Source organism: Pseudophryne corroboree, chromosome 6 (assembly GCF_028390025.1).
Source record: "Pseudophryne corroboree isolate aPseCor3 chromosome 6, aPseCor3.hap2, whole genome shotgun sequence".
In the NCBI taxonomy this organism is placed as follows: domain Eukaryota; kingdom Metazoa; phylum Chordata; class Amphibia; order Anura; family Myobatrachidae; genus Pseudophryne; species Pseudophryne corroboree.
Window position 1 is genome coordinate 312,258,316 of NC_086449.1, and position 1,048,889 is coordinate 313,307,204.

The following is a 1,048,889-nucleotide window of genomic DNA, read 5'->3' on the forward strand; positions in this document are numbered from 1 at the left end:
TCCATTCAAGAACTTTTCAGTGGGACCTGCTGGACAAGTGGTCCGGGTCCCATCTGCACATGCACCGGAAGATAAGCCTGTCACCCAGGGCCAGGGTTTCTCTCCTGTGGTGGCTCCAAAGTTCTCACCTTCTAGAGGGTCGCAGGTTTGGGATCCAGGATTGGGTTCTGGTGACCACGGACGCGAGTCTCCGAGGTTGGGGAGCAGTCACACAGTGACAAAATTTCCAGGGAAAATGGTCAAGCCAGGAAGCTTGTCTGCACATAAACGTGCTGGAGTTAAGGGCCATCTACAAAGGCCTTCGGCAAGCGGAACATCTTCTTCGCGACCTGCCCGTCCTGATTCAGTCGAACAACATTACAGCCGTGGCGCATGTAAACCGCCAGGGCGGAACAAAGAGCAGAGCGGCGATGGCGGAGGCCAGCAAGATTCTTCGCTGGGCGGAAAAATATGCAAGCGCTTTGTCAGTGGTCTTCATTCCAGGAGTGGACAACTGGGAAGCAGACTTCCTCAGCAGACACGATCTCCATCCAGGAGAGTGGGGTCTTCATCAAGAGGTCTTTGCAGAAGTGACAAGTCGTTGGGGACTTCCTCAAATAGACATGATGGCGTCTCGCCTCAACAAGAAGCTTCAGACATATTGTTCCAGGTCGAGGGACCCTCAAACAATAGCAGTGGACGAACTGGTGACACCGTGGGTGTCTCAGTCGGTCTATGTGTTCCCTCCACTTCCACACATCCCAAAACGTGATAAGGATCATAAGAAGAACAAGGGTTCAGGCGATACTCGTTGTTCCAGATTGGCCACGGAGGGCCTAGTATCCGGATCTTCAGGAATTACTCACAGGAGATCCCTGGTCTCTTCCTCTAACAGAGGACCTGTTACAGCAGGGGCCGTGCGTGTTCCAGGACTTACCGCGGTTGCGTTTGATGGCATGGCGGTTGAATGCCAAATCCTAGCTAGAAAGGGTATTCCTGGGGAAGTCATCCCCACTCTACTTAAAGCTAGAAAGGAGGTAACAGGCGAAGCATTATCACCGTATTTGGAGAAAATATGTGTCTGGGTGCGAATCCAAGAAGGCTCCTACGGAAGAATTTCAACTGGGTCGTTTTCTCCACTTTTTGCAAGCAGGTGTGGATGCGGGCCTGAAGTTAGGCTCCATTAAAGTGCAGGTTTCGGCCTTATCAATTTTCTTTCAAAGGGAATTGGCCTCACTTCCAGAAGTACAGACTTTTGTGAAGGGTATGGTGCACATCCAACCTCCCTTTGTGCCCCCAGTGGCACCGTGGGACCTTAACGTGGTGTTACAGTTCCTTACGTCACATTGGTTTGAAGCTTTACAAAAGGTTGAGTTGAAATTTCTCACTTGGAAAGTAGTCATGCTATTGGCCTTGGCGTCCGCAAGGTAGGTGTCTGAATTGGCGGCTTTGTCTCACAAAAGCCCCTATCTGATTTTCCATGTGGATAGAGCGGAATTGAGAACTTGTCAACAATTTCTGCCTAAGGTGGTTTCGTCGTTTCACATTAACCAACCTATTGTGGTGCCTGTGGCTACTGAAGCCTTGGCGGATTCCAAGTCTCTTGATGTGGTCAGAGCTTTGAAAATGTATGTAGCCAGAACGGCTTGTGTTAGGAAAACAGAGGCGCTGTTTGTCCTGTATGCGGCCAACAAGGTTGGCGCTCCTGCTTCTAAGCAGACTACTGCACGCTTGATCTGTAATACGATTCAGCAGGCTCATTCTACGGCTGGATTACCGTTACCGAAATCGGTGAAAGCCCATTCCACTAGGAAGGTGGGCTCATCTTGGGTGGCTGCCCGAGGTGTCTCGGCATTACAGCTTTGCCGAGCAGCTACTTGGTCGGGTTCAAACACTTTTGCAAAATTCTACAAGTTTGATACCCTGGCTGATGAGGACCTCATGTTTGCTCAATCGGTGCTGCAGAGTCATCCGCACTCTCCCGCCCGGTCTGGAGCTTTGGTATAAACCCCATGGTCCTTTTGGAGTCCCCAGCATCCTCTAGGACGAAGGAGAAAATAGGATTTTAATACCTACAGGTAAATCCTTTTCTCTTTGTCCGTAGAGGAAGCTGGGCGCCCGTCCCAGTGCGTACTCTATCTGCAGTAATTGTAAATAGTTATTGCTTATGTTGCACAAAGGTTGTGTTTTGCTAAAAGTCAGCCTGTTGCTGATCTCTTTGGTTCACGCTGTTAACTGGTTTTAGTTGTATACCATGTTGTACGGTGTGTTGTGGTGTGAGCTGGTATGTATCTCACCGTTAGTTTAACAAAATCCTTTTCCTCGAAATGTCCGTCTCCTCTGGGCACAGTTCCTATAACTGAGGTCTGGAGGAGGGGCATAGAGAGAGGAGCCAGTTCACGCCCATTAAAGTCTTAAAGTGCCCATGTCTCCTGCGGATCCCATCTATACTCCATGGTCCTTTTGGAGTCCCCAGCATCCTCTACGGACTAAGAGAAAAGGATTTACCGGTAGGTATTAAAATCCTATTTTTCCCGGCGCGCACCAAAGGAAAAATAAGAATTTACTTACCGATAATTCTATTTCTCGGAGTCCGTAGTGGATGCTGGGGTTCCTGAAAGGACCATGGGGAATAGCGGCACAAAAAGTAAAGCTTTCCGATCAGGTGGTGTGCACTGGCTCCTCCCCCTATGACCCTCCTCCAAGCCTCAGTTAGGTACTGTGCCCGGACGAGCGTACACAATAAGGGAGGAATTTTGAATCCCGGGTAAGACTCATACCAGCCACACCAATCACACCGTACAACTTGTGATCAAACCCAGTTAACAGTATGATAACAGAGGAGCCTCTGAAAGATGGCTTCCTAAACAATAACCCGAATTAGTTAACAATAACTATGTACAATTTTTGCAGATAATCCGCACTTGGGATGGGCGCCCAGCATCCACTACGGACTCCGAGAAATAGAATTATCGGTAAGTAAATTCTTATTTTCTCTATCGTCCTAGTGGATGCTGGGGTTCCTGAAAGGACCATGGGGATTATACCAAAGCTCCCAAACGGGCGGGAGAGTGCGGATGACTCTGCAGCACCGAATGAGAGAACTCCAGGTCCTCCTTAGCCAGAGTATCAAATTTGTAAAATTTTACAAACGTGTTCTCCCCTGACCACGTAGCTGCTCGGCAAAGTTGTAATGCCGAGACCCCTCGGGCAGCCGCCCAAGATGAGCCCACCTTCCTTGTGGAGTGGGCCTTTACAGATTTAGGCTGTGGCAGGCCTGCCACAGAATGTGCAAGTTGGATTGTGCTACAGATCCAACGAGCAATCGTCTGCTTAGACGCAGGAGCACCCATCTTGTTGGGTGCATACAATATAAACAACGAGTCAGATTTTCTGACTCCAGCTGTCCTTGCAATATATATTTTTAATGCTCTGACAACGTCCAGTAACTTGGAGTCCTCCAAGTCACTTGTAGCCGCAGGCACTACAATAGGCTGGTTCAGATGAAATGCTGACACCACCTTAGGGAGAAAATGCGGACGAGTCCGCAGTTCTGCCCTGTCCGAATGGAAAATCAGATATGGGCTTTTGTAAGATAAAGCTGCCAGTTCTGACACTCTCCTGGCCGAAGCCAGGGCTAGTAACATGGTCACTTTCCATGTGAGATATTTTAAATCCACCTTTTTTAGTGGTTCAAACCAATGAGATTTTAGAAATTCCAAAACCACATTGAGATCCCACGGTGCCACTGGAGGCACCACAGGAGGCTGTATATGCAGCACTCCCTTAACAAAAGTCTGGACTTCAGGAACTGAAGCCAATTCTTTTTGAAAGAAAATCGACAGGGCCGAAATTTGAACCTTAATAGATCCCAATTTGAGACCCATAGACAATCCTGATTGCAGGAAATGTAGGAATCGACCCAGTTGAAATTCCTCCGTTGGAGCACTCCGATCCTCGCACCACGCAACATATCTTCGCCAAATGCGGTGATAGTGTTGCACGGTTACTTCCTTCCTTGCTTTAATCAAAGTAGGAATGACTTCTTCCGGCATGCCTTTTTCCTTTAGGATCCGGCGTTCAACCGCCATGCCGTCAAACGCAGCCGCGGTAAGTCTTGAAACAGACAGGGACCCTGCTGAAGCAAGTCCCTCCTTAGAGGTAGAGGCCACGGATCTTCCGTGATCATCTCTTGAAGTTCCGGGTACCAAGTCCTTCTTGGCCAATCCGGAACCACTAGTATCGTTCTTACGCCTCTTTGCCGTATAATTCTCAATACTTTTGGTATGAGAGGCAGAGGAGGAAAAACATACACCGACTGGTACACCCAAGGCGTTACCAGCGCGTCCACAGCTATTGCCTGCGGATCTCTTGACCTGGCGCAATACCTGTCCAGTTTTTTGTTGAGGCGAGACGCCATCATGTCCACCATTGGTCTTTCCCAACGGGTTACCAGCATGTGGAAGACTTCCGGATGAAGTCCCCACTCTCCCGGGTGAAGGTCGTGTCTGCTGAGGAAGTCTGCTTCCCAGTTGTCCACTCCCGGGATGAACACTGCTGACAGTGCTATCACATGATTCTCTGCCCAGCGAAGAATCCTTGCAGCTTCTGCCATTGCACTCCTGCTTCTTGTGCCGCCCTGTCTGTTTACATGGGCGACTGCCGTGATGTTGTCCGACTGGATCAACACCGGTTTTCCTTGAAGCAGAGGTTCTGCCTGGCTTAGAGCATTGTAGATTGCTCTTAGTTCCAGAATGTTTATGTGAAGAGACGTTTCCAGGCTCGTCCACACTCCCTGGAAGTTTCTTCCTTGTGTGACTGCTCCCCAGCCTCTCAGGCTGGCGTCCGTGGTCACCAGGATCCAATCCTGTATGCCGAATCTGCGGCCCTCCTCTGCAACCACCACAGAAGAGATACCCTTGTCCTTGGAGACAGGGTTATCCGCTGGTGCATCTGAAGATGCGACCCTGACCATTTGTCCAACAGATCCCTCTGGAAAATTCGTGCATGGAATCTGCCGAATGGAATTGCTTCGTAAGAAGCCACCATTTTTCCCAGGACTCTTGTGCATTGATGTACAGACACCTTTCCTGGTTTTAGGAGGTTCCTGACAAGCTCGGATAACTCCTTGGCTTTTTCCTCCGGGAGAAAAACCTTTTTCTGAACCGTGTCCAGAATCATCCCTAGGAACAGCAGACGAGTTGTCGGCATTAACTGGGATTTTGGAATATTCAGAATCCAGCCGTGCTGTTTTAGCACTTCTTGAGACAGTGCTAATCCCCTCTCTAGCTGTTCTCTGGACCTTGCCCTTATTAGGAGATCGTCCAAGTATGGGATAATTAATACGCCTTTTCTTCGAAGAAGAATCATCATCTCGGCCATTACCTTTGTAAAGACCCGAGGTGCCGTGGACAATCCGAACGGCAGCGTCTGAAACTGATAGTGACAGTTTTGTACAACGAACCTGAGGTACCCCTGGTGTGAGGGGTAAATTGGAACGTGGAGGTACGCATCCTTGATGTCCAAGGACACCATAAAGTCCCCTTCTTCCAGGTTCGCTATCACTGCTCTGAGTGACTCCATTTTGAACTTGAACTTCTTTATGTACAGGTTCAAGGACTTCAGATTTAGAATAGGTCTTACCGAGCCGTCCGGCTTCGGTACCACAAATAGAGTGGAATAATACCCCTTTCCCTGTTGTAGAAGAGGTACCTTGACTATCACCTGCTGAGAGTACAGCTTGTGAATGGCTTCCAAAACCATCTCCCTTTCGGAGGGGGACGTTGGTAAAGCAGACTTCAGGAAACGGCGAGGCGGATCTGTCTCTAGTTCCAACCTGTACCCCTGAGATATTATCTGCAGGATCCAGGGATCTACCTGCGAGTGAGCCCACTGCGCGCTGAAATTCTTGAGACGACCGCCCACCGCCCCCGAGTCCGCTTGAGAAGCCCCAGCGTCATGCTGAGGCTTTTGTAGAAGCGGGGGAGGGCTTCTGTTCCTGGGAAGGAGCTGCCTGTTGGTGTCTCTTCCCCCTTCCTCTGCCTCGTGGCAGATATGAATATCCCTTTGCTCTCTTGTTTTTAAAGGAACGAAAGGGCTGCGGTTGAAAAGTCGGTGTCTTTTTCTGTTGGGGAGTAGCTTGAGGTAAAAAGGTGGATTTCCCGGCTGTAGCCGTGGCCACCAAATCTGATAGACCGACTCCAAATAACTCCTCCCCTTTATACGGCAAAACTTCCATATGCCGTTTTGAGTCCGCATCGCCTGACCACTGTCGCGTCCATAAACTTCTTCTGGACGAAATGGACATAGCACTTACCCGTGATGCCAGTGTGCAGATATCCCTCTGTGCATCACGCATATAAAGAAATGCATCCTTTATTTGCTCTAAAGACAGTAAAACATTGTCCCTATCCAGGGTATCAATATTTTCAATCAGGGACTCTGACCAAGCTACTCCAGCACTGCACATCCAGGCTGTCGCTATAGCTGGTCGTAGTATAACACCTGTATGTGTGTATATACTTTTTTGGATATTTTCCATCCTCCTATCTGCTGGATCTTTAAGTGCGGCCGTCTCAGGAGAGGGTAACGCCACTTGTTTAGATAAGCGTGTGAGCGCCTTGTCCGCCCTAGGAGGTGTTTCCCAGCGCGCCCTAACCTCTGACGGGAAAGGGTATAAAGGCCCTCATTCCGAGTTGTTCGCTCGTTCTTTTTCATCGCATCGCAGTGAAAATCCGCTTAGTACGCATGCGCAAAGTTCGCACTGCGACTGCGCCAAGTAACTTTACTATGAAGAAAGTATTTTTACTCACGGCTTTTTCTTCGCTCCGGCGATCGTAATGTGATTGACAGGAAATGGGTGTTACTGGGCGGAAACACGGCGTTTCAGGGGCGTGTGGCTGAAAACGCTACCGTTTCCGGAAAAAACGCAGGAGTGGCCGGGGAAACGGTGGGAGTGCCTGGGCGAACGCTGGATGTGTTTGTGACGTCAACCAGGAACGACAAGCACTGAAATGATCGCACAGGCAGAGTAAGTCTGGAGCTACTCTGAAACTGCTAAGTAGTTAGTAATCGCAATATTGCGAATACATCGGTCGCAATTTTAAGAAGCTAAGATTCACTCCCAGTAGGCGGCGGCTTAGCGTGTGTAACTCTGCTAAATTCGCCTTGCGACCGATCAACTCGGAATGAGGGCCAAAGCTAATAACTTCTTTGAAATTAGCATCTTTTTATCGGGGGCAACCCACGCTTCATCACATACATCATTTAGTTCTTCTGATTCAGGAAAAACTATAGGTAGTTTTTTCACACCCCACATAATACCCTGTTTAGTGGTACCTGTAGTATCAGCTAAATGTAACGCCTCCTTCATTGCCAAAATCATATAACGTGTGGCCCTACTGGAAAATACGGTTGATTCGTCACCGTCGCCACTGGAATCAGTGCCTGTGTCTGGGTCTGTGTCGACCGACTGAGGCAAAGGGCGTTTTACAGCCCCTGACGGTGTTTGAGGCGCCTGGACAGGCACTAACTGATTGTCCGGCCGTCTCATGTCGTCAAACGACTGCTTTAGCGTGTTGACACTATCCCGTAATTCCATAAATAAAGGCATCCATTCTGGTGTCGACCCCCTAGGAGGTGACATCCCCATATTTGGCAATTGCTCCGCCTCCACACCAATATCGTCCTCATACATGTCGACACACACGTACCGACACACAGCAGACACACAGGGAATGCTCTTAACGAAGACAGGACCCCACTAGCCCTTTGGGGAGACAGAGGGAGAGTTTGCCAGCACACACCAAAAGCGCTATATATGACAGGGATAGCCTTATAATAAGTGCTCCCTGTATAGCTGCTTTTATAATATAATTTTTGCCACTATTTTGCCCCCCCTCTCTTGTTTTACCCTGTTTCTGTAGTGCAGTGCAGGGGAGAGACCTGGGAGCCGTCCTGACCAGCGGAGCTGTGTAAGGAAAATGGCGCTGTGTGCTGAGGAGATAGGCCCCGCCCCTTTTTCGGCGGGCTCGTCTCCCGCTCTTTAGTGTATTCTGGCAGGGGTTAAATATCTCCATATAGCCCCCGGAGGCTATATGTGAGGTATTTTTTAGCCAAATAGGTTTTCATTTGCCTCCCAGGGCGCTCCCCTCCCAGCGCCCTGCACCCTCAGTGACTGCCGTGTGAAGTGTGCTGAGAGGAAAATGGCGCACAGCTGCAGTGCTGTGCGCTACCTTTAGAAGACTGAGGAGTCTTCTGCCGCCGATTCTGGACCTCTTCATGTTTCAGCATCTGCAAGGGGGCCGGCGGCGAGGCTCCGGTGACCATCCAGGCTGTACCTGTGATCGTCCCTCTGGAGCTGATGTCCAGTAGCCAAGAAGCCAATCCATCCTGCACGCAGGTGAGTTCACTTCTTCTCCCCTAAGTCCCTCGTTGCAGTGATCCTGTTGCCAGCAGGACTCACTGTAAAATAAAAAACCTAAGCTAAACTTTCTCTAAGCAGCTCTTTAGGAGAGCCACCTAGATTGCACCCTTCTCGGCCGGGCACAAAAATCTAACTGAGGCTTGGAGGAGGGTCATAGGGGGAGGAGCCAGTGCACACCACCTGATCGGAAAGCTTTACTTTTTGTGCCCTGTCTCCTGCGGAGCCGCTATTCCCCATGGTCCTTTCAGGAACCCCAGCATCCACTAGGACGATAGAGAAATGGGAGGGCGCAAATTTATAGTCTGCAGGGGGGCGCTGAACACCCTAGCACCGGCCCTGAGTACTGGCACTGTATGTGCACAGCATCTATTAACAGTGCAGGGAGAGCCTGGGGGCAGCCCAGAATCTTGTAAAGTGCTGGGCATGTCCCTACAGTGATGGAAACAGGGGCGTGCTGCGAGGTCAACAACCCCTTCCTGTAAGGCTACACCCTTTTTGGGCACGCGTGTTGAAGGTGCGCGCAGAGAACAGATTTGCATTGAGATAATGATGAGATAATTGCATTGAGACTATTTTAACCACTTACCTGGCATGGTCGCATCAGATGCGACCATGCCTGCAAGTGCTTTATCTGACCTTGTCGCACAGAATGCGACCAGTCAGATAAACAGTGTTAGCAGCAACAGGGAAGGGAAACTTCCCTCCACTGCTGCTGTCAGAAGGACTGGAAGGTCCTTCTACCTCCCTGCACTCTCACTGCTGATCGGTCAGCACGGCAGGATCCTCCAATTCCAGCGGCTGCAGACAATGGCAGCCGCTGGTAAGTGTAACCAACCCCCCAAATCCACCTACAGCAGCCCCCTGTGTACCTGGCAGCTGTCCAGGGTGTAAAAACTAAAGTTGCAATGTTATCGATGTCCGATGGTCGCGATGTTCCCTGATCGATGTTCCAAAAAAAAATATATTATTTTTTACTAAAATCATTGTGGATAGGGTTAAATTCATATTCTTTACCTAATTCACTCATAAAAAAAACCCTGACAATTTCTGAGCGGTTTTTGGCGAAAAAAACTGTCAGTTAAGTGGTAAAAGGGAAAGACAAGGGGGGTGTCCAATGCATTCTGAGGAAGCCACTGAGAGATTGTGGAGGCGGGGAAATGCGTATTTACCACTTTTACTAAACACCAGGTGGATATTTGACCTACTCCTGAGCAGGGGTGTATCTAGGGGTCCGAGCGCCCCTGGCAAAGTAAAGACTGGAGCCCCCCCCCCCATATTTGAAATAAGCAGGGTGTATAAAAAAGGGTGTGGCCTTGTGGGGAAGGGGTGTGGCCACATAATAGTACTTCCAATCCAATTAAAATTATGCCACACAGTAGCATATTACACCGCACAGTACGCACAGTATGCCACACAGTAGCATATTACACTGTACACTAAAGGGGTTCCATGTTTACACATAAAACCCCTTTTCCCGACTGCCGGGACCCCCCGTGACTACTGTCAGTGAAGGTCCCGCCAGCCAATAAGGGAGCACCACATCATGGTGCTCTCCTGATTGGCTGTGTGCTCCTTGCCTGTCAATCAGGCTCAGCGCAGCGGCTAGAATGGAGGATCGCGGTCCTCCATTATAGCCTATGATGGGAACTTTGCGATCTGCGGATAACCGCGATCTTTGCGTCTGCGGTTAACCGCAACGTTAATTGGGGTCACTCTTGTGGGGTCAGTCTTGGGGTCACTCTTGTGGGTGACCCCAATTAACTTCGCGGTTAACTGCAGACCGCAAAGTTCCCATCATAGGCTATAATGGAGTACCGCAATCCTCCATTCTAGCCGCTGCACTGAGCCTGATTGGCTGTGTGCTCCTTGCTGTCAATCAGGAGAGCACCATGACGTGGTGCTCCCTGCTTGGCTGGCGGGACCTTCACTGACAGTAGTCACGGGGGTCCCGGCAGCCGGGAAAAGGGGTTTCATGTATAAACATGGAACCCCTTTAGTGTGAGAGTTCGGGTTTTTTCGGTTTATTTTTTTAACCCCATGGATGCTACATGGACTGAAGAGGACCGAACTACACCGGATAATAGGTAAGTATTTTGGGCATCTTTTCACAGGTCCACCGTGGATTCTATGGGACAAGAGTACCGAGGGGCTTCGTGGGACAATAGGTAAGTATGTGAGTGTGTATGTATGTAAAATAAAGCTTTACTTTCACGGTGTGTGTGTTGTGTTTTTTGGGGGGTAATTTTTTTTGTAGTAGAACTACAGGTACCAGCGGGCCCGTTCTTTCCCTGCATGCGGGTACTTGTGGTTCTCCAAGTACCAGCTTGTGGGGGAGGTTTGCTGGGATTTGTAGTTCTCCTACAAAAAACAATATTCATTATTTTTACACAAAGGCTATCAGCCTCCCATCCACCTCCCAGACAGCCTCGAGCTTCACCCCTGGCCGTTGGGTTGCTGGAGGGGGGGATCCCTTGATTTAAGGGGTCTCCACTCCTCCGGGGTACCCCGGCCAGGGCTGACTAGTTGGGGAGGTAATGCCACGGCCGCAGGGACCTATATAAAAGTGTCCCCTGGCTGTGGCATTATCTCTCTGGCTAGTGGAGCCCGGTGCTGGTTTAAAAAATATGGGGGACCCCTACGTCTTTTGTCCCCCATATTTTTTGAACCAGGACCAGACGCAGAGCCCGGTGCTGGTTGTATAAATATGGAGGGACCCTACACAATTTTTCCCCTGTATTTTTACAACCAGGACCGGCTCAAAGAGCCCGAGGCTGGTTATGCTTAGGAGGGGGGACCCCACGCAATTTTTTTTTTTCACACTTTCGCACCCCTACCCACAGAAGCATGCACGGATCCTATCAGAATACAGGGGAAAAAAGCAGGTCTATTTTAAAATGCCTTTTTTTTACGAATTTTATGATTTACCGGCAGTGTTTGGCTATTGCCGGCAGTGATTGTGAATACGAATTCTTAGTAAATTACTGAGTTGTATAAAATAACAGGCGTATTTGACTGATGGTGTATTAATTCGTATTTGTGAACTCGGCCGTTAAAACAAATACGAATGCCCTCATCACTGCCGAGATTTGTGTTTAGTAAATTCCCGAGATGACTCTCTGAAAAAAAAAAAAAAACTCGGCAAAAATTGGGGCCTTAGTAACTATACCCCATACAGTACATATGATATACAGTACAGTCACACATGCAGTATGTACAAATAGTTACACACATGCACACATATATAGTCACATACATACAGTAGTTACACACTTATTCACATACATAGTCACACTAATACACACATAAATACAGTAGATACTTATACACACACAAACATACATACACATACATATAGTCACATACATAAATGCAGTCACAGACATACATACAGACTATATACTGTTTACCCCCCTCACTTCACAGACAGGGTACACTCAATGCATGTACTTTAGCGGCTCCTTGTCCTTTTCCCCTCTCCTCCATGCTGCTGGGTTGCCTGGCACTGACTGAGTGCCATGTAGCCCCGCCCCCCTGCCTCCACTCCGTTGACTTCTCGAAGGTCAATGCCGTGCAGTGCAGTCTTGTGCCACGGGTGGTATTCATGTGACCGGCAGTCAGGAGACCGACGGTCACATGACCTCCACCAACATCTCGCCTTCTCATTATCCCAACAGTCAGCATGCTGACCAACAGGGACTATTTCCCATTCGTGGGTGTCCACGACACCCATAGAGCGGGAATAGAACCCGTGGCAACCGCAGGTCAGCCATACCACACCCTTGTGCCACCCCTCCCCTCAATTAATACGGATTGTACCTTGTGACAGTCTGTTATTGCCGGCGCCAGTGTCCAGTGGCACAGCACTGCACTAGTGATCAATCAGACTTAAAATAAACTACAGCTCCCGTAGCTCCCGGCAACAAGGGATGCTGGGAGCTGTAGTTTATGTTGAGTCTGATTACAAGTGAGGTGTGGTGCACTGCCGCCTGACACTGGCACTAACAGACAGTCACAAGAACTACTTGATTTTACCCCCTGGCCGTGGATGGCACTGCCAGGCGGCACCCCCTCCTTACCTTGCGCCCCTGGCGAGTGCCATCCTGGCCAATGGGTAGATACGGCCCTGCTCCTGAGGTTCTGCAGTAAGTTTGGACTTTTGTCCCTCCAGAGATAACTGTGTACTAGGATTATACCAACAGCCGGAAGGTTTTAACTGCTACAACACTGCACGTAGGGGGTTATTCAGAATTGTTAGCAAACAAAAAAGCACACTAATGGGCAAAACCATGTTGCACTGCAGGTGGGGCAGATATAACATGTGCAGAGAGAGTTAGATTTGGGTGGGTTATATTGTTTCTGTGCAGGGTAAATACTGACTGCTTTATATTTACACTGCAATTTAGATTTCAAGTTGAACACACCCCACTTAAATCTAAATTTCTCTGCACATGCTACATCCGCCCCATTTGCAGTGCAACATGATTTTGACCAGTTGTGCGCTTTTTTGGTTTGCTAACAAACCTGAATAAGGACCATACTCCTGTCAAATGGATGTGGTAAATCTATCTTTCATGGGGATGAGGTCAAGATCCCGCCGGACGGAATCCCGGCGGTCGAAATACCGACACCGGGATCCCGACCGGCACAATCCCGACATATTCTCCCTCTGTGGGTGTCCACGACACCCATAGAGGGAAAATAAATGAGTGTGCCGAGAGTAGCGAGGCACCGTGCCCGCAACGTGGTGAGCGCAGCGAGCCTGCAAGGGGCTGCGTTGCGCTCGCTACCCTGTCGGGATTGTGCCGGTCGGGATTCCGGTATCGGTATTTCGACCGCCGGGATCCCGTCCAGTGGGATTTCGTACTGATCCCCTTTCATGTAATCTGCACCAATACCAATAATATGTTTTATTCATGGCCAAGATGGATTTTTAAGCTGCAACTGATGAATTTTATTGTTTTCTATACCAACTGTTTGACTGTGATTAAGGAATGGTTGCTGCTGTAACATCAGCACCAGTCTACTATTTATTGCTGCTACAATATAAATATCAGCTTGCCATTAGTTTCTGCAGATGAATGGATTCACACTTTATAACTGGATGCATTGATGCAAAATCTTGCTGCTATAAACATCAAAATCACTGTAGCTTCCTTGCTGCTACACATATCAGACTGTGATTAAGAAACGTATGCTCCTGTGACATCAAAATCAGCTCAGAGTTTATTGCTGCTATTATATTAGCTTGCCATCTTTATCTGCAGACAGAAAAGATTCTCTTTATTTGATGTGTGGATGTGAATGAGAAAATCTGGCTATTATAAATCATTGTGCTATTGTGGTTGCAATAATATAAATATCAGTCTACTATCTGTTTATTAACAGAGGGGAGCTATACTTTAGACTATGGGGGGTATCCAATTAGAGCTGATCCATTTTTGGCTGATGAAAACAGCAAGATATCACGATTAATGACCTACTGCAGGCATGTCCAAACTGCGGCCCTCCAGCTGTTGCGAAACTACACATCCCAGCATGCCCTGACACAGCTTTAGCATTCTTTGACAGCAAAACTGTGTCAGGGCATGCTGGGCTATGTAGTTTCACAACAGCTGGAGGGCCGCAGTTTGGACATGCCTGACCTACTGTCATTATCGCGGTATCCTATTACAGTCTGTTTTCAGCTGCCGAAAACAGACCCCCGACCCCATGTGGGATACGGTTATTAGGTCGACCACACTAAGGGCGACAGTCATTAGGTCTACCACTATTGGTCGACATGCATTAGGTCAACATGGTCACTAGGTCGACATGGAAAAAGGTCTACATGCATTTTTCACATTTTTTTTTTACTTTTTCATACTTTACGATCCATGTGGACTACGACTGCGAAGTGAGCCATGCGAGGGGACACGGTGCACTAATTGAGGTTCCCCGTCACTTTACGAAGAAAATGACACCAAAAAAAGACCTCATGTCGACCGTGTTCATGTCGACCTAATGACTATGTCAACCTAGTGACCATGTTGACCAATAGTGGTCAGCCTAATGACTGTCGACCTAAGTGTGGTCGTCCTAATGACCCATACCCCCCATGTGTTATCGCGGCTCCGGCAGCCCACTTATCACGGATTGAGTGCCTGAGGCACCCAACGATTAATCAGTGATAAGTGCCAGCATTGGTGGGATGAGTACGCTGCATCTGGGCTAATAGGATGGCCCCCATCAATACAATTACCTGCAGACATTGGCCGTGGGTAATTGGATACCCCCCTATGAATATATAATTGGTGAATTGATTTATATATCTGTACTGGCTGGTGTTTTGTTGTATTTATGTTGTTTTACGATGTGAAAATCTCAAATAAAATACTGATTGACAGTTTTCTTTTGTATTTTAAGGTATCCAATTAACTGCACTAATTTTTCAGTAGATAAACAGGGGCTATTATAGTGATTTTAGCCTGGTGGTCCTTTTCGGGCTATTCAGTTATAGCCCGTTTTTATTGGTAGAAAAATGTCCTGTTTTCGGCCGATAACACATGGAATACGAGATAAGTTCCTGGACTCATGTATTATTGCGCCTATGAGGGCTGGTTATCAGGGATTATGCTTTGTGTGCCTGAGGATATGCCACACTTACAAGTCAGGCACTAAAAGGGGCCGCAAGCTCACACCCTTTGTGGGGAATAGGATTGACCGCTATCACTCACTGTCTGCTAAACGTGAATCGCCAGCGGGTATGAAGGTGGCCATCCACTAGTGCACAATATCGCATGTGAACCTCACATGCGATACCCCAACTCACCCGGCAGCTCCCGCACAGCTGGACAGCAAATTATACATAGTATGCGGTCCTTTTGCATATGTTATATCGTATTCAATCCCAGTCATGGCTGCGGGATCTGACAAATCCTTGTGGCAGCCATGGCAATCTGCGACTCCGATCCAAGGAGCACGGGAACACGCCTCGGATCGGAGTCTGAGGAAAATGACATCTGATGTGACACTTTTCATTGGATATATGAATCTGAAAGCACGGAATCGGATGGAAAGTGGCCATATTGCACTAGTGGATGGGGGCCTGAGAAAAGAAGGGCTTATAAAAGTGTATGCATTACATGCATGATGTGTATAGAAATAAATCTGTCAGTTGTTTTGTTTTGGTATGAAACCACAGTGCTTGCCACACAATACCACTCTTGATACAGATTGAGACCTTAATTTGGTAGCTGTTTCCAAACTGTATCTTTTCCCTGTAAAACTCAAAATCTCAGCTTGCTGAGGAACAAAGCCATAGAAAATGCTTGCCAAAGAGCATCTGGCATCTTTCTCCCTGATCCCCTATTATCCCTCTGCACTGCAGGTCTCACTGCAAGCTGCAACTGGGATGAGCATATAATCATATTAGGGCATAACTGACAAATCCACTAGTGGAATTTCTGCAGTTACCTCCTATAGCACATTTACATAGAATAAGGAGTTACATTGTCAGCCCCAAGTTACTCCTCTGTCACACAAAATGAAGAGTGTAAAATCTCCTTGGCAGGGATTCATGCTGCTGGCAAATCCTAGCAGTGTGTGTGCAAATCCCACTTTGTCCAGACTCATTGTCAGAGCCGTACACTGATGAATAAATGATTATGGAACTCAAGGGTGGCGTTATCCCCTCTCATGTTGCCCGCAGTTTCCAAGTTGCATGAATCCCAGGGCCAATGGGATCAGCATAAACAAGCCAGTGATTGGTTGCCGGTGTTGCCAGGCCCAATCGGTGTGCAGCCCTTGGGTTGGCAGGCTGAGGCTGAGCACCCCGGGCTCCAGGCTCTGCAGCAGAGCCGCTGCTAGGAGTCAGGGATGACTTCTTCTCAGCCCAGGATGTGGCTTCTTGGTGACGTCACTCACAGATGTTTCTCGGGGCCACGCCCCCACGTGGGACTGGAGCGCACCCTCACATTCTAGTGCAATATACTAGCGGCAGGCAGGAGGGAGGGAACACCAGGCACCTCTACTGCTGCTGCTGCCACACTCATCACACCATGTAGGGCACAATACAATAAACACTTTATTACTCTTATTATTTCCCTGTCTCTCCCATAAGAGGATCTGTCAGCAGCTGTCAATGTCAGGAGCCCTCTTCTCTGCCCTGGACGCAGATGGAATTTATTTTTCTATGCAAATTGGGCGTGATCGTCTCTATGGGGCCAGCGAAGCCGGGTGTCAGTTAGTAGAAACTGTGTAACACCGGGGGGCACATCTATGCTCCGTCCATTGGATGCAGAAGGGAATACTGCCCACGCCAGCATCACTGTGCCGCCACTGAGCGCCCGGGAGGAGGAGGAGATGAAGATGTCCGCAGCCGCCTATGTGGACCACTTTGCGGCAGAGTGCCTTGTGTCCATGTCCAGCCGTGCCATCGTCCACAGCGCGGTGCCCCGGAGTGACGCCCCGGCCGTGGCTGCAGCCCCCGCTCCGCTGCTGCTGGCCGAGGACAAGGTTGTGAGCCGGGAGAACGCGTCCCTCTTCGTGGTGGCCCGGATCCTGGCTGACCTCAACCAGCAGGTCCCCGGCACGGCCGCTGCGGCGGAGAGGCAGGGGAGCCCGGCGCCAGCTGGGGACCAGCCCGGGGACAGTGTGGCTGCCGCAGCCGGCAAGCGTGGGGACAGAGCGGCCACACCTCCCCGCCTCCAGCCGGAGCCCAGCCTCAGACAAAGAGCCAGGCGTGGGAAAAGCAGAGCTGACCCCGAGTCACCCCTGAAGAAGCACAAGTGCCCGTACTCCGGCTGCGAGAAGGTGTACGGCAAGTCCTCGCACCTGAAGGCGCACCTCAGGACGCACACAGGTCAGTGGCCGCTCACACCCCGCCACCGCCTCTGGCGGCGCTACTGTCAGGACCGGGCTGCTGGGGTATATGGGGCAGCTCACACCCCACCCACCCTCTGTTGCTGTGCAGGTGCCGGGCTATGCAGCATGGGGGACTGTACACACATGGCGGGGCGATGGGGTCAGGGCGCTGCAGGCTCCCCGGGGAGTGACGGGTGCAACAGCGGAGGGGTAGTAGCAGCCGGGCACTGTGTGTGTGTGTGACGGGTGTCAGGGCGGCCCGGGCAGCGTGTCACTGTGGGCACACACCTCCCTGCGGCGTGGATGATGGGTGGGCGTGCGGCTGCTGCATGCGGCGCTGTGTACATGCGGGCTGGAAGCAGCTGGGTCCCTGTATGTCTGGGACACGTATGTGTGTGTGTACATGGAGCCCCGGCTGCCACCTCCTCTCTCCCGTCCCGGGCCGCTCGCATCACGCTCTGTGCTGGGAAGCAGCGGAAGGTGAGCTGAGGTAACGGCTGGGAGAGGCCAGAGCGAGCGGCGCTGACAGGCGGCTGCGGGACTGGCCGCCACCTCGCATGACCTCTGGAATGGCGCAGATGCTGCTGCTCAGCTGCTGTCAGGACGGCGGCGCTACACCCGGTGCGGCCGGGCACAGTGACAGTGAGAAGGCACGGGCGGGGGAACACGGACACCTTACATAAAATGATATAATAGTAGTATTCCTGTGGGGCTCTTTGTTATAAGGGACACACCCCTCAGTGCGCCACGCCCACCGTGACACGCCCCCTTCCACGCGCTTTCTACACTCTCCCCCTCCCCCCCATTCACACGACCTCGCCCTGTGCAGGGCAGCCCACTCTTCTGGCCAGCAACAGACATCACCAACGGATCCCAGACTGCTCTGTGTCTGAGAGCTGGGCAGCGGGGGTTGGCGGGGACAGTGGGCAGGTAGAAGCCCGGGGAATGTGGCAGATGCCATGACTGTATAACACTTCGCAGACGTCTGATCTGTGGATGCGTCTAACATGTTGTCATAGCTGCGCCGTGCCCACCATATGGGTGGCCCAGTAAAGCTATGAGAGCTTCCCCAACCCTCCTTCATCATGGGGTAATTCCAGTATATTATATGTATAGCTATGTATCAGGTGTATCCACGGGTGGTTTGCATGTGTTACTCATTTCAGCATTAAGGTGTGTAAAGGTGGGTACACTGCAGCAGTGGTGGCGGCCACTTGCTAGCGATGTCTTCTGTTGGTCCTGCATTAAGGCCCACGGAGGATGTTGCTGATGGCGCGTGGGAGCGCACATCACTAGTGTCATAGTGAGTACACACTAGACAGTGTGTCTGATACGATCAGGCAACACATATCATCTAGTGCAGGTATTTGCAACCTGTGTCCTCAAGGCACACTAACAGTGCAGGTTTTAGTGATATCCATGCTTACGCACAGGTTGACTCATACCCCTTTTCCACTAGCTCAAAAAACACGGGTAAATGCACGGGGGCGCGCCTTTACCCATGTTTTTTGCAAGTGGAAAAGGGTAAACCCGTCAAGTGACCCGTGAATCCTACCCGGCTATCTACCTGGGTAGGACACGGGAACGATCCGGGTAGGGTTGTAGTGTAGATGCGACACGGCTCCCGTTTACACTTTATGGAAGGGCGGCGCTGGGAGATCATGTGATCTCCCTGCCGCGTCACTAGAAGCGTCACCAATCCGGCATATGCCGGGTTGTGACTGCTGATGGGAACGGGGCTGAGCACGGGTCGCAGCAGGGGGCAGCTCCCGTGTCAGGCTCCCGGCTGCGACCCGTGCTCGTAGGTGGAAAAAGGGGTATTAATTAGTGCCTCAGTTACTTTCAGTTAACTATCTGTGCTGAAGCCTGGTTATCACTAAAACCTGCACTGTCATACCCCTTTTACTCTGGCAGCATATAACACGAGTTATTGCACATGAACGTGCATAACCCGTGTTGCTGCTAGGTGTAAAAAAAAAGGGCAGAGTTGGAATAATCCGGGTCGAGTGACCCAGTATTCCAACTTGGGTAACACGTGTTCAACCCGGCAAACTGTTCAGTGTAAACGGGAGTCGGATCGCGCGACCCGACTTCCCGTTTGCACTATGTGTGGGCACGGTGGGAGGCGCTTGGAGATCATGTGATTTCCAAGCGCCACCCCTGTCGCGTCCCCGGCAACATCACCAACCCGGCAATATGCCGGCTTCGTAAGTGCAGTGTGAAAGGGGGCTGATGCGGGTCGCAGACGGGTAGCACCCGTGTCAGGCTCCCGGCTGCGACCTGCTATTTGGGTGTAAAAGCGGTATTAGTGTGCCTTGAGGACCGAAGTTGGGAATTCTGGATCTAGTGGGTACCCAGCTTAACATTGATTTGATGGTGGTCACATTCTTAAACAAGAGATTCATATATCAGGGGGAGATGTACTAAACAGTGGAGAAGTGAGCCAGTGGAGAAGTTGCCCAGGGCAACCAATCAGCTGCTCTGTGTAATTTGAAAGTATGCAAATTATGTTACATCAATGCTGATTGGGTGCCATGGACACTTTCTCCACTGGCTCCTCTACTCTTCTCACTGCATCTCCCCATGAGGGGTCCTTTTTCTAATAGGCCCTACACAGTGGCCGACATCACTCAAAGATATGAACGATCTCGTTCATTAATGAACGAGATACCGTTCATATCTTTGAGTGTAGAGGCACCAGCAATGAACAATGCACGGTCCCGCGCTTGTTCATCGCTGGTGCCCCGTCGCTTGTGCATGCAGGCCAATATGGACGATCTCGTCCATATTTGCCTGCACTGCTACGGAGCCGGGTGACGGGGGGAGTGAAGAAACCTCACTCCCCCCGTCACTGCCAACCTGCCGCCGGCTCGGCCGTATCCGCCGTCGGGCAGCTCGGAGGCGGATCGGCCAATGTGTAAGGCCCTAAAGCCTTGGAGAAAATAAAGTGGACAGAGATAAAGTATCAGCCAGTCCTAACTGCCATGTTACAGGGTGTGTTTGAAAAATGACAGGAGCTGGTTGGTTGATAGATTATCTCTCCACTTTGTCACTCTCCAAGTGTTAGCACATAAACCCCATAATATTTATTCCACTTTTTGTTAATCATCAATTAAATAAATTGGGGCTCATTTATCAATGTGTTTTAGCGATTTAAAACTAATTGCTTATGATAAATGGTGCTCCAGCCAATCGGCTACCAACAGTCATTTTTTAAACACATGACAGGAGTTGATTGGCTGGAGCACCATTTATTATATGCAACAAGTTTTAAATAGCTAAAACGAGCCGATAAATGGACCTCACCCCATAGTTAGTGAATGGTCTGTAAGATATCTGGGCACACTGTAAACTGGGGGCAATGCATGAAGAATAAAGTAGAGTGAAAAGTGGAGTTGTGCATTCAATAGGAACAGTTCTAGAATGATAAAATAATTTTTACTTCACTTGCATAAATGTCCCCCACTGTGCCCATAGAAGAGACTCAGGAATAAAGCTACCTCCCCACATGTATAGGGTCTGTATTGGAATAATAAGGTCTGTGTGCCACACCCCTCTGCTTTACAGTAGTATGCAAACTCTGAACCAGTTCTAGTATAAATATGCATTTTCATGAGCCCTTTTACAGACAACCAAACCAAGTGATAATACTTGCTGCTACTTAATACCTGGACAGTCATTGGTCACACAAGCCAGAGTCTGACAAAAACAGCCTTGTGCTTTCCGCTCTGCAGCAGGTGCAGCAATATTGTAGGAACCTTCTGTTTCATTCCCATGAATCCATCTTTGATGTTGACGGTGCACTCTGCAACAGTCTATGCCATGGGTTTTCAACCTGTGGCCCTGCAGCTGGAGGGCCGCAGGTTGAAGTCCCATCCTCTATGCATTATACTATTGGTACATAGTATTGTACAACACACCTTAGAATACAAAACTATCACAGAAAGCAATACGTATTTGTATTTTTTAGTTTTGATGATTTTAATGTTTTAATGAAGCTGGTTGATACGGATTGTACGAAGTGCTCATGTTTTACAGCAATAAACTTCTGAAGGGTCTGTTCTAATAGCTGAGCTGGTCGCTTTCTCATGACGGGTTTACAGCATTGTTATTCAAACATGTGTCCCGAATCTGGGTGCTGTGGAACTACACATCCCTGCATGCCCCGCCACAGTTTTCTTATTAGGTTAAACTGTGGTATGGCATGCTGGTATTTGTAGTTCCACAGCAGTTGGAGGGCCGCATGTTGAATACCCTGCTGTACAGTGTTACTTACAAAAGATTAATTATCTTGCCTGTATTATTAAACAGACTCCCTTTTATGAATTAATGGATTTGGATTTGGTATGGTTTCAGTAGGCTCTAACTGTACTTAATGAACCTTTTTTTTTTTTTAAATGTTTTAAATGTGGCTGTGTCTGACTGAGTGTAACTTGTAGCAGAGTATCTAGAAATCATTTTACTGAAAGAAAAGTGTCCACTCGTGTATCTGCATCGTCACACAGCAGGTGATCTACTTTTTGTTCCTTGGAACAAGGAGACAAGAAGTTATAGGATGCAAATCAAGTGAGGTACTTTGCACCATTGTCAGAGACATTGGGGTTAATTCATATTCAGATCATTTACTCTGACATGCGATAGTCCGCCCAGCATGTCAGGCCCAATCCCCCCACGCACCCTTCCCCTTGCACATGTGCAAAAGCATTGTTGCTTTTGTACCAGGCGAGTAGCTCCCTGCCAGCACAGGGTCGTGTCGGCTGCGTGTGACGCCACGCAACCGCTGCGGCTTGCCACCCCCTCAACGATCTGGACACACCTTCGTTGTCTGGACCGCGCCCCACCAATGACGCTCTAACGCCGTTGGCATGCCCCCTACCGCCCCACAACCGCCTCTGTCTGTCAATCAGGCAGAGGTTATCGCAGCCCAGAAATGCTGTTAGCATCTCACTGGGCTCCCGGGGTGTCTACAAGTTAGCCTTGGTGTGATAGGATTTCATTCTGAATTTGGTAAGTACAGGGACGTAGATCAATGTATCTTTTTATGACAGTCATCATGTAAAATGTGGGATCCGGTCTGAAGATCGACAGTGTCTAGGTCGACAATGTTTAGGTCGACCACTATAGGTCGACAGTCACTAGGTCGACATGGATGGAATGTCGACAGGGTTTCTAGGTCGACATGTGCTAGGTCGACAGGTCTAAAGGTCGACATGAGTTTTTCAATTTTTTTATTTTTATTTTTTGGATTTTTTCATACTTAACGATCCACGTGGACTACGATTGGAACGGTAAAGTGTGCCGAGCGAAGCGAAGGCACCATGCCCGAAGCATGGCGAGCGAACGCGGTGCACTAATTTGGGATCCCGGTCACTTTACGAAGAAAACGACACACCAAAAAAAAATCCTCATGTCGACCTTTACACCTGTCGACCTAGCACATGTCGACCTAGAAACCCTGTCGACCTTGCATCCATGTCGACCTATAGTGGTTGACCTAAACATTGTCGACCTAGATACTGTCGATAAAACGAACCACACCCGTAAAATGTGCCTAGGGAAGTCAGCCTCCATTACCTGAGTATGGAGACCTCACACAGAGTCTGGGCTCACACTTATGTGTAACCACAGTTATGGGAACATTAGTTTGGTCTGTTCTGTTTCTAAAAGCCACTAAAGTTTAAAGCCTGATGCGCAGAAGAAATTTGTAATGTTAAAAAAATAAGGCCATGTTGTTCTGAATATATCTTGGCAATTAACTCCAGTAGTAGCTGCAGGCCCCACTGACAGTGTAATGGTTCAAGTGCCACCACCATTCTCAAATTACTCGTTTCTAATATAGTCAAAACTAACCAGAACAGGACTGCACATTGTTAGTCATATCTACACCATTATGTTCTGTTTGTGAAATTCCAATTCCCAGACTACGCAATAATAAACAGGAGTACAGTACAGTAGGACTATGTAGTTCCAATACATTAATAACAAGGAAAACAAGTCTTTGTAAAAAGATTTATCTTGTAGAATGAAGATGCTTGGGCTATGTGAAGTCAGAGTATTTTCTTCAGAATGACTTCCTACATGAAAAGTGTTTTGTTTTACTAAACCTTGAATTTGGCAAAGAGGAAAGGGTGTTTTGTTTGTTTTTAAGCCAAATAGTATGCAATATAGAAAAAAATGAAGATTACAATGTATTTGGCTACAGGAAAAGTATAGAAACTCTAGGAAGTCAAAAATAAACTTGGATACTGAATATATTTGACATGTGGCTTTTGTTCTGTTTTTAGAATTAAACCATATGTTTTTCTTTTTTCCCAATTGTACACCAGCTGTTTTGGAAAAGTGAAAAAGTCTCCCGAAGCCAAAGAAACTTTTTTTCACGTTCCAAATTTAGATACATTTGTTAAACATAAACTTTGAAAGTAGTGTAGGTTGTTTCTTTCTTTATTTATCTTTTTCAACTTTTTTTTTTTGTCAGCTTGCTGGAATCACATGACTTTCTAGTAAAGAATCTTGTATTGTTAGGATACAATGTAGGTCACTTGAGTGCAGGACTGAATGTAGACATACATCCTGCTCTGCAGACTCAGCAAGTCCCTCTGAGCCTCTATTAGGAGAACAAGCATAACAAGTTCAATGTCCTCCTTATACTAGCTTGAAATGGAAAAGTGAATTCACGCATTTGGTGCTGCAGAACTTAGCAGACAAACATTTGATAGGAGGGCAGCAGTGCAGAAATGTAAAGTAAAGCTGTCTACACATCAGGAGATTATCTTTCCAACCGGCCAACTAGCTGATTGGGAAGAAATACTGGCAATGTGTACGAGCAAACGACAATTGCAGATTGCTGCTAAATGCTGAAAAACGGGTGAAATGGTTATTCAGACAAGTTTGTTACATCAAATAGATTTACCCACCCTTTTTTGTTCTGGGGTTTGGGATCTAACGGCTGATTGGCATTTGTTCCCATACATTTCCAGATTTTCGTTTTGGTTGGAAAGATAATCTTTAGGTTTGTGGCCGGCCTAACCTCATTACACGAAGCCAGATAGATGCCTCTGGTATTGTAAAGGGGGGTACACACGTAGAGATGTGTGCTGAGCGATCTAGCACAAACCGCTCAGCACACATCTCTTCCCCTGCTCAGCACACAGCGTGATATGTGCGGAGGGGGGAGGGGGGGAATTAGTGCAGCTCGCTCACTTCACACAGCGGTGAAGTGAGCAACCGGCGGTAGCAACGCATGGGGCTGCACATCGCTTTCGCTATTGGGCATACACATGGAGAGATCCGTGCTTAATTTCTAAGCAATCTAGTCAGATTGCTTAGAAAAGCACGAAACTCTCCATGTGTACCCCCCTTAAGTGTTACATCAGAAAGCCATAAAATTGTAATTAATATACAGTCGAACCTGGATAAGTGGGGAACCTCTATTACTGGGACTAATTGTGAGGTCCTGTCAGTTTTGCACCTAAATACCTCTGTTAGTGAGACTGTCATACCTCTTTAGCTGAGACGATTTTTTCTCGATTATTAGGAATAATCACCTCTATAACTGATACGATTGCTGTAAGGACCTCCTGAGATTAGTGGAGTTCATTAACCTCTATAAACGACCGCCTTTAGAACCTCTGTAAGCAGGATTAGTACAGGTTTTGACACCCCACTAAAGTACCCTGTATCTGGACTTATAGGGGTATTCCGTTTGAACCTGTATAAGCGAGAACCTCTGTGAGACAAACACTCCTTGAACCTGGATAAGTGAGAAACCAGATAAGTGAGATACTTCTTTAAGTGAAACTAAACGTGCCATCCCTTGAGATCCCACTCAACCAGGTTTGACTGTATTAAATTCAGTAGCTTTTATATATAAAACCTACCTTTTGTTAGTACACTTATGGGCCCTACACATTGGCCGAGCTGCCCGACGGCGGATACGGACGACCCGGCGGCAGGGGGGCAGTGACGGGGGGGAGTGAAGTTTCTTCACTCCCCCCGTCACACGGCTCAGTAGCAGTGCAGGCAAATATGGACGAGATCGTCCATATTGGCCTGCATGTAAAGCCGACGGGGCACCAGCGATGAACGCGTGCGGGGCCACGCATCGTTCATCGCTGGTGCCTCCACACTCAAAGATATGAATGGTATCTCGTTCATTAATGAACGAGATCGTTCATATCTTTGAGTGATGTCGGCCAGTGTGTAGGGCCTATTAGAGAAACACACCTAGTAACAAATCCTTCCATTCTACAAACAAAACAAAAAAATGTAGAATACAAGAGACACTAACATGCCAAGTAGTTTAGTAACGTGACATTTACAGTGACTTTATCTTTATTGTATTTTGTGTAAAGGACTTCATACACGGCACAATTATGTGAGGGAAAACATACACAAAAATGTCACAATTGCATATGTACAGGTAATTCCAAAAGTTAAAAGTGGACAGTTATATTATTATTAGGCCCTGGTTTTTTAGGAGCTAAGAAACTAAAATTAGGTTCTTTCAATCCATGTTTTAGTAGGATTTAAAAATTTCAGTTTAGGAAATGTATACATTGTATGAAAATAAAACAAAATCACACAGCATATGTTTGAAACACTGTGCCTTTGTTACAGATGTATCCTACGTTTGTTCCCGTGATGCGTACGCATTGCTGGAGTACTGTGCTGTGGGAGGCTGTAATCCATTCGCAGCCGTGGCTTTCCTACAGAAGCGAATGGATCACACGTGCATGTATAAGCTCGCTCGCACCTGCTATGCAGCAAGGCTGTAACAGGACACATCTGTATATATGAATTACATCAGGGGCAGAGCCACACCTTTGTGGGCCCCATAGCAGCATTTGAAGGGACCTCCGTCCCAATGCTTCTGGAGAGACACTTCTCTGCTGCAGTTGTTACTTTTATGCCCTAGAATAGTGCGCTAGTTTATTTTCTGAACCATAGCAGAGCCTTATTTAATGTTATGCCCCATAGTAGTGCCCTAGTTTTTTATTAATCATGTTAGTGCTTAAGTTTACCCTATGTCACATTTCAGAGCTGCCAGTACACATTATGCCGCACAGTACCCCCAATTTAAATTCTGATATATATTGCTCCCTGTTCATATTGTGCCTCATTATAGTGCCCCAGTTTATATTATACAATATTAAAATGCCCTCCAGTTAATTTTATACCACCCTACAATGAACAAGTCCAGGGGCATACCTAGATATATTGCACGCACCAAGGAAATAGTTTGAAAGGAACCCTACATACCACCCAATTGCGCAAAATGTATATAACACATGTAACAGTGACAGGGAAGGTGGGCCCCTCTCAGCTCTGGGCCCCATAGCAGCTGCACTGCCTGCACCTATGGTAACGACACCCTTGAATTACATATGAAAACTACTTATTCCACACATTTCCACAGTTAATTTATGTAATTTCAACTTATATAACAGAATTAGATCTTTATAGGTTCTATCAGTCAAAATAGGTCATTTTAGGTACTAACACCCAGATTAGATCATTTTAGGCCCTGTAGAAATTGGTTGCTGGAAGGAGCTAACAGAGTTTGAAAAGGGAATCATCGTAGGTTGCGCAGATATACAGAAAATTGGGTGACCCGGATGGACTGGCCAGCTCAAAGTCCATATCATAACCCCATTGAGAACTTCTGTGACGAATTAGAGCGATGGGTGCATTCTACACAAAATGTGACCTTCTTTAGTGTTACAGTTGGTCAGTGTACTTAAGGTGAAATGGAAAAATATACCACCTGCTGTTGTGCAGGAACTTGTGGACAGTGTGCCAAGAAGGGTGGCTGCAGTAATCACTGCATGTGGTGGACCTACAAAGTACTGACGTCAGTAAAATCTTGTTTATTTGCTGTCCGTGTCCAGTCACCTTTGTCTACATAGTATATGATTAGCTATTTATTTTATTATTTACTATATGTGGTAGTCTTACTGCTAGGCTGATTTTTAAATGGGAAAATGCACTCCTGCCCTTTTATTGGTCCCTGCTGAAACAGCATGCCCGGTGTCGTGCTGCTGTCGCATGAATAGATGTCGTGCGCATGGCTTCTATTCATATTAGAGTGCTTGGGTGAAGCCTAGCACCTCCGTAAGCGCTGGGCACACCCCTGTTAGTGATGATGTCATATGGGCATGCTCCCATTAGTGACGCTGATAGGGCCGCACCCATCCCCAATAGTTATGCAGGTAGGGTCACGCCCCCCTCTCCGGTCGCGTCCCCCCCTCCTTTTGAACGGACACTTCAGCATCCTGCCCGCATCCTAGTGGGAACGCTGTATATGGTAGTGAAAATGTCTACACGAAAAAGGATTTAAATCACTGCCTAGTTGTGCCAGTCGGGTATATTCACTATAACACTATATAGGTGTAATAAATAATATAATCTATATTCAAAAATAGAAAGTAGTGTAAAGAACATTCTAGCGTTAAACTGGGTACACAGTGGCCGATATATTGTGGGCGCATCGGCGGGTATGTGAATGACTTATTTTACAGACATGTCGCGTCAGCCCTGCAGCACAGGCAATGGCTGATATATCTGCAAATATATCGACATTGCTGCAGAGGCCGCCGGTGACTGACATGTAAATGCCTGCCCAGTTGTGATGTCAGGCACAACACATCTGGCCGACGATTAGTGTGTATGCCAATCGTCAGATAGGTTGTCAGATCAGCTGGATGGCCAATTTGTCGTCCTATTGTTTACCCAGTTTGGCTTCTCTAATATTATGTAAAATATGTCAGCCTAGAGAACGCCAACCACACATACGTGTAACAACACTTATTGAATATGCATCTGGTGGTGCAGCAGTCAGTCAGTACTTTCTAGATAAGAAGTGTTCAAAACACAGAGGTTCAAAATCCTCATGTCCAGCTACCAGTGATACATGTGTGACATTAGTATTTTAACCACTTAGCTGGCATGGTCAGATTACATGCGACTGCGCCGCCCCACCGTGTCCCCAGGTATTTAAAAAGGAGATCCTTTCTGCATATGTGCATAATAATAAGATTTTACTCACCGGTAAATCTATTTCTCTGACGTCCTAAGTGGATGCTGGGGACTCCGTCAGGACCATGGGGAATAGCGGCTCCGCAGGAGACAGGGCACAAAAGTAAAAGCTTTAGGATCAGGTGGTGTGCACTGGCTCCTCCCCCTATGACCCTCCTCCAAGCCTCAGTTAGGTTTTTGTGCCCGGCCGAGAAGGGTGCAATCTAGGTGGCTCTCCTAAAGAGCTGCTTAGAGTAAAAGTTTTATTAGGTTTTTTATTTTCAGTGAGTCCTGCTGGCAACAGGCTCACTGCAACGAGGGACTTAGGGGAGAAGAAGTGAACTCACCTGCGTGCAGGATGGATTGGCTTCTTAGGCTACTGGACACTAGCTCCAGAGGGACGATCACAGGTACAGCCTGGATGGGTCACCGGAGCCGCGCCGCCGACCCCCTTGCAGATGCTGAAGAGAGAAGAGGTCCAGAAATCGGCGGCTGAAGACTTCTCAGTCTTCATGAGGTAGCACACAGCACTGCAGCTGTGCGCCATTGCTCTCAGCACACTTCACACCAACGGTCACTGAAGGTGCAGGGCGCTGGGGGGGGGCGCCCTGGGCAGCAATGAAAGTACCTATACTGGCTAAAAATACATCACATATAGCCTCTGGGGCCTATTCTCCTCAGCACACAGCGCCATTTTCCCTCACAGAACTGCTGGTGGGAAGGCTCCCAGGCTCTCCCCTGCACTGCACTACAGAAACAGGGTTAAAACAGAGAGGGGGGGCACTTATTTTGCGATATGATTATATATTAAGATGCTATAAGGGAAAACACTTATATAAAGGTTGTCCCTGTATAATTATAGCGTTTTGGTGTGTGCTGGCAAACTCTCCCTCTGTCTCCCCAAAGGGCTAGTGGGGTCCTGTCCTCTATCAGAGCATTCCCTGTGTGTGTGCTGTGTGTCGGTACGTTGTGTGTCGACATGTATGAGGACGATGTTGGTGAGGAGGCGGAGCAATTGCCTGTAATGGTGATGTCACTCTCTAGGGAGTCGACACCGGAATGGATGGCTTATTTAGGGAATTACGTGATAATGTCAACACGCTGCAAGGTCGGTTGACGACATGAGACGGCCGGCAAACAAATTAGTACCTGTCCAGGCGTCTCAAACACCGTCAGGGGCTTTAAAACGCCCATTTACCTCAGTCGGTCGACACAGACACGGACACTGACTCCAGTGTCGACGGTGAAGAAACAAACGTATTTTCCTTTAGGGCCACACGTTACATGTTAAGGGCAATGAAGGAGGTGTTACATATTTCTGATACTACAAGTACCACAAAAAAGGGTATTATGTGGGGTGTGAAAAAACTACCTGTAGTTTTTCCTGAATCAGATAAATTAAATGAAGTGTGATGATGCGTGGGTTTCCCCCGATAGAAAATTATTGGCGGTATACCTTTTCCCGCCAGAAGTTAGGGCGCGTTGGGAAACACCCCTTAAGGTGGATAAGGCGCTCACACGCTTATCACAAGTGGCGTTACCGTCTCCAGATACGGCCGCCCTCAAGGAGCCAGCTGATAGGAGGCTGGAAAATATCTTAAAAAGTATATACACACATACTGGTGTTATACTGCGACCAGCGATCGCCTCAGCCTGGATGTGCAGCGCTGGGGTGGCTTGGTCGGATTCCCTGACTGAAAATATTGATACCCTTGACAGGGACAGTATTTTATTGACTATAGAGCATTTAAAGGATGCATTTCTATATATGCGAGATGCACAGAGGGATATTTGCACTCTGGCATCAAGAGTAAGTGCGATGTCCATATCTGCCAGAAGATGTTTATGGACACGACAGTGGTCAGGTGATGCAGATTCCAAACGGCACATGGAAGTAGTGCCGTATAAAGGGGAGGAGTTATTTGGGGTCGGTCCATCGGACCTGGTGGCCACGGCAACAGCTGGAAAATCCACCTTTTTTTACCCCAAGTCACATCTCAGCAGAAAAAGACACCGTCTTTTCAGCCTCAGTCCTTTCGTCCCCATAAGGGCAAGCGGGCAAAAGGCCAGTCATATCTGCCCAGGGATAGAGGAAAGGGAAGAAGACTGCAGCAGGCAGCCCATTCCCAGGAACAGAAGCCCTCCACCGCTTCTACCAAGTCCTCAGCATGACGCTGGGGCCGTACAAGCGGACTCAGGTGCGGTGGGGGGTCGTCTCAAGAGTTTCAGCACGCAGTGGGCTCACTCGCAAGTGGACCCCTGGAGCCTACAAGTAGTATCCCAGGGGTACAGATTTGAAATTCGAGATGTCTCCCCCTCGCAGGTTCCTTAAGTCTGCTTTACCAACGTCTCCCTCCGACAGGGAGGCAGTATTGGAAACAATTCACAAGCTGTATTCCCAGCAGGTGATAATCAAAGTACCCTTCCTACAACAAGGAAAGGGGTATTATTCCACACTATATTGTGGTACTGAAGCCAGACGGCTCGGTGAGACCTATTCTAAATCTGAAATATTTGAACACTTACATACAAAGGTTCAAATCAAGATGGAGTCACTCAGAGCAGTGATAGCGAACCAGGAAGAAGGGGACTATATGGTGTCCCTGGACATCAGGGATGCTTACCTCCATGTCCAAATTTGCCCTTCTCACCAAGGGTACCTCAGGTTCGTGGTACAGAACTGTCACTATCAGTTTCAGACGCTGCCGTTTGGATTGTCCACGGCACCCCGGGTCTTTACCAAGGTAATGGCCGAAATGATGATTCTTCTTCAAAGAAAATGGACGATCTCCTGATAAGGGCAAGGTCCAGAGAACAGTTGGAGGTCGGAGTAGCACTATCTCAAGTAGTTCTACGACAGCACGGGTGGATTCTAAATATTCCAAAATCGCAGCTGTTTCCGACGACACGTCTGCTGTTCCTAGGGATGATTCTGGACACAGTCCAGAAAAGGGTGTTTCTCCCGGAGAAGAAAGCCAGGGAGTTATCCGAGCTAGTCAGGAACCTCCTAAAACCAGGAAAAGTGTCAGTGCATCATTGCACAAGGGTCCTGGGAAAAATGGTGGCTTCTTACGAAGCGATTCCATTCGGCAGATTTCACGCAAGAACTTTTCAGTGGGATCTGCTGGAAAAATGGTCCGGATCGCATCTTCAGATGCATCAGCGGATAACCCTGTCTCCAAGGACAAGGGTGTTTCTTCTGCGGTGGCTGCAGAGTGCTCATCTATTAAAGGGCCGCAGATTCGGCATTCAGGACTGGGTCCTGGTGACCACGGATGCCAGCCTGAGAGGCTGGGGAGCAGTCACACAGGGAAAAAAAATTCCGGGGAGTGTGATATAGTCTGGAGACTTCTCTCCACATAAATATACTGGAGCTAAGGGCAATTTACAATGCTCTAAGCTTAGCAAGACCTCTGCTTCAAGGTCAGCCGGTATTGATCCAGTGGGACAACATCACGGCAGTCGCCCACGTAAACAGACAGGGCGGCACAAGAAGCAGGAGGGCAATGGCAGAAACTGCAAGGATTCTTCGCTGGGCGGAAAATCATGTGATAACACTGTCAGCAGTGTTCATTCCGGGAGTGGACAACTGGGAAGCAGACTTCCTCAGCAGGCACGACCTCCACCCGGGAGAGTGGGGACTTCATCGGGAAGTCTTCCACATGATTGTGAACCGTTGGGAAAGACCAAAGGTGGACATGATGGCATCCCGCCTGAACAAAAAACTGGACAGGTATTGCGCCAGGTCAAGAGACCCTCAGGCAATAGCTGTGGACGTTCTGGTAACACCGTGGGTGTACCAGTCGGTGTATGTGTTCCCTCCTCTGCTTCTCATACCCAAGGTACTGAGAATTATAAGACGTAGAGGAGTAAGAACTATACTCGTGGCTCCGGATTGGCCAAGAAGGACTTGGTACCCGGAACTTCAAGAAATGCTCACAGAGGACTCATGGCCGCTGCCGCTAAGAAGGGACTTGCTTCAGCAAGTACCATGTCTGTTCCAAGACTTACGCGGCTGCGTTTGACGGCATGGCGGTGGAACGCTGGATCCTAAGGGAAAAAGGCATTCCGGAAGAGGTCATTCCTACCCTGGTCAAAGCCAGGAAGAAGGTGACCGCACAACATTATCACCACATGTGGCGAAAAATATGTTGCGTGGTGTGAGGCCAGGAAGGCCCCACGAAGAAATTTCAACTCGGTCGATTCCTGCATTTCCTGCAAACAGGAGTGTCTATGGGCCTCAAATTGGGGTCCATTAAGGTTCAAATTTCGGCCCTGTCAATTTTCTTCCAGAAAAAATTGGCTTCAGTTCCTGAAGTCCAGAAGTTTGTCAAGGGAGTACTGCATATACAACCCCCTTTTGTGCCTCCAGTGGCACTGTGGGATCTCAACGTAGTTCTGGGATTCCTCAAATCACATTGGTTTAAACCGCTCAAATCTGTGGATTTGAAATATCTCACATGGAAAGTGACCATGCTGTTGGCCCTGGCCTCGGCCAGGCGAGTGTCAGAATTGGCGGCTTTGTCTCACAAAGCCCATATCTGATTGTCCATTCGGACAGGGCAGAGCTGCGGACTCGTCCCCAGTTTCTCCCTAAGGTGGTGTCAGCGTTTCACCTGCACCAGCTTATTGTGGTACCTGCGGCTACTAGGGACTTGGAGGACTCCAAGTTGCTAGATGTTGTCAGGGCCCTGAAAATATAGGTATCCAGGACGGCTGGAGTCAGGAAAACTGACTTGCTGTTGTCCTGTAGGCACCCAAAAAACTGGGTGCTCTTGCTTCTAAGCAGACGATTGCTAGTTGGATGTGTAGTACAATTCAGCTTGCACATTCTGTGGCAGGCCTGCCACAGCCAAAATATGTAAATGCCCATTCCACAAGGAAGGTGGGCTCATCTTGGGCGGCTGCCCGAGGGGTCTCGGCTTTACAACTTTGCCGAGCTGCTACTTGGTCAGGGGCACACCCTGGCTGAGGAGGACCTGGAGTTCTCTCATTCGGTGCTGCAGAGTCATCCGCACTCTCCCGCCCGTTTGGGAGCTTTGGTATAATCCCCATGGTCCTGACGGAGTCCCCAGCATCCACTTAGGACGTCAGAGAAAATAAGAATTTACTTACCGATAATTCTATTTCTCGTAGTCCGTAGTGGATGCTGGGCGCCCATCCCAAGTGCGGATTGTCTGCAATACTTGTACATAGTTATTGTTACAAAAATCGGGTTATTATTGTTGTGAGCCATCTTTTCAGAGGCTCCGCTGTTATCATGCTGTTAACTGGGTTCAGATCACAGGTTGTACAGTGTGATTGGTGTGGCTGGTATGAGTCTTACCCGGAATTCAAAATCCTTCCTTATTGTGTACGCTCGTCCGGGCACAGTATCCTAACTGAGACTTGGAGGAGGGTCATAGGGGGAGGAGCCAGTGCACACCTCCTGATCCTAAAGCTTTTACTTTTGTGCCCTGTCTCCTGCGGAGCCGCTATTCCCCATGGTCCTGACGGAGTCCCCAGCATCCACTACGGACTACGAGAAATAGAATTATCGGTAAGTAAATTCTTATTTTCTCGTAGTCCGTAGTGGATGCTGGGAACTCCGAAAGGACCATGGGGAATAGCGGGCTCCGAAGGAGGCTGGGCACTCTAGAAAGATTTATGACTACCTGGTGTGCACTGGCTCCTCCCACTATGACCCTCCTCCAAGCCTCAGTTAGGACACTGTGCCCGGACGAGCTGACATAATAAGGAAGGATTTTGAATCCCGGGTAAGACTCGTGATACTATATCCAGTTTGACAGTATGAAAACAACTGAGCCTCTCAACAGATAGCTCAACAAAAACCCTTTAGTTAGCAATAACTATTTACAAGTATTGCAGACAATCCGCACTTGGGATGGGCGCCCAGCATCCACTACGGACTACGAGAAATAGATTTACCGGTGAGTAAAATCTTATTTTCTCTGACGTCCTAGTGGATGCTGGGAACTCCGAAAGGACCATGGGGATTATACCAAAGCTCCCAAACGGGCGGGAGAGTGCGGATGACTCTGCAGCACCGAATGAGAGAACTCAAGGTCCTCCTCAGCCAAGTTATCAAATTTGTAGAATTTTGCAAACGTGTTTGCCCCTGACCAAGTAACAGCTCGGCAAAGCTGTAAAGCCGAGACCCCTCGGGCAGCCGCCCAAGATGAGCCCACCTTCCCTGTGGAATGGGCTTTCACTGATTTAGGATGCGGCAGTCCAGCCGCAGAATGCGCCTGCTGAATCGTGACACAGATCCAGCGAGCGATAGTCTGCTTAGAAGCAGGAGCACCCAGCCTGTTGGGTGCATACAGGATAAATAGCGAGTCAATTTTCTTGACTCTAGCCGTCCTGGAAACATAATTTTTCAAGGCCCTGACTACGTCCAGTAACTTGGAATCCTCCAAGTCCCGAGTAGCCGCAGGCACCACAATAGGATGGTTCAAGTGAAAAACTGATACCACCTTAGGGAGAAACTGGGGACGAGTCCTCAATTCTGCCCTATCCATATGGAAAATCAGATAAGGACTTTTATATGACAAAGCCGCCAATTCTGATACACGCCTGGCCGAAGCCAAGGCCAATAACATGACCACTTTCCGCGTGAGATATTTTAGATCCACGGTTTTTAGTGGTTTAAACCAATGTGATTTTAAGAAACTCAACACCACGTTGAGATCCCAAGGTGCCACTGGAGGCACAACCGGGGGCTGAATATGCAGCACTCCTTTACAATGTCTGAACTTCAGGTACTGAAGCTAATTCTTTCTGGAAGAAAATCGACAGAGCCGAGATCTGTATCTTAATGGAGCCTAATTTTAGGCCCATAGACACTCCTGCTTGTAGGAAATGCAGAAATCGACCTAGTTGAAATTCCTCTGTTGGGGCCTTTTGTGGCCTCACACCAAGCAACATATTTCCGCCATATGCGGTTATAATGTTTTGCAGTTACATCTTTCCTGGCTTGAATCAGCGTAGGAATGACTTCCTCCGGAATGCCCTTTTCCTTTAGGATCCGGCGTTCAACCGCCATGCCATCAAAACGTAGCCGCGGTAAGTCTTGGAACAGACAGGGCCCCTGCTGCAGCAGGTCCTGTCTGAGCGGCAGAGGCCATGGGTCCTCTGATATAATTTCTTGAAGTTCTGGGTACCAGGCTCTTCTTGGCCAATCCGGAACCACGAGTATCGTTCTTACTCCTCGCCTTCTTATTATTCTCAGTACCTTTGGTATGAGAGGCAGAGGGGGGAACACATAAACCGACTGGTACACCCACGGTGTTACCAGAGCGTCCACAGCTATCGCCTGAAGGTCCCTTGACCTGGCGCAATATCTTTTATAGCTTTTTGTTGAGGCGGGACGCCTTCATGTCCACCTGTGGCCTTTCCCAATGGTGTACAATCCTTTGGAAGACTTCTGGATGAAGTCCCCACTCTCTCGGGTGGAAGTCGTGTCTGCTGAGAAGATCTGCTTCCCAGTTGTCCACTCCGGGAATGAACACTGCTGACAGTGCTAACACATGATTTTCCGCCCATCGGAGAATCCTTGTGGCTTCTGCCATCGCCATCCTGCTTCTTGTGCCGCCCTGTTGGTTTACATGGGCGACTGCCGTGATGTTGTCTGATTGGATCAGGACCGGCCGGTTTTGAAGCAGAGGCCTTGCCTGACTCAGGGCATTGTAAATGGCCCTCAGTTCCAGAATATTTATGTAGGGAAGTCACCTGACTTGACCAAAGTCCCTGGAAGCTTCTTCCCTGTGTGACTGCCCCCCAGCCTCAAAGGCTGGCATCCATGGTCACTAGGACCTAGTCCTGTATGTCGAACCTGCGGCCCTCTTGAAGATGGGCACTCTGCAGCCACTACAGTAGAGATACCCTGGTCCTTGGAGACAGGGTTATCAGCCGATGCATCTGAAGATGTGATCCGGACCACTTGTCTAACAGGTCCCCCTGAAGAGTTCTTGCATGGAACCTGCCGAATGGGATTGCTTCGTAGGAAGCTATCATTTTTCCCAGGACTCGCGTGCAATGATGCACCGATAACTGTTTTGGCTTCAGGACGTCTCTGACTAGAGATGACAGCTCCTTGGCTTTCTCCTCCGGGAGAAACACTTATTTCTGGTCTGTGTCCAGAACCATCCCCAGGAACAGTAGACGTGTCGTAGGAAACAGCTGTGTCTTTGGACTGTTTAGAATCCAACCGTGCTGTTGTAGCACTTTCCAAAATAGTGCTACCCCGACTAGCAACTGCTCCTTGGACCTCGCCCTTATAAGGAGATTGTCCAAGTACGGGATCATTAAAACCTCCCCTTTTTCGAAGGAGTATCATCATTCCGGCCATTACCTTGGTAACACCCCCGGTGCCATGTACAGTCCAAACGGCAGAGTCTGGACTTGGTAATGGTAATCCTGTACCACAAATCTGAGGTACTCCTGGCGAGGATAGTAAATGGGGACATGCAGGTAAGCATCCTTGATGTCCCGGGATACCATGTAATCCCCCTCGTCCAGGCTTGCAATAACCGCCCTGAGCGATTCCATCTTGAACTTGAATTTTTTTATGTATGTGTTCAAGGATTTTAAATATAAAAAAAAAAGGTCACACCGAACCATGCGGTTTCGGTACCCCAAACCGTGTGGAATAGTAACCCCGTCCTTGTTGAAGTAGGGGCACCTTAAGTATTACCTGCTGGGAATACAGCTTATTAATTGCCTCTAGCACAGCCTCCCTGCCTGAGGGAGTTGTCGGCAAGGCATATTTGAGGAAACGGCGGGGGGAAGACATCTCGAATTCCAGCTTGTACCCCTGAAATACTACTTGAATGAAACAGGGATCCACCTGTGAGCGAGCCCACTGGTCGCTGAAATTTTTGAGACGGCCCCCCACCGTACCTGGCTACACCTGTGGAGCCCCCGCGTCATGCTGTGGACTCAGAGGAAGCGAGAGAAGAATTATGATTCTGGGAACAGGCTGACTGGTGCAGCTTTTTCCCTCTTCCCTTGTCTCTGTACAGAAAGGAAGCGCCTTTGACCCGCTTGCTTTTCTGAAGCCGAAAGGACTGTACCCGATAATACAGTGCTTTCTTAGTCTGTGAGGAAAACTGAGGTAAAAATATTTCTTCCCAGCTGTTGCTGCGGATACGAGGTCGCAGAGACCATCCCCAAATAATTCCTCACCCTTATAAGGCAGAATCTCTATGCGCCTTTTAAAGTCAGCATCACCTGTCCAGTGACAGGTCTCTAATACCCTCCTGACAGAATGGACATTACATTCATTTTGGATGCCAGCCGGCAAAGTATCCCTCTGTGCATCCCTCATATATAAGACGACGTCTTTAATATGTTCTCATGTTAGCAAACTAGTATGTTTGACAGGGTCACCGACCACGCTGCAGCAGCACGCTCTGCAGGTTTCAGTCTAGTACCTGAGTGTGTAAATACAGACTTCAGGATAGCCTCCTGCTTTTTATCAACAGGTACCTTCAAAGTGGCCGTTCCTAAAACGGCAGTGCCACCTATTTTGACAACCGTGTGAGCGCCTTATCCACCCTAGGGGATATCTCCCAGCGTAACTTATCCTCTGGCGGGAAAAGGTACGCCATCAGTAACTTTTTAGAAATTACCAGTTTCTTATCAGGGGGAACCCACGCTTTTCACACACTTCATTCATTCATCTGATGGGGGAACAAAACACTGCCTGCTTTTTCTCCCCAAACATAAAAACCCATTTTTAGAGGTTAATGTCAGAAATGTGTAACACATTTTTTATTGCCGGGATCAAGTCACGGATGTTCCTAGTGGATTGTGTATATGTCTCAACCTTGTCGACACTGGAGTCAGACTCCGTGTCGACATCTGTGTCTGCCATCTGAATGAGCGGGCGTTTTTGAGCCCCTGATGGCCTTTGAGACGCCTGGGCAGGCGCGGGCTAAGAAGCCGGCTGTTCCACAGCTGTTACGTCATCCACCCTTTTATGTAAGGAGTTGACACTGTCGGTTAATACCTTTTACCTAACCATCCACTCTGGTGTCGGCCCCACAGGGGGCGACATCACATTTATCGGCATCTGCTCCGTCACTATATAAGCCTCCTCCTCAAACATGTAGACACAGCTGTACCGATACACCGCACACACACAGGGAATGCTCTGACTGAGGACAGGACCCCACAAAGCCCTTTGGGGAGACAGAGAGAGAGTATGCCAGCACACACCAGAGCGCTATATAATGTGGGGATTAACACTATAACTGAGTGAATTTTCCCCCATAGCTGCTTGTATATACAATATTGCGCCTAAATTTAGTGCCCCCCCTCTCTTTTTAACCCTTTGAGCCTGAAAACTACAGGGGAGAGCCTGGGGAGCTTTCTTCCAGCTGCACTGTGAAGAGAAAATGGCGCCAGTGTGTCTGAGGGAGATAGCTCCGCCCCTTTTCCGCGGCCTATTCTCCCGCTTTTTTCTGGATTCTGGCAGGGGTATTTACCACATATATAGCCTCTAGGGCTATATATTGTGGTATTTTTGCCAGCCAAGGTGTTTTTATTGCTGCTCAGGGCGCCCCCCCCAAGCGCCCTGCACCCTCAGTGACCGGAGTGTGAAGTGTGTATGAGGAGCAATGGCGCACAGCTGCAGTGCTGTGCGCTACCTTGGTGAAGACTGATGTCTTCTGCCGCCGATTTTCCGGACCTCTTCTTGCTTCTGGCTCTGTAAGGGGGACGGCGGCGCGGCTCCGGGACCGAACACCAAGGACTGGGCCTGCGGTCGATCCCTCTGGAGCTAATGGTGTCCAGTAGCCTAAGAAGCCCAATCCGGCTGCAAGCAGGCGAGTTCGCTTCTTCTCCCCTTAGTCCCTCGCTGCAGTGAGCCTGTTGCCAGCAGGTCTCACTGAAAATAAAAAACCTAAATCTATACTTTCTTTCTAAGGGCTCAGGAGAGCCCCTAGTGTGCATCCAACCTCGGCCGGGCACAAGATCTAACTGAGGCTTGGAGGAGGGTCATAGTGGGAGGAGCCAGTGCACACCTGGTAGTCATAAATCTTTCTAGAGTGCCCAGCCTCCTTCGGAGCCCGCTATTCCCCATGGTCCTTTCGGAGTTCCCAGCATCCACTAGGACGTCAGAGAAATAATGTTTAAATATTTGAAAAAATACTTTTGAACTATGGGGGTAATTCCAAGTTGATCGCAGCAGGAATTTAGTTAGCAATTTGGCAAAACCATGTGCACTGCAGGGGAGGCAGATATAACATGTGCAGAGAGAGTTAGATTTGGGTGGGGTGTGTTCAATCTGCAATCTAATTTGCAGTGTAAAAATAAAGCAGCCAGTATTTACCCTGCACAGAAATAAAATAACCCACCCAAATCTAACTCTCTCTGCACATGTTAAATCTGCCTCCCCTGCAGTGCACATGGTTTTGCCCAATTGCTAACTAAATTCTTGCTGCGATCAACTTGGAATTACCCCCTATATTAATATTATATATATTTTTTAAGCAACTATATGAACGGTTTTGAGTAAAAAAAAATGTCAGTTAAGTGGGTAAAGAACGAAGTACGTGAAATAATATGACTTTTTATTTCTGGTGACCTCTAATGTCCTAGAGCAGCCCAGTATTTGCTAATGTAATATCCAGGCCATAGAGTTATACTTCAGATACAACCGGGGTGTGTATTGCTATACTGCTGTATGGTTGTGTAAATATGTGTGATTGCTTTGTCCCACCTGGCTCAGTTAGAAACGTATGACTGATATATACTGTAGGAGGAAAGATAGGCCCCAGGAATTTTGGCGAGACAAACTGACTAATCTTATTCAAGTTAGTGAACACTTTATGCAGCTATATGTGGACATCATTTTCTCTTAGTAATAAAATCTGGATGGCAAGGTTGAAACTTTATCCTTTTCTAAAGTTTTCAAAGCTGAATAATGAAGGGAATAGCTATATAGGACCCGATTCAGACCTGATCCCTGTGCTGCAAATTACACTATCCTGCGATCATACAGTATAGTCGCCGCCCAGGAGGAGTGAAAATTCACCCCTTGCAAATGTGCGATTGGATGTGTACGCTGTGCAAAAATTCCTCCTAGTCAGCGGACCGTTCCAAAACCGTTTGCATCATACTCCCCTTCAAATGTTTTTCCCAGTCTGTGCGTAGCTCAATACTTACTCCACCAGTGCGAAGAAATCAGGCTGATCGGAGCCAGAGCTGACGTCACACACCCACCCTGAAAACGCTTGGGAACGCCTGAGTTTTTCCTGACACACCCAGGAAACGGCCAGTTACAACCCACAAACGTCCTCTTCCTTACAAACAGCCGTGCAATCAAAATTTTCGCACCATCCTGTTGCTGTTTGGCGATGCAGGCGAAAACACACAGCAGCGATCAGGTCTGAATCGGGCCCGTAGTTTGCACAAAATTTGCAGTCTTTTGCTTACTTAGGAAGGTATTTATCAAAGCATGGAGAGAAATAAAGTGGAGAGTAAATAGCACTAACCAATCCGCTCCTAACTGTCATTTTTCAAAACCCAGCAGGTACAACAATGACAACTAGAATCTGATTGGTTAGTGCTTATCTCTCCACACTTTGATAAATACCCCCTTAGTATGGTTACTATAACTTGTAGTGGTTAATGAGTGTAATAATAAGCAGCAGTAAAATTTACCAACTAAAATCTCTCTAATAAAGTTTGGTCTTGAGCTCTATTGCAAATTCATAACATGCAAAAGTGCTGCAATAGATTTAAGGTGTGGCCCAGTGTGTATGCACAGCGATGATTGCTGACATCGCTGTGCTGAAAAGCGATCAGTGCATACACACTGAGCACTTTTCCCCCCTGCCCAGCGATGTCAGCGGGGGTGAACGGCTTTCCATAGCAGGACGCTGGCGATGAAGCAGGAGCTGAAAGCAGCTCAAAACACCAAAAGTGACCTGCTTTCAGCTCAAAATCGCCCAGTGTGTATGGGCCTTTAGGGTTTTATACCAGATTGACTGACATACCCAAGACCTATTGATGCAGCGATGTAGTCATTTATTGACAGAGTTTATTGGCTAGATGTTGCCTGCTTTTATAACCCTTCACATAAAATCTAGATTGGAGTAATTTTCAAGCTAACGTAATGAGGTGTTTAGTAGATCTATGTAATTCATCGCTGCACAATCTTAGTTTTTTCGAGCATCTTTTTGAGTTGCAATTATTTAGTTTTTATTACTACATTTTAGATTATGAAGTTCAGATTTACATACCTCCGTTCTACACACAAACCTCAAACCTCAGTGAGCAATCTAATCATAGAATAACATTGACTAGAAGTAGCAAAGCACAAAAAATGTTGCAATCTTGGATAAGAGAACAGGAACCCATGTGAGGTTATAATTAGTCTCCTCACCAGAACATACTGTAATCACATTAGACCATTTCAGTTTAAATGATTCAGCATTGGAAGTCCAGATCTCAGTATCTTCAAACCACAATGGGCCATCCTGGTTTAAGCATTGAGAAGAAATATGAGGGTCTTCTGTTGCAAATTTCAGCTATGAGGGTCTTCTGTTGCAAATTTCAGCAGGCCTATCCTTCAACGAGAGAGGCTGCTTTAATTGTTCCATTGCATGATATTCTGAGCTTCCCTGGAAATTCCCTGAGCTAAGGGATCTTATGGTTTCTGAGAATGCGGGTGATAGCTACAAATTCTTGTCTTCTTGCCAAGGTCATTTGTGATCAGTCAGAGTCAGATTGTAAATCTCTATATGCATCAGGAAATCCAGGTTTAACTCTAGTAGCTTTTATTGATTGATGTGTGTGAAAATGTATTGCTGATCCTGCGGTATACAGACACTGGGTGCTGTGCTGCTCTTTGCTGTAGCCTGCATAGTAACAGAACTGACAAGCTTATAGACTCTCTTTCCCACGTTTGCCTCTAATGCACTATGGAGTATAAAGTGCTGTACATGACATCTACTGCTGGGGTTTACTGAAGAGATGGGTGGATGGAACATGTTTAAGTGTAGAATGCCTTTTAGAACATACTAAGATTGTGAAAGCTAAACATTTCCACGGACTGTCCCTATACATTTACCTGTAACACAAATTATAATTAGATTTACACATGTGGAATAGTACAGCCAGAAATTCAGAAATTACAACTTAAACAAGTGATTCTTTACAGTTTACATTAATGAGGGTCTTCTGGATCATTAAGAAATGTATGGCTGGTATAGGATCATAGTGGTGACATAGCTATTATGTGAAGCCACACTGGGTAGTCTATAGTAGTGGTTCTCAACCTCTGTCCTCAAGTACCCCCCAACAGTTCATGTTTTCCAGGTCACCTAGCAGTTGAACAGGTGTATTCATTACTCACTGACACAGTATAAAAGACCCACAGGTGGAGCAAATTATTTCACTTGCAATCCTGTGAGGAGACCTGGAAAACATGAACTGTTGGGGGGGGGGTACATGAGGACCGCGGTTGAGAACCACTGGTCTAAAGGGCCCTACACACTGGGCGATTTGGCCGATTTTGACGACAAACGATATGATCAGTGAAGAAGTTTTTAATAACTACTTTGAGCATCCACACTGGGCGATTTTAATGAACGTTTTGCCATTGCATACAAAGAAATCTTCCATATTGGCTTGCAGTGATAAACAATGATAGACCAATGATGAATGATTGCGAGGACGCGCATCGTTCATCGTTGATGCATACACACTGAAAGATATGTACAATTTCTTGTTCATTTTTGAACGATATCTTTCGAAAATATCTACCAGTGTGTAGGGCCCTTTAGAGAAGTCCGCTAAAAAAACATACAGTACTGCTATATTTGGTTATCATTTATGTTTGTTACTTTGTTGCCACAGAATGACTGTACATTCTTAAGCATAATGAGTGTATCATTAGAAGTTTTGCTGGATATAAAAACTCCTTATCATGGTGGCAAATCCATATGGAGGGAAGTCTGCAGCGGACTCATTTCTTCTATGCACAGTTTTGCTAGTGATATGGGTCAACTGATGACACCAGTTTAATGCCAAGTGTATGAGCTGCCAACTGCACTTCCTGCTTCCCTATTATCTGTTGAGTCTTACTGAAAGCAGACCTCCTCTTAGATTAAATGGAGGATTAGGTTTTACTCTAGCCTGGCACTGTGTCAAATAGTCTGCCAGAAATCTTATACTGGAGATGCAGTCATGTTGATGAATACATCCTTCACGTCACAATGTTTTCAGCAGGTGAAATTCTCAAGAGTTCCCCATCTTCCTCCCTTATGATTTTTTTTATAATTCATGTGTGCAGAGACATAATGCTTTCAGTGCCAGCGTATCGGATTGCTCGTAAATCAAATCATAATAGAAACTCCCTTTCCATTTCAAAGGAAAACCACAGCCAACTCTGGAAATTGCATGCCATTCCAGTGGGAGAGATTCATCAACCTCCATTACGTGTTAATGTGGCTGTAAATCCTATTGACATGAATGACAGTTGCAGGCAAAATGGCAGCATTGAGACTTAATGGAGTATATTCAGCACAATAGTTCTGCCATTTGTTGCTCCCACAAGGCAAGTGGTGATACACAGATGTTATACACAGGTGTCGGTAGTCTAAAATAAAATGGGATAAAAGGACATCAATGAGTTATTATTATTTGTGACCCTATTATAAGTTCTAACAAAGGATATTTTCATTTGTTTTCAACCAGGATGCTGATTGTGTCTGAATCAGCGTTGCAATGTTTGAGTAGTATAATATGATTAAAATTTGTATTTTCCAGTTGCAAGTACACATTCAGTGTGCCAAAACAGAATTACGGCGATCCACGCTTATTGGCATGGAGTCTTTCATTTGGCGGCAGAAGTTTTGGTTACAACTTCCAGTTTTCCTAATTTAGGCCAGACGGTTTCAATGCTGAGGCTATTTACCCAGGCCTGGAACTCATGGAGGGGCCTGGCAAGTACTCGGGCAGGCTGCTGTGCGAGACTGCTTGCTGCACATAGTATTTTCCATAATTATATCCCAGGAAGGGGTGTGGACAAATCGAGAGGTATATTCACATTTTCATGTTTGCAGCGGCCTCGTGTGACGTCACGGGGCCGCCCTGAACCTGCCCCCATTTCCAATGTCACACCCGTGCATCGCTGCCCCACAAACAACTCTGCATGTCAATCAGGAAGAGGCGGTCGCATCAATGCAATCGCATTGTCTTGGCTGCTCATGAGCAGAACAGGATCTACACGTGCGCACTGGCCCCCGGGACGGGAGAATGCGGTAATGCGATGCAACCTGAATAAGCCTCAATATTGCCAAGTGGGTGATCCACAAATGCTAGCAATGCAGATGTCTGGTATGGCAAACAATGCAGTCAGGAGATGACTGCAGTCAGGCTTTATGCGTGGTCATCGTTCAGCCCCTGTAACAGGCTTTAATGACCTCAGCAGTTACCTGCACACCCAACCTTACAATGTTCCTGAAGAACAGTTATCAAAAACAGAAAAGTTGGGGTGTGTGGAGTGTTCATATTTACACCTTACTATTTTGTCACATTGACCTAGTTCTGCATCAGCTTATTGTTATTTTGAATGAAGTGTATATTTCTGTTTTTGCTTTTCCACTATGATAGGCTAAGTAGTTTCCAGTACAGCACAATGGGGGTCATTCTGAGTTCTTTGGTCGTTGCCGATTTTCGCTATGCTGCGATTTGTTGCAAATTGCGCATGCGCAAGGCACGCAGGGCGCATGCGCTTAGTTATTTAACACAAAACTTAGCAGTTTTGCTGTGGATTCTGCGGCGCTTTTCAGTCGCACTGCTGTTCGTTAAATGATTGACAGGAAAGGGGCGTTTCTGGGCGGCAGCTCAGCGTTTTCCCGGCGTTTGCAAAAAACGCAGGTGTGTCAGGGAAAAACGCGGGAGTGTCTGGAGAAACGGGGGAGTGGCTGGCCGAACGCAGGGAGTGTTTGTGATGTCAAACCAGGAACTAAACGGACTGAGCTGATCGCAATCTGTGAGTAGGTCTGGAGCTACTCAGAAACTGCAAAGAATTATTTAGTAGCATTTTTGCTAATTTTTCGTTCGCTATTCTGCTATGCTAAGATACACTCCCAGAGGGCGGCGGCCTAGCGTGTGCAATGCTGCTAAAAGCAGCTAGCGAGCGAACAACTCGGAATGAGGGCTAATGTGCCCACTATTGGCATTCTCCAAAGCATATTATAAGTAAATGTTTTGCTTTACTTCACCAACTACACTGAACATAAGGGGCAAGACTTTGAAATCAAGAGACTTCCTATAAAATGTTCTCATGTATGTTAGTTCCTCTTTCTAGTGTTTGTTAATGTTTGCGTTTTCCATCAGAAACTATGCAATTCATGTTGCACAAGTACTGGCTTTCTGCTGACCGAGTTCTTTCATATCATACAAGACTGCAGAATATTTAACAGAACATTTAATAAGAATTCAGAATAATAAACGGAAGCATAAAATCTAAATCTTTGAAGTTTTTCTTTTATTTTCGGATTATGTATTCCAGTATGAACCACTTGGTGGTAAGAAGAGCATATGTAATATCACATGATACATTCTAAATTCTAAAACATCTGCCCAGCTCTCATTGGGTGGACATGTCTATGGTGCACATTCAAACAGATGGTCAGTACAGCACAATAGATGACTCTTGCCATTAGGAATACAACACATCTGAAAAGATAACCCACGGTAGCCTACCAACCGGCAAGCTGAATCGAATGCTATTCTATTTATAAAAGTAACCAGTGTTCTGTATAAAATTATATGTGTCTTATTTGGAAATATAAAGGATATCTCACATACTATTGTTGATAGAAAATAGTAGATACATTTGATAGTGTACAATCAGGGATGGGGAACCTTTCGACCTCCAGCTGTTGTTGAACTACATATCCCAGCATGCCATGCAACAGTATTAACATGGCCAAATAGCAAAACTGTAGCAGGGTATGCTGATATGTGTAGTTCAACATCTGCTGAAGGACCAAAGGTTCCCCACCTCTGCTGTACATAAAACAATTGCAAATTCAGAATTATTCTCTTCTACTTATCTCCCAAAGCTCTAAAATACCAAAGCGATACACTGAAAATGAACCTGTTAAGTAAAGGGCCCTACACACTTGCCGAGGTGCCCGACGGCCGATACTGCGGCAGGGGTGGTGGTGACGGGGGAAGTGAAGTTTCTTCACTCCCTCCGTCACCCGGCCCCATAGCCCTGCATGCTAATATGGACAAGATTGTCCATATTGGTTTGCATGTTTAAACAAGCCGGCACCAACGATGAATGATCGCGGGGCCACGCATCGTTCATCGTTGGTGCATACCCACTGAAAGATATAAACGATATCTTGTTCATTAATGAACGAGATCATTCATATCTTTCAGTGTAATCGGCCAGTGTGTAGGGCCCATAAGTTAAAAAAAAAAAAAAAAAAAAAAAAAATGTGATGCACTATCTAGTATATTCTAATTGTGATGTTCAACTATTACCACAGTTCTCATTCTAGGTAAAGCCAGCTGCAAGTCAATGACACCCCATCATTATCTTATGTCTGGGGTAGGACATAAATACCAACATTAAACAAAACAAGCTCTATCCTGATCCATCTAACCTACCCATCAGATCTGCCCAACCCTTGTCACTCATCTCCCTTCCCTACATTGCTACACCCACTTCCCATGTATGCCTTTTGGTGCACCATGAAAATTGGAACAGTTTGGTGAAAATAGTTTAATCAGGAACAAATGTGAGATTTCTTGAGAGGGATGACCAACATACAAGTGGCATGGCTATCATGTTAGAGAATGCTAACCTGATTTTAAACCTTTTCTCATGCATTTAAAATACACCGGCAATGCTTTGAGAACTATTGTTATGTACGGGATCGGTATGTAAAGCCAGTGGGCGGGATTCTGGCCATCAGTATACCGACAGCGGGATCCCGACCATCGGTATGCTGGCAGCGTGGCGAGCGCTAGCAAGCCCCTTGCTGTCTCGCTGCACTCGTCACAGGATTTAGTCTCACTCTATGGGTGTCGTAGACACCCATAGAGGGAGGAATTTCTGTGGCATCGGGATTCCGGCGTCGGTATTGCGACGTCCGGGATCCCGACTAGCGGTATGGTGACCGCTTCCTTTATGTACAGCTCCCCCTTCACAAGCAATGTGACGTGGGACACACCAGAGAGTTGCCCAAAACCAGGAGTGCTGCACCAGAATCTGGACACGTGGCATGCAACACTAATCTACCTTTTGCTAAGCATGGGCCTGATGCAGAGTTGTACACTAATGTATTCACAGCTGCGATCCCATACGCAGATACTGTGTAAAATGTCTCAGCCGGCAGGCTTTGTATTGAGCTGCTCTCCGACGGCTTAGCTAATCTCCACAACTAATGCATATGGAATCACAGACGTAGGCAGCGACATGTTCCAAAAATGGATGCAACAAGCCTGCGCCATCCCTGTTACCTCCCCCAAACGGTCCCTTCCTGTCAAACACTTTGTGAATGAATCTTCACTGTGAGCAACTAAGGTAATGGACTTTGACGCAGGCGCAGTCGACCTTTCACATAGGCAACATATGACACGATTAATAAGTATGCAAAGTACTCTTATGCATGATACTTGTAGCAGGATATGTACCAATTGCCGGCGGACGTGATCCCAGCTGTCATGATCCTGACAGCGGGATCCTGTCTGCCAGAATGCCATGGACACCCACAGATGGAGAATAGCCTGTCTCGTCGGTATTCCGGCGGTGGCATTTCACCCCCTGTCGGGATTCCAACTTCAGTATTGTGTCAGTATGGTAACCGCTTCCCCTTGTAGCTTTCTCACCTGGGATTAATCTACAGCAGGGGTTCTCAAACTCGGTCCCCAGGACCCCACACAGTGCATGTTTTGCAGGTAACCCAGCAGGTGCACAGGTGTATTAATTACTCACTGACACATTTTAAAAGGTCCACAGGTGGAGCTAATTATTTCACTTGCGATTCTGTGAGGAGACCTGCAAAACATGCACTGTGTGGGGTCCTGAGGACCGAGTTTGAGAACCTGTGATCTACTGCATATTCAAATATCAAATGTAAGTATAAAGAAAGTGTATTGTGATCCGATATAACCGCAATGGTGTTAGTCATAAGTTAGAAAACGTGCTATATGCTGTTCTTTGTGCAGGGAATGTGAACTTTCTCTGAACAGCTACCACAAACGCTGTGGGGGGAATTCAATTGCCCGCTGTAATTTACTGTCGTTTATTGATCCCTTGGTTCTATACAATTAGCCCCAAAGCGGCGGCCACGGCAACTATTATGTTTTTTTTTTTTTGTTCGGAGCCTCAGCAGGCTCAGAAAAAAAGCTTGGTAATTAGGCTTAGTCGTGAATCCGTCAGCGATAACACATAGGTCTGTGAACTTATAACTGATCCTATGCATTATTGCCCGAAAATAGATATTTTTTTGTGCAAAAACAAAACAGGCGCTAGCCTAAAAAAATCCATGGAAAAATACCATGGGCAATTGAATTCCCCTGTGTGTGTTAATAACCAATAAACCAGATTAAGAAGCAAGGTGACCAGTTTCTTACCTTCCTTCCTACTGTTGGTGTTTCCTATGATAGTCATTGGGAGTCCTGTTACTGTCAAGAATTCAATGTGGATTCAACCGAGAGTGGTGATAACAAGTCCCCAAAAGGGTTTTCCCGGGGTCGGGATGTTTATTAATGTGTTTCTACGGGTTGGGTACGGAATCCCGGCACTTGGGATCCTGGCGGTCAGAATACAGACACCGGGATCCCGACCCCAAGAATGCTGACATGGGGGGCGTGCGCAATGAAGGCGCCACACTGCAGGCGCGGTTTCTCGCTGTTCTCGCCACAGGTTCTATTCCCACTTCATTGGTGTTGTGGACACCTAGGAGTGGGAATAGCTGCGGCCGCGCTACCATCATTCTGGCGATCGGGATCCTGGCGTCTGTATTCTGACCGCTGAGATTCCGACCGCCGGGATCCTGACTACATCCCATTTCTATGCCTCCAATAGTGTTCAGCGGCTTTCTTCTATGTACTAGAAGAAATGCCATATCCCCTCTTCTGTATGGATATTAGGTGTCACCTTGTGGTTAGTGACATGACGTGGCCTGCTTTATTGTGCTGCTTTCATGGTCACTGACTTCTTAGAATTTACAGTACTGGGTAAACATAATAAACAATAGAGACTGTAAATCAGCAGCAGTCTGGTAAATCTATGTTCAGTATAGATCGATGGCTGCCATATATTATATGATATATTAAATAACTTAAATTTGCATCAAGCAAAGTTGCATTTCCAGTTCAGTGGTCCTTGAAGTATATATTCCCATTAAGGGCCCTTAACCACTAGATTTGCATTAAAATGCAGTCAGACACCTTTGTTTGACATGCAGTGGTTAAGCACTTGCTTGTTTTTGACACTGCAAACATCTAGTTTTTGAAAGAAGAGCACTGATATACCCTCTCTAGTGCATATCAGTGCTTGTAACCCAGGAGCTCCTGCTATATTCAGGCAGGCAGACCATTCAAATGCTTGGCTGACTATGGGGGAAATTCAGAGTTGATCGCAACAACAAATTTGTTAACAGTTGGGCAAAACCATGTGTGCTGCAGGTGTGGCAGATATAACATGTGCAGAGAGAGTTAGATTTGGGTGGGTAATTTTGTTTTTGTGCAGAGTAAATACTGGCTGCTTTATTTTTACACTGCAATTCAGATTTCAGTTTGAACACACCTCACCAAAATCTAACTCTCTCTGCGCATGTTATATCTGCCCCCCCTGCACTGCACTTGGTTTTGCCCAACTGCTAACATTTGCTGTTGCGATCAACTCTGAATTAGGCCCTATGTAAGAGCACAAGCGCGTATGCAACTACCCTTAATACTGTTTTTGTATTTTTATGGATTATAATTTTACATAGAACAAGTTGTAAACGGTGTTTGCTTTCCCCAGCAATGACTTGTAATGTAATATGTTTGTTAGGTGGCCTAGGAGTAGATAGGTGACTTGACAAAAAGAGCTGATTTTGGAGTTCCAACAGCAAATGTGTCATGGTTAGGGCTCATATATACAGACATTAATATTTCTCTATCGTCCTAGTGGATGCTGGGGTTCCTGAAAGGACCATGGGGAATAGCGGCTCCGCAGGAGACAGGGCACAAAAGTAAAGCTTTCCGATCACGTGGTGTGCACTGGCTCCTCCCCCTATGACCCTCCTCCAAGCCAGTTAGATTTTTGTGCCCGGCCGAGAAGGGTGCAATCTAGGTGGCTCTCCTAAAGAGCTGCTTAGAAAAGTTTAGCTTAGGTTTTTTATTTTACAGTGAGTCCTGCTGGCAACAGGATCACTGCAACGAGGGACTTAGGGGAGAAGAAGTGAACTCACCTGCGTGCAGGATGGATTGGCTTCTTGGCTACTGGACATCAGCTCCAGAGGGACGATCACAGGTACAGCCTGGATGGTCACCGGAGCCTCGCCGCCGGCCCCCTTGCAGATGCTGAAGTAAGAAGAGGTCCAGAATCGGCGGCAGAAGACTCCTCAGTCTTCTAAAGGTAGCGCACAGCACTGCAGCTGTGCGCCATTTTCCTCTCAGCACACTTCACACGGCAGTCACTGAGGGTGCAGGGCGCTGGGAGGGGGGCGCCCTGGGAGGCAAAATGAATACCTATTTTGGCTAAAAATACCTCACATATAGCCTCCGGAGGCTATATGGAGATATTTAACCCCTGCCAGAATCCGTTAAGAGCGGGAGACGAGGCCGCCGAAAAAGGGGCGGGGCCTATCTCCTCAGCACACAGCGCCATTTTCCCTCACAGAAAGGCTGGAGGGAAGGCTCCCAGGCTCTCCCCTGCACTGCACTACAGAAACAGGGTTAAAACAGAGAGGGGGGGCACTAATTTGGCGTTAGAAATATATAAAAAAGATGCTATAAGGGAAAACACTTATATAAGGTTGTCCCTATATAATTATAGCGTTTTTGGTGTGTGCTGGTAAACTCTCCCTCTGTCTCTCCAAAGGGCTAGTGGGTCCTGTCCTCTATCAGAGCATTCCCTGTGTATGTGCTGTGTGTCGGTACGTGTGTGTCGACATGTATGAGGACGATGTTGGTGAGGAGGCGGAGCAATTGCCTGTAATGGTGATGTCACTCTCTAGGGAGTCGACACCGGAATGGATGGCTTATTTAGGGAATTACGTGATAATGTCAACACGCTGCAAGGTCGGTTGACGACATGAGACGGCCGACAAACAATTAGTACCGGTCCAGACGTCTCAAAAACACCGTCAGGGGTTTTAAAACGCCCGTTTACTTTAGTCGGTCGACACAGACACAGACAGGGACACTGAATCCAGTGTCGACGGTGAATAAACAAACGTATTCCTTATTAGGGCCACACGTTAAAGGCAATGAAGGAGGTGTTTCATATTTCTGATACTACAAGTACCACAAAAGAGGGTATTATGTGGGATGTGAAAAAACTACCGTAGTTTTTCCTGAATCAGATAAATTAAATAAAGTGTGTGATGATGCGTGGGTTCCCCCCGATAGAAAATTATGGGCGGTATACCCTTTCCCGCCAGAAGTTAGGGCGCGTTGGGAAACACCCCTTAGGGTGGATAAGGCGCTCACACGCTTATCAAAACAAGTGGCGGTACCGTCTATAGATAGGGCCGTCCTCAAGGACCAGCTGACAGGAGGCTGGAAAATATCATAAAAAGTATATACACACATACTGGTGTTATACTGCGACCAGCGATCGCCTCAGCCTGGATGTGCAGAGCTGAGGTGGCTTGGTCGGATTCCCTGACTAAAAATATTGATACCCTTGACAGGGACAGTATTTTATTGACTATAGAGCATTTAAAGGATGCATTTCTATATATGCGAGATGCACAGAGGGATATTTGCACTCTGGCATCAAGAGTAAATGCGATGTCCATATCTGCCAGAAGATGTTATGGACACGACAGTGGTCAGGTGATGCAGATTCCAAACGGCACAAAGGTGTATTGCCGTATAAAGGAAGAGGAGTTATTTGGGGTCGGTCCATCGGACCTGGTGGCCACGGCAACTGCTGGAAAATCCGCCGTTTTTACCCTAAGTCACATCTCTGCAGAAAAAGACACCGTCTTTTCAGCCTCAGTCCTTTCGTCCCTATAAGATCATATCTGCCCAGGGATAGAGGAAAGGGAAGAAGACTGCAGCAGGCAGCCCATTCCCAGGAACAGAAGCGTTCCACCGCTTCTGACAAGTTCTCAGCATGGCGCTGAGACCGTACAGGACCCCTGGATCCTACAAGTAGTATCCCAGGGGTACAGATTGGAATGTCGAGACGTTTCCCCTTCGCAGGCTCCTGAAGTCTGCTTTACCAAGGTCTCCCTCCGACAAGGAGGCAGTATGGGAAAAAATTCACAAGCTGTATTCCCAGCAGGTGATAATTAAATTACCCCTCCTACTACAAGAAAAGGGGTATTATTCCACACTATATTGTGGTACTGAAGCCAGAAGGCTAGGTGAGACTTATTCTAAAAAATTTTTTGAACACTTACAAAGGTTCAAATCAAGATGGAGTCACTCAGAGCAGTGATAACGAACCAGGAAGAAGGGGACTATATAGTGTCCCGGGACATCAGGGATGCTTACCTCTATGTCCCAAATTTGCCCTTCTCACTAAGGGTACCTCAGGTTCGTGGTGCAGAACTGTCACTATCAGTTTCAGACGCTGCCGTTTGGATTGTCCACGGCACCCCGGGTCTTTACCAAGGTAATGGCCGAAATGATGATTCTTCTTCGAAGAAAAGGCGTCTTAATTATCCCTTACTTGGACGATCTCCTGATAAGGGCATAGTCCAGGGAACAGTTGGAGGTCGGAGTAGCACTATCTCGGATACTGCTACAACAGCACGGGTGGATTCTAAATATTCCAAAATCGCAGCTGATCCCGACGACACGTCTGCTGTGCCTAGGGATGATTCTGGACACAGTCCAGAAAAAGGTGTTTCTCCCGGAAGAGAAAGCCAGGGAGTTATCCGAGCTAGTCAGGAACCTCCTAAAAACAGTGCATCATTGCACAAGGGTCCTGGTAAAAATGGTGGCTTCCTACGAAGCAATTCCATTCGGCAGATTTCACGCAAGAACTTTTCAGTGGGATCTGCTGGACAAATGGTCCGGATCGCATCTTCAGATGCATCAGCGGATAACCCTATATCCAAGGACAAGGGTGTCTCTCCTGTGGTGGTTATAGAGTGCTCATCTTCTAGAGGGCCGCAGATTCGGCATTCAGGATTGGATGCTGGTGACCACGGAGCCCAGCCCGAGAGGCTGGGGAGCAGTCACACAAGGAAAAAATTTCCAGGGAGTGTGATCAAGTCTGGAGACTTTTCTCCACATAAATATATAAGGGTAAATTTATAATGCTCTAAGCTTAGCAAGACCTCTGCTTCAAGGTCAGCCGGTATTGATCCAGTGGGAAAAACATCACGGCAGTCGCCCACGTAAACAGACAGGGCGACACAAGAAGCAGGGGGGCAATGGCAAAAACTGCAAGGACTTTTCGCTGGGCGGAAAATCATGTGATAGCACTGTCAGCAGTGTTTCATCCCGGGAATGGAAACTGGGAAGCAGACTTCCTCAGCAGGCACGACCTCCACCCGGGAGAGTGGAAACTTCATCGGGAAGTTTTTTCCACATGATTGTAAACCGTTGGGAAATACCAAAGGTGGACATGATGGCGTCCCGTCTGAACAAAAAACGGGACAGGTATTGCGCCAGGTCAAGAGACCCTCAGGCAATAGCTGTGGACGTTCTGGTAACACCGTGGGTGTACCAGTCGGTGTATGTGTTCCCTCCTCTGCTTCTCATACCTAAGGTGCTGAGAATTATAAGACGTAGAGGAGTAAGAACTATACTCATGGCTCCGGATTGGCCAAGAAGGACTTGGTACCCGGAACTTCAAGAGATGCTTACAGAGGTCTTATGGCCTCTGCCGCTAAGAAGGGACTTGCTTCAGCAAGTACCATGTCTGTTCCAAGACTTACCGCAGCTGCGTTTGTCGGCATGGCGGTGGAAAGCCGGATCCTAAGGGAAAAAGGCATTCCGGAAGAGGTCATTCCTACCCTGGTCAAAGCCAGAAAGGAGGTGACCGCACAACATTATCACCACATGTGGCGAAAATATGTTGCGTGGTGTGAGGCCAGGAAGGCCCCACAAAGAAATTTCAACTCGGTCGTTTCCTGCATTTCCTGCAAACAGGAGTGTCTATGGGCCTCAAATTGGGGTCCATTAAGGTTCAAATTTCGGCCCTGTCGATTTTCTTCCAGAAAGAATTGGCTTCAGTTCCTGAAGTCCAGAAGTTTGTCAAGGGAGTATTGCATATACAACCCCCTTTTGTGCCTCCAGTGGCACTGTGGGATCTCAACGTAGTTCTGGGATTCCTCAAATCACATTGGTTTAAAACCAGTCAAATCTGTGGATTTGAAGCATCTCACATGAAAAGTGACCATGCTCTTGGCCCTGGCCTGGACCAGGCGAGTGTCAAATTGGTGTTTTTTTCTCAAAAAAGCCCATATCTGTTTGTCCATTCGGACAGGGCAGAGCTGCGGACTCGTCCCCAGTTCTCTCCCTAAGGTGGTGTCAGTGTTTCACCTGAACCAGCTTATTGTGGTGCCTTGCACCTACTAGGGACTTGGAGGACTCCAAGTTGCTAGATGTTGTCAGGGCCCTGAAAATATGTTCCAGGACGGCTGGAGTCAGGAAAACTGACTTGCTGTTATCCTGTATGCACCCAACAAACTGGGTGCTCTTGCTTCTAAGCAGACTATTGCTAGTTGGATGTGTAATACAATTCAGCTTGCACATTCTGTGGCAGGCCTGCCACAGCCAAAATATGTAAATGCCCATTCCACAAGGAAGGTGGGCTCATCTTGGGCGGCTGCCCGAGGGGTCTCGGCTTTACAACTTTGCCGAGCAGCTACTTGGTCAGGGGCAAACACGTTTGCTAAATTCTACAAATTTGATACCCTGGCTAAGGAGGACCTGGAGTTCTCTCATTCGGTGCTGCAGAGTCATCCGCACTCTCCCGCCCGTTTGGGAGCTTTGGTATAATCCCCATGGTCCTTTCAGGAACCCCAGCATCCACTAGGACGATAGAGAAAATAAGAATTTACTTACCGATAATTCTATTTCTCGGAGTCCGTAGTGGATGCTGGGCGCCCATCCCAAGTGCGGATTATCTGCAATACTTGTACATAGTTACAAAAATCGGGTTATTATTGTTGTGAGCCATCTTTTCAGAGGCTCCGCTGTTATCATACTGTTAACTGGGTTTAGATCACAAGTTGTACGGTGTGATTGGTGTGGCTGGTATGAGTCTTACCCGGGATTCAAAATTCCTCCCTTATTGTGTACGCTCGTCCGGGCACAGTACCTAACTGGCTTGGAGGAGGGTCATAGGGGGAGGAGCCAGTGCACACCACCTGATCGGAAAGCTTTACTTTTGTGCCCTGTCTCCTGCGGAGCCGCTATTCCCCATGGTCCTTTCAGGAACCCCAGCATCCACTACGGACTCCGAGAAATAGAATTATCGGTAAGTAAATTCTTATTTTACACATTCAACTTGTGTTGTGCTTCCACACTGATGGTAAGAGCATGGATCTTTATACATACACAATTTCTCTAACGTCCTAAGTGGATGCTGGGGACTCCGTAAGGACCATGGGGAATAGCGGCTCCGCAGGAGACTGGGCACATCTAAAGAAAGCTTTAGGACTATCTGGTGTGCACTGGCTCCTCCCCCTATGACCCTCCTCCAAGCCTCAGTTAGATCTCTGTGCCCGAACGAGAAGGGTGCACACTAGGGGCTCTCCTGAGCTTCTTAGTGAAAGTTTTAGATTAGGTTTTTTATTTTCAGTGAGACCTGCTGGCAACAGGCTCACTGCATCGAGGGACTAAGGGGAGAAGAAGCGAACTCACCTGCGTGCAGAGTGGATTGGGCTTCTTAGGATACTGGACATTAGCTCCAGAGGGACGATCACAGGCCCAGCTTGGATGGGTCCCAGAGCCGCGCCGCCGGCCCCCTTACAGAGCCAGAAGGCAGAAGAGGTCCGGAAAATCGGCGGCAGAAGACGTCCTGTCTTCAACAAGGTAGCGCACAGCACTGCAGCTGTGCGCCATTGCTCTCAGCACACTTCACACTTCGGTCACTGAGGGTGCAGGGCGCTGGGGGGGGGCGCCCTGAGACGCAATAAAAACACCTTGGATGGCAAAAAATGCATCACATATAGCTCCTGGGCTATATGGATGCATTTAACCCCTGCCAGAATACATAGAAAAACGGGTGATAAGGCCGCCGATAAGGGGGCGGAGCCTATCTCCTCAGCACACTGGCGCCATTTTCCCTCACAGCTCCGTTGGAGGGAAGCTCCCTGGCTCTCCCCTGCAGTCACTACACTACAGAAAGGGTTAAAAAAGAGAGGGGGGCACTAATTAGGCGCAGTATTAACTATACAGCAGCTATAAGGGGAAAAACACTTATATAAGGTTATCCCTGTATATATATAGCGCTCTGGTGTGTGCTGGCAAACTCTCCCTCTGTCTCCCCAAAGGGCTAGTGGGGTCCTGTCCTCTATCAGAGCATTCCCTGTGTGTGTGCTGTATGTCGGTACTTTTGTGTCGACATGTATGAGGAGAAAAATGATGTGGAGACGGAGCAGATTGCCTGTAATAGTGATGTCACCCCCTAGGGGGTCGACACCTGAGTGGATGAACTGTTGGAAGGAATTACGTGACAGTGTCAGCTCTGTATAAAAGACAGTGGTTGACATGAGACAGCCGGCTACTCAGTTGTGCCTGTCCAGACGTCTTATAGGCCGTCAGGGGCTCTAAAGCGCCCGTTACCTCAGATGGCAGATATAGACGCCGACACGGATACTGACTCCAGTGTCGACGGTGAAGAGACGAATGTGACTTCCAGTAGGGCCACACGTTACATGATTGAGGCAATGAAAAATGTTTTACACATTTCTGATAATACGAGTACCACCAAAAAAGGGGTATTATGTTCGGTGAGGAAAAACTACCTGTAGTTTTCCTGAATCTGAGAAATTAAATGAGGTGTGTGATGATGCGTGGGTTTCCCCCGATAACAACTGATAATTTCTAAAATGTTATTGGCATTATATCCTTTCCCGCCAGAGGTTAGGGTGCGTTGGGAAACACCCCCTAGGGTGGATAAAGCGCTCACACGCTTGTAAGGGCTCTACCTTCGCCTGAGATGGCCGCCCTTAAGGATCCTGCTGATAGAAAGCAGGAGGGTATCCTAAAAGGTATTTACACACATACTGGTGTTATACTGCGACCAGCAATCGCCTCAGCCTGGATGTGCAGTGCTGGGTTGGCGTGGTCGGATTCCCTGACTGAAAATATTGATACCCTAGATAGGGACAGTATATTTTTGCCTATAGAGCATTTAAAAGATGCATTTCTATATATGCGTGATGCACAGCGGAATATTTGCCGACTGGCATCAAGTCTAAGCGCGTTGTCCATTTCTACCAGTAGAGGGTTATGGACACGTCAGTGGTCAGGTGATGCGTATTCCAAACGGCATTTGGAAGTATTGCTTTATTAAGGGGAGGAGTTATTTGGGGTCGGTCTTTCAGACCTGGTGGCCACGGCAACAGCTGGGAATTCCACGTTTGTACCCCAGGTCGCCTCTCAACATGAGAAGACGCCGTATTATCAGGCGCGGTCTTTTCGTGGACAAGGTTCCTCATTTCTGCCCCGTGACAGAGGGAGAGGAAAAAAGCTGCAGAAATCAACCAGTTCCCAGGAACAGAAACCCTCTCCCGCCTCTGCCAAGCCCTCAGTATACGCTGGGGCTTTACAAGCAGAATCAGGCACGGTGGGGGGCCCGTCTCAATGAATTTCAGCGCGCAGTGGGCTCACTCGCAAGTAGACCCCTGGATCCTTCAGGTGATATCTCAGGGGTACAAATTAGAATTCGAGACGTCTCCCCCTCGCCGTTTCCTAAAGTCGGCTTTACCGATGTCTCCTTCTGACAGGGAGACAGTTTTGGAAGCCATTCACAAGCTGTATTCCCAGCAGGTGATAATCAAGATACCCCTCCTGCAACAGGGAACGGGGTATTATTCCACACTGTTGTGGTACCGAAGCCGGACGGCTCGGTGAGACCGATTCTAAATCTAAAATCTTTGAACACTTACATACAGAGGTTCAAATTCAAGATTGAGTCACTCAGAGCAGTGATTGCGAACCTGGAAGAAGGGGACTACATGATGTCTCGGGACATCAAGGATGCTTACCTTCATGTCAAAATTTACCCTTCTCACCAAGGGTACCTCAGGTTTATGGTACAGAACTGTCACTATCAGTTCAGACGCTGCCGTATGGATGGTCCACGGCACCCAGGGTCTTTACCAAGGTAATGGCCGAAATGATGATATTCCTTCGAAGGAAGTGAATTTTAGTTATCCCTTACTTGGACAATTCCCTGATAAGGGTAAGATCCAGGGAACAGTTGGAGGTCGGTGTAGCACTATCTCAGGTAGTGTTGCGGCAGCACGATTGGATTCTCAATATTCCAAAATCGCACCTGGTTCCGACGACGTGTCTTCTGTTCCTAGGGATGATCCTGGACACAGTCCAGAAAAAGGTGTTTCTCCCGGAGGAGAAAGCCAGGGAGTTATCCGAGCTAGTCAGGAACCTCCTAAAACCGAGCCAAGTCTCAGTGCATCAATGCACAAGGGTTCTGGGTAAAATGGTGGCTTCCTACGAAGCAATCCCATTCGACAGATTCCACGCACCAGTGGGACCTGCTGGACAAATGGTCCGGGTCGCATCTTCAGATGCATCAGCGGATAACCCTGTCACCAAGGACAAGGGTGTCCCTCCTGTGGTGGTTGCAGAGTGCTCATCTTCTAGAGGGCCGCAGATTAGGCATTCAGCACTGGGTCCTGGTGACCACGGATGCCAGCCTGCGAGGCTGGGGAGCAGTCACACAGGGAAGGAATATCCAGGGCTTATGGTCAAGCCTGGAGACATCACTTCACATAAATATCCTGAAGCTAAGGGACATTTACAATGCTCTAAGCTTAGCAAGACCTCTGCTTCAAGGTCAGCCGGTGTTGATCCAGTCGGACAACATCACGGCAGTCACCCACGTAAACAGACAGGGTGGCACAAGAAGCAGGAGGGCAATGGCAGAAGCTGCAAGGATTCTTCGCTGGGCGGAAAATCATGTGATAGCACTGTCAGCAGTATTCATTCCGGGAGTGGACAACTGGGAAGCAGACTTCCTCAGCACGACCTCCACCCGGGAGAGTGGGGACTTCACCCAGAAGTCTTCCACATGATTAAAAACTCGACAGGTATTGCGCCAGGTCCAGGGACCCTCAGGCAATAAGCTGTAGACGCTCTGGTAACACTGTGGGTGTACCAGTCAGGGTATGTGTTCCCCTCCTCTGCCTCTCATACCCAAGGTACTGAGATTGATAAGATGGAGAGGAGTAAGCTCTATATTCGTGGTTCCGGATTGGCCAAGAAGAACTTGGTAACCGGAACTTCAAGAGATACTCACGGAAGATCCGTGGCATCTACCTCTAAGAAGGGACCTGCTCCAGCAAGGACCCTGTCTGTTCCAAGACTTACCGCGGCTGCGTTTGACGGCATGGCGGTTGAACGCCGGATCCTGAAGGAAAAAAGGCATTCCGGATGAAGTCATCCCTATCCTGATCAAAGCCAGGAAGGATGTAACCGCAAAAACATTATCACCGCAATTGGCGAAAATATGTTGCGTGGTGCGAGGCCAGTAAGGCCCGACGGAGGAAATTCAACTGGGTCGATTCCTACATTTCCTGCAAACAGGAGTGTCTATGGGCCTGAAATTGGGGTCCATTAAGGTTCAAATTTCGGCCCTGTCAATTTTCTTCCAAAAAAGAACTAGCTTCAGTCCCTGAAGTTCAGACGTTTGTAAAAGGGGTACTGCATATACAGCCTCCTTTTGTGCCTCCAGTGGCACTTTGGGATCTCAATGTAGTTTTGGGTTCCAAAAGTCACATTGGTTTGAACCACTTAAATCTGTGGAGTTAAAATATCTCACATGAAAAGTGGTCATGCTGTTGGCCCTGGCCTGGGCCAGGCGCGTGTCAGAATTGGCGGCTTTATCCTGAAAAAGCCCTTATCTGATTTTCCATTCGGACAGGGCAGAATTGAGGACTCGTCCTCAGTTTCTCCCCAAGGTGGTTTCAGCGTTTCACCTGAACCAACCTATTGGTGGTGCCTGCGGCTACTAGGGACTTGGAGGCCTCCAAGTTGCTAGACGTTGTCAGTGCCCTGAAAATATATGTTTCCAGGACGGCTGGAGTCAGGAAATCTGACTCGCTGTTTATCCTGTATGCACCCAACAAGCTGGGTGCTCCTGCTTCTAAGCAGACTATTGCTCGTTGGATTTGTAGTACAATTCAGCTTGCACATTCTGTGGCAGGCCTGCCACAGCCAAAAATCTGTAAATGCCCACTCCACAAGGAAGGTGGGCTCATCTTGGGCGGCTGCCCGAGGGGTCTCGGCTTTACAACTTTGCCGAGCAGCTACTTGGTCAGGAGCAAATACGTTTGTAAAATTCTACAAAATTGATATCCTGGCTGAGGAGGACCTGGAGTTCTCTCATTTGGTGCTGCAGAGTCATCCGCACTCTCCCGCCCGTTTGGGAGCTTTGGTATAATCCCCATGGTCCTTACGGAGTCCCCAGCATCCACTTAGGACGTTAGAGAAAATAAGAATTTACTTACCGATAATTCTATTTCTCATAGTCCGTAGTGGATGCTGGGCGCCCATCCCAAGTGCGGATTGTCTGCAATACTTGTACATAGTTATTGTTACAAAAATCGGGTTATTATTGTTGTGAGCCATCTTTCAGAGGCTCCTCTGTTATCATGCTGTTAACTGGGTTCAGATCACAGGTTATACGGTGTGATTGGTGTGGCTGGTATGAGTCTTACCCTGGATTCAAAATCCTTCCTTATTGTGTACGCTCGTCCGGGCACAGTATCCTAACTGAGGCTTGGAGGAGGGTCATAGGGGGAGGAGCCAGTGCACACCAGATAGTCCTAAAGCTTTCTTTAGATGTGCCCAGTCTCCTGCGGAGCCGCTATTCCCCATGGTCCTTACGGAGTCCCCAGCATCCACTACGGACTATGAGAAATAGAATTATCGGTAAGTAAATTCTTATTTTCAGTGATGCCTGAAGTGTTTCTAAGCATTAATAACTCTTATATAGTATAACGGTATTCTGTGGTAGTGCTAATTAGATAGATATGGCCTAGTTCAGATATGGTCGCAATTTTGATATTTATGCAGTTGAGCGATTATTGGTGAATTTGTGTTAGCCGCAATACACACGTGTAGCGATTACATTGTGATCAAATGCGACTACACTTGCGGTGGGGATTTATTCGCAAGTGATTGAACGACTTGGACTGTTTTGTGGGAGGTACCGGGGAGTGACAGTGAAAATGTGGGCATGTCATGACCGTTTTCAGGACATGTATCTGCGTACATTGAGAATACCCACTATTAAAAGCAAATACAGAACCTTTTCAATGGACTTATTGGTTACAGCTGAAGGACTAATGCATATGAGAGACCTCCCTGCTAGATATTAACATACAGGTTTAATCTATACACATGGCATCTGCTTCCAAGGATAAACCACAATGGGCTACTTGGCTGCTAGTTCTTTTACATGTAACTGAAAACAGCTGTTTACCCCAATTCTCTTTACATCACCAGGCGTGGCTCACAGTGTAGCCTAAAAACACACACTGCAACACTGAGATGGAAAATGCATGCATATACATCTATTGATGTATGTAGTTAATTGCATTGCTAATTATTGCTATGTATTTGTAATGACTAGTAATACAATACAAAAACCGTGAAGGACTAAAATAAAAATATGCCTTACAGTAGTATGCGGCATGTAAGAAATTGTGAATATTTTTCCAAATGCCAATAATACTGCTTTTCCATCAAAATCCCGGGTTTGACCCAGCTTTATTACCCTGATTTTGCCGGATCTCCCTCTCCAATGTTCCCATTTCCACTGCACTGTATTCCCGGGTTTTTCCCGTGTCTACACCGTTTCAACTGAATCAGCAAAAATCTGGGAAAACACAATAAAACCTGTGTTGTCATAGCAACTCACCTTCTCTCTGTGTGACCAGCACCCTCTCTGTGCTCTGTCACCTGTGCCCAGCACCCAATCTGTAGCCTTTGTGTGCCCAGCTCTTTGCCCAGCTCTCCCAACAGTGACCAGCATGTACACAAGCCTCTCCCAGCATTTCCTTTCCTCCCTGAGCGATGACATCAGCTGTCAGTGCCCAGGAGGGACCAATCAGCGGCTTTTTGTAAATTCCCGGGTCTACAATCCCGGGTTAGAGCTGTTACCCTGCAGTCTACCCGGGAAAGACCCGCTAAAAACCCTGCTTGTTATCCGGGTAATAATCCCAGGTCACTTTACCAGGGATTTCTGACTTGTAGCCGTTTCCACTGAGAGAAATCCCAGGTAAGTGCGTGCTCACGTTAAAAATCACGGGTTTTTTAGGTCGGTGCAAAAGGGGTATTAGTCACAAATAATTTGTACAATTTGGAAGACATGAGGAACTTGGATCCAAAACAGGGACTGTCCTTATGAAGTGTAACACCCGGGGTATTTTCTGGGGCATCATGAAGGGTTGACTTCCCTTATCCCGTTTACAGATATGTTTCCTAAATCTTTAATTTTTGGGGGGTAGATATTTATGAAGAGGCACTATGCATCTCGCATTGATGAAGTCTTTTCTCTTTCACATAACTTTACAATAAGTATCAGTTAAGTCTACAAATTATTCAACATCTTGCTGAGGATTCACCAGGTATTCAGTAATGCACAAATCAACTCGGCCAACTAACTGCACATTAGAGATGGCTACTGAGTGAATGTCTCAACACACTGACTCGAATCTTGTAGATGTTCGAATGATTCCAGTCAGGAAAACCTGAAGTGTCGAGACATGATACTCACTGCAGCAGCCTCTCCCCCACAGTTCAAACACACTCACATACAGCACAGCGCAGCCCACGTCTTCCGGGCTTAGGATCTTGTCTCTCCCCTGAACGACTGCTCTTCTCTCCTGATGAGTCCTGAGTGACTCCTGGTCTCAGGATCCGCCCCCTTGTCTCTCCCACAGGCGACGGCTCTCCTCTCCTGATGAGTCCTGAGTGACTCCTGGCATTAGGATCCGCCCCCTTGTCTCTGCTCCAAGTCTCTGCAATGCGATGCATTGAAGATGAGTCGTGAGCCGAGACACTGTGTTCACTCCACTGAGCTGAATTACGTGACTCAACACACACCAGTGTCTCGGCTCTGTCAGTCTTTCTTCCACCTCTCATCATTTTAGACTATACATATATTCCCCTCACACACTCACTGTGAGTAAAGCACAACCTAAATCACACCTCCCCGTCCCTTTTCAGCCACAGCAATCAATACTGTCTTGCTACAATTAGTGGTGGCAGTTGGCAGGTTACCCATGTATTCTGACATTGGTAGTGAAAATCAACGGCAGGAAACTATCAGTGTTTTGCACCTATTGCTGGCTGTTTTTGCTATGAGGAATGTCAGGCAGTGGGCCAGTCATTGAAGGACGTTCTTAATGGGTCGGCAAGGGCAGGTCTAGGCTCCGTTGCTCGGCACAAAGTGAAAAAAATAACATTGCCTTCTGGCGGTCATTGATGGGAAAACCATCAACCATCAGTAGCAAACAATGGATGGCTGAGGGAATCCCTAGTTACAATCATTGGCTCTTAGCTCAGTTCCATCTACATTGAGTGATATGTAATTGCAATGTTAAAATCTAAGCTTGTTTGGAAAACTGTTTAAATTGTTACAACCCTTTTTTTTTATTGTGATGCACTTCCCAACACTTTATTTTTTTGCATCATACCAGTGTTAGAATATTATGAGAAAGTAAATGAGAATCTTGTATAAACATTAGTATGGGGTATATTCAATTAGAGTTGGAAACAGGGCCGGTTCTTGCCCTTGTGGCGCCCCGGGCAAAAATAGGGGCGTGGCTTCATATGGGGCGTGGTCAGTTACGCCCCCATTTGTGCCCCTGTAGCGCAGCTGGAAGAAAAATAAAAATAAAATAAAAGTATACTTACAATTCCCGCTCCTGATTCCAGACCTCCTCCTCCGCCGGCGCCGCTCTTCTCCAGTCCTCGGATCTATGGGAGAGACGTCATTACGTCTCTCCCATAGCACAGCATAGACACTAGAGGTCAATTATGACCCCTAGTGTCTGTGCCACTATGCTGTGCGGTGCGCGATGACGTCATCGCGCACCCCACAGCACAGGTCCTCTCCATGAAGGGAAACTAGACGCGTAGCGTCTGGTTCCCTTCAAAGCGGGGGACCAGCAGCGGGCACAGCGGGGGGCACAGTGGCGGATCTTGCCATGGTGCGGCGCCCTCTGGATGGCGCCCTCCGGAAGGCGGCGCCCCGGGCAAAAGTACTGCTTGCCCGTGGCAAGATCCGCCACTGATCGGAATCTGCCGTCTTGTCGGAAAGATGGCAGTTTCCGACTGGAATAGGTTGGAAGGGGTTCCGACCTATTCAATCCAGCCTAATTTTTTCAGACGAGTCGGAAGACTGTCGGTATACATGTGGATTGGCGGCTTCAGCGGGGCCAAACCCGACAGGTTTTAGCCCAGTTTCCGACAATGTCAATCCGACACTGTCTGGAACGGGCCAAACCTGTCGGGTTTGACCCGGCATTGAATAGAGTGCTGTCGGGTCCTTTCCGTCGGAAAGGACCCTACAGCTGTCTCAGACCCAATATGCAGTGCAGCCATTTTTTTGTTTTTGTTTTTTTTTTTTTTGTCTAAAGGAAGAAATTGTGACATTTGGAAAACTGAAAATGTTTGGTGGCTATGGGGATACGGTCTTTTTCTTTTGCACCAGAGTTCATAATTTCCCTCAATGATTTTATACTAATTAAATGCTGAGAGCGCAAAAGTTGCACCCAGACCTGACCCTGTAACAGGACTCACTATAAACAAAGGTCCTGATTCAGGAAGCAAATACAAAAAAACAACATTTTGCACCTTGGCAAAACCATATTGCATTGGGGGTGGGGCATATAAAACATTTAGAGAGAGATTTAACGTTAGGAAAGGGTGTGTCCTAGTTTAATCATTTTAATGTAAAAACAAAGCTGTCAAGTATTTGTATGCTACCTGCAAAAGCAGCCTGTATTTTCTCTGCACGCAGAAAAAAATGCATGCATTTACACCCCTTGCATGCCAGCATGGTTTGTTCCATAAGTAAATTGCTCCTGATTTGCTTCTGGCACACAGCCTTTCACCAAACCACACGCCTTATGTATTTGATGTGTGTTGTTCAAATGGCTGTTTGTGAACCTTAGACCCATATCTAGAATTGAACAACGTCCCCATGCCAGTATATTGTATAATTCCATGCCCCATGTTCCCCAAATACACAGTGTTAACTCTATGCATATGGCTGTCCAATGCCAGTATACATTATTGTCCGGGGTACCCATGCCATAAATTTCACTGCCAACCCCTTTTCCTCTAGTATCACTATTGACTCTTTAATACTTAAATTGATATTTGAGATTAAAAGGGTATTTTCTAAACACAGCAGTGCTCATTGCTTGGTGCATTGCAATTCTAATCCGTGAACATTTGCTTTAAAATCATTCATACCCTTCAGACTAGGAATCTAATATGATAATTAGTTTAGTGTTTCCATATAGGAGGAGACAAGGGATTGTGACTATAAAAATGCAGATGAACGGTCTCTTGTTTTACCTGCTTTTCTTTGCTGTAGGCTGACAATATACCAGAGCGATTTTAACAAATGAAAAATGCAGAGCCATAATTCCATTTTATATAGCATATGTTTTGTGTGCAAATGTAATCCATTATATGCTGGTTCAGTTTAGATACGCTATGTTAGCATACCCTCCAACACTGCTGTGCCGAAAACTGGTACAAATTCGGAAAGGGGTGTGGCCATGGGTAAAGGGGGCGTGCCACTTCAATGCTCCCATAGGAATGTGTAGGATTGGGAGACGCCAAAACCCGGTACAAAACCCAATTTTGCCAGTACAGACCATCACTTTCTTCTAGGCATCAATAATGTGCGTTATGCCATCATTCACTAATAGATGCTGCATTATTCCTGCCTGGTGATGAATCTGAGGGGAGTGGGGATTTTTTTACGGTTTGTTTCTTTTCTGATGAAGGGGTTGATGTATCCAGCAATGAAATGAGATGGCAGCCAATCAGCATCTACTTATCGTTTTATAGTATGTATGCTATAAATGCTTCCTCAAATCTGATTGGTTGTTATTGGCAACTTCTTTACAGGTCCACTTCTCCACTCTTTTCATTGCTTGATACATCAACCCCAAAGTTTTTTATTTTTATCCTAATTGCTTAGTCTGGGGTACATAAGGGCCCATTAATATATGCAGTAACATTGGGATGATACCAGATATGGAAATGCCTTACCAGTTTTGGGCACATTTCTTTGCTGATAGCAGCTTCTGATATTTTTTGGTTTTGTGGCAGATATAACCTGTGACTTTCGTATCTTTTATGTCCATCACCCAGTTTTTATGTTAGACCTGAAGTGCAGTTTGGTGGTTGTTTCCCATCAATTATTTTCCATGTGCTGCAGCATTATGGCAAAATCAATGTACTCTGTAAACCACAAACCGCAAATGTGCCTGAGAGACCGTAATATTTGTCACAGAAAATGATTGTTGGTCTTTGTATAAACATTTTCAGATGATCTACGGCTCCTAGAACAGATATGTTGTTAGGACCTGTAATAGTTTGCCCTGGAAACTCATCTACAGTCTGAGCATTTAGCAGTCAGTCCCATGGGCTGGCAGAAATCGAATACATGTGTTCCTTATCACCTCGGTCTTTCCTTACCTGCTAATCACCTTTCTAACTGTGCTTATGCAAGTGGCAGCCAACAGTAAGCCTTTGTCTAAAATTGATTTTGAGTTTGTGTGTCATAACGATTGCTCAGGGCAGGTAAAATAGGATCAGAGAGAAAATCTAGGACAGACAGTAATTACTGGCAGATGACCACTTTTTATAGGAGAAACATTGTTCCCATAACAACTTGCTTATTTCATCTAAACACTGAACAACCAGCTAACATTCTACTTTTGGAAACTGGGATATACCCTGCGCCTCCTCAACCACCCGCTCAGATTGCAGATGCAAACTTTTCTCAGTAGTGGGAAATGCCACAAATGGAACTGTTGGGGACACAGCATCTTGTTATTGATATCAACCAATATGTAATCAGAAACAGTTTTTTACAATTTTATCTGTTTTACTAAGTTATAATAAAATAATGCATGTGACTAGTAGCTAAGGACCTCCACTGGGACCTCAACTGCTATCTTACATGACTGCCACTTCTATTCCCGATACTCTGATGAGCAAGGTAGAACCTGCAAAATGAGTGGTTGTTTCTTGTGGAGGGAAGCAGAAGTTATGCCTCTCATCGCAGGACAGCTGACTGTTCAGGGATGTGAGGTGCATTAGTGGTAAAATCAACAAAACTACAAAATCCTGTATGATACAGTAGAACGAATTCCCTGTCTAGTGGATGCAGACTCACCCCCAACACCCCCCAACACCCTCCTCAATGTTCTGGAAGACACCCGCAAAGCATACATTATGCTCGAGTGATGGTGATAGCACCAATCTGTGTCAGTGGAGCATTTGAAAACAGCCCCGCAATTTCTGGCATTACTTGGCTTCAATCAAAATCAGTAAATAAAATGTCTATTTTGTCTTAACTGATGCATGCTGCATAATACAAAAACATTTTAATACATATATACTGTATATATAAATTGATATATATTTTTGCCCTGTAAGTTTAGAAAAGTCTAGCGCACTCTAGTCTTCTCACTGCTTGTATGGAGGTTATTCGAGGACACGTTTTATGAACCCTTGCAGAATACGTATTTTAAATTTCCCCAGAGTACTTATTTGGAAACAATGAAACCTTCACACACACATGGAGCTCTGGTTTCTTGCAAACATTACATTATCTTTGTTTCTGAATTAACTGTATTTCCACATTACGTTGTGAACTGTAAAAGACCTGTAAAAGAGCTGCTTGCTCATTTATTAAACATTTCTTTGCAATGCTGCTAGTTCTTATGTTGGTGACAGCAGTTACTTGTTACAACAGCAAAGTTGCTACTGTACATAGCAAAACAATATAGCACTTGTGTCAAATGTACATAAACATTGACAGGCACTGCATGACCTAAATGGTTATTGCTTTATTTTGGGTAGTATTCAGTATTGCGGCTGTTGGGATCCCGGTGCTCAGTATACCTGCGCCGGAATCCCGACACCCGGCATACCGACAGCTATCCTTTATTTCATTTGACGTAGTACAGATAATAAGAATTTACTCACCGGTAATTCTATTTCTCGTAGTCCGTAGTGGATGCTGGGAACTCCGTAAGGACCATGGGGAATAGACGGGCTCCGCAGGAGACTGGGCACTCTAAAAGAAAGATTAGGTACTATCTGGTGTGCACTGGCTCCTCCCTCTATGCCCCTCCTCCAGACCTCAGTTAGGGAAACTGTGCCCGGAAGAGCTGACACAACAAGGAAAGGATTTGGAATCCAGGGTAAGACTCATACCAGCCACACCAATCACACTGTACAACTTGTGATAACCATACCCAGTTAACAGTATGAACAACAACTGAGCCTCCTTTTACGGATGGCTCATAACAATAACCCTTTAGTGAAGCAATAACTATATACATGTATTGCAGAGAGTCCGCACTTGGGACGGGCGCCCAGCATCCACTACGGACTACGAGAAATAGAATTACCGGTGAGTAAAATCTTATTTTCTCTGACGTCCTAGTGGATGCTGGGAACTCCGTAAGGACCATGGGGATTATACCAAAGCTCCCAAACGGGCGGGAGAGGGCGGATGACTCTGCAGCACCGAATGAGCAAACTCAAGGTCCTCCTCAGCCAGGGTTTCAAACTTGTAGAATTTAGCAAATGTGTTTGAACCCGACCAAGTAGCAGCTCGGCAAAGCTGTAAAGCCGAGACCCCTCGGGCAGCCGCCCAAGAAGAGCCCACCTTCCTTGTGGAATGGGCTTTTACTGATTTAGGATGCGGCAGTCCAGCCGCAGAATGTGCCAGCTGAATCGTGCAACAGATCCAGCGAGCAATAGTTTGCTTTGAAGCAGGAGCACCCAGCTTGTTGGGTGCATGCAGGATAAATAGCGAGTCAGTTTTCCTGACTCCAGCCGTCCTGGAAACATACATTTTCAAAGCCCGGACTACGTCCAGCAACTAGGAATCCTCCAAGTCCCGAGTGGCCGCAGGCACCACAATAGGTTGGTTCAAATGAAACGCTGATACCACCTTTGGGAGAAATTGGGGACGAGTCCTCAATTCTGCCCTGTCCATATGGAAGATCAGATACGGGCTTTTACATGACAAAGCCGCCAATTCTGACACACGCCTAGCTGAAGCTAAGGCCAACAACATGACCACCTTCCACGTGAGATACTTTAGCTCCACGGTCCTAAGTGGCTCAAACCAGTGTGATTTCAGGAAATCCAACACAACGTTAAGATCCCAAGGTGCCACTGGAGGCACAAAAGGGGGCTGAATATGCAGCACTCCCTTTACAAACGTCTGAACTTCAGGCAGTGAAGCCAGTTCTTTTTGAAAGAAAATAGATAGGGCCGAAATCTGGACCTTTATGGACCCCAATTTTAGGCCCATAGTCACCCCTGACTGTAGGAAGTGGAGAAATCGACCCAGCTGGAATTCCTCTGTTGGGGCCTTCCTGGCCTCACACCAAGCGACATATTTTCGTCATATGCGGTGATAATGCTTTGCTGTCACATCCTTCCTAGCTTTTATCAGCGTAGGAATCACTTAATCTGGAATGCCCTTTTCCGTTAGGATCTGGCGTTCAACCGCCATGCCGTCAAACGCAGCCGCGGTAAGTCTTGGAACAGACAGGGCCCCTGCTGTAACAGGTCCTGTCTGAGAGGCAGAGGCCATGGGTCCTCTGAGATCATTTCTTGTAGTTCTGGGTACCAAGTTCTTCTTGGCCAATCCAGAACGATGAGTATAGTTCTTACTCCTCACTTTCTTACTATCCTCAGTACCTTGGGTATGAGAGGAAGAGGAGGGAACACATGAACCGACTGGTACACCCACGGTGTCACTAGTGCATCCACAGCTATCGCCTGAGGGTCCCTTGACCTGGCGCAATATTTTTTTAGCTTTTTGTTGAGGCGGGACGCCATCATGTCCAACCGTTGCAGTTCCCAGCGATTTACAATCTGTGTGAAGACTTCTTGATGAAGTCCCCACTCTCCCGGGTGGAGGTCGTGCCTGCTGAGGAAGTCTGCTTCCCAGTTGTCCACTCCCGGAATGAACACTGCTGACAGTGCTAGCACGTGATTCTCCGCCCATCGAAGAATACTTGTGGCTTCTGCCATTGCCATCCTGCTTCTCGTGCCGCCCTGGCGGTTTACATAGGCGACCGCCGTGATGTTGTCTGACTGAATCAGTACTGGGTGGTTTTAAAGCAGGGGCTCTGCTTGACTCAGGGCGTTGTAAATGGCCCTTAGTTCCAGTATATTTATGTGAAGTGAAGTCTCCAGACTTGACCACTGTCCTTGGAAGTTTCTTCCCTGAGTGACTGCCCCCCATCCTCGGAGGCTTGCATCCGTGGTCACCAGGACCCAGTCCTGTATGCCGAACCTGCGGCCCTTGAGAAGATGAGCACTCTGCAGCCACCACAGCAGAGACACCCTGGCCCTTGGGGACAGGGTGATCAACCGATGCATCTGAAGATGCGATCCGGACCATTTGTCCAACAGATCCCACTGAAAGATCCTTGCATGGAACCTGCCGAAGGGAATTGCTTCGTAAGAAGCCACCATCTTTCCCAGGACTCGCGTGCAGTGATGCACCGTCACCTGTTTTGGTTTCAGGAGGTCCCTGACCAGAGATGACAATTCCTGGGCCTTCTCCACCGGGAGAAACACCTTCTTCTGTTCTGTGTCCAGAATCATGCCCAGGAAAAGCAGACGCGTCGCAGGAATCAGCTGCGACTTTGGGATATTCAGAATCCAGCCGTGCTGTTGCAACACTTCCTGAGAGAGTGCTACGCTGACCAACAACTGCTCTCTGGAACTCGCCTTTATGAAGAGATCGTCCAAGTACGGGATAATTATAACTCCCTTCTTCCGAAGGAGTATCATCATTTCGGCCATTACCTTGGTAAATATTCTCGGTGCCGTGGAGAGACCGAACGGTAACGTCTGGAATTGGTAATGACAGTCCTGTACCACAAACCTGAGGTATTCCTGGTGAGGTGGGTAAATGGGGACATGCAAGTAAGCATCCTTGATGTCCAGCTACACCATAAAATCCCCCTCTTCCAGGCTTGCAATAACCGCCCTGAGCGATTCCATTTTGAACTTGAACTTCTTTATATAAGTGTTCAAGGATTTTAAATTCAGAATGGGTCTCACCGAACCGTCCGGTTTCAGTACCACAAACATTGTGGAATAGTAACCCCTTCCCTGTTGAAGGAGGGGGACCTTGATTATCACCTGCTGGAGGTACAGCTTGTGAATTGCCGCCAGTACTACCTCCCTTTCCCTGGGAGCAGCTGGCAAGGCTGATTTGAGGTAATGGCGAGGGGGAGTCGCCTCGAACTCCAGCTTGTATCCCTGAGATACAATTTGTACAGCCCAGAGATCCACTTGTGAGCGAACCCACTGGTTGCTGAAGTTTCGGAGACGCGCCCCCACCGCACCTGGCTCCGCCTGTGGAGCCCCAACGTCATGCGGTGGACTTAGTGGAAGCAGGGGAGGATTTTTGTTCCTGGGAACTGGCTGCCTGGTGCAGCTTCTTTCCTCTACCCTTGCCTCTGGCCAGAAAGGATGCTCCTCTGACCCGCTTGCCTTTCTGAGGCCGAAAGGACTGCACTTGATAATACGGTGCTTTCTTAGGCTGTGAGGGAACCTGAGGTAAAAAAGACGACTTCCCAGCAGTTGCTGTGGATACGAGGTCCGAGAGACCGTCCCCAAACAATTCCTCACCCTTATAAGGCAAAACCTCCATGTGTTTTTTAGAATCAGCTTCACCTGTCCACTGCCGAGTCCATAATAATCTCCTGGCAGAAATGGACATTGCATTAATTCTAGATGCCAGCAGGCAAATGTCCCTCTGGGCATCCCGCATATATAAGACGACGTCTTTTATATGTTTGAGGGTTAGCAAAACAGTATCCCTGTCGAGGGAATCAATGTTGTCTGACAGGGTATCAGTCCATGCTGCTGCAGCACTACACATCCAGGCTGAAGCAATAGCAGGTCTCAGTAGAGTACCAGAGTGTGTATACACAGACTTCAGGATAGCTTCCTGCTTTCTATCCGCAGGCTCCTTTAGGGCGGCCGTATCCTGAGACGGCAGTGCCACCCTTTTAGATAAGCGTGTTAGCGCCTTGTCCACCCTAGGGGATGTTTCCCAACGTAACCTATCCGTTGGCGGGAAAGGGTACGCCATCAGTAACCTCTTAGAAATCACTAGTTTCTTATCAGGGGAACTCCACGCTTCTTCACACAATTCATTTAATTCATCAGATGGGGGAAAAGTCACTGGCTGCTTTTTCTACCCAAACATAATACCCCTCTTGGTGGTAACCGGGTTAATGTCAGAAATGTGCAATACATCTTTCATTGCAGTAATCATGCATCGGATGGCTTTTGTAGACTGTACATTTGTCTCATCCTCATCTACACTGGAGTCAGACTCCGTGTCGACATCTGTGTCTACCACCTGAGCTAGCGGGCATTTATGAGCCCCTGACGGCTTCTGAGTCGCCTGGGCAGGCGCGGGCTGAGACCCCGGCTGTCCCAAGGCTGCTGCGTCATCGAACCTTTTATGTAAGGAGTTGACACTGTCGGTTAAGACCTTCCACATATCCATCCAATCAGGTGTCGGCCCCGTCGGGGGCGACACCACACTTATCTGCCCCTGCTCCGCCTCCACGTAACCCTCCTCATCAAACATGTCGACACAGCCGTACCGACACACCACACACACACAGGGAATGCTCAGACTGAGGACAGGACCCCACAAAGTCCTTTGGGGAGACAGAGAGAGAGTATGCCAGCACACACCACAGCGCTATATAACACAGGGATTTACACTATAAAAAGTGATTTACCCAATAGCTGCTTAAATATCTTATTTGCGCCTAAATTTATGTGCCCCCCCTCTCTTTTTTACCCTTCTTGTATCAGGATACTGCAGGGGAGAGCCTGGGGAGCTGCTTCCAGCGGAGCTGTGAAGGGAAAATGGCGCTGGTGTGCTGAGGAAGAAGGCCCCGCCCCCTCAGCGGCGGGCTTCTGTCCCGCGTTTTATGTGACTTAATGGCGGGGGGTTTTACACATATACAGTTTTCAGACTGTATTATGTGTATTTTAAGTGCCAAAAGGTATTATAATTGCTGCCCAGGGCGCCCCCCCCAGCGCCCTGCACCCTACAGTGACCGGAGTGTGTGGTGTGCTGTGGGAGCAATGGCACACAGCTGCGGTGCTGTGCGCTACCTTAACCTTAATGAAGACAGGAGTCTTCTGCCGCCGATTTCATCGCTTCTCTTCTGTCTTCTGGCTCTGCAAGGGGGACGGCGGCGCGGCTCCGGGAACGGACGATCGAGGTCAGGCCCTGTGTTCGAACCCTCTGGAGCTAATGGTGTCCAGTAGCCTAAGAAGCACAAGCTAGCTGCAAGCAGGTAAGTTTGCTTCTCTCCCCTCAGTCCCACGTAGCAGTGAGTCTGTTGCCAGCATATCTCACTGAAAATAAAAAACCTAACAAATACTTTCGATCCTAGCAAGCTCAGGAGAGCCCACTAGGAGCACCCAGCTCTGGCCGGGCACAGATTCTAACTGAGGTCTGGAGGAGGGGCATAGAGGGAGGAGCCAGTGCACACCAGATAGTACCTAATCTTTCTTTTAGAGTGCCCAGTCTCCTGCGGAGCCCGTCTATTCCCCATGGTCCTTACGGAGTTCCCAGCATCCACTAGGACGTCAGAGAAATAGGATTTTTTTATGCACAAAACCCTTATACTGAAAGTTAAAGAAATCTCCAAAAATGTATAATTTCTGCAGTCACAGAGAAGCCCAATTTAATGAGGACATGACTCCCATTTGTCTTTGTTTTCCGGATAAAATGCTAAGCACTATTTATTTTACTATAATTTAAATTCCATGTGAAGAGGTTCCTGTTACTGTTTTACCTCATTTGGGACCTAAAAGGAAGTGTGGGATGTGTTTTATGACTTCAGCAAGTTTCAAGTAACACGTGTGACACAGTTTTTAATTTCAAATTTATTGGAGCCAATGAGTTTGGAGGTTGCTGGGGCAGGTAGAGCCTTCATTGTTTCTTTTTTTTTTTTTTTTTTACTGTACTTTGACAATCCTCTCACACTAAGTAGCTTGGGGGCAGAGCCTATTGACCACGGATATGTGCGACATTATTGAGGGGGCTGCGTGATCTCCTCAGGGCGTGAGACAGGTCTGGAAAGAACTGAGTATGTGACAGAGATCAGGCTAAATGAGCGCAGAACCAAATACATTCCAGTGCAGAGACAGACACTGTATCTTTAGATGGAGGTTTCCAAATGCTTGATTTGGAAACAAAGTAAAACATGCAGCAATAATTATGCAACAGTCACTTTTGTTGCCGTCAAATTGCCTTATATAAATTCCAAGTACTATTGACTCACAAAGCATTGCATATTCTCATAGTGTGTGTAATATTATCTAATAACAAGATAGAAACTAATATTTGCTAAATATTTCTGAGATCTTGTACTGTTTATGGCTCATTTATATTTTATATATGTGTTTTAATACTACTGAGTTTCCTTTAAATTTATTGATTAGATAAAAAATATAATGCAAACAAACTATCCCAACTGTCTACAGGGTCAAAGGCCTATGGTGAAGAAAGGGGCACCCATACTATTAGCACACCTACGGGAAAATTTACTAAGGTGGGAGGTTTTTTTTAGAACTGATGATGTTGCCCATAGAAACCAATCAGATTGTATCTGTTATCTTCTACAGCCAGCTCGATAACTGTTAAGTTGAATCTGATTGGTTTCTAAGGGCAACATCACCAGTTCTAAAAAACTCCCACCTTAGTAAATTTACCCCCTAAAATCTTCATTAACTTTTGGAATTCAATTGCTGGCAACTTGTTCACCCGGCTGAATTTGCAAGACACCCGCTGCACTTTACAGCAGCAGTATCTTGTTTAAAAGTGTTCAGTACCCAATAGGGTAGCGAGCACTTTTGAGTGAAAGGGGTGCAAATTGGCCAGACAAAGTATGTGAATTGGGCAGCCACTGCTGGTGTTAAAAACGCAGCAGCAGCAGCAGCAATTCGCCCCTTTCGCCCACAATTGAATTCCCCTCAAGGGCTTTTACATATTATGCAATATCAAACTAGATGGGCCAAGTGGTTCTAATCTGCCCTCAAATTCTATGTTTCTATGTTAGCTTAGCAGCATCCACCACACAGTGGGACAAATGCAGATTTGCACGCAGTACAGCTAGGGTTACCACCTCATCCCTTTAATTCTGGACACACATTAATTACACAGGTTCTGTGGCTGGCTGACTTCAAGACTCCATTTCACCTGGTTTTAATCAGGTGCAGAACCTGTGTAATTAATATGTGTCCAGAATTAAAGGGATGAGGTGGTAACCCTAAATTCAGCCAGAACTACCCCCGATCCAATTGTAAGCTTTCAGCCAACCTTCTCCTTTCCTGTAGTTAATATTAAAAGATACAGGTCCTACACTCTGTCTGTCACTGATGGAAAATGTTCTAAACAAGAAAGTTCAGTTGAGGACAAGAACATTTATGCACTTTTTTCATTGTAAATTAATAATTACACTGCAAAACTGTACTGCCTAATTACAGACTACTTTCATCTGCTCACCACAAAGAGCCTTACTGGAGATGTTTAAGATAAGGTATTTTATTTTTGCTGACTGTACCACTGGGTCCCATTATAGCAGGGATCTTCCTTGCCTGTGGCCCCAGATAACCTCTTTAATCTGCATTCAACACATGTCTCAGCATTTAATATATTTTCCTTTTATCCTGCACGGCTCAGATACATGCATTTCCATCTGTAATGATCATGTTGGGCTGTTGTGTTCCTAACAGAACCCAGGATCAGCCACTTCTAAAACACAATGCCAACTCCCTGTGCAGGGAGAAACTTAACATTATAAGGTACCCGTCAGATAAGATCTCATAGGTATGATGCTTAATTTGCAGAATAATATATTAGGATGTATTGAAATTTATTTCACAAAAAAAATTCATAATTTTGCATAGGCGGACTACTCCTTTAAATTTAGGTTAATGGAACATAAAAGGGGCAATTATGGCCAAATAAACTCTAAATCGAGCCCAGTATGTTTATGTACATTTATATGCTTCCAAATAGACATAGTATTAACAATATTATCATTATAATATATTGCTACAGCAGCACCATATTCCATAGCGCTTCACAATTGGGAAAATATACAAGGATCTCTGTATCAGTAAATGTGGTACATCCTCAATTTCTGTCAGTGTATATTAACATTTCCTATGTAAGTATTGGTCCTATGTATAAAACTGCTCTAACAGGGACAGTTCTATTGAGAAAACTTTGTCCGTGAGAAGAAACCAGTGTGTTCCAATCAGGAGCAGATTAAGAGTGGAGGGGACCTGTGTGCATGCTTCTTGCAGGCCCCCTCCTCTCTGTCAGAGGCTGCAGTGCTGTAGACTTTGGCTTTGTGCCAGAATCTACTGCGCATGTGCGAATCTGCCGGAAAATAGGCCACGCGTTATTTTCCTGGTGATTTGTGTCACCAGCGCTGTCCCCCGCGAGACTCTGGAGGGGTAAATATAAGTATATGGGTTCAGGGTGTGCGCTGTGGGCTCCCCTAAACTAACGGGCCTGTGTGCACGGCACACCCTGCACCCATTATAGAAACACCAATGATTCCAATAGTCTTTCACATTAACTAAAGACATCACTATTACTATGAAGTAATCTGAAGATGGCAATATTTCCCACAGTCAGACTCTGTAAACTTCCAATTTTCAGAGCTTGATACTTAAGAATGCACGTAGACAGTGGCACACTAGTATGGGGATGAATTGGCATAGGAGGTATTTGCTATATCTCCTGCTTGGCAAATTCTTGTATAGGTGAGAAACAAATCTGACCCAACAGTAATACAATGAGACCAAGAGGTAAGAGGGCACTGCTCACAAGCGCTTCCAGTCACATGGCTGCAGTCTCTTCCAGAGCTTCCCTTTGCCTATAGCAGAGCCTGCGTGACAGATTAGGTTGTTAATCACAGGAGTGCTATGTGGACATTTAGTTCTGTGGAGCTTTGCATCTTATTGTAAGGGAGAACTGACAAAAAAAAATTCAACATTTTTCCTCTGCTAGCACCTTTGAATGTATCTGCCCGTCAGACTCATGCCCGAATACAATGATTCAATGCATTTAGGTTTGTTAACAGCCCCTCACGTAGACATTAAATCACAATGTCCTTTGACATAGCTCCTCAACAAAGCATCCTCTGTGCTCCAATAGAGCACGTGCATCCCAGGATCTGAGAACTTGAAACTAATGTGGGTTTGCTGAATAAATAACACTGCAAATATCATACATTTATTCTGGCCAGAAAAAACATTATCAAGTTCTCCAAGCAAGTAATAATTACCTGACACATTTTAAATCCAAGAAAGCACTTGGGCCATTGTCTTTAACCTTTGCACTATAATTATTTATACTAAATAATTATACTGAGGTGTCATAGAACCATGCTGAGGACTCTCGGCCTATAGGGGGCAATGCTGACACAGTAGTAACTACAAGAGTTGGCATGGGACTGGAGCTGTAGAACATGCTGAGGCAGTAGAATCTGGTGGTAGAAGGATAGGCAAGTTTTGAGAGCACGCTTGAAAGACTGATGGTTGGTGAGAGTCTGTCGAGATGGGGTAGGGAGGCTGCACAGTAGAATCCTGGAAGTGGGAATGAGAAGTGGATACCAGAGGTTAGGAAAGGCATAGGTCAGGGGCACATTGCATAGATAGAGAGCATCTTTTGACATGATGTATGAAGAGAATGCATTGGTGAGGGCTTTGAAGGCCAGGGTGTAAATTTGAATTAAATTCTGGAGGCAATGGCGAGCCAGTAAATGGATTTGTAGAGTGGTGCTGTGGGGCAGCGAGAGTATAAGATAAGTCTTTCTGCAAAATTTAGGATGGATTGTAGAGATAAAACAAATGGGAGGGGTAAAGCCAGATATTAGAATGGAAACTTAATTTGCTTTTATTTACAGTCCACCAACTGTATATAGGTATTTGTGACAGCCAATGTGTCTGTTGTGGGACCAGGAAATATTCATTGTGGTTACTGCACCTACAATTATTAATCACATTTAAAGTAAACGCGTTTGTTTAATGTATAGAGCAGGGATGGACAATTACTTCAAGTGTGATGTTTAAGATAGTGTATTTTATTTTTGCTGACTGCTTAACAAGTTTAATAAGCAGCCGAGGACTATACACAACATTTGCCATCAAACTCAATCCACATGCCCCATATATGCCATCAGACAGGTCCGAATGCCCTTTTTATACCATCACAGCCCCTTTAATGCTATCAGACTTGTCCATATCCAAATGTTATGCCATAAGATTGCTCTGCATGCCCTTTTTATGCTATCTGAATGTTAGTATAAAAACTCCATCCCCAACAGATACACACAGATGGGAACCTGTGCAGAAAGACGGAACCATGGTACCGCAAACATTCTTTCTCCAGCACTCAATGAACAAAGTACCCCCTTGACCTTGACTGTGATCTTTCCATGTTGTGCAGATGAGGTTGTTACATGACTTGTTCACAGCCCAATTCCGACCCCCTGCTGCCAGTGCACTGTCCTGCTTCTTCTGTTTCCATCTCCCTGCCAAACTTCTACTGCTCACAGCGAACTTGCTTCTTCTGCTCCCAGCCAATAGGTCTGGTATCTAATACCGGCGGTTGAGATCCCGGCAGTCAGGAGACCAACGCTTGAATCCTTGCAGCAAGCGCAGTGAGTCCCCTTGCGGGCACACTGCGTTCTCCTCGCTTTGGACACAGTGGCGAGCTTCATTTTCCACACTATTATATTCCTCCTTGGGTGGTGGCATGGACCACCATCCAAGTGGGAAGTAGGGGCTTTGATCAGGATTCTGGCCGGGGTTCTGGCGTCGGTCTCCTGATCGCCGGAATCACAACAGCCGGTAATGTAACTGCATCTCCTGCCAACAGATGTTGCTGACTCATGTGAGTCAAGTTAGTCACAGTAGCGCCGCCCGCCCACGATATTTATGGCTATGGGCATAGAGGTGCACAGTATGCCAGCACTGCAGCGACTGCAGAAATGTTCCACCAGCATAGGTGCCATAGGAGAGGAGGCTGCCAAGGACCAGGCCAAGTGACAGTCACTGTTGCATCTCCTGCCACACCTATTGACAGGCTAATAGCACTGCAGTTGAGTGATTGCTGTAAAGCTGGTACACACTCTGCAATATATCGGCTGATATATCATTCCTTTGTGGATCGGAACAATATATCAGCCACACCCACAGTTGTCAATGTCATCTTCTGGACAGTCCTGCTGCAGGGCCTACAGAAGACATCGCCGCCACCATCTCCCCCGGCATCAGCAAGTGTGTATGCTCTTACTGATGCCAGCTCCCGTTGCATCAGCTGGGTACACACATTGCGTAGTGTGTACCCATCTTCAGACAGAAATTGAGGCCAGGAGAGGTGGGCCGGCAGAGACAGAGCTTCCAAATACAACTGACTAAATGCAGTTCGAGCCTACTTTAACCCCTCATTCTCTGCCGCTTTTTTTCCCCACTGGCACAAGATTTAAACATCAAGTTAAATGCTTTTTTTAATTCTTAGTCAAAAGTTATTGCTTGTTCTCTTATTCTGTATTTGAGACTATTCAGTATGGGACATTGTTTTACTGGAATATGATAGGTCTCTCCTTAATTTATAATTTCAAAAGGGAATAAAAAAAAAAAGAACATATTCTCATCCATTTGCAAAACTCCATTTACTGTAGAAGATACTGCATAGATAAGCAGAGAGTCTTTTGCATAGTTTGCCCTGTTGAGAAAGAACCCACCAGTATATATTTTTGGAGTGTGGGAGGAAACCCATGCAAGTACAGGGAGAATATACAAACTCCACACAGTTAGGGCAGCGGTGTTGTAGCATAGTTAAAGTTCTGACCTTAATCCCATCAAAAATCTTTGTAAAGGCTTCATACTTTTACTTGTCCTTCACTGTTCCCCAACTAAACTGACCCATTTTAAGCAATTTTGCTAGAAGGAAAGGGAGCTATCACTCCCACCAAAGATAATAGATGCGCCGGAATCCCGACAGCCGGAATACCGACACTTATTCTCCCTCGTGGGGGTCCACGACCCCCCTGGAGGGAGAATAAAATGCCACCTTGCCTGCAGCGTGGCGAGTGCAGCAAGCCTGCAAGGGGCTCATTTGCGCTCGCCACACTGTCGGTATGCCTGCGGTTGGGCTCCCGGCGCTGGTATGCTGATCGCCGGGAGCCCGACCGCCGGCATACCATACTACACCCCAAGAAAGTATTGTCCAAGAGGAATGGATACTTAAGTAATGTTTTTAGTACTTTTGTGGTTTACATTTATCTTTCCTTTTGTTGGCAGTTACTAAGAATATTTTTATATTGGTTTATCATTAACAAAGGTGTGACTGTCACTTATGTATTAGAATGTAATACAAATTACTTTGATGTAACACATGCTGAAGTGTTGAGTTATTGAGAAAGACACTGCCACTGAACCCAACTCTTTAAAACAATTGGTGGTTCTCACGTAACACCCTACTCATCACAAGACTGTAAAATGCCATGCATTTACACAGTGAATGGAAAATATTGTGGGGCGCTCATGCACCCACAGAGCTGGCTCCTGTGATTGCTGCGAAATCGCTATAGTAAGTGGCTCAATAAGGGATCTATTTACTAAGCCTTTGATGGAGATAAAGTGGACGGAGATAAAGTACCAGCCAACTAGCTCCTGTCATTTTTCAAACCCAGCTTGTGACTTGGCAGTTAGGAGCTGATTGGCTGGTACTTTATCTCTGTCCAAGGATTTGTAAAAAAGACCTCTAAATCACTATAGTAGTGTGTCCCAGTTGCCATACTGTATTTATGGTTCTTTATCTCAGCATCCACCAGCATTCATCATCAAGAAATGTTCTATTCTAGAATATAAACGAAGATTTAGTCACAGAATTCGTCCATGCACACAGGTCTGTTTTGATTTCTTTAGCAGTTGTTTGGGTTTGTATTTTTTACCTAGAAATACGTGCACTTTTATACACAACCCCTATTGAAAAGACTAGAGGAATATTTGGCATTACTCCCTGCAACAACATTTGCCTTAATGTAAAGACCCCAATATTTCTAGTTCTGTGCCAAAGGAAATAAGCTGTGAAAATCAAAGACCTATCCAGAGGTTTACCTCACATGAACCCGTTATTCCACCCTGTTCCAATATTCTAACGTTTTATTTAAACAGCTGGGCTGTCTGGAAGTTGGCACTTTACACCTGCTAAGCTCAAAGGGTAGATTTTGGGAAGGAAAGCCACAACTTTACCACAGATGTCGGTGTCCAATAGCCAAAATGAACAAATCACAATATATTTTTAACATCTGACATACGCGAAGAAGCACAAGGAAAAAGATAATGAGCTGCATTGTTGCAGACACATATGGACATATGCTGTGAATTAGTTTTATGTGTTCCCCATAGCTACAGCTAGTAGGATTAGTTTATTGGTTAACGTTCATCTATGAACATACAGTATAGCACAGAAATGATTTGTGCCTGAGTCAGTCCCCTGAATTCCAGCATTACTGACTTTCAGAATGATTGCCCCGAATTTAGTGTAATGGAGATCAGATTTATTTTCTACAGAACTGCATGCATTGTCCACTGATAGCTAATGTACATAATGGGTTTTAAAGTGTAGGGGAGACCAGGGGTGGGACTGCTGGAGACAACTGAGTCAGTTGCTGCCGGGCTCCAGCCCTGAAGGGGGCACTTCATCCATTGTCCCCGGCCGTACCATGCCCTTCCTGCTATAATAGACAGGAGCCGCTGAGTGGAGAGCAGCGGAGGCTGAAATTGTGTACAGCCTGTTAAAGCTCGTGCCAGCAGATGACAGCCTTCCAAGGTCACGCCTCCTTCCAACATTTTCACCACACACGTTTTTGCCCAGCTAGTACTGCTGCCAAGGGTGTAGGAGAGGTCAAACACACTTAGGTTGACATGGTTTCTAGGTCAACATGTTCTAGGTCAACATGACAAAAGGTTAGCATGAGTTTTTCCACAATTTTTTTCATTTTTTGAACTTTTTCATACTTTACGATCCACGTGGACTACAATTGGGAACGGTAAACATGGAAGCATGGCGAGTGAAGCGAGCCATGTGAGGAGACACTGTGCACTAATATGGGGTTCTCGGTCACTCTGCAAAGAAAACGACACCATTTGTGTGTTTGTTTTTTAAAACTCATGTCGACCTTTTGTCATGTCGACCTAATGATTGCGTCGACCAATTTCAGGTGTTGACCTAGTTATTGTCGACCTAAATGTGGTCGACCCTCTCATCTACACCCGTAGGAGAGTGGTACATGAAGATAGCACCCGGCGTTCTTCTGGAAAGCAGACACATCCCCTTTCCATGCAGGGAGGAGAGAATAGAGGGGCACAGACAGTGGGGAGTAGGTAAAGAATATAAGGGGCACAGTTATGAGTAGGGATCAAGATCAAATTGAGGAAACATCAGAACCATCAATGTTTGTTTCTGATTAAGGGGGGCGTGCCAAAGGAAATATTCGTTCAGGGCTCACCTTGGCCTAGAAATAGCCATGGCCCCATATGCATACAGCCAGTTTTCTGGGCACTATGCAGGCTGATATAATTCTCACACTATGTGAGCCTTTGTATATCTAAATATAGTATAAATATACTAAAAAATAAAAACAAGGAGAAGTGAGATTCTTTAAAGAATGAAAGGATCATTCATGTTACATTTCATAAATACTGTGCTAGTGAGTAACCGAAACCTAGAAAAAACAAGTCTACCTGCATAAAATAAAGACAAAAGCCTAGCAAGGGCAAGAGTGTGTAGTCTGGACATGCCCTGCTCTCTGCACTAATTGCAAATGTCGTCTTTTTCTAAGGGTAAAGGAGTGAAACATGCCAGGAGCCTTGTTGTGGGTATTCATTTACAGTATACTGGGAAAATATGTGTCAACTTGAAGTTGTGATTGAGGGTTTTTTTTTTGTCATATCTCATTACCGCCCTGGTTTCACTCAAACTGTCATGATTGTGGTTCTTGAATTATCTAAAATAAACTTGAGAAAACAACTTTCATGATGATCTCATAATGATCTGTTTTTATAATTTCTTTTTTCTTTCTACAGATATGATTAATAAGACGTGTCATTCTCAAGTATATAAAACACTGGTGATTGAGCTCTCTGACAACAATAGAACTCCGTAACATTGTATTTTTGCACAATTTGCTCCAAACCATAGCAGCAAATCAGATGTTTGCTTTCATCGTCTGGCTTGCATTACCAAAGAAAAGCTACTTGCTCACTAATTGCTGTGGTTCAGTGCAAATTTGACACCTACATGCAAAGTTAGTTACTGACCCTTTATTTATTTTGAATACGAAACACAGAAACTGAGTATTAAGCCCCGTACACACGAGGGAGATGTGTGCTGAGCGATCTAGCACAGACCGCTCAGCACACATCTCTCCCCCCGCTCAGCACACAGCGCAATGTGTGCTGGGCGAGGGCGCTCACTTCACACAGCAGTGAAGTGAGCAATCTACTAGATTTGGCATACATGCATGCCAATCTAGAGTCAGCTATAGCAACGTGCGGGGCACCACTCTTTAGAGTGCATAGGACCCATTGCTACATCTTTTAAATACTGTGATGGGCATTTATAAATAGTGGTCATGCATCTATTTGGATGTTTGTTTTCATATTGTAAAAAGCCCTAAAAAAAGACACAATAGGCCTGATTCTGAGTCACAAGCAATGCCCATGTTTACGGAGTTGAGCAATTTTGCTACTGTGCGTGTTGAACATCTGTAAAAACTTGTACAGTGCATGTGTTACATTGTGTGTACGAACAGAGACACAGTTGCAACTGAGATGCACGGTGTCACAAATGTATTGGAAATGTGCGGGGAGTTTTTGGGAGGTGGCTATTCACACAGAGAGTGCCGCTGAAGTATTTGTGCACACAGATGTAATTGTAACATCATCGCACAGCTAGGGGCAGGCCACATTGACACAGCTTGTATACACGCAGCTCTGGCCAATAATGTGAATCCCTTCATCAAGGCCCTTACCCTGACCACAAGAGAAGAGGGACCCTGGAGGGTGGACTTCCAGAAATTCAGGAGTCTCCCAGATATTGTGATAGTCTAGTCAGCCGTAGTGTACTACAGCTTATCTAGTAAATAGTATGTGCACTAAACATATGAAATGTATTAAGTCTACAAATAGGGCCCTTTTACCTTTTTATTGTCGTTTTATACCCAGTCTCGTTTTATAACTGTGCCTTTTTCCAATTGTAAACCACTGCTGAGTACGCCAACTCCACATAACCTAAAATAACAGTGCTAATTAGGAAAAATGCAGACCTGACCACTGCAGCTGCAACAGGGATCTTCACTTTGCACTCTGTGGATTCAATGATTTTTCTGGTGTTTGGTTTTTTATAGAGCACTGTGAGTTGTGTCCTAATAGAGATGGAATATACAATAGATAAAATAAAAAATTTTATATAGTGTAATATTACTAACATCATACCTCCTCTTGGCAGGACAGTCCATATTTTTGAGTACTGACCTGCCGTCCCACCTGCAGGCTTCTGGATCCCAAAGTGAAGGGTGAGGTTGAAAGGCCCACTCTCACCCTCTGTTCTGCTTAGCCGAGCGGAGCATGCTGTGTGCGTGGCATCTACTCACAGGAGAGAGGGACTGGGTACAGCCAGCAGCTCATGGAGCACTGGGCATGACCCCACAGTGAGGGCGTGGCTTGCGCGTGTGACATTTCCGGCAAGGTCGTGTCCCCTAGTCTAAAGGCTCTGCCCCTAATTTCAGTTGGGAGAGTCCAAATGTTGGGAAGATAAGTTGCATAGAGTGAAAGTCCTTCTTCCAGAAAAAATTATAGTTGAGAATCCACAAGCCGGATGGTTTACATACCCTTACTTTAAATAAATGAAAGGAAAGCCCATCAAGACATGTAACAGGACAGTTCCATGAGGAATTCTTCTTAAAGCTACATTGCCACCTAATTAGCAGAACTATTAAAATCACCACTTTAAAACAGTTACTGAGAGTGGGCAAATGTAAGGTGCAGGTGAACCAATCAAGAGCCGTAGTCTCTAGGATTGTGGCCTTTGGCCAGTCCTCTTGCGCCCATATCACACTATGCAGCATCTAACAGTCCCAGTTTTTGTCCATGGCTGTCAGGTAAACAGCAGAGCAGCAGTAAAACAAATGGCTGCACAGCGGTAGGATGATTATTACCCATATTACAGTATGTAGAGAATATTTAATATGTTACATCAGTCTCACCTTGGAGTACAACTTTATCTAACATGCGGAGGAAGTAGATGCATTTGTTATATGATTGAGATAATCCTTTGCTTTACAATAAATCAAACTTTATTTCTTCTCTTTACACTTCTAAAATAAAACCATACTTGCTTACTTTTTGACATTCTCTGGAAGATCTCGAAGGGGAAAGTGTGGATGTCATAATGACTTGGTGTGGCAATTTGCATTGTTGCAGGGCCTGATGACACAAATCCCGTCATTAGTGCGCCCCGTCTGCTTCATTAGAAAGAGCCGCTGGATCCAGGTGACAGTGTCTGGAGTTTTTGGGCACTCTGAAATTAACTATTCTCCTGGTTATTCTGTGGGGTAATGTGTCAAAGTTTGGAGAGACATACAGTACCAACCAATCAGCTCCTAGCTGTAATTTTTTGAACGCAGCCTGTAAAATAACAGAAGCTGAGTGGTCGGCCCTTGTATCTCTCTCCAAGGTTTGATACAACTACCCTTGTGTAATTATTACACGCACATCATTGTTTCATTGTTATTATATGTATATGAACAAGGTCCTTCCTCAGTAGCCATCTGATACCTGTACATGTGGCACTCATTAGGAATTCTACAACATGCCCTGCGTTTGCTTTATGTGTAGACGTCTTGTAGTCAGAGAAATGTAATTTCTTCAAGCAGAGAAACTAATTGTTAACGACCTCATTCCTGAAGTAGTCACACAGACAAAATACTGTATAACAACATTTTTTCCACTTCACAGGCGTTTCTTCTGTGTTCACCACCATTTTCAGTGGCTATTGAACTACGTCCATCTGGGAATGATTACTTATACAAATGTACAGTGTATTCTACTATCCTGCTAATCATACTACTGAAGAAACAGGATCACTGGTAGATTACTGCATCAATTTACACCGAACCTTGTATGTCAAGCAACTTTTTTTAATTAAAAGTCCATTTAAATTTAAAGTCCCTGCGCTAAATAACTTATCCTGCTGCCTGCCCTCTGCGTCATGGATGAGCTGTACGGAGGAAAAGCAGCTTCCATACACAATTTACTGTATGCCCAAGCTGCATCTGAATTATGGGGAATAGGGATCATGTGACCCTCTGCTCTCAGGGGACCTTCCTGGTACCCGCTGTCCTCCCTTCTGCAGTGGAGGGTTTGTTTACCACCTTATATATTCTCACACAAACAGGGGTGTATCTAGAGAGGAGGAGGCCTGCATGCAGGCTCCGTCAGGGCTCCTTCCTCTCTAGCCGGCGGCAGCGCTGTTACTCTGGGCTTTAGGGTCCCTAGGGGACCCTAGCGCTGTCCCAGAGTCTAGAGAGCATGCGCAGTCCTCCGGGAAAATGGCGCGGTGGCCATTTTCACAGTGACTTTCCTACTGCGCATGCACGAAACACTGGGAAAATGGTATTGCTCCATTTTCCCAGTGATTTCTGCAGCGCTGCTGCTTCGCCGCGGGACTCAGGAGGATAAGTATAACAAATAATGGGTGCAGGGTGTGCGGTGTGGGCACCGCTGGACCCCGAGGACCCGCGTGCACCGCACCCATTATAAATACGCCAGTGCACACAAACAGTTCAGATGAGTATCTCTACTAGGTGCTGTGAGCCAATGGGGTTGAAGTATCAAGCAGTAAAAAAAAGAGTGAAGTGGAGAAGTTGCTTATTGCAACCAATCAGCATCTACCTACCATTTTATAGAATATGCTTCATAAATACTCCCTCAAAGCGGATTAGTTATTATTGGCAACTTCTCCACTGTTCCACTTCTCCACTCTTATCACTGTTTGATACATCAACCCCAATGTTTTACCAGACACACGTGACTTTACACATGTGACAACATTCTGCCCACTTCTTACTGAAATGGAGGGGGTGTGATGAGTGAGATTGTCTGTCTGTGAATTGCATTATCATAGCCCCCTTTCCTCTGTAGTTTGCTGCATTCAGTGTTGTGAAGGAAAGGCCTAAACTACCCAATCTGACCCTCCCCCCACAGAGCCCACCTGTCTCCCCTCTGGGAAGTTTCCCGGAGTAGGGATAATTCATGCAAGCTTAGAATGTATTAACCAGTGGTTTCAAAATCCATCTTCAGCCATACAGAGGATACATATGAGAAACAATTGTAATGCATGCAATTCATTAACCTAGAATAAGGTCTTTATTGTGCAAACACACTTACCAATATCTGGTCAGTATCCGGTCTATAGATCTGCACTAACAAGGTGTAAGTCAATAGGTCAACCACTAATGGTAGACATCAATTAGGTCGACAGGGTCAAAAGGGTGACTTGTAAAAGGTAGACAGTTCAAAAGGTCAACAGGTTTAAAAGGTTGACATGAAAATGGTCGACACACCTTTGGTCGACACAAGTTTGTTGGGGGGATTTTCATTTTTCAACTTTTTCATACTTTACCATCCACGTAGACTACGACTAAGAATAGTAATCTGTGCTGAGTGCATTGGTAGCGGAGCGAGGCACCTTGCCTGATGTCAGGGGACGCGGTACACTAATGGGGCTTCTTTGTGGCAGGAAAGTGCCTAAAACCTTAAAAAACTAAAAAAAATTGTCTCTACCTTTTTTGTGTCAACCACCTTTTGATCCTGTCGACCTAATGCATGTCGACTATTAGTGGTCGACCAATTGACTGTAGATCTTTTTAGTGTAGATCTAATAATCCACACCCTCTCTGGTCTATAGTTCCATTTGATTATGCCGTGCTTGGCCACTTTTGGCTTCATATTCAAGAGATTCTACAGCAGGTCGTACGCGCAGGCAGATGTACCAATATATTGCCATGTCTGTGAACGTCTATACACACGAACAGATGCATTTAGCGATCTGTAGTTTGTGGCTATGTGAACGACATATCACATAGTATGTACCCAGCATAAGTAAAGAAGGACTTTCAGTTTAGGCCCTCTTAACCATGTCTTCAATTTCTTCAGGCTCCAAAGAGATCCTGGTTTCTATGTGCAAGTACTGTCCGCTTTATTATTATTATTATTACCAGTTATTTATATAGCGCGCACATATTCCGCAGCGTTTTACAGAGAATATTTGGCCATTCACATCGGCCTCTGCCCCAGTGGAGCTTACAATCTATATTCCCTACCACATGTACACGCACACACATTCATACTGGGGATAATTTTTGTTGGGATCCAGTTGACCTACCAGTATATTTTTGGATTGTGGGAGGAAACCGGAGTACCTGGAGGAAACCCACGCAAGTACGGGGATACTATACAAACTCCGCAGAGGTAGAGCCATGGTGGGAATCGAACAAATGACCTCAGTGCTGTGAGGCAGTAATGCTAACCATTACACCATCCGTACTGCTTTACAACCATAACTTGCCTTTTAGCCAGGAAACCCATATTTTTTAAACATAAAATGTTAAATATCTTGTTATGGGATTTTTACAATGAAAAAGAAGTTGCACTACACTAGAATTAAATAGTGTATCACAATGCCACTGGATCAGTGTGACAGGGCTTCCTGGGTCTTGTAGTTTTACAACAGCTTAAGGGTTTTAGGATCGTTGTTTTGGAAAAGCAAACGTATACCTTTCAACTGAACACAAGACAAGGATAGTGCAGTGTGAGAACCAAGAGGGTCTTTTGCCTGCCTGTGAGAGCTTGCAGTCTAGGGGAGTGGTGGGTGTAACCAGGATGTGCATTTTGTAATTACTATTGAACTTTTGGGAAAACATTTGGTAAAGGTGGCTAAGTTCTAACCCACTTGTTTGCTTTACCCACCCCAATACCTAATGGGTCATTGCACTGTAACTGTAACGTACAGGACAATAGTAGAAGTTTAACATATCATTATCATTATATAGCGCAGCATATTCATTACAATTGGAACAACAGTCATAGAACAAAACTGGGTAGTAACAGTCAGACATAGAGGTAGGAAGGCCCTGCTTGCAAGCTTACAATCGAATACATTTTTATTAAAATGTTAAAACGAGGACGTAAACATTTTAGAAATTTTTTTGTCCGTTATACCCAATATAATAACACAAAATGTAGTTGTCACATATACGGGACAAGCCAAATCCACCGCTGTTTTGTGAAGTAAACTTCTAATTGATAATTCCTTTCGACTCCAAATTAAAAGCATCTGTTTTTTTTTTTTTAATCTACTGTATGAGAAAGAGTTGTAATGTAACTTGTCAACTGTTGTCGAAAACATAAAAGGTACACAGCCACAGATGGTTTACACTGTCACGTATGAGGCATGTTTACTCATTTTAATGGAATGGCCCTAATAACAAATATTTACATTTTATCATACATTGTGGTATAACAGTTTTTTTTTGTTTTGTTTTTTTATTTCCTCTCAAGGTAATGTGGGCTGGGATTAAAAAATTGCCTGTGGGCCCTTATGGTGTGTATACACGGGGAGATATTTTCTTAGGATTTTGACTATATAGTCAAAATCGTAAGAAAAGTTAGTGCAGATGGCAAGGTGAAAGTCACCTTGCGATCCCGATTCGATGCCGATGCGCGGGCGGCATCGCAAGCCTAGATAGACTGTGCAGGCAAGTCAATTTTGACTATCTCTATACAAGAGATAGTCAAAATTGACACTTAGCCAAAATCGCACAGTCCGTATCGCAAGCACACTCATTATGTCGCATAGTGAGAATCTCACCTTGTGTATGGGCCTTTAGTTTTTCTGGGCGGCCATGCAGGGCCTATCATACAAAAGATCTTGCTACTTATTAATAATAAGTACCTACTGCATATTAACAGTGTATATATTGTACAACAGATTCTTCTAAACACAATAATAGTGTAGGGATGTTTTCAGAGAAGTTTTAGGCCTGTCATGGAAAAAAATGATCCCTGAACCATGTCTTCCTTATGTACACAGACCAGAGGGGCCACTTAGGGGGAGATTTAGAAACCTGTGATTTTACAAAAGTGTATCTAAACTCCTTTCCAGTGCCTGCATTTACTATGCATTAAAGCCTCATAAAGACATGTATACTTAACTAGATAACAATGTATGTTTTCATATTAAATACACCTCTTCTAGAACTATTTATTAGAAAGGTCATACAAAATTAATATATTAAATATACAGGATGGGCATAGGCTTCATACACACTTATCTGATGGATCTGCTACCTGGCCGATCCGCCGTCCGCTCTATTGATAGGTAAGGTGTATGCACAAATAGTCTTGTGCTTACACACTTGCCCATCCACCTCATGATATATGTGGCAACAGATCCATTTGAATATACTTGCTCAGTTGCTGCTGCGGCTGACCTATCATGTGGCCGGGCGTACACACAGCCTGCAGCACATACAGTGCATCTGGAAAGTATTCACAGCACTTCACTTTTTCCTCATTTTGTTATTTTACAGCCTTATGCCAAAATGGAATTAAAAATTTTCCCTCAAAATTCTACACACAGTACCCCATAATGACAACGTGAAAAGTTTTTTTGTGATTTTGCAAATTTATTAAAAATAAAAAACTAAGAAATCACATGTACATAAGTATTCACAGCCTTTGCCATGAAGCTCAAAATTGAGCTCTGGTGCATCCTGTTTCCACTGATCATCCTTGAGATGTTCCTACAGCCTAATTGGAGTCCACCTGTGGTAAATTGAGTTGATTGGACATGATTTGGAAAGGCACACACCTGTTTATATAAAGTCCCACACTTGACAGTGCATGTCTGAGCACAAACCAAGCATGAAGTCAAAGGAATTGTCTGTAGACCTCAGAGACAGGATTGTCTCGAGGCACAAATCTGGGGAAGGGTACAGAAAAATATCTGCTGCTTTGAAGGTCCCAATGAGCAGAGTGGCCTCCATCATTCGTAAATGGAAGAAGTTCGGAACCACCAGGACTCTACCTAGAGCTGGCCGGCCGTCTAAACTGAACGATCGAGGGAGAAGGTCCCTAGTCAGGGAAGTGACCAAGAACCCAATGGTCTCTTCACCAATCAGGCCTGTATGGTAGAGTGGCCAGACGGAAGCCACTCCTTATTAAAAAGCACATGGCAGCCTGCCTGGAGTTTGCCAAAATGCACCTGAAGGACTCTCAGACCATGAGAAACAATACTCTCTGTGTGTGCTGATGAGACAAAGATTGAACTCATTGGCGTGAATGCAAGGCGTCATGTTTGGAAGAAACCAGGCACCGCTCATCACCGGGCCAATACAATCCCTACAGTGAAGCATGGTGGTGGCAGCATTATGTATGGGGATGTTTTTCAGCGGTAGGAACTGGGAAACTAGTCAGGATAGAGGGGAAGATGAATGCAGCAATGTACAGAGACATCCTGGATGAAAACCTGCTCCAGAGCGCTCTTGACCTCAGACTGGGGCAAAAGTTTATCTTTCAGCAGGACAACGACCCTACGAACACAGCCAAGATATCTAAGGAGTGTCTTCAGGAGAACTCTGTGAATGTACTTGAGTGGCCCAGCCAGAGCCCAGACTTGAATCCGATTGAGATCTGAAAATGGCTGTACACTGACGCTTCCCATCCAACCTGATGGAGCTTGAGAGGTGCTGCAAAGAGGAAACTGCCCAAAGATAGGTGTGCCAAGCATGTGGCATCATATTCAAAAAGACTTGAGGCTGTAATTGTTGCCAAAGGTGCATCAACAAAGTATTGAGCAAAGGCTGTGAATACGCATGTACATCTGATTTTATTTTTTTATTTTTAATAAATTAGCAAAAATCTCCAAACAACATTTTTCACGTTGTCATTATGGGGTATTGGCCCTCATTCCGAGTTGTTCGCTCGCAAGGCGATTTTAGCAGTATTGCACACGCTAAGCCGCCGCCTACTGGGAGTGAATCTTAGCTTCTTAAAATTGCGAACGAAAGATTCGCAATATTGCGATTACACATCTCGTAGCAGTTTCAGAGTAGCTTCAGACTTACTCGGCATCTGCGATCAGTTCAGTGCTTATCGTTCCTGGTTTGACGTCACAAACACACCCAGCGTTCGCCCAGACACTCCTCCGTTTCTCCAGCCACTCCCGCGTTTTTTCCGGAAACGGTAGCGTTTTTTCCCACACGCCCATAAAACGGCCTGTTTCCGCCCAGTAACACCCATTTCCTGTCAATCACACTACGATCGCCTGAGCGAAGAAAAAGCCGTGAGTAAAAATCCAAACTTCATAGCAAATTTACTTGGCGCAGTCGCAGTGCGGACATTGCGCATGCGCACTAAGCGGAAAAACGCTGCGATGCGAAGAAATTTTCCGAGCGAACGACTCGGAATGACCTCCATTGTGTGTAGAATTTTGAGGGGAAAAATGAATTTATTCCAGCTTGCAATAAGGTTGTAACATAACAAAATGTGGAAAAAGTTAAGCACTGCAAATACTTTCTGGATGCACTGTATCTGTATGATGTACTGGCTGTGCTATACATTTCCACAACATTTTATGAGGTTTTGCTGGTTTTCTGAAATGTATTTGTCACTCACTACTCTTCAGCTGGTTACACACTTCAATGACAAAGGGGTTAACTGGTCACCGTGCCAACAGAGTGGGCGATGGCAACTCCAGTTGTCCACCACAACTGGACGGGCATTTAAATTTGCCCGCCCATTTGTGGTGCCAGTAGCCCCTGCAGTCAGTGTCTGGGCGGTCGGCTGGTCACCTGTACGCAGATACAGCAATATATCTTTCAGATATAGATTGTAAGCTTGCGAGCAGGGCCTTCCTACCTCTGTCTGTCTGTTTTTACCCAGTTTTGTTCTATTACTGTTCTAATTGTAAAGCGCAACGGAATATGCTGCGCTATATAAGAAACTGTTAATAAATAAATAAATAATAAATTGGCTTCGGCTGTGCTGCAGGGCTGATCTGTTTTGTCAGTGAACGATGCAGTTCACAAACATATTGGGTGTACACACCCGCCGATCTACTAATATTTTGCTCGTCACTCGACAAACGATATATTACTCAAGTGTGTACCCAGCATTACTTGCTGTCCGCGTGTGGCAACTTATCTCCAATGTGGTGTATAAACCCTATTTATTATTATTTATTACCAGTTATTTATATAGCGCACACATATTCCGCAGCGCTTTACAGAGAATATTTAGCCATTCACATCAGTCCCTGCCCCAGTGAAGTTTACAATCTATATTCCCTACCACATGTATGCGCACACACATTCATGCTAGGGTTAATTTTGTTGGGAGCCAATTAACCTATCAGTATATTTTCTCTAACGTCCTAGTGGATGCTGGGGACTCCGTCAGGACCATGGGGAATAGCGGGCTCCGCAGGAGACAGGGCACATCTAAAAAAGCTTTTAGGTCACATGGTGCGTACTGGCTCCTCCCCCTATGACCCTCCTCCAAGCCTCAGTTAGGTTTTTGTGCCCGTCCGAGAGGGTGCAATCTAGGTGGCTCTCTTAAAGAGCTGTTTAGAAAAGTTTTTTTTTTAGGTTTCAATCTCAGTGATTCCTGCTGGCAACAGGATCACTGCATCGAGGGACTTAGGGGAGAGATTTCCAACTCACCTGCGTGCAGGATGGATTGGAGTCTTAGGCTACTGGACACTTAGCTCCAGAGGGAGTCGGAACACAGGTCAGCCTGGGGTTCGTCCCGGAGCCGCGCCGCCGATCCCCCTTACAGACGCTGAAGAGACGGCAGAACGGAGGTCCGGAAAACAGGCGGCAGAAGACTCCACAGTCTTCATGAAGGTAGCGCACAGCACTGCAGCTGTGCGCCATTGTTGTCACACGGCTCACTGACTCAGTCACGGAGGGTGCAGGGCGCTGCTGGGGGCGCCCTGGGCAGCAATATAATTACCTTTAGTGGCAAAATAAATACATCACATATACCCATTAAGGCTATATGTATGTATTTTGACCCAGGCCAGTTTCTTAAAAACCGGGAGAAAAATCCCGCCGAAAAAGGGGCGGAGCTTATTCTCCTCAGCACTCAGCGCCATTTTCCTGCTCAGCTCCGCTGGTGAGGAAGGCTCCCAGGACTCTCCCCTGCACTGCACTACAGAAACAGGGTAACAAAGAGAAGGGGGGCATAAATTGGCGATATTTATATATTAAGAGCGCATATATAGTAAACAACACCTTCTAGGGTTGTTTATATACATTTATAGCGCTTTTGGTGTGTGCTGGCAAACTCTCCCTCTGTCTCCCCAAAGGGCTAAGGGGTCCTGTCTTCGATTAGAGCATTCCCTGTGTGGCTGCTGTGTGTCGGTACGTGTGTGTCGACATGTATGAGGACGATGTTGGTGTGGAGGCAGAGCAATTGCCGATGATGGTAATGTCACCCCCTAGGGAGTCGACACCGGAATGGATGGCTTTAGTTATGGAATTACGTGATAATGTCAGCACACTACAATAGTCAGTTGACGAAATAAGACGCCCGGCAAACCAGTTAGTACCGGTTCAGGCGTCTCAGACACCGTCAGGGGCTGTAAAACGTCCTTTACCTCAGTCAGTCGACACGGGTACCGACACAGATGAATCTAGTGTCGACGGTGAAGAAACAAACGTATTTTCCAATAGGGCCACACGTTATATGATCACGGCAATGAAGGAGGCGTTGCAGATCTCTGATACTGCTGGTACCTCAAAAAGGGGTATTATGTGGGGGGTGAAAAAACTACCTGTATTTTTCCCAGAATCAGAGGAATTGAATGATGTGTGTGATGAAGCGTGGGTTACCCCCGATAGAAAATTGCTAATTTCAAAGAAGTTATTGGCATTATACCCTTTCCCACCAGAGGTTAGGGCGCGCTGGGAAACACCCCCTAAGGTGGATAAGGCGCTCACACGTTTATCAAAGCAAGTGGCGTTGCCGTCTCCTGATACGGCCGCCCTCAAGGATCCAGCAGATAGGAGGCTGGAAACTACACTGAAGAGTATATACACACATACTGGTGTTATACTGCGACCGGCAATAGCCTCAGCCTGGATGTGCAGTGCTGGGGTAGTGTGGTTGGATTCTCTGACTGAAAATATTGAGACCCTGGATAGGGACAGTATTTTATTGACTCTAGAGCAATTAAAGGATGCTTTTCTTTATATGCGAGATGCTCAGAGGGATGTTTGTACTCTAGCATCAAGAGTAAGCGCGATGTCCATATCTGCCAGAAGAAGTTTATGGACGCGACAGTGGTCAGGTGATGCGGATTCCAAGAGGCATATGGAAGTATTGCCATATAAAGGAGAGGAATTGTTTGGGGTCGGTCTTTCGGACCTGGTGACCACGGCAACTGCCGGCAAATCCACCTTTTTACCTCAGACCCCTTCACAACAGAAAAAGACACCGTCTTTTCAGCCGCAGTCCTTTCGCTCCTATAAAAAGCGACCAAAAGGACAGTCTTATCTGCCGAGAGGCAGAGGAAAGGGTAAGAAAGGGCAGCACGCAGCCCCTGCCCAGGAACAAAAGCCCGCCCCGGCTTCTACAAAGCCATCAGCATGACGCTGGGGCTTTACAAGCGGACTCAGGAACGGTGGGGGGTCGACTCAAGATTTTCAGCAATCAATGGGCTCACTCACAAGTGGACCCGTGGGTCCTGCAGATAATATCTCAGGGTTACATGCTGGAGTTCGAAAGGTTTCCCCCTCGCCGGTTCCTAAAGTCTGCTTTACCAACGTCTCCCTCAGAAAGGACGTCGGTTTTGGAAGCCATTCACAAGCTGTATTCTCAGCAGGTGATAGTCAAGGTACCCCTCCTACAACAGGGAAAGGGGTATTATTCCACTCTATTTGTGGTACCGAAACCGGACGGTTCGGTAAGGCCTATTCTAAATCTGAAATCCTTGAACCTGTACATACAGAAATTCAAGTTCAAGATGGAGTCACTCAGGGCAGTGATAGCCAATCTGGAAGAAGGAGACTTCATGGTGTCCTTGGACATAAAAGATGCTTATCTACATGTCCCGATTTACCCCTCACACCAAGGGTATCTCAGGTTCGTGATACAAGACTGTCATTATCAGTTTCAAACGCTGCCGTTTGGTTTGTCCACGGCCCCTCGGGTCTTTACCAAGGTAATGACCGAAATGATGGTTCTTCTACGAAGAAAAGGCGTATTAATTATCCCTTACTTGGACGATCTCCTGATAAGGGCAAAGTCCAGAGAACAGCTGGAAGTCGGTGTGGCGCTAACACAAGTAGTGCTTCAGCAACACGGGTGGATTCTAAATCTTCCAAAATCTCAATTGACCCCGACAACGCATCTGCTGTTCCTGGGTATGATTCTGGACACGGTTCAGAAAAAGGTATTTCTCCCGGAAGAGAAAGCAAGGGAGTTATCCGAACTTGTCAGGAACCTCCTAAAACCAGGAACTGTGTCAGTACATCAATGCACAAGAGTCCTGGGAAAGATGGTGGCTTCGTACGAAGCGATTCCATTCGGCAGATTCCATGCACGGACATTTCAGTGGGATCTGCTGGACAAATGGTCCGGATCGCATCTGCACATGCATCAGCGGATAACACTGTCACCGAGAACAAGGTTGTCTCTCCTGTGGTGGTTGCAGACTGCCCATCTGTTAGTGGGCCACAGATTCGGCATACAGGACTGGGTCCTGGTGACTACGGATGCCAGCCTACGAGGTTGGGGAGCAGTCACAAAGGGAAGAAACTTCCAGGGCGTGTGGTCAAACCTGGAGACGTCTCTTCACATAAATATACTGGAGCTAAGAGCGATCTACAATGCTCTAAGTCTGGCAAAACCGCTGCTTCAGGGTCAGCCGGTGTTGATCCAGTCCGACAACATCACGGCAGTCGCCCACGTAAACCGACAAGGCGGCACGAGAAGCAGGAGTGCAATGGCAGAAGCTGCAAGGATTCTGCGCTGGGCGGAGAATCATGTCATAGCACTGTCAGCAGTGTTCATCCCGGGAGTGGACAACTGGGAAGCAGATTTCCCCAGCAGACACGACCTTCACCCGGGAGAGTGGGGACTTCATCCAGAAGTTTTCCACATGATTGTGAACCGTTGGGAAAAACCAAAGGTGGACATGATGGCGTCTCGCCTCAACAAAAAATTGGACAGGTATTGCGCCAGGTCAAGAGACCCTCAGGCAATAGCTGTGGACGCTCTGGTAACACCGTGGGTGTACCAGTCAGTGTATGTGTTCCCTCCTCTGCCTCTCATACCAAAGGTACTGAGAATTATACGGAAAAGAGGAGTAAGAACGATACTGGTGGCTCCGGACTGGCCAAGAAGAACTTGGTATCCGGAACTTCAAGAGATGCTCACGGAGGATCCGTGGCCTCTACCTCTAAGAAGGGATCTGCTTCAGCAGGGACCTTGTATGTTCCAAGACTTACCGCGTCTGCGTTTGACGGCATGGCGGTTGAACGCCGGATTCTAAAAGAAAAGGGCATTCCAGAGGAAGTTATTCCTACCTTGATTAAGGCTAGAAAGGAAGTGACTGTACAACATTATCACCGCATTTGGCGAAAATATGTTGCGTGGTGTGAGGCCAAGAAGGCTCCAACGGAAGAATTTCAATTGGGTCGATTCTTACATTTCCTGCAAGCAGGATTGTCTATGGGCCTAAAATTGGGGTCCATTAAAGTTCAAATTTCGGCCTTATCAATTTTCTTCCAGAAGGAATTGGCGTCAGTGCCTGAAGTACAAACTTTTGTCAAAGGTGTACTACATATACAACCCCCAATAGTGCCTCCAGTGGCACCGTGGGATTTGAACGTGGTTCTAAATTTTCTCAAATCTCATTGGTTTGAGCCGTTAAAATCGGTAGAATTAAAATACCTTACATGGAAGGTAACCATGCTGTTGGCCCTGGCTTCTGCCAGGAGAGTTTCAGAGTTGGCAGCTTTGTCATACAAGAGCCCATATCTGATATTCCATTCGGACAGGGCAGAATTGAGGACACGTCCTCAATTTCTCCCTAAGGTGGTTTCGGCATTTCACTTAAACCAGCCTATTGTGGTGCCTGCGGCTACTAGCGACTTGGAGGACTCCAAGTTACTGGACGTTGTCAGAGCATTAAAAATATATATTCAAGGACAGCTGGAGTCAGAAAAACTGACTCGTTGTTTACATTGTATGCACCCAACAAGATGGGTGCTCCTGCGTCTAAACAGACGATTGCACGTTGGATCTGTAGCACAATCCAACTTGCACATTCTGTGGCAGGCGTGCCACAGCCTAAATCTGTAAAGGCCCACTCCACAAGGAAGGTGGGCTCATCTTGGGCGGCTGCCCGAGGGGTCTCGGCATTACAACTTTGCCGAGCAGCTACGTGGTCAGGGGAGAACACGTTTGTAAAATTTTACAAATTTGATACTCTGGCTAAAGAGGACCTGGAGTTTTCTCATTCGGTGCTGCAGAGTCATCCGCACTCTCCCGCCCGTTTGGGAGCTTTGGTATAATCCCCATGGTCCTGACGGAGTCCCCAGCATCCACTAGGACGTTAGAGAAAATAAGAATTTACTTACCGATAATTCTATTTCTCATAGTCCGTAGTGGATGCTGGGCGCCCATCCCAAGTGCGGATTGTCTGCAATGCTTGTACATAGTTATTGTTACAAAATCGGGTTATTACTGTTGTTGTGAGCCATCTTTTCAGAGGCTACTTCGTTTTGTTATCATACTGTTAACTGGGTTCAGATCACAAGTTGTACGGTGTGATTGGTGTGGCTGGTATGAGTCTTACCCGGGATTCAAGATCCTTCCTTATTGTGTACGCTCGTCCGGGCACAGTACCTAACTGAGGCTTGGAGGAGGGTCATAGGGGGAGGAGCCAGTACGCACCATGTGACCTAAAAGCTTTTTTAGATGTGCCCTGTCTCCTGCGGAGCCCGCTATTCCCCATGGTCCTGACGGAGTCCCCAGCATCCACTACGGACTATGAGAAATAGAATTATCGGTAAGTAAATTCTTATTTTTTGGATATTGGGAGGAAACCTAGTACCCAGAGGAAACCCACGCAAGCACAGGGAGAATATACAAACTCCACACAGGTATAGCTATGGTGGGAATTGAACCTTTGACCTCAGTTCTGTGATTCAGTAATGCTAACCATTACACCATCCGTGCTGCTAGAGTAATCGATGAAAAAGTTAAAATGCTTGCCTGAAAACCCCTGTACTTTTAGGTACCGGTAATTGTTTTGTTGATTGCTCTCGCTAATTTCTGTACTGAGCCATTTACAGGATTACCATAGTATCAGGTATGTGGTAGCTTTGATGCCCCAGAGGTTAGATGGGCCCAGTGATCCTGTTCCATGCCTACCAAGGTCCCTACTGTACTCTTCTGGGCTGCAATTGGGTTTTAAGTCCCGGTATTGATACTAGTGATGAGCGCCTGAAATTTTTCGGGTTTTGTGTTTTGGTTTTGGGTTCGGTTCCGCGGCCGTGTTTTGGGTTTGACCGCGTTTTGGCAAAACCTCACCTCACCTTTTTTGTCGGATTCGGGTGTGTTTTGGATTCGGGTGTTTTTTTCAAAAAACCCTAAAAAACAGCTTAAATCATAGAATTTGGGGGTCATTTTGATCCCATATTATTATTAACCTCAAAAACCATAATTTCCACTCATTTTCAGTCTATTCTGAATACCTCACACCTCACAATATTATTTTTAGTCCTAAAATTTGCACCGAGGTCGCTGGATGACTAAGCTAAGCGACCCTAGTGGCCGACACAAACACCTGGCCCATCTAGGAGTGGCACTGCAGTGTCACGCAGGATGTCCCTTCCAAAAAACCCTCCCCAAACAGCACATGACGCAAAGAAAAAAAGAGGCGCAATGAGGTAGCTGTGTGAGTAAGATTAGCGACCCTAGTGGCCGACACAAACACCGGGCCCATCTAGGAGTGGCACTGCAGTGTCACGCAGGATGGCCCTTCCAAAAAACACTCCCCAAACAGCACATGACGCAAAGAAAAAAAGAGGCGCAATGAGGTAGCTGACTGTGTGAGTAAGATAAGCGACCCTAGTGGCCGACACAAACACCGGGCCCATTTAGGAGTGGCACTGCAGTGTCACGCAGGATGTCCCTTCCAAAAAACCCTCCCCAAACAGCACATGACGCAAAGAAAAAAAGAGGCGCAATGAGGTAGCTGTGTGAGTAAGATTAGCGACCGTAGTGGCCGACACAAACACCGGGCCCATTTAGGAGTGGCACTGCAGTGTCACGCAGGATGTCCCTTCCAAAAAACCCTCCCCAAACAGCACATGACGCAAAGAAAAAAAGAGGCGCAATGAGGTAGCTGTGTGAGTAAGATTAGCGACCCTAGTGGCCGACACAAACACCGGGCCCATCTAGGAGTGGCACTGCAGTGTCACGTAGGATGTCCCTTCCAAAAAACCCTCCCCAAACAGCACATGACGCAAAGAAAAAAAGAGGCGCAATGAGGTAGCTGTGTGAGTAAGATTAGCGAACGTAGTGGCCGACACAAACACCGGGCCCATTTAGGAGTGGCACTGCAGTGTCACGCAGGATGTCCCTTCCAAAAAACCCTCCCCAAACAGCACATGACGCAAAGAAAAAAAGAGGCGCAATGAGGTAGCTGTGTGAGTAAGATTAGCGACCCTAGTGGCCGACACAAACACCGGGCCCATCTAGGAGTGGCACTGCAGTGTCACGCAGGATGTCCCTTCCAAAAAACCCTCCCCAAACAGCACATGACGCAAAGAAAAAAAGAGGCGCAATGAGGTAGCTGTGTGAGTAAGATTAGCGACCGTAGTGGCCGACACAAACACCGGGCCCATTTAGGAGTGGCACTGCAGTGTCACGCAGGATGTCCCTTCCAAAAAACCCTCCCCAAACAGCACATGACGCAAAGAAAAAAAGAGGCGCAATGAGGTAGCTGTGTGAGTAAGATTAGCGACCCTAGTGGCCGACACAAACACCGGGCCCATCTAGGAGTGGCACTGCAGTGTCACGTAGGATGTCCCTTCCAAAAAACCCTCCCCAAACAGCACATGACGCAAAGAAAAAAAGAGGCGCAATGAGGTAGTTGTGTGAGTAAGATTAGCGACCGTAGTGGCCGACACAAACACCGGGCCCATTTAGGAGTGGCACTGCAGTGTCACGCAGGATGTCCCTTCCAAAAAACCCTCCCCAAACAGCACATGACGCAAAGAAAAAAAGAGGCGCAATGAGGTAGCTGTGTGAGTAAGATTAGCGACCCTAGTGGCCGACACAAACACCGGGCCCATCTAGGAGTGGCACTGCAGTGTCACGCAGGATGGCCCTTCCAAAAAACCCTCCCCAAACAGCACATGACGCAAAGAAAAAAAGAGGCGCAATGAGGTAGCTGACTGTGTGAGTAAGATAAGCGACCCTAGTGGCCGACACAAACACCGGGCCCATTTAGGAGTGGCACTGCAGTGTCACGCAGGATGTCCCTTCCAAAAAACCCTCCCCAAACAGCACATGACGCAAAGAAAAATAAAAGAAAAAAGAGGTGCAAGATGGAATTGTCCTTGCGCCCTCCCACCCACCCTTATGTTGTATAAACAAAACAGGACATGCACACTTTAACCAACCCATCATTTCAGTGACAGGGTCTGCCACACGACTGTGACTGATATGACGGGTTGGTTTGGACCCCCCCCCAAAAAAGAAGCAATTAATCTCTCCTTGCACAAACTGGCTCTACAGAGGCAAGATGTCCACCTCATCATCATCCTCCGATATATCACCGTGTACATCCCCCTCCTCACAGATTATCAATTCGTCCCCACTGGAATCCACCATCTCAGCTCCCTGTGTACTTTGTGGAGGCAATTGCTGCTGGTCAATGTCTCCGCGGAGGAATTGATTATAATTCATTTTAATGAACATCATCTTCTCCACATTTTCTGGATGTAACCTCGTACGCCGATTGCTGACAAGGTGAGCGGCGGCACTAAACACTCTTTCGGAGTACACACTTGTGGGAGGGCAACTTAGGTAGAATAAAGCCAGTTTGTGCAAGGGCCTCCAAATTGCCTCTTTTTCCTGCCAGTATAAGTATGGACTGTGTGACGTGCCTACTTGGATGCGGTCACTCATATAATCCTCCACCATTCTTTCAATGGTGAGAGAATCATATGCAGTGACAGTAGACGACATGTCCGTAATCGTTGTCAGGTCCTTCAGTCCGGACCAGATGTCAGCATCAGCAGTCGCTCCAGACTGCCCTGCATCACCGCCAGCGGGTGGGCTCGGAATTCTGAGCCTTTTCCTCGCACCCCCAGTTGCGGGAGAATGTGAAGGAGGAGATGTTGACAGGTCGCGTTCCGCTTGACTTGACAATTTTCTCACCAGCAGGTCTTTCAACCCCAGCAGACTTGTGTCTGCCGGAAAGAGAGATCCAAGGTAGGCTTTAAATCTAGGATCGAGCATGGTGGCCAAAATGTAGTGCTCTGATTTCAACAGATTGACCACCCGTGAATCCTTGTTAAGCGAATTAAGGGCTCCATCCACAAGTCCCACATGCCTAGCGGAATCGCTCCGTGTTAGCTCCTCCTTCAATGTCTCCAGCTTCTTCTGCAAAAGCCTGATGAGGGGAATGACCTGACTCAGGCTGGCAGTGTCTGAACTGACTTCACGTGTGGCAAGTTCAAAGGGCAGCAGAACCTTGCACAACGTTGAAATCATTCTCCACTGCGCTTGAGACAGGTGCATTCCACCTCCTATATCGTGCTCAATTGTATAGGCTTGAATGGCCTTTTGCTGCTCCTCCAACCTCTGAAGCATATAGAGGGTTGAATTCCACCTCGTTACCACTTCTTGCTTCAGATGATGGCAGGGCAGGTTCAGTAGTTTTTGGTGGTGCTCCAGTCTTCTGTACGTGGTGCCTGTACGCCGAAAGTGTCCCGCAATTCTTCTGGCCACCGACAGCATCTCTTGCACGCCCCTGTCGTTTTTTAAATAATTCTGCACCACCAAATTCAAGGTATGTGCAAAACATGGGACGTGCTGGAATTTGCCCATATTTAATGCACACACAATATTGCTGGCGTTGTCCGATGCCACAAATCCACAGGAGAGTCCAATTGGGGTAAGCCATTCCGCGATGATCTTCCTCAGTTGCCGTAAGAGGTTTTCAGCTGTGTGCGTATTCTGGAAAGCGGTGATACAAAGCGTAGCCTGCCTAGGAAAGAGTTGGCGTTTGCGAGATGCTGCTACTGGTGCCGCCGCTGCTGTTCTTGCGGCGGGAGTCCATACATCTACCCAGTGGGCTGTCACAGTCATATAGTCCTGACCCTGCCCTGCTCCACTTGTCCACATGTCCGTGGTTAAGTGGACATTGGGTACAGCTGCATTTTTTAGGACACTGGTGACTCTTTTTCTGAGGTCTGTGTACATTTTCGGTATCGCCTGCCTAGAGAAATGGAACCTAGATGGTATTTGGTACCGGGGACACAGTACCTCCAACAAGTCTCTAGTTGGCTCTGCAGTAATGATGGATACCGGAACCACGTTTCTCACCACCCAGGATGCCAAGGCCTCAGTTATCCGCTTTGCAGTAGGATGACTGCTGTGATATTTCATCTTCCTCGCAAAGGACTGTTGGACAGTCAATTGCTTGGTGGAAGTAGTAAAAGTGGTCTTACGACTTCCCCTCTGGGATGACCATCGACTCCCAGCAGCAACAACAGCAGCAGTAGGCGTTACACGCAAGGATGCATCGGAGGAATCCCAGGCAGGAGAGGAATCATCAGAATTGCCAGTGACATGGCCTGCAGGACTATTGGCATTCCTGGGGAAGGAGGAAATTGACACTGAGGGAGTTGGTGGGGTGGTTTGCGTGAGCTTGGTTACAAGAGGAAGGGATTTACTGGTCAGTGGACTGCTTCCGCTGTCACCCAAAGTTTTTGAACTTGTCACTGACTTATTATGAATGCGCTGCAGGTGACGTATAAGGGAGGATGTTCCGAGGTGGTTAACGTCCTTACCCCTACTTATTACAGCTTGACAAAGGGAACACACGGCTTGACACCTGTTGTCCGCATTTCTGTTGAAATACCTCCACACCGAAGAGCTGATTTTTTTGGTATTTTCACCAGGCATGTCAACGGCCATATTCCTCCCACGGACAACAGGTGTCTCCCCGGGTGCCTGACTTAAACAAACCACCTCACCATCAGAATCCTCCTGGTCAATTTCCTCCCCAGCGCCAGCAACACCCATATCCTCCTCATCCTGGTGTACTTCAACACTGACATCTTCAATCTGACTATCAGGAACTGGACTGCGGGTGCTCCTTCCAGCACTTGCAGGGGGCGTGCAAATGGTGGAAGGCGCATGCTCTTCACGTCCAGTGTTGGGAAGGTCAGGCATCGCAACCGACACAATTGGACTCTCCTTGTGGATTTGGGATTTCGAAGAACGCACAGTTTTTTGCGGTGCTACTGCTTTTGCCAGCTTGAGTCTTTTCATTTTTCTAGCGAGAGGCTGAGTGCCTCCATCCTCATGTGAAGCTGAACCACTAGCCATGAACATAGGCCAGGGCCTCAGCCGTTCCTTGCCACTCCGTGTGGTAAATGGCATATTGGCAAGTTGGGCATCGGCCTTGGCAGACGACGTTACTGGCATTTCATCGTCTCGGCCATGACTAGTGGCAGCAGCTTCAGCACGAGGTGGAAGTGGATCTTGATCTTTCCCTAATTTTGGAACCTCAACATTTTTGTTCTCCATATTTTAATAGGCACAACTAAAAGGCACCTCAGGTAAACAATGGAGATGGATGGATACTAGTATACAATTATGGACGGACTGCCGAGTGCCGACACAGAGGTAGCTACAGCCGTGGACTACCGTACTGTACTGTGTCTGCTGCTAATATAGACTGGTTGATAAAGAGATGTAGTAGTACGTATGTATAAAGAAGAAAGAAAAAAAAACCACGGGTAGGTGGTATACAATTATGGACGGACTGCCGAGTGCCGACACAGAGGTAGCTACAGCCGTGAACTACCGTACTGTACTGTGTCTGCTGCTAATATAGACTGGTTGATAAAGAGATGTAGTAGTATGTATGTATAAAGAAGAAAGAAAAAAAAACCACGGGTAGGTGGTATACAATTATGGACGGACTGCCGCGTGCCGACACAGAGGTAGCTACAGCCGTGGACTACCGTACTGTACTGTGTCTGCTGCTAATATAGACTGGTTGATAAAGAGATGTAGTAGTATGTATGTATAAAGAAGAAAGAAAAAAAAAACACGGGTAGGTGGTATACAATTATGGACGGACTGCCGAGTGCTGACACAGAGGTAGCTACAGCCGTGAACTACCGTACTGTACTGTGTCTGCTGCTAATATAGACTGGTTGATAAAGAGATGTAGTAGTATGTATGTATAAAGAAGAAAGAAAAAAAAAACACGGGTAGGTGGTATACAATTATGGACGGACTGCCGAGTGCCGACACAGAGGTAGCTACAGCCGTGGACTACCGTACTGTACTGTGTCTGCTGCTAATATAGACTGGTTGATAAAGAGATGTAGTAGTATGTATGTATAAAGAAGAAAGAAAAAAAAACCACGGGTAGGTGGTATACAATTATGGACGGACTGCCGAGTGCCGACACAGAGGTAGCTACAGCCGTGAACTACCGTACTGTACTGTGTCTGCTGCTAATATAGACTGGTTGATAAAGAGATGTAGTAGTATGTATGTATAAAGAAGAAAGAAAAAAAAACCACGGGTAGGTGGTATACAATTATGGACGGACTGCCGAGTGCCGACACAGAGGTAGCTACAGCCGTGGACTACCGTACTGTACTGTGTCTGCTGCTAATATAGACTGGTTGATAAAGAGATGTAGTAGTATGTATGTATAAAGAAGAAAGAAAAAAAAACCTCGGGTAGGTGGTATACAATTATGGACGGACTGCCGAGTGCCGACACAGAGGTAGCTACAGCCATGAACTACCGTACTGTACTGTGTCTGCTGCTAATATAGACTGGTTGATAAAGAGATGTAGTAGTATGTATGTATAAAGAAGAAAGAAAAAAAAACCACGGGTAGGTGGTATACAATTATGGACGGACTGCCGAGTGCCGACACAGAGGTAGCTACAGCCGTGAACTACCGTACTGTACTGTGTCTGCTGCTAATATAGACTGGTTGATAAAGAGATGTAGTAGTATGTATGTATAAAGAAGAAAGAAAAAAAAACCACGGGTAGGTGGTATACAATTATGGACGGACTGCCGAGTGCCGACACAGAGGTAGCTACAGCCGTGGACTACCGTACTGTACTGTGTCTGCTGCTAATATAGACTGGTTGATAAAGAGATGTAGTAGTATGTATGTATAAAGAAGAAAGAAAAAAAAACCACGGGTAGGTGGTATACAATTATGGACGGACTGCCGAGTGCCGACACAGAGGTAGCTACAGCCGTGAACTACTGTACTGTACTGTGTCTGCTGCTAATATAGACTGGTTGATAAAGAGATGTAGTAGTATGTATGTATAAAGAAGAAAGAAAAAAAAACCACGGGTAGGTGGTATACAATTATGGACGGACTGCCGAGTGCCGACACAGAGGTAGCTACAGCCGTGGACTACCGTACTGTACTGTGTCTGCTGCTAATATAGACTGGTTGATAAAGAGATGTAGTAGTATGTATGTATGTATAAAGAAGAAAGAAAAAAAAACCACGGGTAGGTGGTATACAATTATGGATGGACTGCCGAGTGCCGACACAGAGGTAGCTACAGCCGTGAACTACCGTACTGTGTCTGCTGCGACTGGATGATAAATAATGATATAAAAAATATATATATATCACTACTGCAGCCGGACAGGTATATATTATATAATGACGGACCTGCTGGACACTGTCTGTCAGCAGAATGAGTTTTTTATAGAATAAAAAAAAAAACACCACACAAGTGAAGTCACACGACGAGTGTTTAACTTTTTCAGGCAATCACAATATAGTATACTACTAACTATACTGGTGGTCAGTGTGGTCAGGTCACTGGTCAGTCACACTGGCAGTGGCACTCCTGCAGCAAAAGTGTGCACTGTTTAATTTTAATATAATATGTACTCCTGGCTCCTGCTATAACCTATAACTGGCACTGCAGTGCTCCCCAGTCTCCCCCACAATTATAAGCTGTGTGAGCTGAGCACAGTCAGATATATATACATAGATGATGCAGCACACTGGGCTGAGCAGTGCACACAGATATGGTATGTGACTGAGTCACTGTGTGTATCGTTTTTTTCAGGCAGAGAACGGATATATTAAATAAAACTGCACTGTCTGGTGGTCACTGTGGTCAGTCACTAGTAAACTCTGCACTCTCTACACTTCTACAGTACTCCTAAGCTCCAGTAAATCAGGTCAATCTCTCTCTCTCTCTCTTCTAATCTAAATGGAGAGGACGCCAGCCACGTCCTCTCCCTATCAATCTCAATGCACGTGTGAAAATGGCGGCGACGCGCGGCTCCTTATATAGAATCCGAGTCTCGCGAGAATCCGACAGCGTCATGATGACGTTCGGGCGCGCTCGGGTTAACCGAGCAAGGCGGGAGGATCCGAGTCTGCTCGGACCCGTGAAAAAAACCATGAAGTTCGGGCGGGTTCGGATTCAGAGAAACCGAACCCGCTCATCTCTAATTGATACCAATAGCAAATAACAGAGGTCACGAGCAGTAAGGATGCATTAGTTACCATTTTAGTATTAGAGGAATCTGAAATCATCCTGCTGTGCACAGAAATAGAAGCTCAAAGCTATGCACACTTTTCTAGCATATAAGCAAAATGTACATTACACATTAGTATTCTTAGTCATGTGCCTACAGGTATTAAGAGACTCAGCAAAAAAAGAGCTTAAGGGCCCTGTTGACAGGCCATTGAGTCACTTATGCTAACCACAGTCTAAGCCTGTGAAATCAGACAGCAGCTTTTTCTTTCTCTTGGTTGAAGCATTTAGCTTTTGAGAGGGACTGAGCCCCACCCTTCTCTGTGTAACCTTCCCCCACTTTCTACAATAAATGTCCCAGTCCCATCTGTCTCCCAAAGTAAAAGCAGCACACTTGTATAGGATAGGAGGTAGAGCTATACCAGACATAATGTAAATGTTGATACTATGAACGTTCATCGCTGTGCCATTCTGCTAATTCAGCAAGTTATGTGGGTTTGCTTTTCCAACCTTTCTTTCTTTTATCCTCCAATCTTATGATAAACATATAAGTGCTTAGACCAGTGGTTCCCAAACTTTGGGTCACAGCACCCCGAGGCCAAAAGTTTCTTACTGAGATATTTAGAAAAAAATATTAAGTGAAGTAAATTGTGTTTATATGTCATCCTAGGTTCAGTTATGTGGTGAGGGACAGGATTCACTTGTTTGTCCACATACGTAGTTTATGACTTGAAGCCACAACCACTGGTTTTGTCTGTTACATTGATCATAAATCATTTGAACTGATCTTTGACCAACAACCAAGGGTACCCCTGTAAGTGTCCTGAGGCACACCAGGGTGCTACGGCATACAGTTTGAGAACCACTGGCTTAGACAATGAAAACATAAGGCTTTTGGGGCTGGCGTACTTGATGCTATAATTATTTACTCCACGTGGCTTTACTGAGAATAGTCAGTCTCTGTGCTTGGATAGGGGCATTTAGAGAAATAATATATTTTTCTTACACTTACTGTCACAACTGACAGTGATACTGTTTTTTTCAGCTGATGTTTAACTTGTGTAGTGTCTACTTCACCCTCTTTGGGTCCCCAGACAGATTTCTGGCATCAGAACTGTAATGTGACTATTTTGCAACATATAGAAACATATATGAATAAGATTTGTCATGTCAGGCTTCGGAAACATCCATATACTGGGCTGTCTAAGGGGGGTTTGGTATATTATGTCCACATGTATAATCTCAATGTGGTCATTATGTCAACAGTGAACATGTTGATATTTTCACAGTGTCGACTTTTCATACGTTGATATTCTATCCATGTCGATATTTCCAGGTGTTGTACCATTCTGACATCATGTGAATGTTTACTTTATGATTGCATTCCGCTAAAAGCCATAATGATACAGCAGTATTATAGTGTTCATGAGATTTATGATGTAAGTTAGTTGCAGGCATGTCACTGTGAATAGGTGCTTTATTCTCCAATCTACACTATTGGTAAATATACATTATGGTTTTCCGTTATTATCTCAGGGATCAGGATCATTCAACTGCCACTTCAGGCCTACACTCAACTTGACTTTGGCACTTCGGTTTTTATCCCCGGCAAATACAACTTAGTTGTTGTTGTTTGTATTTGCGGCCTGTAAAGTTTGTAGTTTGGTAATGATGTTTGTGATTCTCATAGTTATTACCAGCAGACATTAATGTCCATATCAGAATACGTCACGTAGGGCCCAAAGGTGAAACTGAGGGTTGCAATGAAGAGCAAGACTGTATTGTAATGGCTGGATCATCCATTACCATTAGGCAACCTGAGCTCCCACTTATGGCCTGGGGTACACTGAGCGTCCCAAATTACTCTCATCCAATGTGTGTGTTATTTTTGGCAAATGTATAGGAGGGTCGCAAAACAGGTTACTTGCCTAGGGCAACATAGGGTCCTAATCAGGCTACACTTATGGAGTAGTGTATACATATGTTACAGGCAACAGTTACATAAAGGAACAGGGACTATCTGAAGCATAATATTTTGTAACGGTTGAAAGTACTGTAGTTATGTTATAGACTAATAATTCCGTCCCTGTACATTGACAGAAAAGTTTGTGTAGTAATATGGTCACCTTGCATTGACAGAACTATTATCAGTGTTGAGATCATAAGCACTAATATTCCTATATGACCCTGACAGCGGCATTTCTTAGTACCTTCACAAAATTTCTGGGGTGCTTCAGGACAAATGAGTGCTTACTCAGCTCTGAATGGCCAAAGCATAATTACCATAGTAGCAAGGGTGCTTGGGCTCCATAGGATCCGCTGCACTAAGGCCCCGTCTACCCAGTGATAGAATGTTTTCCACCCTTGGGTGGTACATTATGCAGTCCCATACATCCTTTGAAATTATATTTAAGAAAACAAAATCACACAAGCAGTGGCATACTCACCAGGGTATTGCTGTGTTCCGCTGCCAGTCTATGTATACCAGGATGATGTTTAGAGTCACCCGACTCTCTGCAGCCACTCCTACACATACAAAGGGCATGGCTTATGTCACAATCAGCCAGCGATGCCGACTGTGGATCCGAGTGCAGAGGGTAAGGTACCACTAAGCATTCTACTGGCACACACAGACTGGCAGCAGATCTCTCAATGCTCTGGTGAGAGAGTCTAATTCTGCTAGCAAGACAAGTTTTTTATCTATATCCTAAAATAGAAGATTTGGTACCACCCTACGAGTAAATCATCCAAAGTGCCACCTATTAGTAAAGTATCACAAAAATAGACAAAAAAAGGTCTGCCCAGTGGCTTCTTTTTTTTTATAGACGAGATTCTAATTTTTATAGGCGAGATTCTAATTTTACATACGCTTTTGTCTAAAACCTGTTTTTTTTATATACTAATTAGTAGACTCACAGTAATACTGAGTGATCACACTGTGCTAAGGATGTGCCAGACGATAAAGCTTTCTGTAATGAAACAAATGTGCGAAGACCATCAATCACTACGCCATGAACAATAAAAAGTGCAGTAAAATACCACATGCCCTACTTGAGAAGCATGATATGTAACAACATAAAACCCACCAGAAGGCAGGCTCAGGCAGCCAGCTGTTCCACTACAGCTTTCAGGGTGCTCTAAGCTGTAGCTATCAGGGTATCTGGAGATCTGCAGTGCAGAGGTGCCAGCCGGCAATCACAAGAACTCTACCGCTGCCAGCCAGCATTACTCAGCAGCCCCAGCAACATTATATTAGTAAATTGTGACGATACAACATTTTCTGTTTGATATGACGATCTTACAGCAATGAAGCCCTTTGGGAGGGAACCGTCCATCTTTGTTTGTGCACTGTGCATGGTCCGGAGCCAAGTGTACACAATACAGACAACGCAGAGCTGTACATAATCAGTCACTGCTCCACTTGCAAGTGTTTAGTTATGCCTGTTTTCAGAAGGATCTTTTGGCGAATATATTCATTTGGTTCCATGCACAAAATGTAACTCTGCATCAGTCTGTAATAACTTAAGAATGCATGACATAGGCCCCCCTTACGTGCCCTCTTTGGCCAGATGCGTCTTGAGTTGTTGTTGGAGTGGCATATGAACTGCATTATATTGCTTACGTCTCAACCTTTCATGTGTAGATTTTATGTCACATAGGGGCACAGTTATATTTAATTTAAAGCAGGTGTCTATTGAAGAGGACTGTAAGACTGTAAAACTGAGCTGTGAGCTGCAGCAAATGATTGGAAATGCAAATGGCTCCCGGTTTCAGGTACTGGCAAAGTTTCTGTGGGAGGAGCACCTGTATTTATTGGACGTGTGTATAGGTGGTATGGTGTCCACAAGTGGGCAGCCTTATTCGTCATACCTGCCATCATTCTCTATTGAACGTAAGAGACAAAATATGTCAAATTTTGGATCCCCCTAAACACTCTTAATTCCAGACAAAACAACACTGCCCTCTGGCTGACCTTTTAGGTGCTGAAATCATTTACACTCCTGGGAGATGTTGGTAGATGTGTGTGAGGTTTATTATGTGCCATGAGTAATGCATATACTGTACTTAATCTCTAGCTGGGACTGAACTGCTCCTAGCACAGGCATTCCTGTTGACCAAATAGATCAGACAAACATCACAACTATACACTGAGGACTACTGGATTATTTTGGCACTCTAGCGCTTGCTGTAGCCCTTCTCCCCTCCACCCCCTTCATCCTCATTTTGCTGGAAAGCACATATAAAACAAAATATAGGTAAGCGATGAGGCAAATGGCCCTGTAGCGTGAACTATTTTTCTGTTGTCTATAGCATACTTGCCTACTGACCTGCAATGTCTGGGAGCCCCCTAAATTCTCAGTGAATTCCCCCAGACTTCCAAGAGAGTATCCCACCCTCCCAGATTCTGCCAATTCCTCCAGCAGTGCATGTTCATGATGACGTGAATGGACCTCCTCTCCGGTATCCCCGGACGGAAGAGGAATGTATGATCTACAGACGTCCTGGAGAAAATGTACATAGGCTGCGATCATAGAAAGTGTCTGTATAAAGGCACTTACACCTGTAAATGCACATTGTAGTGAATTACACAGAAATATTTACATGACTTCTGTCCCTGTTTTTGCTTTATTAATAGCCCATCACCTATAGTGCCATTCCTATAACCATGACGTTGTCCTTGTTGCAGTCAGTGTTTCAGAATGTTTCTCATAAGTTTAGATATTTTTCATTAATTTCATAACCACACGTAATATCCCAGCAGTAGAGACAGGACAAACACATCGGTATCAAAGTACAAGTGTTAACAAACCCTTTAATGCAAATATCGCTTCAGGGGCTAATTCAGACCTGATCGCTGCTGTGCGTTTTTGCAGTGCGCATGTGCATTCCAGAGACGCGATCGGCATCTTAGCCCAGTGATCGCCTTTGCCTGATTGACAGGCAGAGGCGTTCGCTGGGCGGGAGGGGGCAGGCCAGCGGCGTTCGGCCGCCGTTTTGGGGGCGCGGTCCGGGCAACACAGGCATGCCCGAACGCTGCGGGAAGGGTCCGCCACGGCTGTGTAACATCACGCATCAAAAAGCCCTGTGCTGGGCGTTCCCCCGTATGTCAGGGTGGCTGATTGTAGCCGTGCAAAATTTTGCACGGCTTCGATCAGGTTTGAATTAGCAATCAGATTCGAAGCAAATACTGTTGCAATTATTATTACTGTGCAGTACTGTTTGCCTCAATGCAACAACGGCTTTTTATCTTTTCTATTTTTCATTTTCACTACGTGTACCTGTTGCTGTAAATGGATAGCATGTGGGTTTGCTTTTCAATAACATCATATTAGCTATGATTTCTTTAGCAGCCATACATTCACAGAGTTACAGCCCTTTGGACATAACAAGCAATTAGGTTGATAGATGATTGCAGCAACAAATCACACACCCAAATGAGGTACTATTATTTCCTATGCTGCCTAAGGTCTGAGTTGCCAACACTTTATATTTGCTATAGAGTTTCCAGTATCCACAACCAAGTGTCTGGGAATGATATTGCTTTAATGTAACCACGGTGTGATTTACTTATCCAGGAATTAAGTATTTTTTTCTACATATAACATTATTATATCACCTGGATAATGGAATCTCCAGAAACTCATTTTAATGTTTATTTAATGAGCTACTAGAAATCATAGACACAGCTGAAACCCCGGAAACTGACATGATTTGGCAGTCATGGGAATCCTGAATCTGGTCCAAAAATAAAGTTCAAATGAGGCCAATTCCAGTTGTACGAAAAGGAAGTCTTGTTAGTGCTTCCCCTGGCTGTATATTGTTTTTGTTTAAGGCATATTATTCAATATGTTCCTTCTGCATGCACTGTCTTTAGGATCCTGTAGACACTGTGGGCCTGACAGTGGCAATAATCACGCAGATAGTAATTGTTTTAAAGCTGTGCATGTGTCTAAGTAGCCAAAAAGTCACACAGTGCATGCATGATAATAGGGGGAGCTTTTACAGGTCTATGGTAACATTGCATAACCAACTTATACACTTCATTTGATGCTGCATGGTAAAACCTATGATACTTCTTAAGGCTTATGCTGGGTACACACTAAATGATGTGTGTACCCAGAGATTGCACAATACATCACACCATCCATACACATTGCACTATGCAGTGTACAGAGGCGCTATGTACCAGCCGGTGTCATACATTGCATCGTCCCATTTGCTGTGCAGTACCTCCAGGCACGCGTGTTTGGGCATATATACCATACAATCTGCACGTTATAGTCCGCTCAGCATCGGAACATTATATTGTAAGATGGATTGCTTAAGCTGGGTACACACTGGATTGATGAGCACCCAGCCAATATGTCGACTGACAGGTCGACATATCAGAACCTGGGTACACACTGAGCGATGTTAATGAAAGACAGAATGATCACTGATCTGTCCTTCACTAGCATACATTTTGTTGCTAGCGATATCATAGGGTTTGATGTGCGGCACATCAAGCGTGACAAACGTGGGCACACGCATATCTGGCATACAATCTGCCTGATATTCGCCGACTTGAGCGATATGTTGGTCCGATCTGTCGGATCAGAGGACATATTGCTCAGTGTGTACCCAGCGTTAGTTCCTCTTAAGTCTCCCTTCATGTTCTACTTTCTGTTTTATTTTCAGTGCTAACAGTTACGGTTAGTGAGATGGGGAAATCAAAAGAAAACCTTGATAGAAGACTGAAACCACATCCGTTTTTGGAGACAGTAGAGTGTGTCTGTAAACACCACCTATATAGCCACACAAGTGCTTTGTGCATACAGCATCTGGCATGTGTACTCCATACCACAACCTCTGCATCCTTGGCATCTCACCAATGTTTACATGTGTAACTGAAAAGAACCGGATAGGTGTTACCCAGAACTGCACAAAGTGTTTGCTTAGGTGTTATACTTACTAGTTTAATCAATATAATTATTTTTAAAAAAAGAGAAGGAAAATGAACAGTCAGCAGATGAGATGGTTTGCTTAAGGCGTTCTCACATTTACTTGTGGGAAGACTTGAGCGGAAAAGATAAAAATATAAAAAAATTTGTTTTGAAATGGCAAAAATAATTATTTTAAATTCCAAAGAATGCTATTCATTCCGTCATAGTAAGTGATGACATGTAATAAATGGTCTTTTTCATTTAGGGGCTTGCTCAGGGTAAAGTAGACAGTTGTAAGTCTTTAAGACACTATATTATATATTATATCTGACCTTTCCTTTTAATTCCAATATTGTTTCTATTTTCATAATTATCGTATCTGTTCATAAATGTACTTCTTCTCACTTATTGTATATGTTTGCATATATTTTTAATCCCGTATCTCAGACATTCCCAACCTCTGTCCTCAAGGCACACTAACAGTGCGGGTTTTAGTGATATCCGGGCTTCAGCACAGATGGGTAAATCAAAATAACTGAGCTACTAATTAAGTCACCTGTGCTGAAGCCTGGATATCACTAGAACCTGGACTGTTAGTGTGCCTTGAGGACCAAGGATGGGAATGCCTGCCTTATCTTTCAGTCCCATGTACTATACCGCCATTACATAGCATGTGCACCTGATGTTTTTCCTGGCACTAACAAAATGCTTTTAACATGTTTACACAGGTGAAAGACCTTTTGAATGCAGCTGGGAAGAGTGCAACAAGAAATTTGCCAGATCAGATGAACTTGCCAGACACTACCGCACTCATACCGGAGAGAAGAAGTTCTGTTGCCCTATCTGTGAGAAGCGCTTTATGCGTAGTGATCACCTAACCAAGCATGCGCGTCGTCATGCCAACTTCCAACCCAGCATGCTTAAAGGGCGAGGGGGAGTCAGCTCTAGAAACGGATCTGTCAGTGACTGTAGCCGCTCTGATGCATCTAGTCCAGCTATTAGCCCTGCAAGCTCCCCTTAATCTACTTGCACTGGACATTAGCACTTTGCCTCGGCTAATGTGGAAAACTTTGGGAAATGAACCTTTTCTTACCTGCATTTAACTTTTTTTGTAATTTTTTTTTCTGTTTTTTATTTTTAAGTGGTTTGAAGATTGCTTATTTTAAACTAATAGAACAAATACCGGTTACCGATATAAGGATAAAGTTCCATAGCTCCTTTGTACTTCTATTTCCAAACATTCTCAGCTGCCTTTCTCTTGGATTTCCAAAATTCTATTAATCTATTTTGGATCTCCAGAATTATACAGGTTATTCTGTCCTGGATCTTCAGATCTCAGTACTTCTTCCTCAGTTTTCTACCTCCAGATTTCCACAAATCTCCTGTTTTATATACATAAATATATCCATATTGCTATAAATTCATAAGCCCTTACCTTGAGTGTCTCCAGAACAATTAATCTTTCTGTGTAGGATCTGAACTCTATAAAATGTATCTTTTTGTATCGTTAAGATGTCCAAAGCCCACTTCTTGGAACCCAGTCCCACAACTGATATACAGTTAACCTTGTTTGTCTCAAATTCATCAAAAACTAAATATATACTTCCAGAAAGACAAAAATGGTATGTAAAACTATATTCTTCACCTCAGGACTCAAAAAAGACAACAAAAAAAACTACAAAAAAAAAAAACCTTGCACAACAAAAGCATTTGTCCACAGCTTACAGCTCACTTCAATAATGGTGGATCTCACCTCTTCAATATTCCCCTATCTCAGGGATTGTGCATTTGTTATACGAGTACAATGACGTCACACCTTTACTGCAGCCTTATACTGTGTGAGACTCTTACTTTTTTTTTTTTTGCACTCGTTTTGTTTAGTATGTGCACAACTGGGAAGAGCCAGTCCTGGCATGCAGAGTACAATTAGTGTTGTGGTAATCCTGGTTTTGTTGCAAATAACCTTATGATTTATATTTATATATTCTTACCCCTGTCAATATGTACACACATATATATGTCTTGTGTGGATGATTTTGTTCACTTTTGTGGCTTTTTTTTTAAATATCAGTATAATTTATACAGAATTTGATACTCTCATTATGCTGAAGGGCTATACTCAGGGGCGTAACACTAAATCGCCTGGCCCAATAACAGAACTGTGTGTGTAGGGAGGGAAGCGCAATGGTGGTCTCTCGGCTCCAAGGGCCCTGCCCTGCTACTCTCAGCATCCACAGGACTTGGTGCATGCTCACTGAAGCCTAGCTTGAGGTCAGAGGAACTGAAAGCCCAATGCATACCTCCCAATTGCCCCACTTTTCTTAGGGTAGTCCCGATTTGTGGGGCATGTTAGGGCCAGAATTTCAATAAATTTTTTTATAGGGGTTTGGGGCAGAGTTTTGACATACTGGGGCCTATTTCCTCCCAATTTGGCACGTGGAAAGTCTTCCAAATGGGGCTTCACTGAGCACATTCCAGCACCTGTGGATGATCAGAAGAGCAGATCTGGAGCATCTGGGATGAGCTAGAATCGCAAGGCCCCATAGTAGTTCTGCTACTGATGTGCCCAACCCTCTACAATGAGCATTGTGTTAATTTCAGTTTAATATGGATCCAGTGCACTTTCTTTCTTATCAGGTCATAAAAAGAGAGCACCTCTTACCGATTCACTAGTGATAAGTGCCTGAGAAAGTAGCACTACCTGCAGTGAAGCCACAAGGGTTGCCAACTGTCAAGGGGTCTATGTACTAAGCCTCGGAGAGAGATAAAGTACCAACCAGCTCCTGTCATCAAACACTGCCTGTAACATGGTAGCTAGGAGCTGATTGGCTGGTACTTTATCTCTTTCCAAGGCTTAGTACATTGACCCCCAAGTGACATTTAAAAAAACATAAAAGGTCTCTGCACCCTATTGACACTACTAAATATGCCTAACATGCACCAGATCAGTGGTTTTATGTCTGATATCAATATAAACCTCTTGCTTCTAAGCCACAACTTACTTTATTCTCTGAATGCTGTTTTTATACTTAAGTTTTTTAATTACAAACCTAAGGTGTCAGTAAAATTATTAGCATTCAGTAAACTTGTATATATATATGTATGTGTATATATATATATATATATATATTTTTTTTTTTTTTTCCTGGCAACAAATGGTACTTTCCATCACAGCTTACCTTAAAGTTTTAAGGGGCTTATTTGATAAATGTCCTGTAACCAATCAGAATACTGTTGTCATGTTTTCATGTATTTTATAAAATAAATTCTTGTCTGATTACTATTGGTTAGGGCACATTTGTGTACATAGCATCACTTTATTAAATAAGCCTCTTAATGTTTGACAGGATTCAGGTGACTAACTTATTCAATGAAATAGTGTCAACAGTTTATTGTGATGTGTCTGGGAATGTGGTACTTCTTCATTATATGGTGTATGTAGCCACTGATATCGCCGTAATAACTGTCCAGAGGAAGCATTCTGGCACACAATGCACATCAGTCTTTTCACATAACTTCACAGATAATGAAGATGAACAGAAGTTGGACTACATCAGTATCAAATGTTTTTTATGCATAAAACTATTAGCTTCACTACTAATAGGTATTGCACTTTGGGCTTTTGAGTGTGTTTGTTTATTTCTATATATAATTATGTATGTGTATATATAAATCTATACATAAAAGAAACTGTAAACTGTAATACGGTTTTGTAGCAGGATCTATAAAGCCACAGTTTTAATTCTCTGGTTTTCGCTTAACTATAACATTGTACCAAGTTTTAAATCAGTATAAAAACAAACTCTATAGTTGGTGTGAAGTGCTTAGAGCCTTAACGTTTTCCTCTTTCTGTTTTGGAAATATATGTGTGAACTACAGTATGTGTACTAGTGCAGGGGAAGCTTATCAAATACAGCATTGTGGTGCATGATACATGTAAGTGTCCCTTAAAGTCCTGGTACTGTACATGTGTAGTACTACTGAAGGACCACTAAACCTATAAACAGAAGTTTCTCAAATATGAAACAGATCTTATTACATTTGCAGATATTAAGGACGTTAAATGCCACGTTCTGAGGAACAAAAACCATAAAAGAAAAAAAAAGATTTACATCCATATTACAGGGATATATTACGCCATTTGTTTCTTTGTCCTCTACTTTTGATAATATGTTTATATAGAGTAGGTATGTACAGTATCTACCTATTTAATTTAGGAGTGTGCGACTACCCATGCACTATACTGTGAGCAACATTTGTGAATGGAAAATCTGGACAAATTAGGCTGCTAGGTTATACCATATCTAATGTGGGGCTTACATCTACAGCCCTGAATTTCCTATCTGCCGATCCAATCTGATCAGCGGCATTGAAGATTGCTAATCTGTCTGGAAATCTGGGAAATTTAGTATGTTAAAATTCCCAGAGTCGCTGATCTCGACCATTTTCTGGTCGGCATTGTCAAGTCGGGGAAATATAATATGTTGGATTTCTCCGATCGCGTGCAAGCCGTCAGCAGAATGGGGAATTTCGGTAATCATTTGCAGATGTATGGGCCCCATAAGATTCAGAAGACCACATGACTTCTGACCTCCAAGATCAGATTTTTTTTTACATTTAAACTACGACTACTGTTTACTAGCTAGCAGACTGGAAACCAAAATAAAATTCTTCCTGAATTTCTTTACAGTTTTTATCTCAAAACATAGGCACAGGAAGTATGTCAAGCAAAGACACCATTCAATCCCTATGAAGCTAAAGATATATTTGACACGTTCTTGAAATGTTTATATTTTGCAAATGTTAACAGTAGCTGTTTCATATAAAGTCACTTGTATATAACGTTTAGTTTTCCTTTAAAGGTCATTGCTTATTTGACACCTTCAACTGTATTCGTAATTCAACTATTCCTAAAACCTCCATTGGCAATTCAATTTACAGCTCCAAAAGCTCAACGATTTTACAAGCAAAAAAAATAAATATACTACATTTATACATCTATATTTGGAAGCACATTTATTTGTAGTCTTAAATAGAAATAAATATGTAATATAAATGAACACTTCATTTTTGTATATACAGATAGCACACCATTGTTTTGCACACCCACTATGATCATATGCCTTTAACCAGGCACATTGGTCAAATCAGGTGGATGTAGTCAGGTAATACTCCTTGAGAGAAGATAGGACTAATATGGTAAGCTCCAGCACTTTTTGTAATTTACACATTTTAATCTTACCACCAAGGGGTCTATTCATGAAGCAGTGAAAAGAATGGAGTAGTGAGCCTGCGGAGAAGTTGCCCATGGCAACCAATCAGCTGCTCTGTACTATTGTATAGCATGCAAATTATAAATGTTACTTCAATGCTGATTAGTTGCCATGGGCAACTTCTCCACTGGCTCACTTCTCCACACTTTTCACTGCTTTATGAATAGACCCCATAATGCAGTAACACCTCTGTAGGCCTGCAGTTTGCTTCCAAATGAAGTAAAACACTTCTCACCTGTGCTTTACGACTGTACATATGATAAGTTATGTGGACAATTGATTACTTATGTGCTGGTCTGTATGTTAGTGCTGGTCTTTTGTTGACTATATTTTTTAATGTTAACGACACAAAAAAAAAATCTCAACTGGAGGATGCTTATAGCAGAAATATATTCAGCCATGTCAAATAATAGAGAGTCTAATATATATATATTCAAAACTATACGTCTGATTTCATTACCATTCACTCAGTGGTGCAAGTAAGACAGAATGGATTTCTGTAAGTATTTATTTGCAATTGGGCAATATATACCTAGTAGAGTTTATATTTTACAGATCTCTGGAATAATTATTAGTAAATTATTAGCACAAAAAGTAAAGGTGTGAGGTTCATAAAGGTCCAAACATTCATTTCCTATAACTTTCCTCACTGTAACCCACACATTCAAGCATTTGAATTTAACTCCTTAAATTCAAGTATCGAAGTCCAGGGTCTGTGCTCTGTAGTCCACAGAAATGAAGAGGCAACGATTACAGTAAGGGACATACCTGCAATGAGAGTTAAGTAGTAGCTAGTGTATTATTTTACTTAGGTTAGTAATAATTATTGTATTATTTTATTAGAATTAGCCTAATCTTGTTTGAAAGAGAGTACATTGTTTTGAGTTGCTACTTGCTGCATATTAAAATATAGGATGCTAAGATGAAGCATGAGACTGTTGTAAGAACATTTTAAATTGCCAAGGCTCAGTGGAGACAGCAGCCACAGCTTCCAGTTTCTCATTGTACAGTAAAGTGGCCTAACAAGATTAGTCTTGCACTGAAATGTGGTGCAGTGGACAGATCTTGGCAAGGTTTGGGGGCCTCATTTTCCCAATTTTCAAGTTGTCAATATTGCAGGGTATGCATTAAGTTGGCTAGACTATAAGACTGCAGCTAATTATTTCTTGAAGTGACAGTTACATTCTTGAGGTACTGTATAACTTTGTGCCTGTGTGTTTTCACTTGTTTGTAATGTATTGATCACTGCATTTTTATGAACAATGGTTTATCTCCCAAAATGATTGCTTCCACAGTGTACAGCTTTTTCTGCTATGGCTGCTGATGTGCATTTTTCAGCATATGTCAAGAAATATATATATTTGAGAATGTTGCAAAATACATTTTCACAAAGGTGTGTTTACATGGGTGTTATATGTTTGTTGCATGGTCTGTGTTCACATTTGAGCTTCACCAGGCTGTCACTGATGTTGTTCAGTGTGTATATATAATAACAGGAAATTATATAGGAGCGGTGTCACATTACCCGCATACTATCTGCTGTTATGTTCACTATACTCCCCTATTTGGAAGAGTCACACTGGTGATTTTTCCACAGCAATTCTGTCAGTAAAATTCAAAACTAAAATTGTAAATACTTTCCCACTGAGATCCACGAAAAGTTTTTGAAGGATGCCAAACTAGTCATGTGTCTAATGCTTCGATGTTGCTGACAGCGGTTTGGCCAGAGCCGGCGCTACCACTAGACAAACCTAGGCGGTTCCCTAGGTCACAAATGATTTAAACTCTGTGACCTAATGTAATGCGAATGCCTCCTTGGCACCTCCACATGAATCCCCTGTCCATGGACATGTATTAGAAGCAGCAAGCAGCCCTGTATATATGAAGCTGTCAGCTGTCCATGTCTGTGATAGGCTGGGAGTGTGGCCATTGGTTATCATGTCAAAACCAAGTGCCACACTCCCAGCCATTGGCAGAGAGAATGCCGCAGTTACATTCATCCTGCCAAGGTAAAAAGAAGGAGGGGTTGCGCTGCCTCTGCCGAGCAGGGGGGAGGACCTGTCCAAGGAGACCTCATGGCTTGCACCACCCTGGGCATGGCTTATATAGTACTACTGGCTTGGGACACATGGATCTACTGAAATCAGTAGACTGGAATATACCTGCCAGAGCAATCCATATACTGTTCTTAAACAGTATTTACTCTGTGTATGGCAAACCTCAGCATCATGTAATGAGAGTTCAGATTTTCAGCCGTTATCTAGGTGGCAGAAATTCTGTGCACAAGAATCACTATTGAAAATTAACTCTCCAATTTACGACAGCTTAAAAATCACCGGTGTGACAAAGTAATAGCCTCATATGGAATGGAGTGTGAGCAACTTCTGAAGCAATACTTGTATGTCTCATTGAGCCCATGAAGAGAACAATGTGTACATTAAATAACCTGCTACTATAAGAGAATACTTTGCACGTTGGGTGCATCTCTCTATGTTGTAAAAAGTATATAAGGAAAGAACCCAATTCACAACTTTTGTTTGCTTGAAAGATACATTTTCTACAGAGTGGCCACTTATATTCTACAGCAATTTCAGAGAGAGATATTTTACAAAGTAACAATAAGAAACCAATACTTGGGCATTGATATATTGGATTCCATAGAGTTCTATTTGGGCATTCAGGTTCCATTTGTATTTATCTTTTCTCAAACTAGGCATTTTTGTGCAATTTCATTTTTAAGGATCCTTCTTTATTATGCAAATTGTTTTATTTTAAAATAAATGTGTTCTTTTTTTATGCTTACAATGATTTTAAATGTACTTTATTATGTGTCAGCAGTATTTCTCCTGCTAAAGGTTTGGATTTGTTTTGTCTCTTTATAAAGGGAGCTTAGTAGGTCCGTCTAAAGCAATGAACCATGTTAGTCACAAATATATGTAGCTAACTGTATTACATTCCAACAGACAGGGAATATTGCATGCAGGGAAAAGCATAAATGTATACTTGTGTATTATTATTATTATTATTATTATTATTATTATTGTTTTAGTAAGTTACTTCTTTTTTAAAGCATCAACAGTTATTATGATTTAGTAATGCATTAAAGCAGCATGTGTAGCATTTTGTGTGTTTAATCTGGTTGATGTTATTTTCTGGGGGTTGTTTTATAATATTTACATATATATATATATATATATATATATATATATATATATATAAATGCATTTCTCTTTTCTTATTAAGGGTGATTTTAAAAGGCTTGTATTTTTGAATTGTATACGTCTGTAAGTAAAATGTTGTTTGTAATAGGCACAGTGATGTAAAGCACCGACAGGGTAGTTTAAGTGAACTATATAGAGGATCATTTTTAGCAGATTTATATCCATTTGTTCCAACAGATGTGGAGAAGTGAATACATAAATGTAGGGTATGTACATAATTTGACAGTAAGGACAGCTTATATAAAGTAGTTTAAACATGTCTAGACAGCAACTCCTGATTCCCTTGAAAATGATGAACAGCCTAATGTATTATTTTCTAAAACTTGCAACAAAGTGTAATACTTTTCAAAGTACATTTACAATAAATCCTAATAAAACTTTCTTTGTCAACAACAAATGCAAATGTGGCGTAGCTAATATTGTCACTGTAAATGGAGATATATACTCTTATGCAGCGCTGCAGGAGTCTTCTCATGCAAGAGAAAGGATATATTCCCCTATTAACAAAATTCTGTATTGAATTTGTGCCTCACTGTTGCAATAATGCATCTCGCTGAGCTGCGAGTGACAAAAATTACAGATGAAGATCATTTTGGGCCATAGATATTATTCTGGTGTTCTGCTATATCGTTCGGCATCCTTTGTCTCGCAGCAGCCAGAGAAACAGTGTGTAAATAGGTATCCATAAATGAGTTCTTTAAGTGCATGGTAACTTGCACAAACACTTTATACCTTCAAGAGGAAACTTGGAAGGGTCAACATACATAAGGCATGGCTAGGGCAGCTATGTGTCCCAACCCTTAGTATAATCCACTATTGGTGCAGCCATAACCTTTGACACTTCTATAGCCTTTGACACTTCTATTTGCAATATTTAGTTTGAGTGCAATTTTTTTTTCTTCCTTGCAGATTCAATACTGGTGGTAGTGTGGCATAAATACGTTTCCTTGAACTTTTACATTGTGATTAATCAAAATAGAAATAAACATGTATTTGTTAGCCTCTATCTAGCAGTTTGTATGGGTTTCATGCTTATTTCTCCTATATAAAAGTATATCAATTGTTCAAATTTTGAATTCTAACAAATAAATTCAGAAATTTTAAATAAAATGGATGATCATGTTTATGTGCACCAATAACAGATGTTGGGGTATAGTGGTTGTAATTATATTGAATTCAACTTTCCAGTTGTTGTTGTTGTTATTATTATTAGTTACAATCTCTTGTAAAACATAGATTAGAAGTAGCAGAATTGAGTTGGTTGTTAACGAACTGATGTGGGAATGTTATTGAACACAACCCATCAGAGTTGTACCGAGGGTGGTGCAGTTGGTCAATGTAAAAGGCTGAAGGTATGGCAGCACTTGTGCACAGCTTGTGGGGTGCCCGGAGGGGACCCCAGTTCCATGGAGAAGAGGCAGACACATCCGTAGGTCACGCCTGGCACCCAGCCTCTTTCTCCTCCTTTCTTTCTCTCCTTTTGTTTTGTTTTGTTTTGTTTTTTGTTGGGAGGGGGGGTGTCCTGGTACTATTCCCAATCGTAGTCCACGTAGATGGTAAAGTATGAAAAAGTTGAAATTTAAAAAAAAAAGAGTAATAAAACTCACGTCGACCTTTTCATGGCGACCATTGCCATGTCAAGCTTTTGACTATGTCGACCTATTGTGGTCAACCTATTGACTGTCAACCTTAGGTCGACCTAACAACAGGATACCTTAATTTAGCAGAAATTATTCCATTGCTAGAAAATCTACAGATAACTTTACAATTTTGGTACTGCGATTACAGTATATTGTGTAGTTTATATAGTTACACTTATTTACATAAGTCAATATATGTGTACACTCAAACACTTAAATAGCTTTCTAAAAGATTGCATACTTAATGGGGGTACACACGGAGAGATCTGTGCTTAAATTCTAAAGGTCCATACACACTGGGCGTTTTGCCCAGCGTGTATGCACAGCGATGATCGCTGACATCGCTGGGCTGAAAAGTGCTCAGTGCATACATACTGAGCACTTTTCCCCCCTGCCCAGCGATATCAGCGGGGGTGAGCGGCTTTCCATAGCAGGATGCTATGGAAAGCCGCTCACCCCGCTGTTCATCTACTGGTAATACCAGTAGATGAACGGCGGCTGCCAGCGATGAAGCGGGAGTGCGCATCAGCGCTCATCGTTTGAGCATACACACTGAGCGGCTTTGAGCTGAAAGCAGCTCAACACACCAAAAGTGATCTGCTTTCAGCTCAAAATCGCCCAGTGTGTATGGGCCTTAAGCAATCTGACTAGATTGCTTAGAAATTAAGCATGGATCTCTCCGTGTGTATGCCCATAGCGATAGCGATGCGCAGCCCCGCAAGTCGCTATTGCTGACTCTAGATTTGGCATGCATGCATGCCAAATCTAGTCAGGTCGCTCACTGCTGTGTGAAGTGAGCCCCCCACCAGCCCCCCGTCCTCCCCCCTCGCTCACCATACATTGCACTGAGTGCTGAGCAGGGGGGGGGGGGGGAGATGTGTCCTGAGCGGTCTGTGCTAGGTCGCTCAGCACACATCTCCCCCGTGTGTACGGGGCTTTAGAACTTCCCGCTGTAGTTTAACCTAAATAAAATGATTCCCATTTTCCACCTGGGTACCTCTACCTCCTGGCAGCCCACTTTTGTTATTTGTAACATGAATATTTACAAAGCAATACATTTGTAATGAATATAATTGCTATTAAAGTATCTAGGTGCCACTATATATAAAAGCAAAAAATGTGTTATAGACAAGATTAAAAGGATAGATACACAATTCGTTCAATTATTGTTTAATTATCTGACATATTACAATTTATGAAAAATGTTAAATTGACAATATGCTTTTTTTTTGCATGGATTCTATTTGATGCATGGGCTAGAGATCGCTAGGACAATGCTTTCCCTATGGGGGAGCTATACAAAGAGGTAGTAAGTGCCAAATGTGCTATATACAGTGCTATTTGATACTTACATCGACCTTTGGTATGTATTAAAGCAGATAACAGAAAATCACTCTTTTGTGGCTTATTGTTTTTTTCATATAAAGGCTGGATAACTATCAAGTATGTGTACTAACTTGTGGCATCCTCTGGGGTCTGGCTACGCACAAGATCCTGCAATGTTTGTGAGATCTTGCATATATGTGCTGTGTATATGTGCTGTGGGTCTAGCAGGGGTCGTTAGAGGAGTGAGTTTTCTTTCCCCCACTCCTACATTTCAGCATTATTGCTTCCTGCTTGACAAAAGGCAAAGCAAGAAGAGCGATAACGTCATGATAAATGCCCGGATGTGTTTTAATTATCACCTGGATGCTGTGCCCAGCAAATAGAGAATATTTCTCTATCGTCCTAGTGGATGCTGGGGTTCCTGAAAGGACCATGGGGAATAGCGGCTCCGCAGGAGACAGGGCACAAAAAAGTAAAGCTTTAGGATCAGGTGGTGTGCACTGGCTCCTCCCCCTATGACCCTCCTCCAAGCCAGTTAGATTTTTGTGCCCGGCCGAGAAGGGTGCAATTCTAGGTGGCTATCATAAAGAGCTGCTTAGAGAGTTTAGCTTAGGTTTTTTATTTTACAGTGATTCCTGCTGGCAACAGGATCACTGCAACGAGGGACAGAGGGGAGAAGAAGTGAACTCACCTGCGTGCAGGATGGATTGGCTTCTTGGCTACTGGACATGAAGCTCCAGAGGGACGATCACAGGTACAGCCTGGATGGTCACCGGAGCCACGCCGCCGGCCCCCTCACAGATGCTGAAGCAAGAAGAGGTCCAGAATCGGCGGCTGAAGACTCCTGCAGTCTTCTTAAGGTAGCGCACAGCACTGCAGCTGTGCGCCATTTTCCTCTCAGCACACTTCACACGGCAGTCACTGAGGGTGCAGGGCGCTGGGGGGGGGCGCCCTGGGAGGCAAATGAAAACCTTTAAAAAGGCTAAAAATACCTCACATATAGCCCCAGAGGCTATATGGAGATATTTACCCCTGCCTAAATGTACTAAATAGCGGGAGACGAGCCCGCCGGAAAAGGGGCGGGGCCTATCTCCTCAGCACACGGCGCCATTTTCTGTCACAGCTCCGCTGGTCAGGAAGGCTCCCAGGTCTCTCCCCTGCACTGCACTACAGAAACAGGGTATAACAGAGAGGGGGGGCAAAATAAATGGCTATATATATATATATATATTAATATAAAAGCAGCTATAAGGGAGCACTTAATCATAAGGCTATCCCTGTCATATATAGCGCTTTTTGGTGTGTGCTGGCAGACTCTCCCTCTGTCTCCCCAAAGGGCTAGTGGGTCCTGTCTTCGTATAGAGCATTCCCTGTGTGTCTGCTGTGTGTCGGTACGTGTGTGTCGACATGTATGAGGACGATATTGGCGTGGAGGCGGAGCAATTGCCTGTAATGGTGATGTCACTCTCTAGGGAGTCGACACCGGAATGGATGGCTTATTTAGGAAATTACGTGATAATGTCAACACGCTGCAAAGTCGGTTGACGACATGAGACGGCCGACAAACAATTAGTACGGTCCAGACGTCTCAAAAACACCGTCAAGGGTTTTAAAACGCCCGTTTACTTTAGTCGGTCGACACAGACACAGACAGGGACACTGAATCCAGTGTCGACGGTGAATAAACAAACGTATTCCTTATTAGGGCCACACGCTAAAGGCAATGAAGGAGGTGTTACGTATTTCTGATACTACAAGTACCACAAAAGAGGGTATTATGTGGGATGTGAAAAAACTACCATAGTTTTTCCTGAATCAGATAAATCAAATAAAGTGTGTGATGATGCGTGGGTTCCCCCCGATAGAAAATTTTGGGCGGTATACCCTTTCCCGCCAGAAGTTAGGGCGCGTTGGGAAACACCCCTTAAGGTGGATAAGGCGCTCACACGCTTATCAAAACAAGTGGCGGTACCGTCTATAGATAGGGCCGTCCTCAAGGACCAGCTGACACGGCTGGAAAATATAATAAAAAGTATATACACACGTACTGGTGTTATACTGCGGCCAGCGATCGCCTCAGCCTGGATGTGCAGAGCTAGGGTGGCTTGGTCGGATTCCCTGACTAAAAATATTGATACCCTTGACAGGGACAGTATTTTATTGACTATAGAGCATTTCTATATATGCGAGATGCACAGAGGGATATTTGCACTCTGGCATCATGAATAAACGCGATGTCCATAACTGCCAGAAGATGTTATGGACACGACAGTGGTCAGGTGATGCAGATTCCAAACGGCACAGTATGGCCGTATAAAGGAAGAGGACTTGTTTGGGGTCGGTCCATCGGACCTGGTGGTCACGGCAACTGCTGGAAAATCCACCGTTTTTTACCCTAAGTCACATCTCTGCAGAAAAAGACACCGTCTTTTCAGCCTCAGTCATCTCGTCCCTATAAGATCATATCTGCCCAGGGATAGAGGAAAGGGAAGAAGACTGCAGCAGGCAGCCCATTCCCAGGAACAGAAGCGTTCCACCGCGTCTGACAAGTTCTCAGCATGGCGCTGAGACCGTACAGGACCCCTGGATCCTACAAGTAGTATCCCGGGGGTACAGATGGGAATGTCGAGACGTTTCCCCTTCGCAGGCTCCTGAAGTCTGCTTTACCAAGTCTCCCTCCGACAAGGAGGTAGTATGGGAAAAAATTCACAAGCTGTATTCCCAGCAGGTGATAATTAAATTACCCCTCCTACTACAGAAAAGGGGTATTATTCCACACTATATTGTGGTACTGAAGCCAGAAGGCTAGGTGAAACTTATTCTAAAAAATTTTTTTTTGAACACTTACAAAGGTTCAAATTAAGATGAAGTCACTCAGAGCAGTGATAACGAACCAGGAAGAAGGGGACTATATAGTGTCCCGGGACATCAGGGATGCTTACCTCTATGTCCCAAATTTGCCCTTCTCACTAAGGGTACCTCAGGTTCGTGGTGCAGAACTGTCACTATCAGTTTCAGACGCTGCCGTTTGGATTGTCCACGGCACCCCGGGGTCTTTACCAAGGTAATGGCCGAATTGATGATTCTTCTTCGAAGAAAAGGCGTCTTAATTATCCCTTACTTGGACGATCTCCTGATAGGGGCATAGTCCAGGGAACAGTTGGAGGTCGGAGTAGCACTATCTCGGATACTGCTACAATCAGCACGGGTGGATTCTAAATATTCCAAAATCGCAGCTGATCCCGACGACACGTCTGCTGTGCCTAGGGATGATTCTGGACACAGTCCAGAAAAAGGTGTTTCTCCCGGAAGAGAAAGCCAGGGAGTTATCCGAGCAAGTCAGGAACCTCCTAAAAACAGTGCATCATTGCACAAGGGTCCTGGTAAAAATGGTGGCTTCCTACGAAGCAATTCCATTCGGCAGATTTCACGTAAGAACTTTTCAGTGGGATCTGCTGGACAAATGGTCCGGATCGCATCTTCAGATGCATCAGCGGATAACCCAATATCCAAGGACAAGGGTGTCTCTCCTGTGGTGGTTATAGAGTGCTCATCTTCTAGAGGGCCGCAGATTCGGCATTCAGGATTGGATGCTGGTAACCACGGAGCCCAGCCTGAGAGGCTGGGGAGCAGTCACACAAGGGAAAAATTTCCAGGGAGTGTGATCAAGTATGGAGATTTTTCTCCACATAAATATACTGGAGCTAAGGGTAAATTTATAATGCTCTAAGCTTAGCAAGACCTCTGCTTCAAGGTCAGCCGGTATTGATCCAGTGGGAAAAACATCACGGCAGTCGCCCACGTAAACAGACAGGGCGACACAAGAAGCAGGAGGGCAATGGCAGAAACTGCAAGGACTTTTCGCTGGGCGGAAAATCATGTGATAACACTGTCAGCAGTTTTTCATCCCGGGAATGGAAACTGGGAAGCAGACTTCCTCAGCACGACCTCCACCCGGGAGAGTGGAAACTTCATTGAGAAGTTTTTTCCACATGATTGTAAACCGTTGGGAAATACCAAAGGTGGACATGATGGCGTCCCGTCTGAACAAAAAACGGGACAGGTATTGCGCCAGGTCAAGAGACTCTCAGGCAATAGATGTGGACGTTCTGGTAACACCGTGGGTGTACCAGTCGGTGTATGTGTTCCCTCCTCTGCTTCTCATACCTAAGGTGCTGAGAATTATAAGACGTAGAGGAGTAAGAACTATACTCATGGCTCCGGATTGGCCAAGAAGGACTTGGTACCCGGAACTTCAAGAGATGCTTACAGAGGTCTTATGGCCTCTGCCGCTAAGAAGGGACTTGCTTCAGCAAGTACCATGTCTGTTCCAAGACTTACCGCAGCTGCGTTTGTCGGCATGGCGATGGAAAGCCGGATCCTAAGGGAAAAAAGGCATTCCGGAAGAGGTCATTCCTACCCTGGTCAAAGCCAGAAAGGAGGTGACCGCACAACATTATCACCACGTGTGGCGAAAATATGTTGCGTGGTGTGAGGCCAGGAAGGCCCCACAAAGAAATTTCAACTCGGTCGTTTCCTGCATTTCCTGCAAACAGGAGTGTCTATGGGCCTCAAATTGGGGTCCATTAAGGTTCAAATTCGGCCCTGTAAATTTTCTTCCAGAAAGAATTGGCTTCAGTTCCTGAAGTCCAGAAGTTTGTCAAGGGAGTATTGCATATACAAACCCCTTTTTTGTGCCTCCAGTGGCACTGTGGGATCTCAACGTAGTTCTGGGATTCCTCAAATCACATTGGTTTAAAACCAGTCAAATATGTGGATTTGAAGCATCTCACATAAAAAGTGACCATGCTCTTGGCCCTGGCCTGGACCAGGCGAGTGTCAAATTGGTGTTTTTTTCTCAAAAAAGCCCATATCTGTTTGTCCATTCGGACAGGGCAGAGCTGCGGACTCGTCCCCAGTTCTCTCCCTAAGGTGGTGTCAGTGTTTCACCTGAACCAGCTTATTGTGGTGCCTTGCACCTACTAGGGACTTGGAGGACTCCAAGTTGCTAGAAGTTGTCAGGGCCCTGAAAATATGTTCCAGGACAGCGGGAGTCAGAAAATCTGACTCGCTGTTTATACTGTATGCACCCAACAAGTTGGGTGCGCCTGTTTCTAAGCAGTCGATTGCTCGTTGGATTTGTAACACAATTCAACTTGCACATTCTGAGGCAGGCCTGCCACAGTCTAAATCGGTTAAGGCCCATTCCACAAGGAAGGTGGGCTCATCTTGGGCGGATGCCCGAGAGGTCTCGGCATTACAACTCTGCCGAGCAGCTACGTGGTCAGGGGAGAACACGTTTGTAAAATTCTACAAATTTGATATCCTGGCAAAAGAGGACCTGGAGTTCTCTCATTCGGTGCTGCAGAGTCATCCGCACTCTCCCGCCCGTTTGGGAGCTTTGGTATAATCCCCATGGTCCTTTCAGGAACCCCAGCATCCACTAGGACGATAGAGAAAATAAGAATTTACTTACCGATAATTCTATTTCTCGGAGTCCGTAGTGGATGCTGGGCGCCCATCCCAAGTGCGGATTATCTGCAATACTTGTACATAGTTACAAAAATCGGGTTATTATTGTTGTGAGCCATCTTTTCAGAGGCTCCGCTGTTATCATACTGTTAACTGGGTTTAGATCACAAGTTGTACGGTGTGATTGGTGTGGCTGGTATGAGTCTTACCCGGGATTCAAAATTCCTCCCTTATTGTGTACACTCGTCCGGGCACAGTACCTAACTGGCTTGGAGGAGGGTCATAGGGGGAGGAGCCAGTGCACACCACCTGATCCTAAAGCTTTACTTTTTTGTGCCCTGTCTCCTGCGGAGCCGCTATTCCCCATGGTCCTTTCAGGAACCCCAGCATCCACTACGGACTCCGAGAAATAGAATTATCGGTAAGTAAATTCTTATTTTTAACATTTCTCCTGGATGTAACAGTGAGTACCAGTTTCGGAACCACTAACCTACTAGAATGCAGTAGTGCAACTCCTCCCAGTCTCCCCTCCCTATATCAGAGTCCTGTGAACTGTTGTCACCTCCTTTTACAGTCCCAGTAGAAAACCAGACTGTAACTTGTGATTGATTCTCTAACTCTTATCCAGTTTCGGTTGCCGTTTTATATTGAATTGTTTATTGGATTGTCTATTCTGTAGTACAGAATCAGCAAGGGGCTCTGTTAAAGCTTCAAACAGAGTCTGGCGGATTGCTTAGTAGGATGAACTTACTAAACAAAAAATATTGTGATCAGGATAGCAACATTATGTATAAAAATATTTGTTCAACCTCTAAGGCAGGGGTTCTCAAACTCGGTCCTCAGGACCCCACACAGTGCATGTTTTGCAGGTAACCCAGCAAGTGCACAGGTGTATTAATTACTCCCAGACACATTTTAAATGGTCCACAGGTGGAGCTAATTATTTCACTTGCGATTCTGTGAGGAGACCTGCAAAACATGCACAGTGTGGGGTCCTGAGGACCGAGTTTGAGAACCTGTGCTCTAAAGGAAGTTAAGTACTCAAATAAGCATGCATGAAAAATGTATAGTTACAAGGCTATTCTGGTTGTTGTTTTTGCTCATGAAGGATTGATGGCCGCTGCAAATATTGAAATTCATGTCCGCATTTAATGGACTGTATGGTAACCGTGATTATACTGTGGTGGGGTTGACTTCAAACATACTATTTCTCCTATATTTTATGTCAAATATTTTGCTTGCACAAATTGTGTCCAAATAGCACAAAGATGGCACATACCTCTCTCTCTGTCTTATATATATATATATATATATATATATATGTTTATTATAATAATGTACCCCTCAATACCTTTCTTTTATAGTGCCAACCCCTCTTTCCTCAAGATCTGTTCTCTTTATTGAAATCCATTATTTGTCCAACATGTCACTTGAGGTCTCAGTATCACCATTTGTCTTTGATTTTAAATTGCATTGTTTAAAGACACAGTATACTTTAAGTAGCATACTTAATTAAAATGTCTTATTAGCATTTGATGGTGTACTAGAACTTAAGGTATACTTGACAACTCTCTCGTGAATGTCTGGGAGACATCTGGAATAAGTGTGGGCTCCGGAATGCTGGAGAGACTATCACAATCACATATAAGTGGGAGAAGCAGCAAATGGAACCCTCCTGCTCCTCCCACCATGGAATTTTGAAGCAATTTGTGTAACTGAGCTGCAGTAGCAGTCTCACGTGACACAGGTAGCATCAGTAATAGCTAGCTAATTCAAAGAGCTGAGAGAAGGTCTGAAACGTTGGAAACTGTGACTTATGGTCACAGGCAGATCCAGATCATTAAGAATGCATGATATATTTACACAACCTTGAAATGCTTTTTAACATTCAAAATATGGGCTAGGGACATCTGTAGAGATGTCAAAATTATGACCTTTTCACCCTGACAACAAAGTTTTGAAATCAAACCAATAGCTCCAAAATCTTGTGCAATTAACACCTAACGTTGCTCCAAATCTTTGTGGACACATAACAATATTGTGTAATTTTTTTTTATAAAAACAACCTTAAAAAACTCTCCAGATTAATGTAAAATGGGGGTGAAGTACAAAATTGAAATAATTAAATGCTATCCTTGAAGAAATGAGGAAATAAAAAGCTGCGTACTCTTAAAAAACAATAGAAGATTGTACACAGAGCAGTGTATGTTCTGAAGGCCTTGCTGTAACTCGTTCTACCACATGTGACAAATAATGATCAAGTGTTGGCAATGGTAAAGACATGGAACAAGTAATTACCTAGGGCACTGATTACTGGAACAAGATCCATTTATAACAGACATTACTGTACATCTAATCCAGAGGATACACTGGAAAACTTTACATCTTGCAAAAGAAATTGTAATTCCGTCACAGTGTGAAATGTGTTTGTATATACAGTATATATATATATATATATATATATATATATATAATACACACACACATTTTAAGCCATGTACATCATTAACACAGAACTCCTTGTCAGTACTGGTACATTTGACTTAAACTTGAATTTTTACATATATCCTTGAATTTCTGCCATCTGGGTAAATAAGACTTATTTTGCCATTTAAATGTTTTTGTAAACGTAATAAAGTTATCCTAAGTTAGGAGACATTTGTATAGTTAATCTACACTATTTTGCATGTATTACATTTTCATATTTTTTGAACAATATTAAATAAGAATTTACAGGAATTATGCAACATATGATTTTTGTTCATGTAATTTGCCATTTTCATTTTTTGTTTTTCCATTTAATAAAAAACTTTTTTTACGCGGTCTTACAAATAAGCATCAATTGTCTTGAATGTTTATTTTTAACCTTTTGAATGTTGAATTTTACAGTATTTCTGTACTTTATAAAATACCACAATAAGTAGCGGCATAATGACCACTAATAATGATTCAGTTGTTGGTGACTGAAATTTTTGTCCAGCCTACAATGCAGTCACCTGCTTCATCTCATTCGGAGAATCTTCATCAGCCAATATAAAGTCCTGAACTATTCACCCATTCAGCCTTCCCTATAATATGTTCCAATTGCCATAAGTAGCTTTAGGGGTCCTGACACAAATCCCAATCCTCCTAATGCCTTGATAGGGTCTCAATATAAAGCTTCATACTTTAACTCTCCTGAATATTTATTATTATTATTATTATTATTAAACAGTGTAAGGCGCCACATGTGGTCTGTAGTGTTGTACATCTGGCATACAATAAGACAGTGAGACAGTACAATGACACACAATAAAAACAGATAAGAATGCCACAACAACTCTCAACACAGCTACAGCGTTAGGCTTGTGAGCAAGAAAAGTACTGTAAGTAGTGAGAACAGAAGAGGCAAGAGGACCCTGCCCATAAAAGCTTGCAAGCTATAAGGGAAGGGAAAATACAAATTAATGATACAAGGAATGAGTTGAGGGCAGAAAGTGAACGTGGGAGAGTTGGCGGAGGCAAGTGGGTGTGATAAGCTATGAGGTAACCTAATTAAGTTATAAACTTTCTGAACAGCATGTCCACCAGGTCCCTGTTCTTCTGACTGGGAGTCAGTAGAGTTGACTAGATCCTAAGCCTCTTAAAAAGAGGAGGGTACAGCAACATGTAATACCCTGCTAGATGGTGCATGGGAGTGTAGTGAAATGCTACTAGACCTTACCAGGGTTAGATGGTTTCTCACTTTATACAGGTTATTTTGATCCTCAAAGTACAACAGAGAGATAAGGAGGATTTTTTTCTGGTGACCAAGAACTATAGCTAAGGATTCCAAAATAAGCTTTACTTTACTGCAGAAGGCAATTCTTCAAATACATTTAGATCATTTCAAGTACAATAACATCTTCAATAATATGTTCAGACCAGAGGTTCTCAAACACAGTCCTCAAGGCATCCCAACGGTTCCAGGTTTTAGGCATATCCATAGCTCAGCACAGATGGTTAAATCAAATTGACTGAGGTGCTAAGTAAGTCACCTGTGGCCAAACATGGATAAGCTTAAAACCTGGACCATTGGGGTGCCTTGAGGACTGCGTTTGAGAATCTCTGGTTTAGACCCAACCCACAAACATTTACATGGAGTTCACACTTTCAACAAAGTTCCTTTTTTTTTTTTACTGGATCTCTGGAGCTTTTACTGTTTTAGTAGAATGGGTTTGAATGTATCATTCAAAGTGAAATTCCTTTTCCAACAAATTATTAAACATATTGTAGGATTAAACATTTCAGTATTCCTCAAATTAATTCCTATCTTAAGTTTTTGAGCAAGAGAAACAACACTTTGTCACCCCAACCTCCCTTAGTGCTTTTCTTCTGCAGCACCAGGTTCCACAGACAGCGCCTCGTCCACTCCCACTTTGACAACACTCATGGGTGTAGTAATTGGCCACCTCCACTGTCTGTCATGCAGGGGAAAGGAATCTCCATTCACTCCCTCTGTAGCAATCTCCAGGCTTCCACCTCTGCTGCAGGGATACCGCCATCACAAAAGCCAGCTCACCAGTATGTTCTATTTTTTTTTTTTTTTTAGTATGTACCAACCTATTGATTTGGCTACTCCTAAGGTTTATGCTCTCTCTCTGATGGATTTTTTATTTGTTTTTTGCAGCCTAAGGATAGCCTGTTTCCATTGCATTGATAGCTCCTTTTACAACTGGTTATGGGTTTAGAGCAACAGCTTCCAAATGCAAATGCCATACTTGGGGGCAGATTCAATTGCGGGCAAGAAATTTTAAAAAGCTGGGGGTTTTGCTGCAGCTGCAGGGTTTTGGTATTCAATTAGGGGACAGAAAATGAGAAGCAGTGATTTCTATACTTTAAAATTTTCCCCAAATCTTTAATTTTAGGAAAAATCAGTGGGACTTGCTCTGACACCCTGGCAAAAGGGGACTGATAGGGTTAGGCTGCGGGAAGAGTGGGTTGTATTTTAACTCTTGGGATGCCGCTGACGGCATCCTGAACATCGTGATTCTCACTGCCAACTCATGTCATATACATAAGACATTCTGGGTATGGTTATTTTCTCTTACGTCCTAGGGGATATTGGGAATCCATTTAGTACCATAGGGTATAGGCAGGTCCACTAGGAGCCATGGGCACTTTAAGACTTTGATAGTGTGCGCTGGCTCCTCCCTCTATGCCCTTCCTACCAGACTCAGTTTAGAAAATGTGCCCGGAGGAGCCGCTCACGCTTATGGAAGCTCCTGAAGAGTTTTCTGCATTTATTTTATATATTTGTTATTTTCAGGCAGTACTGGATGGCACCAGCCTACCTGCTTCGTGGGACTTAGGGGGGAGAACGGCCCACGCTCTTGAAGGGTTAATGGTCCCGTTCTCCGCTGACAGGACACTAGCTCCTGAGGGAACTATTCGCAAGCCCCACCACGGCGAGCATACATTCCCGCAGCACGCCGCCACCCCTAACAGAGCCAGAAGACAGAAGAGTGGTGAGTACTAATCCGGCGTCCCGGTTAGCGGGTCGCCAGCCATTATGGCGGCACGAGGGTACAGAGACGCACGGCTTCTTCATGGGGCGGCTGGGTCTCCTGACTCAGTACACAGTGCAGACGCACAGCTTCTGAGGGGGCGAATTGAGCCTAAGTACACTATACGTGTACACAGTACCCAGACTGGCTTCACAGACTTAAAAGGGGGCTGACTCCATTTTAAGTACTAAATTACCTCAGCCAGTATAAATAAAAAGCGGGAAGACTGCGTGCCATTGCAGGGGCAGGGCTTCACAATGAACGGATCCAGCAGCTCACAGGCACCATTTTCCCTCTGCAGCGGACTCCAGATTACCTCAGCGGTACCAGGGGGTCATAACAGGGGGGAGCGATCATTAGTGTACTAAGTCCCCAATCTGGGAATTTAGTCTGCGACCCCGGCTAAGCTTGGCATTAGTGGTAAGGGCGATGTGTGCTGGCTCCATACTTTCTCTGTGTCTCCCTGGAAGGGCTCTTTGTGGGATAGAAGCTCTCATAGAGGCTATAAGAGAAGTTCTGCATATCCCTGATAAGGTGACACAGGACAGTGAGGAATCTTATTTTAATATAAAAAATAAATCCTCAGCCACTTTTCCTGTCTCAAAGGAACTAAATACCCTGTTTGAACAACTATGGGTTAATCCTGATAGGAAATTTCAAATCCCTAAAAGGTTGCTATCATCTTTTCCTTTTCCTCCTGAGGATAGGAAAAAATGGGAAAATCCACCGATAGTGGATGCATCAGTATCCAGGCTGTCACGAAAAATTGTATTGCCAGTTCCAGGTGCAGCCCCCCTGAAAGATGCGGTTGATCACACTCAAATCCTTGTATACAGCTGCTGGGGTGGCCCAGAGGCCCACTATAGCATGTGGATGGATTACAAAAGCCATTGCCAAATGGTCTGGTAACCTAATTGAGGAGCTAGATACCTTACATCAAGGGGAGATTATTTTACTCCTGCAGCATATACAGGACTCTGCGAACTTTATGGTGGAAACCATAAAAGAAATAGGCTTGCTTAACACACATACCATTGCTATGGCAGTGTCAGCACGCAGGGGCTTATGGCTACACCAATGGACTGCTGATGCAAACTCCAGGAAAGGAGTGGAAGGCCTACCCTTTCACAGGAGAGGCCTTATTTGGAGATGAAGTAGACAAATGGATCTCCAAAGCTACTGCGGGTAAGTCTACATATCTTCCTTCTGCAGCTCCCCCAGCCAGGAAGGCTTATTCAGGCCCCAATTTGCAGTCCTTTTGGACTGCCAAGTTTAAGGGCAAACCCAAAGGATCTTCTACAGCCAATAAAGGCTCTAGAGGTAAACCACGAAAACCAGCAACTTCCGGTTGACAGGAACAGAGCTCCAGCTCCGCTTCCTCAAAACCTTCAGCATGATGGTGGACCGAGATGCCTGGAGGACTGTCAGGTGGGAGCCCGATTAAAATTCTTCAGTTACGTCTGGACAGGTTCGTGCCAGGATCTCTGGATCATAGATCTTATTTCCCAGCGCTACAGACTGGAGTTCCAGGATCTCCCACCTCACAGATTCTTCAAATCGGGCTTTCCAGTTTCACAAGAGGCAAGTATAACTTTACAGGACGCCATTCACAAACTGGTACAGACTCAGGTCATTGTTCCAGTTCCACCTCATCTGCGAAACAAGGGGGACTATTCCAACTTGTTTGTAGTACCGAAACTGGATGGTTCGGTAAGACCGATACTGAACCTCAAGTCATTGAACCCATACTTAAGAGTGATCAAATTCAAGATGGAGTCTCTGAGAGCGGTGATCTCAGGTCTGGAGGAGGGGGTATTCCTAGTGTCTCTGGACATCAAGGATACGTACCTTCAAATTCCGATCTGGCCGCCTCATCAGGCTTATCTACGGTTTGCACTGCAGGACTGTCACTACCTGGTCCAGGCCCTGCCATTTGGTCTCTCCACGGCACCAAGGGTGTTCACCAAGGTGATGGCAGAGGTGATGTTTCTACTCCGCAAACAGGGAGTGAACATAATTCCGTACCTGGATGATCTTCTGATAAAGGCACCGTCCAGGGAGTGGTTGTTGGACAGCATTTCCCTCTCAACCAGACTACTCCTGGATCACTGGTGGATTCTGAACCTTCCAAAATCTCACCTAGAGCCAACACAGAGGCTTCCTTTCCTTGGAATGATACTGGACACAGAGTCTCAGAAGGTGTTCCTTCCTTTGGAAAAGGCATTGGTAATCCAGTCGATGGTTCGGGCTGTCCTGAAGCCAACCCGGATATCGGTGCATCTGTGAATTCGCTTTCTGGGAAAAATGGTGGCCTCCTACGAGGCGCTTCAGTACGGAAGGTTTCCTGCAAGACCCTTCCAGTTCGATCTGTTGGACAAATGGTCCGGATTGCATCTTCACATGCACCAGAGGATCCATCTGTCGCCAAAAGCCAGGATCTCTCTTCTATGGTGGCTCCAGACTTCTCACCTAATCGAGGGTCGACAGTTCGGGATTCAGAATTGGATTCTGCTAACCACAGACGCAAGCCTCAGAGGTTGGGGAGCAGTCACCAAGGGGGTGCAGTTTTAGGGAAGATGGTCAAGTCAGGAAGCCACCCTTCCAATAAACTTCATGGAACTCAGGGCTGTCTACAACGCCCTTCTGCAGGCCTCATCTCTACTTCGGAATAAGGCCATTCAGGCCCAGTCGGACAATGTGACGGCGGTAACGTACATAAACCGACAGGGCAGAACCAAAAACAGCAGCAATGTCAGAGGTGTGAAGAATTTTCCTCTGGGCGGAAAAACACGCTGTGGCGTTGTCTGCGGTTTTCATTCCGGGAGTAGACAACTGGGAAGCAGACTTCCTCAGCAGACACGACCTGCACCCGGGGGAGTGGGGCCTTCACCCGGAGGTGTTCACGTGCTTGATTCGTCAGTGGGGATATCCACAGATCGACATGATGGCCTCTCGTCTCAACAAGAAGCTCAGGCGGTATTGTTCCAGGTCGAGAGACCCACAGGCAGTGGCAGTAGACGCTCTGACGACTCCATGGGTCTATCAGATGGTGTACGTGTTTCCTCCACTTCCTCTGATCCCGAGAATTCTAGAAAAAATACAAAGGGAAAAGGTTCAAGCAATCCTCTTTGCTCCGGACTGGTACGCGGATCTTCTGGAGATGCTGATCGTAGATCCGTGGCCTCTTCCTCTTCGAGAGGATCTTCTGCAGCAGGGCCCGTTCATTTATCAAGACTTACCACGGCTACGTTTAACAGCATGGAAGTTGAATGGCTAATACTAGCCAGAAGAGGGATTCCTGACAAGATCATCCCGACTATGATCCAAACCAGAAAAGGAGTAACGTCTAAACATTACCATCATATCTGGAAAAAATCTGTCTCTTGGTGTAAGAGCAGACAATATTCTACGGTGGAATTTCATCTGGACGTTTCCTGCTTTTTCTGCAGTCGGGAGTGGATGTGGGCCTGCGCCTAGGCTCCATTAAAGTTCAGATTTCGGCCTTGTCCATTTTCTTTCAGAAACAATTGGCTTCTCTCCCTGAGGTCCAGATGTTCTTGAAAGGTGTTCTGCACATCCAACCTCCCTTTGTGCATCCCACTGCACCTTGGGATCTCAATTTGGTGCTACAGTTCCTCCAATCGGACTGGTTTGAACCGTTACAGGAGATAGATGTAAAGGACCTTACGTGGAAGACCGTCATACTGTTAGCCTTGGCTTCAGCAAAACGTGTTGTCTTACAAGAGCCCCTACCTAATTTTCCATGAGGACAGAGCTGAACTCAGGACTCGTCAGCACTTTCTTCCTAAGGTGGTGTCTGCGTTTCACATAAATGAACCTATTGTGGTTCCGGTTGTTACGGACACCTCTGCTACTTCAAAGTCTTTGGATGTTGTGAGGGCTTTGAAGGTGTATGTAAAGAGAACAGCTCGTCACAGGGAATTGGACTCGCTGTTCGTTCTCTATGATCCCAATAAAATTGGGTGTCCTGCTTCAAAGCAGTCCATTGCACGCTGGATCAGGCTCACTATCCAGCATGCTTATTCCACGGCAGGCTTGCCGGTTCTAAAATCTGTACAGGCCCACTATACTAGGTCGGTGGGTTCTTCTCGGGCGGCTGCCTGGGGTGTCTTGGCTTTACAGCTCTGCCGAGCAGGTTCGAACACATTTGCTAAGTTTTACAAGTTCGACACTTTGGCCTCTGAGGACCTTCAGCTTGGTCAATCAGTTCTGCAGGAACCTCAGCACTCTCCCACCCGGTTTGGGAGCTTTGGTACTTCCCCATGGTACTAAATGGATTCCCAGTATCCCCTAGGACGTAAGAGAAGATAGGATTTTAATTACCTACCGGTAAATCCTTTTCTCGTATTCCGTAGGGGATACTGGGCGCCCGCCCAGCGCTTCGTCCTGCACTGTTACTTGGTTAAGTATTCTGGTCATGTTTTCAAGTTTGGTTAGAATGGCTTTCCTATTGTTCTGTGTGTGCTGGTTCATAATCTCACCACTTTCCTTATCTATCCTTCTCTCAAAGTTTGTCCGTCTCCTCGGGCACAATTTCCTAGACTGAGTCTGGTTGGAGGGGCATAGAGGGAGGAGCCAACGCACACTATCAAATTCTTAAAGTGCCCATGGCTCCTAGTGGACCTGTCTATACCCCATGGTACTAAATGGATTCCCAATATTCCCTACGGACTACGAGAAAAGGATTTACCAGTAGGTAACTAAAATCCTATTTATATAAACTCACCAAATTAAAATGTAAAAATACAATTAGATACAGGCACAATTACTAAATAATAGTACTAATTAGGTTCAATTAAATACAAACATCAGTTGATATTCCTTTTGAAAAAGCAAATTGAAATTTGCTTTTCTGGAGTAGACTGACTGGAAATATAGAAGAAATAATGTGAATAGATTGTATCAGCTAGGATTGCTGAGGGGTAGGAATTGTTCTGTCTGAGGGACTTTATGGGGAGGTTCAGCCAATCTCCTAAAATAGAGTGGCCACACCTTCTTTTTGGTGTAAAATGTTAACAGTACTCCGTATTCATGGGCATGCCCGCATACATTTGGCCAATAGTTCTGGGGTCACTAGATCTCCCGGTGGCCCTGGCAGTAACCACACTAATAACAGAAATAGTATCATAGTACGTGATCAAGACCCACTTAGAATCAGAGGCAGCTATTAATCATCAGTATGTGGTTTGCACCCACAAGTAATATGCCTCCTGACAGGCACATAGCTTATGTGTCTCTGCTGTTCTCTGCGCAGGATGCATTTGTGCAAACATGCAGGGCCGGCCACGTTTATTAGTGGTGTGCTGTCCCTGTCCATGCTACAGCATCCAGGTAAGACACTGCAGTGCACATACAAAAAAGCACAAATTACACCCAACTCTACCCCAGTCACTGAATCAGAACACACTGGACGACATGAAACATGAACAATATCGAATGATTTCAGTTGAACTTCCTGGAGTCCCCGACAAACGATATAGTGCGTACACACTCAGCAATTTTACAAAAGACCAACAATATACAGGAGTTGTCCGATACTGGGTGCATGTGAAAGGATTGGTGGACAGTGGTATTATGGGGGCATATACTGGGTGGAGATAGGCAGCACTGTATACTTACCAAATTCAAAGAATTATTTAGCCAACGATCACCTCCGTACACAGGTTGAAACCTGCTTCTTTATTCAAAAGCCAGAAGACAGAGGATGGGCGTGTCCAAGGAGTAGCTGTGATGACGTCATATTGTACGAAGTTCATCGTTCGTAGCGTACACACTCAGCGATATGCACCTTGTCATTAATCACATTGACCTGCGTGTACAGATGACAGAAGACCTCATTAATGACCCGTCGGAGCGCACATCATTGACGATATAGTCCGTACACACCGGACGATTTTACAAAAATGTTGTTCAGAAATATCATTATCAGCAATATCATTCAAAAAGTCATCCGGTATGTACCCAGCTTAAGAAATACAGACACTATGTTGGCATGGAAATATTTTTATCTGGTATGGGGTCATAAAAATAAAATTAAGAAAATATCATGTATTGAGAGATTATGACATCACAGTTCCCTACATGACATGTAACATAGTGTAGGATATAAATATACATCATTGTTATGGAAAATATGTAGAACACACACTACAAGTAACAAACATTTAATGAAAGAATTGATACTAAGTAACAAATTCTGTAAAAACAAAACAAAAAATTAATACTGTCACAAAAAAATTCTCCAGATGGAAGAAATCAAGAAAATTGATGTATTTATAAATGAATAGGTTACACAAACAACACAAACAGTTCATTGAAATGGTAGCAACATAAGTATTTTTTAAACTCAATAGTAAAAAAACAAAAACAAGTGAACATACAGTAACAGCTACAGTGGGGCTCATTTCTAAACTAGAGAGACATTTGCTCCTGCAGCACATTTCATTTTGCAGAAATAGGGACCTGTAGTTGCTTTTCTGGGATTGCTGGTCCAGCTGGAAATGTATATGGTACAAAGAGCTGTTGTGAATGATTAACTGGATGATTAACTAATCTCTGTAAATTGTAATTAGATGGCGTTAAAGAAACTAGTTAATACAAGTAAATAGATTAAAGATAATTTGACTTCTAGCATGTTAGAGCCACCCACTAATTCATTTAAAATTTTGCATTGTTTTGCTGCGTATCAGAGTCTGAACTATGGACATAGTAACATAGGCCCTCATTCCGAGTTGATCGGTCGCAAGGCGAATTTAGCAGAGTTACACTCGCTAAGCCGCCGCCTACTGGGAGTGTATCTTAGCATCTTAAAATTGCGACCGATGTATTCGCAATATTGCGATCACAAACTACTTAGCAGTTTTAGAGTAGCTCCACACTTACTCTGCCTGTGCGATCAGTTCAGTGCTTGTCGTTCCTGGTTTGACGTCACAAACACACCCAGCGTTCGCCCAACCACTCCCCCGTTTCTCCGGCCACTCCTGCGTTTTTTCCGGAAACGGTAGCGTTTTCAGCCACACGCCCATAAAACGCCATGTTTCCGCCCAGTAACACCCATTTCCTGTCAATCACATTACGATCGCCGGAGCGATGAAAAAGCCGTGAGTAAAAATACTATCTTCATAGCAAAGATACTTGGCGCAGTCGCAGTGCGAATATTGCGCATGCGCACTAAGCGGAATTTCACTGCGATGCGATGAAAAATACCGAGCGAACGACTCGGAATGAGGGCCATAGTAACATAGTATCTGAGGTTGAAAAAAGACAATTGTCCATCGAGTTCAACCTATTTGTGGTCTCCTATGCATGATGATTTGACTAAAGTTTCTGACTGATGCTGCTGTCAGCCGTTACATTTTATCCCTATTTATAGTAACTATAATGCATGACTATGCACCATACCCCTGGATATCCTTATCCATTAGGAATTTATCTAACCCATTCTTAAAGGTGTTGACAGATTCCGCCATTACAACTCCCTCGGGCAGGGAATTCCAAACATGTATTGTCCTTACCGTGAAAAAGCCTTTACGCCGTATTGTGCAGAATCTCCTCTCCTCTAACCTGAGCAAGTGTCCACGAGTCCTCTGTGTTGATCTAACCAAAAACAGGTCCCGCGCAAGCTCTGTGTATTGTCCCCTTATATATTTGTAGATGTTGATCATATCCCCTCTTAGTCTCCGCTTTTCCAATGTAAACATGCCTAGTCTTTCAAGCCTTTCCTTGTATTCCATCGTCTCCATGCCCTTAATTAGTTTGGTCGCCCTCCTCTGTACCTTTTCAAGCTCCAGGATATCCTTTTTGTAGTACGGTGCCCAGAATTGTGCACAGTATTCAAGGTGTGGCCTCACTAGTGATTTATATAACGGGAGTATAATACTCTCGTCCCTAGCATCAATACCCCATTTTATGCATGCTAATATCTTATTAGCCTTCTTTGCTGCAGTCCTACTTTGGGTACTACTGCTTAGCTTGCTATCTATGAGGACACCTAAGTCCTTTTCCAGTACAGAATCCCCTAATTTTACCCCATTTAGTAGGTAGGTGTAATTTATGTTCTTGTTACCACAGTGCATTACCTTACACTTGTCTGTGTTGAAGCGCATTCTCCATTTGGCTGCCCATGCTTCTAATTTAACTAAGTCGTTCTGAAGAGACTCGGCATCCTCCTCTGTATTTATAGCCTTACACAATTTGGTATCATCTGCAAAAATTGACACCATGCTCTCTAGACCTTCTGTTAGGTCGTTAATGAAAATATTGAACAATAGCAGTCCTAATACTGAGCCTTGCGGCACACTACTTAGCACTTCAGTCCAAGTTGAAAAAGATCCCTTAACCACAACGCGCTGCTTCCTATTATCTAACCAGTTTTTGACCCAAGTGCATATTGTGCTTCCTAGCCCTGATTCTTGTAGCTTGTAGATAAGTCTCATGTGTGGTACAGTATCGAACGCTTTGGCAAAGTCTAAAAAGATTACATCCACGTCTTTACCCTGATCTAGGTTTGCGCTTACTGTTTCATAAAAGCCAAGTAAGTTGGTTTGACAGGATCTGTCCTTCATAAACCCATGTTGATTCCTTTTAATGACCTTATTGGTTTCAAGGAACTTCTGAATACTATCTCTTAGAATACCTTCCAATACTTTCCCCACTATAGATGTAAGACTAACTGGTCTATAATTACCTGGTTCAGCTTTACTTCCCTTTTTGAATATAGGCACTACTTCCGCTATACGCCAGTCTTTGGGAACCATACCTGATATAACTGAATCCTTAAAGATCAAAGATAGCGGTTTTGCCAGTTCAGAGTGAAGCTCCATTAGAACCCTTGGATGAATACCATCGGGCCCTGGTGATTTATTAATCTTTAAATGTTTTAATCGGTCACAGACTACTTCCTCGCTTAAATAAGTACTGTCACGATCCGGGTATCTGGACGCCATTTCTTACCTATCAGATGCCTCCTAAGGCTGGCTCAGCGCTCCAGGACTGGATCCCATCTGTTATCCTGATGTGCACATTCCCGCATCCTTTCCTGTCTCTCTGGACGCAGTCACAGTAACGCCTTATACATCTGGCATGGCGTCTCCCGCGGCCTCCGCCGCCGTCCCTGAGCTTCTGCATTCAGAGTGGCGATTACGTCAGCCGCGGCCTCCGCTGTGTCCGCGTGGTCGGATGTGCATCTGTCAGCCTGGCGTCTCCTGTCTCCGGTGGCCGGCGCCGCCATTACTGTTTTCCAGACCACATGGATTACAATCCAAACTTCCCTCCAAGTGTCTGCATGGGCGCAGCCATCTTGGATTCTGTCAGCTGATCATTCCTACCAATCCGTTGTCAGTATTATTAATTTGCATAATTGCCTAGCCAATGCCTTCCTTGCTGCAGGTATAAATAGGTTGTGCCTGAGCAAGGAAGGCGTCAGTGCTTTGGTTGTCAAACCTAGTTCCAGTTTGTCTCTCTTCTGTGAATGTCTTCCAGGTTCCAGCTCCTGTCTCCAGACTTCTGCTATAGAGACCCGCACCAGCATTCCATCTGCGGTGTAGCCTGACTCTCCGATCCATTCTGGACTCACCTGTTTCCAGCTACAACATCACCTGCTTCCAGCTCAGCTTCCAGCAGTGTACAGCTTCTCTTAAAGGGCCGGTGTCCTTTCTGCAGTTTACCACTCTCCACCGGTATTATTATTTCTCCGCTCTCAAATTCTACATTTCATCTACATTGCATCGCTCTCAAGCTTTATTTATTATTTAACTGGTTCCAGCCAGTATCCACTCCGTGCCAACACCTGTCTGGTTCTAACCAGTACCCACAGCAGCATTTTATCTACAGCAGTCCAGCTTTCCCTGGAACACCAGCTGGTACGACCCTGGGCTTTCCTCATTGCTACAGTTGAGCCTGGTAAGGACTTTCCAACTTGCAGATAATAAGAACTGTCTCATACCACCAGAGCTCTGTGGCCCCTGCCACCCTGTAGTACCCAGGAACTGTATTATTATTTCTCTGCTGATTTTTATGTTACTTTTTACTGCTACTGTGATGCATGGAGTTTGTCATAAATAAATATCATTGACTTTTACTCAAGTTGTCGTGGTCACGCCTTCGGGCGGTTTCTCTTCATGTTACTTACATGTCCAGGGGTCTGATACAACCTCCCAGGTTCCGGTACATCTCAGCCCCTACAACTGAGGCTGCCTTCCGTCAGCTCAGGCCCTCAGTTGTGACAGTAAGCACTGACCAAATGAATCCAGCCGGAGACCAGGATCAAGCGGCCAGGCCGATGCAAGAACTGGCAGCCCGACTTGAACATCAGGAGGCTGCACAGGGCCACATCATCCGCTGTCTCCAGGATTTCTCTACTCGGCTGGATGGGATTCAGACAACTCTCCGTGGATCAGGCGCATCTGGGGCGTCAACCACAGTGACTCCAACTATAACCCCACCCACCTTACCCGTTTCTGCTCCACGTCTTCATCTTCCAACGCCAGCAAAATTTGACGGATCTCCAAGATTCTGCAGGGGATTTCTCAACCAGTGTGAGATTCAGTTTGAGCTACAACCTGGCAATTTTCCCAGTGACCGTACAAAAATTGCCTACATCATCTCACTTCTCAGTGGCTCAGCCCTTGACTGGGCATCACCGTTATGGGAGAGGTCCGACACCCTGCTATCTTCTTACACTGCATTCGTGTCAACATTCAGGCGCATCTTCGACGAGCCAGGCCGGGTAACTTCAGCTTCGTCTGAGATTCTCCGTTTACGCCAGGGATCACATACTGTAGGACAATATCTTATACAGTTCCAGATCCTGGCATCTGAACTGGCATGGAACGACGAGGCCCTGTATGCTGCATTCTGGCATGGTTTATCCGAGCGTATTAAAGATGAGTTAGCTACCAGAGACTTACCCTCCAAGTTAGATGAGCTAATCTCACTTTGTACAAAAGTTGACTTACGTTTCAGAGAGAGAGCAACTGAGCGTGGAAGATCATCTGCTCCAAAATCTTCTGCTCCTCCTCCTCGCCAACTGTCACCAACTAAAGATGAACCCATGCAAATTGTCCGTTTCCGTTTAACTCCTGCTGAGCGCCGAAGACGTCTCTCTGAGTCTCTCTGTCTGTATTGTGCAGCCCCGTCTCACACTATTCATGCCTGTCCCAAACGTCCGGGAAACTTCAAATCCTAGCTCGCCAAGGAGAGGGCCGGCTAGGAGTAATGATCTCCTCTCCATCTCCTCAAGATTGTAATCTCCCAGTCTCGCTTCAAGTTGCTCAACGTTATCAGAACGTCATTGCCCTCCTGGATTCCGGAGCAGCTGGGAACTTTATTACCGAAGCCTATGTTAAACGGTGGTCCCTACCCACCGAGAGACTTCCTTCCTCCTTTTCCTTAACTGCCGTGGATGGCAGTAAAATTTTTGATACAGTTATTGCTCTAAGGACTCTACCAGTTCGTCTGAGAGTGGGAGTTCTTCATTCCGAACTTATTTCACTTTTAGTGATTCCAAGAGCCACACATCCTGTGGTCCTGGGCCTTCCATGGCTCCGTCTTCACAATCCTACAATTGATTGGATGACTACGCAAATCCTGGCATGGGGTCCCTCCTGTGCTGAGACATGTTTGTTTAAAGTGTTGCCTGTCTGTTCTTCCTCCCCCAGGTCGTCTGATGTTCCACCTCCTCCATATCAAGATTTCACGGATGTGTTCAGTAAAGCTTCTGCTGATATCCTTCCTCCTGATAGAGAATGGGACTGCCCGATTGATCTCGTTCCAGGGAAGGTTCCACCTCGAGGCCGAACTTATCCGTTGTCTCTGCCCGAGACGCATTCTATGGAGGAATACATTAAAGAGAACCTAGCAAAGGGGTTCATTCGACCTTCTTCTTCTCCAGCCGGCGCAGGCTTCTTTTTTGTAAAAAAGAAAGATAGTGGTCTGCGGCCGTGCATCGACTACAGAGGTTTGAACGACATTACCATCAAGAACCGCTATCCTTTACCCCTGATTACTGAGCTCTTTGACAGAGTTAGCGGAGCTACCATCTTTACAAAGCTGGACTTGAGAGGTGCATACAATCTCATCCGGATCCGTGAGGGTGACGAGTGGAAGACCGCATTTAACACCCGTGACGGACATTATGAGTACCTCGTCATGCCCTTCGGATTGAGCAATGCTCCAGCTGTCTTCCAGCATTTCGTCAATGAGATCTTCAGAGACATTCTATACCGTCATGTCGTGGTCTATCTAGATGATATCCTCATTTTTGCCAACAATTTAGAGGAACATCGTTTTTGGGTAAAGGAGGTTCTGTCCCGTCTCCGTGTCAATCATCTCTATTGCAAATTAGAGAAATGCGTCTTTGAAGTCAAGTCCATTCCGTTTCTAGGGTACATTGTGTCCGGTTCCGGACTAGAGATGGATCCTGAGAAACTACAAGCAATCCAGAATTGGCCGGTACCCTTAACCCTCAAAGGGGTCCAGAGGTTCTTAGGGTTCGCCAATTATTACCGAAAGTTTATACGAGACTTTTCCACCATTGTGGCGCCTATTACTGCTTTCACCAAGAAGGGTGCTAACCCGTCCAAGTGGTCTGAAGAAGCCATGCAAGCTTTTCATCTTTTAAAACAGAGGTTCATCTCTGCGCCTGTCCTGAAACAGCCTGACATCGACTCTCCTTTCATCCTAGAGGTGGATGCCTCCTCCGTTGGAGTAGGAGCGGTGTTATCTCAGAGGGATAAAGATGGCCATTTACATCCTTGCAGTTTCTTCTCACGGAAGTTCTCCCAGGCGGAGCGCAACTATGCCATTGGCGACCAGGAGTTGCTAGCCATCAAGCTCGCTCTAGAGGAGTGGAGATATCTGTTGGAGGGAGCTTCTCGTTCTATCACCATCCTTACAGACCACAAGAACCTTCTATATCTGAAAGGCGCACAATGTCTCAACCCTCGTCAGGCCAGATGGGCACTTTTCTTTTCCAGGTTCGACTTTAAACTCCAGTTCTGTCCGGGCTCTCAGAATCGCAAGGCCGATGCCCTTTCCCGCTCATGGGAGCAAGAAAATGAGTCAGAGTCTTCAGACAAGCATCCTATTATAAGTCCGTTGGCATTCTCCACGGTAGGGATGGACTCTACGCCCCCATCAGGGAAAAGTTTTGTGAAACCGACACTAAGGAAGAAGCTCATGCATTGGGCCCATGCTTCCCGCTTTGCCGGACATACAGGTATCCAAAAAACCCTGGAGTTTATCTCTAGGTCCTATTGGTGGCCAACTCTGAAAAAGGACGTTTTGGAGTTTATTGCATCTTGCCCAAAGTGTGCTCAACATAAAGTATCCCGCCAGTCGCCTGCGGGGCAACTGGTTCCACTATCTGTTCCCCGTCGACCATGGACCCATTTGTCGATGGATTTTATTACAGATTTGCCCATGTGCAACAAGTTTAATACCATCTGGGTGGTAGTTGACCGGTTCACCAAGATGGCACACTTCATTCCTCTCACCGGTCTTCCGTCAGCTTCCAAGTTGGCTCAAGTATTCATACAAGAGATCTTTCGACTCCACGGTCTTCCAGAAGAAATTATCTCAGATCGAGGAGTTCAATTCACAGCCAAATTCTGGCGAAGTTTATGTCAAGCCCTCCAAGTCAAGCTAAAGTTTTCCACGGCTTACCATCCTCAGACCAATGGTCAAACTGAGAGGGTGAATCAGGACTTGGAGTCCTTCCTCTGCATCTATGTGTCCTCCTCTCAAGATGACTGGGTTCAATTACTTCCCTGGGCCGAGTTCTGTCATAACAACCAGTATCATTCTTCATCTTCTTCAACACAATTCTTCACCAACTTTGGATTCCACCCTAAAGTCCCTGAGTTCATACCGCTTCCAGCAACTTCTGTTCCCGCAGTGGATATCACCTTGCATCAGTTTGCCAATATCTGGAAGAGCGTACGATCAGCTCTGCTCAAGGCATCGTTCAGGTACAAGAAGTTTGCGGATAAGAAGCGTCGAGCAGTTCCTGCTCTCAAGGTGGGTGATCGGGTATGGTTATCCACGAAGAATTTGAGGTTAAGAGTTCCCAGTATGAAGTTTGCACCTCGCTACATCGGTCCTTTTAAAATTGATCAAGTCATCAATCCTGTTGCTTACAGACTCCAGTTGCCTCCATTCTTAAAGATACCCAGGACATTCCATGTTTCCCTGTTGAAACCGCTAATCTTGAATCGGTTTCATTCCTCACTTCCTCCAACTCCGAAAGTCCAAACTCAACGAGGCGTTGAGTATGAAGTAGCCAAGATCCTGGACTCACGTCACCGTTACGGTCAACTTCAGTATCTTATTGACTGGAAGGTGATAAAGCTAGATATTTATCTTATATAAAACCCTTTGTGAGGTCTAAGAACACTGTACGCTATTCACGTATGGAGTACCGTAAGGGTACACTCGTTGCGTAGCAATCGCTTAGCCGTAGTCGAGACGCTCAAGCGTCACGTTCGCTCACGGCCAAGAGATCACAGGCAGGCACGCTATTGGCTGCCGTCTAACGTAATGATTCGCTATAGCGTAGCGGACGCTCGGGACCACGAGGAGATCACCAGCGGCGCTGACGCTCACAATGTTGAACCTTTATATCTAAACCATAAACAGTATATTATGCAGTAAAACCTTAGTGTAGAAATAGGGTGTAGATGCAACCTAGTGTAACCTTATTAACTCGAATGCTGTTCGAGCGTCACCGACGCTCTGAGAATACTAAACACTATAAGAAATACACAGATACCTGGGCTTAGGGTCCAACGCCTAATAAATATATATTATGAATGATATACTTGCAAAAGAATTAACACAATACAAGTCATACACTACAATATAACATAGACTACCTAACCAGATAACTACACAGGAAATATAATACAGTACAATTACGTTTTAAGGGAAAATAAGAGAGAAAGAGGAGAAGAGAGAGAGAGAAATGGCCCACAATAACAGTAAGAACAATATGGTTGCGGAGAAACACTTACGCACAAGGGGAAACGATCGCATGCGCCTCTGGACATCCAGCTCCCGATTTTCAGCAATGATAACCGTTGAAGAGTGAGAGCTGGATGTGATCGGCTTGTCTATTTATGCCCCACACACAATACAATTCAATGGTCCCTACAATCTCATTGTTCATTGGACACAGGAATTCCTCCACGCATTATAACAAAAGGTCATAGGTTGATTCATACAGGTGGGCCGTGACTATTTCCAACAGCTCAGGTGGGAGGGAAACTGGGTTTCCCGCCGCATGGATAAGTAAGTGCAAATACAGTAAATGTTCATAAACTTCTTATGTCCATAACTATTCGCACGAGCGATTAATCCGCTTCAAACCAACACCGGAATATTGCTAATTAAATACTCTTCCGATGGGTACTAAACACCACTGTATTACTCCTGTCTGTCCCTTCGTATCAAACAAAGAGGGATTTCTCTGTTCATGAACATTCTACATTAACCAAACTTTCAGAATCTATCAAAGGGACCATGATCTACATAATACATTATATAGTGAAAATATGTAACGATTGAGTCGCACGCTACGATCACATAAACTCTACCGTAAATACGCATACCGTGCGCCTGCGGGTGCCCGCGACTGTGAGTATGCGCACGTACGGGAGAGCGTACGCATGCGCAGCACGGACCTGTGTGAGGTGCAAATATGGTAGTGCGCATAGAGATATTTTTCTGACTTTGACAAAGGGTTATGGCCCTGAGGAACGTTCATGGACCAATGCTTCTGATGTCCATGCTCCTGCCTTGGTCCGGAGATTCCTTTCCAAGTTTCCTCAAAAGCCAAAGAAGTGTCCTGGGGCCACTCCTAAAGGGGGGGGTGCTGTCACGATCCGGGTATCTGGACGCCATTTCTTACCTATCAGATGCCTCCTAAGGCTGGCTCAGCGCTCCAGGACCGGATCCCATCTGTTATCCTGATGTGCACATTCCCGCATCCTCTCCTGTCTCTCTGGACGCAGTCACAGTAATGCCTTATACATCTGGCATGGCGTCTCCCGCGGCCTCCGCCGCCGTCCCTGAGCTTCTGCATTCAGAGTGGCGATTACGTCAGCTGCGGCCTCCGCTGTGTCCGCGTGGTCGAATGTGCATCTGTCAGCCTGGCGTCTCCGGTGGCCGGCGCCGCCATTACTGTTTTCCAGACCACATGGATTACAATCCAAACTTCCCTCCAAGTGTCTGCATGGGCGCAGCCATCTTGGATTCTGTCAGCTGATCATTACTACCAATCCGTTGTCAGTATTATTAATTTGCATAATTGCCTAGCCAATGCCTTCCTTGCTGCAGGTATAAATAGGTTGTGCCTGAGCAAGGAAGGCGTCAGTGCTTTGGTTGTCAAACCTAGTTCCAGTTTGTCTCTCTTCTGTGAATGTCTTCCAGGTTCCAGCTCCTGTCTCCAGACTTCTGCTATAGAGACCCGCACCAGCATTCCATCTGCGGTGTAGCCTGACTCTCCGATCCATTCTGGACTCACCTGTTTCCAGCTACAACATCACCTGCTTCCAGCTCAGCTTCCAGCAGTGTACAGCTTCTCTTAAAGGGCCGGTGTCCTTTCTGCAGTTTACCACTCTCCACCGGTATTATTATTTCTCCGCTCTCAAATTCTACATTTCATCTACATTGCATCGCTCTCAAGCTTTATTTATTATTTAACTGGTTCCAGCCAGTATCCACTCCGTGCCAACACCTGTCTGGTTCTAACCAGTACCCACAGCAGCATTTTATCTACAGCAGTCCAGCTTTCCCTGGAACACCAGCTGGTACGACCCTGGGCTTTCCTCATTGCTACAGTTGAGCCTGGTAAGGACTTTCCAACTTGCAGATAATAAGAACTGTCTCATACCACCAGAGCTCTGTGGCCCCTGCCACCCTGTAGTACCCAGGAACTGTATTATTATTTCTCTGCTGATTTTTATGTTACTTTTTACTGCTACTGTGATGCATGGAGTTTGTCATAAATAAATATCATTGACTTTTACTCAAGTTGTCGTGGTCACGCCTTCGGGCGGTTTCTCTTCATGTTACTTACATGTCCAGGGGTCTGATACAACCTCCCAGGTTCCGGTACATCTCAGCCCCTACAACTGAGGCTGCCTTCCGTCAGCTCAGGCCCTCAGTTGTGACAAGTACCTATCAGTGTGATATTCTCATTATTGAGATTGTGCGTTAGTCCCTGAATTGGGTCCTCACGAGTGAATACTGTTGAAAAAAACTCATTTAGTGTGTCCGCTATGTCATTATCATTTTTGCTTAAGACTCCCAACTTGTCTTTTAAAGGGCCTATACTCTCCTTCTTTAATCTCTTGCTATTAATGTATTTAAAGAATTTTTTGGGAGTCGCTTTGCTTTCCTTTGCTACTAGTTTTTCAGTTTCTACTTTAGCCGCTCTTATTTCCTTTTTGCAAATTTTGTTACATTCCTTATAGTGCTGAAATGACTCTGCTTCCCCGTCAGATTTGTATTTTTTAAATGCTCGCCTTTTCTTGCCCGTAAGTTCCTTAATCTTTTTGTTAAGCCACATCGGTTTATGATTTTTATTCCTTTTTTTGCTACTCATAGGAATACATTTGAGTGTATTTTTAGCTAGCAGGAATTTTAGTACCTCCCATTTCTCTGTAGTATTTTTTCCTAAAAACAAACCTTCCCATTCAATATCCCTGAAAAATACCCTCATCTTTTCAAAATTTGCTTTGCTAAAGTTTAAAGTCCTAGTTGAGCCAGTATAGGGCTGTTTATAGAAACTGATATTGAATGTGACCATATTGTGGTCGCTGTTTCCTATGGGTTCCCCTACTATAATGGGGGAAGAGAGATGCAGATGCACACTCTTAGCACTAAGAACACTGATAAAAATAATTTAAATAAACCCTCACAATTAACATGGAGTATAATTGAAGTTCTTAGCACACATTTGCGCAAATATGCGGGCCCATGTACCGCGGCCAGGTGACTTCATCACATGGGTCCCTAACATCCCTAATATTATCACATTCTATAAATTTATACAGGACTTACCTCTAAATAGGGCCTCATCAATGTGTGATCTGAAATGCAGGAACCCAGCTAATTAAAACACCTGAGGGTGAATGGGAGGAGTGCCAATCCAGAGGAAGGAAGCCTTGCCTTCCAGTGTACAATATATACACAAATATAGTGGAAAAAAAGGGGGGAACCTGGATTGCACATCCTATTACTAAAGATATCAAGAGGTGCTATCATGCTAAGGCTTCTAATACTATGCTGGGGGAAGAGAGATGCAGATGCACACTCTTAGCACTAAGAACACTGATAAAAATAATTTAAATAAACCCTCACAATTAACATGGAGTATAATTGAAGTTCTTAGCACACATTTGCGCAAATATGCGGGCCCATGTACCGCGGCCAGGTGACTTCATCACATGGGTCCCTAACATCCCTAATATTATCACATTCTATAAATTTATACAGGACTTACCTCTAAATAGGGCCTCATCAATGTGTGATCTGAAATGCAGGAACCCAGCTAATTAAAACACCTGAGGGTGAATGGGAGGAGTGCCAATCCAGAGGAAGGAAGCCTCACATACCATATCTGTGCTCAGCCCAGTGTGCTGCATCATCTATGTATAATATCTGACTGTGCTCACACAGCTTAATTGTGGGGGAGACTGGGGAGCAGTTATAGGTTATAGCAGGAGCACATATTAAACAGTGCACACTTTTGCTGCCAGAGTGCCACTGCCAGTGTGACTGACCACTGACCACTGTGACCAGTGACCTGACCACACTGACCACCAGTATAGTATATTGTGATTGAATGTCTGCCTGAAAAAGTACACTCGTCGTGTGACTTGTGTGGTGTTTTTTTATTCTATAAAAATTTAAAAACTCATTCTGCTGACAGACAGTGTCCAGCAGGTCCGTCATTATATAATATATACCTGTCCGGCTGCAGTAGTGATATATATATATTTTTTATATCATTATTTATCATCCAGTCTATATTAGCAGCAGACACAGTACGGTAGTTCACGGCTGTAGCTACCTCTGTGTCGGCACTCGGCAGTCCATCCATAATTGTATACCACCTACCCGTGGTTTTTTTTTCTTTCTTCTTTATACATACTACATCTCATTATCATCCAGTCTATATTAGCAGCAGACACAGTACAGTACGGTAGTCCACGGCTGTAGCTACCTCTGTGTCGGCACTCGGCAGTCCATCCATAATTGTATACCACCTACCCGTGGTTTTTTTTTCTTTCTTCTTTATACATACTACATCTCATTATCATCCAGTCTATATTAGCAGCAGACACAGTACAGTACGGTAGTCCACGGCTGTAGCTACCTCTGTGTCGGCACTCGGCAGTCCATCCATAATTGTATACCACCTACCCGTGGTTTTTTTTTTCTTTCTTCTTTATACATACTACATCTCATTATCATCCAGTCTATATTAGCAGCAGACACAGTACAGTACGGTAGTCCACGGCTGTAGCTACCTCTGTGTCGGCACTCGGCAGTCCATCCATAATTGTATACCACCTACCCGTGTTTTTTTTTCTTCTTTCTTCTTTATACATACTACATCTCATTATCATCCAGTCTATATTAGCAGCAGACACAGTACAGTACGGTAGTCCACGGCTGTAGCTACCTCTGTGTCGGCACTCGGCAGTCCATCCATAATTGTATACCACCTACCCGTGGTTTTTTTTTTTTTCTTCTTTATACATACTACATCTCATTATCATCCAGTCTATATTAGCAGCAGACACAGTACAGTACGGTAGTCCACGGCTGTAGCTACCTCTGTGTCGGCACTCGGCAGTCCATCCATAATTGTATACCACCTACCCGTGGTTTTTTTTTTTCTTTCTTCTTTATACATACTACATCTCATTATCAACCAGTCTATATTAGCAGCAGACACAGTACAGTACAGTAGTCCACGGCTGTAGCTACCTCTGTGTCGGCAGTCCATCCATAATTGTATACCACCTACCCGTGGTTTTTTTTTTCTTTCTTCTTTATACATACTACATCTCATTATCATCCAGTCTATATTAGCAGCAGACACAGTACAGTACGGTAGTCCACGGCTGTAGCTACCTCTGTGTCGGCACTCGGCAGTCCATCCATAATTGTATACCACCTACCCGTGGTTTTTTTTTCTTTCTTCTTTATACATACTACATCTCATTATCAACCAGTCTATATTAGCAGCAGACACAGTACAGTACGGTAGTCCACGGCTGTAGCTACCTCTGTGTCGGCACTCGGCAGTCCATCCATAATTGTATACCACCTACCCGTGGGTTTTTTTTTCTTTCTTCTTTATACATACTACATCTCATTATCATCCAGTCTATATTAGCAGCAGACACAGTACAGTACGGTAGTCCACGGCTGTAGCTACCTCTGTGTCGGCACTCGGCAGTCCATCCATAATTGTATACCACCTACCCGTGGTTTTTTTTTTCTTTCTTCTTTATACATACTACATCTCATTATCATCCAGTCTATATTAGCAGCAGACACAGTACAGTACGGTAGTCCACGGCTGTAGCTATCTCTGTGTCGGCACTCGGCAGTCCATCCATAATTGTATACTAGTATCCATCCATCTCCATTGTTTACCTGAGGTGCCTTTTAGTTGTGCCTATTAAAATATGGAGAACAAAAATGTTGAGGTTCCAAAATTAGGGAAAGATCAAGATCCACTTCCACCTCGTGCTGAAGCTGCTGCCACTAGTCATGGCCGAGACGATGAAATGCCAGCAACGTCGTCTGCCAAGGCCGATGCCCAATGTCATAGTACAGAGCATGTCAAATCCAAAACACCAAATATCAGTAAAAAAAGGACTCCAAAACCTAAAATAAAATTGTCGGAGGACAAGCGTAAACTTGCCAATATGCCATTTACCACACGGAGTGGCAAGGAACGGCTGAGGCCCTGGCCTATGTTCATGGCTAGTGGTTCAGCTTCACATGAGGATGGAAGCACTCAGCCTCTCGCTAGAAAACTGAAAAGACTCAAGCTGGCAAAAGCACCGCAAAGAACTGTGCGTTCTTCGAAATCCCAAATCCACAAGGAGAGTCCAATTGTGTCGGTTGCGATGCCTGACCTTCCCAACACTGGACGTGAAGAGCATGCACCTTCCACCATTTGCACGCCCCCTGCAAGTGCTGGAAGGAGCACCCGCAGTCCAGTTCCTGATAGTCAGATTGAAGATGTCAGTGTTGAAGTACACCAGGATGAGGAGGATATGGGTGTTGCTGGCGCTGGGGAGGAAATTGACCAGGAGGATTCTGATGGTGAGGTGGTTTGTTTAAGTCAGGCACCCGGGGAGACACCTGTTGTCCGTGGGAGGAATATGGCCGTTGACATGCCTGGTGAAAATACCAAAAAAATCAGCTCTTCGGTGTGGAGGTATTTCAACAGAAAAGCGGACAACAGGTGTCAAGCCGTGTGTTGCCTTTGTCAAGCTGTAATAAGTAGGGGTAAGGACGTTAACCACCTCGGAACATCCTCCCTTATACGTCACCTGCAGCGCATTCATAATAAGTCAGTGACAAGTTCAAAAACTTTGGGCGACAGCGGAAGCAGTCCACTGACCAGTAAATCCCTTCCTCTTGTAACCAAGCTCACGCAAACCACCCCACCAACTCCCTCAGTGTCAATTTCCTCCTTCCCCAGGAATGCCAATAGTCCTGCAGGCCATGTCACTGGCAATTCTGACGAGTCCTCTCCTGCCTGGGATTCCTCCGATGCATCCTTGCGTGTAACGCCTACTGCTGCTGGCGCTGCTGTTGTTGCTGCTGGGAGTCGATGGTCATCCCAGAGGGGAAGTCGTAAGCCCACTTGTACTACTTCCAGTAAGCAATTGACTGTTCAACAGTCCTTTGCGAGGAAGATGAAATATCACAGCAGTCATCCTGCTGCAAAGCGGATAACTGAGGCCTTGACAACTATGTTGGTGTTAGACGTGCGTCCGGTATCCGCCGTTAGTTCACAGGGAACTAGACAATTTATTGAGGCAGTGTGCCCCCGTTACCAAATACCATCTAGGTTCCACTTCTCTAGGCAGGCGATACCGAGAATGTACACGGACGTCAGAAAAAGACTCACCAGTGTCCTAAAAAATGCAGTTGTACCCAATGTCCACTTAACCACGGACATGTGGACAAGTGGAGCAGGGCAGGGTCAGGACTATATGACTGTGACAGCCCACTGGGTAGATGTATGGACTCCCGCCGCAAGAACAGCAGCAGCGGCACCAGTAGCAGCATCTCGCAAACGCCAACTCTTTCCTAGGCAGGCTACGCTTTGTATCACCGGTTTCCAGAATACGCACACAGCTGAAAACCTCTTACGGCAACTGAGGAAGATCATCGCGGAATGGCTTACCCCAATTGGACTCTCCTGTGGATTTGTGGCATCGGACAACGCCAGCAATATTGTGTGTGCATTAAATATGGGCAAATTCCAGCACGTCCCATGTTTTGCACATACCTTGAATTTGGTGGTGCAGAATTTTTTAAAAAACGACAGGGGCGTGCAAGAGATGCTGTCGGTGGCCAGAAGAATTGCGGGACACTTTTGGCGTACAGGCACCACGTACAGAAGACTGGAGCACCACCAAAAACTACTGAACCTGCCCTGCCATCATCTGAAGCAAGAAGTGGTAACGAGGTGGAATTCAACCCTCTATATGCTTCAGAGGTTGGAGGAGCAGCAAAAGGCCATTCAAGCCTATACAATTGAGCACGATATAGGAGGTGGAATGCACCTGTCTCAAGCGCAGTGGAGAATGATTTCAACGTTGTGCAAGGTTCTGATGCCCTTTGAACTTGCCACACGTGAAGTCAGTTCAGACACTGCCAGCCTGAGTCAGGTCATTCCCCTCATCAGGCTTTTGCAGAAGAAGCTGGAGACATTGAAGGAGGAGCTAACACAGAGCGATTCCGCTAGGCATGTGGGACTTGTGGATGGAGCCCTTAATTCGCTTAACAAGGATTCACGGGTGGTCAATCTGTTGAAATCAGAGCACTACATTTTGGCCACCGTGCTCGATCCTAGATTTAAAGCCTACCTTGGATCTCTCTTTCCGGCAGACACAAGTCTGCTGGGGTTGAAAGACCTGCTGGTGAGAAAATTGTCGAGTCAAGCGGAACGCGACCTGTCAACATCTCCTCCTTCACATTCTCCCGCAACTGGGGGTGCGAGGAAAAGGCTCAGAATTCCGAGCCCACCCGCTGGCGGTGATGCAGGGCAGTCTGGAGCGACTGCTGATGCTGACATCTGGTCCGGACTGAAGGACCTGACAACGATTACGGATACGGACATGTCGTCTACTGGCACTGCATATGATTCTCTCCCCATTGAAAGAATGGTGGAGGATTATATGAGTGACCGCATCCAAGTAGGCACGTCAGACAGTCCGTACTTATACTGGCAGGAAAAAGAGGCAATTTGGAGGCCCTTGCACAAACTGGCTTTATTCTACCTAAGTTGCCCTCCCACAAGTGTGTACTCCGAAAGAGTGTTTAGTGCCGCCGCTCACCTTGTCAGCAATCGGCGTACGAGGTTACATCCAGAAAATGTGGAGAAGATGATGTTCATTAAAATGAATTATAATCAATTCCTCCGCGGAGACATTGACCAGCAGCAATTGCCTCCACAAAGTACACAGGGAGCTGAGATGGTGGATTCCAGTGGGGACGAATTGATAATCTGTGAGGAGGGGGATGTACACGGTGATATATCGGAGGATGATGATGAGGTGGACATCTTGCCTCTGTAGAGCCAGTTTGTGCAAGAAGAGATTAATTGCTTCTTTTTTGGTGGGGGTCCAAACCAACCCGTCATATCAGTCACAGTCGTGTGGCAGACCCTGTCACTGAAATGATGGGTTGGTTAAAGTGTGCATGTCCTGTTTATACAACATAAGGGTGGGTGGGAGGGCCCAAGGACAATTCCATCTTGCACCTCTTTTTTCTTTAATTTTTCTTTGCGTCATGTGCTGTTTGGGGTGGGTTTTTTGGAAGGGACATCCTGCGTGACACTGCAGTGACACTCCTAGATGGGCCCGGTGTTTGTGTCGGCCACTAGGGTCGCTTATCTTACTCACACAGCTACCTCATTGCGCCTCTTTTTTTCTTTGCGTCATGTGCTGTTTGGGGAGGGTTTTTTGGAAGGGACATCCTGCGTGACACTGCAGTGACACTCCTAGATGGGCCCGGTGTTTGTGTCGGCCACTAGGGTCGCTTATCTTACTCACACAGCTACCTCATTGCGCCTCTTTTTTTCTTTGCGTCATGTGCTGTTTGGGGAGGGTTTTTTGGAAGGGACATCCTGCGTGACACTGCAGTGCCACTCCTAGATGGGCCCGGTGTTTGTGTCGGCCACTAGGGTCGCTTATCTTACTCACACAGCTACCTCATTGCGCCTCTTTTTTTCTTTGCGTCATGTGCTGTTTGGGGAGGGTTTTTTGGAAGGGACATCCTGCGTGACACTGCAGTGCCACTCCTAGATGGGCCCGGTGTTTGTGTCGGCCACTAGGGTCGCTTATCTTACTCACACAGCTACCTCATTGCGCCTCTTTTTTTCTTTGCGTCATGTGCTGTTTGGGGAGGGTTTTTTGGAAGGGACATCCTGCGTGACACTGCAGTGACACTCCTAGATGGGCCCGGTGTTTGTGTCGGCCACTAGGGTCGCTTATCTTACTCACACAGCTACCTCATTGCGCCTCTTTTTTTCTTTGCGTCATGTGCTGTTTGGGGAGGGTTTTTTGGAAGGGACATCCTGCGTGACACTGCAGTGCCACTCCTAGATGGGCCCGGTGTTTGTGTCGGCCACTAGGGTCGCTTATCTTACTCACACAGCTACCTCATTGCGCCTCTTTTTTTCTTTGCGCCATGTGCTGTTTGGGGAGGGTTTTTTGGAAGGGACATCCTGCGTGACACTGCAGTGCCACTCCTAGATGGGCCCGGTGTTTGTGTCGGCCACTAGGGTCGCTTATCTTACTCACACAGCTACCTCATTGCGCCTCTTTTTTTCTTTGCGTCATGTGCTGTTTGGGGAGGGTTTTTTGGAAGGGACATCCTGCGTGACACTGCAGTGCCACTCCTAGATGGGCCAGGTGTTTGTGTCGGCCACTAGGGTCGCTTAGCTTAGTCATCCAGCGACCTCGGTGAAAATTTTAGGACTAAAAATAATATTGTGAGGTGTGAGGTATTCAGAATAGACTGAAAATGAGTGGAAATGATGGTTTTTGAGGTTAATAATACTTTGGGATCAAAATGACCCCCAAATTCTATGATTTAAGCTGTTTTTTAGGTTTTTTGGAAAAAAACACCCGAATCCAAAACGCACCCGAATCCGACAAAAAAAATTCGGTTAGGTTTTGCCAAAACGCGGTCGAACCCAAAACACGGCCGCGGAACCGAACCCAAAACCAAAACACAAAACCCGAAAAATTTCCGGCGCTCATCTCTAGATAGCACCTCTTGATATCTTTAGTAATAGGATGTGCAATCCAGGTTTCCCCCTTTTTTTCCACTATATTTGTGTATATATTGTACACTGGAAGGCAAGGCTTCCTTCCTCTGGATTGGCACTCCTCCCATTCACCCTCAGGTGTTTTAATTAGCTGGGTTCCTGCATTTCAGATCACACATTGATGAGGCCCTATTTAGAGGTAAGTCCTGTATAAATTTATAGAATGTGATAATATTAGGGATGTTAGGGACCCATGTGATGAAGTCACCTGGCCGCGGTACATGGGCCCGCATATTTGCGCAAATGTGTGCTAAGAACTTCAATTATACTCCATGTTAATTGTGAGGGTTTATTTAAATTATTTTTATCAGTGTTCTTAGTGCTAAGAGTGTGCATCTGCATCTCTCTTCCCCCAGCATAGTATTAGAAGCCTTAGCATGATAGCACCTCTTGATATCTTTAGTAATAGGATGTGCAATCCAGGTTCCCCCCTTTTTTTCCACTATATTTGTGTATATATTGTACACTGGAAGGCAAGGCTTCCTTCCTCTGGATTGGCACTCCTCCCATTCACCCTCAGGTGTTTTAATTAGCTGGGTTCCTGCATTTCAGATCACACATTGATGAGGCCCTATTTAGAGGTAAGTCCTGTATAAATTTATAGAATGTGATAATATTAGGGATGTTAGGGACCCATGTGATGAAGTCACCTGGCCGCGGTACATGGGCCCGCATATTTGCGCAAATGTGTGCTAAGAACTTCAATTATACTCCATGTTAATTGTGAGGGTTTATTTAAATTATTTTTATCAGTGTTCTTAGTGCTAAGAGTGTGCATCTGCATCTCTCTTCCCCCAGCATAGTATTAGAAGCCTTAGCATGATAGCACCTCTTGATATCTTTAGTAATAGGATGTGCAATCCAGGTTCCCCCCTTTTTTTCCACTATATTTGTGTATATATTGTACACTGGAAGGCAAGGCTTCCTTCCTCTGGATTGGCACTCCTCCCATTCACCCTCAGGTGTTTTAATTAGCTGGGTTCCTGCATTTCAGATCACACATTGATGAGGCCCTATTTAGAGGTAAGTCCTGTATAAATTTATAGAATGTGATAATATTAGGGATGTTAGGGACCCATGTGATGAAGTCACCTGGCCGCGGTACATGGGCCCGCATATTTGCGCAAATGTGTGCTAAGAACTTCAATTATACTCCATGTTAATTGTGAGGGTTTATTTAAATTATTTTTATCAGTGTTCTTAGTGCTAAGAGTGTGCATCTGCATCTCTCTTCCCCCAGCATAGTATTAGAAGCCTTAGCATGATAGCACCTCTTGATATCTTTAGTAATAGGATGTGCAATCCAGGTTCCCCCCTTTTTTTCCACTATATTTGTGTATATATTGTACACTGGAAGGCAAGGCTTCCTTCCTCTGGATTGGCACTCCTCCCATTCACCCTCAGGTGTTTTAATTAGCTGGGTTCCTGCATTTCAGATCACACATTGATGAGGCCCTATTTAGAGGTAAGTCCTGTATAAATTTATAGAATGTGATAGTATTAGGGATGTTAGGGACCCATGTGATGAAGTCACCTGGCCGCGGTACATGGGCCCGCATATTTGCGCAAATGTGTGCTAAGAACTTCAATTATACTCCATGTTAATTGTGAGGGTTTATTTAAATTATTTTTATCAGTGTTCTTAGTGCTAAGAGTGTGCATCTGCATCTCTCTTCCCCCAGCATAGTATTAGAAGCCTTAGCATGATAGCACCTCTTGATATCTTTAGTAATAGGATGTGCAATCCAGGTTCCCCCCTTTTTTCCCCCTACTATAATACCTGATACCAAATCCCCATTGTTTGTTAATACCAGGTCTAAGATTGCATTGTACCTAGTTGGTTCCTCAATTAGTTGGACTAAGTAGTTATCATTAAGTGTGTTTAAAAACATATTGCCCCTAGCAGTATCACATGAATCGTTTTTCCAGTTTATCTCTGGATAGTTAAAATCTCCCATCACTACTATGTCTCCTACTCCTGCTGCTCTTTCAATTTGCTTTAGTAACAATTCATCATCAGATGCGTTGATACCAGGCGGCCTATAGCATACACCCAATACTAACCTTTTTATTCCTTTTTCCCCGCATGCAATTTCTACCCATAATGTCTCGACAGTGTCTACAGTCCCCTCCTGAATATCTTCCCATATATTAGGTTTTAAAAACGGCTTTACGTAAAGACACACCCCTCCACCCATTTTATTTAGTCTGTCTCTCCTAAACAGTGTATAGCCCTCTAGATTGACTGTCCAATCATGAGATTCATCCCACCAAGTTTCAGTAATGCCTATAATATCATACTGTTTGCTTGCTGCAAGTATTTCTAGTTCACCCTTTTTACCAGTAATGCTTCTGGTGTTTACATACATACAACTAAGATAAGTATTTTCCCTTGCGTTAGGGACATCTTTCACCTTATGTAGCAAGGATGACCTGTAATCGTCATTGGTTAGTGCTTTGGTAAAATCCCTTTTAGTACCCATGTTAGTAACCTTACCGCCTGCTCTCACCCTCCCCCCAACTTCTCCCCCATTTCGTTTACTACCGCCATCCCCACTATTCTCACTGCATGACCCGTAGTTTCTAGCTAAACCCTCCCCCCAGGCTCCTAGTTTAAAATCTCCTCCAACCTTCTAACCATCCTTCCCCCCAGCACCGCTGCCCCCTCCTCAGTCAGGTGCAATCCATCACGACAAAAGAGATGGCGCCTGACTGAGAAGTCCGCCCAGTGTTCCAGGAACACAAACCCCTCTTTCCTGCACCAATCCCTAAGCCACACATTTACCTCCCTAATCTCCCTCTGCCTCCCTGGACTAGCGCGTGGCACGGGTAATAATTCCGAGAATATTACCTTAGATGTCCTTGCCTTCAGTTTCTTTCCTAAGTCCCTATAGTCTTTCTTAAGGACATCCCACCTTCCGCTAACTTTGTCATTGGTGCCAATGTGCACCAAGACCGCCGGGTCTTTGCCAGCCCCTCCCAACAATCTATCTACCCGGTCCGCGATGTGCCGTACCCGAGCACCCGGGAGACAACAGACTGTACGGCGATCACGGTCCCGGTAGCAGATTGCCCTATCTGCCTTCCTGATGATAGAATCCCCTACCACCACCATCTGACTAGGTACCTCTCTATCTTTTATCCCAACCGCGCCAGAGGGACCGCACCTCTGGATGCTAGAGGGAGCAGTCTCCTCCGGCACCGTCATTTCTTCACTATCATCCTCCGATTCCTCGTCCAATCGGGCAAATTTGTTCGGGTTTGATAGTTCGGAGATGTCGTGCCTCCCCCTCTTTTTCTTTCTTCTAACTGTGACCCAACTGGCTACCTGATCATCATCCTCTTCTACCAGTGACCCCTCCCGCAACTCCTCCACCGTTCTGTCTAAACTACGCTCGAGATTGTGATTCCCCCTCAGTCGCGTAACGGTTTGCTCTAGATCAGTTACCTGGGCTTCCAGGGCAACAGTTCGCACACACCTCGTGCAGATGTAATTACACTCGGTAGCTCCAGGTGTGCATACATCTTGCACGACATGCACTGAGTGAGGTCCTCAATCACAGCCCCTCCCATATTGTTTGTAAGGTCTAACTCCCTGTTACTCTCACAGAAAAAGCAGCAAAAATAAAAAGTAGAAGACAAGCAATCTCACTTATACAATAAATTAAGCTGGCTTATACTTATCTATCTTTGTGCAGTTCTTGGTCCTTCACTTTTCTGCAGCCGTAGTACTCTCTCCTGCTGCACCTATACTCTACTTAGCAGTTGCAGTTGTTCCAGTTCACTGCACCTCCTTTTCACTCGGCTTCCAGCTCCTGCTTTTTGCTGTTTAAAACTCACACTTAGAAGTCCAAGCAGCACTTGGAAGAGACAAGTCCACAGAGCAAGCTCCAAGAGTCTAGTCACTGCTTATATAGGCTTAGCCAGCTGCTTTAATCAGCCCCTCCTCCTCCTGATTACTCCTGATTACTGAGTAACATAGGGGGTAATTGAGATCTGATCGCTGGGCTGTGTTTTTTGCTGCCCTGTGATCAGATAGTGGCTGCCTACAGGGGGAGGGTAAAGGTCTGTGTAGGTGTGCATTCCTATGATAGTCACCGCCTACAGGGGGAAAGTATAAGGTCTGTGCAGGTGTGAGTTCCACAGCTGCACAAACTAATTTTGTGCAGTCTCTGCGCAGCCCAGGACTTACTCTTCCAGTGTGATTGAATCCTGCTGATCGGGGCCGGAGCTGATGTCAGACACCCTCCCTCAAAATGCTTGGGAATGCCTGCGTTTTTCCAGACTCTCCCTGTAAATGGTCATTTGCCACCCCCAAAACAGACTCTTCCTGTCAATCACCTTGCGAACGCTCGTGCGAATGGATCCTTCGCAACATCCCGTCGCTGATCAGCAATGTCCATTGTAGCTGTCTGACGCACCTGCGCATTGTGGTGCATACGCATGCCCAGTTTGGACCTGATCGCCCGCTGTGTGAAAACGCACAGCAGCGATCAGATCTGAATTACCCCCATACTAACATAGTTTCTGAGGTTGAAAAAAGACAATTTGTCCATCATGTTCAACCTGTTGGCGCTCTCCTACACGGAACTATTTTTAAGACTATTTTTAACTGTGGTGAGTGTTTAGCCATAAAATAAAATTCTCAATTTTTTTCATTACTATAGTACATGATTTACCCACCATAACCCTGTATATCCTTATCCGTTAGTAATTTATCTAGCACATTTTTAAAAGTAAGGATTGTAAACTCTGCTAAACAGCAGAATTTACAATCCTTTAGCTATTATGCTTGGGGCTGCCCATCGCAGGGTAAGGCCGCCCAGAATGCAGCCCACCCACTGCGATCGCGTGATCGCCGAAACTGTGGACGGCTCCTGCCGGTGCAGCCTGGCTGAAACGACAGGAGGCCCGCCGCTATCTTTTTGATTGGCATGGCTGCGTGTGATATCACGCAGCTGCCCCAATAATGCTGCAGACACCCCCCACCACTTGGAAGCCGCCGTCCCTGCAATGCTCCATCTCTGCCTTGGAAACGGAGTGTTGCCACCCCCTTCCCACCCCGTGACTGCCTCTGCCTGTCATTCAGGCAAAGGCGTTTGCATTTACTGTGGGTCACTGCAGTAAATGCAGGTGCATGCGCAGGACAAGCCCTGTGCATGCACCTGTATCATCATTGTATTTTTTGTGGTTGGATCGCGATTTGCGATCCAACCTGAATGAGGTCCTATGTCTTAGATTATTATCATATAGATGAGGCAAAGGCTTTATGTCTCCCACTAATTAGGGAAAGCCCCTGTAAATATCCACTCTCCACTGCTTGAATTTCATTTAATTATCTCACACTACAAAACAAAATCTAAGCTTTGCATATGTGACCAATGCAATCCTAAATTTAGCAATGAATGCCCAAATTTGCCCATGTCTTCCCATTACAAGTGTTGCACTTCTAGAGGCACACACATGCACTTTTGTATAAAAATAGGTGCATGGAGTAAAAACATAGGGGGTCATTCCGAGTTGATCATAGCTGTGCTAAATTTAGCACAGCTACGATCATTCACACTGACATGCGGGGGGACGCACAGCACAGGGCTAGTCCGCCCCGCATGTCAGTGCGCCCCCCCCCCCCTGCAGAAGTGCAAAAGCATCGCACAGCGGCGATCCTTTGCACTTCAAGAGTAGCTCCCGTCCAGTGCAGCTTTAGCGTGCTGGCCGGGAGCTACTCGTCACTCCCCGTAGTGACGTCACGCAGCCGCCACGGCCTGCCCCCCCAACGGTCCGGCCATGCCTGCGTTGGCCGGACTGCGCCCCCTAAATGGCGGCTTAATGCCGCCGTTCAGCCCCCTCCCTCCCAGCGACTGCCTCAGAGGCGATCGCTAGGCAACGACGGCTGGCATGCATGGGCGCACTGTGGTGCCGGCGCATGCGCAGTTCCGACCCGATCGCTGTGATGCGAGAAACTGCAGTGAGCGATCGGGTTGGAATGACCCCCATAATTTACAGTAACTGCGATCTCCAGTTTTCCACCCATGTAAATGAGCCTGTTGAATCAACAGCCTCAGTGATATTTTATGTACATATGTGAGTGGAGGCTTTTTATATGTGCACATGGAGAGCACATGTAAAAATACACATGCTTAATACATGACAAAATGTTGACCAAGCTGTAACAAATGTCTCTAAATCCTATATAAAAGTGAATCCGTGTTAATAGCTATCTGCTGTAACTATGTAGTGTGAAATGTGTTTTTTCCTTGTCTAAATGGCTGCACAGTATTTCCACAATTCTCTTTTGGCTTTATAGTTCCAACTGGCAGAAAGGTATATTAGATGGTGTTGTTCCAGTGAATGCCTGAAAGCATGCAGGCAGGTTATGCTGGGCGCTGGTGATTTCTGTAGCAGTTTTCCCATTGTTCTACTATTCAATAGGAATCTTTAAATAGACAATTATAAAATGAATGCTCTGCTAACTCTAGATTTGACAGATGCATAGTATATGCCACTTCTGTTCCACATAAATGATCTTCGTATTCCAATACAATATAAAACTGATGTCAGCGAGCTGGTGTTTGCCAGCACTGTAAAGAACTGAAATGCTATAAATACAATTTTTTTCCCTATGTTAGAGGGAAATTATTACTTTATTATAAATTATATGAATTTGGCATTCTGGAAAGGTGCTGTACATTATATTGTTCTTGCCAAGATGTCCATGGCACACTTTCTTAAGACAAGGGTTAACAAAGCAGTAACTATCTCTAATATAAATGAAACCTTACATAGTGAGCATTAAACCAGAGACAAATAATCAAGTTTACAATTAAGACAAATAACTACATTCCCTTTTTCTTTATGATATATTTCTTTATGATATCTAGTCCTAAAAAAAAGATGCACTGTATGATACATAGCATGACATAATTAAAAATGCTAAATCCTAGTAGTGCCTCCACGCAGTAGGCCCCTGGTGTTTGCAGTTGTGCAAATGCCAGGGCAGGGACTACTAAAAATGTACTTTGCCAGGAACCAACATAGAAGAAGAGGAACGGGGAGTTGGTATGATTCAAGGCAGTGAAGATTATAAAGCCACTGAAGAGTAGTTGCCTGTGAGTAGAAGAGAAGGACAGGAGGAGTGTGTCAGTGTCTGGGGTGCTGTATTAATGTTATTGACCTGTCAAATACTTTGGAAGATAAACAAGACTGGATAGTGAAGCATCAGCTGTATAACATCTTACAAGGATAGTAATAGGTGGTTGTGTGATAAAGAAAACCTGCGCTGCATTCACTCATTCACTCAATTACTCAGAACTACAAAATAGATGACCACATAAAATTAACAATTTAGTCCCTATCCAATAAGTACACAATAATAAGGATAACACATATTATATAAAAAATAATAAAAAATAAGATTTTACTTACCAGTAAATCTATTTCTCGTAGTCCGTAGTGGATGCTGGGGACTCCGTAAGGACCATGGGGAATAGACGGGCTCTGCAGGAGACATGGGCACTTTAAGAAAGAATTTAGATTCTGGTGTGCTCTGGCTCCTCCCTCTATGTCCCTCCTCCAGACCTCAGTTAGAGAAACTGTGCCCGGAAGAGCTGACAGTACAAGGAAAGGATTTTGGAATCCAGGGTAAGACTCGTACCAGCCACACCAATCACACCGTATAACTTGTGATAACTTTACCCAGTTAACAGTATGAACAACAACAGAGCATCAGTTCAACCCTGATGCAACTATAACATAACCCTTATTGCAGCAATAACTGTATACAAGTATTGCAGAAGAAGTCCGCACTTGGGACGGGCGCCCAGCATCCACTACGGACTACGAGAAATAGATTTACCGGTAAGTAAAATCTTATTTTCTCTAACGTCCTAGTGGATGCTGGGGACTCCGTAAGGACCATGGGGATTATACCAAAGCTCCCAAATGGGCGGGAGAGTGCGGATGACTCTGCAGCACCGAATGAGCAAACACAAGGTCCTCCTCAGCCAGGGTATCAAACTTGTAGAACTTTGCAAAAGTGTTTGAACCTGACCAAGTAGCCGCTCGGCACAGCTGTAATGCCGAGACCCCTCGGGCAGCCGCCCAAGAAGAGCCCACCTTCCTAGTGGAATGGGCCTTAACTGATTTTGGCAGCAGCAATCCAGCCGCAGAATGAGCCTGCTGAATCGTGTTACAGATCCAGCGAGCAATAGTTTACTTTGAAGCAGGAGCACCAAGCTTGTTGGAAGCATACAGGATAAACAAAGATTCTGTTTTCCTGACCCTAGCCATTCTGGCTACATAAACCTTCAAAGCCCTGACCACATCAAGTAACTCGGAATCCTCCAAGTCAGTAGTAGCCACAGGCACCACAATAGGTTGGTTTATATGAAAGGATGAAACCACTTTTGGCAGAAATTGTGGATTGGTCCGCAATTCTGCTCTATCCGCATGGAAAATCAGATAGGGGCTTTTATGTGACAAAGCCGCTAATTCTGACACACGCCTAGCCGAAGCCAATGCTAGTAGCATGACCAGCTTCCACGTGAGATATTTCAATACCACCGTTTTGAGTGGTTCAAACCAGTGGGATTTCAGGAAACTCAACACCACGTTACGATCCCAAGGTGCCACCGGGGGCACAAAAGGGGGCTGAATACGCAGCACTCCCTTCACAAACGTCTGAACTTCAGGTAGAGAAGCCAGCTCTTTTTGAAAGAAAATGGATAGGGACGAAATCTGGACCTTAATGGAACCCAATTTTAGGCCCAAAGTCACTCCTGACTGTAGGAAGTGTAGGAAACGGCCCAGCTGGAATTCCTCCTTAGGGGCATTCCTGGCCTAACACCAAGCAACATATATTCGCCATATACGGTGATAATTTTGAGCTGTCACGTCCTTCCTAGCCTTTATCAGTGTAGTAATGACCTCATCTGGAATGCCTTTTTCCACTAGGATCCGGCGTTCAACCGCCATCCCGTCAAACGCAGCCGCGGTAAGTCTTGGAACAGACAGGGCCCTTGTTGCAACAAGTCCTGTCTTAGAGGAAGAGGCCATGGGTCCTCTGTGAGTATTTCTTGCAGATCTGGATACCAAGTCCTTCTTGGCCAATCCAGAAAAATGAGTATTGTTCTCACTCCTCTTTTTCTTATGATTCTCAACACCTTGGGTATGAGAGGAAGAGGAGGAAATACATAGACCGATTGGAACACCCACGGTGTCACCAGGGCGTCCACAGCTATCGCCTGAGGGTCTCTTGACCTGGCGCAATACCTCTGTAGTTTCTTGTTGAGGCGGGATGCCATCATGTCCACCTGTGGCAGTTCCCACCGACTTGCAACCTGTGCGAAGACTTCTTGATGAAGTCCCCACTCCCCCGGGTGGAGGTCGTGCCTGCTGAGGAAGTCTGCTTCCCAGTTGTCTACCCCCAGGATGAACACTGCTGACAGTGCGCTTACATGATTCTCCGCCCAGCGAAGAATTCTGGTGGCTTCCGCCATCGCCACCCTGCTCCTTGTGCCGCCTTGTTGGTTTACATGAGCCACAGCGGTGATGTTGTCTGACTAAATCAGAACTGGTTGACCGCGCAGCAGGGTCTCTGCTTGACGTAGGGCGTTGTAAATGGCCCTTAGTTCCAGGATGTTGATGTGAAGGCAAGTCTCCTGACTTGACCACAGACCTTGGAAATTTCTTCCCTGTGTGACTGCTCCCCACCCTCGGAGGCTTGCATCCGTGGTCACCAGGACCCAGTCCTGAATGCCGAATCTGCGGCCCTCGAGAAGGTGAGCACTCTGCAGCCACCACAGGAGAGACACCCTGGCCCTGGGGGATAGGGTGATTAACCGATGCATCTGAAGATGTGATCCGGACCATTTGTCCAGTAAGTCCCATTGAAAGGTCCTCGCATGGAACCTGCCGAAGGGAATGGCCTCGTATGATGCCACCATCTTTCCCAGGACTCGAGTGCAGTGATGCACTGACACCTGTTTTGGTTTTAATAGGTCCCTGACCAGTGTCATGAGTTCCTGAACCTTCTCTATCGGGAGATAAACCCTTTTCTGGCCTGTGTCCAGAATCATGCCCAGGAAAGGCAGACGAGTCGTAGGAACCAACTGCGACTTTGGAATATTCAGAATCCAGTAGTGTTGCCGTAACACTTCCAGAGAACGTGCTACGCTGATCAGCAATTGCTCTCTTGACCTCGCTTTTATGAGGAGATCGTCCAAGTATGGGATAATTGTGACCCCTTGCTTCCGCAGGAGTACCATCATTTCCGCCATTACCTTGGTAAATATTCTCGGAGCCGTGGAGAGACCAAACGGCAACGTCTGAAATTGGTAATGACAATCCTGTACCACAAATCTGAGGTAAGCCTGATGAGGTGGATAAATGGGGACATGAAGGTATGCATCCTTTATGTCCAGTGACACCATAAAATCCCCCCCTTCCAGGCTTGCAATGACTGCTCTCAGCGATTCCATCTTGAACCGGAACCTTTTTAGGTACATGTTCAGGGATTTTAAATTCAATATGGGTCTGACCGAACCGTCTGGTTTCGGTACCACAAACATGGTCGAATAATAACCCTTTTCTTGTTGAAGGAGGGGAACCTTGACCACCACCTGTTGAAGATACAATTTGTGAATTGCAGTTAACACTATTTCCCTCTCTAAGGGGGAAGCTGGCAGAGCCGACTTGAGGTATCGGTGAGGGGGCATCTCTTCGAATTCCAGCTTGTATCCCTGAGACATAATATCTATTGCCCAGGGATCCAACTGTGAGTGAACCCACTTGTGGCTGAAATTTTGGAGACGCGCCCCCACCGGGCCTAGCTCCGCCTGTGGAGCCCCAGCGTCATGCGGTGGATTTAGTGGGAGCTTGGGAGGACTTCTGTTCCTGGGAACTAGCTGTGTTGTGCAGCTTCTTTCCTCTGCCCCTGCCTCTGGCAAGAAAGGACGCACCTCAGACTTTCTTGTTTTTCTGTGATCGAAAGGACTGCATTTGGTAATACGGTGCTTTCTTAGGTTGTGAGGAAACATATGGCAAAAAATTTGACTTCCCAGCCGTAGCTGTGGAGACCAGGTCCGAGAGACCCTCCCCAAACAATTCCTCACCCTTGTAAGGTAAAACCTCCATGTGCCTTTTTGAGTCGGCATCACCTGTCCATTGCCGAGTCCACAGGACCCTTCTGGCAGAAATCGACATAGCATTTATTCTAGAACCTAGTAGGCTAATGTCTCTCTGAGCATCTCTCATATAAAGGACAGCGTCTTTAATATGCCCCAGGGTCATTAATATAGTATCCTTGTCTAAGGTATCAAGTTCCTCAGATAAGGTATCCGTCCATGCTGCTACAGCACTACACACCCAAGCCGACGCGATTGCCGGCCTCAGTATGGTACCTGAATGTGTATAAATGGAATTCAGGGTAACCTCCTGTTTGCGATCCGCAGCATCTTTGAGGGCAGCCGTATCCTGTGACGGCAGGGCTACCTTCTTGGACAAACGTGTCAAAGCTTTGTTCACCCTAGGGGAGGGTTCCCAGCGTAACCTGTCCGTTGGCGGGAAAGGATACGCCATAAGAATCTTTTTGGAAATCTGCAGTTTTTTATCTGGAGATTCCCAAGCCTTTTCACATAACTCATTGAGCTCGTGTGAGGGGGGGAAAGTTACCTGCAGCTTCTTTTCCCCATACATATGAACCCTCCTGTCAGGGACTGGGGTTTCCTCTGTGATGCGCAACACATCCTAAATAGCAATAATCATATAACGGATGGATTTAGCCAATTTTGGCTGTAACTTTGCATCATCATAATCGACACTGGAGTCAGAATCCATGTCGGTATCCGTGTCAATAATTTGGGATAGTGGGCGCTTCTGAGACCCTGTCGGCCTCTGCGACATAGGATCAGGGATGGGTTGGGACCCTGACTGTCCTGAGGTTTCAGCTTTGTCTAACCTTTTATGCAAGGAATTAACATTATCATTTAAAACCTTCCACATATCCATCCATTCAGGTGTCAGTGCCGTCGGCAAAGACACCACATTCATTTGCTCTCGCTCTGCTTCCACATAGCCTTCCTCATCAGACATGTCGACACAAGCGTACCGACACACCACACACACAGGGAATGCCCTTTTTGAAGACAGTTCCCCCACAAGGCCCTTTGGTGAGACAGAGAGAGAGTATGCCAGCACACACCCCAGCGCTATATAACCCAGGAATAACACAGTATCTTAATATTAACCCAGTAGCTGCTGTATATTGTGGGGGGTTTTTGCGCCTAATTATGTGCCCCCCCCCCCCACCCCTCTCCTTTTACCCTTTCTACCGTGATCTGCAGGGGAGATCCTGGGGAGCTTCTTCTCAGCGGAGCTGTGGAGAAAAAATGGCGCTGGTGAGTGCTGAGGGAGAAGCCCCGCCCCCTCGACGGGGTGCTTGCGTCCCGCTAAAATACATATCTTTTTGGCTGGGGCTCATACATATATACAGTGCCCAACTGTATATATGAGTACTTTTGCCAACAGAGGTCCATATGCTGCCCAGGGCGCCCCCCCCCCCCCCCCCCCCCTGCGCCCTGCACCCTTACAGTGACCGGAGTATGTGAGGTGTGTTTGGAGCAATGGCACACAGCTGCAGTGCTGTGCGTTACCTCATGTGAAGAACGGAGTCTTCTGCCGCCGATTTCGAAGTCTTCTTGCTTCTCATACTCACCCGGCTTCTGTCTTCCGGCTCTGCGAGGGGGACGGCGGCGCGGCTCTGGGATCGGACTACGAGGGTGAGATCCTGTGTACGATCCCTCTGGAGCTAATGGTGTCCAGTAGCCTAAGAAGCAGGACCTAGCTTCAGAGAGTAGGGCTGCTTCTCTCCCCTCTGTCCCACGATGCAGGGAGTCTGTTGCCAGCAGAGCTCCCTGAAAATAAAAAACCTAACAAAATACTTTCTTACAGCAAGCTCAGGAGAGCTCACTGAACAGCACCCAGCTTGTCCGGGCACAGATTCAAACTGAGGTCTGGAGGAGGGACATAGAGGGAGGAGCCAGAGCACACCAGAATCTAAATTCTTTCTTAAAGTGCCCATGTCTCCTGCGGAGCCCGTCTATTCCCCATGGTCCTTACGGAGTCCCCAGCATCCACTAGGACGTTAGAGAAATACAATTTACAAGCAGTTCTAAGCAGAAAGAATATATATAAATGAATACTCCCTTAGTAAGAAAAAAAATCCACTCACTGAGACTACTAAAGTTCAGAAACAATTAGCAACAATGGGGGTAATTCCAAGTTGATCGCAGCAGGAATTTTGTTAGCAGTTGGGCAAAAGCAAAACCATGGTGGTCATTCCGAGTTGTTCGCTCTGTAATTTTCTTCGCATTGCAGCGATTTTCCGCTAATTGCGCATGCGCAATGTTCGCACTGCGACTGCGCCAAGTAAATTTGCTATGAAGATTGGTATTTTACTCCCGGCATTACGAGGTATTTTCTTCGTTCTGGAGATCGGAGTGTGATTGACAGGAAGTGGGTGTTTCTGGGCGGAAACTGGCCGTTTTATGGGAGTGTTTGAAAAAACGCTACAGTTTCTGGGAAAAACGCGGGAGTGGCTGGAGAAACGGAGGAGTGTCTGGGCAAACGCTGGGTGTGTTTGTGACGTCAAACCAGGAATGACAAGCACTGAACTGATCGCACTGGAAGAGTAAGTCTCGAGCTACACAGAAACTGCACAGAGAAATCTTTTCGCAATATTGCGAATCTTTCGTTTGCAATTTTGATAAGCTAAGATTCACTCCCAGTAGGCGGCGGCTTAGCGTGTGCAAAGCTGCTAAAAGCAGCTTGCGAGCGAACAACTCGGAATGACCACCCATGTGCACTGCAGGGGAGGCAGATATAACATGTGCAGAGAGAGTTAGATTTGGGTGGGGTGTGTTCACTCTGCAATCTAATTTGCAGTGTAAAAATAAAGCAGCAAGTATTTACCCTGCACAGAAACAAAATAACCCACCCAAATCTAACTCTCTCTGCACATGTTATATCTGCCCCCCTGCAGTGCACATGGGGGGTCATTCCGAGTTGTTCGCTCGTTATTTTTTTGTCGCAACGGAGCGATTAGTCGCTAATGCGCATGCGCAATGTCCGCAGTGCGACTGTGCCAAGTAAATTTGCTATGCAGTTAGGTATTTTACTCACGGCTTTTTCTTCGTTCAGGCGATCGGAGTGTGATTGACAGGAAGTGGGTGTTTCTGGGCGGAAATAGGCCGTTTTATGGGTGTGTGCGAAAAAACGCTACCGTTTCTGGGAAAAACGCGGGAGTGGCTGGTGAAACGGAGGAGTGTCTGGGCGAACGCTGGGTGTGTTTGTGACGTCAAACCAGGAACGACAAGCACTGAACTGATCGCAGATGCCGAGTAAGTCTGGAGCTACTCAGAAACTGCTAAGAGGTGTGTAGTCGCAATTTTGAGAATCTTTCGTTCGCAATTTTAATATGCTAAGATTCACTCCCAGTAGGCGGCGGCTTAGCGTGTGCAAAGCTGCTAAAAGCAGCTTGCGAGCGAACAACTCGGAATGAGGGCCCTGGTTTTGCCCAACTGCTAACAAAATTCCTGCTGCGATCAACTCAGAATTACCCCCAATGTTACATAGAAACATAGAATTTGACGGCAGAATAGAGCCACTTGGCCAATCTAGTCTGCCTTTTTTTTATCCTTAGGTAATCTCAACCCTTTTTGAACCTTAATTCTTTGTAAGGATATTCATATGCCTATTCCAAGCATGTTTAAATTGCTCAACAGTCTTAAGGGGGGTACTCACGGAGCGATATTCTAAGCAATCTGACTAGATTGCTTAGAATATCAGCATGATCGCTCCGTGTGTAGCCCCCTCAGTGATAGCGATGCGCGGCCCCGCACATCGCTATCGCTGCTGCTAGATTGGCCTGCATGCAGGCCAATCTAGCGGGTCGCTCACTTCACCCGCTGGGTGAAATGAGCGGCCCCCCCGTCTCCCCCCGCACGCTCAGCACAGATCGTGCTGTGCTGAGCGGCAGAAGAGATGTGTGCTGAGCGGTTCGCTCAGCACACATCTCTCCTGCATCGGCCCGTGGGTACTGGGCTTTAAGGCCCATATACTCACGGAGAGATTTCTGCAAAAGATGTGTGCTGAGCAATTTAGCACGGGAGATGTCCCTTGAACATCTCGGTGTCTAGATCTCCCATACACACGTGAGATCTGTGCTGAGCAATCTGTGCTAAACAAAAAAAAAGACCTATTTAAATAGTCGGTTGGTATTATAGGGGGGGGGGGGGAGGGTGTGTCTTTTTCTGTTGTGGAGTTGCAGTGGCCATTTTAAAATCAGTGCCTTCATTGCACTGCTTATAGTTGGTTTGCCTTCTACACTGTGCTTTGAGAGTTTGCGGTTTATTTAAAAGTGCTTCTTGCCTTTTCTCATGGATGAGTACCAGCTGAAGATATTGACCTGCCAGGCTGTTGCAGTGATTAATTTGGACAGAGAGAGAAAGATGAGGGAGAGGAGGGAGAGGAGACGTACTCGGTCTTGCTGGACCAAGCAATGGCTTTTGGAAAGGGACTCCATGTCTCATACACCGCTGCTACGTGAGCTTCGGGACAATAATCCTGAGGACTAAAGGAATTACCTGCGCATGAGTGATGACATGTTCCAGGAGCTGCTGCGACTGGTGACGCCTCTCATTGTGAAGCAGGACACAGTTATGCGCAGGGCCATTTCTGCTCAGGAACGGCTGTCGCTACCCTGCGCTCTGCACGAGCACATCATGAAACCCTACCCACAAAGGAACTTATCCAAGAAGAAATGCATTTTCAATTATCAGCTCTCAAGGGCCTGCCGCATAGTTGAAAACGCATTTGGGATCTTGAGTAGTAGACTCTGAATTTTCCACTCTGCTATTGGCCTAAGGGTGGATAAAATAGACTGGGTTGTGTTGGCCTGCTGTGTTCTACACAATTATTTAAGGTGCAAGACTGGCCCAAAATGCCCCCCATCTACTACTCTGGCTAACAACCCTGATGTGGACTCTGCCAGGTTGCCTGTTCAGGCCGACAACTTTGATGTGGACTCTGCCAGGTTGCCTGCTCAGGCCGACAACTCTGATGTGGAAGGCCGACAACTCTGATGTGGACTCTGCTAGGTTGCCTGGACTTGAAAGGCCACAGTCGTGTGGACTGTGGCCTTTCAAGTCCAGGCAACCTAGCAGAGTCCACATCAGAGTTGTCGGCCTGAGCAGGCAACCTGGCAGAGTCCACATCAAAGTTGTCGGCCTGAACAGGCAACCTGGCAGAGTCCACATCAGGGTTGTTATCCACTTTAAAGGCTAGAAAGGTCAGGGACGACTACCTGACCTTTTTTAATGGAGTAGGTGCAGTGGATTGGCAAGACTCCTACATTTAACTGCTTTTATGTTTGATAGACATTACAAATGCTTGATTGGTTTTATATTTTATTGTATTTTTTTTTTTTTTTTTCAAAATAAAAATTTATCTTGTTTTAAACTTCTGTTGTCAGAGTATGTACCTGTGTGTGTTTTGCATGTATATTAAAAAACAACGTAGCCATGAGGAGCTCTGGGGTCAAGTATACCCAGGACACTTCACAACTGCGTTGTTTTTTTATGGGGGATAAGTGAGGACAAATGGGATCCAACAGTGTGGACCAAGTCAGGCATACCTGTATGCATACCTCCCAACTGTCCCGATATTCGCGGGACAGTCCCGTTTTTTTGGGACTGTCCCACCCGCGGGCCGCAGTGTCCCGCGGTGTGGAAGGGGAAGTTGGGAGGCTCCTGTCATCGCTGCTCTGCTTAGCAGAGCAGCGGTGAATAGATGCTGTGCGCATGCGCACAGCGTCTATTCAGTGAAGACAGGAAGAGGGGGCATGCCAGCGGCTCACAGAGCGCTGGTCATGCCCCCTTTAGTGATGAAAAACGGGGGCCTGACTCGCGATCGCGGCAGTGCCGCGAGACCACGCCTCCTTTTGGTTAGGTCACGCCCACTTTTTGGGCACACAGGAGTCCCTCTTTGAGCCCACAGAATGTTGGGAGGTATGCAGTATGTGCCATCACCCCTGTGTTCCGTCCCAGTCACTGTATCACCTCTGTGTCTGAGGGAGGGGCACAAATTTACAGTTTGCAGGAGGGCGCCGGACACCATAGCATGGGCCTGGGAAGCAGTATGATATCCCGGCGGCGGGCATCCCGACAGTCATAATCCCAATGTCGGGATGGCGGCCACTGGAATGCCGGCAGTGGGTCAAGCGCAAAGAAGCCCCTTGTGGCTCGCTTTGCTCGCCACTTTTTTAGTCTCCCTCTATGGGTGTCGTGGACACCCACAGGGGGAGAATATGTCGGGATTGTGGGTGTCGGGAACCCGGCGCAGAGATCTTAACCGCATCCCTCTGTAATGAATGTCCCCTTTAACAGTACCTTGAAGTTAGGATTGTCCTCACTTATCTCCCCTTAAAGAAAAAGTTTTTTTTAAGGGGGATAAGTGAGAACAAATTTGGTCCAACAGCATTCCTATCATAACTCCCCCCCCCCCAAAAAAAAAAAAAAGATAAACCATAAAAAAGACACAACACTTTATTTAAAAAAAAAAATTTACTTACAAAAATATATTAATTTTTAACACTTATGCAACTGGATTCATCGATAAGAATGACCAATATCCCAACATTCAAAAGTCCAGGACAAAAAACTGACACTATGGTAACTATGAACAAGATAACAAAAGAGTCGAGGAAGCATGGAACAATTTGTCCAACGGAAACTAAAGAAACGAATTAAAAAAATTATAATTTAATAATTTAAAAAAGTAGCCTCGTCCTCTGGGGGGAACTGTGTACTCAGCATTGCTGAGTACAGTCCAGTGGACAAAGTGCTGGTGGGAGGAGTGGGCAGAGTGGGTGTTGGTGGGGGTCCCGGCGGAAAAAAAGGGTGCTGTGGCGGAGGATTACCCGGCGGATAATAGTATGGTTGGGGATAAGGATACTGGGACTGTGGGGCATTTCGTGCGCGCCGCACAGGATTTTACATTAGATCCAGGTCATCGGATAGGTCATTTCCCTTGGCCCTTCTTAATGCATCAAATACTATGCGCCTGAGTTCTAAAAACAGTTTCAGGCATTACACGTGTCTGAGATTCTATCGTATTTGAAAATTGCCGAAAGAAGTCCGGTGGCCTATTAAGCATTTCCTCCGCCCGCTGGATAAATTGAACTGTGCTGGTGGATGCAAAATCGGAACTCAATGATGAAGTCTTTCGTCTCCGCCTTGGTGGTGCTGTTGACCGAGATGCTGCTAACTCCTCACCACTGAACTCCAGTTCTGTTGCCTCTGTTGCGGAAGTGTTCATTACCTCTGGGGTAGATTCCTGTAAAAAAAGCAAAGAAAACATTAGTGCGCTGATTAAACAATGATAAAATTGAACATTTTAAAGTGTTTTAATTTACCGGATTAAGGGTCCCCTCTTCCTTTGGCGTCTTAGGAGACTCTTTATCCAGGCTACCCTGTCCATGTACCTTCAACTCTCTCTCCAAAAGGTACTTCATCTGTTCATAACACCATAGCGTCGGCTTGTAAAAATCATCAGTTGCGGCTCCTGAACGTTGAGACTCGATCACTCGTGTGTGTTCCTTCTTGAACACCGTCCGCTATCTTCTTCTTCACCCAAATTAGATCCGCATCACTGTTATGGGCTTTGCTGTACTCCACCAATTGTCTGTAGGCCTGATCCTTCTTCTGTCTGTTTGAAAAATCCTTGCTGCGGACCCTCCACAGACATTCGCTGGCCCGATACACATCAATGAATCCAGTTGTGAACTCTCGGTCCATGTAAGAAGCCATTGCTGTGAGAAAAATAAAACACTAAATAGCAAGCAAGAAAAAACTTTAAATAAAACATGTTGACCCTCACATTAAAAAAAACCATGCCGCTTATACACGCGTTGCACCAGGAAAAATTAGTGTTTGGGACTGGGAAGGGAGTGGGAGGAGGATATGAATGCAATTTTGTTGTCCAAGGCTTCCATTAACTTAATGGAGAAGGTTCTGAATGGGTTAAAAAAAAAAAAAATTAAAAATGCGTGAGGTCCCCCCTCCTATGTATAACCAGCCTCGTTGGTTGTTTAAATACTGGGGAAAAAATTGGACAGGGGTTCCCCGTATTTAGACAACCAGCACCGGGCTCTTAGTCCGGTCCTGGTTCCAAAAATACGGGGGACAAAAGATGTAGGGGTCCCCCGTATTTTTAAAACTAGCACCGGACTCCACTAGCCAGGGACATAATGCCACAGCCGGGGGACATATTTATGTAGGTTCCTGCGGCCGTGGCATTACCCCCCCAACTAGTCACCCCTGGCCGGGGTTCCCTGGAGGAGTGGGGACCCCTTAAATCATGGGGTCCCCCCCTCCAGGCACCCAAGGGCCAGGGGTGAAGCCCGAGGCTGTCCCCAGCACCCCTGGGCGGTGGGTGCCGGGCTGATAGCCATAAGTGTGTAAAAAAAAGAATATTGTTTTTTGTTGTGGAACTACAAGGCCCAGCAAGCCTCCCCCGCTTGCTGGTACTTGGAGAACCTCAAGTACCAGCATGCAGGGAAATAACGGGCCCGCTGGTACCTGTAGTTCTACAACAAAAAAATAGCCAAATAAAAACACAACACACACACCGTGAAAGTAAAAATTTATTAAAAACACACTTACACACTCACACATACTTACCTACATCCTACGCCGATCACGTCCACTTGTCCATGTAGAATCCAATAGGGGTACCTGTAAAAATGAGAGAGAGATTACTTACCTACATCCCACGCCGGTCACGTCCACTTGTCCATGTTGGATTCCTACCCAGCCACTGCACACATGCACCGCAGGAGGAATGAGGGGGTAGCAGTGCCCCGAGTAGTTGGGTCCCCAGTAGCTGTGCCCCCAGTAGTTGTGACCCCTGTAATTGTGCCCCTTGTAGCTGTGTTCCCTGTAGCTTTGCCCCCTGTAGCTGTGCCCCCTAGCTGCCCCTGTAGCTGTGCCCCCTAGCTGTGACCTGAGTAGTTGTGCCCCCAGTCGCTGGGTGCCCTTTAGCTGTGCCCCCAGTCGCTGTGCCCCCAGCAGTTGTGACCCATAGCTGTGCCAGTGGCCCAAACACACACACACATAAAAAAAAAAATACACACACGCTGCCCTCTGTCTCGGCTCCTCTCTACTGTGGCTGCAGCCGGCGGGGAAAGGTATGCGGCTCGCTACTGATATGCGGCTAGCTACTGATTGGACAGCGGATCCAGCACTGGATCCGCTGGGCCAATCACATCTGGGGGACTGACAGGGCGTGCATTCATCGTGCACCGCCCCCCAGCTGTTAATACAGCCCACACAAGTGTACAGATGTCATAAATATTAACTGTGTCACTCCCCACCCCCACCATAATTCTTGCAGCACCCCCAACCCCCCTGCCCCCCCCCCCCCAGGCTGTTAATACAGCCCACACAAGTGTACATATGTCATAAATATTAACGGTGTCACCCCCACCCCCGAGCATAATTCTTGCAGCACCCCCAACCCCCCTGCCCCCCTGGCTGTTAACACAGCCCACACAAGTGTACAGGTGTCATAAATATTAACGGTGTCACCCCTACCCCCACCCCGAGCATAATTCTTGCAGCACCCCCAACCCCCCTGCCCCCCTTCCCCCCCCCGGCTGTTAATACAGCCCACACAAGTGTACAGATGTCATAAATATTAACAGTGTCACCCCCACCTCGAGCATAATTCTTGCAGCACCCCCAACCCCCCCCCCTCCGGCTTTTAATACAGCCCACACAAGTACAAAAATAACATAATTAATATGTGCCACCCCCTCCAGCATAATTCTTGCAGCACCCCCCAACCCCCCTGCCCTCCCCCCCCGCTGTTAATACAGCCCACACAAGTGCAAAAATAACATAATAGCTGTGTCACCACCCCCCCACCAGCATAATTCTTGCAGAAGCAGCCCCCCAACTCCCCCCCCCCCTCCGGCTGTTAATATACAGCACACACAACACTAAATACATAGTTAATACCGGTGTTACCCTAGCCCCCCCCCCCCCCCCCCCCCCCGGCCCGCCGCCCCGCACGGCTGTCAATGCAGCCCATGGACCACCCATCCCGCGTTGGCTACATACCACGGGAATTGTTTGCTGCTGCTCCTGCTGTCGTGCGTGGCGCTATTTGGTGTGGCTGGCTGCTCGTGTGTGGAGAGGGAGGAGGTGGAGGCGGGACCAGGCGGAGGCGGGACCAGGCAGAGGACGGAGAGGCAGAGGACAGATCAGGGGAGTGGTGAGTGACGTACATCGCTGTAGAATATCGCTCCTACTGTACACATGAGCGATGTGCTAAGCGACTGTACTAGATTTTGTCTGCATGCAGGCCAATCTACAATCAGCGATAGCACTGAGAGATGTATGCTTAATTTCTAAGCAATCTAGTCAGATTGCTTAGATTTTATGCATGGATCTCTCCATGTGTACCCCCCTTTAGCCTCTACCACCTCTGATGGGAGGCTATTCCACTTATCCACTACCCTTTCTGTGAAGTAATTTTTCCTTAAATTTCCCCTGAACCTACTGTACCTCCATCCAATTTCACTGTATATCCTTGAGTTCTAATACTTCTCTTCCTTTGAAGAATGTTTCCCTCCTGAACTTTGTTAAAACCCTTGGTATATTTGAAAGTTTCAATGATGTCCCCCCTTTTCCGTCTCTCCTCCAAACTCAGGGCCGTAACTACGTGTGTGCCAACTGGGCTTGGCACACAGCGTAGTTGCCCTGAGGGTGCACGGCCAGCGGCATGTAATGAGTCAAATTGACTCATTACATGCCGCCTCTGCTGTGTGCGCCGTGCGCCGCGCTGTGGAGGGAGAAGACAGCAGCGCCGAGCAGCGGATAAGGAGGGAGGGGGTGCAGGGAGCCGCAGCAGCGCTATTTCATTGGTAGTAAGCGCCGCTGCAGCATCCCCCTCTCCTTCCGTATAGGCTGCCCGGCGCTGCTGTGGATGCTGGGATGCGGTTCCCCCATCCCAGCATCCACAGCAGCGCCGGGCAGCCTATACGGAAGGAGAGGGGGATGCTGCAGCGGCGCTTACTACCAATGACATAGCGCTGCTGCGGCTCCCTGCTCCCCCTCCCTCCTCCTCCTTCTCACCTGCCTGCACCGAGGGAGCTGCACGAGGAGCCTGTCAGCGGGGAGAAGGTAAGTATATCCCTCTCTCTCTTTCTCTCTCTCTCTCTCTCTCTCTGGGGGACACCGTCTGCCATAATGTGTAAAAAGGGGGCCTGGCTGCCGCAATGTGTAAAAAGGGGGACTGGCTGCCGCAATGTGTAAAAAGGGGGACTGGCTGACTGGCTGCCGCAATGTGTGAAAAGGGGGACTGGCTGCCGCAATGTGTAAAAAGGGGGACTGGCTGACTGGCTGCCGCAATGTGTAAAAAGGGGGACTGGCTGACTGGCTGCCGCAATGTGTAAAAAGGGGGACTGGCTGACTGGCTGCCGCAATGTGTAAAAAGGGGGACTGGCTGCCGCAATGTGTAAAAAAGGGGACTGACTGCCGCAATGTGTAAAAAGGGGACTGGCTGCCGCAATGTGTAAAAATGGGGACTGGCTGCCGCAATGTGTAAAAAGGGGGACTGGCTGCCGCAATGTGTAAAAAGGGGGACTGGCTGCCGTAATGTGTAAAAAAGGGGACTGACTGCCGCAATGTGTAAAAAGGGGACTGGCTGCCGCAATGTGTAAAAATGGGGACTGGCTGCCGCAATGTGTAAAAAGGGGGACTGGCTGCCGCAATGTGTAAAAAGGGGGACTGGCTGCCGTAATGTGTAAAAAGGGGGACTGGCTGCCGCAATGTGTAAAAAAGGGGACTGGCTGCCGCAATGTGTAAAAAGGGGACTGGCTGCTGCAATGTGTAAAAATGGGGACTGGCTGCCGCAATGTGTAAAAAGGGGGACTGGCTGCCGCAATGTGTAAAAAGGGGGACTGGCTGCCGTAATGTGTAAAAAGGGGGACTGGCTGACTGGCTGCCGCAATGTGTAAAAAGGGGGACTGGCTGCCGTAATGTGTAAAAAGGGGGACTGGCTGCCGCAATGTGTAAAAAGGGGGACTGGCTGCCGCAATGTGTAAAAAAGGGGACTGACTGCCGCAATGTGTAAAAATGGGGACTGGCTGCCGCAATGTGTAAAAAGGGGGACTGGCTGCCGCAATGTGTAAAAAGGGGGACTGGCTGCCGTAATGTGTAAAAAGGGGGACTGGCTGCCGCAATGTGTAAAAAAGGGGACTGGCTGCCGCAATGTGTAAAAAGGGGACTGGCTGCCGCAATGTGTAAAAATGAGGACTGGCTGCCGCAATGTGTAAAAAGGGGGACTGGCTGCCGCAATGTGTAAAAAGGGGGACTGGCTGCCGTAATGTGTAAAAAGGGGGACTGGCTGCCGCAATGTGTATAAAGGGGGACACCGTCCGCCGTAATGTGTAAAAACGGGGACGCTGTCTGCTATAATGTGTAAAAAGGGGACGCTGTCTGCCGTAATGTTAAAAAAGGGGACGCTGTCTGCTGTAATGTGTAAAAAAGGGGGACTGTCTGCTGTAATGTGTAAAAAGGGGGACGCTGTCTGCTGTAATGTACAAAAGGGGCTCTACCTGGTGTAGTGGCGCTACTGTGCAGCGCAATTTGAATAATGTAGACTCCTGTGCACCGTAGTATGAATTGCTATTATTTTGTGGCCACGCCCCTTCCCCGTGAAGCCACGCCTATAAATTTTTTGCGCGCCTACAGGCGCGCACTGCCCCTATCTTACATGGGGTGGGGGGCGCCACTGTCGTTTCTTGCACACAGCGCTAAAATACCTAGTTACGGCACTGTCCAAACTATACATGTTAAGATCTTTATGCCTTTCCGGGTAAGTTTTGTGATGTAGGCCATGCACCATTTAAGTTGCCCTTCTTTGTACACTCTGTAATGTATTTATATCCTTCTGGAGATATGGGTGGTCATTCCGAGTTGTTCACTCTGTAATTTTCTTCGCATCGCAGCGATTTTCCGCTAACTGCGCATGCGCAATGTTCGCACTGCGACTGCGCCAAGTAAATTTGCTATGCAGTTAGGTATTTTACTGACGGCATTACGAGGTTTTTTCTTTGTTCTGGTGATCGTAATGTGATTGACAGGAAGTGGGTGTTTCTGGGCGGAAACAGGCCGTTTTATGGGAGTGTTTGAAAACCCGCTACCGTTTCTGGGAAAAACGCGGGAGTGGCTGGAGAAACGGAGGAGTGTTTGGACGAATGCTGGGTGTGTTTGTGACGTCAAACCAGGAACGACAAGCACTGAACTGATCGCACTGGAAGAGTAAGTCTCGAGCTACTCAGAAACTGCACAGAGAAGTCTTTTCGCAATATTGCAAACTTTCGTTCGCAATTTTGATAAGCTAAGATTCACTCCCAGTAGGCGGCGGCTTAGCGTGTGCAAAGCTGCTAAAAGCAGCTTGCGAGCGAACAACTCGGAATGAGGGCCATGGTCTCCAGAACTGGACACGGTATTCCAGTGAGGCTGTACCAATTACCTATATACAGTAGTGGCATTATTACTTCTTTTTTCCTGCTACTGATTCCTCTCCCTATGCAACCAAGCATCTGACTTGCCTTTCTCATTGCTTTGTTGCATTGCTTCCCTGCCTTTAAGTCACTTGAAACAGTGACTCCTAAATTCCTTTCCTCCTCAGTAGTTTCCATTATAGTAACCTTGATACTATATTTAGCCTTTGGGTTTTTGAGACCCAAGTGCATGATTTTGCATTTTATAGCATTAAACTGTAGTTGCCAGGCATTCCCAACCGCTGTTCTCAAGGCACACCAACAGTACAGGTTTTAGGCCCTCATTCCGAGTTGATCGTTCGCAAGGCGATTTTAGCAGAGTTGCTCACGCTAAGCCGCCGCCTACTGGGAGTGTATCTTAGCATCTTAAAATTGCGAACGATGTATTCGCAATATTGCGATTACAAACTACTTAGCAGTTTCAGAGTAGCTCCACACTTACTCGGCATCTGCGATCAGTTCAGTGCTTGTCGTTCCTGGTTTGACGTCACAAACACACCCAGCGTTCGCCCAGACACTCCTCCGTTTCCCCGGCCACTCCTGCGTTTTTTCCGGAAACGGTAGCGTTTTTTCCCGCACGCCCATAAAACGGCCTGTTTCCGCCCAGTAACACCCATTTCCTGTCAATCACACTACGATCGCCGGAGCGATGAAAAAGCAGTGAGTAAAAATACTATCTCCATTGTAAAATTACTTGGCGCAGTCGCAGTGCGAATATTGCGCATGCGTACTAAGCGGAATTTCACTGCGATGCGATGAAAAATACAGAGCGAACGACTCGGAATGAGGGCCTTAGTGCAGAAATGGTTAAATCAAAATAACTGAGCTACTAATTAAGTCACCTGTGCTGAAGCCTGGATGTCACTAAAACCTGCACTGTTAGTGTGCTCTGAGGACCGTGGTTGGGAATGCCTGTCTTAGTCACTGACCCCTTACCTGTGTAGATATAAAATTATTGATAAACAGTCACTTGGATTCTCCCTGCATTTTATATCAGTTTCTGGAATGTTCTGCACTCCTCAAAGGTCTCATACTGGTTTGTTGTGGCAGGTGCTCCTACCTTTCCCCAATGCCGGCCCTAAAGGAACACATAACACTTCCACTGGGCTCATTCTCCTCAGTTCCCATGCAGATCAGCTAAATGGCACAACAAGTCCCAGGACCCCATCTCGCATACCACAGCTTCTCTCACGGTATTGAAACACTCTAACGCTCTGGATTTTCTCCACTATAGTAGGGCCAGCTTCCCCATTCCATTCCCTTAGAATCTCCTGGACACCTAGAGATGATCAGACATGGAGCAAATGTACCAAGCCATGGACAGTGATAAAGTGGAAAGAGATAGACCACCAACCAATCAGCTCCTGTTATTTTTCTAACACAACCTATAACATGGCAGCTAGGAGATGATTGTCTGGTATTTTGTCTCTCTCCACTTTATCATTCTCCAATGCTTTGTACATTTTCACCCATGGCATGGTGTCCCTCAAGGGAGTGGTTTTGGCAAGTGCACAGTATGTGTTTTGCGAGCACTATCTGCACTTGATGTGCTGGATCACCACATTGGGTGACATTTTGTTACCTCCTCTCACTCCATACGTGGTGCATGGTGCATTTGTGGTCTTCAATATGCAGTGGATCTGTGACAACATGATAATGACACTGCAGAGAGGATGGCCCCTCTGATCCACCTCTTACATACAAAGACATCGGACATCTGAGCAAGCCTATAGTGGGATTATAATTTATAATGATACAGGTTGAGTATCCCATATCCAAATATTCCGAAATACGGAATATTCCGAAATACAGACTTTTTTGAGTGAGTGAGATAGTGAAACCTTTGTTTTCTGATGGCTCAATGTACACAAACTTTGTTTAATACACAAAGTTATTAAAAATATTGTATTAAATGAACTTCAGGCTGTGTGTATAAGGTGTATATGAAACATAAATGAATTGTGTGAATGTACACACACTTTGTTTAATGCACAAAGTTATAAAAAATATTGTATTATCTGACCTTCAGGCTGTGTGTATAAGGGCCCTCATTCCGAGTTGATCGCTCGCAAGGCGAATTTAGCAGAGTTGCTCACGCTAAGCCTACGCCTACTGGGAGTGTATCTTAGCTTCTTAAAATTGCGACCGATGTATTCGCAATATTGCGATTACAAACTACTTAGCAGTTTCAGAGTAGCTTCAGACTTACTCGGTATCTGCGATCAGTTCAGTGCTTGTCGTTCCTGGTTTGACGTCATAAACACACCCAGCGTTCGCCCAGACACTCCCCCGTTTCTCCGGCCACTCCTGCGTTTTTTTCCGGAAACGGTAGCGTTTTTATCCACACGCCCCTAAAACGCCGTGTTTCCGCCCAGTAACACCCATTTCCTGTCAATCACACTACGATCGCCGGAGCGAAGAAAAAGCCGTGAGTAAAAATACTATCTTCATTGTAAAATTACTTGGCGCAGTCGCATTGCGATTATTGCGCATGCGTACTAAGCGGAATTTCACTGCGATGCGATGAAAATTACCGAGCGAACGACTCGGAATGAGGGCCAAGGTGTATATGTAACATAAATGCATTCTGTGCTTAGACTTGGGTCCCATCGCCATGATATCTCATTATGGTATGCAATTATTCCAAAATACGGAAAAATCCGATATCCAAAATACCTCTGGTCCCAAACATTTTGGATAAGGGAGACTCAACCTGTAATAGTTTTAAAATAAATCATTTAACAAAGGCTAACGCATCTTTGTGATCCTCAGTCCTTCACTCCTAAACACAGACAATTAAACAAAACTATTTATAAATAACATTGCTATGAGACAGATATCTGGCTCTGTCAGATAGTACTGATAGTTTATTGATTGCTGTGAAGATTAGGGACTTACTATAGCCCCTAGACAAAAAACAAATATATAGGCCCAGATTTATCAAGCCTTAGAGAGTGATAAACGGTGTGAAGATAAAGTACCAGCCAATCAGCTCCTAACTACTATATTATTGGCAGAGCCGGCCCCAACCAATATGATGCCCTAGGCAAGATTTTGGCTGGTGCCCCCTAACACCGCCGCTAGTCTGCCTCTGACCCTGCACCTCTTACCCATCACCATCACCCCTCACCCATAGCAGTCCTTATTTTGGTGGTCCTACCTCCTATATTTAAAATAGGAACAGTGCGCACATTCGGCGCACAGCCAAAAAAGGGGCGTGTTTTTGCTGGCAAGGGGCATGGCCACACAATAGTACCCCAATTCAAATTATTCCACACAGTAGTGCAACTTTATTCACATTTTATTATGCGATAGTGTCCCTAATTCACGTTACAACACACAGTATTACCACTTTACCTTATATACGTTACTCCTCACAGTAGTGCCCCTTATTCACATTACATCACACTGAATTGCTCCTTATTCACATTACACCACACCATATTACTCTTTATTCACATCACATTAGACCACACAGTAGTCCATTTTCTATACATTATGCCACACAGTAGAGCACCTTATACACATAATACCACACATTAGTAATGCCCCTTACACATATGACACACATTATTAATGTCCTTATAAAAATAATGCACCTTACACATTATGCCAACCTTTATAAATGCTCTTATACACATAATGTTCCTTACACATATGCCGCACATTATTAATGCCCTTATACACATAATGACTCACATAGTGCCCCTTACACATTTGCTACACATTATTAATGCATTTATACACGACATGCATAATGCCTCTTATGCCAAACACTATTGCACAACTAACCCACTCACACACAGCACTCACACGGCCGCTAACACTGTGACCTCTGCCTCTGCTTGTAAACAGATGTATCCTCATAAATCTTGCCTCAATGTACTATGCAGCAGTAGATGGCTGATGTGAATCAGCTGGCAGCTCTGCTAATGTTTGGCACCATTTTTTTATGAAAATGTGTCATATTTGAATTGCTATGTGACTTCTGTTGAATAAAATGATATGTGGCATGCCTATATACTGTGTGTGACTGTGGCTGTATGCGCATACGAAATACTACACACAGAATATAGGCATGCCGCATATCATTTTAATCAGCAGAAGCTGCTGATGCCCCTAGGCATACCAAATGCCCTAGGCATTTGCCTAGTTTGCCTATGCCTAGGGCCGGCTCTGATTATTGGCTGTGTTTGAAAAATGACAGGAGCTGGTTGGTTGGTACTTTATAACCATGTAATTTATCACTCTCCAAGGCTTGATAAAATTGAGCCATAGTGACAAATAACACAAATCATGTTGTAAATATAGGGGTCTAATCATGTAGCAGTGAAAAGCCCTTAATCAATGATAACAGGGCTCTTCACTGCTTCGTCCCATTCAGAGATAGGTTACTGTAGAGAAAGGTTAGATTTCTCCATCGGTGCCCCTGATTAGGGTAGATATGGCTTCCCCATACACTAGTATGGAGAGAGCGAGTCAGACAAGTACTGAAAGCTCAGTTTTCCATTTTGCTTCTCAAAAACAAATTTGCCATCTCAGAACGGTGCACTGAGCCTCCTGATGGGAGTAAAGCTGCCTACCTGCCTTATATGTCCTCTCCACCCCCTTCTGTTACAGCAGCTAATCGGAGGTATCTGGGGCGGGCAACTCAGCTTGAGTGAAGCAAAGAATTTCTGTCTTTCTGCTTCCACTAAATTAAATGGGACCCGGGTTAGATAAAACTGCCAACTGCACTCCTGCCACCGATTCGCCCCTACAGCTGATCACTACTGACTTCACTTCTTGCCCCCCCCTCCCCTTTCTTTCCCCCCACGACTCACTCTGCCCCCACAGCTGATTTCAGACTGCCAGGGCTGATCTGTCCGCTCTGCTGCTCCACTGACTGTGGCACTGCCAGAGCATGTGCACTGAGAAGGATACTTATTGGACTCCCAATATGTCAGTCTTTGCACTGCTTCTCAAGATTACGTAGTGGCCATTTATCGGAGGAAGTCGCTGGACAGGTATGTTTTAGTTAATGGCTATCAACACCACTAAATATCACATCAATATGATAGGATACATGGTAATTACCGGTATCTACACGAGTAGACCCCATCATAATAAATATAGCTATTAGAAGCTGAGTTGCAAGGTGATCTGCATAGTGAAAGATGAGGACTGTTATCCTACAGTAGTCATTGGGTGCTAGAGTAACTAAGATTAGGGGAAACACTTCTTTCTCAGTGTTTACATCGCTGCTCTTCCCAGTTCTATTAAATACCATCTCTTGTGCTATTCTGACACTTTCCATCACATTCTGTAATCGTAAATAAATATATTTCTGGCAAGCTGTGTGACCTCATCTCTGGCAGACCTAGCGTTTGTTATTTTGGCCGCAGTTAGTACATAATGCCAGAGTAGATTTGGTTTCCTCCGCAAAATCCACTTCTGCATTTACACCTCCTAAAGTATGACCTTAAACAAACCTCACCTTCCAGCACGGAAAATCATTCTCTTCTGCTCGATTTGCAGTGATTTAAAACATTCTTTGTGCACTTATGCTTTGAATGTTACATTATATATTGGTTTCCTTAATCATTACTTTCAATTAATAAAATCACAAGAAAAGTTAGAACTTAAGGACATGAGCCCAAGAAAGACAATATTAGAGTACCTGAGCTCATGGGTCTCAGCAAGGTCTCTGCAGCAATGGTCTCAACCCCTATAGTTTAGTGATCACTGTAGTTTCTAATTGCCAACAGCATTTGATGTTTGTGAAGAAATTGTTGGAGGGGTTGGTACAGTACGGAAGGGATTTTATCATTCTCATAAAGCACATTGCATATTAAGCTTTGGCTAAAATTCTCTTTAGTTATAGGATTTCACAAAATATGATTGTTCCAGCCAATCCAACAGGATCCCATGTGTGCCATGAAATTTGTATACAGACAGCGTACTGGCAGGAGCAAGGATTGCAATGCCAGATTACAGCAGACATTGGGGAACTTGCTGGATCTGATGAAGCTCTGTATCCCAGGTAAGTAATAATGGGGGTCATTCCGAGTTGTTCGCTCGCAAGCTGCTTTTAGCAGATTTACTCACGCTAAGCCGCTGCCTACTGGGAGTGAATCTTAGCACCTTAAAATTGCGAACGACGTATTCGCAATATTGCGATTACACCTCTCTTAGCAGTTTCTGAGTAGCTCCTGACTTAGTCGGCATCTGCGATCAGTTCAGTGCTTGTCGTTCCTGGTTTGACGTCACAAACACACCCAGCGTTCGCCCAGACACTCCTCCGTTTCTCCAGCCACTCCCGCGTTTTTCCCAGAAACGGTAGCGTTTTTCCGCACACACCCATAAAACGGCCAGTTTCCGCCCAGTAACACCCACTTCCTGTCAATCACACTACGATCACCAGAACGATGAAAAAGCCGTGAGTAAAATTCCTAACTGCATAGCAAATTTACTTGGCGCAGTCGCACTGCGGACATTGCGCATGCGCACTAAGCGGAAAATCGCTGCGATGCGAAAAAAATTACCGAGCGAACAACTCGGAATGAGGGCCAATGTGTAACTAATGGAAATGCACCAGAAACTGACAATCCAGTTTTGAGTAGAGTTATCCTTTAAGCTATGGGTCTTCAACTTGTGGCCCTCCAGCTGTTGTGGAACTATACATTCCAGCATTCCCTGCCATAGTTTTGCTATTAAGGCATGCTAAAACTGAGGCAGTGCATGCTGGGATGTGTCGTTCCACAGCAGCTGGAGGGCCGCAGGTTGAACACCCATGCTTTAAGCAATCACACATTGTGAAAGTGTTTCTGTTACTATGGTTTAACTGTTGTGAGAACCAGGGCACTCACCACCCAACAGCTCACACTGCTGTGATGGATTGACCAAACAAATTAGTTGATGGGAGTAATAGCGGAGTTAGGGGAACCCTGCAGCACCAGCACATACGTAATAGCGGAGTTAGGGGAACCCTGCAGCACCAGCACATACAGTAAGTGTCACGGCAGTTTCCCATATTTTATGAAACAAAACTACCAGGATGTTAAGCATGCTAATCATATATTCCATCTCATTAATTGTGTCACATCTGACTGAAACTAAGGAAATAGAGGGGAAAGCTCAATATTTCCATGCAGCTCCGTAACTAGGGGTGTGCGAGCAGAGCTGCTGCACAGAACGCAGGGATCAGTGGGTGCCCCACGGTCCCAGCATCTTGCAAGCAGGTTGTCTGGAATGGCACTCTGCAACCAGGATCTCTGCTGCAGCACCAGACAGAGTGTCTTTCAGATGCTTCAGACAGGCATTCTGCAGTCTCTGCAGCCACCCAGAGTGTCCTGAGGACACCACAGGCAATGCTGCAGTTGCCGGCCCTAGTGGCCCTGCTCCCTTCATGCCATCACCAGTCCCGGCGCCAGTGGCCCCACCTCATTCATGACACTATTTGGAAGGGGGCACGGCTGGCACGTGGCCGCACAGGGTGCAATACAGGTCTGTTATGGCACTATTTTCATGCCGCCACTACTAGTCTAGTAACTGCTTTTAGTATATTGGTAAATACTGTAGCTTCTTGGGTCATGTTCACCTGCAGGTATTTTATCTACTCCCCACACTCCTACTTTCCCTGCTACACCGCACCCAACTCAACTCTGCTCTACTCCCTGAAGTCCTTGCTCACCTCAGACTCACATCAACTTTGCTCTTTCCAGTCCTGCTAACCTTCCATTACTGTATCCCCACTCACTTCTGCTTCCTCTAGTCCCACTCACCCTGCAGCACTGCATTCTACTCACCTATGCTCTACTCAGTGTTGCAAGTAGAAACAATTTCTTAGTGGACGTGTCCATGTGTCACAAAGGGCGTGGCCAATGAAAATATTTCTCATCACTCTGAGAACATTCATTTCCATTCCATATGCACCTTACCTTTATGGTGGTTTCTCACAATGGGGAACCTCTGAAGAAATGTATCCTCCCTGATCAGGCAGCGTCTTCAGTCGGTATTCACTATTCACGTAGGAAATCACATGGTCCGACAGATGCCTGTTTGTGTAGGAATATAACCAAAGTCATTGTCACACAACAGATATTCATCCAGATTCATGTCACCCGTGTCACCTTCTACCCCCTGCTTCTCTCAGCTAGACCATTATCTTCCCTCCGGCGTCTCTCAGAAACACCATTATCTTCGCCCTTGCATCTCCCAACCACACCATCATCTTCTCCTGGCTGTCTCCCAATCACACCATCATTTCTCCCCTGTGTCTCTCAGCCACACCGTCTTTTTCCCCATGCTATTCTCATCCACAACATCATCTTCCTCCAGCATCTCTCAGCCACACTGTCATCTCCCCCCTGCGTCTCTCAGCTTGCACCCTCGCTTCCCTCTGTGTCTCTCGGCTTGAGGCAACCCTCCTTCATTCTGTGTCTCTCAGTCTGTGTCCCCACCCACCTTCATTCTGTGTCTTTCAGCCTGTGTCCCCCCTCCTCATACTTGCCTACTTTTGAAAACTAGTTTCAGGGAGATTCTAGTTTACAGTAGAATGCTGTACGCAGAGTGCGGCGAGCGCCATTGAGGGGAGGGGGGCATACTCTGCCCAAACAGTGTGTCTAGCGCCACCTATGGGTGTATCTATTGCCACTCAGAGGTGTGTCGCAGGTGGAAACTAAAGTACTAAGGGGGACATTTACTAAGCAGTGATAAGAGCGGAGAAGTGAGCCAGTGGAGAAGTGCCCATGGCAACCAATCAGTACTGAAGTAACATCTAGAATTTGCATACTACAAAATTATACAGAGCTGCTGATTGGTTGATGGGGCAACTTCTCCACTGGCTCACTTCTCCGCTCTTATCACTGCTTAGTAAATGTCTCCCTAAGTGTAGTATACTGTCAAATGGGGTTTGTGTATGGATGGCAAAGAATCACTAATTTACAAGATCATTGGCATTGCGCCTGAGTCTGAATTAACCCATGGTTATCTACATGTGAGGGTACGCTGCAGACAATCAGTAATTCTGTAGTTGTTCTAAGGAGCTTCTAGGATCTAGGAGAGACCCACCCTCTGGATTCCTCAATACACAGGACCTGTGTGCTTGACTCTTATGCGTTCCGTAAGTAACAATTTAACAGTGCCATACAGCAATGTTGCAAAAAAGCTAGCGTCCTCTAATTTTTTGCAACATTGCTGCATTCCACTGTTAAACTGTTATATTGTAATTGTATTACCATTTTTGTTTACAGATTGATATTTGCTATCTTACACAGTAAGAGCACTGCCACCAACTTATATGTCACACCACTTAGACACCTCAGAAAACATACACATCCCCAATAAACTCTGACAGTACATTTATTTATGGACTTACAGTACTCTGGCTATAGAAATACTTTCAGAACACATGGAAAAACAAGTGCAGGGGACAGGGTCCATCTCCTTACCCTGTATATGTGACAATGGTTGAGTCAACTAAAATCAGGGAGCAGAGGATGATTAGCAGCATAAGGCAGCAATGCAGGAAATGTACAGGAGTTAGTAACATAGACAAGAGGGTCACTTTCATGGAAGGAGGATACAGTAAGGGCAAAATCTAGAGGACTGTGACTCGGTTATGCCTCTGCAGAGTGGCGGATGACAGAACAGGAACAGGACTTATTGTAGGCTTCTTCTTAGTGAATACGGAGCCTGGAGATAGTAAGGTCCGGGCCACAGTGCTCACCAGGGCATGACTGCTCAGCTCAGCAGCAGGAAGTACAATATAGATCTCAGGATCAATCAGCAGCAGGTTAGCAGCGCAGCGTTCCGCAGCCAGGAACCAGCCCAGGAGAACAATTCCCACAGACACGATTACAGGCTGGGGGCAGGTGATTGAAGCAGTCTCAGTTTGCGTGCACACAGCAGGGGGAGGGCACTGACCAGTTCCGCTGTACCCAGCAAAGCCACCCCAGGTAAGGAGCCAGTGAGCAGCTGATACCAGGACATCATAGTTGTAGGATGAAGGTACCCCTGGCTTCACTCACCAAGTCGGGTGGGATCCATTCTGTAACACCAGTGATAACCAGGTGGTGAGGAGTCCAAAAGTGGAAATTTTGTAAAGCAGGCCAGTACCCACAACGTCAGGGAAGGGCAGGTGATAAGCAGTACTAACCAGTACAGCACTGATGTAGAAGGAGGGGGCCCTTCCTTTCTGGCTCCTGTAAGCTACTTTCTTGCCAGGAGGTAGGTGGGGGAACCAGCGGGCTCAGGGAATGGGTTTGCAGCTGGTGTCGGGGCTTGAGGTTCAATCCTCTAGTCCAGGACCCACCCCATTGCATCGGGACTCACAGATGGGCATTTTGGTGGCAGTCTGGACCCCTACGTTTGACCTGGTTGCAACTGCATTATGATGACTGTATAACAGACCTCTCTATGGTGCATTTGCCAGGATCTATGGATGGGATACAGTCAGGATCCCAGCTGTCGGGATCCCTGCAGTCAGAATCCCAATGCCGGAATCCTGACACCATTCCGAATGCCGACACCGGTGCCAGAATCCAGACAGCTGGGATCCCAGACCACCAGCCACTGGGAACCAGGACATGTAAACAGCAGGGGGGTAGGGGAGGTTAGGTTTAGGCTGCGGGGGGAATGGTTAGGTTTAGGCACACCCCAGGGAGGTTTAGGTTTAGGCTGTAGGGGGATGGTTAGGTTTAGGATGCGGGGGGAGGGTTAAGTTTAGACTGCGGGGGGGGGGGGGGGGGGGTTAGGTTTAGGATGCAAAGAGGGCGGGTTAGAGGTAAGCATACTTACTTTCCCCTGTCGGGATTTAGATCATCGGGATATCGCAGTCGGTATTCTGAGAGCCGGCATCCCGACCGCCAGCAACTCAATCCCAACCCCTATAAGGGAGCTTACATTGAAATACCTGAAACTTATTACAGATCAATACTTTTTCACCTGTAATAAATAAGAATATGTTAGAAAGTCAGCTTTGTCATGTGTCGCAGGGGGTTAAGTGTCTGTCTCTGCTGATTATACACTGCTCAAAAAAATAAAGGGAAGACTTTGTCACTGACCTGGATTGGGAGTGTTGTGAACTCGGGGGCTCCTCCGATGGTCGGGAAGAGGAACCACAGCTGGGTCGGAGCAGAGAAGGCCAGATAAAGGTTTTCCTCATACAGGACTCTGACAATTATGTTTGATGAAAAAATGCTGAAGAACTTTATTTTGGGAAGGGAGCAATACAGCAACACATGGAAGAAAGAGAACTTGTGGGCAATGTCAAAGGCTACTGAAGAATTTGTGAGCGATGTTTAGAGATACATGAATAAAGAACTTGTGAGCGATGGTGAAAGACACTAAAGAATTCGTGAGCAATGTTTAAAGTCACTGGTGAATGAAGAGCTAGTGAGCGATGTTAAAAGACACTGAAGAATTTGTGAGTGATGTTTTAGAGACACTGATGACTGAAGAACTTGTGAGCGATGATAAAGACACTGATGAATGAAGAACTTGTGAGCGATGATAAAAGGCACTGAAGATTTTGTGAGCAATGTTCAAAGATGCTGATGATTGAAGAACTTGTGAGCGATGTTTAAAGACACTGAAGATTTTGTGAGCGATGTTTAAAGACACTGATGATTGAAGAACTTGTTAGCGATGTTTAAAGACACTGATGAATGAAGAACTTGTGAGCGATTATAAAGACACTGATGAAGAACTTGTGAGCGATGATAAAGACACTGATGAATGAAGAACTTGTGAGCGATGATAAAAGGCACTGAAGATTTTGTGAGCAATGTTCAAAGACGCTGATGACTGAAGAACTTGTGAGCGCTGTTTAAAGACACTGGAGACTTGGTGAGCGAGCAGAACGACATGCTGGGAAAGTTGACTGGATGCTGGAAACTCTAGGAGATAGCACAGCGGTCACAGGAGCACTGGAGATCACCTCTGTAAAAGCGACGATACTCAGGCGCCGGGGCTCTGCCCGGCGTCTGGTTTTGAATCTCCCGCCCTAACAGGATTGGTGGAGCGGTCCTGTGACACCACCCGCTCCCCGCCCACGTGACGCCGGGTGCAATGGCGGCGCCCACACTCCGGGGAAACGCCCGGAGGCAGCGCCAGCCAGACACCGGGACCCGATGACCGCTGGAGGCGGGGACCGCCAGACGGACCAGCAGACATGCAGGGGTAAGCGCGGCGGCCGTTGCCTCTGGTGTGTGACACACTTAAACAACACAATGTAACTCCAAGTCAATCACACTTCTGTGAAATCAAACTGTCCACTTAGGAAGCAACACTGATTGACAATCAATTTCACATGCTGTTGTGCAAATGGAATAGACAACAGGTGGAAATTATAGGCAATTAGCAAGACACCCCCAATAAAGGAGTTGTTCTGCAAGTGGTGACCACAGACCACTTCTCAGCTCCTATGCTTTCTGGCTGATGTTTTGGTCACTTTTGGAAGCTGGCGGTGCTTTCACTCTAGTGGTAGCATGAGATGGAGTCTACAACCCACACAAGTGGCTCAGGTAGTGCAGCTCATCCAGGATGGCACATCAATGCGAGCTGTGGCAAGAAGGTTTGCTGTGTCTGTCAGAGTGGTGTCCAGAGCATGGAGGCGCTACCAGGAGACAGGCCAGTACATCAGGAGATGTGGAGGATGCCGTAGGAGGGCAACAACCCAGCAGCAGGAACGCTACCTCCGCCTTTGTGCAAGGAGGAACAGGAGGAGCACTGCCAGAGCCTTGCAAAATGACCTCCAGCAAGCCACAAATGTGCATGTGTCTACTCAAATGATCAGAAACAGACTCCATGCGGGTGGTATGAGGGCCCGACGTCCACAGGTGGGGGTTGTGCTTACACCCCAATACCGTGCAGGACGTTTGGCATTTGCCTGAGAACACCAAGATTGGCAAATTCGCCACTGGCGCCCTGTGCTCTTCACAGATGAAAGCAGGTTCTCACTGAGCACATGTGACAGATGTGACAGAGCCTGGAAACGCCAAGGAGAACGTTCTGCTGCCTGCAACATCCTCCAGCATGACCGGTTTGGCAGTGGGTCAGTAATGGTGAGGGGTGGCATTTTTTTTGGGGGGCCACACAGCCCTCCATGTGCTCGCCAGAGGTAGACTGACTGCCATTAGGTACCGAGATGAGATCCTCTGACCCCTTGTGAGACCATATGCTGGTGCGGTTGGCCCTGGGTTCCTCCTAATGCAAGACAATGCTAGACCTCATGTGGCTGGAGTGTGTCAGCAGTTCCTGCAAGACAAAGGCATTGATGCTATAGACTGGCCCGCCCGTTCCCCAGACCTGAATCCAATTGAGCACATCTGGGACATCATGTCTCGCTCCATCCACCACAGACTGTCCAGGAGTTGGCGGATACTTTAGTCCAGGTCTGGGAGGAGATCCCTCAGGAGACCATCCGCCACCTCATCCAGGGCCGTCTTTTCGTATGGGCTCAATGGGCTCTTGCCCAAGGGCCCCAGGAGTGAAAGGGCCCTAGGTTGATAGCTGAGGGTCTCCTCTTTCCAGGGGTACCAGATTTTTGAAAATCGGCCCTGGGGACCGGAGATATCCGACTTCAAAGCAGTGGTCCCCATCCAAGCCTGTTAATTGTTCTTCCCTGATAGATATCTCGGGTTCTATCTGACTTAGAGTTTTTCTGAGGGTACACTACAAAAGCTGGGACTCTCCCCTTTCAGTGGACACTGGCAGCTTGTCTTTACTATGCCCAAAACCAGAGATATCAGCCTTCAAGTAGCTGGTCCCTGCTCCGCCTCCACACGCCTAATATGCAGTTTTATATTTTTGTTGGTGGATTGCTCTGGCTCCTAAACTCTGATCCCCAAGTCCCCAGTATCTCCTGAAAGGTGGAACTCTCTAGTTTTTTTTATCCCACTAAATCTAAGAAATCTATTCCCAGGAACTGGAGATATCTGCAGTAAAGCAAGCTGCCCTGACCCCCGGAAAATTCTGAATATTAAGCCAACTCCACTATCCACCCCTCCCCTTTGTATTAAACACCCCCTACCACCCTGGAAGTCATGTACCAGGGCACCTTCATGCAGCACAATGTCCCCTTCGACAGTTTAGTGTTCTCCTTCCCACCCCATTTGTGCGTAAAGGAGTAATTAACAGAAATAATTTCTCCAGGTCCTACATGCTGAGCAAAAGATAGAACGCCCCTACCCCCCGCGGAACATCAAAGCTGCCACTGATAGCATCCACACACCTCGACCGCTGATGGGTGGGTAGGGGCCCCAGTGCATTGCTGTGCCCAGGGGCCTACACTGCTGTTAAGTCGGCTCTGACCTCATCAGCATGCCCAGGCGTTGTAGGGAGGTCATACAGGCACGTGGAGGCCACACACACTACTGAGCCTCATTTTGACTTGTTTTAAGGACATTACATCAAAGTTGGATCAGCCTGTAGTGTGTTTTTCCACTTTAATTTTGATTGTGACTCCAAATCCAGACCTCCATGGGTTAATAAATTTGATTTCCATTGATCATTTTTGTGTGATTCTGTTGTCAGCACATTCAACAATGTAAAGAACAAAGTATTTAATAAGAATATTTCATTCATTCAGATCTAGGATGTGTTATTTTAGTGTTCCCTTTATTTTTTTGAGCAGTGTATTTTACACAACTTCTTTCTAGAACTGCAGCTGCAGTAAATCTAAATGACACCCAGCCAGGGTGTGTAAACAATGAACATGAGTACATACACCAGACAAAAGGGTCCGTGTGAGGGAGGTTAAGTAGCTTAGGATAAATCCGTGAGTGAAAGTGGAAAGGAGAGGAGGAGAAGGGGGGCACCGGCAATAACGGGATATCTACAACAAACTGGAATGCAGGTACTACTACTAGGCAGTGCTTAAAGTGGTCCTAGAGAGGTGGTGGAACTCACCCCCCTCCCCATGGTGCCCATGTAATAAAGGTATTGTGCGCACCGTAGGCGCGTGGGGCAAAAAGTGGGGGTGGTCTCAAAGAAGGGGTCGTGGTCACACAATAGTAATAATGCCCACAGTAGTAGCACCCAAGTGGAAATTTTGAAGTGGGGGTATAGAAAAGTGAAGGTTGTAATTATGAGCGCGCTGAAGGCGTGCGTACGCTCCTGAAAAGGGGGTGTGGTCACGCAAAAGGGGGCGTGTCCTTCAGTGTAGTTTACCACACCATATACCTCTTATACACATTATGCACCACAATAGTAGGACCCCTTTCACATTATACCACACAGTATGAGTCGAAATTCACATTATACCACACAGTATGAGTCGAAATTCACATTATACCACATAGTATGAGCCACATTCATATTAGACCACACAGTATGAGCCAAATTCACATTACACCACACGGTATAAGCCGAAATTCACATTATAGCACACGGTATGAGCCAAAATTAACATTATGGCACACGGAATGAGCCGAAATTCACATTATAGCACACAGTATGAGCCATAATTCACATTATAGCACACAGAATGAGCCGAAATTCACATTATACCACACGGTATGAGCCAAAATTCACATTATACCACACGGTATGAGCCAAAATTCACATTATACCACACAGTATGAGCCGAAATTCACATTATAGCACACAGAATGAGCCGAAATTCACATTATAGCACATGGTATGAGCCGAAATTCACATTATAGAGTGACAGAGTGACAGGGAGAGTGACAGCAGGGACATGGAAAATGACAGCAGGGACATGGAAAGTGACGGTAGGAACATGGAGAGTGACAGCAAGGGCATACAGTAGGGCCTTGGGAGAGAGAAAGGCAGCAGGGTAAGATTACCTGTTTAGCAGCGGCAGTGGTCTGCGGTGCGGTGGATGAGTAGGCTGTGGTACACATTATAGCACACGGTGTGAGCCGAAATTCACATTATGGCACACAGAATGAGCCAAAATTCACATTATACCACACAGTATGAGCCACATTCATATTACACCACACAGTATGAGCCGAAATTCACATTATAGCACACGGTATGAGCCGAAATTCACATTATAGCACACGGTATGAGCCGTAATTCACATTATAGCACACAGAATGAGCCAAAATTCACATTATACCCTACAGTATGAGCCGAAATTCACATTATACCACACAGTATGAGCCGAAATTCACATTATACCACACGGTATAAGTCAAAATTCACATTATACCACACAGTATGAGCCGAAATTCACATTATAGCACACAGAATGAGCCGAAATTCACATTATAGCACACGGTATGAGCCGAAATTCACATTATAGAGTGACAGAGTGACAGGGAGAGTGACAGCAGGGACATGGAAAATGACAGCAGGGACATGGAAAGTGACAGCAGGGACATGGAGAGTGACAGCAAGGGCATACAGTAGGGACTAGGGAGAGAGAAAGGCAGCAGGGTAAGATTACCTGTTTAGTAGCGGCAGTGGTCTGCGGTGCAGTGGATGAGTAGGCTGTGGTAGGCATGGAGTGGAGGAGGCTGTGGGCCTCGGAGATAGTGCGGAGGAGGAGGCTGTGGGCATGCAGAGGTCCGAGGGCGGGGCGGCAGAGGAGGCTGAGGGCGGCTGCAGTGGATCTGGAACCAGGCTGGCTTTATTATCCCTGCCGCCGCATCGAGCTCCTGTGACCATGGCGCTAATATTTAAAAACTGCTGCGGACCGGCAGCCAATCAGCAACAGATATGAACTAGTAGCGCCGCGGTCACAGGAGCTCGATGCGGCGGCAGGGATAATAAAGCCGGCCTGGTCCCAGATCCACTGCAGCTGGGAGTCTGGAACCAGGGCTACCAGTGCAGCGGCGATGGTAGGGGCGGAGTGATGGAGGGCGGACGGGGAGCTCAGCTTCTTTGTCGGTCCATACAGTAATGCCCACAGCAGTAGCACCCCTTATACAATGCCCATAGTAGTAGTGCCCCTTATGCAATGCCCACAATAGTAGTGACCCTTATGTCCCAAGGAGTGGTGCCCCTTATGAAGTGCCCGCTTTACAATGCCCTCATTAGCAGTGCACCCCATCAGTAATGCCCTTAATCGTAATGCCCCTGTGTAGTATTGTCCCCAGTAGTAATGCCCCCAGTCGTTTAGCCCCCTGTAATTTAGCCCCAGTAGTCATGCCCCCACTGGTAATGCCCCTGCAGTTATGACCCCAGTTGTTTACTCCCCCCCTTTAGTTTAGCCTCCCAGTGGTAATGCCCCCAGTAGTTTTGCCCTCATGTAGTTTGCCCCGTGTAGTTTAGCCCCCAGTGGTAATGCCCCATGCAGTTGTGCCCCCAGTTGTTTAGCCCCTGTAGTTTAGCCCCCATGTAGTTTGCCCCCGTTAGTAATGCCCTCAGTAGTTTACCCCCTTGTAGTAATGCCCCCCTGTAGTTATACCCCCAGTAGTTAAACTCCTATAGTTATGCCCCCTTGTAGTTTAGCCCCCAGTAGTAATGCTGCCAGTAGTTTAGCCCCCCTGTAGTTTGCCCTCTTGTAGTAATGCCCCCAGTAGTTTGCCCCTTTGTAGCTTGCCCCCTTGTAGTTTGCCCCAGCAGTAAAGCCCCCAGTAGCTTGCCCCTTTGCAGTATGCCCCAGTAGTAAAGCCCCCAGTAGTTTGCCCCTCTGTAGTTTGCCCCCAGTAGTAAAGCCCCCCAGTAGTTTGCCCCTCTGTCGTTTGCCCCCAGTAGTAAAGACCCCCAGTAACTTGCCCCCAGTAGAGGCGCCGCCACTAGTACACATATGGGAGGGGGATGAGAGGCACCACACTCACCAAGCCCCACTCCCGCCGCAGTACTCTCTGAGCGTCTGCTCCTCGGCACTATGGGAGAGACGTCATGACCTCTCTCCCCTATAGCGCGCACTGACAGAGCCAGAAGCAGAAGCTCAGTGGTGAGCTCCTGCCTCCGGCTGCCACTGTAGAGAGGGAGACGGGGGCCCGCTGGTAACACAATCTCAGCGGGCGCCCGGCATCTCCCTGCAGCGCCGGGAGATCAGGTTAGATGAGTCGGGGGAGGCGCAACTGCGTTCCATCTCCAAGTGGAACTGCCAGGTTCCGGCTCACTTTAACCCCTGCTACTAGGGCATTGAGAATGAGAGTCACACTTCTGTCAGCTTGCTGCATGTGGGCTGGCATCTCAGTGCTGTTGCACTGTCCCCGAAGTGCTCCCCCCCACCCCCATCCAGCAGCGCTGAAAACAGGAACTGCTGCAGAGCAAGTCCTGTTTGCTTGTTGGCGGCAGTGTTTGTTATTAATAGCCGCTAACGGTGGCTATAGTGTGAGCGGGGGGTACAGTTTACCGGCGGACAGATTCTTAACGGCACGCTGTAGCCAAGCCACACTTGTAGGGTAGGCTCTACTCCTTATAGTGCCAGATTACTGTGATGGCCATGAAGGACCCCTCTATCAGTAGACCGCGCCAGCCAGCTTCCTTTAGAGCAGTCTTCAGTCCTTAGGCAGCTGTTCTGGTTCTAACCAATCCATCTTCACCTTCATCTTCTTTTTCTTGCTGTCTGTGTCTTGCTAAGGATCCTTTTCAGCATCTGGTTTTACGGTTGGTTCTAAATCCAAGTTGGGTAAGGGACCTTTGACGTCACCAGGGGGTGGAGCCATGTCACCAAGGGGAGGAGCCACAGCTGAACAGGGTACCTGAAATGTACGCTCGCCACCGGGTTACTAAAGGTAGTAGTTGGTGGCGTGGATAGTAGAGGAACTATCCCGCTGGCCTAGCTCCTCCCCCTGGTGATGTGGCTCCTCCCCCTGATGTCATAGGTCCTTTAGGCCACTTGGATCTAGCATCTACCCTGGTGTTACTTGTGAAGCTTTGGGATTTTGTTTCTACAGGAAAGAGGTATGGCAAAATTTAGAGTTTCTCAAAAAGACATGTTTTTAAACTTTTGAAAATGATCTAAAAAATTGTTTATACTGTTGTTAATAAAAAAAAGTTTTATTTTGGGATCATGATGGGATGATCTAATTCAAGAGGTTTCACTTCAACCAACTGTAAAACCAGATGCTGGAAATGAGATCTACTGTATCTAGGCCTGTTCATTACTTTTAATTTATCTCCTTAAACAATCCCTTTGATGTATATTATGTACAATGACACCGTATGTTAATGCTAAAATATTTAAAAGTTTGAGATAATGTTATATCTTTCACATATTTTAAGAACGTTTAATACAGGTCATTACCATTTGGTGCTCTAGATGGATTTGTGCTACTTGATGGTTTGGAACTGGCTGAAGGCTTCATTTGTTTTTAGTATTTCCATTTCAGAATGGGTGTACATTCAGTTGGAGTTAATGGATCCACCTTACACAGAACATCTACCATAGGATTCCATAAAACAACTGGCTTCCTTGGGTATGATAAAAAATGATGATGCAGCTGGATGGAGGATTGTTACTTTCACTTTATTGATGTTTTCATCTTTCTCCAGAATAAATGCGAGCCACCATTTGTTGTTCTAGAAAGCAGTTACATATAGATGTGTTCTCCTACATCTAGCCTCATTACATCACACAGCATGTGATGCATTGTGCGAGTGAGCCGCAGGTCCTGTGCAACTCTGCTAATGGCCCTCATTCCAAGTTGATCGTTTGCTAGCTACTTTTTGCAGCCGTGCAAACACATAGTCGCCGCCCACAGGGGAGTGTATTTTCGCTTTGCAAGTGTGCGATCGCATGTGCAGCCGAGCGGGACGAAAAAGTTTCTTGCAGTTTCTGAGTAGGTCTGAACTTACTCAGCCCTTGCGATCACTTCAGCCTGTCCAGTCCCGGAATTGACGTCAGACGCCCGCCCTGCAAACGCCTGGACACGCCTGCATTTTCCCTACCACTCCCAGAAAACGGTCAGTTGACACCCATAAACGCCCTCTTTCGGTCAATTTCCTTGTGATCATCTGTGCGAATGTATTCGTCACTAGAAGTATTGCCCAGCAACGATGCTGTTTGTACCCGTACGATGTGCGTGCGCATTGCGATGCATACGCATACGCAGTAGTAACCTGATCGCTGCGAAAATCGGCAGTGAGCGATCAACTCGGAATGACCCCCAATGTCGGGTCTCTCTTTTTTTTTTAAATGTGTCTTAGTCGCAAACACAATGATGACTATTCCTATAATCACATTTCCTGTCAGAAGATAGAGGCAGAGTGAGGAGCAATGCTCTGCAGAACAGCAGCAGGTAAGCCAGATCTACATCCTTTCATTCATGTATTCTATGCTATTTAAAATAACGAGTTTTATGGTAAGAACTAACCTTTGTTAAAACTCTTTCTGCGAGGTACACTGGGCTCCACAAGGAATGGACAATGGGGTGTAGAGTAGGATCTTGATCCGAGGCACCAACAGGCTAAAAGCTTTGACCTTCTTCACAGAATGCATAACGCCGCCTCCTATATCACCCCGCCTTCCTGCACAGGATCTCAGTTTTTAGTTAACCAGTCCAATGCAGTAGCAGGAAAAGAGACGACAACGGTTAGTAGCCATAACACCGTATTCTCACGACAGGAGACGTGTCAGCGGCTAATGCCATACCAACCCAAAGAAGCTAAGTGCGTCAGGGTGGGAGCCTAGTGGAGCCCAGTGTACCTCGCAGAAAGAGTTTTAACAAAGGTAAGTTCTTACCATAAAACTCGTTTTCTGCAGCGGGGTACACTGGGCTCCACAAGGAATGGACAATGGGGATGTCCTAAAGCAGTTCCTTATGGGAGGGGACGCACTGTAGCGGGCACAAGAACCTGGCGTCCAAAGGAAGCATCCTGGGAAGCGGCAGTATCGAAGGCATAGAACCTTATGAATGTGTTCACAGAGGACCACGTAGCCGCCTTGCACAATTGTTCAAGGGTCGCACCACGTTAGGCCGCCCAAGAAGGTCCAACAGACCGAGTAGAATGGACCTTAATGTGATCAGGAGCAGAGAGACCAGCCTTCACATAAGCATGTGCAATCACCATTCTAATCCATCTGGCCAGAGTTTGCTTGTGAGCAGGCCAGCCCCGTTTGTGAAACCCAAACACAACAAAAAGAGAATGAGATTTCCTAATAGGAGCAGTTCTCTTCACATAGATACGGAGAGCCCGTACCACATCCAAAGACCGCTCTTTGGGAGACAGATCAGGAGAAACAAGTGCCGGAACTACAATCTCCTGATTAAGGTGGAACGAAGAAACCACCTTAGGTAGATAGCCGGGACGAGTCCTAAGAACCGCCCGGTCACGGTGAAATATCAGACATGGGGAACTACAGGACAAGGCACCCAAACCCGACACTCTTCTAGCTGAAGCAATAGCCAGCAGAAACACCACCTTGAGGGAAAGCCACTTAAGGTCAGCTGAACCAAGAGGTTCAAACGGAGACTCTTGTAACGCCTCCAAAACCACCGACAAGTCCCAAGGAGCCACAGGCGGGACATAGGGAGGTTGGATACGCAACACGCCCTGAGTAAAGGTATGCACATCAGGTGAGGTCGCAATTTTTCTCTGAAACCACACAGACAAGGCAGATATTTGAACCTTGAGGGAGGCCAGACGCAGGCCTAAGTCCAGGCCCTGCTGAAGAAAAGCCAACAACTTGGCTATACTAAACTTGGAAGCATCATAATCGTTAGATGCGCAATAAACAAAGTAAGAATGCCAGACCCTATAGTAAATCCGAGCCGAAGCCGGTTTCCGGGCCCGCAACATAATTTGAATGACCGCCTCAGAAAACCCTTTAGTCCTTAAGACGGAAGCTTCAAGAGCCACGCCGTCAAAGACAGCCGGGCTAGGTCCTGGTAGACACAGGGGCCCTGAATGAGGAGGTCTGGGCATTGTGGAAGTAGAATTGGATGCTCTGACGATAGGCCTTGCAGGTCTGAGAACCAGTGCCGTCTGGGCCATGCTGGAGCTATGAGAAGCAGAATTCCTTTTTCTTGCTTGAACTTCCGAATTACCCTGGGCAGGAGTGACACCGGAGGGAACACATACAGCAGCCGAAACCTCCACGGTACTGCCAGCGCATCCACGAATTCTGCTTGAGGATCCCTTGTCCTTGCTCTGAAGACCAGAACCTTGTGATTGTGTCAAGACGCCATCAGATCTACATCTGGAAGGCCCCACCTTTCCACTAGGAGTTGAAACACTTGTGGATGGAGGCCCCACTCGCCGGCATGCATGTCCTGACGACTGAGAAAGTCCGCTTCCTAATTCAGGACTCCCGGAATGAATATTGCCGATATGGCCGGTAGATGGCGTTCTGCCCACTGTAGAATCCGTGAGACTTCCTTCATTGCTAGTCGGCTTCGAGTGCCGCCTTGATGATTTATGTAAGCCACTGTGGTGGCGTTGTCCGACTGTACTTGAACAGGACGGTTCTGAATTAAATGCTGGGCTAGGTTCAAGGCATTGAAAACCGCCCGCAACTCCAGAATATTGATCGAGAGGAGGGACTCCTCCTTGGTCCACCGCCCCTGAAGGGAGTGTTGCTCCAGCACCACGTTACTTCTTTCCTAGCCTGAAGCAATGTGGGAATGACTTCACCGGCAATACCCTTTCGGGCTAGGATATGGCATTCAACCGCCAAGCCGTCAAACGCAGCCCCGGTAAGTCTTGATACGCGCTCAGTCCTTGCTGTAACAGGTCCTCTTGTAGAGGAAGAGTCCAGGGATCTTCTATGAGTAAGTCTTGAAGATCTGGATACCAAGCACTCCTTGGCTAGACCGGAACAATGCGGATCGCCTGAACCTTTGTTTTTCTTATGTTTATCACCTTCGGAAAGAGTGAAAGTGAAGGGAACACATAGACCGACTGAAACACCCACGGTGTCACGAGAGCGTCCACCGCTATAGCTTGAGTGTCCCTTGACCTGGAACAATATCCCTGAAGTTTCATGTTGAGGCGAGACGCCATCATGTCTAATCGAGGAATTCCCCAAAGACTTGTCACTTCTGTGAAAACTTCTTGATGAAGACCTCACTTCTCCTGGATGGAGATCGTATCTGCTGAGGAAGTCTATTTCTCCGTTGTCTTCACCCGGAACAACGACCTCTAATAGAGCGTTTACATGCCTTTCCGCTCATCGGAATCTTTTGCGGCTTCTACCATTTCCGCTTTGCACCTTGTTCCACCCTAGCGGCTTACTTACGCCACTGCTGTTTAGTCGTCCGACAGAAATAAGACGGGCAGAACACGAAGAAGATGTTCCGTTGTAAATAGCTCTTAATCCAAGAATACTTATTGCAGACAAGCTTCCCGGCTTGATCCTTTCCCCCTGGAAAGACTGCTCCCCAGCCTCGGAGACTTGTATCCATGGACACCAGGATCTAATCCTGGATCCCGAACCTTCGTCCCTCTAGGAGGTGAGAACTGTGAAGCCACCACAGGAGATATATCCTGGTCCTGGAAAATAGGATTATTTTCCGGTGCATGTGCAGGTAAGACCCGGACCACCTGTCCAACTGGTCCCGCAAAAACAACTCTGGCATTTGAACAACTCTGGCATTTGACCTGATCACCGAATGGCCTCGTAGGCCGCAACCATCTTCTGCATCAACGGAACGTATTGACGGGTTTACCCTGTTGCAAATCTGATCCGACTCTGGATCATCAGATCTCTTTCCACAGGAAAAAAACAAACTCTCAACAGATCAGTATCTAATCTTATTCCCAACTCCGACCTCTGCGTCGGAGTGATCAACAGCGATTCTTTGTGTTGAAGAACTGTCAGAGAGAAACAACGAATTGTACCATTTGTTTCTTGACCTTGCCGTAGTCAGGAGAGCGTCCCAGTACAGGATAATAATGGCTCTTACTATAGAAGGAAAACCATCATACTGCTATCACTCCGTAGTCAGGAGAGCGTCCCAGTACAGGATAATAATGGCTCTTACTATAGAAGGAAAACCATCATACTGCTATCACTCCGGTGAAATGGCAATGACAATCCTGCAGCAAAACTAGGTAAGCTTAATGCGGATGACCGCATTTAAACCCTCTTTCTTATTTTACAGGTTGGAGATCCCTGACTTGAGAGATTCCATCTTGTAGTTCATTTTCTTGAGTAGAAATCTTTTTTGGGATTGTTCTGACCGAGCTGTCCTGGTTCAGAAGCACAAAAAAGCTTGAATAACAGCTTTTTTTTTTTCCATTTGTGACAGGGACAGCAGGACAATGTCCTGATCCTGACCCAACTCTTGTATGGCGTCGCATACTACCTCTTCCGAGGAGAATCGGTAAGATCTATTTGAAAACTCAGTGAGGGGAATCATTTGGACAACTCGAGTATGTCCCCCTTTGGACTCTATTCTTAACTCACTGTGTCAAGTCCATTCTAGGACTGACTGAAGAGTATTAGACGAGTTCCCACCGGTGTGGGCTCCAGCAAGATAGGCCCAGTGACCTGCGGTGGATGTGGTAGACACAGGACGATATCAGGTTCTGTGAAGTTGAAAAGGCTGCTTACCTTTTCACCTCCCTCTACCTACAAAGAAGGGGAATAACAATGGTATCCAACCGGTCAAAATGACTGCATCCCACAACAAATGCGTCACCAACCGTTGTGATGGAACATAGCACAAGAAGGTAGATTTACCAGTGGTATCTGCCAAAATCAACTTAACCAAGTCATCCCCAAACCAGATTATCCCTTCATAGGGAAGACACCCCAGTATTTCTCGGAGTCAGTGCATATCTCTTGTAGTCGCACGGCAGCAAGCTTCAATGTACTAGATAAGACCCAAGGAATATCCCATTTCTCCCCAGGGTAATTATATCGGATAACAAGGTAACCGACCATTTCTGAATACAAGCACTCCCCCATGCGTATGTAATGCAAATATTATCAAAGCATATAATTAAAATATCACTTAGCTTCCTGTATACGATCTTTTGAGACAGGGCCCCGTGCAGACCAGGGGTTGACATTCACTTTATTCTATCCACTGCGGGAGAAGAATAAACACTCGGACTCCTTGTAAGGATTCGAGACCATCTTGCCACGGCTGACCTAGAGCTTCATCAACAGAGCGACCAGCACATTAGAAGGAATAACTTTACTTCAGCATTCACAATAAACTGTAATATAAATGTACACATTTAAATACACATATATACACATATATCTATATATACATCTCATATATATATATATATATATATATAAAATCTGTCAGGAACATCAGGGTCCCTAGTGACACTAATGTGTTCTGAATATGTATGAACATGTACTGAATGCCAATGTTGCGGATCTAATCAGGAAACATTATGGCCGACATAGAACATAGTATTCGTGACGACAACAGGGAGTAGTAACTGGGCAAAATAAAATTTTTGTGACCCCGAGGTGTCTGAGGGAAACATATACCTAATTTCACTAGGACACCCCCACAATACTATCACGTCTGTACTCGAGCTACAGCTCAATGCAAACGTACCATACATATATAAACATACAGGTATAGGGTTTTGTTTTGTTTTACATTATTGTACACCCAGTCCTAATAGTTGGTGCCGACAGGGTCACCCACATACGTCTGTGTCTCCCAAGCAGTGTGCACTTTAGAAAAGCTTACACTACTGACCTACTGACACTTAATCTCATGAATCAAGTACCATCTGAAGTCGGCAATGCCGACAGAGGGATTCCCATATCTGTTTGTGGTAGAGCACTCACACATGTCGACACACGTGTACTAAACACCCACCAACATTGTTAAAAAGGGCAGATTTCTGACAGGGAAAACACAGAAACTTTAACCAACTCACTTTACACACGCCCATTATATATACATATATATATATATATATATATATATATTATATATATATATATATATATATATATAGACTAAGCGAATGTCCGGCACTCCAACAATATTTACCAGCTGCTGTGGTGCAGTTCTATGGATTTGCATGTACCAGGAGATTGAAGCTGCACTCACAGACTTATAAACACCAATTAGATCCCCGGCGAAGACAGAGAGTCAGACAACCAGGGTACCATTCCGACGTTTCATGTCCATTTATGACATTTTTTCAAGGATGAACAAATATACAATGAATAAACTTAAATAGACACTCACCCAGACATGTGTGCTCGTTCCCGTCCCGCTCCGTGATGCGGCGCCGTGACGTCACTCTCACGCGACTTGCGATGACGCGCCGGTCCCCGCCCACGGAAGCGTGCGGCTGCAGTGTACCCATCACCATGGAAATATGTGAAACAAAAACATAACAGGACAAATCCTTTAGCTGCAGGCCAATCTGAGGGGCATAATCATAATAAACACAATAACTATATCATTGAGGAAGAAAGTTAACTACTGGTGAACTAATATACACTTGTTAGTAGTTAAATAAAACAGTTAAATGAGCAATGTTCATTAAGCCCCAACGGATGGAGAGTTTGCAGTTTATCAATCCACATAGCCTCTTTTTGAAGTAGCAAGCGTCCCCTATCTCCCCCCCGGCTGTTAAGGGGTACATGGTCAATCATCTTGTATTTCAAACTTGCCAGGTTATGCCTAAAGTTCTTAAAATGCCGAGCCACCGGTTGTTCCTGGTCGGTCCCTTCCAGCGCTTGTCTAATTGACATACGGTGCATGGCCATGCGCTCTTTAAATTGTCTGACAGTTTTGCCAATGTATAAAAGCCCACAAGGGCATTTGATGTAGTAAATGACGAATTTAGATGAGCATGTTAGGGTGTATCTGATCTGGAAAATCTTCCCGGATCTCGGATGTGAGAAAGTGTCCCCAGTGTCCAGGTAATTGCATGTGGTGCAGCCTAAACAACGAAAGTTGCCGGGTTTTCTGGCAAGAAAGTTTCCCGATGGGGTGATTTTTAATTTGGAAACATCGTTGTGCACCACATAATTTTTAATATTCTTACCCCTGCGTTGTCCAATAATGAGACGTTTCTGGAAGAGGGCAGGGAGCTCCTGTTCAGTATTGACTAGAGGCCACAGCCTCTTGGTAGCTGTATTGATTGTTCCACTTGCCGTGGAAAAATCAGTCACCCAAATAATGGATTCCTGTTGATTGGATGAAGTTTTGGTTTCCAGGGCTTTGGCTCTTGGGGTTGACATCACTTTCAACATAGATTTTTTTAGAGAAAGAGGATTGTATCCTCTGGCAATGAATTTGTTCATCATCAGATCCAGTTGTGTCTTAAGGTCCTGATTGTCACTACATATTCTGAGAGCCCTCATGAATTGTGAAAAAGGCAGACCATGTTTTAACGAATGTGGATGGTGGCTTTCTGCTCTCAGTAAGGTGTTACGGTCCGTATTTTTGTGATGAACAGTGGTGTGAAATTGACCATCTTTGATAGAGATGAGGACGTCCAAAAAATTAATGGCATGATTACTGATGTTGTGAGTAAACTTGATGTTAACGTCAGCCAAATTGATACCTTGCATCATGGACAAAAATTGTTCTTTGTTTCCCGTCCAGAGTACAAATATATCATCTATATACCGATGATAGCTGTGAATAAATTGCCCGATGTTAGGGTCAGCAAAAAATAAATCTTGTTCTAAAGAGAACATAAAAGCATTCGCGTAGCTTGGGGCCACGCAAGACCCCATAGCACAGCCCAGTCTTTGTATGAAGTACTTGCCGTCATATTGAAAATAATTTCTTGTCAGTGTTAATTCTAGAAGACTCATGAAAAAATCCAAATCCGGACCTTGGTAGAATGGGTTATTAGTGAGGAGTCTCCTCATTGCGGCCAGCCCCCTGCTGTGTGGAATGCTCGTGTAGAGACTCACTACATCGATGGTAGCCATCCACCAATGTGATTCCACCTTGGAAATATTGAGCATTTTGAGGATGAAGGCCGTCGTATCTTTAAGAAATGTTTTTTCATTCTGGATGACCGGTTGTAAGTAGAAGTCCAAAAATTTGGAGATCCCATAATACAGGGACTCTCGGGCGGAGATGATCGGCCGACCTGGGGGGTTATGAGCGTCCTTGTGGACCTTAGGTATGGTATAAATTAGAGGAATCTTGGGGTATTCGGTTGTAAGTGAATCACTCACTTTTTGTGAAATAATGTTGTTATGGACAGCTGCAGCAAGAAGAGTGTCCAATTCCTTTTTGAAAAGGGGAGTAGGATCCTGGTCCAGGCGACCGTATACATTGAGGTCACTTAGTTGTCCTTCAATTTCAGCTTTATACTGTGTAAGGTCCTGTATGATGATGCCCCCACCCTTGTCAGCGGGGCGTATGACGATGTCCGTATAGGTGCTCAGGTTCTGTAGAGCAATCTGCTCCCCTTTAGTAAGATTACTGCATATGGGGGTTTTCACCTCGGAACTTTTCTCTATCACCTTACTCATTTGAGAAGTAAAACATTTAATAGCTGGATTGTTGGACATAGGATCAAAGGTAGATGTTTTCTTGATAATTGGTTTACCAATGGCTTGCATGTTATTATCCCCAAAGAATTCTTTGAGTCTGAGCTGTCTATTCAGGCAATATAAATCCACTTTATTTTTAAAAGGGTTAGGTCTGTTGGTAGGCACAAAAGACAAGCCTTTTTGAAGTACAGCTAATTCATCAGTGGTAAGTTCTCTAGATGATAGATTGAAGACTACGTTTTCTTCTTGTACTTGCGCTTTCCTTTTTCTTGCCCACTCGCCTCCGCGTCTGGTCCGAGATCTTCTACCGAGCCTGCCTTTGCTCGGGTGGTCACCCCTAAAGGGAGTTTCTTTGCCTGTGTTTTAGTGCGAGTCCCGGAGGTCTCTCCCTCGCTTGTCGACGTGGCTCCTCCACTAGAGTTGTCGGTGTCAAAACGATTAGGTTTCCTGTATCTCTGCGGGTTCCTTCTATTGGTTTGTGGATAATGAGGTTTCTGGTTTACCCATGCATATACGCGATGTTCTTCATAATCTTTCTCCACCGTAAGCCGTTTCTTTTTCTTGAATGCTACCAGATCCATTTTATATTTGGTGATCTGTTCTGTGAGTTGCTCCATCCACTTGTTGTCAGTATCTTGCTTCAACTTGTCCAAATTAGTATTTTCAAACATCTCAATTTTGGATTTAATGATCTTCAATTCTCTCCCGGCCTCTTCAATAACCAGGAGGATGAGATCATAAGAGCATTTGTTCAAGATAGCCGCCCATCGGCGGCAAAAATCAACATTGAAACGGCCTATGGTAGGAATGTTTTTTACTCTGAATCCCCTAGGAATTCTTTTGTCTCTATAATAGTCTGATAGACTCACTCCATGTAGATAATAGTCTATCTCCTTCTGATGCAATTTCAAAAGTTGCTGGTATAATTGCTGTGTGGATTCCAAACCGCCTCCTGCTACCTTCATATTGTCCTTAAACAGGATGGCATCAGCCTCAGGTTCTGAGAAACTCAGAACCGCTTCAGGCGCTAGGGTGGTATTGGAAAAACCTTCCACATTGGACGCTGCAGCTTGGAAAGTCATGCTGTGTGATATTAAAACCTGTTTGATTACTGCATCCCGCAGCAAGCACAGAAATCCTTGTGAATGTCCTCACAAAATCACGGGTGCCTTGACCAGAATCAGCGTTCTGAAATATAGACTAAGCGAATGTCCGGCACTCCAACAATATTTACCAGCTGCTGTGGTGCAGTTCTATGGATTTGCATGTACCAGGAGATTGAAGCTGCACTCACAGACTTATAAACACCAATTAGATCCCCGGCGAAGACAGAGAGTCAGACAACCAGGGTACCATTCCGACGTTTCATGTCCATTTATGACATTTTTTCAAGGATGAACAAATATACAATGAATAAACTTAAATAGACACTCACCCAGACATGTGTGCTCGTTCCCGTCCCGCTCCGTGATGCGGCGCCGTGACGTCACTCTCACGCGACTTGCGATGACGCGCCGGTCCCCGCCCACGGAAGCGTGCGGCTGCAGTGTACCCATCACCATGGAAATATGTGAAACAAAAACATAACAGGACAAATCCACGCTCGTAGATGATAAGGGTTTCACGTCTGGTTAGCGACCGTGACGAGTTGGAGAAGGAATTGGACAAGATGGTCATGAAATTTGCGGAACGAGGGTATGACCACCCAACACTGATTAAACAGAAGCAGGAAGTAATACAGTTACCCAGGGATTCTCTCTTGCATCCCAGTGATCGTCCGAGAAAGGCAGTTATCCCTTTCTTCTCCAGATTTAACACCACCAGTCCGGTCGTACAGAGGGCTTCAAGAGCTTTATGGCCCATCATAGCTTCCGACCAATCACTACCAACTTTTAAAGGGGTAAGACCAATGATGTGCTTTTTAAGGGGCAAGAGCATTAAGGATACGGTAGTCCATTCCGACATCACTGGATTCCAGGATATGAGGCATCAAAAACAGACCCCTGGAATGTTCCTGGGCAGACCACCTGGATGCTATAAGTGCATCAAGTGTACTACCTGTGAAAACATGGTTACAGGTTCCAGTTTCACCAATACCCAGCGAGAGAAGACATATAGGATCAATTTTGTGCTCACTTGCACTATGACCCATATAGTGTATCTCATTAAATGCCCGTGCGGACTCAACTATGTGGGCAAATCAATCAGAACTCTGAGAGAGAGGATGGCCCTCCACCGCTCGGCCATCAAGCAGGCTCTGGCAGGTAAGGAGTCAGAGCAACCGGTGGCAAGGCATTTTGCGGCAGCTCACCATACCATGAATGATCTACGACACATGATCATTGATCATGTCCCTAAACACATTAGAGGAGGGGATAGAGACGGCAACCTTTTGCGCCTGGAGACCAAATGGATTTTTGAGTTGAACACCGTCAGCCCTCATGGACTGAACGAAAAGCTGAGCTGGAACATCTTCAAATAAAATTGTCCCGAACAAGAGACTCTAACACACAGTGCCAAGGCAATATATAGCTGTATGAATTTAGACAGTTTAGAGTTTAGCAAGTTGCTTTTTTATTAACTATTTATCTCCCTTGTCTTGATTGAGGTGATATCTGAGAGTTCCCACACTAGACAGGACTTATTCTAATTATAATCACGATGATGTCTTTAATATTCAACCTTTATATACACAGCCTTAGCCCCCTGCTTTGGTGGTCCTCATACAAAGCACTAGGTATCCCTTATTGCAAGGTCATAGCATGGTGGACAGTCAGATTTCTCCAGATCACCCTCCGCAATGTCATAATATCCTTTTTGCGTTCCTAAAATCTCCCTTTTTTGAGTTTTTATAATTTTTTGTCAATCACGTTTATATGCACGATTCTAGTGCCGGTGTTTCTGCAGATATCACCTTAATGAAGCTTTATGCAATTTTTCCCATTGGAGCACTTTATTTATATTTGTATTTTGGTGTGGGGTTCTGTATTTGTGCTTAATACGACACTATCTGTTTTCTTCTATTCACGCCGCAGCCCGGCCTGCTTACAGCGTCTTGTAACCTTGACAACCACGTACGCACGGAGGCGCACCATCCATGACGTCATCATCCAGAGACAGACGGAGAGACGCGATGCAGGCGGCCGGGCGGGCGTGAACGGGACACCTGGCGGGCTTTCTTCTTCTATATAAGGTATGAATTGTATCACCTATATTCACTGTTCACCTTGACAAAGGGGCGCTTGGACCCCGAAACGTTGGATTAAGTTTTGTGTGTAATACACTTGAAATCTACCACAGACTTGGAGTGCCGCCTGCTTTTGTTACCTCTTATCCAATTCAATCTAGGAGGGCACCCAAGCATTGAATCCGGGAAGAGGAGTGCCGGTCCTTTCTTTTCGCCTATATATATATATATATATATATATATATATATATTCCATAGACAAAAAACCTTACGGTTTCACATGTCCCATTAAGGCTTCTTACACATGATCTGGCATTTCAGAAACCTGTTGTAACTCTTCCACTCAAACTTCAAAAAGCAAGGAAATTCCGAATATTAAGGCTGACGCCTTAATGGACGTGTTCCTTGCGCAATACAGATATGGTATGCCATCACAGCCTGTGGATAAGTGCAGATTCAGCACTCTCACAGAGTGAGATTGCTGTCACTCACACAATGGTGGAGCTGCTCATTCACAGATTTGTGTGCTCATTGGAATACACACATGCAGTCTATGCAACTGAAGGTCTGAGCAGTTTTGTGGTGCTCCCATCCCACACAGTGCCCACAACCATCCCATTCGGTCACCACAACACTCCCACCTTGTTACAACAGCCTTCTCACTCCATACATCCATCTCACTTAGTATACACATTTAGCTCCCTCAAACATCTTGGTTAATTGCTAAAACTATAATACCCCATCTACGGTCTATGCATCTACACTTACTTCCCCTTTACACCCCCATGCTGCTCTGTCTTCCCCAATCCCTACTGCTGTGTTCTCCCATCTGTGCTAGTCTGTACTAACTTATCTGTACCATCTGCCTTTCCCCACCTGTGACTTGTCTGTACCACCGTTTCCTTCTCTCTGTGCTGCTCAGTGTTTCCTCTTCAACGTCACTCTGCCTCCTCCAATACATGGCACACTGTCTTCTCTCCCATCTGCACCAGCTTTCTACCCATCCGTGCCAGTGTTTTCAACCCATCTGCACCATTTCCCCCATCTGCACCGCTTTGTCTCCCTTCCCATACTTGCTGCTTAATCTACCCCCTATCCACACCACTCTTACCCTATTCATATAGCTGTCATCCTGAAGGTAAGTTTCGTGGGTCACTATTGGGGGGTGGGGGTTGCCCTATCCAACCCACCCAAGGATTAGGCCTAGCTGCACCCCCCAAGGGGAGGTAAAAATACTTATCCCCTCCGATGTTGTGACTGTATTCCCCTCATCCATGCTGCTCTGCCTTCCTCATCCACGCCGTTTCTTTCCATCTGTACTGCTCTTACCCCTCCCACATGTGTGCTGCTTTTTCCCCCTCATCCACACGGCACTGTCCACCCATCCACGCAGCTGTCTCCCCACCATCTGTGCAACTGTCTTTCCCCCACCTGTCTTACCGCCCCCCCCATCTGTGGGGGTAATTCAGAGTTGATTGTAGATGTGCCAAATTTAGCATATCTACAATCATTTACTCTAACATGCGATGTGACGCCCAGCACAGGGCTAGTCAGCCCCGCATGTCAGGCCCTTTCCCCACTGGGCTTCCGGGGTACGCACGCACAGTACGGCCATTGCACATTCGCACCCCACAAACTAATTCAGACTGCAATCGCTGCAGTCTGAATTATCCCGTGTTTCTTTGTCACCCCCATCAATGCTGCTTAGTCTTCCCTCTATCCACACACTTTTGTTCCCCCATCCACAATGCTCTGTCTTCTCCCTCCAACCAACAACACTCTTACCTCATCCGAGCAGCTTTGTCTTCCGCTCAGACCTTCAGTTGCATAGACTGCATGTGTGTATTCCAATGAGCACACAAATCTGTGAATGAGCAGCTCCACCATTGTGTGAGTGACAGCAATCTCACTCTGTGAGAGTGCTGAATCTGCACTTACCCACAGGCTGTGATGGCATACCATATCTGTATTGCGCAAGGAACACGTCCATTAAGGCGTCAGCCTTAATAATCGGAATTTCCTTGCTTTTTGAAGTTTGAGTGGAAGAGTTACAACAGGTTTCTGAAATGCCAGATCATGTGTAAGAAGCCTTAATGGGACATGTGAAACCGTAAGGTTTTTTGTCTATGGAATTTCATAGCTTTTTTTTTCAATTTATTTTTTTTAATTCCGAAATGTAAAATTTCACGGTAAGAATACACATTTGATTTTTTTTAATGTTTAACGATAACACACCCCTGGCAACGAGCATTACCCCTGGCCACAAGCATTACAAACCCCTGGCAAAAAGTATGACACCTGTCCCAGAGCATTAAACCCCTGGCAACGAGCAAGACAACCACTGGGCTACCCGATTACTGAGATCAGGGACACACTGGGAGAGAAGCCATTGGTGCAGAGGGACCAGGAGGTTCCTCTAAGGTGGGCGGATGCTGGAAGATTGACTTCCAGCAGCAGTACAGTGTACTGGTTTAAGTGATCTTCTGTGGTTTTCTGAAATTGGACATGTTCATCCATCATATATATACGCCATGACAAGGGCGTAACTAGGGTCTATGGTGCCCAGGGCAAGTTGAAGAATGCCCCCCCCCCCCCACACACACAGCAGAAGCAACAGTCTCCACCTGCCAGCACCCCCCTCCACCCACCCACACATACAGCAACACTGTCTCCCACCCACACACACATACACCAACACTGTCTCCCCTGCCAGCACCCCCCTCCACCCAACCACACATACAGCAACACTGTCTCCCACCCACGCACACATACAGCAACACTGTATTCCCTGCCAGCACCCCCTTCCACCCACCCACACATACAGCAACACTGTCTCCCACCCACGCACACATACAGCAACACTGTCTCCCCTGCCAGCACCCCCCTCCACCCACCCACACATACAGCAACACTGTCTCCCACCCACGCACACATACAGCAACACTGTCTCCCCTGCCAGCACCCCCCTCCACCCACCCACACATACAGCAACACTGTCTCCCACCCACGCACTCATACAACAACACTGTCTCCCCTGCCAGCACCCCCCTCCACCCACCCACACATACAGCAACACTGTCTCCCACCCACGCACACATACAGCAACACTGTCTCCCCTGCCAGCACCCCCCTCCACCCACCCACACATACAGCAACACTGTCTCCCACCCACGCACACATACAGCAACACTGTCTCCCCTGCCAGCACCCCCTCCACCCACCCACACACACATACAGCAACACTGTCTACCACCCACGCACACATACAGCAACAGTCTCCCCTGCCAGCACCCCCCTCCACCCACCCACACATACAGCAACACTGTCTCCCACCCACGCACACATACAGCAACACTGTCTCCCCTGCCAGCACCCCCTCCACCCACCCACACATACATACAGCAACACTGTCTCAAACCCATGCACACATACAGCAACACTGTCTCCCCTGCTAGCACCCCCTTCCACCCACTCACACAACAACACTGTCTCCCACCCACGCACACATACAGCAACACTGTCTCCCCTGCCAGCACCCCCCCTCCACCCACCCACACATACAGCAACACTGTCTCAAACCCACGCACACAAACAGCAACACTGTCTCCCCTGCCAGCACCCCCCTCCACCCACCCACACATACAGCAACACTGTCTCCCCTGCCAGCACCCCCCTCCACCCACCCACACATACAGCAACACTGTCTCCCACCCACCCACGCACACATACACCAACACTGTCTCCCCTGATAGCACCACCCTCCACCCAACCACACATACAGCAACACTGTCTCCCACCCACGCACACATACAGCAACACTGTCTCCCACCCACGCACACATACAGCAACACTGTCTCCCCTGCCAGCACCCCCCTCCACCCACCCACACATACAGCAACACTGTCTCCCACCCACGCACACATACAGCAACACTGTCTCCCCTGCCAGCACCCCCCTCCACCCACCCACACATACAGCAACACTGTCTCCCACCCACGCACACATACAGCAACACTGTCTCCCCTGCCAGCACCCCCCTCCACCCATCCACACATACAGCAACACTGTCTACCACCCACGCACACATACAGCAACAGTCTCAACTGCCAGCACCCCCCTCCACCCACCCACACATACAGCAACACTGTCTCCCACCCACGCACACATACAGCAACACTGTCTCCCCTGCCAGCACCCCCCTCCACCCACCCACACATACATACAGCAACACTGTCTCAAACCCACGCACACATACAGCAACAATGTCTCCCCTGCCAGCACCCCCTTCCACCCACTCACACAACAACACTGTCTCCCACCCACGCACTCATACAGCAACACTGTCTCCCCTGCCAGCACCCCCCTCCACCCACCCACACATACATACAGCAACACTGTCTCAAACCCACGCACACATACAGCAACACTGTCTCCCCTGCCAGCACCCCCTCCACCCACCCACACATACAGCAACACTGTCTCCCCTGCCAGCACCCCCCTCCACCCACCCACACATACAGCAACACTGTCTACCACCCATGCACACATACAGCAACACTGTCTCCCCTGCCAGCACCCCCCTCCACCCACCCACACATACAGCAACACTGTCTCCCACCCACGCACACATACAGCAACACTGTCTCCCCTGCCAGCACCCCCCTCCACCCACCCACACATACAGCAACACTGTCTACCACCCACGCACACATACAGCAACACTGTCTCCCCTGCCAGCACCCCCCTCCACCCACCCACACATACAGCAACACTGTCTCCCCTGCCAGCACCCCCCTCCACCCACCCACACATACAGCAACACTGTCTACCACCCAAGCACACATACAGCAACACTGTCTCCCCTGCCAGCACCCCCCTCCACCCACCCACACATACAGCAACACTGTCTCCCACCCACGCACACATACAGCAACACTGTCTCCCCTGCCAGCACCCCCTCCACCCACCCACACATACAGCAACACTGTCTACCACCCACGCACACATACAGCAACAGTCTCTCCTGCCAGCACCCCCCTCCACCCACCCACACATACAGCAACACTGTCTCCCACCCACGCACACATACAGCAACACTGTCTCCCCTGCCAGCACCCCCTTCCACCCACCCACACATACATACAGCAACACTGTCTCAAACCCACGCACACATACAGCAACACTGTCTCCCCTGCCAGCACCCCCTTCCAGCCACTCACACAACAACACTGTCTCCCACCCACGCACACATACAGCAACACTGTCTCCCCTGCCAGCACCCCCCTCCACCCACCCACACATACATACAGCAACACTGTCTCAAACCCACGCACACATACAGCAACACTGTCTCCCCTGCCAGCACCCCCTTCCACCCACCCACACATACAGCAACACTGTCTCCCACCCACGCACACATACAGCAACACTGTCTCCCCTGCCAGCACCCTCCTATACCCAACCACACATACAGCAACACTGTCTCCCACCCACGCACACATACAGCAATACTGTATTCCCTGCCAGCACCCCCTTCAACTCACCCACACATACAGCAACACTGTCTACCACCCATGCACACATACAGCAACACTGTCTCCCCTGCCAGCACCCCCCTCCACCCACCCACACATACAGCAACACTGTCTCCCACCCACGCACACATACAGCAACACTGTCTCCCCTGCCAGCACCCCCCTCCACCCACCCACACATACAGCAACACTGTCTACCACCCACGCACACATACAGCAACAGTCTGTCCTGCCAGCACCCCCTCCACCCACCCACACATACAGCAACACTGTCTCCCACCCACGCACACATACAGCAACACTGTCTCCCCTGCCAGCACCCCCCTCCACCCACCCACACATACATACAGCAACACTGTCTCAAACCCACGCACACATACAGCAACACTGTCTCCCCTGCCAGCACCCCCTCCACCCACCCACACATACAGCAACACTGTCTCCCCTGCCAGCACCCCCCTCCACCCACCCACACATACAGCAACACTGTCTACCACCCAAGCACACATACAGCAACACTGTCTCCCCTGCCAGCACCCCCCTCCACCCACCCACACATACAGCAACACTGTCTCCCACCCACGCACACATACAGCAACACTGTCTCCCCTGCCAGCACCCCCTCCACCCACCCACACATACAGCAACACTGTCTACCACCCACGCACACATACAGCAACAGTCTCTCCTGCCAGCACCCCCCTCCACCCACCCACACATACAGCAACACTGTCTCCCACCCACGCACACATACAGCAACACTGTCTCCCCTGCCAGCACCCCCTTCCACCCACCCACACATACATACAGCAACACTGTCTCAAACCCACGCACACATACAGCAACACTGTCTCCCCTGCCAGCACCCCCTTCCAGCCACTCACACAACAACACTGTCTCCCACCCACGCACACATACAGCAACACTGTCTCCCCTGCCAGCACCCCCCTCCACCCACCCACACATACATACAGCAACACTGTCTCAAACCCACGCACACATACAGCAACACTGTCTCCCCTGCCAGCACCCCCTTCCACCCACCCACACATACAGCAACACTGTCTCCCACCCACGCACACATACAGCAACACTGTCTCCCCTGCCAGCACCCTCCTATACCCAACCACACATACAGCAACACTGTCTCCCACCCACGCACACATACAGCAATACTGTATTCCCTGCCAGCACCCCCTTCAACTCACCCACACATACAGCAACACTGTCTCCCACCCACGCACACATACAGCAACACTGTCTCCCCTGCCAGCACCCCCCTCCACCCACCCACACATACAGCAACACTGTCTCAAACCCACGCACACATACAGCAACACTGTCTCCCCTTCCAGCACCCGCTTCCACCCACCCACACATACAGCAATACTGTTTCCCCTGCCAGCACCCCCCTCCACCCACCCATACAGCAACACTGTCTCCCATCCACGCACACATACAGCAACACTGTCTTCCCTGCGAGCTCCCCCCACCCACACATACAGCAACACTGTCTCAAACCCACGCACACATACAGCAACACTGTCTCCCCTGCCAGCACCCCCTTCCACCCACACATACAGCAACACTGTCTCCCACCCACGCACACATACAGCAACACTGTCTCTCCTGCCAGCACCCCCTCCACCCACACACACATACAGCAACACTGTCTCAAACCCACGCACACATACAGCAACACTGTTTCCCCTGCCAGCACCCCCTTCCACCCACCCACACATACAGCAACACTGTCTCCCACCCACGCACACATATAGCAACACCGTCTCCCCTGCCAGCACCACCCTCCACCCACCCACACATACAGCAACACTGTCTCCCACCCACGCGCACATACAGCAACACTGTCTTCCCTGCCAGCACCCCCCCTCCACCCACCCACACATACAGCAACACTGTCTTCCACCAACGCACACATACAGCAACACTGTTTTCCCTTGACAGCACCCCCTCCACCCACACATACATACAGCAACACTGTCTCATACCCACGCACACATAGAGCAACACATGTCTCTCCTGCCAGCATCCCCTTCCACCCACCCACACAAACAGCAACACTGTCTCCCACCCACGCACACATACAGCAACACTGTCTCCCCTGCCAGCATCCCCTTCCACCCACCCACACATACAGCAACACTGTCTCCCACCCACGCACACATACAGCAACACTGTCTCCCCTGCCAGCACCCCCCTCCACCCACCCACACATACAGCAACACTGTCTCCCACCCACGCACACATACAGCAACACTGTCTCCCCTGCCAGCACCCCCCTCCACCCACCCACACATACAGCAACACTGTCTCCCACCCACGCACTCATACAACAACACTGTCTCCCCTGCCAGCACCCCCCTCCACCCACACATACAGCAACACTGTCTCCCACCCACGCACACATACAGCAACACTGTCTCCCCTGCCAGCACCCCCCTCCACCCACCCACACATACAGCAACACTGTCTCCCACCCACGCACACATACAGCAACACTGTCTCCCCTGCCAGCACCCCCTCCACCCACCCACACATACAGCAACACTGTCTACCACCCACGCACACATACAGCAACAGTCTCCCCTGCCAGCACCCCCCTCCACCCACCCACACATACAGCAACACTGTCTCCCACCCACGCACACATACAGCAACACTGTCTCCCCTGCCAGCACCCCCTCCACCCACCCACACATACATACAGCAACACTGTCTCAAACCCATGCACACATACAGCAACACTGTCTCCCCTGCTAGCACCCCCTTCCACCCACTCACACAACAACACTGTCTCCCACCCACGCACACATACAGCAACACTGTCTCCCCTGCCAGCACCCCCCCTCCACCCACCCACACATACAGCAACACTGTCTCAAACCCACGCACACAAACAGCAACACTGTCTCCCCTGCCAGCACCCCCCTCCACCCACCCACACATACAGCAACACTGTCTCCCCTGCCAGCACCCCCCTCCACCCACCCACACATACAGCAACACTGTCTCCCACCCACCCACGCACACATACACCAACACTGTCTCCCCTGCCAGCACCACCCTCCACCCAACCACACATACAGCAACACTGTCTCCCACCCACGCACACATACAGCAACACTGTATTCCCTGCCAGCACCCCCTTCCACCCACCCACACATACAGCAACACTGTCTCCCACCCACGCACACATACAGCAACACTGTCTCCCCTGCCAGCACCCCCCTCCACCCACCCACACATACAGCAACACTGTCTCCCACCCACGCACACATACAGCAACACTGTCTCCCCTGCCAGCACCCCCCTCCACCCACCCACACATACAGCAACACTGTCTCCCACCCACGCACACATACAGCAACACTGTCTCCCCTGCCAGCACCCCCCTCCACCCACCCACACATACAGCAACACTGTCTCCCACCCACGCACACATACAGCAACACTGTCTCCCCTGCCAGCACCCCCCTCCACCCACACACACATACAGCAACACTGTCTACCACCCACGCACACATACAGCAACAGTCTCACCTGCCAGCACCCCCCTCCACCCACCCACACATACAGCAACACTGTCTCCCACCCACGCACACATACAGCAACACTGTCTCCCCTGCCAGCACCCCCCTCCACCCACCCACACATACATACAGCAACACTGTCTCAAACCCACGCACACATACAGCAACACTGTCTCCCCTGCCAGCACCCCCTTCCACCCACTCACACAACAACACTGTCTCCCACCCACGCACTCATACAGCAACACTGTCTCCCCTGCCAGCACCCCCCTCCACCCACCCACACATACATACAGCAACACTGTCTCAAACCCACGCACACATACAGCAACACTGTCTCCCCTGCCAGCACCCCCTCCACCCACCCACACATACAGCAACACTGTCTCCCCTGCCAGCACCCCCCTCCACCCACTCACACATACAGCAACACTGTCTACCACCCATGCACACATACAGCAACACTGTCTCCCCTGCCAGCACCCCCCTCCACCCACCCACACATACAGCAACACTGTCTCCCACCCACGCACACATACAGCAACACTGTCTCCCCTGCCAGCACCCCCCTCCACCCACCCACACATACAGCAACACTGTCTACCACCCACGCACACATACAGCAACAGTCTCTCCTGCCAGCACCCCCCTCCACCCACCCACACATACAGCAACACTGTCTCCCACCCACGCACACATACAGCAACACTGTCTCCCCTGCCAGCACCCCCCTCCACCCACCCACACATACATACAGCAACACTGTCTCAAACCCACGCACACATACAGCAACACTGTCTCCCCTGCCAGCACCCCCTCCACCCACCCACACATACAGCAACACTGTCTCCCCTGACAGCACCCCCCTCCACCCACCCACACATACAGCAACACTGTCTACCACCCAAGCACACATACAGCAACACTGTCTCCCCTGCCAGCACCCCCCTCCACCCACCCACACATACAGCAACACTGTCTCCCACCCACGCACACATACAGCAACACTGTCTCCCCTGCCATCAACCCCTCCACCCACCCACACATACAGCAACACTGTCTACCAGCCACGCACACATACAGCAAAGGTCTCTCCTGCCAGCACCCCCCTCCACCCACCCACACATACAGCAACACTGTCTCCCACCCACGCACACATACAGCAACACTGTCTCCCCTGCCAGCACCCCCTTCCACCCACCCACACATACATACAGCAACACTGTCTCAAACCCACGCACACATACAGCAACACTGTCTCCCCTGCCAGCACCCCCTTCCAGCCACTCACACAACAACACTGTCTCCCACCCACGCACACATACAGCAACACTGTCTCCCCTGCCAGCACCCCCCTCCACCCACCCACACATACATACAGCAACACTGTCTCAAACCCACGCACACATACAGCAACACTGTCTCCCCTGCCAGCACCCCCTTCCACCCACCCACACATACAGCAACACTGTCTCCCACCCACGCACACATACAGCAACACTGTCTCCCCTGCCAGCACCCCCTCCACCCAACCACACATACAGCAACACTGTCTCCCACCCACGCACACATACAGCAACACTGTATTCCCTGCCAGCACCCCCTTCAACTCTCCCACACATACAGCAACACTGTCTCCCACCCACGCACACATACAGCAACACTGTCTCCCCTGCCAGCACCCCCCTCCACCCACCCACACATACAGCAACACTGTCTCAAACCCACGCACACATACAGCAACAGTCTCTCCTGCCAGCACCCCCCTCCACCCACCCACACATACAGCAACACTGTCTCCCACCCACGCACACATACAGCAACACTGTCTCCCCTGCCAGCACCCCCCTCCACCCACCCACACATACATACAGCAACACTGTCTCAAACCCACGCACACATACAGCAACACTGTCTCCCCTGCCAGCACCCCCTCCACCCACCCACACATACAGCAACACTGTCTCCCCTGACAGCACCCCCCTCCACCCACCCACACATACAGCAACACTGTCTACCACCCAAGCACACATACAGCAACACTGTCTCCCCTGCCAGCACCCCCCTCCACCCACCCACACATACAGCAACACTGTCTCCCACCCACGCACACATACAGCAACACTGTCTCCCCTGCCATCAACCCCTCCACCCACCCACACATACAGCAACACTGTCTACCAGCCACGCACACATACAGCAAAGGTCTCTCCTGCCAGCACCCCCCTCCACCCACCCACACATACAGCAACACTGTCTCCCACCCACGCACACATACAGCAACACTGTCTCCCCTGCCAGCACCCCCTTCCACCCACCCACACATACATACAGCAACACTGTCTCAAACCCACGCACACATACAGCAACACTGTCTCCCCTGCCAGCACCCCCTTCCAGCCACTCACACAACAACACTGTCTCCCACCCACGCACACATACAGCAACACTGTCTCCCCTGCCAGCACCCCCCTCCACCCACCCACACATACATACAGCAACACTGTCTCAAACCCACGCACACATACAGCAACACTGTCTCCCCTGCCAGCACCCCCTTCCACCCACCCACACATACAGCAACACTGTCTCCCACCCACGCACACATACAGCAACACTGTCTCCCCTGCCAGCACCCCCTCCACCCAACCACACATACAGCAACACTGTCTCCCACCCACGCACACATACAGCAACACTGTATTCCCTGCCAGCACCCCCTTCAACTCTCCCACACATACAGCAACACTGTCTCCCACCCACGCACACATACAGCAACACTGTCTCCCCTGCCAGCACCCCCCTCCACCCACCCACACATACAGCAACACTGTCTCAAACCCACGCACACATACAGCAACACTGTCTCCCCTTCCAGCACCCGCTTCCACCCACCCACACATACAGCAATACTGTTTCCCCTGCCAGCACCCCCCTCCACACACCCATACAGCAACACTGTCTCCCATCCACGCACACATACAGCAACACTGTCTTCCCTGCGAGCTCCCCCCACCCACACATACAGCAACACTGTCTCAAACCCACGCACACATACAGCAACACTGTCTCCCCTGCCAGCACCCCCTTCCACCCACACATACAGCAACACTGTCTCCCACCCACGCACACATACAGCAACACTGTCTCCCCTGCCAGCACCCCCTCCACCCACACATACATACAGCAACACTGTCTCAAACCCACGCACACATACAGCAACACTGTCTCCCCTGCCAGCACCACCTTCCACCCACCCACACATACAGCAACACTGTCTCCCACCCACGCACACATACAGCAACACTGTCTCCCCTGCCAGCACCCCCCTCCACCCACCCACACATACAGCAACACTGTCTCCCACCCACGCACACATACAGCAACACTGTCTCCCCTGCCAGCACCCCCCTCCACCCACCCACACATACAGCAACACTGTCTCCCACCCACGCACACATACAGCAACACTGTCTCCCCTGCCAGCACCCCCCTCCACCCACCCACACATACAGCAACACTGTCTACCACCCACGCACACATACAGCAACAGTCTCACCTGCCAGCACCCCCCTCCACCCACCCACACATACAGCAACACTGTCTCCCACCCACGCACACATACAGCAACACTGTCTCCCCTGCCAGCACCCCCCTCCACCCACCCACACATACATACAGCAACACTGTCTCAAACCCACGCACACATACAGCAACACTGTCTCCCCTGCCAGCACCCCCTTCCACCCACTCACACAACAACACTGTCTCCCACCCACGCACTCATACAGCAACACTGTCTCCCCTGCCAGCACCCCCCTCCACCCACCCACACATACATACAGCAACACTGTCTCAAACCCACGCACACATACAGCAACACTGTCTCCCCTGCCAGCACCCCCTCCACCCACCCACACATACAGCAACACTGTCTCCCCTGCCAGCACCCCCCTCCACCCACCCACACATACAGCAACACTGTCTACCACCCATGCACACATACAGCAACACTGTCTCCCCTGCCAGCACCCCCCTCCACCCACCCACACATACAGCAACACTGTCTCCCACCCACGCACACATACAGCAACACTGTCTCCCCTGCCAGCACCCCCCTCCACCCACCCACACATACAGCAACACTGTCTACCACCCACGCACACATACAGCAACAGTCTCTCCTGCCAGCACCCCCCTCCACCCACCCACACATACAGCAACACTGTCTCCCACCCACGCACACATACAGCAACACTGTCTCCCCTGCCAGCACCCCCCTCCACCCACCCACACATACATACAGCAACACTGTCTCAAACCCACGCACACATACAGCAACACTGTCTCCCCTGCCAGCACCCCCTCCACCCACCCACACATACAGCAACACTGTCTCCCCTGACAGCACCCCCCTCCACCCACCCACACATACAGCAACACTGTCTACCACCCAAGCACACATACAGCAACACTGTCTCCCCTGCCAGCACCCCCCTCCACCCACCCACACATACAGCAACACTGTCTCCCACCCATGCACACATACAGCAACACTGTCTCCCCTGCCAGCACCCCCTCCACCCACCCACACATACAGCAACACTGTCTACCACCCACGCACACATACAGCAACAGTCTCTCCTGCCAGCACCCCCCTCCACCCACCCACACATACAGCAACACTGTCTCCCACCCACGCACACATACAGCAACACTGTCTCCCCTGCCAGCACCCCCTTCCACCCACCCACACATACATACAGCAACACTGTCTCAAACCCACGCACACATACAGCAACACTGTCTCCCCTGCCAGCACCCCCTTCCAGCCACTCACACAACAACACTGTCTCCCACCCACGCACACATACAGCAACACTGTCTCCCCTGCCAGCACCCCCCTCCACCCACCCACACATACATACAGCAACACTGTCTCAAACCCACGCACACATACAGCAACACTGTCTCCCCTGCCAGCACCCCCTTCCACCCACCCACACATACAGCAACACTGTCTCCCACCCACGCACACATACAGCAACACTGTCTCCCCTGCCAGCACCCTCCTCCACCCAACCACACATACAGCAACACTGTCTCCCACCCACGCACACATACAGCAACACTGTATTCCCTGCCAGCACCCCCTTCAACTCACCCACACATACAGCAACACTGTCTCCCACCCACGCACACATACAGCAACACTGTCTCCCCTGCCAGCACCCCCCTCCACCCACCCACACATACAGCAACACTGTCTCAAACCCACGCACACATACAGCAACACTGTCTCCCCTTCCAGCACCCGCTTCCACCCACCCACACATACAGCAATACTGTTTCCCCTGCCAGCACCCCCCTCCACCCACCCATACAGCAACACTGTCTCCCATCCACGCACACATACAGCAACACTGTCTTCCCTGCGAGCTCCCCCCACCCACACATACAGCAACACTGTCTCAAACCCACGCACACATACAGCAACACTGTCTCCCCTGCCAGCACCCCCTTCCACCCACACATATAGCAACACTGTCTCCCACCCACGCACACATACAGCAACACTGTCTCCCCTGCCAGCACCCCCTCCACCCACACACACATACAGCAACACTGTCTCAAACCCACGCACACATACAGCAACACTGTTTCCCCTGCCAGCACCCCCTTCCACCCACCCACACATACAGCAACACTGTCTCCCACCCACGCACACATACAGCAACACCGTCTCCCCTGCCAGCACCCCCCTCCACCCACCCACACATACAGCAACACTGTCTCCCACCCACGCACACATACAGCAACACTGTCTTCCCTGCCAGCACCCCCCCTCCACCCACCCACACATACAGCAACACTGTCTTCCACCAACGCACACATACAGCAACACTGTTTTCCCTTGACAGCACCCCCTCCACCCACACATACATACAGCAACACTGTCTCATACCCACGCACACATAGAGCAACACATGTCTCTCCTGCCAGCATCCCCTTCCACCCACCCACACAAACAGCAACACTGTCTCCCACCCACGCACACATACAGCAACACTGTCTCCCCTGCCAGCATCCCCTTCCACCCACCCACACATACAGCAACACTGTCTCCCACCCACGCACACATACAGCAACACTGTCTCCCCTGCCAGCACCCCCCTCCACCCACCCACACATACAGCAACACTGTCTCCCACCCACGCACACATACAGCAACACTGTCTCCCCTGCCAGCACCCCCCTCCACCCACCCACACATACAGCAACACTGTCTCAAATCCACGCACACATACAGCAACACTGTTTCCCCTGCCAGCACCCCCTTCCACCCACCCACACATACAGCAACACTGTCTCCCACCCACGCACACATACAGCAACACTGTCTCCCCTGCCAGCACCCCCCTCCACCCACCCACACATACAGCAACACTGTCTCCCACCTACGCACACATACAGCAACACTGTCTCCCCTGCCAGCACCCCCTTCCACCCACCCACACATACAGCAACATAGTCTCACTTGCCAGTACCCCCCTCCACCCACCCACACATACAGCAACACTGTCTCCCACCCACGCACACATGCAGCAACACTGTCTCCCCTGCCAGCACCCCCTTCCACCCACCCACACATACAGCAACACTGTCTCCCACCCACGCACACATACAGCAACACTGTCTCCCCTGCCAGCACCCCCCCCTCCACCCACCCACACATACAGCAACACTGTCTCAAACCCACGCACACATACAGCGGGGGGGGGGGGGTGCATGGAGGTTATCTGCTGCTGAGAGCCAGGGAAGCGGACGAGCGGACGGACAGAGAACTGCTACGGAGGGGGAGGCAGCAGAATGCAGGGAGCCCAGGAGGGAGACCAGGGGTTGCACAACAAGGAGTGCTGCGGAGGGGGGAGAAGAGATGGCGGCAGTCATATACTTACTCAGCGCGGCTTCGGCAATCTTCTCCCGCTGAGGCTCAGGTAAGGGGACCCGGCTACTTCCGTGGCGTGGCACCGGCGATCTCCTCCCGCTGATGCTCCAGTAAGGGGACCCGGCTTCCTCCGTGGTGCGGCTCCGGCGATCTCCTCCCGCTGACGCTCTGGTAAGGGGACCCGGCTTCCTCCATGGTGCAGCTCCGACGATCTCCTCCCGCTGACGCTCTGGTAAGGGGACCTGGCTTCCTCCGTGGGGCGGCTCCGGCGATCTCCTCCCACTGATGCTCCAGTATGGGGACCCGGCTTCCTCCGTGGTGCGGCTCCGGCAATCTCCTCCCGCTGACGCTCTGGTAAGGGGACCCGGCTTCCTCGCGGCTCGTAGACGCTCCCTCCTTCTCATCCTCCCGCCGCCTGCAGCTCTCCTCGTCATGCACGAGACTGCTTCCCGCTCTCTCCTCGTGCCCAACTGCCAGTACACAGCGCGTGAGGCTACTAGAGCCTTCTACCATTATGCCACCAATGACAGAGCCAGATGTACAGCGTCATCCATCTACCTACACCCAATTTGCTGAAGCTACTCTTTGTACACCCCCTGCTGGCGGCCACTGCGCAGCCGCAACAAATTGAAAAGCCCTATCTTTATAATGGGGCATATTTTACTTAATTAAAAAAAAACTATAACTTTCTGAAAAACCACAACCCCAAAAGGCACTACACTGGGACAAGATCTATCTAATAAAACAAACCCCAAGTCTTAATTCGTCCTCTATCCTGAGTTATGCCTTCCCAAAAAAATTCTCATTCACTATATGGGAAAACGATGTCAAAAAGCCAACCAGGAAGTCACAGAAAAAACTGACAGTTAAAACTTTAGGTTACTCCCAATTCCTCATTTTTTATTATTTTGCCCTGAAATTTGGCATGCAGCAGCGGGTGACGATTCTACGCGTCCATGCCAAATTTCAGCTCCGTACGTCCAATCACTTTTGAGGTGTAGCCATTCAAACACCATGCCCCCATCTCAGAAGTTCCCTATGGGAGAATTCCGTTTGTTCGATTCAGCCTTAATATAAGGGCACAACCGTGCCCTTATAATATATATAGTGCTTCATGTTGACCTATTATTGCACTAAATAACTGTGCCCCCCGCATTTTACACTGGTAACTGTTTAGCAGTGTTTTGGCGGGCCCAGCATCTCTGTGAGGAGAAAATGGCGCTGTATAGAGTTGTGAGGGCTAAGCCACGCCCCCTTCTCAGCGCGCTTCAGTCCCGATATTTTTGTATATTTTTATACTGGCGGGGGTCATTATACAGTGCCTAGGCACTGTATATTACTTTGCCAGGTCACATCCAAGAGGTATATTGCTGCCCAGGGCGCCCCCCCTGCGCCCTGCACCCATGTAGTGCTGCCTGTGTGTGTGGGAGCAATGGCACGCAGCGCGACCGCTGCGCGGTACCTCAGAGATTATATGTCTTCTGCCGTCACTGAAGTCTTCTTGTTCTTCTAATACTCACCGACTTCTTTCTTCTGGCTTTGTGAGGGGGGTGACGGCGCGGCTACGGGAATGAGCAGCTAGGCGAACCAAGTGATCAGACCCTCTGGAGCTAATGGTGTCCAGTAGCCTAAGAAGCAGAGCCCTTGAACTCAGAAGAAGTAGGTCTGCTTCTCTCCCCTCATTCCCACGATGCAGGGAGCCTGTAGCCAACAGGTCTCCCTGAAAATAATAAAGCTAACAAAGTCTTTTCAAAGAAACTCAGGAGAGCTCCCCTAGTCTGTGTCCAGTCTCTCTGGGCACAGAGTCTAACTGAAGTCTGGAGGAGGGGCATAGAGGGAAGAGCAAGTTCACACCCATTCAAAGTCTTATAGTGTGCCCATGTCTGCTGCGGATCCCGTCTATACCCTATGGTCCTTTTGGAGTCCCCAGCATCCTCTAGGACGTATGAGAAAATATAATGCAACGTCATCCCTATCCATCGTATCCCAATCCTCAAGCAAGGTAGCCGACCACTTCACTATTGCCTTTGCAATCCATCCATTAACAATAGTGGGACGTAATATGGCCCCAGAGGCAGTATACAGTGATTTAAGTGTGTTATCAATCTTTCAATCTGCCGGGTCCTTTAAGGACGTAGATCACGGAACAGGTAAAACCACCTTTTTTAAGAGTCTGGATACAGATGCGTCAACAATCGGCGGGTTTTCCCACTTTTTCCTGTCCTCTTCAGGGAAAGGAAAGGCCACCAGAACCCTCTTAGGGATCTGAAACTTCTTTTCAGGGTTAACCCATGTTTTCTTGTTTTCAGTGAAAAAAAACCTCAATCTGCTCAGGTGTGGTATCATTAACATTTAACACATCCCTGATAGCCTCTATCAAAAATTGCACCCCCCTTGCAAGAGATGCGGACCCCCGCAACACATCCCCATCACCATCTGTAGTGTCAGAATCGGTATCCGTGTCGTCTTGTGTGACATGCACCAGCGCACGTTTGTGGGGGTATATATAGCAGGGTGTCCTGAGGGAGCAGACATGAGCCATACAGCCTTAGAGATCTGCAATACCGGGGTTGCAGATTCATTACTAGCGACCCTGTCAGAATCTGAGAAATTCAAGTTTTGATAGAGGAAAACCACTCTGGTTCCCTTGCTGGTATCTGTGCTAAACCAGTGCTAGCCTGATTACATGGAATGGGATCATCCTGGGAGGATAAATCCTCTGCAGCCTATGACACAGTATCCCTGGACATAGCTAAAGGAGACCACCAAACACTCCACACACACACACACACACACACACACACACACACACACACACACACACACACACACACACACAGGTGGGGGCAGACAGAGTTTCCCCTCCAAGAATGGCAAGAGAGAGATAGAGATTGGAGCCAACCCAACACACAGCGCTTTCTAGCAAAGGGAGACCCAGTGTTAGCGCTGACTTAACTCCGTAATAGGACACACAGTCTAATTACAGCCTCCCCTCCCTTCTACAACCCCCTGGTACCGTGTACTGACAGTTGGAGCTGACAGTTGGAGCTGCTGTGGAGGGACCTGTTCTTCCTCCCAGTGCTGTGCTGGCAGGAAATTGGCGCTGGAACGCTGCTGTGTCCACTCTGAGGAGAAGCTCTGCCTGCTTAATGCGCTGTCTTCCCGCTCTTCAGATGCTTATACTGGCCTGAGGACTTTTGCTGGCTGAGATCCGCAGACCCTGACAGGCTTGCTGACCAGTGTGGGGGGGTAAGCGCTGGCCCAGGGTACCCCTCACAGCGCCGCACTGTGTGCCTCTGGTACCTTCCTGGAGCGCAGTTAATACTGCGCTCCCTCCCCGTTGCCGCCATCTTCAAACTGGCCCCCCACTTCCTAGGGGGGTCGGTAACTCACTCACCACTTCTTCAGCTCTGTAAGTGGTTGGCGTCATGCTGCTGGGGCAAGCGGTTCCCCTATGGCAGAGACCGATCAGACCCCTCTGGAGCTCAGTGTCCAGTCAGTGGAGTCAGTGGCTCAGACCCCGCAGGGCGGATACTGCTCCCCCCTTAGTCCCTCGCTGCAGGCAGGCTGTTGCCAACAGCCTCCTGTAAAAAACCAAACTCTAAATATAACTTTTACTAGAAAAGTTCTGTAGAGCTCCCCTAGCTGTGACTGGCTCCTCCGGGCACATTTTCTAAACTGAGTCTGGTGGGAGGGGCATAGAGGGAGGAGCCAGTCCACACGCTCAAACTCTTAAAGTGCCAATGGCTCCTGGTGGACCCGTCTATACCCCATGGTACTAATGTGGACCCCAGCATCCTCTAGGTTGTAAGAGAAAAGGGCATAGAAGAAAAAGTAGTGATGTGATCGTACATGTTTGTGGCCTCCTCCCACCTGCACTAGATACACTCTGCGACAGTAAACTTTATGGCAGGCAGTTATGGTGGCGTATAGTGCAGAATTCATGTTTATTGGAATGCGGGTGTTTTGAACAGAAATTATGCTAAGCAAGGACAAATACTTACTATTGGTGCTCATCACAGGGGGATTTGCCTGGAGTGCCGCACCCACATCTGTTTCCTGGACAGTCACAGCGTCCGCACTGTTGCCGGGTATACTGTCATCAATCGGGTTGGCGGATGAGTCCAGATCGACGTGGATAGGGTCATCTGCAAATAGTATGGGGGATGATGTTGATCGCCCACATTGGATACTTTCCATGCTGTACTCACTCCCATCAGCAACCACAAAGGGTGAGGGCGTGGCAGAGCTGGAGGATGATAGGCTGATGGGGTCACTGAGCGTAGGGTTGCCAAAAACTGATGCACATTGCTCATAAAACATCCAGTCGCACCTTGCAGCCCCACTTTTGTTCCGGTTGTGGTCATGGATGCGATTAAACTGTTTTTTGAGCCCTTTCTGCTTATTCACCACTTGTTGGCTACGGATGATGCCACATGAGGTCAGGATCTTCGCTATGTTGTGGTATATCTGGGCATCCTTTACAGTGCCTGTGATCTGGCGCTGGATCTCCTCTTCCCCTCTAATGCTTAAAAGCTCCCTCACCTCCTCATTTGTCAGACATTGCAGGGCTGCAGGGGTTAAAAAGCGCTGTGGGGGGTCTGTTGTGCCACAGAGCTGCAAGTACCTGCCTCCACGCTGTGTGATGCCTCTGCTCGAATCTGAAAAATCACAACACCAGGAAGCTGCCCTGCATAGCCAATCAGCATCAGCAGAGGCACCCCGGGAAGGTGGGACATGTCCCTGCACCATTCACACTGGCCAGGATCCCGGGAAGATCCCGGGAACAACCCTGGTACATAGCAGAGTTGAAATGCCGGGGCATGGTTTTCAGGATTTTGTCCCGGGACCCTTTCACACCAGCGCTACACCCAGATTGTTTCCGGGGTCAACCCGGGAAAATAGACTGGTGTGAAAGGGGTATGACTGAACTGAGTTATAGTTTCCTAAAATTAGCCAGAATAAATACTTTTGTTGCAAAAGTTACCTGGAGAAAGTTACAAACTTACAATTGACTGTGAGCTGAACAGTGTCATCTTTTAATACAAAGAAATGTAAACATTTAGCATCAGACTCTGAGTTGGGAAAACTGGATAAGGAGCTATAGGGATTACAACTGTAAGTACTCCAATGTGAGCTATTTACTGGACATAAACTAGTTTATGAGGTCCCCATTAGTAGTATAATTCATACATGATCATTTCTAATTTCCTTTATTAGTTTAAGTTGTCAGATGTTGAAATGTATTCTTCTGCTTTGTAGTCATGCATGCTTTATTCATAGCAGAGACAGAGCTTTTTCAAAGCATTCCAGATAAATAAATTCCTACAATGAAATAGTAAAATTATTGTCTGCATGTAACCTAACCTAAATTGCACTGTATGGTGAGTTGCTGCTGAAACAAAGGCACGCTGGATTTATCAAGCCGTGGAGAGTGATAAATAGCACAGTGATAAATGACCAGCCAATCAGCTCATAGCTGTCATTTTCAAACACAGCCTGTGACATTGAAGTTAGGAGCTGATTGGTTGGTACTTTATCACCGTGCTATTTATCACCCTCCAAGGCTTGATAAATGGGGGCCTTAGTCTCATAGGTTTTCGTGATACTTACCTCAGAGGGTGTTACATTTTGCATCATGAACAGTATACTTACATAATCCAAAATTAAGCTATAACCCATTAGTTAGATAAAGATGTCTGAAGGGGAAGTACACTATAAGCAGGACTCCATTACATACACTTCCTCGCCAATTAAAATGCCATACTATTTTGGCGCACCTTGGCTCCCTACTTATTCTGGAGATATGCATACAGCAGGGGCAACTGAATTCAAAGAATTTAATCAAAAACTTCAGGTTATGTTTAGGCTATACCCACTAAATGAACAGCACAAAGTGGAAATATAAATTGAAGAGCACTGCTTGGCATGAGGCAATTTTTTGCCCGCAGAGTCAAAATAGAACTGCAACAGAAATCTTGTAAAGATTAGCAAAAATCTTCGATTCCCAAATGTTATTGGAGTTGATGTTGCATTTTTATGCGAGAAAAGAGCAACCTAATGAAAGTCTGCAAGAGTTTGCTCTTGGTTTACAGGAAGCTTTGCAAGACATTACGCCAGGGGTGGGGAACCTCTGGCCCACGGGCTGTATAAGGCCCGCAAAACCGTTTGTTCCGGCCGACCCGCTTGTGTGTCAGTGAGACACGCCACCACTCAGTCTAGTGGTGGTGTGTCTCAGCTGTCACGGCAGGGAGGAGAGCGCAGCTATGTCTGGCAGCAGCGGCGGGTAGGATCTCAAACTAGCCGCCAGTTCGTGAGTCAATCAGAGCTCGTGGACCGCCAGCCAATCAGGAGCCACTGTTGCGGGTCCGCGAGCTGTAACTGGCTCACAAACCACCGGATGGTTTGAGGTCCTACATGCTGCCCGACATAACCGCAATCTCCTCCCTGCCCTGACCCCTGACAGCTGAGACACGCTGCTGCCGGACAGAGCAGCAGCAGCAGTGAGCAGCACAGTGGGGTGGGGGGGCATGTGTGGGGGCATTTGTGTATCTGGCACTGTGGGGCATATGTGTATCTGGAACTGCACTGGCATATGTGTATCTGGCACTGCACTGGCATATGTTTATCTGGCACTGCACTATTGGGGCATAGGTGTATCACATCCCATTTTAATTGGCCATACCCACCTTTGGTATGTGCACTCAGTACCTCTAAGGGGCATAACTACTGGGGGCATAACTACTGGTGGGCAGGGTAATTTTTAAGTTGATGATTTTTGTATGGCCCCCGAAGGATTTTATTAATATCCAAATGACCCTTGGTAGAAAAAAGGTTCCCCACCCATGCATTAAGCGGTAAATGTATTACCCTGCGATATGGGAGAGAAGTGGTATCAGTGCATGTTATGGGCACTATACCACTTGTCCCCCATGTATGATGGTTGCGGTGCGGGCACAGTAACAGGGGCGCTATGCACTCCTATCTATATCGGTGATGCTATCTAACCGATAGCAGGCTGATATTCTTGGGCAATGTATCAATTTCATCAGCTGCAGGTGGCAATGCCCATAGACCACAGCAGGGACAGAGCTGTTCCTGCCTGTGGCAGGTGCCGGCTCCAGACTGAGCAGGATATCTCATGTGAGTAGCGAGATCCCACGCATACGCAGAGGAGCCAGCCGGGAGGGAGACACAGCATGTCAGCTCTGAGCTGATGCGCTGTGTGCTAGGGGACATTGGCAGAGGGTGGAGCTTTCGCTCCCCAGCTTAAGCAGACAAGATGTTAATACATCTTGTCGATGTCCCTTCCTGCTTTGCCTTAGTAATGAAGCGAAGCAAGAAGTGTTATAGCAGCTTTCAAACCAGGGGAAAAAATTCAGGAAGATGAAAAACTAGTTAATTTGTCGAGGGGGTCTATGGAGAATAGATGAAAACTCATCTTAAAATGATACAGCTGCAAGATCCATCTAGCAATTTCTTAGATTTTAAGGAAACCGCGGGATGTAGTTACTATCCTGGTAGTCGGGATCCCGCCGGTAAGAATACCAACGCCGAGATCCCAACCGCCGAGAATACCGACAGCTGCGCCAAGACTATTCCCACTGGTGGGTGTCCATGACAACCATAGAGTGGGAATAGAACCTGATAAAGAGTGGGAATAGAATCGAGCCCGCAGCAAGGTGAGTGCAGCAAGCCCACAAGGGGCTTTCTAGTGCTAGCCCCGATGCCAACATTCTGGCGGCCAGGAACCCGGGGTCGGTATTCTCATTACCAATCCAAAACCGCAATCAAGATTTTGGGAACAAGCTATAGACAAGTACAGGCCACCGTATATTTGGATTCAGCGACTCAACACATTCAGTCATTGGACGGCGCAGATTTGTTAGTTGCTCTAAAAGAACAAATTGCAGAACTTATACAGGGCATGACAGATATGTATAAAGAAATTAAGAGCTTGAAAGAAAGACTAAGGAGTGAAAAGAAAGACTGGAGATCCGGAAAAAGGCCTCGTTATGACAAACAATGGGGAATGACAGGAAACTATAGATAAGTTACTAATACATTCGATGAACGGGGTCAGCCAATCTGTAGGCAATGCCAGAAGAGTCAGGGCCGTATTAATAATGGGGCTGATGGAGCTGCAGCTCCAGGCACACCAGCAATATAGACCCAGAGCAAATGCATATACTGCTGTAAACAGGGAAAAAAATGCTACAACAGCCTGTCAGTGACGCTGCAGTCTAGTGGGCACAGCTGGAGATCCACCCCGCCTGCACTTCTATTCACTGCCGGGCGCTGCAGGGCACTGGGAGGATCCAGCGGCACTAGGACCCAAGCATCTCTGCAGTGTAGAGACGAGACTTGAGGGGGTGAGTGGGAAGAGACCAGGGCCGGTGCTACTATTACACTGCGTATGACTATGCGGCTGATATGGTGCCACTGTGAGAAGGATGCCGGGCAGCCTGGACCTCACCCCCAGCCTGCCTGCGGCTCCCGCGGAGTTCCTGTCCCAGCCACATCTCCCTCTAGATGCTGGGCGGCCCGTGACTGTGCAGCGATTGGCGGCCACGAAAGGCATTGCCTCCCATGTTACTAACACTGTATCCCGTGGCTGATCAGATAAACCTGAGCCCCCTATTCCTGCATTACCAGAGTCGCCATCTGTCAGGTAATATACGGAATATATTACATAGCAAGCCCAGAGCTCTGCATTATGCAGTGAATGTGCCTCCTGCAATTCCCCCTCCTCCTTCCTAACCAGACTAATCCCTTCTCCCCCTGTCACCAGGCTAACCCCTCCACACTTTGTTACCCTGCTAATCCCCCTATCACTAGGCTAACCCCTCCTCACCATGTTACCCTGCTAATCCCCCCTGTCACCAGGCTAACCCCTCCTCACCCTGTTACCCTGCTAATCCCCCCCGTCACCAGGCTAACCCCTCCTCATCCTGTCACCAGGCTAACCCCTCCTCACCCTGTTACCCTGCTAATCCCCCCTGTCACCAGGCCGATTCCCTCCTCACCCTGTTACCAGGCTAACCCCTCCTCACCCTGTTACCCTGCTAATCCCCCATCACCAGGCTAACCCCTCCTCACCTTGTTACCCTGCTAATCCTCCCTGTCACCAGGCTAACCACTCCTCACCCTGTTACCCTGCTAATCCCCCTGTCACCAGGCTAACCCCTCCTCACCCTGTTACCCTGCTAATCCCCCATCACCAGGCTAATCCCTCCTCACCCTGTTACCCTGCTAATCCCCCCCTGTCACCAGGCTAACCCCTCCTCACCCTGTTACCCTGCTAATCCCCCCCTGTCACCAGGCTTACCTCTCCTCACCCTATTACTATCCTAATCTCCCCTGTCACTAAACTAACCCCTCCATACCCTGTTACCCTGCTAATCCCCCCTGTCACCAGGCTAACCCCTCCTCACCCTGTTGCCCTACTAATCCCCCCTTTCACCAGGTTATCCCCTCCTCACCCTGTTACCCTGATAATCCCCCCTGTCACCAGGCTAACCCCTACTCACCCTGTTACCCTGCTAATCCCCCCCATTACCAGGCTAACCCCTCCTCACCCTGTTACCCTGCTAATCCCCCCTGTCACCAGGCTAACCCCTCCTCACCCTGTCACCAGGCTAACCCCTCCTCACCCTGTTACCCTGCTAATCCCCCCTGTCACCAGGCTAACCGCTCCTCACCCTGTTACCAAACTAATCCACCCTGCCATGAGGCTAACCCCTCCTCACCCTGTCACCAGGCTAATCCCCCTCATCCCCCTGTCGCCAGGCTAAACCCCCTCACAAAACTAAACCCACTCCTCCCCCTGTTACCAGTCTAAACCCCAACCAGCCAAATCCCCCTCCTCCCCCTGTCACCAGGCTAACCCTCCTCCAGACAAATGACCCCTCCCCCCTGTCACCAGGCTAACCCCTCCTCACCCTGTTACCCTGCTAATCCCCCCTGTCACCAGGCTAACCGCTCCTCACCCTGTTGCCAAACTAATCCACCCTGCCATGAGGCTAACCCCTCCTCACCCTGTCACCAGGCTAATCCCCCTCATCCCCCTGTCACCAGGCTAAACCCCCTAACAAAACTAAACCCACTCCTCCCCCTGTTACCAGTCTAAACCCCAACCAGCCAAATCCCCCTCCTCCCCCTGTCACCAGGCTAACACTCCTCCAGACAAATGACCCCTCACCCCCCTGTCACCAGGCTAAACCCCCATCACCAGGCCGATCCCCTTCCCCCTCACCAGATCACCCAACTGTTCTTCCCCGTCTTCCTTCCATCTTCCATTGTTCTTCCCCATATGTAACCCCTGTTCTTCCTCCCATCTAACCTCTATTCTTCCTCCCATCTAACCCCTTGTTCTCTCACCCATATAACCCCTGTTCTTCCACCTGTCTCCCCTACCTTCTTCATCCCATCTTCCCCTGTTCTTCCACCTATCTCCCTCCCTTTTTCCTGCCATCTTCCCTTCTCCCTCACATCTCCTACTGTTCTCCCACCCCCTCCTGTCTTCCTCCCATCTAACCCCTATTCTCCTCCCTGTCTCTATCCCATCTTCCTCCCATCTAGACCCTGTTCTTCTTCCTGTCTTCCTCCCATCTTCCACTGTTCTAATTCCTTTTTTCCTCCCCTCTTAATAAAATAATTATTCCAGATAATAATATAAGCACTGAGATTTTCCTGTTTCATACACACACACATACAAAACACACAAAAAAAAAATATATATATATATTTATACAGCACTGGTCACACCCACATACCATTAGCCACACCCCCACCATGCTGGTCACACCCCTTGCAGTGGCACACAATAGGCCCTTCATAAATTTCAGCTCCAGGCCTATGAGGACCTTAATCTGGCACTGAGAAGAGTGGTCATGTTGAACATGATTGCAGCCAACAAGAACATTTCTGAAGCCCAGGACCAGCTCTCAGGAAGAAAAGAGAGAATAGATGTACTCTTCAAGAAAGAACAACCTGGAGGTGTGAGTCTCAACTCAGTAGTGCAGAACCAAATAAAAGCTATTGGCATGCCACCTGCAGGCAGTGGTGCAAGTGTGTGGGTACGGGTGGGTACGGCGTACCTATAAGAATTTAGCCGTGGGTACGCCGTACCCACACCGATGGGCCACCGCTCCTCTTCCCTCCCTCCCTCTGCTGCTCCATGCCGCACCCGCCGCTGATGTGAGGGGAGGAGGGCGCAGCCTGCGCCTCTCCTTCCCCTCAGTCTCCGGCGGGTGTCTCAGTTTAATTCAGCGCCGATCCGTGAGCCAATCAGAGCTCGCGGTGCGAGCTCTGATTGGCTCACGGATTGGCGCTGAATTAAACTGAGACACCCGCCGGAGACTGAGGGGAAGGAGAGGCGCAGGCTGCGCTCTCCTCCCCTCACACAGGCAGACGGCAGCGGAAGCGGTGAGCAGGGGAGGAGGGGGGGACACATGTATACCTGACACTGGGGGATATCTGGCACTGGGGGGGCATGTTATACCTGGCACTGGGGGGCATGTATACCTGGCACTGGGGGATATCTGGCACTGGGGGGGGGCATGTATACCTGGCACTGGGGGATATCTGGCACTGGGGAGGCATGTATACCTGGCACTGGGGGATATCTGGCACTGGGGGCATATCTGGCACAGGGGGGGCATATATACCTGGCACTGGGGGATATCTGGCACTGGGGGGGGGCATGTATACCTGGCACTGGGGGATATCTGGCACTGGGAGGCATGTTATTCCTGGCACTGGGGGGGAAGGGCATGTATACCTGGCACTGGGGGATATCTGGCACTGGGGGCATATCTGGCACAGGGGGGCATATATACCTGGCACTGGGGGATATCTGGCACTGGGGGGGGGGCATGTATACCTGGCACTGGGGGATATCTGGCACTGGGAGGCATGTTATTCCTGGCACTGGGGGGGAAGGGCATGTATACCTGGCACTGGGGGATATCTGGCACGGGGGGGGGGGGGCATGTATACCTGGCACTGGGGGATATCTGGCACTGGGGGGGCATGTATACCTGGCACTGGGGGATATCTGGCACTGGGGGCATATCTGGCATGGGGGGGCATATATACCTGGCACTGGGGGATATCTGGCACTGGGGGGGGGGGGGGCATGTATACCTGGCACTGGGGGATATCTGGCACTGGGGGGGGCATGTATACCTGGCACTGGGGGCATATCTGGCACAGAGGGGCATATCTGGCACTGGGGGATATCTGGCACTGGGGGGGGCATGTATACCTGGCACTGGGGGATATCTGGCACTGGGGGGGGGGCATTTATACCTGGCACTGGGGGATATCTGGCACTGGGGGGGGGGGCATGTATACCTGGCACTGGGAGCATATCTGACACTGGGGGGCATGTATACCTGGCACTGGGAGCATATCTGGCACTGGGGGGGACTTGTGTACCTGGCACTGGGGGATATCTGGCACTGGGGGTATATCTGGCACTGGAAAGACATGTGTATCTGGCACTGGGGGCATATCTGGCACTGGGGGCATATCTGGCACTGGGGGGACATGTGTATCTGGCACTGTGACCATATCTGGCACTGCGGAGACATGTATATCTGGCACTGGGGCATATCTGACACTGAGGGCATATCTGGCAATGGGGGCATACTTGTGTATCTGGCACTGTGGGCATATCTGGCACTGGGGGCATACTTGTGTATCTGGCACTGGGGGCATTTCTGTATCTGGCACTGTGGGCATATCTGGCACTGGGGGCATACTTGTGTATCTGGCACTGGGGGCATTTCTGTATCTGGCACTGGGGGGCAATGTATATCTGACACAGTGAGGGCATTTGTGTATCTGGCACTGTGGGGCAATGTGTATCTGACACTGTGAGGCAATGTATATCTGGCACTCTGGAGGCATTTCTGTATCTGGCACTGTGGGGCAATGTGTATCTGGCACTGTGAGGCAATGTATATCTGGCACTCTGGGGACATTTGTGTATCTGGCACTCTGGGGACATTTGTGTATCTGGCACAGTGAGGCAATGTGTATCTGGCACTGTGGGGCAATGAATATCTGTCACTGTTGGGCAATGTATATCTGGCACTGTGGGGCAACGTATATCTGGCACTATTGGGGTCATACGTGTATCTGCCCCTCCCCCCATATGTGTATCACGCCCCCATTTTCATTGGCCACGCCCGATGTGGCATTTGGCCACACCCATTTTTTTGCACGCACACCTTCGGCGCGCGCACACAGTACCCGTAGGACATTTTTTCTACTTGCACCACTGCCTGCAGGGGATGTTATACCAGCCAGTGCAGGGAAAGTTTTGGGCAAAGTTGTATGGTTTCATGTAATACGTGAATATGGGTTTATAAATTGAGATGGCAACAAAAGAGATAACATTATACACTACACTGGCATCCAAATGAACAACCCAAGAAAATATTTTCAAAGTCTGAGAAATAGAGAGATTGTAGAATTCAATGTAGTCATAGGAGAAAAGGGTGCAGAGGCAGTTAATGTTACATTAAATCATATTGCAACCATTATCAGTGCTTTTCACATTGCAGAAGTCCTCCAAGTAACTATCAGCAAGACAGCCTACACAGTGATGGTAGAGAAAAGTCAGAAGAAGTTGGAAGTGCAGCAGGTGAAGAGAGGGTCCTTCATCAACAACAGCCTTACCAAAGGTGTCGCTACCCATCATGCTATCAATGTCACAATATTCAAGTGCAAAGTGCATTAAGAGAAAGCGTCATTGGTCAACAAATAGAGAAACAAAATGGATCAATGCAATAGAGTCTACAGGGAATAGTCCAACTGCAACTTCTTCAGGAACCACAATATCAGAGTGAACCTAGCATGAAAGGCACCCATTCCAGAATAACCAACATTAATCAACTAGATGTGTATGCCACTAATGGAAAGGAAGATACTGAAGGAATTATCAATTCAACTAGGACAGAGAGTGTCAAAGTAAAAAATATTACATACACACAACATACAAACTCCAGAGTGGCCTCTGTTCATCTGCGTTACCAGCGTGTGTGAGCATACATGCAGCGTGCACAGGTTCGCGCGCCCTGCGTATTAACACATGGCGAGAATATACACGGTATCATACGCATTCGCACAGAGAAGCCACAAAGACATATTCAACACATATTCATACAACACATAGATTACACATAGACAAAACATGTTTAGCATCAGACTTGTATTATAATTGTATTTATATAATAGAGTGTAAAACCAGATATATATGTATTATTGGGATGGAACAAGTTAATTATATCATGCTTAGTGTTAAAATGATCAGGATAATGTGTGGATTATTTTGATAGCTATGGGTAAATTGTAGCACATTGCAACGATTAGTTATGACCAAATGTATGAATATAAAGTCATTCTTATGAGAACAAAGAACTTACTGAGAAAGCATGTGTGCAGAATCCCAGTGGTTAACCCCTATAACTACATCTTGAAACTGGACATTGCTTGCATATGAACTGACCAATGACACACAAGGAATGAGAGGCCTCCCTCTCCTGGACCAATGGAAGGAGACCGAAACCAACAGACTGTTAACTCCCACTGTTTGATATAGGCAGTTTCTACGATATAGTTAGTTGCTGTTGGTTGCTGTCATGTTTAAATACAGAAAGGAGGATCACAAATTATATGTGATCTAAGGTGTGGTGATTACCTGCAGGAATAATCACCAATAATGTTTTCAAGTGACTGTATATATATAATTTTGTATTCTTTCAGCCTAGATGTGACAAAATGGCTGACATGCAATGTCCTGCATTTAACCTCCATCAATCCAGGCTAGGGGAGATCTGCAGACCATAAAGTTTGAGATGACATGTGCCTGACATGACCATTGTAAAGGGAGATTACATTTCTACATCAAAAGCAGATATTTGCGAGCTCTGGACATTGAGGGCTGATAAGGCCAATTCGTTTGTTATGTCAACAGAGGGGCTGTAAACAGACCAGGGAAGTGTGTCGAGATGTCCTGATTGGAATGCAGGAATCCTATTTCCTGGCTAATGTCATAAACCTCACTTTCTTTGAAAGAGATTCATACAGTACACCTTTGGGGCTACACCCCTTACCTCCCCCCTTGGCTGTTGCCAAGCACCAAGTATGTAAAACTAGTGTATGTGTAGTGTCCAGCAGGGAAGTAGTTACAAATCCCAAGGGAGGGGGCCGGATGAAGCTGGAGACTATATCTATCTCCCTCATGAAAACAGAAGGTGTGATCTCTTGGGGACTCAACAATATGTTGGAGATGACCTGAGTTACTCTGTGAAATCCCCCACAGTGTAAATACCTAAAATTCGTTTGTGTAAGTAAATTAGGGTTTCTGTATTTTTTATTTCTTTTCATTTATTGAGATTGCTGTATTCTGTATGTGTTTTTAAAATATTCTTAATAATCTTTGTAACCTTTTTGTAACTAAAGCTCTGAAGTATTCTTGAAATTAAAATTCTAATTTTAGTTTTGATTCTGTTGTTCTTATGAACTCAAGGCCTGTGTGGCTCATGTCTACATATTTTTCTAAGTATTGCAGTGTGTGTGTGACAGGTAAAGCTAAAGACACCTGCAACGTCCGTAATACATTGAAAAGTCTTTACTGGTGGCAGCTGAAGGTATTTAAGTAATCCTGTGTGTCAAAAGTAACCCCGCAAGTCGCGTATGGCAATTCTCAAATTGGTGTATTTGTGGAATTGGCTGGCAGGGTCATCACAGTTGCTGAAGGGAAGAGATGTGGAGTCTATCTAGAAAGGAAATGTTCTATGGGACAGGGTGATGTATACTGGCTGCAACTGTTTCTTATGTAACTGTAACAATCTGTAACCTTATCTTATATTTATATATGTTATACTGAATGATATACTGTACATATGTTATTTTGTATGAATAACTTTTAATATCAAATACATATATCTCTCTGAGCATTGGTCCTCAGTATACCATGTGTGTGAGTACTTGCTTTCTCTTAAGGGACATAGTGCTGCGACATTCAGCGCACTATTAGTGTATATGGTAATAAGATGCGCCTTGCGTCTGCAGTATATATATTAACGCTGGTATTTAAATGTTTATTTAAAGAAATGGAAATTCACAAGTGGGTGAAGCCCCCTGAACAGAATTATTTGTATTCTGTTATGCAAAAGTTTGAATATTTTGTTCCTGAGGAACAATATCTAGGTTCCAAAGAGATAGCATTAATTATGCAAAAGGTTTCTAGTAAGAAGGGAAAGAGAGCTATATGTGCTCCGTCTATTCAGCATAGACAATAATGCAGTCTAACTATTTCTGTTGTTTATATAGTAACTGTTCAATGTGTATCGCTAAGGTTTCTTACATGTGACGAAAATTGTAATTTGCTAAATGTATGTAGTTTTTGGTATGTATAATTGTTATATACATAACCTCTCTCACAGCAGCCAAATTGTAGTTGATATTGCCTGAGGACATGCAATATTTCAGTAGGGAAATATGGCGTCACGAACAGTAATGTGTCACCCACTGAGGTACAGTAAGTATCACAAAAACCTATGAGACTAAGGGGGACATGTACTAAACAGCGAGAAAAGTGGAGAAGGGAGCCAGTGGAGAAGTTGCCCATGGCAACCAGTCAGCTGCTCCGTATACTTTTAAAGTATACAAATTAGAAATGTTACATCAATGCTGATTGGTTGCCTTGGGCAACTTCTCTGATGGCTCACTTCTCCACTTTTATCACTGCTTAGTACATGTCCCCATAAGTTTCAACAGCAACTCACAATACAGTGCAATTTAGGTTAGGTTACATGCAGACAATAATTTTACTATTTCATTGAAGGAATTTATCTGGAATGCTTCGATGAAGCTCTGTCTCTGCTATGAATAAAGCATGCATGACTACAAAGCAGAAGAATACATTTCAACATCTGACAACTTAACAAACTAATAAAGGAAATTAGAAATGATCATGCATGAATTATACTACTAATGGGGACCTCATATACTAGTTTATGTCCATTAAATAGCTCACGTTGGAGTACTCAGTTGTAATCCCTATAGCTCAGTGGTTTCCAAACTTTTTTGAATCATGGCGCCCTAGAATATCAGAAATTTTTTTCACGGCACCCCAAGGCCAAAAATTTCTTATTGAGAAATTTAGAAAGAAATATTACATTAAGTAGATTGCGTTTATATGTCATCCTTAGGGTCAGTTGTGTGGTGAGGGACAAGATTTGCTTCTGTTAGTCCACATAGTTTATTACTGGCAGCCACTAACACTGGTTTTGCCTATTATATTGACCATGAATAATTTGAATTGGTCCTGGACCACCAACCCAGGGCACCCCTGCAAATGTCCCGAGGCACCCCAGGGAGCCACGGCACACAGTTTGGGAACCTTTGCTATAGCTCCTTATCCGGTTTTCCCAACTCAGAGTCTGATGCTAAATATGTACATTTTGCTGGTTATAGTGCAAAGGATAATATTTTCATTTCTTTGTATTAAAAGACGACACTGTTTAGCTCACTGTCATTTTTAACTTTGTAACTTCCTCCAGGTAACTTTCGCAACAGAAGTATCTACTTCTGGCTGATCTTATGGTGGGTACACACTATGCAAAATCCTCTATGAGTAATATCACATAGTTTTTCCTCTCCAGGGCTGGGCTGCCGACATAGTGCATACACACTATGCGATATTGCATAGTAACGTCATGCCACGGCCGGCCCGGACATGCAGCATCTAACTATATAGTCAGATTAGCAGGATGTACAGGCAACAGCGGAGGTCGTCAACGACCCCTGGAAGCGCACTTCGGCCACCATCACTGGCAGCATACACACTTGGCGATATAGAAAACAATATCGCTCAGGAGGGTAAAAATAAGAATTTACTTACCGATAATTCTATTTCTCGGAGTCCGTAGTGGATGCTGGGGTTCCTGAAAGGACCATGGGGAATAGCGGCTCCGCAGGAGACAGGGCACAAAAGTAAAGCTTTCCGATCAGGTGGTGTGCACTGGCTCCTCCCCCTATGACCCTTCTCCAAGCCAGTTAGGTACTGTGCCCGGACGAGCGTACACAATAAGGGAGGAATTTTGAATCCCGGGTAAGACTCATACCAGCCACACCAATCACACCGTACAACTTGTGATCTAAACCCAGTTAACAGTATGATAACAGCGGAGCCTCTGAAAAGATGGCTCACAACAATAATAACCCGATTTTTGTAACTATGTACAAGTATTGCAGATAATCCGCACTTGGGATGGGCGCCCAGCATCCACTACGGACTCCGAGAAATAGAATTATCGGTAAGTAAATTCTTATTTTCTCTATCGTCCTAGTGGATGCTGGGGTTCCTGAAAGGACCATGGGGATTATACCAAAGCTCCCAAACGGGCGGGAGAGTGCGGATGACTCTGCAGCACCGAATGAGAGAACTCCAGGTCCTCCTTAGCCAGGGTATCAAATTTGTAGAATTTAGCAAACGTGTTTGCCCCTGACCAAGTAGCTGCTCGGCAAAGTTGTAAAGCCGAGACCCCTCGGGCAGCCGCCCAAGATGAGCCCACCTTCCTTGTGGAATGGGCATTTACATATTTTGGCTGTGGCAGGCCTGCCACAGAATGTGCAAGCTGAATTGTATTACACATCCAACTAGCAATAGTCTGCTTAGAAGCAAGAGCACCCAGTTTATTGGGTGCATACAGGATAACAGCAAGTCAGTTTTCCTGACTCCAGCCGTCCTGGAACATATTTTCAGGGCCCTGACAACATCTAGCAACTTGGAGTCCTCCAAGTCCCTAGTAGGTGCAAGGCACCACAATAAGCTGGTTCAGGGGAAACACTGACACCACCTTAGGGAGAGAACTGGGGACGAGTCCGCAGCTCTGCCCTGTCCGAATGGACAAACAGATATGGGCTTTTTTTGAGAAAAAAACCACCAATTTGACACTCGCCTGGTCCAGGCCAGGGCCAAGAGCATGGTCACTTTTCATGTGAGATGCTTCAAATCCACAGATTTGACTGGTTTTAAACCAATGTGATTTGAGGAATCCCAGAACTACGTTGAGATCCCACAGTGCCACTGGAGGCACAAAAGGGGGTTGTATATGCAATACTCCCTTGACAAACTTCTGGACTTCAGGAACTGAAGCCAATTCTTTCTGGAAGAAAATCGACAGGGCCGAAATTTGAACCTTAATGGACCCCAATTTGAGGCCCATAGACACTCCTGTTTGCAGGAAATGCAGTAAACGACCGAGTTGAAATTTCTTTGTGGGGCCTTCCTGGCCTCACACCACGCAACATATTTTCGCCACATGTGGTGATAATGTTGTGCGGTCACCTCCTTTCTGGCTTTGACCAGGGTAGGAATGACCTCTTCCGGAATGCCTTTTTCCCTTAGGATCCGGCTTTCCACCGCCATGCCGACAAACGCAGCTGCGGTAAGTCTTGGAACAGACATGGTACTTGCTGAAGCAAGTCCCTTCTTAGCGGCAGAGGCCATAAGACCTCTGTAAGCATCTCTTGAAGTTCCGGGTACCAAGTCCTTCTTGGCCAATCCGGAGCCATGAGTATAGTTCTTACTCCTCTACGTCTTATAATTCTCAGCACCTTAGGTATGAGAAGCAGAGGAGGGAACACATACACCGACTGGTACACCCACGGTGTTACCAGAACGTCCACAGCTATTGCCTGAGGGTCTCTTGACCTGGCGCAATACCTGTCCCGTTTTTTGTTCAGACAGGACGCCATCATGTCCACCTTTGGTATTTCCCAACGGTTTACAATCATGTGGAAAAAACTTCCCGATGAAGTTTCCACTCTCCCGGGTGGAGGTCGTGCCTGCTGAGGAAGTCTGCTTCCCAGTTTCCATTCCCGGGATGAAACACTGCTGACAGTGCTATCACATGATTTTCCGCCCAGCGAAAAGTCCTTGCAGTTTTTGCCATTGCCCTCCTGCTTCTTGTGTCGCCCTGTCTGTTTACGTGGGCGACTGCCGTGATGTTTTTCCCACTGGAACAATACCGGCTGACCTTGAAGCAGAGGTCTTGCTAAGCTTAGAGCATTATAAATTTACCCTTAGCTCCAGTATATTTAAGTGGAGAAAAGTCTCCAGACTTGATCACACTCCCTGGAAATTTTTTCCTTGTGTGACTGCTCCCCAGCCTCTCGGGCTGGGCTCCGTGGTCACCAGCATCCAATCCTGAATGCCGAATCTGCGGCCCTCTAGAAGATGAGCACTCTATAACCACCACAGGAGAGACACCCTTGTCCTTGGATATAGGGTTATCCGCTGATGCATCTGAAGATGCGATCCGGACCATTTGTCCAGCAGATCCCACTGAAAAGTTCTTGCGTGAAATCTGCCGAATGGAATTGCTTCGTAGGAAGCCACCATTTTTACCAGGACCCTTGTGCAATGATGCACTGTTTTTAGGAGGTTCCTGACTAGTTCGGATAATTCCCTGGCTTTCTCTTCCGGGAGAAACACCTTTTTCTGGACTGTGTCCAGAATCATCCCTAGGCACAGCAGACGTGTCGTCGGGATCAGCTGCGATTTTGGAATATTTAGAATCCACCCGTGCTGTTGTAGCAGTATCCGAGATAGTGCTACTCCGACCTCCAACTGTTCCCTGGACTATGCCCTTATCAGGAGATCGTCCAAGTAAGGGATAATTAAGACGCCTTTTCTTCGAAGAAGAATCATCATTTCGGCCATTACCTTGGTAAAGACCCGGGGTGCCGTGGACAATCCAAACGGCAGCGTCTGAAACTGATAGTGACAGTTCTGCACCACGAACCTGAGGTACCCTTAGTGAGAAGGGCAAATTTGGGACATAGAGGTAAGCATCCCTGATGTCCCGGGACACTATATAGTCCCCTTCTTCCTGGTTCGTTATCACTGCTCTGAGTGACTCCATCTTGATTTGAACCTTTGTAAGTGTTCAAAAAATTTTTTAGAATAAGTCTCACCTAGCCTTCTGGCTTCAGTACCACAATATAGTGTGGAATAATACCCCTTTCTTGTAGTAGGAGAGGTAATTTAATTATCACCTGCTGGGAATACAGCTTGTGAATTTTTTCCCATACTGCCTCCTTGTCGGAGGGAGACCTTGGTAAAGCAGACTTCAGGAGCCTGCGAAGGGGAAACGTCTCGACATTCCAATCTGTACCCCTGGGATACTACTTGTAGGATCCAGGGGTCCTGTACGGTCTCAGCGCCATGCTGAGAACTTGTCAGAAGCGGTGGAACGCTTCTGTTCCTGGGAATGGGCTGCCTGCTGCAGTCTTCTTCCCTTTCCTCTATCCCTGGGCAGATATGATCTTATAGGGACGAAAGGATTGAGGCTGAAAAGACGGTGTCTTTTTCTGCAGAGATGTGACTTAGGGTAAAAACGGTGGATTTTCCAGCAGTTGCCGTGGCCACCAGGTCCGATGGACCGACCCCAAATAACTCCTCTTCCTTTATACGGCAATACACCTTTGTGCCGTTTGGAATCTGCATCACCTGACCACTGTCGTGTCCATAAACATCTTCTGGCAGATATGGACATCGCACTTACTCTTGATGCCAGAGTGCAAATATCCCTCTGTGCATCTCGCATATATAGAAATGCATCCTTTAAATGCTCTATAGTCAATAAAATACTGTCCCTGTCAAGGGTATCAATATTTTTAGTCAGGGAATCCGACCAAGCCACCCCAGCTCTGCACATCCAGGCTGAGGCGATCGCTGGTCGCAGTATAACACCAGTATGTGTGTATATACTTTTTATGATATTTTCCAGCCTCCCGTCAGCTGGTCCTTGAGGACGGCCCTATCTATAGACGGTACCGCCACTTGTTTTGATAAGCGTGTGAGCGCCTTATCCACCCTAAGGGGTGTTTCCCAACGCGCCCTAACTTCTGGCGGGAAAGGGTATACCGCCCATAATTTTCTATCGGGGGGAACCCACGCATCATCACACACTTTATTTAATTTATCTGATTCAGGAAAAACTATGGTAGTTTTTTCACATCCCACATAATACCCTCTTTTGTGGTACTTGTAGTATCAGAAATATGTAACACCTCCTTCATTGCCTTTAACGTGTGGCCCTAATAAGGAATACGTTTGTTTATTCACCGTCGACACTGGATTCAGTGTCCCTGTCTGTGTCTGTGTCGACCGACTAAAGTAAACGGGCGTTTTAAAACCCCTGACGGTGTTTTTGAGACGTCTGGACCGGTACTAATTGTTTGTCGGCCGTCTCATGTCGTCAACCGACCTTGCAGCGTGTTGACATTATCACGTAATTCCCTAAATAAGCCATCCATTCCGGTGTCGACTCCCTAGAGAGTGACATCACCATTACAGGCAATTGCTCCGCCTCCTCACCAACATCGTCCTCCTACATGTCGACACACACGTACCGACACACAGCACACACACAGGGAATGCTCTGATAGAGGACAGGACCCACTAGCCCTTTGGAGAGACAGAGGGAGAGTTTGCCAGCACACACCAAAAACGCTATAATTTTATATAGGGACAACCTTATATAAGTGTTTCTCCCTAATAGCATCTTTATATAGATATTTATATCGCCAATTAGTGCCCCCCCTCTCTGTTTAAACCCTGTTTCTGTAGTGCAGTGCAGGGGAGAGCCTGGGAGCCTTCTCTCCAGCCTTTCTGTGAGAGAAAATGGCGCTGTGTGCTGAGGAGATAGGCCCCGCCCCTTTTCCGGCGGCCTCGTCTCCCGCTCTTTAGTGAAGTTTGGCAGGGGTTAAATATCTCCATATAGCCTCTGGGGGCTATATGTGAGGTATTTTTAGCCAGTATATAGGTTTACATTTGCCTCCCAGGGCGCCCCCCCCCAGCGCCCTGCACCCTCAGTGACTGCGTGTGAAGTGTGCTGAGAGGAAAATGGCGCACAGCTGCAGTGCTGTGCGCTACCTTTAGAAGACTGCAAGGGTCTTCAGCCGCCGATTCTGGACCTCTTCTTACTTCAGCATCTGCAAGGGGGCCGGCGGCGCGGCTCCGGTGACCATCCAGGCTGTACCTGTGATCGTCCCTCTGGAGCTGATGTCCAGTAGCCAAGAAGCCAATCCATCCTGCACGCAGGTGAGTTCACTTCTTCTCCCCTCTGTCCCTCGTTGCAGTGATCCTGTTGCCAGCAGGACTCACTGTAAAATAAAAAACCTAAGCTAAACTTTCTCTAAGCAGCTCTTTAGGAGAGCCACCTAGAATTGCACCCTTCTCGGCCGGGCACAAAAATCTAACTGGCTTGGAGAAGGGTCATAGGGGGAGGAGCCAGTGCACACCACCTGATCGGAAAGCTTTACTTTTGTGCCCTGTCTCCTGCGGAGCCGCTATTCCCCATGGTCCTTTCAGGAACCCCAGCATCCACTAGGACGATAGAGAAAATGAGCTATATTGTTTACAAAATCACCTAGTGTATACCCACCATTAGGAATCTATAACTCAGTTCAGTCAGATATGGGGGAGAGACTGGACAAATCCTGCTGCTCTGGCACATATAATATACAAGTGACAGGTGGTTCAGATCACTCTCTCTGTGTGTTGTCTGTCACTCTGACTTGTATTCAGCATCTAATCAGAATCACTATTACTGTCCTGAAGGAGTGTCATTTGCTGTGCGATGTTCACAAGGGAGGCAATTAAGTTGCCGGCTGCCGGGATCCCGACACCCGGTGAAATACCACTCGGGTAGTAGTCCACACCACCACCTGAGGGGGAATATATCCCTGTGTTGCGTCCAAAGGTCACCACTGGGCCCGAAGCGTGGCAAGCACAGTGAGCCCATGAGGGGACATGCTGCGCTCACCACTGGTATTCTCGCTATCGGAGTCCCAGCGATGGCCTCCTGACCACCGGTTTCCCGACAGCTGAGATATCGTACTGAATCTGTTCTCAATGTCTCTGCCACTATGGCAATGTTTCTCCTCACTAGCAGTGTAGGACTTTGCACTGTGAGGTTTAGGGTTACTGTACATCTTGTAATCACCTCCTCTGCTCCTCCCACCGCCTGTTGTATTGGTGAACACCACTCACCGGTAACAGAATTTGGTACTCTGTAATCTGCGCAGCGCTCCACTCACACCGGCCACCCCAGTCTAATTTTCAAGATGGCCGTGTTCATCTGCTCCAACTGCTGCTCACTTTCAACTGTCAACTGTCATACTGTACCACCTGACACCGGTTATGCATACCTCCCAACATGACCCTCTCCAGGAGGGACAGAATGCTCTGCTTCTGGACTTCCCTCTTAATATATGATTGCCATCACCTATGCTAAAAACACCTTTCCTATCCATTAACCCATTCAAGACAGGAGTCGTCAATCATAAATTAGGGGAAAAAAGTCCAGAAGTAGAGAATTCTGTCCCTCCTGGTGAGGGTCATGTTGGGAGGTATGGTTATATGGTGTGCACCTGGCCTCCTGAGCAGCTGCAGAGGCTTCTGGGAATTGTGGTCTGTTGTTTAATTGCATACTGTATATATGTGCTGTAGCGTGATGAACAGTGTCAGCATAATATCTCACATATTGGGTTATTACACCTATGTATGCATTAATCTGCATGTGCATCAGGACTTTCAATCCTAAGCGTACTGTAATTGTAAGAATCACATCTCAACAGAGCCGGCCCTAACCGATTTGATGCCCTAGGCAAAATTTTGGCTGGTGCCCCCTAGCACCACCGCTGGTTCTGCCTCTGACCTTGCACCTCTTTCCCAGCACCATCACCCCTCACCTATAGCAGTCCTTATTTTGGTGTTTGTACCCCCTATATTTTAAATAGGAACGGTTCGCACATTTGGCGCACAGCCCAAAAAGGGGTGTGTTTTTGCTGGCAAGGGGCATGGCCACACAATAGTAACCCCAATTCCAATTACACCACACAGTACTTCAACTTTATTCACATTTGATCATGTGATAGTGTCCCTAATTCACATTACATCCCACAGTAGAATCACTTTACCTTATAAACGTTACTCCTCACAGTAGAGCCCTTTATTCACATTACATCACACTGAATTGCTCCTTATTCACATTACACCACACCCTATTGCTCTTTATTCACAGTAGATGACACAGTAGTGCCCTTTCTATAGGCAACGCCACATAGTAGAGCACCTTATACACATAATGCCACACATTAGTAATGCATTTATACACCTTATTCCACACAGTAATGCCCCTTACACATATGAGACACCTTATTAAAGTCCTTATAAACATAATGCGCCTTACACATTATGACAACCTTTATTAATGCCCTTTTACACATAATGTCCCTTACACATATGCCGCACATTATTAATGCCCTTATACAAATAATGACACACATAGTGCCCCCTACACATTTGCTGCACATTATTAATGCCCTTATACACATAATGACACACATAGTGCCCCTTTACACATATGTTGCACATTATTAATGCATTTTTACATGACACACATAATGCTCCTTACACATATTCCGTACACTACTGCACAACCAACCCACTCACATGCACACAGCACTCACACTGCCACTAACACTGTGACCTCTGCCTCTGCTTGGATACAGATGTGTCCTCATAAATCTTGCCTCAAGGTTAACGTCGGGCACATCTTTTTTTTATGAAAATGCATCTTATTTGCATTGCTATGTAGCTAGGATGCACACGCAGCTTCTGCTGATTAAAATGATATGCAGCATGCCTATATACTGTGTGAGACTGTGACTGGATCTGCATATGAAATGCTACACACAGAATATAGGCATGCTGCATATCATTTTAATCAGCAGCAGCTGCTGATGCCCCTAGGCATATCAAATGCCCTAGGCAATTGCCTAGTTTGCCTATGCCTATGGCCGGCTCTGCATCTCAAGTATGAATGTAAAACTGTGTACCTAGCTTTAGAACTTCCCTGCTAACCACCCAGACAGACAGACTACAGTCAGGGGTGGGCCCCATAATTTCTCATTGCAACTGTTTCCCTCCTAGAACTATCACCTGTCCAACTCTGCTGAGCACATAAAGGACCAATCAGTCCTCTCTGACTGCAAAGCTAGTAATGCTCTGCTGTATATACAACTTGCTCAGAGGTGACTGATTAGTCCCCTCTCAACAGGATGTGACTGAGAGGAAGTTCTGGGGGTACTCACACCTTGTCCCCCTATTAATCTGGTTCTGGGATCTGCCTTGGAAGACATACTGTGGCTGATACACATACAGTAGGTTTATGTTAGAAACAAAAGCAATAGAACAAGCTGAACTGAAGTAGCCCCTGCTTCGCTCTTAAGGCCCGTATTCACGGGCCGATGTGGGAGAGATGTGTGCTGAGCACACCGCCTCTGCACACATGTCTCTCCCCCCCCCCGCTCAGCACAGCAGGACCGGACCAAATTCCGGAACGCCGGATGAGACCCGCTCCCTGCAGCGACCCCTGCCGCTGAGGAGCTTTGTAAGCGCGTGTCCGTGCGGGGGGCGTGTACCTAACAGGCAGTCAGCGGGGAGAAGGGGAGCGAGAGCTTGGAGCCGGCTCCCCTCACGAAGCTGCGGCTGCTGCTCCCGTGAGACTGTCAGCCCTGCACACACAGCGGACGGGCGGACGGGTCCGTGCGCTGCTGTGTGCGGGGAGACATAACAGCCTCCTGCCCCGCTGCTGCTGCTGTGCCCGGACAGAGGGAGAGAGGGAGGGGGGAGCAGCACAGGGAGATACATATATACAGGGGAGGCATGTATACAATAAGGCATTATATATAATAAATAATTAATTGCCAATTGAAGGTGTGGGAGGGGGCTACACAGGCACATATATATTTTTTACTTCAATTATAGCTGCACAGGGGTCATCTGGATGAGGCTTCTGCTGTCAGCCCTCCCTGTGCAGCTATGTCTGATCACTGGCCCTTACTCAGAGATGGACACAGCCTCTGCGTTCGCATGCAGCAGCCGCGTCCATAGGGTCTGCGCACGCCTGGCGGCCATAATGCGCGTGGGCGACTCTTCATCATGCGATTGCATCCCAGAAGGATGCGATTACTAGGTGATTGACAGGCGTAGGACTGCAACACAGCATTGGGGGAGAGGACATCGGGAAACGCAGGTGTGTCATGGACGTTTTGGGGGCAAGTCTATGATGTCGCCTACATTTCCTGCATATGGAAACATGGCGGCGGTGCCCCTGTCTACACAGCCAGGCTGCGCAAGCAGAGGTCAACCTCTAATCGATGTGTTCACAATTAAATTGCGAACGCATCGCAGTTTGGCACCACACATGCTGGGCGGTCACCGTCATGTGAGTCTATGGTCGCAGATTTTACTGCGAGTGAAAAATTTCTGCAAACAGCTCTGAATAGCCCCCACAGCAAATAGAGGTGTAATAAGGGTGGGGCGACCGGTGTATGTGCCGGGGGAGTCAGTCGGTGGGCTTGCTTATATGGTCGGAGCTGGGCGCCGGCCACATGGTCCCCTCTGCATGTCCCACATTCCAGCCAGTGGCGGATTGCCGTTGCCCTGGCAGAAATATGCACTGAGATAGCAGCGTTGGTTCCTGGCTTCCGGCAGCGTTGCACATCTGCTGTAATGAAGACGCAATGCTGCCAGACAAAAGAGCCAGGAGAAGGCAGAAGGCTTCAATATTTTGAGAGATCAAGGCAAGTGGTCCGTGGCAGGGGAACAGGGGTTGGCACTGTAACCAAAGAAAACACAGACAGGAGAGGAGGGGATGATTAAAAAACCCAGAAAAATGGGAGCACTTTCCGGTTGCCGGAATAGGGCAAGGACCACCGTAGATTGCCGTTCCGGTTGATAAAATGGGCCGCAGACCACCTTAGATAGCCGTTCCGGGTGCTTGAAGTAGGTGCATAAATGCAGACCGCATTACACAGCCATTCCAGGTGCCGGACCAGGCAGCAGATCACAGTAGATAGCATTCCGTGTGCCGGAACGTGGCGCAGTCCACCTTACATTGCTGTTCCCAGTGCCTGAATGGTGTGCAGAACACCCAGTCAACCTTAGATACCTGTTCCAGGTGCCGGAATGGGGTACAGAACACTCAGACAACCTTAGATAGCTATTCCGGGAGATGGAATGGAACACAGGCCACCTTAGATAGTCGTTACAGCTGCCATAATAGTACACAGACCAGCTTAGATACCTGTTCCTGGTAACGGAACGGGGTGCAGAACACTCAAACAACCTTAGAGAGCCATTCAGTGTGCCGGAATGGTGTACAGAACACCCAAATAACCTTAGATAGCTGTTTCGGGTGCCGGAAAAGGACACGGACCACCTTAGATGTACGTTCCGGGTGCCGAAATGGTGTGCAGAACACCCAAATAACTTTAGATTGCTGTTCCGGATGCCGAAACGGGGTGCAGAACACTTAGACAACCTTAAATAGCTAATCCGGGAGATGGAATGGAATGCAGACCACTTTAGAAAGTCGTTTCGAGTGCCGGAACAGGATGCAGACAATCTTCGATACGGGGAGCAGTCCACCTTAGATAGCCTTTCCGGGTGCCGGAACGGGACGCAGACCAGCTTATACAACCATTCCGGGTGCCGGAACAGGATGCATACCACCATAGATAGCTGTTTCATGTACCGGAATGGTGTGCAGGACACCCAGACATCCTTAGATAGCTGTTCAGGGTGCCAGAATAGGGCGCAGACCACCTTAGATACCTGTTCCGGGTGCCGGAACAGGACTCAAACCATCATAGACAACCGTTCCGGGTGCCGGAACTGGATGCAGACCACCTTAGATTGCTTTTTCAGGTGCCGGAATGGTGTGCAGGACACCCAGACAACCTTAGATAGCTGTTCAGGTTGCCGGAATAGGGCGCAGACCACCTTAGTTACCTGTTACGGTTGCCGGAACAGGGTGCAGACCAGCTTATACAACTGTTCCGGGTGCCGGAACAGGATGCAGACCACATTAGATTGCCGTCATGTGCCGAAATGGTGTGCAGGACACCCAGACAACCTTAGATAGCTGTTCGGGGTGCCGGAATAGGGTGCAGACCACCTTAGATACCTGTTCCGGTTGCCGGAAAAGGGCTCAAACCATCATAAAAAACCGTTCCGGGTGCCGGAACAGGATGCAGACCACATTAGATTTGCCATTTCATGTGCCGAAATGGTGTGCAGGACACCCAGACAACCTTAGATAGCTGTTCAGGGTGCCGGAATAGGGTGCAGACCACCGTAGATACCTGTTCCGGTTGCCGGAAAAGGGCTCAAACCATCATAGAAAACTGTTCCGGGTGCCGGAACAGGATGCAGACCACTTAGATTTGCCATTTCATGTGCCGAAATGGTGTGCAGGACACCCAGACAACCTTAGATAGCTGTTCAGGTTGCCGGAATAGGGTGCAGACCACTGTAGATACCTGTTCCGGGTGCCGGAACAGGGCGCAGACCAGCTTATACAACCGTTCCGGGTGCCGGAACAGGATGCAGACCACATTAGATTGCCGTTTCATGTGCCGAAATGGTGTGCAGGACACCCAGACATCCTTAGATAGCTGTTCAGGGTGCCAGAATAGGGCGCAGACCACCTTAGTTACCTGTTACGGTTGCCGTAACAGGGCTCAAACCATCATAGACAACCGTTCCAGGTGCCGGAACAGGATGCAGACCACCTTAGATTGCTGTTTCAGGTGCCGGAATGGTGTGCAGGACACCCAGACAACCTTAGATAGCTGTTCAGGGTGCCAGAATAGGGGGCAGACCACCATAGATACCTGTTCCGGGTGCCGGAACAGCGCTCAAACCATCATAGACAATCGTTCCGGGTGCCGGAACAGGATGCAGACCACATTAGATTGCCGTTTCATGTGCCGAAATGGTGTGCACGACCCCCAGACAACCTTAGCTAGCTGTTCAGGGTGTCAGAATAGGGCGCAGACCACCTTAAAAACCTGTTCCTGGTGCCGGAACAGGGCTCAAACCATCATAGACAAGCGTTCCGGTTGCCGGAACAGGGCTCAAACCATCATAGGCAAGCGTTCCGGGTGCCGGAACAGGATGCAGACCAGATTAGATAGCTGTTTCATGTGCCGAAATGGTGTGCAGGACACCCAGACAACCTTAGCTAGCTGTTCAGGGTGTCAGAATAGGGCGCAGGCCACCTTAAAAACCTGTTCCGGGTGCCGGAACAGGGCTCAAACCATCATAGACAACCGTTCCAGGTGCCGGAACAGGATGCAGACCACATTAGATTGCTGTTTCAGGTGCCAGAATGGTGTGCAGGACACCCAGACAACCTTAGATAGCTGTTCAGGTTGCCGGAATAGGGCGCAGACCAACTTAGATACCTGTGTCGGGTGCCGGAACAGGGCGCAGACCAGCTTATACAACCGTTCCGGGTGCCGGAACAGGATGCAGACCACATTATGCTGTTTCATGTGCCAAAATGGTGTGCAGGACACCCAGACAACCTTAGATAGCTGTTCAGGGTGCCAGAATAGGGGGCAGACCACCATAGATACCTGTTCCAGGTGCTGGAACAGGGCTCAAACCATCATTGACAAGCGTTCCGGGTGCCGGAACAGGATGCAGATCACATTAGATTGCTGTTTCAGGTGCCAGAATGGTGTGCAGGACACCCAGACAACCTTAGATAGCTGTACAGGTTGCCAGAATAGGGCGCAGACCAACTTAGATACCTGTGTCGGGTGCCGGAACAGGGCGCAGACCAGCTTATACAACCGTTCCGGGTGTCGGAACAGGATGCAGACAACATTAGATTGCTGATTCATGTGCCAAAATGGTGTGCAGGACACCCAGACAACCGGAGATAGCTGTTCAGGGTGCCAGAATAGGGGACAGACCACCATAGATACCTGTTCCGGTTGCCGGAACAGGGCTCAAACCATCATAGGCAAGCATTCCGGGTGCCGGAACAGGATGCAGACCACATTAGATAGCTGTTTCATGTGCCGAAATGGTGTGCAGGACACCCAGACAACCTTAGATAGCTGTTCAGGATGCCAGGATAGGGGGCAGACCACCATAGATACCTGTTCCGGGTGCTGGAACAGGGCTCAAACCATCATAGACAAGCGTTCCGGGTTCCGGAACAGGATGCAGACCACATTAGATTGCTGTTTTATGTGCCGAAATGGTGTGCAGGACACCCAGACAACCTTAGATAGCTGTTCAGGGTGCCAGAATAGGGGGCAGACCCCCATAGATACCTGTTCCAGGTGCCGGAACAGGGCTCAAACCATCATAGACAACCGTTCCGGGTGCCGGAACAGGATGCAGACCACCTTAGATTGCTGTTTCAGGTGCCGGAATGGTGTGCAGGACACCCAGACAACCTTAGATAGCTGTTCAGGGTGCCAGAATAGGGGGCAGACCACCATAGATACCTGTTCCGGGTGCCGGAACAGCGCTCAAACCATCATAGACAATCGTTCCGGGTGCCGGAACAGGATGCAGACCACATTAGATTGCCGTTTCATGTGCCGAAATGGTGTGCAGGACACCCAGACAACCTTAGATAGCTGTTCAGGGTCCCAGAATAGGGGGCATACCACCACAGATACCTGTTCCGGGTGCCGGAACAGCGCTCAAACCATCATAGACAATCGTTCCGGGTGCCAGAACAGGATGCAGACCACATTAGATTGCCGTTTCATGTGCCGAAATGGTGTGCAGGACACCCAGACAACCTTAGATAGCTATTCAGGGTGCCAGAATAGGGCGCAGACCACCTTAAAAACCTGTTTCCGGGTGCCGGAACAGCGCTCAAACCATCCTAGACAATCGTTCCGGGTGCCGGAACAGGATGCAGACCACATTAGATTGCCGTTCCATGTGCCGAAATGGTGTGCAGGACACCCAGACAACCTTAGATAGCTGTTCAGGGTGCCAGAATAGTGGGCAGACCACCATAGATACCTGTTCCGGGTGCCGGAACAGGGCTCAAACCATCATAGACAACCGTTCCGGGTGCCGGAACAGGATGCAGACCACCTTAGATTGCTGTTTCAGGTGCCGGAATGGTGTGCAGGACACCCAGACAACCTTAGATAGCTGTTCAGGGTGCCAGAATAGGGGGCAGACCACCATAGATACCTGTTCCGGGTGCCGGAACAGCGCTCAAACCATCATAGACAATCGTTCCGGGTTGCCGGAACAGGATGCAGACCACATTAGATTGCCGTTTCATGTGCCGAAATGGTGTGCAGGACACCCAGACAACCTTAGATAGCTGTTCAGGTTGCCAGAATAGGGGGCAGACCACCATAGATACCTATTCCGGGTACCGGAACAGCGCTCAAACCATCATAGACAATCGTTCCGGGTGCCGGAACAGGATGCAGACCACATTAGATTGCCGTTTCATGTGCCGAAATGGTGTGCAGGACACCCAGACAACCTTAGATAGCTGTTCAGGGTGCCAGAATAGGGCGCAGACCACCTTAAAAACCTGTTCCGGGTGCCGGAACAGCGCTCAAACCATCATAGACAATCGTTTCGGGTGCCGGAACAGGATGCAGACCACATTAGATTGCCGTTTCATGTGCCGAAATGGTGTGCAGGACACCCAGACAACCTTAGATAGCTGTTCAGGGTGCCAGAATAGGGGGCAGACCACCACAGATACCTGTTCCGGGTGCCATAACAGCGCTCAAACCATCATAGACAATCGTTCCGGGTGCCGGAACAGGATGCAGACCACATTAGATTGCCGTTTCAGGTGCCGGAATGGTGTGCAGGACACCCAGACAACCTTAGATAGCTGTTCAGGGTGCCAGAATAGGGGGCAGACCACCATAGATACCTATTCCGGGTGCCGGAACAGCGCTCAAACCATCATAGACAATCGTTCCGGGTGCCGGAACAGGATGCAGACCACATTAGATTGCCGTTTCATGTGCCGAAATGGTGTGCAGGACACCCAGACAACCTTAGATAGCTGTTCAGGGTCCCAGAATAGGGGGCAGACCACCACAGATACCTGTTCCGGGTGCCGGAACAGCGCTCAAACCATCATAGACAATCGTTCCGGGTGCCGGAACAGGATGCAGACCACATTAGATTGCCGTTTCATGTGCCGAAATGGTGTGTAGGACACCCAGACAACCTTAGATAGCTGTTCAGGGTGCCAGAATAGGGCGCAGATCACCTTAAAAACCTGTTCCGGGTGCCGGAACAGCGCTCAAACCATCATAGACAATCGTTCCGGGTGCCAGAACAGGATGCAGACCACATTAGATTGCCGTTTCATGTGCCGAAATGGTGTGCAGGACACCCAGACAACCTTAGATAGCTGTTCAGGGTGCCAGAATAGGGCGCAGACCACCTTAAAAACCTGTTCCGGGTGCCGGAACAGCGCTCAAACCATCATAGATAATCGTTCCGGGTGCCGGAACAGGATGCAGACCACATTAGATTGCCGTTTCATGTGCCGAAATGGTATGCACGACACCCAGACAACCTTATAGAGCTGTTCAGGGTGCCAGAATACGGCGCAGACCACCTTAGTTACCTGTTCCGGTTGCCGGAACAGGGCTCAAACCATCATAGACAACCGTTCCGGGTGCCGGAACAGGATGCAGACCACCTTAGATTGCTGTTTCAGGTGCCAGAATGGTGTGCAGGACACCCAGACAACCTTAGATATCTGTTCAGGTTGCCGGAATAGGGCGCAGACCACCTTAGTTACCTGTTCCGGTTGCCGGAACAGGGCGCAGACCAGCTTATACAACTGTTCCGGGTGCCGGATCAGGATGCAGACCACATTAGATTGCCGTTTCATGTGCCGAAATGGTGTGCAGGATACCCAGACAACCTTAGATAGCTGTTCGGGGTGCCGGAATAGGGTGCAGACCACCTTAAAAACCTGTTCCGGGTGCCGGAACAGGGCTCAAACCATCATAGACAATCGTTCCAGGTGCCGGAACAGGATGCAGACCACATTAGATTGCCGTTTCATGTGCCGAAATGGTGTGCAGGACACCCAGACAACCTGAAATAGCTGTTCGGGATGCCGGAATAGGGTGCAGACCACCTTAGATACCTGTTCCGGTTGCCGGAAAAGGGCTCAAACCATCATAGAAAACTGTTCCGGGTGGCGGAACAGGATGCAGACCACATTAGTTTTGCCGTTTCATGTGCCGAAATGGTGTGCAGGACACCCAGACAACCTTAGATAGCTGTTCAGGGTGCCAGAATAGGGGGCAGACCACCATAGATACCTGTTCCGGGTGCCAGAACAGGGCGCAGACCAGCTTAAACAACCGTTCCGGGTGCCGGAACAGGATGCAGACCACATTAGATTGCCGTTTCATGTGCCGAAATGGTGTGCAGGACACCCAGACAACCTTAGATAGCTGTTCAGGGTGCCAGAATAGGGGGAAGACCTCCATAGATACCTGTTCCGGGTGCCGGAACAGGGCTCAAACCATCATAGACAACCGTTCCGGGTGCCGGAACAGGATGCAGACCACATTAGATTGCTGTTTCATGTGCCGGAATGGTGTGTAGGACACCCAGGCAACCTTTGAGAGCCGTTCAGGGTTCTGGAATAGGGCGCAGACCACCTTAGACACCTGTTCCGGGTGCCAGAACAGGGCTCATAGATGGAATAGGATGCAAACCACCTTAGATACCCATTTCCGGTTCCTGGAACGGGGCGCAGTCCACCTTAGATAGCAGTTCTGGTTTCCGGAATGGGCTGCAGACCACCTTACATAGTCTTTCTGGGTGCTGGAAGGAGGTGCATAACATCAGGACCGCCTTACACAGCCAGAACGGGTGCTGGAACGGGCTGCAGACCACCTTTGATAGCCACTCTGGGTGCCTGAACAGGCAGCAGACCACCATAGATTGTCGTCCTGGAAGGGGGCGAAGAACACAGTCAGAAGGGGTGTTGGAATGGGCAGGAGATTACTGTAGATAGCCAATCCAGGTGCTGGAATGGGCCGCATACTAACATAGATAGTCATTCCTGGTGACGGAGCAGGGACAGACCACCATAGACAGCCATGCCGGGTGCCGGAACGGGGTGCAGACCACATTAGATAGCCGTGTCGGTTACCGGAACGGGGTGCTGAACACCTAGACCACATTACGCAGCAATTCCGGGTGCCGGAACCGGCAGCAGATCACTCTAGATATCCATTCCTGGTGCCAAAACAGGGTGCAGTCCACCTTGGATAGCCGTACTGGGTACCACAACAGGGTGCAGAACACCCAGACCACATTACGCAGCCATTCCAGGTGCCGTAATGGGCAGCAGATCAACGTAGATAGCCATTCCGTGTGCCGGAATGGGGCGCAGGCCCCCTTAGATGGTCATTCCGGGTGCAGGAAAGAGGTGTTGAAAACCCAGACCACATTACACAGGCATTGTGGGTGATGGACCAGGCAGCAGATCACCGTAGATAGCATTCCGGGTGCCGGAATGGGGCACAGTCCACCTTAGATAGCCGTACCGGGTACCAGAATGGGGTGCAGAACACCCAGACCACATTGAACAGCCATTCCGGGTGCGGGATCAGGCAGCGGATCACCGTAGATAGCCATTCTGGGTGCCGGACCAGGCAGCAGATCACCGTAGATAGCCATTCCGGGTGCCGGACCAGGCAGCAGATCGCCATAGATAGCCATTCCGGGTGCCGGAACGGGGCGCAGTCCACCTTAGATAGTCGTTCCGGGTGCCGGAACAGGGCTCAAACCATCATAGACAACCATTCCGGGTGCCAGAACGCGGTGTAGAATATCCAGACCACATTACACAGCCATTCCGTGTGCCAGAACGGGAAGCAGATCACTGTAGATAGCCATTCCGTGTGTCAGAATAGGGCGCAGGCCACCTTAGATAGCCGTTCCAGGTGCCGGAATGGTCCACAGGCCACCTTACATAGCCGTACCGGGTGCTGGAAGGAGGTGCAAAACACCGAAACCACATTACACAGCCATTCCGGGTGCCGCACCAGGCAGCAGATCACCATAGATAGCCATTCCGGGTACCGGAATAGGGCGCAGGCCACCTTAGATAGCTGTTCTGGGTGCCGTAATAGGATGTAGACCACCTTAGATACCCATTCTGGGTTCCAAAACGGGCAGCAGACCACCTTAGATACCCATTCTGGGTACCATCAGGGCTGTCTTAACAGCAGTGTGGGCCCCTGGGCACAGCAATGCTCTGGGGCCCCCTACCCATCCTCCAGGGAGGGTGCTATCAGCGGCAGCTTTGATGTCCCGTGGGCGGTATGGGGTGTTCTATCTTCTGCTCAGCATATAGGACCTGGAGCAGTAATTTCTGCTAATTACTCCTTTACTGCACAGATGGTGGGAGATGGGGCAGGAGGGAGAACACTAAACTGTAGAAGGGGACATTGGGCTGAATGAAGGGGCCCCAGTACATAACTTTCAGGGTGGCACAGGCTGTTTAATACACAGGGGTGGGGTGGATAGTGGAGTGGGCTTAATATTCATCATTTTCTGGTGAGACAGCAGCTTGCTTGGCTGCAGATATCTCAAGTTCCTGGAAAAAGATTTCTTAGCTTTGAATGGGAAAAAAAATATAGTGTATCACCTGTCAGGAGGTTCTGGAGACTTGGGGATCAGAGTTCAGGAGCCAGAGCAATCCACCAATGAATATATAAAACTGCATATTAGGCGTGTGGAGCTGGAGCAGGGACCAGCTGCTTGAAGGCTGATATCTCTGGTTCTGGGCATAGTAGAGACAAGCTGCCAGTGTCCACCAAAAGTGGAGAGTCCCAGCTTTTGAAATGTACCCTCAGAAAAACTCTACATTATACAGAGTCCGATATATCTGGCTGGGAAGAGCAATTAACAGGCTTGGATGGGGACCACTGCTTTTGAAGTCGGATATCTCTGGTTCCCTATGGCCGATTTTCAAAAATTTGGTACCTCTGGAAAGAGGGGACCCTCAGCTATCAGCCTAGGGCCCTTATACTCCTGGGGCCCTTGGGCAAGAGCCCATTGAGCCCATATGAAAAGACGGCCCTGCACACACGAACCAGGGCTGTCTTAACAGCAGTGTAGGCCCCTGGGCACAGCAGTGCACTGGGGCCCCTATCCATCCTGCAGCAGTAGGGGTGGGGGATTGCTATCAGCTGGTGCTTTGATGTCCCATGGGCGGTAGGGGGTGTTCTATCGGCCCGATTCAGGTCAGAACGCAATATGCGATCCAACAGCAAAAATTACTAAAAAGATTCGGGCGCATGCGCAGGGCACGTCCTGTGCATGCGCTCGCATTTTCTGTGGGTGCCCGCAGAAAATTAGACCGCCTCTGCCTGTCAATCAGGCAGAGGTGTTTGCGGGGCAGGGGGCGGCAACACTCGTTTTCCAAAGCAGAGATGGAGCATTGTGGGGGCGTGGCTTAGAAACGGGAGCGTGCCAGCGTGAACCAGTGGGGCGTGATCGGGGCGGCTGCGTTACAAGAGCCTGCCCTAACCAATATGATGCCCTAGGCAAGATTTTGGCTGGTGCCCCCTAGCACCACCGCTAGTTCCGCCTCTGACCCTGCAACCCTTTCCCAGCACCATCACCCCTTACCCATAGCAGTCCTCATTTTGGTGCTCCTACCCACTATATTTTAAATAGGAACACTTTGCACATTCGGCGCACAGCCCAAAAAGGGGTGTGTTCTTTATGGGAAGGGGCATGACCACCCAATAGTACCCCCAATTCAAATTACGCAACACAGTACTGCAACTTCATTCACATTTTATCATGCGATAGAGGGCCTAATTCAGATCTGTTCGCTCGCTGGCTATTTTTTGCAGCGCTGCGAACAGATAGATGCTGTGTATTTTAGCTTTGCAAGTGTGCGAACGCGTGTGCAGACGCCCTGTACCAAAACAGCTTGTGCAGTTTCTGAGTAGCTCTGACCTTACTCAGCTGCTGCGATCACTTCAGCCTATTCGACACCCACCCTGCAAACGCTTTGACACGCCTGCGTTTTTCCAAACACTCCCAGAAAACAGTCAGTTGACACCCAGAAACGCCTCCTTCCTGTCAGTCTCCTAGCGAATGCCCGTGCAAATGGAATCGACACTAGAACCTGTGCAAAACATCGATGCTGTTTGTACCCGTACAGCACACCTCTGCATTGCTGTGCATACGCATGCGCAGTAGTTACCTGTTCGCAGCGTAGCGAAAATCGCTAGCCAGCGAACAGATCTGAATTAGGCCCATTGTCTCTAATTCACGATACATCACACAGTAGTACCACTTACATTACTCCTCACAGTAGTGCCCCTTATTCACATTACACCACACCATATTGCTCTTTATTCACATTAGACCACACAGTAGTGCCACTTTATATACGTTACTCCTTACAGTAGTGCCCCTTATCCACATTACACCACACTGAATTGCTCCTTATTCTCATTACACCACACCGTATTGCTCTTTATTCACATTAGACCACACAGTAGTGCCCTTTCTACACGTTATGCCACACAATAGAGCACCTTATACACATATTGCCACACATTAGTAATGCCTTTATACACATTATATCACACAGTAATACCCCTTACACATAATGTGCCTAACATGTTATGCCAACCTTTATTAATGCCCTTATACACATAATGTCCCTTACACATTTGCCTCACATTATTAATGCCCTTATACACATAAGTACACACATTGGGGGTAATTCAATTGTTTGAAAAGTCATTTGGGTGTCTGTTTTTTCCTATCTAATAGACAAGAAAAAATAGACAACCAACCCACTTTTCAAACATTTGAATTCCCCCATAATGTCCCTTACACATATGCCACACATTAATGCCTTTATACACATATAATTAAACACATAACATTCCTTACACTTATACCGCACATTTTTAATGCATTTATACACATGACACACACATAATGTCCCTTACACATATGCTGAACACTACTGCACAACCGACCCACCTGCACACAGCACTCACAAGGTTGCTAACACTGTGACCTCTGCCTCTGCTTGGATACAGGTGTGTCCTCCTATATCTTGCCTCAGTACGCGATGCAGCAGGAGATGCCTGGTGTGAGTCAGCTGGCAACTCAAGGCCAGCTCTGCTAACGTCGGGTGCCTTGTTTTGATGAAAATGCATATTATTTGCATTGCTATGTGGCTAGGATGCACAAGCAGCTTCTGCTGATTAAAATGATATGCTGCATGCCTATAGTCTGTGTGCGACTGCGGCTGTATCTGCATATGAAATGCTATGTTACACTGATTTCCAGGAATACACTGTAATGTAGCATATTGTATGCAGATACAGCCGCAGTCACACACAGAATATAGGCATGCCGCGTATCTTTTTAATCAGCAGAAGCTGCTTGTGCCCCTAGGCATAACAAATGTCCTATGCATTTGTCTAGTTTGCCTATACCTAGGGCCGTCTCTGTGCCTTATGTCACACGCAGCCACCACGATCAAAGAGATGGAGGCTGGACCGCTGCAGGTGCAGCCAGGCTGCACCAGCAGGAGTCTTCCTTAATTTTAGTGATCAAGCACAAATTGTGGTGCAATCGCAATTTTTGCTTGATAAAGGGGTGGGGGTGGGGGGTGGAACCTGAACCAGGCCCTATGTTCTGCTCAGCATGCAGGACCTGGAGCAATGATTTCTGCTAATTACTCTTCTACTGCACAGAAGGGGTGGGGGGGAGAACACTAAACTGTAGAAAAGGACATTGTGCTGAATGAAGGGGCCCTGGTACATGACTTCCAGGGTGGTAGGGGGTGTTTAATATGTAGCGGAGGGGTGGATAGTGGAGTGGGCATAATATTCATCATTTTCTGGTGGGAGGGCAGCTTGCTTAACTGCAGATATCTCAAGTTCCTAGAAATAGATTTCTTAGCTTTGAATGGGATAAAAAAAACTAGAGGTTCTCCCCCTTCAGGAGGTGCTGGGGACCTGGGCATCAGAGTTCAGGAGCCAGAGCAATCCACCAATGAATATATACAAATATATTATAATATATATTAGGCGTGTGGAGCTGGAGTCAGCTGTTGGAAGGCTGATATCTCTGGGTCTGGGCATAGTAGAGACAAGCTGCCAGTGTCCACCACATGGGGGGAAAACCACAGCTTTTGGGGTACACCGTCAGAAAAACTCAAAGTCAGACAGAACCCGAGATATCTGGCTGGGAAAAGCAATGAATAAGCTTGGATGGGGACCACAGCTTTGAAGTCGGATCTCTCTGTTTCCCCAGGGCCGATTCTAAAAAATCTGGTACCCCTGGAAAGAGGGGACCATCAGCTATCAGACTAGGGCCCTTATACACCTGGTGCAATGTGTAAAAGGAAAGGGGACTCTTATCTGGTGCAATGTGTAAAAGGGGGCTCTAACTGGCGCAATGTGTAAAAGGAATGGGGGCTCTTCCTGGCGCAGTTTGTAAAAGGGAGCTCTACTTGGTGCAGTGTGTAAGAGGGCTCTACCTGGCATTGTATAAGGGAACTGTACCTGGCATAATGTGTAAAAGGGGCTCTACCTGGTGTAGAGTATATGAAGGCTCTCCCTGGTACAATGTGTATAAGTGGGACGACTGTGTGGCGTAATTTGAATAATGGAGACTACTGTGTGGCATAATATGAATTTGTATTATTTTGAGACCATGCCACTTCCCCCTGAAGCCATGCCCCTATATTTTTCCAGCGCACCTTTGTGGGGGGCACCAATTTTATTTCTGGCACCAAAATGTCTAGTTATAACTCTGGGATCCAGTATGATATGCCAGCGTTCAGAATACCCATGCTGGCATCCCGATTTCTCTTACGTCCTAGAGGATGCTGTCCAATTTAGTTCCATGGGGTATAGATGGGTCCACTAGGAGCCACTGGCACTTTAAGAGTTTAATAGTGTGGGATGGCCCCTCCCTCTATGCCCCTCCTACCAGACTCAGTTTAGAAACTGTGCCTAGAGAAGCCGGTCACAGCTAGGGGAGCTCCTAGGAGATCTCTTAGTTCATGAGACTTAGTTTCTGCTTCGTGGGACTTAAGGGGGGAGTAGGAACCAACCTAATAGAGAGTTAATGGGTCTCTATCTCCGCTGACAGGACACTGAGCTCCTGAAGGTGATGATCGCAAGCCCACGAGGCGACTGCTCACTCCCGCAGCACGGCCGCCACCCCCTAACAAAGCCAGAAGATAGAAGAGTGGTGAGTATGGTGCCGGCATCACGGTTAGCGGGCGGGTATGGTGGCACAAGGGTTGGAACGCAGCTCTGAGGGGCTGTGCTCCGGTATGGCTCAGCAACATCTCTGCATGTAGATGCTGGAGGGGAGTCCCCAGTCGGCAGGTTAACCCTACATAGCAGGTTAACCCTGGTCATAGCATTTACAGGGGCTAATCCCACTGTTAACATATAAAATCCTGAAGCCAGTTTAAATAATAAGTGCGGGAAGCCACGTGCCAGGTCAGGGCGCGGGGCTTCCTCTCAGAGTGGATCCAGCATTCAACAGCGCCATTTTCTCCCTGCAGATTACACAGAACGCTGCCAGGGAGCGCTGCCCTCCACATAACTCCAATGCCTCACGGTACCAGGGTGTTATAGACAAGGGCGGGGGGGGGGAGTGTGATAACAGTACTAACTGCTCTATCAAGGGTAGTTAGTTAGCGCTGGGCTTTTATCATAATAACTGCCTACAGGGGCACGGTGTGGCTGGCTCCTTATACTCTGTGACTCTCTGAAGGTACTCTGGGGGGAAACTGTATCTGACATTTTCCTGTGTGTGTAAGTGTATATATTTCATGTTACCATGTCTAAGGGCTCTGTGTCCTGTGCTGCAGAGTGTTTATCTTCTCCAGAGGAGTCTATTCCATGTATTCAGGACTGCAATATGCTTTCTCAACCGTCTGAATCTGAACCAGCATGGGTGGATTCTTTAAGGGGAATGATATCCCAGATCTCAACGAGGATGTCACATACTGAGAAAGAGACTCAGTTTTTGAGGAAGACTGTGGAGGGGTTGCAATATCCAGCCCCCACTACTTCATCAAAAACCCCACCTACATATCCGCAAAAACGTCCACTTGCCCATATAATGCAAGCTGACACTGATACCGTAATACAGGAGACGGTAATGGGGATATGCAGGGGGGGATGCATCCCTTGCTAAAGGGGTGCAATTAATGATTGAAGCCATTAGGGATGTGTTACACATTACTGAGAAGGTACCTGAGCAGGAAAAGGCGACTTATTTTACTGTAAATAAGGCATCCACGCTTACCTTCCCTGCTTCTAAGGAGTTAAACTCCTTGTTTGAAAAATCATGGTAAAACCCAGAGAAAAAATTCCAAATTCCTAAAAGAATTCTCATTGCCTTTCCTTTCCCTGAAGAGGACAGGAAGAAGTGGGAAAATCCACCTATAGTAGACGCTTCTGTATTTAGATTGTCTAAAAAGGTGGTTTTACCTGTCCCCGGTTCAACCGCCTTAATGGAGCCGGCTGACCGTAAGATTGAGACTATGCTCAAATCACTATACACTGCTACAGGCGTGGCTTTAAGGCACACTATTGCTTGTGCGTTGATTTCTAAAGCTATAGTTGTCAGGTTTCTGATTTTGTCTGTCCCTGGAGGGGGCACTAGTGGGTCAGTGTTGGTATGATGTACAAAATGTGGAGGTTGAATAAAAGTCCTGCGCATATGCGGTGATGTTTATTAAGCACAGAGGTCACAGAGTAATGATATAGCAGTAGATGGTATGTAGCATCGGTAGTAACAGAAATAAAATAATAAACGGTAACTGAATCCAAGGTATTAATGAGAGACTCTCTGGCAACACAGATATATATTGAAATTAACTTGATGGCTGAATGCAGACAGTTTAAAGCAAAACAAAGTCACTGGTAACACAACGTGAAATAACTTGGTAACTGGATGCAAATGGTTTTGTAAACAGAACTCCGGTATTACTTGAACGCACACGGGGTCAATCCGAGTTGATCGTAGCTGTGCTAAGTTTAGTACAGCTACGATCGTTAACTCAGACATGCGGGGGGGACACCCAGCACAGGGCTAGTCCGCCCCGCATGTCAGTGCCGCCCCCCCCCCCCCGCACAAATACAAAAGCATCGCACAGAGGCGATGCCTTTGTATTTGAGGAGTAACTCCCGGCCAGCGCAGCTCCCGCGGCTGGCCGGGAGTTACTTATTACTCCCGCTGGCCGCAGCGGCCCACACCCCCAACGGTCCGGCCACGCCTGCGTTGGACGGACCGCTCCCCCTAAACGGCGGCTAAATACTGCCGTTCAGCCCCCTCCCGCCTAACGACCGCCTCTGTCTCAGAGGCGTTCGCTAGGCAACGATGACTGCCATGCGCTGGCGCACTGCAGCGCTGGCACATGCGCAGTTCCGACCCGATTGCTGCGCTGCGACAAACTGCAGCGAGAAATCGGGTTGGAATGACCCCCACAGTCTCTGTATAACTCAGTTCTTATAACCACACAAGGGCCAGGCAGGAGACAGTCTAAATACAGCAAGCCTGCATAAGTTGGTATTAACGAGGTGCACAGGTAAAGCAAAGAAACAACACCTGAGGAAAGTCTCTTACTGCTGATAAGCTGTGGCAGGCTGTGGCTGGAGTCTGAAGCAAACGGGAGAAATGCTGAGTGATGAATGAAACGAAGAGAAGAATAACAGGAACCACTGAAGACAGGAACACGGGAACCAGGAGGACTTGACACACCAATGTGACTCATTGTCCGAGGCGATGTGACTGAGCCACAGACTAGAACTTATACCCCTTGCTCTGTGGTGATTGGATGCTGACCTCTGAGGGAAAGCACAGCGCTGGTTGGATGCCTGGGTCAGCTGAGTGCAGGTGTCATGGCGGCTCCCATACAGACCGGACGTCGGCACACAGCAAGGCATGCACGGAACTAAACTCAGGGGTACTTAGTGACATAGAAGATGACGCTCACGGTCAGCGCATCCATGCAGCCGTGACTGGGGCCATGACCTCCGGAGGCCTGCACACCAGTGCGCTGGTAAGTAAGACGCTGCTGAACGCCGATTCCTGACAATAGTAAAGTGGTCAGGCACATTACTAGAGGAATTAGATTCTATGGATAGGAGTGACACTGACTTGTTTTTACGTCACATACTGGATTCGGCAGGTTTCATGTTAGAAGCCATGAAGGACATTGGCCTGTTTAATGCAAGGGCTACTTCCATGGCGGTCACGGCACGCAGAGGACTCTGGCTACGCCAATGGACTGCGAATGCGGAATCCAAGAAGAGCGTGGAGAATCTACCCTTCACAGGTCAGGCCCTGTTTGGGGAAGCACTGGATGTGTGGATATCCACGGCAACTGTGGGTAAGTCAACCTTTCTTCCCTCCGCAGCTGCACCGGCTTGGAAAGCCTATCCTATGCCTGCACTGCATATTCCTTTTGGACCACAAAATTAAAAAAATCCAAGGGTCCCCCCACCTTCTTTAGCGGAGGTAGGGGAAAATCCAGAAAACCTGCACCAGCAGGTTCCCAGGAACAGAAACCATTACGGTAGACCTCACAACCTGGGGATCGGTCAGGTGGGAGCTAGACTAAAAGATTTCAGTCATGTCTGGGCGGCATCGTGCCTAGACTCCTGGGTAAAAGATATTGTTACCCAGGGGTAGAGAATGGAATTTCAAGTACTCCCACCTCACAGATTCTTCAAATCAGGCTTACCAGCTTCGCTGACAGAAAGTACAATTCTGCAGGATGCCATTCAAAAATTGGTACACACAAATGTCATTGCTACAGTTCCACCTCACCTATAAACAGGGGTTATTACTCAAACCTGCTTGTGGTACCGAAGCCGGACGGTTTGGTAAGGCCAATATTGAACCTAAAGTCCTTGAACCCATACTTACAAGTGTTCAAGTTCAAGATGGAGTCTCTGAGAGTGGTGGTCTCAGGTCTGGAGGAGGGGGAATTCCTGGTATCCCTGGATATCAAGGATGCGAACCTTCACATTCCGATCTGGCCACCTCACCAGGACTATCTAAGGTTTGCGATACAGGACTGTCACTACCAGTTCCAGGCCCTGCCATTCGTCCTCTCCACAGCACCGAGGGTGTTCACAAAGGTCATTGCAGAGATGATGCTCCTCCTCCTCCGCAAGCAGGGAGTAAACATTATTCCTTACCTGGACGATCTACTGATAAAGGCATCTTCCAGGGAAAGGCTGTTGCAGAGTATTGTTCTCTCAATTCAACTACTCCTGGATGATGGGTGGATCCTAAATCTTCCAAAGTCACATTTAGAACCAACAAGGAGACTACCCTTCCTGGGGATGATCCTCGACACGGAGGTGCAGAGGGTGTTTCTACCAGTAGAGAAAGCGTTGGTGATCCAATCAATGGTCTGGAATGTCTTTAAGCCAGATTGGGTGTCGGTTAATCAGTGCATTCACCTTCTGGGAAAGATGGTAGCCTCCTACGAGGCTCTACAGTATGGAAGATTCAATGCACGGTCCTTCCAGCTGGATCTCCTGGACAAGTAGTTGGGATCGCATCTTCACATGCACCAGCGGATACGCCTATCGCCGAAAGCCAGAATTTCACTCCTCTGGTGGCTCCAAGCTTCTCACCTGCTCGATGGCCGCAGATTCGGGATTCAAAACTGGATCCTTCTAACCACGCATGCAAGTCTCAGAGGTTGGGGTGCAGTCACTCAGGTGGAAAACCTCCAAGGAAGGTGGTCCAGTCAGGAATCTCTCCTTCCAATAAATGTTCTGGAACTGAGGGCCATTTACAATGGCCTTCTACAAGTGGCATATCTTCTGCAAGCTCAAGCCATTCAGGTTCAGTCGGACAATGTCCAGCGGTGTCCTACATAAACAGGCAGAGCGGAACGAAGAGCAGAGCTACAATGTTAGAGATAACGAAAATCCTCATCTGGGCAGAAAGACACGCAGTGGCGTTGTCGGTGATCTTCATTCCAGGAGTGGACAACTGGGAGGCAGACTTCCTCAGCAGACACAATCTCCATCCAGGAGAATGGGGACTCCACCCGGAAGTGTTCGCAGTGGTAACAAGCCAATGGGGCGTACCTCAAGTATACATGATGGCCTCTCGCCTCAACAAGAAGCTTTGGAGGTACTGTTACAGGTCACGAGACCCACAAACAGTGGCGGTGGATGCTCTGGTAACTCTGTGGGTGTTCCAGTCGGTGTATGTGTTCCCTCCACTTCCACTCATCCCAAGGATTCTCAAACTAATAAAAAGAACAAGAGTTCAGATGATCCTCATTGCTCCGGACTGGCTAAGAAGGGCTTGGTACGTGGATCTTCTGGAATTATTACTTGAAGATCCGAGGTGTCTTCCTCTTCACGAGGGCCTTCTTCAACAGGGGCCGTTCGCTTATCAAGACTTACCACGACTATGTTTGACGGCATGGAGGGGTATTCCGAACAAGGTTATTCCTACCCTGATACAGGCTAGGAATGGAGTAACGTCTAAACATTACCATCGACTTTGGAAAAAGTATGTGTTTTGGTGTGAATCCAAGAAGTTTCTTACGGTGGAGTTTCAACTTGGATGGTTTCTCCTCTTCCTGCAAGCAGGTGTGGATATGGGTCTGCATTTGGGATCCATAAAAGTCCAGATTTCGGCCTTATCCATTTTCTTCCAGAAACAACTGGCTTCCCTCCCTGAGGTTCAGACATTCTTGAAAGGGGTTCTGCACATCCAGCGTCCCTTTGTGCCTCCTACGGCACCCTGGGATCTTAACGTGGTGTTGCAGTTCCTGCAATCGGATTGGTTCAAACCTTTAAAGGAGGTTGAGGTCAAGTTTCTCACATGGAAGGTTGTCACACTGTTGGCCTTAGTTTCAGCTAGGCGTGTGTCGGAATTGGGGGCTTTGTCTTGTAAAAGACCCTACTTAATCTTCCATGAATATAGAGCTGAACTCAGGACACGTCAGCAGTTCCTTCCAAAAGTTGTGTCGGCTTTTCATATCAACCGACCTATTGTGGTGCCAGTTGCTACTGGCTCCTCAATTCCATCAAAGTCCTTGGATGTTGTAAGGGCTCTGAAGATCTATGTGAAGAGGACTGCTCATCACAGAAAGTCGGACTCTCTGTTTGTCCTGTATGATCCCAAGAAAATTGGGTGTCCTGCTTCTAAGCAGACGATCTCTCGCTGGATCAGGTTCACTATCCAGCATGCGTATTCTTCGGCAGGATTGCAGTATCCAAAATCCTTTCAGGCACACTCTACTCGTAAGGTGGGTTATCCCTGGGCGGCTGCCCGGGGTGTCTTGGCTTTACAACTTTGCCAAGTGGCTACTTGGTCAGGGTCGAACACGTTTGCTAAGTTCTACAAGTTCGATACTTTGGCCTCTGAGGACCTACAGTTTAGTCAATCTGTTCTGCAGGAGCCTCCGCACTCTCCCTCCCATTCTGTGAGCTTTGGTACATCCCCATGGTACTAATGTGGACCCCAGCATCCTCTAGGACGTAAGAGAAAATAGGATTTTAATCACTTACTGGTAAATCCTTTTCTCGTAGTCCATAGAGGATGCTGGGCGCCCGCCCAGCGCTTCGTTATCCTGCAGTAGCTATTTGTTTCAGTACTATTTTGTTCTTGGTTAAGTACTGTGTTGTTACTTGGTTAAGTAATGTTGTTCAGCTGTTGCTGAGTTTTCAAGCTCCAATATAGACAGTGGGCGCTAGTATACTGACTGTGAGACACCTATAAAAACACTTTAATAGTGATTGCAGCTTCACAATGTGGGGTGCTGAACCTCAAATAAAAATGGATATACAAACAAAAAAACAATAGGAAGTGCTGTCACCAAAAGTATCAAATTTAATAAAAGTTGTTTTTACATTATTCATAATAACTCACACAATATTATAAAACCAACTCTCCTGGGAGTTTTAAACCATTCTACTGACTCAATGCTAAAGATACAATGTTACTTTAGATTTTATACAGTAACTTTTTAGTGTCCACGCTAGGAGGCTCTCTTTGATACACTGTATCAATATTGAATTGATCTTTAGTAAGATCCTCAGATGTTCTTTAGTAATCAGAAAAGTCTCCAAAATATGCAGGCTCCACGCGTGGGCTAATTAAATGAATGAGCTCACTAATGCCCTTGAGTTTTCTCACAATTGTAGGATGCACATTTTTAGATGATTTGTGATCAATTATGCCACAGTGTTCTGTTCAGTTATACCAGTGGTGGCCAACGTGTGGCTCTTGAGCCACATGCGGCTCTTTCTGTATTCAAATGTGGCTCCCAACACTAAAAGTCACATCACCACAAGAGATATGTAAACTGCCGCACTCCAGCCAGACATGCAGCAGCACTACGTAGACTGAGAACTGAGGGAGCCAAATACACATGGGGGAGCTGGCTGGAGTGACACAGGCGGGTGCTGGCTGGAGTGACACAGGAGGGTGCTAGCTGGAGTGACACAGGAGGGAACGGAAGTGCATTATGTGAATCTGGCTTTTCAATATATTTTATGCAGATCTAGCCTTTTCAATTATTTAATGTAGAAGTGGCTTTTTCATTGTATTTTATGTTGGATATGGCTTTTTCAATGTATTTTATACCAGGGGCGTGGCCTAGCAGGCACAAGGTCACACCCCATTTTTGCAAGTGTGCCTTCGGCTCGAAGTCGGCTCTTTGATGTACCTAACAAGATATCTTGGCTCTTTGTCTCTGACTGGTTGGCCACCCCTGAGTTATACAATGAATTAAAGCATGCTACTCTATCACAGCTTGCCTGACTGTGTGGTCCGGAATTTAGGAGACTTTGCTAGGGTGATATTGATACAGTGTATCAAAAAGAGCCTCCTAGCGTGGACACTAAAAAGTTACTGTATATAGGGGGTCATTCCGAGTTGTTCGCTCGCAAGCTGCTTTTAGCAGCTTTGCACACGCTAAGCCGCCGCCTACTGGGAGTGAATCTTAGCATAGTAAAATTGCTAACGAAAGATTCGCAATATTGCGAAAAGACTTTTCTGTGCAGTTTCTGAGTAGCTCGAGACTTACTCTGCCAGTGCGATCAGTTCAGTGCTTGTCGTTCCAGGTTTGACGTCACAAACACACCCAGCATTCGCCCAGACACTCCTCCGTTTCTCCAGCCACTCCCGCGTTTTTCCCAGAAACGGTAGCGTTTTTTCACACACTCCCATAAAACGGCCAGTTTCCGCCCAGTAACACCCACTTCCTGTCAATAACACTCCGATCACCAGAACAAAGAAAAAACCTCGTAATGCCGTGAATAAAATACCTAACTGCATAGCAAATTTACTTGGCGCAGTCACACTGCGGACATTGCGCGTGCGCATTAGCGACTAATCGCTCCGTTGCGAGAAAAAAATAACGAGCGAACAACTCGGAATGACCCCCAAAATCTAAAGTAACATTGTATCTGTAGCATTGAGTCAGCAGAATGGTTTAAAACTCCCAGGAGAGTTAGTTTTATAATATTGTGTGTTATTGTGAATAATGTAAAAACAACTTTTATTAAATTTGATACTTTTGGTGACAGCGCTTCCTATTGTTTTTTTGAGTATTTCAAGTTGGTTAGCTTGGTTTGCCTTGTATGTGTGAGCTGGTGTGAATCTCACCACTATCTGTGTATTTCCTTCTCTCGAAGTTGTCTGTCTCCTCGGGCACAGTTTCTATACTGAGTCTGGTAGGAGGGGCATAGAGGGAGGGGCCAGCCCACACTATTAAACTCTTAAAATGCCAGTGGCTCCCAAAGGACCCATCTATACCCCATGGTACTAAATGGAACCCCAGCATCCTCCAGGACAGGCCTGGCCAACCTGTGGCTCTCCAGCTGTTGTAAAACTACAAGTCCCATCATGCCTTGCCAAAGTTTTGCTATTAGGGAATGCTAAAACTGTGGCAGGGCATGCTGGGATGTTTAGTTTCACAACATCTGGAGAGCCACAGGTTGGCCAGGCCTGCTCTAGGACGTAAGAGAAATAGGCTTAATAACCGTATACAATGTCAAAGTGCAGCAAAGAAGGCAAGTAAGGTGCTAGCGTGCATAAAACGGGGAACTGAGACAAGGAATGAGAGTGTAATCATGCCGCTGTACAAATCATTGGTATGTCCGCACCTGGAATATTGTGTTCAATTTTGGGCACCACATTATAAAAAAGGATATCTGTGAACTCGAAAGGGTTTAAAGGCGAGCTACTAAATTGATTAAAAGGCTAGAGCAGCCGTGGCCAACCTGTGGCTCTTGAGCCGCATGCGGCTCTTTCTTTATTCAAATGTGGCTCCCGACACTCAGTCACCTGACCACAACAGATCCTGGAAACTGGTGCACTCCAACCAGACACACAGCAGCACTACGGCGACTGAAAACTGAGGGAGCCAGATACTGGGCTGTAGTGATACAGGAGGGTGCTGTCTGGAGTGACACATGGAGGAGCGGAAGTGTATTATGTGAATATGGCTTTTTCAATATATTTTATGTGGATCTGGATTTTTTTATTATTTTATGTGGAATTGTCTTTTTCAATGTATTTAATGTTGATTCTGGCTTTAAAATGTATTTTTTGCGGATCTGGCATTTTCATCGTCTTTTATACCAGGGGTGTGTCCTAGCAGGCACAAGGTCACACCCCATTTTTGCACACGCGCCTTCAGCTTGATGTCGGCTCTTTGACGTACCTAACAAGATTTTTTGGCTCTTTGTCTCTGACTGGTTGGCCACCCCTGGGCTAGAGGGACTGGATTACGAGGAAAGGCTCACTAGAATATGTATACACTGGAAAAGAGGCATCTAAGAGGAGACATTATTAATATCTTCAAATATGTAAAGAGACATTACAAAGAGTTATCAGAGGAATTGCTTATTAAAAAACTTTGCATAGGACACGAGGGCACTCTCTGAGGCTAGAGGAGAGAAAATTCCGTACGCAGCGGAGGAAAGGGTTCTTCACTGTTAGGGCAATAAGGATTTGGAATTCCCTGCCAGAGAAGGTGGTAATGGCGGACTCTGTAAATGCAGTTAAAAATGGATTGGATAAATTTCTGACTGAAAAAGATATCCAAGGTTATAGCATTTAAAATATTGACATTGATAATCTGGGAGGAACATGATTTATAGTTGTTAACTAGGCATAAAACATTACTTCAGCAGGGACATTATAATGAACTCGGCTTAATACAGAATACAGGTTGAAGCCGATGGGCATCTTTTCAACCTCATTAACTATGTTACTATGTTACAGTCCCCTTATACATTGCCAGGTAGAGCCCTTCTTACACACTGCACCAAGTAGAGCTCCCTTTTACACACTGCGCCAGGAAGAGCCCCCATTCCTGTTACACATTGCACCAGGTAGAGCCCCCATTTACACATTGCACCAGATAGAGCCCCCTTTCCTTTTACACATTGCACCAGGAGTATAAGGGCGCTAGGCTGATAGCTGAACGTCCCCTCTTTCCAGGGGTACCAGATTTTTAAAATTGGCCCTGGGGAAACGGAGATATCTGACTTCAAAGCAGTGGTCCCTATCCAAGCTTATTAATTGATTCTCCTAGCTAGATATCTCGGGTTCTATCTGACTTTGAGTTTTACTGACGGTGTACCCCAAAAGCTGGGATTCTCCTCTATTGGTTGACTCTGGCAGCTTGTCTCTACTATGCCCAGATCTAGAGATATCAGCCTTCCAGCAGCAGGCTCCAGCTCCACATGCCTAATATATATTATAATATATTTGCATATTTTCGGTGGTGGCTTGCTCTGGCTCCTGAACTCTGATCCCCAGGTCCCCAGCACCTCCTGAAGGGGGGGGGGGGGGGGGGGGGGGGGGATATCTACTTTTTTAATCTCATTCAAAGCTAAGAAATCTATTACCAGGAACTTGAGATATCTGCAGTTAAGCAAGCTGCCCTCCCACCAGAAAATGATGAATATTATGCCCACTCCGTCCTGAATCGGGCCCATAAAACACCCCCTACCACCCACGGGACACCAAAGCTGCCGCTGATAGCACCCCTTATGTAAGAGGATGGGTAGGGGCCCCAGTGCATTGCTGTGCCCAGGGGCCTACACTGCTGTTAAGACAGTCCTGGTTTGTGTGTGTGTGTCTGTGTGTGTTATACTTACTTCAGCCTCCACAGCAGCTGCTTCCACCTTGCTGCCGGTTTGTCAACCGCGCTATGTTCTTCTCCTACTGCGGACATTGGGACTTGGGAGGGGCGGAGCGTAGGTGGTACAGGATGCTACAGTCACTGCAGCGTGCCAATGCATGGCTGCCTGTCACTGTGTGAGCAGTAGCCAGTATAGTACAGCACTGGCGTGGCAGCGATGGAAGCACAGCTGTGGGGGTGCTGGCTATCTAAGGATGTATGGGTGTTTTTGCACCCCGTTCCAACACCCAGAATGATTATCTAAGGTGGTCTGCGTCCAATTCTGGAACTCAGCAAGGCTATCTAAAGATGTCTCTGTGTTCTGCACACCAGCACGGTACCCAGAATGGGTATCCAAGGTGGTCTGCTGCCCGTTTCGGAACCCAGAATGGGTATCTAAGGTGTTCTGCACCCTATTCCGGCACCCTGAACAGCTATCCCTGGTTGTCTGGGTGTTCTGCACACCATTTCGGCACATGAAACAGCAATCTAATGTGGACTGCATCCTGTTCCGGCACCCGGAACGGTTGTCTATGATGGTTTGAGCCCTGTTCCGGCACCCGGAACAGGTATCTATGGTGGTCTGCCCCCTATTGTGGCACCCTGAACAGCTATCTAAGGTTGTCTGGGTGTCCTGCACACCATTCCGGCACATGAAACAGCTGTCTAAGGTGGTATGCATCCTGTTCCGGCACCCGGAATGGTTGTATAAGCTGGTCTGCGTCCCGTTCCGGCACCCGGAAAGGCTATCTAAGGTGGACTGCTCCCCGTTCCGTCACCAGGAATGCTATCTACGGTGATCTGCTGCCTGGTCCGCCACCCGGAATTGCTGTGTGATGTGGTCTGGATGTCCTGCACCCCGTTCCGGTACATGAAATAGCTATCTAATGTGGTCTGCGTCCCATTCCGGCGTCCAGAACGGCTATCTAAGGTGGGCTGCACCACGTTCCGGCACCCAGAATGCAATCCTTGGTGATCTGCTGCCTGGTCCGGCACCCGGAATGGCTGTGTAATGTGGTCTGGATGTCCTGCACCCCGTTCCGGTACACAAAATAGCTATCTAATGTGGTCTGCGTCCCGTTCCGGCACCCGGAATGCTATCCTTGGTGATCTGCTGCCTGGTCCAGCACCCGGAATGGCTGTGTGATGTGGTCTGGATGTCCTGCACCCCGTTCTGGTACATGAATTTGCTATCTAATGTGGTCAACGTCCCGTTCCGGCACCCGGAACGGTTATCTAAGGTGGGCTGCTCCCCATTCCGTCACCAGGAATGCTATCTTTGGTGATCTGCTGCCTTGTCCAGCACCCAGAATGGCTGTGTGATGTGGTCTGTATGTCCTGCACCCTGTTCCGGTACACAAAATAGCTATCTAATGTGGTCTGCATCCCGTTCCGGCGCCCGGAACGGCTATCTAAGGTGGGCTGCGCCCCGTTCCGGCACCCAGAATGCAATCCTTGGTGATCTGCTACCTGGTCCGGCACCCGGAATGGCTGTGTAATGTGGTCTGGATGTCCTGCACCCCGTTCCGGTACACAAAATAGCTATCTAATGTGGTCTGCGTCCCGTTCCGGCACCCGGAACGGCTATGTAAGGTGGACTGCGCCCCATTCCGTCACCAGGAATGCTATCTTTGGTGATCTGCTGCCTTGTACAGCACCCAGAATTGCTGTGTGATGTGGTCTGTATGTCCTGCACCCTGTTCCGGTACACAAAATAGCTATCTAATGTGGTCTGCATCCCGTTCCGGCACCCGGAATGGCTATCTAAGGTGGACTGCGCCCCGTTCCGGCACCCGGAATGGCTGTGTAATGTGGTCTGGATGTCCTGCACCCCGTTCCGGTACACAAAATAGCTATCTAATGTGGTCTGCGTCCCGTTCCGGCACCCATAACGGCTATGTAAGGTGGACTGCTCCCCATTCCGTCACCAGGAATGCTATCTTTGGTGATCTGCTGCCTGGTCCGGCACCCGGAATGGCTGTGTGATGTGGTCTGTATGTCCTGCACCCCGTTCCGGTACACAAAATAGCTATCTAATGTGGTCTGCATCCCATTCCGGCACCCGGAACGGAAAACTATGGTGGCTTGCGTCCTATTCCGGTACCCAGAATGGCTATCTACGGTGATCTGCGCCCTGTTCCGGCACCCGGAATGGCTATCTAATGTGGTCTGCGCCCCGTTCCGGCACCCGGAACGGCCATGCGCTCTGTTCCAGCACCCGGAATGCTATCTACGGTAATCTGCTGCCTGGTCTGACACCCACAATTGCTGTGTAATGTGGTCTGAGTTTTCTGCACCTGCTTCCTGCACCCGGCACAGCTATCTAAGGAGACTTGCGGCCCATTCCAGCACCCGGATCGGATATCTATGGTGGTCTGTGCCCCGTTCTGTCACCCGGAATGGCCATCTAAGGTGATCTCCGCCCTATTCCGGCAACTGGAAAGTCCCACTCCTCTCCTATCTGTAGTTTTTGGTTACAGTGCCAACCCCTGTACCCCTGCCATGGACCCCTCGCTTCTATCTCTCAAAATCTTGCAACCTTCTGCCTTCTCCCGGCTCTTTTGTCAGGCAGCATTGCGTCTTCATTATAGCAGACGCACGACGCTGCCGGGAGCCAGGAACCGGCGCTACTATATATCAGTGCCTATTTCTGCCGGGACAATGGCAATACACCACTGGCTAGTATGTGGGGCATGCGAGGGGACAAAGACAGAATTTTTTCTCCTGCAGCAAAATCTGCAACTATAGACTTACATGCTGGGGGCCGCCCAGCATAGGGCAAGGCCGCCCAGAATGAGTGGCGCCAAACTGCGATGTGTTCACAATTTAATTGTGAACGCATCGATTAGAGGCCGACCCTGCTTGTGCAGCCTAAGCTGGCTGCGTAGACAGGGGCACCGCCGCCATGTTTCCATAAGCAGGAAATGCAGGCGACATCATATACCTGTCCCCAAAACGTCCATGACACGCCTGCGTTTCCCGATGTCCTCTCCCCCAATGCCGCATCGCCGCCCGTCAATCACCTAGCGATCGCATGCTTCTGGGTGAAGGATCGCGCACACGCATTATAGCCGCTGTGTGTGCGCAGACCCTATGGACGCAGCTGCTGCATGCAAACGCAGTGGCTGTGCCCATCTCTGAGTAAAGCCCAGTGATCAGTCATAGCTGCACGGGGGGGGGGTGGCTGACAGCAGAAGCCTCATTCTGTTGACCCCCATACTATAATGTAAAAACAAAAAACCTTCTAAGCGACATGGGGGGGGGGGGGGTGACATGTGCCTGTGTGCCCCCATCCCCCCCTTTCAACGGGCAAGGGGTAATTAATTTTTTAATATGTATAACACTGTATTTTCCCTCCCAGTATGCAGCAAGTGGCTATATATGACTTGTATGTAGAACAGCACATCTGTGTAACCATCTCCCTGTGCTGCTCCCCCCTCCCTCTCTCCCTCTGTCCGGGCACAGCAGCAGCAGCGGGGCAGGAGGCTGTTATGTCTCCCCGCACACAGCAGCGCACGGACCCGTCCGCCCGTCCGCTGTGTGTGTAGGGCTGACAGTCTCACGGGAGCAGCAGCCGCAGCTTCGTGCGGGGAGCCGGCTCCAAGCTCTCGCTCCCCTTCTCCCCGCTGACTGCCTGTTAGGTACACGCCCCCCGCACGGACACGCGCTTACAAAGCTCCTCAGCGGCAGGGGTCGCTGCAGGGAGCAGGTCTCGTCCGGCGTTCCGGAACTTGGTCCGGTCCGGCTTTCACCGAATCCCCGAGATGTGAGCTGAGCGTGCGGTGGGAGACGGGGGGGGGGGGGGGGGGGGGGGGGCGGTGCGCTCATTTCACCCACCGGTTGAAATGAGCAACCTGCTAGATTGGCCTGCATGCAGGCCAGTCTAGCACCAGTGATAGCGATGCGCAGGGCTGCGCATCGCTATCGCTGTGGGGGGTACACACGGAGCGATCGCAGCTTAAAATCTAAGCAATCTAGTCAGATTGCTTAGATTTTAAGCAGTGATCGCTCCGTGAGTACCCCCCTTAAGTTGTTGTTATCTGGCAATTAGGCTCACAGTTGAACAATTGGGAGGGGTACCCCAAAAAATGTATTTAAAAATTGGCAAATCATGGTTCTAAATAAACATACAGCAGTTTTCCTCTATTGCTAAGCCATGTCTACATTTTTCATACTATACGGCAGATATACTAAGCCTTGGGGATAAATTGGAGTGAGATAAAGTATCAACCAGTCCAAATACAGCCTGTACTATAGCAGTTAGGAGCTGATTGGCTAGCCGCTAGTACTTTAACTCTCTGCTCTTTATCTCTCTCCAAGGCTTAGTACATCTCCCCATATATGGCATGAATATTCCTTCAGGACAATGAGAAAAAAAATTGCTTTTTTATTATTATTATTATTATTATTATTATTATTATTATTCAGCCAATCATTAATATATTCATTATTAATTATCAGTCCAAATCATAATCAAGTTTTATTTTCCATCACAAGACACAGGCAATAAGAATAATTATAAATAAAAAAGCTATAACAGCAGCCCTGACTCCACAGTAATGCTGTCGGCTAATCTTTCATTTTCAGGCCAACTTTTCAGGTTTCAGTCTATTGAAAACCAGACAGTGAGAAGTTGTGCAATGATGCTGATAGTGAGGGATCTGCCCACACAGATCATACAGTCGTTGTGCTGCCTGTGGTAACTCTGTATGTATATGTACTGTATGTTTGACTGCTGCTGGTCGGATTATATGTAGTCTGACTTCTGACATCCAGATTTAAAATCTCAGCATGTGCAGACTGGGGCCTCTGTAATAATGAATTTCAAAGTAGGAATTAGTGTAATACAGGTGGAATAGGAATTAGGTAATACCTTTTGTGTGAGACACACTGCATGATCAGTCATCCGTTGCTGTGCACCAATCATGCCAGGTGGGTGTAGCTGGGGTGGCCAATGGTTTGTGCTCTAGGGCATTTGTATCATGTACTGAAACTGAGGAGTGTGCTGCTTGTACCAAACAAAGGTGTTCTATGTGTGTGTCCTGAATGCATTGGGAATTATACCAAATATTCAGCTCCTATTGTAGACCTGCCGCATGGAAAGAACGGAGTAAAAAGGCCAGATGTATTGTCCCTTGTTTAATCATGTAATCCCGCAACAAGGCTGGTCAGAAAGGGAGAGAGCATTATCTGAAGGATTTGTGGGTTAGAGCTCTTCTGACATGGGGCTATATTATATTTAATAATGTATGTAACATACTATGGAGTCTAACAATTTGGAAGCTGCTCAATCATACCTGGAGATAATTATATATCAGGTGCTGGAAGGGGGAGGGGTCACAGACAAACAACAGACAGAGAGGGGGGGTTGATCCGTTTGATGCGATATATAGCTTTGGTAAGTAGCGATTCATGTATACTCACCTCCCCGGCAATGCGATCCAGTATCCTGGGGTCCAGCGGTGCTGTCTTCTCCGGCGGTCCCCTCTGCGATTCATGGAGTCGAGTCAGCCAGTGGGACCCTCTGCACAACATTTGCATATTATTTGTGGGCCTTGAGCTCTGCAATATATTTTTACTGCTGCTGGGAGTGCACAATAGGGAACTACATCAAGAATGTACATTCTTGTACAGTCCCTGCTGCCTCCCATCACCATAGATAATGTACATGTACGGCATACAGTCCATACTGCCTGAGAATAGCTGGACTCCTTGTTTCATCCATGAATTACTGGCAGGGATGAATGAGAGGGGAAGGACACTGCAAACCAGCCAGACATGTTACACATTAATAGAAGAAAGAGCAGGGTAAAAGTACGAGTGCAGCAGCTATCTCTATAATGATCCACTTCTCCTATAAGTACTAAGCAGCATAACCCCAATAGTGCCACACAGACCCGACCCCACCCACCCCCACACACACACACACACACACACACACACACACACCCCCCCTAGGCAACTGCCTAAAGCTGCCTAATGGTAGCACCTGCCCTGCATGCAGCAAACACCACTCCCCCAAGATTATGCAATAGAGAGCAAGCAAGCAGAATTATGGTTACCAACAACTGACTATGGGCCTAATTCAAGGTTGATTGCAAATGCGAAATCTTCCTCTAATGGGCAAACCATGGGCATAATTCAGACCTGATCGCTAGGCTGCTAAAATTGTAGTCCTGTGATCAGATAGACGCCGCCTAAGGGGAGTGTATATTCGCCGTGCAAGTGTGTGATCGCATGTGTACACCGAGCAGCTAAAACTCCCTCAGTCAGCGGACAGCTGCAAATCCGTTCGCACCTCACTCACCAGTGAATGGTTTTTACCAGTGTGTGCAGTCTGTGCGCAGCCCATGACTTACTCCTGCAATGCAATCAGAACAGGCTGATCAGGGCTGGAGCTGACGTCATATACCCTCCCTGAAAATGCTTGGGAACGCCTGTGTTTTCCCTGACACTCCCAGAAAACGGTCATTTTAACACCCACAAACGGCCTCCTCCTATCAATCAGCATACGAATGGCTGTGCTAGTAGAATTTTCGCCCCAGCCTGTAGCTGACCAGCAATGCCTGTTGTTCTTTGGCTATGCGAGTGCGCATTGCGGTACATATGCATGCGCAGTTAATTGCTGATCGCCCGCTGTGTGAAAACGCACAGCAGCGATCAGCTCTGAATTGGGCCTCATTTTCACTGCATGTGGGGTAGGTATAACGTGCAGAGAGCGTTAGATTTGGGTGGGTTATATTGTTTCTGTGCAGGGTAAATACTGGCTGCTTTATTTTTTCACTGCAATTTAGATTTCAGTTTGAACTCACCCCACCCAAATCTAACTCTCTCTGCACATGTTATATCTGCCCCCCCCCCTGCAGTGTACATGGTTTTGCCCATTAGAGGAAGATTTTGCTTTTGCGATCAACCTTGAATTAGGCCCTATGGGCGGGGGTTAAAGTGAGCTGGAACGGGGCAGAACTGCGTTCCGTCAGTTCCACTTGGAGACGGAACGCAGTTCTGCCTTCTCCGACTCACCTAACCCGATGTGTGCCTGGCGCCGCAGGGAGATGCCGGGCGCCCGCTCTGATTGTGTTACCAACGGGCGTCCAGCTCTCTCTCCACAGCGGAAGCCGGCGGCAGGAGCTCACTACCGAGCTCCGGCTTCCGGCTCTGTCAGTGTGCGCTATGGGAGAGACGTCATGATGTCTCTCCCATAGTGACGAGGAAGTACTGCAGCAGTTGGATATGGGAGTGGGGCTTGGTGAGTATGGTGTGTTGTTGTTTTTTTTTTGTTTTTTTTATATGTGTGAGTGCTTTTACTGGGGGCAAGCTACTGGGGGTAAGCTACAAGGGGGCAAGCTACTATGGGCAAGTTACTGGGGGGCAAACTACAAGGGGACTACAAGGGGGCTAACTACTGGGGGCAAACTACAGGGGGGCATTACTACTGGGGGCATAACTACAGGGGCATTACTACTTGGGGGCATTACTACTTGAGGGCATTACTACTGGGGGCAAACTACAATGGGGCAAACTACAAGGGGCTAAACTACTGGGGGCATAACTATGGGGGCTAAACTACTGGGGGCATTACTACTTGGCGGCTAAATTACAAGGGGGGCAAACTACAAGTGGCCATTACTACTGGGGGCATAACTACAGGGGCTAAACTACTAGGGGCCTTACTACTTGGGGGCTAAACTACTGGGGGGCAAACTACAGGGGGGCATTATTACTGGGGGCTAAACTACAAGAGGGCAAACTACAAGGGGGCTAAACTACTGGGGACTAAACTACTAGGGGAAAAACTACAGGGGCTAAACTACTGGTGGCATAACTACAGGGGCTAAACTGCTGGGGGCATTACTACTTTGGGGCTAAACTACTGGGGGAATTACTTATGGGGGCTAACTACTGGGGGCAAACTACATGGGGCTAAACTACAGGGGCTAAACTACTGGGGGCATTACCACTGGGGGCTAAACTACTGGGGGCATAACTACAGGGGCATAACTACTGGGGCTAAATGACTGGGCGCATTACTACAGGCGACATTACTATTGGGGGCAATACTACACAGGGGCATTAACATTGATAAAGCTAAATATTTATCTTATATAATACCCTTTATGAGGTCTAAGAACACTGTACGCTATTTACGTATGGAGTACCGTAAGGGTACGCACGTTGCGTAACAATCGCTTAGCCGTAGTCGAGACGCTCAAGCGTCACGTTCGCTCACGGCCAAGAGATCACAGGCAGGCACGCTATTGGATGCCGACTAACGTAATGATTCGCTATAGCGTAGCGGACGCTCGGGACCACGAGGAGATCACCAGCGGCGCTGACGCTCACAATGTTAAACCTTTATATTTAAACCATAAACAGTGTATTATGCAGTAAGACCTTAGTGTAGTGATAGAGTGTAAATGCAGCACAGTATAACCTTATTAACTTAAAAGCTGTTCGAGCGTCACCGACGCTCTGAGAATACTTAACACTATAAGAAATACACAGATACCGTGCTTAGGGTCCAACGCCTTATATATATATTATGAATGTTATACTTGCAAAAGAATTAATACAATACAAGTCATACACTACAATATAACATAGACTAACTAACCAGATAACTACACGGGAAATACAATACAATACAATTACGTTTTAAGGGAAAATAAGAGAGAAAGAGGAGAAGAGAGAGAGAGAGAGAGAAATGGCTCACAATAACAGTAAGATCAATATGATTGCGGAGAAAACTTACGCACAAGGGGAACGATCGCATGCGCCTCTGGACATCCAGCTCCCGATTATCAGCAATGAGAACCGTTGAAGAGTGAGAGCTGGATGTGATCGGCTTGTCTATTTATGCCCCACACACAATACAATTCAATGGTCCCTACAATCTCATTGTTCATTGGACACAGGAATTCCTCCTCGCATTATAACAAAAGGTCATAGGTTGATTTATACAGGTGGGCTGTGACAATTTCCAACTGCTCAGGTGGGTGGGAAACTAGGTTTCCCGCCGCATGGATAAGTAAGTGCAAATAATAGTAAATGGACATAAACTTCTTATGTCCATAACTATTCGCACGAGCGATTAATTCGCTTCAAACCAACACCGGAATATTGCTAATTAAATACTCTTCCGATGGATACTAAACACCACTGTATTACTCCTGTCTGACCCTTCGTATCAAACAAAGTGGGATTTCTCTGTCCATGAACATGCTACATTAACTAAACTTTCAGATTCTATCAAAGGGACCATAATCTACAAAATACATTATATGGTGAAAATATGTAACGATTGAGTCGCACGCTACGAACACATAAACTCTACCGTAAATGCACATACCGCGCGCCCGCGGGTGCCCGCAGCAGCGAGTATGCGCACGCACGGGAGAGCGCACGCATGCGCAGCGCGGACCTGTATGAGGTGCAAATATGGCAGTGTGCATAGTGATATTTTTCTGACTTTGACAGTCCACCCTTTGGCAGTCAACAATAACTGCCACTTCCTAAAACATTTCAAAACGAGAAAAATATATGTCAGGGGTTAATACATTTCCATGGTTGGGTAAGGGAGGAGAGGAGAAGGTAGGAAAAAGGGTATGACCTAGTGGGATAGTAGAAGAATGTGTGTATGAATCCATGTTTGGGGGTCACATATCATCGTGCCGTACGTGTTTTAAATCAAGCTTCGAGGTATTGCGAAGTATACATTTGAATTCCTTCTTATCCCGTAGTACGGGTCTGTGGATGGGCTGTCAAACTTTACCGAGCTCTTTTCGGCTGTGGTTACAACAAAATGGGGGAGCACATTTTAGTTGATGATACATGAGTGGGGAAATATGTGATTGCTGATATCTGTGCCTGTATTCCCTATCGACTATGTGTGTAATTACCTGAAGGTTGTAGAGATGAAGAAAAGACATAATTACGGTAAATGCAGTGGTATTCTATGTCAGGTTAATGTACATTTGTCGGTTGAGGTCTTGTTCGGTGTCTGTTGATTGCAGTCTTCTTTGTGCTTTTGCCCATAAGGTGCGAGCAAAAACCTTGTCAATGTCCATAGATTTACAAAAGTGTTGGGCTAGCGTAATTTTAAAATTTCTACCGGATCATCAAATTCCTCGTCAAAAGTGGGTCTTTTTACCTTGGAAAAACTAGAAAAACAGGTGAAAGAAACGGACCGTAGAAATCGCATTTTCATCACATCATTGTCTCTACATTTGGGTCATAAATCAAATCCATTGGAATTACAGTTTCCTCACTCCTTAAACTCATCACCCTGGTACTTCGTTTGCACTTCATTAAAGCCTGACCGCATCTAAATATCAAGCCAATGGCTATGACAACACCTAAGATACATAGAAGAAACTTCCCAACATCCATTATGACTCCTTGAGCCCATTCTCCTAAACCAGAGAACCAATTTCGCGGGTTCAACCATGACATCCAACCAGTCAGCTCATTACCTACAGCAGCAAGAGTGAGATTGTGTCTCCTGCAAAATTCCCACTTCAGTTGGAGAATATCGTCCATCTTTTGGTCTATGACCTCGACCGGGTCCTCGGTGCTATTTGTAATATATGTGCAACATTTCACGCCGTACTGCGTTGCCAGTGTGACACAATATCCACCTGTCACTGCTGTGAGGTAATTGAGAACCATTCTATGCTGTACCAGTTCTGTTTTATAAGCTTGAAGTTCTCTTCCAGTATACCTAAACGTGTCATCATACATTTCAGTGATATTATCTAACAAATTTGCGAGCGCAGATATGTATTTATAATTCAACACTCCTCTGGCGGTGCGAGTGAAATCTAACGCGATTAGAAACTGAATCCCGGTGGATTCATGGATCATGTCAGAGGCCGGATGCTCTGTTCTTTCTGTCAGTTGCCTTTTAACTACGTGCTCGTAATGGGTGTGAGTATAAGGAGCTTGGGCACCACGGTGTATGTCTTTCATTTTGTCATGTGATACAGTCATTACTTCAGGCAATACTTTTCCAATATAACACAATCCTTCAGAGTTTGGGGCAAGCCACTTATACGCCTTCCTCCCGCATATGAAATATGCATCATCGGGGAGAACATATGGGACGGAGTAGGACATAACCATATTACACATCTTCCATGTGAAATCTCCTAACCCTAATTCTCCCATCTGTCTAGTACACGTACCAGTTTGTACGATATGTGCACAGTATCCTGGTGATACCTCTCCAACTCTCATGATCCTACTTCCTAGGGTATACCTATATCGGAAATATTTTCCACTACTGGCTATGTGGCGTATAAGCTCTGTATCTGTAGGCATTCTATCTGCTCTATATGAAAAGGTCATGGTTTGGTTGCTCCATGACACTTCCCAACTTCCCGGCTTTCGGGGATTGGTAATGTTAAAACATATTAGAGATCTATCCACATGATATTGGTGGGGCTTCAAACTAGGAGGACTGGAGATATTAAACCTCCTGTCCACCGGTCTCCCACCCTTTAGCTCAAGTACCTCCCCTACCGTTAAAGGAAATGGTACTAGTCCTGATTTGCTATGACCTTGAGGTACTTGAGAGCATACCCAACAATCTGTTTGATTTAACACACACTACCCACTAAGGAGTGATAGTCACTCAATGGATGCCGGTCCATGTGGATATTAAAACTGGATTGGCATTTCTTAATGCACCCATCCTCAACTACGTTGTCACAGAGCCTACAGATACAGTTTTCTTCAGCTAACAATCCTTCACAATTCCTTCTATTGTCAATGCTATCGGATCGTTTTCTGATACTCGCCTTTGTTCGGTGCTTGTGTTGCTATTGGAAATCTACACCTCCGTCTTAGTCATTGGAACCTTTCTGGTGTCAAAACTTCTTTCTCGACCTCACTGGTACTCTCACCGAAACAGACTGCTCTGGTCAACATCAGGGTCAACAGGAAAATCCATATCACAGTCTCTTGTGGCAAGTCCATCTTACAGGAGGAGAAAAGAAGACATTTGTAATGGGGTACAGAAAAACAGTTTGAGGGGGAGAGAAACTTGTTACGATAGTTAAGTTCTCTAGTCTTGTTGTTCTTCTTTTTCTGCTGTCATCTCAAAGGTGCTGTCTCTCAGTCTTCCAAACGAACATTCCGGTGATGCAATATTTCTTCCAAACCAGCGATCTTTCTGTAAGGAGCAAAAATCTTGCATTACCATTTGTCTAGCTGATGTATGACATACCATCTTTAAACCATGAAAACATGAGTGAGAAGAGAGGAAAATAAAAAAACAAAAGAGAGAGAACAATTCATATGCATATATATATTACATAAATCAACAATAACCAGCAATAGGAAAAGAGAAAAAAAAAAATTTCGAACATTTTTTTTTTTAACATTGTCAGATCATCAGGCTGTCATATCTACATGTCCAATGGTTTCCTTGCGCAGTCCCTCCCCACCAGCACCTGCATTACTCCACTGTCTGTATCTGGCCAGGATACATTGATGTGGATAGGTCATGCTGGGGTTTGGTAGACTTCTGCAAAGACCAAGCGGATATGCAATGTTTGAGTCCTTACTAATAATCGTCAGAGATGGGGAGAGAGAGAGAAAAAAAAACATTTTTCACAAATACATTTACAACGTTTCACCTTGTCATTCCTGTGTCTTCAGTGAATGACCTCCCAATTTATTAACCGTTACCTCAGGCTTACCATCAGTCCTAATGATCACCTTTCCTGACTACATATCATGGGTGTGGCCCAAAATTCTTCCTAAAAGATCCCTGATTATAATTGTGTGTGTTATAATTTTGCTCATTTCTTGGTCTAGGGGGTCTGACTTTATGTGGGTTATTACAGTTGCTGGCATAATGCCCTTCTCTTCTACAATGATAACAAATCCTTGGCTTTCTCCATGTGCTAGGGGCCTGGGGTTCCGGTCGACTTGATGCCTCCTCTAGTGCTTGGATGCTCAGTACCATCAACCGCTCTCCCTGTGCTTCCCTGGTTCTTTGGATATTTTGGTCATACTCGATAGCGGACTCTCTTAATGCAGCCACCGAGATACCTCTCCAATGAGGTATAGAGGTTTGTACCCTAATTTTTAGTGTGTCTTTTAAGCTGTCCATTAATACAGACACAGCTACCTCTCTGTGGTGTACGTTAGTTTCAATGTCATCTATACCAGTGTACCTAGCCATATCCTGCAGAGCCCGGTGAAAATACTCTGATGCGGATTCACCTTCTTTTTGTTTTATTGTAAAGATTTTATTCCACTTTACTACTGCAGGAAAATATTCTTTCAACTGTAGATTGATTCTTTTTACATTATCTTGGTTATACTTGTCTGTTAGTGGTACTTCCTCATCTAGCTTACAATCAGCGATAAATTTCAATGAATCAACATCGGGAGGTAAACATGCCCTCAAAACTGTCCTCCAATCTTTGTTATTTGGCTCTGCAGTGTTTCCTAGCACTCTAATGTATTTTTGACAAGCAACTAAGTCTTTCCTGGGATCAGGAAATTCAGACAGAATTGTTCTTAATTCTGTTCGGGAAAAGGGGCAGTACATGGCGATGTTCCTGACAGGAGTGACTCCTGAAGAGTCAGTTTTCCCATTTGGTACTGCAATTACCCTGACAGGATTAAGTCCAGTAACGTCATTCTGAATTGATTCCACGATATGAGGTACATTTGTTTGTGCGTGATGTATAATACCATACGTACCTGTGGACACGACCTCACCTGACCCTCCGTTAGGGGGTTTGATTACAGTCTTTACCGATTTGGTCGCGTCCACCTGGATGTCTTGTGTGATGGCTGCTGGAAAAGGCTCCGACATTGTGCTGGGCTCACTTTCTTGTTGGTGTTCCTGAGGAAAGTTTAACAAGGGGTGCGACTTGCATGGGTTAATAGTTGTACATTTAACACTTTCATTTTTATAAACCTTATTACGTTTGTTACATTCATTCTTAATATAGTTACTAAGTGCACTTTTATCGCACCCCATTGTGCCTTTCTCCGCAACCATAATCCTCTCCATTGCCATGTCTCTCCTCTCAAGATGAAAGTTAGGTATGTAAGTTACATTTCTTTGCATGTCACTTTCCTGTAGCCATATCTGCAAACAATCATCATGTTTAACTCGTTGTTTCCAGGATTTTATGAGACAGATCCTTTGCCTTAAATTATGCAATACCTCTAAGTCAAAACTACCTATCCCGGGAAATGGTGCCTTATCCCCCGCAGTCATTCGTGTCCATTCATCACAAAAGGTCTCAGTGTGGGGACCATACCTCCTCCACATTACTAACCGAGCAGACCCTCGGGGTCTGCAAGCCTCTGCAGTCTGAACCCTGACTGCTGAACGTCCCTGTGTTGTGCACTTGGCTTCCATTGTGGACCTTACACAGAAAAACTTCCTAAAATGCACCAAACACAGTCTACGGTGGGAGTTTTCCAAGCTCTTCCACCAGCTTCTTCTGCTCCGGGTATCTCCGGTCCGCCTTCTAGCAGACACGTGTAACCGTTGCAGGCCCTATCTCTAGAGATTTTCCTGTGACCAGTGAAAATTCCCTTCCTTTTTCTTTACACAAATCACGCTTGCATGTGCTTCCCACAACACGTATGAGGGCAATTTACCTCGTATCACGTTGCGTTATTGGTCACACCTACAACCGTGCGGTCCAATCGTACCACTTATAAACACTTGTTGCCCATAAATGGTAGGATCATTGGAGTCTCCCTACTGTGCTCCAAAACAGCCAGAGCGTAATACAACGAAAACTTTATCACACTCTGTTGCACGTTTTCACTCAGACCGTGCTCATCACGTTCCACCAAAGATCACCCAGATTACTCAGTTCACAAAGCGGGATTCAATACACTCATACCGTTTTCAACCCACTATCATTCTTATAGTTTTCTGATCAGAAAAATCATTTCCCGTAGTCTGATAGCTGTCCCCAGAGGCATTACAGTAAAGTAAGGTATTTAAACTAAGTTTTGGAAAAACTGAAATCAATTTGTGCTATTATCACGTGGCTATGCTATACCGCCCCCACTAAAACAATGCTATTGTGCGATTTGAGTTTCGGTGGGCGTACCCAGACGCTCCGTTGCATAATATACGCTGCGTGCGTCGGCCTTTGGGTTGTGTTCGCGAGTCTCAGCCTTTTGTTAGAGACACGTGTACGCTGGCCACAAAATACAATTAGCACGTTTATTAATGTAGATGATTCTTTTAACTGTAATCATCTACCAAGCCCCACGCAGGTCTTTCTTGTATCTCAGGTAAAGCTGTGTGTGTATTTTACAAATTACCCCTTAGTGTATAACTTTTACACTTTAACTATTTAAATAGCGACAAATCTCTCTTAGCACGTTTATCAATTATACAATGGCAAACAGGAGAGTGATATGAATATACACGAAAAAGGAATGCAGATATATGCGTGTGTATACAAAACAGAAATAAACAGTTTTAAAAGACACTAGTGTGTTGTTCTTACCTCCGGTTCCCGGATTCCTTCAGCACCCTTTACTAAGCGAAGCAGACGCTTATCCCGTCAGCACTGCAAAGAATATGATCTCCCGCCCTTTGCTGATGGATAATGTCTGCTGAAATTACCTAGCAGAGATATGTGAAGGACTGGACGAGCAGCCAATTGATAAAGCTAAATATTTATCTTATATAATACCCTTTATGAGGTCTAAGAACACTGTACGCTATTTACGTATGGAGTACCGTAAGGGTACGCACGTTGCGTAACAATCGCTTAGCCGTAGTCGAGATGCTCAAGCGTCACGTTCGCTCACGGCCAAGAGATCACAGGCAGGCACGCTATTGGATGCCGACTAACGTAATGATTCGCTATAGCGTAGCGGACGCTCGGGACCACGAGGAGATCACCAGCGGCGCTGACGCTCACAATGTTAAACCTTTATATCTAAACCATAAACAGTGTATTATGCAGTAAGACCTTAGTGTAGTGATAGAGTGTAAATACAGCACAGTATAACCTTATTAACGTAAAAGCTGTTCGAGCGTCACCGACGCTCTGAGAATACTTAACACTATAAGAAATACACAGATACCGTGCTTAGGGTCCAACGCCTTATATATATATTATGAATGTTATACTTGCAAAAGAATTAATACAATACAAGTCATACACTACAATATAACATAGACTAACTAACCAGATAACTACACGGGAAATACAATACAATACAATTACGTTTTAAGGGAAAATAAGAGAGAAAGAGGAGAAGAGAGAGAGAGAGAGAAATGGCTCACAATAACAGTAAGATCAATATGATTGCGGAGAAAACTTACGCACAAGGGGAACGATCGCATGCGCCTCTGGACATCCAGCTCCCGATTATCAGCAATGAGAACCGTTGAAGAGTGAGAGCTGGATGTGATCGGCTTGTCTATTTATGCCCCACACACAATACAATTCAATGGTCCCTACAATCTCATTGTTCATTGGACACAGGAATTCCTCCTCGCATTATAACAAAAGGTCATAGGTTGATTCATACAGGTGGGCTGTGACAATTTCCAACTGCTCAGGTGGGTGGGAAACTAGGTTTCCCGCCGCATGGATAAGTAAGTGCAAATAATAGTAAATGGACATAAATTTCTTATGTCCATAACTATTCGCACGAGCGATTAATTCGCTTCAAACCAACACCGGAATATTGCTAATTAAATACTCTTCCGATGGATACTAAACACCACTGTATTACTCCTGTCTGATCCTTCGTATCAAACAAAGTGGGATTTCTCTGTCCATGAACATGCTACATTAACTAAACTTTCAGATTCTATCAAAGGGACCATAATCTACAAAATACATTATATGGTGAAAATATGTAACGATTGAGTCGCACGCTACGAACACATAAACTCTACCGTAAATGCACATACCGCGCGCCCGCGGGTGCCCGCAGCAGCGAGTATGTGCACGCACGGGAGAGCGCACGCATGCGCAGCGCGGACCTGTATGAGGTGCAAATATGGCAGTGTGCATAGTGATATTTTTCTGACTTTGACACCATTAAGGGCATTACTAATGGGGGCACTACTAATGAGGGCATTGTAAAGGGGGCACTTCATAAGGGGCATCACTCCTGGGGACAATTGAGGGAAATCCTACTGGGGGCAATGCATAAGAGGCACCACTACTGTGGGCTCTATATAAGAGGCACTACCACTGTGGGCACTACCAGTACAGAGGACATTGCATAAGGAGCAATGGGGCATCGTATAAGGGGCGATACTACTGTGGGCATTATGTGTATTAGGGGTTCTACTACGGTGTGCATTATTACTACTGTGTGACCACGCCCTTTTTAGACCATGCCCCCTTTTTGGGGTGTGCGTCTACGGCACGCACATTACCTTTATTGCATGGGCGCCGGGGGGAGGATGGGGGTGAGTTCCACCACCTCTCTAGGACCACTTTAACCACTTAACTGACAATTTATTGTGCCAAAAACCGCTGCAAAATTGTCAGGGTTTTTGTATGAGTGAATTAGGTGAAGAACAACGATTTAATCCTATCCCAAATGATTTTAGTTTAATAAAAAAAAGAACACTTTTTTTTTGGTAAAATTATTTTTTTCCAAACATCGAAAAATCGATCGGGAACATCGCGACCATCGGGAACATCGCAACCATTGTGGCTTTCATTTTGAAAGCCGGGACAGCCACCAGGTCTACATGGGGGGGACCTGGGGGGGGCTTGGGGGGGTTCATTTACACTCTCCAGTGGCTGCCATTGTTTGACAGCAGCAGCAGTGGGAAGTCTCTCTTCCCTTCCACCAGGGTTGCCATCAGAAATTGTGGGGCCTGGCACTGACAAAACAGACAGACCCTTCCCTTCCCCCCGAAAAAAAAAAAAAACACTCCACCCATATGTGATGTTATAGACCTATGGACCTGCAGGAATGATTCACAGAGAGCTGATGCACAGGGAATGCTTGTTCTATGAGGTCCTTCCTGGTCATCAGCCCGCAGTAGTTGTGCAGCCTGGTACAGCTCCCCAGTTATTGGCGGTAGGAGCCAGGGGTTTGCCCCCCTCTCTGTAGGGGCCCGGAACTCAATTCCCCACATACCCCCCCCCCCCCCCCTGATGGCTTCCCTGCCTGCCACTGCTAACACTCTCTATCTGACTGGTCGCATCCTGTGCGACCAGGTCAGATAGAGCACTGATGTGACCATGACACTGCCTATGGGCCTAATTCAGCATGGATTGCTATTCTGAGAAATCGCAAATTGATCAATTATTGAACGACTACACATGTATAGTGTTCGCATTGCACACGCATGTGGCGTAATAGCGACAGAAAATGCATACAGATCGTAAATGCAATGTAGCCGCTGTTTGACAGGAAGCCGGCATTTCTGAGCGGAACCCTGCTATTTTCCGGGTGTGTCAGAAAAAACGCAGGAGTGGCCATGAAATTTTTGTGGTGGGTCTCTGGCGTAAGCGCAGGCCACTTCCAGGCCATCTCAGTCTCAAATTAGTGGCTGCCTCAGATCTACTCACATTTGCTCAGATGGCAAAGTTTCTTCGATATTCCGGGAATTGCCTATGCATCTGTGAGTGGATAGCGATCTGCTTTGCATTCGCAAATTTGCATGGAGCATTTTTTCTTTCTGTCAGGGTGGCGCCTTTCTACTCACAGACAACTGCAATTTCTCATCTTAAAGATCAATGCTGAATTAAGCCCTAGTTCCCTAAGGGGGACATATACTAAGCAGTGATAAATGTGGAGAAGTGAGCCAGTGGAGAAATTGCCCATGGCAACCAATCACCATTGACATAACGGGGGTCATTCCGAGTTGTTCGCTCGCAAGCGGATTTTAGCAGATTTGCTCATGCTAAGCCGCCGCCTACTGGGAGTGAATCTTAGCATCTTAAAATTGCGAACGATGTATTCGCAATATTGCGAATAGACACTTCTTAGCAGTTTCTGAGTAGCTCCAGACTTACTCGGCATCTGCGATCATTTCAGTGCTTGTCGTTCCTGGTTTGACGTCACAAACACACCCAGCGTTCGCCCAGACACTCCCCCGTTTCTCTGGCCACTCCTGCGTTTTTTCCGGAAACGGTAGCGTTTTTTCCCACACGCCCATAAAACGGCCTGTTTCCGCCCAGTAACACCCATTTCCTGTCAATCACATTACGATCGCCAGAACGATGAAAAAGCCGTGAGTAAAATTCCTAACTGCATAGCAAATTTACTTGGCGCAGTCGCAGTGCGGACATTGCGCATGCGCATTAAGCGGAAAATCGCTGCGATGCGAAGATTTTTACCGAGCGAACAACTCGGAATGACCCCCAACATTTATAATTTGCATACGGGGGGTCATTCCGAGTTGTTCGCTCGCAAGCGGATTTTAGCAGATTTGCTCATGCTAAGCCGCCGCCTACTGGGAGTGAATCTTAGCATCTTAAAATTGCGAACGATGTATTCGCAATATTGCGAATAGACACTTCTTAGCAGTTTCTGAGTAGCTCCAGACTTACTCGGCATCTGCGATCATTTCAGTGCTTGTCGTTCCTGGTTTGACGTCACAAACACACCCAGCGTTCGCCCAGACACTCCCCCGTTTCTCTGGCCACTCCTGCGTTTTTTCCGGAAACGGTAGCGGTTTTTCCCACACGCCCATAAAACGGCCTGTTTCCGCCCAGTAACACCCATTTCCTGTCAATCACATTACGATCGCCAGAACGATGAAAAAGCCGTGAGTAAAATTCCTAACTGCATAGCAAATTTACTTGGCGCAGTCGCAGTGCGGACATTGCGCATGCGCATTAAGCGGAAAATCGCTGCGATGCGAAGACAACTCGGAATGACCCCCACTATAAAATTATACAGAGCAGCTGATTGGTTGCCATGAGCCACTTCTCCATTGACTCACTTCTCCGCTTTTATCACTGCTTAGTACATGGCCCCCTTAGTTTTCAAGTTAACTGCAAGGGGGGTGTAGTATATTATGCCGGCGCTTGGGATCCCGGCGCCCAGCATACTGGCGCCAGGATCCTGGCCTGTAGGCATGCAGGCAGTGGGGCAAGCGCAAAAGAGCCCCTGGGCCACACTATTTATTCTCCCTCCAGGGGTGTCTTGGACACCCCAAGAGGGAGAATAGTTGTCGGTATGCCGGCTGTCGGGATTCCGGCATCGGTATGGTGAGCGCCAGGATCCCGACAGCCGGCATATCAAATGCCTCCCCTGCAAGAGGTAGGTTTACTAAAGCTTTTAAAACTGACAAGTGGTGGTGTTGCCCATAGCAACCAAACAGACTCTAGCTATCATTACCCAGTGCATTCTAGAAAGTGATAAACAGAATCTTACTGGTTGCTACACCACCAGTTGTATGTTTTAGAAGCTTTAGTACATATACAGTACCCCTTGAAGTTGACTTGAAAACTTTGTAAATTAGAATCTACTTACTACCCAGCTGAGGAATGTAAAAATGGATGAGCTTAACATTGCCATCTTAACGTATAGACACACCGGGCAAATGTAGGGGCAGGCTGGGCCAGGGGGCATCTCATCTGCCCCCTAGGTTGGTGTTTCTGGAAATACTTGGGAGGCAGATAGAGAATGCTGCTTCAGCCACTCTGATTGTGACTTGCACCCAAACAGAGCGGCCAGACAGCATTCTCTACCTTCCTCCCAGACGCAAGCCAGACAGTAAATAGCTGACAGCATGCTGATTGGTGGATGGCTAGAGCTCTCCACCAATCAAAGTGCAGCATTCTCTACCATCCTCCCAGCCTACATCTAGACAGTGAATGGCTGTCAGCATGCTGATTGGTGGATGGCTGGAGCTATCTCCTCTGACTGGGCAACAGTCAACCTGTCATCCACCCCGAACTATGGCCCGCATGGCAGCAACGTTGTCCTTGGTGATGGCGGACACATGTCAGCTGCAGCACTCCTTCTCTTTCAGGGCCTGTCTCCTATTTCAAAATTCTGCAAACCACTCAAACACAGTGGTTCTAGATGGTGCGTCCTCCCTAAAAGCAGCTCGCAGGCAGTCAAATTTCTTCTGCTATCGCAGACCACTCTTGTAGTCGTAGAAGACCATGGTTCTCCACTGTCTCTAGTGGCCTCTGTTGAGCTCCATAATGAGGAAGTGAACATGCTGAACTCATCGAGTGCAGTGCTGCTTACATATATGGTTCTGTGCCTTGACATTTCACAAGCACTTTAGTCAGAGATTACCATTCACAACCAGACAGTCAGATTGTGTCTACCTATGCACTGCAAATCTGGAAACTTATTGCACACTTCTTGTAGCTTTAGTAAATCTACCCCCCAAGGGTTTGTGGAATTTGTATGGAGAGAGAAATGGGTGATTGTATATACAGTAGATGTCATAACATGTCAGTCCTTGAACAAGATACTCATATAAGGAAACAACTAATCAATAGTTACTATTGATTACATGCATGTATACTGTATATTGGGGGTCATTCCAAGTTGATCGTACGGTAGCAGTTTTTTTGCAGCCGTGTGATCAGATAGTCGCCGCCTATGGGGGAGTGTATATTAGCATAGCAAGTGTACGATCGCTTGTGCAGGGGAGCTGTGCAAAAGGTTTTTGTGCAGTTTCTGAGTAGCTCTGAACTTACTGTGCCGCTGCAATCACTTCAGCTTGTCAGGTCCCGGAATTGACATCAGTCACCCGCCCTGCAAATGCCTGGAGTCACCTGCGTTTTCCATGGCACTCCCAGAAAACGGCCGGTTGCCACCCAGAAACGCCTTCTTCCTATCAATCTCCTTGCGATCGGCTGTGTGAATGGATTCTTCATTAAATCCATCGCACAGCAACGATCCGCTTTACACCCATACGACGTGTCTACGCATTGCGGTGCATACGCATGCGCAGCAGTGACCTGATCGCTGCGCTGCGAAAAACAGTAGCGTGCAATCAGGTCGGAATGACCCCCATTTTGCTTATATAGCCATGCACTGCAGTTCAGTGAGCTACAGTGGCTTTGAGGAAGTATGTTGCCTTTATTGAACTGCCACTTCAGTGGCCAATATCTCTTGAGGCATGAATCACTTAAGATATATGATTGTATGTATAGCCACACACTTACAGGAAACTACTGCTGGTTATACGTGCCTCCAGTGTAGCAGGATAAAACACTTGCTTGTTGCTTCTTCTTTCATAATATGTAAACATCATTTTTTAAACAGAGAGATTTTTTTGTCAGTTCTTCGGAGAGGCAGCAGTCACCAGGGCCACCAAGAGCTGAGACAGGTCCGGGTGCTGTGGGGTTGTGACTAAATAGGGGAGGCATGGTCACGACCCCTCTAAAGAATACAAAAAAAAAAATACTATGCAAGGTGCTGTGAGCTATAGAAAAGGGGTGGCTCTGGGAAGGGGGGTGATCAGTGTGTCTCCTAGAGATGAGCGCCTGAAATTTTTCGGGTTTTGTGTTTTGGTTTTGGGTTCGGTTCCGCGGCCGTGTTTTGGGTTCGACCGCGTTTTGGCAAAACCTCACCGAATTTTTTTTGTCGGATTCGGGTGTGTTTTGGATTCGGGTGTTTTTTTAAAAAAACACTAAAAAAACAGCTTAAATCATAGAATTTGGGGGTCATTTTGATCCCATATTATTATTAACCTCAAAAACCATAATTTCCACTCATTTTCAGTCTATTCTGAATACCTCACACCTCACAATATTATTTTTAGTCCTTAAATTTGCACCAAGGTCGCTGGATGACTAAGCTAAGCTACACTAGTGGCCGACACAAACACCTGGCCCATCTAGGAGTGGCACTGCAGTGTCACGCAGGATGTCCCTTCCAAAAAACCCTCCCCAATCAGCACATGACGCAAAGAAAAAAAGAGGCGCAATGAGGTAGCTGACTGTGTGAGTAAGATAAGCGACCCTAGTGGCCGACACAAACACCGGGCCCATTTAGGAGTGGCACTGCAGTGTCACGCAGGATGTCCCTTCCAAAAAACCCTCCCCAATCAGCACATGACGCAAAGAAAAAAAGAGGCGCAATGAGGTAGCTGACTGTGTGAGTAAGATTAGCGACCCTAGTGGCCGACACAAACACCGGGCCCATTTAGGAGTGGCACTGCAGTGTCACGCAGGATGTCCCTTCCAAAAAACCCTCCCCAATCAGCACATGACGCAAAGAAAAAAAGAGGCGCAATGAGGTAGCTGACTGTGTGAGTAAGATTAGCGACCCTAGTGGCCGACACAAACACCGGGCCCATTTAGGAGTGGCACTGCAGTGTCACGCAGGATGTCCCTTCCAAAAAACCCTCCCCAATCAGCACATGACGCAAAGAAAAAAAGAGGCGCAATGAGGTAGCTGACTGTGTGAGTAAGATTAGCGACCCTAGTGGCCGACACAAACACCGGGCCCATTTAGGAGTGGCACTGCAGTGTCACGCAGGATGTCCCTTCCAAAAAACCCTCCCCAATCAGCACATGACGCAAAGAAAAAAAGAGGCGCAATGAGGTAGCTGACTGTGTGAGTAAGATTAGCGACCCTAGTGGCCGACACAAACACCGGGCCCATTTAGGAGTGGCACTGCAGTGTCACGCAGGATGTCCCTTCCAAAAAACCCTCCCCAATCAGCACATGACGCAAAGAAAAAAAGAGGCGCAATGAGGTAGCTGACTGTGTGAGTAAGATTAGCGACCCTAGTGGCCGACACAAACACCGGGCCCATTTAGGAGTGGCACTGCAGTGTCACGCAGGATGTCCCTTCCAAAAAACCCTCCCCAATCAGCACATGACGCAAAGAAAAAAAGAGGCGCAATGAGGTAGCTGACTGTGTGAGTAAGATTAGCGACCCTAGTGGCCGACACAAACACCGGGCCCATTTAGGAGTGGCACTGCAGTGTCACGCAGGATGTCCCTTCCAAAAAACCCTCCCCAATCAGCACATGACGCAAAGAAAAAAAGAGGCGCAATGAGGTAGCTGACTGTGTGAGTAAGATTAGCGACCCTAGTGGCTGACACAAACACCGGGCCCATTTAGGAGTGGCACTGCAGTGTCACGCAGGATGTCCCTTCCAAAAAACCCTCCCCAATCAGCACATGACGCAAAGAAAAAAAGAGGCGCAATGAGGTAGCTGACTGTGTGAGTAAGATTAGCGACCCTAGTGGCCGACACAAACACCGGGCCCATTTAGGAGTGGCACTGCAGTGTCACGCAGGATGTCCCTTCCAAAAAACCCTCCCCAATCAGCACATGACGCAAAGAAAAAAAGAGGCGCAATGAGGTAGCTGACTGTGTGAGTAAGATTAGCGACCCTAGTGGCCGACACAAACACCGGGCCCATTTAGGAGTGGCACTGCAGTGTCACGCAGGATGTCCCTTCCAAAAAACCCTCCCCAATCAGCACATGACGCAAAGAAAAAAAGAGGCGCAATGAGGTAGCTGACTGTGTGAGTAAGATTAGCGACCCTAGTGGCCGACACAAACACCGGGCCCATTTAGGAGTGGCACTGCAGTGTCACGCAGGATGTCCCTTCCAAAAAACCCTCCCCAATCAGCACATGACGCAAAGAAAAAAAGAGGCGCAATGAGGTAGCTGACTGTGTGAGTAAGATTAGCGACCCTAGTGGCCGACACAAACACCGGGCCCATTTAGGAGTGGCACTGCAGTGTCACGCAGGATGTCCCTTCCAAAAAACCCTCCCCAATCAGCACATGACGCAAAGAAAAAAAGAGGCGCAATGAGGTAGCTGACTGTGTGAGTAAGATTAGCGACCCTAGTGGCCGACACAAACACCGGGCCCATTTAGGAGTGGCACTGCAGTGTCACGCAGGATGTCCCTTCCAAAAAACCCTCCCCAATCAGCACATGACGCAAAGAAAAAAAGAGGCGCAATGAGGTAGCTGACTGTGTGAGTAAGATTAGCGACCCTAGTGGCCGACACAAACACCGGGCCCATTTAGGAGTGGCACTGCAGTGTCACGCAGGATGTCCCTTCCAAAAAACCCTCCCCAATCAGCACATGACGCAAAGAAAAAAAGAGGCGCAATGAGGTAGCTGACTGTGTGAGTAAGATTAGCGACCCTAGTGGCCGACACAAACACCGGGCCCATTTAGGAGTGGCACTGCAGTGTCACGCAGGATGTCCCTTCCAAAAAACCCTCCCCAAACAGCACATGACGCAAAGAAAAAGAAAAGAAAAAAGAGGTGCAAGATGGAATTGTCCTTGGGCCCTCCCACCCACCCTTATGTTGTATAAACAAAACAGGACATGCACACTTTAACCAACCCATCATTTCAGTGACAGGGTCTGCCACACGACTGTGACTGATATGACGGGTTGGTTTGGACCCCCCCCAAAAAAGAAGCAATTAATCTCTCCTTGCACAAACTGGCTCTACAGAGGCAAGATGTCCACCTCATCATCACCCTCCGATATATCACCGTGTACATCCCCCTCCTCACAGATTATCAATTCGTCCCCACTGGAATCCACCATCTCAGCTCCCTGTGTACTTTGTGGAGGCAATTGCTGCTGGTCAATGTCTCCGCGGAGGAATTGATTATAATTCATTTTAATGAACATCATCTTCTCCACATTTTCTGGATGTAACCTCGTACGCCGATTGCTGACAAGGTGAGCGGCGGCACTAAACACTCTTTCGGAGTACACACTTGTGGGAGGGCAACTTAGGTAGAATAAAGCCAGTTTGTGCAATGGCCTCCAAATTGCCTCTTTTTCCTGCCAGTATAAGTATGGACTGTGTGACGTGCCTACTTGGATGCGGTCACTCATATAATCCTCCACCATTCTTTCAATGGTGAGAGAATCATATGCAGTGACAGTAGACGACATGTCCGTAATCGTTGTCAGGTCCTTCAGTGCGGACCAGATGTCAGCATCAGCAGTCGCTCCAGACTGCCCTGCATCACCGCCAGCGGGTGGGCTCGGAATTCTGAGCCTTTTCCTCGCACCCCCAGTTGCGGGAGAATGTGAAGGAGGAGATGTTGACAGGTCGCGTTCCGCTTGACTTGACAATTTTCTCACCAGCAGGTCTTTCAACCCCAGCAGACTTGTGTCTGCCGGAAAGAGAGATCCAAGGTAGGCTTTAAATCTAGGATCGAGCACGGTGGCCAAAATGTAGTGCTCTGATTTCAACAGATTGACCACCCGTGAATCCTTGTTAAGCGAATTAAGGGCTCCATCCACAAGTCCCACATGCCTAGCGGAATCGCTCCGTGTTAGCTCCTCCTTCAATGTCTCCAGCTTCTTCTGCAAAAGCCTGATGAGGGGAATGACCTGACTCAGGCTGGCAGTGTCTGAACTGACTTCACGTGTGGCAAGTTCAAAGGGCAGCAGAACCTTGCACAACGTTGAAATCATTCTCCACTGCGCTTGAGACAGGTGCATTCCACCTCCTATATCGTGCTCAATTGTATAGGCTTGAATGGCCTTTTGCTGCTCCTCCAACCTCTGAAGCATATAGAGGGTTGAATTCCACCTCGTTACCACTTCTTGCTTCAGATGATGGCAGGGCAGGTTCAGTAGTTTTTGGTGGTGCTCCAGTCTTCTGTACGTGGTGCCTGTACGCCGAAAGTGTCCCGCAATTTTTCTGGCCACCGACAGCATCTCTTGCACGCCCCTGTCGTTTTTTAAATAATTCTGCACCACCAAATTCAAGGTATGTGCAAAACATGGGACGTGCTGGAATTTGCCCATATTTAATGCACACACAATATTGCTGGCGTTGTCCGATGCCACAAATCCACAGGAGAGTCCAATTGGGGTAAGCCATTCCGCGATGATCTTCCTCAGTTGCCGTAAGAGGTTTTCAGCTGTGTGCGTATTCTGGAAACCGGTGATACAAAGCGTAGCCTGCCTAGGTAAGAGTTGGCGTTTGCGAGATGCTGCTACTGGTGCCGCCGCTGCTGTTCTTGCGGCGGGAGTCCATACATCTACCCAGTGGGCTGTCACAGTCATATAGTCCTGACCCTGCCCTGCTCCACTTGTCCACATGTCCGTGGTTAAGTGGACATTGGGTACAACTGCATTTTTTAGGACACTGGTGAGTCTTTTTCTGACGTCCGTGTACATTCTCGGTATCGCCTGCCTAGAGAAGTGGAACCTAGATGGTATTTGGTAACGGGGGCACACTGCCTCAATAAATTGTCTAGTTCCCTGTGAACTAACGGCGGATACCGGACGCACGTCTAACACCAACATAGTTGTCAAGGCCTCAGTTATCCGCTTTGCAGCAGGATGACTGCTGTGATATTTCATCTTCCTCGCAAAGGACTGTTGAACAGTCAATTGCTTACTGGAAGTAGTACAAGTGGGCTTACGACTTCCCCTCTGGGATGACCATCGACTCCCAGCAGCAACAACAGCAGCGCCAGCAGCAGTAGGCGTTACACGCAAGGATGCATCGGAGGAATCCCAGGCAGGAGAGGACTCGTCAGAATTGCCAGTGACATTGCCTGCAGGACTATTGGCATTCCTGGGGAAGGAGGAAATTGACACTGAGGGAGTTGGTGGGGTGGTTTGCGTGAGCTTGGTTACAAGAGGAAGGGATTTACTGGTCAGTGGACTGCTTCCGGTGTCACCCAAAGTTTTTGAACTTGTCACTGACTTATTATGAATGCGCTGCAGGTGACGTATAAGGGAGGATGTTCCGAGGTGGTTAACGTCCTTACCCCTACTTATTACAGCTTGACAAAGGGAACACACGGCTTGACACCTGTTGTCCGCATTTCTGTTGAAATAGTTCCACACCGAAGAGCTGATTTTTTTGGTATTTTCACCAGGCATGTCAACGGCCATATTCCTCCCACGGACAACAGGTGTCTCCCCGGGTGCCTGACTTAAACAAACCACCTCACCATCAGAATCCTCCTGGTCAATTTCCTCCCCAGCGCCAGCAACACCCATATCCTCCTCATCCTGGTGTACTTCAACACTGACATCTTCAATCTGACTATCAGGAACTGGACTGCGGGTGCTCCTTCCAGCACTTGCAGGGGGCGTGCAAATGGTGGAAGGCGCATGCTCTTCACGTCCAGTGTTGGGAAGGTCAGGCATCGCAACCGACACAATTGGACTCTCCTTGTGGATTTGGGATTTCGAAGAACGCACAGTTCTTTGCGGTGCTACTGCTTTTGCCAGCTTGAGTCTTTTCATTTTTCTAGCGAGAGGCTGAGTGCCTCCATCCTCATGTGAAGCTGAACCACTAGCCATGAACATAGGCCAGGGCCTCAGCCGTTCCTTGCCACTCCGTGTGGTAAATGGCATATTGGCAAGTTTACGCTTCTCCTCCGACAATTTTATTTTAGGTTTTGGAGTCCTTTTTTTACTGATATTTGGTGTTTTGGATTTGACATGCTCTGTACTATGACATTGGGCATCGGCCTTGGCAGACGACGTTGCTGGCATTTCATCGTCTCGGCCATGACTAGTGGCAGCAGCTTCAGCACGAGGTGGAAGTGGATCTTGATCTTTCCCTAATTTTGGAACCTCAACATTTTTGTTCTCCATATTTTAATAGGCACAACTAAAAGGCACCTCAGGTAAACAATGGAGATGGATGGATACTAGTATACAATTATGGACGGACTGCCGAGTGCCGACACAGAGGTAGCTACAGCCGTGAACTACCGTACTGTGTCTGCTGCTAATATAGACTGGTTGATAAAGAGATGTCGTAGTATGTATGCATGAAGAAGAAAGAAAAAAAAACCACGGTTAGGTGGTATACAATTATGGACGGACTGCCGAGTGCCGACACAGAGGTAGCCACAGCCGTGAACTACCGTACTGTACTGTGTCTGCTGCTAATATAGACTGGTTGATAAAGAGATGTCGTAGTATGTATGTATGAAGAAGAAAGAAAAAAAAACCACGGGTAGGTGGTATACAATTATGGACGGACTGCCGAGTGCCGACACAGAGGTAGCCACAGCCGTGAACTACCGTACTGTACTGTGTCTGCTGCTAATATAGACTGGTTGATAAAGAGATGTAGTAGTATGTATGTATAAAGAAGAAAGAAAAAAAAACCACGGGTAGGTGGTATACAATTATGGACGGACTGCCGAGTGCCGACACAGAGGTAGCCACAGCCGTGAACTACCGTACTGTACTGTGTCTGCTGCTAATATAGACTGGTTGATAAAGAGATGTCGTAGTATGTATGTATGAAGAAGAAAGAAAAAAAAACCACGGTTAGGTGGTATACAATTATGGACGGACTGCCGAGTGCCGACACAGAGGTAGCCACAGCCGTGAACTACCGTACTGTACTGTGTCTGCTGCTAATATAGACTGGTTGATAAAGAGATGTCGTAGTATGTATGTATAAAGAAGAAAGAAAAAAAAAACACGGTTAGGTGGTATACAATTATGGACGGACTGCCGAGTGCCGACACAGAGGTAGCCACAGCCGTGAACTACCGTACTGTACTGTGTCTGCTGCTAATATAGACTGGTTGATAAAGAGATGTCGTAGTATGTATGTATGAAGAAGAAAGAAAAAAAAACCACGGTTAGGTGGTATACAATTATGGACGGACTGCCGAGTGCCGACACAGAGGTAGCCACAGCCGTGAACTACCGTACTGTACTGTGTCTGCTGCTAATATAGACTGGTTGATAAAGAGATGTCGTAGTATGTATGTATAAAGAAGAAAGAAAAAAAAACCACGGTTAGGTGGTATACAATTATGGACGGACTGCCGAGTGCCGACACAGAGGTAGCCACAGCCGTGAACTACCGTACTGTACTGTGTCTGCTGCTAATATAGACTGGTTGTTAAAGAGATGTAGTAGTATGTATGTATAAAGAAGAAAGAAAAAAAAACCACGGGTAGGTGGTATACAATTATGGATGGACTGCCGAGTGCCGACACAGAGGTAGCTACAGCCGTGAACTACCGTACTGTGTCTGCTGCGACTGGATGATAAATAATGATATAAAAAATATATATATATCACTACTACAGCCGGACAGGTATATATATTATATAATGACGGACCTGCTGGACACTGTCTGTCAGCAGAATGAGTTTTTTATAGAATAAAAAAAAAAAACACCACACAAGTGAAGTCACACGACGAGTGTTTAACTTTTTCAGGCAATCACAATATAGTATACTACTAACTATACTGGTGGTCAGTGTGGTCAGGTCACTGGTCAGTCACACTGGCAGTGGCACTCCTGCAGCAAAAGTGTGCACTGTTTAATTTTAATATAATATGTACTCCTGGCTCCTGCTATAACCTATAACTGGCACTGCAGTGCTCCCCAGTCTCCCCCACAATTATAAGCTGTGTGAGCTGAGCACAGTCAGATATATAATATATACATAGATGATGCAGCACACTGGGCTGAGCAGTGCACACAGATATGGTATGTGACTGTCTTGTACTCCTGGCTCCTGCTATAACCTATAACTGGCACTGCAGTGCTCCCCAGTCTCCCCCACAATTATAAGCTGTGTGAGCTGAGCACAGTCAGATATATAATATATACATAGATGATGCAGGCATGCAGCACACTGGGCTGAGCAGTGCACACAGATATGGTATGTGACTGAGTCACTGTGTGTACCGTTTTTTTCTGGCAGAGAACGGATATATTAAATAAAACAACTGCACTGCTGGTGGTCACTGTGGTCAGTCACTAAACTCTGCACTCTCTTCTACAGTATCAGCCTCAGGTCAATCTCTCTCTCTCTCTCCTAATCTAAATGGAGAGGACGCCAGCCACGTCCTCTCCCTATCAATCTCAATGCACGTGTGAAAATGGCGGCGACGCGCGGCTCCTTATATAGAATCCGAGTCTCGCGAGAATCCGACAGCGTCATGATGACGTTCGGGCGCGCTCGGGTTAACCGAGCAAGGCGGGAAGATCCGAGTCGCTCGGACCCGTGAAAAAAAACATGAAGTTCGTGCGGGTTCGGATTCAGAGAAACCGAACCCGCTCATCTCTAGTGTCTCCCCCATGTAACACTTCTCCTCTGATCACTATCACTGCCCATTTTAAAGCAGCGTTGCAGCAGACGCACATCGGGCAGCGAGAAAGATGAGACTGCTGCTGCTCAGAGGAAGCAGCATCCCTGGACCTCCACAACCCAGCACACAGCAGCATGTCCCTGAGCAGCAGTAGTCTCCTCTCTCCCGCTGCCCAATATGCTGCTGCTGTACAGCAGACAGAAGTATTGGGTATTGTATATTTAATTGCTGACATTCTACTTTTTCCTCACACCATCAGAAGCTGCAAGGAATAATCAGTGTTAAATGCACCCTCTGGTGCATACCGTCAGCATAACTCCATATCTTCGGGCACTTAAACCAGGAGCCAGGGCTGTAACTAGGTGTGGGCAGACAGTGTGTGGCACACAGAACAATTGCCCTGCGGGCGCAACTGTCTGCATTCACCTGTATACTGTTTGTATGCGCCAGCTGCTGGACCATTACTGCAGGGATCAGAGCTAAGGTCTTTATAGCTGCCTGTGTGCCAGTTCCCCTGAAATGAAGTGCAGGGACTAGAGTGGCAGCTGTGTCAATATGCTCTCTCACTCCCTCTGCACCCCCCCTCTCTCCCTCACCCCCCTACCTGACTCTCTCTCTCCCTCAATCCACCCCTCTCTCTCACAGCCCCCTCTCTTTCGTTCCTCTCTCACTTTCAGCCCTCTCTTCCTCGCCCCATCTCTCCCTCGACCACCTCTCTCTCATCCCTCTTGGCCCTATTTCTTTCCCTCAGCCCTTTCTCTCTCCCTCGTCACTCTCTCTCTCCCTCGTCCCTCTCTCTCGACCTCTCTTTATCTCGTACCCTTCTCCCTCCTTCTCCATCTCTCCCTCCCCTCTCTCTCTCTCTCTTCCTCTCTCCCTCCCCTCTCTCTCTTCCTCCCTCCATCTCCCCCTCTTTCTATCCCCATCCTTCTGTCCTTCCCTCTTTTTCTCTTTCCCTCTCTCTCCGTCTCCTCTCTGACTTCGCTCTCTCTCTCTCTTTCACCCCATCTCCCCTCTCTCTCTCTATCTCTTTCTCCATTTCTCCCTCCCTCTCTCCCCTCTCTCTGCCCCTCCCTCACTCTCTCCTTCTGTCTCCCTGCCTCTTTCCCTCTCCCTCCGTCTGCTCGTCTCTCTCTCTCTCCCTCTGTCCCCTACACTTCTCTTTCTTCCTCTTCACCTCTCTTTCTCCCTCCCTCTGTCTCTCCCTCCCTCCTTATCTCTACTCTACACTGGTACTAATGCTGGCCATACACTTGTGCGATTGCTTTCAACGCGAGATCGGGCCCGATTTCCCTTGAAGCTCACCTTGAGACAAATCTCATCGAAAGTGCATTTTTACTAGATTCGATGCGCATACAATCCTGAGATTTATCTCATGCCCCTTACGACCGGAAATCGGGTGAGGGGAAGAGAAGTGGCTAGGAAGTCATCTCCTGTCTTCACATATCGCACATCGCGATGTGATAAATCAAAAGTGGTAAAAAACAGCATGCGATCACGCCCCGATTCGATAAATATTAAGTGCAGCACATAATATCTTGAGACGCGACATTCGACCAGCGTGCCCGCGCATCGCGTCGAAAGGTACCTTAAATGTGCATACAATGCCCCGATTTCTCTGACAGATGTGGTCGAAATCGCAGGCTAGTACCGATAATCTCACAAGTGTATGGGCACCATAAGACTATTTAGCGCATTGCATATACATAAACTTTAAATAAGCAGCTTTAATTACATATATTTTATAATAGGGCCTTTACTGTGTGGTGTAATTCTGTGGTGGATTGGTACTTTTCTGTGGCCACGTAGGATGCAATTTCCTTGTTTTGAATATGAGGGGGGAGCACCAATTCTCTTTCTGGCACAGGGCACCAAAAGGTCTAGTCACAGCTCTGCCAGGAGCTATGGGTTATAGTACATTAGGTGCAGGCTTACAGCATATGGAAATTTACCAATAATTAAATAGCTATTTTTATTAAACCTGGAGCTGCAGATGCGCGGCATGTCCAGCGGCTAATTGAATCTGCCCCTAAAAGTGCACCGTTAAATCATTATTTTTCTTTTCATGTTAATAAAATGAAAACATCAAAAGAAAATTGTGTAACATTTTCATTTCTTACATGACATTGGGGGTCATTCCGAGTTGATCGCTCGCTGGCAGTTTTTAGCAGCCGTGCAAATGCATAGTCGCCGCCCACAGGCGAGTTTATTTTCGCTTTGCAGGAGTGCGAACGCCGGTGCAGCAGAGCACCTGCAAACACATTTTGTGCAAAACAAGACCTGCCCTGTAGTTACTTATCCTGTGTGATGATTGCTGCGACGAGTGACACTGTGATATATATGATGCATGTTATGAGTAATCATCAGACTTAGGGCCAGATGCGTCATCGCTTGGAGAGTGAGAAAATGGAAAGTGATAAATGACCAGCCAACCAGCTCCTAACTGTCATTTTTCAAACAGGGCCCGTGACATGGAAGTTAGGAGCTGATTGGCTGGTGTTTTTTTCTCTCCATTTTATTACTCTCCATCTCCAAGCGATGATGCATCTAGCCCTTAATCTCTTGCGTGCCTGTATTTCACAGCATCCTGCCAGGAGGGCCGCAGCATACAGGAGGTTGCTGGGTAACGGGACACATTGTGTATACGGCGCCATGGCAATGCCGAGAGAAGCCGTTTGACGTCACCTGAAGTGACGCACTGCATTCACCATCAGGCTGATGCGCGGTCCGCACCCGGCTTTCCAGCGGCGTGATGTCCCCAACCTATTTAGGTGAGTAATTTTGTTATACTGTTTAAGCTGTCTTTTATGGTGGCCTTGAAAACGGTGCATGGCAGCACCGAAACGTTGGCCTATTGTTCTGACATGCTGATTCACACTAAAGACCCCTTTTTTATTGCATTGACGATTGGAGTGCTGCAGTTCTTTCTGTTTGTTTATATATATATATATATATATATATATATATATTAGAGATGAGCTGGTACGATTTTACTCGGATCTCAAAACGGCATCTTATTGGCTCACGGATGTCACGTGGTTTGGATAGCCAATAAGAAAAATCCGGATAAAACCATTAGTTCTGGCGTTAAAGCCGAACCCGCTCATCTCTTTTATATATATATATATATATATATATATATATATATATGACATGCGGGACGGGATAGCCCTGTGCTGGTGTCCCCCCGCATGTCAGTGTGAATGTTTGTAGCTGTGCTAAATTTAGCACAGCTACGATCATCTCGGAATGACCCCCATTTTCTGATATTATGCTGCCTTCTCTCAGCTGTGTGTCCTGTCTTTGATCTATATTATGTGTTATATGCCCTCCCCAATCAGTATGTTCTATAGTGTGCAGTTCACCCTACAGTTCTGTTTATTGTACTGTGGCCTGTATGACCTGTACTGTGCTGCCCCTTGCATATGTATACTTTGTGTGTATTGTGCTCTCTCCCCCTGCTATTTTCATGTTCTATTTTGTCCCTCTTCTCTCCCCCCCAGCCTTCCCCCAAGTTCTCCCCAGTTGTATCCAGTTACTCACTTACCTCTAGTAATGATCTTGTCTGTGCTTTTCCAGTTCTCTGTCTCTGCTCCGTCTCTTCTAGTACTCTTCTCTGTCTTTAGCAGTTGACTTCTTAAGACTGGCACTAGTTGGCACTAGCAGCATTGTGACATTACTGTGACTGTGACGCTGTTATGAGCAGGTACCACAAACGCAAATGGGGATGCCTCTATGCACCTGACTGGACCTGGTACTGCACCCATATGTGGAGGCCTCTCAGCGACTTGCCCAGTGCCTAGAATTCAGCCATGTAGGACAGGGATTATGCCAGAGGAAGTATCCGCTCTCCCTGCTTCCCCTGGCTTTGCCACTGAACTGTTACCAACACCTCTGATCTAGTCTCACCGATTGGACTCCAAGTTACCAACTTCTGATGTTGATTAGCATTTTTTTTTTTAAATCACCAGCCTAAGGGTTCACATTCAAGAAAAGTACTGTAGTTTGAGTGTTCTTAAGGTGCCCATACACTAGCGCGATTTTGCCCGTTTTCAAGACATTGGGCCAAGACATCAGATGAAAAATGGCAAATCTCAGGTCAATCCGATCTGATTTGTGGTCTAGTGCTCATCGGATCAGAGCCTGTGGATCGCAGAGGCTGCAGTATAGATTTGTCGGATCTGCCGACAGCATTGGCTGTGATCTCATACGATACATCATATGCAAAAGGACCGCATACGATGTATCATATGCAATACTGCCACCCGGGAAGCTGCCGGCAATTCAAGGGCAACGTATGCGACTTCTCCCCTCGAAGAAGTCGCACTAGTGTATGGCCACCTTTAGTATAAGCAGACTATGTTTCACCTTTATTGGGACTTAGATGAAGATCAGATAACATTTTGTGACCTGTTTCTGCAGATAATCAAGTAACTACAAAGGGTTCACATACTTTTTAATTTTTACTGTAGTTACTAGTAATTTATCTGGCTGTGACCTGTGCAATGTGTGATTATCAAATATGGCATTGATTGAACAATCAAAACATTTTCCTTCTGCTAGAGAGGTACACAGTTAGAGAACAGCTATGTTACATGATAGTCTAATTTAGGTGCTTAGGTGTCAAGCTTTTTTTCACATAAAATTATGTACAACCTGAAGTTTCTGCGTAATTTTATGATATGTGGCTATGTGCTAATAGAAATCTCTTGAAGAATGCAAATTAGCACTACAGATTGCAGTCCCCATTATTATCAATGGGGACCATGGGGGTCATTCCGACCCGATCGCACGCTGCGCTTCTTCGCAGCCGTGCGATCGGGTCGGAACTATGCATATGTGGCGGTCGCATTGCGCAGGCGTGTCGTTGCCCATAGCAGGCCGTCGCCGGGCAGCAACCCCTCCAACGAAGTAAGCGGCCGCAGCGGTGACCGCATGAAGATTGACAGGAGTAAGGCGGATCCGGGCATCAACTCACCATTTTCGGGGCGTGGAGATCCGAACGCAGGCGTGTCGAGGCATTTGGAGGGCGGATGTCTGACGTCAATTCCGGTACCTGCAACGCTGAAGTGATCGCACAGGGTAAGTAAGTCTTACCCTAGTCTAGTTCTGCACAAAACCTTTTTGGCATAGCAGGGTTGCACATGCGATCGCAGCCTTGCTATGCAAAAATACACTCCCCCATAGGCGGCGTCAAGTTGATTGCACGGGCTGCAAAAAGTGGCAGCGTGCGATCAACTCGGAATGAGGGCCTATGATCTGACCCCTTGGCCATCTTCAGGTGGTGTCAGCTCATTTTAGCCTATACAGGCATGGTAACAGTATGGGGCAGGCCCCGATCACGGAAACTGACACAGTGCGTATGCGCCGTGTCAGATTACCCTTGAGGAATTTTTTGCAAATGTAAAAAACTCTTTCAAAATGCCGGGGAAGTACAGTAACTCGGAGGGACAGTGGTTATTGCTACCACTGTCCCTGCGGGTTTCTCTATGTATATAGCGGGAATATTTTCGTTAAAGATGAAAATATATTTGCTGCAATATAGAGTATTAATAATCGGGGCAGTTCTTCTATTATTAATACAAATGCCCCTTATTCTTGCACTACAGTACATGTCTGTGACTTGAACTATGCAAAATGTAAAATATGTTTGGATGCAACAGGCATCTCTACATAATAAGAAAAACCTGCTTGCCAAACATTGCGCGTTATAAGACTTTGCTGGTGCAGCCCCATAATGTTCAGATATATACTTTTGTCTAAAAGTTATTTCAAACTTCTCATTTTAAAGTTATATCTAAAAACTTTGGAAAACTATTAATTAAATTACCTCTAATGTCTGTAATGTATGTTTATTTATTGTGCCTAGTAAGTACACTCGAATATACGCAAAATCTTTAACATAAAAAAAGCAAACAGGTTTGTGACTGCCTCATCTTTGGCAGCTGTCACGTTTGGATCCTTATTTTGTTTAAATCCCCAATGCCAGACCTGCCCCTGTCATTATAGAGTGTTCCTTTATTTTCAGCGGATTATAACACTTCAAACAGGTTGACCGGAGGGTTTTGGAAGAAGATAAAGGGATTATTGAACAAAACGTAGAGTTTTTGCGTGAATTTTGTATTGCTGTCTCAAGAGATTATAAGACATTTGCAGTAACTAGATAAATTCGATAGAGAAAAATGTAATAATACTAGCTGAATATCCTGCCATTGCCTGGCTGCTTCTTCTTCTTCTTATAAATATTACAATATACTAAATCACCTGTATTAACGATACATATATTTTTTTTATTGTTTTAACTTCTGCTTTTTCCTTTATTTATTAACCCTCCCCACACACACTCACACATACACAATGTCTGATTTAGAGGTGGACGCAATGCCAATAGTTGAGGTGATTTGGAGGGAGATTTCTATGGCAACCTATTAGCTATAAATAGCAGTCAATCAGAGTTACAGTTGGTCTAATTCAACTGACTGGAAAGGTAGATTCCTGTCAGCCCCCTGCATCTGGTGAGGGGAAAGAGGGAGAGCAGCCTGAAGTGAGCTGGCAGATAGAGGCAAAGAGCTGTGACAAGATGCTCTGCAAGGAGAAAGTAAAGGAGCCACTGTTGAATGGAGAGGTTGAGTCATACCATAAAATAAGAGGGATTGACCTGTCTGAACTGGGTGATAGGGTGGACAGAGAAAAAAAATAATTTGGAGCTAAGAGGACAGCATAGAAGTGAGGAAATAGCACTAAGGGGGAGATGTACAAAGCAGTGAAAAGAGTGGAGAAGTTAGCCATTGGAGAAGTTGCCATGGCAACCAATCAGCATTGAAGTATGACTTGTAATTTGTATACTATAAAATTATACGTAGCAGCTGATTGGTTGCCTTGGGCAACTTCTCCACTGGCTCACTGTTCACTGCTTAGTGCATCTCCCCCCTAAAGGTGCATACACATGGTGGCATTTTGACTATCTCCGATTTCCCTTGAATTCCCGCAAAGTGCCAATTTTGACTATACTTGACTATACTTTATACTAGATAATACACTATATAGTCAAGACTGACTTGCCTGCACAGTCTATCTTTCCTTGCAATACCGACCCCGCAGGAGTGCGCACCAGTATCGCATCAGTATGGTTATGACACTTCGCTGCTTGCAAACATTCTATTAGCAGTATACGCTATAGGATGATCGACCACGTTCCCAATAATATCAGGGGTGGCGATCGTGCTACAAAATTATTACAAGCGGAGGCGAGGTGGATAGCGTACTTAGATGTAATTTTTCCTAGGGGCCTTAATGAGCAGTTTTCCTATACTTGTTTTCTATAAGTTCATTTTGCTATAGGTCTGATGAATCTGTATAATGGTTTACACTGATATAACTTGATATAGCTTCCAATGAATTTATACCAATATAGATTTTTGGCTAGAAAGGTTTCATTTATCTTTTTGATTCAATGTAAGGGTTAAATTTAGCTTTTTCTATATTGCTGTTATGTATGTATCAACATTCTAACATCTGATACTCCTCAGCATTTAGTATCGGCTGATTGTTTTTTGATTAAATGATTGCCTCTTCATATTTTTGTACTTTGTAGCAATGCTCTAGCTATGTTCTGCTGCTAGCGTCCTGTTTCCATGGTGACGGGTTTCTGTCTTTCAGTGCGCTGACGGCACTTTCACATCACTTCCGTCTTCTTTACCGGAAGTTCGGGTCCGGACTGTTTTACATCATGCACGTGGGGATTCTATAAAGGTAGGATTGTTTTTAATGTATATTAATAAAGCCTGACGACAGTGGGGTGCCACTGAAACGTTGCTCTGCTACAATTGATTGCTGTGGTTGTGATTATTGAAAGCTGCCGTGAGTGCCACGTTTTTCTCTGCTAGAATTACTTTGTTTTACGGAGGCACCGGCTTTTGCTTTGATTAAGCTTATTGGAGTGCCTTGTCCACCGATTTATATGTATATATATATATATATATATATATATATATATATATATATAGAATGGTTGTATAGCCTGCCGCACACAGTATCGTCCATACTAGGAGTGCTGGGTACATAATATGTTGCAATAGTCCCAAAGAAATAGAAACCAGCACCTCCAAATCACTGCATAATAAAGTCTTTATCAAGATATAAAAATCTTAAAACACCAGAGGCAAGAAACATTGAATAAAGCACACGGGGTGTCAAAAAACTGCATAATATCATATCACCATATCCAAAGTGGTAAATAGTGCAAGCCTCCAGCGACAGACAGGTAGTAGGTCAACAGCTGTTTCGGTGTTCACAAAGGCACCTTCCTCATGGACAGTCAACCTGATGTAAAAGTGTGTCTCTTATACCTGCCAGAAATGAGTAAAACATGCTCACCTGATTGAAAATGAAGCACACCTGTGTCTGTCCAGCATCACCGCCGCGTCTGTCACCGGAAGTGACGCCCGTCAACATCCGGCCGGATCCAGCAGCAGTGCGACACGCTGGAGAACCAGCAACACCGCCGCGTCCGTAACCGGAAGTGACGTTTGTCAACATCCGGCCGGGTCCGGCAGCAGTGTGACGCGGCCAGAGAGCTGATCATGTGACCTAAACACCACCACTCCTCTGAGCTGGCAATGCAGGCTCCATGACTCCGCCCCCATTTTCGGCCATGTCACAGCCCAGACAACATGATGTGTTACCATGACAACAAAAGTACGGTATATAGTAACGGGCAATATTAGATTAAACAGTTAATGCCCCAAATAACTATGTTGCAATTCTCTATATACTGGCAGATATAGTAGACACACCCAAACATAATAAACAAACAAGTGATAATTAAATAGAACCGGAAAACCTGAATAGGACCAAGGTAATTCAATCAGGCTATGGAGAGTCTCTAATAAAACATTCACCCTACAGAAAGCAACCAAACCCCTGACTTTCATTGAGTCCGTTTGGTGCAACTGAATTAAGTCGGGCTATCCAATGGGCTTCACGCTGAAGTAGAATGCGTCCACGGTCACCCCCTCGTCTAAGTGGGGGGACACAATCTATTGGCATACAGTGGAAATCTTTACTAGTATGTCCACTCGTCACAAAATGTTTAGCCACAGGTGGTGTATTTAAATCCAGTGTGACATAGGCTTTTTTTTATGGAAGAACGGTGCATTGAGATTCTCTCTTTCAATGTCCTTATCATTTTCCCAACGTAGAACAGATGGCAAGGGCAGGACATAAGATATACAACATAGCGACTGTTGCAGTCCAGATGATGCTTTATTTTGTATCTCTTGCCATTCTGGTGATCAAAAAAGGAATCTCCTAACGTCAGAAAGCTGCAGTTTGCACACCCATGGCATTTGAAAACACCCAGCTTGGGTTGTAACCAGCATTTGGATCTGATAGGACCAATGTCCGATGGTGCTATGATATCTTTAATGTTCTTACTCCTCTTGTAGCAAAAAAGTGGAACATTCTTGCACAATGTTCCTATGGTTGCATCAGCCTGAATGATGTACCAATGTTTAAGTATGACATCACGAATATGTCTTGAGGCTATAGAATAAGTAGAGGAGAAAATCATTCGTTCAGTTGTAGCATCCTTCTTTCTGGATTCCAAAGCATCCTCCCGTTTAATGTTCATACATATTGCAATGGCGTCATTGATTTCACTTTGTGCATATCCCCTTTGTGCAAAGCGTGTGCCCATTTCTTCAAGTGCCCACGGTAATTCCGCCATATTAGATGTAATACGTACTACTCGTAATAGCTGCGAGAGGGGAAGACCCCGCTTCAAAGGGGTCGGATGAAAGCTATCTGCTGATAGTAATGTATTTTTATCGGTTGCTTTCCTGTAGATTTGTGTAGACAATTCATCCCCTTGTTTTACTATACACACATCAAGATAGTTGATTGAAATCTCACTAAACGATAATGTAAATCTAATCTTAGTGTCCAGACTGTTCAAAGTATCTATGAAGTTGGTGAGGAGCCCCTCACCACCAGTCCACACCATAAAGAGATCGTCAATGTAACGAACGTAAAAGTGTATAAACTGTGAAAAAATGGAATCTGCCATAATATGTTGGATTTCATACAGATGCATATACAAATTAGCATACGCGGGTGCCACATTGGACCCCATCGCGGTCCCTCGCAATTGTAAATAAAATGAATTCTCGAACAAAAAATAATTTTTACACAACACAATCTCCAGTAACAAAATCAAAAATTCAATGTTGGGACCTCTATAGTGTGGACTGGTGGATACCAGACTCCTAACCGCATCAATGCCAGCAGAGTGATCAATGTTGGTATACAAGCTGGTGATATCCAGAGTAACCAACAAACTCCCCGGAGGTAAGGAACCCAGTTCTGAAAGTTTTTTAATAAAGTCGGTGGTGTCTTTTAAGTAATACGTGGTATTCTGTACGACTGGTTGTAACCAAAAATCTATAAACTGCGATAAAGGTTGACAAAGGGATCCACAGGACGAAATTATGGGCCTGCCAGGTGGACTAACAAGCGTTTTGTGTACTTTAGGCAGTACATAGATCAAGGGAACTCTTGGATGGACCTGCGTAAGAAAATGTGCAGTCGATTCATCAATCCAACGGTTCAACAGACCAAGATTGATAACAGTATCAATTTCTTTCTTGTAGGAGTAAGTAGGATCATATGTGAGACATTTGTAACACTCAGTGTCCGAAAGCTGCCTCTTGATCTCCCTTATGTAATCACATCTATTGAGCAATACAATACCACCCCCTTTATCCGAGGGGCGTATAACAAGCTCATTATTGTCTCTAAGGGACATAAGTGCCTCATTTTCATCCTTAGTTAGGTTGGTATAAGAGACCTTCTGATTCTGCATAAAAGGCAAAATGTCCCTTTTGACAAGATTTGAAAAAGTCTCTATAGATGGATTCATACTGGGTGGATCAAAAGTACTTTTGGGCCTAAAGTTCTTTTGATCAGTAATAGATGTAGGATGTTTAACAAAAAAATCTTTCAATCTAAGTGAACGAAAGAAGCGGTACAGTTCAACCTCAAATTCAAACGTGGGTTGTTTGTACGTTTTAACAAAAGACAGACCCTTTGAGAGAACAGACATTTCTGTCTCATTAGGTGTGTAATTAGACAGATTGAAAACCACTACTTCTTTTTGTAGTTTGTCCCTGATTTTTGTTTTGTTTCGCTTCTTGCCTCCCCTCCTACATTGCCTTTTTCTATGTGGTCCTTGTATTTGCTCCTTGTGATGGAGCCTTTCCGAAAAAAAGCAGCCGAAGTGGTTGCTTGTGAGTGATCAGAGTCACTCGCTGAGGTGTGTGTATCAATATCCAAAAAGTTACGTCCTGTGCGATTACCTCTAAATCTTTTACCTGTACGCCAATTTGGTCTAGAATCACCACCAGATAACCAGCTATAGACTCTGGATTCCTTGTAATCCTCCTTAACCCTTTTATATTTATTCTTTTTAAAAGCTAATTAGTCGGCATGAAATAATTCCACAGAACTTTCCAGTCTGGACAACCAATCAACTGACTTATCAGCTTGTAGACTCTCCAAACCTGTTTCCTCACATTTAGCAATCTCCTTATCCAAGGATACCAAATCAGTATTGACCTGCTCTATGACTAAGACCATAAGTTGGAAAGAGCAATCATTCAAAATCTGACACCACTGTTTACAAAACAAAGCATTTGATCTGCCTATAGTGGGCTGATTTTTGATGCGGAAGCCTCTAGGTATAATTTTTTCTTTATAATACTGTGAAAGTGTCAATCCATGTAGGTTCAACTCCACCCTACGTTTCTTCAATTTAAGCAAATCAGAGAAAATTTCAGTGGGGCTGTCCACATCAAATGCAAGTGAATTGGTGTCCTGAAATAATATTTATATATATATATATATTTATATATACTGTAGTAAAGTAGCTGCCGACACTCACAGGTCAAAATGTGAGTAACGGACATTACTGTGCGGTGTAATGTGAGTAAGGGACACTACTGTGTGGTGCAATATGAATTAAGGGTACTATTGTCTGGTCACGCCCCTCCTTTTATGGCGACTTCCGTATTTCAAATATGGGGGGGTGCGCCTGTCCCTACTTTGCCAGGGGTGCTCGGACCCCTAGATATACCCCTGGGTGGGTTATATTGTTTTTGTGCAGGGTAAATACTGGCTGCTTTATTTTTACACTGCAATTTGGATTTCAGTTTGAACACACCCCACCCAAATCTAACTCTCTCTGTACATTATATCCGCTCCCCCTGCAGTGCACATGGTTTTGCCCATTAGCTAACAAATTTGCTGCTGCGATCAGATCTCAATTAGGCCCACAGTGCGATTTGCACTAACTTTCCTTGCGATGTTGACTATATAGTCAAAATCGCAAGGCTAAATCTCACCGTGTGTACACACCTTAAGACACAGGTCTTCAATCTCAGTCTTCAGGACCCCACACAGTTCATGTTTTCCTGGTCACCTGTGTTTTTTTAAAACAATGTGATAGTTGGTGATACACAGTGCACCTGCCGGGTGTCCTCGCTAAGTGGCCACAGTAAACAGTACCAACCTGATATCTGTCTAGGAGGAGACATAAGAGCATTCTAAGGGGGGAATTCAAATGTTATAGCACCCCCAATCTCCCTTCTAAAGTGACAGGAGATCACGGGGTGATATTGAAAAGCCCCAACTTATCGTTCTGATCGTGCCCATTACACTTGGCTTTAGGTGCGCAAAGCACCTAAACCCAACTAAAGTAATGGTCGCAAGCATGAAAAGACCAGACTGCGATCCCAAACGGGTCTCTGTACACCCATTTCAGCTTGCTACCCTTGAGGGCATAAAATGGTGCAAGGGGCATAACTGTATGTGGCATATATATTAGTCTATAGCGGTTTTCAGAGCCAACCCCTGGTGGATTCCCCTCTTAGATAGGGGCCAGAAAAACAAAAGATAGAGGGATAGGATAGAGAGAAGAAGAAAGGGACAGGCTGGACAATAGCGTGAAGGAAAAACAGCAAGACAGAGGATGGGAAAGGAGAGAGAGAGGGGGTATGCAAATAAATGGTGGGAGAGAAATAACTAGGGGAATAAAAAAAAAAAGATATATATGGGGAAGACAGTTTGGGAAGGGAGAGGTGGTTAGAGTAGTATGTGAAGGGACAGTGAAGTGGATAGAGAGACAACAAGAACAATTATAAATGTAACACCTGCTCTCCTGCTTCTTGACTCTTGTAATGAATGATAAGGAAGGATATACTAATTCAGGTGCTTTGTGTCTTGGTGGTGCTTCTACCCAAGTCTTGGTTATCTTGCTATATTATTATTACTTTCAAACATACTCCTCCGCATCCCAGGTAATTGATTGCAGACTGCTAGTAAAACATATCGCTTTGCATGCTGGGAGTTGTGGCCTTTCTGTCATCTGCTAAAGAGTGACTGGAGGTATGCGTGTGCCATACACATTTGGCGTAATGTACGAACGCCAATAAAGTGTACTTTTAGGCTGTGTGCTGCTGTTATGTGTGATATAACAACTAGTGGGGAAAAGGGGCACATTAGAACTAAAAGTACCGTCTGCAATGAACAAATTAGTATGGGGTGAGAACAGGCATTGAAGGGGTCGAATTGCAGTGCAATTTCTGCCAATTACAAGTTGCTGCTTCCTTTGTGGCTTATTAAATTGAGCAGTCAAGTATCTGATACTTGTACAAACAGACAAGCATACTAATAAAATCAAACATGTTTATTATAGAAGAATGTACATTATTATTATTATTATTATTATTATTATTATTATTATTATAATAATTATTATTATATAGAAAACTTTTTCAAATAAACGCCAACAGCTTAATAAATATGCATAGAAAATACTGTACAAGAAACTCTTTTTCATAGAAATATTGATACAGCCTGTATACTGATTGATGAATGTGTGAGTACCAGCTAGATAGCAGCGTTAGTAGATTTTCCAAATACTGTTAGAAGCTGATTAGTGATTTGCAATAAGTAAGAAGAGTGTGGTGAAGAAATACTGATGAATCATTTCTTGTCAAAGAAACTTTCTCAAACTGACACCACACAGGTAATATTTTCCAACTCTTTACGGGACGGCCCCGGTTAAGGGAATAAGAAGGTCCTGTTTGGCTGGGTTTGGGTATGGATGGTGCTATGAATTGCATTTTCATAGTCCTGTCCCTCGCAACATATTGCTATGATTGTGAACTGCTATAGAAATGTTAATCGATTATGGCAGAGCTTACTGAATAATGAAACAGGAATGGTGAAAGTATATATTTTATGAGCACATACATTTATGTTACTTACTCTACTGCATATATTTATGTTATTTACTCTAGTGCATAAAAAGTATATCTTGAATACATACACAAAACAATACACAGTGCGTTTTTTTTAATAAAAAAAAAAAGGTACCTGTACTCATCTACTAATACAAGTTTATGCAAGACTTATTGGGCCTAATTCAGATCTGATCGCAGCAGCAAATTTGTTAGCAAATGGGCAAAAACCATGGGGTAATTCAGACTGGATCGCTGCAGTGGCAGTGATCGCAGTCTGAATTACTATGCGCAGTGCGCGTGCACGATCGCTTGACAGGCAGAGGCAGTCGCGGGGCGGGAGGGGGCATGCTAATGGCATTAAAATGCCATTGGCGGGGTGCGGTTAAAATGCCATTGGCCAATGGCGATGGCATTAAAATGCCATTGGCGGGGTGCGGTCCGGACAAAGGAGGCGTTTCCAGACCGTTAGGGTGGGCCGTGGCTGCGTGACGTCACACGCAGCCGGCGCAACCTGAGACGCGGCAGATAGCTCCCTGCCAGCACGCAGGAGCTGCTCTGGCAGGGATCTACTTGTCAGAAACAAAAGCATCACCACCGTGCAATGCTTTTGTACCTGTGCAGGTGCTAAATTTCCCCCATGGTTTTACCCATTTGCTAACAAATTTGCTGCTGCAATCAAATCTGAATTAGGCCCATTGTAGCTTCCAAACTCTGAAAATGATTTCAGATGCTTTTTGTATTCCTTACCAAAATTATTGCACTGATTTCTTCCTGCTTCCAGAACTACAGCAGTTACAAGTATTAAATATGATGGGTTCTGGTACTGTGTGCAGTTGAGTACTAGAAAAAAGCAATAACCATATATTACACATATCTATGGAAACCACAGGGCAATCTTTCAATGAATACTCCTACACACAGAATGTTTGGATAATTATTGCAGCAGCAGTGCCAAAGCAAATCAAAGTTTATGGTTAAATAGGAATTTAGTAACTTTCAGACCCCCTTAGTTCTTTGCTAGAATGTCAGTGATTGCACTTAATGTGGAGCGCATTGGAACAAGACTACTATGGCGTTTTAGTGTAATGATCACAGCACGTGTGAGTTGTCGTGGCCATCTGACATCAAACTTTGTGTACTGTACCATATATCTCTATAAAGATGAAAACTCTGTTTTACATATCCACAGCTTGTATCAAAAATCTCAGTCACTCAGAGGGGATTAGTGAACTTGGCAGCTTCAGTAACTCCTGCTTCTGCAATGATGATGACTGATATTCAGCTTGCTTCTGTGATCAGGATTACCATCCACTGTACTTTGATATTCAGTTTGAGCTTTTCACAGATATTCAGACCAGAGGTGGATTTAGACCTCATGGGGCCCTAAGCAGGACACCGAATTGGGGCCCCCAATCAATAGCACTATATTTTCGTTTCTGATATATGCCTCTTACATTATTTCTTGTTTTTCCTCCTTATTTTCTATTACAGCACTTTCTTCCTTCACTGATTGATCCACTCACTGACTACATTTTATATCAGCATTTTATAATACCCATTATTACCCTCGTCAGGCAGTGTGATTGTATTGATTATATATCAGTGTCCCACTGATTGTAGCAGGCAGGCCCCCATCGTCTAGCCTATACACACTGTAGTACTTAAAATAGAGTATAACAGCATATTGATATAGCATCAGTCGGGATGCAATCAAATTGCCAGCTGCCGGGATCCCGGGGATCAGGATACCGATGCCGGAATCCTGACAGATGACAATGCTGACACACAGGGGCTATTTCCACTCGTGAGTGTGAGAATAGAACATGTGGCGAGCGTAGCGAGCCACCTAGCTCGCAGCGTGGTAAGCGCAGCGTGCTTGCAAGGGGACTCTTAGCACTTGCCCCGCAGCCGTCATTCTGGCTGGCAGGATGCCATTGTCGGAATCTTGACAGCTGGCATCCCACCCATCAGTAAAAACTATGTATTCCCATAAGTCAGTGCCCCCACTCCCACCCCCGGACCTGATTGCAAAAATACTGTAATAAAGTACACTGGAAGACTTCATGTTTTTCTGTGTGAAAGTTTCGGCTCCTCTCTCTGCGCGTGTGCATGTGACATCATAAACACATGTGTCATGACGGGTCACTCGCACAATACTGCAGGACTGGAGACATAGGAGTGCATTGAATCCAGCACCCACAACAGCTGTCTCATCACTGGCAGCCTGCCAGGAGTATTTAGCCAGCCCAGCGCTCAGACATTTTTGGTGGAGGCTTTAGTCCACTGGAAATGACCTCCATACAGCCTTATCGGCGGGCCCCCTGAGACTCACAGACCCTAAGCAGCCGCCTTGGTTGCCTTGTGGTAAATCCTCCTCTGATTCAGACATACACTGAACACCTGAGGTATTTCTGTTGCAGATTCTCATCTGACAAATACCTTCATTACAAAAGATGCATAGAGCTTTGGGTCTAAAGACCTCTCCAGGATCCTTTGTGTTCCTAGGGAGAGAGAGATGCTCCAGGAACCTTCTGCACTTGGCTTCCTTTTCTTTTAAAGCAATGGTTTGTGGGGTGATTCCTGTTACTGCTTCATTACTCTCTCATCTGCTGCAGGCTGCTGCTGTAGCAGCCATTCCTCTTCCTCCATGAAACCAAAACATAGAGCCCTTCTCCTCTCCAGACGCAAAGTCTAGAATCCTTCCGGATACTGCATGCTACTTTTAATGGCCCTAATGGAGACAAGCAGGAAGGAGGTAGGACATGCAGTGTGTGGGTGGATCCTCTGCACACGAGTACTAACCCCCATTTCTTCCTGCTGCTTCTTACAGTATGTCTGCTTCCCTGCTCCTTTCCCTTTCTACTGGCCAGCGGGTCCCCTAAGACGGTAAAACGAAACCATTCTCTGATTGGCTGAAAGCGTCAGACTCTTAGCCAATGATCGCTTCCCTATACACTGTAATGACAGTTACCCATGTGAGAAATGTCATTTTGCGTAGTCCGTGCGAATAGACTGTTATTTTACCAAGTCCTACTTCAATGACAGAAGAGGACCAAGCACTACCAAGGAGTTGGTAAGTAAATAGCGTGAGTGTGTCTTTTTTATTTTTAATGAAGGATTACAGTGCCAGGCATGCTGGCATTTGTGGTTCTGTAAGTGCAGACACACCTGGGCAGGCTTGCTGGAACCTGTAGTTCCACTTTCAAGAAGAATATTAATTCTATTTTTATACAATTAACACCGCATCCACTATGGGGTGACCGAACAAATTGAAAATGACAGGCATAGAGGGCCACTACCGCTGGAGGATGGGTAGGGGCCCCACTGCATTGCTTTGCCCAGGCAAGACTGTTAAGGCCTACCCTGACTGCCTGTCCCGAACAACCCTTGGGAAAGGACAGGAGCTAAGTAAGTGAAATTTCCTGCCTTCTTTTTGGGAACTAATCCTTGCGGTGAAATTGCCAAGTGGAATGAGGGAGCAGTAAGTTGGCCTTCCATCCTATCCATCAACAGTTGCTTTGCTATTTTTCAGCGCTGTCATACCCTCCAACATTTTACACATAAAAATCAGTACAAATTCGAAAAGGGGCCATGGCCACGCCCCCCTTTTCCTATACTTTCAATAGAAGTTTGGAGAGCCAAAAATCGGTACAGACCGTTAAAAAAAGGTACTGTACCTGCCAAAAAGGTACAGTTGGAGGCAGTGTCGGACTGGGGCATGTAGGGCCCACCGGGAAAATGCAGTGGTAGGGGCCTATGTTTAGGGATGTGGCTAGTCCGCAGAGGGGGTGTGGCCTGCCACATCATTGGTTTGACTAAACATTAGAGAGTGCAACATCTGGGTCCCTTCATAAATATATACCGTAAATTCAGCTGCTGCATGCATGATAATGTACAAGATTAATAACAGATTAATAACAGCAATGAACTGTAGAAAATACACCATATTCCAGTATAATGTAACATGTATCATGCATAATTCAAGTGCACAGTCTGGAACCTGATCCATAGAGCAGGAGGTGGGCCCCCAGGCAACCGGTGGTTTCCCCTGTACCCCTGTGGGCCAGTCCAAGCCTGGTTGGAGCGTATGCGCTGTTGATGGCATTTCATTGATGGAGTTCAAGTTCTTATTACAAGCTTGTGTGTACATACTCTTTGTTAGTGGAATCCTAAACCTGTCCCTAAACCCCTCTAGCAGCAATTGGGCATCATGCAGTTTGGGATACGCCAGTAATATTTCACCGAAGTGAGCCAAAAGAGGCATGCCTCACTGTCAGGGCCGTCTCAACAGCAGTGTAGGCCCCTGGGCACAGCAATGCACTGGGCCCCCTACCCATCCTCCAGAAGTAGGGGTGGGGGGTGCTATCAGTAGCAGCTTTGATGTCCCGCGGGCGGTAGGGGGTGTTCTATCTTCCGCTCAGCGTGTAGGACCTGGAGCACTAATTTCTGCTAATTACTCCTTTACTGCACAGATGGGGCTAAACTGTAGAAGGGGGCATTAGGCTGAATGAAGGGGCCCTGGTACATGACTTCCAGGGTGGTAGGGGGTGTTTAATACGTAGGGGAGGGGTGGATAGTGGAGTGGGCTTAATATTTATCATTTTCCGCTGTTGGAGGGCAGCTTGCTTGACTGCAGATATCTCAAGTTCCTGAAAATATATTTCTTAGCTTTGAATGGGATAAAAAAAACTAGAGAGTCCCACCTTTCAGAAGGTTCTGGGGACTTGTGAATCAGAATTCAGGAGCTAGAGCAACTCACCAACGAAAATCTAAAACTGCATATTAGGCGTGTGGAGCTGAAGCAGGGACCAGCTGCTTGAAGGCTGATATCTCTGGTTCTGGGTATAGTAAAGACAAGCTGCCAGTGTCCACCAAAAGGAGAGAGACACAGCTTTTGGAGTATACCCTCAGAAAAATTCAGAGTCAGACAGAACCCGAGATATTTGGCTGGGAAGAGCAATTAACAGGCTTGGATGGGGACCACTGCTTTCAAGTCAGATATCTCCGGTTCCCCAGGGCCGATTTTCACAAATCTGGTACCCCTGGAGAGAGGGGACCCTCAGCTATCAGCCTAGGGCCCTTATACTCCTGGGGCCCTTGGGCAAGAACATATTGAGCCCATACGAAAAGACGGCCCTGCTCACTGTGCCTTGAGCACTGATGGACACCTTGGATGTGTCATGTGACCAGAGCTCAGCAGCAGCAAGGGGAAGAGAGCAAGACACAGTGATGCAGATAGGAGAATCAATGGGAACTGAAGCTTAGTGTAGTGTGGGGAGAATTACAGTGAGTAGGAAGTGAGTCAGGCTCCTGGCACTCAGACCCACCCCCATGTGTGCATCCCCAGCCATTCACCTCAGTGCACACCACTGGGGGTTTCAGTTAACAATGCTCTGGATAAGGAGCATTGGGGCAGATGTATTAACCTGGATAAGGCATAAGGAAGTGATAAACCAGTGATAAATGCAAGGTGATAAATAGAGATGAGCGGGTTCGGTTTCTCTGAATCCGAACCCGCCAGAACTTCATGTTTTTTTTCACGGGTCCGAGCGACTCGGATCTTCCCGCCTTGCTCGGTTAACCCGAGCGCGCCCGAACGTCATCATGACGCTGTCGGATTCTCGCGAGGCTCGGATTCTATCGCGAGACTCGGATTCTATATAAGGAGCCGCGCGTCGCCGCCATTTTCACACGTGCATTGAGATTGATAGGGAGAGGACGTGGCTGGCGTCCTCTCCGTTTAGACACTTGATTTACTAATTTTGGGGAGCATTAGGAGTACTCAGTAGTGTACAGTGCAGAGTTTTGCTGATAGTGACCAGTGACTGACCACCACTTTTATTTATAATCCGTTCTCTGCCTGAAAAAAGCGATACACAGCACACAGTGACTCAGTCACATACCATATCTGTGTGCACTGCTCAGGCTCAGGCCAGTGTGCTGCATCATCTATTATCTATATATAATATTATATATATCTGTCTGACTGCTCAGCTCACACAGCTTATAATTGTGGGGGAGACTGGGGAGCACTACTGCAGTGCCAGTTATAGGTTATAGCAGGAGCCAGGAGTACATAATATATTATATAGTGAGTGACCACCAGACACACAGTGCAGTTTATTTAATATATCCGTTCTCTGCCTGAAAAAAGCGATACACACAGTGACTCAGTCAGTCACATACCATATCTGTGTGCACTGCTCAGGCTCAGGCCAGTGTGCTGCATCATCTATATATATTATATATCTGTCTGACTGCTCAGCTCACACAGCTTATAATTGTGGGGGAGACTGGGGAGCACTACTGCAGTGCCAGTTATAGGTTATAGCAGGAGCCAGGAGTACATAATATTATATTAAAATTAAACAGTGCACACTTTTGCTGCAGGAGTGCCACTGCCAGTGTGACTAGTGACCAGTGACCTGACCACCAGTATATAATATTAGTAGTATACTATCTCTTTATCAACCAGTCTATATTAGCAGCAGACACAGTACAGTGCGGTAGTTCACGGCTGTGGCTACCTCTGTGTCGGCACTCGGCAGCCCGTCCATAATTGTATATACCACCTAACCGTGGTTTTTTTTTCTTTCTTTATACATACATACTAGTTACGAGTATACTATCTCTTTATCAACCAGTCTATATATTAGCAGCAGACACAGTACAGTGCGGTAGTTCACGGCTGTAGCTACCTCTGTGTCGGCACTCGGCAGCCCGTCCATAATTGTATATACCACCTAACCGTGGTTTTTTTTTCTTTCTTTATACATACATACTAGTTACGAGTATACTATCTCTTTATCAACCAGTCTATATATTAGCAGCAGACACAGTACAGTGCGGTAGTTCACGGCTGTGGCTACCTCTGTGTCGGCACTCGGCAGCCCGTCCATAATTGTATATACCAGTGACCTAACCGTGGTTTTTTTTTCTTTCTTTATACATACATACTAGTTACGAGTATACTATCTCTTTATCAACCAGTCTATATATTAGCAGCAGACACAGTACAGTGCGGTAGTTCACGGCTGTGGCTACCTCTGTGTCGGCACTCGGCAGCCCGTCCATAATTGTATATACCACCTAACCGTGGTTTTTTTTTCTTTCTTTATACATACATACTAGTTACGAGTATACTATCTCTTTATCAACCAGTCTATATATTAGCAGCAGACACAGTACAGTGCGGTAGTTCACGGCTGTGGCTACCTCTGTGTCGGCACTCGGCAGCCCGTCCATAATTGTATATACCACCTAACCGTGGTTTTTTTTTCTTTCTTTATACATACATACTAGTTACGAGTATACTATCTCTTTATCAACCAGTCTATATATTAGCAGCAGACACAGTACAGTGCGGTAGTTCACGGCTGTGGCTACCTCTGTGTCGGCACTCGGCAGCCCGTCCATAATTGTATATACCAGTGACCTAACCGTGGTTTTTTTTTCTTTCTTTATACATACATACTAGTTACGAGTATACTATCTCTTTATCAACCAGTCTATATATTAGCAGCAGACACAGTACAGTGCGGTAGTTCACGGCTGTGGCTACCTCTGTGTCGGCACTCGGCAGCCCGTCCATAATTGTATATACCACCTAACCGTGGTTTTTTTTTCTTTCTTTATACATACATACTAGTTACGAGTATACTATCTCTTTATCAACCAGTCTATATATTAGCAGCAGACACAGTACAGTGCGGTAGTTCACGGCTGTGGCTACCTCTGTGTCGGCACTCGGCTGCCCGTCCATAATTGTATACTAGTATCCAATCCATCCATCTCCATTGTTTACCTGAGGTGCCTTTTAGTTGTGCCTATTAAAATATGGAGAACAAAAATGTTGAGGTTCCAAAATTAGGGAAAGATCAAGATCCACTTCCACCTCGTGCTGAAGCTGCTGCCACTAGTCATGGCCGAGACGATGAAATGCCAGCAACGTCGTCTGCCAAGGCCGATGCCCAATGGCATAGTACAGAGCATGTCAAAACCAAAACACCAAATATCAGTAAAAAAAGGACTCCAAAACCTAAAATAAAATTGTCGGAGGAGAAGCGTAAACTTGCCAATATGCCATTTACCACACGGAGTGGCAAGGAACGGCTGAGGCCCTGGCCTATGTTCATGGCTAGTGGTTCAGCTTCACATGAGGATGGAAGCACTCAGCCTCTCGCTAGAAAACTGAAAAGACTCAAGCTGGCAAAAGCACCGCAAAGAACTGTGCGTTCTTTGAAATCCCAAATCCACAAGGAGAGTCCAATTGTGTCGGTTGCGATGCCTGACCTTCCCAACACTGGACGTGAAGAGCATGCGCCTTCCACCATTTGCACGCCCCCTGCAAGTGCTGGAAGGAGCACCCGCAGTCCAGTTCCTGATAGTCAGATTGAAGATGTCAGTGTTGAAGTACACCAGGATGAGGAGGATATGGGTGTTGCTGGCGCTGGGGAGGAAATTGACCAGGAGGATTCTGATGGTGAGGTGGTTTGTTTAAGTCAGGCACCCGGGGAGACACCTGTTGTCCGTGGGAGGAATATGGCCGTTGACATGCCAGGTGAAAATACCAAAAAAATCAGCTCTTCGGTGTGGAGGTATTTCACCAGAAATGCGGACAACAGGTGTCAAGCCGTGTGTTCCCTTTGTCAAGCTGTAATAAGTAGGGGTAAGGACGTTAACCACCTCGGAACATCCTCCCTTATACGTCACCTGCAGCGCATTCATAATAAGTCAGTGACAAGTTCAAAAACTTTGGGTGACAGCGGAAGCAGTCCACTGACCAGTAAATCCCTTCCTCTTGTAACCAAGCTCACGCAAACCACCCCACCAACTCCCTCAGTGTCAATTTCCTCCTTCCCCAGGAATGCCAATAGTCCTGCAGGCCATGTCACTGGCAATTCTGACGAGTCCTCTCCTGCCTGGGATTCCTCCGATGCATCCTTGCGTGTAACGCCTACTGCTGCTGTTGTTGCCGCTGGGAGTCGATGGTCATCCCAGAGGGGAAGTCGTAAGCCCACTTGTACTACTTCCAGTAAGCAATTGACTGTTCAACAGTCCTTTGCGAGGAAGATGAAATATCACAGCAGTCATCCTACTGCAAAGCGGATAACTGAGTCCTTGACAACTATGTTGGTGTTAGACGTGCGTCCGGTATCCGCCGTTAGTTCACAGGGAACTAGACAATTTATTGAGGCAGTGTGCCCCCGTTACCAAATACCATCTAGGTTCCACTTCTGTAGGCAGGCGATACCGAGAATGTACACGGACGTCAGAAAAAGACTCACCAGTGTCCTAAAAAATGCAGTTGTACCCAATGTCCACTTAACCACGGACATGTGGACAAGTGGAGCAGGGCAGGGTCAGGACTATATGACTGTGACAGCCCACTGGGTAGATGTATGGACTCCCGCCGCAAGAACAGCAGCGGCGGCACCAGTAGCAGCATCTCGCAAACGCCAACTCTTTCCTAGGCAGGCTACGCTTTGTATCACCGCTTTCCAGAATACGCACACAGCTGAAAACCTCTTACGGCAACTGAGGAAGATCATCGCGGTATGGCTTACCCCAATTGGACTCTCCTGTGGATTTGTGGCATCGGACAACGCCAGCAATATTGTGTGTGCATTAAATATGGGCAAATTCCAGCACGTCCCATGTTTTGCACATACCTTGAATTTGGTGGTGCAGAATTTTTTAAAAAACGACAGGGGCGTGCAAGAGATGCTGTCGGTGGCCAGAAAAATTGCGGGACACTTTCGGCGTACAGGCACCACGTACAGAAGACTGGAGCACCACCAAAAACTACTGAACCTGCCCTGCCATCATCTGAAGCAAGAAGTGGTAACGAGGTGGAATTCAACCCTCTATATGCTTCAGAGGTTGGAGGAGCAGCAAAAGGCCATTCAAGCCTATACAATTGAGCACGATATAGGAGATGGAATGCACCTGTCTCAAGCGCAGTGGAGAATGATTTCAACGTTGTGCAAGGTTCTGATGCCCTTTGAACTTGCCACACGTGAAGTCAGTTCAGACACTGCCAGCCTGAGTCAGGTCATTCCCCTCATCAGGCTTTTGCAGAAGAAGCTGGAGGCATTGAAGAAGGAGCTAAAAGGGAGCGATTCCGCTAGGCATGTGGGACTTGTGGATGCAGCCCTTAATTCGCTTAACAAGGATTCACGGGTGGTCAATCTGTTGAAATCAGAGCACTACATTTTGGCCACCGTGCTCGATCCTAGATTTAAAGCCTACCTTGGATCTCTCTTTCCGGCAGACACAGGTCTGCTGGGGTTGAAAGACCTGCTGGTGACAAAATTGTCAAGTCAAGCGGAACGCGACCTGTCAACATCTCCTCCTTCACATTCTCCCGCAACTGGGGGTGCGAGGAAAAGGCTCAGAATTCCGAGCCCACCCGCTGGCGGTGATGCAGGGCAGTCTGGAGCGACTGCTGATGCTGACATCTGGTCCGGACTGAAGGACCTGACAACGATTACGGACATGTCGTCTACTGTCACTGCATATGATTCTCTCAACATTGATAGAATGGTGGAGGATTATATGAGTGACCGCATCCAAGTAGGCACGTCACACAGTCCGTACTTATACTGGCAGGAAAAAGAGGCAATTTGGAGGCCCTTGCACAAACTGGCTTTATTCTACCTAAGTTGCCCTCCCACAAGTGTGTACTCCGAAAGAGTGTTTAGTGCCGCCGCTCACCTTGTCAGCAATCGGCGTACGAGGTTACATCCAGAAAATGTGGAGAAGATGATGTTCATTAAAATGAATTATAATCAATTCCTCCGCGGAGACATTGACCAGCAGCAATTGCCTCCACAAAGTACACAGGGAGCTGAGATGGTGGATTCCAGTGGGGACGAATTGATAATCTGTGAGGAGGGGGATGTACACGGTGATATATCGGAGGGTGAAGATGAGGTGGACATCTTGCCTCTGTAGAGCCAGTTTGTGCAAGGAGAGATTAATTGCTTCTTTTTTGGGGGGGGTCCAAACCAACCCGTCATATCAGTCACAGTCGTGTGGCAGACCCTGTCACTGAAATGATGGGTTGGTTAAAGTGTGCATGTCCTGTTTTGTTTATACAACATAAGGGTGGGTGGGAGGGCCCAAGGACAATTCCATCTTGCACCTCTTTTTTCTTTTCTTTTTCTTTGCATCATGTGCTGATTGGGGAGGGTTTTTTGGAAGGGACATCCTGCGTGACACTGCAGTGCTACTCCTAGATGGGCCCGGTGTTTGTGTCGGCCACTAGGGTCGCTAATCTTACTCACACAGTCAGCTACCTCATTGCGCCTCTTTTTTTCTTTGCGTCATGTGCTGTTTGGGGAGGGTTTTTTGGAAGGGACATCCTGCGTGACACTGCAGTGCCACTCCTAGATGGGCCCGGTGTTTGTGTCGGCCACTAGGGTCGCTAATCTTACTCACACAGTCAGCTACCTCATTGCGCCTCTTTTTTTCTTTGCGTCATGTGCTGTTTGGGGAGGGTTTTTTGGAAGGGACATCCTGCGTGACACTGCAGTGCCACTCCTAGATGTGCCCGGTGTTTGTGTCGGCCACTAGGGTCGCTAATCTTACTCACACAGCTACCTCATTGCGCCTCTTTTTTTCTTTGCGTCATGTGCTGTTTGGGGAGGGTTTTTTGGAAGGGCCATCCTGCGTGACACTGCAGTGCCACTCCTAGATGGGCCCGGTGTTTGTGTCGGCCACTAGGGTCGCTAATCTTACTCACACAGCTACCTCATTGCGCCTCTTTTTTTCTTTGCGTCATGTGCTGTTTGGGGAGGGTTTTTTGGAAGGGACATCCTGCGTGACACTGCAGTGCCACTCCTAGATGGGCCCGGTGTTTGTGTCGGCCACTAGGGTCGCTAATCTTACTCACACAGCTACCTCATTGCGCCTCTTTTTTTCTTTGCGTCATGTGCTGTTTGGGGAGGGTTTTTTGGAAGGGACATCCTGCGTGACACTGCAGTGCCACTCCTAGATGGGCCCGGTGTTTGTGTCGGCCACTAGGGTCGCTTATCTTACTCACACAGCGACCTCTGTGCAAATTTTAGGACTAAAAATAATATTGTGAGGTGTGAGGTATTCAGAATAGACTGAAAATGAGTGTAAATTATGGTTTTTGAGGTTAATAATACTTTGGGATCAAAATGACCCCCAAATTCTATGATTTAAGCTGTTTTTTAGTGTTTTTGGAAAAAAACACCCGAATCCAAAACACACCCGAATCCGACAAAAAAAATTCGGTGAGGTTTTGCCAAAACGCGGTCGAACCCAAAACACGGCCGCGGAACCGAACCCAAAACCAAAACACAAAACCCGAAAAATTTCAGGCGCTCATCTCTAGTGATAAACACACCAGCCAATCAGCTCCCATATGTAAATTAACAGGAGCTGATTGCCTGATGCATTATCACCTTGCACTTAACACTGGTTTATCACTTCCTTATACCTTCTACAGGTTAATACATCTACCCCATTGTTTGGTGTAGTATCAATCGATTGACCAATTGAAATGGTCAGGAATCAAGGAAAGGGGGCATTGATGGCAAAGCTTGAAGTCAGCATTCTGGCTGCTGCCTCTTCACTCAGATAGTTTTAAGCTAAATTTCCAATTTTATGGCTTTGTCTTCATAGATAAATGCTTACAGATTGGCTGCGTTACATCATGCGCTTTTAACCAGACCTGGTACATTATTTGGATGATTGTTTTGCTAGCTGGACGACCAGCACAGTCAGACTGATGCGCCCAGTTGTTATGCAGACTGATGGCCATGCTAGGTGAATTTGGCATCCCTCCTATGAGGGAAAGACAGAGGGCCCTAAGGCAATAATTTCTTACCTTGGCATAGAGATAGATACAGAAAGGATGGCTTGCAGACTGCTAGCTGAAAAGGTTGAGAAGCTAAGCAGGGAGGTCAGAATGTGTGCAATTAAGCCACCCTCGTTCAATTGCATTCCCTGCTGGGCCCGCTTAATTTTGCTTGCAGAGTAAGCCCCATGGGTCAGGTCTTCCAAAGGTGCCTAGGAATGGCCACAGCGGCTGTAATGATAAAACATCACTTCTTCAGGATAGTCAAAGAGATAACGAAGGATTTGCAGGTGTGGGAGAGATTTTGTTTTAAAAATGTAATGGCGTGCGAATATCACCAAGCACACCATTGCAGAACCATGCGTGGCAGCTTTTCATGGCTGCAGCCGGAGTGGTACATTTTGGATCATACTTGCAGGGAGAATGATGCATGGAGGATTGGCCGAAGAGGTAGAAGAACAACGGTTTGACTAAAAACTTTTCAGCATTAGAGTTGCCATCTCCAGTGATTAGATTACTCAGATGTCTAGTAGCCACTTGCCTGCTACACAATGTCACGTATAAGGCTAAGCATGTGCCAGGGGTGCAGAATGTCATGGATGAAACACTTTCACATCAGAAATGGATTTTTTTGTGTGTTTTTTTGTGGGCTGCAGCACCACTAGCACAGTATGCAGGCCTGACTTGTCCATATCATATTTGGCAGATAGTTGAGCCAATCTCCACGATTGTTGAGGTTTCCTCCACGAATGATCTCTATCCAAAGACATGGTCAACCTACAGTATATGGCTGCATGAAAAAAATGAAGGCTTTTCAGGCAGGAGAACTGGAAGGGGATAATGACACTATGCAGCAACTCTTAGCATTTCTGAGAAAGCTAAGAGGGGAAGTCAATATCATCCTGGTAGGGATCTCCTTCTCAAAATTGCAGGGCAAGAGTGACCAAACAAGGGCATTCATGATGCGCATGATAATGAAAGTGTGGGTTAAAGACTTGAGGCTAAAAATCCAGATCCCCAGGAGCTTGTCAAAAAAGAGAGGCTTAAGAAACTAGTGCCATAGTGACAGCGAGGGCAAGGCATTATTCTTTCGAACTGCTTTTCAGAGTCAAGCAATGTGAAAGGTACAGGTTAACTTCACAAGAGCGTGGTGTTGTCAGAAGACATAGGGGGTGATTTAGACCTGATTGCACGCAGGCGTTTTTTTGCATCCCTATGATCAGGTAGTTGCCGCCTACAGGGGGAGGAGGTAGTTGATGTGCAGGGGTGCGAACGCTTGTGCAGAGAGCCTCACAAACAAAAGTTTGTGCAGTCTCTGCACAGCTCAGGACTTACTTAGCCGCTGCGATGATCTGGTCAGGAGCTGACATCAAGAATCATCCCTCCAAACGGCTAGGCATGCCTGCATTTTTCCAAACACTCCCTAGAAACGGTCAGTTGACACCCACAAATGGCCTCTTCCTGTCAATCTTCTTGCGATCACCTGTGCGATCACTTTCTTAGTTAAATCTTCGCTGTCCGGCGATACCCGTCGCCGGCGGCCTACGCGCCTACGCATTGTAGAGCAAATGCATGCACAGTTCAGACCCAATCGCACTGCTGCAAAAAAAGCGAATGACCCCCACAGTGCTGTGCAGGATACACAGATCTAAGATGGGCCAGGTAGGCAAAGGCAGGTGGGTCCAGCTTAAGAAACACTCAGAAACAACGGTTTGACCAGCGGCGACAGTCCAGAGTTTTGTAGGGGTTAGATCAGTAGAGGAGGTTAACTTTCTCATACACTGAGATAAGTCCACCCAAATCAAATATGAGCTTGCTGTCATTTTTAAAAGGTGCATTACGGCCTTAGGCTGGACTATGAGTAAATTTGGAATTCATTCTTTCAGGACAGGAGTGGCAACATCAGTTGCTGGTGAGGGGAGCTTGATAGCGGACATAATAAAGCTAGATGGAGGTTGGGATATAACCACTCTAACCAATTATACCAAACAGAAAATTGTCCCTAGACCTAGAGGGTTGAGACAGAGTATTTCTGGCTTTTCCCTTAGCCACAGAAAATCTTAAAAAGGAATGGGAGTTTGTCTTTGTGGGATAAGTTATACCAGTGCAGCCCAGGTACATGTTAAATCAGTAAGAAATTACTGAACCCACGGTGCACCGCCAACATTTAATAGACAATTGCATTCTATTTTATACGAATATTGGTATTCATTCTTTACTCTATACCTCTCTCCGGTCTGGGAACACACCCACTACAGTAAGAACGTGGTGTTGTCAGAAGACACAGTGTTGTGCCGGATACACAGATATAAGACAGGCCAGGTAGGCAAAGGCAGGTGGGTCCAGTTTAAGAAGCACTCAGAAACAACGGTCTGACCAGCGGCGACAGTCCAGGGTTTTGTAGGGGTTAGATCAGTAGAGAAGGTTAACTTTCTCATACACTGAGATACTGTAAGTCCACCCAAATCAAATATGAGTTTGCTACCATTTTTAAAAGGTACATTACGGCCTTAGGCTGGAAAATGAGTACATCCGGTATTAATTCTTTCAGGACAGGAGTAGCAACATCAGTTGCTAGTGAGGGAGCTTGATAGAGAACATAAAAAAGCTAGGGGGATGGAGGTCGGACTGCTACAAAATATGCCCTCATTCCGAGTTGATCGCACGTAGCAACTTTTTGCTGCTCATGCAATCGACTTGATGCCGCCTATGGGGGAGTGTATTTTAGCATAGCAGGACTGTGATCGCTTGTGCAGCCCTGCTATGCTAAAAAAGTTCCCTGCAAAAGAAGACCAGGGTCAGACCTACTTACCCTGTGTGACGGATCCAGCGACGAAGGTCAAGGGATTGACGTCAGACATTCGCCCTCCAAACGCCTGGATCTGCCTGCGTCGTCTCACCACTTCTTGAAAACGGTCAGTTGACGCCCCGGAACACCTCCCGTCTGTCAGTCTTCATGCGATCACCGCTGCGATCACTTTCTGCACTGGCGGCGTCACTGCCCGGTGACGCAATGATGCGCGTGCGTATTGTGGGTGCCGCACAGCCGCAGTCCCATCCTGTTCGCACCAGAGCGAAGAAACGCTGCGTGCAAATTTGTCGGAATAACCCCCTTAGTTGCCAGTGTAGGCGAGTCATTTTATAAACCCCCCTCCCCTCCCTTCTCCACAGGCAACAGGGGAGTCAATCGAGTGCGGATCATGGGCTACACTTTTATCTATTGATCTGAATCCCACGCGGCCACCAGGCCATATGGGCTACACCTGGGCCTACCACAGGCAAGGTTTATTTCACAAGCAAGGGAAGCTTTGCTTTGAGCCGACAAGGTAACAGGTCAGGCTCAAGGTTTGGGTAAGGTAAAATATCTGAACCTGATCAGCTGCATGCAGGAGGATATAGACTTGATAAAAAGGCGGTGGGGCCACTCTCACATTGTATGGTCAGGAATAATTCCTAGGTTGTATGTGCTAGAGGTGGATCTGGGATCGAGAGAGCCAGGAAGAAAGTAAATGCAGAGACAGGGAAGCTGGTCTCTGCCAGCAGGGGGAGCGTTATTCTGCACAAGGGGGGGGGGTCATTCTGAGTTGTTTGCAGCGCAGCGATCAGGCTAAAAATCTGCATTTCTGCGCATGCGTATGCTCCGCAATGCGCACGCGCGACGTACGGGTACAAAGTCCTTTGTGGTTTTGCACAGGTTCTAGCGACGGTTTCATTCGCACTGGCGGCCGCAAGAAGATTGACAGGAAGGGGGCATTTCTGGGTGGCAACTGACCATTTTCAGGGAGTGTTTGCAAAAACGCAGGCGTGTCTGAAAAAATGCAGGTGTGGCTGGGCATTCGCTGGGCGGGTGTGTGACGTCAAATCCGGACATAAATAGGCTGAAGTGATCGCAAGCGCTGAGTAAGTCTAGAGCTACTCAGAAACTGCACAAACTGTTTTTGCAGAGCTCGGCTGCACATGCGTTCACACTTCTGCTAAGCTAAAATACACTCCCCAGTGGGCGGCGGCATAGCGTTTGCACGTCTGCTAAAACTAGCCAGCGAGCGAACAACTTGGAATGAGGGCCAAGAACATTACGGTACAATGCAATGGGTTACACAGGAGTGACGGAGTGCACCTTTTGGATGTGCATTTAGACAATACCTTTCAGGAGGCCCTGGAGCAAGTTTGTGTTAGAGGTTGCAGGGTGGGTCTTCGGTCCCCATCATACTGAAGAACTGTTTTGTATGACGTCACACACAGCCGCTCCCCCAAAAAATATGGCCACTGAGTGCCTGACAGCGCTCAACTCTAGATCTGATGCTTTCGCAATTAGATTGTGGACGCATCAGGAGGCGGCCCCAAAAATACTGGGCGGACTTGCCCTGCACTGGGCGCAGGCCTCAGCATGTGCAGAGATTAATGCAGATCTGGCGAAGTATGCAGCTATCTGCATTCGTCTCTGAATAACCCCCTAAGAGCTTTGGTTAAGAGCTCGCAATGTCAATGCAGGAATATAGTAATTTTAACCTCTTACCCCTTTTCACATTTTACCCTTTATTCCACCCTAAAAGGACCGATGTGATATATAGTGATAAGTATCAATTCATTTTTAGTGTCGTACATATATAGACCCCTATGTTTTGTAGGTAATTGTGTGGGAAACCTTTGCAAGCCTAAACCAAGTCAATATCTCATTCAGCCTAAGAGATATTGAGAAATCCATGAAAATAAAATTGACCCCTTTTCGCCCCCTTAGGAGTTGAATTTCCAAAAGATACTGCTTAGTGGGTGCTTATGTCATTGAAGGAATATACTCCCCAAATTTTCATGTTTGTGGGTCCAGGGGTTTAGGCTGGGCATTGATAAGTCAGTCAGTCAGGATATTTGTTTTTATATATTAAGATTATTATTCATAGATTTGCGCTCCCCTTGTTAACTTCCCTTTATTTTTGTTGCACTATTGTCATTGGGGTTAAATTGTAATGCACAACACAATGTCCTGGAACTATATGCATTCATGTTAGTAATAATAACTGCAAATAGAATTTTCACCATGACTTTAAGTGAAATGTCTGACTGACAACACTAAGGGGTCTATGTACCTTTGGGAGAGGTAAAGTAGACCGAGATGAAAGGGCCTATTTACAAAGCCTTGGATGGAGATAAAGTGGACGGAGATAAAGTACCAGCTCCTAACTGTCATTTCTCAAACACTGCCTGTAACATGAGACGTAGGAGCTTATAGGCTGGTGGTTTATCTCCATCTACTTTATCTCTCTCCAAGTCTTAGTAAATAGACCCCCATGTACCTACCAACCAACCAGATTCTAACGGTAATTTTTCAAACATAGCCTGTATCATGGCAGGTAAGGGCTGATTGGTTGGTATTTTCTCTCTCTCTCCAAGGCTTAGTACATAGACCCCTAAATCCAATATGCCTGTGTACAAAGGCGTATTTCAGTTGATGACTTATAGTAGATTTATTATGGAACAACATTAGTACCACACAAATACTGAAACCATTAAAGCTTCTCTCCTCCATGTGTAACTTGCTGTCTATTTCTGGTAACAGTTCTCTTATTAGTACCTCTAAATGACATAGTAAATAGACCAGCAGTCACTCATTCAAACCCAGCTCATGTAGCTTCTAATGATCTAGAATTTTCATTGAGGAAATGTTGACTAATCAGTTTAATTGCACTTAGGCTTGAGTATGGATGGATTCCATTAGGCAAGTTGTTTCTATTACTGTTCCTTTCTGCTGGTAATGTTATTTGAGATGTACAGTACGCTCCAGTCTTTTATATGGAACACTCTAATGGATGTGTGAGGTAAACATTGGCTTTAACTCTGTCAGTACCTCAGTATTCTATTACTGTTATGCAATACATTACACACAAGTCTCTCTATTCCAATTAATAAGAACAACTACATATTATTATTATTATTATTATTATTATTATTATTATTATTATTATAGTACATACTGCATAAAGATTGCAAGTTATAGAAATTTCTTATAAGTGTCCTACAAGCCAATGCTTAATAATTTGATCCCAAGCTTGATAAAGAAATGTGCTATGCTATGTATTCTTAACATTGTAACGGGTCTGTTCCTGAATTACTATTTGTGGGATATCTCCCAAAATCGCCTTTTTTGGGGGGAGGGGGGACTGTACACACAAATATTAAGTATTCCCTAAAGTATTATGGAAGAACGCAGGATATATGCTACAGATCCCGTGTGTGTGTGTGTGTGTGTGTGTGTGTGTGTGTGTGTGTGTGTGTGTGTGTGTGTGTGTGTGTGTGTGTGTGTGTGTAAGGGGGGGGGGTTCCTTTTGGGGGGCTGCTTTATTTGCCGAATTTAACAAGCTCTGGAATGCAAAGCTTCCAGAGCTTGGCTCCAGTAGCAAACACCATGTCACCACCATGTCAAGCTGCCATTGGCCATTGTAACCTATACAGGTGCAAACGCAGGATTTCTGGAAGGAGGTTTCCAAATGTTTGATTTTAGAGTGATTGTCGCCAGATGGATGTAATAAGCTGCAGTCTAGTCTGCCTCAAACAAAGTGCATTTTATGTAATAAAGGGGGTCATTCCTTGTTGATCGTAGCTGTGCTAAATTTAGTACAGCTATGATCAGGCACTCAAACATGCGGGGGGACGCCCAGCACAAGGCTAGTCCGCCCAGCATGTCAGTGCCGCCGCCCCCGCAAAAATGCAAAAGCATTGCTCACCCGTGATGCTTTTGCATCTCAGGAGTTACTCCCGGCCAGCGCAGCTCATGCGGCTGGCCGGGAGAACCTCCTCGCTGCCCCGGGTTGCAGCTGCTGCGTGTGACATCACGCAGCTGCTGCGGCCCGCCCCCGCAATGGTCCGGCCACGCCTGCATTGGCCGGACCGCGCCCCCTAAATAGCAGCTTAACGCCGCCGTCCATCCCCCTCCCGCCCAGCGTCCGCCTCTACCTCAGACGCGATCGCTAGGCAACGACGGCTTGCATGCACCGGCACACTGAGGCGCCAGCACATGCGCAGTTCCAACCCTATCGTTGCGCTGCGATAAACTGCAGCGAGCGATCGGGTCGGAATGACCCCCAAAGTACTGTACATCAGACATATGCCTGCCCAATGATCACGGTAAGCCACTTACTAGATTCTCTCTCTGGTGCAGTGATTGGGCAATTGGGCACTCAGATCCACACACACACACACACACACACACACACACACACACACACACACACACACACACACACACACCAGACTTGGTAGGAAAATCTACTGCAACTGGGCATGTGCAGGCACTCCATTCTGCCCTTTATGCTGCATGTAGCCAGAGAGATGGGGGTCTGGAAGAGAGGGGTATGAGGCTGGTGCTGAAGAGACAGAGCGGAATAAGGCTGGAAATGGAGAGGCTGAGAGAGGGATGAGGATCGAGAGAGAGAAAAGGTGATGAGGATGGAGAGCGACAAAGGAGATGTGCCGATGGCTGACTGGCCTGTACCTACTACTGAGGGATGAGGGGGGTCCCAAGCTATGAGTGTACCAGGCTCCAAGGTTTTTGTTGCCGGCCCTTGCAGGGACCCTGCTTGTATTTAAATGATACATGCCAACTGTACTTCATTTCTTATTGCCGTTAATAGTGGCAATAACAAATTATAGTGATCTGGTCAAAAACCCAATAAATGATAAAAGAATCCCTAAGTGATAGTCTTGTGCCATTCTACATACAGATAGCATTTTGTATGGTGTATATTAATCGATTTTGGAATACTATTATTTTGAAATTTCCTAATGTACTTTGGGCCTATTCGGCGGTTTCCGCACTTCTGCGGATGCGTACACGCTGCATCATGCATGCATGAGGACTTAAACTGTGATCGCAGTTTAAGAGCTGGCGACGGTAACAGGGCAGCGTTTTAGAAGAGGTGACGTGGCATTGGGAGGCCAATGGAGCTGCTCTGAGAAAAAAGATGGGTCTGGACCTCCTGCCAGCGCAGCCAGGCTGCATAGGCAGGGGTTGTCAATGCAAGATCTGCTTCCATTTCTGACTAAACCCCTATTTGTACAAAGTGTCTGTGAATGTACAAAAATATAATATCCTTTCTTAAGAAGTCTTGTTTTCCTCTCTGGTCGCTTAAGATGTCCCCCACATGTAGCAACCCCACTTACACAGATTGTCATTACTGTGTTTGTGTGGAGAGTTGTACGGCACGTCACCGTTATCTTTATGTGTCTGGATGGTTAGGCTTTTCCCTGAGCAGAGCTGACCATTTATCTTCTACATGCTAGAAAGTGGCTTGTACATTAGTGTTTTTACAGCATTAAAGATCATCATAACTCATATATAACTGGCCCACGTCTGTCTACAGCATGCCCTTAGGCTCTAGGGATCATCAATCTACATGGAGTAGTATAAAAACAGAGCCACAAATATTGCAATCATAGGGAAAAATGTTCTGGCTTACAGTAGGAGAAACATTTTAGGCTAGAGTGCAAGTCGGGCATTGTTCCATAAAATAAGTATTTAATAATCTCAGTGCAATAATTTACTTTAGACTGAAGTGTCTCATAGGAGGTTAGTAACTATTTTATGTAGTACCCATCTGTCTGGTCCCATGTATTTCCTTTTAATTTCCAGTTATGGGAATCTGTTTTTATCATCAATTCATTCAGCACAGGTGACTACACATGGCATATAAGGTGGGAACACATGAAAAGACAGTTGTGTACTAGGTATGGTCACGGAACTGTTACTTATAGCTAAAAAAAAAACACAGACCTAATATATCCATTGAACACATTGTTATTTGTTCATTCCTGTCTTCAAATATTTCAGAATATTATCTTTTTGGGACATTGACATCTTTCTTCTAATAAATAATTAATTAATTATAACCAGCTAAAATAATATAATATAATTGTAAAGTGCCAACACAATGGGTAGTGCAATACGATAATATATCGCTATCTATCTATCTAGAGATATATATAGATATTCTTGCGACCCGCCCAGGCTTCACACAGGAGCTGACTTGCTTCACTAAAACCATTACTGCTCAGCTCCCTTTTGTCATAGATTAATGTTTCATACACCTAAACCTTCCTTAGCAAATGCTCTATAGAAAAGTGAAAACGCATCAAAATCTGTCCAGTGGCTCTCGATATTAGACCGAACAAACAGACAGATGTCTATGGGGGACTTTATTTTATACTGTGTATATGTAGATATACAGGCAGGGGCATAGCTAGAACTTTGTGGGTCTTATAGCAAAATTTTAAGGGGCCTCCCAATGCTGTAAATTTAGCAGAAAATTTGCTGAAAACACACAGCTCCTTAAACTCAGTATCTACTACATACTGTAATCCCTTTAATCATTATTAAAAGGAAAATTGTTTTTACCTGCCATCTTTAGGTTAAGTTATGTGGCTCTAACCACTGACAGCAGTTTGTAGGATGGATCATCACTCATGCGGTCCTGATATAGCACACCACTCACTGTCCAACATTAATGTTGCCCCCAGCAATAACAGATGTAGCCCCGCCCCCACAGTTACATAGTGGGAATAACCAGAAGTGGGATTGTGGAGCTGTCTGTGATTGGCAAATTGCTGCATTGCGCAACCAGTGCAACAGCTACATAATTTTCTCACTGTTACTACTGTAATGTCCCCTGTGGTGAGCTGGGTGCTGGGGGAAAGTAGACCCTGGAGGTGATGCGGGCACCATAGCAACTGCACTCCCTGCACCCACAGTAGCTACTACGTTTTTATACAGGTAACTGGACTGCCTATAACGCTAATGCAAAAAACAGAACCCCATCTACTGCAGTACCACTCTTGCCCATTGTGTAGCACTAAACAGTCCTACCATTCTTCTCTTACTGACTTGCTCCACTAAGATCATACTGCTCGGCTCCCTTTTGTCATAGATTAATGTTTCATACACCTGAACCTTCCTCAACAAGTGCTCTATAAAATTGTGAAAACGGCATCGAAATCTGTCCAGCAGTACTCAAGATTATCCCGAACAGACAGACAGACACTTACCAGGGACTTTATTGTATTATATATATATATATATATATATATATATATATAGATGAAAGGTATATGCGCTGATCCAACAAATCCAAGTCTGTATCAGAGTTAATTGGATGCTCCTGAAGAAATCGCCTTTGGACACAGCAAATCCTCTGCAGCCTCCTCAAGATGTGAGCCGTACCACAGGCTCAATGGTTTACATGCAGAAAAGACAAATGAGGGGCGCGGAGTCCTGAGGAAGGGGCTGTGTCCCTGAAAGCGCTAGACTCTGGATCTTTAATAAACATTTGTTTGCTTTTTCAAGTCTCATGAGCGCCGATTTATTGCTGGAGCTACATGCAACTGATTTAAATTGTGTACCGGGAGCCATTATGAATCACTGAGCGTGCCAACTGAGGTTGGAGTTATATATATACAGGTTGAGTATCCCATATCCAAATATTCCGAAATAAGGAATATTACAAAATACAGACTTTTTTGAGTGAGAGTGAGATAGCGAAACCTTTGTTTCTCTGACGTCCTAGTGGATGCTGGGAACTCCGTAAGGACCATGGGGAATAGACGGCTCCGCAGGAGACTGGGCACATCTAAAGAAAGAATTAGGACTATCTGGTGTGCACTGGCTCCTCCCCCTATGACCCTCCTCCAAGCCTCAGTTAGATTTCTGTGCCCGGCTGAGCTAGATGCACACTAGGGGCTCTCCTGAGCTCCTAGAAAGAAAGTATAATTTAGGTTTTTTATTTTACAGTGAGACCTGCTGGCAACAGGCTCACTGCACCGAGGGACTAAGGGGAGAAGAAGCGAACCTACCTAAGTGGTGGTAGCTTGGGCTTCTTAGGCTACTGGACACCATTAGCTCCAGAGGGATCGCACACAGGACCCGACCTCGTCGTCCGTTCCCGGAGCCACGCCGCCGTCCCCCTTACAGAGCCAGAAGCAAGAAGGTCCGGAAAATCGGCGGCTGAAGACTTCTGTCTTCTCCAAGGTAGCGCACAGCACTGCAGCTGTGCGCCATTGCTCCTCATGCACACCACACACTGCGGTCACTGATGGGTGCAGGGCGCTGGGGGGTAGGGCGCCCTGAGCAGCAATAAATAACACCTTGGCTGGCAAACTGACACCATATATAGCCCCAGAGGCTATATAGGTGTATATTAACCCCTGCCAGAAATCTTAAAATTGCGGGAGAAAGCCCGCCGAAAAAGGGGCGGAGCCATCTCCCTCAGCACACTGGCGCCATTTTCCCTCACAGCTCCGCTGGAAGGATCGCTCCCTGGCTCTCCCCTGCAGTCCTGCACTACAGAAAGGGTAAAAAAGAGAGGGGGGGGCACAAATTTAGGCGCAGTATAATATATATGCAGCTATAAGGGGAAAACACACTTTATAGGTGATATCCCTGTGGTATATAGCGCTCTGGTGTGTGCTGGCATACTCTCCCTCTGTCTCCCCAAAGGGCTTTGTGGGGTCCTGTCCTCTGTCAGAGCATTCCCTGTGTGTGTGCTGTGTGTCGGTACCGCTGTGTCGACATGTATGATGAGGAAAATGATGTGGAGGCAGAGCAAATGCCTGTAAATGTGTTGTCACCCCCTGAGGGGTCGACACCTGTGTGGATGGACTTATGGAAGGAATTACGTGACAGTGTCAGCTCCTTACATAAAAGGTTTGACGACATAGGACAGCCGGCTACTCAGCTTGTGACTGTTCCAGCGTCTCAAATGTCATCAGGGGCTTTAAAACGCCCGCTACTTCAGATGGCAGACACAGATGTCGACACGGATACCGACTCCAGTGTCGACGACGATGAGACTAATGTACCCTCCAATAGGTCCACCAGTTACATGATTGAGGCAATTAAAAATGTATTACACATTTCTGATAGTACCCCAGGTACCACAAAAAAAAAGGGTATTATGTTCGGTGAGAAAAAGCTCCCAGTAGTTTTTCCTGCATCTGAGGAATTAAATGAGGTGTGTGCGGAAGCCTGGACTTCCCCCGATAAGAAATTGATAATTTCTAAACGGTTATTGGCAGCGTACCCTTTCCCGCCAGAGGATAGGTCACGTTGGGAAACATCCCCTAGGGTAGATAAAGCGCTTACACGTTTATCAAAACAGGTGGCACTACCGTCTCCGGATACGGCCGCCCTAAAGGATCCTGCCGATAGAAAGCAGGAAGCTACCCTAAAAGCTATATATACACACACGGGCATTATATTGCGACCAGCGTTTGCATCAGCATGGATGTGCAGTGCTGCTGCTGCGTGGTCAGATTCCCTGTTGGATAATATTGATACCCTAGATAGGGACAATATTTTGCTGACAGTAGAGCATATAAAAGACGCTGTCTTATACATGCGTGATGCACAGAGGGATATTTGCCGGCTGGCATCAAAAATAAGTGCAATGTCCATTGCCGCCAGAAGGGGGTTATGGACTCGGCAGTGGTCAAGAAAGCACCGTATTATCAAGTACAGTCCTTTCGGCCCCAGAAACACAAGAGGGCTCGAGGCGCGTCCTTTCTGCCGAGAGGCAAAGGTAGAGGGAAAAAGCTGCAGCATACAGCCAGTTCCCAAGAGCAAAAGTCCTCCCCCGCGTCCAGTAAGTCCACAGCATGACGCTGGGGCTTCACAGGCGGACCCGGGTATGGTGGGGGCCCGTCTCAGAAATTTCAGCACACAGTGGGCTCTCTCACAGGTGGATCCCTGGATCCTTCAAGTAGTATCTCAGGGGTACAGGCTGGAATTCGAGACGTTCCCCCCCCCCCCCCCCCCCCCGCCATTTTCTAAAATCTGCCTTACCAGCAACTCCCTCTGCCAGGGAGGCAGTGTTGGTGGCTATCCAAAAACTGTATTCACAGCAAGTGATTGTCAAGGTACCCCTCCTTCAGCAAGGAAAGGGTTACTATTCCACAATGTTTGTGGTACCGAAACCGGACGGTTCGGTGAGACCCATCTTAAATTTAAAAGCCTTGAACACTTATATCAAAAGGTTCAAGTTCAAGATGGAATCGCTCAGGGCGGTTATTGCGAGCCTGGAAGAGGGGGATTACATGGTCTCCCTGGACATCAAGGATGCGTACCTACATGTCCCCATTTACCCCACTCACCAGGAGTACCTCAGATTTGTGGTACAGGACTGTCACTATCAGTTCCAGACGCTGCCGTTTGGGTTATCCACGGCACCGAGGGTCTTTACCAAGGTAATGGCCGAAATGATGATACTCCTTCGCAAGAAGGGAGTTTTAATTATCCCGTACTTGGACGATCTCCTGATAAAGGCGAGGTCCAAAGAACAGTTGGTAGTGGGGGTAGCACTTTCTCGGGAAGTGCTACAACAGCACGGCTGGATTCTCAATATTCCAAAGTCACAGCTGGTCCCGACGACACGTCTTCTGTTCCTGGGAATGATTCTGGACACAGACCAGAAAAAAGTGTTTCTTCCAGTGGAAAAAGCCGAGGAGTTGTCATCTCTAGTCAGAGACCTCCTAAAACCAGGACAGGTGTCGGTACATCAATGCACACGAGTCCTGGGAAAAATGGTGGCTTCGTCCACGCAAGGACTTTCCAGTGGGACCTGTTGGACAAATGGTCCGGGTCCCATCTCCAGATGCAACAGCGGATAACCCTGTCGGCAAGGACCAAGGTGTCGCTGCTGTGGTGACTGCAGAGGGCTCATCTACTAGAGGGCCGCAGATTTGGAATACAGGACTGGGTCCTGGTGACCACGGATGCCAGCCTTCGGGGCTGGGGGGCAGTCACACAGGGAAGAAATTTCCAAGGACTGTGGTCAGATCAGGAGATTTCGCTTCACATAAATATTCTGGAGCTAAGGGTCATCTACAATGCCCTAAGCCAAGCAAGGCCCCTGCTTCAGAACCAGTCGGTACTGATCCAATCAGACAACATCACGGCGGTCGCCCATGTAAACAGACAGGGCGGCACAAGAAGCAGGAGGGCAATGGCAGAAGCCACAAGGATTCTCCGATGGGCGGAAAATCATGTGTTAGCACTGACAGCAGTGTTCATTCCGGGAGTGGACAACTGGGAAGCAGACTTCCTCAGCAGGCACGACCTCCACCCGCGAGAATGGGGACTTCATCCAGAAGTCTTCCAAATGCTGGTAAACCGGTGGGAAAGACCACAGGTGGACATGATGGCGTCCCGCCTCAACAAAAAGCTAAAAAGATATTGCGCCAGGTCAAGGGACCCTCAGGCGATCGCTGTGGACGCTCTAGTAACACCGTGGGTGTACCAGTCGGTTTATGTGTTTCCTCCTCTGCCTCTCATTCCCAAGGTACTGTCATGACTGAGGTTTTGTGAACCCGGTGTTAGTGAAGTCTGTGCGGGCGACTGGAGGATTATATGAATACTACCACTGACCTGGTTTGGGAATGTTGTGGACTCGGGGTTTCTTCCGGTGACTGGGAAGAGGAACCGCGGCAGAGATGGCCGAATCTAGGTTCTTCTCATGCAGGATTAGGTCGGCAGACAGGAAGCACGTGTGGACGCTGGAGGTCTCCTGAAAGACAGAACTGGAAAGGCGCTGATGAATCAGTGAAGAATACCAGGTACAACTGCGCTAAAGTGCACTGGATGCTTGGAGACACTGAGGTGCTAGGAGGCACGGAAGTGCTTGGAGACACTGGGGTGCGTAGAAACACTGGGGTGCGTAGAGACACTGGGGTGCGTAGAGACACTGGGGTGCTTGGAGGCACTGAGGTGCTTGGAGGCACTGAGATGCTGAAGCACGGAGATGCTGGAGGCACGAGGTGCTGAGGCACGAGGTGCTGGAAGCACGGAGGCGCTGAGGCACGGAGGCACGAGGTGCTGAGACACGGAGATGCTGGAAGCACGGAGATGCTGGAGGCACGAGGTGCTGAGGCACGGAGGTGCTGGGAGGTACTGAGGCACGGAGGTACTGAGGCACGGAGGTACTGAGGCACGGAGATACTGAGGCACGGAGATACTTAGGCACGGAGGTGCTGAGGCATGGAGATACTGAGGCACGGAGATACTGAGGCACGGAGTTACTGAGGCGCGGAGGTACTGAGGTGCTGAGGCACGGAGGTACTGAGGCTCAGAGATGCTGAGGCACGGAGATGCTGAGGCACGGAGATACTGAGGCATGGAGATACTGAGGCACGGAGATACTGAGGCACGGAGGTGCTGAGGCACGGAGGTACTGAGGCACGGAGATGCTGAGGCACGGAGATGCTGCAGGGATACGGGAGCTCTGGAGATCACAACTACAACAGCAGTAAAGATGAACCACGGCAGCTGTGGTTTTCAGTTGAGACTATGGAATATAATACTGTGCCTTTAAGATGAACCACTGCAGCTGTGCCTTTACTTTGAGACTCGAGGAAATAGTGATCATCAGTGGCAACACAAAAGTAAACCAAACAGGGTAACAAGGAACAGAGTTTTCACAGGAACCAGAGTATAAAGGTTACCTTTAGGGAGCTCAGCTTGAAGACTCACACATAGCTGTGAGTGTGACACAAGGAACTGGCCCAGTTTCTAACTCAGCCTCCTGATTTATACTTCCTGGTCCTTGGTGATTGGTGAGCAGGATTAGGTGATGCAGAGAGTCTCAGGCTGGCAGAGGATTGAACAACTCTGGGTCAGGTGAACAGTCACTGTCATGTGACTACTCTAGCCAAGGCTGTGATGTAGAATGAGGCCTAGCAGGCCGAGAGAACACTGAAGCCTGAACTTCTGCAAAACATAGGATGCTGGCTTTTAGGCCTAAACTTTAGATTACTGAATTCAGCCTCACACAGGAGATCACCACAGATGGAGCTAATTAACTATTACCTTTCAGGCAGAGAACTCAGGAAAACTCAGAGCTGACAACCTGTTTAAAAAAGACACAGGATCCAGGACAGATGGCAGGGGTAAGTCACCAAATATGAAACCTACAGTCAGGATTGTGACAGTATCCCCCTCTTCAAGGGTGGACTCCGGATACCCATCTTGAATCTTAGAGGAACTTGAGAAATTCATACAGAAGAATTTAGGACCTTCGTTGATGCCTCTTCTTCTTACGGGAATATTTGGTTTTAACCAAGGACAGCGGAATGTCCGAAGGAGATTCTTAGATTATCCCTGGGAGGACAGCACAAACTTCCTTCTGCATTCCCTTTAGAGCATGATTTTTTACCGAGTCAGATTCCAAAGGTTTAGGACCAAATTCTTTAACCACAGCATTACTAAAAGTCTGTAAGTCATGGAACACAGGATCATTACTCTCAAAAAGCATGTTGGCCCACTCCAAAGCTCTTCCGCTGAATGCCAGGAACAGATATCGAGTAACGTTGGAAGGAGTTACTGCACCTAAAGGATCAGACTCCATCCGAGAGAGAAATTGTTCAACCAGAGCGGCATATTGCAATAAATCTCCATCAAAGTAAATAGGTGGAAAACCATCAGACGAAAGCTTAGAGGCTGAAGCTGAAGAAAGCTTTGGCTGGACGAGTAGGACTGGATTGGATCCGAGGATACTTGAATTGGCTGGAGCCAACGAAGACTGACCAGACTGGTCCTGGAGTATCGCTGGACCAGATGGAACTGGGACGGACTGACCAGGCAGGGCCTGGAGTATCGCTGGACCGGCTGGAACCGGGACGGACTGACCAGGCTGGGCCTGGAGTATAGCTGGACTGGCTGGAACCGGGACGGACTGACCAGGTGGAGCCTGGAGTATTGCTGGACCGGCTGGAACCGGGACGGACTGACCAGGCTGGGCCTGGAGTATTGCTGGACCGGCTGGAACCGGGACGGACTGACCAGGCTGGGCCTGGAGTATTGCTGGACCGGCTGGAACCGGGACGGACTGACCAGGTGGAGCCTGGAATATTGCTGGACCGGCTGGAACCGGGACGGGCTGAGCCCTTTCTTCACAGGGCTGAACTAAGGCAGGAGCCCCCTCTTCACGGGGCTGGGCTGAGGCAAGAGCCCCCTCTTCACGGGGCTGGGCTAATGCAAGAGCCCCTTCTTCATGGGGCTGGGTTGAGGCAAGAGCCCCCCTCTTCACGGGGCTGGGCAGCACTCTGTAGACTCTCTGGCTGGGCAGCACTCTGTAGACTCTCTGGCTGGGCAGCACTCTGTAGACTCTCTGCCTGGGCAGCACTCTGTAGACTCTCTGGCTGGGCAGCACTCTGTAGACTCTCTGGCTGGGCAGCACTCTGTAGACTCTCTGGCTGGGCAGCACTCTGTAGACTCTCTGGCTGGGCAGCACTCTGTAGACTCTCTGGCTGGGCAGCACTCTGTAGACTCTCTGGCTGGACAGCGCTCTGTAGTCTCTCTGGCTCGGCAGCGCTCTGTAGTCTCTCTGGCTGGGCAGCGCTCTGTAGTCTCTCTGGCTGGGCAGCGCTCTGTAGTCTCTCTGGCTGGGCAGCGCTCTGTAGTCTCTCTGACTGGGCAGCGCTCTGTAGTCTCTCTGACTGGGCAGCGCTCTGTAGTCTCTCTGGCTGGGCAGCGCTCTGTAGTCTCCCTGGGGCTGGACCCTCTGAACCCCTCACTGGGGCTGGACGCTCTGAACCCCTCACTGGGGTTGAAGACACGGACGCCCCTCCTTGGGCTGAAGACACGGACGCCGCTCCTTGGGCTGAAGACACGGACGCCCCTCCTTGGGCTGTAGACACAGACGCCCCTCCTTGGGCTGAAGACACGGACGCCCCTCCTTGGGCTGAAGACACGGACGCCCCTCCTTGGGCTGAAGACATGGACGCCCCTCCTTGGGCTGAAGACACGGACGCCCCTCCTTGGGCTGAAGACACGGACGCCCCTCCTTGGGCTGTAGGCACGGACGCCCCTCCTTGGGCTAAAAACACGGACGCCCCTCCTTGGGCTAATGACACGGACTCCTCTGTGACTCTAAATGGCTTGAATATTCTTCTCTGGACACCCAACTTGGGATAAGGTCGTTTAATCACCGGACCCCAGTCATATTTTTGAGTCTCTTTCAGAGTAGCCATCTTGATACCCCTGTCAGCAGTAGCAGGATCGGCTACTGTGGATGACTTGTAGACATGAGCACTGTGATACTGAGATTTGTCACCATTCCCTGGCTTACGAAGAATGCAGTCTTTAACAAAATGACCGGAATTTCCACAGTAAAGACAAAGGTGTAGCTCCCTACGCCGCTGACGTTCAGCTTCAGAGAGTTTGGGCCGTGGATAGCTCTGATGAACAACTTTTCCTTGCACAGAGGAAGAGACTCTATTAACTGGTTGGGACAAAACAGGATCAACAACGTTGGCAGTATTCCTGAAGAGATCAGGCATCACAGAAAGAATACTCGACAAAAGTTCTTGTAACTGTAATAACATCTGGTAGAAAATCTGCAGTTGGTCAGGAGTCTTAGTGCAGAAGGTCAGAGAATCTCTGGAGAACTAATTCCGCTGCAGACACTGTGCCAATTGATGCTGAGTCGACTCCAGACCTTCCAAGCGTCCTGCAATATTGCTTAGGAGGTCCTGCGTCAGACAAACACTTTCGGCCGGGTCCATGTGGCCAGTTCCTACTGTCATGACTGAGGTTTTGTGAACCCGGTGTTAGTGAAGTCTGTGCGGGCGACAGGAGGATTATATGAATACTACCACTGACCTGGTTTGGGAATGTTGTGGACTCGGGGTTTCTTCCGGTGACTGGGAAGAGAAACCGCGGCAGAGATGGCCGAATCTAGGTTCTTCTCATGCAGGATTAGGTCGGCAGACAGGAAGCACGTGTGGACGCTGAAGGTCTCCTGAAAGACAGAACTGGAAAGGCGCTGATGAATCAGTGAAGAATACCAGGTACAACTGCGCTAAAGTGCACTGGATGCTTGGAGACACTGAGGTGCTAGGAGGCACTGAAGTGCTTGGAGACACTGGGGTGCGTAGAGACACTGGGGTGCGTAGAGACACTGGGGTGCGTAGAGACACTGGGGTGCGTAGAGACACTGGGGTGCTTGGAGGCACTGAGGTGCTTGGAGGCACTGAGATGCTGAAGCACGGAGACGCTGGAGGCACGGGGGTGCTGAGGCACGAGGTGCTGGAAGCACGGAGGCGCTGAGGCACGGAGGTACTGGAGGCACGAGGTGCTGAGACACGGAGATGCTGGAAGCATGGAGATGCTGGAGGCACGAGGTGCTGAGGCACGGAGGTGCTGGGAGGTACTGAGGCACGGAGGTGCTGAGGCACGGAGGTACTGAGGCACGGAGATACTGAGGCACGGGGGTACTGAGGCACGGAGGTGCTGAGGCACGGAGGCACTGAGGTGCTGAGGCACTGAGGTACTGAGGCACGGAGATGCTGAGGCACGGAGATGCTGAGGCACGGAGATACTGAGGCACGGAGGTACTGAGGCACTGAGATGCTGAGGCACGGAGATGCTGAGGCACGGAGATGCTGCAGGGATACGGGAGCTCTGGAGATCACAACTACAACAGCAGTAAAGATGAACCACGGCAGCTGTGGTTTTCAGTTGAGACTATGGAATATAATACTGTGCCTTTAAGATGAACCACTGCAGCTGTGCCTTTACTTTGAGACTCGAGGAAATAGTGATCATCAGTGGCAACACAAAAGTAAACCAAACAGGGTAACAAGGAACAGAGTTTTCACAGGAACCAGAGTATAAAGGTTACCTTTAGGGAGCTCAGCTTGAAGACTCACACATAGCTGTGAGTGTGACACAAGGAACTGGCCCAGTTTCTAACTCAGCCTCCTGATTTATACTTCCTGGTCCTTGGTGATTGGTGAGCAGGATTAGGTGATGCAGAGAGTCTCAGGCTGGCAGAGGATTGAACAACTCTGGGTCAGGTGAACAGTCACTGTCATGTGACTACTCTAGCCAAGGCTGTGATGTAGAATGAGGCCTAGCAGGCCGAGAGAACACTGAAGCCTGAACTTCTGCAAAACATAGGATGCTGGCTTTTAGGCCTAAACTTCAGATTACTGAATTTAGCCTCACACAGGAGATCACCACAGATGGAGCTAATTAACTATTACCTTTCAGGCAGAGAACTCAGGAAAACTCAGAGCTGACAACCTGTTTAAAAAAGACACAGGATCCGGGACAGATGGCAGGGGTAAGTCACCAAATATGAAACCTACAGTCAGGATTGTGACAGGTACTGAGAATAATACGAAGGCGAGGAGTGAAAACTATACTCGTGGTTCCGGATTGGCCAAGAAGAGCTTGGTACCCGGAACTTCAAGAGATGCTTTCAGAGGACCCTTGGCCTCTGCTGCTCAGACAGGACCTGCTGCAGCAGGGGCCCTGTCTGTTCCAAGACTTACCGCGGCTGCGTTTGACGGCATGGCGGTTGAACACCGGATCCTGAAGGAAAAGGGTATTCCGGAGGAAGTCATTCCTACCCTGATCAAAGCCAGGAAGGATGTCACCGCAAACCATTATCACCGCATTTGGCGAAAATATGTTGCGTGGTGTGAGGCCAGGAAGCCCCCAACGGAGGAATTTCAACTGGGTCGATCCCTGCATTTCCTGCAAACAGGGTGACGTTGGGCCTCAAATTGGGGTCCATTAAGGTCCAGATTTCGGCCCTGTCGATTTTCTTCCAGAAAGAACTGGCTTCCCTGCCTGAAGTTCAGACTTTTGTCAAGGGAGTTCTGCATATTCAGCCTCCTTTTGTGCCCCCAGTGGCACCTTGGGATCTCAATGTGGTTTTGGAGTTCCTGAAATCACATTGGTTTGAACCACTTATGACTGTGGATTTGAAATATCTCACGTGGAAAGTGGTCATGCTGTTGGCCCTGGCTTCAGCCAGGCGTGTGTCAGAATTGGCGGCTTTGTCCTATAAAAGCCCTTATCTGATTTTCCATATGGATAGGGCAGAATTGAGGACTCGTCCTCAATTTCTCCCGAAGGTGGTATCAGCTTTTCACTTGAACCAGCCTATTGTGGTGCCTGCGGCTACTGGGAACTTAGAGGATTCCAAGTTACTGGACGTAGTCAGGGCCCTGAAAATTTATGTTTCCAGGACGGCTGGAGTCAGGAAAACTGACTCGCTGTTTATCCTGTATGCACCCAACAAACTGGGTGCGCCTGCTTCTAAGCAGACTATTGCGCGCTGGATTTGTAGCACTATTCAGCTGGCGCATTCTGCGGTAGGACTACCGCAGCCTAAATCTGTAAAAGCCCATTCCACAAGGAAGGTGGGCTCATCTTGGGCGGCTGCCCGAGGGGTCTTGGCTTTACAACTTTGCCGAGCTGCTACTTGGTCAGGGGCAAACAGGTTTGCAAAATTCTACAAATTTGATACCCTGGCTGAGGAGGACCTGGAGTTCTCTCATTCGGTGTTGCAGAGTCGTCCGCACTCTCCCGCCCGTTTGGGAGCTTTGGTATAATCCCCATGGTCCTTACGGAGTTCCCAGCATCCACTAGGACGTCAGAGAAAATAAGAATTTACTCACCGGTAATTCTATTTCTCGTAGTCCGTAGTGGATGCTGGGCGCCCATCCCAAATGCGGATTGTCTGCAATACTTGTAAATAGTTATTGTTATACAAATCGGGTTATTATTGCGAGCCATCTGTTCAGAGGCTCCTTTTGTTATCATACTGTTAACCGGGGTTTCCTATCACGAGTTATACGGTGTGATTGGTGTGGCTGGTATGAGTCTTACCCGGGATTCAAAATCCTTCCTTATTGTGTCAGCTCTTCCGGGCACAGTGTCCTAACTGAGGCATGGAGGAGGGTCATAGGGGGAGGAGCCAGTGCACACCAGATAGTCCTAATTCTTTCTTTAGATGTGCCCAGTCTCCTGCGGAGCCGTCTATTCCCCATGGTCCTTACGGAGTTCCCAGCATCCACTACGGACTACGAGAAATAGAATTACCGGTGAGTAAATTCTTATTTTTTTGATGGTTTTATGTACACAAACTTTGTTTAATTCACAAAGTTATAAAAAATATTGGCTAAAATGACCTACAGGCTGTGTGTATAAGGTGTATATGTAACATAAATGCATTCTGTGCTTAGATTTAGGTCCCATCACCATGATATCTCATTATGGTATGCAATTATTCCAAAATACGGAAAAATCCGATATCCACAATACCTCTGGTCTCCGAGAACCGAACCTCCCCCCCCCCCCCCGAACACCACGTGGTTTATACGTGTTCGATGCAGACTCAGTTCTTCCCGCCTGACTCTGAAAACCCGAACGAGGCAAAACATCATTATCCCGCTGTCGGATTCTCGCGAGATTCGGATTCCATATAAAGAGTGGCGCGTCACCGCCATTTTCACTCGTGCATTGTAGAGAGAGCGGAGAGGACGTGGCTACGTTCTCTCAATGGAAAGCTTAATATCAGTGCTCAGTATCAGTGCTAACTTATTGCTGCTCAGTAATACTAGTAGTGTGTCTCTCCTGCTCAGTATCAGTTCTAGTATCCTCATCAGTGCTCAGTATCACTGCTCATTGTCTTGTGCTGCATTGTGGTGACCAGTATACTACAGTACAATAGTCCAGTGCCGCATCTTGCTGCCCAGTGTTAGTTCTAGTATCCTCATCAGTGCTCAGTATCACTGCTCATTGTCTTGTGCTGCATTGTGGTGACCAGTATACTACAGTACAATAGTCCAGTGCTGCATCTTGCTGCTCAGTGTCAGTTCTAGTATCCTCATCAGTGCTCAGTATCACTGCTCATTGTCTTGTGCTGCATTGTGTGGTGCTCAGTATACTACAGTACATTACTAATAGTCCAGTGTCTTGTGCTGCATCTTGCTGCTGTAGGGTGCTGTGTTAGTGTCTTGTCACTGTGCATAGGTCATCATCATTCCAGTCACAGTGGTATCTGGGGGGTGACAATTCCAGAGGGCTTTTGTGCTGCTCACTAATACTAGTACAGTGTCTTGTGCTGCATCATGCTGCTCAGTGTCAGTTCTTTGTAGTATCATCAGTGCTCAGTATAATCAGTGCTCAGTATAATCAGTGCACTGTTAGACGTGTACCCGTTTTCCGCCATTAGTGCAGTGGGATTTAGACAATTGATGAAGTTATTGTGTCCCCGGTACCAAATCCCATCTAGATTCCACTTCACTAGGCAGGCGATAGTGAGATTTTGCCAATTAATTCCAGTGATTTATAATTATTAATTACAGTGATCTTGCCAATTAATTACAGTTATTTATAATTATTACAGTGATCTTGCCATTTAATTCCAGTGATTTGGATGTATAATTACAGTGATTTTGCCAATTAATTCCAGTAATTTATAATTATTAACTACAGTGATCTTGCCATTTAATTCCAGTGATTTGGACGTATAATTCCAGTTGGAATTGTTTGTGTCGCTTGGCTTAGTCATACAGCTACCTCATTGCACCTCTTCGACATCTTTGCATGAGGTGCTGTTTGGGGCCTAGTTTTTGAAAAGTGCCATCCTGTGTGACACTGCCATATGAGTCCTGGGGTACTGCCGTATAAGTCCACCAATTGCAGATTTTTTTTTAAAAGTGACTGGAGCGTGCTGGAGATGCTGTCAGTGGACCGAACAATTGCGGCCCACTCTTGACATTCAGCCACTGCGTGACACTACTAGATGGGCCAGGTGGTTGTGTCGCTTAGCTTAGGCCTACAGCAACCTCTGTGCGCCTTTTTTTATTCTTTGCATCATGTGCTGTTTTTTTTATATCTGTCCTCCTGTCTGACACTGCAGTGCCACTCCTAGATGGGCCAGGTGTTTGTGCCGCCCACTTGGGTCGCTTAGCTTAGTCATCCAGCGACCTCGGTGCAAATTTTAGGACTAAAAATAATATTGTGAGGTGTTTAGAATAGACTGGAAATGAGTGGAATTATGGTTATTGAAGTTAATAATAGTATATGATCAAAATTACCCCCAAATTCTATGATTTAAGCTGTTTTTGAGGGTTTTTTGAAAAACAAAAACAAAAAAAAAACACCTGAATCCAAAACGCACCCAAATCCGACAAAAATTCGAAAGGGAGTTTTTGCCAAAACGCATCCGAATCCAAAACACGACCATGGAACCAAATCCAAAACCAAAACACAAAACCCGAAAAATGCCCACTGCACATCTCTAATTAATATATATATATATATATATATATATATAATATCCCAATAAACAAGGCTTGTTTATTCACTTTTGAATACAGTTTTTCATTTTTGCAAAGCCTTGAGTGCCGCTGTCATCTTTATTGGGATATTGCATAATTGTTACCAGGAGGCACCAGGGTCACGTTTTGCCATCAGGAGGAGTGCCGGTCCATACCTGCTATATATATATATATATATATATATTAGTGATGAGCGGGTTTGGATCCTCGGGATCCGAACCCGCCCGAACTTCACCTTTTTTTTCACGGGTCCGAGCGACTCGGATCCTCCCGCCTTGCTCGGTTAACCCGAGCGTGCCCGAACGTCATCATCCCGCTGTCGGATTCTCGCGAGATTCGGATTCTATATAAGGAGCCGCGCGTCGCCGCCATTTTTCACTCGTGCATTGGAAATGATAGTGAGAGGACGTGGCTGGCGTACTCTCACTTTGTTTCAAGGGGCTGCAAATATCTTTATTCTGGGGACCAGCAGTATTATAGGAGTACAGTGCAGAGTTTTGCTGACCGGTGACCACCAGTATTATACGTTCTCTGCCTGAAAAACGCTCCATATCTGTGCTCAGTGTGCTGCATATATCTGTGCTCACACTGCTTTATTGTGGGGACTGGGGACCACCAGTATTATATAGGAGGAGTACAGTGCAGAGTTTTGCTGACCAGTGACTAGTGACCACCAGTATTATACGTTCTCTGCCTGAAAAACGCTCCATATCTGTGCTCAGTGTGCTGCATATATCTGTGCTCACACTGCTTTATTGTGGGGACTGGGGACCACCAGTATATTATATAGGAGGAGTACAGTGCAGAGTTTTGCTGACCATTGACCACCAGTATTATACATTCTCTGCCTGAAAAACGCTCCATATCTGTGCTCAGTGTGCTGCATATATCTGTGCTCACACTGCTTTATTGTGGGGACTGGGGACCACCAGTATATTATATAGGAGGAGTACAGTGCAGAGTTTTGCTGACCACTGGCAGAGGCGTAACTAGCATGGGGCGAGCAGGGCTCGTGCCCTGGGCGCCGTGGCAGACCCAGCAGAGGGGGGCGCCACCGCCACCTGCACGGCCCGCTCCGCTCGCCCCATGCGACATGGTTTCCGCCGGCAATCTCTCCCTGGCTCCCCAGCTCCGGCTGCTGTGCCTGTCACACTGTACAGGCAGCAGCAGCTAGGACGGAGCCTCCCCCTTCTCCCCCCCCCCCAAGCAGTGTCTAATTGTTGAGGCGCGCGTGCGCGACCTCGGAGGTGCGCGCGTACGCGCGTGCGCGACCTCGGAGGTGCGCCCGCGTAGGGCATCGGAGGCGGCAGGTGAGCAGGCAGGCGGCGGCGGCAACAGTAGTAATTTATTGGCAGGGGGGGGGTGGTACAGTGTGTGTGTGGGTTAAGTGTGTGTGTGTGTGTGTGTGTGTGTGTGTGGGACAGTGTGAGTGTAAGTGAATATTGTAGTCCTGTGTGTGGGGTGGGAGGGGGGGAAAGTATGAGAATGTGTGTGTAGTCTGAGTGGGTGTGTGTGGGGTTTGGGGGGTGGCCAGTCTGTGTGTGTGTGTGCGTGTGTGTGTGTGTGTGTGTGTGTGTGTGTGTAATCTGTAGATTACACACACACACAGACTGGCCACCCCCAAACTCCACATACACCCACTCAGACTACACACACATTCTCATACTTTCCCCTCCCCCACCAGAGACGTAACTAGCATGGGGCGAGCAGGGCACGTGCACTGGGCGCTGTGGCAGTCCCAGCAGAGGGGGGCGCCACCGCCACCTGCACGGCCCGCTCCGCTCGCCCCATGCGACATGGTTTCCGCCGGCGGGCTCTCCCTGGCTCCCCAGACCCGGCTGCTGTGACTGCCACACAGGCAGCAGCAGCTAGGACGGAGCCTCCCCCTACTCCCCCCCCCCCTCCCCCCAAGCAGTGTCTAATCGTGGAGGCGCGCGTGCGCGGGTCTGCGGAGGCAACAGGTGAGTAGGCAGGCGGCGGCAGCAGTAGTTTATTGTCGGGAGGGGAGGGGGGGTGGTACAGTGTGTGTGTGGGTTAAGTGTGTGTGTGTGTGGGACAGTGGGAGTGTAAGTGAATATTGTAGTCCTGTGTGTGGGGGGGAGGGAGGCGAAAGTATGAGAATGTGTGTGTAGTCTGAGTGGGTGTGTGTGGGGTTTGGGGGGTGGCCAGTCTGTGTGTGTGTAATCTGTAGATTACACACACACAGACTGGCCACCCACAAACTAACCCTAGTTACTAACCCTAGGATTTCCCAACTGATGGTGTGCTGAGTGACGACGCAGGTTGAGGTGATGGTGTGCTGAGTGAGTGACGACGCAGGGAAGGTGATGGTGTGCTGAGTGACGACGCAGGGGGAGGTGATGGTGTGCTGAGTGACGACGCAGGAGGAGGTGATGGTGTGCTGAGTGACGACGCAGGGGGAGGTGATGGTGTGCTGAGTGACGACGCAGGGGGAGGTGATGGTGTGCTGAGTGACGACGCAGGGGGAGGTGATGGTGTGCTGAGTGACGACGCAGGGGGAAGTGATCGTGTGCTGAGTGACGACGCAGAGGTAGGTTATGGTGTGCTGAGTGACGATGCAGGGGAGGTGATGGTGTGCTGAGTGACGACGCAGGGGGAGGTGATGGTGTGCTGAGTGACGACGCAGAGGTAGGTTATGGTGTGCTGAGTGACGTCGCAGAGGTAGGTTATAGTGTGCTGAGTGACGACGCAGGGGAGGTGATGGTGTGCTGAGTGATGACGCAGGGGGAGGTGATGGTGTGCTGAGTGACGACGCAGGGGGAGGTGATGGTGTGCTGAGTGACGACGCAGAGGTAGGTTATGGTGTGCTGAGTGACGACGCAGGGGAGGTGATGGTGTGCTGAGTGACGACGCAGGGGGAGGTGATGGTGTGCTGAGTGACGACGCAGGGGGAGGTGATGGTGTGCTGAGTGAGAGACGACCAGAGGCGTAACTTACTTATTTTTTAATTAGCAGACAGCAGCAGCACGTAGGAAGTAGGCCCTGGAGGATTCACGCCTGCACCTGTCACCGTAGCGACCAGAGCCGTCCGCGCTGAGTGGAGAAGATGCCGCAGAAGAGGAGTCCAGCCAGACGCAGGACTGGGGAAGGACATCCAACCTTCGGTGGACCGGGACACTGCAGCAAGGGAGGAGACTGACCAGCAATGGGAGCACCGGCAGAAGACCCTGGCTGGCTTAAAGAAGACGGCACGGAACAGCGGGGAGGATGGCGCAGATCGGAATCCTGCAGCAGGAGAGAATATTCCCCTTTGGAGCGCAGCAGACCACACTGAAAAGGGTGCATCCCCGGTGCGGTGCGGTGCTCTGCATCCCGGGTGGCGCCGAAGATGTGGAGTGTCGGAGGTGGCAGAAGCGCCGCAGCTTGGGGTGAGAAACCGCTGCAACCCTTCCACTGCTAAACTCTGCAATTAGTCGATTAAGGGGGTAGGCTCCCCTCACCACAGTGCCCCACAGGCCTTGTTAATTAAGAGGGTTGAATCCCCTCTCTCTATAATGTGAATTTCGGCTCCTACCGTGTGTTATAATATGAAAGGGGCACCAGTACTAGATAGTATAATGGGTCCTACTACACTGAAGGACACGCCCCCTCCTGAGTGGCCACGCCCCCTTTTCCAGGGAGCGCGCGCGCCTTCGGCGCGCGCATAATGCATACCTCCACTTTTTCATATCCCCCTTCAAAAATTAAACTTCGACCACTTTATACACAGTGACACCTATTTGTGTAGGAGATGATGATGTTAAGGTGCATGTGGAATTGAAAAGAATGTTCCCAGTATGACCTGTAACAGCTGGTGTGTCATGTTGGCACATCGCCATTAGCGTGCGCACATACTTTCCTTTTGTATTTTATTTATTATTATTTATTTATTTATTTGGGGGGGGGGGGGGCGCCATTTTTGATCTTGCCCTGGGCTCCAAAACCCCTAGTTACGCCTCTGCTGACCAGTGACCACCAGTATTCTACGTTCTCTGCCTGAAAAACGCTCCATATCTGTGCTCAGTGTGCTGCATACATCTGTGCCCACACTGCTTTATTGTGGGGACTGGGGACCACCAGTATATTATATAGGAGGAGTACAGTGCAGAGTTTTGCTGACCAGTGACCACCAGTATTATACGTTGATCTATTACTGGCATATAATTCCACACATTAAAAAATGGAGAACAAAAATGTGGAGAAGATGATGGTCATCAAAATGAATTATAATCAATTCCTCCGTGGAGACATTCACCAGCAATTGCCTCCAGAAAGTACACAGGGACCTGAGATGGTGGATTCCAGTGGGGACGAATTAATAATCTGTGAGGAGGGGGATGTACACAGTGAAAGGAGTGAGGAATCGGATGATGAGGAGGAGGTGGACATCTTGCCTCTGTAGAGCCAGTTTGTGCAAGGAGAGATTGATTGCTTCTTTTTTGGTGGGGGCCCAAACCAACCAGTCATTTCAGTCACAGTTGTGTGGCAGACCCTGTCGCTGAAATGATGGGTTTGTTAAAGTGTGCATGTCCTGTTTTTACAACATAATGGTGGGTGGGAGGGCCCAAGGACAATTCCATCTTGCACCTTTCATTTTTCTTTGCATCATGTGCTGTTTGGGGACTATTTTTTTGAAGTGCCATCCTGCCTGAAACTGCAGTGCCACTCCTAGATGGGCCAGGTGTTTGTGTCGGCCACTTGGGTCGCTTAGCTTAGTCACACAGCTACCTCATTGCGCCTCTTTTTTTCTTTGCATCATGTGCTGTTTGGGGACTATTTTTTTAAACTGCCATCCTGTCTGACACTGCAGTGCCACTCATAGATGGGCCAGGTGTTTGTGTCGGCCACTTGGGTCGCTTAGCTTAGTCACACGGCTACCTCATTGCGCCTCTTTTTTTCTTTGCATCATGTGCTGTTTGGGGACAATTTTTTTAATCTGCCATCCTGTCTGACACTGCAGTGCCACTCCTAGATGGGCCAGGTGTTTGTGTCGGCCACTTGGGTCGCTTAGCTTAGTCACACAGCTACCTCATTGCACCTCTTTTTTTCTTTGCATCATGTGCTGTTTGGGGACTATTTTTTGAAGTGCCATCCTGTCTGACACTGCAGTGCCACTCCTAGATGGGCCATGTGTTTGTGTCGGCCACTTGGGTCGCTTAGCTTAGTCATCCAGCGACCTTGGTGCAAATTTTAGGGCTAAAAATAATATTGTGAGGTGTGAGGTGTTCAGAATAGACTGGAAATGAGTGAAAATTATGGTTATTGAGGCTAATAATACTGTGGGATCAAAATGACCCCCAAATTCTATGATTTAAGCTGTTTTTGAGGGTTTTTTGTAAAAAACACCCGAATCCGACAAAAAAATTTCAGGGAGGTTTTGCCAAAACGCGTCCGAATCCAAAACACGGCCGCGGAACCGAATCCAAAACCAAAACACAAAACCCGAAAAATGTCCGGTGCACATCACTAATATATATATATATATATATATATATGAGATGAGCGGGTTCGGTTTTACTCGGATTTACATATATATATATATATATATATATATATATATATGCGTGTGTGTGTGTGTGTAATACATAGGTACTGATGCTGAGTAGCATGCATGTCTGAATCCCGTAATCTTCAGCAACCTGATATACAGTATGCTACATTGAGATTGAAATCACTGCTCTGTTGCTTCTAGAAGGTTGAATGAGTGTAACTGGGTTTACAGCTAGGTGGCAAACAAGTATTTGTAAGTAGTCAGAGTTACTGAAGATAGTCCTCTTGTCCTATATGACATAAAACTTGTCAGCAATCCTTTAAAACCACTTAACTGGCATGGTCAGATTTCATGCAACTGCGTCGTCCCACCCTGTCCCCCCGTTTTTGACGAGGAGATCCGTTCTCCAGATGTGCATAATATAATGTTTAAATATTTTAAAAAATACTTTTTCAACTTTATTAAATACAATAAATTAGAAAAAACAATGGCCCTCATTCCGAGTTGTTTGCTCGCTAGCTGCTTTTAGCAGCATTGCACACGCTAGGCCGCCGCCCTCTGGGAGTGTATCTTAGCTTAGCAGAATAGCGAACGAAAGATTAGCAGAGCTGCTACTAAATAATTTGCTGCAGTTTCTGAGTAGCTCCGGACCTACTCCTAGACTGCGATCACCTCAGTCTGTTTAGTTCCTGGTTTGACGTCACAAACACGCCCTGCGTTCGGCCAGCCACTCCTGCGTTTTTACCTGGCACGCCTGCGTTTTTTAGCACACTCCCTGAAAATGGCCAGTTTCCGCCAAGAAACACCCACTTCCTGTCAATCACACTACGATCACTCGAGCGATGAAAAAACGTTGCTCGACCTTGTGTAAATCTACAAAGTTTTGTGTGAAAGTACTATGCGCATTTTTGACGTTTTTTCACTTGATCGCTGCACTGTGAAAATCAGCAGCGAGCGAACAACTCGGAATGACCACCTATGTTGTTAACGCTTTTGAAGTGAAAAATCGTCAGTTAAGTGGTTGAAGAAGTTGTCAAGTTATTCAAAAATAAGATTTTAAACCTACTGGTAAAAACTTTTCTCCTAGTCCGTAGAGGATGCTGGGGACTCCGTAAGGACCATGGGGTATAGACGGGCTCCGCAGGAGACATGGGCACTCTAAAGACTTTAGATGGGTGTGCACTGGCTCCTCCCTCTATGCTCCTCCTCCAGACCTCAGTTAAAGAACTGTGCCCAGAGGAGACGGACAGTACGAGGAAAGGATTTTTGTTAATCTAAGGGCAAGATACATACCTGCCCACACCATCCACACCGCACAACTTGGAACATACGAACCAGTTAACAGTATGAAACAAAACAGCATCAGCAGGAGACTGATCAAAACTGTAATATAACCCTTATGTAAGCAATAAGTATATACAAGTCTTGCAGAATTTAGTCCGCACTGGGACGGGCGCCCAGCATCCTCTACGGACTAGGAGAAAAAGATTTACCGGTAGGTTTAAAATCTTATTTTCTCTTACGTCCTAGAGGATGCTGGGGACTCCGTAAGGACCATGGTATTTATACCAAAGCTCCAGACCGGGCGGGAGAGTGCGGATGACTCTGCAGCACCGATTGAGCAAACATGAGGTCCTCCTCAGCCAAGGTATCAAACTTGTAGAATTTAGCAAAAGTGTTTGAACCCGACCAAGTAGCTGCTCGGCAAAGTTGCAATGCCGAGACACCTCGGGCAGTCGCCCAAGAAGAGCCCACCTTCCTAGTGGAATGGGCCTTTACCGAATTTGGTACCGGCAATCCAGCCGTAGAATGAGCCTGCTGAATCGTGTTACAGATCCAACGGGTAATAGTCTGCTTAGAAGCAGGGGCGCCAACCTTGTTGGCTGCATACAGGACAAGCAGTGCCTCTGTTTTCCTAACCCGAGCCGTCCTGGCTACATAAACTTTTAAGGCCCTGACTACATCAAGAGACTTGGAATCCTCCAAGTCACCCGTAGCCACAGGCACCACAATAGGTTGGTTCATATGAAACGATGAAACCACCTTAGGCAGAAATTGAGGACGAGTCCTCAACTCCGCTCTATCCACATGGAAAATCAGATAGGGGCTTTTGTGAGACAAAGCCGCCAATTCAGACACCCGCCTCGCAGATGCCAAGGATAACAACATGACCACTTTCCAAGTGAGAAATTTCAACTCAACTGATTGAAGAGGTTCAAACCAGTGTGATTTAAGGAACTGTAACACCACGTTAAGGTCCCATTGTGCCACCGGGGGCACAAAAGGAGGCTGGATGTGCAGTACTCCCTTTACAAAAGTCTGGACTTCTGGGAGAGAAGCCAATTCCTTCTGAAAGAATATTGACAGGGCCGAAATCTGTTCCTTAATAGAGCCTAACTTTAGGCCCATATCCACTCCTGTCTGCAGAAAGTGGAGAAAAACGGCCCAGGTGAAAATCTTCCGTAGGAGCATTCTTGGCTTCACACCAAGATACATATTGTCTCCAGATACGGTGATAATGTTTGGCCGTCGCCTCCTTCCTAGCTTTTATCAGAGTAGGGATGACCTCTCCCGGAATACCTTTCCTAGCTAGGATTTGGCGTTCAACCGCCATGCCGTCAAACGTAACCGCGGTAAGTCTTGGAACACGCAGGGCCCCTGCTGCAATAGGTCCTCCCTGGGAGTAGGAGACCACGGATCTTCTGTGAGCATTTCCTGAAGATCTGAATACCAGGCCCTCCGAGGCCAATCCAGGACAATGAGTATTGTCTGGACTCTTTTTCGTCTTATGATTCCCAGTATTTTTGAGATGAGTGGAAGAGGAGGGAAGACATAGACCGACGGAAACATCCATGGTGTCACCAGGGCGTCTACCGCTACTGCCTGAGGGTCCCTTGACCAGGAACAATACCTCCGAAGTTTCTTGTTGAGGCGTGACGCCATCATGTCTATTTGAGGAAGCACCCAACGACTTGTTATCTCTGCAAAACCTTCTTGATGAAGACCCCACCCTCCAGGATGGAGGTCGTGTCTGTTGAGGAAGTCTGCTTCCCAGTTGTCCACTCCCGGAATGAAGACTGCTGACAGCGCGCTTACGTGATTTGCCGCCCAACGAAGAATCCTGGTGGCTTCCGCCATTGCCACTCTGCTCCTTGTCCCACCTTGGCGGTTTACATGAGCCACTGCTGTGACGTCTGACTGAATCAGAACAGGTAGGTCGTGAAGACGAGTTTCCGCTTGTCGTAGGCCGTTGTATATGGCCCTTAATTCCAGCACGTTGACGTGTAGACAAGCCTCCTGGCTCGACCACCGTCCCTGAAAATTTCTTCCTTGTGTGACTGCTCCCCATCCTCGGAGGCTCGCGTCCGTGGTCACCAGAACCCAGTCTTGAAAGCCGAACCTGCGACCCTCTAGAAGGTGAGCACTCTGCAGCCACCACAGGAGAGACACCCTGGCCCTGGGGGACAGGCTTATTTTCTGATGTATTTGTAGATGGGACCCCGACCATTTGTCCAGAAGGTCCCACTGAAAAGTCCTCGCATGGAACCTGCCGAAGGGTATGGCCTCGTTGGCCGCCACCATTTTTCCCAGTACTCGAGTGCATTGATGAACTGACACTCTTTTTGGCTTTAACAGGTCTCTGACCATGCTCTGGAATTCCTGGGCTTTTTCCGTTGGGAGAAAAACCCTCTTCTTTTCCGTATCCAGAATCATGCCTAAAAATGATAGCCGAGTCGTTGGAATCAACTGCGATTTTGGCAGATTTAGGATCCAGCCGTGTTGCTGCAGCACTCTCAGTGAGAGTGACACGCCTTTCAGCAACTGATCTCTCGATCTCGCTTTTATCAGGAGATCGTCCAAGTATGGGATAATTGTGACTCCTTGCCTGCGTAGGAGCACCATCATTTCCGCCATTACCTTGGTGAAAATCCTCGGGGCCGTGGACAGCCCAAACGGCAACGTCTGAAACTGGTAATGACAGTCCTGTACAGCGAATCTCAGGTACGCCTGATGAGGAGGATAAATGGGGACAAGAAGGTATGCATCCTTTATGTCTAGTGACACCATAAAATCCCCCCCTTCCAGGCTGGAGATCACTGGCCGGAGAGATTCCATCTTGAATTTGAACTTTTTTAGATACAGGTTTAGGGATTTTAGATTCAGAATGGGTCTGACCGAGCCATCCGGTTTCGGGACCACAAATAGAGTTGAATAGTACCCCTTCCCCTGTTGCACTAGGGGAACCTTGATAATCACTTGCTGTTGACACAGCTTTTGTATCGCAGCCAAAACTATTTCCCTCTCTGGGGGAGAGGCTGGCAAAGCCGACTTGAAAAATCGGCGAGGAGGCACGTCTTCGAATTCCAGTTTGTAGCCTTGGGATACAATTTCTATCGCCCAAGGATCCACATCTGACAGAACCCAGATCTAGCTGAAGAGTCGAAGACGTGCCCCCACTGGCGCGGACTCCCGCAGTGGAGCCCCAACGTCATGCGGTGGATTTTGTAGAAGCCGGGGAGGACTTCTGTTCCTGGGAACTAGCCGCAGCAGGCATTCTTTTCCCTCTACCCTTACCTCTGGCGAGGAAGGAAGAGCCCCGGCCCCTTCTGGACTTATGCGACCGAAAGGACTGCATCTGATATTGAGGTGTTTCCTTTTGCTGTGGGGGAACATAAGGCAAAAACAAAGATTTACCCGCGGTAGCTGTGGACACCAGGTCCGCGAGGCCCTCCCCAAATAAAACCTCACCCTTGTAAGGCAAAGTTTCCATATGTCTCTTTGAATCGGCATCACCCGTCCATTGGCGGGTCCACAGGGCTCGCCTAGCAGAAATTGCCATGGCATTGGCTCTTGAACCCAACAGCCCAACATCTCTCGCAGCGTCTCTCATATATAACACTGCGTGTTTTATATGACCCAAGGTCAATAAAATGCTATCCTTATCTAGGGTGTCAATGTCAGATGACAAGTTATCTGCCCATGCTGCTATTGCGCTACATACCCATGCCGACGCTACTGCCGGTCTGAGCAAGGCCCCCATATGTCTGGAGACGGTAGCGCCACCTTTTTGGACAAGCGCGTCAAAGCCTTGTCCACCCTGGGCGAGGATTCCCACCGTAACCTGTCCTGTGCGGGGAAAGGATACGCCATAAGAATTCTCTTGGGAATCTGCAGTTTCTTGTCTGGAGTTTCCCAAGCTTTTTCAAATAAAGCGTTCTGCTCATGAGATGGGGGAAAGGTTACCTCAGGTTTCTTCTCCTTAAACATGCATACCCTCGTGTCAGGCACCGAGGGGTCCTCTGTGATATGCAAAACATCTTTTATTGCAATAATCATATAATGAATACTTTTGGCCACCCTTGGGTGTAACCTCGCATCATCGTGGTCGACACTGGAGTCAGAATCCGTGTCGGTATCAGTGTCTGCTACCTGGGACAGGGGACGTTTATGAGACCCAGAAGGGCCTTGTGACACAGTCAAAGCCATGGATTGACTCCCTGCTTTTTCTCTGGACTCTGCTTTGTCCAATCTTTCATGTAATAAAGACACATTTGCATTTAAAACATTCCACATATCCATCCATTCAGGTGTCGACTGTGCCGACGGAGACACCACAATCATCTGCTCTACCTACTCTTTAGACGAGCCTTCCGCTTCAGACATGCCGACACACACGTACCGACACCCCCACACACACTGGGATATATATATATATATATATGGAGACAGTCCCCCAATAAGGCCCTTTGGAGAGACAGAGAAAGAGAATGCCAGCACACACCCAGCGCCACTGGACACTGGAACAAAATCCCAGTCTGTACAGCGCTTTATATATCAATAATGCACTCACTGCGCCAAATAAATGTGCCCCCCCCTCCTTTTTGCCCTCTGTACTTGTGTTCAGCAGGGGAGAGTCCGGGGAGCAGCTTCTCTGCAGCGTGCTGTGGAGAAAATGGTGCTGGTTAGTGCTGGAGGATCAAGCTCCGCCCCCACAACGGCGGGCTTCAGTCCCGCTCAAATTCTTTATACTGGCGGGGGTTTATTTAATATACTGCCTCCGCAGTATATATATGTCAGCCAGTGTCCCTTGAGGTTTATTATTGCTGCCCAGGGCGCCCCCCCTGAGCCCTGCACCCATACAGTGCCGTCAGTGTGTGTGAATGTGGGAGCAATGGCGCGCAGCGGTACCGCTGCGCGGTACCTCAGTGAAGATCTGAAGTCTACTGCCACCTTTGAAGTCTTCGTTCTTCTTATACTCACCCGGCTTCTATCTTCCGGCTCTGTGAGGAGGACGGCAGCGCGGCTCCGGGACGAACAGCGAGGATGAGACCTGCGTTACAACCCTCTGGAGCTAATGGTGTCCAGTAGCCTAAGAAGCAGAGCCTATCATTTAAGTAGGTCTGCTTCTCTCCCCTCAGTCCCATGATGCAGGGAGCCTGTTGCCAGCAGTGCTCCCTCAAAGTAAAAAACCTAACAAAAGTCTTTTTCAGAGAAACTCAGTAGAGCTCCCCAGCAGTGCATCCAGTCTCCTTTGGGCACAGGATCTAACTAATGTCTGGAGGAGGGGCATAGAGGGAGGAGCCAGTGCACACCCATATAAAGTCTTTAGAGTGCCCATGTCTCCTGCGGAGCCCGTCTATACCCCATGGTCCTTACGGAGTCCCCAGCATCCTCTAGGACGTAAAAGAAATCTGTATTAAATGACTACAAATTAAATGCATACCAAAGCTTAACAGTGATAGATTATCTATAGTTATAATACAGTTGTAATAGCTGTATCTGTATAAAGAATTTTTTTTTTTTTTTAAATACTGTATACTCCTTGGGACTGGGTATGAAGAACTATGGTGTAAAAAAATAAATTATATTTTAGAATTTTTGTTTGTCTTATCAATCCAGCATCACGCAAAAATCTACTGGATGAATTTGGATCACGTTTTCACTATTGGATAGCTTAGTGACCTAGAAAGAGACTGAGGTATGTATTTTCTAGTTGTGACATCAGGGAGAGGAGCAATAAAGAAAAAAACAAATGCTTGACACTTGACGCGTGCAGTGTGCAGGGTAAAAATTACTTTATGTATATAAATAGAATTCTTTTGGGACAAGTATACTTGGTATCCAGTCAGATGGTCGACAATGTTAAGGTCGACACTCTTTAGGTCGACCACGGTTGGTCGACATTGACATGGTCGACATGGACAAATGGTCGACATATGAAAATGGTCGACACATAAAATAGTCGACATGAGTTTATTTAAAAAAAACTTTTTTGGAACTTTTTCATACTTTACGATCCACGTTGACTACGAGCGAAGCGAGCCATGCGAGGGGACTCGGTTCACTAACTGGGATTCCCCGTCACTTTACGTAGAAAACGACACCAAAAAAGGTTAAAAAAAAACCCTGCGTCGACCATTTTCACGTGTCGACCTTTTCATGTGTCGACCATTAGTCAATGTTGATTAATAGTCATCGACCTAATGAGTGTCGACCTTAACATTGTTGACCATTCATACCGGAACCAGTATACTTCTAGGGACTGTGGCCCTCATTCCGAGTTGTTCGCTCGCAAGCTGCTTTTAGCAGCTTTGCACACGCTAAGCCGCCGCCTACTGGGAGTGAATCTTAGCATAGTAAAATTGCGAACGAAAGATTAGCAGATTTGCGAATAGACACTTCTTAGCAGTTTCTGAGTAGTTTCAGACTTACTCGGCAACTGCGATCAGTTCAGTCAGTTTCGTTCCTGGTTTGACGTCACAAACACACCCAGCGTTCGCCCAGACACTCCCCCGTATCTCCAGCTACTCCCGCGTTTTTCCCAGAAACGGCAGCGTTTTTTCATACACACCCATAAAACGGCCAGTTTCCGCCCAGAAACACCCACTTCCTGTCAATCACATTACGATCACCAGAACGAAGAAAAAACCTCGTAATGCCGTGAGTAAAATTCCTAACTGCATAGCAAATTTACTTGGCGCAGTCGCAGTGCGAACATTGCGCATGCGCAATTAGCGGAAAATTGCTGCGATGCGAAGAAAATTACCGAGCGAACAACTCGGAATGACCACCTGTGTACGAACTATGGAGACAAAATATTTTTTATTGTAATTTGCACAGGCTCCTCAAGTCGAAAACAACTATGGGCCTAATTCAGTATGGACCGCTATTCAGAGAAATCACAAATCAAGCGATAATCAAATGACTGCGCATGCGTAGCATTCGTATTGCGCACACGAGAGGGGTAATAGTGACAGCAAATGCATACCAATTGTAATCGCAATGTAGCTGCTGTTTGACAGGAAGCCGGCGTTTCTGGGCGGAAACCTGCTGTTTTCTGGGTGTGTCAGAAAAAACGCAGACGTGCACAAGCGTTTTTAACGAGGATGTCTGAAGTCAGTGCAGATCATTTCCAGGCCATCTCAGTCGCAGATTAGTGGCAGCCTAAGACCTACTCACATTTTCCCAGACGGCTAAATTCTTCGATGTTGTATTCTAAATTGTATGCATCTGTGAGTAGCTAGCGATCTGCAATGCATTTGCAATTTTGCACACGGCGTTTTTTCTTCCTCTCGGGGCAGCGTCCTTTCTTTATCTCTCATCTCTCTTGCATCCCTCTCTCTCTCCCCCTCTTTGTCTCATCCTCTTTCTCTCTCTGGTGCACTTTCTTTCCCTGATGCTCTCTATCTCTCTCCCTAACGCTCCTTCTCTCTCTCTGTCTTCCTCCCCTCCCTCTCTACCTCTTTGTCTCTCCCTGACACGTTCTCTCTCCTCTTGATACCCGTCTCTATCTCCCTCCTCCTTCCCGCTGTCTCTACCCTCTCTCCCTAACACCCACAGTTTCTCTCCTCTTTCTCTCATTTCCTTTTTCGCTGACACCCCCTCTCTCACTGACACACTCTCTCTCCGACTCCCTTTCTCTCTCTCTAACATCTTCTTTCTCTGTCTTGCTCTTTTCTTTCTCCCTGAAACCATCTCTTTCTCGTTCTCCCCTCTCTCACCCCTCTCTCTTCCTTGATCCCCCCTTTCTCTCTCTCTCTCACTCCCCACACTGTCTCTCCTGTGCCCCTAAGGGGCAAAGTAGTGACAGCATTGGGGTGCCAGTTTTCTTGGTGGGGGCTCCCACACATTTGTGGACCATATCTACAATATAACAAATACATCACAATATTATTATCCTTTATTTATATGGCACCACAATGGTTCCGCAGTGCCCAATTACAGAGTACATAAACAAATAATCAAAACAGGAAAACAGCAACTTACAGTTGAAGACAATATAGGACAAGTACAGGGTAAATAAACCTAGTTACATCAGCAGAAGACACTGGAATAAGTATCAGGTGGCAGAAGACTGCTGGATTTGGTGCAGCTGAAGATTATTAAAGTACGAAAAAGGATAAGCAGATGAGGGAAGAGGGCCCTACTTGTGAGAGCTTACATTCCAAAGGGGAGGGGTAAACAGACAGGGGTGACACAGACAGGGTACATAGAGAGCATGGAACAGAGGGCTACGATGAGATTTATCTGGGTTTCGTGAAGAAGTGAGTCTTGAGAGCCCGTTTGAAGTTTTGTAGAGAGGTGAAGAGTCTGAGGGGGAGAGGTAGGGAATTCCAAAGAATGGAGCAGCACATGAAAAATCTTGGAGGTTGGAGTGGGAGCAAGTAATCAGTAGGTAGGAGAGAGGGCATGTATTAGCAGAGCGAAGAGGACGGGTGGGAGTGTAAAGGGAGATAGGTCAGATATGTAAATGGGAGAGGAGTGGGTGAGGGCTTTGTGAGTGTGAGAAGTTTGAAATGGATTCTGAAAGGGAAGGGGAGCCAGTGAAGGTCTTGTAAGAGAGGAGAGGTGGACGTAGTGCGTTTGGTGAGGAGAATGAGCCAGGCAGAAGCATTGAAGATAGATTGGAGTGGAGAGAGATATTTTTCAGGAATGCCAGTCAGGAGGAGATTACAGTAGTCCAGTTTGGAGATGACCAGTGAGTGGATAAGGGTCTTAGTAGCATCCTGGGTGAGAAAGGGAATGATCCTGGAAATATTTTTTAGATGAAAACGGCAGGTTTGTGAGAGGTGCTGAATGTGTGGTTTGAAGGAGAGGGAGGAGTCAAGGGTTACTCCAAGACAGCGCACTTGGGGGCTAGAAGATACAGTAGTGCCATCAATAGGTAATGAGATTGTGTGAGGTGAGGTTATGCGGGATGGAGGGAAGATGATCCACTCAGTCTTAGACATGTTAAGTTTAAGAAAGTGCTGGGACATCCAAACAGAGATAGCAGAGAGACAGTTGGAGATACGAATGAGGAGAGCACAGGAGAGGTCCAGAGAGGGAAGATAGATTTGATTGTCATCAGCATAGAGATGATATTGGAAATCAAAAGAACTAATGAGCTTACCTAGTGAGGACGTATAGAGAGAGAAAAGAAGAGGACCAAGGACAGAACCTTGGGGTACACCCACAGTTAGTGGAAGTGAGGGAGAGGTGGAGTCATGAGAGGAGACAGATAATGAACTTTCAGAGAGGTCGGAAAACAGCAAAGAGAGGGCAGTATCACACAGACCAATGGAGTGACAGATTTGCAGTAGGAGAGGGTAGTCCACAGTGTCGAAAGCAGCAATGAGATCAAGAATAAGTAGAGAGTAGTGGCCCTTAGATTTAGCAGCATGGAGGTCATTGCAGACTTTTGTAAGGGCAGTTTCAGTGGAGTGGAGAGGACAGAAGCCAGACTGGAATGGGTCAAGCATTGAGTGTGCGGAAAGAAAGGAAGTAAGGCGGTTGTAGACAATCCACTCAAGGAGTTTGGAGGCAAAAGGGAGAAGAGAGATGTGTCAGTCGTTGGAGAGAGTGTTTGGATCAAGGGTAGGATTTTTAAGAATAGGAGAGATGAGTGCATGCTCTAAGGCCAAGGGGATAGTGCCTGATGAGAGGGATATATTGAGAAGGTGGGAAAGATGAGAACAGGCAGGAGAGAGGTAGCGGAGGTGGGAGGGGATAGGGTCAAGTGGGGAGACAGGAACGAATGAAGGCCATGATTTCCTCACCAGATGCTAGGGAGAAAGATGTCAGAGTTGGTGAGGGGGATGGGGAGGGGTGGTAAGGGATGGGAGGAGACTGGTTGCTGATGGTCTGGTGTGATGTCCTGACGTATGGAGTCAATTTTGTGCATGAAGTAAGTGCAAGAGCAGAGAGAGAGGAGGGGAGACTAGGTTAAGAGGGCAGAGAAGTGAGTTGAGAGTGGCAAAGAGGCGCCAGGGGTTGGAAGACTGGAGGAGATGAGGTTCTTGAAATATGACTGTTTAGCAAGAGAAAGGGCAGCACTGAAGGATGAGAGCATAAGTTTGAAATGGAGGAAGTCTGCCTTAGAGCGTGCTTTCCTCCAGTGTCGCTCAGCAGTACATGAGCATTTTTGCAGATATCTGGTGCATTTGGTGTGCCAGGGTTGAGGTGTTAATTTGCAAGGGTGAATAGTGGTTGGTGGAGCACCAGAGTCAAGAGCAGAAGTAAGTCATGCATTGTATATGGAAGTGGCTTGTTCAGTGCATGAGAGAGAGAGCGAATAGGAGAGAGAAGTGAGTCAAACAGGGAGGCAAGTAATGTGGTGTCAATAGCCTCAATGTTACACTTAGAGATGGTAGCCTTAGGAGGTAGACATGGGGAAGCAGGGAGAGATAGGTTATATAAGATGCCACTACTGTCTTTGTATAATGAGTTCCGCTGCGCAATAACAGACATCCATGAGAGCGAAGCCGTGGGCAAACGCTAGTTATGTGATAACTTTATACTGTATACACACTTGCACAAATGTCAGTATTCTCTTGACGGTCATACAGGAGTCAACAAAAAGCTCAGATTACAGACAATTGCTCCCAACTTCTTCATGTAGAATAATCAGGAGCAGTCTGTTGGTTTCCAGAGCTAATGTGGGTTAGCAGTGATGGGGGATGTATGCACTTTCACATAATTGCTTCCCTTTGATTAACCAATACAAAATGTCTTCATGCGCCTTCAATTCTTTAACCATGAAGTCATAAATGAGAAAGTATAAGGCTTGCTGTTGCTCACACAGAGTATGTCCTCGTGGAATATTAATTCTTGTTTTACTATCAGCCTTCAAATCTTTAAATGCTCCCTGAAAACTCATCTCTTTATGAGAACGTACCCATCACACGAGTCCCAATCTATCTTCTTAGCCACACTTGGTCCTCTTGTTTATTGTGACATTTAACCACCATTACAAGCTCTCTCTTAAGTATCTTCATCCCAACCCATATGGGGCAATTCACTTCAGTATGCTGAACAGCAACATTACAGTTCCTTGCAACACATAGGGGTGCACAGGAAAAATGTATGTATAGTATACCACAGCAGAGAGATCTGCTGTGGTACCCCTTTTTCACTCGCAAAAGCAGCAACCATATGGGTATTACCAAGCTCCGGAATGTGATGCCATCCACAGCTTGACTCCGGTAGCTAATGGCACCTCCAGATGGCTTTAGCCATTGTAACCTATGGGCTATACTTCGTGTAAACTACCATCACTGTCCATTAGCGTGTGCGCAGTCATGAGACCAGACATGCATAGTAGTGCACACAGCTCTCAAAGGTGAGGTGAGGGATTGCATTAGTATTCCCTTCACTTCTTAAGCCAGGAACACACTAAACGATATGTGTACCTGGTGATATCGGCTGCGCATACACATTTGCCGATGTCAGTAGCGACAGTGCTTTTGGGGGGGTAAAGAGCTGGGCCATGCTGCATTCGGCAGCATGGCATTACTTGCAACAGCAAATTAAGCTGCATGTAACGGGCGATGACACAAGTGACCTGCGGGAGCGCGCATCATTGACAATATAGTGGGTACACACGTCATCCAGTGTGTACCCAGCTTAACACACTGCAGGGACAGGCTAATTTCGGAGCCCTTGTACCTGCGGATGATTATCACTATTCAACAGTTATTTTGCATGCATCTATTATTATATATATCAATCTTCATGTAATTTTGTGTGTAGAATTCAAATATATCACCAGAAATCTGATATCATGTAAGGTTTTTGAGATATTTAGAAATTTGCAAATGAAAGTATTTAATCACAACGAGTGCTCGGCAAGACTCCCTTCTGACTGCGCTATATGCTATGTATCCTGCCCAGACTCCTCATTCTCTATGTCATCAAAATGCCTCTCTACATCTTCCCCATTCTTCTCGATGTACTCAACTCAATCTAAATCTGTAAATGTACTTGTTTCTACATAATTTTTCTGAATATACTTGCAACTTAACTGTGGCCCCATCCCCTCTCTGTCAGTAGTGAATACTGAGCAAAAATAATTATTAAAATCATCTGTAATTACAATGGGGGTAATTCAGAGTTGATCGCAGCAGCAAATTTGTTAGCAGTTAGGCAAAACCATGTGCACTGCGGGGGGTGGGGGGACAGATATAACATGTGCAGAGAGAGTTAGATTTGGGTGGGGTGTGTTCAAACTGTAATACCACATTTCCACCTGTAGCACGGGTCGCAGCCGGGAGCCTCACACGGCTGCGACCGTGCTGCAGCTCCCTTTCCCACAGCGGTACCAACCCGGGTTGGTGACGCTGCTGGCAACGCGGCAGGGTCGGCGCTGGGAGATCACATGGTCTCCCAGCGCTGCCCTTCCATACACTGTGAACGGGAGCCGTGTCGCATCGCGCGGCTTCCGTTCACACTGCACAGCTTAACGGGTTGAACACTTGATCCGGGAATTTGCAGGGGGGGCAGTTTCCACTAGGAAAAAACACGGGTAAATGCGCGCTCCCGCGCATTTACCCGTGTTTTTAAAGCTAATGGAAAAGGGGTATAATCTAAATTGCAGTGTAAAAATAAAGCAGCCAGTATTTACCCTGCACAGAAACAAAAATAGGACTTTAATACCTACCGGTAAATCCTTTTCTCTTAGTCCGTAGAGGATGCTGGGGACTCCGTAAGGACCATGGGGTTTAGACGGGATCCGCAGGAGCTTGGGCACACTAAAAAGACTTTGACTGGGTGTGAACTGGCTCCTCCCTCTATGCCCCTCCCCCAGACCTCAGTTATAGCAACTGTGCCCAGGCTGCCTTATCTGGTAAACTTGTGGATGGGATGAAAAATACATGGACCTGATGGTTTTACTGGAACCCTACTCTGAACCTAAGGACTCTGCAATCTCCCCGTTTTGTGTTCTCTTCTAGGGGTGGACTATTCCACCCTGGGTAATCCTACGCAGAGCGCCTAAGATGGCTGCCGCACCTGGTACCTTGTGAGGGTGGAATACACAACCCCTGGAGGTTATTACCCAAAATGCTTACACCAACCCTGCATTATGCTTTCTGTCTTTATTGTCTGTGTGGTTTATCTTTTGATGTAATACTTAAATCTTCTGTATTATGTGCATTGTTTGAGTTCTAGTTGGCGCCGCGGATGGCTGCCTCGGTGCTGCTCTGCCAAGCAGCCTTTGTGTTTAGTCCTACGTGTTAATATGTTGAGTCTATTGTACAGTTGCAATGTGCAGTATCAACTCATACGTGTAATGTGTGTAATGTATGCTATGTTCTTCCCCCTTCGTATGCTATGTATTCCCCCTTCATGTTGCTGCTTGGCGATGCATTGTACCACAAAGAATTCCTAGTGTACGTGAGTACACCTGGCCAATAAAGCTGATTCTGATTCTGAGAGACGGACATTTCGAGGAAAGAATTTATTGTTTAAAACACGGTGTCATACCAGCTCACACCATGAACATACCGCAAAACGTAGCATTCAATAGAATACCAGCCAACGGCATAAAAAATTACACAGCCACATGCTGAAAGAAAATGTAACACAACCTGTGTGTCAACACAACCAAAAATAAGACACCGCATGCCATGACATGCACAACGTCAGCAACAGGCTGACAGAAAAAAAACACCACAAGAGTGTAACCGTAACAAATAACTGCAGACAGTACGCACTGGGACGGGCGCCCAGCATCCTCTACGGACTAAGAGAAAAGGATTTACCGGTATTTTCTCAAACGTACTAGAGGATGCTGGGGACTCCGTAAGGACGGTGGGGTTTATACCAAAGCTCCAGACCGGGCGGGAGAGTGCGTACGACTCTGCAGCACCGATTGAGCAAACAGGAGGTCCCCATCAGCCAGGGTATCAAATTTGTATAGCTAAGCCAAAGTGTTTGAACCCGTCCAAATATCCGCTCGGCAAAGATGAACCAGCGAGACTCCTCGGGCATCCGCCCAAGAAAAGCCCATCTACCTAGTAGAATGGGTCACCACCGACTTCGGTAACGGCAATCCAGCCGTAGAACGAGCATGCCGAATCGTATTACAGATCTAGCGTGTAACAAACTGCAGAGACGCAGGCGCCCCAATCACACTGGGGCCTACCAGACAAACAGAATCTCTGAGTCCCCAATCTGAGCCAACTTGGCGACATAAAAATTCAAATCCCTGACTACATCAAGGGACCTTGAATCAGCCAATGCTTAAGCAACCACAAGCATCAAATAGGCAGGTTTCTGCGAAACACCGAAACCACATTTGGCAGAACTATTATCCGAGATCTCAATTCCACTCTATCCACCTGGAAGATCAAACAGGGGCTCTAGTGAGACCCAGCCGCTACTTCCAACATCCGCCCTGCGGACACCAAAGCCAAAAGCATGACCACTCTCCAAGAGAGAAACTTTAACACAACCTATCATAAAAGGTTCCAAGCCTTTTGACACAAGAAAACGCAACACCACGTCAAGGTCCCACTGTGCCAATGGAGCACAAATGGAGGTTTGATGTGCAGTACTCCTTCCACGAAGGCCCGAGCTTCCGGAAAGATTGCCAATACTTTCCCGAAAGAAAAATTTACAAGGCCAAGGCCGCACTGAAATGGAGCCTAAGTGTAGGCCTGCACCCACACCTGCTTGCAGAGAATGGAGAAGAACGACCCAGTTGAAAACTTCCATAGTAGCCTTCTTGGAGTCACACCAATACACACATTTTCTCCAAACACGGTGGTAAGGCTTCGCCGTTACTCTTTTTCTAGCCCGAAGTAATGTAAAAATGACTTCACTGGGAATATCCTCTCTGGTTAGGATATGGCGTTCAACCGCCACGCCGTCAAACGCAGCCGCGGTAAGTTTTGATACACTCCCAGATCTTGTTGTAACAGTTCCTCACGTAGAGGAAAAAGGCCCGGGAACTTCTATGAGTAAATCTTGAAGAACTGGATATTAAGCCCTCCTCGTTCAGACCGGAACAATGAGAATCACCTGAACCTATGTTCTTCTTACGTTTATCACCTTCCGAAGAGTGAAAACGGAGGGGACACATAGACCGACTGAAAACACCCAAGGTGTCCGGAGAACGTCCCCTGCTATAGCTTGAGTGTCCCCTGACCCGGAACAATATCACAAGATCTCTCGTTGAGGTGAGACGCCAACACGTCCACTTGAAGCACTCCTCAAAGACTTGTCACTTCAGTGAAAACTTCTCGATGACGACTGTATTTCTCCCAGATGGAGATCGCGTCTGCAGAGGAATCTATTTCTCCGTCATTCACATCCGGAACGCAGACTGCTAATAAAGCGTTTACCAGTGTTCCCACCTAGCTGAAACCGTTTTCGGCTTCTGCCATTGTCGCTTTGCTCCTTGTTCCGCCCTAGCGGCTTACTTACACCACTGCTGTCAACTCTGGCATTTCTATAATGGGTGCAGTGTGTGCGGTGCACACGGGCCCCTGAGTCCAGAGGGGGCCCCCACCGCACACACTGCACCCATTTGTAAAATACTTACCCCTCCGAAGTCCAGTGCCGGCATCCTCAGTGCCGCTAGAACACAGTGAAAATGGCACAGCGGCCATTTTCACGGCGTTCTGCGCATGCGCAGTAAAGAGATCTCAGGGAAAATGGCCGCCACACCATTTTCCAGGAGATCTGCGCATGCGCAATAGAGTCTGAGCCCTCTAGGGCTCAGACTCTACGGCGCTCCGGGCAGAGAGGAGGGGGCCCGACGGAGGAGGCTGAACACGGGCCTCCTCCTCTCTTAAAACGCCCCTGGCTGTCAAGTCTGACAGAATTTACACGGGCAGATCACGAAGCATATGTACATTGAAAATAGCTCTTAAGTTAAGAAAGCTTATTGCAGACAAGCTTCCCAGCTTGACCTTTTCCTCTGGAAATACTTCCCTTGCAAGGACTGCTCCCCAGTCACGGAGATCTGCATGCATGGACACCAGGATCTCACTTGAGTCCTATTAGAGAAAGAGCGCTATATAAATAAAAATAAGAATTTACTTACCAATAATTCTATTTCTCGTAGTCCGTAGTGGATGCTGGGAACTCCGTAAGGACCATGGGGAATAGCGGCTCCGCAGGAGACTGGGCACAAAAGTAAAAGCTTTAGGACTACCTGGTGTGCACTGGCTCCTCCCCCTATGACACTCCTCCAAGCCTCAGTTAAGATACTGTGCCCGAACGAGCGTATAATAAGGAAGGATTTTGAATCCCGGGTAAGACTCCTACCAGCCACACCAATCACACCATATAACTTGTGATCTAAACCCAGTTAACAGTATGATAACATGAGGAGCCTCCAGAACAGATGGCTCACTACAACAAAAACCCGAATTTTTGGCAACAATAACTATGTACAAGTATTGCAGACAATCCGCACTTGGGATGGGCGCCCAGCATCCACTACGGACTACGAGAAATAGAATTATCGGTGAGTAAATTCTTATTTTCTCTGACGTCCTAGTGGATGCTGGGAACTCCGTAAGGACCATGGGGATTATACCAAAGCTCCCAAACGGGCGGGAGAGTGCGGATGACTCTGCAGCACCGAATGAGAGAACTCCAGGTCCTCCTCAGCCAGGGTATCAAATTTGTAGAATTTAGCAAACGTGTTTGCCCCTGACCAAGTAGCTGCTCGGCAAAGTTGTAAAGCCGAGACCCCTCGGGCAGCCGCCCAAGATGAGCCCACCTTCCTAGTGGAATGGGCTTTTACAGATTTTGGCTGTGGCAGGCCTGCCACAGAATGTGCAAGCTGAATTGTACTACAAATCCAACGAGCAATAGTCTGCTTAGAAGCAGGAGCACCCAGCTTGTTGGGTGCATACAATATAAACAGCGAGTCAGATTTCCTGACTCCAGCCGTCCTGGAAACATATATTTTCAGGGCCCTGACTACATCCAGTAACTTGGAATCCTCCAAGTCCCCAGTAGCCGCAGGCACCACAATAGGTTGGTTTAGGTGAAACGCTGAAACCACCTTAGGGAGAAATTGAGGGCGAGTCCTCAATTCCGCCCTATCCGAATGAAATATCAGGTAAGGGCTTTTATAGGATAAAGCCGCCAATTCTGATACGCGCCTGGCTGAAGCCAGGGCCAACAGCATTACCACTTTCCATGTGAGATTTTTTAAATCCACTGTGGCAAGTGGTTCGAACCAATGAGATTTTAGGAATCCCAAAACCACATTGAGATCCCAGGGTGCCACTGGAGGCACAAAGGGCGGCTGTATATGCAGTACCCCCTTTACAAAAGTCTGGACTTCAGGAACTGAAGCCAATTCTTTCTGGAAGAAAATCGACAAGGCCGAAATTTGAACCTTAATGGATCCTAATTTTAGGCCCATGGACAGTCCTGTTTGCAGGAAATGCAGGAAACGACCTAGTTGAAATTCCTCTGTCGGGGCCTTCCTGGCCTCGCACCACGCAACATATTTCCTCCAAACACGGTGATAATGTTGTGCATTTACATCCTTCCTGGCTTTGATCAGGGTAGGAATGACTTCATCTGGAATGCCTTTTTCCTTCAGGATCCGGCGTTCAACCGCCATGCCGTCAAACGCAGCCGCGGTAAGTCTTGGAACAGACAGGGTCCTTGCTGAAGCAGGTCCCCTCTTAGAGGTAGAGGCCACGGATCCTCTGTGAGCATCTCTTGAAGTTCCGGGTACCAAGTCCTTCTTGGCCAATCCGGAGCCACGAGTATAGTTCTTACTCCTCTCCGTCTTATAATCCTCAGTACCTTGGGTATGAGAGGCAGAGGAGGGAACACATACACTGACTGGTACACCCACGGTGTTACCAGAGCGTCCACCGCTATTGCCTGAGGGTCCCTCGACCTGGCGCAATACCTGTCTAGTTTTTTGTTGAGGTCGGGACGCCATCATGTCCACCTTTGGTTTTTCCCAACGGTTTACAATCACTTGGAAGACTTCTGGATGAAGTCCCCACTCTCCCGGGTGGAGATCGTGTCTGCTGAGAAAATCTGCTTCCCAGTTGTCCACTCCGGGAATGAACACTGCTGACAGTGCTATCACATGATTTTCCGCCCAGCGAAGAATCCTTGCAGCTTCTGCCATCGCTCTCCTGCTTCTTGTGCCGCCCTGTCTGTTTACGTGGGCGACTGCCGTGATGTTGTCCGACTGGATCAACACCGGCTGACCCTGAAGCAGAGGCCTTGCTTGACTTAGGGCATTGTAAATGGCCCTTAGTTCCAGGATATTTATGTGAAATGACGTTTCCATGCTTGACCACAAGCCCTGGAAATTTCTTCCCTGTGTGACTGCTCCCCAGCCTCTCAGGCTGGCATCCGTGGTCACCAGGACCCAGTCCTGAATGCCGAATCTGCGACCCTCTAGAAGATGAGTACTCTGCAACCACCACAGGAGAGACACCCTTGTCCTCGGAGACAGGGTTATCCGCTGATGCATCTGAAGATGCGATCCGGACCATTTGTCCAGCAGATCCCACTGGAAAGTTCTTGCGTGGAATCTGCCGAATGGAATCGCTTCGTACGAAGCCACCATTTTTACCAGGACCCTTGTGCATTGATGCACTGACACTTGGCCTGGTTTTAGGAGGTTCCGGACTAGCTCGGATAACTCCCTGGCTTTCTCCTCCGGGAGAAACACCCTTTTCTGGACTGTGTCCAGAATCATCCCTAGGAACAGCAGACGTGACGTCGGAATCAGCTGTGATTTTGGAATATTTAGAATCCACCCGTACTGTCGTAGCACTAATTGAGATAGTGCTACTCCGACCTCTAACTGTTCCCTGGACCTTGCCCTTATCAGGAGATCGTCCAAGTAAGGGATAATTAAGACGCCTTTTCTTCGAAGAAGAATCATCATTTCGGCCATTACCTTGGTAAAGACCCGGGGTGCCGTGGACAATCCAAACGGCAGCGTCTGAACCTGATAATGACAGTTCTGTACCACAAACCTGAGGTACCCTTGGTGAGAAGGGCAATTTGGGACATGGAGGTAAGCATCCTTGATGTCCAGAGACACCATATAGTCCCCTTCTTCCAGGTTCGCTATCACTGCTCTGAGTGACTCCATCTTGAATTTGAACCTTTGTATGTAAGTGTTCAAGGATTTCAGATTTAGAATAGGTCTCACCGAGCCGTCCGGCTTCGGAACCACAAACAGCGTGGAATAATACCCCTTTCCCTGTTGTAGGAGGGGTACCTTGATTATCACCTGCTGGGAATACAGCTTGTGAATGGCTTCCAATACCGCCTCCCTGTCGGAGGGAGACGTTGGTAAAGCAGACTTCAGGAACCGGCGAGGGGGAGACGTCTCGAATTCCAATTTGTACCCCTGAGATACTACCTGCAGGATCCAGGGGTCCACTTGCGAGTGAGCCCACTGCGCGCTGAAATTCTTGAGACGGCCCCCCACCGTACCTGAGTCCGCTTTTAAGGCCCCAGCGTCATGCTGAGGACTTGGCAGAAGCGGGGGAGGGCTTCTGTTCCTGGGAAGAGGCTGCCTGCTGCAGTCTTTTTCCCCTTCCTCTGCCCCGGGGCAGAAATGAGTGGCCTTTTGCCCGCTTGCCCTTATGGGGACGAAAGGACTGAGCCTGAAAAGACGGTGTCTTTTTCTGCTGAGAGGTGACCTGGGGTAAAAAGGTGGATTTCCCAGCCGTTGCCGTGGCCACCAGGTCCGATAGACCGACCCCAAATAACTCCTCCCCTTTATACGGCAATACTTCCATATGCCGTTTGGAATCCGCATCACCTGACCACTGTCGCGTCCATAACCCTCTTCTGGCAGAAATGGACAGCGCACTTACTCTTGATGCCAGAGTGCAAATATCCCTCTGTGCATCTCGCATATATAGAAATGCATCCTTTAAATGCTCTATAGTCAATAATATACTGTCCCTGTCCAGGGTATCAATATTTTCAGTCAGGGAATCCGACCAAGCCACCCCAGCACTGCACATCCAGGCTGAGGCGATTGCTGGTCGCAGTATAACACCAGTATGTGTGTATATACTTTTTAGGATATTTTCCATCTTCCTATCAGCTGGCTCCTTGAGGGCGGCCGTATCAGGAGACGGTAACGCCACTTGTTTTGATAAGCGTGTGAGCGCCTTATCTACCCTAGGGGGTGTTTCCCAACGCGCCCTAACCTCTGGCGGGAAAGGGTATAATGCCAATAATTTTTTAGAAATTAGCAGTTTTTTATCGGGGGAAACCCACGCTTCATCACACACCTCATTTAATTCATCTGATTCAGGAAAAACTACGGGTAGTTTTTTCACACCCCACATAATACCCTTTTTTGTGGTACTTGTAGTATCAGAAATGTTCAAAACCTCCTTCATTGCCGTGATCATGTAACGTGTGGCCCTACTGGAAATCACGTTTGTTTCCTCACCGTCGACACTGGAGTCAGTGTCCGTGTCTGGGTCGACCATCTGAGGTAACGGGCGCTTTAGAGCCCCTGACGGTGTTTGAGACGCCTGGACAGGTACTAACTGATTTTCCGGCTGCCTATGTCGTCAACAGTCTTTTGTAAAGTGCTGACGCTATCACGTAATTCCTTCCATAAGACCATCCAGTCAGGTGTCGACTAGGGGGTGACATCACTATTACAGGCAATTGCTCCGCCTCCACACCATTTTCCTCCTCATACATGTCGACACAAACGTACCGACACACAGCACACACACAGGGAATGCTCTGATAGAGGACAGGACCCCACCAGCCCTTTGGGGAGACAGAGGGAGAGTTTGCCAGCACACACCAGAGCGCTATAAATATACAGGGATAACCTTATATAAGTGTATTTCCCTTATATAGCTGCTGTATTGATTAATCTGCCAAATTAGTGCCCCCCCTCTCTTGTTTTACCCTGTTTCTGTAGTGCAGGACTGCAGGGGAGAGTCAGGGAGACGTCCTTCCAGCGGAGCTGTGAGGGAAAATGGCGCTTGTGTGCTGAGGAGATAGGCTCCGCCCCCTTCTCGGCGGCCTTTCTCCCGCTTTTTTAAGGAAAAACTGACAGGGGTTAAATGCATCCATATAGCCCAGGAGCTATATGTGATGTATTTTTCGCCATCTAAGGTGTTTTTATTGCGTCTCAGGGCGCCCCCCCCCAGCGCCCTGCACCCTCAGTGACCGGAGTGTGAAGTGTGCTGAGAGCAATGGCGCACAGCTGCGGTGCTGTGCGCTACCTTATTGAAGACAGGACGTCTTCTGCCGCCGATTTCTCGGACTCTTCTGTCTTCTGGCTCTGTAAGGGGGCCGGCGGCGCGGCTCTGGGACCCATCCATGGCTGGGCCTGTGATCGGTCCCTCTGGAGCTAATGTCCAGTAGCCTAAGAAGCCCAATCCACTCTGCACGCAGGTGAGTTCGCTTCTTCTCCCCTTAGTCCCTCGATGCAGTGAGCCTGTTGCCAGCAGGACTCACTGAAAATAAAAAACCTAACTTAAACTTTTACTCTAAGCAGCTCAGGAGAGCCACCTAGTATGCACCCTTCTCGTTCGGGCACAAAAATCTAACTGAGGCTTGGAGGAGGGTCATAGGGGGAGGAGCCAGTGCACACCAGGTAGTCCTAAAGCTTTTACTTTTGTGCCCAGTCTCCTGCGGAGCCGCTATTCCCCATGGTCCTTACGGAGTTCCCAGCATCCACTAGGACGTCAGAGAAATTATAATTATTATTATCCTGTATTCCGAATCTTCATCCCTCTAGGAGGTGAGAACTGAGCAGACACCACAGAAGCGATATCCTGACCATTAGGATTATATTCCGGCGCATGTGCAGGTGAGACCCGGACCACACTACCAACTGGCCCCGTGAAACCACTCTGGCATTTGAACTGCTCACCGAAAAGGCCTCTTAGGCCGCACCCATCTTCTTCATCAACGGAACATATTGATGGATTGTCACTGCAAATCTGATCCGCCTCCGGATCCTCAGACCTCTGCCCACAGGAACACACAGAGCTTCAACCGTTCCGTATCTACTCTGATACCCACCTCTGACGTCTGCGTCGTTGGGAACAACAGCCTTCCCCTGTGTTGAAGAACAGTCAGAGAGAAAACAACGATTTTCACCACTTGTGTCTTGACCTCGCCTTAATCAGGAGAGTGTCCCAGTACAGAGTAACAATGGCTCTTAAAATTGAAAGAACACCATTCTACTGCCATCACTCCGGTGAAATGGCAAAGACAATCCTGGATATAAACCCAGGTAAACTGAACGCGGAGAAAAACGCATTTAACCCCTTTTCTACCCTTACGTGCTGGAGCTCCCATCGTAAGTAGAAACTTTTTTTTTTTTTAGGAACAGCCGGACAAAGTCCTGAACCTGACGCAACTCTGGTATGGCGTCGCGCACTACCTCCCCTTCCAGAGGGGAATCGGAGGATCTATTCAAAAAATCAGTGAGGGGAATCATCTGTAAACTCCAGCAAGTCCCCTCTTTGATTCCATTATCAACTCGCAGTGCCAAGGCCATTCTCGGACTGAGTGGAGAGTAGTAGACGAGTTCCCACCGAAGTGGGCTCCAGCCAGATAGACCCAGCGACCTGCGGTGGATGTGGTAAAACAGAAAACGACCTCTTGTTCTGCGAACCTAACAAGGCTGCAGACTATTACCTTTTCACCTTCCACAAACTGCACCGACAGGGAAAAAAGAACAGTATCAAACCGGTAAAAATGACTGCATCCCACAACAGAATGCGTCACCAACCGTTGTGAGGGAATCCAACTCACGAAGTTAGACCCACCAGTGGTATCCACCGAGAGTGACTGAACTGAGGCCTCCCCACCCAGCGGTACGCCGTCCCAGGGAAACACTCCAGTATCTCTCAGAGTCCGCCTCAGCATTTCTTGCCATGTTATAGAGAAGACTCAATATAAGAAACCTCCCCACTCTCTTTAGGGTAAGACTATCGGATGCTTTTCCGAATATAAAACACTCCCCCATGTGCATGTAATGCAAATAACGCCAAAGCATAGAAATAAAATATCACTTAGCTTCCTGTGTACGATCCTTTGTGACAGGGCCCCGTGTCGACCAGGAGTTGACTTTCGCCGTATTCTATCCGCAGCGGGAAAAGAATAAACATTCGGACTCCTTGTGAGGATCTGCTCTTCACGGCCGACCTAGAGCTTTATCAACAGAGCGACCAGCACATGAGAAAGAATACTTTTACTTCAGTAGTCATTATAAATCATAATGTAATACACAAATACACACATATCCAAATATATATATATATATATAACATACATATAAGTGGATTGTCCCGAACCGTAGGGTCCCTAGCGACATTATTGTGTTCTGAATGTGTATGACCATGTACTGAAAACCCCAGTTGTGGATCAAACAGGAAACCTTATGGTCGACAGAAAACTTAGAATTCGTCGACAAACCGGGAGTAGTAACCAGGCAATATAACCATCTGGCGAACCCGAGAGTTCCGAGGGGAGTATACCTATATAATCTTTATAACACTCTCCCACACCTACTACCATATCTGTGCTCGAGCTACAGGCCCAAGGAAGCGTACCATACATATACATACAAATATATATAAATACAGGCATAAGGCAGTTACAGCCTGTTAAGTTACTCTCAGTAATAACAGTTGGTGCCGACAGGGTCACCCGCATACGACTGTGTCACCCATACAGTGTTCACTTTAGACAAGCAACCAACTACCGACCTGCTGACACTGCATCAACTGCATCCAGGACCAATAGGCGTCGGCGATGCCGACAGCGATCCCCGTTTGTGACAGAGCACTGATGCCTGTCGACATATGTCGACTAAAAAGCTATAGTGGGTATTCTGACCAGGGAAACACAGGGTATATGCACAACACACTGTATATGAAGCCCATTTAACTAACTTAGTGTTCTACAGTCTATATACACTAAACACTGTGCCCCCCCAAGATTGCTTTCACTGCTATGGTGGGGACATGGAGGAAAATGTCGCTGAAAGTGTTGTGAGGGCTAAGCCCCGCCCCTTCTCGGCGCGCTTCAGCCCGCTAGAAATATATTGTTCTTTATGCCAGCGGGGTCCCTATACAGTGTCTACACACTGTATATTACGTATCCACCTGTAAAAAAGGTATATATTGCTGCCCAGGGTGCCCCCCCTGCGCCCTGCACCCTTTTATCGGCGCGCAGCGCGCTGCTTTATTCTGGCGGGGGTATGGGACACGGTGCCCAGGCACCGAAAATGCTTTTTATGCCAGCGTTTTAAGAAATCAGTAACTTGCTGCCCAGGGCGCTCCCCCCCAGCGCCCTGCACCCTGTAAGTGCCGTTGGTGTGTGGGAGCATGGAGCACAGCGCTACTGCTGCGCTTACCTCCATTACTGAAGTCTTCTGCCATCACTGAAGTCTTCTGTTCTTCACATACTCACCCGGCTTCTTTCTTCTGGCTTCTGTGAGGGGGGTGACGGCGCGGCTCTGGGAACAAGCAGCTAGGCGAACCAAGTGATCGAACCCTCTGGAGCTAATGGTGTCCAGTAGCCAAAGAAGCAGAGCCCTTGAACTAAGAAGTAGGTCTGACTTCTCTCCCCTCAGTCCCACGATGCAGGGAGCCTGTAGCCAGCAGGTCTCCGTGAAAATAAAAAACCTAACAAAGTCTTTTAGAGAAACTCAGTAGAGCTCCCCTAGTATGTGTCCAGTCACTCCTGGGCACAAAGTCTAACTGAGGTCTGGGGGAGGGGCATAGAGGGAGGAGCCAGTTCACACCCAGTCAAAGTCTTTTTAGTGTGCCCAAGCTCCTGCGGATCCCGTCTAAACCCCATGGTCCTTATGGAGTCCCCAGCATCCTCTAGGACGTTTGAGAAATAACCCATCCAAATCTAACTCTCTGCAAATGTTATATCTGCCCCCCCCTCCCGTGCACATGGTTTTTCCCAACTGCTAACAAATTTGCTGCTGCGATCAACTCTGAATTACCCCCATTGTCTCCCTCAACAAGACTACCAGTCTCTGTCTTTAGTCTTATTATTCTGCCTTTTGTTTTTCTCCTTTTTGCTTTTATACCTAAACAAGTTTTGCCCTCTTTACCCAGTGACTGGGCCATTTTCTCCTCAGCTTGTGCTTTTGCAAACCTGATTACCTTCTTCGTCTCCTTCTGTCTAACAAGATACCCCTCTTTGTCTTCATTATTTTGCGTCTGCTTATATTTCCTAAAGTCCATCTACAGTATTTTGCTTTCACAATACTTGCTACTTCTTTCCAGCACTGGCTTCCTTTTCCTTGTGTTTTTCCTAACCCTTTTGATACAAAGGTCTGTTGCCTTTAATATTGAACTTTTTAATATTTCACACCTCTCCTGAACTCCTTCCAAGTTCCTCTACTCTGCCAAAGAATCGCTTACACATTTGCTATCCCTACAAAATCAGCCTTCCTAAAATCACTTTTGTTTTTGTATGGGATGAGTCAGTCTCTGTTTTTATGCTGAACCATACTGCTTGATGATCACTGGATCCCAGTTTTTCACCCACTTTTAAGTCAGATATTCTGTCTCCATTTGTAAGTATTTGTAAGGGTTCACTTTTTCAGTTTTAGATTCAGTTCATTTCTAGACCTCTAGTATGGTCAAGACTCAGACATAACAACTTGCTGAAAACCAATAAAATCAGAATAACTAAAATAATACAGGAGATGCAAAATTAAAAAAAAAAATAGTTTGTTTTTTTCAAGTAATAAATTGAAAATGTTCCGTTAGATTTAATTTTACACAACATATAAAACCAAAAAGTATTTGGCAACAGTTTTTCTTAACATTTATAGAAGTAGGAAGAACCTGAAAATGAAATCTCCAGCAGTTATAGTAATTTAGCAATGATGCGAGTAACAGTGCTTCTTCATACAGCTGCTAGCTGGATACATTTAATTATAAATGGGAACGTAGAGAGCCATGTGGAAAATATATGTGTTCAAGCTTTTACTACAGTATATCAGATTTGGCTGAGTTCCAATGCAATTACATTAGGTAGCAAAACAGAACCTTAGTTGAACTCTTAAGCCCACAAAAGTTTATCTTAAAATGTAAAGAAGTGGCTAGTGTGTGCTGTAAAAGTCCACCAGCTTGGGGCCCGTTCAGTAGACTTCTGTACCCTAAATATACAGAATTATTCATTTCAGTACTTTTAGAATCAGGTATTAGAAAACTTTGCTGAAGTCTTCAGACATTCTAGAACAACAGACACAAATGGAAATGATTTGTTTGTTAATACAGCATTAACATTTTTCTGCATCATTGTGTCACTGCAGAGTGCAGACTCTCGAAAACTTCTGTAAAAACAACTTTTTTTTTCATTACAGGAAAAAAAATTGCAAAGCGTCTATGATTTTTAGTACATATGGCTGTAAGTCTGGTTTCAAAGTGATTTCAATTGCCAAATGCGATCACCCAATTCACTAAACCTTATTTTTAAGGTTAATCCCCATGCATATTACAGACAATGCAGATCCAAGCCACAGAAGTGAGTGATTACTAATCACACTCAGGGCCAGATTTAGGCCCACACGGGCCTGGGACTGAATATTTCAAGACTCTATTATGAGAAGCAGAAGAGCTGTGACCAGCTGTGACACTATCAGAAATATACAAGAATTGTACAGGTGCGAAGCCAACAGCAGCTGGGATGGGGATGGTCAAAACCCCTGTTTATATGTAAAAAAAAAATAAAAATAAACCAGCGCTGGCTGTAAAAAGTATATACAAATTGGACGGTTTGCTTTACCGGATCTTACTTTCAAGTCCACTTATATAGTATTATGTGTAATTCCAAAAATTTAACTAGGACATCTTCCAATCCAATACAGTCACTATAATGCAATATTGTTTACCGGATATGAATAAAAGGTGATCCCTTGTTGTTGCATCAGCTTTAGGAGTAGTCCATTTGTATAGCTGGAGGGATATACCGGAAAAAGTGCTGCAGTGCAATGATGTAGCAGATGTCCAAATGGCTCCTAAGGAAGATAAATGTCTAAAAGAACCAGTGAAACGCATTGAGCTTACTACACTTTCCACCATCCATCCTGATCTCATTCCACTCTTCAATATCCATTTGGACTTTTTGTCATTTATATGGGCACCATTTTGTACATCTGCTCCTCCGGTATAGAGAGGTGGTTATACATGTTTTTAACTAGTGCATGATATATACCCTTTCGTGTTTTATTTATTATGAGTTTTTACAGCCAGCGCTGGTTTATTTATTTTCTCTTTGTGACACTATCAGACCCAATGTTTCTTAAATATGTAAAAGTATAAAAATTGTATAATTTTATGAGGAAAACAAACAATTTTAATACTTATGATTTATGGCCGACTGTGTGGATAGCTGGGAGGCTAGTAACCATCATCCTGCCATGATGATGGGACAATTGTTTTGTTTAGGCCTGGTGCAGTATCTCCATCCAACCCATTGTTATACTTGCCCCCAGATGACACTTAGACCTTATTTACTTATTAAATTCATGTATATGAAATACTGCACTACGTATCCTTACACCAGTCCAGCTGCACCTACAAATGCCTCCTACGGGGAAACATGCAGGATTTCTAGTTGTCTGGTTTAAATGAAAATCTGGTAATATATGGGAGCAAATGACAATCAGACATCTGTGCCCAAACACCAGGAAACAGACAAAAACTGTCGTTTAGATAGATTGTGTAACCAACTGAATGATCGTTTTAGTCTATTTTCTGGTGTTTGGGAGCAAATTGCTGATTGTCATTTGCTCTCATACATTATAAGATTTTCATTCCAAACAGTCAACTAGTTGGATGGTTGGAGGAAAGTTGGTCCTCTCGTGTATGGCTAGCTTATACTGTAGGTATGTCTCCATTTAATATACTGTATTGCATTGCAAGACTACAGTAATGGCCAGACTCTATGCCCCTTCTCACGCCTGCTATTATCAACAATAATCTAATGCATGGAACTCCAAGGATGCACATTTTATTTCTCCCTTTTGTAACAGAAGATGAGGATTCTCCTTGATCCTGGCAAGTATGGGTTTCTTTTTCAACAGATGTTATGTCAGGGTTTCTTACTGAAAATATGTTATACATTATAATAAGTTGTTTTTTTTAAATATATTTGCCTGGTGCACTATCTTCATGCCAAGGCATGCTGGCACACTGGCAGACATTTTATTTTTGCAGCCAGACATGCTGGGATCTGTAGTGCACCACAGACACTAAAACTATTATTGAATATTAACCCCACTCCCACCATCCAAGAGGTGTGGTGATCGTCCTAGTGCTATTGGCTGTATGGCTGGGTATACTTGGGAGTGGGGCATTTATTTTTGCAGGCCCGACTCATGTAGGAGAGGATTGACAGCCTGTTTTTATTTAAAAGCTTAAAATGACCTTTAATAAATGCTATATTTGAGGCTTCAAACTAATCATTAATCCGCTGTGGGTCCTGTCGGTTTCTAAACCTCAGTAAACCCCCTGCTTAGTGAATCTTCTCCGATGTCTCATACTGGAGACAAAATTGATCATGTCACCATTGCAAACAGCAGATGGACACAGTGTTTATGTCACTGGCCTCCTACTGTAAGTCTGGGACATATCACCAATGAAGAACTTACCTTGTTGGCAGAAAAAGGGTTAAAGTAAACACAATTTCACAGTAAGCACTTTAATACCTCTAAAGTATGAATTAAGTGGGAATCAAAGTGATGTAGTAGGAGGGGAGACAATCATGAGACTGCTTGTCGGGATCCCGGCGGTCACAATACCAATGCCGGAATCCCAACAGTTGGTGAAATGCTGCCACAGGAATACCGGCGCCACAGGCTTTTCTCCCCATAGAGCGAGTATATAACCTGCCAGTATACTGGTGACCGGGATCTCGCTGTCGAGCTCATGACAGCCGAGATGCCGGCCGCCGGTAAAACATATGTATTCCATTTCCAGTAGGAGTTTGTTATAGGTGAAAACAAAGTGTACACAGTGTTAAAAAAAAATGTGGTTTTAAACAAGCTACTTGTAAAGGCAAATGTACTAAGCCTTGGGGAGTGATAAAGTGGAGATAGATAAACTACCAACCAATCAGCTCTTAAGTGTCATTTCTCAAACATAGCCTGTAACATGGCAGCTAGGAGCTAATTTGCTGGTACTTTATCTCTTTCTAAGGCTAAGTACATTTCCTTCTTAGTTAACTAAGACAAGGAACAAAATGCCAGCGACATGGTCGCCCGAAGCAAAGGGGATATCTACTGTTTGCCCACTTAGAAATACCATCAGACGACAGGATGTAGAGAAGGCAAAGCAGCATTTATGTATCAGTATATTATTTGCGGGTAAAATTACTAAGCGTTTCTCAGTGTGTTTAACCACAAAAAACCCGAAGAAATTGATGGTTTTTTATATGAGTGAATTAGGTGAAGAACATATATTTAACCTTATCCAAAATGATTTTAGTTAAAACATTTTTTAAAAAGGACACCTTTTTTTTCATAATTTGTTAAAAAAAATCCTCCCCACCACCAAAAATAGGACCATAGGCCAGCACCATCGGAAACATTAAGACTTTCGTTTTAACAGCTGGTACAGCTGCCAGTACACAGGGGGTTAATTTACACTTCCACAGTGGCTGCTATTGTCTGCAGCCGCAGAGTGGGGGGGTTCTGCCGTGCTGACCGATTAGCAATGATCGGCAGTACAGCAAGTACTGGGGGAAGGTACTGTAAGGCAGAGGGACCAGAAGATTCCTCTCGGAACGGTAGCAGAGAGAAGTTTCTCTTACCTGCAGCTGCACACGCTGTCTGACTGGCATTCTGTGCGACCCGGTCAGATAAAACACTTGCTTGTGTGGTCGCATCTAAAGTGACCATGCCAGACTACTGGTTAATAGAAAAACTTAAAACAGAAATACTACTCAATGTAAAACATTCCAGTTTTGCTTTGAATATAATTAATGTTCTAAATAAAGCAAACTTACCCCCCAAGGTCTTCAAGCCTGACGAGATCCAGCACAATACTATCTACAATACTGCTACAGCAGGTTCAGTATGAATACCCGGTGGATGGGATCGCGGCTCCTCATGATCACGACAGCGGGATCCCATCTGCCAGAATGCCGGCAGCTGCGCTCACCATGCTGCGGGCACGGTGGCTCGCTGCACTCGTCATAGGTTATATTCTCCCTCTATGGGTGTCGTGGACACCCACAGAGGGAGAATAGCCTGTCACCAGTATTCCGGCACCGGCATTTCACCGCTGGTCGGGATTCTGGCGTCGGCATTGTGGCCACCGGGATCCCAACTAGCAGTATTTTAACCGCTTCCCGCTACAGCTGCCTTCAGTTCTTAAAGGCCTTGGTAGTTTTGCAGAAGAACCCTTCTAACTAATCATTTTGGCTTAACCTAAGTTTTTGCACTGTAACAAAAAAGGCATAAGACAAATCATTTTAATAGAAACCATTCATATATTTCAACTTTCAATAAACATTTTGAGTGCATAACAATAAATAGCATTCATAACTTACTAGACTGTTTACAAAGCTTCTTCATGTCATGGTTATTCTACCAAAGGCTCTGCAGTTAACCTACTAAAATGACAAACCCTGTATAATAAAGGCGCAAAATATTGCTCTATAGCATATTTTGAAAATAATATAAAAATAAGTTCTATATTACAATTTAAACTTGGCTTGTAAAATTTTAACATAATACAACCTTTAATCTACAAACAGAACACATACAAACAACTGTCTTTATTTTCTCAACAATATACTATTTTATTTTTTACTCTATTGTTAATCATGTGATGTGCAAATTAATTGTAATTGTACATTGTATAAATTGCAAAAAAAGAAAAAATATACAATTCCTTTTTCTTTTGTCAGTCAAAATGATGAAAAGCTTATTATCTTTTATATTAGGTATTTCCATTACAGACTGAAGAGTCCATTTTCTGTTCATATTAGCCGGTATGACATATTTGGCCTACATAAATATTATCTAAAACATGTTAAAAGACTTTTACAACACATTAACAGGTTTTAATGAAATAGCCAGAGCTCACGCTAGCTACAATCATGGTCAGGCCCTTCTCTGTTTAAACAGAGGATGTCAGGAGTGTGTTTCTATTTGTATACACACACACACACACACACACACACGCATATCCCACCCAATAGCTACAGTCAGTGCATACAACCATTTAGTGGGCATAATTCATAGCGTTGCAGCCTATTGATTCACTAGGGACAAATGACATTACTACAGCCCCATACACACTAGACGAGAAAGTGAAAGATCTCGCTCAGAAGGGCCGATCTGAGCGAGATCTTTTACAATCTAGTCCAGTGTGTACACTCAATGTCGTTAACGATGCGCTCCCATGCATCGTTAACGACCCCCTCCCTCGTCTGAACATGTACAGATGAGGGAGGTCCTCGTTAACAACAGCCATGCGCCGTCGTTCCCTCCGCCGCCCCCCCCCCCCCCCACAGTCGCTCCCTTCTCAGCCGTCATCGGCAAGTGTGTATGCACTTGCCGATGCCGGCATCCCACCGCTGCCAATATTGGTATCGGTGGGGATCGCCTAGTGTGTACTGGGCTTTAGGGGTGACACACTTTAGCACTGACACAGGCGCATTTTGTGTTCAGTAAAACATATGCATTTGCTATTAGGCATCAATAACACAGCAAATACGTAATACATCAGAGGCAACTGATGCCTGTGCAATAATTTCCCCCCCATTGGGTGGGGCTAAATTATGTAAACTGCATCCTATTAGCTCAGCCCCCTACATATAGACCTATGATTCTTGGTATCCTATCCTCTATCCTGCCCAATTCACTAGCAAGTCACTGGGATGCAGGCAATCCACCCACTATCCAGGGTGTGTTTCCTGGACCTTCAGGAAGAGTAGGTAAGTATGACTAAAGTTATAACGCCTCTTACCTCCCCAAACTTCTTCTACAGGCACGGACTAGCATAAATGACACAAATCTGCATAGACGCATATACATATACAGTGATATTACGGATGAAACGCTATGAAAACTGGTGTAGTGCTCATTCTGCATCAGGCCCTCATGCCTTGCACTTCAGTGACGTCAGTAGTTTGTGCTGCATTCTCAACAAAATGGCTGCATATACTCGGTTCATAGTTTATAGCTGTCATGTTCAGTACTACAGTACCCCCAAAATGTAATGTACAACAATTAAAAGCACATTCCAGACAATATTACATTCTTTTCATTGATCTTTTCTTCAATGTGATGAGCATTTTATAGAATTAGTGGAGCTACATACTCAGATGACGTCGGTATACGCAGGCCAGCAAATTTGTCACCATTATGTACTGTATTTTTGTACTGTATTATTGCACTGATTATTTTTACCATTAGAAGGACCAGTAGAAAAAAAGGGATTTCAGATTCCGTGCGCACTAGACTGAAGTGCAGCTACACAATACACACGTGTGTGAATCCACTACACACAAAAGACAGATACAAGATACAAACAAAGTGCATTAACAGTAGCGCTCTCCAACCACCAAATGGAAAATTTCAACACCAGGAGTGAAACAAGTAATGAGAAAACTGATTCACCCTGGAAAAGATGGAGGGATTCTTCACCCTCCCTTCGCTTAGGTCTGTGTCAACGGCAGCAATCACTTCTCTCTCTTGATCACAGACCTACTAAGGAAAATCTCCAAAGCCTCAGAAAAAAATCCGTAATGGATCAGGATGTGTTTACTTCTCACCACGCATCCTAAATCACTTTAAAGAGAAAGATACATAGTGTAGCAGTCCTTAAAAACAAAAGTAGTTTAATTCCACAGACCGCACTTACAAGACAATGATTAAAAACAGGCACATAAAATCAACTCCTATGGACATATCACCAAGATGACATCCTTCCTCCTCCGGGAACTCCTGCAACACCAGCTGGACACGGTGTGTGTGGAAGCCAGGTTCCGGATCCACAGCTTCCACCAAAAACAAGGAGGATCCTTCAGAGTAGATGGAGAAAAGTCCACGGGTTGTAAACGGCAAGCGAAGCTCAACGCGTATCGGACATATAGTCCTTCATCAGGAGCATGCATTCGCTTGTTTAAAAACCATACTTATACCCTATACACAGCTGGAGATGATTACCGCTAACCGGCAATTTCCAGTATCTTCATTTCCGTTTTGGTCACCTGACCGGAAACGGAAACTACGTTTGCGGTTCATATGCGTTCCACGCGGCATTTTTCATCGCGGCTGCGTTCCACTCCACATCCTTATGCGGTCCACGGACCTCCGGACTCAGAAACAGTCTCTATGTTGCAATCCTCTAGCAAACAGTCCAAATTGTCCAATAGGTACCACAAGCCCCATTTGGAGCAAGGTCATGAAGGAAAAAAAAGAGAAGATACATTTACCAGAACAATAAAAAATTAAAATATAGTGAATAAAAAAAGTGAATAAAAGAAAGGTGAGTAAATATACAAAGTCACATTGGAGAGAGAGGAATAGTGAAGGCGGAGGGAATTTATTCCAAGAAACATTTTAATTCGAACTCACCGTTTAGACCCCTGGGTACCAGGGTGCCCAAACGGTGAATCCACTACATCTCCGCCCTCGCCAATCTCCTCTCTAGGTCTCTTGTCCTCCATTTTGGTATAACCGTCTGGATGCCACAAAAAGACTTTAGGAAACACTCCTTTGACTCATGAACTTTTTTGAAATGGGCTGAGACAGTGTGGGTTTCTAACCCCTTTCTTATGTTATAGACGTGTTCGGCCCACCTCACCTTCACACATCTCCCTGTCCTTCCAACATAAAATAAACCACATGTACACTCTAGGATGTATACCACATTCTTAGTGTGACATGTGATAAATTCCCTGATAGGAAAAGATTTCCCGTTTACCATGAATTCTGTGATCTTTCTTATTGGTGATTTTACAGTCTTACACTTAAGGCAGGCACCACAACGGTGAAAGCCCTTTGTCCTTATGCTTTGTCTTAAATCGGTTTCTAGACTACTCCTTACTAACTGGTTCTTTAAAGAGGGGGCTCTTCTATACACAAAAGAGGGGCCTTCTGGTAATAGGGAGCCTAAGACCGGATCCTGTTTAAGTATATTCCAATTCTCACGAAAGACCCGTTCTATACCTTTAAACGACTGATTATATTGGCTAATAAAAGCCCACTTATATTTCTCATCTTTGGGACCCAAATTGGTTTTGGTTTTTAACAGGGTCTCTCTCTCTACTTTAGAGATTTTACTTCTGGCTTGAGCTAATGTGTTAGAAGAGTATCCCTTTTTCAAAAATCTACTTGCTACTTCATCAAGCTGTTGTTCACACTCTTGTACATCGGTGCAATTCCTCTTTATCCTCGCAAATTGGCTGAATGGAATACCATCCAGCCAATTTGCATGGTGCTGGCTTGTACGATCTATGAAACTATTTGAATCTGTCAGCTTCCTATATGTCCTGGTGTGGACCCTCCCATCGGAGACATAGATGCCCAGATCCAAAAAAGACACTTCTTTCTTATCACTTGTGAAAACCAATTGAATAGACATGTCATTCAAATTTAAATCTTCGCAAAAAGAATTTAAAGAGTCATCATCCCCTCGCCAGACAAACAACACGTCGTCTATATAGCGCTGCCAGGACACTAGGCCCGCCACCAGTCCATCGCCACGCCAAATCCGATGGTCCTCCCAGTACGCCATGAACAAGTTAGCGTAACTGGGGGCGAACCTAGTGCCCATGGCAGTGCCAACCTGCTGTAAGTAGAAGGTCCCATCAAAATAAAAATAATTATTTAATAAAATAAACTTGATACTATCCAAGATGAAATTTTTAATTTTTCCATTGAGAGAACTCATTTCTAAAAAATAGGAAACTGCTGAAAGTCCTTTCTCAAGGTCTATGATAGTATACAGAGTACACACGTCAGCTGTACACAAAGTGTCCCCCTCTTCCCAATTATATAAACTAATCCTTCTCAAGGTGTCACCTGGATCCTTCAAGTATGCTTTTGTTTTTTGCACCAGAGGTTGTAGATGATAGTCCACCATAGCGGACAGATTACTAGTAAGACTGTTACACCCTGATACGATGGGCCTTCCTGGTGGGTGGAGGGGGTCCTTATGTATCTTAGGGAGGACATACAGTGTAGGGATGGAAGGTGTGGTTATGTTTAGAAACTCAAGGGGTTGAAATTTGCGCCCTCAAATAAACCCAATTCTTTTGATATCTTCCTTGACGTACAAAAATTTGTGCGTAAATTGACTATCAAACGGTTCTTTGAAATAAAAGAGGAAAAAACTAAGGAACCTGTCCAAGAGGAAGTAGTCTCAGAAATTTCCTCGTTTAGACCCCCTTCCACGTTCTATCCAACCCAGGCTAGAGGAAATTGCCTTGAGGGTTTTTTTTTTTTCTTTAATCTGTTTTTATTAAAGCTGTAGATATAACAGTAGTACAACATTTTCAAACAATTGAATCCAAAATAAACAAAAGAAGACATATCTGGTCGTACCGTCTTATTAACTTTGTTTTAAACATAATAGCACAGATAGAAAAGTTGACTGTTCTTCCATCAAAATATATATAAAGGAATACAGACATTATAAAGCATTAATTATGAGAAATGTAGGAAAAGAAAAAGAGAGTAGAAACAGAAAGAAAGTGAGAAATATGAAAAGGAAGAGAATATAAAAGAAGTCAGTTGAGATGAAGTTTTTTGTCTAGAGATTTATACGGGGATGATTAAATTACCATATAGGACCTGTATATCGGAGACTCCATGAAATCAAACCACGGAAACCAGGTAACGGTAAAGTCAGTGGTTCTTCCCATCGAGAAGGATATAAGGTCTTCCATGTCTAAAAAGTATGTAATCTTGTTAAACCATTGTTTGATCGAGGGTGGGGAGGTGGATCTCCAAAGAGTCGGTATCACGGCCCTTGCAGCGTTGCTAAGGTGTCTCAGAAGTGAGCATTTATATGAATGTGCACTTGCTGAAGTAAGATTAAGGAGCCAAAACTCAGGCCCCTCGGGTATCACATCTCCCACTATCAACTCGGAGCATCTAAAAACGTCCTTCCAGAAAGGAATTATAAGAGGGCAGTCCCACCAGATGTGTAAAAAGCTCCCTGGTGCCCCCTTACACCTCCAGCAGAGATTCGAAAGGGTAGGAAACATTTTATTAAGGACACAGGGAGTCCTGTACCATCTATATATAAGCTTATATACCGTTTCCTTCGTCGACAAACATAGAGAGCTTGCCTGAGCATTACGAAATATAGTGTCCCAATTGGCCTGAGAGTTTATCCCTCGCATTTCCCTTTCCCAAGAAGTCATGAAGGCAGGGGGTTGGGAAAACAGGTCCTCCACAATAAGCGCATAAATTTGAGAGATGGTATGTGTAGGGGAACGGGTGGAAACGCATAGTTTTTCGAAATTAGTGAGATCTCTGGTTATGTCAGAAAGACTTTTGGAGGATGCCAGAAAATGATGAACCTGAAGGAACTTCCAAAAATCGACGCTTGATATTTTCCAGAGGGACTGAACATCTGAGAATGAGCGCACTCTACCCGAACTCACCAGCTGACCGACCCTAAAAAGCCCCGCCTCAGCCCAAGAAGCAAATGCCAGGTTGTGGAGTCCGGGACCAAATTCGGGGTTATGAAGAAAAGAAGTCAAGGGGGACCATTTAGAGGAGATGTGTGTCTTTAACCTGAGCTTGTGCCATACTTTAAGCGTGGGGGTGACCGTTGGGTGAGCGGTTTTCGGGAGGGAGGGCAGCCATGGAACTATTTCTATGTAATGTGGGAGACAGCCTTCTTCCAAAAGCACCCATTGTTTACAGTCTTTGGCCCTTGTCCATTCCAAAACTCTATTTAATTGTACAGCATGGTAGTAGCTGGGAATATGAGGGAGTTGTTGTCCCCCTTGATGTCCCCTCCGGAATAGAATGTCATGTTTAAATCTGGGAACTTTACCTCCCCAAACAAACGTGCGAATGAGGTTCTGAACGTCCCTGAACCACAGAGGAGGGATGTATATAGGGAGGGTTTGAAGAAAGAATAGAATCCTGGGGAGAGCGTTCATTTTAACCACGTTAATCCTCCCAAACCAGGATAAACGCAATTTCTTCCATTTCTGGAAGTCTAAACGGAGTGTTTTCAACAAGGGGCCGAAATTTAAGGGAAATATTTTAGATAAATCGTTAGATAGCATTACCCCCAAGTATTTAACTCTGTGTTCGTGCCAAGTAAAAGGGAAAGAGCCCTTCAGACCGGTCAGCACGCCAGGGGAAGTGGTTAGGTTCATTGCTATGGATTTGGAATAATTTATCTTAAAATTAGAAAGGGCTCCGAACCTATCAAATTCTAGCATCAAATTTGGGAGAGAAGTCACCGGGTTTGAAATTAGGGCAAGCAAATCATCAGCATACAAAGCTAATTTGTATTCGCGTCCTCTTACTAATAACCCAGAGATATTTCGGTTGGCCCTAATGCTTCTCGCTAAAGCTTCCATGCATAAGACAAAAAGTAAAGGGGATAGCGGGCATCCCTGTCGCGTGCCATTGGAAATGGTAAAGGGGTCCGATAAGGAGCCATTAATCTTAATTTTAGCAAATGGCGTAGAGTAAAGGGATAAAATTCTATGGAGACAAGCGTTGCCAAGTCCCAGGTGCCTCAGGATGCCGGACATAAAGTCCCAATCCACCCTATCAAACGCTTTTTCAGCATCAGTTGACAATATAATTGAGGGGGATGTGGCCTGGTTGGCATAATAGATCATATTAAGCACTTTAGAGGTATTATCCCTGGCTTCTCGACCCAAGACAAACCCCGCCTGGTCTCCATGAATTAAATCTGGTAGCAGCAATTTAAGGCGATTTGCAATCAGCTTTGCGAAGAGTTTTATATCTAAATTTAGTAGTGAGATCGGCCGGTAACTGGAGCAGAGGCTGGGGTCTTTACCCTCTTTGGGTAAAACAGTGATATGTGCCTCTAGGGATTGTGAAGCGAACTGTGATTTTTCCGACACGGTGTTAAAAGCTCTTGTGAGAATAGGGGTTAATTTCTCCTTAAAGGCCTTATAGTAAGCAATAGTGTACCCGTCGGGGCCCGGACTTTTGCCATTCGGGGAGGATTCGATGACTTTTAAAACCTCCTCAGGAGAGAAGGGTGCGTCTAAACCTTCTGCATCTTCTTTTGACAAAGTAGGGTAATCTATGCTGTTTAAATAATCTGCTATAGCTGTTTGGTGTGAAATCTTGTCTATCCTCCCAGATGGCCCAGAAAGATTGTACAGGGCGGAGTAGTAAGCCTGGAAGGCTTTAGCTATGTGGGGAGTCTCGTGGAGGGGTTTCCCCCGACCATCCTTAATGCAATGAATGAAAGTAATAGCACGTTGTTCACGAAGAGCCCTGGCTAACAATTTCCCCGGTTTATTGCCCCATTGATAATATCTGCTTCGACATTTCCGGTAGGAGAACTTGACTCTATCGGAAAGCAGTCTGTTCAAATCTGCCCTAGCTGTCTCGAGATCTGCATAATGTTGAGGAGTGTGGGACTTCTTATGTAAGAGTTCTAAGGATTTTATTTTAGATAATAGATCCTCTCTGAGCTGTTCTCTCTGCTTTTTGCGTCGAGAGCCTATCTGAATGCAAACCCCACGCAGGACACACTTATGTGCCTCCCACACCGAAAGTTTAGATATATCGTCTAGGTCATTGTCGCCAATATAGGAGTCTATAGCCGCTCCTATTTGAGAGCGACATATCTCATCTTGTAAAAGTGTGTCGTTGAAACGCCATGACCATTGACGCCGTGGACTTGAAGGAAGGCGTATCGTGAGATTAACAGGGGCATGATCAGACCATACAATCTGTCCTATAGAGGTGTCGGAAATTAGGTGTAAGTGTCGGTGGCTTAGAAACAAGTAGTCAATCCTAGAATATGTCTGATGGGGATGGGAAAAGAAAGAGTAGTCTACCTCTGAAGGGTGTGTCAGCCTCCACGTGTCGATCAGCTGGTGGTCAAGCAAAGCGCGTCTCATCCTCCTATATTCCTTCTCTGGTTTATGAGATACCTTTTTAGATGAGTCATGGAGAGGGTCGAGAGTCCAGTTCAGGTCGCCTCCCATCACCACCACTCCCTCCAAAAGAGGCTCGGCGAGTTCCAGAACCGAAGTCAAGAAGGAAGGCTGCTTAATATTGGGAGTATATACAGTCAAAAAGGAAAAACGTTGATTATGGATATCGCACTTTACCAACAACCCCCTGCCCTCCACTAGTCTATGAGAAGTGACATTTTGAACAGGCAAGTGACGAGCAAACAGAATAGCTACACCTAGTGTCTTACCAGAGGGGTTATTAGTCATGAAGACATGGGGATAATAATGACATTTAAGTGATGGTACATGACCAATCTTAAAGTGAGTTTCCTGGATAAAGGCAACGTCCACTTTCTCATCTCTGAGCCATTTGAGAAGTTTGGACCTTTTCTCAGGGATATTTAGGCCCTTAACATTGAGGGAAGTAACATGTAGATCACCGTGACTCATTATAGCCTAAACCTGAACAGATTTATATCAATCATCTCAACCATAGTAGAGGGAGAAGAAGAAAAAAGGGCAGCAAGAGAAGAAAAGAAGAAAGTCCAAATATAATCAAGAATAATAAAAAAGAATGTAGTATGGAAAACCACAGCACAAAGTGCTATAATATCAAACCTAGCCAATCGTAGTGGTAGAAAAAAGGTTGCTGCAATATGGACAGGAGCGGGGTCCTGCCAGCTCCTAGCCCGAAGAGATAGGGGGTGCAGCATATAGGGGGTCCTACAGGGGGCCACCGAAGGCGACCGCCCACGAGTCTAGGAATCTATACAGTACTCAAAAATTTACTAAGGAATGAAGAAAGCATGAGCATCGTTAGCAAAAATGCAGTCTAGACATAATCGAAACGCAAGCTAACTAAAACATAACAATCATTTAGAAGAACCATTGCAGAACCGATTATACATATCAATAGCGCATTGCGGCACAAAGGGGCAAAAAAAAAAAAACCAATCGTGCGGCTGCAATGACAAAAACTTTTATGCCTCAAAAGAATAAGGCAACGCCATCATGGAGGCTCGGAAGATCGTGCGCTCCCGGTCTCAGTTCCCCGCGGCCGCGGGGATCGCACTTGTTGCCACCCGTCTTCTGGAGGGGTCACCTCTGGAATTTCAGGTTGGTGGTGAAAAAAGTCCCAATCAGGTAACAATATTGGCTGCAAACCCAAAGTCAAGAGGAAGGCTGGTAACTCTGAAGGTCTGGAGAGGATAACCGATCTGCCATTGTGGGTGACTTGGAGAGAAAAAGGGAAGCCCCATCTATATTTCACCTCTTGTTTCCGGAGGGAATCGGTAAGAGGCTTTAAGGCACGGCGTTGTTGCAATGTCGACCATGCGAGATCCGGAAATATTTGAATCTTTTCCCCCTGGAAATCGATATCATTCAGTTGACGGGCTTTCCTCATTATCTCCTCCTTTTGGGCATAATAGTGGAGCCTGCAAATCACATCCCGTGGCTTGTCTGATGGTATACCGCGAGGACGGAGGGCTCGATGTGCCCTATCAAACATGATTGTCACATTCGAATCCAGATCTATAAGCTCTCCAAATATTGAGGTAAGGGCAGATGTCAGGTCTGCCTGTTGGACACTCTCAGGGAGGCCTCTGACCCTAATATTGTTCCGCCTCCCGCGGTTATCCATATCTTCGATACGTGACCTGAGAAAGGCAATATCGTTCCTCTGATGGGTAAGCACCTCTTGAAATTTAGTTAGAGTGTCCAAGCCAGATGTCTCGTGGCGTTCCAATATATCTACCCGGGCCGCGACTTGAGATATGTCCTGTTGGAGAGTTGCCACCTCCTGTTTAATAGTAGATCGTAAGCGTGTCTCTAGCGCGGAGAAGTCTTGTTTGGTAGGCAGCGACTTGACGTGAGACAGAATTTCACTAATTTCTGCAGATGAGGAGGAGGTCCATGAGGAATGTGCGTCTTTGGAAACCGACATGTCGCCCTTTGGTATATGAAGAATCGAGGAATCCGCTGTCGCTGGGGTGGAAGTATGGCCCGCGGTTGATGGAGTGAGAAACTGACGCAGGTCCGAAGAATGACGCGTCGCGTATTTTGGAGTTTCGTCTGGCTTGGTTTTGGCCTTTTGTTTCTTCGTACCTCCCACCATGAGATCGGTCTGCAAAAAGGTTGGTGTAGTATTATACTTTCACATATCCCCGGCAATATGACAAAGTGCGGGCCATCGCCATACAGTAGCCCCCCACGTGGCTTCAAGGCGGCATCAGTCGAGCAGACACATCGTCCAGGGAGTGTCTAGGGGTCTTCTCATAGTTGCAGGGGAATCTGCGGTCAGGTTTAGAAATTCACTGTAAGTAATAGGTATAGTATATGTGTCGGTAGGGGTTAGGAATGTCAGTGACGTATGTAGATTATGGATAGCGACAGGAGCTGATCGTCACCGTGCGATATCAGGGCTTAGTCCCGCCGGTTCGTAAATGTCGTTGTGGTAGTTCTGCGGGACGGCTATGACCTAGTCCCAACTTCCCTCTTTGTTGTTGCCTCCTATTAATGCACTGGCGATGCTGGCAGAGGTAAGAGCCTTTGGCTTAATAGGGTTAATGGGGGGTAGCAAAAGCCTTTGGCTTAATAGAGTAAATGGGAGGGGAGCAAATGGTTAACTGCCTCAGTGGCTTGTCTAAGCCTCTATGGTGAAGATCGGGGTCAGCGGTGGTGCAGTGTAGGGGGCAATCTCCTTACCAGCTGCTGGTGGGTCGTCAGTGGTGTCCACGTTCGAACTCTAGGCCCTGCAGCGGTTGATGACTCGGTCCTGCAGTGCTGTGGTGACCGGCTGTGCAGGGATCCCCTCCGCGGCTGACAGGTGAGGGAGAAACCAGCGAGTCCCGGCTGGCGTCAGCGTCCGGCTTATATCTCCACACAGCCTGCCTCTCGAGTCCCCGGGCTACAGCTGCGGCTGGTGATGCGCTGCTGCGGCGGGCTGCTCTGCTGCGTCTGTTCACAGCGGACGGGTCCCGGGCCACTGCTCTCCTCCTCACAGCGCGGCTTCCGGTCTGACTCGGCCGCGGCTCCTCCGCTGCGTGTGGCGGCAGTCAGCAGCAGTCACCTCTTCCCGGCAGCTCTCAGTCTCCTCCCGGGTCACCAGATGTCTCCTCCGGGTCTCCTCTGTCCTGCCTCCCGTACTGCTGTCTCCAAGATGGCCGCCACTCCTGTCCCGTCGTGCGCTTCACGGCTGTTATCTGAGCCTGGGCTTCCTTTCGTCGACCAGCGGGAACCTCCGGTGAGTCCTCCGATGCACCCTTACAAGGGGTGAGATGGTAGCTGGTCCTTCAATCTGTCCGGGCAGGCCGAACTCTCAGCTCGGGTGTAGTGTGGAAATTTAGGCCCCGGCTTCTGGGTGTTGAGTAGGCCGCAATCCGCGGGAGCCAGAAAACCGGCTCCCCGATTCCGCAGCTCGTACTCGCCCCCTGTAGTAGCCTTCTAAATAAAGGATCCAGTAAATTTGGATCAAATAGGATAAGATGCTGCTGTGGTATTCTGCTTTAATTCTCAGATCCCTGAGAGCTCTCTAAGAACGCAGCCTGCTCATACAGCCTCCAAGCCACGCCCCTGCCTTGAGGTTTTTAATAAAGTGGTCTGTGATGGAATTGAAAAAGTTGTTGAGAAAAGTGCCAAAAATAAGAATATAAGGCCTAACTTAACTAAAAAAGAATTTGAGGCAATTCAAAATTTGAAAAATGATAAGGATCTCATTATCAAACCAGCAGACAAGGGTGGGGGGGTGGTCCTGATGAAAAGGGAGGCATACATGCAGGAGATTTATAGACAACTAAATGACGGTAAAACCTACTTGAAACTCAAATCTGATCCTACTAGCAGAATATCAAAAGCATTGTTGGATTTAAGTACTAAGGCATTAGGAGACAATGTTATTACTAAAAAAGAATTTGAATTTCTAAACATAACCACACCTCCCATCCCTACACTGTATGTCCTCCCTAAGATACATAAGGACCCCCTCCACCCACCAGGAAGGCCCATCGTATCAGGGTGTAACAGTCTTACTAGTAATCTGTCCGCTATGGTGGACTATCATCTACAACCTCTGGTGCAAAAAACAAAAGCATACTTGAAGGATACAGGTGACACCTTGAGAAGGATTAGTTTATATAATTGGGAAGAGGGGGACACTTTGTGTACAGCTGACGTGTGTACTCTGTATACTATCATAGACCTTGAGAAAGGACTTTCAGCAGTTTCCTATTTTTTAGAAATGAGTTCTCTCAATGGAAAAATTAAAAATTTCATCTTGGATAGTATCAAGTTTATTTTATTAAATAATTATTTTTATTTTGATGGGACCTTCTACTTACAGCAGGTTGGCACTGCCATGGGCACTAGGTTCGCCCCCAGTTACGCTAACTTGTTCATGGCGTACTGGGAGGACCATCGGATTTGGCGTGGCGATGGACTGGTGGCGGGCCTAGTGTCCTGGCAGCGCTATATAGACGACGTGTTGTTTGTCTGGCGAGGGGATGATGACTCTTTAAATTCTTTTTGCGAAGATTTAAATTTGAATGACATGTCTATTCAATTGGTTTTCACAAGTGATAAGAAAGAAGTGTCTTTTTTGGATCTGGGCATCTATGTCTCCGATGGGAGGGTCCACACCAGGACATATAGGAAGCTGACAGATTCAAATAGTTTCATAGATCGTACAAGCCAGCACCATGCAAATTGGCTGGATGGTATTCCATTCAGCCAATTTGCGAGGATAAAGAGGAATTGCACCGATGTACAAGAGTGTGAACAACAGCTTGATGAAGTAGCAAGTAGATTTTTGAAAAAGGGATACTCTTCTAACGCATTAGCTCAAGCCAGAAGTAAAATCTCTAAAGTAGAGAGAGAGACCCTGTTAAAAACCAAAACCAATTTGGGTCCCAAAGATGAGAAATATAAGTGGGCTTTTATTAGCCAATATAATCAGTCGTTTAAAGGTATAGAACGGGTCTTTCGTGAGAATTGGAATATACTTAAACAGGATCCGGTCTTAGGCTCCCTATTACCAGAAGGCTCCTCTTTTGTGTATAGAAGAGCCCCCTCTTTAAAGAACCAGTTAGTAAGGAGTAGTCTAGAAACCGATTTAAGACAAAGCATAAGGACAAAGGGCTTTCACCGTTGTGGTGCCTGCCTTATGTGTAAGACTGTAAAATCACCAATAAGAAAGATCACAGAATTCATGGTAAACGGGAAATCTTTTCCTATCAGGGAATTTATCACATGTCACACTAAGAATGTGGTATACATCCTAGAGTGTACATGTGGTTTATTTTATGTTGGAAGGACAGGGAGATGTGTGAAGGTGAGGTGGGCCGAACACGTCTATAACATAAGAAAGGGGTTAGAAACCCACACTGTCTCAGCCCATTTCAAAAAAGTTCATGAGTCAAAGGAGTGTTTCCTAAAGTCTTTTTGTGGCATCCAGACGGTTATACCAAAATGGAGGACAAGAGACCTAGAGAGGAGATTGGCGAGGGCGGAGATGCAGTGGATTCACCGTTTGGGCACCCTGGTACCCAGGGGTCTAAACGGTGAGTTCGAATTAAAATGTTTCTTGGAATAAATTCCCTCCGCCTTCACTATTCCTCTCTCTCCAATGTGACTTTGTATATTTACTCACCTTTCTTTTATTCACTTTTTTTATTCACTATATTTTAATTTTTTATTGTTCTGGTAAATGTATCTTCTCTTTTTTTTCCTTCATGACCTTGCTCCAAATGGGGCTTGTGGTACCTATTGGACAATTTGGACTGTTTGCTAGAGGATTGCAACATAGAGACTGTTTCTGAGTCCGGAGGTCCGTGGACCGCATAAGGATGTGGAGTGGAACGCAGCCGCGATGAAAAATGCCGCGTGGAACGCATATGAACCGCAAACGTAGTTTCCGTTTCCGGTCAGGTGACCAAAACGGAAATGAAGATACTGGAAATTGCCGGTTAGCGGTAATCATCTCCAGCTGTGTATAGGGTATAAGTATGGTTTTTAAACAAGCGAATGCATGCTCCTGATGAAGGACTATATGTCCGATACGCGTTGAGCTTCGCTTGCCGTTTACAACCCGTGGACTTTTCTCCATCTACTCTGAAGGATCCTCCTTGTTTTTGGTGGAAGCTGTGGATCCGGAACCTGGCTTCCACACACACCGTGTCCAGCTGGTGTTGCAGGAGTTCCCGGAGGAGGAAGGATGTCATCTTGGTGATATGTCCATATGAGTTGATTTTATGTGCCTGTTTTTAATCATTGTCTTGTAAGTGCGGTCTGTGGAATTAAACTACTTTTGTTTTTAAGGACTGCTACACTATGTATCTTTCTCTTTAAAGTGATTTAGGATGCGTGGTGAGAAGTAAACACATCCTGATCCATTACGGATTTTTTTCTGAGGCTTTGGAGATTTTCCTTAGTAGGTCTGTGATCAAGAGAGAGAAGTGATTGCTGCCGTTGACACAGACCTAAGCGAAGGGAGGGTGAAGAATCCCTCCATCTTTTCCAGGGTGAATCAGTTTTCTCATTACTTGTTTCACTCCTGGTGTTGAAATTTTCCATTTGGTGGTTGGAGAGCGCTACTGTTAATGCACTTTGTTTGTATCTTGCATTAGAAGGACCAGCAATACCCAGAATATCATCCCTACCTCATAAAGGTGGAATACCAACACGTTTCTATTCCCTCACTCTAAAAATTTTACCATGTGTAGTTAGGCTAAAACTCTAAATTAAATTCCAATTGGTAAATAGTGCATTCAACTATCACATTCAATGTTCTTAATATAGCATTAAAAAATGAAAAATGTAACAATAATCCCTCCACACAATACTGTAACTCAGACATCTGGCAGTTCATAAGGGTAAATATTTGCATAGCAACTCTTATTATACAGGAACACGTTAAGGGCCTTACACACTAGGCGATTTGAACGATGAACGATTTTTCAGTAATGATTTTTTGCAAACACACTGAACGATTTGTATGAACGATTTGACATTGCAAACATCAATATCAAATTGGTTTGCAATGATAAACAATGATAGACAAACAATGAATGACTGCAGGGACGCGCATCGTTCATCGTCGGGGCCTCCACAGTGAACGATATGAGCGATATATCATTCATTTTTGAACAATATCTTTCTAAAATGTTGTCCAGTATGTAAGGCCCTTAAGTATACATTAACAGAATTCAGACATTGTTGTGCAATTTAGATCATAACCTTACACAAACGAGCAACCTCCCATCCATACAAACTGCTGCTTCAACATAAGTTGTTAGGTCTTTCTATCGCTCAAGAATGCTGGCCTCACACCAGACGGATTCTGCTGCTCAGTGGCACTTCAGACATCAGTGGGACCCTTTAATGTGGTTGGAAAATGACTGCACACCCAAGTTAAAAGTGGTTATTGGCTAACCAATTACCAATATGTCTGATATTTATCAAATCTTTTTCCATTTACTTATTTTCACACACTTGTACCAGTTGTCTAAAATTGGCATTTATAGTGCAGAGTATGCAACCATTAGCTTAAATGTTGGGTATGGGTACTGATATACCATGGGCCAGCCAATTAAATTAAAATAAACCAAAATATATACGTATAGCAGTACATGTGAGATAAATCCCAAGTTGAATTCTCCATTTTGAAGTAGTAGGGATAGATAGTTAATCATTATAATTCTTACTGATATATCACAGATTTAAAGAGACACCAGTTACAGTATGATTTTGCTAAAACCATAAACACATTCAATGCCAGAGAATAGGAATGTCGGGAATTAATATTAGATCCAGTCTATCCACAAAAAGAGGGAACAGCCAGTGTGCAATGTGAACTCTCTCTGTCCCAGTTGATGAATTATGATGCTCTTAATGACAATGATGAAATAATTTTAGGGTCACCAATTGTAATACTTTGGAAAATTGTCATCATTATAAAATAGTTACATTGTATAATGGTCTTCACTCATCATCAAATTGTGTTGAAATATACTGTAGTTTGAATATTGGGGGTGTCCAATGAAGTTAAGAGAAAATGACATTTATTTTATAACAAAATGTTCTATCTTGAGGGAATATCAGAAGTGAACACAGAGGGGTATATTTACTGAAGTGTGGGTTTTTTAGAAGTGGAGATGTTGCCCATAGTAACCAATCAGATTCTGGGGGGTATGCAATTAGCTCCATTATTTTCGCCTAGGTGAAAAAACTGAGCTTTTCGCTATTTTTAGGGCGAATGGGGATTTCGCCCTATGCAATAGCAAGGCCGGATTTTTGCCTAGCTAAAAACTGCAGCAGGGGGCGGAAAACATGTGGATTGGTGAATCCACAGGTTTTCCATCGAAAAACGTGGGCCATTTTTGACAATTTTGAGGCATTTTTCGCCAATGCTTTTTCACTTAAAAAACAAGGTCAAAAGGCATTGCCGAAAATGCCTTCAAAACGGTCGAAAACGGCCATGGTTGAATATTCAGTGGAGTATAATTGAATACCCCCCTCTTATCTATTATCTTCTAGAAGCAGCTACATGAATGTTTAATTGATTCTGATTGGCTGCGTCCAGAATTGCGTCTGATCATGCGTCCACAGTGAAATTGCGGATGCATCGAAATAAGGTTGACACCTGACAGCGCAGCCTGGCTACACTGTCAGGTGGTCTGCCGCCATTTTTTTAATAGGAGCGGCTGAGTGTGAGGATTTAGGCATCCGTGTGAAATGTATGTAGAGAGTCCTGTGTCAGCTAAGTCCCTGGCTCCTGGTGAATGAAGAGGCTGCATTGCCTGGCCTGGCTATCGCCCCTATTTATCAAGCCTTGGAGAGTGATAAATAGCATGGTGATAAAGATTCAACCAATCAGTTCCTGACTTCCATCTCACAGGCTGTGTTTGAAAAATTTAGCAACAAGGGATTGTGGATCCGCAGTAGCCGAGGGCAATAATTTATATCAATAATTGTATAATTATATAATGACCAATATCCAAACTGTTATGGGCCCTACACACTGATAGATCCGCCACCAAGCTGCCTGGCGGCGGATACGGTCGACGGGCGACCCGGCGGTGGGGGGGCAGTGACGGGGGGAGTGAAGTTTCTTCACTCCCCCCGTCACCCGGCTTCATAGCAGTGCAGGCCAATATGGACGATCTTGTCCATATGGGCCTGTATGCACGGGGCACCAGCGATGAACGAGCGCGAGGCCGAGGCATCGTTCATCGCTGGTGCCTCCACACTGACAGATATGAATGGTATCTTGTTCATTAATGAACAAAATCGTTTATATCTTTCAGTATTATCTGCCAGTGTGTAGGGCCCATTAGCTTCAATAAAGAACAGTATCCGATTGGTGGTGCTCCCAATTATTTTGTAGACAACTACAATTTAAAGTGAGAAAGACAGACAAAAAAAATAAGATTTTAAACCTTCTGGTAAATCTTTTTCTCGTAGTCCGTAGAGGATGCTGGGACTCCGTAAGGACCATGGGGATACACGGGCTCCGCAGGAGACATGGGCACTTTAAGAAAGACTTTGGATCTGGGTGTGCACTGGCTCCTCCCTCTATGCTCCTCCTCCAGACCTCAGTTAGAGAAACTGTGCCCAGAGGAGACGGACAGTACGAGGAAAGGATTTTTGTTAATCTAAGGGCAAGATTCATACCAGCCACACCAATCACACCGTATAACTTGTGATATACTATCTAGTTAACAGTATGAAAAAACAACATATCATCGGTCCAAAACCGACGAAACTATAACATAACCCTTATGAAAGCAATAACTATATACAAGTCTTGCAGAAGTAGTCCGCACTTGGGACGGGCGCCCAGCATCCTCTACGGACTACGAGAAAAAGATTAACCGGTAGGTTTAAAATCTTATTTTCTCTAACGTCCTAGAGGATGCTGGGACTCCGTAAGGACCATGGGTATTATACCAAAGCTCCCAAACGGGCGGGAGAGTGCGGATGACTCTGCAGCACCGATTGAGCAAACAGGAGGTCCTCCTCAGCCAGGGTATCAAACTTATAGAACTTTGCAAAGGTGTTTGACCCCGACCAAGTAGCAGCTCGGCACAGCTGTAGTGCCGACACCCCTCGGGCAGCCGCCCAAGACGAGCCCACCTTCCTAGTGGAATGGGCCTTAACCGATTTTGGTAACGGCAATCCTGCCATAGAATGCGCCTGCTGAATCGTGTTACAGATCCAGCGAGCAATAGTCTGCTTTGAAGCAGGGCCGCCAACCTTGTTGGCTGCATACAGGACAAACAGTGCTTCTGTTTTTCTGATCCTAGCCGTTCTGGCCACGTAAATCTTCAAAGCCCTGACCACATCAAGGGACTCAGAATCCTCCAAGTCACGTTTAGCCACAGGCACGACAATAGGTTGGTTCATATGAAATGGATGAGACCACCTTAGGTAGGAATTGAGGACGGGTCCGCAATTCCGCTCTATTCATATGGAAAACCAGATAGGGGCTTTTATGTGATAAAGCCGCTAATTCCGAAACTCGCCTAGGCGAAGCCAAGGCTAACAACATGACCACCTTCCAAGTGAGATATTTCAACTCCACTATTTTAAGTGGTTCAAACCAATGTGACTTAAGAAAACTTAACACCACGTTAAGGTCCCAAGGAGCCACCGGAGGTACAAAAGGAGGCTGAATATGCAGTACTCCCTTCACAAAAGTCTGTACTTCAGGCAGAGAGGCCAATTCCTTTTGAAAGAAAATGGATAAGGCCGAAATCTGAACTTTAATGGAGCCTAATTTTAGGCCCAAATTCACTCCAGTTTGTAGGAAGTGAAGAAAACGGCCTAGATGGAATTCTTCCGTAGGAGCATTCCTGGCCTCACTCCAAGAAACATATTTTCTCCATATTCGGTGATAATGTTTCGATGTCACGTCCTTCCTAGCCTTTATTAGCGTAGGAATGACCTCATCCGGAATACCTTTTTCCGCTAGGATCCGGCGTTCAACCGCCATGCCGTCAAACGCAGCCGCGGTAAGTCTTGGAACAGACAGGGACCCTGTTGCAACAGGTCCTGTCTTAGAGGAAGAGGCCACGGATCTTCTGTGAGCATTTCCTGCAGATCCGGATACCAGGTCCTTCGTGGCCAATCCGAAACAATGAGTATTGTTCTCACTCCTCTTTTTCTTATTATTCTCAACACCTTGGGTATGAGAGGAAGAAGAGGAAATACATAGACCGACTGGAACACCCACGGTGTCACTAGGGCGTCCACAGCTACCGCCTGGGGGTCTCTTGACCTGACGCAATACATTTGTAGCTTTTTGTTGAGACGGGACGCCATCATGTCTATTTGGGGCAGTCCCCACCGACTTGCAATCTGTGCGAAGACTTCCTGATGAAGTCCCCACTCTCCCGGATGCAGGTCGTGTCTGCTGAGAAAGTCTGCTTCCCAGTTGTTTACTCCTGGAATGAACACTGCTGACAGTGCGCTTATATGTTTCTCCGCCCTGCGAAGAATTCTGGTGGCTTCCGCCATTGCCACTCTGCTCCTTGTGCCGCCTTGGCAGTTTACATGAGCTACTGCGGTGACGTTGTCTGACTGGATCAGAACTGGTCGGTCTCCGCTTGACGTAGGGCGTTGTATATGGCCCTTAGTTCCAGGATGTTGATGTGAAGACAAGTCTCTTGACTTGACCAAAGGCCTTGGAAATTTCTTCCCTGTGTGACCCGGACCATTTGTCCAATAGGTCCCATTGGAAGGTTCTTGCATGGAACCTGCCGAAGGGAATGGCTTCGTATGTCGCCACCATTTTTCCCAGGACTTGAGTGCAATGACTTGGACTTGGCTTCAACAGGTTCTTGACTAGAGTCATGAGTTCCTGCGCTTTTTCTATCGGAAGAAAAACCCTTTTCTGGTCTGTGTCCAGAATCATGCCCAGCTGCGACTTTGGAATATTGAGAATCCAGCCGTGTCGCTGTAACACCTTCAGTGAAAGTGATACACTGCTCAGCAACTTCTCCCGTGATCTCGCTTTTATGAGGAGATCGTCCAAGTACGGGATAATTGTGACACCTTGCTTGCGCAGGAGCACCATCATTTCCGCCATTATCTTGGTGAAAATTCTCGGGGCCGTGGAAAGCCCAAACGGCAACGTCTGAAATTGGTAATGACAATCCTGTACCGCAAATCTCAGGTACGCCTGATGAGGAGGATATATGGGAACATGCAGGTATGCATCCTTTATGTCCAGAGATACCATAAAATCCCCCCCTTCCAGGCTGGCGATGACAGCTCTGAGCGATTCCATCTTGAACTTGAACCGTTTTAAGTAAAGGTTCAGGGATTTTAAATTCAAAATGGGTCTGACCGAACCATCCGGTTTCGGGACAACAAACAGAGTTGAGTAGTATCCCTTCCCTATTTGAAGCAGGGGAACCTCGACCACCATTTGTTGAAGACACAATTTGTGAATCGCATGTAACACTATCTCCCTTTCCAGGGGAGAAGTCGGTAGCGCCGATTTGAAAAACCAGCGAGGAGGCACCTCTTCGAATTCCAGCTTGTATCCCTGGGAAACAATTTCTATTGCCCAGGGATCCACCTGTGAGTGAACCCAGATGTGGCTGAAAAGTCGAAGACGTGCCCCCACTGGAGGGGACTCCCTCAGGGGAGCCCCAGCGTCATGCGGTGGATTTTGCAGAGGCTGGGGAGGACTTCTGTTCCTGGGAACTAGCTGTGTTGTGTAGCTTTTTCCCTCTGCCATTACCACTGGCAAGAAAGGACGATCTTTTGCATTTATTTGAACGAAAGGACTGCATTTGATAATGAGGCGCTTTCTTAGATTGTGAGGGAAGAAAAGGCAAAAAATTCGATTTACCTGCCGTAGCTGTGGAGACGAGGTCCGAGAGGCCCTCTCCAAACAATTCCTCACCCTTGTAAGGCAAAATCTCCATATGCCTCTTTGAGTCGGCATCACCTGTCCACTGTCGGGTCCATAAGACTCGCCTAGCAGAAATAGACATAGCGTTTATCCTGGAACCCAGTAAACTATTGTCTCTTTGAGCATCCCTCATATATAAGACAGCATCTTTTATATGCCCTAGGGTCATTAAAATGGTATCCTTATCAAGGGTCTCAATATCCGCCGATAAGGAATCCGTCCATGCTGCTACAGCACTACAAACCCAGGCCGACGCAATTGCCGGTCTGAGTAACGTACCAGAATGTGTGTAAATGGACTTCAAGGTAACCTCCTGCTTGCGGTCAGCAGGATCCTTGAGGGTAGCCGTATCTTGGGATGGGAGCGCTATCTTTTTTGATAAGCGTGTCAAAGCCTTGCCTACCCTAGGGGAGGATTCCCACCGTATTCTGTCCTTTGGCGGGAAAGGATACGCTATAAGAATCCTTTTGGGAAACTGCAGTTTTTTGTCTGGAGTTTCCCACGCTTTTTCGCATAATTCGTTCAGCTCATGGGAGGAGCGAAAGGTGACCTCAGGTTTCTTTCCCTTATACATGTGTACCCTTGTGTCATGGACAGGGGGTTCCTCTGTGATATGCAAAACATCTTTTATTGCAATAATCATATATCGAATACATTTAGCCACTTTTGGCTGTAATTTTGCATCATCGTAGTCGACACTGGAGTCTGAATCCGTGTCGGTATCTGTGTCAACTATTTGGGATAGCGGGCGCTTCTGAGACCCCGAAGGTCTCGGCGACAGTGGGACAGACATGGGTTGACTCCCTGACTGTACCCTAGCTTCAGCCTTGTCTAATCTTTTGTGCAATAAATTAATATTAGCACTTAAAACATTCCACATATCCATCCAGTCAGGTGCCGGCGCTGCCGACGGAGACCTTACATTCATACACTCCCCCTCCTCCTTAGGTGAGCCTTCAACCTCAGACATGTCGACACACGCGTACCGACACACCACACACATACAGGGAAGCTCTTTTCTGAAGACAGGTTCCCCACCAGGCCCTTTGGAGAGACAGAGAGAGAGTATGCCAGCACACACCCCAGCGCTATATGCCCCAGGAAAAAACACAGAATGTTCACCCAGTAGCGCTTTTTAAGTATGTATATGCGCCAATTATGTGCCCCCCCCCCCCTCTACTTTAAACCCCTCTTTCACCGTGTATCAAGCAGGGGAGAGTCTGGGGAGCTTCCTCTCAGCGGTGCTGTGGAGAAAAATGGCGCTGAGGGAGAAGCCCCGCCCCCTCGGCGGCGGGCTTCTGTCCCGCTCAAAATTCTTAATAACATGGCGGGGGCTCTTTATATACATGTACAGTGCCCAACTGTACATGTATATATGTACATTTGCCACAGGAGAGGTTTATATTGCTGCCCAAGGCGCCCCCCCCCCCTGTGCCCTGCACCCTTACAGTAACCGATGTGTGTGAGGTGAATGGGAGCAATGGCGCACAGCTTCACTGCTGTGCTTTACCTCTATGAAGAGCAAGGTGTCTTCTGCCGCCTTTGAAGTCTTTTCCTCACATACTCACCCGGCTTCTTTCTTCCGGCTCTGCGAGGAGGACGGCGGAGCGGCTCTGGGACGGACGGCGAGGGTGAGACCTGCGTACTGATCCCTCTGGAGCTAATGGTGTCCAGTAGCCCTCGAAACAGAGCCCTGAAACTCAGAGAAGTGGGTCTGTTTCTCTCTCCTCAGTCCCTCGATGCAGGGAGTCTGTTGCCAGCAGGCTCCCTGAAAATAAAAAACCTAACTAAAATACTTTTTTTGACAGGAAACTCAGGAGAGCTCCCTGAAAGCACCCAGTCTCCACTGGGCACAGTATCAAACTGAGGTCTGGAGGAGGGGCATAGAGGGAGGAGCCAGTGCACACCCAGATCCAAAGTCAATCTTAAAGTGCCCATGTCTCCTGCGGAGCCCGTCTATCCCCATGGTCCTTACGGAGTCCCAGCATCCTCTAGGACGTTAGAGAAACTCTTTTTGGGAGCACTCTTTAGTAATAATAAAGTAAGTGAAATTAATGAAAAATTCTGAATGTGCCAATAACATAAAACTTAACCTTTAATTGATTCCCCAATAAAATCTGACATTATTGTCTTAAACAATTATATAAAAACTTATGGTAGTATATATGGGATGTTTGTTTACAAACATCCCATATATACTACCATATGATTCATCTTTAGATCCTGTTACTGTCAACAGAGATTGTCAGTTAAAGATATCACATAGCTACTGTACAAACTACTCAGTGGTCAATCAGATTCCTTTTCATTAATATAAGGATCCACAATACATTCCACAGATTTTCACCTGCAGTTAATTCTGCAACTTGAACCTTATTTGTTAAAAAAGGCAATCACGTTTTTATATAATTGTTCTAAGACAATAAGTTGTCGGAAACTGACGTTTATCCGACAAGTCGGGAATTCCGACTTCAATTGAATAGACCCCTAAAGCTTCAAAGAAGAAAAAGTAGAGGTGATGTCCATACCAACCAATCAGATTGGTGCGATCACTTACATAGTACAAGAAAGACAATGATAGGTGTAGTTTGACTGGTTGCTATGGACAACACAGACACTTTTTCTTTTTAGAAGCTTTAGTAAATCTGTCCATAGAAACTGTTAAATTATTTCAGCAGATCTCTCTTATATTATTTGCACTATGCTAGCTGCTGTCAAAGTGATGCTCTATCAGTATTTCTGGAATACAGAATTATCAACAAAAAATAACATTTTAAATAAAAAGTTATTTGGTATAAATGTAAAATGTCATTCATATTCTGTGTTCTCCCAGCTCCTGCAGTGAATGTTGTACAGCTCTGTCTGCATTTGGCACTAGCTACAACTAGGTGGCAGGAGTCATCATTCTGGACAGCCAGAAATAAATCCTCTACACAAGCAGCACAGAAATTAGGAAAATCTTCATTAAATAAGAATATACATACTCACTGGCATATGGAGAATTTAATAGCTATAAACAGTATTTGATGTTGGCCTAATCTAACAATGTAATAGAGTGAGAGATCTTTAGTAAGATCAGATTTGTGTTTTACAATGTGTTTGGGGAACAACTCACTTCCAGTAGAAAGATTGACCTATGAAGCACAGAATCCAGATCTCATGACCTTCTGCACCAAACCTGCCCAGTACATTTCCTGCCACACAGTAAGGAATGCTGCCTCCCTAAAGCAAATAATTACAGGCTAGCTTTCCCCAAGCCGAAACAGAAGAGCTAGTTTTGGATGCCATTAGGTGATCTCACATAAAGTTGTATTTACCAGCAATTGGTGGATCTGGCATGTTAGTGGGTTACACAATAGGTGTAAATGTCCCAGTAGACAATCTCCAGTCTTATTCTACAGTTCTTTGCTGAGAGTGTACAAAGCCCCTGCCCTTCTCATTAGCATTTAGATCCACCAAGTGCCAGTTTGTACCTATACACTCCTCATACCCACTGGTGGCAAATGCCAATGTATGTACATGGGGCTGACACTGAAGCTATTGTTTCCAAATTAATTATACCCACATGCGCTTATACCTTGCATTTGGTAACACTAACTAAGTATAAGGTCTTAATTACACCCACACTTTAGAGTTTTGGGTGCAGTTTGCAATTAGAAGAGAACATCATTATTCTTCTTGCTTTAAACAAACAAATTATTTTATGGTGAAACTGATGAACCTTGTGCCAGCAACGGTGAACACAGCAAATCAACGTGTGAGCTATTATATCAACAAGAATAGCATACAACACATCCGTTACCCCCACTTCCCCTATAATACACCACCCTTTCATCAGAATCGGAACAGGAATCTAAATACAATTCTGGTCTAGAATGGTTATAGCTTTAGAAGCCAATCTACAATGCAGACATTCTATACTTGTCTAAGACGTTTACCATGTACTGTATAGGACATTTCTGTAAAATGTACATGAAATGAAATGATAGACTCTACAAACGTATACATTTCTTATATAAGGAATCAAAACAAGTATGAAAGCAATAGTGCATTAAACAAATAGATGCTTTGGTTATACAGAACCAAAACTGATATTAAGTCATACTGTTTTAAAAGTGGACCTGTCATTTACACACAGCAAAACCATACGGAACCTATAAACTGGAACTTACGATATCACTGAGGCTTCGGGAACTTTGTGGCGTAGACCCCTGTGATGTCACTAGCTCCTAGTCAATGGATAGTATTTATATTGGTTTGGCTGCTTCTGCAGTGTGTAGGCGACATGTCTGTACTAAATGACCCTTCCTACTTACCTGAGTGATAGAAAAAAACAAAAAACAAATGTAACACAAGAAATCAGGCACCTTAGTAATTAATGAGCATCATACACAACGCAGACTGTGACATGACTAATTGTTTAGCTTAACATATGAATATGACTACAGACAAGAATCTAACAAAGGTTATTTATCCCTTTTCATCCTGGCATTCTAATTAAAGCTTGGCCTGTATAACAGCAAGCAACACTATCACATCTTCCTTGCTCTCTCCAATTTTGGCTATTTTGTTCCATTGCAATTAAAGTGATTTTAGTACTTAATTTTTGCATTTAAAAAACAAACAAAAAAAACAAACAAAAAGATACTTCTAAGCGGTCTGGATCTTTTAAAATGAATTCAGTGCCGGTGCACTTTACTTTCCCGATCACGTCTCTTTAGCTCCTCTTTGTAGCAGTAAGAACAGAAATTTTCAGTCTCAGGACGTCCGTAGAAAGAGCAGTTCTCTTTCTTACACCTGCTCTGGTGCAGCGAATAAATGGGGCAGCCTGTGCTCCTGCCTCTACTGTTTTTGTCATTGTTTAACCATGTCTGAGGAGACTCCTCGTCAGCATATTCTAAGCAGTCTCTAATATCGCCAGAGTTAAACCCATTTGTGTATGTCTGAGATTTATGCTCCGTGGGTTTCTCATACGAGAGGGATTCCACTGTGTTCACTGTGCGTATGCCTGATAACCGAGCAGGGCTATAGCTCTGCGAGGACAATGAACGGTTCTGTTGGGGATACGTTGCGCAAGTTTTTAAGGAGCCAACCACTGGCTTATAAGGATCATCTTGGAAGCTTGATGACTTGGAGTTGACATCGTGTAAATGGATAACACTTTGCCTTTGGACTGGTGGTGTATGGCTATAATGGGCAGATACTGGCATGGAACCACATTTCTTAGCACCGTTGCTGGGTGAGGGATAAGAAGCAGGAGTCGGGCTGGACCGATCCTTCAGTTTTAGAACTAGTTGCGTGGTATGGCTTTGAGGCAAGATTGGTGATGCCCTATCCTGAGGGGAAGTTTCCAACTTCTCTTTCACAAATCCTTCCTGATCCAGCTTTCTACAGGATGACCCGTTTAGGAGAGCTTTCTTTTCAGCTTCCTTTCTCTTCTGTTCCTGCTCAGCATTAAACCGTTCCTGGGCACTGGTTAAGTAAAAACCAATCATCTCCTCATGAAACTGATGACGGTGACTGGTTAAAAGAAGTCCTGCAAAGATGAACTTGCGCTCCCCCTGCATGGCAGCTCTCAAAATATTAAGGCTGAGTTTAACATCTGTGCTATATTTCCAAGGGTCCGTTTTATTATCTAATAACGATCTGTTTGCCAACTTATCAATGGGAGATATACTAGCTTTATCTGTGGGTGATGGGGTTGTTTTCTCTGAAGGCGATGTGCTGGCAGATTGTCCAGACTCCTCTTTGCTACCTTTTCGAGATTTCGACTTCTTCACTTTTTCGGAGGAGTCCCCATTTTTCCCATTGCTTGAATTAGCTCTACTAATTTTGCCATGCACTAGGCCTCCAAGACCTCCCATGTTCTTTTTAAGCTTGATGCCAAGTGTTTTGCTGAGGCTTCCAAGCTTGTTTGCCACAGAGTCAGTTCTATTTTTTTCTTTCTCTTTCCTTTGTTTGTCCTTTTCTTTTTCTTTCCCATTTTTCCCATTGTTGATATTGGAATTACTACAGACAGACTCACGATCTGACTCCACGGAGTCGGCAAGTGACTGTACATCTTCTCCTGCAGAAGCTGTTGGAGATTCGGGTTGGGCCAAAGGAGCCTAAGATGAAAGGTTAAAAAAAAAAAGATATATTACTGAACATACATAAATTGAGTTGCTTGGCCCAAGTACAGAGTGACTGTGCTCAATTTCTACTTCAGTTATATATGTAAATCAGGGGTTCCCAACCGCATTCCTCAAGACACACTAAAAGTCCAGGTTTTTATGAGAGCCATACATGAGCACAGGTGACTTAAGTAGTAGCTCAGTTATTTTGACTTGACCATCTGTGCTCAAGCATGGATAGTAATAAATCCTGAACTGTTGGTGTACCTTGAGGACGGAGGTTGGGAAACACTGATGTAGACGGTCAAATTGGATATATTTGGTAGTTCTTCACTAGAGCAGAGCATCTTAAACACATAGGTCTGTTAGTGTGTGTGACTTTTGCCTTCAACCAAATTTATGAGCATGTCCAAAAATGATCTCACCAACTACAAATGAGTCACTTACTAGCATAATGCTTATTTTGGAATCACAAAAGTGGCAATGTTAGGCCGGTCTGCAGATGCTGCAGTGATATGACTATGGGGGTTATTCAGATATGAACGCAGATCGCTGCATACGCAGCCAGATCTGCATTCATATCCGCACATGCTGGGGGCCGCCCAGCATGTGTGAGGCCGCCCCCCGATTGCGTCTGCAATTAGATTGCAGAGACATCGGATCTAAGGTTGACCCCTGGAAGCGCGTCAGTGGGCATTTTTCCCCGCAGCGGCTGTATTTGATGTCATGCAGCCGCTCCGAAAAACGGTCCCGGGCAACCCCCGTTTTACAGGCTCCACCCTCGCAATGCTGTAACTCCACCCCTGCAACTCCCACGCCTGTCAATCACATTGCAGCCGCATGTTTCAGGGAAGTGGCCGCAACGTGTAAGGTCGGCCATGCGTACAGCGGCCGGTGCACGTGCGCAGACCACCTGGATGTGGCCGCACGGTTGCGCCCAGGTCTGAATGAGAACCCATGTGTGTACCTATTGGGGAGATTCAAGTGCAAGATAGGCAACTAGAGTTAGCTCAAAAGGCCATTGAAAGATTTTCTAAAAATGTTTTTAATTTTTTTATTGAATAGGTTCCATGTGATATCATAAATTAACCCTTTGTGGGCAGCAAAAGACAGAGAAATTAAAAAAGTAACAGTTCAAATGTTTTCCATTTTGATTTCTATTTGGCAGGAAAGTAAATGTTTAACGGATATTTACTCCCAAAATTGAAAGTTCAGTTCTGTGTGGAATATCCTATTTGAAACCTGAACCCAAACTTTACATATCTGGAGGCACATTTACTATCGCTTCTAAACAGATGAGTGGAGGTGTTGCACATAGCAATCAATTAGATTCTATCATTTTCTAGAAATGATAGGTAAACTGTGATTGGTTGCTATGGGTAACACTACTACTTCTCATTTTTATAAGCTTCTGTAATTCTACCCCTTGGTGTCTAACACTCTGACTTTCTGCCAGATTTACAATATTCTGTGTGTGAATGGGCTGCTCCCCATGCTCCTGCTTGCAGTATATAGCTTGCAGACAAGCTTCCTTTCTGAAAGTTGTGGCAAGAGCGAGGAGAGTGCAGCAACAACTGTCTTAGACAGGCAGGTGGCAGTAGTGACCAGGAACAGAGATCAGTGTCTTGTAGCCTGAACGTCACACACAAATACAAAATGGAGCCAGTCAATTTATGGATTACAGTAATGGTCATAATAACACAGGCTATCAAGCCAGTAGGAACAAGTGACTAAATTGAATAACTGGTCTGGCAAATGTTTCAACCCACAAAATGGTACAGTAGCCTACCGTTTTTGTAGGCAAATGGAACACTTTTTAGAAAAATGGGCATATAGCCTTTCTCATTCTTTTCACTGCACTACAACGGGTTCACACACAGAGAGGGGTCATATGTTAAAAGGGTACATCATTATGTGATACTCACTGAATGCTGACACCACAATTCCAAAGAAAATTAAAACAAACTAATTTTTGAAATTACTACTTATATAATAATACTCCAAGTATGTACTAAGAGGAAAGATATTGGCCCTCATTCCGAGTTGATCGCTCGGTAATTTTCTTCGCATCGCAGTGAAATTCCGCTTAGTACGCATGCGCAATATTCGCACTGCGACTGCGCCAAGTAATTTTACAATGAAGATAGTATTTTTACTCACGGCTTTTTCTTCGCTCTGGCGAACGTAGTGTGATTGACAGGAAATGGGTGTTACTGGGCGGAAACACAGCGTTTTCGGGGCGTGTGGATAAAAACGCTACCGTTTCCGGAAAAAACGCAGGAGTGGCCGGAGAAACGGGGGAGTGTCTGGGCGAACGCTGGGTGTGTTTATGACGTCAAACCAGGAACGACAAGCACTGAACTGAACGCAGATGCCGAGTAAGTCTGAAGCTACTCTGAAACTGCTAAGTAGTTTGTAATCGCAATATTGCGAATACATCGGTCGCAATTTTAAGAAGCTAAGATACACTCCCAGTAGGCGTAGGCTTAGCGTGAGCAACTCTGCTAAATTCGCCTTGCGAGCGATCAACTCGGAATGAGGGCCATTGTAAAGTTAAAATTAGCAATTGTGGTTTTAATATAATGCCATTGGGGATTTTATATGACTTGCATTATAGTTCAGTTATTGCAATACTGCCACCAATATGCTAATGAGAAAGTGGAACCTAAGATCAAGGGAACCGCTCCAAAACATCAGTAGAAAACATTTTCAGAAACTTGTGGTAAATTCTTAATACAGGAGCAACCTGATGAGATGAAAAACCAAAGTGTTATCATCATTTCTAAACTCATTTGTTTAACAAATGGTTATACTAAAGGTGATATTTACTAACAAAGAACACCCCAGCAACCGGATACTTGCTTCCATTGAGTAACATGCCCTAGCTACTGACTGATTTAGTTTTGTTATTGCCCATTTGTACTTTTTATTAAATTGCCCCCAATATTTGGAAAAGCACGAAAAACAAAGCAGCCAACATTGAAATAAAACTTCTAGGAAAGCTTTATTGATGAGTATATACTGGCGTATTTTGTCATAATGATAAATACAAAGTGTTTCAAAAAGATAGACCCGATTTGAAATCGCTATATCTCTGCAACCACGAACCGCCCATGACTTGAAAGGGCGGGGCATAGCGTTTCAAATACTTTGTGCAGGGGACAAAGGAAAGAGAGTAGAATTTAGTCATGCAATGTTACAGAACATAGAAGATGACAGCTTCTTAGCGCATTGATTTTTAGTGAGGAAGCAATGTTTCATCTAAGCGGCAAAATTAACAGTCACATTGTGCGCAAATGAACAGTATTCACATGAAACTGTAGAGCATGAGCGTGATTCCCCGAAAGTTAAAGTGTTTTGTGCCATTTCTCAAAGACTCAAAGAAAGGTTTAACATTTTCTTTTTCGAGGGAAACACAGTTATGTGTCAAACCTATCTTGAAATGCTACAGAACTGTCTTCCACTACTTAATGAAGATTCCGCAGACTTCATTTTTCAGCAAGATGGCGCACTGCCACATTGGTACCTGCAATGTTTTCTAAATGACACACTGCCTCAACTTTTAATAGGTTGCACGGGACCCCAAGACTTGGGGCTACACTTTTGGCTCCCAAGATCCCCAGACATTACACCATGCTACTTTTTCTTGTGGAGGTACATCAAAAACCGAGCTTTTGTGCCACCATTAGTGACTAATCTGAATGACCTCAAAAACAAAATCACAACAGCGGTGACTTCAGTGAAGACACTCTGAGAGGTGTTTGTGACGAATTCAACTATCGTCCGTACAGCAGCAGGAGGGCACATAGAACATTTATAAAATGATTAGTAAAATTTCATAACTCATTAAACCGTTTGTAACTTTTTGTATAATTGTAAGATGTTACCATCGTGAAATATATTGCTTTGAAAGTTGAAATTGGGACCATCTTTTTGAAACACCCTGCACATTATAAATCAATAAATTTAGGCGATTATGCTGCCTCAGATGGCAGACTGTAGTGTGCAGCAAGACAGTTGGGAAGAAAAGGAAGGCAAATTTATTTTATATACAGTATTTGCAGGGAGGTCTCCATGCTTTGAAGCCGACATTTTGAGCTCTGAATCTTGGAGCTCCATTATAAAAGATATTTCATAGCTTGTGTGTGTGTGTGTGTGTGTGTGTGTGTGTGTGTGTGTGTGTGTGTGTGTGTGTGTGTGTGTGTGTGTGTGTGTAGAAAATAAAAGCATGTGGATTCTGTTCATATTTTGATAAAAATATTTAGGCTTGCAGCCTGTCGTCAAGGGGCCCAATCCTATGTAAGTCCCTACACTAGCATATGCCCAACACTGCAGCTAAATGCACACACCTCTCAGGTACAAAGACTAACATCTATACAAGGGCTGGCTTGTGAGTCACACCCAACTCGGCCTATTATAGCCTTGATTGGAAGCAGCCATGGTAGCATTAGGCAAAACTGTGAGACACAACAGAAAAGTTTATGCAGTGCAAAGTATGCAATTTGGATCTGTGCATGCCCAGAAAACAGGCCCCACATATACTGATTTGCTGTATTCTGGCACTTGCACACCCATGCAAGTGGACAGGTGAGACTGCATGCCAATCAATTACAGGTCCCTGTGAGATGATGGAATATACACTGATGACGAAGATAGTCGCCACAACTATCTTGCCACCACTGGCTGATTGTGAATTCACAGCAAAAGCTAATACAGGTTGAGTATCCCTTATCCAAAATGCTTGGGACCGGAGGTATTTTGGATATCGGATTTTTCCGTATTTTGGAATAATTGCATACCATAATGAGATGTCATGGTGATGGGACCCAAGTCTAAGCACAGAATGCATTTATGTTACATATACACCTTATACACACAGCCTGAAGGTAATTTTAGCCAATATTTTTTATAACTTTGTGCATTAAACAAAGTGTGTCTACATTCACACAATTCATTTATGTTTCATATACACCTTATACACAGCCTGAAGGTCATTTAATACAATATTTTTAATAACTTTGTGTATTAAACAAGGTTTGTGTACATTGAGCCATCAAAAAACAAAAGTTTCACTATCTCACTCTCACTCCAAAAAGTCCGTATTTCGGAATATTCCGTATTTCGGATATTTGGATATGGGATACTCAACCTGTAGTGCTTTTTTCATTGCTTGTGTACCTATTATATGGTTTTTGTTTTTTCGCTTATTTTATCAAAAATTTTTTATACATGGTTGAGAGAATTCCTCCGAGGTGTTTAATTTATGTTATTCAAATGTAATAGCTATTGTATATTTTCCTATCAAAACAAATGTTTAAAAACAAAAGAGAGTATAAGTTTATCTGATGTATGCATGACATAAACCTGGCACGTAGGCTACTACTGTAGTCTAGCAAACACCTTTTACATCTGCTTATTTGACTGTAATAGCGTTCAAACTCAGAATAAGCCTCACTGGCTGCCGTTTAACCAGTGCAGTGTTACAGCGTGACATTTGCCTTGGCAGCGCTTATTCAAGTAGCACAGAGGAAACTTGTATTGCTTGGTTTAATCAGCAGGGCTTTACCCGTGTCTCAGAGGGTATACGTATCCAGGTTACATTCATGTAGCTGTGCAGAAGGTTCAGCTTTGCCTCCAGGGACAGAATCAAACTGTAAAGGGAATAACAAAGGGACAGCAGGAAACGTTACACACATATACACAAATTATAGCACATTTTTACTTCAAAAGGAAAATATTCATCAAAGTAAAAAATCCTCTAATTACCGATAAGTAGTCCTGTTAGTTGGAAACAAGGTAATATGATTATAAAAACATACTGTACATACATTAGTGACATGCCATTAAACCCCTGCCGCATGGAATTAGTGATTGTGCAATTTAACAAGACATGTCCAGTTGTATCAATTATTTACTATGATGACTTAATACGGTAAATACTGTACTGTTGTTTTCCTGGATGAAAAAAATACTTAGCGGTCATAAATGCCCTACACTGGTAATGGGGAACCTTTGGCATTCCAGCTGTTGTTGAAATACACATCCCAGCATGCCCTATTACAGTTTTGCTATTTGGCCATGCTAAAACTGTAGCAGGGCATGCTGGGATGTGTAGTTTAACAACAGCTGGAGTGCCAAAGGTTCCCCATCACTGCTCCTACACCCTTGTCACATAATTGTCCTCACTCCCTTTAGGGCAGGCATGTCCAAACTGCGGCCCCCAGCTGTTGAAATTACATATCCCAGCATGCCCTGACACAGTTTTGCTGTCAGAGAATGCTAAAGCTGTGTCAGGGCATGCTGGGATGTGTATTTTCTCAACAGCTGGAGGGCCGCAGTTTGGACATGCATGCTTTAGGGTAGAAAGAATCATGGACAACCAGGTGACCTGCATCAACAACTCATTTTTTAGTTAAATTAGCAAGTGATTGGTGCTGGTTATCCTGTAATTAACCATGTGCGTATCTCCTGGATTCAATTCTACATATGAGCAATAGCAGGGGCTTTCTATCTGCTGGACATAGCCAGGAATGTAAATGAAGAAAAATGTTACAGCCTGCAATGGCTCCACCATACTGCCCCTGTGCATACGTATATATACTGCCCCTGTGCACACGTATATATATGTATATACTGCCCCTGTGCACACATATCAGGCACAACAATCAATCAACAGCATATCTTTCATTAGTGATTCTACCAAAGTTTCTGGAAAAGGAAAGTGAATCACAAACATTACTGTACAATTAACTACTAGTGGAAATATATAGATTGCAGTATAATGCTGTGGCAGAACAAATTCAAGACATGTCGAAATTATTGTATAATATCTTTATATAAAAACATATAAACACTGTTCACAAAAATTAAGCACATATAAATAAATATCAATCAATTGTGAACATATCAATTATTTAATTACTGGGACCTTCAGGGGTATATTTACTAAAGTGCGGATTTTTAGAAGTGGACATGTTGCTCATAGCAACCAATCAGATTCTAGCTATTACCTTCCAGAAGGTGCTAGATAAATGATAAGTAGAATCTGATTGGTTGCTATGGGCAACATCTTCAATTACTAAAAAATTTTAATTCATTCATTTATCACTTCCCATGCTATACTTTCCAATTCAGCTATATCTGTCTTAGTGCAAAAACATCTCTATATTGATTTAAATTGCATCCTGGCACTTGTAGTGCACGATCAAAAATGTTTATGCATACACTGCAATTTGTATTTCCTTTTTTAGAAATAAGACAGACATCTAGTAGATATGTATGCCTGAGCTGATATATCAGACCCAGCTATTATGTTCACAGCTAATTGGCAGTTATTTCTATGTGCATAATTATTGTGGCACATTGTATTAATATATATATATATATATATATATATAAAGCAACAAAACAGCCGGCACTCCCCTTGCTGGTGTGTCATCTGCTCCGGTGCCCTCCATAAGATGAAAACATCCAAACATAATGAAGAAAGTCTGGCGGCACTCAGGAGACTTTTCAACCAATGAGAATTTAATAGAGTAAATGTGATGTTACTCTATTAAATTCTCATTGGTTGAAAAGTCTCCTGAGTGCCGCCAGACTTTCTTCATTATATATATATATATATATATATATATATATATATATATATATATATATATATAAAATCTACAGCTAATTATTTTTATGCGTCTTGAAATTGTTCTGCCACATCATTATATGTGCATACACACACACACACACACACACACACACACACACACACACACACACTTGGAATCTGCACTTATACTAATTTTAATATCCAATTTAGTTACAATCACTATCACTTGTGTGAAATGTATTTCTCCTATATTATTATGTTATTAGCGTTTGGTCGCTAATTGTGTTCTTTAAACACGTCACCTTGCCAGCTTGATGTTATCATTATCATCCTTTCCCCACTCCCAGTCCTTCCCAGGATCAACTGCAAAGTGCAAGGGTAAAAGCTTGTGTTCGGAGTCTGTTAATGGGATAACAGCTGTGGAAACGAAACAACAGAAAAGTGATTATTATGCTTTTCAATCCAAATAATATCTATATGTTAAAAAGCAAACATGACATATCGTAATATTTACCAATACAAATATAAAAGATGTTTTATTACAATGGAATGCAAGGTATTTGTAATTGGTTTTAGAACCCATTAAGGATATGAGAAACTTGAACACATTAATTAGCGGTCTTACCCATAAAGATAGATGATAATGCGTATGTTATTGGATGGGACACAGGACTCTATAAATTGTAGAAGTTATTTTGCCATGTACTCAACAACATTGAAATTCTAATTTGCAGAAATAAGCAGAAGAGGTGTAAATAATAAAGTGTAATCAGTCATTTTAGCTAGTTGAGGCAGTAAATTGGAATTCTGCACAATACAATTGAATGAAATCAGGAATCTAACTTATTTGGCTAAATCCTAAATTTTAATTGACCCAGAAGCTTACTGAAAACCCTTAAGGATTTGGCCTAATCCTAAACCTCATACTGAATTCAGCAGCATTAATTAATGGATTGAGACTACATTTTGAAAATCTGTGCTCTTGCTGCAACAATATATTCGTGTCACAAGATGGCAGCAGAGGACAGGTCATCCCTAAGAATTTGTTATTTACGCCAATAACACATCACCACAGGGATCACCATGCTGACGATCACTTTGTGCTTGCTGACTCGAGAGAGAAACAGAGACTCTCTTTGCCATGTCCCAGGTGGACTGATGAATGCTGTAATCTTCCACTGCTCAATTATACACAGACAATATTATGGGCTTCCCCACGCAATACTTTCTTGCCAGATCATAGAGAACTACAAGATAAATTACAACTTTAGCTTCAAAATCATCAACAAAATGTAAGAAACATTAAAGCCATTAAATAAGCAGTAATACAGCCATGTCTTAACTTACATCTGTATAGATTACAGGGGCAGCGCCTAGAATAACATTATATACTGTAGTAGTAGAGAAATCTGCTAATAATCCGGCCCCAGGATGCAGGGCTGTACATACACTACAACTTGCTGAAGTATTGTTTACAATGAAGTTCAACTACTAGCCATCTCTATTCAAGATCAAAAGCAGAAATCTTAAAACCTTTACAAAGAATGTCTAAACACTTCTATCCTTCAAACAACTAAGGGGGTAATTCTGAGTTGATCGCAGCAGCAAGTTTGTTAGCAATTGGACAAAACCATGGGGGTAATTCCAAGTTGATCGCAGCAGGAAATTTTTTAGCAGTTGGGCAAAACCATGTGCACTGCAGGGGAGGCAGATATAACATGTGCAGAGAGAGTTAGATTTGGGTGTGGTGTGTTCAATCTGCAATCTAAATTGCAGTGTAAAAATAAAGCAGCCAGTATTTACCCTGCACAGAAACAAAATAACCCACCCAAATCTAACTGTCTCTGCACATGTTATATCTGCCTCCCCTGCAGTGCACATGGTTTTGCCCAACTGCTAAAAAATTTCCTGCTGCGATCAACTTGGAATTACCCCCCATGTGCACTGCAGGGGGGGCAGATATAACATTTGCAGAGAGAGTTAGATTTGGATTGGTTATTTTATTTCTGTGCAGGGTAAATACTGGCTGCTTTATTTTTTACACTGCAATTTAGATTTCAGTTTGAATACACCCCACCCAAATCTAACTCTCTCTGCACATGTTATATCTGCCACACCTGCAGGGCACATGGTTTTGCCCAATTGCTAACAAATTTGCTGCTGCGATCAACTCAGAATTAGGCCCTAAATCTTTTAGTGTCTTTACACTCCTAAAACATTTATTACCAGATAAGTGCCAATGCCCCAACACAGCAAGCAGAGTTACTTCAGTCTGCTGTCACTTATCTAGTCATTCAGATGTTAAAGAGTGAGACGCCAACTAAGCATGTTGCCTAATTGGGCATGGATTCTGGTGTTTGCCGTTATGGCAAATCAGGAGGATTGATTTGTGTGAGACCAGTGGCAGCTCCTACTTACATTTGGTAGGGGGGCTGCCGCTATCACCCGTGCTCGTAGAGTTAAGGAGACAGCCAGTCCCTGGATCCTGGCACCTGCACAATGGATCTGGCAGGTAGATATGGCTAATGAGTGCATGTCTCAACACAATGACTCAAATCATTTATAAGTTTGAATGATTCGAGTCACTCAAAGTTTGGCGTGCTGAGCCACCAGAAGCTTCTCTTAGTAAGTCACAGTCATTGGGCGGCAACATTTCCGGGTGACACCCCCCTAGGAGGGCTGCTGCTGTGCCTGACTGCCTGTGAGAAAAGTAGTGCAGACTCAGTGGAGACGGATCAGAAGTCTGAGTCATTCCCTACACAAGTCCCGGCAATGCCAGCAGTCTCTGCACTCACTCATGCACTCACTGTATGTGCACAGTCTGCAATACATTCCAAAAGAGCCATGTGCCGAGCAACTCCACTGAACTGAGTCATGTGTCTGTACTCAGTTCAATGTATCTCTTTGCCCATGACTACTGGTAGGTGCTAGGACTGGCGCATGAGCATGTGTCGCGGTGCACCTCCGCATGCGCAAACCCCCACTTCTATGGACTGCACCTACGGCGGCTCATTGAAGCCAGATTGTGCTAAAGGCAGGGAGTGGCTTCCTGCAGGAAGCCAGCTCTCTGCCTATTGAAGCCAGCCTTGGCAGTCCGGGAGGGAGGAAACACCTCCTTATGTGAATGCCTGTAGTGTCTGTGACTGACAGGTAGGACTTCCAATAGGAAGTCACTGCAGGTCATAGTGAAGCCAGTGAAGTCACTGACTACATCTAACTTTACTGACACTAAGGGATCTATTTACTAAGCCTTGGAGAGAGATAAAGTAGACGGAGATAAAGTACCAGCCAATCAGCTCCTAACTGCCATGTCACAGGCTGGGTTTGAAAAATGACAGTTAGGAGCTGATTGGCTGGTGCTGTATCTCCGTCCACTTTATCTCCATCCAAGGCTTAGTAAATAGACCCCTAAGCTTGGTGGCACATTTTATCTTGGGGCATAGGTAAAATCTGTAACTGGATGAGACTGTTAAAGTCTCAGGATCTTATTCAGAATAATATGCAATTTGCTCTTAAGCGTAACTGTAAATGTTCCCTGGGGGTATCAACTCTAAATAGGTAGCAAATAGATAGCAAAAGCGCCACCCTTTGGTGGTGTGGCTTCACTGTGAGTACATAATATGGGCACAAACACAATTCATACACATGCAGTAAATGGCCAAACACTGTAGATGATAAGTGCTCAAGTCGTATGATGCATGTTATAAGAAAACTGAACAAGATGCAAATATAAAATGTACTATTTTTTTTTTTTTTTTTTTTTTAAGTCCACACTAACATCATATCAGCATCGTTTCCTTCCCAGAGTAGGAATCCTGATTAAACCATGAGTGTTTGGTACACCGTACACTGTAACAATAAACCCCGCAACTTGCACCTTCTTCTATCTCAGAATGAGGTAATTGTAAAGATGCCAAATGTGGTAGCAATGGGTGTTCACACGAAAACACACAATTACGTGTATATACAGAGTCGCCATATACACATAAAAGTGTCTAAATGCTTAAAACATAATGATACGCTATTTTAAAGTGAAACCTTGCCTGAGTGAGCTCCGGCGAGGAGAAGTTGGACGGCTCCAGCAGGTGAAATCCAGTGGCACGCCGCCGTAGCTGGGTGCCACACTCCACCTACATACCACGCTTTGGTTGCACAGATTCCGGCAAGGAGAAGCCGGACGACTCCAGCACGGGGGATTTCAGCGGCACGCCGCTGCAGCTGGGTGCCGTACATCTCTGACACGCTGTGTTCGGTCTGCACCAGCCGCAGTGAGGAGAAGACAGACGGCTGCAGTGGGGAAAATCCTATAGCGAGCCGCCCCGGCTAGGGGCCTTTTTTTCACCAGTGAGGACTTGATCCCTTGAGCCGCGGAGAGGTGAGACATAGTTCTCTAATTGACATCATTTCTCTCTGCTGGTAGACACGTTACACCTTATGTGCCAGTGGACGAAAGAAAATATATCTACACGCTAAACTTAAGTATGCATATGTAAAGGTCTACAAATAATGGGTCCACAGTCTGTCTATTAAAATTGGACAAAGGGAGAATATTGCTGCAGCATCCAATATTTTTATTTGAATACAAGCTACTATTCCTAACAGTTCAAACGGTATTTGTAAATACCAGCCCTGTGTGGATAAATAATTCTGAATATATTGGTGCGGGACATTAAGTTCTATCTTAGCCACACAGGTGAAAACAAAAGAAATCCGGAAAGTCAAACTTGATACTAAGTGGCAGCTGTTAATTGATATATTATCATGGACTAATACATTTATTCATGAAATATTTCCCTTTGTAGTATTATTTTAGCAAGTATTTAATTACATTGTTTCAATAGCTATATAGCGATACTATGCATATGCCGATGATACAATAGATATTTTTATAGTTTTAATGTGTAATAAAAATTGTTTAAAACCTTTATGCGCTCTCTTTTATATGCAATTTGTGTTTAGAACCTGGTAATACTTCAGACTACCAAGTGGGAGCTGCATCTAGTTTTTTTACAATTAATTCTTTATAATCTTATGTAAGTTGAAATATTTTTATCTTTACTTGAATATATTATACGTGCGCCCGAATTAATATTAGCACGCAGACGTGGTTAGACTTTTTAATAGGTCTAGCCCTGTGTGTCCGTGTGTTTATATAATTGTAATTACGCTATTTTATTACCATGCTGTTGAGATGATCTTCATAAAGAGTAATTGTGTGCTAATGTATAGAAAACAATATACAGTATAAACAATTAAAGAAAACAGCGTGTGGACTCCCAACCAAAAAACTGTTCCCAGCACTGATCTGTCAGTGGCAAATTTGGGGGAGGGGGGCGAGGACGAATCAGCACTAAGATAGGACAGACTGGGCTGGAGACACAAAATAACAGCTTTCTTCTTCCTAGGAGAAATACGCTCCATGCTGAAAGAAATAGGGCTTCACCCAACACCCCTATGTCGTGGGTGTTCGGGTAATACATTTGTCCGATATTTGCATTCTTTTCCTGGTACTTGTATCAATGAATAACATTATAACAACTGGGCTGTAAGCCTGTAACCACTGCTAACCAATAGAGAGTGGCTTTCCATGTGCTGCCAAATCAGAGGGAAGCCACTTTGTCTTTCTTAGAAGGAAACAGACTGTCCAGCAGTAGTGTCATGGCTCTGCAAGGAGCAAGCGGTCATTGTCTATATTGTCATTTATTAATACAAAGAAATCAAGATGAAAGAAAGAAGAGGATTCCGCTGGATCCCCCTAACCAATAAAGTGCGATGTGGATTTAGTTTTAAGAAAAAAAAAAATCACGGTGTTAATGTGTTTATAGTACAGTATTTTTTGTATATATTTTTTTAAAATCTACAGTTGCACTACATGTACCAACGAACAATAAACATGACAATAAAACCTTCACTTTGGGGTAGGCTTGACCGCTATGTGTGGCCCTAGCCTTAAGCTGCCTTTGTGTTTTCCTTTCGTCACAACCATCCTTTGCTCAAATCTGTAAACCATACTTTTGCAACTCAATTTTTACTGGTCTTTCCCTAACCAAACTATCACATCTACAAATCAGTTTGAGTGGCCAGGGCTTAATGTGCCAATACTTGCCAAATGTTCTTCTACTGGTGCTCTGCATCATACCTCCCAACCTTCATGCATTTGGTGGGACATACCAGTCTTTTATGACCCGGGCATTCAACGTTATTTGCAGGCAAGTGTGAGGTGTTGCATTGTCTCATACCAATGAGGTAGTGTGGTGGTACTGTATATAAAATGGATTTATCTCTAAGAAGGAGAAAACCTCGATCACCTGGTTTTGGCTACTCCTACCAATGGGTCATGCCCCCAGGGTGCTGCAGCCACACCTAAATTCCTAATGTTATGAGGTATGCTATGTTGTTTGATTGTACTTCACAAAACATCTTTAAATTGGATTTATTACCATTTATTTATATAGCACTAGAATATTTAATTGTGCTTTACATATGTGAACAAAAAAAAAAAAAAAAATTAGACTGGAAATGAATAGTCAAAGAGGTAAGACTAGTTTGATAAAGGAGGATAAAGTGCTACATGTTGCAAATTAGTGCAGTCATAAGACACTGGTTATGTTCGGCTATATGATCCAGTCACCCAGAAATTTTGGACAGCGGTCCTTTGGTTGTGTGAGTAGAAAGAGAACATGTGTAAAGTTATGTGTGGACTGTGTAGAGTGGAATTACTGGACCTAGCAGAATACTTTATGGAGGTTATGTGAGTGGTTCTGGAATTTGATAAGCTTGTCTGAGTTTTCAGGGAATGCTAGAAGATTTGGAAGCTTAAAGAAAGTATTGTTGTGCAAGGAAGGGAGTTCCACATAGTGGGTGCAGCCCAAAAAAAAAGTTCTGTAACCATGAATGGGAGCAAGTAATGAGTGTGGATGAGACACGCAGATCTTGCGCAAAGCAGAGGATTAAGCTGGGAGATATTTTGAGATAAGTGAAGAGATGTATGTAGGTGAAGTTTGATTGATAGCCTTACAGTAAGTGTAAGTAGAAGTATTTTAGATTAAGTTCGGTAAAAATAAAACAGCAACCAATGTAAGGACCAACAGAGCAGAGGAGCACAGAACATTTTATGAGCAAGATCAGTCTAGCCACTGCGTTCAAAAAATACTGTAAAAGTCTGTATGGGAAGAGAAGTAAGGAGACTATTACTATCATCAATGTGGGAGATACTGGAATTGAGTGCATGAATTAAAGTTTTTCCAGTGTGAAGTGTGAAATATGGGCATAGTCTGGATATATTTCTTCGATGAATGTAACATGATTTGGGTACAGATTGAATACGGGACCTAGACAGCAAGATTAATGGGTAGGGTTTACTGTTGTGTTGTCAAAAGAAATAGAGTGTATGTAGTCATATTGTCAATATTTACAATGTCGACATTGAGATTGTAATGTCTAATGTTTCTAAGTGTTGACATTTAGACTGTAATGCTGACAACTTTGGTCATAATGTCAACATTGACAAAATGGCGGCATTATGGGGCAGAGTCAATTAGCTGCAGACTCAGCCCTGAACTAGTCAATGAAGTGGTGCATCCCCGTTTGTTCAGTGCCAATGGGTGCAATTGACAAGGATTTTTCCTGAAGAGCTGTGAGGAAACATCTGCTTCAAATGCACTCCCAGAGGCTTAACAGGCAGGGTAACCCATAGATTCTGAGCCCTTAGACCTTTTGCATAATAATTGAATAGCTCTGGACATGGTGCTTTATCCATGTGGTAAGCATTGTAGCTAATTAAAACTGCCCCTACGTATGTCTACATTATGAAAATATCAGCGTTAGGCTGCGGTTAGGGTAAGATAGTATTGTTGATATTCGTACTGTCGACATGCAGAATGTCACCATGTTGAACATGTCAACATTATGTCAGTGTCAACATAGTGAATGTCAACGATAACTGTCGACTTTGAAATCCTAGAGGCATTCAGATCATGTCGGCATGCTTGTGTCAACATAGTGAAAGTCAACATTATGATTGGCGATCTCCTATACCACACTCAAATAGAGATGTCATGCTAATAACTACTACTGACAGTGAGAATATTATTACCTCTGTTTTTTTGTAAATATTAGGTTTGAAGTGGAAAGAGGACATCCAAGATGAAATGCCAAAAATACATTAATTAATCCAGCCAATATGGATTGTTAGAGATTTGGATAGGATAGGTACATTTGGGTATTATCCACATACAGAAGACACTGAAATCCAAAAGAGCCAATAAGATTTCCAAGAGAGGTGATACAGATAGAAAAAAAGCAGGGGACCTATGTCTGAGCCTTGTGGTACTCCACTGATTGAGGAATCGAAGAGGAGGATCCAGAGAAGAGCGATTAAAGTAGGATGAGAAGCACAAAAAGACAGTGTTATGGAGACCTAGGGATTGTAGAGTTTGTATATGAATTGAGTGGTCAACAGTGTCAAATGCAGCAGAGATCCATGAACATTATTAGAAAGTAATGGTATTTAGACTTAGCAGTGATTAAATAATTGATCACCTTATTCACTGCAGTCTCTATGAAGTGTTGGGAAGGAAAGCCAGACTAAACTGGCTTCAATAACTTGTGTGAGGCAAGAAAGTATGTGAGGCAGGAGTAGGCAAGTCTTTCCAAGAGAGGCAAGAGAGATGGAAAAGTAATTTGAGAGAGAATTTAGGTTACAACTGTTCTGTGTTTTTTTCTTCTTTCTCTGGAGTAGGAGTAATAACTGCATCCTTGAATAAAGATGGAAAGATACAAGTAGAGAGAAAGATATTATAGATTTTTGCTAAGGTTGGGATGAGCGCAGGAGACAAAGATCAACTTATTTCTAAGGGTATGGGATCAAGAGAAGTAGTAGAATAGCAAGAGGAGAAGTGTGTATATTCTTCATCTTCTTAATGGGATCAAATGAAGAGAAGGTGCCAGATGGTTCAGGGAAGGAATTGAGCAAGCTGCTGGCTGAGGTAAAGCACACCATTTCATGTCCGATTTTATAAATCTGAAGTAAGAAGCAAGATCTTGTGCACTGATAGCAGCTGGTGGGATTGGGGTGGGAGCTGTGAGAAGAGATTTAAATGTATTAAAAAGGTGTTTGCTGTATTATTTAGACTCCTGAGCAGAGATGAGAGAATAGAAGTATGTTTTTTTGGCAGTATCAAAAACCTTTTTTTAGGAATCAAGATAGTCTTATATGTTAGGAGGTCATTAAGAGCATGATGTTCTAATTTATAAGAAAGTTATTGTACAGGGTAATTCAAAAGCCGCAGTACACCCCTTTGTTTCAAAAACTGTGCAGGGAATGGGAACATTTTATATTCCAGTAAGGTATGGGTGAGGTGGGCTGGGCTATCTTTTAGGGTATGTACCGAAAATGGGCGCCAACTTGAAATCGGCCATCTTGAATCTAAGTCAGTTTTTTCAAATGGAAAGGGGGTCATGCAACATGTCAAACAACACCAGAATTTACTGAAAAGTTTATTGTTGCAAACAGATTTGAAATAGCAGTTATGGTTCAAAAGTTACTACTTCTTTTTTTGCAGGTAATTGAAGATGGCTTTGACAAAAGAGGAGAGACAGACCTCCAATCTCACATAACACTGTCAGGTTGTGTGCAGCGTTGTGGGCTCTTCATGAAGGATGCCAAAACCATTGTTGAGGTTGTCTCGTCAGAAGCACTTTTTGGATGACCACTCTGTGACTTGTCAGCCACAGTTCCAGTTTATCGGAATTTGGAAATTAGGCACCTGACAGTGTTATGTGAAATTGGAGGTCTTTCTGGGTGCGGGTTGTTAAAACCTGCAGCTATGACACGGAAACTTCATTTTGCAGACATCAAAATGACCTCAATTCTCTCCTCTTTTGTTAAAGCCATCTTCAGTTACCTGCAACAAAAGAATTGTTGTAACTTTTGAACCATAACTGCTATTTCAAATCTGTTTGCAGCAATAAACTTTTCAGCAAATTCTGATGTTGTTTTCATGTTACACGACCCCCTTTCCACTTGAAAAAACTGACTTAGATTCAAGATGGCTGATTTCAAGATGGCGCCCATGTTCGGTACATACCATAAAAGATAGCCCTCCTCACCCATACCTTACTGGAGTATTCAGTTTTCCCATTTCCTGCACAGTTTATGAAACAAAAGGGTGTACTGCGACTTTTAAATCACCCTGTAGAAGTCATGTTACTTTGGAATACCATATCTGACATTAAGGCCAATGTGGAGTGCCAAGCGCAGCTGGAGCTATTTCCTCAAGGGCTATTTTTAGGATGCAAACACAGGGATAATATACAAACTACACACAAGTAGGGGGCTATTTAAAATCAAACTGATGATGTCAGCAGCTTAAGGCATCATTGATAAAACACTAACACTCTGTATGTCTGTAGAGTAGAACAGGAGAGGGAAGGAACATGAAAGTACAGCAGCTTAAGGCATCATTGATAAAACACTAACACTCTGTATGTCTGTAGAGTAGAACAGGAGAGGGAAGGAACATGAAAGTATAGGATTAGCACAGTAAAGGCATGTTTGCATAATTGCCATATAATTAGAAGTGAATTAATTGCAGCCTAGGTTGTGAGGAAGATTGGTATGGATGTAATAACTTAGAGGCATGCATAATTTCCAGGCTAAGCAGATGGGGAGGGAGTTGGAGAGTGGACCACATAGCCATAGTAGCCTAAAGTATTGTAGCCACACCTATTCATGGCCATCACCAGCCTGCTGAAATCAGGGGCAATAGGGGTCACATATGGGTAAGCCTATAGCACATGTTGCTCTCTGCCTTCAAAACTAAGGCAATGAAATAATGTAAAAGTTTAATCAGAGGAAAATCCTGATGGTATACATTGAGTATTTTTATCAGTACAACTATACTCAACACATTTTTCTTAAAAAGGTGCATTTTTAAATACTAATTTTCAGGTTGTCCAGCTTAGAGAAAGCATTGATTGCTAGGCACAATGAATTTGTCACTACTGGGAATAAATGTCTATGCTAAGTGTACTGTATATTAATTGTGATTTGGTCATACGCAGGAGAGTAATATGAATCTTAGAAAACCTTAGCAGAAAAAAATCCCAAACATTATGTTATTGGTAACGCAGTAATTCCACTGAACAAGCAATAAAAGACAACACATCGTTGTGTTATGATACCAGCACTCCTGACCGGAGGAGATTTTATGACAAGGACCAGAGCGCTGGAATGGAATGCAGGTAACGGGAGCAGGAAAGACTAGTTGCCCCTGGCGCCCTAACTCTATTGTCTCACCCGTGCTATCGGAAATCCCCTGCGAGACTATGGTTTCTTGAGCCCCTGGCAGCCACGTTTGAAGGGCGGATTATGTCTGCCCAACTCCGGTGCCCCCCGGTCTTAGTGAGAGACAAAGGGAAATCCGAGGCAGGATGATAACAAGAGGACCTCTGACTGACAACAGGCCAGGGGCAACAAGCTAACTAACAAAACCTGAAGTATGTGCGGAAACCCGCCAGGGAAGAGGACAACCAAAATCCACTTGTCCAATACTCCTACCCAGCACCGCTGGATACCAGAGTGGACCTGTGGAAGCGGAACCCTCCGCGAAATGCTCCAAAACACAAATAATAAATAATAAAGCGGACAAGCCGCAACACACGGCAAAGCCGCGACTCACGAACACCACTGGATGTTATACAGTGATTAGTCAGGACTCCAGGAATAAGATGACAACTTCCGAGTTCAGGACTTCCGAATACTGGAATGACCGGATACAGCAAGACTGGAACAGACTCTCAGCAAACAGAGACAGCATGCAGGAAGCTATTACCGGCGTCTGTGAGAAGCCCTGAGAGTGCATATGAACAGGAGTCCTCCAATCAGGTGCTGACAGGGCTAATTACCTACATGCCGTGCAGCTGCCTTGCTGCACGGCCAGGAAACAGGTGTAGGTTCATTAAACCCTGGACCCAGCAACGGGGAACGCGGTCCGTCAGTGGCGTCCCCGTTGCTAGGGTCCGTGCGGCTCAGTGCGCCCGGCGTCCAGCGTTGCCAGGGAGCCGGCGGCTGTCCGCGTACGGCGTCCCTGGTTGCTAGGCGCCAGGCCGCACCGACGAGCGGATCCCGGCGCCTAACAGTACCCCCCCCCCTTGAGGAGGGGTCAAGGAACCCCTAAAGCCAGGCTTCCAAGGAAATTCCCGAAAAAATGCCCTCTTGAGCCTTGGGGCATGAAGATCCTTATCCAGGACCCAGGACCTTTCCTCTGGACCATAACCTCTCCAGTGAACCAGAAAATAAAGCCGGCCCCTGGACAACTTGGAATCGAGAACCTTCTCCACCAGGAACTCCTGTTGTCCCTGTACATCCACTGGAGATCTTCCCTGAGAGATCTTCCGAGGAAATTTATTGGAAGAAATGTATGGCTTCAACAGGGAGCAATGAAACGTATTACCAATCCGAAGAGATTTTGGTAAACGTAACCGGAAAGCAACTGGGTTAACTTTTTTAATGATATGAAATGGTCCAATAAATTTGGGTCCCAACCTAGCTGAAGATTGTCGAAGTCTAATGTTACGAGTCGACAACCATACCCTATCTCCCACCTTAAAATTGCAAGGACGTCGAAGCCGGTCAGAAAAAATTTTCTCTCGAAAGGCCGCTTTTCTGAGAGCAAGGTGCACTTTTTTCCAAATGGCTCTGAGATGGGAGGTTAAGGTTAGCGAGGAAACTGAGGAATGTTGAAAAAAAGAATTAGCTCTGGGGTGAAAACCAAAAACTGAAAAGAATGGAGACACGTTGGTGGAGGAATGACAAGAATTATTGTAAGCAAACTCCGCCAATGGAAGAAACTCGGACCAATCATTCTGGAGTTTGGCTGAGTACAAACGCAAATACTGTTTCAATGATTGGTTAACTCGCTCGGTTTGCCCGTTGGACTGTGGGTGGTAACCAGATGTTAATGACAATCTCATCTTTAATGAAGCACAAAAACACTTCCAGAATTGTGCAATGAATTGTGGACCCCGATCAGAAACAATATCAGTGGGCAACCCATGAAGTCTGAAAACATGGCGGAGAAACAACACTGCCAATCCTTGGGCAGATGGCAGTCGGGGAAGGGCAATGAAATGAGCCATCTTGCTAAAACGATCTACTACCACCCAAATGACTCTGCATTCAGCTGAAAGGGGAAGGTCCACCACAAAATCCATGGAAATATGAGACCATGGCCTGAGAGGGACATTCAAGGGCATAAGTTGCCCGATAGGCAAGGAACGGGGAACCTTATGCTGTGCACAAACCTGACATGAAGAAACAAACTCCTTAACGTCTTTAGAAAGACCAGGCCACCATACTGAGCGGGAGACTAACTCCAATGTCTTAGAGATCCCTGGATGCCCGGAAACTTTGTTATCATGGAACTCAGTCAAAACAGTAGCTCTCAAGAACTCAGGGACGTAAAGACGACCAGCAGGAGTATTTCCAGGAGTTTGGTGTTGAAGCTGTTTTAACTGGGTAAATAAATCTTGTGTGAGGCCTGCCCAAATGACTGAAGATGGAAGTATGGGAGTAACAGGACTGTTATCATGAACCGGAAGAAAACTGCGTGACAGAGCATCTGCCTTGGTATTCTTGGAACCTGGCCTGAAAGTTATAATAAATTTGAAACGAGTAAAGAACAAAGCCCAACGAGCCTGCCGGGCATTCAGCCGCTTAGCTGATTCGATGTATTGCAGATTCTTATGGTCAGTCAATACTGAAATGGTATGTGTTGCTCCCTCCAGCCAATGCCTCCACTCCTCGAAAGCCCATTTTATTGCCAGTAATTCCCGGTTACCAACGTCATAGTTGGATTCAGCGGAGGAGAATTTCCTGGACATAAAGGCACAAGGATGTAGTTCCAGAGACTCTGGATCCTTTTGAGATAGTATAGCCCCTACTCCAACCTCCAAGGCATCAACCTCCACAACGAAGGGCAATCCTGGATTGGGATGTCTGAGGACTGGAGCCGAGACAAAAGCTTGTTTCAAGGCCCGAAAGGACAACTCCGCTTCACGCAACCAGTTGGTAGGATCCGCTCCTTTCTTTGTCAGGGCCACAATGGGAGCTACCAGGTCGGAAAAAGAATGAATGAACCTCCTGTAATAATTCGCAAACCCTTAAAAGCGCTGAATTGCTTTTAAATTGGTGGGTTGCGCCCAACTAAGGATGGCCTGGAGCTTCTTTGGTTCCATGAAAAATCCCCGAGGGGAAATAATGTACCCTAAAAAAGATACCTCCGTGACATGAAACTCGCATTTTTCCAGTTTGGCATATAGATGATTCTCACGTAACTGTTGAAGAACCTGACGCACCTGGGTAACATGTTGTTCAATAGAGTCAGAATAAATCAGGATGTCGTCTAAGTAAACGACCACGAATTTCCCTAGGAAGTCACGGAGCACATCGTTAATGAGGTCCTGGAAAACTGCTGGAGCGTTAGACAAGCCGAACGGCATCACTAGGTACTCGTAGTGACCCGACTGAGTACTGAAGGCTGTCTTCCACTCATCTCCGGACCTGATTCGGATGAGGTTATACGCTCCTCTTAGATCAATTTTGGAAAAAATCACAGCCGAACGCAGCTGATCAAAGAGGACAGAAATCAGCGGCAGAGGATAAGTATTTTTAACTGAGATTTTATTTAGGGCTCTATAGTCAATGCAAGGTCTGAGCGAGCCATCCTTTTTCTCCACAAAGAAGAAGCCTGCACTTAAAGGAGATTTAGATGGCCTAATAAATCCTTTCCCTAGGCTCTCTTTAACATAATCATTCATGGCCGCAGTTTCTGGCCCGGATAAAGCATATAACCTTTCCTTTGGCAATGCGGCACCAGGAATTAGCTCAATGGAGCAATCATAAGGCCGATGGGGAGGCAGAATGTCTGCATTGCCCTTGGAGAACACATCAGCAAACTCCTGGTACTCCACGGGAATGAGTTCAGGAATGGCAGCAGCTATTCTGACTGGAAACGAAATACATTCCTTATCACAGAGGGCACCCCATTGAGAAATCTCCCCTGACCGCCAATCAATGGTGGGATTGTGAAAGGCCAGCCAAGGGTGACCCAGAACCACTGGAATTGCTGGGCAATGGGTAAGGAAGAACTCGATTTTTTCAGAATGAAGAGCTCCTACCGTAAGTAGTACAGGGGGTGTACAGAGGGAAATAACCCCATTGGACAGTGGAGTCCCATCTAAGCCATGCATGGTGACACACCTACCCAAAGATAACTGAGGAATGCCTAAGGCCTTAGCCCAAGTTAAATCCATAAAGTTTCCTGCGGCTCCACTGTCGACAAAAGCCGACACCGAGGAACTGAGGCTGCCAAAGGAAACCTTAGCTGGGACTAAAAGGGAGTTATTCGAGGAGATAAGCTGCAGACCTAGGTGAACCCCCTCACAATTCACCTGGTCAAGGCGTTTCCCGACTTATTCGGACAATTACGAGCAAAATGTCCCTTACCCCCACAGTACAAACAAAGACCAGAGTTTTGCCTTCTGGCTCTCTCTTCAGGAGACAACCGGGAGAGACCCATCTGCATGGGCTCCTCTATGTCCTCAGGGATGGAATATACACATGGAGATGACCTGACCGATGCTCCTTTTTCAGCCTTCCGCTCTCTGAGACGACGATCAATCTTAATAGAAAGCTCCATGAGTTTATCGAGAGTCTCAGGAGCGGGATACTGGAGGAGACTGTCTTTAATAGATTCTGATAAGCCGAGGCGAAACTGACTGCGCAGGGCTGGGTCATTCCAGCCACAGTCGTTCGACCACCGGCGAAACTCCGTACAATAAACCTCTGCAGGATTCCTACCCTGTCTGAGAGCGCGCAATTGACCTTCAGCGGATGCCTCTCTATCAGGGTCATCATATAACAGTCCTAAAGACCCAAAAAAAGCGTCTACTGACAAAAACACCGGATCATCTGCTTTTAAACCAAATGCCCAAGTCTGGGGATCCCCCTGGAGCAAAGAAATAATAATCCCGACCCGCTGAGATTCAGTACCCGAGGAGATCGGTCTTAAACGAAAATAAAGTTTACAGGATTCTTTAAAATTAAAAAACTCTTTTCTATCACCAGAAAAACGGTCAGGCAAATGCATTTTTGGTTCAGGAACTACCCTCGGGGAAGTTCGTAAAAGATCTTCCTGCGACTTCACCCGAAGGGAAAGATCCTGAACCATCTGAGTAAGTTCTTGAATCTGACTGACTAAGAGCTGACCAGGATTTGGTCCTAACCCTGTTGGATTCATGAGGCCGACAATTTCTTACAAAAACTGAATAAGAAAAAATTAAACTCCGTTTAATTTTAAGTTTTGGTAGGGCCGGTAATAATGTTATGATTCCAGCACTCCCGACCGGAGGAGATTTTATGACAAGGACCAGAGCGCTGGAATGGAATGCAGGTAACGGGAGCAGGAAAGACTAGTTGCCCCTGGCGCCCTAACTCTATTGTCTCACCCGTGCTATCGGAAATCCCCTGCGAGACTATGGTTTCTTGAGCCCCTGGCAGCCACGTTTGAAGGGCGGATTATGTCTGCCCAACTCCGGTGCCCCCCGGTCTTAGTGAGAGACAAAGGGAAATCCGAGGCAGGATGATAACAAGAGGACCTCTGACTGACAACAGGCCAGGGGCAACAAGCTAACTAACAAAACCTGAAGTATGTGCGGAAACCCGCCAGGGAAAAGGACAACCAAAATCCACTTGTCCAATACTCCTACCCAGCACCGCTGGATACCAGAGTGGACCTGTGGAAGCGGAACCCTCCGCGAAATGCTCCAAAACACAAATAATAAATAATAAAGCGGACAAGCCGCAACACACGGCAAAGCCGCGACTCACGAACACCACTGGATGTTATACAGTGATTAGTCAGGACTCCAGGAATAAGATGACAACTTCCGAGTTCAGGACTTCCGAATACTGGAATGACCGGATACAGCAAGACTGGAACAGACTCTCAGCAAACAGAGACAGCATGCAGGAAGCTATTACCGGCGTCTGTGAGAAGCCCTGAGAGTGCATATGAACAGGAGTCCTCCAATCAGGTGCTGACAGGGCTAATTACCTACATGCCGTGCAGCTGCCTTGCTGCACGGCCAGGAAACAGGTGTAGGTTCATTAAACCCTGGACCCAGCAACGGGGAACGCGGTCCGTCAGTGGCGTCCCCGTTGCTAGGGTCCGTGCGGCTCAGTGCGCCCGGCGTCCAGCGTTGCCAGGGAGCCGGCGGCTGTCCGCGTACGGCGTCCCTGGTTGCTAGGCGCCAGGCCGCACCGACGAGCGGATCCCGGCGCCTAACAGTACCCCCCCCCCTTGAGGAGGGGTCAAGGAACCCCTAAAGCCAGGCTTCCAAGGAAATTCCCGAAAAAATGCCCTCTTGAGCCTTGGGGCATGAAGAATTAGGCCCATTGTACTAACACTTCCCGCTAAATAGAATATGGGTGCACATATGTCTGTGGGCTGATTAGTTTAAAAGTATTAGCTGGAAGAAAAGTAAATTTTATGAAAATACATAGGTTATAATATTTCTTTCAATAGAAAAAAACAATGCCTGGTAGAGAGAGATTAAAGCAGCTGAAACATCCCACATTTCATTAGGAAAAAATCTGCCATTTCATACACCAACGTTATGAGCTATATAAACAGATTTATGTCAAAGCAGAAAAACAGGATATACATTATATACCATTCCTTCTATTTAGTAATATCATATGCTTTTTATAACTGTGTGCATCACAAAAATAGTAAGTGCAATAAAGTAACAGTCCTTCTGGATCGCTTAAGACATAAATGAACAATTTTAAAGTTGAGTTTAAACATTTGTCTGCTATAAGGCTGGAGAGTCACCATTTATATGTAGCCTAAATGATCAATGGGTAGTGCTACAATGCGGGATCTCGAGCATGTGCAGGCAGGCTCAGGGAGTGAATTACCACATACAATGTGCGAGTTCCTGGCCCTGGGATAACTATGACAGCAAATAGTATGTTAGTTCCTGGTCATGTGATAATTACAGGTACTGTGCTAGTTCCTGGCCCTGGGAGAGTTATAATTACAGGTACTGTGCTAGTTCCTGGCCCTGGTAGAGTTATAATTGCAGGTACTGTGCTAGTTCCTGGCCCTGGTCATGTGATAATTACAGGTACTGTGCTAGTTCCTGGCCCTGGTCATGTGATAATTACAGGTACTGTGCTAGTTCCTGGCCCTGGGAGAGTTATAATTACAGGTACTGTGCTAGTTCCTGGCCCTGGGAAAATGATTATTACAGGTACTGTGCTAGTTCCTGGTCCTGGGAGAGTTATAATTACAGGTACTGTGCTAGTTCCTGGCCCTGGTAGAGTTATAATTACAGGTACTGTGCTAGTTCCTGGCCCTGGGAGAGTTATAATTACAGGTACTGTGCTAGTTCCTGGCCCTGGGAGAGTTATAATTACAGGTACTGTGCTAGTTCCTGGCCCTGGGAGAGTTATTATTACAGGTACTGTGCTAGTTCCTGGCCCTGGGAGATTTATAATTACAGGTACTGTGCTAGTTCCTGGTCCTGGTAGAGTTATAATTACAGGTACTGTGCTAGTTCCTGGCCCTGGGAGAGTTATAATTACAGGTACTGTGCTAGTTCCTGGCCCTGGGAGAGTTATAATTACAGGTACTGTGCTAGTTCCTGGTCCTGGGAGAGTTATAATTACAGGTACTGTGCTAATTCCTGGCCCTGGTAGAGTTATAATTACAGGTACTGTGCTAGTTCCTGGCCCTGGGAGAGTTATAATTACAGGTACTGTGCTAGTTCCTGGCCCTGGGAGAGTTATAATTACAGGTACTGTGCTAGTTCCTGGCCCTGGGAGAGTTATTATTACAGGTCCTGTGCTAGTTCCTGGCCCTGGGAGAGTTATAATTACAGGTACTGTGCTAGTTCCTGGTCCTGGTAGAGTTATAATTACAGGTACTGTGCTAGTTCCTGGCCCTGGTCATGTGATAATTACAGGTACTGTGCTAGTTCCTGGCCCTGGGAGAGTTATAATTACAGGTACTGTGCTAGTTCCTGGCCCTGGGAGAGTTATAATTACAGGTACTGTGCTAGTTCCTGGCCCTGGTAGAGTTATAATTACAGGTACTGCGCCAGTTCCTGACCCTGGGAGAGTTATAATTACGAGTACTGCACTAGTTCCTGGCCCTGGGAGAGTTATAATTACAGGTACTGTGCTAGTTAGTCCCTGGCCCTTGGAGAGTTATAACTATAGGTAGTGTGCTAGTTTCTGGCCCTAGGAAATCGATCACGATTAGCACTCTATTGGCAATCATATTATGACATTGGGTTTGCTAGATTGTCTCTAATTTTTTAGATACATGGATGAGAAACAAGAAAAGCACAATAGACAATGCGAACCCCTCAACTGACAACCAGGGCTAGATTAACGTTTATGGGGCCCCCTTGGCAACAAACTTTTGGGGGCCCCTATCAATATAAGTAATATAATTGTCAAAGTGATATACCTATCTATCTATCTATCTATCTATCTATCTATCTATCTATCTATCTATCTATCTATCTATCTATCTAGTATGCTAGGCACTGTTAATTCCTGTATTTATCAGTGTAAATGTGGCCAAATGTCAGTTTTTGGGCTTTGGCCGCATTTTCCTTATGTACTAAGCCCTGGACGCTGCGACCTTGGGGGGGTCATTCCGACCCATTTGCATGCTACGCTTTGTTGTAGCCGTGCGATCGGGTCAGAACTGCGCATGCGCTGCGGCATCATTGTGCAGGCGCGTCATTGCCCGCAGCGACCCCGCTAATGAAGAAAGCGGTCGCAGCGGCGACCGCAAGATTGACAGGAGGAAGGCTTTCCGGAGCGTCAACTGACCGTTTTCTGGGAGTGGTGCGGCAAACGCAGGCATGTCCAGGCATTTGGAGTGCGGATGTCTGACGTCAATTCCGGGACCATCAACGCTGGATTCAACGCACAGGGTAAGTAACACATACCATGGTCTTGTTCTGCACAAAACTTTTTTTTGCATAGCAGGATTGCACAAGCGATCGCACCCTTGCTATGAAAAAAACACTCCCCCATAGGCAGCGTCTAGTTGATCGCACGGGCTGCAAAAAGTTGCAGCGTGCGATCAACTCGGAATGACCCCCTTGGTGCGGAGGGTAGCACCAGCTTTTGCTGTTATTGCCCAATAGAAGCTTATGGGCTTCTTTCCACATTCTACCAGCACCTCCGTGGGTATGCAATTAGTATCAATACAATGTGTGGCAGGATGTACCGCAAATGGTTAGTACATCCCACCCTGCATGAGGTGAGAGTTCCCAACCTGATACAATTTATGTATTTGTCTTGAGGAAAAATTACAGTGTGGTATCAACCCGCTTCAATTTTGGTGACTGCACCTGTTGAGCAAAACCTGCTAACAGAATATATTGGAGCAGTACATATGTTATTGGATAATGTAAGTAGATAACACATAAACACAATAACAGACAGGGTATGCACAGACAGGGTATGCACAGACAACTCCAATGGGAGTGGGAGAGTGGGGGAATGGAGGTGATCGATATAGGCTTTTTCAACGTGTCACCTTGAAAAAGGCTCCATTGAGTCGAAACGCGTAGGTGAGGACACACGTCCCTGACAGCAGACCCACTCTGACAGCAAACTCGAACGGTGGACTTCTGTTCCTGGGAGATGCCAGAGAATTACATCTGTACAAATGTGACTTGGTGTGCATTATACACCATCCCGAAAAGTACGCTGCTGGGGATCTGTGTAAATTTTATATTGTCCCAAATAAAACTATATTACACTTTTACCCACTTTTGTCTTCCTCCATATGTTGATGACGAATGCATGACAGTCTAAGGAGCAGACAGACACTATTGGGGATATTATAATGTAGAAACAGCAAACGGACAAAGAGACAATTGCAATAATTACTTCTACCTCAAACTTTCTTCAGTATCAGTTAATATCATACTCTCACACCCAGCTGTTATTCAGCACTTTCATCAGCTTCCAAAGTATCCACTGAGAAATCTGGCAATAAAATTGTATAAATAATTCAGAAAATTGTGGTCATGTTTGGGTAAAACAGCCTGTAAAGGCAGCAAAGCATATCTGTGCAGTACGCTGGCACAATGGTTTATTATTTCTGCCTCACAGCACTGAGGTCAATAATTCAATTCCTGAACATGGCCCTATCTGTGTGGCATTTGTACGTTCTCCCTGTGTTTGGGATGGTTTCCACCAGGTGCACCTTCCACATTCTATATACTATTCCACATACTGCTATGTTAACTGGATTCTGTAAAATGAACTCCAGTGTTTCTGTACATGTTCACTTATATGTTAGGGAAATCAGACTGTAAGCTCCAATGGGACAGGGGGGTGATATGAATGACAAATATTCTCTGCATAGCGCTGCGTAAACAACAACAATACTAATAATATCAATAGTAATATCTATAGCTTTCTGGGTTGCATGTTGGGGTAGTCAACATGTGATCCAGCTGCTGTGGAACTACACATCCCAGCATGCCATGCCACAGTTCTAGCATGCCTAATAGCAAAATTGGCAGGGCATGCTGGGATGTGTAGTTCCACATCAGCTGGACGGCCATATGTTGAATACCCCTGCTGTATGGTTTACTAATTTAATAAGCACTGTTATAAAGAGATCTCTCTGGATGTAGCCAAGTACTCTCTAGCTGACACAGAAGAAGGTCGGACTTTTCACCTTGTCCTAGGAGGTGCTAGGAACCATATTTTAGTCTAAACAGAAAATGTAAATTCATATGTACTGTATTTAAGTCATTGTTAGTGGTGTTTCTTGGATGATCAATTTTGTCTTACATTGATCTGTATATGAATTTGAGCAGAACTACTTAAAACCAACAAAGTTACAAATTTGGATGACTAAAGTTGTTCCAATCAATCTATTTTAGGGCCTAACTGAACGACTATGCCAACAACACTACATTATCTTTGTTTACAGTGAATAAGCCATCATTTGGGGCTCTGAGCTGACGGAAACAGGAACAAAGGCATCTGAGAATCTTTTGATGACGGTGGAACACTAAGACATGTGACAGCTGATAACTTATTTACAGGTTCTACAAAATCAAGAAGTTTTCATCAAAGCACTTCAAATGGTGTTCTCTAAAGATAAAAAAAAATGCACTAAACATTATACAGATTTTCATATTATGACATTCATCCTCAAAACTTAAAAGAACCTGACTGCTTTCTATGAATTTATTATTTGCCAAATTTGCTTGCAAATAAACATAAAACCCAAGCATTGCTGCAAGGCACCGGTGTGAAGACGACAACACTTTGAAAGCAAGGTATGAAAGCATTCCTCTCAGAAATGAAGATGGATTTTCACTCACTCCTAATACACAGAAATAGTTCAGAAATGTTATTTTCTAAGATAAAGTGGCATTCTAGAGCTAAAGCAATTTAGAAAATAAGGAATTTAAAATTGTTCAACTTCAAAAAAGAAAACACATCTTATATCATTCCAAGAAAACCATATAACCATACAATGAAATTATAAATGCAGATTGTATGCAATGTTAGATCAATAAAGTCATTTTGCTATAATGATGTCTTAAACATCTTAGTGATATTTGGTGGACCCCTTTCTTTGAAAGTAAAGCATTCATAACCTAGAACCAGAAATAACGACACTGAGACTTGAATTTTGGCAGAAAATTGCTAGCTATTTATTTGTTCCTATCCATTAGGAAACCTGTAATAAAGAAATTAATTTAATATGCCGCTCCAGCTGGCATATGGTGGCGGCCCAAAAGAACGTCTCAATTAATCTGAATTAACTTTAAATAACTAACCCTATAAATTTACTAAAACTTACTATAAACCGGTAATATGTGACAACTCAACCCCCACAGTGACTACCCACCGCTCCTGGGTGCCCTGCCGCTGCCTTCCCGGACGGGTGGTCAAGCGGCCATAAGTCGATGGAGGTGAGTGCACCTAAACCACAACAAACTGTAAAAAACACTACAGTTTTCCCTACAATACAAAACTGCCGTTCTTTTCCGCCAATAAATAGCCAACGAAAACAGCCAACAACTTAAAGCCAAAGCCCACGTGCCACAAATTCTTAATACCAGGGCGGGAGGGTGGGAAAGCAAATCACCAAGAGACTTAAGATGGCCTCTCCTTCCCTATATATAGCAAACCCTCCCCCTAAAGAAGGCTGTACTTTCCTCACAGCTAGGTCCACCCCTCCCCAGATGTTTAACTCTTTCCTCTCCTATGCAGTCAATACTCTCTCCTAAACATCTTAGTGATATTTGGTGGACCCCTTTCTTTGAAAGTAAAGCATTCATAACCTAGAACCAGAAATAACGACACTGAGACTTGAATTTTGGCAGAAAATTGCTAGCTATTTATTTGTCCCTATCCATTAGGAAACCTGTAATAAAGAAATTAATTTAATATGCCGCTCCAGCTGGCATATGGTGGCGGCCCAAAAGAACGGCTCAATTAATCTGAATTAACTTTAAATAACTAACCCTATAAATTTACTAAAACTTACTATAAACCGGTAATAGGTGACAACTCAACCCCCACAGTGACTACCCACCGCTCCTGGGTGCCCTGCCGCTGCCTTCCCGGACGGGTGGTCAAGCGGCCATAAGTCGATGGAGGTGAGTGCACCTAAACCACAACAAACTGTAAAAAACACTACAGTTTTCCCTACAATACAAAACTGCCGTTCTTTTCCGCCAACAGCGAAAGACTCAGCCCCAAAGTCTTTCGCACCGCCACCATAAACCTACCCTAACTCCTGCAAAGCGAAACCTAGATCCTCCAGAAAAAACATCATCCCCTCATTGGATAGATGTACTCCATCGCGCCGGAAAAGGTGGCTGTCTCTGAACCGTATCCTCGGGTGGCGAACCACCCTCCCACCGTGGGACAGCACCCACTTTGCCACCGCTCCGTTCACCTTTTTCCGGGCCTCATCAATCTGGCGACCATCCGCCACACCCCTCCAACACAATCTTGGCACCATCATGGAAAAAACCAACACACAATTGGTCCATGCCGCGGTCACACTTGCCAGATCCTGTATCATGGCCCACCGCAGATCCAAGGATGTCCTCTTCCCCAGGTCGTTGCCACCTAGAAGGACAACCAAAACCCTAGGGACTCCATGCTTGCTGGCCTGACTCACTAACCTACTCCTCAGCTCACCCCACATCATTCCTCGCCAGCCAAGCCATCTGACACCCTGTGTTCCTAGCAATGCCTGAGACCCTTCCGAGGCCACAAACCTGGCCGCCCAGTAAATGTAAGAGTGGCCAACCACCCAAATGGGCAAATAGTCTCCGAACCATCCTGAAGGGAAAAAGAGGGGTAGAATTGATTACTAAGAGGCTTATTAATTGTTTATACTGAAGGATCTGCCAAAAAAGAAAACTTTAGATCTCGCCATTGCAGCAGTCACGGCCTAGCCGACTGCACCATGTTCCGTTGCCAATTTAAAGCGCAATTAAAGACACAAAGGGGAAGGATCAAATAAAACAAACGAAATAAAAAAGGGGGGGGGGGATATAAAATGGGAAACACATGTAATAACTCAGCTGGAGGTGAAACGTAAAGACCTGCTGAGGGACTCTGATTAGACCAAATTAGCCGAATTATAGATTAGAATTCAGTCCGTCAAGTCAGGCAAAAAATCGCAAATAACTCCAGACCCCCGCTGCCGACTCATGCCAGCAACGGCGAGTAGCTAATCCCTGAGTAGGATAAAAAAGGGGGAACACCAACAGACGCACAACACCATAAAATCACAGAACTGGAACAACGTAATACATTGCCATTTAAACAAAGCCCCAAGCGCAAACCGACCTCTCATGTGACGGGGCGAATATATCGTCTGTAACTTGACGACTTCCATCGCCCCACCGCTTGGATTTCAGTTCTGGAGCAACCCGCCGCAGCAGCCGACGTCGCTGCGCCTATGCGAAAGGAATGGGTACCGAAAGCAGTGGGTGGGAGGCCCAAGCCCGCCAAACAACGACTCAGCATCCAACGAAACTGGTATTTCGTGACTGGCAGCCCATCATAATGCAACAGCCAAGACCCCTCCTTAACGGGTCGCACCACCACATATTGCCTTGCCAGCCAACTGGGCAAACGCTCTCCTCTAGCGCTGGAACCATTGTAACCCAGCGCCCTCTCCCCACTTGATCCGTCTTGGAGCGTCGCAACCTGCACAGCAAGGACCTCTCACCCACTACCACGTCCCCGACCAGCATGCGCGAATCTGCTCTCTTGGAAGGCGCTACCAACTCAGAAACTCGAAAGGCCCCGTGGTAAGCCATTGAGAACGCCAAACTAAACAAAAGCGTCTCAAACCTGGACGACGCGACTCGCCCTACCGCCTCGATGACGGCTGGCAACAAAGCCGCATCGATGGGCCGCCTCCTATCCGGTGGCGACGGCGCAACTCGCGCCCACCCTTTCATTGCCTTCCGCAGAACCTCGCTTTTTGTTACGTCAGGGACGCCTCGCAGCTTGCAGAAAAATGAGATGCCTGCCAAATACCGCGATACCACTGCTCGTGACCTACCGGAGACGTAAAGCTGCCACATAAAAGAAAGCATCAGCCGATGCCTACTCTTACCTTGATGCTGACGCCCTTGGACAAACTCCTCCCATTCACTCCAAGCTTGTTCGTAAGCCTTGAGCGTGGCTGGCGCTACTGACCGCAACGCTAGACCCTCCAGTCCGGCCCGATCACCTGCCAAACCTAACCGGGACAATGAAAACCTTGCTCGTTGGCCTCAGGTGCCAACAACCAACACCTCTCCCACTGTCCTCGCGACAAAGCGTCGACAATCCCATTCTCCAAACCGGGCACATGTTGCGCGCGGAACCACAGGTTCCTATGCAAGCATGTCAAAAGCAATTGCCCTAGCACCCGCATAACCACCAACGACTTTGCCCTCTGGTTATTAATCGCATGCACCACGCCCAGATAATCGCATCTAAACAAAATGCTGCGATTAGCCAGCCGATCGCCCCAGACCTCCAACGCCACCATAATGGGAAAAACTCCAGAAGCAAAAGGTCCTTCGTGAAACCCCCGCGATGCCATTCTGCCGGCCACGAGGCCGCGCACCAAGATCCCTCCAGATGGCAACCGAATCCAGAGGCGCCCGCTGCGTCGGTGAACAGCTGCAACCTAGCGCTGTCCGCCATTGGGGCCTGCCATATACACACCCCGTTGAAGTCCTCGAGGAACGAGGCCCATATTGCCAAATCCCTCTTAATCTCTGAGGACAAACGCACGAAATGGTGCGTTCTGGCACACCCCGCCGTCGCCCTTCACAGCTTCCGGCAGTACACACCTAAAAGCGAACTCAAATGAGCCGGAAGGCGCCTGGAGCCTTCTTAGGAACCACCCCCACTGGAGAGATGACCAAGTCATCCCCCGAAGGAACACGCCGCGTTGTTAAACGTGAAACATTTTCCTTTTGTGGTGGCACGCCCCCCTGCGCGGACTGCCACCCCCACTGGAGAGATGACCAAGTCATCCCCCGAAGGAACACGCCGCGTTGTTAAACGTGAAACATTTTCCTTTTGTGGTGGCACGCCCCCCTGCGCGGACTGCCGACCTACCTGACTTGGCCAATCCGCCGTCCGCGCCGAACCACTGGGAGGACGACCCTGCGTGGTGCCCGTCCGCCCCCGGCTTCCGGGGCTCCTCCGCCTGTAGCGAAGCCCGGGTGACCTTGAGCCCAACCTCAACGTCCTTGAACCCGAAGTCCATGACCTGCAAACCTTCCTGTTGTTCCCTGAATTCCTGATCGTACCTGCGCCACTCCGATCCCGAAGACGTGCGCTGCATGTCATGTACGAGATGCAGGTACCTAATTATATTCGTGTGCTCTGCCGGCCTGTCCTCCAGGTAAGATGCCGCGAAGACCCAGAACCCGGCCAGGCAATTATCGAAGGTACGGAATGCCTCAGCCCCGATGCCCTTCTTTGCGCCGCCACCTTATACTCTTTCTTCGCGACCTTCGTCAATACGAACACGTCCACGAAGTCGCCCCTCCAAATCTTCTTGCGGCAGCTATCTCGCAGCCCCCGCAGTACAGCAGTATAGACGAATCGCACGACACCGGGCAAATTGCGAGCTTCTTGGCCCTACGCGCTTCCTCGCTAAGCCGCTTGCGCCTGTTCCGCTGCCCTCTTGGCGAATTTAGTTGCCCGCTTCTTTGCCCTAGTTGTGCTACTGACTTCGGACGCCTGTGACGACATTGAAGATGAGGAAGAGGAAGAACTACGCGAACTAGAGCTCGTGGAGGAACCCGAATACCGACTGCACCACCTTACCTGATGCCGCTGACTGCCCCGACATGGAATCTTCCGGCGCGTCCAAATCGTTGCCTTCCTCCTCGAAATCTGCCATCGCCTCATCCCCGAGCTCCCTTGAAAAAGAGGAAGAAGCGGAGGACCCCTCCAGCACTCGCGGCACATGCCGCGGCCTCAGTGCTGGGGGCGTTGCGGCCGTGAGCTCCCCCGCGTCCTGCCCTGGACCCTGTTGTAATTCTGCGGCGACCGTCCCGAGCTCACGGCAGGTGCGTGCCACCCGCTGCGCCGCCATAGCCCGCAGCCCGCCGGAACGAACAGCCGTTCTAGGGGAGGCAGCTGCGGCTAGCGGCCCTAACACCTTCACCGCTGTGGCCAGGGCCGAGCCAGCGCTCCGGAGGGGTCGTGACTGCCCCAAAACGCGGTCCTGGGTCCTTCGCCGGGGCCCGCGTGCGACCACGCACTCGCCGCCCGACATGCGTGTGCCGGGCATCCGACGCACGCTGCCCTTGCGGGAAAGCGGAGGCACCGCTGTCGACGCCCGCACTGCCCTCGCCTCCGAATTTGTCCCCTCTTCCCGTGTATCGGAACTATCCGATGCCGCAGAGGGGGGGGGTGGGACCGCCGCGAGCTCCTGCGGCGCGTGCAGCAGCCCCGCGGCCACTAATCCATTCCCTGTCCCCCCTCCTCCCCCGCAGGCCGCTAGATTCCGGCCCTGGGGGAGTGATCTGAAAAGACCGGGAACCCCGCGGCGCAGCAGAGCGCGCGCGCACTGCTCCGCTTTCAGTGGACACGGGCTCGCGCACCCGGTGACCTCTTGCTGCCGCACCCCTTCTCCTTGGTATCGCACTGCCCTGCCAGTGATCATAATTGCCCTGTCTCCCCTCTCCCCCCGGCTCCCGCCGGACTCCGGCTGCCTGGGAGATAGCAGGGGAGACAGCAGGGCCGGCGGCGCTGCTGCGCACACACGTGCGTGGCTAGCGGCGCCAGAGGCGAGCGTGGGCGCGCGCGCACCTCGGGCGCGCGCCCCACTGCTCTCTGTCACCACAAGGCCTCTTGTCTGGGCTCCTGCATTAAGAGCTCCATTAGCTTAACCTGGTTGATCACTGCCTCTCCCCCTCCCTCCCCGCTCCACACCGTGTTCCGGCTGCGGGGGAGAGGGCTGAGGAGACAAGGAGGAAAGAGGCGCCGCTGCGCGCACACGTGCGCGAGCGGCGCCGCGCGCGCGTCCCACCGCTTCCGGTCCGTGCTCTCTCAGCCGAAGCGTTTGGGGATGACGCCGTGCGAGGCCTTGCGACAGGCCTCGCTCGGCTGGCCACCGTCCCCCGCCCAGTGCCCTCCCCCCGCCTGGAACCACTAGCCGGCCCCGGCAAGGGGGAAGAGCTGGGCATCGAACTCAGTCTCCGGTCCCTGGATGAGCGCCTGGCGCGGCGCGCTCCCGCGGGCACCCGGCACTGGGGCTTCCCCGGCCATGCCCGGAGGCAAGGGCTGCTGCCCGCCCACCTCCGGGCGGCCTGACTCCCTCTCTGATCCTCCTCGTCGGCCGCTCCCGCCAGTCACATCCGGCCCGGCTTCCGCCAGATCCCTCGAGGAGGCCCTAGGAGACGGGACGCCGTCCCCAGGGCCAGCCAGCTCGCCCCCGGAACCAGCCCCCACCGCCCGATGAGTGGTAACGGGCTGGGGTCCCGGCGGACCGTCGTGGGCGAGTGTCAGCCAGAGCACTGATGTGTGACCTAAATGCAGGGAGCTGACAATAGAGATGGCTACTGACTCTCTGTCTCAACACAGTGACTGGAATCATCAGGAAGTGTGAATGATTCGAGTCACTCACTGTTTCATGAGTCGAGACAGCAGCAGCAGCAGCTTCTCTCAGACAGAGGGAGGAAACTCTGTGTCCTTCAGTCAGTGTGTTCTGCTGTCTTTAGCTGTGATTGGCCAGAGGCTATACCAGGTGACACCCAGTGGGAGGGGGGAGGGAGCAGTCACGACTCACCAGTCAGTGAGTGCTCTGCTGCTGTGCCTGATCCATGTCATGAATCATGATTCATCCTGAGTCTGCCAGTGAGGGTGACAGTTGTACACTGTGTAGACTCAGTGACTCAGTGAATGAATCTGATTCATGCAGCAGGAGGTGGAGCCCCTGTGGTACAGGGCTCTCGGCTCAGTGCCCACTGATCCTGCTCAGTGTGATTGTGGGTGGCAAACTCCCTGGAGGCTAGATAGTGGATAATATAATAAATCCAAGCCCACCTAAAATCATCCAATTAGCAAAGTATGCAAGATAAAAAAAACAAAACGTTTTTATTTGGTTTAGTTACAGAACGAATGATGTGTTTCATGGCTGTTAAGCTTTCTCTCCTCAGCCAAAAGTAATGTCATATTCTATAACTAGTATGCAATAAGTGGTTATTAATAATATATCAACATAACAGTAAATCTATGTTAACATATTATTAACAATCAGGGCATAAGCAGCTGCCTCCCCCAGATACACTGTACAATCACTGCAGCTGAATAACTCCATGAGTCCAGCACTGATCCTCCAGCACTGGCAACTCACTGATTCATGTGCAGTCTCTGCAACACATTCCACTACAGATGAGTCATGACTCATGTGCCGAGACACTGACTCGAGACACTTCACTGAACTGAGTCATGTGTCTCAGCTCAGCTCAGTGAATCACTTTGCCCATGACTAGCTGACAAAACACTGAAATGTATAAATCCGAAAAAGAAAATGGGGGGATTCTGCAAAGCAGCACTCACCCCAAAGCAAATCACCAAGAGACTTAAGATGGCCTCTCCTTCCCTATATATAGCAAACCCTCCCCCTAAAGAAGGCTGTACTTTCCTCACAGCTAGGTCCACCCCTCCCCAGATGTTTAACTCTTTCCTCTCCTATGCAGTCAATACTCTCTCCTTCAAAGTGTGTAGTGTCATATCATATACTGCAGACAGACAGCAAAAGAATATAAAACAATATTAAAAAAAAAAGGTTTTGTTTGTCCATTAGTTTTAAAGAGATTTCTATATAATCAGATAAGGGTGACAACATTTTTGCTGTCAATTACTTATCATTGTTTGCAAGGGTCATGTAGGAAAGTACCATCACGAAACTACTTTATACTAATACAACCATTTTTAAGGTAAATTAAATTGGCTGCCCAAGATCATGGTACACAAAATGTGCAGCTTCTGATGGGGGCTATATGGGCTCCCTGCAAAGTGAGGATTGGGCAAAAGAACTCAATCGAAAATGAGGAACCATGATTTAATTTTCTGTGACGGGATATTTAGAGGAGGTGGCAGAGGGTGACACGGAATTTTAAAGTTAAACACACAAGGTTCAAACTCTTGGTCTGATTATAGGTTGCAAAATACTAAGCATATCCTTACATTTAACGGGAATCAACTTGCATCTTCCAGTAGCACTGTTGCCGGAAAGCGTTGCAAGGTGCATGTTGACTAATGTAGTAAAGTAAAACGATTTGAACATAAGAAAAATAGTCCCCTCACTCACTAGATCAATTTATGACACCAATCAGACTCAGCTAAACAGCATGTAAGAAGGAACACTGAAAGGATTAAATGAATTAAACAGTTGGTCCTAAAGTTAAAGCAGGCTTGACTCTGATGTGATAATTTACTGTTCCCACCATGTAAGTTTTCCAGAAATCCCCAGTCATGCAGGGACGTATTCAGAGCGGCGTGTGCCCCTTAGGTGTACACGGCAGACAACTGGGGACTCTGCTTTTATGATTTTTGTGCATTTCATAATTAACCTTTAGTAAATGAGGCCTAATAACGTCTGAAAGGTTTTCCAAAGAAGCTGTTCTGACACTCAGGTAATAGCGTACTGTGAAGCTAACCTCTGAGAACACATTTATGTTGAAGGATTTTGTTCCATTAAATATGTAAGTCAACACTAACAAGACTCTGATTATTATGTAAATGTAACAGTGCAACTGGAAAGCAACAGTCAGGTTTCAGCCTACACAGAAGAGGTAATCTACCAAAGTGCAGATCATGCAGGGACGCAGAACGTGGCAGACTAACACATAGTTAGTCTGCAATGCTCATATATCCGCGCTTCTGGATGTTGGGACCAGCCCTACAAAAATCAGCCTGTTCTTACTTTTGCACATGTGACTGGAAAAGCACACTATGAAAACCGTGAAACATTCCCTCAATGTCCATCATACAACCATTACTAGCCCTTTAGGACCTGCTCCCTTATTAATTTTAAACTTTAGTTGTCCGCTCAAAAATATTGCTTAGGTCTTAAATTACCTAAGACAATGATGGGACATCCACAACGCCTTTATTATGTGTCACTTTTGGGTGTTGCCATTTCTCTGAACACGTCAACCAATGTAAAACCATTCAGTTTCCCATATAAAAAGGCCTTATTGAGAGTTAGGAGCAAACATAGCTTACAATCACTAAACCAAACCATGTCATGTAAGGGGTGCAACAGGATTGTATTGCATGCAGGGAAACCACTGGCTGCTTTTGCACACAGCATACAACTGCTAGCTTAGGTTTTGCACTAATATTTACAGTTGAGCAATATGCCCTCTCATCTGTCCACATACTTTACATTTGTTATGGCACAATATATAATACCCTTCAACTAGATTTATTCCTATCCATAGTCAGCACTGCACAGCTTCAGCCATCTCCACAAACCCATGCATTTCCCTATATGGATATAAATATATATATGGTTATTGTGTTACAGGACGCACATAGGGATTTGTTCGTATACACCTTTCCTCAAACTGCGCCAAATAGCCCCTTTTGACAAATTCATGGATTTTGCGATTTAGCCGTGCCAAGCATCCAGCTGAGATTTTTTTCTTAGAATATGTTTCATACTTGCTTCACTAATGCAACAAACATCCAATGCAGGGGTGCACTGACATTTTATATAGCTTCTGTGTGCATCGCTAATCTGGGTAAAAAGGGGAAAGACTTATCTGATACAGGTACAAATGACCCATGCCACGCCTTGTGCCATGTACTGTTAGGGTTAATTTCTGACTTCATACAGATTCCTTTACACAAATACTAATTGCATGGTACACTGGCACACTAGATTACACACTGTGTATATGGCTACGATGCAAATAGGAAAAAATGAATGTGACTAACGCATGGCAGGCACTTTTTGATATGGCACACATATTCCCTAGCATTTTCTTGGTAGCCATTTACATTTTGAAATTGGTCTAACCTTTCCAAATGGAAAACTCCACTTGAAAGCCACATGATTCTGTAGCATAATACAAGTATAAAAAACAGTTTGGCATCACTACTGAGGCTTTTGATTTTCAATATACAATGACATAAATAATAAATGGATAAACCTTCCACATTTTAAAAAATAAAATGGGAACAATAATAGCCCTGGCCAGAAAATGCACATTCCTGATCTGCCTAAGGGCCACATACAGTATGTGACCCCTAATCTTCAAAATGGATGCTAATTACCAGTGCCTTTTCCAGAGGCGTAACTAGGGTCGGGTGAGTGGGGCACGTGCCCTGGGCGCCTTGGCAGGCCCAGCAGAGGGGGGGCCGCGTCGCCGGCGGCCAGGGCATCATGCCCCACTCACCCACGTCACGCCGCAATGTGAGGGGAGGAGAGCGCAGCGTCTCTCCCTCCCCTCAATGTCCTCACCGCCGCTGCCGGCACCAGCAGCGCTGCGTGTGTCCGGTCTCCGGCGGCGTTAGCCAATCAGAGCTTGCGGACCAGCTTCTGATTGGCTGCCGGTCCGCGAGCTCTGATTGGCTAGCGAACCGGCGCCACATAGCCGCCGCCGGAGACCTGGAGCTGTGAGGGGCAGGAGAGGCGCTGTGCTCTCCTCCCCTCACTCAGCGCAGCCACGGGAACAGGAAGGAAGCGGTGAGTGGGGGGGCATGTATCTGGCACTGTGGTGCATGTAACTGGCACTGTGGGGCATGTATCTGGCACTGTGGGGCAATGTAACTGGCACTGTGGGGCATGTACCTGGCACTGTGTGGGGCATGTACCTGGCACTGTGTGGGGCATGTAACTGGCACTGTAGGGCATGCATCTGGCACTGTGGGGCAATGTAACTGGCACTGTGGGGCATGTAACTGGCACTGTGGGGTATGTATCTGGCACTGTGGGGCATTGTAACTGGCACTGTGGGGCAATGTAACTGGCACTGTGGGGCATGTATCTGGCACTGTGGGGCATGTAACTGGCACTGTGGGGCATTGTAACTGGCACTGTGGGGCAATGTAACTGGCACTGTGGGGCATTGTAACTGGCACTGTGGGGCGCTGTATCTGTCACTGTGGATCTGACACTGTGGGGCATTGTATCTGGCGCTGTGGGGCATTGTATCTGGCGCTGTGGGGCAATATATATCTGGCACTGTGGGGCGCTGTATCTGTCACTGTGTATCTGGCACTGTGGGGCACTGTGTATCTGGCACTGTGGGGCACTGTGTATCTGGCACTGTGGGGCAATTGTGTATCTGGCACTGTGTAAAAAGGGGACTCTGCATGCGTACTGTGCAAAAATTGAATGAAGGTGTGCTGAGAGACGACACAAGGGGTAGGTGATAGTGTGCTGAGAGGCGACACAGGGGGTAAGGTGATAGTCATGTTGGCACGCCACATTTTCAGTGGCCACACCCCTTCTGGTGCGTGGCCACACCCCTTCTGGTGCATGGCCACGCCCATTTTTCGCCGCACGCACATACTTCTTTTGGTGTGTTTTTTTTTGGGGGGGGGCACTCTTCATCTTGGTGCCCACCGCGGCACTTGCTAGCTCCTATCCTGCTCCCCCTTCCATAGTACTCCGCTCCAGAGTTTCGTGAAATTACGTCACAATGCAACCACGTCATTTCGTAGGCGGGAGGAGAGGGAGCAGGATAGCAGTGCTGGCAGCCTGGCACCAGCGAGTATACACCCCTGGCAACGAGCACCTCTATGTTCTATTACACTGAATTCCCTTCTATGTTTGTTACATCTTCCAATATTTGTTATTCTTACATGACAATGCCTGATGTTATGTTATTATAGGGGGTAATTCAGAGTTGATAGCAGCAGCAAATTTGTTAGAAGTTGGGCAAAACAGTATTATAATGGAGGTGGGTTGTTTTGACTTGTTATGTGGAACCCAAAGAGAAAAATGGTGACTACCACCTGCATTACAGCATCTTTTCCATGTGCACCAATTTTAATAAACATTAATGTTTGTTTTCTAAGGAAATGCAGACACTAGAACACTTTATAATAAATTCCAGGCTATGCTTTCTGTAGTTGAGTGATTATTTGTTTTCCATCCAACCTAGGGGGTCATTCCGAGTTGATCGTAGCTCTGCTAAATTTAGCACAGCTACGATCTTCTTCCCTGACATGCGGGGGGACGCCCAGCACAGGGCTAGCCCGCCCCGCATGTCAGTCCAGCCCCCCCCTCGCAGAAGTGCAGCGGCGATGCCTTTGCACTTCAAGAGTAGCTCCCGGCCAGCGCAGCTTTAGCGTGCTGGCCGTGAGCTACCCATCGCTCCCTGGCCCGCAGCGGCTGCCTGTGACGTCACACAGCCGCTGCGGCCCACCCCCCGTTCGGTCCGGCCACGCCTGAATTGGCCAGACTAAACCCACGAAATTGCGGCTAAACGCCGCCGTTCCGCCCCTTCCCGCCCAGCGATCGCCTCTGCCTGTCAATCAGACAGAGGCGATCGCATCCCTGCTACGGCCTTCGGCCCTCTGGCATGCACCGGAGCCCTATGGCGCCAGTGCATGTGCAGTAGGGACCCGTTCGCTCTGCTGCGTTAAAATGCAGTGAGCGAACGGGTCAGAATGAGCCCCCAAATACAATAACTTATTTGCCAGCAATGATAAGCAGGTCAATTCTCGTTTACAATCGCTTATGAAAAAATGGACACAAATGTATTGAATGCATTATAATTGAAGAAAATAAACCAAAACGGATTACTTTTTAATTGACAATGATATATGGACACAGACAATTCATTATTTTTATTGCCATGCACTTATTTACAAAATTCTGAAATGCATCTTTGCAAAATTGACTGTCAGTAAAGTTTAGAAGAAACACTGACAAACACCAGTAACTATTAAATAGATAAATGAGTCCGGCTCTAGGCAAAACACTGTTGCCTGGTCATTACCGAATCCGCATTGATTTAGGCATTAAATCCGTCCTGCTGCAATGTGGTTTAAAACCACAGATAACTTAAAACCATTTTCACATGTTTCATATATATTAATTAAACTACATAAGTGACATTTAAGAAATATATATAACAAGTTTATAACTAAACTATATACAGTAAGTAGTGACTAGTTATCATTACAGTATTTCTAAGTTGTTTCTAATGAACCAATAAGTCCTAGTTGCGTCTAATGAATATAAATATTTTAATGAATGATTAGGAAATAGCATACCCCACCCATCCATCCCGTATAATACATGGATAATTAATGCCATTTCAGAGTTGCTTCATCCTCATTAAAATATAATCTACTATAGAATTTTGTCTTTATTGGATGCAGAATTTTTGTGACTTTTAAGACGTTTATTGTGACAGTAGCTCCTAATTTTGTATTTGTATACCTATGTATGCATTCAGAAAGACAGCAGTACATGGATAACGCTGAAAGTATATTTTTATTTCTTTATAATGGTCATGTGACTATGCCAGTATGGAGTAATATGTTTCATGTGATCACACAGAGGGCCTGACTCAGTTGGACGCAGAGGAGGGTGCGTCTTCTGCTGCGTGTGCATTTTTGGCTAATAAGGCAACAAGTTCCTTTCCGTGTATAAAGGCGTGCATCCTAATGCGCATGTACTGAGACGCCATTTGTAGTGTCTATAGCTGCTGCATTATCATCTGGTGCATCTTTCCATGCATCTAGTGGGATCATCATCGAAATTTGTATCGGCCTATGCCAGGTGCAGATTCTCTGCCTGAGTATGGCCTCCTATTATAGCCACTGTGCATCTCAGCACGCTGGCCCTCTCAGCGTCATGCCTACAACACCTCCATTGGATGTAACATTAGCGTGCCTCTGCTTTGCCACCTCCGCTATCTCCCAGAAACACCAACTATAATTCTCATACTTTGCGGCCATATCTGGACTGCGTCTTTGTGCGGAGATACAGATGTGTCCTGTTACATCTTTGCTTCATGCGCTACAAGCTACGTTACACATAACGCGTGAGTGCCGTGTGACATGGTAGCGCTGAGTATCTTTTTTTGCCTTTTGTCCTCTTACATCCTTGCTGCAGTCACGCTAAACAGCCCATGAATTGCGCCATGCTGTGGCATGACTTAGTAGCGCCAAACTTTTTTTGAGTCTTTTCCACGAAAATGGATCTTAGATGCAAAGTAGTGTAATAGGCCGCACAAACAGCTTCCGCTGATTAAAATGATATGCAACATGCCTATATTATGTGTGTAACTGTGACTGTATTTGCATACAAAATGCTCTGCAGTGTTTTCCATGAAAGCATAGTGCCGCAATCACACAGAGAATAGAGGTATGCAGCATATCATTTTAATCAGCAGAAGCTGCTTGTGTGTCTTAACACATTACTTTGCGTCTCAGATGCATTTTTGTGGAAAAACACAAAACACGCTCTGCACTACTGAATCCCGCCACAACATGGCGCAACTTCAAGGGCTGTTAAGCGTGACTACAGCAAGGATGTAAGAGGACACATCTGTAATTGGGACACATGCTGTGGGACACATGTGCAGTAGCAAAAACATTGGTCTCTTATGTCTAGATCAACACTGTGCCGACTAATAAACTCAGGGGGTCATTCAGACCTGATCACTGCTGTGTGTTTTCGCACAGCGGGAGTGATCAGGTCCTAACTGCGCATGCACCGCACCGGCACGTCGCATAACAGCAATAGGCATCGGCGCCTAGCGATGCGATGGTGCGAAAAATCCGATCGCAGGGGCATTCGCAAGGAAATTGACAGGAAGAGGCCATTTGTGGGTCGCAACTGACCGTTTTCAGGGAGTGTCCGGAAAAACGCTGGCGGGCTCAGACGTTTCCAGGGAGGGTGTCTGACGTCAGCTCCGGCCCCAATCAGCAGGATTCATTCGCACAGGAAGAGTAAGTCCTGGGCTGCGCAGAGACTGCACAAACTGATTTTTGTGCAGCTCTGCAAAAGAAGCGATCGCACATTTGCAAAGAGTTTTCCCCTCCCCCTGTAGGCGGCAACTATCAGATCGCAACGCAGCCCAGCAATCAGGTCTGAATTAGGCCCTCAGCTGCATTAGCAAAACTAATCAAAAATAAAATCTAGATGTGATAGTCTCTTACTATAATAAAACAAAAGAGAAAATAAATTATATATTGAGGCAGATGTATTAACCTGGAGAAGGCATAAAGAAGTGATAAACCAGTGATAAATGCAAGGTGATAAATGTACCAGCCAACCAGCTCCTAACTGTTAATTTACATATTGGAGCTGATTGGCTGGTGCATTTATCACCTTGCACTTATCACTGGTTTATCACTTCCTTATGCCTTCTCCAGGTTAATACATCTGCCCCATTATTTAGACAGAATACAACTGAAATCAAAGTAGAACATACAGCTTTCATCCTTCTTTATTTCTCATGTTGCTGTTTTCATGAACTTGAGTACCCATAATTTTAAAATAAGGACTATTAAAATGAATTATTAAAGAACAAATGAGGTCATTAGTGCACTCCTGACAGAAGCACCCTCATAAAGCTGATAGTATAGACACATTCATTTAAATGAACAGCATCAAAATTAACAACCTCCCAGTGCAGCTAAGTCCATCTTCAAAACTCGCCAGATTCTTTCAGGAGGGCAGCCATAGTGGAAGGCCCTGTGCTTTCCAGTGGGTAGCTAGTAGGTAAGTGGCTGCTCATGTCTGGCAAGCTTATTAAGATGCCAAGATAAATCAGGAAATGGTAGGAGGAGAGATACACATTGATATTACAGTAGCAGCCATATATATCTGCCACACACATTTTTGCCAATGGATTACTGATCTATAGGAGAACCCATTGGAAGTATGACCTTCAGCTGAACATTAATAAGGGACAAAACTTCTATGTGAGATTGCACCATTATTATTGGCTGATATTATACAAAACATGTCCATGGTGGGCTGACTTGTGCAGCCAAGCTGTGAGGATTGGACAATGCTGTTCATTGCATACATTGCTTTGTTTTCATCTCTGTTCAATCACCATGTAATATGAGATTCAATGACCCTAACTGTGTGAGGTTAGTGTACTCTCCCCGTGCTTGGGTGGGTTTCCTGTGGGTACTCCGGTTTCCTTGCAGTCTAAAAATATACTGGCTCCTGACAAAAAGTAACCCTAGTGTGAGTGAGTGTGTGTGTGTGTGTGTGTGTGTGCGTGCGTGTGTGTACGTGTACATGTGCTAGGGAATATGGGCTGTAAGCTCCACTGCGGAATGGGCAAATATTCTCTAAGTTCGATCTGTAAAGTTCAGAGAAAATTGTGGATCTTGCTGTAGTAAAATACACCTACTAATAAAACACGTTTTTCAAACCAAAAGTGTTAATTAGAAAACTTCATTTTGAGACACCAGTAGAAATTAAACATGATGCAGCTGTGTATAGCAAGGTCTTAATTATTACACAGTATTATAATCACCTTGTAACGCTGTCACCCCACCTTGTTCACGCTGTTGATCTTTTTGCTCCATGGACACCAGTGCTGAGAAATGGGCTTGGTCATAGGCAAGGACCAGGGGTGAGCAGTGACATCTGTTGGGTGGCACTTCCAGAGGTAAGTAAATTCCGCCAAATGGGATAGGTGCAAAAGCTGGAAAACAAACTATGTTGTAAATAAAGAGGGGAAACCATCTTTAAAGGCAATTCTTTTAGCAAACAATGGCCTAAATGTATTAAGCCTTAACTAGAGAAAAAGTGGGGATGGATAAAGAGTGCTAATTGACCAGCCAATCAGCTTCCTAACTGCCATGTCACATGCTGTGTTTGAAAAATAACAGGAGCTGGTTGGCTGCTCATTTATCACCTTTTATCCATCTCCACGTTATATCTTGTTAAGGCTTAATACAATTTGGACAGTGTGTCACATAATACATGTGTATGCTGTAGGAGAAAGTCTACCAACTGTGCCTGACAAGTATTTACATGTGTTTATATTACTGTATGTTCATGCCGGACAAGTCATGGAAGGAAATGCATTTGAATCTCACATTTATTTCAAAAGGGTATTCCATGATTCGAGATACATGCAGAAACCCATTCAAGCCACCAATCCTCAACCAACCCCAGCAACAGGCAGCTTGAACAGCTTTCTATTTTAAGATAGAGACTAGCGGCTAAATTTACTAAGCAGCAGGTTTTGTAAACCGACAATTTACTAAGGCTAAAACTGGCAAGAAAACACACTTTAGAATAGAATACAATAAAACTGAGGTCCAGATGTATCAAGTCTTGGAGAGTGATATAACATGGCAGCTAAGAGCTGATTGGCTGGTACTTTATCACTGTGCAATTTATCAATATCCAAGGCTTATTACATAAACCCCCTTGGTTGAAGCAATCTGAAGTTCCTGGAACCAATTAAACCATTTACTGATTTAAAGAGATTTCTAAGAATGAATCTTTCATAGATTCTCCCTCTTTTATACTTACCACTGAGAAATCAGTGGCTGCAGGGATGTTGTGATTTAGAAGTTGATTTCACTTTATCATTGACTTTATTTTCGATACTTTGAGCCAATGTAATAGCCTGCAACTTGCAGGCATTGGCGAGTTCACGGTGAGTCTGTACAATATTTTAAAGGGGCAATCATTTAAAAGGAAAAAGTTGCTGGTGGAGCCTGACAGTGCACCAGCAAAAAACAGCACCTGCAGCATTAGCATATTCACAGTTCCGCTGCAACCGAAGATGCAGCACAGATCCCTCTAGTGTCCATCTCTGAATCAGGCCATAGACTTTTAGTATACCCCTTCAAGAGAAAGATATAATGCAAAGGGCTGTGTGGCGGTTGCCAGGGAAGCAGTGGTGGGCCACATCTAGCCTTTAAGCAGTAAGGTGGACAGCTCTACCCTACCCTAGTGTACAGAGAGCACTATGCTAGCATACAGAAGGAGCATATCATTATCATCATCGTTTATAAGGCAACACAAAAGTCAGCATTAGACAGTGTGCAACAACTCATGTAAAGAACAAATCCCACACAGAAACAAAACAATGACATATGAGGTCAATGGATAAGGGTCATAACTAGGAGTGTTTGAGTAGTGCAGACTGCCCAGGTGCGAGTCCAAGGGGGCGACACATCGCTTCCCTGTTGGTGCCTGTATTTGTTCCTCAGGGCGCCTTGAACAGTACCCTGCACCATGGAGAGAGAGCGCAGATTCCATGATGTCATTATGTCACATTCAAGGAGGATGGAGGAGTTAGGATTAGTGTAAAGCAAGGCACAGAAGAGACATGAGAGCTTGCAAGAGGATTCACATGCAGCTTTTCAATAAAAGTGGGCCAATCAAAATAATCCGCACTAGTGAAATAGCTGCTCAGTTCATTCAGTTGCAGATTAAAAGTTAAAAGAGCACTTGAAATATTAAAGGGTGTATTTATTAATATATGCAATACTATAACATTGAGGAATATTAAGAACGTGTATTTCAATGTTTGTAGTCTATTTTTGACTTTATTATTAGGGGGCTGGATGGTGCCAGTGACTTGCTCTGCGTTAGCTGTGCGATGCCTAGTGTAAGGACACAGTTTCATAGTTTGTCCCCTGGCGATGTTACTTGGCCACAATCTTCTGCTCCTCTTGGTTCTTCCTCCTGCTCCAGCAGCATCCATCTGTCCGTAATGGCCGATAGTGACTTCACTTTCACTCTGTATGTGTTTCCAGTTTCCCTTCTCCATCGCATTTTTGTCTATGTCATGAGCCACTGCTGTGGCTCATTCCTGTTTGCAATCTGTTTTATGTTATATTTCTGTTTGCATGCCAGGTTTTCTCGTGTACTTGTTTTGCGTACTGTTGCGGGCTGCCCTTGGTGAGTTTGTGTAACTGCAGCTTGTTTCCTATATGTGTGGCCTGTGTAGCCTCACCTTTCAGATTATTAGGCCATTATGTGGTGAGTCTGTGTAACTACAGTCTGTCTCTTGTATGTGGCCTGTGCTGTCTCACCTGTCAGATAATTAGGCTATTACCTTGTGTCTGGCTTCCAGCCATCCTGATTGGGGCGTGTATCCTTTATTACCCAGCCTGCCTTTCATCTGGAGCCGGTGATAGATTCTTGTTCCTATATGTACTAGTGCCTGGTCCCTATCCTATGGTGTGGAATCTTGAACTTGTACAGTTGGTGCAATTGCATTGCTTGGGATTTCCGGTCCAGTTTGAATACTGTGTGTCCTGTCCTGCCAGAGTTCGGAGCACATTACCCTTGTTACCTGAGTTCCTGATTGTACATGTGAGACCTTGCCTGGAAATAGCATCAGACAGCTACGGTTTATCTTGCCTTGTCTTGCTCAATCCAGCCGAGCCTGGAATCCAGGGGTCACCTGAAGCTAAGTGTTCTGGTTGTTTTTAATTTGCTTTACTCTATCAAGATCTTTAGGAACTCATTGCTTAATGATTTATTATTTATTCCATCCTGTGCATTGTTGTACATGTATATACGGTTTAGTTGCTTATAATATCTAAGGGCATTTTTGCCTCACAGTTTATTTGGTTGTTTATTATATCTTACACATTACTGCATTCTCAATCACTCATGTATTCAGTGCCACTGCTTTCAGTACTCTGTGCCTTGTTATTCGTGTAATGTGTTTGTTAAGAACTCTCTCTTCAGTCTGTGTCTTGGTTCCTATGTTGGGATTTCGGCGGACGTGCCGCACATAATCTGTTCATTGTCCTTCCATATTCCTTCTCGTTGGTAGTCTTGCAAGTTTTAGTTAGCTTTCTCCTTACTCACTCGCAATCTCGGTTGGTGCCTTGTTACCTCATAAGACCTGGGGGATCAGAGTCGGGGCGGACCTAATTCGACTATTCAAACGCGGCTGATAAAGGCAGAAGACTAGCTCTGTAGGCACCATCTGACCACTGGGAGGAGTAACGGAGTCAGGGGTAGAGTAGGTGTAGCTGCGATTACTCATTCCCAGTCGCAGATCCACACGTGAGCTCTGGAACTCCCTAGTTTCCACCCAGTCTCCAAAGTTCCAGATACTCGTTCCCTAGGAGTCTAGTGCCACTTTTTCAAAGATATTCTTTGCTCCGTTGGGGCCTTATCTATAGTTCAAAAATTTTATTGTTTCTGTTACTAAAACTGGAAGTACTATTCTGGATGTGTTAAAAAAAAAAGCATCAAGATTGTGCTCCTCAATATAAAAAAAAAGTTAAAAAGTTAAAGTATTGCACATTTGTTTGTGGAAAAGGGGAAACTGGAAACACATACAAACTGTGAGGAAGAACCAAGCACAGCAGAAGATTGTGGCCAATTAACATCGCCAGGGGACAAGGTATTCAACTAGGGTAGGTTAGACTAAGGAACAAATGTGCCCTTACACTAGGCTTTGGCACACTTCACACAGCTACTGCCACACAAGTCACTGGCACTATCTGCCCCCCACACAATAAAGTAAAATATAGACTATAAACAATGAAAAAAAATGCGAAGCATTCGATATCCCGGCTGTCGGGATACTGACAACTATTCTCCCTCTTGAAGTGTCCACAACACCCCTGGAGGGAGAATAAATAGCGTGGCATGCATAGTGCGCCACGGTGCCCACAGTGTGACGAGAGCAGCAAGCATACCGGTCGGGATCCCGACAGCCAAGATATCGTAGTATACCCCCCAAAAATGTTCATATTGTATATTTTGTTAAATACACACACTGAAATATTGCAAGCGCTCAATGAAAGTGGAGCACTGTGCCTGAATGCTTTGACAAGAACAAGACTAATGGAATATTTGCACAACTATTATTTGTGGCAAACAGGGAATTCCAATCAAAGAATGTACATAGAATGTTCCAGTGTATAACCCCAAGCGCCGTCAGTTCAAATATCTGACAATCTGTCATTTTTCAAGGACAAATGTCCACCTCCCTCAGCTCTTACATGACAAACCCGACAATATTTGTATTTTTTTAAGTATGGGTAAGGCGCATGGAAGAAGAGTAAAAGTATTATTTCACTATTGTAGATCAGTTTAATATTAAATCTGAATTACTACATAAAGTAGAGATTGTAGAAAAACTGATTTACTAGTGTTACAAAACATAAGGTTAAGGTGCATGAGAGGCTGAAATAGGACAACCAGCCACAAAGACTACTGTATCCTGGGCCAGATTAACAATGGAGTGGATGGAGCTAAAACTCCAGGCTTACACATAAAAATAGGAGGATGATGATGACCAGCCGCACAGCTTGCCACATGGTCGCCAATAAATCATAAGTATTAAAATTATATTTTTCGTTTTCTCACAAAATGTCCCTTGAACCTTTTCAGCCCCAGGTCCATGTGGCCTTTAATCCAGCCCTGGCTGTATCTAATATACATAGCAATTCATTAAGGACACATTTGTTTGTGATGTTTTTTTAGCAGAATAAAAGAGTCATACAATACTGTTAACATACACATTTTTAGTGTTATGCGTTTAGAAAACAGTCAAAAAGCACATCACCATTTTATAAATAAAAACGGGTATGGATCATGAGATCTGCATAACAAAGGTCTACAGTCATTAGGTCGACCGCTATTTGTCAACATGCATTAGGTTGACAGGGTCAAAGTAGTGATGAGCGGGTTCGGTTCCTCGGAAACTGAACCCCCCCGAACTTCACCCATTTTACACGGGTCCGATGCATACTCGGATTCTCCCATATGGCTCGGTTAACCCGAGCGCGCCCGAACATCATCATCCCGCTGTCGGATTCTCGCGAGATTCGGATTCTATATAAGCAGCCGCGCGTCGCCGCCATTTTCACTCGTGCATTGGAAATGTTAGGGAGAGGACGTGGCTGGCGTCCTCTCCGTTTATTAATAATGGCCCTCATTCCGAGTCGTTCGCTCGGTATTTTTCATCGCATCGCAGTGAAATTCCGCTTAGTACGCATGCGCAATATTCGCACTGCGACTGCGCCAAGTAATTTTACAATGGAGATAGTATTTTTACTCACGGCTTTTTCATCGCTCCGGCGATCGTAATGTGATTGACAGGAAATGGGTGTTACTGGGCGGAAACAGGCCGTTTTATGGGCGTGCGGGAAAAAACGCTACCGTTTCCGGAAAAAACGCAGGAGTGGCCGGGGAAACGGGGGAGTGTCTGGGCGAACGCTGGGTGTGTTTGTGACGTCAAACCAGGAATGACAAGCACTGAACTGATCGCAGATGCCGAGTAAGTCTGAAGCTACTCTGAAACTGCTAAGTAGTTTGTAATCGCAATATTGCGAATACATCGGTCGCAATTTTAAGAAGCTAAGATACACTCCCAGTAGGCGTAGGCTTAGCGTGAGCAACTCTGCTAAAATCGCCTTGCGACCGATCAACTCGGAATGAGGGCCAATATTTGTGCTTATTGCTTAATTGTGGGGACTGGGGAGCAGCTGTATTATATAGGAGGAGTACAGTGCAGAGTTTTGCTGACAGTGACCACCAGTATACGTTGTCTGCCTGAAAAACACTCCATATCTGTGCTCAGTGTGCTGCATATATCTGTGCTCACACTGCTTTATTGTGGGGACTGGGGAACACCAGTATATTATATAGGAGGAGTACAGTGCAGAGTTTTGCTGACCAGTGACCACCAGTATACGTTGTCTGCCTGAAAAACACTCCATATCTGTGCTCAGTGTGCTGCATATATCTGTGCTCACACTGCTTAATTGTGGGGACTGGGGAGCAGCTGTATTATATAGGAGGAGTACAGTGCAGAGTTTTGCTGACAGTGACCACCAGTATACGTTGTCTGCCTGAAAAACACTCCATATCTGTGCTCAGTGTGCTGCATATATCTGTGCTCACACTGCTTAATTGTGGGGACTGGGGAGCAGCTGTATTATATAGGAGGAGTACAGTGCAGAGTTTTGCTGACAGTGACCACCAGTATACGTTGTCTCCCTGAAAAACACTCCATATCTGTGCTCAGTGTGCTGCATATATCTGTGCTCACACTGCTTTATTGTGGGGACTGGGGACCACCAGTATATTATATAGGAGGAGTACAGTGCAGAGTTTTGCTGACAGTGACCACCAGTATATATAGCAGTACGGTACGGAAGGCCACTGCTCTACCTACCTCTGTGTCATCAAGTATACTATCCATCCATACCTGTGGTGCATTTCAGTTGTGCGCAGTATATATAGTAGTAGGCCATTGCTATTGATACTGGCATATAATTCCACACATTAAAAAATGGAGAACAAAAATGTGGAGGTTAAAATAGGGAAAGATCAAGATCCACTTCCACCTCGTGCTGAAGCTGCTGCCACTAGTCATGGCCGAGACGATGAAATGCCATCAACGTCGTCTGCCAAGGCCGATGCCCAATGTCATAGTAGAGAGCATGTAAAATCAAAAAAACAAAAGTTCAGTAAAATGACCCAAAAATCAAAATTGAAAGCATCTGATGAGAAGCGTAAACTTGCCAATATGCTATTTACGGCACGGAGTGGCAAGGAACGGCTGAGGCCCTGGCCTATGTTCATGGCTAGTGGTTCAGATTCACATGAGGATGGAAGCACTCATCCTCTCGCTAGAAAACTGCAGTGCCACTCCTAGATGGGCCAGGTGTTTGTGTCGGCCACTTGGGTCGCTTAGCTTAGTCACACAGCTACCTCATTGCGCCTCTTTTTTTCTTTGCATCATGTGCTGTTTGGGGACTATTTTTTTGAAGTGCCATCCTGTCTGACACTGCAGTGCCACTCCTAGATGGGCCAGGTGTTCGTGTCGGCCACTTGTGTCGCTTAGCTTAGTCACACAGCGACCTTGGTGCGCCTCTTTTTTTCTTTGCATCATGTGCTGTTTGGGGACAATTTTTTTGAAGTGCCATCCTGCCTGACACTGCAGTGCCACTCCTAGATGGGCCAAATGTTTGTGTCGGCCACTTGTGTCGCTTAGCTTAGTCACACAGCGACCTTGGTGCACCTCTTTTTTTCTTTGCATCATGTGCTGTTTGGGGACAATTTTTTTGAAGTGCCATCCTGTCTGACACTGCAGTGCCACTCCTAGATGGGCCAGGTGTTTGTGTCGGCCACTTGTGTCGCATAGCTTAGCCATCCAGCGACCTCGGTGCAAATTTTAGGACTAAAAATAATATTGTGAGGTGTGAGGTGTTCAGAATAGACTGAAAATGAGTGGAAATTATGGTTATTGAGGTTAATAATACTATGGGATCAAAATGACCCCCAAATTCTATGATTTAAGCTGTTTTTGAGGGTTTTTTGTAAAAAAACACCCGAATCCAAAACACACCAGAATCCGATAAAAAATTTTCAGGGAGGTTTTGCCAAAACGCGTCCAAATCCAAAACACGGCCGCGGAACCGAATCCAAAACCAAAAGAACAAAACCAGAAAAATTTCCGGTGCACATCACTAGTCAAAAGGGCAACACATAAAAAGGTCGATGAGAGAAAAGGTTGACACAAAAAGGTTGACACACCATTTTAATGTTTTTTTGGTGTTGTTTTTGTGATCAAAGCACATGAAACCCCAATTAGTGTACTGCGTCCCCTCACTTCACTCGCCATGCTTTGGGCAAGGCAGGTTAAAATTCTCAGTCGTAGTCCACGTGGATGGTAAAGTATGAAAAAGTTGATGATTTAAACTCAAACACTGGAGTTTTTGTCAAACACCTTGACGCGGGTTGGTGATGTGACAGTAGACTGACAATTTTGCTTCGTGGAACACAAAGGACATTATTCCTGTGCTGCTAACAGCTGTACAAATCCCTGATCCCGGGACATGTGTACTACTAACATGCGAGTATAGGTGTATTCTTTTACACCCATTCTTTTTGTTATGCTTTTACTGTCTACTAGTGGTAGAGTTTGCAAATATTTTATATGTGATATATGGATTTTAAGCCTGTTTTGTAACCGCCTGTGATTAAAACCAGTACTTCGCTCTTGTAGAGCCTTTTCTCTCTGCTTTATTACAATACACCATACTGAAGGTGGAACTATATGATGTATTTTTCAGAAGCATACACTTAAGGACTTACGTCCCTTAAGGCCCATACACACTTGCCGATAAAATGATTTCCCCCTCCCTAAGCGACGTCGCTCATTTTATCGGCAAGTGTGTATGCCGCCAGCGACGACCGATGTGCGGCCCAGCGGGTCGGCAACGATCATCACTGTCGGCAGTGCATACATGCTCGATCTGGACTGCCAACCAGGAGCTGCATGCACGACGGAGGCGTGACGTCACTGAGCGATATGAGCGGTCATATCGCTCAGTGTGTTCCGGGAGGGGAAACACTAGACGACGTCGCTCAGAGAGCGACATTGTCTAATTTGTATGGACATTGAGACTATAAGGATATACACTGTTTTTAGGTGGACCATCCAGTGCTAATATCTGAATTGTTGCTTTGCACGCTTGGAACATAGGGGGTCATTCTGAGTTGTTCGCTCGCTAGCTGCTTTTAGCAGCAGTGCAAACGCTAGGCCGCCACCCTCTGGGAGTGTATCTTAGCTTAGCAGAAGTGCGAACGAAAGGATCGCAGCGCTGCTACAAAAAAAAAGATTGTGCAGTTTCAGGGTAGCTCGAGACTTACTCCTAGCTAGTGATCACTTCAGTCTGTTTAGTTCCTGTTTTGACGTCACAAACACGCCCTGCGTTCGGCCAGCCACTCCCCGTTTCCCCAGCCACTCCTGCGTTTTTATCTGGCATGCCTGCGTTTTTACACACACTCCCCGAAAACGGCCAGTTACCACCCAGAAACACCCACTTCCTGTCAATCACTGAACGATCAGCAGTGCGACTGAAAAGCATCGCTAGGGCTTGTGTATAACTACATTGGCTTTTGTGAAAGTACGACGAGCGTGCGACGCATACGCATGCGCAGAACTTCCAATTTTTTGCCTGATCGCTGCACTGCGAACAACGGCAGCTAGCGATCAACTCGGAATGACCCCCATTATCCTCCATTATTATAGAGTATTTTTTTACGAGCTCATACCTTATGCTTATTTAGGGCCTAATTCAGACCTGATCGCAACAGCAAACTTTTTCTCTAAAGGGCAAACCCATGTGCAGTGCAGATGGGACAGATATGACATGTGCAGAGAGAGTTAGATTTGGGTGGGGTGTGTTCAATCTGTAATCTAAATTGCAGTGTAAAAATAAAGAAGCCAGTATTTACCCTGCACAGAAACAAAATAATCCACCCAAAATCTAACTCTCTTTGCACGTTATATCTGCCCCACCTGCAGTGCACATGGTTTTGCCCATTAGAGAAAGACTTTGCTTTTGCCATCCATCCTGAATCAGGCCCTTAGTACTATGGGGGTAATTCCAAGTTGATTGCAGCAGGATTTTTTATAGCAACTGGGCAAAACCATGTGCACTGCAGGGGGGGCAGATGTAACATGTGCAGAAAGAGTTAGATTTGGGTGGGTTATTTTTTTTCTGTGCAGGGTAAATACTGGCTGCTTTATTTTGACACTGCAAATTAGATTGCAGATTGAACACACCACACCCAAATATAACTCTCTCTGCACATGTTATATCTGCCTCCCCTGCAGTGCACATGGTTTTGCCCAGTTGCTATCAAAAATCCTGCTGCGATCAACTTGGAATTACCCCCTATGTTTCTTTTTACCTAATGTGTATTTTGCACTTTGTGATTATACTGTGTTTAATCTGTGTTTTTGGGGTAATTCTCGGGACAACCCTATTTCTCACTATACAGATGCATTTACAGTGAACCTACACTCCATACATTCATTGCAGCATCCAGGGAGTTTCGCTGCAGTCCCATGGACTTTAAACTTCGTAATAATATATGCAACTGAAGCCACAGGAACATTGAGCAGCTTGGAGATGTCTAAGCCGTTACCTTTGACATGCTTGTCTATAATTTTCCTTCTTATCCCCTCAGACAACTCTATAATTTGCCTTTTCTGGTCCATGTTCAGTGTGGTGCACAAGATGATACAAAACAGCAGAGAGATTACTTTCCGCCATTTAAATAGGCTGAATTGCTGATTTCTGTGTTACTAATTTAAGAAATCAATTTGTTTGATATATACAATACGTAATAATATAATCAAATTATTAATATATTTATTATATTTTCTAAGGGGTACAAACAAATCTGTCCAGGCCGTTTTAGCATATTTTCGGAGAATAAGCAACAATTTATCCCTTTTCACAGTTCCTTTATCCAATGACATAGCAAAGCCATGCAGGAATACATGGGACAATAGTTTTTCATTTCATCACTTTCCAGGAGGACTGAGCTGTAAGGGTACCATCAAAAATGTGCCCACACCTGTATACATATATAAAAAAAATTGTATGTATATATAAAAAACAAAACAAAAACTCTTCTACTGCTGCACAGTACAATGCACTATGGGCCTAATTCAGAGTTGCTCGCAGCAGCAAATTTGTTAGCAGTTGGGAAAAACCATGTGCACTGCAGGTGTGGCAGATATCTAACATTTGCAGGAAGAGTTAGATTTGAGTGTGTTATTTTGTTTCTGTGCAGGGTAAATACTGGCTGCTTTATTTTTACACTGCAATTTACATTTCAGTTTGAACTCACTCCATCCAAATCTAAAGGCTGGTATACACGGGAGAGATGTGTGCTGAGCGAACTGCTCAGCACACATCTCTCCCTCCGCTCAGCACAGCGCGTTGTGTGCTGAGCGATATGGGGGAGGACGGGGGACCGCTCATTTCACCCAGCGGGTGAAATGAGCGACGTGCTAGATTGGCCTGCATGCAGGCTCAATGTAGCACCGGCGATAGCGATGCGCGGGGTCGCGCATCGCTATCGCTGTGGGGGGTACACACGAGTGATCTGTGCTTAAAATCTAAGCAATCTAGTCAGATTGCGTAGATTTTAAGCATGGATCTCTCCGTGAGTACCCCCCTTAACTCTCTCTGCACATGTTATATCTGCCCCCCCTGCAGTGCACATGGTTTTGCCCAACTGCTAAAAAATTTGCTGCTGCGATCAACTCTGAATTAGGCCCTATGAGGCCTATGGAATGCTTTCTATGCAAATGTACTAATGTGTTAAATCATGACACACCTCGTAATAGGTTTAGATTTAATTGTCCTTTAGTTATTCATTTGTATTATTTGAGATAGTCATTACAGCAATTATATAAGACTATGTTGGCAACTGAAACATTATGGACAAAATGCTATTTAAAAATTACAGAACTGCTAATGAGTTCAATTAAGGAACAGAATTCATGAGATGTACCTTCTCCCCCTGAGTCACGAAGCATTGTATCAGCAACTACAACAATAGGTCGTCTCAATACGTGAGCCAGGACAAAGACATGGAACTCTTCTAAACTTTCATACACTGGGTCTTCTGCATTGTCCACTCTAGAAAAAAACATAAAGAACCATAGTAACTTTAATTTGGCACACGTACACAACATTTGACAAATTAATCTAAACATTCTGTCTTTTCTGTCAGGTCTAATAACTTTTGACAGCATCAAATAAAAACAAGAGCCAGCCATGGTCTGGGTGCTAAGTCAGAAACATGCATAAACAGTGTGTTTACATAAGGATTTGTGATTAAAACCAGACTGTTTCTCTGTTTGGGTTTATCTGAGAAAAGCCCAGAGTAAAACATACATCACCCATATGAATAGGCTATTCTGTCAAAAGGGATTTTTTTAAAAGGCACACAGGGATGAAAAACTGTCACTGATCAGAATATTCACAACATGGCTACAGGTAATAGTGGTGAAATGGCCATGTAACCTTTGTGCAAGCAAACGTACTGCAGTCCCCTGTATTACAACAGAAAAACAACAATATAATAACGGTTATGCTGGGCATGCACGCTACAATGATCTGCCCGATCCAGTGCTTAAAGCGGTCCTAGAGAGGTGGTGGAACTCATACCTCCCGCCCCCACGTCCCGTCCCGGTGCCCATGCAATAAAGGGATTGCACAGGATTGTACAGGACTGGAAGTGGCCGAGTGCCGTCATCCAGTCTAGCAAGCGATATCGTGCAGTGTGTATGAATGATATCGTTTGCAGGGAGGGAATCTTGCACAATGTCACATCTGATGTGTACCCAGCCTTACTAGTTCCTTGCTCCAAGCGGGTGTGCTACAAAATGTCCACATTTAGAATGTCATCATGGTCTGAATGTCGGCACGTTCAATGTCAATATTACCAGAATTTCCATATATTTTCATGTTATTGTAGCCCTAACCCTACCTTAACGTCCTCTGTCGACATGGTGAATGTCAACATTTTTTCCATGTTGACATTCAGATCATGCCAACAATCTGGTGTTGACATAACAACTGCATGCCCTCCAACCACCTCTATTATCCAGGGGCGGGACCAGCTCGATGTGGCACGGCAGTCACCCCCTCGTTTAATCTTTCTTTTTAATACTATCCAGCAATGGTGACAGCCAGCTCAGGATCAGCAGCTGCTTTGTTGGGAAGAGTCTGGTCACGGGTTGCAGGAGGTCACGGCTTGGGGGTTTAGGGGCATAGAGGATACCTGCTGCTGGGTCCCGGAACAGAGGCTTCCTGAATGGGGCGGAGCCAGAGACTGCTATGTTTATACAGAGCCTGCCAGAGCTCTACATCTGTGCTTTATTAACCTGGCCCCGTCCCCATGGAACAGAGCACTAGCAGCTCTTAAATCTGGCTCTCATAGGCTGCTGCTTGTGAAGGAGGCAGCCAATAATTTAGTGCCTAGGGGCAGCCTGACACTTAAATTTGCCAGTGCCTGACACCTTCCTATTTCAGATGCCATGTCCCAGTACTGTATTCTTTGCTAGGTCATTCATTTTTCTGCAAGATTTCTGGATTTCTGTTCCTGTACAATATTTTACTATGAATGCCTGCATATTTTTTTTACCTGCCAGACACCTGGAGAACTTATGACCATTTTGATTAGGTTATTATCTGTTGTTTACAGGTGTGTCCTCTCTCATCGCTGCTGTAGTCACATTAAACAGCCCTTCTAGTCATGCACAGCCATGAGCATGTTTACTGACTAGCACCTTTTCCTGGAAAGCACTGTAATGTTGCATTTCGTATACAGTTACAGCCGCAAACAGAATTTAGGCATGCCACATATCATTTAACTCAGCAGAGTCTACTTGTGCGTCTTATTTGCATCACTATGTATTTTTGGCAAAAAAGATGCCAGATTTTAGCAGAGTTGCACGGGAACTGCCGGCTCACTCACGCACGGCATCTTGCGGTACATAGTATATTGAGGCTAGGTGTACTGTATGAGGACACACCTGTATGTGCACATTCTGGAGTGCATCTTTCCTGCATTAACAAGTGTTTCAGTACTTCTAAAGTGAACTATGAATTTCTTTACTTTATAAAAAATAACCTATTCTCCCAGATTTTTAACAAACTCACTATTGCATTTTTACTATTCTGAGAATCAGAAATTGCTGTTACCAGCGGATGTATCCTACTAGAACACTTTATTCCTTTCTTCCGTATCAAGGACAGCGTAAGCAAAGTAATTCTCTCATTGGCTGTGCATAGGCCCTTGGCTTAACAGCCAAAGGCAGAAAAAGGCTCTGTAAATCCCTGATATTTACTAACTTTCTAAAAACTGGCGCCAGTTAGAATCTCTCACCCCTCATTCACTGCGTCAGCAAATGAGTGGAAGCAGAATTCACAAAACGCTATAGTAGTACTGTCTATCTAACTACATGGACAGCCTTCCAGAATACGTATGTATTCCAGGCTACTTATCGAATACTAGTGCTATTCTTTCCCAAGCAGTGGAGGAGAACCTGAGTGATTTTTATTACGGTTTATCACTTTATATGTGTATTTTCGTGTGTGTGTCTATATTTCGCCTTAATGTGGCACTGGTTTCCCTATATAATTTTTTTTTGTGATTTACAATACCATTTGTCTCTAAGATACTGCACTTTTAACTTTATACAATTAAAGTTCAGGTTTTAATTAAAAACGTCCCCACCCTACTGATACTAACAAGAATGCCCTGTTCTATAGGAGTCTTAACTATTTCTATATAAGTTGTTCTTTTGTTCTCCCAGATTGACTCCTGAATTTTGGGGAGTTCTCCCAGACTCTAGGGAACCTCCCTGGATTTTGTCCGTTTAACTAGTGAAATGGGTGGGGGCTTGGATTAAATCACGACATCATGGTTCCATACCCTGCTTCATAATACTATCAATGGTCCCTTGCACTAGGCACTGAGGCTTCTCCTTCAGGAGATCCTAAAAGGAGGTAAGCATGTTTAAACAGAACCCATTGCATGGTTCCCATTGAAAATCTTAAATAGCACCTACAGTACCGCCTGCACACAGTGAGTCACAGGAGCAAATCAATTTAAGCAGAAACAAAGCATGGTTCTATGCAAGGGGTGCAAATGCATTTGTTTTATTTTTACATACAAGTACTATACTGACTGTTCTTGTATGTAGTGAACAAATACTTGTCAACATTTTTGTTACATTGAAATTTTAATTAAGCTAGGACACAGTCCAACCCAACTATGGGCCTAATTCAGACCTGACAGCAAAAGCAAACTTTTTCACTAAAGGGCAAAACCATGTGCACTGCAGGTGGGGCAGATATAACATGTGCAGAGAGAAATAAGGGACCTACACACTCGGCGACCCACCGCCGAGCTGGCCGACAGCCGATACGGCCGACGGGCGACCTGGCGGCGGGGGTAGAGTGAAGTTTCTTTACTCCCCCCCGTCACCCGGCTCCATAGCAGTGCATGCTATTATGGACTAGATTGTCCATATTGGCTTGCATGCATAAGCGACTCAGCACCAACGATGAACGAGCGCGAGGCCGCGCATCGTTCATCGTTGGTGCCTACACACTGAACGATATGAACGAGTTCTCGTTCATTAATGAACGAGAACGTTCATATTGTTCAGTGAAATCTTTGTGTAGGGCCCATTAGCGTTGGGTGGGATGTGCTCAAACTGAAATCTAAATTGCAGTGTAAAAATAAAGCAGCCAGTATTTACCCTGCACAGAAACAATAAAACCCAAACCCATGTTATATCTGCCCCACCTGCAGTGCACATGGGGGGTCATTCCGAGTTGTTCGCTCGGTATTTTTTTCTCGCAACGGAGCGATTAGTCGCCAATGCACATGCGCAATGTCCGCAGTGCGACTGCGCCAAGTAAATTTGCTATGCAGTTAGGTTTTTTACTCACGGCATTACGAGGTTTTTTCTTCATTCTGGAGATCGTAATGTGATTGACAGGAAGTGGGTGTTTCTGGGCGGAAACTGGCCGTTTTATGGGAGTGTGTGAAAAAATGCTACCGTTTCTGGGAAAAACGCGGGAGTGGCTGGAGAAACGGAGGAGTGTCTGGGCGAACGCTGGGTGTGTTTGTGACGTCAAACCAGGAACGACAAGCACTGAACTGATCGCACTGGCAGAGTAAGTCTCGAGCTACTCAGAAACTGCACAGAGAAGTATTTTCGCAATATTGCGAATCTTTCGTTCGCAATTTTGATAAGCTAAGATTCACTCCCAGTAGGCGGCGGCTTAGCGTGTGCAAAGCTGCTAAAAGCAGCTTGCGAGCGAACAACTCGGAATGACCCCCATGGTTTTGCCCATTAGGAAAAAAGTTTGCTGCTGCCATCAGGTCTGAATTAGGCCAAATAACTCTCTCTACACATTTTAAATCTGTTACACCTACAGTGTAACATGGTTTTGCCAAAGTGCAAGTATTTTCCTTCTTATTTTCTATATACACCTAACTGAATCAGGCTCTCCGAGGGCTAAATAAAAAAAATCATAAGTAGGCAGCCTATGAATTCACTACAAACCAATAATATCACCACAAAGTGCCTTAGTGATACCAATAGTTCCTCATAAATTTATGCAAATTCTTATATTTATTCAGTTTATAAAATGGCAGCTTTGCAGTATATAGACAACAGGTAAACCAAATTACTCTCATTATTTATATATTTCAGTTTGTGACTGCATTTTAACACACAGGGAAACCCGTGGATTCCAGCATCCATGGTTTACTGCATAGGAAAATTGGCTATTAATAGAACAGCTCTAGCCGTGAAATCCCAAGCTATTCCCCATGAGTAAGTGCGGCTACATTCTTCCAATACGGTAGCCATAGAGCCACATACCATATTTTTGAGTTTGTAGCCCCATAGGGCAGCTTACAGAAATCCACAAGTCCGTGGCAAGAACAAGCAGTGAGTTGTCAATTGTGCTGTGTTTTTTTTTAAGAAGCATAATAGACTGAGCACTAAAGCGCAACTGTAAGTACACTATGTAGACATAAGTGACTGGTCATACCCACCCCACCGCGCAAAGTACGGAGCAATGTAAGAACGGTCAGTAGCATTGACCATTCCAACACCTGCAGCTATCGATTTTTTACAGCTGCAGATGTCGTTGCCTCATTTACAGCTACAGTAGTGGCTGCTGCGACTGCCTGGCTCCAGGGTGCGTAGTAGTGAGATCTCGTGCATGGCCACTGTAGCTTGTCGGGGTTGAGACACTGTGCATCAGCACTAGGGTGATGCGCTGTGGGGGTCTGACAGGCATTGCTAGAGCGGCGAGTTTTCACTCCCCATCTCCAACAGCCAGCCGAGATGTATCAGTGTCAGACTGGGGCATGAAGGGCCCACCGGGGGGATGCAGTGATAGGCGCCCATATTTAGGGGTGTGGCCAGCCTACAAAGGGGGTGTGACCAGCCTCCACAGAAATACACAATAGTCTAGTGCAGTGTGATGCAACATATCTACCATGTATAATACAAGTGCACAGTCTGGAACCTGATCCCTAGAGGAAGGAGTGGGCCCTCAGGCAGTGGGGCCTACCGGTGGTTTCCCTGGTACTCCTGTGGGCCAGTCCGACCCTGGAGATGTTAATACATCTCAGCACTACTGCTTCCTGCTTCGCCTCGGTAAAGAGGAGAAGCAGAAAGAACCATAGTGGCATGATGGTGCTGCTATAGTAATCTGAGAGTACACACTGAGTCAGCTGCAGAGAACGTTTCTGTACAGCCATAGACACAGCAAAATCAACTGAGACTTGGCATTTATCAGAAAAAGATCATTATACAAATCTGTGCCCAGAAGAAACAAGAGGGTTCTGAGATACTGTATGTAACTCCATAAGCAATCTCTGCATGTTGGCTTTTTCATAATACATCTTTATTAATACAATATATATGTTTCCCAAAAGCGCATTGTAGTCTATAATAATGCATAACACTCTAGATAGAGTCTGTTACACGTTTTGTAGTGGTTAATCTAAAGCATTTAAAAATACATTTTGACTCAGATTTAATGAATGCATTCATAATAGCTGCTGCTTAGCTAATTCTTTCAAGCAAGTGCAAATTGATTCTGAAAAAAAGCATACAATCAGACAGCAGATACTGCAAGGCATAGCAAAGGCCAACTAGGGTATTTGATGGTAATCACGCCTTGCTGATTGCAGAGAGTCTGTGGAATATAGTCAGCTACTCATGTTGCTGGATTATATTTAGTGCTGAGCATTTTCCCTGATATCCGTAGCAAAGCTGTACATTTGTATATTTCATAGCTGGAATGCTAAACAATTGGGTCTGGCACATTGCCTGGCCTGAAAAGAGACTCATCAGGGCTTATATAGCTGGCGGTCACTTTCTCTCTCACTCAGTAAAGCCATTGATGATCCACTTCCAGCACACCCATTTCACCTCACAGCTGAGCTAATCAGCAAGCCCGGTACTGCCAGAGAGTAGGCTTCTCCCTGATTACCTTTATGAAGTGAGCTGGAGCAGAGACTGAGGGGTATATTCATGAAGCAGTGAAAAGTGTGGAAAAGTGAGCCTGTGGAGAAGTTGCCCATGGCAATCAATCAGCTCTTCCGTACAATTGTATAGTATGGAAATTATAAATGTTACTTCAATGCTGATTGGTTGCCATTGGCAACTTGTCCAATGGCAAACTTCTCCACACTTTTCACTGCTTCATGAATAGACCCCTGAGTGCCTAACTTAGAGGTGGACGCAAATGTAACCACCACTGCGTTTTTGTACGCAGCAAATGTTCGACAATATGCACAAGCCACAGAAGGCAACTCTTCAAGTTGCTCAGGACGTCCAGTAAAACGACACTACTGGGGCTACTGGCTTTGGCACACCCCTAAACTGAGTCATCAAGCCCAAACACCTGCAGCATGTCAATCATGCAGCATCGTCCAGGGCGCTGTGATCCGGGTCACAGTAACATTGCAGAACATGTGCACTGCGGCCCGGCACGTAAGCAGTACCAAAACCATCAGGCCCAGATAAGAACTCCAAATTCCAAGATAAGAACAGTTCCAGAAAGGAACGTGGTGCCGAAATAATAAATAAATTGTAACTGGTCTCCCAATGCTTGAATTAATTGCTAAATATCAAATTACATCACAGAATTATCCTCATTTTGGGGTAGATGTTATCCCTGTGCTATCTTTATCCCTTACGGGGTATAAGCTCTTGAGAACAAAGAAAAGGAACCCTACTACAGGTTGAGTATCCCATATCCAAATATCCGAAATACGGAATATTCCGAAATACGGACTTTTTTGAGTGAGCGTGAGATAGTGAAACTTTTGTTTTTTGATGGCTCAATGCACACAAACTTTGTTTAATACACACAGTTATTAAAACTATTGTATTAAATGACCTTCAGGCTGTGCGTATAAGGTGTATATGGAACATAAATGAATTGTGTGAATGTAGATACACTTTGTTTAATGCACAACCTTATAAAAAATATTGGCTAAAATTACCTTCAGGCTGCGTGTATAAGGTGTATATGTAACATAAATGCATTCTGTGCTTAGATTTAGGTCCCATCACCATGATATCTCATTATGGTATGCAATTATTCCAAAATACGGAAAAATCCGATATCCAAAATACCTCTGGTCCCAAGCATTTTGGATAAGGGATACTCAACCTGTACTAAAGATCAGTCCAGCACAATGCAACCAATGTGTTTTATCAATACTGTACGTATTTCTTCAGGGATATGTATAGTTTCCAAATGTGTGTCCAGGTTCTCTCTCAGATACTAGGCAGCAATTATGATTCTCAAATGTCTGCTCCTGACACGTGCCCTGGTCTCTTCCCAGGGAGTGAATAAATTTGAATTTGTGACAAGCACAGATAAACCTCTACATGCCAGTGGCGTAACTAGGGGTCCGCAGCCACTGCGAGCGATTGGAGGTGCGCAGGGCGCCCTAGCCGCCGCCACTGATTCTGTTTTGTGAAGGAGGGACACGGAGGGCACAGCGCGCGCCTCTTCTGTGTGTCCCTCCTGGGTCTCTGGCGGCAGCGGCGTGTCTGTTTAATGAAGTGCCCATTCATGAGCCAATCAGAGCTCACGAACGGGCACTTCATTAAACAGACACGCCGCTGCCGCCGGAGACCCAGGAGGGACACACAGGAGAGGCGAGCGCTGTGCCCTCCGTGTCCCTCCTTCACAAAACTCACAGCACAGCAGCGTGGGAGCCCGGAGGAGAGGGATGGGGGGGCATATTTGGCACTGGGGGAGCATATATGGCTCTGGGGGAGCATATTTGGCACTGGGGGGGTATATGTGACCTGGCACTGGGGGGGCATAGTTGGCACTGGGGGTATATGTATTCCTGGCACTGGGAGGGGCATAAACGGCACTGGGGGCATATGTGTACCTGGCACTGTGGGGGAATATCTGGCACTGGGAGCACAGCCCTAGCAACAAGCATTACTCCCTGGTTACAAGCACAACACCCAGCCCATGAAATCCCTGGCAACAAGCATTACCCCCTAGCAACGAGCTTGACACCCAGTGCATGAAACCCCTGGCAACGAATATTACCACCTGGCAACAAGCTTGAAACCCAGCACATGATACCTCTGGCAACAAGCATAACACCTACCGCATGAAACCCCTGGCAACGAGCATGACACACTGAGCATGAAAACCCCTGGCACCATGCATGGAACTAAGAGCATGAAACCCCTGGCAATGAGCAGGTAATTTAAAAGTAATTAGAAGCCTTACTGTAGGACTTATTGTGTAATGGGCATTGCGGTGTGTGGCATAATGTATCACGGACATTGCGGTGTGTGTCATAATGTATCACGGACATTGCGGTGTGTGTCATAATGTGTCACAGGCATTACGGTGTGTGGCATACTATATCACGGGCATTGTGGTATGTGGTATAATGTCTCAGGGGCATTGCAGTGTCTGGCATAATGTATAATGGGCATGGCTGTGTGTGGCATAGGGTATAACGGGCATTGCGGTATGTGTCACAGGCATTACGGTGTGTGGCATACTATATCACAGGCATTGTGGTATGTGGTATAATGTCTCAGGGTCATTGCAATGTGTGGCATAATGTATCACGGACATTGCGGTGTGTGTCATAATCTGTCACAGGCATTGTGGTATGTGCTATAATGTAACAGGGGCATTGCAGTGTGTGGCATAATGTATCACGGACATTGCGGTGTGTGTCATAATGTGTCACAGGCATTGTATGTGCTATAATGTATCAGGGGCATTGCAGTGTTTAGCATAATGTATAACGGGCATTGCGATGCCTGTCATAATGTGTCACAGGCATTACGGTGTGTGGCATAATGTGTCGGTGGCATAATGTCTAAGGGCCATTGCAGTATGTGGCATAATGTATACTGGGCATTACTATACGGAGGAAAGATGACAAATAATGTAAGGGGCATGAATCAGGATTATTTTTTTTCCTGTGGCGGCCAACGACTTGGCGTGCAGGTTGCAAAACTGGGGTATAAGGTAGTCTTTTCCTGCAATGCCACGCCCCTTTATGCAAAGCCATGCCCCTTTTTGCGGGGCGCAGATTCACCACTTTACTAGTGCCAATTATGGGGGCGGGGGGGGGGGGGGGGTGCGCCAGAGAATTTTTGGCTTGGGGGAGAAAAATTTCTAGTTATGCCACTGCTACATGCTGTATGTTTATTGCCACTTACCTATGTAATACAGATTAATCTAGAAAATTACCATTTCAGCAAATGCACAACTGTATCAATGAAACATTCAGTCATATTAGCATATATTTTAAATATACTAATAAAAACTTTCTGCATTTTATCTGTTTTAAAACCATATTTGTATTAGCAAAGAGATTAACAAGGTAAGCTGCATTTGACAGGTTACAGTAAGCAGTGGGCTTGTTGAAATTAGAAGTGGGAAGCACTTAGAACAGTAGAAGACCACCAATCGGCATGATTCATCCAGTGACTCAGCACACGATGCTGCCATTCCAAACCTAGTCTATGCAAAACAGGTATCAAGAAATAAGCAGCCCACTCAGAGTTCAGGTAGGTGTATGTTACACTGTACTTGTCACAATCAAGGAGGGCGAATGAGGCAAGCACTGCAGTTTTAATAAAGATGATTAATAGTCCCCTTGCATGCGACACTGTAAAGTCCACAATTTCTTTTACAATGTCCATTGAAAAAGTCCCAATGAGAACGAAACACTTTTGGCCTCATCACACCCCTCCCAACATCACAGAGGTGGTATAACTATTAATTGTCTAATTGTTTAACCCCTTGAATTACGCTTTTTTTTTCTATTACTTTAATCACTCTTCATGCTGGGAGATGTTATATAAATGGCATCATTAATAAACAGATAGGTAATATAAAATGTATCATAATTAAACACTGCTTTTAATAACAAACACAACACTCCCTAGCCCTATTTATCTGCACTGCACAATGCCACCACCTACTCGCATGCACCTCGAGAAGCTAAACTACAAGGCATCAGGACAGCCATAAGGAACAGACAACACTGGTAATTACTACATTTGTTCCATCACGTACTATATTATTTTCCTGAGATGGTCCCCCCTTTTTTCGGGTTTGAGGTGACAAGCGAGTGGTGGCATGCCAAGATAGGAAACGGGGGGCAAACTATATTGGAACAAGATCCCTATTATGGACAACCACAAATAACTATAGGACCATTCATAACCCGAACCCTCCCTACCAGCAGCCTAACCCTAACCTCCCCCCCCATTGCGTCTAACCCTAACCAACCCCCCGGAGGTGCCTAAACCTAACCCCCCCATCCTCGCTGCCTAAACCTAACCCTCCCACCCCGTAGTCTAACCCTAACCCTCCGTGGGGGGTGCCTAACCCTAAACCCCCTCCCCGCTGCCTAAACCTAAAAACCCCCTCCCGCATCTTACCTGTGCAACACTGCGGTGTGTCCTCGTTCGGGATCCCGGTTGTCGGGATATCAGCGCCGGGATGTTGCTACCTTTCTGGATCCCAGTGTCGGCATTCAGAGTAGTGTTGGGATCATGGCGTCGGTATTCTGACTGCCGGGTTCCCGACAGCCGGGATACTGACTGCTTCCCTACTGTACGACACAGTGACTGTAACCAAATAAGAACAGCCATCCTACAGAACACAAAGTCTCATCGAAACATAACCAGGCCTTTTATATGAACATTTTATTGTTTCTTGAGATATATTTGAATCCAACTTATGTGAAGCATATATGTATATAACATGAGAGAGAGACTTTTATTATGTAATGGAGCAGCAATGAGTACACACACCAATTGTGATTCTTTGTAAAAGCAATTTATTTTAGTCTGCATTTGGAAAACAGGAGTAACCCAAAATTCAGTTATAAATGACATCACCATCAGGAAGGAACATACAAATAAAGATATGAGGTAGGTGCTGAAATACTGCTTAGCTAGAGCAATTGTGTGTGTTTATTTTCATGCATGTAATGCAAGAATAAATACAGCAACTTGCATTGAACTCTGCATTAGCCTCATAGTATCAACAATATATGTATAAATATAACTTTGAAATAATTAGATAATGAGGCGACAATTAAATACCTACAGTATAATAGGGGATGCAGTCACTTTACCTCCAATCATAATCCCGACGGACTATATACCGACACCCATTGACCGATGGTCGAAATCCCGACAAGGTCTAAATACCGACACGGACTAAATACCGACATGTAAAATACCGACAAGGTCTAAATACCGACATGTAAAATGCCGACAGGTCGAAATACCGACACAAGTTTTTCATGATTTTTTTCATTAAAACCGACTTGTTCATACTTTACCGTCCCAGTGGACCTGGAGGGGGAATATAATAGTGTGCCGAGCGCAGCGAGGCACCGTGCCCGAAGCATGGCGAGCGCAGCGAGCCATGCGAGGGGACGCGGTACACTTTATATGGTGTCCATGTTGATTTATGTCGACATACACACAAAAAAACATCAAAAAATGCATGTCGGTATTTCGACCTGTCGGCATTTTACATGTCGGTATTTAGACCTTGTCGGTATTTTACATGTCGGTATTTAGTCCGTGTCGGTATTTAGACCTTGTCGGGATTTCGACCATCGGTCAATGGGTGTCGGTATATAGACCGTCGGGATTATGATTGGCGGGATTTCATACCGATCCCTATAATAGAATACAAATATTCTCCTTCTATCTGACCTTTCCTAACTCCTGTCTCCCCATACTTCAACTACCCTAAATGTCGCTGCTTGACAATTTTTTTTTATCTACCTCCCTTCTCTCCCATGCCCACTTCCCCAAATCAAACGACTCGATCACTTATTAAAGCCCTCACCCTAGCCTATACTGTATCTTCCACATATCTAGCATCATCTTATTTCTCTCCACACTCCCGCCCGCTCACTTCTCTTTGCCAATAAGAGCGGCCTTTGCTGCCAACCGATGACCTCTTCCCTCTTTCTCCTCCAGGACGTCTCTCATGCTGCTCCCCAGCACTGGAACGGACTCCCTCTTCCGATCCAAAACATGAACGGGCTCTCAAAATCCATTTCTTTATCAAAGCTTACCAGCGCTCCTCCTAAAACCACTCTTTTCATCCACATCCTGACTTGCCTCTCTTTGAAATCTCATTTACTGGTCCATTATAGTGTTCTGGGGGAATTCTGTGTTTTCTTTCTAGATTATCCCCTCCCTTGCAAGCACTGTAATAGACTAATAAATTGATCTGAGCAACGTGCCATATTTGTGTACCACTATCTGTGTCACCCATGTCAGACGGTATGTAGTTATGTGACCGGTGGTCAGGAGACCGCAGGTCACAATACAGACCCCTACGTCCCGCCCACCTACATCCATGCCGACTAGCAGTGACTATTTCCACTCGTGGGTGTCCACGACAGAGCCCGCAGCGAGCCCACATGGGGCTTTGTTGTGCTCGCCCCCTCCCCACGACGGCATTCTGTGGCCGGTATCCCAGCGTTGGGATGCTGAGCGCCAGGATCCCGGCCGCTGGTAACACAACCCCAACCCTGTCTAACTGCCACACCCATATAGACTATTAAAATGTAAGTGTCTCCTCCTATTGTGCACCATTCCCCCCCCTTCCTTCTCCACACACACACACACACACACACACACACACACACACACACACACACACACACACACACACACACACACTGTGTTCTGTTTGCAACCAGTGGCTCTAAACCGGTTTTCTGTACCCATCAACTGGAGTACAGGTTACTAGTTCTAGTGACTATATTAGCATAGCTGTGCTGTTGTTTACTGCCATTTATAAGTATAACATTTCTGTTGTGTTATGTTTGCATTGTGTTTTTGTATGAACAAGAGAGAGAGAGAGATGGGCAGATGTACTAAACCTTTGAGATTGATAAAGTGGAGAGAGATAAACTACCAACCAAGCAGCTCCTGCCATTTTTCAAATACAGCCTGTAACATGGCAGTTAGAAGCTGGTTGGTTGGTGCTTCATCTCTCTCCACTTTATCATTCTTCAAGGCTTAGTACATTTGCCCTAGAGATTTACAATTATTGTTTAAAAAGCCTTTTACGTGTATTGGTCAAGTAAATCTCATTGGAGATTTCAATTCAGTGATGGATATCAGACTGGATAGATCTGGCCCGGTCAGTCGTTACCTCACTTTGGATTCCCTGGTCACTTCCAAAGCTTTTCCCTAATAAATGTTGGAATTTAGTAAGTTTGCTATATGGAGGGCCCTTCCTCCCACCACTATACCTTCCACTCCCACATACACAAATCTTATTCTAGAATAGATTATGCGTTTACAGATAAATGGTCCCTACAACAAGCATGCAGGACAGATATCCTTCCCATAACATGGTCCGACCATGCCCCTTTGATAGTTACTAGGGACCTTACTTATTCTATCCCTGTTTCTAGGCCCTGGAGATTTAATAATCTCCTTTTATTTTTGGCAGTAGCGAAACAACTTATCTGAACCTCCATTTCTGATTTTTTGCAACTTAATAATCCTAATGACACTTCCCCAACAACCTTGTGGTGGGCCCTTAAGATGGTTTTCTGTGGGACAGTTATCCATATTTCCTCTAGACTTAAACGTCGGGAAGCTGCAGCGCAAATATATTGAGAAACTAAACTTCTTTCCTTAGAGATCCTGCCAAGTCTATCCTGAAAGTAAGGGAGAACTTGAGGTCTATACTATGCGCAAGGCTAAATCCAATATTGACATATTAAACCAAAGATTTTACAGTATGTAGAAGGGAACAGAGCTTTTTCGGCTCCTGGCTAGAAAGTTAGGAGGGAAAGAGATCAGAGGTTCAGTTAAGGCCTGTTATATTAGCTCTGGAGTTAAGTTTACTAACCCGCTAGACATTTCCAATGCTTTCTCAGACTATTATGCTCCTCTATATAATTTGGCAGATGATGCTAATACACCCCAAACCACTCCTGATTGTTTCTCTGTCTTTCTCTCTTATCTATTCCTGCCCACCCTCACGGACCAGTCCCTAGAATCTCTTACTGCACCCTGGTCGGAAAGTGAAATTCGATCCGTTATTAAGACTCTAAAACGCGACAAGGCACCAACCCCAGAAGGTTTTCTGATAACTTCTATATTTACTTTCGGTCCGATCTTGCTTCGAGTGTTTGAAGCAGAAATGTCCTGAGATTAGTTTCCACCTGAAATGCTTGAAGCCTGGACTATCACAATCTTAAAACCAGGCAAGGACCTGGTGTATCCCTAAAACTATAGACCCATTTCCTTACTGAATTCAGATTTCAAATTGTGTGTCAAATTAATTGTGAACAGGTTGAACCCGATGCCAGCAGGACTGATTAACCCTGATCAGGTGGGAATTATTCCTGGCCATCAGTCCCCAGACAACACCTGTAAACCCATTGGTGTCAAAGAACATTTTAATCAAACAGGTAGTCCGCTCCTGGTGCTGTCACTAGATGCTGAAAAAGCCTTCAAAGGGCTTCACTGGGGTTATATGAAGGCAGTCCTCCTCAATTTGTCTTTGTTGGTTGGTTTCTAGATTCTATCCTTTCACTCTATTCTTCTCCAGGTGCTTGTGTCTTCAGTAATGGCTTTCTGTCTTCAAGGTTTACTATTGGTAATAGTACTAGACAGGGCTGCCCCCTAGTGTTTGCATTGGCAATCGAACCCCTTGCAGAACACGTCCATTCCTCGTCCCTCCTTAGTGGACCTATTGGGATGTGGTCAAGTTAACAATGTTCAGCATCTTGCCAGTCAGAATGCCGCCACCGAAATATTGACACTGCTCAGAATGCGGATGCCGGCATCCCGACATGAATCGAAATGCTGATGACGGAATCCCCAACGCCGGCATCCCGATTGAGTCACCACTGGGAGTCCACAGTGGTAAGCTGCGGAGGGAGGTTCGGTTTAGGCTGCGGAGGGAGGGTTAGGGTAAGGCTACAGGGAGAGGAAATTAGGGTTAGGCTGCGGGGAGAGGCAGGTTGGGGTTGGGCACCCCCGGGGAGGGCTAGGCTGGGGGGGGGGGTTAAGGTCAGGCTGCAAGAAAGAAGGGTTAGGTTTAGGGGGGGTTAGGGATCAGGGCTAGGTTAGCTTTTCAAGAGGTATTGGGATTTTAAGATCCGGGGTGCTGCTGCCGGTATTGTGACAGCCAGCATCCCAAAAGCTGGGATATCATTTGTATTCTGGCCTATTATTAAGGACTCTCATCACCAAATATGTCTATTTGCTGACAACGTCCTAATTTTCATCCCCCATCCAGAGACTCAGCATCTTCGTATTATAAATTAAACACCACTAAAACCGAAGTCCTGCCACTGAATGTTCAATCTAGTTTACTGCTTACCCAAAAGTCGCAATATAAGTATAATAGCCAAGCTTCCTCTCTACACTATTTAGGCATTTGTCTCTCAGCTACAGGGGAGAATCTGTTTGATGTTAATTGTGGTCCATTGTTAAAACACTTGGCTGCCTTTACTAAGTACTGGCTGAATTATGAGGTTTCCTGGATGGGTCGAATGATGACTGTCAAGATGTCCCTTCTTCCCAAGATTCTAAAATCTATTTAGATCTATCCCTAGACTCCTACCCCTCTCCTGGCTCAAAAGATTTAATGCACTTTTCAATAATTATATTTGGCAAGATAAGAACTGATGTCCAAAGCAATAGGGGGCCTAACATTTCCTAATCTGGAATTATACTAGATATCATGCCTAATAAACCAAATCAGCGTTTGGTCAGATCCTTCTAGCTCTAAACCCTGGGTTTCATTACAGCATGGCATGTTAGTTACGTTCCCCCTAATGGACCTTTTATGGATCCCCTCTAAATCCAGAAATTCCTCTGGAGTCCCATTCAGGGCAACATTGGAAATTCTTAAGGCTTGGAATAAACTGTCTGGCCTCATAGAGTTTTGTCTACCTTTGTACAATCTCTTTTTGCTATGCCTTTCCTACCTAATCCCTAATCTGAACTTGTCCTCATGGTGTGCTAAAGGTATGAAGTCCATCCATGATCTATATATACAGTAAATGATGTACTTATGTACTTTACTCAATTGCAATCCTCGTTCTCCCTGCCTTCCACTGACTTTTACAAATACCTACAAATCAGACACGGCTTTTCTTTACTGGTAACCTCTGGTCAACCTGATAAAACTCTGGCTAACCCTGAACTGGGAATGTGATCTGGATATCAGTCTAGATCCTCATTTATTTTTTTCTATATTTAAGATGTCTAAATGTATTTTCCATGTTGAAATGTATATAAAATAATTTTACCGCATCTACCTGACAAATTGCACAAGATCTGGCCATCACAATTCAGATTTTGTTGGCATACAGTAGCTGTGGTCAGATTGGTGGCATTCTTCATGTTTTCTGGAACTGTCCTATTATCCGCCCGTTATAGGGTAAGACTGATTACCTTATTATGAAGGTGATGGGCACCATATCTCCCTGACCCTGCCTATCGCATGCTTACATATATTTCAAGAATCTATCCCATCTCACCATAGATACTTTTTAGCCCATGTTTTTGTAGCCAATAAAGCCACCATCGGTGAGTTCTGGAAACAACCTCCCCGCCCCATTTGGACCTAATCAAATCTAAATGTAACCATAGTTTCCTTATGGAAACCTTGTATTGCCCATGTTCCTTTTCCGCTAATTCAGCTTTAATGAAGTGGCTCAGCTGGCATGATTATATAACTGAGGGCCCTTACCTGTCACCTCTCACATAACGACTCCATGTTTATTGTCTTGTTATTATCCTATTACATTATATGACCATGACAACTGGAATCCCATCTGCCGGTCCCACGTATGTATTCCGACCATGGGGTATATTTACTAAGCTCACGATTTTTTCCAGAGTTTGCTTTTTTTTTTCTAAGTGTCATCTCGGGAATTTACTAAACACAAATCTTGCAGTGTTGAGTCTATTCGTATTGTTTTTCCCGGCAGAGGTCACAAATACGAATAAACAGACCATCTGTCAAAAGCGGCTGTTATTTCATACAACTCAGTAATTTACTAAGAATTTGTATTCTGAATCACTGCCGACAATAGCCAAACACTGCCGGGAAAGCATAGAATTCGTAAATAAAAGCAGTTTTAAAATAGACCTGCTTTTTGGTGGCGTGTTCAGATAGTCATGCACGGATCAGTGAGATCCATGCATGCTTATCTGTGGGAAAGTGTCTGAGTGGCTTAAATATGTCAAAAAAAAAAAAAAAATTGCGTGGGGTCCCCCTCCTAAGCATAACCAGCCTCGGGCTATTTGAGCCAGTCTTGGTTGTTAAAATACAGGGGAAAAATGCACAGGGGTTCCCCCATATTTATACAACCAGCACCGGGCTATGCGTCCAGTCCTGGTTCTAAAAATACGGGGGACAAAAGACGTAGGGGTCCCCTGCATTTTTAAAACCAGCACCGGGCTCCACTAGCCAGAGAGATAATGCCACAGCCGGGGGACACTTTTATATAGGTCCCTGCGGCCGTGGCATTATCACCCCCCAACTAGTCACCCCTGGCTGGGGTTCCCTGGAGGAGTGGGGACCCCTTAAATCAAGAGGTTCCCCCCTCCAGGCACCCAAGGACCAGGGGTGAAGCCCGAGGCTGTGCCCCCCATCCCTGGGCGGTGGATGGGGGACTGATAGCCTTTGTTTGTGTAAAATAAAGAATATAGATTTTTGTCATAGAACTACAAGTCTCAGCAAGCCTCCCCCGCAAGCTGGTACTTGGAGAACCACAAGTACCAGCATGCAGGGAAATAACGAGCCCGCTGGTACCTGTAGTTCTACAACAACAAAAATACCCAAACAAAACAAAACACACACACACACCTTGAAAGTATAGTTTTATTCAAACACACTTACACACTCATACATACTTACCTACATCACATGCCGAGAATCACGTCCACTTGTCCTGAAGAATCCACGGGGTACCTGTAAGGAATACAATTATACTTATGAACCATCCAGTGAAGCTCGGTCCTCTTCGGTCCTGTAGTAATCCAAAAGGTAGAATAATAAAAAAAAAAGAAATCCCGGTCCACGCAACTAAAGGGGTTCCATGTGTACACATGAAACCCCTTTTACCGAATGCTGGGACCCCCTGTGACTGCTGTCACTGGAGATCCCGCCAGCCAATCAGGGAGCGCCACGTCATGGCGCTCTCCTGATTGACAGGCTAGCAGCGCACAGCCAATCAGGAGTAGAGCACCAGCTAAAATGGAGCTTAGCGCCGCTCAATTCTAGCCTATGATGGTAACTTTGCGGTCTGCGTTTAACCGCAAGGTTAATTGGGGTCACTCTTGTGGGTGACCCCAATTAACTTTGCGGTTAGCCGCAGACCCCTACGTCTTTTTCCCCCGTACTTTTGGAACCAGGGCCAGCCCGATGCTGGTTGTCTAAATACGGGGGGGGCCCAGGCAATTTTTCCACGGTATTTAAACAACCAGGGCCGGCTCAAAGAGCCCGAGGCTGGTTATGCTTTTTTTTTTTTACACTTTTAACTGTTTAAAGTCTTTTCATACTGTACACAATGAAGCCCTGCACGTTCTCACTGATCCGGCCGGGCTTCACTGGGTTATGTCCGGCAGTGTTTTACTAATCACTCCCGTAAAACACTGCCCGACAATACGAATAACATCGACATCGGAAAACATCAAAAACGAAAACTTGGCAGTTTAGTAAATTACCGAAAATGATTTAAAAAAGTTGCAGAAAAATACGACCGATAAAATTCGAGTTTAAACTCCCACCAATTCGACAGAAACACTAATCTTAGTAAATAAACCCCCATGTATATGTTTATTTTCTATTTGTATATTATTCAACATATACCTGTACCTACCCAGTACACTTTCCCTTTTTTATTCTGTACCCCCTTTCTTTTTTCTTGAAAAACCCAATAAAAATTATTGATTAAAAATAAACATTTTAGGGCTATGTCTGTATGTATATTTCTGAGGTATGGCTCTAAGTTATGAAGATGCTGGGGAGTTAATATTGGAGTTTAAAGTGAGTTTACAATGGTCACAGTCTGCACAATTGTTTACACTGAAAAAACAAACCATCACTTTACTACCATGCCATGGACAATTACTCTACAACAGTCTGCTCCCAGCTGGTCCACCTGTGCATGCTTGCATTGCGCCTCTTCTAAGCTCTTTAAGGCACCTGTTAATATATATTTTGCACAGAATGATGTACATGATCTACTTCCCCACTATACAGAAGTGCTTCTGTTTGTATTTTTTCCTTACTGTGCTTAAACATTATCCACAAAAATACATTGTGGACCAGATATGTTAAAGTAGTGTACTGTAAGCCATAGAATGTATTATGATTGCGGGGACAAAATTTATGTATTTTGCTCTATAGTAGGGGCGGCCAAACTACAGTTCGTCTGCAAAACTCAGCCCATTACCTCAATCGGAATTCCCCTGGAGACCCGGACACCTCCTGAGGTAGCAAATCTCTTCCTGCCAAGAGTCTTCCAAGTCCACAAGTTCCACTGCACCTGTAGAGGGGGCCGGCCCAGCAGTGACATCGCCAGGCTGGCCCTCACGACAGCTGCACATGATAGTCAGTAAAGACATTAGTACAGTGATGCACACAGACTCGGCAGCTGCGGAAGCAGAACAGGAGAACATTTTCGCAAAAGTAAGTAAAATAAAGGGGGCTCTGGGCTGACATACAAGCTGGAGGGCTTGGGATGACAAACAAGGGGCTTCTGTGAGCTGGCACACAAGGTGGAGGTCTTGGGCTGGCAAACAAGGGGCTGCTCTGAGCTGGCACACAAGGAGGTGCTCAACAAAAAATGCTTATCTAATTTCTGGGAGAAACTAAGTAAAACATTTTCTTGCCCTTTGTTCAAACCTACTGTCTTAATATAGCACTCTGAGAAAGAAGTTGGACACTCCTGATCTATAGAGAAAATGTATGTATTCTTGCTGGTTTTGGGCATGGGCTATTCATTGCAAATGCATAACCTGTATTCCGTATAATGTATATACTGTATATTGAGAAATTAAAATGGCTGTACAAGCCCCAATTTTTAACAATGATGAATAAAATAGGGATGTTTTATATGATTAAAAATGTATTATCACCACACATGTAATTTACTTTTTTCCCATTAGCAGATGCTGCCAATCTGGCAATGAGGCTTAAAGGAAAAATGAAAACAGCCCAGGCATACTAGGATAGCATCTATCAGCAAGAGACAAGTCATGTTATACAATCACTTACTTCTACTTCAACATTTATTTTACATTTAATTAGAAATGTCATTAAAGACTACAGATGTATACAGTTCATAGTTGCCTATTCTGATGGAATACATGGAGACTCCCAAAGCACTCCCGGACACCTGCGAGAGTAAACCAGACTCCTGGAATTGCAAATTCCCCAGAGAAATTGGTATGCCAGGCACCTAATGATACAAAGCATGTTATTGTGTGGAAAGAGGCAGTGCTATGATGATGTGATTCACTGCGCCACACCAACCCCACCTCCAACCTGCCCATACACTCTAGGATTATATGGTGGACAATATTAGGAAGTTAACAAGTATCATGACATCTCTCCCATAGATCCGAGGAGCGGCGCCGGCGGCCGGAGACGGAGGGCAGCAGCGGCTGGGAAGTAGGAGCGGAGATGATGAGTATTTCTTTCTTTTTGTAAGCGGCAATGCTACAGGGGGCACAGTACTGGGGGCACAACTACTGAGGGCACAGCTACACAGCGGGCACAGTACTCGGGGCACAACTACAGGGGGCACAGTACTGGGGGCACAACTACTGAGGGCACAGTACTGGGGGCACAACTACTGAGAGCACAGCTACAGGGGGCACAACTACTGAGGGCACAGCTACAGGGGGCATAACTACTAAGGGCACAGTACTGGGGGCACAGCTACAGAAAGCATAACTGACCACGCCCCTTCCCCATGAAGCCACGCCCCCTGCTTTGCCTGTCGGGGGGGGGGGGGCACCAAAAGGTCTAGAACCGGCCCTGCATACAGTTTGTCACACACACACACACACACACACACACACACACACACACACACACACACACACACCGAAACAACATACTGAAGCTAATTCCAAACTATTAAAGTTATTACTGTTGTTTCAAACTGCTTTATACTGAACATAAAATCGATTTTTTCCCCCCCAAAATGAAGTAATGATTATTAAACAGTGCGATTAATGTGATATTAGTGGCACATTCACATTTCTAGATACTTATATAGTATGTAGGGGTGGTAGGCGGCCGGGCTCCCAGCGGCCAGCGTACCGGTGCCATTGGCATACCGACAGCTGGGCGAGCGCAAATGAGCCCCTTGTGGGCACGGTGGTGCGCCACGCTATCTATTCTCCCTCCAGGGGGTCGTGGATCCCCAAGAGGGAGAAAAGGTGTCGTATGCCGGCTGTAGGGATCCCGACAGCCGGCAAACTGAAGACCACCCAGTATGTAGCACCTGCCTGCTACTACAATGAACAATATAACCCCTGTCACAATTACATATTGTTGTTCCTAAGACCCATCAGCCTCTGCTCTCCAGGACGAAAAGTGCAAGTGAGGCCTGACAAGTTCAGGCCTTTATATAATAAGCTGGTAACGGTCATGGTCAGAAAGTGTTTATTGTTTAGAAATGGGGCAGTCACAATGAGCAAATGGTTTTTGATGGCTGCAAGTGTGTCTGATGTACAGATGCATCCTCATACATCTAGCCTCAATATATCATGCAGCGGGAGATACATGGTGCGAGTGAGTCGCCAGGTCCCGTGCATCTCTGCTAGCGTCAGGGATCTTTTTTTGCCGCAAATGCATCTTAGTCACAACGCGATACCACTAGGATGCACCAGGAGACTGTGCTAAATAATTTTATATACGGCACTTGTATACTGTGTGCAACTGAGTCTGCATACAGAGCATAACGGAACTTGTACTGGGAAAAAGCTGCGGCTGCTACATTGTAGCACTTTGTATGCCGGATCAGAGACACACAGATATACAGGTGTTGCATATCAAATTACTCAGCGCAGTCTCCTGGTGCACCCTAGTCACATTTATTATTATTGCATCGTGGCTAATATGCATTTTTGGCAAAAAATACAAACAAGGTTAGTGGAGTCTCACAGGACCTGGGACGACGATAGCGGTTGTTTTACGTACAACTTTTTTGTACATGGTTTATTACGCATATACATACATCTTAGCATCAGGCCCTATATGTTCATCTGTATTACCTTGAGTGTTTTTTTTGTCTATCATGGTGCACACTACTATACACTTACAGTACATTTTAATAATTTTACCCATTTTGGTAAAGACATTTTTTTTTACATTAATAATAAAGGACTTTTATTGAGGTATGGGAGAGCAAAAAGAACACAAAGGTAGTACTGTAAGTAAGCACTCCTGTATTTTTAAGCAATTTGTTTTTTTTCCTTTTTGTTTTCTTTATCTACAGTACCTATACAGGTTCCCTTGCATTATTCTATATGGTATATGTCACACTGGTACTACATATGCAGAATTAGAATTTATACAGGACTTCTTATCTGAGGAAAACGGTCACATATGGAATTGATCACAATCAGGAATGTTTCATTGTATGATAGTAATGAAGAAATCTGTATTCTAAGTAATTATGCCTGATTTACTGTGATACAATGCGCTTTTATTTGATGAGCAGTCACTGCAGTCATTTTTATTTTATTTACAATTTGCATTGCAGGTTAATTTGCATACAGTCAGGTTTTCCCAGCAAGCAGGCAAATGTCATTCTTAAGTATATGCTCAACTCAGTAGCTGCTAAATGAGTTTTACCTCAACACACATGTGCTTTTAGTGCAGCATTCTCATTAAATACTTCTTATTAACCTATACAGTGACAAGTATAGGAAAAAATATTCTTATCAATTGTCAACTGGATATGGTTATATTTAAGCCTTGAGCTTTCATTTGTCAGGCAATTTATAGGAATGCTTGCAGGCTTATTTAAAATAAAAAGGGCATTTTATTATTTTCATTTTTCTGCTTGAAATATAATTGTTTTTAGAGACAGAAAAAATACTGTAGTACATAAAAATGCGTTAATATTGACTTAAGCAAAATGATGCTAATAGAAGAGATGTGATGTAACCCATAGCAACCAATAAGCTATTTCCCTCTAGCAGTAACACTACTGGATACTTGCACCAGTTTATTAAATAAATAAATAACTCTACCATGCCCATCAAATGCCAGATTGTACACAAATAGTGATAATTAATGGTGCTTTCTGTCTTTCAGACCCCATGTAACACTCATAACAGTAGTGACAAGATTTATCAAGATGGAAGCGACCAAACTAAATTCTGGACATGAGGGCTGATTCTGAGTCTCAAGCTGCAGCAAATGCATTACTGTCTTCTGCTGTAGTTGCGTCTGTGACTTTAAACACTACCCCTGGTGTACAAGCGTGCTACTGAATGTGCAAAGGGCTGGGACGCCCACTTTGTGCAACTGCAATCACAACAATAGGCCTCCAGCTAGGTGCGGAATCTCCGGCAGTGTATGGCCTCCAATGTTCACGATTAAGCGTCTGAGTTCTTAACCACTCCTTAGACATCCCATAACACACCCATCCGATGGAATATCTTTCTGCGTCTGTTTAGCCACTTCCCAGTCATTGCCCAAGAATGTCCAAAACATTCCGGAGTCAGTGCCACAGTCAGAGTCAGTTCTGCAGACACTGCAAAACTTTTTATACATTCAGGGCCTGATTCAGTTGGCTGCCGATTTGGTCGCAGCTGTCCAATATTTTTTTCTACTGCACCTGCAGCAGAGTGCGCATGTGCCGCAATGTTGCTACGTCTCCATTCACAGTGTGGGGGAAGCCGTGGTCTGTCAATCAGTTTGGGGGCAGTGATGGGAAGAGGAAAGTTCATCACTCTGAAATGTTGCCAGCATTTTAAGGGTGTGCCGAAGCCAGTGACTGCATTGTCGGATGCAGCATTCCTGGCCTCTGCAGCTGGACATTCTGAGCAACCTTAGGGTTGGGCAGAGGTCTGCTGACCCAAGCAATTGTTGCGATGGTGATCTAATGCTGCATCTTCAAATGCAGGTAACGAACCTAAGAAGCATCAGAATCAGGCTCATTCTGGTTACACAAGAATAATATACACATTCTGAATAGGGCAGACAACCAATATGAGCATACTCTATGCTAGGGTGTACACATGGTAACACAGTGACTAATAACCAGAAAACTGCTAATGTGTATAATAAGCTGGATAGGATAAGGAGCAGGCTGTGTATATTGACTGCATTGTCTACTGTATACAACACATTTATTTTACTTGACCATACAGTTATAACAAAGAGCTAATTACAGTATAAAAATATTTGAGATGTATCTGAAGAGAGATGGAGAAAGGAAAGTAATACATAGAGGTAATTCAATCCAGCGCACATGGCTGCATACTATCTCTGGAACAATCTGGGAATGAACTTCACCATTATCTATTTTTACCTAGCACCCCATTGCAGTGCTGTGCAGTGGTACACTGAGCAACTGAATTCCAGCTATGGAGTGTAAAGTAGTTCAGGTCATGGGAGAAACAGACAACACAATTGCTACATTGTGCTTCTGTGGGACAGAACGGTTTATATAATGATTAGCATTACTGCCTCACAGCACTGAGGTCTTGGGTTTGAGTCACACCATGTCTATAACTGTGTGGAATTTATATACTCTCTCTGTGCTAGTGTGGTTTATTGACTCTCAGAAAAAATGAACCCTAGTGTGTATATGTGTGTGTATGTGAATAGGTATAACGATTGTAATGCGCCACTGAGGCAGGGATTCTCTAAACAAACAGAGAGATTGCACAGAGAAAAAAAATATCTTCAATGAACCTACTTAAAAGGAGATTATATATTTGGCATATCGTGCAGTCTGTGAGAGAAGCTTCATACATATAACTCGCAGGTAGAGTCTGTTTCCTAGGACACCATACACTCTCCCCACAGGTGATTTTACAGCAAAAGGTTTGAGGGAACTGTAAACTTACCCACCACCAGACCCTCCGTTCTTGCTGAAGTGTGTACGAGGCTCACTGGAGGCCAACTTGAGCAACTCATTCCATTCTCGCTCCCACTCATCCTCTGTATATACCAGTCCAGACTGTAAGGGAAGTCAAATCATGAGAATGCCATTATTTTAAAACAAGTTCTAGTTCTATTTGAAGCATACAGAAAAATACAAATATGCAATTGATAAATTATTAATTATGGCCATGTATCATCAGTTATTGCACTGACAATACAATGCACAGAGAAGAATATATCACACTATAAAAGTAATGAGATGGGAAATCTCCATTTGATGTCAAAACAATCCTCTATGACTCTGTCTCATAAAGAGACACTATTTATAATGGAAGCTGACAGCAAAAGGTAACATGGTTATTGGTAACATAGGTTTATTATTCAATAGCACCACTTTAATTCAGTTTCCACCAGTTTGTTTATATTAAAATTCGTGACCAGGTACCATAAACCTTTATTTTGACCATTCTTTGAATGGGATTTACTTTTATTTTGGTTGTTTAGCAATACTATATTATAGATTTGTCTTTTTAGGTATCATCTCTGCACCGCCTCTCCCTGTTGCAGAGTGAACGGGTCCCGGGTTGCATCGACCCGGGATCCCGTTTATGCTGCCATTGACCCGGTATTCAAAACGTGAATAACACTGCTTTATTCCCGGGTTGAATTGCTGGGTCAGGCGACCCGGGATTTCTGCCATGGCGCTTTCACATTGCACACTGACCCGTGTCGACCCGGCAATATGCCGGGTCGATACCAGGTTATTTATGTGGTGTGAAAGGGGTATTAAGATATAAAACTCAGTTAAAATAACATAGTACAACCTTTCATTTAATGCTTTATTATTTTATTGCAACACTTGCAGTAGGCAAAATGAAAATATGTTGAACTTTCCATATAAGACTGCATCAGACAATAAACAGGTTAGGTATATTTTGTCAATATATATCATGTTAACATTCATAACTGATGTGAATGGCCAAATATTCGCTATATAAATAACTGGTAATAAATAATAATGTTGACCAGGTCAACATTCATCCTGTCGATGACTTCCAGCACTGAGTATGCCTAATCTGAACCCTTCCCTCTAGTCCCTAACCTCCCCTCCCACAGCCCAAGCCTTACCTCCCATCCCAAAGCACAACCCTAGCCTACCTTCCCACAGCAGTACACCTATCCCCCCCCTCCCCACAGCAGTACACCTATCCCCCCCTCCCCACAGCTCAACCCTATCCTCCTCTTCTGTAACCCAACCCTATCCTCACCTCCTGTAGACCAATCCTATCCACTTCTCCTGTAGCCCAACCCTAATCTTCCCTCCCACAGCCCAACTCTATCCTCCCGACCCACAGTCTATCCCTATCCTCTCCTTCCATAGTTCAACTCTAGCCTCCCCTCCCACAGCCCAACCCTATCCTCCCCACTCATAATCCAACCCTATCCTCTCCTTCCATAGTTCAACTCTAGCCTCCACTCCCACAGCCCAACCATTTCCTTCCCTCCCTTATCCCAACCCTAACCTTTCCTCCCACAGCCCATCCCTATCTTCCCCTCCCACAGCCTAGCCCTAACCTCCCCACCCACAGTCCAACTCTATTATCCCCTTCCGCAGCCGAACCCTATCGTCTCCTCCCGTTTGCCTAATCCTATCCTCCCTTCCCATAGCCCAAACCTAATCTCCCCTCCTGTAGCCCAACCCTAGCCTACCCTCCCACAGCCCAATCCCATCCAAACCCCCCCCCCCCCCCCTAACATGCTGTCCATGCAGAATGTCAGCATTTCACATCTCGGTATTCTGCACATGCCGCATGTCAATATTTTAACAATATCAACATCATACCTGACATTTCAAATGTCGTCATTTTGACTACATCCTCAAAAAAACATTGTTACTTACTCTAAATACACAAATATGATGTAAACGTAATACAGTTTTAATTTTATTTTCCTATTGATTGTTTCCCCACCAGCTTTGTGCTTAAACTGTCCTGTAATATTTCTCCTGTGTTCTTCCTTGCTGCACTAATTACTCGTCAGTTTTTATTCAATCTTTCCAATTACTGACTCTGATTATTCTACCCCTTTACATCTAATTTATCTGCCTTTGCTTGCTCCTCCTCTTCACTTCCTCTCCAGTCCCTTTTCTTTTGCCTGGCAGTGCAATTTTATTGGTATAGGACGTTTTATACAGATTCTTATCTGCACATTCTCCCTGTTACACCAGTTTGGCTTCCCACCAGAATGCTACTATTTGGTAGATTGATGAGCCTGAAGGCTGCTGCAGTACAAACACTACTGAATCCAGTGTGCCGTTGTAAATAAAAGACTCTTTCCCTGGACCAGGTAAGTATGACAATAAGGGAAATACAGTATCAATCCGGTATCCTACTACCTTACCCAAAATATGAATTCCGTATTCCATAAAAGTAATACATCAATACTACTGATGTAGCTAGAAAAACATTTTGTAGTACAACTAAAACATCATGATGCACAAAATGATCACTTTGTAATATTAATACAATGAATCCACATTTGAGAATGACTTGTTTCCATGACAGCCTGTCAGAGTCCAACAATGTGTATTTTTGCAAACAGTGGCTTACTTTTGTTCCAGCAATACCCATAGGATTACTACAATCTTTCAATGAACATGCACACATTTGTCTCCAGTATGATTTACGGATAAGCCATCTAAACCTAGGCGGGATAAAGAGAATAATATGCAGGTGGTTTAAACGGGAGATCTCAGTAATCTAGTAAACGCTGCATTCTCTTATGTCCTTTTCCCTATCTGTCCTTATTTTAGGGTATTAATAATAAACATCTATGATAAGAGATACTATGATGCATAGGAGAACCAAAAATGTTTGATATTTTCTGTAAGCAATACTCACTATATGACATAGATGCCAATTTAAATATTATATATTGTTGTGTATCACTGTATCAGTTCCTGAGAACCAGTATATAATAGCATATTGAGTATTTTCTCCATCGTTTATAAATTCAATCCAATAAATAAATAATTGTAACATCTACCACTTAAATATGTAGTGGATTGGCCAGTTACACTGTCAATCGACTACGAGAGTAATTTCTACTCAGTATTCATTTAAAAACCTGTTGCGGCTGGCGAGACCTGCTAGACACAGGAACAGTTTCTTCCCCCAAGCAACTATCTTGGTTAATTCGACAATTGCCTAGCCCATTTCACGTCATACACGTAACATGTACTCAAGTATCCGTCATGCTTCTCTTCCCTATGTTATGTCATGTGTTGTATCTTGTCTGAGAGCTGTGGTCATCGGAAACAAATTCCTGTATTATGTACTGATATAGTTGCCAATAAACCGATTCTGATTCTTCTGATTCTGTTCATTAAATGTGTTTAATAATGTACTGTGAGCAAATAAAGTAAGCCTTAAAACAGTGAGGCATACTTATATTAGAGTGCTTTAATTGATAAAAGCATTATACTTGATATACCTAAATGGGTTGATTAATACCAATAAGCTCACTGATCAATAACATTTATCCCAATACAATATTTTTGGTTATAATAACAACCAGCATATGAACGGTGTAAGAGTACAACATTGGGGAATGAAACAAATGTGTCCATTGATTAAAATATGAGTATGTCTGCTATAGTATAGCAAGTTACAACAGACAGTTACAAGCTGTCTCCAGTGACTGGTGATTTGAAACATTACCAGATTAACCTCTAGAATACTAATGCCCTTATTTATCAACGAGTAATACATTTTGCTGTGAGTGATAAATTGCAACAGCCAATCAGCTCCTAACTTCCATGTCACAGACTGAGTTTGAAAAATGACAGTTAGGAGCTAGTTGGCTGATGCAGTTTATCACTCACAGTGAAATTTATCACTTATTGATAAATAAGGGCATAAATATCTAATTCACAGGAAGAACCCTGAGTGAATTAATTGCACCATACAGATTTCTACCTTTATTTGGAATATAATTACTGGTAATACCCAATATACACATACACCAGATTGGGGAAAGTATTTTATTTTGAAATACTATATAATATACAAAATTTGAAGACGTAAAGGGCATTTACACGTACACAATATCAAGGAGTGATTAGAAATTTATACACCCTTATAATTTTTCTAGTAATAAGTGAAAAGTGAACTGAGCAGACATTTGATTCTTTTATTTATTTTTCACATATTTTCTATCTTCGAGCACATCTTGTTAAACTTAAAATCGGTTTTAACTCTATTTTTCACTACTGTGACTATATCCGGTAAACGGAAATGTTTTTAAAGAAGTATCAATACAAGTGAATTTTTATATACAGTGTGCACCTTACCGATACAACTCCTTTTCCCCTCCCTTTGTTTTTGTGTTCTGGAATATAATTGGTTGTCATAGGTAGCACACCCCATTACAAACAGAAATATACAGTGTATATCATTGGGGAAACCCCTTTTCTAACTACAGGTTTTATAACCAGCACATATCTAAACATTGAGTGTGCAGATTAACCCTTTCTCTTTCAGTTCTCTTTCAGCAAGCAGTGGGCTCTTGCTGGAAGAGGGAAAGCCTGTTCAATGGAGATATGCACATGCATATAGTGGACAAAATAATAAAATACACATGGATAAATGAGGGACACCACTTATATTCATAGCAAAAACTGTCACAAAGGTGTGGCCCATGCACTGATCCAGCATGGTGAGGGTCATGTATAAAAATGCTGTCCTGCCCTAGGTGTCTATGGTTATAGCAAGTATGCTTGCAAAAGGAAGTCTCAGTAGGCCCCAGCAGCATGGCTTCATTTATTCCCACCTACTGTAATATACAAAGTCACCTTCTCTTTAACAGCACATATGCAGCTTGGCTAGCGGTCAGTGGGAAATTAAGCATGGACCACACTAGCTCCAGGCCTCCGGAAACCGCACACATGTCCCGAAGAACCCTGCCGCAAACAGCTCCCCACTGCCACAGCCACGTCAACCACCGGTAAGGTAACCCCCAGGGGACCATGCCGGAGGTAAGACTCCGGATGCTGACAATCCAACTTTTGCTCTGAGCCCCATGAGCTGAGTGACTTTCTATTGGAAGAGAAGTACTGGATCACTCCTGCACAATCCCAGACATTGGTAGACTAAATGTCACAATGTGTCCATCTATACTGTACGTGCCTGCCCAATGTGCCTTTATAATGAAGTTTCCATAATTACTGTATGTCCGCAGCCTGTAAACTGCTTTGCCTATATATTATGAAACACTCTGGCGTGGCCTCAACATATGAGAAGACAAGCATTCCTTATTATGTAAACCAAAAAAGTCAGGTTCACTTAGGTTGTTAAATTCCAAAGGAGAACTACCACAAAACTGAAAGTAAAATAAATGTGCAAAAATATGTGAAATTACTTTTTTTTTTTTACAAAGTTCTTCTCTCTCACCCTCAGGTACGGTTGTGTCTCACTGAATATCAGTGTTTCATATTTCTGAATAGGGAATTTTTGAATTCTGAATTATTCCAATTTGAAAAATTATGTACAGCTTTGTCTAGATTTTATACAGTTATCCAGTAATGGTCACAAATATCATTCATACTTCTTATACTAACATCTCACAAGAGGTCACAGAAAGCAATATATCATTTATATGTACTTGTCCCCATTCATTCTTTTACAATGGCATTGCACTTGATATCCAGGTTGCTTTCTGTCCTTAAACAGAGAACCAGCATTAAATTACATTGCTCTTGAGGGTTCTTACAGAGTGACCTTGGCAGAGCTCTATAAAGGCTCTAGAGCCTGTTGTTATGATCCAACCGGAAAGGTATAGCAAAATATAAATGCTGAGTAATCCACCGGAGCCTAATTATGCGTGTGCCCGTGTGGCACTTATGTAGCAACCAAGTACTCTTAACAAGGTTCAGAAAGATGCCTTAATGTCCCAGGCAGCAGAAGTTAAACAATCAGACCTCAATACCTCCTTGTTCTGCTGCGTTTGCTGCCACCTCCATCGCCTTTTCAGTGCTTCCCTCTCTGCTCCACTTCTCATCATGGTATAAAGTGCTTTCCTAAGGACGAGGTCTCGGTCATGAAATCCCCACATTCCTGTAAGACAAAGCACAAGCAGTGAGCAAAACAATATACTGACAAATACCACTCCATATGTGATATTAATATGACATGTTCCATCCTCTAAGTGTGAACTGTAACGAGTCTCTAATCCCTAGAGAAGTGATAGTCTGCTTTTTAAATATACTGGCAAAGCCCATAAATTGGTTTCCTCACCTATGTGTAGGCTAAGGATACTCTTTACAGAACATACCTTGCTGATGTCATGGATGCTCGGATAACAAATCAACTGCATTGTTGTATAAGTACAGTAAACTGTATCACTGTCAAATGTAAAACAAATGAAACAATGCTACAAAACAAGTAGGAGCATTAATATAAATCACTTCTGTAAAATTTATAAGCACGGAAACATGTTGATTAGAGTAAGGAAAGTTTCCTAAAGGCCCGTACACACTGGTCGATGTATCGGGCGTTCTCTTGAACAGCCGATACATCGCGGGACCGTCGGCCAGTGTGTACGGGCGATACGTCTGTGAACTCCGTCGTTCACAGACATATCGCGTCGGCCGCGCAGCACAGCCGACAGCCAATATATCTAACGATATATTGGCGCGTCGCTGTGTGTGTACGGGGCGGTCGTCTGACCGCCCGTACACATGCTGCGGCGGCCGGCGGTGATTGACAGGTGAACTGGGCGGGCGCTCGCGCCCGCCCGCCCAGTTCATGACGTCAGTCCCCCGACGGATCGGGCTATGTGTGTGCACAGCACACTGCCCGATCCGTACATAGATATATCTGCAGATCAATTGATCTGCAGATATATCTAATAGTGTGTACCCACCTTAACATACCTATGTGTGACAACTACAGTTTAAGATGTTACCTAGACTAAAGAAGAACAAAACACAAGACCTACGTCTCTCATCCACACTCATTATTTGCTCCCATTCACGACTGCAGGACTTTCTTTGGGCTGTACCCACTCTGTGGAATGCCCTACCACGCACAATAAAACTCTGCCCTAGTCTACAAACCTACAAGAGTTCCCTGAAAACTCACCTCTTTGGGCTAGCTTATCACATTCCAGAACCGCTCACTCAACCTTTATAAGCTTTCCTATCTAGTTATATCCCCACTGTACACTCTACACATATCCTCACATATTTTCTCTTTCTTTACTTTCCCATCCTCCTGACCCTTGGCCAACATCACTGTGTAACCTTATCATACAGACCACCAAGAACCTTTGCAATCTGGTGGAAAATTATGCAATAGATTGCACCTATCCTTGTGTATCAATGCCTATTTCCCAAAACATTGTAAGCTTTTGCGAGCAGGGCCTTCCAACCTCTATTACTGTTTGTTATTAAACAGTTTTGTTTTATAATTGTTGTTTCCAATTGTGAAGTGCAACGGAATATGCTGCGCTATATAAGAAACTGTTAATAAATAGTAATAATTAAATAAACCTGCACTACAAAGGAAAGGCGATGCTGTACTGTACTCGGATAAAGGTGGCTGCTTTCTGATGCCTGTTTTATTGTTTCAGTAATTTCATTGTGTTGAAATACATACCATTCATTACATACACGATACATGTATTATGTGCACATGGCACAAACATTTCTGCCCTGGCTTACACTACTATAAAATGCATTACAGTAAGGAACCCAGAAAAGCAGTAAGCGGCTGACATTAACAGTATCTTACCCAAAGAAGCAGCATGTAAGAGGCAGTTCCCATCCCCCGTTGTAGCTAATGGCAGAAGACGTTTGCAACTTGAGCATGTTGTAGACCACCAGTTCAACCTCCCTAGATAACAAAAGAAATATAAAACACTGTAAAATAAAAAAAACAAGTTGATCCAATTACATTTTTGAGGTTCCTCAGTCTGCCAAATACAGATAAGGTGACAAATTCAACAGGCTTTGTAGTGGTATGAAGACATGTGATTATGAATTCAAACTTAATTTCATACTTTATGTCGGATACATCCTTACTCAGTGCTTTTATGTTATAGCACAGGTAACCCTTTTTTTCTCGACTCTAAAAACCGAGGCCTAATGCACATTTGTAAGAATGTCTGTTTTATTAGTGTATAATTTGGATTTCCATGATACACGTGCCTACCAGAAAAGCATATATATATTTCTATATGCAGATTTAGCAGTATTTGAGAATAGCAGGTGTAGACAAACATAGACCGATTACAGTAATGGCATGTTTGCATAATTGTGACTGAGGTATATGTGTACAGATATTATATGCACCTGTCAGGAACTGTACCTGCTGGAGAGACTATACTCATTGCTCAGGGGTGTTTTAAGAGAGGCAGGGTCATTCCACTACTACAAGGAATGTAATAAGATTTGCAAAAAAGTAGTCAGAGCAGCTAAAACAGAAAACAAAAAGCAAATTGCTAAGGAGAGTAAAACAAACCCCAATTTTTTTTTTTAAAGTATATAAAGGGTAAAAGGTTAAAAAAAGAGACTATAGGACCATTAAAAGGAGAGTCGGGAGTATTGATAAATAATGACAAACTAAAACTTCTTTTCTCATGTGCCTTTTCTTTTCTTACTTACACTATCTTATACTCCATACTCCCTTTGATGGCACCTAACCCCGGGTTTTCTATACCTGTCCTATTTTGTCCTGTACTGTAAGTGCGGTTTTCTAGTTTGCTCATTTTATAATGTACTGTGTAATGGGCGCTGGGGATCCCTTGTGGCACCATATAAATAAAGGATAATAATAATAATAATAAAAGCAGAAATATTAATCAAATTTTTTCCATCAATGTTTACTACAGAGGATCAGATGTTGGAAGTAGTGAATAACACAAGTATTGATAATATACAGTTGCTTTGCACTTATTTGAGTTAGGAAGTAGTCGTGAGCTACTAAACAAAATTAAGATGACTAAATCTCCTGGTAAAGATGGACTTCACCCAAGGGTTCTTTTGGAACTTAACTCAGAGCTAGCAAGGTCTTTATATTTGATTTTCTATGAATCTATTAAAAAAGGCATAATACCAAAGGACTGGAGTATATCAAAGGTAATCCCTATATTTAAAAAGGGTAGCAAAACTCATCCTAGTAGCTATAGACCGGTTAGTTTGACATCAATTGTGGGGAAAACATTGGAAGGTATATTAAAGGATAGCATACAGGAGTACTTGGCTATCTCCAATGTTATTAATAGGAACCAGCATGGTTTCATGAGGGACAGGTCATGCCAAACTAACTTATTTAGCTTCTACGAGCAAGTGAGCAAAAATCGTGACCAGGATAAAGCAGTAGATGTGGTCTATTTAGATTTTGCAAAAGCTTTCGACACAGTGTCTCACAAGAGGCTGATTTTCAAACTAAGAGAGCTCGGCCTAGGAAACATCATTGGTACTTAGGTAAGTAATTGGCTAGATAACAGGGAACGGCGAGTTGTGGTTAATGGGATGTTCTCCAACAGGGCCACTGTATTCAGTGGAATACTGCAAGGGTCAGTTCTCGGGCCACTACTGTTCAATATATTTATTAATGACCGAGGAATAGGCCTGGAAAGCATGTATACATTTTTGCAGATGACACCAAACTATGCAGGGTAATTAACTCAGCAAAGGATACAGAGTACCTACAGAATTACTTACTTAAAATGGAAATTTGGGTAACGAAATGGAGAATGAGGTTTAACATAGAAAAATGTAAAGTCATGTACTTTGGAAATAAAAATAACCATGCAACCTACGAATTAAATGGAGAGAACGTAGGGAAAATAGTAATAGAAAAAGATTTGGGGGTGCTCATTGATAATAGATCTAATTACAGTCCCCAATGTCAAAGTGCAGCAATGAAGGCAAATAAGGTACTAGCATGCATAAAACGGGGAATTGAGACAAGGGATGAGAGTGTAATCCTACCATTATATAAATCATTGGTACGGCCACACCTTGAATATTGTGTACAATTCCGGGCACCTCACTAAAAAAAAACATATACTAGAGCTGGAAAGGGTTCAGAGACAAGCTATTGATAAAGGGGTTTGAGGCACTGGAATACAAGGAAAGGCTTACTAGGTTAAATATATTTACACTTGATAAAGATGTCTAAGAGGAGACATTATTAATATATATAAATATATAAAGGGACAATACATGAAGCTATCAGGAGATTTGTTTATTAAGAGATCTCTACAAAGGAGGTTACAGTAGAGAAAATTTCATACTCAAATGAGGAAGGGGTTCTTCACAGTAAGGGCAGTAAGGATCTGCAATTCTTTACCAGAGAAGGTCGTAATGGCGGAATCAGTCATTGAATTTAAGAATGAGTTGGATATATTTCAAGGATAGAGCATTTTAAAAAGATGGTATTGCATAACTACAGGTATATGTGGTTTAACAGAATAGTATAGGATAAAATAAAGGTTGAACTCGATGCACAACTTATCTTTTTTTCAACCTTATTAACTATGTTACTATGAGGGGGCACGTGGGCAGACTCCAGGTGGGCCCCCTTCTCTTCATGGCACAGTAGACTCTGGCATTGTGCCAGAGTCTAATGTGCATGCGCAGGTCTCCGAAACATGGCGCCCACCATGTTCTGGAGACTATGGGGGTCATTCCGAGTTGTTCGCTCGTTGCCGATTTTCGCTATACTGCGATTAGTCGCTTACTGTGCATGCGCAAGGTTCGCAGAGCGCATGCGCTTAGTTATTATACACAAAAGTTAGGTATTTTACTCAGGGCATAACAAAGCTTTTTCATCGCTGTGCTGATCGTAGTGTGATTGACAGGAAGTGGGTGTTTCTGGGCGGCAACTGGACGTTTTATGGGAGTGTGCGGAAAAACGCAGGCGTTCGAGTTGCAAAACGCAGGAGTGGCTGGAGAAACGGGGGAGTGGTTGGGCAAACGCTGGGTGTGTTTGTGACGTCAAACCAGGAACGAAAAGGACTGAGCTGGTCGCACTGGCTGAGTAAGTCTGGAGCTACTCAGAAACTGCTAAGAAATTTCTATTCGCAATTCTGCTAATCTTTCGGTAGCAATTCTGCTAAGCTAAGATACACTCCCAGAGGGCGGCGGCTTAGCGTGTGCAATGCTGCTAAAAGCAGCTAGCGAGCGAACAACTCGAAATCGCCCCCTAAATCCCTACTGCGCATGCGCGGTGGCTATATTGTCGGTGATTTTTTACCGCGGCTGCAGCTCTGACGCGGGACTCCAAAAAGGTAAGTTGAAAAACATGGGTGCAGGGTGTGCGGTGTGGGCCCCACTGGACCCTGGACCCCGTGTGCACCGCACACGTTGTACCTATTATAGAAAAGTTGCTGCTGATGACGATGATAATCAGCACCACTAGCTTAATCGACTCCTCCAGCTGACAGTATTTAATTAATTTAGTGTGGCTGCTATATTATTTGATGTTACAGACGTCTATTTGTATTACTTGCCATTTCCATTTAGTCTGTAGCATAGAAGAATTTTTAAAAGGATAAATAACAGATGTTTGTAATTTAATTTAATTTAATTTTACTTGATTTATTTGAAATTAACTTGTATTTTTATTTGACACTGTAAATGTAACTTTTGCATTTAATGATACTATCCAGGCACTATTCTCTGCTGTGTTTATGAGATTTAATTACATTATATTGTGTAGAAATACGATAAAGTGACTACTGCATTTACTATTAACAGTATCAAGCCACATAGCTACACTTTATTTAACCTACCCATTGCCTGGTTGTATACAGTGTTGTTGAGCTGTTAAAAAACTGGGTGTATTAGGAGACGTGTTCGTCTGGGCATATGCACATAAATGTGTCTATGATCGTGTGTCTTTTCCTGCAAATGTTCATGGCGCAAATACGTCCAACGTTGCATCAGACCCATGAAGTGGGTTTTTTTAATGGGTTTTTTTTAAACAAATTACCAAAGGGATTATGGTTCTCAGAATACTTCTGCTTCTCGACAAAGAGGCCCTGGATGCGGTGAAACAAGTTGTAGGATACAGATTGATCAGCCACTGCACTACTGCTACCCAGCTCCCGCTATCTGCACAAGCCTGCCCAGTACACCTGCTGAGGGCACTGCTGCGACTGGCACTCTGGAGCCTCTGCCTCCAGCTCCAGTCACTGCACCTAGCAAAGGAAATCCCCTCTGAGCGTAGCTCAGTATTCTCCCACAGCTGGTAGCTATCACAGTAGCCTGCAAGTGTCCACGACTGCTCTACAAATTTGGCACTACTGGTCCCAGTGGGACCTTCTATTTCATTGGTCCTATTGGGTCAATGAAATAGAAGCGCTACCAAGACACTACGGACATATATCACCCTTATTGCGATGAGAAAAGTTTTGATATGTATCGTTGATTACCACAGGCACAAGTAGACGTTAAGGCCCAGATTTATCAAGCCTTTGTCACGAACCGGTCTCTTACCTCTGCGGGTTCTGGGGTTCATCCGTTGCCAGTGTGGTTGCTCGCGGTGCTGTGCGCCCGTGTGGGGACACGGCGTGATCAATGGCACAGGTAATGCAGAGTCTGGGAACTGTGAGTGCGGGGACCAAATGGCCTAAGGCACTGCGGTGTGTCTGCTGTATAGGAGGTGGCCATGTTGGAGACCAAATAGCTAATACAGAGCACTTGTGAAAACACCTGTGGGCAGGTGTAAGCCAATCCCGTGCTTGTGCTGCCTTTAAGTAGGCTGGGATTATGTTACTCTGGGCCAGTGCTTTGTTGTATCAAAGCTGTGCTCTAGCTCTGAGCTCTCTCCGTGCATTCCTGTGTGATTCCCGTGGTCCAGATATCGCCTCCGTTCCCAGAGGTCCGTCTGCAGCCTTCACTGCTGAAAGATCCACCGGCTCTCTGCTGTGCTGTCAGTTAATTGCACTCCTATTGGAAATAGTTGGATTCCCAGTGTCCTGCATGAGGTTACCTTGTCAGTCTGCCTATCATTCAAAGTCTGGAGGATTCCGTTTCTCTCAGCTGTTCGTTTGTTCAAACTCTGCATTTAACCCATTCATCACCTTGTCTTCTACTACAGTTTCACAGTGATCTCCGGAACCCGCAAGTAACCCAATTCAGTACTTTTATTTGCTATGTTGTCATTACAAGGATAATTCATCACAGTCTCTCAGTTAACTCTCAAAACTCCATTGCCAATTCTTACAGTTAATTCTCCATGTCTGCATTAACCAGTTAAACACAATCTGCAGTTCAGCATCAAAGCTTGTTTATATTTGCTATGTTGTCATAACAAGGATAATTCTTCACAGTCTCTCAGTTAACTCTCAAAACTCCATTGCAAATCCTTACAGTTATCTCTTCATGTCTGCATTATCCAGTTAATCACATTCTGCAGTTCAGCATCAAAGCTTGTTTATATTTGGACAATCCAACATTTATTCATCAGCTTGTTTTGCATGTTTCCATGAACATTTCTTTTATTTATTTTTGAGTTTTCTCTTGCATATTATTCCTGCAATACTTCAGTATAATATGATGATTAACAACTTGTCAGTTAACCCTTTACTGAATTGTTATTTTGAATAAATATATGAATCAGAACTTTCTTCGTCCTCCCTGCTTTCTTCATAGCCCAGCACCTACACCTGTGGTTGGTTCCGGGTTAACGGATTCACAAAAACACCCGGACCTGACAGTAAGCACTGGCCACATGGATCCGTCAAGTGACCAATTCGCAGGAGGCGGTGCTACGTCAGATATCCTTTCCCGTCTGGAAAACCAGGAGTCTATACAGACACAAATAGTGCAGTTTATGCAAACTATGGCAGACCGTTTAGAGACTCTCCATACGGCTATTAAAACGTCCCAAGTCCAGATTCCAACCCCGGATGTCCCAGTTACCACTACAGCTTCTCCTGTGACGCTGCCTACGTCCCGCTTGCAGTTACCCTCTCCGAGTAAGTTTGACGGAACTCCAAAACTTTGCAGAGGATTCCTGAATCAATGCGAGATCCAGTTCGAACTGATGTCCGCCAGTTTCCCATCAGCTCGTTCTAAGGTCGCATATATTATTGCCCTCCTCTCCGGTCAGGCTCTGGAGTGGGCATCACCATTATGGGAGAGAGGTGATCCTATCCTCTCGAATTACAAAGAGTTCGTATCTTCCTTCCGGAGAATCTTTGACGAACCAGGCAGGACCACCTCAGCATCCTTGGAGATTCTCCGTCTACGTCAAGGTTTACGTCCTGTCAGTCAATATATTATTCAGTTTCGCACGTTGTCTTCAGAGTTAAACTGGAATGAGGAGGCCCTGATCGCCGCGTTTTGGAATGGACTTTCAGAAAGAATCAAGGATGATTTAACTATCCGGGATGTGCCAATTAAACTGGATGAATTGATTTCTCTCTGTAACAAACTTGATCTACGTTACAGGGAGCGATGTTTAGAGAAATCCAGGGCAGAGCGATCCAGTCCACGTGATCATCCTAGACCTCGACAAGATTCTCCATCACAGTCTCCAGTAATGACTGAAGAACCTATGCAGATTGGGCGCTCTCGCCTCACAGAGGAGGAACGACTTCGTCGTCGACAGGGTAACCTCTGCATGTACTGTGGGTCCTCCGAACATTTAGTTAAATTCTGCAAACTCCGACCGGGAAACTCTCGCCTCCTAGCTTATTCAAGAGAGGTTAAGCTAGGAGTTACTTTAGAATCACGTTCTGGGAAAGAGCCGACCTTGTCTATTCAATTAGAAGTTCCAAGTTCTACAGTGAAAGTTTCAGCTCTCCTAGATTCCGGGGCAGCCGAGAACTTCATCTCCTCAGCCTTTGTCATACGGTCTAAAGTTCAAACCATGCCTCTGGAAGCAGCAGTTGCCGTTACAGCAGTGGATGGAAGTCGAATTCCAGATGGTATAATTACTCATCGAACCGTATGTCTCAAGATGAAAGTTGGTGAGCTCCATTCCGAATACCTCTCCTTCTACGTGATTCCCAAAGCCTCTCAAGATGTGATACTTGGTTTACCTTGGCTGCAGAAACATAATCCTCAACTTAATTGGCAAACCATGGAAGTCCTTTCATGGGGTAAATCTTGTACCAAGGACTGTGTAGCTACAATTGTACCTTTTCGGTCAATTAGCCTTTCCGATCTACCTCCGGTGTATCAATCCCTTGCGGATGTTTCCAGTAAGCAAGCAGCAGACTCTCTACCTCCTCATCGTGATTGGGACTGCCCAGTCGTCCTGGTTCCGGGCAAGACCCCTCCTAGGGGACAAATTCATCCGCTATCCATCCCAGGGACGCGAGCTATCCGGGATTGGTCCACTCCTACAACTCTCAAGGGGATTCAGCGATTTCTTGGCTTTGCTAATTTCTATAGGAGATTCATTAAGAATTATTCTACGTTAGCTGCTCCTATCACAGCCCTAACTCGCAAGGGAGCAAATCCTACGAACTGGTCTTCTGAAGCAATCAGAGCCTTCTCTGATTTAAAGCAAGCCTTTGTGTCAGCCCCCATTCTTCGACAGCCTGATTTGAATCGTCCCTTTCTACTAGAGGTGCATGCATCTACAGAAGCAGTAGGAGCTGTGTTGTCACAAGTCTTTGAAGATAAAAAGGTCCATCCCTGCGGATATTTCTCCCGTAAGTTCCTCCCGGCAGAACGTAATTATGCAATCGGTGAGCAAGAGTTACTTGCCATCAAGTTGGCATTTGAGGAGTGGAGATACCTTCTAGAAGGAGCTCAACATCGCATTACAGTTTATACTGATCATAAGAATCTTCTGTATCTGCAGTCAGCTCAGTGTTTGAATCCACGACAAGCTCGATGGGCGCTTTTCTTCTCACGATTTGATTTCAAACTCACCTATCGTCCAGGGTCTCAGAACAAAAAGGCAGATGCCCTTTCCCGGTCCTTTGCTTCTTCTGAATTAGATGATGCTACCACGAATCAAGCCATTGTGAATCCTACGTCCTTCTTAATGACTCGAACCTCTCCAGTTCCTCCGCCTGGCAAGACCTTTGTCGCCACAAGTCTTCGAAAACGGCTGCTTACCTGGGCTCACTCCTCTTCCTTCATGGGTCATCCTGGGGTTCTAAAGACTCTCAAATTTATTCAACAGTCTTATTGGTGGCCACGTCTCAAAGCCGATGTCCAAGAGTTTATAGCAGCATGTCCTAAATGTGCCCAACATAAGAGTCCAAGAAGTTCTCCACCAGAGTTCCATCCATTGCCAGCCCTAGAGGTTCCAGCAGCAGATCAAGAGCTTCAACGTCTATCTAGCATCTGGAGTTGTGTACGTAAGTCCTTGGTCAAAACTTCCGCTCGTTATAAATCTTTTGCAGATAGAAAACGTAAAGCTGTACCGAGTTACAAAGTGGGAGACCAAGTTTGGATTTCTACGCGCAATCTCAAGTTCAAAGTTCCTTCTAAGAAATTTGCTCCCAAGTTTATTGGTCCATTTCCCATTGTTAAGGTACTCAACCCTGTGTCATACAAAGTCAAGTTGCCACCGTCTTTGAGAATTCCTAACGCCTTTCATACATCTTTACTGAAGCCTTTGATTCTCAATAAGTTCCGTACTACCCAGTCCAAATCTCCTAAAGTTCACTCTTTGCAGAATGAGGAATTTGAAGTTAAAGAGATTGTGGACTCACGTTCCCGATATGGACGTTTACAGTTTCTGGTCGACTGGAAGGGTTACGGTCCAGAGGAAAGATCCTGGGTTTTCTCTGAAGATGTTCATGCTCCAAGACTGGTACAGAAATACTTCTCCAAAAATCCTGATAAGGTTCAAAGGTGTTCGGAGACCACCCTTAGAGGAGGGGGTACTGTCACGAACCGGTCTCTTACCTCTGCGGGTTCTGGGGTTCATCCGTTGCCAGTGCGGTTGCTCGCGGTGCTGTGCGCCCGTGTGGGGACACGGCGTGATCAATGGCACAGGTAATGCAGAGTCTGGGAACTGTGAGTGCGGGGACCAAATGGCCTAAGGCACTGCGGTGTGTCTGCTGTATAGGAGGTGGCCATGTTGGAGACCAAATAGCTAATACAGAGCACTTGTGAAAACACCTGTGGGCAGGTGTAAGCCAATCCCGTGCTTGTGCTGCCTTTAAGTAGGCTGGGATTATGTTACTCTGGGCCAGTGCTTTGTTGTATCAAAGCTGTGCTCTAGCTCTGAGCTCTCTCCGTGCATTCCTGTGTGATTCCCGTGGTCCAGATATCGCCTCCGTTCCCAGAGGTCCGTCTGCAGCCTTCACTGCTGAAAGATCCACCGGCTCTCTGCTGTGCTGTCAGTTAATTGCACTCCTATTGGAAATAGTTGGATTCCCAGTGTCCTGCATGAGGTTAACTTGTCAGTCTGCCTATCATTCAAAGTCTGGAGGATTCCGTTTCTCTCAGCTGTTCGTTTGTTCAAACTCTGCATTTAACCCATTCATCACCTTGTCTTCTACTACAGTTTCACAGTGATCTCCGGAACCCGCAAGTAACCCAATTCAGTACTTTTATTTGCTATGTTGTCATTACAAGGATAATTCATCACAGTCTCTCAGTAAACTCTCAAAACTCCATTGCCAATTCTTACAGTTAATTCTCCATGTCTGCATTAACCAGTTAAACACAATCTGCAGTTCAGCATCAAAGCTTGTTTATATTTGCTATGTTGTCATAACAAGGATAATTCTTCACAGTCTCTCAGTTAACTCTCAAAACTCCATTGCAAATCCTTACAGTTATCTCTTCATGTCTGCATTATCCAGTTAATCACATTCTGCAGTTCAGCATCAAAGCTTGTTTATATTTGGACAATCCAACATTTATTCATCAGCTTGTTTTGCATATGTTTCCATGAACATTTCTTTTATTTATTTTTGAGTTTTCTCTTGCATATTATTCCTGCAATACTTCAGTATAATATGATGATTAACAACTTGTCAGTTAACCCTTTACTGAATTGTTATTTTGAATAAATATATGAATCTGAACTTTCTTCGTCCTCCCTGCTTTCTTCATAGCCCAGCACCTACACCTGTGGTTGGTTCCGGGTTAACGGATTCACAAAAACACCCGGACCTGACAGCCTTGGAGAGTGATAAATTGCACAGTGATAAACTACCAACCAACCAGCTCCTGTCATGAGACAGGCTGTGTTTTAAAAATGACAAGTTAGGACAGAGGTTCCCAAACTGTGTGCCGTGGCTCCCTGGGGTGCCTCGGGACACTAGCAGGGGTGCCCTGGGTTGGTGGTCCAGGACCAATTCAAATTATTCATGGTCAATATAATAGGCAAAACCAGTGCTGGTGGCTGCCAGTCATAAAATATGTGGCCAAACAGAAGGAAATCTTGTCCCTCACCACACAACTGGCCCTAAGGATGACATATAAACGTGATCTACTTAATGTAATATTTCTTTCTAAATTTCTCAAGAAGAAATTTTTGGCCTAGGGGTGCCGTGAAAGAAATGCTGATATTCTAGGGCGCCGTGATTCAAAAAAGTTTGGAAACCACTGAGTTAGGAGTTGAGTGGTTGGTACTTTATCACCATGCAATTTATCACTCTCCCGTGCAATTTATCACTCTCCAAGGCTTAATAAATCTGGGTCTTATTCTACTACTTTTAACTGATGATCCACTAAAGTGGTATTAAAGACACTGGTTTATTGCTGGATTCCTTTCATTATTTGGCTGCGTAGAGCCTGACAGCAAAATCTGAGGGTCACCGCACCCTCTAGCAGGATCAATTATTGTTTCCACCAAGGAACTTTGTAACTAGTTGACAGACACTATAACACACTAATACAACTGTGCAGATTGTGACTCTGGGTATTTATAGTGATATTAGTACTATACATATGCTGGTATTTTCTCCAATATAAAAGTGGCTCAAATGAACCACAACTTTAAGGTGCATTTTGATTGCTGATTTGTTTTATACCGCACTCCTGCAAGATTATTTGTTAGATTTTTTTTAATAAACGTGCAATATTATGTCATTATAGTACTGATGTGTATTTTCTTTGCAATTAAGCACCACCTATGTTTGCATTTTACTTTCACAATCTCCCTGAAATGCTTTTTCAAAAGTAGGCAAGTACTTTAATGTTATAGAGCAGCCCCACTGAGGCAGCAAAGCGATTTATTATGACATGTTGCTGTTGCAGATACAGGATGGAACTTGCTGGGAAGTAATATACGTAATGCCAGCAATTACAAAGGAGACGCTTCCTACTAAATTCTGGCTGGAGAAAGTTTTCCCTTCATACTGTAAACAGATAGCGCTGAGGTTGTTTCTTGTAAGCAGATGCCATCTGTCTCTGATTTTTGGGGTTCATTCCGAGTTGATCGCTAGCTGCCGTTGTTCGCTGCGTAGCGATCGGTGGATAAAACGGCTAATCTGCGCATGTGTATGCACTGCATACTTACCTACATTGTATTTCTCCTCTCCGGAAGAAGCCCGGAGAGGAGACGCTGCAGGTGTCTTCGAGGGGCGGGGCCGGCCTGTGACATCACTAAGCCCCGCCCTGAATCGGGAAATGCCGCGATTTGCGTAATTTTAACCCCTTCTCCACCCGACGGACCTGCGAATGTGGGAGGTTATCTCTCCATTCTGCTCGCATCACTAGGGTGCGAGCAGGATGCGGGAGACCTGCCTACTCTTGCGGGGGTGCAGGGGGCTACCCCAAAAAACGGGAGCCTCCCGCAGCTTCCGGGAGAGTAGGTAAGTATGATGCACTGCAATGCGCACGCGCGATGTACGGGTACAAAGAGCATCGTGGTTTTTCACAGGTTCTAGCGAAGCTTTCAGTCGCACAGCCGATCGCAAGGAGACTGACAGGAAGAGGGCGTTTCTGGGTGTCAACTGACCGTTTTCTGGGAGTGTTTGGAAAAACGCAGGCGTGGCTGGGCGTTAGCAGGGGGGGTATCTGACGTCATTACCGTGTCACTCGTCGCATCAATCATCGCACAGGATAAGTAACTACAGAGCTGGTCATGTTTTGCACAAAATGTGTTTGCAGCCGCTCTGCTGCACAGGCGTTTGCACTACTGCAAAGCGAATAATAAGATTTTACTTACCGGTAAATCTATTTCTCGTAGTCCGTAGTGGATGCTGGGGACTCCGTAAGGACCATGGGGAATAGAAGGGCTCCGCAGGAGACAGGGCACTTTAAGAAAGAATTAGGAATACTGGTGTGCACTGGCTCCTCCCTCTATGTCCCTCCTCCAGACCTCAGTTAAGGAAACTGTGCCCGGAAGAGCTGACAGTACAAGGAAAGGATTTTGGAATCCAGGGTAAGACTCATACCAGCCACACCAATCACACCGTATAACTCGTGATAAACTTACCCAGTTAACAGTATGAACAACAACAGAGCACCAGATAAACCTGATGCAACCATAACATAACCCTTATTTAAGCAATAACTATATACAAGTATTGCAGAAGAAGTCCGCACTTGGGACGGGCGCCCAGCATCCACTACGGACTACGAGAAATAGATTTACCGGTAAGTAAAATCTTATTTTCTCTAACGTCCTAGTGGATACTGGGGACTCCGTAAGGACCATGGGGATTATACCAAAGCTCCCAAACGGGCGGGAGAATGCGGATGACTCTGCAGCACCGAATGAGCAAACACAAGGTCCTCCTCAGCCAGGGTATCAAACTTGTAGAACTTTGCAAAAGTGTTTGAACCCGACCAAGTAGCTGCTCGGCAAAGCTGTAATGCCGAGACCCCTCGGGCAGCCGCCCAAGAAGAGCCCATCTTCCTTGTGGAATGGGCTTTCACTGATTTTAAAGGCAGCAATCCAGCCGCAGAATGAGCCTGCTGAATCGTGTTACAGATCCAGCGAGCAATAGTTTGCTTTGAAGCAGGAGCACCCAGCTTGTTGGATGCATAAAGGATAAACAGCGACTCAGTTTTCCTGACTCCAGCCGTTCTGGCTACATAAACCTTCAAAGCCCTGACTACATCTAGTAACTTGGAATCCTCCAAGTCACGAGTAGCCGCAGGCACCACAATAGGTTGGTTCAAATGAAAAGAGGACACCACTTTTGGCAGAAATTGCGGACGAGTTCGTAATTCTGCCCTGTCCATATGGAAAAACAGATAGGGGCTTTTATGTGACAAAGCCGCCAATTCTGACACACGCCTAGCCGAAGCTAAGGCCAATAGCATGACCACCTTCCACGTGAGATATTTTAACTCCACGGTTTTAAGTGGCTCAAACCAGTGTGATTTCAGGAAACTCAACACCACGTTAAGATCCCAAGGTGCCACTGGTGGCACAAAAGGGGGCTGAAAATGCAGCACTCCCTTTACAAACGTCTGAACTTCAGGAAGAGAAGCCAGTTCCTTTTGAAAGAAAATGGATAGGGCTGAAATCTGGACCTTAATGGACCCCTATTTTAAGCCCAAAGTCACTCCCGACTGTAGGAAGTGCAGGAAACGGCCCAGCTGGAATTCCTCTGTAGGGGCATTCCTGGCCTCACACCAAGCAACATATTTTCGCCATATACGGTGATAATGTTTAGCAGTCACGTCCTTCCTAGCCTTTATTAGCGTAGGAATAACCTCATCCGGAATGCCTTTTTCTGCTAGGATCCGGCGTTCAACCGCCATGCCGTCAAACGCAGCCGCGGTAAGTCTTGGAACAAACAGGGCCCCTGTTGCCACAGATCCTGTCTGAGAGGCAGAGGCCATGGGTCCTCTGTGAGCATTTCTTGCAGTTCCGGATACCAAGTCCTTCTTGGCCAATCCGGAACAATGAGTATTGTTCTCACTCCTCTTTTTCTTACGATTCTCAGTACCTTGGGTATGAGAGGAAGAGGAGGAAACACATAAACCGACTGGAACACCCACGGTGTCACTAGTGCGTCCACAGCTATCGCCTGAGGGTCTCTTGACCTGGCGCAATACATTTGTAGCTTTTTGTTGAGGCGGGATGCCATCATGTCCACCTGTGGCAGTTCCCATCGACTTGTAATCTGTGTGAAGACTTCTTGATGAAGTCCCCACTCTCCCGGGTGGAGGTCGTGCCCGCTGAGGAAGTCTGCTTCCCAGTTGTCCACTCCCGGAATGAACACTGCTGACAGTGCTTTTACGTGATTCTCCGCCCAGCGAAGAATTCTGGTGGCTTCCGCTATCGCCACCCTGCTCCTTGTGCCGCCTTGGCGGTTTACATGAGCCACTGCGGTGATGTTGTCTGACTGAATCAGCACCGGATGGTTGCGAAGCAGAGGTTCCGCTTGACTTAGGGCGTTGTATATGGCCCTTAGTTCCAGGATACTGATGTGCAGACAAGTCTCCTGACTTGACCACAGACCCTGGAAATTTCTTCCGTGTGTGACTGCCCCCCACACTCGGAGGCTTGCATCCGTGGTCACCAGGACTTAGTCCTGAATGCCGAACCTGCGACCCTCAAGAAGGTGAGCACTCTGCAGCCACCACAGAAGAGACACCCTGGCCCTGGGGATAGGGTGATCAGCCGATGCATCTGAAGATGCGATCCGGACCACTTGTCCAACAGATCCCACTGAAAGGTCCTCGCATGGAACCTGACGAAGGTAATGGCCTCGTATGACGCCACCATCTTTCCCAGGACTCGCGTGCAGTGATGCACCGACACCTGTTTTGGTTTTAAGAGGTCTCTGACCAGAGTCACGAGCTCCTGAGCCTTCTCCGTCAGGAGAAAAACCTTCTTCTGGTCTGTGTCCAGAATCATGCCCAGGAAGGGCAGACGCATCGTAGGATTCAGCTGCGACTTTGGAATATTCAGAATCCAGCCGTGCTGTTGCAACACTTCCCGAGAGTGTGCTACGCTGATCAGCAACTGCTCTCTGGACCTCGCCTTTATGAGGAGATCGTCCAAGTATGGGATAATTGGGACTCCTTGCTTTCGCAGAAGCACCATCATTTCTGCCATTACCTTGGTAAATATTCTCGGTGCCGTGGACAGACCAAACGGCAACGTCTGAAATTGGTAATGACAGTCCTGTACCACAAATCTGAGGTACTCCTGATGAGGTGGATAAATGGGGACATGCAGGTAAGCATCCTTTATGTCCAGAGACACCATAAAATCCCCCTCTTCCAGGCTTGCAATGACCGCTCTGAGCGATTCCATCTTGAACTTGAACCTTTTCAGGTATATGTTCAGGGATTTTAAATTCAATATAGGTCTGACCGAACCGTCCAGTTTCGGTACCACAAACATGGTCGAATAGTAACCCCTTCCCTGTTGAAGGAGGGGAACCTTTACCACCACCTGCTGAAGATACAATTTGTGAATTGCAGCTAACACTATTTCCCTCTCTATGGGGGAAGCTGGCAGGGCCGATTTGAGGTAACGGTGAGGGGGCATCACTTCGAATTCCAGATTGTATCCCTGAGATACAATCTGTATAGCCCAGGGATCCACCCGTGAGCGAACCCACTGGTGGCTGAAATTTCGGAGACGCGCCCCCACCGATCCTGGCTCCACCTGTGGAGCCCCAGCGTATTGCGGTGGATTTAGTGGAAGCCGGGGAGGACTTCTGTTCCTGGGAACTAGCTGTATTGTGCAGCTTCTTTCCTCTACCCCTGCCTCTGGCAAGAAAGGACGCACCTCGGACTCTCTTGCCTCTTTGTGATCGAAAGGACTGCATTTGGTAATATGGTGCTTTCTTAGGTTGTGAGGGAATATATGGCAAAAAATTTGACTTCCCAGCCGTAGCTGTGGAAACTTGGTCCGAGGGACCGTCCCCAAACAATTCCTCACCCTTGTAAGGTAAAAGCTCCATGTGCCTTTTTTAGTCGGCATCACCTGTCCATTGCCGAGTCCACAGGACCCTTCTGGCAGAAATCGACATTGCATTTATTCTAGAGCCCAGTAGGCTAATGTCTCTCTGGGCATCTCTCATATATAGGACAGCGTCTTTTATATGCCCCAGGGTCAGTAATATAGTATCCTTGTCCAAGGTATCAAGTTCCTCAGATAAAGTATCTGTCCATGCTGCTACAGCACTACACATCCAGGCCGACGCAATTGCCGGCCTTAGTAGGGTACCTGAATGTGTATAAATGGACTTCAGGATACCTTCCTGCTTTCTATCCGCAGGATCTTTTAGGGTGGCCGTATCCTGTGACGGCAGGGCTACCTTCTTAGATAAGCGTGTCAAAGCTTTGTCTACCCTAGGGGAGGATTCCCAGCGTAACCTGTCCGTTGGCGGGAAAGGATACGCCATAAGCAACCGTTTGGAAATCTGCATTGTTCTATCTGGAGATTCCCAAGCTTTTTCACATAACTCATTTAACTCATGTGAAGGGGGAAAGGTCACCTCATGCCTTTTTTCCCCAAACATATAAACCCTCTTGTCAGGGACTGGGTTTTCCTCTGAGATGTGCAATACATCCTTCATTGCTATAATCATGTAGCGGATGGCTTTAGCCATTTTAGGCTGCAACTTTGCATCATCGCCATCGACACTGGAGTCAGAATCCGTGTCGATATCTGTGTCAACAATTTGGGATAGTGGGCGCTTCTGAGACCCTGATGGCCTCTGCGCTGTAGGAGCAGGCATGGGTTGAGACCCTGACTGTCCCAAGGCTTCAGCTTTATCCAACCTTTTATGCAAGGAATTAACATTATCATTTAAAACCTTCCACATATCCATCCAATCGGGCGTCGGCGGCGATCCCACATTCATTTGTACCTGCTCTGCTTCCACATAGCCTTCCTCGTCAAACATGCCGACACAAGCGTACCGACACACCACACACACAGGGGATGCTCTATTTGAGGACAGAACCCCCACAAGGCCTTTTGGAGAGACAGAGAGAGAGTATGCCAGCACACACCCCAGCGCTATATGACCCAGGAATTACACAGTAACTTAGTGTTTACCCAGTAGCTGCTGTATATACTGATTTTGCGCTAAATTTATGTGCCCCCCCTCTCTTTTTACCCTCTTTCTACCGTGAATCTGCAGGGGAGAGCCTGGGGAGCTTCCTCTCAGCGGAGCTGTGGAGAGAAAATGGCGCTGGTGAGTGCTGAGGAAGAAGCCCCGTCCTCTCAGCGGCGGGCTACTGTCCCGCGATTTTGTGTAAAATAATGGCGGGGGCTCATGCATATATACAGTGCCCAACTGTATATATGCTCTTTTATGCCAAGAGGTACTTAATTGCTAACCAGGGCGCCCCCCCCCCCCCCTGCGCCCTGCACCCTACAGTGACCGGAGTGTGCGGGTTTAATGTGGGAGCAATGGCGCACAGCTGCAGTGCTGTGCGCTACCTCATATGAAGACTGGAGTCTTCTGCCGACGCTTTTGAAGTCTTCTTGCTTCTCACGCCGGCTTCTGGCTCTGCGAGGGCGACGGCGGCGCGGCTCTGGGATCGGACGACCAAGGGTGCGTTCCTGTGTACGATCCCTCTGGAGCTAATGGTGTCCAGTAGCCTAAGAAGCAGGACCTATCCACAGTGAGTAGGGCTGCTTCTCTCCCCTCAGTCCCACGTAGCAGAGAGTCTGTTGCCAGCAGATCTCTCTGAAAAAAAAAAAATCCTAACAAAATACTTTCTATTTAGCAAGCTCAGGAGAGCTCACTAAAGTGCACCCAGCTCGTCCGGGCACAGATTCAAACTGAGGTCTGGAGGAGGGACATAGAGGGAGGAGCCAGTGCACACCAGTATTCCTAATTCTTTCTTAAAGTGCCCTATCTCCTGCGGAGCCCGTCTATTCCCCATGGTCCTTACGGAGTCCCCAGCATCCACTAGGACGTTAGAGAAATACACTCCCCCATAGGCGGCGACTATGCGTTTGCACGGCTGCTAAAAACTGCTAGCGAGCGATCAACTCGGAATGAACCCCTTTAGCCTATGTCAAAAGTGCTCGTACTGTAGTTTGTTGAATCTCCGTCACTTGACGGGCTGAGATGTTAATACTAATTGAGGTCAGAGAGGGTGGCTGCTTGCATCAGATGCAGGTAGGCTGAAACCACTACTTAAATTGTATTAACAGCCCAGCATCTGAAGTAGGTAGTAGTAGTAGGTATAGGTAGGGGTGTCTCTAGAGAGGAGGGGACCCGTGTGCAGACTCCGTGTGTGGGCCCCCTCCTCTCCCGTAGCCGTCACACCGCTGCTAGCGCTCTGAGCGCTGTAGACTCTGGCACAGTGCCAGAGTCTACAGCGCAAGCGCAGGACTCCGAAAAATGGCCGCCGTGCCATTAAAATGGCCGCCGTGCCATTTTTTTTACGGAGTCCTGTGCATGTGCTGTAGACTCTGGCACTGTGCCAGAGTCTCTAGTGGTCAGTGTGCTAGCAGCGGCGCGACGGCTACGGGAGAGGAGGGGGCCCACACACGGTCAGCAATGGACTCTGGAAAGGTAAGTATAGGAGAAATGGGTGCAGTGTGTGCGGTGTGGGCCCCCCGCGACTCAGGGGCCCGTATGCACCGCACACACTGCACCCATTATAGAAATGCCAATGGGTATAGGACAGGAGGTGATGCGGAAGGAGTCTGGAGTAGAGGAGAGAAGGGGGGGTGGGGAGAGGTATTTGTGATAATCATGGTTTAGATATGTTCCTGAAAAAGAATACATAATGCCAAATATAAGGGAAGGTGGGAGCAGTGGTGCAAGTAGAAATTTTTTCTTAGTGGTACTGATAGTAGAAATTGGTGTGGTCAAGTGCCAGGGGGCGTGGTCACACAAAACTAGGGGAGTGGCTACATGACAATAGGGGCATGGCCACATTATGCCACACCGTAATGCTCTTACACAATATGCCAAACACCGTAATGTCCAGTACACATTATGCCAGACACCGTAACACCCATTACACATTATGCCACACACCGTAATATTCAATACACATTATGCCACACAGTTTTATACCACTGACACCATTTTATGTCCCACACACAAAAATGCCCCTTATAAATTATGTCCCAGTGGTGGTCTGGTGGTACTGACCACCACCATATTTCTCAGTAGTACCATATTTCTCAATGGTACTTCAGCACTGGGTGGGAGGGGCCCAACAAGAAGAAACCGGTCATTTAAGAAATGTGCTGACATGGATGCAGGTGCTAGGAGGGGTCAGACATATAAGCTGCGTTCAGTAGAGAGGGCAATGCAGGTTCACTACATCCTCCTCTATTCTCAGAAAAGCAGCGCAGGAGACAAGTAACTATTGACAGTCTAAGACCATGGACTGGATAACTATGTCCAGATAATTACCCATTTCCAGTAATCTGACCCCATCTCTAAAACCAGAGGGTAGGGGACTATAGCAGACGTCTAAGTCACTATAGAATTGCTGGTAATATAGAATGGTGCATTCTCAGAGACACTGCAGAATGGTGTATACTGCTCAGGTCTCTGCGGTGGTGCCACACTGGGAACTATTGCAGAGCAGGAACAGTGCCCATTGCCTGCCTATTGGACTAGGTGAAGATCATAATAGTCTGACGCCACTGCAAACACCCAGAAGTATTATCCAGCCATAGGAGAAGCAGTACCCATATTTATAGCTGTGTATAACTCTGCCGGTATTGGCAGCTTGGCAGGCACAGCTTGCATGGATTGTTTCTATATTCCTCCCTTTCCTCCATAGAGGGAAAGGACTGACACCATGAGTGCCCTAAACAACAGACTATGAGACTCTGGTCTGGCATATATTTATTACTCAATGTATAACTGTCACGTGTAATATATGTGCAATATACCAATGGAGATTGTCACTGGAAGGACTTGCCTAGTAGTTGCACAATGTCAATTCTTAATGTTCAATATTATGGACGCAGCAGGATACTTCCGAATCTCTATTCAGTTGTTTTCTCTGCTAATCTGATAATCACTGTATCATGCTACTGTATAATGACTACCTTATCATAACTATCTTCTTATATTGTTTTGTGTGTTATTTGTATGTTTATATGTATTGCAAGCTTTAAACAATGAAAAACACAATAAAAAAATAAAACAACACAAAGCCACAGTAAAACATTCCTGTAACATGTAGACTATTCATGTTCAAATAGCCAGCATTTTGTTCACTGAATTCTGTATTCTGATTTCTTCATTTAAACAGAGAATAATTTTAATATTTCTAACTTATTATGAAATGGAAAGTGGTTTCTTTTCCATTTCTAAAAATGATCGTAGTCATAACCTACACAGTAGCACTATACAAAATAAACTTTTAAATGTATGCACAAATCATTCCTCAATATATATTTTGTAATATTCATGTGATTTTCTTAACCTGAAAGCTTTATATTAACACTGAAAATCTCAGAACGATCCCTCTGTGCATTATTAATTGCCAACAAGAACTGTGAAGTAAATAAGTAGGTAAATATCCCATGTAATAAAATACATCTATCCCAGCAATAACAGTACAGTCTAATTTACAGCTTATTTATCCATTTACATACCTCCCGTACTTATGAATTGCAAAGCTGTGACATATTGGACCAGAATGCAATCTATCCAATTCATACCGCACATGCCATATCTGTTTGGAGCAATCCCACTCACTTTTTCTGACAGGACATCAAATTTGCGACTGAAAACTGACTGTTGGCAGGTATGACAATAGGGAATATACTGAACTGGCAAAAGTCATGGGATAAGTGCCCAGTATCATGTAGGACCCTATCTAGCCCAGCGAAGTACAGCAACTCGATGTGGCATCAAATCCATAAGTGAACGAAGACCTATGGAGATATGTTGACCCATGCCTTCTCGATAGCTACCCACAGCTCCATGATATCTGCAAGTGCAAAATCTTGGTGCGAATGGACCTTTCGATCACATTCAATAAAAGCTCAATTGGGTTCATGTCAGGCGAATGTGGTGGCCACATCATTCACCGGCAATCTCCACAATGCTCCTCAAACCAATTCTGGACAGCTTAGGAAAGATGACATGGTGCATTATCCTGCTGGAATATTCCACTGTTGTGGGAGTACATGAAGTAAATGGTTATCAAACACTGCAACTTAGTTGTTACTGGTCAATTACATGTTCAGGTGGACCAGTGTACCCAACCATTGCCACATGAATACACAACCACATAATTATGGAACCAACACCATCCTGCATGGTGCCTTTCTGGCAACTGTGGTCCATGGCCTCATGGGTCTGCGGCACACCCGAACACAACCATCAGCCAGAAACAACTGAAACCATGACTCATTGGACCATGCTACATGTTGCCAGTCATACAGGGGACAATTAGTGATGTTACAAGCTCAGGCTAGGTGTGGTGTCCAATGTCGTAGTCTTAACAGGGGCACTCTGGTGGATCTTCTGCTCCCGTATCTCATGGAAGCTTTAAAACGCTGCACTGACCTACTAGTTATGCGACTGGTACCTCCTGCATTGAATGTGGATATGATTTGAGCCAGTGTCACTTGTCTGTTACCACAGACAATTCTAGCAAGATACTGCTGTTCACGGTCATTTAACATCTGTGGAAGGCCACTGAACTGTCCACGGTGGGTGGTAATGCCTTCCATGAGGTTTTCCTCGTGCCCACATGACACCATAGATTGAGGAATGTTGAATGTCCACGCAACTTCAGAAACAGATTGTCCCATCCGTCGGGATCCCACTATCATGCCCCGTTTGAACCCTGACAATTCATGTCGCTTTGCCTGGCCAACCTGTGGCTCTCTAGCTGTACAAGTTAAACTATGCAATGCTATCTAACTATCTAACTACCTGAAAAAAATATGGCAAGTCACTTACTTTTTAATGTGATGAGTCTACAGCTAGTGGGCAAAAAACATTGTGAAGCCTAAGTAGTGACACATTACATTTAATGAGAAATGCTGTCACACAAGCTTTAGCTAGAAGGACAGTAGCAGCACTCCCCCATGACAGGGAAACAGACTTCTCAGAAATAAGATGATCTGCTCCAGATTTTTAAATCACTTATGAAAAGAACTATAAAGTAATGATAATGAGAAAGATATCGTTCCTTAGTCTTTTTCACAACAGGTTATATGTCATATCAATAACAAGATGCTTATAAGATTTGCTGGTATAAAAAGTAATAATGCAATATTAAAAATATATCTATTCATTGGCCCCCCCTTTCATCTATAACAAGACACAAAAGGACAAAACATTGATCCGATGATCTCAGGGGACAGCAGTAAAAGTGTGTTTTGATATGCAATTATCTAACACCCATAAATAAAGGGCCAACATGGCATTTTATAACAGAGTATAAAGTTTGTGTACTTGACACAAGTCTGCAAAATTCTAACTACCAACATAAACTGACTGTCTCATGTAGCATACTGGTAACAGTGGAAAACACAATCTTGCCCTTATCGTTTCAGTCGTGAGACTTTTATCAAGCACATAAAGCATCAAACTGAACTGACACAGGTTGTCACGTGGATTCTTGTGGTGGGAGACCTATGACTGCCACTGCCTATGGAAAATATGTGTGGTTGCAATATACCTCAGAGGGCACCAGGGCATTTTATCTAAGGAACTTGTGGAGTGACAGCTTTTAGCTATGCTACTATACCACTTACCTGCCTGCTCCAAAGCCACCATGGTTGACTGCTCAATTAAATCCCGTTCGATGAAGACCCTGAAGTCCTCGCTGTACACACTAAGGTCTGGTAGCTGGAATGTGTAGATGGGCATCTCTAGAGGGAACGGATCACTACTGCATTCATTGGCCACATGCAGCCGAGCCAGGGAAACAATAGCTGAACTGGCATGAGATATGCCTCTGGACAATCTTTTCTCTACACAAATAGACAAAAGACAAACAACTCATTAAAAGAGGTTTACTACCATTGTAACTCCCTTGTATTTTACTTCTCAACCAACCATTCAAGCCTTGAACTACACAGGAGGTGGTGTATAGCGATGCAGCCATGTTTATATCACCGGGTAACTTCTTTCATTACTAAACCCCTGTGTGTTTGGAGCCTGAGGAAAGTTTAGGAAAACAAGGATGATGTAGAGAGAGGCGTGAAGGAAAGTTGTTCTTTGTCAGAGCACATTAGGGGTAATTCAGAGTTGATAGCAGCAGCAAATTTGTTAGCTAATGGGCAAAACCATGTGCACTGCAGGGGGGGCAGATATAACATGTGCAGAGAGAGTTAGATTTCAGTGGGGGGTGTTCAAACTGAAATCTAACCAGCAGTGTAAAAAAAAAGCAGCCAGTATTTACCCTGCACAGAAACAAAATAACCCACCCAAAGCTAACTCTCTGCACATCTTATATCTGCCCCACCTGTAGTGCACAGTTGTTGGCTCGTTATTTTTCTTTGCATCGGTGCGATTTTCCGCTAACTGCGCATGCGCAATGTTCGCACTGCGTCTGCGTCAAGTAAATTTGCTAAGAAGTTTGGTATTTTACTCACGGCATTACAAGGTTTTTTCTTCGTTCTAGTAATCGGAGTGTGATTGACAGGAAGTGGGTGTTTCTGGGCGGAAACTGACTGTTTTATGGGTGTGTGTGAAAAAACGCTGCCGTTTCTGAGAAAAACGTGGGAGTGGCTGGAGAAACAGGGGAGTGTCTGGGCGAACGCTGGGTGTGTTTGTGACGTCAAACCAGGAACGACAAGCACTGAACTGATCGCACTGGAAGAGTAAGTCTTGAGCTACTCAGAAACTGCAAAGAAAAGTCTTTTCGCAATATTGCAAATACTTCGTTCGCAATTCAGCTAAGCTAAGATTCACTTTCAGAGGGCTGCGGCTTGACTCGGAATGAGGGCCATGGTTTTGTCCAACTGCTAACAAATTTGCTGCTGTGATCAACTCTGAATTACCCCCATAGTACAAAGTAAAAGTGTCATTCACATTTCAAAATTATTTTTTACAATTGCGAAAAATAAAGTTATAAATATACTATGGGGATCAAAGGTAAGATTGTAAATAGTCATGAAAGCTCATTTTGTTAACAATACTGGGCTGCCAGGTTAAATAAAACGTAGAGGCACAACTGTCGGTATGCTCACTTTAGTTTATTCCAATAAAATTCCATTACCCTGAGCAATGTCTTCTTGTCTTTGGAGGTTTGGCCTCTCGATCTTGTTGACATGCTGGGTGATCTCTCTGTCTGGCTGCTTATAGTATTTCCCTTCATTAAATACTTGAGGCAAGTTTGCAGTGTGCACCTGTCGCAGTTGCTCATAGTCACTCAGAGCTGCTGTCAGATCCCAGTTCTTTCCTGACAAGTAAAAGTTTTACAAGTAAATTAGTAGCTAATGTTCATTTTAAAATTATGCAAATAGACTGTACAATAAAACCACTTTGCATTGTATGTTTTAAATTCCTGTGAAAACAACTGTTTAATAATTCAATTAGGAATAGTAATGCACATTGAAAGAAACTATGGGGGTCATTCCGAGTTGATCGCTCACTACGGATTTTCGCAGCGCAGCGATCATGGCAGAACGGGGCTAATCTGCGCATGCGTATGCACCGCAATGCACAGACGCATCGTACAAGTACACAGTGGTTCGTTACCCAGTGATGGCTTCTACGACGATTCCTTTCGCACAGCCGGTCGCAAGGAGATTGCCAGAAAGAGGGCGTTTGTGGGTGTCAACTGACCCTTTTCTGGGAGTGTTTGTAAAAACGCAGGAGTGTGTCTGACGTCAATTCTGGGAACAAAAACACTGTGAAGTGATCGCAAGGACTGAAACTGCACAAAATGTTTTTGCAGAGATCCGCTGCACACGCGTTCTCACACTTGCAAAGCAAAAATACACTCCCCCGTGGCCGGCGACTATGCGTTTGCACGGCTGCTAAAAGTAGCTAGCGAGCAATCAACTCGGAATGAGAGCCCATATACTAAAGTCTGTGTCCAAAAAAACTATTAATATAGCATTCAACTTAAATATCTGAGAGGAATAACAAAGATTTGGAAGCAAAAATGACACAATGGGCCTGTCTCAGCGCTGTCAGCAATGCCCACGGTTAAGCAACGTGATTCTTTTGCTTCTGCGCATGCATAAATACTCCTATGTACACACAAAAGGCACTGTTGCGACAGTACAGTATCAGAAATGTCTTGGAAAACTGCTGGACTTTCCTGGGCGGTGACTGGGTGATGGATAAACAGATGCACAGAGATGGTCTGTCTTACAGTGTTCTAGTAGTGCTGCGGGTGTGTCACTGAATTGCATGCGTACATGGACACTCAGTTGTTCACACTGGAGGCCATAGTCAGACGGCTGGCACAAGTTTCCGATGGTATGACCGATAGTGGTACAATGGCATCTGCAGACACTGAGTGTGTCAGTCCATGCATCCAGGGCCGTAACTACCTATGGGCCAGCGGTGCCTGGCACACAGCTCAAAAGCACTGTGGGCACAGGACCACCGCCGAAAACCGTGGGACCGCAGCTGCCGACGCTAGCTGTAGCGCTGGCAGCGATGACGGGTGAGCGACTGTATGCCCGGCCCCTGCTCCCGCAATTGCCGCAACAACTGCCTCCCCCCCCCACCCCATATTCGTCCGCAGCTCCTCCTGCTCATATTACACTAGAATCAATTGCCGCCCAAAGCTCAGCCCACTTCCTCGTGACCTCCACCCCAATGTCTGTCTGCTGTATGTAAATTACAGCAGCAGGCATTGAAAGAGAGCTTCTACCCATGCGCTCACCGACTCCACCCGCGCCGCCCGTCTTGCAGTATGTGGAGAGGGAGAGAGGGCAGAACAGAAGCCGCCATCTGAATAGATAAGTAAGCAGTGCAAAACACACCCTCACTCTCTCTCTCTCTACACACACACACACTCTTTCTACACACATACACACACTCTCTCTCCCCTCTACATAGCTAGCGTAATGTGTATAAGGGGCTCTTCTATGGCGACTGTCAGACGCTGCTGCGCTGTGTAATGGGACTGTCGGGCACTGCTGCGCTGTGTAATGGGACTGTCGGGCACTGCTGCGCTGTGTAATGGGACTGCCAGATGCTGCTGCGCTGTGTTATAGGACTGCCGGACGATGCTGCGCTGTGTAATCGGACTGTTGGACGCCTCTGCGCTGTTATGGGACTGTCGGACGCTGCTGCGCTGTGAAATGGGACTGTCGGACGCTGCTGCGCTGTGTAATGGGACTGTCGGATGCTGCTTTGCTGTGTAATGGGACTGTCAGACGCTGCTGCGCTGTGTAATGGGACTGTCGGACGCTGCTTTGCTGTGTAATGGGACTGTCAGATGCTGCTGCATTGTGTAATGGGACTGTCGGACACTGCTGCGCTGTGTAATGAGACTGTCGGACACTGCTGCGCTGTGTAATGAGACTGTCGGACACTGCTGCGCTGTGTAATGTGACTGTCGAACACTACTGTGCGGTGTAATGTAACTGACGGATGCTGCTGCACTGTGTAATGTGACTGCCAGATGCTGCTGCACTGTGTAATGTGAGATGCTGCGCTGTGTAATGTGACTGACGGACGCTGCTGCTCTGTGTAATGTGACTGAAAGACGCTGCTGCACTGTGTAATGTAACTGACGGACGCTACTGTGCAGTGTAATGTGACTAATGAACACTACTGTGCTGTGTAATTTAACTGACGGACGCTACTGTGCGGTGTAATGTGACTGACGGACGTTGCTGCGCTGTCTAATGTGACAGATGGATGCTGCTGTGCTGTCTAATGTGACTGACGGATGCTGCTGCATGGTGTTATGTGACTGATGGACGCTGCTGCGCTGTGTAATGTGACTGATGGATGCACTGTGCGGAGTAATGTGTTTACTGGACGCTACTGTGCAGTGTAATGTGACTAACGAACACTACTGTGTGGTGTAACGTGACTGATGGACGCTACTGTGTGTGGTAATGTGACTGACGGACGCTTCTGTGCAGTGTAATGTGACTGACGGACGCTACTGTGCAGTGTAATGTGACTGATGGACGCTACTGTGCAGTGTAATGTGACTGACGGACACTTCTGTGGAGTGTAATGTGACTGACGGACGCTTCTGTGCAGTGTAATGTGACTGACGGACACTACTGTGCAGTGTAATGTGACTAACGAACACTACTGTGCGGACTAACGTGACTGATGGACGCTACTGTGTGTGGTAATGTGACTGACGGATGCTACTGTGCAGTGTAATATGACTAATGGATGCTACTGTGCAGTGTAATGTGACTGACGGACGCTACAGTGCGTGGTAATGTGACTGATGGATTCTACTGCGTGACGTAATGTGAATTGGCACAAATCTGTGGCCATGCCCCGTCCCCAGAAAGCAACGTCCCTATACTTTTGGCACGCGCCTGCCTAATGTGAAAAAAGGGGGCTCTGTTGCCGTAATGTGTAAAAAGGGGGACTCTGCTGCATAATTTGTAAAAAGAGGACTCTGCCCGCTTAATGTGTGTGGTAATGTGACTGACGGACGCTACTGTGCAGTGTAATGTGACTGACGGACGCTTCTGTGCAGTGTAATGTGACTGACGGACGCTACTGTGCAGTGTAATGTGACTGATGGACACTACTGTGCTGTGTAATGTGACTGACGGACGCTACTGTGCAGTGTAATGTGACTGACGGACGCTTCTGTGGAGTGTAATGTGACTGACGGACGCTACTGTGCAGTGTAATGTGACTGACGGACACTACTGTGCAGTGTAATGTGACTAACGAACACTACTGAGCGGACTAACGTGACTGATGGACGCTACTGTGTGTGGTAATGTGACTGACGGATGCTACTGTGCAGTGTAATATGACTAATGGATGCTACTGTGCAGTGTAATGTGACTGACGGACGCTACAGTGCGTGGTAATGTGACTGATGGATTCTACTGCGTGACGTAATGTGAATTGGTACAAATCTGTGGCCATGCCCCGTCCCCAGAAAGCAACGTCCCTATACTTTTGGCACGCGCCTGCCTAATGTGAAAAAAGGGGCTCTGTTGCCGTAATGTGTAAAAAGGGGGACTCTGCTGCATAATTTGTAAAAAGAGGACTCTGCCCGCTTAATGTGTAAAAAAGGGGGCTCTATTGCCATAATGTGTAAAAATGGGGACTCTGCTGCCGTAATGTGTAAAAGGGGACTCTTCTGCCGTAATGTGTAAAAAGGGGACTCTGCCTGTCGTAATGTGTAAAAAGGGGACTCTGCCTGTCGTAATGTGTAAAAAGGGGGACTCTGCCTGCTGTAATGTGTAAAAGGGAGCTCTACCTGCCTAATGTGTAAAAGGGGGACTCCACCTGCCTAATGTGTAAAAAAGGGGGGCTCTGTTGCCATCATGTGCAAAAAGGGGACTCTGCCTGCCGTAATGTGTAAAAGGAGGACTCTGCCTTAAGTAATGTGTAAAAGGGAGCTCTACCTGCCGTAATGTGTAAAATGGAGCTCTGCCTGCCGTAATGTGCAAAAGGGAGCTCTGTGGCCATGCTAATTCCCCTAGATTTTTGTCATTGGTCCTGTTTTATATATGGGGGGGGGGGGGGGGGGCGCCAGTGCTATTTCTTGCACACAGCGCTAAAATGTCTAGTTACGGCACTGCAGCTTGTACATTCATGTGCACATATGTACAACAGGAAGGACTTTGCAGCAGCAGCCTCCAAAAGACGCCGCTAGTGCCTGCATCCACCACTGAATCAGGCTCTACATGTAAGTGATCTACAGTATTCCCCGCCAGGAGAACAAACATCTGGGAAATGCTATTTACCAGACAGTAATTCATGTTCTACGCATTGGGTTTTCAGATAATGACATTAACTAGGACTAAAGATCCAGGGGCCTAATTCAGATCTCATCGCTGGGCTGCATCTTTTGCTCTGTGATCAGACAGTCGATGCCTACAGGGGTATGTATTTTAGCTGTGCAAGTGTGCGATAGCATGTGTAGCTGAGCTGCTTGTGCAGTCTCTGTGCAGCCCAGGACTTACTCTTCCAGTGTGACTGAATCCTGCTGGTCGGGGCCGGAGCTGACGTCAGACACCCTCCCTGAAATCGCTTGAGCCCGCCTGCGTTTTTCCGGACACTACCTGTAAACGGTCAGTTTCCACCCACAAACAGACTCTTCCTGTCAATCCCCTTGCGAACGCCCATGCGAATAGATCCTTCGCACCATCCCGTCGCTGACCGCCGATGCCCGTTGTAGCCGCCCAACGTGTGGGCGCATTGTGGCTCATACGCATGCGCAGTTCAGATCTGATCGCCCACTGTGCGAAAACGCACAGCAGCGATCAGATCTAAATGACCCTCCAGGTACCTACAAAGTGTTTTACAATTGTTAATGTTCATCGGTGTAGGATCGGATTTTCTGCTCACCATCTACAACACTACATACTTTAAGTGAATAATTTAGAATTGCAAGAGAAAATAGAGTGGATAAGATACAGTATACCATTTATTATATATAAGGCTACATATATGTCTATAACTATTATTAAACTCACTGCTCGTTTGGACAGCTACAGGAGTTTATACTGTACATCACTAGAACATTATCACATAATCTATTTATATACCTGCCCAATAGGATTACTACCCTTTCCATTTCAGATTCCAGGACAGGGGGCATGACCAGGAGGTGTGACCAGGGGAGTGGCCATAATTGTCATATTTAAAGCCATTTTCTTACCACTGTAATGAAGACCTCCTCAGTGACTTTTTATATGCCATTAGAGACTCCCTTATGTGCCACACTTTGCTAAACTAGGACAGGTGCAATCAATGTATTTAATATGAAGAATCAAAAAATAACCTTGTAAAAACCTTGCAAAAAAAAAAAAGTTGGAGAACTAATTTTCCAATGTATCTTGAACTAATGTAGCATTTGGAATATAATAAAGTTGATTCTTAACACTGCAAAAGTGCACGGTTATATAATGCTTGCCTTGTTTCTTAATCTGATATCACGTTAGTGTTTAGTTGTAAATTAACAAAAATGTATGATACATATCAAGAAAGGATTGGAACAAGAAAAAATGGCAGATAGGCTCAGCCTCTGTGTGCTGCTGTGTGTATTTTGACAGTGCACACTATAACAAGCACTCTCACAGTGCACGCAGCAGTATGTACTCAGGAGCACAGCCTCACACAGTCACTGGTCACACAGCACCAGTAAAATTGGAAACAGCTTCCTGGCCCTGACAGTGTGAAACCACCGGCCATTCTGAGTCTTCTGACGGTTACCCAGATAGCTGATGTTCATGTAAATGATCTGGTGTTGCGTATTCTGATGCAGCAGCAGATCAGAGACGCCTCGTACAGCACTAACATATTATTGTACATCCATGTTGTACAAAGTCGCAGCTGCTGTGCAATAGCGCCCATCTCTGAATCAGGCCCCTTGTTGGCATTCCGACTACATAGCATTTACCACTTTTTAATGTACCGTATTTTCCGGACCATAGGACGCGCCTGACCATAAGACGCACCTAGTTTTTGGAGTAGGAAAACTGGGAAAAAAAGAGCCAGCATACACACACAGACACACACACACACACACACATCAGAGCCAGCATACACATAGACACACACACACACACACACACACACACACACACTCATATTGTAGACAGTACCAGTGGTTCCCCGCGTCCAGGCTCTCAGCTAACGCTGCCCGCGGTGCACTCCTGAGGAGGGAGGAGGTGTGGGGGAGCGGGGGGAGTCACATGATGCCGGCTCTGAGATGCGGCGCGCTCTGCTGATGACGGCGCAGCAGCAGCATCCAGGACCCGCCGGTTCCCCGCGTCCAGGCTCTCGGCTAACGCTGCCTGCAGGGAAACTCCTGAGGAGAGAGGAGGTGTGGGGGAGCGGGGGGAGTCACATGATGCCGGCTCTGCTGTTGGGCTCTGAGATGCGGCGCGCTCTGATGACGTTGCAGCAGCAGCAGCATCCAGGACCCGCCGCTACCCGCAAACTTCATCTGCATTGGCTCTTATTCGCTCCATAAGACGCACATACTTTTCCCCCCACATTTTTGGGGAGAAAAAGTGCGTCTTATGGTCCGAAAAATACGGTACGTTGATCTCCTCATTTCAAATCCTGGGGTAGATGTATTAGACTGGAGAAGGCATAAGGAAGTGATAAACCAGTGATATGTGCAAGGTGATAAAGGCACCAGCCAATCAGATCCTAACTGTTAATTTACATAATGGAGCCGATTGGCTGGTGCCTTTATCACCTTGCACATATCACTGGTTTATCCATACCTCCCAACTGTCCCGATTTTCGCGGGACAGTCCCGCTTTTTGGGGACTGTCCCGCTGTCCCACCCGCGGGCCGCAGTGTCCCGCGGTGGGGGGGGCAGTTGAGAAGCTCTGTCTCTCGCTGCCCTGCTTAGCAGAGCAGCGGTGAATAGACGCTGTGCGCATGCGCACAGCGTCTATTCATTGGAGACAGAGGGAGAGGGGGCTTGCCAGCAGCTCACAGAGCGCTGGGCATGCCCCTTTAGTGACGAAAATGGGGGGCGTGGCTCGCGATCGCGGGTCCTCCCGCGAAACCACGCCCCCCTTGCGTAGGTCACGCCCCCTTTTCGGGAGCGCGGCTTCGCCGCGCGTGTGTCCCTCTTCAGGTAGGGTAAAAGTTGGGAGGTATGGTTTATCAATTCCTAATGCCTTCTCCAGGTTAATACATCTGCCCCCCTGTTTGCACAAGCAATTTCTGTGCAAACTTATTTTGCAACTGGAGAGTTATAAAAAAGTAGTCATGTTAATTTTTTTCACTAAATAGTTGCTGCTCATACCTAGGTGTGTTTACCTTAAAGTGTACAGTAGTACATGGAATAATTTCAGTAAACAAAAATATACAGCACTGTGCATATACTGTATATACAGTGCATATATGACAACTGTGAAAATTAATCATTCGACATCACTGCAATGTTCAATACAACAATAAATATATACATGGATAATAACTAATCTACAATGATAATCATAAATACAAAACTACACAGTTTTAAAACACATCTACATGATATGCATAATAGCACAAAAATATTAATAGCGTATAAAAACATACATTTAAAATATTTTTATTGCAATACCACATCATCTAAAATCTGTGGTACAAACACCACTTATAAAAATTATACAAAGATAGATGTTTCTACATATGACTGTAGAACTAGAATTAATGAGAAGAGAATATACTAAAAGTATACTTGCCAAGCTTTGATACACATGCCCCTTCATTTTTCCTAACAGTGGAAACTCCAAACTGGTAATATATAGGTATCTTTTCATAGCGCTACCTTATTTGCAACAATTATTGTTACCAATTTTTATTATCGATTGGAGTAGCAGCTTATGGTTGTTGAGAAAAGGCACAACATCCTAGAAGGGTAAAAATATTTATTTGACTCTGACACTGGCTTCACTTGCAGCAATGCCTCACAATGCTGATGAAAAGACAAAATGATTACCTTTCCGCCTTGTACAAAGGATAAATAATTAGACGTCTACCAATAAATTGCCCTTTGTTCTCTAAAGTGTTTTTTGACCATTTGTATATACTGCCTCTAGCAATTACCGGCATCAGTAATGATTTCAACCATAAATGCTGGGTTTCTGTATACTGATATAGGTTGAGTATCCCTTATCCAAAATGCTTGGGACCAGAAGTATTTTGGATATTGGATTTTTTCGTATTTTGGAATAATTGCATACCATAATGAGATATCATGGCCAAGTCTAAGCACAGAATCCATTTAGGTTTCATATACACCTTATACACACAGCCTGAAGGTAATTTTAGCCAATATTTTTAATAACTTTGTGCATTAAACAAAGTGTGTATACTGTAACACTGTAAGGGAACAAGGTGCCGTTTCGTGGGGTAAATGGCAGGAAGCAGCAGCTGAGGAATCACACAAGTCCAGTGTGTGGTGCAACTGGCCACGACCAGTTTTATTAAGCAGAAAACAAAACAAACATCAAAAGAAAATACCTTGCCTGACCGACACTAACTAAACACAAGACGTTCCTAACTGTCTCTAAACAAAAAAACACAGAGTTTTCCAGTCAACACTGTATGGCTCACTTGTATAAGGAAGCATATTTCTCTCACAGAGATCCTGCAGTCTTCCCAGGCAGTCTACACACACTAATCAGGCTAACAGCCCTATAACCCACTTACACAGCTGAAACCCTGATTAGCCCTCAGTGAGGCCAAAGACCCGAACTGGGCCCAACGTCTGGAACTTGCCCTATCTTTCTTTCAGGGCCCTTATCCAGCATTTCCAATAAACTGAAACGGTTCTGAGAAAACAAAACATTTTCCTAGAAGTTTTCATTTTTCTAATACAGGTAAGAACCTGGGACAAACATACCTGCCCTCAAACACTATTCCAGTGTTCTTGTCACATATCCCCCTCCCCTGTTTCGACCTAGGGGCGGGAACACTTGTAGCCCCCAAACAGAAGATGCGGGACAATGCATTTGCGTTGGCCAATTGTGTACCCAGTCTATGATCAACAGTAAACTTAAAATCTTGCAATGCTAGAAACCATCTAGTTACCCGAGCATTCTGACTTCTATTTACATACATCCATTTTAAAGGGGCGTGATCTGTCACTAGTCTGAATTGTCTACCCAAGAGGTAATATCTCAAGGTATCTAGTGCCCACTTAATGGCCAAAGCCTACTTTTCCACAATGGCATACCTTTTTTTCATGCTCATTGAGTTTCCTACTCAAATAAATGATAGGGTGTTCATCCCCATCTCTGGTTTGGGACAACACAGCCCCTATCCCTACCTCTGAGGCATCTGTCTGTACAACAAATTCTTTCGAAAAATCTGGTGTTATCAATACCGGTTGTGAACACAAAGCCACTTTTAATGTTTGGAACGCTTTTTCTGCATCAGGGTTCCATTTCACCATATTTGACTGCTTCCCTTTGGTAAGGTCTGACAACGGCACTGCTGTGGTCGCAAAATTGGGAATAAACCGTCTATAGTACCCAGTTATTCCCAAAAAAGCCCTTACCTGTTTTTTATTCACTGGACGAGGCCAGTTTTGAATAGCATCAATTTTATTCAATTGGGGCCAAATCAAACCTCTGCCTATGGTGAAGCCCAAGTATTTGACCTCCTCCATTGCGAGGCAGCACTTCTTTGGGTTAGCAGTTAACCCTGCCTCTCTGATTGAGTCCAGTACTGCTTGCACTTTAACCAAATGGGACCCCAAGTCTGTACTGTGTATTACCACATCATCCAAATAGGCAGCTGCATATTTTCTATGGGGCCTCAAAATTTTATCCATCGCCCGCTGAAAGGTTGCTGGAGCCCCATGCAACCCAAAGGGTAACATTTTATACTGGTATCGCCCCTCCGGAACCGAAAAGGCTGTTTTTTCTTTTGCGCTATCAGTTAAAGGTATTTGTCAGTACCCTTTGGTCAAGTCCAACGTGGTGAGAAACCTGGCTGTTCCCAGCTTTTCTATAAGCACATCCACACGGGGCATGGGGTATGTGTCAAATTTGGACACCTCATTTAACTTACGAAAGTCATTACAGAAGCGTATGCTACCGTCTGGCTTCGGGGTGAGAACTATGGGACTGGACCACTCACTGTTAGATTCCTCTATGACTCCAAGTTCTAACATGGTTTTAACTTCTTTAGAAACAGCTTCTCGCTGAGCTTCAGGAATCCTATATGGCTTTAAATGGACCCTGACCCCTGGTTCTGTGACAATGTCATGTTTTATTATGGTCGTTCGGCCAGGCAGCTCTGAAAATATCTCCCTATTTTGGATGAGAAATTCTTTAACTTGATTGTTCTGGTCAGCTGATAATGTCTCTGACACCTTTACTGCGGGAAGCAACCGAGGTGAAGACACCGAAGGGCAAGGCTCCGCTGACAGAGACAGCCTATCTTTCCAGGGTTTGATTAAGTTAACATGGTAGATTTGTTCGGGTTTTCTCTTTCCCGGTTGGTATACTTTGTAATTAACCTCATTCACTTTTTCCCTAATCTCAAATGGACCCTGCCATTTAGCTAGGAACTTGCTTTCCACAGTGGGTACCAAAACAAGAACTCTATCTCCGGGAGCAAACTCCCGTATCTTGGCACTCCGGTTATATACCCTCTGTTGAGCACTTTGGGCCTGTTCCATGTGCTCTCTGACAATAGGTACCACGGCTGCAATCCTATCCTGCATTTGTGTTACATGTTCAATAACGCTTCTATAAGGAGTGGGCTGTCCTTCCCACGTCTCTTTGGCAATGTCCAACAGCCCTCTGGGGTGTCTACCATACAACAAATCAAATGGAGAAAACCCCGTTGAGGACTGAGGAACTTCTCTGATGGCCATTAACAAGTAGGGCAACAAACAATCCCAGTTTTTCCCATCTCTATCAACAACCTTCTTTAACATACTTTTTAATGTTTTATTGAACCTTTCCACCAACCCATCAGTTTGGGGAAGGTAGATGGACGTCCTGAGGTGAGTGACCTTAAATAATTTGCACAATTCTTTCATGATCCTTGACATAAATGGAGTACCTTCGTCAGTCAAAATTTCTTTTGGTATTCCCACTCTACTAAAAACCTGCACCAGCTCCCTAGCTATCGCCTTGGTTGTGATAGTGCGTAAAGGGACAGCCTCAGGATATCGAGTGGCATAGTCCAAGATTACCAGGATATACTGATGGCCCCAAGCGGACTTTAACAAGGGCCCCACGAGATCCATGGCTATTCTGTCAAACGGGACCTCTATAATAGGCATGGGAACTAGTGGGCTCCTGAAATGGGGTCTAGGGGCATGGTACTGGCATTCAGGACAGGAAGAACAATATTCAGACACTTCTTTATAAACCCCTGGCCAAAAGAACCTTTGTAAAACTCTTTCAGTGGTTTTTTCTGCCCCTAAATGTCCTGCTGTAACATGACTATGAGCTAAATCTAGTACCGTTCTCCGATAAGGCTGGGGAACTACCAGCTGTTTCACCACATCCTCACCCTTTTTGACAATGTGGTACAAGAGCTCATTACAGATGGCCATGTGGGGATACATAACCCTGTCACCTGGTACCACAGGTTCCCCATTAACAATCTTAAAATTCTCTCTAGCCTTTATCAAGGAAGGATCCTTTAACTCTTCAGACGCAAACAGATCCTTCTTTACCTCCAGGTCAGGCACGCTTTCAGTTCTAACTACTATGTCTCTGTTCCCAGCAAGAGGGTCCTCACTGGACTCCCCATCTGTCACTTCCCCAGCCAAACTAGCAAAAGGCAAAGGGTCAGTAAATTCCGAAGACACACGTATATCCATAAAATCACCGGTATTATCAACTGGCTCTTTACTTCTCACATCTGTTGATAAACGTGATTCCCACAGTTTCCAAAAATGAGGAAAATCCCTCCCTATTATGGCCTCATGCACCAAGGTGGGGACCAGTCCTACTTTAACCATTGCTGACCCAAAAGTTTCTATATTCACTTCAGCAGTGACATAATGTTGGGTATCCCCATGTATGAAAGTTACCCCAATAGGTATTTGCTGGACCTTTAAGGGGTTCACTAATCCAGCTTTCACGAGGGTAACTAAACTTCCTGAATCTAGCAAGGTTACCCTCTAAGAACACATCACACATTTGTTTTTCCAGCTCAGGTGAAGGTACCACAGTACAGGCTAACCTAGCAAAGAAAGACATTCTGCGACATTCAAAGGCAGCATCACATTGCATGGGTTATTACGTGACTGGGCAATTGGCAATAACATGACCTGGCATACCACACCTAAAACATTTAACCACACGATTATCAACCTGTTTGGGAAGCATAGACCGTTCTAGCCCCATTGGCCTGTCTCCAGGGCCAGTGTTTACAGTCTCTCCAGCCTTGCGTTCTCTTAACCGCCCAGCAACGTTTTCCCACGGAACAGTCTTACCAGTCTTTACTGAAGGGCGCTGTCGAGGATCTATGGGTTGCTGGGTGGTCATCAGTAATTCCTCTGCTGCCAAATACCTCTCTACCATGTCCACTAATTGGTCAGCAGTACCCGGGTTTCCATGGCTCACCCACTTGCACAGGACCATGGGTAAAGATCTCAAATAGCGGTCCATGACGACTCTTTCAACCATCTGGGGACCAGTTAATGTCTCTGGCTGTAACCATTTTTTTGTTAGCTGAATAAGGTCGTGCATCTGGGAGCGAGGAGGCTTCTCCATGACGTACACCCAACGGTGCACCCGTTGTGCTCGTACTGACAGCATGACTCCCAGGCGGGTCAGGATCTCAGTCTTTAGTTTATCATAGTCCCGAACCTCAGCAGGGCTTAAATCAAAGTATACTTTTTGGGGCTCACCTGACAGAAAAGGTGCCAGCAGACTGGCCCACTGTGCTTTTGGCCAGTTCTCACGCTCGGCAGTCCTTTCAAACGTGGTCAGGTAGGCTTCCACATCATCAGCCTCTGTCATTTTCTGCAGGAAGTGACTGGCCCGTATAGAACTAGAGCTGGACGGAGCACTTACGGCCACATCTCCAATCCGGGCTGCAAGGCTCTGCACCACTTCTGTTAAGACCACTCGCTGTAGTCTCCAATTTTCCTCCATCGCCACCTGCTGCTGTCTGTTGGCCTCCTGCTGAGCCGCTGTAGCTTACAGCAGGGCTTTAAGCAGTTCCTCCATGTCGACAGATTTTTTAGGCGGCTTTGTAGCTGCTTTCACCCAGGACATATGTCAAACCCTCAGGGGTGAGTCTCAGCAACTTCACACTGGGCTGTATCTGCATAAACCACCATTTTCTGCAGGCCTCATAAAGCTGCTGCTTTCACTTATGCGCACAACGGAATGCTCGCATTCTCCACCAAGTTGTAACACTGTAAGGGAACAAGGTGCCGTTTCGTGGGGTAAATGGCAGCAAGCAGCAGCTGAGGAATCACACAAGTCCAGTGTGTGGTGCAACTGGACACGACCAGTTTTATTAAGCAGAAAACAAAACAAACATCAAAAGAAAATACCTTGCCTGTCCGGCACTAACTAAACACAAGACGTTCCTAACTGTCTCTAAACAAAAAAACACAGAGTTTTCCAGTCAACACTGTATGGCTCACTTGTATAAGGAAGCGTATTTCTCTCACAGAGATCCTGCAGTCTTCCCAGGCAGTCTGCACACACTAATCAGGCTAGCAGCCCTATAACCCACTTACACAGCTGAAACCCTGATTAGCCCTCTGTGAGGCCAAAGATCCCGAACTGGGCCCAACGTCTGGAACTTGCCCTATCTTTCTTTCAGGGCCCTTATCAAGCTTTTCCAATAAACTGAAAAGGTTCTGACAAAACAAAACCTTTTCCTAGAAGTTTTCATTTTTCTAATACAGGTAAGACAAGAACCTGGGACAAACATACCTGCCCTCAAACACTATTCCAGTGTTCTTGTCACAATACATACACACAATTCATTTATGTTTCATACACACCTTATACACACAGCCTGAAGATCATTTAATACAATATTTTTAATAACTTTGTGTATTAAACAAAATTTGTGTACATTGAGCCATCAGAAAACAAAGGTTTCACTATCTCACTCAAAAAATTCCGTATTTCGGAATATTTGGATATGGGATAGTCAACCTGTATACATAATGCATATTCCATTGAATGCGGTCATTTCATTTTTCCTGCAGCACACAAAATTTCACGCAGCGGCAGGGTTTTGTTAAAGTGGCCTTCAATACCCCCAAATCAACTTTTTTTGCATTCATATGCACCCCAAATGTAACTTATGTATTTAAATGCAATAAATCAGCCATTTTAAACGCTCAAAATATTTTCTTTGGGTCCACCAAAAAAGCTGTCTTTTCTTTACATGTAGCATCTTTTTCACATCACAGATGCAACAAAACATCACTTATAGTATAATGGAGACACTGGACTGTGACAACAACCACACAGGAATTAGTTTTACACACATACAAAGTAGCAGATGATGCATAACAGAACTTAGTGTTAGAAAAAGCCGCTGCATCGTAGCACTTTTTATACAGACTCAGTCGCACGGATGGTAGTCATTAGGTCGACATGAGATAAGTCGACATACATTGGGTCGACCATGTTTGGTCGACATGACCACTAGGTCGACATGGAAAAAAGTCGACATGAGTTTTTCCACATTTTTTTTAACCTTTTTCATACTTAATGATCCACGTGGACTACAATTGGGAACGGTAACCTGTGCCGAGTGCAGTGGAGCGAGGCATCGTGCCCGAAGCATGGCGAGCGAAGCGAGCCATGCGAGGGGACAAGGTGCAATAATTGGGGTTCCCCGTCACTTTTCGAAGAAAACTACACCAAAGTCACAAAACTCATGTCGACCCTTTTCCATGTCGGCCTAGCACATGTCGACCTAATGACCATGTCGACAAAACGTAGTCGATCTAACTCATTATGACCTAATGAACCATACCCCTTGCACTGATCAGTTTTATCTGTGACTAGCAAAGTAGTTTTGCCGCTCTCAGCTCTTTTATTTGTGTGAATAAGAGTCACATTTTGAGCATGGCTGAGTCATCTGGTACCTGGCGTGCCGTGAGGGGCTGTTTGGCACGGAGACATCTGTACTTGTAGCCCCTCTTTATTGCTGGAGATGTTCCCCAATGTACTTACTTTGTATCTGTCCAAGTATTTGTATTGGTTCTGAATATTTCTGTCAATGAAGTTTTCTCCTACTTCAAAATACGTCCTTCATCACTTTCCACGATAGTGGAATTACAAGAATACTGGGGGCCAGATGTAATGATGCCCGAGGTTTGGCTACCGTGCGAGATGCCAGCTGAACTTGGACGTTTTTTTAAAGGGACGTCATTACATCCGGACCTGGGAATGCTTGTCCCAAAACTGGCTGGTGAAAATGGTAAATATTGCAGAGGAGCTGAATATTATCATCTGCCTCGGTGCTACTTCAGCTTCTATACTTATCCTGAGTAAAGTACAATCCTTTCTTCATATTTTCAATTATGATGCATGCGGCCTGTTTTTCCCCCCCGTCTTTTCTTTCCTCTTCATGTAGGAGCAGTTTATTTATTTCAGCAAGTACTTTCTCCGATTTGTCCCCTGCAGCACCAATTGATTCAAGACTTGCCATCTCCGATTTTCAGTCAGTAAATGTATTTTAGCCTCACAGGTTTTAAGAGAAATTTCTCACAAATGTCAGTGTGCAAATATATCTTCCAAATCCCGCATTGACTGTGGCCAAACCACTTTAAAAAAATGTAAATGATCATCTTCCTTTAGTATATAAATTAGCAACCTGTTATTAAGTGCTCATCATGCAGTATAATTGTAAGCTCTAAAAACCTACATTATGGAAACACACCTACAGTATGACAATTTTGCCTCCATCACATCTAACATGATCTATATTTCCATACATCACGTACATTGCCTGCATTATATGTCCATAAACATACACTGACACTGCCCAGTGACTCTTTGTTAAAACGTCACTCTATTCTTGAATCGTGTGACACTGAGAAAACATTTACACTTTATCTGTGAAATACTTCTGCACTGGAATTAAGTGCATTTGGGTTACAAAACATTCTTTTAACTCTAGCAAATCCACTTAGTGTAGATTGTAATTACATTTAAAATATGTTTGCAGTAATTTCTATTATATAACATCGGGAGGAAAAGAAGACTCTGTGTGGGCGCACTCTTACTGGTTAGGTAAATACCATGTAAAGTGTATTCTGGATAAAATATAACTTTTAATATTTCAACAATAAAAGGTTAACAGAGAGCAGCTAGGAACAGTGCCTCAACAAAAGTAAAATACTACAAATTCAATCCACATTTAGATATTCATTATCAGAAAAATGTACACATTCAATCACAAAACATCCACACACGGGATCAGTACTAAATGCCGGTGGTCGGAATCCCGGCGGTCGAAATACCGACACCGGAATCCCGACCACACAATCCCGACAGGGGTGGCGAGCGGAACGCAGCCCCTTGCGGGCTCGCTTCGCTCGCCACGCTCGGCACACTATTATATTCTCCCTCTATGGGTGTCGTGGACACCCACGGAGGGAGAATATGTCGGGATTGCGGCGGTCGGGATTCCGGCGTCGGTATTTCGACCGCCGGGATTCCGTCCGGCGGCATCTTGACCGGATCCCCCACACACAATGGTTATGTGGAAAAAAGAGAATATGTTCTGGCCACCATCAATGTTGGGTGGGTTGAAGGTATGCAGCCAGTAAGTAATACTGCACCCTTATCACCCTGACCAGTACAGATAAAACTGTATTGATGAGGCCACAGTGGGCCAATCAGCTTTCGGGAAAGCCTCAGACCAAATGTCGTGGTACTGTATCCCCAACTGTACCATCTAGATAGTGTTCATATTGCAGGTTCTTAATATATGTGAGAAAACTGGTAACATAAGTCAGAGGAAAAAAAGATGGAAATGAAGAAAAGAGTAAAAAAGGTGCTTCTGCTGTTAGTGTTAAAATGGTGGCATCGTCCTATGGTTCAGATATATCGGGAGAGGATATTCAATTAGGTGAATCTGCCGTCTGAGTTAGGCAGGAGAATCCCTGGATCACAGATGAGAGTTCACCGGAAAAGTGCAGGTACAGTAGAAGAAGATGAGATAACGTACTCTTATGGTCATATCACATGTACAGTGTCCAGTTGTGCTGAACACCAATAGTACATGTGTGCATGATATTACTGAAAATTATAGTTTAAGAGGCAATTAGTGCAGTATTTAAAAAAAAAATTGGATTCAGAATTAACAGGGTCAGCAGCAGAATGAAGAGATGCCAAGATTTCAGTTTGGATCCAAAATCAAACATCACTACAATGAACTTCATATTGTGTCTTCATATACACCATGCAGTGTGAGATGCCTGGCACGAGTGAGGAGATGGTCCTGTGCAACTCTGCTAGTGTCAGGCGTAGGGAGGGCAATCCCGGGATCGGCGGGATCCTGGAATGTAGGCCAAAAAATGGCCAGGATTCAATCCCGGGATTGGAAGCTACAATCCTGGGGATTGTGGGATTTACCTGCCCCATTGTTTTTTTAATTGCCGGGCAGCATTGAGCGTCCTCAGTGGGCTCAGACGCTGCCCTGATCCCTCCTTCTGGCTCCCCCTGCCCCCAGCAGTGCGTAATGTGCAGCATGACATGATGTCAGAGGTCACGCTGCGCAGTCTGACACCAGACACCCACCCTGCCGGGAACGCACCTCACTGCCTACACCACGCCACCCACAGCCCTCCAGCCCACGATGGTGAGTCTGATGCCAGCTGCCAGAACAGCACCTCACCGCCTGCAGCCCAGCTCCCACCCATGACGGTGAGTATTTGTGTGGGCTGGGCTAGGCGGGTCTTCAACCCAATCCCGGGTATCCAGGGATTGACCTTTTTTCAATCCCGATATTAAAAAAAGGCCCAGGTTTGGCCTCCCTAGTCAGGCTTCTTTTTTTACCGAATATGCTTCTTAGGGGTATATTCATTTAGAGTTGGAAACTGCCGTCTTTTCGGAAAGATGGCAGTTTTCGACTGGAATAGGTCGGAAGGGGTTCCGACCTATTCAATCCGGGCTCAATTTTTCTGACAATTCGGAAAATACGACTTGTTGGAATGTTGTCGGAATACACGCGGATTGGCAGCTTTGTGTATTGTCGGAAGTGGGGCCAAACCCGACAGGTTTTAGCCCAGTTTCCGACAATGTCAATACGACTTTAAAAATGCTCGGATTGACACTGTCAGGAACGGGCTAAACCTGTTGGGTTTAGCCAGGCATTGAACAGAGAGCTGTCGGGTCCTTTCTGACAGAACTGAATATACCCCTTAATCTAGGATTCACTGGGAGACCGCTGATTAATTTGATATGCGACACTTGTATATTGTGTGTGACATAGTCTGTATATAGAGGACAATAGAATTTATTTTGGAAAAAAGCGGTGTATGCTACATTGTTATAATAGATACCACTTCATGCTAGCAACATGTCCCCTCACCACATTTCTATATGGTTTACAGACGATCACTAATTTCCCAACAAACCTAGTTATCACCGTTTAGGGATGCCGGTCAGACATTTCAAATAAGAACACAAAGATGTATATGGAGGCACAATAATATATAGGGGTATATGCAATTGCGGTCGAATTCCAGAAAATTTCGAAAAACTGGACTTTTTCGCCCAAAAAAAAAATTCGACAATGCAATACAGTACTTTTCGTCAAAAAAACAAACAAATTCGACATTTCTGCAATGGTACAAATGCGGCTTTTCGACAAATGTATATTCAATTGAAGAATGTAAATTCGACAACAGTGCTTTTTGACAGTAAATTCGTTTTCAATCCGCCTCACTTTGCTGGCGGAATGTAATAAAAAAAAAAAAAAAACGCATACCCGATCCACATGGACTGAAAGGGGTCCCATGTTTACACATGGGACCCCTTTCCCCGAATGCTGAGACCCCCTGCGACTCCTGTCACAGAGGGTCCCTTCAGGCAATCAGGGAGCGCCACGTCCTGGCACTCTCCTGATTCCCTATGCGCGTCTGAGCTGGCAGACAGCGCATCGCACAGCACCTCCATTAGTTTCAATGGTGGGAACTTTGCGGTCAGCGGTGGGGTTACCCGCGGTCAGCCGCTGACCGCGCGTGATCTCACCGCTGACCGCAAAGTTCCCACCATTGAAGATAATGGAGGGGGCTGTGCGATGCGCGTCTGACAGCTCAGACGCGCATACAGCCAATCAGGAGAGTGCCACGACGTGGCGCTTCCTGATTGAATGAAGGGACCTTCTGTGACAGCAGTCACGGGGGGTCTCTACATTCGGGGAAAGGGGTCCCATGTGTAAACATGGGACCCCTTTCAGTCCGTGTGGATCGGGTATGCGTTTTTTTTGTGTGCCAAGTACGTGGATTACAAATATCACTGGACACTGGATTTAGGTGAGTATAATTATCTTTTCTTTTCAGGTACCCCATGGATTCTACTTGGAGAAGTGGACCGAACATCGTGTCAACATAGGTAAGTATGTGTGTGTCGGCATGTGTGAAATAAAGTTGCATTTGCACGGTGTGCGTGTCCTGTTTTTATTTGGGTATTTTTTTTGCAGAAGAACTACAGGTACCAGCGGGCCCGTTCCTCCCCCCCCCCCCCCCCCGCATGCTGGTACTTGTGGTTCTCCAAGTACCAGCTTGCGGAGGAGGCTTGCTCGGACGGAATTCGACGGTCGAATTGTGTCGAATTTAAAAACGGGCGAAAAATTGCCGCAATTCGCCTGGAATTGCATATACCCCATAGAGCAGCTTAGTAGCATCCTGTATAACATTATACAATTGAAGTTATGTAATATCAATGTCCCATTTTATGATGGACACATCACCGTAACTACTTTTTCTGAAACATGAAGTCACATCTCTCATGGTTGACGCGAGTCTTTGAAAAACCAGATGTTAATCCTTAGCAAATTAATTTGAGTCTAAATGTAAATCAGGACCAGGAAGCTCTCTCACCAGGAATATAGAATGATATGATTGCTGTTGGTTCAGACGGGAGGGCCTACATGCTAGAACTTATATACAAACGGCTCAATATAAGAATGGAATAAGAATGGAAATCTATTTAACACATAAAAATAAATAGTTTCTTATTATACATGACTATAAACTCAGCTATAGTGTAAATCCATGGTTTAATGCTTCCTATGTTTTTGCTGTAGCACCATGACTTATGTTACTGCATATCTCATATATGACAACAGATATGGTGAATGGTTTTTCTACTAAATAGATAGTACAGGCGCTGTTATGGTTTGTTTCTCAACTGAGCTGCTGCTGTAGGAAATAGTCACTCTCCTGATATAAATAGATTAAAAAAAGAGCTAAAGCAGCGCTTATATGTGTATTTTATTACAGTTTTTACAAATAATTTCATATGACATTTTATACATTAAAAACCTACTGATAATATCGATGGTATGTATGTCCTTCTTTGTAGGTCTGTTCCTTTTAGTGCTCCAAGTCCTCAAACCACTTGTAGCTGATTATATTATATCCAAACATGAAAACGTGCTTGCCTTTAGAAGCCTTAAAAAAGCTGCCAGTTAGAGCAGCGAAACGCGTTGGGTACCTACCTATTGGACACCCACCTATCCATCTGCCTGAACCAGCTTCTACCTACCTACCTACGAGGAGTGTACTCCAACCGAACAGAAAAACTGCCTACACAAAAAAACAGTGACAGGAACCCTAACCGCAACAGAATTGAAGACTCTAGCCTACTTCTGCAATTGGCCCAGGAGAGTGACCGTACCGCACAAAGGGACTCAACTTCTAAAGGCAAGCACGTTTTCATGTTTGGATATAATATAATTATGTACGCCCATGTGTACTCATTGTGGGTAAGCTAAGCCTGGCTACATCTGTACATTTCTTCCAATGGGCTACAGAAGTGTCGCAGTGTAATCAATGTGGCCCTAGTTATTGTAGCTGGCTTGCTTTCATTCCAGACATGACATATCCAGCACTCCAGCACAGAAAGCGAATGAAGCATTGCTGACAATAACTTTACCAAATCAATATCATAACGAAGACCAAGGTTTCTGATTTACATCACAGAAATCAATATATGTACTAGTAGAGATTGGGATTCTCAGGATGGAAAAAAAAGAGCAGCATGTCTTTTATGATTGCATAAGATGCCCACTATAGATATGGGGTACAACCACCTACAGTATACTACTGCTATAAGAAATGATGGCACCTGGGACATACAAAATAGGCAGGGGCCCCATTCTGTGCCACCTGTATTATAGTAACAGCTCTATCTGGGCCACATGAATTATAGTAACAACGGAGTCTGTGACACTAGTATTATAGTAACAGCGTTGTCTGCACCACTTGTATTATAGTAATAGGACAATAGAGTAGTACCCACCTGTACAATGAAAATGCAGCACCAGAGTCTGCCTCGGCTGTACTATAACAGTGAATACTCCTCTTGTAGTACAGCAAACTGACACCAGAGCCTGCTTTGACTATATAATAATAATAATAATAATAATAATAATAATAATAATATCATTGCCTGCTGCCAGACACTGCAACTGCTGCTCTCTGTTCCGGCTTCCTTGTGGGAATGATAGAAGGAAGGCAGAGCTCAGACCAGGGGAAAATGGCGACAGATTCTTACTTAACTACATGGACACGGAACATATTGCTGACGGTCTGGTATACAAGAAAATGCCCACCGGCCTCCTACAGTAGGGACATGTATGGTACTTATCTTTACAGAGAGTATTAAAAGTGCTACAGTTTCAGATGGTGGAAGGGGCGGGCCACAGAGAGATCTCTCAGCCATTTTACATGGGTCCTTTTCTTGTGCCCAGAAAGCAGAGATTGCTGGGACGTCTAGTTTTTAAGTAGTTGTTAGCACTTCCGGAGAGAGGTGTGACAGATGCTCACTTTATTATAGGGGTCAGGGTCGGGCCCAGGACTCCAGTCCCGGTCCCCCCCTAATAGCGGTCTATAAAAAAGTGCAGCATTACACCATAAATGTGCATACAGCAAGATCTGTAGTCATATGAATGATAATCATTTTATTTGTTCAATAATAGGTGTGTTATACAGTTGTCCTGCTTTTACGGTGTAAGTTCTAGCCTGCAGGCCCTCCCACATCCTCACTGTACATACATGGTGAGAAAGCATTCTGGGCCTGCTTGAGATGCAAATCTACTTCTAGGGCATTCAAGTCTGCTTTTCTGTCTTGCACCTGCATACACAAATGCAGCCATATCCTGTTAGGGGCTTTAACATATTAAGTAGGGGTGAGGTGACGCAAGACAATCTTACATCATAGAAGGTTCTCCACACATGACCTTTTAGAGTAGAAGTATCTTTGCTTATATAAGATGAAAATTATAGATTTTGTGAAAAGTTTACGTATACACTAAATTTGCAGATCTCTTTATACACGTGTTCTTCAAAATATAGAAGTTGGCAGTACAACTTAATTTTCTTTGTTTGGTGTAATTCTTAGTAGCACTTTTTCTATTTACAGAACTATTTTGATTCTTAGGGAAATCTAAGTGGCGTGCCCTACATTATAATAACTTTTGGGAGTTTAGTTCCACTTTAAACCTACTCTAAATGATAATAAGAAATGCCTGGGATGATTTAGATGGCAGATAGTACTTATTGTCGCAATACCCACATGTGTGACACATGACTTCAGGGGGTCCTTAGCTTGTATTACAGGAACCTACCAAGTGAAGAATCTTTTGACAAAGGGGGTAATTCAGAGTTGTTAGCAAACCAAAAAAGTTAGCAATTGGACAAACCTATGTTGCACTGCAGGTGGGGCAGATGCAGTGGCGTATATATAATGGGTGCTAGTGTGTGCGGTGCACACGAGCCCCTGGGTCCAGAGGGGGCCCACACCACACCCATTTCTTCTATACTTACCTTTCTGGTGTCCATCGGTGTCCGTGTGTGGGCCCGCTCCTCTCTCGCAGCCATCAGTGCTGCTGTTAACGCTCTGAGCACTTGAGACTCTGGCACGGGGCCGGCTACGGGAGAGGAGGGAGCCCACACACGGAGACTGCACACGGGTTCCCTCCTCTATAGATACGCCCCATGTGCACAGATAGATTAGATTTGGGTGGGGTGTGTTCAAATGGAAATCAAAATTACAGTGTAAAAATAAAAATAAAGCAGCCAGTATTTATCATGCACAGAAACAATATAACCCACCCAAATCTAACTCTCTCTGCACATTTTACATCTACTCCACCTACAGTGCAACATGGTTTTGCCCAATTGCTAACTATTTTGGTTTGTTAACAACACTGGAAAACCCTCAACATGTCCTAGATTCGATCCCACTGTGTACTTTACCAAAAACATAAAATTTTTGCTCCAAACTTAACATTATAAGACAATGGGTTGGATGCATCAAAGATAAAAAATTATTTTTTTTTAGGTTTGCCCGCATTTCTCATATGCAGCAATCTCCGGAATGCCATACACTTGTTGCCTAATAGAAGCCTACGGGCTTCTCTTTGCAATGTTCACAGAGAGAGAGACAATCAGATCCCTCCAAGTGTTCCCCATGGTGCGTGCATCAGCCAACGCATATGCGGATTGGACTCCCAGGTTATAAACCCGGTAGTCCTATCGGTACAAAGGACAGCTCTTATTGGGAGAGCTGTGCTTTGTGATTTTATTCAAGCATGCGGCATTAATAAATGCCATTATGCTTGCGATGAGTGGTGGGATGCATCACATGCAAAATGGCCCTCCCACCCACCCTTATGTTGTATAAACAGGACATGCAGACTTTAACAAACCAATCATTTCAGTGACAGGGTCTGCCACACAACTGTGGCTGAAATGATTGGTTTGTTTGGGACCCCACCAAAAAAAAAAAGAAAAGAAATAAATCCCCCCACCAACAAAGAAGCAATTAATCTCTCCTTGCACAAACTGGCTCTACAGAGGCAAGGTGTCGTCCTCATCCTCCAATTCCTCTTCCCTTTCAGTGTGTACACCCTCATCCTCACAGCGTATTAATTCGTCCCCACTGGAATCGACCATCACTAATCCCTGTGTACTTTCTGGATACAATTGCTGGTAAAGGTCTTCCGGGAGTAATTTATAATTCATTTTGATGAACATCATCTTCTCCACATTTTGTGGAAGAAACCTCCTACGCCGATCGCTGACAAGGTTACCGGCTGCACTAAACACTCTTCGGAGTACACACCGGACGAGGGGGCAACTTAGGTAAAATAAAGGCAGTTTGTGCAAGGGCATCCAAATTGCCTCTTTTTCCTGCCAGTATACATATGGACTGTCTGACATACCTACTTAGATGCTGTCACCGATATAATACTCCACCACTCTTTCAATGGTGACAGCATCATATGCAGTAACAGTTGACAGGTCAGCAATAGTTAGCAGCTCTTTCAGTCCGGACCAGATGTCAGCACTCGCTCCAGACTGCCCTGCATCACCGCCAGCGGGTGGACTAGGAAATGTTATTCTTTTCCTCGCAACCCCAGTTGCGGGAGAAAATGAAGTAGGAGCTGTTGACGGGTCACGTTCCATTTGAGTTGACAATTTTCTCACCAGCAGGTCTTTGCACCTCTGCAGACTTGTGTCCACCAGAAAGAGAGATACAATGTAGGCTTTAAACCTACGATCGAGCACGGTGGCCATAATGTAATGCTCTGATTTCAATAGATTGAACACCATTGAATCCTGGCAGAACAAATGAAGGGCTCCATCCACAAGTCCCACATACTTAGCAGGATCGCTCCATCTTAGCTCCTCCTTCAATTTCTCCAGCTGCTTCTGCAAAAGCCTGATGAGGGGAATGACCTGACTCAAGCTGGCAGCATCTGACTGACTTCACAAGTGGCAAGTTCAAAGGGTTGGAGAACCTTGCACAACACGGAGATCATTCTCCACTCCAATTGAGTTAGGTGCATTCCCCTCCTTTGACTATATCATAGGTGGATGTATAGGCTTGAATGGCCTTTTGCTGCTCCTCCATCCTCTGAAGTATATAGTGTTGAATTCCACCTCGTTACCACTTCTTTCTTCAGGTGATGGCAGAGCAGGTTCAGGGGTGTTTGCTGGCGCTCCATTCTTCTGCGTGCAGTCGCTGAATGTGGAAAGTGGCCCGCAATTTTTCGGGCTACCGACAGCATCTCCTGCACGCCCATGTCATTTTTCAAAAAATTCTACACCACAAAATTAATTGTATGTGCAAAACATGGGACGTGCTGTAATTTGCCCAAATGTAATGCACGCACAATATTGGTGGAGTTGTCAGATATCACAAATCCCCAGGAGAGAAAGTGGGGTAAGCAATTGTGCGATGATGTCCCTCAGTTTTCTTAAGAGGTTGTCAGCGGTGGGCCTCTTCAGGAAACCGGTGACACACAGCATAGAATGCCTAGGAACAGTTGCCGCTTGTGAGATGCTACTGCTGGTGCCGCTGCTGTTGTTGCTGCGGAAGGCAATACATCTACCCAGTGGGCTGTCACAGTCATGTCGTCCTTAGTTCGTCCTGCTCCACTTGTCCACATGTCCGCGGTTAAATGGACAGTGGGTACAACCGCATTTTTCAGGACACTGAGGACACTTTTCTTAATGTCCCTGTACAGTCCGGGAATCGCTTGCCTAGTGAAGTGGAATCTAGACAGGATTTGGTACCGGGGACACAGTACGTCCATCAACTGTCTTAATCCCACTGCACTAATGGCGGATACCGGACGCACGTCTAACAGCAGCATAGTTATTATGGCCTCAGTAATCCGCTTTGCAACAGGGTGACTGCTGTCATATTTCATCTTCTTCGCAAAGGACTATAGATCAGTCAATTGCTTAGTTGAAGTAGTACAAGTGGTCATCCAACTTCCTCTCTGGGATGACAATCGATTCCCAGCAGCAACGGCAGCAGTGGCAGCAGCAGTAGGATCCTCTGGAGGAATCCCAGATAGGAGAGGACTCGTCAGTCATGCCAGTGACATGGCCTGCAGGACTACTTACGTTCCTGACTGAGGAGGAAATTGATGTTAAGGTAGTTGGTGGTGTGGATTGCAGGAGCTTGGGTACAACAGGAAGAAGGGTTTTAGGTGTCAGTGGACTGCTTACGCTCGTACCCAGTTTCTGAACTTGACAACAACTTATGATGAATGCACTGCAGGCGACGTGTAAGGGAGGATGTTCCTAGGTGGTTAATGTCCTTACATCTACTTATTATGGATTGACAAAGGCAACACACGGCTTGACACCTGTTGTCCGGATATGTGGAGAAATAATTCCACACCGAAGAGGTGGCTTTTTTGGTATTTTGCCCAGGAATGACAATGGGCTTTTTCATCTCATGGACAACAACTGTCTACACTACTGCCTTATTCAAACAAACTACATCACCATCAGAATACTCCTCGTCAACTTGCTCCTCAGCGCCAGCTACACCAATATACTCCTCATCCTGGTGTACTTTTACAATGACATCCTCAATCTCAATATCAGCAACTGGACTGGCAGTGCTCCTCCCAGCACTTGTAGGGGATGCGCAAATGGTGGTAGGAGCCTCCTCTTTCCATAAAGTCTTGGGAAGGTCAGGCCTAGACATCGCAACCGTGGACACACTTGGACTCTCCTTGGGGATTTGTGATATCTCTGATGGCACAGTTGTTTTTTCCTGTGCTTTAACAAGCTTCATTTTATTATTTTTTTCGAGAGGGAGCAGGGCTTCCATCCTCATGAGAAGCTGAACCACCAGTCATGAACATAGGCCAAGGCCTTGGCCTTTCCTTGCCACTTTGTGTCATGAATGGCATATTGCCAATTTTACATTTCTCATCAGATAATTTCTTTTTTTTCTGATTATTAATTTTTGCTTCTTGGATTTTACATGCCTTCTATGACATTGGGCATGGGCCTTAGCAAACGGCGCTGATGTAATTGCATCACAATGTCAAGACTGGTGGCAGCAGCAGCTTCAGTACTAGTACTAGGAACTGGAAGTGCTTCCTGATCTTCCACTATTTTTTCCTCCAAAATGTTGTTCTCCATTTCACAGGACAGCACCTTTTTATTATTACAGCACACAGAACAGTGTCCCTTTATTTTCACAGCACCCCAGTATTTTTAGAGCATACAGGACCAGTGTACTTTTATTTTAACAACCGCACCCCTGAATTTTTACAGCATACAGGGCCCATGTACTTTTATTTTAACACCAGCACCCCTATATTTTTACAGCATACAGGACCAGTGTACTTTTATTTTAACAACAGCACACCTGTATTTTTACAGCATACAGGAACAGTGTATTTTTTTTTAACGACAGCACCCCTGTATTTTTACAGCATACCGGAGTAGTGTACTTTTATTTTAACAACAGCACCCTTTTAATATTACAGCACACAGAACAGTGGGGCTCATTCCGAGTTGATCGCTTGCTAGCAGTTTTTAGCAGCCGTTCAAACGCATAGTCATCGCCCACGGGGGGAGTGTATTTTCGCTTTGCAGGAGTATGAACGCCTGTGCAGCAGAGCACCTGCAAACACATTTTGTGCAAAATAAGACCAGCCCTGTAGTTACTTATCCTGTGCAATGATTGCTGCGACGAGTGACACGGTAATGACGTCAGATACCCGCCCAGCAAACGCCTGCGTTTTTCCAAACACTCACAGAAAACGATCAGTTGACACCCATAAACGCCCTTTTTCTGTCAATCTCCTTGCGTTCAGCTGTGCGATTGGAATCGTCGCTAGAACCAGTGCAAAACAACAATGGACTTCATACCCATGAGACGTACGTGCGCATTGCGGTGCATACGCATGCGCAGATTAGCCGTTTTTTTTCACTGATCACTACGCAGCGAACGGCAGCTAGCAATCAACTCGGAATGACCCCCAGTGTCCCTTTATTTTCACAGCACCCCTGTATTTTTACAGTATACAGGGCCAGTGTACTTTTATTTTAACAACAGCACCCCTGAATTTTTACAGCATACAGGGCAAGTGTACTTTTATTTTCACTGCACCCCTGAATTTTTACAGCATACAAGACAGGGCCAGCACCCCTGTATTTTCACAGCCAGGACAGGAGCACCCATGTACAGCTGCAGCACCCCTAACAGCACATGAAACACCAGTGACAGCCAGGACAGCACCCCTAACAGCACAGGTACACCACAGTGACAGGAACAGCACCCCTACAGAGCACACACTGACCCCAACAGATGCCACCACTCACAGAGAGAGACAGAGATCTGTCTCCCTCACTCTCCAAGTCCGGAGTGTAAATGGTGGCGATGCGCAGCTGTTTATATGGAATCCAAAACCCGCGAGAATCCGACAGCGGGATGATGACGTTTTGCTTCGTTCTGGGATCCGAGTCTGGCGGGAAGTCCCGAACCAGACTCGGATTCTGGCTCGGAATGTGAACTTATATATATATATATATACATACATACAAATAGCAGCAGATGCGGCACTCCTGACACCTGGATAAATAGACTCTGACATCAGCATAGCGTGACTATATATATATATATATATATATATATATATATATATAGAGAGAGAGAGAGAGAGAGAGAGAGAGAGAGAGAGAGAGAGAAGAGAGAGAGACGCAGAGGGAGGGGGGAGTAAGCTTGAACAGCACTTTGGGGTTAATCCGACCACACTGAATAAAATCTATATATTTTATACATGTAGATTTTATTTCGTGTGTTTGGATTAACCCCCAAGCGCTGTTCAATCTTACTTTCCCTGAAGCAATTTTAAGTTTTAGACCAAATGTCAGCTACTGAAATATCAACATGTGCACGTTACCAGACTGGAAGATAGGGACACACAGAACAACAAAGGAAAGTGTGTCTTCTTTTACTACAAGAAGTCCCAGCTTGTTTTATCAGTAGCCCCAGTGACAGTGATATTGGCTTTAAAGACAGTCCACCACCGAGAACAGGGTGGTGAGGCTCTCAAGTTATATAAAGTTCTACTTAGTGATTCTTACTGAGGAATACTAAGAAATGTGTATAGTTAAAATACTGAAATAACATGAGACAGTTATAGTAATTTTTTATTTTGTCTTATTATTTGTTTGTGTGTTTTTGAATGTTAGATGCAATTCCCAGTACATTATCTTATTTTGTATATGTGGATAACTGCACCAAACTCTGATGCACTAGGTGGCGCTTTTCCTCATTGTTTACAACACAATTGTCTCTTTCTTGATCTTCCCTAGGGTGAAAAAAAGACCTGTCCCCACTAAAAGGGTCCCTGGTTTGTCAGGTTATTGCCACCCTTAGGTTTCTGCCAGTGAACACACTAAGGGGCATATTCAATTGGAAAGGAATTTTTTTCTAAAACTCGTACTGCAGGGTTTTTAAAGCAGGTGTGAGATTTTTGGTATTCAGTTTGGTGTGTGGTTTATCTTTATTCACACGGTGCTCAATTATGTTTTGATCCCCTCCAGAGCAAGTCCAATTTTTCTTTAAATTGTTATTTTAAGGAAAAATTGTCAGAGCTTGCTTTGTAACCCTTTGGACCTTCCCCCATGGCTAATTAAAAAATTGTACTTTTACAATCAGCTTAAATGCACCCCCTCCCCGCACACACTGCACTCCTACACCACCCTTCACCCTATCCCCACACACACTGCTAACATACACTACCACTCATCCTGAACACCCTCCCCATACACACTGCTCTCTTACACTACCGCTTACCCTGCACCCCCTCCATGCACACATTGCTCTCTTACAGTACCACTTACCCCGCACTCCCTCCCCGCACACTCACCTACACTACCACTCATCATGCACCCCCTCCCCGCACACACTGCACTCCTACATCACCCTTCACCCCATCCCAGCACACACTGCTCACCTACACTACCACTTATCCTGCACCCCCTCGCCACACACACTGCTCTCCTACACTACACCCCCTCCACATAAACACTGCTCTTCTACACTATACATCATATTGCACCCTATTCCCGCACACACTGCTCTCCTACACTAATGTTCCCTTTGCACCCCTCCCCGCACACTGCTCTCCTACTCTACACCTCAACCTGCACCACCTCCCTGCTCTCCTACACTACCCCTCACCCTGCACACACTGCTTTCCTGCACTACCCCTCACCCTGCACACACTACTCTCCTGCACTGCCCTTTACTCTGCATCCACTCCCGCATACACTGCTCTCCTACACTATCCTCTCATCCTGCACCCCCTCCCCTCACACACTGCTCACCTACACTACTACTTATCCTGCACTCCCTCCCCACACACACTGCTCTCCTACACTACACCCCCTCCACACAAACACTGATCTTCTACATTACACATCATATTGCACCCTATTCCCGCACACACTGCTCTCCTACACTAACGCTCCCTCTGCCCCCCTCCCCGCACACTGCTCTCCTACTCTACACCTCAACCTGCACCACCTCCCTGCTCTCCTACACTACCCCTCACCCTGCACACACTGCTCTCCTACTCTACACCTCAACCTGCACCACCTCCCTGCACTCCTACACTACCCCTCACGCTGCACACACTGCTCTTCTACACTACCACTCACCCCGCATACACTGCTCTCCTACACTATCCCCTCATTCTGCACCCCCTCCCCACACACACTGCTATCCTACACCTCACCCTGCAACCCCTTCCCTCCTAAGCTACACCTCACCTTGCGCCCCCTTCCTGTGCAAACTGCTCTCCCACACTACCACTCACCCTGCACACACTGCTCTCCAACACTAACCCTCACCCTGCACTCCCTCCCCGTACACACTGCTCTCCTACTCTACCACTCACCCTGCTCCCCTCCCAGCACTCTACACTATCGCTCACCCTGCACTTCCTCCCCCACAAGTTTTTGCAGAAAAAATCCTGTGAGCAATTTTTTCCCCCAGTTGTTCACTACGGGTATCAGGAGCACGCACATGAGTTGTCAGAGCAGACAACATGTAAGAAACAATAATAAACCATGCACACTTATACTTTCCGTCTGGTTAAATTATGCTCGCAATGAAAGTGAGAAAATTACATCATCTTCATTAAGAGAATTTCTTCTATTTCTGGGTCTATTTATCTGTTGCAACTTCCTGAAAAATGACACGGAAAGAAGCAGGTGTAAAGCAGATCTATTTTAAGTTTAGTGAAGTTTCAAGAGTACTGAAAATTAGGCGTTTGGCTCATTATTCATGTTCATTAAAACTATTTTGGAAGAAATAAGAAATAAATCTTAATGAAGAAACCATGAACAATACATAAAGCTAGTTTACGATTTGCATTTTAACGGAGACGGAAATCATTAATTTAAAGTGCAAAGTGAATATCATGTATGGATTTGCAGGATAAGATTGCATGTCTGTGTCAGCGCAAAAATGTGTAGGGTGCAGAAGGCAGATTTAGGGCTATGAACCCCTAATTACACACTCGCTCATCGACTGTCTGGAAGTGCCACAATACCAACAGAGAAGCAAGTCTAATAGGCCCTACAGACACGGCAATATGCCGCCGAGCTGCCCGACCGTCGATACGGCAGACGGGCGACCCGGCGGTGGGGGGGCAGTGACGGGGGGAGTGAAGTTTCTTCACTCCCCCCGTCACCCGGCTCCGTAGAAGTGCAGGCAAATATGGACGATCTCGTCCATATTGGCCTGCATGCACAGCCGACGGGGCACCAGCGATGAACAAGCGCGGGGCTGCACATCGTTCATCGCTGGTGCCTCCACACTGACAGAAATGAACGTTATCTCGTTCATTAATGAACAAGATCGTTCATATCTTGCAGTGTTATCGCCCAGTGTGTAGGGCGCATAACTTTAAGGCATTTCTAAAATTGCTGGCAGATGAATTGTGAGGTTACATATACACTTCTGCATAGTGTGCATTTTTTAGATTTCTTCACCTCCTTGGGCACATTTCTAATTGGCGAAGATGTGTCCCTAGAGCAGAGAGAGTTTTAAGTGTGTTGGGTAGAGGCTTTTGTGGTACACAACTAGCATGCTACATTAAGTAGCAACACACCCATTCTGCTTCCCTTCACTATCTTATTCTGAACCCTGGGCTCAGAGCTGAATAGTGCAACACAGGTGAAACACAGCAATATATATGATGACAGGAATGCCACACATCTGCATTTTACTGCTCAAAAAATATAAATCCACTCATAAAGGATGTTCCGTTTCTCTTTGAGCAAGAAATACAGAGTAGAGCGCAGGAGGGGGATGGCCGACTGGCAGTCCTAGTTGGAGGGGCTTCAAAGAACTTGGCCAACAGTGTCTTGATAACAGGTGCCATATCCAGCATTCTATTTATCATTCATGCCATTGAGCTTATGGGGTTACTGGTATACCATTTTTATGTATAATAGTATCTTGATCGTATTGTACACAAAAAAATGAAAAAGTAAACTAATAAGTAACATTAAATAGTAAACTAAGGTTGTAAAACCTTGGTTCTTCAAATTACATTATTGAAGAAAACCCGGAAGTAGGAGCAGATAGGGGATTTGTTTTAAGAATATTTATTTTTATTATTTACTTGAAAAGTGTCTGTTTTAAAGTAATCATTACTTAAGTTTTCATATAAATGTTTTTCTTTTCATTGCTAATACAATACTATGGGCCTTTTACCGTAGTCCCATCTACGACTGTAGGCTAATGTTAGTACCAGTCCTTCCCCTGGTGTACAAGTGTGTCTGAATTTACAAGGACAGAGGAGTCCACTTCGAGCCTCTGTAGTTGCTGTAATACCACTAGGTGCACCACCATCGCAACTTGCACCAACACTATGGCAGGTGCAGAGTCTGCCTTACTGTATAGTGTAATTACGCGTCTGTTTACGCAACCACTGCATCAAGACTCCCATAAGTTGGACCTTGGTTAAGTGGCATGAAAAGAGAAAGAAAAAAGCAATTTAGTGGAGAGAGTGCTGTTATTTAAAATGGTAAACTTTATTGCTATGAATTAAAATACCATTCACTTATAACCAGGTAATACAGCACTAGAAAAAAAATAATGCTTAGTGAATTAAGGGAAGTTAAGGAAAAGAGCATTAAAGTCACTTTATGTTACCCATTATTATTATTATTATTGTTATTATTATTTAATTCAGTTCTTAATGCATAATTAAAATTTGGTCAATGAACCGATTTAAATAATTGTTTAGCCACTTAACTGGCATAAATGTATGTGATAAGATCGCAGACAGGAGTGCATTACCTGGCTGTTGTTGTTTCACATACGACGGTGCTATCTGGCTGTGTCCCCCTGTGTATGGAGGAAATTCGTCATGCACAAGTGCAGAATGGACTTCCTTCTGCTGCAACAGCCCCCTGGGAGTTACGCCGAGGTCTCCGACCACCAACATCACTACCAAAGTCGAACCCCAGAATGCCTTGTGAGTGGCTTTCTAGCATACATGCACCAAAAATGCAAAGATGTGAGAGGGAGGGGCATCTTTTTGTGCAGGGGGTGGGAGGTATATGATACCCCAGTTTTTTTTTGCTGGGAGTGTATATATATATATATATATATATATATATATATACTTACACATACATGTGTGTGTTAAAAAATAACCTATACAGTAACACATGGGGAGGTGGGGGTCACTCAATAGTGAGGGCCTATTGACACTGGGGGTTAGGGTGGGGGCTGTGCCTCAGGGATCTAAAACCAGTAAGGCGTGATAATGCTGGGGAATATTTAAATATATTTTTCAAAATATAATTTAAACATTGTTAAAAATCTTTTTTTTTTTTAAACGACAATTTTTGACCGGTTTTCTGGAAAAACTTTGTCAGTTAAGTGGTTAAACAGAAAATAATTTAACAATTAGATTTTTTTCCTCAACCTCATTTCTTTTACTAACCACAACATTTCACTTTTGGTGGTTTTATATTTTGCCTGGTTATTACTGAATTATATTTTAACGGAAATTTACAGATTAAAAAGTTACCATTTCACACAAAGAGCACCCAGCTCATGCTTGATCACAAAACATTAACAGCTATGTTTAATACTTTACAATTATACATACTCTCTAACTGCTTTGTGCTGTAAGTAAGGTATGTTGGAGTTAAAGTGCTGCTTCTGGAACTTGGGTGCCAAGGGAAATCTATCTCAATAGCTAATTGAATTTGCTTGTGACATGTATTCCACCACTCACTTAATTTGAGAAGTGCTTGAATACAAATATATTTAGGATGCAGAGGCAATCAGTGTGAACTATGAGGACTTTGCCAAGTACCATTAGTGGAAATTAGCAGCTGACAAACATGAAAAGTACAGCATGTATAACTGGCACATATTTCTCTTGGAACAGAGGCGAATCATGGAGCCTATAACAAGTAAATCTCATTGCGTTTGGCTGACTTCTAAAACTCCCACACTGCTGTATAAGGTGCTGATAATAAAATCTGTATTCTTAGCTGCAGCAAAAATTATTTTTGAATTCATTTATTTTTTAATCAGACTTCCTTTTTGCAATAAGGTATCATCGGTCGCAATTATAGCAATGTTTTTTCAGCAGAAAAAGCAGAAAAAATTGGTTAGCACTGCTTGATACATTTGCCTTACAGCATCGTCATCAGAAGATGAGCTGCAGCAGGGAAGGCTTTGTAGGGTAACCAGCACTTGTTTCTCATTTCATACAGATTGTCACCTCCTGCAAATTCCAAAAAGAGCTACATTATGGGGGTCATTCTGACCTGTTCGCACGCAGCGGTTGTTCGCTTCGGTGCGAACGGGTCGAGACTGCGGCTGCATGGCGACTGCAATGCGCACGCATGTCGTTGCCCAGCGATGATGGTCGTCGGGCAGCGACGCCACCAGCGCAGAAAGTGATCGCACCGGCGATCGCATGAAGACTGAAAGGCGAGAGGCGTTCCGGGGCGTCAACTGACCGTTTTCAAGGCGTGGTGAGGCGAACGCAGGCGGATCCAGGCATTTGGCGGGCCGATGTCTGACGTCAATCCCGGGACCTTCGTCGCTGGATCCGTCGCACAGGGTAAGTAACTCTTACCCTGGTCTTGTTTTGCATGAATTTTTTTTAGCATAGCAGGGCTGCACAAGCGATCGCAGCCCTGCTATGCTAAATTACACTCCCCTATAGGCGGCGTCAGGTTGATCGCACGAGCAACAAAAAGTTGCTATGTGCGATCAACTCGGAATGAGGGCCTTTATCAGGAAGCTCTAACCATACCGTTAGTCAGGATCCTGGACGTCACAATGCAGACGCCGGAATCCCGACTATCGGTGAAATACCGATGCCGGAATCCCGGCGCCACAGGCTTTCCTCCCTCGATGGGTGTCAACGACAACCATAGAGGAAGAATAAATCCTGTGGTGAGAGCAGCGAGCACGCAAGGGGCTTACTAGCGCTCGCCCCGCTGCCGGCATACCCGTGGCCAAGATGCCACTGTCGGTACACTGACAGCCGGGTTATCGGTCGCCGGTTTTACGTACTGATCCCATTATATCACTACTAAGGGGGGTATCCAATATCCCGCGGTCAATGAACACGGGTAATTGTATCGCCGGGGCTATCCTATTAGTCCTGATGCAGCACACTACTTCCCGGCACTTATCACGGATTATGCTTCGGGTGCCTGCATAATCCGCGATACGTGGGCTGTTGAAGCTGCGATAACACATAGGTTCGGGGACTTATCCCCCCGATCCCATGTATTTTTGAGCGATCGCAGGTCCGTTTTTGGCCGATGAAAACAGACCCTAATTGGATACCGCAATAATGTCCATTGGTCAAAAATCCTTATATCAGCCCATTTCGATCAGCCAAAAAATGGATCGCACCTAATAGGATACCCCCCTAAGTGGTAACTGCAAAAGCGCACTGTGTCTCATTCATATACAGCACACATGACTACATACAATTTAGATAATAAGACACAACAGCCAAACCTCTTGACCATATATGCATTGAGTTTGTCACGTGTTTGAAAAGGAATGCAGAGGGATCCCCGATTGGCGCTCACAAAGCTGCTTGTATCTTATGTCTTGGTTATACCCTATAACCGAATATCAGACTGAAAAGTAAAATGGTGACAAAAGAAAGGAAGCTCTAAGGTTCAGCTCACAAGAGTAATGTGTGGAACTTAAAAATGAGCATATTCGTATACACAAGGAATAAATGAATAAATAAACAAGTAAAGATGTCCAATTACCTTTTTCTGATTTTCTATATCATGCAGACCCCAACCCACCGCCAGTGGCAAAAGATTATCCCCCTATTACTCCACCCCCCATTATAGCCCCGTCCCCCACCTTATTGAAAAGTGCAGCGGAGCGTGGGGCAGGGGGGACTCATCATCAGTCCCCCCTGCTGCAGCAGATCTCTGCAACTCTGCAGAGATCAGCATAATAGTGCTAAACTATGTTCCCCTCCTAAGTTGCCCTCCTAGCACTTTTAGTTCCAGCACACAGCATTCTGGGGTGCGGTTTCGGGAGTGATATCAGAGGTCAGAGACTACAACATCACTTCCAGGAGGAAGTCCATTCTGCACTTGTGCAGAAAAGACTCCTTCATAAAAGACGGGGACACAGCAGGGCAGCACCGATGTATGGGATACGACCTGGCCAGGTAACACACTCCTGGCTGCAGTCGTATCCCATAAGTTTATGCCAGGCAAGTGGTCAAACATTTTGGTGTTTCTCTACAAACGTGACGTGCACACAGACACACACACACACATACATACGTGTATATATAATTATATATATATATATATATATATATATATATATAGATGTATATGATATATATCTATTAAAAAGAGAGGAACTCATCTTGCAAAATGTGTGTTTACTTCACCTTAATAAAACTTACATCAAAGAGAGCAACATTTCAATGTTTTGATTCTACTGGAGGATTTTAGTCATGGTCACAGTATCACTAAGACAGTAATGATATGGTACCCATACACTTGTGCGATGCCCCGCGACGCGACATCGCGGGGCATCTCACCGGCAGTTCAGGTGCGATGAAATCGCACCTGAACTGCCAAAGTGATTACCATGCGATCATGCAAATAGTGGCCACTCCCGGCCGGTGCCCATCGCACATCGCAGTGCGATATATCTCATGTGGTGTTAAAACCACATGCGATCGCACTGCGATGCAAAAGATATTAAGTGCAGCACATAATATCTTGAGACACGACATTCGAGTGGCGTGCCCGCGCATTGCGTCTCAAAGTACCTAAAATGTGCATACAATCCATCGATTTCTCTCACAGATAAGGTCGAAATCGAAGGTTAGCACCGATTATCTCACAAGTGTATGGGCACCAATACTGTGATCATGAGATCCTCCAGTAGGAATGAAACATTGATCTCTGATGTAAGTGCTATAGGGTCAAGTAAACACACATTTTACAAACACACACACACACACACACACACACACACACACACAGAGGCAGGACCTCTACCATCTCTAACACCACAGTAGCGACTATAAATGTAGGTAATATGTACTGTATAATACAGTCCCCCACACACACAGTACCATGACCTTAATGAGGAATGCCGTGTACACTCATCCCTCTCTGGTCGGGTCTGACGTCATGTGATGTGTCAAGACACTGCCAGCGCACGCGCAGTTTAGAAGCGAGGCTGGTCTCCTTAACTTTGGCATGGCAGAGCTTTAGCACAAGGTCTGTCTCGGAATGACGTTTAACTTAAATAGTACTATCACTGCTTACTTTACTAAACAGACCTTTAAGGTGCATATTTTAAGAGAAGTGTGCATGGTGCAGCTAAGTTGCAAAGTCTGTGGCGCATCCAGCCAGCTATTTGGTACAATTTGATGATAGGTACAGTATATACATCTGTAGGAAAACAAAAGTCAATAGATAAAGTAAAGCAGATCTGTCCTCAAATGCAATGTGCTGTGTATGAATCGACCGAAGTCTACAAAGCATTTCCGTTTCCTGGTTGGCTAGCAAGCAAATATCAGACTTTCCACTATCCCAGTGTAATGCAATCCAGAAATGCACCACCTCCTCCCGAGCACACTCAGAAATAACAATTATAAATGTACTGTAATTCCCAGAGAGCTAAACCACTACTATAATGTGCTTGGGCTTCTCTATATGTTGCACCCATTACTGAGGGAAGCAAATCGAAAAATCTCCTGCTGTTTCAATGGTTTATTTTGCACAGATCTGAGATCCTACCATGACCCAGAGGAGAATCTTCTAGGCTGAGATAGATATTGATATCAAATAAAAGATAATATCATTGTTAAATCTCAATAGACACTGACATTTAAAATGATTAAGGGTGTACACCATTTAGATAGGGGGCTAAAATTTAGACATCAAATGCGGTTACTGCATGTATTTATTAATTCCGCTTTATGAATATGACCCTTGGAGGAAAAGTGCTACAGCCAGAAACCATTCAGAAAGAAGACAGGCATGTAGCTTCTGATTCGCAGCTCTTTTGGCAGATTATTAGTTCCCATCACTGCACAATGCCTTTCATTTTAGTCCTTCCAGCCAGCCTAGCAATTACATCAATGGCTCACGAGACACTGGAAGATTTCTTAAAGACATAAAAGGCAGGAATTGGCAGTTTTGATCAGGAAGTACATTTTGGAAGCATTCACTACAAATTCATAAGACTCAATCAGGCTCACATAGAAAATCTGTGCGCTGTTCCCATGAATTGTAAACAAAGGACAATGATTTGGAAGCAAATGTACTGTCGTATATAACATACAAGTAACACTGATGTACGTATAAACACTAACAATTTATAATCTGTGTTTATTTATGTATGTAATCACACAGATATTCATTAGTATCGTTTATGTTCATTTTAATATATCACCGCCTTCTGTAAAGGCTCAAGCTGGGTACACACTAGACGATCAGCAAACGATGCGATGTCGTCAACGATTTCCCTTGAACTCACAGATAAACGATATAGTGCGTACACACTATGCAATCTTGCAAAAGGTATAGTCAGTGGCCACATCCAGGAACATACTGTTGTTGAGGATATCCTCAGATTGAGCTGCATATAGGGCCGACCAGAATATGCCGCTGATGCCCGCAGGGGTGCGCAAATAGAGCGTACTTACTTAACGATGTGAACAATTTTACATTCTCATTCCGTCGGAATCAGCCACATTGATAAAAAAAATTGTCTAATGTGCACCCAGCTTAAGGAAGGCAGGTCACCATAAAGCTTGTAACACTGGGTTGTAACTTCTTATACCCTTATAATTTATAATGAAGGTCTAGTATCCCATATACAGTATATAGCATAGTCATCAGTGTGCTAGTGTGTAAGTGAATATAGGGGTAATTTGGAGTTGAACGTATCCCCGGTTATGAAGCGTATCTTACCTGTTTTGCACTGCACATATTCTGGACTCAATTGTATGCAGGCATGGGCTATGTAGAGTCTTAAACTGTGTACACACAGTAAGATTATTTGCACTATATTGCACACTACACTGTATCTTACCGTGTGTATGCACTATATTGTATGCGATAAAGTGCGGTGTGCGCTCCCGTGGGTCGGATCCTATGTTCTATATTGGATGAACATGCAGCTCAATTTTGGCTACATTGTACACTATCTAGTGCATATTGGGGGTCATTTCGACCCGATCGCTCGCTGCAGTTTCTCGCAGCGATCGGGTTGGAACTGCGCATGCGCCGGCGCACTGGCAGCCGTCGTTGCCTAGCGATCGCCTCTGAGGTAGAGGAGATCGCTGGGCGGGAGGGGGATGGATGGCGGCGTTATGCAGCCGTTTAGAAGGCGCGGTCAGGCCAACCCAGGCGTGGCCGGACTGTTTGGGGGGCAGCCCGCTGCGGCTGCGTGGCATCACACGCAGCCGCTGCGGGCCAGGGAGCGACGAGTAGCTCCCGGCCAGCACGCTAAAGCTGCGCTGGTCAGGAGCTACTCTTGAAGTGCAAAGGCATCGCCGCAGTGCGATGCCTTTGCACTTCTGCGGGGGGCGGGGGGGGGGGGGGGCGGCACTGACATGCGGGGCGGACTAGCCCTGTACTGGGCGCTCCCCCCCCCTTGTCAGTGTGAATGATCATAGCTGTGCTAAATTTAGCACAGCTACGATCAACTAGGAATGACCCCCCCCTTGTACCGTGTGTATGTTAACATACGATATTGTATCCATTTTGTTTCATCACAATAGTGTGAAGCCATATCTACAGTATACTATATCTTATGCTAAATCCTATTGTGCTAAATCACATGCTATATCTTACCGTGTGTATGCACTATTTTGTTTGTTCAGGAGCTCAGGGAAATAGTGTTAAGATATCTTAACTTAGCCAAATCTTACCCTGCGTACCTTTAAGCATTAACAGCACATCTCTAATTGTGGCTGCAGGGCAATGTGCCATTGCCTGCCATAGGGTGTTCTCATGTAGGCAGAAGTCACAGAGGGCGTGATGATGGAAATGTGTCCTGTGAGCAGCTAATCATACGTGTAAATATACCCTTTTCCCATATTTGCACATAATATAGAGTAGGGCTGTTGCATGTGTACCCTGACAATGGGGGTCATTCAGAGTTGTTCGCTCGTTGACGATTTTCGCTATACTGCGATTAGTCGCTTACTGCGCATGCGCAAGGTTCGCAGAGCGCATGCGCTTAGTTATTTTACACAAAAGTTAGGTATTTTACTCACGGCATAACAAGGTTTTTTCATCGTTCTGGTGATCGTACTGTGATTGACAGGAAGTGGGTGTTTCTGGACGGAAACTGTCCGTTTCTGGGAGTGTGCGAAAAAACGCTGGCGTTTCTGGGAAAAATGCGGGAGTGTCTGAAGAAACGGGGGAGTGTCTGCCCGAACGCTGTGTGTGTTTGTGACGTCAAACCAGGAACGAAACTGAACCAGGAACGAAACTGACTGAACTGATCGCAATGTAGGAGTAAGTCTGGAGCTACTCAGAAACTGCTAAGAAATTTCTATTCGCAATTCTGCTAATCTTTCGTTCGCAATTCTGCTAAGCTAAGATACACTCCCAGAGGGCGGCAGCTTAGCGTGTGCAATGCTGCAAAAAGCAGCTAGCGAGCGAACAACTCGGAATGAGGGCCAATGATGGAACTCAAACCAAGTGTATGGATAGGGACGGTCTATTTGCAAAGATACTTAGGTAGACCTCTGTACATGGGCAAATATACACATTTTTAGAACGTCAGGATCCCAAGATCGGCATCCCGAATGGTGGAATGCTGGCAGGGGGGCGAGCGCAAGGAAGGCCCTTGCAAACCCGCTGCGCTCGCCACACTGCAGGCTCAGTGGCGAGCTATGCTCGCTACAGGTTCTGTTCTCCCTCTATCGGTGTCATGGACACCCATAGAAGGGGAATCACCTACCTTGCCGGTACACCGGCGGCGGTATAGTGGCCCTGTCGGGCTCCCGGCGTTGGTATTGGGATAGCCGGGATCTCGTCTATCGGTATGCTGACTGCATACCAAATAAAGCAGTAGCCTTAATCAAGAAGATATCCATCCTTTTTCCACTGTTTTTGAAAGAAAATATGGATTTTTCCTAACAGCTCCTGAGGCTGTAAGAAAAATCCTGCCTCTGGTAATTAGCTGGTTCCCAGGAGAGGTACATCATCCTACAGCAAAAAAGAGCCCAGCTAAACAGGACCAAGATAAGAGGTCATCTGCAGCCTTTACGAGTCGCACAACTGCATCCTGCTTGTCTATAGAAACAGCATAACACTGTTGCAGACAAGAAGAAAACCATCACCAAAGACATGACTTACCACAATACCAAAGACATGACTTACCACAATACCAAAGACATGACTTACCACAATACCAAAGACATGACTTACCACAATACCAAAGACATGACTTACCACAATACCTCTCTGGCAGGTACAACGATCTTAAATACTGGCGAAGACCAGATGAGAAAAGCAATACATTTAGATTAGACTATGTGCACTCCCCCAAGCACTTTATTAATTGCAAATATAACGTAACTTTTAGTGTTTAAATATATCATATGAGGGTATTAAAGAAGGTGGTATATTTAAAGTTAGATTCTTACTCTGGAGTAATTATAGTAATAATTACAATTTCTCTTAAAAGCTTGATTGTAAAAATAGACTAACATATCTTTTGACATTCAATGTTGGGGAATCAGGTGTGTCCTGGGCCATGGTCAGGTCTTTAGTTGGGAAGGCACAGTAGATTGAACAAAATATACCTCCCCAACTGCAGGAATGATTGGGATGGGGATGGTGGGGGAAGCCACTTAATTGGGACTATTGCATCTAAAATGGGACAGTTGGGGGATATGGACTATGCTGTCTAGGACTACAAACCTTACCTTTTAGATATTCCAAGCAATACCCATCATTTGCCAAGATGGCCATAATATGGGATTATGCATACTGCGGACACAGATTATTATTATTATTATTATCCTTTGTTTATATGGCACCTCATGGGTCCCGCAGCGCCCAATTACAGAGTACATAAGCAAATAATCAAAACAGCGACTTACAGTTGAAGACAATATAGCAGAGATTTTCAACCTTTTACAACTCGCGGCACACTGAAAAAGATCTAAATATTGCCATGGCACACTCAAATATAATGGTGATGCATGGTGCAGTTGCGTGTCCTAGGATGTCATGTCGCAGCTTCTCCATGGGTCACATTTGAGCCACGTCTGAGAAAGCCAGAGGAGCCCAATACTGTCCGGGCCCAAAACTAGAACTGGCTCTGCAACCACTAAACCCACCAGTATTGATCGTTCCAGAGCCTCAGTAGTGGCTTCTATGGCGGTACACCTGGAGACTGCTCAGGGCACACTAGTCTGCGCACGGCACAGTGCTTGAAAAACAGTGCTCTAGCATATGCGGAATCAAACCAATCAGAATATGTTTGTGATTTTCACAGATTTACTCTGATTTTTTCATCATTATGTCCTTAATTGAGGTTATCACTGAAACACTGTAACAGTGATAAACAACATAACAGTGGAAATTGGGTTCATACAAAGCCTTACATAGCCAAAGATAAATAAGGAAACCCTAAAATAAAAATCTATACTATAATAAAACTGTAAGGGGTGTGTCTGTACATAGACTTTTTTTTGAGAATGATATTTCTGGGGACGGTTTATGGACCATCGAGACAAAAAAAAAAGTGAAATTTAGTCTGTCTGTTTGTCTGTACAATCTGGCATCACACAAAAACTACTGTATGATTTTATATCGCGTTTTCACTATTGTATAGCTTAGTGACCTAGAAAATGACTGAGGTATGTATTATCTGGATCTGACATCAGGGAGAGGAACAATAAAGGAAAAACACTCGGCACGTGCAGTGTGCAGGCTCCTCAAGTCCAAAAGGGATGCAGTTATGTGACCGGCGGTCCTGACCGACGGTCACAATACTGGCGTCGGCATCCCGAACACTGACTAGCCCGCCGACTAACAGGGACTATTCCCCTGGTCACCTGATACCGACCTGTCCAAAATGACTATACAGTATGAGTGGAATTTTGAAACTCACTTAGTGCAGCTACTGCACTGAAAGTTGGTGTTCCGGTCATGCTTGACTCAGATCTTCAATCTGCTCAGATTATACAAAAGAACCCGAGTTAAAGTGACTGCTCTGCAGAGGAACCTAATTGAGGCAGAGATTCTAACGAGATGTAATGCAGGTGAGACTGTGGGGTATATTCAATTAAAGTCGGAATGGATCCGACAGGGGCTATTCAATGAACGGCCAAATTCCTGACAGTCTCAATCCGATTTAAAAAAAAAGTCGTATTGAGATGAGGGACCTGAGAGGAGGAGACGGGGAGATCAGCGGGGAGACAGGGGAGAGCAGCGCTACAGCACAGCACAGCAGGAGGATGTGGCACAGCCGCCAGACTTCACGGCAGCGTCCACCCGGCTCCAGCAAGCGGGACCTCGGTTGCTGGAGCCAGGTGGACTGTGTCGAGAGCGGTGTCTCCTCCTCTCAGGTCCCTCATCTAAAGCTGACTTTTTTTAAAGTTGGATTGAGATGGTCAGAAAGGGGGCCAAAACTTTTCAGATTTGTCCCCGTTTCCAACAGAGGCACGCAGATTCCGCCGAACCACATGCTTTCCGACAAGTCGGAATTCCCGACTTGTCGGATAATATTGGGGTGTACTGAATAGGCCAGAACCCCTTCAGACCTAAAAAAAAGTCAAAAACTGCCGTCTTTCCGACAGACGGCAACTTTCAACTGTACTTGAATATAACCCTGTGTTTATACCGCGTATACCCCTTATTCCCGTTCATTTTTCTTTTCAAACCGAGCTTCTTCAGTTCTTGTAAGCATCTGCTTCACTATGATCATCAAAAGTCACAGGGGCAAACACTCTGGGATGTAGACGTAGATCTTCGAACCAGCTGCTACAAGCATGGCAGAGGCGTCACTGTCACTGGTGACACCCGGAGAGGAGAGGAGGGAGGAGGTAATGTTCTGCGCACCTGCAAAAAGGGGTGTGATCTCGTGGGTAGGGGTGAGGTCCCGTGGCCAGAATCTCCGTTTTGTTGCTCCGTGTGTCCCGGGCAGCACCTGGGCACTAGTGTGTGCCGCACCCCCGTTGTGACATTACTGACCCATGGGAAGCTTTACGTGGCTTACCCACGCGTTAGTAGCCCCAAGCATCTTTTGTGTTAGTCCCTGAAGAAAATCTGCAAACATTGTTTACAAATAAATTTTGTGATCAATGGGCCTAATTCAGTAAGGCAGTGTTTCTCTACCACTGTGCCGTGGCACACTAGTGTGCCCTGAGCAGTCTCCAGGTGTGCCGCCATAGAAGCAGAGCCGGGCCCGTCAGTGTTTTGCCACTACTGAGGCCCTGAAACGATCAATACTGGTGGGTTTAGTGGTTGCAGAGCCAGTTCTAATTTCGGGCCCGGACAATGTTGGGAGACGCAACTGCACCAAGCATCACCATTATATTTGAGTGTGCCTTGGCAATATTTAAATCTTGTCCAGTGTGTCGTGAGTTGTAAAAGTTTGAAAATCTCTTTGCTACAGTTTCGTCACCATGTTGTTATAAAAACACCACAAAACCGCTGAAAGACATGGATTGGTGGAGGGGCCCCAGTTTGCTACCCCACCCCAGTATGCCTGTGCTGTAGCCTGTGGCGCCATTTTCCCAGTGATCTTTTCGGGAAGATCGTGCCGCACATAGAAAGCAAAGACTCTGGCACTGTGCCAGAGTCTTTGCTCTCTAGTGGTCAGCGTCATCTTCCCAAATATCACTAGAATGATGGCACTGGCCGGGGAGGAGGGACCTGCCTCTTAAGATTGTTCTACTGTGAGGTGTAATCTGAATTGGGGGTACTATTGTGTGACAACACCCATCCTTGTGAGACCACACCCTATTTTGTTTTGCAACTTGGGGGGTGGTTAATCCCCTGCACTGGTCCTGGCTCTACTTAATGGGAGTGGGGGGGGGGGAGGGGGAGTGGGAAGTGAAATGAGTTCCACTACCACTCCAAGACCACTTTAAGCACTGCCAGGTACAATGTATAAATATAGACATTTTTCTACACTTGAACAAGGGGATCTTTTAGCCTGAAATATCTGCTTCTTCTGTTGCTGTTAGCCTTCTTAATTAAAAAAATTAAAAAAAAAAACTTTATTGAGCATTTTTTGGTGCAACAATTCACTGGCATGTAAACCTACCATTGCTGTGAGCTTGTGTAACAGATTGTAACCAGGGCAGCCAAATATGGGTGAAGGAGGTGTGGCAAAATGGCAGGAGGAATGTCAGCGCCTCCTAAACACCCCCTCTCTGGAAGAATAGCTTTCTCGGCGTTGGGAGTTACTAAGGGGGCAGCGTTGAACATTTGTCCTCAACGGTGGCTAGACCGTTTTTGGAGCGGCTGCGTGATGTCACATACAACCGTTCCGATAAAGAAAATGGTGGTGGTACGGCTGCATATGCAGGGGGCATCTGCTATTCCCTGTTCAGCGATGCAAATAGATTGCGATCACAATGCTGGGTGGGACTTGGGGGTTATTCAGGTTGAGCTGAGTGATCCTGCACTGCTACCTGTTGCATACACTCATCAGCTGGGGAGTCGAATGACACCTCAACCTCTGCTCAGTGAGAACCAGTGTGTAACAGTGATTATGTGGGATTCATGTAAATATTTTATGCAATTCACAATATAAGCTTACCATCTTCGAAGTGTTGGAGAATTATTATACATTTTTATTTTTTGGTCAGATAATTTTTTTTTGTAAATTATTTCAAAATGTTATCAATTTTCTTAATAAATGGAATATTAATATATGGAATGTGTATATATAGATTAAAATAACAAAGAGCTTATATTATGAATATCTGAGGGATATATTAAGCCTATTTAGTTATAATATGGTATGATAAGCTTGATCTTTTCCAAATAATATGTTTAGAATGCTATAGACAATTATGTTTATATAAAAATTCTTATATGTACTACTAAATTAAATTATTATATCTATATGAGATTTGAAACTTAATCATGTTAAGAGAGTATATATTTGAGAGATTCTTTAGAATTAAGTCACGTCTGGTTTTGATAATTTTAGTAAGTATAACTAATATGAAAATATAAAAAAACTGATAAAATAAAAAACTAATGAATTTTAAATAAATTGAAAATCTTTTCTACCTGGGCTCTGAGGGTGATTCGAACCCGGGTCTGCCTGGTTGCAGGTGGGAGCCTTAGCCCGCTGAGCCATATGGCCTCACATTGTTTTGAGCTATACGAAAGTATAGTTATCATCTAAAAAGGATTTAAAATGAAAATTAACTCCTATGTCTCTTGTGTAAGATATTGTTAGGCGCCGGGGTCCGCTCGTCGGTGCGGCCCGGCGCCTAGCAACCAGGGACGCCGTGCGCGTACAGCCGCCGGCTCCCTGGCAACGCTAGACGCCGGGCGCACGGAGCCGCTCTGACCTTAGCAACGGGGACGCCACGTTCGGCCGCGTTCCCCGTTGCTGGGTCTGTTCTAATTACATTGTGGTGTGCTGGCCGTGCAGCATGCAAGCTGCACGGCATTACCTGAGATTACCTTGTCTGGGTCCTGATTGGAGGGTTCCTGAATAAAGGCACTCTCAGGACTTCTTACAGACGCCGGTGATAGCTTCCTGTTTGCCTGTGTCAGCTACAGAGAGTTTCCAGTCCTGCTCAAATCCGGTTGTTCCTGTCCTCAGTGATCCTGTACTCGGAAGTTTGTCATCTTTTCCTGGAGTCTGACCGAGCACCTTTAACATCCTGTGGTGTTCGTGAGTCGCGGCGCAGCCGTGTGTTGCGGCTTGTCCGCTTACTGTTTATGATTTAGTTTATTGGTGTTCTGGAGCTTTTGCGGAGGATTCCGCTCCCACAGATCCACTCTGGTATCCAGCGGTGCTGGATAGGAGTAACGGATCAGTGGATCCTTGGTTGTCCTTTTCCCTGGCGGCTAGTCCGCACATACCTTTGGTTTAAGTTAGTTAGCTTGTAACCCCTGGCCTGGTTGCTTAGTCAGAGGGCCCCTTGTTATCACCCTGTCTCGGATTTCCCTTTGTCTCCCATTAAGACCTGCGGGGGCATCGGGGTTGGGCAGACATAATCCGCCCTTCGAACGCGGCTGCCATGGGCTCAAGCAACCATAGTCTCGCAGGGGATTTCTGATAACACGGGCGAGACAACGGAGTTAGGGCGCCAGGGGTTACTAGGCTCTCCTGCTCCCACAACCAGCATATCTTCCCAGTACTCAGACCTCTGCCATAAGATCTCCTCTGGTCTGGAGTACGGGAATCATAACATTATCACCGGCCAGACAAAAGAAAAAATTTAAATTAACAGGAGTTAATTTTTTTTCCCACTTATTCAGTTGGGAGATTTTGTCGGCCTCATGAATCCCGCCGGTGTTGGGCCAAATCCTGGCCAGCTTCTAGTTAGTCAGATTCAAGAACTTACTCAGATGGTTCAGGATCTGTCCCTCCGGGTGAGGTCACAGGAAGATCTGTTACGGACTTCCCCAAGGGTCATCCCTGAACCAAAAATGCATCTGCCTGACCGTTTTTCTGGGGATAGAAAACAGTTTTTTAATTTTAAAGAGTCTTGTAAACTTTATTTTCGTTTAAGACCAGTCTCCTCAGGTACGGAGGCTCAGCGGGTTGGAATTATTATTTCTCTGCTTCAGGGGGATCCTCAGACCTGGGCTTTTGGTTTAAAGACAGACGATCCGGCCTTATCGTCTGTAGACGCCTTTTTAAAATCTTTAGGGCTATTGTATGACGACCCTGATAGAGAGGCGTCCGCTGAGAGTCAGTTGCGTGCTCTTAGACAGGGTAGGAATCCCGCAGAGAATTATTGTACGGAGTTTCGCCGTTGGTCGAACGACTGTGGATGGAATGACCCAGCCCTACGCAGTCAGTTTCGCCTCGGCTTATCTGAATCTATAAAAGACAGTCTCCTTCAGTATCCCGCTCCTGAGACTCTCGATAAACTCATGGAGCTCTCTATTAAAATAGATCGTCGGCTCAGAGAGCGGAGGGCTGAAAAAGGGGCATCTGTCGGGTCTACTCCTTGTGTTCTTTCCATTCCTGTAGAAATGGAGGAGCCTATGCAGATAGGTCTCTCCAAATTGTCTCCTGAAGAAAGAACCAGGAGGCAAAATTCTGGTCTTTGTTTATACTGTGGAGGTAAGGGACATTTTGCCCGTAGTTGTCCGAACAAGTCGGGAAACTTCCTGACCAAGTGAGTTGTGAGGGGGTTCACTTTGGTCTGCAGCTTATCTCCTCAAATAATTCACTGTTGGTTCCTGCTAAAGTTTCCTTTGGCAGCCTCTGTTCCTCGGTCTCTGCTTTTGTGGACAGTGGAGCTGCAGGGAACTTTATGGATTTAACATGGGCCAAGGCCTTAGGTATTCCTCAGTTAACCTTGGGTAGGTGTGTCACCATGCATGGTTTAGATGGGAGTCCCTTGTCCAATGGGGTTATTTCTCTATGTACACCTCCTGTTTTACTCTCGGTAGGAGCTCTGCATTCTGAAAAGATTGAGTTTTTCCTTACCCATTGTCCAGCAGTTCCTGTGGTTCTGGGTCACCCTTGGCTGGCCTTTCATAATCCCATCATTGATTGGCAGTCGGGGGAGATCTTACAATGGGGTACCATCTGTAATAAAGAATGTATTACGCTTCCTATCCGAGTAGCTGCCGCCGTTCCCGCACCCATTCCTGGGGAATACCAGGATTTTGTTGATGTATTTTCCAAGGGCAATGCGGATATTCTGCCTCCCCATAGGCCTTATGATTGTGCCATTGAGCTAATTCCTGGTGCCACGTTGCCTAAAGGAAGGTTATATGCATTGTCTGGTCCTGAAACTGTGGCCATGAATGAGTATGTGAAAGAAAGCCTTGGGAAAGGATTTATCAGGCCATCTAAATCCCCTTTAAGTGCAGGTTTCTTCTTCGTAGAGAAGAAGGATGGTTCACTCAGACCCTGCATTGACTTTAGAGCTTTGAATAAAATCTCGGTAAAGAATACTTACCCTCTGCCGCTGATCTCTGTCCTCTTTGATCAGCTACGTTCGGCTGTGATTTTTTCTAAGATTGACCTGAGAGGAGCATATAACCTCATCAGAATCAAGTCAGGGGATGAGTGGAAAACGGCATTCAGTACTCAGTCAGGCCACTATGAGTATCTGGTTATGCCATTCGGCCTGTCTAACGCTCCGGCAGTTTTCCAGGATCTCATTAACGATGTGCTCCGTGAATTTCTTGGAAGATTCGTTGTAGTCTACTTAGACGATATTTTGATATATTCTGACTCTGTAGAACAACATGTTACCCAGGTGCGTCAGGTTCTAAAGAAATTACGTGAAAATCACCTATATGCCAAGCTGGAGAAGTGTGAATTTCATGTCACGGAGGTATCCTTTTTAGGGTACATTATTTCCCCTCGGGGATTCCGTATGGAACCAAAGAAGCTCCAAGCCATCCTTAGTTGGGCGCAACCCACCAACTTAAAAGCAATTCAGCGCTTTTTAGGGTTTGCGAACTACTACAGAAGATTTATTCACTCTTTCTCTGACCTAGTTGCTCCCATTGTGGCACTGACTAAGAAGGGAGCAGATCCTACCAATTGGTCACGTGAAGCTGAGTTATCTTTTCAGGCCTTGAAACAAGCCTTTGTCTCAGCCCCTGTCCTTAGACATCCCAACCCAGAATTGCCTTTCATTGTTGAGGTTGATGCCTCAGAGGTTGGAGTAGGGGCTATCCTTTCTCAGAAGGATCCGGATTCCCTTGAATTACATCCTTGTGCCTTTATGTCCAGGAAATTCTCATCTGCAGAATCCAACTACGATGTTGGTAACCGGGAATTGCTGGCTATTAAATGGGCTTTCGAGGAGTGGAGGCATTGGCTTGAAGGAGCGACTCATACCATTTCAGTTTTGACTGATCACAAAAATCTTCAATATATTGAATCAGCTAAACGACTGAATGCCCGGCAGGCTCGTTGGGCTTTATTTTTTACTCGTTTCAAATTCATTATCACCTTTAGGCCAGGTTCCAAGAATACTAAGGCAGATGCCCTGTCACGTAGTTTTCTTCCAGTTCAAGACAACAGTCCTGTTACTCCCATACTTCCGTCTTCAGTCATTCGGGCAGGCCTCACACAGGATGTATTTACCCAGTTAAAGCTGCTTCAACATCAAGCTCCTGGAAATACTCCTGCTGGTCGCCTTTTTGTCCCTGAGTTTTTGAGAGCAACTGTTTTGACGGAGTTTCATGATAGCAAAGTTGCCGGGCATCCGGGAATCGCTAAGACTTTGGAATTAGTCTCCCGCTCAGTATGGTGGCCTGGTCTTTCCAAAGACATTAAAGAGTTTGTTTTTTCGTGTCAGGTCTGTGCACAGCATAAAGTTCCCCGTTCTTTGCCTATAGGTCAACTTATGCCCTTGAATGTTCCTCTTAGGCCATGGTCGCATATCTCCATGGATTTTGTGGTGGACCTTCCTCTGTCAGCCGGATGCCGAGTCATATGGGTGGTAGTGGACCGTTTTAGCAAAATGGCCCATTTCATTGCTCTTCCCCGATTGCCATCTGCCCAGGGATTGGCAGTCTTGTTCCTCCGCCATGTTTTCAGACTCCATGGCTTACCCACTGATATTGTTTCTGATCGGGGTCCACAATTCATTGCACAATTTTGGAAGTCTTTTTGTGCTTCGTTAAAGATGAAATTATCTTTAACGTCCGGCTATCATCCCCAATCCAATGGGCAGACTGAGCGAGTTAACCAATCTCTAAAACAATATTTGCGTTTGTACTCGGCCAAACTCCAAAATGACTGGTCTGAGTTTCTTCCATTGGCGGAGTTTGCTTATAATAATGCCTGTCATTCCTCCACCAATGTGTCTCCATTTTTTGCAGTTTTTGGTTTTCACCCCAGAGCTAATTCATTTTTTCAACATTCCTCTGTCTCCTCTCTGGCCCTGACCTCTCATCTTAAACTTATTTGGAGAAAAGTGCACCTGGCTCTCAGAAAAGCAGCATTCCGGGAAAAGAAATTTTCTGACAGGCTCCGGCGGCCGTGCACTTTTAAAGTAGGAGACGGTGTGGTTGTCGACTCGCAACATTAAACTTCGACAAACCTCAGCCAGATTGGGTCCTAGATTTATTGGACCATTTCACATTATCAAAAAAGTCAATCCAGTTGCTTTCCGGTTACGTTTACCAAAAACTTTACGGATCGGAAATACCTTCCATTGCTCATTGCTGAAACCATATGTTTCGTCTAGTAGATTTCCTCGTAAAATATCTCAGGGGAGATCACCAATAAATGTACAGGGTCAGCAGGAGTTCTTGGTGGAGAAGGTTCTCGATTCCAAGTTGTCCCGGGGTCGGCTTTATTTTTTGGTACATTGGAGAGGTTATGGGCCAGAGGAAAGGTCTTGGGTCCTGGATGAGGATCTTCATGCCCCGAGGCTCAAAAGGGCATTTTTTCGAGAATTTCCTCAGAAACCTGGTTTTAGGGGTTCCTTGACCCCTCCTCAAGGGGGGGGTACTGTTAGGCGCCGGGGTCCGCTCGTCGGTGCGGCCCGGCGCCTAGCAACCAGGGACGCCGTGCGCGTACAGCCGCCGGCTCCCTGGCAACGCTAGACGCCGGGCGCACGGAGCCGCTCTGACCTTAGCAACGGGGACGCCACGTTCGGCCGCGTTCCCCGTTGCTGGGTCTGTTCTAATTACATTGTGGTGTGCTGGCCGTGCAGCATGCAAGCTGCACGGCATTACCTGAGATTACCTTGTCTGGGTCCTGATTGGAGGGTTCCTGAATAAAGGCACTCTCAGGACTTCTTACAGACGCCGGTGATAGCTTCCTGTTTGCCTGTGTCAGCTACAGAGAGTTTCCAGTCCTGCTCAAATCCGGTTGTTCCTGTCCTCAGTGATCCTGTACTCGGAAGTTTGTCATCTTTTCCTGGAGTCTGACCGAGCACCTTTAACATCCTGTGGTGTTCGTGAGTCGCGGCGCAGCCGTGTGTTGCGGCTTGTCCGCTTACTGTTTATGATTTAGTTTATTGGTGTTCTGGAGCTTTTGCGGAGGATTCCGCTCCCACAGATCCACTCTGGTATCCAGCGGTGCTGGATAGGAGTAACGGATCAGTGGATCCTTGGTTGTCCTTTTCCCTGGCGGCTAGTCCGCACATACCTTTGGTTTAAGTTAGTTAGCTTGTAACCCCTGGCCTGGTTGCTTAGTCAGAGGGCCCCTTGTTATCACCCTGTCTCGGATTTCCCTTTGTCTCCCATTAAGACCTGCGGGGGCATCGGGGTTGGGCAGACATAATCCGCCCTTCGAACGCGGCTGCCATGGGCTCAAGCAACCATAGTCTCGCAGGGGATTTCTGATAACACGGGCGAGACAACGGAGTTAGGGCGCCAGGGGTTACTAGGCTCTCCTGCTCCCACAACCAGCATATCTTCCCAGTACTCAGACCTCTGCCATAAGATCTCCTCTGGTCTGGAGTACGGGAATCATAACAGATATATGAATAAATAAATAATAAATAATATATAAATGAAATGGTTTTATATATGTGTAATGAGTATAATTAGGTTGTTGCCTTATGTTACTGTTTATTATAGGTTTTAATGTGTGAAACCATGAGAGATGATATATTATAATACAGGTTTGGAAGATCAACACACCTGTAAAACTTTAATTAATTAATGCTCTCCACTGATTGGGTACCTGCTATTTAAATACGGACAATCTAATGCACCTTAATACCTTCTGATGAAACCGTGAGATTGGAAGCACGGAGAAACGCGTTAAGGATTCCATACAAACACCTGCAGGCTGTCCGGAACCCCTCTATGCCAGAGGACGTCTTGGAGGAATCACCTAAAATCAGCTTTGAGAGTGTACACCCTCCCCACCGTGGACGCTGCTGTTACCGCCGCTCCCGCCAGAGAACTTCGGCACAAGCCGTTTAAGATCAAGCCGCACTGAGGCTCCAACACACGGCTGTGGTGAGCACTAATCATTGGCGGTGGGGAGAGAAGGGGACACTAGCTGCTGTGCGGCAGGCACACTGTGAACGCTTGCAGTTCCTACAAAGTTTATTCCTCTGGCTTATGGATACAAAATAACAACGTATTTTATTACAAATTAACCAGTCCTTCACCGGGGAGTTACATAAATAGCACTGTGTGTGCTTAAAGAATATCCTTATTGGAGCTCCAGCGGTATACGGTTACTTGGACGGTAATACTAATAACGTTACAGTTTACTGGACTTTTGTACTGCAGTATTTGGTGTGTTTTAAAGTTTTATATATTATGCTGTGCATTATTAAGAAAATTGATAATTAAAATAAAAAACCTAATAATTTTTAATCAAACTTAATATATATATGTGCTTCCTTGTGATATATTTTCATATGTTATATGTTTTTAGTGTTTATTTTTGAGTACGGTAGAATACTCTATTGGGAGCTGCAAATATTATATAAAATTGGTACCAATCTGTGGAAAGTTAGTTATAGTGTGCTTGATTTTTACACAGGTTTGACAGTTGAAACCATTAGTGGCTGGACAGTCAAAACTGTGTGGTTCTTTTTTGGTGTTGTTTTTTCTACAAGGTTTTGAGCTGCACTTGTTATTATGGCAACACGTAGAGACATAGGAGAGATAAATACCAGACGTAACCTGATTTTGAATGAATTAATAAATAAAGAAAATGTAGGAGAGGATGATCAAATTAACCCCCTGGATATGCACCAATTATTTAGCAGATTAGAAAATCTACTTACGGCCGAAACTCGGCACTGGCTAGATAAAATGCTATTAATGAGATATGTAAAAGAAAAGATGATACCCAGGGGGTTAAGGATTTTTAAGTCATGCTCATTCAAAGAGGATGATAAACTAACCGAAAAATGGAATAATATACTCAATACATGTTCCTTTGCACTTATGGAGTTACTTATTTCATATAGAGATGACAAAGTTAAAGCCATCTCTATAGAAATTGAAAATATACAAAAACTTTTACAACCATTTGAAGTCAGATCTGACTTTAGGAATTTTGATCGTACTGTTAATTGTAAAGTTGAGGAGTTTGAACAGACTATTATTACAAATAAAATAAAAAATTATCTAGGGATCAAGGAGATTATAAACAGGGCCATGTGAGATCCTATAACAGGAGACATAGAATAAATTCTGAAAGATTTAGATCAATAAGTAGATCAAGAAGTAACAGACAACAATTTCCCTCTAGGGATAGAATTACATATAGAGAAAGAGAACGATCCAATTATAATACAGTTCCACAGAGAGAACAGAGGAGAGAATATGTACGAGAGTCGGTACAAACATCTCCACATTATACCAAACACAAAAGAAGTCCAGACAGTAGAATAAGGGCAAACACACAAGGAGCCAGACCAAAAACAACTTCTAGGAACACTGAACCACACATGGAAAATGTCTCCACTTCTTCTTTTTTAGATCAGAGACTGTATCCAATATGGAGAAACAGAAACAGATATCAGGTTTTACAAACCAATTCTCCCAAAAGAAAAGAGCTAGATACAGAGGAAGAAGTGGAGGAAGAAGGGAATCTATCAAAAAGTGCAAGAAAAAATTAAGAAATAAAGGCCTATTTAATCTTTCTTCACATTTACTTACTGAAAGTGAAAAGGCATTAATTGCCAAAGGTCTTAAATTCGCACCATCACAAAAACCTGATCTATTTGGACTTTATGTAGAGCTTAATCGATATACTCGAGATTTATGTAGGAAACGCTACTTCGCCAATAAATGCTTGAAGAAACAAGGTGAAGGAGGACATCCTATAGTTTTGGATGATACGGATTCAATACCTTTAAATACTCTTATTGAATTAGAACAAGAAAACAATAGTCAGATTTGTGAGGTACCTTTGTATGAGGTTGATAAGAATAAGAAAGGCCCTTTCAAAAAGAAATCAGAATTCTATCCCACCAATCAACTTAGTGGAGGAATAGAAACCTTTTTTAATATAACTTTAAATGACATGAGATCATTATGTCAAAATTCAAAATCAATAATGAAGAAACGAGATAATTTACATTTCCAAGAGAGAAGGGCCCTGAATAGTTTAACTAAAGATAAATCACTTACAATTAGGGTTGCAGATAAGGGCGGGGGGACGGTGGTACAAAACACTGAGGATTATTTGAAGGAGGCTTACAGACAATTGAATAGCACATTGTTTTATAAAACACTTGAATCTGACCCCACTTCCAGATATCAGAAAGAACTAAAAGAGTTCCTGGATGTGGCGTTAGATGAGGGGGCGATATCCAAGTCAGAGTATTTTTTCTTATTTATCACACACCCAGTTATTCCCACATATTATCACCTCCCAAAAATCCACAAGTCACTGCATGCACCTCCTGGGCATCCCATAATATCTGGTATAGGGTCCCTCACCTCTAATTTATCTGCTTTTGTTGATTATTATTTACAGCCACATGTTATAAGTCTTAGATCATATATTAGAGATTCCACTCACTTTATTAATTTAATTAAAGATGTAAAATGGAAAAATAGTTATCTATTTATGACTTGTGATGTGGAGTCATTGTACTCCAATATACCACACAAATTGGGGCTTGAGGCACTTGAGATCACGTTAAATATGGATAAATCATTGGATATAGTTAAAAGACGGTTTATTTTGGAGGCGGTAAAATTTATTATGACTCATAACTATTTCACATTTAATACCAAATTTTATTTACAGATATTGGGTGTGGCAATGGGCACCAAGTTCGCCCCGAGTTTAGCTAACATCTATATGGGTCACCTGGAAGACAAGTATGTCTGGGGTGGTCCATTCGGGGCGAACCTGGTGCTATATGGAAGATATATTGACGACATGTGTTTTATTTGGGACGGTGATGTATATCACATAGAGAAATTTTTGACATATCTTAATAATAATGAATTTGGGTTATCTTTCACGAGCACAGTACACGAATCTTCAATCACTTTCTTGGATATCGCCCTCAGAATAGAAAACAATTGTATCAGTACCTCTACTTTCAAAAAAGAGGTTGATACTAATAATTTCTTAAATTACCATAGTTGTCACCACCGCCCCTGGCTCAATAATATACCGAAAAGTCAGTACCTCAGACTCCGTAGAAACTGTTCAACAATTGAACAATTTGAAACTCAGGCTTTAGAACTAAACTCAAGCATTTAAAGACCAGAATTATCCTATAGAAATCATAGAACATGCGTTTGATGTGGCCTTGAAATGTGATAGAGAGTCCCTTCTAACATATAAAAAGAAAGAAGATGTAAAAGATTCCATTAATGATGGTCAACCTAGATTTATAACAAAATATAATGCTTGTTCAAAAGAGATTAAACGTATTATTCAGAAGAATTATCCTATTCTAAAAACTGATAAGATCCTTTCAAAAGAATTAATGGATAAACCTCAAGTTATCTTTAAAAAGGCTTCTAGTTTGAAAAACTTTTTGGCACCGAGTCATTATGAACCTACAAAAAATGTTTCAAGTAACAAAAGTACATGGCTACAGGATCTCCATATAGAAAAGGGGAACTATAGATGTAGAAAGTTAGGATGTTCCACATGTAGCATTATGGTGGATAAAAGTATAATTATTACATCTTATTCAAACGGGACTACGTTCGATATACAACAAAATATTAACTGCCGTACCACATATGTTATATATGTAATTACGTGTGTATGCGGCATACAGTATGTAGGCCGTACTACTAGAATGTTACACATTAGATGCTTAGAACATAAAAATAATATAAGACGGGGGGTTAGTACACACAGTTTAGTGCAACATGTGAAGTATAAACATCATGGTAATGTCTCAGTGATTAGGATCCAGGGAGTGGAACATGTTAAAAGTACAACAAGAGGGGGAGATAGATTCAATCTCCTATGCAAACGCGAAGCGTTTTGGATCTTCTCCCTGGGTACACTGTCTCCGAATGGTTTGAATGATTCAATTGAGATGAATAATATATAGGATATTTTAATGAGCAATATGATATTTAACTGCATAATGTGAAAAGAAGGAGATCCCTGGGGAACAATATCGGGTATATATTCTTTAAAAGATTAAAGATAATATTTAAGAGCATGAGTGAGATATATATCCACACACAAAAATTTGGAAAGATAAAATTAATATATGGAATGTGTATATATAGATTAAAATAACAAAGAGCTTATATTATGAATATCTGAGGGATATATTAAGCCTATTTAGTTATAATATGGTATGATAAGCTTGATCTTTTCCAAATAATATGTTTAGGATGCTATAGACAATTATGTTTATATAAAAATTCTTATATGTACTACTAAATTAAATTATTATATCTATATGAGATTTGAAACTTAATCATGTTAAGAGAGTATATATTTGAGAGATTCTTTAGAATTAAGTCACGTCTGGTTTTGATAATTTTAGTAAGTATAACTAATATGAAAATATAAAAAACTGATAAAATAAAAAACGAATGAATTTGAAATAAATTGAAAATCTTTTCTACCTGGGCTCTGAGGGTGATTTGAACCCGGGTCTGCCTGGTTGCAGGTGGGAACCTTAGCCCGCTGAGCCATATGGCCTCACATTATTTTGAGCTATACGAAAGTATAGTTATCATCTAAAAAGGATTTAAAATGAAAATTAACTCCTATGTCTCTTGTGTAAGATATATGAATAAATAAATAATAAATAATATATAAATGAAATGGTTTTATATATCTGTGTAATGAGTATAATTAGGATGTTGCCTTATGTTACTGTTTATTATAGGTTTTAATGTGTGAAACCATGAGAGATGATATATTATAATACAGGTTTGGAAGATCAACACACCTGTAAAACTTTAATTAATTAATGCTCTCCACTGATTGGGTACCTGCTATTTAAATACGGACAATCTAATGCACCTTAATACCTTCTGATGAAACCGTGAGATTGGAAGCACGGAGAAACGCGTTAAGGATTCCATACAAACACTTGCAGGCTGTCCGGAACCCCTCTATGCCAGAGGACGTCTTGGAGGAATCACCTAAAATCAGCTTTGAGAGTGTACACCCTCCCCACCGTGGACGCTGCTGTTACCGCCGCTCCCGCCAGAGAACTTCGGCACAAGCCGTTTAAGATCAAGCCGCACTGAGGCTCCAACACACGGCTGTGGTGAGCACTAATCATTGGCGGTGGGGAGAGAAGGGGACACTAGCTGCTGTGCGGCAGGCACACTGTGAACGCTTGCAGTTCCTACAAAGTTTATTCCTCTGGCTTATGGATACAAAATAACAACGTATTTTATTACAAATTAACCAGTCCTTCACCGGGGAGTTACATAAATAGCACTGTGTGTGCTTAAAGAATATCCTTATTGGAGCTCCAGCGGTATACGGTTACTTGGACGGTAATACTAATAACGTTACAGTTTACTGGACTTTTGTACTGCAGTATTTGGTGTGTTTTAAAGTTTTATATATTATGCTGTGCATTATTAAGAAAATTGATAATTAAAATAAAAAACCTAATAATTTTTAATCAAACTTAATATAGATATATATATATATATCTACAATAGGGGGGAAATTATTTGCGCCACTTGTGTACAACACCAAATAATCTAAGATCCACGTATAAATAATAAATGACACTCCCTAGGAATTAACACAGGGCGTCAGCTGTCCCCCAGAGACACAGGGATGGTAATTCCCTGAAACAACGAGAAAATGCACACAGGGGGGTGGGGGATATAGCGACCGTCGGTGTCTTAAAATAGTTCAATAAATATGGATCTAAAAAGTGTATCTAATAACGAGTAACCAGATCAGAAGGTGATTTAAAAAAGGGGGGGTGTTTATTTAGACACTAAAACAGATATTAATTACATATAGAGCTAAAATCTAAACAGCAGTTCTTCTTAAAAAATGGGATTTAAAACAACATACACAATACTTTAAAATACCAGTTAAAATATGTTTAAAACTCTGTAAAACAATTTTAACTTAACTTGGTAAAAGGTCACTGCCAGGTAGCCCAACGCGTTTCGTCCTTAAGACTTCATCAAGGGGTCAAATGATGAAGTCTTAAGGACGAAACGCGTTGGGCTACCTGGCAGTGACCTTTTACCAAGTTAAGTTAAAATTGTTTTACAGAGTTTTAAACATATTTTAACTGGTATTTTAAAGTATTGTGTATGTTGTTTTAAATCCCATTTTTTAAGAAGAACTGCTGTTTAGATTTTAGCTCTATATGTAATTAATATCTGTTTTAGTGTCTAATAAACACCCCCCCTTTTTTAAATCACCTTCTGATCTGGTTACTCGTTATTAGATACACTTTTTAGATCCATATTTATTGAACTATTTTAAGACACCGACGGTCGCTATATCCCCCACCCCCCTGTGTGCATATATATATATATATATACGCTTCCTTGTGATATATTTTCATATGTTATATGTTTTTAGTGTTTATTTTTGAGTACGGTAGAATACTCTATTGGAAGCTGCAAATATTATATAAAATTGGTACCAATCTGTGGAAAGTTAGTTATAGTGCGCATGATTTTTACACAGGTTTGACAGTTGAAACCATTAGTGGCTGGACAGTCAAAACTGTGTGGTTCTTTTTTGGTATTTCAAAATGTAACTGGACCCTCTTTTGTTAGTTTCCCCTCAGCTCACTTTAAAATTGTTATAAAGGAGAAAATTATCTAAAAGCAATTATAGAGCAAGACCATTTTCTTACTGTGTAAGCTGCAGAACTAGGTGTCCTGTTAGATGCTTTTCATTTTACACTTGTATTCCTTACTGCATTATTTTGCTTATCGCACAGTGTAACCTAAGTAGTGCACCCAACATGGCTGCCTCGCCTGGTACTCTCTTGTGTAGAATAAACAATGCATGGTTCTGAACTCTCCTAATATAGTTGTCTCCCCAAAGATGTGTAAATTCTTCACCTTTTGTGAGAATTTATTAATAAAGATTACTTCAAACAAAATATAATTTAAAAATAAATGTCTATTTTTATTTTTTAAGTAAAATTTAGCCTGTTTTTGTTCTTCTTCATCTTCTTCTTCGTCTTCTTCTTCTGATTATTATTATTATTATTATTATTATTATTTTGTAATTATTAATATTATTATTTACTCTGTATTTTAAAATAAGGAATTTCGGAATAAGATTGGTCCAGCAATCTTACAAACTTGTCCTATAAGAGGAACAAGATGGTGGGAGCCTCATGACTCATGAAGAGTCATCCTTCAGAACTCAGGAGAGGAAAAAACCCCTTGTGGAGGAAACCTCTGGGGACCCATGGCTGTAGGACTGCCCGCCCCTCTAGGCATTAAGAGACTATGGGGTATATTCAATTGAAGTCGAAACTGCCGTCTTGTCGGAAAGACGGCAGTTTCCGACTTTTTCATGTCGGAAGGGGTTCCGACCTATTCAGTCCCCGGCTTTTTTATCTAACAAGTCGGGGAAATCGACTTGTCGGAAAGCACGTGGATCGGCGGAATAGCTGCCGATCCGCGTGCTTGTGTCGGCAACGGGGACAAATCCGAAAGGTTTTGACCCTGTTTCCGACCATCTCAATCCGACTTTAAAAAAAGTCGGATTGAGATGAGAGAGCTGAGAGGAGAGGGGGGAGACCAGTGCTGAGACGGGGGAGAGCTGCGGGGAGAAGGGGGAGAGCAGCGGCTACAGCACATCATATGCAGGAGGATGTGGCACAGCCGCCGCTCACGGCAGCGTCCACCCGGCTCCAGCAAGCGAGGTCTTGCTTGCTGGAGCCGGGTGGATGCTGACGTGAGGTCTGGCGGCGGTGCCACATCCTCCTACAGCGCTGCTGTAGGATCCGACTTAAATTGAATATATCCCTTTGCAGAGTTTTCCCAGACCACCCGCCCACCCACTAATCTTGTCTAACCCAGTCATCCCTTCTGTTGCCTCAAATCTGCTATTTTGACCTATTTACGCGGCCGGAGAAGAACGCACCTACATGTCGTGAGAGAGTGAAAAAAAGAGAGCAAGAGATGAATGGGAGTGAGGAAGGAGGTAGGGGGACAGTCATAACCACCATAGCATTTATTTCTGACACTAACAGGAATTACAACTGTACAAATATAGCCATTCTCGTCATGGCTACATCATACCGCGACTGCGCCTTGTTAGGCGCGACCAAACCGTGAACATCTGGATGTCTGGATTTAATTTGCAACATTATAGGCTCACCAAACAACTCCAAGGAGATGTCATAGATGCAGCTGCAGATAAAGGATTTAATTAGGAACATTATAGGCCCATCTAGAAAGCGCTCTTCAAATATCTCCAATAACCCATTTGCAGCCGCTTGTGGTTAAGTAACGGCACTGTTCCAGTAAGTGTAAAATTTTGTTTTTATCCAATACTATGCTGTCCCCAAGGTCATTAGTCATATATTATAATAATCATGCTAAAAGTCTGCCGACAATACGAACTAAGCTACCCTAATCATTGTCCAGTCACTAACCTTCTACCAGTGTACAATGCCGTCCCAGGCCTCTGCTAGAGACAGCAACAGCACAGCTCTGATATAGGCAGTTGCCATTATGACATCACAGCATGACCTCACACACCCCAACAGACCGGCCAAGACTGGTTATTTATGGTTTGAGGCTCCTGTTTTTTTTTACATGACTGACCTAAGGGAAATGTGATTTCACTTATTATTTAAAACAATGACATTCAGATCAGAACATTTTTATTACTAGAGTTTGCACTGCAGTTTTGCTCGCTTAGCGGCATCTAATATTGTGATGTATATTTTGTACACGTAGGGGCTGATTCAGGTTGGATTGCTATAAGCGATCTAACTGCAAAAATTGCTAAGAGGACGCGGGCTCATGCGCAGGGCCCGTCCTGTCCATGCGCCCGCATTTTCTGAAGCACCCTGCAGAAAATGCGATTGCCTCTGCCAGGCCTTACTGAATTAGGCCCATTGGTCACAAAATTTATTTGTAAACAATATTAGCAGATTATGCTTGTAGCAGCTGGTCCGAAGATCTACGTCTGCATACCAGAGTGTTTGCACCTGTGACTTTTGATGATCATAGTGAAGCAGATGCTTACAGGAACTGAAGAGGCTTAGGAGTCTATTTACTAAGTCTTGGATGGAGATAAAGTCCCTGGAGATAAGGTACCAGCCAATCGGCTCCTAACTGTCATTTTTCAAACATAGCCTGTGGCATAGCAGATAGGAGCCGACTGGCTGGTACTTTATCTCCAGCGACTTTATCTCCATCCAAGGCTTAGTAAGTAGACTCCTTTGTTTGAAAAGAAAGATGAACGGGAATAAGGGGTATACGCGGTATAAACACAGTGGTATATTCAATTGCAGTTGAAAGCTGCCGTCTGTCGGAAAGACGGCAGTTTTCTACTTTTTTAGATCGGAAGGGGTTCCGACCTATTCAATACACCCCAAAATTATCCGACAAGTTGGGAATTCCAACTTGTCGTAAAGCACGTGGATCAGCGGAATAGCCGCTGGATCTGCGTGCTTCTGTCGGAAACGGGGACAAATCCGACAGGTTTTGGCTACCTTTCCGACCATCTCAATCCAACTTTACAAAAAGTCGGCATTAGAAAAGGGACCTGAGAGGAGGAGACGGGGAGTGCCGTGGGGAGACGGGGAGAGCAGCGGGGAGATGGAGGAGAGTAGCAGCTACAGCACAGCAGGAGGATGGGGCACCGCCGCCGCTCATGGCTGAGTCCACCCGACTCCAGCAAGCGAGGTCCCGCCTGCTGGAGCTGGGTGGATGCTGCTGTGAGGTCTGGCGGCTGTGCCACATCCTCCTGCTGCACTGTGCTGTAGCCGCTGCTCTCCCCCGTCTCCTCACTGCTCTCCCCGTCTCCCCACGGCACTCCCCGTCTCCTCCTCTCAGGTCCCTTATCTAAAGCCGACTTTTTGTAAAGTAGGATTGAGATGGTCAGGAATTTGGCAGTTCATTGAATAGCCCTTGTCGGATCCATTCCGACTTTAATTGAATATACCCCACAGTCTCACCTGTATTATATCTCATTAGAATCTCTGCCTCAATTAGGTTCCTCTGTAGAGCAGTCACTTTAAGTCGGGTTCTGTTGTATAACCTGGGCAGAGTGAAGTTCTGAGTCATGCATGACCGGAACACCAACTTTCAGTGCAGTGCTGTACGCTGGAAGTCCAGCTGCACTAAGTGAGTTTAAAAATTCCACTCATACTGTATAGTCATTTTGGACAGGTTGGTATCAGGTGACCAGGGGAATAGTCCCTATTGATCGGCATGCCAACCGGCGGGCTAGTCAGTGTTCGGGATGCCGGTGCCAGAATTGTGACCGCCGGTCACATAACCGCATCCCTTTTGGACTTGAGGAGCCTGCACACTGCACGTGCCGAGTGCTTTTCCTTTATTGTTCCTCTCCCTGATGTCAGATCCAGATAATACATACCTCAGTCATTTTCTAGGTCACTAAGCTATACTATAGTGAAAACGCGATATAAAATCATACAGTAGTTTTTATGTGATGCCAGATTGTATAGACAAACAGACTAAATTTCACTTTATTTTTTTGTCTCGATGGTCCATAAACCGTCCCCAGAAATATCATTCTCAAAAAAAAGTCTATGTACAGACACACCCCTTACAGTTTTATTATAGTATAGATTTTTATTGTAGGGTTTCCTTATTTATCTTTGGCTATGTAAGGCTTTGTATGAACCCAATTTCCACTGTTGTTATGTTGTTTATCACTGTTACAATGTTTCAGTGATAACCTCAATTAAGGACAAAACGATGACAAAATCAGAGTAAATCTGTGAAAATCACAAACATATTCTGATTGGTTTGATTCCGCATATGCTACAGCACTGTTTTTCAAGCACTGTGCCGTGGCAGACTAGTGTGCCCTGACCAGTCTGCAGGTATGCCGCCATAGAAGCCACTACTGAGGCTCTGGAACGATCAATACTGGTGGGTTTAGTGGTTGCAGAGCCAGTTCTAATTTTGTGCCTGGGCAGTGTTGGGCTCTTCTGGCTTTCTCAGATGTGGCTCAGGCGTTACCCATGAAGAAGCTGCGACATGACATCCTAGGACACGGAACTGCACCATGCATCACCATTATATTTGAGTGTGCCTTGGCAACATTTAAATCTTGTTCGGTGTGCCGCAAGTTGTAAAAGTTTGAAAATCTCTTTGCTACAGTGTCGTCACCATGTTGTTATAAAAACGCCCCAAAAACGCCGAAAGACATGGATTGGTGGATGGGCTGCTAGAGGGGCCCCAGTTTGCTACCCCACCCCAGTATGCCTGTGCTGTAGCCTGTGGCGCCATCTTCCCGGTGATCGCTTCGGGAAGATGGCGCCGCACATAGAAAGCAAAGACTCTGGCACTGTGCCAGAGTCTTTTCTCTCTAGTGGTCAGCGTCTTCTTCCCAAATATCACTGGAATGATGGCACTGACCGGGGAGGAGGGACCTGCCTCTTAAGATTGTTCTACTGTGAGGCGTAATCTGAATTGGGGGTACTATTGTGTGACCACACCCATCCTTGTGAGACCACACCCCATTTTGTTTAGCAACTAGCGGGGTGCTTAATCCCTTGCACTGGTCCAGGCTCTGCTTAATGAGTGTGGGGGGGATAGTGGAATGAGTTACACTACCACTCCAAGACCACTTTAAGCACTGCCAGGTACTGTACAATGTATAAATATAGACATTTTCCTACACTTGAACAAGGGGATCTTTTAGCCTGAAATGTCTGCTTCTTCTGTTACTATTTGCCTGCTTTAATAAAAAAACAAAAAACCCTCTATTGAGCATGTTTTGGTGCAACAATTCACTGGCATGTACACTTACTTTTGCGACAGAAGAACATGCCATTGCTGTGAGCTTGTGTAACAGATTGTAACCAGGGCAGACAAAATTGGGTGAATGGGGCGTGGCAAAATGGCAGGAGGAATGGCAGCGCCTCCTAAACACCCCCTCTCCGCAAGAATAGCTTTCGCGGCGCTGGGAGTTACTAAGATCTTGTTCAGTGTGCTGCGAGTTGTAAAAGGTTGAAAATCTCTGCAGTAAGGATTGCAAATTCTGCTAAGTAGCAGAATTTGCAATTCTTTGGACAGCTTGCTGGGGACTGCCTATGCGCCTAGCACCCCGCCTCCTCCCCTTGACCACGTTGAAATTGCAGTCGCGTGATCATAAAAAATGGGGTAGAAGGCCCGTCGCCATTTCTGTGATCGCAACGGCTGCATGTGACGTCATGCAGCCGCCCGAATTACGCCCCCCATTTCTCCGTCGCTGTCTTGGATACGGAGAGTTGCCTACCCCCTTCCCCTGCGACTGTCTCTGCCTGGCAGAGGCGATCGCATTTTCTGCAGGGCCCTGCGCATGAGACTGCATCCTGAATCAGCCGGGGCAAACGCTAGTAATAAAAATATTCTGATCTGAATGCCATCGTTTTAAATAATAAGTGAAATCACATATCCCTTAAATCAGTCATGTAAAAAAAAACAGGGGCCTCAAACCAGAAATAACCAGTCTTGGCCGGTCTGTTGGGGTGTGTGAGGTCATGCTGTGATGTCATAATGGCAACTGCCTATATCAGGGCTGTGCTGTTGCTGTCTCTAGCATATGCCTCGAGAGGCCTGGGACGGCATTGTACACTGGTAGAAAGTTAGTGACTGGACAAAGATAACGGCAGTTTAGTTCGAATCGTCGGCAGACTTTTAGCATGTCTATTATAATATATGACTAATGACCTTGGGGACAGCATAGTATTGGATAAAAGCAAAATTTTACACCTACTGGAACAGTGCCGTTACTTAACCACAAGCGGAAGCAAATGGTTCATTGGAGATATTTGAAGAGCGCTTTCCAGATGGGCCTATAATGTTCCTAATTAAATCCTTTATCTGCAGCTGCACCTATAACATCTCCTTGGAGTTGTTTGGTGAACCTATAATGTTGCAAATTAAATCCTTTACTCTCTCTCTCTCTGCCTGCCTAAATCCCAGTGTACCACTATTGCTGGCTGAACCATTTTTATTAATGTGCAGAGATGTAAGAGAATTATATTGTTCTTTAATCATTACTTTTGTTTTTATCCAATACTATATATAGATGTAGCCATGCTGATCATGGCTACATCTGGGGAAACCTGCACCATCGACGCAGCTATGCGCGCCTGTGCCTAGCCATATCAAGCTGTGGCATTTGCCGCTCCCATCCATGTGAATGGGGCACTCACACGTCTTAGACGTCCAGACGTACGCGGTTCGGTCGCGCCTAACAAGGCGCAGTCGCGGTATGATGTAGCCACGACGAGAATGGCTATATTTGTACAGTTGTAATCACTGTTAGAAATGAATGCTATGGTGGCTATGACTGTCCCCCTCCCCCACCCCCACCCCTCACTCCCATTCATCTCTTGCTCTCTTTTTTCACTCACCATCAACGTGTAGGTGCGTTCTTCTCTGGCCATGTAAATAGGTCAAAATAGCAGGTTTGAGGCAACAGAAGGGATGACTGGGTTAGGCAAGGTTAGTGGGTGGGGGGTGGTCTGGGAAAACTCTGCAAAGGGATATATTCAATTGAAGTCTTATCCATTCCGACATGCATTTGTCGGAATGGATCAGACAAGGGCTATTCAATGACCATCTCAATCTGACTTTAAAAAAAGTCGGATTAAGATGAGGATCCTGAGAGGAGGAGAGGGGGGAGACAGGGGAGAGCCGTGGGGAGAAGGGGGAGAGCAGCGCTACAGCAGCGTTGTAGGAGGATGTGGCACCGCCACCAGGACTCACGGCAGCATCCACCCGGCTCCAGCAAGCGAGACATCGCTTGCTGGAGCCGAGTGGACGCTGCCGTGAGTGGCGGCTGTGCAACATCCTCCTGCATATGCTGTGCTGTATCTGCTGCTCTCCCCCTTCTCCCCGCGGTTCTCCCCCCTCTCCTCCTCTCAGTTCCCTCACCTCAATCCGACTTTTTTTAAAGTCGGATTGAGATGGTCGGAAACAGGGTCAAAACCTGTCGGATTTGTCCCAGTTTCCGACACAAGCACGCGGATCGGCAGCTATTCCGCCGATCCACGTGCTTTCCAACAAGTCAAATTTCCCGACTTGTTAAATAAAAAAGCAGAGGACTGAATAGGTCGGAACCCCTTCCGACCTGAAAAAGTCGAAAAATGCCGTCTTTCCAACAAGACGGCAGTTTCGACTTCAATTGAATATACCCCATAGTCTCTTAATGCCTAGAGGGACGGGCAGTCCATCAGCCATGGGTCCCCAGAGGTTTCCTCCACAAGGGGGTTTTTCCTCTCCTGAGTGCTGAAGGATGACTCTTCATGAGTCATGAGGCTCCCGCCATCTTGTTCCTCTTATAAGACAAGTTTGTAAGATTACTGGACCAAACTTAGCCCGAAATTCCTTATTTTAAAATGCAGAGTAAATAATGATATTAATATTTAAAAAATAATACAGGTTGAGTATCCCTTATCCAACATTTTAAATCCCACATTTTTGGGTTCCATACTGAGATAATGACATATATATTATATATATTATATATCTACCTATAGCTATACATATAATATATATGATATATATGTAATTATCTCAGTATGAGACCCAAAAATTTGGGATTTTGAATTTTGGATAAGGGATACTCAACCTGTAATAATAATAATAATAATAATCAGAAGAAGAAGACAACGAAGAAGAACAAAAACAGGCTAAATTTTACTTAAAAATTAAAATAGACATTTTTTAAATATATTTTGCTTGAAATTATCTTTATTAAAAAATTCTCTGAAAAGGTGAAGAAATGACACATATTTGGGGAGACAAATATATTAGGAGAGTTCAGCACCATGCATTGTTTATTCTACACAAGAGAGTACCAGGCGAGGCAGCCATGTTGGGTGCACTACTTAGGTTACACTGTGCGATAAGCAAAATAATGCAGTAAGGAATACAAGTGTAAAATGAAAAGCAACTAACAGGACACCTAGTTCTGCAGCTTACACAGTAAGAAAATGGTCTTGCTCTATAATTGCGTTTAGATAATTTTCTCCTTTATAACAATTTTAAAGTGAGCTGAGGGGAAACTAACAAAAGAGGGTCCAGTTACATTTTGAAATGACCAAAAAATAAAAATGTATAATAATTCTCCAACACTTCGAAGATGGTAAGCTTATATTGTGAATTGCATAAAATATTTACATGAATCCCACATAATCACTGTTACACACTGGTTCTCACTGAGCAGAGGTTGAGGCGAGATGGGTGTCATTCGACTCCCCAGCTGATGAGTGTATGCAACAGGTAGCAGTGCAGGATCACTCAACCCAACCTGAATAACCCCCAAGTCCCGCCCAGCATTGTGATCGCAATCTTTTTGCATCGCTGAACAGGGAATAGCAGATGCCCCCTGCATATGCAGCCGTACCACCACCATTTTCTTTATCGGAACGGTTGTATGTGACATCACGCAGCCGCCCCAAAAACGGTCTAGCCACCGTTGAGGACAAATGTTCAACGCTACCCCCTTAGTAACTCCCAGCGCCGTGAAAGCTATTCTTCCAGAGTGGGGGTGTTTAGGAGGCGCTGCCATACCTCCTGCCATTTTGCCATGCCCCTTTCACCCATTTTTGGCTGCCCTGGTTACAATCTGTTACAGAAGCTCACAGCAATGGCAGGCACTTCTGTCGCAAAAGTAAATCTACATGCCAGTGAAATGTTGCACCAAAACATGCTCAATAGGGTTTTGTTTTTGTTTTTTTAATTAAAGAAGGCAAACAGTAACAGAAGTAGCAGACATTTTAGGCTAAAAGATCCCCTTGTTCAAGTGTAGAAAAATGTCTATATTTATACAATGTACCTGGCAGTGTCACACACCATAGGCGGCGTTCACCGCGCTTACCCCTGCGTGCCTGCTGGTCTGTGTTGCGGCCACCGCCTTCGGTGGTCCGCGGGCTCCGGCGTCTGGCTGGCGCGGCTCCCGGCGGTTCCCTGGGGCGGGGGCGCCGCCGTGGCACCCGGCGTCGCGTGGGCGGGGAGCGGGTGGCGTCGTCGGACTGTTCCGCCGGTCCAGCGGAGGCGCGAGATTCAAAGTCAGACGCCGGGCAGAGCCTCGGCGCCTGAGTATCGTCTTTTCTCCTGACGTGGATGCCAGTGCTCTTGTTCCCGACGTATCTCTCTGCAGTCGTACCCCAGTATCTCCGGCACTTCCAGATGCCAGTTGCTGCACAGTTCAGCGTATACTGCGGCTGGTGTGTTTCTCTGCAATCCAGTCACCAGTGCTTCTTGGAGTCAGCGTGTGCTGCGGGCTAATCACCGCTCTCAAGTTCTACAAATCATCAGTGTCTTTAATCACCGCTCTCAAGTCATACAAATCACCAGTGTCTTTAACCACCGCTCCCAAGTTTTGCAAGTTGCCAGTGTCTTTAACCACCGCTCTCAAGTTCTACAAATCATCAGTGTCTTTAACCACCGTTCACAAGCTCTACAAATCATCAGTGTCTTTAACCACCGTTCTCAAGTTCTACAAATCATCAGTGTCTTTAACCACCGCTCACAAGTGTTTCAAATCGTCAGAGTCTTTAACGACCGTTCACCAGTTCCTCAAATCACCGGTATCTTTAAAAACATCACTTACAAGTTCTTCAGTCATTATTATCTTGTACCAACACTCACAAGTACTTCTTTTCCTGGAATCCTTAGCATTGCTTACAAGTTCTCCTATAGGCCTGGACATTTCCCCATACGTTACTTCTCTGCCAAGTGACATTGTGTTGCTCTCTTCCTGCAATAAAGTTCTTTAATATTTTCACCAAGCTTTACTGTCAGAGTCCTGTATGAGGAAGACCTATATTAAGCCATCCCTGTTCCGACCCAACGGTGGTTCCTCTCCCCTACCATCGGGAGAACCCCCAAGTTCACAACACCTCCAACCTAGGTCAGTGACAGGCAGTGCTTAAAGTGGTCTTGGAGTAGTAGTGGAACTCATTCCACTCCCCCCCACTCCCATTAAGTAGAGCCAGGACCAGTGCAGGGGATTAAGCACCCCCCTAGTTGCAAAACAAAATAAGAATTTACTCACCGGTAATTCTATTTCTCGTAGTCCGTAGTGGATGCTGGGGTTCCGTAAGGACCATGGGGAATAGACGGCTCCGCAGGAGACTGGGCACACTAAAAGAAAGATGTGGTACTACCTGGTGTGCACTGGCTCCTCCCTCTATGCCCCTCCTCCAGACCTCAGTTAGGATACTGTGCCCGAAAGAGCTGACACAATAAGGAAGGATTTTGAATCCCGGGTAAGACTCATACCAGCCACACCAATCACACCGTATAACTCGTGATATTTAACCCAGTTAACAGTATGAAATACAACTGAGCCTCTCAACAGATGGCTCAACAATAACCCTTTAGTTAGGCAATAACTATATACAAGTATTGCAGACAATCCGCACTTGGGATGGGCGCCCAGCATCCACTACGGACTACGAGAAATAGAATTACCGGTGAGTAAATTCTTATTTTCTCTGACGTCCTAGTGGAGCTGGGGTTCCGTAAGGACCATGGGGATTATACCAAAGCTCCCAAACGGGCGGGAGAGTGCGGATGACTCTGCAGCACCGAATGAGAGAACTCAAGGTCCTCCTCAGCCAGGGTATCAAATTTGTAGAATTTAGCAAACGTGTTTGCCCCTGACCAAGTAGCAGCTCGGCAAAGTTGTAAAGCCGAGACCCCTCGGGCAGCCGCCCAAGATGAGCCCACCTTCCTCGTGGAATGGGCTTTTACTGATTTAGGATGCGGCAATCCAGCCGCAGAATGCGCCAGCTGAATTGTGCTACAAATCCAGCGAGCAATAGTCTGCTTAGAAGCAGGAGCACCTATTTTGTTGGGTGCATACAGGATAAAAAGCGAGTCAGTTTTCCTGACTCCAGCCGTCCTGGAAACATAAATTTTCAAGACCCTGACTATGTCCAGTAACTTGGAATCCTCCAAGTCCTTAGTAGCCGCAGGCACCACAATAGGTTGGTTCAAGTGAAAAGCTGATACCACCTTAGGGAGAAATTGGGGACGAGTCCTCAATTCTGCCCTATCCATATGGAAAATCAGATAAGGGCTTTTACATGACAAAGCCGCCAATTCTGACACACGCCTGGCCGAAGCCAAGGCCAATAACATGACCACTTTCCACGTGAGATATTTGAGATCCACGGTTTTAAGTGGTTCAAACCAATGTGATTTTAGGAAACTCAACACCACATTGAGATCCCAAGGTGCCACCGGAGGCACAAAAGGGGGCTGAATATGAAGCACTCCCTTTACAAAAGTCTGAACTTCAGGTAGTGAAGCCAGTTCTTTCTGGAAGAAAATCGACAGAGCCGAAATCTGGACCTTAATGGAACCCAATTTTAGGCCCATAGTCACTCCTGACTGTAGGAAGTGCAGAAAACGACCCAGCTGAAATTCCTCTGTAGGGGCCTTCCTGGCCTCACACCACGCAACATATTTTCGCCAAATGCGGTGATAATGGTTTGCGGTTACTTCTTTCCTGGCTTTTATCAGCGTAGGAATGACTTCCTCCGGAATGCCCTTTTCCTTTAGGATCCGGAATTCAACCGCCATGCCATCAAACGCAGACGCGGTAAGTCTTGGAACAGACAGGGCCCCTGCTGTAGCAGATCCTGTCTGAGCGGTAGAGGCCATGGGTCCTCTGATAACATTTCTTGAAGTTCTGGGTACCAAGCTCTTCTTGGCCAATCCGGAACCACGAGTATCGTTCTTACTCCTCGCCTTCTTATTATTCTCAGTACCTTTGGTATGAGGGGCAGAGGAGGGAACACATAGACCGACTGGTACACCCACGGTGTCACTAGAGCGTCCACAGCTATCGCCTGAGGGTCCCTTGACCTGGCGCAATATCTCTTTAGCTTCTTGTTGAGGCGGGACGCCATCATGTCCACCTGTGGCCTTTCCCAGCGGTTTACCAACAGTAGGAAGACTTCTGGATGAAGTCCCCACTCTCCCGGGTGAAGGTCATGTCTGCTGAGGAAGTCTGCTTCCCAGTTGTCCACTCCCGGAATGAACACTGCTGACAGTGCTAGTACGTGATTTTCCGCCCATCGGAGAATCCTTGTGGCTTCTGCCATGGCCACCCTGCTTCTTGTGCCGCCCTGTCGGTTTACATGGGCGACTGCCGTGATGTTGTCTGATTGAATCAGGATCGGCTGGTTTTGAAGCAGGGGTCTTGCCTGACTTAGGGCATTGTAAATGGCCCTCAGTTCCAGAATGTTTATGTGTAGGGACGACTCCTGACTTGACCAAAGACCCTGGAAATTTCTTCCCTGTGTGACTGCACCCCAGCCCCGAAGGCTGGCATCCGTGGTCACCAGGACCCAGTCCTGTATGCCGAATCTGCGGCCCACTAGAAGATGAGCACTCTGCAGCCACCACAGTAGAGACACCTTGGTCTTTGGAGACAGGGTTATCAGATGATGCATCTGAAGATGCGATCCCGACCACTTGTCCAAGAGGTCCCACTGGAAGGTCCTTGCATGGAACCTGCCGAATGGAATTGCTTCGTACGAAGCCACCATTTTTCCCAGGACTCGTGTGCAGTGATGCACCGATACCCGTTTTGGTTTTAGGAGGTCTCTGACTAGAGATGACAGCTCCTTGGCTTTCTCCTGCGGGAGAAACACTTTTTTCTGTTCTGTGTCCAGAATCATCCCCAGGAACAGCAAGCATGTGGAAGGAACCAGTTGTGACTTTGGAATGTTTAGAATCCAGCCATGCTGTTGTAGCACTTCCCGAGATAGTGCTACTCCGACCAGTAACTGCTCCCTGGACCTCGCCTTTATTAGGAGATCGTCCAAGTACGGGATAATTAAAACTCCCTTTTTTCGAAGGAGTATCATCATTTCTGCCATTACCTTGGTAAACACCCTCGGTGCCGTGGACAGTCCAAACGGTAGTGTCTGGAATTGATAATGGCAATCCTGTACCACAAATCTGAGGTACTCCTGGTGAGGAAAGTAAATTGGGACATGCAGGTAAGCATCCTTGATGTCCAGGGATACCATGTAATCCCCCTCGTCCAGGCTTGCAATAACCGCCCTGAGCGATTCCATCTTGAACTTTGATTTTTTTATGTATGTGTTCAAGGATTTCAAATTTAAAATGGGTCTCACCGAACCGTCCGGTTTCGGTACCACAAACAGTGTGGAATAGTAACCCCGTCCTTGTTGAAGTAGGGGTACTTTGACTATCACCTGCTGGGAATACAGCTTGTGAATTGCCTCTAGTACAGCCTCCCTGCTCGAGGGAATTGTCGGTAAGGCCGATTTGAGGAAACGGCGGGGGGGAGTCGCCTCGAATTCCAGCTTGTACCCCTGAGATACTACTTGAAGGATCCAGGGATCCACCCGTGAGCGAACCCACTGATCGCTGAAATTTTTGAGGCGGCCCCCCACCGTACCTGGCTCCGCCTGTGGAGCCCCACCGTCATGCAACGGATTTGGAAGAAGCGGGGGAGGACTTTTGTTCCTGGGAACCTGCTGCGTGGTGCAGCTTTTTTCCCCTTCCTCTGCCTCTAGACAGAAAGGACCCGCCTTTTCCCCGCCTGTTTTTCTGGGGTCGAAAGGACTGCACCTGATAGTACGGCGCTTTCTTAGGCTGTGAGGGGACATGGGGTAAAAATGCTGACTTCCCAGCTGTTGCTGTGGAAACAAGGTCTGAGAGACCATCCCCGAATAACTCCTCACCCTTATAAGGCAAAACTTCCATGTACCTTTTAGAATCTGCATCCCCTGTCCACTGCCGAGTCCATAAACCTCTCCTAGCAGAAATGGACAATGCACTTATTCTAGATGCCAGCCGGCAGATCTCCCTCTGTGCATCTCTCATGTACAAGACTGAGTCTTTTATATGCTCTACGGTTAGCAATATAGTGTCCCTGTCCAGGGTGTCAATATTTTCTGACAGGGAATCTGACCAAGCAGCAGCAGCACTGCACATCCACGCTGAAGCAATAGCTGGTCTCAGTATAACACCAGTGTGTGTATATATAGACTTTAGGATAGCCTCCTGCTTTCTATCAGCAGGTTCATTTAGGGCGGCCGTATCCGGAGACGGTAGTGCCACCTTTTTAGACAAACGTGTGAGCGCTTTATCCACCCTAGGGGGAGTTTCCCAACGTGACCTATCCTCTGGCGAGAAAGGGAACGCCATTAGTAATTTTTTTGAAATCACCAATTTCTTATCAGGGAAAGCCCACGCTTCTTCACACACTTCATTTAATTCTTCAGATGGGGGAAAAACTATTGGTAGTTTTTTCTCCCCAAACATAATACCCTTTTTTGAGGTACCTGGGTTTATATCAGAAAGGTGTAAAACCTCTTTCATTGCCTCAATCATGCCACGAATGGCCCTTGTGGACATTAAATTTGACTCATCGTCGTCGACACTGGTATCAGTATCCGTGTCGACTTCTGTGTCTGCCATCTGAGGTAGTGGGCGTTTTAGAGCCCCTGATGGCCTTTGAATTGCCTGGGCAGGCACGAGCTGAGAAACCGGCTGTCCCGCATTTGGCATGTCGTCAAATTTTTTATGTAAGGAGTCGACACTTGCACGTAATTCCTTCCATAAGTCCATCCACTCAGGTGTCTGCCCCGCAGGGGGTGACATCACATTTATAGGCATCTGCTCCGCCTCCACATAAGTCTCCTCATCAAACATGTCGACACAGCCGTACCGACACACCGCACACACACACAGGGAATGCTCTTAAAGGAGACAGGACCCCACAAAAGCCCTTTGGGGAGACAGAGAGAGAGTATGCCAGCACACACCAGAGCGCTATATAATGCAGGGACTAACTGAATTATGTCCCCTATAGCTGCTATAATATTTACTGCGCCTCAAATCTGTGCCCCCCCTCTCTTTTTTACCCTTTCTGTAGTGTAGACTGCAGGGGAGAGTCAGGGAGCTTCCTTCCAGCGGAACTGTGAGGGAATAATGGCGCCAGTGTGCTGAGGGAGATGGCTCCGCCCCTTTTTCGGCGGACTTTTCTCCCGCTTTTTTCTGTATTCTGGCAGGGGTAATTACCACATATATAGCCTCTGGGGCTATATATTGTGGTTATTTTGCCAGCCAAGGTGATATTATTGCTGCTCAGGGCGCCCCCCCCCCCAGCGCCCTGCACCCTCAGTGACCGGAGTGTGAAGTGTGTATGAGGAGCAATGGCGCACAGCTGCAGTGCTGTGCGCTACCTTGGTGAAGACTGAAGTCTTGTGCCGCCGATTTTCCGGACCATCTTCTTGCTTCTGGCTCTGTAAGGGGGACGGCGGCGCGGCTCCGGGAACGAACACCAAGGACGGGTCCTGCGGTCGATCCCTCTGGAGCTAATGGTGTCCAGTAGCCTAAGAAGCCCAAGCTAGCTGCAAGCAGGTAGGTTCGCTTCTTCTCCCCTTAGTCCCTCGCTGCAGTGAGCCTGTTGCCAGCAGGTCTCACTGTAAAATAAAAAACCTAATATATATACTTTCTTTCTAGGAGCTCAGGAGAGCCCCTAGTGTGCATCCAGCTCGGCCGGGCACAGAAATCTAACTGAGGTCTGGAGGAGGGGCATAGAGGGAGGAGCCAGTGCACACCAGGTAGTACCAAATCTTTCTTTTAGTGTGCCAAGTCTCCTGCGGAGCCGTCTATTCCCCATGGTCCTTACGGAACCCCAGCATCCACTAGGACGTCAGAGAAAATGGGGTGTGATCTCACAAGGATGGGTGTGGTCACACAATAGTACCCCTAATTCAGATTACGCCTCACAGTAGAACAATCTTAAAAGGCAGGTCCCTCCTCCCCGGCCAGTGCCATCATTCCAGTGATATTTGGGAAGATGACGCTGACCACTAGAGAGCAAAGACTCTGGCACAGTGCCAGTCTTTGCTTTCTACATGCGGCGCCATCTTCCCGAAGAGATTACTGGGAAGATGGCACCACTGGCTACAGCACAGGCATACTGGGGAGGGGTAGCAAACTGGGACCCCTCCAGCAGCCCCTCCACCAATCCATGTCTTTTGACAGTTTTGGGGCGTTTTATAACAACATGGTGACGACACTGTAGCAAAGAGATTTTCTAATTTTTACAACTCACGGCACACTGAACAAGATTTAAACACACTCAAATATAATGGTGATGCATGGTGCAGTTACGTGTCCTAGGATGTCATGTCGCAGCTTCTTCATGGGTAATGCCCGAGCCACATCTGAGAAAGCCAGAAGATCCCAACATTGCCCGGGCCCAAAATTAGAACTGGCTCTGCAACCACTAAACCCACCAGTATTGATCATTCCAGGGCCTCAGTAGTGGCAAAACACTGACGGGCCTGGCTCTGCTTCTATGGCGGCACACCTGGAGACTGCTCAGGGCACACTAGTGTGCCACGGCACAGTGGTTGAAAAACACTGCAATATAGCATAAGTACAGGGTAAATAAACATAGCTACTTCAGCAGATGACACTGAAATAAGTATCAGATCTAGGTCATCCCTTTGTCCAGACTAAAAACAATTTGATTGATTGTCTTAATCTCCAATTTGTTATTTTTAAACCTTGTAGTTTAGCTCACTCCCTCAGTGATGCCACAGTATGCTCCCAAATATGTCAAAGCCAAAAAATGTATAACATTTATTGAACGTGTTTTGAGAGGAGATAATGGGACATTCATAAAAACAGTGATATTATAGTGGTGAAAAGTGCCACACTGCTTAGTATTATTATAGTTTATATGGCGCCACACGGGTTCTGCAGCGCCTCATAAAGTACAATGAGCAAAACAAGAAAACAGCGACTTATAGTACAAGACAATGTAGGACAAGTACAAACATTGCTGCATCAGCGGCTATGACACTGAAATATGCATCAGGCAGGAAGAAACAGAGGGTTATGTGCCATTGTAGTTAGTATGGAGTAGAAGATATTCTAAGCAAGAGAAGAAAAGCACATGGGGTGAGAGGGTCCTTCTCATGAGAGCTTACATTCTGAAGTGAAGGGGTAGACAGACAGATGTGACACAGATGGGGTAGAAGTGAGCATGAAGCATAGGTTTAGGATGAGAGATGGCTGGGTTTGTTGAAGTGGGTCTTGAAAGCCATCTGAAGTTTTATATAGAGGTTGAGTGTTTGATAGGGAGAGGTAGAGGTACTGTAGGAAGCACCACAGCCAAAATCTTGGAGGCAGGAATGGGAGGAAGTAACCTGTTGGCAGGAGAGGCGGCATGCATTTGTGTTGCGAAAAGGATGGGTGAGAGTGCAAAGGGAGATAAGGTCAGATATGTAAATGGGAGAAGAATGGGTGAGGGCTTGTAAGTGTGAGAAGCTTGAATTGGATTCTGAAGGGAAGCCAGTGTAGGGCTTGTAAGGGAAGGGGTACGGTACATTTGGAGAGGAAGATCAGCCGGGCAGCAAGCAGCATTGAGCATAAATGGAAGTGGCAAGAGGCTGTAGTCAGGAAGGCCAGATAGGAAGAGATTACAGTTATTCAATCTGGATATGACCAGTGAGCGGATGATGGTCTTAGAAGCATCCAGGTTGAGAAAGGCTTTGTTCTTGTAAGTAATGTAGCTTCAAGAATAATATTATACATCAATCTCTTGATATTTACACTATACAAATGGTATACAGAAACAGGGTTAGAGCAATTTTCATCCAATTAGTTAATAATGGCAAGATAACAATATTCTAAAAAAAAATGTGCCTTGAATTTGTTTCAAGGCAACTGAAGACTTGCAAAAGAGAAATATTACTGCTATGTCTGCTTTTTCAGCAGAAGAACAACTGATGCATGTACTGTACATACGTAGGTTTATTAAAAATAGATTTTCTATAAACCTGCAGTCTCATCTGAAAAAATCTCCATTAAATACAAGCTACTGCACTTCCTTACACCTGCCTACAGCAGTTGTACAGAAATATGGAACACTATGTACAATTTGAAGCAGTGGGGTGAAAGGGCCCTGACATAGCAATAACTCAAACAATTTTACTATCTTCTGTAAAACGCTGAATGAAATAACACTGAATCTGTTTGGATGTTAAAAAAAAACACCCTAAAAAAACGGAAAAAAAATAAAAAAAAAGGCAGTAGACTATGCATTCTAAACACTATTAGAAATCAATAATATTATAATTAAGTTTTAAGTCAGAAAATAAACCTTATTTGAGGGAGAATATAGCCAATGCAATCCCAACCCACTCCAAAACAGTGACTACGTACCAAGATCAATTGATTGGCAACAGACCAGTTAACCCCCTGTAACTTTTGTTTTGTCACATTAAAATGTCTTATCGGTTTCCTGCTTGTCTGCCTGAGAACTCAAGTTCCCAAACTTCTCCAGGATTTAGAGCATGGATAACTTTACAGATGCTCCTAGGCTCCAGTACCAGTGATCCAGTCCCAAGTTTTAAGTACAGTCACCAGATGTTTTTAAAAATGTATTCTTTCCAATTATGTTTAAATTAAGTTATAAAAGTTATAAAAAATATGTGTTATTCTTAAATATGTGACCCCTGCACCAGTACAGTTATATTAAACATAATGTCCTTCTACTTGGGACATCTGTACTTTGTACCATGGATGTGTGCTTGTTCGGAGAGAGATTACTAATGTCCTGCAGAAAGTGAGCAATTAAACAGACTGTTTTGACAATAGTAGAAAGAAATCAGTAAGATTTATGTCACACTTTCTAATGACATCACATGAGCAATTGTACTGCATGCGTATTCAGATAATGAACAGGGCTGAGAATCAGACCCTGATCTGATCTCCTGTCACTACCAGTCAGCTGATCAGTTTGTTAGATATTTCATTGGAGCATCCAGAATGAGGCTTAGGAGGAGATGTACTGTCTCATATCTTCTAAAGAGGACAAGAGTGAAGAGGTTGCCCATAGCAATCAGCTTCTAGCAATCATTTATCAAGTACATTCTATACATGACAGCTAAACTCTGACTGCTATGTGCAAGTTCTTCACATGCCTTCTTTAGTTGGTTTGATACATAGCACCCTTAGTAGTATATTTGGGCTCTACATGGTATACTGATTTCTATATGAAGCTCTGCGTTATTTAGTGGTCCTCAGAGGGAGCACTAGATTACATACTGGCACAAACAGTGGTAGATGTGATAAGGAATGCATATTTGCTAGTCATACTTACCATATGAAACTAATGGTCCCTACACACTTGGCGATGTCAGCAATTTGGATGATGAGTGATCTGAATGATGATCGTTTTTCATCCAAATTGACTTGCATTGAAAAACGATGGAAAACCCATGATGAACGACTGCAGGGACGCGCATCGTTCGTCGGTGCCTCCACACTTAACGATATGAACGATATTGTTCATATCGCTCGTTAACATCGCTAAATGTGTAGGGCCCATAACACCACTATGTCATAACTAAAGAATGTGTATAATGTGTTCATTTAAAAGCTGCCATTGAATAAGAAGCAGTTATTAATCTTAGAATGTGACCATGCATGACGTGGATATTTACCTTTATTCTAAAGGGGGGTACTCACGGAGCGATATTCTAAGCAATCTGACTAGATTGCTTAGAATATCGGCAGGATCGCTCCGTGTGTAGCCCCCTCGGCGATAGCGATGCGCGGCCCCGCGCATCGCTATCGCCGCTGCTAGATTGGCCTGCATGCAGGCCAATCTAGCGGGTCGCTCACTTCACCCGCTGGGCGAAATGAGCGACCCCCCCGTCTCCCCCCGCACGCTCAGCACAGATCGCGCTGTGCTGAGCGGCAGGAGAGATGTGTGCTGAGCGGTTCGCTCAGCACACATCTCTCCTGCATCGGCCCGTGAGTACTGGGCCTAAGAGATGCAATCATATAACATGAATTGTCATGTGCATCATTTCCCACATTAGAATGTCACTGAATGCTGCATCTTACTACGTCATACACATGCATAGCAAAGGAAGTAGGTGCTGTCCTAGGGTTGCCTAAAGCAAACTGAGTGACACTGGAAAAAAAGTGATTTTTTTATTTCTTTTTAATGAAATCTGGCAGAAACAGATATTACTAGTACCAAAAATATAAACCCATACAACATACTCCACCTTCTGTGTACCGACTTATACATTGTTTAGAGATAATGGGGGGTAATTCTGAGTTGATCGCAGCAGCAAGTTTGTTAGCAATTGGGCAAAACCATGTACACTGCAGGAGGGGCAGATATAACATATGCAGAGAGACTTAGATTTGGGTGGGTTATTTTGTTTCTGTGCAGGGTAAATACTGGCTGCTTTATTTTTACACTGCAATTTAGATTTCAGTTTGAACACACCCCACCCAAATCTAACTCTCTCTGCACATGTTATATCTGCCCTCCCTGCAGTGCACATGGTTTTGCCCAACTGCTAACAAATTTGCTGCTGCGATCAACTCAGAATTAGGCCCAATGAGTAGTATTAAAAAGCTTGTAACAGTGGAAATACAGCGAGGAAGAAACACAAGTGCAGTCTTACCTTCCAGCAAATCTCTTGCCAGACCAGGTTCAGCCCCTGTAGACCGAACAAAGTCTGACAGGACCGAGTCCATATCCAGAGTCATGTGGTCATGTAGTAAGGCTGCTTGCAAAGCAGCAGCACCAGCAGGAGCAGAATGTTGCCACTAAAACAATTCCATCTAAAATAGAAGAATAGGCTTATTTACTTTCTGCTTACAACTTATTTCCTCTTCTGTAAGGTGTAAATCACTGCATATAAACCTAAGCTTTATAACTATTAGTACTGAGAAGAAAAAAAGTGGTTTATTTTTGTTCCCTGCTGTAAAAACAAACAATAATAACAATTAAGTAAAATAAAAATAGAACAAAAGCTAAATATACTACTGTTCAGTATGACTGACTGGCGGACGGGATGCAGGCTTCGGTATATTTGAACTCCCGACAGGAGCGATGTAAGTATGCTTCCCCTTCTCCCTTAATCCTTCCATCCTGCCTAACCCTCCTTCCCCCCCTTGGTGGTGCCTGAACCTAACCCCAACCTTCCCCAAGCCTGTTCCATGTGCCTCATAACAAGTGTATCTGGGTAAACGTCCAAGGTTCCAAGGTGCGTACTACAGTTAGGGGGTTATTCAGTGTTATTACCAGAAAAGTTAGCAGTTGGGCAAAACCATGTGCACTGCAGGGGAGGCAGATATAACATGTGCAGAGAGAGTTAGATTTGGGTGGGTTATATTGTTTCTGTGCAGGGTAAATACTGGCTGCTTTATTTTTACACTGCAATTTAGATTTCAGTTTGAACACACCCCACCCAAATCTAATCTCTCTGCACATGTTACATCTGCCCCACCTGCAGTGCACACGTGGGGGTAATTCTGAGTTGATCGCAGCAGGAACTTTGTTAGCAGTTGGGCAAAACCATGTGTGCTGCAGGGGAGGCAGATATAACATGTACAGAGAGAGTTAGATTTGGGTGGGTTATTTTGTTTCTGTGCAGGGTAAATACTGGCTGCTTTATTTTTACACTGCAATTTAGATTTCAGATTGAACACACCCCACCCAAATCTAACTTCCACTGCATATGTTATATTTGCCTCCCCTGCAGTGCACATGGTTTTGCCCAACTGCTAACAAAGTTCCTGCTGCAATCAACTCAGAATTACCCCCATGGTTTTGCCCATTAGTGTGCTTTTTTTGGGTTGCTAACAACTCTGAATATCCCCATTAGGCCCTTTCAGTGGTGAACTCCTCCCAGGATGGACCCGCTAGCTGACTTCACACATCACAGCTGAAGACGCAATCGCAAAAGCCGTGGATACCAGATCGAATCACAGGAAGGGTAATTATGCATAAATAGCTACTAATCAAAGCTATATGTCGCATCGAACTGATACGATCTATAGTGATAAGTATCAATTTACTTTTTTTCTACGTGAATAGACTCTTCAATCACAGTACCCACGTAGTCTCCCACCACAGATCAAAGAAGCTCCATATACCGTCACTTCTGTCACATGCTCTGCTACTTTGGTATTGAAGTAAATGCAGCTTTGGAGCCTGCGGAACATGCTGCCACCTAGTCACTCAATACTATAGAAATAATCTACTGCACAAAGAGCAAACATTTCAACTACTATAATTTTCTCCTAATGGATGTATGAAGCAGTGAAAAAGCAAAGAGAGAAGTTACCCGTCTGATACGTACAGGGGTTAAAGTGGGGGGGAACGAGGTGGAACTGAGTTCCACCACCTGTAATGGTAGGGGGAACTAGTCCCACCATCTCCATTGCCCTGCACAGTAATTCCAACAGAAAAGCCCACCCCATCATCTGCATCAATTGATGCTACAGGCAGCACTAGTGTTGCTGATGAGCTGCAGCCACCTACTCCTTCCTCAGGTCCTGGTGCCTCCATGGTCCTCCTCCATGAGTTCCACCACCTCACCGGGACCACTTTCAGCCCTGGATACGTATAAATTTATAGAATGTACTTGATAAATATTACTTCAAAGCTGATTGGTTGCCATGGGCAACTTCTCCACTGGCACACTTCTCCACTCTTTTCACTGCTTCATACATCTACCCTATGCCTCTAGAATATATAATACCAAGATACAGAAGTTACCAGGATAGGAAAATGATCTGCATGTGTCTACTGGATGGTGGAGAGGGATTCTTGGCTTGTAGATACACATAGATGTGTACACACCTTATACTACAACAGGGCTTTTGACTCTAAAATAGCTGTGTATAATAGTAAAAGGTGCCCAGCTGATCATCCCACAGTACAATACAAAGCATGTTCCTACAGTAGTACACTCAGTGCACCTGCTGGAAGCTGCAAGAGGTCCTGGAGATTCCTGTAACCCTATAATATGTAGATTTACACTCTGGGTGATATTATTTAGAACTTTCAACTTCTTGATCATCAAAAATATATAATAGAGAACTTGCGATTTTACATAATAGTTCAGCGTCAAAGCCACATGTCACAAATTCTATCCACAAGTTACAGGGCAGTGCAGTATTAATATTATAACCATCATTTCTTAATATAAAATTGACTATTACATCCCTGCAATCTCCACCTATACTAATACATTTATTTATACAGGCTTAGACATAACAGAAGAAGACTAAACAAAAACAATGCAATAGACTTCATCCATCAACAAGCACAAATATTACTTAACAATGAAAAACAGGGAGGGGGGGGGGGGGGGGAGGTACAAGGACAACTGCCAAGAAGCTACTAAATGCCACTTTGAAAAGGAACATCTTAACATGAAATGATGTGGAGGTCGTCTTGGGAAGTCTGGTTTCCTTTTGTAAATAGCTGGTCTCTTTTATAGGGGAGAATACACAGTGTGTCAATGATTACTGCTTACCGTGGGCTGCCTGTATCATGCTGCTACTGCATAGAAGAGCAACAAACCCTGCTCTGTGACAGTGACTCATTGGCGACTAAGAGAAAAGCTGAAGGGATCACATGTATAGCTGCTAATATGCAAATACACACTTGTTTTCCAGCATTACTCGGAAATTGTGCTTCTCGCCAGTCCTACTTAACGTATTAGCAGTCAAGATTCATTTTAGCTGAAGGAGGTTTAATTGCTGAGAAAGTGATGTCCATGTTTGAGGCAAAGGCATCACTTTCAGGAACATGTGGCTATTTATAATAAGAATTTACTCACCGGTAATTCTATTTCTCGTAGTCCGTAATAGATGCTGGGTACTCCGTAAGGACCATGGGGAATAGACGGGCTCCGCAGGAGACTGGGCACTCTAAAAGAAAGATTAGGTACTATCTGGTGTGCACTGGCTCCTCCCTCTATGCCCCTCCTCCAGACCTCAGTTAGGGAAACTGTGCCCGGAAGAGCTGACACTACAAGGAAAGGATTTGGAATCCAGGGTAAGACTCATACCAGCCACACCAATCACACCGTACAACTCGTGATAACTATACCCAGTTAACAGTATGAATAACAACTGAGCCTCACTGAACAGATGGCTCATAACAATAACCCTTTAGTTAAGCAATAACTATATACCAGTATTGCAGACAATCCGCACTTGGGATGGGCTCCCAGCATCCACTACGGACTACGAGAAATAGAATTACCGGTGAGTAAATTCTTATTTTCTCTGACGTCCTAGTGGATGCTGGGTACTCCGTAAGGACCATGGGGATTATACCAAAGCTCCCAAACGGGCGGGAGAGTGCGGATGACTCTGCAGCACCGAATGAGCAAACTCAAGGTCCTCCTCAGCCAGGGTATCAAACTTGTAGAATTTTGCAAACGTGTTTGACCCCGACCAGGTAACAGCTCGGCAAAGTTGTAATGCCGAGACCCCTTGGGCAGTCGCCCAAGAAGAGCCCCCTTCCTCGTGGAATGGGCTTTTACTGATTTAGGATGCGGCAGTCCAGCCGCAGAATGTGCAAGGTGAATCGTGCTACAGATCCAGCGAGCAATAGTCTGCTTAGAAGCAGGAGCACCCAGCTTGTTGGGTGCATGCAGGAGAAACAGCGAGTCAGTATTTTCTGACTCTAGCCGTCCTGGAAACATAAATTTTCAGGGCCCGGACTACATCCAGCAACTTGGAAGCCTCCAAGTCCCGAGTAGCCGCAGGCACCACAATAGGTTGGTTCAAATGAAACGCTGATACCACCTTAGGGAGAAATTGGGGACGAGTCCTCAATTCTGCCCTGTCCCTATGGAAGATCAGATAAGGGCTTTCACACGACAAAGCCGCCAATTCTGACACACGCCTAGCCGAAGCCAAGGCCAAATATATATATATGTGACCACTTTCCACGTGAGATACTTCAACTCCACGTTCTGAAGTGGCTCAAAACAATGTGATTTTAGGAAATCCAACACTACGTTGAGATCCCAAGGTGCCACTGGAGGCACAAAAAAGGGGCTGAATATGCAGCACTCCCTTAACAACGTCTGAACTTCAGGCAGCGTCTTTCCTAGCCTTTAACAGCGTAGGAATCACTTAATCTGGAACACCCTTTTCCGTTAGGATACGGCGTTCAACCGCCAAGCCTTCAAACGCAGCCGCAGTAAGTCTTGGAACAGACAGGGCCCCTGCAGTAACAGGTCCTGTCTGAGATACAGAGGCCATGGGTCCTCCGAGATCATTTCTTGTAGTTCCGGGTACCAAGTGCTTCTTGGCCAATCCGGAACTACGAGTATAGTTCTTACTCCTCTCTTACTTACTATCCTCAGTACCTTGGGTATGAGAGGAAGAGGAGGGAACACATAAACCGACTGGTACACTCACATTGTCACTAGTGCGTCCACAGCTATCACCTGAGGGTCTCTTGACCTGGCGCAATACTATTTTAGCTTTTGTTGAGGCGGAACGCCATCATGTCCACCTGTGGCCGTTCCCAACGGTTCACAATCTGCGTGAAGACTTCTGGATGAAGTCCCCACTCTCCCGGGTGGAGGTCGAGCCTGCTGAGGAAGTCTGCTTCCTAATTTTCCACACCCGGAATAAATACTGCTGACAGTGTTAGCACGTGATACTCCGCCCATCGGAGAATCCTTGTGGCTTCTGCCAACGCCATCCTGCTTCTTGTGCCGCCTTGTCGGTTTACATGGGCGACAGCCGTGATGTTGTCTGACTGAATCAGCACCGGCTGGTTTTGAAGCAGGGGTTCTGCTTGCCTTAGGGCATTGTAAATGGCCCTTAGGTCCAGAATATTAATGTGTAGGGAAGTCTCCTGACTCGACCATTGTCCTTGGAAGTTTCTTCCCTGAGTGACTGCTCCCCAACCTCGGAGGCTTGCATCCGTGGTCACCAGGACCCAGTCCTGAATGCCGAATCTGCGGCCCTCGAGAAGATGAGCACTCTGCAGCCACCACAGCAGAGACACCCTGGCCCTCGGGGACAGGGTGATCAGGCGATGCATCTGAAGATGCGATCCTCACTTGTCTAACAGGTCCCACTGAAAGTTCCTTGCAAGGAACCTGCCGAAGGGAATTGCTTCGAAAGAAGCTACCATCTTTTCCAGGATTCGCGTGCACTGATGCACAGACACCTGTTTTGGTTGCCGGAGGTCTCTGACCAGAGATGACAACTCCTTGGCCTTCTCCTCCGGGAGAAACACCTTCTTCTGTTCTGTGTCCAGAAACATGCCCAATATCAGCAGACGCGTCGTAGGAACCAGCTGCGACTTTGGGATATTCAGAATCCAGCCGTGCTGTTGTAGCACTTCCTGAGATAGTGCTACTCCAATGAACGACTGCTTCCTGGACCTCGCCTTTATAAGGAGATCGTCCAAGTACGGGATAATTATAACTCCCTTCTTTCGAAGGAGTATCATCATTTTGGCCATTACCTTGGAACACACCCTCGGTGCCGTGGACAGACCAAACGGCAACGTCTGGAATTGGTAATGGCAGTTCTGTACCACAACCTTGAGGTACTCCTGGTGAGGTGGGTAAATGGGGACATGTAGGTAAGCATCCATGATGTCCAGTGACACCATAATATCCCCCTCTTCCAGGCTTGCAATAACCGCCCTGAGCGATTCTATTTTGAACTTGAACTTCCTTATATAAGTGTTCAAGGATTTCAAATTTAGAATGGGTCTCACCGAACTGTCTGGTTTCGGTATCACACACATTGTGGAATAGTAACCTCGTCCCTGTTGAAGGAGAGGAACTTTGATTATCACCTGCTGGAGGTACAGCTTGTGAATTGCCGCCAGTACTACCTCCCTTTCCTTGGGAGTAGCAGGCAAGGCTGATTTGAGGTAACGGCGAGGGGGAGACGTCTCGAACTCCAGCTTGTATCCCTGAGATACCTGTAGAACCCAGAGATTCACCCGTGAGCGAACCCACTGGTCGCTGAAGTTCCGGAGACGGGCCCCCACCGCACCTGGCTCCACCTGTGGAGCCCCAGCTTCATGCGGTGGACTTAGTGGAAGCAGGGGAGGATATTTGTTCCTGGGAACTGGCTGTCTGGTGCAGCTTTTTCCCTCTACCCCTGCCTCTGGGCAGAAAGGACGCGCCTCTGACCCGCTTGCCTTTCTGAGGCCGAAAGGACTGTACTTGATAATACGGTGCTTTCTTATGCTGTGAGGGGACCTGAGGTAAAAAGGTCGACTTCCCAGCTGTTGCTGTGGACACGAGGTCCGAGAGACCGTCCCAAACAATTCCTCACCCTTATAAGGCAAAACTTCCATGTGCCTTTTAGAATCAGCATCACCTGTCCACTGCCGAGTCCATAATACTCTTCTGGCAGAAATGGACATTGCATTAATTCTAGATGCCAGCCGGCAAATGTCCCTCTGTGCATCTCTCATATATAAGACTACGTCTTTAATATGCTCTATAGTTAACAAAATAGTGTCCCTGTCAAGGGAATCAATGTTATCTGACAGGGAATCAGACCATGCTGCTGCAGCACTACACATCCATGCTGAAGCAATAGCAGGTCTCAGTATAGTACCTGAGTGTGTATACACAGACTTCAGGATAGCCTCCTGCTTTCTATCTGCAGGCTCCTTTAAGGCGGCCGTATCCTGAGACGGCAGTGCCACCTTTTTTGATAAGCGTGTGAGCGCTTTGTCCACCTTAGGGGATGTCTCCCAGCGTAACCTATCCGTTGGCGGGAAAGGGTACGCCATTAGTAACCGCTTAGAAATTACTAGTTTCCTATCTGGGGAACCCCACGCTTCTTCACACAATTCGTTTAACTCATCAGATGGGGGAAAAGTCACTGGCTGCTTTTTCTCCCCAAACATAATACCCTTTTTTGTGGTAACCGGGTTAATGTCAGAAATGTGCAACACATTTTTCATTGCCGTAATCATACATCGGATGGCCCTAGTGGATTGTATATTTGTCTCATCCTCGTCGACACTGGAGTCAGACTCCGTGTCGACATCTGTGTCAGCCATCTGAGGTAGCGGGCGTTTTTGAGCCCCTGACGGCCTCTGAGATGCCTGGGCAGGCGCGGGCTGAGATGCCGGCTGTCCCAAAGCTGCGTCATCGAACCTTTTATGTAAGGAGTTGACACTGTCGGGTAATACCTTCCACATGTCCATCCACTCCGGTGTCGACCCCGCAGGGGGTGACATCACTCTTATCGGCACCTGCTCCACCTCCACATAAGCCTCCTCATCAAACATGTCGACACAGCCGTACCGACACACCGCACACACACAGGGAATGCTCTGACTGAGGACAGGACCCCACAAAGTCCTTTGGGGAGACAGAGAGAGAGTATGCCAGCACACACCACAGCGCTATATAATCAGGGATTTACACTAACACAAAGTGATTTTTCCCTTTAGCTGCTTTACATGTACAGTTTGCGCCTAAATTTAGTGCCCCCCCTCTCTTTTTTACCCTTTGAGCCTGGAAACTGCAGGGGAGAGCCTGGGGAGCTGTCTTCCAGCGGAGCTGTGAAGAGAAAATGGCGCCAGTGTGCTGAGGGAGATAGCCCCGCCCCCTTCACGGCGGACTTCTCCCGCTCTTATATTAATATTATGGCAGGGGATTTTTGCACATATATAGTTTTTTAGACTATATTATGTGCTGTTTGCCAATGTAAGGTAATCTAATTGCAGCCCAGGGCGCCCCCCCCCCCCCCCCCAGCGCCCTGCACCCATCAGTGACCGGAGTATGTGGTATGCATAGGGAGCAATGGCGCACAGCTGCAGTGCTGTGCGCTACCTTAATGAAGACCGGAGTCTTCAGCCGCCGATTTCCAGGATTCTTCTTGCTTCTGGCTCTGCAAAGGGGACGGCGGCGCGGCTCCGGGACCGGAAGACCGAGGCTGGGCCTGTGTTCGATCCCTCTGGAGCTAATGGTGTCCAGTAGCCTAGAAGCCCAAGCTAGCTGCAAGCAGGTAGGTTCGCTTCTCTCCCCTAAGTCCCTCGTAGCAGTGAGTCTGTTGCCAGCAGATCTCACTGAAAATAAAAAACCTAACAAATACTTTCTTTAATAGAAGCTCAGGAGAGCCCCTAGTGTGCAACCAGCTCGAGCCGGGCACAGATTCTAACTGAGGTCTGGAGGAGGGGCATAGAGGGAGGAGCCAGTGCACACCAGATAGTACCTAATCTTTCTTTTAGAGTGCCCAGTCTCCTGTGGAGCCCGTCTTTTCCCCATGGTCCTTACGGAGTACCCAGCATCCACTAGGACGTCAGAGAAAAAGGATTTCAACTGATTTTGGTGATGCGTCATATAGGGCCCACATTGTATGAAACACCTCACATAACATAATGAATTCATTTGACAGCAGTTGGGGAATACAAGTCGAGAAACTTTTAGGGGGATTATTGTTAAATGCATAAACACTGCATACTCAAGGGCCGACAAGTAGCATGTTGAGATGCTAGTATTTACTCAGGATGTGTTTTCCGTAGACATCAATGATCACGCTATAAAGGGAACGTTGAAACTAAATGTGGTAAGCCTATGGAAAGAAAATGGATACATTTTTAATAAATAATCATATAGAAATAGTTTGAGTTTGGCTGTTTCTACCAGCTATCTCTGTGGATGGCTGCTGCTGTCACAACACGTTTGTGTACAGTTTCTGTATAAGAACAGAACACATAAGCTGGCGCCACACACACACACACACGCACACACACACGCACAGCATAGCAGCTGCAACACTAGCTGTCACTGCAGCACTGTGATTCCTAAACAACCCAGATGCTGCATAATCATCTTCTCATAAAGTGTTTGGGTCATAAGTAGGCATCTTGGTAACTGTGGCCACAAATTAACCACCACTGTGCTGTGTGTCATCTTTCAATCACAGTTGCAGGCCACGGTTATGGCCCATACACACTGGGCGATTTTGAGCTGAAAGCAGCTCACTTTTGGTGTTTTGAGCTGCTTTCAGCTCAAAACCACCCAGTGTGTATGCCCCGGCGATGAGCGCTGATGTGCGCCCCCGCTTCAATGCCGGCGGCCGCCGTTCATCTGCTGGTATTATCAGCAGATGAACGGCAGGGTGGACGGCTTTCTATAGCATCCTGCTATGGAAAGCCGTTCACCCCCGCTGACATCGCTGGGCAGGGGGGGTAAATCATTCAGTATGTATGCACTGAGCGATTTCCAGCCCAGCGATGTCAGTGATCATTGCTGTGCATACACCCTGGGCAAAAACGCCCAGTGTGTATGCACCTTTACTCTGGAAGTGAACAGGTGGCTAAACTGGACATTGGGGGTAATTCCAAGTTGATCGCAGCAGGAAATTTTTCAGCAGTTGGGCAAAACCATGTGCACTGCAGGGGAGGCAAATATAACATGTGCATAGAGAGTTAGATTCGGGTGGGTTATTTTGTTTCTGTGCAGGGTAAATACTGGCTGCTTTATTTTTAAACTGCAATTTAGATTGCAGATTGAACGGGTGTGGTTCGTTTTATCGACAGTATCTAGGTCGACAATGTTTAGGTCGACCACTATAGGTCGACAGTCACTAGGTCGACATGGATGGAAGGTCGACAGGGTTTCTAGGTCGACATGTGCTAGGTCGACAGGTCTAAAGGTCGACATGAGGATTTTTTTTTTTTTTGGTGTCGTTTTCTTCGTAGAGTGACCGGGATCCCAAATTAGTGCACCGCGTCCCCTCGCATGGCTCGCTTCGCTCGCTTCGCTCGCCATACTTCGGGCATGGTGCCTTCGCTCCGCTACCGCTTCGCTCGGCACACTTTACCGTTCCAATCGTAGTCCACGTGGATCGTTAAGTATGAAAAAATAAAAAAATAAAAATGTGAAAAACTCATGTCGACCTTTAGACCTGTCGACCTAGCACATGTCGACCTAGAAACCCTGTCGACCTTCCATCCATGTCGACCTAGTGACTGTCGACCTATAGTGGTCGACCTAAACATTGTCGACCTAGACACTGTCGATCTTCAGACCGGATAATCTATCTCTTTCTGCACATGTTATATTTGCCTCCCCTGCAGTGCACATGGTTTTGCCCAACTGCTGAAAAATTTCCTGCTGTAATCAACTTGGAATTACCCCCATTGTTCAAGGCACTCAAAGCAGCATAACCAATAATTGTGTGGCCGTCTTACTCCACATATTTTAATTAATAATAATTGATCACAGTGCCAGTATGTGGTTAATAAATTAATTCTTGACAAGTCTGTGTATTTACTGTTCATATAAGGTATGGGCTTCAAAATAAAACATTATTAGTAGTGATGTTTATAACACTAGCCATAAACATTGTTTATTCCTAAACATTGGTTTGGGAACACCAATGGTTTCCACCGATGTTAACCAATGTTTCTACTTATTTGAAGTAAACTAGCTACTTAACACTCCAAGCAAGGGATTTGAACTCCAAGGGGTAGATTTCTAATAGTCGTGTTTATAAAGCAGTCAAAACGTTATAAACCTGAAGGATAGTAAGTAACTCAGAAACATAGACTATGACAGCAGGTAAGAGCCACTTGGCCAATCTAGTCTACCATAAACACATGTACATGCACACACTTACACACTAGGGCCTAGTAACCTTTGGGCAGATGTATTAATCCTGGAGAAGTGACAAAGCAGTGATAAGTGGAAGGTGATAACGCACCAGCCAATCAGCTCCTAACTGTCTATTGACATATTGGAGCTGATTGGCTGGTGTGTTATCAACTTGCATTTATCACTGCTTTATCACTACTTTATCACTTCTCCAGGCTTAATACATCTGCCCCCTAATGTATATTTTTGGAGTGTGCGAGAAAACCAGAGTACTGTACCTGGAAGAAACTCATGGGGGTTATATAGGGCAATGGTGGAATTGAACACATGACCTCAGTGCTGTGAGGCAGTAATGCGCCTCCAACCTCCTATACTATATTCATACAGTAACCTGTAAGCAATAAAAACTTTCACTTAAATATCCTTGTATTTAAAAATTTAAAACATACAATACTGAGCATGCAATGTATGGAAACCTTTGCATATAAGCAGATCTATGTAGTGAGCTACACCAGTGGATCCCAAACTTTTAGAGTCACAGTTCCCTAGAGTATCAGAATTTTTGTCACGGCATCCCTAGGCCAAAAGTTTGTTATTGAGAAATTTAGAAAAAAATATTAAATAAGTAAATTGTGTTTATACATTATCATTAGGCTCAGTTATGTGGTGAAGGACAGGATTCACATCTGTTTGTCACCATATTATATAATTGGCACCCACCGGTACTGGATTTGCCTATTACATTGACCATAAATAATTTGAATTGATCCTGGACCACCAAGCTAAGGCACCCATGCAAGTGTCCCGAGTCACACAGTCTGAGAACCAATGAGCTACACACTACATAGATTCGCATACCCATACCATAGCCAGACTAAGGGGGGGATGCAGGGCATACTGTATCCTGGGCCCCCCTTTGTCAGGGGCCCCCCTTCCAGAAACACACTGACATCACTAGCTTTCCCTCTTATGCAGTAGCAGAACCCGGCAGCCAGAATGTGAGCAGAACAGTATGCAGTATAGGCAGAGACGCAGGAGTATCAGGTTTTATGAGCTACTAACCAAGTTTTCTGACCAGAGGAGAGATAGGAATGGGGAGAGAGCTGTAAGTGACCCAGGGATCCCAGCTTCTCCTTCTCCCTGGGTCCTATGTAACCTGTGATCTAATGAGGGTCTAGAGAGAGAGTCCTCCTGAGTCCTGTCCCAGAGTGTAAGTAGTACAGACGCTGCTGCTATCTTGCAGGTGCCAAGAATTATAGATTTTATTTTTCTACGTGTATTTCAAGGTTGTTTAAATGTCTTTGTTCCACTGCAAGAACATGTTGTAAAATAGTTGTCTCTCAATTAGACGGAGCTATAAACAGTACCCAGGCATTATTAAACTATTAGTTTACATCTAATATACACCATTGGTGTCAATTTAATATACACAATCCATACCTCCCACCATGAACCATTCAAGAAGGGAAAAAATGCTTTTTACCTGGACTTTCTTATTAAGTTATGATTGCAATCACCTCTGTTGAAACATCTTTCTTATCAATTAAATAGTACAAAACAGGTGACGCCAATCATGCATTAAGAGGAAAGTCCAAGTAGAAAGCATTTTGTCCCTCCTAGAATGGGTCATGTTGGGAGATATACACTATCTAATATACACCCACTCCCCTTCCACCAGGGCCCCCCTGTCTTAAGTGCCCCAGGCACCCCCAAGCCTTAATCCGGCCCTGACCCATACTGTATATGTAAACTCACTAAAACTGATGCAACAGTGCTTTTAGAGTCACTTTATCCTAATAAAGAATGGTTCATATTCCATTGGGGAAGCCTGCGCATATATTTGCATTTCTAATACTCTAGTTCACTTGGGTACTTCTTATCTAGCCAACCATTAAATGTACTGTGTTTCCATTGTGAAAAACAAGGCGACACTCAGGGCAAATTCCACGGACATCGAAATAGTTGAATACGTCCTTAGGTACAACAACATAAACACCATTGCAACATCATGTAAAGTTTGGCTCTTTAGTTTATACTAATAAGTATAAATAATTGGTCATCTGTACAATGTGAAAAACATATTTTTGATCATTGCTATCGGCCAGTTACAGATGTGTCCTCCTAAACTATTGCTGCAATCGCACAAAACAGCCCCTCCCTGAGTGCCAGGTCCTGTGCGACTCTGGTGGGGAACAAGTAGTGGTGATCCAATATCATAATATCATCATGAGCAATTCAGTCTTGTGTGATCAGATTTGTCATAGGATATTGATTGAAATACATGGAGAGCGTTAGAGATGTGCACTTGAAATTTTTCGGGTTTTGTGTTTTGGTTTTGGGTTCGGTTCCGCGGCCGTGTTTTGGGTTCGACCGCGTTTTGGCAAAACCTCACCGAATTTTTTTTGTCGGATTCGGGTGTGTTTTGGATTCGGGTGTTTTTTTCAAAAAACACTAAAAAACAGCTTAAATCATAGAATTTGGGGGTCATTTTGATCCCAAAGTATTATTAACCTCAAAAACCATAATTTCCACTCATTTTCAGTCTATTCTGAACACCTCACACCTCACAATATTATTTTTAGTCCTAAAATTTGCACCGAGGTCGCTGGATGACTAAGCTAAGCGACCCTAGTGGACGACAGAAACACCTGGCCCATCTAGGAGTGGCACTGCAGTGTCACGCAGGATGGACCTTCCAAAAAACACTCCCCAAACAGCACATGACGCAAAGAAAAAAAGAGGCGCAATGAGGTAGCTGTGTGAGTAAGATAAGCGACCCTAGTGGCCGACACAAACACCTGGCCCATCTAGGAGTGGCACTGCAGTGTCACGCAGGATGGCCCTTCCAAAAAACACTCCCCAAACTGCACATGACGCAAAGAAAAAAAGAGGCGCAATGAGGTAGCTGTGTGAGTAAGATAAGCGACCCTAGTGGCCAACACAAACACCTGGCCCATCTAGGAGTGGCACTGCAGTGTCACGCAGGATGGCCCTTCCAAAAAACACTCCCCAAACAGCACATGACGCAAAGAAAAAAAGAGGCGCAATGAGGTAGCTGTGTGAGTAAGCTAAGCGACCCTAGTGGCCGACACAAACACCTGGCCCATCTAGGAGTGGCACTGCAGTGTCACGCAGGATGGCCCTTCCAAAAAACACTCCCCAAACAGCACATGACCCAAAGAAAAAAAGAGGCGCAATGAGGTAGCTGTGTGAGTAAGCTAAGCGACCCTAGTGGCCGACACAAACACCTGGCCCATCTAGGAGTGGCACTGCAGTGTCACGCAGGATGGCCCTTCCAAAAAACACTCCCCAAACAGCACATGACGCAAAGAAAAAAAGAGGCGCAATGAGGTAGCTGTGTGAGTAAGCTAAGCGACCCTAGTGGCCGACACAAACACCTGGCCCATCTAGGAGTGGCACTGCAGTGTCACGCAGGATGGCCCTTCCAAAAAACACTCCCCAAACAGCACATGGCGCGAAGAAAAAAAGAGGCGCAATGAGATAGCTGTGTGAGTAAGCTAAGCGACTCTAGTGGCCGACACAAACACCTGGCCCATCTAGGAGTGGCACTGCAGTGTCACGCAGGATGGCCCTTCCAAAAAACACTCCCCAAACAGCACATGACGCAAAGAAAAAAAGAGGCGCAATGAGGTAGCTGTGTGACGACTAAGCTAAGCGACCCTAGTGGCCGACACAAACACCTGGCCCATCTAGGAGTGGCACTGCAGTGTCACGCAGGATGGCCCTTCCAAAAAACACTCCCCAAACAGCACATGACGCAAAGAAAAAAAGAGGCGCAATGAGGTAGCTGTGTGAGTAAGATAAGCGACCCTAGTGGCCGACACAAACACCTGGCCCATCTAGGAGTGGCACTGCAGTGTCACGCAGGATGGCCCTTCCAAAAAACACTACCCAAACAGCACATGACGCAAAGAAAAAAGGAGGCGCAATGAGGTAGCTGTGTGAGTAAGATAAGCGACCCTAGTGGCCGACACAAACACCTGGCCCATCTAGGAGTGGCACTGCAGTGTCACGCAGGATGGCCCTTCAAAAAAATACTCCCCAAACAGCACATGACGCAAAGAAAAATGAAAGAAAAAAGAGGTGCAAGATGGAATTGTCCTTGGGCCCTCCCACCCACCCTTATGTTGTATAAACATGACATGCACACTTTAACCAACCCATCATTTCAGTGACAGGGTCTGCCACACGACTGTGACTGAAATGACGGGTTGGTTTGGACCCCCACCAAAAAAGAAGCAATTAATCTCTCCTTGCACAAACTGGCTCTACAGAGGCAAGATGTCCACCTCATCATCATCCTCCGATATATTACCGTGTACATCCCCCTCCTCACAGATTATCAATTCGTCCCCACTGGAATCCACCATCTCAGCTTCCTGTGTACTTTGTGGAGGCAATTGCTGCTGGTCAATGTCTCCACGGAGGAATTGATTATAATTCATTTTAATGAACATCATCTTCTCCACATTTTCTGGACGTATCCTCGTACGCCGATTGCTGACAAGGTGAGCGGCGGCACTAAACACTCTTTCGGAGTACACACTTGTGGGAGGGCAACTTAGGTAGAATAAAGCCAGTTTGTGCAAGGGCCTCCAAATTGCCTCTTTTTCCTGCCAGTATACGTACGGACTGTCTGACGTGCCTACTTGGATGCGGTCACTCATGTAATCCTCCACCATTCTTTCAATGGGGAGAGAATCATATGCAGTGCCAGTAGACGACATGTCCGACTCCGTAATCGTTGTCAGGTCCTTCAGTCCGGACCAGATGTCAGCATCAGCAGTCGCTCCAGACTGCCCTGCATCACCGCCAGCGGGTGGGCTCGGAATTCTGAGCCTTTTCCTAGCACCCCCAGTTGCGGGAGAATGTGAAGGAGGAGATGTTGACAGGTCGCGTTCCGCTTGACTTGACAATTTTCTCACCAGCAGGTCTTTGAACCCCAGCAGACTTGTGTGTGCCGGAAAGAGAGATCCAAGGTAGGTTTTAAATCTAGGATCGAGCACGGTGGCCAAAATGTAGTGCTCTGATTTCAACAGATTGACCACCCGTGAATCCTTGTTAAGCGAATTAAGGGCTCCATCCACAAGTCCCACATGCCTAGCGGAATCGCTCTGTGTTAGCTCCTCCTTCAATGTCTCCAGCTTCTTCTGCAAAAGCCTGATGAGGGGAATGACCTGACTCAGGCTGGCAGTGTCTGAACTGACTTCACGTGTGGCAAGTTCAAAGGGCAGCAGAACCTTGCACAACGTTGAAATCATTCTCCACTGCGCTTGAGACAGGTGCATTCCACCTCCTATATCGTGCTCAATTGTATAGGCTTGAATGGCCTTTTGCTGCTCCTCCAACCTCTGAAGCATATATAGGGTTGAATTCCACCTCGTTACCACTTCTTGCTTCAGATGATGGCAGGGCAGGTTCAGTAGTTTTTGGTGGTGCTCCAGTCTTCTGTACGTGGTGCCTGTACACCGAAAGTGTCCCGCAATTCTTCTGGCCACCGACAGCATCTCTTGCACGCCTCTCTCGTTTTTTAAATAATTCTGCACCACCAAATTCAAGGTATGTGCAAAACATGGGACGTGCTGGAATTTGCCTATATTTAATGCACACACAATATTGCTGGCGTTGTCCGATGCCACAAATCCACAGGAGAGTCCAATTGGGGTAAGCCATTCCGCGATGATCTTCCTCAGTTGCCGTAAGAGGTTTTCAGCTGTGTGCGTATTCTGGAAACCGGTGATACAAAGCGTAGCCTGCCTAGGAAAGAGTTGGCGTTTGCGAGATGCTGCTACTGGTGCCGCCGCTGCTGTTCTTGCGGCGGGAGTCCATACATCTACCCAGTGGGCTGTCACAGTCATATAGTCCTGACCCTGCCCTGCTCCACTTGTCCACATGTCCGTGGTTAAGTGGACATTGGGTACAACTGCATTTTTTAGGACACTGGTGAGTCTTTTTCTGACGTCCGTGTGCATTCTCGGTATCGCCTGCCTAGATGGTATTTGGAACCTAGATGGTATTTGGTAACGGGGGCACACTACCTCAAGAAATTGTCTAGTTCCCTGTGAACTAACGGCGGATACCGGACGCACGTCTAACACCAACATAGTTGTCAAGGCCTCAGTTATCCGCTTTGCAACAGGATGACTGCTGTGATATTTCATCTTCCTCGCAAAGGACTGTTGGACAGTCAATTGCTTACTGGAAGTAGTACAAGTGGGCTTACGACTTCCCCTCTGGGATGACCATCGACTCCCAGCAGCAACAACAGCAGCGCCAGCAGCAGTAGGCGTTACACGCAAGGATGCATCGGAGGAATCCCAGGCAGGAGAGGACTCGTCAGAATTGCCAGTGACATGGCCTGCAGGACTATTGGCATTCCTGGGGAAGGAGGAAATTGACACTGAGGGAGTTGGTGGGGTGGTTTGCGTGAGCTTGGTTACAAGAGGAAGGGATTTACTGGTCAGTGGACTGCTTCCGCTGTCGCCCAAAGTTTTTGAACTTGTCACTGACTTATTATGAATGCGCTGCAGGTGACGTATAAGGGAGGATGTTCCGAGGTGGTTAACGTCCTTACCCCTACTTATTACAGCTTGACAAAGGCAACACACGGCTTGACACCTGTTGTCCGCATTTCTGTTGAAATACTTCCACACCGAAGAGCTGATTTTTTTGGTATTTTCACCAGGCATGTCAATGGCCATATTCCTCCCACGGACAACAGGTGTCTCCCCGGGTGCCTGACTTAAACAAACCACCTCACCATCAGAATCCTCCTGGTCAATTTCCTCCCCAGCGCCAGCAACACCCATATCCTCCTCATCCTGTGTCACAACTGAGCGCTTAAGCTGACGGGAGGCAGCCTCAGTTGTAGGGGCTGAGATGTACCGGAACCTGGGAGGTTGTATCAGACCCCTGGACATGTAAGTAACATGAATAATAATCGTCTAGATAGACCACGACATGACGGTATAGAATGTCTCTGAAGATCTCATTGACAAAATGCTGGAAGACAGCTGGAGCATTGCTCAATCCGAAGGGCATGACGAGGTACTCATAATGTCCGTCACGGGTGTTAAAGGCGGTCTTCCACTCGTCACCCTCACGGATCCGGATGAGATTGTATGCACCTCGCAAGTCCAGCTTTGTAAAGATAGTAGCTCCGCTAACTCTGTCAAAGAGCTCAGTAATCAGGGGTAAAGGATAACGGTTCTTGATGGTAATGTCGTTCAAACCTCTGTAGTCGATGCACGGCCGCAGACCACCATCTTTCTTTTTTACAAAAAAGAAGCCTGCGCCGGCTGGAGAAGAAGAAGGTCGAATGAACCCCTTTGCTAGGTTCTCTTTAATATATTCCTCCATAGAATGCGTCTCAGGCAGAGACAACGGATAAGTTCGGCCTCGAGGTGGAACCTTCCCTGGAACGAGATCAATCGGACAGTCCCATTCTCTATGAGGAGGAAGGATATCAGCAGAAGCTTTACTGAACACATCCGTGAAATCTTGATATGGAGGAGGTGGAACATCAGACGACCTGGGGGAGGAAGAACAGACAGGCAATACTTTAAACAAACATGTCTCAGCACAGGAGGAACCCCATGCCAGGATTTGCGTAGTCGTCCAATCAATTGTAGGATTGTGAAGACGGAGCCATGGAAGGCCCAGGACCACAGGATGTGTGGCTCTTGGAATCACTAAAAAAGAAATAAGTTCGGAATGAAGAACTCCCACTCTCAGACGAACTGGTAGAGTCCTTAAAGAAATAACTGCATCAAAAATTTTGCTGCCATCCACGGCAGTTAAAGAAATGGACGAAGGAAGTCTCTCGGTGGGTAGGGACCACCGTTTAACATAGGCTTCGGTAATAAAGTTCCCAGCTGCTCCGGAATCAAGGAGAGCAATGACGTTCCGATAACGTTGAGCAACTTGAAGCGAGACTGGGAGATTACAATCTTGAGGAGATGGAGAGGAGATCATTACTCCTAGCCGGCCCTCTCCTTGGCGAGCTAGGATTTGGAGTTTCCCGGACGTTTGGGACAGGCATTAATGGTGTGAGACGGAGCTGCACAATAGAGACAGAGAGACTCGGAGAGACGTTTTCGGCGCTCAGCAGGAGTTAAACGGGAACGGCCAAGTTGCATGGGCTCATCTTTAGATGGTGACAGTTGACGAGGAGGAGGAGCAGAAGATTTTGGAGCAGATGATCTTCCACGCTCAGTTGCTCTCTCTCTGAAACGTAAATCAACTTTCGTGCAGAGTGAGATTAGCTCATCTAACTTAGAAGGTAAGTCTCTGGTAGCTAACTCATCTTTAATACGCTCAGATAAGCCATGCCAGAATGCAGCATACAGGGCCTCGTCGTTCCATGCCAGTTCGGATGCCAGGATCTGGAACTGTATCAGATATTGTCCTACAGTACGTGACCCCTGGCGTAAACGGAGAATCTCGGATGAAGCTGAGGTTACCCGGCCTGGCTCGTCGAAGATGCGCCTGAATGTTGACACGAAGGCAGTGTAGGAAGATAGCAGGGTGTCGGACCTCTCCCATAACGGTGATGCCCAATCAAGGGCTGAGCCACTGAGAAGAGAAATAATGTAGGCAATTTTTGTACGGTCACTGGGAAAATTGCCAGGTTGTAGCTCAAACTGAATCTCACACTGGTTGAGAAATCCCCTGCAGAATCTTGGAGATCCGTCAAATTTTGCTGGCGTTGAAGAGATGAAGACGTGGAGCAGAAATGGGTAAGGTGGGTGGGGTTATAGCTGGAGTCACTGTGGTTGACGCACCAGACGCGCCTGATCCACGGAGAGTTGTCTGAATCCCATCTAGCCGAGTAGAGAGATCCTGGAGACAGCGGATGATGTGGCCCTGTGCAGCCTCCTGATGTTCTAGTCGGGCTGCCAGTTCTTGCATCGGCCTGGCCGCTTGATCCTGGTCTCCGGCTGGATTCATTAGGTCAGTGCTTACTGTCACAACTGAGGGCCTGAGCTGACGGGAGGCAGCCTCAGTTGTAGGGGCTGAGATGTACCGGAACCTGGGAGGTTGTATCAGACCCCTGGACATGTAAGTAACATGAATAATAACTGCCCGAAGGCGTGACCACGACAACTTGGATAAAAGTCAATGATGTTTATTATGACAACTCCGCAACACAGCAGCAGTAAAAGAAAACGTAAAAAGTCAGCAAAGAATAAATACAGTTCCTGGGTACTACAGGATGGCAGGAGCCACAGGGCACTGGTAGTGTGAGATAGTTCTTATGATTTTCTAGATGGAAAGTCCTTACCAGGCCCGACTGTAGCAATGGAGATAACCCAGGATTGTGCCAGCTGGTGTTCCAGGAAAAGCTGGGTTGCTGAAGATAAAACAGCTGCTGTGGATACTGGCTGGAACCAGACTGTTGTTAGCACGGAGTGGATACTGGCTGGAACCAGTTAAATAATAAATGAACTTGGGAGCGATGAAATATGAACTGAAATGTAGAACTTGAGAGCGGAGAAATAATAATACCGGTGGAGAGTGGTAAAGTGTAGAAAGGACACCGGCCCTTTAAGGGAAGCTGTACTCTGCTGGAAGCTGAGCTGGAAGCAGGTAATGTTGTAGCTGGAAAAAGATGAATCCACAATGGATTGGAGAGTCAGGCTACACCGCAGGTGGAATGCTGGTGCGGGTCTCTATGGTGGAAGTCTTGAGACAGGAGCTGGAACCTGGAAGACAATCACAGGAGAGAGACAAACAGGAACTAGGTTTGACAACCAAAGCACTGACGCCTTCCTTGCTCAGGCACAGTGTATTTATACCTGCAGCAAGGAAGGGATTGGCTAGGCAATTATGCAGATTATCAATACTGAGAACAGATTGGTGGAAATGATCAGCTGACAGAATCCAAGATGGCTGCGCCCATGCAGACACTTGGAGGGAAGTTTGGTTTGTAATCCATGTGGTAATGAAAACAGTAATGGCGGCGCCGGCCACCGGAGACAGGAGGCGCCAGGCTGACAGATGCACATCCAACCACGCGGACACAGCGGAGGCCGCGGCTGACGTAATCGCCACTCAGACACTCTGCATGCAGAAGCTCAGGGACGGCGGCGGAGGCCGCGGGAGACGCCATGCCAGATGTAATAAGGCGTTACTGTGACAGCGTCTCAGAGAGACAGGAGAGGATGCAGGAATGTGAACATTAGGATAACAGATGGGATCCGGTCCTGGAGCGCTGAGCCAGCCTTAGGAGGCATCTGATGGGTAAGAAATGGCGTCCAGATACCCGGATCGTGACATCCTGGTGTACTTCAACACTGACATCTTCAATCTGACTATCAGGAACTGGACTGCGGGTGCTCCTTCCAGCACTTGCAGGGGGCGTGCAAATGGTGGAAGGCGCATGCTCTTCACGTCCAGTGTTGGGAAGGTCAGGCATCGCAACCGACACAATTGGACTCTCCTTGTGGATTTGGGATTTCGAAGAACGCAGTTCTTTGCTGTGCTTTTGCCAGCTTGAGTCTTTTCATTTTTCTAGCGAGAGGCTGAGTGCTTCCATCCTCATGTGAAGCTGAACCACTAGCCATGAACATAGGCCAGGGCCTCAGCCGTTCCTTGCCACTCTGTGTGGTAAATGGCATATTGGCAAGTTTACGCTTCTCCTCCGACAATTTTATTTTAGATTTTTGAGTCCTTTTTTTACTGATATTTGGTGTTTTGGATTTTACATGCTCTGTACTATGACATTGGGCATCGGCCTTGGCAGACGACGTTGCTGGCATTTCATCGTCTCGGCCATGACTAGTGGCAGCAGCTTCAGCACGAGGTGGAAGTCGATCTTGATCTTTCCCTATTTTTGGAACCTCAACATTTTTGTTCTCCATATTTTAATAGGCACAACTAAAAGGCACCTCAGGTAAACAATGGAGATGGATGGATACTAGTATACTTATGGATGACGAGCGACTGCCGACACAGAGGTAGCTACAGCCGTGGACTACCGTACTGTGTCTGCTGCTAATATAGACTGGATGATAATGAGATAAAATTAAAATATATATATATTATATATCACACTAGTACTGCAGCCGGACAGGTATATATTATGTAATGACGGACCTGCTGGACACTGTCTGTCAGACTCAGCACTGCAGACTCCTAAAGTAAGCTACTAGTATCAAGAAGATAGAAAAAAAAAAAAAACCACGGGTAGGTGGTATACAATTATGGATGGACGAGCGACTGCCGACACAGAGGTAGCTACAGCCGTGGACTACCGTACTGTGTCTGCTGCTAATATAGAATGGATGATAATGAGATAAAATTAAAATATATATATATTATATATCACACTAGTACTGCAGCCGGACAGGTATATATTATGTAATGACGGACCTGCTGGACACTGTCTGTCAGACTCAGCACTGCAGACTCCTAAAGTAAGCTACTAGTATCAAGAAGATAGAAAAAAAAAAAAACACGGGTAGGTGGTATACAATTATGGATGGACGAGCGACTGCCGACACAGAGGTAGCTACAGCCGTGGACTACCGTACTGTGTCTGCTGCTAATATAGACTGGATGATAATGAGATAAAATTAAAATATATATATATATCACACTAGTACTGCAGCCGGACAGGTATATATTATGTAATGACGGACCTGCTGGACACTGTCTGCAGAATGCGTTTATAAAAACACCACACGACGAGTGTTTAACTTTTTCAGGCAGACAATCACAGTATACTGGTGGTCAGAAGACAATCACAATACTGGTGGTCAGTGGTCACTGGTCAGTCACACTGGCAGTGGCACTCTGGCAGCAAAAGTGTGCACTGTACTTAAAATATGTACTCCTGCTATAACTGCTCCCCAGTCTCCCCCACAATTAAGCTGTGTGAGCAGTGAGCACTCAGCACAGTCAGATAATGATATACAGTATTACATATGATGCAGCACACTGGGCTGAGCACAGATATGGTATGTGACTGTGTCACACTGTGTATCGTTTTTTTTCAGGCAGAGAACGGATTAATTAAACTGGTGGTCACTGGTCACACTATCAGCAGCAAGTAGTACTCCTCCTAATAATATGCTCCCCAAAATTTGTGTCTCTCTCTAGTACTCTAGTCTAAACGGAGAGGACGCCAGCCACGTCCTCTCCCTATCAATCTCAATGCACGTGTGAAAATGGCGGCGATGCGCGGCTCCTTATATAGAATCCGAGTCTCGCGATAGAATACGAGCCTCGCGAGAATCCGACAGCGGGATGATGACGTTCGGGTGCGCTCGGGTTAACCGAGCAAGGCGGGAAGATCCGAGTCGCTCGGCCCCGTGTAAAAAAACCTGAAGTTCGGGCGGGTTCGGATTCCGAGGAACCGAACCCGCTCATCTCTAGAGAGCGTATCTGATTGCACCCAGCCCTCAAATAATTATGCATGAGGGTGTGTACACACGGTGAGATCCTTGCTATGCCCGATTTTCACTTGCAATTTCCCTTGAACTCCCTGGAGCCCAGATAGCACAGATTTTGACTAACTTTTCTTGAGATATGGACTATGCGTGCTTACGATTTTGGCTTATGTGAGATTTTGGCTTATGTGAGATGTCATTGACATGTGAGATGAACTAGATAGTACACAGATCTAGCAAGGATTGACTTGCCTGCACAGTCTATCTTTTCTTGCAATGCCGACCTGGCAGGACCGCGCATCGGGATCGTAAGGCGACTTTCACCTTGCGATCTGCACTAACTTTTCTTGCGATTTTGACTATATAGTCAAAATCGAAAGAAAATATCTCACCGTGTGTACACACCCTGAGTCTACTGGATCTCCCTTTTCAGCAAAATGGTTTACTATTCCAGCCCTCACAAATGAGTGCCTGTAAAAGAGTGGAACATTTTTTTTTTCCTATTTAGGATAGAATGATGGTTAGTGGTGTAAGGGTTTGTCTAAGATTCATAATTGTCGGAATTTGGTTAAAGATTAAATATGAATGACATCGGGAGTGATAATTAGCAACTTTTGGGGTTTTTTACGCCTCATTTACTATTCTGTCGTATTCTGCATTGTCGTGTTTTCCGATGTCAATGTCATTCGTAATGTCTGGCAGTGTTTTACGGGAGTGATTAGTAAAACACTGCCGGACTTAACACAATGAATCCCGGCCGGATCAGTGTGATCCATGCAGGGCTTCATTGTGTACCTTAAAAGAAGCGTGGAAAGTGTTAAAAATCCCCCCAAAAAATTGCGTGGGGTTCCCCCTCCTAAGCATAACCAGCCTTGGGCTCTTTGAGCCGGTCCTGGTTGTAAAAATACAGGGAAAAATTTACAGGGGTTCCCCTATATTTTAACAACCAGCACCGGCCTCTGCGCCTGGTCCTGGTGCAAAAAATACGGGTACAAAAGACGTAGGGTCCCCCGTATTTTTAACACCAGCACCAGGCTCCACTAGTCAGAGAGATAATGCCACAGCTGGAGGACACTTTTATATTGGTCCCTGCGGCCCTGGCATTAAATCACCAACTAGTCACCCTTGGCCGGGGTACCCTGGAGGAGTGGGGACCCCTTTAATCAAGGTGTCCCCCCCTCCAGCCACCCAAGGGCCAGGGGTGAAGCCCGAGGCTGTCCCCCCCATCCAAGGGCGGCGGATGGGGGGCTGATAGCCTTTTGTGTAAAAATAAGACTATTGTTTTATGTAACAGTACTACAAGTCCCAGCAAGCCTCCCCACAAGCTGGTACTTGGAGAACCACAAGTACCAGCATGCGGGGGGGGAAACAGGCCCGCTTTTACCTGTAGTTCTACTACAAAAAAATACCCAAATAAAAACAAAACACACACACCGTGATAGTAAAATTTTATTACATACGTGCACACCAACATACATACATACTTACCTATGTTGACACGAAGAGTCGGTCCTCTTCTCCAGTAGAATCCCGGGATACCTGTAAATAAAAATTATACTCACAAAAAATCCAGTATAGATCGGTCCTCTTCTTTAAATTTGTAATCCAGGGACTTGGCAAAATTAAAAAACGGATTACCCGGACCTGCACTTAAAGGGGATCCATGTTTACACATGGATCCCCTTTCCCCGACTGACGGGACCCCCCGTGACTGCTGTCAAAGAGGGTCCCTTCAGCCAATCAGGGCGCGCCACGTCATGGCACTCTCCTGATTGGCTATGCGCGCCTGAGCTGTCAGTCAGGCTGCGCACTGTAGATTCAATGTAGCACAGAGGCGCTCCATTGTATCCAATGGTGGGAACCTTGCGTTCTGCGGTAGACCGCGAGGTTAAGTGGGGCCAACCACAAGACCCCACTTAACCTCGTGGTCTACCGCAGACCGCAAAGTTCCCACAATTGGATATAATGGAGCGCCTATGCGCTACATTGTATCTACAGTGTAAACATGGATCCCCTTTCAGTGCGTGGTTCGGGTAATCCGTTTTTTTATTTTACCAAGTCCCTGGATTACAAACTTAAAGAAGAGGACTGATCTACACTGGAATTTTTGTGAGCATAATTTTTATTTACAGGTATCCCGGGATTCTACTGGAGAAGAGGACCGACTCTTCGTGTCAACATAGGTAAGTATGTATGTATATATGTTGGTGTGCACGTATGTAATAAAATTTTACTATCACGGTGTGTGTGTGTTTTGTTTTTATTTGGGTATTTTTTTTGTAGTAGAACTACAGGTACCAGCGGGCCAGTTTCCCCCCCTTGTGGTTCTCCAAGTACCAGCTTGTGGGGGAGGCTTGCTGGGACTTGTAGTACTGCTACAAAAAACAATATTCTTATTTTTACACACAAGGCTATCAGCCCCCCATCCGCCGCCCTTGGATGGGGGGGGGCAGCCCCGGGCTTCACCCCTGGGCCTTGGGAGGCTGGAGGGGGGGACCCCTTGATTTAAGGGGTCCCCACTCCTCCCGGGTACCCCAACCAAGGGTGACTAGTTGGTGATTTAATGCCAGGGCCGCAGGGACCAATATAAAAGTGTCCCCCGGCTGTGGCATTATCTCTCTGACTAGTGGAGCCCGATGCTGGTGTTAAAAATACGGGGGACCCCTACGTCTTTTGTCCCTCGTATTTTTTGCACCAGGACCAGGCGCAGAGCCCGGTGCTGGTTGTTAAAATATGGGGGAACCCCTGTCAATTTTTTCCCTGTATTTTTACAACCAGGACCTGCTCAAAGAGCCCGAGGCTGGTTATGCTTAGCAGGGTGGACCCCGCGCAAATTTTTTTCCTTGATTTTTAACTCTTTCCCACACCTTCCCACTGATAAACATGCACGGATCTCACGGATCTCGTCCATATTTGCCTGCATTGCTACGGAATCGGGTGACGGGGGAGTGAAGCAACTTCACTCCCCCCGTCACTGACACCCCCCCCCCCCCACTGCCGGGTAGCTCGTCGGCCGAATCCGCCGTCGGGCAGCTTGGCGGCCGATTGTTAAATGTGTAGGGCCCTATACACTGCAGATATTTTTCAGTGATTTGCAGATAATTTTCAGCAAATACAGATCTGCCAATCTTAAAAGACTCATCAGTTTACTAGAGACGGTCTGCAAATCTGCTGATTGTTACCATACACTAGTAATCTACGGCACCAATTGATCTGTGAAACATGTTGGACAACCTTATTTAACAATCCCAATTGATTTTTGGTCTGAATCCGCGATCTGTGAACCTCATACATTGCAAATTTATTTGCACAATCAACTGCAAAACAGCAAATTGCCCCAATTGATTGCTGATGAATGGGGGACCTTAAGTCCCGGGTCCACAAACCTGCTCCCGACCAGGATCATGGAGCTGAGACCCAGGAATTTGCTGGCTTGCTAGACCCGGCAAATTCCCAGGTCACATGTTTGAAAGCGCCATGAGCAGTATTTGAGGTCTGGAGTTGAAAACTCCCTGCTATACAGTGTAATGGTAAATTGTATTTTAGATAATACTTTTTATATAATACTTCTGTGCTGTTGATTTATCCAGTAATATGATAATCAATGGCAACAAACACATCAAGATCATAAAATGGACAAAAATGGTTTAAAAAAATATAATAAAACTCAAAAACAAAAACGACAAAGGAGGACACTGTATATCCCTATTTGGTTTAAACATGCAAAACGCTCAGAAATCACTTCTGCAATTCTTCTTTTTTTAAATGGTGCCACAAGGGGTCTACAGCACATTACAAATTACACGTGTCCTCTTACATCCTTGCTGCAGTAACGCTGAACAGCCCTTCAAGTGTTAAATGTGAAGTAATGCACCAGGATGCACGAGGAGCTTCTGCTGAGCAAAAATGATATGCAGCATGCCTATATTCTATGTGTAATTGTGGCTGTAACTGCATCTGAAATGGCATGTTACAGTGTTTTCCAGGAAATCAATGTAACGTAGCATTTTGTATGCAAATACAGTCGCAGTCACACACAGAATATAGGCATGCTCCATATTATTTTAATCAGCAGAAGCTGCTTGTGCATCATATTGCATTACTTTGCGACTAAGGCACATTTTCATGGAAAATATGCAAACAAAGACGGTCAGCGCTACCGAGTCAAGCGGAACTCACGTGTTGTGTGTAACGCGACTTAAAGCGCATAGAGCAAAGATGTAAGAGGACATATCTGTACATAAACAAAATAAACAAAAGACCAGTTCCTTACAATATAAAACATTGCAGGACATGGACATGGTTTATTAATGTTGCTGCATCAACAGTCATAATACTGTAATAAGCAGCAGAACCCAAAAGTTGGGTGTCATTGCAGGGAGTAGATGATGGTATAAGTAGGTGAAGGATAAGTACAAAAGAAGAGGGCCCTGCTCGTAAGAGCTTACATTCTATAGGGAGGGGGAGACAGATAGGGGAGACTGAGCAAGGAGCATGGGGAAGTGGGTTATAAGAGAGGTGTAAGGCTTTGATAAAGAAGTGGGTCTTGAAAGCCTTTTAGAAGTTCAGTAGAGAGGTTGAGAGTCTGATCGGAAGAGGGAAAGAGTTCTAGAGGAAGGGAGCAGCACAAGCAGAATCTTGGGGGCAGGACTGGAAAGATGTAATCAGTTGGGAGGAGAGGTGGCAATTATTTGTGGAGTGAAGTGGGCAGGAGTGTTGAGAGAGATGAGGTCAGAGATGTTTATAGATGAATGGGTGAGGGCTTTGTAAGTGAGTGTGAGTAGTCTGAATTGGGCTCTGAATGGGAAGGAGAGCCAGTGCAGAGCATGTAGGAGTGGGGTAGCAAATGTAGAACGCTTGGAAAGGAAGATGACCTGGGCAGCTGCCATGAGTGTGAGAAAGGGTCTAATCCTAGAGATATTTCTAAGATGGAAATGGCAGGACTGTGAGGGGTACTGAATGTGTGGATTTAGCGTGAGGGAGGAGTCAAGGATTACTCCAAAACAGCACACTTGTGGGAAAAAGGTGATGGTGGTGCAGCCAATAGATAATAAAATTGAGGGAGGTGAGGTTATTTGGAAGGGTGGGAAGGTGATCAGCTCAGTCGTAGACATGTTTAAGAAAGCGCTGGGATATCAAATTGGAGATATAAGTGAGGAGGGAGAACAAGAGGCCAGGGGAGGAGCAGTAGATCTGAGTGTCATCAGCATAGACATGATATTGGAGTCCAAAAGAGCAGTTGAGCTCACCTAGAGAGGAAGTATAGAGGGAGAATAGGAGAGGTCTAAGTACAGAACATTCGGGGACATCTACCAGTAGTGGCAGTGAGGGGGAAGTGGAGACATGAAAGGAGACACAGAAAAATAAGTCAGGGAGGTAGGAGGGCAGCCAATAGAGGGCAGTATAATGTAGACTGAGGAACTGTAGGATTTACAGAAGATGGCAGTCCACAGTGTAAAAAGAGGCAGAGAGGTTGAGGAGAATAAGCAAAGAATAGTCGCCCTTGGACTTGGCATCAAGGATGTCATTGATGACTTTCGTGAGGGCAGTTTCTGTGGATTGGAGAGGACAAAAGCCTTACTGAAATGTGTCAAACAGGGAATAAGTGGAAAGAAAGGTGATTAGCCAGTGGTAGACAATATGCACTAGGAGTTGTGAGGTAAATACAAGGAGAGAGATGGGGTGATAGTTAGAGACAGTGCTAGGATCAAAGGTTGTTTATTTAAGAATGGGAGGGGGACAAGGGCATGCTTGAATGCAGAGTTGGAGAGGAAAAGACTGAAGAGATGGCAAGACAGAAACAGGCAACTGGAGAGAGGTGGTGGAAGAGTCAGAAGGGGACAGGGTCTAGGAAGTGGAAGGGATCACTGGATGAGGACCATGACTTCATCTCCAGATACTGGAGGGAAAAAAGTCAGAGTTGCTAAGAGGATGGGGTGGGTAGGCTAGGTAAGGAGAGTATGAAGTACTTAGGGTTTGGTGCAATGTGGTGTTCTGATGCATGGATTAAATTTACATGCGAAGTGGGTGGCAGAGTCCATGGCAGAAAGTGAGCAGGGGAGGCAAGGAGGCTGGTGTCTGTGTGTGTGTGTGTGTGTGTGTGTGTGTGTGTGTGTGTGTGTGTGTGTGTGTGTGTGTGTGTGTGGTGGGGGTGAGTGTCCACTCACATGGGATGGTGAGGAGATCCATTGGGAAAGACCAAGTGATGACGTGATTTGGATCTAGAGTCAGGAGGATGACAGCAACTTGGAGGTGAACAGGTTGGAAGAGGCTAATAGCATGAACCTCGAATGCAGAGAATGAAAGGGATGGTTCTGAGAGTATGAGTTGTAGGGAATAATTTGAGGACAGAATGACCCAAACCAGAGCCAAAAGTAGGGTGGTGTGACATGTCCCACGGCACAGAGCATTGCAAGGACAGAGGGTGCTGCTTGGCAGCACTTGTCAATAGTCTATTTTAATTATTCTCACTTTTCAGGAGGTAGAGGAGAGGATTATGTAGCGCTGATTGATGGGGGTATATAGAAAAGAGGAACATGTTGTAGATAAAGTAATTCGTAGGAAGAAAAAATAGCAGTAGTGATGAAGAGTGTGCTATAAAGGAACAGTGCAGTTAAAAAAGGAAAATATGTAGATAGGAAGACGAAGGACAGTGCTGGTAAATATACAGGGTGATTCAAACGTAGCAGTACACCCTTTTGTTTTAAAAACTGTGCAGGAAATGGGAAATCTGAATACTCCAGCACAGTATGTGTGAGGTGGGCTGTCTTTTAGGGTATGTACTGAACATGGGCGCCATCTTGAAATCGGTCATCTTGAATCTAAGTCAGTTTTTTCATATGGAAAAGGGGTCGTGTAACATGTCAAAGAGCATCAGAATTTGCTGAAAGTTTATTGCTGCAAACAGATTTGAAGTAGCAGTTATGGTTCAAAAGTTACAACACTTTTTTGTTGCAGGTAACTGAAGATGGCTTTGACAAACACTTTTTTGTTGCAGGTAACTGAAGATGGCTTTGTCAAAGTCAGAAAAATATCCCTATACACGCTGCCATATTTGCACCTCACGCTGGTCCGCGCTGCGCATGCGTGCGCTTTCCCGTGATAGCGCATACCCGCTGATGCGTGCACCCGCTCGCATCGGTATGCGTATTTACGGTAAAGAGTATGTAGTCGTAGCGTGCGACCCAATCGTTACATATTTCCACAATTAAGGTAGTTTGTAGATCATGGTCCCTTTGATAGATTCTGAAAGTTTGGTTAATATAGAATGTCCCTGAATGGAGGAATCCCTCTTTGTATTGTGCGAAGGGTCTAACAGGAATCATACAGCAGTGTTTGGTACCCATCGGAAGAGTATTTAATTAGCAATATTCCGGTGTTGGTTTGGAGCGTATTAATCGCTCGTGCGAATAGTTATGGACATAAGAAGTTTATGTCCATTACTATTATTTACTCTTACTCAGGTATGCGGCGGGAAACCTAGTTTCCCACCCACCTGAGCTGTTTGAAATCGTCACAGCCCACCTGTATGAATCACCCTATGACCTTTTGTTATAGTGCGAAGCCGAATTCCTTCGTCCAATGGACAATGGGATTGTAGGGACTATGAGATTGCATTGTGTGTGGGGCATAAATAGGCAGGCCGACCATATCCAGCTTCACTCTCATCAACGGTTTTCTTGCTGATAATCGGGAGCTGGATATCGAGGCGCATGCGATCATACCCTTTGTGCGTAAGTTTCTCTCCGTAATCATATTGTCTTACTGTGAGCCAATCTCTCTCTCTCCATCTCTCTCTCTCTCTCTCTCTCTCTCCCTTCTCTTTCTCTCGTATCTCCCATTGACTAAGTATTGTATTGTATTTCTTGTATAGTTATTTGGTTAGGAAGTCTCTGTTATATTGTAGTGTATCATTTGTACTGTGATCCTTTTTGCGAGTATAATAGTTATAATACAGATAATAGGCTTTGGACCCTAAACCAGTATCTGTGTATTTCCTATAGTTTTAAGTGTTCACTTGAGCGTCGGTGACGCTCAAGCAGCTTTGTAGTTAGTCAGGTTACACAAGGTTGCACTTACACCCTGTATTCACATTAAGGTATTCTGTGTATTTCATTGATAATAGGTTTAGACATAAAGGTATAGCGTTGTGAGCGTCTGCGCCGCTGGTGATCTCCTCGTGGTCTCGAGCGTCCGCTACGCCATAGCGAATCGTTATTCTAGTCATCACCAATAACGTGTTGTCCTGTGATCACTGGGCCATGAGCGAACGTGACGCTTGAGCGCCTCGCCTACGGCTAAGCGATCGTTACGCAACTGGCGTACCCTTACGGTACTTCTTAAGTAAACAGCGTACTGTGTTCTTAGACTTCATTAAGGGTTGTTTATACGACAAAGGAATTTAACATTGTCAATTGGGGACTCATCCTGTCCTTCTCATATCTGCACTAGGTAGATCAGCAGACATTATCCCCCAGCAAAGGGTGGGAGGTTGTCTCACAGTGCTGACGGGATAAGCGTCTGCTTCGCTTAGATAAAGAGTGCTGAAGGAATCCGGGAACCGGAAGTAAGAACAAAACGCTTGTGTCCTTTAAAACTGTTTATTTCTCTTCTGTCTTGCGTATACACGCACGCATACATATATATCTGCATTTCTTTTTCAATTTCGTATATCACTATTCCTGTTTGCCAATTTTTATAGTTGATAGAAAGTGCTAAAAGAGATTTGCTGTTATTTCATAGTAGAGGTAATAGCTAAAGTATAGACCAACACACGGCTTGTCTGGGAGATAAGGCAGTCAGTGTGGTGTGCGGTAGATGATCAGGGATCATCTACATTGATAAAAGTACAAATTGTGTTACAGTGGATCTTTTGTTTTGCGTACACGTGTCTCTAACAAAGACTAGCGTACGCAATCCAAAGGCAGACGCACGCAGCGTACATTACGCAACATAGCGTCCGGTTACGCCCACGTAGCTCAAGTTGTGATAAGGCGATAAGTAACGCACAGCGGTAGATAACGCGACGCGGTAAATAACGCAAATCTATTTTTGGAAAATTTTAAATTTAGTTTAACAGATCCTGCTCCTAATTGGTAACACAGCTGGGCTAAAGAAAATTTCTGCGCAGAAATAGATATAGAAACGAAAGTGTACATGTGTTGAGTGAGTGTGTTTTTGTATTACATAAGTTTATATAACTTAGAGGTTGAACCAAAAAGAAATCGGGTAGGACATACGTGTAAGTGACATATACGGTGGCTAAGGAGGCATCCTTGGTTAAATAAAATATGAGCATTAGAGTATAGCGGACCACAAGGTAACAAGACCAGGAGGTCACAAGGACAAGGCCAGGAGGTCACAAGGTACAAGAAGGTCCGCTATAAAGGTACAAGAAGCACAACCCCGGGGGTTGGTGCTAAAACCCATATAGGCCATTGGAAGCTCTGGCTGAAGGAATTCGCAGCCGCAATTTTCGATTCCACTGATCTCTCAGTACATAACAGGTAGTGCTTATGTACTGAACGATTGTACCGCACGTAATTGTGTGCAGTAGTTAGTAATCTGACCTAATACCATTAGAGTAAAGTGGTCACAAACGCTATTTGTACATTCTGACGTGATTTGTGTAATTTTTTATTTTTAAAGGGAAGTTCGCTGGTCACTCAGGAACTATCTAACAACCCCACCTTTACTGGAAAGAGTAAGTGTCCTGCGGGTAACCCTCGTATGTTCCAGTAAACAGAAGGTTTCTGGTAGGGCCCTGTATCGAGTACGCCAGCACCATATCGGTGTGATCAGGTCGTATTGGTCGAGGTGGGCGAGTGAGTGGGGTACTCGGTAAACCGCCACCGCCGGCCTATTTTGAATAATTTGGTTTGCTGTAAGGGTTCGCTGAAGACCGTGATATAAAGATCAAAGGAGTAGTAAGCAACACCTGCAGAGTATGGGGGCCAATTGTTCAGGTAGGGGGCGATCAACCTCGGTTCGGGTTGATTCAGAGAACCGACCAGTCGGGTCGGCAAGGTACATCATGTGTGAAAAATACGGAAGTCACACAGAGGTTTTATGTGATGAATGGGAGAGAATGACTGTACAAGACAGGGAGAAATTCCCAAGAATAGGTAGCTTCAGTCCAGAAGTGTTACAAAATTTAAGGAGGAGGATATGTCTCATAAAATCAACAAAGAGACGAATTCAGCATCATGATTATTTACAGTTGTGGCAACAGGAAGGTGAGATACAGAGAGGTTTGGCTCTGGCGGCGGGATCTGGGGCAGTCAGGAAACTGATAGCCACAGCCCCGCCACCACCATACATAGCAGGAGAAAAGTTGATTACGGAGAGAAACGCACTGGGTTGTAAAACACAAACACTTAGTAACCCTGTAAATGTTAATGATGTTAACCAAGTAACCCATACAATTATTAACCCGTGCAAGTTGTACCCTGTTTTGAACTTTCCTCAGGAGTGTGATCAAGAAGACGATCCGGCAACAATTTCAGCTCTCTCTCTCGCAGCCACCATAGCAGAGACCACAGTAGGCACAGCAACACCCACGAGATTAGCAAAGGCCCCTAGCGGAGGGATAGGTGAGGTCGTGTCAACGGGTAAGTACGGCACCATGCATTATACTGAAACAATTTCACCACAAGTTGTAGAATCTACACAGAATGAGGTTGTTAGAGTTAACCCTGTTAGAGTAATAGCAGTTCCCAATGGGAAAACAGATGTATCAGGAGCCACTCCCATAAGGAACATTGCCATGTACACACCATTTTCCCGAATGGAATTAAGAACAATAGTGTCCGAATTTCCTGACCCCAGGAAAGACTTAGTTGCTAGCCAAAAATACATCAGGGATCTAGGTAACACTGTAGAACCCAACAACAAGGATTGGCAGATACTGCTAAGAGCTTGTTTACCTTCAAATGTCGACTCAGTTCAATTCTTAGCTGATTGTGGACTAGATAAAGATGTACCACTTTCAGATGTGTACAACAAAGATAACGTAAAAAGGATAAATTTACAGCTAAAGGAGTATTTCCCAGCCGTTGTTAAATGGAACAAAATATTCTCCATTAGACAAAAAGAGTCCGAAACGGCAGCAGAATATTTCCACCGGGCACTATTAGAAATGGCAAAGTACACTGGAATAGAAGACATTAGGACCATCCCAAACCACCAAGAAGTAGCAGTATCTGTACTGATGGATGGTTTAAAGGAAACATTAAAGACTAGGGTTCAGACCACGCAACCATGTTGGCGAGGTCTGTCGGTGTCCACATTGAGAGAGGCTGCTATTGATCACGACAGAAACATCACTAGACACAGGGAGTCGCAAAGTGATAAGTTGATGTCAGTAAGTATACAGGCGCTGACCACAAGGCAGCCTGCGTATGTACCACCGAATCCTGTGGGTAAGTCAAGTGTAATAACATGTTTTTCTTGTAACAAACAAGGACACTATGCACGAGACTGTAGAACAAAGAGTGTACAAAGATCTTTTCAACCCCCTAGACAACGACACGACACACGACATTGGGAGCAGGGTCCACAGAGGCGGAGTTTTGAGCCACATACAGGGGAAACAAAAAGATACCCCCCGAACAGAGATTGGCATGCCTCTGGTAGTTCCCAGCTAACTCCCTCACAAGTAGTCGCTGCCAGCGGGATTCAGGGAGGTCAGCATACCCAATAGGGGTGTGGCCATACCTGTAATCTGCAGCCAGTTAAATTGATTGCCAGTCTTGGAAGTGAACCAGAGATTGCAATCAATGTAGCTGGTAAAACCTTAAACTTTCTTGTAGACACAGGGGCGGCCAAGTCAGTGATAAATTCGACAGTGGGCATGAGAACCACTGGTAGGACAGTTCCAGCCATGGGAGTAACAGGAGTAGTCCAGCACTACCCTGTTAGCAAACCAGCCGAGATTACAATAGGGCCTTTGCATACCAAGCATTCGTTTTTGCTAGCTGCATCGGCACCAACCAATCTCCTGGGAAGAGACTTACTATGTAAAATGGGTTGCGTCATTTATTGTACTCCTGAAGGTGTATTCTTGGACATTCCTGAGAATCACGCTCAGGAAGTACGAGACATGTTAGACTCCCCATCAAAATTAATGTCACATCCCATTATGACAAATAGGAATCCATCCCAAATAGAAGAAATGACATCTCAGATACCAGAGTCACTTTGGACAAAAGATGGACAGGACACTGGATTAATGGCAAACGTATCTCCAGTAGTTGTACAAGTAAAAGATGGTAGGATAGCTCCAAAAATCCCACAGTATCCTCTGAAGCCAGAGGTGGAGTTAGGAGTTTTCCCAGTAATAGAGCGCTTGCTACAACAGGGCATTCTAGTAAGAACGTCCAGCACAGCAAATAGTCCCATCTTCCCTGTTAAAAAGAGTGGGGGGAGGGGTTACAGGCTAGTGCAGGATCTAAGGGGGATTAACAAAATAGTTGAGAGTCAGTTCCCCGTAGTGCCTAATCCAGCTGTCATCCTAATGCAAATTCCTCCCACTGCCAAATTTTTCACTGTTATTGACCTCTGCTCCGCATTCTTTTCGGTACCTCTGCACCCTGACAGCCAATATTTGTTTGCATTCACATACAGAGGAGTCCAATACACGTGGACTCGGTTACCCCAAGGTTTCATAGATAGTCCAAGTATATTTTCCCAGGCTTTGCATGATTGTTTACAGTCTTTCCAACCGGAGAGTGGATCAGTATTGATACAGTATGTAGATGATTTACTACTGTGTTCAGATTCGCTGGAAGCTTCCCTGAAGGATACGAAACAGCTCCTGTTTCATCTTTCAGACACAGGACATAAGGTTTCCAAAGACAAGTTGCAATTATGCCAAGCTAAGGTAAAATATTTGGGACACTGTCTAACACAAGGACTGAGACACCTGACCGCTGATAGAATCCAAGCCATTAGAGACATGACACTGCCACAAACCCAGCAACAGATCAGGACGTTTTTAGGAATGTGTGGGTATTGCCGTAATTGGATCCCAGGGTTTTCCATATTGGCGTTACCTTTGCAGGAAATGGTCTCCTCAAACAAACCTGATAGGATCTCGCATACAGACGAATCCGAAACAGCATTTGAGAGACTCAAACAGTGCCTAACGCAGGCGCCAGCACTAGGTATGCCAGACTATGGGAAACCCTTTGAACTATACGGAACAGAAAGTGCTGGTTGCGCAGCAGGTGTACTAACCCAAAAACACGGTGATGCCAGCAGGCCAGTTGCATACTACAGCGCTCAGCTAGACACGGTAGCACGATCCCTCCCCACATGCTTGCGTAGCGTTGCGGCGATAGCATTGCTAGTGACAAAAAGCGAAGATGTCGTGCTAGGCCACAACCTCACAATCCATACACCACATGCGGTATCTGCCTTATTAAATTCTGCCCAAACCAGACACGTCTCATCAGCGAGGTTTACAAGATGGGAATTGGCACTAATGGCCCCAGTAAACATCACCATAAGGAGATGCAGCGCATTAAATCCTGCAACATTTCTCCCAGGTGTGCCTGGTCAGACACAAAGGGTGGAAGGTGAGAGTGATGGGGAAGGAGGATTTAATACAAAGGAAGATACACATGATTGTATGGAATATTTGACCCAAAATTTTACCGCAAGGCCTGACATCAGTGACAATCCACTGGAAGATGCAGAACTCACGTTCTACACGGACGGTAGTTGTCACAGACAGTCAGACTCGGGAGACTTGTGTACTGGATACGCAGTCGTAGATGACCAAGACACCATAGAAGCGGAACCGCTAGGTCCACCTCACTCAGCCCAGGTTGCTGAACTGGTCGCCCTTACCAGAGCATGTGAATTGGCTAAGGGTAAGTCAGCCAATATCTACACCGATTCTAGATACGCCTTCGGGGTAGTACATGATTTCGGAGCCCTATGGCGCCTCAGAAATTTCATGACTGCAGCTGGTACACCGATAGCGCATGCAGCTTATATAAAAAGGCTTCTAACAGCGATACAGGAACCCGACAGAGTGGCTGTTATCAAATGTAAAGCACATACATATAGCCAAGACCCAGTATCCCTTGGTAACAGCCGAGCAGACGAAGCCGCAAAGCTTGCAGCTGCTACCCCCATACAGACAGACACCACACAACTGATGGTATTTAATACCATCAACACACAGAAGTTGTGTGAGATGCAGAATTTGTGTTCCACACAGGAAAAGGCAGTCTGGAAGGCAAAGGGATATGGCCAGGAGTCCTCAGGGCTCTGGACGGATGGACATGGTAAACCAGTGGCCCCCAGGACATACCTTCCATGTCTGGCTGAAGCAGCTCACGGGCTGACTCATCTAGGCAGGGAGGGGATGTGCAAATTGGTAAGAGCATACTGGTGCGCCCCAGGATTCTCCTCTCATGCGGGTAAAAGAGCAATGTCATGCCTTACCTGTCTGAGAAAGAATATTGGAAAAGCAATACCTACAGAACCATCCCATGTCCCACCTGCCGGCGGCCCTTTCCAGGTAATACAAATTGACTTCATTCAATTACCCCCATGTCGAAATTTGAAATATGTACTTGTTTGTATAGATGTTTTCTCGAATTGGGTCGAAGCATTTCCAGCAGCTACAAATACCGCTATGTTTACAGCTAAGAAAATTGTGCAGGAATTTGTATGTAGATATGGTATCCCTAGAATCATTGAAAGTGATAGGGGTACCCATTTTACCGGTGATGTCTTTCAAGGAATGTGTAAATTAATGGGTATTGATAGCAAGCTGCACACTCCGTACCGTCCACAGGCGAGTGCGAAGGTCGAAAGAGTGAACAGCACTATTAAAAATAAATTGAGTAAAGTAATGGCAGAGACAGGATTGACGTGGCCAGAAGCTTTACCCATTGTTTTGTATAGCATCAGAACCACTCCCAGGTCCCCTCTTAACCTGTCCCCTTTTGAAATTCTGTTTGGTCGACAACCGCATGTCATGATTAACCCTCAGGATGATTTGAAATGTAACAATGAAGTGACTGTAAAATACTTGATTAACATGAGTAAGCAGTTGAGGAATCAAAATGATAATCTGAAGTTGGTGATTCCTGATTTACCAGATAGTAATTGTCATGACATTGAACCTGGGGATTATGTAATGATACGAAATTTTCTACGCTCAGGTTGTCTTATTGATAGATGGGAAGGACCATACCAGGTCTTATTGACTAGCACCACAGCATTGAAGGTTGCTGAGAGAGAGACTTGGGTCCATTCACCCACTGCAAAAAGGTTGCTGATCCAGAGAAGTCCCGTGATAAGGAACAGACGGTAGAGGTTGTATCACTGGAGTGTCTGTTCCAGGAGGACTGAGGCGGCACCTGAGCCTTGAAGACCGAAAGCAGTTGTTGACTCCCTTCTCCCTTTTATTGTTTTTCTCCACTTCCCATCCCCTCTCCCTTAAAAATTTCTTTTTCCCCCTTCTCATTCTTCTCTATTTCCTCCTCAAAGATGGACTTGCCCCAAGAGACTGTGATCCGGATTTTGATGTTAACCATGATGTTGACCAGAGCAGTCTGTTCCGGCGAGAGTACCATAGAGGTCGAGAGAGGTTCTGGAATGGGTTCCGATTATGATGATGGAGGCGTAGTTTTCCAAGATCAACCAAACCAACAAGCAAAGGCGAGTATCAGAAAACGATCCGATAGAAGAAATTGTGATGGATTGTTAGCTGAAGAAAACTGTATCTGTAGGCTCTGTGACAACTTGATTGAGGATGGGTGCATAAAGAAATGCCAATCCAGTTTTAATATCCATATGGACCGGCATCCATTGAGTGACTATCACTCCTTAGTGGGTAACGTATTAAACCAAACAGATTGTTGGGTATGCTCTCAAGTACCTCAGGGTCATAGCAAATCAGGGCTAGTACCATTTCCTTTAACGTTAGGGGAGGTACTTGAGCTAAGTGGTGGGAGACCGGTGGACCGGAGGTTTAACATCTCCAGCCCTCCTAGTTTGAAACTCCACCAATACCATGTGGATAGGTCCCTCTTATGTTTCAACATCTCCAATCCCCGAAAGCCGGGAAATTGGGAAGTGTCATGGAGCAACTTAACCATGACCTTCTCGCATAGAGCAGATAGAATGCCTACAGATACAGAGCTTGTACGCCACATAGCCAGTAGAGGAAAATCTTTCCGGTATCGATATACCTTAGGAAATAGGATTACTAGAGTTGGAGAAGTATCACCAGGATACTGTGCACATATCGCACAAACCGATACGTGCATTAAGCAGATGGAAGAATTAGGGTCAGGAGAGTTCACCTGGAAGGTGTGTAATATGGTAATGTCCTTCTCTGTCCCATATGTTCTCCCCGATGATGCATATTTCATATGCGGGAGAAAGGCGTACAAGTGGCTTGCCCCAAACTCTGAAGGATTGTGTTATATTGGAAAAGTATTGCCTGAAGTGATGACTGTTACACATGACAAAATGAAGGACATACACCGTGGTGCCCAAGCTCCTTATACTCACACTCATTACGAGCACCGAGTTAAAAGACAACTGTCAGAAAGGTTAGAGCATCCGGCCTCTCATCTTATCCATGAATCCACCGGGATTCAGGTTCTGGTAGCGTTAGATTTCACTCGCACCGCTCGAGGAGTGATGAATTATAGATACATTTCCGCACTCGCCAATTTGTTAGATAATATCACTGAAATGTATGATGACACGTTCAGATACACTGGAAGAGAACTTCAAGCTTATAAAACAGAACTAGTTCAGCATAGGATGGTTCTTAATTATCTTACAGCAGTAACAGGCGGATATTGTGTTACATTGGCAACACAGTACGGCATAAAGTGTTGCACGTATATCACAAATAGCACCGAGGATCCGGTAGAGGTCATAGACCAAAAGATGGACGATATTCTCCAATTGAAGTGGGAATTTCGTCGAAAACACAATCTCACCCTTGCTGCTGTAGGTAATGAGCTGACTGGTTGGGTGTCATGGTTGAACCCGCGAAATTGGTTCTCCGGTTTAGGAGACTGGGCTCAAGGAGTCATAATGGATGTTGGAAAGTTTCTCCTATGTATCTTAGGTGTTGTTATATCTATTGGATTGATATTTAGATGCGGGCAGGCTTTAATGAGGTGCAAACAAAGTACAAAAGTGATGAGCTTGAGGAGTGAGGAAACTGTAATTAACCTGGATTTGATTTATGACCCAATGATAGAAACCAGGATGTGATGAAAAATGCGATTATACGGTCCGTTTCTTTCACCTGTTTTTCTGCTTTTCTCCAAGATACAAAGACCCCCTTGGACGAGGAAGTTGACGAGACGCTATACAGACAACAGACAAGCACCAAAGATGAAGTTTTGACCACTTGAGAAATGGACATTTGATGAACTTTGCCATGGATCCCCAGTTTCCCTAGTATTCTTAAACTCACGCTAGCCCAACATTTTTGTAAATCTGATGGCACTGACAAAGCTATTTGCTCATGCCCAAGGAGCAATACAGCGCAAAGAAGACGACTCTCAACAGATACCGAACAAAACCTCAACAACAGATGTACATTTCCCTGACATAGAATATCATTGCATTTCCCATAAGTGTTCTTTATCTTCATCTCTACAACCCTCAGGTAATAACACACATAGTATAGGGAATACAGGCACAGATATCAGCAATCACATATTCCCCCATTCATGTATCATCAACTAAAATGTGCTCCCCATTTTGTTCAAAAGCCGAAAAGAGCTCGGTAAAGTTTGACAGCCCATCCACAGACCTGTACCACGGGATAAGAAGGAATTCAAATGTATACTTCGCAATACCTCGAAGCTTGATTTACAACACGTACGGCACGATGATACATGACCCCCCCCAAACATGGACTCATACACACATGCTTCTGCTATCTCACTAGGTCATACCCTTTTCACACCTACTCCTCTCTTCTTCCTTACCCAACCATGGAAATGAATTAACCCCTGACTTATATTTTTCTCCTTTTGAAATGTTTTAGAAGGTGGCAGTTATTATTGACTGCCAAAGGGTGGACTGTCAAAGTCAGAAAAATATCCCTATACACGCTGCCATATTTGCACCTCACGCTGGTCCGCGCTGCGCATGCGTGCGCTTTCCCGTGATAGCGCATACCCGCTGATGCGTGCACCCGCTCGCATCGGTATGCGTATTTACGGTAAAGAGTATGTAGTCGTAGCGTGCGACCCAATCGTTACATATTTCCACAATTAAGATAGTTTGTAGATCATGGTCCCTTTGATAGATTCTGAAAGTTTGGTTAATATAGAATGTCCCTGAATGGAGGAATCCCTCTTTGTATTGTGCGAAGGGTCTAACAGGAATCATACAGCAGTGTTTGGTACCCATCGGAAGAGTATTTAATTAGCAATATTCCGGTGTTGGTTTGGAGCGTATTAATCGCTCGTGCGAATAGTTATGGACATAAGAAGTTTATGTCCATTACTATTATTTACTCTTACTCAGGTATGCGGCGGGAAACCTAGTTTCCCACCCACCTGAGCTGTTTGAAATCGTCACAGCCCACCTGTATGAATCACCCTATGACCTTTTGTTATAGTGCGAAGCCGAATTCCTTCGTCCAATGGACAATGGGATTGTAGGGACTATGAGATTGCATTGTGTGTGGGGCATAAATAGGCAGGCCGACCATATCCAGCTTCACTCTCATCAACGGTTTTCTTGCTGATAATCGGGAGCTGGATATCGAGGCGCATGCGATCATACCCTTTGTGCGTAAGTTTCTCTCCGTAATCATATTGTCTTACTGTGAGCCAATCTCTCTCTCTCCATCTCTCTCTCTCTCTCTCTCCCTTCTCTTTCTCTCGTATCTCCCATTGACTAAGTATTGTATTGTATTTCTTGTATAGTTATTTGGTTAGGAAGTCTCTGTTATATTGTAGTGTATCATTTGTACTGTGATCCTTTTTGCGAGTATAATAGTTATAATACAGATAATAGGCTTTGGACCCTAAACCAGTATCTGTGTATTTCCTATAGTTTTAAGTGTTCACTTGAGCGTCGGTGACGCTCAAGCAGCTTTGTAGTTAGTCAGGTTACACAAGGTTGCACTTACACCCTGTATTCACATTAAGGTATTCTGTGTATTTCATTGATAATAGGTTTAGACATAAAGGTATAGCGTTGTGAGCGTCTGCGCCGCTGGTGATCTCCTCGTGGTCTCGAGCGTCCGCTACGCCATAGCGAATCGTTATTCTAGTCATCACCAATAACGTGTTGTCCTGTGATCACTGGGCCGTGAGCGAACGTGACGCTTGAGCGCCTCGCCTACGGCTAAGCGATCGTTACGCAACTGGCGTACCCTTACGGTACTTCTTAAGTAAACAGCGTACTGTGTTCTTAGACTTCATTAAGGGTTGTTTATACGACAAAGGAATTTAACATTGTCAGCTTTGACAAAAGAGGAGAGAATTGAGGTCATTTTGATGTCTGGAGAAAAAAAGTTTCCGTCTCATAGCTGCAGATTTTAACAACCGACACCCAGAAAGACCTCCAATTTCACACTGTCAGGTGCCTAATTTCCAAATTCCGAGAAACTGGGACTGTGGCTGACAAGTCACGGAGTGGTCGTACAAAAAGTGCTACTGACGAGACAACCTCAACAATGGTTTTGGCATCCTTCATGAAGAGCCCACAATGCAGCACAATGCCCACACATTAAATGACTGTCTTTTATGGAGAACAGTTTAGCCTGTAATTCCAACCAAAAAAGTGTTGTAATTTATGAACCATAACTGACATTTCAAATCTGTTTGCAGCAATAAACTTTCCAGCAAATTTTGATGTTGCTTGACATGTTACACGACCCCCTTTCCATTTAAAAAAAACTTAGATTCAAGATGGCTGATTTCAAGATGGCGCCCATTTTCGGTACATACCCTAATAGATAGCCCACCTCACCCATACCTTACTGGAGTATTCAGTTTTCTCATTTCCTGCACAGTTTTTGAAACAAAATGGTGTACTGCGACTTTTGAATCACCCTGTATAAGTCCAACAGCATACTCTACTGTAAAAATTAAGAATATGGAGCGGTCATGGGTGCAGGACTATAAAACTAAGAAATGTTACGAAATGCATGGAAGCCTCAATACCCCTGTGTAATTTGCCAGTGTCCCCTAGTGGATAATAGAGAAATGGCAGTGGTACAGAAAAGCTTTAAACAGTTAAGTGTAAGAAGACATACAAGCAATAAAAAAAGTGCAGCAAGCTACAGTATGTGGAAATTCCTTGCAACATCCAAGCAGGGAGTGCCAAAAGGAATGTCCAGGATTTGTAGAAAGCAGGTGTTTGAGTTGCAGGGAGACCAAAAGCACAGCAGTTTGTTAAAAGTAGTCCTCCAGTTGTAGAGATTTCAGGTTGTAGGTTCTCCTTCTGTTTAACTCCTGTGTAACTCTGCAGTTTGCTTTACATATGACTGCACTTTAAAACAATACACAGCCTCTGAAGTTCTCCTTAAAAAGTACTACACATTGGTTGGTATCGGGATCCCGGCACTTGGGATGCCGGTGGTCAGAATACAGACAGCAGCATTCTGACGTGCAGAATCCCAATACCTGTTAGGTAAGTAGTCTAACAATAACCCCCCTAACCCACCCGCCCCGCAGCCTGATCCTAACCATCTTTCCAGTCCCTATTATCCCGCAAACTAATCCAAACCCTCCTGATGGTGACCAATCCTAACCATCCCCGCAGCCTAAACCTCTCCGCGTAGTGCCTAACCCTAACGCCCCCATTCTTAGTGCCTAAATGTAATCCCCCCCCCCCCCCATAGCCTAACCCTAACCTTCCACCAGCAGCCTAAACCATATCTTCCCCACGCTGCCTGACTCCGGCATACTTACAATCGGGATGCCGGCAGCCTGGATTCCGGCACCGTCATTGTGATCACGATTTCGGTCTTCTGACCAGTATCTGAATTCCAGCGTTGGTATTGCAACTGCCGGCATCCCGAAGGTTGGTATGCTGACTGGATCCCCTACACGTGTGTTCACTAATTAAAATCAAGCACCAAAACCCTCTCCCATCTTACAAATTAAATAAAGTATTGTCTAAATACAGACTAATAACTGCTGATATAAATATTGGATCATTTACCAAATATATTTTAAAAACCAGCAGCTCAGGTCCACTAGCAACTTAACGGTATATACAGTATTGGAAGATTTACCTTTCAGCACAGAATTAGGACTAGTTGCCTATTGAGTGGTTCTGCTAACAATTGTAAACAGAAACGATCCATCTTTAAATTGTATGTTACCATCGGGATTCCCTAAATTTTTACTGCAAAGTAGATTTTTGCTGGTTAGAATCGCTGCTTTCCTTGCTTAAATACTTAAACAGAGGATTACCCAACAACCTGTAAAACAAACTATGCACAGGCTTATTTAAAAAAAATACAGTAATAGGATTTACAAAACTTAATAAAACAAACCGAATTTGATATATTTGCTTTAACACACTCTATGCACTACAAACAATGCCTTGTACAGGAGAAACTTGACTCATTTATACCCAGGGGATCTCATATGGCTGATACAAGACATAAATCAAAATATTGCACTTTAATCCAGTAATGGGACTACTCAGCATTAAGCAGCCACAGACTGTAGCTGATGGTAACAAATGCAGCCCAATCATGAATGTGATGATTAACATCAGCTGTACAGTGGAAAACCAACAAACAGTTGGACAGGAAATGCAGCAGTGAATCAAGAAGGGGCAAAATAATGAAAAATTCAGGAGCTAAATAAGTTTTAGACAGAACATAATTTAACACCTCTGCTGTTAAGGACAATTGGGACTCATCCTAAGTGCTGTAGTGTTCAAATGGGGCGTGGAGGGGGTGGGGCTTACTTAAAAGCCTCCCTCTTATACAGTAGTTGCTGTTTCCTGGACCATGGAAGGGGTGGGGATTGATGACGTAATTACGCCGAGAATGTGATAACATCATTAAATCCTGCCATTTCAAGGCAAAACTGTGCATACATTTGTACAAACCAGGAAACAAGGGAGAAAACATTAAAAGTGTTTTATCCCCATCATGGCACCCACAGATTCTGGGATACCATCATTTGAAAGAGGAGAGTCCCCTCTTTCAAATAATATGAGACCTGAGAAGGGAAGTTAATCTCTGATGATCATGTGTCATCATCAGTGAACACCTCTGTACTGCAGAAATCTATAGAAGACCAGGGATGGGGGAAGATTTCTATATTTCACTAAACTTACGCCTACTTGAAATAATGTGGCCTGAAGTAATCATTGTTTGGTGATCATCAGATAAGCGCTAACATAGGAAATGAGTGGTAGGGGGAATTAACTTAATATGCATTCCCCATTCCATAACGTCCACACTTGGGGCACACTCATTTGTAAGAGGTAAATTATTATCTGGTGATCACCAGACAGTAACATCCTACACAGGATCTGGTCAGTATCCCGATGGATGGAATCCCAGCAGTCGAAATACTGATGCCGGAATTCCGACACTGCTCGGAATGCTGGTGCCCACAAGGATCACAATCCCGGCCCTGGAATCCCGACTGCCGGGATCCCGAATGAGAGTTTGCCGTCAGTGTGGACAGGTAAGCCACTTAGGGAGGGAAGGGGGGCGGGTAAGGGAGATTAGTTTTTGGCTGCAGGGTTCAGGTTAGGCTGCAGGAATGGGATGGTTAGGGTTAGGCTGCGGGGAGGGGGGTTAGGTTTAGGCATCTCCGGGGAGGGATAGGGTTAGGCTGCAGGGGAGTGAGGGTTAGGTTTAGGCTGCAGGAAGCGGGACTCTGGTTCTGGCACCACCAGGGAGGGTTAGGGTTAGGATGTGGGGGGGGGGGGGGGGGGGTTAGGTTTAGGCTGTAGAAAGGGAGAGTTAGGGGAAACTGGGAAAAGGTAAGTATACTTACCTAGCTCCTGTCAGGATTATCACCATCGGGATGTCACTATCGGTCTTCTGACCGCCAGCATCCTGAATGCCAGCATATCATACCCAACCCCCCTACACTACAGAAGAAATGAGGAAATCCAGAGATTATGGGTTCTAATGGCCAGATCTCCACCATTCTGGCATCAATAAATACATGGGCCCTTCATTTGATGTGATTGGTTGTCAGTTTTTCAAAATGGTATGGCTTGTAGAGCTACACATTATTCCACCACATGCTATGCATTTCATTGCAACAGGTAAAAAAAATATAAAAAATGCATCATCATTAGCAAGTGCAGATTTTATTATAAAGAATCGGTGTGCAAAATCCAAATTTTAATGCTGGTCATGCCACCAGAGTCCCAGAGCAAGTCCCAGTAATTTTCCCTAATATTAATGATTTTTGGAAAAGTCAGACTTGCTCTGGAGGTGCGACAAAAAAGATGCAGTGATTTCCCTGAGCCCTCCGTTCTTTTGTTATATAAGGTATGATTCAATTAGTCACCGCACAGATATAGCGCTTCCCTGATCTGGTAAATGAGTGCCTCTACCCTGCACGTTAAGTCCCAGAGGGTACCTTAAATGCACCCTCTGGGGCTTAATGCATGGGGTAAGCCATAGATTCCTGACAAAATTTATGGGTTAATGCGCGTTTGTCCCAGGTATACCACATGGGGAAATGGCAGAATAACTGGACTGCTCCGGGCATTATAAACAAAGCAATATTGAACCCATTATTATCATTATCATCTGAGGAGAGGCAGGGGAAGGTGGGTGCAAGAAAGATGAATCAATCACTGTAGAAAACTCAAGAAAACCCCGTGCTTAATCCAGGGGCGTATTAATGCCCGCGAGGGCCTGTGTGGAGGGCCCACCCTTTCTGAATCTTACCTTGTGTTGGTAAGCGAGTTCCCCCTCATCTGCAGCACCAACTTCCCAGTGATATTTGGGAAGATGGTGCATGCGCACAAGAGAGCAATGGCTCTGGCACATCTTTCCATCTTTCTGAACATGTCACTGGGAAGATGATGCGGGGTAGGAGGAGGTGGCACCTGTGTGTCAGCACAAGGTATGCATGCTTTGGTACAGGGTGTGCGATGCGGGGCCCCCTATAGCCAGGGAACGGTGTGTACCCATATAAATACAACTTTATACACGGGTTGGGGCCTACGTTTTTCATTTACCATATTTCTCACCTGAATCTCCCTCCTCATTTTGTCTTGGAAAAGATTTTGGCTCTTAAGATGCATGGGCAATAATGTGGACATATTAGCTCACTAAAAGTAGCTACAGTATGTTCCAAGTATTTTCCTGTGGCAAAACTCTTAAAACTGAACACCGAGCCAGAACACTTGATTCCCAGGCTTGCAAAAGCTGTGCTGGCAGCTGCAGTCATCAAGGGGACCCCAGAGATCACCAGAGGGAAAACAGAAATGGCAACAGCAATGACAGATGACCTCTTTGGGACCAGCGGCTGGACAGAAAGTGTAACCTAATCCAAAAGATCTTCCACACAACGATGTGGGAAGTAGGACACAGAGCTGATCTAAAATGTTGCCATATCTGCCCTTAAGGCAGAACTGTCCAAAGCATTTTCTGGCCCCCAGTTTCCTTGGAAAGTTTCTATTTGGTGACATGTCTAAAAGTATCACATACCTGTGGTAACAGATATGCGACTCTTGTCAAAGACATACCTGTACAATAAACTGCCAAAGCGTGTTATAATTCTAAGAGCTGCCAAGTTAAAAGGTAGCAACCACAAAGAAGACACAGCTGATGTGGAGCTGTGGCTGCAGTGAGGGTCAGGCTTGTTTGTTTGTTTTTAACAATGTTTTCTTTACATTTTCTCTTGAAACTCATAGGGCCCATTATTTAATTATTATTTAATATTATTGTCATTTATTTATATGGTGCCACATGGGATCTGCAGCGCCCAATTACAGAGTAAACAAATAAGCAAAACGTGAAAACAGTGACTTACAGTTCTAGTGTTCCTTCTAGGATTAATATAGGGCAGGGCGCCGGACTCCGGGGGCACATTGTCACACGCGCGCCCGAAACGTGGGCGTGGCCATGCTAACATCATTTTAGTGGGCGGTGCGGTCCACAGACGTTGCTATAGGGGGCATCTGTGGCCGGCAACGTCACTGTTGGGGGCGTGCGGCTTCCCCCAGCTCTCTCCCATAGCATGAATGGATGCCGTGCCCATCTTTACATGCTGGGAGGGCAGGAAGCAGGCGGCTGTTCTAGCAGGGCACCGCAGAAGGGGCAGGGCGGATTTTGCCTTTAAAAAAATCGGGCAGGGCACGGCGCCCTGCTAAAACAGCCTAGCGTGAACACTAAGTTCAATACAATATAGGACAAGAAGAGGGTATATAAACATAGCTGCATCAGTAAACAGCACTGAAATAAGTATCAGGGTGGCAGAAAACCGAAGGATTTGGAGCCATCAAAGGGAGTATTGAAAAGAAGATAGGTTAAGTAAGAGACATAAAAAAGCACGAGGGAAGAGGACCCTGCTCGTGAGAGCTTACATTCTAAAGGGGAGGAGCACACAAACTGGGGTGACACAGATGGGGTAGAAAGTAAGCGTGGGTCACAGAAGGCTTAGGATGAGAGACGGCTGGGTTCGGTGAAAAAGTGTGTCTTGAGAGCCTGTTTGAAGTTTTGTAGAGAGGTGGAGAGTCTGAAGGGGAGAGGTAGCGAATTCCAGAAAAAGGGAGCAGCATGTGCAAAATCTTGGAGGTAGGAGTGGGAGGAGGTAATCAGAAGGCAGGAGAGTCAGCGTGCATTAGCAGAGCGAAGAGGACGAGCGGGAGTGTAAAGGGAGATAAGGTCAGAGATGTAACTGGGAGAGGAGTGGGTGAGGGCTTTGTAAGTGAGTGAGAGAAGCTTGAAATGGATTCTGAAGGGGAAGGGGAGCCAGTGAAGGGCTAATAAGAGAGGGGAGGTGGATGTAGTGCGTTTGGTGAGGAAGATTATCCGGGAGGCAGCATTGAGGATAGATTGGAGTGGAGAGATGTATGTGTTATGGATGCCAGTCAGGAGGAGATTACAGTAGTCCAGTCTGGAGATGATTAGTGAGTGGATAAGGATCTTAGTGGCATCCTGGGTGAGAAATGGTCTGATCCTGGAAATATCTTTGAGATGAAAATGACAGGTTTGTGATAAGTGCTGATTGTGTGGTTTGAAGGAGAGGGAGGAGTCAAGGATTACTCCAAGATGGCGCACTTGGGGGATATAGGAGATAGTAGTGCCATCTATAGATAATTAAATTGTGGGAGGTGAGGTTGTGCGGGAGGGTGGGATGATGATTAGCTCAGTCTTAGACATGTCAAGTTTAAGAAAGCGCTGGGACATCCAAGAAGAGATAGCAGAGAGACAGTTGGATACACAAGTAAGGAGAGCAGGAGAGAGGTCAGAGGAAGAAAGGTAGATTTGAGTATCATCAGCATAGAGATGATATTGTAAGTCAAAAGAGCTAAAGATTTCTCCTAGAGAGGATGTATAGAGAGAGAAAAGTAGAGGACCAAGAACGGAGCCTTAGGGGACACCTACAGTTAGTGGAAGTGGGGGGGAGGGGAGGTGGAGCCATGAGAGGAGACATAGAAGGAATGGTCAGAGAGGTAGGAAGACAGCCAGGAGAGGGCAGTATCATGCAGACTAAGGGAGTAAAGCATTTGCAGAAAGAGAGGGTGGTCCACAGTGTCAAAAGCAGCAGAGAGGTCAAGGAGAATAAGCAAAGAGTAGTGATCCTTAGATTTAGCAGATAGGTCGTCATTGAAGTTTTGTGAGGGCAGTTTCAGTGAAGTGGAGAGGACAGAAGCCAGACTGGATGGGTCAAGTAGTGAGTGGGAGGAAAGAAAGGCAGTTAGGCGGTTATAGACATTACGTTCAAGGAGTTTGGAGGCAAAAGGAAGGAGAGAGCTGTGTCGATATTTGGAGAGTGTGTGGATCAAGGGTAGGTTTTTTAAGAATAGGCGAGACGAGTGCATGCTTGAAGACAGACGGGACAGTGCCTGATGAGCAGGAGAGATTGAGGAGGTGGGTAAGATGGGAGCAGGCAGAGGGAAGTAGCGGAGGAGGCGGGAGGGGATAGGGTCAAGTGGGGAGGTGGAGGGGGGTGAGGAACGGAGGAGGGCCATGACTTCCTCACCAGATACATAGGAGAAAGATGTCAGAGTTGGTAAGAGGGAAGGGGAGGGGTGATAAGGGATAGGTGGTGGCTGGTTGCTGATTTTTTTGGTGGGATGTGATGTCCTGACGTATGGAGTAAATTTTGGATGTGAAGTAAGTGGCAAAGTAAAGAGCAGAGAGTGATGGGGGTAGACAAGGTGGGGGTGGGCAGAGGAGGGAGTTGAGAGTGGCATAGAGGTGCAGGGGGTTGGAAGACTGGGAAGATATGAGGTTTTTGAAGTATGACTGTTTAGCTAGGGAAAGGGCAGCGCTGAATGAAGAGAGCATAAGCTTGAAATGGAGGAAGTCTTCCTTAAAGCGTGATTTCCTCCACTGTCGCTCAGCAGTACGTGAGCATTTTTGCAAATATCTGGTACATTTGGTGTGCCAGGGTTGAGGTGTGGATCTGCGAGGGTGAATAGTGGCCGGTGGAGCGACAGAGTCAAGAGTATAAGTAAGGGAAGCATTGTATAGGGATGTGGCTTGTTCAGGGGATGATAGAGACAGTATAGGAAAGAGAAGTGAGTCGAGTACGGAGGATAGGGAAGTGGTGTCGATAGCCTCAATGTTGCGTTTAGTGATGGCAGCCTTAGGAGTTTGAGATGGAGTAGCAGAGAGAGTTAAGTTAAAGGAGAGCAGGTGGTGATCTGAGAGGGGAAATGGGGAGTTGGAGAAATCAGAAATATCACAGCGGTGAGTGAAGACCAGATCCAGTGAGCTCCCATTCACATGAGATGGGGAGGAGGTCCATTGGGAGAGACCGAGGGAAGATGGAAGTTTAAGGAGTTTAGAGGCAGAGGATTTTGTTGGGATATCAATTGGGATGTTGAAGTCGCCTAAGATAATGGAGGTAATGTCAGAAGAGAGGAAGTGAGGAAGCCAGGAAGCAAAGTTGTCAAGGAATTTGGAGGGTATGCCGGGGGCGGTAAATGACAGCAACTCGCAGATGGACAGGTCGGAAGAGGAGTATAGCATGGACCTCAAATGTAGAGAATGCAGGGGATGGTTCTGGGGCGATGAGTAGCTAGAGGGTAAAAGGATCCCAACGCCACCGCCTAGGCGACCCCCGGGTCTGGGGGTGAGGTGGGGGGGGGGGGGGTATGTGAGGATGTCAGGCCCCCAGCAGAGAGAGCAGCAGAAGAAGTGGTATCATAGGTAGTAATCCAGGTTTCTGTAATGGCCAGGGGATGCAGGGAGTTGGAGATGAAAAGGTCATCAGAATCAGAATCAACTTTATTGGCCATGTATACTTACATATACTAGGAATTGTTTGCGGTTTACAATGCTTTGCCAAATAACAACATAAAAAGAATAATTATTACATAGTACATAGCATAACATACATATACACATTACATGCACTATTTACAATTACATAGCAGTTCGTTGTGCCAGATTTGTTAGACATAATTTAGTAAGTGGACAGCTAATGGAAATAAGCTTTTTTTGGTTCTGGTCAACTTGGCGAGAATGGACCTATAACGCCTGCCTGATGGAAGTGTTTCAAATAGGACGTGACCAGGGTGCAGCTTGTCTGCTACGATTTTCCCTGCCTGCTTCTTGACTCTGGACAAGTAGAGGTCTTGAACAGAGGGGAGAACGGCACCAACAATCTTTTCTGCGGCCCTCACAACCCTCTGTAGTCTGTCACACTCATTGGCAGCTCCATACCAGACTGTGATTGAAGAGCATAAAACAGACATGGGTGGGGACCAGTTTGTTACAAACAGATCTAGCATTCCATAGGGCACAGGATAGGGATTGTGAGTTTGAGGGAGATATGCAAATGAGGTTATCAGGGTTGCTGTAGCGTTTAGGGGATATTGATTTGGACAGAAGGGATAAAGCGGGCATAGTGTTAGTGCGAGCTTCTGAGCTAAAAGGGGAAACTGCAGGTGGAGGGCAGGGAGGGAATGCAGTGTGATGTAGATGGAGAAGAGGTGAGGTGACAGAGAATGGAGGGAGGGAACTGGGATGAGTGGTAGGGAAGAAGGACCATGGTGGGGCAGAAGTGACAGAAAGTGTGGTGACAGGAAGAGAGGAGGGGAAGGGAGGGAGAGGCGTGGATTGGAAACAGAGGAGGGGAGAGAGTAGGAGACTAGGGGGGAGGGATAGATGTGGAAGGAAGGTGCAGAAGAAAGAATTAGGTAGACAAGGGGTGATGGGGAGGGTTGATGTAAACCTGGACATAGTATGGGTGAGGTAAGTGGGTGTAAAAAAAATGACAAAAAAATTGGAAAAAGGAGTGGAGACTGTATAATACAGACAGAGCAGTAGAATTGCAGGAGTTCAGGTAAAAGTACGGTGTTGGTAATTATGTATTATAGTTGATAATAATTGAGTTACAGGTGAAACTTACAGTGAAGATTATAAGATTGCATTAGTTCAGTTTTAAAATAGACTGCTAAAATTGAGAGTGGTTGCGAGAGTAGGGAGAAAGCAATGGTAATTCAGACAGGACTTACAAGAATATGTTAAAGCAAAATTACATTGGTACAGGTGAGAATTCAGATGATTCTGGTAAGCTATAAACATAAATGCGAGTAGTTCCAGATGAAGTGGAAAGGTCTTGCAGCGTTCCTAACACAGATGTTAATTATAAGTGTCCAGGTTACTCAATAGTTTGAAGTGTAGAGGAAGTGGACTCACTTTTGTTTGAAAGCCCAGATTGTGGGTTGATTGTTGTTCTTCTGTTTTCTTTCGGTTTAATGTCGGTGTAACGTCGAAATTATGTTTAAAATTGCAGTTATCCTTTGAATAATGTCCTTTGAATTAATGGACACAAGCCTATCGGCACAAGCCTCCCTAGTGCTCTTTAAGTAATGGGCCAAGCATGTGAATACACTGATTACACCCAAACTCCAATGAACCCTCCCCCAGCAATGGCTAGTAATAAAACAGTTTAAAGAAAACAAGTTTACATACCAACCAACTAAGATTTTACAGTCATGCCCTCATGCCTATACTCAGAAGATAAATTGGAATGTTATCAATAGCAACCCATCATGTGCATAAGCAATCTAATACAAAAGCAGATGCCTTATGCCTATAGCAATGCTATAATTCTTATCACCCAATTAATGTTTCCTAACTTACATTCTCTTAATGACTGAACTTTTCTCTGCATAAATTTCTCATCCCGTTTTAGTTAATCTTCCCATGTTTGTAAATTCCCATATACAATTATATAGTTGAAACTAGGTCATTATCAAATCACAGTATGAGAAGTAAGCAGGAACAGTGGACATTACTACAGGTATGAGTATGATAGAGGTAATGTTTGCTAGGTGGAAGCATTAAGAATGGTTATTGGCCCTCATTCCGAGTTGATCGCTAGCTGCCGTTGTTCGCAGCGCAGCGACCAAGCTAAAAATCGGCACTTCTACGCATGTGTATGGTGCACTGCGCACGCGCGACGTACTTTCACAAAAGCCGATGTAGTTTCACACAAGGTCGAGCGACGCTTTTCAGTCGCACTGCTGATCGCTGAGTGATTGACAGGAATGGGGCGTTTCTGTGAGGTAACTGACCGTTTTCAGGGAGTGTGCTGAAAAACGCAGGCGTGTCAGATACAAACGCAGGCGTGCCTGGGGAAACGGGGGAGTGGCTGGCCGAACGCAGGGCTTGTTTGTGACGTCAAAACAGGAACTAAATAGTCTGAAGTGATCGCAAGGTAGGAGTAGGTCTGCAGCTACTCAGAAACTGCTTGAAAATATTTTATGCCGTTCTGCGATCCTTTCGTTCGCACTTCTGCTAAGCTAAGATACACTCCCAGAGGGCGGTGGCTTAGCGTTTGCACTGCTGCTAAAAGCGAAAAAACTTGGAATTACTGCCATTATTCCTAAACTTTTAGTCTTGTATATCAAGGGTAGCTGGAACTGTGTATTCATGTCACAAAAAAAGGTTTCCTCATGTGTGGATCACTTTTTCACTCTTTTTGTGTTTTCTTTCACATGATTTGTAAGGGGAATAGTGGTCTTTTATGGATTTACTTGATGATATAGCAGATATGACCTTGTGGTTCCTAGCCCCATGAACCTTTCTTATAGACCTTGTCAAAGCACTGGTGGAACCATATTTAAAGAGACTCAGCCTAGCCATGCAAAAGGAGGAGTTTGAAGAGCCTTCCTTTCTATGGATATACTGGGACAGAGGTTGGTGATGAAGTGGCCTTTTCTCTGTCATGAGGGCCTGATCTGTACTCTGGGAGTGTAAGCACTTACTGTACCATGGACTTACTATTTAAAAATGTAAAAAGTGTCACAGCTACTGAATAACATATATTTTCTGGTAGTTACTTACTAAGCTAAATGTATTTTATTCATATGCTCATGCTTGCAGTATGACATATGGGGCCGGATGTAATGAAGTCCGAGTTGGCTGGAGGTGCGGGTTCCGGCAAAACCATGCCTTGATTGCCGTTTTAAAAAAACATCCAAGTTCAGCCAGGAAGCTGCACCTCCGTCCAATTCGGACTTCAGCACATCTGCATACCTCCCAGCATTTGGTGTGATGAAGGAGGGACACATCAGGCGTCGAAAAGGGGCGTGTCCTGTTGGAAAGTGGGTGTGGTCTTGTGTGGATGATGCAATCGTGAGCCACACCTCCAATTTTCGTCACAGCAGGGGCATGGCCTACTGGTCATGCCCCCAGTCCCTCTGCCTCACCGGAATAGACGCCATGTGCGCGTCTATTCACCTCTGCTCTGAACTGAGCAGAGCAGCGAGTGCTAGGGAGCCTCCCAACTGCCCCCACCCCCACCCCCCACCGCGGGGCAGCCCATAAATGTGTGACTTTCTGCTTATTCAAGTATTTAATACATAAGCTACATTCTCAATAAGTTCCCTCAAAACACAAGAACTTGACTACAAGATGTTTTGAGTTTGGAGCAAATTTGCAAACGATAGAAAACATTTTTTCAAGTTCTATAACATACTACCATAATACAACACATTATTATAAGTAAAGCTGAAAGAAAAAAGAAAATAACAGTAATGTTAGTTATACCAAACAAAAGGTATCAAAATAAGGTTTCAGAAGGTTATACCATTGTGGCAATGTTTGCAGTTTGTTTTTTCAAATAGCTAATAAAGATCCCAGCATATAGAACTGAACATCTCCGAGTCCATATATGACATTTTTACCTTTTATTTGCGTAAATCTATGGAATGAGTGATTAGTACAGAGTTATTAGCATTAATGGCCACTCAGCTGCCACTGGATAATAAACCTGAGCACTCAGAGCCTGTGTAAAGTGTACTGACATTAAACAGCAGATAACAGCTGGCCACATCTAGTCGGCATAAACCCAGGTCCCTTGATACAGTTAGTCATGGTGGCAATGAATGAGTTTGCAGCTGATTAAGTCCATTCATAATGTAGCATGAACTTACTTTCATTAGCCTTTGAATGAGATGTATGGAGAAATGCTTCAAGCGGGTAACATGCTGTGTTGTTGCAACTTGCACTCCATAGCGCCCAGTATAATCTTCCTCCAAGTTGAAACACAAGAGGATCAGGGTTGCCGTCTTCTGAGAAGAGATCTGTAATGGTAAACCAGTGTAGGAGAAATAAAAAAAGTCAGAAAAATGTGTACACATAATAAAACCCACACAAAAATTGTTTAGGTTTTTGAATATAGAAAAGACAACAAACACACAACTTACCAGGGAAACCTCAATTTTTTACTTTCTGTTCTAAACATCAGATTACCAGTGTATTTGAAGGGATCAAACCTGTAACTGCTTTCCACAACCCTATAGCTACCTTGCAGATTAACCTTTTCCGAACAGTTATTATTATGAAGGAATATATGTATATTAATACCTTGTTACTACACAATTCGTCTCAGTAAATACACTTACAAAGAATGACAAATAATAAAAATATATATATATATTTACATTAAGTGTATAACTCAAAGTACATTGTATAACAAATTATTTTAATTATCTGCAATATAGGCAGACACTATGGACCCAAGTCAGATAATAGTTGAATGGACAATGGATCTACATAAACTATTACGTGGCTGATATTTACGATAATACCTCTTTCTAGTCTAGAGATGAGCGCCTGAAATTTTTCGGGTTTTGTGTTTTGGTTTTGGGTTCGGTTCCGCGGCCGTGTTTTTGGTTCGAACGCGTTTTGGCAAAACATCACCGAAGTTTTTTTGTCGGATTCGTGTGTGTTTTCGATTCGGGTGTTTTTTTCCAAAAACACTAAAAAACAGCTTAAATCATAGAATTTGGGGGTCATTTTGATCCCAAAGTATTATTAACCTCAAAAACCATAATTTACACTCATTTTCAGTCTATTCTGAATACCTCACACCTCACAATATTATTTTTAGTCCTAAAATTTGCACCGAGGTCGCTGTGTGAGTAAGATAAGCGACCCTAGTGGCCGACACAAACACCGGGCCCATCTAGGAGTGGCACTGCAGTGTCACGCAGGATGTCCCTTCCAAAAAACCCTCCCCAAACAGCACATGACGCAAAGAAAAAAAGAGGCGCAATGAGGTAGCTGTGTGAGTAAGATTAGCGACCCTAGTGGCCGACACAAACACCGGGCCCATCTAGGAGTGGCACTGCAGTGTCACGCAGGATGGCCCTTCCAAAAAACCCTCCCCAAACAGCACATGACGCAAAGAAAAAAAGAGGCGCAATGAGGTAGCTGTGTGAGTAAGATTAGCGACCCTAGTGGCCGACACAAACACCGGGCCCATCTAGGAGTGGCACTGCAGTGTCACGCAGGATGTCCCTTCCAAAAAACCCTCCCCAAACAGCACATGACGCAAAGAAAAAAAGAGTCGCAATGAGGTAGCTGACTGTGTGAGTAAGATTAGCGACCCTAGTGGCCGACACAAACACCGGGCCCATCTAGGAGTGGCACTGCAGTGTCACGCAGGATGTCCCTTCCAAAAAACCCTCCCCAAACAGCACATGACGCAAAGAAAAAAAGAGGCGCAATGAGGTAGCTGTGTGAGTAAGATTAGCGACCCTAGTGGCCGACACAAACACCGGGCCCATCTAGGAGTGGCACTGCAGTGTCACGCAGGATGGCCCTTCCAAAAAACCCTCCCCAAACAGCACATGACGCAAAGAAAAAAAGAGGCGCAATGAGGTAGCTGTGTGAGTAAGATTAGCGACCCTAGTGGCCGACACAAACACCGGGCCCATCTAGGAGTGGCACTGCAGTGTCACGCAGGATGTCCCTTCCAAAAAACCCTCCCCAAACAGCACATGACGCAAAGAAAAAAAAGAGGCGCAATGAGGTAGCTGACTGTGTGAGTAAGATTAGCGACCCTAGTGGCCGACACAAACACCGGGCCCATCTAGGAGTGGCACTGCAGTGTCACGCAGGATGTCCCTTCCAAAAAACCCTCCCCAATCAGCACATGATGCAAAGAAAAAGAAAAGAAAAAAGAGGTGCAAGATGGAATTGTCCTTGGGCCCTCCCACCCACCCTTATGTTGTATAAACAAAACAGGACATGCACACTTTAACCAACCCATCATTTCAGTGACAGGGTCTGCCACACGACTGTGACTGATATGACGGGTTGGTTTGGACCCCCCCCCAAAAAGAAGCAATTAATCTCTCCTTGCACAAACTGGCTCTACAGAGGCAAGATGTCCACCTCATCTTCACCCTCCGATATATCACCGTGTACATCCCCCTCCTCACAGATTATCAATTCGTCCCCACTGGAATCCACCATCTCAGCTCCCTGTGTACTTTGTGGAGGCAATTGCTGCTGGTCAATGTCTCCGCGGAGGAATTGATTATAATTCATTTTAATGAACATCATCTTCTCCACATTTTCTGGATGTAACCTCGTACGCCGATTGCTGACAAGGTGAGCGGCGGCACTAAACACTCTTTCGGAGTACACACTTGTGGGAGGGCAACTTAGGTAGAATAAAGCCAGTTTGTGCAAGGGCCTCCAAATTGCCTCTTTTTCCTGCCAGTATAAGTACGGACTGTGTGACGTGCCTACTTGGATGCGGTCACTCATATAATCCTCCACCATTCTATCAATGTTGAGAGAATCATATGCAGTGACAGTAGACGACATGTCCGTAATCGTTGGCAGGTCCTTCAGTCCGGACCAGATGTCAGCATCAGCAGTCGCTCCAGACTGCCCTGCATCACCGCCAGCGGGTGGGCTCGGAATTCTGAGCCTTTTCCTCGCACCCCCAGTTGCGGGAGAATGTGAAGGAGGAGATGTTGACAGGTCGCGTTCCGCTTGACTTGACAATTTTGTCACCAGCAGGTCTTTCAACCCCAGCAGACCTGTGTCTGCCGGAAAGAGAGATCCAAGGTAGGCTTTAAATCTAGGATCGAGCACGGTGGCCAAAATGTAGTGCTCTGATTTCAACAGATTGACCACCCGTGAATCCTTGTTAAGCGAATTAAGGGCTGCATCCACAAGTCCCACATGCCTAGCGGAATCGCTCCGTGTTAGCTCCTCCTTCAATGCCTCCAGCTTCTTCTGCAAAAGCCTGATGAGGGGAATGACCTGACTCAGGCTGGCAGTGTCTGAACTGACTTCACGTGTGGCAAGTTCAAAGGGCATCAGAACCTTGCACAACGTTGAAATCATTCTCCACTGCACTTGAGACAGGTGCATTCCACCTACTATATCGTGCTCAATTGTATAGGCTTGAATGGCCTTTTGCTGCTCCTCCAACCTCTGAAGCATATAGAGGGTTGAATTCCACCTCGTTACCACTTCTTGCTTCAGATGATGGCAGGGCAGGTTCAGTAGTTTTTGGTGGTGCTCCAGTCTTCTGTACGTGGTGCCTGTACGCCGAAAGTGTCCCGCAATTTTTCTGGCCACCGACAGCATCTCTTGCACGCCCCTGTCGTTTTTTAAAAAATTCTGCACCACCAAATTCAAGGTATGTGCAAAACATGGGACGTGCTGGAATTTGCCCATATTTAATGCACACACAATATTGCTGGCGTTGTCCGATGCCACAAATCCACAGGAGAGTCCAATTGGGGTAAGCCATTCCGCGATGATCTTCCTCAGTTGCCGTAAGAGGTTTTCAGCTGTGTGCGTATTCTGGAAAGCGGTGATACAAAGCGTAGCCTGCCTAGGAAAGAGTTGGCGTTTGCGAGATGCTGCTACTGGTGCCGCCGCTGCTGTTCTTGCGGCGGGAGTCCATACATCTACCCAGTGGGCTGTCACAGTCATATAGTCCTGACCCTGCCCTGCTCCACTTGTCCACATGTCCGTGGTTAAGTGGACATTGGGTACAACTGCATTTTTTAGGAGACTGGTGAGTCTTTTTCTGACGTCCGTGTACATTCTCGGTATCGCCTGCCTAGAGAAGTGGAACCTAGATGGTATTTGGTAACGGGGGCACACTGCCTCAATAAATTGTCTAGTTCCCTGTGAACTAACGGCGGATACCGGACGCACGTCTAACACCAACATAGTTGTCAAGGACTCAGTTATCCGCTTTGCAGTAGGATGACTGCTGTGATATTTCATCTTCCTCGCAAAGGACTGTTGAACAGTCAATTGCTTACTGGAAGTAGTACAAGTAGGCTTACGACTTCCCCTCTGGGATGACCATCGACTCCCAGCGGCAACAACAGCAGCGCCAGCAGCAGTAGGCGTTACACGCAAGGATGCATCGGAGGAATCCCAGGCAGGAGAGGACTCGTCAGACTTGCCAGTGACATGGCCTGCAGGACTATTGGCATTCCTGGGGAAGGAGGAAATTGACACTGAGGGAGTTGGTGGGGTGGTTTGCGTGAGCTTGGTTACAAGAGGAAGGGATTTACTGGTCAGTGGACTGCTTCCGCTGTCACCCAAAGTTTTTGAACTTGTCACTGACTTATTATGAATGCGCTGCAGGTGACGTATAAGGGAGGATGTTCCGAGGTGGTTAACGTCCTTACCCCTACTTATTACAGCTTGACAAAGGGAACACACGGCTTGACACCTGTTGTCCGCATTTCTGGTGAAATACCTCCACACCGAAGAGCTGATTTTTTTGGTATTTTCACCTGGCATGTCAACGGCCATATTCCTCCCACGGACAACAGGTGTCTCCCCGGGTGCCTGACTTAAACAAACCACCTCACCATCAGAATCCTCCTGGTCAATTTCCTCCCCAGCGCCAGCAACACCCATATCCTCCTCATCCTGGTGTACTTCAACACTGACATCTTCAATCTGACTATCAGGAACTGGACTGCGGGTGCTCCTTCCAGCACTTGCAGGGGGCGTGCAAATGGTGGAAGGCGCATGCTCTTCACGTCCAGTGTTGGGAAGGTCAGGCATCGCAACCGACACAATTGGACTCTCCTTGTGGATTTGGGATTTCAAAGAACGCACAGTTCTTTGCGGTGCTTTTGCCAGCTTGAGTCTTTTCAGTTTTCTAGCGAGAGGCTGAGTGCTTCCATCCTCATGTGAAGCTGAACCACTAGCCATGAACATAGGCCAGGGCCTCAGCCGTTCCTTGCCACTCCGTGTGGTAAATGGCATATTGGCAAGTTTACGCTTCTCCTCCGACAATTTTATTTTAGGTTTTGGAGTCCTTTTTTTACTGATATTTGGTGTTTTGGTTTTGACATGCTCTGTACTATGCCATTGGGCATCGGCCTTGGCAGACGACGTTGCTGGCATTTCATCGTCTCGGCCATGACTAGTGGCAGCAGCTTCAGCACGAGGTGGAAGTGGATCTTGATCTTTCCCTAATTTTGGAACCTCAACATTTTTGTTCTCCATATTTTAATAGGCACAACTAATAAGGCACCTCAGGTAAACAATGGAGATGGATGGATTGGATACTAGTATACAAATATGGACGGGCTGCCGAGTGCCGACACAGAGGTAGCCACAGCCGTGAACTACCGCACTGTACTGTGTCTGCTGCTAATATATAGACTGGTTGATAAAGAGATAGTATACTCGTAACTAGTATGTATGTATAAAGAAAGAAAAAAAAACCACGGTTAGGTGGTATATACAATTATGGACGGGCTGCCGAGTGCCGACACAGAGGTAGCCACAGCCGTGAACTACCGCACTGTACTGTGTCTGCTGCTAATATATAGACTGGTTGATAAAGAGATAGTATACTCGTAACTAGTATGTATGTATAAAGAAAGAAAAAAAAACCACGGTTAGGTGGTATATACAATTATGGACAGGCTGCCGAGTGCCGACACAGAGGTAGCCACAGCCGTGAACTACTGTACTGTGTCTGCTGCTAATATATAGACTGGTTGATAAAGAGATAGTATACTCGTAACTAGTATGTATGTATAAAGAAAGAAAAAAAAACCACGGTTAGGTGGTATATACAATTATGGACGGGCTGCCGAGTGCCGACACAGAGGTAGCCACAGCCGTGAACTACTGTACTGTGTCTGCTGCTAATATATAGACTGGTTGATAAAGAGATAGTATACTCGTAACTAGTATGTATGTATAAAGAAAGAAAAAAAAACCACGGTTAGGTGGTATATACAATTATGGACGGGCTGCCGAGTGCCGACACAGAGGTAGCCACAGCCGTGAACTACTGTACTGTGTCTGCTGCTAATATATAGACTGGTTGATAAAGAGATAGTATACTCGTAACTAGTATGTATGTATAAAGAAAGAAAAAAAAACCACGGTTAGGTGGTATATACAATTATGGACGGGCTGCCGAGTGCCGACACAGAGGTAGCCACAGCCGTGAACTACCGCACTGTACTGTGTCTGCTGCTAATATATAGACTGGTTGATAAAGAGATAGTATACTCGTAACTAGTATGTATGTATAAAGAAAGAAAAAAAAACCACGGTTAGGTGGTATATACAATTATGGACGGGCTGCTGAGTGCCGACACAGAGGTAGCCACAGCCGTGAACTACCGCACTGTACTGTGTCTGCTGCTAATATATAGACTGGTTGATAAAGAGATAGTACAGGTTGAGTCTCCCTTATCCAAAATGCTTGGGACCAGAGGTATTTTGGATATGGGATTTTTCCGTATTTTGGAATAATTGCATACCATAATGAGATATCATGGTGATGGGACCTAAATATAAGCACAGAATGCATTTATGTTACATATACACCTTATACACACAGCCTGAATGTCATTTTAGCCAATATTTTTTATAACTTTGTGCATTAAACAAAGTGTGTATACATTCACACAATTCATTTATGTTTCATATACACCTTATACACACAGCCTGAAGGTCATTTAATACAATATTTTTAATAACTTTGTGTATTAAACAAAGTTTGTGTACATTGAGCCATCAGAAAACAAAGGTTTCACTATCTCAATCTCACTCAAAAAAGTCCGTATTTCGGAATATTCCGTATTTCGGAATATTTGGATATGGGATACTCAACCTGTATACTCGTAACTAGTATGTATGTATAAAGAAAGAAAAAAAAACCACGGTTAGGTCACTGGTATATACAATTATGGACGGGCTGCCGAGTGCCGACACAGAGGTAGCCACAGCCGTGAACTACCGCACTGTACTGTGTCTGCTGCTAATATAGACTGGTTGATAAAGAGATAGTATACTACTAATATTATATACTGGTGGTCAGGTCACTGGTCACTAGTCACACTGGCAGTGGCACTCCTGCAGCAAAAGTGTGCACTGTTTAATTTTAATATAATATTATGTACTCCTGGCTCCTGCTATAACCTATAACTGGCACTGCAGTAGTGCTCCCCAGTCTCCCCCACAATTATAAGCTGTGTGAGCTGAGCAGTCAGACAGATATATATAATATTATATATAGATAATAGATGATGCAGCACACTGGCCTGAGCCTGAGCAGTGCACACAGATATGGTATGTGACTGAGTCACTGTGTGCTGTGTATCGCTTTTTTCAGGCAGAGAACGGATTATATTATGTACTCCTGGCTCCTGCTATAACCTATAACTGGCACTGCAGTAGTGCTCCCCAGTCTCCCCCACAATTATAAGCTGTGTGAGCTGAGCAGTCAGACAGATATATAATATATATAGATGATGCAGCACACTGGCCTGAGCCTGAGCAGTGCACACAGATATGGTATGTGACTGAGTCACTGTGTGCTGTGTATCGCTTTTTTCAGGCAGAGAACGGATTATAAATAAAAGTGGTGGTCACTGGTCACTATCAGCAAAACTCTGCACTGTACACTACTGAGTACTCCTAATGCTCCCCAAAATTAGTAAATCAAGTGTCTAAACGGAGAGGACGCCAGCCACGTCCTCTCCCTATCAATCTCAATGCACGTGTGAAAATGGCGGCGACGCGCGGCTCCTTATATAGAATCCGAGTCTCGCGATAGAATCCGAGCCTCGCGAGAATCCGACAGCGTCATGATGACGTTCGGGCGCGCTCGGGTTAACCGAGCAAGGCGGGAAGATCCGAGTCGCTCGGACCCGTAAAAAAAAACATGAAGTTCTGGCGGGTTCGGATTCAGAGAAACCGAACCCGCTCATCTCTACTTTCTACTACAGATGCAGTAAACGCTGCAAATTCCCCATTCACACATGCATCTATATAACCCGGGTTTTTGCATGTGAATGCGCATGTGTGAAAGGAAACAGGGTCATGGAGCTGAGACCCGGGAATTTGTCAGCTGGCTAGACCCGGAAAATTCCTAGACCACATGTCTGAAAGGAGTATTAGTGTCAGTGTGCGTTTTCGCACAGCGGGCGATCAGCACAAGACTGCACATGCACTACAATGCGCATGCATGTCTGCCAACAACGGGCATCGCCTGTGAGCGACAGGATGGTGCGAAAATTCTGATTGCACGGGCGTTCGCAAAGGCGATTGACAGGATGAGGCTGTTCGTGGTAACTGACCATTTACCGGGAGTGCCCAAAAAAAACGCAGGCGTTCCCAAGCGTTTCAGGGAGGGTGTATGACGTCAGCTCCGGCCCGATCAGCTTCTTCTCATCACACTGTAGGAGTGAGTCCTGGGCTGCGCAGAGACGGCACACAGTGGATTTTTGCAGCTTGACATACACATGCAAACGCACACGTGCACGGCGAATTTACACTCCCCCTGGGGGGGCGGCGACTGACTGAACGCAGGAAAGCAAAGTTAGCAGCCCAGCTATCAGGTCTGATTCACCCCCAGTGCTGGAACTATGATTATCAGCCCTGTGCAGAGCATTTGCATTCATGTTGCGCCTGTGTCTGGCTACATTGCAATAAAAAACAGAATTTCAAAGGGGATTGGTATGAGATGATTTTTAAGACCTTATTGCTTTATCATATTTGGAGAAAAGAACGTATTGTCTGTATAAAGAACGATCACTGCGGGAGAGTGGATCTGGCTAATTTACATGCATTTTAGTTTGTTGGAATACTGGCTTCATTTTTTTAATTTATAGTTCAAGCATGAAAGACACTCCATTTCCATTACCACTGTGTTTTAATCATGTCAGTCAGAATAATATGTTGCAGCTGCAGATTGAGCAAATTCTTCCTACAATTACATTTTTGATCATATTAGAGTACACCTATAGCAGCTCCCGCGGTACTAAGTGACACGCATACAAGCTGTAATATCAGTTATAGGCCCTACACACTGGCCGATTTTTGGAAAGATATGAACGATCTCGTTCATAAATGAACGAGAACTCGTTCATATCTTTCAGTGTGGAGGCTCCAGCGATGAACGATGCGCTTCCCCGCGCTCGTTCATCGCTGGTCTCCCGTCGGCTGTGCATGCAGGCCAATATGGACGATCTCATCCATATTTGCCTGCACTTCAATGCAGCCGCGTGACGGGGGGAGTGAAGAAACTTCACTCCCCCCGTCACTGCCCCCCCGCCGCCGGGTCGCTCGTCGGCCGTATCCGCCGTCGGGCAGCTCGGCGGCGGATCGGCTAGTGTATAGGGCCCCTTACTGTATGCTGTACTAATACCCTGGTTGTCATGGTGTTATGTGTGACGGGCTATAACCATACAGTACATAAAAGCAAGAGGTGAAATCTGATTTTTGGTGTTAAAATTCACAAGCGAGACGAGTGCAGCCTAAACTGAGAATTAAGATGTCTTTTTATGGTTCCAACTGGCTCTAGCCTAAGGGCTGAACTGTAGAACCATTAAGCAGTGCACCAACGAAAGGATTAGAGGATCCAACTGCCAGAATGTAGGCTATGAAAAGATTCTGACAAGCTCAATGAGCCCATACAGCTGGGGGTTCAGGCACTGCAAGTCCCCAAGAAAATTTTAATATATGACCAATTAGTAATGGCTAATTACAGGGACATTTTGCGGACATATGAAATGGATATTAGAGCATATTCTAACATTAATATCAACCTTATTTTAATAAGATCCACTTAAAAAACAGGAATTTGATACCTACCGGTAATGCCTTTCCTCGTAGTCCATAGCGGATACTGGGGTTCTGTACTTTAGTACCATGGGGTATAGATTGTGTCCTCTGGAGCCTGGCACTTTAAAACCTTTAGTGTGTGTATGTGTGTGCTGGCTCCTCCCCTCTATGCCCCTCCTACCAGACACAGTCTAGGAAACTGTGCCCGAGGAGACGGACATACCACGAGAGAAGGAATACAACAGTGCTGAGGCAACAAGCCAAAACACAACCATAACCAAAAGGAGGGCGCTAACCAGAACAGAGGATAGCAACACCAACCCAACCAGGATAGCACAGCTATCCCTACAACATAATGGGTCCGCAACGGCGGACCAACCAAATACTTACGCAAGTAAGCAGGAATCTAAGCACTGAGGCAGGCGCCCAGTTTCCACTACGGACTATGAGAAAAGGAGTAACTGGTAGGTATCAAATTCCTATTTTCTCTATCGTCCTAAGTGGATGCTGGGGTTCCTGAAAGGACCATGGGGAATAGCGGCTCCGCAGGAGACAGGGCACAAAAAAGTAAAGCTTTACTAGGTCAGGTGGTGTGCACTGGCTCCTCCCCCTATGACCCTCCTCCAGACTCCAGTTAGATTTTGTGCCCGAACGAGAAGGGTGCAATCTAGGTGGCTCTCCTAAAGAGCTGCTTAGAGAAAGTTTAGTTTAGGTTTTTTTCTTTACAGTGAGTCCTGCTGGCAACAGGATCACTGCAACGTGGGACTTAGGGGGAAAGTAGTAAACTCACCTGCATGCAGAGTGGATTTGCTGCTTGGCTACTGGACACCATTAGCTCCAGAGGGATCGAACACAGGCCCAGCCGTGGAGTCCGGTCCCGGAGCCGCGCCGCCGACCCCCTTGCAGATGCTGAAGCGTGAAGAGGTCCGGAAACCGGCGGCTGAAGACTCCTCAGTCTTCATAAGGTAGCGCACAGCACTGCAGCTGTGCGCCATTTTCCTCTCAGCACACTTCACTGGGCAGTCACTGAGGGTGCAGAGCGCTGGGGGGGGGCGCTCTGAGAGGCAAATATAAACCTTATACAAGGCTAAAAATACCTCACATATAGCCCATAGGGGCTATATGGAGATATTTAACCCCTGCCTGACTGGAAAAATAGCGGGAGAAGAACCCGCCGAAAAAGGGGCGGGGCCTATCTCCTCAGCACACGGCGCCATTTTCTGTCACAGCTCCGCTGGTCAGAACGGCTCCCAGGTCTCTCCCCTGCACTGCACTACAGAAACAGGGTAAAACAGAGAGGGGGGGCACATTAATGGCTATATATATATATATTAAAGCAGCTATAAGGGAGCACTTAATATAAGGATATCCCTTGTATATATAGCGCTTTGTGGTGTGTGCTGGCAGACTCTCCCTCTGTCTCCCCAAAAGGGCTAGTGGGTCCTGTCTTCATTAGAGCATTCCCTGTGAGTTTGCGGTGTGTGTCGGTACGTGGTGTCGACATGTATGAGGACGATATTGGTGTGGAGGCGGAGCAATTGCCAAATATGCAGATGTCACCCCCCAGGGGGTCGACACCAGATTGGATGCCTTTATTTGTGGAATTACGTGATGGTTTATCTTCCCTTAAACAGTCAGTTGAGGACATGAGGCGGCCGGACAATCAATTAATGCCTGTCCAGGCGCCTCAAACATCGTCAGGGGCTGTAAAACGCCCTTTGCCTCAGTCGGTCGACACAGACCCAGACACGGGCACTGATTCCAGTGACGACGGTAGAAATTCAAACGTATTTTCCAGTAGGGCCACACGTTATATGATTTTGGCAATGAAGGAGACGTTACATTTAGCTGATACTACAGATACCGTAAAACAGGGTATTATGTATGGTGTGAAAAAACTACAAACAGTTTTTCCTGAATCAGAAGAATTAAATGACGTGTGTGATGAAGCGTGGGTTGCTCCTGATAAAAAGTTGATAATTTCAAAAAAGTTATTGGCATTATACCCTTTCCCGCCAGAGGTTAGGGCGCGCTGGGAAACACCCCCTAAGGTGGACAAGGCGCTCACACGCTTATCCAAACAAGTGGCGTTACCCTCTCCTGAGACGGCCGCACTTAAGGATCCATCAGATAGAAAGATGGAAGTTATTCAAAAGAATATATACACACATGCAGGTGTTATACTACGACCAGCTATAGCAACTGCCTGGATGTGCAGTGCTGGAGTAGTTTGGTCAGAATCCCTGATTGAAAATATTGATACCCTAGATAGGGACAATGTTTTACTGTCGTTAGAACAAATAAAGGATGCATTTATCTATATGCGTGATGCACAGAGGGATATTTGCACACTGGCATCTCGGGTGAGTGCTATGTCCATTTCAGCCAGAAGAGCCTTATGGACACGACAGTGGACAGGCGATGCGGATTCAAAACGTCACATGGAGGTTTTGCCGTATAAAGGGGAGGAGTTATTTGGAGTTGGTCTATCAGACTTGGTGGCCACGGCTACTGCCGGGAAATCCACTTTTTTACCTCAAGTCACTCCCCAACAGAGAAAGGCACCGACCTTTCAACCGCAGCCTTTTCGCTCCTACAAAAATAAGAGAGCAAAGGGCTTGTCGTACCTGCCACGAGGCAGAGGAAGAGGGAAGAGACACCAACAGGCAGCTCCTTCCCAGGAACAGAAGCCCTCCCCGGCTCCTGCAAAAACCTCAGCATGACGCTGGGGCCTCTCAAGCGGACTCGGGGACAGTGGGGGGCCGTCTCAAAAATTACAGCGCGCAGTGGGCTCACTCGCAGGTAGACCCCTGGATCCTGCAGATAATATCTCAGGGGTACAGGTTGGAATTAGAGACGGATCCTCCTCATCGTTTCCTGAAGTCTGCCTTACCAACCGTCTCTTCCGAAAGGGAGAGGGTGTTGGAAGCCATTCACAAGCTGTACGCTCAGCAGGTGATAGTCAAAGTACCCCTATTACAACAAGGAAAGGGGTATTATTCCACTCTATTTGTGGTACCGAAGCCGGATGGCTCGGTAAGGCCTATTCTAAATCTGAAGTCCTTGAACCTCTACATAAAAAAGTTCAAGTTCAAGATGGAGTCACTCAGAGCAGTGATAGCGAACCTGGAAGAAGGGGACTTTATGGTATCCTTGGACATCAAGGATGCGTATCTACACGTTCCGATTTACCCCGCACACCAGGGGTACCTCAGGTTCATTGTTCAAAACTGTCACTATCAGTTTCAGACGCTGCCGTTCGGATTGTCCACGGCGCCTCGGGTCTTTACCAAGGTAATGGCCGAGATGATGATTCTTCTTCGAAGAAAAGGCGTATTAGTTATCCCATACTTGGACGATCTCCTAATAAGGGCAAGGTCCAGAGAACAGCTGGAGACAGCTTTAGCACTATCTCAAGAGGTGCTAAGACAACACGGGTGGATTCTGAATATTCCAAAATCCCATTTAATCCCGACAACTCGTCTGCTGTTCCTAGGAATGATTCTGGACACGGTTCAGAAAAAGGTTTTCCTTCCAGAGGGAAAAGCCAAGGAGTTATCCGATCTGGTCAGGAACCTCCTAAAACCAGGAAAAGTGTCAGTACATCAATGCACAAGAGTCCTGGGAAAAATGGTGGCTTCTTACGAAGCAATTCCATTCGGCAGATTCCATGCAAGAATATTCCAAAGGGATCTGTTGGACAAATGGTCAGGGTCGCATCTGCAGATGCACCTGCGAATAACCCTGTCACCAAAGACAAGGGTGTCACTTCTGTGGTGGTTGCAGAAGGCTCACCTATTAGAAGGCCGCAGATTCGGCATTCAGGATTGGATCCTGGTGACCACGGACGCCAGCCTGAGAGGCTGGGGAGCAGTCACACAAGGAAGAAACTTCCAGGGAGTATGGACGAGTCTGGAAAAGTCTCTTCACATAAACATTCTGGAACTAAGAGCAATCTACAATGCTCTAAGCCAGGCGGAACTTCTCCTGCAAGGAAAGCCGGTGTTGATTCAGTCGGACAACATCACGGCGGTCGCCCATGTAAACAGGCAGGGCGGCACAAGAAGCAGGAGTGCAATGGCAGAAGCTGCCAAGATTCTTCGCTGGGCGGAGAATCACGTGATAGCACTGTCAGCAGTGTTCATCCCGGGCGTGGACAACTGGGAAGCAGACTTCCTCAGCAGACACGATCTTCATCCGGGAGAGTGGGGTCTACATCCAGAAGTCTTCAACATGTTAATAGACCGTTGGGAAAGACCAATTGTAGACATGATGGCGTCTCGCCTCCACAAGAAACTGGACAAATATTGCGCCAGGTCAAGAGATCCACAGGCAATAGCTGTGGACGCACTGGTAACTCCTTGGGTGTACCAGTCAGTGTATGTGTTTCCTCCTCTGCCGCTCATACCAAAGGTATTGAAGATCATACGGCAAAGAAGAGTAAGAACAATACTAGTGGTTCCGGATTGGCCGAGAAGGACTTGGTATCCGGAACTTCAAGAGATGCTCACGGACGAACCGTGGCCTCTACCTCTGAGAAGGGACCTGCTACAGCAGGGTCCCTGTCTTTTTCAAGACTTACCGCGGCTGCGTTTGACGGCATGGCGGTTGAACGCCAGATCCTAAAAGGGAAAGGCATTCCAGAAGAAGTCATTCCTACCTTGATTAAGGCACGGAAGGAAGTCACCGTGAAACATTATCACCGCATTTGGCGAAAATATGTAGCGTGGTGCGAGGATCGGAGGGTTCCGACGGAGGAATTCCAACTGGGTCGTTTCCTACATTTCCTGCAATCAGGATTATCTATGGGTCTCAAATTGGGATCCATTAAGGTTCAAATTTCGGCCCTGTCAATATTCTTCCAAAAAGAATTGGCCTCTGTCCCTGAGGTCCAGACTTTTGTCAAGGGAGTACTGCATATACAGCCTCCTGTGGTGCCTCCGGTGGCACCGTGGGATCTAAATGTAGTTTTAGATTTCCTCAAATCCCATTGGTTTGAACCATTGAAAAAGGTGGATTTGAAATATCTCACATTGAAAGTGACTATGTTACTAGCCCTGGCCTCTGCCAGGAGAGTATCTGAATTGGCGGCTTTATCTTATAAAAGTCCTTATCTAATCTTCCATTCGGATAGGGCAGAACTGCGGACTCGTCCGCATTTTCTCCCTAAAGTGGTATCAGCATTTCATCTGAACCAACCTATTGTGGTGCCTGCGGCCACTAGCGACTTGGAGGACTCCAAGTTGTTGGACGTTGTCAGAGCCTTAAAAATATACATTGCAAGGACGGCTGGAGTCAGAAAATCTGACTCGCTGTTTATATTGTATGCACCCAACAAGTTGGGCGCACCTGCTTCTAAGCAGTCGATTGCTCGTTGGATTTGTAACACAATTCAACTTGCACATTCTGTGGCAGGCCTGCCACAGCCTAAAACTGTAAAAGCCCACTCCACAAGGAAGGTGGGCTCATCTTGGGCGGCTGCCCGAGGGGTCTCGGCATTACAACTCTGCCGAGCAGCTACGTGGTCGGGGGAGAACACGTTTGTAAAATTTTACAAATTTGATACCCTGGCAAAGGAGGACCTGGAGTTCTCTCATTCGGTGCTGCAGAGTCATCCGCACTCTCCCGCCCGTTTGGGAGCTTTGGTATAATCCCCATGGTCCTTTCAGGAACCCCAGCATCCACTTAGGACGATAGAGAAAATAAGAATTTACTTACCGATAATTCTATTTCTCGGAGTCCGTAGTGGATGCTGGGCGCCCATCCCAAGTGCGGATTATCTGCAATACTTGTACATAGTTATTGTTAACTAATTCGGGTTATTGTTAAGGAGCCATCTTTAAGAGGCCCTTTCTGTTGTCATACTGTTAACTGGGTTTAGATCACAAGTTGTACGGTGTGATTGGTGTGGCTGGTATGAGTCTTACCCGGGATTCAAAATGCCTCCCTTATTGTGTATGCTCGTCCGGGCACAGTACCTAACTGGAGTCTGGAGGAGGGTCATAGGGGGAGGAGCCAGTGCACACCACCTGACCTAGTAAAGCTTTACTTTTTTGTGCCCTGTCTCCTGCGGAGCCGCTATTCCCCATGGTCCTTTCAGGAACCCCAGCATCCACTACGGACTCCGAGAAATAGAATTATCGGTAAGTAAATTCTTATTTTCTCTAACGTCCTAGTGGTACTTTAGTACCATGGGGAAGTCCCAAAGCTCCCAAACGGGAGGGAGAGTGCTGAGACCCCTGTAAAACCGCCTGACCAAAATGAATGTCATCCTTGTCCAAGGTGTCGAACCAATAGAATTTCACAAAGGTGTTTGAACCAGACCAAGTAGCAGCTTGGCACAACTGTAATGCCGAGACACCCCGGGCAGCCGCCCAGGAAGAGCCCACAGACCTCGTCAAGTGGGCCCGAATAGACGTCAGCAAAGGCAGAGCCGCCGAAGTATAGGCATGTTGAATGGTCAACCTGAGCCAACGAGCAATTGATTGCTTAGAAGCCAGACGACCAATCTTTGTGGCATCATAAAGGACAAAGAGCGAATCAGACTTTCAATGATGAGCATTCCTCTTGACATAAACCTTCTCTACCCTCACTACATTCAAGGACTCTGGCCCAATGGAAGCGTCAGACAACACCGGAACCACAATAGCCTGACTGACATGAAAAGCTGAAACCACTTTTGGCTAAAACTGAGGACGGGTCCTGAGTTCCGCCCTGTCTTCATGAAAAATCAATTAAGGGCTCTTACAGGATAAGGCCCCCAATTCAAAGACACGTCTTGCAGAGGCCAATGCCAATAACGTCACCATTTTCAGTGTGAGAAATTTTAACTCCACCCTATGCAAGGGTTCAAACCAGTCCGATTGAAGAAAGGACAAAACCACATTGAGATCCCACGGAGCTGTGGGAGGTACAAAGGGCGGCTGCATATGAAATACTCCTTTTAGGAAAGTTTGAACTTCCGGCAACATGGCAAGTTGTTTCTGGAACCACGCTGTCGAGGCCAATCCACGGCAATCAGAATTGCTTGAACGCTTTCCCTTCTTAGTCTTTTTTGAACCCTTGGAATTAGCAGTAGAGGAGGATACAGGTACACAAACTGGTATCCACATGGCGTCGTCAGCGCATCCACTGATACAGCCTGCGGATTCCTTGTTCTGGAACAGTAACGGCCTAGCTTCTTGTTGAACTGAGAAGCCATCAGATCTAGTCTTTCTTTTTTCTCTTTGGCTCCGGTACTATACGGGAACCATTCTCTACTTTTCCAAGCCATCAGATCTATCTGCGGACAGCCCCACTGGCGAATTAGCTGTTGAAAAACCTGGGAATGTAGGCCCCCATTCCCCCAGAAGGAGGTCGTGTCTGCTGAGGAAATCTGCTTGCCGGCTGTGCACACCTGGAATGAATATGGCTGAGATGGCCCTTGCGTTGGCCTCTGCCCAGAGGAGGATCTTTGACACATCTTGCATCACCACTCTGCTTTTTGTTCCCCCTTGTCGGTTTATGTACGCCACCACTGTGGCGTTGTCCGATTGAACCTTGATTGGCCGATCCCTCAGGAGATGGGAAGCCTGCAGCAGAACATTGTAAATTGCCCTGAGTTCCAGGATGTTTATTGGCATAGCCGATTCCTGAACTGACCATCTCCCCTGGAACTGGACCCCTTGGGTCACACCCCGCCGACCCCGGAGGCTGGCATCCGTAGTGAGTAAAATTCACGAGTGGATATTAAAATTAATGCCTTCGACCAGGTGAGGAACTTGTAGCCACCATAATAGAGAGATCCAGGCTTTTGGAGATAAGGTAACTTCCTGATGCATGTTCAGGTGAGACCCTGACCATTTGTCCAGCAGATCCAGCTGAAATGGCTGGGCATGAAATGTGTCATATTGGAGTGTCTCGTAAGCAGCAACCATCCTGCCCAGCAAGCATATGCAAAGATGAATGGACACCTTGCGAGGACGGACCACTAAGTGGACCATGGCCTGGATAGCCAAGGCCTTGTCCATTGGAAGAAACACCTTTTGAGACACTGTATCCAGAATCATTCCCAGGAACTGAAGGCGTTGGGTTGGTTCTAGGTGAGATTTCTGGAAGTTTAGGATCCACCCATGATCCGTAAGCAGGTGAATTGTCAGATCGATGCTGTGCAATAGACATTTCCTGGACATAGCCTTTATCAAGAGATTGTCCAAGTAGGGTCTATGTTGACTCCCATCATGCGTCATCATGCATCATCATCTCCACCATGACTTTGGTGAAGAACCTCGGAGCTGTGGATAGGCCAAAAGGCAAGGCCTGAAACTGGAAATGGTCGTCCAAGTTGGAAAACCTGAGGTAAGCATGATGAGGGGGCCACATGGGGATGTGTAGGTAAGCATCCTTGACATCTAGGTATACCAGGAATTATCCCTCTTCCAGACCGGAGACCACTGCCCGCAGGGATTCCATTTTTAATTTGAACACCCGCAGATACGGGTTTAGAGACTTCAGGTTTAAGATGGGTCGCCCCAAACCATCCGGTTTCAGAACGACAAAAAGTAAAAACCCCTGTTATGTAAGGAAGGAGGTACAGGAACCACTACCCCTGTCTGCAACAGCTTTTGAATGGCCTGTTGCAACGTAACTTTTGTTGCGGGCAAAGCTGGTAAGCCCAATTTGAAAAATCTGTGAGGAGGAAGTGTTTGAAATTCCAGGCGGTAACCTTGAGAAATGAGGTCCCTCACTCAAAGATCCCGGCAGGACTTCGCCCATACGTGGGCGAAATGTTGAAGGCGTGCACCCACCTGAAAATCTCCTTCCTGTGGGGCCAAGTGTCACGCAGAAGGCTTAGCTGCAGGGGAACCGGAGGTCTGGTCCAGGAAGGCAGCAGCTGCCGGTTTACGGGACTTACCACGACTTATCTCCTGGTGGAGATGCCCCGGCCTCTGCCTCTGAACCTCGCCACATGAAAGGACTGTAAAGAGGGTCCTGTGTAAGAACGTCTAACAGGTGGCGCAGCCGACGGCAGATAGGTTAACTTACCTGCTGTGGCCTAGGAGATCCATTTATTTAATTTGTTCCCATACAAGGCATCACCCGTAAAGGGAAGATTTTCTACACGTAACCATAAAGCCCTGCGTGCTGAAATAGCCATAGCAGTAGTGCGGCCATTTATCTTACACAATTCCTTTATAGCCTCGCTCATAAAATTAGCAGCATCCTGTATGTGCTGTAGCAGAGTAATGACCTCTTCCCGGGCAGAGAGTCTAAACTATCAATAACAGAATCAGACCACTTTACCATCGTCCTGGAAATCCACCCACAAACTATTGTGGAGCGCTGTGCTACACCCACTGCTGTATAAATTGCCTTGAGAGTGGTCTCAATTTTACAGCCAGCTGGTTCTTTCAGGGATATAGCCCCTGGTACCGGCAGTACCAATTTCTTAGACAGTCTGGACAAAGAGGTGTCGACCCATGGGGGGTTTTCCCAGACCTTCCTGTCCTCAGTGGGGAGGGGAAAACCAGTTAAAATCCTCTGAGGAATTTTCAATTTCTTATCAGGGTTCAACCATGCTTCCATGGCCAGGGAGTTTAACTCTTTAGACACAAGAATAGTGGCTGAGGACTTTGGTCTAACATTAAAGTACAACTCCTCATCGGGTTCCGACTTCTGATCTTGGATGTTAAGAACCTCTCTAACAGCGAAAATGAGGGCCTCCACCGCTGGGGACAGAGAGCTGTCCTCATCCATCTCATCATCATCCACTTCAGGCTGATCAGAATAAGACTGGAGAACCTGTGGCAGTGAGCGTTTATGTGAAACCACCAGAGGGGGTTGAGAAGCCTTTCTGGTATCTGCTGCTTTTGCCATAGAATCAATAGACTGTTTCAACACCTGTCTCTCCTTCTTAGCTGCAGCTAATTCTGAATTGACATTCTGGTTAAAATTGTCTAACCAGTCAGGTGCCTGTGAACTGTGTCCCTGTGGAGATAAAGAGCATTGTTCACACATAAGCGACCCCGCTGAAGACGGGGTAGAGTTACAAGCAGCACACATTCCCATGTCAACAGACATCTTACAGAACTGTAATACAGCGCAGCCCACTGACCAATACCGCCACCCTAGAGAGCCCCTGGAGTGACACTGAGGCGCGGACACCAGCACACAGAACACAGCAGTACAATGTGTAAAATATGTGTATGACTTGACAGGAGTGCAGCAGCGTCACCGTTGGTGTGTTTGCCCCCTCTCTATGATCCCCTGGTACCAGTACAGAGTCTTTTAGCAGCGTGGGTCTCTGGAGGAGCAGCGTTCATGCAGCCTGGATGATTCACAGCAGGAGGTAATGGCGCCTTCCCATCTCTGGTCCCACTCCGGTGAAGCCCCGCCTCCTGTAATGGCGCGCGGTCCCTGATTCATAGATTATACTGGCCATGTTATTAAAATATCAGAGCCTTTAGTGACAGTGAGCACTGTGTGGTATCTGCCCTGAGCCAGTTTGTCTGTGGCGGACACTGCAGCTCGTGGCCCGTGACCGTCGCGCGACTGCCAAAACTGCACCAGGGACCCGCTAACCGGGACCCTGGTGTAATACTCACCGCACCTGGAACTTCGGCATCTGTTAGAGGGTGGCGGCTGGCTGCTGGTATGGGCACACATACTAACGATGTGTGATCAGTACCTCAGGAACTCAGTGTCCTGTCAGCTGGGATTACGAACCATTAACCCTCAGGAGGTTGGTTCGGTCCCACCTCTAAGATCCACAAAGCAGGTAGCCTGGCTGCCAACCAGGGCTACCTGAAAATAACTAACAAAAATAAAAGAAAAAATAAAGGAAACTCTCTGGAGCTCCAGAGAACTGCACCCGGCTCCTTAGGCACATATTTCTAAACTGAGTCTGGTAGGAGGGGCATAGAGAGGAGGAGCCAACACACACATACACACACTAAAGGTTTTAAAGTGTCAGGCTCCAGTGGACCCGATCTATACCCCATGGTACTAAAGTACAGAACCCCAGTATCCAGTAGAACGGTAGAGAAAACTCCACAGATTTTGTTGAAAAAATTCACTCATTAAACCCTCCGTGTTTAGGGGCCCTGAAGCATAAGCTTCATTAGTTTCATAGTAGATCCGCCCCTGCAAGAGTGTATAGATATAGCTGTCTGAAGCTAGCAGACTGCGGCCCTCTAGTGCAGTAAAGAATCAAGTTAAAAAGAGTGGTTAGACAAAGCATACTGTAGCATACTTGCCTACTCTCCCGGAAGCTGCGGGAGGCTACCATTTTTTGGAGTAACCCCCCAAACCCACGGAAGAGAAAACAGGTCTCCCGCATCCTGCTCGCACCCTAGTGATGCGGGCAGGATGGAGAGATAATCTCCCGTATTCGCGGGTCCGTGGGGTGGGGAAGGGGTTAAAATGAAGCAAATCGCATCATTTTAGGGATTGATGATGTCACAGCCCGGCCCCACCCCCCGAAGTCTCCTGCAGCGTCTCCTCTCTGGGCTTCTCCCGGAGAGGAGAAATTGAAAATAGGCAAGTATGTACTGTAGGTCACAGACACTGTGCACAGAGGACCTAATTCAGACCTGATCGTAGATGTGCGAGAAAATGCACATCTATGATCAATTTCTTTGACATGCTGGGAGGGAAGCCCAGCACCGGGCAAGTCCCCGCATTCCGGATCCTGTCCCCCCCGAACACATGCGAAAGCATTGCACGCCGGCGATGCTTTTGCATGTTTTGAGTAAATGAATGACCCGGTAGAATTTGCTAAAGTATTTGCTGAATACTATACTTGTTTATATAATCTTAAGGATGACGCTACTACTCCTCAGCCGACTACTATTAAAATTGATTCTTTAAAAGGGAAATGGTTAAGATACCGCCGGCATCCATCTCAGCGGTACAATACCTGCGCTGGAATACCTGCGAGGTAAGTGATTCTCACTCTATGGGTGTCCACGACACCCACAGAGGGAGAATATAACCTGTGGTGAGTGAAGCAAGCCACAGCGCCCGCAAGGGGCTTACTAGCGCTTGCCCCGCTGCTGGCATACTGGTGGCCTGGATGTCGCTGTCTGTATACTGACGGCTGGCATCCCGGTCATCGGTAATTCATACCGATCCCCTTTAAAAGATCTCAATTTCCTTCCCTATATTCTGTAGCTTTTTAGTCAAAACTCTTAAGTACACTGGAGTATGACAGGAGAGAAACAAGAAAATATATACACTCAGCCACTAAGTGACTGAGTCCTGGGCACTGGCTGCTCAAATAAGACCAATCCTGCTTTAACAATTTAAATTCCTTGGTCCAGCTGCCGCTACAATAAAGGGATCACTCACTCCACTAAAACACCAAAGACATAATAAGATTTTAAACCTACCGGTAAATCTTTTTCTCCTAGTCCGTAGAGGATGCTGGGGACTCCGTAAGGACCATGGGGATAGACGGGCTCCGCATGAGACATGGGCACTAAAAAGAACTTTAGATATGGGTGTGCACTGGCTCCTCCCTCTATGCCCCTCCTCCAGACCTCAGTTAGAGAAACTGTGCCCAGAGGAGACGGACAGTACGAGGAAAGGATTTTTGTTAATCTAAGGGCAAGATTCATACCAGCCCACACCATCCACACCGTATAACACAGAATATACGAACCAGTTAACAGTATGAAACAAAACAGCATCAGCCCGAGACTGATCAAAACTGTAACATAACCCTTATGTAAGCAAAAACTACAAGTCTTGCAGAATTTAGTCCGCACTGGGACGGGCGCCCAGCATCCTCTACGGACTAGGAGAAAAAGATTTACTGGTAGGATTAAAATCTTATTTTCTCTTACGTCCTAGAGGATGCTGGGGACTCCGTAAGGACCATGGGGATTATACCAAAGCTCCAAAACGGGCGTTAGAGTGCGGATGACTCTGCAGCACCGATTGAGCAAACATGAGGTCCTCATCAGCCAGGGTATCAAACTTGTAGAACTTTGCAAAGGTGTTTGAACCCGACCAAGTCGCCGTTCGGCAAAGCTGTAATGCCGAGACACCTCGGGCAGCCGCCCAAGAAGAGCCCACCTTCCTAGTGGAATGGGCCTTTACTGAATTTGGTAACGGCAATCCAGCCGTAGAATGAGCCTGCTGAATTGTGTAACAGATCCAGCGAGCAATAGTCTGCGTAGAAGCAGGAACGCCAACCTTGTTGGCTGCATACAGGACAAACAGTGCCTCTGTTTTCCTAGCCCGAGCCGTTCTGGCCACATAAATTTTCAATGCCCTGACCACATCAAGGGACTCGGAATCCTCCAAGTCCCGCGTAGCCACAGGCACCACAATAGGTTGGTTCATATGAAAAGATGAAACCACCGTAGGCAAAAATTGAGGACGAGTCCGCAACTCCGCTCTATCCACATGGAAAATCAGATAGGGGCTTTTGTGAGATAAAGCCGCCAACTCAGACACTCGCCTTGCCGATGCCAAGGCCAACAACATGACCACTTTCCAAGTGAGATACTTTAATTCCACCGTTTGAAGAGGCTCAAACCAGTGAGACTTAAGGAACCTTAACACCACGTTAAGGTCCCATGGTGCCATTGGAGGCACAAAAGGAGGCTGGATATGCAGCACTCCTTTCACAAAAGTCTGGACTTCTGGGAGAGAAGCCAATTCCTTCTGAAAGAAAATGGATAGGGCCGAAATCTGAACCTTAATGGAGCCTAATTTTAGGCCCAAATTCACTCCAGTCTGTAGGAAGTGAAGGAAACGGCCCAGATGGAATTCTTCCGGAGGAGCATTCCTGGACTCACACCAAGACACATACTTCCTCCATATACGGTGATAATGTTTTGCTGTCACGTCCTTCCTAGCCTTTATCAGAGTAGGAATTACCTCATCCAGAATACCCTTTTCCGCTAGGATCTGGCGTTCAACCGCCATGCCGTCAAACGCAGCCGCGGTAAGTCCTGGAACAGACAGGGCTCCTGTTGCAACAGGTCCTCTCTGAGAGGAAGAGGCCACGGATCTTCTGTGAGCATTTCCTGCAGATCCGGATACCAGGCCCTTCGAGGCCAATCTGGAACAATGAGAATTGTCTGTACTCCTCTTCGTCTTATGATTCTCAATATCTTGGAGATGAGAGGAAGAGGAGGAAACACATAGACCGACTGGAACACCCACGGTGTCACCAGGGCGTCCACTGCTACCGCCTGAGGGTCCCTTGACCTGGCGCAATACCTCGGAAGTTTCTTGTTGAGGCCATCATGTCTATTTGAGGCAGTCCCCACTGACTTGCAATCTCTGCAAAGACTTCCTGATGAAGTCCCCCCTCTCCTGGATGTAGATCGTGTCTGCTGAGGAAGTCCGCTTCCCAGTTGTCCACTCCCGGAATGAAGACTGCTGTCAGAGCGCTTACATGATTTTCCACCCAGCGAAGAATCCTGGTGGCTTCCACCATTGCCACTCTGCTCTTTGTTCCGCCTTGACGGTTTACATGAGCCACTGCGGTGATGTTGTCTGACTGAATCAGAACCGGTAGGTCGCGAAGCAAATTCTCCGCTTGACGAAGGCCGTTGTATATGGCCCTCAATTCCAGTACGTTGATGTGTAGACAAGCCTCCTGGCTTGACCATAGACCTTGGAAGTTCTTCCCTGTGTGACTGCTCCCCATCCTCGGAGGCTCGCGTCCGTGGTTACCAGAACCAAGTCCTGAATGCCGAACCTGTGACCCTCTAGAAGGTGAGCACTCTGCAGCCACCACAGGAGAGATACCCTGGCCCTGGGGGACAGGCTGATCATCTGATGAATCTGTAGATGTTACCCGGACCACTTGTCCAAAAGGTCCCACTGAAAAGTCCTCGCATGGAACCTGCCGAATGGAATGGCCTCATAAGACGCCACCATCTTTCCCAGAACTCGAGTGCAGTGATGCACCGACACCCTTTTTGGCTTCAAGAGGTCCCTGACCAAGTTCAGGAGTTCTTGGGCCTTTTCCTTCGGTAGAAAAACCTTTTTCTGGTCTGTATCCAGAATCATGCCTAAGAAAGGCAAACGGGTCGATGGAACCAACTGTGACTTCGGGAGATTGAAAATCCAGCAGTGCTGCTGCAACACCCTCAGGGAGAGTGATACGCTGTTCAGCAACTGCTCTCTTGATCTCGCTTTTATTAGGAGATCGTCCAAGTACGGGATAATTGTGACTCCCCGCTTGCGCAGGAGCACCATCATTTCCGCCATTATCTTGGTGAAAATCCTCGGGGCCGTGGAAAGCCCAAACGGCAACGTCTGAAATTGGTAACGACAATCCTGTACAGCAAATCTCAGGAACGCCTGATGAGGCGGATATATGGGGACATGAAGGTATTCATCCTTTATGTCCAGGGACACCATATAATCCCCCCCCTTCCAGGCTGGCGATGACCGCTCTGAGCGATTCCATCTTGAACTTGAACCTTTTTAAGTATAGGTTTAAGGATTTTAAATTCAGAATGGGTCTGACCGAACCATCCGGTTTCGGGACCACAAACAGGGTTGAGTCTTACCCCATCCCCTGCTGAAGCAGGGGAACTGTGACCACCGCTTGTTGAAGACACAATTTGTGAATTGCATTTAAAACTACCTCCCTCTCTGGGGAAGAAGCCGGTAGGACCGATTTGAAAAACCGGCGAGGAGGCACCTCTTCGAATTCCAGCTTGTAACCCTGGGAAACAATGTCTATTGCCTAGGGATCCACCTGTGATTGAACCCAGACGTGGCTGAAAAGTCGAAGACGTGCCCCCACTGGGGCGGACTCCCTCAGCGGAGCCCCAGCGTCATGCGGTGGATTTTGTAGAAGCCGGGGAGGACTTCTGCTCCTGGGAACTAGCTGTAGTTGGCAGCTTTTTCCCCCTGCCCTTACCTCTGGCAAGAAAGCACTGCATCTGATAATGTGAAAGGACTGCATCTGATAATGTGGCGTTTTCTTAGGCTGTGAGGAAACATAAGGCAAAAAAGTTGATTTACCTGCTGTAGCTGTGGAAACCAGGTCCGTGAGACCTTCCCCAAACAATTCCTCACCTTTGTAAGGCAAAACCTCCATATGCCTCTCTGAGTCGGCATCACCCGTCCATTGTCGGGTCCATAGGGCTCGCCTAGCAGAAATCGCCATAGCGTTGGCTCTGGAACCCAGTAGGCCAACATCTCTCTGAGCATCTCTCATATATAAGACAGCATCCTTAATATGACCCAGGGTCAATAAAATGGTTTCCTTATCCAGCGTATCAATATCAGCAGATAAGGTATCTGTCCACGCTGCTACAGCGCTACCAACCCAAGCCGACGCTATCGCCGGTCTGAGTAATGTACCAGTATGTGTGTAAATTGACTTCAAGGTAGTCTCCTGCCTGCGATCAGCAGGATCCTTGAGGGTTGCTGTATCTTGAGATGGCAGCGCTACCTTTTTGGATAAGCGTGTCAACGCTTTGTCCACCCTTGGGGAGGATTCCCACCATATCCTGTCCTTAGCTGGGAAAGGATACGCCATAAGAATCCTTTTGGGAATCTGCAGTTTCTTGTCTGGAGTTTCCCAAGCCCTTTCAAATAACTCATTTAGCTCATGTGAAGGGGGAAAAGTAACCTCAGGCTTCTTTTCTTTAAACATGTGGACCCTCGTGTCAGGTACAGAGGGGTCATCTGTGATATGCAACACATCTTTTATTGCAATAATCATATAATGAATACTTTTAGCCAATTTTGGCTGCAACTTCGCATTATCATAGTCGACACTGGAGTCAGAATCCGTGTCGGTATCAGTGTCTACGACTTGTGATAGTGGGCGCTTTTGAGACCCAGAAGGTCCCTGCGACATAGTGAAAGGCAGTGCTCGACTCCCTGTACATTCCCTGGACTCTGCTTTGTCCAACCTTTTGTGTAATAAATTCACATTTGCATTTAAAATATTCCACATATCCAACCAGTCAGGTGTCGGCGTTGCCGATGGAGACATCACACTCATTTGCTCCACCTCCTCCCTAGAAGAGCCTTCCGCTTCAGACATGCCGACACACGCGTACCGACACCTCACACACTCAGGGAAATCTCTAATCTGGAGACAGTTCCCCCACAAAGCCCTTTGGAGAGACAGAGAGAGTATGCCAGCACACACCCAGCGCCAATGACCTTGGAAAAAATTCCCAGGTAGATATAGCGCTTTTATATATATTTACTGCGCCAAATTATGTGCCCCCCCTTCTTTAAAACCCTCTGTCACCGAGTTCAGCAGGGGAGAGTCCGGGGAGCCAGCTTCTCAGCGGTGTGCTGTGGAGAAAATGGCGCTGGTTAGTGCTGAGGGATCAAGCTCCGCCCCCTCAGCGGCGGGCTTCGGTCTCGCTCGATTTCTTCAAAAACTGGCGGGGGATACCTATATACAGCCCTCAGAGCCTATATATATATTTTGGCCAGTTCTAGAGGTGTAAAATTGCTGCCCAGGGCGCCCCCCCTGCGCCCTGCACCCAGCACCCATCAGTGCCTGCCGTGTGTGTTGTGTGTGGGAGCAATGGCTGCGCGTTACCTTACTGAAGATCTGAAGTTTTCTGCCGCCTCTGAAGTCTTCTATCTTCTTATATTCACCCGGATTCTATCTTCCGGCTCTGTGAGGAGGACGGCGGCGCGGCTGCGGGACGAACTGCGAGGGGAGACCTGCGTTCCGACTCCCTCTGGAGCTAATGGTGTCCAGTAGCCTAAGAAGCAGAGCCTAGCATTTAAGTAGGTCTGCTTCTCTCTCCTCAGTCTCACGATGCTGTTGCCAGCAGGGCTCCCTGAAAATAAAAAAACCTAACAAAATTCTTTCTTTCAGGGAAACTCAGGAGAGCTTCCTGTAGTGCACCCAGTCTCCTCTGGACACAGTATCAAACTGAGGTCTGGAGGAGGGGCATAGAGGGAGGAGCCAGTGCACACCCATATCTAAAGTTCTTTTTAGTGCCCATGTCTCCTGCGGAGCCCGTCTATACCCCATGGTCCTTACGGAGTCCCCAGCATCCTCTAGGACGTAAGAGAAATATATACGTAGCGCTGCTGTTCCAATGCACAAATTATAAGGCAATCACTTTAAAAAATGTCTTTAAAAAAGTACATATATTTATTGCATAATACAATATAATACACTCGCCCGGAGTTGACAGACAAAACAGAGCAATACAACAGTTAAAAAATATAAATTACTACACAGCATATTAGTTACTCTTTATAGCAAAAGCATGTGTGTCTGTTACAATTAGTAACAATGAGTCCATGTATATAGGAGCTCTATATTCAGCACAGTCACTTTAGTTTAGAGCCATATAAATAGTGGTGTAATTACGACTCACAGTAAAAGTTCACACACTTAAAATATTTGTGCAGTGACCGACTTAGCCAATCTCCGCCTTATTTCAAAAGGTAGGCACCATAAGCTGCGGTAAATTCATGTTTTAGCAGCGCTCATTTAGTGTAATGATGGAGCCTCCTATTAGGCTTCTGGTAATAGTTCAGGAGTGGATGCTCCAAATAAATATGGGTTTAAGGTATGCTGATTCCGGTATTAGCTCACCGCATCTAAGTATATTGTGCTCGGTGACGGAACGCCTTCTCCCCACTAGGTAGCAAACGATCTCCTCTCCTCAGTATGCTCAGCCTGCTCACACCAGCCTGCTCCCACCAGACCACCGTGCTCTTTACGCGTATGGTTTATCTCTCTGTATGATATTTCACACCTCTCTATATTATAGTTGAGTAATCTCTATATAGTTGGTGTGAAAATAAGATTTTACTTACCGATAAATCTATTTCTCGTAGTCCGTAGTGGATGCTGGGACTCCGTAAGGACCATGGGGAATAGCGGCTCCGCAGGAGACAGGGCACAAGAATAAAAGCTTTAGGATCAGGTGGTGTGCACTGGCTCCTCCCCCTATGACTCTCCTCCAAGCCTCAGTTAGGATACTGTGCCCGGACGAGCGTACATAATAAGGAAGGATATTGAATCCCGGGTAAGACTCATAACAGCCACACCAATCACACCGTACAACTCGTGATCTGAACCCAGTTAACAGTATGATAACAACGAAGGAGCCTCTGAAAAGATGGCTCACAACAACAATAACCCGATTTTGTTAACAATAACTATGTACAAGTATTGCAGACAATCCGCACTTGGGATGGGCGCCCAGCATCCACTACGGACTACGAGAAATAGATTTATCGGTAAGTAAAATCTTATTTTCTCTGACGTCCTAGTGGATGCTGGGACTCCGTAAGGACCATGGGGATTATACCAAAGCTCCCAAACGGGCGGGAGAGTGCGGATGACTCTGCAGCACCGAATGAGAGAACTCCAGGTCCTCCTCAGCCAGGGTATCAAATTTGTAGAATTTAGCAAACGTGTTTGCCCCTGACCAAGTAGCTGCTCGGCAAAGTTGTAAAGCCGAGACCCCTCGGGCAGCCGCCCAAGATGAGCCCACTTTCCTTGTGGAATGGGCTTTTACAGATTTAGGCTGTGGCAGGCCTGCCACAGAATGTGCAAGCTGAATTGTACTACAAATCCAACGAGCAATAGTCTGCTTAGAAGCAGGAGCACCCAGCTTGTTGGGTGCATACAGGATAAACAGCGAGTCAGACTTTCTGACTCCAGCCGTCCTGGAAACATATATTTTCAGGGCCCTGACAACGTCAAGTAACTTGGAGTCCTCCAAGTCCCTAGTAGCCGCAGGCACCACAATAGGTTGGTTCATGTGAAAAGCAGAAACCACCTTAGGGAGAAATTGAGGACGAGTCCTCAATTCTGCCCTGTCAGAATGAAAAATTAAGTAAGGGCTTTTATATGATAAAGCCGCCAATTCTGACACACGCCTGGCTGAAGCCAGGGCTAACAGCATCGTCACCTTCCATGTGAGATATTTTAAGTCCACAGTGGTGAGTGGTTCAAACCAATGTGACTTAAGGAACCTCAAAACAACATTGAGATCCCAAGGTGCCACTGGAGGCACAAAAGGAGGTTGTATATGCAGTACCCCTTTTACAAATGTCTGAACTTAAGGTACTGAAGCCAGTTCTTTCTGGAAGAAAATCGACAGGGCCGAAATTTGAACCTTAATGGACCCTAATTCTAGGCCCATAGACAGTCCTGTTTGCAGGAAATGGAGGAAACGACCCAGTTGAAATTCCTCTGTAGGGGCCTTCTTGGCCTCACACCACGCAACATATTTTCGCCAAATGCGGTGATAATGTTTTGCGGTTACATCCTTCCTGGCTTTGACCAGGGTAGGGATGACTTCATCTGGAATGCCTTTTTCCTTCAGGATCCGGCGTTCAACCGCCATGCCGTCAAACGCAGCCGCGGTAAGTCTTGGAACAGACAAGGCCCCTGCTGGAGCAGGTCCTTTCTTAGAGGTAGAGGCCACGGGTCTTCCGTGAGCATCTCCTGAAGTTCCGGGTACCAAGTCCTTCTTGGCCAATCCGGAACCACGAGTATCGTTCTTACTCCTCTCCTTCTTATGATTCTCAGTACTTTTGGTATGAGAGGCAGAGGAGGGAACACATACACTGACTGGTACACCCACGGTGTCACCAGAGCGTCCACCGCTATTGCCTGAGGGTCCCTTGACCTGGCGCAATATCTGTCTAATTTTTTGTTTAGACGTGACGCCATCATGTCCACCTTTGGTTTTTCCCAACGGTTTACAATCAGGTGGAAGACTTCTGGGTGAAGTCCCCACTCTCCCGGGTGAAGGTCGTGTCTGCTGAGGAAGTCTGCTTCCCAGTTGTCCACTCCCGGAATGAACACTGCTGACAGAGCTATCACATGATTTTCCGCCCAGCGAAGAATCCTTGCAGCCTCTGCCATTGCCCTCCTGCTTCTCGTGCCGCCCTGTCTGTTTACGTGGGCGACTGACGTGATGTTGTCCGATTGGATCAATACCGCCTGACCCTGAAGCAGGGGTTTCGCTTGACTTAGGGCATTGTAAATGGCCCGTAGTTCCAGAATGTTTATATGAAGAGATGTTTCCATGCTTGACCACAAGCCCTGGAAGTTTTTTCCCTGTGTGACTGCTCCCCAGCCTCTCAGGCTTGCATCCGTGGTCACCAGGATCCAATCCTGAATGCCGAATCTGCGGCCCTCTAGAAGATGAGCACTCCGCAACCACCACAGGAGAGACACCCTTGTCTTTGGTGACAGGGTTATCCGCTGCTGCATCTGAAGATGCGAACCGGACCATTTGTCCAGTAGATCCCACTGAAACGTTCTTGCATGGAATCTTCCGAATGGAATTGCTTCGTAAGAAGCCACCATTTTTCCCAGGACCCTCGTGCACTGATGCACTGACACCTGGGCTGGTTTTAGGAGGTTCCTGACTAGCTCGGATAACTCCTTGGCCTTCTCCTCCGGGAGAAAAACCTTCTTCTGGACTGTGTCCAGAATCATTCCTAGGAACAGAAGACGTGTCGTTGGAATCAGCTGCGATTTTGGAATATTTAGGATCCACCCGTGCTGACGTAACACTATCTGAGATAGTGCCACTCCGACTTCTAACTGTTCCCTGGACCTTGCCCTTATCAGGAGATCGTCCAAGTAAGGGATAATTAATACGCCTTTTCTTCGAAGAAGAATCATCATTTCGGCCATTACCTTGGTAAAGACCCGAGGTGCCGTGGACAACCCAAACGGCAGCGTCTGAAACTGATAATGACAGTCTTGTACTACAAACCTGAGATACCCTTGGTGAGAAGGGTAGATTGGGACGTGGAGATAAGCATCTTTGATGTCCAGAGACACCATATAGTCCCCTTCTTCCAGGTTCGCTATCACCGCTCTGAGTGATTCCATCTTGAATTTGAACCTTTTTATGTAAGTGTTCAAGGATTTCAGATTTAAAATTGGTCTCACCGAGCTGTCCGGCTTCGGTACCACAAACAGCGTGGAATAATACCCCTTTCCTTGTTGTAGGAGGGGTACCTTGATTATCACCTGCTAGGAATACAGCTTGTGAATGGCTTCCAGAACTGCCTCCCTGTCGGAGGGAGACTTTGGCAGAGCAGACTTCAGGAACCGGCGAGGGGGAAACGCCTCGAATTCCAGTTTGTACCCCTGCGATACTACCTGTAGAATCCAGGGATCCACTTGCAAGTGAGCCCACTGCGCGTTGAAATTCTTGAGACGGGCCCCCACCAAGTCTGAGTCTGCTTGTAAAGCCCCAGCGTCATGCTGAAGACTTGGCAGAAGCAGGGGAAGGCTTCTGATCCTGGGAAGCGGCTGCATGGTGCAGTCTTTTTCCCCTTCCTCTGCCCCGGGGCAGAAAGGAATGGCCTTTTGCTCGCTTGTATTTATGGGAACGAAAGGACTGAGTTTGAAAAGACGGTGTCTTTTTCTGTTGATGTGAAGTGACCTGGGGTAAGAAGGTGGACTTTCCAGCCGTTGCCGTGGCCACCAGGTCCGAAAGACCAGCCCCAAATAACTCCTCCCCTTTATACGGCAATACTTCCATATGTCGTTTGGAATCCGCATCCCCTGACCACTGACGCGTCCATAACGTTCTTCTGGCAGAGATGGACATAGCACTTACTCTTGATGCCAGGGTGCAAATATCCCTCTGTGCATCACGCATATATAGTAATGCATCCTTCAAATGCTCTATAGTTAACAATATATTGTCCCTATCCAGGGTATCAATATTTTCAGTCAGGGAATCCGACCACGCGACTCCAGCACTGCACATCCAGGCTGAAGCGATTGCTGGTCGCAGTATAACACCAGTATGTGTGTATATACTTTTTAGGATATTTTCCAGCCTTCTATCAGCTGGTTCTTTGAGGTTGGCCGTATCAGGAGACGGTAACGCTACTTGTTTAGATAAACGTGTGAGCGCCTTATCTACCCTAGGGGGTGTTTCCCAACGTGTCCTAACCTCTGATGGGAAAGGATATAGTGCCAATAATTTATTAGAAATTAGCAGTTTTTTGTCGGGAGAAACCCACGCTTTATCACATACCTCATTCAATTCATCTGACTCAGGAAAAACTATTGGTAGTTTTTTCACCCCCCACATAATACCCTTCTTAGTGGTATTTGTAGTGTCAGAAATGTGCAATGCTTCCTTCATTGCCGTGATCATGTAACGTGTGGCCCTACTGGACATTACGTTCGACTCATCACCGTCGACACTAGACTCCGTATCTGTGTCTGGGTCTGTGTCGACCCACTGAGGTAACGGGCGTTTTAGGGCCCCTGACGGTGTCTGAGACGCCTGGACAGGCACTAATTGATTTGCCGGCTGTCTCATGTCGTCAACAGTTTTTTGCAAAGTGTTGACATTATCACTTAATTGTTTGAACACGATCATCCAGTCAGGTGTCGACTCCCTAGGGGGTGACATCACTAACGCAGGCAATTGCTCCGCCTCCACATCATTTTCCTCCTCATACATGTCGACACACACGTACCGACACACAGCACACACACCGGGAATGCTCTGATAGAGGACAGGACCCCACGAGCCCTTTGGAGAGACAGAGGGAGAGTCTGCCAGCACACACCCAGCGCTATATATATATATACAGGGATAACCTTATATAAGTGTTATTCCCTTATAGCTGCTGTTTATATTGTCATTTGCTGCCAATAATGCCCCCCCTTCTCTTTTTTACCCTGATTCTGAAGCAGGACTGCAGGGGAGAGTCAGGGAGCCGTCCTTCCAGCGGAACTGTGAGGGAAAATGGCGCTTGTGTGCTGAGGAGATAGGCTCCGCCCCTTCACGACGTCCTTATCTCCCGCTTTTTTGTGTAAAAAATGGCAGGGGTTAAAATACATCCATATAGCCCAGGAGCTATATGTGATGTATTCTTTTGCCACCTAAGGTATTATCATTTATATTGCGTCTCAGGGCGCTCCCCCCCAAGCGCCCTGCACCCTCAGTGATCGGAGTGTGAAGTGTGCTGAGAGCAATGGCGCACAGCTGCGGTGCTGTGCGCTACCTTAGTCTGAAGACAGGATTGTCTTCTGCCGCCGATTTCACCGGACCTCTTCGTCTCTTCTGGCTCTGTAAGGGGGACGGCGGCGCGGCTCCGGTGACCCATCCAGGCTGTACCTGTGATCGTCCCTCTGGAGCTAATGTCCAGTAGCCTAAGAAGCCCAATCCACTCTGCACGCAGGTGAGTTCGCTTCTTCTCCCCTTAGTCCCACGATGCAGTGAGCCTGTTGCCAGCAGGACTCACTGAAAATAAAAAACCTAAATTAAACTTTTATTCTAAGCAGCTCAGGAGAGCCACCTAGCCTGCACCCTTCTCGTTCGGGCACAAAAATCTAACTGAGCCTTGGAGGAGGGTCATAGGGGGAGGAGCCAGTGCACACCACCTGATCCTAAAGCTTTTATTCTTGTGCCCTGTCTCCTGCGGAGCCGCAATTCCCCATGGTCCTTACGGAGTCCCAGCATCCACTAGGACGTCAGAGAAAATTCAATTAAATTTAGCAAAATTTAATGTGATTTGTTGATATGAATAATATTTATATATTTTTATAATATGTGCTGATAGTGTGCTCTATTTAGTCTCTGTATAGACCAATTCCGTTGAATAGGTTTTATATAAGCAATTGTTTATTTTTATATATATATGTTTTTCTTTTTTTCCCTATGATATACTGAATTATTAATGTATATATGTGTTAAAAGCCGTCACTTTAAAAAGCATTATTAAAACAGGTGCATTATGATACGCAGCTGGAACGCACATTGGTACGCGTGCGCGGGATGAATGACGGGGATGTGCCCACCTTATTTATACCCCGGTAAATGGACATCCTATATTCTTCTGATGAAGCCGCTGAGGTCTAACAAGTGGAGAAACGCGTAAAGAGCACATCACTCATCAAAACTCACCAAATTTCCAGCAGTAAATACTGCTGCACCTATGTATAATGCCCACATGAATTCTCAGTTTCGTGTGTGTGAGTGTGTGTGTGTGTGTGTGTGTGTGTGTGTGTGTGTGTGTGTGTGTGTGTGTGTGTGTGTGTGCGCGCGCGTAAATCTGGCTACTATCGCTGGATAGTAACCAGTGCCTCCCCAGCAATTTACCTCGGTCAAAAGAAGTTGCTATTGATTCTCTGCCTTTGGATAAAGCTCCTGGGTGTCCTCATTTTCTCCCACACACTGTCCAACTATTGTTCCAACCAGCCAACTAGTTGGCTGGTTGGAACAATATTGGGCCTAATTCAGACCTGATCGCTAGTGTGCGGTTTTTTGCATCCCTGCGATAAGGTAGTCGCCGCCTACAGGGGGAGGGGCAAATTGCTGTGCAGGGGTGCGATCGCTTGTGCAGGAGAGCTGCACAAACAGAAGTTTGTGCAGTTTCTGCACAGCCCAGGTCTTTACTCTTCCTGCGCGATGATCGGGGCCGGAGCTGATGTCAGAATCCCTCCCTCCAAACGCCTGGTCCCTCCTGCGTTTCTCTGGACACTCCTTAAAAACGGTTTGTTGCCCCCCACAAATGCCTCTTCCTGTCATTCACCTTGCTATCGCCCATCCGCTCGCTTTTCTCGCACATCCCGTTGCTGTGGACTGACGTGCCTGTGCATTGCGGTGCATACACATGCGCAGTTCAGACTTGATTGCAGGCTGTAACGCAGCCTAGCGATCAGGTCTGAATTAGGCCCCTTGTCCTGATGTATGGCTAGCATTAGACCGAGGTCCTTCCCTTTTACATTTCAAATGACGTTCTAGGGCATTTGCGTTTATCTTATAAATAACCTTGGCAGACCCGGTCCCTTAGATATTCAGTAGTACAGCTTACTAGACAGTGCAATGTTATGGATTGTACAGTAATTATGGTTCTTTACTTAAAGCATTTGAAGGTCTTACCAAGGACTGGATGTTTTATGAAGTGTCATGGTTGGGTAGAGTTGTTAAAATGGTTTTGCGCCTTAAGCTGCTCTATTTATTCTGAACTATTCCTAGAATGCTCCCTACATCTTTATGTAATACTTTTTATAAAATTGTGGTGCATTATATCTGGAGGGGAAACAAACCTAACATTGCAAGGAGTACTCTCTCCCTCCCCAAGGGTGGTGTTGCATTCCCAGATATAGGGGTCTATGTAATAAGCCTCGAAGAGAGATAAAGTGGAAGGAGATAAAGTACAAACCAATCAGCTCCTAACTGTCATTTTTCAAACACAGTCTGTGACGTGGCAGTAAGGACCTGATTGGCTGGTGCTTTATCTCTGACCATTTTATCTCTCTCCAAAGTTTAATACATAGGCCCTTTAGAGAAGTATCAATCTGCATGTTTATTAAGCCAAGCTAGGGACTGGTTTGACATGGTATGCCCAAAACCATGGGTTATTACTGAGAAAGATTTTGTATGCCCCTTCACCCTCCCTGACTTGTTATGGTTTCCCTGCTTTATTAAACCTTTAGGTTCTAATCCTCCTAAAGACGTCCAAGATACAAGGGCCCTCATTCAGAGTTGATCGCATTAAGCAACTTTTTGCTGCTGGTGCGATCAACTAATCTCCATCTATGGGGGAGTGTATTTTAGCATAGCAGGGCTGCGAACGCTTGTGCAGCCCTGCTATGCTAAAAAAGTTTCACTCAAAACGAGAGTAGCCCTAGACCTACTTACCCTGTGCGATGGATCCAGCGATGATGGGCCCGGCTTTGACGTCACTCCTCCGCCCTCCGTTTGCCTGGACACGCCTGCGTTTTGCTTACCACTCCCCGAAAACGGCAGCAAAGGGTAGGTTGACACCACAGAACACCCTCTTGCTGTTCATCTTCTTTGCGGTCTCCGCTGCGACTGCTTTCTTCTCTGTAAGCGTCGTTGCTCAGCGACCTCTGTCGCCGGGTAACGCCGTGCATGCGCATTCCAGACCCGTTCGCACCGCAGCGAAGAACCGCTGTGTGCGAACAGGTCAGAATGACCCCCAATATCTCCCTGACATTTGCTTGTACCGTAGCTACTAATGATGGGTTATCGTTACCTTCCCCTAATTTACCTTTGGTGGGTATTGCCAACCTGTGGCCGGATGTAATGTTGCCCAAGTCAGGCGGCCGCACAGGATGCCAGCCAAACTCAGACTTTTTTTATAGGGGCAACCACTTACAAGGCAAAACCATGACTTGAATGTGATTGCCCACTTAAAAAAACGTCCGAGTTCGGCCGGCATCCCGCACGGCTGCCGGACTCGGGTGGCATTACATCCGGCGCCTAATCTCTGATCTGAATCAGAGTGTTGTATTGGATGCAGGTTCTCCTCATTGGGGCACTATACTATTAACCGACGGCTTAAGGGGATATTCAATTAGCCCTAAAAATTTCTTCCCCATAAAAAGATTTTGCAATGTCTTTTTACTTTTTCACCAATTTTTTTTTCCGTCCAATTCTATTATCTCCCATTGTTTGCACCTAGTAATGTTATTTTGAGCAAAAACACAGGGTCGGGGATAAGTTCCTCGACATATGTGTTTTAGGTGCCGCGGTCACGAAAATGGGGCATTTTATAATGGAATTTTTATCATCTGTCTCAGTGGCAGCTTTAGGGCTAATTGAAGAGGCTCCGAGGGATCAATTGGCCACGGTAAACTACTGCGGCAAACTGAATATCTCCTTTAGTGCCCTTTACACACCTCCAATTGAATTACGTTGTTTCTTCCTGGTAATTCTTTAAATATTTACAATTACCCCATTGGCTTCAGACTTTTTCCCATTACACTTAGTATGCCCTCTTTTCCACCATATTCTAATAATAATAATGTTCCGCTTCCATCTTCTAATAATAAAGGTGGAATATCTTGGTGGTATTGTTACCAGATACTGAGCTAATTCACAGTGTGTATTTTACTCCAGAGAGGCAGCATAAAATGTGGCCATATATTTCAAAGTATTGCTGGAGATATGTGGGAGACATTTATCATGTATTTTGGTCTTGCCCCTCTATCCAGCCACTTTGGAGTCCTTGTGATTAGCAGGGTCACGGGTGTACACAGCACAGCAGATCCTTTAGTTGCCCTGTTTCATTTCTACCCTGTTGGCTTATTGCAAGGGGATAGACATCTTATGGGTCACATTTTAGTGGCTACTAATGCTTCCATTGCCCAGATCTGGTGAACCTCCTCTGTGCCCAGTACAGTCACAACTGAAAACAAAGTCCAGAAACATTTTGTATTCAAAATTACAGGTTGTAAATATTCCTCTTCTCCTACTTCTCTTCACACAGCATGAAATTGTTTTGATGGGGGGGAATATAGAAAGGAGCAGGGTCTTTCTTCTGTATATAGCAAGGCAATTGACCTCAGTGTCTTACATTCACCTAACTCCGATGTTTAATGTATTTCTGTCGAGTACTGGTCATTGAATTTAATGTTCATTTCTTCTTGTGTGAGACTTATTTGGGCTTTGGACCCCTGTTGTGTAAACCAACCTATTTTGTTGTGTTTCCCCTTCTTTTTTCTGTTCCCTTTTCCCTTTTCTTATGCTGAAACTCAAAAACTATTGTTAAAAAAATAAATACCCAAAATTAGATTGAATTGCATGAAGCCCAGACAAAGACTGCGTGATTACCTTTTAGAGCACAAATGGCTGATAACAGCTGTATTTGATACATAAGAAGCCAAATGTGTTTAAATGTACCTTTCATGCATGGGAGGTAACTAGTGACTAAGTGGCTAGCTGCAGTATACTGTATTTGTCCAGCTTACAAAACAGCTGTATCTACTGAGTAAGCAACATTCTAACCCCTGTCCTGAAACGGTAACATTCATTTTGGATCAATTTCTATATTAGGCTTGATGGATCTTTAAACCTAAAACATTTACATAGGTTAAGTTTCATTGAATAATACTCACGCTCTACAATGAAAAATGGCTATATTTTGGATCCCTAATGATCTGCTATGCGACTACAAAGGAACACAACACAAAGGCATGTGTCCTAGCCAAATTTTTCTCCACGGCACAGCATTTTCACAAATGTATTTTTTATTACCTTGCATTACTGCATTTACTGTTCTGCTAAAAGAAAAATCCAATTGATGCTCATTTAAGTGCCACATTTACCCATCACGCTTCAGTATGGAAGGGTTAATGCAATAGACTAGGAGTTTACCGGAAAGCATGTTAAAACAGTTCATTTCTCAAGGGAGACTTTGGCTGCCTCCAGTTTAATGTAAGAGGGCACAGTAATGCATAATAAATCCCGAAAAAATTACAATATGTACATTGTATTGGCCGGCACAAAATAGAGTAAGGGAAGCACTGATGGACTGTAATGGACAGTTCATTTCCAGAAACAAAGCCAATGCCATTTACCAAACAGTTTGCAAGGGGAACCTGCCAACCATAGCAGAAACAAATCTAAAGGTTATGTGGGTATGTGGACGGGGGAGAGATGCAGTGAATTAATTCTTCTTTTCCAGCATTTGGATCAATGCTATGCATGCATAAACTGCTACATTGTAAGTCAACTAAACAACACAACAATTAAACTGGGGGATGGAGTAAGCATTCAGTTTAGAAATATATTATATGTGTAGATAGATAGATAGATAGATAGATAGATAGATAGATAGATAGATAGATAGATAGATAGATAGATAGATAGATAGATATCTGTCCTCATACATCTAGGCTCAAGACACAACACACAGCCAGTGGTGCCAAGAGAGGGGGGGCAAGGGTACAAATTACCCGGGCCCAGGTCTGATGGAGGGGCCCAGTGGGGGTCCGGACCCCCTCCCCCTTACCTGGCAGCAGCAGCTGCAGCTCTTCTCAGCCCAGCACATGCCAGGGAAGCATTAAAATAAAATAAAAATCAATATTTTTTTCTTAGGGTGCATGAACATGCCTCCTGTGATTAGGCAACATTCCTTGAAAAGTACCTGGGCCGGGCTCTCTACTGCCCTGCTCATAGCCCGAGATGTGTCTGGCGGAAATGTGAGCCACCAGCGTACGGCTGAAAATGTATCTTAGAACACATGAAGAGTCTGTCCTGATTAATCTGAAGTGTGCGTCTGTATACAAGGCACAACATAACGTGACATGGAAATTGGGCGCTGCCTCGTAGCACTTCGCACACAGATTGAAACTCAGTCGCACACTGTCACATATCAGGGCATATGTAATAAGGTCCGAGTTTCCCAGAGGTGCGGGAAGCCGGCCAATCTCAAAGGTTTTTTTTCAAAGCGCAATCAGCCATGCCTTGAAAATGATGACTGCTTTAAAAAAAATGTCCGAGATCAGCTGATATCCCCCAACTCCGGCAAATTTGGACCGTATTATATATGCCCCATCAAAAAAATCAGCACAGTGTCCTGGTGCGTCTTATCACATCACGTTGCAACTAAGACGCATTTCTGAGTAAAAAGACGCCCAACACTAGCAAAGTCTCATGGGACCTTGCACGCCGAGAAGGGCTTTTTGGCGCAACAGTAGCAATGATGCATGAGAACACATTTACGTGTGTGTGTGTGTGTATATATATATATATATATATATATATATATATATATATATATATATGTGTGTATATCATTCTGTTTGATGCCGCTGCATATACTGTACGGTGCAGACATTAGATCAAATTCTAACAAGCACACTGACCCGCTATTTAATAATTCCTTTGCATTTGTCACATACACATATAATATAATATATGTTTGTTTTTTTGTGGGTGTTATTGATGCAAAATAGACCAAAGAGTTCTATTTTACAAATATAACTCCTAACCTTTGTATTATCATTTGATCCATGTACTTCCGAGCAGAGTGTCTTTAGCACTTATCACTGTAGTGGATGGTCCATATTTGGGTCACAAGACAAACGCAGTCATGTCTACGCCTCCCTCAGTAATTGTACCAGCCCAATGTCATCAGATTTCATAGTTTCAAAATGTAGCCATGAAAACTCAGGACAAAATAATTCCTGCCCCCTAGCCAATCAAACTCAGACAGAGGTATGATATTTCATCAAAGCTGCGGGAATAGCTACTCAGTTCTAATCACTAAACTTAGCAATGTGACATGATGGGCAATACAAACAGACAACTGTATACTTCTGCCCCTAGATATGGACAATGGGGGTCATTCCGAGTTGTTCGCTCTGTAAATTTCTTCGCATCGCAGCGATTTTCCGCTTATTGCGCATGCGCAATGTCTGCACTGCGACTGCGCCAAGTAAATTTGCTATGCAGTTAGGAATTTTACTCACGGCATTACGAGGTTTTTTCTTCGTTCTGGTGATCGTAATGTGATTGACAGGAAGTGGGTGTTTCTGGGCGGAAACTGGCCGTTTTATGGGTGTGTGCGAAAAAATGCTACCGTTTGTGGGAAAAACGCGGGAGTGGCTGGAGAAACGGAGGAGTGTCTGGCCGAACGCTGGGTGTGTTTGTGACGTCAAACCAGGAACGAAACTGACTGAACTGATCGCAGATGCCGAGTAAGTCTGGAGCTACTCAGAAACTGCTAAGAAGTGTCTATTCGCAATTCTGCTAATCTTTCGTTCGCAATTTTAATAAGCTAAGATTCACTCCCAGTAGGCGGCGGCTTAGCGTGTGCAAAGCTGCTAAAAGCAGCTTGCGAGCGAACAACTCGGAATGACCACCAATATGCAGGAAAGCCAAAAGCTGGATACTCTGCTAAAACCGTGTATCTAGCAAACGATTACGAACAGAACAGAGCAGAGTTTCCCAAACTCAGTCCCCAAGTCACCCTAACAGACCAGGTTTTCAGGATATCCATGCCTGTACACAAATGTTATAATCAAACTCACTGAGGTATAAAGTCACCTGTGCTTATATATGGATATCTTTAAAACCTGGACTGTGAAGGTGCCTTGCTGACCATGTTTGGAATTGGGAACTATTGGCATAGAATTTACACAAGAAAAATTGACCCTTTCAGATCTATTTTGCACATTCAGGAACTCATGCACAATTGGACACATTTTGTGCCAAAAACACAGGTGCAAAATTCAACAGGGAAAACCCCATCTTGGTCTGCTCACAGAGCTGGATGCTTGTGAAGATGGTGAGCGATTAGTGACACTGCCGTTATTTGCTTATTTTCCTGTACGAGGCACAAATAAACATATAAATAATAAATGATGTTAAAGTACCTTTAATTCAACGTGATATATGATGTCAACATGTATATCCATTTTCAACCCAAACTCAAACCTAATGTGCAGATATTAAGCAGATCTGGGCCACTCCTGGATCTGGTACAGAAACAGATTTGATTTTATGGGAAAGATCAGCTAAAGTTACAAGACATGGGACAGGGTATGCTATGTTCAGTCTCCTTCATCCATGCACAAAGATATTTTAACAATATATACATTAAACACATAAAACGATTTTACGACAGAATGCCATCTCAGCTGTGTCAAATAATTTGTTACACATGCGATCATTAAGAATTGCAGAAAGGAATTTGCATACATATGTGCATTGCTCTATTTTTTGACTATCTTATTAAATCTGCTCTAATTTTAGAGTTCATACCCCTAAGGCTATTTAAAAAAAAAGGCTTGTAGCTATCAGCTAGGGAGGTACCTCGTCCTTATTTTAGGATTAGCCAAATTACCAAGACTTCTTAATAAAAATGGGGACTGCCCAAGGCACATGATCCAATATATGCATAGGAGTGTAAAGAAAAATCAACTGTCTAATACAAAATTTCAGCTCTATATATGAAAAAGCTAAACTGTGAATCTTACTAAACACTGTTCACATTCAGCTGTATCCCAAACTGATAGAAACTCCACAAATATCCTATAAGTATGTCCTACAGGTGGATTGATATGTCCTACGGATGGATTGATAGGTCCTACGGATGGATTGATAGGTCCTACGGATGGAATGATACATCCTACAGGTGGATTGATACGTCTTACGGATGGAATGATACATCCTACAGGTGGATTGATACGTCTTACGGATGGATTGATACATCCTACAGGTGGATTGATATGTCCTACGGGTAGATTGATACGTCTTACGGATGGATTGATACATCCTGCAGGTGGATTGATATGTCCTACAGGTGAATTGATAAATCCTGCGGGTGGATTGATATCTCCTACAGGCAGATTGATATATCCTATAGGTTGATTTAATCCCTACTGCTGAAAAAAATAATTGAGACTCTGTTGTCCAAATGCCTTACACATGAATTGTTGTTCAAAATAAAGCAAACTGTGCCAAATAAAAAAATGGATTTACCATCAATTTTCTCTAAATATTGTAGATTATCCTATCAATTTCAATGGGGTTTCCAGGTCTACATATAGAAACCTAATTCAAATGAAATGGCTCATTGCATAAGTGGAGCTTCATTGCAATAATTTTATTTTTCACTTGAACAAAAATTACATGTTTTACTGCTGTGGTCCCAAACCAAAGAGCCCCAGGACTCCCTTTACTGCCAGCCAATCATAAGCGGTGAGTGTGGGAAACTACTTTACGCTGGAAAAGAGTACAATTATTTCATTTTACATGTAATAAAGTGGTAAACAAGGGTTTACAGTCTTGTACTGAAAGTTTATTTTTAAATGTATGTATGTGTTCAATTTTACTATTTTGCTATGGGAATACGGGTCTATTGGGTGTTCTGTGGAGGATGAGGTGGTGCAGGTGAATCTAAGCATATCACACATGGAACTGTCTAGGTCAGTGACAATAATCTTAATTCTTGTAGTAAATTAAATGAACACAGATAAGATGCTTACCCAGTGGTGCAAGTAGAAAAAATGTCTTACGGGTACTGTGTGCAAAAAAAATGGATGTGGCCAAATGCCACATGGGGCGTGGCCAATGAAATGGGGGCATGGTACACATATGGGGGGAGGGGCAGATACACGTATGACCCCAATAGTGCCAGATATACACTGCCCCACAGTGCCAGATACACATTGCCCCACAGTGCCAGATACACATTGCCCCACAGTGCCAGATACAGAAATGCCCCCAGAGTGCCAGATATACATTGCCTCACAGTGTCAGATACACATTGCCCCACAGTGCCAAATACACAAATGCCCCCACTGTGTCAGATATACATTGCCCCCCGTGCCAGATACAGAAATGCCCCTACAGTGCCAGATATGCCCCCAGTGCCAGATATCCCCCAGTGCCAGGTATACATGCCCCCCCTGTGCCAGATATCCCTCAGTGCCAGGTATATATGCCCCCTGTGCCAGATATCCCCCAGTGCCAGGTATATATGCCCCCCTGTGCCAGATATCCCCCAGTGCCAGGTATACATGCCCCACCCAGTGCCAGATATCCCCCAGTGCCAGGTATACATGCCCCCCTGTGCCAGATATCCCCCAGTGCCAGGTATACATGCCCCCCTGTGCCAGATATCCCCCAGTGCCAGGTATATATGCCCCCCTGTGCCAGATATGCCCCCAGTGCCAGAAATCCCCCAGTGCCATGTATACATGCCCCCCCAGTGCCAGAAATTCCCAAGTGCCAGGTATACATGCCCCCCCTGTGCCAGATATCCCCCAGTGCCAGGTATATATGCCCCCCTGTGCCAGATATGCCCCCCAGTGCCAGATATCCCCCAGTGCCAGGCATACATGCCCCCCCAGTGCCAGATATCCCCCAGTGCCAGATAGAAATGCCCCCCCCCCCCCCCCCAGTGCCAGATATCCCCCAGTGCCAGGTATAACATGCCCCCCCCCCTTCCCTGCTCACCGCTGCCCGCTGCCCGCTGCCGTCCTGTCTGTCATGTGAGGGAAGCAGAGCGCAGCCTGCGACTCTCCTTCCCCTCAGTCTCCGGCGGGTGTCTCACAGTTTAATTCAGCGCCGATCCGTGAGCCAATCAGAGCTCGCGGTGCGAGCTCTGATTGGCTCACGGATCAGCGCTGAATTAAACTATGACACCCGCCGGAGACTGAGGGGAAGGAGAGGCGCAGGCTGCGCTCTGCTTCCCTCACATCAGCGTCGGTGCGGCGATGCGGCGGGGACGGCGGGTGCGGCGTGGAGCAGCAGAGGGAGGGAGGGAGGGAAGAGGAGCGGCGGCCCGTCGGTGTGGGTACGGCGTACCCACGGCTAAATTCTTACGGGTACGCCGTACCCACCCGTACCCGCCCACTTGCACCCTGCAATAACATGTCAGCAGTCCATTTACACTAGAGTTAAAAATGTCAAAAAACAAATATGACAACAAAGCAAGAATTAGCTGGGGGCTGCAAGTAAAGGCAAGAAGTGCTGCATGTGGCCCCAGGGCCACTTATTGCCCATCACTGGTATAGATGACGGTTTATCGGATTCTGTTTTTGCTTACATTTTAAACACTTTTCTGCTATTACTATTACCTCAGGGCTCAACAAATATTTCTAAAATCTAGGAACCAGCTAAAAAGGTTAGGAGCCAAACAATGTACCACAATGTATAAAAAAAACTTGTATAGACCACCATACAAGTCTCTTCAATGCCATTCGACCACCACACATGCCAATGCTCATTAGACTATCTCTGATGCCCAATGTATAGTATACCACAGTTCTGTCCCCAATTCATGGTGTTTCACACAACAGGACCCCACTTCAGAGTATGCCACATAGTATAATAGTTAGTCTGGACCTTAATTTTTGTAAGCACACAATGGCGACTGAATATAGACAAAACAGTTAATATACAGTGCATCCGGAAAGTGTTCACAGCCCTTAACTTTTTCCACATTTTGTTATGTTACAGCCTTATTCCAAAAAGGAATACATTCATTTTCCCATCCAAATTCTACACACAACACCACAAAATGACAACATGAAAAAAGTTTTTTGTGATTTTTGAAACTTTATTAAAAATAAAAAACTAAGAAATCACATGTTCATAAGTATTCACAGCCTTTGCTCAATACTTTGTTGAAGCACCTTTGGCAGCAATTATAGCCTCAAGTCTTTTTGAATATGATTCCACAAGCTTGGCACACCAATCTTTGGGCAGTTTCACCCATTCTTCTTTGCAGCATCTCTCAAGCTCCATCAGGTTGGATGGGAAGCGTCAGTGCACAGCCATTTTCAGATCTCTCCAGAGATGTTCAATAAGATTCAAGTCTGGACTGTGGATGGGCCACTCAAGGACATTCACAGAGTTGTCCTGAAGCCACTCCTTTGATATCTTGGCTGTGTGCTTAGGGTCATTGCCCTGCTGAGAGATGAACTGTCACCCAAGTCTCAGATCAAGAGCACTCTGGAGCAGATTTTCATCCAGGATGTCTCTGTACATTGCTGCCTTCATCTTTCCCTCTATCCTGACTAGTCTCCCAGTTCCTGCCGCTGAAAAACATCCCCACAGCATGATGCTGTCACCATCATGCTTCACTGTAGGGATGGTATTGGCCTGGTGATGAGCGGTGCCTGGTTTCCTCCAAACATGATGCTTGGCATTTACGCTAAAGAGTTCAATCTTTGTCTCATCAGACCAGATAATTTTGTTTCTTATTGTCTGAGAGTCCTTTAGGTGCATTATGGCAAACTCCAGGTGGGCTGCCATGTGCTTTTTACTAAGGAGTTGCTTCCATCTGGCCACTTTACCATACAGGCCTGATTGGTGGATTGCTGTAGAGATGGTTGTGCTTCTGGAAGGTTCTCCTCTCTCCACAGAGGAATGCTGTACCTCTGACAGGGTGTAGTATGGTTTGCCGGCGACCAGCATACCGGCGCCGGAATCCCGACCGCCAGCATACCGACAGCTGGGCAAGCGCAAATGAGCCCCTTGCGGGCACAGTGGCTCGCTACGCGTGCCACGCTATCTATTCTCCCTCCAGTGGGGTCGTGGACCCCCAAGAGGGAGAAAAGATGTAGGTATGCCGGCAGTCGGGATTCCGGCGCCGGTATGGTGGTCGCCGGGAGCCCGGCCGCCGGCAACCTGAAGACCACCCCCTCTGACAGAGTGACCATCGGGTTCTTGGTATCCTGACTAGAGACCTTCTCCCCCGATCGCTCAGTTTAGACGGCTGCCAGAAAGAGTCCTTGTGGTTCCGAACTTCATCCATTTACGGATGTTGGAGGCCACTGTGCTCATTGGGACCCTCAAAGCAGCAGATATTTTTGTGTACCCTTTTCTGTAACTAGCAGCGCTATTAGCCTTTCATGGCCCCCATTTATCAAGCAGCTATAAGTGAAGTGGTAAATACCGTTTTCACTCGCCGTGGTTTAGTGGCATCGCGCTCTTCTATTTAAAAGCCTATGCCACGACGAGCGAATGCGGTATTTGCTGCGTCAGCGCTGATGTTTACCTTACATCAGCGCTGACAAATGATGTGTGTAGGGAGTCTGCGCATGTGCCGGAATATGGTAATTTCCGGCACATGCGCAGTAGTAATTTCCGGAAGCGGCGTGATGCATGCTGGAATTGCTGCGAGAGGGGGGAGCCGGAGCGCAGGACAGACAACGCTGCAGCGGAGTCCTGTCTCTATAGCAACCCGGCAGCTGTGATGTATGCCGGGATTGCTGCGGGAGGGGGGAGCCAGAGCGCTAGACGGACTCTACTGAAGCGGTGTCCTAACGTCTGCCTAGAGAAGACGAGGCTATTATAGGTAAGCGAGCGCTATTTCAGAAATAGCGCTCATTCTTAAATACACTTTAGCGTGCCGCAGTATAGGGAATATGAAAGGCTAATAGCGCTGCTAGTTAGCAGCGCTATTAGCCTTGTTAAATAGCAATTGGTCCCATTTACCTCCAAAAACTAGTTTCCAGCAAGGAAACTCGTTGATAAATGGGGGCCCATATTCCCTATATTGCGGCACGCTAAAGTGTATTTTAGAAAGAGCGCTATATAGTATTAGGAATATGGGCCCCCATTTATCAACGAGTTTCCTTGCTGGAAACACGTTTTTAGTGGTAAATTAGCTATTAGCCTTTCATACTCCCTATACTGCGGCACGCTAAAGTGTATTTAAGAACGAGCGCTATTTCTAAAATAGAGCTCGCTTACCTATAATGGCCTTGTCTTCTCCGGGCAGACGTTAGGACACCGTTGCAGCGGAGTCCATCTAGCGCTCTGGCTCCCACCTCCCGCAGCAATCCCGGAATGCATCACAGCTGCTGGGATGCTATAGAGACAGGACTCCGCTGCAGCGTTGTCTGTCCTGCGCTCCGGCTCCCCCCTCCCGCAGCAATCCCGGCATGCATCACGGCGCGTCCGGAAATTACTACTGCGCATGTGCAGGAAATTACCATATTCTGGCACATGCGCAGACTCCCTACACACATCATTTGTCAGCGCTGATGTAAGGTAAACATCAGCGCTGATGCGGCAATACCGCATTCGCTCGCTGTGGCATAGGCTCTTTTTAAATAGAAGAGCGCGATGCCACTATACCACGGCGAGTGAAAACGGTATTTACCACTTCGCTTATAGCTGCTTGATAAATGGGGGCCTGTATTTGAAAAATGACAGTTAGGAGCGGATTGGCTGGTGCAATTTATCTCTCACAGTGAAATTTATCACTCATTGATAAATGAGCCCATAAGTCTTCAGAGCTGGCCGCAGTCAAGGAGCGCTGTGTCCAGAGACCTCTGGGACCGTAAGTCAGCTGATGCTGATCACTGTGGTTATTGTTTGCAAGGGACTGGCACCAGCTGACTTCAGGTAACAGGTCATTGGTCACACAGCTCTCACTACCTGCTGCCAGCTCTAGAGGCACAGCACTCCATCCCACCACACCATCAGAAACCATGATAGTGGGACAGGGTTTGTTGGAGCTGAGCTGAGCTCAGCAGCGGGAAGTTTAAAATTGGCCAGTGACCTTGAAGACAAAAGAGCGCTCACAAACTTCCTCCAATCTAAAAACGGGCGTGGGTCATCCATCATCATGACGACGGTATATTACTACACACATCGTGGAAACGTCCATCTCCTTACTCATAGGGCTCTAGACCTGGCCAATTGGGATCAAACGATAGAGCCGATCACAGCAAAATCTAGTTGTCCAGACTGAAATCTTAATCGCCATGGCGACCTGTTGAGCCCTGTATTACCTTATACTACAGAAAAGGATGAATAGTAATAATTCCATTTTATCCAAAATAAGAAAGCTGCTGTGTAATTAGTATTGAAATACCGGTACAACAATTTTCAGGGACAAGCCTCTAAAGACAGAGACAGTCATGAGAAATTAGGACCATGGGTTAATATGTCACTCTTCAGTGTAGTATTGCATAGTGAGCGGTAATACACTTGTTATTTAGAAAACACATCATAAGCTACTACTTTGACAACCAAAACTTGTCCCTGAACAACCCTGAGGCACATGGCTATTATGTTATGTTCCTCTGAACAGCGTTTGTACATTATATGCAACTGCATGTAACCTTTTCTAGCATAGGACCAAAACAAAAATTGAAAATAATCAATATAAAATGCAGAATAAATTGAAGTGACACAATATTGTAAGACGTCTATATTTCAAAGGGGTGTAGTACGGCTGACCGGCGGTCTCCTGACCGCCGGTCAGCTTACCGACGCCGGGATCCCGGCGGGGAGGGGCGAGTGCAGCAAGCCCCTTGCGGGCTCGCTGTGCTCGCCACGCTGCGGGCGCCACGGGTTCTATTCCCACTCTATGGGTGTCGTGGACACCCACGAGTGGAAATAGTCCCTGTTGGTCTGCATGCCGACCATCGGGACAGTGACCCGTCGGGCTGGTGGAGGAGGCCATGTGACTGTCGGTCAGCTGACCGGCAGTCACATGAATACCACCCATTTCAAAGCAGTACATCCGGCTCATGATTTCCTTAGTGCTACTAATTTTCAAGCTGCCACACACTGGAAAAAATCTACAGTATAAACAAAACACATGCAAGATTACAAATGTGACACAACTCATTGTCTCCAAAGCTTCACAAAACATGACAACAATTATGTGCATACACTGAGAATCTCACTAACTAACTCAGCAGGAGTCAGGACATTGCCAGAAAGCTTTAGAAAAACAACAAAATTCTCTGTGGAACCTACAAGTCTTTGGAATTATCAAATAAAAGTACTAAAAAGTACTCAGGGGCAGATTTACTAAGCCTGGTGAAGTGATAAAGTGGAAGGTGATAACGCACCAGCCAATCAGCTCCTAACTTCCATGTTACAGGATGGGTTTGAAAAATGACAGTTAGTAGCTGACTGGCTGGTGCGTTATCACCTTCCACTTTATCACTTCACCAGGCTTAATAAATCTACTCCTCAATGTCTATTTATCATGGGTAAAACTATGCCGTAATAGCTGTAACACTATGGTGTAGATCTCTCCTGGGCAACCCCTATGCTCCTCGCCCGTCAGTTATCACAAAAGGGCAGACGTAATAAACCTGGAGAAGTGATAAAGCAGTGATAAGTGCAAGGTAATAACGAACCAGCCAATCAGCTCCAATATGTAAATTGACTTTAGGAGCTGATTGGCTTGTGCGTTATCACCTTGCACTTATCACTGCTTTATCACTTCTCCAGGCTTATTACATCTGCCCAATACTTTAAACTCTTCACTGGGACATGTTCATATTGTAGCCATTGTCCTGGAAAGATTTTTTTGTTGTTAATTATCTCCATTTCTTACTGTCATAATATAGGTGCACGCAAGTATGGGCAATACAGAGTTGTATGTGCTTGAATCGCATCTACACTTACAAGATGTGGAACTGGGTTGTAATGGGGATCTCTCATATAGGAAAGCGCACAGCAGGCGCTGCCACAAATGCCAGTTATGCACAGCTGGCTGCAAGCAAAAATTTAGCAATTTGTACTACACAGTACATGGGAAAGTATACTGATTCTTTCTGTACACCTTTCTTTTGAGCTATGGCCCTCATTCCGAGTTGTTCGCTCGCAAGCTGCTTTTAGCAGCTTTGCACACGCTAAGCCGCCGCCTACTGGGAGTGAATCTTAGCTTATCAAAATTGCGAACGAAAGATTAGCAAAATTGCGAATAGACACTTCTTAGCAGTTTCTGAGTAGCTCCACACTTACTCGGCAACTGCGATCAGTTCAGTCAATTTCGTTTCTGGTTTGACGTCACAAACACTCCCAGCGTTCGGCCAGACACTCCTCCGTTTCTCCAGCCACTCCCGCGTTTTTCCCAGAAACGGTAGCGTTTTTTCGCACACACCCATAAAACGGCCAGTTTCCGCCCAGAAACACCCACTTCCTGTCAATCACATTACGATCACCAGAACGAAGATAAAACCTCGTAATGCAGTGAGTAAAATACCTAACTGCATAGCAAATTTACTTGGCGCAGTCGCACTGCGGACATTGCGCATGCGCATTAGCGACTAATCGCTCCGTTGCGAGAAAAATATAACGAACGAACAACTCGGAATGACCCCCTATATACGTTCAGCTTACTTTTACTATGCTAAAATGAAGATATCGTCCCTTTTTAATCTTGACAATTGCCTTTAAATATTACACTAGTTTCCATGAATATCTATTTTATGGATTTGATGCTACAGTACGTGTGATAGACTTCTGCCAGTATTTCACACTCCTCTGGTTACTAACACGTCAAAGAGGCACATGATGTGCTGAGGCAATGTCTTCTGACACATGCGTGCCTATCTTGCATCATTTGTGTACCTACAACATGCCTAAGCGAGACAGTCCAGGATCTTGTAAGTGGTAATTAAAGATTTATTCCAAGCAAATAATTATATTGTGCTGAGAGGGCTGGAAGTTGTGTCTTGCCATCGATGGTGTAAAATTCACTATAAGAAGGGTATAGCTTAGTCAGCAGATGTTAAAGCTTAAAGCAAAATACAATGAAGGGAATAAAAGCCTCTGAAAGCGCACTTACATTTAGTTGCTTCTGTCAGGTTAACTGTTTCAAGACATCTTGGCTGACTATACTCCGAGGAGAAGCAGGATTGACATCCATCTAACTATTGTTATGAAGACTGTCTGCCCTGCAAAATGAATGAAAACAAACAGGTGACACAGATGCTGCTTCTGTGGGGATGGACTGAATTACACGTTCACTAAGAATGTGTGAAAAGTAAAAATGGAACAACAAGGCTAACACCCAGAATGGAAAATAGATCACTGCATAAGAAACCAGTATCAGAATGCAACAAAATAAACAAACCGTGGGCTAGATGCATCATCGCTTGGAGAGTGATAAAATGGAGAAAGAAGAAGTGCCAGCAAATCAGGCCCTAACTGTCATGTCACAGGCTGTGTTTGAAAAATGTCAGTTAGGAGGTGATTGGCTGATCATTTATCACTCTCCATTTTATCACTTTCCAAGCGATGGTGCATGTGGCCCTTCATATAATAAATGTTACATTCATACAAACATCTCTTTATGTTGCATTTGGTGGTGATTCCTTTGGAATCATTTATATGCTGGATCATCTGGATTATGACTTGTAGTAGTAGTAGTAGTAGTAGTAGTAGCAGTAGTAGCAGTAGTAGTAGTAATAATAATAATAATAATAATAATAATATGGACACTTTACAGTAAATTATGGCTATAAGAAGTCACCAAGGAGTTATATGACCATATAAAGACACTAGGCTACTGACTGACTGTACCAATTATAAATGAAAGGCTAGCAAAAAAACCTTATTGTTAGTGAAAACGTGTTTTTGTTGGCAATAGGGCCTGTTAATTCATAGCCAATTAAATGAAACTGCAATAATATATACCGAAAGTGAAGCCCATCTAACAATTATTAAAGCAGTATAAGTACTGGTGCGATAGCTATGCATAACAGGATAGAGATAGCAGAACAACAAAACAAATGAAGGACCCCATACACTACAACGATCTCATGTCGGAGGTGATCGCAGGCGATCACCCCGGCAGCCTCCCGGGGAGAAGGATCGGCCAAGATACATCATGTGCTGCCTATTTGCATACAATATATCTTGGCGATCCTGGGCAATCCCAAGCCATGCCCCCTGGTCGGACCAGATTGAATGTGCAACACATTCAATCTGGAGGATCCGATCCGATGCTCACGGGAACGCGCATTGGATCGGATTGGTTCAGGAACACCTCTAAAATGCCCGATTTCAGCCGATATATCGGGCCGAATGCCCGAATTGGGCTGAAATCGGACATTACAGCGGTCCTCAAGGCACACCAACAGTGCAGGTTTTTGTGATATCCAGACTTCAGCACAGATGGTTAAATAAAAATAACTGAGATACTAATTAAGTCACCTGTGTTCAAGCCTGGATATCACTAAAATCAGGACTGTTAAGGGCCCTACTCACTGGCCGACCCGCCGCCGAGCTGCCCGACGGCGGATACGGCCGACGAGCGACCCGGCGGCGGGGGGGCAGTGACGGGGGGAGTGAAGTTTCTTCACTCCCCCCGTCACGCGGCTGCATTGAAGTGCAGGCAAATATGGACGAGATCGTCCATATTGGTCTGCATGCACAGCCGACGGAAGACCAGCGATGAACGAGCGCGGGGACGCGCATCGTTCATCGCTGGAGTCTCCACACAGAAAGATATGAACGAGTTCTCGTTCATTTATGAACGAGATCGTTCATATCTTTCCGAAAATCGGCCAGTGTGTAGGGCCCTTTAGTGTGCCTTGAGGACCGAGGTTGGGAAACACTGCTCTAGTGTATGGGGCCCTTTAGATATAGATAGATAGATAGATAGATAGATAGATAGATAGATAGATAGATAGATAGATAGATAGATAGATAGATACACATATACATACATACCTCCCAACATGACCCTCTCCATGAGGGACACAATGCTCTGCTCGTGGACTTTTCTCTTAATCTATGATTGCCATCACCTGCATTGAACAGATTAATGGGTTAATGGATAAGAAAGGTGTTTCATCACAGGTGATGGAAGTCATAAATTAAGAGCGAAGTCCAGGAGCAGAGCATTCAGTCCCTCCTGCAGAGGGTCATGTTGGGAGGCATGTATGTATATGTATATATATATATATATATATATATATATATATATATTTACTCTAAAAGACAGTAATTTAACAATTGTAACCATTTGATATTATCCACTGTCAAGTAAATAGTTTGTAAACATTACAATTGTAACATATAAAAACAAAGAAAGAGGGCTAGTTAAACAAGTAGGACACCAGTACTGATATTTAGGATATTACAAAATTTATTACAAAAAACACAACAGTGGGCCTAATTCAGACCTGATTGGAGATGTGCTAAATTTAGCACATCTACGATCAGCTTCCCTGACATGCGGGGGGACGCCCAGCACGCCACGTATGTCAGGCCCTGCCCCGTCATACAAGTACAAAAGCATCGCACGGCGTCAATGCTTTTGTACTTGAAGAGTAGCTCCCCACCAGCGCAGCTCCTGCACGCTGGCAGGGAGCTACCCGTCACTGTGAGGGTCGCAGCGGCTGCATGTGACGTCAAGCAGCTGCCACAGCCCACCCCGCCCCCTGCCGCTCAGTGACCGCCTCTGCCTGTCAATCAGGCAGAGGCGATCACAGAGCTAAGACAGCCGTCGGCGCCGGCGCATGCGCAGTTCAGACCTGATCGCTGCTGTGCAAAAACAGCAGTGATCAGGTCTGAATTAGCCCCCGTGTTCTAAATGCAATCAACAGACTGCATAAACTAAAAGAGGAGGAGTGCACACTGCAGCGATGTTAATGAAGGTTGGAGCGATCATGTTCCATCCTTCATTGGCATAAACAAGGATGATAGCGATATCACTAGGTTTGATGTGCAGCACATCAATCCTAGCGACTGTTGCAAGCATTTGCAGGAGGGCACAATCCTGCATACACAGTGAGCGATGTAAGCAATATGTCGTTCTGTTTTAGGGGGGTGCCGGAATGTAAACTGCCATAATGTCCCCCAATCCCCAATGATAGCCAGCCAACATGTAATCCCCTTGTTCGTGTGAATGTGACCATGGGACTGGTCAGTTGTGACTGGAGATCTGGTGCTGGTCTCACCAGGCTGTGGATCTCCTGTTCTCAGGCCTCAGGTTAGTAATGTGGCTGCGATGTGAGTTATGTGCGAAGACCCGCTACTCCCGTATCCATCTCATACTGTCTGCAGGACAAGTTAGTAACCTGCTTGCTGCAGGCTGACCGTGGGATCAGTTAAATATAAACAGTACCCTCACACTGTCCTACCTAGCTCCCCCTCCTCCACCCCTCACACACCTTTCAGTCCTGAGAGTGAGCTTTACTGCCTAATCTCACTCTCCTGCTGAGGATACACCAATAACTATACATCCCCCGGGATCCGGTCTGAAGATCGACAGTATCTAGGTCGACAATGTTTAGGTCGACCACTATAGGTCGACAGTCACTAGGTTGACATGGATGGAAGGTCGACAGGGTTTCTAGGTCGACATGTCCTAGGTCGACAGGTCTAAAGGTCGACATGAGTTTTTCACATTTTTTTTTCTTTTTTTGAATTTTTTCATACTTAACGATCCACGTGGACTACGATTGGAACGGTAATCTGCGCCGAGCAAAGCGGTAGCGGAGCGAAGGCACCATGCCCGAAGCATGGCGAGCGAACGCGGTGCACTAATTTGGGATCCCGGTCACTCTACGAAGAAAACGACACAAAAAAATTTAAAATCCTCATGTCGACCTTTAGACCTGTCGACCTAGCACATGTCGACCTAGAAACCCTGTCGACCTTCCATCCATGTCGACCTAGTGACTGTCGACCTATAGTGGTCGACCTAAACATTGTCGACCTAGATACTGTCGATTTGATGAACCACACCCACATCCGCCATCTGTACTGCTTACATTCCTGGATCTCCCCCTCCCCCCAGCTCTGAGGGAGACTGTTGGCATTGGCGTAACCATCACCCCAGCAGCCACTGCGGAGGCTTAAAGGCGCAGGGCTGTGGGGGCGCCACCAAATAGTGCTGCGTGTGAGGCTGGAAAGGAGGGCGCAGCGTGCACCTCTCCAGTGTCTCCAGTGGCAGCGGCATGTCTGTCAAATGAAGCGCCGGTTTGTGAGCCAATCAGAACTCGCGGACCGGCAGCCAATCAGGAGCCGCAGTTACCGGTCCATGAGCTCTGATTGGCTCACGAACCGGCGCTTCATTTGACAGACACACCGCCGGAGACACAGCAGGATGGCGACAGGAGAGGTGTGCGCTATGCCCTCCTTCCCGGACTCAAACACAGCACAGCAGCGATGAGCGGGGGGAAGTACCTGGCACTGGGGCGGCATATATGGCACTGGGGGCATATGTGTAGTATCTGGCAGTGGGGGGGAATATTTGACACTGGGGCAGATGTGTATCTGGCACTGAGGGGGCTTATTTGCCACTGGGGGCATATGTGTAGTATCTGGGACTGGGGGGGCATATTTGACACTGGGGGCATGTGTAGCAGGCACTTGGAGGGCATATGTGGTAATCGGGGCATATGTGTATCTGGTACTGTGGGGGCATATGTGTATCTGGCACTGGTGGGGCATATATAGCACTGGAGGCATATGTGTTTCTGGCACTATGGGGGCATATTTTTATCTGGCACTGTGGGGGAATGTAAACAACATAAGAAGAGAAAAGAAGACTCTTTGTGTGGGTGCACTCTTGTAGGATTGGTAAATACCGTATAACATGTATAGGAGATTAAACGTAGCATTTAATAATACAACATTAAAAATGTTTTTAATGTTGTATTATTAAATACTACGTTTTATCTCCTATACATGTTATACGGTATGTACCGATCCTACAAGTGTGCACCCACACAAAGAGACTTCTTTTCTCTTCTTATGTTGTTTGCATACCTCCCTCTGACTCTGGGGGCACCACCAAATGGACACACCAAAATTGATACATGCTGTATTCATATTGTCCCATTTTGGTTAATTATTGATTATTAATAACATCTTAACTGGTGCCTAATCACCCTTGTTCTTTGTAACTTGGGGGAATATCTGGCACTGGGGGCATATGTGGCACTGGGGGCACACCCCTAGCAACAAGCATTACCCCCTGCTAACAAACACGACATCCAGCTCATGAAATCCTTGGCAACAAGCATTACCCCCTAGCTATGAGCATGACACCCAGTACATGAAACCTCTGGCACCAAATATTACCCCCTGGCAATGAGCTTGGCACCCAGCACATGAAACACCTGGCAACAAGCATAACACCCAGCGCATGAAACCCCTGGCAATGAGCATGACACCCTGAGCATGAAAACCTCTTGGCACTGTGCATGGAACCAAGAGCATGAAACCCCTGGCAACGAGCAGGTAATTTAAAAGTAATTAGAAGCCTTACTGTAGGGCTTAATGTGTAATGGGCATTGCGGTGTGTGGCATAATGTATCATGGACATTGCGGTGTGTGGCATAATGTGTCACAGGCATTACGGTATGTGGTATACTATATCATGGGCATTGTGGTATGTGGTATACTCTCTCAGGGGCATTGCAGTGTGTGGCATAATGTATAACGGGCATTGCGGTGTGTGTCATAAGGTGTTACAGGCAAGACAGTGTGTGGTATAATGTGTCACAGGCATTACGGTGTTTGGTATACTATATCATGGGCATTGTGGTATGTGGTATAATGTCTCAGGGGCATTGCCGTGTGTGGCATTATTTATAACGGGCATTGCGGTGTGTGGCATAATGTCTAAGGGCCATTGCAGTGTGGCATAATGTGTAAGGGAAAATTACAAAATGTTGGGGGCATGAATCAGGATGATTTTTTTTCCTGTGGTGGGAAATGTGTCGGCATAGAGGTTGCAAAACTGGGGTATAAGGTAGTCTTTTCCTGCAATGCCATGCCCCTTTCAGTGAAACTACACCCATTTAGTGAGGCCACGCCCCTTCTTCGGCACACACTTATTTTCACTCTTCACTTTTTTAGCGGCAATTATGGGGGGGGGGGGGGGCAGAGAATTTTTTGGCTTGAAGGAGAAAAATTTCTAGTTACGCCACTGACTGTTGGGGCACATGGGATGGTCTGAGGGGCATTGATGGGGCATGTGGGGTGGTCTAAGGGGCATTGTTGGGGCTTGTGGGGTGATGTGAGGGTTACTGATGGGACATGTGGGGTGGTCTGAGGTCTATTGATGGGGCATGTGAGAGCAGTCTGAGGGACACTGAATACATTCCAACTGTCCTGCTTTTGGCAGGACAGCCCTACTTATTACGGGCTGTCCTGCCACCCCATGTAAATATAACATAATTTCTATAAAATAGTGGATGGGCCAAGTGGTTCTTATCTGCTATAAAATTCTATGTTTCTATGTAAGCGCATGGCAGCCCCGCATATAGGGTAAATCCAGTTGATATAATCAGGAAAAAACAACCCTGGAAAGTTAAACTGTGACTCCTCCTCACCTTCCTTATCTTTAAGTGACTTCACAAGAAACATCTGAAAAAATAGGATTTTAAACCTACCGGTAAATCTTTTTCTCGTAGTCCGTAGAGGTAGAGATGAGCGGGTTCGGTTTCTTTGAATCCGAACCCGCACGAACTTCACTTTTTTTTTCACGGGTCCGAGCGACTCGGATCTTCCCGCCTTGCTCGGTTAACCCGAGCGCGCCCGAACGTCATCATGACGCTGTCGGATTCTCGCGAGACTCGGATTCTATATAAGGAGCCGCGCGTCGCCGCCATTTTCACACGTGCATTGAGATTGATAGGGAGAGGACGTGGCTGGCGTCCTCTCCATTAGAATAGATTAGAAGAGAGAGAGAGAGAGAGAGATTGTGCAGACAGAGTTTACCACAGTGACCAGTGCAGTTGTTGTTAAGTTAACTTTTATTTAATATATCCGTTCTCTGCTATATCCGTTCTCTGCCTGAAAAAAACGATACACAGCAGTCACACAGTGTGACTCAGTCTGTGTGCACTCAGCTCAGCCCAGTGTGCTGCACATCAATGTATAAAAGCTTATAATAATTGTGGGGGAGACTGGGGAGCACTGCAGGTTGTTATAGCAGGAGCCAGGAGTACATAATATATTAATTTAAAATTAAACAGTGCACACTTTTGCTGCAGGAGTGCCACTGCCAGTGTGACTAGTGGTGACCAGTGCCTGACCACCAGTATAGTAGTATATTGTTGTATACTATCTCTTTATCAACCAGTCTATATTAGCAGCAGACACAGTACAGTGCGGTAGTTCACGGCTGTGGCTACCTCTGTGTCGGCAGTCGGCACTCGGCAGGCAGTCCGTCCATCCATAATTGTATAATTATATACCACCTAACCGTGGTATTTTTTTTTCTTTCTTTATACCGTCGTCATAGTCATACTAGTTGTTACGAGTATACTACTATCTCTTTATCAACCAGTGTACAGTGCGGTAGTTCACGGCTGTGGCTACCTCTGTGTCGGCAGTCGGCAGTCCGTCCGTCCATCCATAATTGTATTATAATATATACCACCTAACCGTGGTTTTTTTTTCATTCTTTATACCGTCATAGTGTCATACTAGTTGTTACGAGTATACTACTATCTCTTTATCAACCAGTGTACAGTGCGGTAGTTCACGGCTGTGGCTACCTCTGTGTCGGCAGTCGGCAGGCAGTCCGTCCATCCATAATTGTATTATAATATATACCACCTAACCGTGGTTTTTTTTTCATTCTTTATACCGTCATAGTCAGTCATACTAGTTGTTACGAGTATACTACTATCTCTTTATCAACCAGTGTACAGTGCGGTAGTTCACGGCTGTGGCTACCTCTGTGTCGGCACTCGGCAGGCAGTCCGTCCATCCATAATTGTATTATAATATATACCACCTAACCGTGGTTTTTTTTTCATTCTTTATACCGTCATAGTGTCATACTAGTTGTTACGAGTATACTACTATCTCTTTATCAACCAGTGTACAGTGCGGTAGTTCACGGCTGTGGCTACCTCTGTGTCGGCAGTCGGCAGGCAGTCCGTCCATCCATAATTGTATTATAATATATACCACCTAACCGTGGTTTTTTTTTCATTCTTTATACCGTCATAGTGTCATACTAGTTGTTACGAGTATACTACTATCTCTTTATCAACCAGTGTACAGTGCGGTAGTTCACGGCTGTGGCTACCTCTGTGTCGGAACTCGGCAGGCAGTCCGTCCATCCATAATTGTATTATTATAATATATACCACCTAACCGTGGTTTTTTTTTCATTCTTTATACCGTCATAGTGTCATACTAGTTGTTACGAGTATACTACTATCTCTTTATCAACCAGTGTACAGTGCGGTAGTTCACGGCTGTGGCTACCTCTGTGTCGGCAGTCGGCAGGCAGTCCGTCCATCCATAATTGTATTATAATATATACCACCTAACCGTGGTTTTTTTTTCATTCTTTATACCGTCATAGTGTCATACTAGTTGTTACGAGTATACTACTATCTCTTTATCAACCAGTGTACAGTGCGGTAGTTCACGGCTGTGGCTACCTCTGTGTCGGCAGTCGGCAGGCAGTCCGTCCAACCATAATTGTATTATAATATATACCACCTAACCGTGGTTTTTTTTTCATTCTTTATACCGTCGTCATACTAGTTGTTACGAGTATACTACTATCTCTTTATCAACCAGTGTACAGTGCGGTAGTTCACGGCTGTGGCTACCTCTGTGTCGGCACTCGGCAGGCAGTCCGTCCATCCATAATTGTATTATATACCACCTAACCGTGGTTTTTTTATACCACCTAACCGTGGCAGTCCGTCCATAATTGTATACTAGTATCCAATCCATCCATCTCCATTGTTTACCTGAGGTGCCTTTTAGTTCTGCCTATAAAATATGGAGAACAAAAAAGTTGAGGTTCCAAAATTAGGGAAAGATCAAGATCCACTTCCACCTCGTGCTGAAGCTGCTGCCACTAGTCATGGCCGAGACGATGAAATGCCAGCAACGTCGTCTGCCAAGGCCGATGCCCAATGTCATAGTACAGAGCATGTCAAATCCAAAACACCAAATATCAGAAAAAAAAGGACTCCAAAACCTAAAATAAAATTGTCGGAGGAGAAGCGTAAACTTGCCAATATGCCATTTACCACACGGAGTGGCAAGGAACGGCTGAGGCCCTGGCCTATGTTCATGGCTAGTGGTTCAGCTTCACATGAGGATGGAAGCACTCAGCCTCTCGCTAGAAAACTGAAAAGACTCAAGCTGGCAAAAGCACCGCAAAGAACTGTGCGTTCTTTGAAATCCCAAATCCACAAGGAGAGTCCAATTGTGTCGTTTGCGATGCCTGACCTTCCCAACACTGGACGTGAAGAGCATGCGCCTTCCACTATTTGCATGCCCCCTGCAAGTGCTGGAAGTAGCACCCGCAGTCCAGTTCCTGATAGTCAGATTGAAGATGTCAGTGTTGAAGTACACCAGGATGAGGAGGATATGGGTGTTGCTGGCGCTGGGGAGGAAATTGACCAGGAGGATTCTGATGGTGAGGTGGTTTGTTTAAGTCAGGCACCCGGGGAGACACCTGTTGTCCGTGGGAGGAATATGGCCGTTGACATGCCAGGTGAAAATACCAAAAAAATCAGCTCTTCGGTGTGGAGGTATTTCACCAGAAATGCGGACAACAGGTGTCAAGCCGTGTGTTCCCTTTGTCAAGCTGTAATAAGTAGGGGTAAGGACGTTAACCACCTCGGAACATCCTCCCTTATACGTCACCTGCAGCGCATTCATAATAAGTCAGTGACAAGTTCAAAAACTTTGGGTGACAGCGGAAGCAGTCCACTGACCAGTAAATCCCTTCCTCTTGTAACCAAGCTCACGCAAACCACCCCACCAACTCCCTCAGTGTCAATTTCCTCCTTCCCCAGGAATGCCAATAGTCCTGCAGGCCATGTCACTGGCAAGTCTGACGAGTCCTCTCCTGCCTGGGATTCCTCCGATGCATCCTTGCGTGTAACGCCTACTGCTGCTGGCGCTGCTGTTGTTGCCGCTGGGAGTCGATGGTCATCCCAGAGGGGAAGTCGTAAGCCCACTTGTACTACTTCCAGTAAGCAATTGACTGTTCAACAGTCCTTTGCGAGGAAGATGAAATATCACAGCAGTCATCCTACTGCAAAGTGGATAACTGAGGCCTTGGCATCCTGGGTGGTGAGAAACGTGGTTCCGGTATCCATCATTACTGCAGAGCCAACTAGAGACTTGTTGGAGGTACTGTGTCCCCGGTACCAAATACCATCTAGGTTCCATTTCTCTAGGCAGGCGATACCGAAAATGTACACAGACCTCAGAAAAAGAGTCACCAGTGTCCTAAAAAATGCAGCTGTACCCAATGTCCACTTAACCACGGACATGTGGACAAGTGGAGCAGGGCAGGGTCAGGACTATATGACTGTGACAGCCCACTGGGTAGATGTATGGACTCCCGCCGCAAGAACAGCAGCGGCGGCACCAGTAGCAGCATCTCGCAAACGCCAACTCTTTCCTAGGCAGGCTACGCTTTGTATCACCGCTTTCCAGAATACGCACACAGCTGAAAACCTCTTACGGCAACTGAGGAAGATCATCGCGGAATGGCTTACCCCAATTGGACTCTCCTGTGGATTTGTGGCATCGGACAACGCCAGCAATATTGTGTGTGCATTAAATCTGGGCCAATTCCAGCACGTCCCATGTTTTGCACATACCTTGAATTTGGTGGTGCAGAATTTTTTAAAAAACGACAGGGGCGTGCAAGAGATGCTGTCGGTGGCCAGAAGAATTGCGGGACACTTTCGGCGTACAGGCACCACGTACAGAAAACTGGAGCACCACCAAAAACTACTGAACCTGCCCTGCCATCATCTGAAGCAAGAAGTGGTAACGAGGTGGAATTCAACCCTCTATATGCTTCAGAGGTTGGAGGAGCAGCAAAAGGCCATTCAAGCCTATACAATTGAGCACGATATAGTAGGTGGAATGCACCTGTCTCAAGTGCAGTGGAGAATGATTTCAACGTTGTGCAAGGTTCTGATGCCCTTTGAACTTGCCACACGTGAAGTCAGTTCAGACACTGCCAGCCTGAGTCAGGTCATTCCCCTCATCAGGCTTTTGCAGAAGAAGCTGGAGGCATTGAAGGAGGAGCTAACACGGAGCGATTCCGCTAGGCATGTGGGACTTGTGGATGCAGCCCTTAATTCGCTTAACAAGGATTCACGGGTGGTCAATCTGTTGAAATCAGAGCACTACATTTTGGCCACCGTGCTCGATCCTAGATTTAAAGCCTACCTTGGATCTCTCTTTCCGGCAGACACAGGTCTGCTGGGGTTGAAAGACCTGCTGGTGACAAAATTGTCAAGTCAAGCGGAACGCGACCTGTCAACATCTCCTCCTTCACATTCTCCCGCAACTGGGGGTGCGAGGAAAAGGCTCAGAATTCCGAGCCCACCCGCTGGCGGTGATGCAGGGCAGTCTGGAGCGACTGCTGATGCTGACATCTGGTCCGGACTGAAGGACCTGACAACGATTACGGACATGTCGTCTACTGTCACTGCATATGATTCTCTCAACATTGATAGAATGGTGGAGGATTATATGAGTGACCGCATCCAAGTAGGCACGTCACACAGTCCGTACTTATACTGGCAGGAAAAAGAGGCAATTTGGAGGCCCTTGCACAAACTGGCTTTATTCTACCTAAGTTGCCCTCCCACAAGTGTGTACTCCGAAAGAGTGTTTAGTGCCGCCGCTCACCTTGTCAGCAATCGGCGTACGAGGTTACATCCAGAAAATGTGGAGAAGATGATGTTCATTAAAATGAATTATAATCAATTCCTCCGCGGAGACATTGACCAGCAGCAATTGCCTCCACAAAGTACACAGGGAGCTGAGATGGTGGATTCCAGTGGGGACGAATTGATAATCTGTGAGGAGGGGGATGTACACGGTGATATATCGGAGGGTGAAGATGAGGTGGACATCTTGCCTCTGTAGAGCCAGTTTGTGCAAGGAGAGATTAATTGCTTCTTTTTGGGGGGGGGTCCAAACCAACCCGTCATATCAGTCACAGTCGTGTGGCAGACCCTGTCACTGAAATGATGGGTTGGTTAAAGTGTGCATGTCCTGTTTTGTTTATACAACATAAGGGTGGGTGGGAGGGCCCAAGGATAATTCCATCTTGCACCTCTTTTTTCTTTTCTTTTTCTTTGCATCATGTGCTGATTGGGGAGGGTTTTTTGGAAGGGACATCCTGCGTGACACTGCAGTGCCACTCCTAGATGGGCCCGGTGTTTGTGTCGGCCACTAGGGTCGCTAATCTTACTCACACAGCTACCTCATTGCGCCTCTTTTTTTCTTTGCGTCATGTGCTGTTTGGGGAGGGTTTTTTGGAAGGGACATCCTGCGTGACACTGCAGTGCCACTCCTAGATGTGCCCGGTGTTTGTGTCGGCCACTAGGGTCGCTAATCTTACTCACACAGTCAGCTACCTCATTGCGCCTCTTTTTTTCTTTGCGTCATGTGCTGTTTGGGGAGGGTTTTTTGGAAGGGCCATTCTGCGTGACACTGCAGTGCCACTCCTAGATGGGCCCGGTGTTTGTGTCGGCCACTAGGGTCGCTAATCTTACTCACACAGCTACCTCATTGCGCCTCTTTTTTTCTTTGCGTCATGTGCTGTTTGGGGAGGGTTTTTTGGAAGGGACATCCTGCGTGACACTGCAGTGCCACTCCTAGATGGGCCCGGTGTTTGTGTCGGCCACTAGGGTCGCTTATCTTACTCACACAGCGACCTCGGTGCAAATTTTAGGACTAAAAATAATATTGTGAGGTGTGAGGTATTCAGAATAGACTGAAAATGAGTGTAAATTATGGTTTTTGAGGTTAATAATACTTTGGGATCAAAATGACCCCCAAATTCTATGATTTAAGCTGTTTTTTAGTGTTTTTGGAAAAAAACACCCGAATCCAAAACACACCCGAATCCGACAAAAAAAATTCGGTGAGGTTTTGCCAAAACGCGTTCGAACCCAAAACACGGCCGCGGAACCGAACCCAAAACCAAAACACAAAACCCGAAAAATTTCAGGCGCTCATCTCTACGTAGAGGATGCTGGGACTCCGTAAGGACCATGGGGATAGACGGGCTCCGCAGAAGACATGGGAACTTTAAGAAAGACTTTGACTCTGTGTGTGCACTGGCTCCTCCCTCTATGCCCCTCCTCCAGACATCAGTTAGAGAAACTGTGCCCAGAGGAGATGGACAGTACGAGGAAAGGATTTTTGTTAATCCAAGGGCAAGATTCATACCAGCCACACCAATCACACCGTATAAACTACCCAGTTAACAGTATGAACAAACAACATAGTCTCGGTCCAAAACCGATGAAACTACAACATAACCCTTATGTAAGCAGTAACTATATACAAGTTTTGCAGAAGAAGTCCGCACTTGGGACGGGCGCCCAGCATCCTCTACGGACTACGAGAAAAAGATTTACCGGTAGGTTTAAAATCTTATTTTCTCTAACGTCCTAGAGGATGCTGGGACTCCGTAAGGACCATGGGGATTATACCAAAGCTCCCAAACGGGCGGGAGAGTGCGGATGACTCTGCAGCACCGATTGAGCAAACAGAAGGTCCTCCTCAGCCAGGGTATCAAACTTATAGAACTTTGCAAAGGTGTTTGACCCCGACCAAGTAGCTGCTCGGCACAACTGTAGTGCTGAGACCCCTCGGGCAGCCGCCCAAGAAGAGCCCACCTTCCTTGTGGAATGGGCCTTAACCGATTTTGGCAACGGCAAACCTGCCGTAGAATGCGCCTGCTGATTCGGGTTACAGATCCAGCGAGCAATAGTCTGCTTTGAAGCAGGAGCGCCAATCTTGTTGGCCGCATATAGAACAAACAAAGCTTCTGTCTTCCTGACCCTAGCTGTTCTGGCCACATAAATCTTCAAAGCCCTGACCACATCAAGAGACTCGGAATCCTCCAAGTCACGCGTAGCCACAGGCACTACAATAGGTTGGTTCACATGAAAAGATGAGACCACCTTAGGAAGGAAGTGAGGATGAGTCCTCAATTCCGCCCTATCCACATGAAAAACCAGATAGGGGCTTTTATGTGACAAAGCCGCCAATTCCGAAACTCGCCTTGCTGAAGCTAAGGCCAGCAACATGACCACCTTCCAAGTGAGGTACTTCAACTCCACCGCGTTGAGTGGTTCAAACCAATGTGACTTAAGGAAACTTAACACCACGTTAAGGTCCCAAGGCGCCACCGGAGGTACAAACGGGGGCTGAATATGCAGTACTCCCTTCACAAATGTCTGAACTTCAGGAAGAGAAGCCAATTCCTTTTGAAAGAAAATGGATAAAGCCGAAATTTTAACCTTTATGGACCCTAATTTTAGGCCCAAATTCACTCCAGTTTGAAGGAAGTGAAGGAGACGGCCCAAATGGAATTCTTCCGTAGGAGCATTCCTGGCCTCACACCAAGAAACATATTTTCTCCATATGCGGTGATAATGTTTCGATGTCACGTCCTTCCTAGCCTTAATCAGGACAGGAATGACCTCCTCCGGAATACCTTTTTCCGCTAGGATCCGGCGTTCAACCACCATGCCGTCAAACGCAGCCGCGGTAAGTCTTGGAACATACAGGGCCCCTGTTGCAGTAGGTTCTGTCGTAGAGGAAGAGGCCACGGATCTTCTGTGAGCAACTCCTGCAGATCCGGATACCAAGTCCTTTGTGGCCAATCCGGAGCAACGAAGATTGTTCTCACTCCTCTTCGTCTCATACCCAACACCTTGGGTATGAGAGGAAGAGGAGGGAACACATAGACCGACCTGAACACCCAAGGCGTCACCAGGGCGTCTACCGCCACCGCCTGAGGGTCCCTTGACCTGGCGCAATACCGCTTTAGCTTTTTGTTGAGACGGGATGCCATCATGTATATTTGGGGCAGTCCCCACCGACCCACGATCTGTGCGAAGACTTCCTGATGAAGTTCCCACTCTCCCGGATGCAGATCGTGTCTGCTGAGGAAGTCCGCTTCCCAGTTGTCCACTCCCGGAATGAAAACTGCTGACAGTGCGCTTACATGACCTTCCGCCCAGCGAAGAATCCTGGTAGTTTCTGCCATTGCCACCCTGCTCCTTGTGCCGCTTCGGCGGTTTACATGAGCCACTGCTGTGACATTGTCCGAATGAATCAGAACTGGCTTGTTGCGAAGTAATGCCTCTGCTTGACGTAGGGCGTTGTATATGGCCCTCAACTCCAGGACGTTGATGTGGAGACAAGTCTCTAGACTTGACCAGAGACCTTGGAAATTTCTTCCCAGTGTGACTGCTCCCCAACCTCGGAGGCTTGCGTCCGTGGTCACCAGGATCCAGTCCTGAATGCCGAACCTGCGGCCCTCTAGGAGGTGAGCACTGTGTAGCCACCATAGGAGAGATACCCTGGCTCTGGGAGACAGGGTGATCCTTTGATGCATTTGTAAATGAGACCCGGACCACTTGTCCGTCCAGTAGGTCCCATTGAAAAGTCCTTGAATGGAACCTGCCGAAGGGGATGGCCTCGTAAGATGCCACCATCTTCCCCAGGACACGTGTGCAGTGATGCACTGAAACCTTTTTTGGCTTCAATAGGTTCTTGACCAGAGCCATGAGCTCCTGAGCCTTTTCCATCAGAAGAAAAAGCTTTTTCTGGTCTGTGTCCAGGTCAGACGCGTTGTAGGAACCAGCTGTGACTTCAGAATATTGAGAATCCAGCCGTGTTGCTGTAACGTCTTCACAGACAGTGATACGCTGTCCAGTAACTTCTCTCGAGATCTCGCCTTTATGAGGAGATCGTCCAAGTATGGGAAAATTGTGACATCCTGCTTGCGCAGGAGCACCATCATTTCCGCCATTACCTTGGTAAAAATCCTCGGGGCCGTGGAAAGCCCAAACGGCAACGTCTGAAATTGGTAATGACAGTCCTGTACCGCAAATCTCAGGAACGCCTGATGAGGAGGAAATATCGGAACATGAAGGTATGCATCCTTTATGTCTAGAGAAACCATCCAATCCCCCCCCCCCCTTCCAGGCTGGCGATCACCGCTCTGAGCAATTCCATCTTGAACTTGAACTTTTTTAAGTACAGGTTCAGGGATTTTAAATTCAAAATGGGTCTGACCGAACCGTCCAGTTTCGGTACCACAAACAGGGTTGAGTAATACCCCTATCCTTGTTGCAGAAGGGGAACCTTGACTATCACCTGTTGAAGATACAATTTTTTAATTGCATTTAACACTAACTCCCTCTCTGAAGGAGAAGCTGGCAGAGCCGACTTGAAAAACCGGCGAGGAGGCACCTCTTCGAATTCCAGCCTGTATCCCTGAGAAACAATCTCTAGTGCCCAGGGATCCACCCATGAGTGAACCCAGATGTGGCTGAAAAATCGAAGACATGCCCCCACTTGAGCTGACTCCACCAGGGAAGCCCCAGCGTCATGCGGTGGATTTTGCCGACGCAGGGGAGGACTTCTGCTCCTGGGAACAAGCTGTGTGCAGCTTCTTCCCCTTGCCCTTACCTCTGGCAAGAAAGGACGATCCCCGTACCTTTTTGCCTTTATTTGACCGAAAGGACTGCATTTGATAATGAGGCGCCTTCTTAGGTTGCGGGGGAACATAAGGCAAAAAATTAGATTTACCTGCTGTAGCAGCAGAGAAAAGGTCCGAGAGGCCTTCTCTAAACAACTCTTCCCCCTTGTAAGGCAACGACTCCATATGCCGTTTTGAGTCGGCATCCCCCGTCCACTGCCGGGTCCACAAGAGTCGCCTAGCAGAAATAGACATAGCATTTATTCTAGAGCTTACTAAACAAATGTCTCTTTGAGCATCCCTCATATATAACGCAGCATCTTTTATATGCCCTAGGGTCATTAAAATGGTATCCTTATCCAGAGTTTCAATCTCTGCTGATAGGGAAGCAGTCCATGCTGCGACAGCACTACAAACCCAGGCAGATGCCATAGCCGGCCTAATAATAGTACCAGAATGCGTGTAAATGGACTTCATGGTAACTTCCTGCTTGCGATCAGCAGCATCTTTGAGGGTAGCAGTATCCTGGGATGGCAGTGCTACCTTTTTTGATAAGCGTGTTAACTCCTTGTCCACCTTAGGCGAAGATTCCCATCGTATCCTGTCCTTTTGTGGGAAGGGATACGCCATAAGAATCCTTTTGGGAATTTGCAGTCTCCTGTCTGGAAATTCCCAAGCCTTTTCGCACAATTCGCTTAGCTCATATGAGGACGGAAAGGTGACCTCAGGTTTTTTCTCTTTATACATGTGTACCCTCGTGTCCAGGACAGGGGGTTCCTCAGTGATATGCAAAACGTCTTTTATAGCAATAATCATATAACGAATACCCTTAGCCACTTTTGACTATAATTTTGCATCCTCATAATCGACACTGGAATCTGAATCCGTGTCGGTATCTGTGTCAGTGTGTCGGTATCTGTGTCAGTGATTTGGGATAATGTGCGCTTCTGAGACCCGGAAGGTCCCGGTGCCACTGGGACAGGCATGGTCTGACTACCTGCCTGTTCCCTAGCCTCAGCTTTGTCTAATCTCTTATGTGATAAATTTACATTAGCACTCAAGACATTCCACATATCCATCCAGTCCGGTGTCGGCGCTGCCGACGGCGACCTGACATTCATGCACTCCCCCTCCTCCTTAGGGGAGCCTTCAGCGTCAAACATGTCGACACACACGTACCGACACACTGCACACACACAGGGAATCTCTTTTCTGAAGACAGGTTCCCCCTAGGCCCTTTGGAGAGACAGAGAGAGAGTATGCCAGCACACACCCCAGCGCTATAACCCAGGAAAAAAATACAGTATGTTCCTTCCAATAGCGCTGAAACACCTGTATACAGCGAATTATGTGCCCCACCCTCTTGAAAACCCACGGTCACCGTCTGTAAGCAGGGGAGAGTCCGGGGAGCTTCCTCTCAGCGCTGTGCTGTGGAGAGAAATGGCGCTGGTAAGTGCTGAGGGAGAAGCCCCGCCCCCTCGTCGGCGGGCTTCAGTCCCGCTCAAAATATGTAAAACATGGCGGGGGCTCTTTTATATACATGTACAGTGCCCAACTGTACATGTATATATCTCTTTTTGCCATAGGAGAGGTTTATATTGCTGCCCAGGGCGCCCCCCCTTCGCCCTGCACCCTTACAGTGACCGGAGTGTGTGAGGTGTATGGGAGCAATGGCGCACAGCTGCAGTGCTGTGCGTTACCTCAGTGAAGCTCACGAAGTCTTCTGCCGCCTTTGAAGCCTTCTTTCTTCTCATACTCACCCGGCTTCTTTCTTCTGGCTCTGTGAGGAGGACGGCGGCGCAGCTCTGGGACGAACGTCCAGGACGAACCTGTGCTCCAATCCCTCTGGAGCTAATGGTGTCCAGTAGCCTAAGAAACAAGACCTTGCAACTCAGAGAAGTAGGGTTGCTTCTCTTTCCTCAGTCCCTCGATGCAGGGAGTCTTTTGCCAGCAGTGCTCCCTGAAAATAAAAAACCTAACAAATATACTTTCTTAGCAGGAAACTCAGGAGAGCTCCCTGCAGTGCACCCATCTCCTCTGGGCACAGTCTCAAACTGAGGTCTGGAGGAGGGGCATAGAGGGAGGAGCCTGTGCACACCCAGAGTCAAAGTCTTTCTTAAAGTGCCCATGTCTCCTGCGGAGCCCGTCTATCCCCATGGTCCTTACGGAGTCCCAGCATCCTCTAGGACGTTAGAGAAATACAGAAACATGGGAAGGAAATATTTGGGCTGTCATGTAATGTCTCAAAGAAATTAATTGAATAAGATAACCATAATTAACTTACTCCCTTCTGAGACTCCATGGCAGCCAAACAATCAAAAAAGGAAGCAAGCACAGATCCAATCTTGCAGAAAAATAAATTTTATTGATCAACTACGTACATCTTCCTTCCTAGAAGAGTGTCTCCTGAAGTAATGAAGTACAGAAGCTAATGAATGGAAAATGTATGAGCGAAGATCATGCTGTACTTTAAAAGATCATCTACATAGACCTGTGACCTGTGAGCCAAGGAGGTCTCCACTGTTCTCAAGTGTGCCCTCAATGTACTTGGCAATGGCTTGTTTTTGGAAAGAGGTGCAGTATAACATTTTTGATGTGAAACAAAGTCTACTTTGGGCAAGAAAGCATTTGTTGGCATCAACAATTTATCTGAGTGCATATTTGGAAATGATTCCTTATACCATAAATCCTGATGTCTTGTTGGCAAGCTATTACTTGGAGTATTAATATACATTATATTGGTTCAAAATGGTATTGTATAAGGATTTATGAAACCGGATTAAGATCCCCAGGTACTACAAAAACTTTTATACAGGTGCGTAAAGTAAGTGATCTTGTATCCAGCTCTCAAGGCTGATACAGTAATTGTACCTTCAGTATACTAAGGACTAGACCTTTATATAAACATTCCTGAAGAAAGTTCATTATGTGGGGTATGCTAGCATCTAGTGCCCTGATCATCTAGCAATACATAAATGTGTTCCATATTTTATAATATGCGTTAGAAGAATTATTCTTCCCTGCTTACAGTAATACTTCAATTACTTTACTAGAGATAACTTTGTATACTATAATGACCGTCCAATGTTCACAACATCAGAAAGTCTCTATCGATTAGGGTCTAAAATTGGTCCCTGATGTAGAAGGTCCAGTCAAAGACGTAAAGGCCTTGGTTGTTCTAAAAACGTTTCTACGGTCAATGAAATTGACTGCTATTAATCGTGTTGCTTCCTTTTTTTACCTTCTATTGTGTATTCATGGACAAATCGCGTCAGCTGTGCAGCAGTCGATGGGCGATATATCTGCAGTTACAGTATATCAGGCCATCTAGCTGTGTGTACGGGCAGGTCCGCTGACTGACCATACGCTTGCTGTGGGGGGGATGACATCTCAGCTAGTCGAGCAAATTCAAATGTCCGCCAAACTGGGGATCCTGACCGACATGTTGAGCGTCCAATTGGTAAATGTGTATGGGTCCGCCGATGTGTCTGTCTGGTGTGTACCCAGTATTAAAGCCGAATGGTGTCATTTGGCTTTTCACGGTCAGGATTCAGCTCCATGTTGCAAACTAAGTTAGCTCCAATGATGCAGAAAACATGTCTCGATGCTTCTTCTAGCTCTTCCTTATTACAAGATACACACGAGTACAAGCTGTGCATAACCATGCCACAGGGCACATATTTCTGCTAGAGTTAAAAAAATAAGAATTTACTCACCGGTAATTCTATTTCTCGTAGTCCGTAGTGGATGCTGGGTACTCCGTAAGGACCATGGGGAATAGACGGGCTCCGCAGGAGACTGGGCACTCTAAAAGAAAGATTAGGTACTATCTGGTGTGCACTGGCTCCTCCCTCTATGCCCCTCCTCCAGACCTCAGTTAGGGAAACTGTGCCCGGAAGAGCTGACACTACAAGGAAAGGATTTGGAATCCAGGGTAAGACTCATACCAGCCACACCAATCACACCGTACAACTTGTGATAACTATACCCAGTTAACAGTATGAACAACAAATGAGCCTCATGAACAGATGGCTCATAACAAAACCCTTTAGTTAAGCAATAACTATATATACGTATTGCAGAGAGTCCGCACTTGGGACGGGCTCCCAGCATCCACTACGGACTACGAGAAATAGAATTACCGGTGAGTAAATTCTTATTTTCTCTGACGTCCTAGTGGATGCTGGGTACTCCGTAAGGACCATAGGGATTATACCAAAGCTCCCAAACGGGCGGGAGAGTGCGGATGACTCTGCAGCACCGCATGAGCAAACTCAAGGTCCTCCTCAGCCAGGGTATCAAACTTGTAGAATTTTGCAAACGTGTTTGACCCCGACCAGGTAGCAGCTCAGCAAAGTTGTAATGCCGAGACCCCTTGGGCAGCCGCCCAAGAAGAGCCCCCTACCTCGTGGAATGGGCTTTTACTGATTTAGGATGCGGCAGTCCAGCCGCAGAATGTGCAAGGTGAATCGTGCTACAGATCCAGCGAGCAATAGTCTGCTTAGAAGCAGGAGCACCCAGCTTGTTGGGTGCATGCAGGATAACAGCGAGTCAGTATTTCTGACTCTAGCCGTCCTGGAAACATAGATATTCAGGGCCCGGACTACATCCAGCAACTTGGAGGCCTCCAAGTCCCGAGTAGCCGCAGGCACCACAATAGGTTGGTTCAAATGAAACGCCGATACCACCTTAGGGAGAAATTGGGGACGAATCCTCAATTCTGCCCTGTCCCTATGGAAGATCAGATAAGGGCTTTCACATGACAAAGCCGCCAATTCTGACACACGCCTAGCCGAAGCCAAGGCCAAATATATATGACCACTTTCCACGTGAGATACTTCAACTCCACGTTCTAAAGTGGCTCAAAACAATGTGATTTTAGGAAAACCAACACTACGTTGAGATCCCAAGGTGCCACTGGAGGCACAAAAGGGGCTGGATATGCAGCACTCCCTTAACAACGTCTGAACTTCATGCAGCGTCTTTCCAAGCCTTTAACAGCGTAGGAATCACTTCATCTGGAACGCCCTTTTCCGTTAGGATCCGGCGTTCAACCGCCAAGCCTTCAAACGCAGCCGCGGTAAGTCTTGGAACAGACAGGGCCCCTGCAGTAACAGGTCCTGTCTGAGAGACAGAGGCCATGGGTCCTCCGAGATCATTTCTTGTAGTTCTGGGTACCAAGTTCTTCTTGGTCAATCCGGAACTACGAGTATAGTTCTTACTCCTCTCTTACTTACTATCCTCAGTACCTTGGGTATGAGAGGAAGAGGAGGGAACACATAAACCTACTGGTACACCCACGGTGTCACTAGTGCGTCCACAGCTATCGCCTGAGGGTCTCATGACCTGGCGCAATACTTTTTTAGCTTTTTGTTGAGGCGGGACGCCATCATGTCCACCTGTGGCCGTTCCCAACGGTTCACAATCTGCGTGAAGACTTCTGGATGAAGTCCCCACTCTCCCGGGTGGAGGTCGTGCCTGCTGAGGAAGTCTGCTTCCTAGTTCTCCACACCCGGAATGAACACTGCCGACAGTGTTAGCACGTGATACTCCGCCCATCGGAGAATCCTTGTGGCTTCTGCCAACGCCATCCTGCTTCTTGTGCCGCCTTGTCGGTTTACATGGGCGACAGCCGTGATGTTGTCTGACTGAATCAGCACCGGCTGGTTTTGAAGCAGGGGTTCTGCTTGCCTTACGGCATTGTAAATGGCCCTTAGGTCCAGAATATTTATGTGTAGGGAAGTCTCCTGACTCGACCACTGTCCTTGGAAGTTTCTCCCCTGAGTGACTGCTCCCCAACCTCGGAGGCTTGCATCCGTGGTCACCAGGACCCAGTCCTGAATGCCAAATCTGCGGCCCTCGAGAAGATGAGCACTCTGCAGCCACCACAGCAGAGACACCCTGGCCCTCGGGGACAGGGTGATCAGCCGATGCATCTGAAGATGCGATCCTCACTTGTCTGACAGGTCCCACTGAAAGGTCCTTGCATGGAAACTGCCGAAGGGAATTGCTTCGAAAGAAGCTACCATCTTTTCCAGGATTCACGTGCAATGATGCACCGACACCTGTTTTTGTTGCAGGAGGTCTCTGACCAGAGATGACAACTCCTTGGCCTTCTCCTCCGGGAGAAACACCTTCTATTGTTCTGTGTCCAGAAACATGCCCAATATCAGCAGACGCGTTGTAGGAACCAGCTGCGACTTTGGGATATGCAGAATCCAGCCGTGCTGTTGTAGCTCTTCCTGAGATAGTGCTACTCCGATCAGCGACTGCTCCTTGGACCTCGCCTTTATAAGGAGATCGTCCAAGTACGGGATAATTATAACTCCCTTCTATCGAAGGAGTATCATCATTTTGGCCATTACCTTGGAACACACCCTCGGTGCCGTGGACAGACCAAATGGCAACTTCTGGAACTGGTAATGGCAGTTCTGTACCACAACCTTGAGGCACTCCTGGTGAGGTGGGTAAATGGGGACATGTAGGTAAGCATCCATGATGTCCAGTGATACCATGTAATCCCCCTCTTCCAGGCTTGCAATAACCGCCCTGAGCGATTCCATTTTGAACTTGAACTTCCTTATATAAGTGTTCAAGGATTTCAAATTTAGAATGGGTCTCACCGAACCGTCTGGTTTCGGTACCACAAACATTGTGGAATAGTAACCCCGTCCCTGTTGAAGGAGGGGAACTTTTATTATCACCTGCTGGAGGTACAGCTTGTGAATTGCCGCCAGTACTACCTCCCTGTCCTGGGGAGTAGTTGGCAAGGCTGATTCGAGGTAACGGCGAGGGGGAGACGCCTCGAATTCCAGCTTGTATCCCTGCGATACCACTTGTAGAACCCAGAGATCCACCTGTGAGCGAACCCACTGGTCGCTAAAGTTCCGGAGACGCGCCCCCACCGCACCCGTCTGTGGAGCCCCAGCGTCATGCGGTGGACTCAGTAGAAGCAGGGGAGGATTTTTGTTCCTGGGAACTGGCTGTCTGGTGCAGCTTTTCCCTCTCCCCCTGCCTCTGGGCAGAAAGGAAGCACCTTTGATCCGGTTGCCTTTCTGAGGCCGAAAGGACTGTACCTGATAGTACGGTGCTTTCTTAGGTTGTGAGGGAGCCTGAGGTAAAAATATCGATTTTCCAGCTGTTGCTGTGGATACAAGGTCCGAGAGACCATCCCCAAACAATTCCTCACTCTTATAAGGCAAAACCTCCATGCCTTTTAGAATCAGCATCACCTGTCCACTGCCGGGTCCATAATACCCTCCTGGCAGAAATGGACATTGCATTAATTCTAGATGCCAGCCGGCAAATATCCCTCTGTGCATCCCTCATATATAAGACTACGTCTTTAATATGCTCTATGGTTAGCAAAATAGTATCCCTGTCGAGGGTATCAATATTATCTGACAGGGTATCAGACCACGCTGCAGCAGCACTACACATCCATGCTGAAGCAATTGCAGGTCTTAGTATAGTACCTGAGTGTGTATATACAGACTTCAGGATAGCCTCCTGCTTTCTATCAGCAGGCTCCTTCAAGGCGGCTGTATCCTAAGACGGCAGTGCCACCTTTTTTGACAAGCGTGTGAGCGCCTAATCCACCCTAGGAGATATCTCCCAACGTGACCTATCCTCTGGCGGGAAAGGGTACGCCATCAGTAATTTATTTAGAAATTACCAGTTTCTTATCGGGGGAACCCCACGCTTCTTCACACACTTCATTCAACTCATCTGATGGGGGAAAAAACACTGGCTGCTTTTTCTCCCCAAACATAATACCCTTTTTAGTGGTACCTGGGTTAATGTCAGAAATGTGTAACACATTTTTCATTGCCGTAATCATGCAACGGATGCCCCTTGTGGATTGTGTATATGTCTCATCCTCGTCGACACTGGAGTCAGACTCCGTGTCGACATCTGTATCTGCCATCTGAGGTAGCGGGCGTTTGTGAGCCCCTGATGGTCTTTGAGACGCCTGGGCAGGCACGGGCTGAGAAGCCGGCTGTCCCACGGCTGTTACGTCATCCAGCCTTTTATGTAAGGAGTTGACACTGTCGGTTAATACCTTCCACATATCCATCCACTCTGGTGTCGACCCCGCAGGGGGTGACATCACATTTATCGGCACCTGCTCCGCCTCCACATAAGCCTCCTCATCAAACATGTCGACACAGCCGTACCGACACACCGCACACACACAGGGAATGCTCTGACTGAGGACAGGACCCCACAAAGTCCTTTGGGGAGACAGAGAGAGAGTATGCCAGCACACACCACAGCGCTATATAATTAGGGATTTACACTATTACAGAAAGTGATTTTTCCCTATAGCTGCTTAACATGTATAGTTTGCACCTAAATTTAGTGCCCCCCCTCTCTTTTTAACCCTTTGAGCCTGGAAACTGCAGGGGAGAGCCTGGGGAGCTGTCTTCCAGCGGAACTGTGAAGAGAAAATGGCGCCAGTGTGCTGAGGGAGATAGCCCCGCCCCTTTCACGGCGGACTTCTCCCGCTCTTTTATTAATATTATGGCAGAGGATTTTTACACATATATAGTTTATTAGACTATATTATGTGTTTTTTGCCATTTTTAAGGTAATCTAATTGCAGCCCAGGGCGCCCCCCCCCCCCCCCAGCGCCCTGCACCCATCAGTGACCGGAGTATGTGGTGTGCATGGGGAGCAATGGCGCACAGCTGCAGTGCTGTGCGCTACCTTAATGAAGACCGGAGTCTTCAGCCGCCGATTTTCTCCTCGGAATCTTCCGTCTTCTGGCTCTGCAAGGGGGACGGCGGCGCGGCTATGGGACCGGACGACCGAGGCTGGGCCTGTGTTCGATCCCTCTGGAGCTAATGGTGTCCAGTAGCCTAGAAGCCCAAGCTAGCTGCAAGCAGGTAGGTTCGCTTCTCTCCCCTAAGTCCCTCGTAGCAGTGAGTCTGTTGCCAGCAGATCTCACTGAAAATAAAAAACCTAACAAATACTTTCTTTACTAAGAGCTCAGGAGAGCCCCTAGTGTGCAACCAGCTCGAGCCGGGCACAGATTCTAACTGAGGTCTGGAGGAGGGGCATAGAGGGAGGAGCCAGTGCACACCAGATAGTACCTAATCTTTCTTTTAGAGTGCCCAGTCTCCTGCGGTGCCCGTCTATTCCCCATGGTCCTTACGGAGTACCCAGCATCCACTAGGACGTCAGAGAAAAGACCTGGGCTTAATGTGCCTACTTCATATGCCGTTGAGAATAGTCCCAGGGAGCCATCCCTCGTCTCGATGGGCAGTCCAGCAGCATATGCACTAGGTTCAGTGATTTTGCTCTATAGTAACGGCTTAAATACATCTGGGCTATGGTCAAAAGTGCCAAATTACACTGGATCTTGTGCATTTGATACTTACCACTCAGAGCCGGCCCTAGGCATAGGCAAACTAGGCAATTGCCTAGGGCATTTGGTATGCTTAGGGGCATCAGCAGCTTATGCTGATTAAAATGATATGCGGCATGCTACGTTGCAGTGTATTCCTGGAAATCACTGTAATGTAGCATTTCGTATGCAGATACAGCCGCAGTCGCACACAGAATATAGGCATGCTGCATATTATTTTAATCAGCAGAAGCTGTTTGTGCATCCTAGCCACATAGTAATGCAAATAAGATGCATTTTTATAAACAAAAGGCGCCCCAACGTTAGCAGAGCTGCCAGTCGACTCGTGCCAGGCATGTCCTGCAAAACTAGCGGTGGTGCTAGGGGGCACCAGCCAAAATCTTGCCTAGGGCATCATATTGGTTAGGGCCGGCTCTGTTACCACTGTTTAATACAACTCCTTCATCAAGTTTGTGTACCTTAGTGGAGTAGGTGTGACTTGATTACATTAGACTGTGAGTGCAGGATGAGGGGTAGTCTGTGTGTTAGTTGTGGAGGATGGGGTGTCTGTGTGTGACAGGTGGGGAATAATAACAGAGTGTGAGTGGGACCAGTAAGCTACTCTGGAATTGGGAGCAGCAAGTTACTCCTGCATTGGGAGCAGCAGGTTAAAGGAAGTATAACTTGTGTGCTGCTTTTTAATGCGGTCTGTTGCTTTGTGGGTGAGTGTTCATTTCAAGATGCATTTCTGTATTATTTTGAGGATGTTATAACAACTAAGTTTTTTTGGAAGTGAAAGTGACAGAGGTGCATGCGCACTGTACGTGCTAATGTCAATGTGTACTCCAATAATACAGCCAAAATGTGGACACAACATAGACCTCCATTCTGCAGCATGAGAAAGGAAGTACATATTACCTATCTCCAAAACCTATACGTGTTTTACTTACCATTTATTACTTACTTGCACCAGATATTCTTATATTGTGTCTACATATATGAAGATGTGAGTGGATTAAGTAACAATTTTCAGAAAAATGCAGTTTTTTTAATGAATGAATGTGTTATGGATCTAGGGATCATAGTAGCAATGTTTATTTTTAAATGTTGGTAGTCTACTGATATATTTTGTGGATAAAAGTGTTACGTTCAATTCTTAAATGCTAATAATTTATCTTTAACGCTAAACATAGGTTTCTTCTAAACATAACATCTTCATCCGCTCGCCTATCTCTATCTAAAGTTTTATATTTTACACATATGTATATCTCTGGCACACGAACAAAACGCTAACACTGCAACAACCATAATACGTGTTGCAACTTAAATAACACTGTAATTGAGTCTAGTTTAATGCTCACACCAAAGACAGGCTGTATGTTATTTTAAGCTATCCTCTTATAACCACTTAAATGAGTCATATATAATCTCACTGGCAGGCACAGTTAAATGAAGTCCTTTCAATAGTTATAGGTTTCCTGCAGGTTTGTCTTCATTGAGCGAAAGTTCATAAACATTCTCATTGACATACATTTCAGTTCACAATTATACCGTCATTTATTCAAGTAAAAGGAACAGGAGGAGTAAACAAGGAAATGCAATCTGATATTCCTCTTCCGCTAATCATAGCCGTCCTCTATGTTCATTTACATCACTAAATAATACTTAAAGAAATACTAAAATGTTGTCTTTTAATTTACGATTTTAGTTAATGACCATTAACCATAACGGATATATTACCAACCACCTGTACCCTATGGACCTTATTCAGAGATTAACACAGATCGCTGCATACGCAGGCAGATCTGTGTTCATCTCCTTACATGGCGCCATTTTTTTTTAACGGAGTGGCTGTGTGTGACATCACACAGCCGCCCCTGAAAACGGTCCTAGCCAGCCCCGCCACCCCCCCAACACTGCATTGCCACACCGCGAACGCCCATCGTTGTCAATCACATTGTGGTTGCATACCTCGGGGATGCACCTGCAATTTGTAAATCAGCACTTCCGCAATGCAGACGCCGCGCATGTGCAGTTTGCCTCCACCGGCAAACTGCGATGCAAGCCACATTAGCAGCAGGATCTGAATGACCCCCTATATCTATATAATATCTGTATGTTTATTTATAGATAGATAGATAGATAGATAGATAGATAGATAGATAGATAATACATCATTGGTGGTGTTTTCTCTGTAAAATCAGCAGGAACTCAGGCAAGGTGCCTCGTTCCGCTACCGTTGCGCTTGGCACAGGTTACTATTACCATCGTAGTCCGCGTGGATCGCAAAGTATAAAAAGTTTAAAAAAGTGAAAAAACTCATGTCGACCTTTTCCTGTGTCAACCTATGTCATGTCGACCTATTGCCAATGTCAATATTTGTACCATGTCGACCAACAGTGGTCAACCTACTGACTGTCGATCTAAGTGCGGTCGACCTAACAAATGCATACTTACCCAAAGGCCCCTGGACACGTTTGCTCTCTTCAACCCCACACAACGTAAATAACAGGAACCTCCCAATATATTTGCATTTAAAAATTAATCTGGCATAATCATCATAAAATGTAAGCTGTTTGGACCCCTTGGCTGTTCTCCAAGCCCTTTCGACTATCTTGAGTATGCCTGAAGGCGCCTCTTTGTGGTAACTCACTTTTTTAAAAGGGAAGTGTAAACCTTTGTTCTATGTCTAAGTAACAATTTCTTTTGGATGCCATATTAATCTATTAATAGTTTTCTTTTAATATAAGGGCAATGGGGACCGTATTTCCCTCACCATCTATAGATGGCATAAGCGGTACAGGGCAAACAGGTTTATTAAATACTGAGAGGAGTAAATGCCAAAGGGGTTATGTTGTTAAATGGATCCCTAAGCATATTATGTAAAAACTAAACAAAAAAAAAACAATAATTGTTATATACTTTAGGTCCTGAAAGTGTTCCCCATACCATACACCATGGCAGCCAATTTATGGACTGAGCAAATATACTTGAGAACTGCCAACCAAACATTATGAGCTAAAGACATCAATGAGACACTATAGTGCTTGATAATTAAGACTCCTAAAATTATCAATATATATAGATATTCTTTCCCACAATGGCGCATATCATTTAAATGTTTCAAAAAGATCCTTACTCCAATTGATTGCAAAAAATGGAAGAAGGTCCACAGTCCCTTTTGTCATGAAGTGGATCAGTTCTCCTCAGTATGAAAGGTGAGTTCTCAATCTCAAAGAGAAGAAAAAATCTGGTGCAATATTGTCTGATCAAATGAGCAGAGTAGATTTTATTACATTGAACTCACATTAAAAACATAAAAAACAGGCATATCACCACAACTTGTGAATGGGGATCATCACGGATGTCAGGTCCCACTCTATTAACCGTCCCAGATCGAAATAGGGTTTATGTTTTTATATATTTTTTTATGTTTTTAATGTGAGTTCAATGTAATAAAATCTACTCTGCTCATTTGATCAGACAATATTGCACCAGATTTTTTCTTCTCTTTGAGATTGAGAACTCACCTTTCATACTGAGGAGAACTGATCCACTTCATGACAAAAGGGACTGTGGACCTTCTACCATTTTTTGCAATCAATTGGAGTAAGGACCTTTTTGAAACATTTAAATGATATGCGCCATTGTGGGAAAGAATATCTATATATACTGTTAATTATTGTGGTGAATTTGTGAGGCACCGCTTTTTCTCATAGGCTGCTATTCAGAGCTAGCGCATCCGTGATCAAAACTTTGTCTTGTATCCTAAAATTATCAAATCAGGCGCTCTGATATAAGGCACAAAATAAAGCTGTTGGTCACCCAATTTATATAATAGAATTGATATACTGATATCTATATACTTATAGCTGCTCCCACATGAGTATTCTGCGATACTCAAATAGATACAAAGTAATTGTGAAACATACAATATCACAAGAGAGCGCTAGATACCGATCATTACTATATAAACATTTTATTCAATCACATAAAATAAAAGCATAAAAAATGCAATGCATATTTTCATAAAATAATTATTCTCACTGCTGATATTATTTACACGCTGCCATATACTGTATCCCAATTGTATATTGCACAGATGTCCACATCCAAAAGACCAGTGTGGCTGGTTCGCTCCAAAGCAAATTATAAAGTCCCAATTTGTTTTAGGGAATGTGAATGGTGTTCACTGGATGGTGAATGTTCAGCTGTATAAACGATGGGCGCTATGCTACTACCTCCCCCGACCGCCAAACAATTTTGTGCTCACCACTTATTCCTTAGTGTCTCATGTGAGGCTGGCTGTCAGCAACGGATTCCGCATCCAGTGAACACCATTCACATTCCCTAAAACAAATTGGGACTTTATAATTTGCTTTGGAGCGAACCAGCCACACTGGTCTTTTGGATGTGGACATCTGTGCAATATACAATTGGGATACAGTATATGGCAGTGTGTAAATAATATCAGCAGTGAGAATAATTATTTTATGAAAATATGCATTGCATTTTTTATGCTTTTATTTTATGTGATTGAATAAAATATCAATGAGACACACCTTGAATGGGAACTAGCATCTTTATCAGCCATATGGAATATTGCACTATAAGGTACATACACAGTCATATTATTACTGGTCTGTATGTTGTGTAGTCAATGTGTCAGTGACTCACCGCACGTCCCTGCAATGTCTGCCTACTGCTGTTTCAGATGCTTAGCACTTAGAAACAGTACTTGTAAAGAAGAGCATCACTATTTCCAACAAACCTTTATAATGAAAGAAAGAAAAAAATATGAAAGCATAAACTTCCTTCCTCCTACAAGTCGAGCTATATTTAAATACGCCAACTTCTGGCAAGTGGTTTGTACATCTGCATAGATAATGTGCAATGGAAAATAGATTTAGGTGTAAAGGACAAGAAAAAGCATATGCTTTACGAGGTTCACTGTGTGTCCTGGACAAGCTGGGATGGATAATGCATAGATGCCAACTATAATATCATTTCCAAGAGCACTTTACTGCTTGGATGTTGCATCTGAGAAACTCATGCGTGATCCTAACTCAGCGGACCTGGGAGCACTACAATTCCCATTATGTCATGTATACTGAAGTTAATTATAATGTGTTTTTTTGCATTTCATATACTATTCTTCTATTAAAAAAAAACTTACAAAGAATATAGATAAGGCTAGATTAGAATCATACTCAACATACAGCCACAGATACATTTTAATGTGTAAATGAATCATTACTGAAATCTAGTAACATTATCAGTAGAATTATTTATAGGGACAAAACATTAAGAACGGATCGTCCCTGCAAATTGGGGACGGCTGCAGTGCTAACTAATGTTATAGGCTATATCAGTAGACATGTACACAGAATACAGTATATGCAGAAACATGTTTTAGGAAAACTCCTTAAGGAGTGTGTTTGTTAGGAATGTTTGGAGGAACTAAAGGCCTAATTCAGACCTGATCGCAGCAGCAACATTTTTGTCTAATGGGCAAAACCATGTGCACTCCAGGTGGGGCAGATATAACATGTGCAGAGAGAGTTAGATTTGGGTGGGGTGTGTTTCACTGAAATCTAAATTGCAGTGTAAAAATAAAGCAGCCAGTATTTACCCTGCACAGAAACAAAATAACCCACCCAAATCTAACTCTCTCTGCACATGTTATTTCTGCCCCCCCCCCCTGCAGTGCATATGGTTGCCCATTAAATCGTGCTACTGCGATCAGGTCTGAATTAGGCCCTAAGTTTTGGTGGTGTGGCCCCTTCATCAGGTGCTGAATAGACTCACATCCAAAACACTCTACACATACCCCATAGCTAGTTATCATAAAATACGTTTATCTGTGCAGTTTGAACTCTCCAACTACATTTGAAGCTTAGGGGTAGATTTACTAAAGCTTCTAAAGCAGACAAGTGAAGGTGTTGTCAATAGCAACCAGATTCAGTCTATTATTTTCTATGGGGAAATAATAGCTGAAATCTGATTTGCATGCAGCTTCAGCAACAGAGGATGAAACACACACATTTTGTTAAAAAAAAATCACATTAATATTCACATTAATATACCACACAAGTATACAAGGTAAAACGGAATAATCTTAGGGTTTTTTGCAACTCTATTGAGAGACTGAACAGGAAAATGGTAATAGCAAATAGACAACGGCATAAATGCCTCACTTAGCACCAGCCTTAATAAATCACCACATGAGAATTACCTTGGAAAAATCACATAAAACTTCCATTCTAGAAAAATGGCAAATGTTAATTACAAAATTATCAATACCCCTACCGTATACTGTGTTATAGGACCATGGGCCTAATTCAGACTGGATCGCAGTCTGAAGCCCTTTGCAGAGTGCACTTGCAGGTGTGTCCGGACCGTTGCGGGGGCGGGCCACGGTGGTTTGCGTGACATCAAACGCAACCGCTTCGACCCGGGGTGCGGCAGGTAGCTGCCTGCCAGCACAGCTAGGCTGCGCTGAGAGGGAGCTACTCAGCGGGTGCAAAAGCATCGCCGCTGTGCAATGCTTTTGCACCCTTGCGGGGGAAGGGGGGGGGCGCCTGACATGCGGGTCTGTCAGAGAATCTGATTGTAGATGCGCTATATTTAGCACATCTGTACTCTGAATCACCCCCCAAGTACACGTAACACTTTCACTTATATGAGATTCCTCCACTATAAAAACTTCTACCCTACTCCCCTTCACTAAAATGTCCCAAAATGCACAACAACTCCCGTCTCTCAAACCTCAAATCACCCGAAAACCTTAAACTCCAAACCCTTACCCTCCTTAACGCATACAATCAACCCACACACATCACATTTTAACTAAGAATGGTAAGCTTATGCTTTACAATAATAAAACATTCACTTTAAACGCTTAACTTATGGCCATGACTACGTCGGTTCTGCAGCTTTAGAACTTCAAAATTTGGGTCTGAGTTCTCTGAATGATGTCATGTAAGACTGTTCTATTCTTGGTGGGAGTAAAATTGTGCTGCTAGAATATGGAGGAGTCTGCACTGTACCTCATTAAGGCCCAGATTTATCAAGCCTTGGAAAGTGATAAATTGCACGGTGATAAAGTACCAACCAACCAGCTCCTAAAGGTCATGTTACAGGCTGTGTTTAAAAAATGACAGTAAGGAGCTGATTGGTTGGTACTTTATCACCGTGAATTTATCACACTCCAAGGCTTCATAAATCTGGGCCTAAATTCTCTCTAGTCTACTGCATTAATTTGTGTTTGTGGCAGTAGTGTATTGCAACTACAGAACAGAGAAGTTTGTACCTCACTGAAGCATCCATTCATTGAAGTATACAGCAAACACTTGGGATTAACACAATAGTCCACAAGCAATTGTAGACCAGATATATCTGTACCTCACTAGAAGCCTTTATCTGTGTGCGGCATATGTGTGCTATACAGAAAAACTTTAATTCCAAAGTGTCCGAATGAGGCTGCTCTAGAAACACATTTCAGTGGTACTGATTGCACTGACCGAAAGTCCATTCTCGTTTGGTCTCCTCTGATCGGCTTCTTACCTGGTCACCTCGGGTCTGTGGTCAGGATATACTGATGTTATAGATGCTGTTCCATCTATCACTTTTCCTAGGCTTCACAGATACTGCACCTCTGGAGCATAATACCACGAGCAATAGAAGTATCCCACAAGTCAAATACCAAAGTATTGGGAAACCATTGGGGCATATTAATATGTCCCATGGACATCAAAAGGAAACACAGTTAAAGCTTGAAGTAATAAAAAAATATATATTTGTCATGATCTCAGTAAGAAGGAAAGTACAGTAACAAATGGGGGTAATTCCAAGTTGATCGCAGCAGGATTTTTTTTTAGCAATTGGGCAAAACCATGTGCACTGCAGGGGAGGCAGATATAACATGTGCAGAAAGAGTTAGATTTGGGTGAGTTATTTTGTTTCTGTGCAGGGTAAATACTGGCTGCTTTATTTTTACACTGCAAATTAGATTGCAGATTGAACACACCCCACCCAAATCTAACTCTCTCTGCACATGTTATATCTGCCTCCCCTGCAGTGCACATGGTTTTGCCCAATTGCTAACAAAAATCCTGCTGCGATCAACTTGGAATTACCCCCATTATTTGTTACTAAACTAAACACTTAGCAAACACTTGCATCAATCCAATTGTCGAGCATAAAATATCTCCAGCTCAGACAATTGTCAAAATATTTTCCTTTCTGACTGCACCGCTTACAATTATTCACTGAGCCCAATATCCAAAACCTTACAACGCTGTGCGTAATATACCCTTTTCTGTATCTTGTGTATGGAGCAGAATGACACATTTATATTAAGTGTAGTTTATGCACATGTTATTGCGCTGATATCTTTAATTTTACATTATTTTATCATTTAAACCTACCATATATTATTATACAGGCTGAGTATCCCTTATCCAAAATGCTTGGGACCAGAAGTATTTTGGATATCGGATTTTTCTGTATTTTGGAATAATTGCATACCATAATGAGATATCATGGTGATGGGACCTAAACCTATAGATTGTAAGCTTGCGAGCAGGGCCTTCCTACCTCTATATCTGTCTGTTTTTACCCAGTTTTGTTCTATTACTGTTCTAATTGTAAAGCGCAACGGAATATGCTGCGCTATATAAGAACCTGTTAATAAATAAATAAAACTAATCACAGAATGCATTTATGTTCCATATACACCTTATACACACAGCCTGAAGGTCATTTTAGCCAATATTTTTTATAACTTTCTGCATTAAACAAAGTGTGTATACAATACATTCACACCATTCATTCATGTTTCATATACACCTTAGACACACAGCCTGAAGGTCATTTAATACAATATTTTTAATAACTTTGTATATTAAACAAAGTTTGTGTACACTGAGCCATCAGAAAACAAAGGTTTCACTATCTCACACTCACTCAAAAAATTCAGTATTTCGGAATATTCCGTATTTCAGAATATTTGGATATGGGATACTCAACCTGTATTAAACAAATCTGTACGTATATAGAGAGTTTCACTGAAAACTAGTACATTATTTGAGTAAAGGTACAGTATGCAAAACAGCACAGAGCTTCCCTTTTATTTATGTTTTTCTTTATTTTTAAAGGAAGCCACAATTGTTTGTTTGTATTAAGAATTAAATTATTGTGTATACAATTTCAACTGCCTCACAGTCGATATAAACATTTATGTCAGGTCTTTAACAGATCTACTTATCAGTCAGCCTTTCATATACATAAAGACAAGCAGCTGTCAGAACTCTCAATACAATAAACATGATTGCCATGTGTCTAAATATCAATGGATGGAGACATACTGTATATTTCCAAACCGTAGATAATATTGCGAGTTTTGAAGCATCTTTAGGGGGGTGGGGGGGTTTCAACTGCCCAGTCTACAGTGATGGTAGATAATGGGGTACAAATCATTTTTATTGCGCCATTCCCACACAGTTCCAGGTTTACCTGCATTAAACGACTAAATCTGACAAAAGTTTTGGGCGCGACAAGAAAAGTTCCATTTGGATCACAAATTGAGCAACAACTGCTCTGTTAGGCGCCATATAGTGGCATCTACGGGGAAAACAATTAACTTCCCCCTAAGTGTCCATTGTTTTGAGGTACTATAATTATTACAACGTAGCCTGCAAATATTCCATTGGTTAAAACCTAACTATGTAGGATATTGTCATGTATGAATTTCTGGATGCCACTTCATGACTCTTGTGTTTGCCCTATGAGCATGTGCAGCCTTACAAACAAACGTGCAGATAAATTGTGGATTCAGGACCTAATTCAGTAAGGAATGCAAATTCTGCTAATTAGCAGAATTTGCAATCCTTTGGATCGCATGCTGGGGAACGCCTAGCATGCTGACTGGTGCCTCCCCCCGCTCAACACCGCATCACAATTTCTACTTGTTAGCAGAAACTAAGGGTGGCTCCTGCCGCCATGTTCGCGATTGCGGAGGCTGCATGTGACGTCACGCAGCCGCCATGATCACGACCCCGACACGACTACATTTGGATTTGCGTTTGGATCGCACACTGCACTCCAATCTGAATTAGGCCCTTAATCAGAGACTCATGCATGTGTTGGACGGTGGCCTCCCATTATTATTTTTATTATTATTATTGTTTATGTGGCGCTACAAGGGTTCCCCTGCGCTGACCAAACTACATAAATAAATGAGCAAAACAAGAAAAGGACTTACAGTACAAGACAATGTAGGACAAATACATGGTATATAAAAATTGCTGCATGCACAGTAGGAATGCTGGAAGAGCTGTCCTTTGCTTAAATCTACATGCATTTGGCAGTAATAAACGCTGATATGCATGCATTGGTGGCAGGATGTACTATCCAGTGCATGATGCATCCAGCCTTTAACATTTATTATAGTGTAAAATTGACACATAATTGAACTCCGGATGTTACGTGTTAGGCTTTTAGTACACATAAAGAGGATTAATCAATGAATAAACACCTTAAATAGGAAGTTGCATTAATGTCACAATGTTTGTATGCTCTTGTACTTGTTTTGTTTATGTAATTAAATTTTTAGTCCTGTTAACGCAAATTAAGATTTAACTTTAAATCCATTTATATTCTATCACAGCAAAAACCAACAGATACACGTGTCACTTAAACAGTACTTCTTACAGAAACATAAAAGGAAGTTATTTATTAAAAACCGTCTCCATGATCTTCAGTGTCTACAATCATAAGCTTTGCCACTACAAGTACACAGATATTCTCTACATCAGGGGTGGGGAACCTTTGGCCCTCCAGCTGTTGAACTACACATACCAGCATGCCTTGCTACAGTTTTGCTATTTGGCCATGCTAACATTTTTGCAGGGCATGCTGGGATGCGTAGTTCAACAACAGCTGGAGGGCCGAAGGTTCCCCATCCCTGCTCTATATGAAGGCGGCACGTCAGTCTTCTTGCTTTAAATGATGAAATCAGAATATTGACAGCCTTAAACATGCAGAGGTTGATCAATAAGCAGACAGAATTTCTCAGTCATGTTGATTTATCTCCTAAAACCAAATCAAGTCCATTTCAATTAGCATAGTTTTATTGTGGAAGACTACAGAAGAAATACTAATTTGATTATTTGTCCATTTTGGCCTTATCGCATCAATCTAATCTGTTATTAACTGTTGAGAAAAAATAAAAATATTCAATAGGGCAAATTAAATCAATGTTTTTGCTTTCTGGATTTGGGTTAGAGAGTCTCTCAGGTTCCCTCAACCGTACCAACAATGAAGGCAAGCCATAATGCAGAGGCTTGGGATCTAACATGCAAAGGGAGGGCAAGACATTTATCTGATCTAGCATAAAACAGCACACCTACACAAGGCCTAAGAGACACACATTTCTGCTGCAGAATTTAGAGCACCACATAAATTACACTTGTGTCCTTTTAATCCAGGAGAGGTGGATCGGTGGCAGGTAAGTGCAAATGCAAAGCATTCACAGAAAGTGTGCGCACATGGGTGACACTGCCCCTGAGAGGTGTGGTCTAGATAGAATAGGACGCATCTACAGATATGCAGGCTAGCAGTATTTTCGGTATCAGTGATTACTTCTGGTATATGGATTCATGATGATGATGACAGAAAACAGAAATAAACTGTCCCCCTCAAGAAAACGGAATGCCGGATTGTGAGTTGTATGCACAACTGCACATGTGCCAAAGTAACCAGTGACTGCAAATGTGCTGGATCAGGCATACACACACACATGAACTTAGTCAGCGGACCATCATTTCTGTAAAAAGTGCATTTGTGAGTAGAAACTGGGTGGAAAGGAGCTGTCCCGTCTTGCGGGAGGGTCATGGAAGTGTTGTGGCAGTGTGGGTCGATATCCTTGCTCGGTCATGGCTTGCGGATGGGACTCCTGCTTCAGATGGATATTGTGCATCCAACATGAGGTTGTTCAAGTCCAGATACTAAACTAGAGGTGGTGACAGAAAAACAGTGGATGGGACAGGCTTTCACATGCAGTCGCATAGGTTCTCAGCATCTCAGTATATACCCGCATAGCCTTGCATCAGCATAAGCCTCAGCCAAAGGGAATAGTGACTGTCTAGACATCCCTAATCAGGCCCTAAATTGGCAGGGTGCAGCTGATACGTGTGTGTGTGTGTGTGTGTGTGTGTGTGTGTGTGTGTGTGTGTGTGTGTGTGTGTGTGTGTGTGTATGTGTGTGTAAGTGAGTCCGTGTGTGTTGGCAGGGGGGGTGGCGCAGCACTAAGTTATACCAGGCTGGTATGGCCCCAATGAAACAGTACGGAATCCTTTGAGGGGATGCAATCCAATCCAATAGAAGTAATAAGACAATAGCATACCCAAGCAGTTTGGAAGAAATGTTTGGAGAAAACCAGGCACCGCTCATCACTAGGCCAATTCCATCCCTACAGTGAAGCACGGTGGTGGCTGCATCATGCTGTGGGGATGTTTTTCAGTGGCAGGAACTGGGAGACTAGTCAGGATAGAGGGAAAGATGAATGCAGCAATGTACAGAGACATCCTGGATGAAAACTGCTCCAGAGTGCTCTTGACCTCAGACTGGGGCGACGGTAAATCTTTCAGCAGGACAACGACCCTACGCACACAGCCAAGATATCAAAGGAGTGGCTTCTGGACAACTCTGTGAATATCCTTGAGCCAGAGTCCAGACTTGAATCCAATTGAACATCTCTAGAGAGATCTGAAAATGGCTGTGCACTGACGCTTCCCATCAAACTTGATGGAGCTCAAGAGGTGCTGCAAAGAGGAATGGGCGAAACTGCCCAAAGATAGGTGTGCCAAGCTTGTGGCATCATATTCAAAAGACCTGAGGCTGTAATTGCTGCTAAAGGTGCATCAACAAAGTATTGAGCAAAGGCTGTGAATACTTATGTACATGTGATTTCTTAGTTTATTATTTTTAATACATTTGCAAAAAAACTTTTTTCATGTTGTCATTATGGGGTATTGTGTGCAGAATTTTGAGGGGAAAAATGAATTTATTCTACTTTGGAATACGGCTGTAACATTAAAAAATGTGGAAAAAGTGAAGCGCTGTGAATACTTTACGGATGTACTGTATATCCTTATACCTATCCCAAACATGTTTAAATTGCTCTGCTGCGTTAGCCTTTATCACCTCTTATGGGAGGCTCTTCCACTTGTCCACTACTCTTTCTGTGAAGTAACTGAACCTACCTCCGTCCAGTTTCAGCGCAGGTCCTCATGTTCTAATACTGTACTTCTCTTTCTTTGAAGAATTTCTCCTTCCTGTACCTGGTTAAAAGTAAAACCCTTGATATATCTGAAAGTTTCTATCATGTCCCCCATTTCCCTTCTCTGTTCCAAACTATACGTGTTAAGATCTTTTAGCCTTTCCAGGTGAGTTTTGTGATATAGGCTATGCACCATTTTAGTTGCCCTTCTTTGTACAATCTCTAATGTATTACTATCCTTCTGGAGACATGGCCTCCACAACTGAACATGGTATTCTAGATGTGGCCGAACATTATTACTTCTTTCTTTCTGCTGCTGATTAGTCTCCCTATGCAGCCAAGCATCTGACTTGCCTTCCTCATTGCTTTGTTACAGTGCTTCCCAGCCCCTGAAATAGTGACTCCTAGATCCTTTTCCTCCTCAATGGTTTCCATTATAGTGCAGTTATATTTATAGCCCTTTCACACAGAAAATGAAAATACCAGGTGAGGCAGTTCTACCGGGTAATTTGCCGAAAAACATGGGTCCATTTTCTGTGTGAAAGGGTCAACCCGTGTTGAAATTCCCGGGACTTCGACCCAGGATTTTACCAGGGTCGGAGACCTGGAATTTTTAACCGGTTGACCCTTTCACACAGACAAAATACCTGTGTTGATCTGCAAATAACCAAGTAGAAATTCTTGACCTAGTAATTTGCTTCTCTGTGTGAAAGGAGGGTCAGGCAGAAACCGGCAAAATTACCCAGCATTGAAATGCCGGGTAATTGCCGGGATTTTTGTCTGAAAAGTGTATCCGTCTTAAGATTTTTAAGACCCAAGTGCATAATTTTGCATTTTTTTTTTCATCATACTGTAGCTGATACAAAAAGAAAAGCAGGAAACACAGGTGCCCAAGCAGTCCAACTCTTACGTCTGTGCAGGAGTCAGGCAGTTTCCAAGAAATAAAAAAAAAATGTTCAATATTGGGTTGACTATGTCTCTGTGTGGATCATTGGAATCAACATCCACTATGGTCATCCAGCTGGGAGTACTGTAGTAAGCAGACTTTGAGGCAAAAACATTTAAAGAATAGCCAGCAGCCTCCAAAGAGACTTAACCCTAGTCCCCCATTAGTCGAAAAGGTGAAGATGCGACAGTTTCATAGCTGTTGGTGCAGTAATAAAGCAGTAACTAATGGTGCAGTGGTCTAGAGCCAGAGGCAATAAGCTAATGGTGGCTACATACATAACCCCAAAAGGGAGCAGTGGCAGGATGCCCCCTGGAGTGCAGCTTAAGCAAGCAAATGACAGCTCACCAAATCCATGCAAATAGCTTGGTTTTGAAATCTACTCAAAGCAAGGCAGGAGAATAGGCGATGTACAGTGCCAGGTTTTTTTTTACAGGGCAGTTTCTAGCTTTTGATTACACAGGGAGTTATCAGCAGTTGATTTCGAAATCCAGAACAGGGGACTGTTAAAAGCCTGAAGACGATCTAAACTAACTCATCACACAGATTCTCAGCCATGTCAGCAGACCCTCCAACTCCAACATGACCCGGCCCACTAGGTACAAAATGCTGTTTCTGGACTTCCCTCTTAATTTATGATTTCCATCACCTGTGTTGAACTATTTAAATGATAAGAAAGCTGTTTCTTCACAGGTGATGGCAATAATAAATTAAGAGGGAAGTCCAGAAACAGAGCATTTTATATCTAGTGGGGCGGGTCATGTTGGTCATGTTGGAGGGTATGTGTCAGGAGCAAGGAGTACTCTTTATCATCTAAATAGCATCTTCAAGGTTTATAGGGCAGTGAATAGGCCAATAGGAGAGTAAGCAGGCAGGTGACATGAGTGGAACAGGCATGTGTAATCATCAAGCAATGGGTACTGAATGGACATATGTGTTAGCAGTATAATCCGTACATGTCCAACATTCAGATGTAGATGTATTAAATGGGGAGTTGCCAGATGAAGTGGAAAAGGCTTTGGCACTGAAACGTGGAATAGTGTAGACTGCATGACCTGTCCATGTGACTGGCGTATGGCAGGCTGAAGCAGCAAATAATAGTTTAGGCACTGATCTATGAATTGTACACTAGCGCAGTGGTTCCCAAACTGTGTGCCGTGGAACCACTTGCAGGGCTGCCCTGGGTTGGTGGTCCAGGACAAATTCAAATTACTTATGGTTAATGTAATTGGTAAAACCATCGCTGGTGGCTGTCAAACATAAGATATGCGGACAAACAGAAGCAAATCCTGTACCTCACCAGAAAATTAAACCTAAGGATGACATATGAACATAATTTACTTTATTTAATATTTCATTCTGAATTTCTCATAAGAAACTCTTGGCCTAGGAGTGCAGTGAAAAAAAATCTAATACTCTAGGACAGGGGTGGCCAACCAGTCAGAGACAAAGAGCCAAGAAATCTTGTTAGGTACATCAAAGAGCCGACTTCGAGCTGAAGGCGCACTTGCAAAAATGGGGTGTGACCTTGTGCCAGCTAGGCCACGCCCCTGGTATAAAATACATTGAAAAAGCCCATCTAGGAGTGGAACTGCTGTGTCAGACAGGATGGCAGATTTAAAAAATAGTCCCCAAACAGCACATGATGCAAAGAAAAAAAGAGGTGCACCAAGGTCGCTGGATGGCTAAGCTAAGCGACACAAGTGGCCGACACAAACACCTGGCCCATCTAGGAGTGACACTGCAGTGTCAGGCAGGATGGCACTTCAAAAAAATAGTCCCCAAACAGCACATGATGCAAAGAAAAATTAAAGAAAAAAGAGGTGCAAGATGGAATTGTCCTTGGGCCCTCCCACCCACCCTTATGTTGTATAAACAGGACATGCACACTTTAAAAAACCCATCATTTCAGCGACAGGGTCTGCCACACGACTGTGACTGAAATGACTGGTTGGTTTGGGCCCCCACCAAAAAAGAAGCAATCAATCTCTCCTTGCACAAACTGGCTCTACAGTGGCAAGATGTCCACCTCCTCCTCATCGTCCGATTCCTCACCCCTTTCACTGTGTACATCCCCCTCCTCACAGATTATTAATTCGTCCCAACTGGAATCCACCATCTCAGGTCCCTGTGTACTTTCTGGAGGCAATTGCTGGTGAATGTCTCCACGGATGAATTGATTATAATTCATTTTGATGAACATCATCTTCTCCACATTTTCTGGAAGTAACCTCGTACGCCGATTACTGACAAGGTGAGCGGCTGCACTAAACACTCTTTCGGAGTACACACTGGAGGGGGGGAAACTTAGGTAAAATAAAGCCAGTTTGTTCAAGGGCCTCCAAATTTCCTCTTTTTCCTGCCAGTATACGTACGGACTGTCTGACGTGCCTACTTGGATGCGATCACTAATATAATCCTCCACCATTCTTTCAATGGTGACAGAATCATATGCAGTGACAGTAGACGACATGTCAGTAATCGTTGGCAGGTCCTTCAGTCCGGACCAGATGTCAGCACTCGCTCCAGACTACCCTGCATCACCGCCAGCGGGTGAGCTCGGAATTCTTAGCCTTTTCCTCGCACCCCCAGTTGCGGGAGAATGTGAAGGAGGAGCTGTTGACGGGTCACGTTCCGCTTGACTTGACAATTTTCTCACCAGCAGGTCTTTGAACCTCTGCAGACTTGTGTCTGCCGGAAAGAGAGATACAACGTAGGTTTCAAATCTAGGATCGAGCACGGTGGCCAAAATGTAGTGCTCTGATTTCAACAGATTGACCACCCGTGAATCCTGGTTAAGTAAATTAAGGGCTCCATCCACAAGTCCCACATGCCTAGCGGAATCGCTCTGTTTTAGTTCCTCCTTCAATGTCTCCAGCTTCTTCTGCAAAAGCCTGATGATGGGAATGACCTGACTCAGGCTGGCAGTGTCTGAACTGACTTCACGTGTGGCAAGTTCAAAGGGTTGCAGAACCTTGCACAACATTGAAATCATTCTCCACTGCGCTTGAGTCAGGTGCATTCCCCCTCCTTTGCCTATATCGTAGGCAGATGTATAGGCTTGAATGGCCTTTTGCTGCTCCTCCATCCTCTGAAGCATATAGAGGGTTGAATTCCACCTCGTTACCACCTCTTGCTTCAGATTATGGCAGGGCAGGTTCAGGACTGTTTGCTGGTGCTCCAGTCTTCGGCACGCGGTGGCTGAATGCCGAAAGTGGCCCGCAATTCTTCGGGCCACCGACAGCATCCCTTGCACGCCCCTGTCGTTTTTTTTAATAATTCTGCACCACCAAATTCAATGTATGTGCAAAACATGGGACGTGCTGGAATTTGCCCAGATGTAATGCACGCACAATATTGGTGGCGTTGTCCGATGTCACAAATCCCCAGGAGAGTCCAATTGGGGTAAGCAATTCTGCGATGATGTTCCTCAGTTTCCGTAAGAGGTTGTCAGCTGTGTGCCTCTTATGGAAAGCGGTGATACAAAGCGTAGCCTGCCTAGGAACGAGTTGGCGTTTGCGAGATGCTGCTACTGGTGCCGCCGCTGCTGTTCTTGCTGCGGGAGGCAATACATCTACCCAGTGGGCTGTCACAGTCATACAGTCCTGAGTCTGCCCTGCTCCACTTGTCCACATGTCCGTGGTTAAGTGGACATTGGGTACAACTGCATTTTTTAGGACACTGGTGACTCTTTTTCTGACGTCTGTGTACATTTTCGGTATCGCCTGCCTAGAGAAATGGAACCTAGACGGTATTTGGTACCGGGGACACAGTACCTCATTCAAGTCTCTAGTTCCCTGTGAATTAACGGTGGATACCGGAAAAACGTTTCTCACCATCCAGGCTGCCAAGGCCTGAGTTATCCGCTTTGCAGCAGGATGACTGCTGTGATATTTCATCTTCCTCGCAAAGGACTGTTGGACAGTCAATTGCTTACTGGAAGTAGTACAAGTGGTCTTCCGACTTCCCCTCTGGGATGACAATCGACTCCCAGCAGCAACAACAGCAGCGCCAGCAGCAGTAAGCGTTACACTCAAGGATGCATCGGAGGAATCCCAGGCAGGAGAGGACTCGTCAGACTTGACAGTGACATGGCCTGCAGGACTATTGGCTTTCCTGTGTAAGGAGGAAATTGACACTGAGGGAGTTGGTGGTGTGGTTTGCAGGAGCTTGGTTACAAGAGGAAGGGATTTAGTGGTCAGTTGACTGCTTCCGCTGTCATCCAAAGTTTTTGAACTTGTCATTGACTTCTGATGAATGCGGTCCAGGTGACGTATAAGGGAGGATGTTCCTAGGTGGTTAACGTCCTTACCCCTACTTATTACAGCTTGACAAAGGCAACACACGGCTTGACACCAGTTGTCCGCATTTCTGTTGAAATAATTCCACACCGAAGAGGTGATTTTTTTTTGTATTTTGACCAGGCATGTCAATGACCATATTCGTCCCACGGACAACAGGTGTTTTCCCGGGGGCCTGACTTAAACAAACCACCTCACCATCAGAATCCTCCTTGTCAATTTCTTCCCCAGCGCCAGCAACACCCATATCCTCATCCTGGTATACTTCAACAGTGATATCTTTAATTTGACTATCAGGAACTGGACTGCGGGTGCTCCTTCCAGCACTTGCAGGGGGCGTGCAAATGGTGGAAGGCACAACCTCTTCCCGTCCAGTGTTGGGAAGGTCAGGCATCGCAACCGACACAATTGGACTCTCCTTGGGGATTTGTGATTTAGAAGAACGCACAGTTCTTTGCTGTGCTTTTGCCATCTTAACTCTTTTAAGTTTTCTAGCAGGAGGATGAGTGCTTCCATCCTCAGGTGAAGCTGAACCACAAGCCTTGAACATAGGCCAGGGCCTCAGACTTTCCTTGGCACTCCGTGTCGTAAATGGCACATTGGCAAGTTTACGCTTCTCCTCAGACGATTTTGATTTAGATTTTTGGGTCATTTTACTGAGCTTTATTTTTTTGGATTTTACATGCTCTCTACTATGACATTGGGCATCGGCCTTGGCAGACGGCATTGATGGCATTTCATCGTCTCGGCCATGACTAGTGGCAGCAGCTTCAGCATGAGGTGGAAGTGGATCTTGATCTTTTCCTATTTTACCCTCCACATTTTTGTTCTCCATTTTTTAATGTGTGGAATTATATGCCAGTAATATATCAATAGCAATGGCCTACTACTATATATACTGCGCACAACTGAAATGCACCACAGGTATGGATGGATAGTATACTTGACGACACAGAGGTAGGTAGAGCAGTGGCCTACTGTACCGTACTGGTATATAGTATATCCTGGTGGACAGCAAACTGTGCAAAACTGAAATGCACCACAGGTATGGATGGATAGTATACTTGACGACACAGAGGTAGGTAGAGCAGTGGCCTACTGTACCGTACTGCAATATATTATATACTGGAGGACAGCAAACTGTGCAAAACTGAAATGCACCACAGGTATGGATGGATAGTATACTTGACGACACAGAGGTAGGTAGAGCAGTGGCCTACTGTACCGTACTGCTATATAGTATATACTGGTGGTCAGCAAACTGTGCAAAACTAAAATGCACCACAGGTATGGATGGATAGTATACTTGACGACACAGAGGTAGGTAGAGCAGTGGCCTTCTGTACCGTACTGCTATATAGTATATACTGATGGTCAGCAAACTGTGCAAAACTGAAATGCACCATAGGTATGGATGGATAGTATACTTGACGACACAGAGGTAGGTAGAGCAGTGGCCTTCTGTACCGTACTGCTACATAGTATATACTGGTGGTCAGCAAACTGTGCAAAACTGAAATGCACCACAGGTATGGATGGATAGTATACTTGACGACACAGAGGTAGGTAGAGCAGTGGCCTTCTGTACCGTACTGCTATATAGTATATACTGGAGGTCAGCAAACTGTGCAAAACTGAAATGCACCACAGGTATGGATGGATAGTATACTTGACGACACAGAGGTAGGTAGAGCAGTGGACTACTGTACCGTACTGCTATATATATAGTTATACTGGTGGTCAGCAAAATTCTACACTGTCCTCCTACTATATACTACAATGCAGCACAGATATGGAGCGTTTTTCAGGCAGAGAACGTATAATACTGGTGGTCACTGGTCAGCAAAACTCTGCACTGTCCTCCTACTATATAATACTGCTGGTCCCCAGTCCCCACAATAAAGCAATTAGCACACTGAGCACAGATATTTGCAGCACACTGAGCACAGTCAGATATGGAGCGTTTTTCAGGCAGAGAACGTAGATATTTGCACTTGCAGCACACTGAGCACAGATATTTGCAGCACACTGAGCACAGATATTTGCAGCCCACTGAACATAGAAACTGAGAGGACGCCAGCCACGTCCTCTCACGATCATCTCCAATGCACCAGTGAAAAATGGCGGCGACGCGCGGCTCCTTATATAGAATACAAATCTCGCGAGAATCCGACCGCGGGATGATAACGTTCGGGCGCGCTCGGGTTAACCGAGCAAGGTGGGAGGATCCGAGTCTGCCTCGGACCCGTGTAAAAAGGGTGAAGTTCAGGGGTTCGGGGGGTTCGGATCCCGACGAACCGAACCCGCTCATCACTAATACAATTACCCACGGTGTGTGGTCAGTGCTGGAACTCAGCTGCTGCTGCCTCCGGTGTCTGTATCTCTGTGTACACTCACGGCTCCTGTCCTGGCCTGTGATTGGAGGAGAGCCGTAGGGGGCGTTGCCATGCATAGCCCGGTATAGACGTCCCAGCACGATGACTGGCTGGGACACTGCAAAACTTTCCCACGGTTTCCCCAGGTCGGGTGAGACTGAGCGCCGACACCCACACAGGCTGCAGCAGCGACGCTGGGAGCGAGGCACACGGAGATAGCTGCCGTATGTATGCCGGTGACCGGGAGAGGAGATGATGCGGCAGTGTTGGTAGTGGGGAGGGGGGACAGCTTGGATCCCCTCAAATCTGGACTCCCCCCCACACACACACAGTTACGGCCATACCTCCACACTAAATGATATGAACGACAAATCGCTCATTTCTGAACTATACCGTTCATAACGCCCTCACTGAGTGTGTAGGGCGCTTTACAGACCAATGGCCATTTCCTGCACACTGCTCCTCCCGCAAAACTTAAACTGCACACACACACATCTTATTTATAAATAAATAATATATAAATTATGTGTGTGTGTGTGTGTGTGTGTGTGTGTGTGTGTGTGTGTGTGTGTGTGTGTGTGTGTGTGTCTAAGGAAAACAGGGTGTGCACAATAGTGAGTTAAACGTATATGTATTTACCAGCAGCACACATAAATACAGGTGGAGTATCTCTTATCCAAAATGCTTGGGACCAGAAGTATTTTGGATATCAGATTTTTCCGTATTTTGGAATAATTGCATACCATACTGAGAAATATACGTTATGGTAAGAACTGTTAAAGTCGAAAAATATTGTAATGCATATGCCTTTTACTAACCCCATGAACATGCCCGCTGCGCGGGCACTCGCTCTGCCGTGCTTGCGCATATCCGCAACTTGCGTAACAGAGCTTTCCACGGCCATGCGCCTTGGCGCGTGGTATGCGCGTTTACGGTAGGGTTTGTAAACGCATAGAGGGTTATTAGAACATTACATATTTAACCCTTATAGTGCACATTGTACACATAACCCCCTGCACCACATCAGAAAGAAATAGCTGTTTAAAATGATAACAGAACAAAGGGATTCACCTTTACAGGATAGGAGGGGACAGAACAAGGTTACAAGGTGGTGTTTGGTATCCAGCTGTAGGGTATTTTAAGGGAAACATTCTGGTGTTGGTTTGAGGAAAATCGCATGTTCCTGAGGATAGTTAGATGCAGAAGCAGAATATAGGTTTAAACTTTATTTACTGTATATTATGTATGCGGGGGGAATCCAGAGGAGACCACCCACAAGAGAAGTTGGGGAAAGACATCGCCCACCTATTCAAATCCACCTATGACCTCTCCTGTAATGTAAATGACCATCCCTGTGTCCAATGGACAAAGAGATTACAGTATCCATTGTGTTATGTTTTGGATGAGTGAATAAAGAGAGCCTACAGCAGGCTTAGTCAGACATAAGGCTCACAACGCTATCTATCAGATGGCGGAGGACCGGACCGAGTTGCGCTTGCAAAACATTCTCACGTATGTACATTCTCTGTAGCCATTATTCTGTTTAGAATTTCTTGTTAGCCTGTAGTGTATAAATTGTATTGTTTACCTTTTTGGAATCAATCCACAGTGGCCTTAGAACCCTGTGGTTTCAACTACAAATCGGTGTGGTGTCTTCAATTTCCTGCAAGGGAGTTTAAAGTGTATTTATCTGTATAAGGTGTATAAGTATTGATAAGGTGTACGCACTGCGGGTACTTTATACCGTCAGCGCTACTTAAGGTTTAAGGTATAACATCATTGCAGAGCTTTGCTGCATAAGGTATAAAGTGTAATCATATCATTGCATTGTATAACTGTATAAGGTTTTAAGGTGTATTAATTGTGTGTGCGCACGCTGTGTGTGCTTTGTACCCACAGTGCGGCGTTTGTACGCTGAGTGCGTATACGGTACGGGACTCTGTGCGCAAATAGCGTACGAAGTACGTAGCGTGAGCTAGCGACCGCAGCAGCTCCATGGTAAAGGTGTGTTTAAAGGTATAGCTTTATGGTTTAAGATAATATCAACATTATCAATTGGGGGCTACTTCCTGGTTTTCCTCATACCCACAGCCTAGCAGGTTAAAGCAGACTCTATCTATCAGCAAAAGGGCGGACAGGTATCCTACGTAAGCTTTTTTTTGGCTGTAGAATACACTGGTAAACCCTATTTCATTGCTGATAAGATGGTGTCTGCTCTGCAAGGTTTGTTGGGATGCTGGTGGGATCCGGAAGGTAAGAACGCAAAGCTATTTTAAAATCTGTAAATTTCTGTTTGGCGCCAAATGCCCACACAATACAAGCATACACCTGTACTCTGCATATCTGATCATATTGTTGCAAAACAAGGTTCAAATGAGTCATGTTGTGTTTGATTCAGATTGGATTGCTTATCTGTTAAGTAGGGTAAAAGTACATTTAAAAGTTGCTGCAAAAGCCTTGATATAGTGTTTTTTTTTAACTCAGGCCTAAAATAACTCCAGGGGCTTGCATGGTGTGTGATTTCTTTGTGACAAAGGAAGCTGCATGGTTTGTCCTCCATTTTGGACTAACCACATGGCCTGTCCACCATTTTGTGTAACCCTCATGGATGTGGAAGGGGGAGGAGCAGCGACCATGTTGGGAAGGTCATTTTTCTAAATGGCTGATTTTCAGTCTGCTCAAGAATAATCAGCCGTCCTTGGTCAAAAAGAAATCACCATTTAGGAGTTACCAATGCATTTATTTAACCCATGCCATAGTCAATTACAAATAGTTTCAGATGGGGCTTAATGAAAGTTAATAATAAGATGAATACTTGATGTAAGAACGACACACAGATATAAACAAAGTTTTTTTTTTTTTTTTTTCTCTTTTACCTCTAAGATTCAGTTATCTCTGCTGGCTATAAGATAGCCATTGAAATGCAAATTAACCTGTGTAACTGCTTTTTCCTAGCAGTGAAAAAAAACCCACCTTTACAGGCAGCCAATAGCACATAGCATTCATATGCAAATTAGAAGCACTTAATGGGTAAATGAGTCTCAGGAGACCAGTGAATGGTACATATATATAACATTATAATTATGTGTGTGTTTATATCAATGTATGTTCTGCAAGATGGCTATCCAATCTGAATCATACCATTTGAATTATTAAGGATTACTAGATTCATTTTAACCTATACTGAGAAAATTTGTTGCTATTTAGTTAAAATATAGAGTTAATAGTTAAGGAAATAAGTGTAAGACGCACACGCAGCCTGGCCTAGTAAAGGTTTATACAGTAGAAACTGTGTGTAGTGTTAAGTAAGCGATTATAGTTAAATATCGCTTACATTTATAGAAGTGTGGGATTTGTAGTACTGCGGATGTACGGCCTTTGTACACGTGTTTCGGACAGCGTGCGGGACTGCGTACGCAACGTAAAGGCCTACGCACGTGGCGTGTTTACGCAACATGCGTAACAGTACGACTGCTAAAATACAAATCACACAATAGCATTGTTTTAGTTTAAGCGCGAGACGGTTGCCACGCGATAATAGCACAAATTTGTTCAGTTTCCAAAATTTAGTTTAAAAACCTTTTTTTTTTCTGTATTACCTCTGGGGAAAGCTATCAGTTAACAGGAAAGGATTTTTCTGATCAGAAAACTATAGAATGTTAGTGTGGGCTGAATAGGGTGTGAATATATTGAACCCCGCTTGGTGAACTTGGTGATCTTGGTGAAGCTTGGTGTAGCACAGTCTAGGTGAATACGTGCAACGGAGTGTGATAAAGTTTTCATGGTATTACGCTCCGGCTGTTTTGGAGCACAGTGTGGAGACTCCAGTGATCCTACCACTTATAGATAGCAAGTGTCTATGAGCGGTATGATTGGACCGCACGGTTGTGTGGGCAATACACGGCGCAACGTGATACGAAGTTTTGCATATTTGTGCGTAAATCTCGTCATCATAAGCGTTCTGTGAAGCACATACAAGCGTGATTTGTGTAAAGTAAAGGTTTAGGGAGTTTTCGCTGGTCTCTCAGGAAAATCTCCAGAGGCAGATATTCACTGGGTACCTAAAGGCCCAGGGGATATAGGTCGAAGTAGGGCCTGCAACGGCTACACGTGTCTGCTAAAAGGCGGATCCGTGCTACTCGGAGCAGAAGAAGTTAGTGGAAGAACTTTGAGGACTTCCACCGGTAGACTACTGTGATTGGTGCATTTTAGGAAGTTTTCCCGTGTTAAAAAGGTCCACAATGGAAGCCAAGTGCACAACACAGGGACGTTCAGCAGTCAGGGTTCAGACTGCAGATTTCAGACCCAGGGGGTCAGCTCGGTTAGTAATGTGGGGGAAGTATGGTCCCCACACTGAGACCTTTTGTGATGAATGGACACGAATGACTGTGGGGGATAAAGCACCATTTCCTGGGATAGGTAGTTTTGACTGGTATTGCATAATCTAAGGCTTAGGATCTGTCTGATAAAATCTCAAAAACAAAGGATTAGACACACAAACTGTTTAAATTTATGGCAGCAAGAGGGCGATATGCAGAGGGAACTAGCTTAAACAGCCGGTTCCAACCCTAGCAGGAAACTGATGGCAACCGCACCACCACCACCGTATATTACAGGGAAGAAAGTGGCTACAGACAATGGCATACCGATATATGATAAGAGTAAAGTTGATAAATGTATTAATGACGATAAGAGTAAAACTGATAAATGTATTAACTCTAACCCGTGCAAGTTGCATCCCATTTTAAACTTCCCTCAGGACTACAAGCAAGAAGATGAACCCAGCACGATATCCGCACTTTCTCTAGCAGCCACCATACAGGACACCCAGGTGGGCACGGCCCAACCGGTAAGAGCAGTAGTAAAGCCCCCTAGCGGAGGGATAAGTGAGGTCGTGTCCACAGGTAAGTACGGTACTGTACATTATGCAGAGATAATAGCACCTCACATTGTAGAGTCAACACAAAATGGTGTAATTGAACACAATCCCTCCCACTAAGAACAAGGGTACAAACCTCTCTACCTAACTGGAGAGGTATTTCGGTGGCTGCATTAAGAGAGTCCGCTATCGAGCATGACCGTAATATCCAAAGAACCAGGGAAGCACAGGGAGAGCGGTTGATGGTGATGAGCATCCAAGCACTGGAAGAAGCATCAACTCGACCAAAACCCCAGGCCCCTGACACATGGAGGAAGCCAAGAGTTTGTTATCTGTGTAAAAGGGAAGGGCATTATGCCAGCAATTGTAACAGCACACATAAATTCAGAACCCCTAGACAAGAACACGAGCAAAGTTATGATACACGTAATTGGGATCAGGGATCACATAGAAAAAATGTTGGCCTGCACCCGTAGTCTGCAGCCAGTGAAGTTGATTGTTAGCCTTGGTAGTAAACCTGAGGTCACAGTTGATGTAGCTGGTAGATCATTCCTTGTAGATGCAGGGGCGGCCAGGTAAACTCTGTGATTTATCTTTAAAGTTTCCTCTTCATCTCTGACGTTCACCGACAGATTTACAGCTCAAACGTCACATATCTACTCGGTCTTTTCAGAGGTCTGCCCAACCCCAGTATATCTCACCAGCATCATTGTGCCTGGCCATGCACAGAGGGTGGAGAGTGAAGATACTGGTGAAGGGAGAATGTGCAGAGATACCGATAGACATGATGGTGTGACAGCCTGATGGTGAACGCAAATCTGACAAATTTTATTTTTATTATTCTCTCTCTCTTTTTTCATTTTCTACGGATGGTTTATTTCACACAACAGTTAAACACATGGTAATGCAAGATTTATGTTCCCTACAGAAAGGTCGCTGACTCGGAGAGAACATCGTATCACTGGAGTGTCTGTTCCAGGAAGGTTGAGAGGCAGCACTGTTGAGATGGCACCTGAGCGCGGAGAACAACAAGACTAGAGGCGGTTGTCGTACCAGTTTTCTTTTTCCTTTTTATTATTTTCTCCATCTCCCATTACCCTCCTTCCCCCCCCCCTTCTTGTTCCCTTTCTCTCCCCTTAACAAGATGAACTTACCCCAAGAGACTGCATTCCGGGTTTTCCCGTTGACCCTGTTGTTGACCAGAGCAGTCTGTTTCGGTGAGAGTACCAGAGAGGTCGAGAAAGGATCTGGAATGGGTTCTGATGGCAAGGACGGATTTGTAGAATTCCAAGAGCAACACATCCATCGAGCAAAGGCGAGTATCAGAAAACGATCTGGTAGTCAAGAAACTAGGAGGCACTGTGAAGGGTTATTGGCTGAGGAAAATTGTATTTGTAGAAACTGTGAAAACATAGTTGAGGACGGGTGCATCCAGAGATGTCAGTCCAGCCTTAATATCAGCATGGACCGTCATCCATTGAGTGATTTTCACTCATTAGTGGGTAAGGTTTTAAACCAAACAGAATGCTGGGTGTGCTCACAAGTACCTCAAGGTCAGAGCAAGTCAGGACTAGTACCGTATCCTTTAGCAATAGATAAGGTACTTGAATTACGGGGTGGGAGACTGGTGGACAAGAAATTTTATATTTCTAAGCCCCCTAGTCTGAAGCTCCACCAATATCATGTGGATAGGTCCTTAGTATGTTTCAACATTTCCAATTCCCGAAAGCCGGGAAATTGGGAAGTGACATGGAATAACCAAACCATGGCATTTTCACACAGAGCTGACATAATGCCTGTAGACCCTGAACTTATACGCCAAATAGCCAACAGTGGAAGGTATTTTCGGTATAGGTATACTCTAGGAAGTAGGACCATGCGGGTTGGAGAGGTATCTCCAGGGTACTGTGCACATATCATACAGCCTGATACGTGTACTGAACAGATGAGAGTTAGGGATAGGATTTTTCACCTGGAAGGTTTGCAATATGGTAATGTCATATTCTGTCCCATATGTTCTCCCCGATGATGCATATTTCATATGTGGGAGGAAGGCGTATAAGTGGCTTGCCCCAAACTCAGAGGGATTGTGTTACATTGGAAGAGTGTTGCCAGAAGTTATGACCATAACCCATAATAAGATGAAAGATGTTCACCGCAATGCTCAAGCTCCTTACACTCACACTCACTATGAACACATCGTTAAGAGACACCTTATAGATAGGACAGAGCACGCAGCCTCTGATTTGATCCACGAATCCACCGGGATTAAATTCCTACTCGCTTTAGATATCACCCGTACCGCCAGAGGAATTATAAATTGTAGGTATATTCATGCGCTAGCGAACCTGATAGATAATATCACCAAGATGTATGACGACACCTTCAGGTATACTAGGAGGGAGTTGCAAGCTTACAAAACGGAACTGATCCAGCACAGGATGGTTCTCAATTACATCACAGCGGTGACAGGCGGGTATTGTGTCACCCTAGCAACTCAGTATAGTGTGAAGTGCTGCACGTACATTACAAACAGCACTGATGACCCCACCGAGGTCATAGACCAAAAGATGGACGATATCTTGCAATTGAAATGGGAGTTCCGAAGGAGACACAACCTTACCCTTACTGCTGTGAGTAATGAACTGACCGGCTGGGTCTCTTGGTTGAACCCACGCAATTGGTTCTCAGGTTTAGGAGAATGGGCTCAAAATGTTATCGTGAGTGTAGGAAAGTTTCTCTTTTGTATCCTGGGAGTTGTCATAATGATTGGTTTGATATTTAGATGTGTTCGGATTTTAACGCGGCGCAAGCATAGTACCAAAGTGATGAGTTTAAGGAACGGGGGCATTGTTACAACAACTGATTTAATTTATGACCCATCAATAGAGACAATGTTGTGATAAGACGTGATTCCACGGTCCGTTTCTTTCACCCGTTTCTCCTTTGTTTTCCCTCAGCGAAAATACATCCATCCAGAAAAGACTTTTGATGAACACCTAAACCAAAGATACAATCCATCCAGAAAAGACTTTTATGGACACTCTAAAGACTTTTAATGGACACTCACAGCAAAGATACACCCACACGGACAAGACTTTAACCAACACCCAAGAACGATTGCACAAATGATATGTGAATGTATTTGTGATACGTGTTTTATCTTCATCTCTACAACCTTCAGGTAGTGACACACATAGTCAACAGGTGATATATATATATACACATATTAGCATTCACATGTATTCCCCCTCCATGTATCATCAACTAAATGTGCACCCCATTTGTTGGAACAAGAAGCCGAAAAGAGCTCGGTAGTGTTTGTTGGCCCACTTACAGACCCTTAATACGGGATGAGAAGGATTTAATGTATACTTCGCAATACCTCAAAGCTTATCTAGAACATGTACGGCACGATGATACATGCCCCTCAGACATGGATTTCATACATACATGCTTTTACTATCCCACTAGGTCATCCATTTCCCGCCTACTCCTCTCCTCCTACCATCCAATTATTTTTATAGATATTGTATTATATATTTTTCTGTTTAATGTTTAGATAGTGGCAGTTATTATTGACTGCCAAAGGGTGGACTGTTAAAGTCGAAAAATATTGTAATGCATATGCCTTTTACTAACCCCATGAACATGCCCGCTGCGCGGGCACTCGCTCTGCCGTGCTTGCGCATATCCGCAACTTGCGTAACGGAGCTTTCCACGGCCATGCGCCTTGGCGCGTGGTATGCGCGTTTATGGTAGGGTTTGTGAACGCATAGAGGGTTATTAGAACATTACATATTTAACCCTTATAGTGCACATTGTACACATAGCCCCCTGCACCACATCAGAAAGAAATAGCTGTTTAAAATGATAACAGAACAAAGGGATTCACCTTTACAGAATAGGAGGGGACAGAACAAGGTTACAAGGTGGTGTTTGGTATCCAGCTGTAGGGTATTTTAAGGGAAACATTCTGGTGTTGGTTTGAGGAAAATCGCATGTTCCTGAGGATAGTTAGATGCAGAAGCAGAATATAGGTTTAAACTTTATTTACTGTATATTATGTATGCAGGGGGAATCCAGAGGAGACCACCCACAAGAGCAGTTGGGGAAAGACATCGCCCACCTATTCAAATCCACCTATGACCTCTCCTGTAATGTAAATGACCATCCCTGTGTCCAATGGACAAAGAGATTACAATATCCATTGTGTTATGTTTTGGATGAAGTGAATAAAGAGAGCCTACAGCAGGCTTAGTCAGACAGAAGGCTCATAACGCTATCTATCAGATGGCGGAGTATCGGACCGGGTTGCGCTTGCGAAACATTCTCACGTATGTACATTCTCTGTAGCCATTATTCTGTTTAGAATTTCTTGTTAGCCTGTAGTGTATAAATTGTATTGTTTACCTTTTTGGAATCAATCCACAGTGGCCTTAGAACCCTGTGGTTTCAACTACAAATCGGTGTGGTGTCTTCAATTTCCCGCAAGGGAGTTTATGTATTTATCTGTATAAGGTGTATAAGTATTGATAAGGTGTACGCACTGCGGGTACTTTATACCGTCAGCGCTACTTAAGGTTTAAGGTATAACATCATTGCAGAGCTTTGCTGCATAAGGTTTAAAGTGTAATCATATCATTGCATTGTATAACTGTATAAGGTTTTAAGGTGTATTAATTGTGTGTGCGCACGCTGTGTGTGCGCACGCTGTGTGTGCTTTGTACCCACAGTGCGGCGTTTGTACGCTGAGTGCGTATACGGTACGGGACTCTGTGCGCAAATAGCGTACGAAGTACGTAGCGTGAGCTAGCGACTGCAGCAGCTCCATGGTAAAGGTGTGTTTAAAGGTATAGCTTTATGGTTTTAGATAATATCAACATTATCAGAACTTACCGTTGATAACGTGATTTCTCTTATGTCCACAGGTATCCACAGGATAACATTGGGATATTGTCGAGCGACAGCGAAAATGGCACCAACACGGTCACGAGCTTTCTGGCCTCCCAGGATGCATTGGGGCCTTCACCATATAGTCCCGCCCACTGACTCAGTCAGATCAGTTCTTTCCACGGCGATTTTAGGCAGGAACATCAGGCAGAGACCTGTTTAGGCGATAAGAACACACATGCACACCCTTCCATACAAGAAGGAAGAGGTTTTAGTGATTGTCTAGATCCTCAAATCAGATGCGTCAGGGTGGGATCCCTGTGGATACCTGTGGACATAAGAGAAATCACGTTATCAACGGTAAGTTCTTACCATAACGTATATTTCTCTGGCTGGGTCCACGGGATTATCCACAGGATAACATTGGGATTCCCAAAGCCATTTTAGTGGTGGGGACGCTCCTGATTGCACAGGAGGACCTTTCGCCCGAAGTCTGCGTCATGAGAGGCAAAAGTATCCAAGGCATAATGTCTAATTAATGTGTTTATGGAAGAACCATTGGCTGCCTTACATATCTGTTCTGCTGAAGCACCCTGTTGTGCTGCCCAAGAAGGACCTACCTTACGTGTAGAGTGTGCAGAGACATTAGCCGGAATAGGGAGATCTGCATGAGAATAAGCTTCTGATAGTACCATTCGGAGCCATCTCGCCAGCGTCTGTTTACTAGCAGGCCATCCTCTTCTATGGAATCCGTAGAGGATGAAGAGAGAATCTGTTTTCATGATGGCACTAGTACGATCTATGTAGATTATCAAAGCCCGGACCACGTCCAGCGATGCTTCTCCCACAGATAGTCCCGATACCTGAAAAGCTGGGACTACAATCTCTTCATTCAGGTGAAACTTTGATGCTACCTTTGGAAGATAGCTAGATATCGTTCTGAGAACTGCTCTGTCTGGAATAAAACTTAGGAAAGGAGACTTACATGATAATGCTCCTAAATCTGACACTCTTCTGGCTGACGCCATTGCCAGTAAAAAAAAGAACTTTAACCGTTAACCACTTAAGATCTGCTCTCTCAAGTGGTTCAAACAGAGGACCCTGGAGAAATTTAAGAACTAAATTCAAATCCCAGGGAGCTGCAGGAGGAACAAATGAAGGTTGAATATGTACTACTCCCTGAAAAAATGTACGTACATCTTGTAAATCAGCAATCTTCTGCTGAAACCATACTGGTAACACTGAAACTTGAACCCTCAAGGAAGCAACTTTCAACCCTTTATCCAATCCTGCTGAAGGAAATCCAAAATCCTAGCTACTTTAAAAGATCTCGGATTTAAATTTTTTCCAGTACACCAATGAATATAGGCTTGCCATATTCTATGATACACACAGGCCGAAGAAGGCTTTCTTGCTCTAAGCATAGTTTGGATTACTTGTTTGAAAAACCTTTAGTCTCTAAGATAGAGGTTTCGACAGCCACGCCGTCAAAGACAGGCGATCCAGATGACTGTGACAACAAGGACCCTGCATTAGCAGATCTGGACGTTGAGGGAGCAGTATCGGTGCTTCCATGGACATTCTCAACAGATCTGTGTACCAATGCCTTCTTGGCCAAGCTGGAGCTATTAGAATGATCGCTCCTTTTGCCTGTTTTATCTCTCTCACTACTCTGGGTAACAGAGATATTGGCGGGAACAGATACGCCAGCTGAAACCTCCATTCTACTGACAGTGCGTCTACAAGGACTGCTCCTGGGTCCCTTGTTCTCGATCCATACCTTGGAACTTTGTTGTTTAGACGAGACGCCATAAGGTCTATCTCCGGTAGACCCCATCTGTTCACCAGTGTCTGAAACACTTCTGGGTGTAGTGCCCATTCGGTTTCCCGAATGGTGTGCCGACTGAGAAAATCCGCTTCCCAGTTTAGTACACCCGGGACAAATACTGCTGACAATGCTGGGAGATGGAGTTCTGCCCATTTTAGAACGGGAGCTACTTCCTCCATCAGTCTCTTGCTGTGAGTTCCTCCTTGTTGATTGAGGTATGCTACTGCTGTCGCATTGTCTGAGCGGATCTGGACTGGTCTTCCTTGTAGATTGTCCTTTGCCTGAACCAGAGCCAAGTAAATGGCCCTTATTTCTAACAGATTTATTAACAGGCGACTTTCCCTTAGGGTCCACTTTCCTTGGAACCACAGGCTTCTGAGTACCGCCCCCCAGCCCTGCAGGCTGGCATCTGTTGTCAGGACTTGCCACTCTTTTATCCAAAAGGGTCTCCCCTTGTTTAAATGGTCTGTCTGTAGCCACCACGCTAGAGACCTTTTTACATTTACTGGAATCTCTATCATCTGCTTCTTTATTGTCTGATGATTTCCGTTCCATGTGGTCAGAATAAGGTGCTGCAATGGTCTGGAGTGGAATTGCGCATATTGCACCATGTCGAAGGTTGATACCATCAGACCCAACAGTCGCATTGCTGCATGGACTGACATTGTCTGGGCTTGCAATGCTTCCTGAGCCATGACCTGCACCTTGACTATCTTTTTCTCTGGTAAGAGAACTTTCTGTAGGTCTGAATCCAATATGGCTCCCAAATGAACCATCCGCTGTGATGGATTCAGAGACGACTTTTCCCAATTCATGAGCCACCCGTGTCTCTGTAAACAAACTATCGTCTGTTGAAGATGGCTCAACAGTAAATCTTGCGACTGTGCTAAGATTAACAGGTCGTCTAGTTATGGGAATATTCTTATCCCCTGTTTGCGCAGACAAGCTGCCATAACCACCATGATCTTGGTAAACACCTTGGGTGCTGTAGCTAGCCCGAACGGCAGAGCTTGGAACTGGAAATGTTCCTGGATGGCAAACCTGAGGTAACACTGATGTGATAGTGCTATAGGCACATGTAGGTAAGCATCCCGTACATCCAGAGATACCATGTAATCTCCCGGTTCCATAGCCAACATTATGGAGCGTAACGTCTCCATGTGGAACTTCGGGATCCATATGTATTTGTTCAACATTTTCAGATTTAGAATTGGTCGATATGACCCATTTGGCTTCTGGATTATAAATAGATTGGAGTAAAACCCCTGTCCCCTTTGTGATGGAGGCACTGGGACAATCACACCTGACTGCAGCAATTTTTGGACTGCTTCTTGCAGGGCATTGGCCTTTGACTCTCTACGAGACGGGCTGGTGCAAAAAAAATCTTTGAGGAGGCTGCCTCCTGAATGGGAACCCATACCCCTGAGATCCTACCTTCTGCACCCAAGCATCTGCTGTTGACTGTTGCCATATGTGTGCAAAAAGAAGGAGTCGGCCCCCAACCCTGGAATCTATCAGGCGGAGGCCCGTCTCTTCAGGCTGACGGTTTCTGTTCAGGTTTGGAAGCTGGCTTTTTGCTAGCCCACTGCTTCCTACCCCTGGATTTAAACTGGGGTTGCTTAGGCTCCTCTTTAGCTTTCGCTTTGCTTTGTCAACGAAATGAGCAAAATTTTAAACCCTTGGACTTAGGGTTATAAGCAGCTGGAAATCTGACCTTTTTCGATTTAGCCTCTGATTCTAGGATATCCGATAAAGGTTTTCCAAATAATATACAGGTTTAGTATCCCTTATCCAAAATGCTTGGGACCAGACTTATTTTGGATATGGGATTTTTCCGTATTTTGGAATAATTGCATCCCATAATGAGATATCATGGAGATGGGTCCTAAGTCTAAGCACAGAATGCATTTATGTTACATTTACACCTTATACACACAGCCTGAAGGTAATTTAAGCCAATATTTTTTATAACTTTGTGCATTAAACAAAGTGTGTGTACATTCACACAATTCATTTATGTTTCATAAACACCTTATACACACAGCCTGAAGGTCATTTAATACAATATTTTTAATAACTTTGTGTATTAAACAAAGTTTGTGTACATTGAGCCATCAGAAAACAAAGGTTTCACTATCTCACTCTCACTCAAAAAAGTCCGTATTTCGGAATATTCCGTATTTCTGAATATTTGGATATGGGATACTCAACCTGTATTACCGACAAAAGGCAATGCTTCCAATTCTTTCTTGGACTCCGCATCTGCCTTCCAGGTCCGTAGCCAAACTACTCTGCGAGCGACTACTGTCAAGGCTGAAGCTTTAGAAGCAGTTGTACCTACATCAATTGCTGCTTCTTCCAAATACTGGGCAGATTGTCTTAAACGGCAAAAACTATCCTCTTGCTCCCTAGTAGGAGAAGGGATGTCATTCTCTAGTTCCTCTATCCATTCGCCCATTGCCTTTGCTACCCAGGCCGAAGCCATAGCAGGTCTTACCACTGCTCCTACTAGAGAAAAAATATTTTTCAACAGGCTCTCTACCCTTCTGTCTGTGACATCATTCAATGAGGTAGATGACAGTGGTAAAATAGATTTATGCACGAGTCGTAGAACATGTGCATCTACTATTGGAGGAACTTCTCTTTTCGAACAATCCACAGCAGGAAATGGATAATAAGAATCCCATCTCTTAGGAATCTTATACTTTTTACTGGGCGCTGCCCAAGACTCATCCATCATTTCCGTCAGCTAATCTGACGCTGGGAATTCAGCTTTCACTGATTTTGTTCGTTTAAATACAGGTGCTTTAGCCTTTAACACTGTCTTGGCTGGCTCTTCCAACGAGAGAACAGCCGTCACAGCATTAATAAGGTCAGCTACATCTTCTGAACTAAAGCTCTGCGACTGATCATCATACGAAGTTGAATCTATTGCATCATCATCATCATCCGATGTATCATCTTGTGTAGTCTGCCACACAGACATATCTGTCTTAGTCTTACCTGTCCCTTGGTTGCTTGTAGAGGCTACTGGAACCAAACCATAGGAAGGGAGCTGCATGTATGGGTTCATAGTGTAACATAACCCTTGAGGTGGTGCTACCGGAGCTAACCTGTCCGCTATTGAAGACAGAGTCTTTGCGAACATATTCCATGGTGGCTCTGTTGGTGGTTGAACCAACTCCTGTTTTTTACTTCGCTGAAAAGCGAAACAGTTTGCACACAAACACTCATAAGTGACCAATTGATTCATATCAATTACCCCTGACTTACAAGATAAGCATGTTAGGGCTGTAGGAGTGCTTGATAAATTCTCCTCATCACTTTTTCCGCTCACAGACATGGTATTAACCTGTTATTGACTACACAATTTGTGACTGAAAATCACCCTATATGTCAGTATATAGAGGTGAGATCAATCTGACCACAGTGCACCTGATTTGAGGGTCAGAACAGGACTGACATTACACAGAAAAGTCAGCACACATACTAGCAGTCAGTCACATGTTAAAGCATTAGACATTGCCATATGAGAATACAACCTCCATAACAACTTATACATAAGTAGGAAAATTGTACTTCTGTTTTAAACTGGTTCTTTTTTTAACATAGCATGCAGAAAACACAGTAATATACAGGTCTCATATGCAATAGGTACTAAAAATTAACAATGCATACTAAGAAGTAGAGAGAATTTTTAGTTCTGTATACCCTGCCTCCGTAGAGCGGGATACAGGGAGACTCACCACACTTCCATATCCAAGCAAATACGCTCGTAAGACGCTAAGTGGATTCAGACGCTACTGGTGAACACTGCCGCTCTTGATAATGGATAGCGGACACGGACGCTCACCAACGGACACGGACGCTGAGCAACTTCCACGTGTATGCAGACGCTAAGGCCTGCGACTCGGTCTGGGCGGGTTTATCCGCAGCGTCTAAGCTGCGACCGAGTACCCTCGTGGTAGCGTCTGAGCCGGACGTGAGGTAATTTAGTTAATGAAACGAGAAATACGGGGGAACTGGCCATGAACTCGGAGGAGGGACGGCCAGGAGAGCGTCTGAATCCCCCTGTTGACTTAAACTCCCAGGATCGCGGCCTCTACCTAGTCCTGGCACCTATGATCCCCGGAGCGTATCGCTGTCGCACACTAGATGTTCGGCGCATCAACACACTGTTTGTAGTCTCCACCAAATCAGTGTAGCTGTGTCCTGACCCCTCTAGTAAGAGGAAGTCCATAGACTCACCGTCTCCCCATGCTCCGGCCACAGCCTGGTTACGTCTGCTGGACCTGCTAGAACATCCGACACAGACGCCCGTCGAGACAGCACTGATACCCGAAGGTAAGCGTTGTTGCGACCCGGTGGGGAGTTGTTGGAGCGACTCTTTCTAGAATGCGTTTAAGACGCTGTTAAGATAAGTCGCTCAAAAAAAAAACAATATAGTAAGTCTATAAAAATAAAATAATAAAAGCTTGAGGCTGCTATCACAGCAGCCCTATGACCATGCGGCTTCCTGCCGCACCAAGCAAAACACTGATCTGACTGAGTCAGTGGGCGGGACTATATGGTGAAGGCCCCAATGCATCCTGGGAGGCCAGAACGCTCGTGACCGTGTTGGTGCCATCTTTGCTGTCGCTCGACAATATCCCAATGTTATCCTGTGGATAATCCTGTAGACCCAGCCAGAGAAATGTGTGTACATTCACACAATTCATTTATATATGTTTCATATACACCTTATACACACAGCCTGAAGGTCATTTAATACAATATTTTTATTAACTTTGTGTATTAAACAAAGTTTGTGTACATTGAGCCATCAGAAAACAAAGGTTTCACTATCTCACCCTCACTCCAAAAATTCCGTATTTCGGAATATTTGGATATGGGATACTCAACCTGTACTTACATCTAGGTTAAAGTAGGTCAGCTTCAACTTTGCCTGGCATATGGGGGTGCAGTGTCCATAGATTTAGAGCAGCAACAAAAGGAGCAGTCTAAGGGGGTCATTCTGATCTGAACTTTCGCTGCAGTTCTTCGCAGAGCAGCGATCAGGTCAGAACTGTGCATGCGTCGGCGCCGCAGTGCACCGGCGCATGGCTGACAGCCAATGGCTTTCGTTGCCTAGCGATCTGATTGACAGGCAGAGGCGGTCGATGAGCGGAAGGGGGCAGCACAGCTGCATTTGCCCGCCGTTCTGTGGGCGTGGTCCGGCCAAAGCACGCGTGGCCAGACCATGTGGAGGGCGGGCTGCTTCGGCAGCGTGACGTCACTCACAGCCGTTGCGAGTCAGGCAGCGACGAGTAGCTTCTGGCCAGCGCGCAAAAGCTGCGCTGACCGGGAGCTACTCCTGAAGTACAAATGCATTTGTACTTCAGCGACGGGGCAGGGACTGACATGTGGGCGGGCTAGCCCTGTGCTGGGCGTCCCCCCGCATGTCTGTGTTGCTGATCGTAGCTGTGCTAAATTTAGCACAGCTACGATCAAATCGGAATCACCCCCTAACGGCGGTTGTGCGGTCTGTTTAAAAAGCCCGCCTCCTCAGTCCAATCCCTAGCAAAGGGTCCCACTTTCCAATCAATGTGGGATGTCACAGCATCATGATGTCACCAAACCACACCTAAAACATGTTTCGTCACCAAGACTTCGTCAGTGGGTGTGTCACTGAACAGGAATCAGAATGCTGCCCAATTAAAGCACAGATATACTGGTTCATATTAAGCACCATTATAAAACATAATCTGGAACGTCACACCATTAAACCACCTGGCTGCTTAAACTTCCATCATGTGGTTTAACACATTGGGGGAAATTCAAATGTTTGAAAAGTCGTTTGGGTGTCTGTTTTTTCCTGTCTATTAGGAAAAAACAATCTATCTAATAGACAGGAAAAAACAGACACCCAACTGACTTTTCAAACATTTGAATCCCCCCCATTGTGTGTAATCTGGTATGGTAATACATGTATTCTAACTGAAATCACATCAATGCCAATGACTGAACTCTGGGGGTCATTCAGAGTTGTTCGCTCGGTAAAAATCTTCGCATTGCAGCGATTTTCCGCTTAATGCGCATGCGCAATGTCCGCACTGCGACTGCGCCAAGTAAATTTGCTATGCAGTTAGGAATTTTACTCACGGCTTTTTCATCGTTCTGGCGATCGTAATGTGATTGACAGGAAATGGGTGTTACTGGGCGGAAACAGGCCGTTTTATGGGCGTGTGGGAAAAAACGCTACCGTTTCCGGAAAAAACGCAGGAGTGGCCGGAGAAACGGAGGAGTGTCTGGGCGAACGCTGGGTGTGTTTATGACGTCAAACCAGGAACGACAAGCACTGAACTGATCGCAGATGCCGAGTAAGTCTGAAGCTACTCAGAAACTGCTACGAGGTGTGTAATCGCAATATTGCGAATACATCGTTCGCAATTTTAAGATGCTAAGATTCACTCCCAGTAGGCGGCGGCTTAGCATGAGCAAATCTGCTAAAATCCGCTTGCGAGCGAACAACTCGGAATAACCCCCTCTGTCTCAGAGCCAGATGTTTAATGGCAAGCAGTATAGCACTACAAATCTACAACTTTGAAGAATCAAGTAAAGGCGACAAAATAAAGGAAACATTTTATATTATATTACATAAACACTCTATTGCCAGGAGCGTCTTGACGGCTTATATATTTGCAGATGTGTGTAACTGAAACTCCTTTATTTAATAAACAAATAGAATAGAGATGTTTTTTTAACCGGTTTACAGCGGTGTGTTATGGGATTTTTCTGACAGTGCCTTTTAATATAAATATTTCTCTCATGTTTGTCTTATAAACTGAAAAATATGTAAGAAAATGTTATTCTTTGATATATATAGTTAGGCGCAATATACAAAATATGGATGTACCAATGGCAAAATGCTGTCAAAACTCTGAAAACGTACGGTTTTCCAAGTTATTTCCCATATGTACAAAGCTCCAGAAAGCGAAACTTTACGGAGTTGGTCCCTTATAGAAGACTATGTGCTTATCACATAATTCCCTGAGATGGATCCAACAAGATCCCTCCAATGTCCCCCACGGCTCGCACATGTGCTGGCTGTACAAGCATAGGACTCCCGGAAGTTGCCTCATCTTAAAGGACAACATTTATCAGAAGAGCTGTCCTTTGCCATTTTACTATTTCACTATTGTGCATGCATACAGTGCTACTAAATGCTCCTATGCATGCCATCAGTGGTGGGATGGATCACATGCGATGCATGCATACAGTGCAACTAAATGCTGCTATGCATGCCATCAGTGGTAGGATGGATCACATGCGATGCTTGACACATCCCACCCTGTGTTTTAAGGAACATGAACTATAAATGAGTTTGAAGTATTGACGGTAATAAGAGTTTTTGGACCTGTAAATGGGTCTGAAAATTCTGCCAGCAAAGGTAATATAAAGCCCTGTTACCTGCAAAAAAGTAACAAAGGGGGCTATTCAATTATTGCAGAATTTTCTGACAGTCGGAAGATGCGCACTAATTCAATTGATGTGTATTGAATAGCAGGCGTTTTCGCCCTTTCTTGGATCCATTTTCACCAATGCCTTTTCGTGTTATTTTTTTGTCGAATCGCCATGGGTGAAAACGGATCCATAAACAGGCGAAAACGCCCACAAATTTGCCAAAAAGCGTGTATCGGAGGCAAATTCTCCGATCCACGTGGTTTTCGCCAGTGCCGGATTTTTCGGCCAGTCAAAAAAACGCCACTGGCATAGAATACGGTGAATGTAATTCGCCCTAAAAACGGGCGAAAAGTGCAGATTTTCCAACTGTTGGAAAATTCTGCACTAATTAAATATCCCCCAAAACTGTTAAGTGATAGCATACATATACCACAGAAATACTGTATGTAAGTGCCCCAAATAATGAATTGCCTTTTCACATATAAACTAGATTTACTGTAATGTCATGGTGATCTATCTGACACAGAGCAATACAGCATATCTACATGACTGAAACTTTAGTGAAAACAGGTGAGACCAGCAGTATTTCAGGAGAAGAGTTAAAATAAAAGATAGTCTAAGACCTGTGTAAAAAAGCAGTCCTGTCATACTATATTTTTACTGTTGATGATGGACATATACTTAATATGCGCGCTCTATGCCCTCATTTTTTACTGTTTCCCATATAATGAGAGTAGATGAAGATGGAAAATGGGGTTTAGGTATGACTGCATAAAGTCAGTAAAAGTAGGCACGTTTGGACAGATAGATGTAGATGTGGTTTCACCATTAGCAAATGACCTACAAAGCAGATCATCAACTAAACTTAAAATGTATACAATGAAATGCATATTGTAACTTCGTTGTCCGGACCACAAAGTTACAAGCCCTGTGGCACCCTGTAAAAGTCCTCAAGGTAAGTGTCCTTATAAAGGTAACCTCATTCTAAGATGCAAAATTTATATATCTTGTTATGGACATACATATCCATGTGTGATCCATTTGTAGTCCCTATATCTAGTGCAAAGCCAACAGGTTTTTCTTTTCATCGTAATGTAATTTGGGGATTCGATGAGCCATGTCAAAAACGGTTCTCTGTCTTCACATGAAGGTCATCTCTTAGGTACTGCAAGGAGTTAGGAATGATAATGGTGTTATATTGGATTCTTTATGCTGCCTATATTTCTGACTCTAGATAAGTGTATACAAATGAATACAGAACAGGAAAAAAAACACTTAAGCTCACAGTAACAGCATACAATAAACTTGTATTTTTCCTTTTCATAATAGCTGGTAAATATTCTTTTCCATTAATGTAAGAAGCATCCTCATTGATTCACCACAAAACATATCCAAGGCAACAACTAACAAAGGACAATAGGGAATTGCAATATGTATTGTTAGTAACAACATAAAGGAAGAACAATCAGGCAAGATCTAGAACAATATATTATATAAAAGCTTGCTAAACCACAAGCATCATTTGGCAAATAAGTTATATATAGAGTTATAAAGCTTTTATGGCTTGGCCTCTTCTCTGTACAATGCAGTAATTTATCTACTGACTACAGGGATAGTACTTCTGTAACGCAAATGCTGACATGTGTCAAAGGTACAAATAGATAAAATGGTTGTTGCCAGAACACCATCTCTACCAACATTTGCAGTAATTAAAGATGGACACTACACAAAAAGATGCACCTTCTATCACGTAAAACTCCAGATGTGTTGAGAAGTGGCTTTACAAGTAAGCGTAACCAATACAATGTTCTTGCTACTCCTCCAGCAAATAGAATATCTGGCTCACATTAAGTTATTCAGCGTTAAGGGCCCCATACACTAGAACACAGGTTCTCAAACTCGGTCCTCAGGACCCCACACAGTGCATGTTTTGCAGGTCTCCTCACAGAATCGCAAGTGAAATAATTAGCTCCATCTGGGGACCTTTTAAAATGTGTCAGTGAGTAATTAATACACCTGTGCACCTGCTGGGTTACCTGCAAAACATGCACTGTGTGGGGTCCTGAGGACCGAGTTTGAGGACAACTGCACTAGAACGATTATGCCCGATTTCAGCCCAATTCGGGCTGATAGATTGGGTGAAATCAGGCATTTTGGCTGTGTATCCGATCCGATCCAATGCGCGGCACCGTGAGCGTCGGTTCGACTCCTCTAGGTTGTTAGTGCTGCACTCGTGATATGTCGGTTCCTGCAGGCATGGCTGGGATCGCATACGATATATCGCATGGAAAAATGTACCAAATCGTATGGAATCGTATGGAACCACTCCCGGGAGAGTTCAACGGAAATCGCCTCCGACTCCAGCCTCAGACATATTGTTGTAGTGTATGGGGCCCTTTAAAGCAAGATGGATATACAATTCATAACCCTAATTTGGCTCAACAGGGGAATATGGATATAGGGCTTACTTCAGATCTGATCGCAGCAGCAAATTTGTTAGCTAATGGTCAAAACCATGTGCACTGCAGGTGTGGCAGATATAACATGTACCGAGAGAGTTAGATTTGGGTGTGGTGTGTTCAAACTGAAATCGTATGGGCCCTACACACTGCGCGACCCGCCGCCGAGCTGCCCAACTGCCGATACGGCGGATGGGCTACCCGGCGGTGGGTGGGGGGGGGGAAGGTGACGGGGGTAGTGAAGTTTCTTCAATCCCCCCATCACCCGGATCCATAGCAGTGCATGCAAATATGGACGAGAGCGTCCATACTGGCCTGCATGCACAAGCGACGGGGCACCAACGATGAATAAGCGAGGGGGCAGCACATCATTCATCGTTGCTGCCTCCACACTGAAAGATATGAATGGTATCTCGTTCATTAATGAACGAGATTGTTCATATCTTTCAGTAATATCGCCCTGTGTGTAGGGCCCTTAAATTGCAGTGTAAAAAAAAAGCAGCCTGTATTTACCCTGCACAGAAACAATATAATCCACCCAAATCTAAAGGCCCATACACACTAGAAAAAATGAAAGATGAAAGATATTGGTGGACAAATTCCCTTGAGCTCCCAGGTATAGATCATGAAAGATGTTGTGCATACATACTGAACGATTTTTTTATGAAAGATATGAAAGACAAAAGATATTGGCTAAATCTTCTGGAAAACCTAATTTAAATAAAGGCCTGGCATTAAAACATGCATGCAAAACAATGCTGGGCAGTGGGTGCATGCATTAAGGACCCTACAGACTTGCCGATGTGTGCGACCGATATGAACAATCTCGTTCGGTAATGAATGAGAAATCGTTGATATCGCTCAGTGTGTAGGCACGAACGATGACTGATGCACAGCCCCACACTCGTTCATCGTTGGTGCCAGGTCGTTTATGCCTGCAAGCCAATATGGACGGAGCGGCGGCTGGCTGGACGGAGCGGAAGGTGTAGGCTAGACGGAGCACTAGCTGGACGGAGCGGGGCGGGAGAGGCAAGCTGGACGGAGCAGCTGGCTGGACGGTGCGGGGCGGGAGAAGCAGTCTGTACGGAGTGGCTGGCCGGACGGAGCGGGGCGGGAGAAGCAGGCTGGATCGAGCGGCTGGCTGAGCAGAGCGGCGGGGCAGTGAGGTGTGGGGAGTGTCCGGGGAGTGGCAATCCAGTCAATATCAGCCATGTCGTTGGTAGCCCATACATACTGAACGAGTGGGCAAACAAGTGAGCGATATTGACTGGATTGAGAAGATCACGATGGTTGTTAACGATGCGCGTTAATGATATTGAGCATACACACTAGAAGACATTTTGAAAGGTATCGTTCAGAATCGGATTTCTGAACAATATCTTTCAAAACATCTTCTAGTGTGTATGGGGCTTAACTCTCTCTGCACATGTTATATCTGCCCCACCTGCAGTGCACATGGGGGGGTCATTCCGAGTTGTTCGCTCGTTGCCGATTTTCGCAACGGAGCGATTAAGGCAAAAATGCGCATGCGGTTAGTATTTTAGCACAAAACTTAGTAGATTTACTCACGTCCGAACAAAGATTTTTCATCGTTGAAGTGATGGGAGTGTGATTGACAGGAAGTGGGTGTTTCTGGCCGGACACTGGCCATTTTCTGGGAGTGTGCGGAAAAACGCAGGTGTGTCAGGGAAAAATGCGGGAGTGTCTGGAGAAACGGGGGAGTGGCTGGGCGAACGCTGGGCGTGTGTGGGACGTCAAACCAGGAACGAAACGGCCTGAGCTGATCGCAATCTGTGAGTAGGTCTGGAGCTACTCAGAAACTGCTAAGAAATTTCCATTTGCAATTCTGCTAATCTTTCGTTCGCTATTCTGCAAAGCTAAGATACACTCCCAGAGGGCGGCGGCCTAGCGTGTGCAATGCTGCTAAAATCTGCTAGCGAGCGAACAACTCGGAATGACCCCCATGGTTTTGAGCATTAGCTAACAAATTTGCTGCTGTGATCAGATCTGAATTAGGTACATGAAGTTGGGTAAGTCTGCACAGGATCTGTATTTGTAAGATCTATGGATGTCTGATATTTAGAAAACCAACATATGGCTATGTGAGTGTAAATGTAAATAGCGCTAGGTTGGTGGTGCCCCCAGGGAATAGTTCGATAAACTATCAATAAAGGACTGATTCTTGCAAAGATGCAAAAAATACAGAAGCGAATATATGTCTAACCTGGGGCACACATACTATATTAGAAAAATTAATGAAACAGTATGTAAAATATAACTTTTATTGAAATCCTTCTAAAGATGAAACATAAAATAGGAGTGATAAATCCACATCAAGTATACTTGATGTGGATTTATTACTCCTATTTTTACTGACCACTCTATATCTTACACTACAATACTGGGCCCTCTATACCAACCACTGCATTATAGACTCCTCTAAATGCTACACTACTAAACTATCTATAACCTTCATTACAGCACTGACACCTCTATACCTTATCCTACATTACTGACCCCTCTTTAAGCTGCACTACACTGTAAAATATCACTATACTACCTATCCGCACTACATCAGATAGACAGAAACACTGGAAGCACTAAGACAAAACAAAGGGTACAGTGGGCAACAGACACACTATCGATAGAGGGAAGATAGAGAGAAACACTAGAAAAAGTAAACCAAATGGGAAAGTGGGCAAAAGATACTGACAAGAAACACAAATAGGATAGGAGGGACAGAGTGGTGGGCTAAAGAAAAAATACAAACATCTACAGTATGTAGTAGTCCGCATGATCTATTCTACATTTATTTATTAACAGTTTCTTATATAGCGCAGCAAATTCCGTTGCGCTTTACAATTTGAAATAACAATAACAAACTGGGTGATAACAGTCATAGAGGTAGGAAGGCCCTGCTCGCAAGCTTACAATCTATAGGGAAATAGGCATATGTACACAAGGAAAGGTGCTATCTTTTGCATAGAATGAGAAGACATGTGAGGATATGTGTGGACTGTACAGAGTGGATGTAATTTGATAGGAAGGTTTATGAAAGTTATGTGGGTGGTTCAGGAATTTGATACGCTTGCCTAAAGAGGTGAGTTTTGAGGGAACGCTTGAAGGTTTGGAGACTAGAGGAGAGTCTTATTGTGCGTGGTAGGGCATTCCACAGAGTGAGTGCAGCCCGATGAAAGTCCTGCAGTCGTGAGTGGGAGCGAGAAATAAGTGTGGATGAGAGACGCAGGTCTTGTGAAGAGCGAAGAGGTCGGGTTGGGAGATATTTTGTGATAAGCGAAGTGATGTATGTTGGTGTAGTTTGGTTAATGGCCTTGTGTGTGAGAAAAAGTATTTTATATTGAATGCGGTAGAGTACAGGTAACCAATGGAGGGACTGACAAAGTGGATCTGCAGACGATGAACGTCTAGCGAGGAAGATAAGCCTCGCCGCTGCATTCAGAATGGATTGTAGTGGTGAGAGTCTCGTTTTGGGAAGACCAGTTAGGAGACTTTTGCAATAATCAATGCGGGAGATAATGAGAGCGTGGATTAGAGTTTTAGCAGTGTCTTGTGTAAGGTATGGTCGTATTTTGGATATGTTTTTTAGATGCATGTAACATGATCTTGAGACAGATTGAATGTGGGGAACAAAGGACAGATCAGAGTCAAGGATGACACCTAGTCAGCGAGCTTGTGGGGTAGGGTAGATAGTCGAGTTTTCAACAGTGATAGAGATATCAGGTTGGTACCTACTATTGGCCGGTGGAAATATAATTAACTCTGTCTTTGAAATATTAAGTTTGAGGTGGCGAGATGTCATCCAGGATGAGATGGCAGAAAGGCATTCAGTGACACGGTCCAGTACAGATAGGGACAAGTCAGGGGAGGATAGGTAGATTTGAGTATCATCTGCGTACAGATGATACTGAAAACCAAAAGAGCTGATTAGTTTACCAAGAGATGAGGTATAGATAGAGAAAAGCAGAGGACCCAAGACTGAGCCTTGCGGTACTCCAACTGAAAGAGGTAGCGAAGAGGAGGTAGATTCAGAGAAGCGAACACTGAAGGAGCGATTAGATAGGTACGATAGGAACCAAGAAAGGGCTGTGTCTTTAAGACCTAGGGATTGTAGTGTCTGTATGAGAAGAGAGTGGTCTACAGTGTCAAATGCAGCAGATAGGTCTAGAAGAATAAGTAGTGAGTAGGGGCCTTTAGACTTCGTAGTGACCAAATCATTAACCACTTTAGTCAGTGCTGTCTCTGTGGAATGTTGGGAACGGAAGCCTGACTGAAGTGGTTCCAGCAAAGTGTATGAGTTAAGAAAGTGTGTGAGTCGAGTGTAGGCAAGTCTCTCAAGTAGCTTAGAGAGACAAGGGAGCTGAGAGATAGGGCGGTAGTTTGAGAGAGCATTAGGGTCAGAATTTTGTTTCTTTAAAATGGGAGTAATCACTGCATGCTTGAAGAGTGAAGGAAAAATACCAGTAGAGAGAGAGAGATTACAGATGTTAGTTAAGGTAGGGATGAGCACCAGAGACAGAGCTTTACTTATTTGTGAGGGTAAAGGATCAAGAGGAGAGGTAGTAGAGAAGCAGGATGAGAAGAGTGATGATACTTCATCTTCATTTGTGGGATCAAATGAAGAAAGAGTGCCAGAGGGTTCAGGTAAAGAACGGAGCAGGTCACTGGCTGCCGAAGAGCATACCATTTCATCTCGGATCTTATCAATCTTCTCCTTGAAGTAGGAAGCAAGATCCTGTGCCTTGATAGTGGCTGGTGGGGTAGGTGCGGGAGGATTCAGAAGTGATTTAAATGTATTAAAGAGTCGTTTGGGGTTAGAGGCTTGAGCAGAGATAAGAGTTTGGAAATATGTTTGTTTGGCAGTGTCCAGGGCATTTTTATAAGAATGGTAGACAGTCTTATATGTGAGGAAGTCACTTGAAATACGAGATTTACGCCACTGACGTTCAAGTTTTCGTGTGAGTTTTTGTAGTTGTCTTGTTAATTTGGAGTGCCATGGTTGACATCTAGGCCTACGTGAAGTGTGATGGGAAGCTGGAGCCACTTCATCAAGGGCTAGTTCTAGAGTCTCATTAAGGTGTGATACAGCCATCTCAGGAGAGGTGAATGCAGAAATAGGTGAAAGCAGTTGTTGGAGTGAAGTGGAAAGTTCTTGAAGATTAATTGTGTTAATATTTCTGCGGGTTTGAGGAAGATTGGAGGACTTCCGCAACACAGGGTTTGAATTAACAGAGGAGAGCATGCAGGTGATAAGGTTGTGATCTGAGAGGGGGAAAGGAGTGTTAGTGAGTTCAGAGACGGAGCATAGTCTGCTGAATACTAGATCAAGGCAGTGGCCCGCCTGATGAGTAGAGGAGTCAGTCCATTGGGAGAGGCCAAGAGAGGAGGTTAGAGAGAGTAGTTTGGAGGCATGCGCAGCAGATTTTGGACAATCAATAGCAATATTAAAATCACCCATGATAATAGTGGAGATGTCAGAGGATAGGAAGTGAGGAAGCCAGGCAGAAAAATCTTCCAAAAATTGTTTTGGATGCCCAGGTGGGTGGTAGATAGCTGCAACACGCAGAGAGAAAGGAGAGTAAACCCTAATGGAATGTACTTCAAATGATGTAAATGTGAGTGATGGAACCTGTGGTAGAACAGTATATGCAAAAGATTGGAAAAAGTAAAAGTCCAACTCCTCCTCCTTTATGGTTATCGGATCTGGAGGTGTGTGTAAAGTGGAGACCACCATGTGCCAGTGCTGCAGGGGAGGCTGTGTCAGATTGTGTGAGCCAGGTTTCTGTTATAGCCAGCAGATTGATGTTGTTGGATATGAAGAGGTCATGGATGGATGTTAACAAACAGAGCGTGCATTCCATAAGGCACATTTTAGTGATCTGGAGGGTGATGGAAGAAATGTGATGTTTATGAGGTTTCTATGTTGCTGTGAATCAGGTGAATGTGAGTGATGCAAGTGGCTGGGTCCTGGATTTGGTGAAATGTCACCTGCTATCAGAAGCAGAAGAGAGAGATAAATGTGGGTGTCAGAGGTTTGTGAAAGTTTTTTATGGTGAGAAGTTGTAGATGTTATTGTCAATGAGTATAGGGAAGTAAAAAGCTCATGAGTGCTAATAAGAGGGGAGTGTAGAATTGAGGGGGCAACATGTACAGAGGGGTGAGTTGCTGGGAGACTGAATGATGCAATGGTCTTTATGAATACTCCATGAAGAGCAATGCAGAAAATCAATTTGTGGAACATAGTTAGTTTGAGATAAAATCAGTGTTATCTAGGCTGAGAGTGTAAGGTTTCACTTGTTCAAGGTAAAAGTTTAGGCGCCTATATTTACTGGTGTTGTTCTGCTGTATGTTAACTGTGCATTATAGAGCAAAGTGACAAACAGGTATGTACAATCACATGTAAATCACAATGTATATAGTTTTATACCAAATTGGTTGCATTTTGTTCTTAGAGGTCAGGAGGATTGCAGTTGGTAAAATATTTACATACGCTGAAATACACTGATAATTGGGAATGTAAGGAAGGGACGATGTTTTCTGTTTTGTCGGTGGGTTGTTTCCGTCCGTTTTCGTCCTAGTAAGTCCTGGGTAAGTCTATATTGTAATATTTTCATCACCCTTCTAAACAGCCCTTATAATAAAGCCCTGTTCAGCCGGCTGTTGTTCAGCCAAGCATCTTTACTTAAGAATGGTAAGTATCCATGTGTCTCTAGTAATTGCAATCAAGGCCTAACAGCCCACCCCCGTTTACAGAGCATGCCATAAAACTCAACTAAAACAAACACTAAGATAGCAGTAACCAACTATATAAAGCTGCAATACAGTTTCATCCTAGAATACAATATATCTTATAATATAGAAATTGACAGTGTAGATTACCTAGTTATAATAACTATATCACTGCTGCATATTTATTCTGAGCAGATCCAAACTGCAAAGGAGCGTAGATTACCTAGTTATAATAACACTATCACTGCTGCATCTATATTCTGAGCAGATCCAAAATGCAAAGGAGCGTAGATTACCTAGTTATAATAACACTATCACTGCTGCATCTATATTCTGAGCAGATCCAAAATGCAAAGGAGCGTAGATTACCTAGTTATAATAACACTATCACTGCTGCATCTATATTCTGAGCAGATCCAAAATGCAAAGGAGCGTAGATTACCTAGTTATAATAACACTATCACTGATGCATCTATATTCTGAGCAGATCCAAAATGCAAAGGTGCTCTCTAGGCTGCACAGCTCTTCTCTTCTGATGACAGAACCATTTCGTCACTGGGGTTACTGGAACATAGGAAAGGTTAGTCACTGGCCACAGACTAAAGAAGAGGCAGCAGCTGTACAGAGCAGGGGGGATGCAGCACCACAGAGCAGGGGGAGGCAGTATGCAAAAGGGAGCAGGTAGCATGGACAAGAACAGGCAGGATACATGTAGGTGTAGCACTACAGAGAAAGTGGGAGGTAGTATGTAGTGGGGGAAGGTAGAATGGAGTGTGGATCACAGGGTCGACCACACTTAGGTCGACAGTGTCTAGGTCGACAAATGAATTAGGTCGACATGGTCATTAGGTTGACATGAACAAGGTCGACATGGAAAAAAGGTTGACATGAGTTTTTAAAAAATGTTGGGTGTCGTTTTCTGTGCAAAGTGACCAGGAACCCCAATTAGTGCACCGTGTCCCCTCGCATGGCGAGCAAACTTCGGGCAAGGTGCCTCGCTCTGCTACCGCTGCGCTCGGCACAGATTACCATTCCCAATGTAGTCCACATGGATCGTAAAGTATGAAAAAGTTAAAAAATAAATAAAAAAAATGTGGTGAAGCAGGCCCCGGCTATTAGCGATCGAAGAGGTTAGTTTAATACATCTGCCCCATTATTCTGTGTAATGTGGTTATCAAGCTTTATCCTATTTTATTAATTACTATGGAAGGGATAATAATAGGAGCAGAAATCTATAACAAAATATTTCCAAATTTGGCCCTATTGGACAATCTTATGCTATGCACTCCAGTCGCCATCTGAGGATGTTCAGGATGTCTCTGATTAGTTGATTATGCCGGGCATAAATCACCCAGATAATTGTACTGTGTGTGTACACGATCAATCCAAATATATCGATCGGTCGGATATGTCTAATTATCCAGCCTGTCTATCTGATGTAATATGTTGTAAGTTGCAAACTGGCCGCACTGGGCAGTGTATGTACTTCTGCGGCCCACCAACCAACTTCCCCCCTGTTCCTCCATTGGGGCGAAATGGGGAAATGTCTCCACCCCAGGGGAGGAACCTGGATATAATGTGGATATCATGTGGCCATACACCATGAGGAAATGGACGGTGTATGCCCATGATATCTGCTGAGTGTCAGGATGTCAGATAAAATGTCAGGGATTTTATCTGACCATGTATGCCCAGTATTAATCTTGGTAGTACAGTTCCACTGCCCCCAACTTCCTACCAATACGGCTGAGACGGTCCTAAGCATTAAAAGTACCTATTATTGAATGTATCCTGCATTTTATTTTTCAGTTGTTTGTTTGTTATGTCTAAGCAAGCTGTACCTGCTTCTCTGTGTAATTCTGACATATTGCCTTTATTCCACTGTTCCTGTTTTTAATACTTAAAATATATATATATATATTGGAAAAAAAAAAGTCTCCTAAGGTTAATGGGGTTCTACATCAAGTGCAAAATCAGTGAATGTAGTGCTGACAAAGTAAGACGCAGCATTATTTTCCAGCCTTACTAGCAAACATATTCTGTTTCACATACTGCAACTGCCTGGGATGTCTGAGTGTTCCTTCTGCTATGCTGCTGGAATGCACAGAGCCAGTTATGCCTCTCCATATCTGCAAGGGACATGGCCTACTAACATCAGCACACGGTATGATTTACAGAACCTAAGAAAATAAAAACACCTGTAATTACGTTTTCTTTGACTCTCTATTATGGGAAACCTGCAGTTAATTTTATACAGCGGAATAAAAATTAAATAAAAGTTACAATTTTGTTTTTAAGTGATTTGTTGTTTGTTTTTAAAATATTACATATTAAACTTTTTTTTTTTTTTATCACAGTGACCATATTCAGAAACACTGACAGCAGTGAGTATTACACATCCTGGCACAGTTATTGCTGAATTACCGGCAACGAGGTCCACATGTACAATAGAAGTCTGCATTGCAGCGAGGCTTCAATTCAAAATATACTGTCTATACATACATATACTTTATATAATATTTATATATCACTAACTTTGGCATATTAATGACAATTTTAAATAGAACTAGAAACACCAAATTGAAAAAAATATATATTATTCATTTAAATTAGAACAGCCTTACCCTGCTAGTCTAATACCACATTTTAAGCTTTAATGATAAAGCTAAAGCAGCATCACCAAGAGGGAACACATTGTGAATAAATATTTACTAGCCTGCTATGATAAACTATAACATTTCAGCTTTAGTTTCTCGGCTTTCATTCAAGCAAAGTACCCAACGACTACCCAAAGGGCCTTCTGTACACCACACTGGGAAAAATATGTTTCATTGCCTAACAGACAGGAATAAGTGCTTACACAGAAGGTTCCTAAATACTGCCAGCTGTTCTACTATACAGATTCACAATAAAAGAGGGACAATTACAGTTATGCTACTACTACTAGAAATTTTGCTTGAGGTGACTGCCCTTATACTATATTATGAAACCATTTATTTCCTAAAATTAGAAATTTCCCAGAGATGAAAATGTAAGAACTGTTAAAATAAAATTATAGCCTTCATACCCTGCCCCCATGGCACATAAGTTTTAGTTATCAAGCCCAAAGCAAGAGCTGGAGAAAGGAGAGAAGAAAGTATGGAACACACAGAAAATCACATTCTCATAAATATGAGAAGGGAACTGGTGACCATAAGGCAACCCATTGAAGCGCGGTCCGTCAGGGTGGGTGCCCTGTGGATCCCAAAGGTAAGATTTACCATAACTCTTTCTTTTATTCTTCAGGGTCCATGGTCTCAACAGGGTTAATCCTTAACCTTGGGATGTCCCAAAGCAGTTCTTATAGGCAGGGAACGCTCCTAAGCTGAAAGGAGGCCTTGGCAGCCAAACGTATCCAAGGCATAGAACCTAAGACACGTGTGTGCAGAAGACCACGTAGCAGCCTTGCATAATTGTTCAGACGCTCTGCAGCGTGCTGCCCATGAAGGACCCAAAGAGTGAGTAGAATGAGCAGATACTGTACTCAGAACAAACAGATCAGCCTGTGTGTAAGCCTGTGGTATGGTTATGCGAAGCCAACGTGCCAGTGTTTGTTTATTGGCTGGCCAGCCCCGCTTATGGAATCCATAGAGAACGAATAAGGCATCTGTTTTCCTAACAGAACTAGTGCGGTCCACGTAGATCCGAAGAGCACGGACAACATCCAACGAGGCTTCTTCTTGTAAGAGACCAGGTTCCTGGAATGCCAGTACCACAATTGGTTAGTAGTCATGAAATTTAGATACTACCTTAGGTAGGTAACTATGTTTAGTCCAAAGGACCGCCCGGTCTTGGCGGAATATCAGAAATGTAGAGCAACATGAGAGCGCACCCAAGTCAGAGACCCTACGGGATGAAACAGTAGCTAATAGAAAAATAGTTTTAGCGGTAAGCCACTTGAGGTCTACTGTTTACATTGGTTCAAATGGACTGCGTTGTAGAGCCTTAAGAACCAATGGCAGGTCCCAAGGAGCTATCGGAGGGACGAATGAAGGCTGTATATGGAGTACCCCCTGAAGGAAGGTACGCACATCTGGCAAAGGAGCCAGTCTCTTCTTCAAAGTGGAAACCTGAACCTTGAGAGAAGCCATGCGAAGACCCATGAAGCTGAAGAAGCTGGGTGACCGTGCCCAGGAAAACACGTTAAGAAACAGCATTCTATCATTGGAAACAATTGCTCTCCACAAAACCAAGGGATCCGGATATGGACTTTTGATTTGCGTTACTCCTAAAAAGACTGACCTGCACAAGAGGACAAGTCTCTGCATATCAGCAGTCTTCTCAGGGAAACCCACCAAAACCACCTACAGCTATGACAATAGTTTGTGTCTAAAGATTGCGCACTTAATCTACGTGGATAGGTAACACCAGCTTCTTGTTTGTACTAACTGTTTGCAAAGTGGAGTAAATGCAATAGTACTAAGGGCCTAATTCATACCTGATCACCAGGCTGCGTTTTCGTACAGTGGAAAATCAGGTCTAAACTGCGCAGGCGTATGCACCGCAATGCGCAGGCACATTGCACAGGTACAAAGCGTATCGCCGTTCAGCGATGGGTTTGTGTGAAGAATCCATTCGCACGGGCGTTCGCAAGGAGACTAACAGGAAGAAGCAGTTTGTGGGTGTCAACTGACCATTTTCTGGGAGTGGTTGGAAAAACGCAGGTGTGTCCATGTGTTTGCAGGGAGGGTTCCTGACGTCAATTATGGTCCCGGACAGGCTGAAGTGTTCGCAGCGGCTGAGTAAGTCCTGAGCTACTCAGAGACTACACAAGATTTGTTTGTACAGCTCTGCTACATATGCGTTCGCACACTTGCAAAGCGAAAATACACTCCTATGGTCGGCGACTATGCGAACGCAGGACTGCAAAAAACCCTAGCGAGCGAACAGGTCTGAATAAGGCCCTAAATCCAGGGTCCAAAAACTGTGGATTATTATCCATATGACAGAACTGTTTAAACTAGTTTTTATTTGATTCTCAGATTTGTGTGCTTTGTTATGTGTACACCTTTATTATTAATATTTTTATGAAATTCTATATACTGTATAAAAAAATCTTGTTTTTAAATTTTTTCACATCCATCTTGTGTAATTATTTTGGTAAAACAACATAGTGCCGGATACATCTGCTTATCCATGGTGAGTACTGAATGCAAGAAGGCTAATAATCTAGGAATCTGAAGGACTTGGGATCGTAGTGATGATGAGCACACCACTGGAAATAGGAGAGCCAAATCTGGTGATAAATGCGAGCAGAGGCTGGTTTCCTAGCCTGAAGTATAGTTTGAACCACCTCTCCAGAGAAACCTTTGTCCCTTAGGAGGGAAGTCTCAAGAGCTGCGCTGTCAAAGACAGGCGAGGCAGGTCCGGGTAGAGGCAGGGCCCCTGGGAAAGTAGGTCCGGTTGAAAAGGCAGAGGGAAGAGCTCGTCTATGGAGAGATGATCTATTAGATCTGTGAACCAACTGAGTATGGGCCATGCTAGAGCCAGTAGTATGATCGTGATGCCATTCTCTGTATTTTCTCAGGACTCTAGGAAGTAGAGACACTGGAGAGAAGAGATAGGTCAGATGAAAGTCCCAGGGGACTGTAAGAGCGTCCATGAAGCTCGCTCCTGGATCTCTTGTCCTGGCCCCGTACACTGGAACCTTGTGATTGTGTCTGGAAGCCATGAGATCGATGTCTGGAAGTCCCCATTTGCATACCAGTATCTGAAAGACCTCTGGGTGAAGAGACGATTCCCCGGCATGATTCTCCTGTCAACTGAAGAAGTCTGCTTCCCAGTTAAGGACTCCTGGAATAAAGATTGCAGATATGGCCGGGAGGTGAAGTTCTGCCCAGGCAAGAATCCTTGTTACCTCCTGCATCGCTGCCACACTGCGAGTGCCGCCCTGATGATTTATATATGCCACTGTCGTGGTGTTGTCTGACTGGATCTGTACTGGAGAACCCTGGAGCAGGGCCTGGGCCATCAGAAGGGCCTGGCAAACAGCTGAAAGTTCCAGGACGTTGATCGGGAGATCCCTTTCCGACAGAGACCTGCGACCCTGAAAGGAGTGACTGCCTGTGACAGCCCCCCAGCCCCTGAGACTTGCATTTGTGATGAGGAGTGTCCAGTGTGGGATCCAGAATGGTCGGCCCTAGTCTAAATTGGTCGTGTGTAACCATGACAGAGATGCCTGAAGAGATCAGGGTAGAATCAAGGTCTTGGAACCCCTTCTATTCGGAGAGTATTAGGCGCTGTAGAGGCCTGGAGTTAAATTGGGCATATTGCACCATGTCGAACACTGAGACCATAGAGCCTAGGGTCTGTATTGCTGAATGAACCAAGACCCTGGGACTGTAAAATAGTTGCAGATGCACAACTGCAAGGTTGCAATCTTGTCCTGAGTGAGCAATATGCGTTGTACCCTGGCATCCAGCAGTGTTCCCAGGTGCTGCATCCTCTGGGATGGGATGAGCGAAGATTTGGGCTAGTTGATTAGCCATCCATGGTACTGAACGAAGACCATCGTCTGTTGTAGGTGACTTTCCAGCACTGTTGGGGAATGCACCAGAAGAAGTAAGTCGTTCAGGTGAGGCAATATCTGAATTCCCCGTTTCCGGAGAGTGGCCACCATCACCCCCATGAGTTTTGTGAACACCCTGGGGGCTTTAGACAGTCCAAAGGGAAGGGTCTGGAATTGGAAATGCTGTTGTAGAACAGCTAAGTGAAGATATCATTGATGACAGGGTGCAATATGTACATGGAGGTACAGTACGCATCCTGAATATCCAGAGACACCATGTAGTCTCCAGGTCGCATAGCTAGGACAATGGACCATAGAATTTCCATATGGAACCTGGGGACCTTAAGGTTCAGTAAATTCAGATTCAGAATTGGATGGTAAGATCCATTTGGTTTCTGAACCAAAAAGAGGGTAGAATAGAACAATGCGGAGACTGTGGAACAGGGATGATAACCCCCAACTGTAGAACTGTTAGTATGACTCCAGACAGTGCTTGTGCTTTGTCTGGGCCCGGAGACAGAGTAGTAGGGAAATATTGTCTGGGGGGACGCTTCAGGAAGGAGAGAGCATACCCGTGAGAGACCACTTCTAGGACCCAGGCATCTGTCATGACCTCACGTCATGTGTTGGCGAATTGGAGAAGTCGGCCTCCCACCCTGGGGTCCCCCAGGTCAGACAGAGGGTTTGTCCTCTGACTTAGAAGTTGGACGTCTGGCAGCCCAAGCCTGTTTCGTCTTTGATTTGGAAGCCTTGACTGTGTGAGACCCTCTCGCAAATATCTGACCCTTGCTTTTTCCTAGCTGACAAAAGTACCGAAAGGACGAAGTCCTAGGTTGCGATGACAATGCTGAATGCAGACAGGCTGTCTTAGAGGAAGCCAATTTATCGACAATTTTGTCTAGTTCTGATCCAAACAGAATCTGCTTTGCGTCTGAATCTGCTTTCCATGATCGGAGCCACACAATGAGGCAAGCTGCAATGGAACCAGCGGAAGCCTTAGAGGACAACAGGACTGTGTCCAGAGCTACCTCACCTATGTAATAGGCTGCATCTCTAATATTATTGAGAAGAGACAACTGGTCCTTGGTGGGATCAGAGATGAAACTTTGTTCAAGGTTGTCTGCCCAAGTCTTTATGGCCTTAGCCACCCAGGCTGAAGCAGTAGCTGGCCTAGCCATTGTTCCTGTGAGGGAGTACATAGACTTGAGACACATGTGCAATCGCCTGTCTAGCAAATCCCTAAGGGAAGATGCCATAGGGATAGGGAGTATTGAACTTTTAATTAAATGTGTCATATAAGCATCCACCGTAGGTGGAGTCTCCCACTTTGCACAATCAGCTGGTGGTAGCGGATAAAAGGAGCTGAGCTTCTTAGGGACCGTAAATTTCTTAGTAGGAGTTTTTCCATGCCTCGCTCATGGCTCCTGTGAAGTGGTCCGAGTGAGGAAACTGCTAAAACTATTTTCTGCCATTTATGCAGATGGTCTTTAGTAGTAGGGGCTGATTCAGCATCTTCTAGCTGAAGTGACAACTTCACTGTCCTAATTAAAGCAGCCACATGAAATTCAGGTGTGGCCTCCTCCTCCCGAGAGGGATTCAGCATCTGAAACCTTAGCCTGCTCAGTAGTAACTAATGATTCCTCAGAATCAGAGAGGGGGGTAGATTGTGAGGAAGACACAGGCCGCATAGAAGTAGAGGGTGCAAACAAAGTACCTTGGCCCTGCATCATGTTTTGAAAAGCAGCCGAGGAAGCAGCCAAGCAGAATTAGACAATGAGTCCAACCATGTGGTAGGGACGGGTGGGGCTGCAATTGCTTGATAAATAATAAATGTGGAAATCCCATAGAGGGAGCCATTGAGGGTAGCAGTGATTGTGGTATAGCCATATGGGAAGCCATATGCAGCAGTGGTAAAGGGTTGGGGCTGGGAGACCAGCGCTGGGGATCCCGGCAGTCAGCATACCGACCCCGGGATCCCAGCTTCCGAAAGCCGGTGAGTGGGGGTGTCAAGTGCAACAAAGCCCTTGCACCGGACACAGGTTCTATTCCCGCTCTAAGGGTGTTGTCGGCACCCAGGAGTGGGAATAGTCCCTGCGGGTCAGCATTCTGTCTGCCGGCATTTTGATTGCTAAGGATCCAACATTGGCATTGTGACCACCGGGATCCCAAGTGCTGGTGACATGACTGCATCCGGTGGAATACCGATAGGGGAAGCCACAGGTGGGGTAGCAATATGGTCAGCAATTGTAGTCTGCAACATAGTGAAAGATGCCCCTTGTCAGCTAGGACTGGCCACCAGGGAACTGGTAAAACCACTGGCAGGCCCTTTGATTCTTAGCAATGCCTTATTTTGTGTGAGGCCGGAGCCTATCACAGTCAGACTGAGGGTCAGGAGAGGCATACACTCTCCTGCCCAGCCCCCAGACACAGGAGCAGTAGCAGCAGGTGAACCCGGGCGGCGGCGGTCAGCAGAGTCTGACTTAGGGCCAGGAGAGGCGCGAGCTGCGCTCTCCTCCCTGGCTCTCAGACACAAGAGAAGCAGCAGCAGGAGCAGCAGCAGAGCCCAGATGGCGGCGGTGAGCAGCACTGTGGGGGCAGTATGTGTAATTGGTGTTATGATTCCAGCACTCTGGTCTGAGGAGATTTTATAACAAGGACCTGAGCGCTGGAACGTAATGCTGGGAAAGAAAGCGGGAATGGAAAATAGCCCCTGGCGCCCTAACTCCGTTGTCTCGCCCGTGCTGTCAGAAATCCCTTGCGAGACTATGGTTGCTTGAGCCCATGGCAGCCGCGTTTGAAGGGCGGATTACGTCTGCCCAACTCCGATGCCCCCTCAGGTCTTAATGGGAGACAAAGGGAAATCCGAGACAGGGTGATAACAAGGGGCCCTCTAACTCAGCAACAAGGCCAGGGGCTACAAGCTAACTTAAACTAGAATATGTGCGGAAAAACCGCCAGGGTAAAGGACAACCAAAATACCCACTTGTCCACTCTCCTACCCGGCACCGCCGAGTTCCGGAGAGGACATGTGGAAGCAGAACCCTCCGCAAATGCTCCGAAAACAGAATAAAACAATAAAGCGGGCTGAGCCGCAGCACACGGCAGAGCCGCAACTCACGAACACCACACGAGATTCTCTGGCGACCGTAGCGGACAATAGAGGACCAGAGACTTCTTGGTATGAGATGACTACTCCACGATTCAGGAACTCTGAAGACAGGAATGACCGGACACAGCAGGACTGGAACAGACGTTCAGCAAACCTAAGCAGCATGCAGGAATCTATTACCGGCGTCTGTGTGAAGCACTGAGAAAGTATTTAACAAGGAGTCCACCAATCAGATGTTTCCAAGCCATATTATCAAACATGCCGTGCAGCTGCCAGGCTGCACGAGCAGAGACAAGTGTGTGTGTGATTAATTAGATTGACCCTGCAACGGGGAACGCGGTCCGCCCGTGGCGTCCCCGTTGCTAGGGTCCAGGTGGCTCAGCACGCCTGGCGTCCCTGCGTTGCTAGGGAGCCGGCGGCTACGCGCGCACGGCGTCCCAGCGTTGCTAGGGACCCGGCGGCTAGCCCGCCCGGCGTCCCTAGTAGCTAGGAGCCGGGCCGCGAGGACATCGCGGACCCTGGCGCCTAACAGGTCCCCCCCCCCTTGAGGAGGGGTCAAGGAACCCCTAAAGCCAGGTTTCTGAGGAAATTCTCGTAAAAATGCTCTCTTGAGCCTAGGGGCATGAAGATCCTTATCCAGGACCCAAGACCTTTCCTCCGGACCATAGCCTTTCCAGTGCACTAAAAAATAAAGCCGACCCCGGGACAATTTAGAGTCAAGAACTTTCTCTACCAAGAATTCCTGTTGTCCCCGTACATCCACTGGAGATCTACCCTGAGAGATCCTCGGAGGAAATCTTCTGGAAGAAACGTATTGTTTCAACAGGGAACAATGAAAAGTATTTCCAATTTTAAGAGATCTTGGTAAAAGTAGCCGGAAGGCAACTGGGTTGACCTTCTTAATAATGAGAAACGGTCCAATAAATTTGGGTCCCAGTCTAGCCGAGGATTGTCGAAGCCTGATGTTGCGAGTCGACAACCACACCTCATCTCCCACCTTAAAAGTGCAAGGACGTCGGAGCCTGTCAGAAAATTTCTTCTCTCGGAAGGCCGCTTTCCTGAGAGCAAGGTGCACTTTTTTCCAAATTGCTCTGAGATGGGAGGTCAAGGTTAGCGAGGAGACTGGAGAATGATGAAAAAAAGAATTGGCTCTGGGGTGAAAACCAAAAACTGAAAAGAACGGAGACTCTTTGGTGGAGGAATGACAAGAGTTATTGTAAGCAAATTCAGCCAAAGGGAGAAACTCAGACCAATCATTCTGGAGTTTGGCTGAATACAAACGCAAATATTGTTTTAATGACTGGTTGACTCGTTCGGTTTGCCCGTTAGACTGTGGGTGGTAACCAGATGTTAACGATAGTGTCATCTTCAATGAGGCACAAAAACATTTCCAGAATTGTGCGATGAATTGTGGACCCCGGTCAGAAACAATATCAGTGGGCAATCCATGAAGCCTGAACACATGGCGGAGGAACAAAACTGCCAACCCTTGAGCAGAAGGCAATCGGGGAAGAGCAACAAAATGAGCCATTTTACTAAAACGGTCCACTACCACCCAAATGACTCGGAATCCGGCTGAAAGGGGAAGGTCAACCACAAAATCCATGGAAATATGAGACCATGGCCTGAGAGGAACAGCTAAAGGCATGAGTTGCCCGATAGGCAACGAACGAGGAACCTTATGCTGTGCACAAACCTGACATGAATGAACGAATTCCTTAACGTCTTTAGAAAGACTAGGCCACCACACTGAACGAGAGACTAACTCCAATGTCTTAGTGATTCCCGGATGCCCTGAGACCTTGCTGTCATGAAATTCAGTTAAAACAGTGGCTCTCAAAAATTCAGGGACATAAAGACGACCAGCAGGAGTAAGTCTAGGAGCTTGGTGTTGAAGCTGGTTTAACTGGGTAAATAAATCCTGAGTGAGGCCTGCCCGGATGACCGAAGATGGAAGTATGGAGGTAACAACAGGATTGCTATTGTGAACCGGAAGAAAGCTACGTTACAGGGCATCAGATTTTGTATTCTTGGAACCAGGCCTGAAAGTAATTATAAACCTGAAACGAGTAAAAAATAATGCCCAACGTGCCTGCCGAGCATTAAGCCGTTTAGCTGACTCAATATATTGCAGGTTCTTATGGTCAGTAAAAACCGAAATTGTATGTTTAGCTCCCTCCAGCCAATGCCTCCACTCCTCAAAAGCCCATTTCACCGCCAGTAACTCCCGATGTTCAGCAAACCTAAGCAGCATGCAGGAAGCTATTACCGGCGTCTGTGTGAAGCACTGAGAAAGTATTTAACAAGGAGTCCTCCAATCAGATGTTTCCAAGCCATATTATCAAACATGCCGTGCAGCTGCCAGGCTGCACGAGCAGAGACAAGTGTGTGTGTGATTGATTAGATTGACCCTGCAACGGGGAACGCGGTCCGCCCGTGGCGTCCCCGTTGCTAGGGTCCGGGCGGCTCAGCACGCCTGGCGTCCCTGCGTTGCTAGGGAGCCGGCGGCTACGCGCGCACGGCGTCCCAGCGTTGCTAGGGACCCGGCGGCTAGCCCGCCCGGCGTCCCTAGTAGCTAGGCGCCGGGCCGCGAGGACATCGCGGACCCCGGCGCCTAACAATTGGCACTGTGGGGGTAGTATATTTAAATGGCACTGTGGGGGCAGTGTGTGTAATTAGCAATGTGGGGGCAGTATATTTAAATGGAACTGTGGGGGCAGTATGTGTAACTGGCACTGTGGGGGCAGTATGTGTAACAGGCACTGTGGGGCAGTATCTGTATCTGGCACTGTGGGGCAGTATCTGTATCTGGCACTGTGGGGGCAGTATGTGTAACAGGCACTGTGGGGCAGTATCTGTAACTGGCACTGTGGGGGCAGTATGTGTAACTGGCACTGTGGGGGCAGTATGTGTAACTGGCACTGTGGGGGCAGTATATTTAAATGGGATCCGGTCTCTAGGTCGACTGTAACTAGGTCAACACTATCTAGGTCGACCACAATTGGTCGACAGGGTTTCTAGGTAAACAGGGTCTCTAGGTCGACATGTTCTAGGTCGACAGGTCAAAAGGTCGACATGAGTTTTTCACAATTTTTTTCTTTTTTTGAACCTTTTCATACTTAACGATCCACGTGGACTACAATTGGGAACGGTAACTTGTGCGGAGCACAGCGGTAGTGGTGCGAGGCACCTTGCCCAAAGTATGGCGAGGGGACACGGTGCACTAATTGGGGTTCCCGGTCATTGTACGAAGAAAATGACACAAAAAAACAAAAAACTTATGTCGACCTTTTGACCTAGAACATGTCGACCTAGAGACTGTTGACCTAGAAACCCTGTCGACCTAGTTACTGTCGGCCAATAGTAGTCGACCTAGTTGCTATCTACCTTCCATACCACACCCATTTAAATGGCACTGTGGTGGCAGTATGTGTAATTGGCACTGTGGGGGCAGTATGTGTAACTGGCACTTTCGGGGCAGTATCTGTATCTGGCACTGTGGGGGCAGTATGTGTAACTGGCACTGTGGGGGCAGTATATATAAATGGCACTGTGGGGCAGTATATATAAATGGCACTGTGGGGGCAGTATGTGTAATTGGCACTGTGGGGGCAGTATGTGTAATTGGTACTGTGGGGGGCAGAATCGTTGTATCTGGCACTGTGGGGGCAGTATATCTGTATCTGGCACTGTGGGGGCAGTATGTGTAACTGGCACTGTGGGGGCAGTATGTGTGTCTGGCACTATTGGGGCATATGTATATCTGGGGTGTATGTGTACCTAGCACTGCTGCGGGCATATGTGTATCTGACACTGCTGGGACCTATGTGTATCTGGTACAACTGGGGGCCTATGTGTATCTGGCACTGCTGGGGGCCTATGTGTATCTGGCACTGCTGAGGGCCTATGTTTATCTGGCACTGCACTACTGTGGGAGTATGTGTATCCAGCCCTGCTCAGGGCAAATGTGCATCTGGCACTGATGGGGGCATGTGTGTATCTGGCACTGCTGGGGGCATATGTATATCTGGCACTGCACTACTGGACTACTGGAGCAGTGTGTGTATCTGGCACTGCTGGGGGCATATGTGTATCTGGCACTACTGGGGGCATATGTGTATCTGGCACTGCACTACAGGGAGCGTATGTGTATCTGGCACTGCTGGGGACATACGAGTATCTGGCACTGCTGAGGCACATGTGTATCTGGCACTGCTGAGAGCATATGTGTATCTAGCACTACTGGGGTTTTATGTGTGTCTGGCACTATTGGGGGCATATGCGTGTCTGGTACTGCTGGGGGTGTATGTGTGTCTGGCAGTGCACTACTGGGTGCGTATTTGTGTATCTGGCACAATTGGGGGCATATGTGCCTCTGGCACAATGGGGGGCATATGTGCCTCTGGCACAATTGGGTGCCTATGTGCATCTAGCACTGCTGGGGGCCTATGTGTATCTGGCACTGCTGGGGGCAAATATGTGTGTCTGGCACTGCTGGGGGAATATGTGTATCTGGCACTGCTGGAGGAATATGTGTGTCTGCCACTGCTGGGGGCATGTGTGTGTCTGCCACTGCTGGGGGCATATGTGTGTCTGGCACTGCTGGGGGCATATGTGTGTCTGGCACTGCTGGGTGCATATGTGTACCTGGCACTGCTGGGTGCATATGTGTATCTGGCACTGCTGGGTGCATATGTGTATCTGGCACTGCTGGGTGCATGTGTATCTGGCACTGCACTACTGGGTGAGTATTTGTGTATCTGGCACTGCTGGGGGCATTTGTTTATCTGGCACTGCTGGGGGTATATGTGTATCTGGCACTGCTGGGTGCATATGTGTATCTGGCACTGCTGGGTGCATATGTGTATCTGGCACTGCACTACTGGGTGCGTATTTGTGTATCTGGCACTGCTGGGGGCATTTGTGTATCTGGCACTGCTGGGGGGCATATGTGTATCTGGCACTGTACTACTGGGTGCTTATTTGTGTATCTGGCACTGCTGGGGGCATTAGTGTATCTGGCACTATTGGGGGCATTTGTGTATCTGGCACTATTGGAGGCATTTGTGTATCTGGCACTGCTCTACATGGAGCGTATGTGTATCTGGCACTGCTGGGGACATACGAGTATCTGGCACTGCTGAGACACATGTGTATCTGGCACTGCTGAGAGCATATGTGTATCTGGCACAATTGGGGGCATATGCATGTCTGGTACTGCTGGGGGCATATGTGTGTCTGGCACTGCTGGGGGTGTGTGTGTCTGGCAGTGCACTACTGGGTGCGTATTTGTGTATCTGGCACTGCTGGGGGTATATGTGCATCTGGCACTGCTGGGGGCATATGTGCCTCTGGCACAATTGGGGGCATATGTGCCTTTGGCACAATTGGGGGCCTATGTGCATCTGGCACTGCTGGGGGCCTATGTGCATCTGGCACTGCTGGGGGCCTATGTGTATCTGGCACTGCTGGGGGCAAATGTGTGTCTGGCACTGCTGGGGGCAAATGTGTATCTGGCACTGCTGGAGGAATATGTGTGTCTGGCACTGCTGGGGGCATGTGTGTGTCTGGCACAATTGGGGGCATATGCGTGTCTGGTACTGCTGGGGGCATATGTGTATCTGGCACTGCTGGCTGCATATGTGTATCTGGCACTACTGGGTGCATATGTGTATCTGGCACTGCACTACTGGGTGCGTATTTGTGTATCTGGCACTGCTGGGGGCATTTGTGTATCTGGCACTGCTGGGGGCATATGTGTATCTGGCACTGCACTACTGGGTGCTTATTTGTGTATCTGGCACTGCTGGGGGCGTTTGTGTATCTAGCACTATTTAGGGCATATGCGTGTCTGGTACTGCTGGGGGCATATGTGTGTCTGGCACTGCTGGGGGTGTGTGTGTCTGGCAGTGCACTACTGGGTGCGTATTTGTGTATCTGGCACTGCTGGGGGCCTATGTGCATCTGGCACTGCTGGGGGCCTATGTGTATCTGGCACTGCTGTGGGCCTATGTGTATCTGGCACTGCTGGGGGCAAATGTGTGTCTGGCACTGCTGGGGGCAAATGTGTGTCTGGCACTGCTGGGGGCAAATGTGTATCTGGCACTGCTGGAGGAATATGTGTGTCTGGCACTGCTGGGGGCATATGTGTGTCTGGCACTGCTGTGGGCATATGTGTGTCTGGCACTGCTGGGTGCATATGTGTATCTGGCACTGCTGGGTGCATATGTGTATCTGGCACTGCTGGGTGCATATGTGTATTTGGCACTGCACTACTGGGTGCGTATTTGTGTATCTGGCATTGCTGGGGGCATTTGTTTATCTGGCACTGGTGGGGGCGTATGTGTATCTGGCACTGCTGGGTGCATATGTGTATCTGGCACTGCTGGGTGCATATGTGTATCTGGCACTACTGGGTGCATATGTGTATCTGGCACGGCACTACTGGGTGCGTATTTGTGTATCTGGCACTGCTGGGGGCATATGTGTATCTGGCACTGCACTACTGGGTGCTTATTTGTGTATCTGGCACTGCTGGGGGCGTTTGTGTATCTAGCACTATTTGGGGCGTTTGTGTATCTGGCACTATCGGGGGCATTTGTGTATCTGGCACTATTGGGGGCATTTGTGTATCTGGCACTGCACTACAGGGAGCGTATGTGTATCTGGCACTGCTGGGGACATACGAGTATCTGGCACTGCTGAGGTACATGTGTATCTGGCACTGCTGAGAGCATATGTGTATCTGGCACTACTGGGGTTGTATGCGTGTCTGGCACTATTGGAGGCATATGCGTGTCTGGTACTGCTGGGGGCATATGTGTGTCTGGCAGTGCACTACTGGGTGCGTATTTGTGTATCTGGCACTGATGGGGGTATATGTGCATCTGGCACAATTGGGGGCATATGTGCCTCTGGCACAATTGGGGGCCTATGTGCATCTGGCACTGCTGGGGGCCTATGTGCATCTGGCACTGCTGGGGGCAAATGTGTGTCTGGCACTGCTGGGGGAATATGTGTGTCTGGCACTGCTGGAGGAATATGTGTATCTGGCACTGCTGGAGGAATATGTGTATCTGGCACTGCTGGGGGCATATGTGTGTCTGGCACTGCTGGGGGCATATGTGTATCTGGCACTGCTGGGGGCATATGTGCATCTGGCACTGCTGGGTGCATATGTGTATCTGGCACTGCTGGGTGCATATGTGTATCTGGCACTGCACTACTGGGTGCGTATTTGTGTATCTGGCACTGCTGGGGGCATTTGTTTATCTGGCACTGCTGGGGGCATATGTGTATCTGGCACTGCTGGGGGCATATGTGTATCTGGCACTACTGGGTGCATATGTGTATCTGGCACTGCACTACTGGGTGCGTATTTGTGTATCTGGCAATGCTGGGGGCATTTGTGTATCTGGCACTGCTGGGGGCATATGTGTATCTGGCACTGCACTACTGGGTGCTTATTTGTGTATCTGGCACTGCTGGGGGCGTTTGTGTATCTAGCACTATTTGGGGCGTTTGTGTATCTGGCACTATTGGGGGCACTTGTGTATCTGGCACTATTGGGGGCATTTATGTATCTGGCACTATTGGGGGCATTTGTGTATTTGGCACTACTGGGTGCGTATTTGTGCATCTGGCACTGCTGGGGGCCTATGTGCATCTGGCACTGCTGGGGGCCTATGTGCATCTGACACTGCTGGGACAAATGTGTATCTGGGACTGCTGAGGGCAAATATGTATCAGGCACTGCTGGGGGCCTATGTGTATCTGGCACTGCTGAGGGCAAATGTGTATCTGGCACTGCGGGGGGAATATGTGTATCTGGCACTGCTGGGGGAATATGTGTATCTGGCACTGCTGGGGGCATACGTGTATCTGGCACTGCTGGGGCACATACAGTATGTATCTGGCACTGCTGGGGGCATATACAGTATGTATCTGGCACTGCTGGGGGCATATATAGTATGTATCTGGCACTGCTGGGGGAATATGTGTATCTGGCACTGCTGGGGGCATACGTGTATCTGGAACTGCTGGGGGCACATACAGTATGTATCTGGCACTGCTGGGGGCATATACAGTATGTATCTGGCACTGCTGGGGGCATATATTAGTATGTATCTGGAACTGCTGGGGGCATATACAGTATGTATCTGACACTGCTAGGGGCATATGTGTATCTGGCACTGCACTACTGGGTGCTTATTTGTGTATCTGGCACTGCTGGGGGCGTTTGTGTAACTAGCACTATTTGGGGCGTTTGTGTATCTGGCACTATTGGGGGCACTTGTGTATCTGGCACTATTGGGGGCATTTGTGTATCTGGCACTATTGGGGGCATTTGTGTATTTGGCACTACTGGGTGCGCATTTGTGCATCTGGCACTGCTGGGGGCCTATGTGCATCTGGCACTGCTGGGGGCCTATGTGTATCTGGCACGGCTGAGGGCAAATGTGTATCTGGCACTGCTGAGGGCAAATGGGTATCTGGCACTGCTGGGGGAATATGGGTATCTGGCACTGCTGGGGGAATATGTGTATCTGGCACTGCTGGGGGCACATACAGTATGTATCTGGCACTTCTGGGGGCATATACAGTATGTATCTGGCACTGCTGGGGGCATATATAGTATGTATCTGGCACTGCTGGGGGCATATACAGTATGTATTTGGCACTGCTGGGGGCATATGTGTATCTGGCACTGATGGTGTGTGTGTGTGTGTGTGTGTGTGTGTGTGTGTGTGTGTGTGTGTGTGTGTGTGTGTGTATCTGGCCCTATTGGGGTCGTATGTGTGTCTGGCACTGCTGGTGGAATATGTGTGTCTGGCACTGCTGGAGGAATATGTGTATCTGGCACTGCTGGAGAAATGTGTATCTGGCACTGCTGGGGGCGTATGTGTATCTGGCACTGCTGGGTGCATATGTGTATCTGGCACTGCTGGGTGCATATGTGTATCTGGCACTGCTGGGTGCATATGTGTATCTGGCACTGCACTACTGGGTGCGTATTTGTAATAAGAATTTATGGGGAGAACAATGTGAATAATTCATGTGGGGAGCAATAGGATTTTATGTGGGGAGAAATGTGATTGATTTATGTGTGGAGCAATATGATTTATGTAGGGAGAAATGTGATTGTTTTTTTCTGTATAGGCCAATGTATGTGTGGATTTATTTTTTTTACTGTGAGGGCCAATGTGTGTGTTTTGTTTTTTTCTGTGGGGAACTGATGGTGTGCCTTGGCAATTTTAAAATATTGTTCAGTGTGCCGCAAGTAAAAAAAGGTTGAAAATCACTGCTTTATATACTATACTAGGTGGTGCCAATAATGACTATCCACTCCTCTCTGGTCATGTGGCCACACCCCTTCCAGCATATGGAAACGCCTATTAGTGTGCCCCTGTGATTGTAATTCCCTGGTGGGCCCTTCGAGCCCCAGTCCGACACTGCCCATATTGGTTCTTGTACAAATACTGGAGGGGCACGGACGGCCGGGAAGAGGTGCTGGGCTTCCCCCAAGCTCTCCTTTGAATGTGAATAGATGCTGTGCGCGTACAGGGAGCATTTTGACGTTTAAAAATCGGGCAGGGCATGGCGCCCTGCTAAAAAAGCCTAGCGTGAACACTAAGCATATAATCACAACTGCATATGGCAAATCATTGCAATAGGAGTAGGAAGAACAATGGCATCTGAATGACAACTTCAATTAGGAGTGCAATTTGGCAAGGCACTTCTCTGTGGGTGTTTCAAAATAGGTCAATAAATTCACAAATCAGCCTTTGCAAAATACTGTAGGTGTATTTGTATAGTAACCCCTTCACTGCTAAGGATGAGTGGGACAAAACATTCCAGGAATTCAAATAGGGAAGAAACATACCTAAAAGTCATCCCTTTATAACTGCTGTTGATTGGATCCTGGACCTTTACTATATGAAATTTGCAGAGCTCCTGACTCCCATGCTGTACAGTCCAATCTCACTCTTGAATGGAGACCTGAAGCTTTTTGCTAAGATTCTGGGTACCAGACTTGGAAGGACCATGTAATTTCTAGTACACCCAAACCAGGACGCTTCATCCACAATAAGCAAGCTGCCAACAATACTTGGAGGCTAACTGAGCTTCTCTATATCGCTGACGGAAGAAAGTTGCTCACACTGGTGGTTGTCCTCAATGAGAAGGCTCCTGACCTAGTGGTCTGTTTGTTTCATGTCAGACACTGCTGATCATTGGATTTTAGGAGCTTCCTATAGGGGTCTCATCAAACTTTATCACAATCTGGCCGCTTCCATTATGGTTACCGGTTTCTCTTCTAGTTCATTTAATATGAGGAACAGGACAAGGCAGGGTTGCCCAGTCCCTCCCCTTCACTTTGTGATCAGAATGGAAACTTTGGCATCACAAATCCGTATTATTCTGAATACTTCTGGTGTCTCAGTTGGGCAAAGACACCACAAGATCACTCTGTATACCATGGATGTTATTTTAACCATCAAAAACTCACATCTGTTTTTCCTGAATCTTTTTTGGGGAAAAGATACCTATAGTTCTCTTGTAATTATTAAATATATCTTCCTATGTCTTACTAACTCTAAAACTAAATTATGAGTTTAGATCAATAATCTGGGGAAATACAGACCTGGACAAATTTGTTTGTACCCTTACAGCTAATTGAAACAAAGCTTCATTCTTCCTGAAAAGTGATGACATTAATAGCTATTGTCTCGTGTATGCTGCATGCCATTGCTATGTCATAGGATAAAGGAGAAACTGTGAAAATAAATAAATGATTGCTTATGCACCAAAGATATTCTAAAATGGCATGAACAAATTTGTTGGTACTCCTTAGACAAAAATAATTGAATTATAGTGATTTTTCAAACTAATTTATATCTTGAATTAGCATCACCCATGTATTCAATCTTCTAATCAGTCATTCAGCTTATATGAATGGAAAAAGTACCCTGCTGTTTGGTATCATCCTGTGCACCACACTGAACATGGACCAGAGGTAGCAAAGGAGAGTGTAGTCTGAGGAGATCAGAAAGAAAATTATGGTCAAGCGTGTTAAGTGTAATGGCTATTCAGGCTTACATATATAGTACAAAATTATACACTAATTCATAATTGATTAATCAATGGGGCGTGTATTCAGATAACAAGGGGATTATTGATTGGCTGATGGTCACAAACAGGAAATCCCAATATGGTCAGCTGGGCTAGATGAAATGGCTGATCTTTTCCTGAAGGTGGCAGATTGGTTCCACAAGTCTTGGATCTCCCATTCAAACCAATGGAGTTTCTTAATACGCCTTGTCAGCAAATAGGTCATCTCTGTTCATGTGTCATGATGCTCTTTTCCAAAACCGAAGGTTCATCTGATATGTACTTATCAAAACCCATAAAATGTCATTAAGTTCTGGTTATCTAAATACGAGGGTCTTTATCTAAGCACCACGTATGCACTTGTGCTCTTAGTCACAAGCTAGGACAAAGGTTGGCAGAAACTTTTCACTGCAAGAGAAACTGATCATTATTGGAATTAAAAGGAGCCATTTACAGATATCTACTTATAAGTCTAAAAGCAAGATTTTTGAGACAATACAGATATTTGATTTTTCTTCATCAAGAACCATCTCCAAGCACCTTGATGTTTCTGTGACTACAGTTGCAAATATTAAGAAGTTTAAAGTCCAAGGGACTGTAGCAAGCCGTTCTAGATGCAGCTGCAAGAGAAAAATCCACCCCAGACTACAAATGATTGTGAGAATGGCAGAAGAGCAAAGAAAAACTTTTGAAGAGATACAAGCTGACTCAAAGGTCAAGGTAAGTCAATGTCTGATGGCAACACCCGGCTCATTTTGAGTGACAGTGACATGAAGAAGGCCCAGGAAGACTCCACTTTTGGGAAAAAATAAAAAGTACATTAAAAAGCCAGACTGGAAATTACTAAAAACGCATATTGACACAATTCTTCTGGGAATCAAAACTGAAGCTTTTTGGAAAGTCACATCAGCTCTATGTTTACAGATGAAATAAATGAAGCCTTCAAAAGTAAACAACGCATAACTATTGTAAAACAAGGAGAAGGCCTGGTTATGTTTTGGGGCTGCTTTGCCACATCTGGCATGGGGTGCATTGAATCTGTGCAGGGCATAATAAAATCTCAAGACTATCAAGGAAACACAGTGCCCAGCAGTGGCTGCTCCAGGGATGATGCTGCAGCGCAGTCCAAAGTTCAAATAGGGGAGCCACACCAACGGCCAGTGAGTCAGTTTGGGATAAAAGTTGGTGGCAATAGGTGTGGCTCCCCTACTTTTGAACTTTGGACTGCACTGTAGCCCCAGCCCCGGAGCCGCCACTGCTGCCCAGTGTCAGAAAGAACTATCTCAATCACAGGTCATTGGCTCTCAAAACACAAAGCTTAAAGCAAATGGATAAGAACAAAAAAAATAAGAATTTACTTACCGATAATTCTATTTCTCATAGTCCGTAGTGGATGCTGGGGACTCCGTCAGGACCATGGGGAATAGCGGCTCCGCAGGAGACAGGGCACAAAAAAGTAAGCTTTTAGGATCACATGGTGTGTACTGGCTCCTCCCCCTATGACCCTCCTCCAAGCCTCAGTTAGGTACTGTGCCCGGACGAGCGTACACAATAAGGAAGGATCTTGAATCCCGGGTAAGACTCATACCAGCCACACCAATCACACCGTACAACTTGTGATTTGAACCCAGTTAACAGTATGATAACAACGAAGAAGCCTCTGAAAAGATGGCTCACAACAATAATAACCCGATTTTTGTAACAATAACTATGTACAAGTATTGCAGACAATCCGCACTTGGGATGGGCGCCCAGCATCCACTACGGACTATGAGAAATAGAATTATCGGTAAGTAAATTCTTATTTTCTCTAACGTCCTAGTGGATGCTGGGGACTCCGTCAGGACCATGGGGATTATACCAAAGCTCCCAAACGGGCGGGAGAGTGCGGATGACTCTGCAGCACCGAATGAGAGAACTCCAGGTCCTCCTTAGCCAGAGTATCAAATTTGTAAAATTTTACAAACGTGTTCTCCCCTGACCACGTAGCTGCTCGGCAAAGTTGTAATGCCGAGACCCCTCGGGCAGCCGCCCAAGATGAGCCCACCTTCCTTGTGGAGTGGGCATTTACAGATTTAGGTTGTGGCAGGCCTGCCACAGAATGTGCAAGTTGGATTGTGCTACAGATCCAACGAGCAATCGTCTGCTTAGACGCAGGAGCACCCCTCTTGTTGGGTGCATACAGGATAAACAGCGAGTCAGATTTTCTGACTCCAGCCGTCCTTGAAATATATATTTTCAATGCTCTGACAACGTCCAGCAACTTGGAGTCCTCCAAGTCGCTAGTAGCCGCAGGCACCACAATAGGCTGGTTCAAGTGAAAAGCCGAAACCACCTTAGGCAGAAACTGAGGACGCGTCCGCAGTTCTGCCCTGTCCGAATGGAAAATCAGATATGGGCTTTTGTACGATAAAGCCGCCAACTCTGATACTCTCCTGGCTGAAGCCAGGGCCAGTAGCATGGTTACTTTCCATGTAAGATACTTCAAATCTACCGATTTGAGCGGCTCAAACCAATGGGATTTGAGAAAATCCAAAACTACGTTGAGATCCCACGGTGCCACTGGAGGCACAATCGGGGGCTGTATATGTAGTACACCTTTGACAAAGGTTTGTACTTCAGGCACTGAAGCCAATTCTTTCTGGAAGAAAATCGATAAGGCCGAAATTTGAACCTTAATAGACCCCAATTTGAGGCCCATAGACAATCCTGCCTGCAGGAAATGTAGGAATCGACCCAATTGAAATTCCTCCGTTGGGGCCTTCTTGGCCTCACACCACGCAACATATTTTCTCCAAATGCGGTGATAATGTTGTGCGGTCACTTCCTTCCTGGCTTTAATCAAGGTAGGAATAACTTCCTCTGGAATGCCCTTTTCTTTTAGAATCCGGCGTTCAACCGCCATGCCGTCAAACGCAGTCGCGGTAAGTCTTGGAACATACAAGGTCCCTGCTGAAGCAGATCCCTTCTTAACGGTAGAGGCCACGGCTCTTCCGTGAGCATCTCTTGAAGTTCCGGGTACCAAGTCCTTCTCGGCCAATCCGGAGCCACGAGTATTGTTCTTACTCCCCGTAGCCGTATAATTCTCAGTACCTTTGGTATGAGAGGCAGAGGAGGAAACACATACACGGACTGGTACACCCACGGTGTTACCAGAGCGTCCACAGCTATTGCCTGAGGGTCTCTTGACCTGGCGCAATATCTGTCCAGTTTCTTGTTGAGGCGGGACGCCATCATGTCCACCTTTGGTTTTTCCCAACGGTTCACAATCATGTGGAAGACTTCTGGATGAAGTCCCCACTCTCCCGGGTGGAGGTCGTGTCTGCTGAGGAAGTCTGCTTCCCAGTTGTCCACTCCCGGAATGAACACTGCTGACAGTGCTATGACATGATTTTCCGCCCAGCGAAGAATCCTTGCAGCTTCTGTCATTGCTCTTCTGCTTCTCGTGCCGCCCTGTCTGTTTACGTGGGCGACTGCCGTGATGTTGTCCGACTGGATCAACACCGGCTGACCCTGAAGCAGCGGTTTTGCCAGGCTTAGAGCATTGTAAATCGCTCTTAGCTCCAGTATATTTATGTGAAGAGACGTCTCCAGGTTCGACCACACGCCCTGGAAGTTTCTTCCCTGTGTGACTGCTCCCCAGCCTCGTAGGCTGGCATCCGTAGTCACCAGGACCCAGTCCTGTATGCCGAATCTGCGGCCCTCTAACAGATGGGCACTCTGCAACCACCACAGAAGAGACACCCTTGTTCTTGGTGACAGTGTTATCCGCTGATGCATGTGCAGATGCGATCCGGACCATTTGTCCAGCAGATCCCACTGAAATATTCGTGCGTGGAATCTGCCGAATGGAATTGCTTCGTAAGAAGCCACCATCTTTCCCAGGACTCTTGTGCATTGATGTACTGACACATTTCCTGGTTTTAGGAGGTTCCTGACAAGTTCGGATAACTCCCTTGCTTTCTCCTCCGGGAGAAACACCTTTTTCTGAACAGTGTCCAGAATCATTCCCAGGAACAGCAGACGTGTCGTCGGGGTCAATTGAGATTTTGGAAGATTCAGAATCCACCCGTGTTGTTGAAGCACTACTTGGGTTAGTGCTACTCCGACTTCCAGCTGTTCCCTGGACCTTGCCCTTATCAGGAGATCGTCCAAGTAAGGGATAATTAATACGCCTTTTCTTCGTAGAAGAACCATCATTTCGGCCATTACCTTGGTAAAGACCCGAGGTGCCGTGGACAAACCAAACGGCAGCGTTTGAAACTGATAATGACAGTTTTGTATCACGAACCTGAGATACCCTTGGTGTGAAGGGTAAATTGGGACATGCAGATAAGCATCTTTTATGTCCAGGGACACCATGAAGTCCCCTTCTTCCAGATTCGCTATCACTGCTCTGAGTGACTCCATCTTGAACTTGAATTTCTGTATGTACAGGTTCAAGGATTTCAGATTTAGAATAGGTCTTACCGAACCGTCCGGCTTCGGTACCACAAATAGTGTGGAATAATACCCCTTTCCCTGTTGTAGGAGGGGTACCTTGACTATCACCTGCTGAGAATACAGCTTGTGAATGGCTTCCAATACCGTCGCCCTTTCTGAGGGAGACGTTGGTAAAGCAGACTTTAGGAACCGGCGAGGGGGAGACTTTTCGAATTCCAACTTGTAACCCTGCGATACTACCTGCAGGATCCAAGGGTCCACCTGTGAGCGCGCCCACTGTGTGCTGAAAATCTTTAGTCGACCCCCCACCGCCCCTGAGTCCGCTTGCACAGCCCCAGCGTCATGCTGAGGGCTTTGTAGAAGCCGGGGAGGGCTTCTGTTCGTGGGAAGTAGTTGCTTGCTGCACCCTCTTACCCCTTCCTTTGCCTCTGGGCAAATATGACTGTCCTTTTGCCCGCTTGTTCTTATAGGAACGAAAGGACTGCGGCTGAAAAGACGGTGTCTTTTTCTGTTGGGAGGTGACCTGAGGTAAAAAAGTGGATTTTCCGGCTGTTGCCGTGGCCACCAGATCCGATAGACCGACCCCAAATAATTCCTCTCCTTTATACGGCAATACTTCCATATGCCGTTTGGAATCCGCATCACCTGACCACTGTCGCGTCCATAAACTTCTTCTGGCAGATATGGACATCGCACTTACTCTCGATGCCAGAGTGCAAATATCCCTCTGAGCATCTCGCATATATAAAGAAAAGCATCCTTTAATTGCTCTATAGTCAATAAAATACTGTCCCTATCCAGGGTATCAATATTTTCAGTCAGGGAATCCGACCACACCACCCCAGCACTGCACATCCAGGCTGAGGCTATTGCTGGTCGCAGTATAACACCAGTATGTGTGTATATACTCTTCAGGGTAGTTTCCAGCCTCCTATCAGCTGGATCCTTGAGGGCGGCCGTATCAGGAGACGGTAACGCCACTTGTTTTGATAAGCGTGTGAGCGCCTTATCCACCCTAGGGGGTGTTTCCCAGCGCGCCCTAACCTCTGGTGGGAAAGGGTATAATGCCAATAACTTATTTGAAATTAGCAGTTTTCTATCGGGGTTAACCCACGCTTCATCACACACGTCATTCAATTCCTCTGATTCTGGAAAAGCTACAGGTAGTTTTTTCACACCCCACATAATACCCCCCTTTGAGGTACCTGCAGTATCAGAGATATGCAAAGCCTCCTTCATTGCCGTGATCATATAACGTGTGGCCCTATTGGAAAATACGTTTCTTTCTTCACCGTCGACACTAGATTCATCTGTGTCGGTACCTGTGTCGACTGACTGAGGTAAGGGACGTTTTACAGCCCCTGACGGTGCCTGAGACGCCTGGACTGGTACTAACTGGTTTTCCGGCCGTCTCATGTCGTCAACTGACTTTTGCAGCGTGCTAACATTATCACGTAATTCCATAATTAAAGCCATCCATTCCGGTGTCGACTCCCTAGGGGGTGACATCACCATTACCGGCAATTGCTCCGCCTCCACACCAACATCGTCCTCATACATGTCGACACACACGTACCGACACACAGCAGACACACAGGGAATGCTCTTATCGAAGACAGGACCCCACTAGCCCTTTGGGGAGACAGAGGGAGAGTTTGCCAGCACACACCAAAGCGCTATAAAAATGTATATAAACAACCCTAAAAGGTGTTGTTTCTGTTATATGCGCTTAATATATAAAAATATCGCCAAAATATGCCCCCCTTCTCTGTTTTACCCTGTTTCTGTAGTGCAGTGCAGGGGAGAGTCCTGGGAGCCTTCCTCACAGCGGAGCTGAGCAGGAAAATGGCGCTGTGTGCTGAGGAGAATAGGCCCCGCCCCCTAAAACGGCGGGCTCTTCTCCCGGAGTTTGCGATATATGGCAGGGGTTAAATACATCCATATAGCCTCAAGGGCTATATGTGATGTATTTTAGCCATAGAAAAAGGTATTATACATTGCTGCCCAGGGCGCCCCCCCCCAGCGCCCTGCACCCTCAGTGACCGCTGGTGTGAAGTGTGCCGACAACAATGGCGCACAGCTGCAGTGCTGTGCGCTACCTTATGAAGACTGAAAGTCTTCTGCCGCCTGTTTCCGGACCTCTGGACCTCTTCAACTTCGGCATCTGCAAGGGGGGTCGGCGGCACGGCTCCGGGACCGGACTCCATGGCTGGGCCTGTGTTCGATCCCTCTGGAGCTAATGGTGTCCAGTAGCCTAAGAAGCAAATCCATCCTGCACGCAGGTGAGTTCACTTCTCTCCCCTAAGTCCCTCGTAGCAGTGAGCCTGTTGCCAGCAGGACTCACTGAAAATAAGAAACCTAAAAAACTTTTTCTAAGCAGCTCTTTATGAGAGCCACCTAGATTGCACCCTGCTCGGACGGGCACAAAAACCTAACTGAGGCTTGGAGGAGGGTCATAGGGGGAGGAGCCAGTACACACCATGTGATCCTAAAAGCTTACTTTTTTGTGCCCTGTCTCCTGCGGAGCCGCTATTCCCCATGGTCCTGACGGAGTCCCCAGCATCCACTAGGACGTTAGAGAAAAGACTATTCATAAGTGGCCTTCTATGAAACCTGTTCCAAATCTTACTAAACATATATGGAGCGAGCTGACACTTGTAGTCTAGAGGAGACAACCATCAAATCTGACAGAACTGGGGCCAAACTACCTGTTGACAGATACAGAGATCTCATTCAGAGCTACAGAAATGACTATATTGCAGTGATTCTGTTGAATTAAAAATCAAATGCAAAGTCTGCTTTATATTATATGTGGAATAAAAAATAGGAGGGATCAATTATTTTTGACAGTTTCAAGTTATTTCAGAGAACAATATGGGTTATTTTTTCATGGAAGGGTAGAAACAAATTTCTTCACATTTGTAGATGACCACATTTTACAAGTAACTGTAGGATGCCAACTTCCCCAGATTGTGTACACCCATAGACTCTGTCTGCCTAGAATAAATTTACAATCACCCCCCCTCCCTTCCATCAAGAGTTAAAATGTGGATATTACAAAAGGGTCACTCTGATGTTTGTAAATGGATTCCCAATTTAGTGAATTATTACCACTTAACTCATCTAGCGTTGCGGCATGCTCCTACTTATTACAGACTTACAGTATTATCTATTATAGCTATTTTTAGTCCCTCAATTTGGCATCACCTGTGTCCCTTTACGGATTTTGTTTCAGTTCTCAATTCCCTATCCCTACCCCGCTTTCTCTCAATATTTACAGCTGCTTACTGCCCTGCCGAAGACACATGTCCAGACACATGTGAAGACACATGCCCAGAAGCCCCACACTGCAAGAGGGGTGTGCAATAGGTTTCCAGACGTGCAGTGCATAGGTAGAGTAGACATAATCTGACTGGTTGTGAACTGTAATCTCTGTCTCAAGTTCTTGTGAAATGTCAAGAGACAGAACCATATATAAGCAGCACCTGCACACCGAAGAAGTCAACATGTTCACCTCCTTCACAAACTCGTTATGGAGCTCAACAGAGGTCACTGGACAGCGATGATCTCTATGACATCAGGAGAGTTTTGACCGGCTGCGAGCTGCTTTTGGGGAGGAAGCACCGTCCCAAACCACTGTGTTTGAGTGGTTTGCAGAATTTCGGCGTGGGAGATGGTCCCTGGAAGATGAGGAGAGCTGTGTCCGCCATCAGTGAGGACATGTTGCTTCCCCATCAAGACAATGCACCGGCCACAAGTGCAGGAAAGAGATGGATATTCTGTCCCTTGAACGTATCCAAGAGCTTGGACATCCACTGTACAGACCAGACCTGGACCCCTGCGACTTCTTCGTGTTCCTACAAATCAAGCACCAGATGCGTTGTAGAGAACTAGGAGACAGAATTAAATAAAAGTTCAGACTTAACAACGAGTGATATTTTTGTTATCACTTGTAACTAATTTTAAATGGTGCTCCAGCCAATCAGCTCCTGTCATTTTTCAAACACATGACAAGAGTGGATTAGTTGGAATACAATTTAAGATTAGTAACGAGTGATAACAATACTATCACTAATTGTTAAATCTATCCCTTAGAGCAAACCAAAGAAAAATCCATCAAACTCTTCTTAAGGGGGGTACTCACGGAGCGATATTCTAAGCAATCTGACTAGATTGCTTAGAATATCAGCATGATCGCTCCGTGTGTAGCTCCCTCAGCGATAGCGATGCGCGGCCCCGCACATCGCTATCGCTGCTGCTAGATTGGCCTGCATGCCCGCTGGGTGAAATGAGCGCCCCCCCCCCCCCGTCTCCCCCCGCACGCTCAGCACAGATCGCGCTGTGCTGAGCGGCAGGAGAGATGTGTGCTGAGCGGTTCGCTCAGCACACATCTCTCCTGCATCGGCCCGTGGGTACTGGGCTTAACAGTGATATTTGGCCACCACCTACCTGACTCTATCTATCCTGACTATACTGTTTAATGCTGCTGAACATATGGTAGAATGAAATAAAACTTATGTCTACTAGAAAAAAAAAAAAAAACATGACCTCATTAGACTTTTAACACAGATCTGACTTTCCTCTATATTCCTTGTTTCTCCTGGCCCACCCTCACTCATCTCAAAAACGTTACACATGTTGAGCACTGCCAAATGTCAATTTCAATTTAAAAAAAAGCATTTTTCATCCAATTTCAATAGATTGTCTTTGCAGTATGAGAACAGATATGTAATTTAATTATATTTTCAAGAAATTAAAAGTATTAAATAACTCAGATGTATGTGTGTGCTTACCAGGTAAATAGATTACAGACACTGATGTTGGAATGTGACCATTAATAAAGAAAATAATTGCACTGATCTAGTCTTAATTAGAGGAAGCCTCTATAAAGACCAGTATAGTTGTAATAACAATGATAAAAAAGCATATAAATTAAATGCAACAAATACAAAAACAATAATCACATATAAAGTTAACACATGCAATAGTAGTTTCTGTGACCAGCCCAAAAATTGACAAAAATTTTTAAAAACAGTTTAACTATTACTACATTTAAAATGTACACTGCAGTGATACAGTATGCCATAAAGGAAGTATGAGTTACTGGAGTGTAAGTGGAGGTAAATAAATAGTACTTATTTCAGGGCTCGACAAATCCCAGGCGCCAGGACGCCATGGCCCCTAAATTTTGCTGCCTGGCTACCAGATTATGGAAGGAGGGAGAAAGCATTCTCTTCAGCCCCAGTGAAGATTCATGGGCATGCCTGTATTGTGTAGGCCGTTTCATGCACAGGAGTGCACGTGCTGAGTGTTTACATCAGCCTGCGCTGTCTGCTGTCTCCAAAGTCTGGGTGCAGAGAGCTCTGCGATAAGACAGTCTATTCGTGGCCGGGGATTACTGTTGAGGCCACAGGGCGGGAGGGATTGCCCAGGGGGTGGCTGCATAGGGGTGGTTTGCCTGGGGGTACTCCCTTAGTTGTGTGGCTGTAGGGGTTGGTTGCCCAGGGGGGTTAGCTGCTCATTAACTTGGCGGCAGGGGGCAGGTTTGTTGTTTGCTCGGGGAAGGGGGGGGGGGGGTTGCACAGCAGTGGCTGGTCTGCCTGGGGGTACTCCTTAGATGTGTGGCCGTGGGAGTTTGCCCAGGGTGTCGGAGGAGAAGCAGCTCAGCAATGTGTCTGTGTTGTGGGGAGGGTGGTTTCAGTTATTTTTTTTATTTTTTATTATTATTTATTTTTATTTATTTATTTATTTTGGGGGGGGGGTGGCTTCCACACTTTCACCCTGGCTCCTAGATTTCAGAAAAAGTTGTCAAGCCCTGACTTGTTAAGTCTATAGTGAGAAAGGAATTTATATACACTGCTCAAAAAAATAAAGGGAACACTTAGACAACACAATGTAACTCCAAGTCAATCACACTTCTGTGAAATCAAACTGTCCACTTAGGAAGCAACACTGATTGACAATCAATTTCACATGCTGTTGTGCACATGGAATAGACAACAGGTGGGAATTATAGGCAATTAGCAAGACACCCCCAATAAAGGAGTTGTTCTGCAGGTGGTGACCACAGACCACTTCTCAGCTCCTATGCTTTCTGGCTGATGTTTTGGTCACTTTTGAAAGCTGGCGGTGCTTTCACTCTAGTGGTGGCATGAGACGGAGTCTACAACCCACACAAGTGGCTCAGGTAGTGCAGCTCATCCAGGATGGCACATCAATGCGAGCTGTGGCAAGAAGGTTTGCTGTGTCTGTCAGCGTAGTGTCCAGAGCATGGAGGCGCTACCAGGAGACAGGCCAGTACATCAGGAGACGTGGAGGAGGCCGTAGGAGGGCAACAACCCAGCAGCAGGACCGCTACCTCCACCTTTGTGCAAGGAGGAACAGGAGGAGCACTGCCAGAGCCCTGCAAAATGACCTCCATCAAGCCGCAAATGTGCATGTGTCTACTCAAACGATCAGAAACAGACTCCATGAGGGTGGTATGAGGGCCCGACGTCCACAGGTGGGGGTTGTTCTTACAGCCCAACACCATGCAGGACGTTTGGCATTTGCCAGAGAACACCAAGATTAGCAAATTCGCAACTGGCGCCCTGTGATCTTCACAGATGAAAGCAGGTTCTCACTGAGCACATGTGACAGAGTGACAGAGTTTGGAGACACCAAGGAGAACGTTCTGCTGCCTGCAACATCCTCCAGCATGACCTGTTTGGCAGTGGGTCAGTAATGGTGTGGGGTGGCATTTTGTGGGGGGGCGCACAGCCCTCCATGTGCTCGGCAGAGGTAGCCTGACTGCCATTAGGTACCAAGATGAGATCCTCAGACCCCTTGTGAGACCATATGCTGGTGCGGTTGGCCCTGGGTTCCTCCTAATGCACGAAAATGCTAGACCTCATGTGGCTGGAGTGTGTCAGCAGTTCCTGCAAGACGAAGGCATTGATGTTATGGACTGGCCCGCCCGTTCCCCAGACCTGAATCCAATTGAGCACATCCAGGGCCGTCTTTTCGTATGGGCTCAATGGGCACTTGCCCAAGGGCCCCAGGAGTGTAAGGGCCCTAGGCTGATAGCTGAGGGTCCCCTCTTTCCAGGGGTACCAAATTTTTGAAAATCGGCCCCGGGGAACCAGAGATATTCGACTTCAAAGCAGTGGTCCCCATCTGAGCCTGTTACTTGCTCTTCCCAGCCAGATATCTCAGGTTCTGTCTGACTTTGAGTTTTTCTGAGGGTACAATCCAAGAACTGTGAATCTCCCCTTTCAGTGCACACTGGCAGCTTGTCTATACTATGCCCAGAACCAGAGATATCAGCCTTCCAGCAGCTGCTCTCTGCTGCAGCTCCACACGCCTGGTATGCAGTTATATATCTTTGTTGGTGGATTGCTCTGGCTCTTGAACTCTGATCTCCAAGTCCCCAGTACCTACTGAAAGGAGGAACTCTCTAGTTTTTTATTCCATTGAAAGCTAAGAAATGTATTTCCAGGAACTGGAGATATCTGCAGTCAAGCAAGCTGCCCTCCCACTGGAAAATTATGAATATTAACCCCACTCCACTATCCACCCCTCCCCTGTGTATTAAACCCTGCCCTGCCACCCTGGAAGTCATGTACTGTGGCCCCTTCATTCAGCCCAATGCCCACTCTACAGTTTAGTGTTCTCCCTCCCGCCCCATCTTCCACCATCTGTGCAGTAAAGGAGTAATTAGCAGAAATTACTGCTCCAGGTCCTACATGTTGAGTGGAAGATAGAACACCCCCTACCTCCCGCAGGACATCAAAGCTGCCGCTGATAGCACACCCACCCCTACCGCTGGAGGATGGGTAGGGGCCCCAGTGCATTGCTTTGCCCAGGGGCCCACGCTGCTGTTAAGACAGCCCTGAGCACATCTGGGACATCATGTCTCGCTCCATCCACCAACGCCACGTTGCACCACAGACTGTCCAGGAGTTGGCGGATGCTTTAGTCCAGGTCTGGGAGGAGATCCCTCAGAAGACCATCCGCCACCTCATCAGGAGCCTGCCCAGGCGTTTTAGGGAGGTCAAACAGGCACGTGGAGGCCACACACATTACTGAGCCTCATTTTGACTTGTTTTAAGGACATTACATCAAAGTTGGATCAGCCTGTAGTGTGTTTTTCCACTTTAATTTTGAGTCTGACTCCAAATCCAGACCTCCATGGGTTAATAAATTTGATTTCCATTGATAATTTTTGTGTGATTTTATTGTCAGCACATTCAACTATGTAAAGAACAAAGTATTTAATAAGAATATTTCATTCATTCAGATCTAGGATGTGTTGTTTAAGTGTTCCCTTTATTTTTTTGAGCAGTGTATAAATACACATATATATAAAACAAATCTATGACATCCCCCACCCCCTGGGACTGGCCAGCGTGCCCCCTTTCTGTGGGATCAGTAAGAATTACCGATTGTCAAGATGCCAGCCGTCAGAATACAGACAATGGCATCATGGCCATCACTATGCCGGCAGCAGAGCGAGCGGTAGAAAGCCCCTTGCGTGCTCGCTGCGCTCGTCACTGGTTCTATTCCCACTCTATGGGTATCGTGGACACCCAGGGGTGGGAATAGCCCCTGAGTGCCGGGATTCCGGATGGCGACATTGTCAGCAGTCGGAATTTCGGCATCTGTATCCTGACCACTGGGATCTCAATTACCGGCAATTTAACTGCATCCCCTTTCTGCTATTCCCCACCCACTCCCCCAACATAAAAAGAAATAATAATCGAACAATGGTTTTTCCTGTGCCTGTTTTCTATGAATGCATAACTCTGCTTTAAGAAATACTGCTTTGTTATGCATTCTGGTTAACAAGAATTGCTCTAAAGGGGAATTATCACAACAGCATTCAGTCCGTTGAGGCAATATGACAAATTCCCTAATGTGAAGGTCTGAACAGACATATGTACTGCAAACAGAGCTTTCAAAGGGGAAAACTACCTTCTTAATGAGTCATTATTATTTCCATAACGGTTAAAGGGTAAACGAATAGGGTGGCTTTTCATGGAATCTATTGACATGGTATTTCTCTTCTAATATAATGTTAAACAGAACATTTTTGAAAGGAACACATACATGACTAATTCCTAACGTAACTTCTCCGCAGTCAGAATATTTAACGCTGAGTCATAGGAGGCAATTTACTGTTCTAGTGGCACAGCGGAATTTCAACAGTATAATATTTACTAACGAGGAAACAAGTAAAAAATGTAAGAAATAATTAAAAGAGAATGGAGAAAGTATTAAGACATATTTATTCACTCACTTGACATTTTACTGTAAATTAGATTTTCAGTAGGAGTAACCTAAAATTTAATATGAATAAATATTTGATCCTTCTGGCTTACAGGTAGCTAGAATCTAATTACAGGACTTGTGATAACTTAATACATTTGACAAAGCAGTTATAACCCCTACTTTCTACAAAACTGCCATAAAAGGTTATAATTGCTTGATACATTGATCCCTATAGATGCTACCACAACTAATTGGACAAGGTGCGTCAACAATCAAGTTAATATAATATATATAATTAACTTGGAGATACAAATTTATCCCATGCTTTGTGTTCCGTGATATGGAAGCAGAGGAAAAAGGGTACATGTAGCCTTCATATATTATATGGTAAGTGCCAATTTTGTTGCCTCGAATGTTGAATTTTAAATAGATTTAACAGGAACTTTGGCCACTGACACACAAAGTAAGAGTACTATGGGGGTAATTCCAAGTTGATCGCAGCAGGAATTCTGTTAGCAATTGGGCAAAACCATGTGCACTGCAGGGGAGGCAGATATAGCATGTGCAGAGAGAGTTAGATTTGGGTGTGGTGTGTTCAATCTGCAATCTAATTTGCAGTGTAAAAATAAAGCAGCCAGTACATACCCTGCACAGAAATAAAATAACCCACCCAAATCTAACTCTCTCTGCAAATGTTATATCTGGCCCCCCTGCAGTGCACATGGTTTTGGCCAACTGCTAAAAAATTTCCTGCTGCGATCAACTTGGAATTACCCCCAATGTTACATCCATAAACAAATCTTAAGTTAAAAAACAAATATTAAAAGGGTAATAATCCATATTTTCATTGACTCCACCTGTTTTAAGAAAATAGTGAACTATCGGTTTTCAATCCTTTGGAAAATATACAGTATCCCGTACCCAACGCCTCCTCTAATTTGTCTTAAGTGGTGCCTGTATATTGTTATTGGCACACTAAAACAACGAATCTCCACGTGACCATGTTAGATTAGGCCATTTGTCCTGATTGACAATCATTTCATATGGCGAATTGTCTAATTTCCAGATTTGTGCCTCTGAAAAAAAAGCAGGATGGCGTGTAGCTCCGCAGCACTAAATGTTACAATCTCAGAACCAACTTGACTCCACATTACATACAGCACAGCTTCCCAGTGCAGAGCCCATGCTGTCAACAGCCTACAACCCAGACTGATTGCCAGACCACTATGCTAGCCCATGTATCATGCAGGGAAATTCCCTGCCAAGTTTTACACAGTATATGGGGGGAATTTAATTGTTTTGCCGATGGTTGTGAGAGTCATGGGCGCCCATTACTTATCACACATGTTGCGCCCCAATGCATCAGGGTCTAGCTGCATAAGCGGCTAAACCAGTGCAAAGTAATTGAGCACTGTGAAACAGCACAACAGCCTGACTTTGGGTGGATTTACTGTTCGCCACCTCAGAAAATAATGGGCACCTGCGGCACTCGCGCCCATCGCCAAAATAAATTTAATACCTTCCTTCGGGCTCCTAAAAACAACCGAATTCCCCCCATGAGCAGTTACACATGGTCAAAATCAGAAGCTGGGGGGGGGGGGGGGATGTAATAGGATGTGAGAATCAGTAAATTTGAGGTTTTGGTAAAATTCTCCTGCTTTTTTTAAAGTGGCAATCATTTACACGGAAAACCAGGTTGATTTTGCCATGTAAATGATTGCCACTTTAAAAAAACATGAGAATTTTACCAAAATCTCTCACTTTCTGATTCTCACACACTGTTACATTCCGCCAGGGTGTTTGAGGGGGGAAGATGCACCGTCTTTGCCATGTCCCCAATTCTAACACTATTTCATTAGCCTATTGCATCAGTGTGCGGATTATTCCCACCATCGATAGATTCCATGCATTCAATAATGCTCTGTTATAACTGCAGACACACCCGTGTTTCTGGTTCAGTTCTGTTAGCAGCAACATTGACCAAAACAATGAAAAAGCAGAACATCATAGGCAGCCACACTCAGAAAAAAAGGACAATGCTGCAGTTACCAGGGCACACTTCTTACTCGCCATGCTGCAGTGATGTCGGTGGGTCCTAGCGAATACACAGACTGCACTGTGATGCACGTGTAGGTGACAGACTATAATTGTAATGTTCATCTTCACGTTCTTGAGCTGTAAGGCACAGTATCAGTGATCTGTAAAGTAGGCTACAGCAAGTCATCTTGTACAAACCAATATGCAATAGCACGTTTTAACTCCCTAGGGATCTGTTAATTTAATGCTATATGAAAATCTAGTTATACCAATCTCAGACAGGAAAACAATTAAAGTTAAAATAGAAAAGATAGGGCAAATAGCCTTAACAGAAACAGATGAAGAAAGATGAAACGGAAGCTGTAGTGTCAGAGTGTTCATGACACAATCAAGTGATGTTTTGCAGTACATGAGCCAGTTGTACTGAAAATAAACAATGTCCTAGCTGTGAGCAGCTGATGGAGCAGGGAAAGTGCACATAGTAAATCTGCCTTCAGCGAGAGCCTCTGGTTATCTCACTGCTTGACTTAAAGCCGGTGGAAAGAACTGCTGACAAAACTCAGCTACAGTCAAACCGTATAACATCACAAGATTTCTCTTTTGTTTTAGCCAACAGCATTTAAAATGTCACAAACAAGGTTTAGACCAGAAAGTCTAATTACGTAAAGCTGGGTACACACACGCGCAGATATATTGCTCGTAATAGCGGCTGAACCATCGGTCGGAGTGTACACCAAATATATCCCTGAAACATGTAGTTAACAGATATATCACGTCAGGCATGAAGCATGGCAGATACAGATATTTCTTGCAGATATATTGTTACATCTGCGGGTGTGTACGGGATTAAGGACAACCGATTTATATATCGGACGCATAGTCCATGGATATTATGTCACAAGTGGGTAGGTATATTCAAATGGTGTCTGCTGGCCAGACATATTAGGCAGATAATTTGTAAGTGTGTATGTACCAATTGTTAGATCAGTCAGCCAAGTGCCTTTCCAGCATTAGTTATTACATTTGGAAGATCTTATCAAGATCACCTGGTCTATAGATGGAGACCTTCTGGATAATCTTTAGGATAGGTATGCAGTGGAAAGTTGCCGCACAGCACAGTACACTATGTAAGCTTTCCAGCTATCTTCATTGACCTGAACACCTGTTAAACTAGAGAGGAATGATCTCCGATGTCGGGTAGACTGGCAAATAAAGTGATCACCGTGATTTATATATATATATATATATATATATATATATATATATATATATATATATATATATAGTCAATAAAATGAAGTGTATTTTGGAAAAATGTGTAGAGGGAAGTAGGGGCATGTTTTGAGGTCGTAAGTGTATGGGGGTCCATAATAAATCAGCTAGGGTGTAAGTGGAACATTTTGTTTGTTCTATTGCTACCCAGGAAGATGTAGAGGAATCAGTTATCCAGTATTTCAGTTGTGCTACGATACAGGCGTCCTGGTATGCGGACAAATCGGGAAGGGCCAGTCCCCCACGATGTCTGGGTAAAACCGTACTGGAGTAGGCTAGCTTAGGGGGGTGGTATTTGGCGAGTATAATCCTACACTTCTCTAAATAAATCTTGGGGAAAGGAAAGGGGATTGTTCGAAATAAGTACATAAGCTTTGGAAGCAAAGACATTTTGAAGGAAGCCAAGCGACCTAACCATGATATGTCATATGCAAGCCAAGACGAGGTTAGAGATTGGAGGGCCGCAATAATAGGTGGTAAGTTAACATCAAAGACTGATGAGGTGGAGGGAGGTATGTGTATGCCCAAGTATATGATGGATTTAGTATTCCTATTGTATGGGTAAATAGAGCACAAAATAGCCACTTCTGAGTCAGATAAATTTATTGGCAAGGCATCAGATTTGGTCGTATTTAGTCTATAATAAGAGGCCGCACTGAACTCAGTCAGGAGGTCATGAAGACTTGGGAGAGAGGAAGTAGGTTGGGTGACAAAAAGAAGGACATCGTCCGCAAAAAGACACAATTTATAAGTGGATTGGCCGCTAAGTAACCCCGGGAATGCCGCGTCCGACCTAATCCTGACAGCAAGGGGTTCCATTAATAGTACAAAAATTAACGGTGAGAGGGGGCAACCCTGTTGGATACCATTAGAAATTGGAAAAATGTCTGAGAGGAAGCCATTACTGAACACCCGGGCAGCAGGAGAACTATATAGGGCCAGTATGGCCGACAATATCAGACCACTAAATCCAAATTTGGATAAAACAGTGTCCATATACATCCAATTCAACCTGTCAAAGGCTTTCTCCTCATTAAGGGAAAGCAACAAGAAGCCCTCATTGGTCGGAAGAGAGTTAATTAAATTGAATACTCTACGGGTGTTGTCCGTGGCCTGCCTGCCAGGCACAAAACCAACCTGGTCAGTGTGAATCAGGAAAATAAGCACTGAATCTAGTTGCGATTAGTTTGGCATAGAGCTTAACGTCTCCATTGAGTAGGGCAATCGGTCGATAATTCTGACAGAGAGATGGGTCTTTACCGGGTTTGGGGATTGCTACTACTGGGGACATTAGCATTTCCGCAGGGAAGGAGAGGGAACTTGTAACATCATTAAAGAGCTCTGCGAGCATAAGGGAGAGACGGTCTCTAAAAGCTCTGTAGAACTTATTACTAAAACAGTCAAGCCCAGGGGCCTTGTTCGCAAGGAGGGAGTTAATAGCAGCATCGACCTGAAGTGAAGACCAGGGGGCATTCAACGCGGTCAGCTGCTCAGGAGTCAGGGTAGGCAAATCTACAGAGGAGAGAAAGGACTGAATTCGTTCAGGAGTTGGCTGTGCAGTAGATGTATCAGATTTTAAATTGTACAATTGCGTGTAATAAAGTGCAAATTGATTGGCAATGTCCAAGGGGTTTGCTAGTTTAGAGCCCAATGGGGAGATAATACATTTAATCCGATTGCGGGCTTGTCTGGCACGTAATTTCAGAGACAGCATCCTTCTGGGTCTATTCCCTGCCAATTAAAATTTTTGTCTTAGTCTATGTAGGGTGGATTGGGTTCTAGCAACCACGAGTTTCTGTAATTGACTGCGGAGTGCAGACAATTCCTTCCGAAGCGCCTTGGTTGGGTGGCGCTTGTTTTTATCCTCGGCAGCCTGAAGTTTAGTTTCTAAGGTAACTTGAAGCTGCATGGCGCATTTTTAATCATAGCTACCGCTTGAATAGCCACTGTCTTAAAGGCGCACCAATAGGTCGGTACGGAGGTGTCGGAGGGGGATGAATGAGGAAATACTCTCGGTTATGATGTTCTTCGCTACAACATCAGAAAGCAAATGTGGGGAGAAGCGCCAGTGCCGAGGAGGCAAAAATGTGTTAGAGAGTTTCCATCTTAACATTATAGGAGCATGGTCTGACCAAGAGATGGGCAAAATATCTACTGGGCCTGCCGATTGTAGCGACCATTTATCACAGAGGATAAGATCAATACGTGAATAGGAATTATGGACCGGGGGAAAAAAGGAATAATCCCTACCAGATGAGTTTTGAACATGCCAGATATCATATAAATCAAACTCAGCAAGAAGCCAAGGAAGGGCCAGTGCGGGATCTATGGGTGTTAGGTTTAACCAGGGGTGATTTATCCATCTTCGGGTCAAGAACCAGGTTGAAGTCCCTCAGTAAGACTAATGAGCCCACCTTCACTCTCTGGATAAGTAAACATAATTTCCTAAGAAATGTAACTTGATTTGAGTTAGGAAAATTAAGTGTATTTTAGTACAGAGGTGAGAGTAAGAATGAACAGTCAAGTACGTGGAGATGAGCTCAAGATATACATGGAACCATCTATCAATGAGTGATAAAACTCGTTGTGATTGATAAAACTTGTTTTTTTATGATAAATGGTGCTCCATCCAATCAGCATCCAACTGCCATTTTTTAAACAGATGTTGAGCTGCTCATACACCTAAAGATTTATTGTCTGAGCTGGCTGGTTGGAACGAAAATCTGGTAATGGATGGGAGCAAATGACAATTGATCATTTGCTCCGATATGCTGGAAAACTGACAAAACGGTCCTTCACACAAATTAGTTAAATCAAATGGATTTAACCAATTGGTCTGAGCGACCATTTTTATCAGTTTTTCATTGTTTGGGAGCAAATGGTCAATTGGTTTAAATTGTCACCTTGGTTTAAATCAAATTGTTTTTTAAAATAAAGAAACATTGTTTTTCTTATTATGCTGTGACTACTGACACAGTGCCATCATGTCTTAAAATAAGCATATTATACTAAAATACTAGTGTTTTTATTCAAAATGTTTAATGCCAATAGCATGCCCAGTGCTAATGCTTAACTCCTCCTTTTGTGTGTGTGTGTTCGCATTTTTCATTTTGTATTATTATTCAGATTTATCTAAATATAATAAGTAATAAGTAGGACTAATGCTTAACATTAACTTGTTCTTATTTTAATTTTCATCTATCTCTGAGTATACTTTGTATGTATTAATGTTTAGTCTATCTACATATATTCAGATGTAATAGGAATAATAAGCTGTAAAAAATTGGTATTATTGAAAGATGTAAAATAAATCAAATCAAAGCCTAATACCATGATTAATGTTAGAAAGCATTAAAACATGGTTTATCAAGATTTCTACACAATGCCCTGTAACCTTCTCGGACCACCCAGTTAGCTAAGCGAGTTGGATTTCCGGGTACCGTATATACTCGAGTATAAATCGACCCGAATATAAGCCGAGGCACCTAATTTTACCACAAAAAACTGGGAAAAATTATTGACTCGGGTATAAGCCTAGGGTGGGAAATGCACGGTGCCAGGGGTTTTCATGCTCAGGGTGTCATGCTCGTTGCCAGGGGTTTCATGCAGTAGGTGTTATGCTTGTTGCCAGGGGGTAATGCTTGTTGCTAGGGCTGTGCCCCCAGTGCCACATATACCCCCAGTGACAGATATCCCCCAACAGTGCCAGATAAAAATATGCCCCCCTGTTGCTTTGCCCCCAGTAGTTGTGCCCCCACTTTCTTTGCCCTCAGTAGTTGTGCCCCCTCTGTCAGATTGTGTTTGGGCTGTGTCCCCGGAGGGGGCGCTAGTGGGTCAGTGGAGGTAGATGGGAGAAAACGAGGAGGCTGGATAACGTTCCTGCGCATGAGCGCAATGGTATTTTATTTGGCAGATGATATAACACAGAATGGTAGCAGAAACAATAATAACAGATGAATAAAGTCAATCACTCAGTATGATAACTGAAAGTCTATGGCAATGGATGACAGATGACTTGAGAAAATAATATCCGGTAATATATAAACAGAAGAACAAGTGTTTGTGAAATGGTTCTGGTTTGGAAACCAGTGCAGGTTTTAAAACAGGAAACTTAGGCAGCAAGGTGTAGAATGGCAAACCTGAGCAGAGGCAGGAGTCTGACTTCACAGTGCAGGTGATGAGGCACTGGCAGCAGCAAGCTGTATCACAGGTGGAGGAATGAAACACACCTGGAGTCAGTCTTCAACTGCAGGCTGAAGCACACAAGGTGGTGATGAGTGTGAAGCCTTATTTGCAGGTTGCAGGTATTGCTGGGCCTTGAAGTTCCACGGAGCTGTGCAGAGTAACCAGGAGTACAAGTTCTTAAGCAGAGAACCAGGAACACAGGAGGAACAGGAACAGATCCTTTCACATGGGTCGCTGGAGAGACACAAAGTCCAGGATGCCTGCAGACTGATCCTGCAGTCTCTTATGTACCCCATGGTGCACAGGGATTGGATGAGTGAAGGAAAGTGGGTGCGGCCAAGCACCGGATTGGCCGCAGTATACTGGCTGTTTACAGACTGTCATGGCGGCGCCCACGCTGCGGCCTAGCAGGGACGCGGCGCGCTACATGCCCGCTGTCTCAGGAGTGTTCCCAGGCCCTTGATGATGTCCCATGGCAGGGGCATAGGTGACAGGTGACCGCAGGGAGCCAGGACGGAGTCCGCAGCGGCGGACGGATGTCAGCCTGGTAAGTCGATTCCTGACAGTACCCCCTCCTTTAGGGGTGGACACCGAACACCCACGTGGCTTGGAGGGATGAGTGCTGTGGAAGACACGGACCAACCTAGGAGCATGGACATCGGACGAATTCACCCAACTTCTCTCCTCTGGGCCATAACCGGACCAATCGACCAGGTACTGGAGACGTCCATACCGACAACGGGAGTCCAGAATTTTGTTGATCTCGAATTCCACGCCCCGCTGAGTTCGAACCTTGGGACCTACTGGAAGAGTATTCTGAAAGCGGTTTAGGACTAGAGGTCTGAGGAGAGAAATATGAAAAGCGTTAGGTATACGAAGGGAAGATGGTAACTTTAATTTATAGGCCACTGGGTTGATGACTCTTTCGACAGGGTAAGGACCAATGAAGCGTGGTGCAAACTTCATGGATGGGACCCTGAGACGGAGGTTACGGGTTGATAGCCAAACCTTGTCCCCAGGTTTCAAATGGGGAACCGCACGTCTCTTGCGGTCGGCAAAGACCTTGTACCGACTGGAGGCCTTTTTGAGGGAAACGTGAATTTTTCTCCAAATAGATGAAAACTGAGTCAGAGCAGTAGTGGCAGCAGGAACATCCATATGAGGGAGCTCTTGGAAATCAGGTACACGGGGATGTTGCCCATATACTGCAAAGAATGGTGTCGTTTCAGTGGCAGTATGGTATCGAAAGTTGTGGGCAAACTCGGCCCATGGGAGCAGATCGAACCAGTCATCCTGGGAAGATGAAACATATAATCTTAAAAAAGTCTCAAGTTCTTGATTGACCCTCTCTGTCTGCCCATTCGTCTGAGGATGGTATGAAGATGAAAACTTCAGTTTGACCTGCATGGCAGAACAGAGGGCCCTCCAAAACCTCGCTACAAACTGTACCCCCCGGTCAGATATTATTTCAGAGGGTAAACCATGTAAGCGGAAAATCTCCCGTAGGAAGATTTGGGCAAGTTTTGGGGCAGAAGGGAGACCCTGGAGAGGAACAAAATGAGCCATCTTGGTGAATCTGTCCACTACAACCCAAATGGTATTATGTCCTTGAGAAGGAGGAAGGTCGGTGATAAAATCCATGGACAGGTGTGACCAGGGACGACTAGGGATAGACAGTGGTTGTAACTGACCTGCTGGAGACTGACGAGGAGTCTTGTGCTGCACACATTTAGGACAGGATGCCACGAAATCCTGGATGTCCATTTTCATCTTTGGCCACCAATATGTAGCAGAAAGGAACTTGAAGGTCTTCAGGACCCCAGGATGACCAGTGAACTTGGATTGATGGGCCCAAGATAGCAACTTGGGACGGAGATCTGGGGAAACAAAAGTCTTACCAGGAGGAGGAGCTGGGGAGACTTGAGATGCAGCGAAAACCACGGGACTCAGGATGGAATGTGGCACTGAGTCAGATGTTCCTTCTTCAGATTCCATGGATCGGGATAACGCGTCAGCTTTCACATTCTGCGAACCTGGGCGGAAATGAAGCTTGAAATTAAAACGTGAGAAAAACATAGCCCACCTGGACTGGCGAGGGTTAAGGCACTGAGCTGCCTTTAAATATAGCAGGTTTTTATGATCCGTGTAGATATTAAACGGATGTTTGGCCCCTTCTAGGAGATATCTCCATTCCTCGAGAGCCAGCTTGATCGCCAGTAGTTCTTGGTCTCCCACGGAGTAGTTAGCTTCTGCAGGAAGAAACTTTCGAGAATAAAATCCACAAGGGTGGACTTTCCCATCAGATCCCTTCTGGGAGAGAACAGCTCCAACCCCAACTGTAGAGGCATCTACCTCCAACTCGAATGGTCTGTTGACATCTGGCTGAGACAGCACTGGAGCAGACATAAAGGCTAGCTTGATCTTCTGGAAGGCTGCCAAGGCTTCTTCTGACCAGTTGGAATGGTCTGCCCCTTTCCGAGTCAGGTTGGTAATAGGAGCGATGAGAGTGGAGAATCCTCGAATAAATTTTCTATAGTAGTTGGCGAAACCCAGGAATCGCTGGATAGACTTGAGAGAGTTTGGAATGGACCAATTGGCAATAGCTTCCAATTTTGTCGGGTCCATCTGAAGATCCGATCCGGAAATTATATAACCCAGGAAGGGTATAGAGGGAACTTCAAAGGTGCATTTAGATAGTTTCCCGTAGAGCCGGTTCTCACGAAGACGTCGGAGAACTTCACAAACTTGTAGACGATGAGATGGAAGGTCTTGGGAGAAGATAAGGATATCATCTAAGTAAACAACGAGGTACTTATACAGGACATCACGAAAGATTTCGTTCACAAAGTGTTGGAACACTGCTGGGGCATTACTCAACCCAAATGGCATTACCAGGTATTCATAATGGCCATCTCGAGTGTTGAAAGCTGTCTTCCACTCGTCACCACTCCGGATTCTGATGAGATTATAGGCACCGCGGAGATCTAACTTGGTGAAGATGCGGGCTCCTTTAACTCTGTCAAATAATTCGGTAATGAGTGGTAATGGATAACTATTCTTGATAGTAATGTCATTGAGACCCCGATAGTCAATGCACGGACGCAGTCCTCCATCCTTCTTTTTAACAAAGAAGAAACCTGCACCAGCGGGAGATGATGACGGACGGATGAATCCCTTCTGAAGATTCTCTCTGATGTAATTACTCATCGCCTCAGTTTCAGGAACAGACAACGGGTAGGTGCGCCCCCTAGGTGGCTTCTTGCCAGGAAGGAGATCGATGGGACAATCCCATTCCCTATGGGGCGGCAGGATATCAGCAGCCTTTTCACAGAAGACGTCTGAGAAGTCTTGATAAGCTGCTGGGAGACTTGACTGTGTCTTTACTTCGGTAGACTTAATGGGACACACTTGGGCTAAGCAGGATTGATGACAATGTGAACCCCATGAGGTAAGCTGCAACGTTGACCAGTCAAACTGTGGATTATGTAGCTGGAGCCAGGGCATGCCCAAGACAATCTCCTGGGTGGCTTGAGGGATGACCAGGAACTTGATCAGTTCAGAATGGAGAAATCCAACTCCCAGAACCACTGGAACAGTTTGATGAGAAATGTTCCCCTTGGAGATTCGACTACCATCCACAGCAGTAATGTAAACTGGACAAGAAAGTTCACAGGTAGATAGGCAAAATTTATTTACCGCAGCTTGGGTGATAAAGTTTCCTGCAGCACCGCAGTCCACTAATGCTGACGCAGACTGGAGCCCAACTGGAGTCTCTAGCATCACTGGAAGGATGAGGTCTTGTTGAGAAGGAGCTTGACTGAAAGATCCTAACTTGACTCCTCCCTTACAAGTCAGGATCTGGCGTTTCCCGAACGCACCGTGCAGGAGTTAATCTGATGGCCCGCAGCAGCACAGTATAGGCAGAGTCTCTCACGTATTCTTCTTGCCCGCTCTTCAGGAGTTAGGCGGGACCTATTTATCTGCATAGGCTCGTCAGAAGAGGGAGACTGGAACTGTACAGAAGGTATGAACCTTGATCTGCGTGGCTCACTCCGAGCGCGTTCATTATTGCGTTCGCGGATGCGAGAGTCCAACTTAATGCACAGGGAGATCAAATCAGACAGTTGAACAGGAATGTCACGGGTCGCCAGTTCATCCTTGATCCGATCCGAGAGTCCGTGCCAGAAAGCTGCTACCAGAGCTTGGTTGTTCCACTGAACCTCTGCAGCCAACGTCTGGAACTGGATGACATATTGTCCCATGCTTCGGGTACCTTGACGAAGTTGGATCAGGTCTGCCGAAGCTGATGTCGCACGACCAGGCTCGTCAAAGATCCGTCTGAAGGTTGACACGAAGTCTGTGTATTTGTTAATCAGAGGGTCAGCACGTTCCCACAGAGGAGACACCCAACTCAGAGCAGATCCAGAGAGTAAGGAGATGATGTAGGCAACCTTGGATCTTGGCGTGGGGAAATTATGTGGCAATAACTCAAACTGTATTTCACATTGATTGAGAAACCCGCGACATAACTTAGGACTGCCATCATACTTGCTCGGCACGGGCAGATGCAGACGTGACACTGGAGCTGATGCGGCCGGCATAGAAGAACTCACAGCACTGGCAGGTGCTGGAGTAACAGAAACAGTAGGAGAGAGTACACTAGGCAGGGATTGCTGTAGTGTATCTAATCGGGAGGACATCCCTTGCAGGAATTGAAGCATCTGCTGCTGCGCAACCTCTTGACCATCCAGACGGGAGACCAGATTTTGCAAGGCCTCTGACCCCACACTCCGTCCACCATCCGAGTCCATCGATCCTGGACTTACTGTCAGATTGTGTTTGGGCTGTGTCCCCGGAGGGGGCGCTAGTGGGTCAGTGGAGGTAGATGGGAGAAAACGAGGAGGCTGGATAACGTTCCTGCGCATGAGCGCAATGGTATTTTATTTGGCAGATGATATAACACAGAATGGTAGCAGAAACAATAATAACAGATGAATAAAGTCAATCACTCAGTATGATAACTGAAAGTCTATGGCAATGGATGACAGATGACTTGAGAAAATAATATCCGGTAATATATAAACAGAAGAACAAGTGTTTGTGAAATGGTTCTGGTTTGGAAACCAGTGCAGGTTTTAAAACAGGAAACTTAGGCAGCAAGGTGTAGAATGGCAAACCTGAGCAGAGGCAGGAGTCTGACTTCACAGTGCAGGTGATGAGGCACTGGCAGCAGCAAGCTGTATCACAGGTGGAGGAATGAAACACACCTGGAGTCAGTCTTCAACTGCAGGCTGAAGCACACAAGGTGGTGATGAGTGTGAAGCCTTATTTGCAGGTTGCAGGTATTGCTGGGCCTTGAAGTTCCACGGAGCTGTGCAGAGTAACCAGGAGTACAAGTTCTTAAGCAGAGAACCAGGAACACAGGAGGAACAGGAACAGATCCTTTCACATGGGTCGCTGGAGAGACACAAAGTCCAGGATGCCTGCAGACTGATCCTGCAGTCTCTTATGTACCCCATGGTGCACAGGGATTGGATGAGTGAAGGAAAGTGGGTGCGGCCAAGCACCGGATTGGCCGCAGTATACTGGCTGTTTACAGACTGTCATGGCGGCGCCCACGCTGCGGCCTAGCAGGGACGCGGCGCGCTACATGCCCGCTGTCTCAGGAGTGTTCCCAGGCCCTTGATGATGTCCCATGGCAGGGGCATAGGTGACAGGTGACCGCAGGGAGCCAGGACGGAGTCCGCAGCGGCGGACGGATGTCAGCCTGGTAAGTCGATTCCTGACACCCTCTTTCTTTGCCCCCAGTGGTTGTGCCCCCTCTTTCTTTGCCCCCAGTAGTTGTGCCCCCTCTTTCTTTGCCCCCAGTGGTTATGCCCCCTCTTTCTTTGCCCCCAGTAGTTGTGCCCCCTCTTTCTTTGCCCCCAGTAGTTGTGCCCCCTCTTTCTTTGCCCCCTGTTGCCGCTTACAAACACACACACAAAATAATAAAAACAATACTTACCACTGCCCCGCTCCTGCTTCCCGATCGCTTCTTCTGCTGCTGCTGCTGCTGCTCCGTCCGTCTGGCCGCCCGCTACTCTCTATGGGAGAGACGTCATGACGTCTCTCCCATAGCAGCGCCGCACAGACACTAGAGATCAATAATGACCTCTAGTGTCTGTCCCTGAAGCCGGCTGCAGCGGACGCCCACACAGCCCGCGGCGTCTGCTGCAGCCGTGGAGCTGCGGGGTGCTGACTCGAGTATAAGCCGAGGGGGACTTTTTCAGCATAGAAAAATGTGCTGAAAAAGTCAGCTTATACTCGAGTATATACGGTAACTGGATTTGGGTTCACCCTTTTACACCGAGCCACGACATAGGTTAACCTGGAAATAACCCGGGTTTTGAGACGGTGAAAAGGGGTATTAATGTCGGATTTTAAAGACGGCTTCAGCTGATGTTTTTCAAACAGCAAAAGAAATTAGTGCTAAACAAGTCTGATTTAGCGTTAACTACTTCTGTTTTAAAAACCTCGATCTAATACAGCCCACTCATCTAATGGGCAAATCCACAATTCTAATCCGGTCTGCCAAATGCGGATAAGCCGATTGGCAGACACTCCATAATCGGCAAATTGCAACAAGTTCAAAATCCCCGGCTTGACAATTCCAACCATTTTCTGGTCAGAATCGGCAAATCGAGATTGTCCACCTTGTTGGATTTTGAAGATCACCCGATCCAATCATTGGCAGAATGGAGAATTGGCCCAATTAATTGCTGATGTGTGGGCCCCAAAAGCAACATGTAACATGGCAACATTGCCTGTGTAAATAATTCTTTACATTGTAAATTATCATCTTTATACTTTATAGCTGAGAATTACATATCACACCCATTTTAAAAAGGACGTTGTAATAAGATTAAAAAAAAAAAAAAAAAACTTGTACCCATACCTAGAAAGTGGTGCCGAATCAGACCCCAGAATAAAATGTTCCCAGTCCAACAGCTATTTCCGCAAAAAAACATTCAGTTTTGGTTGGATTTAAAAATGTTTTTCTTTTTCCCTTTCTCACCTTTACATAGACATCAACAGAGTAAGACAAAAACAAAATAGACTACAGCTCTAGAGTATTATCACCCCTGTGCTGTGGACATTTGCGCTCGATACATTTCAACATCAATATATCACAGATTTTTTTTTTATATACAGCACCTATACAAATTATATCTTGTTGTTTACAGAAAATAGTACAGGTTGTGTATCCCTTATCCAAAATGCTTGGGACAAGAAGTATTTTGGATATCGGATTTTTCCGTATTTTGGAATAATTGCATACCATAATGAGATATCATGACGATGGGACCCAAGTCTAAGCACAGAATGCATTTATGTTACATATACACCTTATACAGCCTAAAAGTAATTTTAGACAATATTTTTTATAACTTTGTGCAATAAACAAAGTGTGTGTACATTCACACAATTCATTTATGTTTCATATACACCTTATACCAGGGGTGGGGAACCTTTTTTCTACCAAGGGCCATTTGGATATTTATAAAATCCTTCGGGGGCCATACAAAAATTATCAACTTAAAAACTAGCCTGCCCCCAGTAGATATGCCCCATTAGATATGACCCCTAGTAGCGCCGCTTACACACACACACACACACACACACACATTAAAAGAAAGAAAAGACACAATACTCACCAGCCCCGCTCCTGCTTCCGGACCCTTGTCCTCTGCCTGGCTGCCCGCTCCTCAGAACTATGGGAGAGGCGTCATGACATCTCTCCCATAACACCGCACAGGAACACACGCACACTGCCAGAGCCGGATGCCGGAGCTCAGGAGTGAGCTCCTGCCTCCGGCTGCTGCTGAGGGGAAGAAGCCGGGCGCCCGCTAGTAACAAAATCTCAGTGGGTGCCCGGTATCTCCCTTGGTTAGGTGAGCCTGGGAGGGCTGGATCAAGTGGCTTTGAGGGCCTTATACGGCCCGCGGGCCTGAGGTTCCCCACCCCTGCCTTATACACACAGCCTAAAGGTCATTTAATACAATATTTTTAATAACTTTGTGTATTAAACAAAGTTTGTGTACATTGAGCCATCAAAAAACAAAGGTTTCACTATCTCAGTCTCACTCAAAAAATTCCGTATTTCGGAATAGTCCGTATTTCGGAATATTTGGATATGGAATACTCAACCTGTATTGGTCTTTTTTGCTCATTCTAACACATGAAATACAGTTTTAACGAAAATAGGTACATTTTTCGTTACATTTTGCTACGGTGTTTACTCTGAATGAATAAAAAAAACAATAAACAGGTACATATGATTTATTTATGTTAATACCACATAAAAAACAACATATATAGTGGTTCTTGCTTCAGAATTAATGCACCTTTTAAAAAAGTTAAAAGCAGGATTCCACAAACAAATCTGCACTTAAAAATGATAATGCAGTTATTTAATGGTAGCCCAGGAAGGCTCACCATAAAAGATCCACGATGCTGAAGATCCTCCATATATGAAAAAACTGTATATAGTATGCACTGTTAAAGTTGTTTGGTGAGCACCAGAAAATACACACATACACAAAATACACACATAGCTTGAAAGAGGAAAACTCCCCTCTTTAAGACAAACGTGCCCCCCAGTCTTGGAAATGGAGCGCTGGCGCCCTGCTCATGCCTCTGCCTGTCAATCAGGCAGAAGTGTTCACATTTAATACAGGCCGCCCGAATTAACTGCGGGCGCAGGACGGGACTTGCGCATGCGTACGCGGGTCCCATTGCTGATTTTGTGGTCGCACAGCGTTTGCGATTATGTCCCATCATTGATAATTATGTATTGAGTATTACAATTCCTGCGTACAGCAGCTTTAGCGGCTCATTGCGTCCAAAATGTTACTCTTCATAGTAGAAATGTGCCCTCCTCACTGATCCTGGAGCAAACACTATCTTGTGGTTCACTCTGAGCTGCTCTAAACATTCCAATTATCTGATTAGTTATGCTGTGACCAGTACAATTATCCAATTGGTAAATAAACTGGATACACAGTGGATAAGCAAATACTAAATGTAATTGGTTGTTGTTCTGACACTAATCAAATGGACCTAAACATTTTTTCAATAAGCTAATAAAGACAAATATTTACTAATTGTTTTGGGTACAACAGTCTAAAAAACATACTCACTGCATATTTTCCTTGGTTTCCTTTTTGTCCATACATTTTGACACATACTGTACAGTAATCGGAAACAAAGTACCAAAACACTGGCTGCGTATTACTTAATTATAGTAGGAGGTAACTGCATTCTGACACTTGGACAAGCAGAACACTGAAGGCTTGAGGACAAGTGTAAAGCGAGCACAATAGAGGCATGTTGGCTGATTTCACCTATGGGCTGCAGGACTGCAGCCCAATGAGGTAAAATCCGACACCCCAATAAGTGTCAGTGAAGCCAGATGCAGTCCGAGACAGCACTGGCTTAACTGTGTCTTCCTATTGGAAGCTCTACCTGTCAGGGACACACAAAGTAATCCGATTGGGATATGTTTCCTCCCTCCGGGACTGCCACACCGGCCTGCGATAAGCAGAGATCTGGCATACTATAGGAAGCCACTCACTGCCATTCGCGCAGCTCAATCCGGCTTCTATGCGCTGCAGCCGATGCAGTCCTCAGAAGCTGGTGGTTTGCGCTTGTGCAGTACAACATTGAGGATCACAATCGGCAGCCAACGTAGCCGCTATGGATAAGCTTATTTACAATTACCATTGTTAGTACTTCAGTCACTGGTTTGGTTGACGTAAAATATAAAACTGCTAGCATTTACTCGCATTACTTCCCTTATATATCCATTTGAATTGCAGCAGGAAAAAAAAAGATTCCCATTTGATTTTAAGTGGGAAATAACCAAGCTTTGTATTTAATGAAACTTTAAACTTCATAGGATCTACGTCTCTCATCCACATTCATTATTTGCTCCCATTCACAACTGCAGGACTTTCTTTGCTTCTTCAGGCAAGTTTATCAAATTTCAAAACCTCACATGTACTTCATAAGCTTTCCTATCCAATTACATCCCCACTGTACAGTCCACATATATCCTCACATATTTTCTTTTTCTTTATTTTACCTTCTTCCGGCCCCCGGTACATCATTGCTGTGTGGCCATATCATGCAGCCCACCAAGAACCTTTGCAAACTGGTGGACAGTTAAGGGGGGTACTCACGGAGCAATCGCTGATTAAAATCTAAGCAATCTGACTAGATTGCTTAGATTTTAAGCATGATCGCTCCGTGTGTACCCCCCACAGCGATAGCGATGCGCAGCCCCGCACATCGCTATCGCTGGTGCTAGATTGGCCTGCTCATTTCACCTGCTGGGTGAAATGAGCGCCCCCCGTCTCCCCCCGCACGCTCAGCACACATCTCTCCCACATCGGGCCTTTATACAATAGAACAGAGCCTTCCTACCTCTATGACTGTTTGTTATTACCCAGTTTTGCATTATCATTGTTGTTTCCAAATGTAAAGCGCAACTGAATTTGCTGCATATATAAGAAGCTGTTGATAGATAGATAAATAAATAAATAAATAAATAAATAATAAATAGTGGCATTTAATATCAGCCACCCTACTGGTTGTTCTAGGCACATCACATGGTGTTCAAACAAGTTTCTTTAAATAACAAACCCTTGCTGTATGGCTGTGATTTATGAACTACATGGAAGACTCGGGTGTCTAGTCAGGCACTATGCCAGGTTATGTAGGCACTGAAACACAAGATTTCAGTGTGCACTCATACACTGAGGTTATTTAGTTACAGGGCTGCTGAGGTGAACAGTTTCTAGTTACAAACTCACACTACAAGATGATTACTGCAATAGCAGCCAATTGCAAGATCAGTCTATTCAATGTTGGTATTTGTACTATGCACTACTGGTACTTTACACTGTTAATTGCAAATTTGTTTACACATACACTGACATTTGATATTTCAACCACATATTTTGCATCTCTGCCTTCAACATTTCTTCCCGTTCCAATGGGATCATAATATCCTACAACCAAATATACACAGGACAAGCAAATGGCAGATGCTCATTTTATCTAGTAGAAGACACATTATCCAATTTGCTCTGTAGAATTCATTAACATATTTTCCTTGTATAGGGGAATATTCAGGTGCAAATTAATTGATTGCTGTAAACATATTATGCTTCTGCTATATATTATATATTAGTTACATGGACATATAATGTAGGTTTATAGCTATTTAGAGGAAAAAGGAAACCACTTAACCTACTAATTTTTCAGGATTTGATGAGATTAATGAGACACAAAGCACAAAGGGGGTCATTCCGAGTTGTTCGCTCGCTAGCTGTTTTTATCAGCCGTGCAAACGCTATGCCGTCTCCCACTGGGAGTGTATTTTAGCTTAGCAGAAGTGCGAACGAAAGGATCGCACAGCGGCTACAAAATAATTTTGTGCAGTTTTAGAGTAGCTTCAGACCTACTCAGCACTTGCGATCACTTCAGACTATTCAGTTCCTGTTTTGACGTCACGAACACGCCCTGCGTTCGGCCAGCCACGCCTGCGTTTTTCCTGACACGCCTGCGTTTTTTCAAACACTCCCTGAAAACGGTCAGTTGACACCCCAGAAACGCCCACTTCATGTCAATCACTCCGCGGCCACCAGTGTGACTGAAATGCTTCGCTAGACCTTGGGTGAAACTACATCAGTCGTTGTGAAAGTACATCGCACGTGCGCATTGCGCCGCATACGCCGAAGTGCTTTTTTTTGCATCATCGCAGCGCAGCGAACATTTTCAGCTATTGATTAACTCGGAATGACCCCCAATATGAACTGAAATAGACAAACCATATTATCCCTTTAACCTGGGACACTCATAAATTACACAGATACTGTGGTTGTCTGACTACAAGCCTGCATTTCACCTGGTTTTAAGCAGCCACAGAAATTGTATAATTCATGAGTGTCCCAGGTTAAAGGGATAATATGGTCGGTCGGTCGGTCAGTCTGATAAGATACAACCTTAAATATCCATTCATGACACAAAATGGCTGTCACCACAATGTGCAGGTGACAGGTCAACTTGCAGCGAGATAGTGTGGAGAGATATAAAGTACCAGCCAACGAGCTCCTGTCATTTTTCAAACACAGTCTATAACATGGCAGTTAGGAACTGATTGGCTGGTGCTTTATCTCTCTGCACTTTTTGTCTCTTCAAGGCCTAGGTTGGATACACACTGAACGATGTGTCGTTCCGATTCGCTGGATCGATGACATATCGCTTAATTTGGAACACCTCAGGCACTGCGTATGTCCTATATGCGAGTGTCCGCGGTCGCTCATGACATCGTCAGGTTTGATGTACTGCACATCAAACCTGATGATATCACTAGCGTCATGTAGTATGCTAACGAAGGACAGCACGTTCCGTCCTTCATTATAGACGCTCCAGTGCGTATGGGCAATCCATGCTGACAGGGATTTGCTGGAATGGATTCCCGTCGCTTTAGTGTATACCAAGCAAGTAAACAGACCCCACATAGCTTGGAGAGAGATAAGGAGTAGAGAAAAAATTAAAACTAATCAGTTTCTGTTATTTTACAGGTGTTTGAAAAATGACAGTAATGCTGGGTACACACTAGCCGATATATCGGCCGCTCTATTCAACGACCGATATATCACGGCTCCGTTGGCCAGTGTGTACGAATGATATGTCTGTGAACGTCGTAGTTCACAGACATATCATGTCGGCCCTGCAGGACAGCCAATGACCAATATATCTACCGATGTATTGGTGCATCGTTGTGTGTATACGAGCGGTCAGCCGACCGCCAGTACACATGCTGCACCAGCCGTCGGTGATTGACAGCTGAACTGGACGTGCTAGTGTGTACCCAGCATTAGGGCCTGATTGATTGGTACTATGTATCAAAGCTTGGAGAGAGATAAAGTACTAACCAATCAATTACTGTCTTTTTTCATACACAGGGGGAGATGTAAGAAGAGGTGGTGTCAAATCCGCCATAACCAGCGCTATCTGACACTTACAATGAGCCTCTGTATGTATGAAAGCAGATAACAAAGAGAAAAATGCTCAAAGTTTTTTCACATATCTGCCAGTATTACCTGCAGGTATGTGTACATATTTGTGGCAGCTGCTGCGGTCCAGGCTGTACACGGGAGATCTTGTGATGGTTGAGAGATCTCGCACTTGCCCAGTGGAGATGGTTGGCCAGGAAGTAAGACGCAGAGCATCGGCACTAGGCTGATGTGCTGTGGCTCTTTTCACTCCCCCACTCTGGCAGCAGAGATGTTAACACATCTCGTCAATGTTGCTTCCTGTTTCGCATCGATAAGGAGGTGAAGCGGGAAGAGCTATAGCGACACAATCAGTGCCACTATAATACATCTACACACAGAATGTATACTGACAGTTAGGAGCTGATTGGTTGGTACTTTATTTCTCTCCACTTCAAAGCTTTGATACATTGATTCATTAACTAAGGAACTGTTGGTTTTCACACAAAACAGTACAGAGCTTACAGAAAATGATGCACAAAATTAAAAAACATCCAGTGAGGAACAGGTGAAAATGCCATGTTAATGAGAGAAGTCAGAGGAGAATGGCCAGACGAGGTCAACCTAACAAAGGCTACAGTAACTCTAATAACCAAACGTTATTACATTTGTATGCAAAAGGCATCTCTGCAATGCATATCGAGCCTTGAAGTGGATGGCTACAGTAATAGAAGACCACACCTGGTTCCTCACCTGTCAGCAAAAATTGAAAGCTAAAGTTACAGTGGGCATAGACTTCCCAAACTAAAGACTGGAAAAATGTCCCGTCTGACAAATCTCTGTCTTCACTGCAATATGTACATGGTAGGATCAGAATCTGACATAAATCTGAATTCATGGATCCACACTGCCTTGTGTCAGGATGGTGGAGGTATAATGGTGTTGGGAATATTTCCTTGGCACACATTAGACTACTTAAAACCAATTGAAATTTGTTTACCTGCCACAGCCTACCCAGCATGAGATCCGACCCGTATCCTAGGACCACTCACACACCATCAGGCAGCTTGCGTCACCCATGGGAACACGCAAGCCGCCCATCGCAGAGGCCAGGAAATCTCCATGCAACCATGGAGCTTCTTGGCCTCTTTACTTTCCCTTTTTGGGAAACAGAGACCGTCGCTGCCCACTCACTGCCCCCCAAATAGCAGCAGACAGTCAATCACTGACAGTCTGCTGCCGTCCTGCTTGCTACATAGCAGGACCCGTTCGAACATGCGCATGGGTCCTGTGCATGCGCAAAGTACTTTGCGACACACAAATTAACTCCAAGCATATCTGGATAACCCCCCATGTGCATCTCTTTATAGCCACAGTCTAACCATCTTCTATCTAATGACTACTTCCAGCAGGAGAACACGTCAAGGGTTAAATGCCCGTAGGACAAGTGGAGGTACTGCCTACAGCAACCTATCAGATTCTAGTTATTATTTTATAGCATCAAAGTAAAAAATAAGAATTTACTCACCGGTAATTCTATTTCTCATAGTCCGTAGTGGATGCTGGGGACTCCGTAAGGACCATGGGGATTAGCGGCTCCGCAGGAGACTGGGCACAACTATAAAGAAAGCTTTTAGACTACTGGTGTGCACTGGCTCCTCCCACTAAGACCCTCCTCCAGACCTCAGTTAGGATACTGTGCCCGGAAGAGCTGACACAATTAGGAAGGATTTTGAATCCCGGGTAAGACTCATACCAGCCACACCAATCACACCGTATAACTCGTGATACAATACCCAGTTAACAGCATGATAACAACTGAGCCTCTCAACAGATAGCTCAACAATAACCCTTTAGTTAAGCAATAACTATATACAAGTATTGCAGACAATCCGCACTTGGGATGGGCGCCCAGCATCCACTACGGACTATGAGAAATAGAATTACCGGTGAGTAAATTCTTATTTTCTCTAACGTCCTAAGTGGATGCTGGGTACTCCGTAAGGACCATGGGGATTATACCAAAGCTCCCAAACGGGCGGGAGAGTGCGGATGACTCTGCAGCACCGAATGAGAGAACTCAAGGTCCTCCTCAGCCAGGGTATCAAATTTGTAGAATTTTGCAAACGTGTTTGCCCCTGACCAAGTTGCAGCTCGGCAAAGTTGAAGAGCCGAGACCCCTCGGGCAGCCGCCCAAGAAGAGCCCACTTTCCTCGTGGAATGGGCTTTCACTGATTTAGGATGCGGCAGTCCAGCCGCAGAATGTGCAAGCTGAATCGTACTTCAGATCCAGCGAGCAATAGTCTGCTTAGAAGCAGGTGCACCCAACTTGTTGGGCGCATACAGGATAAAGAGCGAGTCAGTTTTCCTGACTCCAGATGTCCTGGAAACATAGATTTTCAGGGCCCTGACTACATCCAACAACTTGGAAGCCTCCAAGTCATTTGTAGCCGCAGGCACCACGATAGGTTGGTTCAGATGAAAAGCTGATACCACTTTGGGGAGAAACTGGGGACGAGTCCTCAATTCTGCCTTATCCATATGGAAAATCAGATAAGGGCTTTTACATGACAAAGCCGCCAATTCTGAAACACGCCTGGCCGAAGCCAAGGCCAACAACATGACCACTTTCCACGTGAGATATTTCAAATCCACGGTTTTCAGTGGCTCAAACCAATGTGACTTTAGGAAATCCAACACCACGTTGAGATCCCAAGGTGCCACTGGAGGCACAAAAGGGGGCTGAATATGCAGCACTCCCTTAACAAAAGTCTGAACTTCAGGTAGTGAAGCCAATTCTCTCTGGAAGAAAATCGATAGAGCCGAAATCTGGACCTTAATGGAACCCAATTTAAGGCCCATAGTCACCCCTGACTGTGGGAAGTGCAGGAATCGGCCCAGCTGAAATTCTTCCGTTGGAGCCTTCCTGGCCTCACACCACGCAACAAATTTTCGCCATATGCGGTGATAATGGTTTGCGGTTACTTCTTTCCTAGCTTTTATCAGCGTAGGAATGACTTCCTCCGGAATGCCCTTTTCCTTCAGGATCCGGTGTTCAACCGCCATGCTGTCAAACGCAGCCGCGGTAAGTCTTGGAACAGACAGGGCCCCTGCTGCAGCAGGTCCTGTCTGAGCGGTAGAGGCCATGGGTCCTCTGACATCATTTCTTGAAGTTCCGGATACCACGCTCTTCTTGGCCAATCCGGAACAATGAGTATAGTTCTTACTCCTCTTCTCCTGATTATCCTCAGTACCTTTGGTATGAGAGGAAGAGGAGGGAACACATAAACCGATCGGTACACCCACGGTGTTACCAGAGCGTCCACAGCTATCGCCTGCGGGTCTCTCGACCTGGCGCAATATTTTTCTAGCTTTTTGTTTAGGTGGGACGCCATCAAGTCCACCTGTGGTTTTTTCCCACTGGTTTACAATCATTTGAAAGACTTCTGGATGAAGTCCCCACTCTCCCGGGTGGAGGTCGTGCCTGCTGAGGAAGTCTGCTTCCCAGTTGTCCACTCCCGGAATGAACACTGCTGACAGTGCTAACACGTGATTTTCCGCCCATCGGAGAATCCTTGTGGCTTCTGCCATCGCCGTCCTGCTTCTCGTGCCACCCTGTCGATTTACATGGGCGACCGCCGTGATGTTGTCTGACTGGATCAGTACCAGCTGGTTTTGAAGCAGGGGTTTTGCCTGACTTAGGGCATTGTAAATGGCCCTTAGTTCCAGAATATTTATGTGCAGGGAAGTCTCCTGACTTGACCATAGTCCTTGGAAGTTTCTTCCCTGTGTGACTGCTCCCCAGCCTCGAAGGCTGGCATCCGTGGTCACCTGGACCCAGTCCTGTATGCCGAATCTGCGGCCCTCCTGAAGATGAGCACTCTGCAGCCACCACAGCAGAGACACCCTTGTCCTCGGAGACAGGGTTATCAGACGATGCATCTGAAGATGCGATCCGGACCACTTGTCCAACAGGTCCCACTGAAAGGTTCTTGCATGAAACCTGCCGAATGGAATCGCTTCGTAGGAAGCTACCATTTTTCCCAGGATCCGCGTGCAATGATGCACCGACACCTGTTTTGGTTTTAGGAGGCCTCTGACTAGAGATGACAGCTCCTTGGCCTTTTCCTCCGGGAGAAACACTTTTCTCTGTTCTGTGTCCAGAACCATCCCTAGGAACTGCAGGCGTGTCGTAGGGACCAGCTGTGACTTTGGAATGTTTAGAATCCAGCCGTGCTGTTGTAGCACTTCCCGAGATAGTGCTACCCCTACCAACAACTGCTCTCTGGACCTCGCCTTTATCAGGAGATCGTCCAAGTACGGGATAATTAAAACTCCCTTCCTTCGAAGGAGTATCATCATTTCCGCCATTACCTTGGTAAAGACATGTAGGTAAGCATCCTTGATGTCCAGCGATACCATGTAATCTCCCTCGTCCAGGCTTGCAATAACCGCCCTGAGCGATTCCATCTTGAACTTGAATTTTTTTATATATGTGTTCAAGGATTTCAAATTTAAAATGGGTCTCACCGAACCGTCCGGTTTCGGTACCACAAACATTGTGGAATAGTAACCCCTTCCTTGTTGAAGTAGGGGCACCTTTACTATAACTTGTTGTGAATACAGCTTTTGAATTGCCTGTAACACTGCCTCCCTGCCTGAGGGAGTGGTTGGCAAGGCAGATTTGAGGAAACGGCGGGGGGGAGACGTCTCGAAATCCAGTTTGTACCCCTGAGATACTACTTGAAGGATCCAGGGATCCACCCGTGAGCGAGCCCACTGATTGCTGAAATGTTTGAGACGGGCCCCCACCGCACCTGGCTCCGCCTGTGGAGCCCCAGCGTCATGCTGTGGACTTAGAGGAAGCGGGGGAGGACTTTTGCTCCTGGGAACTGGCTGTATGCTGCAGCTTTTTCCCTCTACCTCTGCCTCTGGGCAGAAAGGACGCGCCTTTAACCCGCTTGCCCCTATTGGGCCGAAAGGACTGTACCTGATAATACGGTGCTTTCTTTGGTTGTGAGGGAACATGGGGTAAAAATGTAGACTTCCCAGCTGTTGCTGTGGAAACGAGGTCCGAGAGACCATCCCCGAACAATTCCTCACCCTTATAAGGCAGAACTTCCATGTGTCGTTTGGAATCTGCATCACCTGTCCACTGCCGAGTCCATAACCCTCTCCTGGCAGAAATGGACATTGCACTAATTTTGGATGCCAGCCGGCAAATATCCCTCTGTGCATCCCTCATGTATAAAAGTGCGTCTTTTATATGCTCTACGTTTAGCAAAATAGTGTCCCTGTCTAGGGTATCTATATTTTCTGACAGGGAATCTGACCACGCAGCAGCAGCACTGCACATCCAGGCTGAAGCTATAGCCGGTCTCAGTATAACACCTGTGTGTGTATATATAGATTTCAGGATAGCCTCCTGTTTTCTATCAGCAGATTCCTTCAGGGCGGCCGTATCCGGAGACGGTAGTGCCACCTTCTTTGACAAGCGTGTGAGCGCTTTATCCACCCTAGGGGATATTTCCCAGCGTGACCTATCCTCTGGCGGGAAAGGGTACGCCATTAGTAACCTCTTAGAAATTACCAGCTTTTTATCAGGGGAAGCCCACGCTTCTTCACACACTTCATTTAATTCTTCAGATGGAGGAAAAGCTACTGGTAGTTTTTTCTCTCCAAACATTATACCCTTTTTTGTGGTACCGGGGGTAACATCAGAAATGTGCAACACATTTTTCATTGCCTCAATCATGTAACGTGTGGCCCTACTGGAAGTTACATTAGTCTCATCGTCGTCGACACTGGAGTCAGTATCCGTGTCGACATCTGTGTCAACCATCTGAGGTAGCAGGCGTTTTAGAGCCCCTGATGGTTTTTAAGACGCCTGGGCAGGCACAGGCTGAGAAGCCGGCTGTCCCACATTTGGTATGTCGTCGAACCTTTTATGTAAGGAGTCGACACTATCACGTAATTCCTTCCACAGCACCATCCACTCAGGTGTCGACCCCGCAGGGGGTGACATCACATTTACAGGCATCTGCTCCGCCTCCACATAAGCCTCCTCATCAAACATGTCGACACAGCCGTACCGACACACCGCAAACACACAGGGAATGCTCTGACAGAGGACAGGACCCCACAAAGCCCTTTGGGGAGACAGAAAGAGAGTATGCCAGCACACACCAGAGCGCTATATAACACTGGGATCCCACTATCAATGAGTGTTTTCCCTATAGCTGCTTTTTTATATATATTATATATATATATATATATATATATATATATATATATATATATATAATATCTATACTGCGCCTAAATTTAGTGCCCCCCCCTCTCTTTTCTACCCTTCTGTAGTATTCAGACTGCAGGGGAGAGCCAGGGAGCTTCCTTCCAGCGGAACTGTGAGGGAAAAATGGCGCCAGTGTGCTGAGGGAGAAGCCCCGCCCCCTTTTCGGCGGACTTTCTCCCGCTTTTTCTGTAATACTGGCAGGGGTAATTTTACATCTATATAGCCTCTAGGACTATATATGATGTATATTTTGACAGCCAAGGTGTTATTTATTGCCCTCAGGGCGCCCCCCCCCCCAGCGCCCTGCACCCATCAGTGACCGAAGTGTGAGGTGTACATGAGGAGCAATGGCGCACAGCTGCAGTGCTGTGCGCTACCTTGGTGAAGACCGAAGTCTTCTGCCGCCGATTTTCCGGACCTTCTTCGTGCTTCTGGCTCTGTAAGAGGGACGGCGGCGCGGCTCCGGGAACGAACACCAAGGTCGGGTCCTGCGGTCGATCCCTCTGGAGCTAATGGTGTCCAGTAGCCTAAGAAGCCCAAACTACCACCTGTTAGGTAGGTTCACTTCTTCTCCCCTTAGTCCCTCGCTGCAGTGAGTCTGTTGCCAGCAGATCTCACTGAAAATAAAAAACCTAAATATACTTTCTTTCTAGGTGCTCAGGAGAGCCCCTAGTGTGCATCCAGCTCAGCCGGGCACAAGAATCTAACTGAGGTCTGGAGGAGGGTCTTAGTGGGAGGAGCCAGTGCACACCAGTAGTCTAAAAGCTTTCTTTATAGTTGTGCCCAGTCTCCTGCGGAGCCGCTAATCCCCATGGTCCTTACGGAGTCCCCAGCATCCACTTAGGATGTTAGAGAAATAGGATTTGAATTACCTACCAGTAAATCCGTAGTCCGTAGAGGATACTGGGGATCCATTTAGTAACATGGGGTATAGACGGGTCCACTAGGAGCCATGGCACTTTAAGAAATTGATAGTGTGGGCTGGCTCCTCCCTCTATGCCCCTCCTACCAGACTCAGTCTACGAAACTGTGCCCGAGGAGACGGACATACTTTGAGAGAAGGATATAATAGGATATAGTGGTGAGATTCCGAACCAGCACACACAAACTAGAGGAAAGCCAAGCTAACCAAACTTTAAACTAGGAACAGCAACCGCTGAACCAACAATACTTAACCAAGTAACAGTGCAGGAAGAAACAAAGCACTGGGCGGGCACCCAGTATCCTCTACGGACTACGAGAAAAGGATTTACCGGTAGGTAATTAAAATCCTATTTTCTCTTACGTCCTATAGGATACTGGGGTCCACATTAGTACCATAGGGATGTATCAAAGCTACCAATCCGGGTGGGAGAGTACTGAGGTTCCTGCAGAACTGATTGACCAAACTGAAGGTCATCAGAGGCTAAAGTATCGAACGTGTTCAAACCTGACCAAGTAGCTGCTCGGCAGAGCTGTAAAGCTGAGACACCCCGGGCAATTGCCCAGGAAGAACCCACCGATCTAATAGAGTGGGCCTGTACAGATTTTGGACACGGCAAACCTGCCGTGGAATAAGCATGCTGGATAGTAAGTCTGATCCAGCGTGCAATTGTCTGCTTTGAAGCAGGACACCCAATTTTATTGGGATCATAAAAAACAAACAGAGAGTCAGATTTTCTGTGACGAGCTTCACATAGATCTTCACAACATCCAAGGACTTTGAAGTAGCAGAGGTGTCGGTAACTACCGAAACCACAATAGGTTGGTTGATATGAAATGCAGACACCAAATTTTGAAGAAATTGCTGTCGAGTTCTGAGTTCAGCCCTATCTTCATGAAAAATCAAATAGGGGCTTTTGTGAGACAACGCCCCCAGCTCAGACACACGCCTCGCAGAAGCCAAGGCCAACAGCGTGACGGCCTTCCACGTAAGAAACTTGACGTCAGCGTCCTGTAAAGGCTCAAACCATTCCGACTGCAGGAAGTGCAATACCACGGTGAGATCCCAAGGTGCCGTAGGAGGCACAAAGGGCGGTTGGATGTGCAGAACTCCCTTCAAAAATGTCTGAACCTCAGGGAGAGAAGCCAATTGTTTCTGGAAGAAAATGGATAAGGCCGAAATCTGGACTTTTATGGAGCCCAAATGTAGGCCCACATCCACACCTGACTGCAGAAGAAGGAGAAAACATCCCAGTCGAAATTCCACAGCAGGAAATTTCCTGTACTCACACCAAGAGATGTATTTTTGCCAAATACGGTGGTAATGTTTAGACTTTACCCCCTTCTGGCTTGGATCAGGGTTGGAATAACCTTTTCCGGGATCCCTTTCTGGGCCAGAATTTTACGCTCAACCTCCATGCCATCAAACGTAGCCGTGGTAAGTCTTGATAGACAAACAAACGGCCCCTGTTGGAGAAGGTCCTTGCGAAGAGGTAGAGGCCATGGGTCCTCTAGGAGCATCTCCAGTAGATCCGCATAACAGACCCTTCTCGGCCAGTCTGGAGCAATGAGAATTGCTTGAACCTTTTCCCTTTTTATTCTTTTGAGAATCTTTGGGATCAATGGGAGTTTGGAAACACGTACACCATCTGGTAGACCCATGGAGTCACCAGAGCATCCACCGCCACTACTTGCGGGTCCGTCAACCTGGAACAATACCACTTGAGCTTCTTGTTGAGACGAGAGGCCATCATGTCAATTTGTGGCATTCCCCACTGATGTGTCAAGCACCCGAACACCTCCGGGTGAAGGCCCCACTCTCCTGGGTGGAGGTTGTGTCTGCTGAGGAAGTCTACTCCCGGAATGAAGATCGCGGACAATGCCACAGCGTGTCTTTCTGCCCAGAGGAGAATCCTTGTTACCTCTGACACTGCTGCCCTGCTCTTTGTTCCGCCTTGTCGGTTTTATGTACATTACTGCCGTCACATTGTCCGACTGAACCTGAATGGCTTGATCTTGAAGAAGATGCGATGCCTGTAGAAGGGGGTTGTATATGGCTCCGGAATGTTGATTGGACGAATGGCTTCCTGACTTGACCATTTTCCTTGAAACTGTTTCCCCTGGGTGACTGCTCCCCAACCTCTGAGGTTTGTGTCTGTGGTTACCAGAATCCAATTTTGAATTCTGAACCTTCGGCCCTTGGTCAGGTGAGAAGTCTGAAGCCACCACAGAAGAGAAATCCTGGCTTTTGGTGACAGATGGATCCTCTGGTGCATGTGAAGATGCGATCCAGACCATTTGTCCAACAGATCCAGCTGGAAGAGCCTTGCATGAAACCTTCCGTACTGTAGCACCTCATAAGAGGCTACCATCTTTCCCAGAGGGCAAATGCATAGATGCACCGATGTCCGGGTTTGTCTTAGATCATCCCACACCATCGACTGGATCACCAATGCTTTTTCCAACGGAAGGAATACCTGCGCCTCAATATCCAATATCATCCCAAGGAACGGAAGCCTCCGTGTTGGTTCCAGATGAGATTTTGGTAGGTTCAAAATCCACCCGAGATCCTGGAGTAGTTGGGTTGAGAGGGCAATGTTGACTAACAACCTCTCCCTGGATGGTGCTTTTAGCAGCAGATCGCCCAGGTACGGTATTATGGTCACTCCCTGTTTGCGGAGGAGAAACATCATCTCTGCCATTACCTTGGTGAACACCCTCGGTACCGTAGAGAGGCCAAATGGCAGGGCTTGGAACTGGTAGTGACAGTCCTGTAATGCAAACCTTAGATAAGCCTGATGAGGCGGCCAAATTGGAATATGAAGGTACACATCCTTGATATCCAGAGACACCAAGAATTCTAGTGCCTCCAGACCAGAGATCACCACTCTCAGAGACTCCATCTTGAACTTGAACAACCGTAAGTACGGGTTTAACGACTTGAGATTTAAAATGGGCCTTACCGAACCGTCCGGTTTCGGAACTACAAACAGGTTGGAATAATAACCCTGGTTTTGCAGCTGAAGTGGAACTGGAACAATGACCTGAGTCCGCACCAGTTTCTGAATTGCTTCCTGTAAAGTCATACTTGCTTCTTGAGAAGCTGTTAAGCATGATTTGAAGAATTTGTGCGGTGGGAGTTCCTGAAACTCCAGTCTGTAGCCCTGGGATATAAGATCTTTGACCCAACGATCCTGGCATGACGTTGCCCATATGTGATTGAAGAATCTCAAATGGGCTCCCACCTGCCTGTCTTCCAGGCAGTGCGGTCCACCGTCATGCTGAAGGCTTAGAGGAAGCAGACCCGGGGTTCTGTTCCTGTGAACCTGCAGTTGCTGGTTTTCTGGGTTTACCTCTATTGCCTTTGAAGGCCGTAGAAGAACCTTTGGTTTTGTTTTTAAACTTTGCTGTCCGCAAGGACTGCAGAGTTGGAGCAGTGTAAGATTTTCTAGCCGGGGGAGCTGCGGAAGGAAGGTATGTAGACTTACCCGCCATAGCTTTGGATATCCACGTATCCAGTTCATCTCTGAAAGGGGCTTCACCTGTGAAAGGTAGGCTTTCCACGCCTTTCCTGGAATCCGCATCCACAGTCCACTGGCGTAGCCACAAGCCCCTGCGTGCTGACACTGCCATGGCAGTGGTGCGTGCATTGAGAAAACCAATTTCCTTAATGGCCTCCACCATAAAGTTAGTAGAATCCTGTATATGCTGTAGGAGTAAAATTATCTCCCCCCTGGATAAGGAATCTAACCCGTCAATTAGATTACCTGACCATTTAGCAATGGCCCTAGAGATCCATGCACAAGCTATAGTGGGTCTCTGGGCCAACCCTGCAACTGTGTACAGAGATTTGAGAGTGGTCTCAATCTTGCAGTCTGCAGCATCCTTCAAGGAAGCTGCCCCAGGAACAGGTAAAATTATCTTATGTGACAGCCTAGAAATCGATGCGTCAACTATCGGTGGGTTTTACCATTTTTTCCTGTCATCCTGAGGAAACGGGAAGGATGTGAGTAACCATTTTGGGACCTGAAACTTCTTGTCAGGATTTACCCAAGTTGCTTCAAATAGGGAATTTAATTCCTTAGATGCAGGGAAAGTAGCTGAGGATTTCCTTTTCACATTAAAATAAGATTCCTCCTCGTCCTCTGATACCTTATCAGGGATGTGCAGGACATCTCTAATAGCTTCTATCAGGGCCTGTATTCCCTGTGACAAAGCTGCATCCCTACCTCCCGAGTCCACCATCATCAGTATCAGCCTTAAGTATTGTGTCTCCTTCTCATTTTGGGATAATTTATTCGAAATATTTGAAATCATCCTTTTTAATGAATATAACCATACTGGTTCAGATCCACTAGCCTGAGAAAGTGTACTATCCTGAGTACACGGCAGTGATCCCCCATATTGAGGAAAAAAACACTCTGCTGTGCATGATACACACTCCTTTGACATAGTAAATGTGAAAGAACACACACACACACACACACACACACACACGCACACGCACACACACACACAGGAAAATAGGGTAAAACATAGTTAACCCACACAGAGCCCTCTAGGGAGACACAGAGTATAATGGAGCCAGCCACACAGCACCCCTATAGCTAAAGTACAAGTTTAGCTGGGTCACAAACCAAGTACCCTAAATAGGGTTTAGTATACCAAATACTGCCCCCCCCCCCCCCCCACTATGACCCCCTGGTACCGCTGAGATGCTCTGGAGTCCTTGTGGAGGAGCTGCGCTTCCCTGCCAGACTGCAGAGGGAAAATGGTGCTGGTGAGCTGCTGGATCCGCTCATAGTGAAGCCCCGCCCCCTTGATGGCGCATGGTCTTCCCGGGTTTTTTTTATACTGGCTGAGGTAATTTCTGTTCTACAGTGGGTTAAAACCCCTGTAGAATTGCTGCCAGTGTGGGTATGTGTGTGTTGTGGCTTCAGCTCGCCCCTCACAGCGGAACACATAGCACCCTGTATGCCTCTGAAGCCAAGAGCGCAGCCTGCTTGTCAGCGCTGTACTCCTACGCCTTGTGCCACCATTACAGCCGGCGACCCGCTAACCGGGACGCCAGCCACCTATTCACCACTTTTCTTACTTCTGGCTCTGTTAGGGGAGGCGGCGTGCTGCGGGTCTGTACGCTCGCCGTTGTGGGGCTTGCGAATGGGACCCTCAGGAGCTCAGTGTCCTGTCAGCAGAGAACAAGACAATTAACCCTAGGGAGGTTGGGCCGTTCCCCCCTAAGTCCCACGAAGCAGGCAGTCTGGTGCTAGGCAGACCTGCCTGAAAACAATAAAAAGGAAAATAAATGCAGAAAACTCTTAAGGAGCTTCCCAAGCGTGACCAACTCCTCTGGGCACATTTTCTAAACTGAGTCTGGTAGGAAGGGCATAGAGGGAGGAGCCAGCCCACACTATCAATTTCATAAAGTTCCCATGGCTCCTAGTGGACCAGTCTATACCCCATGGTACTAATGTGGACCCCAGTATCCTCTAGGACAGTGTTTTTTTAACCACTGTGCCGTGGCACATTAGTGTGTCCTGAGCAGTCTCCAGGTGTGCCGCCATAGAAGCACAGCCAGGCCAGTCAGTGTTTTGCCGCTACTGAGGCCCTGGAACGATCAATAATGGTGGGTTTAGTGGTTGTAGAGCCAGCTCTAATTTTGGTCCCGGGCAGTGTTGGGCTCTTCTAGCTTTCTCAGATGTGGCTCAGGCATTACCTATGGAGAAGCTGCGACATGACATCCCAGGACATGCAGCTGCACCATGCATCACCATTATATTTGAGTATGCCCTGGCAATAGTGATATCTTGTTCAGTGTGCCGCGAGTTGTATAAGGTTGAAAATCTCTGCTCTAGGACGTAAGAGAAATGATGTAAAATCCTATTTGACCTGTCTATGTGCGTAATGAAATTAAAACCCAACAATATTACAAGGTACTAGATTAGTTGGTTAACTATACTGACGTACTCCCCAACTGTTCCACTTTGGGAGGGACAGTCACGCCTTTCAGGAACTGTCTCGCCGGCCACAGTGACCATCTGGGGAGGGAGGAGTTAGGGGGAGCACTCACGCTAATGAACAGATGCCAGCATCTGCACAGTTAAGGAGATAGTTTGGGAACAGGCCATTATCTCAGGGGTGCTGGACACACCCCAGAGTGATGAACATGGGGGCATGTCACAAGGCCACACCCCTTTTATTTCATTAATTTCATTAATGTACCCTTAGTTCCTTAAAAATATACGTTATGGTAAGAACTTACCGTTGACAACGGTATTTCTCCTAAGTCCACAGGTTCCACAGGATAACAATGGGATATGATGGAGCGACAGCGGATTGGCCCCAAACGATCAAAAGCTTTCTGGCCTCCCAGGATGCAACGAGCTCGTCCATATATCCCGCCCACTGGCTCAGGCAAATCAGTTGCATTCCAAAGCACAAGGCAGGAGCATCATGTAGAGCCCTAATCAGGCGAGAAGAACACACATGCACACCCTTCCATACAGGAAGGAAGAGGTTAGTGAGTAGAAGGATCCTCAAATCAGGTGCGTCAGGGTGGGATCCCTGTGGAACCTGTGGACTTAGGAGAAATATCGTTATCAACGGTAAAGTCTTACCATAACGTATATTTCTACGGCAGGGTCCACAGGTTATCCACAGGATAACAATGGGATTTCCCAAAGCAATTTAGTGGTGGGGACGCTCCTGATTGGACAGGAGAACCCTACGCCTAATTCAGCGTCAAGAGAGGCAAAAGTATCCAAAGAAATGTCTAATGAATGTGTTAATGGAAGACCATGTGGCTGCCTTGCATTTCTGTTCTGCTGAAGCACCATGTTGTGCTGCCCATGAAGTACCTACCTTACGCGTAGAGTAAGCAGAGACATTAGCCGGAACAGGGAGATCAGCTTGAGAATATGCTTCTGAAATCGTCATTCGAAGCCATCTTGCCAGCCTCTGTTTAGTAGCAGGCAAGGACGTAGCTACCATAGGTGCAGGCAGTGCAGCTGCTGTGGGGCCCAGAGCTGAGACGTCAAAGTTACATGTGTTACATACATTTTTTGCCATTGGGTGGTACGTAGGGGTCCTTTCAAACTTTTTCCTTGGGGCCTGCAATATATCTAGGTATGACCCTTGATCTGCTCGTTGCAGTGTGGTATAAAATGAACTGGCCCTATATATAATAATGTGAATTGGAGGTACTGTGCGGCATCATGTGTACTGGCAGCTCTGAAATGTGTCATATGGTGGACTTAAGCACTACAGCGATTCATAAAAGAAACTAGGGCACTACTATGGGGCATAACATTAAATGAGGCTCTACTATGGTTCAGAAAATGAACCAGGCATTATTATAAGGCATAAAATTAACAACTGCTGCAGAAAAGTGTCTCTCTAGAAGCATAGGGACGGGGGTCCCTTCAAAATGTTTCTATGGGGCCCACAAAGTTCTGGCTACGCCCCTGGTGGCAGGCCATCCTCTTTTGTGAAAACCGTAGGGAACGAAGAGAGAATCTGTCTTTCTGATGGCACTGGTATGATCCACGTAGATCCTTAATGCCCAGACTACATCCAGCGGCGCATCTCCCGCAGAAAGTCCCGATACCTGAAAAGCCAGGATTACAATTTCTTAATTAAGTTGGAATTTAGACAGCACCTTCGGAAGATACCCAGACCTAGTTCTGAGAACTGCTTTATCTGGATAAAAAAAATCAGAAATGGGGAACGACATGACAGCGCTCCTAAATATGATACTCTTCTAGCTGATGCCATAGTCAGTAGAAAGAGTACTTTTGTTGTCAACCATTTAAGATCCACCTTGTTTAGTGGTTCAAATGGGGCAACTTGAAGGGCTTTCAGGACTAAACATAAGTCTCACGGTCCTGTAGGCGGAACAAAGGGAGGTTGAATGCGCAGCATTCCCTGGAAAAAAGTACGCACATCCTGAATATTGGCAATTTTCTTTTTGGAACCATACAGTCAATGCCGATACCTGCACTCTTAAGGAAGCCACCTTCAAACCTTTATACATTCCTGCATGAAGGAATGCTAGGACCCTAAACTCTAAAAGATTTCGGGTCCATACCTCCTTCGCTGCACCAATGAATATAGGCCTGCCATATTCTATGATAAATACGAGCTGAGGAGGGTTTCCTTGCTCTGAGCATTATTTGAATTACCTGTTTAGAGAATCCTCTTGACTTTAGGATAGAGGTTTCAAGAGCCACGCCGTCAAAGACAGTCGATCCAGATGTCTGTGATATCAGGGACCCTGCGTCAGTAGATCTGGACGTTGAGGGAGCAGAAATGGAGCATCCATCGACAATCTCTGCAGATCTGTGTATCAATGCCTTCTGGGCCAAGCCGGAGCTATTAAAATCACGGCACCCTTTGCTTGCTTTATTTTCCTCACCACCCTGGGTGATCAGAGGAAACAGATAAGCCAGCTGAAAGTCCCATCTCACTGACAAGGCATCCACACAGGTCGCTACGGGATCCTTTGTTCTTGACCCGTATGCGGGCACTTTGTTGTTCAGACGGGATGCCATGAGATCTATTTCTGGCAACCTCCATCTGTCTACTAGAGTCTGAAAGACCTCTGGGTGTAGCGCCCATTCGCTTGCTTGAATGGTGTGTCGACTGAGAAAGTCCGCTTCCCAGTTTTGGACTCCCGGAACAAACACTGCGGACAAGGCTGGAAGATGGAGTTCTACCCACTTTAGTATGTGACTTACCTCCTTCATTGCTTTTTGGCTGCGAGTTTCTCTCTGATGGTTGAGGTACGTTACTGTCGTCGCATGGTCCAAGCGGATCTGGACTGGTTTTCCTTGAAGAATGTCTTTTGCCTGAATCAGTGCCATGTATATGGCCCGAAGTTCTAACAGGTTTATTGGCAGGCAACTTTCTTCTCTGGTCCATTGTCCCTGGAACCATAATTTTCTGGACACTGCTCCCCAGCCCTGAAGACTGGCATCTGCTGTCAGGATCTCCCAATCTGATATCCAAAAGGGTCTCCCCTTGTCTAGATGGGATGTCTGTAGCCACTAGGCTAATGACTTTCTCACTTTTTCTGAGAGTACCGTAGTCTGTTTCTTTATTGTCTGATGTATTCCATTCCATCTGGCCAGAATAAGACGCTGCAACGGGCTTGAGTTGAATTGTGCATACTCCACCATGTCGAATGTTGACACCATCAAACCCATCACTCGCATTGCTGCGTGAATGGATATCGTTTGACTGTGTAACAAGTACTGAATCCTTGACTGCACTCTGGATATTTTGTTCTGAGGTAAAAAATACTTTCTGCAGACCTGAATCCAGTACAGCCCCCAAGTGAGTCATCCGTTGTGATGGCAACAGAGTTGATTTTGCCCAATTTATGAGCCACCCGTGCCTCTGCAGTCATGTTATTTTCTGTTGGAGATGGCACAGGAGCAATTCCTGAGATTGTGCCAGGATTAAAAGGTCGTCAAGGTATGGAAAAATTCTTATCCCCTGCTTGCGGAGATAAGCTGCCATAACCACCATAATTTTGGTAAATACTCTGGGGGCTGTGGCTAACTCAAAGGGTAGGGCCTGTAACTGGAAATGCTGCTGGAGGATAGCGAACCTGAGATAACACTGATAGGACAGTGCTATAGGAGCATCCTGAATATCCAGAAATACCATATAATCCCGTGGTTCCATGGCCAAAACTATGGAGCGTAACGTCTCCATGTGGAACCTCGGTACCCAAATATATTTGTTTAGCATTTTGAGATTGAGAATGGGCCGAAATGACCCATTTGGCTTCTGAACTAAAAATAGGTTGGAGTAAAAACCCTGTCCCCATTGTGCAGAGGGTATTGGAATGACTACTCCTGACTGAAGCAATTTCTGAACTGCTTCTTGCAAAGCCCTGGCCTTCGTCTCTACCTGAGACGGGCTGGTGCAGAAGAACCTTCGAGGAGGATGCTTCTTGAAGGGAAAAACATAACCTAGAGATACCGCTTCTTGCACCCAGGCATCTGTTGTAGACTGCCGCCAGATCTGTGCAAACTGAAGAAGTCGGCCCTTTACCCTGGGGTCCCCCAGGAGGAGGCCCACACCATCAAGCTGATGGCTTATCTTCTGGTTTGGAAGCTAGCCCTCTGGTAGCCCGATGCTTTTTTTGACTTACCAAACTTATTGTATTGGGGCTGCTTACGATCACTTTTTCCCTTTGCTTTTCCTTGAGACCGAAAAGCCCGGAAAACCGGACCCCTAGGTTTGGGGTTATATGTGGAAGGAAACTTGACCTTCTTGGAGTCTGCTTCTGACTCCAGAATATCTGTCAGTTCTTAACCAAACAGAATATTTCCAGCAAAAGGCAAAGATTCCAAAACCTTCTTAGATTCTGAATCAGCTTTCCACGTACGTAACCAAACTGCTCTGCGAGCAGCTATTGTTGAGGCTGATGCCCTAGAAGCAATAGTACCCATATCTAATGCAGCTTCTTCCAAGAAAACTGCAGCCTGTTTAATATGGGCTATATAGGATTTTTGCTCTCTAGAAGCTGATGAAAAATCACCTTCCAATGCATCAGCCCAGGCAGCCACTGCCTTTGCCATCCAAGCTGAAGCCATGGCCGGCCTTATGACTGCTCCAGACAGGGAAAATATGGTTTTTAGAAAACCATCCACTCTCCTATCCGTAACATCATTTAAAGATGTTGACGGCAAAGGCAATATATATTTTCGCACTAATCGAATCACATGCATATCTACTTTAGGTGCCACCTCCCTTTTTAAACAGTCCCCGGCTGGAAAAGGATAATTGGAATCCCTTTTGTGGGAATTCTATATTTTTTATTGGGTGTTGCCCAAGCCTCTTCCATTATTTCCGTCAGCTGGTCTGACCCTGGAAACTCAGTCTTAACTGTTTTGGGACATTTAAACACAGGTGCCTTGGTTTTTAACACAGGCTCTGCTGAGTCTTCTAAGGATACAATGGCCTACACTGCTCTAATTAATTCAGCTAGATCTACTGAGCTGAGACCTTCTTCCTCCTCTACGTATGTCGAAGTAGAGTAAACTGAGCTTTCATCTTCCGATGAATCGTCATGTGTAGACTGTGAAGGTGAAGATTTACTTACCATCGGTTTATCAGCTTGTTTCATTTGAGAAGCTGCTGGGGGAAAGGATATACTGTAGGTAGGGAGCTGCATGTATGGGTACCCTATTCCTGGTACAGAAGCTGTAGAAATTATCCGTTCAGCTATACTAGACAAAGTCTGTGCAAACATAGCCCAAGGTGGATCCATCTGTACCTGATGTTGTACAGGGATCTGCCTTGTGTTCTGCTGAAAAGCAAAACAATTTGCACATAAACCATCCTGAACTAGATCCTGAGAGGATAATATTGTTTTGCAAGACAAACATGATATGAGTGTTGCTGTAAGTGTACCTTCGTCACCTTTGCCACTCTTAGACATGATAAATAATCAGCACTTTCACAGTGTACTACACAATTTGTGACTGTAATCACTTTAACCTTCTAAAGTGATATCAATCTGACCCTACCCATGCACCAGCATTGAGGATCAGCAGAAACATCTGACAAACATATATTAAAGTCAGCAATCACACTAGCAGCCAGTCACAGGTTATATATTAGTCATATGAGCACATCATCAACTATAAACACTTTTTTAAGTATGTAGGCGAACATTTACTGAATCCTGTATAAACAGATTTAACGTATTCAGACGCAATGCGAAGAAAACCACAGTAAATGTACACAGACTCATATGCAATAGGCACTTAACTATTCATACTAAAAAAGTAGATAGAAATTTAGTGTTGTAGTGTTGTACTCAGTAGAGTGGGATACAGGGAGACTCACCTCGCTTTCAGTGATCGATCAATATGTTAGCGAGCGTTGAGTGGATCCAAACGCTACTAGTGTCCACTGCCACTCCAGGAACCTATAGTGAACACAGACGCTCAGTGAACACAGATGCACCGGTCACACAGCCGCCTATGCTGCGACAGAGTCTCCTCACGGTAACATTCAGTGAACACATACGCAGTGGTCACACAGCCGCCTATGCTGTGACCGTACCTCTCGGGGTAGCACTCAGTGAACAACGACCCAGTGGCCTATGCTGCAACCGAGTCCCCTCTGGTAGCGTCTGAGACGGAAGCGAGGAATCAGTTCATGGCGGGAGACTCGGCGGAAACTGGTCATGAACCGGGGAGAGGGGCGACCAGGAGAGCGTCTGACTCCCCCTGCTGACATCAACCCTAGGGATCGCGGCCTCATGCTATTCCTGGTGCCTAGGATCCCTAAGGCCTAGCACTGGTGCACCCGCGGTGGCAGCCGCGTCAGCTACTGTTTGGTAGTCTCCTCCCAATACAGTGCAGCTGTGTCCGTATTCCATCTACTAAGCGGAATCGATGCCTTACCTTCTCTCCGTGCTCTGGCCACAGCCTGGTAACGTCTGCTGGACCTGCTAGTATATCCGACACAGACGCACGCCGAAACAGCACTGTACTCATGGGTAAGCGTTGTCGCGACCCGGCGGAGAGTTGTTGGAGCGACTCTTTCTAAGCGTATAAGACGCTGTTTAGAAAGATCACTCAAAAAAACTAGTAAGATTATAAAAATAACATAAGAAAGCTTAGGGCTGCTAAAAAAAACAGCAGCCATCTGACCATGGTCCGGCTTCTGCCGCACCAAACAAAAAACTGATTTGCCTGAGCCAGTGGCCGGGATATATGGACGGCCCGTTGCATCCTGGGAGGCCAGAAAGCTTTTGATCGTTTGGTGCCAATCCGCTGTCGCTCCATCATATCCCATTGTTATCCTGTGGATAACCTGTGGACCAATCCCTTTTCTGTTGTTTCTTTTTAATCTTGTTTTTTTTTTATGCAAATGTATAGCATTGTGAGTACTATTGGGAGAAAAGTACTATATAATAATTATCATTATTATTATTATTATTAACTAATTAAGGAACATATTTTAAAAGATGTATATAAGTGTAGACTGGACCAGGGACAACACCACTGTATTTTTATATCTACAGTGTAGTCTGCTCTGAGGGATCTTAGTCAAGTCATGGTGTCCAAAGGCCTTATTGTGGCCACAATACATTTTATGAAACGTTTATGGTCTGTCATCCAGGAAACTTATACCCCTTTCAGACATACGACCCGGGAATTTCCCTGCTCAGTCCCAGGTTTTTCGCCTCTGAAAAATCCCGGGTTTTTGCTGGAGACCCCCTTTCACACTAAACCTGAGACCTGGGAAATTCCCAGGTTGACCCCTTTCAGACATAAGACTGGTCTGCCCTGACAGCCAGGGCAGACCAGGCTACTCTCATGTCACATGTCATACACACATACACCACACGTCACACTCACTCACACATACATGTCATATACACACACATGCCAGACTCATATACATGTCACACACCAGCCACCAGACCTCACCACAACGGTAACGTCTCTGTTGCTAGGCTGCACCGGTTGCTTCTACTACACACTGCAGCACAGACCGCAGCAGCTGGCGCACGCCCCCTCCAGGCAGGACCACCCCCTGAAGGCAGTAAACGCCAATCAAAGGCATCTAGGTGCGACCTGGGAGTAAATTCCCGGGTCGCACCATTCACACTTAACCCGGGTTGTTTACCCGAGACAAAAGGCCTGGTAAAAACCCAGGTCAATTGCAGGGTTGACGACCAGTGCCTTTCAGACATACCAAAATCCCAGATTGATGAGCATTCATGTGCAAAAACTCAGGATTTTGGAGGATGTCTGAAAGGGGTATAATATTTGTCAACAAGCCTACACTTGTAGTGCTGTAGTACAAGCAATATGCAGAGTCTGACCACTGACCAACTACAGAAATGTATGTAATTTTCTATTTATGATGTACAGATGAAAATTGTACAATAGGGTAACAATCATTGCAAACTCATAGCATATAAAAAAGTAGATCGATAGATAGATAGACGATGTGCATCTGCTCAAAGCCCACATAGTGAACATTTTGTGTAATCTTGGTTGTCACAACTCTTGATATTTATTTACATGAGAAATAATGTGATACCACTACCTATAAGCGGAAAAACAGTAAAAATAAGCGTGGAATGCCAAGTACAGTTCACAAAGCACTGTCATCAGGTGTGGTACACAGAATGTCACCTCGCCTGGTGTGCCATATGCAGTGCAAGCATGATGCCACTAGGCCTGGTGCATCGTAAACAAGTTATACCAATAGGGCGGATATGCCATTTTAATGCACACACTGTTAAGCACCAGGGCTGATGTGTCATATACATGTAAAGATTGCCATCTGGGTACAGTAAAAATGGTACTCTGTGTTAACAATATATTAGTACAGAAACATACTGGAATTAGGAAGGCTGGTACTTATTGTACACAGTAAAAAAAAAAATAATAATAGACAATATATAAGGGTACAAGGAGCTTTCCATAGATGCAGTAAAGTGCTGTACACAATAATTCCGACATTACAATTCCGAGTGTGCCATATCAAATTGCCATTACACATATAGTACCATAATGATACACTACATTACAGTCTCATCATTAATTATGCCATATATCACCAAATCAACACCCCAATATAATTGTGCCCAGGACATTCACAACTGAGATGACAATACCATGTGACACACAATATACAGATTCTAATATTACAATTCCATGATACACTTTCAGCAAGTGACCCCAATGTTACAATTCCATGTGACACATGGTGCAACTGATGACAACTGCATGTGACATTCACACCAATTGACCCTTATATGACAACAGAGCGATTCTCACAACAGTGACGGTGACCCCAATATCACAAGTGCATGTGAATTGACAAATGGTGACCCCGATATACATGCATATGACAAACCAGCCAGTGACCCGGCAATCAGAATTACATGTGACACACAATTGCAATTTCATGCTCATCATTGTGTATGTTACAATGTACACTGGCAACCCTGCACAGTGATGCTGCTGAGCATGATTGTTCTCTGTGAATGGGACCAACCAGTAGTGACTGCACAGTGTGGAGGTCACAGCAGCAGCGCATTTAAAGGGGAGTCCTGGCACTGCAGTGCAAATTCCCAGGCTACTAGTACGTCCATTCAAGGTGATCAGACAATGCGGAGTGACCATGCACCAGGGACATAAGACAGTGAGCACTGATTCTGTCCCGGCTCTGCACTGCAGACACACAACAACAATGCACACAGTCCATTTACACCTAAGACGCTTTAATGCATCCCACCAGCATCCTTGTCACTTACCAGCCTCATGCATTCCCCGTCTCCTCCATGGATATCCCCGCATCCAGCTAACGGAGCCAGGCTAGCGGGTCTGACACAGGCTGCTCCAATCCCAATCACTATACACAGCAGCATCCGATCTGCTCACTTCACCCTGCAGAGCTGGGAGACCTGCCCCCTTGTCTTCAAGATGCCTGACGTCACCCAGCCTGGCCCCGCCCACGGAGCGAGGCATTTAGAACGCAGTGAAGGAGAAGAAACGGTGAGAGACACAGTAAGGCGCAGCTCATTGGCTCAGCCAACTGTCTATCACAACAAGCGCGGCCGCACAGGTGAACACCTCCCAGTAGATGGCAGGAGTGAGCAGGTAGAAAATAAGGGGCGGGGCTTGGGGACAGAGACAGAATACTTGCTGACGTTTAAGTTGGGATGCAAGACGAGCGGTGATTGGCTGATGTCTTAAACGCCGGCAATGCTCAGCTGGTACTTGTGTGTCCGAGTGCTGCATCCTCAGCATCTCACATCCACGCTCACTTAAAGGGCCAGTAGCACTCCTAGGCTCGTCTGTCTGCTGTTCCATGGTAATTTCCATTGGTCCCATTGCTTATGTGTCCTGAAAATGCTAATAGAACCTTAGCAACTTGACAACTGTATGGATTAAGGTGTCAAAAAGGAATAATTTTATGTGGGAAAAAATATTTTAGAAACATATTTGGGAAGAAATATTAACGTATGCAGAGCCGGCCTTAGCTATAGGCAGGCTAGGCATTTGCCTAGGGCATTCAAGCATGTCTAGGGGCATCCAAGCATGTCCCTGCAGCATCTCATGCTGAGAGGGACAGTCCGCAAACTGTTACTTTCCAAATGTATTCAATCAGTACTTGTATACACTGCTGTTTACATTTGTAAAAAAAAATGCACACTGTGCCTTAAACTTCCTCCGACATGCTTGAATGCCCCTGACTTGTGAGACCTCAGACAGACAGCAGAAGCCCAGTAAATGCAATTCCTGGACCTGTGACATTTTTACTGACTATATAAGGTTATTACTGGATGGCTTCTTATGATAACATGTGTATTTTGGAAGACTGCTTCACAGAAACCTGACATCACCTATACTGCTTGTGCACATGGGGGAGGGGGACCCTGCCATCCTGTGTGTGTCCCTTATCCCTGTGCAAACCCCAGGTGTCTGCAGGGACATAACATGGGCAGTGTTCTCCCCACACTTTATTTCCTAGTCAGTCCATGCCGTAAAATTCCCCTGCCATCTAGCACTGTAACGTGGTCAGTAAGTTGAGTTGTGCTATTTCTATATGAAACATCAGTGCAGCGTGACTTTCGGACACATCAGACTGGAGGGCAGAGCATTTAGCTCCCACAGTATAAAGTAAAGGGCATGCAGTTAATGGGAGTAACAGACACCAGCAAACACACTGAATAGTGAAGAGAATGGACAGTTTCTACATGTTTGATACTGATCTTTTTGTATAACCAGCAAGTGTGGCAGTATCTGTGGCAGTATATGTGTATTATGGGCATTACTAATGTGGGGCATATGTGTAAGGTGCATTACTGTGTGGCATTATGTGTATTATGGGCATTACTAATGTGGGGCATATGTGTAAAGTTCCTTTACTGTGTGGAATTATATGTATTATGGTCATTACTGTGTGGCATTGTGCAGAGTTGAACTGGCCCACAGGGTAACCCCTCGGTGGGCCCCACTACCTGAGCGTTGCAGGTACAGATGCAGAACTAGCGGCGGAGCTAGGGGGCACCAGACAAAATTTTGCCTAGGGCATCAAATTGGCTAGGGCCGGCTCTGAACGTATGATTATATTAAGAGAAGAATATTATTTTAACATTATATAAAGGGTCAATATTACTTTATAATTACCGGTATATATTTAGGGGGAGATTCAAATGTTTGAAAAGTCAGATGGGAGTCTATTTTTTCCTATCTAATAGACAGGAAAATACAGACACCCAACCGACTTTTCAGTCATTTGAATCTCCCCCTTAATGTCTAAATGCAATGATCATTTATTTATAATGGGGCAGCACTTTTTATTTCCTGTTGGGACACTGTTTATATGCTAGCTTATAGCCATACACATGGGCACATGCCAAATATTTACACATTTAATAGTAGGAATTCTGTAATTGCACATTTATCATAATACCATTACAGAAATGAGATTCAGTTAGCTTTAGCGAATTGTTCCGTTGCAGCCCCGTCACAAGTTTGAGATTGTATGGTCCCATGTAGCCCTACCTGCTGTAAATTCTCCAGGAGTATCCTATGAGGTCAATTCAATTAGCTGCAAGGTCGGCAAGTTGCCTTTGCAACAATACCTGCAGCAACAGCTGAACTCGCCATGGATTCACATTTCTTTGTACACAGCCCTATGGGGATGTAAACAGAAAGGTGCAAGTTTGGAGCTACCATAAGACCAACTGACTTGTGGGGCAAGCCACCTCAGGTAATGCAGCTGTGTGAAAGACTTCTGCAGTAGTAGACAGCAGGATTCTTGACCCTATCTGCCCCTTGTCCCAGGGAGCGAGTCCTGTTCTGAGCATCAGAAAATGGCAAAGTGCCCTCTTTGCCACAATATATACTAATATTATAAGACAGTTGTGTCAATCTGTTTGTTCAAGTTGGCACAAATGAACTGATTTTCATTAAAACTGCATAATTTTGTTCATTAACAGTTATATATTGGAGTGGTTTCCAATTCTATAAACACTGTGTAACAAGATCACTGGAATAGTGGAGGAAGGCAGTTATATTTGCCCCAGTTTTCTTATTTAAGTGTTTTAAAACTCCAAGAATAGGGGGCGTGGCTTGACTGGAGAAGAGAGCAGACGTGTCTCTGCTGGCCTCCTCTCTCCAGAGTTCTTTAAACCCTTATTCTGTGTGCTCACCCCCTGTATTCCCTCTCTGGGGGCTCCCCTTCCCTCCCTGTAGGCCTCCTCAGCCCTGCTGTGAGTGCCGCGGAGCCAGGGAGCAGTTTTCACTGCTCTCGCAGGTTGCGGCCTATACACTCCCGGAAGCCGGGGACTCACGTACTCCCGGCGCCCGCGATTTGAGCTCCACGGCGGAGACGCGGCGCCGGGAAGCGGCACGGACCCCACATACGAGCTCCAGACCATCCAGAAGTCTTCCCCTGACCCCCAGGATGGACACCCCCTGAGGCAGCAGGTCGGGGAGATGCCTGGCAGCGGGGGAGAGCGGTGGATCTGAAGCCCAGGGAGACGCGGCGGCCATCTTTAATCCTACTGGAGGAGCTGGATCTGAGGTAGCAGTGTGCCTGTATAACTGTGGGGGTCTCTGGATTAGGGCTACACCAGGATTGGTGGCCCTCTGGCACTGTTCTCCCCCTGCTCTAACTCTGGGGCCCCTGTTGAGGGATTTGTGCATTTACTTGTGTGGGGAGAAATAGCCTTTTACTTGGCACTATTATCTTCTACTGTAACTGCCCCATCTAGTGGCCTCTGGATGTAATAGCATACATTTCTCACACAGTGTGCTGGATATATAATACATATTGCTCTGCAGACTTCATAGGACCGCAGATATCCCGGCACCTGCCGAGATGATCGGCCGCGATGTCCTCATGGTTGAATAACCAAGATATTATGAAGTGACCGCTCTGAGATAACTCTGCCTACACCCGAATGCTCCTATGACATGATATGACAACTCGACTTTTGCGTGGATCCCTCCTCGATTGATATTTCAGAAGCCTTGTGCCTCCAGTTCCTCTACCTTTGTCATTCAGCGCTGTCATGCCTCCCAAGAAATATAAGGCCGCTAAAACTGTCTCCCAGGTGGCGTTCTTTAAACCTTCTCCTCAGGCCGCTAAAGCAAAGGATGCACGGGTGGTGCCTCTAAACCTGCTGTCCCGGTGCCCTCGCCATCTAGAGACATGTCCGCCCCTGCCACTGCACACCCCAGCTCCATCGATGACGGTGACTCGCTTACGGTGGGTGCTATGAAACATCTCCTAACACAATTTAAGGATGAAGTCGCGGCAGAATTCAGAGCGACTATGAAGGAATGTCAGAGATCTATTGACGAGATTGGTGGCCGCACCGATCACCTAGAAACGAAAATGGGTGAAGTGGTGTCGTCGCACAACGACCTGATCTCTTCTCATGAACTGCTCCAAAATGAGGTCACGGCGCTCAGGGACAAACTCTCGGACATTGAGGACAGATCGAGACGTAACAACATAAAGCTACGTGGTGTCCCGGAAGCTGTCGCTAATGGCGCTTTAAAAGATTTTGCAGTTGACCTCTTCAGCAAACTCCTTCCTTCGTTCTGCTCAGTGGACTTTCTACTTGACCGTATCCATAGGCTCCCTAAGTCAGGAACGCTCCTGATGGTGTCCCCCGGATACTGCATCGGAGGCTTTGGGCTCACTTCAGATCTTCGGAGACCTGTCCCCTGCTACTTTAGCGAAACGGTGCTCTCTTTACCGGGTGTGGTATTGAAAGTCGACAGTAACTAGGTCGACAATGTCTAGGTCGACCACTATTGGTCGACAGTAACTAGGTCGACAGGGTGTCTAGGTCGACAGGGTCTTTAGGTCGACATGTTCTAGGTCGACAGGTCAAAAGGTCGACATGAGTTTTTAATGTTATTTTGGTGTCGTTTTCTTCGTAGAGTGACCGGGAACCACAATTAGTGCACCGCGTCCCCTCGCATGGCGAGCGAACTTCGGGCATGGTGCCTTCACTCCGCTACCGCTTCGCTCGGCACAGATTACCATTCCAATCGTAGTCCACGTGGATTGTTAAGTATGAAAAGGTTCAAAAAAAGAAAAAAATTGTGAAAAACTCATTTCGACCTTTTGACCTGTCGACCTAGAACATGTCGACCTAAAGACCCTGTCGACCTAGACACCCTGTCGACCTAGTTACTGTCGACCAATAGTGGTCGACCTAGACATTGTCGACCTAGTTACTGTCGACTTTGAGTCCGGATCCCCTCTTTACCCCATCACATCAGTGCTACGTAAAGAGAACATTCTATACAGATGGGGATATCCTACTAAGTTGCTTATTTCTCGAGAAGGTTCTACTGTTGTCATAACGAACGTCAAGGAGGGTAAAAAGATCCTAGCATCATGGAACTCTGCAAGCTCTTCTACACACACCTCTCCCGGGCGGGGCCTTCAGCGGGACTGGGCCTCTTCGGCTGCAGAACTTTGAGCATTGTTTGATTTACTACACTTGCATTGATTTCATGTCTTCTGATCGGTTTGTAGTGTCGTATTTCCTACGTTGCACTAGTTCCTTGGCAATTGTTTGATGAGGGTGTCTATGTGATATCTGAGTGCTATTAGAGTGTTTTTCAGTGATGCCTCCTCTCTGACGATTTACTGTTTGGTGCCTGTCTCTGCTGCCCCGACTGCCGCCCGCATTTCTTTGTCGGCTGGGAACTCTACCCGAGTTTCCTTTAATCCCGGTGGCTGTCGGAGGACCAGAGATGGAGGGCTGAGGAACTACATTTTGTTTAATTTTGGTTCGGGTGCGGGCAGATTGACCACTACCCCCCACAGTTTAACTCTGAGTCGCCATGGTTAGGCGTCCAAATGTGCCCCCGCGAGGGGTTATTGTTCTGTTTCTTCTTTCTGTTATCCTTCATCTTTTTTGTCCTTTCTTTCCCTTTTCCTCTCTTTTTGTCCGGAAACGTTACACACACTTTCTACTTGCCAGTTGGTTGTCGATAGTTATGCAATCCCCGACAGTTTTACAATATGGTTAACACTGTGTCTATAAATGCAAAGGGTCTTAATTCCCCACATAAGAGGAGATTAGCACTTAATTATTTCCATAAACTTAAAGCTCAAATCATAGCCGTCCAAGAGACTCACTTTATTAAATCAGCCCCTCCAAGGTTTACTAATGGGAGATTCCCCCATTGCTATCTGGCTAACGGGCCAGCAAAGAAGGCGGGGGTGGCAATCTTGATATCTCAACACTGCGCGTTTTCCCTCACTTCGCAATACTGCGACCCTGAGGGGAGAATTCTAATTCTGGTTGGTACTCTTGAAAATAAAGAGGTGACATTAGTTTCTTGCTACGCTCCTAACACCAAGTAACTAGCATTTTGCAGGAAACTTTGCGCTAAGGTGCAACAATTGGCTAAGGGCGCTTTACTCTTAATGGGGGACTTTAACTTGACCCTGGACCCTTTAGTTTATAACTCTAGCAAGCGGCCCTCGCTCTCCAGTCAGCTCCATAGGAATGCAAAGGGCTTTAGCCAGCTACTGGCGGAATATGATCTTTTAGACCTCTGGCGCGTTAAACATCCAATGGACAGAGATTACACGTTTTTCTCCCCGGTGCATGAATCCTATTCTAGAATAGATCTAGCATTAGCAGACACGTGGACTCTACAGTCCATCCGTAAAATCTCCATTCTCCCCATGTCCTGGTCGGATCACTCCCCACTATACATCGAATGAGATATAAATAGTAGACAGGTTACCCCGGCACCCTGGCGCTTAGGTAAACTCAGTCTTCTTCAGCCGGAGACCACGCAGGCGATCAAAACCACCTTGGATTATTATCTTTCTGAGAAATCTCCTCAGGAGACATCTATCTTCACATTCTGGTGCGCCCTCAAAGCAGTAACACGAGGGACGGCGATTCAAACTGCGGCTAAGCTTAAAAGGGCATATCGTAAGAAATTTGAACAAGCTGAGCTCACAGTCGCTTCCCTGGAGAGTTCTCACAAGGCACATCCACACGATAAAGCCCTCCTTAAGTCATTGAAAGAAGCAAGTTAGGCGGTAGATGTTTTCTATCTAGCGGAGGTCCAACGCAACCTACATAGACTGAACCAAAAATTTTATGTTTATAGCAACAGGGCTGGTAGACTACTGGCGAGGAAGCTGAGGGGTAAGAAGGCGAAAGAAAAAATCCATATTGTCCACTCAGATAGGGGTAAGAGATTCTACGATCCTGATGAAATTGCAAATGTCTCTGCATCCTATTACTCTAAATTATACAACTTGAAGGGGGATTCTTCTACTTTTCAACCTACAGGCATAGATGTTCAGAATTTTCTGAGTAACTTTCCTCTCCCCTCGCTGTCGTCGGAGTCTTGTAGCTCACTCAGTGTGCCTTGGACTTTAGCCGAAGTCGAAAAGGCTATTGACTCCCTTCCAGCGGATAGGGCCCCGGGACCCGATGGTTACCCTTCTGGTTTCTATAAATCCTTTAAGGAGAACTTGGCCCCGGTGCTCTTGTCAGTGTTTAATGAAGCCTCAGAGGCTGGCCACTTCCCCAAAGAGATGCTGGAAGCTCAAATCATCACCATTCCCAAACCGGGAAAAAGCCCTACCTCAGTCCAAAATTTTAGACCAATTGCTTTATTAAATACGGAACTAAAAATTTATGCCAAATTAATTGCTAACCGTATCAGTCCCCTTCTCCCTTCCCTTATCAACCCTGATCAAGTGGGCTTCATCTTAAACCGACAGGCCCCGGATAATACGCGTAGGTTGATTAATGTTATTGAACATTCTGCCTGTAGAAGAGAACCCCTCCTAGTTTTGTCTCTGGACGCCGAAAAGGCGTTCGATAGATTGAACTGGGATTTTATGAGATTAACTCTGGACAAATTTGGCTTCTCTGGAAGGATCTTAGACTCTATCCTGGCTCTCTATTCCACACCCAGTGCGCGGGTCTTTGTTAACGGATGCCTTTCTTCACCCTTCAATATTTCTAATGGCACGTGACAGGGCTGTCCGCTATCTCCTCTTATTTTTGCGTTGGGGATAGAACCCTTGGCTGCTTGCATTAGATCCCGGGACTCGATTAGTGGCCCGGTTATAGGGGGCATTTCCCACAAAATTAGCTTGTTTGAGGACGATATTCTGCTATGTCTTTCTGACCCTGAGGCTTCCTTGCCAGTTCTTCATGACGTCCTTCAAAGTTATTCGGATGTTTCTTTTTATAAATTACCGGTAAATACAAATAAAACTGAAGCCCTCCCACTCAATATATCTCCGATTCGTTCAAATATGCCTGGAAGGCCTACTCTTTGAGATATCTAGGGATTAATTTAACCAGAGAAGATAATTTGATTGAGTGTAATTATGCCCCGTTATTAAAAGCGTTTACGGAGCTGACTGGGGAGTGGATGCTACAGGAAGTGTCTTGGTTGGGTAGGATTGCTGCTGCCAAGATGGTCCTGTTGCCGAAATTAATGTACCTGTTTCGCGCCATACCAAGGCCCCTTCCCAAACTCTTCTATAATAAATTTAATCAGGTCCTGATCAGATATGTGTGGGGAGGCTCTAGACCGAAAATTGCAAAAAAAACTCTTATTCTGCCCAAACTGTCTGGTGGGGTAGCTTTCCCAGATATAGAAAAATACCATGCTGCATGTCTGATGAGTCAGTCTAGAGACTGGTTCGACACCTCGAGGCTGTTTCTCTCCCTGATTTGTTTTGGTTACCACTGTCTGCTGCTCGGAGTAGGGCCGGATCCTGCAAGTCTATTAAAACGACCCTAGATTCATGGCATAAACTAGTGCTCTCTTCGGAAGAGATTAATTTACCTGCCCCCTGCCTGTCGTTATCTGCTCTTATGTCATTGATTCCTAATGTCTCCCTAGAGGAGTGGATTCGGAAGGGGCTTTCCACTGTGGGTGATTTATTTGTAGGAGTCGTCTTGATGTCTCTTTTCTCAATTGCAAGAGAGATTTGGGATTCGGACTCAAGATTTTTTCAAATACCTGCAGGTGAGAAGTTGGTTACACTCATTTACTCCCTCACATCTCCACAAACCTTCTCTTCCGGCTTATATTATAAGCCGATTGGAGTCGTCCTCGCATAAATATGGGATTACTTGGTGGTACCAATTTCAATTGACAAATGGCCCACAGACAAAATTAAAAGCTCAGACTTTAAGGGAAAGAGATTTGAATAGGTCCTTTGTTGATGCAGATTGGGACAGTATATTTAGATCTTGTTTTAAAGTCTCCAAATGTGTTAACCACTCCGAAATGTTCTACAAGCTTATACAGAGGGCCTACTTCACCCCTGAAAGAAAACACAGGATCTGGCCTTCACAATCTAAATCATGTTGGAGGAAATGCGGCTCTACGGGGGATGTCTTTCATATCTTCTGGGCATGCCCTCATATACAACCACTTTGGAGAGAAGTTTTAAATATGGCTAGCATAGTGTTAGGGCTCAACATCCCCCTGGACCCAGCTCTAGCGCTATTCCATTTATACGTTGATCGCCTCTCCGCAGGTGATCGCTACGTCTTGGGGCATATCTTGATAGCCACTAAAGCTGCTATAGCACAATTGTGGAAGTCTGAGAATATTCCTACCTTAGCGTTTATTCAAAATAAGATTCACAAACATTTCATTTTCGAAACAGCGGAGGCTAAATATTCCTCCTCGGCTAACTCTATCCACCTGAAATGGTTAGGATGGTCCGATTATAGGAGTAGAGAAGGTAGGCTAACCGTTTATAGCTCTCCAATTGATGTGTCTGTGCTTTACCCCACCTAGATTGACCTTTACAAGAATGTTGTGTTATCAGGTATTTTCTAAGTTTATTGTATTTTAGTCCTTATTGTTTTTTCTTCTTCCATGTCTTTTCTCAGTGCTTTCTCCTTCTCATGTATATGAACGCCTAATGTAGCCAATTGTATATTCATCCGACTGTGCGTTGTTTGTATTTTGCATATGGTAACCATTCCGGACTTCCCCTGTGTTTCCCTTACCTCTTTTTTTCTGTTCCCCATTTCTGTGTTCCCCATTTCTGTTCCCCATTTCTGAGTTCCCCAAACTCTTCAATAAAAATGTAATGTTTAAAAAAAAAAAAACTCCAAGAATATTGTGTTGGTTCTGCTGAAAGCTTTTGGCTTTTTGTAAGAAGCGGATTAGGGCCCTGGGGTTGGATGTGAGAAGAGAGGGGCGGGTTCCTTAGCTATTTAGGACTTTCAGCTTTAGGTGTGTGTTAAAAGACTGTCAGCCTGATTATCTGTCTCTCATACTGCCTGGGGAAAGAGGCAAGACTATGGAGTCTGTGTGAGAGAGAAACCTGCTTTTGAAAACTAGTGAGCTGTGCCTAGTAAACCTCTTCTTGTATTTTTTGTTAAGTGAGTTAGTACTATCATGTGTTTATATAGTGCAAGCCGGCATGGTATTTTATTTTTGATGTTTATTTATGTTTTTCTACGCAATAAAACTGTCTGAGGCCAGTTGCACCAAACCAACAGACTTATGTGATCTCTCAGCTGCTGCACACTGCCATCTACCCCAGGAGATGCTACCTGTTCCCCTGACCCTGTTGCAACTGTCATGAATGTAGAAGATGCAGTGCACTATCCTCCTGAATTCCTAAATAATCTATCAGCATAAAGATTACCCGCACATGTTGTAACCTTGAAAATAGGTGTGCCAATAATACTGATGAGAAACTTGAATCTGCTTAAGTTGTACAATGGGACACGACTGAAAATTAAATCTCCTCAAAGAAATGTTATAGAGGCCACTACTGTATATTGACTGGATGCGGTAAAGTTGAAATTGTACTTATTCCTCAAATTCCTTGAATTACAAATAACTTTTCTTTCCAATTTCAGAGATTTTAATTCCCAATAAATGTCTGCTTTGCCAGGACAATAAGTCGCAAGGTCAGACTCTAGGTAAAGCAGGGTTGGATCTGACAACCGGTGCTGGACTGCCCATTTGGCACTTCTGACAAATGCCAGAAGGGCCGATGGGCCAGTCTGGTCACAAAGCCGGGAAGACTACCTGCAGAGCAGCTTCTGGCTCTCTGTTTGTCCCCCCAGACTCCCGAAGTGCTCGTTTCTATGAAATATGGGGACATGTCGAGAGTCCACACCCCCCTGACTCACGGTATGCCCCAGTGAATAGTTTTCGCGTGCACCGTTTCATGGCTCGTCCGCCCCTTACACGTGCTTACGCGCACCAAAGGCCAGGGTCAATTTGTTGGCCCCAGTCCGTCCCTGCTGACAACTGAATGCTTTTCACATTTTCAGCTTTATGTAGCCTGTTCTTGAGTTAGTGCCAGCGGAGATCTTATAAAGTACTTCAGCTGAAACAACAAATACTGTATACAGGAAGGCTCTACAGTAACATTGAAAAGTGCATTAAATCCGAAATACACGTGGGAGAAGCTGGGGATAGAAGTTAATATACTGTATATAAAGTATATTAAATATAAAATATATATATATATATATATATATACAGTGGGGCAAAAAAGTATTTGGACAGTCACCGATTGTGCAAGTTGACCCACTTAAAAAGATGAGAGAGGTCTGTAATTTCCATCATAGGTACACTTCAACTCTGAGAGACAGAATCTGAGGGGGGGGGACAGGAAATCACATTGTATGATTTTTAAACAATTTACTTGTATATTCTTGTGGAAAATAAACATGTGGATACCTACCAAGCAGCAAGGTTTCTGGCTCTCACAGACCTGTTACTTCTTCTTTAAGAAGCTCTTCTATCCTCCACTCATTACCTGTATTAATGGCACCTGTTTGAACTGGTTATCTGTATAAAAAACACCTGTCCACACCCTCAAACAGTCAGACTGCTACCTCTCCACCATGACCAAGACCAGAGAGCTGTCTAAGGACACCAGGGACAAAATTGTAGAGCTGCACAAGACTGGGATGAGCTACTCGACAATAGGCAAGCAGCTTGGTGAGAAGAGATCAACTGTTGGCGCAATTATTAAAAAATGGAAGAAGTACAAGATCACTGACAATCTCCCTCGACCTGGGGCTCCATGCAAGATCTCACCTCTTGGGGTATCAATGATCTTGAGAACGGTGAGGAATCAGCCCAGAACTACACTGGGGGACCTGGTCAATGACCTCAAAAGAACTGGGACCACAGTCACAAAGGTTACCATTAGTAACACACTACGTTGTCATGGATTGAAATCCTGCAGCGCCCGAAAGGTCCCCCTGCTTAAGCCAGCACATGTCCAGGCCCGTCTAAAGTTTGCCAGTGACCATCTGGATGATCCAGAGGAGGATTGGGAGAATGTAATGTGGTCAGATGAGAGCAAAATCAAACTTTTTGGTATTAACTCCACTCGCCGTGTTTGGAGGGAGAAGAATGATGAATAGCATCCCAAGAACACCATACCCACTGTGAAGCATGGGGGTGGAAAGATCATGCTTTGGGGCTGCTTTTCTGCAAAAGGGGACAGGACGACCGATCCATATTAAGGAGAGGATGAATGGGGCCATGTATCATGAGATTTTGGGCAAAAACCTCAGTAAGAGCATTGAAGATAGAATATGGCTTGGTCTTCCAGCATGACAATGACCCCAAAATCACCGCCCGGGCAACTAAGGAGTGGCTCCGTAAGAAGCATTTCAAGGTCTTGGAGTGGCCTAGCCAGTCTCCAGGCCTCAACCAAATGGAAAATCTGTGGAGGGAGTTGAAAGTCCGTGTTGCCCGGCGACAGCCCCAAAACATGATCGATCTAAAGAAGATCTGCATGGAAGAGTGGGCCAAAATACCTGCTACAGTGTGTGCAAACCTGGTCAAGAACTACAGGAAACGTTTGACCTCTGTAATTGCCAACCGAGGTTATATTACAAAGTATAGAGTTTAACTTTTTGATTGTCCAAATATTTATTTTCGCCAAGAATATACAAAAAAATTGTTTAAAAATCCTACAATGTGATTTCCTGGTTTTTTTTTTTTTTCAGATTCGGTCTCTCACAGTTGAAGTGTACCTATGATGGAAATTACAGACCTCGCTCATCTTTTTAAGTGGGTCAACTTGCACAATCTGTGGCTGTCCAAATACTTTTTTGCCCCACTGTGTATATATATATATATATATATATATATATATATGGATGTGGTGTAGACCTAACTCCGCGCTATTTATGAGCAACAACCTTAAGACGTACCCTCTGTTAGCTGGAGTACAAAGATAGAATGCAAGAAAGAAATGTCTAAGGGAGCTGTATGATAATATCTTTAAATGCAAAATCTCTTCCCAGATTATTTGACCACAAAATCATTAAAATGCATTTAATTTATTCACATATTGCCCTTGAACAGTACATTTGCAGTAAATCATATGTACATGACAATAGTAAAATACAGACTTCAATTTAAGACCTGACATAAAATAACTCAATATGTTCATCCAATAATATCTTTCAATGAATGTTTGATGTTCTCACATCTGAACTGCAACCCAACGCGTTTCGTCCCGAAGGACTTCATCAGGGGTTCATATCTGGATGAAAATATTATACAAATAAGAAATATATTAAGAAAATTTGTGTGTATTGCTATAGTGGTCATATTTGGGATAGTGATTATATACATACCAATATATATTGGAAGAGCTCTATGGGGTCAATAACCGATTAATCGGTAATGTTGTTCCCACAGGAACATCTGAAAGAACCATATCAAAAAAATAATAATAAATTCCTCAATAATAACAGAGGAATTCCTCACTATTAACCAAGGAAATGGGGCGGTCACTTTATCCGATACAGTATACTCACCCCCTCCTACTGTATCGGATAAAGTGACCGCCACATTTCCTCTGATAATAGTGAGGAATTCCTCTATTATTATTAAGGTATTTATTATTATTTTTTATATGGTTCTTTCAGATGTTCCTGTGGGAACAACATTACCGATTAATCGGTTATTGACCCCATAGAGCTCTTCCAATATATATTGGTATGTATATAATCACTATCCCAAATATGACCACTATAGCAATACACACAAATGTTCTTAATATATTTCTGATTTGTATAATATTTTCATCCAGATATGAACCCCTGATGAAGTCCTTCGGGACGAAACGCGTTGGGTTGCAGTTCAGATGTGAGAACATCAAACATTCATTGAAAGATATTATTGGATGAACATATTGAGTTATTTTATGTCAGGTCTTAAATTTAAGTCTGTATTTTACTATTGTCATGTACATATGATTTACTGTAAATGTACTGTTCAAGGGCAATATGTGAATAAATTGGATGTATTTTAATGATTTTGTGGTCAAATAATCTGGGAAGAGATTTTGCATTTAAAGATATTATCATACAGCTCCCTTAGACATTTCTTTCTTGCATTATATATATATATATATATATATATATAGATAAAGATATATATATATATAGATATATATATATATATAGATATATATATATATATAGATATATTTATATATATATACTGTATATTATTTTTTTTTCTTACTGTAGACTTAAAAGTTATTTATATATCTACAGAACATCCACGATAATTAAAAATTCCCTAATCAGTTACCATATCACAGCAGTGTAAATTTTAATAAAGTAATTCACTCTGGTTGACTACAAGGTAACTTTGTTAATATGTATTAATATTTAAACTGATTCTTAACCATTTTGTCAATATTTGACCTGTCACATTCAAACATCAATTTCTGTGGTAATTATCTGTAAGCACACACATTAGATCTCCTTTTTCTTTCCTTCAGAGTCCCTGTTCCCTACAAATCCTGTATTTTTCCTTGAATAACTTCCAACACCAATATATTCTGCCAGAGCCATAACTAGTGCTGTGCCAGTGGTGCCTAGCACACAGTGAATATGCAACACTTCCTTGGTCGCACCTCTACCACCGCTGCACTGTGGGCTCCACCCGCCCGCCATCTAGCTCAGTTGCATTTCCCACCTCTTCTCACATAGGTATCCGGGCAGTGCTGCAGCTTGTTTTCATGATCGGGCATCACCCCTCCCCTCCCGGAACCCACTTCGCCCCCCCATGCTTCTTCTGGGGAGAGATTGCGTCTCTCCAGCCCACCCACAGTGCCCGGTGCCACAAAGAACTAAAGCATTAGGGAGGGAAGGAGAGGAGGACAGAAACACTGTGCACAGTCAGAGCTGGTCAGAGAGTGATGCAGTGCTGATATAAGTGAGACACACACACTCACTCACCCACCCACTCACTCTCTTGCTCACGTTTCACTGTAGAGGGGAGAGGAATAATAAGGAAGAATGAGGTGTAGGGGCTCTACCTGGCTTAATGTGTATAAGGATCTCTACCTGGCGTAATGTGTGTAAGGGGCTCTACCTGGCTAACTGTGTATAAGGGGCTTTACCTGGCATAATGTGTATAAGGGGTTCTATTTGGCGTAATTTATATAAGATGCTCTACCTGGCATAATGTATATAAAGGGCTCTACATGACTTTAGTAAGGCTTTTGACACTGTTCCACATCGCAGACTGCTAAATAAACTTGAAAGTTTGGGATTGGATATTAGGATTATTGAATGGATAAGATCTTGGTTGAAGGATAGAAAACAGAGAGTTGTGGTAAATGGAGTGCATTCACAGGAGGGAAATGTTACCAGTGGAGTACCCCAGGGATCTGTACTTGGAACAGTGCTTTTTAATATCTTTATTGGTGACATTGCAAATGGCATTAAAGGGAAAGCATGCCTTTTTGCTGATGACACAAAGGTATGCAACAGGGTAGACACACCAGGTGGGGTAAAACAAATGATTGAGGATCTAGGTAGACTAGAGGAATGGTCAAGAGTCTGGCAATTACAGTTTAATGCCAAAAAATGCAAATCATGCACTTGGGTCTCAAAAATCCTAAAGCTAAATATAGTATTAATGGCACTATACTGGAAACTACTGAGGAGGAAAGGGATCTAGGAGTCACTATTTCAGATGACTTAAAGGCAGGTAAGCAATGTAACAAGGCAATGAGGAAGGCTAGTCAGATGCTTTGCTGCATTGGGAGAGGAATCAGCAGCAGAAAGAAAGAATTAATAATGCCACTGTATAGGTCATTGGTACGGCCTCATCTTGAATACTGTATTCAGTTCTGGAGGCCATATCTTCAAAAGGATATTAATACATTAGAAACTATACAAAGGAGGGCAACTAAAATGGTGCATGGCCTACATCACAAAACATACCCAGAAAGACTAAGAAATCTCAATATGTATAGTTTGGAGCAGAGAAGGGAAAGGGGGGACATGATAGAAACTTTCAAATATATCAAGGGTTTTAACAAAGTCCAGGAGGGAAACATTCTCCAAATGAAGAGAAGCAATAGGACACGAGGACATGCACTGAGACTGGAGGGGGGGAGGTTCAGGGGAAATTTGCGGAAAAATTATTTCACAGAAAGGGTAGTGGACAAGTGGAATAGCCTCCCATCAGAGGTGGTAGAGGCTAAGACAGTAGAGCAATTTAAACATGCATGGGATAGACATAAGGATATCCTTACAAAGAAATAAGGATCAAATAAGGTTAGAGATAAAAAATAATGTAAAAAAAAAAAAAGGGGCAGACTAGATGGGCCAAGTGGTTCTTATCTGCCGACAAATTCTATGTTTCTATGTTTCTAATGTATAGAAGGGGCTCTACCTGGCTTAATGGGTATTAGGGGCTCAACCTGGCATAAGGGCCCTCATTCCGAGTTGTTCGCTCGCTAGCTGCTTTTAGCAGCCGTGCAAATGCTAAGCCGCCGCCCTCTGGGAGTGTATCTTAGCTTAGCAGAAGTGCGAACGAAAGGATCGCATAGCGGCTACAAAATAATTTTGTGCAGCTTCAGAGTAGCTCCAGACCTACTCCTAGCTTGCGATCACTGCAAACTATTTAATTCCTGTTTTGACATCACAAACACGCCATGCGTTCGGCCAGCCATGCCTGCTTTTCCCCAGGCACGCCTGCGTTTGTATGTGACACGCCTGCGTTTTTTTCACACACTCCCCGAAAACGTTCAGTTACCTCCCAGAAACACCCACTTCCTGTCAATCACTCTGCGGCCAGCAGTGTGATTGAAAAGCGTTGCTAGACCTTGTGTAAAACGGCAACGGCCGTTGTGAAAGTACGTCGCGCGTTCGCATTGCGCCGCATATGCATGCACAGAATTGCCGTTTTTTTGCCTGATCGTTGCACAGCGACCGAAAACAGCTAGCGAACAACTCGGAATGAGGGCCACTGTGTGTAAGGGGCTCTACCTGGTGCAATGTGTATAAGGGGCTCTACTTGGCTTCATATGCATAAGGGGCTTTACTATCATGTAATGTGTATAAGAGGCTCTACCTGGCGTAATGTTTATAAGGGGCTTTACCTGGCATAATTTGTGTAAGGGGTACTACTGTGTGGTGTAATGTGAATAATGGACACTACTGTGCAGTGTAACGTGAATCGGTACTATTCTGTGGCCATGCCCCTTCCCAATGAAGCTACGCCCCTCGGCGCTCACTGTCCCTGTTTTAGATATGGGGGGGACCAATTCCCTTTCTGGCACAGGGCACAAAAGTGTCTAGTTACGGCACTGTATTCTGCAGTAAGAAGTGCATTATTCTTTGTATGGTATAATTATGTAATTCTAGTTCTGTCTCTTGCACTTAAGGTATCAATGAGTCAAACATTAGCAAACAGGTGTTCCATGCACACACAGGTTTAGTATCAGTGGACCAGATACAGTAGTTTAGCTGAAAAGGTGGTTAAATAAATATACCAGGCCATCTGTTTGGATTAATGAGGTTGCGTATTTACAATTTCCATTTCTACCCCCCAGCACATATTGCTTAGACACTCATAGCAGTAGAACCACTAAATGTAAAAGATAACACTTTCCCTTCTCTGCCTCTGTGCAATTATGGTCATACCGGCATACTCAGCTCTGATACTGGATTCTCCTCACTCGTACATTACACAAAAAGATGAGGCTTGAATTAGAAATTAGCTTAGACTCGATCTGGAATCAATCAGAACAAATTCAGATCTTACCTTGAACAGCTCCCTCTCAGGATAAAACGTAAGCCTTGAGGTCTTGAAGTCCGTCTTGGAGTTACTTTATGAAAAACATGTAAAATCTTTTTCAATATGTCCCTTAAAGTTATAGATTCCTTTCTGTTCACAGTTGCACCATATTCATATGGTTCATGAGGCATTACAATATTACAATATATTTACTATACAATTTTCTGTTTTCTACTGCTCAATATTTACTGTAAATAGAGGTGTACATGCCTGGACAGCAAGGCATGTGTATTTTAACTATCTAGTTAGTGCCTTCTTTAAATAAACTATAATACATTTATGTACAGTCCAAAAACCATATTTGTGAGTATCTGCCTAAATTTTAGTATTATAAACATTGGCATCAACAATATGGCCACAATCACTGATCTTACTACAGTCCATGACTCATAGGCAAACGCAGGGGAAGGTTTCGGTTTCCCGGAAACCCCTCTCCTCTTGGCCAAGTGGCTCAAATTACAAAAACAATAGCAGTGGTATATAATACAATTACTAGAGCTGCCACCACATCATGCAGTTTAAGGGACAGAGCACAACTATTGCACATACCCAGTGATAGCAGCTTCTTCTACCAAGTTTGCAGTATGTGTGGATCTAAATCCTCAATCAGTGCACTGGACTGGAGAGCAGCTACCAGGAAGAAGAGACAGGAGCCTTACCATGAAAGGTTCTATTATGTTTGTGTTTTTATTTATTTATTATAGCATGTTTAACAATTTCTTGACCACTTATTTATATTATTTAAATGTTTGATATAGCCTATACTAAAGAACATCTATAGTGTTAAATTGTAATACTGTAGTCCATATGGATGTGGATTATTATATCTACACAAAAAAAGTCTACAGTTAATAGGTCGACCACTAATGGTAGACATGCATTAGGTTAAAAGGGCCAATAGGTCGACAGGGTCAAAAGGTCAACATAGAATAGGTAGACAGCAGAAAAGGTCAACAGGGTCAAAAGATCAACATGGAAATGGTTGACAGAAAAAAGCACACAAATTTTTATAGGTTTTTTTGGTGTTTTCTCACTTTTCTGCCACAAACAAGCCCCATTAGTGTACAGCGTCCCTTCGCAACTTCAGGAAAGGATACTATTCTCAATTGTAGTCCACGTGAGTAGTAAAGTATGACAAAGTTGAAAAAAAGGAAAAACAAAAACTTGAGTCGACCACGTATGTCAACCATTGCAATGTCAACCTTTTGACCCTGTCTACCTTTTACATGTTGTGGTAAGCCCTGCGTCTCTTTTACTTTCTGGACGGCAGCTTCACTTGCTGATGTCAGCAGTTGCGAGGTCGAGAAAATCTCTCTTGCAATTACATTAGCGTCCATCTCTGAATCATGCCCTAAGTTATTTGGACTTGTACAGGGATTCTCTGTGAGGAAGTATCTTCTTTAAACTCATATGTGACTCATTGCAATCGTTGTTTGATTGGTAGCACCTTGAGTGCTCACCTCTTTTAAATTTGATTATATGTATGGTTTGGCACCATTTGGAAATATTTAGGCTAAATAACCAGGAGCACCATTGTTATTGTAACTTTCTCTAACGTCCTAGTGGATGCTGGGGACTCCGTAAGGACCATGGGGAATAGACGGGCTCCGCAGGAGACATGGGCACTTTAAGAAAGAATTTAGATTCTGGTGTGCTCTGGCTCCTCCCTCTATGTCCCTCCTCCAGACCTCAGTTTGAATCTGTTTGAATCTGTGCCCGGACGAGCTGGGTGCTGTTTAGTGAGCTCTCCTGAGCTTGCTATAAGAAAGTATTTTGTTAGGTTTTTTTTATTTTCAGGGAGCTCTGCTGGCAACAGACTCCCTGCATCGTGGGACTGAGGGGAGAGAAGCAGCCCTACTCTCTGCAGATAGGTCCTGCTTCTTAGGCTACTGGACACCATTAGCTCCAGAGGGATCGTACACAGGATCTCACCCTCGTTGTCCGATCCCGGAGCCGCGCCGCCGTCCCCCTCGCAGAGCCGGAATACAGAAGCCGGGTGAAAGAAGCAAGAAGACTTTGGAATCGGCGGCAGAAGACTCCAGTCTTCACTGAGGTAGCGCACAGCACTGCAGCTGTGCACCATTGCTCCCACACTACACCCACATACTCCGGGTGCAGGGCGCAGGGGGCGCAGGGGGGGGGGCGCCCTGTGCAGCAATCAGAGACCTCTTTGGCAAAAGTTTGCATATATACAGTTTGGCACTGTATATATGTATGAGCCCCCGCCAAAAATTGTACATTAAAGCGGGACAGAAGCCCGCCGTCGAGGGGGCGGGGCTTCTTCCTCAGCACTCACCAGCGCCATGTTTTTTCTCCACAGCACCGCTGAGAGGAAGCTCCCCAGCCTCTCCCCTGCAGTTACACGGTAGAAGAGGGTAAAAAGAGAGGGGGGGGCACATAATTAGGCGCAAAAATCAATATAAACAGCAGCTACTGGGTTAACATTAAGTTACTGTGTTATTCCTGGGTTAATAGCGCTGGGGTGTGTGCTGGCATACTCTCTCTCTGTCTCTCCAAAGGGCCTTATGGGGGAATTGTCTTCAGATGAGCATTCCCTGAGTGTGTGGTGTGTCGGTACGTGTGTGTCGACATGTCTGAGGTAAAAGTCTTCCTCTAAGGAGGAGATGAAGCAAATATGTGTGTGAGAGGGTGTCTCCATCGACAACGCCAACACCTGTTTGGATATGTGTAATTAAGTGCTAAGGTAAATTTATTGCACAAAAGATTAGAGAACAGACAGGGAATCTACCCATGTCTATCCCTATGTCGCAGAGACCTTCAGAGTCTTTCAATGATCACTATCCAAAATAATAGACACTGATATCGACATGGAGTCTGACTCCAGTGTCGACTACGATAATGCAAAGTTAAAGCCAAAATGGCAGAAAAGTATTCAATATATGATTATTGTAATAAAAGATGATTTGCATATCACTGATGACTCATCTGTCCCTGACACAAGGGTACACATGTTTAAGGGGAAGAAAGCTGAGGTAAATTTCCCTCCTCTCATGATGAAAAAGAGCGGGAATCTCCAGACAAGAGACTGCAGTTTCCCACAAAGAATTCTCAGGTAGTATCCTTCCCTACTAGGGCCAGGATACGATGGGAATCTTCCCCTAGGGTGTCACGTTTGCCCAAAAGGTAGCCCTGATGTAACAGCTATCCTCAGGGATCCTGCAGATAGCATGCACATTCTGGTACACTACTCAGACCGGCGATTGTGTCGGCATGGGTTTATAGCGCTGTGGCAGCGTGGACAGGTACCTTATCAGCAGGGATTGAGACCCTAGTATGTATATATATATATATATGTATATATAGAAAAGATGCTGTCTTAAGAGATATATATATAAAAAACATGCCCAAAGAGACATGAGTCTACTGGGTCCTAGAGTCAAAGCTATGTCGATTTCTGCTTGACGTGTCCTATAGAATATGCAATGGACAGATGATGCCGACTTAAGAGGCATATGAAAGGCTGAGGATTGTGTGGAGAAGGGTTCTCGGACCTGGTCTCCACAGCTATAGCTGGTAATTCTGATATTTTGCCTTATATTCCTGCACAGCCTAGGAAAGCACGACATTATCAAATGCAGCCTTTCGAACAAAGAAACAAGAAAGTCCGAGGTGCGTCCTTTCTTGCCAGAGGCAGGGGCAGAGGAAAGAAGCTGCACAACACAGCTAGTTCCCAGGAACAGAAGTCCTCCCCGGCCTCTACAAAATCCACCGCATGTCGCTGGGGCTCCACAGGCGGAGCTAGGCCCGGTGGGGGCACGCCTTCGTAAGTTCAGCCACAAGTGGGTTCACTCCCTGCTAGATCCCTGGGCAATAGATATTGTGTCTCAGGGATACAAGCTGGACTTTGAGGAGATGCCCCCTCACCGACGACCCTGCCGGCTTCCCCCCACGAGAGGGAAACAGTGTTAACTGCAATTCACAAATTGTATCTTCAACAGGTGGTGGTCAAGGTTCCCCTCCTTCAACAAGGAGGGGGTTATTATTCGACCATGTTGTAGTCCCGAAACCGGACGGTTCGGTCAGACCCATATTGAATTTAAAATCCCTGAACATATACCTGAAAAGGTTCAAGTTCAAGATGGAATCGCTAAAAGCGGTCATTGCAAGCCTGAAAGGGGGAGATTTTATGGTGACTCTGGACATAAAGGATGCATACCTTCATGTCCCCATTTATCCAACTCATCAGGCGTACCAATTTCAGACGTTGCCGTTTGGTCTCTCCACAGCCCCAAGAATATTCATCAAGGTTATGGCGGAAATTATGGTGCTCCTGCGGAAGCAAGGTGTCACTATTATCCCGTACTTGGACGATCTCCTCATAAAGCGAGATCAAGAGAGCAGTTGCTGAACAGCGTATCACTTTCTCTGGAAGTGTAACAGCAACACGGCTGGATTCTATATATTCCAAAGTCGCAGTTGGTTCCTACAGCTCATCTGCCTCTCCTAGGCATGATCCTAGACACAAATCAGAAAAGGGTTTATCTCCCGATAGAGAGAGCTCAGGAGCTCATGACACTGGTCAAGAATCTATTAAAACCAAAACAGGTATCAGTGCATCACTGCACTCGAGTCCTGGGAAGGATGGTGGCATCATACGAGGCCATTCCCTTCAGCAGGTTCCATCCGAGGACCTTCCAATGGGACTTACTGGACAAGTGGTCCGGATCACATCTTCAGATGCATCGGTTAATCACCCTATCCCCCAGGGCCAGGGTGTCTCTCCTGTGGTGGGAGTGCTCACCTTCTCGAAGGTCGCGGATTCGGCATTCAGGACTGGGTCCTGGTGACCACGGATGCAAGCCTCCGAGGGTGGGGGGCAGTCACACAGGGAAGAAATTTCCAAGGGCTGTGGTCAAGTCAGGATACTTGCCTTCACATCAACATCCTGGAACTAAGGGCCATATACAACGCCCTACGTCAAGCGGAGTCCCTGCTTCGCGACCAACCGGTTCTGATTCAGTCAGACAACATCACCGCAGTGGCTCATGTAAACTGCCAAGGCGGCACAAGGAGCAGGGTGGCGATGGTAGAAGCCACCAGAATTCTTCGCTGGGCGGAGAATCACGTAAGCGCACTGTCAGCAGTGTTCATTCCGGGAGTGGACAACTGGGAAGCAGACTTCCTCAGCAGGCACGACTTCCACCCGGGAGAGTGGGGACTTCATCAAGAAGTCTTCACGCAGATTGCAAGTCGGTGGGAACTGCCACAGGTGGACATGATGGCATCCCGCCTCACCAAAATGCTGCAGAGATATTGTGCCAGGTCAAGGGACCCTCAGGCGATAGCTGTGGACGCGCTGGTGACACCGTGGGTGTTCCAGTCGGTCTATGTATTTCCTCCTCTTCCTCTCATACCCAAGGTGCTGAGAATCATAAGAAAAAGAGGAGTGAGAACAATACTCATTGTTCCGGATTGGCCAAGAAGGACTTGGTATCCAGATCTGCAAGAAATGCTCACAGAGGACCCGTGGCCTCTGCCTCTAAGACAGGACTTGTGCAACAGGGGCCCTGTCTGTTCCAAGACTTACCGCGGCTGCGTTTGACGGCAGGGCGGTTGAACGCCGGATCCTAGCAGAAAAAGGCATTCCAGATGAGGTCATTCCTACGCTGATAGTGGCTAGGAAGGATGTGACGGCTCAACATTATCACCGTATATGGCGAAAATATGTGGCTTGGTGTGAGGCCAGGAATGCCCCTACGGAGGAATTCCAGCTGGGCTGTTTCCTTCACTTCCTACAGTCGGGAGTGACTTTGGGCCTTCAATTGGGTTCCATTAAGGTTCAGATTTCGGCCTTATCCATTTTCTTTCAAAAAGAACTGGCTTCTCTGCCTGAAGTTCAGACGTTTGTAAAGGGAGTGCTGCATATTCAGCCCCCTTTTTGTGCCTCCAGTGGCACCTTGGGGATCTTAACGTGGTGTTGAGTTTCCTGAAATCACACTGGTTTGAACCACTCAGAACAGTGGAAGTAAAATATCTCACGTGGAAGGTGGTCATGCTATTAGCCTTGGCTTTGGCTAGGCGTGTGTCAGAATTGGTGGCTTTGTCACATAAAAGCACTTATCTGGTTTTCCATGCGGATAGAGCAGAATTGCGGACCCGCCCACAATTTCTGCCGAAAGTGGTTTCATCCTTTCATATAAACCAACCTATTGTGGTGCCTGTGGCTACTACTGACTTGGAGGATTCCGAGTCACTGGATGTGGTCAGGGCTTTGAAGGTTTATGTAGCCAGAACGGCTAAGGTCAGGAAAACAGAATCTTTGTTTATCCTGTATGCTTCCAACAAGTTTGGGGCGCCTGCTTCAAAGCAAACTATTGCTCGCTGGATCTGTAACACGATTCAGCAGGCTCATTCTGCGTCTGGGTTGCCGCTGCCTAAATCAGTTAAGGCCCATTCCACAAGGAAGGTGGGCTCTTCTTGGGCGGCTGCCCGAGGGGTCTCGGCATTACAGCTTTGCCGAGCGGCTACTTGGTCAGGTTCAAACACCTTTGCAAAGTTCTACAAGTTTGATACCCTGGCTGAGGAGGACGTTGTGTTTGCTCATTCGGTGCTGCAGAGTCATCGCACTCTCCCGCCCATTTGGGAGCTTTGGTATAACCCCCATGGTCCTTACGGAGTCCCCAGCGTCCACTAGGACGTTAGAGAAAATAAGATTTTACTTACCGGTAAATCTATTTCTCGTAGTCCGTAGTGGATGCTGGGCGCCCGTCCCAAGTGCGGACTTCTTCTGCAATGCTTGTATATAGTTATTGCTTAAATAAGGGTTATGTTATAGTTGCATCAGGGTTTCTCTGATGCTCTGTGATTGTTCATGCTGTTAACTGGGTAAAGTTATCACAAGTTATACGGTGTGATTGGTGTGGCTGGTATGAGTCTTACCCTGGATTCCCAAAATCCTTTCCTTGTACTGTCAGCTCTTCCGGGCACAGTTTCTCTAACTGAGGTCTGGAGGAGGGACATAGAGGGAGGAGCCAGAGCACACCAGAATCTAAATTCTTTCTTAAAGTGCCCATGTCTCCTGCGGAGCCCGTCTATTCCCCATGGTCCTTACGGAGTCCCCAGCATCCACTACGGACTACGAGAAATAGATTTACCGGTAAGTAAAATCTTATTTTTATTACTTTACTGGTATAGCGGCAATTACCCTGAGGAGAGGCATCTGGCCAACAGGTGCTCAGATACAGGCTAAGGGCTTTATTTATTGAAAATTGGCAATAGGGATTGTTTTAAATTGCAGCAATAGAAAAGATCCTACTGCCATGATTTACTAATAAAATACAGCGGGCCACTGAGTGATACTTACCTGCCTTGTGATACTATCTGGAAGCAGTAACAGTGGACTCACTGCTTCAGAAATGTGCGCATTCGTTACCTGACTAGTTGACTAAAATACATGGAATTGTGATGAAAAAAGCATATCTGGCAAGGTTAGACAAGTGACCTGAAGTCATGCCAGTTGTGAAACCACAGGGTCTAGGTAGCATATCAAATAAAGTCAGCAGCCAGGACCCAAACATAGATGTAGTGCACATAAAAAGACATGAGGTGAGATGTAATAGCGGCCGAGTTTGCCAGAGGTGCGGGATGCCAGCCGACTTGGACGGTTTTTTAAAGGGGCAATCATTTACAAGGCAAAACCATGCCTTGTAAACGATTGCCGCATTAAAAAAAAGTCCAAGTTCAGCCGGCATCCTTGACCTCCTACAAATTTGTCCGCTATTACATCTCGCTTATTCGTATTTCAGCATAGATGAGTGGGCTAGCCAGAGTTCATACAAACAGAGTTGAAGCAGGAGTTTCCTGCAGGTTAACTCCATCCTGACCGATAGGTGTTTTTAACAGATGATGTAGAGTATTCATAACATCACATATCTTCTCTTTCTTTAGTCTCACACCCTCCTGACACTTGGCCAACTTTGTGGGGTATCATCATACAACCCATTCATAGGCGTGCGCAGCACATTTTATTAGGGGGTGCACCGTCGGAGGGGTGTGTCTAGCACCGCCTTTTGGGCGTGTCTAGCACCATCTATTGACGGTCAACGCAATATAAAATATCCACCCTTGTACCAATCCTAATAAAGCAGATTCATTGTCAGATGATGTGGTGTGTACCAAACAAACACCCCTGATGGCACTCACTGCAATTACACTGCTCCTCCTCAGCCTGGTCTGGCTCCCCCTCTCTTTCCCCTGCAAGCTGCAGCAGCTTACTTACAAGTCAGTCACTCACTGACACCCACAGTCGAAGACTAGTACTGCTGCTGCTGCTGGAAAAACGAGTGACGTGTCAGTGCTGCTGCCGGCCGCCAGTATTGAATTTGTCTTTCTAAGAGGAACGCTGGCTGCATGCTGATCCTCATCAGTGGCTGGCGTTGGCATAGCATAGAAGGAGAGAGGTGGGCATGTGGCGGGTGTGACGGTTGGGCATGCGAGCAGCATTACGTAATCACGTCACATCATGCTGTTTTTGTACATGGAGGTGGAGCCGGGAGTTTGAAAGTCGGTGGCAGTGGCACCCTTGATTAACCCAGGCGTCCGATCAGTAATGCAGTCCTGACAAGGTGCAGCACAGAGGGGACAGTGATCAGCATGCTCGGCAATCGCTGCATCAGGCATGTGAGATCGGGATGCCAGACATTAGGGGGTGCCTGTGCGCACCAGGCACCCCCCCTGCGCACACCTATGAACCCATTAAGAACCTAGCAATCTGGTGTACCATTATGCAATAGGTAGCATCAATCCTTGTGTATCTATGCCTATTTCCCTATAGATTGTAAGCTTGCGAGCAGGGCCTTCCTACCTCTATATGTTTGTTTTTACCCAGTTTTGTTCTATTACTGTTGTTCTAATTGTAAAGCGCAACGGAATATGCTACGCTATATAAGAAACTGTTAATAAATAAATAAATAATAAATAAATGAGATTCCCAAGTCTAAAATATAATCATCTGTCATATCAGATGTTTGTTTTTTTAATTTATCACCCATAGCCATCACCTGCAACACTGCATACTCCTACACACCTTTTCAACCTCCGATACTACCAATTTACTCATAGCAAAAGCAAGAAGAAAATACTTTGGTAAGCCACATCGCAGCAGTTATACTAATAAATGTACAGCTAGATGGAACAGTCAGAGTTGGTAAGGTAATAAAGCTTTTATCCTTGCTAACATGATGTCAAGGTGCCAAGAACTAGAAATGTCTTAGTGTATTGATATTCCTGTTTGTAATCATGTGCAACATTGTGTATATTGACATGAGGTATGTTCACTGCTGTATTTTCATGTCTTACCTTTACTCCTATAAGGCGTCTATTCAATTATTGTGCTTGACATTAACTATACACTTTAAGCTAGCTTATCAACTAAAAATAACGACACGGACACAACTGCGTTGGATTAAATGGTCATTGAATTTATTAATTGGAATGACCTCACTCGTAGTGGGTGGCCAGGAAAACGCTACTACTAACCAGCTCTAGTCACGATCTTACAAAATGGCGGCGACTAAACGCCCCAACTGTCATGGGTGCGACTGAAACGCCCCATCTATATATATCAGCATAACCTGTGCTGCGAAGGTCTCACCACCCCTTCCTATAGCAGAGTGAGGACGCTCCCCAAGGAAGCGCCCCTCGCCCCCCCACAAGGGCAGGACACACTCGCCGTCCTTCAAAAGGGGTAAGTGCCCCACAACACCACTTATGCTACAAGTGACCGCTGGCCAGTAGCGCCTTCCCGCCCACTAAGTCTGAAAGAAAGATAATAGTAAGCCAAATTGAAAAGGGCCAAATTAGTGAGCCAATAGGGCGGGTGGGTGGGCTTCCAGACGACAAGAGGAAGCACTCTGGAAGTTTCTACCTTACATGTACTAAACACCTCCCCTACACTCACCGATAGGCTGGCCCTATCCAATTATCACTCACTCAAAACTCTGATCTGCCTAGCAACAATTGACCTTCTTTAACCAATCACAAAATTACCAGCCTCTTATATAGATATCATGCCCAGTCAGGCACTCTCCTTATCTAAGGCGTCTATTCAATTATTGTGCTTGACATTAACTATACACTTTAAGCTAGCTTATCAACTAAAAATAACGACACGGACACAACTGCGTTGGATTAAATGGTCATTGAATTTATTAATTGGAATGACCTCACTCGTAGTGGGTGGCCAGGAAAACGCTACTACTAACCAGCTCTAGTCACGATCTTACAAAATGGCGGCGACTAAACGCCCCAACTGTCATGGGTGCGACTGAAACGCCCCATCTATATATATCAGCATAACCTGTGCTGCGAAGGTCTCACCACCCCTTCCTATAGCAGAGTGAGGACGCTCCCCAAGGAAGCGCCCCTCGCCCCCCCACAAGGGCAGGACACACTCGCCGTCCTTCAAAAGGGGTAAGTGCCCCACAACACCACTTATGCTACAAGTGACCGCTGGCCAGTAGCGCCTTCCCGCCACCGCCAGTTTCAGAGAAACGCAGCCCGCCACCCAACACGAAATGAAATCCAACCAAAAAACAAAAACCAAATACCTATCTACCCAAATCCTATCCCTACCTTCAAAGATAACAAACTACTCCAGACAAGAGAACAGCGCCCTCAGAAAAACTCCAATCCCAAGATGGGAGAGGTGCACACCATCCTTCCTAAAATAAAAGGGGCTCTGGAGCACCAATAGCGGATGTCTAACGGCCAAACCACCAGCAGCCAACACAAACTTTGACACAGCAAAGTTAATCTTCTTCCTAGCCCTGTCCAGCGCTGTGACATTCCGTGATCCCCTCCAGACAAACCTGGGAATAATGTCAGACCAAATCAAGCGTACACCAGGCCAAAGCAAGCTAAGTTCCCCCAAATCCGCCTGAATCCTAAGTATAAGATCTATACCTTTTAGGTGACCTACATCGTTACCGCCCAGGTGCAGCAGCAGCCATTGGGGACGCCCCCAACGCTGTTCATATTGCAACAACAGCTCCAAAAGTCCTGACCATCTGAGCCCTCTCACACCTAACCATCGCACTCTGCGACCACCTAACAACTCAGACGACCTATCAGCAAGGGGATGCCGCTCGGCCCAAAACACGTAAGAATGGCCAACTACCCAAATCTGTTCGTTGGAATCAGTGGACGCTGAAAAAGAAAAAGTAACCTAGCTGTCAGGCCGCGCCCATAAAACAGGTAATTAGAACCGTTAGACCGAACCGAACAGTTAGTAACATAAAAACCCAAGTGAAGGAGAAAACTTAAAAAAACTCCCGTGGACCTGGAGTGTCAGCCAATTGTAATTTAGGCCCCCTCGGAGGAAAAATTTAAAAAATTCCTTCACACCTCCAATTCCGGAACGCTAATCATTCCAAAATTGGCAGGTAAACAACGTTTTTGGGTTAGCGCAAGTAGCGCAACATTAAACCTTATCTAATCTAACATAAGACTTAAATGCTGCCGACTTCCAACGTCCCATTTCCTGAATGGCTGACGGTGGAAGTCCGCGTGCCGCAGCGCAAGTTGCCGCACCGATGCGAAAGGAATGCGTCCCATATTCCGCACTATTAAGCCCAAGGGCGACCAAACAGCGCTTCAACACAGCAGCAAACTGAAACCGAGTGAGAGGCAATGCATCCCCGTGCAGCAGTACTTGAGCCCCACCTTTGGGTTGTAAAGGTAAATAAATTTTTGCATGCAGCACCGGGCACAAATCTGTATCCTCATGCGCCTTCAAAGTCACCCAGCGCCCTCGACCCAACTGGTCGGTCTTGGAACGAGGCAACCTAAACATGGCGACACCTTCCTTGAGTACCAGGTCCCTGAAAAGCATGCCTGTATCAGTGGACCTTTTATTAGCGGCCACCAGCTCGCCAACCCGAAAGGCCCCAAAAAATGCAAATGAAAATGCTGCACGGAAAAGGGACGCCTCAAAAGCAGAATCAGTCACCGCCGGCAGAATCGCCATGAGCTCGCGCAACAACTGCGTGTCAATAGGCCTGCGCGTATCCGGCTGGGCCGGACTTAACTTCGCCCAACCCCTGAGCGCCTTGGACAAAGTGAAAGACCTGGTGGGGTCCGTCCCCCGCTGCAACCGGGCATGGAACGAAATCCCCGCCAACGCCGCGCACATGGACGCCTTGGACCTACCACTCTGGTAACAGTCCCAAACAAAGGCCAACAAAAGATCCTCCTCTGACTTACCCCCGGCCCCGCACCTAACCTGATGCGCCTGCCAGTCACGCCAAGCCGCAGCGTATGCCCGGCGGGTCGAAGGGGCCAATGAGTTCAGCGCCAAGCCATCTACGCCAGTTCTATAATCTGCCAAACAGAAGTTGGACAAGTCAAACCTAGGGCCTCCGCCCTGGGGGCCAACCTGCGAAACCTGGGAAAATCGAAACGCGACAGCGCATCCGCGATGTCGTTCTCGACCCCAGGCACGTGCTTCGCCGTGAAATTGATGTTAAAACGGAGACATTGTAACACCAAAAATCTCAACAGCCGCAAAGCCTGCGGCGATGATGCACGTTGGTTGTTCACCGCATGTACCACCCCCAAATTGTCGCACCAAAAGACAATCGTCCGGTTCGCCAACTTAGGGGCCCACAACTCCACTGCCACCGCTATAGGGAACAGTTCCAATAAGAGTAGGTTAGCCGTAAAGCCACGAGATACCCAAGACTGGGGCCAGGCCGAAACACACCACTCGCCCTGGAAAAAAGCACCGAAACCCGTAGCACCGGCAGCATCCGTAAACAGTTCCAGGGAAGAATTGGCGACGGGCCGGAGCGGCCACAGCAATTCCGAATTAAAAGTTACCAAAAAGGTCGACCAAGTTCTAAGGTCGTCCTTAATTTCCCGAGACAGACGAATGGTGTGGTGCGGCCCAGTCGCTCCCGCTGTGGCCCTCTCAAGTTTGCGGCAAAACACCCTCCCCATAGGTATGACCCGGCAAGCAAAATTAAAGGAGCCTAAAAGGGACTGCACCTGACGGAGTCTAACTCTACGCTTCCTCAAGCATTCCTCGATCTGTCCCAAAAGCTTCGCCACCTTGTCGGCCGGAATACGACAACAACCTGCGCTAGTGTCAACCTCGATGCCCAGGTAAGAAAGGCAACACGTGGGTCCCTCTGTCTTATCGTGAGCAACAGGCACTCCCAGAACCTTGAACAAGGCGGACGCGGAAAAAAGGAGCTCCTGGCAGGTGTTGCTGTCTCCTGGGCCCACAAAAAGAAAATCATCGAGATAGTGGGCGATGCCAACTTGCCCCGTTCCTGCAGCAATGCACCAATGCAGGAACGAGCTAAATTTCTCGAAGTAGGCGCAAGAGACAGAACAACCCATCGGCAAACATTTGTCAACATAAAAGAAACCGCCTAACCGAAAACCCATAAACTTGAAAGAGTCGGGGTGAAGGGGAAGAAGGCGAAAAGCGGATTCAACATCCAACTTGGCCAACAGGGCCGCGGGCCCAAAACCCCGGATCAATTCCAGGGCCTCGTCAAACAACTGGTACCTGACCGTGCAAAAATCCTCAGGAATGGCGTCGTTAACGGAGCCCCCATGCGGGTAGGACAAATGTTGTATCAAGCGGAATTTACCCGGCGCCTTCTTGGGTACTACTCCCAAGGGAGATACGCATAACCCAGGCAAAGGCTCGCATGCAAAAGGACCGCACATGCGACCCAATTGCACCTCCGCCTCCACCTTCTGCCTGACCACATGGGGAAACTCTGTCGCCGACCTCAAATTCCTACGAGACACAACATGAACTGATTCCGAAATGGGCAAACGAAAACCGCAACTAAAACCGGCTAACAAAAATTCAGCATCCTCCGTCCTGGGATAACGGTGCAGCCATTTAGCCAACTCAGGTACAACTATGGGCGAGGGTGCCTTACTTTGCACCGCCGCCTGCAGCGCCCTGGTCGGCCTGCTTAACCCCGCTTCCGGACTTACAATCCTTGGCGGGGTGATTGGCCCCACAGACGCGGCAGGAGTGACGAAAACGACAGGCCGCACCCCTGGTGCACTTAGAGTCGTTAAACGCAAAACACTTGCCCTTTGCCGCCGTACCCGCAACATTCTTGCCCCCCGAAAACTTCCTCTTGGCCTGACCCTCAACCACACTACTCGCTTGGTTGGAAACCTCCATCCAAACCTCAACATCCTTAAAGCCCAAAGGTAACGTCGGATTGCCATCCTGATTCTTACGGAATTTTTCATCGTAATCCCTCCAGACGGAACCTTTGTACTTTAAGAACATCTCGTTAATTAAAAACATGTACTTTACCACATTAAGATGTTCGGCAGGGCGCGTTTTTAGGTAAACAGCAGAAAAAACTAAGAAACCCTTTAACCAATGATGAAAGCTCCGAAAAGCATTTTCACCGATGCCCCCCGCCTTCTTCGCCTTGTCGAAGTCCTTCCTCATGTCATCCGTGAGGGTGAAAAGGTCGACAAATTTTCCCTTAACTATTTTTTCCTTCATCCTCTTCCGTAAACCCCGAGTAACAGCCGTGTTCGCGCAGCGCACCATCTCCGAAAACAACGGCGGCTCATCAGAAGCCACCGCCTTTTTCGGCGGCTGACCAGTAGCCAACGCCTTCCTCGGTACCTTATCCTTCCCTACCACCTTGGCTACCTCACGCGCGACTAATTTCGCAAGCTTGCGCGGGCGCTTGGGGGAATCAGACCCCTCGCTGCTAGTAGAGGATTCAGATGAGGATACAACAGATGAATCAGCTGCAACGTCATGCTCACCAGAACCGGAAGGGCCAGGGACGTCAGCCATTTCAGTCGCCTGCGAGAGACCTGGAACCGAAGAAACGGCATCTGTTGGAGATGGGTCCACATCACCGCGCCTTCCGGATCCATCCTGTACCGGAGCGGCCTGAGGGGCTGCAGAGCAGTCTGTACTAACCTCGGGAACAGAAACAAGTGGAATTAAGTTACCCGGCCCATCAGCCCCACCAACTGATGGAACGGGGAGGGGGCGCGGTGCTTCCCCGCCCGGGGCCACTGAATGTAATGGTGTACCGGGCCCAGGCGGTGCCACCTGAGCTGGCGGGGCCTGGGCCGGGGGAAGGTACGGAGGCAGCGCAACTGCTTGGCTAACGCTGGGAACGCGGAAACCTGGGGACCCGAAACCGCCCTGCCACGGATACCCATAAGGCCCTGGCTGCGCCAGGGGATAAGGCGGTTGACAGTATGGGAACTGGTGGAAAGCTGGCGCCGGAAGTGACGCGGATTGAAACCCCCCCGAAAAGGAAGGAACATTATGCGGGTGTCCGAAAACCTGCCCCATCCCGGAGGACCAGACTGACTGGACCTGCGGGGTGGAAACTAGCGGAGGGAAACTTTGCGAAACCACCGGGGGAAATGAGCAGTGCAAGTAAGGTAGGCCCGCGCTGCTGGGGGAAGAGAATGCTGGCAAACTAAGGGTGCTCGTAGCAAAGCCACCCCCCGCCACGGACCGAAAATCCGTGACGGAATGCTGGCCTGATAAAGACACAGAGGCTGCTGCGGAGCCATGTACTGAAAAGGCCCGCAGCACCTCCAAGTGTCCAGCAGATGGCTGCACCCCCCCACCCAGCATGCTGCCAGCAGCCTGCTGAGGGGGATGAGGTGAGCAGCCAGGCAACAAAATGGCTGCCAGAGGGGGAGCCTGACCCAGGAGGGTCTCAGAGGTAACCTGCAGATCCCCCCACTGCCTGCTGACCCCCCCCAGCTACTGGGGCTATATGAAGCCCACCAGCAGCCAAGGGTGCCTCAGGGGCCCCAAAAGCACCGGGCGCGGGACCCGTGGGGGGCCCACTATGCCCCAGGGTAGCCGCGCCCGCAACCTCCCCAGTATTATCAAACAGCGCGGCCGGGGGTGCATGACCCCCGCAGCGGCGCCGGCGCCAGCCGCCTCACACCCGCTGATCGCGGGAGAGAAGCGGCCAGCCGGCTCCGAAGCCCCAGCCACCGTCGCGGCCGGAGATGACGAGTCCCCGGCGCGAGGCAGCGAGAGTCCCGTGCTGGCGGCTGCCGTGCCCGACCCGCTAGCAGCGGGACGCACGGAGCCGCTAGACGCTGCATCAGGGGCAGAGACGGGAGGCGCTGACGGAACGAGCACCGTCGCGCCTCCCACCCCGGAGCTGGGAGCCTGACGAGAGGGAACAGCAGCAGGGCGGCGGAGGCGCACAGCACCCGATGCGGGAGCAGCATCCGCCAGCCTTAGGGGACGGGGTGCCGAGCGCTTAGGCCTGGGCATAATGCAGGGTGGGGAGGCACACTGGGCAATACAATAAAGGAGAAAAGCAGCAGTATAAGATAAGCAGATAAGCAGCAGTATAGAAAAAAGGAAAGGCTGGGGAAAGATAGTAATATAAGAGAAGAAGATAAAGGGGAAATTAGGAATGAGGCAGAAACTTGAAAGAAATAAAGAGATAGGCAGACAACAATCAGCCTTCACTTATCCTTCCAGGCTTCCAGACGACAAGAGGAAGCACTCTGGAAGTTTCTACCTTACATGTACTAAACACCTCCCCTACACTCACCGATAGGCTGGCCCTATCCAATTATCACTCACTCAAAACTCTGATCTGCCTAGCAACAATTGACCTTCTTTAACCAATCACAAAATTACCAGCCTCTTATATAGATATCGTGCCCAGTCAGGCACTCTCCTTATCTAATTTCAGGTCTGGAGATTTGTTCTCCATTAGTTAAATTATAGTATGTAGGAATCAGTATTTACTTATACTTACATACACATCATGGACACTAAAGTGAAGCATTTGGGCAATTTGAAAACAACCTGCTTGCTTCACATTATGGGACCTACTCAGAGTTGGCCACACAAATGCGTTCTGAGTGTAAACATAAAACTACGGCTTTAAAATTGCTGTTTTGAGTCCAACTTAAAATACAGTATATAGATGCGGCCACAGCAAAGATGTACTCATAGATGTGGGTTGAGTACAAAAAAACAGCATTCAGAATGTTGGTGGTCACGTGACCGACAGCAGCATCCCGACAACTAGAATCCCGACATCTGGTAGGTTAAAAAACTAACCCAATCCCAATCCTAACGCTACCCCTCCCTTACCGCAGCTTAACCCTAACCTCCCTTACCGCAGCTTAACCCTAACCCTCCCTTACCACAGCCTAGCCCTAACCCTCCTCCCACAGCCTAACCCTAACCCTCCCCCCACAGCCTAACCCTAACCCTCCTCCGCTGCAGCCTAACCCTAACACTTAAGTTTGGGATGTCGGCTGTCGAGACGTCATGTGTCAGAATTTCGGCATCACCAAATGTCGGGATGCCGACTACATCCCATAGCTGTGACTGTAGTAAAGGCTGTAGACATAAGGGAAGATGTGTCAAGTCTTGGAGAGAAATGAAGTGAAGAAGTTGCCAAAAGCAATGAATCAGCTTCTGTCATTTATTTAGCACAGTCTATGAAATGACAGAAGGTGATTAGCTACTATGGGAAACGTCTGTATTTTATCTATTTCAAAGGTTTGTCCCCCACAGTCACTAACTTCGTAATAATGAATGCCGTATCACTGCTTTAAGAAAATTTTTATAGTAAATCAATAAATGTCCCCCTTCCCACCCGGACAAGTGAATCGTCAGCCTCAGCTTCTTAACTTGGGATGGCTATACCTAAGGAAAGAGAAGTGAGAATTAAATTTACCTGCAATGTGCAATCCCTAATTTTGGAGGTTACCATGTTGGCAGAGTGTTGCAGTGTCGGATAGGGATGTTAGTCCACACAACGGCACTTAACCAGGATGATTGGTTTATTCATATAACAGAGATAACAGCTTGTTGTATAAAGAAGATGTTCTGCAGCAGCAGAAACTCCCAATATACATGCGATGCAGTACAGCGGTACCACAGCGATTGGACAGGGTGCGGCTGCAGGGTAGACAAGGTCGCACTATGTAGGAGATCAGAAGCTGCACGTCCATGCAGTTTGTCTCTCCCAGGAAGAACTACGGAGGAAGCGTGCGGTCCCGCCTGGACAGTGTACATGAAGCACCTCCCACCACTGAGCTGGCACTAGAGGGTAAACACTAGAGCAGGGAAGCTGCCTCTAGCGTTGGGAAGGAGACAGACCACAGAGTGCTCTACTGTCTAACACCCCCCTCGCTCAAGGCTGTCTCCGGTTACATACATAAGCATAACACTTTATCAAGACATTTTTCAATAAAGTTTTCCTGTAACCGACAACGCATTAATAAAGCATGGTAAGCGAACAGTAAAACAAATCAACATTCTCAAAAGTATTCCAGTCCACATTTTGTCATGAACATATTCAGCAAGTGTGATGACAGTCTCTTAGTTAACATATCAGCAGCATGGCTCTCGCTTGCTATGTAATCCACATTGACAGACTTATTCTCCACTAAATCATGCATAAAGGGGGTCATTCCGACCCATTCGCACACTGCTGTTTGTTGCAGCGGTGCGAACGGGTCAGTTCTGCGCATGTGCGGCGGCCGCATTGTGCAGGCACGTCGTTGCCCGGCGACGGTGGCGACACCGCTAACAACAAAAGCGGTCGCAGCGGCGACTGCAAGAAGATTAACAGGAGGAAAGCATTCCGGGGTGTCAACTGACCATTTTACGGGAGTGGTTCGGCGAACGCAGGCGTGTCCAGGCGTTTGGAGGGCGGATGTCTGACCTCAGTTCCGGTACCTGCATCGCTGGAACGATCGCACGGTAAGTAACTCTTACCCTGGTCTTCTTTACAGGAAACTTTTTTTGCATAGCAGGGCTGGACAAGTGTTAGCAGCCCTACTATGCAGATATACACTCCCCCATAGGCAGCGTCTAGTTGATCGCATGGGCAGTTGCAAGTTGCTACATGCGATCAACTCAGAATGACCCCCAAAGTGATGTCTAATGGCAATGTGTTTGGACCGTCCATAATGCTTGGTTCTGGAAGACAAATCAATTGCTCCCTTGTTATCACATGCAATGTTGATAGTCTCACTGTGGTAAAGAAGGCTAAGCTCACATAAAGTCTCCTTTACCCATAAAGCTTCTTTTGCAGTTTCTGTAAGTGCCATGTACACCACCTCAGTGGTGGATAGGGCGACAGTGGGTTGCTTTCTGCTCGACCAGCTGACTGCTGCGCCTGCCGAAACAAACAAGTATCCCATATAGGAACAATGGTCATCCTTATCTGATCCCCAATCGACATCACAGAAAACTTTCAAAGTTGTATCTTTTGACTTTGTAAATGCCAACTTTAATGAACTTGTACCTTTTAGGTATCTTAAGATTCTTTTGACTGCAATCCAGGGTTGATTGCAAACTAGCTTGCCCAGCTCACTGCATGTGTGATGTCGGGGCGACTCCCAATACTTGCATATATTAAGCTACCAACAGCATCTCCTCCTGGCTTTACAACCAAAGACACAGAGATGATTGACAGCTGGCTTTTTCTTGGACCATTCGTCCAGTGGTGTTTAGCCTTTTACAGCTACTGTGGGCGCATGGTCTTTAGGATATACTGCCATGGACACTGATTCCACCCAAAAACTTTTCCCCAGGCCTGCGTCACTCAACATAGTCCGTGTTCTCTCAACAATTGTACGATTTGCTCGCTCACTCACACCATTTTGTTCTGACGTGTAAGCAATTGTTAGTCGATACTGTATGCCATATTTCTTCAGGAACTCTGCTAAAACTCTGTTGTCATACTCTCCGCCATTGTCAGATCTCAAGACTTTTAATTCCAGACCCGTTTGAGTCTCCACCAGGTTCTTGTATTCCACAATCTTATTGACAACTTCCCTTTTAGCTTTCATAAAATATACATGTGGCATCTTTGTGGCATCATCAATAAATGTTAGAAAATACCTGTAGCCACTAATTGATTTCATCTCCGTTGGACCACATACGTCAGTAAGCACTAGAGCTAGTGGTATTTCCGCTCTACTAGTCGACTTAGGGAATGGGGTGCGAGTCTGCTGTCCTTTTATACGGGTGTACTACGATATACCGGTGCTTGGGATCCTGGCGCCCAGCATACCGGGCTGGGATCCCGACTGCCGGAATGCCGGCAGCGGGGCAAGCACAAAAGAGCCGCTTGCAGGCTTGCAGCGCTCGCAACGCTGCAGGCACGGTGGCACATGCGCCACACTATTTATTCTTCCTCCAGGAGTGTCGTGGACACTCCAAGAGGGAGAATAGTTGTCAGTATCCCTGCATCGGGATCCCGACAGCCGGCATACCGAGTGCCTCCCCTTTTATACAACTCTCACACACAGGTCTCTCAGTATTACTCACAGTGATTACAGTTGCCATTCCATCGAGTAGTTTCTGGACGCTGTCATATCCCAGATGACCTAGGCGCCTGTGCCTCCGCTCCATTGACTGTTTTGAATCAGAGGCCGCCATTGCAGAACACTCTTCAGTGTCTAGGACATACAGTTGGTTGCACCGGCTTGCTGAAGCAATTACAGTCTGTTTCTCATTTTGCACCATACATTTGCCCTTTGCAAACTGGACTCTGTAACACTTTTTCTCCAGGATGCTTGTAGTAATGAGATTGCTTCCCAAATCTGGCTCGAACAAGACGTCTTGGATGTCCATAATAACTGTTTCACCTTTAATTCTTAGACGCACTGTGATTGTCCCAAATTTTTAAGCAGCAAGGACTTTGTCTCCAATCCCTTTTACTGTAATGGGTTCACATGCTGTCAGTGAATTGAACCATTACTGATTATAACTGAAATGCCTAGTGGCCCCCGAGTCCATGTACCAGCAATCCTTCTTGTGACTATCAGCTACATTCAATGCTGACTCATTTGGTTTGTCACACTTCTGCGTACCACTGCAATTTCTCAGTCTGCAATCTGAGGCCTTGTGTCCCACCTTGTGACATATAAAGCACTTAAATTTGAGCTTTCTGGACTTAGTTCCTTTTGTGAATATGGCAGAACCCTCAGCATGTGTCTTGACAGGAATACGTTCTTGGAACTGCAGCAGCTTGGCTCTTACAATTTCTGTTGTTAGCTTGGTATCGTTAGACTCCAAAGCTACTACCAGGAAATTTAATTCTGGTGTCAGATTTTGTAACATTGCCACTTCCTCGTCGTCCACCTGTGCCCCTACAGATGCCAGCTGCTGAGCTATTGACAGTATTTTATCAATATAATCGTTCATGTCTTTACAGGCACTTAACTTTGTCCCACACAGCATACGCCTCAAGTTTATTCTTCTCATCAGACCTTTGTCTCATCAGACCACATACGCCATTTGCAGAGCTACCCACATGTATTTGGCTGACACTTTCCCGCTGATAATGGTGTAGAAGTGTTGGTCCACGGCCAAGCATTTCGTCCCGGTGGCTCTATCCACTTCAAAAGGGTTTAGGTCTGCTCCTGGCTCAATTGTAACTTGCCACAACTTTTCCCGCTTAAGCTGCATCTCCATGGCGAATTTCCACGTTGTGTAATTCTCTGAGCCTTTTAGCTTTGTGAAGTTCACGCTGTTCCCTGTACTGTACATTTTTCTCTGTATTTAATAAAAGTACTCCTTTCTTAATCAGCTGCACTTTTATTTTTTATGTACCTCTGTTCTGGGTCCTGTGCCCATAACCTGTTGGCAGAGTGTTGCGGTATTGGATAGAGATGTTAGTCCACACAACGGCACTTAACCAGGATGATTGGTTTATTCAGATAACAGAGATAACAGCTTGTTGTACACAGAAGATGTTCTGCAGCAGCAGGAACTCACAATAAACATGCGATGCAGTACAGTGGTAACACAGCGATTTGATATACACAGGGTGCGGCTGCTGGGTAGACAAGGTCGCATTATGTAGGAGAGCAGAAGCTGCACGTCCGTACAGTTTGTATCTTCCAAGAACAACTACGGAGGAAGCACGCGGGCCCGCCCGGACAGTGTTCATGAAGCCCCTCCTCCCGCACTGAGCTGGCACTAGAGGGTAAACACTAGAGCAGGGAAGCTGCCTCTAGCGCTGGGAAAGAAGACAGACCGTGGAGTGCTCTACTGTCTAACATACCAGTCCATGCAATTGCACAGTATTTTTAATTTAGGGGGTGGGGCATGTCTCCCACCCGTCCCCCTTTTACTACATATTTGTCTACACAATAAAGATATGTGCTGATGCTGCCAGCTGTTTACTAGCCTGGATAAATGATATGACTCCTCAAAGACATGTCTGGAGACAGGAACAACATCAGTACTGCAGGTAGTACATATGTAAGTGGCCCAAAGATTCGAGAATTTTTTTTCTAATTTTGTGTTTTCTGTCCCCCCAGTTGGTGTCCCAGGATCTAGTAGCTGTGTGGGGATCACAAAACGATGCCATGACCAGTGTGGGGATCACAAGATGATGTCATGACCAGTCTGGGTATCACAAGATGATGTCATCACCTATGCTGATGGCCCTCTGCAGTGACGTGATCTGTGCAGTTTGATCAAAAGGAAGTGGTCCAGTTCCAACTGAAGCTCAGACTGAGACTACATTTAAGCTGTGTAAACACTTCTCCAGTTCTCATACAATCCAATTTCAGACCAACCAGTTGGTCAGACATTGGTGGAGTTATGCTCACAAGACCTTTGGTTTCATCCAGAAAGGTCTGTGATAAAATTTGTGATAAAATTAAAAACATGCATTTGTAAAACAATTTATCACTGTTTAATGTGAGACATAAAAATTATTATAAACAATTCATATGTTATAAAAAATATATATAAAAAATATACTGTATGCTGATGCTGATGGGTTTTAAACATTCAAGATTTAGTCAATTTTGGGGCAATAAATAGAATTTATACATAGTGGCGTTTGTGGCAGATGTTTCATTGGACGTGCTCTGATCCCACTGGGGGCAATAGTCCAGCTGAGTATATTACCGATAGTATGCTTAGTGGATGCAGTCTTTTTAGCATTAGTCCATGGCTTACTGGGCATCCACCGCAGTTGTTTTGGAGTCCCAATCAGATTATTTATAATGGAAAAGTGTTTTTGAGCACGTTGCCCTTTAGAAAGTCCAAAATATGCCTACCAAGTGTATCCCACTGATTTAGATTAACCGATCCGTTTTGCTGCAACAGGCTGCTTTATTAAAGATAGTAGTCTGGTTGCAACTGAAGCTCAGACTGAAACAAAGCTGCAAAAGTATGTTGTGTGTGTGTGTGTGTGTGTGTGTGTGTGTGTGTGTGTGTGCGGGGGGGGGGGGGTAATTTAATTTGTACTTGACCACAGAATTTCTGGTGGCAGGCTTGTCTGGAGATGCAACCGAGTCTAAAGGGGGTACACACGGAGAGATCCATGCTTAAAATATAAGCAATCTGACTAGATTGCTTAGAAGTTAAGCACGGCTCTCTCGTGTGCATGCCCCACAGCGTTAGTGATGCGCAGCCCAGTGCATCGCTATCGCCGGTGCTAGATTGAGCCTCGATCTAGCAGGTCGCACACTTCATCGCTGTGTGAAGTGAGTGCCCCCCCCCCCCCCCCGTCCTCCCCCTCGTTCAGCACATCGCACTGAGGGGGTAATTCCGAGATGATCGTAGCTGTGCTAAATTTAGCACAGCTACGATCATTCACACTGACATGCAGGGGGACGCCCAGCACAGGGCTATCCCGCCCTGCATGTCAGTACCGCCCCCCCCCCCCCCCGCAGAAGTGCAAACGCACCGCACAGCAGCGATGCCTTTGCACTTCAAGAGTAGCTCCCGACCAGCGCAGGCTTAGCGTGCTGGCTGGGAGCTACTCATTGCTCCCCGGCCCGCATCGGCTGCATGTGACGTCACGCAGCCGCTGTGGCCCGCCCCCCGTTTGGTCAGGCAACGCTTGCGTTGGCCGGACCGCGCCCACGAAATGGCAGCCAAACGCTGCTGTTCCGCCTCTGCCTGTCAATCAGGCAGAGGCGATCGTAGCGGCTCGACGGCCTCCGGCCGTCTAGCATCACCGACACACTGTGGCGCCGGCATATGCGCAGTTCTGACCCAACCGCACCGCTGCGATAAACTGCAGCGTGCAATCGGGTCAGAATGACCCCCTGAGTGCTGAGCAGGGGGAGAGATGTGTGCTGAGCAGTCTGTGATAGATGGCTCAGCACACATCTCTACCGTGTGTACCCCCCCTTTTGCCTCATCTCTAGAAGATTTGCTACACTAAAGCTGTGTAAACACTTCTCCATTTCTCGTCCAATCTCAGACAAACCAGTTGGTCAGACATTGGTGGAGTTATGCTCACAAAACCTTTGGTTTCATCCAGTCTTGTCATCTGGTCTTGTCAAAAGATTTTTAAACCTGCTCAAAAATCAGGAGATCAGATCACCAAACATCAGGGCAATTCAAACTGTGTACACTCCTGATACTGGTTTGTCCAGTTGTTCTCCCAATTAATTATTTTGAGTGGCAGACAGTCTTCCAAAGATTGAAAGATCTCCCATCAGAGGTGGTAGAGGCTAAGACTGTAGAGCAATTTAAACATGCTTGGGATAGGCATATGAATATCCTTACAAAGAATTAAGGTTCAAAAAGGGTTGCGATTACCTAAAGGATAAAAAAAATAGGCAGACTAGATGGGCCAAGTGGTTCTTATCTGGCGTCAAATTCTATGTTTCTAAAGATTGTGTACAGTGATGCAATCCCTTCAGCAGATTGTTTCAGCAGATACAGATTGGAGATCCACAGCAAAATTGGACAGGTGTGTACGCATATGTTGGGTACACACCTGGCCACCGACCCATGTAACAATTGGTAAGTTTAAAAGCATTTGAAAGTGCCAGCCCAGTTGTGATGTCAGTCACTGGCAGTCCCTGCAGCAAGTGTACGGCAGGCCGGCAAACCGCCCATACACACAACCAAATATGCCAATATAGCTGTAGATGTTCGGGCATTAGCAATGTGATACTGTATGTTGTTCACAATGGCTCGAATGGCCAATATACAGTATCTGCCAGTGTGTGGATGTAGAATTGCGACCAGATCTCTAGTAGGACTGTATTAACAGTCTGATCTGAAGTTTGATCCCTGGAGTATTGGACAAATGTTTTCCTGGCTTTACATGTGCATGCACATACTGTACATAGTTTATTGCTCCATGTTCAGAAGGCCATGAATGCAAATTACTCTGACTCATTATTTGGCTGGATTATTTTGCACAGTGCAGCATGGAACATTTTCACATGTCACAATTGGACTTATGTCCACCTCATCAGGCCCTCTGAGAACAACACTCATGTTCATGTTAATATAAGCAACACATGGCAGAACCTCTAGCTACCTGCAATGTATATAAAAAATCAACACATTGGATGGAAGCAGTAAACAGAAATTACAGTATAACTATGTTAATAAATGAGGCTTTAATCAGCTTCACTAAATGTGTAGTTTCTGTAGACTCCATTCTGTTTGATGGGCACACCTGCAGTGCTCAAGTTCCAGTATCTGCCGGAATGAAGGCATTCGGCTTAATTGCAATCTTCACATTACCTAAATACCAGGAGACTGAAAGTGAACATTCATATACATAAAATAGCAGGAGAATGAGCCCAGACTTTATTTAAAGTTGATTGAAGCCAATGGGGTTGACACAAAATGAGTTATGCCCAGGAGTCATCAGCAACAGTGTTCCGAAACTGCTGGCAGCGCATGAATGAGCTGGAGGTGTGCGCCGGACACAGCAAATTGATACAGGGATTTGCCAAGAGCAGTTAGTGTACCGGATCATGGATAAGCAACACTGAAGAACGTGATCACCTCGGCGAGTGAGGGGGGATAGAGCCACTTAAAGGCAGTGCAGGGGACACACTGGACACATCATGGGAGAGCCGGGAGTCACTGACTCATTGTCAGGGGCTCGTGAGACATACCCTCCAACTGTACCTTTTTGCCAGGTAAAGTACCTTTTTTTTATGGTCTGTACAGATTTTTGACTCTCCAAAATCCCATTAAAAGTATAGGAAAGGGGGCATGGCCACACCCCTTTTACCGTGGCCACGCCCCTTTCCTAATTTGTACCGATTTGTATGTGTAAAATGTTGGCGGGTATGGTGATATTGTATGGGAAGGGTGTCCCAGCTCCAGTGAACTGTGGCTGCAGAAGTTGCTTGCACCTATAGTAGGGTAGCACTAGGCAGATGATGTGCAGAGAAGGAGGTTAGTGCAGGGAAAGTGGAGATAGAGCCACATACTGTATGCTGAGTCATCTGTGGCAGGGGAGGCCTGTGTTCTAGGTGTGCATTCCCTTCCTCCTGTTCAGGTAGTGTAGCAATGGGCCCATTGTCAGGGCCTAATCAACCAATAGGCTGTGACGGCTGCAGCCTTGAGCACTGGGTCCTGGGGGGTGCAGCACCGGCACCAGAGCAGATTTTCCCACAAGGCATCCTCGCCCACGAACTCACCCCAAAGATTCTTGCTCTGGTTCCATTCCCAGAGGAGCACTGCGGATGCAGCAGACGTCACTCACTTGCGTCATGACAGTAATAACTTGTAAATATTAAGTATAACCATTGAAACTTTAATTTTAAAACAACTGACCACATATACATACTACTAGATCTATATTTTCTAATCTGGTTAAGGTATGGTTTGGAGTTTTGTCTGTGCATTGGGATTGTATTAATTTTATTAGTTTTTGTTTGTAATTGTAATGGGAAGAGAGGGGGGTCTTTTTAGGTTAGGGTTTGCAGAGAACAATTCTCAAACCTTATAAAGGTAGCAGTAGCCAACCACTGCCTAAAGATGTACTGCTGAGGCATACGTTTTATTTAAAATTGTTATACAGCACCATGGATTCAACACATTTCTAGCTCTAAAATATCCTACTGGCTGCTGCATTTCATATTGTGTGAATCTGTAGAATCTGGCATTCCTGGATGGAGTGGTGGATCCTTGTAACATAAACACCTTCACCTTCAACGTGACCTCCTTCTCCATCCCTTGGCCAAGCTCTCATCTGGCTCCTCTTATGTCAGAAATAGACACTGGGCCTAATTCAGAGTTGAACACAGAAGCAAATTTGTTAGCAGTTGGGCAAAACCATGTGCACTGCAGGGGGGGCAGATATAACATTTGCAGAGAGAGTTAGATCTGGGTGGGGTATTTTGTTTCTGTGCAGGGTAAATACTGGCTGCTTTATTTTAACACTGCAATTTAGATTTCAGTTTGAACACACCCCACCCAAATCTAACTCTCTGCACATGTTATATCTGCCCCCCCCCCCCCCCCGGAGTGCACATGGTTTTGCACAACTGCTAACAAACTTGCTGCTGCGACCAACTCTGAATTACCCCCCCCCCCCCTGATTTCCAACTCTACAGTTGCTCCCATAGAGTCATTTTTTTAGAGGCATTAGGACATTATGCACAGGCAAAATTGGCAGCCAAACTAATATTTAGTATGTATCCTGCTTTTCTGGGTGTTGAGCTGGCTTTTTAAATGTATTTTATGTGGATCTGTCTTTTTCAGTGTAGTACTGTACTGTATTGTGCTGTATTGTATGTTTAGCTGGCTTTTATGTAATACAGTACATTGATATGTTCTAATGGTATTCGGTTAAGTTACCGGAGATCGCAGCAGTCAGGATACCAACGCCGGAATCCCAACAGCTGGGGAAATGCCGGCGGTCGGAATCCCGACCCAAGCCTGGTATTCCCACTTGGTTGGTGATCCACGCCACCACCCGAGGTGTAATATAATAGTTGAATACTGAAGGTCACCAACCATGACCGAAGCGTGATGAGTGCAGCGAGCCCGTGAGGGGACATGCTGTGCTCGCCGCTGGGATTCTGGCTGTCGGGTTCCCGGCGTCAGTCTTCTGATATCCAGGATCCCATACAGATCCCGTTCTAACACCCATGCTCACAGCCCAAACTGTATTTTTAAATTGATTTACGCACCAATTGATGCCCCACCCCAGTGGTAGCTCCACCCACATGACCAGCCACTTCTGCCCCACCCCCAGGGTTCCCCGAACCTATTTTCCTAGTAGATAGCACTGGTTGTGCCAGTTTGCATGCCCCCAAAAAGTGGCCGCATGCATCTGCACATATGAAGATATGCATATATAAATTACAGGGTAGGTTGTCCCAGTATCTTGTAAAAGAGATTGATGCTCATTGCAAACACAGGGTTAATTTTCTACATATTTCTGCACACACAGCACAACTGCACAGGTGCATCATATGGGTGTGAATAATTAGATGGTGAGTGCTTGGGGAGAAGGTATAAGTTCTGGCCTTGTGTTTGAGGTGGGGCAACTGATGCTGGACTACCTAGTCAGTGACTAGCTAGGAGATCAGTGTATAGCGAGCAACAGAGTGGCAGAAATACTTTGCTGGTGTGACACTGGAACCAATACTGATGTTGTACAGTATGTGCCATCAGGTCAATCCTAAATAAAATACAGCCAGCTGGTTCAGCTACACATGTGGACATTTAATTACTACTGTTTTTCCCACAAATGGTGTCATTGTGGATTTGTTAAAGATAGCTAGATCCTGTTGTCAACCCAGCCAACAGATTCAGGGTGGGGAGTCTTGCAAACCTTCATCACAAAGTTTTCTGTGAATATTTATAAAATACAAGTCTTGTGTGTACACTGTTCTTGGAGAAAAATAAGTTGATGCTAAAGAATTTCGGAAAGCAACAGCAAATTGCTTGTGAAATTGGTGCAGCAGGGAAAGGGTTAAAGGAAAATGTGTTTTCCTGCTGAATGTAAGTGTATTTCTGTGGTTGAAAACCCAAATGTTTTGAATCTGTTTCATTTAAGCAGGCTGTGGTTAAGAGAAAAACCACTTGCAAGATAATTAAAGGGATAGACTGATAAATGCTGGTAATTGTAGTGACACATAGAAAAAAATATGTTTTCCCTGCTGAAAGCAAGTCTGTTTTCTGGCATCTTAAAAGACAGTTGGACACTTGCTTAATGTTGTTTGCTGAAAACTGTTACTATAAGCTGAGGGAAGCAAACTTTCACTTTCCTACACAAACAGACACCAGAAGGAAGAAATTCTGAGGGCATTGCTGAATGTGGCCACTCGCAGCAGAGGCAACATGCCCATATGCAGAAGGTCACAGAAGAGTTCTTGTGTGAGGAGCTGGTTCAAGCAAGAAAGGGACATGGGGGGGTCATTCCGAGTTGTTCGCTGGTTGCCGATTTTCGCAACGGAGCGATTAAGGCGAAAATGCGCATGCCATGGTACGCAGTGCGCATGCGCTAAGTATTTTAGCTCAAAACTTAGTAGATTTACTCACGTCCGAATTAAGAATTTCCATCGTTGAAGTGATCGGAGTGTGATTGACAGGAAGTGGGTGTTTCTGGGCGGAAACTAACCGTTTTCTGGGAGTGTGCGGAAAAACGCAGGCGTGCCAGGATAAAACGCGGGAGTGTCTGGAGAAATGGGGGAGTAGCTGGCCGAACGCAGGACGTGTTTGTGACGTCAAACCAGGAACGAAACGGGCTGAGCTGATCGCAGTGTAGGAGTATGTCTCGAGCTACTCAGAAACTGCTAAGAATTTTCTATTCGCAATTCTGCTAATCTTTCGTTCGCAATTCTGCTAAGCTAAGATTCACTCCCAGAGGGCGGCGGCCTAGCGTGTGCAATGCTGCTAAAATCTGCTAGCGAGCGAACAACTCGGAATGACCCCCATGGTGCCTAATTCAGAGTTGATCGCAGCAGCAAATTTGTTAGCAGTTGGGCAAAACCATGTGAACTTCAGGGGGAGCGGGGGGGGGGGGGGCAGATATAACCAGTGCAGAGAGAGTTAGATTTGGATGAGTTATTTTGTTTCTGTGCAGGGTAAATACTAACTGCTTTATTTTTACACTGCAATTTAGATTTCAGTTTGAACACATCCCACCCAAAACTAACTCTCTCTGCACTTGTTATATCTGCCCCACCTGCAGTGCACATGGTTTTGCTCAACTGCTAACAAATTTGCTGCTGCGATCAACTCTGAATTAGGTCCATGGTTTTGCCCAACTGCTAACAAATTTGCTGCTGCGATCAACTCTGAATTACCCCCATGGTCTTTCTGGTCTGACTGTCCTACAGAAAATTACCTACTCAGATGATGTGGAGGCATATCTTTTAGCTTTTGAGAGTACCACTATGAGGCTTAAATGGCCATCAGAAGTATGGGTGGAAAATCTGGCACCATATTTGAGGGGCAAAGCTTAGTGGCCCTATGTTGATTTGTCGGCTGAACAGGCTTTTAATTATCAACAATTAAAGCTGATTTTTTGGTCCAGATAGGGGTGATGGGACCAAAGAAAGCTCAGCACTTCCATGGTTGGCATTTCATCAAGGGTAAAGCAGCTTATTCACAGCTGGCAGGACTCTCCAAAGTGTTAAAGAGCTGGTTGTAGCCAGAAACCAATTCACCTGGCCGTATGATGGAGACTTTGGCCATTGATCATTGTATCCATGGGCTTGACCGACGTTTAGACAGGTGGGTGCTGCAAGCAAACCCACAGCCTTATAAGGACCTTGACATGGCAATAGACAATATTCAGCACTACAACATGTGTTGAAGGCTCCTGAGAAAAATTCAAAGCTGATGCCAACAGTGGAACAGACCTTGCCAACAGTGGAATGGTGGGCAATCTGCGTAAGTGCTTTGAATGTGGTAAACTTGGGCATTTCTGTGCTGAGTGCCCAACCTGTCAGGAACCCACGGACTGTACAGTTGCTTGGGCAAACTCCGCCTTTCCTGGTTGCTGCACCATATTCCCTTCTACAGGAAGTCCGTTGCTGTTTCAGGTGACTGTTTAAATAAATCAACATGCTGTTAGCCTTGGTGGAATCTGGGAGCAAGTTGGCATTTGTCTGTAGTTTTGTTGCTCCAAAAGCAATGTCTACAAGTTTGCCTAAGGTGAAAGTATTATACGTTCATGGAACTGCAGAGGAATATGAGCGAGTTTGTCTACCACTTAAAATAAAAGGGCAAACTTGTACGGTAGAGGCTGATGTATGCATCAAGATTACCATACCCCCTTATTCTAAGGTGAGACTTTCCCTTATTCCAGAAAGTAATTGCTGATCAGATCTGGCTGGACTTGTCAGCAACTGATACACCGGCCAAATGTCCAACCTTAAAGGAGCTGGTCCAGCTCTCACTGGATTCAGGAAGAGAGTCAACAGAACTGTCATTTATGGATTCTGCATACAGGTCCACGACCGCTACTCATCCCAAGTCTTGCCTAATAAGATGGAAGAAGCAAACATTGGCTGAGGACATTGTTTAGGAAACTTTGTTGGCACCAGAGGTAACTGAGGACTGGTCCCCAATTCCAAGATTAATTTCATTACAAGAATTCACTAGGGATCAAATTAATGATGCTACCCTAGAAAACACATGTAAAACTGTGATTGAAGGTAATGGTGTATTGAATGCTGCCAGGCCAGCAGAAGGTGTACCATATTTTTTAAAGATAAATTTGTTGTATAGAGCGGGGTTATTCAAAATATTGCTGCAGCTACTACACAGCCAATGGGGCCATCTGAAAGCTGAGGTCTACAAATATCGACCTGGGACCATTAATGAACTGATGATGGCTATATGCCAAGAAATGACAATTTTAAAACGGTTCCACTCTTCTTGGAAGGCTTTCCCCAAATTTGTTTCTGTGGGACTTTGTGCCCATTTATTCTGAAGAGCATTTATGAAGTCAGGCAATGATATTGCTTTTAATCTCTGTTCCAGTTCATCCCAAACGTGCTCGATGGGGTATAGGTCAGGGCTCTGTGTGGGCCAGTCAAGTTCTTCCACACCGAACTCATCAAACCATGTCTTTACAGTCTTTGCTTTGTGCATTGGGGCAAAGACATGTTGGAATAGAAAAATGCCTAACCCAAACTGTTGCCACAAAGTTGGAAGCATAGCATTGTTCAAAATTACTGAGTATGCTGAATAATTAAGATTGCTCTTCGCTGGAAATAAGGTGCCTAACCAAAACCCTGAAAAACAGCCCCATACCATTATCCCTCCTCCACCAACCTTACAGGTGGCATAATGCAGTCAAGCAGGTAATGTTCTCCCAGCATCCATCAAACACAGACTTGCCCATCTGACTGCTAAACAGAGAAGCGTGATTCCTCACTCCACAGAACATGTTTTCACTGTTCCACAGTCCAGTGTCGGTGTGCTTTACTGTACTCCATCTAATGCTTGGCATTGGACTTGGTGACGTGTGGCTTGCGTGTTGCTGCTTGACCATGGAAACCCATTCCATTAAGCTCCCGCCGCACAGTTTCTGTGCTTACATTATTTTCCAAATCACAGAGCAGAGTCAACGACTGCTAAGGCGTTTTGTGCGTAAAAGTCGCCAACGCTCTGCTGATTCCATAGCTGAAGAATTCTGAATTCAGCTATGGAATCAGCAGAGCGTTGGTGATTTTTATGCACCATGCGCCTTAGCCATCGTCGACTCTGCTCTGTGATTTTACATGTTCTTCCAATTCATGGCTAAGTGTTATGATCCAAGTATCTACTCTAGCCACTGACTCTGTTATTCCCCCCAGTGGTCGGTTGGTGCCTGTGAAGCTAGTCTACTCCTATAGCAGCCACGTTTGAATGGGCGAATTAGGTCTGCCCAGACTCCGATGCCCCCAGGTCTTACAAGATAACAAGGCACGAACCGAAACTGAGAGTGAACAAGAGGAAACTTAACTAAGACTGTGAAAGCAACAATGCTCTAAGATGTTATAAGCAACTTTATAAACTGGGAAAGCAACAATGCTCAAAGGTGTTATAAGCTACTAAATACAGAAATGCAGGCAAGCAGTGACTATGTGGAAATTCCACAAAAACCTGAATACAAGTCCAGCTGGTTCTGGTCAGGTACCAATCTGACAAGGTCTCCGGGTCATGGGTTCAACACAGGCAGACAGGATCTCATACGAGCTGACAGGTTCTCACTGAAGCAGGAACTCAGGTCATGGGTAATGAACTCAGGATTCTGTCAGGACAGGGTACACAGGATTCCAACTGGACAGGATATAACTAGTAGTATAACAGCACCAATTGCACAGGTTAAAGATTCCACCATAGGACAAGGCCTGCACACTAGTACAAAAAGGAACGTTTATCTATCACCTGCGTCAGGTGAAGGGCAAGCTGGGTAATAAAGGAATCAAGCCCCAATCAGGATGGCTGGTAGCTAGACACAAGGTAATGGCTTAATTATCTAACAGGTGAGACTGCACAGGCCACACATACAGGAGACAGGCTGCAATTACACAGACTCACCACATAATGCAAACATAAAAACATAAACAGAATGCAAACAGGAATGAGTCACAGCGGTGGCTCATGACACTAAGTTGCTGATGTTCCTAAATGCTTCCACTTTCTAATAATATCACTTACAGTTCAGTGGAATATCCAGCAGGTATTAAATTTCACGAACCGTCTTATTGCAAAGGTGCATCCTATTACAGTACCACGCTTGACGTCTCTGAGCTCTTCAGAACAACCCATTTTGTATCACAAATGTTTGCAAATGGAGACTGCATGGCTAGGTGTTTGATTTTATACCCCTGTGGCAACGGGTCTGATTAAAACACCTGAATTCAATAATTAACAGGTGTGGACAAATACTTTTGTCCATATAGTGTGTATATGTATAGCTGCAGCTACTATATGGACCTGTTGTAAAGAATAACTCACCTTTCTTTCATCATAAACGTGAGTGCTAGGTTTTTGTTCTTTTTCCTTTTACTGGAAACAGTGAGTGTATTTATTTAACTTATTTTGGACCTTGCAGCACCATTTTCAAGCAGTTTACAGTGTGCTGTCTTGTCTTTATCTGTCTATCTATCTATCTATCTATCTATCTATCTATCTATCTATCTATCTATCTGGATGATAATGATAATTCTGACAAAACCTTTTTTTTGGGGGGTGGGGAAGGGGGTGGGGGGGTTGCGCCCGAGACAGAAAGTTGTTTCTCTATTTTAGAGATTCTTTTATTATGCCTGATATTGAATGCACTTGTGGCATATAAATAACATGGAACTTGATTCAGAGATAGATGCTGTGAGCATCTTTGGATGCAGCAGCGATGCTCAGATATTCTAATGGAGCAGGAGGCGTCTATAGGAAAAAGACACCTCTTACTTGCAGCACTGATCTGAGTGCTGTGTCTAAAGATGCAGCATCAGATTACAATCATGATCATTGTATGTGATGCATGCCTAGATTTAACTGGGTGCATATGCTAATTCCCCAAACACATCCAGCAATAAATTCAGCTTTTAAAGTGAATACCTGAAAATTCACTTTAAAAGCTGTTTCAGCCCTATTGGATATAAGGGTTCAGTTTGATTTCCCAATTGACGGGTTGCTGGCAGTCAGAATACTGACAGCGGCATCCCATCCATCAGAATCCCAACAGCATCCTCTTAAGTACCCTAACCCTCTTCTGCCCCCTACCCTAACTCTCCCTTGTGGGTAGGTACACCTAACCCTCCCTGGTCGTGCCTAACCCTAACCCTCCCTTCCCCGCTGCCTAAACCTAACCCTTTCCGCTTGATGCCAAACCCTAACCTCCCCTTCTATGTGCCTAAACCTTACCCTCTCTCCCTGGTCCCTAACTCTAACCTTTCCGGGCCTGCCCTCTAACCCTAAGCCCCCTTCTCATGCCTAAACCTAACCCCCCCACCGTGGCAGGACGCCAGTGCATCCCGCTGTCAGGATGATCGGGATGCTGGCTGTTGGTATTGTGACATCGGTATCCCAGACAGCGTCGGTATCTAGACGCTGGGATTCCATCTGTCGGGAAGCCAACTGCTTCTCGGATATAAGGGTCTATTTATTAAGCCTTGGAGAGAGATAAAGTAATCAGCACCTAACTGCCATGTTACAGGCTGTGTTTGAAGAATGACATTTGGGAGCTGGTTGGTTGGACGTTTATCACTCTCCCAAGCTTAGTAAATAGACCCTGTAGCTGTTTAACTCTTCAGTATTTAACACGTTAAGCATGGTCACCATAAACCAAGAAACACCAGTGTATAGCCATATCTCCCAACATCAGAGGTCTGTACAGCAGAATGAGGACATGACTGTGGCACACTGGAGGTATGGCCATGTCCTGGGTAATTGTTGCCACAACTCCAGTTGCATACCTCCCAACATGACCCTCTCCAGGAGGGACAGAATGACCTGCTTCTGGACTTCTCTTAATTTGTGATTGCTTTCACCTGTTTTGAACAGGTTAATGGATAAGAAAGGTGTTTCTTCACAGGTGATGGCAATCATATACTGTATTCTGTCCCTCCTGGAGAGGGTCATGTTGGGAGGTATGCAGTTGGTTGTTTTCCCCCCCGAAAAATGCCATTCTCTATACCAGAAGTCATGGAGAAAACCACCTCCTTAGCATGTGGCAGTGCAACATTTCACAACTCCCCGAAAATCGGGATGACTGTTTTGCTCACAGGGCAATGGGTCAGTCTTCCAAAATTGGAACTGCCACGCCAAAAGTGTAACAGTTGGGAGGTATGGTATATCCCTTTTACCGCAAAAGCATGACAATGTAATTGTTTTGTTTAAACCAAGTTTTTTTTTTTTTTTTAAACCATTTTTTTTCCTTAGTATTTTATGGTAGATACCTTTCGCCGCATAAACATGACATGAAAAATATGTCCTAGTTGTAAAAGGTGTATCATTTATGTTATTTTCAGGGTTGGAATAAAAACAGTTAAAAAAATTTCATGTTTTTTGCTTAAACATGTTTCTTTTTTTAATAATGAGGGAAAAAAAGAATGCTGCTTATTATGTTAATACTGTGAAAAGCTGTCATGTATTAGAAACCTTGACCAACCATGTTTTACTGCTTGCTAACATGAATATTACAAAGTTATTAGGCTTTGATATGATTTATTTTACAGCTTTCAATAAAACCAATTTTTTTTACTGCTTATTATTTATATTATATCTGAATATATGTAGATAGATTAAACATATTAAAACATACAAAATACACTCAGAGAATACATTAATGTTATGCGTTAGTCCTATTAATTACTTATAAAGAAATTTAAATAATAATGCAAAATGCACTTTTCAGAGAAACACACTCAAAAAAGGAGGAGTAAAGCATCAGTACTGGGCTTTAAACATTTTGAATGAAAAAATACTAGTTTAGAGAGAGACCTTTATCTTTTTTTGTTTAGTTAATTCGAAGCTTCAAAGGAACTAAAGAAACGAACTAAGGAAATGAAGGAAACATATCTGCAAATTGGATTTATGGCGTTATTTTTCTTGCCATATCCATGCCAGTAATGTTAATGGCAAATGTAATCCTTCGTGGTTTGTTTCATGTGTAATCAGTGGTCGAAGTTGGGCGGTATATGGCGGTATGGTTTCCCGCCACTTCTTCCACTAACCCGGAAATGAAGTACAGCAGGAGGCAAGGGAAGTGGCCATCCTGCTGCACATTGTCCTCCCGTCCCTGCTCGGCAGCCGGCGGCTGTGTAGAGCGCTGTACTCGCTCACAGCCGCCCACCAGCCGCCGTCGCTGCCGCCAGCCGCTCACCACCCACCGCCGCCAGCCCAGCTGCTCGGCTCCCGCATGACACCCCACGGCTGCTCGGCTCCCGCCCCCGTGACAGCGCAGCTGCCCAGCTCAGTCTTCCGGACCACGGATGGCTGGCTCCCAGAGTGTCAGTGTGGGGACAGTGTGTGTGTGTGTGTAAATGTGGCTGCGTGTGTGTGACTGAGTATGTAGATATGTGGCTATGTGTGTGTGTATAAGTGGTATAAGTGGTATAATGTATGTGTATGTGTATATGGCTGTGTGTAAATGTGGTTGGGTGTGTATTTTTATATTAAGTGTGTGTATGCTTGTATATGTGGCTTTGTGTGTATACCTGAACTGGGCCGAGTGGGGGGGCGCCTTCGGGCGTCTGGTATTAACTTACACCCCTGGCCAGCCGCTCACCGCCACCAGCCGCTCACCTCCACCAGCCGCAACAAATGGCGGTCAGAGGGACCTCACCACACCAAAGGCCTCCTTATCACCGCCGCTGCCCATGGGTGCCTCTGCCGACCACAGTCAGGTAATGTTCCCCTGCTGTCACCCTCTCTCCCTGTCGTTATTGTCCCTGTCCCTACTGTCACTCTCTCTCTCCCTGCTGTCACTGTTGTTACTCTCTCTCTCCCTGCTGTCACTGTCATTACTCTCTCTCCCTGTCATTACTCTCTCCCTGTCGTTACTCTCTCTCTCCCTGTCATTACTCTCTGTCTCTCCCTGTCCCTGCTGTCACTCTGGCTGTCCCTGCTGTCACAATTTCAGCTCATTCTGTGTGCTATAATGTGAATTTCGGCTCAGTCAGTGTGCTATAATGTGAATTTCGGCTCATTCAGTGTGCTACAATGTGAATTTCGTCTCATTCAGTGTGCTACAATGTGAATTTCGGCTCATACCATGTGCTATAATGTGAATTTTGGCTCGTACCATGTGCTATAAGGTGAAAGGGACACCAGTACTAGATAGTATAAGGGGTTCTCATACACTGGACATGCCCCCTTTTGGGCGACCACGCCACCTTTAAGGCACGCGCATAATTGCGTCCTTGACTTTTGCATACCCCCACTTCAAAATTTCCACTTCGACCACTGTGTGTAATAGAATCTTTATTGCATTCTGGTGGTGAGCATGTTGGTACCTTTCTGTTATAAGAAACCTCTCACAGGGCTATATTCAGCAAAAAGCTAAATATTGTCCTGATCATTATCGGGCAATATCAACACAATACATTTTTTTTTTCTTCACTTTTTTTATACGAGCTATTTAGCACAACAAAAAAATCACAGGAACAGCAGTTGCGGTGACACTCTATTCCTGCAAAGTTCTAGAAGGCTTGTTTTCATAAGTCGGAGAACAAAACCTTCTGTTTTTGGTTCTGTGCATGCTCGGTCATGCTGCTACTTATCACTCAGAATAGTCTCCTATTCATGTTGTTACGTCTGCAGTGTGAGGAGAGACAATTGTAAGCTCAGCTCCAGCCTCCCAGAGCTTCTAAATTGATAAAAATGTGTATATAGGCTTTATATTAGTCTGCACACATTTATATTTATGTGGTTTATATATAAATTTTATATATAAAGCATATATACACATTATACACATTTGAATCAACTTAGAAGCTTTGAGAGGCTTTAGCTGGGCAAAACAATTGCCGCTTGTCACAAAGGTGGTCATTCCGAGTTGTTCGCTCGTTGCCGATTTTCGCTATGCTACGATTTGTTTCTAAATGCGCATGTGCATGGTACGCAGCGCGCATGCGCTTAGTTATTTAACTAAAATCTTAGCAGTTTTGCTGTTGATCCTGCGGCGCTTTTCAGTCGCACTGCTGATCGTGAGTGATTGACAGGAAAGGGGCGTTTCTGGGTGTTAACTGAGCGTTTTCTGCGAGTGTGCTAAAAAACGCAGGCGTGTCAGGGAAAAACGCGGGAGTGTCTGGTGAAACGGGGGAGTGGCTGGCCAAACACAGGGCGTGTTTGTGACGTCAAACCAGGAACTAAACGGACCGAGCTGATCGCAATCTAGGAGTAGGTCTGGAGCTACTCAGAAACTGCAAGAAAATATTTAGTAGTAATTCTGCTACTCTTTCGTTCGCTATTCTGCTACGCTAAGATACACTCCCAGAGGGCGGCGGCCTAGCGTGTGCAATGCTGCTAAAAGCAGCTAGCGAGTGAACAACTCGGAATGACCACCAATATCCTGTAGGGACTGATGGGAAAATTTCCCTGCAAAATTAAGATTTTCTTTATATAACGCCATTCTGAAGTGGCGTTATATAAAGTAAAGATTTTTCAGAAAGTTTAACGTTTTTATGCTTGCTGAATAGCATAACATTTTAAACCACAGTAGAGATCAATGGAGTGATCCCTACTATGTGATATTCAGCGAGATAGGTATGAGCTGAGAATATAATTTCATTATCTTCTCCATTAACCCTTGCTGCATTGTTTTTAAAATCAATAGTTTTTATTAAAGTAAGTTTTGTTTCGTTTACCACAAAAGGGGACAGGGGGTTACAGATGGGGGGGGGGAAATTGGGGGGGGGGGGGGGGGTACAAGAAGGGAATCAAGATCAATTACATCATTGCCATAAGTACGTACAGGAATAAAACATGAATACACATGTCACAGACGCAACACATAGCAAACAGAGAAATGTTGGGAAATGTAAGAGATTAGGCCGTATCAAGAAGCATTGCTGCACCATCTCCATCTGTGGTAAATTTGTGCCAGCTGAACCATTTGGCGAGTGGGGAATTGCCTGTGAAGAAGTATGGAACTCCCATGGTCTCCATTTGGATGGCGTGATGATTTTTCTAATGACTTTTCGAAGAGGTGGAGGAGAAGAAAACTTTCAGTTCTGCTCTATGGGGGTCATTCCGAGTTGTTCGCTCGCTAGCTGCTTTTAGCAGCATTGCACACGCTAAGCCGCCGCCCTCTGGGAGTGTATCTTAGCTTAGCAGAAGTGCGAGCGAAAGATTAGCAGAATTGCGAATAGAAATTACTTAGCAGTTTCAGAGCAGCTCCAGACTTACTCAGCCATTGCGACCAGCTCAGTCCTTTTCGTTCCTGGTTTGACGTCACAAACACACCCAGCGTTTGCCCAACCACTCCCCCGTTTCTCCAGCCACTTGCAACTCGAACGCCTGCGTTTTTCCGCACACTCCCATAAAACGGCCAGTTTCCGCCCAGAAACACCCACTTCCTGTCAATCAAACTACGATCAGCACAGCGATGAAAAAGCTTCGTTATGCCGTGAGTAAAATACCTAACTTTTGTGTAAAATAACTAAGCGCATGCGCTCTGCGAACCTTGCGCATGCGCAGTAAGCGACTAATCGCAGTATAGCGAAAATCGGCAACGAGCGAACAACTCGGAATGACCCCTAATAGCCGCTCTAGAGCTATGATAATGTCACCCAAAACATAACGATCTGAACTGGAGAGGTCTGAAAGGTACACGTGGAGCAAAGCTAAGATGGGGCACTCATGCAGGCGCACATTAAGGACTTTATAAGCTTGATCGAAACCTCCCTCCATAGAGATCTAATTCCAGAGCAGCTCCAGAACACATGGAAAGTGTCCCCAACCTCTATGCAATCTCTCCAACAGAATTTAGATTGAGAAGGCCAAATTGTATGCAGTTTGTGCAGGTGAAATAAAGTCTATGCAACAAGTGGTTATAGCATTTGAAGAGACGGTGCACAGTAAGAGAGCTATTTTCCTCATTGCTGAAGTGTAAATGTGGTTTGCAAGTACAAATCTCACTGTCCTTTGCTGCAGTTTTAACAAGAAAAGGATTGTCCTGATGAGAGCCCATTGAATTAGAAATGAGTATTGTAGACATAAGCTTATCCCTTTAGTGTCAGAGCGCTGCATATCATGGACTATATTCTGTTTGTAGAAAGAAGGGGTGAATTATGGGGTGTATGGGGGTGGGGTTGGGAGGGGTACACTTATAATGAAGCCATAATGGCTGAGCATTTTACTTAGGTCTCAGTACATTTTTGGTCTACACTAAAATTACTGCTACTTTTACAATTCAATCAATAATAGAAGAACACTGTAAGGTGACATTAACCCACCTGACACTGAAGTGCTCAAGGCTTTATGATTTAGTAACTGCCCCTTAGCAGAAAGAACAAGCCTGGAGATCATACATGTCAAATGCAGCTAGTTTACACATGGAGCCATATTCCTCTATATTCAGTTTCCGTTCTATGGGGGTCATTGCGAGTTGATTGCTCGCTGCTGATTTTCGCAGCGCAGCGATCAAGTAAAAAAAACAGCAAAACTGCGCACTCGTATGCACCACAATGCGCAGGCGCGTCGTATGGGTACAAAGCAGTTAGTTGCTGAGCAATGTACTTAACGAGATTGACAGGAAGAGGGCGTTTATGGGTGTCAACTGACAGTTTTCTGGGAGTCCACGGGCGCTCATACAATAAAAAAGAAGAAAAGAACAACCATAGTGTACTCTATTTTTCACATATAATCCAATGAAGTATACATAAGTAATTACTCGTACCCCACGAATTGGTCTACCGTTTTACAGGTAGACAGACACACTTTTCATAGGAGCTGGATATCACCAGTTTAGACTCTCTTCTATCCGGATCTCCTTACAGATTATGTCCATACCAAAAAAAGAAAAAATTCTTGCCTTGATAAAGACACAATACGTGTTGAAACGCGTCGGCAGGAGGACTGTAGGAGGGGAGACGGTGTGGATACCTTTCCATGTGATTTGGACAGCTGGTTCCAGGGACGCCTGTGTTTGACAACTAACCCATGCTGTTTTTGTCTGCTCTTGTGGTAGACCATTTCCATTGAGAATTTTTTCTTTTTTTTGGTATGGACATAATCTGTAAGGAGATCCGGATAGAAGAGAGTCTAAACTGGTGATATCCAGCTCCTATGAAAAGTGTGTCTGTCTACCTGTAAAATGGTAGACCAATTTGTGGGGTACGAGTAATTACTTATGTATACTTCATTGGATTATGGGGGTCATTCCGAGTTGTTCGCTCGCAAGCTGCTTTTAGCAGCTTTGCACACGCTAAGCCGCCGCCTACTGGGAGTGAATCTTAGCTTATCAAAATTGCGAACAAAAGATTCGCAATATTGCGAAAAGACTTCTCTGTGCAGTTTCTGAGTAGCTCGAGACTTACTCTGCCAGTGCGATCAGTTCAGTGCTTGTCGTTCCTGGTTTGACGTCACAAACACACCCAGCGTTCGCCCAGACACTCCTCCGTTTCTCCAGCCACTCCCGTGTTTTTCCCAGAAACGGTAGCGTTTTTTCACACACTCCCATAAAACGGCCAGTTTCCGCCCAGAAACACCCACTTCCTGTCAATCATATTACGATCACCAGAACGAAGAAAAAACCTTGTAATGCCGTGAGTAAAATTCCTAACAGCATAGCAAATTTACTTGGCGCAGTCGCACTGCGGACATTGCGCATGCGCATTAGCGACTAATCGCTCCGTTGCGAGAAAAAAATAAAGAGCGAACAACTTGGAATGACCCCCTATATGTGAAAAATAGAGTACACTATGGTTGTTCTTTTCTTCTTTTTTATTGTATGAGCGCCCGTGGACTCAATTGGGAATTGTTTGTGACGGTACCTATACAGAGTGCTTGGTGACACTCTCCTCTTTCTCCAGTTTGAGACCAGAAGGCTGCTTTTGTGGCGCACGGCAGTTTATTCAAAGCATTCTTCTCAAGTTTTCTGGTAGTGTTTGGAAAAATGCAGGCGTGTCCAAGCATTTCCAGGGTCCGCAAGGGCTGAGTAAGTTCAGACCTACTCTGAAACTGCACAAAATGTTTTTGCAGAGCTCGGCTGCAAAGCCATTCGCACACTTGCAAAGCGAAAATACACTCCCCTGTGGGCGGCGACAATGCGTTTGCACGGCTGCTAAAAGTAGCTAGTGAGCGATCAACTCAGAACGAGGGCCTATGTGTATGAGAAACAAAGAAAATAAGATTTTACTTACCGGTAAATCTATTTCTCGTAGTCCGTAGTGGATGCTGGGGACTCCGTAAGGACCATGGGGATTATACCAAAGCTCCCAAACGGGCGGGAGAGTGCGGATGACTCTGCATGTTATGAGCCACGGCTGTGGCTCATTCCTGTTTTGCATTTTGGTTATGTATTTTATGTTATACTTCTGTTTATGTTCCCCGTGGGTGTCATGGGGTGCTCGGAGCTCACCCTTAAGGAGAGGATACTGTTATGAACCACAGGTAGTGGTTCATTCCTATTTTATGTTTTTAGTTCTCTTGCAGGCCAGGATTTCCCTTTGCTCTGGTTTAGAAGATTATTGTTTTCTGTCAGTGGTGAGTCTGTGTAATTGCAGCCTGTTTCCATGTGGTTGGCCTCACCTGTCTGCTAATTGCATCTTGTCAGTTTGGAGTCATGCAACAGGGCAGCTGCACGACATAATTAATTAGGCCTCTCTGTTATATGCTGGCTCAGTGCAATTCACAGACGCTGGTGATATTTCCTGGGTTCCAGAGTTCTTGAGTTCTGAGCTAGTCCCTGCCAGTGCCTGAGCTCCTGTCTAGCAGTGTCTGTCTAGCTGCTTCCTGTGTCGGTTCCTGTGTCGATTCCTGTGTCAGTTCCTGTGTCTGATTCCGTGTCCTGCCGTGAAGCATTCCTGTCCAGAAGTCCTGTGGCTTTGCCTGTGCCTGGTCGAGTTTCTGGCTTCTTGGTGTCCACCGGTCTGTCGTTTGGGATTCTGCCTGTCCTCTAGTTCTGAGAGTCTGTGTCGGCAGCATTGGGGGTTCCTGTCCGTTTGCCAGTATTTGTACCGGTTCTGTGAGTAGCGGCTTTGCCGCGTCCGTCGGCCTAGGCCGCTGTATTCCTTTGTTATATTTAGTTACTGGTGTTTTGCAGAGGGTTCTGCTTATGCTGTCACCGCCGATACACAAAAGTATTGTGTCGGCGTGTGGACAGCATTTCCTTTGGTTGTTCTTTTCCTTTGGCGGCAAGCCGCACATACATTTAGTTTTAGGCTAGTCAGTAGCCCCTGGCTTTGGTTGTTTCAGTCAGAGGTCCCCTTGTTATTACTAGATATGAGCGCCGGAAATTTTTCGGGTTTTGTGTTTTGGTTTTGGGTTCGGTTCCGCGGCCGTGTTTTGGGTTCGACCGCGTTTTGGCAAAACCTAACCGAATTTTTTTTGTCGGATTCGGGTGTGTTTTGGATTCGGGTGTTTTTTTCCAAAAAAACCTAAAAAACAGCTTAAATCATAGAATTTGGGGGTCATTTTGATCCCAAAGTATTATTAACCTCAAAAACCATCATTTCCACTCATTTTCAGTCTATTCTGAATACCTCACACCTCACAATATTATTTTTAGTCCTAAAATTTGCACCGAGGTCGCTGGATGACTAAGCTAAGCGACCCTAGTGGCCGACACAAACACCTGGCCCATCTAGGAGTGGCACTGCAGTGTCACGCAGGATGTCCCTTCCAAAAAACCCTCCCCAAACAGCACATGACGCAAAGAAAAAAAGAGGCGCAATGAGGTAGCTGTGTGAGTAAGATAAGCGACCCTAGTGGCCGACACAAACACCGGGCCCATCTAGGAGTGTCACTGCAGTGTCACGCAGGATGTCCCTTCCAAAAAACCCTCCCCAAACAGCACATGACGCAAAGAAAAAAAGAGGCACAATGAGGTAGCTGTGTGAGTAAGATAAGCGACCCTAGTGGCCGACACAAACACCGGGCCCATCTAGGAGTGTCACTGCAGTGTCACGCAGGATGTCCCTTCCAAAAAACCCTCCCCAAATAGCACATGACGCAAAGAAAAAAAGAGGCGCAATGAGGTAGCTGTGTGAGTAAGATAAGCGACCCTAGTGGCCGACACAAACACCGGGCCCATCTAGGAGTGGCACTGCAGTGTCACGCAAGATGTCCCTTCCAAAAAACCCTCCCCAAACAGCACATGACGCGAAGAAAAAAAGAGGCGCAATGAGGTAGCTGTGTGAGTAAGATAAGCGACCCTAGTGGCCGACACAAACACCGGGCCCATCTAGGAGTGTCACTGCAGTGTCACGCAGGATGTCCCTTCCAAAAAACCCTCCCCAAACAGCACATGACGCAAAGAAAAAAAGAGGCGCAATGAGGTAGCTGTGTGAGTAAGATAAGCGACCCTAGTGGCCGACACAAACACCGGGCCCATCTAGGAGTGTCACTGCAGTGTCACGCAGGATGTCCCTTCCAAAAAACCCTCCCCAAACAGCACATGACGCAAAGAAAAAAAGAGGCGCAATGAGGTAGCTGTGTGAGTAAGATAAGCGACCCTAGTGGCCGACACAAACATCGGGCCCATCTAGGAGTGTCACTGCAGTGTCACCCAGGATGTCCCTTCCAAAAAACCCTCCCCAAACAGCACATGACGCAAAGAAAAAAAGAGGTGCAATGAGGTAGCTGTGTGAGTAAGATAAGCGACCCTAGTGGCCGACACAAACACCGGGCCCATCTAGGAGTGGCACTGCAGTGTCACGCAGGATGTCCCTTCCAAAAAACCCTCCCCAAACAGCACATGACGCAAAGAAAAAAAGAGGCGCAATGAGGTAGCTGTGTGAGTAAGATAAGCGACCCTAGTGGCCGACACAAACACCGGGCCCATCTAGGAGTGTCACTGCAGTGTCACGCAGGATGTCCCTTCCAAAAAACCCTCCCCAAACAGCACATGACGCAAAGAAAAAAAGAGGCGCAATGAGGTAGCTGTGTGAGTAAGATAAGCGACCCTAGTGGCCGACACAAACACCGGGCCCATCTAGGAGTGTCACTGCAGTGTCACGCAGGATGTCCCTTCCAAAAAACCCTCCCCAAACAGCACATGACGCCAAGAAAAATTAAAGAAAATCGAGGTGCAAGATGGAATTGTCCTTGGTCCCTCCCACCCACCCTTATGTTGTATAAACAGGACATGCACACTTTAACCAACCCATCATTTCAGTGACAGGGTCTGCCACACGACTGTGACTGATATGACGGGTTGGTTTGGACCCCCACCAAAAAAGAAGCAATTAATCTCTCCTTGCACAAACTGGCTCTACAGAGGCAAGATGTCCACCTCATCATCATCCTCCGATATATCACCGTGTACATCCCCCTCCTCACAGATTATCAATTCGTCCCCACTGGAATCCACCATCTCAGCTCCCTGTGTACTTTGTGGAGGCAATTGCTGCTGGTCAATGTCTCCGCGGAGGAATTGATTATAATTCATTTTAATGAACATCATCTTCTCCACATTTTCTGGATGTAACCTCGTACGCCGATTGCTGACAAGGTGAGCGGCGGCACTAAACACTCTTTCGGAGTACACACTTGTGGGAGGGCAACTTAGGTAGAATAAAGCCAGTTTGTGCAAGGGCCTCCAAATTGCCTCTTTTTCCTGCCAGTATAAGTACGGACTGTGTGACGTGCCTACTTGGATGCGGTCACTCATATAATCCTCCACCATTCTTTCAATGTTGAGAGAATCATATGCAGTGACAGTAGACGACATGTCCGTAATCGTTGTCAGGTCCTTCAGTCCGGACCAGATGTCAGCATCAGCAGTCGCTCCAGACTGCCCTGCATCACCGCCAGCGGGTGGGCTCGGAATTCTGAGCCTTTTCTCGCACCCCCAGTTGCGGGAGAATGTGAAGGAGGAGATGTTGACAGGTCGCGTTCCGCTTGACTTGACAATTTTGTCACCAGCAGGTCTTTCAACCCCAGCAGACTTGTGTCTGCCGGAAAGAGAGATCCAAGGTAGGCTTTAAATCTAGGATCGAGCACGGTGGCCAAAATGTAGTGCTCTGATTTCAACAGATTGACCACCCGTGAATCCTTGTTAAGCGAATTAAGGGCTCCATCCACAAGTCCCACATGCCTAGCGGAATCGCTCCGTGTTAGCTCCTCCTTCAATGTCTCCAGCTTCTTCTGCAAAAGCCTGATGAGGGGAATGACCTGACTCAGGCTGGCAGTGTCTGAACTGACTTCACGTGTGGCAAGTTCAAAGGGCATCAGAACCTTGCACAACGTTGAAATCATTCTCCACTGCACTTGAGACAGGTGCATTCCACCTCCTATATCGTGCTCAATTGTATAGGCTTGAATGGCCTTTTGCTGCTCCTCCAACCTCTGAAGCATATAGAGGGTTGAATTCCACCTCGTTACCACTTCTTGCTTCAGATGATGGCAGGACAGGTTCAGTAGTTTTTGGTGGTGCTCCAGTCTTCTGTACGTGGTGCCTGTACGCCGAAAGTGTCCCGCAATTCTTCTGGCCACCGACAGCATCTCTTGCACGCCCCTGTCGTTTTTTTAAAAATTCTGCACCACCAAATTCAAGGTATGTGCAAAACATGGGACGTGCTGGAATTTGCCCATATTTAATGCACACACAATATTGCTGGCGTTGTCCGATGCCACAAATCCACAGGAGAGTCCAATTGGGGTAAGCCATTCCGCGATGATCTTCCTCAGTTGCCGTAAGAGGTTTTCAGCTGTGTGCGTATTCTGGAAAGCGGTGATACAAAGCGTAGCCTGCCTAGGAAAGAGTTGGCGTTTGCGAGATGCTGCTACTGGTGCCGCCGCTGCTGTTCTTGCGGCGGGAGTCCATACATCTACCCAGTGGGCTGTCACAGTCATATAGTCCTGACCCTGCCCTGCTCCACTTGTCCACATGTCCGTGGTTAAGTGGACATTGGGTACAACTGCATTTTTTAGGACACTGGTGAGTCTTTTTCTGACGTCCGTGTACATTCTCGGTATCGCCTGCCTAGAGAAGTGGAACCTAGATGGTATTTGGTAACGGGGGCACACTGCCTCAATAAATTGTCTAGTTCCCTGTGAACTAACGGCGGATACCGGACGCACGTCTAACACCAACATAGTTGTCAAGGCCTCAGTTATCCGCTTTGCAGCAGGATGACTGCTGTGATATTTCATCTTCCTCGCAAAGGACTGTTGGACAGTCAATTGCTTACTGGAAGTAGTACAAGTGGGCTTACGACTTCCCCTCTGGGATGACCATCGACTCCCAGCAGCAACAACAGCAGCGCCAGCAGTAGTAGGCGTTACACGCAAGGATGCATCGGAGGAATCCCAGGCAGGAGAGGACTCGTCAGAATTGCCAGTGACATGGCCTGCAGGACTATTGGCATTCCTGGGGAAGGAGGAAATTGACACTGAGGAAGTTGGTGGGGTGGTTTGCGTGAGCTTGGTTACAAGAGGAAGGGATTTACTGGTCAGTGGACTGCTTCCGCTGTCGCCCAAAGTTTTTGAACTTGTCACTGACTTATTATGAATGCGCTGCAGGTGACGTATAAGGGAGGATGTTCCGAGGTGGTTAACGTCCTTACCCCTACTTATTACAGCTTGACAAAGGCAACACACGGCTTGACACCTGTTGTCCGCTTTTCTGTTGAAATACCTCCACACTGAAGAGCTGATTTTTTTGGTATTTTCACCAGGCATGTCAACGGCCATATTCCTCCCACGGACAACAGGTGTCTCCCCGGGTGCCTGACTTAAACAAACCACCTCACCATCAGAATCCTCCTGGTCAATTTCCTCCCCAGCGCCAGCAACACCCATATCCTCCTCATCCTGGTGTACTTCAACACTGACATCTTCAATCTGACTATCAGGAACTGGACTGCGGGTGCTCCTTCCAGCACTTGCAGGGGGCGTGCAAATGGTGGAAGGCGCATGCTCTTCACGTCCAGTGTTGGGAAGGTCAGGCATCGCAACCGACACAATTGGACTCTCCTTGTGGATTTGGGATTTCGAAGAACGCACAGTTCTTTGCGGTGCTTTTGCCAGCTTGAGTCTTTTCAGTTTTCTAGCAAGAGGCTGAGTGCTTCCATCCTCATGTGAAGCTGAACCACTAGCCATGAACATAGGCCAGGGCCTCAGCCGTTCCTTGCCACTGCGTGTGGTAAATGGCATATTGGCAAGTTTACGCTTCTCCTCCGACAATTTTATTTTAGGTTTTGGAGTCCTTTTTTTACTGATATTTGGTGTTTTGGATTTGACATGCTCTGTACTATGACATTGGGCATCGGCCTTGGCAGACGACGTTGCTGGCATTTCATCGTCTCGGCCATGACTAGTGGCAGCAGCTTCAGCACGAGGTGGAAGTGGATCTTGATCTTTCCCTAATTTTGGAACCTCAACATTTTTGTTCTCCATATTTTAATAGGCACAACTAAAAGGCACCTCAGGTAAACAATGGAGATGGATGGATACTAGTATACAATTATGGATGGACTGCCGAGTGCCGACACAGAGGTAGCTACAGCCGTGGACTACCGTACTGTACTGTGTCTGCTGCTAATATAGACTGGATGATAATGAGATGTAGTATGTATAAAGAAGAAAAAAAAAAAAAAACCACGGGTAGGTGGTATACTATTATGGATGGACTGCCGAGTGCCGACACAGAGGTAGCTACAGCCGTGAACTACCGTACTGTGTCTGCTGCTAATATAGACTGGTTGATAATGAGATGTAGTATGTATAAAGAAGAAAGAAAAAAAAAACCACGGGTAGGTGGTATACAATTATGGATGGACTGCCGAGTGCCGACACAGAGGTAGCTACAGCCGTGGACTACCGTACTGTACTGTGTCTGCTGCTAATATAGACTGGTTGATAATGAGATGTAGTATGTATAAAGAAGAAAGAAAAAGAAAAACCACGGGTAGGTGGTATACAATTATGGATGGACTGCCGAGTGCCGACACAGAGATAGCTACAGCCGTGGACTACCGTACTGTACTGTGTCTGCTGCTAATATAGACTGGTTGATAATGAGATGTAGTATGTATAAAGAAGAAAGAAAAAAAAAAACCACGGGTAGGTGGTATACAATTATGGATGGACTGCCGAGTGCCGACACAGAGGTAGCTACAGCCGTGGACTACCGTACTGTACTGTGTCTGCTGCTAATATAGACTGGATGATAATGAGATGTAGTATGTATAAAGAAGAAAGAAAGAAAAAACACGGGTAGGTGGTATACAATTATGGATGGACTGCCGAGTGCCGACACAGAGGTAGCTACAGCCGTGGACTACCGTACTGTACTGTGTCTGCTGCTAATATAGACTGGATGATAATGAGATGTAGTATGTATAAAGAAGAAAGAAAAAAAAACCACGGGTAGGTGGTATACAATTATGGATGGACTGCCGAGTGCCGACACAGAGGTAGCTACAGCCGTGGACTACCGTACTGTACTGTGTCTGCTGCTAATATAGACTGGATGATAATGAGATGTAGTATGTATGTATAAAGAAGAAAGAAAAAAAAAACCACGGGTAGGTGGTATACAATTATGGATGGACTGCCGAGTGCCGACACAGAGGTAGCTACAGCCGTGAACTACCGTACTGTGTCTGCTGCTAATATAGACTGGTTGATAATGAGATGTAGTATGTATAAAGAAGAAAGAAAAAAAAACCACGGGTAGGTGGTATACAATTATGGATGGACTGCCGAGTGCCGACACAGAGGTAGCTACAGCCATGGACTACCGTACTGTACTGTGTCTGCTGCTAATATAGACTGGTTGATAATGAGATGTAGTATGTATAAAGAAGAAAGAAAAAAAAAACCACGGGTAGGTGGTATACAATTATGGATGGACTGCCGAGTGCCGACACAGAGGTAGCTACAGCCGTGGACTACCGTACTGTACTGTGTCTGCTGCTAATATAGACTGGATGATAATGAGATGTAGTATGTATAAAGAAGAAAGAAAAAAAAACCACGGGTAGGTGGTATACAATTATGGATGGACTGCCGAGTGCCGACACAGAGGTAGCTACAGCCGTGGACTACCGTACTGTACTGTGTCTGCTGCTAATATAGACTGGATGATAATGAGATGTAGTATGTATAAAGAAGAAAGAAAAAAAAAACCACGGGTAGGTGGTATACAATTATGGATGGACTGCCGAGTGCCGACACAGAGGTAGCTACAGCCGTGAACTACCGTACTGTGTCTGCTGCTAGTATAGACTGGATGATAAATAATGATATAAAAAATATATATATATCACTACTGCAGCCGGACAGGTATATATTATATAATGACGGACCTGCTGGACACTGTCTGTCAGCAGAATGAGTTTTTTAATTTTTATAGAATAAAAAAACACCACACAAGTCACACGACGAGTGTACTTTTTCAGGCAGACATTCAATCACAATATATATACTATACTGGTGGTCAGTGTGGTCAGGTCACTGGTCACAGTGGTCAGTGGTCAGTCACACTGGCAGTGGCACTCTGGCAGCAAAAGTGTGCACTGTTTAATATGTACTCCTGGCTCCTGCTATAACCTATAACTGCTCCCCAGTCTCCCCCACAATTAAGCTGTGTGAGCACAGTCAGATATTATACATAGATGATGCAGCACACTGGGCTGAGCACAGATATGGTATGTGAGTGTGACTGAGTCACTGTGTATCGTTTTTTTCAGGCAGAGAACAAGAACAGAACGGATTATTAAATAATAATAAATTATAAAACTGCACTGGTGGTCAGGTCACTGGTCATCAGTCACTAGTATAACTCCTCCTAAGCTCCAGTAAGTAAATGAAGTGTCTCACTCTCACTCTGCTATCTATTTTAATTTCTAAACGGAGAGGACGCCAGCCACGTCCTCTACCTATCAATCTCAATGCACGTGTGAAAATGGCCGCGACGCGCGGCTCCTTATATAGAATCCGAGTCTCGCGATAGAATCCGAGCCTCGCGAGAATCCGACAGCGTGATGATGACGTTCGGGCGCGCTCGGGTTAACCGAGCAAGGCGGGAAGATCCGAGTCGCTCGGACCAGTGTAAAAAAACATGAAGTTCGGGCGGGTTCGGATTCAGAGAAACCGAACCCGCTCATCTCTAGTTATTACCCTGTCTCAGTTCACGCTTTGTCTCCCTTTAAGACCTGCGGGGGCATCGGAGTTGGGCAGACCTAATCCACCCTTCAAACGCGGCTGCCATGGGCCCAAGAAACCATAGTCATGCAGGCGTGAACTGACCACACGGGTAAAACAACGGAGGTAGGGTGCTAGGGGCTATTTCCACACTGTCACAACTGAGGGCCTGAGCTGACGGGAGGCAGCCTCAGTTGTAGGGGCTGAGATGTACCGGAACCTGGGAGGTTGTATCAGACCCCTGGACATGTAAGTAACATGAATAATAACTGCCCGAAGGCGTGACCACGACAACTTGGATAAAAGTCAATGATGTTTATTATGACAACTCCGCAACACAGCAGCAGTAAAAGAAAACGTAAAAGTCAGCAAAGAATAAATACAGTTCCTGGGTACTACAGGATGGCAGGAGCCACAGGGCACTGGTAGTGTGAGATAGTTCTTATGATCTTCTAGATGGAAAGTCCTTACCAGGCCCGACTGTAGCAATGGAGATAACCCAGGATTGTGCCAGCTGGTGTTCCAGGAAAAGCTGGGTTGCTGAAGATAAAACAGCTGCTGTGGATACTGGCTGGAACCAGACTGTTGTTAGCACGGAGTGGATACTGGCTGGAACCAGTTAAATAATAAATGAACTTGGGAGCGATGAAATATGAACTGAAATGTAGAACTTGAGAGCGGAGAAATAATAATACCGGTGGAGAGTGGTAAAGTGTAGAAAGGACACCGGCCCTTTAAGGGAAGCTGTACTCTGCTGGAAGCTGAGCTGGAAGCAGGTAATGTTGTAGCTGGAAACAGATGAATCCACAATGGATTGGAGAGTCAGGCTACACCGCAGGTGGAATGCTGGTGCGGGTCTCTATGGTGGAAGTCTTGAGACAGGAGCTGGAACCTGGAAGACAATCACAGGAGAGAGACAAACAGGAACTAGGTTTGACAACCAAAGCACTGACGCCTTCCTTGCTCAGGCACAGTGTATTTATACCTGCAGCAAGGAAGGGATTGGCTAGGCAATTATGCAGATTATCAATACTGAGAACAGATTGGTGGAAATGATCAGCTGACAGAATCCAAGATGGCTGCGCCCATGCAGACACTTGGAGGGAAGTTTGGTTTGTAATCCATGTGGTAATGAAAACAGTAATGGCGGCGCCGGCCACCGGAGACAGGAGGCGCCAGGCTGACAGATGCACATCCAACCACGCGGACACAGCGGAGGCCGCGGCTGACGTAATCGCCACTCAGACACTCTGCATGCAGAAGTTCAGGGACGGCGGCGGAGGCCGCGGGAGACGCCATGCCAGGTGTAATATGGCGTTTACTGTGACAGCGTCCCAGAGTGACAGGAGAGGATACAGGAATGTACACATCAGGATAACAGATGGGATCCGGTCCTGGAGCGCTGAGCCAGCCTTAGGAGGCATCTGATGGGTAAGAAATGGCGTCCAGATACCCGGATCGTGACAGCACCCCCCCCTTTAGGAGTGGCCCCAGGACACTTCTTTGGCTTTTGAGGAAACTTGGAATGGAATCTCCGGACCAAGGCAGGAGCATGGACATCAGAAGCATTGGTCCATGAACGTTCCTCAGGACCATAACCCTTCCAGTCAATAAGATATTGTAGTTGACCGTAACGGTGACGTGAGTCCAGGATCTTGGCCACTTCATACTCAACGCCTCGTTGAGTTTGGACTTTCGGAGTTGGAGGAAGTGAGGAATGAAACCGATTCAAGATCAGCGGTTTCAACAGGGAAACATGGAATGTCCTGGGTATTTTTAAGAAGGGAGGCAACTGGAGTCTGTAAGCAACAGGATTGATGACTTGTTCAATCTTGAAAGGACCGATATAGCGAGGTGCAAACTTCATACTGGGAACTCTTAACCTCAAATTCTTCGTGGATAACCATACCCGATCACCCACCTTGAGAGCAGGAACTGCTCGACGCTTCTTATCCGCAAACTTCTTGTACCTGAACGATGCCTTGAGCAGAGCTGATCGTACGCTCTTCCAGATATTGGCAAACTGATGCAAGGTGATATCCACTGCGGGAACAGAAGTTGCTGGAAGCGGTTGGAACTCAGGGACTTTAGGGTGGAATCCAAAGTTAGTGAAGAATGGTGTTGAAGCAGATGAAGAATGATACTGGTTGTTATGACAGAACTCGGCCCAGGGAAGTAATTGAACCCAGTCATCTTGAGAGGAGGACACATAGATGCGGAGGAAGGCCTCCAAGTCCTGATTCACCCTCTCGGTTTGACCATTGGTCTGAGGATGGTAAGCCGTGGAAAACTTTAGCTTGACTTGGAGGACTTGACATAAACTTCGCCAGAATTTGGCTGTGAATTGAACTCCTCGATCTGAGATAATTTCTTCAGGAAGACCGTGGAGTCGGAAGATCTCTTGTATGAATACTTGAGCCAACTTGGAAGCTGACGGAAGACCGGTGAGAGGAATGAAGTGTGCCATCTTGGTGAACCGGTCAACTACCACCCAGATGGTATTGAACTTGTTGCACATGGGTAAGTCTGTAATGAAATCCATCGACAAGTGGGTCCATGGTCGACGGGGAACGGATAGTGGAACCAGTTGCCCCGCAGGCGACTGGCGGGATACTTTATGTTGGGCACACTTTGGGCAAGATGCAATAAACTCCAAGACATCCTTTTTCAGAGTTGGCCACCAATAGGACCTAGAGATAAACTCCAGGGTTTTTTGGATACCTGTATGTCCGGCAAAACGGGAAGCATGGGCCCAATGCATGAGCTTCTTCCTTAGCATCGGCTTCACAAAACTTTTCCCTGATGGGGGCGTAGAGTCCATCCCTACCGTGGAGAATGCCAACGGATTTATAATAGGATGCTTGTCTGAAGACTCTGACTCATTTTCTTGCTCCCATGAGCGGGAAAGGGCATCGGCCTTGCGATTCTGAGAGCCCGGACAGAACTGGAGTTTAAAGTCGAACCTGGAAAAGAAAAGTGCCCATCTGGCCTGACGAGGGTTGAGACATTGTGCGCCCTTCAGGTATAAAAGGTTCTTGTGGTCTGTAAGTATGGTGATTGAATGAGAAGCTCCCTCCAACAGATACCTCCACTCTTCTAGAGCGAGCTTGATGGCTAGCAACTCCTGGTCGCCAATGGCATAGTTGCGCTCAGCTGGGGAGAACTTCCGGGAGAAGAAACTGCAAGGGTGTAAATGGCCATCTTTAGCCCTCTGAGATAACACCGCTCCTACTCCAACGGAGGAGGCATCCACCTCTAAGATGAAAGGAGAGTCGATGTCAGGCTGTTTCAGAACAGGCGCAGAGATGAACCTTTGTTTTAAAAGATGAAATGCTTGCATGGCTTCTTCAGACCACTTGGACGGGTTAGCACCCTTCTTAGTGAAAGCAGTAATAGGCGCCACAATGGTGGAAAAGTCTCGTATAAACTTTCGGTAATAGTTGGCGAACCCTAAGAACCTCTGGACCCCTTTGAGGGTTAAGGGTACCGGCCAATTTTGGATTGCTTGTAGTTTCTCAGGATCCATCTCTAGTCCGGAACCGGACACAATGTACCCTAGAAACGGAATGGACTTGACTTCAAAGACGCATTTTTCTAATTTGCAATAGAGATGATTGACACGGAGACGGGACAGAACCTCTTTAACCCAAAAACGATGTTCCTCTAAATCGTTGGCAAAAATGAGGATATCGTCTAGATAGACCACGACATGACGGTATAGAATGTCTCTGAAGATCTCATTGACAAAATACTGGAAGACAGCTGGAGCATTGCTCAATCCGAAGGGCATGACGAGGTACTCATAATGTCCGTCACGGGTGTTAAAGGCGGTCTTCCACTCGTCACCCTCACGGATCCGGATGAGATTGTATGCACCTCGCAAGTCCAGCTTTGTAAAGAGGGTAGCTCCGCTAACTCTGTCAAAGAGCTCAGTAATCAGGGGTAAAGGATAACGGTTCTTGATGGTAATGTCGTTCAAACCTCTGTAGTCGATGCACGGCCGCAGACCACCATCTTTCTTTTTTACAAAGAAGAAGCCTGCGCCGGCTGGAGAAGAAGAAGGTCGAATGAACCCCTTTGCTAGGTTCTCTTTAATATATTCCTCCATAGAATGCGTCTCAGGCAGAGACAACGGATAAGTTCGGCCTCGAGGTGGAACCTTCCCTGGAACGAGATCAATCGGACAGTCCCATTCTCTATGAGGAGGAAGGATATCAGCAGAAGCTTTACTGAACACATCCGTGAAATCTTGATATGGAGGAGGTGGAACGTCAGACGACCTGGGGGAGGAAGAACAGACAGGCAATACTTTAAACAAACATGTCTCAGCACAGGAGGAACCCCATGCCAGGATTTGCGTAGTCGTCCAATCAATTGTAGGATTGTGAAGACGGAGCCATGGAAGGCCCAGGACCACAGGATGTGTGGCTCTTGGAATCACTAAAAAAGAAATAAGTTCAGAATGAAGAACTCCCACTCTCAGACGAACTGGTAGAGTCCTTAAAGAAATAACTGCATCAAAAATTTTGCTGCCATCCACGGCAGTTAAAGAAATGGACGAAGGAAGTCTCTCGGTGGGTAGGGACCACCGTTTAACATAGGCTTCGGTAATAAAGTTCCCAGCTGCTCCGGAATCAAGGAGGGCAATGACGTTCCGATAACGTTGAGCAGCTTGAAGCGAGACTGGGAGATTACAATCTTGAGGAGATGGAGAGGAGATCATTACTCCTAGCCGGCCCTCTCCTTGGCGAGCTAGGATTTGGAGTTTCCCGGACGTTTGGGACAGGCATTAATGGTGTGAGACGGAGCTGCACAATAGAGACAGAGAAACTCGGAGAGACGTCTTCGGCGCTCAGCAGGAGTTAAACGGGAACGGCCAAGTTGCATGGGCTCATCTTTAGATGGTGACAGTTGACGAGGAGGAGGAGCAGAAGATTTTGGAGCAGATGATCTTCCACGCTCAGTTGCTCTCTCTCTGAAACGTAAATCCACTTTCGTGCAGAGTGAGATTAGCTCATCTAACTTAGAAGGTAAGTCTCTGGTAGCTAACTCATCTTTAATACGCTCAGATAAGCCATGCCAGAATGCAGCATACAGGGCCTCGTCGTTCCATGCCAGTTCGGATGCCAGGATCTGGAACTGTATCAGATATTGTCCTACAGTACGTGACCCCTGGCGTAAACGGAGAATCTCGGATGAAGCTGAGGTTACCCGGCCTGGCTCGTCGAAGATGCGCCTGAATGTTGACACGAAGGCAGTGTAGGAAGATAGCAGGGTGTCGGACCTCTCCCATAACGGTGATGCCCAATCAAGGGCTGAGCCACTGAGAAGAGAAATAATGTAGGCAATTTTTGTACGGTCACTGGGAAAATTGCCAGGTTGTAGCTCAAACTGAATCTCACACTGGTTGAGAAATCCCCTGCAGAATCTTGGAGATCCGTCAAATTTTGCTGGCGTTGGAAGATGAAGACATGGAGCAGAAATGGGTAAGGTGGGTGGGGTTATAGCTGGAGTCACTGTGGTTGACGCACCAGACGCGCCTGATCCACGGAGAGTTGTCTGAATCCCATCCAGCCGAGTAGAGAGATCCTGGAGACAGCGGATGATGTGGCCCTGTGCAGCCTCCTGATTTTCTAGTCGGGCTGCCAGTTCTTGCATCGGCCTGGCCGCTTGATCCTGGTCTCCGGCTGGATTCATTAGGTCAGTGCTTACTGTCACAACTGAGGGCCTGAGCTGACGGGAGGCAGCCTCAGTTGTAGGGGCTGAGATGTACCGGAACCTGGGAGGTTGTATCAGACCCCTGGACATGTAAGTAACATGAATAATAACTGCCCGAAGGCGTGACCACGACAACTTGGATAAAAGTCAATGATGTTTATTATGACAACTCCGCAACACAGCAGCAGTAAAAGAAAACGTAAAAGTCAGCAAAGAATAAATACAGTTCCTGGGTACTACAGGATGGCAGGAGCCACAGGGCACTGGTAGTGTGAGATAGTTCTTATGATCTTCTAGATGGAAAGTCCTTACCAGGCCCGACTGTAGCAATGGAGATAACCCAGGATTGTGCCAGCTGGTGTTCCAGGAAAAGCTGGGTTGCTGAAGATAAAACAGCTGCTGTGGATACTGGCTGGAACCAGACTGTTGTTAGCACGGAGTGGATACTGGCTGGAACCAGTTAAATAATAAATGAACTTGGGAGCGATGAAATATGAACTGAAATGTAGAACTTGAGAGCGGAGAAATAATAATACCGGTGGAGAGTGGTAAAGTGTAGAAAGGACACCGGCCCTTTAAGGGAAGCTGTACTCTGCTGGAAGCTGAGCTGGAAGCAGGTAATGTTGTAGCTGGAAACAGATGAATCCACAATGGATTGGAGAGTCAGGCTACACCGCAGGTGGAATGCTGGTGCGGGTCTCTATGGTGGAAGTCTTGAGACAGGAGCTGGAACCTGGAAGACAATCACAGGAGAGAGACAAACAGGAACTAGGTTTGACAACCAAAGCACTGACGCCTTCCTTGCTCAGGCACAGTGTATTTATACCTGCAGCAAGGAAGGGATTGGCTAGGCAATTATGCAGATTATCAATACTGAGAACAGATTGGTGGAAATGATCAGCTGACAGAATCCAAGATGGCTGCGCCCATGCAGACACTTGGAGGGAAGTTTGGTTTGTAATCCATGTGGTAATGAAAACAGTAATGGCGGCGCCGGCCACCGGAGACAGGAGGCGCCAGGCTGACAGATGCACATCCAACCACGCGGACACAGCGGAGGCCGCGGCTGACGTAATCGCCACTCAGACACTCTGCATGCAGAAGTTCAGGGACGGCGGCGGAGGCCGCGGGAGACGCCATGCCAGGTGTAATATGGCGTTTACTGTGACAGCGTCCCAGAGTGACAGGAGAGGATACAGGAATGTACACATCAGGATAACAGATGGGATCCGGTCCTGGAGCGCTGAGCCAGCCTTAGGAGGCATCTGATGGGTAAGAAATGGCGTCCAGATACCCGGATCGTGACACACACCACACCTTGTTTCAGCGTCACGTTCTGGTGCTGAGGACTCACTACGCAACATCTCTCTTGTTCTGAGCACCAGGAACCTAACATTATCACCAGCCCTACAACAAAAAAGAAATAAAGCTTTTTTTTTCTTTTTTGGCCCAGTCCAGTGTCTTGTTTAGAATCCAGTCCTGTCTAGAATTCAGTGTGCAGAATCCAGTCCGGAGTTTAAAAATCCAGTCCAGTCTAATCTTGTCTAGAATCTTGTCTTAGAATCATGTCTAGAATCTTGTCTAAGAATCTTGTCTAGAATCTTGTCTTAGAATCGTGTCTAGAATCGTGTCTTGTCTTGTCTAGTTTGAAATCCTCCTATGCCTACTATGCAAGCCCTGCAAGCATCTCTCTCAGCCCTGAACCCTGCTTTCAGTTCTTTGAAACCTGAGCGGCTGGAAGTTTTGCAGCAATCCTTAAAGCAACTGCAAAACCTTCTGACCAAAATTTTGCTTATTTTGCCAGAAGTTGTTGAGAGTTCATCCTATAAAGAGACTTTTGCTAACAGTATGGTGACAAGTGAATCCTCAGGTTTAATTAAAGAGAAAAGGTTTAAAAGTTTTCTGCGGCCCAGGCTCTCAGAAGAGGAGCGTCTGCGTCGCAGAAACTTAGATTTATGCCTATATTGTGGGGGTTTAGGCCACTATCTGCAGACCTGTGAGTTGCGCAAGCCAAAGTGTGGTGACAAGTCCTGCCCTCTGGCCAAGTTTAGTCAGGATACAAGACCTACTCCTGTCTCTACTGTGGCAGAGGTATTTGTCACACAACCCACACTAAAAAGCACTCTGTCCTATAATTGGGGTCCTTGGGCTAGGGAGCCCCATTATAGATTCAGGAACCAAAGGAGAATGTTTCTCTCCTCTCTTGATTTTCCTGTTGAAGCAGAGTTGCAAGCCCCTGGAGCGGTGCCCGATGCCCGGGGTCCTGGAGTGGTGCCAAATGCCCAGGGTCCTGGAGTGGTGCCCGATGCCCAGGGTCCTGGAGTGGTGCCCGTTGCCCAGGGTCCTGGAGCGGTGCCCGATGCCCAGGGTCCTGGAGCGGTGCCCAATGCCCAGGGTCCTGGAGCGGTGCCCGGTGCCCAGGGTCCTGGAGCGGTGCCCGTTGCCCAGGGTCCTGGAGCGGTGCCCGGTGCCCAGAGTCCTGGAGCGGTGCCCGATGCCCAGAGTCCTGGAGCGGTGCCCGATGCCCAGAGTCCTGGAGCGGTGCCCGATGCCCAGAGTCCTGGAGCGGTGCCCGATGCCCAGAGTCCTGGAGCGGTGCCCGATGCCCAGAGTCCTGGAGCGGTACCCGATGCCCGGAGTCCTGGAGCGGTACCCGATGCTCTAGGTTATAGAGGGACATCGAATATTATAGCTCAGGTGTCAATACCAGAAGGGGTCTCAGAAGCTGTTACCCCAGGTAGAGACTTGAAAAGCGCAACTCCAGAGAAGGTGTCTAAAACCATAGTTCTAGAAGGGAACTCGAGAAGCAAAACCCCAGAAGGGATCTTTGAAGTAATATTCCCAAGTGGGGTCTCGAGAGACAAAGCCCCAAAGAAGGGTCTAGAAGTCGCTTCCCCAGGAAAAGACTCAAGAGGCATAGCGTTAGTGGAGGTTCTGAAGGTTATAGCTTCAGCAAAAGTCCCGGAAGTCATAGTCCCGGGAGAAGTTTCGATAATTTTCGACTCAGAGAGGGAGGCCGACGGCTCGGTCCCAGTGAGGGAGGCCGACGGCCCGGTCCCAGTAAAAGAATCCAAGGTTCTGGCCTCAGCGGGGTTCCCGGAGGCCACTGCCCCAGCGGGGTTCCCGGAGGCCACTGCCCCAGCGGGGTTCTCGAAGGCCACTGCCCCAGCGGGGTTCCCGAAGGCCACTGCCCCAGCGGGGTTCCCGAAGGTCACTGCCCCGGGTGGGGTTCAGAAAGTCACTGCCCCGGGTGGGGTTCAGAAAGTCACTGCCCCGGGTGGGGTTCAGAAAGTCACTGCCCCGGGTGGGGTTCAGAAAGTCACTGCCCCAGGTGGGGTTCAGAAAGTCTCAGCCTCGAGTAAGGTCAATAGTGACCAGGTCCTAGCTAAGCACTCTAGTCAGTCAGATGGGAAGGAAGCAGATCCTGACTCTGTTGATATCTCAACATCTATAATCTTTGATGGGGACTTAGTCCAATTTCTGGCGCTTTACAAACACTATTACACCATTTTGTTGTCTAGACCATTTCTGGGCATCACTTCAGAGAACCTTGTGCTCTATCTGATATATTCCTTTAGAGGAGAGCCTTTTGAGTGGGCGACCAGCCTAATGAAAGCTGAAGATCCCATTCTTCAGGATCCCCCAGCATTCAGTGATGCAGTTATTAAAAGATATGGTTTCAAAGAAATTGGTTCAGGTTCCTCTAGGTCACCCGTCTTATATGCTGAGAGTCCACCGTATACTGTAAACTCGGCACAAAGATCACAGCCTATTTCCATTGCTACTGGATGTGCTTTCCTGTCTTCTCCCTACAGGAAATCTTCTAAAGTTTCGGTACCTGGGGGAATGGAACCAATCTATGGTCTGTTCTCAGATTCCGAAACTGATGAGGTTTCTTATATGCCGGGGCACTCTGGCAGAAGACGGAAGAAGCATCTGATTGCTCGACCTATATGTTTTGAAGAATTTTTTGAGCCAGAGGTTTCTTCCTTTCCTGGTGTCGCCAAGCAAGCACAGGATAAAAAGAAGAAAAAGAAATATTATTGACTCTTGCCTTGATATAAAAAAAAAGATTTTTTTTCCTTGTCTTGTGTCCAGTGGCTACCGTCAAGGGGGGGCACAGTTACAAGATGTTGCCACAGTTTGTTTCTGTTAGACCAGTGTGTCAGGTTTTTTTTTGTATCCTTTGTTTTGGAAAGTCTGAATTTTGGGGTCCTTTGACCCCTCCTCAAGGGGGGGGGGGGTAATGTTATGAGCCACGGTTGTGGCTCATTCCTGTTTTGCATTTTGGTTATGTATTTTATGTTATACTTCTGTTTATGTTCCCCGTGGGTGTCATGGGGTGCTCGGAGCTCACCCTTAAGGAGAGGATACTGTTATGAACCACAGGTAGTGGTTCATTCCTATTTTATGTTTTTAGTTCTCTTGCAGGCCAGGATTTCCCTTTGCTCTGGTTTAGAAGATTATTGTTTTCTGTCAGTGGTGAGTCTGTGTAATTGCAGCCTGTTTCCATGTGGTTGGCCTCACCTGTCTGCTAATTGCATCTTGTCAGTTTGGAGTCATGCAACAGGGCAGCTGCACGACATAATTAATTAGGCCTCTCTGTTATATGCTGGCTCAGTGCAATTCACAGACGCTGGTGATATTTCCTGGGTTCCAGAGTTCTTGAGTTCTGAGCTAGTCCCTGCCAGTGCCTGAGCTCCTGTCTAGCAGTGTCTGTCTAGCTGCTTCCGGTGTCGGTTCCTGTGTTGATTCCTGTGTCAGTTCCTGTGCCTGATTCCGTGTCCTGCCATGAAGCATTCCTGTCCAGAAGTCCTGTGGCTTTGCCTGTGCCTGGTCGAGTTTCTGGCTTCTTGGTGTCCACCGGTCTGTCGTTTGGGATTCTGCCTGTCCTCCAGTTCTGAGAGTCTGTGTCGGCAGCATTGGGGGTTCCTGTCCGTTTGCCAGTATTTGTACCGGTTCTGTGAGTAGCGGCTTTGCCGCGTCCGTCGGCCTAGGCCGCTGTATTCCTTTGTTATATTTAGTTACTGGTGTTTTACAGAGGGTTCCGCTTATGCTGTCACCGCCGGTACACAAAAGTATTGTGCTGGCGTGTGGACAGCATTTCCTTTGGTTGTTCTTTTCCTTTGGCGGCAAGCCGCACATACATTTAGTTTTAGGCTAGTCAGTAGCCCCTGGCTTTGGTTGTTTCAGTTAGAGGTCCCCTTGTTATTACCCTGTCTCAGTTCACGCTTTGTCTCCCTTTAAGACCTGCGGGGGCATCGGAGTTGGGCAGACCTAATCCGCCCTTCAAACGCGGCTGCCATGGGCCCAAGAAACCATAGTCATGCAGGCGTGAACTGACCACACGGGTAAAACAATGGAGGTAGGGTGCTAGGGGCTATTTCCACACCACACCTTGTTTCAGCGTCACGTTCTGGTGCTCAGGACTCACTACGCAACATCTCCCTTGTTCTGAGCACCAGGAACCTAACACTGCAGCACCGAATGAGCAAACACAAGGTCCTCCTCAGCCAGGGTATCAAACTTGTAGAATTTTGCAAAAGTGTTTGAACCCGACCAAGTAGCTGCAAAGCTGTAATGCCGAGACCCCTCGGTCAGCCGCCCAAGAAGAGTCCACCTTCCTTGTGGAATGGGCTTTTACTGATTTTGGATGCGGCAATCCAGCTGCAGAATGAGCCTGCTGAATCGTGTTACAGATCCAGCGAGCAATAGTTTGCTTTGAAGCAGGAGCACCCAGCTTGTTGGATGCATACAGGATAAACAGCGAGTCAGTTTTCCTGACTCCAGCCGTTCTGGCAACGTAAATCTTCAAAGCCCTGACTACATCTAGTAACTTGGAATCCTCCAAGTCACGAGTAGCCACAGGCACCACAATAGGTTGGTTCAAATGAAAAGATGACACCACCTTTGGCAGAAATTGCGGACGAGTCCGTAATTCTGCCCTGTCCATATGGAAAACCAGATAGGGGCTTTTACATGACAAAGCCGCCAATTCTGACACACGCCTAGCCGAAGCTAAGGCCAACAGCATGACCACTTTCCACGTGAGATATTTTAACTCCACGGTCTTAAGTGGCTCAAACCAGTGAGATTTCAGGAAACTCAACACCACGTTAAGATCCCAAGGTGCCACTGGTGGCACAAAAGGGGGCTGAATATGCAGCACTCCCTTTACAAACGTCTGAACTTCAGGAAGAGAAGCCAGTTCCTTTTGAAAGAAAATGGATATGACCGAAATCTGGACCTTAATGGACCCTAATTTTAAGCCCATAGTCACTCCCGACTGTAGGAAGTGAAGGAAACGACCCAGTTGGAATTCCTCTGTAGGGGCCTTCCTGGCCTCACACCAAGCAACATATTTTCGCCATATACGGTGATAATGTTTTGCTGTCACGTCCTTCCTAGCCTTTATCAGCGTAGGAATAACCTCACCCGGAATGCCTTTTTCCGCTAGGATCCGGCGTTCAACCGCCATGCCGTCAAACGCAGCCGCGGTAAGTCTTGGAACAGACAGGGCCCCTGTTGCAACAGATCCTGTCTGAGAGGCAGAGGCCATGGGTCCTCTGTGAGCATTTCTTGCAGTTCCGGATACCAAGTCCTTCTTGGCCAATCCGGAACAATGAGTATTGTTCTCACTCCTCTTTTTCTTACGATTCTCAGCACCTTGGGTATGAGAGGAAGAGGAGGAAACACATAAACCGACTGGAACACCCACGGTGTCACTAGTGCGTCCACAGCTATCGCCTGAGGGTCTCTTGACCTGGCGCAATACCTTTGTAGCTTTTTGTTGAGGCGGGATGCCATCATGTCCACCTGTGGCAGTTCCCATCGATATGTAATCTGTGTGAAGACTTCTTGATGAAGTCCCCACTCTTCCGGGTGGAGGTCGTGCCTGCTGAGGAAGTCTGCTTCCCAGTTGTCCACTCCCGGAATGAACACTGCTGACAGTGCTTGCACGTGATTCTCCGCCCAGCGAAGAATTCTGGTGGCTTCTGCCATCGCCACCCTGCTTCTTGTGCCGCCCTGGCGGTTTACATGAGCCACTGCGGTGATGTTGTCTGACTGAATCAGCACCGGTTGGTTGCGAAGCAGAGGCTCCGCTTGACTCAGGGTGTTGTATATGGCCCTTAGTTCCAGGATATTGATGTGCAGACAAGTCTCCTGACTTGACCACAGCCCCTGGAAGTTTCTTCCCTGAGTGACTGCTCCCCACCCTCGGAGGCTTGCATCCGTGGTCACCAGGACCCAGTCCTGTATGCCGAACCTGCGGCCCTCGAGAAGGTGAGCACTCTGCAGCCACCACAGAAGAGACACCCTGGCCCTTGGGGATAGGGTGATCAGCCGGTGCATCTGAAGATGCGATCCGGACCACTTGCCCAACAGATCCCACTGAAAGGTCCTCGCATGGAACCTGCCGAAGGGAATGGCTTCGTATGACGCCACCATCTTTTCCAGGACTCGCGTGCATTGATGCACCGACACCTGTTTTGGTTTTTAGAGGTCTCTGACCAGAGCCACGAGCTCCTGGGCCTTCTCCTCCGGGAGAAACACCTTCTTCTGGTCTGTGTCCAGAATCATGCCCAGGAAGGGCCGACTCGTCGTAGGAATCAGCTGTGACTTTGGAATATTCAGAATCCAGACGTGCTGTTGTAACACCTCCCGAGAGTGTGCTACGCTGATCAGCAACTGCTCTCTGGACCTCGCCTTCATGAGGAGATCGTCCAAGTATGGGATAATTGTGACTCCTTGCTTTCGCAGAAGCACCATAATTTCTGCCATTACCTTGGTAAATATTCTCGGTGCCGTGGACAGACCAAACGGCAACGTCTGGAATTGGTAATGACAGTCCTGTACCACAAATCTGAGGTACTCCTGATGAGGTGGATAAATGGGGACATGCAGGTAAGCATCCTTTATGTCCAGAGACACCATAAAATCCCCCTCTTCCAGGCTTGCAATGACCGCCCTGAGCGATTCCATCTTGAACTTGAACCTTTTCAGGTAAATGTTCAGGGATTTTAAATTCAATATGGGTCTGACCGAACCGTCCGGTTTCGGAACCACAAACATTGTGGAATAGTAACCCCTTCCCTGTTGAGGGAGGGGAACCTTTACCACCACCTGCTGGAGATATAATTTGTGAATTGCCGCTAACACTACTTCCCTTTCTATGGGGGAAGCTGGCAGGGCCGATTTGAAGTAACGGTGAGGGGGCATCACTTCGAATTCCAGCTTGTATCCCTGAGACACAATCTGTATAGCCCAGGGATCCACCCGTGAGCGAACCCACTGGTGGATGAAATTTCGGAGACACGCCCCCACCGCTCCTGGCTCCACCTGTGGAGCCCCAGCGTCATGCGGTGGATTTAGTGGAAGCCGGGGAGGACTTCTGTTCCTGGGAACTAGCTGTATTGTGCAGCTTCTTTCCTCTACCCCTGCCTCTGGCAAGAAAAGACGCACCTCGGACTTTCTTGCCTCTTTGTGATCGAAAGGACTGCATTTGGTAATACGGTGCTTTCTTAGGTTGTGAAGGAATATATGGCAAAAAATTTGACTTCCCAGCCGTAGCTGTGGAAACTAGGTCCGAGAGACCGTCCCCAAACAATTCCTCACCCTTATAAGGTAAAACCTCCATGTGCTTTTTTGAGTCTGCATCACCTGTCCATTGCCGAGTCCACAGGACCCTTCTGGCCGAAATTGACATTGCATTTATTCTAGAGCCCAGTAGGCAAATGTTTCTCTGGGCATCCCTCATATATAGGACAGCGTCTTTTATATGCCCCGGGGTCAGTAATATAGTATCCTTGTCCAAGGTATCAAGTTCCTCAGACAGAGTATCTGTCCATGCTGCTACAGCACTACACATCCAGGCCGACGCAATTGCCGGCCTTAGTATGGTACCTGAATGTGTATAAACGGACTTCAGGATACCTTCCTGCTATCTATCCGCAGGATCTTTTAGGGGGGCCGTATCCTGTGACGGCAGGGCTACCTTCTTAGATAAGCGTGTCAAAGCTTTGACTACCCTAGGGGAGGATTCCCAGCGTAACCTGTCCGTTGGCGGGAAAGGATACGCCATAAGTAACCGTTTGGAAATCTGCATTTTCCTATCAGGAGAATCCCAAGCTTTTTCACATAACTCATTTAACTCATGTGAAGGGGGAAAAGTCACCTCTTGCCTTTTTTCCCCAAACATATAAACCCTCTTGTCAGGGACAGGGTTTTCCTCTGAGATGTGCAATACATCCTTCATTGCTATAATCATGTAGCGGATGGCTTTAGCCATTTTAGGCTGCAACATTGCATCATCGCCATCGACACTGGAGTCAGAATCCGTGTCGATATCTGTGTCAACAATTTGGGATAGTGGGCGCTTCTGAGACCCTGACGGCCTCTGCGTTGTAGGATCAGGCATGGGTTGAGACCCTGACTGTCCCAAGGCTTCAGCTTTATCCAACCTTTTATGCAAGGAGTTTACATTATCATTTAACACCTTCCACATATCCATCCAATCAGGTGTCGGCGCCGTCGGCGGAGACACCACATTCATCTGCACCTGCTCTGCTTCCACATAGCCTTCCTTGTCAAACATGTCGACACAAGCGTACCGACACACCACACACACAGGGGATGCTCTATTTGAGGACAGAACCCCCACAAGGCCTTTTGGAGAGACAGAGAGAGAGTATGCCAGCACACACCCCAGCGCTATATGACCCAGGAATTACACAGTAACTTAGTGTTTACCCAGTAGCTGCTGTATATAGTGATTTTGCGCTAATTTTATGTGCCCCCCCTCTCTTTTTACCCTCTTTCTACCGTGAATCTGCAGGGGAGAGCCTGGGGAGCTTCCTCTCAGCAGAGCTGTGGAGAGAAAATGGCGTTGGTGAGTGCTGAGGAAGAAGCCCCGTCCCCTCAGCGGCGGGCTACTGTCCCGCGATTTTGTGTAAAATAATGGCGGGGGCTCATGCATATATACAGTGCCCAACCGTATATATGCTCTTTTATGCCAAGAGGTACTTAATTGCTAACCAGGGCGCCCCCCCCCTGCGCCCTGCACCCTACACCCTACACCTACAGTGACCGGAGTGTGCGGGTTTAATGTGGGAGCAATGGCGCACAGCTGCAGTGCTGTGCGCTACCTCATATGAAGACTGGAGTCTTCTGCCGCCACTTTCGAAGTCTTCTTGCTTCTCACGCCGGCTTCTGGCTCTGCAAGGGGGGCGTCGGCGCGGCTCCGGGAACGGACGACCAAGGGTGCGTTCCTGTGTTCGATCCCTCTGGAGCTAATGGTGTCCAGTAGCCTAAGAAGCAAGACATATCCACAGTGAGTAGGTCTGCTTCTCTCCCCTCAGTCCCACGTAGCAGAGAGTCTGTTGCCAGCAGATCTCTCTGAAAATAAAAAATCCTAATAAAATACTTTCTTATTAGCAAGCTCAGGAGAGCTCACTAAAGTGCACCCAGCTCTGTCCGGTCACAGATTCTAACTGAGGTCTGGAGGAGGGGCATAGAGGGAGGAGCCAGTGCACACCAGTATTCCTAATTCTTTCTTAAAGTGCCCTGACTCCTGCGGAGCCGGTCTATTTGTGAGAGGTGGGCGGCGGTGCGTGGTGTGGTGCCTGCTGCCGTGCAGGTGTAGACTCGGTACTCACCAGGCGCCGCTCTCTCTCTCACCTTCAGGTACCGGAACCCTCGACGGACCTGGAAATCTTCGATCGGATCCGGACACGGCGAATCCCTCTCGGAGCTGACCGACGACCAAGCTGAGGAGAGAATGGTTTACCTTAAGGGGGGGTATCGACCCTTCTTCCACTGGAACAGGGGATACCCCAGGGGTGACCGCGACCTTCACCGGTTGGGTGAAAGGTCATCACTGGCACAAAGCCTCAGCCACCCAGCTTTCACACACTCGCGCTCTCGCACGCAGTGTGATGAAAGGGATTCTCACGTCCGTGAGCAATCCTGACTCCGGCGCTCGGGGACAGACAAGGGACAAACGTACACAGATGCTACTCACCGTCACAAGTCTTGCACTCCGATCTTCTCCACTTACAGGTCCCTGTAAGGAGGCAAAGAGAAACAGCCGTGCAGGGCCTAACTCTAACCTAGTGTGCGTCCGCTACACTAGCTACATAAACAGAGCCCTCAAACTAGCTCGTGTGGGTGGCGCGACACAACTATGCACAACTTAAGCAACACATACACTTTGCCCTGCACGGTAACAACATACATCACACTATCGGAATTACAACATAAAACGGTGCTGTCCCTTTTTAATCCCTACCTGCCGTTGGGAGGGGGTGGGCACCGCACGGCCTACCCACCTCCTGTGCCTTCCCTTGTACGGGCCTCAGCCCTGACTGCCTAAATACCTCCGGGTGGCCCGAGCCTAGTGCCCAGTGCCACCTTTATTCACCTTGGGGGGGTACTTACTCGCTGGGCCTAGCGCCCCCTGACTGCGCTCAGGCCGGAGGCCTGACTTCGCCCACGGGCCTAATGCCCGCCTAACTGGTGCCGCAGGGGTAGGGTGGCTTGGGCCTAATGCCCAAACCACCTAATCAAATATTGGCCCCCAAACTCCTAGCTGCGCCACAGGCCTAGTGCCTGAATTGTGCCCTCGGGCCTAATGCCCGTCCCTGGTGGTCGAGGGAGGAAGAGGGGAGGGGGTGAAGGTTGCCTCACCGAGGCCTCACCTGATCTGCGGGGTCTCCGGCACTCTCTTCTGCCGCTGACCCGTCTCTTCTCCGCGTCCAGCCGCCGCTGGACATCTTCCTCCTGCAGGCCGACGTCTTCCGGCCTCTTCAGCGGCCACCGGAGCTCTTCTCCCCACGGCCGCCGTCTTCTTCGTCCACGCCGTCTTGGCTCCCCGTCCGGCTCTTCTTCTCTCCTCCGCGCGGCGTCTTCTTTCCTCTTCGCGCTCTTCCGCGCGCTCCGTCCCTTCGGCTCCCGCCCGGCGTCTGACGTCAGATGCCGGGGCGGGGCCTATGACGCGGCGAGCGCCGATTGGCTCGCCGCGTCCCTCTCTGACTGGCTGCCGCTCCGGGAGCCGCGATTGGCTCCCGGAGGGCGCCAACATTCGAATCCTCCAGCAGCCTCCTGTCCGGTGCAGGGAAAAGGGTAATCCCTGCACCGGACACCCGCCGCCACGCACGCAGCACTGGGGACAGACAAGCTGCCCCAGCACTGCCCCCAGCTAGGGACAACAACACAGATGTGCCCACAGGGCACATCTTTACATTTCCCCCCCCTTTTTCCTTTGTAGTCCTTACAAAGTTCCTCACGACGTCCATTGTCCGCGGGTCAGGGAATTCCAAGGTCCTTCCGGCGAAGGTGCATTCGGGGGCCCAGCCTGGACCAGCTGTGACCCCCCATCCTTCCTCCTCCAGCTCCGGGTTCCTCTTACGTCCTGACCTCCATCGGCGGATCCTCTGGGGGAGTGGCATCTCCTCACGGTCGCTCGACGTTGGCCACCAAGGGGAATCTTCCTCCACGGGGACAACAGTCACCCACTCTTGACCTCCGTTATCGTCTGTGGCTTTGTCCGTGTCTTCCGGGTGTGGTATCGACCACCACCCAACAGCGGAATCCTCCGGGGCATCCGTTTCCTCCCGGGCAACAGCCACCATATGTTGCATTTCCTCGTGGGGCATCTCCAAAGGTCCTGTGTCTTCCTCTGGAACAGGTCCTCCCACGGCATCACGATCCTGTCCCCGTACATCCGTCCATTTCGGCACTCCCGGCAGGTACTCTTGCTCCAGGACTATCTCCTCCTCTTCACGGAGGGCATTCAACTGGGAGCATGACTCCACCCGATCCTGCCAGTCACTCTCGTCGGCGCTTCCGATGCCAGAGTCGTCCTCCATCTGTTCTTGGAGGGATTCGTCGGCGGACAGCTCACCGTAGTCCGAGTCTTCTTCCGATATCTGGACTGGGGTATTATTTTCCTCCTCAGCGTACTTAGTCTTTTCCGCTGGCACCTCTGTTTCCTCAGCGTACTCCTTCGCTTCCGCTGGATCCTTTTCTTCCTCAGCGTACTCCAGCGCTTCCGCTGGCATCTCTTGGTACCCAGGACACTCCTGTTCCGCACGTCCTGGTCGTGGACGGTTCCATCGCGGGGAGATTCCGGACGTCTCAGCCACTGGGTCTTCACGCTTTTCTTCGCAGCGTGGTCTCTTCACCTCCCAGTCGTCCACCTCCGCCTCATGCGGGAAAGGATTCTGCCTTACTGGGGTCACTTTCTTGGGACAGAGTAGGTCCGCGGCATCTTCCCAGGGGCACTCACTGGCCGCATGTCCTGGTCGCCGACACTTCCAACAAGGGAGGGTCACTGCCACCTTCTCCAAGACGGGTTCCTGGTCCACCTCCTTCACTGGGGAATCTTCACCCGTTGGTTCCGGCTCAGAGGAAATGGACACCTGCGAATGAACTTCAAGCAAGGCCTTCCGCTCCATCTCCCTGGTTTCCTCCTCCCATCTCTGGGCGCGACCATCCGCAATCATCCGGTCTTCATCCCACGGACAATCGGGAAGCGCATGTCCTCTCGCCTCGCAGAGCGCACACACAGGCTCTGCAGCCACCCGGTCCCAAAGCTGCTGACGAGACTCCGTCATCTGCTTCACCGTGGCCTCGTAGTCCGTCCTGTCTTCCGTCCATGGACATTCCAGGAGCCGATGTCGGGGATCTCCACAGCTTTCACACCGGGAATCAACCTCGTCTTCGCTCAACTCTTCGTCCCAAGGACAACTGTTGTGCTCATGCCCGTAGTTTCCGCAGAGCAAACACCAGGACTCCTTCTTCGCTTGGCCCTGCTGACGTCTTTGGTCCGCTTCCTGGACCACCTTCTTTGGGGACGTCTCTCGCCAAGTACACTCGCTGGCAAAGTGCCCTGTTTGCCGACATCTCTTGCAGGGCGTCACAGCGGCTTTCTTGCGCCCCTTCTCCCGGCGCTCTTCCTTTCCACGCTGGACCGACCGCTGTACCATCTTCAGGATGTCTGCCCCGGACACCGTCACCCAGTCGCTCTGGTCCGCACACATCCGGGGGTGAGTCTTCTCCGGAGCCGTCCACAGGGAGGTCTTCTTGGTGGCGTTCCACATCGTGTCCGTGATCCGGTCTCTTTGATCCTGCCGACTACGCCAAGTGTGAGAGGTGGGGCGGCGGTGCGTGGTGTGGTGCCTGCTGCCGTGCAGGTGTAGACTCGGTACTCACCAGGCGCCGCTCTCTCTCTCACCTTCAGGTACCGGAACCCTCGATGGACCTGGAAATCTTCGATCGGATCCGGACACGGCGATTCCCTCTCGGAGCTGACCGACGACCAAGCTGAGGAGAGAATGGTTTACCTTAAGGGGGGGTATCGACCCTTCTTCCACTGGAACAGGGGATACCCCAGGGGTGACCGCGACCTTCACCAGTTGGGTGAAAGGTCATCACTGGCACAAAGCCTCAGCCACCCAGCTTTCACACACTCGCGCTCTCGCACGCAGTGTGATGAAAGGGATTCTCACGTCCGTGAGCAATCCTGACTCCGGCGCTCGGGGACAGACAAGGGACAAACGTACACAGATGCTACTCACCGTCACAAGTCTTGCACTCCGATCTTCTCCACTTACAGGTCCCTGTAAGGAGGCAAAGAGAAACAGCCGTGCAGGGCCTAACTCTAACCTAGTGTGCGTCCGCTACACTAGCTACATAAACAGAGCCCTCAAACTAGCTCGTGTGGGTGGTGCGACACAACTATGCACAACTTAAGCAACACATACACTTTGCCCTGCACGGTAACAACATACATCACACTATCGGAATTACAACATAAAACGGTGCTGTCCCTTTTTAATCCCTACCTGCCGTTGGGAGGGGGTAGGCACCGCATGGCCTACCCACCTCCTGTGCCTTCCCTTGTACGGGCCTCAGGCCTGACTGCCTAAATACCTCCGGGTGGCCCGAGCCTAGTGCCCAGTGCCACCTTTATTCACCTTGGGGGGGTACTTACTCGCTGGGCCTAGCGCCCCCTGACTGCGCTCAGGCCAGAGGCCTGACTTCGCCCACGGGCCTAGTGCCCGCCTAACTTGCTGCACGTTGGGTGACCTGGGCCTTGTGCCCAGGGTCACCTTGATACTCCCTAATTGGCCAAAATACACTAGGGCCTAATGCCCTCTATTGCCCACAGGCCTATTGCCTGATTTGCCCCTCGGGCCTAATGCCCGTCTAACTGGTGCCGCAGGGGTAGGGTGGCTTGGGCCTAATGCCCAAACCACCTAATCAAATATTGGCCCCCAAACTCCTAGCTGCGCCACAGGCCTAGTGCCTGAATTGTGCCCTCGGGCCTAATGCCCGTCCCTGGTGGTCGAGGGAGGAAGAGGGGAGGGGGTGAAGGTTGCCTCACCGAGGCCTCACCTGATCCGCGGGGTCTCCGGCACTCTCTTCTGCCGCTGACCCGTCCTGGCCAGCGGCGCCGCCGTCTCTCCTCCGCGTCCAGCCGCCGCTGGACATCTTCCTCCTGCAGGCCGACGTCTTCCGGCCTCTTCAGCGGCCACCGGAGCTCTTCTCCCCACGGCCGCCGTCTTCTTCGTCCACGCCGTCTTGGCTCCCCGTCTGGCTCTTCTTCTCTCCTCCGCGCGGCGTCTTCTTTCCTCTTCGCGCTCTTCCGCGCGCTCCGTCCCTTCGGCTCCCGCCCGGCGTCTGATGTCAGACGCCGGGGGCGGGGCCTATGACGCGGCGAGCGCCGATTGGCTCGCCGCGTCCCTCTCTGACTGGCTGCCGCTCCGGGAGCCGCGATTGGCTCCCGGAGGGCGCCAACATTCGAATCCTCCAGCAGCCTCCTGTCCGGTGCAGGGAAAAGGGTAATCCCTGCACCGGACACCCGCCGCCACGCACGCAGCGCTGGGGACAGACAAGCTGCCCCAGCGCTGCCCCCAGCTAGGGACAACAACACAGATGTGCCCACAGGGCACATCTTTACATATTCCCCATGGTCCTTACTGAGTCCCCAGCATCCACTAGGACGTTAGAGAAATAAAAGCGCTGGTATTCATATTTTTTTAATTATTTTAATCCCCACAATGTACAACATACACTTCAATATTTCAATATAACAAGATCATAAAACCAATCCTAAAAAGAAATTCATTAATATTAATTTTTTTCATGACCTACAAGAAGTTTTCTTTCCAAAAACTATCCATATGGGTATTTTTATGGATCGTATAGGTCTTAATATAAATCTATCAATAGCTCAGCACTATGGGCTCGCACCTTATAAATTTGATCCTAATTATACCAATATATTATAGATGCCATATTCTGATGCTTTAAACGGATATTCACACTTCTTATAACACCGTCATATATATGTATACTCACAGAGTCACATGTATATATAGGATCTCGCTATATTAAAAGCTTTTTCCTGCACAACAAATCCTATATAGCAAAAGAGTGTAATTTACTTCCAGCCCATACTGTTTGGAAATGTGTTTTACTTTTAATACATTGAGAAGGCCAAAATTTATATTAATGAATTTCTTTTTAGGATTGGTTTTATAATCTTGTTATATTAAAATGTAGAAGTGTATGTACATTGCGGGGATTCAAATAATAAAAATATCCTTTTAAAAAACTGAATACCAGTGCTTTCATTTCTTTGTTTCTCTTGGTAAATTTAATGGAGAGGAGTAACTTCCTTCACTGAGAGCCGCAGGTAATCAGTAAAAACAAGGATTTACTCAGCGCCAGGTATAAAAACTCTGCTATTTTCTTTTATCCATTCTATGTATGTCTGCGTCATTGTGTACAGTATGTCTGTAATACTCTGTATCCCACAGACACAGAGTTAGTGGGGCCCTACATATTTCATTTGTGCTGGGCAATGGCAACTGTGGTATAAGTAATTATAGCATAGTGCAAATTCAGCAAATCCATGTTTAAAAGAAAAAAGTTGCTTTATTATTTAAAGTACTTCAGTAAACAAGCCCCATACTAGTTTATCTGACGAGGCCATTCTATAAAACATACCTAATGTACATAAGCATTTAGATAAGAAAATGTAGACTGAGACTCCAGTCAATTGTGAACACTGTCAGCATATTCTCCCTTTGCAGGTTTTCTATGAATCCATTTTAATACAAGCTGTTCCAACAGGAGCTGTGACTTCTTCGATTTAACTGTGCCCCACAGGAGGCCTTTGTAATCTGAAATGAGTAACAGCGAAAGACTATCATGCTTCAGCGGTCCCTTTGTGTAAACCCAATTCATGAGATACTGTATAACATTCTTTCTTGATGTGATTACTTCCCTCCCTGCCTGTTTTAAAGAGAAGAACATTTAAATGTAAATCAATAGCTTCCTTAGCTGGAGAGCTAAAATGGCGTACCACTATCTCATAAAGAAAAAAATATGTATACTGCATTTAAGTATGATACAGTATATATATTGCCTTCAAAGCAAGTAGCCTATACCATTATCTCTTAAATGAAGAAGGGAATGCTAGACTTAGCTATAACGTGTCAGACGGATCTTTGTGCATGGACACAAATGGGAAGTGTTTGCATACAGTACAGTGCAGGTGAGAATGTAAGCATTTTTTGTGTATGTTCCACCAGGTATTGACTGGTGTTATATTACAGCCCTGGAATTTCTGTGACTACTTGAGAAAAGGGGTCATGGTCATAGCTCACAGGGTATGCACCGGTATATCTTTATGCTGGGCAGCCAAGCAGAGCGCCTAGAGGCTGTGCTGCTCAATCACCACCTGTCTTCATGTGCCGGGCAGCCAAGCTGATCGTCCAGCCCATCTCTCTGTGTGGCCGGACTGACCCATCAGACCATCGGCCCTTCTGGCCCTGTGTTCCTCCTATTCTGAGTTGTCCGGATCTTGGCCAGATCTTCCTGTGGAATTGTGAGTTGTGAGATGGGAACTGGGCTTCAACAATGTGATTGCACACAACCTCCCTGGCTTGTGGGCGTGGCACAATACTAATACTAATAATGATGACTGCAGTGGCTGGTGCAAAATCAACGGGCACAAAATTGCTCTTCCAGACACACAAACCCCCACATAAGTGTAAGAGGCACGGGGGTGGAGCACCAGGGGCGACCCTGAACGAAAACGCCCAAAGGGGAAGTGGGGGAGGGGCAACATACACCACAAACACACACGAAACACCTTTATGCTCACCAGCTATATACTCGGCTACCGCCAGACGACTGGCCCTTCTTCTTTGCTCCTGTAAGAGAACACACAACACAGCCCACGGGACGTGGCGCTGCTTACGCTTTATGACGGAGAGACACTTATACAAAGGTTATAGCACAACACCGTAATACTGTTTCAACCTTGTGGTACTCACCAACGCGTACTTCCGACAGCCTACCTTTCATGGGGGCCTGGCTGTGGGGAAAACTGAGAACTCATCACACATGCGGCGTAGCGCCAACTTGCGCGAACCTGCGGCGTAGCGCGACTCCAGCAACCTGCGGCCTATCGCCGACTTCAGCAACCTGCGGCCTAGTGCCGACTTCAGCAACCTGCGGCCTTGCGCCGACTTCAGCAACCTGCGGCCTTGCGCCGACTTCAGCAACCTGCGGCCTAGCGCCGACTTCAGCAACCTGCGGCCTAGCGCCGACTTCAGCAAACTGCGGCCTTGCGCCGACTTCAGCAACCTGCGGCCTAGCGCCGACTTCAGCAACCTGCGGCCTAGTGCCTGTTTTTGCCCCACGGGCCTAGTGCCCGCCTACTGGTGCCACAGGCCGGTGGCCTGACTATCCCCTCGGGCCTAGTGCCCGCTCAACCGTGCCACGGGCCAGGAGGGCCCATCCAGAAATGCCCACGGGCCGGGAGGGCCCGACTTTATGCCCACAGGCCGGAAGGGCCTGACTATGCCCACGGGCCTACTGCCCGATCCCTGGTGGTCTAGGGGAGGGGGGCACCTGCACTTACCCGTCCAAAGGGCCACGGCCGGACCAAGCCTGGTCCGGCCACGCCCACCGCGTTGTCTTCGCCGGAGGCGGGATGGCTCCCACCACCTCCGGGCTTCCTGGAGACTTCACCTGGGCAGCGGTGGCCGGTGCAAGCTCTTTTGCGTTGCACACCGCTGGCCCAGGGCTTCCGAGGACTTCACCCGGCGGGCGGCGGCGTGTAGCAGCTCTTTTGCACGTGCCGCCGCCCTCCAGGACTTCTGGCGCCGTCGTCTCGGTTCCGTCTTCGGGAGCTCTTCGCTGCTCCCTCCCAGCCGACGACTCCGAGCCCTCGCGCCCAGCGCTGGCTAATACAAGCCAGTGCCGGGGGGCGGGGCTATGACGCGGCGAGCCGGGATTGGCTCGCCGCCGCCACTCCCGATTGGCTGCCAGTTCACGAGCCGTGATTGGCTCGCGGCTGGCGCCAAATTCAAAATGCCGGGCGGCGATTGGCGGGGTCTGCGTCCCGGAGGATGCAGGCCCGCCGCCATCACCCGCGTGGAGCGGCGGTGGGTATGCACCGCCGCCCCCACGCCCGCTGCCGAACTCTGCACTCAGCGGGGCAGGTGGAGACCGGACCAGATCCGGTCCCCAGCACCGCCCGAAGCCCGCGCTACCCCCGGCCACATGGGACGGCGCCGGGCCGTCCCAGGTGAGGAGGGACGCGCACGCTAGTAGCAGGGCCAGTGACCGCACGAGTACACTGGCCCTTGCTACATTCCTCCAGGCTTTTTCCTTTGTGGTCCCCACAAAGCTGGCCATCACCCTGGTTCCGGCGTCGGGGCCTCCGTCACCTGTCTTGGCAGTTGGCCCCTGTTCAGGTGCCCCATCCGGTGTATCTGCGCTTGCATCTGTGGAGGGAAAACTCACCTTCCCCCTTTGGCCTGGGGGTGTTATCCCCTCGGGGACCACCGTGGGTGGTAGACCCTCCATGGTGATGGTGGTGGCCTCCTGGAGCTGGTTCCGGCGCTCTAGGACACTGGATTCTTCATCTGGTGACATATCCTCCCACCCGTCGTCGTCATCCGGGTCGTCTGCAGGTTGGTCAGCAACACCGGGTTCCTCATCGGATGACACGGTCTCCCACTCGTCGTTGTTGGATTCTTCAAGGATATCCATAAGCTGGTCGGGGACACTGGATTCTTCATCAGATGACACAGTCTCCCACCCATCGCCGTCGGGGTCTTCCAGGTCAGTCCAGCTGGGGGATAGGTCGTCCCTAGGCCAGGGGCACTCGGGCCGTTCGTGGTCGGGATCGCCGCAGCCCGTACATCTCTCTACCTCCCCTTCGCTCGGGTCGTCGTCCCAGGTGTAGCCCTTGTGGTCGCCGCTGTAGTCGTCACAGGCAGACCAGTTGACCTCCCGCATCCGACGCTCCTCCTGGTGCCTGTCCGACGCTCCCTTCCTCTCGGCTTGCCCTTGGCGCCAATTCCTAATCGCCCGGGCTGAGGCGTGTGGGCAATCCGGCGATTCATGGTCCACTTCTCCACAGAGCGCGCACCAGGGCTCGTCCAAGCTCTGCTGGGTCCAGTGTGGCCCCTCCGATTGGACGGCTTGGTCGCTGCCCTCTCGGGGCCAATCCCTATGTTCCACGGGGATCGTTGATCTTGGGGGCTCGGTTGTGCAGTAACGCCCGCCGCTATGGAACCCTGCGACCAACGGCTGCGTCTCGACATCCACCCTAGCAGCAGGTGGCCGGGGGTCCTCCTCCGTCTGCTGGCCCGTCTGGTAGGGGTCGGTGGTGGCTTGATGACGCTTCTTCTGGCGGCGCTCCTCTCGGTTACGCTTTACGGCTTGCTGCACTGCCCGTAGTAGGTCAGCGGACGTGAGGACGGGCCAGTTACTTCTATCCTCACATGCCAGGGGGTGGATCCGTTCTGGTGGCGTTCTCCACATCGTGTCTGTCGTCCGCGGATCCTGCCGGCTACGCCAAATGTAAGAGGCACGGGGGTGGGGCCCTGGAGAACAAAATTCGGATCGATCACTTACCAGACCTACGTACCGCACGCCTCCCGTCCTCCACCTTCAGTCCGTCGAGGTAGCTCAGACGATACTGGCACACGTTCAAACACGGAGAAGAACTTCCTGGGTCACCTGAAACGAATATAGGGGGGGGGGGGGGGGCACACGACGCTGGGGTGGCCTACACTGGGCTCAGTGGAGGGTCATCATTGGCACTTGTGGCCTCAGACTGGGCGCCCCCGTAGTGGTGCGGAGCACCAGGGGCGACCCTGAACGAAAACGCCCAAAGGGGAAGTGGGGGAGGGGCAACATACACCACAAACACACACGAAACACCTTTATGCTCACCAGCTATATACTCGGCTACCGCCAGACGACTGGCCCTTCTTCTTTGCTCCTGTAAGAGAACACACAACACAGCCCACGGGACGTGGCGCTGCTTACGCTTTATGACGGAGAGACACTTATACAAAGGTTATAGCACAACACCGTAATACTGTTTCAACCTTGTGGTACTCACCAACGCGTACTTCCGACAGCCTACCTTTCATGGGGGCCTGGCTGTGGGGAAAACTGAGAACTCATCACACATGCGGCGTAGCGCCAACTTGCGCGAACCTGCGGCGTAGCGCGACTCCAGCAACCTGCGGCCTATCGCCGACTTCAGCAACCTGCGGCCTAGTGCCGACTTCAGCAACCTGCGGCCTTGCGCCGACTTCAGCAACCTGCGGCCTTGCGCCGACTTCAGCAACCTGCGGCCTAGCGCCGACTTCAGCAACCTGCGGCCTAGCGCCGACTTCAGCAAACTGCGGCCTTGCGCCGACTTCAGCAACCTGCGGCCTAGCGCCGACTTCAGCAACCTGCGGCCTAGTGCCTGTTTTTGCCCCACGGGCCTAGTGCCCGCCTACTGGTGCCACAGGCCGGTGGCCTGACTATCCCCTCGGGCCTAGTGCCCGCTCAACCGTGCCACGGGCCAGGAGGGCCCATCCAGAAATGCCCACGGGCCGGGAGGGCCCGACTTTATGCCCACAGGCCGGAAGGGCCTGACTATGCCCACGGGCCTACTGCCCGATCCCTGGTGGTCTAGGGGAGGGGGGCACCTGCACTTACCCGTCCAAAGGGCCACGGCCGGACCAAGCCTGGTCCGGCCACGCCCACCGCGTTGTCTTCGCCGGAGGCGGGATGGCTCCCACCACCTCCGGGCTTCCTGGAGACTTCACCTGGGCAGCGGTGGCCGGTGCAAGCTCTTTTGCGTTGCACACCGCTGGCCCAGGGCTTCCGAGGACTTCACCCGGCGGGCGGCGGCGTGTAGCAGCTCTTTTGCACGTGCCGCCGCCCTCCAGGACTTCTGGCGCCGTCGTCTCGGTTCCGTCTTCGGGAGCTCTTCGCTGCTCCCTCCCAGCCGACGACTCCGAGCCCTCGCGCCCAGCGCTGGCTAATACAAGCCAGTGCCGGGGGGCGGGGCTATGACGCGGCGAGCCGGGATTGGCTCGCCGCCGCCACTCCCGATTGGCTGCCAGTTCACGAGCCGTGATTGGCTCGCGGCTGGCGCCAAATTCAAAATGCCGGGCGGCGATTGGCGGGGTCTGCGTCCCGGAGGATGCAGGCCCGCCGCCATCACCCGCGTGGAGCGGCGGTGGGTATGCACCGCCGCCCCCACGCCCGCTGCCGAACTCTGCACTCAGCGGGGCAGGTGGAGACCGGACCAGATCCGGTCCCCAGCACCGCCCGAAGCCCGCGCTACCCCCGGCCACATGGGACGGCGCCGGGCCGTCCCAGGTGAGGAGGGACGCGCACGCTAGTAGCAGGGCCAGTGACCGCACGAGTACACTGGCCCTTGCTACATAAGCACGGTGTGGATTATTAGATCTACACTAAAAAGAACTACAGTCAAAAGGTCCACCACTAATGGTAGCCATGCATTAGGTCAGCAGGATCAAAAAGTTGATATAGAATAGGTATATAGTATAAAAGGTTGACAGAGTCAAAATGTTGGCATGAAAGTGGTCGACACAAAAAAAGGTAGACACAGTTTGAGGGGTGTTTTGTCACTTCTGCCACAAAGAAGCCCCAGTAGTGTACCACATCCCCTTGCATGGTTCGCTTTGCTCGCCTTGCTTCAGGCAAGGTGCCTTACTTGCTATTCCCAATCATAGTCCATTTGGATGGTAAAGTATGAAAAAGTTGAAAAATATGAAAAAAATACATTAAAAAACTCGTGTCGAACATATGTGTGTTGACCATTGACATGTCGACCTTTTTGACCAAGTCGACCTTTTAAAATGTCTACCTTATGACCCTGTTGACCTAATGCATGTCTACCACTAGTGGTTGACCTAATGACTGTACATCCTTTTAGTGTAGATCTATAGACCAGATACCCATTATGCTATGGAATAGCACATTACCATAAGGTACTGTAATAAATCAGAATTCCATGGCTGCCCACAACTACAGCCAAGGGCATAGCTACCATTGGTGCAGGCAGTGCAGCTGCTATGGGGCCCAGAGCTGAGAGGGGCCACCTTTTCTGTCAAAGTTACATGTGTTATATACATTTTTCGCCATTGGGTGGTACGTAGTGGTCCTTTCAAACTTTTTCCTTGGGGCCTGCAATATATCTAGTTATGCCCCTGCTCATTGTAGTGTGGTATAAAATGAACTGGAGGGCATTTTAATGTTATATAATGTGAACCGGGGCAATGTAATGAGGCACAATATGAACGGGGAGCACTATATATCATAATGTGAATTGGGGGTACTGTGCGGCATAATGTGTACTGGTAGCTCTGAAATGTGACATAGGGTGAACTTAAGCATGATTCAGAAAATGTACTAGGGCACTATTATAGGGCATAAAATTAACAACTGCTGCAGAGAAGTGTCTCTCTTGAAGCATTGGGACGGGGGCCCCGTCAAAATGTTGCTATGAGGCCAACAACATTGTGGCTACGCCCCTGACTCCAGCAACTCTGCCTCCATATATTTTACCTTCAACTGCAGATAAAAATACATAAGTATAAGATATGCAATACAGGGACTAGTTGCACACATGCAAAGTGTAACAGATTGTATGCAAATTGCATTGTAACATGACACAAATAAATGTATGTACAGTATGTAGTTTTAAAAATTAGACTTATTTTCACACCCAGGGTGGGAAACATCAAAGCTAAAAATGTGGCCAAACCGCCAAAAATGCAGTTTTCTCTTACGTCCTAGGGGATACTGGGAATCCATTTAGTACCATGGGGTATAGACGGGTCCACTAGGAGCCATGGGCACTTTAAGAATTTGATGGTGTGCGCTGGCTCCTCCCTCTATGCCCCTTTTACCAGACTCAGTTTAGAAAATGTGCCCGGAGGAGCCGGTCACGTTTCTGGAAGCTCCTGAAGAGTTTTCTGCATTTATTTTATCTGTTTGTTATTTTCAGGCAGGACTGGATGGCCCCAGCTTGCCTGCTTTGTGGGACTGGGGGGAGGGGGGCAGCCCAACCTCTTGAAGTGTTAATGGTCCCATTCCCCGCTCACGCGACACTAGCTCCTGAGGGAACTATTCGCAAGCCCCACCACGGCGAGCATACATTCCCGCAGCACGCCGCCACTCACAACAGAGCCAGAAGAATGAAGAGTGGTGAGTACTAAGCCTGCGTCCCAGTTAGCGGGTCGTCGGCCATTATGGCGGCATGAGGGTATGGAGACGCACGGCTTCTACATAGGGCAGCTGGGTCTCCAGATTCAGTAGACAGTGCAGACGCACAGCTTCTGAGGGGACGAACTGAGTCTCAGTACACTAGATGTGTACACAGATTGGCATTACAGACTTAAACGGGGACTGACTCCATTTTAGGCACAAAATCACCTCAGCCAGTATAAAAAAAGAGCTGGAAGACCGCGCGTCACTGAAGGGGCGGGGCTTCACTATGAGCCGATCCAGCAGCTCACCAGCGCCATTTTCCCTGTGCAGTGGACACAGATGCTGAATGACAGGGACGCGCAGCTCCTCCGGAGAGACCTCAGCGGTACCAGGGGTCACAGCAGGGGGGGGGGAGAGAGTGATTATTAGTGTACTGTGTCCCTAATCTAGGTACTCAGTCTGCGACACGGCTAAGCTTGGCATTAGCGGTAGGGGCGCTGTGTGCTGGCTTCATACTATCTCTGTGTCTCCTGGAAGGGCTCTTTGTGGATTAATTGTGCATTTAACCTTTTCCTGTGTGTGTGAGCTGTCATTGTTACAGATGTCAGACAAAGAGTGTGTTTCATGTAAGGCACAGTGTTCCTCTTCTCCAGGGGGTTCACTACTATGTACTCAGTGTAGTGTACCTTCCCAGGCTAGCGGGGTAGAACCAGCAAGGCTGGACTCCATTAAGGGAATGATTAAACTAGCATCTCATGCCATTTGTCCGCAAAAATGTACTTTGGCCCATATCCTGCAGTCTGACTCTGATGATGAAGGGTCAGACATGGAGGAGGGGGAGGTGGACTCAGAGGTGGGGGAGACTACTCTGTCAAAGGGAATAGAGGCTCTCATAAAGGCTATGGGGGTCATTCTGACCCGATCGCACGCTACAGTTTATCGCAGCGGTGCGATCTGGTCAGAACTGCGCATGCACTGGCACCGGCGGGCAGCTACGATCGCCTCTGCCTGATTGACAGGCAGAGGCAGTCGCTGGGCGGGGGGCGGAACGGCGGCATTTGGCCGTCGTTTCATGGGCGCGGTCCGGCCAACGCAGGCGTGGCCGGACTGAACGAGGGCGGGCCGCAGCGGCTGTGTGACGTCACATGCAGCCGCTTTGGGCCGGGGAGCGATGAGTAGCTCCCGGCCAGCACGCTAAAGCTGCGCTGGTCGGGAGCTACTCTTGAAGTGCAAAGGCATCGCCGCTGTGTTTATGTAGCAGTCACTCAGCACACCATCAGTGGCATCCCCTCCAACTGTAGCTTTTTGGCAGGTACAGTACCTTTTTTTATGGTCTGTACCGATTTTTGGCTCTCCAAACTTTCATTGAAAGTATAGGAAAGCCCTTTACCCGTGACCACGCCCCCTTTTCAAATTTGTACCAATTTTATGTGTAAAATGTTGGAGGGTATGCAGCGGGTGCTCAGTGGCTTCTGTTCTGTCACCTCACCACTTCAGAGATAATGCTTTGTTCAGTCTCTAGACTCTCACAACAGTCCTGCATCACCGCACCCCACTCAACACTCTGCTTCTTGTTGTCTCCCGCACTCAATTGCGCATGTTCAACCACAAACACTGTTGCTGGTTTCCCTCTGTTTTAGTATGTAACGGATCCATCTGGTGGCAGACTCCTAAATTGCAATGCCCATTGGCTCTCATTGAGCCAGGGGTATCAAACCCTCCTCACCACAGAGAAGCGTATTCTCATTCTCTGCCCAACGTCTTTCAAATATCAAAAGACGAACGTTTTACCAGCAGCTGTCAGTAAGGGAATACTTAACCCCTACAATATGTAACAAATATCAAAATTGCAGAAGCACTACTAAACACGTAATTTAATAAAATTATTAGTAATAGTAAAAACAATAATAATACAATCACACCGGGCCGGTATATGTAAACACAAATACAGTAACAAAAAATCTATTAAAAATTGTATATATATATATATATATATATATATATATATAATAGTTTCTTATTTAGCTGCCAATAAAGTACAGAAAGATGTTAATGAAACACAGGAGAATGTTAGTGAGGCAGGCACTGTGTTAGCAGCATATATTAGTCAGATGTTTAGTAAATGTTCCTCAGTGCTTTCTCTATTGCATTATTTGTCTGAATGATATTAACAGTGACTCCAGTATGCTCCTATGCTAGTGGCTATGCATCTGTGAATGCATCACATTGCATTGACAAACCCATGACACTTCCATAATTCCCCATTACCATTTTTGAATGTGCTAGTAGCTACTTCCCAGTCACTGCCCAGGAATGCCCATCTGTACTGATGACATCTGTCCCAAATGCAACAGCACCTTTGTGCGTAGAGTCATGGTAACACATGCACCGTAGATTGCAAATAATCACCCAACTATGGGAACATCAGCATTACATGAGTGTTGCGTGCGACGGTGCGACTCAGTAAGAAACTTTATAGGTAGTCTATAGCAGTTTTTCCTAAACTCAGTCCTCATGGACCTCTAACAGTGTATATTTTACAGATCACCTAGTTAGTGCACATGGGTATTCATGAATGGCTGACACATTTTAAGAGATTCACAAGTGGTAATAATTATTTTAATTGTGATACTGAGGAGATCAGTAAAACATGCATTGTTATAGTTCCCTAAAGACCAAGTTTGGGATCAGATCTATAGTATGGGTTGTAGGGCAAAGAGTCTCTAGCACAAACTTTTTGAATCAAACTTATTTACTCATATAAATAATATATCAGTCAGGAAAAGGTTAAACATCCCATAATAAATATGCATATATGATCTAACCAGTAATGATGAGCGGGTTCGGATCCTCGGAATCCGACCCGCCCGAACATCACCTTTTTTTTACACGGGTCCGAGCGACTCGGATCCTCCCGCCTTGCTCGGTTAACCCGAGCGCGCCCGAACGTCATCATCCCGCTGTCGGATTCTCGCGAGACTCGGATTCTATATAAGGAGCCGCGCGTCGCCGCCATTTTCACACGTGCATTGAGATTGATAGGGAGAGGACGTGGCTGGCGTCCTCTCCGTTATAGTAGAACACAGAGTGACTTAGTTAGTTATAATTGTGGGGAGGATTGGGGACGGGGAGCAGCTGTTAGGGAGTACAGTGCAGGGTTTTGATTATACCACCAGTGAGTTTAATCCTTTGTTTCTCTGCCTGAAAAAAACGCTCCGACCACCATATCTGTGCTCACTCAGTGTGCTGCACTGCTGCATGATATATCTGTGCTGAGGCCACTGCTCTGATCACACTGCCTAATAGTGGGGACTGGGGAGCAGTTATAGCAGGAGTACAGTGCACAGTTTTGCTGACAGTGACCACCAGTCCAGTATACGTTTGTTTGCCTGAAAAACACTCCTGTGTTTTTTTTTCTTTCTTCATACTAGTTTAGCAGTCTGCTGACAGTGTCCACCAGGTCCGTTATACAGTATATTATATATATAAGCAGCAGTACGGTAGGCCACGGCTGTACCTACCTCTGTGTCGTCAGTGCACTCGTCGTCCATAAGTAATATAATACTATACTATCCATCCATCTACATTGTATACCTGTGTTGTTGTTTTTTTTCTTCATACTAGTTTAGCAGTCTGCTGACAGTGTCCACCAGGTCCGTTATACAGTATATTATATATATAAGCAGCAGTACGGTAGGCCACGGCTGTACCTACCTCTGTGTCGTCAGTGCACTCGTCGTCCATAAGTAATATAATACTATACTATCCATCCATCTACATTGTATACCTGTGTTGTTGTTTTTTCCTTCATACTAGTTTAGCAGTCTGCTGACAGTGTCCACCAGGTCCGTTATACAGTATATTATATATATAAGCAGCAGTACGGTAGGCCACGGCTGTACCTACCTCTGTGTCGTCAGTGCACTCGTCGTCCATAAGTAATATAATACTATACTATCCATCCATCTACATTGTATACCTGTGGTGTTTTTTTCTTCTTCATCCTAGTTTAGCAGTCTGCTGACAGTGTCCACCAGGTCCGTTATACAGTATATTATATATATAAGCAGCAGTACGGTAGGCCACGGCTGTACCTACCTCTGTGTCGTCAGTGCACTCGTCGTCCATAAGTAATATAATACTATACTATCCATCCATCTACATTGTATACCTGTGTTGTTGTTTTTTTCTTCATACTAGTTTAGCAGTCTGCTGACAGTGTCCACCAGGTCCGTTATACAGTATATTATATATATAAGCAGCAGTACGGTAGGCCACGGCTGTACCTACCTCTGTGTCGTCACTCGTCGTCCATAAGTAATATAATACTATACTATCCATCCATCTACATTGTATACCTGTGGTGTTTTTTTTTCCTTCATCCTAGTTTAGCAGTCTGCTGACAGTGTCCACCAGGTCCGTTATACAGTATATTATATATATAAGCAGCAGTACGGTAGGCCACGGCTGTACCTACCTCTGTGTCGTCACTCGTCGTCCATAAGTAATATAATACTATACTATCCACCCATCTACATTGTATACCTGTGGTGGCTTTTAGTTGTGTGCAAAATATGGAGAACAAAAATGTGGAGGTTAAAAAAATAGGGAAAGATCAAGATCCACTTCCACCTCGTGCTGAAGCTGCTGCCACTAGTCATGGCCGAGACGATGAAATGCCATCAACATCGTCTGCCAAGGCCGATGCCCAATGTTATAGTACAGAGCATGTAAAATCCAAAACACAAAAGATCAGTAAAAAAATGACCCAAAAATCAAAATTAAAAGCGTCTGATGAGAAGCGTAAACTTGCCAATATGCCATTTACGACACGGAGTGGCAAGGAACGGCTGAGGCCCTGGCCTATGTTCATGGCTAGTGGTTCAGCTTCACATGAGGATGGAAGCACTCATCCTCTCGCTAGAAAAAAGAAAAGACTTGCGGCAAAAGCACAGCAAAGAACTGTGCGTTCTTCGAAATCACAAATCCCAAAGGAGAGTCCAATTGTGTCGGTTGCGATGCCTGACCTTCCCAACACTGGACGGGAAGAGCTTGCGCCTCTTTTTTTCTTTGCGTCATGTGCTGTTTGGGGAGTATTTTTTGGAAGGGCCATCCTGCGTGAGATGGGCCAGGTGTTTGTGCCGGCCACTAGGGTCGCTTAGCTTACTCACACAGCTACCTCAATGCGCCTCTTTTTTTCTTTGCGCCATGTGCTATTTGGGGAGTATTTTTTGGAAGGGCCATCCTGCCTGACACTGCAGTGCCACTCCTAGATGGGCCAGGTGTTTGTGTCGGCCACTAGGGTCGCTTAGCTTACTCACACAGCTACCTCATTGCGCCTCTTTTTTTCTTTGCGTCATGTGCTGTTTGGGGAGTATTTTTTGGAAGGGCCATCCTGCGTGACACTGCAGTGCCACTCCTAGATGGGCCAGGTGTTTGTGTCGGCCACTAGGGTCGCTTAGCTTACTCACACAGCTACCTCATTGCGCCTCTTTTTTTCTTTGCGTCTTGTGCTGTTTGGGGACTATTTTTTGGAAGGGCCATCCTGCCTGACACTGCAGTGACACTCCTAGATGGGCCAGGTGTTTGTGTCGGCCACTAGGGTCGCTTAGCTTACTCACACAGCTACCTCATTGCGCCTCTTTTTTTCTTTGCGTCATGTGCTGTTTGTGGAGTATTTTTTGGAAGGGCCATCCTGCCTGACACTGCAGTGCCACTCCTAGATGGGCCAGGTGTTTGTGTCGGCCACTTGTGTTGCTTAGCTTAGCCATCCAGCGACCTCGGTGCAAATTTTAGGACTAAAAATAATATTGTCAGGTGTGAGGAGTTCAGAATAGACTGGAAATGAGTGTAAATTATGGTTATTGAGGTTAATAATACTATGGGATCAAAATGACCCCCAAATTCAATGATTTAAGCTGTTTTTTTAGGGTTTTTTGAAAAAAACACCCAAATCCAAAACACACCCGAATCCGACAAAAAAAATTCGGTGAGGTTTTGCCAAAACGCGTTCGAACCCAAAACACGGCCGCGGAACCGAACCCAAAACCAAAACACAAAACCCGAAAAATTTCCGGTGCACATCACTACTAACCAGTAGTAGACAGAACTGAGCTTTCTTAACACACATTCTCCTACCTAATGGTACAAGGCCTGGCTCTTCTTGCTGTCAGCTGCTCTCTGGTCTCTCAGGTCAAGTCCGCTGATTGAGCGGTTAGTATACAGATATTGCACACTTGGTAGGAGAAGCTGTTCCATTCTGTTCCTTGTATTGCATGTTGTGGCCAAGGTTTTAGTAAAATAGTATTATATACTACTACTATTGCGGTCATGATATAAGATGCTGGTCAGGGGGAAGGGAGGTCAGAGCAGAGTTTTATATACAAACAGAAGGTACAGGGATGGGTATTGTCTTCGCTCCCAGTTTACCCAGTCTCTATATAGGGTGCAGGGAGTATAGATATGTATATGGAGATAATTATTTTATAACCAAATTCTATACTATTGTAGCAGAGTATATGTCCTTTTTTCAGTAGAGGGACTTAAACTAGTATAATAGGAATATATAGCCTGTATATATTTTCATAGTATGCATATATTTTTGTATGTTAATATTGTACAATATTGTACCTGGTTGGAATGCTATAATAAGTGTTGTGCTGACTCACAGGCTCCCAGGACCAGGAGACACGCGGGTATGGAGTGAGTGACCCAGATGCTGGGAACATTAAGGAGAGTGGTTGGGGAGGAGGTTGCGTCAAGGGAGAGGCAGAGATGAGGGGCGTCGCAGCTGGGAGCTATGGTCATGAGGAGCACCGCTAATTCCCTTCCACCAGGTAGCACTTAGGAGCTGCCACAGTCAACCGTCACACATTCTCACCGCTGGAGACTTCAGAGCTGGGGGAATAGCATTGAGAGCAGAGGTGCATCTACAGAAACCCCAGGAGGGGGAGGTTCCGAGAGTGAGGTATCGCCCCTGTCCCCGCCGGGAATCCCCCGAATTGAGCAGCCGCTGTGATCGACCACTCAGCGGGAGGGGTCTCGGAGGAAAATCCGCCTTAGAAGCTCCTGCTAGTGTCCAGATAAGAGCAGGGAAACAGACATGCCCAGTGGGAGGAGAGCTTGAGAAAAGAGTCATCCAACCATCTCCAATACAGTCCAGCCCAATGAGACAGTAAGTGGTAAAAGTCATCACATCACTACACTGGTGTCGGGAGACAGAGGTGATAGACTGATAGGCTACAAGTATTAGCACGGGATCTACTCTTATTGTAAACTGTCTGTTACATATAGTTTTCAGCTCTGACTATAGTAAATATTAAGTGACAGCTACACCTAACTCAGACTAATGGACTAAATGTGATAAACAAAAGAGCTATACCAAATTTGAGCTGGTACACACAGTTATCAGCACAGGTGTCAGCCCTGACTGAAGCGTGAACTAGGTGGCAAATATACTTACCCACTCAGATGCCTTGCGCAGTCATCCATCCGGGACCGCATCTCACCTGAAATAGAGCACAAAGAGAATTGGTTATATTACCTCCTGTCATAACCCCAATCGAGGGGAGCACCTAGGGAGAGCGTTATAAATACAATCACCACTACTTCTGTAGGGATCAGCAGTACCCGGCAAGTGCAGACTGGGGGTCAGTCCTTGCTAGTGATCCAAGTAATTAGGAACCAACTAAAGGAGTCTCATAGTCTTAAAGTCACAGTGGGATACAAACTAAAGATTGCACAGGAACTCATACTACTGTTTCCGTCAGGATTGTAATTCTTCATTTGCTGAACAGTGGTGAGAGGGAGGCTTGCCTTAGGATTTACACTAACTGGAACACTCGAACAGCTTGCCTTAGGATTTACACTAACTCTACAAACCGTGTGTGTATTGACTTATAGTAGGGGACCTCTTACAGTACACTTAACAAAACCCATATATTTGCAAATATATATCTACTGCTAGTGGGCAAGGGACTACTTGGGGCACAGGAGGGTTGGTTGTAGAGATGTTAAGATTGTAAGGTAAAACTACTGTAGTTGTTATAAGTTTTGTGTTCCTGATAGTGTCCATTCTTGTCTAATTCAATGACAATAGAGGAGCAAAGTTATTATATATATATATATTCACCCAAGCGTCCGGCACTCATAATGGGGTATATCATTACTTGCTGCGGTGCCATCCGTGAGCTTGCACGCTCCACATAGACAAAGTTGGTATCGGCGTCACTCAGCAAACTTGTAGTATAGTTTTAAAAGATGCCTTTATTCACACCTATGTTTCGGGCATACACCCGTCGTCAGGGCAGGACTCACACACATTGAATACCACAAGTACAAATATATACACTACAGACAATACAGAATTAAAACAAAAGTGCACTCACCTGCTTGGCGGCGTCCGGCGCCCCCAGGTCCACGCGTCTGAATCGGACGTCGCAGGACACTGACGTCACCATGCACCGCCGGCCAGGCTGGTCCCTGGATACCCGGTTGCTACAACACATACATAAATTAAAAACTCGGATCACAATTTAGGCATAGAATGACCCATCTGTCACACGCTAGGTATTCCCTGAGTGTTGGAGCATATATCTGCCATTCACTTGTTTACTATCGTATATTACATAATAAAATATCACCATAACAGGCACATATCAATCCTAACCTTAAACATGATACCCCTATGTCTACATATTATATAGTTAGTGTATGGGAACTAGGTGCTAACCTAGAGATAGCACTGCAGCCCCATTGTTTCATTCAGTCCCCTTGGTGCTATGGTGTCCAATGTGAAAATCCATTGGCACTCACGCTTTAACAGCATTTTTGCCCTGTCACCCCCTCGCCTAGGAATCGGTATGTGATCTATTATAATAGTCCTTAATGAGGCTATGCTATGTTTAGCCTTCAGGAAATGCCGCGCGACGGGTTGATCGCTCCGACCTGATTCCAAAGTTTGCCTAATGGACATCCTATGCATGGCCATCCGCTCTCGGAATTGGTGCTGGGTTTTTCCCACATGTCAACATGTAAACCACATACATTGTGGTACATGTGACAGGGAATTTGATCTGAAACTTTTTTCCAGTATGAGGATGATTAAATGAGTTATTAGCCATCATGGAGCTGCATGTAGTGCAGCCCAAGCACTTAAAACATCCGGGCTTCCGGCTCAAAAAATGAGTCGGACGTTTACTCTCCAGCCCAGTGATGTCTAACTTAACCATTTTATCTTTTAAGTTTTTGTTACGCATGTAACTAGGCATTAGACGTGTCTCTTTAAATCGGGGGAGATCCTTATCTGAACTCACCATAGGCCACCACTGTTTAGCTTTTCTTGTTAACTCAGTGCTATGGGTGGTATACCTATTCACCCATGGTATGGTACTATTAGGCAACTGTTTTTTTACTTTCGGGGTTAGCAATGCTTCTCATGACAAACCCATAACCTTTTGTTTGTGTTTAACCAGTTCCCTCTTGTCATAACCTCGCTCACTGAATCTTTGCATCATCTGATCCAGAGCTGGTTCTACCTGTACCGGGTCTGAAGTTAACCGTTTAACCCTTAATAATTGGGAATATGGTAGGCTTTTATGCAGAGGTAAAGGATGGAAGCTTTCATTGCGTAATAGAGTGTTTCTATCAGTTTTTAATTTATGTATGTGTTGTAGCAACCGGGTATCCAGGGGCCGGCTTGGCCGGCGGCGCATGGTGACGTCGGTGTTCTGCGACGTCCGATTCAGACGCGTGAACCTGGGGGCGCCGGACGCCGCCGAGCAGGTGAGTGCACTTTTGTTTTAATTCTGTATTGTCTGTAGTGTATATATTTGTACTTGTGGTATTCAATGTGTGTGAGTCCTGCCCTGACGACGGGTGTATGCCCGAAACGTAGGTGTGAATAAAGACATCTTTTAAAACTATACTACAAGTCTGCTGAGTGACGCCGATACCAACTTTGTATATATATATATATATATATATATATATATATATATATATATGTGTGTGTGTATATATATATATATATATATATATATATATATATTTATATACACATGTGTGTAGAGTTATAGTTAATCGGTAAGGAGAGAATCTAGGAGTGAAGGAAGATACCAGGTAACCACATTCACCCTGCCCTAAAGGGTAACATAGTGCCATCACCAATTACACTGCCGAAGCCTTGCACCAGTAAGTTACAGGGGTTTCTCAAACCTCCCCATCTCTGCTGTTACATTTTTTTGAGTCAAAGGTTTGAGTGGAGGCACTAGCATTATCTCGACTACATCTTGCAGTAAGGTCAGGCTACATTTTGGAGGCACTGCTAAGATTTTAAATAGTACACGGGTTTCCTGTTTAATATTGGAATATCTAAGAGAAAAGAGCATATACCATTGGTGTAAGGACCAGGGGGTGGATATACAATGCAGTGTTGGTATGGTAGTAGATTTTACGGATGAGGAGATAATTAAAGAAGCCCAGAAACTATGTGGTGTATGGGTTCCCCTTGTTGTGGACAAGTGAAAGGGAGTGAATGGAGAGACCAGAGCTGTATTGATAATCAGAATTGCTTGGACTCATCATTTATCCCCGCCAATATCTTAGTGGAAGGGATGTCGGGAAGGAGGTGGCAGAAAGTGTAACCCCTTGATGTTGGGGTGTGACGGGTAAGTCCAAGGAGTCAGGGGACTGGAGGAGGAGACAGATGCTTGGGGAGGGAGTTATCAAAACCGAAGTGATAATTCCTTGCCCAATACACCTCTAAATGACCCCATAGAGCCACAAGTAGAAACTGTCATGGAAAAAGTGGTTAGCCATTTTGAACGTTGACACTATGAGGGAGGGTACAGGAGATTGAGGGTCTTCTCTGGCATACTACCAGTCCCTACCGAGGAAGAATGCTACAATGCATGGCGTGAAGCCGCAGGGCAACACTCAGAGGAATGGAGGTGCCCGGAACACATCAAGAAGCAGAGGATTGTTGAAAGCCTCAGGGGTCCTGCTATGGGAATCATCCATGCAACACAATGCAGCAATCACAATGCCACCCTGAAGGACTACTTCACTGCCTTGGATTATCCATTTGGGACACTAGAGGACATAGCAGATATATTGGCCCGGTTGAATCAAACGTATCAAGAACCCTCAGAAACCCTCACTAATTATATCTATCAGTTAGATAAGATCCTATATAATCTTCTTGATAAAGGGGGAATTGATCCAACAGAAATTGATGGACGACGTCTCAAACATCTATTGAGAGGGTTGCTGACCAATAACCCAGTTGCTCTACGACTTAGGTGTAGTGTAGCTGGGGATCGTCCCCCAACCTTGGGTGAACTGATTAAAGAAGTGAAATTAGAAGAGGTTCAAATCAAAAACAGAGAGAAGAGCCCCAAGAGAGTGAAAGTGGTGATACCCTCTACTGATGTCCCATCGGCTAGCGAAAACTGTAAAAAATTATTAGAGGAACAGAATAAAAAACTGGATTAACTAATAACTCTATAAAATAATGTGTCCTTACAAATGACCCAGGGAAGATGGAGTGGGTCAACCTGACGCACGGATAATCATGAACAAGTTATCTGTTATCGATGTGGCCAAATGGGGCATCGCTTGTTTGAGTGTCCAATGGGTGGAAGCTATGGAAGGAGCCTCAATGCTCAAAGTGGTCAGAATGTTAGCCCACTGGAATATGCTGGCGGGACGTTGATGAACCCCGCATCGACTCCTAATCAATAGTAGTTTGTGCAATGGGGGGTACCCAGTGGCCTATAACCATTCATGATGAGATAATGGGAAAGGCCCCCATGGTACAAGCCTTCATCAATGGCCAGGCATGTATGGTGCGATTGGATAGCGGCTCACAAGTGTCCATCACTTTTGAGAGCTGGTACCTCCAACACCTACCTGATGTGCCCTTATCGCCTGTCGACGGATTGGTGATATGGGGATTGAGCAACCATAGATATCTGTATCTGGGATACGTTGTAACTCACATCGAATTCCATCCATTTTTATCAGAAAATCAAGCTGCTCTACCCTTCATTGCCCAGATTTGTCCCGATCCCCCTGGGAACAGAGAAGCAGTTACTGTAATAGTCGGAACTAGTTCCAACCTCTTTATAACTCTGTAGGATTGGTGTCTATCCCAGGATTGTACTACTCCTCAGCTGTCAGATGGGGACTTGTGTTCAGCTCCCGAGACCTTTGAAGGTTCTGCTAGTTCCCCCTCTATATGTTATGTCACTCCCTCAGATATTGAAGGCGAGCGCTTTCTTACTAACCTTCGGAAATGTTTTCAAGATAGCGACCTCAACTTACAGGAGCAAGGGCAGTTAGTAAAAGAATTGTTAGCCAAGAGGCTGGTCTTTTCAGTAGAAGAATAGGACCTGGCAACGCCATTGGAGTGGAGCATCGGATTACTCTTAGTGATACCACCCTGTTCAGAGAAAGGTCCTGGCTGCTAGCTCCAGCTGAGTTCGATGATGTTCCACAACATCTGAAGAAATTACTTGAGAACCACGTGATAGCCAATTCTGAGAGTCCATACGCATCACCAATCGTAGTAGCTTGAAAGAAGAATGGAGACATTCGACTATGCATCGATTATCATACTTTGAATAGCAGGACCTTTGCAGATCAGTACATCGTACCTCGAGTTGAGGAAGCTTTGGAATTTTTACAAGGTAGTCATTGGTTCTCTGTCCTGGACATGAGGTGTGGATATTACCAAATACCCATGAAACCTGAGGATAGAGTTAAAACTTCATATGCCCCATCAGGTTTTTTGAGTCCCTTAAAATGCCGCAAGGACTGAAAGGAGCCACCACCACTTTTCAACGAAAGATGAAATAAACAGTGGGAGACGTGTTATCGAAAAGGTGCTTGTATATTTAGACAATATTATTGTCTTCGGAAAGACCCTAGCGGAGCACAATGTCCATTTGCTTAAAGTATTGGATCGACTTCAACGTAAGGTATTGAAATTGTCTATTGACAGATGTAAGTTTGGCCAGACCACAGTCAAGTATCTTGGTCATATTGTAAATCGAGATGGAGTAGCAACTGACCATGATAATACAGAAGCTGTAATGCAGTTGACACGGCCGAAAAATTTAAAAGAGCTGCGCTCCTATTTTGGGTTTTGTGGGTACTATCGTCAGTTTGTACCCCAGTACTCTAAGATAGCCCGACCACAGGCTACCCCCCGATTAAAGGAAATACCTGGGGTAAGCATTACAGGGCCACCACGGGCTACTTTAAACCACCAGAGGAGTTTCGGCGATAGATGGAACAGCCTGTGCGAAGATGCTTTTTTCCAATTAAAGCATTGTTTAACCAACTTACCTGTACTTGCTTACGCAGATCCTGCATTACCATATGAATTGCATATAGATGCCTCATTTGAGGGGTTAGGTGGGGTACTGTATCAGTGGCAACAAGGGAAGTTGCGACCTATTGCCTACGCCAGTCGAGGATTGTCCGATAGTGAGCAAAAATATGCTGTGCACAAGCTTGAGTTTCTTGCACTGAAGTGGGCGGTAGTCGAAAAGTTCCACGATTACCTGTACAGAACCAAATTCCCCATCCACACAGATAACAATCCTCTTACCTACATTAACACCACCGCTAGGCTAGACGCTACTGGACATCGCTGGCTGGCCGCACTGTCTAGTTATAACTTTACGCTGAATTACAGACCTGGGACAAAAAATGTCGACGTTGATGCATTGTCGAGTTTACCAAATACCACTCCCAGCAGTATCAATGATGATTGGGTAAAAGTTCCTGCACCTGCTTTGCAAGGGTTATGCCATCAAATTACCAACCTACAAGGAAAATCCCAGAAGATTATTAGTTTGCTAGGACTTTTGGAGATTGCGTTGCCACTAATGTATTGTTGGATATCTCAGGCAGAGATGATGAGCTAGAAGTGCTATCCAAGGATCAAATCAGAGATGCTCAATGACGAGATGCCGATCTGGTGGACGCCATAGACTGCCTTAACAACAACCCTATATCGGATGGTGAGTATGTGATTTCCAACACTACGTGAATATTACTCCGGCAGCGGAAACGACTAGTTTTCAGGCAAGGAATCCTGCACAGAAAAATGGAAACCCGTGCTGGGAAGGTCTGTTATCAGCTCGTATTATCTCTTGAGTATATTCCTATGGTATTGCATTAATTGCATGACCAGCACGGTCATTTTGGATATGACAAAACTAGGCAGCTCATCGCGGAAAGAGTATATTAGCCCCTCATGAGCAGGGGTATTGACGCCTAGGGGAGCTGACTGGAGTGACACAGGAAGGTGCTGGCAGTAGTGACACTTGGGAGAGCTTGCTGGAGTGACACAGGAGGGTGCTGGCAGGAGTGACTCATGGGGAGCTGGCTGGAGTGACATAGGAGGGTGCTAGCAGGATTGACATACGGGGGAGCTGGCTGGAGTGACACATGGGAGAGCTGAAGTGTATTATATGAATCTGGCCTTTTCAATTATTTTATGTGGAAGTGGCTTTTTTCAATGTATTTTATATTGGATCTGGCTTTAAAAATGTATTTTATATGGATCTGGCTTTTCAATGTATCTTATACCAGGGGCGTGGCCTAGCAGGCACAAGGCCACACCCCATTTTTGCATGCATGCCGTCTGCATACCTAACTAAAGATTTTTGGCTCTTTGTCTATTGCTGGTTGGCCATCCCTGTGCTACTGGATATTCACCCTATGTGTTGATGTTCGGCCGAGAGGCGCAGTTACCTATTGTTGTTTGTCTTGGGACCAGAATGACCAGTTCTCAACCCATTACTCACACTCAGTATGTAAAACGGTTGAGGAGAGAGTTAAGAGAGACCTTTGACCTAGTCCATCAAGCTTCAAAAAAGAGAGGTGAACAGAACAAGCAGATATATGACAAGAAAGGGATCGAGCAGAAGCTACAATTGGGCGATAGAGTACTCCTTGGAGCTCCTTGGCGACAGAAGATAGCAAACCGATGGAAGGAGACCCCTTACACTATTATCAAACAACTGCTGGCATTCCGGTCTATCAGCTAAGACCTAAGGGCACAGATGGACCAATTGTTACCTACCATCGCCATCAATTATTGCCGTAGGGCAGGATGTCTTTTTTGAAGAAGACTCGGGCCCGTGTCCTAAGTTAAACAGTATTGAGGAACCCAAGTCCCCCCAAGTAGCCGACAAAACCGATCCCCATGATTCCTTCGAGGCCATGCCCCTTGAATTAGATAATGAGAGAATGAGGTACTTTTATACTGAAGTTCCTTCCCCCGGTGGTGGGGGTTTGGAAGGAGGGTACTCAAGCCCTGGAATGGAAAATCATGGGGAAAGTCCACTGGTTAATGCCGAGCCCTCATATGAGTGGGGAGGAGCCATTAATGGTACAAATGAGGGTGGTTGGGATGCGGTGGTTGACTCACCTTATGTTAAAGATGGACTTCAAAGTGAAAGCGGTTCACCCATGCCACAGCGAGTTCGACCGATTCGGTCTCATAGACTGCCATTAGTACTAACGTATGCTCTCTTTTGGACTCCCAGTCAAGAGCCACAATACGTTCACCCCAATATCATAAAATCCTGGCCTTACTTTCGGTATGCTGGTAATTTATTGTCTACTGAATGCTCAATGGGTTATTACTGGCCAGGTAAAAGTTGTGTATGATGGTGACATGCAAGGACAAATGTGCCACTTGCATGTCACCAGGGGTAGGAAATGTAGCAGAGTATATATCCTTTTTTCAGTGGAGGGACCTGAATTAGTATAATAGGAATATATAGCCTGTAAATATTTCCATGGTATGCATATATTTATGTATGTTAATATTGTACAATATTGTATCTGGTTGGAATGCTATAATGGGGGAGTGTTGTGCTGACTCACGGGCTCACGGGACCAGGAGACACGCGGGTATGGAGTGAGTGACCCGGATGCTGGGAACGTTAAGGAGAGCGGTAGTGGAGGAGGTTGCGTCAAGGGAGAGACAGAGACGGGGGGCTTTGTGGCTGGAAGCTACGGTTGTTAGGAGCACCGCTATTTCCCTTCCACCTGGGAGCAGCAGGGAAACGGGAGGAGAGCTGGAGAAAAGGGCCGTCCATCCCCAGTACAGCCCTACCTGATGCAATAATATCAGCTGAGACAGTGAGTGGTAAAAGTCATCACATCACTACACTGGTGTCGGGAGAGAGAAGTGATAGACTGATAGGCTACAAGTATTAGCATGGGATCTACTCTTATTGTAAACTGTTACATCTAGTTTTCAGCTCTGACTAGTAAATATTAAGTGGCAGCTACACCTAACTCAGACTAATAGACTAAATGTGATAAACACAGGAGCAATACCAAATTTGAGCTGGTACACACAGTTATCAGCACAGGTGTCAGCCCTGACTGAAGCGTGAACTAGGTGGCAAATATACTTACCCACTCAGATGCCTTGGGCAGTCATCCATCCGGGGCCGCGTCTCACCTGAAATAGAGCACAAAGAGAATTGTTGATATTACCTCCTGTCATTCCCGGGGAGCAGAATTCATAACCCCAATCGAGGGGAGCACCTAGGGAGAGAGTTATAAATACAATCACCACTACTTCTGTAGGGATCAGCAGTACCCGGCAAGTGTAGACTGGGGGTAAGTCCTTGCTAGTGATCTAAGTAATTAGGAAACCACTAAAGGAGTCCCATAGTCCTAAAGTCACAGTGGGATACAAACTAAAGATTGCACAGGAACTCATACTACTGTTTCCGTCAGGATTGTAATTCTTCATTTGCTGAACAGTGGTGAGAGGGAGGCTTGCCTTAGGATTTACACTAACTGGAACACTCGAACAGCTTGCCTTAGGATTTACACTAACGCTACAAACCGTGTGTGTATTGACTTATACTAGGGGACCTCTTTCAGTGCACTTAAAAAACCCATATATGTGCAAATATATATCTACTGCTAGTGGGGATGGGCTACTTGGGGCGAAGGAGGGTTGGTTGTAGAGATTTTAAGATTATAAGGTAAAACTACTATAGTTGTTATAAATGTTGTGAATCTGATATTGTCTATTCTTGTCTAATTCAATGACAATAGAGGAGTAAAGTTATTTTATATATATATATATATATATATATATATAAATGCATATAGTCCAGCGCTCCCTATAATGAGCAATTTGCCCCGTTGCCCTCAGGGAAGCTGTTGCTAATAGAAAAAACAAATGCTGCGGCACTCAGGGACTTCTGAAACAATGATGTATTAAAAAGGTCACATAGAAAAGGACATCAATGTTTCGGGGGTCCTAGCCCCTTTGTATATATACACATACGTGTAGGGTTATAGTTCATCGGTAAGGAGAGAATCGAGGAGTGAAGGAAGATACTAGGTAACCACAGGCACCCTGCCCTAAGGGATAACATAGTGCCATCACCAATTACACTGCCGAAGCCTTGCACCAGTAAGTTACAGGGGTTTCTCAAACCTCCACTACTCTGCTATTACATTATAGCGAGTCAAAGGTTTGAGTGGAGGCACTAGCGTTATCTCGACTATTGTAAGTCTCGCAGTAAGGTCAGGTTACACTATAGATACTGTATAGATTAGAGATGAGCGGGTTTGGTTCGTCGAGATCCAAACCCCCCCAAACTTCACGTGGTTTACACGGGTCCGAGGCAGCCTCGGTTCTTCTCGCCTTACTCGCAAAACCCGAACGAGGCAATACGTCATCATCCCGCTATTGGATTCTCGCGAGATTCGGATTCCATATAAAGAGCCGCGCGTCGCTGCCATTTTCACTCGTGCATTGTAGATTGAGCGGAGAGGACGTGGCTACGTTCTCTGCCTGAATAGCCCAATATCAGCTAAATATCAGCTCAATATCTGTGCTCAGTATCATCGCTGCATTGTGGTGACCAGTATACTACAGTACAATTGTCCATTGCTGTATCTTGCTGCTCCGTGTCAGTTCTAGTATCCTGAACAGTGCTCATTATCTGTGCTCAGTATCAGTGCTGCATTGTGATGACCAGTATATAATACTGCAGTACAATAGTCCATTGCTGTATCTTGCTGCTCCGTGTCAGTTCTAGTATCCTGAACAGTGCTCAATATCTGTGCTCAGTATCAGTGCTGCATTGTGGTGACCAGTATTTAGTAGTACAGTACAGTAGTCCATTGCTGTATCTTGCTGTTCCGTGTCAGTTCTAGTATCCTCATCAGTGCTCAATATCTGTGCTCAGTATCAGTGCTGCATTGTAGTGACCAGTATATAGTAGTACAGTACAGTAGTCCATTGCTGTATCTTGCTGCTCCATGTCAGTTCTAGTATCCTGAACAGTGCTCAATATCTGTGCTCAGTACCAGTGCTGCATTGTGGTGACCAGTATATAGTAGTACAGTACAGTAGTCCATTGCTGTATCTTGCTGCTCCGTGTCATTACTAGTATCCTCATCAGTGCTCAATATCTGTGCTCAGTATCAGTGCTGCATTGTGGTGACCAGTATATAGTAGTACAGTACAGTAGTCCATTTCTGTATCTTGCTGCTCCGTGTCAGTTCTAGTATCCTGAACAGTGCTCAATATCTGTGCTCAGTATCAGTGCTGCATTGTGGTGACCAGTATATAGTAGTACAGTACAGTAGTCCATTGCTGTATCTTGCTGCTCTGTGTCAGTTCTAGTATCCTAAACACTGCTCAATATCTGTGCTCAGTATCAGTGCTGCATTGTGGTGACCAGTATATAGTAGTACAGTACAGTAGTCCATTGCTGTATCTTGCTGCTCCGTGTCAGTTCTAGTATCCTGAACACTGCTCAATATCTGTGCTCAGTATCAGTGCTACATTGTGGTGACCAGTATATAGTAGCACAGTACAGTAGTCTATTGCTGTATCTTGCTGCTCCGTGTCAGTTCTAGTATCCTCATCAGTGCTCAATATCTGTGCTCAGTATCAGTGCTGCATTGTGGTGACCAGTATATAGTAGTACAGTACAGTAGTCCATTGCTGTATCTTGCTGCTCCGTGTCAGTTCTAGTATCCTCATCAGTGCTCAATTTCTGTGCTCAGTATCAGTGCTGCATTGTGGTGACCAGTATATAATACTACAGTACAGTAGTCCATTGCTGTTCTTGCTGCCCAGTGTCAGTTCTAGTATCCTCATCAGTGCTCAGTATCACTACTCATTGTCTTGTGCTGCATTGTGGTGACTAAAAGTCCAGTGTCTTGTGCTGCATCTTGCTGCTGTAGGGTGCTGTGATAGTGTCCTGTCACTGTGCATAGGTCATCATCATTCTAGTGACAGTGGTATCTGGTATCTATCAAGTGGTATCTAATTCCAGACATTACTGCCGTCTAATTCCAGATATATTAATGGCATATAATTCCACACATTAAAAAATGGAGAACAAAAATGTGGAGGGTAAAATAGTGAAAGAGCAAGATCCACTTCCACCTAGTGCTGAAGCTGCTGCCACTAGTCATGGCAGAGACGATGAAATGCCATCAACGTCGTCTGCCAAGGCCGATGCCCAATGTCATAGTAGAGAGCATGTAAAATCCAAAAAACAAAAGTTCAGTAAAATGACCCAAAAATTAAAAGCGTCTGAGGAGAAGCGTAAACTTGCCAATATGCCATTTACGACACGGAGTGGCAAGGAATGGCTAAGGCCCTCTCCTATGTTCCTCATGACTAGTGGGTCAGCTTCACATGAGGTTGGAAGCACTCATCCTCCCGCTAGAAAAATGAAAAGACTTAAGCTGGCAAAAGTACAGCAAAGAACTGTGCGTTCTTCTAAATCACAAATCCCCAAGGAGAGTCCAATTGTGTCGGTTGCGATGCCTGACCTTCCAAACACTGGACGGGATGAGGTGGCTCTTTCCACCATTTGCACGCCCCCTGCAAGTGCTGGAAGGAGCACCCACAGTCCAGTTCCTGATAGTCAAATTGAAGATGTCACTGTTGAAGTACACCAGGATGAGGATATGGGTGTTGCTGGCGCTGAGGAGGAAATTGACAAGAGGGATTCTGATGGAGAGGTGGTTTGTTTAAGTCAGGCACCCGGGGAGACACCTATTGTCCGTGGGATGAATAAGGCCTTTGACATGCCTGGTCAAAATACAAAAAAAATCACTTCTTCGGTGTGGAATTATTTCAACAGAAATGCGGACAACTGGTGTCAAGCCGTGTGTTGCCTTTGTCAAGCTGTAATAAGTAGGGGTAAGGACGTTAACCACCTAGGAACATCCTCCCTTATACGTCACATGGAGCGCATTCATCAGAAGTCATTGACAAGTTCAAAAACTTTGGGTGACAGCCGTAGCAGTCCACTGACAACTAAATCCCTTCTTCCTCTTGTACCCAAGCTCCTGCAAACCACACCACCAACTCCCTCAGTGTCAATTTCCTCCTTAGACAGGAACGCCAATAGTCCTGCAGGCCATGTCACTGGCAAGTCTGACGAGTCCTCTCCTAACTGGGATTCATCTGTTGGATCCTTGAGTGTAACACCTACTGCTGCTGGCGCTGCTGTTGTTGCTGCTGGGAGTCGATCGTCATCCCAGAGGGGAAGTCGGAAGACCACTTGTACTACTTCCAGTAAGCAATTGACTGTCCAACAGTCCTTTGCGAGGAATATGAAATATCACAGCAGTCATCCTGTTGCAAAGCGGATAACTCAGGCCTTGACAACTATGTTGGTGTTAGACGTGCGTCCGGTATCCACCGTTAGTTCACAGGAACTTAGAGAATTGCTTGAGGTAGTGTGTCCCCGGTACCAAATACCATCTAGGTTCCACTTCTCTAGGCAGGCGATACCGAGAATGTACACAGACGTCAGAAAAAGAGTAACCAGTGTCCTAAAAAATGCAGTTGTACCCAATGTCCACTTAACCACGTACATGTGGACAGGTGGAGCAGGGTAGACTAAGCACTATATGACTGTGACAGCCCACTGGGTAGATGTATTGCCTCCCACAGCAAGAACAGCAGCAGCTGCACCAGTAGCAGCATCTCGCAAACACCAACTCGTTCCTAGGCAGGCTACGCTTTGTATCACCACTTTCCATAAGAGGCACACAGCTGACAACCTCTTACGGAAACTGAGGAACATCGCAGATTGGCTTACCCCAATTGGATTTGTGACATCGGACAAGGCCACCAATATTGTGCATGCATTACATGTGGGCAAATTCCAGCACGTCCCATGTTTTGCACATACAATGAATTTGGTGGTGCAGAATTTTTAAAAAAATTACAGGGGCGTGCAAGAGATGCTGTCGGTGGCCCGAAGAATTGCGGGCCACTTTGGGCATTCAGCCACCGCGTGCTGAAGACTGGAGCACCAGCAAACACTCCTGAACATGCCCTGCCATCATCTGAAGCAAGAGGTGGTAACGAGGTGGAATTCAACCCATCAGAGGATGGAGGAGCAGCAAAAGGCCATTCAAGCCTATACATCTGCCTACAATATAGGCACAGGAGGGGGAATGCACCTGACTCACGCGCAGTGGAGAATGATTTCAATGTTGTGCAAGGTTCTGCAACCCTTTGAACTTGCCAAACGTGAAGTCAGTTCAGACACTGCCAGCCTGAGTCACGTCATTCCCCTCATCAGGCTTTTGCAGAAGTAGCTGGAGGGATTAAAGGAGGAGCTGAAATGGAGCGATTCCGCTAGGCATGTGGGACTTGTGGATGGAGCCCTTCATTCGCTTAACCAGGATTCACAGGTGGTCAATCTGTTGAAATCAAAGCACTACATTTTGGCCACCGTGCTCGATCCTAGGTTTAAAACCTACGTTGTATCTCTCTTTCCAGCAGACACAAGTCTGCAGATGTTCAAAGACCTGCTGGTGAGACAGTTGTCAAGTCAAGCGGAACGTGACCCACCAACAGCTCCTCCTTCATTTTCTCATGCCACTGGAGCTGCCAGGAAAAGGATAAAATTTCCAAAACCACCCGCTGGCAGAGATGCAGGGCAGTCATGAGCAATAGCTGACATCTGGTCCGGACTGAAGGACCTGCCAACGATTACTGACATGTCGTCTACTGTCACTGCATATGATTCTGTCACCATTGAAAGAATGGTGGAGGATTATATGAGGGACAGCATCACTGTAGGCATGTCAGACAGTCCGTACGTATACTGGCAGGAAAAAGAGGCAATTTGGAGGCCCTTGCACAAACTGGCTTTATTTTTTTTTTTTTAATTCAATAAGTTTTTATTGATTTTTACAATGCTTTAACATTTAAACATTGCCCAGGGCAGCTATAACAAACATAGCTCAACTAGGCTTAAACACTTATAGAAATAAAAAGTAATAAAACAACAACATGCTTACGGTATTTCATCAATAACAGTGTGACGTGGTGTTATGTATCACATTCGAAGTCATAAATAGCGATAGAGCAGTGATGACCCGGACTTTCTAAATATTATACACACATCTTATTATCTTTTGTCATGTCAGTAACGTGCCTTAGAATCTTTGAATCTGGCCGGCCATGGGCCACCCACCCCAGGGACCTCGCACAGACAACACCCCCATCGGTTAGTTAAATAAATCTAGGGATCAGCATTATTCAACCGTGAAGCGAAATATCGTGAGCTCAACCACTTTCCCCATATAGCAATAAACTTTTTTTCTGCATTCCTGGCCAAATATACAAATTTTTCATGTATAACAGAGGCATTAACCAGAGCAATCCAGGATTGTGGTGTTGGGGCTTCATTAGCCATCCACAGTCTGGCTATGCAAACCTTGGCCAGAGCACAGAGGCTTACAACATAGCGTCGACTGGGTGGATCTAGAGCCTCCTCATCTATAGTTGCCAATATACAAGATATAGGTGTAAGTACGGTAGAGGGGATACCCGTAGCTGCAATGGCACGTATAACCGCCTCCCAAAAGAATGACACCAAGGGGCATAGCCATATCATGTGCCAAAAGTCTGCTCCCAGACTGCCACACTTGGGGCATTTAGAACCATGGGATCCCCCTATATGTGACAATCTCAGAGGTGACATGTATACTCTGTGGAGCACGAACAACTGAATTTGTTGATATCTAACAGACGATGTTGAAAGCCGGCTCGATCCCATAGCACCCTCCCACATATCATCCGATATTGGACCTAGATCTGTTTCCCACTTGGTCCTAAGGGCGCCAAGAGGGTCTATATGGTGCATTTGGAGTAAACGGCCATATATTTTGGAGACTAAATGACTGGATCCCACCGTCTGCATCAGCAGTTTGACCGGGGAATCAGTGAGTGCCGGCGGGCCATCGGGGAATTGTGCAGTCAAAGCATGTCGTAGTTGAAGGAATCGAAAAAAATACGCTGAAGGGACATTGAATTCCTGTTGAATCTGCTGAAAGGATTTAAAAAACCCGCCAGTGTATAATTGTCCCAGTGAAGTTATTCCCCACGGTTCCCACACCTCCCTGACTTGAAGCTGACACAACTCCGGCAATCCGAATTTATTGTCCAGCGGAGTGTCAGGGTCAATGCCCTGCCCCTGCAATATCCGGTGTGCCTGCCTCCAAATAATGATAGATTGTTTAATCAGTGGTAGTGCCGACCCCCTGACGCCTCCACAGAGAAGTAGTCTCAGTGGGGAGCCACCGGGATACTCCCGCAACACCGCCTGCGAGTGCAGACTTGAGGTGTCAGATTCATTAACCCATTCCCATAGATGTGCTAATTGTGCTGCATAGTAATAAAAACGAAAGTTGGGAAGAGCCAGCCCCCCTGACGTTTTGGGCCTGGTCAGAGTAGTAAGTTTCAACCGTGCCCGTTTACTAGCCCAGACTAAAGAGGACATCAAACCATCTATCTGTTTGAAAGTTTTCTGGGGGATATATATTGGGGATTGTTGTAGTATGTACAGGAGTTTGGGCTGAAAAACCATTTTCACCAAGTTAATCCTCCCTGTGACTGTCAGGGGCAGTTTCCCCCAGACTTTCACTTTATTGCGGAGATAAGATATTTGCGGTGTGATATTAAGAGAAGTAAATTTATGAGGGTCATTGGATACCCAGATGCCCAGATATTTAAAGGAATTCACCCACCTTAGAGGGAGAGCTACCATTGGGGAGGCCGGGACCTCGCCCTGTAGTGGTATAATGAAGGATTTCTCCCAATTTATCAGGAGCCCGGAGTAACCTCCGAACTTATTAATAATATCTAAAATCTTCGGCATAGACTCAGCATAGCGATCCACAAATAGCAGGATGTCATCGGCATATAAGGCTATTTTCTCCTCTCTGGTGCCCACTGTATAGCCAGCAATCTCAGGGTTCGCTCGCAGAAGACAAGCAAGGGGTTCAATGGCCATCGCAAACAGGGTAGGGGACAATGGGCATCCCTGACGAGTACCTCTAGATAATGGAAAGGAGTGCGACACAAAGCCGTTAACCGCCACCCTAGCCATGGGAGAGGAGTACATCAAACGGACAAATGTGATAAAACTGGGGCCTATACCAAACTTACGCATGATACTCCACAAATATTCCCATTCCACGGAATCAAAGGCCTTAGCGGCATCCAATGAAACTACTATAAATGAGGCTGCCTCACGGGAGATCTGGAGATGGGTAAATAATCGTCTAAGATTAATGGATGTTGATTTATTGGGCATAAATCCCGTCTGATCTGGGTGTATGAGCTGCGTAATGACCTGATTTAATCTACATGCTAGGATTTTGGCCAGAATTTTAATGTCGGTTGGAAGAAGGGAGATAGGTCTGTAAGACTCAACTTTCCTATGGTCCTTATCAGGCTTCGGAAGGACAATAATCAAAGCCTCCGCCATAGATAAAGGGAGGGATTCCTGCGTAAATATCTGATTATATAGCTCAAGTAATTGGGGGACAAAAAAATCTAAATGGCTTTTATATAACTCAGACGGTATGCCGTCGAGCCCCGACGCCTTCCCACCGGGGGCCGCGTTGATCGCAGTCGCAATCTCCTCAGGTGTAATAGGTGCCTCTAGGAAGTCACGTGCCTCACAAGTCAGCAAGGGGAGCTGTATAGTCTGTAAATATTCTTCTAATTGCATCGGGGTACAGTCTAATTTAGAACTATATAACCCCCTATAGTACGACACGAATTCCGACGCAATCTGTGGGGTCTGCAATAAAGTGGTACCGTCTGAGGTCTCTATTTCAATCACGGTATTAGCGGACCTCTCACCCCGTGCCAGGGAGGCCAAATATGAACCTGGCCTATCCCCGGAGGCGTAAAAGGCGTGAGAGGAGAAGAGAGGTCTATGCTGAGTCTTTTCCATTAGATATTCCCTCCATTCCCCCTGGGCTGACAACCATGCAGATTTGGAACCATCCAAGCAATCCTGTAAATATTGTGCCTCTGCAGCAACACTTATGGACTCTAGTTCGGACTCCCGGTGTCTGAAAAATGTTTTTAAATTAGCCACTCGTTTAATTAGGGTTCCCCGCAAATAGGCCTTGAACGCATCCCATAAATTAGAGATAGGCTGCCCAACCTTGTTCATCTCGAAAAATTCCCGCCACGCGGCCACCAGATCGGAGCCATCTCCCATATGTATTAGCCAGAACGGATTGAACTTCCACACTGTCTGGCCTCTAGAGCAATTAAAATCCAGGATCAATGTTAAAGGGGAGTGATCCGATATACCCCTAGTCTCATATTTGCTATCCCGGACCTTAGGAATCAGATCGCTCGAGAGAAGGGCTAGGTCAATCCTAGAGAACGAGGAGTGGGAGTGTGAGAAACATGAATATTGTTTAACAGATGGATGTCTCAGTCTCCAGGGATCAACCAGACCCAGCCCCGACACGACATCAGCAAAATCATTTCTACCGGAGTGTGGACCGGAGGGATTAGCTGAGAATCTATCCATCGCTTTATCCAACACATTGTTAAAATCTCCCACACAAACCACGGGCGTTCCCGGTGATAAGGCCATAAACCCTGCAACCTTTTTCAGGACATCTGAGGAGTACGGGGGAGGCACATACACGGACAGCAAAAGCAAAGGGGTACAGTGGATCTTACACTTTAAAAAAACATATCTCCCCCATGGGTCCGTTTGTACTGACTCCAGCACAAAGGGAACAGTCCTTTTTACAAGAATAGAGACCCCCCGAGAGGCAGAAGTGTGTGTAGAGTGGAATGCCCACCCCACCCAAGGCCTTTTAAGGGCTAGGGTCTTGCTGCCCGCCAGGTGGGTCTCCATAAGACATATCACATCAGCGGCATATTGCTTAATTTGTCGAAGCACCAGAGATCTCTTAATCTTATCATTGAGGCCCCGTACATTCCATGACAACAACCTAAGCCCAGCCATGAGTGGTCATTTTGGCAATAATAGAGGCTGCAGCCCACAGCCAGCCAGATCCATCCTCTTTGAATATAAGTAAAGGGCACCACCGCTCAATTAATAGACTCGTAAGCCACACACACACAAATTCTAAGTATCCATACCAAATACAACCGCAGCTATTAACTTCCCCCCTCCCCCCTCCCTGTACACTACTCCCAACCTGCAGCATACTTGGATCCCTTAACCTAACACCGGCTCAGACCCAGAGTACACAACCGTTTCACTCTGGGTGGAGCCAATTATGTAATGGCCCTAAGATAAAGAGAACAAAACACAAACAAAATATCCCCAGCCATTAGACGAAATCGCCCCCTTACAATAAAAAGAAGGGGGCAAAGCATACAAAGTCACCCCCCGGGACTTAAGAACAAAATATGATCGTGCATATTCAGGCCACTAATATATTCCTCCTCTCCCCCCAGCTCACCCCTCCCCAGCATCACAGCAATATGCATACAGTGATAGGCCTGCGTGAGAAAAGTACCAGGATAGAAAATAGGGTAGGCACTTATCCCCCCCACCACCCCCCCACCCTCAAGGAGCAGCGCTGAGATATTTAAACATTTTTCACATCCTGCATCCCCCCAATATATATGCAGATAATCTTATCCTGTACATAAACTCTCTTGCACCCATAGTCACAGGAATTAATCACGGATCAGCCAGAGCCCGTCTCGCCGGGAAGCGTCTATCCAGCCATACCATCGCCTCTCGAGGAGTCGCAAAAAATTTAGTCTCGCCATCAGCTACCACTCGTAATCGTGATGGAAAGAGCATGGCGTACGGCAAATCAAGTTCCCGGAGTCTCCTCTTAACAGGCAGAAATTGAGCTCTATCTTTCTGCACCTCCACCGCAAAGTCTGGGAAGACCGATATTGGCGACCCGTTCCATTTTAGGGGGCCTTTCGTGCGAGCAAGTTTCAGAACAGTATCCCGGTCGCGGAAGTGAAGGAACTTAGCGATGAAGGTACGAGGTAATGGGCGCATCGGAACCCTATGAGCTCGTTCTATGGTGAAATGAGGCGAGAATTCATCGGGACCAAATGCCTTCCGAAGCCATGTTTCTAGAAATTCCTCAGGAGATGAGCCTTCCTCCTTCTCGGGCAAACCAATGAAACGGACATTATTGCGACGTAAGCGTCCCTCCATATCCGTCAGTTTTTTGTGCACATCAGTCATCTGAGACTCCAAAGTATCAGTACGCCGTCCCAGTGGAGTGATAGTATCCTCGACATTGGAGATACGGGTTTCGGCCTCACCCACCCTCTCTCTCACTCGTTGTAGGTCCTGATGGATAATGGAGAGATCAGACTGCACCTGCCCAATTTTGTCAGCCAATCGGGCCTCACTAGCTGTCACGGCATCCAACACTCTTTGTAACGCAGCATCAGGCGGTTCAGATGAGGCAGAGCTGTGTGCAGGAGAGGGGGGCGAAGACTCAGTTTGCGTAATTTCCCTCCTCTGTTGTTGGGGACCGGGGTTACGGACAAACTTCTCCATTGCGCCCGCCGCCGCGTTTTGTTGGCGGCCTTTCACCATCTTGGACAACACAATGCCGCCGTATTATTTTTTCTAATTATGTATCAAAGCAATGCAGACCAAGAGAAGGGACGCAGGCACCAGCGCGCCGTGTGAAGGCCAAGAGGCACGGGACAATTATATATATATAAAAGGACCAGTGTTGTTGATTGTGTTGCTGCGTGTTGGCACTATGGGTGTGGGAGCTGTAATCAGGATCAGGGAGTCAGGCACTTTCCCACCTTAACAGCCAGCACTTTCCTGAGGCAAAGCAAAGCAGGTTTTCACTTTAACAGGCGTCAGTTACCAGGCACTTCCAGCAGGGGGGGTATGGATAGGAACAGAACTGAGCCTGCTGCCAACCCCAAGATGGCGCCCGGGATCCTCCACAGTCAGCACAGCTGGCAGTATATTCTTAGGGGTGCAAGGGCTCCTGTATTGGACAGGGGGAAGTGCCCTCCGGTCAGCTCCCAGGCCTCTTCAATATATGTTCAGAGCTGTCAGGAGCGGGCAGCGGAGCTCCGTGTGCGCGCCCGCCCGCCAATCGCAAGATGGCGCCCGGCGGCTTCTCAGTACAGCACGGCCGCGACAAGCGCCCTGGTCATCCAGCGGGGGAGAGGAGCAAACTGAGGCGCTGTTCGGGTGGCGGGGCCCCCGCTCTATCCACTCACCGGCCGCGGGGTATATCAGGCAAGCCGGGTGGGAGGCGGATGGTGGAGTTCCCCCGCAGCAGTATTCAAGATGGCGCCGGCTGCATGCAGATCTGGAGCAGCTCACCCCTTCCAACGGTCTCAGCAGGGACACCAGGCACTGTATCCTCCCAAAATGAGGTCCAGAACGGGCAGCAGATATTGAGGTACCGTATAGGGCCACTTGTGCAGTCACTCAGGGGGTGCAGGATATATTCAGGATGTAGTCGGCTGGGGAGCTAGGAGAACACGTCCTACTCCATATCCCGTCAGGCCACGCCCCCCAAACTGGCTTTATTTTACCTAAGTTGCCCCCCCTCCAGTGTGTACTCCCTCCGAAAGAGTGTTTAGTGCAGCCGGTAACCTTGTCAGCGATCGGCGTAGGAGGTTACTTCCAGAAAATGTGGAGAAGATGATGTTCATCAAAATGAATTATAATCAATTCATCCGTGGAGACATTTACCAGCAATTGCCTCCAGAAAGTACACAGGGACTTGTGATGGTGGATTCCAGTGGGGAAGAATTAATACTCTGTGAGGAGGGGGATGTACACAGTGAAAGGGGTGAGGAATCAGACGATGAGGAGGAGGTGGACATCCTGCCTCTGTAGAGCCAGTTTGTGCAAGGAGAGATTGATTGCTTCTTTTTTGGTGGGGGCCCAAACCAACCAGTCATTTCAGCCACAGTCGTGTGGTAGACACTGTCGCTGAAATGATGGGTTTGTTAAAGTGTGCATGTCCTGTTTATACAACATAAGAGTGGGTGGGAGGGCCCAAGGACAATTCCATCTTGCACCTCTTTTTTTTATTATTTATCTTTGCATCATGTGCTGTTTGGGGACTATTTTTTTAAGTGCCATCCTGTCTGACACTGCAGTGCCACTCCTAGATGGGCCAGGTGTTTGTGCCGCCCACTTGGGTCGCTTAGCTTGGTCATCCAGTGACCTCGGTGCAAATTTAAGGACTTTAAATAATATTGTGAGGTGTTCAGAATAGACTGGAAATGAGTGGAAATTGTGGTTATTGAGGTTAATAATACTATAGGATCAAAATTACTCCCAAACTCTATGATTTAAGATGTTTTTGAGGGTTTTTTTAAAAAAAACACCCGAATCCAAAACACACCCGAATCCAACAAAAATTCTTAAGGGAGGTTTTGCCAAAACGCGTCCGAATCCAAAACACGACCGCGGAACCGAATCCAAAACCAAAACACAAAACCCGAAAAATGCCCGCTGCACATCTCTAAATAGATATTAGATACATGTGCATTAGAAGCTAAATGCCCCTCTTTGTCCAACATCTGCAGTGTGTGCAACTCAGAATCAGTTCCATGGTCTTTAATTCACCAAGTAATGGACCTTTAGATACCAACTAATCCACTAATTCTACTACTTTGAAACTGAACTAACATTTAAATAGTCTTATTGCAACACAATTCTTGTTTGTAAGGGAATGGAAAAAGCAGTACAAACCATCTATGACTGCCTTTTAAATGCAAATAAGGGTTGTCTCCTCAATGGTGTACCTGTGTAGCCTTCTTCATGATACTTCCCTGGCTTCACAAAACTTGGACATACTGGTATCAAAATAACTCCCCCCGTTCATACTTTCCAATTGTCCCAATTTATGCAGGACGGTCCTGATTTGAGGGGACTGTCCAACTTTTAGGATTATTAGGAGTTTGGGTATAGTTGGGATGTATGTCTCTCACTGTTTCAGTGTTGTGGGCTAAACACAGTGGCGTAACTACTGCGGTGGCTTGGAGGCGCAGGGCTGCGGGGGCGCCGCCGCCACTGATTGCTGCTGTGAGTTTTGGGAAGAAGCCAGAGGGCACAGCGTGGGTCTCCGGCGGCATGTCAGTTAAATGAAGTGCCAGTCCGTGACCTCTGATAGGCTCACGAACCGGCACTTCATTTAACTGACACACCACCGCCGGAGACCCAGGAGGGACACACAGGAGAGGCGCGTGCTGTGCCCTCCGGCTTCTTCCCAAAACTCACAGCAGTGGGGGAGGGTGTGTAACTGGCACTGGGGGGGGGCATATTTGACACTGGGGGAATATGTGTACCTGGCACTGGGGGGGCATATTTAGCACTAGTGGTATATGTGTAGCTGGCATTGGGGGGAGGGCATATGGGGCACTGGGGGCATAGTGTATCTAGCAGTGGGGGCATATGTGTTTCTGACATTATGGGGGCATATTTTTATCTGGCACAGTGGGCGAATATCCGGCACTGGGGCCATATGTGGCACTGGGAGCACAGCCCTAGCAACAAGTATTACCCCCTGGTAACAAGCACAACACCCAGCTCATGAAATCCCTGGTAACAAGCATTACCCCCTAGCAATGAGCATGACACTCAGTGCATGAAACCCCTGGCATCGAATATTACCCCCTGGCAACAACCCAGCACATGATACCTCTGGCAACAAGCATAACACCTACCGCATGAAACCCCTGGCAACGAGCATAACAATCTGAGCATGAAAATCCCTGGCACTGTGCATGGAACCAAGCGCATGAAACCCCTGGCAACGAGCAGGTAATTTAAAAGTAATTTGAATCCTTACTGTAGGGCTTAATGTGTAATGGGCATTGCGGTGTGTGGCATAATGTATGACGGACATTGCGGTGTGTGTCATAATGTGTCACAGGCATTACTGTGTGTGGTGTACTATATCATGGGCATTGGGGTATGTGGTGTAATGTCTCAGGGGCATTGCAGTGTGTAGTATAATGTATCATGGACATTGCAGTCTGTGGCATAATGTATTACGGACATTGCGGTGTGTGTCATAATGTGTCACAGGTATACTATATCATGGGCATTGTGGTATGTGGTATGATGTCTCAGGGGCATTGCAGTGTGTGGCATAATGTATAACGGGCACTGCAGTATGTGGCATAAGGTATAACGGGCATTGCAGTATGTGTCACAGGCATTACGGTGTGTGGTATACTATATCACAGGCATTGTGGTATGTGGTATAATGTCTCAGGGGTATTGCAGTGTGTGGCATAATGTATAACGGACATTGCGGTGTGTGGCATAATGTGTCACAGGCATTTTATGTGCTATAATGTATCAGGGGCATTACAGTGTGTAGCATAATGTATAATGGGCATTGCGATGCGTGGCATAATGTGTCACAGGTATTATGGTGTGTGGCATAATGTGTCGGTGGCATTACGCTGTGTGACATATTGTGTCATGGGCATTATTGTGTGTGGCATAATGTCTAAGGGCCATTGCAGTATGTGGTATAATGTATACTGGGCATTACTATAAGGAGGAAAAATAACAAATAATGTAAGGGGCATGAATCAGGATTATTTTTTTTCCTGTGGTGGCCAACGTCTGGGCGTGCAGGTTGAAAAAACGGGGTATAAGGTAGTCTTTTCCTGCAATGTCACGCCCCTTTATGCAAAGCCACGCCTATTTCAGCAAGGTCACACCCCCTTTTGCGGCACGCGCCTCAGGCGCGCGCAGATTCATCACTTTGCTAGTGGCAATTATGGAAGGGGGGGGGGGCAGAGAATGTTTCGGCTCGGGGGAGAAACATTTCTAGTTACGCCACTGGCTAAACAATAAAGGGGGTACTAACGGAGTGATATTCTAAGCAATCTGACAAGATTGCTTAGAATTTGAGCATTATCGCTATCGCTGCTGCTAGATTGGCCTGCAGTGCAGGCCAATCTAGCGGGTCGCTCATTTCACCCGCTGGGTGAAATGAGCCCCCCCCCCTGTCTCCCCCCGCATGCTCAGCACAGATCGCGCTTTGCTGAGCGGCGGGAGAGATGTGTGCTGAGCGGTTCGCTCAGCACACATCTCTCCCGCATCGGCCCGTCTATATGGGCCTTAAGAATCTGCCTTCATCCTACTAACATCCCTATTACCAATACCACTACCCACTGCACCTTACCTAACCTCTATGCTTTAATACCTCCCCTCTTCACTTTTATTATGCATTTTTAACCCAAAAAACAGAACTGATGTTTAGATAGTTGTCTACAAAGATGGTGTCAAAGTTTACACTCCTCATTAGCTCATGTGCTTAAATATTCATCTAGCCATCAATCATCCTGTCCATTTCAGAAGCTGTTAAAGAAGTTTTTTGAATGAAAAAGGGCCAGATTCATGGATGTAAGCTAATGCTGCCGCAAATGTGATGTTTGTCTTGGGATGTGCGAAAATATGCTAATTGAACAACCTCTTGGATTTGTTTAGAGACGCCCAGCGGAGCCTTCGGAACTGCCCACAACTGCATACACATATGCAGCATTGGTGTAGATTCAGAAAACATCGACTCATTAAGTCAAGGAGCTGCCACATCTGAGTGTTATGTGGACTACAGTGTGCTATGGGCAATCTAATAGTTCTTTGTGATGCTCACGCAATTACCCCTGCCCAGCAGTCTTTTAGCCAAAGACTTTGCCTATAGCAGCCGCCTTTCCAGGGCAGATTAGGTCCACCCCGTACTTAGATGCCCGCAGGTTTTATGTATAGACAAGGCGGCTATTGGAGGCTGGGCAAGAGTAAGTTGCAGTACGGTGAGACGCACACTGAACCCTATTTAGATACCGCTGCACTACACACGGAGAGAGAGAAATAACGGAATGCACATGAGTGCAACAATGCACAGGTTGGAATATAATAAATAATTAGCAGTGAGTTCCTAAAAGAGCTTGGCAGAGCAAGGCAAGGTACAGATAACAAGATTACTTAGCTGCAGGGGACCCCGGGATTCCAGGCAAGGCAGGACAAAGCAAGACAAGGCAAGGTAAGGCTGGAGTTGTCTGAAAGTACTTCTAGGCTAGATATCACATGCACAGTCAGGAACTCAGGTGACAGGTAATGAACTCAGGATTCTGGCAGGACAGGGTACATAGGATTCTGACGGGACTGAGTATCACCAGTGTTATAATAGCGCAACTGTATAGATTCTAGATTCACCAAGGAACAGGGGCCGGACATAGATACTATCAGGAGCAATAAGCTTCAAGCTATAACTGGCGTCATATTCAGGGCAGGCTGGGTAATATTAGGAGCAATGGCCAATCACAGCAGCCAGGAAGACTAGGCCCTCTGATGAGGAGACTCAGTGCAGCTGTTCAGACACACACACACACACACACACACACACACACACACACACACACACACACACACACACACACACACACACACCTCCTAACTATACTGCAGCTGATGCTGAACACACATGCAGCTGAAGCTGAACACACAGGGAACCTGCAGGAATATGAAATGCACTGGGAATGCAGGAAAACATGGCCTAATTAGCTGACAGGTGAAGCTGCACAGATCACACATGCAGGAGACAGACTGCAGTTACACTAAACACAAACAAGTACATAAGAAAACCTGGAATGCTAAAAGAAATACAACAGACTCACAACTTAAAAACAAAAACAGGAATGAGCCACAGCTGTAGCTCATGACACTGAGACAGCAGAGACATGATTCCTGCATATATATGATCACAGTGGGCAGCTGATACATTCTACAAAAACATTCCTGACATGCCCACATTTTTGCTGCTACTCTCCGTTACCTCTCACAAACCTGCTGCTTCCTTCCTGTCACTCAATTGCAAAAAAAAAGTTGGCATAGAATAAAACCCTGAATCAGTCCCAAAGTGTGACACTGTATTCTGTATTTATACCATACTTGCCTACCTTTGAAAAAGCATTTCAGGAAGATTGTGAAACTAACACCTACAGTATAAGCGCTGACGTGTACTGCTACATCTGAGGGGCGTGTCTTAAAAACAACTTACATCCAAATGTAAATAAGCCGCAAAGCAATTAGTAAGAGCCACTTGTTGATTAAAAGACAGATGTTTTTCCTAGCTTGCTTGTACATTGTGATTTACTGTACAAGTGGTTACATATAAGTGACCATGTGAAACCTTATTTAAAAATGCATGTAGCCATAGGGGTCATTGTGCCTTACAACCAATGCAGGGAAATGACACTGATGAGCCCATTTGAAATTGAATGTATATACAGTAGCTCTGATTAGCTGATGTGTCTGGTTTCACCTGGGTAGACCTTCACTATTTACTGTTTTCCATTTCCCAGTTAATTTTATGCCTCTGAAGTACAGGAGCATGGTAGTATCAATAAATAAAGTTATTTTAAACATTTTTTAATATGAATAAATTGAAGGTTGGTTATAAGACGTATATAAACCTTTTTTATCTCAACTAAAGCATTTCTTTGTAAACCACATTTGTGGCTATCTCCTGAGGTTCTAGGATCACCGGGCTATTGGGTGAACCCACTTTGGAGCAGGCTACATAGAACTGCCATGATTAGCTCGCGCACCTTCCTAGCCATTAGCTGAGTGCCATGCATAAGATAGGAGATGGTCTGAAACAGGCAGGCTGTAATTCCTGTGAAGGAGACAATTGTGTGAGGCACCACCTCCCCTTTATCCACTTGACTGGCATGGCCAGATTACATGCGACAATGCCGCCCCACTGTGTCCCCCAGTTTTTGAGGAGATTTGTTCTGCAGATGTGCATAATATAATATTTTAATATTTTAAAAACACTTTTTAAGCTATATTAAACAAAAACATTTTTTAAATAAAAAAAATATTCTATGAACGGTTTTGAAGGGAAAAATTAGTAGTTAAGTGGTTAATATAACAAAAATCTAAATTGCCATGTTTTGAGAAAATCAAAAATCCAAATACAATTCAAGTGTAGTATCCAAAAAGAAGAAAAAACTAGTTAAAGTGTTAAGTCCTTAGCAGTGGAAGCTGAAAAGGTGGGTGGGGTGCCACGCGGTCCAATATTTAAATAGGGGAGCCACACCAACTGCCAATGTTTATGCTGCAAGACATCACTGGCAGTTGGTGTGGCTCCCCTACTTGAATATTGGACTGCGCTGCAGCCCCACCTTTGGAGCTGCCACTTGTCACAGACAATCAGATTACAGTCCTGCAGCACTTGAGGCATGTTACTTTGTCATCCAATCACATCAAATGAGAGGAAATATTTTACCCCTATTCACTCACTCAGGAGTCGAATTTTTAAAAAACCCGCTGCTTATTGGGTGCTGATATCATGGAAGGAATATACTCGCCAATTTCATGTTTCTAGGTCCACGGATTTGGTCTGGGTGTTGAATGATGTGTTACCATTCATGAAAAGTAAACAGTATTATCATTCTAAACTATCAAATCAAGAAACTGCATCGGTCCGCTCAGTTCATGATAATCAGGCAATAGTCATATTCCCAGCCGATAAAGGCAGGAGCATTGTGATTTTAAATAAAGCTGATTATATAACTGAAGTAATGCATCAATTAGACAATTCTACCTGTTACAAACAACTGAAATTTAACCACACTGACAGATTTAAGATTGAGATTGATGGTATTATCAAGTTGGGACTTTCCAATGTATGGGTAGATGAACATACTGTTACATTTTTGCAACAGGAATTTCTTATAACACTGTTGCTATATATTCTGACTAAAGTGCACTAGTCATTAGTAAAACCCCCAGGGAGACCCATTATTTACTCAAGGGGGTCCCCGGGACACTTTTTCTCACAATTTGTAGACTTTTACCTTCATCCAGTAGTGCAAAAAAACCCTTATTTTATTAAGGATACCTCAAACTTTCTAGTTAAGCTGAATGAGTTTGGGTGGCTGCCACCTCAATGTCTTTTAGTTACTCTTAATGTGAGTAGCCTGTATACCAACATTGAAAACTGTGCAGGGATAGAGTCGATAGGGAGGTTCTTACTGCCAGTCCAAATTATTCTGGTACACCGATTGAATTTTTGATTTTGTTAATGGAGGTGATACTTCATAAGAATTATTTTCTTTTTAACAATACTTTTTCCTTCAACTCAATGGTACCACGATGGGGTCCAATGTGGCCCCATCTTATGCGAATCTTTATATGTACAATTATTAATGACAATACATCATGAACAATTAAACATATTCTCATTATATAGCATTTTATTTGAGGTACAGTGATGATCTTTTTTTATTTGGACTGGTGGTGTGGACCTTCTTAATCAATTTGTGAATTATTTGAATAATATTCCAGGCTTGATTAGGTTTTCCTTCAGCAGCAGCCCTCATAAAATTGACTTCTTGGATGTTACAGTAGTCATCTGTGATGGGCAATTTAATACTAACATCTTCAGAAAAAATACAGACAAGAACAGGTTATTGTCATCATGTTTTCATCCCCAACACCTTAAGAGGGGAGTCCCCTTTTCTCAACTCATCAGAGTAGTCAGAATCACTTCTGACAGGAGCAAATTACATGAAGCCCTTGAGACAATGGGACAAAAATCTGTGGCACAGGGATATGAGACAGAGGAGCTGTCAGCAGCAATTATAAAATGCCGAATGCTGGATAGAGATGCTCTTCTAAAGCGGGATGAATGGGCTCCTGAGATGATGAGATTACCATTCTCAAGTACATATTCTATTTTATCAGGAATAACCAGAGCAGCTGTCCTGAAACATTGGCACATCATCCAATCAGATCCCACTTTGGGACCATTATGTCAACAACCGCCACTGTTCTGCTATAAGCGAAGTAGAAACTTGAAAGAGCGGATAACATACTCATATATTAGCGCCGACCAGTTTGGGATGGCTGAGACTACAGAAGGGGGCTTACAAAATGCTCTAACTGTGTTAACTGTTCACATATGCTTACTGGTGGCCAATTTCACAATCCAATAACGGGCACTGATTACCCGATTTATCATTGGTTGAATTTAGAATCCAAGTTTTTTGTATACATTATTCTATGTCCCTGCAACAAACTATATGTGGGAAAAACGATAAGGATGATCAAGGAGAGAATTGGTATGCACCGTTCATCAATTAAGAAAGCACAAATGGGTATAGATGTCAGCACACTGCCTGTAGCAAGGCATTTCTTTGATGGGAGGCATAATCTATGTGAGTTCCACTTTATGCCACTGGACCACATTCCGCCAATCAAAAGGGGCGGGGACAGGCATAAATGATCACTATAACGTGAATGCCAGTGGATTTATAAACTGAACACTATGACACCTACTGACCTTAATTAATAATTCACATCCTCTTCATTTTTGTGATCTTGTGACTTTTTTCAAAACCATGGGGCTTGCTGTGCAGGATTATTATTATTTTTGTTATGAATTTCTTATCTGCTGCATTGGATTTCTTATATATAAGATTACTGTGAAAAAATATTCTTTGCAGGATGTTTGGTACTATAACTTGTTTACATCTATATTTACATGACTTAAAGGTATCTTGGTATCTTTGTGAAATGTCCTTCATAGACCAATTGTGGACCATCACTGACTAAGTGTAAAGTCTGTCTTTTAGGTAATTTTGTGTATAATTGTTATTTGTAATTTTTTTTTTTTAGTGTGCATAGTGCACCACATCGGCTGGATGACACAGCTGGGTAGTTGGTATCAATTGTCTACCCCTGTCTCTGTTGTTCCAGCGGAGGTGGTTGGCAGTGCAGGAACTTCCACCAACCATGCAGCCAAAGGTGCGCACATCACTTCCAGTGACGCGGGCTCTGTAATGAGGTCCCTTTCTCCCAGTGCTTGTTGTGATCGCGGACAAAGGCTGTGTCACATCCGGTGATTCGGCGAGATGTCAGATGATGAGGCACTGACGTTGATTATGCCTGGCCGTCGGCACTGATGGGCGTAGATTAGGGCGCGGTTTTGCCTACATGTGCTGCATAGGTATTTTGTATACTGTACTGAGAGATGTGTGAGATACACCTGGGGATTATACACCCTATATACTGTACTGTGCAATGTGTGTTATACACCTGGTGATTATACATCCTGTAATCTGTACTGAGCGATGTGTGAGATACACCTGGGGATTATACACCCTATATACTGTACTGTGTGATGTGTGAGATACACCTGGGGATTGTACACCCTATATACTGTACTGTGTAATGTGTGAGATGCACCTGGGGATTGTACACCCTATATATTGTACTGAGCGATGTGTGAGATACACCTGGGGATTATACACCCTATATACTGTACTGTGCAATGTGTGTTATACACCTGGTGATTATACATCCTGTAATCTGTACTGAGCGATGTGTGAGATACACCTGGGGATTATACACCCTATATACTGCTCTGTGTGATGTGTGAGATACACCTGGGGATTGTACACCCTATATACTGTACTGTGTGATGTGTGAGATACACCTGGGGATTGTACACCCTATATACTGTACTGAGCGATGTGTGAGATACACCTGGGGATTATACACCCTATATACTGTACTGTGCGATGTGTATTTACACCAGGTGATTATACATCCTGTAATCTGTACTGAGCGATGTGTGAGATAAACTTGGGGATTATACACCCTATATACTGTACTGTGTGATGTGTGAGCTACACCTGGGGATTATACACCCTATATTATTATTATTATTATCCTTTATTTATATGGCGCCAGAAGGGTTCCGCAGCGCCCAATTACAGAGTACATAAATAATCAAACAGGAAAACAGCAACTTACAGTTGATGACAGTATAGGACAAGTACAGGGTAAATAATAAACATAGTTACATCAGCAGATGACACTGGAATAAGTATCAGGTGGCAGAAGACTGCTGGATGTGGTATAGTTGAAGATTATTAAAGTAAGACAAAGGATAAGCACATGAGGGAAGAGGGCCCTGCTCGTGAGAGCTTACAATCTAAAGGGGAGGGGTAGACAGACATGGGTGACACAGATGGGGTACATAGAGAACGTGGAACAGAGGGTTAGGATGAGATTTGTCTGGGTTTGGTGAAGAAGTGGACCCCCAGAAGGCACAAGTCAATACTTAACATTGCAACATTTTACTGGGCTATGCAGGAGAAAAATAGGGGAAAATAAAATAAAAAAAAAAGAATCGATAACTTCTACCGCTTTCAAAAAGATCAATGGAAGCTGAAATAATGGACAACTACCTCATGGAAGCCAGATACCGTATACCAAACAGTACTTAGCAGAGTTAGGAATGAGTGCTTACGAAATACAGTAACATTTTGTCATAATATTTCAGAAACTGCATGGCTGGTCTCTTGCACTCTTTTGCTCTAATACAGCACCTGCTTTAGGATTTATATTCCAAAACATTATGTCTCCATAATCCCAAAAACGTCAGTCTTCTTGGAAAGTGAATACAAAAGAAAATGGATAATACACTGTATGGGGTGCCAAAATGACAATGAATAACAATATTATATAAACATATGATATATATGAATTTAATGTATACGTCCCTTAGCAATTCTTGAATTCAAGCGTATAAGAAGTTCTTTAAATTCCTCGTATGCAAAAGGATTTTCACAGCAGGATCTCAATCGTCGATATCATATGGAAAGAAAGATATGCAACATCTCGTGTAACACAGTTGTCAAAGTCGAAAAATATCATGATGCATATGCCTTGTACTAACCCCTCATGCACACGCGCGCTGCTCGTGCACCCACTCCCCCGTACGTGCACATACCCGCAAGTTGCGTAGGGGACGCTACAGTGTCTCTTGCGCATGAGATGTGTATTTACGGCGGAGTTTGTGAGCGTCTAGCGTGCGACTCGATCGTAGCATATTTAACCCATATAGGGGTATATTTACTAAGCTCCCGATTTTGACCGAGATGCCGTTTTTTCTTCAAAGTGTCATTTCGGTAATTTACTAAGCAAAAATCTCGGCAGTGATGAGGGCATTCGTAATATTTTGGAAGTCCTAGGAAAAAATCACGAATCAATACACCATCGGTCAAATACGCCTGCAATTTGGTAGAAATCTGGAATTTACTAAAAAGTGCAAATCACAAACACTGCCGACAATAGCCAAACACTGCCGTGCTGAAATACAATTCGTGAAAAAGTGCTAAAAAAAAACAGACCTGCTTTTTTCCCCGTGTTTGGATAGGCATGCACGGATCCATGAGATCCGTGCATGTTTATCAGTGGGAAGGGGATATGAAAGTGTTTATTTTTAAAAAAAAAATTGCGTGGGGTCCCCCCTCCTAAGCAAAACCAGCCTCGGGCTCTTTGAGCCGGTCCTGGTTGCAAAAATATGGGGAAAAAAATGATAGAGGTTCCCCCATATTTCAACAACCAGCACCGGGCTCTGCGCCTGGTCCTGGTTCCAAAAATACGGGGGATAAAAAGCGTAGGGGTCCCCCGTATTTCTGAAACCAGCACCGGGCTCCACTAGCCAGATACATAATGCCACAGCCGGGGGACACTTTTATATAGCTCCCGGCGGCCCTGGCATTACATAACCAACTAGTCACCCCTGGCCGGGGTACCCTGGAGGAGTGGGGACCCCTTCAATCAAGGGGTCCCCCCCCTCCAGCCACCCAAGGACCAGGGGTGAAGCCCGAGGCTGTCCCCCCCATCCATGGGCTGCGGATGGGAGGCTGATAGCCGTTGTGTAAAAAAATGAATATTGTTTTTAGTAGCAGTACTACAAGTCCCAGCAAGCCTCCCCCGCAAGCTGGTACTTGGAGAACCACAAGTACCAGCATGAGGAGGAAAACCGGGCCCGCTGGTACCTGTAGTACTACTACTAAAAAAATACCCCAATAAAAACATAAGACACACACCTTGAAAGTATAACTTTAATACATACATACACACCTCCATATACACATACTTACCTTATGTTCACACGAGGGTCGGTCCTCTTCTCATTGTAGAATCCATGGTGTACCTGTGGAAATAAATTATACTCACAAAATCCAGTGTAGAAGCCTCTTCTTCTTTTAATCCAGTTGTAATCCAGGTACTTGTCAAAATAAAAAAACGGACACCCGACCTCGCACTGAAAGGGGACCCATGTTTTCACATGGGACCCCTTTCCCCGAATGCCAGAAACCCCCTCTGACTGATGTCTAAGAGGGTTTCTTCAGCCAATCAGGGAGCGCCACGTTGTGGCACCCTCCTGATCGGCTGTGTGCTCCTGTACTGTATGACAGGCGGCACACGCCAGTGTTACAATGTAGCGCCTATGCGCTCCATTGTAACCAATGGTGGGAACTTTGTGGTCAGCGGTGAGGTTACTTTCGGTCACCAGCTGACCACAAAGTTCCCACCATTGGTTACAATGGAGCGCATAGGCGCTACATTGTAACACTGCCGTGTGCCGCCTGTCATACAGTACAGGAGCACACAGCCGATCAGGAGGATGCCACAACGTGGCGTTCCCTGATTGGCTGATGGAACCCACTTAGACATAAGTCAGAGGGGGTTCCTGGCATTCGGGGAAAGGGGTCCCATGTGAAAATATGGGGCCCCTTTCAGTGCGAGGTCGGGTGTCCGTTTTTTTATTTTGACAAGTACCTGGATTACAAATGGATTACAAGAAGAAGAGGCTTCTACACTGGAGTATGTGAGTATAATTTTTTCCACAGGTACACCATGGATTCTACATGGAGAAGAGGACCGACCCTCGTGTGAACATAAGGTAAGTATGTGTATATGGAGGTGTGTATGTATGTATTAAAGTTATACTTTCAAGGTGTGTGTCTTATGTTTTTATTGGGGTATTTTTTTAGTAGTAGTACTACAGGTACCAGCGGGCCCGGTTTTCCTCCGCATGCTGGTACTTGTGGTTCTCCAAGTACCAGCTTGCGGGGGAGGCTTGCTGGGACTTGTAGTACTGCTACTAAAAACAATATTCATTTTTTTACACAACGGCTATCAGCCTCCCATCCGCAGCCCATGGATGGGGGGGACAGCCTCGGGCTTCACCCCTGGTCCTTGGGTGGCTGGAGGGGGGGGACCCCTTGATTGAAGGGGTCCCCACTCCTCCAGGGTACCCCGGCCAGGGGTGACTAGTTGGTTATGTAATGCCAGGGCCGCCGGGAGCTATATAAAAGTGTCCCCCGGCTGTGGCATTACGTATCTGGCTAGTGGAGCCCGGTGCTGGTTTCAGAAATACGGGGGACCCCTACGCTTTTTGTCCCCCGTATTTTTGGAACCAGGACCAGGCGCAGAGCCCGGTGCTGGTTGTTGAAATATGGGGGAACCTCTATCATTTTTACCCCCATATTTTTGCAACCAGGGCCGGCTCAAAGAGCCCGAGGCTGGTTTTGCTTAGGAGGGGGGACCCCACGCATTTTTTTTATTTATTTAAAACTGATTTTTTTTTAAAAAAAAGTGCACAATGAAGCCCAGCACGGATCTCTCAGATCCGGCCGAGATTCATTGTATTAAAGTCGGCAGTGTTTTACAAGTCACTCACGTAAAACACTGCCAAAAAAAAAAAAAGACGTCGACATTGGAAAAACGGAAAATGCAGAATACGACAGCTTAGTAAATTAGCCGTAATAAATTCAAAAAGTTGCAAATTTACACTTGCGATGTCATTCGTGATTGAACTTTGACCTCAAACCGGAAAATACGAATCTTAGTAAATTTACCCCATAGTGTGTTAAATAGCTAATATTCCCCTAGACAATGTCAGCGAGTATGTTTAGTTTAAACGGTTCCTGGACAGAGAGATTCCTCTTTGCATGATAGGAAGGGTCAGATAAAGGTTGAAAGGTGGTGTCTAGTATCCAGCTGTAGGATATTTTAAGGGTAACATTTCGATGGTGGTTAGGAAAGGATCGCTCGCTCCTGCGTATAGTTATGTGCAAAAGTAGTTTATGAACATATATTGTATTTCCTGTAAATTACACATGCGGCGGGAATCCTGAGGATACCGCCCACCAGAGCAGTTGGAGAAAGACACAGCCCACCTGTTCAAATCCACCTATGACCTTTGCTATAATGTGGAGACACATTCCTGTGTCCAATGAACAATGAGATTATAGGGACCATTGTATTGTGAATGTATGTTGTGTATATAAAGACCACCATTGCCTGGCCAGACACTCACTCTCTCTGAAGGCTTTCTCTCTGAATGCTGAGGGCTGGATCCAGGACGCGCTTGCGAATCATCCCCACGTATGTATATTTCTCTGTAGCCATTTTGTTATCCATTCTGTTTGCCATTCATTTCAATTTGTTCACTCTTGTTTGTTATTATTCTCTGTTATTGTGTTAGATTTTGATGTTAGTTTGTAGTGTATAACTTGTATTGTATTTTTTCCCTTTTCTCTAAACCATCCACGGCGGTGTTAGAACCGCTGTGGTTTTTAAATCAAAACCAGGTCTTGTGTTTTCACTCCTTACTAAGGGTTTTCTTAGCATCACAATCGCTCAAACAGCATACACATTGTTAAGGGTTTTCAGCGTTACATCATTGTAGTATTAGATTACTAAGGTTTAGAGTATAAGCATATTCTTACTGTGTGTTATTAATAAGGTTTTCTGCGTATCATTCTGTGAGCGTCTACGCCGCTCGTGTCTCACTCTCACGGCGCAGCGTCCGCTACGCCAATAGCGTAGCAGTACGGTACTTGGTACGCCTATAGCGTGATTGGTACGAAGCATGAAACCGTGAGCGTACGCATTGCTCGTGCGTCGCGCCCACTGCTTAGCATCTGTTACGCTAAGTGCGTACCCCTACGGTACTCAGTACGCAAATAGCGTACTTAGTCCGTAATAGTCAATAGCTTCATGTTTAAAGGTAATATTTGACATTATCAATTGAGGGCTCGTCCGGTCCTCCTCATATCCGCAGCCTAGCAGGACAAGGCAGACTTTTATCTATCAGCAAAGGGCGGGAAGGTAATATCCCCTTGTTAGCCATTTGGTGGTCGGGGATACAGTAGTGCTGATTAGATAAGCGTCTGCTCCGCTTGGTTTGTAGGGATGCTGGTGGGATCCGGATCCGAAAGGTAAGAATGTAAAGCTATTGTTTGGTTTTAAATCTGTGAAATTTCTGTTTGGTGCAAACTGCGCACGCAACACACGTAACACACGCACACACCTGTATTTTATTTGTGTACTCTGCATATCTATTCGCTTGTTGCCATTAGCATTGATTATTAGATACATTTTGACCCGTGCTGAGAAATTTGTTGCTATTTAGTTAAAAATATACAGTAATATTTAAGGGAGTACATGTAAAACACACACACAGCCTGGCCCAGTTATAAAGGTTTATACAGGAGATACTGTGTGGTGTGGGTAAGCGATTATAGTTGAATATCGTTTACATTTATAGAAACGTGTAATTTGTATTGCTGCGGACGTATCCGGCCTGTGTACACGTGTCCCGGACAGCGTGCGGGAAAGCGTGCGGGACTGCGTACGCAACGCAAAGGCCTACACACGTGGCGTATATTACGCAACGTGCGTACAGATACGCCCACTAAATACAAATCACACAATAGCATTGTTTCAGTTTAGGCGAGACGGTAGCCACGCGATAATAGCACAAATTGATCAGTATCCAATATTTAGTTTAAAAAAAACACCTTTTTTTCTGTATTACCTCTGGGGAAAGCTATCAGTTAACAAGAAATGATTTTTTCTGATCAGAAAACTATAGAATGATAGTGTGGGCTGAAAAAGGTATGAGTGTATTGAACCCCGCTTGGTGGGCTTGATGGTCTTGGTGATCTTGGTGAAGCTTGGTGAAGCACTGTCTAGGTGAAAACGTGCGAGCACGGTCCAGGTGTACACGTGCGACGGAGTGTGATAAAAATTTTCGTGGTATTACGCTCCGGCTGTTGTGGAGCACAGACGGAAGAGACTCCAATGATCCTACCATTTATAGATAACAAGTGTCTATAAGTGGTACGATTGGACCGCACGGTTGTATGTGTAAACAATTGACGCAACATGATATGAGGTTGCATACTCGTGCGTAAATCTTATCCTCATACGCGTTGTAGTGAGCACATGCAATCGTGATTTGTGTAAAATAAAGGTAGGGCCTGCAACGGCTACACGAGTCTGCTAGAAGGCGGACCGGGGATACCCGGAGCAGAAGAAGTTCAGTGGAAGAGCTTTAAGGATTTCCACCGTAGACTACTGTGTTTGGTGCATTTTAGGAAGTTTTTCTGTGTTAAAAAGGTCCACAATGGAAGCCAAGTGCACAGCACAGGGACGTTTAGCAGTCAGGGTTCAGACTGCAGAGTTCAGACCCCGGGGGTCTGCCCGGTTAGTAATGTGGGGGAAGTATGGTCCCCACACTGAGACCTTTTGTGAAGAATGGACACGAATGACTGTGGGGGATAAAGCACCATTTCCTGGGATAGGTAGTTTTGACTCAGAGGTATTACATAATCTAAGGCTTAGGATATGTCTGTTAAAGTCCCAAAAACAAAGGATCAGACACACAAACTGTTTACATTTATGGCAACGAGAGAGTGATATACAGAAGGAATTAGCTTACACAGCTGGTTCTAACTCTAACAGGAAACTGATGGCAACTGGAAAGACAATGGCTACAGAGAATGGCATACTGGGATATGATGATAATAGTGCACTTAATAAATGTAGTAATGACAATAAGAGTAAACGTAATAAATGTGTTAATGACGATAGGAGTAAAACTGATAAATGTACAAATTCTAACCCGTGCAAGTTGCACCCCATGTTAAACTTCCCTCAGGATTACAAGCAAGAAAGTGAGCCCAGCATGATGTCGGCACTTTCTCCAGCAGCCACCATAGAAGACACCCAGGTGGGCACGGCCCAAATGGTAAAGGCAGTAGTAAAGCCCCCTAACGGAGGGTCAGGTGAGGTCATTCATTTCAATTTGTTCACTCTTGTTTGTTATTATTCTCTGTTATTGTGTTAGATTTTGATGTTAGTTTGTAGTGTATAACTTGTATTGTATTTTTTCCCTTTTCTCTAAACCATCCACGGCGGTGTTAGAACCGCTGTGGTTTTTAAATCAAAACCAGGTCTTGTGTTTTCACTCCTTACTAAGGGTTTTCTTAGCATCACAATCGCTCAAACAGCATACACATTGTTAAGGGTTTTCAGCGTTACATCATTGTAGTATTAGATTACTAAGGTTTAGAGTATAAGCATATTCTTACTGTGTGTTATTAATAAGGTTTTCTGCGTATCATTCTGTGAGCGTCTGCGCCGCTCGTGTCTCACTCTCACGGCGCAGCGTTCGCTACGCCAATAGCGTAGCAGTACGGTACTTGGTACGCCTATAGCGTGATTGGTACGAAGCGTGAAACCGTGAGCGTACACATTGCTCGTGCGTCGCGCCCACGGCTTAGCATCTGTTACGCTAAGTGCGTACCCCTACGGTACTCAGTACGCAAATAGCGTACTTAGTCCGTAATAGTCAATAGCTTCATGTTTAAAGGTAATATTTGACATTATCAATTGAGGGCTCGTCCGGTCCTCCTCATATCCGCAGCCTAGCAGGACAAGGCAGACTTTTATCTATCAGCAAAGGGCGGGAAGGTAATATCCCCTTGTTAGCCATTTGGTGGTCGGGGATACAGTAGTGCTGATTAGATAAGCGTCTGCTCCGCTTGGTTTGTAGGGATGCTGGTGGGATCCGGATCCGAAAGGTAAGAATGTAAAGCTATTGTTTGGTTTTAAATCTGTGAAATTTCTGTTTGGTGCAAACTGCGCACGCAACACACGTAACACACGCACACACCTGTATTTTATTTGTGTACTCTGCATATCTATTCGCTTGTTGCCATTAGCATTGATTATTAGATACATTTTGACCCGTGCTGAGAAATTTGTTGCTATTTAGTTAAAAATATACAGTAATATTTAAGGGAGTACATGTAAAACACACACACAGCCAGGCCCAGTTATAAAGGTTTATACAGGAGATACTGTGTGGTGTGGGTAAGCGATTATAGTTGAATATCGTTTACATTTATAGAAACGTGTAATTTGTATTGCTGCGGACGTATCCGGCCTGTGTACACGTGTCCCGGACAGCGTGCGGGAAAGCGTGCGGGACTGCGTACGCAACGCAAAGGCCTACACACGTGGCGTATATTACGCAACGTGCGTACAGATACGCCCACTAAATACAAATCACACAATAGCATTGTTTCAGTTTAGGCGAGACGGTAGCCACGCGATAATAGCACAAATTGATCAGTATCCAATATTTAGTTTAAAAAAAACACCTTTTTTTCTGTATTACCTCTGGGGAAAGCTATCAGTTAACAAGAAATGATTTTTTCTGATCAGAAAACTATAGAATGATAGTGTGGGCTGAAAAAGGTATGAGTGTATTGAACCCCGCTTGGTGGGCTTGATGGTCTTGGTGATCTTGGTGAAGCTTGGTGAAGCACTGTCTAGGTGAAAACGTGCGAGCACGGTCCAGGTGTACACGTGCGACGGAGTGTGATAAAAATTTTCGTGGTATTACGCTCCGGCTGTTGTGGAGCACAGACGGAAGAGACTCCAATGATCCTACCATTTATAGATAACAAGTGTCTATAAGTGGTACGATTGGACCGCACGGTTGTATGTGTAAACAATTGACGCAACATGATATGAGGTTGCATACTCGTGCGTAAATCTTATCCTCATACGCGTTGTAGTGAGCACATGCAATCGTGATTTGTGTAAAATAAAGGTAGGGCCTGCAACGGCTACACGAGTCTGCTAGAAGGCGGACCGGGGATACCCGGAGCAGAAGAAGTTCAGTGGAAGAGCTTTAAGGATTTCCACCGTAGACTACTGTGTTTGGTGCATTTTAGGAAGTTTTTCTGTGTTAAAAAGGTCCACAATGGAAGCCAAGTGCACAGCACAGGGACGTTTAGCAGTCAGGGTTCAGACTGCAGAGTTCAGACCCCGGGGGTCTGCCCGGTTAGTAATGTGGGGGAAGTATGGTCCCCACACTGAGACCTTTTGTGAAGAATGGACACGAATGACTGTGGGGGATAAAGCACCATTTCCTGGGATAGGTAGTTTTGACTCAGAGGTATTACATAATCTAAGGCTTAGGATATGTCTGTTAAAGTCCCAAAAACAAAGGATCAGACACACAAACTGTTTACATTTATGGCAACGAGAGAGTGATATACAGAAGGAATTAGCTTACACAGCTGGTTCTAACTCTAACAGGAAACTGATGGCAACTGGAAAGACAATGGCTACAGAGAATGGCATACTGGGATATGATGATAATAGTGCACTTAATAAATGTAGTAATGACAATAAGAGTAAACGTAATAAATGTGTTAATGACGATAGGAGTAAAACTGATAAATGTACAAATTCTAACCCGTGCAAGTTGCACCCCATGTTAAACTTCCCTCAGGATTACAAGCAAGAAAGTGAGCCCAGCATGATGTCGGCACTTTCTCCAGCAGCCACCATAGAAGACACCCAGGTGGGCACGGCCCAAATGGTAAAGGCAGTAGTAAAGCCCCCTAACGGAGGGTCAGGTGAGGTCGTGTCCACAGGTAAGTACGGTATTGTATATTATGCACAGACAATTGCACCTCACATTGTAGAGTCAACACAAGATGGTGTAGTTGAACTTAATCCTGTCAGGGTGATTGCAGTCCCAAATGGAAAGACTGACGCTCAGGGAGTCACTCCCGTCAGAGAAATTGCCATGCATTGTCCCTGGTCCCGGACAGAATTGAGGACAATTATGTCTGAATTTCCCGATCCAAGGAGAGATCTAGCCGCATGCCAAAGGTTCATTAAAGAACTAGGTAACGCCGCCGAACTCACTAACAAAGATTGGCGGACAGTACTGCGGGCATGTTTGCCCTCTAGTATTGACCCTGCGAAATTCATTACTGATTGTAAGTTAGACGCAGAAGTACCTCTCACTGAAGAGTACAATCAGGAAAATGTTAAACAGATCAACCTGCAATTAGAAGTATATTTCCCAACTGTTGTCAAGTGGAACAAAATTTTCTCCATTAGACAAAAAGAAGGTGAAACTGCTTCTGATTATTTCCATCGAGCATCAGAGGAAATGGCTAGATACACTGGGATCGCGGACATTGAGGAAAGTGTACATCATAGAGAGGTAGCGGTGTCCGTATTAATGGAAGGTTTAAAAGAAGTGTTGAGAACAAGGGTACAGACCACTCAACCTAACTGGAGAGGAATCTCGGTGGCTGCATTAAGAGAGTCCGCTATCGAACATGACCATAATATCCAAAGAACCAGGGAAGCACAGGGAGAGCGGTTGATGGTGATGAGCATCCAAGCACTAGAAGAGGCATCAAATCGACCAAAACCCCCAGCCCCTGGCACATGGAGGAAGCCAAGGGTTTGTTATCTGTGTAAAAGGGAAGGGCATTATGCCAGCAACTGTAACAGCACACATAAAGTCAGACCTCCTAGACAAGAACACGAGCAAAGTTATGACACACGTAATTGTAATCAGGGATCATATAGGAAAAATTTTGGGCCGCACCTATAGTCTGCAGCCAGTGAAGTTGATTGTAAGCCCTGATAGTAAGCCTGAGGTTACAGTCGGTGTAATTGGTAGGTCATTCCTTGTAGACACAAGGGCGGCCAGGTAAACTCTGTGATTTATCTTTAAATGTTTCCTCTTCATCTCTGACGTTCACCAGCAGAACTACAGCTCAAACGTCACATGTCTACTTGGTCTTTTCAGAGGTCTGCCCAACCCCAGTATATCTTACCAGCATCATTGTGCCTGGCCACGCACAGAGGGTGGAGAGTGGAAATACTGGTGGGGGAGACTGTGCAGAGATACCGATAGACATGTTGGTGTGACAGCCTGATGGTGAACGGAAATCTGACAATTTTTCTCTTTTTTCTATTGTTCTCTCTCTTTTTGTTCTTTCATGTTTTACGGATGGTATGTCATACAACAGTTAAACAAATGGTAATGCAAGATTTATGCTCCTTACAGAAAGATAGCTGATTCGGAAAGAATATAGTATCACTGGAGTTTTCGTTTTGGGAAGACTGAGAGGCAGCACTGTTGAGACGGCATCTGAGCAAGAAGAACAACAAGACTAGAGACGGATTATCGTAACAATTTTCTTTCCCTCCTAATTATTTTCTTTCCCCCATTACAACTCTTTCTTTCTCCTCCTGCAAGATGGACTTGCCCCAAGAGACTGCATTCCGTGTTTTCCTGTTGACCCTGTTGTTGACCAGAGCAGTCTATTTCGGTGAGAGTACCAGAGAGGTCGAGAAAGGATTTGGAATGGGTTCTGATGACCAGGATGGATTCGTAGAATTCCGAGAGCAACACAATCACCGAGCAAAGGCGAGTATCAGAAAACGATCTGGTAGCCATGACACTAAGAGACATTGTGAAGGATTGTTAGCTGAAGAGAATTGTATCTGTAGGAATTGTGAAAACATAGTTGAGGACGGGTGCATCCGGAGATGTCAGTCCAGCATTAATATCAACATGGACCGTCATCCATTGAGTGACTATCACTCATTAGTGGGTAAGGTTTTAAACCAAACGGAATGCTGGGTGTGCTCACAAGTACCTCAAGGTCATAGAAAGTCAGGACTAGTGCCATACGCTTTAACGATAGATGAGGTACTTGAATTAAGGGGTGGGAGACCGGTGGACAAGAAATTTAATATTTCTAGGCCTCCTAGTTTGAAGCTCCACCAATATCATGTGGATAGGTCCTTAATATGTTTTAACATTTCCAATCCCCGAAAGCCGGGAAATTGGGAAGTGACATGGAACCATGACATTCTCACACAGAGCCGATAGAATGCCCATAGACTCAGAGCTTATACGCCAAATAGCCAACGGTGGGAGATATTTTCAGTATAGGTACACTCTAGAAAGTAGGACCATGCGAGTTGGAGAAGTATCACCAGGATACTGTGCGCATATCATACATCCTGATACGTGTACTAGACAAATGAGAGAGTTAGGGATAGGATTTTTCACCTGGAAGGTTTGTAATATGGTGATGTCATATTCTGTCCCATATGTCCTCCCCGATGATGCATATTACATATGTGGGAGGAAGGCGTATAAGTGGCTTGCCCCAAACTCAGAGGGATTGTGTTACATTGGAAGAGTGTTGCCAGAAGTAATGACCATTACCCATGAAAAGATGAAAGACGTTCACCGCAATGCTCAAGCTCCTTACACTCACACTCATCACGAACACATTTTTAAGAGACACCTTATAGATAGGACAGAGCACGCAGCCTCTGATTTGATCCACGAATCCACCGGGATTCAACTCCTACTCGCGCTAGATATCACCCGTACCGCCAGAGGAGTTATAAATTTTAGGTATATAACTGCGCTTGCGTACCTGATAGACAATATCACCGAGATGTATGATGACACCTTCAGGTATACTGGGAGAGAATTGCAAGCTTACAAAACGGAACTGATCCAGCACAGGATGGTTCTAAATTACATCACAGCGGTGACATGCGGGTATTGTGTCACCCTAGCAACTCAGTATGGTGTAAAGTGCTGTATGTATATCACAAACAGCACTAATGACCCAACCGAGGTCATAGATCAAAAGATGGACGATATCTTGCAATTGAAGTGGGAGTTCCGAAGGAGGCACAACCTTACCCTTACTGCTGTGAGTAATGAACTGACCGGCTGGGTATCATGGTTGAACCCACACAATTGGTTCTCAGATTTAGGAGAATGGGCCCAAAATGTTATCGTTAATGTAGGGAAATTCCTTTTGTGTATCCTAGGAGTTGTCATAATGATTGGTTTGATATTTAGATGTGTTTGGATTTTAATGAATTGCAAGCGTAGTACCAAATTGATGAGTTTGAGCAGCGAGGGCATTGTTACAACAACTGGTTTAATTTATGACCCATCAATCGAGACAATGCTGTGATAAGACGTGATTCCACGGTCTGTTTCTTTCACCCGTTTCTCCTTTGTTTTTCTCCAAGGTAAAAAGACATCCACTTGGAAGAAGATTTTGATGACCTTTTATACAGACCATTGATGAACTTTTTCACAGACATTTGATGAACTTTTAGAGACTTTAACTTTCTATGGACACTTGAAAAACTTTGCTTACCACTTACAGCAAAGATACAGCAATCCGGACAAGACATCAACAAGACATCAACAAGACATCCAAGGACAATCACATACATTATCATATGAATGCATTTATAACGCATGTTTCTTATCTTCATCTCTACGATCTTCAGGTAGTGACACACATAGTCGACAGGTAATATAGGCACATATATTAGCACTCACATATTTTCCCCCATCATGTATCATCAACTAATGTGCACCCCATTTGTTGGAACTAAAAGCCGAAAAGAGCTCGGTAGAGTTTGTTAGCCCACTTACAGACCCTTATTACGGGATAAGAAGGATTCAATGTATACTTCGCAATACCTCTAAGCTTGTACGGCACGATGATACATGACCACTCAGTCATGAATTTCATACATACATGCTTTTACTATCCCACTAGGTCATACATTTCACGGTAATATATATTTTTCTGCTTGGTTGTTTAGATAAGTGGCAGTTATTGTTGACTGCCAAAGGGTGGACTGTCAAAGTCGAAAAATATCATGATGCATATGCCTTGTACTAACCCCTCATGCACACGCGCGCTGCTCGTCCACCCACTCACCCGTACATGCACATACCCGCAAGTTGCGTAGGGGACGCTACAGCGTCTCGTGCGCATGAGATGTGTATTTACGGCGGAGTTTGTGAGCGTCTAGCGTGCAACTCGATCGTAGCATATTTAACCCATATAGTGTGTTAAATAGCTAATATTCCCCTAGACAATGTCAGCGAGTATGTTTAGTTTAAACGGTTCCTGGACAGAGAGATTCCTCTTTGCATGATAGGAAGGGTCAGATAAAGGTTGAAAGGTGGTGTCTAGTATCCAGCTGTAGGATATTTTAAGGGTAAAATTTCGGTGGTGGTTAGGAAAGGATCGCTCGCTCCTGTGTATAGTTATTTGCAAAAGTAGTTTATGAACATATATTGAATTTGCTGTAAATTACACATGCGGCGGGAATCCTGAGGATACCTCCCACCAGAGTAGTTGGAGAAAGACACAGCCCACCTGTTCAAATCCACCTATGACCTTTGCTATAATGTGGAGACACATTCCTGTGTCCAATGAACAATGAGATTATAGGGACCATTGTATTGTGAATGTATGTTGTGTATATAAAGACCACCATTGCCTGGCCAGACACTTACTCTCTCTGAAGGCTTTCTCTCTGAATGCTGAGGGATGGATCCAGGACGCGCTTGCGAATCATCCCCACGTATGTATATTTCTCTGTAGCCATTTTGTTATCCATTCTGTTCGCCATTCATTTCAATTTGTTCACTCTTGTTTGTTATTATTCTCTGTTATTGTGTTAGTTTTTGATGTTAGTTTGTAGTGTATAACTTGTATTGTATTTTTCCCCTTTTCTCTAAACTATCCACGGCGGTGTTAGAACCGCTGTGGTTTTTAAATCAAAACCAGGTCTTGTGTTTTCACTCCTTACTAAGGGTTTTCTTAGCGTCACAATCGCTCAAACAGCATACACATTGTTAAGGGTTTTCAGCATTACATCATTGTAGTATTAGATTACTAAGGTTTAGAGTATAAGCATATTCTTACTGTGTGTTATTAATAAGGTTTTCTGCGTATCATTCTGTGAGCATCTGCGCCGCTCGTGTCTCACTCTCACGGCGCAGCGCCCGCTACGCCAATAGCGAAGCAGTACGGTACTCGGTACGCCTATAGCGTGCTTGGTACGAAGCATGAAACCGTGAGCGTATGCATCGCTCGTGCGTCGCGCCCACGGCTTAGCGTCTGTTTCGCTAAGTGCGTACCCCTACGGTACTCAGTACGCAAATAGCGTACTTAGTCCGTAATAGTCAATAGCTTCATGTTTAAAGGTAATATTTGACATTATCACAGTTTTATTCCTTCACAATGAACTTCATAAAAATTTATATAAAACAGATTCCAGATAAAAATCAATTTTCCATAAAACTACATGGAGCATTAAGATGATCACCAAACTGTGTGTAAAAGTGCAAAATTACCGGATGTTTTGAGGATGATACAATCCTCAAATGAGCATGATCTTAATACCAGGTGGCCTCCCGGGAAATGGCGTCCTGGATTCTCCGGCAATCCTCCTTCCACAACCAGCAAAGAGACACCCCCAGCTGCCCGACGCGTTTCAGGCCTTTCTAGGCCCTTTTTCAAGGCTAATTGGAGAGTTACTCCACCAATCTATATTTACACTTCTTGGAAAGTGGTTTGTTCCTTTGTAAGGGAAAGAGAACAAACGTTCTCAAACAACGGTTTCTCAATTTCTTTTTCATCTGGGAAGGGATTGTGGATTTGCAAGAATATCTGAGCATTTCTGTAATCAGAAAGCAGCGACTTTCTACAAATGTTTACGAATAATTCCAGTGATTTTGTCATTTTCTTCCGGTGATTTGGACCAATAATACCATTGATTAGAACGAATAATTCCAGTGATTTTGTCACTTTCTTCCAGTGATTTGGACCAATAATACCATTGATTAGAACGAATAATTCCAGTGATTTTGTCATTTTCTTCCAGTGATTTGGACCAATAATACCATTGATTAGAACAAATAATTCCTGTGATATTGAGGTGTTTGTGTCGCTTAGCTTAGCCGTCCAGCGACCACAGTGCACCTCTTTTTCTCTTTTCTTTGCATCATGTGCTGTTTGGGGCCATCCTGTTTGACACTGCAGTGACACTCCTAGATGGGCCAGGTGTTTGTGCCGCCCTCTTGGCTCTTGGGTCGCTTTGCTTAGTCATCCAGTGACCTCTGTGCAAATTTTAGGACTAAAAATAGTATTGTGAGGTGTGAGGTGTTCAGAATAGACTGGAAATGAGTGGAAATTGTGGTTATTAAGGTTAATAATACTATAGGATCAAAATTACCCCCAAATTCTATGATTTAAGCTGTTTTTGAGGGTTTTTTGAAAAAAAAACACCCGAATCCAAAACACACCCGAATCCGACAAAAAATTTTCAGGGAGGTTTTGCCAAAACGCGTCCGAATCCAAAGCACGGCCGCGGAACCGAATCCAAAACCAAAACACAAAACCCGAAAAATTTCCGGTGCACATCTCTAGTATATATATAGATTTCTTTTTTTCACCCAAGAACTTAACAGCTACATCACAGGTTCTCAAACTCGGTCCTCAGGACCCCACACAGTGCATGTTTTGCAGGTCTCCTCACAGAATCTCAAGTTAAATAATTTGCTCCACCTGTGGACCTTTTAAAATGTGTCAAGTGTTTTATTAATACACCTGTGCACTTGTTGGTTTACCTGTAGAACATGCATTGTGTGGGGTCTTGAGTACCGAGTTTGAGAACCTTTGAGCTACACAACATAATGGGGGTAAGATGCAATCGGGGAGAGTTCTAGACTCTCCAGGGAGTCAGGGAGATTTCTACTATTTCAGGGAGTCTCCCGGAAAATCAGTAAGAGTTGGCAAGTATGATTTATACTGCCTGTTTTTGCTTTTTTTTTTACAACAAAAATAAAC

The 1,048,889-nt window shown here is 46.1% G+C and overlaps 2 protein-coding genes and 1 long non-coding RNA gene across 3 annotated transcripts; 2 read left to right on the forward strand and 1 right to left on the reverse strand.

Moving 5' to 3' along the window:
* Positions 1-16,231: 16,231 nt before the first annotated feature.
* Positions 16,232-127,290, forward strand: KLF13 (KLF transcription factor 13). Its single transcript, XM_063926249.1, has 2 exons — positions 16,232-17,243; positions 116,492-127,290. Exons 1-2 carry the CDS (start codon positions 16,661-16,663, stop codon positions 116,782-116,784), a joined length of 876 nt encoding a protein of 291 aa, XP_063782319.1. The 5' UTR covers positions 16,232-16,660; the 3' UTR covers positions 116,785-127,290.
* Positions 127,291-325,591: 198,301 nt separating this feature from the next.
* Positions 325,592-465,471, forward strand: LOC134932130 (uncharacterized). Its single transcript, XR_010179248.1, has 3 exons — positions 325,592-325,735; positions 326,770-326,862; positions 464,850-465,471. It is a non-coding gene; the product is annotated as an uncharacterized LOC134932130 (long non-coding RNA).
* On the reverse strand, positions 432,092-893,467 carry OTUD7A (OTU deubiquitinase 7A). Its single transcript, XM_063926250.1, has 14 exons — positions 893,313-893,467; positions 740,665-740,773; positions 688,965-689,114; positions 633,037-633,196; positions 551,450-551,632; positions 549,981-550,199; positions 527,211-527,312; positions 525,406-525,533; positions 519,384-519,496; positions 493,724-493,851; positions 481,938-482,108; positions 443,162-443,276; positions 440,826-440,910; positions 432,092-435,253 (listed from the first exon to the last, which is right to left on the reverse strand). The coding sequence occupies exons 4-14, from the start codon at positions 633,119-633,121 to the stop codon at positions 433,826-433,828; spliced, it is 2,757 nt and encodes a 918-aa protein (XP_063782320.1). The 5' UTR covers positions 633,122-633,196; positions 688,965-689,114; positions 740,665-740,773; positions 893,313-893,467; the 3' UTR covers positions 432,092-433,825.
* Between the last annotated feature and the right edge of the window lie 155,422 nt (positions 893,468-1,048,889).

What these genes read in the sequence shown, in the direction of transcription:
- KLF13 (XM_063926249.1), top strand. Translation starts at nt 16,661, where the DNA reads ATGCTCCGTCCATTGGATGCAGAAGGGAATACTGCCCACGCCAGCATC. An exon ending in GCACCTCAGGACGCACACAG is followed by an intron (nt 17,244 to 116,491) that starts GTCAGTGGCCGC and finishes ATGTTTACACAG; the next exon opens with GTGAAAGACCTTTTGAATGC.
- OTUD7A (XM_063926250.1), bottom strand. Translation starts at nt 633,121, where the DNA reads ATGACTCTGGATATGGACTCGGTCCTGTCAGACTTTGTTCGGTCTACA. An exon ending in AACGGAGGGTCTGGTGGTGG is followed by an intron (nt 493,852 to 519,383) that starts GTAAGTTTACAG and finishes GTTTTTTTCTAG; the next exon opens with AGTGGACAATGCAGAAGACC. An exon ending in TCGTGACTCAGGGGGAGAAG is followed by an intron (nt 482,109 to 493,723) that starts GTACATCTCATG and finishes TTTGTTTTCCAG; the next exon opens with CTTTTGCACCTATCCCATTT.